The 1005505-nt window shown below is 45.5% G+C and overlaps 4 protein-coding genes, 1 long non-coding RNA gene and 1 other non-coding gene across 9 annotated transcripts; 3 read left to right on the top strand and 3 right to left on the bottom strand.

Moving 5' to 3' along the window:
• The first annotated feature begins 41678 nt into the window (after nucleotides 1-41678).
• Nucleotides 41679-64947, top strand: KCNG4 (potassium voltage-gated channel modifier subfamily G member 4). Its single transcript, XM_053271064.1, has 3 exons — nucleotides 41679-41989; nucleotides 45196-45989; nucleotides 62143-64947. Exons 2-3 carry the CDS (start codon nucleotides 45246-45248, stop codon nucleotides 62923-62925), a joined length of 1527 nt encoding a protein of 508 aa, XP_053127039.1. The 5' UTR covers nucleotides 41679-41989; nucleotides 45196-45245; the 3' UTR covers nucleotides 62926-64947.
• Nucleotides 64948-87302: 22355 nt separating this feature from the next.
• Nucleotides 87303-94747, top strand: HSBP1 (heat shock factor binding protein 1). Its single transcript, XM_053271065.1, has 4 exons — nucleotides 87303-87665; nucleotides 88956-89022; nucleotides 89894-90061; nucleotides 91603-94747. The coding sequence occupies exons 1-3, from the start codon at nucleotides 87621-87623 to the stop codon at nucleotides 90028-90030; spliced, it is 249 nt and encodes an 82-aa protein (XP_053127040.1). The 5' UTR covers nucleotides 87303-87620; the 3' UTR covers nucleotides 90031-90061; nucleotides 91603-94747.
• Nucleotides 94748-134847: 40100 nt separating this feature from the next.
• On the bottom strand, nucleotides 134848-145388 carry LOC128334216 (uncharacterized). 3 transcript variants are annotated; one of them, XR_008311218.1, is made up of 4 exons: nucleotides 145250-145388; nucleotides 140855-141002; nucleotides 137342-137515; nucleotides 134848-135187 (listed from the first exon to the last, which is right to left on the bottom strand). It is a non-coding gene; the product is annotated as an uncharacterized LOC128334216 (long non-coding RNA). The 3 variants fall into 3 exon arrangements; XR_008311217.1 differs by lacking the exon at nucleotides 145250-145388 and adding an exon at nucleotides 144734-144865; XR_008311219.1 differs by lacking the exon at nucleotides 145250-145388 and adding an exon at nucleotides 144373-144499.
• MLYCD (malonyl-CoA decarboxylase) lies at nucleotides 144791-163657 on the top strand. Its single transcript, XM_053270623.1, has 5 exons — nucleotides 144791-145348; nucleotides 154372-154484; nucleotides 154717-154873; nucleotides 155413-155562; nucleotides 162289-163657. The coding sequence occupies exons 1-5, from the start codon at nucleotides 144791-144793 to the stop codon at nucleotides 162820-162822; spliced, it is 1512 nt and encodes a 503-aa protein (XP_053126598.1). The 3' UTR covers nucleotides 162823-163657.
• Nucleotides 163658-256870: 93213 nt separating this feature from the next.
• On the bottom strand, nucleotides 256871-256941 carry TRNAT-UGU (transfer RNA threonine (anticodon UGU)). Its single transcript has one exon. It is a non-coding gene; the product is annotated as a tRNA-Thr (tRNA).
• A 51985-nt stretch (nucleotides 256942-308926) lies between these two features.
• On the bottom strand, nucleotides 308927-934509 carry CDH13 (cadherin 13). 2 transcript variants are annotated; one of them, XM_053270622.1, is made up of 15 exons: nucleotides 934226-934381; nucleotides 888160-888352; nucleotides 798693-798804; nucleotides 693323-693531; nucleotides 659860-659976; nucleotides 620775-620927; nucleotides 572813-572957; nucleotides 491594-491772; nucleotides 415120-415260; nucleotides 377397-377579; nucleotides 375382-375635; nucleotides 347917-348059; nucleotides 327174-327404; nucleotides 321793-322014; nucleotides 308927-311425 (listed from the first exon to the last, which is right to left on the bottom strand). In XM_053270622.1, exons 2-15 carry the CDS (start codon nucleotides 888184-888186, stop codon nucleotides 311418-311420), a joined length of 2124 nt encoding a protein of 707 aa, XP_053126597.1. In that variant the 5' UTR covers nucleotides 888187-888352; nucleotides 934226-934381; the 3' UTR covers nucleotides 308927-311417. The 2 variants fall into 2 exon arrangements, with proteins under 2 accessions (XP_053126597.1, XP_053126596.1); XM_053270621.1 differs by lacking the exon at nucleotides 888160-888352 and having other exon boundaries at nucleotides 934226-934509.
• Nucleotides 934510-1005505: the final 70996 nt, after the last annotated feature.

The raw sequence follows: 1005505 nt of genomic DNA, 5'->3' as shown, positions 1-1005505 counted from the left end.
TTTTATTTTATTTTATTTTATTTTATTTATCTGTTACATTTATAGACCGCCCAGTCCAAAGGCTCTGGGCGGTGTACAACAAATGTTAAAGGACATAAAAACAGACACCATTTAAAATACATTGCTTAAAACAATATAAAAACCATTTAAAACCAATTAAACACCCCAAAACAATTTAAAAACCTTGGAAGGCCAGGCCAAACAAATGTCTTTAGGGCTCTCTTAAATGCCAACAGCGAGCCTAAACTGCGGATATCTGCCAGGAGTGCATTCCATAGGCTAGGAGCATCTACAGAGAAGGCCCAGTTCTGAGTTGCCAGCAGACGTAACTGGAGACGGACCTATCCAGATGACCTCAGCATGTGATGGGGATCATACAGAAGAAGGCGCTCTCTAAGGTGTGGAGAATGCTTTCAAGGGACAGAGTTAAATTTCCAAAAAAGAAAAGATAAGAAGAGGCCTCTGACTTTCATCAGGTTCCTGCCACCTGTTCTACTCCACAGTTCAGCTTGAACTGCTCAGTGGTGAGGAAAAAGCACTCTGTGCATGTTCAGATGTTCTTGTCTTATCACACATGGCTACTTTGAATCTGTTCCTTTAAAGAAAATGCAGGGCCAAAGATGGAAGAAATGGTGCTAAATGAGTATAGTTAAAAGAGGTAGGAGAGGTATCTTGCCGGCAAAAGACATTTCAGTTTAGCCAGAAAAAAGAAAAAAGAAAGAAAGCACCTCAGGTTTAGCAAAATGTAACTGGCTTATCTTGCAAAGCAACCTGGGACTTTGCAAGGGGCTTTGATCAGGCAGCTCAGGTCAAGCAACTGATTCTAACCAGCTCTGTACAATACTTTGCTTTGATCAGGCCAGCTCAGCTCTTGCAAAGGGAAGCTTAACCAATTGCGTTATCACAACAAAAAGTGACATTGACCGGAACAAATGTAAAGATTTAGAAACAGGAGAACTGGCTATTTAAAAACAACAACAAGACATCTCTGATCCAAAGTGGATATTTTGACAGGTCTGCATTTCTTTGGCTGCAGAGACTCCACACCTTTGAAACAAACAAACAAAAAGTAATTCCGCCATCACAATCAATCCCCATTTCAATTTAGATTAAACAAGTCAATACAGAAAGTGGGGAAGCAAAACAAGGGCAATAAAAAGAATGGGGAGCTCGGCTGTCTTTTTTATTGATTCGGATAACAATGCCTTCAGAATGGCACTAACCTTGTTGAGCCTGGAATAATTGGATTGTTTGTCTTCCTTCTCAAACAGTAGAAGGCCCCCACACTTCTGTTTTTCCCCTCTGTATCACTTGTATTGAAGAATTTTCTAATTTACACTTAAACAGCCTGCCATCCCCAAATGTCATGCAAAAATAGGGATGCACAGATTTTCCCCATTCCTTTAGAGTTTCAGATGCCTGCTCTGTGCTGCATTCCAACCCTCCCAGATTCTGCTTCACTAGGATAATATCTAAAATTCATCAGTAGTGTAGTTGCAAATTCAGGTGTGCAGGCGCTCCCCACAACAGCCTCCATAGCCACACCCAACCGACAGCCGCACCCCATGGCCATGACTACCCCAAAGGCCCCACCCCCACAGCCACACACCCCACAGTCAGATGCAGTAATGGGGGGGGGGTCTGTGACAAGTCGAGGATATACAAACCCACACCCACTTATCTGTGAGTAAGGCCCATTGAATTCAGTGGGACTTACTTCAGTGGGCGATTCTCTTATATTTAGGAGGAGGAGAGCAACTGGCCCAATTCAGCCCCAGCACAGCTTCCCTATGGGTACTGTGGCTGGTGCTGACTTTATGTTTTGTTTTGGATTGTGAGCCCTTTTGGGACAGAGCACCATGATCTTTTTGTTGTTCTTCATCTGTGTAAACCACTGTGTGACCTTCTGTTGAGAAGCTGTTCTCCTCCTCCCCCTTCTCTTTCTCCTCCTCCTCTTCCTCCTCTGCCTCCTTCTTTCTCCATCTCCTCCTCCTTCTCCTCCTCTTTCTCCTTCTCCTCCTCCTTTCACCTCCTTCTCTTTCTCCTCCTCTGCCTCCTTCTTTCTCCTCCTCCTCCTCCTCTTTCAGCTCCTTCTCTTTCTCCTCCTCCTCATTCTCCCCCTTCCCTCTCCATCTCCTCTGGATCTCAAGCCCTCTGACCTTTCTGTGTGTCATGGACCAGGGCTTGAAAAGCCTCTCAAAAGCCAGTGAGGATCTTGCAAAGGGTCAAGCCCAGTGCTTGGCCTCTTTGTGACTGCCCTGCCCAGGCAGTCCCATGACTCCATCTTTCCTACGCCTTCTTCCCTGTTGCTCCTGGGATTTAGCAAATGTGCCACCATCCCGGTGACCAGATTGGTCTCCTCCCCTCTGATCCTGCCCCCACAGGTGCGCCGGTGGGCCGCAGCCTCAGGCCTCCAGTTGCCTCGCATTTCAAATAATAAATAATAAAAATAAAGAAATTAAGTACTTACTCCCCAATAGACGTGTATGGGATTGCAGTCATGTCTGCTGAGCAATCCAATGTGTGTTTACTCAAGTTCCACTGACGTGAATGAGATTTAATCCTAGGATGTGTTCTTAGGACTGTATCCTTTACTGATTAATCTATCGGTGAGACAGATTAGCTACAATACTATTTACTTGGGGATAAATGCAAGGGCCTAGTCCTCACTAAGGGAGCAATCCTACCTCCGGACTGTATCCCTTCAGACTACAGGCTGGGGCTCACATAAGTGAATGATCCTTCAAACACAAAACAGAAAAGTAGCATATCAGAAGATCCTCATGCAGTCTTCTTCATTCAGATGCTCATCCTCTATGTCTAAGAGATCTTTAAAATGTGATGGATTTCAGTCTGGTAAGCCTCTCACTTCTGAATGTGTAGTATGTGTAGTAGGGTAGGGTATGTGTAGAATGTGTAGTAGGGTTGGACTCTAAACCTTACAGTGCTCTTTTGTTTTAAAAACTTATTTATGTAGTTGTAAGTTGCATGCATTAAGCCAGATGGGTCTTATTAAGAAAGTATGCTCATAAACCCAGAAAGTGCCTGGGTAGTTAAATTAGCATGGCGATGTTGAAACGTGCAATGAAAGCATTATTGTATTTAGGAGGAACTGTTAAGAGGTTAGGACACAGAGAGAGAAGAAAGAAAGAAAGAAAGAAAGAGGGAAGGAAGGAGGGGAGAAAGAAAAGAAAGGAAAAGAAAGAGGGAGGGAAGGGAAGGAAGGGAAAGGAAGGAACCCAACAGGCGAGATTACTAGATCTGTAGTGTCTAGCTGACACTCTGTTTTGCTGGATAGCAAGTTTCAGAACAGGGAATGAGGAGAGCCAAGCCCTAACCTAGACATTCTTCTTCTAGAAAGTCCCAGCACCATTGCAGTCAGTGCCTTTCCTTTGCCTGTGCATTGACAAAGGGGTGTGCATGCAAATGCCTACATTTATTGGCAGGGGTGGCCCAAGCGACTGCAGCCCCAGAGGCAGAGTGCCAAATGCTGCCTTGCCCCAGACCTCTGGTGGGGACCGGCCCCCATGCAGAACCGACCTCGGCAAGCTTCGAAAGTTGTGCGGGGCGCAAGGAGGAGGGAAGGCCGCCCACTGGCTCCTCTTCTGTCTGCATGCTTCTTTGCAAAGAACGCGAGGAGAGGTGCTCCTTGAGAAGCGTGCCAAGGATCTGCTCTGATGGCGACAGGTATTTTGCTGCCCTGCTGGCATCCTAATCATCTTCCGCCTGAAGTGACCGGCAAATGTCTTCAGCTGTGCAAGACATTTCCTTCACTCATTCCTACTGACCATAGTTCCGCGGCTATTGAAAAGGGCACCAGGACAGGCAATTTTTCGCCTGCCTCCCCTTCCCAGTTGCTTTCACCTCCACGTTTCTTTCCAACATATTATGTACATCAGTGAAGTACATCCTTATTCAAACAAGTAATGACGTAGCTCTTCACCCAGGCATTTTAATGAGATTATTTTTACTGCTGCAGTTCTGTGTTTCACGTATTATTGTTTTATAGAGTTTTAAAAAAAAATTAGATAGAGATTATTTTCATATTCATATTAATAGCTCTACTTTTTGTATTCTAATTGTGTATTTTTTAACTATATGTTGTAAACCACTTTGAGACTATTTTAGTGATCTTAATAAATTGAACAATAAATAAAATAAATAATAAAATAAAATAAATAAATGATAGCTTGCTACTGTACCAATGAGAAAGGTAATGGCTCTCCCATATTCCATATTGGCATGGAGTAAGGGAGTATGGGAAGTCCCATCTTCTAAAAGCTACCATCTTCTAAAAGCTATACAAGCCTTATGCCCAACGGGACAGAAGTATTTCAGGCAGATTTCGGCTGAACAAAGAAACTTAAAGGTAAGAGTGGTTCAACTAACCAATTACCAACGGGGGTGGTGGGGTCTCTCTCACTGGCAATCCTCAAGCAGAGGGTGGACACAGTCATCTGTTTGGGGGTGTTACAGCTTTGGGTTTCCTGCATCGAGTAGAGGGTTGGACTAGGTGACTTTCAAGGACTCGTCCAGCTCTATGATTCTGTAAGCGAATTTTGCAGCCTTGGGATCCCAGCAGTGTTCCCTGTAGCAGGCATTCCTAGACCTCGTTGCCCACAACTCCTATTACTCCCAGTGGCAGTGGCCTTTGGCTGAGGATTATGGGAGCTGTAGTCAACAGATCTAGGAATCCCTGTTACAGAGAACACTGGTCCCCAAATGTTATCGGACTACAACCCCCATCATCCCCTGCCACAATGGTTGGTGGGGCTCAGGGGAGTTGTGATCCAACAACATCTGGAGACCCAAAGTTGGGAACTGCAGCCTTACAGCTTTGATCCTACACAGAGTTAAGTGGCAGCACACCTGAATCTGTTGAGTTCGATGTGGCACTCGGCATCGGACGGAGCGGAGTCCATTCTCCTACTGAAATCCATGGGACTTTAAAGTGCTTAATCTTGTCTGGAATAGGACCCTTGGAATAGGACAACAAGAGAGGATCTCTCTTTTTCTGGGCCGCTGGGATTTCTCAAGCAGTAACTGAATTTTTAAGACCCTCTCTATCTTAATAACCATTCTGCTGAAAGGAAGCAGCTCTGTGTGTGCATTTAAGTGGATTTATGGCTTTGGTTATAACCCAGCTACTGCTGCAGACTAGGCCTGGAGAGCGATAAAAGCTGCAGATGGGAATTTCCTAGGTCCTCATATGAAATGCTGTCTGTGCCTTCTGCTCGGTCCAGCGAATGAGAGAGACAGTAGGTGCAAAGAGTCATTTTCCCTGACACAAAACGAGCCCTGATGAAAAGTCCATCTAGTCTATGAATGTACAGCATCAGCCCTCCAACTCTTGTGGGACTACAACTCCCATCATCCCTGACTACTGGCCACTGTGGCTGGGGATGATGAGAGTTGTGGTTGAGCAGCTGGAAGGCCGAAGGCGTGCAGCCCTGAGTTTGTCCCACAGTTGGATACCTCCAGAAAACCCACCGGGAAGTCTCCCATTGGTAGGAGCAGCAAGACCTTGGCATGCTTCTCAGCATGGGTGGCCGCCATCTTTTTCCTCCCAGGTCTCAGGGATTGGCCATCGGCCTCTTGATGGACGGTGTCCAAACTGGCTGGCCCTTGACGCCAGCTTTGATTGCGTGTGTTCTTATAACTAAGGGCTGCAGATATTTTTTAAAAAGACCACAAAATGACCACACAGTGTGAGGCCAGACTCCAGGCCATCCTTTGAGAAAAGACTCCATATGGATGTTGGGCCTGGGCCAGGCAGTACACAGGAGGACGAAAAATGCTTTTCCTACGCAGCTTTTAAGCAAAAGCTGCTCTGTGTTTCTGTTTCTGGCAGTGGGAGGATATAAGTGTTTGGAAGGAGAGAAGCAAGAGAAGTGGCATATGGGAGACAACCATCTCCTCGGGGCGCCTTGCAGGGTCCTGTTAATTCTTCCCAATTTTTGTCCTTTGCAGATCTGTCTGTCTGTGTTCCCTACATAGAGATAATTTCATTGCATGCTGATGAGATGAAAGAGTGGTCACACTCTCTGGATTTTTAAACAGCAGCGGCGTACAACAAGGAATGTTGGCAAGATGAGCTTTCCCCTTTACTGTGACATGAGAAGTTGCATCTGCCCAAATCCCCTCTTCGTTACCACTCTCGAAAAACCCGGTGGTCTCTATTGCTTCTGCTTACTCTGTTTCCTTCTTGGAAAACTTTTTTCCTTTTAAAAATTAATCCAACATCCACCCTGCTTTCCAACCAGGTCTGGCTCCCAAAGCCACTCACAATTGCAATCTGCAACACCATACCATCATCCCATTCCCACGAGCATGTATACCTGCGTACCGGCTCTGACATCTGGATCTTTAGACAGTGGCATCGAACAGTGGCTACAGATCACTATGGAAGCCTCCAAATCCAAGTTTGGGAGCTGTGCATGCCCCTGATAATTGATCATCTGTTAGTTACAAACAAGGTTGAAGGCACCATCAGTGATCGTCTGCCAAGCAGAAGCTGCATCAGAGGGCTTTTTGTCCTATCTTGTTAAAGCCCTGGGCACAGCTGCTGAATAGGAGGGAGACCTCCAACCAGTGTTTCCTCGAATTTCCTGGAGGCAGTATATCAAGAATGCACGTGCATTCAGAATGGGGCCTTCCTGATTCAACCTGGGCGGGATCTAAAATTAACTGAGCGGACATCAAACAACTTGTGTGCGCACGCACATATGCAAACCTTTCAGGGAACTGTGGCTCCAAGTCTCAAGCAATAGAGATCACTGGGTTTTTCGAGGGTGGTAACGAAGAGGGGATTTGGGCAGATGCAACTTCTCATGTCACAGTAAAGGGGAAACACAGTATCAAATATCGGGCACATACACAACTCTCAAACTATGGTAGGCAGCATCTCTTACCCTATTCTTGATTGGGTGAATGAATCTTCCAACACAGGATCTTTCTTTTTGTTGTTGTTGTTGCAGATTTAAGAAGTAAGTTGGGCCATCCCATAATCATTTCCCAGATTGTCTTAGCCCGGTGTTTGTAAGGTGGTGAAACTGAGCTCTTTCGTTGGGCTGTACCATTTTGTCTGCCAAAAATAAACTGCAAAGCAACATCTTTCGAGACCACAAAAGACGGTCTGATTCTAAGCGGAGCAGGAGGACCCCCTCTTGGATCCATGGGCATTTCGGATTGCAACCGGTGTCCTCATTTTGCACGCGCCAGCATCCCAGCTGCCTGCACGTGTCTTTTCTTTCTTTCCCTATTTGGCTGCCTGTCATATCATTAGGATTTGGGGGGCAGGATCCTGAAAGCTTGGCATAGATTTTCTGGTTCATTAAAGTCCTGCTCAGCTAATGGCCTGTGCGTGATTTCAGAGTCTGGTGCGCTGAACTCCAGCTGTTCAAGCCTGGAGCTTGTTAGAGTAATTTCCCAAAGATTAACAAGCATTGGTTCCCCTGGAAAGCATGTTTTTTGAGGGTGGTGGGGAGGGGAAGGTTGAATTCAGCCCCTTTAATCTCTTCTGACTGCACCAACAGTGTGCATAATTATAGAGGTTGCTTCCTAGGGTTGAGGATGAAATGGGGGGAAAAATGTGGGATATAGGAGGGAGTTTTCTCTGTAGAAAAATTTAAAAGTAAAAAACTAAGATTGGTGAAGCCAATGTTAGGTTTTTAACTTCTCCTATATCATTGGGATTGTGTCAGGACTGCCATTTCCACAGCCCCTCAGCAGGAGTCTAATATATTCGACAAGTGCATGAGAGCCAGAAGTACACATTATTATTTATTTATCTATTGTATTTATATCTCGCTCTTCCTCCAAGGAGATGGAGAGCCAAGCCCTGCTCTAGTGAATCATTTTATTGATTTGTTCTCTTGTTGATGGCTTCATGGTAATCCTACATGCTACCATCATAAGGCTGAATCAGAGTGAGGGTATTATCAAGAAGCCAAAACAGAGCTAGGATACTGTCATTAAGCCAAATCAGAGCGAGGGTATCGTCATGAAGCCAAACCAGAGTGAGGGAAGGAACAGGAAGCGATCCTTCCTGCCTTCACTCGAGTGTCTTCTGGGACCAAACACTGAAGAAAACCATGCTCAGCAGGCGTGGACAGTACTGTGAACTGTGTGCAAACACAGTACACAGTACTGTGAACAGTACTGTGTACACCTGTCCAGCAGTGGGGGATACAGTTTCCACTACTTCTAAATCTATATGAGCAAACTAGCTTCATCCGCACAGAGCATCTGCATGCTAGTACTGAGACAGTGGCAAGATTTTATTTATTTGTTTGTTTGTTTATTTATTCAATTTTTATACCGCCCTTCCAAAATTGTCTCAGATCCTCAGGCCCGCCTACTTCCTAAATGCCAGATCGGGCCGTTTTCGGGCCATTTCGGGGTATTTGAGAGGCAGGCAGTCCGGGAGGTGCCCTCGCTGCATCTCTGCAATCACCCCCACCATGGCTTTAAAAGGCCACATCCACTCCAATACACTCCAGTGTGTCACACATTGCCTTATTGTTATAGAGAGAGAGCGAGAGCTGCAGAGATAGAAAATAAAGTGAGCAAGAGGCACAGTATCCTGATACCTTTTCTCCCAAACCCCTTCGCTTTGGAGCCGATAAGGTTCTCAGGAGAACATTTGACTCAGCCTGAATGATTGGCACCCATGATAAAAGAGAGCTTTGGGGTGGAACACAGTAAAAAAATCCACCTCCTTCTCACATTCCACTTCCGTGCATTGTGTCTTGGGAACCTGAGCTCCATTGATAATGCATCTGTTTTCAAAAGAGTAAGGCAAATATTTTGGCAGTTCAAGGTGATGAATTACAAAGGCAGAGGAAAGTAGAAAGCTGCAAGCCAAGTGTAGCATGCTCAGGCCAAGGCGAGAGAAGGGGATGGAGGGCGGGGGTCTCTCCAAGCCTTGCCCTCTCTGCGACCTCAGCTTGTAAGTGCCAAGGAATCAATCGGCAAGAAAAGTATCTTGGGCAGGACCCCAGAGTGGCTGGGGGCCAGGAGGTCAGTGACAGCCCCACCCCACCCCCGAACCATATGATTGCCTTACTTCCTACGGTTTTCAACTTTATCTTAATTTTTTTAAAAAAACAGAATAAAAAAGACTGGCTGGTTAGATTTCTACTGATATATGCCTCTAGATATCGATTCCAAAGAGTCTAGAGCTTCATAGCAAACATGTCATTTGATTGGAACAGATTCTATGGGCTGCCAATGGCTATAAGAGATGGTGGGTCTACAGAACTCCCATGTTCAGAGGCAGTCTACCTGTGAATACCAGTTGCGGAGGAGGGGGGAAACAACAGGAGGGGGGTAATTGGTTTCCTGGCCTGTTTGGGGGATTCCCAAAGGCACCTGGCTGGCAACTGCGGGAGGCAGGAGGTTGGATGAGATGGTCTGGCCAGCAGAGATTTTCTTTGCTCCTGTTGTTCTTATTTTATGGTGCTACACAGGGCTTCCAGTCTTGGTCCCTAGATGTTGTTGGACTGTACCACCTATCATCCCCTGCCAAAACCAAGGCTCTGTGGGCGCCAGGAGTTGAAATCGACTTGATGGCACACTTTACCTTTACCTTTTAGTTTTTAATGTGTGTGCGTGTGTGTGGGGGGGGGTTCTTTTTTCTTTTTTCCATCCCTTTCCTCTCCCCTTCCCCCCTTCTTCTCTTGTCTTTGTTCATGTTTCAATTTATTTAAACCGCCCCGAGTCTAAGGAAGTCAGGTGGTCCATACATTTGCTAAATAAATAAATCGCTCCATAGATAATTACATAAAAATGACAGCAAACCGCCACTGAGAGGGATGCTATGTTTACCAACCGGACCAGGACTTTTGATGTTATAAACCTCTGCCGTCTTCTCCCTTCGTGGTGCATGCACAGAGGCCAGAGTGCAGCGGCATACGGGGCCCGACGCTCATTACTCTGATGCTTAGCGGCCCTGCCAGCTTCACTCTGTGTTATGACAGTTGTGATGGCCTCCAATAAGGCACACCAGGGCCCTGCCCAGGAATGAGGCATCTCTCACGGAAGGCTGAGCAGCAAAGCCGATGGATCTGGCTAAACAAGGAAGGGCGGGCGGGAAGGCACCACTCTGCTTGACCGGGCTGGCCAGGTGGTGCCCAATGCAGGTCAGACGTCAGGTTAGGAGACGCCAGGTCTTGAGTGGAAAGGCAAATAAGACCAGCCAGGCAAATCCTCTTTCCCCAGTATAGTGTCTTGGGCTTCATGGGAAGGATGCAATGCAATGGACCCAGGGAGGATGAAAATACCATGCAACACAGGAACATAGGAAGCTGCCATATACCGAGTCAGACCCTTGGTCTATCTAGCTCAGGATTGTCTTCACAGACTGGCAGCGGCTTCTCCAAGGTTGCAGGCAGGAATCTCTCTCACCCCTCTCTTGGAGATGCTGCCAGGGAGGGAACTTGGAACCTTCTGGTTACAGGGCGGCAGTTTTATCACTGTGCCACCAGGTATATAGTGCATAGGATTGATTAAAGAGTGATTGTGAGTATTGAAGCCCTCCCCACAAACGAAAACTATATGCATATTAAAGATAATGGCTTAATCCTGAGCAAAGATGGGGCTCCCCAATATAGCTGAGCCCTGCTACTTTTTTTTAGAAATTACGTACCTGATTTCCCTATAAACCCAGTACAGACACCGCCCAAGTTTCTGATGACAGATTTTATTGGGGAAAACATTAGATTGTAGCTCCCTCTGCTGGAAACATGGCTACCTAGTAGAGGCTGAAAAGTTTAGAAATGTCACGACATGTTCACAGAATTTTATCATATATCTGTTGGTATTGTAGTTCCAAGGGTCATACAGACATAGTAAGCTGCTGCCTACTGAGTCAGAACATTGGTCTATCTGGCTCAGTATTGTCTACACTGACTGGCAGCAACTCTCCAAGGTTTCAGAAAGGGTCCTTCCCAGATTCAAGGGACTGAACTGGGGATATCCTGCATGCAAGTATTTGACCTTCACTGATTTGAGCAACGGGGTTAAAAATACACGAGGGGGAATAATTGTCCTACAATCCAGTGCGGTTCATAATGAGCCACACAGGCATGCCATCTGGCAGGCTGTGTGCACTGCGTGGTGTCTCAGTGTGCATGTGTGTGCATTGACATGCATGCGCCTGCTCACCAAAGACCAGATGTCCATGCGCCCATCCACTCAGACTGAACTTCTAAAGCCCCTGACGAGATGAATCGTCAAGAAGGAGGACTTTAGCAACTTGTTCTAACAAACTTTCCCCAAAAGACAAAAACAGGGCAGCGATCTCCAGAGAGGGATAAGGCATACCAATGCCGACTACCAGGAAAGGGGAACTGTCCTGGGTAGATAGGACAGGAACCGTTGGAATCAAAGCAGTTTGTGTTCAAGTAGCCGGGATTAAAGACCTGTTGGTCTTTTCTAGACCCCCTATCCTGTTTTGACAGTCAGGGGCTTCACAATGGATGATGGGCAGTTATACAGATAAATCAAGGAACGCAGGAAGCTGAATTCCTATAGTTAGGAAGCTAACTTCCTAACTTCCCATCTCCAGCCAACAGAGCAAAGGGGCCCCTTTTAAAAGTGGCGATTCTCCTGATTTAGCAGGGGGAGAGCAACTGGCCCTATCCATCCCCAGCACAGCACCCCTCCAGTGGCTGTTCCATCTAGCTCAGTACTGCCTACACTGAGTGGCAACAGCTCTCCATGGTTTTTCACTGCGTGTTAAGATTGCAGCCCGATTTATATCCGGGGTAAGTAAATCCACTATTTGCATTGGGTTTGGGGGATAATTTTGAGTTTGCTGTAAAGCCTCCCAGAAAACTCTCAGTAAAGCCTGTTGTGTGGTGAACTCCCAGGGGATGCTGCCAGGGAGTGAACCTGGGACCTTCTGCATGCAAAGCAGATGCTCTTCCACTCAGCTACACCCCCATCCCCTAAGGAGAGGTTCTCACAACACTTACATGCCATCTCCCATCCCAATGCAAACCGAGGCAGATCCTGCTTAGCAGAGGGTGCAATTCGTGCTCGCTACCGCAAGATCAGCTCTCCTCCCCTAGAGGACAAGCCATAGTCTTCAAGGCTGGGCCTGAAGCCAGGATTTAGATTCTGGAACGTCGCCGTTTGCGGGGAAGACGCTCTGAATGTGCCTTGCTTTTCATCGGTTGTAAGGAACGCATTGGAGTTGGGTTGGCCGATGGGGAACCCTAATCGAAAACCAGGCCAAGGCAGTCGTGGCATCTCGGTGTTCCAGGCACAGCCGGACGTGGGCCCCAGTGATAAACACGGCAGGAATTTGGGATAGTTCTGACCTTTGACAAGCATCTCAGCAGCTGGTCCCAAACAGACAAGCCAAACAGCTGCAAAGAATATCAAGGCTTTAATCAAGGCGGTGTCTCCTCCAGCCTAAGCACAAAATCCTCCAGTTCTGCGGCCACGGTCAGCTGAATTCTCCAAGAGTCAGTTTAAGGCCTAATTCTGCAACCTGTCGATATCCAGCCTTTCAGAGAATATTTGAGAGGTTCTAACCACTGTGACCAGCGCAGCGGGGAAATGCTCCACTAACAAGCAGAAGATTGCCGGTTCGAATCCCTGCTGGTATGTTTCCCAGACTACGGGAAAACACCGATATTGGGCAGCAGCGATATAGGAAGATGCTGGAAGGCATCATCTCACACTGCGCAGGAGGAGGCAATGGTATTTTATATATTTTAAATCAGATTTGTTGTCATAGTTTTAGTTTAATACTTTTAAATTGTCATTTTTATTATGTTTTTTTTTTTTTTTTAAAAAATTGTAAGCCGCCTTGAGATTGTTTTGAATGAAAGGCGGTGTATAAATTTAACAATGAATGAATGAATAAATAAATAAATATAAATAAACAAACCCCTCCTGTATTCTACCAAAGAGAACCACAGGGCTCTCTGGGTGCCAGGAGTTGAAATCAACGTGACGGCACACTTCAGCTTTAAGTCTGAAGGGATCCCATCCCCTTAAATCCCAGACTGTTTCTCCAGTGGAAATCAGTCATGGGTAACTGGTTGGTTTTGGACTACAACTCCCATCATCCACGGCCTTTGGATATCGTGGCTGGGGATGACGGGAGTTTTGGCCAAACAACAAGTTACCCAAGACTGCCCATTCCCCTCCGCAAACTGCTATTAGCCATGGAGTGAGGAATAGTATTCTGACAGGGGTCTTTTGACGTTCTGCCATACATTCAGAATCCCACCCTCAATACAGATCCATCCCCATATATCTTGAAGTGCTCACCAGTACCCTCTCAAATGCAAACCTGGGCAGACCCTGCTTATCAAAGGGGGGCAATTCACGTGTGCTGCTGCAAGACCAGCTCTCCTCCCCTATAACCCTGTGCTGACCCATAGATCTAGCTTCACATACCCTTCCCTGTCCTGCTAGAAATCAAGCCATTTAATACCTCCTAGAAATGCAGGAGTCTGGAAGTGCCATGATCCAAGGCTACGGTGGACAGGAAGTGAGCTTGCAAACCGGCCAACTGAAACGGAAACCTGATTTCGGGCTCTGGCTCCGCATTAGCTGGAAGTGCAATTGCTCTGCATATGGCACTTTGCAGAAGATTGCAAATTAACAACAGGCCTTCGGCAACGTTGATGAGAAACAAACCGAGAGGAAATGAGTCCAGGCCTAAACACTGCGGGGCTAATTACCAGACGCAAATGCAGGTCGTGGCCTCGGGGTCTGCCGCTGGGAAGGATGCCCTTGTCCAGTGAAGATTTTGGGCTTCTCAGCACCAAGGATGGAAGTCGGGCCATCATGACACACGGGTCAAGATCTCAGAAGCGTGCAGCTCAGGATGCCACCCCCTCTGCTATGTAATTAGGTTTTGATCTGGAGTAATTGAGATGTTGGGGTCCAGCTGCTTTAATCTCTACCCTTTTCATTCGAGCCTTCCTTTATTGTGGCTGCGTTCCTGAACTGCGGCTACAGGAACAGAAGCAGCTGCCTTAGCCAGAGTCAGAGAGACCACCTAGTACATCTCCAGCTCAGTCTTATCCACACTGACTGGCAGCAGCTCTCCAAGGCTTCAGGCCGGAGTCTCTCCCAGCCCGACTTGGGAGATGCTGCCAGGGATCAGGAGCAAAGGAGGAGGGGCTTCACCCTCCTCTCTCCCCTTCTTCTTCTTCTTCTTCTTCTTCTTATTATTATTATTATTATTACATTTATATCCCGCTCTTCCTCCAAGGAGCCCAGAGCGGTGTACTACATACTTAAGTTTCTCCTCACAACAACCCTGTGAAGTAGGTTAGGCTGAGAGAGAAGTGACTGGCCCAGAGTCACCCAGCTAGTATCATGGCTGAATGGAGATTTGAACTCGGGTCTCCCCAGTCCTAGTCCAGCACTCTAACCACTACACCACACTGGCTCCACCACCACGCTGGCTTCTGCAGTGGAAACATCACTGGGGATGTGTCGGCTTCAAGCCAGCAATCCTTAGATGGAAAACAAACAGACGGGAGGGCTGCCAGTACACCCCCCCCACACACGAAGCGCTTCAAGTAGATGTAGGGGTACTAAGACCCCCAGAGGGCCCCCCCCCGCTTTAGAGCAACTCCTGATTAGTTCTGTTGAGGAACTTAGTGAAATATCAGCCACTGATAGACCAGGGACAGGGTTTGGAAAACCTGTTCCCAGAAATCATAGGAAGCTGCCATATACTGAGTCAGACCCTTAGTTCATCTAGCTCAGTATTGTCTACACAGACTGGCAGCGGCTTTGCCAAGGTTGCAGGCACGAATCTGTCTCAGCCCTCTCTTGGAGATGCTGCCAGGGAGGGAACTTGGAACCTATATGCTCTTCCCAGAGCGGCTCCATCCCCTGAGGGGAATATCTTACGGTGCTCACAGTTCTAGTCTCCCTTTCATATGCAACCAGGGTGGACCCTGCTTAGCTAAGGGGACAAGTCATGCTGGCTACCACCAGACCAGCTCTCCTCTAACAAGAACAGTCGGATTATTCCTACCCCCAAGAAGCTATCTATGACCCCTGCAATTCCAAAGTGTTCCAATATCAGCCATCAAATACAGCTTGCAACCTTTCACACTTGTAAAAATAAGCACGGTAGCCCAGGGGAAGCCTTTCAAAAAAAGAGAGAGAGAGAGAGAGAGAGAGAGAGAGAGAGAGAGAGAGAGAGAGAGAGAGCAGAAGGCACATTTTGTGCTTTTAAAAACTGACAACCTTTATAACATGCAGCTTCTAAAACCAAACGTGGCACACTTCCCATGCAGCTTTCAGTGTTTGCAACACACCAAGTCAAAAGTGCCTTTCCAATGGTCCCCGCCTCCTCCTGGAAGACCCTCTGGGGTTCTCCTTGACCAGCCTTGATTGCCATCATTGCATGCACGCATTTCTCGGGAATAAATAAAGCCTGCTGGGGTGGAGGCACTCCTAATTGGAAAGAGTAGACAGAGAGGTGCCACATCTTCCTGTTTCAGATATTATTTTCCAAAAATGTGTGAGGCTTTTGCAGAATGAAGAAGAAGCAGCAGATCTGGTCCCATTTCCGAAAGAACATGCTGTCTAATTTTGGATATGGCAGATTGAACGCAGCAGACAAGCATTTGGGAGAAGGCTTTGAGGAGTGGGAGGGCAACGGTTGCCCAGAATCTGTGTCTTTCTGTATCGCAGGGAATGCTCTCTCCTCCTTTAGGGTCCCATGTTTATGAGGAAAGGATTGGCTGAAGAAAGGGTCCAGGGTATCTTCTTGACTTATAGCTATTGCCAGGGAGATGGGTGGCTATTTCACCTGCTATTTCACCTGACTCCCAGGGAGTCTCTCAAAGAGACGTAGACCTGAATGTGCCCATCAGAGGAGAGATTCTTTTCTTGAGAGTCTGCTCTGGGCTCTTCTCTAATCCACTCCACTCCCTGCTGCCTTCTAGGCATTGCTTAACTGGAAGACTGTCTCCTTAATTTGGGAGGAGAGCTGGTCTTGCAGTAAGTAAAGTAAAGTGTGCCGTCCAGTCGATTTCGACTCCTGGCACCCACAGAGCCTGGTGGTTTTCTTTGGTAGAATACAGGAGGGGTTTGCCATTGCCTCCTCCCGCGCAGTAGGAGATTATGCCTTTTAGCAAGCACGAATGGTCCCCTTGGCTAAACAGGGTCTGCCCTGGTTTGCATTTGGAAGGGTGACTACATGTGAGCACTGTGAGATAGTCCCCTTAGGGCATGAAGCTGTTCTCAGTGGGAGAGTATCTGCTTTGAATGCGGACTGTCCTGGCTTTGCTCCCTGGCAGCATCTCCAGATAGGGCTGGGAGAAACTCTTGCCTGAAACCCCGGAGAATGCTGCTGCCAATCAGTGTAGACAATACTGAGCTAGATGGGCCCAGGGTCTGACTCAGTACAAGGCACCTTTCTCCTATGATCCTAAAGTGCCAAGGCTGAAGAAGCTTAGCTCTCTCTCGAGGGGATAGTCCGTAGCTCCGTGGAAGAGCATCTGCTTTGCATGCAGAAGGTCCCAGGTTCAGACCCTGGCAGTGTCTTGGAAAGCTGCTGCTAGCCTGTGTAGACAAGACTGACCTAGATAGTCCAAAGGTCTGACTTGGCATAAGGCAACTTCATATGCCCAGGGCCGTTCCTATAGTGAGTGGCCACTGGCTGCAGTTAGGAGCTAAGAACATAAGGCTCATTTCAGAAGGGCCTTCAAACAGGAGCTGATATGGAGTGAGCTCTGCCTACATCCAGACCCCCCATCACTCTCCTTTCCCACAGGCTTCAGGTATGTTGTGTGCATTTTTGTCACCTACCTCTATTTACCAGGGCCCTGCAGGGAACAGAATTGGATCCGATTCGGAGACCATGGATCGGTTTGCCCATACAAATGACCTGCCTGCATTGGATCAAGCCAATGCCGAGGGCTGGATCGGATTGGATGCACCACCCATACAGAATAGTCGGAAATGCCCCCCACCTTTGTTGTGAGTCATAATGGGATGGGACGTCCCAGGATGACAAGACCCTTCTGAAGCCTTCATGCCACTCCAATTTCAGGCAGATAGGTGCCGGGATTTCTGATAAGGAGGAACTCCTGAATTTTAAGTTCTTTGCCTTGCTTGAGTGCTTGGATGGCGGGGGGAAAAATCATGCCTGCTAATAGTGCACCAAAGTTGTGATAAAGCTGCCAAATGCAATACAAAATAAGGGCAAAAGGTGGATCAATGAAGGAGGTCTCCAAATATGCTGCTAAAATGGTGCCCCATTTGATCCCAGGGTCAGAGCTGATCTGGCTACTCACAGCCTCCATAAGTCACAAAGCTGTAACGCAAATGAGTAATATGTCCCCCTCCCCCCATGTCGTAAATAATAGTATGGTATCTGCTCTTTCCTTACTAGGAGATTTCATTCCAGCCTAACAAATAGTCTGACTCCTCGATAATCATATTTGGTAACTGCAGATAAACATCATTCAACTTCCCCCTTTCAAAAAGAGGAGGAGGGAAATTACCCCACTCTGTTACACTCCAGTGGAGAGTGGGGTGAAAAGAAGCAGAGAGGGAAAGAAAAACTACTCAGATTAAATTGATTGAGTCACTGTCAGATACGCAGAGAGCTCTGTAAGAGATTTCCCGAGCTCAGGACTGTAATCTACTCGGGAGGCATAAGAAGCATTAGAAAACAATTTGGCAAAATGAAAAATAAAAATGGTCCCAAGATATCAGACAGCAATGTGGATAAACGCATTTCGAGTTGCTGGTTTCACAAACAAACAGAATAGACAGGGTTTTCCTTCTCGTGTTTTAACAGCCGTGGCATGAGGCGCATATTTATGATGCGCTCAGGGAACTGGGAAGCAACTCTGAGAATCCCAGCTTTGTTGACGTGTGGTTTCTTTCATTCTTGTAATTGTTTTGGATGTCCATGTGTTAGGCTTTCGTTTGGGTAAATGTCTAACAAAATCAATGTAAGTGTCTAGTCCTCAAGGGCTGCAAAGAGAGACCTGGAAAGAAAGCTTACAGGCAATGCCTGCTAAATCTTAGAACCAGGTAGGGGACTGAGCAGAATTTCTATTGGTCAGAAGGTTGGAGCTTCAGCATCCTGTTTGCCTCTCCAGGACTGGTGGGATAAATTACACAAAATAAGGAATCTCGTTAATGCATTTCCACAGCCTTTAGAATTCAGTATTTGAGTTGTAAAATTTGTTGGGATTTGTGATTATTAGCAAAGCGCCAAGGAAGCTCCCACTCCAGTTACAGAGTGCAGAGTTTAGCTGTTGCAGCTATTTAAGGAACACGCATGGAGATCACTGGAGAGTCTAAACTAAAAGGGTGTATTAGTGAAATACATTTGGGATAGGAAAGATCTATCCTATCTATCAGCTACATAATGAATAGGTGGGGAGAGAGAGATGTTTCCATCTTCTCTCTAGGAGGAAAGGAAGAGGACTGTCTCACTACAGGAAGGACCTGAGGAGTCAAGGCAGGGGTCCTAGAGCAGAGGCAAGCAGGGACAGGTCAGGAGACCCTCACTAACTGCCTCTACTCCCAATGCCCCTAGTGGCCATTAGGATAGTCGGTGCAAAAGGTCGGTGTACTTGAATGCCATCTCCAACAGAATTTGGGCCTAATTCCTGTCTTTTTGGGGAGAACAGGTGCACTTGAATCTGTCCTATACTGAGTCAGCCTATCGGTCCCTCTGGCCCACTGTGGTCTATCTTGAAAGGCAGCAGCTTCCTAAGGTCTCCAAGATCTTTCCCTAGCACTCTAGAGCAGAGTTTCTCAACGTGTGGGTCCCCAGATGTTACTGGACTTCAACTCCCATAATCCCCAGCCCCAGTGGCCTTCGGTTGGGGATTATGGGAGTTGAAGTCCAATAACATCTGGAGACCCAACGTTGAGAATCCCTGCTCTAGAGGGCTCCTCTTAGCTAGAGATATCAAGGGTTGGACCTGGGACCTCCTGCATGCAAAGCCTGTGAGCTATGGACTCTCCCCAGTAACACTGGAAGCTATCAGGAACCAAGTCCAAATATTGGCCCATCTAAATCAAAGTTCTCAAACAGTGGCCCTCTAGCCATTGTTGGACTACATCTCCCATCATTCCTAGCCACAATGGCCACTAGCCAGGGATGATGGAAGTTGTAGGCCAACATCTGCAGAAGGGCTGCAGTTTGAGGCGGCTGACCTGGATCCATGATGTCTCCTCAACCTTACAGGGGCTTTACTGAGATCTTTCCCAGCTTGTGATTGGAGCTCCTTGAACCAGAGGTGTTAGGGACTGAAATGTTGCATCTGCAATGTAGGTACTAACTCGGAGCTGTGGCCATGGCTATCATGGTCAAGGTCACTTCCTTTCCAGCCCAACACATGTTGATTGCGATCTTGAATGATGGACCTTGTGCACAGAAGGTTGCAAAGTCAGCTAGGACAGGGAGAGCCACTCAAAGGCGCTGGTTGTGTCCAGATGCCATAATGTATTTCCCCTTGGTTTGGGGTCATTCAAGGCACCGCCTTTGCTTTTCCCAAAGCATTTGCCTCAGAGGATATGGAAATTAAGGTAATTTATTATTAAACTGCTCGACAGCAAGTTAAGTGCATTAGGTCCAAGTGCAAAGGGACGGAGTGTGATGATTGGTGACAGAGTTACCTTCAGGTTACCCCTGTTAACTGAGCAAAGATACACCTTTTGAAATGGTGATTTTCTTATATTGAGCAGTGGGAGATCAACTGGCCCTCTCCACGGCTCTTTGGATGTCCACTTTCTGCAGGGAGTCTTTGTCCTAACACAATTGCATTGGCACTTCCTGTTTCCAGTGGAATGTGGCCATCTGGATGGTGACCTATGCCAGACATAAAGGGTGTGCCCATAGCGATTCAAGGGTAGAGTGTATCCCCTTGCCTGCATCATGGTGTGCCCATAGAGTTGCAAGGGTAGAGTGTCTCCCACATCTGCATCGTGGTCTTGCCACCAAGATGGCAGGTTTCAAGTGAGAATAGAAAGCGGGAGTTCCATATCATTCGAGTCTTTTCTTCGCTCTGTGGCTTTCTGTTCTGGGATCTCTCATCTCAGTTGTGTGACTGCTGATTGTCTTTATCCCATCATTCTGCACATTCAAAGCCACATTTCTCTCTTCTGATTACATCGCCAGACCTCCAAAACTGGCTTGGAATCTCAAGGACTTGGCATCAATCCTCAGGTGACTGACCCTGGCGATTTCAATGGCTTGATATTGTGAAAAGTCTTGGAGAAATATTGGGAAATAATAACTCCAGGAATTGCTCCAGTCAGAGTTATGAATACAAATACGATGGAAATTTAGATACTGCTGTTCAACAAAAGTCCTTAAAGTGGTTCGTAGATAGATAGATAGATAGAATGGCTCCCTGTCCCTAAAGAATGAAGAAGAAGAAGGAGAAGAAGGAGAAGAAGAAGAAGACATAATGTTAGACACCAGCAACAGCCACTGGAGGGATGCTGTGCTGGGGGTGGATAGGGCCAGTTGCTCCCCGCCTGCTCAATAAAGAGGATCACCATTTTAAAAAGGTGTCTCTGTGCTTCGTTAGTAGGGGAGTTGGCACCCCTACGTCTGAATGAGAGATGGAGAACAAGTTACTGTAGTGTTGTACCAACTGCAGGGATACCAGCCTATTTTCAGGCATGATTCAAGGTACTGGTTGCTATCTTTAAAGCTTTTCACTGGTCAGCCGTGGAAGGCAATAGCAGGTTTACTTAGGAAGCAATTGGGAGGAATATAGCCTTCACCGTTTTCCTAATATATCTCCACAAATAAAAGATCTAAACACTTTCTAACACAAAAGCTGAAGTTTAAGAAAAGGTGTGTTGGGATATCCCTGGAGACAGTGCCCACAGCCCTCTTCCCACACTGCCTATGGCACTCAATGTGTGGGGATGGGGTTGTGTCTCAGCAGAAAAGCAGATGTTCTGAGGTCCCAGGTTCAATCCCTGGCAGCATCTCCGGGTAGGGCAGAAAAAGACTCCTGCTTGAAATCCTGGCAAACTGCTGCCAGTCAGAGTAGACAGTGCTGAGCTGGGCAGACCAAGGGTCTGACTCAGTATAAGGCAGCTTCTTATGTACCTCTGTGTGCAACTCATAAACAGAGAATTCGTTCCAATCACCAATGTTTGTTAGAGTTGCTTGCTCCAAAACCAAGCAGCCATTGGAATGGAGGTTCCCCCCCACTTTTTGCATGCTTCATAGGATCACTTCTCACTGTCTTCTCTCTCAGCATCTCCATCTCTTTGATAAAAGGTGTTTGATGCTGGGAATACCAATATTACAGCAATGGGTGAAGGGCTTGCTGCAGCAAAGCAGAGGCTGGATTACAAAGCGGGTTATGTAACCGAGAAATGCTTCCAGACTACAGTCCTGCTAAACAAAGATTGGCCTGAATTTATGCCAGTGACATCACTGCCCCGGGGGGGATTTTCATGCCTTCAGTTTCAAGAGTTGCATCTTCTTATGGACAGGAGAGGGAGGGGTGACAGATGAGGAGGAAACATCACCAGGAGAGGGTGGGGCATGGTTTGCCGGCATATGCTTCTTTCCCATCATGCCTTTGGAGAATGTGTGGGAAGGGAAATACTGTATTTACCTGAATCCAAGACTAGTCCCCCCCCCCTGCCCCTGCAAGATTTTTGATATCAGAAATCGGGAGGTCATCTTAAATTCAGAGTCCTGCTCCTTTCAAGTCAATGCAGGGGTAACTTGTGTTTAACTACTACTTTTGTCTTAAATTCAGTGTCTTCTACTTTTGGGGTAAATAGGGCATCTGAATACGGCTTCTGCATTGGGAAGTAACTTGCCTAGTGAGCAAGAGGCTGCTGGTTCGAATCCCTGCTGGTATGTTTCCCAGACCATGGGAAACCATGGGAAACATCTATATCAGGCAGAAGTGATATAGGAAGATGCTGAAAGGCATCATCTCATACTGCGCAGGAGATGGCAATGGTAAACCCTTCCTCTATTCTACCAAAGACAACCACAGGGCTCTGTGGTTGCCAGGAGTCGACACTGACTCAACAGCGCTTTACCTTTACCTTTATTGAGCTGAAGCCACTCAAATATTGCAAATATTGCCCCATCTCAGGCAGTTTTATACCCTTTGGCAAAAGAGTGCAAAACCCTTAACACCACCAAAAGAAGATGTAATTCCTCGGTTCTGTTTTACTTTCAATGGGTGATTGAGAGAGGTGCAATATTTTGCTTGTGCATCACAGCATGGGGGAACATCCTTCTGGTTGTCTCAGCAATGAGGACAAGTTCCCTCTCCCCCTCATCATCACAGACTTGGGGGAGATCAACGCCTGCAAACAGGCATGCCCAAAATGCATGGAAAGGTGGAAGTTAGAAGGATTTTTACACACGCCCTTTTAACCCAAATATAAGGTGAGGTTTCCCCACATTTCTTCCCTGTTAAATAGAGGGGTGTGTATGTCATCTTCGATTCCGAGTCCTCTTTCTTTGGGGTAAATACAAGCATAACCTGTATTTAACCGCTATCTTTTAAAGCATTGTCCTAAATTCTGAGTCAGAATTTTTACCCAACATTCTGTTTGGGTCAATACAGTATTTGTTGCATATCCCGGAATTTTCGCAACGAAGCCCTGAACTTGCGAAAATTCAGCGCAGCTCTAAGCAAGCCACAGGCAGGCCTTGAGACGTTACACCTTGCACAATGATCGGGATTCTTTCCCTTAGGCTGCGTGGGCATGAATATATGACATTATTGCAGACAGCTGGGCTTGGGAGCGGCTGTCCTCCAATTCTGTGTGTGTGTGTGTGTGTGTGTGTGTGAATTTGGTAACACTGCCCTGGCTGGTGCTGCACCAGCTGTTTGTGACTTATAATTCCTTCCTCCTCCAGTGTCAAAATCAGATTACCAGCAACGGAGTGAATCGCTCCATTAGGGATTGCCACGCAGCGTTGTGGCCGATCACTGGCGGGATCGTGTTCCGCACGGCCCAGCAACAGGTGTCGTAGCGTCTGGTCTCCACGCTTCCCAAGCTGTAAGCTAGGTCTGTAATCTCCTGTTGCGTTTCATAATTGTTGATCCCCACACTTGTGCACGTGGCGTCCAGAATTAGCTGCGAAACAGAGAGGTCTGCCCTGATGAGGAGGGCGCACAGGAGGATGTGGGCTTCTGGGAAAGAGATATCCGGCACATGCAGCTCACTCCCCCCACCCTATCCCACCCCACCCCGCCGCCTTCATGACAAGTGACACCGGCTGCAATGATTTCTTCTGCACATCAAAACAGAGGAGGAAGCTGCCTTCGACGGTCAGGCCATTGGTGCCTCTAGCTCAGAATTGCCGACACTGTCTGGCAGCCTCAGGGTTCCAGGCAGGGAGTCTTTCCCAGCCCTACTTGGAGATGCTGCCAGGGGTTGCACCTGCAAAGCTGATGCTCTTCCACTGAGCTGTGGTCCAGCTCAGCCTCACCTAGCCTCTTGGACATCTGATCATCCACTCCTAGCCTGTGCTTAGGGTTGCTGCATGCTTTCTGGCCTTATTCCTGTGCCTTTAATTGTGCTCATAAATGAAGCGGGTGGAACTTTCCCCATCTTATCTCTAGAACAGCTTCCTTCTTTATGTCTCTCATTCCGAGAGGGGGGAGCATACCAGCACCTCTCCAGGCTGCGGGGGGTATATTTAAGTTATAGAGTGTAGGGCTCTGGAACGTATGGAATAAAGGCAAGTGTACCCCTGAGCATGCACAGAGTGCAATCCCTACCCTTTCGGTAACCACAGCAGGAAGCCAACACACCTGGAATTAGGTCGCAGGGCTCCTAGCTCCAGAGGAAGCGACCTCCTGGCAGTCAACGGCACTGCAGATCTTCTAAGTGTGAATAAACCCTGAGCAGAGTGGTCTGGTTCCCCCCCCCCCTTTGGGAGGCAGAGCAGCCTCGACGATGAGGCAGCCAAAGAAAGCTTCCCTCTCTTATTTATGTAATAACGAGAGGCAAATATATTGTGCCTTGATCTGGATTATAAAACCCCCGTGGAAGTGTGGCATTAGCCAATAGCTTCACATCTGGAGTCAGAAATCAGGTGGCTGAGGCACGGGGCGGGGGCGGCTCATTTAAAATAGATCTGCTGAATAGCTAAGAAGATTATTGGGTTTGATTTGCAAGATTAGAGACCGGAGTGGGTGGTTCGCCTGCCCTGTTTTCCTCCTTCCACACACTTTTAGGGTTGTCACCTCTCTCCTCCACCCTCAGCAACAGACCAGGCTCTATGGCTTTAATGACTGAATGACACACATTCACCGGCAGAACTTTCTCTAGCATTGTCTGGCACTGTCCCTGTTTGATATCGGCCTGTAATAGAGCTGCTAAACCACTTCATGGTCGGGGCCTTGGATCACTTAGGGCAGGGGTTCCAAACCTGTTGTTAGACTACAACTCCCATAATCCCCAGCCACAGTGGCTGAAGGGGGCCAGCCCTCTTTCAGAATTGGCCCGTGCAAGCTTTGAAAGTGTCATAGGGGACAAGCAGGAGGGGAGGTCGCTTGCTAGCAGACTCTTCTCGGGCTTCTTGCAGGTTTGGCAGTGAATCAGAAATTATGTCCCAAAATTCTGATTCTGTTACAACATATTTTGCACGTTTCAGTCACTCTCTATAATATTTAAGGGTTTTGCCAACAACAACAACAAAGTGGCCTTCTAGTAGGAGATATTCTCTTATCAGCGGTTATATTTAATATCAGCTTGAAAATTTGGTTATGGCTGCAGTTATGCCTGATTCTGTTACCCTCAGACTTGCCCAACATGCCTGATTCCGTTACCCTCGGAATTGCCCACTACTCTGATTCCGTTACTCTCAGCTCGCCTTATGAAAGGACCATTCCTGCTTAAGTCTTTCCCGTGAGCACGTTAATTTTTTAAAAATGCATTACAGAAAATGGTAAATACAGCTATGGGATCTCTCCATTATGTGCACAGTAAGAGGATTACGTTGTTGCACAGCCACAGTTTCACAATTCATCAAGCAAAATGAAAAAGGCAATTTAAAAAGAGAGAGAGAAGAAACATTAATGGCAGCATGGTCAGCTCTGCTCACAGCCATCTAAAACCCAAAGTGTTGACCATAAATGTTTTATGCTGCTGCTAATATGTAGATGCAAAGCAGTGCCAAGGGAATCCATCTAACAGATGCTCCATTAGCTGGGAAAATGGGACATCAAAGAGAAAGCCAAGGCTGGGGTCACTGCAACAATAACTTCTTGTGGATGGTCACTTGCACATCATCAGGGATGGAGCCTGACAGAAATAGGAGGCCAGTGTGGTGTAGTGGTTGGAGTGTTGGACTAAGATGGGGAGATCTGGGTTCTAATCCTCATTCAGCCATGAAATTTACTGGGTGGCTCTGGGCCAGTCGCTTATCTTTCAGCCTAACCTACCTCACAAGGTTGTTGTGAGGGTAAACATAGCCATGAAGACCACTCTGGACTCCTTGGAGGAGAGTGGGATATAAATGTAATAAGTAAGTAAGCAAGCAATCTTATAATGCCGTTATACAAATCTATGGTGTGGCCACATCTGGAGTATTGTGTACAGTTCTGGTCACTGTATCTTAAGAAGGACATTGTAGAACTGGAAAAGGTGCAGAAGAGAGCCACCAAGATGATCAGGGGCCTGGAGCACCTTCCTTCTGAGGCAAGGGCCTTTTAGTTCAGAAAAGAGGAGACTAAGGGGAGACATGGTGTATAGAATTATGCACGGAGTTCAGAGTGGACAGAAATAATTTTTTTCTCCCTCTCTCACAGTACTAGAACCAGAGATCATCACATGAAACTGATAGCCTGGAAATTTATGACCAACAAAAGGTAAAGGTAAAGTGTGCCATCAAGTTGGTGTTAACTCCTGGCGACCACAGAGCCCTGTGGTTGTCTTTGGTAGAATACAGGAGGGGTTTACCATTGCCTCCTCCCGCGCAGTATGATATGATGCCTTTCAGCATCTTCCTATATTGCTGCTGCCCGATATAGGTGTTTCCCATTGTCTGGGAAACATACCAGCAGGGATTCAAACTAGCAATCTCTGGCTTGCTAGGACCAACAAAAGGAAGTACTTTTTTACACAGCACATAATTAATCTTTGGAATTCTCTGCCACGGGATGTAGCGATGGCTACTAGCTTGGATAGCTTTAAAAGGGGCTTATACAAAATCATAGAGGACAGGTCTATCCATAGCTACTAGTCTGAGGCCACCTCCAGCCTCAGAGACACGATGCCTCTGAATACCAGTTGCAGGGGAGCAACAGCATGAGAGAGGGCATGCCATAACTTCTTGCCTGTAGACTTCCCAGAGGCATCTGTGTGTATGAGGGAAGCAGCTATAAAACCCTCCTCAATAACATTATTTGCCACTCCCCCTCCCCAAACTAATTGCTTTAGAGCAGGCCTGCTCAACTTACGCCCTCCCGCTGCTGTTTTTTAACTACAACTCCCATGTTCCAGAGTCTCCGTGGCCAATAGCCAGGGATGATGGGACTTGTAGGCCAACATCTGCTGGAGGGCCGAAGTTGAGCAGCCCTGCTCTAAAGCCACCCCTGAGACAGAGTAAAGCAGTGCATCAAGGGAGGAATCTCGTATATCGATCCTTGCCATGAGAACAGCTCCCTTTCTACGTCAAATGTGATCATGGGAGCAAATGTGAAATGTGGGAGCATCTCGTGCATTTGCAGCGAAACACGGATCCGGACCTGAGATTCCTTGCCTCCGCTTTGCTTGCTGAAAAATGCACCAGAAATGCTCCGTGACAATTTGGAAATGCACGCGGGGTCACCTAAGAGCAGCCTGGGGTTCTTAGGTCTTCACTTTCCATTTGCCTGAAATGTCAGAAGTCCCAGCAAATGGGGACAGGATGCCTAATGAAACCCGCTTCTAATGTGCTCAGTGTGCTTTCAGCGGTAAGCTGATTCCGTGTGGGTTACCCCCATTAGACTGATTGGGCCATTACAAAAGAAAGAGAACACCTGTGATCAGATGTCCGAGGGCCAGGCATCACTTTAGAAGGTGTCACGTGGCCGAATTAAGACGTGTCCCCATTACTTTTTGTTTACCCAACTCCATTTTGCATTGATGGGCCACCCGCTCCAGATCTCCCTCAAATGAGATTGGCCGAGGCAACTTAATAGCCTTCAAAATGGTCACGGCCACGCACATGGAACAGATGGCCGGTCTTGCTGTTTCAGCTATACATCTACCTTATGTCTGCCATCGAAACTGCTAGGGAGAAAACCACTGGGGCCTGTTAGCTTTATCGGGGCAGCTGACATTTTGCTGGAAAAGACGTCAGGGTCTTCTTGCACTGCAGTTCATCACTTTGATTGGAGGGGGGAACGGCAAAGGGATAAAAGTCACCGCCATCCCCAGATGACAGAAAACAAAGCACACGTCACTTGCTCCAGTCGCTCCTGAACTCAAGACATTTTGAGATGCAATCGCTAAATCTGGGACAAATGTACGTTGTGTGTCAAGGTGCCTCACTTTTTTAGTTGTAAGGTTCCTATATGCTGAGTCAGACCCTTGGTTGATCTAGCTCAGCATCATCCTCAATGACTGATGATGAGAGGAGAGCTGGTCTGGGGGTAGCAAGCATGACTTGTCCCCTTAGCTAAGCAGGGTCCATCCTGGTTGCATATGAATGGGAGACTTGATGTGTGAGCACTGTATGATATTCCCCTCAGGGGATGGAGCCGCTCTGGGAAGAGCATCTACAGGTTCCAAGTCCCCTCCCTGGCAGCATCTCCAAGAGAGGGCTGAGAGAGGGAATGCTTCCTGCAACCTTTGAGAAACCACTGCCAGTCTGTGTAGACAATACTGAGCTAGATGGACCAAGGGTCTGACTCAGTATATGGCAGCTTCCTATGTTCCTATGACCGGCAGCAGCTCTCCAAAGTTTCAGACTGGAGTCTTGCCCAGCCCTACCTGGAGATGCTGCCAGGTATTGAACCCGGGACCTTCTGCATGCGAAGGAGATGCTCAGCCACTGAGCTTTGGCCCTTGGTGATGTCCCTTTAAATCTGCCCTGGTCTGCTCGTGTTCCTTCAACTGGAGTCTGATCTGAATAAATCAGGAGCTGGTGTTAGCTTTTTAGAGCTGAAGATAAGCATTATCATCTGCTAATGTCCTCCACGTAAGCAGCTGTTAAAGACAGAGGAGCAGGGACCAATGGAAAAGTTGGCAACCCAATGGAGATAAATTCTGGATATTGGATATATGAGAACAGCAGCACACAGCGGATCATTTATTGCTAACAACTCACCGGGGAAGCCCAATGCATAAAACTTAGATTGATGGGGGGGAAACCAAGTACAGTTTATCTGCACACTGTATCTCTTTTTTCTAGTTCATCTTGGCCTACGACTGTTCAGGTCTCTGAGGAGATCATACAGGCCCAACCACTCACACAGCCTTTGGCTGCAAACCTCAGGCCACTCACACGGCCTTCTCATCCTGGGGCTTTCTGGGCTTGCCCCTTAAAGACACAGCACACAGCATGAGGCCACACAATCTGCCAGGCAGGTTTTGGGGGCCATGCAATTGCTGAACTCCCCAGATCACAGTTTGAAACTCACTGATCTCTAGTAACACTAAAACATGTACAAAAGATCTACAGGCATCTCTCTTTTATGTCTCTTTAAAACAGACGCACACTTTCCTTGCTTCAGTACCCCAACTGATCCATAATGCCAAACTGGCCGCCTTCGGGGTTTACGAGGTGGCAGAGAAAAATGCATGTTTCCTTTTTATCCGTCTTAAATTCAGAGGTAATCTTCAGGGTATTAAATATTTATGGTATAAAATATTTAGATGTCCTGCACAGCTCAGCTCTGGAGAGCTTGACTCTTGTTAGCGAAGGAACAGAGTCCTTCCATCAGGCAGGGCCAAGGCGATGAAAAACAGTCGCAAGCTAGTTTGGGTCAATTTCACACAGGACATCTGATCTGGCATTGTTTTCAGCCATTGCATTTGCAAATCCACACTAGCTGGGAGATCACATTTAAGTTTTGCACTAGGTACAGTCAGTCAAGGTGACTAGAGAGAGCTGAGGGTTTTTTTTAGGAATAATTTAAAAAATGCAATATGGTGAACACCACAAACAAGTGAGGTGAAATCCCACTCATCCTTGAATCTTCTTGGCCGGCCTTGAGCAAGCCGCCATTTTGCAATTTTACCGTCATCACATTTTATGCTGAAGGCAAACCAAGATGAAGCTAAGAATTTAAACTGCCCTTATCCTTGGGACAACCACCTAATGGCGCAGCGGGGAAGCAACCTGCCTAGAGAGCCAGAGGCTGTTGGTTCGAATCCCCACTGGTGTGTTTCCCAGACTATGAGAATCTCCTATGTTAGGCAGCAGAGATATAGGAAGGTGCTGAAAGGCATCATCTCATACTGCGCGGGAGGAGGCACTGGTAAACCACTCTTGTATTCTACCAAGAAATCCACATGGCTCTGTGGTCGCCAGTAGTCAACACTGACTCGACGGCACAATCTTTCCTTCCTTTCCTATCCTTGGGACAGAGCAGGACATAGGAATCTGCCTTATACCGAGTCAGACTCTTGGTCTATCTAGCTCAGCTTGGTCTACTTGGATCTGATTGGCAGGAGCTCTTCACGGTTCCAGGCAGGAGTCTTTCCCAGCCCTACCAGGGGGCTTACCATGGTTGCACGCTACCACAGCATCACAGTGTAGCCCTGAGGTGTGCTTCCACACTGCCTGTGTTGTCCCTGTGCTGCAGGCAAGATGCCGTTCACATTTCCGATGCCTTCTTTTGGATTTCGTTGCTGCGTTGTAGCCCTATAACGTCGCATATGTGTCGCAGAGAAATAGCTATGTTTCCCCATTGTAGATTTCAGATTTCAACTGCGTTTTGAATTCGGCACACAAAACGTTGCCATTTACACCACTTTTTGCGTTGTAAGGCTTGCTCACTGGAAACCACCCAGGAGATGCCACCAGGGGTTGAACCTGGAACCTTCTGCATGCAAAGCAGATGCTCTGTTGTTGAAAGATCAAGATGGACCCATCCGTAATAAAGTGGATTACTAGACAATAATCCAGCCCAACAAACATTCCTTATTCATTACTTTAACTATACAAATCTGTGGATAGTTTCAGTAGGACCGGCTTTGATTTTCTCCCTTGAATTGATATTTCCCCCATTCCTTTCTCCCTTTCTTCTACTGCTTTCATTCTCCACATTTCTTTTGATCCTTTCTCCACAATGCCTTTATTCCTTTCATTTCCTGCCCCTGCCCACCTCCCAGTGATGTTTCCCCTTTTCCAGTTCATTTGATTTTCAATCATAGTTTCCATTTCTTGCCCTCTTTTGATCTGATGTTTGCTTTTCTCCCTCTCCATCTTCAAAGTTTGTACAGAATTACAAACTCTCTGGAATCACAGTGATGAGGAGGATCTCAGAGACATCTGCTATGGTCCCAGCTTCAGGGTCTTCCAGGCATCCCACATATTCCTAAGCATGTTTACTCAGAAGTAAGTTCCATGTTCTTACCTCCAGGTAATGTGTGTGGATTTCAGTTCCGGTCTTCTCCACCACTTACATTGTAAGCGACTTGATTGATTGATGGTTAAATTTATACCCCATCTTTCATTAAGAAAATCCCAAGGCAGGATACTTTACTATGGGAAGGCTGTATGCAAATACATGGAGGGTCATAGTTCATGGACTTTAGGTTGATTAATGTTCATGTCATTTGGTTCATGTAGCTTTGTAAAACTTGCATCCTCAAGTGTATTGAAACAAGGAATTATGAGCACCTCTTTATCCCTTGCATGGGCAAAATGAGAGCTAAGTCCCAAAGCTTCTCCACCCAATCAGCCAAACCTGGGTTAGAGGCAGATAACCCAGGTTTGCATGCCTGTGTGAATCAGGGCACAGCCCACAAGTCTAGGTTATCCAAAACTGGGTAACCCTGAAACTGTCCCTTGATCTTAATTCAGATTCGTGCACAGCTGAAGCCCCGGTACCTGGGTTTGTTGATTGTGTGTCCCCTTTCCACTCCATTTGCATGTCCCAGAAGCCAGACGCCATGTTTTCTAGAGAGTGCTGTGGTTGGAAGGGCTGTGATCTGTGAATGTGCCATTCTACACAGTCCCCTCTATGATCACTTGCTTGAAATGGATTGAATGGGGCCTGTTCTGTCTCCTTCCCCCTCAATGCCAATCAGAGTGCGACATGAGGTTTCCCACTTCCTGGCCACACAACGTTATCCTGCACTACCAAGAAAAGGAGTGGCAGCAAAAGAACAGCCCTGCTGGATGAAGGCGGAGGCCTATCTAGTCCAGCATCCTGTTTCCCACAGTGGCCCAGCAGATGACTCTGAGAAGCCCATAGGCATGCCCTCTCTCCTGCTGTTGCTCCCCTGTAACCTGAATTATATCCAGGGTAATTTTTTTTAAAAATCAACTTTTTGCATCAGTTGTTTTGGGCAACTTCAAATTCGCAGTAGAGTCTCACAGTAAACCCACAGTAAAGCCTGTGGTGTGAAAAATGCCCAGGTGGCACATTAAGTTCATTTATTGCACTCCAAAGCCAGTGTTGGAAAGAGTGGTGCTATTTCTGGGGCAGGAGTTTAAACTTGGTGTATGGTATTTGGGCACTAAGAGTTCTGTGCACTGTCCCCCAAAAGTCCAGCCCAGCCTCCAGTCTTCCCTCCTCCTTTTCCCTTGGACTAGAAGAAACCCTGCCGCAGGCCTGTGTTAAGAGCCCTACCAGAGAGCAGTGTATACCCACGTTTCAAAAATGTTATGTCAAAAATGTGATGTTACCTGAAGCCTGCACGAGTAGTCAAGATTCCACAGACAACACCCTTGAGGAGTTTGTTTCTAAACTCCACAGTTTCTTATGCTGTTCTATTGCCTGGGTTTTTGTCCTGTGAGGACATGCTAGCCGGGCCCAATGAGGAGCAGGCAGGAAAATCAGCTTTCGCAGAACGGCAGATTGATATTTGAAGAAGTTGACAGGGATTAGCTCAAACACCAGGCCTGACCTTGGCTTGCTGCCATGCTTTTAGCTCACCGGACCTGATTAAAATGCATCAAAGGCACTGCTCTAGAGTGAGAGGAAGAAAGAGGAGAAGAGAGAGAGAGAATGAGACGGGCAGTCGATTTCTGCTCTATGTAACAGCAAACTATCTGGAAGAACTCCAGGACGAGCCCTAATTATCACACAGATTTCCCACTTCAAGAAATAGCACCAATTTTTATATCCCATGCATCCATCCATCCAATTGATATACAATTCATATCCTGCATCTTTATTTTATTTACACCACTCAGGATAGCAGCTACAGTGAATCAGCAGCTTTAAAAATAAGAATAATTTTAAAAACCTGATAAAATATCACCATTATATCTGTATATATACTGCAATAGATAGATATAGACTGAGGCTGTGCCCATGGTAGGGCTGCTAGTGTGCACACACAGCTGGAATCGAACCCCAAACCGGCACTGCCTCTGCAGCAAGCCCAACTTTTGTACCCAGGCTTTTAACTTGGGTTGGAGGTCACAAGTGCGCCCTCAGCGCCTGGGTTGTGCACACTAGGCGTGTGCAAACAGGTTTGATGTCGAACAGGTTTGACATCAAACCTGTTGAGTTTGATGGTCTGGTGTCAAACCAAACACCCCCTGCCCCGGGTCACACCCCCCCCACTGTACAGGAGGGTTCGCGAATGATTTTTTAAAAAATATTGGGCCATGACCCAGGCCACGCAGAGGCCCATTGGGCATGTGTGGCAGCCTCCCAAATAGCCACCGTGATGGGGGTGAGGCCCGGAATGGGCCAAAGACTACACGGACAGGGTGATTTGCAGCATAACAGAGGCCGGCAGGGGGAAGGGAAACCTCCACGGACACACAGACACCCCTGAGGCCTCAGAGAAGCCGCCCCCCCAGAGGGGGGTAAGTACTAAAAAATAATAATTCTAACACCAAAAAAAATCATTCGTGAACCTCCCAAACCGAACCAGGGTGGGTTCGGGGTGGGTGGGTGCTGGACTGAACTCACCCGGTCCAGTTCGGACTTAGAAATGGCTGGTTTTTTTGCCATTTTGTACTCATTGGAAATCGGACTCATGTTATTCGATGACGATTGGGTCAGCAATGTGGTCTGATTTTATTTCATCCACAAATCAGGAAAATTATGGGCATTCACCTCCTCCTTGCTATGTTAGTGTTTGGAAGGATTATTCAGTGGGGTTTGTTATTTCGCTCTGTAGAATGCATTTATTTTTAATTGTGTGTTATGCTGTATTGGTAGAAATGATCAATATGTTCTATTTAAACAAGTTCTTCCTGAGTCTCTTGCTTCTCTTTCTGCAAATGGATCTCCCTGCCCTTGTCTGTAGTCTCCACCTTGCGCACATCATGGGTTGAGTGATATCTACAGTGCCCTTGCCTCAAGCTTTGCTGTCAAGAAGGCAAGATCAGAGAGGGAGAGTTCAAAGGGCATTCTGCTGCAGACCTCACTTCATGTCCTCCCTGTGGGCAACTCTTTGCAAAAAATAAAATAAAATCCAGTGTGTGAGCATTGCTGAGCCTCATAAACAGTGTATTGGTACATCCCGATGCGTCCTTAATCTGCTTCACAAGATAACTGCAGAATGGGAAAAATTAACATTTGCATTTGCAATCAAAGCCTCCCTATCTGTGGTGAGTGCCTGCTTAGCTAGTGATTAGGGAAATGAGTTACCTACTGTCCAACGTGTTAGCAGAAGACAGAGGTCTATGAATTCAGCTGCATGGATGCATCCCCCTCTCTTCCCATTTGGCACTGTTGTGGTGTTTTTGGTTAATCCATTCCTTGATCCAGGCCAGCTTTTGAATGGGGCCTTAGTGACTTTTATTCCAGTCCTGGGGAAGAGGCGGGGCTTAAACAAAAACACAGCCGGCAGCAAGAGCCCGGAAGGCAGACTGTACTTTCCTCTCTGTAAATCCTATCTGTCTCATTAAACCATTAATATTCCTGATATTCCACTCCACTGTCTTGTCCTTGCATGCCACAACTCTTTCCTCTGGATTCTACAACCTTCAACTTTCAATGGCTCAACTGCTCTCCACCATAAACTTCAATCATAGACTCACACAGCCTGCCCGACTTCTGGTTCCCTTAGGCTCTCTTTTTTGCTCCATAGAGTGGAGATGAGAGCTGCCCATAGAAAGCAACGGAGAAATCCCAGAATTTAGCATATATCTTACTGAGCAGCAGTATGCTCCTCACTCTCAAACAAAATGATGCACCAAAGACAGAAGCTTCTGTCTTTAGCATTCAGTGTGAACCCAGAGGTTCTCTTCCAGTCAATGAGCCAAGTAACTTGAGCATTTTATTATCTCTGTGCCCTCAACATTCCAAACATCTTGGAAGCTCACAGGTCTTAAATGCTCACAAGGACCATTTTGGGAAATTTAAGTATCCTCACCCCCCCCCCCGGGCGCTTTTAACTAGGAAAACCCCTGAGGATGCAGAAACCATTATCTTGTCTTTGGATGGGCTGTTTTCCTTCCAAACTGATAGGCATAGAATTGATAATCACAATAATCTTGATTGGTTAGTCTTTTGTCAGTATGAACCACAAGCTTCTCATAGGAAATGGCCAAGACCAGAAACCTTTGTCTCATTATTTCAAATAATGTTTCTTTTCTGTCGATCTCATGTGGAGTATATCTTAGCTCTCCAGGAGGCTTTACAGACAGGGCATCTCCTCCGGAAGAGAGTGTATGCATTCACACACCAGCCAAACTTACTCCGAAGTCCCTTTGAGATCCTTGGAAGCACTCTACACACAAATTGGGCTTTGTTTTCTGAATTCTAGTTTATCTCGATGTACTTCTGGGTTTCTAAAATGCTGGTTTAAAGAGACCTTTTCTGAAAATGCCAATGCAAATAGGGAGAGGCATAGAATCATTAACATTATAAGGGGGGTACACTCTTTTAGAAATGCAGATATAGGCTTTAGAAATCTCTCTCTCCCCATTAGCTAGAAGGAAAACATGGAGGCATGTGAGGTGAACCTGCACAATAAACAACAACAACTCGAGAGCAGAAGGGAAGGGCTGCTTCCCTGAATGCCATGAGTGTAATTCGAAGTGGCTTCACTCAACATTTACCCCGCAGCATGAAACCATCCTCCCAGGCATTAGGAAATGCAGCACCTTTGCTGCCGAAAACTTCTTCCAGTTTTGTTTTGTTTTTTTGAACGTCACCATATAGCCAGAACCGCAGACCATTACAAATTCCTGGGGATGGCTCATGAAAACGAGGTGGACGAGATTAACTGTGTGCAACTTTGACTTGTCACATCCGAAAAACAGACTGTTCAGGTATAATCATTATGCCTGGCTCAGACAAAAAGAGGCAGGCAGGATGTAATAAGAAGGCAGAAAGCCTTGGCCGGCTTGCCAGGCAGACAAATCCAAGTGGGTCAATTTCAAAACAAACATGATCTCCTTGAGGAGAGGAATTCTTTGATGAGAGAGTTCTAAAGATCTTCTGTTCGACCCGCCCTCCCGAGAAGCCCTTCACTACTTATAATGACCTCCTCAAAGGACAGGCCTCGGAAGTGGGGTGGGGGTGGGGGAAAATAGGCATCCTTTGCAACTCAGCAAGCATGATTGAGTTAGATGAATTACGAAAGGACAGCCTCTGAAAAGAGGGCGCTTTGAGGTGGAGTTGTTTTCTGGGTCGGCTGCAAAGCAAACATGTTCAGAGTTGTCTTGGTGAGCCAGATGATACTAGGGTTTGGAGCATGCGTTGCCTCAGGGAGAGCTGGATGGGATGCTGGTGGGATATCTTCCCCAAAGAGGAAGGGCAATAACTCAGTGGACGAGCATCGGGAGGAGGCCCCAAGTTCAATTTCTGCTAGGGCTGAGAATTATTCACCTGAAACTCAGTCAGTGTCGGCAATATGGAGCTAGATGAACCAATGATCTGACTAATTATAATGCAGGGGCAGTAGCTCCTTTTTTGCATGAAAAAGGTCTCAGGTTCAATCCTCACCATTTCCAGGCAGGGCTGAGACAAATCCATTCCTGAAGCCCTGGAAAGCCACTGCCAGTCAGTGTACTGAGTTGTATGGACTTTAGGAACATCAGAGGCTGCTTTCTACTGAGTCAGACCATTGGTCCATCTAGCTCATTATTGTCTACACCGACTAGCAGTAGGTGTCCCTCCCAGTTCTACCTGGGTGCTTTCCAGTTAGCCGCTCAACAGCAGCAAAATACTTCCGTTCAGGCAAATTGCATTCAAAACATGAATAGCAACGCACCCAGCAGGGGGAGCAGTCTTATGAAAACTAACAACCCCCCAAAACTGCAACTTTTAAACCCAGATATACAAAGATATAGTACTATATTGCAGCGATCAAATTGAAAACAAGTCATTGGGAATGCACCCTGCTGTCAGCCTAGGGACTGTAGTGTCACAACGCAGGAAGTGTGGAAGCACACTTCAGAGATTTGTCGTGACCCCACTGCAGGGTCTAATCTGGAAAGCACCCTGGAGACACCAGGGATTGAACCTGGGACAATGTGCCTACAAGCAGATGTTCTACCACTGAGCCACGGCCCCATCCCCTAAACACAATACGTTACAGTAGCCACCCACCGCTTAGAGACAGCATAGTGTAGTGGTTAGAATTTTGGACTAGGACTGGGAAGACCCAAGTTTGAATCCTTATTCAACTCTGGGCCAGTCTCCTCCCAGTGGCCTGACTCGGTAGACAGCAGATTCTTCTGTTTGAACACAAACCATGGATACCTCTTCAACATTTATGGTTTCAGAACCAACACCAGACTTCTCAGAGGGGAAGTATAATAATTTTCAGATTCACTTGGAGAAATTTAACAGCCATGTTTTATAGCTGCTTCCCTCATAGACACCAAGAAATCTTATATAGATTTAACTACATAAGAACAGCCCTGCTGGATCAGGCCCAAGGAGGCCCATCTAGTCTAGCATCCTGTTTCACACAGTGGCCCACCAGATGTTGCTGGGAAGCCCACAGGCAGGAGCTGAGGGCACTCCCTCTCTCCTGCTGTTACTTCCCAAGGATTATCCAGAAACAATGCCATGTTCTCCTTCTCCTTTCTGATACCACCCTCTCCCTCCACTCTTTTCAGGATCCTTCCTGGGACAAACTTCTCAACAACACAACATCAAAGACTACCAGACAGAACCCAACAAGCCGGAAACACCCTACAGCTCTCGACTGGTTGCACAGGGAGTGAGTTCTTGGCATTCTTCTCCAAATGTCTTCCCCCTCTCAGTATTAGACAGAAGCCTTCAGATCTGAATGTCTCAGCACTCAAGATTTGACAGATCCATCTGGCAAAGACTAACAACCAATTCCGGAGGTTAATGTCCAAAATGAAGACAAAACAGTACAAAAGGTGCAGCCTGCCACATCCCTCAGTTCTCTAGATGTTGCCATCACTACCAGCTATGGAAATGAAGGAGATGCCTAAGACAGAGAAGCATGAATTATATTCAGAACCAAGACAGGGTTCTAATGGGGTGACTCTAGTGGTTTCAGCTGGCAACACAACCTTGTCGATCAATGAGTTGCAAACTGTATGCCAAGGCAAACTGGGGTACCTTGACAAATGAAGTCACTGCTTGGTATGCAGCCATTATCCCATTGCTAAGCAGGGTCCACCCTGGTTCACATTTGAATGAATCTGAATCTGCTTAGCAAAGGGAACAATTCATGTTTGCTACCACAAGGCCAGCTCTCCTCTTTCATCAGCTTGGAACCCCCTAAATGGCCAAATGTTGCACGTGAGTGCTTGGTCTGGTGGGGCTTGTCTTCACATCCAAAACCAAAGAAGGAGCAAGGGGTTGTCTGCTAGCCATGATCTGGATAGTCCAGAGCAGGACGTGCTGTTCCTCCACCCTTGACACAGCGCTAGGTACTACACAATGTGGGTTGGCCACCGCCGTCCTACCAGGTCGTGGCTAGCGGACTATCACTTCCCCCCGTCCTCCCACCTTGACTTTTGCCTGCACACAACCATTTCTCAGGAGCATACACAGGGCTTGGAGTCTGGCTAGAGGTTCCTTGTACCCTGATTTTGGTCATGTGAAGAGGCTCATGGTTTCTTCGTGTGGCACTTGAGTCCATGCCACATGGCCTGCGGCTACTGCTAAGCATGCGATGCATGCCGAGAAGCTGACACGGAAAAGGTTAAAGCCAAGAGTTTGGGATCCCTGCACACACTGAAATCTTGCCAAGCAAAGATGGAGCTAACGAGACCTTTTAATGTGTTCAGCTTTCCTGAGCTTTCTATTACAACTAGAGCAACTCTTTGCCTGACATTTAATGCATCATACATGGAGAGTTAGATTTGTGTAGTAATTCAATTTAGTAATATGGTATTAGGCACAGCAAAGCAAAAGCAATCAATTTTCCTCCAGGAACAACTTGAGAGATGTATTCCCAGGGTGCTTTTCACACAGGGCTTTTAAAGCCCTTTCCGCCTGCATCTCCTCCATAATGGTGCGTTCACATAGCGGGCAGGTTTACCCCGAAATCCCTGCGAGTTATTGGGGAGCAGTTCACACACAATTCAGGTTTTTCACTGTTGTTAGAGTGCAGCCCAATTTATATCGGGGGTTTAAAAAATCCACCTTTTGCATGAGGTTTTGGGGACAACTTCGAGTTCTCAGTCAAGCCTTGCAGTAAACTTGTGGTAAAGCCTGCTATGTGAAGAACGCCCAGTTCTTCTGGCAGTAGCTTTCATGCTATCAGAAATAAATCTGTGTTTGGGGAGGGGAGAGACGGCAACTCTCTCTCCCACAGCATTCCATACACGAATCCTATCCAGAGTCATGGAAGTTTCCCACACCCTGCTTTTAGTTCACAACTCCTCTGAAACTGAGGGGGTGTGTGTGTGTGTGTGTGTGTGTGTGTGCGCGCGCAAGCGTACATTGTCCAAATTTACCCTGAAGTCCCTGCAAGCTATTAGGGAACACTTCACACACAATTGAGGTTTTTCCTCGTATATCAGATTCATATTAGATTCTCCTTGATTCAGAAAGAGGAGAGGAGAAACCCACACAAACTGTTCAAACAGTTTATGTCATTTCCATTCCCCCCCCCCCACCACACTAGAGATTTTATAACTCAGAAACATCTTCTTCTGCGTCAACGGGCATATCAAAGCATAGAGTACAAAATCTATACTAATGCCACAGAGATTCTATTAAAGTTTGGAATGTGCAGGTGGAGAACAAAACCTCCAACTTTTTTTTATTTGCTGTCAACACTCAATGATTTTCCTACAGACTGAGAGCAGATCCACCTGGGAGTCGAGTCTAAAAGAGCTGCAGAGGAACATCTAAAAGAGCTGCAAGTTAATTGCCTTGATTGGGGGGAACTTGTGAGAATTATACTAGAGAAATCCATGGCATAACTGGCTCAGTTCCATCACTGTGGGTGGCTTCACACAACTGCCAGTGAGTCTGTAAGTGCCGGACTTGATGGTAAAATTTTTGCAACTGCAAGCACTCACTCCCTGGAGGTATGACGCCTGAAGCCATCCAGGTCCATTCCTGATATTTCCTCCTGAGACATTCTCCTGACATTCTCCATCCAACTTCTAATCTTGGTTACAAAGGTTGGGTGAAGGTCGAGAGAATGTCAGGCAAGGAATCTTGGGAACTGACTTATTTATGTATTTATGTATTTATTGTTAAATGTATATACTGCCTTTCATTAAAACAATCCCAAGGTGGTTTACACAAAAATTAAAAACAAGACTATAAAAAATGACACAATTAAAAAAATTAAGCTGAAATATAAAACAAATCAGATTAAGAAGATTTAGAATACAAACATAAAAACTGTACAAAATACAAAGAAGAAGCAGTGGAGACAATCATATAAAAGCCTGGGTAAAAAGCCAAGATTTAACATGCTTTCTAAAAACTGTGATGGAGACCGAGGAGTGAATAGCCACTGGGAGAGCATTCCAGAGTCTGGGGGCAGCCACAGAGAAGGCCCTGTCCAGCGTGCATGACAACCGAGCCTCCCTCATTGTCGGCACCCGGAGCAGAGCCCCCTCAGGTGACCTCGTCAAGCGGGCAGCAACTCTTGGGAGACTTGAGTCCAAAGGGAGTCAGAACAGCCAGATGCTAATCTGGCATGGAAAGCAAGACAGGAGAAAGAAGCCTTATAAAAGGAGGCCCCTGGAGTGAAGGATCAAAGGGAAAGGAGGCTAAACCAAGCTGGGAAATGGGATCCAGTAACCACAGATCTGGAGTCAGGGAGTAAGCGGTTGCTCCACCCAAGGCTGAGCAGGAGGTGTTTGTAGTTCTTCCAGTAGTCATTCGGGGTGAGCAGAGATCCTCGGGACTCAAGGGGGAAAAAACCCAAAAGTGTTGTGGAGCCAGTGTGGTGTAGTGGTTAGAGTGCTAGACTAGGACTGGGGAGACCCGAGTTCAAATCCGCATTCAGCCATGATACTTGCTGTGTGACTCTGGGCCAGTCACTTCTCTCTCAGCCTCCTGGTCTTGGGAGTCTCCCCGGGATACTCTGCACACTTGTGCATCCAGGGGCTGGGCGGCCCCCGATACCCACAGCTCCTGCTGGCTCGGTGATGGAGCCAGTAGTCATGTGGGCAGCCAATCTAGCCTCCCAGGGCTCCGCGGGTGATCGTCTTCAGGGAAAGCGGGCTAAGGATCCAAGTTCCCTCCCTGGCAGCATCTCCAAGATAAGGCTGAGAAAGACTCCTGCATGCAACCTTGGAGAAGCTGCTGCCAGTCTGTGTAGACAGTATTGAGCTAGATGGACCAAGGGTCTGACTCAGTATATGGCAGCTTCCCATATTCCTCTGCACTGAAGCCTGAGTGCGATGTTCTTGGAAGCTCGAGTGCCAAGACCCCCTTAGATAAGTAGACCCCCCTCGAAGCCAGATGATTGGCTGGATCCATCCTCCTGATAGCCAAATCCCATCCCCACAAAGCCCCCCCCAAAAAACTTACTAGTATTTACCTGAATAGAAGGCAACTCTGAATTTTAGATGACCCCCTTAAAAATGCAGCTTACATAGAAGTCATAGCTGTATTTTCCTGGGAGGAAGAGGACTCTGAATTTAAGATGCACACACACACACACACACTATTTCAAACACCCAAGAACTTGGGAAAAACCTAGTCTTATATTCAGGTAAATATGGTGCCATGTGGTGGCACCACTATATGGTAAATACAGCAAATACTGCAAATATGGTACCACTATACATCTTTCAGCAGAACACTTGAGTCTATTTTTTGTCTGGAGTTCCCCAGAACTCAGCGTTTTAAAGGAAGCGCTTCTGAAAAACTCCAAAGTCGAACTGTGAGATAACTGGCACCACTAAGACATGTTCCAGGGGGCCAGAAAGGGAAGTATTTTATGAACGGTGTTTGCCAGCATCGATTCATTATTGAATATGTGCAGCGAGAACCAAGGGTCTCTGCTTTCACTCCGGGCTGCAGTTGAATTGCTGGTGCTCCCTGCAGTCTGCTCTAGGGATGCGAGAGAGAGAGAGAGAGAGAGAGAGAGAGAGAGAGAGAGAGATTATTTCTAAGCCCTCCCTTCTCCCCTCCCCTCTCCTGTCAGGACCACACTGGCAGCCCTCAAGGGAAGCAAAGCTGTGGCAGGGAGAAGGCAGAATCCCTCTCAGTTCCCTAGGAAACTCCAGGGATGCTTTCCCGGGCTGCAAGGTCATCTTCTAGGTGGGCTCAGTCCATAAAAGCTCACCCCTTTGGCTGAGGAAAAGCAGATGGTGAAACCAGAAGCAGAGATTAGGTTGCCTTCTCGGGGAAATTTGTATGAAGTCCATGGAATCTGTACTTCTGATGCTCGAGGATCCCTTTCACACCACATAGGAATGCTGCTAGCTTTGGTCATCATGCACCCTCTGCTTGCTGGGGAGCGAGTTACTTGGATGCCGCCTGCATTTCGCGCAGTAAGTAACTTTGCGAAAGTTCGGTCCGAATGGCTGCTCCTTGTGCAGGTGGGTGGCTGGCTAGAGGTAGATGTCTCTCTTCCCCCCTCTCGCCCACACAAGTTGCTGCGTTCTTCCGCAGCACCCCGAAACTTTCCAGATTGGGTTGCTATCCAGCACTGGGTGCATTATTTCATGACAGTACCCACACCAAGGCAGTGCAGGGCAGGGCAGTGGGGAGAGATGTATGTATTTGCTCAGTGATTTGCAGTGAGATTTCTTTACTGGGAAGCCTCTCCCAAAAGGACATGATGCAGACCTCCCCTCGGCACCCACCTCTGAAATACGGGGGAAATAATACTGATGCACTTTCTGATGCATTTGGATATGGCTTCATGATTTCATTCTTCGCATTTCTAAGCAGAAGGTCTTAAAAAAAAACCCAACCCTCTGCTACAGGCACCTCTGCTTTTATATGCATGAGCTCAGACTGTCCTTTCTGTGCTCCTCTGTTGTCCACAGTCATTAAAAAGATGGACCTACCTTACAGGGCTGTTGTAGGAGACAGCAGTATACATGAAGCTAAATGAGCCCCATTGTTGCTTCTCGTTGTTTCTGTTATTAACAGCAAACCTATAGACACAAACGATTTAGTTGTAACTGCCCAATGAAAAGAAACAGCAGATAGTACTATCTAGAGCATCCACAAACAGATTCTATTTCCCATTCCTTCCTTTCACGGCTGGCTGCAAAAACAGCTAATAAAGTTTCAGAGTTGCACGCCTACTGTGAATGTTGAGAAGGATCACAAACATTCACCAAAGGAAGCCGATAGCCAGTATATTCTCTCCAAGCCCACTCCCCAAATAAAGCTAGGAAGCTGCTGTCTACTGAGTCAGAAACTTGGTCCACCTAGCTCAATATTGTCTGCACTGATTGGCAGCAGCTCTCCAAGGTTGCAGGCAGGAGTCTCTCCCAGCCCTATCTGAAGATGCTGCCAGGGATTAAACCTGGGATCATCTGCATGCTGAGCAGATGCTGTGCCATTGAGATATGGCCTCTGTTCTCCTTGGTTTTGCTGTTTTTTTGAATAATAATTAATTATAATAGTAAATGGATATGTGTGACTCTTCAGCTGAAAGCAGCAACATTTGAGCTGGCTGAGGACAGCCAGTCTAAATAACGAGTGCAGTTTGTTCTCCGAAGGCAGACAAAGCAGTGCTGTGTTAATTAATCCCCAAGAGTCTACTGGGCACCTGCATTCTGGGAAAGTTTTATTACTGAAGTTCTATCACCCAAAGAAGTTGATTTGTGACAGGCTCCAAGCAGAGAAAAGTAAACAGAGTATAACACGACTCTAGGGAATGCATGACCATGGGGTGCGGTGGTAGCAGGGGCCACTGGTCTGTATAGCTTAAAAAAAGAAAAAGAATTGGACAGATTCATGGAAGAGAGCTCTGGCAACGGCTAGCAGCCAGGATAGCTAAATGGAACCCCCATGTAAAGGGGCAGTATATCTCTGAAGACAAAAGGGAAGGCTATCACCTTCATGCCAGAGAGAGAGAGAGAGAGAGAGAGAGAGAGAGAGAGAGAGCTGGTCTTCTGGTAGCAAGCATGACTTGCCCCATTAAGCTAAGCAGGGTCTGCCCTGGTTACATATAAAAGGGAGACCAGAAGTGTGAGCACTGTAAGATCTTCCCCTGAGGGGATGGAGTTGCTCTGGGGAAAGCATCAGAAGGTTCGAAGTTCCCTCTGTGGCTTCTCCAAGATAGGGCTGAGAGAGACTCCTGCCTGCAACCTTGGAGAAGTTGCTGCCAGTCACTGTAGACAATGCTGAGCTAGATGGACCAATAGTCTGACTCAGTATATGGCCGCTTCCTATGTTCCTATGCCCTGCTTGTGAGCTTCTAGACAAGGAGGCATCTGCCTGGTTGCTGTTGAGCACCCGATACTGGACCAGATAGATCTCTGGCCTGATCGAGCAGTTGTTGTTGTTGTTATTAATTATTAATTATTATTATTATATTTATGACTGCAATTGCATTTGTCACGGCATTGGCAGCTCAAAGCCTCTCTGCACCTGAGGCAGGAGGTCAGGATCCTGCCCTCCCATTGGGGCACCTCCAATACCCCAATACCCTCAATACTGCTTCCACATTTGTGCATCCTCCTCTCTGTCTTCTTCCCCCTTTTTGGAAGACAGGGACATAAGAAGCTGCCTTAAACTGAGTCAGATCATTGGCCCATCCAGTTCAGTACTGTTGACACTGGCTGGCAGCAGCTCTCCAAGATTACAGACAGGAGTTCTCTCCCAGCTCTAAACTGGCGATAGTGCCAGGGATGGAGCCTGTTGGTCTTCTGGATGCAAAGCAGATGCTCTATCCCTGAGCTGTGGCCCCATCACCTAAGGGGAATATCGTACAGCAGACAGCGCACGCACACACACACACACACACACACACACTCACCCATCCAAATATAAGCCAGGGTGAACCCTGCTTAGCAAAGGGGGCAATTCATGCTCACCTCCACAAGCTTTCCAACGCTCTCTCTCCCCCTTTAAAAAGCAGGAGGGCATCTTGCTACAAGATGTGATGTTGGCTACTGGTTTGGATGGCCTGAAGAGGGGTCTGGATCATTTCATGAAGGCCTATAGCCCTACTAGTCAGAGGGCTACAGGTCACCTCCAGCCTCAGAGGCAGGATGCTCTGAGTACCAGTTGCAGGGGAGCAACAGCAGGAGAGAGGGCATGCAGAGACCTCTTGCTTGTGGGCTCCCCAGAGGGATCTGGTGGGCCACTGTGGGAAACAGGATGCTGGACTAGATGGGCTTCCTTGGGCCCAATCCAGCAGGGCTGTTCTTGTGTTCTTATGCACCCCACTGGTGCCCCAATAATCTGTTGCCTGCAGTAGCGATCTCATCTCACCTCATGGAAGGGTTGCTGCCCCTGACTCACACGAGAGTAGCAGCTTCCCCAGGGGGGTCGCTGGACAATGTCTCCAATATGTAAGCAGATCAGGAGGCTATAAACCATATTTCCCCAGGAATACAACTTGTGTCCAGAGGCTACTTATTTTTCATAGTGTGTCATTCGAAACAGCTGGGGCACACCATCAACAAAGAGAGGCTGGTAAAGAATCATCTCCGAGAGAGGGATGCTTGCATTTCTCATCTCACACATGGTCACGATTCTCTGCTGTTCCCTCCTCCCTCTGCCTTCCCACTAGCTCGCATTGCTCTGATGCTGCTTCGAGAAGCTCGGTGACAATCCTCAGAGATGCCTATCCTCTCCGGAGGGAGCGACCATGACTACAGCTTCGCCTCCTGTAATTCCTTGACCCATCTCTTCCCCATCTCGGTGGTCGAGACTCCAGCCGTCAAAGGGGTCCATTACCAAAGGGCCCAGAGGATTTACCATCTGGATCAGCTCCAGACAGTTGACCTGAAGAGGGAAGTCATCATCAACGTGGGCGGCTTCAAGTACCTACTGCCTTGGAGTACTTTGGATGAATTCCCATCGTCCCGGCTGAGCAAACTCAAGTTTTGCAGCAGCTATGATGAAATCATCCAGTTATGCGATGACTACGACGAGGACAACCACGAATTCTTCTTCGACCGGAACCCCAGCGCATTCGGGGTGATCATCAGCTTCCTCGCGGCGGGGAAACTGATGCTCCTTCAGGACACATGTGCCTTGTCCTTCCAGGAGGAGCTGAGGTACTGGGGCATCGAGGACTCCAGCCTGGAGAACTGCTGCTTCCGCAAGCTCTTCCAGAAGGCCGAGGAGATGTCCGAGGTGCGCAAGGAGGAAGAACTGCAGAGGAACAAGGTGACGGCCTGCATCTTGGAGGAGGAGACCAGATTCGGACAGTTTATGAACAAGCTGAGGGACATGGTGGAAAACCCCCAGTCGGGTCTGCCGGGCAAGGTTTTTGCTTGCCTCTCCATCCTTTTTGTGGCTACCACAGCGATAAGCCTTTGCATCAGCACAATGCCGGACCTAAGAGAAGAAGAAGACCGGGTAAGTCAGTCTCTCTTCTACAATTATGTTGATATGCTCTGTTATACATAGTAAACGACACACACACATATCCCTGGCTGGGTTCACACCACTTGATATATCTTGGAACACAGGAAGCTGCCATATACCAAGTCAGATCCTTGGTCCCTCTAGCTCAGAATTGTCTACCCAGACTGGCAGCGGCTTCTCCAAGGTTGTAGGCAGGAGTCCTCTCTCAGCCTAGTCTGGAGATGCTGCCAGGAAGGGAACTTGGAACCTTCTGCAAGCAAGCATGCGGATGCTCTTCCCAGAGCAGCTCCATCCCCTGAGGGGAATATCTTACAGTGCTCACAAATGCCTCCCGTACAAATGCAACCCAGAGTGGACCCTGCTTAGAAAAGGGGACAATTAATGCCACCTAATGCTGCAGTGGGGAAGCAATCTGCTCAGAGAGCAGGAGGCTGTTGGTTTGAATCCCCACTGGTGTGTTCCCCAGAATATGGCAAACTCCTATATTAGGCAGCAGCAATATAGAAAGGTGCTGAAAAGAAGAGCAGGAGGAGGCAATGGTCAACCCCTCCTGTATTCTGCCAAGAAAACCACATGGCTCTGTGGTCTCCAGGAGTCAACCCTGACTCGACGGCACAACCTTTCCTCTCCCACCACAAGACCAGCTCTCCTCCTATACTGAATTGAATCTATATTGAATGGCAGCAGAATGTGTGGATTGGTCCCGCTGAAAAGCTGCATGTTGACAGCAATATACAAGTCCTTTCTGCAGTGATATATCTGTGATGGCCCATAGGGGCCATATTTAGGAGTACTAAAAGCAGATTAAGCTCCATGTTCTGAGACTGGTCTGTCTAAGAAGACAGGAGCATAGGAAGCTGCCTTGTACTGAGTCCGACCCTTGGTCCATCTGGCTCAGTGTTGTCTACCCTGACTGGCAGCAGCTGCTCTCCTCCAAGGGTTCAGGTAGGAGTCTCGCCTAGCCCTACCAGAGATGCTGCCGGGGACTGAATTCGGCACCTTCTGCATGCAAAGCCTTGGCTAAGCAGGGTCCAACTTGGTTTGCAATTGGATGGGAGACTCCATGTGAATGCAGCAAGAAGCTCATCTTAAGGGATGAGCAGATACTCTACCACAGGGCTATGGCCCCATCCCTTAAGATGAGTTTCTTGCTGCATTCACATGGAGTCTCCCATCCAATTGCAAACCAAGTTGGAACCTGCTTAGCCAAGGGGACCATTCATGCTCACTCCCACAGGAGCAGCTTTTTCTCCCCATTCCCATGTGCATGTCATCATGGTAAACAAGTGATAGTCACATCTGTGAATCAGCCCTTCAGACACCAGGCTTTCCAACACGTGGCCCAGCTGCATGTTCGGAAATGTGCCCATGAGATCCACGCTGTGTGTCATCCGACAGCGAGATGACGCTGGCATTCCCTGAAACCGTTTGTAGTCTGCGGAGCTGCCCTTACGTTGGGCTGTGTAGGTCAGAGACAGGTCAGGTCACTTGGGGATCAAAGCCAAGGATCAAATAGGAGACGGCGGGGGCGGGTGGGGGGGGGAAGCAAAAAGTCTTGGCTCATTGCGAGAGTGAGAGGACGAGTAATTAAACTTGCCTGGATTAGGAAAAGGGCTTAATTTGGGATGAAGGTCACTGGTGGACTTACTTCAATGCGAGTTCTAAAACTGAAATGAGAAAGTAGGAACGTGTTTAGCTTCCAGCTGGCTGGTGAGGAAAGGAATCATTCAGCATTCAGTTCCCCCATTTCCCAGATCTTTTTCCTATGCAGATTTGGGTCCTCAGATGTTGTTGGTCTACTACAACTCCCATCATCCTTGTTGTGGCTAAGGATGATGGGAGTTGTAGTCCAATGACATCTGAGTATGAGAATCCCTGCTGTACAGGAACCTAGAGTAGAATCTCCCTATACTACCATAATTTCCTATCCAGGGAGAATAAGTATTCAGGCAAGAGTGCCTCTGAACCTTTGCAGATTGTTCTTTCCTAAATGCCAAAGTGCCATAGTCAGGCATACCTGAGAGGTGGGGGTGGGGGTGAGGGTGGTATTCCAGGTCATGGCTGCTAAGCCCACTTGAGGACTAGCATCCCTCTTTGCAAATTAAACACAACACAGAAAGAAAGCTGATCCTATTTATTTGTTGCTGAGTGACACAAAGAGCCTTTAAATAAAAAATCTTTCCCCACAAGTTGCTTTTCATATTCATATTCGGAAACAGGAAGCAGTTTACACACAATTCGGGTTTTTCACAGCACGTTAGAGTGTAGCCGTTGTGGAGGGTAGCAAATACACCAGGCAGTGTATTTGCAGTGGTTTTGGGGGGACAACTTCGAGTTTGCAGTAAAGCCTTCCGGTAAATTCATGGTAAAACCTGCTGTGCCCAAAAGTCACTGGGACCCTCTGCCTGCAAAACAGATGCTCTGAGCTATGGTTCTGTCCCCAAGTTGACGAAGGCGCATCCAGAGAGCTAAAACTTGGGACATTCCTGTGTTTGCCTGCAATGGCTTCAATTTCATGAAACTCCTTTAAATCTATCAGTGCTCACTAATAGTTTCAACAAAGCATTTTTAAAAGCTTTCTCTGATGAAGTAACCCTGTGCCTATTAAAGCTCCTCCTGAGATAGATAGATAGAGATAGATAGATAGAGAGAGAGAGAGAGAGCGAGAGAGAGAGAGAGAGAGAGAGAGCCATGAGTTGGTTTTAAAAAAACCCCAGAGTGATTATCAACTGGATCTGAAGCACAATTACTCAGAATGAAGTCCCTCTGGGCTGAACAAGACAGCCCATTGTTAGACACGATCCTTCAGAAGAATGTCACACTGCATTCAAAGGGGTTACTCTCAGGTAAGCATACATAAGATCGCAGCCTTCCTCCTTAGTAAGTTTATTTAGGGCTGCAGGCTTAGATTCTAAAGAGGCTTTCTGCAGAAACATGCTTTCAAGATTTTTCATCTAATGATTTCATTCATTTGCCAAACACACTTCTACAGCACAGTTCATATTCTGTGTTGGCGGTGGTGGGGAGGGGGGAATCCTCTAGCAATCATGTCTCTCAAATTTTTAATTTCCAGGAAGCACATAGGATTGCAGTCGAATCGTTTATCCTAAATTCTCTCTCTCTCTCTCTCTCTCTCTCTCTCTCTCTCTCTCTCTCTCTCCTGTGTGTTTTAATCAGACTTAGGAGGTTAGATTAAGAAAACAACGTAATCAAACAACCAGAGTTACACTGGCTGCCAATAGGTTTCCGGGCAAAATACAAAGTGCTTGTCTTAACTTATAAAGCCCTAAATGGCTTTGGCCCTGGGTATCTAAGAGAACGTCTTCTTCATTATGATCCCCACCGCCCATTGAGGTCATCCAGAGAGGTCCGTCTCCAGTTGCCGCCAGCTCGGCTGAGGACCGGCTTTCTCGGTTGCCCGAGACTGTGGAATGCGCTCTCTGCTGAGATACGATCCTCCCCATCTCTGACAATGTTTAGAAAGCATCTGAAAACCCACCTCTTCACCCAAGCTTTTTCTGTTCTTTAAAATTTCAAGGTTTTAATTCATGGTTGATTTTTAAATTGTTAAATTGTTTTAAGTTTTTGTATATATTTTAACTTGTTTTATACTATTGTTAACTGCCCAGAGATGAAATTTTAGGGCGGTGTACAAATTAGATAGATAGATAGATAGATAGATAGATAGATAGATAGATAGATAGATAGATCACCTGCTTTTTTAAAAAAGGCCAAGGTGACTGAATAACAATCTTATTAGCAACATTGAACTGCTATTCTCTCTCTTTCTGTGCTAGGGATGAGAGGGGTCTTCTAGGCTTTTGCCACCTATTGCTCCGAGGAAAAGTTGACCACCAATTATTCTAAAACAAGAGTTATGATCTTTACTTAGAGCCTAACTAAACACAGAAGGCAGATGCATGGCCATGACATAGAACCGGTTAAAGGTAAAGTGTGTTGTCGAGTCGGTGTCGACTCCTGGTGACTACAAAGCCCTGTGGTTGTCTTTGGTAGAATACAGGAGGGGTTTACCATTGTCTCCTCCCGCACAGTATGAGCTGATGGTTTAGGCTGTATACATATCTGGGAGCTGTCCAGGCCTCTGGCTCCTGGAGGACCCAGACTACCTACCTATCTATCTATCTATCTATCTATCTATCTATCCAATGTGTTCCAGATGACCTCAATGGGTAGTGGTACTCATAATGAAGAAGACGTTCTCTTAAATACCCAAGGCATTAAATATCCCATTTAGGGGATACACATGACCTCAATGTGTATCCATAATATTGTACATTGATGTAATATAAGCTATAAGTTCTCTTGGTTTTTCTGTAACTCTGCATCGCGTCCTCCCACTTGTTTCTGTCTCTGTTTGTTTTCTGGTCTCAGATCATAATAAACTTAACCTGAGTCTAAGTCTGTTTGCACAACATTGAGCAAAACACCATGTCAACATCAAAAACCCATCAAGCTATACAGAGGCCTTCACACCTTATCTCTAGAAAGCATTTAAAAACATTCTTGGTGTCAAATGCAGAAAACTTGCAAAACAAATGACAGGCCACATATGTGCAATCACATCCTCACACAATGTGTGAATTAATGCAGCATAATTAGTACCTCCTGGTTCTCTACTTAAAATATTTTTTTTTTAAAAAAAGAATGCTGATTAGAATCACGGCTTCCTATTAGGGTAGCCCACTCACCACAAAAAGGAAAGGACATAAACTGTGCTTTCTACAACAGCTTGCTAGGCAACTTTTAACAACTGCTTTTTAATGCTAGGGAGAGAAACGTCACACTGTCTAGTTCAGGAGTGGGCAAACTTGGGCCCCCAGCTGTTGTTGAGCTACAACTCCCAGCCACAATATATATATATATATATATTTTGCCCAGCCTGCTCTAATATCTGCAGACCAAATCACCCATATAGATGCCTGGGTGTTCTTTCATGAGGCAACATGGGACAGTCACCTCAGGTGGCAGATTACAGGGATGCCAACAAGGTGAAAAGATGCCCCTTGCTGGCACCACTGGAGCAGCTCTTTAGGATTGATCTCGGACTTTCACGAGCTTCTCAAGGAATGCCTCTCCTCACACTCCTTACAAGAAGCACGAGGAGAGAAGAGGAGGCCACTGGCCACCTTCCCTCCTCCTCACCTCCTTTGCCACTTTCAAAGTTTGGAAGGGTTGGGCCCCGCCAGGGGTGCAGACTAGCAAGGCAGAATTTGGTATCTCTCCTCAGAAGCGGCAATACCTTGGATTGCTCCTGAGTAGAAGCACAGCAGAAGCAGCTGATTTTGAAAGTTGGCAATCCCCCTATGTCAGAAAACAGTTTTCGCTGCTGCTGTTCTCTGTGTTGCTGTTTTATATAGGTTTTTACACTTTTAAATGGAGAGATATTAATGTTTTATTTAATATTTGTACTTTTGATTTGTGTCCTAACTGTGCATTGTTTTCATTTTATTGTGAACTGCTCTGGGATTATTTTAATGAAAAGCGGTATTGAAATGGAAGAATAAATACATAAATAAACTGGTCAACCGTTTCCCCCTTTTTTGCAAGCCGTCAGCCATTCAAACTCTGTGTGCAAAAAGAAAAAAAAAGTGTTTAAAGTGTGCTAAACTAATCCAGTGTAAGGTTACAGTTTTATGCACATTTCCTTAGGAATGCATTCTATGAAACACAGCAGGACCGGCACCTAAAATGTGTGAGAACATGTTGCAAATTATTTTCAGCTTGCACCATAGCGGTGGTGGAAAAGTGTAACATGCAAGAGACGAAAGCAATTTCCTTGTAAATAATTGAGATCTACTTGATGTTTATCCTGCTGGATACATCTTGAGGTCAAACAACATATAGCGATGGCATTTTGGGCCATATGCAGCATAGGCTGGGACCGTGAAGCAGTGAACCCTGTTGAACTTGGCAAGACTTATCTCTCTGAGTAAACATGCAAAGGTTTGATTATTCACACATTTGGGGAGAAAACATAATTGGGTAAACTGAAATGCAATAGTAGATATTTTCATTCTGTGATTGAATTGCATCATCCAGTACACCCGTTTCCCACATCTTAGCGCACCACCGTGGGAGGTGTGAAACAGAAAAGGCTGCATCTGCTGGATAGCCTGATAAATCATTCAATGAAATGCTGAATACAGCCGCACTGAAGTTCAGCAGTGGAGTTTGGTCTTTTTCAGTGGACGAGAGCAGCGGAAGGTTGCGTTGCAAGGAGAGAATTTCCTTTTCTCTGCAGCCTGCCTGAGTCTGTGCTGCATTCTGTCAAAATAGCATGTCCTCTGCAAAGAATCTCCAGAAAGCTAAATGGTTTTCTTGAAGGTGATACATTTGATCGGGGGGGTTAATAGTTACTGTATTTACCAGAAGACTAGGTCCCCCGCCCCGGTTCTTTGATGTTAGAACCAGGTAAAAGTAAAGCGTGCTGTCAAATCAGTGTCGACTTCTGGTGACCACAGAACCCTGTGGTTGTCTTTAGTAGAATACAGGAGGGGTTTACCATTGCCTCCTCCTGCGCAGTCTGAGATGATGCCTTTCAGCATCTTCCTATATCGCTGCTGCCCGATATAGGTGTTCGGAGATTTGAACCAAGGCATTGTCTTAAATTCAGGGTGCTGATCCTTTTAGGTAAATACAGGTATAAGCTGTATTTAACCTCTGTTTTTAAGGGAGTTGTCTGGAATTCAGAGTTGTCTTCTATTCAGGTAAATACAGTTAAAAGGGCTTCATCGTGCTAGCTTCATTCAGAGAACCACAGAGCCCAGTCAATGAGGATCCAGAAAACACAACTGTAGGCATATAATACTGATCCCAGGGGCAGAAAAACAGAGAGCAGGGCACCATTGAATGCAAACTGGCTCCAGATCGCTTTCTTGTGCAATGTCTATTAATTTATGGAACACAGCACCATGTGATGTGGTGTTGGATACTAGCTTAAATGGCTTGAAAATGGAATGAGATAAATTTGCGGAGGAGAGGTCTATCAACAACTTTTAGCTGAATGGAACCTCCATATTCAGAGGCGGAATATCAGGTACTGGGTATTCTCATCTGCCACATACATTGAGAGGATGCTTTTATGGAGCAATCTGCCACGATCCCAATACCACAATACCTTGTGTTTAAAAAAAGAATGAACAAAACAGTAGTAATTATGCATGTAAGAACCATAGCATTCTGTTCTGTAGTACAGTCGGTGAAAATGGCCTGGGTGTAGAAGGGTCTCTTTGATTATAGGGGAAATTTCTGTAAAGGAAAGACCCCTGTCTTAAACCTTGGCAACTCAGGGGTGTAACTATAATAGGGCAAGGGGAGACAGTTGTCTGGGGGCCCACTGCCTTGGGGGGCCCCCCGAGGCAAGTCACATGACTGACTCCCCCAGCTGCGCACCTGCCCGGGCTTCCTTTAGTTGTATTCATCCTCCAAAACTGATGTGAGTGTTCAGACCTGGAGCTACCAGAACAGCATGTCTTTCTCTAGTTCCATTCAATGACTTGCCTCGTCCACAATTTTACTCTGCTTTTTGTTACCACTATTCATCCTCCTTTAAGATTTCTTTACTTCATGAGCTGAGCTTCTATGGGGGGGTGCATTTTAAAATCTTGTCTCTGGGCCCCCTCCAACCTTGCTACGTCCTGGAGTGCTGCTGCCAGTCAGTGTAGTCAGTACTGAGCTAGATGGAGCAATGGTCTGACTCAGTAGAAGGCAGCTTCCTCTGTTCCTCTGTTCCTGGATCCGGGAGCAGTTCAGGTTCCAAGATCCAAATCGGCCACCACATTTCTAGTGTGGCACTCAGCATGTTCCCATGGCCCCAGGCCGGCTCACAACTGGTAAACCTCCAAGTCTGCTTTGGCTGTTTTCCGAAGCTTGTTAAGCCATTATCCAGCACCGAGTTCAACCGGGAAGGCAAATGTCATCTTTACAAGGCTATGTCTCTTGCACCAGGGCACACTGACCCGTTTATTATTTCTACACATGAAGCTGCCTTATACTGAGTCCAGACCACTGGACTGCAGTCCAGTATTGTCAACTCTGACTGGCAGCAGCTCTCTAGGCGCTCTCATGTAGAATATTTTTTACTTTGTGTACACATGGCTTCGGGTAGCAAAGGACAGGCAGCTACCACAGTTGGGAGAAGCCAATTAGGAGCTGATCCTGGTGTGCTTAAAACGGACTGCCTTCATGCCAGGGTACTTGCTGGAAAACACCCTGGAGGGACTGCCAGGGATTGAACCCAGGATCTTCTGCATGCAAAGCAGATGAGCTACCGTCCTCCCCTGATGCCCCTTCGGGATCCTGGAATAAGAGACAATCTGTCAAATCCTGGTCCCCACCTACGGGTCGACCCCAATGAGAGCAACTCAAGAGCCAACTCCAGTGCTTGTTATGAGCTGGAATTCCTCACACTGTAAAACCCACCACAGTCCATTTAGACTTTGTGTCTCGAAGTCAGTCTTCAGCTTGGCCAAGCGGACGCCTCTCCTTCCCTTGCCTGGGAAGTCATCTTATGAACTGCTGGAACAAATTCAGCTACTGCTCGCTCGCCCACTCACTCGCCCACCTTACAACTTTCTCTTTTTACGAAATCATAATGGTCAAGGAGGAATGCATTTCCCCCCGCTTCTGGTCTTGCTCCATAATAATAAAGATGATTGACTGACTGACCGACTGATGGAGAAGTGTGCTGTGGGTCTGATTTTTACAATAAAGTATTTGCACGTGTACCCCTTTGGGATGCATCATCATCGGCTTCTTTGAATATGCCTGAGCCAAGTATTCACAATGAGCCTTTTTAAGACCATTGCACATCTCTCAGGACAGTTGCATTTCAGAGTGGGAGAAGTGTGATCAGGCACCCAGGGTCTTTATGCAGTGATGTATATTAATTTGTTGAGTTGCTCCGCTTTTCTTTTAATCTGGCGGCATCTTTATCACTCTTTTTGCCTCTCTCTGAGCATTTCCACCCACACACATGTATTTCTGGATTGATATCCCCAAATGTGCAGGGCATTCTTTTAAAACGAGGAGAGAGAGAAAAACCAGCACACCAATAAAATCATATTTTTCAGGGCCAGCTACTTTTCTTTCCTGGGAACTAGGGTTGGATGGAGAGATGCACCTAGGTAATTTTGGAGCCGGGACCTAAAGGCCTTTGGAGGCCCCCTCTCCCCTGCAAATTAAGCATCATCATGCTTGGCTGAACAACCATGCCATCCAGATTGACTAAAGAGGATTTGGGGGCCCCCAGGGACTATGGAGGCCCTGGACTTTGGCCCAGAAGTCCAGGGGTAAGAACTCCTCTGGTTGGATAGTCTGTGATGATAAACCTTATTCAACGGAGGTTGATATATACACATCTGAAGCTGCCTTGTACTGAGTCAGGCCTTTGGTCCAGTAGCTCAGTGATGTCAGCACTGTCTGGCAGCAGCTCACCCGGATTTCAGGCAGAGGTCTTTCCCAGGACTTCCTGGAGATGCTGCCAGGGATTGAACCGGGGACCCTTCTGCATGCGGAAAGAGGAGCCAGCCACAGTTGGCAACCCTAGCCCTGTTCCCCCGGTATTTGCAATGCAGCAGAACGCATCAAGTCTTTGGTTACAGATGGCGAGACCATGGAATCTGATCCTCCTCTCACTGACTAGCAACATGTTGGCTGGGGCCATGCCAGCTCTGAAGCCAGCCCACGTTTCAGATCTCAGTGTGCTTCCATAACAAAACCTGTGACATTCCGGGATTGCCTTCCAAAACAGTCTTGGGAACATCGAGACTCATGAATGTAAAAACTGATCCGGAAACAGTTCTGCCGACAATGTGCATCTGGTGCCCTGATAATAGCTTTAGGGGTCAAAAACAGATGCCCACTGAGATTCAGATCACCAGCTCTGACTGAAGCTATTCTGGAGATTTCAACTCCCACCCATATTCCCCCCTCAATATTTTCCCAACACCAACCCATTTAAATCTTTTAAGAGCCACCTGGAAGTTGTTCACATTGGCCTTTTAAAGCCCTTTAACTTGCATCTCCTCCAGAATATCAGCCAGATTTACCCCGAAGTTCCTGTGAGTTATTGGGGAGCAGTTCACACACAATTCGGGTTTTTCACAGCGCTTTAGAGTGTAGTCCGATTTATATCCGGGGTAAAAAAATCCATTATTTGTGTTGGGTTTGGGGGGACATCTTTGAGTTCATAGTAAAGCGTCCCAGTAAACGTGCAGTAAAGCCAGCTGTATGTAAAGGTCCCTGGCGATGAATGCAGATTCTTACAGACTTCAGGCCAATCCCAAAAAACTGACAAGCCTAACGGAGATTGATATGGGCTTTGCAGCCGATAATAGCTGGATGGGGGGAAGGAATGGTGCTTTATGGTACCGTGACAAGATCCCCACTTTCCTGGTCGATGAAAAGTTCCAGGAGCAGAACCACAAGATTTCATTGATTACTTTGTTTATTTAAGGGATTTCTGTTCTAAAGCAGCTTACACAAGAGCCAATCAATAAAATGGCTCTCTTAAACCATTAATAAACAAAAAAGTAGACAAGCAGTGTAATGCAGTTCAAAACAAACAGGGAGCCAGCAATTAAACAAACGTCCTCAGTAGCAACTTACTTAACTAAAAACAAGACAGATCTTCAAAAGGTCATAAAATACTGGATAAACTGAGGGCTATATGGATTTCCTGAAGCAAGGAGTTCCACATTTTCAGATGCCAATGCAAAGAAGGCCCCAAATGCATTCACACCAGGCCTGCACAGCATAAGGCTCAGGAGCTGGATTTGGCCCAAGGGGCCTTTTTTGCTGGCCCACAGCTAGGAATACAAGAGGATCTCAAAATCCACAGATTCGTTATCTGTGGATTCACATATCAGGTTAGGCACCCGACCTTGGCATACATGGGGCGGGGGGAGGAGGCCCAAGACCCATCTAGTCCAGCATCCTGCTTCACACAGTGGCCCACCAGATGCCGCTGGAAGCCACAGGCCGGAGTTGAGGGCATGCCCTCTCTCCTGCTGTTACTCCCCTGCAACTGGCATTCAGAGACATCCTACCTCTGAAGCTGGAAGTAGCCAATAGTCATCACGACTAACAGCCATCGATAGACTTGACTTCCATGAATTTGCCTAAGCCTCTTTAAGCTGGTGGCCATCACCACATCCTATGGCAGAGCATTCCATAGATTATCTGTGAAAAAGTCCTTTCTTTTTGTTGGTCCTAAATTTCCTGGCAATCAGTTTCATGGGATGACCCCTGTTTCTGGTGTAATGCAAGAGGGAAAACTATCTTTCTCCACTCTCTCCACACCATGCATAATTGTATAAACATGCCTCCCCTTAGTTGCCTCTGCATCATTGTTGTAGCTTTGCCTCCTTAGAAAAGTGCCTGTCCCCCAGCACATTTTGGTTGCCCTCTTCTGTACCTTTCCCAGTTTTAAAATATCCTTTTTGCGAAGGGGTGACCAGAACTAGATACAGTATTCCAGATGTGTCTGCATCACAGATGCAAAGAATGCCCCCCACTCAATCCTAATAAACAAGCAGGCTCATGGGTAGAAGCGATTCTTTCATCCACCTGATGCTCAGCATTTCAGGTTCTAAAGGGAACAGCCATGGCTTTGAACTGCACTCAGAAACAGACCGGCAGCAAGTACATTTGAAAGAAGAGTTGAGTGACATGCTCCAAAAGCTCCTTGAGTGCCCCGGGATTCATTATTCAAACGAGAAGCGTGCAGAGTCACCCGCATCAAGCTTTGCGGTGAAATGCACTGCTTCGCAGCCATAAATTGAAGTCCCAAAGGGTACCACTGCCTTCCCACACACAAGTCCTTGCCTAGTGTGATTGGATTGAACAGGAGCCCAGTTTACTTATTCAGAGCAGGGCAGCAATGCAGAAAGGGTGACTCAGCAATCCCTGCAGCAGAGATGCAGTGGTGGATTGTGACGAGAGAGAGAGAGAGAGAGAGAGAGAGAGAGAGAGAGAGAGAGAGAGAGATGGACGGACGACTGCAGGCATGGAATGGTCAGGCTGTGATTTTTTGATGCAGGGAAGAACAATCTCCTATTACAATTGCAACTTCCTAGGACTCAGAAGTAGGGTTGCAAAGTTTAATTGATTGGTTAAATTAATTGATTTTGGGGTGTTTTTTTTAAAAGCCCCCTTTCCTTGTTCTTTTCCTCACATGCATATTTGTTCTGCTTTGATTGATTGATTGATTGACCAAAACTCACGCAATTAATGAGATCGGATGCATTTAATCAAGTGGCCACTCTACCCAGAATCTGCTCCAGGGCCCAGCTCTTGAACATATGTACTAAGAATCAAAAAGAGGGCCTCTGAGCATGTACAGACCCCACTGGTACTATATCGGGCAGCAGCAATTTAGGAAGATGCTGAAAGGCATCATCTCATAGTGCGTGGGAGGAGGCAATGGTCAACCCCTCCTGTATTCTACCAAAGACAACCACCGGGCTCTGTGGATGCCAGGAGTCGAAATCGACTTGATGGCACACTTTACCTTTTTACCCTTTTATGGAATAGCCTCCCCAGTGAGGTTTGCCTTTAAAATGGTTTTGTATTGTTTTGGTGGTGGTGTTTTGTTCTTGATGTGCTGTGATTTCATATGTCATGTGTTTTTACTTGATGTTTTAATGCCGTGTTGTGAGTTGCCCAGCGAACAATTTGTTATAGGGTGGCTAACAAATAAAGTTTATTATTATCATTACTGTTATTTTATTGTTAATTGAATAAGAAAATCACATAAGATGACTCCGTTATATTGTTTGGTTCAACATTTATTTAAGATGTAAGAGTTTATAACAGGGCATAGTGTGCGAATGGATAAAACCTCCACTTTCAGAGCCAAAAGGGGCTAATTAGTGGATAAGAATATCACACCATTTGCACTGTGTTTTATAAAACGGTGCTTTGATTCTCCATCACCCCCCAAGCAGAGATACTAGCCATGTTTGCCATGCTTGCATCTGGAGACAAGCTTTGGGGTAATGCTCGCCTCAGAAGGGAAGCAAGCATTAAAAGCCCCTAAATTCTTATCTGGCTCAGGTGAAACCTCAGTTGATCACTCAAAAGATCTAATGGGGTTTAGCCCAATCACTCCAGAGAAGATTCTTTGGACCACTGCTCCATGGGTTTAGAGTGTTAAGCATATTAGGATTATTTTTAGAGTCTCTGATGCTGTGCGTTGGCACTGGTTGTCACAAGATTGATTCATTCCATTACATGTGCATTGATTATGGTTTTTGGATTTAGTTGTATGAAAACTGTCTTTAATATCATTTTTAGCTATTTATATTATTGTATTAAATTTTGCGGGGTGTATGTATCTATGTGTGTATGTGCGTGTGTGTCTATCTATATTGATCTATTGATCTGATAGATAGATAGATAGATAGATAGATAGATAGATAGATAGATGAAGATTATCCACAATTTCTTCCATAGTATCTAAATAGATGTTAGCATTTTCTAGTTGGATGGTATTTTATGTGGGTTCTTTTGTAGTTGTTGGTCAGGTGAAACCTCCCCACTGAATTTGATGCAGACACTCACATCTCAGCTGATTTTAATAGAGAACTAGAAAGAGGACAGCCCCCAAAGTGGGGCAAAGAGCAGCTTCACAACGGATCCCTCTTATGGGTCTTCTCCCTGCAAACATCCAGGATCCCTTGTTGCAAATTACAGTTTGGGGGCAAAGTACATGGAGGGTTAGGGGGCCCAAATCTGGACTTCCTTGGAAACAAACCATTTTTAGAGGCACTGCACGACACCAGACCAATGTTTTACACAGAGTCAGAAGAACACACCGACTACTTCCAAAGCAAAGTGATTACAGTGCTGCAATTTGCACAGGCAAAGCCATTGAGCTGGTGGCCCATTGCAGAAGGGATCCTTTCTTGGTCCTTTTTCTGTACACAGGCAGTTTCCCAGAAGGAGAGCCCTGTGAAAAGCGAATGCGGCAGATGGATGGTAGGAGGGTGAATCGTGAGAGAAAGAGATGTTGATTAGCCACTCTGTGCTTGGGGGAAGTCCCCTGGGGGGGGGGGCCTGGCAGCTTGGTGGGGAGGAGGGATGTCTAACAGGAATTCTGAACATCCTTACCAGGATGGGGCCGTAGCTTGGGTAGAAGAGCATCCGCCTGGTCCCGGGTTCCCTCCCTGGCAGCATCTCCAGGTAGGGCTGGAAGAGGCTCCTGCCTGAAACTTTGGAGAGCTGCTGCCAGTCAGTGCAGATAATACTGAACTAGATAGACCAAGGGTCTGACTCAGTATAAGGCAGCTTCCTTATACCCTAAAGTAAAGTGTGCCATCAAGCTGATCCCGACTCCTGGTTTCTTTGGTGGAATACAGGAGGGGGTTCCCATTGCCTCCTCCCGCATAGTGTGAGATGATGCCTTTCAGCACCTTCCTATATCGCTGCTGCCCGATATAGTAGCAGCGGGGATTCGAACCAGCAACCTTCTGCTTGTTAGTCAAGCATTTTCCCGCTGCGCCACTTAAGGTGACTCCTGTGTCCCCACAGACTGTTAAAGTCTATAGACCATTAAAGACCAGACTGTTTCCTTGATGCTTTGCTTGTGAGCTCTCCCATCTCAGAAATGGAACGCTGGACTAGGTGACCTTCTTTGTACAGTGCCTCGTGATTTTAAGTGGCCCTAGCACCAACACTCTCTGCTCAGACTCACCACGACTTTATCTAAAAACGAAGGAAGGAAGCTCTCCACCCCACGCCTGCTTTCCCCCACCCATTTCTTACAGTCTGCACTAGGCCACATGATCAGGTTAGTCCAACAGGACTCTTCGTAAGTTCAAAATCTCTGAGAGTGCCTTCTTTAGGGATCATACGAGGCCCATGTGTTTCTGCCAATGTGAAGGAACTCTTTCAGTTACGTGTGTGCAAATGTCAATTAGGAACATAGGAAGTTGCCTTTTTCCGAGTCAGACCCTTGGTCCATCCAGCTCAACACTGCCTACACCAGGGGTTCCAAACTGATGGTCCTCCAGATGTTGCTGAACTACAACTCCCATCACCCCCTGCTACAATTCATTGTGCCTGGGGGGTGATGGGAGTTGTAGTTTAGCAACATCTGGTGGGTTTCCATTGCTTGGAAACCTCTGGGCTATAGTGACTGGCAACAGCCAACTCCGAGTTTTGAGGCAGGAGTCTTGCCCAGACAATCTAATGTGGAAAATCTCATGTGGATTTTGCTACACATTAAATACTTACAGGGGTACAGCAATTAATGCTGTCCAACAACAACAACAACAACAATTTATAGACCGCTTTTCAACAAAAGTTTCCAAAGCGGTTTACAGAGAAATAATAAATAAATAACGATGGCTCCCTGTCCCGAAAGGACTCACAACCTAAAAAGAAACATAAGGTAGACACCAGCAACAGTCACTGGTTGGGATGCTGTGCTGGAGGGGTGGATAGGGCCAGTTGCTCTCCCCCTGCTCAAGAAAGAGAACCACCACGTTTAAAAGGTGCCTCTGAGGCTCTTTGTCCAGTTAGCAGGGGTGCATTTATTGACCTTATTCATGATTGCTTGCTTGACGTTTTCAAAGTCATCCAGAATATGGGCCAGATTCCTCTTAGAAAATAACGCCTTTGGGGATTAGGTCAAACTTTCCAGTCTGCTTCCTAGGCTAGTTTTGTCTTTCTGTCTAAGACCATTAGGCAGGAAGGACTGGGGTGGTGGGGGGAGAGAGTACAGTTGCCAAGCCCCCTGGAATTTTGAGTTTCACCTGGATTTTAAGCATCTCACCCAGATTTGCCCAGATTTCAGCTTTCATTTAAAAAATAAAGAAAGAAAAAGCTAAGCTCTACCTGGAGATGCTGCCAGGGATTGAACCTGGGACTTTCTGCGTGCAAGCAGAAGGTAGATTCTCTACCACTGAGCTATGGCCCAATCCCATTCATGATAATGAGTTAGTGCCAAAGAACTATTTTTTAAAAGGCCCCTATAAAATGTCCCCCCTGTCTAGAGCATTTTTGGATCTGTTCAAGGATGCACCATACAGGTGTGCCTTTCACCTTCCGTTCTTTATTCTCTGGTGGCGAAACAAGTGAGAGATTCATTAACCCGGCTTTCTTTCTGTTTGGCCCCCAGGGCGAATGTTCGCAGAAGTGCTACTACATCTTCATCATAGAGACCATCTGTGTGGCTTGGTTCTCACTGGAGTTCTGCCTCCGATTCATCCAGGCCAAGAGCAAGTGTCAGTTCTTCAAGGGGCCCCTGAACATCATCGACTTCCTGGCCATCTCCCCTTACTACGCCTCCCTCATTGTTGTGGACGACGAATCCACGGGGGAGGACACCAAGCGAAGTGGGAACTCGTACCTCGAGAAGGTGGGTTTGGTGCTACGGGTTTTACGTGCCTTGAGGATACTCTATGTCATGCGGCTTGCGAGGCACTCTTTGGGCCTACAGACACTGGGCCTTACGGTCCGGAGGTGCTCGCGGGAATTTGGCCTGCTTTTACTCTTCCTTTGTGTGGCAGTCACCCTCTTTTCCCCCCTGGTCTACCTTGCGGAAAATGAATCTGGGAAGGTCCTGGAATTTACCAGCATCCCTGCCTCCTATTGGTGGGCAATCATCTCCATGACAACAGTGGGCTATGGGGACATGGTACCAAGGAGCGTCCCAGGCCAAATGGTGGCCCTTAGCAGCATCCTGAGTGGGATATTAATTATGGCTTTCCCAGCGACTTCCATATTCCACACATTCTCCCACTCCTACTCAGAGCTGCGGAGAGAGCACGAGAGACTGCAGTCCCGGATAACAAGGATGAAAAATGCCAATACAGCCAATGAAAGCGATACCTTGAATGAAAGCGAAAGCTTCATTTCGGAGGCAACCGAGTCCCCCATCAAGTACATCTACAAAGGATAACAAAAATCCTGATGGAAAAAGCTGATTAAAAAACCAAACCAAACCTGGGCACTGTAATGCACACAGCGGAACCGTACCTCAAGGCCTGCAATGCACAATTCGCAACCCAATTGCTTCTGCAAAAGTCTGCTTGGGTGAATCAACAGCTTACAGCGCATAGCTAAGAAGAAACAGATGCCTGAACCCTGTCGGCAGCACCAGGGAGAATTCACAACACAAAGGGTGGGATCCAGCAAATACTGCTGATGGATAAATCCCGGAGAAGAGTCTGGCCTACGGGCAGAGACCCACCCAGCTATCACAGGTAGGTCAGATGAAGGTGATCCATCCTATCAGTTACAGGACCAAAACCTTCAGCCCAAGGCATACAGCAGAGAAGCAGACTGATAGCCTGGAAGGCTTACTAAGACAAGTATGGAGAAGGAAGACTGGAAGTGAGGTAGAGGAAGTGAGGTAGGGTGGGCTTGGTCCGGGCAGTACCAGTGGCAGGGGTGACTCTAGAACCACTAGTATAAAGGAGTGAAAGATTAACTAAGAATGTTAATAAGGGAGTGAGGATTATGGCAACCCTAGGAGAGAGGTCAGTACCAAATTAGCTGAAATCTGGAGAGGAGATGACCCCGCACCCCTCTGCCCACATGGTCTCACCCATCCCGGTTCCTGGCCTGGAAGGAAGCTCAGGGGTTGGTCCGGCTCCTGGGAGGCTGGAGGAGTCTCTCCTACCGACCCGGCTGCACCGGCTTCTGCTGCTTGTTGTGGGGCAGAGGCGTGAGTGCATGTGGCTCCTTTAAACAACAGAAGCCTTTTAAGATCATTAGTCCAAGTGATAGGACCATGCAATACTACGGCTGTATTGCCTGACACTTTGCTGTGAATTTACAGCCTGGGGGAGCAAAAGAGGGAGCAGGAAGTGTTGGAGTCAGGGGGCCAAATCTGCCTCTCCCCCTCCCCTTTTTCAAGAGGTGGCGGTGATGCTCAGAGTCAGACCATCAATCCACTGAGCCCAGTACTGTCTGCTTTGAATGGCAGGAGACCTCCATAGCAGTAGTGGCTAGCGTGGCCACCAGCAGGGCAGTGAAAAAGGCCCCTTTAGGCATAAATTAGCTTGCAGGTGCTGCCGGATCAGAGGTAAGCACCTTCGAATTTATGCTTAAGGGTCCCTCTCGCCAGTCACCCACCCCAGCTGCTACTGCTCCGTAGATTCCAGGCTGAAGGACTTCCCTGCCCTGCAATCTTTAGAATGGGAGGTGCTAGGGACAGATTCTGGAGCCTCATGCGTGGAACGTCTGTGCTCGACCCCTGAGCGACCAGCTTTCCCTCAAGGCCTCAGAAGTCCTTGAAAGAGAAAGATGGCGACCTGTCGGGGTCTCCCAAGCCTTGCCTCTTCTCTGCGAGCGGGCAGAGGCATCTGGATTCTGATCCCGTCGTTGACTGAACAGGAGTCCTGTCCAGCTTCCATGAAGGTCATTCAACAGCAGCGTTTGGCGGATGGCACCCTGAAGTTCTTCGCCAGCTCTTTCATCATGCTGATTAAACCGGTGGCAAACTGCAAACTCCAACGTCCAGCAGTAGTTCCTGTGTTGGGCAAAAAGCAAGGAAACCGCAGGCTAGCCGCCGTGACGTCCCTTATGCCCTTTGCAGCCACCACCAGCGACATCAAAGAGCTGGAATGGGTTCACCTCGGTCTTCTATATCTTGGCCGCTTACGGAATGCTGAGCATTGAGCATATCAAAGAGCTTTCGGTGCAGGTCTGCAGCTTTGAAGCCCAAGGCACCAAATGCCATCCGCTGGAGCTTTTACACCGTATTCAGCAGTCTGATCTTTATCTGGACGAGGATTGTGCCATCAATGACGTGTCTAGCACTGGGAGGAAAGGATTTTTTTTAAAAAAAAGAATACAGCATGCTTTGAAATGCAGACTGCCCTCTGTAAACTTTTCACACTAGCTAACAACAAATTTTCTTACGTATAATTTATTGAGATAACGACGGAAGAATAAAGAACGTGAATACAAGAGAATGAATGCCTCCTTCGTTTGAATTGTAGTAGCATCTTGAATTGTAAAGGAGCTTAGAACCCCATAACTGTCTAAAGGACATAATTAAATACTTCAGGCCTAAGGGTTGGAATGGATTATCTCATTTTCTTTTTAGTAAGAGGGATGACTTCTATAATCTCCAACTGTCCCTTTTAACCCGCACCAGTTCTTATTTTCTGGGATCTGTACTTATTAAATCACTGCCCTTCCTTTTTGCATGTTGGAGACACTTTCTTCAACATTGTGAATACAGATCCAAAATGGCGCCCTGCAGTGTTGGTGCTCCATCTGCAGGCAGAGGAGTGGGGGGCCATTTGGGGGGCTTGAGAGGGCAAAAGATAGGTGGTCGACCTACCAGTGGATGCTTTTCTTTTTAACCCACAAGTCCTCTCACCATGCTTCTACATCTCCACCTAAACCCTATTCACATGTTATGCCGAACACCCATACAACTAGTGAATAGTATACACATGTCTAGATCTGTACACAGATCCACTTATCCACATGTTATGTTGAACACAGGTACAGCCGCACACTGCCTGACTATACCATGTGTTTGAGGGTGCCTGCACCCAGGTTCACTTTTTAAATGACATTCACACAAACACTTGTACATGTGCATAAACCACTGGTTCCCATCCTGAGTTCCTCCAGATGTTGCTGAACTACAACTCCCCACATCCCCAGCAACAATAAATTGTAGCTGGGGATGATGGGTTTCATAGTTCTGCAAAACCCGGGGGAACCCAGGTTGGGAACCACTGGTATAGAAACTTGTACACGTGTACAATTTAATGTCTGAATCGTGCTATGGTGCTGTGGTGGCAGTGCAAAAAGGTATGCTGGCGGCAATTTGTGGAGAGGGGGGCCTCTCACTTCCCTCCTCATCTCCCAGATGTTGAGCCCAAGAGAAGGACTTTTAAATGAGAAGGTTGCCGGTTCGAATCCCCGCTGGTATGTTTCCCAGACTATGGGAAATACCTCTATCGGGCAGCAGTGGAATCGGAAGATACTGAAAGGCATCATCTCATACTGCACGGGAGGAGGCAATGGTAAACCCCTCCTGTAATCTTCCAAAAGAAAACCACAGGGCTCTGTGGGCGCCAGGAGTCGAAATTGACTTGACGGCACACTTTACCTTTACCCATGTTGCGAGTTTGGGAAACCAACTAAAAGGCAACTCATACATTCCACCCACTGGGACAAGCAACAGCTAGAGGGGAGGATTTACGACCAGAATAATGGTGCAGGGCAAAAGGGTTAAAAACTCTTCCCCAGGGTAATTCTCCCAATGCAAATGTTTGTTTTTCGGATCACGAATCTCTAGTGTCTCATCTGCTGTGACTTTGAGTTGCTGGATTTGCCGCTCTTCCAGTTACAACAGTCCCTAACAAACAACTTCTCAAAGCCTCTGTCCATCTCCTAAAGAGAGCCTTAAGGGGTGATTCATTAGGGTGAAACCTAGCACTCCACCCCCTTCTCTGTCAATCCCCACCTAGAGCATTGCCTGCAGTGGGGTCTGGATACTGGGGAGTGTGGAGGGAGCTACTATCTTTGGGGAAGCAGACTTGCGGTGTGTGTGGGGGGACCTTTTCTGGGAGTTCCCGAGGAGTCTCTGGTCAAAGGGGTGACATGCTTAGTAAGAACATAAGAACAGCCCTGCTGGATCAGGCACAAAGCCCATCGAGTCCAGCATCCTGTTTCACACAGTGGCCCACCAGATGCCTCTGGGGAGCCCACAGGCAAGAGGTATCTGCATGCCCTCTCTCCTGCGGTTGCTCCCCTGAAGCTGGTATTTCAGAGGCATCTTGCCTCTGAGGCTGGAGGTGGCCTAAAGCCCTCTGACTAGTAGCCGTTGATAGACCTCTCCTCCATGATTTTGTATAAGCCCCTTTGAAAGCCATCCAAGCTAGAAGCCATCACCACATCCCATGGCAAAAAATTCCATAGATTAATTATGCACTATGTGAAAAAGGGCTTTCTATTATTGGTCCTAACTTTCCCGACCTTCAGTTTCATGGGGTGACCCCTGGTTTTAGTGTTGTGAGAGAGGGAGAAGAATTTCTCTCTGCCCACCTTCGACTCAGGCTTGGTGCCGGGACTTGAATCTGGGCAGGGGTGCTCCATGGGACACGGGCCTCCAGTTAATGGCTCAGAGCCCCAAATCCCATCAGTCACCTCCCTTTCCCAGAAAGGAAGTACAGCCGTGGAGGCACCTTCCCAGAGCAGGGGAGAGAGCACCTGGATTCACCTGGTTCTCTGCTGCTTCCACCTTCACAGGTGGAACCTTATTGTAACAAGAGTTCCCAGCCTGTGGCACTCTAGATGTTCCTGAACTACAAATCCCATCACACCCAGCCATGATAAGTTGTAGCAGGGGATGATGGGATTTGTAGTTCAGCACCATCGGGAGTACCCCTGTATTACAATATTGGAGACTTTTTTTTAAAAGCATCATTATTCTTGCGGCGGGGACATGATTCAGTTCAGTAACCAAAAGTGCGGGCTGTGGGCCCAGGGCCTGGATCTTTTAAGCACCGACAAATGGCCCTACATCTGGGTCTCACACCCTCATGGGTTCAGGCCTCTGACCCACCTGACCTGGCTGGCTCTTTCCCTTCTTGCCTCTTGGGCCCATGACTGTAGGCTCAACTCCCTGATATATGGGCATCCCCAGGAAATAACCAAGCGTGGTCTGAAGCAGGATGGGGGGGGGTGTTAACTGCCCCTGCCCCAACTAATGGGCATTGCTGCATACAAAGAGGATAGCCTTGAACTTTTAAAAGGCCTGCTTGAATGCTCTTGAAGGATGAAATGAGCCACTGTGGTTTCGGGCGCGGGGAGGAGGGGATCTCAATGGGAATGAAGTGGTTTGTGGCTTCCTGCAATGCTCATTCCTCTGATCGCCTTCCTCTAATGAGTTCAGGTTGTGCCATGATGCTTCTTTTCTTAGATTTCGTCTTTCATGCTGGGTGTGTGTGTGTGGTTTTTTTTTTTAATGTTTTCCCTTAGAAAAAAAGCAATATGTTGAAAGGAACATTTAGTTCCTGAGTAATTTAATTCTGCTTAGTACAGACAGTTACAATCAGCAGAGACTGAAAGGGCCAAGTTGCTCACAACATTTCATAACCAGACTTCATTAAAAGAGCAGTTGTAGGTGCCTGGCAAACCGCCTTGCAGAGCTTAAAGGCCTGGCTTTGGTTTGTTGCATCAACTCCAGGGAGGCTTTCTCCGGGGCCATTTTTTTAAACCGCAGGGGCACTCCGGAACAGCTCTGCCACATCTACAACGGTGACATGCAAGGAGATTTGGCCTGATGAGAGTCTAAACAACAGGGCAGTCCATGTAACCATCAACTGGCTGGGTAGGAGAAGGGTCTCATCCAGTTTCAGGAACTGCGCGCGCTTTAGGGATGTGCAGAACGTTTCGTGTGTTTCGAAGCGGGCCATTTCACATGTTTCGACCTCGAAACTGAACGCCCTTCAAGTGAAGGGCCTGTTTCGGACTCGAGATGGAGCTCTGTATGATCAAATGTATCCTGCAGTTGATTTGTAGGATAAGCCAACCAAGAAGCAAGGAGATGGCACCATGCCACGATCCCAGCAGCGTGCATAATTAAGCTGAGCAGGTGTAAGTCTTGGGTGGAAAGAGCGAGAGCTAATTTCGGAACAGGGCAAGATGAGCCCCAAGGGGAAACCCCACTCTAGGGCAGATTTAGACACGAGCAGCGAAACGTCTGCGGCGTTTCTGGACAGGACTGTTATCTCATTACTAATGTGGCAACACTGAAGGCTCCTGCATAGAACAGCTATGCACTGCCAGGTTATAAAACCCATAGATATATCACTTCAGATCCAGCAACCTCATTTAAGGCTGGGAAAGGAAGAAAACAGGTCATTCAGCTTTAACTTGTCTCCCAGTAGAACCGAAGGCTTCCGCGGGACTTGCTGTGAAGCGTACCTGCCTTTGAATCACGGCTATTTTGCTCCCACACTTCGCTGCCTCTCATACAGGCCTCTTTCCCCAATCAGCAATGCTTAGGAACGTTAGAAATAGTTCGGTGACCAACCAGCTGCTTCCTGGCACAAGCACAGCTTGGAGGCAATAGTCCTCCTTTGATGTGGCTCCCACTAGGCAGCTGGTTATTCAGTGGTATACTGCCTCTGAACACGGAGGTTCCATCAAGCCATTGGAATGAATAGCTAGTGACAGGCCAGTGTTGCCATCTGCTCTTTTCTGTGTTTTCTTCTCTCTTTTTAGAGAACACAGTTTGCATGTACAGAGGCAAGGTGTTCCTAAAGCTGTTTAGGGCTTCTCTGCCTTTAATTAAATGTTTGCAGATTTGGTACATTTTATCCTACTAATTGAGCAAAGAGGTACCTTTTTTAAAGTGGTGACTCTCTCTCTCTCTCTCTCTCTCTCTCTCTCAGCAAGAGGAGAGCAACTGGCCCTATCCAAATGCAGCACATAATCCCTCCAGTGGCTATTGCTGGTGTCTACCTTATGTTTCTTTTTTAGATTGTGAGCCCTTTAGGGAGAGGGAGCCATTTTATTTATTTATTTATTTATTTATATTGATGCAAACTGCTTTGGGAACTTGTGTTGAAATTTGTACATACATATTAGTTGCATTTGTATTTGTATCACAACTAGCTGAGAGTTGCTGCAAAATTTCTGGTGAATAGTCTTTGTGTTTGCATTTTCTGCTGGTCTGCTTCTCAAGGAGGTTTGCAGGAGATTTTCTAGGCTTGGAAAATCTCCTGCAGAACTCCTTGAGAAGTGGGTCAGCAGAAAATGCAAATACACTCTTACCCTCCAAGCCTCAAGAGGAGGAAGGGGAAGGTCAAAAATTAATCCTCCAAATTCTCGAGTTTAAAGCAGCCTGAAATCCTAGATAATGAAATCAACTGAGCTCTGATTTTTATCTTCGGTTTTTTATTTCCCAGATGATAAACTATTTGCCTTTGTTCTGAACTCAGTTAGTGAAGCCTGGCAGAGTCTGAAGGATGAACCGATCAAGCAGGAATTCCTCTCCCTTAATCCACCCAGCAATTTTTCCTTGTTTGCTTTGTAATACTTTCATCATGTGACTTCAATAACTATGATCTTTCCTTTCTCCAAGTAGGAAACCATGTTAAAGAACATGTTGCAGTTATTGGAAATACCAATGCGAGTCATGGGGCTAAAAAGGGTGAATGCAAGAATCTAGGAACATAGGCAGCTGCCTTATACTGAGTCCGACCATAGGTCCATCTAGCTCAGTATTGTCAACACAGATTGGCAGCAGCTCCTCCAAAGTTGCAAGCAGGAGTTGCTCTCTGGAGATGCCAGGGAGGGAACTTGGTACCTTCTGCATGCAAGCACACAGGCACTCTTCCCAGAGTGGCCCCAACCCCTACGGGGAATATCTTGCCGTGCTCACACGTAGTCTCCCATTCAAATGCCAACCAGAGTGACCCTGCTTAGCAAATGGGATAATTCATACTTGGTACCACAAGACCAGCTGTCCTCCCTCACTGCTAGGTTCAGAGGGAAGAAACCTTTTTATGGAGTCCACAAGGGATAGAGGCTGTGGGGAAAGAAACAGGCTTCTGGACAACAGAGGACAATCAAGGAGAAAGATGCCGAAAACAATACAGCAATAAATTTACCCCAATAAATTTACCCCTTACAGATTTGGAGGTTCAAGTATTACAAAAACACGTGCCTTTTATACCTACTCCCAGACCGACTCATTTAACACCATATTGGAATGCTAACAGATGCTCAGGAAGATCAGATTAGCTAATTTCTTCAAAGATAAAAATACTTTGGCCAATAGGGATTCGAACAATTTCAAATTAAGATCCAGATTCAGCCCACCCCTATATTACGATATTCCTGGACTTGGTAGTGAAGGATGCACCGAGAGTAGAGAATAACAGGATACCAATATGGCATAACTTGATGGAGGGCTGTAAGCAGAGGATGGACATTTATAAAACCAGCAGATAAAGAAAGAGCCTGTTATGTACAACCCCCCCTGCCCCCCCCCATATGAAGGACTGCTGTTATACACTGAGGTCATTCACACAATCAAAAAAACGGTGTTCTACCTGGGTTTGGGAGCTGTGTGTGCTCCCAATTTTCGGTTGTGTGGAAGCAAGGTAGGAGGAAAAGCTGGGGGTTATTAGCACATGGCTTCATGCTGTGGGGTAAATGTTGAGTGAAGCCACTTTGAATTACACTCGTGGCATTGAGGGAAGCAGCCCCTCCCCTCTGCTCTCGGGTTTTGTTTTGAAACAAGTTCACATGGCATGCCTCTGTGTTTTGCATCTAGCCAATGGGGCGTGGGAGAGAGAGATTACTAAAGAGCTAAATCTGCTTTTCTAAATAGAGTATCCCTCTTATCATGCTAATGCGTCTATCATGTCTAATGCGTCTATCATGCGTCTCTCCCTATTTGCTCCGGCGTTTTCAGAAAAAGTAGCTTAAAACTAGCATTTAAAAAACCCGGAAATACATCGAGATAAGCTAGAATTCGCAAGACAACGCCCAATTTGTGTGGAGTGCTTCCAAGGATCTTGAATGGACTTTGGGATAAGTTTGGCTGGTGTGTGAACACACACACATTCTCCTGGAGGAGATTTGGGATAACAACCTGTCTGTAAAGCCTCCTAGGTAGCTTTTCCTCCTGCCGTGCTTCCACACAATCACCCCTACCCATGTTTTCATCTTACCTTAATTCCTCACAACTGACAGTTAGGAGCACACACAGCTCCCAAACCCGGGTAGAACAGAGTTTTTGATTGTGTGAATGAGTCACCTCACTCTCTTACTCTGAGTTCCCAGAGTTGTTGTTCTTACGGATTCAGGTCCCTCCCCAGGGCCTCTAGAAGTTAAATTGATGGGAGGGAAGGGGAGGGGTTGAAGAGGGAGGCTTCTTGTCTCTAATGCATGTGCAGATACACCCATGAACTCTACAGCCTGGAGTCGTTTCTGTGGCTGAATGATCACAATGTGTTTTAAAAGGATTAATTTATAGGCTGCTCCTAGAATCACAGATTCAGTTTTTCAGAAGATTGGGAGATTAAAGCCACTATAATCTGCAAGGAAAGTAGGGCATCATTCTTTGTTTCTCATTAGGAAGGCAATGTTGCGTTTTTCGGTAACGGACCCCTTTCACCATCTAGGGAAGATAAATGTTTTTGAATTCAGAGTCCTCCTCTGAAATAAATGCGAGCCCCTCCGAAGTAAACCCCTGTTCCATATTGCACATGTTCACGGATCCACATGCTGAATCAAGTCATGCTGGAGAAATGCATTGAATGGTAACTCTGTGAAAACATGGCAGCCCTTGATGATGGGGCCGCAGCTCTGCATGCAGAAGGCCCTCAGTTTGATCCCAGGCAACGTCTCCAGGTAGGGCTGGCTGATGAAATCACCTGCCGGAAACCCCAGAGTGCTGTTGCCAGGCTGTGTATAGACAAGACTGAGCTAGATGGACCAATGCTCTGACTCAGTATCTAGCAGCTTCCTATGCTCCTGTGGCTTTACTCATTACTCTGCCAGGGCAGCTGGCCACCAGATCAGGACGGAGCTACGTCCCGGGAACACTAAGAGTACATCTCTAAATGTCGTCTAGGCATGCAAACAGAGAAATAATTGCTTTGATGTAACTGTAGGTACCGCTTCCCACGTCACCTTAAGTGGCACAGTGGGGAAAGGCTTGACTAACAAGCAGAAGGTTGCCGGTTTAAATCCCTGCTGGTACTATACAGAGGAATATCTGGCAGTGCTCACACTTCTAGTCTCCCATTCATATGCAACCAGGGTGGACCATGCTTAGCTAAGGGGACAAGTTATGCTCGCTACCACAAGACCAACTCTCCTCTCTCCGGCAGAAGGCAGCTTCCTATGTTCCTATGTAATACTAGATCTGGGGCCACTCAAACTACGTCTAGCAGATTCAAGACAGACAAAGAGGAACACTTTCCCCACACAATGCATCATCGGCGGAACTCACTGACACAAGATGTGGCGATAGCCACCAGCTTGGATGGTTTTAAAGTTGGATAAATTCATGGAGGAGGAGGAAAGTTCTATCAAGTGCCATGACAAACAGCACTTGACCCATCTCTGCCTGGAGAGTGGCTGTCTATACCAAAGAAAACCACAGGGCTCTGTGGGCTCCAGGAGTCGAAATCGACTTGGCGACCTTTACCACTTCCCACAGAGTGATATGCAATCCATTTCTATGCACGTCTACTCAAAACTTTGGTATTTGTTCCTTTAATAGTATGAATGAAACAAGTAGACCACACTTATTCCCATTGGTTACAAAATGAATGCAGACCCCCTACTGCAAGCCACCAAGTAGTTGCCTCCAGTTTCCCAAAACTGGATGCAACTTTTGGGACTTCCTTCAATCCCCAAAGCAGGGGCAAAAACAAGTTTGCTTTTTAGACAATATGGGCAAGTTGGCACATACTAAGATATACCTACAGTATCGGAGCCATTTTCTTTAGTCTTGATTTTTCAGAACAGGAGCAACAGACTTATGATTCAAGGGATGCCTAATTTCCAGCATGCTTCCAGCTGTCCCAGCAGCTGTTGGAATATTCTAACACTTGCTCGGGAATCTTCACCACTAGTTATCCATATAATAGCACCCCTGGCAATTGTAAATAGTGTTGTTTGTGGAGGGAGGCAGGCGGAAGGACACTCTGCCTTTTGGTCCTTCTCCAAAGCACAATGGCTTGTTTTCACTTGGCAGTAGGATCTGACCATCATCATTCTTTCATAAAGTTCTTGATGGCTATGACGGCTTTGGCTCAGCCCTTCGAGACAGACGGCACGACTTGGGGAAGATGTGTTTGCATCTCAATGAGATGCTGCATATGAGAAATGCAAGGGAAGCAGTGACCTTTGAATGACACACAAAAAGGGAGATTGTCTTCTCAGGGATTTCCAGATGTTGTGGACTACAATTCCCATGATCCCCAGCCTAAGCCCATTGCACTTGGGGATGGTGGGAGTCACAGTCAACAACATGTGGGAATCCCTGTTGTAGAGAACACTGGGGGCCAGAAATTTATATATATATTTAAACAAACCTATGTTGTAAGCCCATAAATTTTACCTTGCAATAGTCTTGTTGTGAGTGAGGGCCTTTTCACAAGTAAGGCAAGAACAGGAGCAAGAAAGAGCTGTCCTACAGTGTTCCCTGTAACAGGGATCCCCAGATGTTGTTGACTACAACTCCCAGAATCCCCAGCCAAAGGCCACTGAAGCTGGGGATGCTGGGAGTTGTAGTCAACAACATCTGGGAGTCCCTGTTAGAGGGAACAGCGGTGTCCTATCCTACAAAGAAGAACCCATGAGGTTGGCCAGGTGGGCTTGCAGCACCACGGAGAGCTCCAAGAAGTTGACGGGTTGCCCCAACACCAAAGAAGACTGAGCTGATCTCAGATTACCCCTCTGTGCCTGGAGAGTGGCTGTCTTAAAGGGGCGGCCTTCTGGCCCAGAATCTGACTTTCCTCCTCTTCCCTATCAAATCCTGCCTAGCTTGTTTCTGGTGCTGGTGTGCAAATATTGTGTGTGTGTGTGTGTGTGTGTGTGTGTGTGTGTGTGTGTGTGTGTGTGTAAAGGTGTGAGAGGGGCTAGCTGGTTGGAGGCCCCGGCTCTTGCAATTCCCTTTCTAAGGATTCAAGTTCTGGGGTTCCTTCAGACTCTTGCCCAATTTGGGGGGCCTTCCTCAGGATCAGACTCAGGGCAGAGGATGATCATGAGATATTGGGACTCTTGGCCTCAAAAGGAATAAAGGAAGTACTTTTCCACACAGCACATAATTAATCTTTGGAATTCTCTGCCACGGGATATGGGTGATGGCCACCAGCTTGGATGGCTTTAAAAGGGGCCTAGACAAATTCATGGAGGACTGGTCTATGAATGGCTACTAGTCTGATGGCTATAGGTTACCTCCAGCCTCAGAAGCAAGATGCCTCTAAATACCATGTGCAGGGGAGCAACAGCAGGAGAGAGAGGGCATGCCCTCAGCTGTTGCCTGTGGGTTTCTCAGAGGCATCTGATGGGCCACTGTGTGAAACAGGATGCTGGACCAGCTAGGCCTTAGGCCTGATCCAGCAGGGCTGTTCTCATGTTCTTAATTCTGCCAGGATATAGCAAGGCTCAGACTCCAGATAGCTGACCTTGAGGGGTGGAGGGAGTTGACCGTCAGCTTAAGAGGACCAGAACTGGACGTGTAGCTCCGAACAGGGCAGAGATCAAATTTCAGAGCAGCAAACAAGGATCAGAGGGGCCAGGCAGAGGTCAAGATTCAGGAAGGGGGGAAAACAGAGAGTAGGAGTTAGGCCATGTCCTCACACCAGAGACAAGTTGCTTGGACCGAGGAGCCACCTCGGGGCTTATCCATGAGCAGTTAGGGCTTCATCAGGCTTGGTGGACTGGGATTAGATCAGATAAAGACAGTGCATAGAAGCGGGCTCTTCCATTAACCCACACTAGCATTCGCTTGGTGAAAAGCGGTTCGAAATTAGCCACAGTTTGTCCATTACATCCAGTTCCCATTTTAACTGCAAGTTATTCCAAGGTCCTCTAAAAGGATCCGTCCTGGCAGATCAGAGCTCCAGGATAATTAGCAATTCACCTCCACACACAAGGAAGCATTATTTCTTCTAATTAAAACCATCCAGCTTTGTCTGTCAGGCACAACGGAAATGCCAACGCGTCTTGCTAGAGCTCTTCAAGGAAAATGGATTCTGCTCCCGTGAATTTAAACGATTCATGTATTTTAGATTCTAAATTCTAAACATAGATTCTAACACAAATATCAGATGAAGTATTCATCCCAGATTCTTCCAGCGGGCGCCTGCAATTAGCAAATGAGCAAGAAAGGTTTGGAAGGTTCTTCCACTTTATTGAAAAGCGTATCAGGCAAAATGACCATGCCGTTTCTATTTTCTCAAGGACTGGAGCACAACAGTATTGAGCAAACCAAACCAAACCCTCAAGATAATATTTGGGGTGAAAAAAGCCCGATGTACCTTTGTGCCATGGGTGTTCTCCACTGGAAATGGGTGGGTGTGTGGGTGGGGGCGGTCATTAATGCAAGGGATTCTTTTGTTCATCATACAGTACAGAATCCGCCACAAGAAACTTCTAAGCAACCCAGCTTGGTGAGAGCAGAGCTCACAGAGGAGATCTGGAGCCAATTGCTTAAGGGCTGAAGCCAGTATAGGTTTATTTGCGGAAGTTACAGACTTAAGCAGAGAAGAAAGCTTGCACCCTGGGATAGCTACCTCACGGCCAAAGGAAGAAGAAGGAACCGAGAGAACATAGAAGGTGGGAGAGCAGTAACAGCCTACCTCAAGGTTGACTCAGCCTTCCATCTTTCCGAGGTCGGTAAAATGAGTACTCAGAATGTTGGGGGCAATATGCTAAATCATTGTAAACCGCTTAGAGAGCTCCGGCTATAGAGTGGTATATAAATGGAAGTGCTATTGCTATTGCTATTGCTACCAATCAGAAGAGGCTTGGAGCAGAGAACAAGAAATAGGAGAGACAAAGGGGGCAGTCCTATATGCTGGTGTTGTGGTAGCAAGCATGATGTGTCCCCTTAGCTAAGCCAGGCCCACCCTGGTAGCATATGGAAGGGAGACTAGAAGTGTGAGCACTGTAAGAGATTCCCCTCAGGGGATTGAGCCGCTCTGGGAAGAGCAGAAGGTTCCAAGTTCCCTCCCTGGCAGCATCTCCAAGAGAGGGCTGAGAGAGATTCCTGCCTGCAACCTTGAGGAAGCCGCTGCCAGTCTGGGTTGACAACACTGAGCAAGATAGACCAATGGTCGGACTCAGTATATGGCAGCTTCCTAGGTTCCTATGTACTGCTCCTCTTAATGTCCCTGGGAGGCAATAGGAATTATTGGTGTTAAGAGTCAATGTCTATGGAGTCACATCTGCAACAGGGAACCCCCAGTTGAGGTCTTGGGAGGGGCCAGAGAGCAAAGGTGCCTTCTGTTGATGGGCTGGATGCGCTGTAAGGGTGTGAGCTGGCAAAGAATGGAAGTTGAAAACTGGGCTACTGAAAACCATTTCCTGGGGGACAGGGTGGAACCATCACAGGATGTATTGCCTTCAGAAAGCTAGACTTGAGGGGCCATCAATCTGAATCAGCACAGAGTAGGGTTGCCAGATTCAAGCTTCCCCAATCCGGGTGGCCTAATTTGCATATTATGCAAATTATGCGGCAACTAATTTGCATTGATTTGACGGATTTGTTTACTTTCCCCTACTTCTCTGCCCTCCCATGTGATCAGGTCCAGAGTAAAATCCGGGCAATCCGGGAAGTGCATTTGAAATCCGTGTAAATCCTGGAGGAATTTAGCAGCCCGGTGGAGGAGCCAAAATCCGGGGGCTACCCTAAATTCCGGGGACATGGCAACCCTAGCACAGAGGCCCTTATGATTTGGGGTGGCAATCGGAGAGAAGATAGCTAGTATGGAAGCAGCCACTGCTCAAGTGGAGTTTTCCCACCTTAAATTCCTCCGATGTTTGCAGCATTTGGGATTCGGAATGAGATTAAACATTAGCTCTGTTCACACATTACGTTCACAAGGCACATGCAACAATACACTTCGATTTCTACCTTGCCTTTGAGGGTGGCTGTGCCTTTCCCCCCTTAAATGAACACACGTGCAGTCATTCACACAAAAACAGGGACCTACTGTATCTACAGACATCTGATTCTGAACGCACATATAACATAATGTCTGAACAGGGCAATTATCTTCTCATTCGGTGGTTGGAATCTCATCTCACTGTACCAGTTGCCGCAGTGGTGATCTGCAACTCTCAGATTTAATTAGTATGTACCAGAGTATGCAACTCTGCAGAAAACAGTATTCCAAAGAAATGACATTCTGCCCACACCTCAGCCGTGCTTAGAAGCTGGGGGGTGGGGGGGCTAGTCCTGTTCGTTTCCTGGAGATACTGAGCAAAGCTATTTCCTCATAGAAATCAAGGCCATTCTGTAACCTCTCCGGATCGGGACCCTGAGACCCTGTAATCTTTGGGGCTAAGGCAGCTGAGCTAATTAATGAGATTAAGCCAGGAAGTCTCAGGCTTATCTGCCCGTGTATTAAAGTGCCAAATAACTTCATTGTACCCTCCTCTTCTGGGATCTTCCGCTTTCCTCCGAGTGCAGCTGATTAAACTCAAAACGGCAAAGACTGCAGGAAAAAAGTGAGAGATAATTTTATTGTTGTTATTATTTTTGTTAAGCCAAGTACCCTGCATCCATCAACCACTGCCCTGTAATACCCACCCACCCTCGCTCCCTTTGAAATTCCTTCTGCATGCATAAATGAGTTTATCTTCTGTTTAATTGTCTCATTAAATTGGAAAGGCAAACTTTAATACTCCCCTCCCCACAAAACTTATTAAAGCCCTTTAACTCGCATCTCCTCTGGAATGGAGGGGGTGCGTTCACATATCAGCCAGATTTACCCTGAAGTCCCTGCAAGTTATTGGGGAGCAGTTCACACACAATTCAGGTTTTTCACTGCACGTTAGAGACTAGCCCGATTAGAGTTGCCATGCCCCTGCAAATTCCAGGTTTCACCCGGATTTTAAGCATCTCACCCAGGTTGCTTAACCCACCTAGATTTGCCCGGATTTCAGCTTTCATTTTTTTTTTTTTTTAAGTTCTAACCCTTGCAGAAGCAGAGTTATGGAGCAAAACGTGCAGTCACTATTCGGCTCAAAAATTATTTTCAAGTCGGTTTACATAATATGCAAATTAGGCACCCGGATTTGGAAAGCCAGGATATGGCAACCCTAAGCCCGATTTATATCCAGGGTAAAAAAAAATCCACGATTGGTGTGATTTTTTTGAGACAACTTTGAGTTTGCAATAAAGCCTCCCCATAAACTCACGATAAAGCCTGCTGTGTGTCAAAGTCCCTGGTGATCTTGGAATCTGGTTGATTCATGTTCCAAGATACCATGTTCACACTTTCCACAGGGCAGGGTGCATTCCAGCCACAGCAGCAGGCTCTCCGCTAAAAGTTTCCACTCATTACTCTAGTTTGGAGGAAAGACATTTAAAAAGCAGTGGCTTTTAATTAAATCTGCCAAATTGCTACTTGCACGCAGCTAGTTTCCAGGAACTTCAATGAGATGCCCGCTGGAAAGGAACTAATTAAGCAGAGGAATACTTTCTACACTCAGAAGCCACCACACCGGTCCCTAAAAGACGAAAGATGTATGCAGCTATACATTTATATAGTGCGGGAGAAGCCTTCTTCCTTTATTCTGTGTCTTTTACCAGTCTCCCCATCTGAGACGAAGATTGTTTCACGCTTCTAACAGCCCCATTACTGATACTTTAACAAAATAATAATAATCCTAATGAAAGGAAAATGCTAGATTGCAGTTATACCTCACAACACAAGCAGAGGCAATTTTAGATACAGTTCTCGACAGGGAAATGTCTTCCTGTTATTGCAAATTGTTGGCACTATTATCATAATATGCAGCAGTAGCAAACTCAGACGGCTGAGGGCCTGCCTATCAGTTTGGAAGTGAAATGGAGCCACCGGGAATAAAATCAGGTTGTAGTTTCTATATATCTGGGGAACTTCCTAGGTAGTATGCCAAAATACACTCAGGTTTGTCAATCCAAAACAATTTATTAGGGGGGTGGGGAAATGATGAGGTAAACATTAGAAGTTATAAAATTATACATGGTATATAAAAACTGGAAGCAGAGAATTCCTCCACCACCACCCTGCATCAGGGAGGAAAGTTGGTCTTGGGGTAGTGAGCATGACCCTTTCCTAAGCAAGGTCCACCCTGGTTTGTATTTGACTACATGTGAGAGCTGGAAGATGTTTCCCTTAAGGGAATGGCACCGTTGATCAGGGGAAGAGGAGCACCTGCATGCAGAAGGCCCCAGGTTTACTCCCTGGCAGCATCTCCAGATAGGGCTGGAGTAGACTCCTGCCTGAAACCTAGGAGAGTCACTGCCTGTCAGCGTAGACAATCCTGAGCTAGGTGGACCAAGGGTCTGACTTGGTACATAGGAACATAGGAAGCTGCCATATACTGAGCCAGACCCTTGGTCCATCTAGCTCAGTATTGTCTTCACAGACCGGCAGCGGCTTCTCAAGGTTGCAGACAGGAGTCTCTCCCAGTCCTATCTTGGAGATGCTGCCAGGGAGGGAACTTGGAACCTTCTGCTCTTCCCAGAGAGGCTCCATCCCCTGAGGAGAATATCTTTCAGTGCTCACACTTCTAGTCTCCCATTCATATGCAACCAGGGTGGACCCTGCTTAGCTAAGGGGACAAGTCATGCTTGCTAACACACGACCAGCTCTCCTCTCTCCAGTAGAAGGCAGCTTCCTATGTTCCTATGTAATACTAGATCTGGGGCCACCCAAACTACGTGTAGCAGATTCAGGACAGACAAAGAGGAATACATTGCCCACAGAATGCATAATCTGCGGAACTCACTGACACAAGATGTGGTGATAGCCACCCGCTTGGATGGTTTTAAAGGGGGGTTGGATAAATTCATGGAGAAGGGGGAGAAGTCTATCAAGTGCTACTTGTCATGGCAGCTATGCAGAGCCTCCATGATCAGTGGTAAAATGCTGCTGAATGTTGTTTAGTGTGGAGCAACCGCAGGGGAGAACTGCTTGTGGGCTTCCCGCTGGCATCTGACGACCTTCCCTATAACTCTTGCCCTTCCAAATAGTCTTCCTTTGCAGTTTCAGAGGACTGTAAGAGACCAAGCCACGAGCTCCCAAATATCCCCCTTCAGTTTGCCAGTAACCTTCTGGAAATTTGCTCTTTCTTTTAATGACACTGGAGAAGCAATTACTGCACTGAGCTGAATGCTACCAAATGAGCTGTATGCCCGGCACTCTCCAGGAGGGTTTGATCAATGCTTCTCAGCCCTCTGCACAGAGTGACACAGATGGTGCTCTGAAGATCTGCCTGAGGGCTGGATACCGAACAAGAAGACAGGAAAAGCTTCTACTCTGCCTCGGAGTTTCCCCTTTGGACCAAACCGAAGGGGGGGGCACTTTCTCAGAGTAATCTGTTATTATTTCTACGACAGCTGCCCTGAACGCTGGGTACCAGAAAACGCCGGAGTCTCTCAGAAGCTTACCTGGGGCGGTTCCAAGAAAATGAAGCGACCACTAAAGCATCTGCTTTGCATGCAGAAGGTCCCAGGTTCAATCCCTGGCAGCATCTTCCGATCAGGCCGGGAAAGACTCCTGCCTAAAACCTTGGAGAGGTGCTGCCACTCAGTGTAGACCAGGCCTGCTCAACTTTGGCCCCCCAGCTTTTTTTTGGATTACGACTCCCATGGTCCTCAGCCATAGTGGCCAATAGCCAGGGATTATGGGAATTGCAGGCCAACATCTGCAGGAGGTGTAGGGTGGCCAACATCTGCAGGAGGCCAACATCTGTAGGCCAACATCTGCAGGAGGTGTAGACAATACTGAGCCAGATGGACCAAGGGTCCATCTGGGGCAACTTACTCCAAAGTTGGAGGCAACTTACTCCAAAGCGGCCTCACCTGCCTCGCAGGATTGTTGTGAAGATAGACATAACCATGTACATGGCTCTGGGCTCCTTGGAGGAAGAGTGGGAGAGAGAGAGAAAATAAATCAAGACACTTCAAGAGGGGCAAGACGCTTTGATCTGGGGTCTTTCATGGAGGTTGGGGGTCTCGGCTGGGATGTGTGTGACTTCCTCTGGAGGGTCTCCTCTAGGTGATTCATGACACGATGCTAGTGTTTGGGCACAATTCTATAAGGTCCTGGACAAACCACCGAGGATCTTGTGGCATTTTAAAGGCTAAGTGGCAACTTTGAAGACGATTCAGCTCAGCAGAAGATCTGTTAGCCATTAAGGTGCCAGACTAGTCGACTCCCTCGCTCTTGTATTTGCTGCACAACATCTGGAAGCTGTTTCGGCAAAGCTGCTTCAGGACAGCCTCTGACGGGGCTGTCGCTGTCCTCGCCACAAGATCCTGCTTGCCGCTAATTAGTCTCCACGTATGCCTGGCATCCCGTTTAATGCCATTAGGCATGCTGAAATTCTGCATTGGGCCAATCAGTTTTAGTGACACATCCTAACCTTCGCATTCACGACGAGGGAAAGGTGCAGAGAAGAGGCGAGTATAATTTCATCGTTCGTTAGCATTATCACGCTCAGTAGGCACATGGAGAAAAATTCATTAGTGGTGGCTTCCGAGTGCATAACCTCAAAAAGGAACCAGAGTGTTCCCTATTCTCCTCCCTATCAACAATTCATTATTTGGGCTTTGGTGCTGGGTCCAGCCCCCTGCCCCTGAGCATTTGATTCATTTCAGGGCTATGTGATTCATGAAACTGCTGTCAAGATTGCTGTTTTCCCTTTCTCTCTCTGTGCCTGTTGATTTCTAATTACAGTCTTTTGCTTCCCGTCACCCCAACATCTTTCATTCACATTTCACAACCCTCAAAGAACATCCCCCGCCCGCTTATGCATCGGTCCTGCTGGCTGTCTTCTCAATACTTTTTCCAACCTTGGCTACCCACATCGTAATTGAGGTATTAAAAATTCATTTTCATACTTGCAATAACTTTGGGGTTCTTCCCTTCCAGGTAGCCATGACGGAACAAAGATACGGGAACTGTGTGCTCAAATGTTTCCAAGGGCATTGGCGTTTTCATATCTGCAGCCTAAAATGGCCAATGATACTGAGGCATCACCCGTAAAATACTCCTCCATCAAACTTTGTTCACCTTCAGACACCTTGACCTTTCTCAGCTTCTCTAGGGAATGGGCAATAGGAAGGAGCTATATCTTATTTCAGAAATTTATGTGACAAATATGTACAGAGATATAGATAAATAAATAAAATGGCTCCCTGTCCCCAAAGGGCTCACAATCTAAAAAAGAAACATAAGATAAGACAACAGCAACAGCCACGGGAGGAATGCTGTGCTGGGGATGGATAGGACCACTTGCTCCCCCATTCAATAAAGAGAATCACCACTTTTAAAAGGTGCCTCTTTGCTCAGTCAGCAGAAATGAGGGGGATCTATCACTTGACCCCTTCACCCAGGATGGCAGTCATCCAGACAGTCAGAACAGTCCTCTACCTATCCAGATCTGTCTATCCAGAACAGTCCTCTACCTATCCAGATCTGCAAATTCCACAGGGGTGTCCATTGGAGATGCCATAGGCATGGTTTGGAATTAAAACGGCTCCAAGCCAGAGTGCTGTCCCTTAAAATCTCTTACAACTTTGCCCCATTCTCTGGCAGTGCCACAACTGGCCCAAAATATAGAAGGGCTCATTTGATGGTAACCTTCATTAGAGGAACATCTCTGTGACCCAGGAGCTGTCCATGGTCATCTGGTATTTGTCCCTTCAGCTGTCAAGACCCAGCCAGGTACCTACCAGCTACTGCCTTGATGGAAAGTTCTAGACTCACATACACCTTCTTTCCCCAAATGTTGAGAGCTCATGGTTAAAAGCTTAACTTTTCAGCACTAGTCAGGAGCTGCTAGAACCAGGAACCCATGATGCTATGCACAATGTCCCTGTGTGCTGAGCCAGCAAGGATACAGGTTGGAACCTTTCGGGCTGGAGCTTGTGAATTGTTTCCTATGGACTAAGGCTGGTATCTCCCCTGCCCCCAAGACAACCCACACAAACAGTTGAAACACTGCCATATAACATTCAGAGCCTACACTAGTCCTATAGTCACCCCTGTCAGCCATGTGGGTGTGTGGCAAATTAGCACAGGCCAAAGCTCCCGTGCCCCCAAAATGTGGGTTTCAATGACAGAACATTCCTTAAGCTTCTGAGAGCAGGAAGTGTGGGGACAAAGCTTTCACACATTCAGACCAAGGGAAACAGATAACTCCTGAAGCACCAAATCTTATACTGAAATAATAAACAGTGGCATAGACACTTCTGTCTTTTCCACATTTGTCTGCTAAACAACATGCAACATTAGCTACATGACAAAGAATCGACAGATCATGAGTCCACACCATTTAGTAGACCTAAAAGTAATTACCAAAGCAGTTCTTTGATAATTACTTTTACATCCAGTAAATATCATGGACTTATAATCTATCTGTGCTCCATGTAGAACACAATAATGTAATTTCCTCATGGGTTGGAACTATTGAATGAACTGTTCGGCTTTGGACAATGCCATACAGAACTTGATTAAAAATGTTTCCAGTAATAACAGCCAAGTTGGGTATTTGAGCAAACATCCCTTGTCCTCTGCCACTTTAAGGGATGAAGGCTCATTTAACTTATAGCCTTAACCCCACAGTCATTTGTATTAAAAAAGCCATTTGTATTAACCACAAGATCCCGATTCTAGCTCTGAAACCTCCCAGCAAATGTTGAGAAACAGAGGCCTTGAGGCTCCCGACTAGATCAGCATTAAAAACCAGCCAGGTTTTGTTTTTGTTTTTTGCATCTATTATTTTATTTTGACAAATCTAGTTTCAAGACAGACTTGGGGCTAAAAGTACATCCTCAAAGAGTCCTAGAGATGATACTGCCTCCCCACAATGATCACAAGTTAAAATAGTCAGGGTCACCTTTAATAGGACCCTTAATTTGGGGGGAGTGGCCAGTGGTGGTGGTGGAAATATATGCATGCTTCTTTTCGTCTGCTTTCCCCTCCCTCCGGATGCCCTTGGGCATCAAAAGATGGCAAAATCCCAGGTGTCCGTCTGAGGACAGCTGCTGCAGCAGAAGCATAAAGGACCTTAACGGAAGTGATAAAGTCTGGAATGCATCATTTAATGTCATGTCAGCCCAGGTTAATTCTATCTGGGAAAGGGTTTGAAAAGCTCAGGAGCAGAATAACATTTAGCAGATGCAGGGTTATTTTATTTTATTTTTCCTGGCCCTGCAACACTATCACAAATTACATCTGTGGATGTTCTGCTTTCCTCTGAAATCTTAAGCGAGTGCCGCAAACCTAGGCAGCATTTCGGTGAACAAGTTATCCCATGCACGCTTGCTGGCCTGTTCTAGCTTTCTGTGGATGCCTTGTTAAAATCCGGCTAGTGCAAGTTATTTGTGTAACCATTCTTCAGGGTTCGATTCTGTACGCAGAACCTTTAGACATTAAATCACTGAAAGAGGGGTGTAGGCATCTTAGATACATTACTGTGCATGCACGTAAATGGACGTGCATGGACATGAAATTGTGCAATATACTGTTTAGCATTATTAGCAAGCCAGATGTTGCTGGTTTGGATCCCTGCTGGTACGTTTCCCAGACTATGGGAGACACCTACATCGGGCAGCAGCGATATAGGAAGGTGCTGAAAGGCACCGTCTCATACTGCATGGGAGGAGGCAAATGGTCAACCCCTCCTGTATTCTCCCAAAGACAACCACAGGGCTCTGTGGTCGCCAGGATTCGACACTGACTCAACGGCACACTTTACCTTTACTTATTTACACAGGAAGCTGCGTTATCCCGAGTCACATCCTTGGTCAGTCTAGCTCAGAATTGTCAACACTAACTGGCAGCGAACATTCTGAAAAGGCACAGGAGTCCTTTCCAGCCCTATCTGGAGACGCCCAGGATTGAACCTGGGACTTTCTTCATGCAAAGCAGATGCTCCAGCACCACTGAGCTACAGTCCCAGTAGGACTGTCCCACCTCCTTCATTTGCTGCAATGCACTGTTCTGTTTTGAACAGTCGGGAACAGTGTGTGGGACAATTGCGTTTTGTCCCCGTTTCACCTGAGAATTCGGGTTTTTTAAGGATAAACTTATTTGTTGTTCCTGCCTAAGTAAATAGAGTATATTACTGAGAGGGTGAAAAAGTGGGGTTCACTCTGGAGTTTTGCTCTGGACTTCTGAGTAGAAAATACCATTTACCTTTTAGCTGATTACCATCTGATTGCTTCTCCAGAGTCACCGGTCTGTGAATCTGGATAATTTGAGATCTTTACTGAATGCTAAATTTGACTATTTGTCTCTCCAGCCTATTATTTTGCGGAGTGCAATTAAATAGAAATGATCTATAGTAAGTTAAAGCGCAGCATAGATTTGTGGAACACAAGGACCCAAAGAAGCAAACCATATTAGAGAGATCAATAGAAGACAAGTGGCAATTGAGTTCTAAGCCAACAGATGTAGAGTGGAAGAGACAGGCAAGAGGCCTTGGGAAAATGTTAGCGGCCTCCAACGCCTCTGCATCCTTGAGATGAAATGGACCACACACATGCGAAGAGGAAAGCAAGCTCACCAGAACAGCTCAAAGGAATTAATGCCCTCATAAACTGGTGGTGATCAAAAGCAACACAGTAGAGACCTCTTTCTGCAGACAGAACACAGTCTCAAGGATAAAAATCCCCCTGCATGTCAAATGTTAATGCTGGATCACCACAATTCCTGGGTTTTTGTCCCCCAGTGTGTTTCTCTCCAATATTTTTTCACAGTATCATCATGTCATTCAGTCCTCCAGAACTGCTTTCCACAGCGACCTGAAGACGGATGCCAATTCCTGCAGACTCCGGGCCCGTCCTGGTTGCAATGCACATCCTCTTCTCACAACTGTGTGCCTTTTTATTTGTTTAAAGCAAAACTTGGTTCTTCTGTTAGTATTTGTTGCTGTTGTTGTTAAGCAGAAAGGCTCTCTGTATGTGCACAGAAGCAACTGGGGGCTGTTTCTCAGCTTTTCCAGTGCATTGGAAGCAGCAGGGATCAGGGTGGTGTGTGTGTTTGGAAGGCATTCATGCCAAAGGCTGAAATCCTGCCCCACTCGTGGCAAAGCGCCCCCTGCCATAGAAGTGGGGTGAATCTGGATCTGGCACTGTGATTTTTTTAAAAAAAAAATTGGGCAAAGTTCCCACTGAAACGCAAGGCAGCCAGAGCCTTTTTTGCCCTGAACGCCCCCTAGTGGAGCAGCTTCCGTTCCGCGGAACTAGAAAGCTTTTTCTGCCCGGGCTTCCGTAGTCTCCATTGGCACTTCCGGCCCCGTTTGAAACGGTTTGCAACGCGAAGTGCGGGAATACGGGGAAGCGGGCTGACCATAGAGATGCAGATGCCTAGAACATGCGACCGGAAGTTCTGTCCTCGCCAATATATGTTTTTCTTTTAAAACAAAACACCCTGTACTCTTTGTTTTAATTCTCCCGGTATTTACTTTTCCTCCCCGTCTCCAGAAATTGATAAAAGCGACTGCAGTGCATTCCCCATAATGCCGCGTTTTGTTTGTTCAGGGAAAAAGCCCCACCCACCGGATGTGCTTTAAAAAAAAAACTACACCACATTTCCCAGAAGGCATTTCCACCTCCCCTCGCCGAAACTTATTTGATTTGGAGATATTTTTGCCCTGCTTTCCGACCCACACGGGACCACACAGAGACTTCCTAGGGATTAAATGTTAACACGCCTTTAAAAGTCCCCCGGAAAAAAAACTTCACTGTGGCGCCGGACTGCAGTTCCCGTGACGCCTCGCTCGCTCTCGCGAGAACTGCCAGGAAGTCGGCCAGGAAGGGAGGGGAGCTCGAGGCCCGGAAGAGCCGTGGAAGAGGACGGGCCTGCTTGCTTGCCCGACTGAGGGAGCGGAGCCGGCGAGCGTAAGGCCAAAGCGGGGACGGACATGGCCGAGACGGACCCCAAGACCGTGCAAGACCTCACCGCTGTGGTGAGGCGGCTGCGAGGGCGGAGGAAGGCCCGAGGCCTGCCCACCGGTGTTGCTATGGCGACGGGCGGGAGGGAGGGGACTGGCGTGGCCATGGGGGCGGAGCGCGCAGGGGGCGTGGCCGGCGACCGTGGGGGCGGGTCTTGCGGGGTTGCCATGGGGACTGCCTGGCCTCTGGTGGGAGGGGCCTCCTGGGAGCTACTTGACCCAGAGTTCGGTCCTTTTTATATCTGGGTATTTCAAGAACTGATTGACTTGAGCAATTTGATTGATTTGATTTGATTGATTGATTTCTATAGCGCCCTTCCAAAAATGGCTCAGGGTGGTTTATATTAAAATTGTAAATTTTTTTTAATTTTTTTTTAATTTAACAATTGTTAATATAAATGAAATTTAATTAAAATCTTTATTTAAAGCCATTGCCATCTCCCATGCAGTATGAGCTGATGCCTTTCAGCATCTTCCTATATCACTGCTGCCCGATAGAGGTTCCCATAGTCTGGGAAACATACCAGCTGGGATTCGAACCAGCAACCTCTTGCTCCCTTGGCAAGTTACTTCCCCACTGCGCTATTTATTGGAGGAGGAGGAGGAGGAGGAGGATCACCTTAAGTGGCCCAGCGGGGAAATGCTTGACTAACAAGCAGAAGGTTGCTGGTTTGAATCCCTGCTGCTACTACTATGTTGGGCAGCAGCGATATAGGAAGATGCTGAAAGGCATCATCTCATACTGTATAGGAGGAGGAGGCAATGGTAAACCCTTGCTGTATTCAACCAAAGACAACCAGCTGTGCATTGGAGCCAGTAACCCCCAAACGTCTTTTATTTCAGTTATTCCATATAAGCGATATTTCGTTGTTTAAAAAATGTGTATCTTCCTAGCAATCTTCATCATAGAATTAGGCAGACTTATGGGAGAGAGGTCTGCCAGTCATTAGCCATGACTTTGGATGGAGCACCCATGTTTAGAGGCCATGGGCCTGTATCTCGCAGGTGCTGGGGAGGAACAGGAGGTGGCTATTGTCTCCATGCTTTGCTTGGGAGCTTCCCAGCGGCATTCAGCCAGCCCCTTTTGGAATCCAGGTGCTGAACTGCCCCTTTCAGGGCTTCCCTGCCGCTAGCCTCTTTATTTCCCAGGCTTGTTAAGTAGGTGGAGACTCTTTCCAATGGGAGGTTGGTACTGAACTGGATGCCTGCTCTGGATGAAGATAAAGCAGCCTAGGAAAAGGAATTAATTTCAAGCACTCTCACTCTATTCCTGTTCAAAGCTAAACTCTTTATTTTCCCCATCAGGTGCAGACATTGCTGCAGCAGATGCAGGACAAGTTTCAAACGATGTCTGACCAGATCATTGGCAGGAATATCCTTTTGGTTTGCCATCTTGTAAATCTAGTTTGTTTGTTTGTTTTTCCCATGATACCCTGACTCTTCCTCTGAGTAGCCCAGAGCAGTGTACGTGGTTATGTTTATCCTCACTGCAACTGTGTGGTAGGTTAGGCTGAGAGAGAAGCCTAGGTCACCCAGTGAGTTGCATGGCTAACTGGGGATTTGAACTGGGGAATGTCAGTCCTGGTCCACATGTAGACTCCTAAAAGCCGCCCTGAGCCTTTTTGGAGGGGCGGTATAAAAATTGATTTTATTTTTTAAAAAAGTTTGGTCACTGAAGAGACCTCCACCTTGGAGGTTGTAGCATTGAAATCTCTGGGCTCTATTGAGAAAAGTCCTCTGTCTCAGAAGAGACATTTTTGGTGGCCTCTTCCCGCTTTGGGAACACTCCCCAGAAGTACCAGAGACCTGAGTATGTTCAGTTAAGTCCTTAGAGACATGTCTCCTAAAGCAAACATTTAATGATTACCACTTACTTGGCATCCAAGTGTTTCAAGTGCATGACCTCAGTAATCCTTTCAACCGTTAAGGAAAAGTGGATCAATATTGCAAATGGGAGGCTTAACTGGCAGGGCAAAAGGCCAGTTCATGGCCAAGCCAACGTCTGGAGTCTTTTTAGTTCAGGTCTCCTAGGTACTGCATTAGCTCTTCTTCAGGCATTGGGCAGTCCTAAACTTGCATTTATATTTGAATGAACCCCACACTCAAACCTTTACTACTCTTTCCTCTCGGGGCTGGGTCCAGTTCAGTGTTTCAGTAAGACCTGGTTCCAGGTTCTCTGGTCGGATCGCGCCCTCCGGAAGCTTCATTTCTCCGGCTGCTCTTTTTCCTTACCTCGGATTCACTCGACGACATGAGCTGTCGCATCGACGACCTGGAGAAGAACATCGCCGATCTCATGACGCAAGCTGGAGTGGAGGAGCTGGAAGGCGAAAGCAAGGCCGCTGCTAACAAGACTTCCAGTGGGAGTGCCCGGGAATGACGGCAGGACTGGTTGCTACCAACAGAACAAAGTGGGTAGGCCCGTGAGTCTAGAGCTGAGGCTACCACCTTTGGGCTGCTGAAGGGAAGGGATGTGCACGGAACCGGCGGGGTTAAACCGGCGAGTCCTTAAAAGCTTGTTGGGGCGGCAGCATACCTCCCTGCCGTCCCGTGCCGATATTTACCAGATGTACCTGGAAGTAGGAACTGCAGCCATGCGTGTTACTCGCACACACGTCGCGCGCATGCACCCGATGCACGCATGTTGTGTGCACGCGAGTGACATGCACAGTCGCAGTTCCTACTTCCAGGTACATCTGGTAAACGTCAGCATGGGATGGCAGGGAGGGATGCTGCCACCCCGGCGGGCTTTTATGGACTCGCGCGTGGGGGGAAACGTGGGGATTGGGGGGTAAGTGCCCCCACCCCTGCCCTTAAAGCCATCCCCCACCACCACCTTTGAGCCGGCCAGGGTTCGAATCGGTTTGGAGGCCCGTAAAAGGGCCTCCAGAGCGGTTCGTGCACATCTCTACTGAAGGGTTCTGAGTGGCCTTCAGTTGCTGGGAGGGAGCCAGAATTCGGTGGGCTGTGCCCCCAGCAGTACCACCATTGCTGTCCGCCCCGCCCCCCTTTCTTTCTTGTAAGAGAAGAAGAAGGAGAGAAGAGAAAAATCAACAGGCAGATAATCCCCGCTAAAAAAAGCAACAGCACTGAATCCTGTGTTCTTTTAGGCCTGAAAGATCAATCAAAAGGTTCTGGTTGAGGCTAATGTCTTCAAATGCTGGGAGAGTGTGTGCTTCTCTCTAGAATAGGGAAATGCTGAACCTAAGCAGGCCTCCGCTTATACAGTGCCTGGATTGATGGCTCTCATTCAGCGCCTTTGGAAGAGTGGCGTATAAGTTTAATAAATGGAATAATTATTGGAACAATTATTGAAGCGAATTGATAGAGAATGCTTAGTCCTGCAACACATAATTAAGTTGTGGGATTGACTCCCACAAAACATAGTGATGACTCCTGGTTGTGGAGGAAATGGGTCTCTCACGGCCACTAGCCGCGCGAGCGACGTAGAATCTTCTCCTACAGAGTGGTGTGCTTCTGAAATACCAGATGCAGCAGAAGGGCACAGCCTCCATGTCCTGCAAGCACCCAAAGCTATGCTGCTGGAAAAAGCTTGCCGAACAACGCAGAGGGGTCCAGGTTCAATCCTGGCACCTCTGGGTGGGACTGGGAAAGGAATCTGCAAAAGCCACTGCCTGTCAGTGTGGGCAATACTGACCTAGAGGGCCAGTAGTCTGACTACAAGGAGGCAGCTTCAAGTGGTCATATAGATGATCTGCTCCAGCAAGGTAGTTCTAACCAATCTAATGAATGATCCACATTTCTTAAGTACTCTTCCACATTTTGAAAGTGGCTGCTTTCCGACCTCCAGGGCACATACTCAAAACATTTTTTAATTAAAAGTGTATTAGACACGGGCTTTTTAAACATCTCTTACAAACACCGGTGGTTTGCTCTGGAATTGTTCCACTTAATCTGTCACTTATTAACATGTCTTATTTCTCCTCACCAGCTTGCCAATAATCAAAGATGGGTGCTGGAAAGAAAAACCTTTTACAAGCCTACAGGGTGAAGACGACAGCATTTTTTGTTCCCAGCTACTGTGTGTAAAAGCATTTTTCTATGGCTATAGAATTTGCATTCTTAATGTACCTTGTATAGATAGTTTTGGATCAATTTCTATTCTGATTTATTGTGGGTTTCACACACTTTTTTGAATTATCACGTTCTATAAACTTCAGTTACTAAAGCAGAGTTTGATGACATTCTACTAAAAATACTAACGTTTGGGTGGATTTTTGTGAAGTCACACTTTTTAAGATTTCTGTTTAGTCGTTGCCTTTTGTAAATCTATTTACTTGGGTGGCTAAAACTAGTACTTTCTATCAGCCTGAACCACAAATTTGTCATAGGTTTGTGAAGTACTTTTGTGGAGTTAAGCACGAGAATGGAAATGTTGTATTCTAAAACCAGTCATTCTACATCGCTCTATTAGTAAAGGATGTAAATCTAACAAGCAACCTGCTGTAGGGATTCAGTTGCCATGAGCCGTAACTCTTTTCCTGTGTTTTTTATATAATCAGTCTCTGAACTTCATTTCAGCTTGTGCTTTTGGACAGACAGTATGTTAAGGTTATAGTTCAAAAAACATATAGCCCTAGAAACAGGGTTTTGCTGTGTGAGCAATTTCCCCGAATAACATTACAGCAACTGTCTGCTTGGAGTGACCATCATGACAAAATCCAAAAACCACATAACTGTAATGCCTTTATTAAAGTGTGCCGTCAAGTCGGTGTCAACTCCTGGTGACCACAGAGCCCTGTGGTTGTAATGCCTTTATTAGAGCCAATCAAAATGTTGCATAATGAGCAAGCTTTGGGAGTTCACAGGAACTCTTCTTCAGGTTGGATGTTTGCTTACTGCTTTAGAGGGTCCTAATAAAGGAATTATCGACCTATAGTGTTGAGGGCTTTTTCCCCTAATTTTACCATGGGTAAAAATATTTCACGGAGGTTATGAGATAGCAGAGTGCCATGGATGAGTGTGGGTTGGCATGTTAAGGTCTAGGTACTGGTTGCTGTACTGCTAGTGTACATTTAAGTGTTGGCAGTTACAAACTTCTTCAAAGTGTCTAAATATTGTTTTTGTTTGGATTTTCCTGTGGCCCTTAGCGCTAGCTTATGAAGCAAACCCGTTCTCCTGCCCAGTTGAATCTCGGCTGTTGGAAAGCAGGCCAGAGACAAGGAACCAGTACCTAGGTGCCACTTCAGTGCATCTGTGGCCTCAGAGAGCCCTGCAAGTGAAGAATCCAATATCAGACAGACTTGGTCCAGAGGTGGAATGTTCCAGAGTAGCGTGCTACCTCTTGAAGTTCTCTCCCTTCCAAATTGAACACCAGTAATCATTTCTGCGGGTGCCCATGCAGAGAGTCTTCTAAGCAGTTCTCGGTGCCCTGCTGCTTGATAAAAGGATCTCGAGATTTGGGTGCCAGGGCACCCCTGGCAAAAGAACAAGAGGAGAGTGGGAACTTCTACCTTGCTCTTTAAAATGAGATGGAGGGAACTAGTAGTGGGATCAAGTAGCTGATCTTCTTTCTCGGGCTGCCTTCTTCCCAATTCTGGTTGCAGTGATGATGGGCTGGGGGATGCAGCGACCCTCACAAATCCACTGGAGATCAGGGGGGGTCCTTTTGGTAGGGGGCCTATACAGGGCTTGGTGAGGGAAGGAACACCCTTGCAACTTCACCCCCACCCCTCTTCAGGTGCCCCCCTGCCCTCCATGGGGCTCCCACCCCACAGTTTGAGTGGTCAGGTGAAGGTCTGAGAAGCACTAAAGAGGGTGTGCTGTGGGTCGAGTTTGGATCCTGGCAGGACACACAGTAATGTGGGCTCTTAAAGGCCAAGCCACATTTGCACAAGATATGTAGGACCTTGTTAACACTGTCTAATAAAATTGCTGAATATTATTCTATAATAGGTCTGTAGACGGAGTTCATGCTTTTGCCACATGGTCACTTTACACGCATACGCCCCTCTCCAGTTGTGCCATTTGTGGAGCAGATGGCAATTACTCCGGGGTAGATCATGCCATTGCCACTCTTGCTTAAGCCCTCAAGGCCACATTGCGTAAGCTGTTTTGACACTGGTCATACAACGACGAATACAACGGATATTTATATTCCATTTTTCAACAAAATTCTTAAAGCGGTTTACATAGATATAAATCAAATGGCTCCCCGGTCCCCAGAGTGCTCACAGTCTGAAAAAGAAACATAAGATCGACAATAGCAACAGCCACTGGAGGGATGTTGTGCTGGGGGTGGAGAGGGCCAGTTGCTCTCCCCCTGCTAAATACAAGAGAATCACCACTTTAAAAAGGTGTCTCTTTGCTCAGTTAGCAGGGGCCGATTTACCTCGGATGAATTCCTCCTGTACATTCTTCATCCACCATCCTTGAACCTTCCCAAATGGAGCTCAAAATGCCTTCTGTGGAGAGGGCCATCCCATGCTTGAGCTGTTAAATAGCCAGGTCATCATGTGAGGATTGATCCTGCCAATTATCAAGTGTGCTGTCAAGTCAGTGTCGACTCCCGGCACCCACAGAGCCCTGTGGTTTTCTTTGGTAGACTACAGGAGGGGTTGACCATTGCCTCCTCCTGTGCAATATGAGATGATGCCTTTCAGCATCTTCTTATATTGCTGCTGCCCGATATAGTACCAGCGGGGATTTGAACTGGCAACCTTCTGCTTGTTAGTCAAGCATTTCCCTGCTGCACCACTTAAGGTGACCCCTGTAGTACCATTGTTTTATTCCCTTTGACTAGGAGCTGAGCATTCAGAAAAGCAAAAAAGGAGGAATTGTCATCTGGGACTGTGAACTACAACATAGTCATGAATTTTATAACCTCCGTCTTGTCTGAAAGACACTTAGGCTGATGTTTTGGAAAACAACTCTGTCTGTTCAGATCACTCGTCCAACAGCACATTAGGGTGATGTGTAGACCGTTGTTTCTCAGCGTAGCAATTGGTCCAGAAGAAGTTGTGTTAAGACAGCAGAGGGAGATTGTAAAATATGAACTCTGTACCCAGCCAGTCTCGGACTTCCTGGTCCCATTGTTAAAATTGTTTAATAAAGTTGCTGGAATGATTCTAAAACGGGCTTGGTCTGTGTGTGGAATCTGTGCTTTGTAAGTCTTTCTCTAAATACACCTGATGAAAATCAGTTTGGCAAATTCGGGACAGACAAAGCAAAGCATTTCTTTACACTGTGCATAAATAGCTTATGGGAATTGGTTTCCTCAGGTCCTTTGGCGATGGCCACAAGTCTGGATGTTTTACAAAATGGGACTGGAAGGATTTGTGGAGGAGATCTGTCAACAGCTATTGCCTGTGATGGCTGGATGGAGCTTCCATATGCAGAAGCACTGTATCTGAGGGAACAGCAAGAGAAGTCTGGTGCTTCCAGGTCTGCCATATGAGTTTTCCCAAAGCATCTGCTGGGCCTCCATTGCAAACAGGAGGCTGAGTCAGATGTGACTGGTTACATCAGGGTTCTTTATCTGTTTTGAAGCAGCACAGCGATGACTAGAGAAACTATAATAAATGACTCATTACATTGTGAGGGGGAGGACTTGGTTGTTCCTCCCTCCCTCCCTTAACTTCCCATCATTCTATATTATTTTCGGAACGTTAAGTCTTTTGCCAAGAACTGAGATAGTGGAAATCAAGGGTGAAGGGGGATGTTTATGCTTTCCAAGCAGGCATAAATACAATGTAATGTGCAAACTCCTTTAAGATACAACATTTTGCAATAGGAAGATACTGAAAGGCATCCTCTCATACTGCGTGGGATGAGGCAATGGTCAACCCCTCCTGTATTCTACCAAAGACAACCACAGGGCTCTGTGGGCGCCAGGAGTCAACAACGACACGACGGCACACTTGGCCTTTAACCAAATGGGTACGCCAACTCAGTTCTCCTTCAGTGAAGATAACTGACTAGTGTTCTGTTTGAACTTTGCTCATTGGCATGGAAGGAGGAATATGGCTAACTGGAGATAGGATTGGGAAGCTCGCCCACGTTTGATCCTTTTAAAAGGCAACGTTGCAAATATTACGCTACTCAAGTATTAAAGTGCATGCAACTGAGGAGGGCAGCCTCTGATTTTACTCTCTGAATATTTCAGAGGAGCAAATCAAAAAGCCATCTCTGTCCTCATCAACAGAATCGCAATTTCGTCTTTTCTCTTGCATGCAGCGCCTCCCCCTGCCTCCCCCCAGATTAAAAGTTTGCAGCTGCTGTTTCTCTCCTTCCCAAACTGTCAGCTGAAGTGGAAAGAGCCAGCAAGGGGTTGATGGAAACCAGCCAACATTAACAAACAATTCACTTCAGGCTTCTACTCAGACCTGATTCACAGCCGCGTGTGCATCACTTGATCTCCAATTATTCAGAGCTGGATGGCTCTCGGCTGAATGCGTCAACTGCCTTCATTAACACAATGCTTTCCAGAGCTGGAAAGCTGAAAGTCCTCTCGATCAGCCGGGATAAGCTGAAACATTGGCTCGATGCATTTCAGCCCTGTTCTCATGACAGATGCCAGGCGGATGAAGGTGGCGGATCAGGGCAGCAGCTTTCCTCATTCCAGTCATCACATGTTCATGTGTGTCATGAAGGAGAGGTGTGTCAGGGAGGAGAGCTGGTCTTGTGGTAGCAAGCATGACTTAGCTAAGCAGGGTCTGCCCTGGTTGCATATGAATGGGAGACTTGATGTGTGAGCACTGGAAGATCTTCCCCTCAGGGGATGAAGCTGCTCTGGGAAGAGCAGGAGGTTTCAAGTTCCCTCCCTGGCAGCATCTCCAAGCTAGGGCTGAGAGAGACTCCTGCCTGCAACCTTGGAGAAGCCGCTGCCAGTCTGTGAAGACAATACTGAGCTAGATGGACCACGGGTCTGACTCAGTATATGGCAGCTTCCTATGTTCCTATGTCATGCACTGGCTTGGAATCACAGTATCCAACCATCTCCCTTAGAGATCTGGTCCGGGGAAGGAAGCCATAAGGCCCCTCTAGTACATGACGGGTCTGATTGGTGATTGCTGGCAGAAGGGACAGCTGCTTCCTTCTTAGTGATGCTCAGCTCTGGTCAACTTTATCTCTCTCCCCCTCCCTACGAAGCATGGCCAACATCCCTACTTCGGCTTCATAGCAGAGTCTGCCCTCTAGTGCATGATCTCTGCACTCCAGCTTCTGTTCCTGCTCCAGTTAATTATCCAGTTGCCTTGTAAGAGGAAGCTTTGATGGGCCACATGTGGCTTTGAAATACGAGGGCTGTACTAGGTGGCGTGTTTACCATTAAGGCATCCAAGAGGATCAGGGGCCTGGAGCACCTTCCTTATGAGGCAAGGCTACAGAAAGATGAAGGGCCGAAGGAAGGAAATGGGAAGTGGAATTTGGATCTGTTGCAGGTGCTTCTGGCTGCAGCAGAAGGCGGTGGTGGATCCGTATGAGGATATCATAACCCTGGGGGGTAGGTCTACCACTGGGCGGCTGTGTGCAGAGGACACAGGCCATTCAGTGGTCCCAGTGACATAATTAGACCACCTAGACTGCGACAGGCAGTCGACAGGCATAAATTCTTAATGTTGTTAATTATGGGCTACTGCCTGATCTGTGTTTGTTAGAACTCTTCATCCTCTGGGTTCCACACAAACTGGATGCAGAACCTAGATGACCTGCATTCCCCTTTTAAATTGGCCCTCTACTCTGGAGTACCCACGCTGTGGACAACCACTCTGGTTTCCAGCACTGGACAGCTCCCTCTTGGCAAATGTGCCTTGCTTTTTGAGTAAATTCCCTTGGCTTCTTATCTCTAGTTATCCGTCAGTCATGTGTGCAGCCTGCTAGATAAACGGCACCTGGGAGCTTCTGGTTATTATCTGCTGCTATTACCAGCTTCCACTTCCTAATTCTGATATGTGCATTTCTGCCTTCCCAGGAGCCAAGAGTGAACATATTTCTTGTTCTAAACGGTTTGGGAATTTGGACACCAAGCTCCAGTCCCAACGGTGGGTACATTCCGGGCTGGTGAGAAGTACGAAGTACTTAACAGAATCCCTGGGGGATCTGAAGATGTTATTAGCAAGCATGCCACTCTGTGTCCTACTCTGTGGGGTTCGTTTAATGCTCAGTACCGATTTTGCACAATCAAGGCACGTCTACTCCCTTCCTCTGCAGATCACTATCACTGACCTTTCATGAAGCTCTGTACCAAGAGCCAGTTTAAAGGTGACACCCCCCGATCCCCACCCCAAAGCTAAGTGGAAAGGTGGGTCGTTTGTTGGGACATTTTAAAGAAGATATTCTATCTAACCGGTGACATTTTGTGGATTTTGAGACCTGATTTTGACCAGGAAAACCACATGCCTGCCACCATCTTGTAAAAAAGCCACCCAATGGCACAGCAAGGAAGTAACTTGCCTAGGGAGCCAGAAGTTGCTGGTTTGCATCCCCACTGGAATGTTTCCCAGACTATGAGAAACACACCTATATCAGCCAGCAGCGATTTAGGAAGATGCTGAAAGGCATCATCTCATACTGCGTGGGAGGAGGCAATGGTCAACCCCTCCTGTATTCTACCAAAGACAACCACAGGGCTCTGTGGGCACCAGGAGTCGACACCGACTCAACGGCACAACTTTACTTTACCTTTTTGCCACCATCAGCACCCTAAAGCATTTCCAGAGGAGTTTCCTCTGCAGAAACCCTCCTTGAGACCGTATCCACAGCTTTCCCACACCAGTGGTTTCCTAATCATGGGGAAGACCTGCTCCATAAAATAACTTTAAACAAGGCAGCTGACTGGTAATTAAAGTATGGAAAAGAGATGATGGAGCACCGGCAAACCCTGCTGGAAGGTCTCTTTAGGGTATTCCACATGCTTCCCCCCCTTCCCCCCTTTTGTCTCATTTCGAAGCTAATTATACATTTGCTGCACACTAAGCAGAAGGCTAAATTAATTGGAAGAACAAAGGCAATTTGTTAAGGATTGGACCCAGGCCACTGACGCTCGTTTCCCTGGCGGGAGGAAGGAGCTCCACTTGAAACAGTTTCTGGGCCGGACTCTGGTTTCCACAGACAAATTAACCCCCATCTACTGGGGAAGAGAGTTCAATAGCTTTCATTCCCTGGTCCCTTAAGGGGAGAGCTGGTCTGGTGGTAGCAAGCATGACTTGTCTCCTTAGCTAAGCAGGATCCACCCTGGCTGCATATGAAAGGGAGACTAGAAGTGTTAGCACTGCAAGATATTTCCCTCGGGGGATGGAGCCGTTTTGGGAAGAGCAGAAGGTTTCAAGTTCCCTCCCTGGCTTCTCCAAGATAGGGCTGAGAGAGATTCCTGCCTACGACCTTGGAGATGCTGCTGCCAGTCTGTGAAGACAATACTGAGCTAGATAGACCAATGGCCTGACTCAGTATATGGCAGCTTCCTATGTTCTCATGTTCCTAAGGGTGTTGCTGGACTACAGCTCCCCTCATCCCTTGCCACAATGACACAAAGCCCAAAGATGGTGGGATTTGTAGTCCAAGGGACCGAAGGCTGGAAACCCCTACACTATAGTGCAGGACATCCCACTGGAAGAATATTCAGAAACCTTGCTTGCATTCTCTCACCCTAAGCTTCCCAGGTCTCTTTGATTCAGTAGCCTCAGCGACAACAGTATCTGGAGTCCACACAAACGTTTGGTTCCTGTCTCCTTGCTTCCTAATCCAGCAGCTGCTTTAATATCCCGCTCATACAAAACTGCCACACTTGTGGGCTGTTTCCCTTCTCAAGGATGGAGTTAGTTTCCCTTCAGATCCTTCTCTTACTACGACCACCACTACAAATATTTATATACTGCTCTTCAACCAAACTTCTCAAAGTGGGTTATGTAGAAAAATAAATAATACATACATTAGATGGTTTCCTGTCCACAAAGGGCTCACAATCTAAAAAGGAACATAAGGCAAATACCAGCAACAGCCACTAGAGGGATGCTGTGCTGGGGATGGATAGGGACAGTTGCTCTCCCCCTGCTAAATTTTTGGGGAGCTGTGGGCCACCCAGGGCCCAGATCTTCTAAGTAACTGGCCCTATCCACCCCCAGCACAGTACCTCCAGTGACTGTTGCTGGTGTCTATCTTAGATTTCTTTTCAGATTGTGAGCCCTTTAGGGACAGGGCTCCATCTTATTTATTTATTATTTCTCTGTGTAAATCACCCTGAGCCATTTTTGGAAGGGCGGTATAGAAATCGAATGAATGAATGAATAATGAATAAGTGCCTAGCAACATCCCTGACACAAAGAACGACAGCAGGCCAGAGTTTCAGGACCTTAGATAGGTCCTACGATGGCTTAATTCAACAGTCCCAGCTATAACTGAGTTGTGGCATCATGAAGACAAAAATTTAAGTGGGCAGTAGTCCACAAAAGCCCGAAATAAATGTTAACTCTTCATTATAAGCCCCGCTGCCTATAGAGATCATCCGGGGAGATTCACCGGTAGCTGCCACCTGCTCATCTGGCAGCTACTTGGGGACGGGCCTTCTCCATTGCTGCCCCAATTTTTGGAACACACTTCCTGCTGAAATAAGAGCCTCCCCATCTCTTACAGGTTTAAAAGGTCTGTTAAGACACATCTATTCACCCAGGCCTTTCATTAGACTTCTCAAATCTATCATTGTTTAAAACCAGTTTTTAATGCTTTAACTTTGTTTTTCATCTGTGTTGTAACCACCCAGAGACGTGAGTTTGAGGCGGTCTGCAAATATGCCAGATCAATCAATCAATAAAAAGGTAAGATGCTACAAGACTCTGTTGTACTGTACATACAGCGCTGGCACCGTGATAACCTAAACGAGAAAATCATCCATGAGAAAATCACTGAGAAAGTCTAAATGAGATGCTGGTACATTCTCGAGTATTTCGAAATAATCTCCCAATATGCACAGCATCATCCAGTCCCTGCTTCTCTCCACCACTAAATCCCTCTGAAATCCAAGACTTAAATAGGCACAGAGGAATTACAGAAGCATTCCATGATACATTTTTCAAGGAAGTGATAGAGCAACTGGGATGTGATCAAAGGAATTAGGAGATGCGAGTTGCATGATTCACAGCTAGGTGGAGCTGCAATCATTCTTGAGACCAAGCTCCTTAGAAAGGGCTGTATTTGCCTTAAACAGTGGTGTGGGGCGGCGGTGGGGTGGGGTGTGGGGTAGAATGGGTTGACCGGCAGGGAGGGCATGTAACCTGTATCTAGTGTAAATAATACATCTGCAACACTCACATCAACAAGAAGATTTACACACCAGGACGTGCTCTTGAACTAAAGGCTCAAATCTCTACCATAAAGGATATTGAGTTGTACATTAAGCAGCTTAAAATAGACCCAGAGAGCATTTCACAGTGATTATGGTAACGATCTCCCATCTGCAAGGAACATTTTACGGAGGGCGTAAATGCTAGGACGGGCGTAGGTCTTGTTGGGAAAATGTTGGTATCCAGTTCTCACTTGATGCCAGTAATTCACTGGTGCTTTGCAAAGTGGCCCTTTCCTCCCTCCCCTCTCCAAGAAGCATGAAGGAGCTGAGCTGGATTCAGAACTACTAAAATGAGCAGGGAGAGATGGGCATTTACACTGACTTGGCTGGGGTGACCAGTTAATAAACATCGGTGGGAGGGGGAAGCGGCTGTGAAGGTTGGATTCACTCCTAATATAGGTAACCCAAAGAGTTGCCTCATCATTCTCAAGCCCCTCCCTCAAGAGTCTTCCAAAGAGCGGGTAAGGTAAAGTGTGCCGTCAAGTCGATTTCGACTCCAGGTGACCACAGAGCCCTGTGATTTTCTCTGGTAGAATACAGGAGGGGTTGACCATTGCCGCCTCCCGCGCAGTATGAGATGATGCCTTTCAGAATCTTCCTATATCGCTGCTGGGAAACATACCAGTGGGGATTCGAACCGGCAAGCTTCTGCTTGTTAGTCAAGCGTTTCCCCGCTGGGGTGCCTCGATTTAAATTTGTTGTTTGACTGACAGCTCTCACTGGACAATCACCGCAAGCCCTACCTGGAGATGCTGCGGCCGGGAAGTGAACCTGGGACCTTCTGCATGCAAAGCAGATGCTCTTCCGTTGAGCTACAGTCTCCTGAACTGAATGGCAGGAAATGCCCACTGAAATGCATGGGCTCCTCCCCAGTGGCTATAGGAATGCATGGAATTTCTGAATGGCCATCTGGTAATTCAATGCATTCCATGGCTCTTGGACCAACTAGTCCAATTTTTTGTCTACTCTGGCGATGGCTCTCCAAGGATCCAGGCAGGAGCTTCTCCCAGCCCTACCTGGAGATGCTGCCAGGGAGGGAACCTGGGACCTTCTGCATGCAAAGCAAAACCTTCAACCCCCCAGCAGAACCTTCACTCCCCAGTGCCCACTTGTTGATGCAGGGAATGCATCAGGTGGGCATGTCAGAGAGAAAGCAGACTGTCTAGGTCCAACTACTGTCCTTTTAAAGAGCATCACTAAAGGGTGGCTATACTGTGAGTGGCAGCAGATGGCACTCAAGTGCTACACATGACACATACAGAGCCTCCCAGGAAAGTGCCTTTATTTCTGAAGACTAAAAGGGGGCGGGGGGGGGAGAGACATGTTTCCCAGCTTTGCCACTACGGCAAAGAGCCGGCATATTTTACTTCCAATTCACAAAGAAGGGAGAGGAAGCAGCGCACACCGACACACCAGGCAGCCAGAGAAAGGAAGGCGCAAAGAAAACAAACACATTAATGAATAGAAGATAACGCTGAGCAGAAAATGCTACTTTGAGAATCTGTAAAAGAAAAAGGTCACCTAAAAGGAACACCTTTTTCGAAAGTGAAGAATTGCTGGCCTCTCATCTTTCGCAAAGAAAAGAAATTGGGCGAAGGAAGGAGGCAGAGGAGGCGGGAAATATTTGTGAAGAAATAATGCGGGCCCATTCCTTCTTAGCCATGCAATTTGATAGTCAGGCTGAGCTGAAATAAGTGGGAAATGTTTTACAAACAATGTCTCCCCTTGAGAAATAGGCCTCTCTCTTTGACAATTTTTTATTTCGGGGGGGGGGGTGTATTTCCCCTGGGGGGGTTACACCACAAAGAGAATGTACCCCTGATAGACACTGGCAACCTAGCCACCTGACAGTCATGCAGCAGCACTGGGTATCAAAGCCACTCTTAGGAAGCATATCAGTATCCCTTCCTAATCCAGGTAACAATGACATCGTTGTCATGCAGCCAGTTGGATTTGGCGAAGTGATGACATCACTGTGGACAGACCAAGTAAGTCCAAACATTTCGAAAGGTATTGCCCTCACTCTGAACTAGCTTCATATGTCATCGGTGACATCATCTCATTGGCTGTGTGGTGACATCACCGTGACCAGGAAGAAAGGCTGTTTTTGCAGACCAGAAATAGTGTGATAAGGACAGCCAGCTGGAGCTGCAAACATCTTCGTGGGGTGGGGCCCTTTGGGGAAATCGTCAAGGCCCTCTGAAAGCATCTTAATGGCACCACAAAAGTTTGCTGAGGAATACTGAGTTCAGTCCCATTGATTCATAAAATGCTGCTTGTGCAATTATCCAAATGTCAATCCGTTGCTGGCTTTTCCCCAATTAAAAAAACACACCAATCAGTTTATAATCTTGTGTTTGAGGCACTGAAAACCAAATTGCTTCCATGCAGCAACGAAGACCAGGCCCTAGTTGTTGTCACGGGAGAGGATCCCATCCTCTCTCTGGGACAGCCCTTCCATGAGGTGAGGTGAGATGGTCACCTCAGGCAGCAGATTTGGGGGGCATCAGCAGGCCAGCAAGATGCTGCCGCGCACACACCATCACCATCAGAGCACTTCTTCAGGGCCAGTCTGGACCAGTGTTCCCTCAAACAGGGATTCCCAGATGTTGTTGACTACAACTCCCAGAATCCCCAGCTGCCATGGCTTTTGCTTGGGGAATCTGGGAGTTGTAGTTCACAACATCTGGGAACCCCTGTGTGAGGGAACACTGCTCTGGACCTTGGCAAGCTTTGCAAGGAGAGCCTCCGCCTTGCAAAGCTTGCAAGAAGCACCAGGAGAGACACGGAGTCGGCTGGCAAGCTTCCCTCCTCCCTGCCCCCTGCATGGCTTTCAAGGTCAGTTTTGAAAGGGGGCTGGCCGCCCCCCACCAGAGCTGTGGGGCAAGGCAGCTTTGAATGCCTCACCTCAGGCATTGCAATCCCCTGGCTCCATCTCAGCCCAACACTCTCCAATCCAAAGGGTTGGCCTCCAGGTGGCCACCCAAGTGTGGCATGAAAGGGCCTGCGATGACTTAGGCAATTGTTGCGGCTCTTCGGCTTTCTTACCTCCTACCACTTCTAGGCAAAATGGCAGTGAAGTTAGATGGACGCCAAGCAATGTCGATCAGCTACCTCCTATGTGGCCGCCGCACCCAAAGCCATTACCTCTGCTGACTATTTCATTTTCATTTCATTGTTGGGCTGAGTTCAGATGCACAAGTTAACTGAGTTGAGCACGGCTGAGGTTTCAGTTCTTAACGCCAAACTGCACAGCAGACGTCCACCAAACCATGGCCAGCCAAACTCCAGTTGAAGGACAGAGGAGGCCCTCCCTGCTGCCCAGGCCCATACCCACCGCCTCTATGATTGGAGATTGGAATAGGCATGAGACCGCGGTTATAGCCGTCAGCATTCGGGTGTAACGCTTCAGTGGCAAAACTTCAGTTGCCGACGGCAGAACTTAGAGAAAACTGAAGGTTCCAATTGGAGTTTGGAGAGGCAAACCAGAGTTAGCTTTTGGCCCGTAACTGCGGTTTTGCGTGTCCGAGTGTACTGCAGTTACAACTTTGGCCAGCTCTAACTGTGGTTATCCTGTCCGTCTAAACTCAGCCATTGTGAAATTGGGCTGTGGCTCAGAGGAAGAGCATCTGCTTTGCATGTGGAAGGTCCGAGGTTTGATCTCCAGAGAGGGCTGGAAAAGACTCCTGCTTGAAATCCTGGAGAGCTGCTGCCAGTCAGTGTAGACAATACTAAGCTAGATGGACCAAGGGTCTGACTCAGCATATGGCAGCTTCCTATATTCCTGCTCCCTGTATCCAGCTTTGCCTTCCTGGAGGAAGCTCAAAGCATCTAGCAACAATGAAAAGGAAAAAATACTGGATAGCAAACCAATAATTTTGGGGAAAATGTTACAACAATAATCTACTATCCGTTCATAACATAATATAACAATTAGAATAATGCAGCCATAATTAATATACAGCAACCATTTTGTTTCATTAGTATGCAAACAGCAAACTTACAATGGCAACATTTAAAAAGTCAGATTTATTAGAAAACACAGTAATCAAAACCCAGCAAATCCACAAAAAACAGTTTCAATAACACACACGATAACGATGCATTTATCACAATTCAGTTCACTAGTCATAGCAATCTCATTGTTACGGCAACTGTAAATAGCAATCAGATTCATTACACAATACACAATAATTCACCAAGAAATTAGCGAGCAACACAAACATAGCACTGCACCACGTAGCAAAGAGAAGGATAAAAGATGAGTCTATCAAAGTGCCAGTTTGCTAGGGGTCATGAATTCCAAACTGCCCAAGAAAGGGTTTATAAAAAACTTACAAGAGAGTGCATTATTCTCTACATTCGGGTATGCAGGCTTCACACTTGTGATATATATACCTTAATTTCTAGGACGGCCCTGACTGAGATCAACCAACTAGAGACAGGGGCTAAGTAGTGGTTTGGGAATGGAGCTAGAGGATGGAGCCAAGGAATGGGGCAGAGCCAATGGTGGCTCAGGGGGTGGTCCCAATTGCCTCCTGCACCCCATGGAGCCATAGCTCAGTGGTAGAGCATCTGCTTTGCATGCAGAAGGCCCCTGGTTCCACCCCCAACATCTCCAGGAAAGGCTGAGAGAGATACAAGCAGTCAGGCAGGCAGGATCACGCGAGACACCTTTTTCGTCTTACCTAGGATGCAGGTGGTGGTGGTGGTGGGGTAATATATGCTGCCTGCCTATTAAGTGGGTCTCTCTGGAGCATAAGAAAGAGCCTGGAAATAAGTTAATAACCTTCATCTCCCTATATATTTCACTACTTCTTCTTTTCAAGGAAAGAGCTTTTAATTTCCAGACCTCCACCTGAGACCCAGCTTAGCAGGGAGGAAAAATTAAAAACTCAGCAGGTTCCGATGACACTTCTCCCCAAAGTGGGAGCCAATTAGTTATAATCAATTAAATAAAATTAAAGAAAAGTTGGTTGCTCCGGGAAGGGAAAGGAGAAATGAAACGACCTTCTGGGCACATGAGAATGGCAGCGGCTGGGGAGAAGATTGTCATTGAAGAAGGGAGATAAAAATAAAAGCAGTTTTGAGCTTTCTGGTAGAAGAGAGCAACTGTCAGCCCCACAGGCTCGTCAAGACATTTTCAACTGATTTGGATCGACCCCCCCCCCCACCGCATTTTGCCAACGATCTCTGGTTGGCCCAGGGACTGATTTAATTCACAAGCACTGTCTTGTAGAAGCCTACAGCTTCCCCTACTCACCAGAGGCACCATCACACATGGCATCATCAGGATGCTTCAAATAATGGCTACAACTCTGTCAGTGATTCCAGAAGAAAGTTATCCTTCATTCAGGAATTGCTGTGCTTCAGTGGAGTACGTTTTAAAAATCCTCCAGTCAGACACATGCGACATACAGGCATTTGCTCTATTTAGGCATTATGTTGTATGAGTGTACAGATGATAGCACATTCATACATATGTTTGTGCGAATAACTATACATCAGTGTTCCCTGTAACAGGGGTTTCCAGATGTTGTCGACTGGAACTCCCAGCATCCTCAGCTTCAATGACCTTTGGCTAAAGATTATGGGAGTTGTAGTCAACACCACTTGGAAATCTCTGTTACAGATAACATTTACATGTTCACTTTAAAAGAAAACCTGGATACAGGCCCCTCAAATGCATGGCACAGATAAGAAGTTTACTGCTGTACCTGTGTACAACACATGTGAATAACTGTATCTCTGTACACGGCACACTTATACGAGTGTTGAACTTAACGTGTGAATAGGGAGAATCTGGTGTACTGGTTAGTTAGTTAGTTAGTTTATTTGATTTCTAGACCACACTTACAGAATAGCTCAGGCAGTTCACAAACATCACAAAACAGTTCAAATCAATCAATGATCGGGAATGAAAATTTTACAAAGCAATAAAGCAGCTAAAAAAGAAACCAAATCAAAACCTTATAAATCTGATGCAGATAGATCGGATGCAGATCTGCAGCACAACGTGCAAATAGCTTCCACAATGCAAAGTCTTTCCATGATGCAAAGAGAGCTGATTAGGTCCAGAAGACCTAGGTTCAAGTCCCACTTGACCATGAAGTGCATTGGGTAGCTGTGCACCAGCCACCATCTTTCAGCCTAGCCTGCCCCACAAGCCTGTTGTGATGCTAAAATGGAGTTGAGGTGATCTCTGTAGCCCTCCCTGAGCTCTGATGAGAAAGGGTGGGATGCAAATATTATTCTTGCCCTGCAGTTTAGACATGGTGAGAAAGTTGTCTTCTGAATGATGGCTGTTGATTTTTAGTATGGCTGCGTGACCCTCAGGCACCTACTTCGGGGTCTTAGGAGTGCTTCCAGAGGGGATTGGAGAAAATCCACCTCCCTCTGCCCTGGATGTGCATTGTGGAAGCTATTTGCACGCTGCACCTCTGCACCATTAGTCAACAAAGTTAAAAGATAAGCACTCATTAAACTTAAGAACAGCAGCGCTGAAATAAATTACAGGGCCAAGAGTTAGCCGGAAAACAGTTGTCTTCAGTTGCCATCTAAAAGTGGCCAAAGATTGAGCCAAATGGATATCCCCAGGGAGGGCATTCAACTGAGAAGGTGCCACCACGGAGAAGGCCATGCCTCTAGTGTTTGCCAGCTGGATTTCAGTTAATGGTGGGCCCCAAGCTGGTCTCAATGCTTGGCAAGTTCATATGAGGAAAGGCTGTTCCTACGGCAGGCCTGCTCAACTTCGGCCCCCCAGCTGTTTTTGGACTACAACTCCTATAATCCCCAGGCACAGAGGCCAATAGCCAGGGATTATGGGAGTTGCAGGCCAACATCTGCAGGAGGGCTGAAGTTGAGCAGCCCTTCCCCAAGGCAGGGGCTTCCAGCAGTGTTCCCTTTAACAGGGATTTCCAGATGTTGTTGATGACAGCTCCCAGAATCCCCAGCTGCAATGGCCTCTGACCGAGGATTCTGGGTATTGTAGTCAACATTTGGGGATCCCTTTTACAGGGAACACTGGTTCCCAGATGTTTTTGGGACTACAACTTTGAATATCCCCAGCCACAGTGCTCAAAGACCAAAGGATCAACATCTGGGGGCCCAAGATGTCCCCAGCAGTTGGGAACCCCTCTCTTAAGGTGATGGATCATTTAGCAATTCCTCAACCTCCTTCCTTTGCCATGCAAGTTGCAATCTGGGGTTTTTTAGTTTGGAAAAGAGGCAACTACAAGGAGACATGGTTGAGGTTTATAAAAACCATGCATGGAATAGAAAGAGTAGATAGACAGAAATTTTTATCCCTTTCTTGCAACACTAGAACCAGGGTTCATCCCAAGAAATTGATGGGCAGGAAATTTAGGACCAACAGAAGGAAATACATTTTTTTCACACAGCACATAATTAATCTATGGAATTCCTTGTCAAAGGATGTGGTGATGGCCACCAGCTTGGATGGCTTTAAAAGGGGCTTGGACAAATTCATGGAGGAAAGGTCTATCCATGGCTACTAGTCGATGGCTAGAGAATTCTTCCAGGCTCAAGGCTGGATGAGTCTGAATACCAGTTGCAGGGGAGAAAGAGCAGGAGGAAGGGGGCATATCTTCACCTCTTGCCTGTGGGCTTCCCTGAGGCATCTGGTGGGCCATGGTGGGAAACAGGATGGTGGACTAGATAAACCTTGAGCTTGATCTAGCAAGGCTCTTCTGTTCTTACAAAATGCCAGAACTGAGTGGGGTCCACCTGGCAGGTGAAGAACCCCCTGTGGACACTGTGTGGTCCATCTGTCTTACCCCCAAAAAGGTATGAGGGAGCAGGAGACATATTTATTGGTTTCCTCAGATCTCATATACACAAGTTGGTTTATGACGGGATTCTGGCATTGCTGCACCTGGTGCACACTTCAGGTTAATTGCCTGGTCCTTTCCCCCCTATTTTTAAAATGAAGATATTTGCTCCCCCCCCCACCTTGAACATTTAGTATGGATACACGCAAGCTTATTTGGTAATGAATGAACACAAACAATTGATATGCAAGCAATTTCTGGCATTCCATCAGAAATGATGCAAAATAAATAGTGGAATTCATTCACTGAACTGAGAAGCACACGGAAAGAGCTGTCGAGATCTCTGAGTTTAATTAATAATAAGTTGTGCCATTCTGATTCATCAGAGTCAGGTGGCTTTTCAAAAATATGCATTTCTGGAGGGGGAATCTGCATTTCCCCCCAAGCGCATTCATTAAACAGATAGGTGGATTTGTTCATGCCCTGTTTGATAGATTAAGCACAATGCGCAGTAATAAATTAAATCAAATATTTCCTCAACACTTTGCATCTCTTCGCTGCTGCAGGATCATGGTGCACTTGGAAATATAACCAAGAACAGTCTAGAGAAGATCTTCCCTTGATATGTTGCTTTGAGGACATAAAGCTGGTTCACACGACCCTAAGGAGGGTCGAAGGAGCATCCAGCCAGGGTAAGAGAGCTGGATGCTCTCCTGATGAGTGGCCGTGTGTACCCACACATCAAGATAAGAGGAGGGGAAAGTGATTGTGTGGGAGGTGGGAGCTGGTCCTCAACATTTTATTGAGGCTGGACAAAAAACCAGCCTCCTACATGGTCACTCACCCTGCCCTTCTGAGTGTTCCCCGACCATCTTTAGGGCCACATGGACCAGCCTACCATATGCTAGGACTCATCTGTACAGCATTAGTGAGGCTCCCTTATCCAAGAGGGCTCCCAATCAAAACAGAAACCCAAAGGAGACCCCAGCAACAGCCACTGGAGGGATGCTATGCTGGGGATGGATAGGGCCAGTTGTTCTCCCCACTGCTAAATATAAGAGATCCACCACTTGGAAAAGGGACCTCTTTGCTCAGTTACCAGGTCTGGCAGTCAACATGGGGATGAAAAAATAGAATCTGGAAGGTTGGCCCAGACCAAACCTGTTTACTTGTTTCTGATCCGAAACATGCAATAAATGCTTGATCCTTCCTGAAAAGAGGGTTTCTTAGACATCACTTTAAACAGGTATTCTAAATGATTAAGCAATCCAGTTTGGAGCATGTCTTGGTTTGTGGTTTTTATTGTCTTAACTGATTTTAATGTTTTAACTAATGGAGTTTTATTGCATTTTAGTTTTTGTACACCACCTTGGGATGAGTTCTATGAGAGGCGGTATAGAAATTAAATGATAAACAGATTCCAGGATGAGACTGTTAAAAAAAAAGTTGAGGATTTGTGTTGACTCCCTAAGGTAGGCGCTCTCAAACTTGGGTCCCCGGCTGTTGCACTACAACTTCCCTATTTCCCAGCTACAATGGTCAAAGCAGGGGTGGAGCCACCATTGGGCAAACGGGTTCAAAGAACCCGGGCCGCCACCAATCAGGGGCTGCAAGTGCGGCCCCAGACATGCCCCCCGCATCTGACATCAGACGTGGGAGGGGGGCATTATTTTGATCCCAAACAGGGGCATGTGGCCCCATTTGGAGCCACTCCTGGTTTCACTGCCAAAGCAGCAGGACCGATCGATCTCCCTCCCAAATGGGTCTGCGTGGCCCTGTTTAGGAGAGAGATCGGCCAGCGCTGCATTGGCAGCACGGCCGGAACAGCTCTCCCTGCCTTTGGCAGGGAGAGTTGCACTGGCCCACGCTGCCCAATGCAGTGCGGGCTGTTCTCCTTTCCAAACAGGGCAGCGCAGCCCTGTTTGGGAGGGAGATCACGGCCCCTCATCTGATGTCAGACATGGAGCATGGCTAGCCAGTCCCCTGCGTCTGATGTCAGATATGGGGGGTGGGGCCAGGGGGCCACGGCAGCTGCACACAGGCTGCCACCAGCCTCCCTATGCAGTTGGGTCAAAGGCCATTGTGGATGGGGATGATGGGAGTTGTAATCAAAAAATACCTGGGAAACGCTGCCCTAAGGCGTTCTCGATTCAGATGTTCCCTCTGCTGGGAAAAGCAGCCAGCAAGGGAAAAGGGACATTTTTACATTTCAGTTCCATCTAAACTGAATAAGCTATTCAGCCACAGAAAGAGAAAGATGAAAGATGAAGAAGTTTCTTGGAAGTCACTTGTGAGAGTGTATATTCCAGCCATCTGCAGTGGATTCTTCTGCAGAAACCTTGCAAAATGTGTGTGTGTGTGGGAGGGGGGGGATAACTCACTAAATCCAGTTCCCAACTTATATTCACAAAAGTAGCTCTGAATGCAGATGCCAGCAGCAGAAGCTATTTCTGTGTCCTCAAGGGAGCCTTTTGGGGATCAAACAAACAAACAGGAAATAAAGGAAACCATCGATTGATGAGTCCTATAGAACCCTGTGTCTGTCTGCAGGACAAATAAAAAGAATCTTTTCTTGTTGGTTGCAAATGAACATGGCTACAAAGCTTCGAGTCTGACTTAGAAATGCAAACTAATTGAATTAAAGTTTTTCTTTAATTAAAATGTATACTTCACTCCTTGACCAAGATTGGCTCCCAAAATAGCTGGCTTGTTACAAAAGAAATACAAAAACTCATACAAAGATATAGTCATAGTACAGAATGCAGGGAGTTCTATATGATAGAGTCTTCTGATCTTTGGCAGGTTCCAGACTGGGACCTCCAGAAGAAGTAAAAAAGGAACAGCAGATAGACGGAGAGACTACCCAAAAGAAAAGATGCCAACCCATCAGATGGATGAACAAACCTTCAACCTAAATCCGTTCCATGTTATCTTAGAATCAGCGACATGATCAAGTTGATACAAAATATTCATCCTTTTGGGGTCTGTCAAATCCTGGAGTTTGAGTTAGATGGGATCTCCTTGGAAGTGATTCCGCCCACATAGAAACATAGGAAGCTGTCTTATACCGAGTCAGACCATTGGTCTATCTAGCTCAGTATTGTCTATATCAGGGATTCTCAACGTTGGGTCCCCAGATGTTATTGGACTTCAACTCCCATAATCCCCACCCAAAGGCCACTGGGTCTGGGGATTATGGGAGCTGAAGTCCAATAACATCTGGGGACCCGATGTTGAGAATACCTGGTCTATATCAGGCCTGCTCAATTTAGGACACCTAGCTGTTTTTGGACTACAACTCCCATAATCCCCAGTTGCAATGGCCAATAGCCAGGGATTGTGGGAGCTGTAGGCCAACATCTGCAGGAGGGCCGAAGTTGAGCAGCACTATGGACTGGCAGCTTCCTGTGTTCTTGTGTGATGGTTCCCTTGCTGTTTTAGCCACCCTGTCCAGGACTCTGGTAACAGTGGACAGCTCTGCCATCTTGCTTGCAAGGTCATGACTCACTTCCTGTGTTGGTGGGACAAGGATGCATCATACTCGAGAAGCTTGCCAATCAGTGTTCCCTCTAACAGGGATCCTCAGATATTGTTGACTACAACTCCCATAATCCCTAAGCAAAAGCCATTGCAGCTGGGGATTCTGGGAGTTGTAGTCTACAACATCTGGGAATCCCTGCTACCAATGCCAGAGTTATGCTACAAATGCAATATGCCGGGGAAATCTCTTTTGGGATACTCCATGTAGAAGAGATAGGGCTCCCCAAAATGGCTTTCCAAGCGACTGGTTCCAAAAGACCTTATTACTAGTAAGCCACACTGGGGAAAACATGTAATACAAAGACAGTCACACCAGCTATTGGCCTCTGAATTTAAATGGCTGAGACTGAAAATGGATATGTAATCAGAAAACATCAGCAAGTTATGATTTTTTAATTAAACCATAAATTAACAGTGGGGAAATCAATATTCAATTCTCTCTGAAAATGCCACAGAGACCCTAAAATCCATCCATGCTTTGGGCTGGTTCTAAAATAATTAGCAAATAAATAAGTGAAGAAAAAGTTACTTCAGCCTACCAGCAGTGTCAGCCTACCAGCAGCCCTACCCTTGTTTGTCCCCAAGCATATCGGAGGTAAACTGCTCTTGAGCATGGCAGTTTCATTTAGCTGTTATGGCTAACATGACAGCCCATTCTAAAGCCGTGCTGCCCATCATTAATGCATATTCTTTATTCATTCCCGACTGCTAAATATAAAGTAACTGCTTCCATTCTTCCAGTGGGGCAACAGGAAAGCCTAAAGGAACCTGGACCTTCCGCATGCAGTGCAGATGCTCCGATGAAGAGCTGCAACCACATCCACGAAGAAATATTGAACTGGTCCGACTCGAGGCCTCATCCTCCAGCCGAACCGGTTCGGCTTGAGGTTCGGCTCGTTGTCAGATACCTGCTTTAACACAAATGGCTGCCCATGCAGAAAGAAGAAGAACCGGGGCAGGGGAATAGCTCAGGGCAAAGCACATGCTTTGTGTGGTGGAAGTCCCAGTTTGATTCGGGGCACCTTCCGTTAAAGCAGAGCTTCTTAATTTATGCACAGCAGGTTTTACTGTGAGTTTATGGGGAGGCTTTACTGTAAACCCTGAGTTGTCCCCCCCAAATGACACAAATAGTAGATTTGTTTACCCCGGATATAAACCGAGTTACATTCTAATGCACAGTGAAAAACCCAAATTGTGTGTGAACAAGTCCCCCGATAACTTGCGGGGGACTTCGGGGTAAATCTAGCCGATATGTGAATACACCCCCCATTCTGGAGGAAATGCAAGTTAAAGGGCTTTAAAAGCCCTGTGCGGAAAGCTTCCAGATGTTGTTGGATTACAAATCCCATCATCCCCAGCCACAGTGGGGATGGAGAGCTGTTGCTAGTCAGCGTAGACATTATTAGACTGGATGGAGCAAAGGTCCGACTTGCTGAAAGACAGCTTTGTATGTTTCACTCTGGGATGGATATGAGTCACTATACATTGATCCCAAATCTAGGGCAGCTTCACACATAACAGCAGCAAGTAAGTAGGAACAAGCCACCAGTTCCTGGTGAGTGATCACTGTTTTGGTACTCCCCTCCCCCCAACCCTTTCTATGTCATCTGAACCCAGAAATATCAGGTTGCCAATGCAGAGTTCCCTCCACCACCGGACATTCACTGCCCAACTTCAAATGTTGGTTAAGGGTGTCAGGTGGATGGAGGGAAACAGACATTGGAAACCTCACCTGACATTTCCAGGTTTGGACGTCATGGAAAGGGGTGGAAGTACCAGCTCACACCAGGAGTACGTGCTTGCTGGAAACCGTTGGTTCCTGCCTACTTACTCTCTGCCAGTATGTGTGAAGCCACCTGTAGTCTCTGTAACACAATTCTGAAAGTCTGGCCATCTGTAAAGGAAAGAGAGACTCCCGATAAACTTTTAACCCCTGCTGGAAAAAAAGGAGCGACGTTCATGTGTTATAGCCAAAGGGGAACACTCACATGCTTCTCTAAGTTTCAAGAAAGGCATTTAAAAATGCATCAGCAGGGAGGAAATCCCATAACTTATTGATGAGAACTATGCTTGTCAGGAAAAACAATTACTGCCCCCCTGAGCTTGGAAAGAGGAGGAAATCCAGAGCTGTTCTGAAGTTCTCTCATTTTTGGAAACAGATGGTGCCATTTCCATGAAACGGAAAGCATTAAGCAAGCACTGAGGCATTTGTGTGTCTAAACCCAACTATGAAAAGGAAGCTTTGGTCACATTCACATGCAACACGAAACTGGAGGTCCCATCATTTCCGCTTTCAGAAACTGCACATATGAATGAGGGCAACCATAGTTTTGCAGAAAAACGGACCCACGGTTTTTCTCCTTGGACAGAGAATTGTACTTTTGGTTTGTAGTGAGGCCTGCCACCTGGTTCCGCGGTGCCAGCGTTATGTCCGAACACTGGCACTGCAGTCTGCCTGCTTCCCAACTGGGGTTGGAGGGAGGAAATTCCACTCTCGCTGCAGCTGGTATTGGCTGTGCAAACTGTCCTTCATGAAAGGAGGAAGCCCACACAGCCAGTTCTCCCTCCCCTCTGCATTCAGCGAGACTGTAGAGAAGGAGCGCTCCATTTCATCTGGATCGGACCTGAGAGTGGAGGGAGGGTTGTGTGGAACCATGGGTCCATTCGACCTGCAGTTCTGCATTATGTCTGAAAGTGGCCTTTCTATCTTTCCTGTTAAGTACAGGACCTTCCTTGCCTCCCAGCACTGAAGACATTGTATTAAGGACTGAATGTTGTGCCGAATGGCTTGAAGTCCAACTTGGAAAGAACGCAGGGCAGCATTTCAGCTGGAGGGAGAGATCGACCTGGTTTGCTGGCACCTTGTCACTGCAACAACCTGAGCACTGCTAGGAGTAAACTGGCAGTAAACTTGAAATACTCATTGTGATACTCTGAAGTCAGGAAGAGGCAGAAAGGCTGAAAGCAGGAGAAGACAGGAGGGGCATGTGAATGGAGTAGTAGTTGACAGCCCAATCCACACATTTCTTGCTTGTTTTAGAGATTTCTGTACAGGCCATCAATAAATATTCCCAGGGTAGATTGCAAAGAAAGTGAAGTTGCTGTAAAAGCAATATGTCATGGCATGTGACTCTAGGCAACCAGGTATGAGTGCACAGACAAGGAAAATAGTAGCACATGCTAGAGAGAGACAGGTAGGGTTCACGTACTATCATGCAGTGCCAAATCTTCCTTTTTAAAAAACCCTGAGGGCAGTGCTTTTGAGGTTTTTGGGACCAAAGGGGAGCCTTGTGGATCAAGGAACATAGTAAGCTGCCATATACTGAGTCAGACCATAGGTCTAACTAGCTCAGTAAGCATGACTTGTCCCCATAGCTAAGCAGGGTCTGCCCTGGTTGCATCTGAATGGGAGACTTGATGTGTGAGCACTGCAAGATATTCCCCTCAGGGGATGGAGCCGCCGCTCTGGGAAGAGCAGAAGGTTCCAAATTGCCTCCCTGGCTTCTCCAAGATAGGGCTGAGAGAGATTCCTGCCTGCAACCTGGGAGAAGCTGCTGCCAGTCTGTGAAGACAATACTGAACTAGATAGACCAATGGTCTGACTCAGAATATGGCAGCTTCCTATGTTCCTAAATCTGGCTTGGGTGCGGCGGGGGAGGTTCGACTTGACCTCAAGCCGAACCGGTCCGGCTGGAGGACGAGGCCTCGAGTCGGACCAGTTCAATAGCAAACCGGCAGGAGATTACCCAGCCACTAGTGGGCTATCTCTGCTCGGTCTTGATCGTGAAGTCAGAGATCAAAGCGGATTCCTGTCTTACCTCCTTTTCAAAGAAGTCCATTAAAACCACTAGCCTTCAAAAAGGGTTAGCGGCCTGTTTCCCGCACATAGCATAGGCCTCCTACAAAAAACCGTCCAGGGCACCAACAGCAGTAGATTACCTCGGCTTGGCCGGATCATATTGAAACCATAAATAAAGGGTATTGCACAAAGCCATCAGTAGGGGGCAAATACCACCAACTGGAAAACACAGCTTGTTTGTTTGTTTGTTTTTTGCAACGTTATAGCACTGCAACGCAAAGATAAAACCCGAAAGAAGGCATCGGAATTGTGAACGGCACCTTATTGACAGTGCAGGGACTGCGATGTCGAAACACAGGCAGTACAGAAGCACATTTAATGGACCCGTAGTGACACAGTTGTAGCGTGTAATCCTCTCTCCTGTCCATTTAACGGAAGCCTGACATGCAGATCCACAGTCGATATCTTTCATGTCCTGGGACTAAACATGAACATTTGTTACATGCTGCAGATCAAACTGTTGGTATGAGAACAGATACAGAGGACCCGATTAGAAGTTGGCAACCCTATGAATCCCTACTTAGATGTCTCCATGGATATCCAAAGGGCTCATTTGTGCCACTAAATTCAGTGGCATTTAAGCCCAACTAGGATCGGGACTGATACGTATGTATGCATTGATTTGTTGTAAAAGAGATTTACATGACTTAGGTGATTAGCTGGAAATGTGTTCGCCTTAGTTTTGCACAGAGAAGCTCTTACTTCTCTGCTTCTGCTAAAAAGTCTATCCCTTCCTTTCCAACAACTCTAGTGTATTAGCTTCTTTACATTTGCAAAGCAGTAATTTGTATGAATTACAAAAAGTAGCATCCAGACCCTGGGCAGCAATTTACATTGCTGGCATCTGCAGGTCACCTTTTCCTTTTAAGTCATCCAAACCCCTAGGCCTAGGAATATTTTTCATGTGAGTTATAAATTAAATGAGCACCAGTAAAGGGGGGAAAATCAGTGTATTTTCTAATTTGCTCTGAAAGGAGGAAGAGGAAAAAATATTAGAGTTGGCATTGTTGGATGTAATGCAATATTAATCTGATTTCACAAAAAACTCATTTTATTTAACTTTGAAGAAATTGCTACGTCCTTGCAAATCATTCTACCTGATAGTCAAACAGGATTAAATACAACACCACTAGAAACGGAAAGACATACATTGAAAATTATGTTAAATAAACTCAGTAAGCACTAACAGAGAGTGTGGGGAACATAGTGGAGAAGATTCAGCTGAACTTAAGCTCTTTGAAGTCCTGTTTGGTTTTCAAGGAATGCTTTAAGAAAACTCTCCCATTGAAATCAATGGAATCTGAAGAGGCTTAATTCTGGTGCTGAGATCATATGACACTGGAAATGGTCTGTGGGGTACCAGACAACTGATTACCAGGCCCAAACCTCATGTTTGTTACCATTGGTTGGTTATTTGATTTTCCCATTTAGATCTTTATTTTTTATTTTACATTTATATCCCACTGCTCTTTTGAGGAGCCCAGAGCAGTATACATGATTAGTTTTATCCTTGCACCAACCCTGTGAGGTAGGTTAGGCTGAGAGATACATGACTGGCCCAGAGTCACCCAGTGAGTTTCATGGCTGAATGGAGATTTGAACTCGGGTCTCCCTGGTACTAGTCCAACACTCTAACCACTACACTGGCTCAGATACATTGGAGCAGTCCCTCTTTTTCGGTTGACCTCACACCTCTCCTGGAGAGCAGAGCTGGTCTTGCGGGTGGGACCACTCTGTGAAGAGCATCCAACTTCTTGGCATCTCCAAGATAGGGCCGAGAGAGATTCCTGCCTGCAGCCTTGGAGAAGCCGCTGCCAGTCGGTGAAGACAATACTGAGCTAGATAGACCAAGGGTCTGACTCAGTATATGGCAGTTTCCTATGTTCCTATGATTGTCATGGGGGATTCTTCTCCAGGAAAAATGATGAGATCTCCACAACTACTATAACTGAGTCCAGCAACTCCAGAATGAAAAGTTATCTTTCTGCTTCATCTTGTAGCATCTGCTTTTATCTCCAATATAGTGTCTTAACTTGGTGGCCAATCCATAACTGTGTTTATTGCAATGATGGTCTTAATAACTCCAGGAAAGGAAAGGGATGGTGGAGAGAGAGAGAGAGAGAGAGAGAGAGAGAGAGAGAGAGAGAGAGAGAGAGAAAATGAATCCATCCAGAAACAATTAAAACATACGAGCTTGTATACAAGACCTTAAGACATCACTGATCAATATTTTTGGCAGGTAAGTGATCACCTTCATAATTTCAGCTTCAACATCAGGCAACGGAACACAGACCAGGAGAAAGACGAGGCCTCAGTGGGTGCCCAGAAACCTCCACTGAGTGCCATCTTCATATTTCGCTCCCCCCCCCCTTGCAAATCATAACTGGGGTGGTAAACTTTTCACTTCTGCCTGCCGGGAGTAATTCACAAGACAAATATGTTCCTGGGGATGGAACATGCCACATTTTGTTCACCTTATTACAGCCTCAAGCAGAGATGTGACATATTTTAAATCCCCACATAGACAATTCCTCAGCACAGGAACAGCGAGTTACATTTCATTTTCTGCTGAGTGTCTGTTATTATTTAGCATGTGAAGGCATGCAGCCAGCCGTACATTAATTTGTCTGAATGGTTCACTCAAGGCCCACAAACTTGAAACAAAATGCTGCAGCCTGCTCACCCCCGCTTGACAGGGCTCTACAACAATTCCATGGGCACTTCAGGGGCAACTTTATCACTGCTACATATCCATGCTGGGGGAAATCATGGCACCTGTTGAATTTACACAGGAACATTGGAAGCTGCCTTATACTGAGTCAGACCCTTGGTCTATCTAGCTCAGTATTGACTTCACAGACTGGCAGCGGCTTCTCCAAGGTTGCCGGCAGGAATCTCTCTCATCCCTCTCTTGGAGATGCTGCCAGGGAGGGGACTTTGGAACCTAGATTCTCTCCCCAGAGTGGCGGCTCAGTCCCCTGAGGGGAATATCTTACAGTGCTCAAACTACTAGTCTCCCATTCATGTGCAACCAGGGCAGACCCTGCTTAGCTAAGGGGACAAGTCAGGCTTACTACCACCAGACCAGCTCTCCTCCCTATTTCCGCCTGCCACTTCATTTCTGACACGTTTGGGAACATCTGCAGTACCCAGGCATTCCCTCACTGTTTCTCAGCTTCCCCTGCGTGACTCCCCACAGACCTGCCTGGCATTCTCTCCACCCACCCAGCCTCTCCCACTCCAGTGCTATAAGAATCACCGGCAACAGCCACCGGAGGGATGCTGTGCTGTGGATGGACATGGCCAGTGGCTCTCCCTCTGCTAAATATCAGAGAATCACCACCTCAAAGGGGGCCTCTTTGCTCAGTTAGTAGGTACTAGAAGGGAAAGAAGGTGCAGAGTCCTGTCAGGTCTGGAAGGCTCATGTTCCAAGAGAGCAAGCAGCAGGGAGACTCCTCAGAGCACCATCAGATGGAGGAAATGGCTCTGAGACCAAGCTTTAAATGACATGGTGCCCTGGGATTGGCTGGGAGGGTCAGCTGACAGGCACAGCAGCTTGGATGGGGGGTGCCATGGAAGCTTTGAGGTCAGCCATCCAGACTAGGGGTGTGCACAAGTCACCATTCAAACAGCAATTCATAGCACCATCCAGGCACCTTTAAAAGGGAGGAGAGCAGGTCCATACCTGCTCCTCTAACCCCCGCTGCAGATTCCTGTACTGGCAGTGCACCCACCAGATGCCATGATGACCCAGCAGTGCCTCCAGCTGCCCTTGTGCGATAGGCAAGCGTCGGAGGAGCAGGTATGGACCTGCTCTGCTCCTTGTTAAAGGTGCCTGGGCTGGGCTGCGAATCGCGATTCGTGCACATCCCTACCTGGCTCGTCGAAGAGACAAGGCACCAGAGCCCGAGTCCTTAGAGCCTCAGTCTGAGTCACCCACGCCCCGGGTCCTTTCCATTTGATGGAAAGGTGATCGGCTCATTCATGTCATTATAAACAGGGAACAAGAAGAGTCCTAGGCAATTTCAGGACCTGGGTGAGCTCCCATTTTCCGGCCACGTGTGAGTGAAAAACAAGGTAGAAGCTACAGCTGGGGATCATCTGCTAAGCAGCAGCTGGGTTGGAGGGCACCAATCCAGAGCACCTGGCTCTTTAACGAGCACCCAGCTGTTTAAGGAGGTAGGAGGAAAGCTCCTAAAGGTTTACTTTTAAATCAACAATGCATCACATTCTCTCTCTCTTTTTTACATGGTAATATTCAGCACAAATCAAGTTAAAACTCATCATCGGTGTCTGCAATCCCAGCCAAATTCTAAGCATCAGTTTCTGTGCAGGTAGAACACTTAAGGAAACAACACCCTACTCCCCACTAATTGATTAGTCTAAAGATTGAAAAGCACAGTGCATCACCTCTTTCATTGGCTGCATGCTGGTCATTATATCAATGAGAAATAAACTCTCTCTGTCCCTTCTCTCACTTGTCTCCCACAAGGAAACTATTTGATGGAATTGTGTGTGCCGAGTTCACCGTGAGATAGGACCAGCCAAGCAACATAGCAGAAAGATCAAGATGAGAGTGGAGAGGAGAGGAGAGGAGATAGAAGGGAAATTCAAACTTTTGAAGGCTCCAAAGAGATATGGATTTCAATTTGATGTTTGGCTGTGCTCCTAATTTTAGACTCTGCAATCGTCCCCATCTTCACTTCTCTTCCTGCTATCTTCTTTAATCAAGAATTGCTCTGCATGCATCACTCTCGAGACTTGATGGGGGAAATCCGCCATGTTTTCCCAGAGCCCTTGAGTTTATGGTAATCAGAACAAATGTCTCCATAATTTATTCACAAGGCCTGGTGTTGCTACTGAGGTGCTTGCGTGTGGGGTGGGGGACGGAGAGCAGAGGAAAAGAAGGTTGAGGGAGCCCAAGGTGATGCTTGAATGTAAGTATTGGAAAAGAATGGTAGCTCAGTGCGAAATGTTCTGTTTTGCATGCAGCAGGTCCCAGGTTCAATTCCTGGGACTTCCAGGTAGGGCAGGGAAAAGACCTTTCTCTGGTTGTATTCACATGTAACGTAGAAACACAGGTCTAATGGACCCGCGGTTCTGCTCCACACCCCACCCCAGCTCTCCTGTCTAAATTCAGGTATAATGAAGAGCAGTCTCTCTGCAGTCAGGGAGACTGCAGAGAGGAGGGAAAACTGGCTGTGCAGCTTCCTTCTTGCATGAAGGTCAGTCCACACAGCCAATCACAGCCACAGAGAGAGAGGAGCTTCCTTCCTCAAAGCTAGTTTCAGGAAATGCACCCTGCAATTCAGAATTTGGCTGCATTAAACCGTGGGTTGGTGTGGCAAAACTCACTACAACCTGAGGGTTCAAATGGGAGTTTGGAAAGTGGAACCTTGGATCACTCTCTGTGCAGAACGGGAGTCTAGAGGTGCGTGCATGTGATATGTGCAATGTGCAGGTGCACGTCATGCGCAGGCGCATTCAGTACTTCTGGGTATATCCAGTAAATGTGGCAATGGGGCAGCAGGGAGGTATGCTGCCTCCCCGACGGGGAGTTGTTGGAGGTGGTGAGGGTGTGTGTGTCTGTGAAGGTTCCCCTCGCCCACCGGCATTCCTTGCAGCCCAAACCGGCCTGTTCAGCTGGCTCTTTGGCCCATTTGGGCCTTCCCCCTCTGCCACAGCAGCCATTTTGGAGGCCACTGTGTCTGCAGTTGGCCTCTGCATGACCCAGGCCACTCAGAGGCCAATTGCACAGGCATGGCAGCCTCCAAAATGGGGGTGTTTGGGGGTGTTCAGTCCGGGGTTGGACCAAACAGGGGATGGTTCAGTCAAACCATCACACAATCGAACAGGTTTGAACACTGAACCTGCTCGCACACCCCTAGCACCTATATGCACAGGTCTGTCAGCTAATTCTGGATAGTTCCAGTAAACAGGGCAATGAGGTAGCAAGGCTGTACACTGCCATCCTGAGGGACTGTAGAAAACCAGAGTGCAGGTGGGGCGGGAGGGGTAAGTGCACTCTCCCCTGCCCTTAAAGCAACACCCCCCACCTTCGAACCACCCCTGCCCAGTTCCGTGCACCACATCCCTACTTGTGTGAAAAAGTCCTTCTCCTTGATTGCCTTGAATCTCCAGGTGATTGATTTCACTGAGTTATCCTAAATTGTAGGGTTACAAGAGATAGAGTGCGAAGCTTTTCTCTATCCACTTTCCCACACCATGCATCCATTTATATACCTTCCCCCTCCCCACTTTGGTTGGGATTTTTCATAGACGTTGCTCCAGTTATTTATATGGGGCAGCCTTCCTTAATTTGAATGTATCTGTGTCCTGGCTTTGGGGTGGAGTCACAGTGTTTGTCTGCTCCTCACTAGCTGACTTAAATTCAGACTGAGAGGTTCTCCCTTTCTCTGCTTAAGAGACTGTTAGTCTGTTGATTGTTTTCTTAGCCTAGGTTTTACTTAGTTATAAATATCAAACTCTTCTTCCTCAGTTAAAGTTCCTCCCTGTAATTTCTCTGCAACACCCCTCCCAAGTTTAGTCTGGGGCTTCTCAGCTTTGGGTCCCCAGAACTTGTTGGATTACAACTTCCATCCTGCCAGACCACAACGGCCATGGGGACTGTAATTATGGGAAACGTAATCCCATAATGTCTGGTCACCCAAGGTTGAGAAGCCCCGTTTCAGTCTTTCCTTGTACAAAAGGTCTTCCAGTTCCTTGATCAATTGTGTTGCCCTTTCCTGAAAGGCACAGTTTAGCTTCAAAAAAACAGTGCTTTTCTGTTAGGAGCAAAAAACAAGCAAACAAAGACCCCAAAAGGGAGCTTTTATGATGTCCATTAGCATTCCAGGGAGCATTTTGTCTCCAGAGTCTGTAACTTAGGAACAGCAGCTTATCTCTGACAAATCCTGACACTTTGGTTTTTTTTTTCATATGCTGTGCAAAACACCACTTCAGCTCTCCCCAAAACTTGGAAGTGTTAAAGAGAGAAGGGTGCAGCTATTTCATTTAAACATATATCTCCTCTTATTGGCAAAAGCAAAGGACAACTTCCCTTTGTCAGTGGACCGAGACACACTCTCCTTTGCTTTCAGAAATAAAATGCCGGACATCCTCTCAGAGGAGATGGAAAGAGAATTACAATTTTTATGCTATTCTCTCCCCCCGCCCCACATTTGTACATTGATTTTCTTCGAAGCCCTGTCTTGGTCAATTTGAAGCTTATTTCCCCTGCAGGTAAACTTAAGACTCTTACAGGGCAATCTTAAGCATGTCTGCTTAGGAACATAAGAAGGTGCCTTTCTGGAATAGGTCAAAGTCCACCAAGTTTTCTTTTCTTAGTTGCAAGAATGTGAAAGAAAGAATGTTGCAAGAAATGTTTTCTTTTCTTAGTTGCAAGAATGCCAAAGAACACTGACTGGCAGCAGCTCTCCAAGGTTTCAGGCAGGAGTCTCTCCCAGCCCTTCCTGGAGATGCTGCCAGGGATTGAACCCGGGACCTTCTGCATGCAAAGTAGATGCTCTATCACTGAGCTACAGCCCTGTGGACCCTAAAGACAAAAAGGCGCTTTATACTGAATCAGGCCACATAACACTAGACCAGGGGTCATCCCATGAAATTGATTGCCAGGAAATTTAGGATCAACAAACGGAAATACTTTTTCACACAATGCATAATCGACTTGTGGAATTCTCTGCCACAAGATGTGGTGACCGCCAACAACCTGCATGGCTTTAAGAGGGGCTTGGATAACTTCATGGAGGAGAGGTTTATCATCGGCTACTAGTTGGAGGGCTATAGGCCACCCCCAGCCTCAAAGGCAGGATGCCTCTGGATACAAGTTGCAGGGGAGGAACAGCAGGAGAGAGGGCATGCCCTCAACTCCTGCCTGTGGCTTCCAGCGGCTTCTGGTGGCCAACTGTGTGAAACAGGATGCTGGACTAGATGGGCCTCCTTGGGCCTGATCCAGCAGGGCTGCTCTTATGTTCTTATGCCCATCTAGCTCAGTATTGTCTACACTGACTGTCAGTGATTCTCCAAGATTTCAGGCAGGACAGGAGTCTTACCCAGTCCTACCTAGAGATGCCAGGGATTGAACCCGACACCTTCTGCATACAAAGGCGGTGTTCTGCCACTGAGCTATGACTCCATCTCCAGACGACTCACCAGAAATGGGTAGACAAATCACCGGTCTGTATGAAGTAGCCCTAAGCAGAAAACCTTGCTTGAGCACATTAGAATACAAGTGCCAGAGGAAGTTTTTTTTTTAAAAAAAAACTTCTAGCCTGTTCCCAAGAACCTAAATAGTCAGAAAATTACCGTTCCTCAAGCAGCAGTAGAAGAAAATGCCTGTTTGGAAATATATATTTCAAGCAAAGAAATCCATCACGGATAGAGGAGCCGGGATCTCCTGGAGAAAGGAGTTTCACAAAGAGGAAGCCACCACAAAGAAGACCCTGTTCTGTGTGGCCAGCAGATGAATCCCAGCTAAAGGCAGCACTGCCTGCAGACCCACCCTGCATGTTCTTAAGAGTTGGGCAGACTCCAGAGGGAGAAGGAAGTCCATAAGGGAGCTGAGTCCCAAACCATGCAGGGCTATAAAGGTCAACCCCAGCACCTATAACAGGGCCTGGAAGAAAACTGGTTACCATAGGAGTTCTCAAACTCGGATTCCCAGAGGCTGTTGGACTACGAGATGAGGCTGTAGCTCACTGGCTGAACATATGCTCTGCCTGCAGAGGGTCCCAGGTTCAATCCCTGGCAGCATCTCCAGGTAGGGCTGAGAAAAATTCCTGCCTAAAGAAGTGTGCAGGAGAAAGCTGCTTAGAGAAGCTGCTGCCGGTCAGTGCAGACAGTTCTGAGCTAAATGGACCAATGGCCTGACTCCGTAGAAGGCAGCTTTCTATATTCTTATCTCCCATCATCCCCAGCAACAATGGCCAAAGGCCAGGGATGATGGGAGTTATAGTCCAACAATATCTAGGTTTAGCACAGCTCCAACTAAACTGGTCACTAACTCTGTCCTCCCCTGTATCATCAGCATGAGTACAGCTAGTGGTATACACCCACACTCTGCACAGACAGAGGACACATCCGGTCTTTCTGAAGAGTACTGTAATTAATGCCCATCAACAACTTTCACAGCGGAGATCAGTCGTTTTTGCAGTGCAAACACAATACCTACTAACCCAATGGACACAGCCCTAGTGCTTATAGACAAGCCATTGATTTTCACCATCAAAGCATCCTTTGATTGATTGCTGGCGCTTTGTGAACAAGGCTCTTCTTTTTTCAAGCGGGAACTGCTGCAATTAGTCGGAAAGATGAGAATCTCAGCCCATTTCACTGGAAATAGAAACATGACAGTGGCGGTGGAAAGAGGCGTTTGTATTGCCTAAACATCACAAGAGTGTCGCTTGGTTGCAAGTATCTGAGCAAGACAGCCCTCAGGGACATATTTCTGGGTGGCACCGAGGGCTTCCTGGGGAAGGAGAAGTTGTCAGAAATGGTTTCTTCCCTGGGGCACTGGTGTAGTTGCTCTGGAATTGCTGTTGGTCTGCTCCTCCCCGCTGCAGTAGTGCTTCCTTGCTCTGAATGTCAGCCACACTCCTTCAGCACCTGACTGAATGCCTTCTGCAAAGCCATAAAGCGCCGTGGCTCAGTGGCAGAGTATCTGATTTGAATGCAGAAGGTCCCAGGTTCAATTCCAGGCAGAATCTCCAGGTAGGGATGGGAAAGACTCCTGCTTGAAACCTTGGAGAGCTGCTGTCAGTCAGTGCAAACTGTACTGAGCTAGATGGACCAAGGTTCTGACTCAGTAGAAGGCAGCTTCATATAAGGGCCATAGCTCAGGGGTGGAGCACCTGTTTTGCATGCAGAAGGCCCCAGGTTCAATCACTGGCAGCATCTCAGTGTGGGACTGGGAGCGACTCCTGCCTGGAATCTTAGAGAAACGGCTACCAGTCCGTGTAGTAGACAATACTGAGATAGATGGACCAATGGCCTCGGTATAAGGAAGCCTCCTATGTTCCCATGAGTGTAGTTAGCACAGTCTTGGAGAACATTAGCTCGAGGACCCGCCGTCCTTTGTTCAACAGCGCAACCTTCATGTTCCTTTAACACTGTCAAAATGAATGTTTGCACAGATGGGTACTGGGGAGAAAGGAAGAAAAAGAAACCCAAAGAGCACAGGCTTTCAATCTAATCAAGCCCGATCCTTCAGAGACCCCAGAATTTCTTTCTGAAATTATTAGGCCAGACAAAGCAAATCCAAAAGAGTGAAGCGCGATGGGAAATCGTTAGCAAAATAGAATAATAAAAGGATAATTTCCTAAGAGATCTTGGTAGCTGTGATGCCAGGAGCAGCGAGAGAGATGCTGCATTTGGAAAGCATTGGACTTGAGAAGCCTCCGACAACCAAATCCCTGCCTTTACCCGATTTAAAGTTCTGAAAAATATGATTGGGCTTTATAACATTTGGCGCCGGCTGAGCAAAGCATTGGTCTGGATCTTGCTTTATCTTACTTATGCATCCCAATTATATCAAGGTATGTACTCCAAAACTACAAGGGGATTATATATTATATGACGTCCCGCTGTGGCCATTGCTGTCAAGGCAGGCAGGAAGTATGTACAAATGATGTTCCTATACAATTGATTTAAGCCTCCCCGGCAAAGACAAATGAAACAACTGGAAATTAATTTTAAGTGCAATTCAGAAGGGAGTTTTGTTGGCGGGGGAAACAGAATTGAATCGTTGAAGCAGCTTCCTTCTAACCAAGCACACTTTGTCCTACCAAGGGCTTAGGAAAGGTGACTTTCAGTATGCAGCATTGTCTGTGTTCGCGTCTTGGCTGGCACCATTGTGGCCGGAGTTATCCATGCAATGGGCTGTATTCCTCTGAAAGCAGTACAATATGCCACAGGGCAAGCCCAGTTCTGACACAGTGTAGCCATCAATGGCCGCGCAACATAAAAACATATGTGCGAAGGCTCAGAAAAGGAGCAAGGTGCATTTTAGGAAGTGGGGAAGCTTTATTTCACAATATTTGGAAGCTGATGGGCAGCAGTCACTAGGGGGTGCAAGTCCACAGCCGATACCGAGGGAGCCAGGAACCAATCAGGAGTTAAGCCAGGGGCGGAGCTATGATAGCGCAGATGGGTTCAAAGAACCTGAGCCGCCCAGCTCCTGGGGGCCACCTGACAAACCCCTCCCCCCGGCGAATCCTCATTTCCCCACATTTCCTGGCCGTGATTGTTGCTGGGTGAGCATTAGGATCTTGGCAACTGTCACACGGGGGAAACAACAACCTAAACCTTCCCAACTTGATTCTGTTCAGCTGCATTCAACGGAGCATATTCTATTCTTCCTCCCTCCTTGTTGACCAGTGACGTGATGCATCTCTGTCTTCTTGGGGCTTATTTGAAGACACTTGCATGTTGCTTCTCTTTGTTCACCTGTAAATGTTTCCTGTGAGCCCTTGACCTTGCTTCAATTATCAGCTCCTGCCTCTAGAGAGATCCATAACCACAAATCGATCCACAGGAAACAGAGGTTAACAAGAAGGTATTTTGTTACTGGGCTCTGCCGTTCTTTCGCTCATCATTTGAGGATCCTAAAAAGGAAACTCGCTCTTGGATGGGCCTCCGGGTTGGTTGGCAAGGAACATTTCTTTTGCATAGTTGCAAGCACAGGCACAATATTTTTTAAAAAATTTCCTTTCTAATGCATCATTCACTTCTCAGCCCTCAAAGCGATTTGCTCTTCCCATGGTTATTTGATATTATTTTGGGTTTTGGTCTATTTATATCTTGCTTCTCAAAGAAGAAGAAAGAGCACGAAGTGCATCTTGTTTCAGCACGGTAGCATCTGCACAGAGGGCAAATATATGTTTCCACAGCTTGCATTGCACGTTTCCGAGAAATGTCCAAAGCTGTGATCAAAATAAAACCAATATAAAACCATATTTTAAAAACTGATCACAATACATTAAACAAATAAAATGAGACTTTCAGATCAGTACTGGGACCAGTGCTCTTTAACTCGTTCAGGGGAGCAACCGCAGAAGAGAGGGCATACCCTCCCATCTTGCCTGTGGGCTCCCCAGAGGCATCTGGTGGGCCACTGCGTGAAACAGGAAGCTGGCCTTTATAGGCCTTGGGCCTGACCCAGCAGGGCTGTTCTTATGTTCTAACCCAATCTGTGTAGGAATCACACCAAGTGAAAACCTAGTAAACTTCAGACATGATCATACAGCTTGGCAACTCCATATCTAAAGACCAACGGTGGCAAGACAACAGAGATCATGGCGAGGGTTTTCTGTCTCTAAATGTTTGCAAAATGCAGCTTGTATGGATTGGGACCATTACACTGTCTGTGGGAAGGCTTTTAAACATTGCGCCAATTTCCCATGGAAAATTACCCATCTCACCGCAAAGTTGCTATAGTATATGTCCCATGAGGGAAAACTTACAACAAGCATCTCTGGGGGATAGGATTTTTTTTTTTTAAATGGCAGATTTTTCCTTTAGCAAAGTTGATATGTGATTGCCAGGGAAAGCCCTGAGTACCCTGCTGACGTACATTGGCTTTGGACCACTTTAACGGCCAAGGACACGCACAAATACACACACCCCACAAATCCCAGGAGTTTCCATTTGGTCATGGGCTGAGGGTTCTGCGAGTGACTGACCCCTTGCTCCCAGAATCACAGTACCCAGAATTCCATTGGGGAAAGGGAACGCTGGCAAGCCAGTTTAAGTGTGTGCCTATAGATTCTTCTGTCTCACCCCAAAGCCCTTGGAAACTGCAGTTTATTTACATGTCACACTGAAGAAGATTGAGATCGATTTACTCATCATGGCAAATCCATCAGGGGTTTCGGGGGAAAGGATGTGGGCTGGGAGCAACCGGCTTTTAAACCGCTGGAAGGGACAACTAGTTCATAACCAGAGGCACCCTTGCTTGTGTGCACATAGGCGGCTCAAAAGCAGATTGCTGCTTGAGGCAAAGGACTGTATGACGTGCCACCCCACCCCTCCGCGGATGGCTGCTTAGCATCCTTGGGCTATGTTGCCAAGGCACTGGTGGTGATGCAGGGGCATTCTCAGACTTTGCCACCAAGCCAAATGGTAGTGATGAAGCATTCCTAGCTCTAGCTGAGTGTGGGAGCTTAGAGACATAAAGAGCTGCCTTATACAGAGTCAGACCATTGGTCCATCTAGCTCAGTATTGTCTACACTGATTGACAGCGGCTTCTCCAAGGTTTCAGGCGGGAGTCTTTCCCAGACCTACCGGGAGATGCTGCCAGGGATTGAACCTGGGACCTTCTGCATGCAAAGCAGATCCCATCCCCTAAGGGGAATATCTTGCAGCAGAAAGTGCTGACATGTAGTTACCCCTCCAAATGCAAACCAGGATGGACTCTGCTTAGCATGGGGATCATTCACACTAACTACCACAAGAGAGGCTCTTATTCTCTTCTTTTGTGTTAGGGTGGGCCATAGCTCAGTGGGAGAGCATCTGCTTTGCATGCAGAATGGACCAGGTTCAATTGTTTAATTGTTGTAACTTGGATTATATACACTGCCTAGAGATATAGATGGTGGTATATAAATATGATAGATAGATAGATAGATAGATAGATAGATAGATAGATAGATAGATCCCTATCTCTTCCAGGTAGGACTGGGAAAGACTCCTGCCTGAAACATTGGAGAGCTGCTGCCAGTCAGTGCAGACAATCCTGAGTTAGCTGGACGAAGGATCTGACTCAGTAAATGGCAGCTTCCTATGTGTGCCCCAGCAGGGCAATGAAGGGAAAATGAACAGTGCTCCCAGTGGGGTGGGGAAGGGTAGCAGTAGTGGTTAGGTTAGTGGGATGGCACCCATGGTGGCGGGGGTCATAGGAACATAGGAAGCTGCCATAACTGAGTCAGACCCCTGGTCTATCTAGCCCAGGATTGTCTTCACAGACTGGCAGCGGCTTGTCCAAGATTGCAGGCAGGAATCTCTCTCAGCCCGATCTTGGAGATGCTGCCAGGGAGGGAACTTGGAACCTTCTGCTCTTCCCAGAGTGGCTCCATCCCCTGAAGGGAATATCTCGCAGTGCTCACACTTCTAGTCTCCCATTCATAGGCAACCAGGGCAGACCCTGCTTAGCTAAGAGGACAAGTCATGCTTGCTACCACCAGACCAGCTCCCCCTCACTTGCTTGTCCTTCCTTTCTGCCCCTTGGGCCCCTTCCCACACCTGCGCCTGCGGCAACCACCTCACTCCACCTCATGGAAGGACTGCCCCCCCCCCACATAGAGCTGGGACGGGCAGGGAGAACCTCTGGTGTACATTTGCAAATTGCTTGCTCTCTTCTCTTGGGTCTATTCTATTCAGAGCAAAATAGGCAGAGCATGTGAGTATTTTTAGAATGTTGCTTTACAGAATCAGTTAACAAAGCAGCCAGTGTGGCCACCTGGCCTTTGCGTATTTTCCAGAGGTTTTAAAATTAATCCTGGAAAAAAGGAGACAGATGACAATGGAAGGAGGCTGTCAATAGGCAAGCTCCTAATGTTGGTTTTTAAAAAATCCCCTGGCAGGTTATTTGCCATTTTATTATCCAAACCAAATGCAATCATGGATTTTGTATTCACTTTCCCATCTTAATGTTTCCATTCATTATGCCTCCTTTTTGTAGCTCAAGCATTATCTTCTGGAGAAAATTATAACCCTCTTGGTCTGAGATGAACACACTTTTGTTTAAATTGAGTTCAGAGTGGTTCCAGCGCCAGATATAGCATTTACGGCAAATTTACAGCAAATGTGTGGGGGGAAAGCTTTTAACTCATTTGATTTCCACTCCTTCATTCCACTAGAGGGATCCCCCCCCTCTTTATTTAACTTGCTTTTTAAATTCCCCTACAGCCGAGGAAAGCTTTTTGCACCACTGACTTTGGACTGAAAAACTCCTCCCCCCGCCCGCTCTAATTCAAAAGCATACATTTTTTGCAGCGTACAGTTGCCTTAGTTCAGAAGTTCGGATGCTCACCTGCAGTTTGGCATCAGAGACATCAGCAGTGCCTGGGATATGTGCCCGGCATCCTCAGGGACCACTGGTCTGTTGTGTGAATAAGGCTCATGTCAAAGCACCCGGGAGGTTCTGCTTGAAGGCTGTTCATTTCGGGTGAATTTCCACAGCTGAACGGAAGCTAGGAAGCTGATACAACAATTTGGATCCCCAGTGATGAGGGAGGGGCTTGAAGGGGAGACAGGAATATGTCGCCTATTCCCCTGACTCCTTTCCTGCTCTAACTCCCAGCACCATATCTCCTCCTCGGCAAATTTCTGTCCCAGTATCACCTCTCACAATCCCTTGGGGATAGAACTGTAGTTCAGTGGAAGAGCATCTGCTTTGCACTCAGAAGGTCCCAGGTTCAATCCCTGGCAGCATCTCCTGGTAGGGCTGGGAGAGACTCCTGGCAGAAACCTCACAGTAGCCGCTGCCAGTCAGTGTAGACAATACTGAGCGAGATGGACCAAGGGTCTGACTCAGCTTCCTATGTTCCTGTGTTCCTTTCTAGTGCTTTACCAAACACATTGCCAATCCCACCAATAGTAAACAACGAGAAACAAATCGGTGAATAGTCTCTACTGCCCCTCTTAAATTATTAGTGCACAATATTTCTCCCACGCCCTCGCTGCAAGGAAAGTGCCTCTCATGACAGCTTCCCTGAGTAGTGTTTCCGAGTCTGACCTTGAGGAGGGAGGACCAGCACTGGACCCAATCCTGGCCTCCAACCCTGGGCCCGAGCCTGAGAGAGCTCCAGAGTTGGACACCCCCCCCCCCAAAGCTGCACTCTCAAAATATGAGCCCTTTGAGGAGCTACACCTGATATTGGCATACCAGCACCGGCAGGATGTGTGCCAGACACTAGACCAGACAGGCTGCCCCTTTAAGAGCTCCGTTGACCTCTCCCAGCTCTCAGAGTAATACATTCTATGGAGCTGTCTGTGGTGCTGATGCTCAGCTGGCCGCCTCACCTCATTTCGTTCCACCCCATGGCTCTTGTCGACAGGATGGGACAGGGGAGCACCTAAACCAGGGATGCTCAACTTCAGGCCCTCCTGCAGATGTTGGCCGACAACTTTATGATTTATTTATTTATTTGTATTTAACGTCTTTCTATCCCTCCCAAAACCTGCGTCTGTGGGCGGAGTACCATAAAAACGGTAGAAATTAAACCCAACCAAACAGGATGAAAACATTAAAATCATTTAAAACTAATAAAAACCATGCATCTCATTTAAAGCCTGGGTGAACAAAGACGTCTCCAGTGCCTTTTGAAAAACTGCCACCGTGGTTAACACTGCGGAAAAGGCGAAACCCAGATCTGAGGCTTCCAGTTGCTGATGCCATTCCAACGTGCAAGCTTCTGGGAAACACTTGCATATTTGTCTGCTCTTTCATGTGGAAACAGAGCAACTCAGGTGTATGTTCCCTTAACTGCAGCCCAGAGAGAGAGAGAGATTGAGAGAGAGATGGAGGGAGGGAGGGAGGGAGGGAGAGATTTCCTGCACAGAGCAGCGGGTTGGTCTAGAAGACCCCCCCAAGCCCCTTCCAATTCTAAAATTCTATGACTATACATATGCAGGTAAGCTGGTCTGCTGTCAGTTCAATCGCTTACAGCTTAGCTCCAGGTCCCTCACTCTGCCTCTAATGAACATGGAACACGTTGCCTGTAAAAAGCAACTCAGCCATTTGCAAAAACGTGCATTGTTTGGAAACCATGCCTCTTCCACGCCACCCCCCCCCTGCGAAGTCTCTTGCCAGATCCACAGATCTCCTCCCCTTTAATTAGACTGTTGTAGTGGAATCCCTAGGACGTTGTTGGCATCATCAAGCTTCAGTGATCCAATTACACTTGCAAACTAATAGGGTTTTCTCCCCCCATACCCATACAATAATAACTCAGACAGCAGTAGAAGGAGATGAGTGCTTCCTCCTGGGCTTCATGCTACAGATAGCCTGAAGTATCCCCAGCACAGACTAATCCAGCTAATTGCCAAAAAGAGACATGATAGGCATTCTGGGTTTTTGTTTTTTTTAAAGAGTTACGAAATGGCAGAGAAGCTGATGTATGTTAAAAACAGATGTGAGAGATGGGGAGTGTGGCTGGTGTCCAGGTCCTGGAGTCGCCAGGCCAATGCCACAGCTGTGCCATTATATTAGGGAGACACCCCTGTTCAGTCCTGGTGGTGTTATGTCTTCTGGGACCTTCCTTTGTTTAGTGCACTGCAAGGTCAAGCAGATGTCTCCTCCATTGGCAGGGATGCAGAGGCAACCCCTCACCGAGAGGAACGGCAGTTTTGATGGTGGAGGAAAACAATGTGTTTTGGGGAGGAGTTCAGTACAATGATGGGGGAACTCTTCAAAGGCTTAAGGGGAATCTGCATCCTTGTCCACTGGAGCTAATGGCTGTTTGTAGGGGTGTGCACAAAACCAGTTTGCCTGGTTCGCTTCGAGTCTGGACTGGACCCGAACTGGACTGGGCATGTTTGGTTTTGTGCTCCTGAACTAGAACCCCAGCATGACACGAGTCTGAGTTGGTTCAGGGTTCTAAGTTTAACAAAATGTCCCCCCCCCAACTCACCCAGTCCCTAGGGGGTGTTGCCACATCCACGTGGTCTTATCAGAAGGTTCCCCCTCTCCCTTAAGGCCCCCCCCGGTCTTCTTCAGGCTGTTAAAGCCTGTTTTCAGGTCTTTTCAGTCCTGTCCTGGCTCACGGTGGCCATTTTGAATGCCACTGCACATGTGCACTGGCTATTTCCATGCCCAGACCTGTTCTGGCTTGAGGGTGAGCTCTCAAGCCGGCCCGATTCGATGGCGAACCAGCTCAACTTTGAGCAAGTTCTCACATCCCTAGTCATGTGATAGATGGAGTGTGTGTGTGTGTGTGTGTGAGAGAGAGAGAGAGAGAGAGAGAATGAGATATTCCTGCTAAATGGGCAAAGAGGCACCTTTATATGATGATGATTCTCTTTATTTAGCAGGTGGAGAGCAACTGGCCTTATCCACCCCCGGCACAGTACAGGAGAACCTCATTAATCATGGACCCACTATCTGTGGTTTCACATATTCGAGGTCAGGTAGTTGACACCTGACCTTGGTATTCACAAATGGCTAAAAAAGGGTTAACCTCACATGTCCATGGGTTGGGAGTGACTGGAAATGACCTCGGAGGTCATTTTGGGCTGCCATTTTGAGAGCAGGAGCCTCAAAATGGCTCCTTAAAAAAACAACAGACTGATATTTTACTGTTCAGGGTCACTGCTGGACTGCTGGAGATCTGTGAAGCATGGTAGGCCACTTTCCTCCACATACCACGGTGGCTCTAGGCACTTATTGTTTCTCTAGGCCAGGTGTCCCCAAACTGCGGCCCTCCAGATGTTGCTGAACTACAACTTCCAGCATACCCAGCCACAAAAATTTGTTTCTAGGGATGCTGGGAGTAGTAGTTCAACAACATCTGGAGGGCCACAGTTTGGGGATGCCTGCTCTAGGCAATGTTTGTTGCTATATATTTGACTGATAATTGATTACTTTGAGCTTTTTAGAACATTAGAGTATTCTAAAATGAAACTGGAATTTTTCTTTGGGCAAATTTCTGGACATGGCTGCTTTGCAGGAATATTTGTTTAGTGGATCTGAAAACGACTATTTATGTGACGTTTATTTGAAACTAACACTAATATTTAACACTTAAACACATTTGTTAAAGTTCTTTGCATTACATTTTTCATTCTGATACATACATTAGTTCGAAAGATGAAAGGATATTAACATACAGTATGTGTAGATTTTCTTTTTCCATAACAGGCTGATCTAGAAGCACTGCCTTGTAGATTGTGGGTGAATCCCTACCTAAGAGGATATTCCAAGTAATCAGAGGTGTGTAAAAATGGCTAATATCAAAGAGGGATGTATTAATCCATAGTTAGATGGTTTTTAGATTTTCTTTTCCCCCAGCCGGTTCATTTATATGCACATGTCAACTGTGGGAGAAAGAGGAAAAGGAAAAGAAAGCGGAAAAGAAAAATCAGAAGTGTATAAAAATGGCTGATGTCAAAGAAGCCATGCTGTTGGGGGAGCATCAGGGTTTAGAGGAGCTGGTGGTGGTGGTAAGGTGCTCTCTCGCTGCTACTTCCCTCCCCGGCTGCCCTTAGAAACCTTTTAAAGAAAGGATTCCCCTTTGCTTGTAAAGGGGAATCCTCCCTGGATTCCCCTTTACAAGCGTAGCCCCTTGAAGCAGCTTGAACCGATTTAAACTGGTTCGACCCAATTCGATTGAACAGACCAGAACACCACCCGGTTCGACTGAACCGGTTTGTGGACCGGCCGTTCAGTTCGAATTCAAATTGAACCGCCAAAAACAGATTCCGTGCACACCCCGACTTAGCACATCAGTCCTTAGATTATTTTCATCTACGCAAACTCTATTCCGACTCTTTTGTGCTTCTGAAGCACGCTTGATGTTTTTTGGTATGCAACCATTCCTCCTAGAAGCTAGCATATGTCATCTTGTATTCTCCACAAGGACTTTAATTAAGCTGTCAGCTTTTGCGAAGCCACTGTTAACAGTTCTTCTGCCGACTCTTCATTAGATTTGGATTCTGTTTTCATTAGCTTGCTCCTCGTGTTGACTTTATACTTTGACCCATCACAGCACGAGAAGGCCAGAGATATGACACCTCTCTAAGAAACTCCCGACACAACTAACAGTTTGCTGATGACAGATGCCAAAACCAACTTGTCAAAAACTTTGTGCCTTTGCGGGATGAAATACTGCCTTTATTTGCTTGGGCAATGAATCTTGGTCTTTATACTTAGCCCCAAAACAACCACGGTTGAAGGTTAAGATCTTGCCTGGCGAACTCCAAGGGGATGCTGTCTATCTCAGCCCTATCTGGAGAGGCCAGGGAGTGAACTTGGAAACTCCTGCATGGTGCAAGCATGCAGATGCTCTTCCCAGAGTATCCTCATGCCCTAAGGGGAATATCTTAGAGTGCTCACACTTGTATTCTCCCATTCAAAGGCATACGAGGGCAGACCCTGCTTAGCATGCTGTTAGGCATAGGGCTCAGTGGCAGAGCATCTGCCTTGTATGCAGAAAGTCCCAGGTTCAATCCCTGGCAGCATCTCCCGTTCTTGCCTGAAACCTTGGAGAGCCGCTGCCAGTTTGTGTAGACAATACTAGGCTAGATGGAGGACCAAGGGTCTGACTCAGTATATGGCAGCTTCCTATGACTCAAACCCTGCCAGTCCAAGCTGGAATAGTAGGTAAGGGTTGTGAATCCTTCTAGTTTAGACAGGGGTTCCCAACCGGAGATGACGCTGGACTATAACTCCCATCATCCAAAAGTCACTGTGGATGGGGATGATGGGAGTTGTAGTCCAACAGCATCTGGGGACTCGGCATTGGGAACCCCTGGTCTGAGCAGGTCCCTTAAAGGCAAACAAACATAGCAGGCAAACATACGAATACAACCGACATTTTTGTTTGTCCATTGGAAGGCAGCTTCCTGTGTTTCTAATTTAGAACATGACTAGAGGTACAGGGTAATATTCTTTTGCCCCATTTTAATCACAAACACACATTTTAATCACAAACACACACGCACGCGCACCAAAGCTGCCCTTAGCTAAGGTAAAGGTAAGTGTGCCGACAAGTCAATTTTGACTCCTGGTGCCCACAGAGCCTGGTGGTTGTCTTTAGTAGAATACAGGAGGGGTTTACCATTGCTTCCTGAAAGGATATGATGCCTTTCAGCATTTTCCTATATTGCTGCTGCCCATATAGGTGTTTCCCATAGTCTGGGAATACCAGCAAGGATTCGAACCGGCAACCTTCTGCTTGTTAGTCAAGCATTTTCCCACTGCGCCACTTAAGGTGCTACAGAGTGGTGTGTGTGAGTGTGTGTGTTTCTTTAATGAGCATTGATGGCTTGCGGCTTCTAGCTAGTGCCCACAATAGCAATAGCCCGGGCTGCAAATGCATGCTGTTAGCTTTGGGGTAACTGATGCAGCGTATCACCTGAACCCGCCCGTTGTCTCGAAGCCTTGCACCTGAAAGGTCCACCACTTCCATTTTTCCTCCCATGATATAGCCAGAACGAACATCAACTCTAATCAAATATTTAAAAACTCACATTGACATTGGCTGGCACGAGGGAACAACAAAGCAGTTGACTTGATTAAAACATTTTGCTTCAAATGAGAAATGCAGGTTTTGCATTTTTAAAAGTTTCTTCTAAGACCAGATTTGCATAATGAAATGGGTACTCTCCAGACGGTCTCCACAGCATCCCCTGACGAGGAGGCGTCTGTTCCGAAAAGGAAGCAAAAAATGTTTCATTCTTTTCAGAAGTACACAAAAGTTGCCATTCACTTTGTACCTGCTGTTTCGAAAATGAGTTGTTGCCGTTTGAATAGGCAGGTGGCCGAAAAAGAAATGGGTGCCATTTCTGCATTCTTTCTGCACTCCCCCACCCGGCTTCTCGGAAGCTTAATTACAGGAGTAATTGAAAGAAAAGACGAAACAAAACCAGCTTAATTTGAGGCATGGAGATGAGCCCATTGAAAACATCTTAATTGGTGGAACAATTAAAAGGAAACAAAATAAGCTTTAAAAAGCAGACAGGAGGGAGAGGCGAACCCACAGGAATGGGTAGAAGAAGGCTGGCTCAGCATAAACATCAGCTGAATAGTGAGAGTTTCCAAGAGTGCAGCTATTTGAGGGGGAAATAACAGACAAAGCATATTGATATGATATTCCCCACCTCCCCAAGCAACAGGAAGCTTCAGGTAGCAGCCGCTACAGAGTCAGTTTCCTGGAAAGAAGATTGGTATTATCTCCACCCACTACACGGGGCTGCCCTTGGACCCTTCAGAAACTTCACTTGGTCTAGAAGGGAGCAATGAGAGTCTTGACTTGTATGAGACTCTCATAACATGTTACATTGGGTCATTTTCAGCTGCACTGGTTACCAATTCATTTCAGGGCACAATTAGAGGTACTGGTTTTAATTTTTAAAGCCCTGAATAGTTTGGGACCAAGGTACTTGAGGAATCTCCCATGAGGAGTACATTTTAGGCTCAGTTTGTGCTGCCTGCCTGGGACAGTAAAATTATGGTTGGTTTTCTGCTGCCTGCCTGGGACAGTAAAATTGGGGGTGGTTTCCAGCCACCTGGCAGAGCACAAGTATGGCTAACATATTGCATACAACTTGAGCAGGGTAAATGATTTCCTGTCCCAAGAGGACTCATAGTCTAAAAAGAAACAGAATTGAGACATTAGCGGTGCTGTGAGGGATGCTCTACTGGGCTGAAAAGGGACAATTGATCCAACCCCCCCCCCCGCTTAATATAAGAGAACCACCACTTTAAAAGGTGAAAATTCTAGACTGAGTTGTTCTATGATCCATTGGTTTGTTTTCCTGGCTGTCCATGGTCTCCTCAATTGTCTTCTCCAGCAGCAAAGTTCAAAATTGTCAATGCTTTTCCTATCTTGCTTCTTCAAAGTCCAGCTTTCGCATCTATAGAATGTCATGGGAAAAACCATTGTCCAAACGATTCTCATCTTTGTAAGTATAGACACATCACAGCACCTAAATATCCTTTCCAAGGCCTTCATTGCAACCCTACCAAGCAATCTGTTAAGTCTCCTTTCTTTGGTATGGGTATGTAGACTGGCCTCTTCCAATCTGTTGGCCACTGTGTTGTTCTCCAAATTTGCTGGCATAATTTGGTTAGAGCCTTGACAGATTCTTCTCTTGCCTGCCATATTTTTGTAGCTATTCCATCAATTCCTGTAGCCTTCTGGCTTGGTAATGACTGGAGTGCTGATCTAACTTCATCTTCCCGTACTAGAGGTTCTTTCATTTAGGGAATATCTTCTAGAGCAGGTGTCCCCAAACTGCGGCCTTCCAGATGTTGCTGAACTACAACTCCCAGCATCCCTAGACACAATTTTTTGTGGCTGGGTATGCTGGAAGTTGTAGTTCAGCAACATCTGGAGGGCCGCAGTTTGGGGATGCCTGTTCTAGAGTATCTTGGATGCTGACGTCTCTGCTGTACAGATTGCCAGTATACTTCTTCCATTTCTGTTTGATCTTCTCTGAATCAGTTACTATCTGTCCTTTGGCATCTCTTAACATACCAGTTCAAGACTGGGACCTCCTTCTTTACAGATGTCATTGTAGTACTGCTCCTTGTCTCTTCTGACAGCTTTCTGAAATTCCCCATTAAGTTCCTTCCTGAGGTCTTTATCTTTCTTGACTTTGGCTTCTCTCCTCTTCTGGGCAATTTCCACCATCTGTTCTGACATCCATTTTGCTTTCTTCTGTTTCTTGGTCTTTGGCAGTCTCTTTTCACATTTGTCCTTAACAACTTCTTTGATTTTATTCCACAGTTCCTCTGCTTCCCCATCAATGAGGTTCAGAACTTCAAAGCGGCTCCTGATGTTCTCCTTGAAAATGGTGGGTATACATTCTCAAGGTCATATCATGGAAACTGGATAGCTTTGTTTTTCCACTTTAGCTTGACTTGGAACTTGCACACGAGCAGTTCATGATCTGTTCCACAATTGCCCCCTGGCCACATCTTTGCTATTATGACTGAGCTCTTCTACCTCCTTGCACCAATGATGCAATCAATTTTATTTCTGTGTACTCCATCTGGTGGTGTCCATGTGTATAGGCACCACTTTGGTTGTTTGAAGAATGTGTTAGCAATGAAAAGATCGTTGGATTGGCAGAAACAAATAAGTCATTCTCCTGCTTCATTTCTGTTTCCTAGGCCATACAGTCTGACCATGTTTTGCTCTTTACCATTTCCAGCTTTGGCATTCCCGTCTCAAACCACCACCAGCAAATCTTGCTTGCATGTTCTGTCAATTTCAGACTGGACTTGCACATAAAACTCATCAACTTCCTCTTTTTCTGCATCAGTCATTGACAGTCATTCTGTCCTGAGTAGTAAATGGTATGATATTTCTGACTGAAAGTGTCCAATTCCAGTCCATTTTAATTCACTGATGCCCAAGATGTCAACCTGTAGTTGATTCATTTCATCTTGCACTGTGTCAAGCTTTCCCATATTCATGCTTCCTACGTTCTATGTTGGCATTATAATTCTGTCTTTGCAGCTTCGGATTCTTTCCCCCCCACATGGCAACATCAGCCGCTAGACGTCCAAAAGGCTTTAGCCTAACCGCATCATAAACACCATCGGTACTCTGAGAGATCCTCAGCTCTTCCTCAGTATCATGTTGAGTACCATCCGACCTGAGGGGCCCATCATCCAGCATTACATCAACAACCATTCTATCTTGTCTATCCATGTGGTTTCCTTGGAGTGGTTTGCCATTGCTTTCTCCTGTGCAGTATGAAATGATGCCTTTGTCGTTGTCACTAGTGACTGCCCTTCCTCTATCGCTGCTGCCCAATATAGGTGCCTGCTTGCTTTAGCTGGACAGCTGGGATGACGTTCGCATCTTGGGTGACCCTACTGGGAGTATACCGCCTGGCGTACTTCACTCATCCCTCCCAGGAACACCCCCCACCATGAAGAGGCAGCATAGCATGACATGGGGGTGGGTGGGCTTTGTCCAGTTACTAGGGATTAACTGCCCAGTTAGTAAAGATTAAAAAGTTAACTCCTACCTGTACCGCAAACTCCTTTCTGACCAGTGTGTCCACCATTTCCTTCTGGTCCTCTGCATTGATACAGCACCATGTGGTCTGAATTTCTGTTGCCTGGCCCACAGATCACTCATCGATCCCAAATAACTTCCCCTGACTTGTCATTTATCTGTAAAACAGGCAGTTACTTGAGGAGTATACCCAATGGGCATATTAGTAATAATTATGATGTTTACCTAGTTCATAAGCCTGCTACATATTAAATCATCTTTCGAAAAAGCTTTGCAATCTGGGATGAAAGGGAGGAGCACAAAGCCCTGTGTTTCACCAACAATTCCATTTGTTTGAATGGTGTAGAGAAATCTTTATTAATCCACACACAAAAAAACAAAGAAGAAACGGCACCAGGGAATAAAATGCCTTTGATTTTGAAAATCAAGGAGAAGAGCAATTAGGTTTCAAAAAGATTCTTTAATTGCTTCGGCTTTTAACACAGCCATCGTTTGTCTCTCCTTGTAATAATAATGTCTTCGAATTTTCAAATACGCAAGGGCATAGCAAAAACAACTTCGGCTTAGACATGTACAATTGCAGAGAAGATGATAGGTGCCTTTATTGTAATTGGATGCCGCTTCTGCATTGGGTTATTTGTTTGAATGTTTGGACACCAGACTGTGTGTTTGCCTATATCACACCCTGAAGAACTGCAGTGCTAATGTAGGAATTCTCAAACTTGGGTCTGCAGATGATGGATTACATCCATTTAAAATACAATGGCCATTTACATTACAATGGGTACAGGGACTTTTCAGTACAGCTTTTCAGTACAGGGTCTTTTCAACAATGGCACCAGACACTGAAATGCTCTCCCAAGTGTTGGGGTGGGCAAAGTTTACTCTGGCTAGCATTTAGGTCCAAGCAGAGGTTGTGCTTTTCCAGAGAGCTCTTGGGACTTTAACAACAACAACAACAACAGCAACAACAAACTGTGGAATTCTCTTTCCTGGTTATTTTGCCTGCGTTTCTTTGCTATTTACTTTTCTTGCTGTTTTGTTTTGCATATTATAATAGTTAGGAACACAGAAAGCTCCCTTATACCAAGTCAAACTATGAGTCCATCTAGCTCAGTATTGGCTACACTGACTGTCAGCGGCTTCTCCAAGGTTACAGGCAGGAGTCTTTCCCAGCCCTACCTGGAGATGTGGCCAGGGGGTGAACTTGGGATCTTGTGCTTGCAATCATGCTACTGATCTTCCACTAAGCTGTGGTCCCATTCCCTAAGGGGAATATCTTACAGTGCTCACGTGTAGTCTCCCATCGAAATACAAACCAAACCAGACCCTGCTTAGCAAAGGTGACAACTCATGCTTACTACCACAAGACCAGCCACCTTAAGTGGTGCAGTGGGGAAATGCTTGACTAACAAGCGGAAGGTTGCTGGTTCAAATCCCCACTGGTCTGTTTCCCAGACAGGGACCCATTTTATTTATTTATATCTATGTAAACTGCTAATGGCGCAGCGGGGAAATGACTTGATTATCAAGCCAGAGGTTGCCGGTTCGAATCCCTGCTAGTATGTTTCCCAGACTATGGGAAACACCTACACCGGACATCAGCGATATAGGAAGATGCTGAAAGGCATCATCTCATACTATGCAGGAGGAGGCAATGGTAAACCCCTCCGGTATTCTACCAAAGACAACCACAGGGCTCTGTGGGTGCCAGAAGTCGAAATCAACTTGACGGCACACGCCACGAGACCAATACTAAATGCTTTAACATCGGGTCATTCTTTCAAGCTGCTGCATACAGGTTTGTTGAGGCTGGGGGCGGGGCTTAAGTAGAGGAATGGAATTGATGCAAGGGCAAATCTCTCTCCACTCGTAGCCCCGAAACAAATAGCTCCCTCCCCACTGAAGCTGCTTTTTGAGAGATGAAAAGGCATCGGGAGTACCAGACTCAGTTGCTCCCACCCACATCGTATCTAGTTTGCTTCTGAATCTGGCTTGCCTAAGAACTTCTTGTATGCAACTGCTAAGAGAAACAATTTCAATAAGGTGCTGGCCTCCCATTAATCTGCTCTAAAAACCAGATGTTTTGAGGGGTGCTTCTGCCTTGTGTCTGACTGAAGCCTTCAGAGTGGCCTGATTTAGTTACAGTGGTTCAATTTCCAGGAGTCAAGAGGACGGAGAGATTGGTCCCCAAAGAGTCCAAATTAAGGTCATCGGCAGACAATGTAACAGGCCCAGTTCTGAAACCGATTACGTCGTGTCAGGCCTCTTGTAATAAAGGACTTTGATTTTCCAGGGCCTTTGGGTCATTTTATCCTTTGAGAAAGCTAGTGTTCCCGCAGAATCTTGCTGGCATTGTACCGGGCAGTTAATTTAACCACTCTGCTGTTATGTTTGGAGGCAGAGAAATTGCAGATGACCGCACCAAATTACTGAAGTATTTTGAAATCTGACTTCTGTGACCTGTGTCCCAGGAAAATTAATTTGGTCCAGAATCTACAAACAGAACTTTAACCTTTTGGAAAGTTGAAGCACTGTTGGAAGGGGAGGGGGAGCAGAGAAAGGACATTTCATGGGGCAGAGAGAAATGTCACCCGGCAATCATTGGCTGAATGTTATCAAGGCTTTGACCCATCAAGCGGAGACCTTTCAGGGATGTCGTTCAATAGCGGGTCAAACCCACGCCAAAAGTTTGCAGGCAGCTTCACTAGTATGCCATGCCACTGAACTGTGTTTCCCTGTACTACTGTTGGTAATATTAATAGGTCACAAAACTTGTTCAGTGCTGGATTGTGCTAGCCATAAGGTTGCCAACTGAGCAGGGGGAAAAACAGGTTGGTCTGCTCTTGTGCCTGCATGATATGCATAAATCAGCAGGTGAGGCCTTTTGCAGCCTGAGCATAAAAACTACCCCCTGCTAAACATCTGCATCTCAAGCTGCTGTACAAGGCATGGGAGCAGGGGCTGCTTCCCAAATTGGCAACCCAGCACATGAAGCAAAAATTACAGTGACAACCTGGAGAGAGAATGAGAGTAAAAATGTATAAGAATCTAAAAAGAGCCCCACTTGGATCAGCACAGGGGGCTTTCCTATGCATTTGGTTGCTTTATTAAGCAGATTTATGGTGCAATTCTAAGCATGCTTACTCAGAAGTAAGTCTCACTGCCTTCAGTGGCACTTACTCCCAGGTAACAGACCAGCAGGACAGCTGTCTTCAAAAGCATTGAGCGGAATTGCAACTGTTTATAAAATGCTTTATTGGCATCCAAGTTTTATTTAATGGTCGTTTTAATCTATTTTATATGATTTTTAGGTTTTAGTTGAAGGTTGTTTAGATTGTAAACTGCTCTAAGTTTACATAGGGGTGGTATATAATTGCGATCAATCAATCAATCAATCGATAAATAAACTATAGGCTCCTGTTGCTATTTTATTTGTTTGTTTGTTTGATTTCATGAAATGTGTTGCCTGCCCCAAACTTCCATCTCTGGCCAGTTTACAAAACAAATTGAGACAAAGAGGAAAACCTAGAAACAACGAAAAACCACAGCCCAGTCAAAAACCAGCCTTTTCTCGAAGGACGACACGGCGCAAAAACCAGACCAATCCAAAGGGGCGGGGCTACGCTGCTGCCAGCAGCTTCCTCAAGAAGAGGCAAGCCGAGCCACTCTCGTCATGGCGGCCGCCGGGAGCCGCTTGCCACACTCAAAAGGGCGGCTGAGGAGCCTCGGCCGCCTTTCCCCCGCCCACTCCCGAGTCCCATTGGCCGGGAGAGGGCCCGGCCTCCACGGGCGCCCAATCACCTCCTTTGTTTTGTTCCGCCTCAGAGCAAGGGACGGAGAGAGGCCTCTTTCACTCTCTCTCCTTTTTTAAGCCCCAGACACCCACCTGCTGGCCCTGGAGCTAATTTCGGCAGGCTCCGGGCGTGGGGCGGCAGCGGGCATCATGCGCCGCTGGGGCCCGCGCTGGGCGGCGCAGCGGCTCCTCCGCCTGGCCGGGCCTGACCCGCGGCCTAGCGCCGTCGCTATGGCAACCGAGGCCTGCGGGGGCCCAACCGGCGCCATGGAGGCCGCGCTGAGCCGCGCCGTCCCGCCGCTGCCGCCTTACGAGACCCGGGAGAAGGCGGCGGCGCCGGCCGGGGCTGCCCTGGAGCAGCGCGGCGCCGAGTTCATGCGCTACTACCGGGGCCTGGAGGCCGGCCGGCCGCGGGCAGAGCTGCTGGCCCGCCTGGCGCGGGACTTCGGCGTCGAGCACGGCCGGGTGGCCGAGAGCAGCGCCCGGGTGCTGCGGCTCCACCGGCAGCAGCAGCAGCAGCAGGAGGAGGACGAGGCCGGCGCCCTCCTGCAGGCCGAGGACCGGCTCCGCCACTCCCTGACGCCGCGCTACCGGGGCCTCTTCCAGCACCTGGGCAGGCACGAGGGCGGCCTCTGGTTCCTGGTGGAGCTCCGCAGGGACCTGCTGGAAGCCCTGGCCGCCAGGCAGGCCGAAGGGCCCCACGTCAGGGTGAGCCCCTCCCCTCCCGCCCCCCGGAACAGCAGGGCTGGGGGGGGGGGGCTGCAAGAGAGGCGCGTGGGGTCGCTTGGAAGGCTGCCCCCCCCGCCCCTCGTTTGCACACAGTCTGGTCGCCAAGGGCTTCCTTTTCCCTTGGCAGAAGCGCAACAGGTCGAGCACATGCTGTAGAGCCAGAGTGTACTTTGGCAAAGCTTTTGCTGCCGTGGTTTTTTGGGGTTTTTTTGGCTTGGCAGGCAGCAATCCAACCGGACAAGCCCATGCTGTAGAGCCAGAGTGTGCTTAAGCAAAGAGTTTTGCTCCTTTTCTCCGGAATGGTTGCTTGGCAGGCAACCATCCAACAGGCCAAGCACATGCTGTGGAGCCAGAGTGTGCATCAGCAAAGCTTTTGCTCCTTTAACTGCTGTTGAACAGGCAGTAATGCCGCCAGGCCTGAGTGTGTATGCTCTTATGTTTTAAACATAGCATTGTTCGTGTGTTTGCTTTGCCCTTCCTCCAAGGAGCTCAGGGCAGCCCGTGCAGGCCTCCTTCTGCTCCCTCTTAGAGAGTGTTTAAATAAAAACAAAAACTCCTTTCTCTTTAAGTCAAGTCTGCACAACATAAGGCTTGGGGGCTAGATCCATCCCATGGGGACTTTTTTGCGGGTCCACAAGTAGGAATTAGTGGTGTGCACAGAACTGGCGTCTGCTGGTTTGAAGGTGGGGGGATTTCTTTAAGGAGGGGGAAAGGGTGTTCTTACCCCTCGCACCACATTTTCCCCACCAGTGCTGCTTTTTATAATAGTCTGGCGGGACAGCAGCATACCTTCTCGCCGCCCTGGTACCTCCTCAGACTGGAAGTTGCCACTGTGCATGCTCTTCCAGTCACCTCTGGTCCGAGGAGGCCCCGGGGCAGCAAGGAGGTATGCTGCTGCCCCGCTGGACCATTATAAAAGGCAGGACTGGTGGGGAAAATGTGGCGGGAGGGATAAGAGCACCCTCCTTAGGAGATCCTCCCCCACCTTCGAACCACCTGTCTTTCGAGCTGGTTCAGAGACCCATAAAGGGTCTCCAAACTGGTTCCGTGCACATCCCTAGTAGGAATATCCTGCAGCACCAGAAGGCACCATTAAGGCCTCTTGGCATGTCCTGCTGACAGCGGTGACCCAGTGCAATTGGCCACTTGAAACCAGATGTCCCCTGACCCTGGGCCAGATCCCACTACAGGCCACTACACTATCTAGTTGGTTTCGGCCCACCAGGGCATTTGAGTTGTGCACCCCTATTTTAAGTGCTATTGAGCAGGCAGGAATCCAACAAGCTATTCACACGAAAAGCCAGAATGTGTTTGGAGTGCATGCCTTTTGCCTCCAGTGCACATGCATTTAAATGTGTGTGCTCATGAACACTACAAACATCCCTTATTGCACAGAATGCCAGTCATGTACTGCAGCTGCTGGTGTATATTTTGAACTGTTGAGCACCTGCCTCAAGAAGCTGCTTAATAAGTTTATAACCTGTACTGCAGTGACAAGGTTCTCAGGGTGATGTCCAGTTTTAAAAACAGGTGCTACAAAATACAACAACAAAGTGTTGCCGGCACTGCAAGGGATAAAAACAACAAAGGCTTTTCTGGTTTGTTTTTTTATAAATACCCTTCTGGCTTTTAAATTGGTGGAAGTTGGGGAATTGTGAAGACTGTAAAGTCACAAAGGGAGATGTGTGTGGTGGCTTTCATCCCTTTCCCAGCTTATGGACATTTCTCTTCCTTGAGGTTCACTAAAGTCTAAGCCAGAGTATGTTTCTAAGATTGCCAGGAAAAGTGTCGGCACCTTGCTTTTGTATATCAGGTTGCTGTTCAAAGCATGGGAGCAAAGCCACTAAGAATAGTTGACAACCTGTCAGCTTTTGGAGTTGTCGTGAGACTTCCCTGTTTGTCCAAGATTAGAGGAGAATCTGGCTTAAGGTAGCAGAAGCTGTTGGACCCTCCTTCTAATCACACTGCCTAGGAGTAATTTTCAATTCATTTGAACTGAGTTTACGATTATAGCTTTGATGCAACTGAATTTCGTTCTATTCCAGTTCTTTAAAGTTCTTGAAGTTCAGGAGTGGGCAGCTGGAGGATAAACATAGGTGGTGAGGGAATTGAGTTTCAGTGTACAAGGGAGGGTTGAGTGAATTGAGGCAGGATTAGGGGACCTCCAGATATCTGGGATGACTGCACATTTGGGCCTTATTTGTGGTAGAATGGGCTGCAGCATAATCTTTACCTTTCCGGCTCTCAGGAGGGTGTTTTTAGTATCTGATGAAAATATTTTTCTGAAATGTGTGCAGTGTTGAAGTTCAACTTGCATAGTAAGGGCAGCAAAATTATCACATAGCTGTGTACTATGCTCATTGCCTTTGCAGGGCACTGGCAGACACTCTTTCCAGGGGAGAGTTCATGGGTTAGTGCCAGGACTCCGTTCTCGGCTCTGCTGGAGGATCCTCCAGTGTTGATGTACTACAGATTGTGTGTCAATGCTAAGAATACAAACAAATACAGTGTTTGTGTTCCAGGCAGTATCAATAACATTTCAGGGTAACCTGTTATGGTTCGAGGTTACAAAAATTACTTTTCTAGTCCACAGTGCGGGAAAAATTGTGAGATCACAAATGTAGCTCTCTGCCTGCTCTCATGTATGTTCCCAACAGTGCCTCTTGATGACTGTAAGCTGGACATGAATTCTGATGAGAAAATCCAGACATGTACATATTTGACTGGTGCAACCGGATTTTTCTTCTTGCTTCCATTCTTAGGAACAACACAGAACTCTGCTTTATACCAGGTTCGGCCAGGGGTCCAACTAGCTCAGTATTGTCTGCATGGACTGGGAGTGGCTCTCTAAGGTTTCAGACAGGAGTCTTTGCCAGCCCTACCTGGAGATTCTGCCAGGGATTGAAGCTGGGACCTTCTGCATTCAAAGCAGATGGTCTACCACCGAGCTACAGCCCCACCCCTTGAACTTGATGGTCGTTTCCAAAAGTTTGATTCTGCTGCCCAGAAATTAGAAACCTTTTTCTAGATTTGCCCTGTTGGTTGGAACACTTCCCAGCTGGCAAGAGCCATTCTGAAAAGTTCTGGCACCAGATTTTAGGCACCTTTTCTCCATCCCAGTAGATACTGGGATAGCAGGAGCAAAAAATAGTTGTCCTGTTTTTGTTTTTTTTAAATACTGTGTACCTTTGTGCATGGTTGCAAATGAGTTCTTCCAGAAACCCCCAATCCTATAAATTTGCTTGAGTTGCTGCATCATAAATTAGATCCTGTAGTTTAGCAGTCGTGCCATGTGTAGAGCCGCAGATAGAATCATGCCAGGAGAACTGCTAATCCATATAGAGCAGGGACAGGCAGCTGCAATAAATTATGGCTAGAGATAATGGGAGTGGTCAGCAGCTGCGGAGTATGCGTCTCTTGAGCCATCAAGTGAGCTTGTGCAAGTGCTCTTGTGAGATACCTCTGTGCTGCATTTGGGACAGGGGAGCAAACACTGGTGCAAGTTCAGTGGGTAGCTGCTCCTGCCTTGGTTTTTTGTGCCCGTTGAGGGGGGCTTCGTGCACAATCCAGTACAGCAGCTCATAGGACGAGGCCCTAGGCTGCAGCCGTTTTCACTCGCTTGCAATACTTATTTATTCTCTCCAATAATGGCACTACTTCCAAGGAATGCATGACTGGGTATACTGCTGTCATAAATAAGATTGGTTTGGTCATCAAGGTAGAAGGGGCTGCTGGGATGTGACTGAACAATATGTTTTTTAGACATGATTTGCAGTCTCCGTCCTGTTAGTCTCGCTAGCGTGACTGAGTCTGAGGTCAACTGAACTGGGCTCATAATGAGAAAATTGTCCTAAGCAGCAGTAGACTGTACCAGTCTCTGTAGCAGGCAGCTGTGAGCTTCTAAGCGGAAATGCTGCCTTATGTGAATAGTGGGTTTATATTTGGAGAGGGAGCACATCCTTCAAATATAGATGAATTTGTATTCAAGGTTAGTATTCTAAGGTTAAACAGTCACCAGGATCAAGAGCAATGGCCCAGAGAAAATGGCTAGACTCCTCCGTGACTAGTTGCTAAGAAACAGTAAATGTCTTCCTGCCGAATTTGTGGAAGATGATAGATACTTGTGACCTAGGAGCAGTGCTTCTATTCAGGCATGTCTACCAGCAAAAGTTCAGCTATAGACTTAGCGGTAAAAAGAATTTCCCTGAGAGTATAAAAAAAAAAAGTACTTTGGTAGCATGGAGGACAATCTATTTTTAAGTGCTGGGTAGCCTTTGCTTTTCTTTCAATCTGTGATGTGCCTCAGAGCTCTCTCTTAAGTCTTGTTGCCTATAAAACTTTAAGCATCTCTGTAGTCAAAGCAATAGTAAACCGTGCGGCCAGCACAAGAATATTGTTCCTGAAAACAGCCTTGACACCAATATCTGACTAAGCAGCCAGGGCTTTGCGAGTGAAGCAAGGATTGTGGAAAAACTCGCTAGGCATTTAAATAAGACAGAAATAGCAGAGAGGATTTCACTGTGTTAAATATATTCCAGTGAGGACAATGGCTCCTTGCAAAAGGTGTTTTGAAAGTTAAAGCAGCTGGAAGTTTTTATAAGCCACTCATTTGTGTTTACATGCATCAAGAAGATAACTTGGGCCTGCTGCTACACATCCATTGTAAAAGTAGATCATAATCTGGAGATCCCATTTAAAAGGATTACATTTGCCATTCCACTCCTGCCTTCTCCCATGGTATTACAAGCTCCTTTTTAAATGCCTTATTTCTTGGTTTGTAATCTGGAGGAGCTGCTGTTACATCTATAATCATATTTAGATTGCAATTAAAAGTAGAATGAGAGGCAACCATCACTGTAATTGGAACTTAGGAAGCTGCTGAATACCAAGTCAGACCATTGGTTCATCTAACTCAGTATTGTCCACCCAGACTGGCAGCGGCTTCCCCAAGGTTGCAGGCAGGAGTCTCTCTCGGCCTTATCTTGGAGATGCCAGGGAGGGAACTTGAAACCTTCTGCATGCAAGCATGCAGGTGCTCTTCCCAGAGTGGCCCCATTCCCTGAGGGGGATATCTTGTAGTGCTCATAAGTAGTCTCCCATTCAAATGCAAACCAGGATGGACCCTGCTTCGCAAAGAGGACAATTTATGCTTGCTACCACAAGACCAGTTCGCCTGGTATTTCACACAGTGCATATTTAATTTTGGGGATTCTGTGCCATGGGATGTGGTGAGAGCCACCAACCTGGATGGCTTTCAGCAGGTCTAAGACAAATTCATTGAAGACAGGACTATCGATGGTTGCTAGTCCTGGTGGCTATAAGCTACTTCAGTGTTCAGAGGCAGGGTGCCTCCGAACACTGGTTACAGAGGAGTAACAGCAGGAGAGGGAGCGTGCCTTCATCTCCTGGTTATGTGGCTTCCCAAGGCATCTGGTGGCCCTCTGTAAGAAACAGGGTGCTTGACTAGATAGGCCTTGTACCTGATCCAGCAACCCACGTCTTCTGTTCCTGTATTCTTAATATTTTATATTTTTCCTAATAGGACTTGGTAGAACTATGTCATCTTAATTTTCTTTTTTTCTGCTCAAGCCTGTGGCTTGTCACTCCCTTTGGGGAGTGTGTGACTTTGACAGAGGACTGCCAAGTTCCTGAGAAGGATATGATGCGGAGACAGGTGAAATCTTTCTTTCTCTGCCACTATAACTGATCAGTACTTAGGTTGAACGCTCCCTGACAGAGGTTTCCCATTGATTCACATTGGAGTTGTGGGGCAAGCCTGGTTTTGGAAGAAGAGTTTATGGTTTGTTGTAAGGATGATACCTCTTTTTAAAAGGTGATCAGAGATGTATGTTTTTTCTTCTAATGCCCCAATCCCCTGAACCTTGTGTGCAGCAGTGAACTTACAATGAATGAGTTGACCAAACGTATCAATTATATTTTCCAAGGGTTCTTATGGGCAGTGGTCAAGAAAGGTTGGCTCTATTCACCAGTCAGACAAAAACTCTGTTTGTTGTGCTATGTTGGTACATACTAGTCAGGATTTTTTTCATTTGTTAAGCATCCTTTTTCACTAGTCACAGATCAGTAGATGGGTGGATTTCCTGAGCCCTGCTTATGGGGTTCTTTATCCCTTGCAAGTAAGGCTTTAGATTTCCCCCCCCCTGGGTTCTTGTCTTGCCTTCCAATCTAGATTATTGGTTAAGGATAGCAGTGCTAACACCACAGACTGCAAATCTGAAGTTTCTTAATGATCTTGGAGTTGTAAGACCAAGGCTGGTGCTGGGTTCTATGGACATGCCTCTGATGCTATTTTTGTTTTGTAAAATAGTGAGGGGACTTCTTTCTCTCTGGCTCTGCCACTATAAGGCAAAGGAAATACGGAAACGCTCTTGGATTAGATTTATGTGGGGGCTGGGAGGTTCAAAACATACAGAAAGGAAAGCTCCAAGCTTGAGCCTTCATATTTCAATGGTTTGAAAACTGGGAAGGGGAGTAAATAAAAGGTGGTTGAAGGGAGATATCCTTTAATAAGAAATAGAGCCACATATTGTTGTGCTGAACTGGAGCAGCAAATTAAGACTTCAAAACCTGGTGTGAATCTGTGAATTAGATTTTCTTTTTTTAGAGCCAGGATATCTGTTACAAATGTCAGTTGTGTGGACATAACTGCTGATTTTTCTTCTCTCAGGTTTTTTTTTGTGTGGGGGGGAGAGAAAGAGCTAATTTAATTAAAACCATGGGTAGATTACTATAGTATGCAATGAATTTACAGTGTATACTTGGGAGTCAATGTATTAATCTGGTAGTATAGTGTATTAAAGGATAAAAATGTTGCTTTATGAAATAAAAGCTTTCATTTTGGATTTCTGGAAGTAATTACCTTGGCCAAGAGAATTCTCTCTGATGTATGCCTTTAAGTACTTCAATTTTTATTCTTGTAAGAGCATTATGACAGACTTCTTATGCTTTGCTGAGATTGTTCTGAGATCACAGTTCATGAAAATGTAAATATGCCGTTCATTTTCCAATAAATCTGCTAGTGGGTGAGAGTGTCCTGAGCGTTCTGCATAGGCAAACCAACTCATCAGCCGAAGGCCTTCTGGCTGAACAGTCACTTTCTATAAGAGAAGCCCTTGTATATTTTATTTGCTCAAACTGAGCTCCATGGCAGCTGAATATAAAAAGAAAAATCAAGAATACAAACAGCCTTTGTATATAGTTTCAAAGTGAAGCATTTGATCTGTATGGCAGAAGTATAACCATGCAAAAAGGAAGGGGCATACTAGGCCATTAATTCCTTATAAGGGGCTGGGGGCTGATAGTTCTATGTTCATCACTGGCCTCAGGGCATCAGTAGCTCCAGTATTTTGCAATTTCTCCTACAATTATTTTTCTTCCTCCACCTCCCATTTTTGGTCAGTTTTCCCAGCACTTACTACTCACAGGCTGCAGTGTCGGGGAATTAAACTCTGGAGGATTCTTTGGAAAGCTAGTAACTGACTGTAGTAGAAACTGCTCCCAAGGTCATTCAAAGTCTAGCCATAAATTCCAGCAAATTTCAAGTACCAAGGCAGGCAAGAGAGCTCTCTTGCAGTGCTTCCTGAGAAGCTGACGCTAAACCCTTGGTAGCTGATGTCTCTGCAGAGCAATGGTTCTCTAGCTGATTTGGGGAGGGGTGATAACTTATGCTCCTTATTGGTAGGTGCCTTTATTTATGTATTCAGGAACTTTGTAGGATACATTCTGTGCAACAGAGAACAGAAAAAACTGTGCCTGAAGCACTTGCAAGAGTATTGGGCAAGGTCCCTTGTGTTGGGATGTGATATAATATTTGAGTGTACATTCACTTCTGTAGCCCTCTTTTCACACTGCCCTCCACACATTCACTCAATGCATGGAGAGAGGAGCAATTGTGGTGGTGGTCCTCCCACTCCCTCACCTAGTGGGTACTAGTTCCAATCTCTTTGCCAAGGATGGAAAAATGGACCATAACTGTGTGTAATTAGGAATCCACATAAGACTTGTTGCTTACATTTAGCCCAGCCTCAAAGGGGATGGGGTGGAGCCAGCCAACAGGATTCTGTTCCTCTCTACACATTGATTGAGTACTTGGAGGGGAAGAGTGAGAAGAGGGCTTGGATCACTTAACCTGCAGAATCTCTTCATTTGCTTCCCACCAAGCAATATTCCTTGGGTGTGTGGGGTGGGAGGCATAGCTTTGCTTAATCCCCCACAAACTACCTTTAAACTGCACAATAGCATTTATCATCATGTGCTGGCTGGGGAGGGCTGCCGGACTGCCCTAGCTACTCCTGAGGAACATGACTGTGGGGACTAGACTCTGTCCCTTGTTGCCGCCTCCCAAGTGCTGCTATCTGTGGTTAAGAACATCCTAGCACAAGGTTATGTTAGGTTGCAGCATGTTTAATTATCTTATTTTGATAACTTATATTCTGCTCACTGATAGAACACTTTAGCATGGATATATCTATACAGTTAATCTAAAATCAGTTGTGAAAAACTGACTTGTAAAGCATGCCTCTCTCCTTTGGGGAAGAGAGGGAAGAATTATCTTTCTTTTGAAGATAAAAAGGGAACGAGGGTAACCCCTCATCTTTGTTGTCAAGGAACAGAGAGGAGAGCTGGTCTTGTGGTAGCAAGCATGACTTGTCCCCATAGCTAAGCAGGGTCTGCCCTGGTTGCAAATGAATGGGAGACTTGATGTGTGAGCACTGCAAGAAATTCCCCTCAGGGGATGAAGCCGCTCTGGGAAGAGCAGAAGGTTTCAAGTTCCCTCCCTGGCTTCTCCAAGATAGGGCTGAGAGAGATTCCTGCCTGCAACCTTGGAGAAGCCGCTGCCAGTCTGTGAAGACAATACTGAGCTAGATAGACCAATGGTCTGACTCAGTATATGGCAGTTTCCTAGGTTCCTAACCATATTATGCTGCTTCTCCTGCTTTGGCTGCATCAATAAGATACGCTTCCCCAATCTCTACTTCCAGGAAATGAATGGGGTGCTGAAGAACATGCTGTCAGAATGGTTTTCCACTGGATTCCTAAGCTTGGAACGTGTTACGTGGCAGTCACCTTGTGAGATACTTCAAAAGATTAGTGAGTAAGTGCCAGGGACTGCTGATGTCTTTTCTTCTTCTTCTTCTTTATTTATGAAGTTCAAACAGTCTTTGAATGCCCTGTAGACACATGAGCCGATTCAAGATTACATTGCTGTATGGATACCTTTTTTCCCCCTGGGGGCGGGGGGACCTCAATACCTTAGTTTGAAAGAGAATAGAAGTCTTGCAAACTTCTGCCTTCAGTATTAAAATGTGATTGTTCAACCTTTTTAGCAGTGAAGCCGTACATCCTGTGAGAAACTGGATGGACATGAAGCGCCGAGTTGGGCCTTACAGAAGGTGTTACTACTTTGCCCATTGTGCAATGCCTGCCGAGCCACTGATCGTTTTGCATGTTGCACTTACCGATGAGATATCCAGCAGCATCCAGGTATAGTTCTGTGATTAAAGCTTTATGAGGTTGTGCCCTCTCCAAATTGACAAACTTCATGGTATGCTAGCAACCTGGATTCCTAAACCATGGCTGGATGTGGGCTTGCAAGCTATGATATGCACCATTTGGCATGATAGCTCAGTTTGTCAAACCATGGTTTCCACACCTCTGAAGGCCACTCAACCTAGAGATGGGAGCATTGGACTCAAGGGAAAGAGAAGTGATGCATACAAGCCATGGTTTAGCACAATGTCAGAATTGAGCGAGGGTAGTAGAACATTAACTAGTTGAGCATGGTGGATATATATCAGTTGGTAGGTCCTCTCTCTCTCTCTCTTTCTCATTGCGAGAATCAAACAGGGCAGGGATACACTCCACACACACTCCGTATGCTCTTTAGGGGAAGAGCAAGATAAAAACATAATAAATAGTCATTTGACCTACAGGATTGTGAACCATGTTGGATTTGTTGCATTGTGAAGCCACTGACTTCTGAAGAGGATTGCTGATGCTAAGCATTTTTAATTCTTTCCTAGGCCATAGTGAAAGAGGTTCCTCCTACAGTAGTGGAGGATCTGAACAAAATCACCACAGCAATTTTCTATTCAATCAGCTTGACTCAGCAGGGCCTACAGGGCGTGGAGCTGGGGACATATCTCATCAAACGAGTCGTTAAGGAACTTCAGGTAGGTGTGGAAAAACTACGCCAGGGATATTGTATCGGGATCTATTCCTTCAGTCTTTTGGTGATCTTCTACTCGGAACTTGGCATTTTGGCATTGTAACATTGCTCTGAAGTTCTTGGTTATGGGGATAACCACAGATGTGGTGGGGGCATACAGAAACTGCACACATGGCTCTAAGGTGAGCTCCCGTATCACTTCCTGGAAATCCAGGTGACCTGTATCTTTTGTTTTGTAAATTGATACGAGAACTGTTTTTGGTTGGAAAACGGCGCATAAAATAATCTGATTAATGTCCATGGTAATTTTTGCATTTCTAGACATATGGTCTGGAATCTTTTCTTTTTAAGGACAGCTTTTTTTTGTCTATCGTCTGATAGCTTACAACTAAGGCTTTTACATTCCGTTGCTTCATAGTACCTAAAATATTACATGCTATAGTGAGCTTCATAATTTTATGCTTTATTAAACAGAAGTTGGATTATGTTGCAAAGAAAATGTCATTTACTGCCACAATTTATATTTTACATCCTTGTTGAAATTGTAGTTTTGCATTTTGGGGTGTGTGTGTGTCTATCTGCCTTTCGTTCACTGTAGCCAGCCAGCCACATCTACCATCTGGACTGAAACCCTAACTGGATTGATACGTTCGTTATGAGGCTACAGGGTCATTGCTAGGAAACTCGGTTGGTAATAATATTCTGGCATGCTGTTGGGGCAGTCTTTCTAGCAGGTCAGAGCTTAGGAACCCCAGTTCATAGTGGAGATGGCCTGTTTGTTAAACAAGTAATGAGGAGGACTGTTGACCTACCATTCATCTGTACTTCAGTGGGGGAAAAAATCCTCCTTTATATAGAGCTGTATGACTTTCTCAGTGGAGCTTCAGAAAGACACAGGGTGCTTTAATGTAGTAGCTCCTAAACTTTTTGATGATGGGACGTGCCTGTTCAGAGTTGTGGACCAATTCACACAACTACTTTAAGATGGAAGAGCCACAAGATGACTCCCCCTTTAACGTGTTTAGAAAACGGCCCCTTGGGATAGTGCCAATGTGGTAAGATTGTAAGTAGCTGAAAAGGTATTTATTTGTTTGCTCTTCCCAGTTTTTGTGGGGTCAAGATTGGTTCCTGGAGTGGCTTACGTTTAAAATCCACAAAAAGGTCCAGTACATTAGGAATATGGGAGGTGCTATGGCAGTCTCCTCTGGTCTTTGGCAGCTCATGAAATGGCCACATTCTGAGCTCTCCCTAAAGGAGGTGCAGAAGGAGCTACAGACAGGCTAGCGGGTTCTGCAGTGTTCCCTCTAAGGTGTACACATGTGTGTGCACTCTCAAGTTTTTTGTGCCCTTTGTGAGATAGAAGAATAAATGCGTGTTTTGAGCACTGTATGCCTTGCCTTTAGTTTAAGGCAGATGCTTAAGAAGCTGCCTTATTAAAAGTGCAGCCTACTTATTTAAATACCAAAATGAATTACTTGGTACTGCTCCATTTACTGGGATTCATTCCCATAGATATTAATGTGTTGTAGTACATTTCTCTTGGCTGGATCCAAAATATCCTTTGGGGAATAAACAATGTGGGGAAAATAAGATATATCATTATTTGCTTTGTTTTCACTCCTCTATTTGATTAATTCCAAATCACTTAATTTCAAGCTTCTGTAACTTTTAATTTCCCGAGGAAAAAAACATGTTAAATTATTGCCATCGTGGATATATCTGAATGGAGAGAGAGAGGTTTTTGAACCATGGTGGTGCACATTTTAACTATTTGGGCACCTGAAATGCCTGTTGACCTTGCAGAACTTTAGTAATTGCTTTTGGGCCATCTTAGGAACGAGAAGAATTGTGTTAGTCATGGAGCACTAGCAGTAGTCCAATCAATCAGTCTTTATTATGGTCTTAGACCAGCATAAAGTAAAAGGAACATGTAACAGGTGGTATTAAAAACAAAAAAGAACTGTAAAATTGCTAAAACAGTAGCATGAGGTCTGTAGTCAAAGTAGGGCTAAAATCTATAGGATGCTGTTAAAAGTTGCATGTTGCTGCAATGCTGGAATCTGTAAAACAATGTCTATAAAATATTAAAAGATAAATTGAGACAGTAAAAGCACTATGACTGAATAATTGAAGAATGTATTCTTGCTGGCGATCAGAGCCCGGTGAATTCTGCACGCTGCCTCACAGAACCTGGCAACATTGTGGGGCCATTCACACAACCGGGTGGGTGGGGAAGGCTGGTTTGACTCTCCTTCCCTCCCAGACGAGTGCCTGCCTGTTGCTGGAAGTGCAGACCGCATTCACGCAGCACCGAGTTCCTGACCTGGGGATATCCCACAATGCCCTGCGGGACATGTGTAATACAGTGATAGATTGATTGATAAATTTATATACCGCCTTTCATTAAAGCAATCCCAAGGTGGTTTACAGCAAAAATTTAAACACAAGATGGTAAAAAAGACACAATTAAAATATTAAGTGAAAAAGAATAATAATAATAATATTAAAGAAATCTGATTAAAATTTTAAAAACAAAAGCATAAAGGCAATACAGACTATAAAGAGCAGCAGCAGAGAATCAAATAAATGCCTGGGCAAAAAGCCACGATTTTACACTTTTTCTAAAAGCTGCGAAGGAGGCCAAGGAGCGAATAGCCACCGGGAGAGCATTCCAGAGTCTGGGGGCAGCAACAGAGAAGGCCCTGTCTCGCTTGCACAACAACCAAGCCTCCCTCATTGTCGGCACCCGGAGCAGAGCCCCCTCAGATGACCTTGTTGAGCGGGCAGCAACCCTTGGGAGCAGGTGGTCCCTCAGGTATCCCGGGCCCAAACCATTAAGGGGGATACATTGGGGCTATATTGTTTAACCGCTACATTGGGGGTTTCCCTCAGGAGACGGATGGTCTGGGTGCCCAGACATGGGGAGGTGCTCCTTGCCATGCTTTGCTGCTTCCCATGAGTTTGGCTCTGCCCGAATGTACCCGAATAGGCCCCAAATCACCAAATTATATATATATATTTTAAAATGAGCAATTTTGAGGCTCCAGGAAACAAAATGGCAGCTGGAAAGTACCCCCGTGGTCATTTCCGGCTAGCCCCAACCCATAGATATGCAAGGTTGACGTGCCCCCCGCCTCCAGCCGAGGTCAGGTGTCTTTTTCCTGACTGCAGATATGCAAATCCGTGGATAATGAATCCACAGATAACGAGGTTTTCCTGTATGTTATAGAAGGATTACAGTCTGAAAGTAATACAAAGATGTACGATTGTCCTGAGCATCATGGTGACATTGCGTACATCTGTATAAAATAGGCAGTGAAGGAGGATATGCTCAATAGTTTAAACCTGTCCCGAGGTGTAGGGGCACAGATGTTCCTGGAAAGTGATCTTCTTGTATCTTCCTTCAAGGACAACTGAGGGAAGGGCGTCTCAGTGAGCCAGAGTAAAACCCTTCTGTAGTTAGATACTTCTTTCTGTGTAAAATATCCAGCAGGTGGTGTTATGTACCTTAGACTTTCAAAGAGAAGAGAGTTCAGGGACCTAAGTCAGTTTGGTTTTCTGCATCCATCATGCACTGTTTGATATAAGTTCTGGCCTGCTTATAACCCAAGGAAAGTAGGTGGGAAGGGGAGAGTCCAAGTGAGGATAGTTTAGCAGATAGAGATCGCTTCCATGTGGATGGGAAGCCACCCACCAGTGTTGAGGGGAGGCTAAGCCCATTGGGAGAATGGATAGTCTCAGCCCGTAGTTGACTATGGACAGCCAAATTCTGGCCTCCACTTTCACCAGGCCTGCTTCCAATTGCAGATTGCCATTAGGGACCCAATGAGGAATGCTAGCAGCAGCAGAATTGTGTTAAACAATGTGTGAGCTTTTCTTAATCTGTTTTTGGGTCTGGGATAGAACTCTGAAGTGGCTTGAGACCATGAAGACATCTTGGTAACATTTACAGAATGGAACAGTACACATGTTGATCTAACTCAGTACAAGGCAGCTGGTATTTTAATAAAGATAACACCTGTGTAGGTTTCCCTCACCCATGTCTCTTTCCTCCTTGACCCATTCAGAAGAGGAAACCTTCTACCCTCTTCTGCAGGCAGATGGTACATAACTGTTGTTTGGAACACTCAAACAGAAGTTATATGGGATCCCAAATTAGCCTTCCAGGAATCTGAGCAGCTAAGTACAAGCTGGACCAAGAGGGGCACGTGTCTTGCAGAGGAATGGGGACCTTTGGCCTACTTCAGTTACCCTCACTATTTATGGTGCTCATCCCTACATATGATTGACTTTCTGGTGCTTTTATCTATGTGTACATGCAGAGATACCCACACCAAGCTCTGACTGTAGAAAATAAACTGTGTGCCTGTAAAAACAGAGCAGTTTAACAATTTGTGATCGCGTGTGTGTGTGAGTGAGAGAGAGAGAGAGAGAGAGAGAGATTGTATGAGAAAGAGTTTTTTAAAGTTCAAAAGAAAAGAGACTCTTGCCTTGGCCAAGTGCCGTTTAACAGAGCTTGAAGGAACCTGGAAATACATACTCCGGCTCCTTTCCATGCGGTTTCAGTACTTCATTTGGACGATGTTTCTGGGGCCTCTTGTGTGCCCCCCAGTTAAGCACAGTGGGTATCTGCTTGAACAGAGAAAGGCAAATCTGCATTTTTAGAACTTGGCCATCCTCCAGTAACACTGCCTTTTGCTGACATCTTGAGTTTGCCTTCAGTTAACCCTTGTGGCACTTATGCAGGTAATTGTCACTGTAGCCTCAGAAATGGCATTCTGTTGTCACTCTTCAAAAAGGTAGCTGTGAAATGTTGCTTACTGGCAGGTGATACTGTTGCACCACAAGCAGTACCCCCAATAGGAAGCATGCAGTCATTAAAAAAAAAACCCAGCACCACCCACAACCAAAACTTGGACGGTAGGCCACAGATCTTGATGATCTGTTTCCTTTCTTAAGTATCGGAAGATAACTTTGCAATGGATCTCTCTCCTGCAGAATCATATGTCGCCATACACTTCAGTATTCAAGAGTGCCATAACATCATGGGTGTTAATCTTTGCAGTGCACCAGGGTAGGAGTAACAAGAAAGCTTAGTTTAAGTGGAAGTTTTCCTGTCTGGTGAGGCCCCTGATGAGTACAAATGTCCTCCATAATACTTGGGATAACTTCCCAATATAAGCTTTGTTTCTGTGGGTGAAAAATGGGGCTGTAGCTTTCTTTCTCCCTGGCTTGACTAATGCAATGCACCACTGTTTTAGATGAGTCACCGATAATAGAAAGGAATCTGCAACCTTCTGCAGAAGCAGCAGCAAAATAAACCCAGCATCTGCTCCTTAATGGTGTGTGGGTTTCTGACAAGGAAATAAACATTAACAGATCTCTACCAGCAACCCTGGAAAGTAGCACATCAATTTAGCAGCAGCATAAATGGCCATGCTTTACTGCATCTATCTATTATTTTCTTCAAGAACTGGCCACATAAGATAAGCGTCTAAACTCAGCCATTCATCAGATATGAGATACCACAAAAACTGTGTCGTTCTGCCAATTTGTCTTGTCATTCCTTAAAATAAAAGCAGCACATGATTGCTTTTTTATTCTATTTCCCCCATCTTCCCTTCTCCTCCTCCTTACTCCCCCCCCCCCCGATTCTGCCTCAATAAATTAAACCAAGGTTTACATTTTTTGTTTGGTAAACAAGAGTAGCACAGTTAAGACATGTTGAATTTCTGCAGCCCATCTGAATGCAAGGCAGAGAACCTTGGAGGAATCAAACCCAGTAACGTTGGTGTGCAGTCTTAACTGGTGGACTTTTCTTCTGTGCTGGCAAACGGATGGGCGTGCTTGGGATGTCGTCTGAAGTTTGGTGACTGGTGAGACTAGACAGACGACCTTCCATCTGCTTAACCTACAAGGAGAAGGGAAGTCTTTTGACTTGCCTTTGTTCTCTTGGCTTAGAGGGAGTTCTGCTATTCTGTTTGCAGCAGATTCACTGCCGTCCCATTCCATTTAGCCTTTCTTGACTCCAGCTTAACTGGTCAGCTTGTGCTTTTTAAAAAAAAAAAATGGTATTCAGCCCCCTTAATTTGGATCTGGGTTGTTGCAAAAGCGGTCAGGTGTCCTCTTCCAAGAGTGCATCTTCAAACAGTGTCTTGCTCAGTACCCAAATTTGAACTTCCAGGAGGAGAAATATTTTTCTCACTGAACAAATTTGTATCGCTTACCTCGAATTTTTCAAAGGGCTGAGAAGAATTTGATGTCCCCAGATCCTCGGAGTTGCATCTAATATCTGTGAGGGAATAGCTGATCAAGGCTTTACAGTATTAAAACTACCCTGTTGGGAGTTTAATTTACTGCCTCAGTCTTTGGATCCCGAAAGCTTGATCTGTTGGGCAGAAGATATTTATTTCATTAGGCAGAAATGAGAAGTGAGGGACCTTAAGCTTAAATGTTTCCTTACCTATGTAGGCATGTTCTTCAAATAGGTTCTGAAACAAAATTATATAGTGATATAAAATTCATAGAACAGCATGTGGTTGACTTAAGGTGTTATACTGCTCCCTAATAAAGGTATTTTCGCCTCAAACCTATTTGTCCATCCTTACTTTAAAAATGGTTCTGATGAATTTCTGGAAAAACTTGACATCTGTTATTGCAATTGGAGTCCTTATCCAACTGAGCCCATAATCAAATATTTGGCTTTTTTCTTTTTAATTTAAAATTGCAGATGGAGTTTCCACAGATCAAAGCTTTCTCTACTCTCTCTCCTATTCCGGGATTCACCAAATGGCTTGTCGGTCTCCTGTCCTCGCAGTCAAAGGACTCTGGCAGAAGCAGCCCCTTCACAGATCCCGAATACAAAGAGATCTCTGAGATCACAGGGGATCCTGCTGTCGAAACCCTAAAGCGTCTTCTAACAAACAGTGAGTGGGTGAGGTCGGAAAGACTGGTCCATGCGCTACAGCCGCCGCTGATGAGGCTGTGTGCCTGGTATCTCTATGGAGAGAAGCACCGCGGCTATGCCCTTAACCCAGTGGCCAACTTCCACCTTCAGAATGGCTCCGTGTTGTGGCGTCTGAACTGGATGGCAGACACGAGCCCCCGTGGCATCACTGCCTCCTGTGGCATGATGGTCAATTATCGCTATTTCTTGGAGGATACTACCAGCAACAGTGCTGCATACCTGGGATCCAAGCAGATCAAGGCCTCTGAACAGGTCCTCTCCTTGGTGTCTCAGTTCCAGCAGAATAGCAAACTTTAAGGCAGCCTTAAGGAGCAAATACGTTTGAATGAAACGGAAGTTTCTCGGTACTTCTGCTTGAAAAGAAGGGGTGTGGCTGATAAACCTCCCTTAATCATTGCCCTTAATCGCAGCAGGATTTGGTATGAATTAGTCAAGCAGTTCTTGTTTCCTGGGCATGCTTTACCAGAGAGGTGGAGAGGACGTTCTTGGCGGTGGTTGCTATTTCAGGCGAAGTGAAAAGGCTGGGTTAGTGGAGTGGCAGGACAGTGGTGACTCCTGTGAACTGTGTGTTGTCCCTTGCCTTGCTCACTGAATCAATAGCCTTGTTTAATCCACATCTTCAAAAGAAGTGTTGAACACCTGAGCGCTCTGACACATTAAAGGCAGGAGCAGATCAATACCAGAGTTACTAGATAAAAGGGACAAGTAAGGAAAGACTTTTTGTCCAAATGCACAAACAAAGCAGCCTCCCGCTAGTACTTCTCCAATAAGATGTTTGTTTTACGTGCCCGCATCCACTGTTCTGTCTCCAGCCCTTTGATCAGGCTGTCCACAAAATGCAGCCGCTGACTTACTGCTCTGTTCAGATGGAGGCTGGAAACATCCGTGTGTGTGTTCTGACTCCTCACAAGTGCTCTCTGGACAACATGTGTAGAATGGAAGTGGCTGCAGCTTGCCAATAACTGGCTTATGATTTCATGAGCGACATCCAGCAGTTCAAAAACTGAGAAGGAAGGAATTGGCTGATAAGGGCTTTATCATGTTTACAAAGACTTGTGTTAAACCTTAATAGTTGTGCCTTTAAAAAGAGAAAACTTGAAGCTTTATTTAAAATAAAAATGGAAAAGCATTACATTAAAATGTGCGGTTTGTCATGTGGAGCACATCATCTCCTTTACATGGAGGGCAGCTAAGTCTCTTGTGTTTCCAGTGGAGGAAGTTGATGCTGTTATGTGGATCCCTGCTACTCTGTAGATCGGAGGTGTGGATTTGCTGTCGTAATAGAGTGGTGGAGGAGGTGTATTTAAAATGGGTGCAAAAGGATCATGTTAAGTTCTGATATAAAGCTATATGTATCTGATATATAGAGATGCATAATGAAGAATTTGGCTGGCTTGGACTTCCTTGCCCATGTTAACGTCTGAAAAATTATATTTGAGACTTAGATGGTAAACAAACCAAGATCAATTGTCACATTACAACCAGCTGATCTTGGTTTATTCTAGCCAACTGCCGTAAAATAAACACTGGGTTCAGATCTAGGTTTATTTTAGGGGAGAGTAGAGCATGCACTCCTGAGGCTTGGGGATACTGTCTAGAGCCTTTGGACTCAGGCGGTATATACATAATATATGTAAATAAATAATATAATGTGGAGTCGAGCTTTAATCATGGTTCTGTTTGGTGACTGAACTGGCCCACTACATCAGTGCCCTTTGTTCTGGTGGATCAGGCTTTTAGTGTTTCTTATAGCATAATAGACACATGCTTGCTGACTATCCCTTTAAGATGGCATTGAGGGATGCTTGCCTACCATGTGTGTCTGTGCAACTGGTAAGTCTTTCGGTAGGATTATGAAAATAACTTGCATTCACTATATGTATATATCTGGCACAAAATGGGTTTTACCCAGTAGCTAGGCTTGTAGTGGCAGGAAGCCTTTTTCATAGCTGCTTCCTGTTTCTTTTTAAGAATACCTGCAAACCAGAGCTATTTAGCATATCCAGCAGGCATAAACAAGAGAAATTCAGAAGACTGGTCAAATACCAGTTTTAAAAATTGACTAGCAGCTCTTGACAAGGACTGAAAGTATAGCTGGGCAGAATTGTTAGCAGGAGAAAGGAGTCCCTTTGCTCAGCTTGGAGAGCTGTCTTGGAAGGTACGCCAGAAAGCAGTACAGAGTGTGCCAAGACAGCAGTTTGATGGCATCTTGAATGTCTTGTCTCTTGGCCACAGGCGAAAAAATGGTGGGTGAACTTCCAGAACAGATCTCTGACTCTCATCTCCCCCTCACAGCCTTCCTTTTAACCAGAAGACTTGGAACGACATAATGAGAACTATTGGAGGCAAGCAGAGATCTGAAGTTTGTATTAGAAAATTAGAGCTCTTAGCCAGTTAAATAACTTAGTGGACTGATCTTTTTGATGTTCAATTGCATGGTATCAAAACTTCAATCTAAGTGCTTTTTTGAAATACGAAAGAAAGGGAGCTTGCAATTTAATAAAGAGTGCTATTTACTATTTGAAGAGGCCGCCCTGCTAACTGAACAAAGGGGCAACTGTTACAGTGGTGGCTCTCTTACATTTAGCGTCGGGAAGAGCAATTGTCCCTCTCCAGCCTCAGCACAGCATCCCTCCAGATGGCTGTTGCTGGTGTCTGCCATATGTTTCTTTTTAGACTGTAAGCCCTTCTGAGACAGGGAAGCGTCTTTATTACTTTTTCCTATGTTTGAGACCTTTCTTGCAAAGTGGGATACAAATGAATGGTTTATTACAATCATAGATGAGCAGAAAGTACATATAGGTGGCCCTCATTATCCGCGGACTCCATATCCATGGTTTCACTCATTCACGATTGGGTCTTAAGAGACCCAGTCTCATTATCCGCAGGTAGAAAAATAGGTGAAATTCGCCTGTTCGTGGTTTTGAGTGACTGGAAATGACTTCTGATGTCATTTCCGGCCGACATTTTCCAGCAGAGAGGTCTTTTAAAAAAAAAAGATTTGGGGGGCAAATAGCCAACTGTTTTGGGGGTCATTGCTGGAGACCTGGATAATAAGGTAATGTCCTTTTTCTTCTCTTATTTTGCACCCCCCTGCTTTTTGGCCCTTTTTTTATTAGGCTCTTAAACCTCCCCCCACCTTCCTATTGACTCAAGGTTTCGTTACTCATGTTTTTCTGTATTTGCACCTATAGGCAAGAATGGAATCCCTGCAGATAACAAGGGCCACCTGTGTAGAAAAACGCAATACAATTCTAGATTCAAAGAGATGGAAATATCTGTAGTAGTAGCAGCAGCAGCAGGCAGCTGTCTTTAAACTTTTCATTTCCTATTACCAGAGATCTCCAAATCCACTTGTCAGGGGTAAGTGTCCCCAGGCCTCCGGCGAGTAGCACCACACAGATTTCCCCCCCAGAGGTCTCATTTCCACTTACATTTTAGAGCAGATAAGAAACAGCAGGAACCCTTCCCAGCAGGAAGAGGGGTCCCACCATTTCTTACCATCTCCACGTCCCAGTGCAAATGACTAAAGACACACTTCTCTCCTAAAACCTCTCTGTGTTTCAGAAAAGGATCTGAGGGAAGAGAGTGGATTGGTGGTGACCACAGATACTGCCTGGCTGGTGAGCTAAGCCTAAATCTCTGGGTCCCTGCCTATTACAGCAACTTACCAGCATCAAAATAGCCCCATCCCCTCAAAAGTAAGACCAAGTCCCAATCCTGCATGCTGATCTTAAGGGAAAAGGGAAAGCTGCCTTAACTAGAATAGGAATGTGTGTTTGGATCCTTCAAAAGTCATGAAGTTTTAGTGTGTGTGTGTGTGTGTGTGTGTGTGTGTGTGTGTGTGTGTGTGTTTTAACTTCCCTCAGAAAATAATTGCTACGCGTATCATCTGCTTTAAGTGACCCCTCTGAGCCTTTAGATCTTGCTTCCTGGCTTGCCATTGCAGGCAGTGCTTTTTCGTTGCACTTTGCTGTTGCAGGATAGTTGCTTGACAAAAATCAACATACTCCCTTTGGGCCCCATTAAATGCCTCTGCGTCGGGATGGTGGGTGAATTTAATAAAGAAAATCTACTTCCATGCACACTTCACGAAATGCAGGCCACTTCATTCCTGCCGGGTTGCCTAAAGGGGCTGCAAGTGGCTGATGGTGGAATGAATTAGAGTGCTCAGAGTCGTTTTCCGGCAGAGTATCATTCATTTTCCTGGTCTGGGAGTACAGCAGCTGTAAACGGATTCATCCGCTTTCCATGTTAAGCACAACCTTTTATGGCATTGCTATAGTTAAGGGTCAGTGCTGAGCTCCCTGTCTTAACAGTGGCCTTTTATTTCAATTTTCAGATATATTACAAGTGCTTACCCTGCAAATAGATTGATTTTCAAATCAATACTTGGATTTGGAAAGGGGTTTAAAAATCTATTCAGAGCTTCAAAAAATAAAATAAAAAGACTTTAGAAGCTGAAGGCTTGAGCCACGTTTCCCCACAATATTAAAACAAATTATCTGTAAGTGTTTGACTGAAGCAATTTCCCATCCAGAAACTGACCAGGTTAAGAGCTGCTTGGTTTTAACAATGTAATGCCATAAAGTACACTTAAGCTGTTCTCTGAACCCATGTAGTTTGTGCTGTTAAACTGCAACCTTACTCACCTGGAGTCTTTACGGTTATTTTTCATCTTATAGGGTACTGAAAAGAGGTTCTGGGATGGAGCCCATTGGCTTAGGACCATAGCTCAGCGGAAGAGCATCTACTTGCATGCAGAAGGTCTCAGGTTCAGTCTCTTGGCAACATCTCCAGGCAAGATGGAAAAAGCCTTCTGCCTGAAACCTTGTGGGGCCTCTGCCAGTCAATGTAGATAATATGGAGCTAGATGGATCAATGGTCTGACTTGGTATAAGGAAGCTTCCTACATCCTTAACTATCATTTAGGTTCCCAGAGGATGGTCTAAGGCACACAATACAGCCACCTTGCTGAAGCTAAGCAGGCTTAGTCCACCAACCAGAATTCAGTGTAATTCCGGTAGTTCTGTCAGATCTTCTGAGGTCCACCACCCAGAACTTGGTGTAAGATAGTGGATGGGAGACCACTTCGTATAAAGCTTCGTAGGTTCCATGCTGTGAGAAAATTTGGATATGTAGCAAGTACTGAATAACTTGCTGTGTTTGTGGACTTTCTGGTAGGGAGTTGACTGGCCTACCAGTAGGTGGGCATTTGGTTTGATCCAGCATAATGGGTTCCTACATCAGGCTAATGCAAACCTTGTAACATGTGAATCTGTTTACATGAGCCAGGCCTACACATTTTGGCCATCAGTATCATCTTGAGACGGTTGCTCACAGTGATTTTTGGCAACGTCTGCCACCAGCAATGGAAAATAGGTGATAGCACTGTTGCACTTAAAGCTTTTTATGTATTACTTCACCCCTTCTTTGTCCCTACCCCAAACCATTAGGGTAAAATTGCAGTCATTTTTGCACAGAGGAAACAGAGTGACAATGAACAAATGGTGGTTCTCTCTCCATAGAGTACTCTTTGGAGTATGTTCCTGCTAATTTTTAGTTCTATTACTCTGAAAACATAGAGAACATCTTATAGTAGGTTTTTGTGTTTTTAAAAGCTTTTAAAACACCACTCTGAATTTGGCCCGATGGTCAGGATAATACAAAAACACTGAAAGCTGGAAGTATTGCAATGCTATCACCCCTTTCCCGTCTCTAGGAGTATAGAACTTGTCCAAAATCGCAAGGAGCATCCACCTACCTACCCAGATGGTACTAGCCACTCTGGCTGGCTCATATACTAACGTCGGGCCCATGCAACTTGTGATCCGGGAACCTCGATGCAACATACCAGCTATATAGGGAGGCCAGCTGTGCACTGGATAACCACACTGTTTTCAAAGTCCCAGCAAAACCCGAAATGCTTACTGAGCTCTTGTTGGTCCACCATAAGTGTTTAGTAAGCTGCATTGAGCTTGGCAGGTCACAAACTCTGTAGGCCTCAGTAGCAATCAAGTCTGTATTGGCACTGCATCTGGAATAGGCTAGAGACTGAGAATTCCCCTTCCGGCCTCACTTTCTCGTACACGGATTCATATTTGAAACTTGGCATCTGTTCTCTGCCACCCCCAAGACACCTGCTTATTCCTTTGACCGGTAGTCTGCTCGTTGACTCTCCTCATCAGGCTTTTTGATAATTGGAGGAATTTGTGCCAGATGTTTCCAACAGCACATTATTTATTGGATGGATATTGATGTTTCTGTAGCGCTCCTTCGTGTGCCAACTGCTTTGCCGTCCTCTCTTTCATCCTAATGATCCTGAGTGTGTACTCAAGATCACTTAAACACCAATTAGATGCCCCTTGACGCCCTCCTTAATCATGCGTTACATTCAGGCCGAGTTAGAGGCTGAATGCTTTTCTCCCATCTTCTGAATGCTCACTAAACGTGAAATGGGGAATGTCATATGCACTGAGCCATTTTTGGAAGGGCGGTATAGAAATTGAATGAATGAATGAATGAATAAAATAAATATTAGGGAGTTGTTCCGGTTTGAAAACATTGGCTGGCTATGAGCTGACATTTGAACTCCAGGCCGTGCACACCTGATTTGCAGTGCTCTCATTGTGATTCTACAATGTCATCCATCCTTCTGCAAAGTAATTTCAACAACGAGCCTCTTCTCTTTCCACTCTGTGTCTGGAGCTTGTAGGGAAGAGTACAGCTAAGAGATGCAGCGGGCCCTTTCTCCTCTCCCCACTCATAAGCAGGGAGTGCTTCTGCGTCAAAGGATGCCACTTTGGCTGGATGGAGCCCTGGATCCTATGTATTTAGAGATTATTCATGGCACCGTTTCACTTTTGTCTCCTTAGCTGCCACTCTGGGGCGGCAGCAGCAGGCCCCCCCAAATATATTGGTGGAAGAATCTGCCGTTTAAAAGTTCGAATGGCAGAGATTACTTGGCAGACTAGAACTGTCAAGTTCAAAAGTGGGCATTAAAGTCACCGGGAGCACATGAAGAATTTACCTCCAGCTATATTCATTGATGCTCAGGAAAAGTCCCACCCCAGCTTAGTTGAATGCCGGTAAGTTGCAATCTCCTGACTATTAGGGATTCATCTGGAAATGCTAAATGAACCTTAACAGTAGCTTGATTTTTGGAAAGGAATTAAAATGGCCTGATTTTTCTCTCTCTCTCCTTGTGTAATGACTGAAAAAGGAAATGGTGTGGAAATTTTAGAGTGGAAAAGCTCGTTAGGTTCCCCAAGTAGATATCTAAAAATACACTTAAATGGACATGATGGACTAATACACTATCTAAAAACACAATGAAAAGATAGTTTTGCTTGACTTTGTAAAATGGAAAAATCAACTTTTTCTCCCGTTAGTTGTTTCCACAAAAACAGCACAAATGAGGGAGTAAGCCCTGCTGAGCTCAGGGGAAGTTACTTCTGAGAACAAGTTTAGGACTTCAGTGTGATGAGTTTCCTTTTTAAAACAAACTACAGGCAGTCGTATGGGGGTGAGGAAACCCCAAATCTGGACTATTTCCATTCAGGTAAAAATACATAAATGCACATAATTCCATTGACGCCCCCTTTCCGCCTTCATCTTTTCGTGTGTGTCCCTGAGCTCAAAGTAAATCGGGTTCATTGGATCTCCTCCAGGGAGTTCAAATTATCTGATGCAACCGTTCTAAAAATTTGTTCTTAGTCCATTAAAGCTCCTTTCTGTTTAGAAAGTCCATTAAAATTACACAGTGAAAGGCACAGGGATCAGAAGCATGTGGTATTAAGTATCCCAAAGCTATTGGGTTGCTAGGAAAGTTGTGTTTCCGTTGTGTACTTCTAAGATCTCAGGGTGAAGGTGAAAGCTCATTGCATGCCAGCGGGGCTGGCTCTCTGTGTCCGCCTAGCATCCTTCAGGGCACTCAAGTAAGTTCACTTACATAAAACTGATGGCATGGTTAGAGAGTTAAGTGGTTTCTAACTGCTTGTCCGTATGTAAAACTGCCAAGAGGGGAGAAATTTTATCTGCACACAGAGGCCACCTTTAGGGTTGCCATATTCTGGCTTTGCAAATCTGGGTACCTAATTTGCATATTATGTAAATTGGCTGGAAAATAATTTTTGAGCCGAATAGTGACTGCACCTTTTGCTCCATAACTCCACTTGTACAAGGGCTAGAGCTTAGCTTTTTTTTTTTTTTTAATGAAATCTGGGTGAGATGCTTAAAATCTGGGTGAAACCCAGAATTTCAGGGGACATGGCAACTCTACCATGTTTCATCTGTCCAGCTTTAAACAGGGCCATCCTGTGACAACCTAGATTTGCTTAGGAAACTTGCTCTGAGAGAAGGGGAGATTCCTGTTTCCTTTCTGGTATTTCTGCAGTTAAAAATGCATCAAGAGCACAATAAAAATAAAACAACCCCCCTTTCGCAAAAGGCCCCTGATTTCTCTCCTTGTGGAGTTGGTTTTGCAAATGTTCTTTTGAATCATGATAAACTTTCAAGAAGCCTCACTCCCTCTCCGTAATTTCCCTGATACGTCTCTCTTACCTTAGCAAATTTTCCACTGATGCTCAAAGCAGTTTAGCTTCTCCGATACTTAAAGGCTTACATAGGAAGCTGTCTTATATCGAGTCAGACCCGTGGTCCATCTAGCTGAGGATTGTCTACACAGACTGGCAGCAGTTTCTCCAAGAATACAGCAGGAGTCTCTCTCGGCCCTATCTTGGAGATGCCAGGGAGGGAACTTGGAACCTTCCGTATGCAGGTGCTCTTCCCAGAGCGGCCCCATCCCCTAAGGGGAATATCTTACACATGTAGTTTACATTTGAATGCAAACCAGGGCAGACCTGCTTAGCAAAGGGGACAATTCATGCCACCCAATGGCACAGCAGGGAAGTAACTTGGCTAGCGAGCAAGAGGTTGCCGTTTCGAATCCCCGCTGGTATGTTTCCCAGTCTATGGGAAGCACCTATATTGGGCAGCAGTGATATAGGAAGATGCTGAAAGGCATCATCTCATACTGCACGAGAGGAGGCAATGGTAAACCCCTCCTGTATTCTACCAAAGACTACCCCAGGGCTCTGTGGTCACCAGGAGTCGATACCGACTCGACAGCACAACTTTACCACGAGTCCAGCTTGCTGGCAAGCAGTGGAGTATCATAACATGTGCTTAAGTATGGACAAATATCAATAAAGGGCCTTATCACAAAACTCTTGGCAATTTTAACTCTCAGCAACAAATGGATGATTCAGGTGTTAAGCAATAAGAGAAATCCTGCTGTCTGGTGGTTGCTGATAAATATGTGGAAATGGATTCTCTCTTGAAAAGGCCCAGACTTTTTTCTTAGCTTGCATCAGGTGATCTCACAGGTGGTGTCAGCAGTGACTGGTTCTCCCCCCGCCCCCACCGGCCACCCAAATTAGCAGTGTTTAGCTCAACTTTGTGGAAATGCAGAGATTCTCCGACTTCTGCACTGGGGATGGAAGAAGCTTCACCCTTTCCCAAATGCTAAAGGAACCTGCTGTGTGGCTGACATTTGTATTTCATCTGAGGAATAAATGCTCTTCACATTGGTTTATGCTGTGTGACTCCAAATCTCCAGGGACATGTCTACAATAACTAGCAGCTATTTATCTGCTCTTGGTAGACCTCTATACCACAAGTGAATGTCAGAAACCTGTTCGGCTTAAGAATTTCCCACTACAGTGTGGGGAAATTCCACTACCAAGGTGCAGAATACTCAGTACCTAGAAGGTACTATACAACAGGGGTAGGTAGACTTTATGCCTGCAGGATTGGCAGTGTTTTGCTGAAGTCCAGAGTATTCCACTGGGCGTTATGGTATGTCTGAATGCAGCCAGAGTCATATAGGCTTACTGATGTGTTAGATTCTGATCCTTAGCAATGCATTTCATAAGTAGTTTCTATAGTTCTCTCTCCTCTTTTTTATTTTATTTACATGATGCATTGTTTGTATTTCTTTGTATATTGGTCTATGACTGTAATAACGTTCTGTTTTGTTCTGTGTTAGATTCTCTTGGGCAGTACTTCCTCAACTCTGTTATCTGATAAAATACTTACAGATATGTGGATGGGGCTGTAGCTCAGTGGTAGAACATCTGCTTTGCATGCTGAAGGTCCCCGGTTCAATCCCTGGCAGCATCTCCAGGTAGGACTGGGAGAGACTCCTGCCTGAAAGCTTGGAGTAGCCGCTGTCAGTCAGTGTAGACAGTACTGAGCAAGATGGACCAATGGTCTGGCTCGGTATAATGCAGTGTCCTATGTTGTCTTGGAAGGATCCTAAACTGGTCATCCAGGCAAGAAGTTCTATGAAAAACACTATTTATTCTCCTGTTGTCTGTGCAGTTTTTAATAACTAAAGCTTCCTAGTGGATAGGAGTGTTTTCTCACTTAGCTGCTAGTTTTTTTTAGAAAGTCCCTGGAAATCTGCAGTCACACAGCATAAACCAACGTGAAGGGCATTTACTCGTTAGATGAATGCCAGCCATGCAACAGGTTCCTTTAGCATTTGGGAAAGGGTGAAGCTTCTTCCATCCCCAGTGCAGAAGTCGGAGAATCTCTGCATTTACACACATTTGAGATCATCGAGCGAGGAGGTCCGTCTGTATGAGTCACTCATCTGGCAGTGACTCGGCTGTGGAATGTGCTCCCTATAGATATTCGTGGTTTAACATCTTTGCCAGCCTTCAAAAGAACCCGTAAGCCACATTTTTTTCAGCCAGGCTTTTTGGTAATCTCTTAACGTTCTAAATTTTTAAATTGCGGTTTTTAACAGTTCGTTTTGTTTTTCGTTTTCGTTTTTGTGAACTGCCTAGAGCCTTTGAGTCCAGGCGGTATAGAAAATAAATAAATGTAGGAAATACCACCCACAGTTTTTGTTTTTGTTTTTTTAAATGCCAGGATTCCTTGTAGGAAATTCTTTATCTTGCATGGAAGCATGGGGCTGTCCTGCCTACACATCTGTGTTAACAAGACTCTGGCATGTGCCTGGCCACACAGCAATAGACTACTGATGAGTCTTTATGTCAGATGCATAGTCTCTTCATAATACCTGCAATTTTCTGCTTTCTGCACAAAAGTACTAAATGGCTCCTGAATCCTCCTTGCTTTAGATAATTATTTTATATAGCACTTTACATATTAAATAACTTCAACATAATGGCCTGAAGCGCCATTTCCCCTGGAAATTAGCTGTTGCAGATTATCAGCCCTACAGGACTTTTGCTAAACTGGCTAGGTATGAATGATTTATCCCCTGCATCCCTTGATGATGCAGTCTAATTCCTGGTGTGGGGTTGGAAGGATTGTGTTGGGTAGCAAAATGCATTTCAAGCACCCTGCACTGCAGCAGAGTCAGTACAGCAGACTGTTGCCCTGGCCTGGAAAAAGCAGAAATTGGTCCTCTCAGTGCTAGTAAACGGAGTATCTAGAAAGATGCCATGTGGCCAACTTTTGGGCACTTCACCTCCCTTGTTTTTTTTTTTTTTTAACTCTTGCACATCAGTTAATTACTGGCCATTGTGCCAATTTCTGGATAAGGAAACCTTTGCAATGGCTCCATATCCCCGGGGCGTGCTTCCTCTCAAGTGCTAGCACTGCGCAAAACCCAGAAGCTAGAAAGTTTCTGTTTCGCAGTTGATAAAATTAACTGAAAGAACTCCCGGAAGTTACAGCATCTGGGAGAAGAGTAGATGAAAAACATAAATTAAACTGGGGAATTGGCTAAGTCCTTATTCCCCTCTTATCACTGATTTTGTTTTCACACTTTCAGACCGATCAGCATATGTTTTTGGCTCTCTCCTCTCTCATCCTTCCCAGGTTTTTTATGTGTACCTGCGTGTAGGAAACTGCTCTGTACCACCTGCTCGTGTTTTGTTTTCTCAGTGGGGGGACATAATTCTTCTTAATCTACTTAAAGGATTTAAATGGCGAATTAACATTATCCCTTCAGGCTCATGATGCTAGGTGGTTGTGGAATGTTTAAAATATAAGGTGATACAATATCGCTGTCTTTGGCTCTCCTAACGTCTAATACTGGGAAGCAGGAAAGTCTGCTGGTCGTCTTCAGCAGCAGGGGTTCAAAACCAAATGGATGGGGGAGAATTCTGGTTGGGCAGCTATTTGGGGAGGGGCCATAGCACATGCTTTGCATGCAGAAAGTTCTGGGTTTAATATCTGGCATCTCCAATTAGAGTTGGCTAGCAGCCAACTAATGGCGCAGCGGGGAAGTAACTTGCCTAGGGAGGAAGGGGGTTGTCAGTTCAAATCCTCGCTGGTATGTTCCTCAGACTATGAGAAACACCTCTATTGGGCAGCAGCGACAGAGGAAGATGCTGAAAGGCATCCTCTCAGACTGCGCAGGAGGAGGCAGTGGTCAACCCCTCCTGTATTCTACCAAAGACAACCACAGGGCTCTGTGGGCGCCAGGAGTCGACATTGACTCGACGGCACAACTTTACTTTAGCAAGTGCTGAGAAAGAACTCTGCCTGTGAACCTGGAGAGCTGCTGCCAGTCAGAGTAGACCAGGGCTGCTCAGTGGGCCCTCCTGCAGATGTTGGCCTACAATTCCCATAATCTCTGGCTATTGGCCACTGTGGCTGGGGATTCTGGGAGTTGTAGTCCAAAAACAGCTGGGGGGCCCTAAGTTGAGCAGGCCTGGAGTAGACAATACCAGGCTAGGGGGACAAGTTATTTGGCCCAGCAAAAGGCAGCTTCATATGTTTGTATAGTCAGCCAGACAAAGGAAGCTCCTGTGTATCCAGTCAGACCCTTGATCCGTCTAGTTCAGTATTGCCTAAAGTCCAAGGATTCTCAGCGTTGGGTCCCCAGGTGTTATTGGACTTCAGCGCCCATAATCCCCAGCCCCAGTGGCCTTTGGTTGGGGATTATGGGAGTTGAAGTCCAATAACATCTGGGAACCCAACGTTGAGAATCCCTGGCCTACACTGACTGGCAGCAGCTCTCCAGGGTTTCAGGCAGGTCTTTCCCAGCACTTCCTGGAGATGCCAGGGATTGAATCGGGGATTGAATCTGGGATCATTTGCATGCAAAGCAGATGCTCTGCCACTGAGAAATGACCCCATCCTTAAAAGAGATCCCTCCTGTTTTCTTCTTTCTTGTTCAACCCTCAGCTGTGCCTTGGGCATGATTTGCTTTAGATGCCCTGCACTTGCAGAAGGATTGCTTTTGTTCCTTACACAGATCCGAATGTGATGCTTAAAAAGGGACGACATCCAGCTCCCTCCAGCTGCCCTTCCTCTTCCTAAGATATCACTTGGTCACTCAGTCTGCATTTGGATACAGCGGTCTCCTTATTGTGCCATGTGGCAAGGTGAGCTCAGGCCATGTACTGCAAGTCACATGCTTGGTTTGATACCAATTGAAGTTGTCTTTTATTGAGGAATTGGTGAAGAACGATCTGAAAAAGCCTCCTGGGTTCAGCCACCTGCAGGAATGCTACTCAAAGCAATTGGGCAGGACAACTGCCCGTCTGTCCTTGTCTCCACTCATGGGCACCCTTCACATGAAGTTCAGTGTGATTGCAAAGCGTGTGTGTTTGGTTCTTGCATTTGGTGCAATCCCTGCCCGTATTGGGGGTGGAGCTTGATGTGCACAAACTATTGTTGGAAAATTGTGAGTGGGGGCCACAGTAAAGCCCACTCAATGCTTGTGTGTGATGGCTGTTTTAACCTCCATATTATTATTATTTATTTACACAGTCAGACAGGTGTTATTGACTGGTTTGTTTTATCCAGACATCGAGTCCTTCCCAAGGACCTGGGATGGCTGAATTTTATTATCAATATCTTTTTATTATTATTATAGATATCATCGTAGAATATAGGCTGTTCCCAGTAAAGTTGCTTTTTGTAACTGGCTGATGGTGATTTCTGTGACCTCTATGGTGTTGAGGTGCTCTTCAAGGTGTTTTGGAATTGCACCTAGGGCGCCAATTACTACTGGGATTATTTTGGTCTTTATTTATTTATTTATTTACTTACTTACTTAACTTATATACTGCCCAAACTTTCATCTCTGGGTGGTTAACAATGACATAAAAACAGTTAAAACAAATATAAAAGGTTAAAACAGTTTAACAATTTAAAAACAGCATAAAATTAAAACCTACTAATTTTAAAAGCTGAAAAAGCTTGGGTGAAGAGATAGGACTTCAGATGTTTTTTTAAAAATAGAGATAGGGAGGATCGTATCTCAGCAGGGAGCGCATTCCACAGTATATTGAAGAGTCTCCTGTGGGACCCAGCTGCCTTCCTTGTTTGTTTTATTTTTATTTTTTATTTTTTTACATTTCTATAAAACAATGTAAAAACAAATTTAAAACAGTTCAGAGCCATTTAAAACCCAATTAAAAATACTTAAGAACAATTTAAAAACTTTGGAAGGCCAGGCCAAACATGTAAGTCTTTAGGGCTCTCTTGAAGGCCGACAATGAGCCCAAACTACGGATATCTGCCAGGAGTGATGCATTCCACAAGTCAGGAGCAGCTATAGAGATGGCCCAGTTCTGAGTTGAGACCAGACATGCTGGTACTAACTGGAGACGGACTGCTCTTGATGACCTCAACGTACAATGGAGATCATGCAGAAGAAGGCGCTCTCTAAGGTAACCTGGACTTCAGCTGTTGGGCTTTAAAGGTGGTAACCAGCTCTATGTATTTTGTATGGAAACATATTGGCAGCCAATGCAACTTTTTGAGAACAGGCATAATATGGTCTCTCCGGGTTACCCCAGAGACCAGTCTGACTGTTGCATTTTGTACTAACTGAAGTTTCCAAACTACATGCAAAGGCAGCCCCACATAGAGTGCATTGCAGTAGTCATGCCTGGAGGTTACCAGCTGGTGCACCACACTGTTTTGAGATCATTCTCTTCAAGGAATGGTTTGAATCAAGAGCATCAATACACCCTTCTGTCTGTTGTAAGTGCAAGATAAATTATTCATCATAAATTAGTGCCAAACTTAGAAGATGAGTGCCGTCTCATTGTTTTCAATAGCAGCACTCACAGGCTCAGAGTACTTAGCTGATCCTTTCTAATTGGATTACAAAGGATTAGTCTCCCCTAATTTTGGAGGGCAGAGAAGAGGAGGCTGGTAAACACTTTGCAAGGATGGATGACTCTCTGCTCTGCTGTAGCTTGGGTGCTGGGTTTTTGTTTTTTGTTTTTGTCCAGACTTCTACCAAGAACCCAGGCCCAGGACCCTTTCTGTTGCAGACCAGTACACAGCAGAGTTGGAGCAATCTGAAGTTTCGGTGGATGAACGCTCGATCCTTTGCCCTGTGCACAGGCAACCCAGTGTGCACCAGGGAGCAGGAGGGTTGCAGAAAGATGGGATGACTCTAAATGACCCAAGGAAGCAATCCAACCCACATGTTGATGAGAGAACAAAAAATAGGGGTGGACATGTCAGGCAGTGTTCCACCTGCCTTTTAACAGAATGTGTGCACAGTTGTGTAAAATGCAGGAATTGCGCAAACACCGTTATGCGATGGACAGCCCTTATTTGCATTTGCAAATAATTCTTCGCATCATTCTTGTGTCTTGTGCAAGAGCACTCTTGCACTACTGTGTGGACTTTCTGTTAAAAGGCAGACAGAACATTGCACACAGTGTGTCAGCCAGGATAATTAATCAACTCAACCTCAAAGAAAACTGCCTAATCACAGACATGGCAGTCAGCACGTGGATGAGATATATCCGCCACGTTTTCTCCAAAGAGATCTGAAAGCATACACCTCCTTCTTGCATAGACATCAACACCAAGCTAAAATGGCAAGCCAGTTGTTTTTCGCTTCCCTCTTACCTATTCTGCTCTATGTAGCATGCACCCACCTGTTTGTTCTTATTTCTTATTTTTCCCATTTCCGCTGACCTTTCCTTCCCTTATTTACCTTCTGAATTTCCAACCGGTTTCACAGTGTGGGGTCCTGATTGTTAAATGTATTTCTTAATCTAGTTCTGCCTTTGATTTAATGGCTTGATCCAACCTAAGCTTTATTGTTTCCTTTCCCCTTTTAACTTTGTGACATTTCTGGATTACTTAAAACATTGCTTTTTTAAAACAAAACGGTAACCTTTTCTTCCTGGACCCTCACTAATAACAATCTACATTCTTAGTGGTTACAAGATGATTTCCCCCTCTTCTATATTTATAGCTCCACCATAAAACACACAGGTGCATATTGAATCGTGGCCCATTTCTGTATGTTTTGGGGGATGGGGATGTAACTCAGTGGTAGAACATCTGCTTTGCATGCTGAAGGTTCCAAGTTCAGTCTCCAGCATCTCCAGATAGGGAAGCCTGTAACTGGGATAGCTACTGCCAGTCAGTATATAGGCAGTGCTGAGCTAGATGAACCAAGGGTCCATCCATAAGGGACTAGAGACAGGGCCAACTAGTCCATAAGGGACTAGTTGGCAGGGACTAGAGACAGGGCCTTTTGGGTTGTGGCCCCTTTGGACCGCCCTCCCTGAAGAGCTTCGCCATGCTCCCTCCCTCAGTGTTTTTTTTTTAAAAATCTTAAAACACACCTTTTAAAGGAGGCTTTTAAAATATCATTATTATTTGTTATATCTGGTAGCTTCTTTAGCTTTTTATAATTTTCAGTTTAAATTTGACCCTAATAATTGTTTTTAATCTGACTCTTAAATTTTTTAAATTTTATTACTTGTATCTGTGTCTATCTTATTGTTGTAAGCCGCCCTGAGCAGTATTGTACTGGAGGGGCGCGGTCTAAATATTTTAAATTTAACTAACTAACTAACTAAATAAATAAATAAATGTTTGACTCGATATACAGTAAGGCGGCTTCTATGTCCCACCCTGTGTGCAAGCAGAACATTGGCTGTATACAAATAAAGGTATGATTAATGTGTCTTGCCTATTTGGTGGTGTCCCATGACCATGTTTTTGACTTGATTGCAATTCTGCTGGAGAGTCTTACTCAAGCGCCACTTGTAGCTTGTGACACAACCTTCCAGCATGCTTGGGGAAGCACGAGAGGACCATGGAGAGAGCGATGAGAGATCCGCTATGAGGCCTGGTTGTGTGACTCATTCTAAACATTTACAGGCACGTCAATGTGTATTTAAATATTTAGTTAAAGTTAGACTTGTTGTGGGCAGAGAATATGTTCAGCTATTGATTTTGCTTTTTATAGAATATAGTTTCAATCTGCCTTTCTCAGAAGAATTTCCCAGCGGACCGTGCCCTGGAAATATATGATTAGACCTAAAAGGCCTGGGACTGGGGCGTCTCGGAAACAATCTCCTCCTTGGTCAACCTCTGCTCTTCTACAGAAGCCTCCCTACATGTTCCTCCTCTGCTGTCGGAAGTGCAGCAGGTGTCGATGAGAAACAGGACCTTCTCCACCATGGTACCCAAACTATAACATCCTTGCTAAGGAGGCATTTCTGGCCTCCTCGTTGCCTGCCTTCAAAAGGGCAGTGCACATTATTTAGGCAACCCTTTTTAGACCTTTTAAATTGGCCCCAATTGATTTTTGTTGCTGTTCGGCTGTGGTTCGCTTTGGATGTCAGTTTTTCTCAATGCATTGTCACTTTATTTAAATATAAGCTACACTGAGTGCAATTATATACAAGAAAGGTGGTGTATACATGAATAAACTAAACAAACAGATAGAGATGGCTAGGTCACGGGGAAGGCGGATTAAACCTACCTTCCCCACAGATGATCGATGCATCGTTGCTGGGCGTGCTTTCTGCGCACCCAGACAATATTCCACTGGCCCAGGTAGCAGGGAGGGCCAGGGGCCAGGATGTGTCATCTTGGCCCGCAGAGTGTCCATAATGCACTGTGCGAGTGCACGGTGCATCATGAGTTCCCCCCCTTGCCGAGCTCAACACGGCTGACTCGTGAGTAGAAAAATGAGGTTAAGGAAGTGCTCAATCTCATTTTAAAGGGTGGCTCAGCAGGCAGGGTGCCCATGTGGTGCCCCCCGGATTGGCCTGATCCTGGTGTCTCATATGCGTGTGCAAAACTGGGCTGGGCTCCCTTAGCCTGGTTTTGCGCGCTCATGTGAATAGCCTCAGCAGCGGAGACAGGGCTCCTGATGGCCACTGATGCTACTGATGAGTGTACAATGTACACAGGTGCAAATCTGTTCACAGGTACAGCCCTTCACATGTTATGCTGAACGCAGGTACAGAAGTACTCTTCCTATCTGCCCCTGCATTTGAAGGGCCTGTATCCATGTTCACTTTTAAAATCAGTGCAGGTACAGTCACTCACACAAACACAAGTCCATAGACATCTGTACACTCGTACAGCGTAATGTCTGAATAGGGCTCATGTGCTTGGCTTAACTGTGTGCTCTAATTGTTCCTTTTGCTTTCAGTCTTCCAGCTGGTGTGTGTGTGTGTGTGTGTGCGCGCACGCGCACACACACACACACACACACACACACACACACACACACACACACACACACACGTATCTCTCAAAGGATAAGATTAGGCCATTCCTGCTTTCTACCTCTCTTTCCAGAGGCTACATTTCTTCCTTTATAACTCATCCCCAGAGAAAGGTTCATGACTGAAAAATCATTGCTAACTTCATTTTCCGTCTTCAGTGCACGTTTCTTTCCCAAGGCAATAATAAGGAGTAATGGCCAACACATCTTGCAAGGCCTGGGCCAGGCAGCAAAAATGCCTACTGGTGTTTTCTTATTTGTTGCCATATTTAACTTATTTTAAGGATGCTAATTTGTCTTCCCAGCTCAGCTGTTTGTCTTCCCATTTAGTGATCCTTTCGCTTTGCTCTGTGATGCTTTTGGAATGAAGGATTTATTTTGAGGCCCTCTCTTCCGAACAGCTCCTGCAACCCAGTTGCATCTCTACTTAATTTTTAAAAAACCATTTATTTATTACATGTTTGTTCCTCCAAGGAGCTCAGGGCAGCAGAGGAGAGGAGAGCTGGTCTTGTGGTAGCAAGCATGACTTGTCCCCTTAGCTAAGCAGGGTCCACACTGGTTGCATATGAATGGGAGACCAGAAGTGTGAGCACCACGGTCAGATATTCCCCTCAGGGGATGGAGCAGCTCTGGGAAGAGCATCCAGGTTCCAAGTTCCCTCCCTGGCAGCATCTCCAAGATAGGGCTGAGAGAGACTCCTGCCTGCAACCTGGGAGAAGCTGCTACCAGTCTGTGAAGACAATACTGAGCTAGATAGACCAATGGTCTGACTCAGTATATGGCAGCTTCCTATGTTCCTGTATCACCACTTTTGACATGTTCCCCCTACACCATCTCCCCACCAGCAAGCTATGTTAGACTGAGAAACAGTGACTGGCATACAGTACATCTTTTCCAAATCCTATGCATAGAGTGTTTCAGTAGTCTAGCTTGGGGGAAAACTACATCTGAGAAATAAACTCTAGCAGGGGAGCTCAACTTCAGCCCAGGGATTCTTGGACTACAGCTCCCAGCATTCCCAGCCACAGTGGCCAATAGTCAGGGATGATGGAAGTGGTAGGCCGACATCTGCAGGCAAGCTGGTTAAGCAGCCCTGAGCTAGCATCTAGTCCAGGGGTTCCCAACCCAGGGTCCTCCAGATGTTGCTGAACTACAACTCCCAGCATCTCCAGGCACAATAAATGGTAGCTGGTGATGCTGGGAGTTGTAGTTCAGCAACTTCTGGAGAACCCCTTGTGGAATTCTCTGCCATGAGAATTCACAACAATTCTCAACTTGTGGAATTCTCTGCCACGAGATGTGGTGACAGCCAACAACCTGGATGGCTTTAAGAGGAGTTTGGATAACTTCGAAGTTATTTTAGTTATCATGCCCTCTCTTCTGCTGTTACTCGCTGCAACTGGTACTCAGAGGCATCCTGCCTTTGAGGCTGAAGGTGGCCTATAGCCCTCCAACTAGTATCTGATGATAGACCTCTCCTCCATGCAGTTATCCAAACCCCTCTCAAAGCTGTCCAGGTTGTTGTCTGTCACATCTTGTGGCAGAGAATTCCACAAGTTGATTATGCATTGTGTGAAAAAGTACTTCCGTTTGTTGGTCCTAGATTTTCTGGCAATCAATTTCATGGGATGACTCCTGGTTCATGGAAAAGATTTATCTGTGGTGCTTGATGCACACATGCAAATTTCCTTCACATCATTGATAGGAATATCGAAAAGCCCTTTTCTTTGATGGGGAGGGCATTTATTTAATTTTCCAAGTGAGGAGGAAAGGAATTGTCAGGGCGATAAAAGTTACTTGGTGTTCTTCAGTGTCTGTTTTGCAAACCCTAGAGAGTAAATAACAAGTGAGCATTAAAATATTTGTTTAAAATAATTTTGTCGGTGTCCCTTTAGATTTGAGCAGGAAGCATCAGCTGTCATTCTCTGGAGTTTTTGCAGCCTCTCTGTCAGGTGCCAGAGAATATACAGCTGCCTGCTCGACAGAGGTAATGAATTCTGAGACAGGTGGTGTTTCTTGATTATGCGGCATTATAATTGTAGACCTTTTCGTGCGACGTCCTTGACAATTCAGTCTTGTATCTGGAAAGGCATGCAGATTAACTGATGGTTTTTTGCACCTTGTCTCACAAAAGTGGAATAAACTGCTAACTAGAAAGCTAGCGAGAGAAAGGCGAGAGGGTGGCTGCCTGGGTCAGAAGGGAGAGGAGAGCTGGTCTTGTGGTAGCAAGCATGACTTGTCCCCTTAGCTAAGCAGGGTCCACCCTGGTTGCATATGAATGGGAGACTAGAAGTGTGAGCACTGCAAGATATTCCCCTCAGGGGATGGAGCCGCTCTGGGAAGAGCATCCAGGTCCCAGGTTCCCTCCCTGGCAGCATCTCCAAGACAGGACTGAGAGAGATTCCTGCCTGCAACCTTGGAGAAGCCGCTGCCAGTATTTGTAGACAGTACTGAGCTAGATAGACCAATGGTTTGACTAAGTATATGGCAGCTTCCTATGTTCCTATGAGAGAGGATTCGTTCTGGGATGGCCAGAACCTCTAGGTGAGGGCTGTATCTGGGTTCAAGCATAAATGGGCATCTACTTCCATTAAGCCAAAACCAGTGGCTGACGGTGTCTTTACTGACTTTCTATAGTATTTCAGGGCCAACTCAAGGTTTTAGCCTTTATTAAAATTGTGGGGGCATCCGTAGCTTTGTAACAGGGCCCATGCTTGGTATGCTGAAGGTCTCAAGTTCAATTCCTGCTGTCCGTCGATGAAAGAACGTTGTTAGAGAGACATGTCTTGAAGTTTTTGGTAGCAACGTGTCAGTCTAGGTAGGACATGGGATTAGTACTTGGGTAGGCATGCATCCGGCCCAACCTACTGATCATGTGTGTGTAAAAACAACAAGAAGATGTTGGTGGGGTAGTAATCATTGGCTAAGCAGCAGTTGGGCTAGGGGGCTTTTCCTCCTACTGTGTTAAAGAGCTGGGTACACCTGCTGGGCTGGATGGAGCCCTCAGATCCAGCTGTTGCTTAGCAGACATTCACTTCCCCACCCGCACCTCATGTTTTACTCACACACGATTGGTGAATGGGAGCACACGCAGCTCCCAAACTGTGGGTAGGGTGCATCTCTTACACAAGTTCCAGTCATGCCCTAATGTTTACTAAACTTAATAGCGATTTTTAATTGCAGTCTTAATTTTTGTTTTGATTGGGTGTTTTGACTCTGTGTGTGGGGTGACGTTTTAAACTGCGATTTTTATTGGAAGATTTCCCTTTTTGTGAGCCGCCCTGGAAACATCGTTGGAGGGTGGTATAAAAATTATAGGAACGTAGGAAGCTGCCGTATACTGAGTCAGACCATTGGTTTATCTAGCTCAGTATTGTCTTCACAGACTGGCAGCAGCTTCTCCAAGGTTGCAGGCAGGAATCTCTCTCAGCCCTATCTTGGAGATGCTGCCAGGGAGGGAACTTGGAACCTTCTGCTCTTCCCAGAGCAGCTCCATCCCTTAAGGGAAATACCTTACAGTGCTCACACATGTAGTCTCCCATTTAAATGCAAACCAGGGCAGACCCTGCTTATCAAAAGGGGCAATTCATGCTTGCTACCATAAGACTAGCACTCCTTTTGATCATATAAATTAATTACGTTTTCTTGGAACTGCCTGAGGCACAGATACTGATTCTGGCTTCACCACATTCCTGAAAAGATGTGTTTTTCTAAATTGGGCGGGGGCGGAGGGAGATGACATAAATATGGCTTTCCTCTCTTGCCTGTGCTGTGCTTAGTTTTTCCACTTTGCAATTCCATCTTTTTCAAACTTTAACTTTTCTCTCTAACATAGAATTGGAGAATAATTCCTATTAATATTTCATCACAGACACACCAGCCAACCAACCAAGTGAATGTGCTAAAAACATAGAAAATAAGAGACACAAATTACATCTTGACACTGGTGTGATATCCCAACATGTGTGAAATTACACATTCTGGTAAACAACGGGTCATTCTGGTAACAACAGTACCAACAGCAAACTCTCTAATCACGTAGAACTCTATCTGAGAAAACACACAGAGGTTTTCCCCCCTTACAGTTTAACCAATTTCTAGTACATCTTGAAGTGACTTATTAGTGGCGCCCTCAACCTTTTATATTTTCCAATAACAACCTGATGTCCCGGCCTTATCTCATGGTGCTGCAGTTGGCCGGATCCAGGTACCACAGCCTGTAGGCAGCGCAATCTTACAGACTTTAATAGTTCATGAGGTACTTATTCACTTTTAACTTAAATAGCTTGGCCATTTGCAGAGATTGAGTCTTTAAAATGGAATTAAGGCCTTTTATGTATGTGTACTGCACAACTGGAATTGCCAGTGGAATTTAGCATCTAAACCTGCAGCATTAATTTGGTTTCCCTGTTATCTGTTCCTTCCTTCTTCCCCTGCAGTGACATCTACAGCGAAATGACCTCAGGGCTTATGTCACTTGGATCTGTTGCAAACTTTGTTTCCCCTTCCTTTTAAATAAACATCTCAGAGCCATATTTTGATCATACAGACTGACAGGTATCTCTCTTTATTCATCCTGCTATGAATAATTTTCTTTAGGTGGTTTCTGACTCTCAAGACCTACAGGAAACTGACCAATGCTCAGGGTGTTCTTATTTCCATTTCAGGGAGAGTGTATTGCCAATTGATAACTTTTGTGTGTGTGTGTGTGTGTGTGTCTGTCTGTCTGTCTGTCTAGGCTTGACTAACAAACCAGAGGTTGCTGGTTCAAATCCCCACTGGTATGTTTCCCAGACTATGGGAAACACCTATACTGGGCAGCAGCAATATAGGAAGATGCTGTAAGGCATCCTCTCAGACTGCGCAGGAGGAGGCAATGGTCAACCCCTCCTGGATTCTACCAAAGACAACCACAGGGCTCTGTGGGCACCAGGAGTTGACACCAACTCTACGGCACGACTTTACCTTTACTTTAGGGTGGGATGGAGTGGTTTTTGGTGGGTCCATGCCATGCCCCAGCTCCTAGGTCAGGATTTCAAGTAGCAGGTTTCAGAAATCTAATATGTGGGATTGAACCTGGGACCTTCTGCATGAAAGCACACAGATGCTCTTCCACTGAGCTATGGCCCATCCCCTAAGGGAAATAGTGCTCACATGTGGTCTCCCATCCAAATTCCAACCAAGGCAGGCCCTGCTTAGCAAAGGGGACAATTCACACTTGCTACCACAAGACCAGCTGCATATTGTAGGTTTTTCTATGTAGTTTTTCTCTGTGATCAGTGGGGTCCAGTGTGCTTGGGATTGCAGTCTTTGGCTAGACTAACTCTCAAGTAAATATTCATAGGATTGGACTACATGCCCAGCCTCTCAGCTAACGGCTTTCCATAAAACGGAGCAGAATGACAGTAGGTTTTGAAATTAAATTTGGATACCATCAAAGCAGCTTGCGAGAATTTGCTCATTTGTTGCCTATCCGTGTGATTTCTGTAGTACATGAAAGGCAAAACAGCTTCATTTCAGGAGTGCTGTCTCCACTTAGCAAATACCTTATTAAGGAGACACATGCAAATAAGGGATCCTGCTACATCTCTTTAAAATAGTGCCTGATCATTGCTATGTTAATCTAACATCTGACTGTCAATTCTAATTACTGAGATGTGTTGAGAATTGGCAAAGAGACAGCTGAAAGCAACTCCCAGAAGTTCCTCGGTTTGAGGTGATGTTGGAAGAATTGTAATTCTCTCTGTGTGTAGGTCCAGTAGTCACTTTAGACGATCAGAACCCCATGAAGGGGGGGTGGGAAAGGCTTTATTAAAGCAAACCATTATCAGCATTTTCTAATGCATAGTAAAATTATTTACAAGGAACTGTTGCTTTCCCTACAGAAATTAACGCCTCGTTTTAGCAGTTTAGCAAATTTCCCTCTGTATTGGCCTTGCTGTTTGTATGAATATGGTGATTTCTTTATTCCTCACCCCTTTATTAGAGAGCCACAGCTATAAACATCACTGATTTAATACAAAGCTGGAAACTTCTTGATATTTCGAGGTTATTTTTATGTTTCATGTACTGCTGTAATTTGGATGCTAATTTACCATTTAGTGTTCAATTTGGCTTTGATTGAGTACAACATTTCTCTTGCCTGCCTTCCAAGGGATCTGTGAGGTCTGAGTTGTGCTAGAGATGTAGGCATATGCCCCACAACTCAGTTATAGATTTTCGGAGGGAAGAAATGTTTTAGCGTTCACTGGTTTGGCTGGTGTGCATCAGGGTGTGATAGCATCATGGGGGAAGGAGGCTTTGTAGTATATCTTGGAGCCTTAACTAAAGTCCCTCTTCCTCATACAACTGTTCCACTTCCTTCCTTCTAGTATGACTGCACCTGTCTGAATTGCAGGCCGTTGGGGGGGGGCATGTGACATGGCAATTAGAATGTATACAGTGTGTCAAGACTATCAAACCCATCATGCAGTGAAACTACTGAAAGGATGCGTGTGTGCATGCAGACACACAAAGCCTTGTGTTCCCTGGGAGATCCCTATCTGCCACCCAAGCCTTGGGGTGGGGGGGGTGGAGAGTACATTTTGTATTTTATTTATTTATTTATTTATTTCACATATTTTTATACCGCCCAAAACTTTATTTTTTTTTTGAAGCTCATGCGAGCAGATGCTGTATCACTGAGCTGCTTATAGCAGACAGACTGCTTATAGTCTGGTACTGATATAGCCTTATACTGCTTATAGTCTGCTTATAGCAGACGGCATGCACATGTAGTCACTCATCCAAAAGCAAACCAGGGCAGACCCTGCTTAGCAGCGGGGACCATTCATGCTTGCTGCTGCAAGACTGGCTTAATTCAGGCAGACACATGGCAATGCCCTGTCGCGATGGAGCGGGGTGTGATACTGAGAGACCCTCAATGCCCACGATGAGAGAAACCTAACAAAGAGAGTCAGGCCATTTTGGAGCTGACCAGCAGATGTCTCAGTTAGACACACGGACGATCTGATGTTACAGGCTCCCCTCTGCACAGCACAATCCAGCTGCATTCTGTCCATGGCAAAGGCACATCTATTTAGCATACCCGTTTGGACTTTACTGCCACCAGCAGCAGGTGGGGACCCCCCCCCCCGCACACACACCAAGCAATAATAATGCATTGTTAAGAAACAATCGTGACAATGAAGTCTTCATTCATATGGGGATGAATGTTTCTTGCTGTAAGCGAGATGACAGCCTGAGGTAGAAATTAAGAGTTTCCCCTGAAATATTGATGGACTTTTCAAAGCCCTGTTTGCAGCCAACGCGAGACTATGGGAGGTCAACTGTAACATTTGTGTCAAAGCTATGGTTTCCCCTCTAATTTTATTTGGATGCATTTTACTCCACAATGCTAAGCAAATCGGCTTAGGGCAGGGGTTCTCAAGGTTTTGATTGATTAAGTGCCATCAAGCTGGTGTTGACTCTTAGCGACCACATAGATAGATTCTCTCCAGGATGATCTGTCTTCCACTTGGCCTTGAAGGTCTCTCAGTGGTGCCTTCATTGCTGTCGTCATCGAGTCTATCCACCTTGCTGCTGGCCGTCCTCTTCTTCTCTTTCCTTCAACTTTCCCCAGCATTATGGACTTCTCAAGGGAGCTGGGTTTTCACATAATGTCTCCAAAGTATGATAGTTTGAGCCTGGTCATTTCATTGTGCCTCGAGTGAAAATTCTTGATCGATATGTTCTGTGATCCATTTGTCTCAGGGTTGGGTCCCTTTACTCAGGAAAAGGAAGTCATAACACGTGCTCTTGAATAGAGCCCTGAAGATGCTCCAGGACTGGGTGAAGCAGCAGGGGTGTGATCTTTGAAAAGGAGCACACGGGGGGGAAACTTTAAACCAAGTAATTTGAACATGATTAGTTTGGGAAACTAATGCTTTTCCCTACAAATCTCTTTCTACTTCGACTGCAGCACCCTCAACTTTAAAATAGGTTTCCAAATAATTATATTATCTTTGTGCACAGTGCTCAGCCAACCACACGTCGTCCTTTTAATGGTGTTCCAGATGTAATCTAGTGCGCTTTCACAACCATTCCACTCCTGGAATCAGTTACTTACACATTGCATCGTCCAGGGCTTGACAAATCCCAGGTGCTAGGGAGCCAGGGCACCTAGAAATTTAACTGTGATATTCAGAGCTGGAGTTATTTAATAAAGTCTTTATTCGCCCTAGGCAACCCCGTTTCTCTTCTAAGTATACAACTTGTAAACGGGATAAAGTGAAGTCCACTTACCCTCCCCCCACCAGTGCTCTGTTTAACAGGGATTCCCAGATGTTGTTGAGTACAACTCCCAGAATCCCCAGCTGCAATGGCTTTTGCTTGGGGATTCTGGGAGTTGTAGTCAACATCTGGGACTCCCTGTTGGAGGGAATACTGTTGGGACCTAGCCATTGCTGATGCATGACCTTATACCCTGCCCAGCTTCTTAGCTGGACAGCTAGGTACAGTTTGGAAGCTGGGATCCAGTGTGCTGGACAGCTCCTCAGCAAGCCAGGCCTCTCTGAGCCATGCTCCAAACGGAGCTGTGTTGCATGGAAGAAATGTCTTTTCCTCTGGAATTACAGAGACAGGAAATATTCTGAATGTTGACACAGAAGCAATGCAGAGGTGGCGTCAGGTGTTTTCTCGGAAGGGAAGAGACACAAATATGCACGCATATAAATCCTGGACAACATTGTTGCCATGTTAAGCAATAGGCGCCTGGTTTGAAGTTGATGGGGTTTAGTCAGTGGTGTCAAATGCAATTTGGAAGGTGATCTCCATGCAGAAGCCTGAGAAAGGCCTGACAAACTGTCAGCACTGTGAGGACGTGCCACGCCATACCAGGGCATAACCTTGAATTAATGCACTCATACAAGACTCTTGTCTGGCTACAAGGGCCACCATCATGTGGAATTTGTCAGCATTTGTGGAACTCTCTGTAGAGCTGCAAAGGCGAGATCCATCAAGCCTCTACTGCTCCAATTAAAAGGAGACAGAAAACAACTATTGTTTGGGTTTTTTAAAAGGTATAAATGCTGATGTCGGACTAAGAATCCAGTAGACTATGCAAGTCCCATATCTGAAGGGAAACTAAAGACCTCTATGCATGTGCAGAGTGTTGGCTACCACCACCATGGGGCTGTAGTCTACTCATTCAAGAGCATGGATTGAATCCACACTCTGCACATGCACAGAGGGCCATTTATTTTTTCTTCAAGCAGTCCAAGTCATAGGAACAAAGGAAGCTGCCATATATGGAGTCAGACCATTGGTCTACACAGACTGGCAGAGGCTTCTCCAAGGTTGCAGGCAGGAATCTCTCTCTCTACCACTGAGCAATGGCACCATTCCCATACCTGCAGCCACCTCAAGTGGGACGTCTTCACAGGTGGTGATCTTGCAGGTTTTATCAATGCCCCCTGACCTCTTCTCATCCCTGTAGCTCCTAGGGTCCTCAGTGGCCTCCTTTGCCCTGCTGTCACCTTTCCACAGCACTTATGATGCCACACTGCTGTGTGAAATGCTCCTCTCGTGCTCGGGCCCCTTTCAGCTCTCATTAAAAATAAAACATTTGAGCTTATTTCTAGAGCTGCATTTCTTTTCTTCGGTTCTCAGCGGTACGTTTTTGAGGCTGCCTCAGTAGTTTTGGGGGATTGTTTACCTTTGACAGTGAAGTTTTAAATGAGAGTTAATCACATTGAAGCGCTTCTTCCGTCAGACAAATTATATATTTACATACAATTCTCTAATTGCTTACAGTATGTTGCTTTCCAAATGTAGCACCTGCCGAGGGGGGATGCTCTTAATTTAGATATAACAAGATAAACGCCGGAGTTCTCGCATTGTAAAAAAAAAAAAAAAAAAAAAGGCAGTAGAGGAAGTATTTCATAAGGAGAATTTGTCAACGTTACTTAAGCAGAGGGATTAAGGGAATAAGTAATTGGATTTGACAGCAACACATCAACCAGGCGGTCCCTCAGAGGCCCTTAGTTACCTTGTTGATTGAGAATTTGGGGCCACTTATGAAAACCCTGGTAGAGGGTTTGTCAAAAGAGCACAGGAACAGTTATTACGGGCTCAAAGCAGAGCTAAATCCCCCTGCTTGCCACTTATTTGCCGGCTGGGTGGATTCAGAGGTTAAACGTTCACCCTACTTCCCACCAGTGGCTTTCACTCCTTCTGCTTTGAAATTCCTTCCATTGCTATTCAAAGCCATAGGGACATAGGAAGCTGCCTTGAGACCATTGTCTGTCCCATCTAGCTCAGTATCATCTACACTGACTAGCACCAGCTCGCCAAGGTTTCAGGCAGGGGTTCTTTCCTGACAGTGAACCTGGGACCTTCCGCGTGCAAAGCAGATGCTCTTAGCAGCAGAGTTTGCATGTAGTCACCCATTAAAATGCAAACCAGGGCAGACCCTGCTTAGGAAAGAGGACAATGCATACTCACTACCACAAAACCTACTCTCTTCTCTTATGCAGGTAGCCCTCGTTATTTGAAGGGATTCCATTCTCACCTATAAACCCAAGTATGGAAACCGTGAATAAAGGAACCTTCTCCCTATGGGAATGTAGGGGCTATGTTCCTAACAACAACAACAACAACAACAAGCCAAAAAAAGTGGGAAGAGGGGGAAATAAGAGTAGAGATGAACAGTACCTTGCTCACCATGGCTCCATAAATGCCCTCTAACCCCACCCCCCCAACGGCCGAATATTTTGCGAATATTTGCAAACAATTTTTTTTTAAAACAGAAAGCACTTCAAAATGGCTGTGTTGTAAAATGGCAGCCGGAAGTGACACCAGAAGCCATTTCTGGCCATTCAACAACTGTGAATCGGCAAATTTCAGCCTACCTCTGTACCGCAGATAAAGAAATTGGGTCTCCAAGACCCATCCACGGATACGTGAAAGTGCGGGGGCCGGGCCCGCGGGCAACAAGGGCCATCTGTACTTCTTTCTCCTTTGCCTCCCTCTGATGGCATTTTCATGTAGCAAAATTGGAGCGATAAACTACACAGATCGGCAATGGCTCTCCAGTCTTTCAGAGAGGGGTCTTTCCCGGTGGGGCTTGGAGATGTCTGGAATTGCACCCGGGGCCTTCTGCATGCAATGGCTGCGCTCTACCACTGAGCTAGGGTCCCTCTGATGCAGCGTGTTGGGGAAGGTGGTGACCCAGACTCTGGTTAGAGAGTTGCGGTGCTGTCAAAAGGAGGAGTCCAACAAGGAAAGAAGGCATCCTCAGGTTCACAACGTGGGGAAACAAGGGCCTGGAAAAGGGAACCCGGGTAAATGGAACCATTGAGACCCCATGCAGACTAACTCCACTTACTTGCATTACTTAGCTGGTCCAGTTTGGTTCTTTCTTCTTGATCTTCCCATTTGGGAAGGCCCCCTAAGAGGACTGTAGATCACCAAAGGCTACTGAAGCAAGGAGCACAGCAAAAAAGGAAGCAGACCAAGGCCAAGGCTGTGAATATTCAGACTAACCTCCTCTAAGCAGTTGCAAGTCAGGCCAGTAGAGGGAAAAAAGATGTGTGTCGTGCTTAGCAGAAGCTCAGAAGAACAATCACATTACAGTTGGAAACTTGACCAACGTTTGGCAGGAGAGACCGGTTTTCAAGCATCTCTTGAGAGATGCTCTCAAAAGGGTTTGTTAGACTTGCACACGCCTGGCATTATCTTTGAGCAAACAGGTGCCGGTTGGAGTCTCCTAAGCTGCCAAAGAGATTCTTCTTCCAGGCCACCCCAGTCCTCCTCCTGGGGAACGTTCATCCTCAGATGCCGCTTCGGACATGCTTTATATGTTCTGTTTGGCCACAGTGTGAAATAAGTGCTTGCAGACCATATCGTGCGTCATTCTTCCTTAAAGCCTTCCCCTGGCTTCCTGTACAGTCTTAGCTCTTGCACAAGTTCCTCTGTATGTCTCTTTCCTGGACTAGGGGATGGGGCCGCAGCTCAGTGGAAGAGCACCTGCTTTGTATGCCGAAGGTCCCAGGTTCAATCCCTGGCAGCATCTTCAGGTAGGCCTGGGAAACACCCCTGCTGGAAAGCTTGGAAAGCGGCTGCCAGTCAGAGTAGACAGTACTGAACCAGTTAGACCAAGGGTCTAAGGCAACTTCCCATGTTCCTATGACTGAGTGGCCCTTCTTGATGACCCCTGCTTGCTGAGCAAAGAGGTGATTCTCTTTATTTAGCAAGGGGAGAGCAACTGGCCTTATCCACCCCCAGCACAGTACTTCCAGTGACTGTTGCTGGTGTCTACCTTATGTTTCTTTTTAGATTGTGAGCCCTTTGGGGACAGGAAGCCATTTTATTTATTTATTTATATCTATGTAAACCACTCTGGGAACTTTTGTTGAAAAGCGGTATATAAATATCCGTTGTAGTCATTTGGTCGGATCTGGGAGGTATTGTCTTTTGTTCTTATGCTGAGTTAGGGCCTCAACCTTATCTACTGTATTTTTAAAGTCTCCTTTTGATGTCTGTAACTTTCAGAGAGTTGTTTCCTACTGATGCTGGCTCTGCCGACTCAACCTGCAAGAGGTTAGCTGGGAGGGCCAGAGGAGGTTCAGGACAGAGTTAAGGTCCATAGCAGCTAAGGAAGGTTGGAGGGGAGAGAGGCAGAGATCACACAACTGGTCAGGTTCCAACCGGCAGCAGTCCAGAAGAGATGAAGGCAAGGCATACGAGTTGCTATGGTTACCCGGCAATAAGTTCCTTAGAATGAGAAACCAAGCCCGAAGCAATCGTTAGGTAAGGTAACCAGCAGGGGTGTGATTGAAATGGTCTGCAGCGAAATGGGCCGGTTCGACTGGTTTAATCCTGAACCGGACTGGCCCCGGTCTGCAATTGAACTGAACCAAACCCGGTTCATCTACAGAATGGTTCATCCACGGACTGGTTTGAGCACCTGTAAAGGGGAATCCAGTATGGATTCCCCGTTGCTTCCAAAGGTAATAAAAGGTGGCAGGGGAACAGCCAGGGAGAGGTGACTGGAAAACTGAAGGGGAAGGTGCTTACCAGCAGGCCTGTGTGGGGCTCCCTCCACTCTCTCAGCAGTGGCAGCGGCAGCAGCATGCAAGTGGACTCCGTGCATGCAAACTGGGCCGCGCATGTGCATATGCAGAGGTCATCTGCTTGCTGCTGCCACTAAGAGATCGGAGGGAGTGCTACATAGGCCTGCTGATAAGCACCTGCTCTTTCAGTTTTAAAAGTGCCTCTCCCTCATCACTCCCCCCCCCACCTTTTATTACCTTTTGTTACCTTTTAACCTCCTCTGCCACCTTTTATTCCCCTTTGGAAGCAAAGGGAGATCCTCACCGGATTCCCCTTTACAGGCGCTCAAACTGGTTCTGTCAGATGGACCAGACCAGCTGGTCGGTTCAAATGAACTGGTTTGAGGACTGCAGTCCAGTCCGAATGTGGTCTGAACCGCACAAACCAGCTCCATACACACCCCCTAGTAACCAGCCCCACCCCATTTGACTCTCCAATTCATTTCCACTGTGGCTGAGCTGCAGTACCCTTTCTGGCCATCATCTGGGTGGCACTGCAGTGCAACAAACACCAGGCCAATAGCTTTCTGTGCAGGGATTAAGGCACCTGGGTCTTGATGCCATTTCCCTTGTTTTTATCCCCCTGGTGCCTTACCGCCATGAACATCTTGTGCCATATACATTTATATTTCATTTTTAGTTATACACTGCTGTAGTCTACTAAGTTATTCAATATACAGACTGAATATATACATCTTAGCTTTTCTCAGTCTGGGAAATGCAGTCCTTGCATGCTAGTAAGTTTCCATGTGTGGGGTTGTTCTACTGGGTATAGAAAAGCCTGGTGTGAGGGGAAAATAGGAGAAGGGAGGCTGTATAGAATAACTCTACCTAACATGAATAATCCCATGTATTACGTGTTATGATAGCATGAATTGTCCCCTTTGCTTAGCAGGGTTTACACTGGTTTGCATTTGGATGGGGGACTACACCTGTGAGCACTGTAAGATATTCCCCTTAGGGGATGGGGCCGTTCTGGGAAGAGCATCTGCGTTCTTGCATGCAGAAGGTTCCAAGTTCCTTCCCTGGCAGCATCTCCAAGATAGGGCTGAGAGAGACTCCTGTTTGCAACCTTGGAGAAGCTGCTGCCAGTCTGTGTCATCAATACTGAGCTAAATAGACCAATGGTTTGGCTCAGTATAAGGCAGCTATGTTCCTGGAACACTTGTTTTCTAAAGGTGTATGAACACATGCCGCTTCCTGCTGTCCTTGCAGTTCCTGGATTGGGGCCATTCTCAAGAAATGGGTGCGATGGACAGTTCAAAAACAGTAGGCATTTTATATATTTAGGGGTGGCATTTTTACTCTCCTGGGGTGTGCTCAGAACTGGCAATGCACCTCTGTATTTCTGTAATAATTCAATGTTTCTGTAATTCAATAAATGCAAGCTATACCTGCGATTTCTGCAGGTGGTAATTACCAAGCCAAGCAATCAACAGGTCCTTTTCAATGTCTCCATAAACAGCAAAAGGACTCCAGAAGCAAACGAATTCAAAGGTACGCCCACACATCCCTCACTTCTCAGATTATCCCTTATTATTACTGTTTTTTCAATGCGCTGAAATGGGGGAAAAGGTCTGGAGGTGGCACCAAGAATAATTAGAAGAATGTAGGGCAAGGTGGATTTACATTCAAGGAGAGATTTAAAACCTGTAGTTATTATTCTCCTAGGAAAGGAGACAGTCTAGATGAAATAGCAGAAGAGAAGTGTGTGTGTGTGTGTGTGTGTGTGTGTGTAATGGGGGGAAGCTTTAAATGTATGTCCCATGGGAACTCTGTATTTATTCTGATCAATAATGTAGGGACCAGTGTTCCCTCTAACAGGGATTTCCAGATGTTGTTGACTATAATTCCCAGAATCCCCAAGCAAAGGCTATTGCAGCTGGGGATTCTGGGAGTTGTAGTTCACAACAACTGGGAAACCCTGTTAGAGGGAACACTGGTGAGGACTAGAGGCTCAAAACCAATGACAACTGATTTGGGAGGAAATCAAAAGAAGAGCTGAGTTGGAATGGGATCCGAGGGGCAGATCTCTGTGAACATTTTTGCACCAGAATGGTCCCTCTTTGAGCCTTTTTTCAGGGTACACAGATCTTCCTGGAGATGTCCCCCTTGCCCATTCAACCAGGCCGAAAAGCCCTGTTTGCTGGGCTGCAATGGTGGGACTGCCACAGCAAAAGCACAGCAAAGCTGGAGACGGGGTGAGACTTTGAAGGGCTTGGGGAAACTAAATACAAACTCAGCATGGGGTCTTTGAGCTGGGTCTACTTAAAATGGGGCTCATGCCACGCCTCGCCCCTCCATACCTTGAGCTCTCCTCTTCATGGAGGAGAGGTCTCTCAATGGCTAATAGTTGGAGGGCGACAAGCCACCTCCAGCCTCAAAGGCAGGATGCCTCTGAGTACCAGTTGCAGGGGAGCAACAGCAGGAGAGAGGGCATGCCCTCAACTCCTTCCTGTAGGCTTCCAGTGGCATCTGGTGAGCCACTGTGTGAAACTGGATGCTGGAATAGATGGGCCTTCTTGGGCCTGATCCAGCAGGGCTGTTCTTATGTTCTTATTCCCCAAAGAAAATAGTGTTGCCTTAGCCCTATTCGGACACTGAGCCCATTCACACAACCATTAAAGAGAGGGTAGGAGGCTGTATAATCAGAGATTCATGTATGTGTGAACCCACAGGAATCCCTCCAATCCGAGTTGCTCAGAATTGATTGTGAAGCATCAAGTTATGGAGATTTTGTCCATGCATGAATGAAAATTCAAAAGAAGAAAAAGGAGAGGTTTTTAGAGGGAGGCTGTTTGCACCCTCAAGAACCATTTTGTTGCCTTAGAAATTGAGTGCAATACAAAATGAAAACCTTTATTTCTCCTGTCTTTGTGTGTTTGCACATCAGACAAACCACTTCCTGGTGTCTCAGGTTGAGGCAGTGACTGCCTCAAGTTGACTTGGCTACTGCAATGCGCTCTATGTAGGGCTGCCTTTGCACGCAACCCGGAAGCTGCAGTTGGTATAAAATGGTCTCCAGGTAATCTCGGAGAGACCAGATCACTCCTATCTTAAAAGATCTGCACTGGCTGCCGATAAGTTTCTAAGCAAAATACAAGGTGCTGGTTATGACCTATAAAGCCCTAAACGGCGTAGGCCCTGGGTATTTAAGGGACCATCTTTTAGTTCTTTGTCATGAGCAAAGAAGATCCCCATTGCTCATTGAGATCTTCCAACCAGAGAGGTTCTTCTGCAGTTGCCACCAGCTCGCCTGGTGGCTACTCAGGGACGGTCCTTCTCCGTTGCCACCCCGAGGCTTCGGAATGTGCTCCCTGCTGAAATAAGAGCCTCCTCATCTCTGACAATCTTAAAAAAGTCTCTAGAGACACATTTATTCACCCAAGTTTTTAAACTAGACTGGTGATTTTGGATTGTTATAAGGTTTTCATTTCCGTTTTAATCTGCTCTATGTTGCTGTAAAATGCCCAGAGATGGCAGTGCTTGAGTTCTGCCTCTTAATACCAGACACAAGGGGTTGGCTGCGAATTGTCTTGCGTAACTTGTGTTTTTTTGGGACGACAACTCCCATCATTCCTGGCAACAATTATTTATTTATTTGATTTGTATACCGCCCTTCCAAAAATGGCTCAGGGTGGTTTACATTAAAATAAAAATAATTAAACGCAATTAACAAAATAAACTATTAAAACAATATAAAAGCAATTAACAGTTAAAACATTTAAAACAGTTTTAAAACCCTGGAAAACCAGGCCAAACATTCAGTTTAAAAACCCTGGAAGGGTCGGCCAAACAGATAGGTTTTAAGGGCTCTCCTGGAGGCCAAGAATGAGTTCAGATTACAGATTTCTGCCGGGAGTGCATTCCACAGCCCAGGAGCAGCTACAGAGAAGTCTCTGAGTCACCACCAGACGTACCAGTGGTAACTGGAGATGGACCTCCTCAGATGACCTTAACATGCGGTGGGGACCGTGCAGAAGAAGGCTCTCTCTAAGGTAACCCAGACCTAAGCCGTTCAGGGCTTTAGAAGTATTTTCACAATAGCTGAAGGCTAAAGGATTATGGGAGATGTAGTCTCCCATAAAGTTACCCAAGAGTGCATGCTGGAGATGAAAATGCTCTCCAACTGGAAGCAATCAGTTCAAATTGTTTTTACTTTCCGTCTCCCAAGATTGAGATCCAGTATTTAAAACAGATGCCAGTGCTGAGTCTGGCTGTGAACCTGGCTCAGATGAAGCCTTAGCATTTTCTCACTCTGTGGTGAGGAACTCCTTTTTCTTTGCAGAGCTCTCCTTCCCAATTAGCTACCATTGCAGCTGGTCTTTGCAGAGCTGCTCTGGCTTCCCCGAGCTACCTCTGAGCCTCTCTATCCAAGGAGCTTGGCATCCAATTTAAGTGCTTAAAGCATAGCAAAGCTCGTCCTGGGGCTTGCTGGGAAAGACAGAATCCTATAGTGCCAAGGGTCTTCCTGCTGCTGACTCTCTCTGTTTTACGTGAACTGAGCCAACCTTCAGTCTAGGGGAAACGAATTAATGAGGGGGAGAGACCCAATCCTGTTCTCATCTGGAACTCCCTACACTGTGGGAGAAATCAGAGATGCAATTAGGTCTGTTCTGTGACATATGTAGGAAAGAGGAGGTTGCAGAAGCTAACGGCCACCCAACTGGACATTAGTCACCTTTTGGTTGGAAACCCCAAGATGGTTTTAACTGGCAGGATCTATCCAGGCAATCAGTCCCAATATGAGCTACTGTGGTATAGATTGGGCAGCATATTCTTCAGAATCCCAGGAAGGATTATACGGCCATCGTAACATGGAAATACGGTGTGGGGACAGCTAGGGGCAGTCTTATTAACAGGATGCTGTACAGTATTTGTTTTGTTTTGTTTGTTGTTGACATTTTTAATTCTGCCATGTACTGTAACTCCAAGGATTTTCAAGGTGACTTTCTCAGTCTGTCTGTGGAATGAAAATATAAATTTTCAAAAATCCCTAAAGGTAACCTTAAAACTGTAAAGGCAATAACCAAGCAGCAAAGGCAACAATGGAACTGACAGATACAACACACAAAAGCAACCGTTGTAGCAAGCATCATTTACCTTCAGCAGTGACATATAGCACCTTCTTCTGCATGATCCCCACCACATGTTCAGGTCATCTGAGGAGGTCCGTCTTCAGTTACCACTGGTTTGTCTGGTGGTGACTCAGAGGCGGGCCTTCTCTGTAACTGCTCCTGGGCTGTGGGATGCAATAAATAAATTCATCAAGCTAGAGAGGATCTGAGCTGTCTTGGGGTGTATATTCCAGAGTCAGGGTGCCACCACAAAAAGGCCCTCCAAGTGGAGTGAAAAATTATGTAATTTTTGCACACAAATCACTCCCTACCCCCGCACCAATGTCTGTGAGCGATGAGAGGAGTCGGAAACAGCTCTCAGTGTCCTGGCTTCTTCAGACCATGCATCAAAGTCAGGAGGAGGCCCTGTTCTGGCAGGCAGAAGCTAGTAGGAGACCCGTGTCTAATAAGCACCTGCATTTTTTCTGAACCATACCTGATGTTCTCCAAAGATGTATGACTTTAGCCATTCTCTTGTTACCTCCCAGGCCCTGATCCCTCCAATTCCTCTTTGCTTCCTGGCTGATGTTGACCATTACTGAGTTAATGACTGTAAAGTGCATTACATCCTGCAAGAGCTGTTGAAATGATTGATAGCACTAATAATACATGGCTTCATTTGTTTTTGATAATAATGCAGCCATTTCGCACTGCTGGTTTGCACTCGCAAAGCACTCCTTCACAGGATGCTTGCTCAGCAAGCTTTAAAGGCCAGTGACTTTCCATGCTGCTCATCCCAACTCTCTCGTCCTCTCTCTTTATACGTGCCTGTATGGACCAAACACCGGGCAGGGGGGAGGCACCCAAAGTGGCATCAACAGCCTAGGCACGCTGTGCATTTTGTGCTTCCGCGTGGTTTCCTTTTTTCATTTGCCTGTTGCTTTCCAACTCACTGAATAGGCAACATGCGTTTCTCTTTCTTGTCGCCAGCAATCACGGGACGCTCAGACAGACTGCTACTCCTTTCTGATAGCAGGCCAGGCAGTAGTAATAAACCTCACCTCTTAGATGAAAAGGGAGCTTGCATATTTTATTTGTTCTCTGTCAATCTGAGACTGGGATTTCCTCCAGGGAATTAAAGAGCCAGTCAAATTTGCATCCCAAGGTGTGCTTGTCTGAAAACATGTTCCATCTAACCCAATTCTTCTGCTAGATCAGAGATGCATTAACCAACCCGATTACAAAAACTATAGATCTCTGAGCAATTTTAGAGGGAATCTTTAGACCAGGTATTCCCAAATGATGTTGCTCAGAGTGTCTAGAAAGTTCTTTTGCTTGTATTTTCTAAAAATTTTTTAACATCTCTCCAAGTTATACTGAAGGCCAGAGTCAGTGGATCATCTGCACCTCCGGCCGGCCCACCCACTGCCGCTGCCTGTCCCCTCCCCCCATTCCCACTGGCACACCTGGCTTTCTGGCTGGCCGGCCGGCTTCTGCCCTCCCACCCCCCGGGCGCGCTTCCTGGATGGTGGGCCAACTTTTCTCCCCCTTCTTATCACTCCCGCTGTTTTCTCCCCTGTCCTGTCCCCATCACTATCCAGGCAGCTGCTCGCAAACTCTCATGAGAGCTGCCACACATGGGATTAGCGACGGGTACGTTTAAGATAATTAGATAGATAGATATTGTCAATTGGCCAGTCAATTTATGGACTATTATTTACCTGGGCCAAATATTCTGTGAAACCACTGTGTAGGTGACAGCTTCCCTTTTAAATTTCAGCATGCCAGCATGTGTTAGCAAGGGCCATGGTGTGGGATATTTGCCCACTAGCCCTCCGTTTGTTCATCATTCCTCCCCCAACCAAGCTCTGATATTAAATAGAAGCACTGACCGCCTCTCAAATTCAGCCCTGCTTATGTGAGTTGTGACCGCTGATCAGTACTCAGGGTTGTTCCAAAATCCCTTCCCCAATTTTGCAGCAGCATGTGCAAAACATTAAAGTGGGGGACAATTTGCGGGTCGGGGCAGAGTTCAGGGGGCTGAAACTCATTGTTCTTGCTGGAGCACGTCCCAGTGACTGCTGACTGGGAGGATCCTATCCAGCACTCTCCACCTGCCAAACTCCACTACATGATTTCTGGATAATTCTGGGAAAAGAAATGCTGGCCAATGGGAGGAGGTCTGGTGGGGCAATAAGTTTCACCCCCTTCCTAACCTTTGCCCCCCACCTCAAGGTTGATGGGGGGTTTGGTCCCTGTTCCACCCCATGACCCCACTTCCAATCTGATCCATGACTTTTTTCTGGAGAACACATACCTCAGCCATAATACCATTTTAGAACCGGTGCATTCTTGAAACACGACAACACAAGATGCAGGCGGCATGCATTTTTGTACTTCTGCATTCGGAGTGGCCCCTCTGGGAATGTTAGATGAATGTCTACCTTTCAGGGGAACTTAAATGAGCAGATTTTGGAACGCTAGCCCGAAGGAGATCCAAGCCTGGAGATACAGCTGTGCCTGCATCCATCCATGAGCTGGTTTCTGATTCATTTTGCTTACAGGCAACCACAGGTGAATAAACCTGAAAAAATACCAGTTGGTCTTTAACTAGAGGTGTTTGGAAGAAAACTGTCGTTCATGAAGAATTATGGCACAGGCCAGCGTTACCTTTATGTTGTTAATCTGCCCTGAGGCTTGCTTTTTTTTGTCCTCCCCACACCAAAAAGAAGAGATCTACAACGGTAATATTTCTTACGTGTCAGGCCCGGCCCCCTTGGGTTAATACATTCTGCAGTCTTGTTGTTTACTTCTCATTAAGCTAAATGTTTTATGCAAATCATCTGACATAAAGCCAGACGACCAATCTAGAAAGGCTGTAATTCCATCTGATGAGTTCATTCAAATGAAATCTGTACTTAATTTCCATAATTATGCTCCCCTATTCTCATAATGTGAACTGATTGCTACAAAAACACAGAATAACTAAAATGCATTTAGATTTAAAATATGAAAATTATAAGTCCCTTTGGGCACCGGAGTTATGTTTTACAAACAGCTTCTCAGTCTTCTTCCCTCTTTCTTCTCTCCCCACCCCCAATCCTTCCACACCTCACAATATCTCTTTTATTTAAGGCTACACTGTGCTAATTTAAAGTCCAATAAAATGACTTCTGATTCACTCTTGTCTTGGCTGCAACTGTGGGGAGAGATAATACTGGAGCGTGTGCAATTATATTAATGGGTTATGCTGAGGAGTTTGGAGATTACCATCTTTGTAGTCGCACAGCTTAAACCAAGAACAAACTGAGGAAGCTGCTCCTCACAAGTTTTAAGTATTTTCTTAATTAGAAAATCAACACAGTTAAGTCACCATTGCATCAGCTGAAGCTAAGAAGAGAATTAATGCAGCTCCTTTGAGCTGGACTTTGCAAAGTTGGAAAGGGTTGCCATTTCTCGCTAGGGCATTGGATGCGTGAGCCTCGTTGCTCTCGGGTCCGCCACAAGTAGAAGAGAGGATTTCAAAAGATTATTCTTCCTCCTTGTGAGTGCTAGGTGTTGTACCTTTAAATGGTTAGTTCTCTGAAGTGCTGTCTCCAAATTGCCCTCTAATTTTACCCACTATTGGCAGGTGGGCAAAAATGGTGGTTTTGGAGGGCATGAAAGCGAGGTGGCCTAAGTGGAAAACCACTTATTCATTCATTTCATTTATTTACGGTCAGTGACCAAATGAGCACTACAGCAAAAAGCAATTCAATTACATAAGTAAAAATTAAAAAACCAGTTTGCAGACACCTTATTTTACAACTGATGTGGGCTCAAAATCCCCACTCCAAGTTTTGCTACATCATCACATTGGATTGTTCTGGGGGATGGAGGTGTCAGGGAAATTAACTGTCCCCACTGTTGGGTTAATAAAATAGTAGCCATTGATAGGTGGACAGAGCCTTGCCCACATGACTAGCAGCTCCATCACAGAGCCGGTGGGGGTTGCAGGGATCGGGGGCCATAATGAGTGCGCGGGGCATCCTGGAGAGACCCCCAAGACTGGGAGGCTTGTTTTAGCCTCCCAGTGGGGGTCTCCTTGTGTGTTGCCGTGACACAGAGCTGCGCTGTGGTGGCACATGATCAACTGAACAGGGTTAGCGGAGCACTCACTCCGCTAACCCCGTTTAAATGGAGGGATAGTTTGGGTAGTTTGCTGCCAGGAGCCACGTGGCTAGGATAAATCAGGCTAGGCTCCCCTATCCCGATTTCTCCTGGTTGTGAGAATGGCCCCAGAGTCAGTCCATTCTAGCTCAGTACTGTCTACACTGGCTGCCTGCAGCAATTCAGATTTTCGGGCAGGTATCTCTCAGCCCTAGCTGGAGATGTCGGGGATGGAACCTGGAACATTCTGCATGCAAAGCAGATGCTCTGTCACTGAGCTGTGGTCCCCTCCCTCTTTTCCCCCTCTGCCCCTCAAGATTTCAAGCTCATTTGAGAAGTTTCAGCTCAGCACTAGTCTTTGGGGAGGAGAGCTGGTCTTGTGGTAAGGAGCACAGATTATTCCCTTTGCTAATCAGGGTCTGCCTTGGTTTGCATTTGGATAGGAGACTCCATGTGAGTGCTGCAAGATAATTTCCTTAGGGGCTGGGGCTGCAGCTCAGTGGAAGAGCCTCTGCAGGAGGTCCCAGGTTCATTCCCGGCCATCATCTCCAGGTCAGGTTGGGAAAGACTTCTCTGACAAAACCTCGGAGAGCACTGCCAGTCCATAGACAATACTGAGCTAGATGGACCAAGGGTCTGACTCTGTACAAGGCAGCTTCCAATGAAAGCCCCACTTCCTTTTCTACCCATTGCTCCGAATTTGTTGAATAGCCTCACAAAGGTCCTTGTGAGTTTGGAAATGAGATATTGAAAGGAGGCATTGCAATCACATTTTAAAAAACAAACCCAAACCAATGAAGTATATATCATGCTCAAAAATAAGCGACAACTGTAGCTCAGAAGGTCACGTGACACTTGTGCAGCCCCTCCATTTTGGGTCATACCCCAAAAGAAGTCTATAGAGCAATCCGTCGTATCGTGGTAATGCAACAGCTCTGTGCCGTTTTCAGAGCTCCATTGCTAAATTGGTCATTGGCATTGCTCTTTTTAATAGTGACTGGTTATTCTAGATGAATGGATTCTCTCTAATCCAATTAGTTTAATTCACTGAAAGTGTCTCAACTTAAATGCTCAGTCCTAGCCAGCTGAAAGTACTAGAGGGTTTCAAGGTCGCTCACAGGCCTAAGGATTATTAACTTCGTACGCTGCATTGTGAGCCTCAAACAAAATATTGTCTGATAACCCGCATCCTATGAATTTTTACAGCTGAGGGGAGCTCCTTTAAGAGAGTAAATGTCATCTGTCTTGAACGTAGCATGGAAACAACCAAGCACCCTTGAATTAATGGCTTGCAGCCGTGGGAGAGCTAATGAAAGCAATTGGAGAGAGATGTCATTTGTTCTGAGAAGTGAGGGTCATGGCAGATTTTGTCATCTGTGGGAGAGAATGACCTAATTTTACAGAAGATGGAACTTCTTCTCGAACTAATAAGTGTTCTGTATTTGTATACATGCTTAACGTCTGCCCCCTCCACCTCACCCCCCACCACCACATTGGTCCAAGATGCTTTTTCCGCTCCACTTAAGTAGTCTGAAACCATTTAAATGCAGTTTCATTCTTTTTATCTATCTTTTTTTCCTAAAGAGGTAAAACATAATAATTACCTCATCAGAAATGAAAGGTGATTGCTAATTAATTAGTTATATGTCTGTACCGCCTGACAAGTGCATCCCTAGATGGTGTACAAATTTAATGGCTGATATCCAGATGTTGTGCCAGCACCATGTTCTTCATAGTAAAGCCAGGGGCCAGTGGTCTCCCTTCAACCCTAAGAGCAACCCCCAATTAATTCTTTATTGGGTCTGGGTGAAGCAGTCAAAGCTGAATACTTCAGTCAAAGCTGAATACTCTGCACAGCGCCCCCCACCCCGGGGGGATCATGCAGAAAAGACCCTTCTCACCGTGGAGGGCTCCCCTTCACCCAGCACTGGGAGGGGGCTCCTTTAAGGGAAATGGAGCCCTCTTGAGCCCCTGCACCATCTTGGAAAGTGTGCAGGGAGTGCTGGGAAGTGTAGCCTTTTCAGTGCTTTCCCCACAGAGCTCTTAAGGGCTCCGTCTCTCTTAAAGGGCCCTCCCAGCACTGAGAAAAGCACAGGACTGTGTGGCTAGGTTGGCAGGTTTGGCTTTAAAAAAGCCAAACTTTGGGTTACGGCCCATTTGACCCACGAGTATACCCCTTAGGTTCTGACCTCCTCTCCGGGAGGTCAGCACAGTGGGAAATGGCTCTTGCATTGAATGGGTGTGTGTGTCTGTCGGTCAAACTGGCCCCCACTTGAAAACCAGTGAAGATCACTCCACTAGCTAGTTTTGCTAAGTTGGGAGTTTGTATTCCAGGCTCATGTTGCGGTAGTGCAAGAGGGTGTGTTTGCATACACTGTGGTGTGCTTCCTGCTATGAAACGTCCTTGTGAGTCCTTGCACGTTGACGGGAATGATGCAAAGCTATCTACTATCCTTTTTGCCCAGGCGGATCAAGTGTGAGAGAGACGGAGCAATTCTGAGCATCTGCTTAGCTACGTGAGCTTTTTGGCGTGTGTGCCTCCTTGTTGCACATCAGCCAGTGGCTTTCAGGTTTTGGACTTGAAACTAGTCTGAGTGAGCTCCCCCTTAGTGGCTTGCATTGTATTGGGACTGGGAAGAATCTCAGCTATTTTCCAGTGATTGGGAAGTAGATTGTCTTTTCCCCGATTCAAATGCAAATTTGGTCTAGCCCCCCTCATCAACCTCTTTGCATCACATTGCAGTAGCCCTTGAGAAAACTACATTTCCCAGAGGTTTCTTGGCCCTTGTAGACTGGCACTGGAGAGGGGAGGAGAGAGCTCTTTCTCTCTCTCCCTTCTTTCCTCAATTTCAGGGTTCTAGCCCCCATCAACAGCTCCTTTGCATCATATTGTAGTAGCCCTTAAGAAGACCACATTTCCCATGGGTTTCTTGGCCCTTGTGGACTGGCACCGGAGAGGGGAGTGGGAGTGGGAGAGCTCTCCTTCCCGTCTTTCCTCCTTCCCACTTGTCCCTTTTGCTTTGCTGCCCACCACTGGAGAATCCCCTCCAACATTTCACAGATGACAGCAGAAACATAGTTGCAACACACCCTTCTCATTGCAAGGATCACTCTTCAACCCTCCTGTATCACACATGACTGAAGGCTGCTGTATGTTGTTCACCCTGCAAAAGATCTGACCTCCATGGATTTAAACACCAAGAGGATGATCGCTCGTTTGGTGAAAATGTACTAGAAAATATATATTTGTCCTGCAATATGTTCAATAATACCTTGGCAGCTGCAGTTTTAGGTAGGTTTACTTGGAAGTCAGTCCTTTTGATTTTAATGTGCTTACTCCCAAATAGGTGCTTGTGGTATCATCAAGCTGGTCTTGAGGTAGTGAGCATGAATTGTCCCATTTGCTAAGCAGAGTTCACCTGGGTTTGTGTAGGTTTGCTATGAGATTTTCCCCATGCGGGGGGGGGGGGATAGCTCAGTGGAAGAAGGTCCCAGGTATAACCCCTGTCTTCTCCAGGTAGAGCTAAAAAAGACTCCTACCTGAAACCTTGGAGAGCTGCTGCCAGTCAGTGTAGACAATACTTAGCTAGTTGGTTCAATGGCCTGACTCAGTATAAGGCAGCTTCCTATGTCCCTATCCTTATTAGACCAGAGTCTTAGGGTGGGGTTCTCAAACCTGGGTCCCTAGGTGTATTGTGGCAAAGGGCCATGGTGGCTGGATCCTGGAGATGATGGGAGTTGTAGTCCAACAACTTCTGGGGACCCAGGTTTGAGAACCCCTGCCTTAGGAGATGATATTTGGCCATAAGAACGCCTAGCTGTTGCTGTCTCTCCTTCAGCTTTAAGTGCAAACATTTTGTGTTTGGAAGATAACAAGCAAACCCTTGGGATGTCCAGGATGCCGAGTTGTGCATCCAACACTAATTCCTAAACTTGTGCAGTGTGATTATAGAATTGTGGAATACAAACAACCCTGACTAGATATTCCCCCCTTGGAAAAAGAAAGATCTAGCTTGTTATGGGCCAAAAAGCCGTCACATCCTCTCCAAGGCAGCTGCTCTATGATACCGCGGCTTTCTTTGTCCCCTCCTGAGATTACCAAGAGCAGTTTATTAAAAACTGAAAAATATCTCTCTTTCCTTGTTGGGAATGTGTGACAGGGCCAGTGCTGTAAGCTGGGCTGGCTTGGGCAGCTGACCTGAAAAGGAGCTTATTTTCCAGTTTAAGGCACCTGAAGTCCATTTGCTTTGCTGTCTTTTGTCTCCCAACACATATTAACTCCCCCGGATTTTGAGATTACACTTTCTCCAGCTAAGTACCTTAATGTAACATCACGCATGCATTACCAAACATACACATTGCAAATTCTTCTCCTCCCCTTCCGATTACTTTTCTATCCGTCCCCGTTTCTTTCCATTTTATCAAACACGGTGTCTGGAGAGAACTCATAATACATAGATCAAAGGCGAGAGACTAATGCTTATATTTTCAGGTTCTGAAATGTGTTGTTTTATCATAAATTAATCAACAAAAAAAGAGGGGAAATGCATCCCAGAAAGCAGGCTTTCATATTATTATGTCAGGAAAGGGAAATCAAATAGAATTTTTGCTGTCCTGAATCGATGAGAGCGGAGTTGGGGATGACAGGAAAAGCAAATACAGTTTGGTGCAGCAGAGTCTTGACTCAATAAAAATCTCTTCAGTGTGACCAGCATGATCCGGACACACCACATTCTGCTGATGGCTTTGATGTTAAATTCATACTTGAGTCGGCTTCTTTGCTTCAGCATAATGCTGCTGAATTGTTCCAGTTTACCAAGGATAGACCCTATTTTCTTTATATACTGTCCCCAAAGCGGTTTGCACAGATATCAATAAATATATAAAATGGCTCCCTATCCCCAAAGGGCTCACAATTTTAAAAAGAAAATCCTAAGATAGACACCAGCAGTAGCCACTGAAGGGATGAGGTGCTGGAGACAGATAGGACCAGTTGCTCTCCCCCTGCTAAACAAAAGAGAATCTCCACTTTAAAAAGTTGCCTCTTTGCTCAGTTAGCAGGGGACAATAACAATTATTATTATTATTATTATTATTATTAATTCAATTTCTATATCGCCCTTCCAAAAATGGCTCAGGGTGGTTTATAAAGAGAAATAATAAATAAATAAGATGGCTCCCTGTCCCCAAAGGGCTCACATTCTAAAAAAAACACAAGATAGACACCAGCAACAGTCACTAGAGGTACTGTGCTGGAGGTGGAATAGGGGTGTGTGCCCTTTTCGCACATTGCAGTCATGTAACCCCGCTCCTGCCATCCGAAGTGGTCCAGCCCAGAAGTCATCTAACCCTCCTCCTGCCATCCAAAGTGGTCCAGTCCAGTCCCGGTCATGTAACCCCCCTCCTGCCATCATAAGTGGTACATTCCAGCTCCGTTTCCCCCCACACGATCAGCTGTGCGTCCAGCTTGGGTGTTAGTCACCTCTTTGTCTGCATACTTGCCCGTGGGTGAATGGTGGTCCATTCTGTGCGTTCTGAACATCCGATGAACAGCATGTGTCAGTGCCTCACCTCAGAAATGAGAAATAAAACAAACTGCTATTAGGTTACCTATCCTGCTTTCTGAAAAGAATAATTGGAGGCATTAAAAAATCCAGGTCTTTCCTTATCAGTAGTGAGAAATATTATCTTTTTAATATTATTATTATTCTTTGAATAGGTGTCAAGTTTCACACAGTATGACATCTCTGGCTGATATTAACAGATGAATATTTTGCAGCTCAGTCTGAAATGGGACCGAGTGCATAATGAGGCAGAAAAGGTTGTCTCTTCCTAATAAAGACATTTCAGCCTGTTCAGGAGAAATGCATTCCCTGAAAGCATGGCATACTGCAAGAGGATAACCCCTTTCATGATGTGTGTTTCCACAGGGGAAGCAGGCTACCTTGATCTTTGGGAGACGCTCCCAAGCGTAGGGAGCTGCCTTTTACTGAGTCAGACCACTGGTTCATCTAGCTCAGTATTGCCTACATTGACTGGCAATACTGGTTTCATGGTTTCAGGTAGGAGTCTCTCCCAGCCCTACCTGGGGATACCTGGGATTGAAAGGGAGGCCCTTCTGCATGCAAAACAGATGCTCTACCACTGAGTTATGACCTCCATCCTTCTGGGGGCAGGCATCATTTAACCAACCATGCTGCCATTGGATCATACAGAGTTGTTCATTTCCTGTGAACATGCAGCTGGTGCATTGGACAAGGCTTTGTCTGAAGGGAATATGTGACAGAAAGCAGAAGCCTGGGAAAAGTTCCCCACCATCCATCCATCCATCCATCAATCCATTGTACAATTACATGTGAATTCTGCCAACTTTTTCAAATGATGAAAAGATTACCCCCCCTTTTTTTTTGCTAAAATGGTGGAAAATTGTGGGCCTGCCTGATATATTCGTCCCTGCCCCTTTCAATCAAGAACTGACACCCTCTAATTCTGTGATTCATTTCCTCTGAAATGCTCCTCGTGAAACATGGCTTCATCCAGTAAGGCCGCACACAACAGTGTTGATAATAGGGAGTGGAAGGGGGAATGGCTTTCAGAAGTGGTCAAAAATGGCACAGAGACGTCAATTTATTCCACCCACCTTGTAGCACCATTCACTGTGAAAACAAGTCTGGCCCTCCGTGTTGTTTTGGCATTTTACACGTGCCGATTGTAGATGCTCATCTCTCTCCTTGAGCTCATGGCTGGAATGGCCAGAAGCAGCAGAGGATTTTAATCCACAATCTTGCAGAAATAAATGCGCTCCTTCCTCTGTGCATCTCCATCCCGGCCAATTGCTTTTTTTTTTTTTTTGCAAAAGGAATACAGGAGGGAGGGTCAAAGAGGGTGAGGATCTCAGAAGCATAAGCAGCTGTATCTGGTTAATAGGAGCACACCAAAATGCCATTGGTCCATGGCACTCAGACTTGCCTGGACGGGACCTCCTTGTGGAAAGCATTATCTGCTTGACATCATGAACTGTGAGTCTCAAAAGCTTGTGCCTTTATAAGAGACGGCTAATAAGGACAACAATAACTGCAGGTCCGACGGGTGCATTACACCTGATCAAGCTCAAGTATAGGCTGCAACGTTGTGCAGTCCCTTTTCCAATGGGCTCTCTTGGACACAAAGAACATCCATGTGCTGCAGTCCGATTTCAAAGACAGCTTGCAGAGTGACGAGTTAATCACTTTTTAAATGAGGGAAATGGAATACCATACTGTACCTTGTTTGTTTATCATATTTTTATACTGCCTGACATGCACACCTCTAGGCGGTGTACAAAATTGGGTGTCCAAAACAAGCCGTTGTTCCTAGCCCTTTGGTACACCAATGGAAGCAGATCAGAAGTGAAACTTAGCTTTCATTCATATGGTTTAGTTATTGGCTGACATCCTGACTCAATTGCTTCTCATCTCTGCCCTCTCATCACAGCTAGAGGAGTGTCACCAAATTATGGTGAGTATCTTAGTCGGAGCCAGAGAGATCTTCAGCTTTCAATAGATCCTTTTCTAATCATTACCACTGATGATCAACCACTGATGAATCCTCAACGAGGAACTCACCTAACAAAGGAATGGTCAACAAGCAGCCACAACAACAACAGCAAATATTTATATACTGCTTTCAACAAAAGTTTTCAAAGTGGTTTACATAGAGAAATAATAAATAAATAAGATGGCTCCCTGTCCCCAAAGGGCTCTCAATCTCAAAAGAATCCTAAGATAGACACCAGCAACAGTCACTGGAGGTATTGTGCTGGGGGTGGAGAGGGCCAGTTACTCTCCCCCTGCTAAATCAAGAGAGTTACCACATTAAAAAGGTGCCTCTTTGCCCAGTTAGCAGGGGCTAAGACATTAGTCAGGTCTCATACTCTGCTTCTGGGGTGGAGAATCCTCCCTCATTGCCAGAAATCTCCAACTCAGAGATAGCAGCTAACATCAACCAGGCAATCCATGCAAATTAAAGGAGTTCAGAGGAGAACTTTCAGCACAAGAGTAATATTGGCTCCTTTAGGAATTTAAAATCTTCTTTACAAAGGCTAAGAGTAAATTCAGAGTAGGAATTTCATGTAGAAAGAAATGAACGTTCTCTTCTTCAGCTTCTGTTTCCCCTTTCAGTACAAAGGAGCAAAAACAAAACCCAAAACCAAGGATATTTGAGGCCGCATAAATGAGTATTCATAACTGAAGGGGAGAACGCCAGTTCTATTGTACTTGTGAAGGAAATCGGTTGAAAGAAACAACACTTTTTCAGCGATCAGGAAGTGATCGGGGCCTCACATTGTCCGTGCGAGAAAACCAGAAGACGACAATTGATGCTGGAGTGCCAGCTCAGGGTTGTGTGGCTGGGAGGAGATGTTGCCATGCACATTTCACATCTGCTCCAGCCTTTGATTCTCAAGAAACAGCATTTCAGAGAAATTCTGCCAGCTGCCGCTTCCCAGATAGTCCTTTGCCCTTGAATACGAAGCTGTGAGACAAGTGGCTGTTTACAGTCTGAATTCTTTTTTGTGTGTAATTGATTTTGCATTGTTTAAATTGTTTTTTTAAATATTTTTTTCTTAACCCAGCAAGCATATGGCCTCAGAAGTGAGGATTTTTGAACAAACTCCATCATATTGTTGGGGTCTATTTGTGGCTTAAGGCTGCTATCCTAGGGAGACTTTCTCAGGAGTAAGTCCAGGGACCTGAGTGGAACTCACTTGCAAGCAGTCATGCATTGGGATCGGGCCACATGTCTTCATCTCTCGTCTCTACTGGTGTTTTTGTTGAAGACTTGGTTTGACTTTTCTTCCCGGAACACTGTGCCAATTTCATGTTCTGTGATGAAAGTTTGGGTTCAAGCTGGTCTCAGTTTCTGTTATGAAGAAGTAGGCCTCTAGCCACTCCTTATCAGCACATGGGCTCATACACACGGATAGAACTCTGCTAGTTGCAAAGATTTTCTTTTCTGAAGCTGTCAGAGTCATGGGAAAGTCTGCTCACATGGAAACTCAGACTGCACTGTCTGTAATTCTGTGCGCCCTCTTGTGAGGATGGTTGTTCCTTGGAGGACATAGATTCCTATTTTATTTTCCCTGTACCCCTGGTCCTTTTCCACCGGCTCTTTGTCTATGGAAGCTCCATGTTCTGAGGTCAGCTAACATCCTGACTACCAGGAGAGCTGGTCTTGTGGTAGCAAACATGACTTGTCCCCCTAGCTAAGCAGGGTCCACCTTGGCCTGCATTTGAATGAGAGACTACATGCGTGAGCACTGTAAGATATTCCCCACAGGGGATGGAACCACTCTGGGAAGAGCAGAAGGTTTCAGGTTCCCTCCCTTGCAGCATCTCCAAGATAGGGCTGAGAGAGACTCCTGCCTGCAACCTTGGAGAAGCCGCTGCCAGTTTGTGTACACAATACTGAGCTAGATAGTCCAATGGTCAGACTCAGTTTACGGTAGCTTCCTATGTTCCTATTCTACGACCCCAAATCCTGCTGATAGTTCTAACTGAATGGAGCAGAATATACAAGAGATATGTTTGCTTTTTTTAATGAGTTACCAGCTACAGTTTCATCATGACTTGTACCTCCAATTTATGTCAGTAAAGTTGAAAACTCTTAGATTGCCAAATTGAGACTGTGTCTCAGTGGCAAAAAAAACCCTGCCTTTTTGTGCAGAAGGTCCAGGGTCACTCCCTGGCAGCGTCTCCAGGTAGGGCTGGGAGAGACCCCTACCTGAAACCTTGGAGAGCCGCTGCCAGTCAGTGTAGACAATCCTGAGCTAGATGGACCAAGGGTCTGACTCAGTAGACGGCAGCTTCCCGTGTTCCTATGGGAGCCATTGAGCAAGACTAGAAGGCCTTTGAGGTTCCTTCCAAATCTAAAACTGTATTATTCTAGACTAGATGCTTGGAACCAACAAGGAGGAAAGGCTCTTCATGCCCTACTCACCACTGTTGGAAACAGCATGCTGGGCTAGACGCTTTTGGTCTCAACCAGCAGGTTCTTATTTTCTTCTGTGTGGCCTTTTCTGCCATTTTGTTCCCATGACTAGCTGGTCCTCCCTAGGAGAAGCTAGGGAGGAGAGGATGCTGCTGTGGGACTGTAAACAAAGCCATAGCATTGGGCTTAGGAGATCCGGGTTCACGCAGCAGGAATCATTAACTGGCATTAGGGGTCAGGATGGAGAGGGAACGACCCGACAAGCAAGCTCAAATGCTTCCCCGTGACAGAAGGGCTCCATTTCTTTTTGACGCGACAATAATTCGCACCATTAGCCTCATCTGTCATGTAAAATGCCATGTAGAATTTGACTGTGTTTTAATAAGGGCTTCACACTGAGAGCTAAATGTGATATTCTTTCCCCTTGGCTTTCTAATTGCCCTGTTTTTATTTTTAGTTATTTGATATTTATTACCAAAAAGTACCCCATCAAAAAGAAATCTCTCCAAAGCGATTGTTTTCGTAAACCAACATGACAGCTCTTGATATCGCTTCAGCATACACGTCTGTCACTCCCAGCCAAAGTAGAAGTGGCATTGGAAGCGACCCATTTTAAAACATGGATATGCCCGAGTCACATGGAAAGAGGGGTGTGGGGACGCAGGAATGTAAATTATACACAGAGTTAATCAACAATAAATTCTCGCACACACATGTATTATATGAGGATGGGGCTGTAGCTCAGTGGTAGAGTATCTGCTCTGTATGCAGAAGGTTGCAGGTTCAATCCCTTGCAGCCTCTCCGGATAAGACTCGGGAAAACCTCTAACTGTAACCTTGGAAAGCTAATGCCAGTCTGTGTAGACAATACTGAGCTAGATGGACCAAGGGTCTGACTCATTGAGAGAGGTCCGTCTCCATATGCCGCCAGCTCATCTGGCAGTGACTTGGGAGCAGGCCTTCTCTGTAGTTGCTCCTGGGCTGTGGAATACACTCCCTATAGACATTTGTGTTTTAACATTTTTAATTGATTGATTAAGTGCCGTCAAGTCAGTGCCGACTCTTAGTGCCCACATCGATAGATTCTCTCCAGGATGATCTGTCTTCCACTTGGCCTTTAAGGTCTCTCAGTGGTGCCTTCATTGCTGTCGTAATCGAGTCCATCCACCTTGCTGCTGGTCGTCCTCTTCTTCTCTTTCCTTCTGCTTTCCCCAGCATTATGGACTTCTCAAGGGAGCAGGGTCTTTGCATAATGTGCTTTCAAAAGAGCCCTCAAGACACAATTTTTTAGCCAGGCTTCTAGTAATCTCTGAATGTTTTAAATCGTTTTTATTGCTGTTTTAACAGAGGGTTTTTTTTAAAAATTGTGTTTATTCTTCTGAACCATCTAGAGCCTTTGGAGTCAGGCTTTATATAAATCAAATACATAAATAATTATATCCCATCTCTCTCTCTCTCTCTCTCTCTCTCTCTCTCTCTCTCTCTCTCTCTCTCTCTCTCATAATTATGATGCAAATGGGGGCAGGGGAACAATGCCCCTTTTGTTGTTCAAAACAGGTGCTTCCTCCTGTTCAGTCTGAACTCGTGGATCACACCCATCACATCCAGCTTGAGATGGACAGCAATCTGTGCAGCCAGTAGGCATGTTCAGTTTTCCATCAGAAACTTTATCTGCTCTCCAGACTAGGGAGAAGAATGGATAGTATGCGGAGTGGATAACAGCCTTGAACAAAATCCCTCCTCTTTGCAGAACCTCTCTGAATATCTGGAACTATTCAACACCAAAAATGCCTTGACAGTGTTAGGGTTGGACATGGGAAGAGGTTGTTCAAATCTGGGTTGAGCCACAGGAAGCCTTGAGGAAGATAGTCTTCCTAAGCCTCATTGAGTGATCTGTAAAATAAGAAACATGCACTGCATGCCACTGCATAGCATTGTTGGAGATGTGGGTGGAGCTGTAACACAGTGGTTGAGCATCTATTTTGCATGCAGAAGGTCCCAGTTTTATCCCTGGCAGCATCATCAGGAGAGGTTCGTCTGCAGTTGCCACCGGCTCCTTTGGTGGCTACTCAGGGATGGGCCTTCTCTGTTGCTGCCCCGAGGCTTTGGAACACGTTCCCTGCTGAAATAAGAGCCTCTCTATCTCTTACAATTTTTTTTAAAGGCAGCCAAGACACATCTGTTCACCAAGGTGTTTAATTAGATACTGTTTTAATAGTTTGATGATTTTGAAAATAGTTTTAAGTTTGAAATTGCTTTAATGTTTTTAACCTTTTTACTTGTTGTTTTTATTGTTTTGTTGTAAACTGTTCAGAGACTTGCATTTTGGGTGGTATACAAATATGTTAAGTAAATAATAAATCAGTTATAGAGGAGTAGATGTATTACCCACTGTAAGCCTTGTCGGTGGCGCAGGGAAGTTGGATACAAATCTAACAGCTGGACTTTTTCGAATGACAACCATTCTGAAACTGACATTTCTCACAGGTATCAAAAAATCTAGGGCAGTTGGCGAACCCTTTTTATTGATTTATATTTATATATTTGTTGTTCGATTTATATATCAATTTTCATTAAAATAATCTCAAAGAGGTTTACAATATAATTAAAGTAATGCATAATTAAATACAAAAGTACAGATAATCTCAATCTTTTTAGTCATCTCACCCTCTTGTTTCTAGCAATGCAGTGCATTGATTAAAATAATTAACTACAGTGTCAGAACATCAAAGCTGATATTTGGCACATAGCAGATTGAATTATCCCTTGATATCCTGCTGCATCATCACAACATACACTGTGAAACAATTTCATTCCTGATTGATGTTTTTTTGACCCAGTTCAGACCTATAGAATGGAAATAAATGAATGCATTTTTATTAACTAGCCCTTTTAACGATCAGTCTTATGACTGGCTATGTGTGTACCGTGCCATAAATACAGGACATTTGAAGTCCTTAGAACTATTTGTAGGTGATATGTTACAAAGCTATACCCTAGTCCAAGGTTGAATTCTTCAGTATCATCTTGTGCATGTCAATACAGTTCATCTGGGGAATATGAAGGAGGCACATATTTTCATTACAAAAGACTGTCATGGTCTCTTCTTTTTCCATTCTGGTTTTATGTTACCATCTTCAAAACCATCGATCCCACATGATGTATGTTAAGAGTGATGTTTTCACCCTGTTAGTCAACATCTTCCAGCCACTAATCAATAGGTGAAGTCAAGGGCATAACTTCCCCAGGTATTCTCCAAATTTAGTTAGAAGTCAAGGAACTCCTACTCTATACAAGTACCTATCCTTTCTTCTGTGAGTGCTCTATTCAATTTGTACTTTTAGTAGTGATTTGAGGTAGGAAAGTGTCATTACCTTAGACTCTTTCCATTTTGAAAAAACAAATGTTTTTTTTAAAAATTCCATCAATGATTTATGTGTAGACTAGTCTGGGTTTCCCAAAATTCATCTTATGGGAAAAAAATCCGTATGCAAACAAAAATACAGAGATGCTCCAAATGGAGGAAAAGTCTATTAGTGGTTATTAGTCACAATGATTATGTGGAGCCTCCATGTTCAGAGACAGTACCCCTTTGAGTACCTGTCATTGGTGGGGCAAGAACAAGGGGGAGCTCTTTGCTTTCATTCTCTGCTAGTGGTCTTCCTAGAGACATCAGGTGCCTCTCTTGCTTCTCTGTGGGAACCAAAATCCTGGTTTTATGGATTTGGGGTCTGATCCAGCAGGGCTCTTCTTATGTTTTCATGGGGAGCCAACATTGGCTATGGGTTATGAGTAATGCCAGGAACAAGGAACTTCACTAATATAAAAGTTTATAGGGAGAGAAAGACTATGGCCATTCTTGCATGATGATGATGATGATGATGATGATGATATAATATGGTAGTAACAAGATCAACAAAGATCTGTTGGGCTCTGTTTTGAATTCTTTCATCTCTGCTTGGGACGAGATTGTTTTTTGGTGGCATCTCAGCTGGAATAACCAAAAATAAGCATCTGCAAATCCACTTGGCGCTGGTGAGTCGCGCGCCCCCAGCACTCTGAGAAGGACACCCAGCCCCACACACATCTCCCCAGAGGTCTCATTTCCACTGTCAGGCTCAGTGGGGAAGTAACTTGCCTAGGGAGCAAGAGGTTGCTGGTATGTTTTCCCCAGACTATGGAAAAAACCTCTATCGGGCAGCAGCGATATAGGAAGATGCTGAAAGGCATCATCTCAGACTGCATGGGAGATGGCAATGGTGAACCCCTCCTGTCTTCTACGAAAGAAAACCACATGGCTCTGTGGTCGCCAGGAGTCGACACTGACTCAACTGCACAACTTTACCTTTAAGAAACAACAATATTATGGTGGCATGGTTTCTTTTTCTTAAGGTTTCTCTCTCAGAAGATATTACAAAGATTATGATTTGGGAGATGGATCTAAAGGAATCATTCAGTTTAAAAGCTTTAAAATGAGGAGTTTTTGCTTCCTTTGCAAAATGTGTACCAAAGCCGTGGAGCGAGTTAAATAATAGAAGATAAATTAGATGCCTTATCAGGGTCCCCTCCCCTGCCCCCTGCTTTACATCTTCAAAAAGTCAGCAACTGTTTGGGGACTTGGTTCTTGTGACCCACCATTAAGAGGTCTATTATGATTGCATCTTTTCCAAAGTGTGTAAAATAATGGACATTATTCTGTCTTAGCATCACTTAAAAAGATATAAACCGCTGGGGGGTTAATAGCATTGAAAAAAAATTTGCATGGGGTCGGCTTGACTCTTTATTTTCTCTTCCTCCTCTTGTTTGTCTTTTAGAGGTTTGGAACCGAGTAGCTATATTGTCTACTTTTTAATGTTATTTCCCTAAGAGCAATTTCCCCATATTTAGTTGGGATTCATTTAGTTGGGATTCATTTCCCAACTCATGTTGGAAGGTGTCCTTGACAAACTAGCCAGCAAGAACTGGTTTTGCCTGAGGAAAAAATTAGTAAAACCCTGCAGAAATCCATGCTACAATTTATCTGGAAATCCAGTCAGACTTTGGACCTCATGGGAATAAGTTGCTTACCTGGAGTTCTCCAAGGTCCTGAAACTTGGGCCTGGCTTGCTGCCTTCCAGATACCCTATCAGTCATGCCTTATATGTTCCTACTTGTAAACAGGACAGGACAACTATTATACATTGCTGAAGGTGCTTTATCACCTGGAAATATGCTGTATTTCTTTATTCTGCCTCTCCTCCCTTGATTAAATGCCAAAAGGGTGATTTTGATGAAACATGTACTAGAAAAATATAATTTTCCTCACAATATGTGATCAGCAGTTCAGAATATACCTCAGGAGCAGTGTGAATTAGCAGCAGCCTCTGCACCGAGTAAGGTCCTAGTGTACCGGTGCATGCATTTATGCGTATGCCCATTAGCAATAAGGCACAACCATTCCTCAGGCAGAGATTTAACTTCTAGCGACCTTGAGAAGGGAGCTGAATCCTGAATAATGACAATGCTAACGACTCACAATAACAAAATTTTAAGGCGGCATCTTTGCATGGTAGACACAGAGACCTCAGCAACTGCTGTGCCTGAAATTGCAGCCTGTATACAGCATGGTGCCATAACATTTATGTGCATGCATTTTAGAGACGGTACACCCCTCTTGAAAGATTCTAAAGATATTGGGGGAAATGAGCTCTAAAGAATGGCATCGTTAGCATCTCACACTAACAAAAAACTAAACGGGCGTTTCTCAAAAGCAAAAATGGACAAAAACAGACTAACTTACTCAATACTACTACTCAGGAGTTATTAATTATTATTATTATTTCTATTTCAATAGGACTGCTCAGGAGTCATTTAGTCTAGTTAACATCCGGTGATTCCCCAGGGTCCAGAAAATACTGACTGTTTCTGGCAAATGGGACAATTGGAGCTCATAAATAATTCAGTGGCCCTGGCTAGATGTTGTCTCCTTCCCCAAACTGCAGTAAGGGAGGGATCGGGGCCATTCTCAATCTGTGTTCCTCTCCTGTTTCTCTGACCACAAGGAAACATGAATGACTAAACCAGGAGTCTCCTGTTTATGTGAGATTAATCCCTGTAGTCTATGGGCTGGCCCCCAATATCTGCCCAGGTACAAGAAATAATGTCTACACCAAAGCCTGGTTGCACAGAGGTCTTGCAATACCCAGAGCAAAAAGTTCTGGTAACATCAGGCAGAATCTGACTCTGGGAAGGAGCTGAGTGCATCTACCAAGGGAAGCAACACCGTGTTGCCTCTAGCCTTTTCAGGAATGAGTTATGAGGACAAGATTTTTTTAAAAAAAACACCCTTAACCTTAGCAAAAAAAGGAATAAGTGGATCTAATTAAAGAGCTCAAACTCTATAATGGTAGAGCTAATGTCAGCATTATTCATAACCTGATGCAGGAAAAATTTGACAAAAGAGCACAAATGGAATTCAAATTAAAATAAAGACACAAGGGAGCACCCTCTCTGTCTGAAAGTAATAAGTGCTTGGAATGAACTACCTGGCAGGGCTTTGGAGGTGAAGACACCAAGGGAAGACGTACCTAGTTTCAGCATCGTTGAAACACAGTATTAATATGGATGAGCTCTTAGTAAACATAGCAGCGAAACCTGCGCTGTCGACAGATGCTTGGTTTCTTTTTCTTTTCTTTCTTTCTTCCGCTTTAAAGGACAAGAAAGCAAGATGTTGAAAGGACTGAAGTCATAAGTTAAGACTTATGAAGTCATATGATGGGAAGCTTCTGCATACTGAGATCAACCATTGGTCCATCTAGCTGACAGCAGATTTCCAGGGTTTCAGACAGGAGAGAGGGTTTGAACCTGGGACCTTCTGCATGCAAAGCAGCTGAGCTACCTCTGAGCTACAGCCAGATTTCATCCTTTAAATCAAGGCTGCACAACTTTGACCAACTCTTTTTGGATGACAGTTTCCATCATACCCAGCTATAGTGGTCAATCATATCTAGCCATCTGCAGAAGGGCTGAAGTTTGCAGGCCTGTTTTCGATGTACAAAGGATGGTTTGTCCTGTACTGGAAAAAGTAGAGAGTGGATAGACTGAAGTTCTTCTCTCTTGCTCAGAATACTCCAAGTCATCCAAGGAAGCTGATTAGTGATAGATCCAAGGAAGCTGATTAGTGATAGATCCAAGGAAGCTGAATAGTGACAGACGCAGGTCAGACAAACAGAAGGACTCCTTTGCACAATGTGCAGTTAATGTGTTGAACTTGTTGTTGCAAGATGGCCCTTGAATGCAAATGACTTTTAAAATGGTTAGATGCATCTACAGAGGAGAAGTCTATCATGGCAATTATCCTGATGACTGTATGTCTTCCATGTTCAGAGGCATATGGAGGCTTTACAGCCATCATGATATACCAGCTAATGGGGAGCAGCAGCATGAGAGCAGAGATCCCTCCAAGGTGTGAGCAAGTGTGTGCACTCACAGGTTTTCTGATGTCCGCTCAGTGAATTTTAGGTCCCGCTCAGGTTGAATCAGGAAGGTCCCACTCTGAATGCACGTGTGCACTCACTGCCTTGATACTGCTGCCCAGAACAAAACTCATTCCACACACAGATGAAATATTTTTAGAGAGGACCCTGAATGAAAGGGCTTATTGCCTTTGTGCCTAGCTTGTGGGCTTTCCAGAGATATTTCATTGGCCACTGTGGGAAACCAGATGGCCCTTTAGTGTAATGCACCAGGGCTCTTCTTGCATTCTTAGACTGATTTACCTATCGCTTCTTGGCATTTCGGCTAAGATCAAGTGTGTGTGTAGACTGGTTTACCAGCAGCTATTAGCTGTGAGCAGTACATGGAACATCTGTGTACAGAGGCTGCATACCTGCGAATACCAATTGCAGGGAGACAAACTGGCATCGAAACTCGCGCTGGGTGTGGTGAATAAAGTTTTGTGCATGCCACAGGGAGGGGCAGTTTTTGCCGGTTCTCCCTTTCCTTCTACAGCCTTCTGTGCCTCCCCAAAACATGTCTTTGAGTGTTGAGGGATTCTCAAGGACATATTTTTAGGTGGCACTGAGGGGTGCAGAAGGATGTGAGGATTGGCAAAAATCTTCCTTTAGGAAGATGGGAAACTGCCTTATAGCAAGACAGACCATTGTTCCAACTTGCTTAATATTGTCTACACTGACTGGTAGTGTCTCTCCAAGATTTTAGGCAGGAACCCTTCCCAACCATACCTGGAGATGTCAGGGATAGAACCTGGGACTTGTGAATGTAAAGAAGATGCTCCACCACTGAGTTATGGCCCCATCCCCTCTGCGCAAACATATTTGATGCACAGAGCACACAACATTAGTGTGGATGTCACTCCGTGGCTATGGGCTTCATGCCCTACTTATGGGCTTCTTGTGAGTATCCAATTGGCCACTGTGGGAAAACAAGACTTTAATCTGGTCCAGTTGTCTCTTCTTATATTGGGACACCATTGCCTTTTTTTAAAATTTTGTTTTTTCTGTCCCTCGCTGTGAGGGTGCAGGGTGTTTCTGTTTTTCATACCACTTTCCAAACTCATGCATGGGTTCCTGAAATATTTAGTAGCCTAGTAAAAGAAATGTTAGCTTCTCACGCTTGCTAAATAGCTGGAAATAAATAATTCACAACAATTTGTTCATAAAACATTTTTAAAAAAAGAAACGAGTGAGGTGAGGGTGAGAGGAGAGAATGGGTTTTATTTTCGACGCTGAAAGATGGCTTCAACTAATCACTCTCTACCTTCTGCCGGCTCCCTATGACACTTCATCACGCACATCCGAGTTTATCATCAGTCCCGGTGGAAAGTCTGCCAGGCCTGGAATCTGGGCTGTCGCTTCTGATGAACACCTCTTTCATCGGCACGTTGTTCTCCTGCTGGCTCCAAGTTAATGGGTCTTGTTCTATTTTTGAACCAAAGAGAAGCCATGCTGAAATTTTATGAGGCTCAAAGATGGAATTTAATTTCGCAGAATGTCAAATTGTTTGTTGTCTTGACATCGTTTCGAAGACGCAATGTAAACGCTCTTTCCACGGAGCGTTGACGTCCGCTTCATCTTCGGATAATTTTGTACCTTGGGAGTCTGTTACCTGGTGTGACTATTGCTCTAGAATGGGAGAGAGAGAGAGAGAGAGTGCTACAATGATGTATACTTTGAATGCCTAGTCATGTTTCCCAACAAAAATTAAAGGAAGTGAGAATCCATTCTAACAATGTTAGCAAAAGGCGGCAAATCTTCACAATGTTTTGGGCAGATCACATAAATATAGTTTTATAATTATTGATGAATATGTAAGATTGCATCATCCTTGGCCCTGGAACTATCCTTCTGTGCTTTATCCTTTCCAATCCCCAATGCATAAAGTGCTGAGTACTAAAATGGTCACAAATCAGCTGTCCCTGAGTAATGGTGGGGGAAATGGTTTCCCAAAGTTCTTTTCTGTAACTATTCAGAGATTGACATCCCTTTGGTTCTTCTCTAGTTGAATTCTGGTAGGAGTTTCTGATTCCTTACTTCTTTCTTTCTTCCTTACAAGGAATTCCATTCCTTGCTTCTGAGATGTTCTTTAGAAGTCTTTAGCATCAACAGTGGTTTCATAATTCGAGGGAAGCTACCAAAAACCTTTCTGGATTTGGTGCATGGATGGAATTGTCAAGGGGATATTCAGCCATCCATGCTATTCTTATAAACTGCAGTGGTGTACGGGAAACGTGGTTTTCTCTTATATCTTTTGGGTCAGTTTTCCCACCTTAAAAAGAACTAGCCCTGCTTCCGTGGTCCTCAGCTGTAGCCGGATTACACATGTCTGTGAGAGCTCAAGCTGGACCTTCATGAATCTTGGGGTTATTTCTCCCTCTCTGTAAAACTGATTTTTTAAAACTATGCATCTCCATTTCTGGAGTGCTTTGGAAGGCTAATGTCATGCTGGGAGCAAAAGGGTTACTTATAACTACCAGGAAGAGGTGAGAAAGAATTCTAGTTCTCCGTTATATGCAATTGCTCACATTTTATTCTTGGGTGGTACCCTACAAAAATCATGGCTAAGGAGGCAATTTATCTACAAGCATCTCACATTACTTCTCTCAGAATGGATTATAAATCTCAAATCAAGCCCAGCCGGTTGTACAAATGATATATTTCTTTCATTTCCCCCTTTATTGGCTTTCTCCCTCTCTCTGACATGGACACATACCACTTTTTATGAAAGGAGAGAAAGAAAGGCAGTGTGTAAAGTTTCTGCAGTGCCATTTTATTCATCTCCAGCATGGCCTTTCGCTAACCACTGATGCTCACTGGTGTAAAAGTAGCTCTATCCCTGGCCATCTTCATCCACTCCCAGTTTGGTTTGGGTCACAATTCAAAGCTCTGGTTATAGGATCAGGATACCAAAATGACCACTTGCTTCTTCATAAACCTCCCCGGCATCAAAGGTGCTTGTGCCTTGATCAGGCTAAATCTCAATTCAATGAGTTTTAGTAGATATTAAGGTAGTTCACACGACCAGCCCTATCCAGGCAGATCTGGTTGTGTGGAACACCGGGATTGGTCCCAGTCTCAGCACTCTGCGCCGGGGTAGCCTAAGTTGCCAGGCTAATGGCCTGCAGCCCAAGCGTCCATAGAGCCAGGCAGCAAGAGCTCTTCAAGTGGTGCATTGTGGGAGGTGGGAGGCTGCAGCCTATTTTCTCCCTACCTTCATGCAGCTCCCGGAGCACTCCTGCCTTCTCCCCAGCCCTCCCCAGGCTGAAGAAGTTTTGGTCATGTGAATGACTGTATTGACCTTTTTGTTTTGATCATGTGAACATTGGCAGAAGATGTGCTCTTCTTCACATCGGGTTGTTGCTAGACACCTACAAGGACTTTCTGTCAATTATTTAAGGTTATACCGAAATATAGGAAGACGTTCACACAACTCCATTTTAATGTACTCTTTGTATCTGTTCTGCAAGGGAGATATGATTGTGTTCCTTATGTGAATCACTTGTGTCTTTGTGGAAATGAGGAGTTATGTGTTACTGCATTTATATTTTTTATTTTATTTTACTTTATTTTATAAATTTGTATACCACCCACTACTGAAGTCTCTAGGCAGTTTACAGCATAAAACAAACCAAGAATAAAACAAACCAAGAATTTAACAGTTAAAACATATAAAAACCAGATTTAGAACATAAGAACAGTCCTGCTGGATCAGGCCCAAGGAAGCCCATCCATTCCAGCATCCTGTTTCACACAGTGGCCCACCAGATGCTGCTGGAAGCCTACAGGAAGGAGTTGAGAGCATGTCCTCTCTCCTGCTGTTACTCCCCTGCAACTGGTACTCAGAGGCATCCTGCCTTTGAGGCTGGAGGTGGCCTACAGCCCTCCGACTAGTAGCCATTGATAGACCTCTCCTCCATGAAGTCATCCAAACGCTTCTTAAAGCCATGCAGGTTGTTGGCTGTCACCACATCTTGTGACAGAGAATTCCACAAGTTGATTATGCATTGTATGAAAAAGTACTTCTGTTTGTTGGTCCTAAATTTCCCAGCAATCAAGTTCATGGGATGACCCCTGGTTCTAGTGTTATGTGATAAGCAATTCATTTTTAATGGTCAGTTATTAGAATCCTTTTGTGTTTACTTTCTTTGATATTTATGGAATCATAATTTTATTGAACTCTTGGTTATTGACAGAATTCAAATTTGGATTTAGATTTGGGTGCACTTTGCTTGGGAGGTTTAGTGGGTAGCTTTTGGAAAGGGGGACTTTTATGCTGTTGTGCCCACAATAAATGTATCTGAGGGACATTTTGGAAGGAGAAGAAGGTTTTGTGGTAATGAGCGTGAATTGCCCCCTTTGCTATGCAGGGTCCTCCTTGGTTTGCATTTGGATGAGTGACTACATGTGAGCACTGTAAGACTTAAAGGATGAGGCCGTAGCTCAGTGGTGTAGAATCTGCTTTGCATGCAGAAGGTCCCAGGTTCAGTTCCTGGCAGCATCTCCAGGTAGGCCTGGAAAAAACCCTTCTCTGTCAAATCCTGGAGAGCCACCTCCAAGCAGAGCATACAATACTAAGCTAGATGGACTAGATGGGACTCCAAGCAGAGCATACAATACTAAGCTAGATGGACCAATGGTCCAACTCGGTATAAGACAACCAGAGGTGCACCTAGGTAACTTTGGAGCCTGGACCTAGAGGCCTTTGGAGCCCCCCCACCTTCCAGTATTCCCTCTAAAAGGGATTCTCAGATGTTGTTGACTACAACTCCCATAATCCCCAAGCAAAAGCCATTGCAGCTGGGGATTCTGGGAGTTGTAGTCAACAACATCTGAGAAGGTTGGCAGGTTTGGCTTTTTAAAAGCCAAACTTTGGGTTACGGCCCATTTGACCCATGAGTATACCCCTTAGGTTCTGGCAATCTCATGCTTGGCTTGGGTGACCACACCATCTGGGACAGACTGAAGAGGCTTTGAGGCCCCCTGGAGCTGTGGAGGCCCTAGACTTTGTCCTGGAAGTCCAGGGGTAAGAGCGCTCTGAAGACAACTTCCTGTGTACCACAGTTGATTTGGTGTGCATGTATTTATGTACACATATATAGCTCCTGCTCGTATATATATTCATATGTAAACAGCTCCTCTTCATTTAAATCAGGCGTGCATGAGAGAATTTCCCAGCAGACTCTTGTCCCTTATGAAAATAGATGCTTTACTCATTGGCTTGAAAACCTTATTAAGGTCCCATTATCACCAACACAGGACATTTTCTCACATGCAAAGAAAGACGTAGGCACTCAAAATGACTGTGTTATGTGTCATTTGTTATCCCAACACCTTCTACAGATGTATATGTCTCCTGTAGGCATATTTTCCAAAAGAAATGGACCCACAGTGACAGAAAAATATATTTGAAGAAAAACGAGCCTATCGAAAAAGCATTAAAACACTGTAAAGGTAAAAAGGTAATTGTTTTCTAAAACCTAACATTTTTGAAAGATAAATTCCACATTGGACAGGCTCTTTAAAAATCAATTTGCACTTGCTTCCTCCTGTAAAGATTTATTCCTAGGGAAAAAAAGCCATTAGTATTAAAGTGCTTAAAAAGTTGGCAGACTATCTCCAAAGGCATCAATTTCTAGTGCTAATTACAACTAATTATTCACTCAGCAGTTGTAAGTCGCATTTGGTCCCTGCGGGTGAAGGAGAGATTTGTCTCTCTCTAGTGTAGCGTGCTTGGTGTGTTTGTTTTAGGAGATTTTTCAGGACAAACATCAAAATGCAGAGAGAAGACTGGGTTGGCAACTCTTAGGGTTTCTCTGCTTGCCACCAGGAAAAGTCTGAGGTCTCCGCAGGTGGCGTAATGAGACTGCCCAGTAGCCAAGTAACCTGGAGCCAGCTTGCTGCTTCAGCATATGAAGCCACCTTGCCCAAGTCAGGTAATTTGTCTAGTTAGCCAGTATTGTCTTCTCTGATTAGCAATGTCTCTCACGCAGCAGAGTGACAGAGAGAGACATCTTTCTTGTTTTTCAATCTTTATTTTATGAATACGAATATAACGACTGAGCCACCGAACCGGCCCGATTCTATGCGAACCAGTTCTACAACAAATGGTTTGCGCACACCCCTAGAGCCCTATCCCCAACCACCAGGGTCTCCTAAATAGGAAGGTCTGTAAAGATTTCCTCTTCAGGCTAGGATCTTGCTTGGGCAACAGTTGACTCTTGGCACATCCTCTGAATCACCCTGACTTACTGCTACGGAACAGCCATAGGGATATAGGAAGCTGCCTTATACTGAGTCAGACTCTTGGTCTATCTAGCTCAGTGTTGTCTACACTGACTGGCAGCGGCTTCTCCATGGTTTTGGGCAGGAAGCTTCAAAGCTGAGTGGCAGGTTTGAACCTGGACCTCTCTAGTCCCATTCTGACATTCTAACCAGTATACATTGGGTCTGTGGGACCCCCTTTGTTTTGCTACTAGAATCTTGAGGCTCTCCAGCCAGAGCCAGGTGTAAAAATATGGTGGGGGCGGGAAGCCATATATTATGGGAGGAGAGCTGGTCTTGTGGTAGCAAGCATGACTTGTCCCCTTAGCTAAGTAGGGTCCACCCTGGTTGCATATGAATGGGAGACTAGATGTGTGAGCACTGGAAGAGATTCTCCTCAGGGGATGGAGCCACTCTGGGAAGAGCATCTAGGTTCCCAGTTCCCTCCCTGGCAGCATCTCCAAGATAGGGCTGAGAGAGACTCCTGCCTGCAACCTTGGAGAAGCCGCTGCCAGTCTGTGTAGACAATAGTGAGCTAGATGAACCAAGGGTCTGACTCAGTATATGGCAACTTCTTATTACTGGATTTCTTCTGGATTTCATCTCCTGATTTCAATCAACACTTTTGATTCATCACATCAACAGTGATGAATCAAAGCCCAAAGCAATAAGGAGATCTCCCATATTCCTTGGGGGAACTTGTGGCTGATTTTTCTTAAACAGCAGCTACATAGAAACAAGGGAAGCTGCCATATACTGAGTCAGACCATTAGTCCATCTTGCTCGGTGTACTCTACACTGACTGGCAGCGGGTCTCCAAGGTTTCAGGCAGGAGTCTTTCCCAGCCCTGCATGGAGATGCTGCCAGGTATTGAAACAAGGACTTTCTGTTTGTAATACAGATGCTCTATCATGGAGCTAAAACCCCATCCATCCCTATCCTCACCAGGACTCTTGCTTTTTGTACTGGGGGAGCCTCAAAAGCTGTTGTGATGTTCCTCTGAGAGTGGTGCCTACAGTAGCTCTTTTTGGATCTTGGCCATAGTATATTCCGTATACACAGAAGCGTGTGAACAGTATCGCTGCTCAATCACCCTGATGTGGGATGTTTTCCAGAAATCTTCTGCTGTTATATTTTCCCACAGATAATTTCCTACTTTACTTTAACACACACTCCCATAGAATTAATTAGTAGCATCAGGACGGGATACAATATCAGTCAAATTAGGTAGTGTCAAAGTTGTAATTAACTTTTTTTCCAGTTGACTATTTGTAGGAAATATTTATATAATGAGGTGCAGTTCTTAGAGTGTGCTAAAATTAGCCAGCTAATAGTTTTCAGTGTCATCGTTATTTTATCATAAATATTCCTTACCTTTAAACAATATAAGGGAAGTGCATACAACTGCAATTCTTTTAAAATAGTAACACATATCCCAGTACCTTGGATCTAACATCTAAAAGCCACATATATGTGCTGTATTGATTTTGTGTGGTGGGGCTCCTAATCAAAGATGTCTGTTCAAATACTTTTGGTGACTGGGAAGGCTTCAGATGCATCACATAAAATTAACACAGCGCAGGCTTTTGAAAAAGTTTTGTTTACTAAACAGAAGTCAAAGAAAAATCAGATGCGAATAGATTTAGAGCACTGGAAAATTCTCTGGAAATGTTCAGTTCCAGAACTGCAAAGCCCATCAACCCTTGCAACTTCTGGCCCTATTTGTTTTCCATTTCAAATGCCACTTTCCTTCCCATTCTGTCTCCATATTGGTCCTGTTTTTAACACTCACACACAGAGGCATTCTTACTCCTGGGCTTCAGGGCCAAGGTCCAGGGCCTCCACACCCCCTGATGACCCCCAAATCATCTTTAGTCTCTCCTGGGTGATGTGGTTTGTGTCCTCAAGAACCTATGCATTAAAAAGTGATACTTAACTTGCAGCGGGGGTGGGGTGGGGTTCCAAAGGCCTTTAGGTCCAGGCTCCAGAATCACCTAGGTGCACTTCTGCTCACACAACCAGAAGGCACATCTTCCCCCATCTGCAAACCTATACAGTGGATGGCGCCTTTAGAAGGATTTTGAAAAGCCAATGGCTGAAAGCTCCAGGTTTGTGGATCTGTGACTAGGAGTGTGAATGGAATATTTTAGTATGGCATTTATGTAAAGGTGGAGGTAATACTTATGTTTAAACATAGCTACTCAGGAATGGGTTTGGCAGGGTTAGCACTAGAAATCTATGAAAACCGAATGAATAAATTTTTGAGAATCTTCAGTTCAGTGTCTTTAAGTTCAGTTCCCAGAAGGTTCATGCAGAGTAAAGCAGCAGAGTGAAGATGCAGACACTTTTATACCCAGTCTCTTCCTAGCCTATAGCCCTATGGCAGGGGTGGGCAAAACTGGCCCTTCAGATGCTGTTGAACTGCAACTCCCATCATCCCCTGCCACAATAAACTGTAGCATGATGGGAGTTGTAGTTCAACAACAGCTGGGGGGGGCGGCAAGTTTTCCCACTCTCACCTAGGGGATATGAGCCAAATCTGGTCATTAGGGATGCAAACCTTAATTGGTTAATCAGATTAATGGATTAAACCCTTATGTTAATCAACTTTAATCAGGCATCCCTGATTAATTGGGTAAACATTTAAAAATGATAATGAGTCTGATAATCAGTGTTATAAAAATGGCAGGCCATCTTAGAAGAGGCATTGCCATTTCATTCCAACACAGGATAGAATTCCTCTTCCTTCACCTGCTGTGACATACATTTATAACATCTAAAACTAACCAATCAATCAGTCTTTATTGTTATGGTCCATGACTAGTCAAGCCATCTTAAACAAAGAAAAGTATGCTTTAAAAAAATCAAAAATCATTATTGTGCATATGCAAATTTATGCAGATTTAACTAATTTATCAATTATAACTCATTTGATTCATCAACTAAGATTTCTTCAGCCAGGAGACATCCCTACTAGTTAGCCCTACCTATCAGCCTGCATCTAGATTAGAATTTGTATCAGATAAGACCTCCTTATTGGAGGAGGATCCTAATACAGGACACCCTGAGCGAAACTCCCAAAATCTACAACCAGAGAGCATGCAGACTCCAATTGGACTCCTGGATCTAGATCTCCCAGGATTACCCTGGGACCTGTAATAACAGCAAGAACAGAGATAGCAATGAGTGTAAGTTCAAATGTCAGAGTGCTCAAATGGCAGCATAAGGCCTCTGGACCCAGAGATGTTCTTACAAGGCTACAGCATCTGAGGCGCTTTAGTTTAGAAAAGAGGCGACTACGGGGAGACATGACCAAGGGGTATAAAATTATGCATGGAGTAGTGAGAATGGGCAGAGAGAAATCTCTCTCTCTCTCTCTCAACACTAGAACCAGGGGTCGCCCCATGAATCTGAAAGGTCTGGAAATTTAGGACTGACTTTTTCACACAGCGTGTAATTAATCTATGGAATTCCTTGCCATGGGATGTGGTGATGGCCACCAGCTTGGATGGCTTTAAAAGGGGCTTAGAAAAGTTCATGGTGGACAGCTCTATCCATGGCTCCTAGTCTGATGGCTATAGGCCACCTCCAGTCTCAGAGGCAGGATGCCTTTCAATACCAGTTGCAGGGGAGCAACAGCAGGAGAGAGGGCATGCCTTCACCTCTTGCTGGTGGGCATCCCAGAGGCATCTGGTTGTCCACTTTGGAAAATAGTATGTTGGACTAGATAGGCCTTGGGCCTGATCCAACAGGGCTGTTCTTATATACTCAGCAGAAGGAACAGCTATGGTAAATATAGTCTGGATCAAGACCCCACTAAGGCGCCAGGAAGGGTGGGCAAGCCATGAACCTCCATGGACGCTTGAGAGCAGCTGGTGCAGCAGTCCTATGGATTAGTTCCCAACTGCTAACTTTAGCAACCTCCTGGCAGCTCTTCTGCTGCACTCTGTTCGGCAGCTCTTGATAATCCTGCTGACACTGCTGGACAGCTTCCCTGTTGATCAGTACCCTGCCTGCTACCCCTTTGGCTGCTCTCACAGGCTCAGCTGGACTCCTCCCCTTCTTGCTCCAGAAGGCTGGGAATGGGATGCAGGGTTAAAATGCCGAGAATCAGAATCTCATCTCAAGAATTATAACTAGGTTCAGCTTGGGCTCACGTCCGCCTTTCCAAAAACCCTTTACAATCGTGGGCCTTTAAAGCACACTGAATTTAGTGCAGCTATATTTTGGGAAGCTCTGCTGAATAAAGCTTTTTTGGGGAATGAAAAGATGTCATTCTCTTGGCAATCGCCCCAAAGATGTGAGTTGTCTTCCGGTTGTGTTCCCAGTGATGGGTTGCACTTTCCGTCTCTGGTTTTGCATCCAGCAGCTGTTTGTCAATTATTCTGTTAATACTGCATTTGCTGGTGGTGTTTCTTAAATAACTACAATGCAGTCTTCCCAATTAGCGGGAGTAATTAGGCTGTCATTAATACTACGCTGCAGTTTTCCTCTTTGGCTCTTTGAAAAAGTGGATGCAGCCAGCCCCTCGTTTGCGAAAATCGAAATGGTGGCAAACAGCTGCTCCCGCAAAGGTGCTTAGTTTTCAATCGCTTAATGACAAAGCCCCACATTAGGCAATTCCTTTGCTGCATTTCAAGTTCCAGATTTGAGATTGTATTAGGGGGGAAAGCGACAAGGAGTATGGATCCACAGCACAAAAATTGACTAAGCTTGTGGTCCTTTGCCATGAGTCTAGCATAGCAAGACAAGAAGACTACAATCCAAATGTTGACAGCAAGAGATGGTATTACATAGTAACAGAGCCAGAGTCAGACCTTTGGTCCATCAAAGTACCTTCAATGAGATGAACAGGAACATAGAAAGCTGCCATATACCAAGTCAGACTCTTGATCCATCTAGCTCAGTATTATCTAACATTCTGGCAGCAGCTTCACCAAGGTTGCAGGCAGGAATCTCTTTCAACTCTGTCTTGGAGATGCCAAGGAGGAAACTTGGAACCTTCTGCATAGAAGCATGAAGGTGCTCTTCCCAGAGTGGTCCCATCCCCTAATATCTTAGTAGCTCACACAGGTAGTCTCTCATTCAATTTTCAAATGCAAAGCAGGACAGACCCTGCTTAGCAAAGGGGACAATTCATGCTTGAGGTTAACAAGGAGTCACGTGAACAAATATGGTTGCATGTGCATAGGAGGCCAGCTTCCCACTCAACCGCAAGCCTTGCCCTAACTATCTGTGCAAGACATTCCCAAGATGATATTGTAAAGACTTCCAGGGCCATAATGTGTAAGGGACAGCCCTATTCTGTCACAGGGAGGCCTCGTTCACAGGATCATACACACCATCAGGGCTGGCTCCAGAGTTCACAGGGCCCATGGGTCTTCAGATAATTGCTCCACCATCACCACACAAAGAGTATGGGAACAGAAGCATCTTAAGGATCCACCATAAGCTATTCTGAGGGCCCTGAACCCTACTCAGCTGTCCCCAAAACGCCAGCCTCAGATGCTAGCCCTGCTCACTATGTTTCAGCATTGCTCTACAGAGGATTTCTTTGAGCATGCCACACATCAACAAAACTGTGGCCAGGGACCATAGTCAAAAGGCCTTGGGTCTGGTCGGAAGGCAAGTTATGCAGCCAGCCAGCCAGCCAGGAGGTGCTTAAGTCCTACATCCTGCCTCCCAGTCTGTTTTGCTCTGGACTGGTGAAAAAGAGCTGGGAAGAAACAGGACTGGTGAAAAAGAGCTGGGGAGACAGGTGCTGGGAGAGAACTGGAGGGCAGGAAAATGTTAAAATGCCCCTTCTTACCCACTGCTTCTCTTCTGCACATTTACATTAGCATTTCAAATTAAACTCAAGTTCTGAAGTTTGAATTGTTATGTTGCTGATGCAATGCGCATATTAACTCCAACTCTCAACAAAACGACCTTTTATTGTGCAAAAAGAAAAACGAAAAAAGAAAAGCTGGTAAACATAAGATGTTTGGGTGTAACACACCATCCTCAGTTAAATAAACAAATGAGCACGGATGAAAACCTCCTCTGTTCCCAGCTGTTCCATTCCTTAGACATGATAACACTCTATTCCATGACTGGCGGAGAGATAATGAGATGTGGGGTGGGGGAGAGAAGGGGAAGCACCTGATTCTTCTCAGAGGCTAATAAACTTTATGGCATCAGCCAACACCTCCCGGGCATTAATATCAGGTCTCAATTTCTCTATAAATAATTCTTCCTTGATTTTTCATCTATGTAGGTTCTTCTCAGCCCCCCCCCCCCAAAGTATTTTAGTAGGTACCACTTGGCCTTCATATTTAATTCTCATGTGCAATGAATGACCAGGGTTTCGTTCTCTGTGCACAATGCCTCATATCTGCTAGATGTTCTTCATATCGATCTTTCAATGATCTACTGGATTCCCCATTATAGAATGAAGTGCAACCTAAACACTGGATTTTATATATTGCACCTTTCTTTCCACAGTTCCCTTCCCTCTGTTCACAAATTTCACAATCTTGTACATCACACCTCCTATCATACAATCTAGAGTTGACTAACAGTTGTTTAAGTGTCATTGGTGTTGTACAAACCACATTCCCCTTAATTCCCTGTCTTTCCAAGATTCTCTGGGTTTGCCATGTCAATCTATCAGTAATGAATAGTATTTTAAGTACAGACAAATCCTTAATGAATCTAGCTCTTTTCCAACTCTTTGAAATGGGCAATTCATTCGTACCCATTCTTCCTAATTAGATTTTCATCTTTCTCTCTAGATTCCTTTTGGGTTTTCAGCTGCGGAGTCATCCTCTGCCCTCTTTATCACATTTTCCATAGTTTGTATTTTCATTATTTTTGAGGTGTGCTGATTGGTTTTCTAATAAAATGCCCTTTCTGGCTGATTTTCTGTACCAATTGGTCTCTAAATGATTATTTCTTAATTTAATTTCCCTATCTAGAAAATAAAGCCAGCCCTCCTCACTTGGTTTTTCCCTCGTGGGTTTTATGCTCCCTCCCTTATTCAATGTCTCAAATTTTTCATCTGCCTGTTTTTCAGTAGAAGTAATAATAATTGAATCATCTATGTACCTTTTATACAGAATTACATCAGAATTGATGTTCCTTCTCTTGATGGTATTCATATATGAAATAGCCAGTAAAGGTGCTAGTCTATTTCCCAATGCTAGCCCCTGCCTTTCCACATAGTACTTTCCATCAAATTTAAAGGTGTTATATTGCAGGCATACAGTAATCATTGCATTTATATCATTAACTGAAAAACCACATTTGTCAATGACATCACTATTCTCTTCCAGTCACCATATCAGACTCTTTCTTTCCCCTTCATTGTCTACATTCGTGTACCATGCCTCAACATCAAAACTTTCAAAATGTATTTGCTCCTCCCCATCCCAATTCCATGTAAAGCCTCCAATAATTGCTTAGTATTTTGAAAATGTGCAGGTACACAATCCAAAAGTGGGGATAATATATTTACAATCAACCAACTAAGTCGGTCTGCAGGGCCATCACAACCTGAAGTTATTGGTCTAACTTTGTTTCTGCCTGTACATTTGGTCCAAGACCCCCCCACCCCACCCCCCATTTTATGAGTGTTCACTAAAGAGTACAATACAGGACATTTAGGATGATTATTATCAATGAGCTCCTGAAACCCTTTACAGATTTTTCGCTTTTCACAAACACCTTGCCAAGTTGTCTTCACATTAAGGCAATTATTAATAAAATCCCCCTTCTCTGCTTTCCTATAAATAGTCTCATCAGCCAAATGTGACCTCATTAATTCCATATCCATCTGCTGGCTCATAACGACAAAATCACGGCCTTATCGCTCACAGAAATCCTAACCGATCCATCATCTTGCATCGCCTTAAGTTGTCCAAACATAGTTCTTGATTTCCGTGCTAAATTATCCCTTTGATGTCTTTGCTCTTCTGCCAACTGTCTGTTCCTCCCCTAAGGAATACTCCCCTAACAGTATCCCTCCCCTAAGGTGTGGTCTGTCCTGAATCAGGCCCTGGGCAAGGAATCAACAAGGCCTCCTGCAGCTTCTGCACTGTTGCTGTTGGGAGAATGAACCCTCCGTTATGCAGCTTGACCCAACAACCACAGAGGCCCCTTAGGATTCCTCACAGGCTCTGGATTATGCTGCATCTCTTCTGATATACGCGTCCCATTGCCTGCTGCGGCTCCCTGCGCTGCCATGGCCTCAGCCATGTTTTGTGGGATTTAATATTTCCCTACATATTTGATGCATCCGAGTTGTTTATCAGACAAACAGACAAATTAAACTTTATCAGACTCTGAAATGCCAAGACCTTTTGTGTTCTCCCGACGTGCATAGCGGGGATGAAATTGCAGCAGCTAACGGAGCAAGGAGGCTCGCAGAATATATCGCTTTGATTAATACTTTCAATCCAAGCCTAGATTAAATATATTGAGAACGTTTAATAATAACCTTTTCCCCTGGGCGAGATGTGCGTAGCGTTTGATTCCTCTCTGGGTCTGGAGGTTAGGCTCGGCGCTTTCCGAAGGCTGTGTGTTGTATGTGTTACACCTGGCTAGATCTCTCCGTCCCCCTCATATGCAGGCATGTTTATTTCAGTCGGTGCAGAGCTGAGAAACAGATCTTCAGCTAAACCAGCTATTATTATTCACATGCTCAGGCTGGGAAGTAATGCTAGCAAACATGACTACAGGTTTCAGCACAGCAATCCCCTCTGCTGTTTTTGTCAAGGAACTAGGACTAGGGATGTCATCTGGGCCATTGCTCTGACATTTGTGGAGTTGCTAAATTATGGGCACATCTACTTTAGGAGAGATGGTCTTGTGGTAACAAGCACGACTTGTCCATTTAGCTAAGCAGGGTCCATCCTGGTTGCATATGAATGGGAGACTAGGAGTGTGAGCACTGTAAGATTCCCCTCAGGGGATGGAGCCGCTCTGGGAAGAGCAGAAGGTTGCAAGTTACCTCCCTGGAGACATCTCCAAGATAGGGCAGAGAGAGATTCCTGCCTGCAACCTTGGAGAAGCTGCTGCCAGTCTGTGAAGACAATAGTGAGCTAGATAGACCAATGGTCTGACTCAGTGTATTCCTGTGTTCCTATGTACACTAGAGGACTGGTTTAAGCTGGGCCAAATGTTTTCTGTGGAGAATATTTTGGCTTGAATTTGAGGAGGGAGGATTCAGCACAAACCTTCCAAAGAGTAGCTGCCATCTTTTCTCCTACAATTCTAAGCATTAGACGTCATGTAGCATGGCTCCATTTTGGTAGCGTGAATACATCTCCATTTCAAGGGAGGGATATAAAAACTGCCTGTTTACAGGGTTCACCCCCTCTCCCAGATGATCTATGAGCTGGTTCAGACATCATGTGGAACCAAGCTTCATTTTGTCTGGGGTCAGCATGCATGTCTGAACTTGTGCCAGTGAACAAACCGTGGTTTATTTCACATAATCAAATCACAATCTGAACCCAAGGTTTGAAGTTGGTTGGTTTGTCCTAACCATGGTCTTGCATGATGTCTGAACCTGCAGTTGTGATTTAATCTTGATTTGTCATGGTTTCCCCCCTCTCAGGGCTTTTGCATAGATTGTGGGAGGTAAGGAGAAGGGGCAGGACCCCAATAAACACTGACACGATGAAACAAACCAAGATTTGGTGATCCTTTGTGAGGCCACTCCACGTTTGTTAAGTAAACCTTCGGTAAAATAAACCATGGTTCCATATGGGGACTGAACCTGCCCTATAGGTGCACTGCATTTCAGTTTCCTAGCTGGTGTAGAAACACCCTTACTTACTTGCTAGAATGTGACCAGGTGAACATACCTTCCCCACTACAAAGGGCCCTGAATTTGGCCCATCCTGACCACATAGAAGCATCAAGAGCCTTTTCTCTTAGAAGATTGCTTGTTTCCCTTCACTTACTCCAGAGGAAAACTGCACTTGAATAAATAAGTAAAACTCTAACAACTGCAGGGAAAGTGGCATTTCGTGCATCTGTCTGCCATCACCTGTCAAGGTTTGGATTTCAGTGAATGTAAAAAGCTTGAAGTTGCAGTGGTTCAGTGTCCCTGAAAGAGAGAGCTCCTACCAACGACGGCCTCATATGTCAGCGTATAACCCCAGAGCATGGAGCCTTTTAAAATCCCCTGTAATTTTTCAACTGCAAAGGATTTGGGGATCTTATCAATGGAGAAAGAATACTGCTAAGGTTTCTTTGGCAGCAGTTCGAATCAAAGAGCTTCCTGCTTTAGTTAGACTTATCTGGTACTTTAAATAAAGTTTAAGGCAGAGGAATTAAAGAATCATTGAGCTGTGTAGCTAGACTGAGTCATAAAAAAAACCCCAGCCTGCTGTTCAGGACTAAACACTCTCAGATGTTCGGCACAGAAGCGTGGACCCGTGAAGTCCAAACTCTTGCCCTCAACTGAGGGAAGAAAAGCTTATCAGCATGGAGATTACTTCAAAGCTATGGTTGTTGGCTTGCACTGGGCACCCGCCCACAGAGGCAGGAAGAGTTGCTACTGTAGGATGCTTCCTAGCAATCCCATCTTCCCAGAGTTTCCAAGATAGGGATGAGTGGATTTCCTCTGTCCCATTCCTTTATTGTTTCAGATTTTTGTACCACGTTCCTTTATTTAGTTAGGAGAATTTCTAAAAGGAATTCCAGAATTGGAGAGTGGGCAGTTTGCTGCAACTTCCATGGGCTTACATACCCATCTAGGTTCCATCCATCTGCCCATGAGCATTCAGTGATGCTTCTCCCACTATAGGGGAAGCGCCGCCAAACATCAACGCAATTATCAGGAGCCCCATGGAATCTCACCAGCAGCATGGATGCCATTTGCAGATGGATGGAACCAGCGTGGGCACCCGACTCTTGGGTCCGCAAAGCACTGAGCTATATGTAAATAAGTCAGTTTGTTTCTTCTCTGTCTCTCTGTGTCACCAAAATGTATTAGTAAAACTTCCAAAAAAAAAAAAAAAAAAGCAATTGCAACACACTCCTGTGTGTGATTGAATCAAGATTCTTTCGGAATTATGCCTTACTGATCTGCAGGTGAGCTCCTGAGCATTGGTCAAACACCACAGAAATAGAAGCTTGATGCAATCGTGCATATTATCACATTACGTGCTTTTTTGTAGTGTTTGATCAAAGGGCACGGTGTGCATCATTCATGTATAGGAGGGAATGAACTGAAGACACAAATGAAGGAATGGAAAGAGGCTCTAAACCACACATGCAAGTAACTCTGAACAAAATCCACACATTAAAAATGAAACTGGACCCAATATTTATTTATTAAAGTTAAATAAGTTAAAAGACCAGGCTAAAACCACATTTAAAATTCCATTTTAAAAAATAGTTTCAAATTAAAAATTGTTAACAGAAAGCTAAGTACTGAGAACTATAAAACCTTAAAGAACCCACTGGATATCAGCAGCAGATAAAACATTAAAAAGCCTCAGTTCAATTTTTGAAACCAACTCTCGTAATTTGGAACTGCGCCATCTGGGGAGAAGTTCAGATAAGATGCGTTTCAGAAGCATGTCTATTTTGGGGGGCAGGGGTGTCTGAGAAAATGACAGTGTCCTAATGTATGACACGTAAATTTTTTGTGTGGGATCTTATGGAAAGGGTCATATTTAGTTTTTGTTTGCTGTAAGCCACCATGAGCCATTTTTGGAGGGGCAGTATATAAATCAATCAAATAAATAAATAAATAAAATTAATAAATAAAATAAAATATGGACCATCACATCAAGACTAGTTTTTGTTTGTTTGTTTTTTGGAAGGGGGTATTTTTTATCAGTGTACCTGTGGGCGTTAGCACTACAGAGGTGGGGGAGAAGATATGAAATAAAGTTACAGCAAATTGTGCAGGCGTAGTATGGTGCCCAATTTAGAAGTAATAATAATAGAACATTGAGGGCTTTCTACTGCAGAAGTAGGACTAGGAAGTGCAGCATCTTGGGATAAATTCACAGGAGATAGGTTGGAAGCATCTCTCATCCGTACAAGGCACCAGACCGTGTTCTGATCCAGATGGCGGTGTGCAGGTCTCTCTCGTCTTTGCACTGAGATGGCCAGATCTTGGGAAGGGGAGGAGAGCTGGTCTTGTGGTAGCAAGCATGAATGGCCCCCTTTGCTAAGCAGGATCTGACTTGTTTTGGTTTTTGATGGGAGACTACATGTGGCCGCTGTAAGATATTCCCCTTAGGGGATGGGGCTGTGGCTCAGTGGAAGAGCTGACAGTCCCAGGTTCAATTCCTGGCAGCATCTCCAGGTAGGGCTGGGAAAGACCCCTGCCTGAATACTTGGAGAGCCGCTGTCAGTCCGTGTAGACCAGGGATCCTCAACGTTGGGTCCCCAGATGTTATTGCACTTCAACTCCCATAATCCCCAGCCCCAGTGGCCTTTGGTTGGGGATTTTGGGAGTTGAAGTCCAATAACATGTGGGGACCCACCGTTGAGGATCCCTGGTGTAGACAATACTGAGCTAGATGGGCCAATGATTTGACTCGGCCGAAGGCAGCTTCCAATGCTCCTATGAGTGGGGAACATTTGCTGCAGTCTTCGAAGTCAAAGTGGAGCTGTGGGCTGGCGTTTAGTGCTCAAGGACTGCAGAACTGGCAAACATTTGATTGACGGAAAGCCTCTTTATCTGGCTTTTGAAAATCTCCCCTCTCTAGCCCTTCCCTGACAAAGAGAGCGTCTGAGGATGTTTCCCATTAGTCCCACTGTGAGACTAGCTCAGCGACAATTATCTGTACCCAACTGCCAGCGACAGCACAGGGAGGTGTTTATATATGCAAAACCGGAAAGAAAGTGATGCGAGGGAACCAAACTGTTTCAATCAGGCATTTAGAAGCAATCATTTTGTTTCAAATGTCAGCTGAGCATGATAAGCAGAGTCACAGCACCATTAAAGGCAATGCCTGTGATTCAGTCGAGCCGAATGCTAGCCTCTTGCGTTGCTTCTTTTTTTCCCCCAGGGAGAGAAATCTTTTCATTTCTGTAATAAAATGAAAGTGAATATCTTCCTAAGTAGTAAATACTTAGCCTTTAAGCCCCTGTTTGAAACCTCCACATAAACAAACCAACAAACCCTGGTGCTATCAATGATTGTCAAGAGTAGCGAGATAGCTTTGTGAGCGGTTTTTCGGAGAAAGAAAGGGGAATTGGACCGTGCTCTTAAGCCCACCCAAGGAGAGATGGGCACAGTCACAATGTGGATTACAGAGAAGTTTGCCAGTTGATTGGAAGGCATACGCTGGGAATGTGCTTTCAAAAATAACAGAGTCATATTAGGAGTGTACATTTGTTGTGGAATGAATGAAACCTTTGAAATGAACAATGCACCAGATACAGAGTCATATTCTTTGTCTTCGGTTTGCGTAAAAACATAAGAACAGCCCTGCTGGATCAGGCTCAAGGAGGCCTATCTAGTTTAGCATGCTGTTTCCCACAGTGGCCCACCAGATTCCTCCGAGAAGCCCACAGGCAAGAGGTGAGGGCATGCCCTCTCTCCTGCTGTTGCTCCCCTGCAACTGGTATCTTACCGCTGAGGCTGGAGGTGGCCTATAGCCACCAGACTAGTAGCCATAGATAGACCATAAGTGTGCCTAAGCCCCTTTTAAAGCCATCCAAGCTAGTGGCCATCACCACATCCCGTGGCAGAGAATTCAATTGATTAATTATGTGTTGTGCGAAAAAGGACTTCCTTTTGTCAGTCCTAAATTTCCTGGCAATCACTTTCATAGGATGACCCCTGGTTCTAGTGTTGTGAGGGGGAGAAAAGCTTCTCTCTGTCCACTCTCTCCATAGCATGCATGATTTTATAAATGTCTATCATGTTTTCCCTTTGTCACTTCCCACCCCCCCCAAACTTAAAAGCCACAGATGTTGTAGCCTTGCCCCATAAGAAAGGTGCTCCAGGCCCCTGATCATTTTGGTTTCTCTCTTCTGCAAATTTTCCAGCTCTATAGTGACCTTTTGGAGATATGGTGACCACGCAGCACTCCAAATATTGCTTGTTTTCTTGACTTCAATGCATCTGATTTTTCCCCCTTGTATTGGCAGTGGCCACAGCTCCTCTGCACAGCTGCCAGCTACCATTTTGATTTTCCCACAATGCAGCATCTGCATCATGCTGGGGCATTCTGGGGGAAAGAATTGGCTTCCACCATTGTCTCTTTCTAGGGCAGCCATGATTTCCTCCCACCACCTACACAGTGCCCCAACTGCATTGTGGGAAAATCAGTAGCTGTGTGGAGGAGATGATGTTGTTGCTACCTGTACAAGGAAGAAGAAAACCTGAAGATGAGGGAGAGTACTGAAAACAAACAAAGCAAATGCATGGAAAGCAAAATGAATGTAGGGGCAAACGCAAGAATAACTTTTGGGGATTTATATCATGCAAGAAGAATAGAGTGACAACACACACACACACAACACCCCATCATCTATCTATCTATCTATCTATCTATCTATCTATCTATCTATCTATCTATCTATCTATCTGTAACCCACCCAGAGACTTGTGTTTTGGGTAGTATACAAATGTGTTAAATAAATAAATAAATAAATAAATAAATAAATAAATGCGTTCCAACTGCCCCTATATATCAGCAACATCGCCTATATTGTGGTATGCATCTCTTGCCTAGTATTAGTCCCTGGTTTTACCTTTCCGGTGTGCCTTGTTAGAATGTTGTTAGCTGGGAGACCCATTCTTGGAGTCTCATCTCCCTCCTCCAAATCTCTACATGTCGTAGTCGTAATTCTGTCTCAGAGTGGGGCATGAATTCATCCAGTATTCACCTTTCCTCAGCCTCACGGGTTTCCCTGCAAGTGATCTGCTGACTTCTGCAGAAGCTCAGCGGAGATGACTCTGCATTCTGTTGTGAAGTCTCTTGAGCGGAACAAGCTCTTCAAGTGAAATTGCCAAGGGAGTTGTACGAACATCTCAGTAGCCCTGGGGCTCTTATTAACACTGCTCAACAAAGCATCATTTAAGGATGCAAAAACTTGCCAACTTTTGCAGTTATGGAAATGCACTAACGAGCTTCAATGAATGCAGGGATTCTGGCATCCTGGATTTCTCCAGGACTTTCCCGGCTAGTCCTGGCTGCTTTTCCCTACATAGATATGAAAAGGGTTAATGAAGAATGGTTCCCCCCCGCCGAGATAGCCTTGTATGGATGCACACATACCATAAATCAATGCAATTGATATTTGCCACCCGTACCCAAATTACCTTTTCTAAAAGAAAAGCAGACATTTAAGCAGATCATTCAGTACAAGCGGAGAAGTCTCAGGAGATAGGAAGATAGCAACATAGGCAGCTGCCATATACTGAGTCAGACCATCGGTCCATCTACCTCAGTATTGTCTACACAGACTGGCAGCGGCTTCTCCAAGGTTGCAGGCAGGAATCTCTCTCTGCCCTATCTTGGAGATGCCAGGAGGGAACTTGGAACCTTCGTCTTCTTCCCAGAGTGGCTCTATCATACAAAGGGAAAATCATACCGTGCTCATACATGCAATCTCCCATTCAAATGCAAACCAGGGCAGGCCCTGCTTAGCAAAGGGGACAAGTCATGCTCGCTACCACAAGACCACCTCTCCTCCCCAGTCATGGAGATGTGACTCCATGATTTCAAAATCAGCTGTGAAGAGGTCTGATTGACTTGGAGCCTTGGTAAGAGGGGAGAGAGGAATTATAACCTTCCCCCCTGCTGGAGGCAACTGATCAAAATCACCCTTCTCCCCTTGCAACTTCGATTAGCCAGAAAACTCAGAGAAAATTGCTATTTTGTGTGTTGAACACGCCCCGCCCCCACGCGAAAGTTTATATTTTACAACTTATTTGTTTGTTTGTTTGAAATGTTTTCGTACAAAAATACAATACAACCACAACAAAGAAAACAAAGAGTAAGGAAGTGCGTCGCCATCAGATTTTGAATTCCAAAAAGTAATAAACAGAATCCACAGTTGTACAAATTTATCTGCTTTTGCATTCCGTTTTGATCTTCTGAAATACGTTAATTTTTTAAGTAGTGCAGTGTCTCAAATACATGTATATGAATCTGTTCATGAGGGTGGAACATTTCCAGTTAGATGAAATACAGAGCCTTGCCGCTCATAATAAGCAAAAACCCAACTCTAAATCAAAGTTTTCTGTTTCTATCAGAAAATTCATAGATATTCATGATTAATTCATAAATGAAAGGTAACTACAGAGCAGCAAGGTTAAAGGTTTTTGAAGCTGCTAGCAGTTTAATGGACAGATACTTAAGACAGAGGATCTTTTTCTCCCCCAACCCACCGCCCATCCACCAATCATGCTGAGACTCTTATGTGTATCGCCTTAATTGTATTGCTTTATCCCACCCCCACACCCACTTGTTAATGGCATCTTGTTATTTCATTACAACCTTAAGGATTACTGGTATTTATTTATCTCAATTTGCATTTATACTTGCAAAGCGGTGTTCATTCCTTCCACTTGGTATTTTTAGATAAGTTACTTTCTGCCTGTGTATCAACAATAGTAATTCGGTTGCTTTGACATATTACTGTCAAATATGTCAACGGGGTGGGGGGGTGGGGTAACAGCAGGAGAGAGGGCATGCCCTCAACTCCTGCCTGTGGCTCCTAGTGGCATCTGGTGGGCCACTGTGTGAAACAGGATGCTGGACTTGATGGGCTTCCGTGGGCCTGATCCAGCAGGGCTGTTCTTATGTTCTTATGTACTGCAGGGTCTAAAGATAAAGTGTGCCTTCAAGTCGATTTTGACTCCTGGCACCTGGTTGTCTTTGGTAGAATACAGGAGGGGTTTACCATGGCCTCCTCCCATGCAGGATGAGATGATGCCTTTCAGCATCTTCTGATATCGCTGCTGCCCAATATAGGTGTTATACCAGCGGGGATTTGAACCGGCAACCTTCTGCTTGTTAGTCAAGCATTTCCCCTCTGTGCCACTTAAGGTGATTTACTGCAGGGTCTAGGGATGGCCAGATACCAGCTTTCTTAGCTTAGAGTTTTTGAATATGCCCTCCTCCCACAGGACAGAACCAAAGCTGTGTGGCAGAGCATTTTCTTGGCATCCGGGAGGTCCCAGGTTCAATCCCTGTCTGGCAGCATCTCCAGTAGGGCTGCAACCTTGGAGAAGCCGCTGCCAGTCTGGGTAGACAATACTGAGCTAGTGGACCAATGCTCTGACTCCGTAGAAGGCAGCTTCCTATGTTCCTATGATTCTTTTGGGAGCTTATCTTTATCCCTCCAGTTGCTGAAGATCATGGAAAACCTGCACAGAGAGAGAACACCAGGCAGGCATTATGGGATAATTCTACCTTTACCTCCTGTGGAAGGAAGGCAAACTAATTAACAACTTCCCTTCAACTGGAGATGTGCAGAATAGTAATTTGAGTCCTCGCGAGCTGAGGGGGTGCGGATTTATTGTCGATTCACAGGACTGTGAATGCCAGCACTGCAATTCTCTACATCTCAACTAACAACTGGGATCAATACTGCACTCACAGCTTCCCTGTGTATATTTTATTTATGGAGCACATATTTTGAAACTTTAAGAAAAGGTGGGGGGAGGTAGAAGAAAATTTATTGTCGCCTCCTTTGATTTAAGCCCCTCTAGATAGTTTGTTTACTGAAACAAAAACCAATATTGTGTGTGAGATTAGATTCCAGATGTGTATACGTGGAAAGGAAGCCCTGTTTTCAGTCTGGTTTGGGCCGAAAGAGGAAGGCAGGAAGGAAGGCCCACCTGTTGGATGTGTGAGACCATTGTCCTGGCTTCTGGCCCTAAAGAGGACAATAAATTAATCATAAAATAAATTAATCGATGCCAGCAATATTCAGTTTATTAATTGCTTTAAAATCTTTTGATGGTCAAGTTCATTTATTGTAATGCAGCTATTTGCCATTTTTCACTGTCCACAGTTTTTTGACTGATTAAAAAGGTATCATGGGTTAACTGAGAAATATTTATGTTTAAAGTTAATTGTTTTAAATGCACATGCATGCAGCTCCATGGGTGTCAAGCATTTTCCCAGAAGAGGTGATGACAGTAACATTCGGTTGATTAATTGCTTTCAGATATTTTGATTGATTAAAACAAGTACAACTGGTTAGCTGGTCAACAGAGGTTGTTTTTAAAGTTAATTATTTTTAAATGTGCATACGTATAAATCTAGAGGTGGCAGGCACCTTCTTAGAAGACGTATTGTTTTCCCCCCCACACATAAAAAGAATGCCTTATGTACCAAGTCTTATACGAAGTCAAACCCTTGGTCCATCTGGCTCAGTATTATCTATACCAGGAGTTCCTAATCTGTGGTACTCCAGATGTTGGAACTACAACACCCATCACCCCCAGCTACAATTTACTGTGGTGGGAGATGATGGGAGTTGTAGTTCAGCATCATCTGGAGTACCACCGGATGGGGACCGCTGGTCCAGGCCTGCTCAAATTAGGTCCTCCCCCCAGATGTTTTTGGACAACAACTCCCATAATCCCCAGCCACAGTGGCCAATTGCCAGGTATTATGGGAATCAGAGGCACTCTGACCCCCAGACCTTGGGGACCCAGTCCCATCCTTCAGGGTCTGGAGGGGTCTCCAAATGGCCAGGGGCTGCTGGAGGCCACTCTGTGCCCACCCCGCCAAACCTCTGGTTTTTAAAAATTATGACCGTGGCCAAGGGGTGGGTGCGGTGGGGGGAGCAGAGCAGTCCTTTCCTCCTCTCCCCCCTTCCCTGATGGGAGCGGGTGCTGGAGCGACACTGCGAGGAGTGCCTGCCCAGTTGAGATGGTTGCAAGCCCGTGACATCACAGGCTTGCGGCGATCTCTCAACTGCGCAGGGACGCCTCGCAATTGGAAGAAGACACTGGCCTGAATGGACGGGCCCAGAGTCACTGCTCTGCTCCATGCCCCCCCTGCCCCCCACCCCTTGGGTAATAGTAATAATTAGCTGTAATAATTAACAACAACACCACCAAAAATGGAGGTTTGGCGATGGGCCCCCCCAAAGGAGGTTTCAGGGGGCCTCATGCGGAGGCGTGGCGGGCTTTCAGCTGGGTGGTCCAGACGCCCGAATTACCTAGGTGCACCCCTGATGGGAATTGTAGGCCAGCATCTGCAGGGGGGCTGACATTGAGCAGGCCTGCCCTGCTCTATACAGACTGGCAGCGGCTCTCCATGGTTTCAGGCCGGAGTCTTCCCCCCAGACCTACTTGGAGATGCTGCCAGGGATGGAAACTAGGACCTTCTGCACGCACAGCAGATGCTCTTCCACTAAGCTACGGCCCCATCCCTGAAGGGGAATATCTCACAGCACTCACATTTAGTCGCCCACTCCACTACAAACCAAGGCAGACCCTGCTTAGCAAAGTAGACGATTCATGCTCACTGCTGCGAAAGTAGCCCTCCGCTCAGCATCCAGCCCTCTGAGGTAGGCCACTGCCTTACAAATGAATGAGATAATGTCTTTAGGGCAGGCCTTTTGCGGCTGGGATTCGGTTGCCCTTTGTCACTACCTTGGGGGGTTGTCCACCTGTCTCACTTTGATGGGCTCAGCTGCCCATTTTGAATCTCTAGCCATCTCATGAGCATCAGAACGTCACATTGGCATGATGTTAAGACTTCCAAAGCGGGGTTCTGCACTGCAGCCTCTCCCCACAATAATTGACATTTTTGTCACCATGATAAACAGCAGCACCTCCACTCCAGCTCCCAACACAAATGTATATATTTGCACATTCAGTGGGTTGCACAAAGCTGTGCCACAGGTAGATAGTGAATCCCAGACTGAAGGTGTGTGTGTTTTTTTTTTTAGCAATATATTCCCACAGTAAAAATGATAACTCCGCTGCTTATTTTAACAGGCGAGTGCACCCGATAAAATACACTTATTTTAGATTCTAACATTCAAAACCCGTCTGAGTCGGAACAAGAACATGAAGGGTTCTTAGTTCAGAGTCTGAATTATAATAACAGGCACCGAAAAGAAAACACTAATAACTGCTTTCCATATGTAAGTTGGTGGTGATGGTGGGGGTGACTGTTCATGGATAACTGGGAGAAATGCTGCCAATTTATTTCTGAAAGGAAGGCTCTTGTGCTTTTATGCTCTCCTCATAAACTTCCCAGAGGCATCAAGCTGGCTGCTCCTAGACTAGATTGCTCGTTACTGATGCAACAGGCTCTTCTTGCGTTCTGTTTTTGGTTTGTTTTAAGTTAATTACTGCATATATGGGCAGGAAGAGCATAGCGCTTATGTGTTGACTTTTGCGAAATATCTGTGAAATCGGTTGTTTTTTCTACAGTGCAGAACCCATCAGCCGGACCAAATGTTGATTGATTGATTGATTGAGTGAGTGCCATCAATTCAGTGTCAACTCTTAGCAACCACGTAGATAGTAGGGATGTGCAAACAGGTCCGACATTGAATGTGTTCGATGTTGAACTGGCTCGGTTCGACCCAGGCCACACAGAGGCCAATTGCGCAGGTGCAGCGGCCTCCAAAATGGCCACCACGCCGGAGGCAGCCAGCTGGGTGGCTGGTATGGAAATCAAGGGAGGCCGGCAGGCGGGGAGGGAGGGAGAAGCTCCATGAACCCTTGCTGCCGTCTCCAACAACTCCCCCGTGGGGGGAGTTTTAAAAAAATTATTTGTTTGTTTGTTTGTTTGTTTGTTTAAAATGTTTGCAAACCCCACTAAACCGAACCGGGCGGGGGGGGGGGGGGCGGTTCAAGGGGGTGCTGGACCGAATGGATCCAGTCCAGACTCAAATCGAACCGGATCAGCCAGTTCTGTGCACACCTCTAACAGATAGATTCTCTCCAGGATGATCTGTCTTCAACTTGGCCTTTAAGGGCTCTCAGTGGTGCCTGCATTGTTGTTGTCATCAAGTCCATCCAGCTTGCTGGTGGTCGTCCTCTTCTGCTCTTTCCTTCAACTTTCCCCAGCATTATGGACTTCTCAAGGGAGCTGGGTCTTCGCATAATGTGTCCAAAGTATGATAGTTTGAGCCTGGTCATTTGTGCCTCGAGTGAAAATTTTGGATTGATTTGTTCTGTGATCCATTTCTTTGTTTTCCTGGCTGTCCATGGTCTCCTCAAAAGTCTTCTCCAGCACCAAAGTTCAAAAGCGTCAATACTTCAATACCTTTTCTATGTAACAACCAAATGTTATTGCACTTATAATCCACCCCCCGCTCAACCTCTGTAAATAACATACCCATTTCATTTCCAGAAAACTTCTTTAAACAGTGCTAATCATGTTGTTGTGTACAATTTACAATTCACCTAATCCTTGCAAATCATTGAGTTGATTATTTTTTCCTTTCTCCCCCTGCCCACCCCGCTCCTAAATTCAGCAACCTTCTCTCAACCTTAAGCAACATCCCTCTTTCCCAGGTTTTCAGAGCATCCGTTTGATGGTTTCCTAAAAAAGTAATGTAGTGGAAGTCTGGCTATACGGTTGATATATCACAAGAAGATTTTTGCTCAGGCATTCCAAGTGTTAAGAGTAACACTTCTTCAAATCTATATTGTCAAAGCCATTTTCTCTCCAATAACACTGCACATAAAATTTTTACAAGTGTAATGGCTATTTTACTTGCAGTTAAAAAGTGCATACAATTGCCATATATCAACTGTTGTTAAAATGACATCAGGGAATATATGGTGGTTTTCCCCTTCTCATATTTCATATTTCTTTACTGTCAGTGTTTCCTGTTATAGACTATTAGTAAGGAATGATAAAAGGGGGAGGAACAAATATACTGATAATATATTCCGGGGTCTCGGTCCCTCTAGTTCAGTCTTTATTTATGCATTTTTATTTATTTATTGTTCGATTTATATATCGCATTTCATAAAATTATCCCGTGGCAGTTTACAAAAGTTAATGCAATAAAATCCCACAAAGTCACATTAAAATATTAAAATCAATTTAAACCATTAAAACATAAAAAAACCCAAAGAGCTGCCTGAGAGGAAAGATTTCTCCTACTGTCTACAGTATTGTCTACACTGACGGGCAAGGTTTCCGACAGGAGCCTGTCCCAGCCTTACCTGGAGATGCTGCCAGGAAGGGAACCTGGGACCTTCTGCATGCAAAGAAGATGCTCTTCCACTGAGCTACAGCCACATCCTAAAATGAATGATAGGAAATGCCCACTGAAATGTACTGGATCCTCCCCAATGGCCATAGGAATGCATGGAATTTCTGGATGGCCATTGGCCATTTGGAAATTCAGAGCATTCCGTGGCCACTTGGTCCATCTAGCTCTGTATTGTCTACACAGACTGGCAGCAGCTCTCCAAGGTTTCAGGCAGGAGTTTCTCCCAGCCCTACCTGGAGATGCTGCCAGGGATGGAACCTGGGACCTTCTGCATGCAAAGCAGATGCTCTACCACTGAGCTATGGTCTTCTGCAAGGGTGGTTTTTAGCCGATTAGTGTCTATAGATCTGTGGCCAGAACATTTGAAGTGAGGGAAGCTAAAGCTAAGGGGGAAGAGTCTCCCTCAAGCAGAGGCTTTGTGAAGACAGAAAATCCAGGGAAGGGGGCTGGAATCTTCTTCTTCATGGGCTCCAGCCCTTACCTCCTCCCCTTTCCCCCTGCCATGGCTGCAGATCTGAGTATGTGAACCTGCTAGCTTGGGGAAACCGAATGCTGAATGAAATGAACCTTTGATTCAGTAGGGCCCCCATTTATGTGGAGTGACCTTCTTTCACATTCCAGTAGAGATCCAATCTTTGTGACACAACAACTCTGATTTCCGAATCTCTAGGACAGAAGGCACAAATGAAAATTAAAGCTTCGATTTCACAAATGAAATTAAAGCTTCTCAAACCCGACACCTCCTGGATGGCTCTCTAGCCATTCTTCTGTCTCCGAAAAACAACAACTTTAGTTTTGCAAGAACTTGGTGGCTCTGTGGGAAATAGGGAAGGGAAAGCATGCCTGTGTTGGTAAGGGATTTAATAGTATATGCTATCTATCACGGGGAGCCAGAGCTGGGATGAGCTAGATGTTTCCACGAGGGAATCTGGGCGCAACAGAAATGTTGTACAGCAAGGAAAAATAGCCAGATCAACTACGAAAGGAGGTTGTGGCTGCAGAGGAGTAAACAAATACTGATGATTGAATACAGGTCCATAGGAAAGGCAGGGCTGGGAAAGCACTAATGGAGAAGACAAATGCCCAAGCAGGACTGGGAGGACTTAGGATGGTGTCCTGCCTGAAAGGAAGGGGCTGTTGGCCAGGACTACATGACGGTAGCTTGGCATTTGAGGAGATTAGAGCTGGTCTTGTGGTAGCAAGCATGATTTGTCCCCATAGCTAAGCAGGGTCTGCCCTGGTTACATATGAATGGGGGACTTGATGTGTGAGCACTGCAAGATATTCCCTTCAGGAGATAGAGCCGCCACTCTGGGAAGAGCAGAAGGTTCCAAGTTCCCTCCCTAGCAGCATCTCCAAGATAGGACTGGGAGAGATTCCTGCCTGCAACCTTGGAGAAGCTGCTGCCAGTCTGTGAAGACAATACTGAGCTAGATAAGACTACTGGTCTGACTCATTATATGGCAACTTCCTATGTTTTTCCCAATCAGCAGACTCTCCCCACCCCCCACATTGCAGCTGCATACCCCTCCCCCTCAGCCTTTTCACAGCTGAAAATGGGGTGATTCTTGTGTACGGGTGAGTGGCATTAGAGACAGAGTCTGGTACTCCAGTGAGTCGGACAGTACCCAGATCTGGCAATGCAGCATCTGGAGGCAAAAGCTCAAGTAAGGAGCTGTTGTCCTCTGCGAACTGAGCAAAGAGGCACCTTTTAAAAGTGGTGATTCTCTTTATTGAGCGGGGGTGGGGGGAGCAACTGGCCCTATCCATCCCCAGCATAGCACCCCTCCAGTGGCTGCTGGTGGTGTCTCCCTTATGTTTCTTTCTCAGATTGTGAACCCTCCTCTCTGCAGGGAGACTGCAGAGAGGAGGGGAAACTGACTGTGCAGGCTTCCTTCTTGCATGAACGACAGCCTGCTCAGCCAATCATGGCCAGCGAGAGAGAGCAGCTTCCTCCCTCAACTCTGGTTTCAGACAGCCGAGCCTGCAGTTCAGCATTCACACATAATTGCAGGCAGCTGTTAACCTCAGATTGGAGTGGCTAAACTCACTACAACCCAAGGGTTCAGATTAGAGTTTGGAGAGCGAAACCTCGGGTTGCTCTTCGTCTGGAACCTTAGTTTCAATGAGGTGTCCTGCATTCAGATGTACAGATTTGGCAACCTCTGACCCCTTCCACTCTGGTTTTGCATTACATGCGCATGGGCTCTTAGTAATAAATGACTAGCTACAGATCAGCCCGTGAAATCATGGCTCAGGATTTTAAACCAGAAACCGTTCCCAATTCCTTGGGTATGCAATGTTTCCTTTCCTCCCTGCCTATGTAGAAGCTTGAGCTGTATGGATGCACCGAAAATGTAGTCTGCTATCGCCTGCCTCTTTGGTGTCTGCAGGCATCCCGTTCTCCTGCAAACATCTGGAGCCGAGATGCTAAGAGTCCGCCTTAATCTTGTTCCATATCGCTCTTGACAACTAGCGTCTGATTGATTGCCAGGGAGTTGGCCCGGAGAGACTTGGATTGATAGTCCAGCTGCTAGAATGTTATACTGCTGTCTAGGGGCTGGGTGGCTGCTTGGAACACCTTTCTGGCTCCCTGCACTACACAGACACTGAAATATATAGATTGGAATTCTGAAACTTGCGAGGGAAGGCTAATTTTCCATTTCACCTTGACTGGCTCCCCTTTGCACACTAAAACAAAGCAAATGCATTTTGAGAGAAGCATGGCAGAGACTTTAAGCACCAGGCCACGACAGAATGTGGCCTAGCTTTTGATCCAAGCTGAAATATCCCCGGCTTTCGTTGCTCCTTTTCCAGGCAGTCAAAGGTGGGAGGCAATTCTTGCAGTTTTTCAGGGATGTGTGGGGGAATTTCAGAGGTGAGATGAACCCTGCCTAAACTTTTTGGGAAACATTTGCACCTCGTGAAGAGCAGTGTGTGTGTGTGTGTGTGTGTGTGTGTGTGTGTGTGTGTGACCAGAGCTGAATTTAGGGAGAGGTAGTATGTCTGTCTGAGCTGGCCTCCCAGGCTTTTGCAGGTGGTGGCAAATTTGCTTTCATTTGCTTATGTATGGCATGAAGAAATACAGAGTTATGGATCCATGTGTGCAAACCTATCTTATTAGACAGGGGTAAATCATGCTTAAGCCACCTAATGGCACAGCAGGGAAATACCTTGACTACCAAGCCAGAGGATGCTGGTTTGAATCCCCGCTTGTCTGTTTCCCAGACTATGGGGAACACCTATACTGGGCAGCAGCAGCGACACAGGAAGATGCTGAAAGGCATCATCTCATACTGCGTGAAAAATGGCAATGGTAAACCCTTCCTGCATTCTACCAAAGACAACCACAGGGCTCTGTGGTCGCCAGGAGCCGACACCGAGTTGATGGCATACTTTACTTGTATGCCATGATTTAAGCATGTTAAATCGTTCTTACAGATCACACATCAAGGTTGTGAAAGAGGCTGCAGATGCAATAAATCAGGGACTCCCAAGCCGAACTCATGGAGTTGGCATCCTAGCTACTGCTTCTCCCCATGAAACATTTTGTCAGGAGCCACATTGCTTCAGGCTCTCCTACAGTCTGGCCTTCCACGCCATGGCTCTTCCAATGGGAAGGTGCATTTTGCATACAGAACATCCCTGGTTAAATCCCTGGCATCTCTGGTTAAAGGATCAGGTAGCAAGTGATGGGAAAACATGGAGACCCTTTGAAGCCTCTGACAGTACTGGGCTAATGTGACAGTGTAAGACAACTTCATAAGTTTATAACAATCCCTAAGACAGGACAAAATTATCATCCCAGTTCTGTAGTGCTTGCTTGTATTTGGGAGAGACAGATGGATGGGTGGACCAGTGTCTGAAACAGACAAAGAATGGCTTTTCCAAGGCCACTTAATGGCTGAGGCAAAATTTGAACTAGGGACTCTCCGGCTCTCACACTCATGGCCATCACACTGCACCAGAGCTCTATTGTTGTTTGTTTGTTTGTATGCAAGAGTTCATCTGCATATATTTTGCTTCAAATCACTGCCACTTGGTGTGCCATTTCAGATGGAGCTTTCTATCAACAATGGTGAAGCACAAGCATTTTTCAAAGGGAGAGAGAAATCTTCCCACGTCCACCTAAGAATTATTGGATGCATTATTCCTCAGCATTTTCTCAGGTTCCTTAAAGGCTTATATTTCTTCAGGGAGTTTATGGGATCAGTTCCTCAGCTGTCTTTCAACAGTGGCAAGATGACAGGCAGCTCTGGAAGAAGATTAACAAGGAGTCTTTACTCACTTTGTCTGACAAGTAGCAAGAAAGGGAATGAAGTTTGAGTAGTAAGAAGGTTTTTATGGTGAGAACCTCAGCTGGGGTGGAGTGAGTGATGGCCATGAAGAAGAGAGACTCCATGGTCAAGGTCCAATTGAATATGGCCTTCTTTGTCTGGTAGGGCATTGCCTGTTTAAGGTGATCACTTATGGTGGATTCAGACAATCAGTGTCCAGTGTCTCCTGCCCTAAAACCAGGAACCTGCAATGCAAGGCAGTTTCAGCACCCTGGAGAGCGCAGAGTGAGCAACTTTTCCAGCAAGGGCCAGAGGTGGAATGAGGTCTTCAATACCTCCAGGCAGCCTCAGACTAGTCCCTCCAAGAAACAAGTATTTTTCTAGACCTAATATCTGTTTGTGTGATTGCAGAGAAAGGCTTGCAAGTGTTTGCCTCTTCTGAAGTCCCATAAGACCCCTGGTGTATCAGAGCCCTTTGACCATTGTGGCTGGTGACAATGGGAGTTATAGTCCAACAACATCTGGGGACCCAAAGTTAGGAAGTTTTGCTCTAGACATTTATCTTCAGGATCTTCTGTCCAAGCCCGTGGATGTTCAGCAGGTTATACACACCAAGTATATTACATACAGAAAGAAGACATTTTTTGCATTTCTACCTTAGGAAAAGAAAATCCATGCAGGCAAAGTTTTTCCCCCTCCCTTAAGCATGCTGAGCAAGTAATGACAGTAATGACAGAGTGAATATCCAGAGGAGCTTCTTTTATTTCTGGGTTTCGCTAAGCATCTGTGTGATTACTTTTCACCCCTGAGAATGGTAGCTCCAGCATATTACCACCCTCCTGTGATTAGCCCGTACAGAAGGGAAAGAAGGCCTAATTCCCTTGGAGGACAGTATTTAGTGGCTGTCTGCTAGGAGATATCTTGTAATTGCAGCATTGCGAGGAGATTAGTGGGGAGGGGGATTGACTTGAGCGAGGTGCTGTTTTGCACAGCTATCAGTCACCCATTGGGTTCCAGGGTTTTTTAAACTTTTCTTTGCATTGCAGTAGACAAGGGCCAGCAAAATCATCGGCTGATCTGAATGCTCTTATGAGGGACAACCTATATTTATTGGGGCTGTAATTCTCAATTGGTTTTATTGGGAGATTATCTCAGCCAAAGCTTTAGCTTCGGGAAGTGCAACTACAGAAAAGAAATACCTTTTTTCCAGAATTAGGCATCTGCTCCTGGATATGGAGAAACAGTTGCCTTTTCCTAGTTTCTTGCTTGTAGGTTTTCAACATCACTGCATGCAAATTTGATATGGTCGGAAGTCTCATTCAGTACATCAATACTGAAGCAGAAGACATGCCTGCAAGATGATTTTGACCAATGCTCTCCAGCAGGGGCCATTTCATGGAAAGGCGAGTCAGTAAAGGCAATTCACATGATCATTAATTGGGTAGGACAAACAGCCTACCCAGTTTTGGGAGCTGTGCATGCTCCTGATTTTCTATAGTGTGCTAAAAAAAAACCTAGGTAGGAGAGGGAATGATAGTCGGGAGATGGGTAGGAGGGTAGGATGGCATGGGTAGGATGGCTTTTCCTGCAGCCTCATTAAAGTGCTGGTAGGACCACACAGTCCTACCCTGCTGCTCCCTCATAGATGACCACTCCCCTCTCTTCCTACTTAGATTTTTCCACAGCTTCCAAAGCTGGGTAAAATGCTTGTCCTACCCAGTTAACGAGTGTGTGAACTGCCTCATTGAGTCTCCCTCAATTTGTCCTACCCAGGGTCACATGCACTTTGAACCCCGCTGCCAGGCCTTCGTTCGAGGACTTGGAAGAGGACTGGGAGGCAATGAGTTCACCTGAGGATCCCGAGGGCCAGCTCTGTGATGGGAGGGAGGAGGCACTCGTGATGGGCCAGGCAGAGGGCTTGGTGCAGGAGGCAGAGCAGAGTAATGAATCCCAGGAGGAACTCTTGCCTGGGGCACGCAGGCACGAGAAGCAGCATGACCAAGTCAGGGAGCTGAGACACAGCAGTCGCTTGCAGCATGCACGAGACTGAATGAGAGCAGCTGACTGGGCAGGAGGCTGATGGCTCCTCTCTTCCCAGAACTGTTGCCTGCAGTGGCCACAGCACCTGGATTTCACTTACGTTCCTCTTCCTTTCCTGCCTCTTTTTCCTCTTGCAACTTACCTTTTAGATCGTTTGCCACTATTTTATTTTGTGTCCTACTTTTAGAGTTGGCCAGAAAGGCAGCATGTAAATAAGGAAATGAGAGGTGCTTAGGAACATAGGAACCTGTCATATACTGAGTCAGAACCTTGGTCCATCGAGCTCAGTATTGTCTACATCGACTGGCAGCAGCTTCTCTAGGATTGCAGGCAGGAGTCTCTCTCAGCCCTATCCTGGAGATGCTGCCAGGGATGGAACTTGGAACCTTCTGCATGCAAGCAGGCAGGTGATCTTCCCATAGCAGCCCCATCCCCTTGGGGGAATTTCTTACAGTGCTCACATATATAGTCTCCCATTCAAATGCAAACCAGGGCAGACCCTGCTTAGCAAAGGAGGCAATGCATGCTTGCTACTACAAGACCAGATCTCCTCCCTAAATGTCACAATCATTTTTTAAAAAAATGTCTCTCCAGGTGGACAAGCAAGAGGAGTGGGAAAGGAGGCAGATCAATGTGAAAAGCCGAGCAATCCAAAGCAGGCAGAAATCTCTTGGGCTGGGTAGATTGTGGGTCATGGGTTCGATCCCTCTAGCAGCAGCGGCCCAAAGATCAAACTGATAAGCATGGCTGTTTGATGCCAATTTGGTCCAGTGTGTTTGAGGCGGGAGAAATTAAAGCAGATGCACTTTTCCTTTCATAGGTTCAAACACTAGCAAATAGCAAGCATGAATTACAAAGCAAGTTAACAGTTCCTGCCATTTTCAAGATACAGAGATTCACTGAACGTGTACCTTTATTGTAGGAGTGAACTGAGTTGTCAAAAATGCCACCCTCTATGGAAAAGAAGTGCTTGATCATTGTGCTTCACATAGCTTATTAATATGAAGTATGGTGAAGGAACATAAAAATGATGCCAAGCTTCCACAGTTCACAAAGAGAGAGCGAGAGCTGTGAAGATGTAGGGTTGTTGTTTTGGTGGAATTTTTTAAGGGGCAGCAAATGCATTTGATCCCCCATTTTAAAAAGGTGAGATCATCTCAAAGATAAATGAATTGAAATATCAAAGGGGGGAATTACCCACGGGATCAAAGGAGTTGGTGATAGAAACATGAGAAGCTGCCTTATATTGAGTCAGACCTTTGGTCCATCTAGCTCAGTATTGTCAACCATGACTGGCAGCAGCTCTTCAAGGTTTCAAACAGGAGTCTTTCCCAGCCCTACCTGGAGATGCTGCCAGGGATTGAACCTGGGACCTTCTGCATACAAAGCAGATGGTCTACCACTGAGCTAAAATTCCCATCCCAATGGACTCAAAACCTGCCTAAACTTAACATATGATGGGGAAAGAGCATGACTTGGTCAAAGCTAAGCAATTGACTTCACTGCTGGGCAAGGATTTGACCCCGGCTTTCTCTAGCCTAAGTCTGTTCTGTTACACTATGATTTCTCTCAGCCCCTTTACTTTTTGCATCCATCTCTCTTGTCAAGCAAGATGTGGCAGGGAAAAAAGTGAAAATTAGATGTATTGCAAGCCCTTCAACTTTACCTGGCAATTTTGTGCTGTTGTGTCAAAGTTAAGTTTTTGGCAGTTAAAATTACACAGTGTGAACTTTAATTTAAATAATCGGAGCTGCTGCAGAGTGGTCTCAGCTCAAGAGAGAGGCTTGCTCAGGTCCATGAGTATTTTTAGAAACACAAGCAAGGAAAAGTACCCAGTAGCGAGTCAGCCAGTAGATTCTGCAAGCAAAGAGCAGAGAACGTGTAGGTTTGGCAGTATTTGACCTTGAATGTGCACAGCATCAAGGATCGTGGCCCGAAACAGGAGTAAAAGTGCAGAAGGGTCTTTCACTTTTCTGGCTGACATCCAGACTAATGCTACCACACTAGTGGAAAAAAAGAAAGATGCAGCCACCCAAGAAGCTGAGTGGATGCTCGAAAGTACTCAGTCCCTTGCCTTGAAATCACTTGGTCTGCATGTGCTGGCTAGCATTGTGCAGCACAGATAGTGCATCATTCTTTGCATCACTCCCTGCAACATATAAGGAGGCCTTTCTCGTGATCAAGTGTGAGGGCGGGGAGGAAACAGATGATCATTCTGTTGGGGCTGGGTGTGTGGATCGTGTGCCCAGATGCATGAAGGCCCAGGGGACTGGCTGCGTCAACCTGGCCCCTAGAAATCCCAGTGCACCACACCAGCACATGGTGCATTGTGGAGATCCCTCCAGCGACGGGAAGGCACCTGCCAGTATTTCAGCAACGGCTGAAATCAGCACAGATTGTGGTTTCACAGCAGGAGGCATGTGATATGGATTATCTGGACCCTTTTCAATCTGGCTTCCACCCCGGATATGGGACTGAGACAGCCTTGGTCGCTCTAGTGGATGACCTTCGCCGGGAGCTAGAAAGGGGAGTGCGTCCCTGTTGGTTCTGCTGGACCTCTCGGTGGCATTCGATACCATCGACCATGGTATCCTTCTGGACCGCCTCTTGAGTATGGGAATTGGAGCTACTGTGTTGGAGTGGCTCTGTTCCTTTCTTGGGGGGAGGGTCCAGGAGGTGGTGCTGGGGGACTACTGCTCGGCTCCATGGCCATTGGCCTATGGGGTCCCACAGGGTTTGGTCTTGTCCCCCATGCTGTTTAACATCTACATGAAGCCGCTGGGAGAGATCATCCGGGCACTTGGACTGAGTTGTCAGCAATATGCAGATGACCCTCAGCTCTATCTCTCCTTGTCACCTGATCCTATGGAAGCAGTGGATGTCCTGAATCGGGGATTGGAGGCTGTCATGGGCTGGATGTGGGCTAATAAACTGAGACTGAATCCAGACAAGACGGAGGTACTGTTGGTCAGCAGGAGAGCCAATCGGGATGAGGAGATTTTACTGGTTCTGGATGGGGTTGCACTCCCCTTGAAGGAGCTAGTACGCAGCTTGGGGGTACTACTGGACCAGGCTCTGCTTTTGGAAGCTCAGGTGGAGGCGGTGGCCAGGGGTGCCTTGGCACGGCTTCGGCTAGTGCACCAGTTGTGTCCCTTTCTCGAGAAGGCAGATCTGGCCACGGTTACCCATGCCTTGGTCACACCACGGCTGGATTACTGCAATGCACTCTACGTGGGGCTGCCCTTGAAGAATATCCGGAAACTGCAGCTTGTACAAAATGCGGCAGCTAGGGTTCTATCTGGAGCTGCCGGGTGTGATCACACCACACCTATTTTGAAAGAGCTGCACTGGTTACCTGTGTGTTTCCGGGTCCAATTCAAGGTGCTGGTTTTGACCTTTAAAGCCCTTAACGGTTTGGGCCCGGGATACCTGAGGGACCACCTGCTCCCAAGGGTTTCTGCCCGCTTGACGAGATCATCTGCGGGGGCTCTGCTCCGGGTGCCGACAATGAGGGAGGCTTGGTTGTTGTGCACGCGAGACAGGGCCTTCTCTGTTGCTGCCCCCAGACTCTGGAATGCTCTCCCAGTAGCCATTCGCTCCTCAGACTCCGTCACAATTTTTAGAAAGCTGGTTAAATCTTTTAAGACTTAAAGATCTTTAAGATCTTGAGACAAGATCCCTCTCAATACCAGTTGTAGGGGAGCAACCGCAGGAGAGAGGGCATGCACATACCTCTTGCCTGTGGGCTTCCCAGAGGCATCTGGTGGGCCACGGTGTGGGACAGGATGTTGGACTGGATGGGCCTTGGGCCTGATCCAGCAGGGCTGTTCTTATATTCTATTGTTGTATGTCTATTTTCTTTTTTAAGAGGAAGATCATTGAGTGCTGTAAAAAAAAAATTCTGGCTAAAGATGCCACCAGGAGGACACACTTTTCCTAGGATAGGAAAACAGACAAGGAAGACAGCGTGAGAGAATCATGAAGCAAACTCCAAGACCCCTCTGGGGAGATAATGATGACGCTTCCACTGGTGTGGAATGGCTCGATTCAGATCGTGGTTTGGCAGGTGGGGAGATCCACTGAAGCATGTTCAAATGGTGTCAGCTTTGATAAAGCTAGCCAGTGATTATGCACATGCCTGAAATATCAGTCCTGTCACAGCCATTCAGAAATCACTGACGAGCCCTTCATTTATGAATAGGGAGCTTTATTTTATGTTGCATGTGATAATTGCATGATGGACTGCGCGAGGACGGGAGAAGGCAATGGAGAAGCGATAGGCTCCTCTGCCTAGCTTCCGTTTGGTGTGATTAATACTGCCTTTCTAACTTTGCAATGTAGAAAGAATTCTCTAGAGGGGCGAGCAGCTGCAAAGTTGCCTTCTGGGAAGGAACGTTAGAGTCGAGAGTTAGCAATATTTGAGGTTACTGGTTTTTTAAATCTCTCTCTCTCTCTCTCTCTCTCTCTCTCTCTCTCTCTCTCTCTCTCTCTCTCTGTGACATTCTGACTAATGTTGTGTTTGCACAACATGGCACCAGTGCACAAAGATTGTGTACTAGTTCTAGATCACAGCGATTCTAGAAACTGGAGACAGCCAGTGTGGTGTAGTGGTTAGAGTGCTGGAATGGGCCAGGGAGGCCCGAGTTCAAATCCCCATTCAGCCATGATATTTGCTGGGTGACTCTGGGCCAGTCACTTCTCTCTCAGCCTAACCTACTTCACAGGGTTGTTGTGAGGAGAAACTTAAGTATGCAGTTGTACACCGCTCTGGGCTCCTTGGAAGAAGAATGGGATATAAAATGTGTAAACAAAAAAACCCAAACCCCTGCAACTTTATTTTTGTTTTACATTGTACATGTATAGAAAAGATAGCGAGCCCTTTCTTACGAGCAGTGAGGAGGGCTTGAGGATGGGCTGTAGGGAAAGCGGATTAAACCTACCTTCCTCACAGATAATCGATGCGCTGTTGCTGGGCACGCTCCCCTGTGCCCAGAAGATTCCCTGCTGGCACAGGTAGCGGGGAGGGTCGGGGGCCCAGATGGTCTTGTGGTAGCAAGCATGACGTGTCTCCTTAGCTAAGCAGGGTCTGCCTGGGTTGCATATGAATGGGAGACCTGATGTGTGAGCACTGCAAGATACTCCCCTTAGGGGGATGGGGCCACTCTGGGAAGAGCATCAGAAGGTTCCAAGTTCCCTCCCTGGCAGCATCTCCAAGATAGGGCTGAGAGAGATTCTTGCCTGCAAGCTTGGAGAAGCCGCTGCCAGTCTGTGAAGACAATACAGAGCTAGATAGAACCTCTGGTGTAAGGGAATTGATGATGGTGGTAGAAAGAGAAGAAAACTGCATGGCATGGAGAAAGTGGGTGGAGAGGTTCTTCTTTCACACTACTAGAATTTGGGCTCATCCAATAAAATGGCAGCAGCTCCAGGACAGGCCCAAACAAAACAAAACAAAACAAAACAAAACAAAACAAAACAAAACAAAACAAACCCTCTCCACACAGCGCAGAATCAATCTGTGAAATGTATTGCCACCTGAAGTGATGGTGATGGCCATTCGCCTAAATGACTTTACAAGGGAATTAAAGAAGAGAGGGCTATCTATGTCTTTCCGTCCTGGTGACACCATGCTCAGTGGTGGTGCGCCACTGAATATCCCAGAGGTACCTGATTGGCTGCCGAGGGAAAGACGAGGGTGGACTGTAGGGGTCTTTGGTCTGATCCAGCAAGGCTCTTCTTGACTACTTGGAGATGCCCTGCTGATGTCCGATTGAGAAAGGTAACCCAAGGGGGTGGTTGTCATGGTGTGATGTGCTAATAATTGATTGCAGTCAACAGAGTGGATTTGGTGGCTGTTTGTGCTCAGATACCTCTGGGATATTAAGTGGTGCACCACCACCGAGCATGGAGTCATCATGACCATAGATAAAACAATAAATAAAACAATAAATAAAAATATATTTTTAATTTTTAAAAATCAGATTTGTTTTTAAATTTTTTAGCCCAGTGTTTTAATGTGTCTTTTTAATAATCTTGTTTTTCAATTTTATTGTGAGCCGCCTTGGGATTCTCTTAATGAAAGGCGCGGTATACATTTAACAATAAAAAACAATAAATAAATGACGGATAGCCATAGTTAGGGCTCTCTTTCCGGTACCGTACAGCTCACCTTCTTTGTTGCACATGCAAACCCACTTTCCACAACTTGCCAGAAACCATGAACAATAGAGGTGTGAATCCCTTGTGCCCCCAGGGCTGTTTTTTCTCTGAATGTCTGATGCACCTCCCAAGCATAGAAGGAGGTCAGGAGAGATGCCTTGCTGGAGGTGTGGCTTGAGGTAGCTCCCCCCTCCATTTTCAAAATCTGGTGAAGTGGGTGGCGGCTTGTGTTTGTTCAGAAGAAGGAGCAGAAACCCCCTCCCATGCTATACAGCACCCGACACTTCGAAGGAACTAGGTAGCAGCAAGTGTAGGCACCCGTATAGGCCACGTTAGATTTTAGCATCGCTGTCTGGAATGAAAACAGAGCTTGTTGGAACCAAGCTTGCTGGAACAATCTGCAGACTCTGTTTTGCCCCTCAATCCTTTCTCAAGCAGCAGAGATGGGTGGCTTTGGTTACACTCCATTGCCTCCTCTAATGCTTCTCGTGTGCCTAACAATGCCTGATGGACTGCCAGCTTCCAGAAAGGTCAACAGGGCAATAAACAAAGCCGCGTGACTGTTAGGAGTCGGACAAGCAACTCAAGTCTCTGGAAACAACCTCCACTCGTCAGCTTTCTCCGTCAGTGCCCTATTGGACTAAAGGCAGGCACGTCCAACTTGACACACCCATTATGACCAGCTGGGGAGAGCTGTACCACCTTTCCCTGGAGAGGACTCTACCACCTTAGCTTGTCAGCACGAGAACTGAGCTGAAGAAGTGTATCAAATGTCATATTCCTTTCTCTAATTGTATTTCATGGATGGGCCCATTAGTAAGAAGGCATAACGATGGAGGAATTACGAAGAGATTATTACCTTCTGTTGATGTTTCCCGGTCAGAGTTGTTTGTATAAAACCTACCCCTTGTTGCACTTAATATGCACCATTTTTCATCGGTGGTCCCAGCCGCTCCACGCTCTCCATTTTAAACTCCAGTACAAAATGTACCCACGTTAAAATGACAAAATATCTACGCGGAACACCATCCATTGCAAATGGTGCATGCAGATGGTGAAATGGCTGGGTTTCCCTGCATTAAACATGGAAGCGGCCATCAAGAAATAATTACACTACTCCTTCTGGGTGCATCGCCGGGAAACCAGACTATTTAAATGCAATCCCTCATTCACAAAAGGATGGAACCATAAGCATTTTTTACCATTTAAGCCTGAGTACTTTTTTTTCTTTTGCCCTAGTCTAAAAAGCAAAGTAACTACCAGCTCCGCTTTGCCATGAACCAAGGGTTCTCAGTAGCGCACTTGGGTTAGCCATGATAGCTGGGGAATGATGGGAGTTGTGGTCTGAGAACATCTGGGGGCCCAAGCCCCTCCGATAAACCAATGCTAGTGTATTCGGCTGACAAATGTCAGATTAACTTCAAGGAAGGAGAGATGGTCTTGAGAGCTGGCAAGCATGAATTGTCCTTTGTGCTAAGCATGGTCCACTCTTGCATGGGAGCGCTGTAAGATATACCCCTGAGGGGATGGGGCTGCCCTGGGAAAAGCACCTGCATGCTTGCTTGCAGAAAGTTCCAGGTTCCCTCCCTGGCATTTCCAGATAGGTCTGAGAGAGACTCCTGCCTGCAACCTTGGAGAAGCCTCTGCCAGTCTGAGGAGACAATCCTGAGTTAGATGGACCAAGGGTCTGACTCAATAGAAGGCAACTTCTTATGTTCCCATGTCTGTGTAAAAACATTTTAATTCCATTTAAAAATTACTTGAATGCTGGATGTTTCCTCTCTCCTTCCCTCCACTAAATGCTTGCCTTGGGCTAGATTATTCACCACCAAGGTGCAAGTTGCACCCGTGAGCCTAAGAGTGGCTTGTCTGTCTCTTTGTCAGAACTTGTTTTACACAAAGCCACCTCGTACATGACAAAAACGATTTGGGCTAAAGCATCAGAAACTCTGTCCCCACAGAGAACCCTTCCTTCTTCCTAAGCAAACAGAGGGACAAAATACATTACTTTTACTGCATGGTGGCTTTCTGCCAGAGAAATTCTCTCCCCTCACTGGGGACATAATTAGTGACTGCGGGGGGGGGGGGTGTTCAAGCAGCCCCTTCCTGCTGCAGTCATTCCATTTCTGCTCAGCGGCAATTTTTCATCCTCCTACCATGAGAGCCAAACTATATTATCTGATTTCAGAGCCAATCCACATTACCATTACCATGGTAGGCTGGAAGTTTGGAAGCAGCTCTTGAGAAGACAAATCTCAGACCAGGGGAGGCAGCAAACCTTTGTTTTATTTCCTAAAGAAGCAAGCAAATAAATACATAAGTAAATCAACAAGAAAACAAGGAGGAAAGGACAAGGGGATAAGGAAAGTTTGTTAGGGCTAGTTGTTCCTAGGGTTTGTTTTCTGGCTGGCTAGGGGTTTGTTTTTGATAGGGCAGTTTCAGCTTCATTTGTGCCTTGAGAGACAGTGAGGTTATTCACACAATGGAGGAAAACCGGGCTAAGGGAGCCCAGCCCAGTTTTCCTCCATCATGAGGACCACTGGGCTCGCGGGCGAACCCGAGGGTTCAACGGTGGCTAGCCTGCCAAAGTAGCTCTCCCCTTAAACAAGGTTAGTGGAATGGGTACACCACTAACCCCGGTTTTTTTTAATCGTGAGTTGCTGTGGCATGGTGACTCTCAAGGAGATCACTGACTTGGAGGCTACAACAAGCCTCCTGGCATGAGGTGGGGGCTGCCCAGAATGCCCTGTGCACTTGTGCAGGGCATTCTGGAATTTCTGGGGGGCCCCGATCCCCGCTGCTCCAACCGGCTCCATGACAAAGGCAGTAATCATGTGGGTGGCCAATCTGGCCACCCAGGGATGGCTCAGAGATCATCTGCGGGGAGGGGTAAGTTAACCCACTCTCCCCGCAGACCGCCCACGCCCAAAGCTCTTCTCACTGATCGTGAGAAGAGCTTCATTGGGTGCAGATTAGTTGCAAGTGAGTCACACCGCTTGTGGGAGGGGCCAAACTCCTGAGGTGGCTCAGCTTGGAAGCAGCTCTTGAGAAGACAAGGCTCAGACCAGGGGAGCTTTGCTCCCTAGACCTTTGTGATCAGGAGTTCACTAACAGATATCAAAGACATTTTGCGTGGGAGTGTGAATTGAGGCAAACAAGTGCCCCCACCTTTAACACATAGGAAGAGGGAAAGGTGAGTACTATTTCACTGTTGTAATTTTCTTGGACAGAGCTGAAACCTTTAATTAGCTGACAGCTGCAGCTAACGCCTAGCTTTCAAGTAAACAAGCTCTATATATTCTAAATAGCCAATACAACCAGTTAAGAAGGTAGTATGCCAGGGGGTGCTCCCCAGTGTCTTGCACAGAGTGTGGCATGTATGACTACCTGTCTAAGGGGCAGAAGTTGTGGGTGCAAGCTCAGTGCAATTGCTCCTGGCTCTCAGGGAACAAGTTTGTTCCCTCAAGATGGCTGGCATGGAGAAGAGAGCCCCCACTTGAGAAGGTGCGTCTTTGCTCAGTTAGCAGGATATTTCTGTGTGAGATCATCTCTTCCAGCAGTTCCTTTCTGAACTTCCTTCACTGCTCTTCCCTCATCCTCAAGGTGTTTGCTACAAGGGCCTATATCTCTTATTTATAATTATAGCTACTAGCAATTACTTTGGTAACTACGGATTAATTGGTGTGGGGGAGGGAATGTACGATTAAAGTGTTATCAGATAAGTCCACCGTCATTCTTCCCCCCCTCTCCTCGTTTACCTTGTCAAATTGGCCCATTAAATCTTTGCATGCTGTACCTATAATTGCAAAGCTCCAATTATCATACCTTTAGCTAAAAGAAGTGATAAGGTTTGCTAGAGTGGAACAGCGATAAGAGATAAAAGTAGGAGGTTGCCTAATAACAACTTTTCCTTAAAAGCTATCAACACCAAATGTATAATTCAGATAAGAGCCTGAAGCAGATGACTTAAAATTTTCTGCTATCTCCAAGCAAGCAACATGAAGGAGTGGAAGGAGGAAATGCCACATCTTAGCAGAGATGTCAAAGTGGTTTGAGGCCCTCGTCTTCCATGCTGGTCTTCCCGTCATGCTGGGGTATGTTCTGATGCTGTGGTCTTGATATGCTGCCTGTCTGGGACCAGAAACGAGAACAAAGAATAACCTTCAGGAAAATTGTAGTTCAGGAACACTATCTAGAAACATGAGATCATTTTTTAGAGCCACTTGAGTCTCCCCGTTTGGTCTGACCTTCAAATTCTCATTTTCTATCTGGGGCTGCCTTTCCAATTGCAATTAACCAGGAGAAATAGCCTTTCAGTCTCCAACAGATGTGGCAATTACATACATTCAAAAATACTATAATCTGTGCAGAGTACTTTGAATCTTTGGGGAGTGAGGGCAAGGGGAGAAAGCTTAAGTAACCAACCAAAGCGACAGTAGGGGGAAGGAAGGGTTGAATTTAAGCCGCAGACAAACACAGGTGGAAATGGGGTGGAATTTCCTTGGATGTAATTATTTCCAAAAAAGTCGTTATTACTAAAACCCATTGAAATTAATGGGATATTAAGTTGAACAGGACTACCTTGTCTCATTGATTTCCTTGGTGTTTGGACATGCCTAAATATGTGGGTACAATCTATTGTTTGCAAGTGAAACAATTTCCTACAGACTGATAGGTTTTTAAATTGATGGGCAGATGGATGGTTCAATCAATTTACTGATTGGAAAATATATACTGTATTTACCTGAACCTAAGACTAGGTTTCCCCCAAGTTCTTTCATGTTAGAAATCAGGCGGCTGTCTTAAATTCAGAGTTCTCTTCCTTTTAGGTAAATAAGGGTTTAGCCTGCATTTAACCTCTATTTTTAAGGGGCTTGTCTTAAATTCAGAGTCATCTTGTTTTTGGGTTAAAATGGTACATTCTGCCTTTTCGGAAAACCAAGTTGAAGGAGCTGGGCATGCTTAGCTTGGAGAGGAGAAGACTAGAGGGAGACATGATAGTGGCCTCCAAGTGTCTAAAGGGCTGTTGCCTAGAAGATGGAGTGGACTTTTTCTTTGTTGCTGCGGAGGGTAGAACAATGAGTTGGAATTACAAGGAAGCAGATTTAGGCTAGAAATGGGGAAGTATTTCCTAACTGTAAGAGGGGGTATGTTTCCCAGAATATGGAAAGCACCTATATCGGGCAGCAGCGATATAGGAAGGTGCTGAAAGGCATCATCTCATACTGCATGGGAGGAGGCAATGGTGAACCCCTCCTGTATTCTACCGAAGACAACAACAGGGCTCTGTGGTCGCCAGGAGTTGGCACTGACTCGATGGCACAACTTTACCTTGCTTTAATTGCTGTTTGACAGTGGAACAGCCTTCCTCATGCATTGGTGGACATTGCTTCTCAAGAGGTTTTCAATGGAGGCTGAAAATGTCAGGGACATTGTCGCATTTTCCTAGGACTGGGTAAGACACCCCCAAGGCCTCTTCCAAAAGGATATTCTATTATTTCCTGATTCTTCCCCAAAACATGTCCAAGGCAGCTCACAACTAACAATAAAATATACAGGTGATTAAGGTCTCCACCAATCCCATCATTTTTCTTGATGAGCGATCAGTTCCACCCTAAAAGATGGAACAATGGTAGTGGAAACAGGATTGGCTTGACAGTCAGCTTATTGATGCTGGAGGTGGGGAATTCTGTGGTACTCCTCATTCCTGATTAGTTCCCCTGTGCTGGGGATGGAGAATATCAGTGTGATGTAGAGCTCCATAGAGTCCCCTTTTCAAGTTGGCTTTCAAATAATTCGAAAACAAATAATTTGAAATTTCAGAGTTTTGATTCTTAAGTAGAAGATGTTTTATTCATTTATTGTAATCAAAACCTTGAATGGTTAACAGTTTTTTAAAAAGAAAAACAACACCAAGTGTTAAATGTAAGAGATAGATAGATAGATAGATAGATAGATAGATAGATAGATAGATAGACAGACAGATAGACAGACAGACAGATAGACATTTCACTCTGGGGCTCTTTTTAAAAAGCAAATTAAGAGATGTTGGTTGCCTCATCCTCCAACATTTTTTTGCTTCCACCTTAATGGAATTGCCCCACACTTGGCTACCAAAAGAATGTTAAAAAGATGAAAAAGGCAGCGTTGCCACTTCTCTCCCCCCCCGCCTCCCACCATTGAAACTCGAAGCACAGACTCTTGGCAAGGTTTTAGAAAGCTTGAAATTCAATTTGTGGTGGGGTGTAAAGGTGACAGATTGTGTGTGGGGCCAGTAATTTTGAGAAATACATAAAAGGAGTGAAAGGGCAGCGTTAAGAACAGAAGAGATAAAAGTCTGGCTGTTATTAAGCGGAACTTACTGCACACTCAAAGAGGGCGGGCCGAAAGGAGGCGAATAAAAACAAAATCAACCTGCCCGCTATTAAATAGGAAGTGAGGGAGAGAGGGAGAAGAGGAGCATAGCAAGGCCCATTCTTTCTTGCGGGGTTTTATCCATCTCAGCCACCAATTCTTTGCAAAAAAGTAAGCAGGCATCTGTATTCTCAATGGCTCTTCAGCGGCTCCTGCAAAAAGTCATTAGTGTGAAAATAGGAGCCCTTGCTATGGTGGACGTTGCTGCCCGCCGGTTGCAAATGACGAGCCGGGCTTCTAATTGCTTTTCGAGCTGGATGGAAGGGACGTGTGTGCAAGGTGAGGAGGGAGAGGTGGGCCAAGGGTGCCTCTCCAGTGACCTCCCAGAAAAGAGGGAATCAATTTGGCCTGCAACGGTGCTCTAGCAGCTTTCAGAGCAGGCAACGGCAGAAAGGACTCTTTGGGGCAACGTAATAACGGCAGGCCGAAGGAAAGCGGGGAGAGGACCTGTTGGGAGAAAAATCACTTTGGTACTGCAGCAGGGAAAAAAATTAGAGAGTGGGGATCTCAGCAGGCCTGATGTTCAGGTTTGTGTGGGGGCCTTATCCTTGAACCATAAGGAAAACAGGAACATAGGAAGCCATCCTGTGCTGAGTCAGGGAGGAGAGCTGGTCTTGTGGTGGCAAGCATGAATTGCCCCCTTGGCTAAGCAGGGTCCACCCTAGTTTGCATTTGAATGGGAGACTATACGTGTGAGCGCTTCAAGATATTCCCCTTAGGGGATGGGGCTGCTCTGTACATATGGTAGAGAATGAAAAGAAGAGAAGAGAAGAGAAGAGAAGAGAAGAGAAGAGTGCTTTAAAACCAAAACAGGGATGTGCAAAATTAAACACTGAATTGCAGCATAACTCACACTTTGTATAGTAACGCATTGAATTTTGGTGATCGGATTTTTGCATTAAATTCACGAATTGTGGTTGCTTCTTTACACACACACACACACACACACACACACACACCACCCACATACTCTTTGGGTAGTGAAGGGTGCTTTATTTTATAAAGCAGCTCAAATGTGAGGATTCTGCAGGGAAATCAAAACCTCTGGCAGACACACCAAATCCCTTGAACTGCAGGAGCAGGATTGGAGGAATAGGCGTCATGTTAAATGCTTGATGCCGGAGGAGAAGCAGGTCCTTGAACTGACGTGACGGATCTCCCTTTCACCTGCACCTATTTCTCATCCATCTGGAATGATTAAAGGGTCATCACAATTTAAGGCGTCAAAAGGAGAGGTTTCTTTTCAAGAACAGAGCCTGGGAATGCTGCCAGGGACAGGCAAGACAGAGGAAAAGCTTCTCCTAGTGTACATTGCCTTACTTGCATGTGCGCGCGCGCACACACACACACACACACACACACACACACACACACACACACTCATGCATGCACACACATACAAGCATAACTTTTATGCAAGTCACTAAGCATTAAGTCACTAAGAGGGGCTGAGACAAAAAGCCTCCCTGGGTTTCTTTTAACCAGGGATCCACAAATTTAGGCTTAGCTCACAAGCCAGACATTATCTGTGGTTGCCACCAGTTCCCTCTCTCCCCTCAGGTCCTTTTCTGGCACACAGGTGGAGGGCTTAGGAGAGAAGCAGGCCGTCTATCCTTTGCACTGGGAGATGGAGATGGTAAGAAACCTGGGAGCCCTCTCCTCCTACTCAGGAAGGAGTCCTGCTGTTTCTTACCTTCTCAAAAATGGCAGCGGACAGGAGACCTCTGGGGAGGAGATCTGTGTGGTGCCGGGTGTCCTGCTCGCCAGAGGGCGGGGGGCATTTGCCACTGGCGAGCTGGCCAGTGGATTTGTCGATGGTTGCTCTGATCCCACTATATATTTTTACCATTAGACCTCATTTGCAATGGGAGATGGCTGGAAGGATGCACTGTGTCACACACAGGCAGCAATATTCATGGCAAGCAACACTTTCTCAGGGTTTAGACTCTCTCTCTCTCAAGCTAGACAGGCGGATCAGAATTATAGCAGAACTCTTTGGAATGGCTCAGACATGCTGAAGCTTTGCAAAGGCATTAAAGCAAATGAGCCGCCTTTGAGCTGGAAGTGCTGGTGAAATGTGCCATCCTCCACTTTGCCTTCTAAATGGGGGAATGTTAGGGAGGGGTAGATTTTTCCTGTTCATGCATCTGATGACACAGGCAGCAGCCGACGCAAGCTTCTGCCGGAATCAGTGGGTTAGTCTTTAAAACATTACCAGACTCTTTGGGTATGATGACTGGCATGTTATGAGCGTGCTCCTGTTTCTGTCTGTGAAATTTTGGATGGTGCATGCCAGTGTGCCCGGCATGGTAGGTCCCAAAGATTTCGGGACCGTGGTTTTAGGTTTAGGTGGAAGCCGGCCAGACACAAAAGCAGTGCTCTCTCTGATTGTTTTCATCTGTGGGCAGAATGAGCTTTGTTCTGGGTGGTAGTATCAAGGCACTGTGTGCGTACTTGTGGGGCCCTCCTGATTCAACCTGAGCGCGATCTATAATTAACTGAACATACATCAGAAAATGTCTGAGCATGCGCACGTGTGCATGCCTTAGAGGGAACAGTGAGCAGGAATTTGGAGTCACAGGTCCAGTACTTTTAGGCATCTGCTGTTACGTAAGAACACAGGAAGCTGCCTTATACTGAGTCAGGCACTTGGCCCATCTAGCTCAGTATTGTCCACACTGACTGGCAGCAGCTCTCCGAGGTTACAGGCAGGAGTCTTTCCCAACCTTACGAGGGGATGCTTCTGAGGGTTGAACCTGGGACTTTTTGCACGTAAAGCAGATGCTCTGACTTTGAGCTTTGGGCCTCTCCCCTAAGAAGAACATGGGAAGCTGTCTTATCCTGAGTCAGATCATTAGTCCATCTAGCTCAGTACTGCTTACACAGACTAGCAGCAGCTTTCCAAGGTTTCAAGCTGGAGTCTCTCCCAGCCCTACCTGGAGATGTAACCAGGGATTGAACCTGGGACCTTCTGCGTGCAAAACAGATGCTCTTCCACTAGAGAAGTGCAAACTGGCTTGATCTCGAGCCAGTTTGAGATTGAATTGGTCCGGCTCGAGGGCTTGAGCTTGAGCCAATTGAACGGGCCCAGTTCAGGTTGAGCCAAATTCCCCCAGACTGGCTCGGGGCCAGTTTGGATGTTCTAGAGGGTTTTTTAAAAAAACAAACAAACAAACATTTTTTAACACTCACTGCCGTCTGTGTGTGTGTGTCTGTGTGTGTGTGTGTGTGTGTGTGTGTGTGTGTGTGTGTGGTCTCTGGAGGTTCCCCCTCCCCCACCAGCCTCCCCCTGGTCTCTCCTGGGCTGTTTTGGCCGGCCCTTGCTGAGGTGGTGGTGGCCATTTTGGAGGCTGCCCCACATTTGCCCTGGCCATTTGCATTAACTCCCAAACCAGCTTGAATTTGAGCTGAGCCTGGGGGGTGGGGTTGTTGTTTGGGGTGCCCAAACCGAACATGCCTGGTTTGGTCCGAATCCGGTTTGGACTTGAACCAACCAGGCAATCCAATTTTGTGTACACCCCTATCTTCCACTGAGCTACGGTCCAGTCATAAGAACAGCCCTATAGAACATATAGAAGAACATATAGAACAGCCCTGGAAGCCTATAGCAGGAGTTGAGGGCATGCCCTCCCTCCTGCTGTTACTCCCCTGCAACTGGTACCTATGAAGGGCCTTACAGTGCTCACAGGCAGTCTCCCATCCAAATGCAAGTCAAGAAAACCCTGATTAGCAAAGGCAACAATTCATGCTCAGTCCCACAAGGCTAGTTCTCCTCCCCAAGGCTAGTTCTCCTCTCCAAGCAATGCTGATGCACACTGCATGGCAGGCAAGTTATGGGTGTCTTTGGTTCCCACGATCTAAGACAGTCGGTGGAAGTCGATCTGACAGCTTTCTTTGGATAGGACTTTTGCAGGGAAATAAAGCCACCCGTGGGGTTCCCTTTTCCTCCTCCTTTTTTTTCTTGATAGATTAAAGTAGACTGTATAACTGCTCTCTGGTTGCAAAGAAGATTTTTCCTCATTAACCTTAATTACCATATGCCAAACCACTCACATTAGGAAGGCCAGATGACAGGGCAGTAGAATGGGACGAGGAATGGTGGTTTTCTTCAATTATCTGCTAGAGAGGCGTGCCGTGAAATATTTTGCTGGTTATTCTATGGAACTCAGACCTCCACATTCTTTTCCCTATAAGTTCCTCTAGGTTACAAAGTGCCTTGGGAGGGGAATTCTACACTGCAGAGATAAACAAGAGCGCATCATGTGCATGAACTGTATTCCTCCATGCCAAGTTCGTTTCTGTGCCTACGTTGCTACTGTATTTGGTTGTTGGTTGGTTGTACCGTCGAGTTGGTGTCGACTCCTGGCGACCACAGAGCCGTGTTTTGTTTTGTTTTTAATATTTACTTGAATCAAAGTCTAGTTTTTCCCCAGGTTCTTTGAAGTTAGAAATTGGGGGATTGGGGGATCATCTTAAATTCAGAGTCCTGTTCCTTTGGGGTAAATAGGTATACACTGCATTTAACCTCTGTTTTTAAGGGGGGGGCAACTTAAATTCAGCCACCTAATGGTGCAGTGGGGAAGCAACCTGCCTAGAGAGCAGAAGGCTGTTGGTTCAAATCCCCGCTGGTGTGTTTCCCAGAATATGGTTATAATAGAATATGGAAAACTCCTATATTGGGCAGCAGCGATTTAGGAAGGTGCTGAAAGGCATCATCTCACACTGTGTGGGAGAAGGCAACAGTAAACCACTCCTGCATTCTACCAAAGACAACCACAGGGCTCTGTGGTCACCAGGAGTAGACACCGACTCTACAGCACAACCTTTCCTTTCCAACTTAAATTCAGGGTTGTCTTCTATTTAATATTTAATTCAGGGTTGTCTTCTATAAATACCCGGCCCTGGGTATTTAAGAGAGCGTCTTCTTCATTACAAGCCCTACCACCCATTGAGGTAATCTGAGGAGGTCCGTCTCCAGTTACCGCTAACTCGTTTGGTGGCTACACAGAGGGGCCTTCGCGGTCGCTGCCCCGAGATTGTGGAATGTGCTCCCTGCTGAGATACGATCCTCCCCATCTCTAGCAATTTTCAAAACACTTGAAAACCCATCTTTTTACCCAAGCTTTCTCAACTTCCTAATATTTTGGGGTTTTAATCTCCGGTTTATTTTTAAATTGTTAAATCGTTTTTAAGTTTTTGTATATGTTTTTAACGGGTTTTATGTTATTGTAAACCGCCCAGAGATGAAAGTTTGGGGTGGTGTACAAATCTGATACGATAAATAAACAAACAAACAAACAAACAAATATTTGGGTAAATACGGTGCTACTTTCAAACAACCTTGATACCAGCCATCGAAAATGTTTTAAAATCAAAAGTCCCCTCCTTGCAAAAGCCCGGTGAGCATTTTTGCTTCTCTCTTCTGCCCAATCTGCTTCAAATTATTTACTCTGCAGACACCTTCCTGCAGCACGCCTGTTCCCCATGGGAGGAGGGCCATAGCTCAGTGTCTGAGTGAGCACAGGCTTTGCATGCAGAAGGTCCCAGATTCAATCCCTGGCGTCTGCAGTTAAACAATCTGGTAGCAACTGATGGGGAAAGACCTCTGTCTGCAGACCCCCTAGAGACGCTGCCAGTCAGAGTAGATAACACTGTGGGAAAAGTACGGGGAGGGCGACCTACGCTGTTCCTATGATAAATTAGGTGGAGAGGCAAGAGAGACTGGAACAGCTGCTAGTTCTGTATTACAATTTATATTATTGCTGCCCTTGGTAGGATGGCTGAAGCTGCAATGTGCACATCTATTGGGGAATAAGCCCGGCTGGAAAGGATAAGCATTTACACGATGTCCAGGATGGCAGTTGAGATGCATAGTTTGGCTCCTTTGATGCTCTGTGGAATATTTGGCATTGCTGACCTTATGTCTCTCAACGGAATTATTACTGTTGTCAGAACTGTTGATGCATATTCCCTGATGTTATATTTTAATGCCTTGTAGGCACCTCAAGTGCAGTATTCCAGAAAAAGGAGTGTATCTATTTTTTCTTTTAATTGTGTTGGTGATGATTATGATAATAGGAAGCTAGATGGACCACTGCTCTGATTTAGTATAGGGAAGCTTCAGGACTTCCATTTGTAGCACTAGTTTGGAATGCCTATTCATTTTCTGGATTGATTAGGAAGGTGGTCTTGGAAGATGGGAGGAGAGCTGGTCTTGTGGTAGCAAGCATGAACTGTCCCCTTTGCTAAGCAGGGTCTGCCCTTGTTTGCATTTGAATGGGAGACTACATGTGTGAGCAGTGGAGGCTATTTCTGTTAGGGGATGGGGCCGCTCCGGGAAGAGCAGCTTCATACTTGCAGCATGCAGAGGATTCCAAGTTCCCTCCCTGGCATCTCCAGACAGGGCTGGAAGAGACTCCTCTCTGTAACCTCAGAGAAGCTGCTGCTAGTCTGGGTAGACAATATTGAGCTAGATGGACCAGTGGTCTGACTCAGTAGAAGGCAGCTTCCTATGTTCTAGCCAGTGAATTCCATCACTTTTCGGTCCTTTCCTGTCCTGGAAGCCAGTGCAAATAAACCTGTTTTTATTTGATCTATTCTTTTAAAAACGTTCAGCATATCTCTCTGTCCCCTGTTCTGGCTTGCCTCTGTAACCACAAGGATGAGAAACCTTCTAGAAACTGAAGCCGGCAGCCTCCAGTCATGAACCCCAAGAGATGCATCAGTTGCATCTCTTCTTCAGTTACCTGCACTTTTGCTTGCTCGTGCTCTGCAGCTCAACCTGACTCAATCGGAACAGTTGGAAGTTACCAATCCGCTGTATTATTTATAGCCGCCTGCAGCAAAGGGTAGCCAAAAGGTTCAGGTGTTTGCGTTAAGCTGCCATTTATAGTTTCCCCAAGTTGTTCTCTCACCATCAGATAACAGGACAGCCATTTTTCACTGCCTTTTATTTGCTGTTGCTCTGAGGGGAACAAAGTGACTTCTCTGCTGGTTCATTCAGCAGCCCCGACCATGCCCAAATCCATCGCCTGCGCATATAGGCAGACCTTTCATTGCAACACAGAGACCTATCAAAACCAGCCGGATAATGAGACACTATGAATATGCAAATCCTTGGCGCCAACTTCACTGCCACAGATGTTGTTGCTACGCATCTGGGGTCGGCCCATGATTCATTCATCTCGCACATGTTCCCACTCAACCAGCTACTTAAAGTATTTCTTCCTGACAGGGAATGGCTGATTGTTCAGTCTTAATCATATTTTCTGAAGTTTACTCCATGAACATCTGTGTGCAGTCATTACAGAGTTGGCAGAGCTCTGAGATGCCTGTAATTCTTTCTCTCTCTCTCACAGAGTTATGCTGCTTCTCTTCCATTGACGAGGATGCAGGAAGCGAGTTTTGTTGGCAGGCACCCACCGGCTTTAGATATTTGGGTTTGGCCCAGGAGTTTGTGGGCAAACCCACTGACAGGGGAAGGGGCCCACACATTTGAACTGACTGTGGTAGCTACGCTAACAGTTGTGCTTAGGACTGCCAACTCTGATCGAAACTGTTAAGAACATGAGAAGAGCCTCCTGGATCGGGCCCAAGGCCAATCCAGTCCAGCATCCTGCTTCCCACAGTGGTACACCAGATGCTTCTGGGAAGCCCACAGGCAAGAGATGAAGGCATGTCCCTTCTCCTGCTGTTTCTCCCCTGCAACTGGTATTCGGGAGCCTCCTGCCTTTGAGCCTGGAGGTAGCCGATAGCCACCAAGTACTCTACTAGTACTCAATAATAGACCTGTCCTCCATGAATTTATCTAAGCCCCAGTAAGTCCCCCTTTCCTGGAGTGATTTTTCCTCCAATATTTCCCCCCCAGATTCTTCACACTATCAAGCCATTAAAACTCGTGTTTCCATCCTTCCGGCTGGAGATCAATGTTGATTCCTGGCCAATCCTGGAGTGTTGGCAACCAACGTTCCCTGTAACAGGGATTCTCAGACGGTGTTGACTACCATCCCCAAATGACCTTTGGCTGGGGATTATTATTATTTATTTGCATTTTATATCCCGCTCTTCCTCCAAGGAGCCCAGAGCGGTGTACTAGATCTTTAAGTTTCTCCTCACAACAACCCTGTGAAGTAGGTTAGGTTGAGAGAGAAGTGACTGGCCCAGAGTCACCCAGCTAGTAGCATGGCTGAATGGGGATTTGAACTCGGGTCTTCCCGGTCCTAGTCCAGCGCTCTAACCGCTATGCTATATTGCATGAGTCAGATGGTTATCTCTGGCATCTCTGGATTTAATTGCAACTCTGGTGAGCAAGAGTTGCTTAACCGGGCATTTCATAGCAACATGGGAGGCTGCCTTCTACTGAGTCAGACCCTTGCTCCATCTAGCTCAGTATCGTTGACACAGACTGGCAGCAGCTCTCCAAGGTTGCAGGCAGGCGTCCTCTCCACCTACACCTGGAGGTACTGCCAGGGATTGAACTTGGGACCTTCTGCATTGCACAGCAGATGCTCTGCCACTGAGCTCATCCCCATTCCATTTAAGCCTGGCCTTCGGTGACTATGCATGCCACATGAGCCTGTCCCAGTGTGCTAGCAGTGACCCAGTTTGAATGAGACACCGAGGAGACTCATGCCGGGCCCGGTTTCTTGCTTGCCTGTTGCAAGTCGGTGGAGTTTGCACTTCCACAAGTCTCCGCCTTGAGCCGATCAGCTTTTTCTTTCCAAATCCCTCTTCCTCTGCCTTTTAAAGCTTTGCTAATCCACCGAAAGGGAGTGCGTATCCACTCCTTATTATGTGACTAACCTTTCAAGGGGCCTCGGAGTGACCTTGTCAAAGCTTTGTGTCTCCGCTGTTGACTGTCCTGTCCTTATCCTTCTATATATCCACGTGTCTATTGGCCTCTCTGTACACTGATTTTTAAAAATTATAATTATTGTTAGAGAGTGCTATAAAAGAGGTGGGGCACTGTAACTTGTTAGATTTGGGCATTGTGGATAACCAGTGTGGCTTTCTAAGGAAAAAATAAAACGGAGCCTTCCCTCCCCATCCCCCCTTCACAAAGCAGCTTGACATTAGGCTTTTTGCCATTTCCAGCCTCAGAATGGATGGTTCTGTTTTCAGCATGAGCTGTGCTTTTGCAAGTCGTAGGGTTAGTTCTGGGTAGGATTTGCAGCAAAGATAACCGGTTCTCTGCAAGCCTCTTCCTTGAGAAGTAAACCTGCCCAAAATCCAGGGCTTTTGAGAGTTTTCTTCCTGAGCGGAGGATGCAGATCAAGATCTTATTTTACTTAGCATGACTCATGAAAAGATGGAAATACATGTCAGGTGTTGGCGAATTAAATTCTTCTGTGGAGTAGCCTGCAAAGATGGTCTCCCTTTGTCAGTTGCTGTAACATTGGCTTTATTTAACGAGGCAACTTTTAGCAAGCTCTGATTTATAGTTAAATAACAGCTCAATCCTCCTTTTCTTGTGCATTGCTCCCTTAATGTTCTGGCCAACCCTTTGCCCCCATAGCTGCCATATACTGAGTCAGACCCTTGGTCCATCTAGCACACGGTTGTCTACCCAGATTGGCAGCGGCTTCTCCAAGGTTGCAGGCAGAAGTCTCTCTCAGCCCTATCTTGGAGATGCTGCCAGGGAGGGAACTTGGAACCTTCTGCATGCAAGCATGCAGGTGCTCTTCCCAGAGCAGCCCCATCCCTTAAGGGGAATGTCTTACAGAGCTCACACATGTCTCAGATGCAATCCAGAGCAGACTCTGCTTAGCAAAGGGGACAATTCATGCTTGCTAGCACAAGACAACTACTGGGTAAGACTCTTGGATGGCAGGCCGTCTTCCCATGTCCTCAGCATGCTTGGCTGCATGACTCTCTGCTTCAGCCCTCATTTCAAACATCAGGGATGTTTTTGTAATGCACTCTCCACTCCGTTCTTTGACTCTGCTCCAAGAGCAACAGAGCTGATTGAGATATTCTGCTCAGGGCATCTGGACGTTAGGACTGGTGAGGGATTTTCAAGCAATATGCAGAGAGCTGGTTTGTTACCAACCCCTGAAACTGCATTTGGCCACGGTGCTTTGATTCATTCCTGGTCTGTTTCGGGCTCGAGGAAGGCTCAGAAGGAGGGTGGAGGAACTGGGCTTTAAAGGTGCCCTTTACGCTGTGCCTCTCTAGTCTCTGCTCATCAGCAAAGTGCTATTCTTGGTGGGGGCTGTAGTGTCTGGAAAGGCACTTTCCCATGCTTCATCAGCCCTTTCGCTGGGAAATCTCTCTTGAGTTCTAAACATCCCTTTGGTTGAAGCTGTTTACTCAGACTTGGCAAGTCCATCGGTCTTGGTTGCCTCTGTGGAATCATAGGGAAAAAACGCATCAACGGGCTGGGCTGTTGTACACATAAGTGTATGTATTGACCCACAAAGGTTGTCCTTTCTAGGCTTTGGAGGTTCTTGGCTGGCTGGATGAATGCAGAGACCACAGCAACTGGGTTTGTCATCGGTGGTGTCCAGGCAGGACTAGAACCCACAACTCATTTTGAATGGGAAAGTGAAGAGAATGAACAGGGAGATTTTTCTCTTTATGTCTCTTTCACAATACTAGAATTTCCAATGACATTGGTTGGCAGTAGATCAAGCCTTGATGAATTTTCTGCGGATCTAGGAGCCAGCTCATAAATTTAGGAGCCCAACAATGGATATTTTACAAAATTATCTGACTTAGTGATGGACATGATGTTGGGGAGGGTTCTAGTGTTGTGAGAGAGGGAGAGAAATTTCTCTCTGTCCACCTTCTCCACTCCATGCATGCTTTTATACACCTCGATCATGTCTCCCCTTAGTTGTCTCATTTCCAAGGTAAAGAGCCCCAGATGCTGTAGCCTTGCCTCATAAGGAATGGGCTCCAGGCCCTGATCATCTTGGTTGCCCTCTAATGCACCCTTTCCAGTCCTACCATATCTTGTAGCCCAGATGGCAATCTTGCAGTCCAGAGCCCACTCTATTTCAATTAGCTCTGGTGGCACCAAAGGTAAGGCTCCTCTCTAGTAGGAACCCCAGTTTGAATAAAGCTGGAACATAGGAAGCTGCCATATACTGAGTCAGACCTTAGGTCCATCATGCTCAGTATTGTCTATACACACTGGCAGCGGCTTCTCCACCCTTGGATTTGCTGGGCTCACATAATGCTGCTCTATCCTCAAACATGTTATCCACATAGTTAATCAAACTTGCTCAGTTTATAATATGAATCAACATGTCTGCAGCATGTCTGCACCTCGAAAAAATGCATCAGCAGCTGAGGGCTAGCATTGGGATTCCAATGGTTTTTTTAAAAAGTCTAAACACCTGGTATTTCCTGCAAAGGATAATGGGGCGGTTTCAAAAAGGGGGCGGGGGGGAATGCTTCATTTTCTCAGAGTTTCTACGCGATGCCCTTTCAATTTTGTGTGCTCTTGTAAACGTGCGCAAAGAGCAGACGACGTACTCCCCGTGGAACGGAAGAGCTTGCTGTGTATTAATCAATCGGTCACAGATACAAAATCCACTTTGCTGGAGCTGAGAATCAGCCAGCCAATTTAGATATAATAACTAATCCAAGTCTATTCCACACCTGAGCCTCCGTTGGAGTGCGGTTTGGGAAGGCTGGGTTAATTTTTGATGACGAATCGGCTGTCGGGAGGCCCTGATCAGCCCACGTCACGGTTGACTTCAGAGCCCTTTTATTAAGTTCACAAAGAAAGGGAGTAGCAGTTGAAGTGAGGGCAGGGAAGTAATTGCCCCATCGACGGGGCAATGTGTTTTTGAAAAGGCAGGTTCGAAACCCCAAACTTCTGTTGACTTCGGAGCAGTTGTATTAGGTTCAGGGGGAAAAGGGTGTAGTCGCTGAAACGAGAGTGAGGGAGAATTGTTTTTATCATGTTGTGAACCACCCTGAGCCATTTTGGAAGTGTGGTATGTAAATCTAATTAATATTAATTAATTAATTAATTGCCCCGGGGTTGGGGCAATGTTCTTATGAAAAAGGTGGTGCTGTCGAATCGGTGTCGACTCGAAAAGGGAGACTCAAAAACTCAAACTTCTTCCACTAAAACACCCTAACGACCTTGAGACCCATTTTAAGTCAATCCAGACCCACTTCTGGGTTGATCCTTGGAATGGGTTGCAATTCTAAGGTACTCAGAAGGTCCGGGGAGGCTTTTAAAGTTTTTAATTCACTGAATTTTGCAGAATCATTCCTAGAAGACAGATCTATAGATTATATCCAGGTTCAGAGGCAGCCACAGTGTCGACACTTTGGCCACTGAGAAACTGGTCTCTCCCTCTCTCCCTTCAGCACCTAGTGATGGTGTGTGTTGCATAGGCTCTGGTGCCCTTAGCTCTTGGGAAAACTATATTTTCCCCAGGACCACAGCATGGCAGCACCAGTGTTGGCCGGAGAAGAGAGGGAGGGAGGTCATAGCTGCAACTGACTTCTTTTGCTAGACAGTGCCACTTAAAGAAAAGGAGAAGAGAGCTGGTCTTGTGGTAGCAAGCATGACTTGTCCCCTTAGCTAAGCAGGGTCTGCCTGGTATGCATTTGAATGGGAGACTAGAAGTGTGAGCACCGTAAGATATTCCCCTCAGGGGATGGAGCTGCTCTGGGAAGAGCAGAAGGTTCCAAGTTCCCTCCCTGGCAGCATCTCCAAGATAGGGCTGAGAGAGACTCCTCCTGCCTGCAACCTTGGAGAAGCCGCTGCCAGTCTGGGAAGACAATACTGAGCTAGATAGGCCGATGGTCTGACTCGGTATATGGCGGCTTCCTATGTTCCTATGAGGCATGGCCATGGGAGGTTGGAATGTAGAGTGGTGGGATGATGGAAAGATGAATACAAGCTGAGTTTGGGGCATATGGAATGGCTGGATTTTGGATAGGTTTGTAAAGTGCTGAGCCATTTCTGGCTGTTTGGGAAATTGGCCTATTTCTGAACTAATCCAATGTAATTGTGGGGGACAGGACTTTCCTGTGACTAGCTGGAGAGCTGGTCTATGGTAGCAAACATGAATTGCCCACTTTGCTAAGCAGGGTCCACCCTGGTTTGCATTGGAATGGGAGACTACATGTAAGCACTGTAAGATATTCCCATTACAGGATGGGGCTTGCCTGGGAAGAGCACCTGCCTGCCTGCATGCATGCAGAAGGTTCCAAGTTTCCTCCCTGCAGCATCTCCAAGACTGGGCTGAGAGAGACTCCTGCCTGCAACCTTGGAGAAGCCGCTGCCAGTCTGGGTAGACAATACTGAGCTAGAAGGGCCTGAATCAGTAGCAGGCAGCTTCCTGTGTTCCTACACATCTTGCCTGGAGTACGGTCAGCGGTCATGCTTTGCTTGTGTCAGGGGCCTCTGTCTCGCCTCTTGGATAACTGGCGCTAATATATCTGCCTATTAGTATTCTGCTTATAAAACTGATAGTTCCTTCAAAAGCAGGCTGATGTTAATTCGCTAATGACTGTGTTGCCAGTCAGCTAGCATTTGCATTCACGGGCTGCTGTTCAGATGCTAGGGCTGTTTGCAAAGTTCACTTTTCTTCTCCCCCCCTCCAAATTCTTTAAAACTAGATGGATCTATCTTGAAATATATTAATCTAGTGCTTCTAGGGAGGAAGGGAAGTGAAATGATTGTATGGGGTTTTAAAAAAAGAAAAGCAATGATGTTTCAGATATTATTATTCTGGGAACCCTGCGGTTTGCCACATCAAGTGAAACATCAGTTTTCAGGCGTCCAGCTGAGAGTGTGAGTAGCAATGCCAAGTCCTTCCCCAGACCTCAGCCCTTCTCCTGGCTAACAGATGTGTTGCCTGCAGCGTTGAGCCGCTGGGGTTCAAAGGTTGGATCTGCTTCCAGAAAATTAACATTACTTAGCCTTTCCCAGAGAAATCCCATCACGTATGTTCTTGTAATAATACGTTGCGTGGGCTCTGTTCTCTCCGGCCGTATTCCCCAGTGGCGGATCTCGCTTCTGAGTTGATTGCAGAATCTGCTGCATGAGATAAAATAGAATGGACTTAGAAAGCTTCAACGTTGACAAATTCGGCTAATGTGGCAAAAAAAGAGCTCAATCCTCTTACTGTGTTGGCCAATGCCGCATGGACAGGCATGCAAATCGGCAAGTCATTGCACAATTGTTGGGATGGAGTCCAGTCAAACCAAGGCCGGTGGAGCCTCAAAATGGTTCAAGGTTGTGTTTGGTTCAGATAAGCTTCAGAAAGCAACTCAGCTTTGAGATGTTTGCTTGAACCTGCTGGACCATCCAGATTGCTCCGGATATCTCAGGAGATGGGTCTTTTTGCAAGATGCCCAATGCAACTTAACTCTGACCAGAAAGCACTTGGCTGTTGTAGCAATATGGCAGCTGGTACAGAGATTGACACTGAAAGAATAAGGGGTTTTAACATCAAAAGCCTTGAATTCCAGGAGAATTTTGCCATGGGACAGGTGGAGAGCAAGATAGCTTTGTGGTGGAAGAAAAGGAACTGGAATTAATGGGAGAAAAAGTAAAACCAACCCTGAGCACCCAAATTTAGATTAAAAATGGTGTAGCCATGCAGGTAGTAATTAGAGTGTTGGACTAGGACCGGGGAGTTCAAATCTTGTGTTCTTATCATGATGCCATCGGATTCTTCTGCAGCCACCTAGCTGCTTTTGGTGATACCAGTGTGTGATACACAGCTAAACTCAGGGCAGTGATTGTAGGGAGATTAATATGCCAGCCATCGTAAGCAATGGGAGACAAGGGGGAACAGATGGTTGTAGGAATTGTGTTCTGCAGTCGTAGACGTTTTCATGGTGGCATGGAGAGAAGTAACCTTCGGGAGTGTGTAATGTAATGCTAAAAGCTCCCTGTGGGTGTATTGATTCTATAGCATTTAGTTGATTTTTAAAATTAATTAATCAGTTCATTAATTGACTAGTCTGCTGAGGTACTTATACTTGAAAAGCAAATGCTTTCACACGCTTGACTTGGTATAAGGAAAGTTTCTTAAACGGCATTGAACTATTGGTCCACCTCGCTCAGCACTGTCTCCTCTGACAGGCTTTCCAAGGTTATGGGTAGAGGCCTTCTCAGTCAAGGTTATGCGTAGAGGCTTTCTCTGTCCAGTTGCTTCCAGTTTTCACCTGGAAATTGGGGGTTGAACCTAGATCCTTATGGATGCATCAAATCATGTTCTCCTATGTCTTGGCTGATCTAGCTCCACAGATATGTATGTGTATTTCCATTGCTTTGGCACAATATCATCCTCAGAATTATTAGTTGTGCAAGTAGTCTCTCTTGTGATCCAAAGACCCTGGATTAGCAACACCTCCACATTGTGATGGTTTTTCTTTAAGAGCTGCTATGTCCGACTTGGACGTCCCAGCTTGGCCTTCCGCACACTGGCAGCAAGTCTCCCTTTCAATACAGATGAATATTCAACAGTGGAAAGTTCAGGGCACCATCAATATGCAAAGTGAAATCTCAGTAGCCTTCTTTGCGAATGCTCTTGAGCTTTAAATGGGTTATAGAAATTCACTGGAACCATTAACCTTTAGGGAATCTGATGCCAAAGCGAAAACATTTTGATTAAAAATAAATTAATCAGCTATTAACTGAATTACATTTCCTGTGGTAAAAGTCCAAAAGAGAGAGCACGGGGGGCATAGAAAGAGTCTTAATTGTATTCATATGCTCAGGCTGGAGTATTGCTGATGAGCGGCTACTGGAAGGACCTCCGTGTTGAGAAGTGAGTTGACTGTTCCTAGTGGGGAGTGGTTCATCTTCTTTTCGGGTGTGCACGCTATCAGTGTCACTTCTGCTAACCACACAAAGAAGCAACTTTTCAAGTATTTATTACATTTGTATGCCGCTCTTCCTCCAAGAAACCCAGAGCAGTGAATATGGTTATGTGAGGTAGGTTAGGTTGAGAGAGGTAGGTTAGGTTGAGAGAGAAGTGGCTGGCCCAGAGTCACCCAGTCAGTTTCATGGCTAATTGGGGATTTGAACTCGGGTCACCCTGGTCCTTGTCCAGCAGCACACTAACCACTACACCACACTGGCTCTCTCTAGTAAATCTCTTAGATCTAAGTAAGTAAAGAAAAGTGTGCCGTCAAGTTGATATTCACTCCTGGTGCCCACAGAGCCCTGTGGTTGTCTTTGGTAGAATACAGAAGCAGTTTACCATTGCCATCTCTACCCGCTAAGTATGAGATGATGCCTTTCAGCATCTTCCTATATCGCTGTTGCCCGATAGAGGCGTTTCCCATAGTCTGGGAAACATACCAGTGGGTCTCTTAGATCTAGTGTAGGAGAAATCTCCAACTAGAGTTGATTATAGGCAGAGGCTGCACCGTTCTGTCAGATTCAAAGCTTTATTGATCACTGTACGGGTCTCCATCAATTACGAGGGTGAGAGAAGCAGAACCCAACAAAATGGTGGTTACAGATTATATACCAAAGCCTTATCAGAATGAGTACCCATACACTGTCATTTTAGACCAGTATTAACCAGTCACGGTACTCTAGAGTAGATATATTTCCTCTTGCTACTGCGCATGTCCAACCTTCAAGCCACAGAGAGGCTATTGGTTGTTGTTTTGCACTCACAGCATCTTTCTCAAATACCACAGACGAGGAGTGAAACTTTGGTTCATTTCTCCATCTTAGATTTCACTCTTCCATCTTAGATTTTGTACAATACTAGCAAGGAGGATAGCAAGTGTTCCGGTTCGTCCAAATATATCACCTCTCTCAGTGGCTGTTGCTGGTGTCTGCAGCAACACTCTGGTGTCTGCAGAAACACACTCTGCACTGTGTGTCTTTTTAGATGGTGAGCCCTTTTGAGGCAGGGAATCAAGACCTGTTGGAACACTTTTTTAAAAAAATAGCAGTATAAAAATACCTTAAATATTTTAATTATGGCATGAAACATCTTGGCTTCTTCTAAAGCAGGGGTAGGCATCCTTGACTTTCCAGCTGTTCTAGAACTATAATTCCTATTACCCACAGCCACAATACATTGGTTGCTGTTCTAAAGCAACTAGTGAAATCAAAGAGGACCGGAAACTTGAGAGCCTTGGATGTACTCTGGTTCATGTGGCTGACTGAGCAAAGAGGTACCTTTTGAAAAGTGCCTCTACAGGCCAGAATCAGCTACAGTGAAGGCCCGGTTCCGAGTCGCCAACAGACGAACCGGTGGTAACTGGAGACAGACCTATAATCTTCTCCCTACTCCTCCACCCCTTGTTACTAGTGTCTGTGCCAGGTCAGACAATTTGTCTTTGGAAAATTATCCAAAGATTTAGGAGCCAAACAATGGACACTTGACAAAATCTCCAGACTTAGTGATGGATATTGAGCAGTATTCCCTCTAACAGGGATTCCCAGACATTGTTTGACTGCAGCTCCTAGAATCCCCAAACAAAAGCCATTGCAGCTGGGGATTCTGGGAGTTGTAGTCAACAGCATCTGGGAATCCCTGTTAGAAGGGAGCACTGGTGAGGGGAGGGTAATTGGACTTCACTTTATCCCCCTTACAAGTTGTATACTTAGAAGAGAAACGGGGTTGCCTAGGGTGAATAAAGACTTTATTAAATAACTCCAGCTCTGAATATCAGTTAAATTTCTAGGTGCCCTGGCTCCCTGGCACCTGGGATTTGTCAAGCCCTGGACTATGCAATGTGTAACTAACTGATTCCAGTAGTGGAATGGTTGTGAAAGCGCACTGGATTATGTCTGGAACACCATTAAAAGAATGGTGTGTGGTTGGCTGAGCACTGTGCACAAGGATAATATAATTATTTGGAAACCTATTTTAAAGTTGAGGGTGCTGCAGTCGAAGTAGACAGAGATTTGTAGGGGAAAGCATTAGTTTCCCAAACTAATCATGTTCAAATTACTTGGTTTAAAGTTTTTCCCCGTGTGCTCCTTTTCAAAGATCACACCCGTGGCATGTTCCCTGTCATTTTAGAGTGAAATAGACTTCCAGATATAAAATTCTAATTTAGACTCTTAATTATCTGCCCTCAGGTAGGCTCACAGTTCATCACAGGCCAAGGAACATCTGCAGCTGTAGTATAATTTTTTTCACACCGATAGTACATTAAACAAATTTATTCGGCGGTAGAGTTTTAACAGCCACTGTTACTTTTGTAGGCAGAGCCAGAGTTGGGCTTTCCGGCCTGTTTTCATGGAGAGGGTGTAGATTCTGAAGGGCAGTGAAAACAGTCCCATAATTTCTTCTGCAATTTCAGGCTGCGAGGAGAGGAGCCGGAAGTGATCTGATAGTCTGGATTAGCAGTCCAAAGGGCCATGCACAGTGTTTATCTAGGGCAGGGCTGCTCAACTTTGGCCCTTCTGCAGATGTTGGCCTATAACGCCCATAATCCCTGGACTGGCCACTCTTGTGGCTGGGGATTATGGGAGTTGTAGTCCAAAAACAGCTGGGGAGTCTAAATTGATCAGCCAAGATCTAGGGCAAGGATTCTCAACGTTGGGTCCCCATATGTTTTTGGACTAGTCCTAGTCCAGCACTCCTAGCCCAGTCCTAGTCCAGCACTCTAACCACTACACCATGCTGGCCTTGTAGACCTCAGCCACTCTACCTCCCCGTCCCACGTCTGCTCACCTGCTCCTCAACAGAATATCCTGGATGTATTTTTAGGGTGTGTGTGTGTTGTTGTTTTTAGTATGTTGCTTTATGTTTTAATTTGTTGCTGGAGTTGATTTCATTGTCTTAGGATGCTAGGGTGTCTTTGAATTTTGCTTAATGATTCCGTCACTACTGTTCTGTTTTCTCGTAGGTTTTTCAACATTATGACTGCTTAATCTTATTGTGCATGGTCTTGGGTACTTAAGCAAAGGTCAACTAAAAATGTCCAAAACAAATGGGCTTTTCTGTATGTTTTGTAATGTTTTGGACATTCTGTAGCTGGCAGCGAAATGGGAATAAGGTCCCATGTACAGGCACTTCCAGATTCATTTCCCGGCTCACCAGTGGTGAGTGTCCTCAGCCCAATGGTGAACAGAATACACAGCGCCACACATATCTCCACAGCAGAGATCTCATTTCCTACCCTCTCCATATGCCAGTGCAAATGACAGAAGACCCACTTCTTTCCTAAGTTTTCTGTGTGCCAGAAAATGATCTGAGAGAACAGAAGGGGATTGGTGGCGACCACAGATAGTAGCTGGCTCGTGGGCTTAGCTTAAATGTGTGGATTCCTACTCATGTAGTTGCTGGAATTAATAGGTTTAACCTCCCTTGTGGCTTTCAGGAATGCTTTAAAAACAAACCTGCTTAACCAGGCTTTTGGTTGAGTTTTTAATTGTTTAGCTTTTCATTGTTTCAACTCTCTTGATTATTTTTAAAAAGTTTTTTAAAAATTGTTTTGATTACATGTCTGTGAATTTGTTTTGCTGTAACCCGCCATGAGATTTCATGAACTGGCGGTACAGAAACGCAGTATGTACTCGTAGCTTTCTGGATGTAGCGATCCACTTAAAAAAACAAAACAAAACAGTTCCTTTTTGAAAACACAAATTTTGATTAAAAAGAGAAATCAACTCCCCTCCTTCAACATTCGTCACAGCCTGAATCTCTCTCTAAAATTTCCATTTTGCTGGGCAGGCTTCAGTTCGTTACACGCTGCGAATGACTATTGTGCACCTCAGCCATCCAGAAAAAAACAATTAGAGCGGCAGGTTGTCAGGCTCAACAATTGCGAACTTTCCAGCTGTTGCACATCTTTGAGAGATGGGGAGGGGGAAAAAAAAATCCCCGGCTTTGTCATTGCGATTGCTACTTGAGTGATGGTAGCAGCAGCTGGCCGGCCGTTTTATTTCTCCTTCTGCAACCCATCATATCGTTCCAGATTCCAATCAGAGTTGAGATGACAATAGATTTTTTTTTTAAAGTGGGGCGGGGGGTAGATGCCTTGTCAACGTCAGTCAAAATATTTTTCAATCTAGGCATACTCATCCCCCCCACACACCGATGCGTGTTCAGGAAGAGTGGTTTTTAATGAGATACCTCTCTGTATGCTTCAGAGTGGCAAGGTCTGATTTGGAATTAACTGTTGGGATTTTTCTGGTTGGTTTGAACGTGGTTGAGGGTAAACTAGGCCTTGACTAGTTTACTTTGGCACCAGCCCAAATGTTTACGAGCCGGACAATGGGCACATGAGAAAATTACTGGGCGTAGTGACAGATGTTGTTTGTGTGTGGGGGGGATGGACGGAGAGAGTGGTTAACTACAGAACTACGACTCCCTCCTCTTTCTCCCCTTTAGAAGTGACATAGAACAGAGAGAGGGATGCCTGGGAGAAATAAAGACGCTATTAAATAACTCAACCTCTGAATATCTGAGTCTGGCGCCTAGGATTTGTCAAGTCTTGGAGTAAACAATGTTTTGCGGGGAAAGCAACTGAAAGGGTATTGGGGAAGAGATCTCTTCTATTATGAGTCAAGTGACAAGGATATCAATTAAGTGCACTGTTGCATCAGAGCAAAGTCCAGCATTTTGGATATCTAGTCCAGCATCCTATGTTAACGGTAGCCACCCAGAGCCTCCTGGAAACTTATTAAAAAGGCACAAAAGCAAGAGCAATGTCTCACAGCAAGTGCTATTCAGTGGCGTGCTTTCTCTGAACATGGATTTCCCACTTTGTGATCATGACTTTTCTGTTTCGACCAATCTTGACCCAAACTGTTCGACCAATCGATCAAACTGTTTCGACCAATCTTGAGCCAATGTGACCACACCTCTGTGTTACGTGCAGCACTTTCTTTTGTACAGTACTTGAATTTCATGGGTAGTTTTCTAGTATGTGAGAGTACTTGAATTGTACAAAATGTACTTTTGTCCAGTACTTGAATTTCGTGGGTAGCTTTCTAGTATGTGCACTCTGTGCCCTGTGGGAGAGAGTGGCTACATGCAAAACTGTTGGTTCTTTTTGTGGCAAACAAGTGAGAGGACCCATTTATTATGAAGAGGTAACAAAGGAATCGGTCTCCGTTGTGTTTGTATTGGCGTAAAGGAAGTTCAGGACCTTTGTTGTCCTTTTTGAGGATTCGTTTCTCCTCAACCTTGCCTTGGATTTTGAGCTCTCCTCTCTGCACCTGAGCTTCCTGTACTTGTTGGCTCCAGGCTCTGAGCATCCCTTCTAAAAGGACAGATCTTGGCAGATGGGTCAGTAGCTCATGTTTGCAGTTCAGTGAGTGTCTTATCTGAGAATAGCTCATATTTGGAGCTCCGTGGGTGTGGAACTGAATGGGTGTGGCATATGAGTAGTTCTTATGGAGCTCATGTGTGGAGTTCAATAGGTGTAGTAGATGGGTCAATAACTTATGTGTGGAGTTCGATGGGAGTTCTACTTCTTGTGTACCTCAACCAGTCCTAGTTATTCTCCGTGCCCTGCCCTTTCTCAACCCAGTTATATACTTTGATTCCAACTCAGTTGTCTACCATTACCCTGGCTGTCTGGATGTAGTTTGCCTGGGCCACGTCATGCTTAAACCTTGCATCCTTGCACCTGATCCAACTATAACACACAAGCACACACACCCATTCTTTGTTCATTTGTAGAAATGGGCACAGATTCATCGTGATCTTCTCAGACACAGAGTTCCATAGGAAGCTGCCTTACCTTGAGTCTGACCATTGGTCCACCGAGCTCAGTATGGGCTCTTTAGCTTAGAAAAACAGGTCTTGGGCAGGAGAGCTTCGTGCTGGATGGTGCTGGCAGACGCCCCTGACAGATCTTTAAGAAGTGGCTAGAGATGAGCTCCCATCACTTGTCAGCTCTCTGTTTTGCTTTGTGTTTGCAGCATGCAATATTAATGCTTCTCCCCACGCTTTATCAAAATGTCACTGCTGATTAAGCTCTCCTCCACAAATCAGAAATTGATGTGAATTACATGTTCCATGTCTGTCCTTACAACAGCAAGCAAGTTCCTCTCTCGCTGGCTCTCGCCACACCGAGAATTGCATAGACGTCTCTCCTTTTAATTCTGTTATTACCAGCGGTGGAACTGTTTTCATGCTAAATTTGGCAATCAAAGCATTGTCAAGCTGGAATCATTTACTGTGGTTTTTGTCAACCTTCATGCCGAGACATGCCAATTTGCATGGGATTATCCTTGACAATGTGACCTAAAATGTATTATGATGGTATGTTGCAGCTTTCCTTCTTTAGAAAGCTAATTCTGCGGGCTCAGTTGGGCAGGGGGAGTGTGATCCCATTCAGACATGGTGCTAAACCATGGTGCAAAGCTGTGAGCGCAAGCCTCAGGCTGTCGTTCTTCCTCTCATGTGTGGTGGTTAAATGATTCCACACCCAGTTTAGCAATAAATCACATTTTGACATGGTTTGGCATTATGAGCTTGAGCCTCGGGCTTCAATGTTCTCTCCTCCCCTTACATTGGGCTGGTTCAGTATTGGGCTGGTTCAGATGTCACACGGAACCTCTGTTATGGCCCGGCTTCATGCAACATCTCTGAGTCTCAGAATTGTGTGTCCTCCTCTTCCATCCCCCCCCCAGGTGTCTACTTCCTATCTAGATCAGAGATTCTCAACATTGGGTCCCCAGATATTATTGGACTTCAACTGCCATAATCCCCAACCAAAGGCCACTGGGGCTGGGAATTATGGGAGCTGAAGTCCAATAACATCTGGGGACCCAACGTTGAGAATCCCTGATCTAGATTAAAACAAATGGAGACTGGTCAAGTTGTCAGAACCTACTGATCTCTGCTTATTCTAACCTACTTGCCTCAAATAACTTCTTTACCCAAGGTCTGAAGTGGGTTACAGATCTCGGGTTACAAGAAGTCAAGATGAGTGGGTTTGGATGAAACAGCCAGTCTCTGTTTATTTTAATCTAAGGAGGAAGCAGACGCATGTGTGGGATGGGAGTGGGGAGCATGTGTTCCCAAGGCCCAGGGAAGTCATGCAAAGCCTGGCACTAACCAACAACTGATTGACATCTGAACCAGCCCGTTGAATGGTTCTTGGTTTTGTGGCAAACTATAACTTGTCTACAAACCAGGATTCTAAACTGGGGTTTGATCCAGGTTTGCAGGCTTCTGATCCTCATGGGAGGAAGGGAGCATTGAAGACCCAGGCTACTCTGTGGTGTATTGCTATGCTTGAATACACAGAAATCTTCTCCGAGATTAACCCTTTCCGAGATTAACCCTTCGCTAAGCAGGGTTTCTCTTGCGGGGATAAGACTGTAGCTCAGGCTGAAGGTCCCAGGTTCAGTCCCTGGCAGCATCTCCAGATAGGGCTGAGAAAGGTGCTTGTTTCAAACCCTGAAGAGCTGCTGCCAGTCAGTGTAGAGACAGTACTGTACTGAGCTAGATGGATCGGTGGTCTGTCTTGGAATATGGACCTGTGTTCCCAACTGAATCTGTGTTTCCAGCGAAATGGCGAGTGTGGAAACAATCCTAGCCAGGGTTTGGTGCAAAAAATCTCTAGCTGTCCCTTTTGCCTTCACTTCCCTCTGTTGTCGTACTCCTGAGGAGTAAAGACAGGTGTTTTGGGCATGCATCAGCCATCATGATGAAGAGCTTCGTTAGCAGCCAAAACATTATCTGTATTGCGTGCTTGTTCGTATTGGAGTTTGCATAGTTTCTAGCAAGCTCACATGCTGGTATCTCACTCCATTATGCATTCTGCTGGTTAATTTATGAAGTGTGAGAAATAAAGCTGGTTAAAAAATAAATTTACTTTGGAGCCACTTAATCTTTTTTTCTCCCCACAATGTGTGCTGTAATTAACATATTAATCTGCAACAAATGCTAAAAGTTTCCTCCTAATCATCCTTCCATATATTATGTTTGACACGTCAGTGATATTTCACTGTCTCGTCCCTGTGTGCATAAAGTGATGAAAACATGCAATGAAATCTGACACATTAATAATATGAAGTGTATGACTTTAAGAAAAAAGAGATTAATTTGAGTTTATTAAAAGACTTCTTTTGGGGAAGAATGTCATTTACATGTGTAAGAAAGACCCTTTTGCTAAATGGTTCATAAAATGCAAGAAATAGAATTAAAAATGGAAAATTATGCCATACTTTGGGGCGTCTTGGCCCAAACTAAGTGAAAAGATTTACTTGTGCATGTTGAATCAACTTGTTATGAGATACAAAGAGCTCATAAATCATTAAATCATTTATATTTTGAATATGATGAATAAAACCAGGGTTTTATGATACTGCTGCTATGAAACCCCTGGAGAACCTTTTATGATACCCCTGGAGAACCCCTGCTAACTGAGCAAAGAGACACGTTCCAAAGAGGCAATTCTCTTAAATTTAGCAGGAGGAGAGCAACTGGCCCTATCCAACCCCGCACAGCATCCCTCCAGTGGCTGTTGCTGATAACTGCCTTATGTTTATTTTTAAATTGTGAGCCTTTTGGGCACAGGGGATCAAGTTATTTATGTATTATTTATTTTTCTTTGTAAATCACTTTGAAAACTTTGGTTGAAGAGTGGTATATAAAAATTTGTAGTAGTAGTAGAGAGCTGGTCGTGTGGTGGGCTATATGCCACCTCCAGCCTCAGATGCCTCTCAATGCCAGCTGCAGGGGAGCAACAGCGGGAAAGATGGTGTGCCCTCACCTCTTGTCTGTGGGCTTCTCAGAGGCATTTGGTGGGCCACTGTGTGAAACAGGATGCTGAGCTGGATGGGCCGTGGGCTGTTCTTATGTCCCTCGTGGGCCTGAGCAGAGAGCACAAGGCTTCGGCAAATGCGTGGCGAGGCTTCTAGTCTGTTGCCTAAAACGTCCCAGACTTTGAAATGGGTGTCGCAGTGCATCCTCAAAGTTCAGCAGCATCTGCAAATCCAGTTCTTGGTCATGGCCTCTGTGCTTCGCACCAGTGGGCTGTGCACGTGCGCAGGAACCACACTGGGAACCTTCCACCGCTTCCTTTCGCTCCACCAGGTTCTTGCTCCCCTTGCTATGTAGCTCTGCACCATTGCTTGCCTCCCATCAATTTTCCATAATCTGCCACACTGTAGACCAAGCCTGCTCAACTTCGCCCTCCCACCCCCAGCTGTTTTTGGACTACAGCTCCCATAATCCCCAACCATAGTGGCCAGTAGCCAGGGATTATGGGCATTGCAGGCCAACATCTGCATGAGGGCCGAAGCTGAGCAGGTCTGCTGCAGACAGTCTTCCTCTATAGATTCCTAGAAAGAGCTCAGTGGCCTCACCCATCCCTGTTGGGGTGAAAGGTCTATGGGTTCCATCTGACAAAGGCATGTGCCACAACAAAGGGGATCTTCTTTACAGTGCCTCTGTTATTGTTGTTCTTTTTGGAAGATAGTCTTCTCTCTCCCCCGCCCCTGTCCCCCCACTGAACGATCTGCACATATTTTTAGACTCTGTACAGTACTTCAAAAAAGCCTGTGGAAACAAACAAAAGGCTTGCTTGGTCAAGGTCAGGGCAGCCGAATTCTAGCACTGGGCTTATCCCTGCACTATTAGCCGTGGAGACTTCGGAGAACGAATAATACTCCCCTCTCCTTGCGCGGTTAGTATTCAAGTGATGAGTTGACGAGGACAAGCTAGAGATGTCCAGGCTTAGAAGGATTTTAATTAGAAGAGAACAAAGGAAGAGAGAACAAAGGTGGAAGAAGACCTGATGTGTCAAGGAGTCAGAGGGACTGGGAGCCGTTGTCTGAAAGCATCAGCAGTGGTGTTAGATCACGCTCGACTTGAGCTGCCTGGTTTTCTGTTTTGAAGGAAAGTTTTTTTTTTCAGTGGATTTTTTCTTCCCTGCTAACAACCCCCAAAGGCAAGCGTGCAAAAGGACAGTCTGACCACGTCCTCTTTTTCTCCCTCCTGATTCTGGGCCCGTTTGACTCTGATGTGACTTGCTGCGTCGCAGCTTGGTTTGTTGGCTTGTGAATCTCCTGCTGTTCTTCCATGAAACTCAAGGCGGAGGACGGAGTTCCCAGATGTTCTCCTCTCTGGCACTGGGATCAGACCAAAGGTCTACCTGGTCAGCATTGTGTTTCCCACGGTGGCCACTGTGGGGCCACAGCTCTACAGAAGAGCATCTTTTTTGAATGCAGAGCATCTCAGCTTCAATACTTCGCATTTCCAGATAGGGGTGGGAAAGACTCCTGCCTGAAACCTTGGATGGCTGCTGCCAGTGCTGAGCGAGATGGAACAACGGTCTGACTCGGGATAAAGCAATCCACTTGACTTGCATTACCCTGGTGATGGAAACTGGGGAGAGGACATGGGCTTCCCTTCATCCCCTTTACAAGGAACAAGCTTAGAACAGAAACAGGGCTGCCTGGGAGAAATCAAGAATGTACTAAATAGCTCCACCTCTAAATATCTTAGTCTAGGTGCCATGTTTAAATTTCTAGGCACCAGGGCTCCCTGAAACCTGGAATTTCTCAAGCTCTGTTCTATCTTGTTTACCATCAGATGCTCTCATGGGAGGATGCTGAATTATTACTGTCCACACCAACAGTTACACAAGAATATAGGAAGCTGCCTTATACCAAGACAGACCATTGGTCCAATTAGCACAGTGTTGTCTGGACTGACTGGCAGAGGCTCTCCAAAGTTTCAGGAAGGAGACTTTCTCTGCCCTACCTGGATACCCTGCCAGGGGGTGATCCTGGGGCCTTCTGCGTGCAGGCCTGCAGATGCTCCTCCCCTGAGCCATGGCCCCATCTCCGAAGGAGCATATCTTGCAGTGCTCACACATAGTCTCCCATCCAATTGCAAACCAAGGTGGGCCCTGCCTAGCAAAGGGGGCAGTGCATGCTCACAACCACATGACCAGCTCTCCTCCCCAGTTCAGTGATGTTCAGATTTTAGATTGCAAGCCCAGCCTCTGAGACTTGGATGACATATAAGCCGGCTCTTTCAGCGTCTTCAAGAAAGTCCAGTACGGAAACATGTTTGTTTTTGAACACAAATTTAATTGAAATTTGGAGGAGGAGGAGGAGGAGGAGGAGGAGGAGGAGGAGGAGGAGGAGGAGGAGGTGGTGGAGGAGAGAAGAGGCACTTCCCACCCCCAGCTGTGTTGTATTTCCATTTATTCCCTGGAAACATTCTCTTTGAAGGTTTAATCTAGCAGTTTTCAGAAACGACACTGCATTGAACCCTCTCACTAGTGGATCCTTGTTCGTGCGTGCCAGCGTCCCCCCTCCGCCCCCGAAGAGGCACATTTTATTTTGTTCTGCACGCTTTTACCCGAGGTTCTGTGCTTGTGGAGCACCAGCTAATTAGGTTTTTTAGGCAAATTAATCTTCAAGTAACACTAGGAGGTGAGAAGTTAATTTTCTCTCATTCCTAGTTTCTTTATGACTATCGAATTATTCATGAACATTTTATGAGTGCCTGGTGCAGAACTTCATCTCAGCAGTTTTGAAGGAGGGGGGATACTCCCCCCCTCCCCTGGGGAAGGAGGAGAACTGGGCGAAGGGTTTGCAAACTTGACACTCTAGGCCAGATTCTCACTTTTTTAAAAAAATGGGGGGGGGGGCACGGCAGTTAAGTGACCACAAAGGTGTCTTATGACCTGGTTAACATTTTCTCTGTGTGTCTTCCCCTCGCAGTGAGGTATCTGGAATCTCAAAAGCTGGGGCCCGGATTCTTTGTGGCAGTGGAGACAGATGAATGCATCTCCACTTTGTTTAAACTTTTTTTTGCAAAGAGCAATAATCAAGCCCCTCGATTCAGTTCAGAATTGCAGTGGGTGAGAGAGTTTTCTTTTCCTTTTTTTTTTACTTGCTGCATTTTCACAAAGCAAATTCCCCCAACGCTGCATTCCCCCCCATTATTTGTCCATTTAGGTTCAAGGTATGTGTGATCGCCCCCTCCCCTTGAGAAAATACTTTGCACTGGAAGGGAAAGAAAGGGCTACTCTTGCCCGAGAGACAGAGCTTCTCAGGATTACGAGGAATATTTATGTGCTCCTAGGAATAGTGTTATACTGCTTTTCTGCCAACATTCTCAAAGTGGTTGACATGGGAAATAAATCATTAGGACAGTGCCTTGTCCCCAGAGGGCTCACGGAAGGGTGCTGTGCTAGGGCTGGATAGGGCCAGTCACCACCACCCCCAAATAGAAGGGAATCACTACTTTAAAAGTGCTTCTTGCTTGGTTATCAGGAGTCCAAGGGGGTTAGCAGGACTATTGTGAGGTTCCCATGCAAGTTGAGAGAAAGCTCCATGTAGACATCCCTTGCCCAGAACACGTCGATCCCACCAACTGAAGTTAACAGGGAAGGCATTACAGCAGGGGTTCTCAAACTTGGGTCCCCAGATGTTGATGGACTACAACTCCCATCATGCCTAGCCAGCTGGGGATGATGGGTCTTGTAGTCCAGCAACATTGGGGACCCAAGGCATTACCGGGGCGCAGGGAGACCTCTATATGCCCATTGGAGCTTCTGTCCTCTGAAGGAATCATTTCGCTGGGATAGCTGCGTTGTTCTGAAGCAAGCATGTGGTGGTTTCCAGGGATGCAGAGCACGAATTGGTTGCCATCCAAGTTCAAAGTCCTACACGTCCTTTTCTGTCCCTTGCAGCAGCTTTGTTACTGAGTCACTGTGGATGATCATTCCATTTCCCTGTAAACTGCCTTTATTTTGTGTTCCTCATCCTAGAGGATATTGGAATTTGTTCAGTTTTTATTCCCCATCTCTGTAAGCCGAAAATGCATGAAAATGTCTAAGAGCTGTTTATGCCTGTTCGGTGTGGTACCAAGATTGGTGCTCATCACAGTTCTGGAAGTCAGTGGTTTGAACATGCTTCTTGGAAATGAAATAGACATTAATATAGCTTTCTCAAGCGATGTTTCTGAGCATCTTCTGATGAGCGGGTGAGAAAAGGCACTCTGGAAGCCACCCCTATTGCCGATGTTCAAAACCAAGTGTTTAGAAATGCTAAATCAAAGTTGACAGCCTAGAGGCCGGCTGACACCACTCCAAAGAAATATGTGTCTATCAAACAGACGGAGGAAGACCTAAGCACATCCATTTTCCTCTGCCAGCTGACAAGATTGCACCCAAGTTCCGTGAAGTTAGCTGGTCGTGATGAATAGACTTGTTAAGAACGCATGTCTGTTTAGCGGAAGCCAGTTGGAAATTCTGTTTAGCTGGGAAGTGGATTCTGCCTCTCCAAGTGCATCTTCTCTAATGCGCTGACCCAGCTCAGATGATCATCTAAACCAGAACTTCTCAACCTTGGATTCCCAGATGTACAGAGCTGGCCTTGCGCTAGTAGTGAGGATGAATTGTCCCCTTTGCTAAGCAGAGCCTGTCTCGCTTTGCATTTGGATGGGTGACTACTTTTGAGTGCTGTCTGCTATTAGATATTCCCCTTAGGAGATGGGGACGTAGCTCTGTGGCAGAGCATTTGCTTTGCATGCAGAAGGACCCTGGCAGTATCTCTAGGTGGGGCTAGGAGAAACTCCTGCCTGAAACCTTGGAGAGCTGCTGCAAGGGAGGAAGAGAGCTGGTCGGAGGAGGAGGAGGAGAGCTGGTCTTGTGGTGGCAAGCATGACTTGTCCTCTTTGCTAATCAGGGTCTGCCCTGGTTGCATATGAATGGGAGACTCAAAGTGTGGGCCCTGTAAGATCTTCCCCTTAGGGGATGGGAGCCACTCTGGGAAGATCACCTGCATGCTTGCATGCAGAAGGTTCCGTCCGTGGCATCTCCAAAATCAGGCTGAGAGAGACTCCTGCCTGCAACCTTGGAGAAGCTGCTGCTAGTCTGTGTAGAGTGGACTGAGCTAGATGAACCAATGGTCTGACTCAGTATATGGCAGCATTCTGTGTTAGGAATAGGGCCTTAGCGTAGTAGTAGAGCATCTGCTTTGCATGCAAAAGGCCCGGGTTCAGTCTCTGCCCGCTGTAACCAATATTGATTTAGATGGACCAGTGATCTGATTGAGTGCTTCCTAGATTCCTTTGTTGTTGGTATACAATTCCTGTCATGGAAATTTAGGACGGTCAAAAGGAAGCACTTTTTCCACACAGGGGATAATTAATCTATGGAATTCTCTGCCACAGGATGTGGCGATGGCCACCAGTTTGGATGGCTTGAATTAAGTAAGAGTTAGACAAATGCATGGAGGACAGATCTATCAGTGGCTACTCATCTTGATCACTATAGGCTACCTCCAGGCTTGTGGCCAGGATACCTCTGAATACCAGTTGCAGGGGAGCAGTGACAGGAGAGGGGGCTTGCCTTCATCTCATGGCTGTGGGCTTCCCAGAGGTATTGGGCCCAAGGCTCAGCTAGTCCAGCACCCTGTTTTCCACAGGCCTCTGATGGGCCGCTGTGGGAAACAGGATGCTGGACCCACGATGCTCTTATGTCCTTCTGAAAGGGAGCTAAAATCAACAAAGGTGTTGGAGACACAGGCAGACATTATCCACTGGCAGAAGTGGGATTTATTTCAAGAGATTTGCACTCGGCTGCAAAGAGAAAGTTTGGAGAGTGAGAGGGGTTGTTGAAAGGCGAGACGAATGCCCATCACAGAGAATGAATGACATGCCCATTTTCCCCTCCTTGGATTGGCCTTTCTCCTTTTCTGTGCAAGATCTGATAAAGAGGTGATTAGATCCTTCCTGCAGTAGCTCATCAGTAAGGTTCGAGAACGTGGTTGTTGCTGGGGGTGTGTGTGTGTGTGTGAGGGCAGCAGCACAGGAAGGACACCCCGTGTGCCGTGTCATTGCAGCAAGGCCTCTCCGCCTGGCGTTTGGTGTTTTTTTCAAACCATGCGCATCCAAGCAATTTCATTACCACTGCCGCCTCTTGTCAGAATCAAAGCTTGGTCGCTTTTATTATTTTTTGAAGAGGATGCTGGTGGTAGCGTCAGCAGTATAATTTCCCGATGGCTTCCTAAGAGAGTTCGTCTTGAATTTATAGGTAACCTAGAGAAGGGAATTGATGCAGCCCTCCCCTTTCTTCTTTGCATGTTCCTGGTACTGCAAGCTGTGCACAGCATGCTATCAATTAATTTAAACTAACTTTCCATCTGCTCTCATAAGTGTAAGATTTTGAATGAAAGACAGTATGATGGAGTGACATGAAATACGCTGATAGCAAACACTAATGCAAAAGGCACTCTTCTGTGGAAAATGGAAGAACCATGGAGCGGGTCTCTCCCCCCCCCCCCAATTCCATATTAAAGGCTTACTTTGGTGAAAAATGGTTATTGTTCTCAAACATTTTCCTAATCAGCACAGGAGTCTTTAAGGCCTCCGCTACAGAGATAAAAGATTTAAATATTACATTGCCTTGTAATTTTAAGATTTGGACGCATCAGATCAATTCCTTTTTAATTACCACTTTAATCAAGCTTTATGTTATGGAATTATTTCATTAGTTTTCTGCCATTAAAGGAAAGCCAGGCAAGCGCTGAATGTGATTAGAAAGCTGAAAGCCTGCGATTTCATTATCTGTTTGATCGTGACGCCGCTTGTTTAAAGGAAACACTTTTCATCACTTGGGGAAGGTTGCAATGGAGGTATTTACATGAAAACAACCGAGGCTGATTCAGAGCGGTAATAACGACTGCATTCAGCTACTGACAGGGCTGTATGAGAGCTACATTCAGGCAGTGAAACCTTGTCATTGTACCTGGGTGCACTTCTTTTGGAGATGTCAATGCACTTCTTTGTGCCTCCTTTGTGTTATATATAATGGGTTGCATCCTAACCTCCTGTAACAAATGGAAGGCATTTCTGTTTGCATGATGGGGTATGTTTGTGTGTGTCTATGTAGGTGGGTTTCTTTTTGCCAATCTCCTGCTCAGTTGTAGAGTTTTGCGTGCAGAAAGTCTCAGGTACAATCCCAGCGTCTCCGGTGAAAATAATTTCTGGTGATGGAGAAAGACTGCTGACAGTCTTGGTAGAAGGCAGCTCCGTGTGGTGTTAGAGAGGCACCATGGATCAGTGGCAGAGGGTACGCTTTGCATCTCAAAGGTCCTGGGTTCAATTGAAGGGATCTCCAATAACCGTCCATCTGCAAGACACTTTTGGAGAGTTGCTGCCAGTCAAAGTAGGCGATGGTGAGTTGGATGAGCCAGGGGTCTGTCTTGGTACATGGCGGCATCGTATGTTCATGATTCACAAAAATATCACGAAGTGTTCATAAAGGATCTTCATGGAATGCTTGCTGTGGTTTCCTGCCATGACAGAGCAGCCTGGAGGGAAAGGCTAAACAGAACTAGACTCCCCCCATCCAGCCTGGCATCTAGTCTAAGCAACCCCATAGTACGAATCAGGAATTACTCTAAAGGACTGCTTAACTTCAGTAGAACTGCCTGGGACTAATGTAGTCTAGATTGCAGCCAGTGTTTTTAAGTTCCGTGAGTTATAGCTAGCAGGGCCCCCAAGCTGTGCCCATGCTGTTCATTGTCACGGCAAGTTCACAGGGGGGAAAAATTCTGGGGTGACTGTCGGAGGCCAGAATTTGATAGCTGGGGAGATCCATGGCTGCCACTGAGAACGAATTAATCCCCAGATTTCCCCCTCTTGTCTCCATTGAGACTGTCTAAGGCTGCCATGTTTAATTGATTAGTCAGATCAGGGAGTTCCTTTCTTGAGCTGCCATTTTGGATGGCAGATTTAAGGGGATACCGCTAACGAACCGGTTATGTCCATGTGGTTCGGGTGACACTGAGTCTGTCTTACATGTTCTTTTACACTGTGCCTATTATAGGGGCCTTTGTACTATCTGGATCGAACGATTTTTTAAAAAATAGGCCTGGTCAATCCGAAGAGTATTACATCTCCTAACTTTTGGCGGGTCAACACACAGTTGTCGCAGCAGGGAGAGCAAGATTCTATGCAGCAGCCTGTAAACTGAGAAGGGGAAAACTTAGTTGTAACAGATTTTTGCATAACCTGATGTGGTGTTATCAAGCGTTACAGTTTTGTTTTATGCTGATTTATAGTTTGGTGTGTATGTTGACTGGTCATTTACTGTAATAAATTATTACTTACTCGCTGAGTTGCTGGACCAACTCTCCTTATTTCCAGCCACACTGGCCTTCAGCTATGACCCCTTGGACTAATAAATGGACTAATATTTCTTTAACTGGGTGATGGTCCATGCCACTTCTAGGAGAATAAAAACATAGTGTGACATTGCAACACACTTTATTGGCTGCCAGTTGCGTGTGTGTGTGGATGAGGAACTGATAACCTGGTGACATCACGCTACACATTTTAGTATTGCTGGATATTAGTGATGGACCGAGGAATAGTCAGAGATGTGACCCTTTTGTCTAGCTCTGTTTGGAGGCTGCTATATTCCAGAGTGGTTCATTGCCCCTTGGAGGTTTTGATTTGCCATTATTAGAAATCCTTGTTATTTGTTTCTGCATCTATTACTTTGTTTTATTATAATGTCTGTATTTTATCCCTTTTTTATGGCCATGTGCTTTGGGGGACTTTTCTGGCTCAGTTGCCAGGCATAAATTTAAGTAGTCATAATGATGATAATAATTATTATTGTGGTAGCTGCTAGACAGTGGATTCTGCCGTGTTTACGACGCACCTATTACCCAGTTTGGTAGCTAACAAGAAATGACGCAGAGTTTTTCCTTTCATTTCCTAGTCACTGCAAACAGTCCATCATTAAGCGCTGAGTTTTGATTCATTAGAGCACTTGTTCTCTTTTGGATTTTTTTAAAAACCTTTTCATCTGTGGCCCCTAAAGGAAGATAGGACACCTGTTTTGATGTCTGAGATGCCTGGATAGATTTGCCGTGATTTGGAATCCAAGCCGGGAGGAGCAAACCTTCCTGCCGTGATAATGGTCACATTACAGAGGCCTGCAGCAGCTATGGCATTCTTGCAAATGATTAAAAAAAAATAAAACGCAGCTTTAGTGTAATGCGAAGTACTTTGGGCCATGGAGGCTTTTTCCATGCTGTAACTAGAGGGGCTCTGCACATTGCTGAGCTGGAGGAAAGTGCTGGAGGAGGAATTTGACTTGCGTCCAGCCAGCAACAGTGAGACTGAGAGAGAAAGCATCCTCTTGGCAGTTCAGCAGTGAGAGCCACAACAACCCTTGTGTAGTGCATGAAGACATAGGAAGCTGCCGTCTACTGAGTCAGACCATTGGTCCAACTAGCTCAGTATTGTCAGCCCAGGCTGGCAGCGGCTTCTCCAAGGTTGCAGTCAGGGGTCTTTCCCAGCCCTACCTGGAGATGCCAGGGAGGGAACGTGGAACTTCATGCTTGCAAACCTGCAGGTGCTCTTCCCAGAGTGGCCCCATCCCCTAAGGGGGGATATCTTGCAGGGCTCACAGGTGTAGTCTCCCATTCAAATGCAAACCAGGGTGGATCCTGCTTAGCAAAGGGGACAGTTCATGCTTGTGGCCACAAGACCAGTTCTCCTCCCCAGACCAGTTTTTCTCCAAGACTAGGATTTTTTGATATTAGAAAAGGGGAGGTCTTAAATTCAAGTGAGACAACTGGAGTTTGGATTGGCTTGCACTGTCCTGGGAGGCAGCTGAGTTGAGTATTCTGGCTTGGATTTTCTGGACTGCTAGGAGTCCACATAAACGTCCTCCAAGGTACAGGTCCATGGCCATCTCCTTGGTTCACCCTGTGGGGCTTGAATTCTGACTGGTGTTCCCAAGCACTAAGATTCAAACCCTACATGCTGCTCTACCATTACCATGTATGAAGACATGGGAAGAAAAGTTTCTGGAGCTGGCAAAGAAGGAATAACACTTACTGTATTTACCTGAATCCAAATCTATCCCACCCCCGCCCCCCAAGTTTGTTTGATATTAGACATTGGGAGGTCGCCTTAAATTCAGAGTCCCGTTCCTTTTGAGCAAATGGAGGCTTCACCTGTATTAAACCTCTGCTTTTTAAAGGGGTCATCTTAAATTCAGAGTTGTCTTCGATTCGGGTAAATAGGAGAAGTGTGACACCAGCACTAACTTGAGTGGCTGACATCATGTCCAGGGTACGGCCATTATTTCCAACAGCCCCAGTGCCATGCAAGTGTGATTGCACAATTTTATTACATTAGCACAACAGCACTGCTGTTGCTTTAGGGGCCTGCACAGCTGCCAATACTGCCTGGTCTGGATTCTTAGTGGCCTTTGAACCCTGATCTCTCCCTGCCCTGTATTTACCCCATCAGCCCTAACTGAGCAAAGAGGTGAGGTGCCTTTTTAAAGTGGCGATTCTCTTTATTTAGCAGGGGGAGAGCAACTGGCCCTATCCATCCCCAGCATAGCATCCCTCCACTGGCTGTTGCTGGTGCCTACGTTTCTTTTTTAGACTGCAAGCCCTTTGGGGACAGGGAGTCCTTTTATTAATTTATATCTATGTAAACCGCTTTGGGAACTCTTGTTGAAAATCGCTATATAAATATCCATCGTTTTCGTATTTCTTGGTATATTCAGTGGCTCAGCTAACCTTCCTTCCCTTCCCTTACCACTGTCCTTCTCTTTAAAGATAGTCTTCTTTTTCTGGGTTGAGTCATGGCAGGGGATTAGGGTATCCAAGGAGGAAGAGTGCTTTGGGGTTCCAGGCAAGACTTCAGCCTAGACTACATCTCTCCCACTAGTCTGTGTCTAGTAAGTGCCCAGACATCCTTTATCTGAGCATTTCACAAATAAATTACAAGTTCTTTTGTACACCGTAAATCAAAGTGTTTATCTACACCTCAGAACCAGCAAGGAACCCGGCAGCTATGGCCCCAAAGGAAATATTAGCTGGGGAAAGCCAAATTTATTTAAAACAAAATAAGAAACTCTTATCTCATTTTTTCATGGGAAGAAAATCATTTGAAATAAATGGCCCTGGTTGGTGAGGGAGCGAGGTTGGACCGGAGTTCATCTGAGGGCAAATAGATGGTTTGATGTTAAGGATTATATGGACACAATCCTCTCTCTCCTCCCCATCACATAAACAAACAAAAATAGCACAACTATTTTAAATAACAGGAGTTCTCAGTAAAATCTGATCCCACTGCCATAATCAAACACCATTTCACAATATGATTTGTGTGCAGTCAATCCATGCTTTCATAAGCATGCATGCTGAATGCTGTCCCGATAGTGGGAGGGTTAAGTTTCCTCCTATCAAAATGAGTTTGTTTTGGCTGGGTCGTGTCCATTACCTTGCTCATGAAAGACATAGTAAACAATGGAGAGAGAGTTTACTATCTATCTATATATTTCTCTAAGGCGTACCCGTTGCTAATCCCATGTGTGGCAGCTCTCTCGAGTTTACGAGCGAGCTGCCTGCAGGGGGAGAGGAAAGCGGTGGCGGGTGAGGTGGGAAACAAAATGGCGGCTGGGGAGGGAACAGTGGTGGGTGGGGAGAAAACGGTTGTGGCAGGCAGGGTGTGGGTGGGGAGAAAGCAGCAGGTGGGGAGGAGAAGGTGGTAGGGGTAGGAGAAAGCAACGGGGGGACAAAGCAGCCGTGGTTGGGTGGGGAAGAAAACGACAGCGGTGGGTGGGGGAAATCAGAGTCATAGATGCTCTGCGCCTGGCCCGGCTAGTTAACATTGAATAGGCTGAACCTAGGAAGAAGCTGCAACTTCTCCTGTTCTTTCCTTCCTTGTTGACATACAAGAGTGTTAGGATTCTGCCTGTGTACTCACCATTGTTCTGCTGACCTGTTTTGTGTTCACATAATTAAAACAACATGAGTCAGTAAACCATTACGCATATCATCAGATGAAATCAGTCTGGGTGAAGAGAGGGAGCGCCAAACGTGGCATAAATGCAACATGAGATCTGGGAATATAAACCATTTCTTTTTGCTTATTTGGGTTGCTCTTTGGTGGCTTGGAGCCTCTTTTCACCAGTGGTATGTGTGGTTCATAATTCATAGAATCTAATTGCTTTCTCCATATCCCCCATGCTGCGTTGGCGTTCTCTTTTTCTGCATCGATACTCTATATTTAGATATAATGTGTATCTATGTGTATCTACATAACTTTATGTATGACTATAGCAATTTATGGAATTGCCAGCTTTCATGGTGAAACTGTAATTGTATTTGGCCTATCAGACATTATGCTGTACAGGCATATGGATTTCTGTACACTCGTACATGTGTTTGTGTGAATGACTGTACCTGCGTTCATGTTAAAAGCGAACCTGAGTACAGCCCCCTTTAAATGCATGGTATAGATAGGAAGTGTACTACTGCACCCAAGTTCAGCATAATGTGTGAACGACTACGCACAGATCTCTACCTGTGTGCACTGTACACTCGTACGAATGTTCAACCTAACTTGTGAATGGGCCTATTCAGCCCTATTGTGCCCAGCACTTGTACAATGAATGTGCAGTGTACACAGGTAACAGCTACTCACACATTCTGTTGAACACAGGTACAGCAGTGCACCTCCTCTCTGTACCTGGAGCCTGTATGGATCTGTACCTCGGTTCACTTTTGAAGTGAATGCAAGTACAGTTATTCACACAAAAACATGTACAAGTGTATAGACCTCTGTTCACAGGTATAACCAAATGTCTGAATAGTATTTTAACCGACTGTGGGTGGTTTGAGAAATTGGTAACGGAAAAGGATTTTGTATGATCAGATAAGAATGATTTTTCCACCTTGTATGTCATATTATGAAATTTTCTTGTGAACTTAATTGCATATGAATTTATCAATGGAGGCTTGAGAAAAATACATCAAGAACTTAACCTAATCTATTAGGTTAAGTTAACCTAACTTAATTTATTAAAATAAATGGGAACTGTTTTGTAGCACTCTTGTGTATGTTCCCCTTCACGAACAAGATCGTTAAGCCAAAGTGCAAGCACTTAATAACTGTAGACTCATAGAATTGTCTAAGACTAAATTAGCTTAACATGGTTCATGTTAAAGATGAACTTGATAGTGCTGGGTGAGAAGACCAGTTCTTGCCCCTTGGACTCCCAGTCTGCACCCAAAAGGTTCCAGTGCTTACATGGAGCTCTGCATGAAGAACCACTTCCTCATTTTTCGTGGTAGGGAAGGATCAGATTAAATAACCAAGGAGAGAATGGCATATATTGGAGGCCCTCGATTATCACTGGTTCTGCATTTGCAGTTTCAGCTATTCACAATTCAGTTATACATACCATTTCAATTATTGTGTGGATGAATTTTGGCCATTTGCTTTACTGTGCACACATTTCAATTTCTGGTGGTATTTCTGCCTTGGAGGCCCTTTTGGAGGCAATGTGGAGCCATTTCGCATTGCATTTTTGTGAAATTTGGATGGTTTTGGGGGCCATTATTGGAGGAAATGGAGAGACCACTCTACAGTGCTACACTCCTCTCTTCTTTATGGTATTTCCCCATTTTTGGAGGGGGTAATGTTTAGTGAGGAGCCTAACCCCATCATTCCCATAGGCACAAGGTTTTGATTACCATGGTTTCAGCATTTGCAGTAGTATCATGGGATGTAACCCCTGCGATAATTGATGACCTCCTGTATGTTTCTTGTTTTTTTCCATCCAGTAACTGTATAAATTCAGAAGAAATTTCTTATGCCTATACCTTATGCTTAACATGAGTGTTAAGTGGCAATCCGACCAAGCAAATATTCTGTCTAAAAGTGGCTTCTACAATCTTAAGTCTTGTTTGACACCCACTGGGACATTCCATTGGCATTGTTTTGCTTTGATCTTTTAGCTTTTTGCAGATACTGAACGAAATGTACATTAATATACAAGGAAAATGCAAACAGTCTCTCAAGGCATGTTGACAGTTCCTCCGTTTACGACTTCTATGGCAAATGCACACTTACCCTGCTAATCAGCACCATTCTTTGATTAACTTAATAACTGTTATAGTTAATGCATGTTTTTGACAGAAAATACTGTTTTAGGAATGAAATGATTTAATACCAGAGCTGTTTTTATGTACGCTTGAAAATGAAATGATTAAATTCTGTGCCTTTCTCTAAATGCAGACAATTTTTCCACATATATATCTTGATTTTTCATGAATTAAATATTGGAACAATTCAAGCAGCTATCTTGAAAAAGAGAATAACTGCTAGGTTAAAGAAAATGGTGTGTTGTGCCTTAACACTTAAGAAATGTTGCACTTATTTTAGTGTAAATAAGACAGAGCATTGGTTTGCTTTTTGTTATGTTTTTGCCATAACAAAATATTTATAGGTTCTTGCTCTTAAACTCTGGTCAGCTAAAGCAAATATTTCTGTTTTCCTGCTTTTTTCCTTAGGCTTCAGACAATTACATCTTTATTTGCCCAATCTAGTGCAAAAGCAAAACAAAAAACACCAAAGGTTGTGATAGGACACACTCAGCAATGTGTTGACTCTGTTTAACAAACCACAATGCTACGTCAGTTTTTCAATCAAATAGGTTGGTGCTGTGTTTAGAGAGAAGAGTTTACCCATCACTGCAAACCCAGAGCCTTACAATTGGATTTTTGCTCATCTTAATTAAGTTGATTTACTTGAGTTTGTCTATCTAGTCCAGGTCTTGACAAATCCCAGGTGCCAGGGAGCCATGGTGCTGGAGGTTGAGTTATTGAATGAAATATTTATTTGCCCTAAGGCAGCTTAGTTTCTGTTCCAAGTAAGTTACTTGTAAAGGGTAGCCTGTTTACCTCCCCAGCCCCACATCATTCACGTCCATCACTATGTCCTGTAATTTTGTCCAGTGTCTGGCTCCAAAATATTTGGGCGGGCTCCTAGATCCAAATAAAACTTGTCAAGGTCTGGTCTAGTACAAAACAGGGGCAACCTGTTTCCCCCTCGACTCCCACCAGCCTCCCTTGATCAGCCTCATCCAGCCCTCCTTGATGTGGAGGTGGGGTTCAGCTCTGCATTCCTCCTTCCATTGGCAAATTAGCAGCCACTCTCTCTTGAAGTGCAGGAGTCCATTTCCTTCCCTTCTCCCAGCTTCTCTCCTGGTCAGCAGAAGCAGAATGGATTAAACACCCACCACTACTTCCCTTAGGTTCTCCTGTAAATGCAAATATGTAGCTAATTATGGGGTTCTGTTCCTTGCTTACTACCATGAGTAATGAGGCATTAGGTCTATGGAGAAAGCGGGGTTAGGTTCCTGGGTGGAGGGGAAAGTTTTTTAAAGCCCCTAAATGGGCCAGAACGTACTCTGGCATGCTCCACAAGTCCCACATATACTCAGGAATGCCCCTTCCCCAAGGACAGAATGGCCACCCAAAATGCAAAAACAAAACAAACAAACAAACAAAAAACCGCAGGAAAAACTCCATTTTCCAGATTGAGCCACAAAATGGCTCCTCTTGTCTCTTCCTGACTCCCTAGAGACAAAATGGCAGCCAGAAGTGACTTCCACGGTCACTTCTGACTCTCTAGCAACTGCAGATACGTGGATTTCAACCCATTAGCATCCATGGATACTGGAAACGGGTGTCAATAAGACACCCTGTGGATACGCGGAGCCACAAAGATGAGGTTCTCCTGTATACTTATAGGAGAGGTAAAGCATTGAGTCTGGACACAGATCCATCTTTGTGTCCAAGTCTCATGGGAATCCTCTCGTTGGCATTATAGCCAAGCCTTTTGGCTTGTATTCAGTACATAAACATTTTTATTTGGATTAAGCCTGTGTTTGTGACTTGCTTGCGAAACTGCCTGCTTTAATACCATGCTCAAAGAGTGGGAGTAAAAAGTCCCCATGTAACACTAGTATTTTAAAGTTCTGATATTAAAAAATGACCAGCCCTCCTAGAATGACCGGTCATGTTTTATGGAACAAAACAATGTTAGGAGGCTATTATGCGGAGTTTTCCTGCCAATGCACATTTGCTATCTGGTGTAACCGTATGAAAAACTAAATGTATGGTTGGATTTCTTTAATGATTTGAAAAAGCTATCATTGGAACAAAAGTTTGACACTGAAGGAAATGCTTTAACATACAGCCTGATGTGTAGGTCCTGTTAAAAAAATCCAACCCAAAATATACAGCTGCGACATTCTATTGCATAAGAAAGTGCTGCAATTCAAATTTTAAATAAGCAACTTTATTAAAAGAATCTAAGACACTTACCTTACCCCTAGTTACTGCCAAATTCTATTAAAAGCCACTTAAATCTGTCACTTAATATACTGGGTTTTTTTGCTGATTTGGTGTGAGCTTTAGTGGTTCATTTACAATTTATTAACAAGATGATAATCTTGATGATAAAGTTAGACGTTTTCTGTTACCTTACATGCTCACAAAATAGCAATTGTGTGTCTGTTTTTAAAAAGGATTCATATTCGTAAATAATGAACACTCTTTATCCCTATAGTTTGCAAACAAGTGTGATTATTTTTCTGTTAGTTTTCGTTTAAAACTGTGTGTGTGTACCTGTGTGTGTATGTATGTATATATACTATATTCAAAACAAATTATATATATATATATGTATATATTTATATAATAACTTTTTTCCTAGGTGTGCTCAAGTGTCACTTTAAGAAGAGCTAGCTTCACAGGCGTTGAGCAAGAAACTCATGGTTGAAGAACATAAAAAGGTAAGACTGTCAATTTTGGTTGGCCAACTTGTATATCTGGATGATGTTTATCTATCCAAAAATGGATAATGGGAACCAGGTGCCAGAATGAAGAAAGGTTTATAATCTGAAGGTGAAAAGGGGTGGATTATGACTACTATTTTTTCCCCTAGGTTTTTCTAAACTGAGTCCCAGAGGCCTAATTTTCAGTGAGATGGTTTTGGGACTGTGCCACTTCCAGTGGTAGGGATTTGTGTGATTGGCTACTTCTCAATTCAACATCCACCCATTCCCTCACATAGAAAATTAACATGTTGGGGGAAAGGATAGGTCAAAACTCTTCTCCCTGAGAAGTAACTTTCCTTTTTGGAGGATTCCTTTTAGGAGTGAGGAACATTCAATCACATGAGCTCCTACCAATCATCTGAAGAGCGAGCATACAAAGAACCCTGCTAGATGAGACCAAAGGTCGACCATTTTGTTTGCCAGAGTGGCCAGCTAGATAAGAATATAAGAGAAGCCCAGCTGGATCAGGCCAAAGGCCCATTGGGTCCTGCATCCTGCTTCAAGCAGCAGCCAGCCAGGTACATCTGGGAAGCTCACAAGTGGGAGAAAGAGGTCAACACCCCTTCCCTTGTGTGTACTCTTGCAGCCCCAGCAGACATAGGCCACTCACTGTACTATGCACTAGAGCAGAGAAGGGAGTTGGAGGGTGCCATAGCTCAGTGCTAGAGCATCTGCTTTGCATGCAGAAGGCCCCAGCTTCATTCCCTGGCAGCATCTCCAGGTTGGGTTGGGAAAGACTCCTGCCTAAAACTTTTGAGAGCCTCTGCCAGCCAGTGTAGATATTGCTGAGCTAAAATGGATCAGTGGTCTGACTCTGTGTAAGGCAGCTTCCTGTGTTCTCATAGAGGCCGTGAAGAACCACTCCGCTGGGGTTTTCCCCATCCAAAGTAACTGTGTTGTGTTGCTTCACACTAAAGGCCAGTCCTTTATTATGTCCAGGGTGCATCGAAAACAAGTCAGAACGATCTAAATATACATGAGCCGTCAAGCAGGAGTCAGTGCTTTCAGGCATTGTGAAGTGTTGCCTTTTCTTCTAGAGGCCCTTGAAAACAAGACAATAAGTCTTCTACATGGACGGGGTGTGTGAACGAATTACACATACCTTGTAGTGGATGACAGGAGACATCTTAAAAAGTCGATGCCTCTGTAGTGGCTAGCTCACACAGGCCCATCACCATCACCATCATCTATTCTCCTTTTGGTAAAACCCTTGCATGTACATCCAGAGGGTTCAGCGATTCTCGGGCATCTAACCATGTCTCTGTGCTGCCCCATTGACCACAAGCCTAAGGTGAATGCCATACAAAAGCTAACCCTATTGTATATCTCTCCTCTCTATATAAATATATATACATATGCATACACTCATACATATACAAATACTAACCCACAGACAATTTTTCTTTTAAAACAGTTTGAATAGCAACAAGTCAACAGAGAACGGGGGGAGAAATGGAGTCATTCTGTAGTTCTGCTCCCGCGAGATCAGGTGTAGATGTGGTGGTCTTTTAAAACGTTTGGCAAGCAATCGTGCGCCAGCCTTCAGTCTTGGAAGAGGAGTCCATTGGTAAACCAGAGTGAGGCCAGAGAGTTTTCGTCAAATGCAATCGTGCAGCAAGGGTAGATGACGTGAGGTTGCAGTCTGCCGAAATCTGGAGCAACCGAGGTTGAGGAGTGAAAAGTCAAAGATGGTCTTCCGAGTGGGGTGTGTTTCCTTTGCTTGTTGCCACGGCAACTTAGTAACTAGCTTCAAAAGTCAGGAGTTCTTACAGACCTAAGTGATGAGTAATAATGTGTGGTTATTAGCAAGCAGATAGCAATTTTTTTACTTTTATTCTTAAAAAACAAAAAACTAATGTGGAGGTCTTGCTGACTTGGATACTTGCACATGATTAAGCAATTCACACTGAATTATCCTTTTTGAGAAGCAATTATTTATGAAGGCTTAAGGTTAGAGGAGCAAAGATCAAATATTTTGGTTGGTTGGTTGGTTAAAGCCCTTAAGTGGTATATCTTCAGAAATCCTGCTTGAGAAACAAGTGGTGAGGGCAAAAAGCAGGGGTTCAAATTGCATTCTGGGATCCTGAGATGTTACATTTCCTTTTGGAGTATGTTTCACTCCATATTTCTGTTTCCAACAGGGATGTGAAGAAACCTCTTCAGGAATTGCTTTCCCTTGGAGGAACAATGGCTTGAATTTCACTTTTTCAAAAATTTGAGTACCATCCCTAATAAAACACCAGTCTCCTTCACAATATCTACCATTTATTTATATGACTGTGTGTGTCATTTTCCCAGGTCACAGGTTTCCCCAGACATCAACAGGTTTAGTCTTATCCATGCTCCAACAAGAAAGAACAAATAACCACCATTTCTGCCCCCAGCACAAGGCTGAATATACATACCTAATTACATTGCATTGCAATGTAGGAACAACAAAGAAAAGCCAAACTTCATGAGTTTAAGGTATGTCTGTATGATGATCATGTGTCATTTGAAATGACACACCCTCTCTTTGATTCTAAGACCATCACAGCATACATACAAACCACTTTACCACCTCAACTATGGGATGAAAGCAATTGTATCAGTTAATTACAGAATGTTCTGACTTATGCAGGTTTTGATCCTGTGGACATAGAAATGCAGGGAGGTACGGGTAGGCAATACTGCCCAGTTTGGCTTCTGCTGGCTCTCTTTATCTGGTACATCCTGTAAAATTAACCTTAAGATTTGTTAATATACGAGCCACCTAATGGCGCAGTGGGAAATGACTTGACTAGCAAGCCAGAAGTTGCCGGTTCGAACCCACTGGTGTGTTTCCTAGACTATGGGAAACTCCTATATCAGGCAGCAGCGATATAATAGGAAGATGCTGAAAGGCATTTTCTCATTCTGCACGGGAGATGGCAATGGTCAACCCCTCCTGTATTCTACCAAAGACAGCCACAGGGCCCTGTGTAACTCTTGAGTAGTAGTATTATTTCAGTCTTTGACCAACATACTGTATAATAATACAAACCTGATTAGTACTATCTACCCTATAGTGGTGCAGTCCTGACTCTTCCTTAATAAGTACCAAATAACTTAGTCTGGTTGTTAGCCAACATATGTAATGTGTTTAAATCCCCACCACCACCCCAGATGTATTTTTATTATGGGACAGCATCTGGATAAGGCCTCTCATTAGGACGTTTAGTACATGCAACAACTTTTGCCCATTTTGTCCCTTCTCTCTGCTGCCCCGAATGTATCTCAGGGATATATTTCTGGGAAGCTTGGGGACAGCAGATGGAAGGGGATGATCAGCAAGTATAATTGCATGCAAATTCTAATGTGAGGGCAGCCTTCATTTGTATGCTACCCTTTATTATTATTTAAAAATATATGGGTTAACTTCTGCTAGTTTGGTGTTGGAGTGGATGCAGTGGCCACTGATTGCTCCACTTTAAAGCGATGGGTCCAAACTGGGGGCCTCCAGATGTTGCCGAACTTCAACTCCCATCACCCCCAGACACAATAAATTGTAGCTGAGACTGGTGGGAGTTGTTGTTCAGCAATATCTGAAGACCCCCCAGCTGGGAACCATTGCTTTAAAGCAATAGGAAGGAGTGATGGAATAAGACATGATTTTCATTAGATTATAGTTTATAACACTTATTTGAGCCATATGGAAACTACACTCCCAAATGGAACAAGAGTTCTTAGCATGCACAACAAATTCAAGATCTAATTTATGCATTTCCACTGCTAACGGCTCTATGTATATGCCGTTTAACTCTGAGCATACACAGGAAGCTTTGGAAGGCCTTGGTGATTGTTACTCGTTTGCGAGATGGTTATTGCGGTTGGTTTTAAATAATTTGTTTGTTTGTTTCCCTCCCAGGCAAATTGGGTTATATAAGGAATTTGATCAAGTTGATAAAGCATTTGTTTGTTAATATCACTGTGCTATTACTCAAATCAAATTTGATGTTGGAGATTCTCTAACTAGGGAATTATGTGAATTTACAAAAACAGATTAACAGCCTATCATTTCTTACTAGCAGCGTGCTTTGCTTGAAATATATTTCTTTGACAGCTGCAATAGAAATATATAAGGAACAAGAACCAACAGATCAGACTGTATGCTACTTTCTCAGATGCTTCTGGGAAGTCCCCAATGAAGGCATTAACCTTCCCCCACTGTGACTTTCCAGCAAGTGGCATTTAATGGCATACTGCTGCTGGACATGGAGGTTCCATATTGCCATCGTGACTAATAACCATCAGTGACATACATTCTCTGCAAAACCCCAAATAATTTGGCTGTAAGCCTTCACAGTCTAGTCTAAGCTATGTTCCGCTATAAACAGGCACCCAATCACTTTAGATTAGGAAGCTGCCTTATACTGAGGCAGACCGTTGGTCGGTTCAGCTCAGTATTGTCTACACTGAATGGCAGCGGCTTCTCTAAGTTTGCAGGCAGGAGTCTTTCCCAGCCCTACCTGGAGATGCTGCCAGGGAATGAACCTGGAGTGAACCTGGGACCTTCTGCATGCAGATGCTGTTCTGCTGAGCTATGGTTCTATCCCAGTGAGCTGGCGAAGACAAGACTAAGGAAAGACAAAATAGCAGTCTTTGCGTATCGGAAAGTATTGGGCATGATTCCCCTGAATGTTATTCTACAGATCAGAACAGGAAACACAATTGTGCAGAGTGTCTTGGTTTTCCAGCCCTCCTAGAAGAATAAAATGTTATCCCTCAACCCATCTATAGACGGAACTTGAATTGATGAACTCTTGGTGCCACTTCGGAAAACTGTGAATAAACTAGCAACGTTCGTAAGTCTGCCAAGCACCACAGACAGGAGGCTGAACATCTAACTTACACGATGAGTTGCCTTGTCCCTTGAATTGCTCAGTTGATAATGACACTTATACTTGGCTCCCAGGGGCTGGAGTAAAAATAGTTCCAAGGTCCTTCATTGTGGAAGGGGAAATGCAGACTGTAGATATAATTTTTCTAAATGTCCAAAGCCAAGCTATTAGATTGCAGCTCCAGCTCCAATAGACTCGTAAAACCCAATGTCAATATTAGCTTTATGGGATATAATCAGAGCAAACACTTAACCAACTGGCTGAGATCAAGCTTGGCAAGGGCATGGCTGAACACGCCAAGCAACGCTCATCAGATCCCAGCGGGTGCAAAGCAGGGGCCTAGCTAGGCAAAACGGCAAGGGAATTGGAGAGGAGAAGGGGTGATAGATCCCCGTAGAGCATCCACAAGAGGGCACTGGAGCATCCACTGGAAGCCCTGGCGTGCTCTTGGACGCACAATTCCCCACTGACCTGGGGAACTCCCCAGAGCTGGCCGTGTGGTAGCGAGCATGAACTGTCCCTGTTGGATACACCCTGGTTTTAATTTGAATGGGAGACTACGAGTGTGAGCACTGTGAGATATTCCCCTCAGGGGATGGGGCTTGAAGCTCCATGGTAGAGCATCTGCTTTGCATGCGAATTTCAAAATTCCATTTGGGTAGGAAGTGGATTCCGCTTCTCTAAGGAAATCTTCTCTAACACACCAACCCAGCTCAGGTAATCATATTACAAGGGGTGTGCATGCAGAAGGCCTCCAGGTTCAATCCCTGGCAGCATCTCCAAGTAGGGCTGGGAGAGACTCCTGCCTGCAACCTTGGAGAGCTACTGCCAGTCAGTGTAGACAGAGAGATCAATGGGCTGACTTGCTATAAGACAGGTTCTGTGTCTCTTCAACTACCCCTAAATTCTTCTATCCTGTAGATCAGGGTTGGGCAACCTTGGCTCTCTAGCCGTTATTGAATGGCAGTTCCCCCCAGTTTATTGTGCCTGGGGATGATGGGAGTTGTCGTTCAACAGGAGCAAGAGAGCCAAGGTTGGAAAGCTGGTCTAAGGGAGAAGAGCTGGTCTTATGGTAGCAAGCATGACTTGTCCCCTTTGCTAAGCAGGGTTAGTCTTGGTTGCATAGGAATAGGAGACTACATGTGTGATCACTGTAAAAGATATTCCCCTCAGGGGATGGAGCTGCTCTGGAAAGAGCATCTGCATGCTTGCATGCAGAAGGTTCCAAGTTCCCTCCCTGGCATCTCCAAGATAAGCCTTAGAAAGATTCCTGCTTATCCAGCGAATATGGTTATTCAATCAAGGAAGAGAAATGAAGCCACAAAAGCAAAACAGAATGTGACGTGACCTTTCTGGCAAATCTAAAGCCAAACCAACATGGTTTCAGTTGGGATTATCACACTCTGAGTACTGCATCCCAGTGAAGGGAAGGAGATAAATTGGTTTAGATAAAAAATGGATAAACTGGAGAGGACGAAACTGTGATTTTCTGTGGCCTCCCCTGCCAGCAAAGAAACAGCCAAAATTTGTCAAGTAAATTATCTTCTGTGAATTATTGGCTAGTTTCAGCTATAGACTGTTTTAAAACAATTCAGAAAATGAATTCTGCAGTCATACATCTGACATTAATAAGCCGCCCAGAAAAGAAACACAGTCTATTACAAATCAGTAATTTAGCTCTGTCAAAACCAGGGAATATTCAACTCCCCCCGCCGCCCCTGGATATATGCCACAGAAGGCATCAAGGTTTAATCTTGTCAAGTGCTGCTTTCACCTCTGAGAATTCGCTGGGGTTTTTTTTTTTAAAAAAGAAATCATATAGGAGTCATATTTCCGAATGATCAAGCATTTGTCGATTATGGAAACACTTATCTTCCACATTTTTTCATCGTTTGTATCCTCCTCTCTTTGTGGTGTGTGTGTGTGTGTGTGTGTGTGTGTGTGTGTGTGTGTGTAAAATATACATACACACATATACACACACACACTGGCGGATCTGGTTATCTGCTGTTCCAGTATTTGTGGATTTGCATTTTTCACGGTTCAGAAATAATGCCCCAACCTCTCTATTTGCTCTCGTGGGAGTCTGGAGGATTGTTTTGGTGGCTTTTCCTTGTGTGTTTTTCCTTGGGGCTGGGTGTGTGTGTGTCTTTAGCTTTTGCCAGCATAGTGGAGGCTTGGTCTCCTTTTGGAGCCATTCCCCTTAGCTTTTGCTAACTCCAATGCTGTTCTCATTTTTGTTTTGCCACCTAAGTAATCTGGACGGAGTGTTGCAAACTCCAGCCGTGGGGTGAGGGAATGCCCCTGTGTGTGCTTGCTTGAACTTTCTCTGATACTGTGATGCCTCTAAAAAGTGCTGAGCTTGAACTTTACCTGTCTCTGACACGGCAATGTCTCGAAAGTGTTCCGCTGGAACTTCGCGGGGTGAGAAAACCACTTTTTGGCTGCTTACTTGAACTGGCTCTGATGATGCCTCTAAAGTGCTGGCTGTGAACTTTGCAGGATGAGGGAACTAGCTCTTGAATGCTTATGTGAACTGTCTCTTGTGCTGTGATCCCTCCCTGGCTAACCTGACAACTGATGAGGTTGCCAGAACCTGAGGGGTATACTCGTGTGAAACAAGAGCCGTAACCCAGAATTTGGCTTAAGATATTCCCCTCAGGGGATGGAGCCGCCACTCTGGGAAGAGCATCTGCATGCAGAAGAAGGTTCCAAGTTCCCTCCCTGGCAGCATCTCCAAGACTGGGCTGAGACAGACTCCTGCCTGCAACCTTGGAGAAGCTGCTGCCAGTCTGTGAAGACAATACTGAGCTAGATAGACTAATGGTCTGACAATCTATGGCAGCTTCCTATGTTCCTATGAACTCACTGGGTGACCACATATTTGGAGTGTAACCTACCTCACAAGGCTGTTGAGAGGATGAAAGGGGGTATTGCCATCCTGAGTATCAGTATGCTTCCCTGGGAGGGTGGGATAAAAATGTACTAAAGAAATGGGTTCAAAGTGGCTCAGTATGGCTGCAAACAGAAACCATACTTTCATATTGGAAATCATCTGTCAAATTCTCCAGCAAGAGCTTTTGGCTGAATTTTCGGGGTGGGGTATAAATTGCGGTGCAACATTGCCTTGCCTCTTTCTCATTTTCAGGAATGGGACGTCCATGGAATATTGTTCGATAATGTAGTGAACATGCAGATAGGTTTCACTCTCCTGGAGTATGTTGAATCCACCAAGCTGTTCTGTCTGCTCTCTTTACTTAGTGTGTTTGTTGATGGGAGGAGAGCTGGTCTTGAGGCAGCAAGCATGACTTGTCCCCATAGCTAAGCAGGGTCTGCCCTGGTTGCATATGAATGGGAGACTTGGTGTGTGTGTGTGTGTGTGTGTGTGTTTTAAATAAAGCGAAACCACGTTGCATTTCAGGTCTTTGGGTCTGTGGCTCAAACCAGGGGGTGGGGAATGGGGGGTCCCAAAGGGAGAAGTGATACTGAGGATTGCCAGTTCAGCTAGAAATGGCTGGAGAAAATTAATCGGTGTTTAAATACAAGGCTGTCTTTGCAGCTGATTCGCAGTCACAGTCCTGGCATCTGTGCGCTATGCCATTCCCCAGCCCACCTGAGGCCTTTCACACTTAGTTTGACAAATTAATTTCAATGCAGAGTCCACAAAACCCATTTAAGCTCATCACATCAAGCTCACTCTCTGCTTCTTCCCTTTCCAACAGGGTAATAAGAATATTTTAGTTGAGTGTTACCGAAGTCCAACTTTGTCGTTGACAAAACCCGGATGGCCCCTAAATCACCTTGGAAAGAGGGAACACTCTCCTAATGCTTAGCCTGACTTTAGAAGTCCCAAGCAGCTGTTCACATAGAGCTCGTTGCAAAATCGCATGGTTATTCTCGCAGCTGGAAGGGAAGCTAGACAATGGCAGCGGGCTCTAGATGGGACCGCCTTTGAAGATGGCTTGGAAACTGCTGTTAGTGCAGAATGCAGTGTGGCCAGCCTGATGACAGGTGTGTACTGATCTTCTCAGATATCTGCTGTTGTGATGCATCTGCTCAGTTTGTTCTAAGGGCCATCTAACTGCCAGTTACAGCCACCTAATGGCGCAGCGGGAAATGACTTGACGAGCAAGCCAGAGGTTGCCGGTTCGAATCTCTGCTGGTATGGTTCCCAGACCATGGGAAACACCTATATCGGGCAGCAGCGGTATAGGAAGATGCTGAAAGGCATCATCTCATACTGCGTGGGAGGAGGCAATGGTCAACCCCTCCTGTATTCCACCAAAGACAACCACAGGCCTCTGTGGGTGCTAGCAGTCGAAATCGACTCGGCAGCACACTTTACCTTTACTTTAACTGCTAGTTATTACCTTTTAAAGCCCTAGAAGCAGTTTTGTCTAAACACCACAGGCAAACAGAAATTGCTGTCTGGATGGGCGGTGTTGGAGGGTATTCCCTTTTTCTTTAACTGCAGGCCTTGACAATTTTGGGGCTGGGGTGTGGGTCAGGAGTCTAGGTGCCTGTCCAAAAATGAGCCAGATAATGGGCACTTGAAAAAATTATGGACTTAGTGGAGCATAGGCAGTTGCCTTATACTGAGTCAGACCATTGGTCAATCTAGCTCAATATTGTCTACACTGACTGGCAGCATCTCTCCAGGTCTTCTTTCAGACTGGGGTCTTTCCTAGCCCCACCTAGAGTTGCTGCCAGGGATTGAACCTGGGACCTTCCGTATGTAAAGCAAATGCTCTACCACTGACTTTATCCCCGTTACAAGCAACACACTTAGAGCAGAAACAGGGCTGTCTGACATAAATAAAAAGAGTATATTAAATAACTCTATCTAGTCTAGTCTAGGTGCCACAGTTAACTTTCTAGGCATCCCTGGCACCTGTGATTTGTCAAGCTCTGTTTCACCCTTTTTTTGGCCACACTTCTGCAGCAGGGAATGACCCTAGGGTCAGAAATATATTGGATGCTCACCCTCCCAAAGTCTCTGTTTACCCATATAGCCACTTTGTTTACCCAGAAGCACATTTTGATCCTGGATAGAAATTTCCGATAGCTGGAATCTGTTCCCTCTCTCGCTATAGGCAGTAGCTGCATATGCTATACTGCAGCTGTCTGCTACGCTGCATTTTTTCAAGCAGTTAAACTCATTCAAGAACGGGGGGGAAACCACGCAACCAGCCAACATATCATTTCAGCGACTTCCTGAACAGGCACAAATTCCAAGCTTAGATAATAATTGCCCCATTTAAATGATAATACCAAGATGTTTTGTTCTGGCAGGAGATTCACATTGGGGCCATAGTCATCCTGAATAGCTCACTCATAGCACTATCTATCCTTGGCTCCAGATTGTCAAACGGTATGCACACATCCACAAAATTTGGCATGAATAGCAGGGGGGAGAACCCTCACTTGACGGAGGGATTTACCTCACAGGCATAAGTGCCTCATAAAGTCTAAGCACCAAGAGCAGAACCAGCCACGTCGGGGATTTTTATAAAAATTAAGCCCATAACTTTGCCACGAGCAATGGGGATATATCATCTGCTCAATATGCATTAAGGGTCTCTTACTTTTTTACAGCATCATAATCTTTGATTATTCTGATAAATATTTGGACTGTGGAAGATATTGTGCTGAAGTTAATGGCGGTTATAAAATGAATACCTCCACGTGTGAAGTCAAAAAAACCCCAGATGTGAAATGGGCAGATTTTGGCAGTGTAGCAAACCCAGGGCTAAATTGCTTCGCTAGCACTTTGGACTGATTCCCTATAACTCATTACGGAGGCAATTATACCTGTAGAAAGTCGCAGAGATAACCACCTTCTTTAGCTATGATGATTTCAAGTTGACCAATGTACCTGGATGTGGCACAACTCAGAACTAATGTGGGCCAATAACTGGTTTTCTAATGGAAAGACTGCTATGCTCTCTTCCCGCAATAAAATTAGTGATTCTATTAGTTGTCTATTAACTGGCATTAAATTAAACTGGTTAATCTTTGAAGATCCCTCCTGGGCCTTTTATTGAACTAATTCTCAGTGTAAACAATTATTGAGCTGAGACCGACTTACTACCATTTGCAGACATGTGTATAACTGCACAGGAATGTCATAAAGCTGACCTCTGTGGTGGCCAGAGGGGACATTTCTTATTAATATTTGATGTTAAGTACATCAAGCCCCTACAAGGCAAGAGTGCTTTCAACAAGATGGAGCCCTCGCAACATGCTAATTTTCGTGCACAAAGTGGGAGCATTTTTGTAATTGTCAGAAATCTGGCAGACAAAATAAGCAGGAGAGAGAGGAAAACCCAGGAGATTTTTCTATGGGGGTTTTAAGAACATTTGCACATATGAGGTAAGAATGGTTTAGACAAAAACAGACACTTATAACATGCCAGTTTTGCTGCACAATGGTGGGGGCATTTTGAAGATTTTTTCAGAAATCTGGCAAAAGACTTGATTGGTTAAATAATAGAAGGGATAGGGCGAGCCAGGAGATTTTTTCTAGACCAGGAGTTCCTAACCTGAGGTCCAGGGAGGTGGTCCATGAAAAGTTAAATATATAATTAAAGGAAGCTCCCAGAAAATATTGTTGATAATCCAATATGATACATTCTCCCATATTATTAACAATAAGTATTATTATTAATAATAATTAATTACTAAATTGTTATAAAGTAATTTATAAAACTATAAATAGGATAGGGGTCCATATCTACTGCTTGAGGATCTGGGTGGTCAGTAGGTGAAAAGGAAACCCACAAAAAAGGTTAGGAACCCCTGCTTTAGCTTGTTATTTTTGCACTATCCGGCCCTCTTTTATTTCTCCCTCTGAATGAGGCTTTCACACCATGTGCAAGGGGCCTGTTTTCATTTCATGGTGCTGAACCTAGAGTTGGGTTGACTTGAACCATAGGCTGAGAGCCATTCTGGGGGAACGGCTTCCTCCTTTTTATCTGCAATTGCTTCCAAAAGCTTGGGGAATAGTATCGGGATAACCTGGCTAACTAGGGAAGGACCATAGCTTAGTGGTAGAACACATGCCTTGCATACAGATGGCCCCAGGTTCCGTTCTCAGCAGCTACAGTTCAAGGATCGGAGGACGTGGGGATGGAGCAGGGGTAAGTATACCCAAAGCCCCAGAGAGCCCGTCGGAAGAGAAGAGAATCAGGCTAGATGGCCCATTGAGGTTCCTAAATATGAGGCTGTTTCATCTTTGAAATAAGAACTCAACATTATGGTCGGCTGTTCCAAGAAGACGTACCGTATAAACTGAAGAGCGCGACGAAGATTAAGACCATGCTGATGTGAAGGGAGGAAGATGCACTGCAGTCCATTTTGCTGTTGTATTTTGAACAGGAGCACACTTTTATTTGCAGTTCTGTATAGTTAGTGAGAGGAGGTTTCCCAGAATCTGTCACCAAGATGGGGATGATGTAGTTGGCCTTCTTCAAGTTTTGAGGCAGAGTGACTTGGGCATGCGTGTCTGCAAGGAATGAGGAAATAACAATTCGGTGGGTATTTATTTATTTACATTTTAAAAGCAGCAGTAACCAAGCAGTGTGCACTACAATCCAGCACCAGAAGTCAGATGAGAAAGCATGGCAATCATGTATCACTGCTTCTGGCTTAGAGAAGGAAAAGTTCACATCGCTCCATCAGAAATCATTACCCATCAGAAAAAGGTTGCCCCAGTATTGAAAGCGGATGGGTAATGAAATATTTTGGACTAGTCCTTCAAAAAAACATCCATCAGAAAATATTACCCCAGAATTGAAATCTGACAGGCAATTTAAAAATGCAGACGATTCTGTCAGAAGACATTACCCATCAAAAGAAGTTACCCTGGTTTTGAAATCTGACAGGTAATAACACACAGTTCCCTGACTGGCGGAGAGATAATGAGTGAAGGATGAAGTCAGGGAATGGCGTGTTATCATGTCTAAGGAATTTAACAGCTGGAGAACCAAGTTTTTCATTTGTGCTCATTTGTTTTACTTAACTAAGGATGGTGTGTCACACTGAAACGTCTTATGTTTTGATGTTTACCAACTTTTAGGGTGTGTTTTTTGTTTGCACAATAAAAATGTCTTTTTGTTGAGAGTTTGGAGTTAATATGCACATTGCATCGCCGACATATTGACTTATTCTGACAGGTAATTTAAAAATTCAGACTAGTCCATCAGAAAACATTGCCCATCAGAAAAGCTTTCCCTGGTATTGATATCTGAAAGAGTAATTAAATATTTCAGGTGAGTCCATCACAAAACATTATTCACCAAAAAGGTTATCCCAGTATTGAAATCTGACAAGTAACAAAATATTTCAGACTAATCCAGCAGAAAACATTACCCACCTGAAAACGGTATTGAAATCTGATGGGGATAATGAAATATTTCAAACTAGTCTATCAGAAAACATTACCCATCAGAAAGGCTCCCTCTGGTATCGAAATCTTACAGGATAATGAAAAATTTCAGACTAGTCTATCAGAAAATCTTACCCCAGTATTGTGTTCTGACAGGGTAATGAAATATTTCAACTAGTCCACCATAACATGTTTCTGAACATGAGGTGCTATATACTTGAACATTTATTGTATGGGCTGCAACATGCTCTGAATAAAAAGTCTGTTTCTTCTGTACTGATCTCTTAGTATACAAAGAAGACAGGGTTGTATCCAGACCTTGTGTGAGCAGAAGTAAGCTCACACAAGGGAACATTCCTGAAACTAATCCTGAAGGTCTAGGACCTGCAGAGAAGGGGAAGGGGCATCTTTGGGTGGGTGGAACTCTGGTCACAGAAAGCACCTCTGTTCAAGTTTTGGCAATTCCACCCTATATGTACCCTATCCTATGTATACCATCCCATCCTGTTCCCAGGGTTTCTCCGATGCTTTTGCGGGCTAGCCTGGGGCCCTCACCACCATTTATCACATTATTTCCATGGGGAAATGTGTTCTGACTTACGGACTTTTGGAACACAACCCATTTCTAAGTTGGGGACTTCTTCCTGTATTCCTTTGAAAAGGCCACTTCAACTCATGGCCACCATCATGGCTTGTGGTTGTGAAATAAATGAGTGAATTGTGTTGCATGCAGAATTTCTTCCTGTAGACATTTCTCCTTGGAACGACGAAATCCTGGGAAATGCCATGTCACGAACAGGCTAAAGATCTCATACACACTCCTGCTGCATCAGATCCAGAGTCATTTAGACTAGCATTTGATTTCTAGCCTTGGCCAACCAGATGCCGCTGGGAAGCTCACGAGCAGAGCATGAAAAGAGGCCCCTGTTATCTGTCCCCTGCATCTGGTACTCGGAATTATATTGCCTCTGAACAGATGTTCCATTTTCCGCTATCCTGGTGAACACCTGCTAGTAGACTTATTCTCTGTGAATATCTCTAATGCTCCTAAAAGCCCTCAAATCCAGCGGCCATTGCTGCAATTTAGGGATTACACAAGCATAAATCTACAATTATCAGGTGGTGATGGTTTTGCTTCTTCAAAGAGAGCAAGAGAGAGAATCCACAAAAGTTAAATCAGTTTCAAATCAGTTCAAATCGATAGTGCAGATGTAGGGGATTGATCGAGCACCCTCTTTCAGTGCCTCATCTGATCTTGTAGTCATAGAATCATAGGAAGCTGCCTTATGCCGAGTCAGTCTATCGAGCTCAGTCTTGTCTACGCTGACTGGCAGCTCCTATCCAAGGATGCAGGCAGGAGTTGCTCCCAGCCCTACCTGGAGATGCTGCCAGGGAGTGAACCTGGGACCTTCTGCATGCAAAGCAGATGCTCAGCCACTGAACTATGGTCCCCTCTGCATAGGAAGATAGGGAACGGCCTTATCTGGAGTCACACCATTAGTCCCTCTAGCGCAGTACTGTTTACACTGACTGTCAGTGGCTCTTCAGGAAGGAGGATTGAACCCGAGGCCTTCTGCAAGCAAGCAGATGCTCTTCCACTGAGCTAAGGCCCCATCCCCTAAAGGGGATCTCTTACAGCAGACAGTACTCACATATCACCCCCCATCTGAATGCAAACCAAAGTGGATCCTGCTCAGCAAAGGGGGCAGCTCATGCTTGGTACTACAAGACTAGCTCTCCTCCTCACCTACTTCCGGTCTCTCTGGTTACATGCCCTTCAGCAGAAATCAGGGACCATTATGGACCATGTGCAGAATTATTTTGGGATGAGGAAGATGCCTGCCTTGTCAGTGGTTCTGGTTTGGGGCTTTAATACACAACCAGAACAGCAGGCATCTCCCGCACGGCTGTGTGAGTTGCACCCCCTGATGAATTCTCTCTCTCTCTTCAACCAATGGCTTCAGAAATCAGATTAACAAAGAGATTTCGCGAAGCATTTTCCACCAGTCTGCTATGGCCAGAAGGTCTGCATTTGCAAGCGTAATTAAGTTGGTGGGAACGCTTGTACTGGGGATAGGATCCAGCAGTAGACAACACATGCCAGGGGGCACTTGTCCACACCTGTAATTTCTTGTGAATAGAAACCAGAAGGTCTGCTGTTCTCCCATTGTCTGGAATTACTGCAACGTGCTGAGCTAGTTCTGTCTCCCATGGTACTTGTTCTCCATTGAAACAAATGGCAAAATTCCCACTCACTTCAACAGCAGAAGACTCAACTTATTGTTCAGGCCAGGCAGAATGGAAGGTGCCCGTTAAATCAACAATGCTCTGTAGGCCTTCCTCAAAGAAACCTGTCAGCCTCTGTCTTGTTTTGAGTCTTTGCATTTTTGGACAGCTTTCTGTCTGAGAAAGTCTATCAAGGAGGCTCTGGCCAGGAACTGAGTGTTATGGCTTGTAGGCAGTGTTTTCAACAGCATCCAGAAATTCTGACTGCTTGGCTCCTTCTAGCAATCCAAATTTAGCTGCACTGCCCTCAGATCAGCACATTGGTCTCTCTTTCAAATGAAGCTTGGATGGTTTTTTCTTCTTCTGCTTTTTTGCAAAACTTGAGTGAAGCAGGAAACCTGCACATCTTCAGCAAGGCTTCTTCGTCTTCTTCTTGGAAGCAAAAAATGAATCCCAGAAGGAACCAAAGTAAAGTTTAAAAAGAGGAATACACCGGATATTTTTATACTGCTTTTCAACAAAAGTTCCCAAAGCAGTTTACATAGATATAAATAAATAAACAAAATGGCTCCCTGTCCCCAAAGGGCTCACAATCTAAAAAAAAGAAACATAAGGCAACCACCACTGGAGGGATGCCATGCTGGGGATGGATTGGGTCAGTTGCTCTCCCCTTAACTCAAATAAGAGAATCATCACCACTTTGAAAAGGTGCTTCTTTGCTCATTTAGCAGTGGGAAATTGAGAAATCACTGGAAAATAAAGTTTGCATGGCTAATATATGGGACTTTTGTTTTCTGCCTACCAAAGTCACCTTAAGTGGCGCAGTGGGGAAATGCTTGACTAACAAGCAGAAGGTTGCCGGTTCGAATCCCTGTTGGCACTATATCAGACAGCAGTGATATAGGAAGATGCTGAAAGGCATTGTCTCATACTGCACGGGAGGAGGCAATGGTAAACCCCTCCTGTATTCTACCAAAGAAAAACCACAAGGCTCTGTGAGGGCCAAGAGTCGAAATCGACTTGACAGCACACTTTACCTTACCTTTACCAAAGTCTACTGTGTTTGCCCCAATTTTGCAACCTTCTTCTGCGCACAGTAGAGATGCAACCCACACAAGGCAGTTGTCCCTCATCTACAAGATCCCACACAATTCTACAATGTGTGGAGAACATGAGCTGAGCTACAACTCTTCCTTCCATGCACATGGAAACTGACACCATCCGATTTCTTGTACTTAGACTGGCAAATTTTAGTGTGGGCAAGGAGTTCCATGCGCAGACACAAGTGTGCTGGTGATGCCATTGGGTTGTCTGCGAATTGGCTTTTATTTACCAGTTGTGGGTTAGAAATTAACTGCTGCAGTTTGTACTTTTAACGTGAACAATGCTGCACAGATGTGGAAAGCTTTCGATAGTAGAGCTGGGCAATATGACTGATAGTCAGCCTCTTATGGCTAAGATCAAGCTGATATAGCCAACTGGAACCCTCTAGAATGGCACTGATTACCGTATTTACCAGAATCCATGACTAGGTTTCCCCCAAGTTCTTTGTTTTTAGAAATCAGGGGAGCCAACTTAAATTCAGATTTCTCTTCCTTTCGGATAAACTGATAGTACCTGTGTTTAACCTCTATCATTTAAAGGGTAAATTCAGAGTCATCTATTTGGGTAAATACAGGATCATTTCTCACCCCCTCCCTCACTTATTGTTGATAATTGTGGCCAAATTCTAACTAAAGTCAGTTATATGGATATGGGTTGGAACATAAGAGCTGTCCTGCTGGATCAGGACCAAGGTCAATCTAATCCAGCATCTCGTAGCCCACCAGATGTCTCTGGAAAGCCAACAAGCAAGAGCTGAAGGCATGCCCTCTCTCTTGCTATTGCTCTCTCGCAACTGGTATTCAGAGATGTCCTGAATCTATCTGGAGATGATATAGAGCCACCATTTAGCAACAGATACAAGGAGTAGGGAAAGGAGAGCAGACAAGCTAGGAGAATGAAGGTGTAAAGGGAAAAATGGTTCTAACAAATATCTCTGACAAACTTACTGTTGATTCTGGTAATTTTCCATACTTTATCCTGACCAGACTGCTTGTTCAATTCAAATCTGAAAGGCTCTGTATTAGGGTGAAGATCCTTATCTATGGCTGCAAAGATGACCTTCAGATCTTTAGTATCTTCACAGACAGTTGTATTCATTTGATAAAGAGAGGGAGCATTGTCGTTGACGTCCTCCAATGTAATCTGCAACGTTCCTGTACCTGTGGCAGGAGGGCTACCTATGGAGAAAGGAACAGACTTTTATTAATTGGTCATTTAGGCAGTGCATAATCAAGTGAAGATCTTTAAAAAAAATATTTTAGCTTCTGATAAATGGATGAAAAAAATTGGAAGTTCTTTGCAACCTATTAACATGATGAAGTAGCATTGCTCCCAGGAACCTCAGGGAAATCAAAATGGTAGCCATCAACTGGATAGGTGATACTGGTCACCACTATGAAATGGCACTAGTGAAAAAGGTGGCCTGAATGGCAGTGTGCGTGCATCTTAACTCCCTTGATTTTGAGCTGAAGAAAGAACATTTGGCTTAGCCCTGCTAGGGGCTTTTTATTTGCTCGGTTTTCAACACCAGTGTTTTACATCTTAGTCAACTGAGTTCAAAATAAATCCATCAGCAAATAAGTACGTGAAGTAAATCTGCAAAATACCATCTTCTGCATCAGAACTGGATAGAGCTGACTGATGGTCATTGCCCGGGTTGTTGACAAAATGAAATTGGAACCCAATTTCAGTGCTCCTCACAAGGGAGGGGGAGAAACTTTTCCTTGTGAGGAATCTGAGAACTTTTAAAGGAAGCTAAATGAGCTGCTATTAGGGAAGTAAAGTTGTTCCCGAGATTTCTACACTCTCTGTTTCAGATATCACAAAACTGACCCTGAACTGGCCTAACCTTGGGGCTTCTTAGAGCTGTATTTGGTACACAGTGAGGTCATTCACACAATCAAAAACTGTGTTCAACTTGGGTTTGAGAGCTGTGTGTGCTCCCAATTTTTGGTTTTGTGGGAGCAAGGTAGGAGGAAAACCTGGGTAGCTTTTCCTCCTACCTTGGTTCCACACAGTCCCTTCTACAGATTTTCCTCCTATCTTCCACATGACCAAAAATTGGGAACACACACGGTTCCCAAACCCAGGTAGAACACAGTTTTTGATTGTGTGAATGACCTCAGTATCTCAGTGAATATCAGGTCTGATGAATATCAGGTGAGAAGTTCCCAGATCTCACGAAAGCTGTGCCAGCTGTGGGAGTCTATATAAGGTAGCCACAGCCAACGATGAGGGGTCAGTTCCTGACAAGGACACAGACTGTCTGTAGCCCTGTGCCTCGGCTGGTTGCCCGAGGGGGAGGAGAAAGGGCCATAGGTGCTGTAACCTCCCCTCTCCCAGGCCTCTTTCTTGCTTGCCTTACCAGGTGCCCAGATGCGACCTCACCTGCAGCAACTCACAAGGACTCTGCCTAAGCCCAAGGAACTGTTGGTCCTCCTTAGTTTTGTTGAAAGAAGGCAACAGTGGTGGAGAATTAGCTTCTTTTGTTTATATTAACATGTGAAGGAAGCAGAGTCCACCCATCTGTCAGCCAATGTACTTTACACATTTGCTGGGAAGCAACCAGATCGAAGGGCTGGGAGGGTCGTTCATCAACCATGTAGCTGGAACAACCTCTAGCTTTCAATCTGGAAAACAGCTTTCGGAGGTACGACAAGAAGCATTTCTGAGGTAGGCACCTGTCAGCTAGAAGTAGAGCAAAGACCAGCACCTCATTCCACTTAGGTCAACAAAGAGCTGGCAGGTGGTAATAACTTTCTGTCACTTTCCAAAGTTGATCCAAGGACCTCATATACAGGAGCAAAGTGTGATTTCTCATTACTCCTCTCTTTCACCATACTGTAGCAGCTGCTCTCGAGAACACACACATACACCTTTCCCATACATTATCAGGATTTGTGATGGTTCCCCCACTCCAAGGAAAAGGCTGCTTTGTAGTGAGTTCTTTCTTTTTCGAGGAGCCCTTTTCACTCCACCTCCCTCCATATGTCTATGGGATTGGGCTGTCTGTCTGAATGGCAGATTCAGCCATCACCTAACCCATATTTAATATCTCACTCCTTGGGCCAATAAGGTCAAAACAATACAGAGAAGAAGCATGCCAAGGAAGGAAGGATTCACAAGTGCAGCAGTAGAAATCTCAGCATTTAACAGAGTTAAGAGAACTAATAGGGTTAATAAGCCTGGTGAAAATAATAAAGTCTTCACCAAAGAGATATATTTTCCTCCTATCTTGCTTCCACACAATCACTTCTACCCAGGCTTTCCTCCTGCCTTGTTTCCACACCACCAAAAACTGGGAGCGCACACAACTCCCCAAAATGGGTAGAACACAGCTTTTGGTTGTGTGGATGACCTCACTATCTCCAGTCACCACATGGAATCTGGAGAAGAGCAGCTGAGGAAAACCTTGATTCTAGAGTGGGTTCATGTGGTAGAAGGCAGTCTCTAAAGCACCTTGTCCAAAGTAAGGATGTGCAGAAACCTGAGAAATTTCATTTGTATTTATTTATATAGTATATGTATATACCACTTTCCAACACCAACAGAAGTTCTCAATTTGGAAACCGTTCTTGCAACCGTTCTATGCAATGTGAAAGATACTTTTGTAGACATTAGTGGTCAGAATGATTCTGTTATTAGAGTTTAATACAAACTACTATGAATATTTATATACTGCTTTCCAACCAAAGTTCCCAAAGTGGTTTACATAGAGAAATAATAAACAAATTAATAAGATTTTTCTTTGTTTTATTTTGTTTTTTTAAGGTGTTTTTTAATTTATCTAAAATTGGGGAGGGTTTAGAGAAATGGGGTGGATATTTATATAGTATATACAGTTGAGAGAAAGATAAATATTGTACAATGCTGAAAGATCTAATTTTTGTGATCAGTTCTGTTCATTCATTTTAAGGTATGTTTGTTACAATTGTTCATCCTGTCTGAAAAATAATAAAAATATTTTTTTAAAAAAAGGAATTAGAAGATGGTTCCCTGGCCCCCAGGGACTCACAGACTATAAAGAAACGCAAGGGATACACAGGCAACAAGCCCTGGTTTCATCTCTGTGCTGGGACGAACAGGGACAGTTGCTTTTGCCCTGATACATATGACAACCAGCATTTTAAAAGGTGCTCCTTGCCCAGTTGGCACAGGCGGGCAAACTCTTTTGGCTTGCCTTGGAAATTGTCTGATGTTTCTCCTTAAGAGGCACCCTGGAACACGCTTCAAATCTGAAGTGTTGGTACCCGTCCTAGTCAGAAACTATTCAAGGCGTTAGAGCCAGGCCTTCAAATTCTGCTCGGAAGCAGATGGTGAGCCGGTTTTCAACACTGACAAAATCTGTTCAACCAGCCTTGCCTAGTAATCGCAGGGGTACACACCAGGCCAGTAATGCTGTTATTGATGACATACTGCACACGGGTATGCCAACCCAATAACATGTGTGTATATAGAGGCGCTCTTACCCCTGGACTTTGGGGCCAAAGCCCAGGGCCTCCACAGCTCCTGGGGTCCTCAAATCCTCTTTAGTCTGTCCCAGGTGGTGTGGTTGCCCGGCAGAGCATGATGATGCTTAACTTGCAGGGCGGGGGGAGCCTCCAAAGGCCTTTAGGCCCAGTCTCCAAAATTACCTAGGTGCACCTCTCTGTGTGTGTACACAAGTTGCACAAGTGTTGTTACACAAGAGTAATCCCATGGAAAGCAATGGGCTTACTCTTATATAATGCCCTTTGTGCCATTGTTGTGTTTGTGCAACTTGTGTGCAACATGACTTGGCTGATGTTCCTTTCTGCAGTGTGTGAGCCACTGTTCCGTATTTACCCAAATACAAGAAGACTCTGAATTCAAGAGGAACTCCTTAAAAACTGAGGTTAAATATAGGGTTATACTTATATTTACCCTAAAGGAAAAGGACTCTGAATTTAAGATGACCCCCTGATTTCTAACATCAAAGAACTTGGGGGGGGAACCTAGATTCAGGTAAATACAGTATTTAAACCAACGGACGCTTAAGAACAGCCCTGCTGGATCAGGCCCAAGGCCCATCTAGTCCAGCATCCTGTTTCTCACAGTGGCCCACCAGATGCTGCTGGAAGCCACAGGCAGGAGTTGAGGGCATGCCCTCTCTCCTGCCATTACTCCCCTGCAACTGGTTCTCAGAAGCATCCTGCCTTTTGAGACTGGAGGTGGCCTACAGCCCTCCGACTAGTAGCCATTGATGGACCTCTAAGCTTCTAAGTAATCATCAAAGGCAACCCAGCTGGACTTTGCGACCTTCTTCACCAAAGACTCCTTTGGAAGCAAATGTTTAGAACCTTGCCTGGCAAGGAACAGCCAACCCTAAAATGACTCTTGCTGTACTGGGAGCAAAAAAAGGAACACTTTCTTTAAATCTGAGAAACTACTAGCTGTTCGAATGATAAATTATCCTAATAGTGACACTCCGTCTGTTATGGAAACATAAATGCATTTCCAAGGCAGGGCTGTCAGAGTTCTGAAGAGTTTCTCTCTTTCTTTCTCTCATCACAAGGGTGAGGGTTGAATTCCTTTTAATGAAAAAGAAATTATGTTTCACTTATTGTTGGACTAATTGAATTTTCAAAAAGGACGTCCATACATTTCTTTTTGTTCTTGATATATTATTAAGCCAAGTCAGAGAGGAGAATGGTTGAAAAGACATTTGAATATTTGAAATATGATAATAAAAGTCAGCCTTTCATGCACTTAATTAAAACACTATCTTTAATTCAGAGAATATTATTTCCACACTGGGCTGATAATGTTTTGTGCTCTGTCCTCTTTATCTTATATTAAAAATATGTCTATTCTTTGAAATTAAGAAACCAATGGCATTAAAAATATAGCCTTGTTTTCCCCAAAAGCAGATACAATTTTCATTTGCTCTGTCTTGTTTACATGTTACCCTTTCCCCATGTTTTAGAGATCCTCTGCTAATATGTACAATGTGAGAAGAAAATTGCTTCTTGTTCATTCCAGTGACTTATTCCCTATCTGGATTATTTATAACCAATTACACAAAATACACCAGGATTTCAAAAGAAAAAGGGGAAGGGGAAAAAACCAAGCAAATGTCAAGGTCATAAACTGAAACTGGTTAACATCTTTGCCGTAAGAAATACATCAGAACAGAAGCCAGAGATAAATGTACACAGCCAGAGCTGAATTAACTACTAAGTTACATATGCTATAGCCATATTTGTCATTCTGTCTCGGTATTTACAAACAGAGTGTTGGAAAAACAGGACATATCTAAATAGCTTTTAAAAATATTTGTTAAATATATAGGAGACAGGGTAATGAAGTCAGTGAGACGAAAAAGACATACAAGACTAGGGTGAACGCAGCAAGTCAGTAAAAACCAAATGTTAATTGAAATAAAGCAGTGTTCATCATCTGGTGGGAGACACAAAGGGATAGACCCAGAGCCCTCCTCGCAAAAGGTGTTCCCCAGCTTTGGCGCCATGACCAGGTACTTCAAGGAAGCCCACAAGTGGAGAAAGAGGGCAACGACCCCTTCCCATTGGTGTTCCCTCGCACCTGGGACTTTTACACACAACAGGCTTTACCGCAAGGTTACTGGGAGGCTTGACTGAGAACTTGAAGTTGTCCCCCCAAACTGATGCAAATAGTGGATCCCACCCCCCCCCCCCCCGGATATAAACCGGACTACATTCATAACATGTTGTGAAAAACCTGAATAGTGTGTGAACTGCTCCCCGATAACTCGCAGGGACTTTGGGGTAAATCTGTTCAATATGTGAACGCACCCCATCCATTCTCGGAGGAGATGCGAGTTAAAGGGCTTTTAAAGCCCTGTGTGTCAAACTTCCTGGTGTTCAGGGGCATGCCTTCTCTGATCCTGATGGAAATATACAGCTATCAAGGCTAGGAGCCATTGATAGCCTTATCCTCCATGAATCTGTTTAATCCCTTTAAAATGGTCTAGACTGGAGGCCATCACCACATCCGGGCAGTGAATTCTATAATTTAACTACAGAGTGTATAAAGAAGTACTTCCTTTTGTCTGTCTTCAGTCTCCCAGCATTTAGCTTCAACAGGTGACTTTGGGTTCTCATATTACGAGAGGGAGAAAAACTTCTCTCTATCCACCTGCATAATTGTATATACCTCTATCACCGACCCCCTCCCCACCTGCCTTCTTTCTAATCTAAAAGAAGGCAAGTAAGGGGAACTATAATAAGTAGGTTCTGTGACCGTTTTCGTGATTCAGTTCTGAAAGAAAGAGGATGTCTTTGGATTTCGTTTCACTTTTTTTGTGCAATAGTCTAGTGTGAGATGGAAAGTATCCTTCTGCACAAGGAAACACACCTTTGGATCCAGTCCATATAGAAGAAAAACAATGTGACCGAGTGGTCATCTGGACATTGAACAATCCATCTGCTCCATGGTGGGATCAGAACTCATGCAGCAGATAATCTATTTCTCCTTACTTGCCCTAAACATAGATGAATCTTTTTGAGGGCTCGTGTCGGGATGCCATGTTACCTGGTTGCTTGGGTGGCCCTGGGGAGTCCGGAGAAGGGCGTGGCATCCCTCCACGTCTTTCGTTCCCTTTAGGGGGCAGTGGGGATGAGAAGGGCCCAGGCTGGTCGGTTCCCAGTGGGGTTGAGAGGACAAGGCAGGGAGTGTGGCAGGAAACAGTTCTGGGGAGACAGCCGGATTGGGTGTGACAGTAAACAGGAAGCAAGGTCAGGAAGGAGGTGGGGCTGGAAGTAGGCTTTAAGCCCACTCAGCTCTCCACTGGAGTATTTAAAGACAAGGCAGCTGATGAGGAGGAGCTGCTTCTGAGTATGGGAGCCAGAAGTTCTCCAGGAGAGGGAACTGGCTGAATGCAGCAAGCCAGGAGGAGGAAGCAGGTGACAAGCTCACCTCCTCCCCTGGCTGTTCCTGAGGTTGACCTTTTGGGGGTTGCTCCAGTCATTCTGGAGTTCAAGAAGGGCTAGGAGCCCACCTCGTCTCCTGGGAGTCCGACAGCTCCTATGAATGCCCTCCCTTCAGAACCTTTGGCTGGTAGATACATTAGAACTCCAACTGAGCAGAGATATTGCCCCTGCTACTGATGAGATTGAGTCAGTTGCACATGTGCTCCTGTGGGGTGTGTTTTATATAGACCTTAGGTAAAGGCTAATTGACCCTCTTTTACATAATCTGCCAGGTCGATCAGATGAATTCTACATTAAATATTTGCTAATAGATGAGAATTTGTCTATCACACACACAGTTGCAAAATTCTGTTGTTCTGCAATACGAGTTTGTCACACTCTGGTTGCTAATGGTTAGTTCCAGTGTACAGTTATGTTATTAATATGGCTATGTTTAAAATGTTATATTGTTTTAGATGTTGTGTTATTGGTCAAAGACTGACTGACTGACTACATTGAACAGATCTTGTGAGCAATTCTAATGAGCATCACTGAGGAACAATATAATCAATTAATAAGAAAATGGAAACCTCACAAACAGAAGAATGTGAATGCAGAGAGACAGAATTATTAATGCGATTGCATATTTTTGCTTAGATTGGGGAATGGAAATCTCGCACCATCGAAACCGCACCTAATGCATCAAATCTTATTATTATTAGAGACTTCAAACTGCTAGTTCTTTGTGGCTGGAACAGTCACAGAACATTTATCTAAATCTCTTTGCTATGAGAATTCCTTATCAGTGACAATTAGAAAAAGGGAAACTTTAATCAGAATTTCTAAATTATTCTGGAAGCTCCTCCTAGGGCTAGGGCTATTATCATCTCACAGAAACATATGTGGGGGGGGGGGGCATTCAACCATGTTAATGCATTGCATCACAGAACTTTTTCTTAAAGCTGTAGTATAGCTCGGAGCCACAATAATCTTAAAGTGCATAAATTTACGATCTAGCTCTTCCATTGCCTGTGGTGTAAAACCATTGAATACTGAGGATATCTGAGGTGACAGCTCTCTCTGAGAACTGAGTAAAGGTAAGTGCTGTGTGTGTGTAAGGTGCCAAGAACAGGGGCCCCAGCATTCAGGCTCCAGAGCCTTCTCGCTTGTGGCACCAGCACTCATAGGAAGCTGCCTTCTACTGAGCCAGACCATTGGAACATTTAGCTCAGAATTTACTACACTGACTAGCAGCAGCAGCTCTGCAAAGTTTCAGACAAGAGTCTCCCCTAGACCTACCTGGAGATTCCAGAGAGTGAACCTGGGACCTTTGTTTTGCAACGTCCTGGGTCTACGCCAAGAGGAATATTTTACAGCTGACAGGACTCATGTCAGCCATCCAAATGCAAACCAGTCCAGACCCTGCTTGGCATTGACAAAGGTGATGATACACGCTCACTGGCACAGTGGGGAAATGCTTGACTAACAAGCAGAAGGTTGCCAGTTTGAATCCCCGCTGGTACTGTATCGGGCACCAGCGATATAAGAAGATGCTGAAAGGCATCATCTCATACTGCACGGGAGGAGGCAATGGCTAATCCCTCCTGTATTCTACCAAAGACAACCAGAGGGCTCTGTGGGTGCCAGGAGTCAAAATCGACACGACGGCACACTTTACTTTACTTAGCACAAGACTAACTCTACTCCCTTGAGCTTTGTGCCTTTTCCTAAGAGACCCTAAGATATTCCACTAAAACGGGACAACTCATTCTTAGTTATTCCAGTATTTCCCCAATAAGCAGTAAAATGACTTTTGTATAATCAGGCTCCACAAACAAAAGAACATGAGGAGGAAAGCCCTGCAGGATCAAAGCAAGGTCCATCTTGTCCAACTTCCTGCTTCCCACAATTGCCAAGCAGATGCTTCCAGAAAGCTCGCTAGCAGAGCACAGAGACAGAAATATGAATAACTAGCCCTCTCCTGTGGATTGTTTCCTGGCATCTGACATTCCACTGCCTCTGAAAATGGAGATAACATGATTTAGCTAATAGGCATTGGTAGGTCTCCCAGGAATTTGTCTAATTCCCCTTTGAAGCCACCTAAGCCTGGCCATCACCACACCTTGCCATAGTAGATTCATAAGAAAGACGAAAAATGTATTTGGGACTCCCAGTGGTCTCCTTCCCTGCTCAAAATATATATTTAAAAGAGCTCTTATCAGGTCTATACCTACTTAGGTTTATTCTGGAGACTTGATGTGTGAGCACTGCAAGATATTCCCCTCAGGGGATGGAGCCTCTCTGGGAAGAGCAGAAGGTTTAAAGTTCCCTCCCTTGCATCTCCAAGATAGGGCTGAGAGTGATTCCTGCCTGCAACCTTGGAGAAGCCGCTGCCAGTCTGTGAAGACAATATTGAGCTAGATAGACCAATGGTCTGACTCTGTATATGGCAGCTTCCTATGTTCCTATGACTGTAAATAAACTACACTACACTACACTACTTAGGTTCAACTACAGCCCACCTCTACCTGTTTTGCTGACTCCACCGTCATGCAACACCCCTGTTAAGGAACATCTCCAAAAAGTTCCCTTGTCCACCTTCCAAGAAGCACCATTTTGGCCACATGAAGAAAAAGTTCCCGAAATCTCAAAAATCTCTTTGGGCATATCCCGATCCTGGTCACGTAGGCAGCTCCTCCATAGGAGACAACAGAATCTATTATGAGTTAGCTGCTGTGTATCTAAGAGCCCAATCTGGGCCTGCAATGACCTTGGCAATCCTGTGCTTTGATTTGGATTTTTTCTCCCCCAGGCCTTTCATTTAGTCTTCGCTTTGGCTTGGGCTTAAAGGGAGAAGATGGCTGGCCCTTGATACACCAAGATGATGCACTCTGTGGATTGCTTTTGTGCCCTCTTTCTTTACTCCGTTAATATTGTTGCAGGAAGAAGGGCAGTGAAGAATGAAAGAGCACTTCAGAAAACCGAAAGACAATTCTGAGGCTGACATATGGCCACCCAACCTAACCTCTGGATAGAACCCGAATAGAGCGTTTCTCCTAGGAAAAAAACCCAACAATATACTGGCTAGGAGTATATCATCCACAGTTGCTGAGAGATGCTAAAAGCTGATACAAAAGGAACAACAAGATGAAACAATAGGAAGGAAGGGTTTCCTGAGTGATTGAATGTTCGTTTTCATGTCTGAATTCTGTCAGAGAAATATCAGCATATAAATATCGAACACCTTTACAAGGTCACAGATTTATTTTAGGTTAATTCATCTGGAATAAATCATTATCACTCCCCACAATATGGCCCTTGCTGAAAACTAAGGGTTGAATCCCCACAACACTATAACTCAATTGCCATTTGCCCTCAAACAGATGCAGATCTTAAAAGCTGATCCAGACATTACAAAGGAACACAGAAAGCTGCCTTATACTGAGCCAGACCATTGGGCCACGCAGCACAGAACTGTCTACACTGACCGGCAGCAGCTCTCCATGCAGGAGTCTTTCCCAGCCCTACCTGGAGATGCTGCCAGGGACTGAACCTGAGACCTGGATGCTCTTCCACTGAGCTCTTCCACTGGATGCTCTTCCACGGGCCCCACCCCCCAATGTGGATATCCTACGACACTCCCATGTAGTCATCCATCCAAATGCAAACCAAGGCAGACCTTGCTTAGGACAATTCATGCTTGCCACCACCCAATTAGAACTCCTCCCCAGTGCCACCTCCAGCTAGTCTTTAAGATGTCACATGGCTCTTTTTCTTGTCTGTGGCAACGGACTAGCATGGGTAGCCCACTAGAATACACCTGATAAGCCATCCTGATAGTGTGTGTGGCAGGATATAAAATACAGCAAATAAATGAACTAGTTGGAGGTTGGTTTTGTCTCTAGAATAGGAGAGTTCTGGTTCCCATAGGCACGTACAACATAACTTGATGATGTTGAACCTGCCTATTTCATTTGATGAGTGTCACTCAAGCCAAACTCATGTATCCTCCATTAGAAAGCACCAAGTTAGGCTATAGGAAAGTTCTCCTCTTAGACCGCATCCTGAAATCAATATCACTGGCACCTAGACGCTGGTCAAAGTGACTGCACATTTTTCTGGCACTCCTTCTTAAGAGGGTTATAAAGTGCAGACCTTTGGAATCTAACACACGGTCCTATCCTCCTATGCCCACCTTGGCTCACTTAACATCAAACTTGGTTCAAGATTACCGGAGAACTTAAAAGCTTGCTCCTCACAACTTTGTATCATGTTGGTTGGTCCCAATACCTGACTGTGGCTTTTGGATTGTTTCTACTATGCTGACTACAACTACTACTAAGTATTTATACACTGCTTTTCATGTTAATAGACTAACATGGCTCTGTATAGTTGTTGTGTTCTGCCACATTTGAGTACTGTGTTCAGTTCTGGTCACTATATCTTAAGAAGGACATTGTAGAACTGGGAAAGGTGCAGAAGAGGGCAACCAAGATGATCAGGGGTCTGGAGCACCTTCCCTATGAGGCAAGGCTACAGCACCTGGAGCTTTTTAGTTTGGAAAAGAGGCGACTATGGGGAGACATGATGTAGGGGTATAAAATTATGCATGGAGTAAAGAGAGTGGAAAGAGAAATTTTTCTGCCTCTCACTAGAACCTCTGGTTCCCACTAGAACCAAAGCTCATCCCATGAAGCTGGCGATCGGGAAATTTAGGACAGACAAAAGGAAGTACTTCTTTACAGAGCACATAAATAACTTATGGAATTATCTGCGACAGGAATGTGGTGATGGCTACTAGCTTGGATGGCTTTAAAAGAGGTTTAGACAAACTCATGGAGGACAGGTCTATCAACGGCTACTAGTCGGAGGGCTATAGGCCACCTCCAGCCTCAAAGGCAGGATGCCTCTGAGTACCAGTTGCAGGGGAGTAACAGGAGGAGAGAGGGCACGCCCTCACCTCTTGCCTGTGGGCTTCTCAGGGGCATCTGATGGGCCACTGTGGGAAACAGGATGCTGGACTAGATGGGCCTTGAGCCTGACCCAGCAGGGCTGTTCTTATGTTCCTATTTTACTCATGAAGGTCATCCCATTGATGCTACAGTCAACTAGAGGTGAACATGCATGCACTAGTCCTTAATGTCATAACGATCTTCTTGATTCATCAGTTTCACACGTTGATTTTACATCATGATTCTTCAAATATATCTACACGACTTAAAATCAATCATCTGTATTCATTTCTGACCACCTTCAGTGATACAGAATGCTCCCTTTAAATACTTCTCACTTTTAGAATAAAATTGATCCATAAAGCAAAAATTTCAATTTCCTTTTCTCCTCCCACCCAAAAAACCCCCAGATATTTCACTCTACAATTCTGAAAAGCAAACCGCTCTTTAAAACTACAATTGCTCACATATTTCAATAATGCGTGCAGATCCAACATTTGAGTAATTATACTTCAAAAGCAAAGCTCTTATCAAATAGCTACTGACATGTGCTATCCATCTTAAACATAGTTTGTTGCAAATTAATTTTTCCCCCTAAATCTGCAGCTCACGGTGACTAATTTAAACAATATTTCTGTGCAGTTCATATTTTGCTAAAACTTAAAATGACAAGTAAAGGATGAGTATTCAATTTATTTTCCCTCTTCAATTAATATGGCAATTAAAATAAAGGGTGGAAAAGCAGCTTAATTGGGTTGCCATGGCCACTAATTGCCTGATTTCTTTCCAAATAGTATGTTTTACGTGGAATCAATCTGCGGTAATTTAATTTCAGCCATTGCTATGTATATAAACAGGTTAGGGCATATGGAAAGACAGTTTCTTATTGAATTATTATGAATCCCCTTGCTATTTTGACTGCATCTTCATATGGACTGTCATTTTCTTTTCATCAATACACCTAATATCAAAGAGGGAGAGTAAAAATTAAGTTTTTTGGAGCTCCAGGGGGTTAAGCACCTTATGTGAATTAGTGATGGAGACTGCATCATCCTTTGTGGACCCAATTCATATTTCATTTGTAGCCTTGTGATGACTTTGGGAGTGCAATAAAATCTGATCCCTCCACTATGATCCCCCTATGAATGTCAAACTTATACACCACTTTTCAACAAAGAAATGTTCACAAAGTGGTTCACAGAGCAGAAAAATGAAAAACATGGTTCTCTGTCCCAAAGGAGAATGCCTTCTTAATTATGAGCCCTGCTGTCTCTTGAGATGATCAGGGGAGGTCCCCCTGAAGTTGCCACTGGCGGCTACTCAAGGACAGGCCTTCTCCATTGCTACCCCAAGGCTTTGGAAAGTGTTCCCGGCTGAAATAAGTGCCTCACCATCTCTGACGGCTTTTAAAAAGACTTTTAAGACACATTTATTTATCCAAGCATTTAACTAGATTAGTAGAGTTGTGAATTTGTTTTTAATGTTTTAATTGCTGTTTTAATTCATGTTGGATTTCTTGTAAAATGCCCAGAGACTCATGTTTGGGTTGATATACATATATACTAAACAAACAAACAAACAAACAAATGGGCTCACCACAGTTCAGCACCCCCTTTGAAGTTAAGAGGCAAACCTTTTTGAATACACATGGATATGTATCAAAAACTACAGGGTGTTGCTCCTAATTGCCTGAAACCTCTAAAGTTTTCCGAGTGTCACCTTTGGCTGTTCCATTTTCAGCCCATTCCCAGATTAAACACGGTTTGATCCACTTTAATGTGTTAACTCGGCTTCCTGCAATTTCCCTCAGCATTTAATTTCTGCCTTAATAGATCAGAGCCTCTGTGTTCACATAAGCCCTTAATACCAAGAACAACAACAACAACTGACAATAAAATTCAGCCATCCCAGGTCCTTGGGAAGGACTCGATGTCTGGATAAAACAAACCAGTCAATAACACCTGTCTGACTGTGTAAACAAGAAAATAATAATAATAAAGTACACACTACAGACGGTGCCTTGACCTTTACCAAAAGCAAGAGACTACAAAGCAAATTAGGACATTCATTTGAGGGGAGGGGGTTTATAAAAGGAAGATTCTGTCCAGGGAAAAGGTCATATTTTATTATCTATGAAATTAAATACTGTGCTCCATCAGCTCAACAGCAAAACTAGCTCCAATAAGAGGTGCTGGAGAAGACTGAATGCAGTTGAAACAAACCAATCAATACTTTAAGAATAGGCTAATTGAAATATTCAGTGGTTGATAATGTCAGATGCTTTGGGAAGGGCCATAGTGCTACATGAAACTATAAAAACAGCCCTACTGGATCAGGCCCAAGGCCTATCTAGTCCAGCATTCTGTTTCACACAGTGGTCCACAAAACACCTTTGGGGAGCCCACAGGCAAGAGGTGAGAGTGTGCCTTCTCTCCTGCTCTTACTCCCCTGCAACTGGTGTTGAGAGGCATCATGCCTCTGAGGCTGGAGGTGGCCCACAGCCACCAGACTAGTAGCCATTGATACACCTGTCCTCCATGAATTTGTCTAAGCCCCTTTTAAAGCCATCCAAGCTGGTGGCCATCATCACATCTCATAGCAAAGAATGCCATTAATTCTGTGCTGTGTGAAAAAGTACTTCTCCTTGTTGGTCTTAAATTTCTTGGCAATCAGTTTCATGGGATGACCCCTGGTTCTAGGGTTGTGAGAGGGAGACAAATTTCTCTCTGTCCACTGACTATACTCCATGCATACTTTTATACACCTCTATCATGTCTCCCCTTAGCCGTCTCATTTCCAAGGTAAAGAGCCCCAGATGCTGTAGCTTAGCCTTATAAGGAAGGTGCTCCAGGCCCCTGATCATTTTGGTTGCCCTCTTCTGCACCTTTTCCAGTTCTACAATACTTCTTAATATATGGTGACCAAAACTGTAGGCAGTACTTCAGATGTGGTTGAACCATAGATTTGTAGAAGGGCATTATGATATTAGCACTTTTATTTTTAATCTCTTTCCTGTTGATCCCTAGCATGGAATTGGACTTTTTCATAGCTGCTGTGCACTGAGTTGACACTTTCAATGAGCTTGCCACCATGACCCCAAGATCCCTCTCCCGGTCAGTCACCAACAGTTCAGATCTCATCAGCATATATGTTAATTTGGGGCTTTTTGCCCCAATATGCATCACTTTTACACTTGGTTATATTGAGCCGCATTTGCTATTCTGTCTCCCATTCCCCCATTTGGAGAGATCCTTTTGGAGCTCCTCACAACCTGTTTTGGATTTCACGACTCTAAATACTTTAGTGTCATCTGCAAATTTAGCCAGTTTGCTGCTTACCCCAACTTCTAGATCATTTATGAGCATGTTAAAGAGCACTGGTCCTAGTACCAATTCCTGGGGGACCCCACTTCCTACCTCCCTTTCTTGTGAAAACTGTCCATTTATTCCTACTCTCTGTTTCATTTTCCTGTCCTTCAACCAGTTACTGATCCACACATGAACCTGTCTCCTTATCCCATGACTGCTAAGTTTACTCAAGAGCTTTGGCTGGGTAACTTTGTGAAAAGCTTTTTGGAAGTCCACTGCCTGGAGGGATGCAGTGCTGGGGTTGGATAGGGACAGTTTCCCCCCACTCCTGCTAAATACAAGCGAATCACCACTTTGAAAGATGCCTCTTTGTCCCTACTCTATGATTCTGTGTTTCTCAGTCACCTGCTACCTGAGATCCTTTTTTAACTGGAACTACTAGGAATCAAACCTGGGATTTTCTGCATGCAAAGCATGTGTTCTGGCACTAAGGTCTGGTCCCTCCCTACCAGTCTTGGAAGAAAAATATTCAGTACATTCAAGAAAGAAAGAAAATTATCTGAAGCACTGAAGGTTATGGATGCCGCTGTTTTCCCTGAGAGCAGGTGCAAACTGTTTTCTTTTGAAACTCTTTCAGTTAATTTACCCTCCTTTGAAAGTTCCAGGAATGATTTGTACTTGTGTTAGATTATTCAACTGCCAGGCTACATGTATTATGTAGCTCATTGGGAACATAATAATCCTAAAAAAATTAGGCATTAGTGTTGGTTGGCTAAGAAAATGGTGGAGGAATCAATTTTATTGCTTTAGTGCGTTCACAGAATCTTTTGGAAGAGAGAAGGGAAGAATTTGGGGCACAAAATTACACAGATCAACAATATTCTGTTAAGAACAAACGTTGAGGGACAAGCCCAGTGGAGGCCATTGATTTATGAAGATAATGAACCACATCATCACAGATCATGGGTTAGCCACTTCCAAAGCTCAGCAAACTGTTTACAAGCCATCAAGTGGCTAGTAGTTTCAGCAAATCAGAAGTTAAATGATGCTAAATGGTGATTACGCACGTTTATATCGTATATGGTACACACCATAGAGCAGGGCTCTTCAACTTTGACCCTTCTGCAGATGTTGGCCTACAACTCCCATAATCCCTGGCTATTGGCCACTGTGGCTGGGGATTATAGGAATTGTCTCAAAACGGGTTCTCAATGTTGGGTCCCCAGATGTTATTGGACTTCAACTCTGATAATCCCCAACCAAAGGCCACTGGGGTGGGGGATTATGGGAGTTGAAGTCCAATAACATCTGGGGGCCCAACGTTGAGAATCCTTGGCCTAGGTTGAGCAGGCCTGCCATAGAGTGAGCTCAAGTTGCTGGAAGCTGGCCATTCATTCATCATAGTGGTGCTATTTTTAACTTGTATATGGTAAGGCAGGGGTTCCTAACCATTTAAAATAAGTGTGCCCCTTCTGTTGCAAACCTCCAGCAAACCTACCCCATAGTGATTTGTGTGTGTGCAAGCACACACAAATCTTAAATGTTACCATTCTGAGAAGGCTACTCCAGTCACTGGTTCACATCCTGACGAAGTCTGAATGTAAGTCATGAGTACTCCCATGGAAATTAATGGGATGGGTTCTCGTTAATTTCAGTGGGAGGACTTGGGGCTAGTTTTCTGAAGCCTGTCAGTCAGACTGAGGGGAGGGGCCTGCTGAGATTCAGCATGTAGCCAGCCAGTCAGGGGCAGAGGAGGAGGGTCTTCAACCTCCTTCCTGCCCTGGACCAGCAGACACGTTGCTGAGGACATATAGGCTCTAAGCCGCTGATCCTCAGATGGGTAACAGATATGGTGGCTGCAGCATGGAGAGCAGGGTTTCTTAACCTTGGGTCCCCAGATGTTGTTGGACTACAACTCCCATCACAAAGGCCATAGATGGGGGTGATGGGAGTTGGAGTCCAAGAGAGCCCTAAAAACTTTCTTGTTTGGGCTGGCCTTCCAAGGTATTTAATTTTTTTAAAAAGTATTTTAATTGGTTTTAAATTGTTTTGAATTGGTTTTAAATGGTTTTGAGCATTATGTTTTAAATAGGTGTTTGTTTTTGTGTCTTTTAAAACTTGTTGTACACCACCCAGAGCCTTTGGATGGGGCGGTTCATAAATGTAATAAATGAATAAATAATAAACAAACAACAACTGGGGACCCCAGGTTAGGAAACCCTGATGTAGAGGCTCTGAGCATGCCCTTCAAGTACCCCTAAGGGTACAAGGAAACCTTGTGGAAAACTGAAGATATGTGAATGTCTGCTAACTGAGCCAAGAGACACCTTTTAAAGTAGTGATTTGCTTATATTTAGCGCGGGAGAGCAACTGGCCCTATCCAACCCCAGCACAGCATCCCTCCAGTGGCTGTTGCGGGTGTCAACCTTATGTTTCTTTTTAGATTGTGAGCCCTTTGGGGACAGGGGACCATCTTATTGATGTATTATTTATTTTTCTATGTAAACCGCTTTGAGAATTTTGTTGAAGAGCGGTATATAAATATTCGTAGTAGTAGCAGTAGTAGTCTTCGTCATCTATACATCAGAGAATTATGAACATTTTAGGGGAGCTTGGCCACGTGGAGTGGTTCAACATGGCCATATTAGGAAAATCCCAAACATGCAACGTTATTCACACACTCAGCTCAGGGTGCTGCAAGAACTTGTTGGTGAGTAGGCATGAACCTCTCTCTACCACATAGACAACCTCCGGCATTAACTGGGTACTCCATGTGAGTTCCCAATTCTCTATGGGTTCGATTAATGTGATTTTTTTTTCTTTGAGAAATACAAATCACTAGAGACCTGGTGGAGGAGGACCTCTTCCTGATCCTCCACTACGCTATGGCAGCAGCCCCAGACGCCATGTTTAAATTGGGGCCAATACATTGAGGGAGTGGGCAACAGGTTGAGGGGCTTGCAGGAATCAGTGGAGGTGGAATGCCATTCCCATTTGGAACTGGCCCCAGCTCAAAGGGGGCTGAACCCAACTCAACGAGGGGCAAGTCTCATGGAACATAGGAGGCTGCCTTCTACTGAGTCGGACCATAGGTCAATCTAGCTCAGTATTGTCTACACAGACTGGCAGTGGCTTCTCCAAGGTTGCAGGCAGGAATCTCTCTCAACCCGATCTTGGAGATACCAAGGAGTGAACCTGAAATCTTCTGTGTGCAGGCATACATATACTCTTCCCAGAACAGCCCCATCCCTTAAAGAGAATATCTTATGGCATTCACATTTAGGCTCCCATTCAAATGCAAACCAGGGCAGACACTGCTTAGCAAAGGTGACCATTCATGCTTGCTACCACAAGACCAACTACCCTTTGGGAGAGGAGAGCTGGTCGTGTGGCAGCAAACATGACTTGTTCCCTTAGCTACGCAAGGTCCACCCTAATTGCATATGACTGGGAGACTAGAAGTGTGAGCACTGTAAGAGATTCCCCTCAGGGGATGGAGCCGCTCTGGGAAGAGCAGAAGGTTCCAAGTTCCCTCCCTGGCAGCATCTCCAAGATAGGGCTGAGAGAGATTCCTGCCTGAAACCTGCCAGTCTGTGTAGACAATACTGAGCTAGATAGACCAATGGTCTGACTCAGTATATGGCAGCTTCCTATGTTCTCATTCTCTTGGAATGAGGATAAATGGTTTGTCATTTGGGACCAGGCTTTTGGAATGAGGGGAGATCATATTTCAAGCCCTCCTTTGAAAGACTTGTAATCATGCTATGGTTAACACACACATTAATATACCACACTGTATTAAAAGAAAAACACACTCTCTCACATAACTAGCTCTGAAGGACATAGGTTTATGAATATACAATGTTATGAATATACAATTTCAATTGCCATAGAAAATGGGACCTCTTTCTGTTTTGCATTTTAAAGCCATATTCTTGTCAAAATCCAGCAAATGTTCCCTGTACAAAGCAATGCATTACAAAAAAAGTAAAATTTCCCTTTTAGAAAGATCATTTTACAATTCATCACTGCAGCTAAACCAGCTGCATTTCTGAGAAGCATAAGCATATCAGCCTTTTACATTGTATACAAAGACTTTATTTTTTAATTTTTTTAAAAAAAATGTTTGCCTTTCAGCTGTTTAGGAGCACTCATTATCTCGCTCCTCCCTCCTCTCTTTTTAATGTGCTACAAAAGTAACTTGCAATGAGTTTTCATAAGATCCTTGTAATTTAGATTATGTGCAACAGAAGGAACTTGAATCTGCATAATATGTCTTAAAATATTAGATTTTAACAAGGGTTTTTAATGATGTTTTCATTCTACATGCCATTACACATTAGCTGGGAAATAATCTGGTATGTCAAGGATGTGTTTGTCATTTGAGAGATGATGCCAACAGCTGAAGACCAGCTCAAATATTTTGGAAAAAACAAAATTAATTCTACTAAAACAGATGCACAACTTTCTAAAAATTCCTAAGCCCTATTCAGACATTATGTTGTACGTGTGTTAAAGTTGCACACCTGTGCATGTGTTGGAGCCCTATTCACATGTTATGTTCAACACTCATATGATTGTACAGTGTACACGGGTACAGATCTGTACACAGGTACAGTTATTCACATGTGCACATGTTGTATGCAGGTAGAGCAGTGCACTTCCTATCTGTACCTTGAATTTGAAGGGCCTGCATTCAGGTTCATTTTCAGAATGAACACAGGCACAAATCTAATTCAGACCTTGGCTGCATTCGCACATAACGCAGACCCAGAGTGTCAGGGAGCAGAAGCTCCTCCCTCAGCTCCAGCCTTGACCCTGCTTGTAAGTTTCCCCAAAGCATCTCACTGTGGGAAGCAGTGATGGGGCAGGGGCTAACTAGCCCTGTCCAACCCCAACACAGCATCCGTCCAGTGGATGCTGCTAGTGTCTACCCTACGTTTCTTTTTAGAGAGGGAGCCCTTTGGGGACAGGGATCCATCTTATCAATTTATTATTTCTTTCTCTATGTAAACCACTTTGGGAACTTTTGTTGAAAAGCAGTATATAAATAGATACTTGTTTGTTTACAATCAAGGGCTCACTTTTTCATTGTACAACCCTGCTCGTGTAGGCAATGTTTCTCCATGAACATGCAAAGTACCTTCAATGAGATGAATAGGAATATAGGAAGCTGCCATATACTGAGTCGGAGCATAGGTCCATCTAGCTCAGTATTGTCTACCCAGACTGGCAGCGGCTTCTCCAAGGTTGCAGGCAGGAGTCTCTCTCAGCCCTATCTTGGAGATGCCGCCAGGGAGGGAACTTGGAACCTTCTGCTCTTCCCAGAGCAGCTCCATCCCCTAAGGGGAATATCTTGCAATGCTCACACTCCTAGTCTCCCATTCAAATGCAACCAGGGTAGACCATGCTTAGCTAAGGGGACAAATCATGCTTGCTAGCACAAGATCAGCTCTCCTCCACACCCCCTTCCATCAGATGTCAACCAACCAAGTTCTGCACCCATGACTGGGCATTACTCACCACTATCTATTGCCAGAATCAAGGCAGTGTACACGTTGTTGAAGACAAACGGCGACTCCCGATCAAGGATTCCTGTTGTGCGGATGGTACCATTCGTAGGGTTAATTTCCAACCAATCTGCTGGATCTTTGTCAACAGAGTACCTGTGAAAACACAGAGTAATCAACAAAAGGTTGGATATTTGGCCATTACCTGAGAGGATTAGCTCAACCAAAACAGAACCTGCCGTCTTCCACACAGGTGCCATGGAGATTTTGCAGCTTCATATTTTGAACTGCAGTGTAGTCTCGGAAAGAGAAAAATGTAAACAAACAAACAACAACAAGAACAAAAAATCCAACCCTCACCAGTTGTTTGTCAAAAGCGTTCTGGAAATATGTCATCACTGTTGCTCATAGCGATCGTTGTTATCATTAGTGTTTATGATAATATAAGATGGGCAAAATGCCACCTTGCCCCACAACCATTAAACAACTACCTTCAACAAAGTCAGAAATTAAAGACCGGACAACTAACACCGGATGAAGGAATCACAGTGGTAAACATTTCACAATGAAGCCAACTGTAGTCCAGTTGAGAGACGCTCACACCTGACATGTGGACAATCCATCCATCCATCAAGCATCTGTTCTACAAAGCAGGGGAATGACACATATTCACTAAAGGAAGCATTGATGATTGACGGTTCCTGCACACATGTGGCAGATGAAACTTTTTCTGACACGCACTGCATTTCAAATGCACGGGTATACCTTGTCATCTCTCACAGTTGACATGGTTGTGTATAATTTAACACAGTTTTCAGTCTTTCATTATCATCATCATCATCATCATTGCCATAGCTGTAGCGGGCAAGACCCATTCCAGGGAGGGATTTTGTTCACACCAGCACTGACTATAGCTCAAAAGCAACTGTTTTAAACTCTGTACTCTGCAGCCTTTATATTAATTTCCTAATATTAACAGATTTCCATACTGCCCATAACCAGGTCTCAAGGCAGTTCACAACCGATTAAAGCATCTTCTAACTTTAAAACCAGCAGTTTAAAACAGATAAACAGATGAATTTGAAATCAAGTTTTAAAAATCAGCTAAACGTCTCGCTGCACAGGTGTGTCTTTAGTTATCTTCTGAAGGCTAATTTCAGAGGCCTTTGGTCTAGCCTGCCCCAAAAGTCCAATGGGCAAATGACTGACTACGACTATGACTATTCATATACAGGAGAACCTCGTTACTTGTGTGGGTTCTGTTCCTTGCCCACTACCGTAACAGAACCCAAATGAGGCATTAGGGCTCTAGGGAAATGGGGGTTAGGTTCCAGGGTGGAGGGGGGGAACACGCACAAACTGGCCTGAAAATGGCCCCCAAATGGACCACATCTTACTGTGGCAAGCTCCACAGACCCTCTATGTGCCTAGGAATGCCCCCCCCAAGGAAGAAATGCCTTTGAAAACTGCAAAATACCATGGGGAAAAGTCCAATTTTTGCCAGAAATGAGCCACAAAATGGCTCCTTGAGACAAAATGGAAGGTGGAAGTGACCTCCATGGTCGTTTCCAGCTGTCAAGGAACTGCAGATACATGGGTTTCAACCCCATCGTGGAAACAGGTGTCTATTAGACACCCCGCGGATACACGGAACTGCAAGTAGTGGTTCTGTGAATAATTAGGTTCTGTACCATTTTTCAACCTAAGTTGTCAAAGTGGATTACATAGATAATTAATTAAGTTGCTTTCCTGTCCCCAAGGGGCTCGTAATCTAAAAGAGATGCCTATTGACTTAAATCCATGCAGCAATAGGGCAGAAAATCCCATTCTTTCCTAGCAATTTCTCCTCTTTTTCACATTCAGACTGATAACACACATTTTCTGACACCGGCCCAAGATGTCCAGATTTTGATCTTTCTATATAAAACAAAAGAAATCAAACCACTATCTCAATATGTCAGATTGACTCTCGACTTGCCGTTTGTCATTTTGGCAGAACATGGATCTATAGGACTTTGTTTCAGCTCCCTGGAACGAGCCGGCATCTTCCATACGTCGAAAAAAAATTATTATTTTTTTAAAAAGCAATACCAACAAGAATAAGATAGCAATTTTAAAACCCTGAAAAAGTTGAGGCTTAGAGTCAGAAACTCTATTAAACTGCACACCTTAAAGAAATGCACTACAGTGAGAGTAAGAGATAGAGGGTGGGGGTAAATCAAAGCTGGGGGAAAGTGAGAGGCAGAAGGAGAAGGAAATGCAGTTCTTTGAAGAATTGTGCAAGGAACTCTGCTAATCTCGTCAAAATTCTGTTTCACTTCCTTGAAAATTCCAAAGCCCTAAATGACATGGCTCCATGAGGAATGTCTTCTCTCCCTGGCATTTAAGAAACTCAGGGATGTTCTGCTTAAGATTAGAAGCTGCTACAAGAACCCAAGCCTTCTCTGCCTTTCTTGAAAAGAAGTCAATCTAGCTTCCTCCCCACTGAGCTTTGAGTCAGCTGAACATCTTTTTCAGAGGGCCCTCAGTTTATCATAATGCTGCTGCTTCCCATGTTGCTCTTTTCCTGGGACTGCTGGTGCCTTATTAATTTATTGAGGCAATTGGTTTTGTTTTATTGGATGTCGTTTCACTCTATAAACTGCACCTGAGCCTTGCAAAGAGGCATCTTAAAAGGGTTTAAATAAATAAATCCCCACAACTGTGTCGGGAGAGGAGAGCTGGTCTAGGAGAGGAGAGCTGGTCTTGTGGGTAGCAAGCATGACTTATTCCCTTAGCTAAGCAGGGTCCACCCTGGTTGCATTTGAATGGGAGACCACATGTGAGCAGTTCAAGATATTCCCTTCAGGGGATGGAGCCGCTCTGGGAAGAGCAGAAGGTTTCAAGTCTCCATCCTCATGCATAGAATGTGCATCCAGGTCCCACTCAATGCAGGGATGTGCACGAACTGAGGTTCGTGCACTGGTTCAATGCAGGGGAGGGGAGCAGTAAACGGGGTCTTTTTTTTTTTTTAAGGTCACATTATAGCTGCAGATGCATATTTTGAACTGTAGATGGAATGCTGCAAGAAGGTTCTATTTTTCAGCCCTTTCTGCCGCCAAAAGAACAACCAACTTGGCTTTTAAATCAATGGAAGGTTGAGCTACTGCAAAGCAAATGAACACAGCAGGCAGAGTACAGCCTTCAGCAATGTGTAATCATGGGGATAAGCAGTGAGCCGTGTGATGAAAATAGGGGTGTTAGAAGCATCTCCCATTTGTATCTGTGACATGTTGGAGGGTGTGCTGTGGATCGCTTTGGCTCCTGGGCTGGGTTTGCTGGATCTTGACCTACAAAGGTAACTACATTGATTGGGAAAAGGGACCATCCATATAAATAATGCCCTCAAGACCGTTATCCGTAACAACATCCTATTTACTGTAATATCTCATTGTTGCAAATGAGGATGTTGCCGTTGGCATCTCAGGAAAGATTTGGTCCCATGGGGGAAAGAAGCAGAGGACAAAAATGATGCAGCCGCTAACAAATTGTGAATGATACAGCCCATCAACTTTGCCTGCATTTCTGCTTAAATAACCACTTAAACATTAATCAATAGAGGAGTTTTATCTCCTCTGAAAAGGAGTCGTTAAAATATAACAATACCCTTAATTATTTCATACTATCTCTTTGTTCCCTAAAAAGAAAGAAAAAGGAGGGTACTTTTGAAAAAAAAATCTGAGACAAAAGTATACATCCAAACATGAGAAAGGGTCACTGAACCCATCCCCGGATAGAACATTCTCCATTAATCTTGGAATCATTTGTGGGATGGGTGGGATTCAGCCCTCCAAGTTAGTGACAAGAGGTTCTGCTGGATCATTGTACTTTTCCTGATTGTACTACAAAGCCTTGAATGACAAGGCAGAATTACATATGCCGAAATTTGACAGAGAATACTATTTTTTTTAGAAGATCTTTTTTCAAGCCTTAAATTTTACCTATTGTTAGAGTATAATGCTGCTTAACTAAGGGGATTGTTCTTTGTTGGGGTTTTTTTAAATGTAAATGAGGGTTCTGCTGGAGAAAGAATAAAAAGTAAACCCCCATTAGGAATACAATTCTAGCAGCATCACATACCACAATGTTACAGGGGGACTCAAACAGCCTGTTTTTCTTAAATACATAGTTGCCTGGATTCATAATCAAGGGTGCACTTCAGTGTATACACAGAGCTTCCTTTGACCAAAAGGGGTGTTTACCAGTTAAGTTATGGGGTAGCCGAACGTGTGCAAGAGATGTATACATAGGAAGTTGACTTATCCTAAGAGCAGACCATTGGTCCATCTTGCCGAGGACTGTCTGATCTGACTGACACAGAGTCTCCTGGATCTCTTCTTTTATCCAGCAATATGAGTTTTCATTGGAGATGCTAGGGACTAGGCTAGGGACTGTATAAGACTCTGCCTTATACCGATTCAGACCATTGGTCCATCTAGCTCAGTATTGTCTACACCAGGGATTCTCAACGTTGGGTGCCCAGATGTTTTTGGACTTCAGCTCCCATAATCCCCAGTGGCCTTTGGTTGGAGATTATGGGAGCTGAAGTCCAAAAACATCTGAGGACCCAACGCTGAGAATCCTGGGTCTACACAGACTGGCAGAGGCTTCTACAAGGTTGCAGGCAGGAATCTCTCAGCCCTATCTGGAGATGCCGGGGAGGGAACCTGGAACCTTTTGCATGCAAGCATGGAGATGCTGTTCCCAGAGCGGCCCCTCCCCCTAAGGTGAATAGCTTACAGTACTCACACATGTAGTCTCCCACTCAAATGCAAACCAGGTTGGACCCTGCTTAGCAAATGGGACAATTCACACTTGCTAGTTGCTACCACAAGACCAGCTCTCCTCTCCTGAAGATCTATCACTAAGTCCTTCCTAGAAGAGTGGAAGTTCATTCTTCAGCGTATGAGGTTGCTTTACACTGAGTCAGGCCATTGGTCCATCCACCCATCCAGTGTATAAACCCAGAACAGTATAACCTCCCCTCTTCTGCTTCCCTTTCACCCCAAGCATTTAATTATAATTTATTTTAATAATTTTAATAATTTGTTTTATATTGTTTTGATCATGTTTTATGTATTTTGATCTGTGATTTTTAATATTAAAATTTTTACAACGCTTAGAGATGTGCATGTCAGGTGGTATAAAAATATGATAGATAGATAGATAGATAGATAGATAGATAGATAGATAGATAGATCTCATGCCCCTCTGAAATTTACCAAAATGATTTCCCTATTTTCACTGCCTGTAAATGGGGTGGTGAAATTGTGGGGCGGGAGTGGGACACACCGAGGTCATTCACACAATCGAAAACTGTGTTCTACCCAGGTTTGGGAGCTGTGTGTACTCCCAATTTTTGATTGTGTGGAAGCAAGTTTAGAGGAAAACCTGGGCAGAAGTGATTGTGTGGAAGCAAGGTAGGAGAAAAGGTACCCAGGTTTTCCTCTAACCTTGCTTCCACACAATCAAAAATTGGGAGTACACACAGCTCCCAAACCTGGGTAGAACACAGTTTTCAATTGTGTGCATGACCTCACTATCTCAAGTCAGTCCTAAAGATAGATAATGTCACTTTTGACTTAAAAAAACTGACCAACAAGAGCTTGGAAAGCCCACGACCCATGCTAGGGAACAAAATGTGTGTCGTTTACATGGCGGTTTCTGCACCCAGGTACAAGACATAGAATGGCCCTCAACCTCAGTTCCTTGTCCATAAAACAATATTAAGAGTTTCCTGCCTCAGGGGACTCCTGCAAATACCAGCACGGTGACATTTCTAAAGCTCTCAGAGAGAAGACTTGTTATATTAATGCTGCACAATAATTTCGATACCTCAGGAAGGGGGGTGGGGAAGCATGTACACATTTCTTTGCTGTTGACACACACAAAAATCGTGTATTCCAATATATTTGGTGACAGTATCAACAGCCACTTATGCACCACCTGTCAGAGCTATCTTGTTTAATTTTCTCTGTGTGATTGAGCAGTGGCCTTGCCAGTCTCTTGGGGTTTCTTATTAAAGTTTGGAGTCACCTCTCAGCAACAACACAGAAGTTGTTAATAAAAGGTGGGGAAAACATATTTCAGAAGGTTATTGATTATTTGTATTTCACTATGGACCCAGTGCTTATGGGGTAGGATGCCATCCCACTCCCCCTGCCTACCAGTGGAACAAAGGTTTGGGTCCAGGTTACTTAAGAGACCAACTCCTTTGTCATGAACCCTCCCACTTATTAAGATCCTCTGGGGAGGTCTGGATCAGGCTCTGTGGCTACCCAAGGGTATGGAAAGCACTCCCTGTCAAAATAAGAGTTTCTCCATTGCTGGCTGCTTTAAGAAAGACCTTAAGAACAGTGTTCCCTCTAACAAGGATTTCCAGATGTTGTGGACTACAACTCCCAGAATCCCCAGCTGCAATGGCTTTTGCTTGGGGGTTATGGGAGTTGTAGTCAACAACATCTGGGAATCCCTGTTAAGAGGGAACACTGATTAAGACACACCTGTTCCCCCAGGCTTTTAGTTCATGGATTAATTTTAAATTGCTTGCTTCATTTCATAAATTTGTTTTAATCGTTTAACCCTGTTTTATATTTGTTGTATTTTAAATTAAGCATACCATCATGATGTGTGTTTAAATTATACACATATCAGGTGGTATGTAAATATGAGAGAGAGAGAGAGAGAGAGAGCGCAAGCAAGCTGCTCCATTTCTTTTTTGCCAGACATAATTGTGTCCAACCTAACCATTTCATTTCCTTTTACTCCCACTTTAGATCCAGCTCACTTCCTTCGAAACTATTCCACTTCCTTTAAGACCATCTCACGTCCATTTCTCTCTCAGTTTGAGCACTGTGCAGAATGACTGCTTTGTGATTGAAAGGGCCAAAAGTTAAAGGTTTCTTTTCAAATAAATAAATAAATAGGTAAGAAAGAAGCAAATATATTTTTCTAAGCAAAATTGTAAACTACAGCTCTTTCTGTAAGATTTGTGATGTGTGGTTTGAAAGACCTTTTCCTCAGTTCAAAAATCATCTCTTTGGGCTGTTTGCAGACCATGCCTTGTGCAAGTGGCTGGCATCCCAGTCAGCTGGGCAGAATGTTGTCTACATCCAGTAGGGACAACAAGGACATAGAGATCTAATCAGCACCGTGATGGGTGCCAGCTACATCAAGAACATTCACAGCCAGCAGCAGCAAAGTCGCCAAGAGGTTTGTAGAAAGGTTAGGCATCTTGGCCCACAATCATAGGCTTTGCTGGCAGAACAAGGCAGAATGCGGTCCAAGAGGAACAAGCAGCAGATCGCTGAGACTTCAACAAAGACCAATGGAAAACAAAATGAAGCATATGTAGTTGCACCAGCAACAGGAAACAGCAGGTGTTGTATCAACATGGCGGGGGGGGGGGGGGGGGACAGTGCTTGCGCCAATGTGAATGGTCACTTATTTCTACTGAGGACACTGTTTTAATCCTATAATTTGTCAGTCAAGAAGATGTCCAGAGAACGGGCACTTCTAAACAGAATTTGGCAGTCCATCATCTTCAGTCATGATGACCAAAGGCATTGGGATGTACAATGATGGGAGTTGTAGCCTAACATCTGAGACCCAAGCTACTCCAGGTTGAGAACCCCTGGTCTAAGGGGTCCAACTGGTCTAGCATCAACTTCTGACAGTCTCCAGCAAGGTCCAGAGAAGCTCAAAAGTAGAATGTAAGAGTAATAGCCTCTCCTGGCATTCCCACTCAGTAGTCAGAGCTAAGATGCCAGCGATTCCATGCCAGGGATCATTAGGAAGTGGGTTGGAAATAAAACTGCTAATATTAGAATGTCCTTATACAAAACTATGGTGCGGCCACACCTGGAGTACTGCGCACAATTCTGGTCACCACATCTAAAAAAGGACATTGTAGAACAGGAAAAGGTGCAGAAGAGGGCCACCAAGATGATCAGGGGCCTAGAGCACCTGTTGTGATATACATATGAGAGGTAATATATATGAGAGGTATACATATACATAGTTGTGATATACATATGAGAGGTAAGTCAAGAAAGGAATGCTGGGAATTTCCCTTTGTCCAAACTCAGCCTGAAACACAGACGGATTCACAATCTAGAGCGCCGGCAGGCTATCAAACCTGCCGGCTCCAGTTTGCTGATTTGCTTTTAAGGAGGAGAGAACAAATATATTGAAGAAACTCTCCTTGGATCACGGCCAGCTGCAATGAGAAACAAAGAGATGCATCAACATCTGTGGCACAGAAAGGCAAAGGAGGACCCCAGGTTCTTCGCTCTGCTGTGTTTGCCCTCCACCTAATCTGCCCACATTTGGCTCTTCGGATGGGAGCCATAAACAGCTGGCTCGCTTTCCCCATTAAATATTTGATGAGACAAAATGCAGAAGCCTGCATGTGTTAGCAAAGCCACGATAATATGTGAAGTGTGCAGTGGGCCATAAAAACACTTCCTGGAGTGCGCAGAGATTTCAGAAGATTGGGAATGAGGGCTGAGGGCTGTTCCCCCCGTCAGAAAAAAACCTCTAGGTGGATTCTATGCTAAATTCTGCAGCATAATAAATAATTGAACTTAAAAGGACCATGCCTTTCTTTTATGAAGCCAAAAAGAGAGAGGTTTCCTCAATGCACTGATTTAAATTGCTCTTTCAGGTTACAGCTGTGATTGAGGTTGCCAACTTTTGAACCTGATGCAATGCCTCCCACAGCTCTTTGAGCTCCCAGGCAGCATCCCATGTCAGCCGGCATGTCAGCAGTGGAGCATGTTGGGGGAAGTGCTGGGAAGCAAGAATGTGGCACTGTCAGCAGGCGTGACGTCTGAACTCTGGATATGCCCAAATCCGGTCCCTACGGTGGATTCCCGAGATTCACCCTACATTCTCTCGAAATTCTCCGTCCACTTGTAACCTACATTTGAAGCTGGGAGAAGAATGGTGGGTAAATTTCAGGAATCTAGCAAGAGAGCCAGACTTGGGTGGTTCAAGCTTCATGAAGAGGCTTTCAGTTTCAAAGAGCAACAGCAATAGCAATATTGTAAACTGAAAGATCACAAAAAGCAAGCTTCAGAATACAACTCTCCCCCCCCCCCCGAGGGCTTGCTAGGAAAAGCTTTAAAAGTTGACTTCTCTGTCCTAGATATCTTCAAACCTGCTTCCATATCCACTCAAAAAGTCACCCTTCTCAGACCCAACACACTGCTTCAGGCCTTAGTTAAAGGATTTCTCTTTCTCTCCTCCCTATTCAAAATAAAAATCAGGTGCAGATGATTCACACATCACACCCGTCAGGAGCGTGTGCTCTTGGCTCCGACATTTCCCTGTGCCCCTGGCCTACTGACTTGTCGGTGGTTGTGTGAACCTGCCACATATTGGCAGGTGATCATGTTTAGCTCCATCAATCATCATCATCATGATATCATCAGACATGTTTAAATCACTCTTCCAAATAGCTCAATGTGACATCCACAGCCTACCCTTTATCCTTACACCTTTATCCTTACAACAACCCTGCACAGAGTTGCTCTTACCCCTAGATTTCTGGGCCAAAGTCTAGGGCCTCCACATTCCCTGGGGGTCCCAAATTTTCTTTAGTCTGTCCTGGGTGATATAGCCACTGCATCGCCAGCCTGCACTGTGCCAGGCAGCTGAACGTGACCTCTGCTTTAGAGACATGTGGGATGGGAATATGTTCAGTTGCATGTTGAAATGTTTCTGCTCATGCATATTTGCATGAATATACCTGTTTTATATTCTGACATTCTTGTGAGCTCAGTTGCTGTTTGTGCCCTCAAGAACTCACGTGTTAAAAATACTGTGTGTGCCACGTGATGTGTGTGTGTGTGTGTGTGTGTGTGTGTGTGTGTGTGTGTGTAAAGCAGTGTTCCCTCTAACAGGGCAACCCAGATGTTGTTGACTACAACTCCCAGAATCCCCAAGCAAAAGCCACTGCAGCTGGGGATTCTGGGGATTTGCAGTCAAGAACATCTGGGAATCCCTGTTAGACCTTTAGGTGTACCTGTAACCTCACAAGGTCTGTCTATCTATCTATCTATCTATCTATCTATCTATCTATCTATCTATCTATCTATCTATTTCAATTCAATTCAATTTCTATACTGCCCTTCCAAAAATGGCTCAGGGTGGTTTACACAGAGAAATAATAAATAAATAAGATGGATCCCTGTCCCCAAAGGGCCCACGATCTAAAAAAGAAACAGAAGAGAGACACCCGCAACAGTAACTGGAGGGATGCTATGCTGGGGATGGACAGGGCCAGTTACTCTCCCCCTGCTAAATAAAGAGAACCGCCACCTTAAAAGGTGCCTCTTTTCCAAGTTAGCAGGGACTCAGGGAGCAATATTTATTTATTATTTTTTACATTTATATCTCGCTCTCCCTCCAAGGAGCTCAGTACATGGTTATTATTATCCTCACAACCACCCTGTGAGGTAGGTTAGGCTGAGAGATACCTGACTTGCCCAGAGTCACCCAGTGAGTTTCATTACATTATTACATAATGTCGTTTATTTAAAGATGGTCTGGAATGGGTGAAACTATGAATCAATAATTGGAAAGCCTTTTTGGGCATTTTGGACATATTCTTGCATACATTTTGATATTCCTGAACTCTCGCCACATTATCTGGGAAGCCACACCTGAAATTCTCTTTCTGATTGATCATAAATGTCAGTCGGGAGATTTAGCAAGCTGGTCTTAATCATTTTCTGGAGCATTGTGTACACAGAGGGGGTTAAAAACAACAACACCTGAGAGTGTTGGTGAGTTCTTTGCCACTGGCTGATAGAATCTGGAAAAATGGCCAAGTAATTAACTGCATGTGCAAAAATGAAAAGAACTAAAAAAGAATAATCCACAAACCTAAAACCAGCAGAATCTTTGCAGTGAGAGCCGTTAAGTGGAATGTAAATATTCCCTCATCAAATTAAAATCATAAAGTGGTAATCATGAGGCTGCTAAATACAATTATAAACTAGAGGAAAGAATTTGTATCATCTGTCTTTTACCACCTTCCAGATCTTTCTAGCTACCTTCAATTAATTTTCATTCCCCCCACCCCAGGGATAAAAGGGCAAAAATCACAGATTCATAAAGACTGGCATGCTATCATAATCGGGAGAGTCATGCTAAGGTTGAAATATCTGGAAATGAAGTTTCTGTTTATTTTTATTTATTTATGATCTAAAAATAGATCAAACAACAACTAAACAACTAAAAAATAAAATAAATCAAAGATTTTCAATTTTCCCCAATGGACCCACTTGAACGTTGCTTGGGGACCTGGCAGGCTACTTAATCAATACCGGAGAGCAATCTGCCATGAGCCACAGATTGACATCCTGAAAGGAAGGCAAGATCCAGAGCTCTTAAACCATTCCAGAGGGGAACATAACATGGAGAAGAACCTTGTTCAGGCATTTTCTGGGGATTTAAGTCAAGAAGCACCTGAGTACTACTACCACAATTAATCTGGGCTGCTGTTAAAAAAAGGTGTTTGTGTGTGGGGGGGGGAGTATGAGAAAAAGGAAACCCATGAGTGGAACTTTCTACAGACCCTTGAACATGAATAATATGCAGTTGGGTCAACTGCAAGCAACAATTTGTTTATATTTGACTGGCTCCTGTTCCGATTGTTCAGGATGGGCAGTATGCCGAATGTGACCCCACACATGTTTCTATATTCAATGAATGGATGCAAAGGATCATCTAGTTTCGAACACTGGCCAACCAGATGCTTCCAGGAAAAGACAATGAGGGAGGCTCGGTTGCTGTGTACACAGGACAGGGCCTTCTCTGTCCGGGTTACATTAGAGAGCACCTTAGAGAGTGTCTTCTTCTTCCTCGTCACACGTTGAGGTCATCCGGAGAGGTCTGTCTCCAGTTTCCACCGGCACACGTGTGGTGGTGACTCGGAACCAGGCCTTCTCTGTAGCTGCTCCTGGCTTGTGGAATGCATAACTCCAGAGAGATATCTATAGTTTGGGCTCGTTGTTGGCCTTCAAGAGAGCCCTAAAGACTTGTTTGGCCCGGCCTTCTAAGGTTTTTAAATTGTTCTTAAGTATTTCTAATTGGTTTAAAATGGTTTTTAACTTTTTGGTTTTTGTTGTGCACCGACCAGAGCCTTGGGATGGGGCGATATAGAAATTTAATACATAAACCTAAACCTAAACATCATCATCATCATCATACACAGGTACAATGATCAACAAGAGAATGCTACTGACCTATGGCCTCTCCCACAAATGCATTCATTTCATGGGGTGGGGGCGCTCCAAAGTCTCTTGTGTTGATAGACTTGGAAAAGAATCTTCGCCAACGCATTAATTATAACTGAAGAGAATATTTCAGAGAATTATTCTATCAATTCTTTTCAATGCATTGCTGAATATTCTTTTCCAAGCCAGAAGGAAAACCAGAGAAGAAAAACCCAAGTATATACCATGCCTCACTAACAGTAAAAGGTGGTTAATTCAACATTTCTCTCTGCCCCACTCAGCTGAACAAAACAGAAGAAGAATTGGGCTATCGTTACCAAAGAAGACCCCACAGGGAAGAGATTTCATGCTCAGCTTGTCAAGTGAAGTTTTGCACGGAAGAGCAATGGGCAGCTGAGAGGCAGACATGATTAAACTTGGATAAAGCAGAATGTACAGCTCCCCCTTTGAAGACGAAAGATGTCTGAAGCGACAGCTGTGATCGGTGCTTGATTACAAACAGATGCAGGGGGAGGAGATTCTTGCAGACTGAAGTGGGTGAACACCCATCAAAGTTCCAGATATTATGAGCTCATTGCCAGACAAGATAAAGAAGGCAGAGTATTTTCCTGCTTAACTAACTGGCGCAATCGCAGATGTGCCCCCTATTGCCATGGGGTTCCCACTTGACAGGAAGAAGCTCGGTATTAAATTAGCACTAGAAGATCCAGCAACAGAAAATCCACTACCCAACTACAAGGACTGTCTTGTTCCTTTAAAGGGGCTCAGAAAAGTCCAGCATTTTCCTTCCCAACACACATTCTCAGGCATGAAACCCAGATATCTTAAGGCCTGCTTTCTCCCACACAAACCTGAACATAAGAACCTTGAGGGATCAGGCCCATCTAGTTCAGCACCTGTTTCCCACAGTGGCCACCAGATGCCTCTGGGAAGCCCAGGGACAGGAGATGGAGGTATCCCTGCTCCCCTTCTTCTGGTGTTCAAGGGCATTCTGCCCCTGAGCCTTGAGGTAGCCTATTGGTTAAGATAATCCTCAGCGGCGCTTCTCCAGATCCCTCATCCTTCAGAGGTCAGGAAGTTGGCGATTGGGGATAGGGTCTTCTCAGTTGTGGCCTCCTGGCTTTCGAACCCTTTCCCCAGAGAGATTTACCATGCCCCGCAGTGTCCAATTCATCACCTTCTCTGAACCATGATTTTTAATGCCAGGAAAAGACTTTTATCTATCTGCCCAGGGTGTTAAAGATCAACCCATGCCAATTCCTTTTTAATACTGGTGTCGTGCTGGTTTTGCTGTCAACTGTTCCATATTGTTTTACCATGATGTTGCTGTTTCAACTCTCTTTTGCAAGCTGCTCTGGAAGCCCTTTGGGGCTGCAGTATGAGCTATTCACAACTGCAAACAAAACAAGCAAACTATAAGCACTTCTCACAAAAAACGGGATGTGCAAACCAGCTCGAGGTCGAGCCAGTTCGCCCTCGAACTGGATGGGGCCAGGTTCGGCTCGATCTTGAACCGAACCCCACGGGCTGGTTCGGGGGTTCTAAGGTTAAATTATTTTAAGGACTCACTGCTGGATCTGGGGGTGCTGCTGCAGCTGTGGGGAGAGTGGGGTCTTTGCTATTTCCCCCCTCTGTTGGCCTTCCCCCGCTCTTCAAAGGGCAATTTCAACCCATTTCTGGGTCTTTCCAGCCTTTCCTCCAGTGATGGCGGCCAATCTGGAGACTGCCCCACAAATGCCCTGACCCCCAGGCCATGCAAATGCAAACCCATTCCTCTCACCACTTGCACCACTGCTCTTGTGAGGACCCCACATCCATACAGCCTCACACAAGCATAACTACTGGTACCAGGGGATGGTGAGGGGACTGGAAGAGGTCATGAACACTTCCTAGGAGGGAACATGTATATGAGGGAAGGCAAAGGATCCTGAGATTTGGTCCACTGTGACAAAGAGTGGGATGGTCACGATACTTGCTGGGTGACTGGGCCAGTCCCTTCTCTCACAGCCTAACCTACTTCACAGGGTTGTTGTGAGGAGAAACTAAAGTATGTCGTACACCGCTCTGGGCTCCTTGGAGGAAGAGCGGGATATAAAAGGTAAAAAATACAATACAGTATAACACAATGCAATACAATAATAATGAAACCACGATTTCACACATTCGGACAGCCATAAAACTGAACCTCTGGCAGGGCTGCCTCCGGTTTGCCATTACGTCGAAAGGCAGCTTTAGAAAAGTAAACAACAGATAAATAAGATGGTTTACTGTCCCCCAAGGGCTCATGGTCTAAAATGAAACATAAGGTAGACACCAACAGAAGCCACTGGAGGGATGCTGTGCTTGGATTGAATAGGGCTAGTTTTCTTTTCTTTCAAAAGAAGCTCTCACCCTTCTAGGTATTTTAGATGTTCCCCTTGTATGCAAACATCAGCAACTATCCTGGGCATTTGATAAGGGGTGTTTCAGCTTGCTGGCAAAAGAGCTCCATAGGGTCACTCCTGGGGGAGAGATTTAGCAGGAGAGATTTATTCCAAAGGACTGCGCAAAATTACTAGAGAGTCAGCAGATTAACAAGACCGGTTCAGCAGAGACAGGTTTATATTCATGTCAGCTTCTGAGAATAAGAGGATGACATCACAGCGGCAATTAAAGGAGGGCAAGTTGGTTGTGTGTCTGCTTACATTTAAATGGTCCTATTTTTGTCTTTAGTAACGAGGTTCTATCTTGCCAGATTCGCCAACGGCGTTATCAGGCGCTAACAGTCTGAGAAGACATGCTTGAGAGATTTCCATGCCACTCTAATTTGCTCTTCTTAAAGGAACTGGGAGGAGGAGAGTGATGGGGAAACAGTTGTCATGATTCATTTGGCCCAGGGGAATGGAGATTGCTTTGAATTAAAACATCGGCTGGGACAAAGAGCTGAGGAGGAACAGATAGGTGAGGGATCTAGTAGGGACACCAGGCAAAATTGCAATGGGATGACTATATCACTGTCTGACTTCAGGTTGTCATGACTTCTGGTGAACCATTGCTTTGTTAGCAGGGGGATGGGGCCATAGCTCAGTGGTGTAGAATCAGCTTGGCATGCAGAAGGTCCCAGGTTCAATCCCTAGCAGTATCCCCAGGTAGGGCTGGGAGAGACGCCTTCCCAAAACCTTGGAGAGCCAATGCCAGTCAGTGTAGACAAGACTGAGCTAGATGAACCAAGGGTCTGATTCTGGATAAGGCAGCTTCCTATGTTCCTATAATTCCTAAGATGTAAGGCAGTTCCCAACAGTCTGTTACATTCATGCATGACCAAGGGACAGAGCTCAGGATAAGGGTTCAAAACTTTCCCTTTGCCGGCCATGCTGAGAGAAAAACCTGCTCTCCATCCCTCACACTGGAGGGTTCCATCCCACTGATAGGGATCTCAGACTTGGGGTCCCCAGATGTTGGACTACAACTCCCATCATTCCCAGTCCATAGAATCCCTGCCATAGAGGAAGAGGGACAGTTGTACACTCACTTCTGAAGTCCTTTATATTCTGAAGCCTTAATACATAGGCTACATCTATGCACATGTACACATGCACGCGTGTACACACACCCACACCCCAGGCATTTTGCTAGTAAGAATTATGAAAGCAATACAGCATCATCCAGCATGATTTGAATCAATTTCTCGGTTTCTTCTGAGCACCTCTTTGGGATTAACACACAAAGAGAATGCAGTACCATTTCATCTTCCAAACTCTGCTGAAATATCTGCCGAGACTATGCCTGCTTTTGTTTAATATAATAATAAACAAGAAATAGGTTACTTATTTCATTTCATTTTTCCTTTGCTCTCCGGAGACCATCGGATTATGTTTTAGGCCTTTCATGTATCACACCTCAAGCCGGGTTTCTTACACTTGTTATTACACGCTGAGCTGAGAAACATTTTGGGGCATTTATTTATTTATTTATTTATCTGCCCGCTTCTCCATTGCCCCTGGAGGCCTGCAGAAAATGAAATGCTGCTGCTCAGGAGTTAAGACAAGAAAAAACAAAATAATGGGTGAAAACTTGCAATTGCACTGGCGGTTTAGTTAACAGAAATCCCTGTACTTGCTGAATTTTCACTGCAGCACTCAAGAATCACTTGGGACCTGCCCGGGGCCAGCAGGTGGAGAGCTGGTCTTGTTTTCCCCTTTGCTAAGCCAAGTTTGCCATTATTCGCATTGGGATGGGTGACTGCATGTGAGTGCTCTTGGCTGTAAGATATTCCCCTTAAGAGATGGAGCCATGGTTCAGCGGTAGAGCATCTGCTCTGCACGCAGAATGTCTCCAATTAAATCCTTGGAAGCATCTCCAGTTTAGGGCTGGGGAAAACTCCTGCCTGAAACCTTGGAGAGCCAGATGGACCCAAGGGTCTGACCTGATATAAGGCCAGTAGCCCAGGTCTCGACGTCATACAGGAAACTGAAATCGTGACTTCTCTCAAGTGCTTAAGCTATGCTCCTTGCACCGGATTTCCATATACCCGTCAAGCTTTACATTATAGGCACACAATCTAATGTTGGTTATAAGCTCCGAGGAACCTCAGTTCATGGGTGACTTACGATCTCTCCGATGCCTAACAAAGTGCATAATTTCACTTGCACTCTGAAACTATTTCACAGAAATTGGACCTCTTATTACAAAGTTAATAGAAAAAACACTAGTTGGACTCCATGAGGTATTTTTCCTATTACCGTAATATTACAGAAGGCTATTTGGTGAAAAATGATTGCTCAAACATTGCAACAGTTTCCTAACTGAAATTAAATGCAACTCTATTAATAGCTGCATGGAATTCCTGAAAGACAACCACCAGATTGTAAAAAAAAAAGACCAGGAATGGGTGTCTCATCTGATTTTACTTAAAGCTATCTTCGTATAGAGACTCTTGAAATGCCCTCTAGTTGGGCAATTCCAGAAGGGATGCAAAGCCCCTCTGAGAAATCTGTTTCCCTAGACTTATGGAAATTTTAAAGGTTTCCTGCAACAGGAATTGTAACAACATTAGGAACCAAAGTGCTCTGAGCAGTTATATGTGAAGGGAAGCTGTTCTGGCCAGCAGCCACTTTGAGTTTGTTTATTTGTCGCATTTATATACCACCCGAACAATCCGTTCAACTGTCAACAAACCGTTCAGTTGTAAGAGTTAAAGGAGTTGCACAATTTTAAGTAAAGCTTGTTTACCTCTCACTTTTTGCATCCTTTTATAAAGTTTGCAGTAACAAACGTGACAGGAGTCTCTAATTTGTTGGCAACCTTTGATGCTCCAACCACCACAGGCTGTATTCCTTTAGTGTATTTGCACACAAACCCAGAGCGGTTGCAGGAATAGGCCAAGCTGTGGATTTTCCTCATGACCATTCTTCTCCCATTGGGCCGATTTTCCCCATCCTCCTAAAACAAGCTGCCCTCCTCTCCCCCGAGTGACATTTTCAGATTTAGAGATTCACTTCAAAATCCCCAGGGGACAAATTGTGGACAGACCAGATTTAGCTGCATCGCCACCTCACAGAGCCGTTGGGTGTAAGTCCTGGTGAAACCCCTCCGGCTAAACTCTTAGAAAGAAAGTTGGGAGTGGGCTATTAATCTAGACCTATAGATATGTTCTATTTTCTGTCTTGCACAATGAAAAGAAATCTCCAGACTTTAGGGTCCGGATACAACCCTTGCCAACTCCAGAAGGCATATTTAACAACGACTGATGCCTGACTACATAAAACCACACTCTTAGTTCAAGACGTGCAAGACCTTTCTCATTATTTATATATTTATGGGGCTTTTCGAAATGAGATTGCCGAGTAATCCAACAGCAGGTTTATTGGCCCATGCCTACAATAAAGAGAGTGCAAAATTAATCCCCACACCGCTATGGCAAGGAATGATAGTTCTCGGCTCCCATCACGTTTTGACAGAGGGTGCTCAGCTCTGCTTGATGAAGCTGGCGGCAGAGTATGAAATACATTTTGAGAATTAGTTTCATGACTCATAGCTTATGCTTTCGCTGCACACAGAGTGACTGTGATTGGCAGCATAAACGGGGACAAGAGAAGTAAGCTACTTCTTGCTCTGTTCCACTGAATTCTGTTTGGTTTCTGAAATGCCGAGGAGTCAGGATGGAGAACCACTTCAGAAGCAGAAGTTCAATAAATCAGCGTCTCTTGGCAATGGTTTTATAAAACCTCTGCCTCTTTGCATGCATATGTTATATATCTAGGTAGTATGTCTTTCTACTTTCCCATAAAGCTTTCCTATGACTTCCTGCCTAGTGGGTTTTCCAGTTGGTATTTGCACAGGACCAGAAGTTTCCTGCCTCAAGCCAAAGAGTTGGAGGGGATATAATGGTCTGCTTGCTCAATTTTCTTAATTACTTAAAATATTTATACCCCACCCCTCCAGTACAGGTACAGGTACACCCCTCCAGTATAGGTACAATTTTTAAAAACCTAATAAAAGTAACAGTAATTAACAACAAGAAGACTCAATTAAAACTAGATTTAAAATTACAAGTTAAAAAGTTAAGACTCACAAGAGTCTTAAAAAGTTACAAGTTAAAAAGTTAAGACTCACCAGATATACAATGCAAACAAATTATTAAAGGACCTCTCTAAAGAGATGGGTCTTTTGCTGTTGCTTAAAAACGCTGAGGGAAGCACAATGACAGAGCTCTTCGGGAAGGGCTTTTCAAAGCCAGGGGCCACAGACAAAAAGGCCCTGTCTCTAGTCCCCGACAACCAAATCTCCATTAGAGGCCAGGCCATGAACAGGGCCTGAGATGCTGAATGGTGCTACCCTAGCCCCAAACTGTGTAGTGCCCCTGTGTAGCCCTCCTGCAGATGTTGGCCTACAACTCCCATAATTCCTGGCAATTGGTCACTGTGGCTGAAGATTATGGGAATTGTAGTCCAAAAACTGCGGGGGTGAGGCAAATTTGAGAAAGTCTGGTACAGAGTCAAGAGCAGCACCTTGAATCTAGCCTGGAAGCAAACTGTTAACCAGTTAAGCTGCTGCAGGATAGGGGTAATACTGGTGAAGCAGCTCATGCCAAGAAGCATCTGGTGGCAGCATTCTGGACCAGCTGAAGCTTTCTGTCCAGTGGTGCTCTTACCCCTGGACTTCGGAGATGAAATCCAGGGCCTCCACACTTCCTGCAGGCCCCCCAATCCTCTTTAGACAGTCCCGGTTGATTTGATCGCCGCTGGCCTGCACTGTGCTGGGTGGCCAAGTGTGATTATGACTTGTGCCAGGTGCTTTAAAGACAGAGGGGGGAATGGGGGAAGAAATATGTGGGGTGGGAATATGTTAAGTTGCATGTTGAAATGTTTCTGCTACTGCATATTTGCATAAATATACCACACGTGCTAAAAATACTCTGTGTGTGTGTGTCTGTGTGTGTGCGCGCGCGTGCATGCAGAGGTTGATGCTTAGCTTGCAGTGGGAGGGGGGCCTCCAAAGACATAACATAAGAGCAGCCCTGCTGGATCGGGCCCAAGGAAGCCCATCTGGTCTAGCATCCTCTTTCACACAGTGGCCCACCAGATGTCACTGGGAGCCTACAGGCAGGAGTTGAGGGCATGCCCTCTCTCCTTCTGGTACTCCCCTCCAACTGGTACTCAGAGGCATCCTACCTTTGAGGCTGGAGGTGGCCTTTAGGTCCAGGCTCCAAAATTACCTAAGTACACCTCTGTTTCTGTCCTAAAGACAAAAGAACCTCCTGTGGGAAGAGCCTTGCTAGATCAGACACAAGTTCTATGTGGACCAGCACCCTACTTTTTTTAACAGTAGCCAACCAGATGCCTCTGGGCAGTCTTCAGTATTGAAGGCAAGAGATCTCTCCTGCTCTTGCTCCCTTCAGCAACTAGTATCCGGAAGAAGACTTCCTCTGAGCCTGCCAATTAACCTTCAGTGATCATGGCTAACAGCTGCCCACCGACCAAACTTTCTCCATTAATTCCTCTCATCTTATGTCTCCTACGGCATGCCCTCTCTCCTGCTGTGGCTCCCCTGCAACTGGTATTTAGAGGCATCTTGCCTCTGAGACGGTCTGGTGGCCTATAGCCATCAGACTAGTAGCCATTGATAGGCCTGTCTAAGCCCCTTTTAAAGCCACCCCTGCAAGAGGCCATCACAACATCCCATGGCAGAGAATTCCATAGGTTAATTAATGAGTACTTCCCCTGATTTATGGTCTGTTTCCAGACTGCCAGCCCTGAACCATGAGAACTACTATTCACTGCACACATACAACAAAGTAAACTTGCTCAGACCACAGCGAAGACGTCAAGGTGTTGCAGAACTCTTTGCCATTTCCCTGCAAGAGATGAACACGGTTACTCTTCTCCCATCTGTCCAGCATCTCTTTAGAAATATCTTTAACTGTCACCAACTGTGCGTTTGTGTGTATGTATATTTCCAGATAATATGTGTGCCACTTTAATGTGGTTATTTAATCAATTAGACATGCTGCAAAGCTGTAATCAACTGTTTTTCCCCCTTCATGTGAGAAAGATCCAGTCACATCATTTCCTGAGACTGAAAGTTGCAGTAATATATTTACATAAATAATTAAAACACCAGAAGCACAGTAGGTAATAAAAATATATTGCCACAATAAAATATGAAAGCAAGAGAGCATTGCTTTAATTAAAAATTACCACTATAGCGCAGTAAACAACTTATTTATACTTAGCATGAAGTCTAACTCTTGCTGGCCATGGACTTGTTGATCCCATGGTGGGAAGAAATACCTTGAAGGATCTTTCAACACAGACAAATTATGGAGGTTGGTAAATATGCTTAATTAAGATCTACTGTTAATAATGGATTTCTGAGAATGAGGCTCTTCTTTTAATTTCCCAAGGTAGGAAGCATTATTAAATTTGGCCTCATTGACATGCACACACACCAGAAACTTCTGATTAAAATCTCAGTATTGAGCCAAATGAAACTCTTCAATCTGGTATAAAATGGATGGCTATCCCCAATTTAAGAAATCAAATTTCTAGATCTTCATTACCCGAATACTAATTATTAACTTGGATGGGGTTGTAGCTCAGTGATAGAGCACCTGATTTGCATACAGAAGATTCAGTCCCTGGCAGCATCTCCAGGTAGGGCTGGGAAAGACTCCTGCCTGAAACCTTGGAGACCCTGCTGCCAGTCAGTGTGACGGAGATGGATGGGCCAACAGTCTGACTCAGAATAAGGCAGCTTCCTACGTTCCTATTTTAAATCAAATGGGGTTGTTGTTTTCTTCTCTAAACAAAAGTTAATCGCTCCAGAATAAAGTGGAAATGACAGGTTAACTGAACAGGTCTTGACAACATGTGGAAATGTCAAGGTTCTCTACAGTTCTCAAGAATTCTCATGCCATGCCCAATGATCTTTTTAGTCCAGAGCAACCAGAACTGTTCCACACCACAGGCCAGGGAGGGTCTCCACATCAGGTCCAGTGCACTCTCTCACAGACCACACAGTTTAACTTCCCCTTCAAAAGAACAGCTGCCTTGGCACAGACAATAATCAGTCAGATAGCCCAAAGGAACTGGCCTCCCCTCCCTTCTTGTCACTGGAAAAGGTCCGGTTGTTAGGCAACCTTCACTGAAGCTCACCCACTTGTATCTCAAAGTTTCCTAGATGTGAACCTAAGCCTAGTTCCAACTTTTCACATGAATTGCTCTTATACTGAGTCAGAGTATTGATCCATGTCATACTCTGAGAGGTGGCTACTCTCACAGGAACATAGGAAACAGCCTTCTACTGCGTCAGACCCTTGGTCCATCTAGCTCAGTATTGTCAACACTGACTGGCAGCAGCTCTCCAAGGTTCCAGGCAGGAGTCTCTCCCAGCCCCACCTGGAGATGCTGCCAGGGATGGAACCTGGGACCTTCTGCATGCAAAGCAGATGCTCTAACCACCGAACTACAGCCTTATCCTCAAGGATCACCAATAGCGGATATCCCCTTAAATGGTACAGGAGATGCTAGAGATTGTCGAGCCCTCTTTTAATGTCATCAAAGCCAGCTGCCATCACCATATCTTGTGGCAGCAAATTCTGCACATTCAGCATGTGTGGTGAGAAGCAATACGTCCTTTGTCTGTCTTGAATTTATTACCCATCGGTTTCACTGGATGACCCTGAGTTCAGCAAGAGAACCAGTGAGATTTCATAGCACCTGCCCTCCACACTGTGCATAGTATTCCCCTGTCAACTGAGCAAGTTCCCTGCTAACTGAGCAAAAAGGCACCATTTAAAAGTGGCAATTCTCTTTATTGAGCAGGGGGAGAGCAACACTCCAACCCCAGCACAGCATCCCTCCAGTGGCTGTTGCTAGTGTCTATCTATCTTATATTTCTTTCTCAGATTGTGAGCCCTTTGGGGACAAGGAGCCATTTTATTTATTTATATCTACGTAAACTGCTTTGGGAAATATTCATCATATTTGTATCATCTTTGGCTTTATAGCTTTAGTAAAGGGTCAAAGACTGCGTGTCCATAGACAATAAGAACATCAGAACATAAGAATAGCCCTGCTGGATCAGGCCCAAGAAGGCCCATCTAGTCCAGCATCGTGTTTCACACAGTGGCCCACCAGATGCCACTGGGGAGCCCACAGGCAAGAGGTATGTGCATGCCCTCTCTCCTGAAGTTGCTCCCCTGCAACTGGTATTGAGAGGCATTGTTCCTCTGAGGCTGGAGGTGGCCCACAGCCACCAGACTAGTAGCCATTGATAGACCTGTCCTCCATAAATTTGTCTAAGCCCCTTTTAAAGCCATCCAAGCCATCCAATAATGAACCATCTGAGCTTTGACCCTCCACTGATGAAGGGTCAAAATTATTACAAATGTTATAGTTTCGATCCCCTGCCCTCATAACACACTGTTCTTATCCAGCCTGTTTGATCCTTTAAATCAAATGAATTCCACATACAAAAATACAACACAGGTGATGGCTGCCTCAAAAACCCAGATTCCTGTGGGAATTTTTATAATGCAGGATACATTTTTCAAAGTTGCATGCATCTAATTATCCTACTGAGGCCATTATGCTCAAGGAACTGGTTTGGTTTGCATCGGGATGCCATAGAGAACTGTTCCTGGGGCCTTTATTCTTGAGTACTAAATTATGCGTAAACCAGCATCTACTATTCATTACCAGTGGCTTGAAGGAGCCCCAAGTTATTCATATAACAGCCTGAAAATTCCTGTGCATTAAATAGTCTTGAAGCTCAACAATAGTGTTTTCTGGAAACATCCTCAATCACAGTGCCTTAATATATCTACAAGTGCATGCTTATTTTGGTCTTTTATTGTCAGAAATGTTGGATATATGCTGCAGTGACAAAAAACAGATTTTCCAACTGTAGTTCTCCACTGTGAAAAGGCAATCCAGCATCTGATTAAGAGAGTGGAAGCAATCACAGAAGTTGCCCATGTGTCTAAAAAAAGGCCCAAGTGATCATGGGAATGGGTCCCTGTGAGCCCTCTGGGTGGTTCAATTTTTCAATTTTTATTCCATTCAATTCTTAAAGCTGCCTCTCTGCTCAGTTAGCAAGGATTCTTTCCTCCTTCCAAGCCTTTCTCTTTTACTACACGTGAGGATGTTTCTTCCCCTAACCTTACGACTCCGCTTTTCATCCTGTTATTGTTGCTATTTTCTAGATGTTCAGCTTGAGGCAAGAAAGTCTCTCTTCGGGGAAAGAGAAAAATCCCCAAACTTGGCAGTGCACGCTCCGGTCTAAGCGATGTCTTGAGCCCTGGGAGCACTTTGTTGGCTTGTGCGCCATTGTTATTCAAGATTGCTAACTCCTCTGCTGTAGATTGCGAGGCTCCCGGTACATGGCCAAGGGGATTTCTGCCATTCTGTCTGGCTACGTTGTGCTATTTGCAAAGCAAACGAGGGCTCCCGATGAGCCAGTAATACCGCCTGCAATTTGCATTTGCAACATAATCATTAAAAAAATTGGCAAAATCACCGTGCCTGCTTTAGGAAACAAAAGAGGCAGGAGAGGTGGCATTCCAGGCAGGTGTAGGGTAGGGAAGAGCAGCATGCCGCCTGGCTCTTCCTAACCCGTTTCGCATCTCTCCTCCATCCTCCCAAGGCTGCTTCCCATCCTGTGCCAAAGATCAAATGCTGCAAATAATTAATGAGCCTTCTCTTATCAAAATAGCTCCCCTGGAAATAGTTACACCTGTCAATAACTTGAGCACCGCGTTTGCTAATCAAAAGGCTGACAGCACGGGGGAATAAAGGATGCTTCCTTCAACAGAAGCTCAGGTTTAAGAGATGCAGCTGGGGTGAGGTGAGGGGACAGATTCTTATGCAGCTGACGCATAATAGGAACTCCACCGTTCTGGTCCATCCATCAACAGCCACCTGCGAGAACAGCAGGTGACACCAGAAATCCCTGAAGCCAAGGCTCAAAGGCAATGAATGGGGAAACCTGAATTTAATAAATAAATTTTTAAAAATAAACAGAGAAAATGACACCTGTTATGGGCAGAGTACATAGTTAGTCCTGACACAGGGATATGAAATATCCATACTTGGTTTTAACTAGGTGTTCTAACGACGTAGCGAACTGAACTCTTCTAATTGTAGACCCTAACTTTCCTCACCTTACATTACTATTTGAGCACTCCAGGCTGCTTAAATTCTCTTTTGCGTCCTACGCTTTGCTCAGTCCAGTCCACTGAAATGAGTGCGGCTTGTTTTTGTTTTTGTCCCCCGCAAGCAAGATGATCAACAGATACTGTTCTCCTGGCAGAATGGGCAAAGTGTCCAACGAGCTGAGGGCAAAGAGGTGTCTGGTGGGCCACTGTGCGAAACGGGATGCTGGATTAGAGGGTGCTCCTTGGTCCTGATCCAGCAGGGCTGATCATATGTTTCTAAAAGAGTCATCTAAGACAACTTTCAGTGAGTGGATGCTCTTGAGCACAGGGACATAAGAAGCTGCCTCCTACTGAGTCAGACCATTCATCCATCTAGCTCAGGACTGTCTACTCTGACTGGCAGTGGCTCTCCAAGGTTTCAGGCAGGCATCTCTCTCCCAGCCCTTACCTGGAGATGATGCCAGGGATGGAACCTGGGACCGCATGCATACAAAGCAGATGCTCTACCACTGAGCTACAGCCCCGTCTCATGATTCCCCCCATAATCTTGGCAATGGGGAGTTCCATCTTTTATCCTGTGGCCCCTGGGATACCCAAGGCATGATGGTTTGGGGAGCTGGGGCACCTATTAGCACTGGCTTATTCAGTGTCCACTGTCAGTGACACAGTGGACACTGACAGAGGAGAGCTGGCCTTGTGGTAGCAAGCATGACTTGTCCCCTTAGCTAAGTAGGGTCCACCCTGGTTGCATATGAATGGGAGATGAGAAGTGTGAGCACTGGGAGAGTTTCCCCTCAGGGGATGGAGCCGCCACTCTGGAAAGAGCATCTAGGCTCCAAGTTCCCTCCCTGGCAGCATCTCCAAGATAGGGCTGAGAGAGACTCTTGCCTGCAACCTGGGAGAAGCCGCTGCCAGTCTGTGAAGACAATACTGAGTGCGATGGACCAATGGTCTGACTCAGTATATGGCAGCTTCCTATGTTCCTTGCTATGACTTCTCCATAGAAAGAGACGGGGCAAGAAGAATGCTGTAGCTATACTCTGCTCCAAGTAGTATTCCCACTAACATGTGGGAAATAAGAACCCCCTTTGATTTGTACTTCGTAAGATGGAGCAACTCACACATCACTCTCAGGAACAAAGAAGCAGTTTGTCATGATCCCAGATCCTGGAACCCGCCCCCACCCCCTGAATTGGGGGATGAGGTACACATAATTAATCCATGGAATTCTCCACCTCCGGATGTGGTGATGACCACCTGCATATCTTACAGCAGACAGTGCTCACATGTAGTCACCCATCCACATGCAAACTGGGGTATATCCTGCTTAGCAAAGGCAACAATTCATGCTTGCTACTGCAAGGCTAGTTCTCCAGTTTCCCTTTCCTTTCATTCTTAGCTTTTTAATTTCAATGAAGGGAAATTATCCGGAGTACACATTCGTTTATTTATACAAGAATGTCCAGTGTGCATCAAAGTGCACATGGAAAACTCGACCTGGACATTTAGCTGACGTCTCGAATTCTTATTACTGCTACTCAGCCATACCACAGATTTCCTGCACAACCCCAGTTCTCTGTTAGCCAAGCTAAGATACAGAACCCCATCCGATTCTTAAATAACCCTCTCATAGAAGCAAAAGGCTCATGGACCACGCCCAAGGCTTGGAATGTGTTTATAGTTACATTTCTAAGCCAGGAATAATGGGTAAGAGGTCAGTATATGGTCTCTCTTACATCTCAACCCAAACCCTCCTGTTCAAAATTATACAAAACATTTCTTTGGAGTGACTGCTGTTGGAAGCACATCAAAGACTGCTGGAAGCACATCAAAACTATACATGAGAAATTATTCCATTGTTAAGGCTGAACAAGGGAATTAATTCTACTAAATTATGACAATACAGTAGAGAAGGGCAGAAAAATTGGGTGAGTTTTGCTAGGCTCTTTGCATTTGTCCAAGACTGAGCTGAAATAATGAGGATTTAGACCCCAAAGGGCATCTCTTTGGCCATTGTTACTGAGGAAAGATCTGGTCAGTTGCGACACATAAAAGGTTACTGTAAGCAGCAATCAATAAACAACTGCTTCAACACAATCTGGGTCTATGCTGATTCGATTGGCTGTTTCCATTCAACCCTTTCCACCAAGAACGTTTTTAGTAACAATAGAAACTTTCGGTGAGAACCACAAGTATTTCATTATGGGAAACAACAACTGGATTCCTGTCTGGATCTCACACAAGTATTGTGCCATAGTGCACTGCACAGAAAGAAAGATTCTGCATGGTAGCCATTAAAGAGATTCAAATGCAGTCTTCAAAAATCAGATTCCCAGCCCAGCCTTTTCAGTGTTAAGTTCTGAGTCATTAATCACTCTTTGCTTTGCAAGTGTGTGGCAATGCTCAGATACAAGGAAATGATCAATCATGCTTACCCTTTTATTTCTGAAACGTTTGCCTATATGCATTCTCCAATGCTTGCGGATTGGTTTAAATTTTATCAAGTTTGATATGATATTATTCATAGTACACACGAATGAAAACATATGTTACTCACCGTATAGTCTGATGCTGTAAGGTATCTGGATCTGTGGCATTGACTGTAAGCACAACGCTGCCAATCGGGATGTTCTCTTGCTTAGTAACCGTCATTGGGTCTGGGTGAAAAATGGGGCCTTCATTGACGTCCAAAACAGTGATCTGAACAGTGGCTGTGGAGCTTGTGCCATATGCGATATCGGGAACCAACAGATCTTCGTTTTCTACTTTGATCAGGAGTGTGTGAAAAGCTGAGATCTCATAGTCCAAAGGCTAAAAGAGATCAGAAAATGGCGTTTATTTGATATCTGTTTTTTATTTGAGAGATTTGTTTCCTCCTTTAAAGGTGCTGTGCTGGGAACAAAGCAGTCCCCAATACAGCACGTATCTCCTCCAGTTTCCCTTTGGAAAAGAGTTGGATGTAATTATTCTTGTGGGAGCATGATTTAGTTTAGTATCAAAAGTGAGTGATGGATCTTTTGAGTAAAAGCCTGGATCTTCTGAGTAACACCCCTCGGCCCATGACCAATCATCAACTGATTCTATGCCATATTGTTGCCTTTAAAGTCCCAGTCAAATTGCTCACAGCTGTTTTTAGAAGGAAGAGAGAGAGATAAATTTATTTGGTCATTGACCAGCAAACATTTACAATAAAACACTACGCATTTTACAAATAATATAACAAAACCTGGCCATGCCAGAGATAATGTCATTTACCCACATTAGTTAAAAGATAATTTAAATATAATTCATCAGACTGGCCAGGCAAATTATCTAACATAGGAGTTATAAGTCTCGAACGGGGTTCACTATAAAAATCACAATGAAGGATAACATGTGAGGTGGATTCTAAAACCCCTTTACCACATGGGCAAAGTCGTAAAGATAGCAGAACTCATTAGAAGATGAAATTGCCTGAAACACCCAGACTAAATGTCCTATGTGTCCCAGAATAATCATGCATTCCTCTTGGAAGGATATGTAGCTGGAAGTGCCTGTCAGGCATATCACAATTAGTCCGGCAACACCACAGTGGTCTCTAGGAGCCATTAGAAATGACCCCAAGCAAACACTGACAAGTATGAACATATGAAAATCTAGGGCATTGCTAGGAGTAATGAGGAGCAACACTAAGACTACAGGGCAGTTCACATGATCAGTACTCAGGTAGAAGACAATAGCATGATTCAGGCATTAGGCTGTATGAGTGTACAGATGTCTATACACTTGTACATGTGTTTGTGTGAATGACTACCTGTGTCCATGTTAAGTGAACCTGGACACAAGCCCTTCAGAAGCTTGGTACATATAGGGAGTGTACTTCTATACCTGCATTCAACCTAACATGTGATGGACTGTATCTGTTTTTCAGAACTGTACCTGTGCACATTGTACACAAGTGTTGAACATAATGTGTGAATGGGCCTATGTCCAAGTTTGGGAGCTGTGTGCGTTCCTGTTCTGTGATCATCTTTGAATGAAAATCAAGGTAGAGGAGAGGAGAGCTGGTCTTGTGGTAGCAAGCATGACTTGTCCCCTTAGCTAAGCAGGGTCTGCCCTGGTTGCATTTGAATGGGAGACCACATGTGAGCACTGGAAGATATTCCCCTCAGGGGATGGAGCCGCTCTGGGAAGAGCAGAAGGTTTCAAGTTCCCTCTCTGACTTCCCCAAGGTAGGGCTGAGAGAGATTCCTGTCTGCAACCTTGGAGAAGCCACTGACAGTCTCTGTAGACAATACTGAGCTAGCTGAACCAACGGTCTGACTCAGTATATGGCAGCTTCCTATGTTCCTATGGTAGGAGGTGGGAAGTGCCTGGTGGATTGCATGCCCTACCCAGATTTCTCCGCCAGCTTTGGAACAAGGTTGTTCCAAAAGCTGGGACTGTTCTCCCAAGCTGGAACTTAGCAAATGATCAAGCTCCCTACCTCCTATCTTGTTTTACACTCACAGTTGATCACAGTGAACTGCCCTATTATGTCCACATTGTGGATGCCTGAAAGATGCACTGTACCATTTTACATCCCTTCCTCACCTTGACAACAGAGAGCATCCCTTCATTATTCTTGGGATTGGTGTGAATCTCAAAGCTCTGCCCGGGGTTCCCATTGATGATGGTGTAAATGGCTCTCCATGCGCCAGTCGCCGGGTCGTCCCGATCTTCAACAGTTAAATTCACGATCACGCCCGTCCTGCCTTCCTTCACCGTGGCTTGGAACTCAAAATTAATAAAGAAGGCAATAAATGTTCCCATTGTCAAACAAACGACAGCCATTGCCACAACAAATTTGTTTAAGGTGCTATTAATTATTCACTGCATCCAAAGAAAAATGTAATCCTTGAGTGAAACTGAAATTTTACAGGCCATAAATAATGCATTCAGAGAGCATGGAGTAGAAGGAAGTGTATTACCATTTCACTGCCCCTGTTCTTGAGAGATTGCAGATAAAGAACAACATGATTGAAACAGGCTTTGAAAACTCTCCAGTAAGGAATAAAAAAGAAAGAAATCTTTTGTTAACTTCCATTAATATAAAGAGATTCGACATACAATACATAAAGGTGCTTCAGAATACAACTGGCAGAAAAGGAAACGCATTCAGAATGTGTGGTGCTTTTAAGAACAGGCTTCTTTAACAGTGATTTGTACTCATTTTTGGTGATTTCCCCTCTGCTACCTGAACCATAATACGTCATTGTCCTTTCTGGCCTGTGTGGATATATTCTTTGTAATGAAATAACTGGAGATCATTCCAGAACCGATTGCCAGGCTTTCAAATTCGCTTGAAGTTTTCTTTCTTTTACAAATATACCACAAAAATTTTTTATGGTAGGCAGAATGGAAATAGTGTAGTGCCTGACCTGGAAGTTCTCATGTGGCCAAAATCATCCCTGAAGTAGCCCAGCATGGAGTCTGACTGATACACTTTTGGCTATATATATTCTACAAGGACACATCCTAAGTACTTTTTTTTCTTTTGCAATACAAATCTTAATTAGACTTGGGAAGAATATTTGCCAGTGCATTCATTAGAATAGAAGATACTATCTCAGAGAATTATTCTATCAATTCTATTAAATGCATTGGATAATATTATTGTCCAGGTTGCTTTATATATGAGGTGAGCATTATGGTCCCAAGAATCCTTCTCCAGATTGGAGGGGGAAATGAGTTCCCACACATACAGAAAATGATTCCTAACTTCCATTTAGTCCCAGTTCTAGAAACCATTTCTGAATCAGAATGCAAGGAGGGGCCAGACTGAGTGATAAAGTATTTGCTTCTGGTGCAGAAGATCCAAGGTTTGAATACCTGGCTTCTTTAGTTAAAGGACCATCAACAGTAAAGGAGCCAGTAGTCAAGAAATATGCTGCAGACTAGCACTTCGTAGGGTTGCAATGAAGGCCTTGGAAAGGAGATTTAGATGCCATGACGACAAGAAGAGGGCCAGCAGCAAGGTGGATGGACTCAATTATGACAGCAATGAATGCACCACTGAGAGCCTTTAAAGGCCAAGTCGAAGACAGATCATCCTGGAGAGAATCTATCTATGTGGTTGCTAAGAGTTGACACCGACTTGATAGCACTTAATCAATCAATCAATCAATCAAAGGAACTAGCAGAAGGTGATGGGAAAGACTCCTTCCTGTGACCCTGGAAAGGCTCTAGGGGTGACAACACTGGATGGGTCAACTTGGTATAAGGCAGCTTCATGCTATTGGGGACAGTCCACAGCACAGGTAGAAGAGCATTTCCTTTGCATGCACAAGGTCCTTGGTTCAAACACTAAAAAGGCCTCCTGTAACAAGGTTTGGGAAAGAGCTCTGAGACGTTAGAGAGCTGCTGCCAGTTGGAGCAGATAATACCGGGCTAGAAAGACCAATGGTCTGACTCAGTAGAAGGCAGCTTCATATATATGCTGGCAGGTATTCGGCCAAAAAGATTCAAATTGGGGAAGAACAGATGGCAAAATCCTTTTCATTTTTTGAACACACACACACACACACACACACACACACACACACACACACACACACACACACACCACTTCAGCTACCCCAGCTAAACTCTGCCAACTACCCAAGTGCTTTGCTGCACGCCTACTTAGGTGGTTAATGACTCAGCCTTCATTTGTAAGCCAGGGAATGTCCCACAGCCAGGGTATGAACTGGAAAGCGATATTTCTGATTAGGAGAGATGTGGGACATAGGCTTTCAAAAATAATAACAGCCCCATGGACTGATGTGACCCACCTGTCATGGCCCAGCCTGCCATCACTCCCTTGGAGTCAGATCTTGAGGGGTAGAGCTGTTGCCGGCTCCTGCCCTGCAGTCTACTGACATTGTTGAGTGTGGGAAGAGGGATCTGGGCCATGCTACTGAGCCAGAAGCTGAGGAAGTCCTGGGGCTGAATCCCCTCAAGGTCAGCGGCTCCTGTGGCAGCACCTGGGGACCCCCACCTGCCAGAGCCAGCCTCTCCTCCATCAGCACACCTGGACTGCTGTGGATGCTGGCATGCAGATACTAGGGGCATGGTGATTGTTCCTGGGGACCTTTCCAGGGTCCTGAAGCCCTGCCTCACTTCACTGCAAGGATTCAAGGACTGATCCTTGCTGCACTCGGCCAACCGCAGCCTTGTGGACAGGACCAGACACCACCTGACAGGGCACTACTCCACCAGAGTATGACGCTATCCTTTAAGTCATCTTATTTTAAATTGTACCCCTATTACTGATTTTTATGCTTGTATTGTGTCACCCACCTCTAGGTTTCTAAAATCTACTTTTACTCTTAATATGTAATAGGTGGCAGCCAGGTTGGTCTCTGGGTCATCTCGGAGAGACCATGTTACTCCTGTATTGAAACAGCTACACTGGCTGCCGATAAGTTTCCAGGCAAAATACATGGTGCTGGTTATAACCTTCAAAGCCCTAAATGGCTTGGGCCCTGGGCATTTCAGAGGACATCTTCTTCGTCATGAACCCCACTGCCCATTGAGATCATCAGGAGAGGTCTGTCTGCAGTTGCCAGCGGCTCGTTAGGCAAAGAGGCACCTGCTAACTTGGCAAACTGCTGCTAATTTGGCAAAGAGGCACCTTTTACCATGGTGATTCTCCTTATTTAGCAGGGGGAGAGTAACTGGCCCTATCCACCCCCAGCACAGTACCTCCAGTGACTGTTGATGGTGTCTATCTTATGTTTCTTTTTAGGATGTGAGCCCTTTGGGGACAGGGAGCCATCTTATTTATTTGTTATTTATCTGTGTAAACTGCCCTGAGCCATTTTGGAAGGGCGGTATAGAAATCAAATAAATAATAATAATAACAACAAGAACAACAACAAAATACAAAGATCTACAAACTGAAATTGAAAGGCTGTGGCAGAAAAAGACCAAAATAACCCCAGTGGTAATTGGTGCCCTAGGTGCAATTCCAAAACAACTTGAAGAGCACCTCAACACCAGAGGGGCCACAGAAATCACCATCAGCCAATTACAAAAAGCAGCTTTGCTGGGAACAGCCTATATTCTGCGACGATAATAACCAACAGTGTTGATGATAAAATTCAGCCATCCCAGGTCCTTGGGAAGGACTCGATGTCTGGATAAAACAAACCAGTCAATAACACCTGTCTGACTGTGTAAACAAGAAATAATAATACTTAGGGATGGGCCTTCTCTGCTGCTGCCCCGAAGCTTTGGAATGCACTCTCTGCTGAAATAAGAGCCTCCTCATCTCTGAGAACTTTAAAAAAGCATTTAAACATGCATCTATTCACCCAGGCTTTTAATTAAATATTGTTTTAATATTTGTAACATTGTTTTAAAATATTGTTGTGAAATTTTAAATTGTTCTAATGTTTTAACTTGTTCTATATCATTTATTTTGTTTTAACTAATGTTTTAATTCTTCCGTTGTCATGTATTTTAACTAATGTTTTAACTTTTTCTGTTCTTTGTTTGTTTGCTTTGTTGTAAACCGCCCAGAGATGTAAGTTTTGGGCAGTATAAAGATATGTTAAATAAATAAATAAATAAATAAATAAATAATCCCTTATACTTTATGCTGGTCTATGACTGTAATAAAGATCAATCGATTGATTGATTGATACTGTCCTTTAAAGGGTACAAGCTGCAAGGATTAGCTAGACAGGGATAAGTTTCACTAGCAATCAACTCTCTAATGATTATTAAGCCTGATGAGATTACATGTTAATTGATTTTTTCATCTTTAATATCGACACATCCCTGAAGTACTGCCATCAACCAAGAACAAAATAGATGAGCCCGGATGAGTATTTAAGTTGTCGCCCTCAGCATCCATCGAAAAGCCATCACTTTGAAACAGAACACCTTGGGCCAAATCCCCAGTTGGTATAAACTGGGTCAGTGAATTCATGCCAGCTGTGATATTCATTTTGGAAAGTCTAACCTCCAAAAAAAAAAAAAAAAGAGTTATTCATCTCATTGCAAGAACTGGCTTCAAGTAGAATCTTCAGCTCTGAAGGTGCATTCAGAAATGTAAGTTGTCATGGATTCTCATGTAAAAAATTGAATTTTCAGAATGTGGGTTGAGTAATCACATAATGAAATGCCTGCTTCTACATGCTCCATTTAAGGCCCACCTTTCTCCAGTAAATGGAGTCAGGACAGGCTGCGAGTCACATAAAGATGCTTTTTTTAAAAAAACACAACAACCCCAATAATAATACTTAGCATTTTTATAGTGGGTTCACACATAACATGGAACCTACATATGAAGTAGGTAACCAGCTTGTCCATGATTGTCTGAACCCACACCAAAGGCAGGAACCTCAGGTTCATCTGGGGCAGCAAACAGACAACTCTGAGGTCAATCCAGCTTCGAATCTTCTAGCAACACAACCCTGAGGTCAATCCAGCTTCAAACCTTGGTTACAGGATTCGAAGCTGGATTGACCTCAGGGTTCTGTTGCAAGAAATCCATGGGAGAACAGCTGGAGCAGAGGAGGAGGGCCAGACTCTGGGAAGTGGCACCTATAAGGCCTAGACACTCCAGGCATGGAGGTGGGGCCCAGATGAAGTGGTCTGAACTCCAGAGTACATGAAAGCTCAGTCTATCTGCAGACAGTGGCGGGTTCCAGGTTCCGAGTCCCTGGCAACATCTCCAGGTAGGGCTGGGAGAGACTCCTGCCTGAAACCTGGGAGAGCTGCTACCAGTCAGTGTAGACAACACTGAGCTAGATGGACCAAGGGTCTGATTTGGTAGAAGGCAGCTTCCTATGTTCTTAGGTACTGCTGCAGATCAAACATGTATATTCCTAACACTGTGAACCACTGTTCAACCTACTACCAATTTGAATGCTCGTATCTTCATTTTGGGAGTGCAGGGGCAACCTGTATGAGACTAGAGAACAGGCCCCTGATTCTTATCAAAAGGGTGTCCAATGCATTTCTGCTCCAGGTGCCAATACAACTTGAATTGGAGAGCCCGGAGAGCAGCAAACATAAACACAAGAGAAGCCACCGTCTGGGCTGATGAACGCCAAGCCCAATGGCTCATTAGGCCTTTGCATGCTGAGAGTGCCAGTTGAGAACCACCAAATTAAAACGACAAGTCACTTTGCATTAATCTGGGAATCATTTTTCAGCTGAAGGTGTTTTGTGCATCCTGTCACTGTGTTTGTTTTCCCTCATAGGGCTCACAAATGATGAAAAATGACAAGGGAGACATTAATAAATTCAGCTCCAGAAGAGGATAGCTAAAGCTCCAAGAAATGTCATCCCCTCCATCTTTTGCTTCCCTCACATTAATTTTGCCTGCAACCCTTTGTTTGAGTCTGGGCTTTAAGACACACAATCAGAGACTTGGAAGAAAAGTCAAGCAATGTCAGTTTTGCTACTACCAATTGACTTAGCTTATTGGCTGAAAAAAAATAAACCAATTTAATATTGAATTAATTCAATTCAATTAACATGGTTGAATATATCCCACTTCAAATGGCTACAGTATCACTCAAAAGCTGAGTGGCAGAAGACTACTCTCTGGGCCCAGTTGTACCACACTCAATGAGTTCTGGCACACACAAAACATGAGCTAATTCTCTCTCATTCTTTGGGTTTGCTCAGCCCAGGGACCCTCTAGGCTTGCTTTCTGGTTTAATGTGGAAAATTTCTAAATTTCATTTTGGAATTGGCACATGCTGTTTCCCACTGTTTTCATTATCGTCTTTTCTTTTCCGCACAAGTTACTGTTGGGGGAATAAAAATCACAGTGCAAAATGGAACGCTGATATTATTGCACTCAGGTTTATTCTCCTTCCTCTGTGACTTAGGAACATAGGAAGCTGCCATATACTGAGTCAGACCAGTAGTCTATGTAGCTCAGTATTGTCTTCACAGACTGGCAGAGGCTTCTCCAAGGTTGCAGGCAGGAATCTCTCTCAGCCCTATCTTGGAGAAGCCAGAGAGGGAAATCGAAACCTTCTGCTCTTCCCAGAGTGGCTCCTTCCCCTGAGGGGAATCTCTTCCAGTGCTCACACTTCTAGTCTCCCATCCATATGCAACCAGGGCAGACTCTGCTTAGCTAAGGGGACAAGTCATGCTTGCTACCATAAGACTAGCTCTTAAGCAACACCCATGTGCACAAGTGATTAAATTATAGCCCAAAGAAAGAATCATATGGCAATCATAAGACAGTGTCAAGACTCATTTTTGTGCCATGATGTAATTAATGTATTGGCGAACACTGGTCGCTTTTAGCGGGTGGGAAAACAAAGAGAAAACTGCAATCATCTCCCTAGGCTCAGTGGTCTAAACCAAACCAAGTTCAGAAGTCAAAAACAAAATATAGTAGATTGTGACTGTACTGGTGCCACTTTAGAAAATCAAGGAATTTAGGACCTCAAAATCCAGGGAACAATTTGGATCTGTAAAATTCCACAAGTATTCTTACACCACAGTGGCTTACTAGGATTCGGTGAACCATCATGTGCTGCATTCAGCAAAGTGTGCATCAGAATACACGAACCAAGTGCAAAATTATGCTTTTGCTCTACAGTTTTCAAGGTCACAGTGACTGACATCCTCACGGCATGTCAATGCAGAAGTGCCAAGTTCCAGAATACGGCTTTAGTGGTGCACAGAGAAGATGATGAAGAAGAAATCCCCCTTCATTCTGCAGCGGCTCATTCTACTGGAAAATATGTCCCCAAGAAAAGAATTACCTGCTCTTTTGGTTTTTTAGAGTTAAAAAAGCTGACCCAATTTTCAAAAGACCATTGCAAGTGGTTAAAATGGAGGGGTTGGGATATTGGTGGGTTTCCTGCCCAGGGAGAACTTTCTTTGCAAGTGGCAACAACTACTGTTATTTAGGCTAATTTTGCCTGTTTTACCCTCAAACGTCCCTCCTCCAACGGTGCACGGAAAAGCACTGTCATTTCTTTCCCCCGGCTTCATGGTTTTCTTATTCATTGGCAGTTTTATCTCCTGCTATTTATCTGGCTACATAATTCTTTCCCCTTTCCTTGCATTGTTGTATTTTATTATATTTTAAGAGTTGTGCTGCAAGATGCCTTGAAGCTACCCCGGGAAAGGTGGGATATGCATATCTCCTCTAAGTTAATACAGACATACACACAGACACACACCACCCCTTTTTTAGCATTGAAAAGAACCCAAGCTACTTTCGTATGGTAGGCACTGAGTGTCTGGATGATAAAAAGCAGCCCAACTGAGCAAGACTTTATCTTATTTTGCTGCCTGCCAGTCTTCCTGGGAAAAGTTCATGCTAGGGATTACTAATGACCTCAACATGAATTATCCATCTGACAGATTGCTTCGGCTCCAGCCCAGAGGTTACCTTTTGTGAAGAGATGTGTTTCTGCCCCATGGAAAGGGCGAGATGTCTCTGGTGTATCTATTCGGAAACTGTTGTAATTTGCTCTGTAGGTCTACCTAGCTTGCTCTGCAGGGTGTCCCTTCTATGTGGCACGGTGAGGCAGTCACTTCAGGCAGCAGATTTTTGGGATGCCGGCAAGATTCCTTCTGCCCCACTTTTTTTTTTTAAAGAAAGGGGAAGAGGATGCACACAAGAGGGCTGGCCTTTGGGGCCTTGCCTCAGATGCACAGAGGTCAGATGCACCTTTCAGATCAGATGCACAGAGGTGCCGGGGTTGCACAGAGGTCTGTGCAGGAGAGATACACAGAGATGCACCTGGTGCTCAGATGCACAGAGGTCTTGAGATGTCATCACCAGAGGTGCTCTTACCCCTGGACTTTTGGCCAAAGTCCAGGGCCTCCACACCCCCTCGGGGCCTCCTAATCTTTTTTAGTCATGTTAAAAATGTGTTAAAAATTGTGTGTGTGTGTGTGTGTGTGTGTGTGTGTGTGTGTGTGTGAGGCTGGGTGGGAGGCCTCCAAAACCCTTTAGGGCCAGGCTCCAAAATTACATAGGTGCACCTCTGGCCACCACTGCTCTAGATACACACCCAATGAGGCAATGGAGAGCTAGTCTTGTGGTAGCAAACATGACTTGTCCCCTTAGCTAAGCAGGGTCCACCCTGGTTGCATATGAAAGGGAGACTTGATGTGTGAGCACTGGAAGATATCCCCCTCAGGGGATGGAGCTGCTCTGGGAAGAGCACCTGCCTGCTTGCATGCAGAAGGTTCCAAGTTCCCTCCCTGGCAGCATCTCCAAGATAGGGCTGGGAGAGACTCCTGCCTGCAACCCTGGAGAAGCCGCTGCCAGTCTGTCCAGACAATACTGAGCTAGATGGATCAATGGTCTGACTCAGTATATGGCAGCTTCCTATGTTCCTAATAATATTTCAGAGTCTCAAGACTATAACAACAGGGGTGTAATTTCCCTAAGGTCAACATGAGAAGCCTGTCTCCAGACCCCTCCACTTTCTGAAGGTAGGTGAGTGGTGCCCAGAGTTCCCCATCGCGAACATATGAAGCTGCCTTTCAGTGAGTCAGATGACTGGTCCACCTAGGCAGCACTGCCTGCACTGACTGACAGCAGCTGTCAAATACGAAGGCCAAATACACAGAGGCCATGTGAGCACGCAGCCAGCCCCCAACATGGCCGCCGGGTGAAGGCCGAAAACCAGTCAAAGAGTGCCCAAACCGGATGAGGGGGTGATTTAGAGAGAGAGAGAGAGAGAATTTAAAGATTGCGAACCCCCGAACTGAACTGAACTGGGGGGTGGGGTGAGAGAGAGGGTGCTGGACCGAACCGGGCCAGCTGGTTCTGTGCACATCCCTAGCTTGCATAAGCACACGTAGACTTGGGATGTGCAGGAACCGACTTGATGGTCCTTTTATGGACCACTGAACCAGTCTGGATGTCCGAGGCTCCGAGCTGGTTCGGAGGCTGGGGCTTTCTTTAAGGTGCCGGGATGGTGCTCTTACCTCCCCCGCCACATTTCCCCTTCTGGTGCTCTCCCCAGAATCGCTGCCACGGGGCTGCAATGTACCTCCTTGCAGCCCCATTAGCCTCCTACTGGAAGTGGCCGGCATGCGTGTCGGCCAGTTCCGGTAGGACGCTGATGGGGCTGCAAGAAGGTATGCTGGTGCTGCAGCCCTGTGACAGTGATTCTGGGGAGAGCACCAGAGGGGGAAATGTGATGGGTGTGTGTGTGTGTGTGTGTGTGTGTGTGTGTGTGTGTGTGTGTGTGTGTAAGAGCACCCTCCCTGTGCCTTAAAGAAACCCCCCGCCTCTCGAACGCGTTTCATGCACATCCCGAATGGAGACCAGCCTCAACGAGAAAGCATCTTATTTGCTTTGTATCTCCTACCCCTTTGGCAGGTTTCCCCTGCTCAAATGTACTGCAGGAAGCAAGGCTACTCAAGAACACTTGATCCTTCTCTCCTCTCCTTGACACACGAAGGCTTTTGAGATCCTGAGTGCTTTTCATCAAACAAGGGGGAAACACAACCTGAAGGTGAAGGCAATTTTTTTGTTGCCGTTTTAAACAAAACATCTCATCTCCCAGCAATAAGTGCACAGGCCTCTTTGCCAACAATGCCTCGTGTAGGGAGAGGAACAAACACTCCCTCCTCCCGCTTTTAAATGCACACAGCTCTGCCTAGCACCAGGTTGTTACACGCAGAGTGTTTCTTTAATCTTTTGAGCTGCTGCAAAGTTGACATCCTCTGCTGAGCTCTTGACGCTTCCATGCTAATATAAATCAGGCCGTGGAGAAACATTCAGCTACCCATTAGAAGGGATTTAAGGTGAGTCACGGTATACAGTCAGCAACCTTCTCTTCTCCGCCACCTGCTTAGGTGGAAAAGCATCTCTCAGGATATCTAATAAATGACAATAATAAACTTTATTTCTTAGCCGCCCCAGAACAAATTATTCTCTGGGCAGCTCACAACACAGCATTAAAACGTCAAGTAAAATCACACAACGCATGAAATCACAACACACACACAGTCGCCCCCACAATCTACCCTGGCTAGAGCTGTTCTACCTCTTCAACCAGACCTCAAGGCTGCTCTGCAAAGAACCACAACATAGGACAGGCCCACAGAGCTGCCCAGACAAACATGCAACAACAACAACAACAACAAATATTTATGCAGCCGACAAGCACAAGTGAAATTACCTCTACCAGCCTAGGAACTTTGGAAGCTGTCATATACTGAGTAGGGATGTGCATAAATCAAGATTTTTTATTCAATTTGTGCCCAAAACAAATCACCCAATTTGTTTTGTATCCAAATCTAACCCCCATCACCCCAGATTCATTTTGTATTTGCTTCTATTCTATTTGGATTCAGACCAATTCAGACCACTTAACAAGGTCCTAGGGACACCAAAATTGGATGATGGGTAGGACCCCATGGGCGCCACCTATCCATGCAAAGTTAAGGCAGTGGAACACTTGGTTGACTTTTAATGAACTTTTTCAGTTTTTACTGATTTTGACCATTTCCACCATAGGGAACATGGGGATTCAAAGTTGCCATGTCCTAACTCTAACACAGATGTCCAGCTTTCTTTTTTCTTTTTAAAGAAAAGCTAAGCTCTAGGCCTTGTAGAAGCGGAGTTATGGAGCAAAATGTGCAGTCATCATTTTTCAAGAGTTTGGATTCTTAGGTGTATAATAACTTTTCCTCATAATGAATCCCTATGAGGATTCATTGCACACCTTCATTCCTTCTGTTCATTTTGACTGTCACTGGACAGTGCCAACTGTCAACTGCCATGTACCAACTACACCCCCACCCCCACCCCCACCTGCAAGGCAGTGGGGTACTCACTGTAGCCATAAGCAGATTTCCAAGATGTTATATAGACCCACTGGCAAGAGAATATCTCCTACTATAAGGCCAAATTTTACCAAACCCTTACATATTATAGGTAGTGTCTGAAACATGCAAAATATGCTGGCAACTGAATCAGAACCAGTGGAAATCATTTTTATTTCATTTCTGATGCATTTTGCACACTACATTTCAGACATGCATTTCAGACACTACTTATAATATGTGAGGGTTTTGTAAAAATATGGCCTTATAGTAGGAGATGTTCCCTTTTCAGTGGGCATATATAAGATTAACTTGAAAATTTGCTTGTAGCTACAGTCATTGAAAAAGTGGTAACATTCCTGATTCTGTAACCCTTGGAATGGAGCCACAGGTCTATGACTTCAGAGTAGGGAGATTAAAAGGCATATGGTTCCTGAGTCAGGTTTTGAACAAAAAGTATAATGTGAAGAAAGCTATCTTTGCAAAATGGATTTAATATTTTCCACACAGCTGGTAAAGAACAAGGACGTTTTTCTGACGATGCCACTTGTAGCTGACAAGGAAGTTGCTAGCTGATGAAAGGATAATTTCCTGTCTTTGCTTTTTATCTCTTCAATGTTCTATCCTCCAAAAATCAGTGCTTGCTTGACGTTAACCCCATGATGATGATGATGATGATGATGTTGCTCTTGTCATCTCCCATCTCAGCTACTTCTCTTGGACTTCCTGAATTACAATCGCACTCTGAATTTCAGAGTTTTCAGATTTTCCCCAAGGAGAAGCTGAAATGATCTCAGAAGGTCAGGGTTCTTCCCAAGGAGAAATGTTAGAGAATTTTCTCAGATGGTTTGTCTACTCCACTGTCATCATGGGGTTTGTCCTAACGGCATGGAGAGTTTCGGTGACAGCACTAGATACTTCCTGGGACGTTGGGGCTGCCCTCCGAGCAAGTTGGCTAAATCAAATGAGTGGGTTCTAGATGGTACAGCCCCAGCATGGAACAGCCACCACACAGAGGTTATTTCCAGCACACTCCATGCTGTGAGTATCAGTTGCAGATTGGTGCTAAGACCATCCATCTTGTCCAGTGAATCGAGCATTTCAAGATTTTGTTCATTTTGCTGCATAGGCCAGGATTCTTCTCCTGAAGCATTCATTATGATCATGACTTTAAGGGTGTTTCCATTCTTCCAATTATACATTAAGACTGGAGATAAACAATAGGGACTTTCCCCCGCATGTTTTCCCCCTGCATGTTTTCCAAACCCTGGGTCTCCAGATGTTGGACTACAACTCTCATCATCCCCAGCCCCAGCCACTCTGTGGGAAACAGGATGCTGGACTAGACAGGCCTTGGGCCTGATCCAGCAATGCTATTCTTATGTTATGATGTGCCTTGTAGCTGGTGATGTTGGGAGTTGAAGTCGAACTCAAACAGGTTTCACAGGGCTCCAACACCAGCCAAGCATTATTGCAGAGCAAAGGAACGGAACAAGTTCACCAACACAGTGATGAATGTTTTCTACCAGTTCCCAGAAAAACTATTGTCTGACTCCAATCTAGCTCACCACCTGCATTTCCATTTGCAATTTGATTCATCCTAGTAAAATGTACTGGCACTAAGTTCACGACAACTAAAAGGAAATTTTCCATCATGCAACACTTAGTTTATGGAACTCATTGCCACAGGATAAGCTGATAGTCACTAACTTATATGTGCTTTAAAAAAGATCTCTGATGATTGCTATGGTTCCCCCCGCCCCAAACACAGGGGACACATTTCAGCTGAGGGGAGAGAGAGTGAGTGTGTATGTATGTGTAAGTTTGTTTCCATGCATGGAGTTGCTTGCTTTTGTTGGACTTTGCAATTAACTTTGCTTCAGGTGAGAAAAATCTACTCTTTGCTTCTGCTGAAAAATTCAATTTATTAGGGACTGTTTTCTCATAAATTGGATATTTGATCAAACCCTTGAGAACATTCCTCCTGTGAACTGCTTGGTAGCAGGAAGGAGGAGGCTTTAAGGCAGGTCACCAGAGGACATTTTATCATTAGTTTCTTTTCCTTCCCTGGTTTCTTCCCTGGCAGAGATGGGCGGCTGTTAATATACCAGCCATATCGGAACATAAACACCTTCACTTCCCTAATCAAACAAAGTACAGTCATCCCTTGCGAACCACAAGAGGCAAATTTGTGGTTGGAGAGCAATTGAAATCAATAGGAAACGGGGTTAGGGGAACTGTGGTCATGAAAAGACAGGAAAAAAATACCAAAAAATGCCAAAAATTGCCCAGAATCCCTTAAAATCACCAAGAATAAGCAAAATGAGTAAGCAAATTGAACCTCTGGAAAATTCTGAACCCCCAAAAGTCACTCCAAGGCATTTTGAGCCCCCCAAAACCTAAAGTGACTTTAAATCATGAGGAGTGGGCAAGGTCAGCAAGCGGAATCAGCGAATTGAACCTCTGAACCCCGCCAAATTGCAGAATCCCACCCACATCACACAAAAAATCTCACCAAACCGCGGATATTTGGGTCGCTGTTGGTGAGACCAGTTACAATTTCCCAGTTGCGGATACTCAAAACTGTGATTGGGGAAACTGCGGTTGGTGAAGGATGGCTGTAACCCCCTTAAACCTCAAGAGACCTCCTTCTCTAGTTCAAGACGGAGGAAGGACAATAACTGCAATGGATCCTCATGCCCTTGCCATCTGGTTGTGAATCCCACAAGATTGCAGTGGGAATTTCCAAAGGTGGTCATCACAAGGCATAACAACATAAGAACAGCCCTGCTGGATCAGCCCCAAGGTCCATCTAGTCCTGTTTCTCACAGTGACCCACCAGATGCCTCTGGGAAGCCCGCAGGCAAGAGGTATGTGCATGCCTTCTATCCTGCTGTTGCTCCCCTTCAACTGGTATTGAGAGGCATCTTGCCTCTGAGACTTCAGGTGGCCGCAAAGCACGCCGTTCGCCGGAGGCCCGGTCTACCCACCAGGAAAGGGCCGGGTAGACCGGGCCTCCGATCGCTGGGTAGACCGGGCCTCCGATCGCTGGGAAGACCGGGCCTCCGATCGCCGGAGGCCAGGTCTACCCAGCGATCGGAGGCCCGGTCTACCCGGCCCTTTCCCGGCGGGTAGACTGGGCCTCCGGCAAACGGTGTGCTTTGCGGCGCGCACATGCGCGCGTGCGCAAAACACCATTATGCCGGAGGCCTTCCAAACGAGAGGAGCTCTGTGCCGGAGCTCCTCTCGTTTCCTATCGGGTGAGCGGTGAGCGGGTGAGCGGGTGAGCGGGCGGGCAGCTAGCTGGGAGGGAGAGGGAGGGCGGGAGGGCTGGCAGTACCGTTGGGGGTTCTTTCGCCGCCGCGGCGGTGGCAGCGGGGGGGCGGCTGGTTTCCAGTGCCCCTATACTGGAAAATACGGGCGCTGGTGGGGGCAAGGAGGCGGGAGGGCTAAGCAAGCCCTCCCCGCCCTAAAAACAAGGCCCCCCTTCGGTGCCGGTCCGGACTTCTCCGGACCGTGCACATCACTACCTACAAGCATGGAGGCACACAGCAGACTGTCAAGTTTAGTGGAAGGCTATAGTGGGAATGACCTTCCTCTTGCTTCCCAATTCCATTCTATGCCACCGTGCCATGCATGGGCAGGACACAACCGAGACTTTAAGTCGAGGCCGACACTGGTATGAGGCCATCTTCCTGCACCAAGGGCCTGATTTTTGTTTTTTGTTTTGTTTCTTTGTATTGCCTGTCCTAGTATTTGGAGGGTGCAGCTTGGTGAAGGCATCCTCAATGGGTTGTTTTCACCTAGAAGAAGTGGGGAACACAACTAAACATTCTCCTAGCCTGGCCTTTTGGGGTCTTCCATGCAAAATGGTGATGCTAGTGAGATGTTGGGAACTTTGCTGATTTGGGAGCGAGCCTCCCTTGCCAACCTCTGGAGCCCAAGGAACAAGAAACGTTGCTGCAATAGCACGTCCATTGCAAAATCTAATGCATCTCAGGTCTGAATAATTTGACCAAAAAGCAGGGGATGGGGAAGAATCTATTTGACATTAGAACTAAATCTCACTTCTGCCAAATGCTATTGACTAGCATTACTTTTATTGCCCAACGGTAGCAAATTTCAAAATATCAATGCCCAATTTCAAAATATGTTCACAAAGCACTTTCCTGCTGTTATTGCACAGATATATTGTTGCAATTCGGACAATACAATCTGCCTATGGAAATAAGCCAAGGTTACCTCCACAGCAAGCACAAAAGTCTATATCTAAGGCAGCGGGGAGAGATATCCAGACCCCATATTCTGCTTGTGTGGACCTAAGTTATTTTCCTAGCCATCACCCCTTTGGAAGCTGGAAGTATGCAACTTTGTGTAGACCCTGTAAAGGTAAAGTGTGCCGTCAAGTCAATTTCGACTCCTGGCACCCACAGAGCCCTGTGGTTTTCTTTGGTAGAAGACAGGAGTGGTTGACCATTGCCTCCTCCCGTGCAGTATGAGATGATGCCTTTCAGCATCTTCCTATATCACTGCTGCCCGATATAGATGTTTCATACCAGCAGGGATTCGAACCGGCAACCTTCTGCGTGTTAGTCAAGCCTTTCCCCGCTGTGCCACTTAAGGTGGTTCTTCAAATTCTGCAATCATCCAACGATTCTGTTCTGCAACGGCGCAGGCAGTGCGGATCCATCCGTGTTTCACTGTGCAAAATGTGAGCCAGTGGCAACCAACTCTACCATGCACACCAGAAGGATAAGATTTTGAGTTCAGCACCATACCCTCCCCGTCTGCCCACTAGAGAAGGCAGTCCATGCTTTAAATCAACCACGGCTTTAAAAAGCCCCCACCTAGCACCGTGTGATTTCTGGATCGTTGTTACGACATCCAACAGAGAAAATTGCATGGTGAGGATGGTCCTGCAGGACATTGGGTCTCCAAGAAACCTCAGCCATGCCATCCTGATTAATACCAGTGTAGGTTCTCTGAACCCAGTCGCGTCCCTGATCTTTCAGCACGCAGCTCATGCCAGGATAATTAGCCTCCTGATTATTCCGAGTAACTGGGGAGGTCAAAGGTTAGCTAGCATCACGAAGCATGTTTAATTCAATCAATTTAGCTAGAAATGCGGTCGGAGAAATGTATTCCAGCTCCACCGCCATCAAATTTAAGCGTTCTGCTTAAAAATTCCTGTGCTGCGGTGGATGAGCATTTTAGCTTAATTTCTAATTTAATATTCAGCCAGGGTATTCCGCTTAATTACTTGTGATACTTTCGCTTAGTAGCTCAAGGACTTGGGCGGGCAGATGAGGGAGGGGGGAAGGCACGGTTTCACACAGTGAGGCAGAAATAAAATAAAAATAAATCTTTTGAACGACAGAGGTCTTTTATCCTCCCCTACCCCACAGCAATACATCCTGGAAAGGATTCCTTTAGTAATGAAACACACACATAGGGACGGGACACACACACACACACACACACACACACACACACACACACACACTCCCCAACCACCTACTCTCTCCTTTCTTTCAAATCATTTGATCAGGAACTCTATTTCCTTGAAGTCAAAGGGTCTACCCACTCCCTCTCCCCCGGGTGGCCTCTCTGCCTAGCCTCTTGAGATGGAGTGCGTGGACTACAGAGCACGCAGGGAGGCTGGGTTCTATTTCCAACATGGTCTCCAGTCTCCCACAAACCCCACTAGCCTGTGCTAACTTTTTCAAATTGGTTTATGCACATTTCTCTCCTTCTTTAATTCACCAGCATCATAGAAAACTTACAAAAACTACATGATGCACCAGTGATCTTCACTATTTTTCAAGTAGGGGCCACACGGGCAAAACCTTTCAGTGCAACAGCTATTCCCCATTGTGCTGCTGTCCTCCTCACAGTACTGTGCTTTTTTTCTTTTTCTTTTTTTAGGGCTGGGAGGGCCATTTAAGAGCGACAAAGCCCTCTCTGAAGAGCTCTGCGAGGAAAGCACTGGGAAGGACTACAAATCCCAGCACCCTGTGCACACTTTCCAAGATGGTGCAGGGGCTCAAGAGGGCTTCGTTTTCCTTAAGGGAGCCCCACCGGAACTGGGCAAAACACAGCACTGTGCAGTGGGAACAGTCTCTTCCGCATGGTGCCAGGGGGGCAGTACAGAGTAGAGAGGCCAAAAAAAAAAAAAAAAAAAAAGACCCGAACTAGAAACCAATGTAATAATAGTCTGCCATAAACTCAGAATGTAGCTGAAAATGGGTATATTAATCTAATTTACAAGTTCTTCATAGAAGAACTACACACATTTAAAACCATGCCATAAAAAAAAATCCCTGTGCAAGCAACAATATAATACAAAATCACATAAAGGAATATATAAAACTGTCTCTAAATAGTCAAAATAGGCTCACAGTGAGCCTTATGAAGACCAGATGCCTTTCCACCAAACAATAAGTATTTTCAAAGTGTAAGAGTCCTTTTCCGTGGGTCATTTCCAATGGGTCAGAGGCGCTTCGACGTGTGTCTTCCTCAATGACCTGTACATTCACAAAAACATCACCTTTACAGACTTCAATTATCTTGACTCACACATTGGGACACTGTTCCTCCCGTGTATAAGGCCCCCTCTTTCTCTTTAGAAAAGATGTTATATTAGAGAAGTTAAGAAGTGACTCTTCAGCAACTTAAAACGTAACCTTCTCTAACCAAGCTACAAGGACAGAGTATTTGACTTTGGCCGAACCTTCACACGGGCCCAATGTGGACCAGGGGAGTGGAATCAGGAATATTAATAGTTTAATGGAAGTGTGTGTTAGCCCCGCCTCTACTCCAGGACTGGAATACAAATAACTAAAGCCCCATTCAAAAGCAGGCCTGGATCAAGGAATTCATTAACCCAAAACACCACACTCCCCACTGACCAAAAGTAAATTCCACATCTTCAGTAAGCAAACAGATGGCTATATCCCATCCCAAGTGGTAAAGATAAATTCCCAGTGATTTCCAATACAACCCTCTAGAACAAGGGTTCCCAATCTTGAGTCCCAGATGCTGTTGGACTACAACTCCCAGCATCCCATCCCAGTTGCAATGGCCTTGTAGCAGGGGATGATAGCCCAACAGTATTGGGGGACCCCTAGACTGGAAAGCCCTGCTCTAGCAGGTGTCCTTTCTATTCCTTGCCTTTTCACTAAGGAAGCCTCGTGAAAAAGCAGCTCCGAATGAAAATCCTGGCTCAGACTGAAGGTGCCAGCTCCTTTCTTGGAAGAGCTGGTCGCACCCTTGATGGCCAGAAAACTCAGAGAAATGGCCAGAGATGGCCAGAGATGGCCACTCAGAGAAATGGTCAGAGATGGCCAGAAAAATCAGAGAAATGTAACAGCACAAACTTTTCCTGTCATTGGAACACAACAGTTTCTCAGTTGTCCAACTGTTAGAAATACCAGGGCTTCTGTCAAGAAAGGAGCCATCCAAGGCTGCTGTTATCCCTCTATCAGTCCCCCCCACCTCGCTTTCTCCATCCGAGCACATGGCCAACTGGCTAATTGCAGGTTACAAATCCAGTGCATTAGCAAAACAGTATGGAGGAGATTGCTGCGTGCCTATCTCAAGTACACCCTTCTAGCCTTTGTTAATAACAACCTTTTGTTTTCCTGGGCAGAAACATCTGTCACATCCAACACCACAAATGCACACATCAAACATACCAAATTATACGACCGGCCTCTAACCCCATGTAATGACAAGCCTCCCACGTGCATTTAAATCATTCATTATCTGGCGGCCTCTCTTTAAGCGCTGCCAACTCATGCGTCTTGTAGCAGAGCGTCCTGGCAGGAAGAGAGGTGAAGAGATGGCAGGGGCCACCCAGGGTGAAAAGCTCAGCGTGCCGCCAGACAGGAAGAAAAGGGGAAAGAACATCACATCCCCCCCACCCTTGTCCGAAGAATAAGAGAAATGAGCAATTCACTGAGAATACAACATGCACAGGAGTAGATTATTGCCCCATCCATCAAGTTCAAGGATGCACTAAGCCCTCCTTGCCTGCAGGGGCAGCAGAGAAGCACCAGTGCTATACCATTTCTTCCCAGATTTTCTAGCATGATGAATGTGCCACTCGATGTTCGCAAAAGACCTGCTGTCCATGCCTGGGTCCAGCCAGGCAGCAGTTCAGTTAAGGAGCTGTTGAACTTGGAGTCCTGTGCCCTCCTGGATCCTAGACTGGCCCTGATCCAAAACAGTTGCCTGAGCTGGCCTAGCCTTTCTCCTGAGTAGACCAATTGGGAAGTAGGCTCTGAGCAAACCAGGCGAGGACTAGTTGGAATCCATCCCTGCCATATTTCAATAGAGGTGACATTTTATGACAGTCTAGTCCGACATTTCTCACTACCCTGTCAGGTTGCAGTACTGGGGTAATGTTTTATGATGGGTCATATCTTCCAATGGACTGATCAGAAAATCTTTGTTACCCTGAGTATTTCAGTACTCTGGTAAGCTTTTCAGATGGGTAATGTTTCTTGGATCTTAAGTTGGCCCTCATCCAGAACAGGTAATGGAGCTGGCCTCCCCTTCCTACTGCTTAGACCCACTGGGAGGGATCATCTGAGTAGTCAGGCAAGCATTTGTTGGTGTTCATCCCTGGGATGGCATCTCCTCTGCTCCTGTGGGTGATGTCAAAGGTTCTAGGGATAGGACAGGAGGCCTGCAGTGGGGGGAGGTCCCCAGGGCTGCTCTGAGGGACTAGCTGAAGGAGAGGAGACATGCTCTGGTGGCTCAATGTCAGGGCTGCTCAAGTTTGGCCCTCCAGCTGTTTTTGGACTACAGCTCCCATAATCCCCAACCACAGTGGCCAATAGTAAGGGATTATGGGAGTTGTAGGCCAACATCTGCAGGAGGGCCAAAACTGAGCAGCCCTGATCTAGGGTCTTTTGTCAGGCCTGGGGGTCGCAGCTTGAGCATTCCTTTCTTCCCCCACCTCTTTGGGAGTCCAGAGAGAAGGGTCGTGGCATATGCAAAACCTCATGTAGGTAGCCCTTACAGTTGAAGCAACATCCAATTTACACTGACATACCTCTGGAAGATGTCAGAAGAGTGGAGAGAACTGGAAGTATTCCCAAGCATTTGGTTGATTCCAATGCTAACTGATCTAGCTAAGCTGATGGAAGAGGCATGAGAAAACCATAAAATGAAATCCTGCAAAGTAGTGTCATGTCATGCTTAGGAAAGCAAGCTCCATTACTTTGTTGGACCGGCACTAGCAGATTAGCCGGGCAGAGCATGATGCCACCACAGCCATTTACAGACAACCCAAGAGTCTGGTGGGAAGACTGGAGTGTTCATGCTGAGAATTTCTGAGATTTTAGCCAGAGAGGCAGAAATAGAAAGAACATGTCCCAAGGCAGAAAAAGCGCACTGAAATTCTAAGCCAGCTGAATCTTCCTCCAGCTCTCTTGCAAAACAACACTTGTGATGTTGCTGTAACCCACCAGGGCATACTGTGGTATGATGGAAGAATGGGCAATGCGGACTGCTGAAAATCGCCAACAACTCTTGCCTGAAAGAGATCTCAGTGAGGACGTATGAGCCGGATTCTTAACACTGGGCTTTCCCCAAAGGCATTGCGATTCTTAACAGTGTTTTGACTCTCGTTCTTTGCAATCCATGAGGTGTCACGAACATTTCAAGAATGCACATCAAGAATGCATGGACCTCATAGAGCTAGGAAAAGACTAGAGTCACAGCAACATAATATGTTAATATGCTTGCAAACCTCAAACCAGTGTGTGTCTGGTTGCACATTATAAAAAGCCCTGCATAGCAAACTGTTGTCCCCAAATAAAAGTCATCTTACTTATTGAATGTTCTATTTTTCCTCCTTCCTCCAAACAGCTAATTTAGCAGCAGATAGGAGGCCTTTCCTACTCAGTTTGCCAGAGCATCTTGCTTTCCCTCTCCAGGTCTACCTTTAAGCCTCCCCCCTTGGAAGAACAAAACAAACTTGCTATGAATTGCACGGCTCTTCCTGATGTCAAGCTAAAGAGCGACTGTTCAATTGAGGGGACGGCCCTTCCAAGGACTCACCCTGTCACTCTTCCACTGGAATGACAGGAGAGCCTGCCAATCAGAGTGTAGGGGGTACTGGCACTTTGCTTCCGCAGCACCGCCTTGAAGAGAGATGGGCTTCAAAGTGTGCTGAGGTTACTAGCTTAAAGTGGATGAAGTGCCTTATCCTCCTCCGTTATGTCCTTAGAGTGATAAATGAGAGAATCTCTGTCCTAATAATAATAATAATAATAATAATAATAATAATAATAATAGAGGAGGAAAAAGAAACTGTGAAATGAACATGGATTTCAGACATCTGAGAAATGGCTTTGCATTTAGATGATGCTTTGATGTGGAGGTTGGCGGGGGGAGGAACGGTACATCTATTCATTCATTTAATGAAGCCAAGAAAAATGAGAGTTTTTACTGTATTTACGTGAATCCAAGACCAGGTTTTTCTTCTTCTTCAAATTCTTTGATGTTAGAAATCAGGGAGTTGTTTGAAATTCAGAGTCCGCTTCCGGCATTTAACCTGCACCTTTTAAGGGGGGTCATCTTGAATGCAGAGTTATCTTCTATCGTGGTAAATACATGACATGAGGGCTGGTTGGTGCACATTGCAGCACTTAGCTGCAAAGCCTGAGTTCAGTTCCTTTTGCCATGAACTCACTAGGCTGCCTTAGGCAAAACATTCCCACTCAGCCTCAGCCACAACCTGAGAATAATGCCTACCTTGCAGGGCTGTTGTAAGGAGCACCTTAAGATAATGCCACTGAGGCACTTTGTACCCTCAGCCTGTGTGGATGCTTTTGACCCTGTTCAGTGAGCAGAGAGGCACCTTTTAAGGAGACGATTCTCATACATCACCATTCAGCCATGAGAAGGTGGGAAGCAACTGGTCCTATCCACCCCCAACACAACATCCCTCCAGTGGTTGTTGTTTGTATTTAGCTTACGTTTCCCCCTTAGATTTACACTGTTTTTTATTGATTGATTGAGTCAAGTAGGTGTCGACTCTTAGCGACCTAATAGATAGATTCTCTCTGAGAGGGTGATTTGTCTTCCACTTGGCCTTTAAGGTCTCTCAGTGGTGCCTTCATGGTTGTCATAATCGAGTCCCTCCACCTTGCTGCTGGTCTTCCTTTTCTTCTCTTTCCTTCAACTTTCCCCAGCATGATGGACTTCTCAAGAGAGCTGGGTCTTCGCAGCATGTGTCCGAAGTATGATAATTTGAGCCTGGTCATTTGTGCCCCGAGTGAAAATTCTGGATCGATTTGTTCTGCAATCCACTGTTTTTGAGGGGATCCATATTCCGGCTCACTTTTTAAAATGAATTCATGTCCAGTAATTCAACAAAAACATGTACACGCGTACACACCCTGCTGAATAATATCTGAATGGGTCTGACACTGATCTCATTCTCCCACTGAGACTGAATGTGGGATATTTGGAGTTTCTGGTGTGGTTTCAATTTTCATGCACTTTCAAACTTCTGCTCGTGTGAAATTCAAGTTGGTAGAGACTAACCCCCAGATAACTATCTGTTTTCTTTGGGGTTCACAAAACCCTGCTTATTTACAGTGCAGCACAGATTTCATCCCAAGGGTTGGCAAGATCTTTGCAGTTCAAAGGCTACTGCTCTGGCGACAAAAAGATATGGCTTTAACCTTTTCTTTATTCGATAAGGTTGTTCACACAGCCTTTTGCTGGGCTGGGGAGGGAGGGCTGGGAGGAGGGAGGCAGGATAGCACCTTTCCCCCAGATGATCCGGCGGTGATCGAAGCCACACCCACACGACCGGTGCTGCCGTGAGCTGCGAGCGTTCTGGAGGCCGGAGAAATGCATCCCAGCCTCCAGATATCCCACAATCCACCGCTGGTGACTGCAGTGCATTGGGGGATTCCCCTGCGAGTCAGGTGTTCTAGGCATCCAGCTCTATGTCTGCGGACAACCCTGGACCTGGGTAGAAAGACACACTCATGCTCTTTTACCCAGGTAAAAGTCCCTGTAGAAATCCTGGGCTACTCAGGGAGGCAGCCCAGGACAGGCCTTGATGTGAACAGCCACAGTGACTTTCAGATGTACTTAGCCGGGAAATTACAGCATCTCTTCGACGTAATCTTTCCTGACAAATATTTCCAGTAATGCATTTGTCTCCTGGGAGGGGGAAAATGTGCAGGTGTGCAGAGTACAGCTGGTTGGATTAATTTCTGCTGACTAGAGCCTAGCCTTTGAGTGTGCGCGCACTACAAGATAATTGCGAATTACCGCTGTTGTCGGAAGCTGCATCTCACCCAGAAAAACACTCATTCTCAGCTGCTTTTGTAGGGGGGAGAGAAAGATACAAAGAATTTTTTTGTGAAACTGGTGGAGGGGGAGGAGGAGGATGTTTTGTGGCACCCGTTTTAATCATGCAAGACGTACAGACAGGAAACTTCCACAAAACCTTCCTAGCAAGGCAAAAATAATATCAATTGTGTTTGTGGCTCTGGTCTGTAAGAGAGAGGGGGGGAAAGCACACACATCTTCACACAGTTTTCAGGCATCTCGTTTTTAGACTAAGTCAGTGATCTTCACTATTTTTCAAGCCACTGTGGCCAAAAACCTTCCTGTGTGAAAGTGGGAATTTCCCACTGGGCTGACCTCACAGTTCTGTGCTTTCCTCAATGCTGGGAGGGTCTCCTCTAGAGCAGGGATTCTCAACGTTGGGTCCTCCGATATTATTGGACTTCAACTCCCATAATCCCTTGCCCCAGTGGCCTTTGGTTGGGGATCATGGGAGTTGAAGTCCAATAACATCTGGGGACCCAACGTTGAGAATCCCTGCTCTAGAGGGCCTCCTCTAAAGGCCTCTATGGCCTCCCAAGATGGTTCAGGGGCTCAGGAGGGTTCCTGTTCCCTTAAATGGTGAGAATGGCAATCTCTGTATCATGTGCCAGAGGGACTGTGCAGAGTATTCAGCTTTGGCGGAAGCTTCACACAGGCCCAATAAACAATCAGCCCCACTTAGCGCTGATGGGGGCCCACCACTGGCCCCTGGGTCTTATAATGAACAATGGACTAGCTCAAGCTACTGCTTGAGCAACAGGAGGGAGAAGAGAGACTGCAAAGCCATTCTCCGCCAGCTCCATATCACTTAATTTGATCTAGCAATCTAACCAAGATGTGGACAGAAAAGCAGAACGACAAAGAGAGAGATAAAAGAAAAAACCCAGTTTGGGTTGTCACCAGCTGTAAGAGCGTTCATCTTCTGCTAATGAATCCAGACAACGTCGTTAAGCACATTTTTCTTCCCCAAAGCAAACCTCTTTCCCATAACTAGATCTATTCACTCAACTGGCAGAAAGTTTTCTCATCCTGCTTAGAGTCTAGTGTTAGTATTTCATCCCCACCACACAGAGCAGTTCCAGCAGGTGGGATTCAGAGAGATGTCTCCACCAGCCGCCTGGATAAACAAGAATGATAGGGATTTGTTTCCCAAGTGTAAATGGAAAAATAGGAGGTGGGGGAACCCTCTGGGACATGTTCCTAGGTGAACATTTACCATTGATAGGAAACTGCATGGATGTACTGATGAATCCTATGAATTTAATCATAGGATTAGGAGAGACTAGAAATTTAGGACTGATATAAAGAAGTACTTTTTCATGCAGCGCATAATTCATCTTTGAAATTCACTGTCTGACTGGGGAGTTGGAGGAGATGGGCTCTGGGTCCAATCTGGTAGGACTCTGCTTATTTGCTGCAATGGTGCTGGTGTTCCCTACAGAAAACACCCCATTGGCCACAGCTCTCCAGCGCACGTCTGCCACAGCTTTTGCAACATGCCCCTTCCCTTTGCTTCTGACAGGCGAACCAGCCCTGAGATCCTTTTAAAACAAAGGTTAAGTCTTGTGCTTGAAAAAGCCCATAAGCCAAGTCTAAGTCGCCCTGGCAAGGGAATTGGATAAAAAGGATTGCAAACTATTTGGGGGAGTGGAGAAAGCGGTAAACAAGGACACCAAAAGATTTCAACCCGTTCAAGGCATGGTGAGGCTTATCTACTCACCACTTCAATTGTTGTTTAAAGCAGAAACCTTGAGAAGGTCAGGGCAGGAAACATGCCCTTTCATATATCTTGTAATACATGTAGCTCCCTTCCAGCTGCGATGTATAATATTGAATCAATTAGTCAGATACTACAAGGCTTGTGGTTACATAAAAGAACACGGAAAAACCCAGCAGAAAACAAAGCCATTTAACTGGCAAGGTGGGGCTAGTTTTTCCTAGGTACCTTTATTCAGCATCCTCAGAATAATTGCATGCAAATTACGCAGGCCTTACAGTACCTCAAATTCACCTTCGTACTCACAGTTACTAATGTGTGGGGAACACCCACCCACCCACTACCAAGAACTATATTTATTTTGAGCTACAATCCTATGAACACTTACATGGGGTGACTCAGTCAACAAGATTACAGCCCTGGGGGGGGAAGGATTTTGGATGCATCGCTGGGTGACAGTCACTCCTGGACAAACATCATCAAGAGTTAGAGAGTATTTAGGCCATTTGCAGGAAGTTTACATTATTAAAACTGATTTATTTTTCTAGCCTGTTTGGAAATTTCCTTCCTTTTAAATGCTATGCAAACTCTAGTTTCTTTAAATAAATCAAATTGTACTTTTTAACTGTCTTCGGTGCCTTGTAGTTTCTAGTCCGTCCATCCATGCCATGTTAGGGCATGCTACCATGTAAGGGTTACTCTCTGGATCACTTTTCAGGGTTTTCCTCAGTAGTTGGATTCTCTCCACAAGCTCTCTCTGTGGCTTAATGAGAGAGGTGGTGCCTGATGGAACTTCCTATAACTTTTGGTGGGGGCCCTGAATGTCCTCCATAATCGTCACACCCACTTAAGAATCACTTAAGACCCAATAAGCATGTGAGTTATTACTGTTAGTATTAAAATGTGCCATCAAGAAGATTTGACTCCTGGTGCCCACAGAGCCCTCTGATTTTCTTTGGTAGAATTCAGGAGGGGTTGACCATTGCCTCCTCCCATGCAGTATGAGATGATGCCTTTCAGCATCTTCCTATATTGCTGCTGCCCGATATGGTAACAGTGGGGATATGTAGCTTTTCAACAACAACAACAACAACAACAACAACAAAGTTATCGATGTGGTTTACATAGAAAAAGAAACAAGATGATTCCAAAAAGGCTTTGCACCCTTCCAATCTCTCTCTCTCTCTCTCTCCCCCCCCCCCCAGTTCTTTGGCAATAGTGAAAAGCTGAGGTTCCCTGAACAATGTCAAAGGATACCTTAATCTATTAAGCTAATCAACAGATTGATAACAATGAGTTTAAGGCTTCCAATGAGGAATATCTAACATGAATCTACAGAGGAGGAGATGGGTCAAATAAATCCAACTTGTTTGGCCAGCTCCACGCTTACGTTGAATGGTGTATGTGGAAAGGCAAGTATTGATATGAAAGAGGAGAGTGCAGGAGCAAAATTTACGTCAAGGAAAGCAATCAAGTTGTTCCTGGGAGCAAATTTAGGGTGATAACTTTGGACATCAATAGAAGAAGAAAAGATCAAAGGTATCTCTGGGAAGGCAAAGCAGGAGGTTGTAATTTATTTTTGGTGAGGCCTGTTGCAGGTAGTGGGGAGAGTGAATGGTAGGCGAGAGAGTGACTCAAAAGAAAGCTGCAGGCAGCCTAGGTAATGGGACTAAATTGCACATTTCTGAAGGGTTTTGAAAAATTAAAGACTCACTACATTTGGAAGGATCCGGAGCAGCTTTCTAAAGCTCAGCAGCTTGTGCAGTTTTACGGCAAGGCAGGTCACGGAAATGTAGAGGTGCCAGGGTGATCCCACTGTCTTGAGAAACCCCAGGTTGCATCCCGTGAAGAATGACTGAGATTATAGGCCAGTCCACATGATCTTTAATGAGGCAGTAGGGCAAGTGTTCTATCCAGATTTGGGAGCTGTGTATGTTCCCATTTTGTGATAGATTGCTTTAAAAAAAAGTGCAGAGGAAGTTATCGTCTGTGAGGCTTCTGCTGAGTAGGAGGGCTCTTCCTCCTACCTCATTAAAGAGTGGGTACAGCTTCTGGGTAGGAAGGAGTCCTTCTGTCCAGTGGGAACCTCACAGACGATCACTTCCCCTCCACCTTGTTTTTAAAAAGAGCAATCTATTGCAAAATGGGAGCACCCACAGCTCCTGAACTTGGGTAGGATACTTGTCCTACCTTATTAAAGGTGGTGTGAACCAGACTTATATCTGTGCGAAGGACTCTGAACATGATGTAGTTCTATACATGCAAAAGCACCGTGACAATTCATCTAAAGAACGCTTCTACGTTCTGTCTAATGACTTACAAGGTGGCTTTCTCCACCACCCCTCCCTGTGGCATATGGGCTGGGGACCAAAGAGAAAGCATTTTCTCTACCAACAAACACATATTAAGTGATTGCCAGACAATGGGCTCAAGATACGGCTGCCCTTTAAGCAAACAAGCATCTTGGACGTGAAACAAAACAAAGATGGAAGGGAGCCAAAAGTGGAAGAGACAAGGCTTCAGACAAGTCGCTTGGCCTAACCTGTTTTCCTCAGAAGGAACGTCTATTGCCAAGAATTCCCCGTGGTGTTAGCCCAGACATCTGTTTACCTGCCTACTCCTCCGCAAGTTGCAGAGAAGGTAGACCCTAGAGATTTATTTAATTTTACTGTGCTCCAAGTTAGGACTAGGAGAGCTTACTCGTCATGTCATATCATGAACACGTCACGAAGCTGCTGTACACTACTGAACTTTGACATTATAATTGCATGTAAAAGTTGTAGGCTTGCATGAAAATGTGAAGGCTGGGGATGCAGCCACTGGATGAGATCCTAAGAGTGCCTTTTATTGCTGTGCATTTGATGCAGACGTTCCAAGCATAGCGGAAGGTCTGGCAAAGTCACAGATGCACAGGGAAGTTGGCTTCAGGACTTCTTGGAAAAAGCAGATTGCTTTGAAGAACCCATACGAACAACAACAACAACAACAACAAAGGTGTGTGTATTTGAAACAGGGGTCAATTACATGAATCAAACAGGCCTGGTTATTCAGGGCATCTAAAAGAGGAAAAGTGTTTTTTAAAAGCCCAGAAAAACTTTGGAAGAAGGGCTTGGAAATCATGGAAGGTAATTGTATTGTTATTACCCAAATGCAATTCATGATCCCTGTTGGAATTGAAGAAAGCCCCAAAGGGCTGTTGAGCCTTCCTGCCTGCTTGCTATACTGTTGTTTGACCAATCCGTTCTATTCATTGCAACTTCCTCATGTTGTTACAAGGGGTTGCTGCTTTCCAATTGTAAAAAGCAGGCACCGTGTCATTGCACAGCCTACGGAAATGTGTTTATCTGGAGATTACAAAGACAACTGCGCACATTTGGTGACCTTGGTAGGGAGAGGAACAAGCATGTCACAGCCACCCCTTGCAACGAGGAGATCAGTGCAAAACACAGCAAGGCTGTATTCTCAGCTCTAATTATGTGATAAGGTGAAGAACTGTAGGAATAGGACCACCACCACCACCCACCACCCCCCGCTGCCAGTCCCAGCTTGGCAATGCAGGTGTTCTTGAACTAACTGTTCCACTAGCTAAGCAGATATCCAAAGAATCAAAATTAATATGCAGGCAGTGTATATCTGGAGATGTGAAATGAAAAAACATAAAGCCCTCTTCAATTCCTATTGTTAACATCCGTTTATCTCTTTTTGTGCAGGAAGACAATATGCTGGCATTGGAATTCATTATTTTAAAATCATTAGTCATCTTCCTTCTCCCTTTTTGGAGAAGCCCCCCCCCCAATGAAAAAATCTGTGGGCTAGATATTTACTTTGTGGGTTTCTGAAGCTGAAGTTGATTTGAGGTGGGTTTTAGAGGCACCTGTGAGAAACTACACACAGTTCCTTCTTTTCCATAAGGACTACTGTAAACGTAAAGTGTGCTGTTGAGTCAGTGTCAACTCCTGGTGACCGCAGAGCCCTGTGGTTGTCTTTGGTAGAATACAGGAGGGGTTTACCATTGCTGTCTCCTGCGCAGTATGAGATGGTGCCTTTCAGCATCTTCCTATATTGCTGCTGCCGAAGAGAGATGTTTCCCATAGTCTCGGAAACATACCAGCAGAGATTCGAACCAGCAACCTCTGGCTTGCTAGTCAAGTCATTTCCCCGCTGTGCCATTAGGTGGCTGTTTAGGACTACTGTACACAGGAGAAAAGCACAGAGTCGGTTCAGATGTCATGTGGGTGAAAAATCTGGTGCCATGACCCTGACCTTGGGAGTGTGGGCGGCCCCCTTTCCTGTCCACATGAACCTCACAGGCAGTGGCGTTCTTACCCCTGGACATTGGGGCCAAAGTCCAGGGCCTCCACACCCCCTGGGGGCCCCTCAACCCTCTTTAGTCTGTCCTAGGTGGTGTGGTCGCTGCTGGCCCACATTATGCTAGGCGGCAAAGTGTGATTATGACCTGTGCTGGGTGCTTTAGAGACAGAGCGGAGATTGGGGTGATGGGGCAAGACATATGTGGGATGGATATATGTTCAGTTGTGTGTTGAAATGTTTCTGCACTGCAAACGCATGAATATAGCTGTTTTATAGTCTTACATTCTTGCGAGTTCAATTGCTGTTTGTGCCCTCAAGAACCCATGGGTTAAAAATGCTGTGTTTGTCACGGTGTGTGTGTGTGTGTGTGTGTAGGGCGATTATGCTTAACTTGCAGCAGGGTGGGGGGGAGGAGGTGGGCTCCAGCGGCCTTTAGGTCCAGGTTCCAAAATTACACAAGTGCACCTCTGCACTTCTAGATGTTAGGGGGAAAACCAAAATCAGTCATGTCATCCAAACAATAAGGACGTAAGAACAGCCCTGCTGGATCAGACCCAAGGTGAGAGCTAGATTTGGAGACAAACAATCGCTCTTCCGGGAGCTGGTAGAATACATTCATCACTGCGTATGGTGGACCTGGGCCATTCCTTTGCTCTGCCATAGTGCCTGCTGGTGTTGGAGCCCTGTGAAACCTGTCTGAGTTCGAGTTCGACTCCTATCATGACCAGCTACAAGGCACTTGGCAAGCGATGCAAGTTTTGGGCGGTATAGAAATATTTTAAATAAATAAATAATAAATAATGAAAATAAAAGTCATGCTGCTGGATCAGGCCCAAGGCCCATCTAGTCCAGCATCCTGTTTCACACAGTGGCCCACCAGATGCCTCTGAGAAGCCCACAGGCAGGAGCTGAGAGCATGCCCTCTCTACTACTGCTACTCCCCTGCATGAGGCTGGAGGTGACCTATAACTATCAGATTAGTATATTTATTATATATTTATTCGGTTTCTATACCGCCCTTCCAAAAATGGCTCAGGGCGGTTTACAGAGAGAAATAATAAATAAATAAGATGGATCCCTGTCCCCAAAGGGCTCACAATCTAAAAAGAAACACAAGATAAGACACTAGCAAGAGTCGCTGGAGGTACTGTGCTGTGGGTGGATAGGGCCAGTTACTCTCCCCCTGCTAAATAAAGAGAATCACCACGTTTAAAGGTGCCTCTTTGCCAAGTTAGCAGGGGGAACTTGTAGCCATCGATAGGCCTGTCCTCCATGAATTCGTCTTGCTTTATTCTAACCAACGCGCTTGAAATCAACCTAGATTTGAAATCTACTTCAGACCCTGGGAAGTTAAATGAATCTCTACAAAGTTCAGGTGGAAAGGAAACAGAATGATCCATCTATCCCTAGAATGGACCAATGATATAAAAAACTAAACACCAGTGGTCTCTCTAATTTTTTTCACCTGTGTGCAGAATGAATATAGTTCTGAGTGGCAGTATCCAGTGCACACGTGCATTTAGAATGAGGCCTCCCAGATTCAACTTGAACGGGATCTAAAATTAACTGAGTGGACATCAAAAACGTCTGAGCATGCGTACACACACACACACACACACACCTTAGAGGGAACACTGCTAAACACCCTGATATAATTCTGCTTGACATCCCAGTTTATTGTTAAATCAGCAGTTTCCTGAAGAATATTACTATTGATTGTGGCCTTTTCAATTGCAATTAAAACTATCATGCAAATTGGAAAGTCCACTAAATCGGTAGATATTAATACCTAGCTAAATAGATGCAGATGACAATTAAGCCCGGAGGGGGAAAATACACTACTTTTTGAACTAGACCTTTAACATTCATTTTAAATCATATAATTCGAGCAATGTATTTTTGTCCTTCCCCCCTCCCCTCCCCTCCCGAGAAATTAAAATGCATGCATACTTATGGAGGGGGAGAAATGTTAATCCCAATTTGGATGCCGACTTCCTTATGGCGGCATTTCATTAATAGCTGTCAATTTGACTAATGGGCATTTTTAAGTGAAGCTAAATAGACACTCTGTAAATGGATTCTGGCTACAACATATGTGCCTCTGCAGTTATGGCCAGGCTTACAGATGAAAGGAAACAAATTAATTACTGAACCTTCTGTGTGTGTTTGTGACATGAGGTGGTGTGAACCATTTTCAACTGCAGATCAAACCTGCAAATAAATATTATAAGAAGTAGAAACATTGACTGAAGACATATGTGATATGTCTGTCGTGTTTCAATTTTCTTCTTCAAGCTTGTTCCTTGAAGTGACTCTGCAGGTTTGCAGGCTGCAGCAGAAATCATGGGTGTATAGCACAGATTGGATGGTGCTTGTGACACCACAAACCACCTTCCACCTCTGCAGCAGTTTTAGATCAGTTTGCAGTTTTTCAGGTGAGTAGATGCTGACGTTTCCCACAGTACACTGTGGGAAATATTTCTGGTAAAACAGAACGTCAGATTCATTTGGGGAAGGAAACCACAGGTAGATTTTTGGTCCAAACTGCGGTTGCATGCATTCAGACATAGACAAATCTCAACCGGAGACCCCTTCAACTTCATTTTCATGTTACGTGTGAATGCAGCCATTGACTCAAAATCCACATCAATGATAGTATATAAATGGAGAGCCTGGGGGATGTTCACACAAGAATCTTGGAAAATTCAGAAGGAAGTGCTCAAGGCTGAGGAATGCCCTTGGGCAAGACCCACTGGCTGGTACTCCTGTGTACACCCCACTGAAATGAAGTATTACCAGGAGAGAGCTGAGGACATATCAAAATGCCTGCATTAACATTCAACAGAGAGTACAATCCTGCAGCAAAGCATTGCCCTGACTTTTTCTGAACCAGCTGCCTCCCTGGTGTAGCTTAATTGACTTTCATTGGGACGATCTTGGCCTCCAATAATTCAAAATTGAAGTGGGGAAAAGCACCTTTAGAACACATATCAGCTAAGCTACCTGAAGCAACTCCTGGAATGAAAAATAAAAGCCAAAATTACTTTCAGCCAAAATTATGTTGTCAGTCGATAATGTTGGTCAGGTGTTTCTTTTTTAAAAAAAGAAAGAAAGCTCTCGGAAAATATCTTGGGACAAAAGTAAACACAGACAGAAACAGATCAGTCCTATAAAAGAACCAATATCAAAAGCAAGACAATCTGAGGGCAAATAAAAGAAGATCAAACTCATAAATCAAATCATCAGGTTTATAAGACTTGAGCTCTCCAACTTGAGTATTGCTTCGTAAAATCTGTTATTTCCTGTGTCTTTTATTAGACAGACAGACAGACAGACAGATAGACAGACAGACACACACACACACAGACACACACCCCATTTCTTTCCCATGCATATTCTTGTAAATCTCAAGGGATAATATTAATTATTACCTCAGGGGGGATCCAAATATAATGTTGTGCACCAAGATCGTCATGGCGGACCACTATGATAGTCAACACAAAATCAATCTGATCTGGGACTAGAATATCTTAAGAGCCATTTTCTTCCATATGAGCATGCTTTAAAACTAAGATCTGCATCAGAAGTCCATCTTGGTGTCACAAAAGAACATATGAATCTGCCTTCTACTGAGTCAGGTCATTGACCCATCCAGTCCACTACTGTCTGTTCTGACTGGCAGCTGTGGTATTTTTGGTTAAACCATTCCTTGATCCAGGCCAGCTTTTGTAAGGGGCTTTCGTTACCTGTATTCCAGTCCTGGAGTAGAGGCGGGACTAACAGAAACAGCCATCAGCAAGAGCACGGAAAAGCAGTCTGCACTCGCCTCTCTGTACATAACAACATAATCCTGATTTTACTCTACTACCTTATCCTTGCATAGCACAACTCTTTCCCTTGGATTCTTCAGTAGACATTCTTTAGGGTCCGGGAATAGGTTGTTTCCATCCTTGCTACCTGAGAACCTCTTAACTGGGACAATATGGTCTAAATATCTCCGGGATCGCTTCTCTCGGCCAGTTGTATCCCGACCTGTGAGGTCTTCTCAGCTGGCCCTCCTTTGTGTCCCAGGCCCTGGTGTAGTGTGTGGTGCCTGGACCCATAGGAGGGTCTTCTCTGTGGCCGCCCCTCTTATTTAGAACACTCTTCCCCCACCCCACCCCCGATTCTTTCAGGCCCCTCCCTGGCTGCTTTTAAGGCCCTTCTTAAAACCCACCTGCCAGGTATTTGCCCTTTAATAATAACAATAACAATAATAATAGGTGGAAGAGGAATGCTGCAAGTCCATTAAACAGTCGAGGAGGAGAAAAGAGGCCTTGAAGAATATATCAAGGACAGTGAAGAAGATGCACTTTAAATGGTCAATAACGAGAAACTATTCAACACCAATGAAACAAAGCAGGCCTACAAGAAAGAACAAGTCAAAAACCGAGCAGAAAAATGGAAAAATAAGCCACTGCATGGTCAATATTTGCACAATATAAGTGGAAAATCAAACATCACCAAGACCTGGCAATGGCTTAAGAATGGCAACTTGAAGAAAGAAACAGAGGGTTTAATACTGGCTGCACAAGAACAGGCACTAAGAACAAATGCAATAAGAGCAAAAGTAGAAAAGTCAACGACAGCAAGTGCCGCCTTTGTAAAGAAGCAGATGAAACAGTGGACCACTTAATCAGGTGTTGTAAAAAGATCACACAGACTGACTGCAAACAAAGGCATGACAAGGTAGCAGGGATGATGCACTGGGACATCTGCAAAAAATACAAGCTACCTGTAGCCCAAAATTGGTATATAATTGAAAAAGTTGTAGAAAATGAAGATGCAAAAATATTATGGGACTTCCGACTACAAACAGACAAACATCTGACACACAATATACCAGATATAACTGTAGTCGAGAAGAAAGAAAAATAAGTCAAAATAATTGACATGGCAATACCAGGGGATAGCAGAATAGAAGACAAAGAAATAGAAAAAAATCACCAAATACAAAGATCTACAAATTGAAATTGAAAGGCTGTGGCAGAAAAAGACCAAAATAATCCCAGTGGTAATTGGCGCCCTGGGTGCAATTCCAAAAGACCTTGAAGAGCACCTCAACACCATAGGGGCCACAGAAATCACCATCAGCCAATAACAAAAAGCAGCTTTACTGGGAACAGCCTATATCCTGCGACGATATCTATAATAATAACAGCAACAATATTGATAATAAAATTCAGCCATCCCAGGTCCTTGAGAAGGACTCGATGTCTGGATAAAACAAACCAGTCAATAACACCTGTCTGACTGTATAAACAATAACAGCAATAATAATAATTAATAAAATTGTTGTTATTGTTTGTTATTGGTATTGATGTTCACTGCCTAGAGTCTTTGGAGGAGGTGGTATATAAGAAAAATTCAATCAATCAATCAATCAGTCAAGCGGGAGCTTCCGTATGCAAGGCATAAGCTCTACCCCTGTGCTATGGAGGCTTTTGACAAACTTACAAAGCTGCATTGTCTAAAATCAGATCATTGGTCCATCCAGCCCAGAATCCTCTAGTCTGACTGAGGGCAGCTCTCCATGGTCCTAAGCAGGGGTCTCTCTCACCCAAGGTTTTTTTCATTGGGCATTCCAGCAATTGAACCTGTTGACATTTGCGTGCAAATAACGTGCCCTGCCCTAAATCATGGCCCTTCTCCAAGGACATAGTAAGGGCAGTCACAACACCAGAACTATCAGAATGGATTAGGAAGAAAAAGCAATTATCAAAGAAACAACACAAAGCAAAAATCAGATGGGTTCCCACATGATTTCCAATGCAAACAGCAAAAGAGAAATGAAGAGGGAAACCCTATACGGAGCTGTAAAATGTGCTGAAATTCTAAGTTGTATTCCATTGCAACTGTAATTACAAGCTAAAAGGTTATGCCTCTGTTTCTTTAGTTAATGAGACTAATTTTCTTTTTAAATGCTATTTTTAGTCTTTCGTTCTTTTATCAATTTTCTCACTCTAAATGGAGTGGCCACACCTAGAGGCAAACTCAATTAATGGCCAACATTGCATACATTTACCAGCATAATCTAACTTCTTTTTGTTAATTTAATTCACTGACTAACACTGACTGTGGTCCACGTTAATTATCAGAGCGTGTTAAGTACTAGCAGCTTGTAATAACTCATGTTCCAAGAACCAACAGAGATTTTTGCAGGCATGAGCCAGTTGAGACCTGGATCCAAGGACTCTCCCAACAGATCCTGAGCACAGAAAGGGGCCCTGAACAACTATTTCCAGAATAATGGGTTCATGGACCATATCTCAATCTGCTTTTGAAATGGACGGGAGTTTGAAAAGTAGGTTGTGATGTCCTATGCAGAGAATGGGAGATGTTGCTGCTTTTCAAAGGCAGAAGGTCAAAATCTCATTGGGCATGCATAAGCCCTTTGGGATTGTGTAGATGTAGTTTTCTAAGTCCAAGCTGTAGCTTCTTTAGAGGAGTCGGTTACTAAGGTGGGACCTTCTGCATGCAAAGCAGATAGCTCAGGTGCCAGTGAGCAGTCTCCATCCAACTGAAGAAGAGGACTTCTTGCCTCCCTGATCCTTCTTCTCTTTCCTGAGCTCATGGAAAAAAGATTCCCCTTCAGCCTCTAAGGGAGGAATGTTCAACACTGGGTCCCTAGATGCTGAAAGTGATGTTTGCCACCAAATCATCAGGTTATAACTGAAGCATTCCTATGTGGAAGACATCTGATGTTGGGACATACAACACATCTACAGGAGTATAGAATACTGCCTTATACGAAGTCAGACCCTTGGTCCTTCTGGCTTAGTTTTGTCTACACTGGCTGGCAGTTGCTATCCAAGGTTTCAGGCCGGCCTCCTTCCCAGCCCTATCTGAAGATGCTGGGGGTTGAACCTAGAACCTTCTGCATGCAAAGCAGACCCTCCACCTACTGCCCCATCCTGAGGAGCAGGAGGGCAGTGCAGTTCTACTCTATGACTTATACAGGGGTCTACAGAACATGTTCTCAACTTTTCCCTCCACACAGAAGTAATAAGAAATGTGCTCTTTTCACTTAGGAGGAAATCCCAGTTCTACCCACAAGGGGTTATCTTCTTCCCACTAAAAAGAGCTTGCAATTTCCCCCCCAATAGCATTCACCCTTCAGGAAAGGAAACTCATCCCAAATTTAGAGGCTCTGATATTGGATAAGTCATTATGGCACTGTCAAAACGAGCCACTCTCAAAGGGAATTTGTTTGCGGGATTCTTGACAAAAGATGATGATTTCCATCGAGATTCATATTGCATCTTTTGATTCAAATGAAGCTAAACTCCAAGTGAAAACAGGTGACAGGCATATGAATACAAACGCTTGCAAAGTAATATCAATCAGCCCCAGGAAGATGGGAGAGAGAGACCAAATCTGGCATTCTTTCATTTCATTGTCAATTAACAGGCTGCATTTTTCTTCTACTGAATAATCTCTAAGATAGCATCAGTATTAGCCCTTTCTCCCCCCTACTCCCACATCACAAACAATTTGAGGCTATTTTAACACAAACCATCAAGCTCCGTTTTCAGTGAGATGAACCCACAGGCAGAAACATTTCAGCAGAGGAAAGGAAGATCCCCAGGAAAGTTTAAAGGCTCGCTCTTACATATTTTAAAAGTTAAATTGCAACACACACACACACACACACACACACACACACACACACACACACCCCTCAGTAACATATGAAACAGCATTCTACCGAGTCAGAAGCTTGGTGTCAGGACTTTCCCCCAACGTCCAGAAGGGTGGGGCACTCACCCGACAGGGCAGCAAGCAGATCAACAGCCGGGCATTGCCTGGCCCTGCATGAAGCTGATGGCAACCATGCTGGGAGGTCAGGGGAGGGGGAGGAAGCTGGGAAGATGGCTGCCCTTGACTCGGCCAGGCTGGGAGGATGGCTGCCCTTGACAAGCCATTGCCTGGACACAGCCAGGAAATAGCAGATTCCTCCATTCTGCAGAGACCCTGGGGGACGATGCAGGGAGATGACATGGACTCCTGTAAGGCGGCCCTTTAAGGGCTAACAGAATACATGAGAAGAATCGCCACTTGATTGTTTGGCATGTTAAAGTGAATATTTACCTCTTTCTTGGTGAATTCCGGCGCATGGTCATTTTTGTCGTCGACAACGATGGTGGCTGTGGCAGTGCCTGTCAAGCCAACGTCCAAGCCACCCATGTCCTTGGCTTCTATGATTAGCTCATACTTTGGACTCTCCATTGTCTGTAGAAAAGAAAGGGGGAAAATGTTACCCAATGCATGATACATGAAATTAGTTTTAGAACTGGCCCATCCTGTAAAAGACAAAAAAGGCTATCTAAAATGCATCAAAGCTAGCATCATTTTCTCCATCGGTTTGGGAATAGCTCAGGTTGTGCCGAGAAGTGAGCTCCCCAATTCAGTCATGCCATAGTATGTCCTCTGATAGTGGCCACCAAGACCAGTTCTGTTAATACTATAAATAACTCCTGTTAACAGAGCAAAGAGGCACCTTTTAAAATAGTAATCTTCTTATATTTAGTAGGGGGAGCGCCAGTATTCTACAGTGCCAGTATTCTACCGAACCGTATTCTGGTACAGGTGTAGACAAGGCCTCAGTTTCTAGTCATCTCCCCAGCCTCCCAGTCCTCCAACTAGGAGCCATCTCTTCTTCAGGGCGTGATGTGCTTAGAAATTTCCATTGAGCCTAGCCAATGTAAAAAGGGCCACCTATACTAGACATTTATTGGAGCAAAGGCTTTTTAATTTCTAAACGAGTATACTTCAAAATGATATGTAAAAAGCTTTGGATTTTTTTTTTTAAATTGAAATTTGAATTTTAAAATGGATTCTGAAATTTCAGATTGGTGTGAAAGGTCCTTTCAGCTCTAATTAGTTCCCTCTTTGCAGTAAGCCATTTTTTCAGTAGAGGTCATCATTCCAATTCCTTCCAGTGCATGAAAGAAACTATTTTGATGTTTTAGATACTAAACAGCATATTGTGGGATGCAAACAATTCTTTACAAGAAGCCAGCTTATTCTTTTTTGCAGCAATTAATTACGTTCTCTAACCTCCCTGCCTTTTGAGGTCCCTGCCAGCTCTTGTGGTTTCAGCGATGTCGATCTGTTCTTGTCTGAAACAATTTTCTTTTGCAGCACTAGGAATGGCATGAAACCTTTGCAGTCGTAAGAGACTGCTTCTCCCACAGAGTAAGTGCTTTCCATGTTATATTTGGTGTTCGAAGGGAGGTCAACGGCTGATCCTTTAGTAATGCAACAACCCTCTGTTCATCACCATTGCCAGAGATATTTGCAGATGGGCTGAATTAAGTACTTATTAGCATTCAGCAAGAACAATAATGTGTAAGTGTGGAGGTGGACATGATTATTGTTATTAAAATGGTGGGTGGCTTTTCTTACTGCTATAAATGGTTTTAGAGATATGACAGTTATGATTGATTTCTGAAAGCAACATTTTAGAATGCTTTTCAATTTTTTTTTAAAAAAAGCTTTTATTTCAAGTTCTGTTGCATGCAGCGGTTCTGAATTTCCAGGTTTTTCGGGTTCCTGCTTGTTGTAGCTGACTGTGTGGCTGAATAATTCATGCATGTTCCTGCAGAATTGGAAAAATGTGCTCGCAAACGACAGTCTACTCGCTATACCATTTGTGAACAGGAGATTTGGAAGCAAGAGGTATGTAAGGGCTTGGTGCAGGTGGTGTACTGTGAATTTAATTTTGAATTGCAAACTGCCTTGTAGGAATGTGCATGGAATCATTTTGCCCGGTTTGGTTCGAATTCAAATCCGATTCAAACTGGACTGCCATGTTTGGTTCGGGCACACCCTAATGATGGCCCAGCTTGGTTTGAATTAGAACCTGTTTGGGACTGGTTCAAGCAGCTGCAATTTTCTTTAAAGCTGTACTCACTGCCCTAGGGTTCAGCAGCCCCAGAGGTGCATCGATAACCACATACGTGTGTGTGTCTATCTGTCTGTCTCCGGCATCTTCCCACCCCATGATGGCCTCCCCCACAGTCTCCGAAGGGCTGGTTCGGCCCATTTCAGGGCCATTTCGGCCCTTTGAGTATGTGTGGTGGTCGTTTTTTAGGCCGCCGTGCATGCAAACTGACTATTCTCAAAGGGCCAAAACAGCCCCCAAACAGGCTGAACCAGCCCTTTGGAGACCAGGGAGAGGTGGAGATCCCCCTATAGCTGCAGCAGCACTCCACCCCACAGGGTCGCTGAACCCGGTGGTGGTGAGTACAACTTTTTAAAACATTACGGCTGCTAACACCCCTGAACCGTCCCCGGGGGACGGGGGGGGTGGTTGGCTCAACATCGAGTCGAACTGGCTCACACATCCCTTCCCTACTGTCTTGATCATTTTGGAAAGGCAGGTTGCAAAGATCTGGGCTGATCACTGGCTGCCGGAACTAGCCTTGCTTTGCATAATCTTTTCCCAGGGCCTTTTTAAAAACTCTGAGAGCCCTGCCCACTTTCGTCTCTAAAGACAACAAACTGCATAGCGTCACACATACAGCAGAATGTAATGTTGCACAGTTGCACAAGAGTGCTGTTGTGGAAGCACAAAAATTGTGCAAATGACGTTGCTGTGCGGCCATTATGTCTTATGGCCTCAACTGCCACACAACACTCCAGTATGTTCCACGGCGTGCATAACATTGCACAGAATGTCAGTCACTGCATCCAGAGTCAATGCCATCACCCTATACTGAAATAACTCTTGATCCTGGGGTTATGTTTTAACTGATCAGTTTTACCGCCTTGAGTGAAAAGGATCTATCAGGTCATTTCAAATACTGAACCATGCAATGAGGGTGGGAGGGGGGATGGCAGGATAGCACCTACCTTCCCCCCAGACGATTCGGCATGGCTCGTACTGGGGCTGCTGGAACAAAGAAACAAGAATGCCTGTTTCCCCATTAAAAAAAAAATATATATATATAAAATCTTTGGTATGTGCATACCCACTTTAAACAAAACTTATGTGAAGCTTAGTTGAAGCTAAAAGGAGGTATAATGAACTTAATGGGCAGGCATTAAATCACGGCTTGTCTCGTATCTCATTTATCAACTCCAGCTACGTGCAAACACAGTATTGTTGAGAGAATTGGTATAATTACAGCAGGGAACACTTTCATTATCCCATAAATTTACACTCCAGTCATTTAGCCTACACACAACTGGGATGGTGTGATCTGCAATGTGCAGAATAGGGATAATCGTGCCGAGGGGTTTTTTTTTTGTTGTTGGTTTTTTTGGTGGTGTTTTTCTCCACTCATCCAGTGACAGCTGTGTTAATATTCCCATATTATTTCTGACCCCTGTAGTCTTGGAGTCTGTAGCTGTGACTGAGTGGCTGGAGAGCTGCTGTGCAGGCTGTGAATTACGGGTAACATTCCTGCCTGCTCCTTCTCTTTTAGATTAGAAAAAAAACCATGGAGGGTAACATAAGAACAGCCCTGCTGGATCAGGACCAAGGCTTATCTAGTCCAGCATCCTGTTTCCCACAGTGGCCCACCAGATGCCACTGGGAAGCCCACAGGCAAGAGGTGGGGGCATGCCCCCTATCCTGCTGTTGCTCCCCTGCAACTGGTATTTAGATGCCTAGGATAGATCTACTAAAGGCTACTAGTCTTGATGGGTATGCAGAACTTTCAGACAGACACTAGGCTTGTTCACACAATCATTTGAAACTAGGTTTTGAAGTGATTGTGGGAACCCATGCCAGGGTGGTTTATGGCCCAAGATTCCCATCATGGCAAGGGTTTGCACAATCATTTCCATGTTGGTAACCCATATGAAGCCAAGATTCACATGACTGTGTGAACAAGCCTACTGAATACCAGTTGCTAGCAAAGAATATCAGTTGCTAGCAAAGAAAAAGATCTCTGCCACAAGATGTGGCGACAGCCAACAACCTGGATGGCTTCAAGAGGGGTTTGGATAACTTCATGGAGGAGAGGTCTATCAATGGCTACTAGTTGGAGGGCTATAGGCCACCTCCAGCCTCAGAGGAAAGATGCCTCTGTGTACCAGTTTCAGGGGAGTAACAGCAGGAGAGAGGGCATGCCCTCAACTCCTGCCTGTGGCTTCCAGCGGCATCTGGTGGGCCACTGTGTGAAACAGGATGCTGGACTGGATGGGTCTTGGGCCTGGTCCAGCAGGGCTGTTCTTATGTGCTTATGAACCAAGCAAGGAGAAAGAACCCAAAGAGAAGTCAGGGAAAGACTCTACCAGGCATTCAGATAAACACAATCATGACTGAATGGGCCTACTTTGCTGTCAATAAAAAGAGATGGTTCTTCCTGATCCATTAGGCTCCTTAAGAACATAAGAAGAGCTATGTTGGATCAGGCCTAAGGCTTATCTAGACCAGCAGCCTGTTTCCCTCAGTGGCCCACCAAATGCCTCTGGGAAGCCACAAAGCAGGAGATGAAGGCAGACCCCCTCCCCTGCCGCTGCTCCCTTGCAACTGGTATTCAGAGACGTCCTGCCTCTTAATATGGAGGAAGCCTATAGCCATCAGTACTAAAAGCCACTGATAGACCCGTCTTCCATGAATTTGTCCCGGCCCCTTTTAAAGCAATCAAAGCTGGGGGCCACCACCACATGCCATGGTGAAGAATTCCATAGATCAATTCTGCACTGTGTTCAAAGTACTTTTGTTGGTCGTAATTTTATGACAAATCAGTTTTATGGGATGACACCTGTTTCTAGTGTTGTGTGTGAGAGGGGGAGAAAAACCTTTCTCTCTCCACACCATGCATAGTAGTCTTATAGACCTCTATCATGTCTTACCTTTTCCCCTAAACCAAACAGCCCCAGGTGTTGTAGCCTCACCTTAAGAATTTCCTTTGGAAATTCTTCCGTAGAATAGGTCAGTAGTAGAAGAGCTGGTCTTGTGGTAACATGCATGAATTGTCCCCTTTGCTAAGCAGGGTCTGCTCTTGTTTGTATTTGAATGGTAGACTACAGGTGAGCACTGTAAGATATTCCTTTTTGGGGGATGGAACCACTCTGGGATGAGCACCTGCATGCTTGCATGCAGAAGGTTCCATGTTACCTCCCTGGCATCTCCAAGGCTGAGAGAGACTCCTGCCTGCAGCCTTGGAGAAGCCACTGCCAGTCTGGGTAGACAATACTAAGCTAGATGGACCAAGGGTCTGACTCAGTATAAGACAGCTTCCTATGTTCCTACATTGACAGGCACTCCTAGGACACAGCTACACCACTCTTTCTGTTTAAGCCATTGCAACCTGTTGCTTTATAAAGAAACCCATTATTATTACTTGAGTAATGCTCATTTGCAGTAAATAATGGCTCATGTTCCTGTTCATCTGAGACAATGGGAAGGTTTTTGTGGTTTCTTCCCCCCATTAACACCTATTCAGCCTACCGGCAGCAAGAGCAGCACCTAGAGCAACTGATGCAAGGGAATGCTATAACCTTGACAAATGAGGAATTGGAAGTGAAGGAATGTGGCTATTCGGATTATCATAATATTAGCATTTACTCTAAAACACCCATTGTGTTTGCGTGGGGAAAAGGAAACCGTAGGCCAGCTGCATCTGCGAAGCTTGAATTAAGGTTGGCCGCACACAAAACCCACAATGATGTTATAAATTTCCTTCTTAGTGCCCCAATTTTCAATTATTATGCTTCAAAAGAAGGGCTACAGTTTAATCAAAGCAATATGGTGCTTCTGTTTTGATGGAAACCGGTGTCATTTACTCCTCACAGGAAAGAGATCAGCTGACAGCCTTACAAGGCACTTGCGGGAGAACACGGTGCTAGTGCAAAGCTCTTGCACTAGCTGCTTGTGCACAGTCTGGAGCTTGCATCCCAGTCTAGTGTGGCACACCACTTTTTAAATTTATTTTAAGGGCATTTTCTCACATGAGTGCTCTAGCACAATTCTGCAAATCCCTCTTCTGTGTAGTGCAACCATGTGATCTGTTTGCACCACCATCATTGTTGAGTTGCACATTGTACAAAACAGGAAGAGGGAATTGTGTCCTTTGAAGAGCAATACTTGATCGACTGCTTCCTTCACCCATCAACCCTCCATCCAGGGTTGGCACTAGGTTTTTTGGCAGCTCAGGCAAAGTTTGATTTCCACGCCCCACCCAGCTAAGAAGTGCAGAACCACAGCTATGACTTGAGCCATGGCCACTAACCAGAGCTACTAACCATGGCCACTAACCAGAGCTACTAACCATGGCCACTAACCAGAGCTACTAACAATGGCTACTAACCAGAGCTACCAAGCCAATAACCAGAGCCACTAGCCACAGCCACTAACCACAGCTATAACTTGAGTCATGCAGGCTGTTCATCCTTGAGGTCGAGTGACCAGCTCAGGTGGATGACCAGCAAATTATTAGTCTGCACTGGTTTGGGAATGGAGCAGCTCCCTACATATGCTCCCTACAATGGTGGAGCAGCTCCCTACATATCTTCCATTGTGCCAATGGGCCTGCCCACTTCTCTTGGCATGAGCCATTATTACGAGACACAAAAACACAAGTACATATGTAAATAGATACAGAAAGGGGCCAAGTACATACCCTCCTGGGCTCAATCCCCCACATCTGGAGTTTCAAGAGAACAGGGCACAGGTGTTGGGAAAGGCCTCTGAAGAGCCATTGCCAATCAGAGTAAGCCATATTTAGTTAGACGGACCAATGGTCTGATTAGCTATGGGGCAGAATAAAAATGTGATTATATCTGGGAGGAGACTAGTGGTAGCATGCAGAAGGTTCTAGGTTCGATGCCTAGAGCCTAGAACCAGTCTGCATGACTCATTTCCAGGCAGGGCTGGGTAAAAAAACAACACACACACACACACACACACACACACACACACACACACACCTGTAGCTCCAAACTAGAGGGCTAAAGTTATGAAGTTCTGATCTATGCTGAGTGCTGGCAAGCTGCACAACTTCGGCCCTCCAGCAACTGCTGTTCTACAACTCCCATCATCCCTGCCGATTGGCTATGGTTGCTCAGGATGATGGGAGTTGTCATCCAACAGCTGGAGGCCAACTTTCTGAAGCCCTGATGTAGACAAGACTGAGCTAGAAAGAACAACATTCTGACTCAGTAAAGGCAGCTTCCTATGACATTAAAACCCAGAGCCAACTTCCCCGCATAAACCTGCAAATTAAAGTTTTTCTTGAGTTTCAATAAATTATTCCCTATAACAGTATCTCCCACTGAGCTACAAAATAGTCCTCGGTTTTATAAAAAGTCCCTCATGCCAAATAGAAGATAATCTCTTATTAAGAGAATCAAAATGAATCATACTGAGTTAACGTCAGAGAAAAAAACACACACATTTGTACAAATGAAGAGCATGGAGGTTGTACCCTTTCCAATACACCTCCGTATTCCCACACATGAAAGTAATGTGAAAAAGGTCAAGGAAGAAAATGTATTCCTCTGCCTAATCTGCTTTGCAAATTATCACCAGTGGTCAAAACGCCCAAGAAAACTCAATTATCAAGGTGTCCTGACAACCCTACATCAAATGACAGAAATCACAGAGGTTATTTCGAAAATTGGTGCTGCGAGGTGTACAACATCCAGCAATTCCAATTTTATAACCCTCTGGTATGATGTTTGTATTCTTAAATATTTATGGGATGATAGCGTATTTGTTTCATCACACACACACACACACACACACACACACACACACACACACACACACACACACACACCTGAAACAGCCACTAGGGACATTGCAAAAAATTTCCAAGGCGGCATGCCTACTGTTCCTGAGACAAATCTGTCTTGCAAAATATGCCCCAAAGGATCAGGTGTGCAGATGGTGACTTTGACCCTGCAGAATGCCCCCAACCATTACAAGGCAAAGAAAGGAACATGGGTTGGGTTACCTCACATTCCCCCATGGTTAAAACATCGCCAGTCCCTCCTTGTAGCAACAACAAGCCTTATAAGCCTTAAATCTTCCTTATGGAAAAGGGGACCCTTCTCCTGAAATGCACAAGGTCTTTCCTGCCCAATGGGGCATGGGGGTGAAAGGGAATTTATAGGGCTTTGGGAGATAACTCATGTGACTCTCTTCCAACATTTTCTTTGAATTTTTTTTTTTAAACAGTCACTGGATGATTCTATCCAAAGTGGACAAAGGGCAGGTAGGGAAGAAGTGTCTCACCCAGTCAATTTTCCTCCTCTCTCCTCTAACCTTCCTCCTTTAATCCAATTTTCTCTCCATGGGGGAAAAGATAAGGACACCTGAGTCACCCTCCCATTGATAACCCTCCTTTTCTCTATCCACTTCACAGCATTCTCTTTCTTCTCTTTCCATAACTCAGATCATCATATGTGTGCTCTTGCTCTCTCAACACCCACTATCTAGCAGCTGCTTCCTTCTCTGTTACTTCATCCATAGGTCTCTCTGCAACCTCATTTCTCTGCTCCCTCCTGGTTTCTACAAGGTCACAATTCTTGAAGCAAATCTACCTGTACCCCACACATGTTCCTCTGCACTTCCACCTCTCTGACCTTGAACACCATCTCTTAGCTACCCCCCTCATTCCTGACTCCACAGGTCTCTCTACACATCACATTAACTCCCTTTCCCCTCTCTCTGCACTCTGGTATTCTCTCTAGTGATGCTGCAAAAATTCCTATTTCCAGATTTGCAATGCCTGCCTCAAGGAGGAAGCAAATTTTATGAGACCCAAATTCTTCTCTGGCTCAGATTTTAATGTGGATGTGCATAATAATTCTCTTCCTCCATTCAGCCTATCCCCACCCCACTTCCCTCTTATCTGACTTACGAGGAAAGCCACCAGGATATATAGTACGGAAAGTAAGAAAGACTGAGTCAGTGCAAGGATAGGAGACTACTTGGAAACCCCATGTAGGAACATAGGAAGCTGCCATATACTGAGTCAGATAATTGGTCTATCTAGCTCAGTATTGTCTGCACAGACTGGCAGCGACTTCTCCAAGGTTGCAGGCAGGAATCTATCTCAGCCCTATTTCTTGGAGATGCTGCCAGGGAGGGAACTTGGAACCTTCTGCTCTTCCCAGAGTGGCTCCATCCCCTGAGGGGAATCTCTTACAGTGCTTACACTTCTAGTCTCCCATACATATGCAACCAGGGCGGACCCTGCTTAACTAAGGGGTCAGGTCATGCTTGCTACCACAAGACCAGCTCTCCTTTGGAGTCTTTGGAAGAGGCGGTATATAAGAAAATCTAAATAGATAGATAGATAGATGAGATCCCTTAACTGACATGCAACATACTCCTGGATTAACATCCTTATGAACATGAGAACAGCCCTGCTGGATTAGGCCCAAGGCCTATCTAGTCCAGCTTCCTGTTTCACACAGGGGCCCACCGGATGCCTCTAGGAAGCCCACAGGCAAGAGGTGAAGGCATGTCTTTTCTCCTGCTGTTGCTCCTCTGTAACTGGTATTGAGAAGCATCGTGCCTCTGTGGCTTCAGCTGGCCCACAGCCACCAGACTAGTAGGCATTGATAGACCTGTCCTCCATGAATTTGTCTAAGCCCCTTTTAAAGCCACCCAAGCTGGTGGCCATCCCATGACAGAGAATTCTTCAAACAGCAATGAATGGAAAGAAATTTGTAAAGCTGAGAGACTGTCTATCACATTGACTACAATAAGAATATCGTTGATGCAAGCAACAATTTTGACAAGTGCACCGGTTGTGCATTAGTGGAGAATGTATAGTATATTCCCTCTGGCATAGTATTTATTTTACTGAGAAAGCTTTGGGGGATTGGCAAAATTGGGCTTCTGCGCACTTAGAAAGCATGAAACTAAGGCTCTTCTCGTGAGCAGCCTAATCCAGGCTAGGGTAGCTCAGCCTGGTTTAGGCTGCTCATGTACAGCACCAGGACAGATCCTGATCCTGGCGCTGCTGTGGCACCTATCCCAACTTTCAACCCCAGCCTTTGACTGAGGTTAAAGGCACGAGAATGCCCTTAACCGTGGTGCTGGGGTCATGTGACCCGAGCGGACAGGGACAGGCACCTAGACCACTTGTCCCATGGGGATATCCCCCAATGCACCACAGTCATTGCATGGTTCATTGCTGGATATGTGGAGTCTCTCCCAGCCCTACCTGGAAATGCTACCAGGGATCGGACCTGGAACCTTCTGCATGCAAAGCAGACACTCTCTCACTGAGCTACGGCCCCATCCTTACCGTAGGCAGTGCTCACTTGTGGTCCCCTGCAGACAAAGGCCAACCCTGCTCAGCAAAGGAGGCAATTCAGTCTGGCTACCACAAGACCAGCTTTCTGCCCCCAATGGCCCAGTAAGTGACCACAGATGGTAGGAAGAGCTATTCGAAGTATGTTCGGGGATCAGATGAAAAGTGAATGAAACCAACAGGCAAATAAATAAACAAGCAAATGGAAGAGGAGAAAAATATCCCTACAGAGGTGCTGATTTCATATCGTGTGTTAAGCCTCACTCCTCACCCCCACATAAAACATCAGTGGTATAATTGAAATCTATTTTACATGATTTTCCCTTTGATGATTTAGAATTAGATCAGTTCCTGGAGAACTACCCAAAATGTGCATAAATGCAGCCACTAGAACTGTGTTTTGTCCATAAGCAAGGCTGATATTTGCTGATTCATTACACTCTCAGCAGGGTGCTTGATTTTAGAACGCTACCTGGAATTATTCCTGGCAGTCAAACACTAAACGAAGATAAGCTTTCTTTCCTTTCTTTTCTTTTTTTTTTAAGTAAGGGGAACTGAGTTTAAAGGAAAAATGAAATGAAATTATTACAACTAACATTAGATGGCATGCTTTGATTAAAACATTGGCCACAAAAGCTAAAAATATCACTGATGATTCAACTGGGGCTTCCGCATGGGTTACAGTGTGCCTATGACTTGTGGTGCTTAAAGCCTGCTTTCTTCAAGCATGGAATGTCGTGGGGCCATAGCTCAGTGTAGAGCACCCACTTTGCATGCAGAAGATCCCAGCTTCAGTTCTCAGCAGCATCTCCCGGTCAAGCTGAGAAAGACTCCTTTCTGAAACCTCAAAGAGCCGCTGCCAGTCAGTGTAGACTCAAGAAGCTTGATGGACCAATGACAGCTTCCTCTCCTCAGTGCAGAGAGGAGAGCTGGTCTTGTGGTAGCTAGGGGTATGCAGACCGGCCCAGAGGTTCGGGGGTTTAGGGGTTCAGTCCGGAGGTTCAGGGGTTCGGGATCGAACCAACACACACACACACACACCCCGGTTCTGTTCAGACTGGAACTGAACCTCCAGACAAGTCCACAATTTTTTATCTTTATTTTTTAAATGAAAAATACCTACTAAAAAAACCAGTGGTTTGATGGGGGTCAGACTGAACTTGGCCGGTCAGGTTCGAGTCCAGTCCAGACTCGAACCAAATCGGACCAGCTGGTTCCATGCACACCCCCAGTGGTAGCAAACATGACTTGTCCCCTTAGCTAAGCAGGGTCTGCCCTGGTTGCATATGAATGGGAGACTAGAAGTGTGAGCTCTATAAGATATTTCCCTCAGGGTACAGGGCTGCATCTGACTCAGTATATGGCAGCTTCCTATGTTCCTATGACTCAAGGCAGCGGACAACAATACCAATTAAAATTAAAAACATAAATTAAATAAATTAATGGGCAAATGCCTGGTGAAACAGGTAGGTCTTAATAAGGGCCTTAAAAGCAGCTAGGGGTGTGTGTGTGAATGAATTGGGGTGGGGGAGAGTGTTCCAAAAATGAGGGGCAGCCACAGAGAAGGCCCTCCTACGGTCCCAGGCACCACACACTACACCAGGGCCCAGGACAGTAAGGAGGGCCAGCTGAGAAGACCTCATAGGACGGGATACAACTGGCCAAGAGAGGTGATCCCGGCGATATACAGGTGCTAAGCCCATAAGGGTTAGGAGGCTTAATGAAGACTACAGATCAAGAGGACCATGGACCTTGCAAAGAAAGCAGGAGTTTTCAAAAGAGCTTTCAGGTGACGATGGTGCAGGGCAAGAAGCAGATTTCTCTAGATCAGTGCTTTCCAATCTTGGGTCCCCAGATGTTGTTGAACTGCAACAGCCACCATATCCTCAAGCATCCCCAAGCAGGGGGTCCCATCTTTGAGTCTCCAGATGTTGCTGGACTTTAACTCCCATCATTCCCAAGCACAACGGCCACGCCTGCAAAACACCTCGCCTGCTTCAAAGGAAACTTCTGCGCAAAGGTGCTGTGGCCCAATGTGCACACTACACAATCTCCTTGTGCAAGCACAACTTTGTTCATTGTGCAAGCACTTCAGTAGCCAGGAGGTGGACCAGTGACCACCATTGTCATCCTTTGTTACTACTTAAGAAAAAGCCCTGCTGGATCAGGCCAAAGACTCAGATTCCTGCCTGCAACCTTGGAGAAGCCGCTGCCAGTCTGTGTTGACAATACTGAGCTAGATGGACCAATGGTCGGACTCAGTATATGGCAGCGGCCTATGTTCCTAGGACGCATCCAGTCCAGTATCCTGCTTCACACACTGGCCAACCAGGTGCATCTGGGGGGCCCTCAAGTGGGGGAAAGAGGTCAACTTCCTCCTCCTCCCCCATTATTGTTCCCTAGCACCTGGTGTTCAGGGGTATTATTTTCCCCAAACCCTGATGGAAATATGCTCTGAGGAATCCTACATTTGTGTCAAAGGATGCAAAAGCAGGCTTATTAGAATGGTTGGAACCACTTAAAAGACACATTAAAGGGGGGAGACCATGCTTTCTAATTCCTTAGAAACTTTTGCTCTAATGGGATTTGAATGTAATTAATATTGAGTACTAAAACTAGGATATAAAATTAACATGACAATTCAAGATTTGTTGTTTTTTAAAGAAAATGACAGAACAACAAATGGGGAAAATACGTTACAAGCTACCGCCTTTTCTTCTTCCACAAGAGAACTGTGCGGGAGTGTAGTTTAGTGACAAATCCCATTTTTGAATGGAGATTAAAAGCAGTCCTATTAGAAAAAAAATGTTAATTTTATTTGCATAAACTATATCAAGAGACAAAGAAGAAAGGAACAGAGAAGCTGGCTAAAAATGGTATTCCATCTTGAAGCAGTTTGAAGGCCTCTCTATCTAGGTCACTCCAAGTAAAGCAAACTTCTGGGGAGAAAATAATTGCTGAGTATACATTCTAAACTTGAGCTCAAAGGAAAGTGAAGCTGGGAGGCATGCGGCAAAATAATTAGTTTAATAAATACACCAAGAGGGCCCTGGGAAAGTGAGTGCCTTTGAGGAATGTTTATCAACCAAGCTGTGATTTTTGTTTCGCTTATCAAAGTTGGAACATTATGGGACATCACTGAAGAGAGTGTGAACGAACATCTCCACCAGATATACATTGACTTCATAAAACGAAGCAATGGTGCTTAGCTCAAAGTGACGCAGGTGGAGAGAAATCATACTGGATCCCTGTTTTCTTCTTGGAAGATATTAACAGTCTGCCAAATATTCGAGGAAGTCTTATTTTAGCTTGGGTCTTTCCTCGCGGTAAGATGGATGGAGACCAGAGCTATAGCTCAGTGGTAGAGCATCTGCTTTGCAAGCAGAAGGTCCCAGGTTCAGACCCTGACAGCATCTCCAGGTAGGGTTGGTAGAGACTCCTGCCTGAAACTTTGGAGAGCTGCCGCCGGTCAGTGTGGATCAGGCCTGCTCAACTTAGGCCCCCCAGCTGTTTTTGGACTACAGCTCCCATAATCCCCAGCCACAGTGGCCAATAGCCAGGGATTATGGGAATTGTAGGCCAACATCTGCAGGAGGGCCGAAGTTGAGCAGGCCTGGTGTAGATGGACCAATGGTCTCACCCAGTACAAAGCAGTTTCCGATGTTCCGAACCTCCTAGCATGAATCTGGTAGAGCGAATGGAGAGCAAGGACAGTGAAAAGGCAGCATGGCATACTGGTAGGAGTGTTGGATGGGGAGACCTGTGTTCAAATTCCAGCGGGGAAACAGCCTGCCAAGGGAGCAATAGGCTGTTAGTTCGAATCCCCATTGGTGTGCTTCTCAGATTGTGCCTAGTAAGTATATATTTGTAGTCACCTAGTTCAGGTAACAGTGATATAGGATGGTGCTGGAGGCAAATACTCGCTTCAGCGACAAAGGCAAAGGCATAATCTCATACTGCGCAGGAGGAAGGCAATGGCAAACCACTCCTGTATTCTACCAAGAAAACCACATGGCTCTGTGGTCTCCAGAAGTCGACACCAACTTGATGGCACAACCTTTCCTTTCCTTTATGTCTTATAAATGTCTGAAGCTACCTTCCATTGAGGTGGCTCTTTGGTCTGTGGCAATAGCTCTTTCCTAGCACCTGTTGCCTGTAATCCTTGGAGATGCCCAGGGATTGAATTTAGGGCCATCTCTGGCTGCAAAAGTGTGTGCCCACTCATTGAATTATGGCCCCTCCCCATTAAGAGCTGGTCTCAGACATGTGTCAAGGTTTCTGATGACTTGCATGTCTGAAGAAAGCACCAAATATTAACCTCCACAAACTGAACTTTCCTAGCACTCAGTGCCAGCCTAAAACACAGCATATATATTGTAGGCTCTTAAACGGCATGTAGTTGTAAACTTTCTGAACTTCTCAGATGGGGCATATAAATACAGGGAAAACACTGCTATGAAGACATCTCATATGTTTGGCTGAAAGTCAACAAAGAATGAGAGATCATGTGTGGGTCAGTAGCCCCCCAGTATACACGCTTTCTTTCCGGGAATTCCAATGCTTCTCACTTCATCACTTGGCAAGAAACCACCTTGAAACTGACAAGTCAGAGTTCGGCCATCCACAGTTATAGACTGTTCCATAATAAGCCACGGTAATGACTTTTGCAGCACCATCTGCTCCAACTTTCAAGAGCAATTAGAAGCTGAAACTTTGATGTTCTGTGCCTTGATATGGATCTTTGGGTTATTAATAGTATTAATTGTTTTGTTATCCAATGGCTTTCATCCTCTGATCCCAAAGCCCACTGAGAAGATTAATTAATTGAACTGGGCAACATCCTGCAGAGCAGATAAATACGATTATACCCATTTAACAGATTAATTGATGAATTAATTGGTGTACAGATAAGATAAGCCACCTGCCTGGGGTTGTGTGGAAAATCGGTGGAAGAGGCTGAATTGTGTTAGTATCTCCACAAAACATCTAGGGCTCAGAATGCCAAGCTTTCACTCTTCATCACTTTCTGCTGTTTAGCTGAAGCTTAACTCAATTTTCTGCACCAGATCTGGTGTGTATCACTGGGCAGGTTTACTTTGGACTATAACTCTAAAATTCAGGCTCTAACATCCCATGCTCATAACAAGCTAGGAGGTGGTGGAGACGCAACATAGGAAGCTGCCTTATACTGAATCAGACCACTGATCCATCTGCTTAGTATTGTCTACACCAATGGGCAGCATCTCTCCAAGGTTCAAGCAGGAGTCTCTCCCTCCCAACCCTATCTGGGGAAGCCAAGCAGTGGACCTTGGACCTTCTACATGCAAGGCAGATGGTCTTCCACTGAGCTATGGGCCCATCCCCTAAAAGGAATATCTTGGAGCAGACAGCACTCACATGGAGTCACCCATCCAAATGCAAACCAGGGCAGACCCTGAAAAGCAAAGGGAACCATTCATTATGGTAACCATAAGACCAGCTCTCCTGCCCTGAAAATATCTGAAGATATTTGTTGTCGAGGGTATGTGATGCATATTAAGGAAAGGGCCAACCTGCATTTGTTATGAAAAAACAGGGGGGAACTGCCTTTTCCCTAGAGGAGGTTGGAAATCCCCAGTTGATGGAAGCTATTTATGTTAAGTGATGATTTTCACTGAGCAAGGAGCCATTTAACCTCTTGGAGAACCAGCTGCAAATAGAGGTCTGGGGAAAACAAGTGAGTTTTGTTGGCATTGCCTGCATGAGATGCTGGATAACAGAGATTGGGAGCGGAACATAAGCCCTTTCTGCAGAACTGGCCCTAAGATAAACTGTGTGCTGGGCAAGGAGTGCCTTTGCCAACCAAGACCCCTTCCACGTGGTTCACTGAACAGACAGTGAACCACCAAGCTCCACTTGGTACCCCCCCTTCAGATAAGTGGGAACATTTGTACTATAACAGAACAGTGCAAGTCTGTAAATTGCTGTACATAGGAACATAGGAGGCTGCCATATACCGAGTCAGACCATTGGTCTATCTAGCTCAGTATTGCCTTCACAGACGGGCAGCGGCTTCTCCAGGGTTGCAGGCAGGAATCTCTCTCAGCCCTATCTGGGAGAAGCTGCCAGGGAGGGAACTTGAAACCTTCTGCTCTTCCCAGAGCGGCTCCATCCCCTGAGGGGAATCTCTTACAGTGCTCACACATCAAGTCTCCCTGTCAGGGTCTGGCCAACTGCCAGGGAAGATCACGAGACAAAACGGAGCTGCTGAAACTGGATACGGCTCGGGAAGTTCGTCTTGACCGGACTTGGCTGCAAATCGACACAGAGGTTGACTAATGTTGCTTTTCAGCAGTGAGTAGAAGGCTGGTGACGTGATTTATAGTGCAAGCCGAGAGCTCCTAGCTGGCAGGAATTCAAGGCTTATCAGCCCTCTGCAAGAGGCGTTTGCTTCTCCTAATAGTCTCCAATTGAGCCCTGCGTCTCGTGACATGCCGCTGTTGTGGGGTCAGCAGGGGTTGGTTGCATTGCTCCTCTTCGGATTGGTCCTTCACAATTTCTGCTGCCTCAGGTTGTTGTGCCTGCTCTGAATCATTAGCCACAGCTGTTTCATGAACACTGACAGCCGGGCTCTGCCCCTCAGACATTCCTGCATCACCTGGAAAGTTGACAGCTTCCCTTTCCTCCTCGTTGTCTGAGATCGAGGGCATGACACTCCCATTCATATGCAACCAGGATGGATCCTGATTAGCTAGGGGGACAAGTCATGCTTGCTACCACAAGACCAGCTCTCCTCTCCTAAGTTTGGTGCAATTATGCTAACTTCTTGCACTGGAGCAAATTTGCTCGCTCAGCCGATGGTTCATTGCTCTGGATGTCAGCCATTGTCATTAGTAACATAACACAGAGAGAAAAGAAGCACATGAACCCAAAGCTGTGGCAAACTGGGATGAAGGGAAAAGCAGACATAGAGGACTACAAAGGCATGGAACAAGGGAGAAATCTCCTTGTCCCTAGTTCCTGCCTTAAATTGTCATATCTTGTTTGATTGGGCTGGAATCTGTGGTGTTACACTGGAACATAGAAAGGTGCCTTCTACCAAGTCATACCATTGGTCCATCTAGCTCAATATTATCTACACAGACTGGTAGCGGCTTCTCTGAGATTGCAGGCAGGAATCTCTTCCAGCCCTATCTTGGAGATGCCAGGGAGGGAACTTGGAACTTTCTGCATGCAAGCATGCAGGTGCTCTTCTTCCCAGAGTGGCTCCATCACCTAAGGAGCATCTTACAGTGCTCACACATGTAGCCTCCTATTCAAATGCAAACTCTGCTTAGCAAAGGGGACAATTAATGCTTGCTGCTGCAAGACTAGCTCTCTTCCCTTATAAGAGATTATGCAAAAAGAGGGTTGAATAATGGATGCATTTTCCTGTTGCCTATACTCCATTATTCTTTACTGGACAGCCAAGAAAGTGATGGATCTGCTTAGTCAATGGACATAGATAACTAAACAACTCCTAGGCCAGTACTGCATGCCAAGGCAATAAGTTTAAGCCAGTCCAAAGTTCTCAGCAGCTGAGTGATGCAAGACAAGCCCTGAAGGATGCCATAAGATCTGTATCAACGACAAGCATATTGCTTGAAGAGTCCCACCATGAACTCTTGAAAGAAGCACATATCGTATGTGTCGAGCCTTCCAGGGCCTACGGAAAGAACTCTATTATTCATGGTCTTGTAAGTAGCGTATACATTCCAATTCTTCATATAGAAAACTTAATGGCCGTGGATTGTGTGCCTCATTGGACAGGGAGCTAGAAAATAATACAATGGAAAGTATTGGTTATAAAACCTTCTTGTATTTAGGTTTCTAAGGCGATGAAGCATTAATGCGAATGGCAAGAAAACCTTCTTCAAATGTAAAGGGCATCTGATCTATTTATGAAGAGAATTGCCAACAGATGGCAGATTCCTTGTTGCCATCTTCCACTCTCCTGGTTGGTTTATCATTTTGTAGGGTCAGCAACATCTGTCAGAGAGGGGGAGAGGAATTGTAGAAATGTTTTTCGTGGTGTGAGTGTAGCTGCTCCTTCTGACAAAGGATGCATTGATAACTGCAACAGTTCTTATAGCACTCCCAACTTGCAGAACCAGTGAAATGGAGGGAAAACTAGATTCTGAGGAGAGAAGCTCTATAGTATATAAGCAAAGTGTTAAAGACACCATTCTTGTTTAATGGTGGGGAGGGGAAAGGGTGAAAGAGGGCAGCTAAAGAACTCACTCATCCTCATGAGTACAAGTGAAATCCTAAATGACCTGGGTTTAACACATTAGGGATTTGCTTTCCTCCCTCTATCCTTATGGAGGTCTCTCCCCGACCCACTATTCTGCTTTCTTGGAACAATCTATCAAAATCCTAGCCTCACCATATTTTTTGGGGCAGCTGAAGTGAAATAAGGAAGGTTTCTCTGACTGGAAATAGAAAACATAATTCAGTATGCCATCTCTCCTCAGTCAGGTGCTCAGGCCAAAAGGGAGATGGGTAGAAAGGCAGGGCACAGTCAGAAAAAAAGGATAATGAGTCACTGAGTAATAGAGAGGGAGAATCCCAGCAGGGGTGTGCACAAAACTGGTTTGTCCATTTTGGTTCATGTCCAATCTGGTCTTGAACAGAACTGGGCATATTCGGTCCTCTCCTTGAACATACCCCTCCCCCCCGCTGAGGCTCGGCTTGAATTCAAGCCGGTCTGGGGATTCTAACACCACACACACACACACACACACACACACACACACACACACACACCACCTCGGGAGGGCGCAAAGCTTGATTCATTGCAAGCATTCTTCTGTGAGCTAGAGAGAGGAGAACTGGTGTTGCAGTAATGAGTATGAATTGTACCTTTTGCTAAGCAGGGTCTCCCCTTGTTTGCATTTTAATAGGTGACTACCTGTGAGCACTATCTGCTGCAAGACGATCCCCAGTGGGGCTGTAGCTCAGTAGCAGAACATCTGCTTCAAATGCAGAAGGTCCCAGGATCCGTCCTTGGCAGCATCTCCAGGTAGGGCTGGGAGGGAATCCTGTCTGAAACCTTGGAGAGCCACTGCCAGTCAGTGCAGACAATACTGGGCTAGATGGGTCAATGACCTGACTTGGTATAATGCCATTCTATGTTCTTTGTCACTCTCAGACTCCTTGGCTTACTAGAAAGACACAAGGAGAGGAAGGGAACTTAATTCACAAGCCACATTCCAACTACCAGTTCATTGATGGACTGATGATGGATTGATTAAGTGCCGTCAAGTCGGTGTTGACTCTTAGCGACCACGCAGATAGATTCTCTCCAGGATGATCTGTCTTCAACTTGGCCTTTAAGTTTTCTCAGTGGTGCATTCATTGCTGTTGTAATCGAGTCCACCCACCTTGCCGATGGTCATCCTTTTCTTCTTTATCCTTCAACTTTTCCCAGCATTGTGTACTTCTCAAGGGAGCTGGGTCTTTGCATAATGTGTCCAAAGTAAGATAGTTTGAGCTTGGTCATTTGTGCTTCGAGTGAAAAATTCGGGATTGATTTGTTCTATGATCCATTTGTTTGTTTTCCTGGCTGTCCATGCTATCCTCAAAGGTCTTCTCCAACACCAAAATTAGAGAGATCCACCAAATGCAACCACTTTCTGTTGGGCTTCACCATTATGTAGCAGTATACTGACATGTTTTTCAGTAGGCATAGGGAAGCCACCTCAGACCTCACTTGCTCAGCATTGGCAGTTAACTGAATCATTAACACTTCTCTTATTTCCAGGATACAAGAAAATGATGTTGAGCAGTATATTTTCTACGTATAATCGCACAGTAGTAAATCATAGGACTGCTATGTTTCACTGCTAAAAACTCCCTCTTCTGATTAGTTTAACTTCAGTCCAACTGGCAGTGTTGGCAAATTCCGAATCATTAATAATTTGTGCCTTCAGTACACACTGTCTAAAGAGCTAATCTCAGAGAAATAAAAGGAATGCAGGCAGAGGCTTTTTTGTGCTGATACATTGACTTTACATTCTATTGGAGTTAGCACACAACGGCAGTTGCAACAGGAAGAGTAGCGTAAATGACAACTGGAGATATTGGAGTTCTGCTGCTAAATAATTTCAATTTTGTATTTTTTCTTCCTCTGGCTGAATAAAGAGCAGGCTGGGTGGCTGAGTGTGCAATTAAGGTAGGGCTCAACTGAAAAACCAGGGAGCTTTTGGCCAACTTTGGGGAGACATTTTGAGGAGGAAGGGGGTAAAAATGTCCCCCTTTCACATTTTGGGAGTAGAGAGGAGTTTTTTGGGGGGGGGATTTTCAGGGTGACAAAACTCTTTGGGTACTCCACTGGTTCCTCCCAGCTAGGGCCCACCATTTTAGCTTATGCAGAATGCTTTAGAACAACACAACATTGTGATGAAGTGTCATTCCAAGAAGCAGTCTGGGAAAGTAAAATGGCGGCCACCGGCCAGCAGGAACACTAGTGAATTTCACATCCCCTTGATAATGACACTTGCTCTCCACCAAAATAGCCCCCACCACCACCCCCCACTACCTTTTTGCTGGATATTGCCTCAGCCCCAAATGAAGAAGTACAGCCCAGACAAGTAGGCTGCTTCCTCTTGCTGATCAACAGGCCCACAGACAGCCTCTTATCTGGGCTTCCTTCAGTCCTGAAGCCCAAAATACTATCCATCACATGAATTTCTTCTCTCTGCCTCACTACCTAGCCTTCCGTGAAAGAAACCTGTTCACTGCAGCCAAACCAATTCAGAAATGGTCTCCAGGGTGAAGAGAGGAGAGAAGAACCTACTTTACTGAGAAATGACAAATAAGGGCACTGGATAATATAATACCTTAAAACTCAGGTTAGTACATTTGGCGGTGGGCTCATTAATAACAAAGTGAACCTGCTTCAGGGATTTATTATGTTGAAGGAAATGACAATCACATCTTTGCCATTCTTTCGAGATTTAAGGGCGTCGGCGGAGAAGTGACATTCAAGATCCAGGGAAAGCAATAAGGCTTTAGCCTCACTCGCCGGTTCTTGAAGATAAGTCGACTCTTCTTCCCAAACAGTGTTCCACCCCCCACCACCCCCCGCAGTTCATCTTTAAAATAAATTAATATTTTTTTAAAGGCCAGACTTGCAGCATCATTTTTCATTTTGACAGCTCCTGAAATGCAGATAGATTTTGCATCAGATAGCAGGTTCCTTTATTTATTTATTTCCCACCCGTCCACCACCTCTCCCGCTCTCACATCTTGACTCCGTTTCACTCTGCTTTAAGCAGTATCATATGATCTGATAACTTTTTCAAATGACCCTGTAATATGACAGAGCTAGAAAATTAAAGAAGAGAAAGAAAGGAAGGGAGGGAGAGTCGGTTTTTTCGGCGGGGCAGAGGGGGGATGGAAAACCTTTCTGTCTGGATACTCTGTCAGATAAGTTAATGGTCTGCTTCAAAAATAGGCACAGGAATTTGCAACACTGATATATGGCTGCGATGAGGGAGAGGGGAGGAGAGGATCAGGACTCGTCACAAATACCATGGGGGAGATTCTCCCTGAAAGCCTATTAGCCAGGAGCTGAAATAGTACTATTGTCATAGCTAATGCATTTTGAAAACCTTCTCTGGAAGTTGGGTCCTAAACTTGTTTCCTCAAAAACAATTTCCATCAGGATGGAAAACCGTTATTGTTTTCAGAGAGTGAAGGTGGTCTCTAAGAGGGATCATGGGTGTCCAGTGCACTTCCGCCTCCAGTGAACACAGATGTAAGTGTTTGCATCCTTTCAAAGACCTTAAAGAGCACGCCCCACTGGCACTGAGGCAGGTCTGCCTCATCCAGCTGGTGGGTGCAGCTGCTGAAGTGTGCGACCGACATGAGTTGAGGCTGAGCACCCAATGGAAGGGGATGGGGGAGGCGGCAGATGGTCCCCAGACACCCGTGGCCCCAGACATACGCCTCCCGTCTCCATGGTAGCTGTACCCCGGTGGCATCTTGGTTCCACTTGGACTCAACCAGGAAATATGCAACAAGTATGCATATTCAAATAAGCAATATGTGTGAGTGTTCACTGCCTACCAATGCGGCGTGAGCTCCCTTCCCCAGCTCACCTTGGAACGCGTCCTGTTTACCCAAGCATTCTAGAAGAATTATTGGGGGAAAATATGGATCTTTGCCAAAGCATTTCCCATCAAAACTCAGACAAGCATGGAGGAGATTGCCCGTCTCCTGAACAAATATGCTCTTGCAAAGTCAGAGAGCGCTGGTGGGAAGGACTTTCTGGAGACCATAGAAGAGTTAGGATTCTCACTGTAGGTGGTTTTGTGTACTTTCTTGTGCATGTGAAGAGCACAATTTGCTGCCAAAGTACACTGAACTTATAGCATTTTGTGCTTCATAACCCAATTTACTGACCTGGGAAGCAAAGAAAATTACATCCCATGCACCTAGGCAGGGGAAAAAATGCAGGCCAGTTAATCAAAAGCCTACAGAGTCTGAACATTTTAAATTAGGTATTTAAAAATAGTAGATCTGCCTAGCTATTATTCAGCTCACAACCTTAAATTTAATCTACTTTTTTTCTAAGCCAATGCTTGTTTACAGCATCAGTTATCCTGAGATAAAAACCCATTAATTGCAACAAGCTTTTTGAAAAGAAAGACAAAAGACAGCAATAAAAAAGTACAGATTCTGGTGTCATAAAAAGACAAGCAAATCATGTAACAGGCCAAATTAAGTAAACAAATTTAAATTTACAATAACTTATCCCAGCTGTACAATTTGGATTTGGATTTTCTTTCAAAATTAGGACTGGGCCAAAAAGACAGATTGCCTTCTGCAAACAGTTTCAGAAAATGTCCCTCTTTAGTGCTTTACAAACAATTATTTCAAAGGGGTCAAAACATGTTTTCCATTCAGGAAGCATTACCTTCACTCTGAATTGGCTTCACTTGACCTCAGTAACCTCGGCACAAAGCTAAACCTGATTGACCATGTAGCATCATTACAATCTCTTGTTCACAACATGACTCTGAACTGGCTGGAACTGCCCATGTAACTGCTCCAAAAAGCATTGCCTTTATTCTCAACTGGCTTCATTTGCCCTCAGTAACCACATCACATAGCCAAACCTCATTGGGTATATACTGTATCATAGGAAGTCAACATGTTCACAATATGGTTCCTGATCCGCTGTTTTGTCCATGTGAATAATTGAGGAGGAGGAAGTTGCAGAAATTAGGAGGAAAATGGTATAGACACAGTGACAGCTAGCTAAGGCAGTAACCAGGATTAAAACAGGGTTAGGGGAAAATGCAAGGATTTGTAGAAAAATATTTCTGGCCTCCCCCAAAGCTAAGCTTTTGATCCAAAAATCACAGCAGGAGAACATTCAGCTCAGTCTTATTCAGAACTCTAGTTCTCCTGAGATTTAAAAACAATCTTAAATTAGGGCCAAGACAAAATAGTCCCCCATTTGGTGATTTTTCAGGTGTGGGGTTGAATTTGGGAGAAGGGTCATGGAATGAAGCCACTCGGCAACCATAACTTTTCCCACACAATGCTCATCTGGACTATGCAATGGCATCACAAAGAATCATCCCAAGGGGCCTTCTGGCGGGGGGGGGGACATGGCATCCCTCAGTGGTAGCTGACATCTTCTTTCCGAGAAGCCCCCTTGGCACAACATGAGTATTGTTCCAAGGGGATAAAATGGTGGTTGCCAGTCAGTGGCCACCAAGAGAAACACTGTTGCCGGAGTTTTGCTGTGGCAGCATTGGTGAAAAAATGCTGAGTACTTTTGGCCCCTCTTTCCCCCCCCCCATTCCTCCAAATTCAGCTTCAAATATGGACTTTTGCCTTTTCAGCCCAGCTCCCAAAGGGCTATCATCAAACATTCAGGAGCACACGCACCAAATTTATAGGCCCCCAAGCAATTAGGCAATTAGACGTTGTCTCCCTTGTCCCCTCATCATCAGACCCTGATGCACCTCAACATCTTACTTATAATCGTGATCACTGTGCCTGACCATTGAGTGACAAGCTGGACTATCAGTCTGAAAGGCAATGTTAGGAGGAGGAGAACGCAACCACAGATACACTTTTCAGTTTTCGTTCTATGTTTCCTCCGCTTCTGCTCGGAAAAAATGACAGAGAGAGTGAGAGAGGTTAGATCATCTCGAGATTATTTTTACATTCCATTGGGCTGCTAAAGCAAAGACATCCTAAGTTGCTGGTTGGGAGAGAAGGCAGAGACAAAGGAAAGTGTATTTCAAAACCCTCAGTGGGAGTAGCAATTTCTAAAGGAAATTGAAGCACAAGGGAAAGGTCTCTGCAAAGTTAGAGAGAAGAAACAGCTGTGATGGTGAAGAAGGTGCACATCTCCATGATGCATGGGCAGGACAGGAGCCTGAAATAAATTCCACACCAGCTTCCATGTGGGTGGGATTTTACCCCCCATCTTTTCCTTACACAAAGATCAAACACTCTGCAGTCTAAAAGCTTCAGGGACAGGGAGCTTTGTCGTCGCTTGTGCAGAAAAATAAAACCAGAAGTGAAAGGGGCATCCATGTAAACGGCCAACATGAAAGAACCGTTTGGAAACAGGATGATAAGAAAGCTTTGCCCATTTCTTATTTAATGTAATCACAGCCAAGTTCCACCCGCCCGAGCACTGAACTAAAAACATAGGCCCCCTCCACCGATTCTCCTCTTGGTGGCTGGTTGCCATCTTCCTCCACATGCACAGCCCATCTCTGTGATGCTACAGCATTGTTCTGAGGCCGGGAACTGTGTGTGGGGAGATGGCGGCTGGCAGCTGCCAAGAGCAACACCACTGTTGTTGCCTGAGCAGCCACTATAGCCGATGCTCTAGGACTGGAGCTGCATGAGGCAATCCCCAGGCCCAGTCAAACCCCTGACAGCCATATTTGGGACCAAGTGCTGCTTCTTCCTTGAGACATTGACCCTGAACAGGTTCCTCTGCTTCATAACTTTCTCCACCTAGTATAAGAATGTCTGCCTGTGCATATGCTGCCATGCACAGAGAGGACATCATGGGGCAGTTCCACCCCTCCACTAGTGATGGTTTTCCATCTACAGGATTCTGGGCAACATTTGCAGAAGCTCTTGCTTGCCTTTGAAAAACCGCCGAGCCCTGCAATAGTTGCACTTAATTAACGTCGTTTTGGATTCAAATTAGCTACCGCATCACACAACATGTGGCTGCTAAACGGCAATTACAGTTTAATTTTATTAATTTTGTTGATCTCCATCCACCACCACCACCTCATTTGCTTCATCTAATTCTGACAAAGTATACAAATACCGCTGACCTGAAATTGCTGAGGGGTTGGGTTTTTGTTTTGTTTTGTTTGGGCACTTTTCTTCCACGGAGGAATGAAAACGGGCCCTTGATGTATCCAGCCATTCTCAGCATGATTTATTTATAAGAAAACTAACACCATATGGGCTCTAAGTGTGTATTCCATAATGGTATTGGACACTGGCCTATTTGTCTGTGCTGCTGCCGTAGACACAGAGGACATGGGGAGAATGCAAACACCTGCCTATAGGTACCAAAAGAATGGAGCTCTGCTCAGGAAAAGTGGAATATTTTTCATCAAACCGATCATTACCAAAAGATGCATTTTTCTACAGAGGCTTAAAGGTACTACTGTGGAAATATAATAATAGAATATATCATTTTGTACCAGGATTGGAAGAAGCCTAATGACGCAAACAGTGGTGTTGGATTGTTCCCCACTGAAATCAAGGAGAGATGTTCTCATTGGCGTAAACAAGGGAAGGCATACGGAGCCCAGAAAACATCCCTCGGGGATAATGGGGGGGGGGGGTAAATGGAACCCCAGAAATGTCTCACCCCAGGTTGCATTTTAAGCTCTGCTTCCCCACTCTGTGACTCGTGACATTGTAATGGGAAAGTATACAAAAATGGAAAGTGGAAAGAGACCAGACATGGTCTCTAGGCTCATACAACTAGATGTAAATTTGAGGAGGCAGCTCTTCTTTATGAGCATGTAACTGAGGTGTATGATAATGTGTACAGAAATATTTCTGAGCATAATACAAATGGCAGCTTGTAACCTTAAAGGAAAAAAAACACCTATGCAGATGGGAATCTGGGTGCCTTCAGAACCACCTCTTCCCATGCTCCCTGCCGGGAAATGCAGGACCAACAAAAGGAATTATTTTTTCACACAGTGCATAATTAATCTATGGCATTCTCTGCCCAAGATGTGGTGACAGCCACCAGCTTGGATGGCTTTAAGAAGGGCTTAGATACAATCATGGAGGACAAGTCTATCAATATCTACTAGACTGGTAGCTGTAGGCCACATCCAGCCTCAGAGGCAAGATGCCTATAAATGCCAGTTGCAGGGGAGCAACAGCAGGAGAGAGGGCATGCCCTCACCTCTTGCCTGTGGGCTTCTCAGTGGCATCTGATGGCCATTGTGTGAAAGAGGATGATGGACAAGATAGGCCTTGGGCCTGATCCAACAGGGCCATTCTTATGTTCTTAGGGTCGCCATCTGGAAAAGAGGACTTTCCTGTACCTTTAAGAGATGCACAGAAGGGGAAATTTCAGCAGGTTCAGACTGTCATGCAGGGGAAAGAAAAGCTGCACCTGCTGAAATTCCCTCTTCTGTGCATCTCTTAAAGGTACTGGAGACCTGTCCTCTTTTCCAGATGGGAGCCCTATCCCTACCCAAGTATTATTTTATTGTTTAATTTGTATACTGCCTTTCATTAAAACAATCCCAAGGCAGTTTCATTAAAATAACCCCAAGCATTAAGATCCTGCTTAGAGGCTTTTCTCTGGAATAAACCCCCCCCCCCCCACACACACAAACACTGCAGAGGAGAAGCAGCTTTTGATTGGGGATAAGGTCAGCATGATTGTGTTGCCCCATTTGTGGGAAAGCTTGCTGGGGAGGGGTACACTTACCTCACACTGAATCTAGCAGCAGGCCTCTTAGATCTTATAATTTTCTAGCTTTTAGTTTTCATTCCATGTTAATGTTAACACTTTCTACCTGCTGTACTGGATCAAAGTGCTGAGCAACTATTCCTAACTTATTTCCCTAGATTCAGCTTTATCTGTCTCTCCGTTTTTTCCAGCTCCTTTAGACCATACTTGAGAAGAGATACATAATATACTGTCCACAATATACTGGCGAGCAGGCGGACAATGCTAGTCTTTGGAGCAGTATCAGTCCCCCCAAAGTAAACTGCATGACCTTTTCTTCATTTGCGAAAACTCAAGACCTTTCTCCAACATTCACACTCCCAGACTTACATCCTCCAGTCCCCACAGGAGCCACACTGGAGATGCTGCCAGGGATTGAACCGGGGATCATCTGCATGTTCCACCACTGATCTACAGCTTTATACCCATAAATAAGGTTTAGGCCTCTAAATAAGGTTCTTTGCATGCAGTAATAATAAACTACCAGGCATTAATGCTAATTTAAGCAAGCATCTTCTAGCTATTCATACTATCGAGAAGCATTTTTAGCTAAACAAAAGCCTAGAGGGGGGAAAGCATTTCGTTAGTGGGTGGTCATGGCAGCATAGGTGGTGTATGGATCACATCCTTAGTGAACAAAAATGGCTACTCATATTCGGAGAAGCCATCGATAGTTTGGCCATTAACACCGAAAAGTACAGGCGTGCGCAGAGAAGGTTAAAAGTTTAAGTTCCAGCAGAGCCAGGGACGGAACCCCCTGCTGCATAAGCTTGTTAGAATACAGAGCAAGTCACCAATTAGGCCTCAAAGCAGAGTGTCAACAGCACATTTGCAGGATTCTCCGGTCCCCGCTGGTCCCGGCTCCAAAGGCAGGGGGCCTCAAGGGTTGCAACGTTTGAGTCCACCAGCGAAATCTGGCCATCTCATAATAGCTCAGTCTCCAATTTTCTGTCACGGTTGTCAAAACCATATGCGGAAACTGCAGAAGTATTGCCATGTCTCTTGAAAGGACGGCTTTATGGAAGTTTGATCTTAGTACAATCCTTGTATCTTTTGTGACTCCTGCCAATAGGGGTCCTCCTGAGCTATGTACTACTACTGAGCAGGGCTCCTTTCTTGATTCAGCCCCTGCAATGTCCGAATAAGTAGCAGAGCGTTGGTGAGACTCACCAGATTAGCACAGCAGCCGCTGGTCTGGCCAGATCCTCTAGCAGGGACCAACCAGGCGACAGCTGGCTGTTGTGAGGCTTCAGAGTTTCTCAGTGGGAGAGTAATTCACTGCCACATACCAATCACCAATCATGTTCTTACAGTTGAAGCCTTCAGAGGGAGAAGAGGCAAAAATGAAGCCATCTCCTTTCCTTTGAAGATACTCATCTGCTACTTACCGGCCTAGTCCACACAGCCCTTTGAATCTAGGTTTAATGTGGGTTAGCAGCCTCAGTGGGATTGTGTGAACCCATGCCAAGGTGGTGGATGGCCCAAGAGAAATCTTGAGATTCTTGCTGCTACGGTGTGAGTGCACACAATCACACTAATTTTGGAAACTCACATTAAACCTAGATTCCAACACTTGTGTGAACCAGTCCACTGAGTGGCAACCATGTTGCCTTACTCATTAACGCTGCTATACTTGCAAAGCAAATAATTATCAGTCAAATGAGAACATCCCATACCAGGAACAGAGAAGGGCTGGCTGGCCCTTCCAGGCGGCGACGTGAGGCAGTTGCTTCAAACAGCGAGTGCAGAAGAGCAACGAACACCACTCCACCCTCCTTCCTTCCTTCCTACCACTGCTTCTCCTCTGTCCCTGCCCTGCATTTAGTGCCTCATGGGAACAGCTGCCTTGTACTGAGCAGACCCTTGGTCTGTCTAGCTCAATGTTGCCTACACTGACAGGCAACAGCTCTCCCAGGTTTCAGGCAGGGACCTCCTGCCCAGGAGATGCTGCCAGGGATTGAACCTGGGACATTCTGCATGCAAAGCCAATGCTCTGCCACTGAGCTTGGCCACCCCTGGAACAGAGCCATATCTGACAGATGAGCCTACAATCCTAAGGGGTCCCTTCACATATTACTTTGTATAAAGGCACATACTTAAAGCATACACTTCAAAATGTAAAGCATGCACACCATGGACAGGCACACTGGTGTCTGCAAACATGTATCGTGCATGTGCATTCAGCCATTACAGTGTTGCACTAGCACCGGGGAGACCCGGGTTCAAATCCCCATTCAGCCATGAAACTCCCTGGGTGACTCAGGCCCAGCCCTTTCTCTCTGAGCCTAACCTACCTCACAGGGTTATTGTGAGGACAGACATAACCATATACATCGCTCTGGGTTCCTTGGAGTAAGAACGGGATATGCATATAAATAAAATAAATGAAATGAAAGCAGGAAGCCAGGATTGGCTGTAGCACCACCAATTTGATTTTTATTTTTATTTAAGAGATACAGTTTCTGCCACTGGAACATGGGAAGCTGCCTTATGCCAAGTCAGACTATAGGTCCATCTAGCTCAGTTTTTAAAATCTATTTATTTATTTATTTGATTTCTATACTGCCCTTCCAAAAATGGCTCAGTGTGGTTTACACAGAGAAATAATAAAAAAAATAAGATGGCTCCCTGTCTCCAAAGGACTCACAATCTAAAAAGAAGCATAAGCTAGACACCAGCAACAGTCACTGGAGGTATTGTGCTGGGGGTGGATAGAGCCAGTTTCTCTCCCCCTGCTAAATAAAGGGAATCAGCATGTTGAAAGATGCCTCTTTGCCAAGTTAGCAGGGGATAGTATTGTCTTGTCTACACTGTCTGGCAGTGGTTCTCCAGCATCTCAGAGATGAGTCTTTTCGCTGTCCTTCCTGGAGATGCTGCCAGGGATTGAACTGGGACTTTCTGCATGCAAAGCAGCTGTACAGCCACTGATCTATGACCTCTCCTTCCATTCTCTCCCATTTCTGTGCACCTTAGAGGCTTGAAGCACATCAGGCTAAACTCAGAGAGCCTTCTATCTGCTTTGTATCTTGTATCCCTTTGGCAGGTTTCTGCTGCTCAAATGTACTACAGGAAACAAGGCTACTCAAGAATACTTGATCCTTCTCTCCTCTCCTTGCCATTATGGGCTGTTGAGATGCAGAGTGCCTTTCTTCAAACAACACAACCTGAAGGGGAAAGCAATTTCTAGCCCAGCCTGGAAATGCCGAGGATTGAACCTGGGGCCTTCTTCATGCAAGGCTCATGCTCTATCACTGAGCTACAGTCTTAACTGATGCTCCCAGTTGCTCATCCCTACATCCCATTTCTCCTCAGCCTGGCCACACTGCTCTAATCACACACAAGCGATTCATAGGGGCAGTGTTCCTACACTGAAAGCACATTGTGTGGTCTGTATGCAGGCAATTAGGGATGTGCAATTAGATTTGGGTGTGAATCAATTCACAGTGAATCAAGGGGGCTGATTCAAAGGCAACTCAAATCGCCCCTGATTGATCATGAATCAATTCACGTGATTCATGTTGCAGGTACCATTTTGTGAGTTTTTCAATTGCGGATTGGTTTTCTGGCACTGGCTTCTGATTGGCTTGAGATCTCCTTGCTTCTTGATTGGCTTGTTGTCATTTAAATCAAGTGTTGGCATAAGCAACTGTGCCCCCATTGGGTCTGACCCAGATAATAATTCAAAAATTTATTTAAAAATCACCTGATTACCCAATTGTTTTGTGGGTTGGGTGGTAGGTAGGTTGGATCATGCCTAACACCCAACCCACTTTAGTATCCCGAGGACCTACTCATGGAGAACAATTCCCTATTCTTTCAATTTTTAGTTCATCCAGCTATGGCCAGCCGGTTCAACAAATCAGTTTGATTTTTTGCTATTTGATTCGAGGTTGAATCAAATAGCAAAAAATGATTCATGTACACCTCTAGAGGCATGGCAATCACATGCAGCATAGACATGCAGCAGAATACATGTATGTGCTATCATCACATGTAGAAATCTATACGTAGATTGTTTGCCATGTGAAAATTCTGTCATGTCTTGAAGCGGCCCTAGGAGCATTAAAACGTATTGTACATTCTAAGCTTCTTGCTCTTATCATCTTTTCCATTTAGGAGATATGCTGCTGTGTATTCCAGTTGCAAATCTCTATTATAGGCCTCTGAATATGTATAGGCACAGCGGGCAACTTACTGCTGGCTCTCGCTATCTCTGGGAAATAGGTGGGAAGCATGATGTAGTTTTTATGGAAGTAGTTCAATGCCACTGCAAGCCATTTTAAATTTCCACCACATAGGAAACACTCAGAATGAATTGTCTTGTTTAGTACAATGCAGGGCTGGAAGCAAAATTTAAAAAGGGGGGGGGATTTGGAAAGCAGAATTTAATTTCTATTAAGGAGATTATCAATTATGGTTGCTGCACTAGAGAATCACATTTGGTGATCGGAAAAATAAGAAACAGAAGTCTATGAGTATTACCCAATATACACATCAGACGAAGTAGATTGTTTCTTTCCAACAAGGAAAAACAGAAGATCTTGTTTGGGGGCATTTAATTACTTACATGCATTTCATCTGGGGCCATTTTCTGAACTAATAATTTATTTATTTTTGCATGCAAGGCCACATGGGCTTTGCTTAAAACAAACAAACAAACAAACAAACAAACAAACAAACAAACAAACAAACCAACAACAACAACACATACCTCTGATCAGTAATACCTAGCAAATAAACTCTACCCTAAGCAAAACTGCAGCTGCCTATAATACATATAAAACACACAAGCTGTCACATTTGACCAATATAAGTATTGAATAAAAACATTGTAGCTGATTAAGTGTTTGGCTTTGAACCAATTAAGTAATGGATTAGATTTACAGGTTGCAACCTCTCAATAACGGCTTACTACTGTGCAAATCCATATATGTTTTGTTGATAGTATTATTTATTTATTTATTTATTTATTATTCGATTTCTATACCGCCCTTCCAAAAATGGCTCAGGGCAATTTACAGAGAGAAATAATAAATAAATAAGATAGTACGGATAGTAGCCGTGCAACGGGGAAATGCTTAAATAACAAGCAGAAGGTTGCTGGTTTGAATCCCGGCTGGTATGTTTTTCAGACTGGGAAACACCTTGATCAGGCAGCAGCAATATAGGAAGATGCTGAAAGGCATCATCTCATACTGTTTGGGAGGAGGCAATGGTAAATCCCTCCTGTATTCTGCCAAAGACAACCACAGGACCCTGTGGGCACCAGGAGTCAAAATCGACTTGACGACACACTTTACCTTACCTAACAAATATCTCTGTTTAACTTCTGTCTGCAGCTTCCTCAGTAAATTTTGGGCCAATCTGAATGTTTTGCATCCCTGAGAAGAAACTAAAAGTAATTTCCATGAGAGTGTAATGTAACACTTGACTGTAGGTGTGGTCTGTATATAAGGATAATCTGTCTAATTTTAACAGCTACTATTTCTGCCTCACAAGGTGGAAGATAAACTACTGTAGCATTTAAAGTAGAAGCTATAAAGTTTACTTTTTTGCTTGGTTGCTTCTAATGTCAAACCCTGGTACCCATTTAATTCTGTTTTATTTTTGGCCCAAGTTTCTTGAAATAACAATTAAAATAAATTATATGAGATTTATACATTCTAGGAACTCATTATTCCATCCAGCTAAATTCATGAAAGAAAAGATCATTGGGAAATGTTTTGGATCTAAGGCTTGTCAGTTTGCAGGTACTTGATTGTAGATGAGCCTGTTAACTAAGATTGGGTCCTAGATGCCCCTTGTGGCATGGTATACACACATGTTCAGTGGAGAATCCATTCCAGTCAGACATTTTGAGATATGCACATATTTGGGAACCCTGATTCCCGGGACACCAAATGTCATATCAGAACTAGCTCCAGAGGATTCCCAGATTCACGACTTCTAATGATGACTCATCTGGCCATTAAACACTATACTGCAGGCCATGTTAAAGCTTTCAGGGGAAAAACCCAGCACTGTTGCTCTTCATTGCTTTGAATGATCAGTCCCTTACACTACCTCCAATCATGGTCTTTAATCGTCACTTCAAATCACTCTGAGTTTCCATCTTGCCGTGGAGAGAAGGTGGGTGGGTGAGAAGTTAGTTTAATGACAGGTCTCTAAAGACCTGTAATTTTTGTTTCCCAAAGGGGACATTTTACTCTAATAAACTCATACTCCTGGTATCCAAAGTGTCCATGGCATAAAAGACCATAGATAGCACAACTGGAAAAGACAAAAATTAAAATGCGGCAGCTGTTAAGTTGTCTAGAGAAAGCATCAGGATAAGGCTTCTGATGACAACAGGTAAGCCATTTTTGTGTGATGCAAACTAAGAACATCATGGAGTGCTTTGGGATAGTAAACAAAGACAGACCCAAAGATGGGGGTGGCGGGGTGGAGAGGCTGGGGGGGGCCTGCTCCCCTGTTTTTTCTGCCTCCCTAATTTTTTTGCCACAGAATTTTAAATAACAGAATGTTGGTTGCACTTAGGACTAACTGGATCCATATAAGCTGGCTCCCATAATTTTGGGTTGTTTCCCCAAAACTATTACCGATATATGATGAGCAATGGCTGTATTTGCGGGATGACATTATTTGTTCAAGGAGATGACGTTAAATGTTGATTAAAATCTCACAAAATGTAGACTATTTTGTAAGGTGGGGAAGAGAGACTACATGGTGTAGTGGTTAGAGTGTTGGAATGGGACTGGAGACACCTGAATTAAAATCTCCATTTGGCCTTGAAACTCACTGGGTGACTCTGGGACAATCATTTATCTCTCAAGTCTAACCAACCTCATAAGGTTGTTGCAGGTATAAATATAACTATGTACACCGTTCTGGGCTCCTGGGAGGAAGAGTGGGGTAAAAATGTTACACACACACACACACACACACACACACACACACACAGAGCTACTGGCACGTAGAATTATGTTGTTTGTAGTTTTACACAGTGATGGACTTTTCTCTTAGCTTGTTATCTTTATGGCTGCATTAGCACGTACTGCAGAACTGAAGTTGAATGGGCCAGCGGTTCCGTGGATGTTACATCTGAATGCAGGCAACTCGGGTTAGGTGCAGTGATGAAACTGAGGGTTCAGATTTGGAACTTTAGTCTGAACCCTTGGGTTGTAGTGAGTTTCATTGCCACAATCCTAGGTTCCAGGCAGCTTGAGGTATGTCCAAATTAGGAGCCAGAGGCTGCTTCCCCTGGCACCGGAGTTGAGGGAGGAAACTCCTCCCTCAACTCAGGTGTGATTGGCTGGGCTGGTTGTCCTTCTGTAAAGAAGGGAGCCCACACAGCCAGCTCCCCCTCCTGTCTGCAGTCTTGCTGACTGTAGAGAAACTGCTGTCCAGTGTTGGGGGGAGGGGTGTAGAACCGAGGGCCCATTGGACCCATGTCTCCATGCTGCCTGTGCTATAAACGTACTATTTTCCAACACAACCCAGTAAAATATAATAAATACCTTTGAAATGTACTGTGAAAACCAATCTTTTAGTCATGGTCGGTGTAGCACTGGAAAAGAGAGAAGGTTTGAAATAATCCTTCAGAGCAATTACGTTCTGGGAAAGGAGGGCATTTCATGCATTCTTTTTCCTCCACAGGTAGTGACTTCCCCATGCAAGACTTTCCAGGGAGCAGAACTCTCACACCAACTTCCACACGGTATAGGTTACAGCCTTCCCCAATATGTTGATTACTCTACGTTCACAAACACAAATCTGTGACATTACCCTGACAGCCAAGGAATTATGTTCTTAGTGGCTGCATATCCGAGACTAAATTATCACCACAGGTTACAGTACCTGCTGCTTGCCTTTCAAGGGTTATTGCTACTACCAAGGGGGCATCACTTCCCTAAGCACAATCCAAACACACTTCAGTGACACAATATATGACATTTACTCAAGACTAGGATCTTTGCAGCTTGCTTGTGTATGTGTTTTGGAGGCAGAGGGAGAAAAAGTGTAGCTCAGAGAATGACAGCAGCATACATATTAGAGATGAAGAATGTCTTACGTCCAATTCCTTGGTACCAAAAGACTGCCCCCATCCCCACAAAACCATGGCAACCTTCTGCCCAAGGTGAGCCTGTTATGACACCGTCCTCCTAGGTATGGAAGAAAACCATTTGCAGCTTCTTCACACACAGAGTGGCGAGTGCTGCTTAAATGGATCTTGATTAATATGCAGTTCAGTCCATTCTGATTTGTGAACAGGCCTGGCCTCATTTGGAGTTTGGAGAGCATCGGAGGCAGAATCTCCTTTGCTTTGAAAGAAGTGGCAGAAAGGGTAAAGCGCACTCCTGAAGGAACGAAAGCAGAAATCCACTATTCCCTTTGATGTGCCAGCTTAAGTTTCTCTCTCTCTCTCTCTTTAAACTGCATTTAAAAATTCCATTTCATTACGTTCATAAAAGCCGAATCTATCATGCTCCCAAGTCTAACAGCTGTGTTGCATAGAGATATTGATACCCAGAGGCAAAATTCTTTCATGGGGCGTCTCAGGGGATCAGAGAGAGAGAGAGAGAGAGAGAGAGAGAGAGGGAGAGGGAGAGAGAGAGAGAGACTTTCAAATGCTTAAACTAAACAGCGGTGGGGATGACAAATAAATATTTGAAGCAAATAGGCGTGCATTCAGACATTTCACTTTCTATTTTGAAGCCAAGTGGAGCATTAAATAAATAAATAAATAAATAAATGCATGTATGGGCTTGCCTGGAACCTAGAATTCCACGGCAGTCAAAGTAAAACTCATTATATTTAGCAGGAATATAATGAACTGTTAAAGCAAGCAACTCAGATCCAAGGGCTTTTGCATAAGAGTGAGAAAGGGCTCAGTTTAATATTTATTGTGCATTCTGCCTTTAATCTAAAAATAATAGCATTTGCTGATCCCGTGTGCATTGGGAACTGCCAAGTGTCGTTTGGCTGTGGCTGCTCCCAATTTGGTTTCAGAAACAGGTCATCAAGTTTTCATTAGGCCAGCATCTCCATGTATTTTGTGGATGGATAGTTTTGAAGAGAGATCTCCAGGGCCCCTCAAGCTGAACTCTGTGCTACACAAGGCATCACAAGTGACACAGAGGATACTTGGGAGAGGTTTTATGCGGTGCTCCAAACTGCCAGATCCACAGATTTGGAAAACTTCTCTAGGAAACGATTCTCCAGTGATTTTAAAATATACACCCAGATGTGAGTATTGCAATGTCTTCTACAGGGGGCTGCTCTGTTCAAAAACTTCAGAATAGAACAGGCAGATGATTGACTGAAGCTGGCTAGCAGAAATATATGCATTTATTAGCTTCATATCCTGCCTTTCCATAATGGAATTGCAGCTGGTATAATGGTGGTTCCAGGCAGTCCCCCATTCTGGCACTGATCAGCCCCAGACCTGCTTAGGTTCAGCAAGGTGACTGCAGAACTTGTTTGGGGGCAAACTTCAAGATGCTAGTCTGAGTGAGGAAGTCCTATTTGCATGGCTTGGGACTGGACCACTTGTTTCTCATCTTTAAGATAAGAACATAAGAACAGCCCTGCTGGATCACGCCCAAGGAAGCCCATCTAGTCCAGCATCCTGTTTCACACAGTGGCCCACCAGATGCTGCTGGAAGCCTACAGGCAGGTGTTAAGGGCATGCCTTCTCTCCTGCTGATACTCCCCTGCAACTGGTACTCAGAATCATTCTGCCTCTGAGGCTGGAAGTGGCCTTATAGCCCTCTGACTAGTAGCCGTGGACCTCTCCTCCATGAAGTTATCCAAACCCTTCTGAAAGCCATCCAAACTAGTAGCCTACACCACATCTTGTGGCAGAGAATTCCACAAGTTGATGATGCTTTGTGTGAAAAAGTACTTCCTTTTGTTGGCCCTAAATTTCCTGGCAATCAATTTCATGGGATGACCCCTGATTCTAGTGTTACGTGAGAGGGAGAAGAATTCCTCTCTATCCACTTTCTCCACACCATGCATGTTTTTATAGACCTTTATCATGTCTCCCCGCAGTCGTCTTTTTTTCTAAACTAAAAAGCCCCAGGTGTTGTAGCCTTGCCTCATAAGAAAGGTGCTTTAGGCCCCTGATCATCTTGGTTGCCCTCTCCTGCACCTTTTCCACTTCTACAATGTCCTTTTTCAGAATGCTTCTGATATCAGATCAGAAGGTCTTTATCCGAATGCTGCTCTGGATGTTCCCACCCTCAAAGGCTAGGCAGCTGGCAATCAGAGATATTGTGCCATGCTGAAATGACTTCTGCGGGGAAATGGTGGCTGCCAGTAGTTGCCAGGGAGAGTACCACTGCTCCAAAACATGTGGTGGTGGTGGGGAAGTGAGATAAGCAAGCGGTTTCATGATACCTGTCACTTTCTTCCCTCCCCAGTGTATTTCATAAGAACACTCAATTCAGTTTTGGGTCATTCCTTGCATTAAATGCAAGGATGCTTGTTGAAAGTTAGTGCATCTCATTTCACACCCACTTAGTGATGGGGCAGGGGAAAAGAAAGATATTCATTTGCCTCAAATACAGGAACACATTTAGACTGCACACATTTAGACTACTGCCTGTAGGCTTCCAGTGGCATCTGCTGGGCCACTGTGTGAAACTGGATGCTGGACTAGATGGACCTTGGGCCTGATCCAGCAGGGCTGTTCATATGTTCTTAAAGCAGTTTCCTATGTTCCTATCCTCCTAGTCTCCTAGCATGAATCTGGTAGAGTGAATGGAGAGCAAGGATGGTGAAAAGTAATTATGTTCTTATAACTAATATTTATCAATGTGTGTAAGGCACAATGAAGTTCAATCCATCACACACACACACACACACACACACACACACACACACACACACACACACACTGAAATCATCGTGTGATGTAACTGGACAAGTCACAGACATAAGGCAATTCCGTTCATAGTTTAGACATTAAAGTCCAGTAAAAAGAAGGGAAAGAAAATGAAAAGGAACACAGGGAGAGGGGCTGAACCATCAGCTAAATTCAAAGAAAGGTTAAAGTGTGCCACAAAGACAGAGAGTGACCAAATGGCTCGAAGTGAGAAGTGAGGAAAGTTCAGCACCATGGACAGGGCAGGACTAATGGAACATGATCCCCGTTGGTTGAGTGGCAGGGAGAGGGCAAAGAAAAGGCTATGAGCGGAGATGAGAAGGTGGGCAGAAGAGAGAGAAGCAAGATGAAGAAAGGCTGGAGAAGTCCCTGGAGAACTGCGAAGTCTGATGGCCAATACTGAAGCTGATTCAGTCACACTGTTTACTGAAATAGTGCCTCCCTGATCATCAGAAACCACAGCTGTTAGAGGAGGTGGCTGCAGTAGCTGGAAAGCGTTAGTCTGAATTCATTCTCAGCACATCATCACCCCCAGCCCCCAACATGTCTAAAGTGTCTTTGGCGAGCAAAGGCTTCATAATTCTGAGCTCATCCTTCTGCACAAACATAATGCGAGGCAGAATGCTATTTCCGCACCACCCCCATCCTTGCTGATGTGGAATGGAGGCCAAATTATGATGACTTTCTAGGACCCCATTGAGCACATGACAGAGGAGCTTTGCCATGAGGTGCATGTCAAACTGGAGCCATTTAGAACCCTGATAAAGCAGCAGTACACATGCAGGCCCTATCCTGAGCTTCAAAGGAACATGTGGAGGTCAGGAGCAGGAAGTCAGAACACATAATCCTGCTTTCCCTCACCTTGCATCGGAAGGACATCTCAAAGCGGCTACTGAGAGCCCAATCAAGTGAATCATAGGAACATAGGAAACTGCCATATACTTAAGTCAGAGCATTGGTCTATCTAGCTCAGTTTTGACAACCCAGACTGGCAGCAGCTTCTCCAAGGTTGTAGGCAGGAATCTCTCTCAGCCCTATTTTGGAGATGCCAGGGAAGGAACTCGAAAATTTCTGCTTTTCCCAGAGCGGCTCCAGCCTCTACGGGGAATATCTTACGGTGCTCACACTTCTAGTCTCCCATTCATATACAACCAGGGTGGACCCTACTTATCTAAGGGAACAAGTCATGCTTGCTACCACAGGACCAGCTCTCCTCTGATGAGCCAATGGATTGATATGCAGATCTTCTAAGCAAGTTTCTCCAGTCACCAACATTACTGGGATTGTTGCTTCCTGACTATAATCCTGTGCAGACATTCATTATGTGGACAAATGAATGGAAGGGAAGGGGGAATCAAGAGTGCATTAGCTAGCCCTCTCCATGAATTCAAGGTCTCATTTTCACAGGAGCCTATTCAGATACAGCCTACTCCCCATCTCTACACTTGATTTTTGTGGGTCAATAGACTATAATAACACAATTCAATCCAATCCTACTCAACCTTGTGAAAATGGGGCCCTGAAGACACAGACACAGTTCTGATCTCCCCACCCCACCCCCCGCTATTCATTTGCCTGCACACTTATTGAGGCTATTCCCATGACCAGGGAAAACTGGGCTAATTGTGCCTAGCCCAGGAGCTGCGTGGCTCCCAGCAGCAAGCCTCTCTAAGTGCCCCTCCCCTTAAATGAGGTTAGTGGAGTATGTGCTCCACTAACCCAATTTTTTTGATTGTGCACCATGGCCACTCACGAGGAGACCCCCAATCAGGAGGCTGCAACAAGCCACCCAGCACGGGGGTCTCTCACATGTGCAGGGCATGCTGGGACTTCCAGGGACCAGGAGGGCCCCGATCCCCTCTGCCCCTACCAGCTCCACGACAGAGTTGGTTATCATGTGGGGGGCTGATCCAGCTGCCCAGGGCTAGCCACTTGATCGTCTTCGGGGGTTCTCCCTACAGAACCCTCCTAGGCTCTCCACACTGCTCATGTGGAGAGCCTCACTGAATCTCTTATAAGAACAGCCTTGTTGGATCAGACACAAGGCCCACCTAGTCCAGCATCCTGCTTCACACAGTAGCCCACCAGATGCCTCTGGGAAGCCCACAGGCAAGAGCTGAGGGCATGCCCTCTCTCCTGCTGTTACTCCCCTGCAACTGGTACTCAGAGGCATCCTGCCTTTGAGGCTGGAGGTGGCCCACAGCCCTCTGACTAGTAGCCGTTGATGGACCTGTCCTCCATGAAGTTATCTAAACCCCTCTTAAAGCCATCCAGGCCATTGGCTGTCACCATATCTTGTGGCAGAGAATTCCATAGGCTGATTAAACATTGTGTGGAAAAGCACTTCCTTTTGTCAGCTAGGGCCTCATTAGAGGGTGCCCCATGGGGCACAGGACCCCAAAGAATGACTCAGAGCCCCAAATCTCATAAGCCACCTCTCTCCTGCATGACCTCTTCCAGGAAAGGAAGTGCAGCAGTAGGGACATCTGCACAGAGCATGGGAGAGAGCTCCTGGCCTCACCTAACTCTCTGCTTGCTGATCCCACCTGCATATGCACAGTATGATCGTACTGAGACCTTAGAAAAAAGCCTGTGTAATTATTATTGGGGTGTGTGACTGAATTTAATTATCAAGAGGGCAGATGTGGGTCTGGGCCCCAGATCTTCTAGCAATGCCTCTGCTTTGCTGGGCTACAATCTGTTCACCTGGTTCATATGTTACATTGGTCCATATGGGCGTATAGCTAGGGGTGCTCAGGACCACTGTGTTGGACCAGCTCTAGGACTACTTAGCTCTCTACCAAAAGCAACGGTTTAGTGGAAAGAAGAAAACATGTTTCGGAGTGCTTCATTTTTAGCTCCCAAATAATTTATACTTAATGAATTATTTTGCAGTCTTCCGGTTTATCATTTAGACTGTTCCCCGAGGTCCTTTTTCAACATGTAAATATCACTCCGCTACTGTTGCTTTCCGAAACCGCAGTGCGCAGGGAAATGTTTCAGAACTCCAGTCTTGCTCTCATGAGAACACGCAGCATGGACTGGTGAGAGCAGTTTTCTCAGTCCCTTCTGTAAATAATGGCATGTTTGTCTCAGGATATGGACTTAAGAGCATCGAACATCGTCCAGTCCAATTATGGACTCAGGAGATCACGTCAATAATAAGCACTGTAGAAAAACCAATCTAAAAGCAAAGAGGCCTTTTCAAAGGTTGCCTGGACAAGAATTTATTTCTTCCAATGTTGGGAAGAATGTTAAAGGTTTGGAGTACTGTAATTGTATTATGTATTTCTTCTTGAATACATTTTATTGTGCACCAGTTGGAATGCCTGTAAAGGTAGAAGGGTGGCATATAACTTTTTTAAATGAGTAAACAAATTGAGCCCATAATTTCTATTCCATTTAAGAAATGCTTATGGCAATGAGCAACACATCAGCTAAAATGATAATAAATAACCCAAACAAATCCTTTCTGTGATACAAACAACACAGCACCATCTTTGCATTGTGTGTGTGTGTGTGTGTGTGTGTGAATTAGTAAGCCAGAAACATGGCCCTGTGAAACAGCGTGGTCTAAATCCAATGTGGGGCCTTCTGCATGCTACCAGATACTCTAGGAACACAGGAACATAGGAAGGTGCCATATACTGAGTCAGACCATTGGTCCATCTCGCTCAGTATTGTCTACCCAGACTGGCAGTGGCTTTGCCAAGGTTACAGGCAGGAATCTCTCTCCGCCCTATCTTGGAGATGCTGCCAGGGAGGGAACTTGGAACCTTCTGCTCTTCCAAGGGCAGCTCCATCCCCAAGGGGAATCTCTAACAGTGCTCACAGGTGGTCTCCCATTCATATGCAACCAGGGCAGACCCTGCTTAGCTAAGGGGACAAGTCATGCTTGCTACCACAAGACCAGTTCTGTTCTCCTCTCCTCTCCTCTCGAGCTACAGCCCCATCCCCTAAGGCAGGGCTGCATAACTTTAACTACATCGCCCATCACCATCACCCACAGTCACCAATAGGGATGATGGGAATTGTAGTCCAGCATCTTCAGGAGGGCTGAAGTTGTGCAGCCCAACCCTAGGGGGAATATCTTACAGCAGATAGCAGTCATCTGTAGTCAAAATATCCAAATGCAAACCAAGGTGAATCCTGCTTAACAAAGGGGACAATTTTATGCTTGACACCACGAGGCCACTTCTCCACCCTGGCTGATCCTATGTTCCAGTCCTCAACGAAGTCATGTAGGTAATCTGGCCTTGAGGATCCTCACAAGATGTGGTCAGCTGACACCACAAGCACCAGGTGAGTAAGCTCTGACATGCTCAACAGGGCAGGGCTGGATGAAAGTGGGTGTCCATTCTTCAGCATCTGTGGCTGATTCTCCCCCCGCCCCTTCACACAAATAAAACTCTTTTATTTGTTCAGGCTTTTACCCTTTAGGGGACGCCAATCTCTCCTTTCTGGCCAATCAGTCTCTCTGTTTTTGTTTTTATGGCTGTTGCTTTTTGGTGTTTTTATGGACTTTTATTGTATTAACATTTGTAAACTGCTGTGGGATAAGTTCTATGAAAGGCGGCATATAAATTGAACTATCAATCAATCATCAATCAATCAAAGCTATGGAAAGGATGGGTTTCTGTGCAAAATCTCCCTGTTTTCCTCTCCCTGAGCGGAAAGCCTCCGGTCAGGCTAGAAGAAAGATGCCAGCATTGTAGCTGTGCTCATTGTAGCTCTGAGGCTGCTTGGAAATGCGTCGATCTCTGGGGCAAACTTCACCAAAACAAGACAATAAAACAAAATGTTATAATAATGAGAATCAAAAGCCATGCCAAGCAGACAGCATCAAAGAAAACAAGGGAAATCCAATTACTGGGGCCCCTAATGGAGTGAGAGACTTTGTGTGGTGCCTGGGGGAGATTCTATTGACAGTGTTTCATGAATCAGGTGAGCCTTCAATCATAGCTTTGCCATTTATCTGGAGGTGGCGATGGCATTTCTCACTCATCCCAACTCTCCCCCGCTCTGTCTCTAGCAAATGCATACCCTGCTCTCGTGTTATCAAACTCATTATCAAAACCACTGATATATGACCTTTTCTTCCGTCGACAATGGAGAATAATTTGCCAGACAGTCTAACAGCAGCTGGTGTCTGCTAGAGATACTTACTGAAGAGGCGGGCTGGGTGGTGCTCTGGTGTTTAGAAATGCAGGGAGAAGAAGTGTTCACGTTCTATCCTTGATGTCATAGCAGCTAAAGGAGCCCATTAAAAACATTCAGAGGAATGACCTGGGCTTCAGAAGCTGCTATTCAGTGCACCTCGTTATTATGATTATTATTTTAGGTGCTGCTGGAATTTTGACTGTGGCCAGTTTTCAGGAACACTGTTTGTTCCACCACTTCACAATCAATGACTTCATTGGACTCCTGTCTATTTCAGTGTGCAATTCAGACCTGTCCTTTAGCCCTTGATAGCTTGGGGGAACATAAAATCCTTGAAGCTATCTAATCCAACCCCCTGCTGAATGCAAGAAATCCAGAGCTAGAAGGGCTTAGAAAAGAAAAAGGTCTTAGACAAATTCATGGAGGGCAGGTCAACCAATGGCTATAGTCCATCTCCAGCCACAGAGGCAAGATCCCTCTGAATGCCAGTTGCAGGGGAGCAACAACAGGGGTGTGCCCCTCTCAGCTCTTGCCTGGGGGCTTCCCAGAGGCATCTGGTGGGCCACTGTGGGAACTGTGGATGCTCGACCAGAGAGGCCTTCTTGGGCCTGTTCCACCACCCCTTAATTAAGAAGTTCCATTACTGAACTGCTCTTACTATTAAGATGTTTAGTAAGCCCAGGCTACCTAAAGGTCCATGTTACCCCACATGAAATCTGCCCGCTCATTAAGATCAGCTGGAAATGATCTTTCATGTGTCCCACCAACCTTCAGAGGGTTTGGAAGCAGTGATGTGGAAGAGGGCCTTTTCTAGGGGAGCCCCTAGTATGTCGAACTCTCTGCTCCAGGGCGTTCATTGGGTTCCTTGTCTACCTACTGGTTTTTGTTGAAGACCTGGTTATTTCAGCAGGTCTATTTCACTCATTTATTCCTCCAATGAATGGTTATTATTATCACAAATATTCACATACTTCAAAACATAACTAGGATTTAAATACTTATATTTCAATCATGGCAGTTCCCAAAAGGATTCAAAACAGTAAGACCACGGCACAATGCAGAAGCTCTAAACTGCTCGTGTAAAATCAAATAGAAAAGACACAATTTTGTGAAGTAATCACATATTTTCCCCGTTTACTTCTGTTTTCCCCTTCCTCTGTTGTTTTCCTGGGTCTAGTTCTAGACTGTAAACCTCCTGGGGCAAGAAGTTGGCTGTTAAGGCATTTGTCAGTCTGATAACAAGGGGAGGGAATTTTGGGGGAAGGAGAGCTGGGCTTGCAGGGGAGAGCATGACCTGTCCCCTTGGCTAAGTAGGATCTACCCTGTTTGCATTTAGATGGGTGACTAAGTGTTAGCGCTGTAAGATATTCCCTTTAGGGGATGGGGCCATAGTTTAGTGGTAGAGCATCTGCTTGCATGCAGAAAGTCCCAAGTTCTCGTATCTCCAGGTAGGGCTGAAAGAGACTCCTGCCTGAAACTTTGGAGAGCCATTGACAGTCAGTGTAGACAATAATGAGTTAGATTCAGGATAAGGCAGCTTCCTATGTAATTTCTGCACAGTGTAGGAGCCACCACCAAAAAGTCCCTATTCCTCTTTGATGACAATCTAATTGATGGAGCATGGCGGCAAGATCAGGGCCAGACATTCGAAGCAGTGAAAATAAAATACTTGCAAAAACCAAACACTATAATATCAAATAATCTACAAAATAACTATTAAAAAGTATGGACTACTAAATATGAAGCAAGACTCTCCAATTACATATCCTGCCAATTCTAAGGACATTAGGAGGTGATCGGTGCCAATGTCTGGTAGAGTTTCCATTTAAAGACACTTGTCATCTTCAACAATATTGCTAACTTTCCCAATAGATCCATATTCTAGAGGCTGCAGAAGCCAGCAACACATGTGTGAATTCTTCGGTCAAACACTTTCCAAGAACATTCCTGCCAATATACGGAGACCATCACTCCATAGATCAAAGGGCTGATGTGCTGTAAATGGGTTTTACTGTGATTTAAGAGGAATCTATTAAAAATGGGCTGACTCCCTCGTTTCTATAAATTCATTTCAGGTCTCCTCACTCAAAATATGCTGAGATACCTCCCAAACACATTGTCATCTCAGTGACAGATGGGCTGCTTCTTTCCTCAGCACGGCTGCAGCTATGGCAAACCTGAAGTCGGCACTTGCCAACTGGGAAATGCCTCATGCTAAGCACCTGCGACATCGTGAACAGCCCTAATATTGATGGACACTTTCAACTCTCACCGCAGACCTAACAGAAATGCAAGTGTTCAGTTCCTTCTAGGGATTAGGCCAGAACAAAACAACTGGACTTCATTCATGCCTGGGGCAGCCCAAAGTTGTGCTATGCCTGAGGCAAGGCAGAAAACGTTGCCTTGCCCCATAACCCTGGTGGGGGTCAGACCCCTTTCAAACTCAACCCTTGCAACTTTTTGAAAGTGATGGAGGGGGGCAAGGATGAGTGAAGGTTGCCAGCAGCCTCTGTGGGCATGTGGGTGGCCGATCCAGCCACCCAGGGCTCCCGCTGTGATTGTCTGTGGGTCCCCTGCTCAGCTCACCAAACTGGGTCTCACTGATCATGAGACCCGGCTCAATATCTCCTCAAAATGGTGGCCAGAAATGATCTTAGAGGTCATTTCTGGCCACACTGAAACTGCTGATATGTGGAATTTAACCCTTTCCCCCTGTATATGCTGAGTTTGGGTGTCAATTACCCTACCACAGATACGCGGAACCATGGATGTCAGATCCACGGATGGCGAGGTTTCTCTGAATGTAATGATACATAAGAATCAACATTCAAGAATTGGATAAATGGAACATGATCACACATAGGTTATTTTCCTGCATATATGCATGTATTTATTTATTCAGACATGTATATCCTGCTTTTTGGCCCACATATGGGTCCCTGAGGAAGCTCACAAAGAAACAATGAGAATAAAAATAAACTTACAACAACAAAAATACCAGCTAACCAATGACTGAGAAACAGAATAGAGAGATACACCCACGAAAGCAAGGAGAAGGTGATGGTCCCATAAATATATTTTTATTAGACATCAAAACACCAGCAGTGGATGAGAGCCAATGGACCTGGCAGGGTAGAGTTCCATAGCTTGGAAGGGGCCAAAAGTCAGTGGTAGAACATCTGCTTTGCATGAGGAAGGTCTCAGGTTATCTCCCTAGCAGCATCTCCAAGTAGGGCTGGGAGAGACACCTGCCTCAAACCTTGAAGAAGCCGCTGCCAGTCAGTGTAGACAATACTGAGCTAGATGGGCCAATGGTCCAACTCATCAAAAGGTAGCTTCCTATGTTCTTAAATCTGGGTGCTAACCCTGAAAAAGTCCTGGTGTATATCCCTGCCCAACTGGACTTCCAATGCCCGGGGAACATACAGCAGGCTCCTGTTGGGTCAATCCAAAGTTCTGCCTACTCTGCCATCCTGTTTCCAACTATGACCAACCAGATGCTTCTGCAAAGCCCACAAGTATGAGCCAAAGTCAATAGCCCTCTTCTCTTGTTTGCCATCTGGGAACTAGCATGGAGAGGTATAGCATCTCACAACCTGGAGAAGATTCCATAATAGTTACTTAACTGTACACCACCACCCCCCCACAAGCCCCCACCTTCAAGACTTCCACAGTCTAGCTGGTTCCAACGAATTGATAAAGGAGGTCACATGTGCTTGCCAAGCAACAGTAGGAGGCCGCTTGCTACCTGCAAGTGGTTGGAGACTTCCTTTAGACTGTTGCCTAGCAACCCTAGAAGGACTTTCTTTTTTGCATCCTCAGAAGCAGCAAACCCAGTTGTCCTTGGGCTATATCTGGGCAGCTGTGATCCAGGGGGAGCAGCCTGACTAGGAAGGTATTCTTGTGGATCAGCATGTGGAATCCCTGGCTGACCAATTAAGAATATAGGAAGCTGTCCTATACCGATTCAGGCCCTTGGTCCATCTAGCTCAATATTATCAACCCTGACTGGCAGTGGCTCTCCAAGGTTTGGGGCTCAGGGGTCTTTCCCAGCCCTACCTGGAGATGGTGCTGCCAGGGATTGAACCTGGGACTTTCTGAATGCATGCAGATGCTCTACCACTAACGTTCAGCCCCATCTCCCAAGGGAAATATCTTACAGAAAATACAACACTAACATGTTGTCACCCATTCAAATACATTCCAGGGCAGACCTTGCGTATCAAAGGGGGGAATTCATGCTTGCTACCACAAGACCCACCATTTCCTGGTGCAGCAAGGAAATGATTGATGAACAAGCAGAAGGTTGCCGGTTCAAATCCCCACTGCTACTATATTGGGCAGCAGCGATATAGGAAGAGGCTGAAAGGCATCACTGCAGACTGCGCGGGAGGAGGCAATGGTCAACCCTCCTGTATTCTCCCAAAGAAAAGCACCAGGCTCTGTGGGTGTCAGGAGTCGAAATCGGCTTGATGGCACACTACCTTTACCACAAGACCAGCTCTCCTCTCAGTACTCACTTTCAATAGGTCCTCTACAATCCACCTGCATGTGTGCAGAACATAAGATAATCAAAGTGTTTGCAATGGGGAAGAGATTTGAGATGCCTCCACAGAGAAACTCTGCATTCTAATGCCTGTTTGTAAATTTTATCAAATGCAAAAACACCTTTTCATTCCAGCTCTTTCCCAAGAACTTCTAAGAGAAGGGGGAGGGATATGTGGCCACAGCTAAAATACTTGTTAAAGTCCCTTTAAAGTGAGCAGATGTGGGAGGGGGGAAGCGTATTAGACTAGGGAACAAATTTGGAAACATGTTTCTTGAGCTTACTGCCTGGAGCAATTTGTAAAGCAATTTTCTACAGTGAAGCGGAAACTTGCACAACTCACAAAATATAAAATCCCCCCCTCCCCACTGAATAAACTAACACTGTAGACACTTTTTGGCTTCTTCCTTTTTTCCTTTCTTTCTTTTGGCGAGTGAGGCGTGGGGGTGGAGGGGGAGGCATGCATTTTTCTTGCTGTTTACATTTTTTTTCCCCAGTAGAAGATAATGCATATATTTTTAAAACAGCAGGAGAAAATAAATTTAAAGAGAGAGAGAGATGCAGAGAAGCTTTGTAGAGAAAAGCTTGCTATGACAGCACTAGTCTTAAAATAATGCTGCTTTATCTGAACATCTGGGACATGGAGAACCAAATGGCAGGAATCATTTTACTATGAAACTTGATAAATTACAGGCTTTTGTTGAAGTTGAAATGAGCACACTGTTCAACAGTTATTCCTCCATATTAATTCTTCTCAATTTCAGCATTCCTCCCCCACCTCCCACAAGGTGCATTCTAAAAACCTGACCCATGGAAGCCACCTTCTTGGTAATCCGTTCTTACTGTACACACACACAGTAAGGGGAAAGAACCTTGAGCAAGGTTTATGGTTAGACACAGATGTTTGGCAAGAAAGTTCCACTGATTTCAGTTTGTGATGTCATCAAGATTTCAGATTCCTGGGCTCAAAAATGCAAGCCTGGGGGATCCAGATCAGAAAGGCAAGATCCAGCCAGCCTAGCGTACATAGGGGCACAGAAGTTGCTTAATAGCAAGTCAGACCCTTGCTCTGTCTAGCCCAACATTGTCTACACTGACTGGCAACGGCTCTCCAAGGTTGCAGGGAGGTGGCTTTCCCAGTCCTTCCTGGAAATGCTGGCAGCGACTGAATCTAGGACCTTCTGCATGCAAAGCAGAAGATCAACCTAGGAGCTGGGAAACTGGGGTTCAAATGCCCACCCACATAAAAGCTCACTGGGTGCCCATGGCCCAGTCACTCTCTCTCTAACCTACCTTACACGGTTAATGTCAGAAAAAAGCGGGGGTCTCTGACACACACCACCCTGAGATTCTTAGAGGAAGAGCAGCATATGAATGCATACAACTAACTAACTAACTAACTAACTAAATGAATGAATGGATGGATGGATGGATACATGCTTGCATCCAATACCAGACAAACCTTAAAGGTAAAGTGTGCTGTTGAGTTGATTTTGACTCCTGGCGCCCACAGAGAGAGCCCTGTGGTTTCCTTTGGAAAAAACAGGAGGGGTTGACCATTGCCTCCTCCCGCGCAGTCTGAGATGATGCCTTTCAGCCTCTTCCTATATCGCTGCTGCCCAACACAGTAGCAGTAGGGATTTGAACTGGCAACCTTCTGCTTGTTAGTTAAGCATTTCCCTTCTGCGCCACTTAAGGTGACATAGACAAACCTTACAATCCCCAAATTCTTCTCCAGTCTGACTGCTGATATGAGCAAGGGAAGAATTGCCCTCCCATCCCCTTAGGCCTTAACTCTCTCTCTCACACAGATACACACACTTTAAAAGTCCTTGTGCTTTTACTGTTCTGCTTGACTTTTATCAACTCTGTGGCTGAATTCTACTGAGCCACACTTCATTATTTTATCATTTTAAAACATCCTGGTAACCTGGTGGTGAAAGATGGCTTGTAATTATTTAAAGGAATGAAAGTGGGGAAAATAAAATAACCAGCCCATTTCAGGTGCAGCAGCGAGAATAGTCAAGACTCCCTTCTTGCAGTAAAGGACACCAACCCTCAATGACTTATGAACTCATAAAAAGAGCCTTGATGGAACCACCCAAAAGTCCATCAAATCTAGCATCCTATATCTTACAGTGACCAGCTCGGTGCCTCTGGGAAGGCCACAAGCAGGCCGTGAAAGCAATATCTTCCTCTGCTGTTGCCTCCCCCAAAGCTGATATTCACAGCAGCTATACTGCCTCTGAACCTGGAGAGCTCACTTGGCCAACATGACCAGCAGCTATCAATAAACCAAGAAAGAGGGTGGGGAGTCCGGAAACAATATCTTGTGAGGAACAGCGGAAGGAGTTGGGTATGTTCACCCTGGAGAAGGCCAAGGGGGGATATGATAAGCACCTTGAAATATCAGAAGGGCTCTCCCATAGGAGGAGGAACGGGCGTACTCTATTGCTCCTGAGAGCAGGAGTCTAGAACCAGTGGGTTGGAATGACAAGGAAGGCTATGTGTTAGGAAGCATCTCCTAACCATTTGGAACAGTTTGTTCTGGGCTGTGGTCAGCTCTCCTTTGGTGGAGGTTTACAGACAAAGACTAGATGACCATTTGTGGGGGGGTTGGGGGTGGACTACAAGACCACGGACCCTTCCAACTCTATTTATTAATAATTAATAATTAACAATTTCTTCTTCTTATCTATCTATATATCTGTATATATTTCTCAGGCATACCTGTCGCTAATCCCATGGATGGCAGCTCTCGCGAAAGTTCATGAGCAACTGCAGGATAGCAGTGGGGGCGGGCGAGGTGGGAAAGCAGAAAGTGCCACCAAAGGGTGGTGAGAGAAAGCATACTGGGAGGGAGAGAATGGACTGGGGCTGAAGACAAAATGAAGATTTGCAGGGAGAGACAAACAGAACTAGGGGCTCAGATGCTCTGCGTCAGATCAGCTAGTTGTTGTTGTTATTAACATTAACAAATTTGTATACTGCCCACTACCAAAGTCTCTAGGCAGTTTACAGCATAAAACAAACCAAGAATTTCAAACAGTTAAAACATATAAAAGATCAAATTAAAATACTCATAAACACACGCCGATTTTCTTAAAATTAATTCTAATAGTCTATGCTTCTATGACCTCCCTCCCCTGTGTTCTTATCGGATTCCCTTGGCTGATTTCCCTTCTCAATGCCAGCTATTTCTCCTTGTTCATTTCAAAGAAACTATCAGATCCCTAAGCCTGTCAATATTTGAATAGTATACATATTTACATGTAAAGTCATTCAATATCTGCCCGCCCCCCCCGACTTTCTTTTTATGAAAAGTGCCATAACTTAATGGGGGAGGGTGGGCGAGCATCATTCTGTTAATAAAATAGATACACAAAATACCTTTATATGCTTTCCATAATGCGTTGCATGATTCTTTTCGAGATACTGTCAGGGATTTTCAGATGTGTTTGATAGTAAAAAGGCTCGAGTATTTTTCAAAGTTACCTTTACCACCGCTGTTTCCGGCAATATTTACAGTACATATTGGATCCATTACATTTATCTGCCAAGCATAATACCCCAAAATATAATTTATCTTTACTGAAAAGGATTTGGAGGGGGGAAAGTTAGGCAGTGCTGCTATGAAGATGGAAGCAACCAAGCTTATCTCTTCTCGACAAACATCATCTACATTTCAAATTCATATTCTTAAATTTGTGTTGCTGTTCCATCTCTGGACTGGGAAACAAAACAAAACAAAACAAAAACCCACCCAACAACCCCTATTACTGTTGTCTCTGAGATGAATAAATGCTTACTTTTCTTTCCTGCCTATTGGGAGCGAACGACTCTAATTCCATTTCCAGTGCCAAGGTGTCCAGGTAGTTAATTGATTAGGGACTTTCAGTCATATAACTAAACTTTTTTTTTGCAGCCCTTAAAGATATTTTGTGGCCTCCTGTACCGCTGTTGGTTTGGTGAGCCACCAGGAATGCATTTTGGAATGTTTCCATGGGCAGAGAATGATTCCTGTGGAATGGAGTGACTCCATGGCAGTGGCTTTGTGGTGGCAGCCATTCTCTACACACACCTACACCCACACCCACACATGGCAACACTGTCCTGGATCAGGACTGCACAACTTCAACCCCGCTGTAGATGTCAGACTACAACTCCCATAACCTCTGACTGTTGGCCACTGTAGCTAGGGATGATGGGTGCTATAGTTGAGGAACATTAGAAGGGCCAAAGTTGTGCAGCCCTGCCCTAGACCAAAGCAATATTCTGCTGCTGGAGAAGAAAAGGTGCCAGGCAACAAACACTAGGAGGAGTTCTGACATCCCTTTCCTGCTTTAAGAAGAAGGGGGAAATCCTATTGCCTTGCTATATGGTTTGATGACCAAGTGTGGCCCCCCCCACTCAAAAAATGAATGGGGGGAACAAAAGTAAAGGGGTTTGCAGTGAGTCAAATATCAGCAACAGTAGATGGATGCCATTACAAACAAAGGCAAGAGAACAAGAGAATAGAAAACGAAGGAGACCTGAAGTAAGAAATATATTTTTCAGGCCCCTACTGGATAGAATGGGTATGATAATATTGCACACACCAAGTAGAGAGTGCAGATAGATCTTTGGGATGGGGCCATAGCTCAGTGGAAGAGGATCTGCTTTGCCTACAGAAGGTCCAAGGCTCATCTCCAGGTAGGGCTGGGAAAAACTCCTACCTGAAACCTTAGAGAGCCACTCCCAGTCGGAGTAGACAATCCTGAGCTAGAGGGACCAAGGGTCTAACTCTGTAGAAGGCAGCTTCCTATGTTCCTGGTCTTATGTTCCTATACAGTGTTGAGTGTATGTAGGCATAGGCTCCACATTACCACCATATGATGTGATGATCACCACTAAAGGTAAAGCGTGCCGTTGAGTCGTTGTCGATGCCTAGTGACCACAGAGCCCTGTGGTTGTCTTTGGTAGAATACAGGAGGGGTTTACCATCGCCTCCTCCCGTGCAGTCTGAGGTGATGCCTTTCAGCGTCTTCCTATATTGCTGCTGCCCGATGTAGGTGTTTCCCATAGTCTGGGAAACATAGCAGCGGGGATTCGAACTGGCAACCTCTAGCTTGCTTGCTAGTCAAGTCATTTCCCGCTGCGCCATTAGGTGGCTTGATGATTGCCACTAGCTTAGACAAATTCATAGAGAGGAAAGGTCTCTCCATGGTAACTCATGATGGAGTCTGCATGATCAGAGGCAGCATGTCATTTGGTGGGAAGCAATAGTGAGAGAGGGCTCTTGTCTTCATACCTTGCTCATGGGCTTCCCAAAGGGACCAGGCCAGCTAGTGTTGGAAGCTGGAAGTTGGGCTTGACGGTGCCTTGGTCTTCTGCATTTTTGCAGGGTACATTTTGAGCCTTGTGTGTTGGGTTGTATGTGGGTCCCTGTGCACAAATTTTGATGAGCACGTGGAGGTCAGGGGCAACACAAACAGGCAAGCCAAGCCATAGCTCTGTGCAGACATTCAAACAGGGCCCAGATGAATTCATTGGAGAGTGGTAGATTCATTCTCCACCCTCCCATGAATTCATTTGGGCCCAGTTTGGCATCTGGACTATGGCTTGCCTTGCCTTCACAGTTTGCCTTGCCTAGCTCACCTCTACTCTTCCAAGAATCCATTTGCACCCTATCAGCACACCTAGGAATGTAGGGAAATGCTTTAGTATTTCTCCTGACATTCTCTTTGAATTTAAGCTCGGATAAATGTCTGTTCAAACCCTGCCCAAGCCAAGCAAACCTCCTTTTCATCTCACAGGCACTGATATGACCAATATGATGTGCTATCTTATGGGGGCAAATTGACATCTAAAGCAGGGCTGCCCAACTTTGGCCCTTCAGCTGTCTTTAGACTACAACCCCTCATTGTGTCCAGCCAGATTGGCCAACAGTCCGGGATTATGGAAATTGTAGTCCAGAATCCGCAGGAGGCGGGTTAAAATGGTGCAGCCCTGATCTGAAATGGGAAGCTGCAAGACATTTCCCTTTAATGTTTGGGACATTCTGCTTAGCATGCTGTTGTCTCTCCTGCTTCTGGCTAGAAGGCAGGTGGCCTAGCGTGATAGGTCAGGAGGAAGAGAATCCTGCTGATTCAGAACACTTTAAACATTTTGCTTTGTTTTAAAACAATTACGGCCCCTCCCAAATTAAGTTGTACATGTCTCTCCCCCCATCACTTTGTGAACGCCTTGCTGAAAGCCTACTTTAATTGAATCTACAGCTTCCCACTCAGATGTAATTGCCCTTTTGGCACTAAGGTGCTTATAGAATTTCTGACAGCCACTCCATAAGACAATCACGCACAGCTCTCAACGCAGCGCCGTTTTAAATTAGAAGGATGCTGCTCCTTTTGCTCAAAAAATGTCTTGTAATGAAAGCCCCGACACTCAATTAAATATACATATTCAAACGACGAGTTCAGAAATGAGCAGCCTATTTTGTAACAGCCTTTTCTTTACTTCCTTTGCATAGATGAGAATTAGCTGTGGATGTGTGTTGGGCGGAAGGATTCTTACATTCTGAAGGTCATCCTGGAGGATAAAGTTCAGTTAAATGGGAAAACACAGTTTGTGCGTGTGCGTGCGCGCAGCACACATGCGTGGAGCGAGGACATCTGGAGGCTTTGAAAAGCCAAAGTATTCCATGATGGTGCAAGTACAGTGGCCAACATGGTGAGCAACCCGAGGCCAGGTGCACATTGTTTGCGGTGCAAGTGGTGCTACATTACTTTCTCTCAGGAGAGAAAAGTGACCAAGGCTGCAGCCTCCAAAAAAACACTCTACAAATCCTGAAGTACCTGAGAAATACCTGAGCCACTTAGGGATCCAGAAAATAATTTAGAGGGGCGGGAGGGAAGTGCCTTTTAAACTTCAGCACAGCTGGAAGAAGATGAGGTGAGACTGCTGTAGTGTCTCCTCCAGAGCAAAGAGGACCTCATGAAGCCTGCCTCCTACTCCACCCCATCAGTCACAGGTAAAGGAGGAGGAGAGAGTAGGGCAGTGCGGACTGGGGTGGGGTGAGGGGGAGGTCCAAATGTTGGATTTCCAGCCTGACATGTTATGATGTAACAGATGGGAAGGGCCAACGTGGTCCCTCCCAACCATGCCACTCTTGTGTCATATCAGCACCCGACATTATGGGCCATGCATAAGCCTGCAAAATCACGAGTCTGCAAGGACTCTCCTTTCGAAAGGAAGCCAGGATCCAGGGTGTTCTGGAATCCTCTGGAATTGCTTGGGGAAGCGAGGCAGCCCAAGAGTTACAGGCAGAAGCCTGCAGAGTCAATCCCTGGCTTTTCAAAGGATCTTAGGTTGTGCAGGTCTGGGGGAAAACAAACAAACTTCCGAGCGAAACTTTGGAGAGGTGCTGTTGAGGCAGAAAACACTGAGATGCCGGAAAGACCCCGTCATGCATTCTTAGGGCTAAAGACTCCGGATGAAGACTTTTCTCAATCGCTTCAAGAAGGGCTGAGAACTTAAGCTGAAATTGTAGAGATTTGGAGGGAAGGAGATTGAAAATGGACCCCACGGCAGCCTGTTTTGTGGCGGCAGCTGCAGCATTCCTCACCAGGAGCATCCGAAGGTTGGAGGCAACCCTGGGGCATGGTTTGAAGACCCCCCTCCCTCCCGGGCAACCCCCTTCACCGCCACCACTGCCTACCCTTGCCCAGGATGGCCATGCTCCTGTGGGGTGTGTGTGTGTGGGGGGGGTTCTTCCTCAGGTGGCCAACCGCCCCCCCACTCTGTCAGGGCAGGGGAGCAGCCCTGCCTTAAAGGGTCTGTGCCACCAAACGTGGCTGTCGCCGCCTTTCCACACTGAGACACGATGGCAGCTTAGCAATATTTTCTGTGTGTGCCACTTACAAAGAGTACAGACACAGGGCGGGGAGAAAGCAGGCTCTGGAGACCTGCAGCACTGCCTCCAACTACTCTCCCCATTCTGCCCCTGTTCCCCTCAGAGGCCATCTACTAAGAACATAAAAACAGCCCTGCTGGATCAGTCCCAAGGAGGCCTGGCTAGTCCAGCATCCTGTTGCCTCTGGGCATGAAGGCAGCAGTCCTCTCCTTTGTATGTCACCAGCATCTGGTACTGAGAGGTAAACTGCCTTTATACATGGAGGCTCTATTCCTAACATCACGGCTTATAAGAAGAGCCCTGCTGGGTCAGACTAAAGAGTGTCCATCTAGTCCAGCATCCTGTTTCACGCAGTGGCCCACAGGAAGCCACAGGCAGGGGTTGAGGGCATGCCCTCTCTCCTGCTGCTACTCCCCTGCAACTGGTACTCAGAGGCAGTCTGCCTTTCACACAACACATAATCAACTTGTGGAACTCTCTGCCACAAGATGTGGTGACAGCCAACAACCTGGATGGCTTTAAGAAGGGTTTGGATAACTTCGTGGAGGAGAGGTCTATCAAGGGCTACTTGTTGGAGGGCTATAGGCCACCTCCAGCCTCAAAGGCAGGATGCCTCTGAGTACCAATTGCAGGGGAGTAACAGCAGGAGAGAGGGCATGCCCTCAACTCCTGCCTGTGGCTTCCAGCAGCATCTGGTGGGCCACTGTGTGAAAAAGGATGCTGGACTAGATGGGCTTCCTTGGGCATGATCCAGCAGGGCAGTTCTTATGTTCTTTGAGGCTGGAGGAGGCCTGTAGCCCTCTGACTAGTAGCCATTGATAGACCTCTCCTCCATGAAGCTATCCAAACCCCTCTTAAGGCTGTCACCACATCCTGTGGCAGAGAATTCCACAAGTGGATTATGCGTTGTGTGAAAAAATACTTCCGTTTGCTGGTTCTAAATTTCCCAGCAATCAATATTATGGGATGACCCCTGGTTCTAGTGTGATGTGAGAGGGAGAAGAATTTCTCTCTCTCCACTGACCCCACTCCATGCATGATTTTATAGACCTCTATCATGTTTCCCTGCAGTCGACTTTTTTCTAAACTAAAAAGTCCCAGGTGTTGTAGCCTTGCCTCAATAAGAAAGGTGCTCTAGGCCCCTAATCATCTTGGTTGCTAGGAGAGCCATTTTCTTTCCCAGAGTCCTTCTGGAATCATGCTCCCTCATGACTTTGCAAAACCAGGACCCCCTTTGTTTTGTTCTTTCAAGTTGATCCCTCCTTATCCCGCCCACAGTTTGATGTCTGCAGAAGACCAATTTAATCATGCACTGCAGAGGCACAGCCAACATTCACAGATAAAATAATGCAGACACACTTGCTGAAACAACCCAAATCCTTTCTGCGGGGGGAAAGAAGACAATCAAAAATAATTTCTAATTAAAATACTTTCTTGCAAGAAGAAAATTAAATTTTAGCTTGAGGATGAAAGGAAAACGAGCGACGTCATGTTTCATTTCCTTCACTCCACAAGCTGTCAGTTCAGCTTTCTTCTGAAGAGAAGTTATCTGGAGATGACATAATTAAAATCTTGGAATGGCAGTTTTAAATATACATGACAGTTGTTTATTGTCCTGATGTACAACCAGCTAAAAAGAGTCCCCTCTTCCTTTCCCAACTAAACTAAAGTCAATTTCTGAGAATGCTTAAGCACTCTCTGCTAGCATGATGGATCTCATCATTTTTAAATGAGCTGTAAAAGCCAACTGGTAGAAGGCTCTTTTGTAATGTCTGTCACTGACTTGGGCCATCTGAAGAATTTTGACTGAATGGATAACCAGAGGCGCTCTTCCCCTGGACTTCCAGGCCAAAACCCAGGGCCTCCACAGTCCCTGGGGTCCCCCAAATCCTCTTTAGTCTGCCCTGGGTGGTGTGGTCACACAGCCAAGCATCAATATGCTTAATTTGGCACAGTGGGAAATGACTTGACTTTCAAGCCAGAGGTTGCCGGTTCAAATCCCCGCTGGTATGGGAAATGTCATAATGTTCAGATGTCAGCTGAACATCGGGAGAAGCTTCTTAACAGTAAGAGTGGTTAGATAATGGAACAAATGCTTGAAGATCTCTCGCAAGGGAGAGCCCACCGCAAGAGACCTTCAAGCAGAAACATTCCAGCCATTGGCTGGACATGTTCTAGTGCTGAATTCCCTACATCAAGCAGGGGTGGGTGGGTTGGACTAGGTGGTCAAAAGACCCCTCCAACTCTATGGTTCTGTGAGATCTTGCTACTCCAATCCAGACCATCTACTAGATCTGGCTGCTACAGATCGCTTGCTCTCCACTCTCCAGGCTGGCTGGTTGAGTGATTGCCTAATTACTACTGTCCTTTCAGCCTCTGTGATTGGGTCTAGTGTTCCCTGTAAGAAGGATTCCCAGATATTGTTAACTACAATTCCCAGAATCCCCAGCTGAAATGTCCTTTGGCTGGGGATTCTGGAAGTTGTAGCCAACAACGTCTGGGAATCCGTCTTACAGGGAACAGTGGTTGGATCTCTCTTTCCTGGAACCTCGGCCTGGGCTGTGGACTCCTGGTCAGGCCAGGCTACTTTCAGAAACATCGGTTTAAACTCTTATACACAAAACAAACACACACATACACTCTGTTTAAATATGGAACCAAGATCCTTGCTGGAAGGAGAGTTGGTTTTACTCTTTGTATAAGAATACTCAACTTTACTCAACTGCCTGGTTGCACTTCCCTTTGAAGACTGATAGGCTCCTAAACCTTTGGCCTGGATGTAAGCAAGCCTGGTGCTGCAAAAGGAAGAAGGCATCGCAAAAGTTTTTGTGGCTTCTCTCACTAGTTCCTCTGGAATTTCACAGCTACATTTAAATCCAGAAGCCAATGCTTTTTATTTGTTCTGGTGCATAATGGGGAAAAGCACTCAAGTTGGCAAAAGCTTGCACACATTCATGTTTTAGAAATGATTCTCCAGCTGATTCAATGTGTACTTTTTTTGAAAGGAGGGGGGGAAGACAACTCTTCCCCTAGTCAAGGAAGAAATCAAAAGGAAGATTTGATTGACAGCCCAGAGATTTCCCCCACCCATTCTTTAGGGACAATCCAACAATTTATCTATAGCTAGCTCTTTTCAAAGGCATTGCATTTGTGTCACAGATGCCTGTCAATATTTCTCTCTGTTTTAATTGCACTAACTTAAAATGTAAAGGGTATAATTAGGAACAACACATAACTGCCTTATTATTCATAGATCGCTTCTCACACTGACTTATATTGATGAATATAACATGAACAAAAATGTGAACAAAAACCAGCAACCTTCATATGTTGCAAGGGTGTGGAATGGAATTAAGCATTAGTCTAATGACTGAGCATAGCACACCTGGGAAAAGACCACCTACCTTTGCCCCTAGTTTGCTACTGTGCTTAAGACTGAACTCTGTCATGCTACAGCAAGTGTGGCTATAAAGTACCCCCAGCAATGTGTCAGAATCCGAATGTTGTGTGTTGTGGTGCACGGACATATCTGGTTAATCATAGCTTGACAGCCGACATAGATGGGTTGATCAGTTTAACATGGCTAGTATCGTGTCCTGCCATCTCCCTATCAGGAGCAGCCCAGAAACAAAAAAGATGAGACCTCCTCAGAGGAGGATACCACCACCACCACCACCACCACCACCACCGGCGACTGTATATTTGGGGAAGAAGGACTGGCAGCAAATACCCTGAGATTGCTGTCCTCTAAGACAGAGGATCGGGAGATCTATGGTCAGGGGACCCAATGTTCTCTGGCATATGCCCCACATCTGACCCTCCACAATCACCCCCAGGAGCACAGAGAGCAATGAGTCCTAACGGAAGCCCAGACTAGAATGCTCAGTCGCATGAGGCCTCTGTCACCCAGGGCTACTAGGAAGGAGGAACCACTTACTGCTCCATTCTGGACCACGGATGCTCCAGGAAGTGGTGGGACAAGATTGCCAGCTATAAAACCCTTCCTGTGGGGGCTAGCCATTGCAACAATCAGGAGCGGCCCTGCCATGAGGCAAAGGGGGGCAGGTGCCAAGATGCCCTTTTGCCACTGCTTTTAAGAAGGGGAGAAGTGGGGTGGCATTTGGCAGCCAGCTTCAGGTGAACATAAGAACAGCCTTGCTGAATCAGGCCCAAGGCCTACCTAGCCCAGCATCCTGCTCCCCACAGTGGCCCCCAGATGCCTCTGGGAAACCCACAAGTAGGAGATGAAGGCATGCCTGCTGTCCTGCAACTGGCGTTCAGAGGCATCCTACCTGGAGGTAGCCTATAGCCATCAAGTCTGATATCCACTGATCCTAGTACTAGTAGCGAGTATTAGTAGCCATCATGTGCACAGAATCGCAGGCTTCCTCCTTGGCAATGCTTTTGCCTTCTCCATGCAAGTGACTGGAGTCCATTACCGCCTCACCTTCACATGCATGGTGATAACAATCAATCAATCTTTATTACGGTCGCAGACCAGCATAAAGTACATTTTAAAACCGCAATAGATTTTACACTCTAAGAGGCTAGTCACACGATGGGAGAAAATTGAGCTATTGGAGGCTAGCCCAATTTCCTCCCATCGTGAAAACCACCGGGCTTGGCTGCGAGCCCGATGGTTCTTAAGTGGGTCTCTGGCTTAGGTAGCCCGGCACTTAAACTGGGTTTGCGGAGCGAGCGCTCCGCAAACTCTGTTTTTCTGATCGTGAGTTGCTGTGGCATGGCTCCGCGCCGCAGCAACTCATGAGGAGACCCCCGGAGGGGAGGCGAAAAGCCGCCTCCCGGCTCAGGGGTCTCTCCAGCATGCCCTCTGTGCTTGCGCAGGGCATGCTGGAGCTTCTGGGGCCGCACGGCCCCCAAACTCCCAAGCCCTTGCCGGCTCCGTGACAGAGCCGGCAGTCGTGTGGGTGGCCACTGCCACTGCCTGGGGCAGACTGACTGCTCGTCTGAGGGGAGAACGGGCTTAGCCCTCTCCAGGCAGCTCCCAGTGATTGTTATGATCTAAGACTATCATAAGAGGATTTAAAATATACAATAAGACATATAAAATATGATAAAATACATTACTAACATAACATGATTTAAAATATAAAAAATAGGCATGTTACTGCACTCAAAATCTAGCTATGGCTCTAATAAGAGACACAGTAGACCAGGCCTGCTCAACTTAGGCCCCCCAGCTGTTTTTGGACTACAACTCCCATAATTCCCAGCCACAGTGACCAATAGCCAGGGATTGTGGGAGTTGTAGGCCAACATCTGCAGGAGGGCTGAAGTTGAGCAGCCCTGCAGTAGACTCTGGGCTACATGTGGTGATAACAACAAACACCAGTTGAAATGGCAGAAACCCAGTTTTGTAAGCAATCTGGCCTTGGGAGAACTTTCCCCGTACAGCCTCAATGTTGCATTGAATATACCTTTCTTTCAGAAAGGTGTCCACCTCCCCTCCTTAATTCTTTGGCTGCTTTCATGAGAGAGAAGATAGACTGTTCTGTTTCAAAAGACTCCCAACGCGTTCAGAAGGGGCATGAACCGTTCTAGCTACTGTTGACTTGATCTGACTTCAGCTATCACAAAGTCATCTGAGGCGAAACATGGGCTGAAATTATGGATTTATCTCCTCTCAGGATTCTGCCTTGACCTGAATGCAAAGTGCAAGTAAAACAACTTCCAAGTAGCTTGTTCTTTCACTCCTTCAGACTCCCAGCAAACATGCACTGACCCTGAACTCTTCCAAGGGACATGCAAAGAAACAAGGGAGTGGGGAAAGACACCCAAAGCCTACCTCTAGTCACCTTTGGGCAAAATAAATACCACAGATTTGTATAGAAATTGCTCTCAAATAAGCACAACTGCAACCACGGAGAATGAAACCTTGAGTCTATGGGAGTTGGGCGGGTGAGGATCCTTGAGATTAGAAAACGGCTAAAAAAGAGAAAGGAAGTACTGTACCACGCTCTCCAGATGTCCAGCAATGCTCCCCAAAGCCACCAATTCCACTGCTTTTCCATGAAAAATTGTGGGTTGTTTTTTTTTAAGAGCCACAAAATGGCTCTGTGCTTCAAAATGTTAGCTGGAAATGACATGGTGAAGCTATTCACACACGCAGGCAAAATGGGGCTAAGGAAGCCCAGCCCAGTTTTGCCTGCATGTGTGTACTGCCAGGATCGGGCCCAATCCCAGCAGCGCTGCAGCGGCAAACCCGCCTTCGTTGCAACCCTTTAAAATGAGGTTATGAGAGTGGGCCCTCTCCGAACCCGATTTCGGTTATTGTCTGCCTGACTGTGGGGACCTTGGCCAGCTTCAAGGAAGGGAGGGGAGGGTCCCCATAATGCACCGCACACTCACAGAGTGCATTATGGGCGCTCCAGGGGTAGGCTGCAGGGGAACAACAGCAGGAGAGAGGGCATGCACATACCTCTTGCCTATGGGTTCCCCAGAGGCATCTGGTGGGCCACTGTGTGAAACAGGATGCTGGACTAGATGGGCTTCCTTGGGCCTGATCCAGTAGGGCTGTTCTTAGGTTCTTATGGCCCTCCAAATTACCACCAGCAGCCAGTAATTGTCTGGGGTGGGTGACCTGCCCACCGAAGAAGGAGCCCTCAGAGGTCTGCCAGGAGGTAGGTTTTTTTAAGCCTTCGTCCCTGCTAGCCCTCTTGCCCAGAGGTCTCTTGCTCTAGCCCTCTTGCTCAGAGGTCTGCCAGGAGGTAGGTTTTTTTAAGCCTTCGTCCCTGCTAGCCCTCTTGCCCTTTCTCATTGCTCATGAGAAAGGGCCCCGTAAGTCATTTATGGCCTACTGGTAAATGCAAATAGGCAAATTTTGACTGTTTTTCTGAACAGCAGAAAATGAGGTCGGGTCTACATTGCCTGACCATGGGTATGTGAAACTGCGGGTACTAGGACCATGGATAACAAGGGCCACATGTATTTGTGTTTACCAGGAAAATCTGCTCCAGGAGAAAATCAGATTACAAGTTATATCTGTGAGCTGCTGTCGGGAAACTGCTCCATTAGCCAGCACTCAATTCACAATGCTGGATGCTTCAAGGACTCGTACATATTGGAACGGTGCTGTCTGGACCAGAGGTTTTATCGAGGCAGAAAGGGATGAAGGAACATGGGAAGTAATAGTTTGGTTCCTTGAACAAGTAAGGCATGGAAGAGAGCTCATTACTTCTTTGAAATTCCTTGAGCTCTTCTTTTTCATGATATAAGAGTGCAGAATCCTGTCTGTCACAAGGCTTGTCTCTTCTGTAACCAACAGAGGACTTCTAGATCCTGTTAATCTGAATCACTATAAACTGGGCAGATGTTGCCACCACCGTTACCCCCACAATGCCTCAGTGCAATGCAACACCTGGGCTTTGGGCGGGGGTGGGAGTGAGGAGATCGCAGCCACCAGATTCTGGGAGGAATTCGGAATCTCCTTTATCCTTTAAAACACAGTCTGCTGCTCTGTTATGCTGCAAGGCAAACTCTTCATTTGCCATGAGAACAAATGGTTGTGCACAAAAATGGGGATGCAGGAGGCGTCAACTGCAATTGTCGTGAATAAATATTGACACATACAAGGGTTCCTGCCCAGAAACAAATGGAGAGATGACACCATTTTTCATTCCTTGTCCTCAACCGACATATCTAAGCAGTCCAATCTAAAGGCCTTCCATATATCTGTATTTCTCCTCTAAAATCACCCTTTGTCTGCTTTCCAACCACTCTGCAAGTGGATAACTGCCTTTATGAACTACTTGTAGAATTGTTCACTGTGGCGGCTGCATTTTCTACTTAAACTCGAAAAGACGCAGGGAGTTTTGCTCTCTCGAGTAACTCTTCCCCAACATTACATTAACTGGACTCAAAGAGCTAGAGATGGAACTTGGGGCAGCACACTAGAGAGTCTAATCATGCTCTTGGAACTTATTTATTTTTAGCTCCCCCTTCATTCTGCAGCCCTATTTGTCCTGCTGAAAAACTGCTCCAGAAAAGTTTGGGAAGCTCTGCAAAGCAGCCTCCAAGGCAGTATGCAATTAGAACAGGAAATCTGGAATTTCCCGGTACACATGCAGAAGTCCTTGGACACACCTGCAATTCTTATTCAATCCCTGCCCCTAACACATGGTCTTTGTTCTCTGAAAGAGCATTCTAAGGGCCAGTTCATGTATTGCATGGCAGATGGCTTCATTGCTGGTGCACTGAATGTCTCTCAGATCTAGGGGTCTTTGAGAGGAGAGCTGGCCTTGTGGTAGCAAGCATAAATTGTTCCAGGGTCTGCCCTGGTTTACATTTGAATGGGACACTGGTCTGAGAACCTCTATTCCCCTCAGGGGATGGGGCCGCTCTGGAAAGAGCACCTGCATGGTTGCATGCAGAAGGTTTCAAGTTCCCTCCCTGACATCTCCAAGATAAGACTGGGAGAGATTCCTGCCCATAACCTTGGAGTCTGTGTAGACAATACTGAGCTAGACGGGCCAATTGTCAGCAACCTAGCCACCCGGCAGGGGAGTCTAGGGTGTAGCTCACAAGAGACCACTCTGGGTCGTAGAGGCTAATGCATGGCTCAGAATCTCTCTCTGGCTCAGACTGGAGGCTATCGACGCTCCATGAATGACATGTGTTGTCTTCCAGCATCTGACTGCAAGCTGCAGACGTGATTTATAGTCTGAGCTGATAACTTTCAGCTGGCAGGGATTCAAGGTTTATCAGCCTTCTGAAAGAGGCATTTACTTTTCCTGATGGATTCCAGCTGCTGGTGCCGCCTTGTGACTCTTCTCTGCTGTGGAGTCAATGGGGGTTGCCTGCTTTACTCATCATCTGGTTCATCAGTCCCTGTCTCTGCTGCCTCAGACTGCTGTGTTTGTTCTGGAACAGCAGCTGCACCTGCCTCAGCCATCTCTTGGGAACCAACAGCTGGGCTCTACCCCTCAGGCACCCCTGCATTGGCTGGAAGGTTGTCAGCATCCCCTTCCTCTTCGCTATCGGAGACCAGGGATGTGACATCAGTGGTCTGACTTGCTAGGAGGCAGCTCCCCGTGTTCCAAAGCATACCATCATATGTGAAGGTGAGGCACCTCCATAAATATATATGGATTCAGATTGGCCATGGCTCCCTGGGATGCATCCACTGTATTTTTATAGCCACTGGCAACTAGTTTTAAGGAGTGACACCCTACGGATGGGGAGGAGGAGGCTAGTGGGCCATCCCTTCCACACACCCACAAAGAGGACTAGTAGCCAATTCCATTGCCATGATAGCCACCACCCTTCCCATAAACGTATCTTGATTCTTGGCCAACTACTGGGAGACAAGCTATAGTGGGCTAGATTTGGCTGTGGGCCTCTATTTGCAGATCCCTAGTTTAAAGAGATGAGTCCACCCCATTCATCGGTTACTGGTTTTCATTGGCAGGTAGACCAACAAAATCATCTGCCATTCAACGTATGAATAAACCCCTCGGAGCTTGCCTGTCCCACAAGATGCTTTATTTCACATCCACAATCACTGGGTGTCCTTGAGATTTAACACTCGTTTATGATACTCCTGATGTGTTATATTGTTCATCCATCAAAGATTTTAATGGAAAAGAAAATGTGCTTCCTATTAATGCCAGTCTTTCTCTCTCTCTCTCTCTCTCTTTTTTTAAAAAACCATCTATTAAACTACCTATTGAAATATGTGGAAGTGAAAGGGAATGATAACATAATGAAAGATTTGGCGATTTGCCAGCTTATATTTATTGAAATTAGGGGTGTTGGCATGAAGATATGTGCAAGTGGAATTTCTGTTTCCTAAGCAAAATTATCTAAAGATTTTATTGAGACACATCTTTCCAGGCTCCTGGCACTCATAATGCTCACTTCAATATGTAGCTGCAATGTACCAGGGGTCTTGAACCAGGAACTCTGAAAGTGGGGCTCAGGTGGTTTTCACCCTGGGCCCCACCTGCCAAGCAGGAGTCATCTTTAATCTGGTATCAGCTGCACTGCAGCGCCGCCCATATAGTGGCTGGAAATAGTACTGCATGCAACTTCTGCTCAGAGGATGTGCGGAACCAATAGAAGTCTAGCTGGCTCGATATAACACTTCTTCTGGGGCTGATTCCTCAGTCTGAATGATGTCACTTTACTGGGGAAAAGATCAGCCTCATCTCACCCATCCTTGACCACCCACCAGTCCATGACCACATCTGCTACCTCTGGCCCTTCTGGTCTTGGTCTACCTGCTCCATCACTTGACCCCAGCTTGTCATGACCATGTCTGCTGCCTCTGACCCCTTTGACCCTCCTCTGTCTGCTCTGCAATTAGTCTCTCGCAGCAGCAGCTGAAAGCCAGACCAAGACCTGGCACCCAACTATCTTTTTTGCAGATTGCACCTGAAAGCCAAAGGCACGTGTTGCGGTCACAGTGCTGATCCCAAATGCCTGTCCTGTTCTGACCACCACATTCTAAGATGGAGAAAATACAACACCAATTTCAGCAAATTCACAGGTGGGCCTGCCTCTCAGAATGAACCTCTGTCATTCCTACTGCTGCTTCACTGCCTGAAGAGGTGTGGTGAAAGGAAGGAAGGAAGGAAGGAAGGAAGGAAGGAAGGAGGGAGGGAGGGAGGGAGGGAGGGAGGGAGGGAGGGACTCCTTAATATCACCCACAAACAATGGCAAGACTCAAAACTTTACATGAAATCATCTCCCCATTGAAAACCTCTTATTCCATCCCACAACCATTCTGTACCTGATAATTTTGTCAAACCAGCCACATTTGGGCCGTTTTATTCCCCATATCTCTTCAGCACCTTCCAATTTTGCTCACGCTGCTTTTAAAAGAATGTTTGGATCAGCTCGACCCACAGGGGAGGTGGGGTCTCAAAAAAGGCCCAGGCCCCTGAGTGATGTGATGGTTCTAATTTAAAGCTGACAGACTTCAAGAACAAAAGAGGTGTCATGAAAGTAACGGTAAACACAAGTATCTGAGAGCATAATGCAGAGATCACCTGTGAAATGCATTTGCTCAAAAGATTAATATCTTTTCATTAAAAAGCAGAGAGCGACTGTTGGCTCAACATTTGCATTTAGATCGAGTAGGTGGTAAGTGTATTGACTGCTTACAGATTCATGTTGCCAAAGGTGGGTATGGAGCGGGAAGCTCGGAGAAAAGATGGCCTTGTCCACCCACAGATGGAGACAGTAAACTCGAGGAAATGTTTCACTTTTATGCTGTTTTGCCCCATTCCCATTAAGAATGATGATGAGCCTTCTGTGGCAAATCTGATTTGCGGTCAAAACTGAAGGCAGAAGGCTGCACGCAAGCCACCGAGGCACCCACCTTCCAAATGGCTGTGCAATTTGAAAATGTTTGTTTGTCCTCCTTTGGGGAAGGTTTGGGCGGTTTCCCTATCGGTCCCCAGCACCATGAGGTGTCGCTGTTGCAATGTCAGCTGGGCTGGATTCCCAGGAGCTGGGAATACTAACAGGAGGGTACGACATGGCCTGCAGCTATGCTGGATGCTGCTAGAGGTACGACAGCCATGCGTCTGATGTAGCTGCCACCCATGTCTCCTCTGCCACTGCCTCACAACATCCTCTGGTGTGGAATCATAGGGACATAATGAGTCAGACCATCAGTCCATCCAGCTCAGTATCATCTACAATGCTTGCGTCTCCGAGGATTCAGGCAGGAGTCTCTCTCAGCCCTCCCTGGTGATGCTGCCAGGGAATGAACCTGACACCTTTGGTATGCACGCTTGCAGATGCTCATCCTATGACCCCATCCCCTAAGAGGAGTCACCAGAGGCGCTCTTATCTCCGGACCCTGGGGCCCTGGTTCGTTACCTCCAAGGTCCAGGGGGCCCTCCGGCAGCCACCCTGCGTCTGCCCTGCCACTGCCCCACTGCGCCAAACCTCTGGGTCCCCCCCCATAATTTCAGCTGCCATGTGTGCAGCCGGGGGGTGGTGGCTGGTGTGTGTGGGAGCTGAGCAGGCTTCCCACCCCTGTAGTGGTGGATGGAGGGACTGCTGGCCCTGTCCGTCTGGCCCAGTGGCTCTTGATAACTGCAAGGTGCTCCAGCGTACCTGCACAGTTGAAATAGATCATCACAAGCTAGTGACAACAAGCTATCCAAGTTTCCTCCCTGGCAGCATCTCCAAGATAGGGCAAGGAAAGACCCTGGCCAGTAACCTTGGAGAAGCCATTGCCAGTCGGTTTAGACAATACTGAACTAGATGGACCAATGGTCTGACTCGGTATAAGGCAGCTTCCTATGTTCCAAATTCTCTCTCATCAGCTATCTACACTTCCCTTTGCATGGCCTGCTCATGTGATAAGCAATGGGCCAAACAACTGAAAAAACACCACTTTGATATGTGGATGAATTCAAAGCTCCTTCAAGCAGTACTTCCTCATGTCAGTAATCTTTCTGAAATCAGAAACTGAAATAGTTAGTATAAGAGACAGCAGAGTGCACATTTCTAATGCCTTCTTTTTACTCTCAATTAGCTGCTGAAATGTCTATCTAGGTAGAAAAAGAAAGTAGCCCCTAACGACGACAATAGGGAAAATGTGTAACCATTTAGTATTTCCATGTTAATGTCAGCAGGGACAGAATTCCTCCATTCTAGAAAATAATAGTCTTCCCATTACAATTTTGTACAACTTTTGAAAAACTATTTTTGGCAATAAGTAGAAGGAAGTAATGCTTTACTAAGGGGGCTACAATCTTTGAAGCCCTGACCCTGACCACTTTTTCATCTTCTGTTTACAAGAATGGGATCATTATTTATTGACTATGGAACAGGTGTTTCCTTAGAAAAAGAAACAAAGCAAAACTTTCTACCACTGCCTTTGTTTCTTAGATTTAAATCAAACTCTTTGCTACTCTCAGTTTAAGCCTTTTGTATGAAGTCTCTTCCTTCTTAACATCTATGAATCACAAAATGTATTTGGTTTGCAGATATAACTGCCCCCCACCTCCCCTCAATCTTCATTTCTGACATATTCAGAGATGCAGAGCTCCCCCAAGGAAAAAGAATGCACATAAACCTTCAGAAATATGTCCTTATGTGCCTTGTTAAAATGAAAATGGATGTTGTTCTGCAAATTATTGGAGTGTGCCACAAACTCTGAAGAGCGTGCACTTTTCAAAATCATTTTTCCAGCAGAAAATCCATAAATAAAACAGCACTTTGATAGGCTGGGGAGAGACGATGGCCATGAAGGAATAAACACTTGCAATGGGCAGCTAAATTGCACAGGCAAAGAGCAAGGTACGACTGGTCAGTGCCCTACACTTCAAGTCCGCAGTCCACACTGGATAGTGGTGGGGCCCACCAACCTCCAGAATACTGTGGGGCTTGGCAGCGAGGAAAACAAGCCATCTGACAGCAGCACAGTACCTGCAGCAAGATCACTGTAAGTGAAAATGGCCATGAACAGAGCAGGGGAGGGGAGGGGAGCGGCGTCCTTCTTGCCCTGGCAACAGGGTGGGCTAGGGATATCGAGAAACCATCTAAGAAAACCCCCTGACACTTCTCCTTGGTAGAAACTCCAAAATTCTTTTCTAATTTCAGTTTCTCCATGGGAGCAACCTGGAAATTCTCCTTCAGACTGGAGTTTCTCCTTGGAGGAACTGTGAAGTCCTCTTTGGAATTGCACTGTGGAGAAATTTCAGTTCCACTCTCAGGGCTGACAACCCTGGAAATTTACACTACGTGGAAGGCATGTCAGAATGTATTGTCTACAAGCATTCTTGGGTAACTTATTGTTCCCATATTACAATTCCCATCAGCAGCAGGCATCAGCCATTTTGGCCAGGATGATGGGAGTTGTTATTCAGAAACAACAAATTACCTCAGACTTTGCACAGGTGATAACTGGTATTCAACAACCACTGCTCTTCAAGGTAGTTAATGGTGCTCCTTCAACTCTACAGATGATAGGGCATGGGGCCTAGTCTTCAGTAGGCATGCCCCTCTTTCCACATGCAGAACATAAAAGTTAAAAGAGGCACCTTTCAATGTGGCGATTCTCTTTATTTAGCAGGGTGGGAGTAACTGGCCCTCTCCAACCCCACCACAGTACCTCCAGTGACTGTTGCTGGTGTCTAGCTTATGTTTCTTTTTAGATTGTGAGCCCTTTGGGGACAGGGATCCATCTTATCTATTTATTATTCCTCTGTGTAAACCACCCTGAGCCATTTTTGAAAGGGCGGTATAGAAATCGAATGATGAAGAAGAAGAAGAAGAAGAAGAAGAAGAAGAAGAAGAAGAAGAAGAAGAAGAACTTAAACACCATCTTGACACCTTGGGCATTGATAACATTACAACACATCAGCTACAGAAGGTCACACTACTCGGGACCGCACAAATACTATGACGCTATCTTTAACTTTTCTTTAGTTATCTTAGACCCTTGGAAAGGGCCCAATAATTAAAGGAGCAAATCCAGTCAATAACATCTGGTAGACTGTGTAAATAGCATAATAATAAAAAATCACCTTGGATAGATGTGTGGCCCATTACCACAAATCAAAGTTACACAGATTCTACAGACGCGACATAGACATTTATGGATAATTGAAGATAGTCTCTGAGCTACATCCACCTGGTTCACTCCTGCTAACAGAGCAAAGAGAGATGCTTTAAAGCGGTGACTCTCTTATATTTAGCAGGGGGAGAGCAACTGGCCCTATCCAGCCCCAGCACAGCACCCCTCCAGTGGCGCTTGCTGGTATCTGCCTTATGCTTCTTTCTAGATTGTGAGACCATCTTATTTAGGTATTTTTTATTTTTCTCTGTAAACCACTTTGTGAACTTCAGTTGAAGAGTGTTATATAAATATTCATAGGAGGAGGAGGAGGAGGCATTCTATAAATCAGGCATCCCCAAACTGCGGCCCTCCAGATGTTGCTGAACTACAACTTCCAGCATACCCAGCCACAAAAAATTGTGTCTAGGGATGCTGAGAGTTGTAGTTCAGCAACATCTGGAGGGCCGCAGTTTGGGGATGCCTGCTATAAATGGACAAGCATAAGTGAGTCTGTGACTCATCTCCGGGAGCCACTACAAACAGAGCCTACACACCAAGGGTGGACCAGCCCCTACTGAATAGTGGGATGTGAACTTTCCACAAGGGCATGGGAAGGACTCCCAGAAGTCCATTTTGCCTTTTCAAGGGGGAAAGAAAGAGTCGCTGTCTTGTGATTTTCAATGGCAGAAAATGTGTTTTGGCACTGCAGTCCCTGGACCAGAGCAGGAATATGTGGAGAATGCTCCTTTCCTCTGCTTCACCTTGACAAAAGCTCGTTTGCCAACACTGCTCCATGTGCCAATGAGTGATACTGATGCTTAAATCTTAACTTTCTCAGGGGGTGGGTGGGTCGCAGCAAAGGGCAAAGATGCCCCCTTGAGCAGCTACCCTGGGGGTTCAGGCTGTATGCCTCACAACTGCTATGCAACAGAGATAAATAATAATAAAAAACCCTATTATTAATAATAGCAATAATAATTCAATAAACCATAATTCCAAAAGCCGCACAGATCAATCTAGTTACCTATCCATCTCTAAATGTTAAACTCCCAAGATGGGAGGGCTGATAACCGGAGGCTCTTAAATGGCTGCAGAGGAATAAGAATTCGTGCTGTCTCACAAGAGCTCCTCTTAATAAGAAGAAAACATTTTTTAAAAATGTTATGGCTTGTTCAAAAAGGAAATCAAAAACTGCCAGATACCACATAATCTACATTTCAATATCCTACTCTCAGCAGTTATCTCCAGATTCCTATTTCACATGACACGACAATATGAAAGAACTTGAACTTAAAATATACACATATATAAAAATTGCAATTTACGTCCGTGTCAATTTAGCTTAAATTAACTGGAATGTTCCCCATAAGCATCTTCATCTAAGGAATAGCTGAAAATTAATAAAAGAACTTGAAAACATGAGTAGCTTTGATCACTGAATGAATGCAGTTACTTTAAAATAGTTTATAGCAGCAATTGCCACTACACATGCATTTCAAGAACAGGAGCGAAAACTGATCTCTCTCTCTCTCTCTCTCTCTCTCTCTCTCTCTCTCTCTCTCTCTCCTCCCACCCCATGTCTAACTTGCTAATGTCACAAATGTCTTTGGCTAATGTCACAAATGGGGGGGGGGGAAACCACATTTTAATCATCACAACTACAGATAAAGGAACTATGAGAGAGTCAAGCTTCGTTAACATTGGCCTACATTTTATTGACCATGGCACTTATGCTTGAAACTAGAAAGAAATAACTAAATCTAACATAAGAACATAAGACCAGCCCTGCTGGATCAGGCTCAAGGCCCATCTAGTCCAGCATCCTGTTTCACACAGGGGCCCACCAGATGCATTCTGTTTGAAATGGCACAGAATTTCACCAGCCACTTGGAACGCTCTGCAAACTCATGGCAACACAAGATAAGGCCAAGAAAAAAGTTCCAGAATGTTGTCAACTTAGAGTCAACACAGGATATTTTGCAAAGGGGGGAGTGGTTTAATAAAAGTTCCGCCCTCTTGCTCCTCTTTTCCACACTTCTTTAGCCCCATTTTTGTGATCCTGCCGGTGGCAGAAACCATGCTCTTCCCACTGTTGCTGAGCACCACTTGTTGTATATATTTCACCTACAACTTGCCAGAGTAAAGGAAGCAAGCACTGCCCTTGCTCTGAACTGGCTTCGTGACAATGCCAGGTAGCCAATTAAATTTGGCTATGTGGGGAGATCAGAAGTTAAAACAATGAGGGGGAAGTTTTCTTTCCTCACTAAAACATAGGAAATGGCGGCCAGTATCAGCATGGAGTATAATCACCTTTAGAAAGTAGGGCAGTAATATGCACCTTTGAGCCTTCAAAACATTTCAAACGCATTATCTTGTTATACTCTTTCCAACAACCCTGCAAACTGAGTATCATTACTCTGTTGTTAAGGAAGATGGAAGAGTGAATCAGAATAAAGCATGCAATGAGGACTGAGGATATATTCCTAACATAAGGGTGTCCCCAAACTGGGACACAAAGACTTGACATGAAAAAGAACCTTACTTTGTTCAGGAACCTGAGCGGCCCCACCTAGAAACTTGTGTTTTCCCCTTCCATGACCTTAATAGCAATAGCAATAGCAATAGCAATAGCAATAGCACTTACATTTATATACCGCTCTATAGCCGGAGCTCTCTAAGCGGTTTACAATGATTTTAGCATATTGCCCCCAACATTCTGGGTACTCATTTTACCGACCTCGGAAGGATGGAAGGCTGAGTCAACCTTGAGCCCCTGGTCAGGATCAAACTTGTAACCTTCTGGTTACAGGGCGGCAGTTTTACCACTGCACCACCAGGGGCTTAAGTTATTTCTTTGTTAACATTTATTATAGATAACCATTGTCTCCCCAACCCCGCCCCACAAATGATTCCACATTTTCTACAAGACTTTATGATGTATGCTGCCACTGAGGTGAAAGTGGCAGTGCCGAGACTAAGCTGTTAATAGGAAATCACAAGGGGCTCAGTCCTTGCTTTGCTGTCTTCTGTTCAGTAGTAATACTTGTTCGATCTTGGAGACATTCTTTGTATGTAAAGAGCATCATTATTTCATGTGTCATCTGTGATCTTTAGAACGTCGTGGAGAAGGTAGGGTTATTCATTCCCTCCTATTGATTTCTCAATTTCCAGCAAATTGGTTTTGTCTGGAGGTTGTTTATATATTAGGGTGGGGTGGGGGGAGAATGTCCTAACTTGAAAAAAATAAAATAAATAAAAAGAGTTTTGAACTTAGCAGATGGTGATCGTGAATGCCGTTGTCTGAAATCTGTATGTAAGATGACAGAAGAATGTGCAAACAGCTGAGACTGGAGGAAGCACCAGCTACTGGTAATGACGGACATATTAAGGCTTACAACTTAGCTCCACAGCTGTCCCAGTGAAATGCTCAATATTCTTGTACATGGAGTGTTTGCAAAGGATTCGTGTCATTCTTGAGAACTTTGGGGGGTGATTTGTCTTGTCACTGAGGCAGCATGCATGTCACACCGTCCACGAGAACACGATTCCCTGGTTGCTACATACAGAATTCCTTACCGCATGCATCAACATCAGTCTCCAAGTAATGCAGCCTGGGAGGGCAGAAAGTCATAGTATGGTGGCAACCCATACCGTACAGCTTGTAAAACAAGGGGTCTTCAAACTGCAGCCCTCCTGCAGATGTTGGCCTCCAACTCCCATCATCCCTGGCTGCTGGCCATTGTGACAGGGGACGGTGGGAATTGTAGTCCAACAGCTGGAGGGCCGCAGGTTTGGAGCCCTGCCCTAAACACTGCAGTTATGAGGAGGATCACCCACCATCTGGTTTCAAGAGTTTCACTGCCAAGAGTCCTGCTCTCTGACTCAGAAGTACAAATCTCATAGTTTGGTTTCCTGAGTCTGATGAGGGGTGGGGGGAGATGTGTCAACCATCTGGCCAGCATAAAGGTCAGATCCAATTACACTTTTTCACAAACAATCATAACAGACAATTTCCATTGTGTTTCTTTGAAGCCAAAGAAATTCTTCCCTAATTTCACCTCACATCAAGGAGGACAGTGACACAGGCTATCTAGTTAACCTTGTGGAGGGCAAGGATGAGAAGTAACACATCTCACATAAAAATCAAACACTTCCTCTGGACGTAACACAACACACTGCCACACCACATTAATGTACATAGGAACATAAGAAGCTGCCTTAAACTGAGTCAGGCGCTTGGTCCATCTAGCTCAGTATTGTCTACACTAACTGGCAGCAGCTCTCCAAGGTTTCAGGCAGGAGGTCCTTCCCAGCCCTACCTGGAAATGCTGCCAGGGATTGAACCTGAAACCTTCTGCATGCAAGCAGATGCTCTACCACTGAGCTATAGTCCCATCCCTAAGGGGATTGTCTTACAGCAGACAGTGCTCATATGTAGTCACCCATTCAAATGCAAACCAGGGCAAACCCTGTTTAGCAAAGAGTACAATTCATACTTGCTACAACAAGAACAGCTCTCCACCCTGATGCTCGGTGTGGCTTTAGCAAATCTGCTCTTGTGGTTTAATGAATATCAGAATTAGGTTTTCTGGTTTCATCACCACTCCAGTTCAATATAAACAATCTGTACATGGGAGAATTGTCAGACTTCTCCATCAAAGCAGCATACATATATTGCTTTGGGTCCTCAATAATCCCTTGGATCCTGAAAAGGTCACACCTTTGTTTTGCTTTTGTGGAGAGATCTGATGGCACTAAAAAAATAAAATAAAAATTGTTCTCCCTGCAAAGCAGGAAACCTCTAAACAACAGAGGAATTTACAAAGCTTATCCTGCATAAGACCTTTATCTATTTTATGAGATTCCAAATCAGTGACATCTTGGTTGGAAAACAGCTAACAAATAGATGCCGGATTAATGCTCTGAACCCCTATTAATTTATGTGATTTAATATCTTGTATAACTCTCAGCATTGTTATACTTTGCATTTCTCAGGCCCTGCGACTCTGACAAGTCTTGAACCTTAGAAGCCAGAATTAACAAAAGAGCCTTCCTAAGTATTTAGTTCTCTTCCCTCCATGATTGCAACAGACATTCAGGAAAGGACCCTATTTCAGTGGAGGCGCATCTGCTTTGTAACCCCAGCATTTCCACATAAGGCTGGGAGAAGATCCCTGTCTGAAACCCTAGAGGGGCAACACCAGTCAGTATAAATAATACTAGTTGGACCGAGGCTCTCTCAGGATAAGGGAGCGTCCTGTGTAATCTATTTTCCACTAGCTGCCATATCTCAGCCTGATGAATATAACAGAAATATTGCCCTTCCAGCTCTGGATTCCCACTTAATCCCATTTATTCACCCTCATTCCTAAGCCACTTCTACTGCAGGTATCTTTTCCTACCATACGCATACGATCCAACCCCCCAATACATGGTCATTTAAATACTCTCTGGAAAAAGCACAGGATGGTGCAAAATTTAAAAGGTCACACAGGGTGAAAATTATAATAGCGTGCTTTACTAAGCAGCTTTCAACTATTTACACATTGTTCACGCAACATCAAAAGGGTCACCAACCAGGTTCGTGCAACTATTTCATAACAAGTGGGAAAACAAACAAAAAGGGTTTATCCTTCTCATTTCCTCTTCGTTACAAAGATTTAAAAAAAAATATTGATATACCGCTTTTCAACAAGAAGTTCTCGAAACAGTTTATACAATGAAAGAAAATTGCATGAACGCTCCCATCACTACCAGATCAGTGAATGAATGAACACAGATAAAAGATAAAGAAAGAACCAAGTACAAGAGACCCTCATTATCCGTGGTCTTGTGGACTGCAGTTTCCTATATTTGGAGATCCAGTTTCTTTATCTGTGGTTCTTGAGTGGCTGGATATGATGTCTGATGTCATTCCCAGCCACCACTTTGAAGCACAGATCCATTTTGTAGCTCTTAAACACACACACACACACACACACACACACACACACACACACACAATTTTTAAAGTGAAAAATTTGAGAATTTGAGGGACATTCCTGGAGACCTGGAAAGCATGCTACTGTGCTTTAATGCTCTTTTTTCTGCCCCTTCCCATTTTTTGGTGTGTGTTTTTTCCAGAGTAAGGAACCCAACCCCTGGATTCCCATAGAGGAAAGGTTTCTTGAGTCACTGTTTCTGTATCCACGCTAATTGGCAGGAACAGAACTCCCGCAAATAAAGAGGGCCTCCTGTATCTGTGCCAAAGTCACCTGATAATCTCAATTTCCATATGGCATTCATTCACAAACAATGGACAAACATGTGACTTACTTCACGGTCCAACATGGCAGGCGACACCACAGTGACAATATCTCCTTTCTCTGGGTCAATATAGAACATGTTTGGTGACGGCTTGTCTGGAGTCTGCTTAAGGATATTATACCTCAATAGGGCATTATCTGTAGATGGATCATCAGCATCAAATGCCGCCATGCGCATCACGGTACTTCCTGGGGGGAAATATATGTGAAAACATCATTGTTGGCAGGCAACTGTGAAGCAGGGAGGAGCAAATTATGACTTGTATCCTGTACCCTATTGATAGATATCATCTCCAGCCCTCATGGTTCAGAGAGGACAATAAAACAACCCACAGGAAGATAATCCCCATTTTACTCCCCCACCAATATTCTTTTTGAACTTCAAGTAGCACCAGACAAAAACAATGAATAATTTCTTATACAGTACATCACAGATCTTAATTCTGAAGGGTATACAATGCATTTATAATAGCATTTTCAAAATAGTATCTGTCAAAGCTAAATAATAGATGTATAATAGAATCTTCAAAATAGCAGGGAACACATTCTGATTAGTTCAACTATTCCAATATTGTAAAAACAAGTTCAAGTAAAAATTCTCTATCTTCTCACTATGTTGGCCGCATTCGCACATAATGCAGAACCAGAATTTCAGGGGGCAGAGAATATCTTAGCATTACATGCAAATGCATGCATCTCTGGTTCCACGCAGCAACCAACCCAGGGTTCTGGTATTTTTGAAACTCCAATTTGAACCCTTGGGTTGTAGTGAGTTTTGTGGCAGCAAACTGAGGTTAGATGCATCCGAATTGGGGACCGTATTGCTGTGTTGCATCCGAATTAGGGACCGTAAGCTGCTCCTCCCTCAACCCCAGCCCTGATTGGCTGTGCAAGCTGTCCTTCATGCCAGAAGGAAGCCTGCACAGCCAGTTCCCCCTCCTCTCTGCAGTCTCGCTGGCTGCAGAGAGGATGTTCTCCCTGTCATCCAAATGCGGACAGGATAGTCGGGGGGGGGGGGGAGCAGAACCACGGGCCATTGGGGATGCAGTTCCGTGCAAATGGAGCCTCTCTCTTCCCTCCCTAAATCTAACTTTTTAAAAAAATCAACTGTAATATATGAGGCCATAACTAAATAGCAGAGCATGGCTTGGTATACAGAAGGCAGAACTCTGCATGTCAGAGTAGGCAGTGCTGAGCTAGATGAGCGAATGTTCTGACTGGGTTAAACAGAGGCACTCTTCCCCCTGGACTTTGGGGCCAAAGTCTAGGGCCTCCACACCCCCTGGGCCCCCCCAATCCTCTTCAGTCTGTCCCGGGTGGTGTGGTCTCAGGACTGCACCTCCAGCCCCTGACGCACCAGGTGGCCGAGCATGACCTCTGCTGTAGAGGCGGAGCCTCTCAGAGCAGTGGGGAAAGGAATATGTGGGATGGGAATATGCTAAGTTGCGTGTTGAAATGTTTCTGCCTATGCATATTTGCATACATATAGTTGATGACATTCTCGTCAGTTCAGTTGCTGTTTGGGTCCTCAAGAACCCACATGCTACATACTGCATGTGTCACGGTGTGTGTCTGTCTAGTGGGGTGATGCTTAACTTGCAGCGGAGTGGGGATGGGCAGGCTCCAAAGGCCTTTATGTCCAGGCTCCAAAATTACCTGGGTGCACCTCTGGGTGTAAAGCAGAGTCCTCTGCTTGCTTGCTTGTTTTGATTTCTATACTGCCGTTCCAAAAATGGCTCAGGGTGGTTAACATACCACACTCTATCCAGTCATTCCTCAAGTGTGGGCCCATTCCCTCTCGTCTTTTAATTTGTCTCCACTCTTACACAATTAAACAGTTTGTTTATTATCTTGTCATAGTCAGCTGATTTGGTGTATCCCAACAGAAACTGAAGGGGTAAAAACAAGTCTTTGATAACCCGTAGCGTCAACGTTAGTCACAGCCACTTTCCTCCAAAAAGGCCTGTATCTCAATCCCAGGACACATTTATTATTCCCACGCAGAGCTGCACAGAACCAGCAAAAAACTGAGTTTATTAACTCTGCTCAATAAGTTTAATCAAACTCTGCATCGTTTAGCTGTAATTAAATACCAATTATTAAAAAGTCATAAACATTCTCTCTAAGGCAGGTAGAAATCTGTTGTTCAGTTTCATGTATGAGAATACTATTTCATATTTCCTCAGACCAACTGTTCTGGAACACCCAAGGTCCTGAATTTATTTTTATTTTTCATTTTATATTCATATACCGCCCTTTATCCTAAGACTCCCAGATGGTTAACAACAAGATAAAAACAATTCAATGAGAACATAAAAACAGAATGAGTACAGCTAAAAATTTAAGAAGAGCAAAGGACAGTTATCCATTGGCCAAAAGCCTGAATAAAGAGGGCAGTCTGCATTATCCTCCTAAAGGGTGGGAGAGAGGGAGCCAGGCAGGTCTCAGCTAAGATCAAGTTCCCTCCCTGCATTCAGTGCTGCATGTAGAGATGTCATGGGGAGTGCATCGGAATGGAGTATGCCAGCACACTTCTCTTCGAGCCGTTCATACATGGTGTCCCCAGCACTCCTCACATCTGAAGAGTAGGGATGTGCGTGGAACCATGGCGGGGTGGTTCGAAGGCGGCGGCGGCGGTGCTGCTATAAGAGCATGGGAGGGTGCACTTACCCCTCCCGCCGCTTTCCCCCCACCGGCGTCCTTTGGGAGCTATGCTGCCGCCCCAATCAGCTTTCCTAACAAAGGATGCCAGCGGGGGGAAAGCAGCGGGAGGGGTAAGTGCACCCTCCCCTGCTCTTAAAGCAGCACTCCCACTGCCTTCGAACCGGCGGAACCACTGGTTCTTTGGACCGGTTCGGAGGCCCATAAAGGGCCTCTGAACTGGTTCTGTGCACATCCCTACTGAAGAGTCCTTTGGAGATCTGCTGGTATTTGATGAAACTGTGACCCAGGAGCATCTCAGCAGCATGGCCATTTGCCCATGCCATGAAGTGGTTGGGACAAGAGGTGAGTCTTTGGTGGCTGGTGCCTGGAAAGTGTGTAACCCCGCCCAGAAATCACTCTTCCCAATTATACTCCATAGGAGGCGGTGGTGGTAATGACACCCTGCAGTCATCCATCTTGTTACGCTTTATTGTTTAATGCTTGTATGTTGTGAGCTAAAAGATTCTCAAGCAGAGAATCTTGGATGTAGAGAAGCAAAGGGACCTAAGTTTAGTCTCCCCGAGAAATAGCTGTGGTAGCTTCTTAAATTACCCTTGCCCTGCAGCATATCTTACGCACTTGCCAGTCCTAGGCCAGAAAAGAGTTTTTTCTCAAGCTCGGTTCAATGTTTTGCCCTCTGCGGTTTTAGAGGGAAGATACAAGAGAGTTCCTCCGAGGAATCATTTATGCCAATGTGGCACAGGTGAGGTTGAGACCATTTCTCTTGTTTTGCTTCACTGTCCTTTTTATAAAGCCATTCGCTCCACCTGGATTGAGCCTTATCTAAAAAAAATGTCCAGGCCATTCGGATGATTTTTATGTGGTTTATTTCTTAATGGATCATCATGTGGAGATTAACGGTAGATTGGCAAGATTTTGTGCAGTGGCTTGCAAAATAAGATGCAAAGAAACAAGTTTTAATTTTCTTGTTTAATATGACATTGTGTTGTTTAACAATTTTATTTGTATTTAACTGTTGTGTGCTGTGTTTTGGTCATGGGCTGTAAATAAAAATATGTATGTTGTAAACTGCTCTGGGCACTTTGGCATATAAATGGTATAAGTGCATCAATAAATAACCAGGGAAAGGAGGAAAGAGAGACTGGACCAGAAACTGGATCAAAGTTGGTCCAATCTGACCACAAACCCATGGCCTAAATCTCAGAAATAGGAGACTTCTCAATTTCATTGCTTTTCTACTTCTGAGGTCTAACTACACTAAGGTTCTTGGGTGCTCCCAGCTGAATGGATCCTTTACCCCCAAAGTGCTATAAAAATAATCCTAAACTTTGACTCACTTATAGAAAAACCTCAAATCTTGCCTTATGCATTACCTATAAAGCCCTGAACAGCTTAGGCCCTGGGTATTTAAGAGAATGTCTACTTTGCCATGAGCCCCACCACCTGCTAAGAGCATCTGGGGAGGTTTGTCTGTGGCTGCCGCCAACTCATTTGGTGGGTATTCGGGAACGGGCCTTCTCCGTTGCTGCCCCTGGACTTTGGAATGTACTCCCTGTTGAGATAAGAGCCTCCCTATCTCTGGCAACCTTTTAAAAGGCACTGAAGACATGTGTGCTCACCCAGGCTTTTAACTAGATTTATAGTTTTAAATAATTTTATTACTGGGTTTAAAATGTTTTTAATCTTTTGAATGATTATAATTGTTAATTGATTTGATGTTTTAAATGATTTTAATTGTAAACTGCCCAGAGACGCAGGTTTGGGGCGGTACAGAAATATTTTAAATAAATAAACAGAAGTAAAAAAAATTTGAGCTCAGGGTTTCTCCTTTTTTCCCCTCTCTCTTACTGGTGCTATGTTAATTCTCTCACATATTTCTTCAACCTTAAAAGAAGCTCAACTCATGATTAATTGACCCATTGAGTTTCTGTTACGGTCCTCTTTAAACTATCATCAAGTGATTATTTCATTGCTTGTATAGGTTGAGACATGGGCCTGCATGGGGCCATTGCTCAATGGTCGAGCATCTTCTTGGCATACAGAAGGTCCCTGGTTCAACCCCAGGCAACATCTCCAGGTAGAGCTGGGAAAGACTGCTGGATGAAACCTTGGAGGGCTGCTGCCAGCCAGTGAAGACAATACTGAGCTGGATGGTTTGACCTGGCATAAGACAGCTTCATATATTCCTATGTACCTAAGAGGGAACCTTCTCTATATGCCCCGCTATAATCTCAAGACCAACTGAGAGTGCTCTCCAAGTACCCCATCCATGCAACAAATTATAACCACCATGGCACACAGAGAGGTATAGTGGTTACTCCCTAGAGATATACACCGTTAAGGTACACAGCAGGACGAGAAGCCCAAGGGCTTCCCAGTGCAGGCTTTTATCCTCAGTCAAGCATATACCCCTATAAACGCAATTAGAAGACTTTAATGAATTTTCCATACCCACTTCATTAGGCATCTTCTCCTACCGCCAAACATCCCCCACTGTGCACATGGTGTAATTACAAAAAGCAGGAGATGATTAACCCGGGATGCCTAGGGCTGCTGCTCCTTCTTTGAACATCCAGCCCTCCAATTGGCTTGAGCGGCCTCCTCTCCTTTGCCATTCCAATGTTTCGAACTTCCACTTAAGCTTCCCTAATTCAGAATTAAGCTCCCCAAACTCCCCTTTGAGTAGTGATGTGAAGGGAAGCTCTGCATGGGGAATTCTGGCCACAGCTACTGCCTGAAGAAAGGTTTGCTCATTCCAGGGGCTACCTGGGCTCCCAATTCTGCAGGCCACTTCTTCACTGCAGACATCCACACACTATAAAGCTGGTTTATTTTTGCTTTCTTGCTGGAGTAAACCTGGCCCCCGCCATTGTGTTTAATTCTTTTCCTCCCAGACTCTCTCTTCTTGTTGTCGTGACCTTGAAAATAAGATTTCTCAGGCTTTGCTTCATTGGCACCTCAGGCACAGTTACACCCTTGAGAAATATAACCGAGATTTGACAGTATCCAGGGCTTGTTCACTAGTGATTAAAAGCCAGACGGCTTGGAGCAGAGAGGTGCACTTTGCCACGTCCTCTCACCACAATTCCACAGGCATTCAAACATCACCCCAGCCCTTTCACCCATTTCATTTGACACCTCTGCAGGGAAAAAAATGTGGGGCAACGGGTATTTATTTTGAAGTGAAAACACAAAACAAACCCATCCCTGATTAATGTTTTATAGCTGCTTCTCTCACAAACACAGAGTGATCTTATATAGGGTTAACTAAGAATTTATTCAGAACCAACTCCGTTTTCTTCTCCTCCCCACCCCTCATTCCACCCCCCACACTCTCTACAGGAACCCACTGGAACAAACTTCTCAACCAAAAAACATAAGAGATACTGGATAGAATGCAACAATTACCTAAGCTACGACTTCTAAAAGAATATTCTCCAATGCATTTAAAAGAATGGGTAGAATAATTCTCTGAAGTATTATCTCCCATTCTAAATAATGGAGGAAAATATTCTTTCCCAAGCGTCTAACTAGTGTCAATTTCATTAGTTTTGAAATGAACGTCCAAGTAGAGTGGAATCAATGTAGGCAAGTTCATAAATACTCTATGTTTGCATGAAGACTGCAAAACCAGAATCTGGACTTCCCCCATCCTACAAAAGCAAACCCTTAAGTTGTGAATATGTTTTGTGCTTTAGAAGGTGGGTTTCAGACTGGTTGTCTGCAAGTGTCATAGCAATAAGCAATTTTATAAGTACTTATATTAATAAAATATACATGCACTCCACATCCACCATAATAATTGACATTTTGCTAGTAATATTAATATGAGTGCATTTATTCCAGGTCTTTGCTATCAGTTCAATAAGGGGGTTTTATTTTTTAACACTTGCTTTTCTTAAACAGGCAATAACATGAAGATCAATGGGTTTTGGTCTTACTCATGTAGCTGGGTTCATATTTCAGAAGGATCTATAGCTTAAAATGTATTAAATTGAAGATGCATTCCTCCCTGGCATTACTCCATCATAAAGTTTTATTCTTCATAAAAGATTCATTTCCCAAGACTCATAAACTGTCAAATGCAGTCGGTTTTCGAGGCAGAAAACAACAGCTTGCAAAATTATTTTGTTAAACTATATTATAGATACACACACAGAGAGAAATATACATATACACAGATTTATATCAATATCTATATCAAATATATAGAGAAACGCAATCAAAATAAAGGGGAAATTAATATATGCATGGTCAGCAGGCTTCATACTTCTGTCAGATATCTGTGAATAATTATCTTGTGCTTACTGTAAAAATAAACACTGGACTATGTTTTAAGAGTTGAGGTGAAATGCCTCCCTCCTCCATTTTGCCATCCCATTCACCAGCAATGTAGTGGTGATCATCTCCGTAGTTGGTGCCTGCCATGTTTTCCTCCTACAATTCCCCTTGGAACAAAATTACTTGATAGGGTACGTGAGGGGGGGAGTGGCAGCAAACAGAAATAAAGTCAAAGGCCTTCAGTCCAATATCTGAATCTCTAGGAAATTCTGAGAAAACAGTAGTTTTATCTGTCAAGTTGACTGCATTAGAAACTTCCTTAGTATTTTGAAGCAGGGGAAGATTATTGAAATGTAAATATGAAATGTGAAGATATCCCTCCCTCCCTCCCTCCTTCTCTTCCTTTGTTTCTTCCCTTCTTCCTTCCTCTCAGTCTCCCTTTCTTTCCACCAAGCACACTTCCGTTTCTACAGTGTTATATTTCTACTTCATTCTGTTTTCTGGAATCAAAGATAAGCTATTCTGCTGGAAGCAGCTTTACACTAGACATCAGGAAGAATTTTCTGACTGTAAGAGCTGTCTGACAGTGGAACAGTATCTCACATAGTGGTGGGCTCTCCTTCACCAGAGCCTTAATGAGCACCTGTCAAGGATGTTGTATAGCAGAGCTGAGCAGTATTGGATGAGAGCTCCTCAGATGCTGGATGACAACTCCCAAAATCCTTGATTATTGGCCATCATGGTTGGGGATGAGGGGAGCTGCAGTCCAAAATCAGAAGACCTCCAAGATCCCTTCCAAAATTGTATGATTCTACAGATGGACAGAAGGCAGAAAGTGATAAGCTGAGGAACTGCTAGCTACTGGCATCTGGGGTTCTATGCAAAGGAGCTGAACATCCCATAGAGGAGGGGGGCATGGCCAGCTGCAACCCCTTCCCCACTCCATGCTTTGAGTGATCCATTTGGTCATGTGAACAGGGCACTGTTGCTGCTACTTATTGCCTCTTCTGATATTTTTTTGAGTAGAGGTGTGGCAGGGGAGTAATCTAGAACAGGCCGAGAATGATTAAAAAGACTGAAAGAATCACAATTTCATTGCGATCAAAATAAATCAAGTTTTGGGAAAGCGGAATAGCAGAGTGGAAGCCGCTGGGCGGTCCGCGACACTCATCATAACTAATTACATGTTTGACTGTCAATTTGTACTTTAAGGAAAAACAAACCCCAGGGAAGCAGAAACAAATATATGAAGAAAGATCTATTATGTCTCCAATCAAGTGCATTTGAATTGCAGCTGCAAATATTAACTTATGGCAGTTATTAAACTTGCAGGCCTTGCTCAATGGAAAGATGTTTAGCAAGAATTAATGAGTTCAGGCTTTGGGCATATCCGAGCGTTTTGCAAGGCCCTCATTTCCTACCCCTGAGAACTCTGTTTTGTCTAATGTGTATTTATACAGCTGCCTAATACAAGGCAAGCTGCCCCTTTGATATTCTTCACAGCCAACAGCCAACACTCCAGCAAAGAAAAAGAAAATAGGAACCAACATGGAGTCTGCATATTTGAACATATGCAGAGCAAGGCCTGCACACCAAGGGTTTGGAACACCACTCAGGGGAAGTACGATCTGTTTCTCACCAGTAGCCTTCCAGAAGCAGGCACAAGCCATTTTATTTTAGAGGGCAATGCGGCCCTATGAGCTGATGCTCTGTGTCAGAGATGTGCAAACCAGTTCGAAGTTGAACCGGTTCAGTTTGAAAGCCTGGGGTTGAGCCAAACCACCCCTGGTTCGGTTCGACACTTACTACCTCCGGGGGGTTCTCCAAGGCAGCAGGGGGGGTCAGTGGAGGTCCCCCCTCCCCCACTGGCCTCCCTGCCTTCCAAAACTGGCCTGTTCGGCCCCATTCAAGCCTTTTCCCCTGGGACAGTAGCCATTTTGGAGGCCACCGCAGCTGCACAATGGGCCTCTGCATGGCCTGGACAGGCCGGTTCTGAGCACACCCCTACTCTGTGTGTGTCTTTCTGTTTGGAGGGATCTTGTTATTTTACATCTCCTTCCTTCCAGCCTTCTGATCATTCTTATCTATCTATATCTATATAATTCTCTAAGGCATACCTGTGGCTAATCCTGTGTGTGGCATCTCTCGCGAGATTTCCTGGCAGGGCAGAATAGAGCAGAGCACAGCCGGGGAAGCCACTCTCTGAGCCAGCCTGCTGAGGAGGGAGGGAGGTCGAGGAGGAGGAGGAGGAGGAGGCGCCATTGTGAACTGGCGGGAGAGCACACGTCGGCTCCAACCACCCGCCTCCTCGTGAGGAGGATGGCTGAGCAGGCGGCAGCATGGGGAGCGAGAACAGACTGGCTGAAGGTATGCGAGGTGAGAACAAACTGGCTGAAGGGATGGGGGAGAATGGTTGAAGAAATGGAGACGAAATGAAGACGGGGCAGGGAACCAGATCAATTGAGGTGGTGTTGGGGAGACAGGGAGAACTAGGGGCGCAGATGCTCTGCACCAGGTCAGCTAGTTGATACTTAATTTTGTTATGCTTTCTGCTACTCAGTTGTAATTTCTGCTGCTTTTCTCCCTCTCTCAAAATACTGGAGGGCAGGGTCATCTGGTGAAGCGAAATGAGATTCAGGACAGACAAAAGGAAGGACCTTCTTTACACAGCATGTAGCTGAACTGTGGAATTCAGAGGGATGGCCACCATTTCAGATGGTTTTTAAAGGGATTAGGCAGATTCATCAAGGATAGGGCTCATAACAGCTACTAGCTTTGGTAGTTAGAGTCTTCCATCAGGATCAGTGCAGCATGCCTCTGGATACCAGGTGCTAGGGGACACCAATGGGAAGGGAAGGTTGCCCTCTTTTCCCCACTCGAGGGCTTCCCAGATGCACCCAGTTGGCGACTGTGTGAGGCAGGATGCTGGACTGGATGGGCCTTTGTCCGGATCCAGGAGGACTCTTCTTGTGTTCTTAGGTGAGCTGTCATGGGGCTTTTGGGCATGAGATGGAATACAAGAATAAATTAATGCAATAAATACATAAAATGACGGATTCTCCATTTGTAAGCGCATATTCTCTCTCCCTCTCTCTGGTGGCTATAGGACACCTCCAGCCTCAGAGGCATGATGCCTCTCAATACCAGTTGCAGGGGAGCAACAGCAGGGCATGCACATACCTCTTGCCTGTGGGCTTCCCAGCGGCACCTGATGGGCCACTGTGTGAAACAGGATGCTGGACTAGATGTGCCTGGGGCCTGATCCAGCAGGGCTGTTCTTATGTTCCCTGAATGTTAATCTATATATTTAATTATCCTGGGTGAGTCTTGGAATGCGCATCCCAGTGCCCAGCTGATTGGCTGGGCGGCGGAGGTGCCTGATTGGCTGAGGCGCTCCCAGGAGGATTGGTCGCCGCTGTGGGCGTGGCCATGGAGGTGAGGCGGAGGGCCTGGCTGCAGAGGTGGGGCCACGGTGGGCCCAGCCCCGGCGACGGCACTCGGCTGGGCGGCGGCATTTGGCCCGGCTTCCTGGGCCCGGCGAAGACTGGGGCAGAAGGTGGTGAGGGGAGAGCTAGCCGGCCCCAACGAGCGCACAGATGCTCTGTGCGGGGTCGGCTAGTATCACTATCAAAACCCAGTCCAGGGCATTCCATCTCACTCTCAACATTCTGACACACTTTGAAATGCCCAAGAAACATCCCCATATCTACACACCGATTGCATTCTCTTTCCTACCAAACCCGCTGCCAATCCTTCTCCCATGTATGAAGCAACCCTGAATGGGAAGAATGTACAAATTTCTACTTTGGAAGAGCCAGACATTTCCCATGTATAAATAACTGTGGCTTCCCCACCCCCTTCCCTGTTTTTTAAAACATGGGCGAATTCTGCCGTAACAGGTGCTGATTTAAAATATCACAGGCGGCTTTAGAAAAGCTTCTAAAATCTCAGGCATGACAGCAATCAGTCAGAAATGACTTATAAAGGCAAGGCAGGAGTAAGTGGGAATTACTTTTCCATTGAATGCTCTCGTAAAACATGAGCCCAATGGAGATTTACGGCCAGGTCAAACTTTAGCAATTCCAGCACTTAACTTCTCCCTCTCCCCCGCTGCCACCTGCACCCTGGGGAGCTTTATAGGTGTTTGGGTAGGAAAAATTATTCATGTGCTAAGGTTACTTGGAAATGAGTTATGTCCGCTCTGGCCCATAGAACAAGAGCGTGCAGCAGCGGGGCATGTCGCTCAACACAAACACATGTTTACAAAGCAGTCGGGAGTCTGGTGCTCAAAAAGGGATAGTGAAATATGGAGCGCCCAGGACTCAGGGAGCGAAGAGGATGTTAAAGGAGTAGGAGTGTAGCTATAATTGGATGGTGGGAGCTGGGGGCGAACAATGTCCCTGGGTCCCTGAGGATGGGGGGACCCACTAGCTGTGTGACAGCTTGCTCCTTGCTTTCCCCTTCTTTTGTTTCTGAAGACAGTGACAGGGGGACCCTTTGTATGCCCCAGGGCCCATTCCAACACTGCTACGCACATGAAAAGAAGCCCCGATAGCCTGCATTTCTGGTCCCTTTTTCGGAAAGAATCCAGTCACTAAGTTCGGAGATAGGTGGAGGGAGAAAAGGTTCCAGAATAAACGTATTTATTTATTTTATTTTATTACATTTATATCCCGTTCTTCCTCCAAGGAGCCCAGAGCGGTGTACTACATACGATAGATAAACAAACAAACAATCATGGGATCTCTTCAATGTAGAACAGCTGGGTGGAGGCTCTAGCCCTTCTAATGTAATTCAAATATGGTGTTGCTGAGTGTGCATGTGGGGGGGGGGAGAGCAGAACCATACCCACTGTCCCTATTTTTTGACTGGTGGCAGGGATCTTCCACACGTTTCTTGAAGATTCCAGGAATTTTTCATGGGACCTCCTGCACACAAAGCACTCGCTTGATTGCCGTTGAGTTACGGCCCCTCCGTCACAGTAAAAGTTAACATAGTGCAGCATTCTGCTTCCAGGGGAACACAGGGAGCTGCCTTATACCGAGTAAGACCATCTAGCTCAGGATTGTCCTTCCAGACTTCAGGCAGGAGTCTTTCTCAGCCGTATCTGGAGACAGCAGCCAGGACTGAACCCAGGGCCTTCTTCGTGCAAAGCAGACACGCTAGCTATGGCCCATCCCTATCCAGGTGGGTGGCTAAATGCCTCTAGGAAGATTAGACACATGGCATGGAGGCAGCAGTTCTTGCCTCATATTATTACCAGCATCAAAGCTATACTGCTCCTGAAAATGGAGGTTCCATTGAATGACCACGTTCAATATCAGTACTGATGAGACTCCTGTGGCACAAGGGAATGTGACTGGTGGAATAAGAAAATGGTTCTCTGACCCAAAGGGACTCACAGTTTACAAAGAAAGATAAGTGAGGCACCAGCAACAGCTACAAGAAGGGACACCGTGCTCAGTTGGATAGAGACCAGTTATCTCCTCCTGCTAAAGATAAGAGAGCCACCCCTTTGAAAAAGTGCCTCTCTGCCCATCTAGCAGGGATAATTCCATCATAGATGTGCACACTTATTGCAGGATTTGCTGTGCTAGTCCCTCGTTTCCTCCAAGCAAGCTAGGATTGCTTGCCATAATTCAAATTTGATTTCAGACGTTTACAGGCTGTTTAAATGCAGATGCAAACTTTATAGTCTAGAACGGCTAAGCACAGAGCTTACTAAAAGGAATAAATTCTGCAAGCCTTTTTGCTTTCACTTTCTCTCCATATCCAAATGTCTGTGGAGTTTTTTCCATGCTAATGCTTCTCTGCCTTTCCCTCGTCTATGTACTTTTGTCTCCGTAGCCATTTCAATTTCTTTTAAAAAGCCAATTGCTGTAAATGGATGCCCCCTCTTCAGTAAACACGTGTGATCAGTTCTCTTTCACATATGACAATGGATCATTCGCTACTATCTGAAGACAGGCAATAAACTGGATAAAATTAAATCAATTAGTTAATTTGCTTTAAAAACATTCTTCAGTTTCACCGGTTTTATAAGCCAGGAGCTATCTTAATTAAAGTCAATGGAGAACAGAAAATAACCATGTTAAAGAGTTGCTTTGGAGAAGACTCAATTATTTGTATTGCAGTGTGAGAAAGAGAAGAGCTGGTCTTGTGGTAGCAACCATGAATTCTCCCTTTTGCTAAGCAAGGTCTGCCCTAGTTTGCATTTGAATGGGAGACATGTGTGAGCACTGTAAGATCTTCCCCTTAGGGGATGGGGATGTTCTGGGAAGAGCACCTGTCTGCTTGCATGCAGAAGGTTCCAAGTTCCCTCCCTGGCAGCATCTTCAAGATATTGCTGAGAGAGACTCCTGCCTGAAACCTTGGAGAAGCTGCTGCCAGCCTGTGTAGACAATTCTGAGCTAGATGGAGCAAGGGTCTGACTCAGTAGAAGGCAGCTTCCTACATTCCTATGATATCTCTCCCCCCTCACCCCTGGTGTTAACTATTGCATTATTTGATCCACACCCACCTGTCTCCTTTCTAATTCTGATAGGGAAATGTCACATTTTCTTTAGTTACTGCTATAATATGAACAAATAACTTCCCCCGCCATCAGGATGCTTCTTCCAACACATCAGAAAATTGTTTATTCACATTATAGTTGCATTATTTGTCTCTCTTTTGAAATCCGATTGAATAAACAAATCTAATCAGGATTCCATAAAAACCTCTTATCTAGAAGGTGCAAGCAGCTGAGTAGGGATGTGCACAACCTGTTTTGGCAGGCCTTTTGTGGACTGCCGAACTGGTTCGAAGGTTCTGCGGTTCTGCGTGTGTGGGGGGGTTACCTTTAAGGATCAGAGAGAGTGCATTTACACACACCCCATTGTGTTTCCCCAGTGGCACTGTCTTTAACTTTGCTGGCCCGGGGTGGCAGCGTACCTCCTTGCTGCCCTGGTCAGTGTCAAACTGAAGTGCCTGGCGTGTGGTGGGGGAAACGCGGTAACAGTGCCAATGTGTGTGTGTGTAAAGCCCCCTCTCGATCCTTAAAGGTAACCCCTCTGTGCCGAACCAGCCATCTGCCAGTATGTGAACATCCCTACAGCTGAGCCCTGCTGAAGTCCAGCATGGTGAGATAAAACAGAAGAGAAACCATCTCAGGTGGAAGGCACGGTGGCAACCACAACATTCAGTGGGCTGGAATTCGAAGCCAAAAATCTGTGGACCTCTAAGCCAAAATCTGTGGACCTGGAATTCTAAGCCAAAATCTGTGGACCTCTAAGCCAAAATCTGTGGGCCTCTAAGCCAAAATCTGTGGACCTGGAATTTTAAGCCAAAATCTGTGGACCTCACATTCAGGCTCATCATGCAAAGACTAACATCAAAGTGCTCATCATGCAAAAAGTAACATCACCATCAGGATACTCCCCTATCCTTGAGTGGGGCTACCAATGGCCACAGAAAGGCATCCTTGCCTCAAAACTGGAGCTGTTCCTGGATTAGCCTATTATTCCACATGGATTGAATATTCACACACATACCAAAAACACATGCCACCACACAATGTGGGTTCTGAGTAAAGGGAGATAGGGATCAGGAGTCTACAGAAGCTCATCTCCAGACGCCAAAGACATCTTTGTTCCATCTTGCCCAGAATCCCTCTCCTGCTCTCCAAGTCTGACTCAAATATCATATTTCCTGTTCATGAAGAATGCTCTATTTTTCCAACATGAGGTCACCAGCATTGTCTTTAATCCCTGGCTCATAAATTCTTTCAAGAAAGCCTAATTGCCCTCTTCACCGTGATGTTATTTATCATCATCCATTTTCATATATACATAGCACACTCCATTTTGAGGGGTGAAGAATTGATGGATTCTTAAATATTTCATGACTTCATCTTTTTTTTTCTTTCCCCTTTGCAGTTCCTCATTTGAGTGGCATCCTTAATTGCCGGCATGTTAATAGTCTATTATTAAAGTTGGTATCAGAACGCAGTAGGTCTCTCATCATTGTTGCTCAAACTCCATCCTCAGGTTTGCATCTTCCGATTCCAACAGAGGAGCTAATGTATGCAAAACAGGAGGGCTAGCACTGCCAGGTGAGAGGCATCCCAAGGCCAGGTGGTCATGTCACACATGGTTACCAACTATTTAATATCCCTCCCCTCCAACAAAAAAACCATGGTTAAGAGGTTTTTTTTTAATGGGGAAAATATCCGGGGAAACATTTGTCTTTTAGGAAATAGTTTTTCTCCAATAGAAAAAAGTACAATGTTTTAATCTCAGAATACTAAGCAAAATGTTTTAGAAGTATTGTTTTAAAATAATGTTTCAGACAATCACACTGCTGCAAAATTAGATTCAAAATTCAAAGGTAGTAAAGTTAATAACATTGTAACTTCATTTGCAGTTCACAGATGAAGATAGCAGGCCTGTAAACAGGCACCAAATTCAAAATTGGGTCGGTCCTGATCTGATGCAACCCCGAAAATGACCCTCCAAAATTCAGGGTTGGAGTTGGGATTTGGGTTGGGGTTGGGGACAGGTTTGGAGTCAGACAAAAACAATTGTCTGTGAGTGACTGCGATGCTCACTGTGATCCTGGAAGAATAACAACACAACACCAGAGAGTCACAGGGGAAGTGAGGTAACATCAGAGAGTCTAAAGCAGAGGTCCCCAAACTGCAGCCCTCCAGATGTTGCTGAACTACAATTCCCATCATCCCAGCAATAATAAGTTGTAGTCGGGGTGATGGGAATTATAGTTCAGCAACATCTGGAGGGCCTCAGTTTGGGGACCCCTGGCCTAAAAGGAAGTTACTTCACACCAGAAAAATGCAGAAGAAACCCAGAAACTGGCTGGCAGCTGCAAATGTACTCATGGGCTAAAAACTTGGGGGGAAATGGGGTAAAAAGTTGGGGAGAGGGAATTAAAATAAGATGAGGACACACACACACACACACACACACACACACACACACACACAAACACTCAATACATTGCTGAAGTCTCTATACCATCTACTGTATTTAAGGCTAGAGGTTCTCAGCCTTTGGTTCCCATCTCAAATGTAAAGTGTGCCGTAGAGTTGGTGTCGACTCCTGGTGACCACAGAGCCCTGTGGTTGTCTTTGGTAGAATACAGGAGGGGTTTACCATTGCCATCTCCCACACAGTCTGAGATGATGCCTTTCAGCATCTTTCTATATTGCTGCTGCCCGACATAGGTGTTTCCCATAGTATGGGAATCAGACCAGCGGGGATACGAACTGGCAACCTCGGGCTTGGTAGTCAAGCCATTTCTCTGCTGTGCCATTAGGTGGCTGTCCCCATCTCTACTTTAGGCCTAAATCTGAGGCTGAGAGCCTGAGAGTTGCCAATTCCAAAGAGGACATCACTTATTAGCTCATCGCTGACTTAAGAGTTGCTTAGACTGGACTGGGTTAGACTAACTAGGCTAAGTTAATGGGTGCTGTTGCATAAATAACAAATAATAAAGCTGTGGCTCTTATTCACCCCATCAAAAGATCTTCCCTCATTATTTCTGGGCAAATGTGCATGGAATGATTGAACAGATACACATCTCTAACTCCTAGAAATGTTACAGCAACTCTCTGGCCCTCCTTAAGAATGTGGGTGCATATTATGACTGTCATTTTTCATGTCATCCTTACATCGATTTCCGAGTCAACTCCTGTTAATTTGATCAACTAAACATCTCAAAGCCAAAGCGCAACAGATGACTGGAACTCGTCATGATTCTTTTATGGGTGAAATGTTATATACTAGTTTATTGATTGCCCCCAAAGTAATCCTCCCCAAATTAGGTTGGATGATTAAGAACCATGTTGCCCTTTTCAGGGTTTTGTACAGCATGGATTTTTCATAGGCAAATCCATTACATAGGTGATTAACTTGCATCTTTCTTCTTCCTTTCCCTCCAGATATTGACATGATTTTAAATTCACCTATTGATTGTGGAGTGGCCTCCCCAACTTCTTTCCTGGTTTTGTTTCTCCCTTTTCTAAGTCCAGTTTAAAGTGCTGGCTTTAACCGTCCAGGTCCTATTTGGCTTGGGGCCAAGGAACTTAAAGCAAGGGTTCTCGAATTTGGGTCCCTAGATGTTGTCGGACTACAACTGCCATCATCTCCATGCGCCATGGCCAAGGCTATTCTAGTCCAGCAACATCTGGGGACCCAAGTTTGAGAACTCCTGATTTAAGGAATTGCATGGATATGCCTGGAATTTAAAGCTGTCTTCTGAGGCTCTGCCGTGAGTTCCCCCATGGTGACCAAAATACCTGGAGTACGACTGGATGCAAGGCAACATCAAGCAGTGGGTATAGATGTTGCACTGGCAATGGTCTAGAACAGGGATTCTCAACGCTGGGTCCTCAGATATTATTGGACTTCAGCTCCCATAAATCCCAGCCGCAGTGGCCTTTGGTTGGGGATTATGGGAGTTGAAGTCCAAAAACATCTGCAGACCCAGCGTTGAGAATCCCTGGTCTAGAACACACCAGGAGCTTTAACAGTCCCACAATCAGGGTGGGTACCTCTAGCTCCACCCTCTGAGGAAAGACATTGCAACTTAAAGGGACCATGTCCTGTTCCTCAGGCATTGAGGAACAGGAACAAGAAGCCAGTGTGGTGTAGTGGTTAGAGTGCTGGACTGCGACTGGGAAGACCCAAGTTCAAATCCCCATTCAGCCATGAAACTCGCTGGGGGACTCTGGGCCAGTCACTTTATCTCTCAGCCTAACCTACCTCATAGGGTTGTTGTGAGGCTAAACAGAACCATGTACAACACTCTGGGCTCCTTGGAGGAAGAGTGGGATATAAATGCAAAATAAATACATAAATACATAATTGGCTCTGGTCAGGCTGGGGATACTCCGGCACAGTAGGAATCTCCGGGAGATTGCTGGACCATCTCCTAATGTTATTCCTGCTCCCTTCCCCATCTTTCCCCACCCTCAGTATCCAAGCCCAGGGAACTAGTCTACTCCTCTTTACTTGCAAATTGCATATTTGGTAGGGCCAAGCTATTGGAAAAATGTGAAGTCCCCCATAGCTCCATTCCCAGCCTCCCTGTGTTCAACCCTAGCCTCCTCTGCATGACCCCCTGCCCTCCCCACCCACCCAGCTTTCCCTGCCCCAGTGCTGGCTTGGGGTATAAAGAACTTCCTTGGGCAACTGCCTCACGGATGACTGCCTCCCCATGATGGGGGGAAGGAAAGGCACTGTCAGGCGTTCCAATACTCCCGATAGCTCAGCCCCGATTTGCCCTCCTCACTAACCACATCTACTACTACAACAAATCCGTGTTCCTTGTAACAGGGATTCCCAGATGTCATTGACTACAACTCCCATCATCCCCAGCCAAAGGCCATTGCAGCTGCGATGCTGGGAGTTGTAGTCAACAACACCTGGGAATCCCTGTTAGAGGGAACAGTGCGATGGATATTTATATACCGCTCTTCAAATGAGGTTCTCAAAGAGGTTTACATAGGAAAATACATAATACCTAAATAAGATGGTCCCCTGTCCCCAAAGGGATCACAATTTAAAAAGAAACATAAGGCAGATACCAGCAACAGCCACTGGAGGGATGCTGTGCTGGAGTTCGATAGGGCCAATTGCTCTCCTCTGTGCTAAATGTAAGAGAATCACCACTTGAAAAGGTGTCTCTTTGCTCAGTTAGCAGGGGGTCATATAGCTAGCACATCTGTCAAATAGGCAAGGTCCCTTCACACACACACACACACACACACACACACACACACACACACACACACCACGCCAATAATCCTGCTGCTGCTACAAAAACCATCCACCTTCATCTCCATCATTTCAGGTCCTTCGCTTAAAAATTCTTTCCCCCATCTTCAGCATTACACAAGGTTGCATTTATAATTTTTCTCCATCATGGATTTTGTCTCTCAAGAGGAGGAAAATAATGGGTTTCCTTCAAAGTTCCCTCTTGTTTTGTTTTGTTTGGGGAGGCTTGATGAGTATGCAATAAACTTATTGACTTTGATACACTCTTAAACATTATTTTACACCTTTTCATCCCCAAAGTAATGTCGGTGATCTAATCGCAAGCAACATTATTTATATCTATGAATGATGTGTCAGATTTGAAAAATTATACTTTAAATCTTGCAGACCTTGGAAAACCAACTAGGACAACAATCAAGTTACTGGAGTCAAAGTCAAATGAAGGGGTGGATGGACTTCATCTTAGAGGAACCTGCTGATTTACTCCCATGGCCATTCAATTATAGCTACAATCCTGTTCCTCTAACACAGTGTGAAGTTTTGATCAAAGCTGAATACTCTGTGCAGCCCCCCGGCACCATGAGGAGATGACCATTCTCACCGTGCAGTTCTTTGCTTTGCCCCACACTGGGGGGCATCCTTTAGGGGAAACAGAGCCACTGTCATAGGAGCCCCACAACAAAACAGTTTCGGAGAAGCACAATTTCTGGTGAGGGGCACTATTCTTCTGTTACTCGGGAAAGGGAAGGGAACATGATGGATTCCTAGGAAGGCATATGTATATGAGGGAGGGCAAAGGATCCGAGGTGACCAAGGATGCTCTTGTGATGGCTCACTCCTGCCCCTAATGGCAGCTTGCCGCCAGTGGACTAGCATTCTCATGAGAGGGCCAGTCTACTGGGGAAGTAGAGGCTCACCAAGATGCCTCTCAATACCAGTTGCAAGGGAGCAACAGCAGAAGAGAGGGCATGCACATACCTCTTGCTTGTGGGCTTCCCAGAGGCATCTGGTGGGCCACTGAGTGAAACAGGATGCTGAACTTGGGCCTGATCCAGCAGGGCTGTTCTTATGTAACCCCCGGTCTTCCATTGGACAGCACGCTCATGAGTTGAGTTATCCAGAAAAAGGGTCCTCCGCTTGCGTGGGCCCCCCGTTCTCTCTGGTTAATAATAGAGCCGTTGTGTTGTGACCCCCTCCTCTCCAGGGAAGCATTTCATGCACCCAAAGGAGATTTTCACACTCCATGTATCTGGGCATAGCCGGGTGGGAAGACTGGGGAAAAACCAGGATGGGGACAGATCTCTACGCTCATTAAAATTTCCCGGGTTTAGACCAGCATTGTGCCGAACACAGATCTGCCACTGTGGCAAATCGTGGGAGAGGGGAGCCCTGGGACATTTGGGGTAAAAATAGAGAGGGGTCTTCTCATGAGTCATCTTCTCAGATGGTTCTTCTCCTGAGTTGTGAAGGGGTATCGCCCATGGCCTTACTCTCTCACGAGTGAGTGGTCAGCTCAGGAACAGCATCCGTCATCATCACACATCAAATTGCTCCTTTCACTGGAAGCAATGCTGATCCTGCTGCCCAGCCCTTCTCACGAGTAAGGCTGCCCTTTATACCCAGCCCCTCGTACCGTCATCCTGCCATATGTTCTCAGCCCAGCGATCTAATGCGGTTGCCCTGTTTATGTTGCCACCGCGACTACATGTGCTAGTGAACATCCATCTTGATTGCTTCATTTCCGGAGAGCTAAGCACATAGTGCCCATCTGGCCGTCCCATCCCCCTTCTCTCCTGACTGCCACGAGGGGGGGGGGCAACGGACAGGGTGGAAAGAGGGCTCCCCCCTGTGTGACTTTCCCATTTGACAGGCTTTGAAGCTTGGGATGGGGTGTTCTGGTGTAACCTTTGCTGGACAACTGCTTTCTTAGATCAGAAACCCGGGGTGAGGCGAGTTCTCAGAAAGGCAGTCAGCCAGAAGTGCCACAGGCATGGAATGGGCACAAACCAGCGCAGGTCTAGGCTGCCCTCTCTATGATTATGGTTCCAGTATCTGCACACAACTGTGGTTATGGTGTCATCCACGTCGGGATGTAATGCTGCCACCGAAAAATCTCAAGTTGTGGCAGTGAAACCCACCACAAACTGAAGGTTCAAACTGGAATTTGGTGAGGCAAACGGCAGATCGCATTTGCCGTGAAACCTCAGTTGCCCACATTTGGACGTTCACAAATTCAAACATCTGCTCCATTTAACTGTGGTTTCACATTATGTGTGAATTCAGCCATAATGTTCCATACCTTTCTGTCAGGGATCCGTTCAGTGTTAACTGCACAGCATGTTGGGGAGAAAACCACAAGCCTTGCTAAGCAATATTCAGTGCAGATTCAGCAACTGTATTGTTCCTGTTATATTGCACTGAAAAGCAATTAGGAATGTGGGGAAAAAAACAACAACCTGATCCTCCTGAAAGCTACACCATAATTACGAAACAGAAAAAGGAGAGGAAAATATCATTTTCCTCCAGCAATTGTGATAGCATAAAACAAACAGAATTGTGAAATATTGGTGGGTGATATATATGATTGTCACAAAGACAGAAGATTGTTAAGTTAAATTGGAGCAATTTCTCAGGCATATATTTTTTGTTACAAGAGCATCTCTGATGACTTCATATTGTTTTTCCCAGAAGAGTGGTGTGTGTGTGTGTGTGTGTGTGTGTGTGTGTGTGTGTGTGTGTGTGTGACACTGTATGCAGGCAGCCAAATGTACAACTATTGCTGCCCATGGCAACCACAATGGTAAGATGTTGAGATCTCTGTGTTGCTGTGAATCAAAACAACTGGTGTAGCTAATGTCTTCCATTTTCAAACTTGCTAACATGGAAATATATTTACAGAAAACAAAGCCTGGGATTCAGAATAGTTTACAGATTAAGCCTTCGGATGCTGCATTACTTCAAGTACACAGGCACACACAACTGTTTTTCTTCCCTCTACTGCCAAGAGAAAATAAGGCTGATTATTTATGTATGTCTCCAAATTTGTAGACCGCCTCAAATTTCTGTCCTTAGGCAGCTTACAACACCACAAAACAAATTAAAATTGAGAAACTTACCAACACTTTAAAAGATCAGTCAAGTTAAAAAGCTTGGGTGAAAAAATATGAGTCTCTAGAGACTTTTAAAAAGCTGTCAGAGATGGGGAGGTATTATTTCATCAGGGAGAGCATTCCAGCATCTCAGGGCAGCAATAGAGAAGACCCGTCTCTTTGTAGCCACCAGATGAGCTGGTTGCAACCACAAATGGACCTCTCTGGATGATCTCAATGGGTGGTAGGGCTCATGGCAAAGAAGATGTTCTCTTCAATACCCTAGGTCTAAGTTGTTTATTTATTATTATTAAAACTTTTATACCGCCCTTCCAAAAGGCTCAGGTTTAGGGCTTTATAGGTTATAACCAGCACCATGTATTTTGCCCGGAAACCTATTGGTAGCTAGTGTCACTCTTTTAGTATAGGAGTGAGCCTGCAGATAGCCTGCACAAAAGCCAGTTTGAAATTGGACTAGATAATCAGTTTCCTCCAGTCAGGCTATTGGTCCATCTGGCTCAGGACTGTCTACAAAGACTGGTACCCTGTTTCCCCGAAAGTAAGACCTACCCCGAAAGAAAGACCTAGCAGTAATTTCTGATGTACCGCTAATTGCCCTAGTGTATTTTTGGGGGCTAAAATTAATATAAGACAGTAACAACTTCTCCAAGGTTACAGGCAGGAATCTCTCTCAGTCTGATCTGGAGATGCCAGGGAGGGAACTTGGAATCTCCTGCATGCAAGTATGTGGATGCTCTACCCAGAGCGGCTCCATCCCCTATGAGGAATATCTTACAGTGCTAAGAAATGCAGTCTCCCTTTCATATGCAACCACCATATGAACCACCTGCTACCACCATTTGAAACACCTCCTTCAGTTCAAATGGCTGCCACAGTGCAAATCAGGAGCACTCTTTGGAGCAGCCTCTGGCTATTCTTTGCCATAGAGTCACTATGAATGGGATGTGCCGATTTTCCGATAACACGGAACGAAAATCACGGGGTAATAAGAATTGCCTGGTGAACATGATCAAAGCCTGAGTTTGAGAAATTGGATTGCTACATTAAGAGAGAGGGAGAGAGAAATTAAATTAGGCATTTGAATGGAGGGACCTCTCACATCTTTAGTGCAGCTCAAGCACTCTTAGCACATTATCAAGTAATTCCTCTGCTGCTTTCCCCTCAATTATGGCTATTTCATGTGTGTGCTAGATGAGGGCATCGGACCAGCCTGAGACCAATTTTCATCATAAGGCTGATTAGACATTTAGCTTTATTCTGCTGCTAAAATGCCTTTTTTTGTTTTGTTCTGTTTTCAACGCCCTTTTATCGCTTTATTGATTCATGCTCAAGTTGTCTGATGATTTGTCAGCTTATTCCATTAATGAACACTCTGCTGCATTTAACCTGCTGGTGCAAAAGAATAGCTGAAATTACCATGGGAATGTTTCACCTGATCATCTGAAATTTTCTTCAGTTCTCAGGCGTAACCTTAAGCATGCGGGCTGTTTGGTTGAGTTTCTGTGCCAGGGAGGGGCACACTCCAACTTAAGCTGAGCCAAAGCATCTTGGTTGGACATAGATTATTAGGAGTTGCTTTTCTACAAATTTATCGGAAGCAACGTGCAAATACCACAGTACTCTGCTTATACCACTTTAGAAGAGGCACATTCAAAAGGTTCCATCTTATTTGTTTGTTATTTCTCTGTGTAAACCACCCTGAGCCATTTTTGGAAAGGCGGTATAGAAATTGAATAATAAATAAATATTTAAAAAGTGGCGATTCTCTGCTGTTTAGTGGGGGCAGGGGGAAGCAACTGCCCCTATCCGTCCCAGCACAACACAGGGGCAACTCTAGAACTCCTAGTTTGAGGGAGCAAAGGAATGGCAAAGCCACGATTAGGAGAATGAGGATTTTGCTAGACATTAAATACTCACAGAGGTAAGGTAACTGATGCAGTTGATGCAATTAATGAGTTTCCTCCCTTGTCCATGCTCCTGATATTTGATGGTATGCCAGCAAGACCCTAGCTAGGAGGAAGGGGGAGTGGTCATATTTGATTTATTATTTATTTATTACATTTCTATACTGCCCAAAACTTGCATGTCTGGGTGGTTTAAAATTAAAATATATTATAAATATATAATATAATATAATATAATATAATATAATATAATATAATATAATATAATATAATATAATAATAAAATATTTATAATAAATATTTATAATTAAAATATATTATAAATATATAATAAAACATATATATTAAAATATGCAAGAGAGGACTTGGGTAGGTGGGTTTTCCCTTCTTCCTCGCTAAAGTGCTGGGTAGGATGGCACTGCTCAACACAGTTTCCACCTTCCACACAATCACTTCCCTTTCTTCCTAGCTAGGTATTTGTTAGCCCACGATCAAAAATCAGGCATCTGCAAAGCTCCCGAAGCTGGGTAGAATGCTTGCCCTATCCGATCAATGATTGTGTGCACTGCCTCATTGTGACTTCTTTACATACTGCCTTCCTTGTAGGAAGCTGAGTGGCGGACCATGGTGGACCATGACAGAAGGGAGAGACAATGGGAGAGACAAGCCCTAGAGGAGGAGATTGACACCATTCAAAATAACTGCTCAGATCTCGAACATCTTGCCTATCAGGGCAGCCGTCGAGTCATGTGATGGTGGCATGGCTTTGTAGCCCCGGCTGTCATTATGTATGCCTCTCATGCATTCCTTGTGAGAGGCAGAGAGACAGAGATGTGAGCCTGTGGTGGTAGGTGGCCTTCATACAAAACTTCAAGCGGGTTGTCTCTCCGGCTATTTTTAGTCGGCGGTTCCAACCAGCCGGCATAAACAACATCTTAAGGTGGTAAAGAGTGTCACAGTCATAAATCGCTCTCTCTTAGGAGTTCACACTTGTTCTGTTACAGAAGCATAAGCCTATTACTTACAAACTGAGCTACTGGAATCCAGGGTAAGGTATGTCCAAGCTGTTCAAAGCACAGGGGGAAAAAGATTAGCCTACAGAACACGGCACCAAACCTAGGTACTGCTAGCCCCAGGGATTCAGTGGTGCACCCAGGTCATTTGGGAGCCCAGATCTGAAGGGCTTGGAAGGCCCCCTGGTCATGGTGGGGGTGGGGGTCTTAGGAGAAAACCCCCTCCTTTTGCACACTGTTTTTTTTTTTAAATAAACCACCGCTGGGCAGCAGCAACACTACTTGTGGGGGGGGGGAGGAGGAGCGAGTTCTCCCTGTTACCCTCTGTCGACTCCGGCAGGGGTGATGGCAACTCCCAAGTGACGGCCTGGGAGGAGGGACCAGAGCTGGACGGACCTCATCATCTCCCATCCTGGAGTTGACGAAGGGTACCAGGGCGAACTCTCCCCTGCTCACCCCCCCACCCCCACCCTCCCTGCAACCGCCACTGCCACACCCCATCCTACCCTCCCCCTGGGTAAACATCTTCTTAAAAGGGAACTCTCCCCTCCCCCGCCCTCCCTCCTGTCTGCAACCTTGGAGAAGCTACTCGTCTTTCTCAACCCGATTGCCTATGGAGTGGGGCCATAGCTCACTCACAGAGCATCGGCTGCACATGCAGAAGGTCCCCGGTTCAATCCCTGGTATCTCCAAGTAGGGCTGAGAAAAAACATCCTGCCTGATACCCTGGAGAACTGCTGCCAGTCAGAATAGATTATACTCAGTTAGATGGACCAATGGTCTGACTCAGAAGATGGCAGCTTCTAATGTTCCTTTCTTTTTTAAAAACTGGTAGTGCCAGGGATTGAATCTGGGGCCTTCTGCGTGCAAACCATTGTGTTCTACTGCTCAGCTAGCAAGCAGAGGGAGCTGGGTTCAAATCCCCACTCAAAACCAAGAAGCCCATCTGGGTGGCCTCCAATAAGCCCCTTTCCCTCTTTCTGGAAGGTTGTTGTGAGGACAGAATATGATGGTGCCATATATACCATCCTGAGAGCCATGGAAGGGGTGTGGGATGCAAATGTGGTTGCAGAATGGGATGCAGAGAGAAGTGCAATGACATCACCAGCAGACTGAAATTTTAGACCGACCATGCAAAGGGTCAGGGGAGCTGGCCTTGAGCACTAGGGCTGAAATTGAATCTCTGTGCAATCTATGCCCCTGACTTTTCTGCTTGCTTTTGTAAACCAGCTATGACAGAACAGGAGCACAAGAGGAATAAACCTAAGGGAAGAGATTGAAAAAAGTGACAGACCGGCATGCTGTAAGAAAACATCAGAGGAGTAGATGTTAGCAATCCTAATTAACACACTCCCCTATTATTCACACTTTGCATGCTGAGCTCCACAATGCTCCATTGTCCCATGGCTCGGTTCTTTTTCCCAGGCCATGTGGTTTCATAAGAAAATAGGAAGCTGCCTTCTGCTGGGTCAGACCCTTGGTCCATCTAGCACAGGATTGTCTACACAGCTGAGCAGCCCTGCTCTATGTCATATCCCTGCTAGTGTGGCAAAGAGGCACCTTTTAATGTGGTGATTCTCTTTATTGAGCAGGGGGGAGAGTAACTGGCCCTCTCCACCCCCAGCACAGGACCTCCAGTGACTGTTGCTGGTCTGTGTCTTATGCTTATTTTTAGATTGTGAGCCCTTTGGGGACAGGGATCCATCTTATTTGTTTGTTATTTCTCTGTGTAAACCTCCCTGAGCCATTTCTGGAAGGGCTGTATAGAAATTGAATGAATGAATGAATGAATGAATGATTTAAATATCCACTTGAAATTTTGCTTATAGTTAGGGTTAGGGTGGTTACATAGTTATAGTTAGGGTGGTAACATGCCTGATTCCATTACTCTTGGAATTGTCCATCTGCCACCTCATGCAAACCGCCCCCCCCGCCCACTTGCTCCCAGGGAAGGGAATCTTTGTGCTGGATGCTTGGGGCAGGGATGGATGCTTGGGCCTGTCACTGCTGGCCAGCAGTTGAGTGGATCTATGTCACCCTGCCTGTGAGCAACCAGATCAGAGTAAAGAACATAAGAACAGCCCTGCTGGATCAGGCCCAAGGCCCATCTCATGCAGAATCCTGTTTCCCTCAATGGCCCGCCACCAGATGCCTCTGAGAAGCCCACAGGCAAGAGATTAAGGCATGCCCTCACTCCTGCTGTTGCTCCTCTGCAACTGGTATTGAGAGGCATCGTGCCTCTGAGGCTGGAGGTGGCCTGTAGCCACCTGACTAGTAGCCATTGATAAACTGGTCCTCCATGAATTTGTCTAGGCCCTCCTTAAAAGGATGCTCCAGGTATAAAGGAAAGGAGCAGATAGGGGTATTCATCAGCCTTCATATGCACGGCAAGACAAGTGGAAGAGAACACCAGTTCCTCACATGTGACAAACGCTGCCATTTCAGAGAGATCATTCCCTCTTCCAGGCACCCTCTGCAGTATGTATGTGTGTCTTCTTGACAAATAAAGGCTTTGCCTGGCTTCAGAAGCTACAGCCCACCTCTTGACACAGCAACTCTCTAGGACTTTTAAGCACTTGTCAGAAGGCTTTTCCAAGCTAAATCTAAGGCAAGACGCACGAGGGTTTGTCCTTCATCACAGGTGGGGGAGACAAGAATGTGGCAAGCCAAGCAAACCGGGCTCCACAGAAATAAGTCACATTTCTTAGCCATCGGAACCAACCTTGGGATGCCTCTTAAAGCCACAAAGAGGAGAGCAACCTGCTAAGGCATTCTGGTCATGGATTCCCTGAGTTCCTTTTTCAAAAATAAAAATAAAACCACTAATAACTTGCAAAGGAAGGGGAAAAAATCAATATTCTATGGACCCAGAAGTGTGATTGTGTTTAAAAAATGCAACTCTGCTATGGGCAATGTTTCTAAATTCTCTTAAACTTTGCAAAGAGAATCTCCAAGGGGCAGTCTACACGCCAACAGAACAGGGCCTGATTTATTGCTGTGCCTCCAAGTTCATACCAGCTGAACTTGGTTGATTACAATAGGTTTAGACGAGCATGACTTTGCAACTGTACAGCAAAGGCTCATTTTCCAAATTCCTGTTAGCAACGAGGTAGCCAGCATGCTTTTTAAGGTCCTTCAGTTATCATCACATCTGTTGGATACTCTCCCTGCTCAGAGATCAACTCCAGTTATTAATACTAGCCATTTCCGCTCTATCTCCTGACTTCTTCCAACTGAGCTTTTCCAACTGTATTTCGTGGACACCTGGGATTCCTTGGGGGTTAAATAGTGAGAAGGCAAATGGACTTCTGGTGGACAAGCTTCCATGAAATGGTGGAGGGCTGTCCATGAAATTCAGCTGGGCCACCACTATCAATCTTTATCTTAAATGATGGCCCCGGTCAAAGCCCCCTCACAGATCAAAAAGACCAAAGCACCCTGAGTTCGCAGTTCTTCCCATAGTTACTTCTTCAGAAGAATCCCAGGATCCTGAGTCCCTCATAGGAACATAGGAAGCTGCCATATACTGAGTCGGTCTATCTAGCTTAGTATTGTCTTCACAGACTGGCAGCAGCTTCTCCAAGACTGCGGGCAGGAATCTCCCTCAGCCCTATCTTGGAGATTCTGCCAGGGAGGGAAAGTGGAACTTAGATGCTCTTCCCAGAGCAGCTCCATCCCCAAAGGGGACTATCTTACAGTGCTCACACTTCTAGTCTCCCATTCATATGCAACCAGGGTATACCCTGCTTAGCTAAGGGGGAAAGTCATGCTTGCTACCACAAGACCAGCTCTCCTCCTCAATGGGACTCTTCCCTGGAATCCCCTTCATCGCCCAATAGCAGATTAGATATTGAGGCTCCCTTTTTCTGTGTACTGCATGCCATTTTGAGAACTTGGCCGTTACAAAGCAGCATATAAATATTCTTGATAAAAACGAATAAAAAATAAATCAGTGTATGTTTTCAGAACTGTTGTCACCAAAGCTCAAAAGCCAGCATGTCTGATACTCAATGCATGGAGCCCCACAGCTGTAACTGGGCAGAGCAGGGAGCATTTGAGTGTTTGGAGCAGAGTAATGTTCAGAAAAGGGTCCAGTAGCTATTTTATTTCTTTCCTTTAAAAAAAAATGCATACAATCCATTTCCTCCCAACCTCCTTCAGGAGGTGCCTAAAACAGCTTGCATAAAACAACATATTTGGGCCTAGAACTGCAGATAACACCAAATCAAATGTCAGGAAGCAATCATGTGAGTTGTGTGGCCAAAATGGTGACTTCCCAGCTGAGTGTTGCTAGCAGGCAGATGTTGGTATGTTGGTATGAGAAGTAATTATGTTTTGGTTGCCCAAGCTATGTGATTGCTTCTTGCAGATATTAGCAGAACGATGTCAACCTCTATGCAATGTAATGAACACATATCCTTCAAAAGCTTCAGGTCACAATAATATCACAAGAAAAGTTCTGATAGTCCAGACTGAGGGCCCATCAAATTCAGTGTTCAGTTTCCAAAGTGGCAACTGAACTAGAATGAACTAGATTCATTCCAAGAAAGAATCTAGGAAGTCTCCGAGCAGACCCTTTCCCTCACCTCTGTTCACCTTTTATTCAGAAGTCAACCGCCTGTAAACAAGATGCCCATCTCTTTGGCTACTAGCTAACCACAGACCTTTCTTTCATCAGTTTTTCTAACCCAGGGGCTCCAAGGTTGGGTCTCTATATGTTGTTGGGTTACATCCACAGTCACAATGGCCAAAGGCCAGCAACATCTGGGGACCCAAGCGTGAGAATCTTTGCTCTAACCCTTTTGAAAAAAACCCAACCAAGGCAAACATCCTTTCATTAAAACAAAACAAAAAAACCAAAAAAAACCCTCACTATTAAAATTTCTCAAAACTATGAACTGTGTGAAAATGAAGCACTCCAAACTTCAAAAGGCAAATCAAAAGAAAATTTATTATTATTATTAATTCCACTGATAGTTTATGCTTTTTGAAAATTCAGGCCTGCATTCACAAGTGTTGTTTGACACCGTGAGATCTTCAGTTGACATAAATCAGCATAAACTTGATTCAAGTTGGCTGATCCATAATAGATTTCTTAGAAATGCCTCATATAAGAAAAAGATATGACACGTGCCCTAAAAATCCTTAAAACATACAGATCAATCAAGCAGACATCTTTTCATAAGGAGAATATATACATTTTTTAAAATGTAGGAGCACTGATAATTTTGAGCAATGCCAATCCCTTGTGATTATTTTGTGGGGGTATTCTCTTGTAAACTCTGGAGCAATCTGACATGTGTCAGTCTGCATTAATAAGAGGTGTGCTTATTATACAAAAGTGCCTCTTTCCCCAAAAATGTTCTGCAGGGCAAGAAAGAAGCTCACCCAGAAAAGAGCATGCAGGGGGAGCCATCACATCACTGCTTCCCCACTCAAAATCACCCCTACCCAATGCAGTTATTTATTTATACATTTATACCCCGCTCATTGAAGAGTGATGCACATGGTTTTGTCATCTTCATAACAACCCGGTGAGGTAGGTTAGGCTGACAGATAAGCAACTGCCCAAGACCAGTGAGTTGCACAGACAAATGGTCATTCGAATCCAGGTTTCCCAACACTCTAACCAATGCAACATACTGGCTCCTTATATGGCCCCAAAGTTCTTGAAAACTGCATAAGATTGCCTGCCTTGCCCACTCACCATCTACCCAAGAGTGTTGACTGGCCATCCTGCCTCCCTGATCATCTGTGAACTCTATTCCCCCCCCCCCCCCCAAACAGGACAATTTGTACCTTTGAACTGTGAAGAGCTACCTGGTCTGATGCTCTGCCTCTTGAGGCACTTTGCAGAACTGCAGCAAGGTTTTTGCGCCTTAAGGCCAGTGACCATCACTATTTCTAAAGCCCTAGCAATTTGAGTTCCTTAGGGGAAGAAAACTGGTATACATACTACACCTATATCACAAGAGTTCTCTCTATTTCTTCTTTGCAACTATCAAGGATCTATTTCCCCCCATGTCTTTACTCATTCACCATAAGGCTTCAATGGTTTTTCAAAGCCTAGATATCATCGTAAGAGAAAGAAAGGGAAGGGAAGGAGACGGACAAGATGCTTTCTTCTTGCTACTTCAACTCTGCGCCAATCTGGACCTTGGAACTGAATGTTTCCAACAGAAAGAGGAACCAGCCTCAAAAAGCATGCATCCCACAATGGCTTAAAGGAGCGTCTTATCTCAGCGAGTCCCTTCTGTCTGATATGTGGCAGGCCAGAATCTGGCACAATCGCTGGACCAACCCCTCCAATTAATCGCTCTGCTAAAAGAAAAGACTTTGCAGAGCAAGCCCTATTTGGGGCATTGGAAAGTGAAAAATAATCAAAACATGCTGGGGATTTGGGTAAGTCAGGTGTGCAGACCATATTGTTTTACCTATGGTCTTGAGACAAGCAGAGCAAGTATATATATGGACAATTGTTCTAGGTTTAGGGATGCAGCTGTCCTCAAGACAGTGCTGCACCATTAAGATAGACACCATAGCCCTATTCAGACATTATGTTGTACAAGTGTACAGATGTCTGTTCACTTGTACATATGTTTGTGTGAATAACTGTACCTGCGTTCATTTTAAAAGTCAACCTGGCAACAGGCTCCTCAAATGTATGGCACAGATAGGAAGTGTACTGCTGTACCTGTGTTCAACATAACGTGAATAAGTGTACCTGTGTACAGATCCTGACTATGTACACTGTATACTTGCACAAGTGTTGAACATAATGGCCACATTCTCACACAACGTGGAACCGCAGTTGAATAGGCCTGCGGTTCTGTAGACGTTATGTCTGAAAACGAGGACTTGCAGCTGGGCATGGCAATGAAACCGAGGGTTTAGGATTGGAACTCCAATGTGAAAACACTTAGGTTGTAATGAGTTTCTTCACTGCAACCCAAGGTTCCAGGCAGCCTGCAGTGCATCCAAATTTGGAACTGCAGGCTGCTGGCCCTGGAACATCTGCCCAGGAACGAACCTCCTTATTGGGGACAAGGTTACCCTGATACATCACTAGTACAACCAGGAAAGATAGGACACAAAGCAGAACAAACCCACGGAACAAGGAAGATCTCTCCACCCTACCTTAAACCTTTTTGCCTCCACCTTCAGTGCCTGCCTTCCTACCATCAGCCATCTCTACCTGCAATGGTCCCTTCAGGTCTGGATGCTGTTCGGATTTTGGATGAGTTGTCTTCTTCCCGGGCTCAATTCCCGGCAACTTCAGCTAAAGGATTTTGGGAAGAATTGCTTGGAAAATCCTCCTTCCCAAAACCTCGGCCAGGCATTGCTAATCCATGCTGATTGAGACGGACCAATGACCTGACTCATGCAACCAGCTTCCCAAACTCCCCTTTTGGATCTTGCTAACTGGGCAAAGAGGCACCTTTTTAACGTGGTGATTCTCTTATATTTAGCAGGGGGAGAGTAACTCTCCCTATCCACCCCCAGCACAGGACCTCCAGTGACTGTTGCTGGTGTCTATCTCATGTTTCTTTTCAGATTGTGAGCCCTTTGGGGACAGGGATATTTATTTATTTATTTATTGTTTAATTTTTATACCACTTTTCATAAGGCATCCCAAGGTGGTTTGCAAAAGTTAAAATACAATAAAACTCCATACAAACCACATTTTAAAACCTTAAAATCAGTTCAACAGTAAAAACCATAAACCATAAAAACAAAACAAAACAAAACCCTGCCACCATAAAAAGACAAAGTGAGGAGGAGAGATGAGAGACCTGGCAACCTGGACTGAATTGGTCAAGTTAATGCATTCCCTTCAAAGAACTTGGAAAATGACATCTGCTAGTTTTCGTCTTGATCCAGATCAAGGTCAACTTCTTTGGATAAGGTTAAGATTCATTATTTCTTTGTGTAAACCTCTTTAGAAACTTCTGTTGAAAAGCAGTATATAAATGATTGTTGTTGTTGTTTCTTAAGAAACTTTATAGTCAATCTGTCGTGTCTTCCCAAGGCCTCCGAGTCCCCAGCTTTCTGCTAATGCCTTCAGCTTCCCTGTGGCATAACCTGCTAGAATTCCAAGCAGCTCTTTCGGGAGCAGAGACATGTTCCTACACAGTACTGTGCTACACTTTCGAAGCGAATGATTTGAAAGATCAAGGTCTGCTGCTCTGTAGCGGTGGTGCATTCCGTTCTCGAATGCCAGCAAAATAATGGCCTGGTGATGAGCCGGCATCAATGCCATGATCATTCTTCAACAAGTTAAGAGGCAAAGAGGGGGAAGAACCTGCAGGCTCAGTTAAGAGTCCGGGTACATGTTACTGCTCCTGATGTGGAGCAAGCAGCTCCAACTGCTTAAAATCCTGGATATTTCCCTCCCTTAAAGATCCCAACAGGTAGGGGCCAGCATGGCTTGGCTCTCCCCTCTGCCCTTCTTGGTGAAGCGCCCTCCCCAGTGAGCAATGACTAGAATTTCTCCTTTTCTGTATAAAGGAGAAACATGATAATCTAATTGCAATCCAATTTTGTTTTATTTGAAATAATCTTCCAGTGTTTATTGAGGGAGAAATCGGGAAGGCTTACAATTTGAGAGCCATCTACTCCTCCCCCAAATAAAAACCAGGCAGGAGATGAAAAGTTTTGTATCATCCCCCTATGCACGCACGCACGTGCACACACACACACACCCAAGACACAAGCAGTTTTTTAACATGTGGGTTCTTGAGGGCACAAACAGCAACAGAACTCACAAGAATATAAAACAGGTGCATTCATGTAAATATGCTTTAGCAGAAACGTTTCAACACACAACGTAACATTTTCCCATTCCCGCCTCCCCCCTCTGTCTCTAAAGCAGGAGTTCTCAGCATTGGGTCCTCAGATGTTTTTGGACTTCAACTCCCATAATCCCCAGCCCCAGTGGCCTTTGGTTGGGGATTATGGGAGTTGAAGTCCAATAACATCTGGGGACCCAACGTTGAGAATCCCTGCTCTAAAGCACCTGGTGCAGGTGAAAATCACACTTGGCTGCCCCGTGCAGCATGGTCCAGCAGTGAAGTATGGCAACCACACCACCTAGAACAGACACACCACCTAGAACAGAAGAGATATGCAACCAAGTTTTGAAGTTGGTTTGCCACAGCAAGTGCCGCTCCAACTGAGGTTTGCATTATGTCTGAACCCATGCTCTTCATGAAACTCTGGTTCATTCCAGGCAAAGCCACCCCTTTGCCTTCAGGACCAATGACTGTGAGACAGCAGATTTAGGAAGTGCATGCAAATTCAAGGCAGGTTGGGATAGCATCCAGGGTCTTGTTGGGAGGCCCAGCTGGGATATAACTTTTGACTCAACTTGTCTACTTCCAGCAAACTGAGATATATATGGTCTGCAGCACCAGCTTCAGGTTCCATCTAGATCTCAGGCTGGGGGAAGTTCAGGTTCTCTGTTACATGCGAACCTACGTACCCAGAAGCTGGCCAATTCTGGTTCATGCAAAACCTCAGCATTTGGTTAATAAACTTCTCTTCACTCCCCCAATCAAAACAAACAAATAAGCTCTGCAAAACTCGTGTTGTTTTTTTTAATAGAAAGCCTTCCTGAAAATGTCAGAGTATTTAAAAACCTTGGACAAACAAAAGGGGACAAATTGGATGCAGCTTAATGGAATAACTAATGGCACGCTAGGTGTTGTGCTAAAAAATCCCATTGTAAAATGAGCTTTAAAAACCCAACAAACTAACATATATTTGTCCCCCGTGAATCATAATTCTCAACCCCCTTTCAGAAACAAACAATGGAATTAGAATATAAACTACCCAATTATTTAGAATTGGCATTGGTATCCATCTGCCTTGTTTATTTAGGGGGAAAATGCTATTGAGCTCCTGAAAACACATTCTCATCATATAGAATAACAAGAAAAACCATCTCCTTTGTCATAAAACCTTGATGAAACAAATTACTATTGCAGGGGAGGGAAAGGAGCCAACCATTAAAAGTGTCTAAGTGTTGGGGTGGGTGGGAAATAAAACCATACAAATGATATGATGCATAAGACCAGATTTGGATAGCCTTGTATGGAGCCGATATATTCTGAAGTTACAGGAAGGAAGTGGCAAAGTGAGTAAAGAGAAAGTTTGCAGATTGTGGACATTTGCAGCCTACCCCAATCTCCTTTACAAACCTTCATAGACAACCTCAAATGTTCATAGACTGGGGGGACCCCTCACCCCTATGCCTACCCATATCCATGATCTGCTTTACCTGTGAACAAGGCTATGCTAATAAATAAATTAATCATCATCAATCATCATCATCATCATCATTTGTTAGCCACCCCAACAGAAAGGTCTAATGCAAACTGTGTCTCTGTAGGATCGGTATATTCATTCTGGGACTCCTTAAATAATCTGCATGTTTTTGCTTCCACAGATTATGCCCGGATGCATATAAGGAGTATGGCAAAGAAGAGGCATGAGGTGGTGACACTCCTCTTTTCACACATTACTGCAAATGTGCAGAGAGTCAAATGATTATATGAAGCTGCCTTATAGTCTAGCGATGTGGAGAAACTGTTGGAAAGCCCCAGATCTTTCTGCATGGGAAGGACTCTGGAATGTTATCTAAATTTCAGTTTATCCCTGGGGAAGCTCTGATATTCTCTTCAAAATTTCACTTTTTCAAAATTCTCCACCATCATAGGAAAGTAGGAAGCTGCCTTCTACCGAGTCATACCATTGGTTCATCTAGCTCAGTACTGTCTACACCGAATGGCAGCAGCTTCCCCATGGTTTCAGGCAAGAGTCTGTCCTACCACCCCATGGGAAGAGAGTGCATGCCTTTATCTCTTGCCTGTGGACTTCTCATCTGGTGGATCACCGTGTGAAACAGGATGCTGGACTAGATAGGCCTTGGGCCTGATCCAGGAGGGCTGTTCTTATGAAGACGTTGCCAGGGATTGAACCTGGAACCTTCTGTATGCAAAACTGGAGCTCTCCCAATTAGCCATGGCCCCCTCTCCAAACCTCCATCCCTAACCTCATACTAAGCCAGACCTTCCATCTGGAGACAGCACTCCAAGGACTCAAGGCAGAGATCCTGCCCAGCCTTCGCTGCCTAAGATCCTTTTTAACAGGAGGTGCCGGGGAATGGATGTGAGACATTCTGCATGCAAAGCATGTGCCCTGTGAATGTGCAATGCAGCACTAGAGTCCAACTTATTCTACAAAGAGATTTCCCTAAAAAATAACTATCCTGATTTCTTAGGAGGGAAAGATTGGTTTATAACGAAAGTAATCAGCAGTGGAAAGGCAGTGTCTGATAATGGAGTGAATGTCCAATGGGGAGAACTAGTTCCTTTCAATCAGTGTTCTGAAGTGGCGTACGAACACGAACACGATGAATATTTATATACTGCTTTTCATCAAAAGTTTCCAAAGCAGTTTACATAGATATATAAACAAACAAACAAAAAAGAATAAAATGGCTCCCTGTCCCCAAAGGGCTCACAATCTAAAAGAAGAAAGAAACATAAGATAGATAGCAGCAATAGCCCCTGGAAGGATGCTGTGCTGGGGATGGATAGGACCAGTTGGTCTCCCCCTACTAAATAAAGAGGATCACCACTTTTTAGAAGTGCCTCAGTTAGTGTACTGCCTCAAAGAATGGAATAAATAATTTCTGAACTTATCATTGGGCTCTAGGTCTGCTGAAAGCAGTAGGGGTGTGCACAGAACTGGCTGGCCCGGCTGGGTTTGAGTCTGAACTGGACTCGAACCAGACTGGGCCAGTTCGGTTCAGTCTGGGTGGCGGGGAGTTCACGGACCATTTATTTAATTATTTATTTAATAATAATAATAATAATAATAATTTTACCTTACCCCCCTTCGGGGGAGTTGTTGGAGGTGGTGGGGGAGCAGGGGGGGGTGGAGTCTGCGGAGGTTCCCCCTCCCCCACCAGCTTCCCTTGCAGCCAAAACCAGCCCATTCACCTGCTCTTCGGCCCTTTTGGGCCTTCCACCTCTGGCATGGTGGCCATTTTGTAGGCCGCCGCGCCTGCACAATTGGCCTCTGCTCTTCAGACCAAAGAGCTGGCCGAATGGGCCAGTTTGGGCTGCAAGGGAGGCTGACGGGGGGAGGGGGGACTTCCATGGACACCGCCCCCCCCACTGCCTCCAACAACTCCCCGAAGGGGGCAAGGATTTTATTTATTTATTCATTCATTTGTTATTGAAAAAATTAAATAAAAGGTCCACGAACCCCCAAAGAGTCATGGACGAACAGGGGATGGTTTGGTTTGATGTCAAACCCGTCGAACGTTGAACCTGTTCGCAAATCCCTAAAAAGCAGGGAGCCTGGGATACTGCGTTCATCCAAACAGCTCCATACAAGAGAATTTCATTCATTCATTCATTCATTCATTCATTCACATATCTGTATACCACCTAAAACACAAGTCTCTGGGCCACGCAGAGATTGCAAAAATGCCACGGCACCAATGACTACTTGAATTTATTACACAAGCTGTGCTAGACTAGTACAAAAGTTAGACAATATAGCCTCTGCCTTGCTGAAGCTCAGCAGGACTTGGTGTGGTATGCCCCCTTTGGGAAGAGCAAAGAGCTCTGCTTGCATTATGAAGGCCTCAGTTCCAGTCCCTGGCAGTATCGCCAGGTAAGGGTGAGAAGAATTCCTGTCTGAAATCTTGGAGAGGAACTTCCAGAGTAGACAGTATTGAGCTAACTGGACCAAGGGTCTGCCTTGGGATGTTCTTAAAGGCCGGTCTAGTCCAGTATCCTGTCTCTCATGGGCGGGGTGGGGGGAGAAAGTGGGGGAGAAGGGAGAGAGAGAGAGAGAGAGAGAGAGAGAGAGAGAGAGAGAGAGAGAGAGAGAGAGAAGCCCATAAGCAGCAGGGCATGTCAGCAAAGCATTCTCTCCCATTGCTGTTTCCTAGAAACTGGTATGCAATGGCATCCTTCCTCTGAACCTGGAGGTAGCATGCAGCCATCATGACTAGTAACCATGGATAGACAAACCCTCCATGAATCTGTCTAATTCCAATATTCTGTATTGGGTGGGAAAATAAATAACACCTTGCAGGATGATCGCTTGAGAATCATCCTTCCATTTTATTTTATTTTTAAAGCAGGGAAGCAAGCCATTAAACTGATCCAGGTGGTATAATCTGCCTCGGTCAGCACCACCAGCAGCAGCACAGAGAGACTGGATGCAGCACGTCCAGGATAGATACACTGACCGGTTGGTCTGTTATGAAATAATCTTATAGCTGGTTGGGTTATTGGGTGCCATATTGTATTATCTGATGCTACGTTGTATTGCAGAGGCTCCCAACCTTGGGTCCCCCAGATGTGGTTGGACTACAACTCCCATCACCCCCTGACACAATGGAGAGGCCATTGGGGCTGGGGATGATGGGAGTTGTAGTCAAACGCCCAAGGTTGGGAACCCCTGTTGTATTTGATTGTTGTAATTAATGGCCATTATCCTTAATAAACTTATCACGATTATATGCAATAATCTGGGGGAGGCCCCCTTCCCAATTCTGTGCCCCCCTCCTCTGCAACTCATGATATGCCCAGGCTTTCTGTGAGCTAGTTTGGCACTCCTTGTGCTCTTTCACCTGTTTGATGCCATTAAAAATAATTTAGCCTGCATTTTTATAACACCAGCATAGGAAGCTCATCTACATCATGGGCAGATGACTCAGTTTATTGTCAGTTGCAGGGAAATGGTGGGGTTGGGGGGAAGAAAGATGCTGGCAAAGTTCATGGAGCAGCTCTCAATGTGCACCTCAAAGGAGAAGTGAGTATTTCAAGGCCTCTGGATGTTGCACTCGATTAAAAGAGGGGCACCTGCTTTGCATGCAGAAGGTCCCAGCAGGAGGGGAAGTGCAGGGTATAATGAAATACATTCCTGGGCTTTAGGGGCCATCAAGCCTTCTCAGCGCAGTAAAAGCAATGAATAAAATGTCACTCAGCTTTAGACTTTGATGATAATTTGGATATTGGTGAACTTTGTCTGTTTACAAATCCCTGAAAGACACACACACTAAATTCCATTAACAATTTGGCAGTTTGAGGTTTCATTTCAGCCTTGGGGGGGGGGGGAGCCAAGCGGTTGTGCCGGAATTAAGTCCACAAATCCCATTTGGCGTTAACAAGTTTTGTACAGAGATTGCCACAGGAATCATTTACAAAAGCAATGCTGGTGGCTTATGCAGGGAAAGGCTCGTGGGGAAGGGGGAGTCTTTCTTTGCATGAGAGAGAGAGAGATTGAGAGATTGAGAGAAAGAGAGAGGGAGAGAGAGAGCGCGAGAGAGAGAGAGAAGGAAGGAAGGAAGGAAGGAAGAATCTCTCTCTGCAATGTATTTGCCTTATCATTTCGAGGCAAAGGACCCCAGAGGTATGCTAAAGCAAACACAGGATGTGGCACTTGATGATATGTGAAAACCAATGCAATCCTGCAGCACATGTGGAACCAAAGCTCTGCCCGAATCCTGCTGCACATTGTGCAAGATTGCAGCAGGAATTAAATGAAGATCTCACATCTATGCAAGCAGCAGCAAAGGTGAGATTTGAGCTTTTTTTAAGGAAATCTCTTCTGTGGTGGAAGCAGTGGCAGAAACTAACACCTGACAAGAGGCAAATGCTCCCTAACCATTTATAAACAATTTACATACATATACATATTGTGTAATCAATTTATTTCATGCATGTTGATCCTGCTTTTCACAAAAGCTCGAAGCAGCTTAGAGGGAAAGCCTAAAAACAAGCTCACAATAAAACAACAGAATAAAACACAAAGGAAATGCAGCAAGCAGAAAAATAGCAAACCAGCAGCTAAAAGGACAAATACATGCTAATACAGCATCATTTAGAAGGGGAAGGCCTCATGAAACAGAAAAGTTTGAAATATATTATTTTAAAAACAGCACGTGATGGGGCTGTTCAGATCTCTCTTGGAAGGCAACTGCAGGGCTACTGCTGAGAAAGCCCAAACACATATTAGCAAATGTTTGCATGCTGTCTTCAGAAGATTAGACTCTATCCCTGATGCAGAGCCTGAGCCAATCAACTTCCAAGGTTTTATCAGAAGATAAAACCATCTCTCCCCCACCCCCATACCTGTTGCATCTCTGTTTCTGCTAACAATGAGATATTCACAGCAAGAGTCCCTATCTTTGAAACTTCCAGTGGCACTGATCCTCCAGCTTCTTCCAGAGGTGATCCCAACCAATCAGGGTTCACATACGCAGTGTGTTAATATTACACTGTCAAACAGTGTAGAGCCCCTGGTGGCGCAGTGGTAAAACTGCTGCCCTGTAACCAGAAGGTTACAAGTTCAATCCTGACCAGGGGCTCAAGGTTGACTCAGCCTTCCATCCTTCCGAGGTCGGTAAAATGAGTACCCAGAATGTTGGGGGCAATATGCTAAATCATTGTAAACCGCTTAGAGAGCTCCGGCTATAAAACGGTATATAAATGTAAGTGCTATTGCTAAACAGCTATCCAGCCTATCGGGAATCACCTAGACAGCATGTTGATGTTACGATGTTGCACAGTGATCCAGCTTATTAAGGATCACATAGCTACCTTAAACATGCTGCCTAAGTGCTCCCTGATAGGCTGGATCACTGTGCAATAGTGTAACATCAAAATGCTACCTAGGTGATTCCCGATAGGCTGGATAGCTGTGTGACAGTGTATCAGGGATCACATAGGCAGCATCTCGATTTGGCTACAAAGCCTAAACAAAGTGAGGGCGGTGCTTCCTACCCTTCATCAAGATGGTTAGACATCATATCTCTTTTCTAGCCCACTCCGCCCTCCCCCACCCCCAAAAGTTGCCAAAATAGGGCGAGTGAGTTTAATAGGGAGATTCATTTTTCTACAACATGCCTCCCACTGATTGGCTCACCCTACACATAATGGGCCCCAAAATCGTTGGCAACCAATTTTAAGACTACCGATTCCAAAGACTGAGCTGCATGCATTCCAAGTGTCATTAAGCACTCTGCTATAATGTTGCTGTAATGCGGGTTATCTGTCACTTCTTTTGAGATACTTCCAATTATCTTCCATGCGACTAATTCCCAAAAGAAAACCAGCATTATTAAGCAGAGCTTTCAGAAAATGTCTTTTGAAAATGAAGTCTATGAGAACCCCCAATTGACCTGGTTCAGTCTAAGTATTTTGAACCAGCATGTGTGGAAAAAATAAAATTGCCCAGAGGGGGCAAAAGCATGTAGGGAGATCTAACCATTAAACTCATTTAGGATAGACTTTTTGTGTAATTAGAACAAAGTTCAGCCTTAGGCTAGGACCAGTGTTTAAAGCCACCTGATTCGCTGAACTCACAATTAACTCCAGTGTCCACCTGGACCCCAGGCCCACTGAACCAAATCTGCTCCCCTGCGCTTTCTCACTACTGTGAAAAGACTTTGATTCACACAAGTAAATCCAGGTACACAGAATATCAGTCATTTCTGATGTCTATGGAGGAGTCTCAGCTTAGCTTGCCTCCTTCACAATTTCCAAACGCTACCGGTAGATTTAAGTCAGCCATCACTGGCTAACTTAATAAAGGAACTAAACAGTGCTTTGGGGAAGGGATGGATCTACATCATTGCCATCATGTTTAAACTGGTTGTCGGCTCTAGGCACAAGAGGGATTTGAGTTCAGAGGTCTGGTTCAAAAAAGTGGGGAATGATCATGTGAACCAAGCTTGTGTGTGGCTGGGTGCTCACCTAGAGGGTCACTGGAGATTATCTGCACTTTGGAGGTCAGGATCTGTTCCACTTAAGAAGAGCCTTGCTGGATCTAATCAGATCAAAGGCAGTCCAGCTTTCAGATGCCTCCAGGAAGCCTGCCAGTAGGTGCGTGAAGAAAGCAACTCTCGTCTGCTGGTATCCCCACCAGCTAGTACTTAGCTACCCTAAACTGATAAGTGCACCCTTCATAAGAGCGCATAAGATCTCATAAGAGCCTTAATGTATCAAAAATCCATTTGAGCCCAGCAATCTGTTTCCCACAGTTACCTACCAGCCAGATACCTCCGCATTGCAACCATTGTGTGCTGTGCAAGGACAGAGCAAAATTATGCATATAAGAATGTTTTGGACAAAGCAGACCAGGTATCCACACTGCTTACCACTTGGGTTGGCCTTAAAGGTCTTTAGAGAAGATTTTATCCAACAAAGCGTCCTTCCTATCTTAAAAAGGTTCAGAAAACCTTTGTTTCCTCCCAATCTGGTGTTTGCCAAGGGTTAGGACTGAAGTTTTCTTTGTTCCCGATTTGCAGCTCGTGGTTCACTGTGCCTTCTTTTCAGAGGCTTTGTCAATCAATATATAAAGCACACAGCCATTTAGGTCCTGTGCGTCTGTGAGCCAGGCAGAGAAATAATGCAATAACCTAACAGATACCTGCAGGAGCAAAAAGTAAGACTGAAGAGTAGAGACACAATTGCCTCTTAATTATTTAGTGTTGGAGTATGAAAGGGAAGCAAAAGAGAATAGCTAAAATAAGAAAGAGCTTACACCTGGCTAATACATCCAAGCGGAGGATACTGCAGGAGTTGGCAGGGGATCGACACACACAGAACATGCCGTGCATGGCTATTCTGTGGAGTTTGCCAGCACAAGATGTGATTGCAGAACACGGTGGAAGAATGCTGAAGGGGCAGAATGAGCTTCACCATTTCAGGGGGCCGGAAGATATTTGTAATACTCACTGATGTTAAAACTTCCTTGGAAAGAGAGAACCATCACGGCAAGCAAAAGGTTAGGGGTAGACCCCCTCTGTAAACCAAATGTGGCATTCCTATACCTAGAACACAATTTGTTCCTGTTCTGACACATGCATGTGCTGCCATATACTGAGTCAGACCCTTGGTCCATCTAGCTTAGTTTTGCCTGCACAGATTGGCAGCAGCTTCTCCAAGGTTGCAGGCAGGAGTCTCTCTCAGCCCTCTCTTGGAGATGCCAGGGAGGAAACTAGGAACCTTCTGCATGCAAACAGGCAGATGCTCTTCCCAGAGTGGTTCCATCCCCTAAGGGGAATATCTTGCAGTGCTCACACATGGAGTCTCCCATTCAAATGCAAACCAGGGCAGACCATGCTTAGCAAAGGGGGCAAGTCATGCTTGCTACCACAAGACCAGCTCTCTTTGACAGCCATGGAGGATGGGTGTTAGCACTGAAGGTTTTTGTTTTTAAAGTATGAAATCTATATGGAACCTCCATTTTTAGAAGGAGTATGCCTGTTAACACAAGTTTTTAAGGCGACAACACTAGGGGTAGCTGTTACCTCCATGCCCTGCTTGAAGGCTTCCTGAAGGCCTCTAGCTGGTCACTGGATGAAACGGGATGCTGGATTAATTAAGCCTTTGGTCGTCTTAGAACAAAAATTCTGGCAACTGAGAGGTGGGTTTTTGCCGGTGTCCTATAGGATGCTTATTTATTTATGCGATTTCTACCTCACTTTTCAACTGGAGTTACCAAAGAGACTCATGCTAATACAATCAACAGAAACATTTTTTTAAAAAACCACTTAAAACAATAACAACACAGGATACATAGGAAGCTGCCTTAGTGAGTCAGACCCTTGGTCCATCTAGCTCCGTATTTTCCTCACTGACTGGCAGTGGCTCTCCAAGGTTGCAGGCAGGAGTCTCTCCCAGTTCTACCTGGAGATGCCAAGGATTGACATCCTTGGACCTTATTGACATCCTTAGACCTTCTGGCGTACAAAGGAGATGCACCTCCACTGATCTACTATCCTTCCACATCAGTTCAGGTGGAGCAAAAGCAGGTCTCCGATATTGTCGTCCCTTTCTTTCTCTCTCCTGGAATCTTCCTATAGAATAGTTGGTCTCAGGTGGCTATGGAATTCCACTATCATATATCTGACACCAGCTGGTTCCTCCCTCCAATCTTAAACCCCATTCTTTTGTTTCTTCCTCCCTATGTCCTGCAACAGTAGGATCTCACCTTCAGTAGTTCCTCAATATCGCTACTAGGCGTTTTCCCCCTCCTTCCACCTCTAACTTGAGAAATAGGTTATACAATGTTTTAATTATTCCCAACCAAAAGAAATTAGCACATCAAAGCAAAGAAAAGCCAGTGGGAGAAAGAAAGGGTTTTTTTTTTTTGTTGGAAGTCTGCAAGTCCATGTACTATGCTTTTGTGACTGTGAAACTGGACCATCTGTAGGGGGTTAAAATGTGGTAAAAGGCAGACACAAAGAAACAGAGAAGGCCGCTGAATAATAGCTCCTAGAATTCAATTAAACTGAGAGTTAAAGGACCTTTAGAGTTGCAGTGTTCTACAGATCGGTCACTGCTATGCCCTCTTTTTAAAGTGTGCTTTCCTTTTCAAAAGGACTGAATTCTTAGCTAAGGGATCCAACCTGATCTTCCCAAAGTCAATGGACAACTTCTTGTCATTGATTTCTTTAGCAAGGCGAAGAATGGTGTTGGTGCGTCTCCTCCGCTAATGCTTTCACAGGCTCTCAATGCAGTTAATGGGCTAATGTCCACAGCTAGGGATGGATAGATGGAAGAAATAGGAGAACATTCAAAATACAATGGCCTTTACATAATAATAAAATTTAAAAGTGCAGCCACCATTCAAACTTAAATTTGAATGTAGAGCCAACCATGATCAGATCTGGTGAAAAAAACTAGCATTGGTTCCATTTGATTGGTGATGTGAAATGTAACCTTTCTGTTTAATGTCAGACTGGTGCAGTGGTCAGAGATCTAGGTCCAAGTCTCTACTCAGTCTCAAAACTTGCTGGGTGACCTTAGGCCCCAGCAGACATGCTAAATAGCCCCAGGATCCAATCAGGCGGCAAGTGCTCAGCAACTAAACAGGAATACACCGCTAACGAGTCAAAGAGGCCACTTCTGAAGTGGTGATTCTCTTCTATATAGCAGGCAGAGAGCAACTGTCCATATTCACGTCAGCACAGCATCACGTAAGTAGGGATGGGCACGAATCAAATTTTGTGATTTGATTTGAATCGGTTCAAAACAGGGTCAATTCGAATTCGAATCAATTCGACGCTGCTTTGGTGCCTTTTTAAACCAACCAGCGTGCCTGAATCATTTTTTAAAAGGTGCCAAAATGGTTGCTGATTTGAATTTGAACCAATTTGAATTCAAATTGGGTCGATTTGATTCAAATCCAAATTGAATTATCATTTCTAGGGGTGGTTTAATCCAAATTTGAATAACTTGAATCACCTAGATTCAATTCAAATTGATTTGCACATCCCTACCATCCAGTGGCTATCCTCCCTTGTGCTTCTTCTTAGACTGCGAGCCCCTGGGGGACAAGGAACCATCTTATTATTATTAGGAACATAGGAAGCTGCTTCCTACCAAGTCAGATCATTGGTCCATCTAGCTCAGTATTGTCTGCACAGACTGGCAGCAACTGCTCCAAGGTTGCAGGCAGGAGTCTCTCTCAGCCCTATCTTGGAGATGCTGCCAGGGAGGGAACATGGAACCTTCTGCATAGAAGTATGCAGGTGCTCTTCTCAGAGCAGTCCCGTCCCCTAATATTTTACAGTGCTCATACATGTAGTCTCCCATTCAAATGCAAAGCAGGGCAGACCCTGCTTAGCAAAGGGGACAATTCATGCTTGTTAACACAAGACCAGCTCTGTGAAAATAAAATAATAACAATAACTAACTGATCCAGCACAGACCATCTGTGCCTCTAGTTCTCCCTGTCTCTCCCCAAATCTTCATTTTGTCTTCAGCCCCAGTCCATTCTCTGCCCTTCCCTTCACCCCTTGTCCGTTTGATCCCTCCCAGTCCGCTATTTCTCACCGCCCTCCGGTGGTGCTTTCCCTCCCTGCCCATCGGCCGGCCAGCCTGTTCACCGTGCACCCATTCCCATCACTATCCGGCAGCTGCGTGTGAACTCCCGCGAGAGCTGCCACACATGGGATTAGCAATGGGTATGCCCAAGAGGAGATACACACACACACACACACACACACACACACACACACACACACACACAGTAGTAGTAGTAGTAGTAAGCAGCAGCTTACTACTGAAGCACTAAAACCCAGGGCCAAAAAGGACCAGGGAAGAAGTTTTAGTTTGAACAAATAAGGTGCAAACACTGTTCTGATTACTGAATTTTTCAATTATAATTTGTCTGGATGCTGAATTCATTTCAAAGCTCTACCTATGGTGAGCACATACTACAACAGGCAAAGGAGCAGTCCTTGGACAATTACAATCCAGGCATTAAATAATTCCGCACCATAAAATATACCCAGCCCATAACTCTCCCAATACCCGAGCTGTGTAAGGCTTGTTAACAGACATCTCAAGGAAAAGAGTTCCACACCATTGGGCCTTTTATGCAACTTTAATGTTCAGGGAAGAAGCCGGAAAAATATATTAGCTTACGCTTATGTTCCGGTTATCATACTGCTGAGAAATTATAGGTTAAAATGAAAGGCCAGGTGTAATAAATAGCCTGTTCTCATGCCCGTTACTTGAAATCACATTTCTGGATTTGGAGAAGTATGATTTAATTAACTAAATGGGATAGATAGATGGAAATATAGATAGATAAATTCATTTCCATATTTTAACTCCATATTGATCCACCTTTGAATGTCATTTGCAGATTTATCTTATTGCACAGGTTTTATGCCCTTCACTGGGGCTACTTGGAGGCCTAGTGGCTACCATCAGAAACAGGATAGCATGTTGACTCTAACCTTCGTTTTCTACCTCTTTTCTAATGGCAGGTGCAGCCTAGCCCTATTCATGAGCATCCAATGACTTCAGAATATTCTAACAGAGAGAAGGAAGGGGAAATCAGAATGGATTGAAAAGAAAGAGACAGGGAGGGATGGAATGAAATGAGAAGGAGGAAGACGACAGAGAAGAAGCAAGAAAGATGGCAGTGCCTTGGAAAGAATGGGTGGGAATAAGGGATGGCTCTAATATACTCTTGTAGAAGGTTATGAACTGAAGACTGAAAGGAAACAGTATTCATTTTTAGCTTACATTCCAGTAGGCTTATGAGATCACTGGCATTCTCTCTCTCTCTCTCTCTCTCTCTCTCTCTCTCTCTCTCTCTCTCTCTCTGTGTGTGTGCCTATCAACTTCACAATGCCTTGGACCAATCTGAACCAAATCCGGTACAGTTCTAGGGAAACATAGGGAAAATCTCAATGGCGTAGTTTGTGATGATGTCATCCACTCCAATTCATGATGGTGGACACGTGAATGTTTGAGGTGCAAGTGGGAAATGATTTGGACTAAATTTAGTCCCATTGTAGGGATGGTGGAAGGAAAGTAGGCAGGTTGGTTCTTACTAGAACAACTTGTGATTTTTTTCATTCTTTTTATTCTCTATTTCAATCTACAAAACAACTTACTTCCTGAAGGGTTAATTCCTTTCCATCCGCACTTCTAGCTAGGTTTCAAGGTGTGCCTTTAGAAGAACGACACTGCCGTTGTGGGTCAGGAGATACAGAAACTGTCGCACATATCCTTCTCCATTGTAATCTCCATTTGTATTCCAGGGAACGCCTTATTGCTCCTCTAATATGTAAACTGGCAGATCAATCCGATGCTAACCTTGTAAAACATCTGCTTTCAGACAAAGATGCTTTAATTTCTGTTCCTGTAGCCAAGTTTAGTTATATTGCTTTTAAAAGGTATAATGGGATATCACCCCAATCTTAAACTGTAAATATGTATATACATATTTTTATGTTTACTGGTTTTTACTCTCTGTTTGGTCAATGACTGTAAATAAAATTACATTACATTACAACTTACTTCCTGATGAAACTCCCCAAGCTCAACTGCACAAACACGTAGATTCGACTGCACTTTTTTTTTTTTTTTTGCTTTGCACAAAATGTTTCAAGCTGCTCAGTATAATAAATCTTGTGGAATGGATCTTTGGTCTGATCCAACCAGGCAATGTCTTATGTTTTTGATAGGTCTATGGAAGCACCTATTAGCCATGATAGCTATATGGAACCTTCATTTTCAGGGGCAGTCTACCTTTGAATACTAGATGTAGGGGGCAAGGCACCTGTCTGCCCGCTGCCAGAAACTGGCTTAGATGGATCTTTGGGCTCATATTCTTAAAGTCCAGATGGAAGGTGATCAGAACAAAAAGGAAACGACTGAAAGAAGTCACTCTAAAATAAATTCAACCTCAAGAAATCCTGTCTAGACACTCTTGTTTCTGAAATTTCATTGAACAATAACCAAACACTCTTAGCCCTGTCTCCGTAGGCTTAAAGGCCAGCAATTTGAGTTGAATTAAAATTCTCATAGTGCTGAATTCTGAGCCTTAATACCTGGCTTCTGCTTGAGAAGCAACCCAACTGCAGATGCTTTCTGTACCACTGTCTTCACCTTCAATCAAGTCTCCTGAATCGGCCAATGAGAAAAGCAAAGTGTGGAAAGTATGGGTGATCCCCCCCCCCTGCACATGCCTCTAACAGAGCTGGACCCTTGGACTGCCGCACGCACCATGCCATTACTAAAGGTTTTAGACAAATCCACCCATCTTCAGTAATGACAGGGGATGTGCAGTATTTGGTGTCTCCTCTTGCAGCATGCAGTGTGGATTATTCCAAGAGTTTTGGAGAAGAGGATTTAGCTCAAGGATATTCGGCATTACAATATAAATCCAAATTATATACGGTAAACAGCCATTAGGCCCTTCACGTTTTATTAGGAGAGGAGTTTCAGCACTCAGCCATTTATTACACTGAATAATGCAGTCATTTATTTAGAATATGAAAATGTGGAAAGCCGCATTCTCCCTTGAATTGGTTTGAGAATGTTTAATGGCACCTACCCTCTCCTTCTCCACTGGGAGGGGGGGGGAAAGGTGTTGCCGGCAATTGTCATACAGGGGTCAGCTACTGGGAGGCTCTAGGACAAATTCAGATGGCTCTTCTCTCCTGATCTCCTCTGCTTGCCAGAAACAGACCTCTCATGCAGAAGAAAAGGGGGAGAGGCGGAGAGGGTTGGGAAAGACCCCTGCCTGAATTCTTGAAGACCCACTGCCAGGCAGACAAATGGATTTTGGTATATCATATGTTCCTACGACGTATTCAAATCCACAATTCCTCTTGAATTTAAATGGAGTGGTAGTAAAGGGGATGTCAGAATGTTGAAAGAGCAACACTATGAGGCTATTCCCATGATCCCTGGAAAGAGGGCCAAGGGAGCTTAGCCCGCTTTCCAGGGATCGTGGGAACCACCAGGCTCAGAGGCGAGCCCAGTGCACCCAAGGTGGTTAGCCTATCTAATTCCCTCTCCCCTTAAATGAGGTTAATGGAGAAAGCACTCCATTAACCTCACTTGGTTGCTCATGTGTCCCCGCGGTGCACAGCGACACACAAGTAGCCTCCTGGGCTCAGGGGTCTCTCCAGGATGCCCCATTGGCTCCATGACGGAGCCGGCCGTTGTGTAGGCAGCCGATCTGGCTGCCTAGGGCTGCCTTTTGGCCGTCTGGGAGGAGATCGGGTTAAGCCCGCTCTCCCTGCAGACCCAGAAGAAGCTCTTCTCAGTCACCGATCGTGAGAAGACCTTCAGTGAGGCTATTCTCATGAGCAGCTGAAACCGGGCTAAGGGAGCCCAGATGGTTAAATCGCCATTCAGCTGGTTGTGTGCAGCAGCGGGAACCGTGCAGCTCCTGGAGGCAAGCTTACCTAATTGCCTCCCCCTTAAACAAGGTGAGCAGCGTGAGTGCACCGTTAATCTTGGATTTTGGTTGTCACCACGGCGTGGCTCCGTGCTGCAGTGACTCATGAGTAGACACCCAACTGGGGGGCTACAACAAGCCTCCTGGAATTGTGGAGGGTCCCCATTCTGGGACTTCGGGAGGCCAGGAGGTCCCCAAACTCCGCCAACCCAACTGGCTCAGTGATGGAGCCAGTAATTGATCCAGCTGCCCAGGAGGGCTCCCTGCTCATCTGTGGGGAAAGCGGGTAAAGCCCGCTCTCCCCACAACCCCACTTTAGGCTCTCCACACAGCTCGTGTGGAGAGCCTCAGTGAATCCAAAGGGATTTGCTCATTCTTTGGTGCCATGGAAATCCACTGCATCATCCTGTTTGGTTCCAGACTACTCGCCTGCTCTCTGTCTCTCGGCTACAGGTACCCACCGCCATTTTGTGTGAGTCCATGGCAACACCCCAATCCAGGAACCTGACAAAGACCAGTAAAAATGCCCTGGGGGGGTCTATGCAAATCCTTAGAGAAGGTGTGGAAGGGAACTACAAAGAAGCAAGGGCATTAACATTGGGGAGAAGTGTCACCCTTTGAAGAAAACATCAGAACATTCAGATAGTTTTCTCTCTTTGTTAATTGGGAGCCATCTCTTTTCGCCCTTTCAGAGCAAACTCGATAAGAAACTGTAATCCTTTGTGAGGGATTAGCAGTGGATTTTTATGTTATCTCATCCCCTCGGCTCCTCCTCATCATATTTGTTTTCCTTGCTGTGCTTCAAGGGGAGTAAGTTTATTCTATTTCACAGTGGCTTTAGTCTGCATTCTCCAAAATCCCTTTTTGCAGCCATGGTATAATGTTTACATGTTCTGGAAGAGTGGCTGTCTTAGTTGGAACCAGAAAAAGCACAGTAGTACATGGAGATTTGTGGCCTAATTCCTGCATGAACTTTGATGGGCAACAGTTTACTTCTGTGGCTGCGAGCCACCCAGAAGGTGGTGAGTGACTGCTAGAAATTAGTGCTGCCCTCTTTTCACTGTCCAGTTTTCAGCAGTGAGAATGGGGAGGCATTTCAGCCACATTCTGGCTCTCTAAATCTGGGCGCCTAATTTGCATATTATGTAAATTGGCTTGCAAATAATTTACACATGCAAATTAGCCACTGCACTTTCCAGTTGGCTTGTATTTGCTCTGGATATCTACCAACAATAGTTGGGAAAGATATCTTTGCCTGACCATTTTCCTTGACATATTAACAGCAGCAATAGAAAAAAAATATGCACAGCTTTTTAATTAAGGCTGCAATTCTGTATACACTTATTTGAGTTAAGATCTGATTGAAAGCAAGGGTGCTTACTTCTAAGTAGGCATGCATTGAATGTAAAGCCAAGAAAGTCCTTAAACATTACTATACATAGCCTGGTAGGCAGGTAGTGATTCACATTGGAAGCAAGCTGTCCTCTCAACTGCCTGACAGAGATCCCCTGCTGATAACAAACAAGGTAACATTCCTTAGGGGATTACTGTACCTGTGAAAGTTAAACCTTCCCAGCTAGCCTCCTGTGCTCTTCCTCTCTTAACCCAAGTCCAGTGGTTGAGCAGAATAGTGACTGCATGTTTTGCTCCACAACTCTGCTTCTATAAGGGCTAGAGCTTAGCTTTCCCCCCCTCTCCTTTAAAAAAAGAAAGCTAAAATCCAGGTGAATCCAGGTGGGCTAAGCAATCTGGATGAGATGCTTAAAATCCAGGTGATACCCAGAATTCCAGGGGACAAAGCAACCTATTTATTTTTTGGGGGGGATTCACAGCTTGTGGGGCCACCCCCCAGTTGCAAAATCCCTCAACCAGAGTGATGCAGCATAACCATAAAGTGGTGTTCTCTGCAGCTTCTGGGAGTAAAATTATTGACCGATTGACTGATTGCACCACCCCATCTGTCAGCTATGGGCAGTTCACAGCAGACATACTCAATTAAAACCAACAAAGTAATCAAAGACTACAACAGTTTTGAACAATTTAAAACAATGTAAAGACCCTGGAAGGCCAGACCAAAAATGTTAGTCTTAAGGGCTCTCTGGAAGATGGGTAATGTTGGTATTCCTTACATTTCTGCGGGGAGTATATTCCACAGCCTGGGAGCAGCTGCTGAGAAGGGCCAATCCTTAGTCACTGCCAGATGGACCAGCAGCAGCTGGAGGCGGGCTCCTGTGGTTGACCTTATTGTATGGTGGGGATCATGCAGAAGAAGGCGTTCTCTAAGGTAACATATGTAATGTATGAACATCTCTGCAAGCTGCATTGCCTCACCCCCTGATGTTACCCACCTGGACTCCAACCTGGAGGTGGATGTGCATGTCCCATTTGAGATCCCTGGCACCAATGAAAGCCCCCTAGACCCAACAGAGTCTGGGCAACCAGAACTTGCTGCCCCTTGGAGAAGCCCTGGTGTTCTAAGGGGTTCCCCCAGCAAAGCTCCTGCCTTGTCCCTAGCATGCCCTCCACCGTTCCTGGGACCGCTAACACCAGAGCCCAAGTGCTCACCTGACTGCTTGGGCCCTCTCTCCCAATACTGCGGGGAGAAGGAGACAGGCAGCTTTCCAGCTATTATTTGCAACCACCCTTCTTCAGGCCTTTGCCTCCCGCGGCTGCCTTGCTAGGTCTGGTTAGGGACCTCCCCCCTGCCACACACGCACTTCACACACTTCACTACAGGCCATGGAGGAGTGTATAGTGCACTACTGTGACAGCACACACAACGCTTGCCAGCATATTTCAGGGGAAGAGGTGGCAAAGATATGCCCAGAGAGGGCAGCTCTGTGCCTCCTGAGAACTTATAATGACTACTTCACTCTTGTGCTAGTAAAATCCAACACATGTCCATCTCTATTAGCAACAGAAATTTCTGCTCTTCAACCAACGGCATATTTTGCCTGGCCATATTTCTGCTCCTTTCAGGTTTTTTCCCCCAATACAAAAAATAACCACATCAAACATTTGTCTATTCTCTCTGTGTCACAGGCACCAGAAAGGATGCTTTTCTTCCCCTGCTAGGCACTTCGTTTAGTGATAGTATCTGAACTTCAGCTTACCTGGAGATAGAAATAAAGTAAATAACAAACAACAAAATATACATGCATAAATGCCACAAGAGAACAGATGATTCTGAATGCTGTTTGGCAGGAAATAACTTCTAATTTATATGGGACCTAAGTGTTCCCTGCCAGTTTCCCATTTAGTGTGCACACCTTAGTGTTTTATTTCTTTTCATGCAGCCATTTCTGTTATCATCTTGAGTGGCAAATGCATAAATAGTGACCTTCAAAATCTCCGGCAATGCAGAGCAATAATTTTTATAGGGCCAATAATATTAACAGCCTAATTCCAAAAACACAACCATATTTGTAAAGGTGAACTTTCAGATAACCTGAATATTCACCTCTATTAAATTAAGCAACACACACACACACACACACACACACACACACACACACACACACACACACATGTTGTTACTGAATTATATCAAAGGTTCTTTGGAAAAGAAGCCTAGGTCCTCCATTCCAGATGTTCAGCCTGTAGAAGTGCATTTCTAAACATGGGGATGGTTGCACTAGATTCATTTTTCACCATAGTCCAATTCAGATATTATGCTGTATGAGTGTACAGATGTCTCTGTACACTTATATGTGTTTGTGTGAATGCCTGCACCTGTGTTCATTTAAAAAGTGAACCTGGATACAGGCCCTTCAAATGCATGGTACAGATTGGAAGTGTACTTCTGTTCCTGCATTCAACATAACTTGTGAATGACTGTACCTGTGTTGTTGTACGAGTGTTGAACATAACGTGTGAATGGGCCTCATGGGATCACAGCATGCCGGCCTATGGTTGCAAAGATCTGCGTCCTTGAATGAGTACCAGGATATTAAATAATATATTTGTGAAGTTGTTCTCATGTTAAAGAGCTGAGCCAAAATCCTCTCCCCATTCCCAGGTTTGCTGTGAAATTGGGAAGTAATTTGTGAGACTGCAAATGGACAAGGGATCTCCTGCTGCCCAAAGTGCCTTTCATTGTACCTCTCTAGATAAGAATAATTACTTTGGATCATCGGACACTACTTTACACCGAGACAAACCCTTGGTGCATCTGCCTCAGTATTATCTACACTGTCTGGCAGACGCTCCTCTAGGTTTCAGGCAAGAGCCCTACCTCCAGATGCTGCCAGGGATTGAAGCTGGGACCTTCTGCAGGCAAAGCAGATGCCCTAGCACTGAACTATGGCCCCATCCCCATCCACTTCCTTCTTGCGCCTTCACTCTGATGACACCATCCTAAAGTCAAATCCGAGTGAGGGCTTCCTTCCCTAAATCTGGTGTCTTCAGAAGAAGATGTAAGAACAGCAGCAGCAGGAGGAGCAGCAGCAGCAGCAGCAGCAGCAAAAAAAAAAAAGGGGGGGGGGGTAGTGGGAACAGTGTGCTTTTGTTAAACCTCTTCCTCACCAACTCCCCGACCCCAAACTCAAGCCAAAAGAGCTCCCTTGAGAACATTTAGATCAGCTCTACTTAGAAGGACTAGGGTCAGATTGTTACTCCCCTTATACCATCAGTGTGCTCTGTATTTCTTACAGAGTAACAATAAAAAAGTAAACCAGGTTCCTGGCTAATGAACCAGCAATCGAAACTTCCTTGGTGTGTTTTCATCATGCTGTAGTGAGAAGCTGCACTCCGTGGTGCAGGCACATAATGCATAATTAATTTACCAGCTGCCACCAGATGTGGCCATGACTACTGCTTTAAGTGGCATTAAAAAGGGTTAAGGTAGGCAACCTTAGCTCTCCAGTTGTTGTTGAACCACAATTCCCATTATCCCCATGGATGGGGATGATGGGAGTTGTAGTTAACCAACAGCTGGAGAGCCAAGGTTGCCTGCCCCTGGATTGGTGGTCCAGCTACAGAGAGGTCCGGTTATGGATGCCACCAGCTTGTTTGGTGGCGACCCATGACTGGGCTTTCTCTAGGGCTGCCCCAGGACATTGGAATATGCTCCCTGCTGAAATAAGAGCATCGCCTTCTCTGTTTGTTTTCAGGAAGAACCTCAAGGCTCTCCTGTTCTCGCAGGCTTTTAATTAGAATTAATTTTAATAATTTTAAAAAACTGGTTTTAATGTCTATCTTATTTTATTGTTCATATGGTTATGTTTTTTTAATTTGTAACTTTTACATATTTTAAATTCTGTACACCACCTAGAGCTGTAAATATAGAGTATAGAAATATAACAAACTAACAAACAAACCAGACAAATTCAGGATGGAGAAGAAACCTATTAATGGCTGTTAGTCATAAAAGAGAGAGTCAGAGGTAGCCTGCCAGAGTCAATGCCAGATTATGGTGAGCAACGCTTGTGACTTCCCAGAGATCTCTAGCCAGTTGCAACTGGAAACCACAAACAACTAAACAAGTCCCCTCTGAGCACAGACTTGCCAGGCAGACTGTCTGCTGCCAAGAGGAGAACATACTTTGGTCCACGACTGCATTTGGCTCCTCCATCAGTCCACTGAAGCGCCTGGCAACAGGAGGTGCTGGCTCAGGGGTGACCCACTTTCCTCTCCTATTTTGTTTGGGAGGGAGCAAAAAGGCTCCAGAAGAAATCTCCTGAATATTCAAACTTTTCTTCAAGCGATAATGATGGAGGAGATTAGCTCTGATCAGCAGTTTGAGGCGATATGCAAATCTCACCCAGTCCCAAGGCAAAGCAAGAGCATGAGACGGCCTCTTTTTGCTTCGATCAGGAGAATGCCCAGCAGAACTTCATTTCCTGGGCCCACCTAGCCAGCTTCATATTCCACAGGTCAAAACTCACGTGAGCACATCAAGAGCTCAGCCTTCAAGCTAAGATTTTCCAGCTTTCCAAGGGACAAATACATATATATGTTTTTTAAAAAAATATAACAAGCCGATTCCCCCTCTTTTTAATTAATCCCCTTTTTATGTTTTCCAGCCTTGGGCAGCAGCAAAAGCTAACTTAATAACATGCCAGGAGATCTCTCTCCCGTATTACCACCTCCTTCACAAATATACTATGAGTGATTAAAAATCCTTTAATGAGGACTTCGGGCAGTATTTCCCCCATCTCCACCACCAAGCATACAATATTTAAGGACTTCACAGACCAATATGGTGGCTGGCTCCTACATTCAAAACATTTCTGTTTCTCAGGGCTGGTCTCCATTTTCTGGGGGCAGTCCTTAGGAAATTGCTGACCCTCTTGTTGCCATTTGGGGATGTCATGCTAAAATGTTCGTGTGATTAGTTCACATTGTCATTTGGGGTGGGTGGGTTTCAGTTCCTTCCCCTGGGTCTCCTCCAATTAAATCTTTGATTGGGAGGTGGATGTGGCTCATCTCTAAGACAGCTGCATGCAGATGGACGGCAAAGCACCATAGAGAGGAAAGCTTAGCATTTCACAGGCTGCAGCTGCTGGATATTGTGAACTGCTGATGAAATATTGTGGAGAAACTATGCCTTTTGCCAAGCAGATATTGAACCAAACACCCTCAAAAGCACATAAGAACAGCCTTGCTGGATCTGGTACAAGGCCCATCTAGTCATAGGAACATAGGAAGCTGCCATATACTGAGTCAGACCATTGGTCTATCTAGCCCAGTATTGTCTTCACAGACTGGCTGCAGCTTCTCCAAGGTTGAAGGCAGGAATCTCTCTCAGTCCTATCTTGGAGATGATGCCAGGCAGGGAATTTGGAACCTTCTGCTCTTTCCAGAGCGGCTCCATCCCGAGGGGAATATCTTGCAGTGCTCACACTTCTAGTCTCCCATTCATATGCAACCAGGGCAGACCCTGCTTAGCTAAGGGGACAAGTCATGCTTGCTACCACAAGACCAGCTCTCCTCTCCAGCATCCTGTTCCACACAGTGGCCCACCAGATGCCTCCGAGAAGTCCACAGGCAGGGGGTGAGGGATCATTCAGCAGGACTTGCCCCAGCTGACCATGGAGGCCCTCCAGAATAGGAAGGATATAATAACTTTTTGTTTGGGCTCAGGCCTCACTATCAAGGTCTTCTTGGTTCTGGTACACTGTGTTTGTTTTATTTATGAGATTTAATATACATCCCAATCCACAGACTCAGGGTGGTAGTGTTTGCTGTGCAGGCTGACCTCTCTGCTTCAATCCCTGACTTTAGCTCTGATTCTCAGGCCACATGTTACATGGAACTGCTGGACCCATGGCTCCTCTCCCCACCACACATACCCCACTCTCCTGTCCACATTCAGAATAAACAGAGACCATACTCTTTGCAGTCAGGGAGGCTGAAGAGAGGAGGGAGAGCCGGCTGTGTGGGCTTCCTTCTTGCTTGAAGGACAGCCCACACAGCCAATCACACTGGGAGAGAGAACAGGAGGGATGAGCTTCCTCCCTCAACTGCAGTCCAGCCGAATGCAGCCTCCAGTGTTGCATTCAGATGTAACAGAGGTTCAGTGGAACCCTGGTTTTGAGCAGCAAAACTGTCTACAAACAGAGGGTTCAAATTGGAGTGTCCAGAGCAAAACCTTGAGTTGCGGGAAGGACAAGACCAGAGTTGCTCGTGTTCGGATGTAACGGTAAAGAAACCTCAGTCCCCTGCAACTCCAGTTCCGTTACGTGCGAATGCGGCCTCAGCTTGCTTCTGATCCTGCTTTCTGGACTTTTCCTGCCAACTCCCTGTTCATTGTTTGGTCATCCCAGTCCTGACTTTGGATTCTGAACTATCCTGCAGGGCTGCCCACGGCTCAGTCTTCACAGTGTTGGGTGGTGGGGACTCAAGCCATGTCAAAATAGCCCAGTCTTGACATTGCTTGGCCCCTAACACACAATAATGGGTGTGGGGGCTTGGGCAGCAATCCCTGGAAGAGAGCAGGAGTCTTACAAGCAGTGCTCCCTCTAACAGGGATTCCCAGATGTTGCTGACTACAGCTCCCATAATCCCCAAGCAAAGGCTATTGCAGCTGGGGATGCTGGAAGCTGTAGTCAACAACATCTGGGAATCTTTTAGAGGGAACACCAATTACAAGCATAGTCCTCTTTTCATCTGTAGAAAGCTGGAGGGAATGGCTAAGGAAGGGACACACAAGACTGATGCCAACAGTAAAAACATATCCTAATGTTCTCTCCCCTTCCTTCTGTATCTAGAAACAGATGCAGAAATAGGAAGCGGTGTCAAGGGGAGAGGGGGAGAGGAAAATGAGCATGCAGTGAGATAAGCTTTCTCTTGCCTCATTCAAAGCATGTGCTCATGAGGGACAGCAGGGGTGTGGCTGTAGCTCAGTAGTAGAAACCCTTGAAACCCTTCTCATGCTCAGTGAGAAGGGATACAGGGCTAGCTGCGGTTAAACTAACCCTCCCCACAGAAGATCGCTCCCTTGTTGCTGGGAGGCCAGATCAGCCTCCCAGATGATCACCGGCTCCTGTTTAGAGCCAGGAGGAATCAGGAAGGTTTGGGGCTGGGAGGCACCCAGATCTTCCATAATGCACCACGTGAGTGTGCTATGCATTATGGAGAGCCTCCCGACGTCGGTCAGGAGGCTACCCATGTGTCGGTGCCACATGAATCCACACAATACTGACACACGATGAATCAGCCTGCTTTTTTGGGTGCCCTCGCACCCCAAACCTGGGCTAAGCAGCAGGTTCTATAAGAGGACTTGCCGCAACGCTGCTCCCGGCAGCATACACACGCGGCACAAACTGGGCTGGGCTCCTTTAGCCTGATTTGTGCTGCACATGTGAATAGCCTCCTTATTTATTTGCATGGAGAAAGACCCAAGTCCACTCCTTGGCATCCCCAGGCAGGGGTGCCTGAGACCCTAGAGAACCTGCCAGAACATGAAGACAATGCTGATCTCAAGAGGGAAATGCCCAACTCAGTACAGATTCGATATGGCCGAGGGTGTTCTTTGTGGTGGCCCCCTCCCTGTGGAACACCCTCCCATGAGAAACTGTTTGGCCCCTCTTTAGTGGGTTTTTTCCTGGCATTTCTTTAAAAGGCGTTATTGAAAGGTTAAAAATGATTTTCATTTGATAATTGTATTTACAAATATTCTAAGTGTATCAAGGAAAGTAATGAGACTGAGGTGTTATTTGTGTTCGATCCCGAGCTGAGTGTTCTCTGTTGTTTCCTGTAATTTGTTTTGTTTTGTACATTTCTGCAAAAGTTAAAAATAAAAAGTATAGTAAAAAAAAAAGGCACCTCTCCTGGCAGGTGTTTCTAACCTCACCTGAGAAATGATTTGCAATTGTTTTCACATTCTCTCTTATGCCTGACATTTTCTATTATATCTTATAGTTTTATGGGTGTAATTTTGACCTTTTATACTTTGTAGGCCACTTTGGAACCTGGGTGAAAAGGAAGGGCAAAAATGCTTCCATCAATCAATCAAATCAATTGGTTCATCACCCTATTCTACAGGCCTGCTTTCTGTACATGCACTATAACACCCTTGCGTTCCCCACTGCTTGAAATATTTGAAAGGGTTTGGTGTTCCAAGTCCCCCAACTTTGGGGGCTGAACTTGCCAGTTATAACCCCTATCACACGAGAGAGTAGACAGAATTGAAAAAAACATTCATGTGCTCTTGTCACACAGGCTTCTGGTGAGCCCAGCACAGATTCCAATCCACTAAGCACTTATTTATTTATAACATTCATGTCACCTCTCTGCCTGCAGGCCCTTCTAGTTGACATACAATATTAAAACCAACAATACAATTAATTAAACAGAATTCATTAAAATCAAATGAAGTTCCATAAAACATGTCATTGCAGGGAAGAAGAAGAAGAAAACAGCCGTGTTTGTTAAACCCAAAGACCTTAAGACACCCCGTCCAATAAAAACACAATCAAAAGATAAAAAGCACAAGACATACCAAAAACAGCAGGGATGAAAAACACATTTTTAAACAGATATGAGTGTGTGGGAAACGTCACTGTCAGAGCAGCCAAAGCACCAACATCTCCATTAACAACATGATCTGCAGCATCTTCAATATCAACCTCAAGCAATAGTTTTGTTTGTTTTTAAAGAATGTTTTCACTGGCCAGCAGAAAGCAAGCGAGGATGGGTCTCGGCCTGCTTCCCCTGGTCAAGATTGTACCGCATGGGGGGCTGCAACTTAAAAGGCCCTGCCCATTGGCCTTGCAAATTTAATTTGGGCAAACGTTGCCACCTGGAGCAGAGCCTGTCCTCCAGATGTCAAGGAACAGATTGCAAAAGTCATGTCTTGTGCTACATTGATTGCCAGAAAATTTAGGACCAGCAAACAGAGGTACTTTTTCACACAACACATAATCAACTTGTGGAATTCTCTGCCACAAGATGTGGTGACAGGCAACAACCTGGATGGCTTGAAGAGGGTTTTGGATAGCTTCATGGAAGAGAGGTCTATCATTGGCTACTAGTCAGAGCGCTATAGGCCACCTCCAGCCTCAAAGGCAAGATGCGTTTCAGTCCCAGTTGCAAGGGAGTAACAGCAGGAGAGAGGGCATGCCCTCAACTCCTGCCTGTAGGCTCCCAGTGGCATCTGGTGGGCCATTGTGTGAAAGAGGATGCTGGACTGGATGGGCCTCCTTGGGCCTGATCCAGCAGGGCTGTTATGTTCTTATGTACATTGGATGCAGGACACTCAAAGTCTACTCATTTCTACAACTGTTACTTACCACTTCACAATGGTAGTACACACTAAGTAGTAAGCACTGTAGAAGTAAATAGACTTTTATTCTTAATGTTCCATACACCAAGGCTCAGTTCAGACATCACACTAACCAGGTGAGTGCTAGTACCCCTTCGGGTGTCTGAAGGGCTCCTAGGGGGTACTGTGAGCCCTCCTGTCTCCCCACACTGAAGCCAAACTATATGTTCTCCATCTTAGAAACACCAGTTTGAAGCAGACACATCCTCAGTGGTGTGTCCTCTGCAGAAGGGGAGGGAGGATGGTGAAGACCCTCCCCAATGTCTCATTAACTTCAGTGGGAGTACTTATTAGTAACTTAGGCACATAGGAAGCTGCCTTCTACTGAGTCAAACTATTGGTCCACCTAGCTCAGCACTGTCTACACAGACTGGCAGTGGCCTCCCCAGGAGGCAGGAGTCTCTCTCGGCCCTATCTTGGAAAGGACAGGGAGGGAACTTGGAACCTTCTGCATGCAAGCTTGCAGGTCCTCTTCCACTGAGCTATGGCTCCATTCCCTAAGGGGAATATCTTACAGTGCTCATGCATGCAGTCTCCTATTCATATGCAATGAGGACGGATCCTGCTTAGCAAAGTGAACAAGTCATTCTTGCTACCACAAGACCAGCTCTCCTTGCATCTCCTGGATGTAAGCTAGTGACTGGAGTAGCTTGTCCCATAACTAAAGTGTGTACACACACACACACACACACACACACACACACACACACACACACACAGAGTCTTCATAGGGTACCTAAGCTGAAACGGGTACACTTGTTAAACTAGGTTGGAAATCCGTGCACTAAACTATGGTTTAGCATTATAAGGACAGGCAGGTATGTACTGTGGAGGCTTCTATGCTCCATCTCTTTCTATTTGTAAAAATATGCAGGATGCACCATTAACTGCATGTAGGTTGTTGGTGTTTTTTTTTTTAAATAGACACCTGTTGAGGAAAGTCAGTCCCTCAAATCAGTCTCCACATACCTGCACTGCTAAATTTTACAAAGAAGCTGGTGTTACACTACATCTGTACAGATTGCCCTTCTGCGTTGAAACAGTCATACAAATGTGAAATCTTGAGTGTATGAGACAAATACGTCATCATGTGGGATGAGCTTGGATGGTATCAATTCAGACTGCAGCTGGGGAGAGGCAAGGAAGCCAATGCACAGTGGTCATGGGTATTCTGTACATTCCCAGTAACACACTGTGAGCAGCCACAGAGATGGAGGCAAATACTTTATCTCATGTATGTGTAAAGGAAATATCCATTCATGGGGCAGATCTGAAGATTTACCAGAGGCAAATAACAGAACATTAGGACTGTCCCTGGCAAAGAGTTAGGAAAATAGGAAGCTGCCATATACTGAGTCAGACCATTGGTCTATCTAGCTCAGTATTGTCTTCACAGATTGGCAGGGGCTTCTCCAAGGTTGCAGGCTGGAATCTCTCTCAGCCCTATCTTGAAGATGCTAACAGGGAGGGAACTTGGAACCTTCTGCTCTTCCCAGAGTGGCTCCATCTCCTGACGGGAATTTCTTGCAGTGCTGCTCACACTTCTAGTCTCTCATTCATATGCAAGCAGGGTGGACTCCGCTTAGCTAAGGGGACAAGTCATGCTTGCTACTGCAAGACCAGCTCTCCTCGCCCTAGTCGGAGCATATCTAACCAAACCATTGCATACCTGGTAGCAGGGAACCAAACCCCTGAATTAGCGGCCGACAGTTTTGGACCCATGTGCACTTAAAGATGAGAGTTTTGATAGACGTTTGATATTATAGAGGATTTCTTAAAATGGTCCATAATTACTGTAGTTCTGTTTTGACAGTTTGCACAGAGCCACATAAGTAACTTTGATGAAACGAGGGCAGGGAGGAGGGGGAGGACGAAAACGGCGCACTCCGAGGGCAGCGGGGTTGTGGGAGCAAGCGTTCAACCAAGCAATAATTTTATTTGTAAATCCGCCCTCCCCCACAAAGACATGGTGGGCGCTGTACAATTAAAATCTGATTAGAACAATGTGAAACATTACCATGATCTTCATGCTTTTTACGGGGCGAGGAAGAAACAAATTAAGGGGGTAATTGCATACAGAGAGCTCTGGATAAAAGCCAGAGTGCAAGCACCATGAAACAAGGAGTCTGCAGCCACCGCCGGCATGACTGCCCAGAAGTTAGTTCTTGCTGTCATGAGGTACCTAGGAATATAGGGAGCCACCTTGTATCGGGTCAGACCATTGGTCCATCAAGCTCAGTGCGCAGTAGCAAGACTGCAGAGAGGCGGGAGGACCAGCTGTGCGGGCTTCCTCCTTGGCAGAGGCTGCGTTCTCATGTAATGCAGAACTACCGTTGGCCATGTCTGTGTTATGTCCAAATGTAGGGACCCACAGTCGGGCCTGACGACAAAACCAAGGGTTCAGGATTAGGAATCCAGTCCAAACTCTCGGGTTGAATTAGACTTTGTCGCCTCAACCCGAGGTTCCAGGCAGCCTGCGGTATGTCCGAATTTGGGACTGTAGGCTGCTTCCCAGGGAACTGGAGCTGAGGGAGGAAGCTCCTCCCTCAACTCCGGCCTGATTGGCTGGGCGGGTTGTCCTTCAGTAAAGAAGGAAGCCTGCATAGATAGCCAGTTCCCCCACCTCTCTTGGATTTCCAGAGTTGGACAGGAGACTGGGGGGAGGGGTGCAGAACCAATGGACACGCAGTTCTGCACTACATGTGAATGCGGCCAGAAGGACAGCCCACAGAGCCAATCAGCTCAGAGTTGAGGGTGGAGCTTCTTCACTCAAACCAGGTTCCAGGGCCAGCAGCCTGCAGTTCCAAATTCGGATCTACAGCAGCCTGCTTTGAACCTTGGGTTGAGGTGAAAAAGCTTAATTCAACCCGAGGGTTCAGACTGGAGTCTCAATCCTGACCCTTCAGTTTCATCACCATGCCCAACTGTGGTTACCCCACAGTCTGTGGGCCCCCGTATTCAGACATAACGTCTATGGAACCGCAGGCCTATTCAACTGTGGTTCCACGTTATGTACGAATCCGATCATGTTGAAATGTTTTAATCTTTTATTGGCTATTTTTATTGTCCTGTAAACTGCCCAGAGAACTTGTATTATAAATACAATATAATACGTTTATAAATATTATAAACTCATAAATGTATTTAATAATAATGATGATGATGATGATGACGTAACAACATTATTGAGTGCTTCAAGGGGAGAAATTGCAGCTACCAGGGGGTGTGCTTATTCTGAGAAGTGAGTTTGTCCGTCCACCACGATCACTGAAAAGCAAAGGCCTAACCCTCTCCCCTAGCATCTTCTCTTAAAACCAAAACTGCATCCATGATTCTAAACCCAGGGAAAGCCAGAATGCCAATTTTGCTTCAAAGGAGGAGAGGTGCATTTAGTTTTCAGCACTCCCTCCCCCCCCCCCCGCCATCATTTTCCAAAGCATTCTGGTTTCTCCTGGGATTTTCAAGCAGGAAGCTCCTCTTTAAAGACTAAACTATTATAATAAATGAGGTAATTAAATGCATCCAGAAGTTTGTCCATTGGGTCTGGTGCTTGCCCTTTCATTGGACATGCATTATGCATTTTCTGCTAAGGTACATGTGCAGATAATGCTACCAGATGTGCCAGAGAAGACCGTTTTGTGGGTTGGCACATTGAGATTTTTGACAACCAGAAAATGCTTAGCCGCAGGGGGAAAGCCTGATATTTACAGAGTGCAGAAAACATTAAATCCAGTTTGCCAAAGCCTCCTGATTACATTTTAAAACTTTCCTCAAATAAAGATGTATTGATTTGCTACATCAAGGAGTAATCTATCATCTACTGCATCAAACATCGCCCACGAGCTGTGGAAGGGATGCTGGAGGTCAGTGTGTGTGTGTGTGTGTGTGTGTGTGTGTGTGTGTGTGTGTGTGTGTAATATGGTGAATTTTGCAGTATTAGATTTCAAAATTCTGTCGAACAAGCATTCCTTTTAATGCAGACTTTTATGAAAATAAATGCCCCTGTAATATTTTGTAAGGATCAATTTTCTGTGTCCTCACATTTTGTCACGTAATACAGTTATCTGACTGTCAGATCTTCCCGTGACTTAAGGTTGCAGTACCTGCACTTGAGCCAGATAAACAGCCCCTTGGAAATCAGCTGACTGTCATTATGCCCTGCAGTGCCACGAGGACACCAGGGATCAACTCATGCACAAGAACTCAAGACTAATGCAATGGCAATTCCAGAAGCCAATCTAGCACAGCCTTTCCCCAGGTATGGCAGGATGGTGCTGAGTGAAGGACACTTCTGCCACAGTGAAGAGGGAGGGAAGAGGGTGACACCTCCTGAAGGCTGTTCCGTGGATCTTTCCCAGAAGGCCAGAACATCCGTGTGCCAGCCTCTCTTATTGGCGAGGAGAGCGGGTCTTGTGGTAGCGAGCATGAATTGTCCCCTTTGCTAAGCAGGGTCCACCTTGGTTTGCATTTGGATGGGAGACTACATGTGAGCACTAACGATATCCCCCTCAGGAAATGTGGCCATAACTATGAGGAAGAGCATCTGCATGCAGAAGGCTCCAGGTTCATTCCCTGGCATCTCCATATAGGACAAGATTTTTTTTTTTTAATAGGACAAGATTTTTTTTATTGAACCAACAAACTACCAAAGCATACAGTACATTGCCAGGGCTCGGAGAGACTCCTGCCTGTAACCAAGCAAAGGGGCACCTTTTACAATGAACGTAAGAACAGCCCTTCTGGATCAGGCCCAAGGCCTGTCTCGTTCAGCAGTGGCCCACCAGATGCCTCAGAGAAGCCCACAGGCACGAGGTGAGGGCATACCCTTGCTCCTGCTGTTGCTCCCCTGCCACTGGTATTTATAGGCCTCTTGCCTCTCAGACTGGAGGCGGTTCTCTTATATTTAGCAGAGGGAGAGTATCCTTCCAGCTGCTGTGGCTGGTGTCTACCCTCAATGCATTGACTACTCTCTCCAATAAGAACTCTCAGCTTTAGGACTCTCTTGTTCTGGTGGTGTCATGCACTGTTGGCCCTGTAAACCTGGGTGTTGCTGCTCCCTGTGACAGCCTGCTATATTGCAGTTGCTCACCGAGCAACTGGTGCCCTGAACCAGCCCTGCCCAAAGGGATCATTGGCTGGCTTTTCCCTGCAGCAGGAAATACAAGAGGTTTCCAGGATGAGGCCAGCTGTAGTTCAGTATCACTTGTCTTAAGAGCTCTCCTGTCTGATCTGCTTGAACCAGGGCTTGATTGGGCTTCAGATTACCTGCCTGATCCTCTGGTTCCTGGTTCCTCACCGGGTTCCTCGCCCTCTGGCTCCTGCCGGACCCTCTGGAGCCTAGCGAATCCTCGGCTTTGACCCTCCGCATGTTCCCGACCTCCGGCTCTTGTCTGGGCCTGTGGCTCCTGGTCATCTATCCCGCTTGAACCTTGGCATGTCTCTGGCTCTCCCAGCCCTGGCCTTTGGAAATGAGCCCCCTGATGACTGTGGCCCGGCATGGCTCAGCTTTCTGACAGCTGGTTTCTATTTCTGCCTCACTGATCTTTTCCACGACGTGTCTTGCTCAGTGGCAGCTTCCACAGAGTGGCTTCATGGCAACGTTTCTAGCTTGCATTTGAGTTACACTCCCGTCCCAAAGCAGCCTGAAACCCTGTCCGCACCCCCTGATCCCAGTTCCAATGCTGAGCAACAGGAGTTTCCACTGAGCACGAGTCATGTGGAAGGGAGGACGCCTAGAATGGGTCCTCCCTAGAAAAGATCTCTCCCCGACCACCATGAACCTCTCAAGCATGGAGGATCTCAACGTGAGCTCGTTCCCAGCCAGATACCCCTTTTCAAATAACTGCAGAGAAATCGGTTTAAGCTGCAGTGCCCTGTCAATCTTGGGAGGTTGTTTTTTTTTAGGAACAGAAAATCTGTAAGGCAGTTGGACACCCCGCACCCCTACCCACCCACCCTCTCTCTCTCTTGTGACAAAGGTGGAGCAAAACTCTCTGCTGATTGATGCTGGCAGCTCCTTCAGAGGGCAGACTTATGTCGCCTGTGCAGATAATTTACACACACACCCTCTTGCTGAGCATTCTGCGTCAGGCTACATCATGGCACTGCGGTCATACAAAATGAATCTCCATTGTTAGAAGACCCGGGTAGCACCGCAGTGGGATTTATGTCCAGGTGAGTGGGAGGAGAGCAAGCGGGCAGAGTCCTGGGAGCTGGCAGCCTGGACCTAAATTTACCACTCTTGTTGCAAGCTGTAGGGGCAAGGATTTATGACCCTCAGTGGGGATGTTCGAGGGCGCAGAAATGGATTAAGGATGGGCCCAGAGGCAATAGAACACTGACTTATACACAGAGGCTTACCCCTGGACTTCCAGACCTCCAGACCTCCACAGCCCCTTTCACAACCACAACTCTTTCCCTTGGATTCTACATGGGGCATGCTTGTCTATGTTTGAATGTGTCTATGTACTGGCTTGTGGGTGGAGTCACAGTTTGTTTGTCGCTCCTCACTTGCTGTCCTGAATTCAAACTGAGAGGTTCTCCCTCTCTCTGCATCAGAACCTGTTAGTCTGTTTATTGTTTTCTTAGCCTATGCTTTAGTTAGTAATAAATATCAAACTCTGGTTTCTCAGTTAAAGCTGCTTCTTGAACCATTACTTATAGATGACCAGTAATTTCTCTGCAAGAGAAAATCTTATGCAAAGTGTCCGAACTGAAATGCAAATGGAAAGATTCAAATGTACTGTATAGTTCTACAATCCCTAGACTTTTGTGTTTTGGCTTTTTCCTCCAATTGCATCCACTTTTCCAGTCAAAAGACGCTCCATGTGGCTTAGGAAATAGTTAAAGCAACTTTAAAGTACCATGGAAAAGAATTTGAAATGTAAGAAGTCACACCAAACAGCAGACTAGAACATGCAACAGCCGGTCAGGGAACTGAAGATGAGCCAAGAGTCTGAATGATTTATTTAAAAAGTTTTGGGATGCTTTCTAAAAACCAGGAAGAGATTAAGCCCCATGGAAAGCATACTGCACTACAGTTTGCAGAATTCTCAAGAGGAATGGAGGCAACCTATGCTGGCATGATTCCGAAGTAGAGAAAGGCTCACAGGAAAGGAGAAGCTTTCTGAAGCTATGGATTGAAGGATTTTGACCCCTACCTAAGGGGTAGAAATAAAGAATTTAACAAATAGCTACTGGGCTTGTTCACAAGGCTGTTAACTGGGTAGGACAAGCATTCTACCCAGCTCCAGGAACTGTGGGGGCTCCTGATTTTCGGTCACATGAGAGCAAAAAGCAAGGCAGGAGCCAGGGCGTTTACTTGTCTGTCTAAGTATCACCTGGGTAGGATGAGTGTGCCCTATCCGAATTCCATTTCCAGCTGTTGAACAAGGTAGGAGGAAAAATTGCCCCACCCAACCGATATTTGGCAGATGATCATGCTCCCTGCCTCCTACCTAGCTTTTTACTCGCATACAACCAAAAGTCAGGGGTGTGCACAGCTCCCAAAGCTGGGTAGGATGCTTGTCCTACCTAATTAGAAGTGGTGCTAACAAGCCTATTGTCTTATAGGCCCAGTTCAGATGTGCTAGTGAACTGGAGTTAAGTATGACCAAAGTACCAATTCTTAACTGCCAATTGCATCACAGATGTTCACTAAACCATGGCCACCCAAACTCCAGCTGAAGGAGAGGGGAGCCCTCCCGGCCGCCCGGCTGCCAAGGCACATCCCCACCACCTCTATTATTAGAGTTTGGAATAGGCGTGAAACCACACTTATAGCGGAGTCAGCATTTGGACGTAATGCTTCAGCAACAAAACCTCAGTTGTTGGCAGCAAAACTTAAGAGATAACTAAAGGTTCCAATGAGAGTTTGGCAAGGCAAACTGGAGTCAGCTTTTGGCCCATAACTGTGGTTTTGTGCATTCAGGCGTACTGCAGTTACAACCTCGGCCAACTATAACTGTGGTTATCCTGTACGCCTGAACTCAGCCAGAATCATACAGGCTTTTGGTTTAAGTGCTGGGAAAGTGGTCAGTGAGAACAATTTGTTAAGGGAAGGCTAACAAAGTTTGTTTATTTATTTGTTTATTTATTTATTTATTTATTTATTACTATTATTGTTGATCTTGTTGTTTGTTGGTGGGGTATGTACATGTATCTGCCCACTTTCCAGTTCACTGTCCCAGCTCTCCAAACTATGGAGCTGCATCCTTGAATTCACTCATTACATAGATTCATTCCATCTCCTAACTCTTTTAGGCCTTCCTTGTCCCTCAGAGGCCCTGCAAAGAGATGCTTAGGCAGAGACAATAAAGTCTTTTCTAGCATGCTGCTGCATAAACAAGTCTTTTCTAGCATGCTGCTGCTGCTGCATAAACAAGTTCCTCTCTTGCAAAGTACAGCAGAATTATGCTAGCTTGTTGAAGCCCACAGTCTTCAGTACCCAGAGGGGATCCTCAACGCTTCCTTAAAAATTCATTTGTTCTTTAATTAAGGAACATGGTTTTTTTCCTCCTAATTAACAAACCAACAGTCTAATATAAATAGATCCCCAAACATGGTTGCTTTGATTGTTCTGTGCCTGGGAAATAGGTTGTTCTGGAAGTATTTTAGTACAAGAGATCCAACAATGTAGGATGGAGATATCATTTCATTACCATTTAGGTCTTATGGGCAGTAATTCTGATTTGTTATGGCAGATAGCAGAGTTGGAATAAGAATGCAGCCACAGCATAAATACATAGTCAAAAGCTCAAGTATTGATGATTTCTTGGGCCTGTCCATTACGCAGCTGCAAACCTGAATTTGTATCCCTCAGGATATCTGAATCTTCTCTTCCATCTAACCTGTTTCCATGGAGAATCATATTTTAATACAACCATGTAATGCAAGCTATATTATTTAAGTGGGTTCCTACAGAAGTTAACTGCAGCTCTGTGATTCTCCAGAGCCTAAAGCTGGTTTAAGAATTCAGCAGAATGAGATGGGCAGGAGGTGGTCGAGTCCCGAGGTTTAGAATGGACGTTGTCACTGCAGGTTGCAGGTGAGGGAATCAGAGTTCTCCAGCATCTGTGGCTGCTTTTTAAAAACAACTAAAAATTCTTATATTTGTTCAGGCTTTTACCCCTTAGTGGCTGCCAATCTCTCTGCATCTGGCCGCTCTGTCTCCATCTTTTTATGGCTGGTGCTTTTGGGTGTTGTTGTTTTTTAATTGGTTTTGTTTATGTTCTTAATTGCTTTTCATATTTTAATGTGATTTTATGGAATAGTATTGTATTAACTTTTGTAAACCACTTTGGGGTGAATTTTCTGAGAGGCAACATATATGAATGAACGGATGAATGCAGTTTTGAATGGTGTGTGTGAGTGAGGGAGAGGGAGAGGGAGAGGGAGAGGGAGAGGGAGAGGGTGCGGGAGAAGAGAGAGTTAGGCTGCATTCGCACTTAACAGGAAACCAGAGTTGAAGGAGCCCAAGGTTGAATTTCATGTATGTCTGAATGCGTGCAACTGCAGTTCAGACACAAAAGCAACCTGAGGTTTACCTCCCCAAATTCCAATTTGAACCTTCAGTTTGTAGAGAGACTTGCCTTTCCTACCTGATGTTGCCCTTTGGGGTCATTACATCTGAATGCTGCATTGGAGTCCCATGGAGCTCAAACCGGAGTTGACAGAGAAAGCTCCTCCCTCGGTCTAGCTGTGACTGGCTGCCAGGCCTGTCCTTCATTCCAGAAGGAAGCCCACACCGCAAGTTCCCCCACCTTTCTGCAACTTCCCTGACTGTAGACAGGGTCCTGGAGGTTACATGAGGTTACATGGAGGTGAGGCTTCCCCCACCCGAGTCCTGCAGGGATGCATGGAGGGAATAGACACCAAAACACCCACATGGAGGCATTGTCACTGGCCCAAGCAAGGAAGTATGGTCTCACCATCAAAAGGCGATGAGGCCTCACAGGATTGGGAGCGGCTCTCACGAGATCTGGTGATGGGATCTCACAAGACTTGCCCCTGTTGTCAGGGGCTATATAAGGGAGGGCTGGCCAGTGATGAGGGGCCAGTTCTGGAGGAGGGCTCAGAGCGGAAGGAGCAGTGAGGGTAGCTAGGCTAGGGTGGGCCTGGTGAACAAGCCCTGCTGTAAGCCTCAAACGCTCCCCCGGAAAGCAACTCTGAGGCCATCACAACCCCTTTGCTCAGTGGAAAGTGGAGGGCCATACTGAGAGACTGACAAGGACCCTCAGGGCTTGGAAAGACCCCTCCCTGCAATCTCAGAGAGCTGCTTTCTGTATGAGCTAGGAAGACCAAACAAGAACAACAACAATTATATACCGCTTTCGACAAAAGTTTCCAAAGCAGTTTACATAGATAGATAGATAGATAGATAGATAGATAGATAGATAGATAGATCCCTGTCTCCAAGGGGCTCACATTCTAAAAAGAAACATAAAAGAGTCACCAGCAACAGTCACGGGAGGTACTGTGCCAGGGGTGGCTAGGGCTAGTTGCTCTCCCCTTGCTAAATAAAGAGAAAAACCACATTAAACAGGTGCTTCTTTGCTCACTTATCAGGGGTAAGACTTACTAGCCGAGGTTAAGACCCTGCCCAGTTAGTAGGGGTTAAGACCCCAAACTCCATGTAAGGTAGCTTCATATACCTACAAAGATTTAGTGTATTAAAACCGCTATATGAGCAACTGGGAACCTTTGTACCACATACCAAGTCAGCGGTTGAACCCAAACACTGCAAGATATTCCCAGATAAGATCTGTTTTGGGGGCTTCCTTTGGTATGCTCAGCATACCAAAACCAGTCCTTGAATTTATACACAAGTCTCCATTTGCAACAGGTTCAGCACTTACAGGCAGTATCAAAAGAACTTATTCTATGCTCACTATGAAGTATGCAAAACACGCCAAAATACTGCATTTGATGTTGCCCTCAATGTTTTTATTCATAGTTTTAATTTAAGATCATTAGAACTAGCAATAGTCTAATTGCATGACTGTAATTTACTTGTAACTATCATTATAACGTTTTCTCCACTGATCAATCAGGGTGTCACTTTCCCCTCACAAAACTCTACAGGCAGAATGTTATAAATATCTCTTTGAGGGTTTGAAACATGGCATTTGGGACCTAACATAGAATGAAGGCTTTTACAGAAATAGGTTGCATTTTGAGAAAAGGAGGCAGAACAAGAAGGAAACCTGCATCCACTCTGGAATTAAGTTCAAGCCAATAATTAAGCCACACTCTGGGCTGGAACCAGGAAGAATCAGGTTTCCTAACCCTATTGCCAGAGGCAACCCCTTCCATGGGGCAAAGTGAGGCAGTTGCCTCAGGTGGAAGATTATGGGGGCATAAGCAGGAATGCAAGATCACACCTGCCCGCCCCCCCCCCCACACACACACATTGTGCCATGGGCAGAGGTGCACCTAGGTAATTTTGGAGCCTGGACCAAAAACCGCCCTTTGTAAACTGCCCTGAGCCATTTTGGAAGGGCGATATATAAATCAAATAAATAAATAATTAAATAAATAAAACAAATAAAATAAAAGCCACAAGAGAAGCTGCAATGCACTATTTCTTACACCAGAACATGCTCGGAGAAAGTGGGAAACCTTTTATTAATTATTAATAAATAAATAATTATTAGAAATTATGAAGAAGATACTTCCCACTGACCTGCAGCAGACACCCCTTTTTGCACGGATAGTCCTGCCATTGAAATTAGCCCCTCCAACTGCTTTAGCAACAACATAACATTAATTTCTGTCCTGCCTGTCTACCAGGGTATTCAGAGCCACTTACAACAAAGTTAAAACAATATATCAAATAACACCTAACACCAAAAAAACTGAAGAAGACTGAAGAAGCTGCTTAAAAGTAGCGATAACAATGTTCTAATCAAAATCAAGATCTTGGGATAGCCCAGTGAAATAAAACCATCTTGCCCACCCAAGGCAGTGAACAGTGGGCAGATGGACCTCTCTTGGGAAGCGACACCCAATCCTGGTGGCTGCAGCTGAAGAGGTCCTCTGATGGGTGCCCAACATTACATGTCAGATGACGAGGAGAGACACCCAAAGAGGATCTAAAAAATGCAAACCAAACGGAATTCTTAGTCAGGCTCATACGAGGAAGGCACTTCTTGAGATGATCTTTTAGATCCTGTAATCCCACTTCAAAACATCAAACTAGGATTTGAATACAGTTCCCCAGATGCATTCAGCAAGCATGCTAAGGCTCAGAGGGTTGGAAAAGATCAATGTTGGCTGTGGTGGATAGATAATTGGAACACCTTGGATTATATTCAAGGACACACTTACGGATGCACTTAGTAGGGAAACGTCATCGGCTGTGAATACGTTCTTGTGCTTGAAGTGTATTGTGTGGTGTTGTTTTGTTTTGTTTTAATTTAGAACTGTCTATTCCATCTGCTGGCTACAGAAAGCTCTTAAGAGAACCCCCTGTAGTTTCCCTGAGGTTGTTAGAATCACAGGTCATAGACTAGAAGAGATCCCGCCGTGCTCAGCAAATTGAATGCAATTTCAGTCATTTGAAAGCTTAAGTGGCCCCATTTTCCCCCTGCCTACGCACCACCAGTGATCACAAGCAAAATATAATCATACATGCAAAAAAGAAGGAAAAGACTTATCATAATCCTTGACACATATGTTAAACAAAGATGCTTACAGAAACAGGATGTATCCCAAGAGGGAAAACTGGGTCCAGTGTTGTCCACTTTCCCAAAGGAACTTGAGGACGGATGATTTTGGCGAATGCCTTTCAATCACAAGATCCCATTTTTGTTTATTTGCATACTAACTTTGTTACGTTTTCTTTGGCCGTTAGATTAATTGAAAGAGGGAGGCCATGCCTGGTGTATGCATCTGACCGGGGGAGGCTATCTCTGTTAAAACATTTCTCATTTGTTTGAATGACAGCAGCGTACAACCTTGTAGCGTGTGGTTATCCATAACATATACCCAACATTCCTGTTCCTTGATCCAGTTTTGCAAGTTATTATTTTATGATACTGAACATTCCTCGAGGCTACTCTTCTTAATCCCACACCATGTGCCGTTTTCTATGTCCCTTTTGTTCCCACTAATTATTTAGAGGCGCTTTCTATCAGTTCTGCTTTGAGGGCTCCCCTCAGCTGGAATGCAATATTACTTGGGTTATTAGGGCTTAATGGGGAAAAAAAGTTGCCATCTTTTTCGCCCCCCCTCCCCGTTCCCTTTGAAACGCTATTCACAAGCAATTTTCACCATCCGCCATTAGACGTCTTGGGCTTGGAAACATTTGTTACAAGCTGCATATAAAAGTCAAATGCGGGTAGCATCATTTGTGCTAACTGCCTCCAGCAAATGAAATGAGATGCTAGTTAAGATCATTTAAGCAATCCTAAGTGAAGCCGGGGGGGGGGGGGGGATGCAGGGTTTTGGAGGGGACTTTAAAAATCTCAAAGGATGAGTAAACTCAGGAAGCATTCAGTAGGCTATCATCTCATCCAGCTCATTTGTAAATGGTCACTGTCTTTCATTTGGAAGTCACAGTCAGAGTTTGTTCCCCATATTCACCTCCGATGCGATCACATCCTCATGAGATCATTACAAATACAGTCCTTGGGCGCAATGAAATGTACTTCTAGAAATGTAGCTTTGTTTCTTGGGAAAAGAAGGGGAAAGCAGAGAATTGCCCTTGCAAATCTTATATTAAATTCAGATTTTCTTTAACCGTATTATTCTTGAGTGAAAATGTCTGCCCGTGGACATGGAGGTTATAAGAAACTCAGCCGGGAAATGAGATGTTGCATTTGAGCACAGAAAGCTGCTGGGGACTAAGATCATTGGTCCGTCTAGCTCAGGCCTGCACAACATATGGCCCGTGAGGCCATTTTTCTTGGCCCGCAGGGCCGTTCCCCTCTCAGGTCAGCTGTTAATTGTTTACCGGAGGTGTGCACTATGGCTGCTCTTCCTTCTGAAGGGTCTCACCACCCATCCACCCCTGCAGCCACTGCTGCCACCCAAACCCAGCAAGAGCGGTGGTGTGCTGCTGTGGTGGAAGAAGCACTATGACTCACCTCCCCTGGATCCTGAGCCCTCCACAAGGCTCATATTCTACCCACTTGCTTTCTCTCCCCACCGGCTCCCGGTTAAATTACATTAAAGGTTAATTTAATAATCAGCACCCTAAAGATCACGCCAAGTCACAGTTGGTTTCAGCTCACCAGGGCATTTGAGTTGTGCACCCCTGGTCTAGCTCAACATTGTTTCCACTGCGTGGCAGCAGCTCTTCAAGGTTTCAGGCAAGGGCCGTTTCCAGCCTTCCCTGGATATGTCCGCCATGGAACCAGGGACCGTCTGCATGCAGAGCAGATACTCCCTGCTTTGTATTCAGGTACCCCTGCTAAGGTACTCCTCCTAACTGGGCAAAGAGGCACGTTTTTAATGTGGTGACTCTCTTTTATTGAGCAGGGGGAGAGTAACTGGCCCTCTCCACCCCCAGCACAGGACCTCCAGTGACTGTTGCTGGTGTCTGTCTGATGTTTCTTCTTAGATTGTGAGCCCTTTGGGGACAGGGAGCCATCTTATTTATTTGTTATTTCTCTGTGTAAACCACCCTGAGCCATTTTTGGAAGGTAAAGAAATCGAATAAATAAATACTCTACACTGAGATGCAGCCCCATCCGCTTAGGGATAATTTCATGTTGCCAGTAAGAGGTACTTCCTTCCCTCACAAAGTCGCCCTCTATCAGCCCAACAAGACAACTTGTGGTCCTGTTTCATGGCTGATGAGTGCAATAATGCAGACCATGACAGCACAGAATGGCAAATGGGAACAAAGTTAATCGGTCAGCATGAGCATATTATAGACAGCACCTGTGACCTTTCATTGGACTTCCAGGGTCCCTGGGTGAGAGAGGGACTGACAGAGGAGGAAGTGGTGGCAGGATCCGGTCCCCAGAAACCACTGTAGTCAAGAATGAAGAAACGAATAGGGCCTATCTAGGCCCTAAAGAACATCAGTTGAGGAGCCAGGCTAGAAAGGAGGAACCAGTCGCAATCAGCTGGCAAGACATGCCTATAAGGTCAGAGAAAATTAGGAGGTGGCAGCAGAGGTGCTCTTTCCCATAGATCTTAGGGATCTGATCCGTGGCCTCCTGTCTCTTGGCGGGGTGTGTGTGTGTGTCTCCAAATCCCCAGAGGTCTGCAGCCACCATGCGCCCACCATGCTGATCTTTGCAATTTGCGCCGCTATTTTCACAGCTGGGGTGTGTGTGAGCTGAGCATGCCACCTGAAGGGGTGGCAGCTTCCCTGCATGGCAGGAGGCCACTTCCCTCTTCCCCAAAGCCTTGGGATCTGGATGCAAGTATGGCAGGAGACGGGGCGGGGCGTCTGCAAGAGCCCAGTCAGGCCAGCTTGCCGGGTGCAGAACTCCCTCCTGATGGACCTGGATGGGGAGGAAGCGGCTTCCTGCTTTCCCTCTTTCGGAATTTGTGAGCAGGAGTGTCTCTGTCCAAGGTGGCCTCGCCTTTGCTTGTCCTTGTGGAGGAAGAGGCGAGTGGAACCCGTGGGCCATTGGCTCTCTCGTTGGCTTGGAGCAGGAGGAGACTGAAGCAGGGACATGATGGAGGCCTGGTGCCCACCAGCCACTGCATCCGCCACCACCACCACCGGGGAGGCCTGCTCAGCTCAGCCTCCACCCCCTGGCCACACAAATGGTGGCAAAAATGGCAAAGATCAGAATGGCAGGGCAGGCGCGGGGCAGTAGGCAGGCAGGTTCTGGCAGGCTTTATTTTTAAAAAAATTAAGGGGGGGCATGTCTCGCTAAGGGGGGGGCATGCCTCACAGCGGGGGGGGGCTTGTGGTGGGGGAGGGCCCTCCGATGCCCTCCAGGTCAGGGCTCCAAAATGACTTAGGTGTGCCAACCTAAGGAGGAGGAGGAGGAGGAAGGTGAAACAGGAGAAAAGGAACTCAGCTAGCAAATGGAAAGGGAACGCCTTTTGAATTCCTGACAGCCAGCCCTTTCAGCCACGAAGAAGCAAGTCCCTGTCAAGAGAAACAGGGGGCTCCCCACAGAGGCAGACTCCTTGTGAGGTAACATACTGTGGAACTGAAGACCCAGATACTTATTATTAATTAACTTAATAAATAGAGGGAAAGAGGAGGGAAGAGAAGTCCAGAGTGAGAAAAGGATAAACTTAACTCCAGTTATTTAAAGGCTTAATGTTGCTTTGCACCGAACTGAATTGGGAGTCAGCTTTGAGCCTTTGTTGCCAATGCTTCCGACTCGCAACCCTCACCCTTTTGATGTAGAACTCCCTCCTGGGGAGGAAAGTGAAGTTGCCGCACCCTTAGTCTGCACCTTCGTCTGGCTATTGTCCTGACAGCAGGCATTCTGCCCAGAATTTAGAGATTAGCTCAATTAGTTCTACTTGTCCAAGAAGGGACTGGATGCCCCCAGCGTGCAAGCAGAATATTTTTTAAAAGGGCTCATGAAATGGTACTTGTCTGCAGATCAGAGAGGAAATCTCAAAAATCCCACTGGGCATACACAGGACCATAAGAATCCCATGTGTTTAAGAGAACGTCTTCTTCACCATGAGCCCCACCGCCTGTTGAGATCATCTGGAGAGGTTTGCCTGCAGTTGCCACCAACTCATTTGGTGGCTATTCGGGAATGGGCCTTCTCCGTCGCAGCCCCTGGACTTTGGAACGCGCTCCCTGTTGAAATAAGAGCCTCCCCATCTCTGGCAACTTTTCAAAAGGCACTGAAGACACATCTGTTCACCCAGGCTTTTAATTAGATTCATGGTTTGAATTTTTAATACTGGTTTTAAATGATTTTAAATGTCTATGTTTTTAATGTTTAAATGATTTTAATTGTTTAATTGATCTCATTTTGGCTTGATTCTAATTGTTTTCATTTGTTGTAAACTGCCCTGAGCCATTTTTGGAGGAGGGGGGTGCATATAAATCAAATCAAATCAATCAATAAAAAAAATGCATGGCCAGTGGCAGCTCAAGATCTCTGCTCACAAAAGCAAGACCCCAAACACTGCCCTCGCCCAGGTGCATACTCCTCCCCTTCTCCCCCCGCCCTTCTAAAAGGAGAGCAGCAGGGCTTCCTTCAGGTGCCCCAGAGATTTGCTGCCCAGGCAATTGCCTCACCTGGTCCCACAGAAGGGCCTATGCACAGCTCTACGGATTTTGTTCCCTGCATTTGACTGCCGAGCTGTGACGCCTCTTCCTCGCTCTCTTTCCCTTCTTTGCCCAAAGCGCCAACAATCTTCCCTGCTGTTCATTTTAAACCTCATTTTTGTTGGTGTCACCTTGACTAAGAAGAGGCTGCTTTGCTGTGTCCTGTGGGTTTCAGCAGTTTTTATTTTTGCTTAAAGAGAAAGTTTAACACCACTCCAGCTTTTATGGTTTCTCCCCTAATTAAGGAACCCGGACATCTGATCACCAGGGACAATAAGAGTCATTTCACAAGACAACAAAAGGGCCAGAACATCTGTCCTGCTAGAAGTTTATTTGAAATGAGTCCTATAAAACCCTCTTGCTATGAAAATGGATTGGGGGGGGCAGATTTTAAGATGTAAGATAATTGATTGTCCAGAGTGATATACTGGCACTACCTTCAATATTTATAGCAGTAAAGCTGAGAAGTAAATACAGAACAAATACCTGTTTCTGGTAAGGATCTGTGATGATGCAAAAAGAGCCACTTCAAGTGGGGAGAGCATAAACCTGGATCCAAAGGTGCCCTTCTGTTCACACAAAACCTCTTCCACTTGCAGAAAGGCTACTTCTGACCTGGCAGAACATTGTTGTGTGTGGAAAGTAAAGATAAAGTTGTGCCGTTGAGTTGGTGATGGCTCTACAGAACCATGTGGTTGTCTTTGATAGAATACAGGAGGGGGTTACCATTGATGACGCCTTTCAGTATCTTCCTATATCACTGCTGCCGGATATAGTCTGGGAAACATACCAGTGGGGATTCAGACCGGTAAACTCTTGCTCCCTGGGCAAGTTACTTCCCCACTGCACCATTAAAAATCATTGAAAAATGATTACAAAGCCAAGGAGCATCGTCCATTTGAGCCGGATTTTGTACACACTATTTTCAAGACCTTTATATGACTTACTAGAGGTTATATGCTACCACCTCTATCTTCCTTAGAAACCAGACTTCTCATACTGCAATGCAAGCCCTGATATCGCAGTGCAGCACAAGTTAAGTCTTCTACAGCTATCTGAAGAAAGAGCACACAGAACAGTGCTAATACATTTTCTCCTTCTGCTCATGGGCCTTTGGATCCAAGCCAATGAACATAAGCCAGGAGTAACTAAAAAGTAATACTATGCTATGCTGGTCAACCTTGAAACACAGATGGGAGGCATCAAGGTAAGTTATTCACATATTTTATCTGAAAAATCCACATGGTTCTTGTCTTGACCTTCTTCCAGTATACTAAAGTCTGGAGAAGGCGATCATAGCCCACAGGCAGATCCTGACAATGTCTTGAAAATCATCAACTTTTTATTGTTATTATTAATTACTACTACTACTGTTACTACTATCACTAATTAACAAATTTATAAACCACTCAAAACTTATGTTTCTGGGCGGTTTACAAACCAAACCAAACACAGAATTAAAACATTAAAACAACTTACAATTTAACACAATGTTAAAACTGTTAAAAACTATTAAAAACTGTAAATCTAATTGAAAGCCTGGGTGAACAAATGTGTCTTACTGCCTTTTAAATGGTTGTCAGAGATGGGGAGGTTCTTCTTTCAACAGGGAGCACATTCCAAAGCCTCAGGGTGGCAACGGAGAAGGCCCGTCCCTGAGTAGCCACCAGGTGAGCTGGTGGCAACTGCAGACAAATCTCTCCAGATGATCTCAAAGGGCAGTGGGGGTCATGGTGAAGGCATTCTCTTAAATAACCAGGGCCGAAGCTGTTTAGGGGTTTTAGGTTAAAACCAGCACCTTGTATTTTGCCCGAAAACTTATTGGCAGCCAGTGTAGCTCTTTCAAAACAGGAGTAATATGGTCTCCCCAAGATGACCCAGAGACTAACCTGGCTGCAGCATTCTGGACCAACTGCAGTTTCTGGATTACGTACAAAGGCAGCCCCATATAGAGTGCATTGCAGTAGCCAAATCTAGAGGTTACCAGCATATGTACCACTGTTCTGAGGTCATTTATCTTGCGAAACAGACACAGCTGGCATATCAACCAAAGCTGATAAAAAAGCACCTCTGGCCATTGCCTCGACCTGGGACACCAGGGAGAGATTAGGATCTAGAAGCACCCCAGACTGCATACCTGTTCCTTCTGGAAAAGTGTGACCCCATCCAGAACTGGCAGATTGAGATTGTCTCCCAAATTATTACGGTTCAATAGGGGACATACTGATATAGGCAAGCAACCCACTCTTGTTGATATGCATGTCTGATGGTCATTCTAGGTAAGTATGGTCTATATGTGGACCATAGGTTGAGATAATTATCCAGGTTCCAAAATGCTCCTTTGTCCAAACACAAGAAATGAGAGAAATCTAGCTATCAGAGAAAGCTAGTCCAGGTATGGGCAGCCTTCAGGCTTGCAGAACCTGCTTTGGTTTTTATTAGAATTGTTAAGTCCACCAACTGGATTCAAAAGTAGTGGCTGGAGTGGGGTGGAGTAAGATTCAAAATGGAGGCTCAGAGGGTGGAGCCAATTATCTACTCCACCCCCTTAGCCAAGCATTGGGATGACTGGCATATCCATTCCCTCTCTCTTTAAAACTGGGGTACTGCTCCGACCTCTTGTGAACCTTTAAAAATGAAACGAATAGAACAAGCTGTACAGTGTATATCGTTTGTTACATTCTGTTTACACATCCACTCCTAGCTTAGCCTGAAGGAGACTTTCACACAACCACCTTCCACACAAAATCCATTCCTGGTTTCCATCCAAGCTCCCTTTTTTTCAGCAAACTAATTTAGGGGTGGAGAGCCTTACTGCTGTTACTTTTATTAGACAATTGGGAGTCTAAAACCATGATTGATCTACTGCAAATTACCTAGACACTAATGAGTAGATCTTTATCAACCTTCTGCCCACCCCTGAGCTAGACTTCAAATCCCCCCCCCACCCTAAGTGGGTCCAACATGGAGATGCCTTCAAACAATCGATCTACAACATGCATTCTGCAGTTGTACAGTCTCATGAAGTTCATGGCCTGTGTCCTTCCAGACGATAATAGTCCAGATTATAATAATCGCTTCTAGGTCTATTTCTGCAACAGATTTTTTTAAAAAAACCACATTTCTCAAGGTTCTTGAAAATGCTCTTGGGATCTCACCACACTACCTTGCATCTAGTGTGCTCCAGTGATTAATATTTTTGCTTCCCCCTCGCCCACTAGGAAATAAGATGCCAGACACTTTTCATTCGGGAGCAGTCACTCCCTGAAAAGCAGAGTCCAGATGTAGTCTTCCTAGGTGGCAAAAGAAGTGGCCAGCATCGCTCATCACCCTTACAACTGCATCTCTTCACTAGCAAACATGCCTCCACCAGATAATTCCCATTAAGCAGCCATATTTTTAAAAGCAATTATCTGAATTGTACAATTCCTATATGATAAACACATCAACTACATTTAACAGTTCAAAGAATAAGCAAGCAAGGAGCGAAAGAGCTTTCTAGTACCAAAATTCACGAGTTTTAGAATCGTATTGACAGCATCCCAATATTTCTTCAAAAGCTGGCATTTTCTAGGATTTACAGATATTGAACTCTTTATCCCTTGGAGATGTGTGCCATTCCATCACACCTTATGCTTAGGATGATGTCAATGAATCAAGCCCATCTTGATCAACCAATGAAGATGGTTCCCCAATATGATCGACATGCCCAAATTGGCAGGAAGGATTTGACAAAGAGTGGTAGCATGTCTAAAGTCAACTTACCTGTAGGAGATCCTTCCATAACATGCCCAATGTACGGTCCTTCTCGGAAAATGGGTCTGTTGTCGTTCTGGTCAATGATGATGATGTCTAGGGGAACTGGGCCTTCTATGCTTTTGCCACTGACATCGGTGATCTCCACTTGTAGCTAAGGAAAGAGTAAGAGAAAGTAATACAAGTTAGATTGTTATCAAGATATCAAACAAGGAAGCAGAACAGTTGACATCAGCAATTTTGCCATGACAAGCTCTCGGCAAGATTAGTGCTTGAGATGACTGAGCTGTCTGCTAAAGGAGGGATGGTTGTGAGCATAAGCAATAGAAACAAAAGAACAGAGTTCACACTGAGATCCCCATTGGGCAGTTTGCAACTGAACTGCCAAATTTGCTAGAGGATGCAATGAAGGGAGTGGGGTGGGGGTGGGAAATGGGAAACACAATTTGATACTAATGAAGTGAATATTTGCTTAGAGTAAGTCTTTTTCTCTCTCTCTTCTTCAAGCATAATTACACTTAAGGGGAACATAGTGAACCACAAAATAAATGACAAGATAGTCCATAGCCAAACAATGAAATGCAAAAATAGCAGGGAAAAAGGAAGGGAATTGTTGCAAACACAACTGGGCAGAAGATCAGCTAAAGCATCTGCTTTGCATGCATCCTGGTAGCATCTCCAGGTAGGTCTGGGAAAGACTCCTGCCTGAAACCTCAGAGAGCCACTGCCAGTCAGAGCAGACAGTACTGAGTTAGACAGATCAATGTCTGACTCGTATAAGACAGCTTTCTCTGTACCTATTAACTGTCCTCTACAACATACTGTAATGGGTTTCCAGTCCTGATGTGCTAATGATTGAATGGGAAAGGCATGTAAGTTTACACTTATCCTTCTGCTGATGGGAGCGAGCGATGTGAGAGTATTAAAGGGACTCGAACTTCCTCCCCACTACCACACCTCCACACCAGGTATGTGACTGGTTGGTGAAAAGAAACTGCCATTTTTAGGAAGCTTCTGTGTAATAAGACAGACAGACTGAGCTTCGGTAGGCTAGGATGAAGAAGTTGGGGAGAGCGCTGTAGCATCTTGGGTGCAGGATTTTCTCTCTGGGGAATGTTTGGAAATTCCAAAGATAATAGAGTCAAAAGCAAATTTTCAAGTTGATATGCTATCTGGCAAGAGAACATCTCCCACTATAAGTTCATATTTTTACAAAACCCTTAAATATTATGGTGTCTGAAATGTGCAAAATAAATCAGTAATGGAATCAGATTTTTCTTTACATCACTTCTGATTCCATTACCATAGTTTTCACATTTCAGACACTGAGGCGGTTCCCACAATCAGTGGGAACCTCCGAAATGGGGTTTGCGGGGAGAGCGGGCTTAGCAGACGATCAGTCAGTTTGCTCCGGGCAGCCGAACTGGCCACCCACATGACTGCCAGCTGTGTTATGGAGCCGGCAGTGGCTGGTGGGGGCCGTGTGGCCCCCGGAAGTTCCAGCATGCCCTGCGTGAGCGCGCAGGGCATGCTGGAGAGAACCTTGAGCTGGGAGGCTGCTTTTTAGCCTCCCAGTTGGGGGTCTACTCATGAGTTGCTATGCTGCGGAGCCGTGCTGCAGCAGCACACGATCGTAGAGCCCGGGTTAGCAGAGCACTCGCTTATGGCTATAGTAACTGAAAAAGTGGTATCACATCTGATTCTGTTACCCTTGGAATTGCCCTTTTGTATCCTGCTACTGCTCTGCTATTTCAACACCATCTATTTTTGGCTTGTATGTTTGCAAATCAACCCAATGTTAGGAAGGCACTATAGGCCTCCATTGGTCTCTCCTCCAAAGTATGCTAGAATCTGAGTAGTGCTGTACTTCTGGAACTTACTGCTTGAGGAAGTGGGCAACAGGTGCCTACTGATATTCTGATCTGACCAGCCCCCCTGGGATACCTTTTGATAAGCTAGCTCTGGATCAGCCCAACACAGTACATACAACTTTGTCTAACCTTCATCTCTACCAATTCTAAATATGGGCACTTTCAGATCTTTCTGATAATCCCAAACTCCTTTCCCAGCAGGAACAATCTCTGTTCGTTCGTTCTTTTCAACCATTGCTACACTGATGGGCCTCTGAAAAGATCCTGCTTGTTCTCTTGTTGCAATGGGGGGAAGTTAATTGGGTTTTTCAGCGGCTGTTAGAATTGACTGTTTCTCCTGTGGATTCGGTGTAAAGACAAGTGATGCTGCTTTGTGCAGAAGGATGGCTCAGAAGCAAATCACAAGACACTAACACAGCCACTACCCTCTGGAGATGTGCAGATTTACTGGTCCTCTTGTATTTTCATAAGATGCTATTCTAGCCAGAGAGTCTGATGCATAGATTTATTTCACCTTAGTAGCACACCAGGGGTGGCTCAAGATCTTTACTTGAGAAAGGCCACTAAGGCTAGTTAAAGGGATTTCAGACAGTGTCTGCATTGGCAGAGTAGGTAGGAAGCTGCCGCCCTTTGACTTCAGTACTGTCTACTCAGACCGACAGTGGTTCTCCGGGGTGGGGCGTGTTAGGCAGGAGTCTTTGCCAACCCTACCTGGAGATGCTGCCAGGGATTGAACCTGGGACCTTCTGCATGCAGAGCATTGGCCCACAGTGGTAGGCCACTGTGTGATACAGGATGCTGGACCAGATGGGCCTTGGGCCTGATCCAGCAGGGCTGTTCTTATGTTCAGATGCTCTACCACTGAGCTACCACCGAGATGGACTCAATATAAGGCCGCACCACTCAAATATTCATTTCCTGGGTATTTTCTTTGTCATGTATAGGGTCACCCGTGACCTGTTTGTACAAAACAGATGTGTAAGGTAGCATTCATCTCCTTGAGGTTCCAAAGTCACAGAGGCATCAGGAAATCAAAATAAACACTTTGATCCATCAGGGCTAGATGGAAGAATCATCTGACTCATGATCGGGCTGCTTCCTATGTTCAGTTAAACGGGAACCACTACCCAAACCAGAGCCAGTTCACTTGTAGAGCTATAACCTACATCACAAAGTACATCCAATTTAAGGCAAGGGTTGCATATCTATGCCCACATGAAATGAGTCGTAGCTAGGCGAGGGGCCCCTTTAGTAACATAGGGGATCAAATAGTCTCTGCAAAACATAAATATCAAACTCCAGCCTTGCATAGCCAAGTGCCCACACAGGCATAATGTATCACAGTGGAATGAGATAATAAGCCATCCATCTTAACAAAGGAATTAGAATTCCGACCTAATTCTCTCCCACTAGGGTTCATTGCAAACCTATAAATAACTCATAAATATCAGGCACACTGAGAAGGAATAGATTAACTGAATAAACAAATGAGCTGGAGCACTCTCAGACCCCCTGATGGCTCACTCTGTCTCCTGTGGTGGGGAAGGGAGGGCAAATGCCCATCTCTGGAGTGCATTTGGATTGCTCCTCCAGAGTAGTCCACTACACCTGAGCTATGGACCCCTGGATTATTATCCTCCCTCTTCCCCCTTGGACTAGGAGAAAGCTAGCTGTGTGTACACACACACACACACACACACACACACACACACACACACTTTAGATATTGCCTTTGAGTCTTGGCATTCAAGACATTTTAGAACTTAAAATACTCAAACAAGACCAAAGTTACAGGTAGTACAACAAAGTGGTCTCAGGCCATCATTCAAGAGCCGGTGATATAACCCCAGCTCTGTTTCTTCTTGGCACAACCCTGTTATATTCCAGTGTGTGGAGGCTGAATGGCAACCAAGCTTCAGCGGACAATGTTCTGGAAACAGAATTTGTAATCTGCATTCCAAATCAGAGGATGCCCAGCGCGAGGCACAAGCTAGAATCACAAGGAAACTCTTCAAAAGAGATCGCTTAACCGTGTGATGTTACAATGCCAGCCCACAGACCTAACAACGGCCTAGCTGTTGATGACCTCAAGACAAGATAAGAGGTCTCATGGCTCCCAGATCTGGCAGGTTGTGAGAAGGAGCCACTGAGGATAAGTCAATCAATCAATCAATCAAACAAACAAACAAACAAACAAAGTATATACCGCTTTTCAACAAAAGTTCCTGAAGTGTTTTACATACAGAAAATAATAATAAATTAACAAGATGGATCCCTGTCCCCAAAGGGCTCACAGTCTAAAATAAAAGTAGTCTAAAAGTAGTTACCAGGCCCCAGTTTTGAAAGCAGAAGCTCAGACTACTGTTGAGCCTTGTGCTCAGTTTTCAGGAGGTTTGGGGTGGGGAAAAGGGGCTAAAATTGCCCCTCTGGCTTACCCTTTTCTCCAATTTAACTTGATGGAATTGGCTGCCATAAGATGCTGTGATGATGGCTGTGGGCTTAAAAAGCATTAAAAGGAGTTGATACAAATTAGGGGGTGGGGATGTAAGCTTAGGGGCAGAGCATCTGCTTTGCATGCAGAAGGTCCCAGGTTCAAGCCCTGGCAGCTTCTCCAGTCTGAGAAAGACTTCTGCCTGAAACCTTGAAGACCAGCTGCCAATCTGTGTAGACAATACAGAGCTAGATGGACCATTGGTCTAACTCACTATAAGGCAGCTTTCTATGTTCCCATGGAAGAGGAGATGTCTAATGGTCATGACTATAAGCCATGCTAACTAAATGGAAACTCAGTCTCCAAAGACGCAGAATACCAGCTACTGGGAAGCAGTTGCAGGTGAGGTCTGTCACCCTCAAGCCTTGCCTGTGGGTTTCCAGGGGCATCTGGATAGCTTTTCTTCTACCTTGCTTCCACACAACTGAAATTTGGGAGCACACACAGCTCTCAAACCTGGGTAGAACACAGTTTTCGATTGTGTGAGTGACCTCACTATCTCCCAACCTAACCAAACTCACAGGGGTGTTGTGGGGACAAAAGAGGAGAGGAACTATGCATGCTACCATGAGCTTGATAAAGGATGGGATTTACATGCAATGAATGAATGAATGATCATGTGTAGACAAGTGGACATCTCATGTGAACTTCTTAACAATTCAAGAAATGGCAGTTCAAAACATGCAAGGAGGTGTGTGTGTGTGTGTGTGTGTGTGTGTGTGTGTGTGTGATATCCTCAACATCTGATAAGTTGTTGCTGTGAGTGCCAGTGCTGATTGAAGAGGATATTAAAAATTCGTCTTTGCTTTCCCTCTGCTCTGCAATGCACAGGAGAGACTGAACAAGTGTCTTATTTTTAGACAGAAACCTCTTTTTATTAAGCGTGTTTTTATCTCTTACATGTTTGGCTGGGGAGATATTATTGCAGGCAAATGTTAAGCACTAGAGAATTATCAGAATGAAGTTTTCTTCTTTTTTTGTCTCCTATGATCACACATTGTACGAGTACATTTGTATGTGCTATTCTTATTTCAGAAAGATTTCAGTTCCTCCAGGGTACCAGGCTTTGGCCAGTCACAGGAATGCTGTACGGGGAGAAATTCAAATGACTATTTCGTGGTGATGAATGAAGCCAATATTTCTCTACTTGTCAGTCCCTTTGCTTCCCCCCCGCCCCGACCAAAGGTATATTCAAAATTCATGTACAAGGATGAGTAGAAATCTGCATGGCTGCCACAGTATCATGGATAACTTATCTTGTCAGTCAAACATCTCATGAAGCTTTGGGAATTCCTCCCAAACTTGGCTTTCTTTTTGCTGTTAAAATGAACATTTTTTGTAGTCCTCATGATAAACACAACTGAAAAATAAAACTCTGAGAACTGTGTTTGCTAATGCCTCTAAAGGTAAAGAGTACATTTCAACTCCCTCCCCATGCTCATGGTTAATGCTTGATGCTATCCAAGTATGATAAAAGTTGAAAAGACTGAAGAGCACCAATTTCCAATGTTCTTTTTCTTCTCTCTGCCTGGCCTTAAGCTTACCAAAAATGCAAGAAAGTTTTATAATGCTTACAAAAATGCAAGAAAGCTGTATTGTTTCTCTCCTTTGCTTGTTGCCTTCAAATAAATGAGCATCTACTGATTTTGTCTACTGTCGGCTCAATTGAATTTCCTATTATGCCCGGTTGTTTTGCCAGTATGGGGCCCCTGTGACATATTTCCACAAGAATTTATTGATACCAGGATCTTGAAACAGATTAAGGGAGAACAAAATACAGCTAATTTACCTTTTCTCCTTCTCCCCATAGGTCCATGTATGGGAGGAAGGAGCTCAGCATTTTAGCTGATCCAACTGAGAGCAAGCCACACATTGATTACTATATTTGATTTGATTTTGTTAATGAGGAACTGGAGAAATGCACAGATTTCAAGGAAGGTAGCATATGCAGATGGTTTCCAAGCAAAACAGGCAGGCTAGCATGCTCTGGCATTTCTAATTATCTGTTTTCTGTCGCAAAAATAAAAAATAAAAAATCTTGGGAACTGGGCCACCTTTGTGCATTAATTGGCAAAGAAATGATGTGTTTGCCAATGAGTCCCAAATTAGCTCAATGAATGGCTAAGTGGTTTCCGCCTGGGAGATTTCAAAGACTTTTCCACCCCAAAGTCCTCAGGTGGCTGTAGGAGTATGCCTATGCAGTAAACCTTCAAAGGATGCTCTTATTACATTTTCTTTTTTTCCAGTGAGATAAGATAGGACTTTGAAATCACCTCAGATATACTCTCTGATTAGCACCACACCCGGAATTGCGTTTCATAATTTATTGGCCATCATGGAGCCCATGTCCAGGTCAATAGATTCATCTGTGGTGACATTAAATAACACAAGGTAGGGTTGGCATGAGAACATAGGAACTCTGCCCTGCTGGGTCAGACCAGCATTCCATTTAGCTCAACATCCTGTTTCCCATAGTGGCCAATCAGATGCCTCTGGCAACCCCCCTTCCGCCCACCACTGTTGCTCTCTTAGCAACTGGCACTCAATGCCTAGGTGCAGTTGCGCATGAGTGCACCCGTAAAACACCACAGGAACAGAATCTTGATGCAACCATTCACAGGATGACATCAGTACTGTTTCCCTGCTGGTAGTGGTTTTTGCAGTGCACAAGACATTGATGATGAAGAGTTTGATTACTCAATGGGAGATGTGCAGAAGAACTTGGAAGTGAATTGTGCCTGTTAGGTCACATCTGCCTTCTCTCCTCGTCATTGTTTTTCATGAGACCCATACACAATTGCTGCCTTGTCTTAGCTCATGGTACTCTGTCTCTGGATGCAGAGAGAATTCCTAGGCATGCAAAATGGCGGACTGCTATTGGTGATGACAGCCATTAAAAGTGGTACACAGACTGAAAGAGGTACTGATTGGTCAGGTCAGCAAGGGATGACTCTAGCATATAGCACCTGGGTTGGAGTTTAGATCAAGGACGTCCCCACCAATGTGGGTAGTGATATGCAGAACTGGTTTGGCCAGTTTGAGCCCGAACCAGACCACCTCCCCAAAAGCGAGGGCCAGTCATTGTTTGTGCTGAGCCAGGCCCAGTTCAGATCAAACCGATTTGGCCTGGTTCAGCCCGTTTGGTTTTGCTTGCAAAGGGGGATCTGGTAAGAATAGGGGGGACCCTACCGGATTCAAAATGGCAGGAGGTCACCTTAAACCTATGGAAGACATTAAGACTCAGAATGTAAATATTTCTCTTGGAATTTAAAGATCATTTATATGCTCTTAGCTCTCAAAGGGTACTACTGAAAAGGAACATTCTAGCCCTCTTCACACATTCCCTGATCATGCGGTGGGCGGAGCAAGATGGCACCTCCTGCCCTAACCCCCATGTTTTTCTGCAGAAGGTATAAACAGAGCAAGCACAAATAATGTGCACATGTAAGTTTCAATGTGCAAGGGGGAGGTCTGATTGATGCAGTTGTATGAGCACAAGATCTATGCTCACCATCCGCTGAACCCATGTAGGTCATGGAACACAGAAGCTGCCATACACTGAGTCAGGCTCTTGGTCCATCTAGCTCAATATCATCTACACTGACCAGCAGCAGCTCTCCAAGGTTTGGGACAGGAGTCTTTCCCAGCCCTACCTGGAGATGCTGCCAGGGAGTGAACCTGGGACCTTCTGTATGCAAGCATACAAATGCTCTTCTACTGAGCTACAATTCCATCCCCTAGGGTGAATATCTTACAGTGCTCACATGTAGTCGTCAGCCATCCAAATGCAAACTGTGGTGATTCTCTTTATTTAGCAGGGGGAGAGTAACTGGCCCTATCCACCCCCAGCACAGTGACTGTTGCTGGTGTCTATCTTGTGTTTCTTTTTAAAATTTGAGCCCTTTGGGGATAGGGAGCCATCTTATTTATTTATTTATTATTTCTCTGTGTAAACCGCCCTGAGCCATTTTTGGAAGGGCAGTATAGAAATTGAATTTAATAATAATAATAATAATAATAATAATAATAATAATAAAAAAAAAACAACCAAGATGGATCTTATTTAGCAAGTGGACAATTCATGCTCACTGCTGCAAAACCAGCAATCCTCCTGCCCTTATGATTCTGCCCCCACATACACGTTTGGCAATTGTGTGCTTTTTGCATAAGCTGGGGTTATATAAACTTTGCAAAGAGTAAGCAGCAGGGATTTCCCCCATTTTGTTTGGTTAACAAATGATACCTGCAGAACACCCCATTGTGAAAAACAAATGAATTTCCATATCATGGCACAGTAAAACTACTGCTGCTGTGAAATGTGCCATCAGGATGGTAAATCTGTCAGAGAAATCGCACTCCAGGTCTCTTCCTCATACTGTACTGGAGGCGAGCAGATTTAAGAGATAAACAGAAGAGAAGAAAACCCACTCCAAAACAAACTAAAACTACATAAGAAAAAGGAAAGTATATCTTATAAGACATTCATATTGCAGTTACTGACGGAGTTACCACGATGCAACAGATAATTAAAAATGCAACAGTACAGGCAAATGGAACTTCTTAAAAAAAAAAAAAAGCAGCATGATCAAGAACAGAAATCAAGCAGCTGATATGATTATTCATTTCTATACAACTCTGGAGTTTCGATTTGGTGCACAGAAGGTATTTTTAAACTCATTCTCAGGTGACCTTAGGAAAATCATCAGCACATGAAGGAGGAACAGAAGATGGTCTCAAACTGCACAGTGCTGTTTAAACTGGCTGGCAGAAGTACATTCGAGAAATGAATTTTCCCCATTTCCAACTTATTTCAAAGACTCAGGATAGGCAAAAATATGTAAACACAACATTACTCCTCTCCCAGTACTATATTTACTTGTTTCGAAGACTCAGGTCCTTTGATGTTAGGAACTGCGGGAGTGTGTGTGTGTGTGTGTGTGTGTGTGTGTGTGTATCTTAAATTCAGAGTGCCTTTCCTTCTGGGTAAACACAGCTATAACCTGTATTTAAAAATAGAGGTGAAATACAGGTTATAGCTGTGTTTAGGGGGTTGCCTGAAGTTCAGGGTCATTGTCTATTGGGTTAATACAGGTCATCGTCTATTGGGGTAAATACAGGTACAAATACAGGTACATACAGGTACAGGGAGTTGCCTGAAGTTCAGGGTCATCGTCTATCAGGGTAAATACAGGTACATTTAATATAGAATACCCATTAAATTTGAAAGTGATCTATAGGGAGGAATATAGCTCAATGGAGGAACACCTGTTTTGTATGTAGAAGGGTTCAGGCTCTGATCTCTCTTGTCTGGAGATCTGCTGCCAATCAGTGCCAACCAGATCTCTGAAACTGTGGTCCTCCAGCTGCTGTTGGCCCACAACTCCTAGCATCCCCAATCGCAACAGCTGGTAACTAGGGAAGATGGGAGTTGTAGGCAGAGGCACTCTTTGCCCTGGACTTCAGGGCCAAAGTTCAGGGCTTCCACACCCTCTGGGGCCCCCCAAATCGTCTTTAGTCTCTCCTGGATGGTGTGGTTTGTGCCCTCAATAACCTATGTGTGAAAAAATGAAGCAGCAGTGTGAGGGGAGGCCCCAAAGGCCTTTATGTACACGCTCCAAAATTACCTAGGTGCACCTCTGGTTGTAGGTCAACATCTTCCGGAAGGCAACAGTGTGGACAACATACTGTCCTAGATGGAGCAACGGTCTGATTCAATACACGATAGTGTCACGTGCTCCTAATTTTATGCAACATCCCTTGGGAGTGAGTCCCATGAACACCCATCAAATAAGTATGCAGCTTAAGGGCTGGATCATTTTACTACAACTACTACTACTATAACAACAACTACTACTACTACTATTTATATACCGCTCTTCAACCCACGTTCTCAACATGGTTTACACAGAAAAATAAAAACATAAATAAGACAGAACCTGTCCCTCAAGGGCTCACCATCTGAAAAGAAACACAAGGTAGACACCATCAACAGCCACTGGAGGGATGCTGTGCTGGGGCTGGAGAGGGCCAGTTGCTCTCCCCCTGCTCAATAAAGAGAACCACCCCTTTAGCAAGGTGCCTCTTTGCTGAGTTTAGCAGGGGTCACCAAGTTAGTTTAGAACTGGTTAGTTTAAGCGGAGAAATCCTCCCCCCCACTCTTTTTTTAAAAAAATTTAAAGAGGAGGGATAACTAGTATTAATCCCAGCCAATCCATGTCATATGTACAAAAGAAGCTGCCTTATACCAAGTCAGATCCTCGTTTCATCTAGCTCAGAACTGTCTACACTGACTGGCAGCGGCTTTCCAAGGTTTCAGGCCGGAGTCTCTCCCAGCCCTACCTGGAGATGCTGCCAGGGATGGAACCTGGGACCTTCTGCATGCAAGCAGATGCTCTTCCACTTGAGTTACAGCCCCATCCCCTATGGGGAAGGCCTTACAACAGACAGCATTCCGTGTAACCCATCCAAATCCAAACCAGGGCAGGCCCTGCTTAGCAAATGGGACAATTTATGCTCGCTACCACTAGACCACCCCTCCTCCTCCTCCTTCCTTGCCAAGGCTGGGCGAGCTTGCACATCACTAGGCCGTCAGGCTGAAAACGGCATAAGGCCAAATGGCCCACAACATTGCAGGGAGATAACGGAGAAGGAGGGCTCTCATCCCAAGAAGTTTTGCATTCATCGCCCATTGCCATTGAGAAACCCACCGGTTTACAACAAAACAGAAAATAAATTGAGCAACAGTCGGGAGCTACATTTTGATGCCTGAGCTTCAAAATCAGAAGCACCATAAACATTATTTGACAGAGTTGAGCGGTTCCACGCAGAAATGCTACTTGGGAAAAAGTCTGATATAAATGAGCACTCATCACAGTTGACAGTAAATAGATTCACCATCTACTGGGTAAACAGGTTAGGAATAAATTCCTTAAAAATTGATTTTTTTTTAAACACACAAACACATACTCACACCCCACTCTCTCCAATGTTTGAGAAGTCCAAACCAATATCTATATTCCAGACAGGTACAGTAGTACCCAATAAGGCATGCAGTCTGAAACAAGCAATACTTCACCGTAATATGAGCAGAGGAATGCATATGCTATATATTACCTTGTTGACAAATGCAATAATTCAGATATCTTGAGTATTTTATTTGCAAGCACCAAATGCTTCTAGCGATAAATGTCAGACTTGGCTCTTCTTGAGGGAGAACTCCCCAACTGCCCTGATCAAGCAAGCAAGTCTGTGAGGTCCAGAGAATGTGACCTGAGTAGGTAGGTACAAGGCAAAGCTACCCAGCACAGTACCTCCAGTGATTGTTGCTGCTGTCTATCTTACGTTCTTTCTAGATTGTGAGCCCTTTGGGGACAGGAATCCATTTTATTTATTATTTCTCTATGTAAACCGCTTTGGAAATCTTTGTTGAAAAGCAGTACATAAATGTTGTTGTTGTTGTTCACCTGGGCCTTTTTAGTTTAGAAAAAATACAATTGAGGGGAAACATGGTAGAGGTCTATAAAATCGTGTATGGTATGAAAAAGTCGATAGGAAGATTTTTTTCCCCTCCATCTCTCATAACACTAGAACCAGGGGTCATCCCATGAAACTCATTGCCAAGAAATTTAGGACTGACAAAAGGAAATACTTTTACACACACTGCATAATTAACCTATGGAATTCTCTGCCACAACATGTGGTGACAGCCATCAGCCTAGATGGCTTTAAAAAGGGTTTAGATTAATAGCCAGGTCTATCAATGGCTACTAGTCTGGTGGCTGTGGTCCACCTCCAGTCTGAGCGGCAAGATGCCTCTGAATCCCAGTTGCAGGGGAGCAACAGCAGGAGAGAGGGCATGCCCTCACCTCTTGCCTGTGGGCTTCTCAGAGGCATCTGGTGGGCCACTGTGGGAAACATGATGCTGGACTAAATTGCAATGCAAAACTTGTGTGCACTCTGTGAATACAGCTTGTTCTGGCTGGGAATGGGGGAAACTCCAAATACTCTTTTGTTCCCCATGGGTAGCTCCTAGGGACACCAAAGTGGGTTGGGTGGTGGGCCATGATGGGTGCTACCTACAACCCAACCCACAAAATAAATGGGCAAGCAGATGATTTTGGACAAATTTTTAACCTATTCTCCAAACCTCAATAGGACACCACTCAACCCAATCTGGTCCCCCTAAGAGCTACCCATGGGGAACAATGGGGTGCTTCTAGTTTCCCCCTTGACCCCTATGGTCAAAACACTCAAAACATTCCATGTTTTGTTTGGTTGGAACAGCCAGGTCAACCGCTGCTTCAATGAAATATAGCGACCATTTGCGTTTCATTTCGAGCTTGAAACAAAACACAAAATCCATTTCTTGCCAGTTAGAATAAGACAATAATGGACTAGCCTAGATGGACTAATCATCACACAGCATAAGGTGTTTTCATACATTCATATGAGGTGTGAAAGACAGCAATGCAAGAAGCAACTATTATTTAACATTTGTTTAGTTCTGTTTCATGCCAATGATGTATTGGATTCTTTGGTGCTAACAGTCGCAGTTATCCCTAAAGCCAGGTATGCTAACATACCTACACAAATTCCCAAGCAGCTGAAAGGTTTATGTATGACAAACCTGTGACAATATCATGCATCTGTTCATTTTAGGTTTCTGCCGGGGGTGGGGACAATGAAAAGCCTACACAAATTGCCTTGAAGGCTTCACATCTATAATTTTTTAAATCTTGTGGTGTTCTGATGAACCCATTGCTAGACAATGCTCCTTAAAATGGGATTTGACAGCAGGCAAATGGCATCGAATAAGGAATTAACTAAATGTAACAAATTTATTTAAGGCAATACACTCAACAAAAATGTATTGAGGGTGAACAGGCTCCTCTGGCTGGAAAATGGTCTATTAAGCACCTTAGGTTTATTTCTTTTCCTGCACTACAGTTTCATCATCAACTTCCACAAAATAGCTTCTAATAAAAAGTTGGCCAGATTTCATCATGGTGATAATCTCTACTCATTTTGTAGTCCATTAAGAAATATTCAACAACGTCCAATGTTAGATCCCCAGACATTGGCTGAATTACAACTCCCATCATTTTGTCAACATAATAGAGTTTCAAATGGTTGGCTTCATCCCCGTATACTGTTACTGCTACTAATATTTATATACTGCTTTTCAATAAAAGTTTCCAAAGTGGTTTACATAGAAAATAAAAACAAATAAATAAGAAACATAAAGTAGACACCAACAGCAGCCATGGAGGGAAGCTAGGCTGGGGGTGGATAGGGCCAGCTGCTCTCCTCCTGCTAAAGGACCACCCTGAGCCATTTTTGGAAGGGCAGAACATGAATCAAAGAAAGAAAGAAAGAAAGAAAGAAAGAAAGAAAGAAAGAAAGAAAGAAAGAAAGACCACTCTAAAAGGTGCCTCATTATACCTCACAGAACTCAAGAGAAGCAGGTAGATTCAAATGTGGAACATGAGTGAATCCTCCTGAATTCCCATAAGGAGTACAGGTATATCATAAACAATTCCAAGATCAAGCCTAGCAACAATGAGAATTGTAACTTTGGATAATCTTTACTAAGACAGGTAACTTATATTGGGCACATGCATCCATCCATGGATATGTCAGATTCCACATGGTTTTAAATGCCTGTTTTTAAGTAGAAAGCTAAACTAATTGGTCAAAACTAAGCTCAAAAGTTTAAATGAGGACCAGAAAACTCGGTCTTTGAGGTTGTCTGGAGCAACCACACAATTAACTCTGAAGAGAAAGAGTGTAAGGAAAATTGAAGGTGACAGTTCATTCTCAGGTGGAGGGAGTTGGAAAGAGAACTGAAAAGATAGTATCATTACTCTTCAGTTCCTACAATAAAAGAACAGTATATTTGTTATTACATTCATCCCCATGGCTGTGAATTTTTGAGGGGAAATTGGCAGAGGCCTTAACTGAAATAACTGAGAAGAAAATTGGCTACAGGATCCTGAGTGATTCAAGGTGTGAAGGAACACTAAAGCCAGGTTGCGAAGAGAGATGTTAAACCAGGAAAATAACTTGAAGTGAGAAGAATCTGGATTCAAGTTTGCAATGTGTGAATTGCAGAACTAACTGTGCAAAGATTGGTGGATCATGAAAAAGAACCTGAGCAAAGGCTCCAAAGTGGAATGAAATTAAGAAGAAAGAGGAGGTTTTTTTAATCCCACCCTTATTACCTTTTTTAGGTATCCTAAACAAGACCAGTAACAAAAAACAATGATTAGAGTCTACATAAAATTTATTTAATGCAAAATGTCAAGATGACTTTGAAGGTTCCTCCTTTGGCAAAATATGAAGAATTTAAAAGAAAAGGAACAGTTTTGATGAGTATCTTTTCCCAAAGTGAAGGAAACCGTCTACACAGCCCTACGTTGCTACCAGATTCTCCACACAAACAGGTTTTGAGGGACATTTGGAGGGTCTTCCTTGGGCCACACACCCAAAGATTTTCAAAAAGAGCAAAAAGAGATGATAACTGAAACAAAACTTTCTCAGATGTTCCCAAGCTGGTTTTGATGCCCTGGGCGGAGTGGGAGCTCCACAGCAAAGGAGCACATGGCATCAAGATAAGCTGCCAGGTAAGATTCCAAAAACAGCTCTAGATATTTATTCCCTCAATTTATCTTTCCTTCCCAAGTCTTAATTCAGCACCATATTATTTCAATGCTTCCATATTATTTCAACATTTCTGCTAACAAACACACACAAAATACCTCATTTACCTTACAGCGAGTGTGATTAGTAGGTCTATCCTGGATTGCCATTTATTTGACAGCACTCTCATTTCCTCAAATTTCCGTTACTTGACAGGGACCATTATGGACCATTATTACTGCCCCCTTGGAATGACATTCACAAGGTTGGTTCACTTATTAATTGACCCCTGGTAATGGTAATTTAAGAAGCATATTAATCTCATCTGTCAGTCTGAATGCATAGCTGATGTATAAAATAATTTGTCTTTTCAAAGAGCCTTACAAACGAAATGAAGGTGTCCCCTCCCCATCAATTAATATGCTCATTCCTACCCTTCCACGCTTGAGATTATGGGCAAACACACTTTTCTCCTTTCTGCCTGAGCATAGCGTTCTTTTGCATCTCAGAAATACTTATGAGACTTGAGATACCTTTAAGACAATCTTTTAAAGTAAATATTAAAAACATAGCACAGTGAGTAGGATACAGACAAAGTTAGTCATGATTAAGCACGGATGTCATAAATGAGACATGACTAATTTATGTCCCACTGACCAAAATCCTGAAAATGCGGCACCTGAAGAAGCATCAATGAAGAGCTCCAGAATAACACAGAATTGCCATGACTGCGAGGACCCAGCCTACACGTGCTTAGGTCTGCCACAAAATATATTTTGCTACAAACCTAAGCCTGCTTATTTGAAAGTAAGTTCCATATTTTAGGCAATTCTATCCATGAAAGATTTTGAAGAATTACAGTGACATGTCAACATCACTCCTATTAATATTACATATACAGATGAAAGGTTTCTTGAATAGAGGATGAGATTTAATCCAATCACCAAGTGTCAGGGCGGAAGGGCAGGGGGGAAGATTATTTCCAGCCTGCTATTCCATGTTGAGAACTCTGGCACTACTGAACTCTCTTGCCTTTTTGTGAAAAGTGGAAGTGGATGGCTTGGGTCAAAAGCAAAACGATTGTTGTTATGCATACTTGCGCAGAGGAATCTGTGAGCTCATGGTGTGTTGCTGTTTTAATGGGGGGGGGGGGGAAACACTGGTAGAGAACCAGCAGCTACTTCCTCTGCCTTCCCTCGTTGAAAACAGTTAAAGACAATATGGGGAAATACTAATTCCTGACCTTCCGCAGTGGGATTAATCTTGCCCTGCTGGCAATTTGCCTCATACTGACAAGACCCGGAGCACGTTCTCACAATCACGGAGACGGGGCTCCAACCTGCAGCAGAAGAAGCCCTGAAATGCTTTCCTCCCCGGCAGATGACTGAGGGCCCTTTTGTGGTTGGGTGGATCATCCGCCCAGATGATTGCCAGCTACTGTGGGCCGTGTGGAGGATTAGGGGCTGGGATGAGTCTTCTCAGCCCCTGGAACTCATATAATGCACCGTGCAAGTGCGTCTTGCATTATAGGGATTCTCCTAGGCCAGGAGGTTACCCGTGCAGCACCACACACCATCAATTAGTTTGGTTTCTGAGTGCCCTCATGGCCAGTACTCGACCTAAGTGGCAGGCTCCCTAAGAGGGTTTGCTGCAACTCCCAGGGGTTCTCACGCACCAGCAAAACCAGGATGGGCTTCCTTGTCCATTTGCTACATAGACAGATTGAAGAGTAGGACCACTCAGTGATGAGCAAGCGCAATTTGGGTAACAGTTTGACATCTGACATAAGAGAAAGAGAACCCACCAACAGCATGAGTTTGATTCTTTTTTGTGAGTCGTGCATTGAGGTTTGCCAGCTCTGACTGAAACTAATTTGGTGGCGATAGTTTCACCTGCCTGTCTGTGCCCCCAAATTTCAATCTGAAAATGCCCCCATTAAGTCCATCTTGACTAGTTATGCTGCATAAGTTCCTTCCCCAGAGATAAACACATCTCCGCTGAATAAGCAGGTGCTATGTGGTTTTTTTTTAATTAAGAAAAAGCAAATTATGCGTTTGATAGAATGTCACATCTTACACAGAGTAATTAGTGTTGATCGTGCACATACCAATTCTTGAAACAGCTACTGCTCAGACAACAGCAGCTAAGACAGGAGTGTGAGCTCATATTCCTAACTCAGCAGTTAAAAATGGTGCTTAGAAAATATTGCTTATGCGACACAATCAGGACCACTTGGCAGACCTATGAAGTTGCCTAGGGTACCAGTTCTTGGTGTGTGTGTGTGTGTGTGTGTGTGTGTGTGTGTGTGTGTGTGTGTGTGTCTGGAAAATAGAGAGGGTGGTATCAGGTGGGCTCTGAGTTCCTCAGCTCTCCCCGCTCTCCTACCTGATCCCCAAACCAGAATGGGCTAGTCATTCACTGGTCATCTGCGTAAGCTGGCCATTTGACCCAGGGAATGTGCAGCCTGAACAGCTCAAGTTAAAACAAGAGTTCTGCACTTCTTGGCCGATGAGGTGATGCCAATCTAGTGCCAACCCTGGACATGATGTGGCTTCTGTTTCCCTCCATGCATTTGGTGCTAGGCTTTGTGTTTCAGCACTAAACCCCATTCCTGTTACCTCAACCGTGGAATAAATAGACCACTGAGAGGTGGGACGGGAACCATTCAATAGTCACATGCAGGGATCTGGAGCATATCTCTATGTGGAAATCATGAGCATGGTGATCATAGGAGTCTCGTCCAGCTGAGGTCTGTCTATCTATCTATCTATCTATCTATCTATCTATCTATCTATCTATCTATCTATCTATCTATCTATCCATTACATTTCTATACCGTCCCAAACACAAGTTCTCTGGGTGAACAAATGCATCTTGACTGCCCTTTTAAAAGAGGAAAGAGATGGGGAGGCTCTTATTTCAGCAGGAAGTTTGTTCCAAAGCCTCGGGGCAGCAATGGAGAAGGCCTGTCCCTGAGTAGCCACCAGACAAGCCAGTGGTAACTGCAGGCGAACCTCTCCAGATGATCTCAATGGGCACTGTGGTTCATAGTGAAGAGGATGAAGAATATTTTATCCCCACAGTGCCCTGCAAACACATTGCATCCAGGAAAGTATGGGATGTTAGAAGAAGGCATCCATAAAAGAAGCTCTGCCATTCCTCTAAAATTTAAATGGTTGGGGGAAAGAGAAAGAAAAGGCTGCCACTCTGCTGCCCTACAGGTAAGATCCTTTGAGGAATTAATGTTGGTAATAAAAATGGACTACTCTCATTCCAAAATGAATGTGATTTCAAATGAGCCATTAAGTAAAGGATTCCAGTTACAACTAACAAAAATAAATGCAATAAGGGAAAGGAGGGGCAAAAGTTTGCATCCCCCCATTTAAGAGCTTCTTCTGAGCTCTAGTGGTAGCATTTCATGGAGGAGGGAGAGTCGAAGTCTAGCTGAGGAGAGGAGATGCAACATGCAGTCTCAAGTTGACTGAGAGACTGTTGTGACAAGATAGACATTACATCATTGAATAGAATGATGTAATAGAATCATTGAATAGAAAGACTTGAATAGAAATAGACAGATAAGTTGATGATAAAAAGGGAGGGAGGGAGAGGATCTCCTCTCCCATTCCTTTCATATCACTAAGAACTCACCCAGAAACAAATCTGTCGACCACTTTCTGCAGATCAAGAGACTCTGACCATTTTTTTCTGTCCAAGTGTCAATTCCCTCCCCGCCTGCCCCCGCACATAGCCATGATAGCCAAAACCATAATATACTATGAGGCTGTTCTCACGAGTAGCCAAGACAGGGCTAAGGCAGGCAAGCCTGGATTTGGTTGCCCATGAGAATTGCCAGGAGCCAAATGGCTCCCGGTGGCGCCTTGGCAGCAGACCTGGCTATGAAGCCCGGCTCCATAGTGCTCCCTTAACCCTGTTTAATGGACTGTGTGTCAGCGTTGGCTGCTTTCAGCCAGTGCTGAGACACTGAGGGGTGCCTGCCCATCACTGGGCGGGGGGGATACCCACAATGCACCACACACCCGCGCGGTGCATTGTGTGTTTTCCGGGGGCTGGGACAATGCATCCCGGCTCCTACAACTCCACACTGCCTGGAGCAAAAGCAGATTGTCTGGGCACATGATCTGTGCATCCGGCAGCTGGGACCCAGTCATCTGCAGGGGAGGTAAGCTTCTGCAGTCTTGCTGCCCACACACCCTCCTGCCTTGGTCCCTGATTGGGAGAAAGGACCCTATGACTGTAGTGTCTGATACTGTGCTGTAAATGTCCAGTCTGGTGGATGGGAGAGTGAAAGGAGGCATGGGGGATGCTTGTGTGTGTGTGTGTGTGTGTGTGTGTGTGTGTGCAACTCCCAATGTTCCTTTGGGGACACTGAGACATTTTCTCATCTCTCTTCCTGTACAAACCACTTGGAGAACTTTTTTGTTTGTTCTCACATACAGTATTTTGATAGTGATGCTGATGATAATGATCATTATAACTATTATTATTTCCCTTCAATAGCTGAAGGAACCCTGAAGGGAGTCTGACGAAACAAACGTGTTCTCTATAATATCCTAGCATTAGAAACTTGTCCAGGAAAACAACAAAACGTTGTCACAGGAGAAGCTGGTTATTACTTGGGGAACATAATGGGCAAGAAAATGTTACCCAATCAAGTAAGTTGTTGCATTTTTTTTAAATGAATTTGGAAAGTGCAGGAATTCATTTTAAAACATCAGCATGGAATACACTGAGGATAAATGTAAATAGAGACTGTATCTCCCCCCCACCCCACTGTATCTGCTTCAGTTTTTGAACAGATTGGATACAACTGTGGTCAAAAGACCATGGGTTGCTTGGAAACAGATACTGATTTTTAAAAAAAGTTGAGAGCATCACAGAATCCCTTTATTTTACCTAGACAAAGTTTTTAGAAATATTTATAAAATCCAAATTGCAGAAGTAATTTTGAAAAGCATCAGGGTGGAAATAATGTGTGCAAGCGAGCGAGAGAGGGAAGGAAAACAGTGATTCAAGCAGCTTGCTAGGCATTCTTCAGTCCTTTTAATAAGTCAAATGCTATTTTGTCAAGTGGTCTCCTCCTCCTGTTTCTTTAGATCAGCAGTTCCCAGCCTTCATGCTAAAGGTTGAAGGCAGGAATTTCTCTCAGCCCGATCTTGGAGATGTTGCCAGAGAGGGAACTTGGAACCTTCTGCTCTTCCCAGAACGGTGGCTCCATCCCTTAAGGGGGATATCTTACAGTGCTTGCACATCAAGTCTCCCATTGATATGCAATCAGGGTAGACCCTGCTTAGCAAAGGGGACAAAGCATGCTTGCTACCACAAGACCAGCTCTCTACATCTACTCTCTTTGCACCATACATAATGTTACAAACCTTTGTCATGTCTCTCTTTAGTCCTCTCTCTCTGCTAATACATGACCTGTGGCATCACTCCAAGGCAGGACCCAAGGATGCACTGGAAGTTTCTGATGCAGTCTGTGCTACAGCTGTGGAATCTCAGACATATCGCCATTGCCCAGGAAGCTGGGTCTATACCCAATGGACAGGGTAAGGGTGGGAGAATCAATGGCACTGCTGTGCCAGATTTCCTATGCAGATAAAAAGCCTTCCATGCATATGGACCCCCCACATGAAACCTGTATTACTGCCTGATAATTATTGCAATAATAACAATAATGTCTAATGTTGCACTTGCTCCTACTAGGTAATCAACCCTCCTGTTTGTTTAGCACTCTGGCTCCGCTGGGAATGGTTAATTACAAATGCTATCCATTATCTGACTGTAATAACAACGGCATCCTGTATTATTAGCTGATTAATCAAATATGACTGAGAGAGAGAGAGAGAGAGAGAGAGAGAGAGAGAGAGAGACTGACTGACTGACTGACTGACTGATGGAATGGCTTGTTCAATGTACAAGGTAAACAAGAAACATGCAAATGTTTGTTCAGCAGACTAAAATCTACATCAAAGGGATGGTGCACATAATACACCCACCGCAGAGCCACTTTAACAATCCCCCCACCCACCATCATTGCTCTGTCTGACAATTTGCTATGGGTGATATTTCTCACTGTAGGCGTCCAGCACACACACACACACACACACACCTCCCCTCCCTGCGCACCAGCCAAAGGGACATAAAGACAATTCCCTACACAGCTTCCCTTCACTAGACCTGTTCTTACAGCCAGTCCAGAGTGGATGAATGCTCACCCAGGGCAAGGCAGGAGCACAGCAGTAGCAATACCCCAAGCCTATGGAAGTGCAGTTGAGTGTCTGAATGGTGTGTACACACATCGAGTGCCTGAGGAATGTGTTTGTTTAGCCTGGAAAAAAGAAGGCAGAGGAGGGACATGATAGCATCCTGCATATCTCCAATGTGAAGCTGAGAACAGAACAGTTCGCCCAATCGATACTTGGGTAGGACTGGGGACAGAAGCTGGGCAGGGCATGCTAATCCAACCCAGTTGTGGCCCAGGAGCTCCCCACCTCCTATCTTGTTTTGCACTCACAGCAGTAATTCACTGGCGATCACTAACTGGCAATCACTATCACAGCATGCATCTATCACAGAGGCATTCTTACCCCTGGACTTCCGGGCCGAAGTCCAGGGCCTCCAGAGCCCCTGCCCCCCCAATCCTCTTTAGTCTCTCCTGAGTGGTGTGGTTGCCTGGCCGAGCATGCTAATGCTTAATTTGCAGGGGAGGGGCCCCCTCCAAAGGCCTTTAGGTCTAGGCTCCAAAATTACCTAAGTGCACCTCTGCATCAGTCACAGCATGCATCATCGATCTATCTCTCTTTGTAAACCGCCCTGAGCCATTTTTGGAAGGGCGGTATAGAAATCGAATTAATAATAATAATAATAATAATAATAATAATAATAGAAATCACCATCAGCCAATTACAAAAAGCAGCTTTACTGGGAACAGCCTATATTCTGCGACGAAATCTATAACCATTGACAATAAAATTCTGGCATCCCAGGTCCTTGGGAAGGACTTGATGTCTGGATAAAACAAACCAGTCAATAACACCTGTCTGTGTAAACAAGAAATAATATCATAGGAACATAGGAACCTGCCATATACTGAGTCAGACCATTGGTCTATCTAGCTCAGTATTGTCTTCACAGACTAGGCAGCGGCTTCTCCAAGGTTGCAGGCAGGAACCTCCCTCAGCCCTATCTTGGAGAAGCTGCCAGGGAGGGAACTTGGAACCTTCTGCTCTTCCCAGAGCGGCTTCATCCCCTGAGGGGAATATTTTACAGTGCTCACACATCAAGTCTCCCATTCATATGCAATCAGGGCAGACCCTGCTTAGCTATGGGGACAAGTCATGCCTGCTACCACAAGACCAGCTCTCCTCTCAGGGATATGTACTGTGATACGTATCACAGTACGTATCCCTATCGCAGACGATGACTAAAGGGAAGGCACACAGCTCCCAAACTCGGGAAAGAGGCATCTCCTCCTTCTCAAGTACCGATTGGGTGAACTGCCCTAAAAACCCATTCTCTTCTGCCTCAGAAGACAGAAGTAGATTTAAAGGGCTTAAAGTTACAGAGGGTTGTAGATCTCTGTCGAACACTAGGAGAAATTTCTTAATAGCATGAAGAGTTTGACAGTGGACCTATTACCTAGGGGACTGGGGGGGGGGCGGCTCTTCCCACTCCCTTAACGCCTCGAGGCAGAAGCTGGATACTCATCTACTGAGGAAGCTCTAGCTCTGGATGCCCTGTTGAGCAAGGGGTTGGACAAGATGGTCTCCTCCAAAGCCTTCTCCATGGTTCCATGTGCAATTGCACACATGTAGGAGTCTCCACACAATCTAACACACTGGAAAAGCAGGACTCCTGATTGCAGGGAGAAAGTATCGCACGAGGGGGCTACTCATGGCTGCACCATACAGGCGGACAGCAGAGCACACACATATTGTTCCTCTTTGCATATTCAACTCAACCTAGGGCAATGACCTCCAAGACTCAGTTCCCAGACCGTAAATGGGAACACCAACAGCCCACTGCACTGGGTCACTCTTCAAATGCATAGGATAAATATTTCAGAAGGACTTTACAAAGCCGTTTCCAAATTAAAATGCAATATAAATTATTATTAACAATCGGAGTGCACTAAATGGACAAATTATCATTAATAACCATAATGCCCCCAGGCTTTTCCAAATCAACTTTCTATTCACAGCATGGTTGATTCATTATACACAATGCATTATATTATAGTGTGCCGCGGTGCCTTATAATTCCTCATAATGCACAATAATTGCAGGGCACAGTCATGTAGCCTATATGAAATCAACTAGACTGTGGAAGGAATCATTTTAACAAAGCACAGTTGTACTAGACGGTGAGAGACTTCATGCACAAGCCTGGATGGGCCACTATTGCCTCCAAGAGAGCAGCCCCAAATCCTTGGCACTTTCTGGCCAGGGACCCAAGTCGGCTCCCCAGCACCAAAGATAGCCCAGCACCAAGTGGCTGCCCTGGAGGAGGAGGAGGACTCCCCTAATCTCTGGCCAGGACACTGTGGGTCTTACAGCAGAAATTAGGACTGTGGCAGCAGGGGCCATCTTCCATGGCCCCTGCAGTGGCAGATCATGAAGTGGCAAGCCAGCAGGGTGCCAAGATGTCCCCGGCTCCTGCTGCCACCGGAGCAGCTCTTCAGGACTGCCTGACCCTGGCAAGCTTTAGAAGAAGAGCCCCTTCTCACACTCCTTGCAAAGTGCACAAGAAGCACGAGGGGAGAAGAGGAGGCTGCTGGCAACCTCCCCTCCACCCCATCCTCAGTGTGGCATCCAGAGCTCGCAGGGGTCCATTTTGAACAGAGGCCAGCCCCCACCAACAGCAGTGCTGGTGCCTTCTCTCATGACCCACAATACTTAGAGCCGCCCCTGTGTGCATATAGAAAGATCTGCAGCTGTTCGTAAAGCTGCCTTCCAGATGCCTCCAACGGGTATTCTCCAGCCTCCTATGGGATGACTGTGAGGCAGGGGTGGGCAGTCTTGGGCCCCCCAGCTGTTGTTGAACTCAGTAGGGTAGCTGCAAATTCAGAAGAGCAGGCACTCTCCATGACAGGCTCCATAGCCACAGCCACGCCCACTGAGATAGATGCAATGATTGTGAGGGACAGGGATTCCATTACAAGAAGTCAAGGATGGTTTCCTAGTCCTAGAGAGCTTGAACATCTTGTGGTTACTCACCCAGAAGAGCAGCCTGGATGGTCTACCACAAAGGGTGGAGGTAGACAGGAAGAATGGTAATAAAATGTGGTAGACAGATAATGAGGCCATTCACACAATCAAAAAGTGTGTTCTACCCGGGTTTGGGAGCTGGGCGTGCTCCCATTTTCTGGTTGTGTGGAAGCAAAGTAGGAGGAAAACCTGGGTAGCTTTTCCTCCTACCTTGCTCCCACTGTCCACACAATCACTTCCATCCAGGTTTTCCTCCTCCCTTGCTTCCACACAACACACAGGAAGCACACACAGCTCCCAAACCTGGGTAGAACACACTTTTTGATTGTGTGAATGGCCTCATTGAGCTATGTAACAAACTGTTGGAACAGCAAGAGCAGAATATTGTTTCGGTGTCGAAAGCCAATGGCTTTGCATCCCAGCTGAGGCCCTGGAAGAAAAAAAAAAGTACCAGGACTGCGTCCCTGCCCATCCCTGCAACACTACACCACTGGCTGAACTACAAATCCCATCATCCCCAGCCACAATAAATTGGGAGCTGTACTTCAAAAGGGCCAAGTCTGCCAGCCACTGCTTTAAGGAGTGCTTTAGAACAGCTCCCTCCTTCCCATCACCCAATCTCTAGGGCTTGCTTCCCAGCCCCACTCCTGTCCCCAAACTAGTTCTTTCCCCATATCTTCCTCTCCCACCTTTCTGAAGAGGAAGCTTTTTTATGTGCGGGTCTAAGTGGGCCGCCATTACTTCCAGGGTGGAGTCGGGACACCAGAGCACTGGTGGTGCCATCTCGCTTCTAGCCTGGCCATGGAAGCATCCAGGCGAGATGACTGGGCCACACAACCATCAAGCAGCAGCTCCCATCAAGGCACTCTGGGACTATCTGTGAGCTTCTGCTCTGGCAGACTGGCCTTCCCAACTGCTTGCAGCCATAAAACGTCAAGCATTGACTTAACAGTGCAAGGCTATTCCCAATGGCAGGCGATCAGGTTATACTTCTGTTTGTGCATCTGAATAACAAATTTGAGAAGTGTAGCTGAAGATTATCATAGCCATAGGAGACCCAACAATGTGGATTTTACAACAACATTTTTTTTCTTTAAAAAAAAAAATTCCTCTTCTGCAGGTAAGCATCCTAAAAACTTCCATGGGAAAGTGGAGATATCCCCACAAATGACGGGGTGGGTTTTCCGCATAGTAGTTTTGTACCCAGGGTTTCTGAACCATCCAGGAAGACATAAATACGTATTTATTATACATTCCCAACTGAAAAAAAGCAGGTCTTTTTAAAAAGACCTGCAGGTAATTACTTCTCCAGGGTCTATTCATGAAACTACCTGTTATGCAGTTACATTTGTTATACACACTCACGGCCAATTCCCACCTTATTTATTCACAAAGGGGAAGCCAGAAATAGATGCTCTCTCTCATGGCTTCTGCTTCCCCCTGCAACCATATACGTAAAGGGCAGGTATGCTCATTGCTGCTCCTGGTCTCACCCAAGATAACAATGATGTGGCAGCATTGTCAAAATCCTTCGCTTCCCTTCCCTTGGCAAGACACAATATGCCTGTCAATGAAGTTCTCTCATCCACAAACAGCTGATCGCCGGTCACCTCTGTTCTAGGGTCTTGTCTCTGGGTCACGTGCTCCCTTGCTTTTGCTACTCAACAACTCGATGGCACGAGGTTTGCATGATTATGAATTCCAAGGAGGGCAGTTCACTTCCCTTCCTAAAAATGAAGCTGTTGGCAATGCAACTTGACGTACTGACAACTCTAGAAATCGGCATGCTAGTTAGGTCTTGAAAACATGGACAATGACTTATGCCGGCTGCCTTATACCGATTCAGACCATTGCTCCATTCAGCCCCTTCCTGTCTACTCTGACTGGCAGCAGCTCTCCAGAGATTCAGATGGTCTTTTTAGTTCCAATCCCTGAGATTCTTTTAGGCAGGGGTTTGGGGAATCAAGCCAGGGGCCTTCTATCTGCACTCTTACCACTCTGCTAGTATCACTGACCTTCTTCCACACAGCCTGGGACCTTCTATAGAGACCACGGGAGAGTCACTTGATTCTCTCTTATCGGTGCATGGAGGCTATCGCTCAGTGGTCAAGCTCATGTTTTGCATTCAGGGTCTCAGATTCTAACTCTGGCACTGTGCAGCACAGTGTTTCTCAACCGCTGGTCTGTGGACTGGTGCCGGTCCGTGAGCTGTTGACTACTAGTCTGTGAGGGTACTGGTCTGTCATGCATAGAGGTGCAGGGCCTGGGATCCACGGAGCCTGGGCAACCTCTACAGAGCTCATTTCTAGGCAGGCAGCCCATGCTGCTGGATAACATTCATTTACCTTCCCTGAATGGACATTATCCAGCAACGAGGGCTGCCTGAAAATGAGCTCTGGAGAGTTCCCGGTGGTGGCCCCTACTGGCCCAGAATTGTTTTTTTGGGGGGGCCTGGGGTTTGGGGGGGTGACCCCTTTACTAACTCCTGGTCCGGGAAACTGCACATGAAGAATGTACATGACTCCAAAAACATTGAGAAACACTGGTGTAGCATATGCTGGAGGAGAAGAACTTTTGCCTGGGACTTCTGGACAGTGATTGTGCACTGGAATAGCCAATAGTGGGTTAGACCAGTGGTCCCCAACCTGTGTTCCTCCAGATGTTGCTGAACTACAACTCCCATCACTCCTTACTACAATTTATTGTGGCTGGGGATGCTGGGAGTTGTAGTTCAGCAATATCTGGAGGAACACAGGTTGGGAACCACTGGGTGAGAGAAACCAATGGTCCGGCTCAACACAAAGCAGCTTCATAGGTTCTGTGAGACTTCATTCATTCATTCATTCGATTTCTATACCGCCCTTCCAAAAATGGCTAGAGTGGTTTACACAGATAAATAATAAACAAATAAGATGGATCCCTGTCCCTGAAGGGCTCACAATCTAAAAAGAAACATTAGACACCAGCAACAGTCACTGGAGGGATGCTGTGCTGGGGGTGGAGAGGGCCAGTTACTCTCCCCCTTAATAAAGAGAATCACCACGTTAAAGGTGCCTCTTTGCCCAGTTAGCAGGGGACTTGTGTGACTTGTATGGCTGCACTTCCTTCTTCTGGCCAGAGCTACATAGCAGTACATGGAGCTGAGATCAGATCATATTGAAATACTTCGTCTTCAGATGCCAGCCATTCAGCACTGGCAATTCTCTTTTGAAATGGCAGAATTTAACAAAGGAAAGCAGAATGCAAAAGGGACAACCTCATTGTTCTTTAAAAAAATGGCTGCTACTTTCTTGAATTTAAGACAACAATGAACAAAAACCTGCCTAAATAACCTTCATTTTCTGCTCAGACTCCCAAAGTACCATCTTTGAACTTTTTGCATTTCACAGATAGGCTTCTGTAAAGAGTTCACATCCCTGGGCTCTATTTCCTGTTGAGCAGCCCAATTACTTTAAGGGGCGGTGGAGGGGGGGAGAGAAAGCATTTTGACGTTCCACTATATTAGAACACCTTTCATTAAAACAACACTGAGAAATAACACACTTACAACTTTATACAGTTGCTTTTAAATGGGTCCAAGCTTCCCGCGGAGTGTGAAATTCTGGTCCTTCAGCTGTAATAAAAGCTGACAGGTCAACAAGTCGCAATTTGCCTGTATTGCGATATTTCCTTAAGTATTCGCACTTAGGAGAAATCTTCCCCAATGAAAGCAGTCAGGGATGTATTATCTCTAATCATTGGAACTGAATAGCCACCCTCTGATGTCATTACTAAATTGAGAGATATGATAACTGCAAGAACTTATTATGTAAAGGGTTGCTATTGTGATCATATACCTAAAGCAGTTCTGAATCGCTTCCATTCACAGCAGGTGAGATTCATCATGCATAACAATGACAATTGGGTTAGATCTCTGGGAGGGCTGCTGCAGATGCTTAATTTTTTGAGTCAGCTTCAGACAGAGATGGTTACACGGCACAATCCTGGTTGACCACCCATTTATTATGAATACATATTTGGGAGGTGCACAGGATGGCTTTTGCATTCCATCTGAACTTGGAACAGAAGGCAGATGCCCCGGATCATTCCACTAGAACAACCTGTCAAGCTAGATGTTCTGATGGAACGACCCCACTCAGAACATCCAAAAACATCCTGAGCGCCATTTTGGACTCCAAAATGGTGCTCTTCTGGCCTCTGCACACATGCAGCAGCTATGTGTGTGGTGGTGCTGACCACACAAATGGCTGCCACATGTGCACAGAGGCCAGAAGAGCACCATTTTGGAGTCCAAAATGGTGCTCGGGATGTTTTGGATGTTCTGAGTCGGAATGGGGTCGTTCCATTCTGAGCTAGGAACAGGCACTTGATTTGAAGGGCATTCTATTCTGAGCTTGTAACACTTGAAACAGCGTGGTTCGTGGTTGAAACATTCCAACCGCAAATCATTCCGCACAACCTGAATACAGAATAGCTTGTTCACTCTTGGATTAAGACAGAATTGGATTAATCCCTCTTCCACTACCAACACACTGAAGATTTAATTATAATCAGTGTATTTGTTTAGCCATATCCATAACAAAAATATTTGACTCAAACATTAGGTAGTTAAAACAATAACATAAGAAGTTTGCAGGACATTAAGAAATGTAAACATTGACTCAGAATAAATCAGAACAATTGGACAGATTATATCAGCTTGCTATGTACTTTGATGGCAGAAACTAAAAAGCCGGCTACTTTTCTTGTCACGCAGGGCCTGGTATTGGCTAATCAAAAACTTCCACAGAACCCCAAAGACCTCCGAGGACAAACCATAAGCAATGGCCAAATAAATACATCATGTAAAGTGTCGTAGAAATTACAGCAACAACAAAAATATGGATCAAATCCTCCACTTCCCCAGACCCACATGGACACAGACATTTTGCAATAGGAATTCTGGCTGTATGGCCAGTTATAAATCTATTGTAGAGATGGTCTAGTTTCTATGCAGAAGCTTTCAGCCTTGGAGAAGATAATGAAGGAAGGCCCAAGGATAGAGAGAAAGGGGAGCTAAGAACAAATATGCTTGTGTGCTAAAGAGCTTGTGAGGAAAGAGGAGGAAGGAGCATTGAAGGAGAAGCCAGGGGAAGAAAACTCTAAATATTCATACTGGTTGCTTTCAGTGTAGCACAACTAAGACAATCCATTCTCTTCCTATAAACAACTGTCATCTTCACTGGTGACCAGTGTTCCCTATAAGAAGGAATTCCAGATGCTGTTGACTACAGCTCCCAGAATCCCTAGCTGTATGAGCTTTGACTGAGGATGCTGAGAGTTGTAGTCAACAACATCTGGGATTTTCTGTTACAGGGAACACTGTTGGTGACTCCAGCAAGTGGACACTAGTAATGTTCCAGAATGATGACTGGATTCAGCATTTCCTTTCTTCGAAGTGGTCTTTATCTCTGATTGAGTCTCAAGTCTCAAAACCAGCTTTGGGCAAAACAGTATACTGCAGCATCTAAAGCCTCTTGACCAGGGTCTTCAAGAAAGACACGGCATTATGAAGCTCATAAAACATGTCTTGAGAGTAGCCACTCTGTGCATTAGTAATCATGCACTACCTCCAAGTATGGGAGCATTTAAGTGTCACCGTAAGCAATGCTCAGGGGAAGGAGACAGTGCAGTAGTAAATTGTTAAAAAACATTCCATTTTATTGCTGCTGTCGGCCAGTTCTCCTCATTGTAAATCAATGGAAACTTTACTTCTGATGGAACAGAGAACAGGTTTAGGCATTCATCAATAACACAACTGAGTAAAACTAAACTAAACATCCTGCCATTGACACAGCACTGAAAGTGTTGGCAGAGCAAGGAGTGTATTTTCATACGTTGCAAATCAGACCTTGGACAGAATAAAAAACAGTCCAACACAGGGGACTTAAAAGAGCAAGAGAAGCAAGAGAAGCAGGAAAAGATGAGCAGAGGCATTGGGCTGGTGGTTGGGTCATGCAAATTTGTGGTGAATTTTAATTCATTCATTCATTCATTCATTCATTCAACATATCTGTGTATCACTCAAAACACAAGTCTCCAGGCGGTTTACAACAAAACAATACAAACAACAAATAAAAAGGTTAAAACTTTACAATAATTTAAAATTTAAAACAGTGTTAAAACTATTAAAAACAAACAGCAGACTATTCAAACGCAATCTAATTAAAAGCCTGGGTGAACAAATGTGTCTTCTTGACTGCCTTTTAAAAAGTTGTCAGAGACGGGGAGGCTCTTGTTTCAGCAGGGAATGCATTCCAGAGTCTCAGGGCAGCAAAAGAGAAGGCCTGTCCCTGAGTAGCCACCAGGTGAGCCGGTGGCAACTGCAGACCAACCTCTCCAGATGGTTTCAGTAGTGAAGGAGGCTTCACCACTTATAGTGAAGGAGACATTCGCTATAAGGGCTTATAGTGAAGGAGACATTCTCTTAAATACCCAGGGCCCAAGCTGTTTAGGGCTTTATAGCTTACAACCAGCACCTTATATTTTGCCCAGAAAGTTATCGACAGCCAGTGTAACTCTTCCAAGACAGGAGTGATGTGGTCTCTCCGGGATGACCCAGAGACCAAACCTGGCTGCTGCTCCAACCCACTGTCTGGGTGTCAGTTCACCCGTTTGCACTTCATGAAATCGGGCATGGTGCTCCAGAGGCAATCAAGAGACTTACAAAGGTTTCAAGAGACTCAGAAGGCAGCCAGTGTCACAGTTCCATCATGCGAATGAGCCATTCCTTTAGAATCAAGGATGATTTTCCCCTCAATTTTATGCTGCTTATAGCCATATTTGAATTCAAGGGAACTCTTGGTGAGGTGACTCATGGTACTTGTCAATGCCACTGACAACTCTATCTCTATTTATTTCATGGAGTTTGTCAACCACTTTTCTACAGAAGTGCATACAAAGTAGCGTACTGTGGATCAAAATTAAAAATGCAGATTTTTTTTTAAATGAAGTACTACAACCAGTAGCAACTGAGAGTAAAAAAAAGCAGCTGCACAGGCAATAAGAATTAAACACCAAAGTGGAGGGGAAAGCTCAATTAACAGTTCACCTCAAGTTGCAAAGTGGGGAAACGGGCTTGACAAGAGGGCATTTCATAACTACCAGGTCCTCCATTCTGATACTACAAATCTAATTTGTGATTAAGTATCACCATACTTGAAAGGAGGAATACTGTATACTTCTTAAATTTTTATTAGATTTTACAATAACTTTAACATTCAAGTACATTCATTTCCTAACTCTACACATAAATAAATATTGACTTCCAGCTCACCTATCTGTATGGTTCACAATAACTATACATATAAGCCATTGCTATAATAGTTCAAAATATACAAACTGCATTCGACACTACTCGATTTTATCCAAACGGACCTGCTGCTATTACTATATTTCAAACCCTACTGAAAAGTCCATATTGGGAAAATAATTCTTTAAATAAAGCAAAAAAAAAAAAGTTCCCAATCTTCTTTAAAGCATTTGAAATTATCTTCTCTTATAAATGTTGTGAGCTTTGCCATCTCTGCATATTCCTGTATACTGTATACTAGGTGGCCTGGACGCAGAGCATCTGTGCCTCTAGTTCTCCCTCATTCTTGGCCCCCCTTCCCTTGTTCTTGGCCCCTCGCTCTCAGCCCTCTCCCCTCCTCTTCCCTCTTCCTCCCTCCCACTCACAAAGCAGCAGCTTTAAAGCCACTATCTTGGGGCTCCCAGGACACCTGAACCTACAACTTTTTCCCTCTTACTATCGATACAAGTTCACTCGTGCAAAGCTTCCGATCCATCACTCAAGAAATCCCCCTTTTCCTTCCTTTCCTCTCCATAAAACATGAAGATCAAAGTATCTTTAGTCATTCTCTTTAGTGTCGGTTCTGAATTTGCCTGTACATCCCATGTGCAGGTTCAGCAAAAGCTCAGCATACGAATGAGTTCACTTACAAAGCTTAACACTGTTAGCTTGGGTATAAAGGGAGAGATTGGCTGGGGCATTTCTCTGAGCCTTCCTTCCATAAGCAATTTGCACGTGGCCGCCAAAGTTCACTTTCAGTGGGGAGAAGGGACACTATGGTTCATTGGGCAGAAGGGAATTCAGAGGGACACGCTCAGCCACGTGGGAAGCAACTGACAATTGCTATTATGTTGCACACACAAAATAGGGAGCTGCATTGCTTTCATATGAAGTTGCTTGAAACACTTGCTGGATATTAACCCTTTGGTCCCAACTTTCTTGCCCCACCATAAAGTCCAGCATGGCGTTTGAAGTGGATCATCTGTATCACAGTGCTTTTTCAGAAAATGCATAGCTGGGGAGAAGAGCTGGTCTTGCGTTAGTGAGCATGAGCTGTCCCCTTTGCTAAGAGGTGCTGCCCAAGTTTGCATTTGAATGACTACACATGAGCACTGTCTTCTGTAAGAGATCCTGCTTAGGAGATGGGGCCATAAGTCAGTGGAAGAGCAGCAGCTTGCATGCAGAAGGTCCCAGGTACACTCCCTGGCAGCATCTCCAGGTAGGGCTGGGAAAGACTCTGGCCTGAAACCTTGGAGAAACTGCTGCCAGCCAGTGTAGAGAATGCTGAGCTAGATGGGCCAACGACTCAGGGAAATAAGGCAGCTTCCTATGTTCCTGTGGACTCCACCACACAATTCTCTGCCCAATAAGTGGCAGCCCCCAAAAACTCTAGTAGCGGAAACACACAGCAGATTGCATGTTTTGTATTACCTGATGTAGATTGGAAATAAATGATGGCAGAACCAGCTCTTACAAACGTCTGTATTTCAGGCCGATTTTGTATTAGGAAATTCATCACAAACTGAATGTGACCTAACACAGAAATCCAACTGTGATTGCAGTCTGTTCTCATCAGAGTAAAACACATTTATGCAAAAGTTTGTGTATGGGGGTGGGGATTATCCATCAACCTCAAATTGAAAACTGGGACATTTTTACCCTTTGAAACCATTAGAGCAGAATTATTAGAAGGAAAGTATAGGAAAAGGTATATGCCATTTATTACCCAAAGCATATAATGTTACAGTAGCCAATATATTCTGGAAATATATATATTAAATAGAAACAGCTGCAAGGAATGAAGCAAAAACCTACAGGGGTAGCTAAAACATGATATTGTAAATTATCACTCACTACATAAGGGTTATACTGCTAATAAAAGGCTATAGTTCTTGGTAGCACTGACTGACAGTTAATTTTCACTGAGAATTTATTGCAGAATTTTCTTGTAATTATGTGGAGTGAACAATAGCAGTCAAACACTTTGGAAGAAGAATGAAAAAAGGAGAGAAGAATTCAGAGGAAGCACACCCCAGACCTGGTGCTGGTTTATAGCTGTGTTCCACCCCACAACTCATCAATTATTTCCACATTTTCATTGAGAAATCAGGAATAATGAACTTCATGGCATTTATGGTCTTTGGTGGTGCCTTATGTCATCTTTCTGACAGTTACTTCCATTTGCAGCATTTTAAGGACTGGCATTAATAAGCCACCGTACTGTAAAGAGGCACAAATGGGCAAATGTGCATTTCCTCCCCCCCCCCCAAATATGGTGTTTTTAAAATCCCAACCTGCAAACCTTTACAGTACTTAGCTCTGAGAAATGTTAGGGCATAAGCCTGCTGGAAGTCAAGCCCTCTGTCTTGCAAAACCTGACCACTAATGAGCATTGCCCTTGTGGCACCCTTATCATATCAAGTGGTACTTCCCTATCTGGGGATGTACCATTTCATGTTCCAGGTCAGGGTGCCCGTAGAATCCAAGGGAAAGAGTTGTGGTATGCAAGGACAAGGCAGTGGAGTGGAATCAGGACTATTAATAGTTTAATGAGATGGATATTATGCACAGAGAGTATGTACAGAATGCTTTTCCGTGCTCTTGCTGCTGGCTGTTTGTTAGCCCCGCCTCTTCCCCCAGACTGGAATAAATGTAACGAAAGCCCCATTCAAAAGCTGGCCTGGATCAGGGAATGGATTAATCAAAAATACCACAGTGCACATGACAGACGGTTCCATATGGAAAACTGAAAAGGTGAAAACTAAAAGAATTGAGCTAGCACCCAGTCTCCCTGGTATGTTCACTTTCTATGTGTGGAAATTTTGTTTTGTATCAAAAAGCATTCAATCATGTGAGCCTCTCCCTACAAGGCATGCTCTCATAAACCTCCAGAACTGCAAGCAGGAACCATATGAATGCTATGTGTGGCATTGTGTGTGTGTGTGTGTGTGTGTGTGTGTGTGTGTGTAATAATGGTTCCCAGGTCCTGAGCTGTCTTCACCCAATGGAGTCTCATAAGCAGGAAGGCCTAAAAAGGGCTCCCTGTTTGGTAGGAACATAGGAAGCTGCCTTATACCGAGTCAGACCCTTGGTCTATCTAGCTCAGTATTGTCTTCACAGACTGGCAGCAGCCTCTCCAAGGTTGCAGGCAGGAATCTCTCTCACCCCTATCTTGGAGATGCTTCCAGGGAGGGAACTTGGAACTTTCGGCTCTTCCCAGAGCGGCTCCATCCCCTAAAAGGGGAATCTCTGACAGTGCTCACACATCAAGTCTCCCATTCATTTCTGTGGACCCTGCTTAGCTAAGGGGACAAGTCATCCTTGCTGCCACAAGACCAGCTCTCCTCTGGTCTAGGACAGAGGTTCCTGACCTGTGGCCCTCCAGATGTTGTAGGTGGGTTTGGCTCTTGACTCCCCATTTATTTTCTGCTTCCTGGACTTCCTGGCTCCACCATGACCACTGCCCAGGTTCAGCCCTGACACACAGTCACACCCTGCCAATACTGAGCATTTCCCTGCTGAATTTGGGCTTGCGGTTTTTGGCAGATCAGAATAAGGCAAAGCCCTCTCCGAATATTTTATACCGGTTTTAATTAAATGTTGTCCTCTTTCTTTTTGCAATAAAGCTCATTACAATAGATTATTGCCCCGCTGTGTGATCATATATAAAGAAACCGCAGTATATCTCATTGGTATATTATGGAAATTAAAATTCCTGATGCTACTCTAGTAATTAATTTCCACAGGGAAACCAGTTTGGTTTAGTAACAAGATTAATGAAAAATGTCCCACTAGATACAACAATTCTGCAAGGGAACGGGCAATCTATTCCCACCCCACTCCACATACTCAGAAGGAATGGAACAAGTGCCTTGAATGTGCATGCTCTCCATAAAACAATAACAGTTTGATTCACCCAGGACATGAACTTCTATGAAACAGTGGATTCCTGAGAGCGAGATATTCGTTATGCTCATTGCATGTCACAACCACCGTATTCTTCTGCAAGAGGGGACAGCTCTCAAGGACACCCAAACAAGGCATCAAGGGTGGAGGATGCTTTTCGTGAGGCAAGGTGGGCCATTGCCTCAGGTGGCAAATTACTGAGGCAGCAATGGGGCAAGAAGGTGCCGCTGACTGATCTGACCCCAGGCAAGCTTTGCATGGAGGGACTCAAAAGAGCAGAGCTGGTCTTGTGGTATCAAGCATGGATTGTCAGCAAATTGTCCACCCTGGTTTGCATTTGAATGGGAGCCTAAATGTGAATGGCATAAGATATTCCCCTGAGGGGGATGAGGCTGCTCTGGGAAGAGCATCTGCATGCCGCATGCAGGAGGTTCCAGGTTCCCTCCCTGGTGGCATCTCCAGGTAGGGCTGGGAGAGATTCCTGCCTGCGATCTTGGAGATGCTGCTAGTCTTGATGGCTATAGGCTACTTCCAGTCTTTGGAAGTGCTCTCAGCTGGGTACCATATCTCACAGCCAGGAGCAGTGCATTTGTCCTTCAAGAGAAAAAAAGATGATTGCGGGGAGACATGATCAAGAAATTTAGGACCAACAAACAGAAGTACTTTAATGCATAATCAACTTGTGGGATTCTCTGCCACAAGATGTGGTGACAGCCAACAATCTGGAAGGCTTTACGAGAGGTCTGGATAACTCCATGGAAGAGAAGTTTATCAATGGCTACTAGTCTGATGGCTATAGGCCACCTCCAGCCTCAGAAGTAGGATGCCTCTGAATACCAATTGCAGGGGAGCAACAGCAGGAGAGAGGGCATGCCTATGGGCTTCTCAGAGGCATCTGGTGGGCCACTGGAGGAAACAGCATGCTGGGCCTGATGTAGCAGAGCTATTCTCATGTTATTGTGTTAATAGCTGTGTTATGTTAATAACCTCTCAACCTCCAAAATACAACTTTTTATACACATGGAAAAACATTAGCAAAGAAAGAAGAAAACACACACACACACAAATCTTGGCTGAAATCTATGATATTACCAGGGAACATCAACACTTCTTAAAAACTCTCTCTCTCTCTCTCTCTCTCTCTCTCTCTCTCTCTCTCTCTCTCTCTCTCACACACACACACACACACACGATATCCACTCTATAAAGCTTTTGTTCGAAAGCTGTCTGCAGTTCTTTGGGGATGTTAATTCCAGTGTTACTAGCAAACACAATTTTTCCATTAATGGTATTTTTTTTGTTCAGAATTCAACTGATCAATTTGCTCACCCTGCCTGCTTGGATTTAGGAGTTAAGTTGCCTGTTAGATTTCTGTTCAGGTAGCTCAGCCAAGAAGAGACTAGGGAAATTACCTATACACTTGCATCGAGAAGCCCAAAGCATGTTCTACACATAGTAAGCACCACATCGATCAATGGCGACCACTCAAGAAAAACAATGAGACCGAGAGTCATGTCCTTGAATTACTCCCTTAGTGACTTCATTTCTCCTAAACTCCCTTCATTGCCCACAGCCTCCTAGGAAACCAAAGGCTTGTATTGTTTACCATCAGAACCAGCATATTCCAATACCCAAATTAACGCTCTGTATTGAGAAAATGTTAACTGTGTGGTGCATCCACTGCTGCTCTGCTCCCCACTGGATATTGACACATTATTTAGGCAATTAAGTGCACATGTGCCTCTTCACTCCAATTATGTGTTGCTGCAATTTACTCCATTGCACAAAGGAAAGCGGCCAAGAATGAAACAGGTTTGCCTGTTTAAACAGGTTTGCCAACGCACAGACACACAAAACAGACTGCGGTTTAATTTACTGGCTCAACATAAAGTAGCAGTGCCCATCCATGAGGTTGCCATGTGTCTGACACATGGAATGCCTTCAGTTCGGGCTCTTGGACACCATGACACAGGCATTCAAAGAGACAAGGGCAGTTCACGTGCGCATTTTTAGGGTCGGAGAAACCTCCGGGAGCGCTGCACGCTCCTGATTGCCGATTGTGGGTCTGTTTATTTATTTTATTTATTTTTATTTATTAAAACATTTTTATACCGCCCAAAACTTATGTATCTGGGCAGTTTACAACAGAATAAAAACAAAGTAAAACATTCGTTAAGACAAAAATGGGACACACACACACAACACAATTTAAAAATTTTAAAATAATATTTTAAAACAGCATTAAAACCATTAAAACCATCAAAACAACATTAATTAAAAGCTTGGGTGAAGAAATGTGTTTTTAAAGACTTTTTAAAAGCTGTCAGAGATGGGGAGGCTCTTATTTCACTAGGGAGCGCATTCCAAAGCCTCGGGGCAGCAGCAGAGAAGGCCCGTCCCTGAGTGGCCACCAGACGAGCCGGTGGCAGCTGCAGACAGACCTCTCCAGCAGATCTCAGTGGGTGGTGGGGTTCATGCCGAAGAAGGCGTTCCCTTAAAGGCGTTCCTGTTAAAAACAAAGAAGGAGACAGAGAGCTGGATTGTTTGTTAAGCTCCAGCTGGGAGGACTGTTTTTCTCCCTACCACGTTCCAAAGCTGGGGATGGAATCTGAGTGGGGTGTACTTGTCCTACCCAGCTGGGGCTTAGCACACGATCAAGATCCCCACCTCCTACCTTGTTCTTTTACGGCCAAAAATCAGGAGTGCACCCAACTCCCGAATTAGGGTAGGAGGCTTCTCCTACTCAAATGCTGATCGTGTAAGCTGACTCTTATTCTGCTCACAATGGATGCATGAATGGCAGACAACAATGGTTCAGATTTGACAAACAAGGCTGTCTGTTCGGATGGGTCGTTTGGGAAGATAGCATTTTGTTTGCACCTTGTTTAGAAGGGGAGTGCTAAATTGATGGAGAAAAGGCTCCAGGAATCCAGATGGCATGCTGGATGCAAACAGAGTTGTCTCCCCCTCCTTGGATCTAGCCCAGTTATGGGATGCCCCTTGCCACACCTACCCCAAGGGCCACCAGTAAGCGAGGGGTGTTGGTTTTACAGCAGTCCACAGCTTGCTGTATTGGCTGGGAGGTGGTGCCAGAGGATCTCTGGCACAGTGAGTGAGCAACATTTGACTGGCCCACTTTCCTGCATTTGGAAGCCTTTGCCACACACATAGAAAGGTTCAGCCACATGGGAATCACAGGAACCATCCTGCCTTCTCTGGCCTACTCCCACATCTTGGCAGAACAGATTTATTTCCTTCTGCTCCTTGCCAGATCTCTGTGGTGCGGAGCCGGTTGCTTCTTCCCATTCTTCCATGGATGACGGAAGCACACAGAGGTATTGAAAGGGTGTTTAACTGTCATTTAATTTATAATGGCAAAAATTAGCTCTGCAAACTGTGACAATTAGCTCTGATTTTGTTTGGGGACTGTGCATTTGCTTATTAATCTTTCCATCAACACCACTCCACTGACATTGGTTTGTTGTTGTTGTTGTTGTTTTAAAAGAGCACTTCCTAATGGCAATGTTTGGTTGCTAGGGTTGTATTTATCTCCAGAACAAGAAGGGTTCTCCTCTCTCTTCACCATTCCACGGAGATAATGGAAAGGCATTTAATTTCAGCCGTTTCCCATTCATCTTTTTCATGCAAATGCAAGGAGTTCAGCGTGCCATCCAGTCTTCACTGCGCAAATGGAGGGCTGCTGCGGATTATTCACATGGATGAAACATCACGCTTTTGTCTTACAGAGATGGAGGAAAGCTAAAAGAAGCAGCAGCAGTGCCAAGGTGGAAAGCAGGATGTGGAACACGACGTGCTGACTTTGTGAACTTGTTGGATAAACAATACGAGAATGTCGGGGAGCTGGAAATGAGAATTTACAATACCCCTTGCTGAGATCTCATAACATTTAAAGCATAATCAACGGCTGAAGCCAGCTATTTATAGTAAAAATGAACAAGAGATGCCAAATCAAGGATGCAAAAGATTCTCAACTTCTCTATGGAAGGCGCCATAAAGGCACATGTGCCTAAAAGGACCTTAAGCCTAATCTGTCTTTTAGTGTATGTTGTTGCTAGGAAAACACTGAAGCAATAACTTGTGGGTTTTCTTGTACAAGGGAGAACTCCTCCACATGGTGTGGAGCCTTAAGCATGGGGCTGGGCACTTTGATCATCTCACATCAGTGCTTTGTCAGCTGCACTGGCTCCCAGTCTGTTTACGGGTCCAATTCAGAGTGTTGGTTTTGACCTTTAAAGTCCTGAATGGCTTGGGACCGGGTTACCTGAGAGAGCGCCTTGTCCCATATGTCCCAACCGGGACCTTAAGACCTTCTTTGGAGGCCCTGCTCCAAGTGCCCCTGCAAATGAGGTGAGGTGGGTGGCTACTAAGGAGAGGGCCTTTTCAGTGGTGGGACACCATCTATGGTTCTCAACCAGTGATTCCCACCCTGGGGTCCTACAGAGGTTGCTGAACTACAGCTCCCAGCATCCTCAACTACAATGTATTATGCACTGGTTTTGTGTGTACATAATATGAAGCATTTCCACACTGAAATTTGTGGTGTTGGATCTGGTAGAGAATGTTGCTGCTCTTGACAGACAAATGATACCCAAGCAAATTTTTCTTAGCAGTAAAATAAGGTTGGTCCTTCTTGGCATCCTTACTCACATTCTGATCCCTGGAGTGGTGGAATCCTAGCTCAGCCATTGATCCCCACCTGGAGCAGCAGACTTATCCAACAGGAGCTGACAAAATATCTCCCTCCCTGCTTTGTCTCTGCCAATGAGTTGGGTTTCTGCAGATTTACTGGCAAGAGAAAAGGTCGTGGTCACACCAAAGTGTGACTGTGACAAAGTGAGCTGTGGATATGGCTACCGCAGCTTATAGATGAGGGCCAGACACTGCAGACTGAAAAGATTCTCACTGGATACAATAATCAGAAGAAAATACATGACGGTTACAAAAGAAAATGGATTGAGTACATAAAGAGAACACAGGGAAATGGCAAGGTTAAGTAGCAGCTGACGATACTTCTGTGCAATCAGTTGGGTGAAAATGGCAATTCAATGCATTTCATTGAAAAGGAAAGTAGGGATCCTGTTTTCTAAGGAGGGCCGCAGAGATAGCTCCCAGACCTGTGTGGAAGAACATTGTTTACACCTCAAGTGCCATGTTCAGATATCTGTGTATATTATGAGAGAAGATTTGTTCTATAGTTGTGGTGGGGGAGGGTTGATAGCATCAGGGTTCCAACTGGTCCTATCTTGAACCTAACTTCATGGAGGAGAGGTCTATCATTGGCTACTAGTTGGAGGGCTGTGGGCCACCTCCAGCCTCAAAGGCAGGAAGCCTCTGAGTACCAGTTGCAGCGGAGTAACTGCAGGAGGGAGGGCATGCCCTCAACTCCTGCCTGTGGCTTTCAGCGACACCTGGTGGGCCGCTGTGAGAAACAGGATGCTGGACTAGATGGGCCTTCTTGGGCCTGATCCAGCAGGGCTGTTCTTATGTTCTTATGAACAGGAGTTTATGGCATTTCCCATAAAACTCAACGATGGTGGGGTTTGGGGTTTTTTTTTTGTTTTAACATACGATTATTGGCTCAGATCTTCCAGACTAATTTTGTCCATGCCAAAAATGGGTTTGCAAGCACAACCAATATCCCTTTCCCTCTGCACCTCCCCAAAAATATGTCCCTGAGAGTTGTGGGTTACTTCTGAATACCAGTTACTCCTGCCTTCAGAGCCAGTTTATGGGCTTCCTGGGAGCATCTGGTCTAGAAAAAGTAGGATGCTGGACAAAGTGGTCCACACCATCAAGATTTTTTTTTTTTAATGAAATTTGTGTATCTCAGGAAGCTCCTGGGTTCTTACTGGCATCTCCAGTTAAAGGATCACTTGGTCATATTGGATATAACACTAAATTACGGAGTGAGTGAGTGAGTTTTAAAATGCAAATAGTGGTTATGACAGAATCCAGATCAAGCCCACAAAGTAGGTGAGGGAGCTTCGGTCCTTTGCAGGTGCATATCTAGATTCCCCCTCTCACAGCTCCTATTTGCCCAGACCTCCATCCTGGGGCAAATAGTCACAGAGCCCCGGATTTGGACTAGGTCTCTTTTGGCTGCCATCTGTGCTTTCTTTCTTTCTCTCTGTCTTTCTCTCTCTCATTCTCACAATGTCACACCCAATTAGTCCTCCAATTCAGAAGAGCTAAAAAAGACCCTGCCATGCCTTTGGGCAAGGGTCTGGTTGTGCACGGAAGGCAAGACGCTATGCATCATATGGAGCCACTGACCAGCCAAATAGCAGCTTCTTCCTGCATTCTTTTTATAGATGCTGCTGGGAGCCTGAAGAAGCTAGAGAAGGTCAGCAGCTTAGTGGATGAGCATCTGCAAAAGTCCCCACATTTAATCCCTGATCTCCAGGTAGGGCAGGGGAAGACACACACCCCACCCCAATATGAGACTGTGGAGAGTCACTACCAGTCAGTGCAGACCATATGAGTTAGATGGACCAATGGTCTCATTACCTATAAAACAGCTTCTTTTGTAACCAATTTAATGCTGGGAAACTCTAACAACTCCAGGGGGGCTAGGGCTGAGGATCTGCTCCTGAGGCACAGTTATTGGTTGGGTCAAAATGGCAACATGGGTCCTGATCAGGAACTTTAGACTTCTTAGATCCAGAGACAAACATTAGCCACTGGGGAGCCACCATTTGCAATGCTCCAGCCTCTCAAAGGATAATAGCAACACTCAGCCACAGACCTTTCATAGAGCTGCTTTCGGAGCACAAACACACACAAGAGATGCACAGCACAAGCAGAAGGCAATGCCTGGCAAGCATAAGACAGCCAGGAAGTGGGGAAGCAAAAAAGGAGGAGGAGGTTTGATCCTGACATTCATCGTGAAAACTGCAGTGCTGACAGAATGTACTGAGGCTATCCCCCTGGTTAAAGAGAGAAACAAGATGATTATTACTTTATTTTTCTCCCCATTGATGAGGTTTTTATTTGTCTAAGAAAATGTTTTACATGTACCTGGTGTGAAATCAATTGTTAAGAGCTTTCATTCTTCCCTTTTCTTTTCTGTCGCGCTCGCAGTGACAGGCTGTCTTCCAATACAAGGAATCCAAGCTTTTGAAAACGTGACGCCAGTGACAGGGACGTTCATACCAATTATGCTGGCAGGACTACAAAGGGAGCCTGCAAGTGGCACTCTGTTTCTGGGGCAGATGAATGGGGATATTAGTTCCAAAAGGGGTGTCATGCCTAGGAATGGCCTGAACCGCCCCCTTCCTCACTTTCACAGCAGTCTGAGAAGGGGGGGCATATCATTTTGGGGGAGTAAATGTAAATGGGTGGTGGTGGTGGGATGTTCTAGAAGCAGCAGCCCTCTTCCAGACAAAAGGAAGTACTTCTCTACACAATGTGTTTTACTGGTCAAGGACTGAAATAAAATCTATCTATCTATCTATCTATCTATCTATCTACACAATGTGTAGTTCACTGCCACTGGATGTGGCGACGGCCACCAGTCTAGATGGTTTTAAAAAGGGATGAGACAAATTCATGGAGAATGGGGGTGTCAACAGCTACTAGCTTTGGTAGCCATATACTTCCAGCAGGATTAGAGGGAACATGCCCCTGGACACCAGGTGCTAGGAAACACCTAAGGAGGGGATTGTTTCTCTCCCCCCACCCCGGACAGCTTTCAGGCTTCCCAAGGACACCTGCTGGACTGGGTGGGCCCTGGCCTGATCCAGCAGGGCTTTTCTTATGTCCCTCCCCACAATAGCCCCTGGAATGATGCTGTGTCCCCATGGAGCATCGATTTACAGGGCATTCTGGGATAAATGGCCACCATCTGCAGTGAGGAGGAATGAGGTGGAACGGTGAGCCCTGTTTTGCCTTCCTATCTTGGCCTCCAGATTCCAGCCCCAAACTTAATGTTCTACTAGGAGAACCTCTAACGCAGCATTAGTCATTTTGCATCATGTTTTTGAATACAGAGGTGAACCCACATAGCCATTAGGTTGCATGGCAACAATGAGGGAAACCAATGCTGGAAAAGTCTACATGTAGCAATTAGTAGGGATGTGCAAGGAACCGGTTCAGAGGGGTGTGTGTGGGGTGGGTGGGTGGGGGGTAACTTTAAGGACTGGGGAGGGTGCTCTTAACCCCCGCTGCATATCCCCCACCAGCGCTGTCCTGAAAAATGGTCCCATGGGGCAGCAGTGTACCTCCTTGCTGCCCTAGTTAGTTGTGGACTCGAAGTACTTGGAAGTGACTAGTGAATGTGCGAACATGGGGTGGGAGAGTAAGAGCACCCTCCCTAGTCCTTAAAGTTATCCCTCCCACCTTCAGACTGGCCAAACTGCTGGACTTTCAAACCAGTTCAGAGGTCCATATAGGGTCTCCAAACCGGTTCTGTGCACATCCCTGCTAGTTAGTTGTGTCAAACTAAGAGTAAAACCTGAATCTGGGCCCTGAAGGCTGTCCAGCAGACATTCACTTGTGTGCTGCAAGCAATCTCTGACTGAAGAAGGAAAACGTAGGACAACGCCAAAGCAGCAAGCAAGACTTTTAACAGGACACCTAGCACTCTCTGAATCCTACTAAAACATGCAAGTTTGGCTCACTCAGATGGAACCTCCCAATGCAGAAGTGAAGAGCTTCCAAATTTGCCCCAAATGCACTTATTTTTGGAGAGGGGGCATCCACTGGCCCACAGAAAAACAGGAGGTGGGTCTGGCAGCCAGGTTGTGCCTTGACTCCTTACAGAGAGTCTTGACTTGTGACACCAGTTGGGAAGCATGAGAAAAATGGCTCTTCTTTCCAAAATGACTTTCGTTTTCAATATTTCATAAAAGATCCTGCAGAACAATATTTTACTGTAATTAAGGGCCTCCCTCTACTCAAGCTTCATGCAGGTATACTCTGCAAAATGAAAATACATTTTTCAATTTGGAGAAATAAAATGACTTTGGGACCTTGATTGTTAGCCATAAATTATCTGTCACAAATGTTGGGCCACTAAAATGTATGAACAGCCTCCAATCCACAGAGCTGGAGTTATTACTGCTGCTTATTGGCTTGATTTGCGAGCTGCTCACTGGGATTAGTTGAGTAATTCATGAATGACCAAATCAGTGGGTGTTCACCTGATATATTAGGCCAGGTGGAGAATAATACCATTAGTTCATTCCCTCACTAAAGCATTGCATTGGCCTGTGTTGTAAGAGGAAAAGAAGAAAAGAAAACCAGAGCACCAGGTGTGAGATCTGTAGACTGGTGCTGAAAAACAAAACAAAACAAAACAGGTAAATAAAACAAGGGATTGTGTTTGGTGCAATGGGAAGAACACACCACTCAGAGGTAGAGCATACACTTCGTATGCAACAGATCTCAGGGCAGTTCCTAGCATCATCAGTTAAAAAGAGATCTTGGGTAGCATCAATTCCTTCAGTAGCATGGATCTCTCTGACTGTGGTTTTCCACAGCTCCAGGTAACAATCTTTCTCATCTTGGGTAACATAGACGAGAAAGACTGTTATCTGGAGCCCTGGGAAGGCACTAAGATGGTGCTATTTGAGTAGATGAACCAATAGAGAGATTCAGTATAAGGCAGCTTCAAAGGCTTATCATATAGAAGCCAGCATGGTATAGTGGTTAGAGTGCTGGACTAGGACCAAGGAGACACGTGTTCAAATCCCCATTCAGCCATGATACTAGCTGGGTGACTCTGGGCCAGTCACTTCTCTCTCAGCCTAACCTACTTCACAGGGTTGTTGTGAGGAGAAACTTAAGTATGTAGTATACCACTCTGGACTCCTTGGAGGAAGAGTGGGATATAAAATGTAATAAAAATAAAAATAAAATAAAAATGGGTCCATCATGTTACCAAAGTAGCATCTTAAGTAGCATATATGGTACACTAGAAACATAGGATGCTTCCTTATACTGAGTCAGACCATTGGTCAATCTAGCTCAGTACCATCTACACTGACTGGCAGCGGCTCTCCAAGGTTCCATCTCGAGCTCAAAACAGAATGCCCTTCAAATGAAGGGCCTGTTTCGAGCTTGGCACGGAACGACCCTGGTTCGACCGGTACATTTTGAGTGTTCCGGTTGCCATTTGGGGGGCTGTTTTTCCCTTGCTGGTTGGTTTTCTGGCACTGGCTTCCAGTTGGGTTGCAGTCTCCTTGCTTCGTGGTTGGCTTATCATCATCCAAATCAAGTGTTGTCATGGGCAAACTGGGCCCCCATTAGCTGGTGGTCGGGGGGGGGGAGCCAAAGGAGGGATTTTCAAAATGTACTTAAGAAGACAATAAGGGTGCCATGGAAAGTTTTACAGTACAGTCTAATTTTTATGGGTGGGGCCCTTCTCTCCGTTCCATTAGTCTGGGCTAGACAACCCACTGATCATTTCCAGGCTTGCAGAATCCCAGAATTCTATTCAGCTGCATCAATAGCTCAGAAAATATTTATACCTTTCCATGGAGAATCATCCCCTTTTATTTTCATCTGCAATTGTGCTTTTGAAATAATTCATAAGTGCTGAATGAAGGAAAGGAGACAAAATTTAAAAACCAGAAGATTCCAGAGGCTGAAGAGGTTTTCAAGAGACTCAAATACTTTCATGTAGAAAGAAAAAATCAAGAGGGAGTGAAAAACAACCCTGCTGCTTTCCTGACTTCACAATACATCTTCATTGATTCCAGCTCATTGTTTTTCCAAAAACTGACTAATCAAGTTGAGCGTTCTCCTTCTGCAGAACTTCTTGACTGCAGTTTGCACCACAGGGCTTCAGCTGGCCTGCTGAGCACCAGAATTATACAGCGGGGTCACAGAGGAAGAGTTGCAGCCCATTAAAATATACATTTGCATCTGCTTTCTGGCTCACCTAGCATGCCGCAATATTTTTTATGCGATTTGCAAGGCTTGAAAGAGAGAGCAATGGCTCTTCTAAATGGAAATAAATTTGGGCTGTAATCCAGTATTTGCTGTAATAAGTCCAACGTGGGAAAGACTCCGTTTAGGACTGCCTTTCGAGAAGCAGTTTTGCTGCACTGAAACCAACGCCTGATGGGAATGTCATGCTCTGTGGGGTTCAAACATGCACTGCTTCTCCCCTCCCTGCACCAGCAGGACAGCTGGATGGAGCAGAGACTTGCAAGCAGTTCAAACCAAGATGTCCATAGAATGGGCAAGATTCCTTCTAATTCTATTAGGTGGTTCTCATGACCATAGTGGCTAGGGTGGGCTGGGTGGGGGTGGGGAGAGGCAGGTTCCCACCTACCTTGCCCCACATGATTGGCGCCTCTTCAGGGCTCTGCTGCCCATGCTCTCCCACAACCAGCATAGCAGCAGACACCCAACATTCGATTGAGAGGAGAAAGTCCTCCCGCATCCCACAATGCACCATACAGGCAGTGAAGAGGCAACTTCTAGGAGTTGCATGTGCCAGGAGAGCCAGTCTGTTGCCACTGCCGGCTCAATACAGGCGCTCCCCGAGTTACAAACATCCCTACTTACAAACAAAGATCTGTAACATATTATATTAAGGAAGCCCCCAACTTATAAATGCCAACCTGCACATACAAACAAGTTGTCACCCTGGGGGATGATATGCATTCTGAGTTATGAACATCCGACTTACAGACAAACTTTTGGAACATAACCTGCTTGAAAGTTGGGGGCTTCCTGTAGTTCCAAGACCTGCTGTAGTATCTCAGTCCCAACATGGTGGGAGACAGGCACTGAACACCTTCTGCATTTCCACGCTACATCTCTGCCTGATTTCCTACTTCCTGCCAGTGGCTGCCTTATGCGCTTCCTTCCTAGTCCATTAAGTCCTGCTCTGTCTGGCCTGCCCACACAGGACGGGGCCTTATCTGTGGTGGCCCCTGCACTGTGGAACTCTCCCTCCCCTGGGAAGCCTCGCTGGCCCCCTCGCTCCTACTCTTTCAGCATCTTTTAAAGATGCATCTGCTTAGGTTGTCATTTGCCACTCCTGGCTCACTGAAAGTGGGCTTTAGCATCATTTTTCATCTCTCTAGTTTAACCAGCATTTTAAATTCTTCACTGCATCATTTTACTGTATTTTCATTGTACTTTACAGTCACTTACTATATTTTTATTTCAACACTGCATGCCAAATTGAGACCACGTGTGAAAGACAGGGTAAAGATTCTTAAAACAAGTCAACAAGGAAACAAACAGCAGTTCTACAGAGACTGGGCTTCAGCTTTCAGCCCCTTCCAATCTGGGGGCCTGATCCTTTCAGCACCACAAGTTGAACAGGGAGAAAACAGGGAATACAGCTTGGAGGATGCACAGCATCCTGATCAGAAGTGGGCCACTTCCTACATCACGCATCTCTTACATGAACTACTTTTACCATGACGTCGAAAAATGAAGCCAAGGATATATATGGTACAACTTTTGCAAAGTTCTCAAAGGAGTGATGACGCCATGGCATATAGAGATGCATTCTAGGATGACTCACCTGGTATGTGGCAATTGCCTCTCTGTCAAGGGCCCGCGTCACAAGGACTTCTCCGGTGCTCTCGATAATTCGGAAAGCTCCCTTTGGCTCCTGTTCTACCCCTTTCCCAGAAATTCGGAATTTTGAGCCCTCTGGTCTCTCATTGTCTATAACCTGTGCAAAGAAGAAAGGACAGCCGTGAGGATCCCATCAGAGCTGACAGACTGAAAAATCTTAGCAACAGCTTGCAGCCTTATGACATATTCACGCATCACATGCATTTGTTTACGGGAAAAACTTGAACCAATGAAACATGGGCCCTATTCTCATCATTCCAAACTGAATGCACCTAGGAAAGCATTTTGGACCTGCTCTATCCTTTGTCCATTGATCTTCCATAGCTGTCTCTTAGGTCTCCTAGCAAAGGAGAACACCTTTGTTTTCTGATAATTAATACTCAGCCATTCTCTCTAACAATAGACAGCCAGTGCTCTCAAGGCCCTCCTTAGACCAACTGGGGTTCTAGCCAGAATGGCCGCATCATCCGCATACAAAAACACTGGGATACTTCTTCCAGCTAGCTTGGGAGGATGGAAATCACTGCTATCAAGATGGATCACTTGTGAACATAGTTCCTGTCAGGAGCTCTGCAATGCAGCTGCCATGGCTTCCACCCATGTGCCCTTCAAGGGTGCTGGGCCATGAGGCATATGACTGAAACATGGCGGCTGTTGCCCACCAGATCACCACCTCCCAGCAACTTTCCATGCATAAAGAAGGGCTATCCACAACACTGACTGACGTGAATAAGGAAGCTCCCCCCGCTCACGCAAGAGTTCCATCAGTGAGTCCTATGGAAAAGTACACAACAGGCTTCTGAGTTCATGGAGAACAAATGTTACTGTGGAACATCGGAAGCTGCCATATATTGAGTCAGACGCTTGGTCTATCTAGCTCAGTATTGTCTTCACAGACTGGCAGCGGCTTCTCCAAGGATACAGGCAGGAATCTCTCTCAGCCGCATCTTGGAGAAGCCTCCAGGGAGGGAACTTGAAACCTTCTGCTTTCCCCAGAGTGGCTCCATCCCCTAAGAGGAATATCCTGCACTGCTCACACTTCTAGCCTCGCTTTCATATGCAACCATGGTGGACCCTGCTTAGCTAAGGGGTCGTCATGCTTGCTACCACCAGATCAGCTCTCCTCTTCTTGTGCCTTACATGGTTGTCCATCATAACCTCTCATCTTGGTTACTCACATATATAAACCCATTATCAATTTTGCCACAGCTTTTTCTCTCTGTTTCAGCTTCCCTCTTAATGTTGCAAAAATAAAACCCTCAGCAAAACTCCAAGACATAGTCTGATTTACAATAAAATCTGCACAATAAACGTTTCAACAGCCGAGCATGAACATCCAGGCCCAAGTCCATCCACTCCAGTCCAGGCTGCTGTCTTTGTTGCTGCTGTTTTACGTTGTTAAAATCTTACAACCTCTAGAAAGGCAGGGCTGGGAATTGTGGCATGGAGGGCTTTAAAAGCTGGTTCCACCATGCAATGCTCACTTAGCCACAAGAGGGAGCCACGAACTCCCCAAAAGGAGGCAGGAACATGGGCATTTCCTAGTTAAGATGCGGTCAGAATGGCTACTTGGTTCAAAGAAAGAGTGTTCCCTTGCTCACGCTAAACGGTGAGCAGATGAAAAAAGAGTTTTAGTAGAAGACAGGCTTGGCAGCTTGTGCTAACAGTGACCGTAGCAAGGGAGGGAGGAGCAAAACACTGGTGCAGCTTCTCTTTCTGCATGTCCATTGCTGCGTATTGGACTCAGAAAGTGCCTTTAAATAGGAAAAAGTGTGATTCACATCCTTTGGACCAAATCACTTAATTTTAAATAACTGTCCCCACCCCCTTCCTGGTTCTGTTCTCACAGTCAGTGTGCCGCATCCAGAGGCTCTTGTCCAAAGACTCTGCAGAAAGAGCTGTGGACTGAGTCCAGAGGAACGTGTGTGCAGGTCTTGGTTGGTCCCTCACTTTCTCTTGCGCATCTAAAACAAAAAACCCAACCCTCTTCTATCACATAGCTTTGTGCACAGAAAAGGTCCCAGGTGCCGGCAGCTTCTGGCATCTGTACCCAGGCTGGGAAATACTCGTGTTCTGAATCTCTGGAGAACTATTGCAGTTAGGATAGACAATGGACCCATGCTCTGAGTACTAGAGAGCAGTTTCCTCTGTAACTGTGGCCTGGTTCATGTGTGCGAGAATGCAGTAGTGAGCCTTTCACTGGCTTGTTCCCCTTTCCCTTCTCCCTCCCTTTGCACGTGAGAGGAGGAAGTCAAAAGCCTCTGCTCCTCATCTGTAACAAACCAGTTTCCTGTTTTGTCCAAACATGAGTAACTGTGGTTTGTACTAACCACTGTTCGTTAATCCTGGATTGATATCTTGGTTTGTTAGGGAGCTACGGCTTGCGGCGGGGGGTGGGGGTATGGTTTCCCACATCAGGACCACCAGTGGTCTGTACAGAAGGATTCATGGGCCCTCTCTGTATATGAGCTCAAGAGAGATGTACCGTACAAAATGCAGGGGCCTCATTGTGCAAAGGTCTCCAGATGCTGCTGAACGACAACTCCCATCAGCCCTAGCCACAACTGCAAAAAGGCTGCGATGGCTGGCAAGGGGTCCATTCCTTGCTCAATAGGGGAGCACTCACCCTGAGGAAGTCCGTTTCTCAGCCTATCTTGCTTCTCAGAGGGATTGTTAACCCTTTATGCACTGTGTTGTGAACACCAATCAAATCCTCCCCCCTTCCAGGAGTTGCTTTGCGGGGAGGGGAACCTAAAATATTTTGACAGTTCCAGCCATGGAACTCTTAGTCTGGCCCTAGGATGCACCATCCCTGAAGCAGGATATGGTGAAGGCCTGCTCAACGTTGGCCCCCACAGCTGTTTTTTGACTACCACTCCCATAATCCCCAGCCACAGTGGCCAATAGCCAGGGATTATAGGAGTCATAGGCCAACATCTGCAGGAGGGCTGATGTTGAGCAGGCCTGAGCTGGCAGAAGCTTCACTGCAGAAGCTTTTCTTGTTTTAGAAAATCTTAGAAACCACTATAAGAGAAGTCAAAGCTGAGGATTAGGAAATGATGTTGGATCAGCTCCTACAAGCAAGGCATAACATACAGGAAAATTGACTTAGTGAGTCCCTTCCACTCACTGGATTTTGGCCAGGACAAATTTACCCACCATCTTTTTTTAAACTGGTACTACTGTGTCCCTTCCAGCTGCTAAGCTCATTCCAACATTGTGATCCCTCAGCTGCTCTTATCTTATCACAGAAGTAAATCAGAGAGCTTTTTCAAAGGAATGAGAGAGAAATAGATAAGTGGAGAGGGGTGAATTTAAAAAACAACAACACACCACAATGTCCCCAGGAGCAAAGCTTTTTTTCCCCTTCCTGAGCTGTACAACCACAGCAATTCTATTTTCGACAACATTATTACAACTTAGCAACCGTTGAGGTGGCGCTGCTTAATAACAGTTATTTGTCTGACTCCAAACACTTCTGCACTTCCCAGCGCCTCAGAACCAGGCATCTGGTTATGTTCAAACAGTTTCCCACTTCCTGCATATCAGAGACTCCTGGCTTTAGTGGACGGATTCCAAGCAGCCTGATCAGTCTTCTCCCCGTGCCTGTGCACACAGGAAACTGCCTTATGCAGAACCAGTTAGCAACAGCTCTCAAAGGCTTTCAGAAGAAATCACTTCCATAACTGGAGATGCAGAGGACTGAACTGAGGACCTTCCCAATCCGAAGCAGGTGCTCTACTACTGCGCTTGGTCTGTCCCTAAGAGAGTGCAACAAAAGAGGTAGGCACCTGGTCCCTCTCCTTGCAAACACCATACAAGTGGAGGGGGAAAGGGACCATGGTAACTCTGCCCAATGTCTGCATGTTCACTGGCTCTACCCTTCAAGGCCCTGGAGCCAGGAGAACACACAGAGCATGCAGGAACTACTCTTTCAGATTCTCCACTGAACCTGTGGGCTGCCACGTGCTGCCAATCTCTCCAAGGCAGGGACTGGGGATGCCCCAGACCTTGGACAGCTCCCAGGGCAACAGGTCAGGACCATGATCAGAGCAGATCACAAGGATTTACAGCTGGGTATGGCCATGGGAAGTTGCTCCAGCAGTGTCTTTTGGTGAACTTCTGGGTAAAGGTGCACCTAGGTAATTTTGGAGCCTGGACCTAAAGGCCTTTGGAGGGGCCCCTACCCCCATAAGTTAAGCATAATCATGCTCTGCAGGGTAACCACACCATCTGGGACAGACTAAAGAGAATTTGATGGGGGGGGGGGTGTCCCAGGGGCTGTGGAGAGGAGAACCTGGACTTTGGCCCAGAAGTCCAGGGGTGAGAGCACCGCTGCTGCTGGGTTTTGTAGCCTGCTACCCAGGCAAGGCAGCTTGGCCCTACCCCTTCCACAGACTGCCTTTGGTCTCTAAAGGGGACTTGCCCGGTTTTGCTGACACCTGTTCCAATGGCATTGTGTGCTTGTGTGGGCTCCTTCGCAGCCTCAGGAGTTCCTCAGAAGATTCAGATTCCCTTATTACAGTCATCAATCAGCTAAATAATCATCATACAATAATCTTCACACACTGGGACAGAGTTGTTTGAAAACAAGAGTTGTTGGAGCTCAGAAGACTCCTCTGAACTGTGGGATGTCAAGTAGGATCATGTCCTCAAGTCTGGGGTGAAGGTACTGACTCCCCCACCTGGTTCATCTGGAGGGGGGTTTCCTAATGGCGTGGGGTCAAGAGGTGCCTGGGTTGGTGGTGTCTCCTAATGTGACATCTCTCCCAAACTCTCTGCTACATGCTCAACTTGGGGGAGGAGGCTTCTGGGCCATGACAACATAAAGGTATCAGAGGCAGGGTGTGCTCTGACACAGAGTGAGGCTAGTGGATGGGGATGTGCATGAAATGGATTCTAGGCTTCATTTTGAACTCGAGATGAAACAAAATGGTTGAAACATTTCATTGAAACAGCAGTCGAGCTGGCTATTTTGATGAAACAAACTCAAACCATTTCAAGTGTCCTGGCCATACAGAACAATGGGGAAATTTGAAACAGCCCATTGTTCCCCAGGGGTATCTCCTAGGGACACCAATGTGGGTTGTGTGGTAGGATGTAGGGATGTGCTTGAACTGTTATGTTAGAGGCCTCCATCATGTTAGAGGTCATGTTTGAGGCCTCTGGACCGGCTTGGAATTGGGCCGGGCCGGCGGGCTGGCACTGGGGGTGGGTCTACCTTTAAGGGCGGGGGGTAGTACTTACTCCTCCCGCCACTCTTCCCCCTCTGGCGCTCGACTTTTATGCAAAGTTTTAGGGGTGGCAACGTTCCTCCCTGCCGCCCCTGGCCCTGTTGTTGCCCGGAAAAAGAGGAAGTTGCTGGCATGCATGTGCTCGTCGCGGTGTGCACGCACGTCGCACACGTCACACGTTGCATGCGCATGCAACGCGTGATGTGTGCCGCACACCCTGCATCCGTGAAGAGGATCACAAGCCTTCCTCCATGACGGTCATGGCAAGAGGCATTACTCTGCCACCCCGTTTTAACCTCATAACATGTCTGGGAGGCCAGCCAGGTTGAGCAAGAGTAACTGGGCAAAGATCACCCAGCGAACTTCATGGTTCAGTGGGGATTTGAAGCTGGGCAAATCCAGTCCTGATCGGGCATCCTAACCATTGCACCACACCACACTGACATTCAGCATGTATAATAAGGCATGAGGAGCCCAGGGAGTACTCAGAACATATATAAGACCAGAGGCTAGATAGAGAAAATATAACCAGCAACATAAAGGTGATGACGACGACGACGATGATGATTACATGTACAGTATATCCCGCTCTTCCTCCAAGGAGCCCAGAGCGGTGTACTACATACTTGAGTTTCTCCTCACAACAATCCTGTGAAGTAGGTTAGGCTGAGAGAGAAGTGACTGGCCCAGAGTCACCCAGCTAGTCTCATGGCTGAATGGAGATTTGAACACAGGTCTTCCCGGTCTTAGTCCAGGACTCTAACCACTACACCATGCTGGCTCTCATGTTGGTGATATGATGATGATGATGATGATGATGATGATGATGATGATGGTGATGGAGGAGAAGAAGGGGGAGGGGGAGGAGGGGGAGGAGGAGGAGGAGAAGGAGAAGGAGAAGGAGAAGGAGAAGGAGGAGAAGGAGGAGTTGTTGTCAGGGGCATAACTCCAATTGGGCATCTGTGTTCTGAAAACACAGGCTGTCCTGGGCTCCCCAAAGAAGAGAGGCCACTGAGGGCCCCTTGCCTGTCTCCCTGACCCCCTCCTCTTCCTGCTGCCACCACCCACCACCATTTCCCAGCCAGCTCACATGGTTGGAAGTGGCTGAAGGGCTTTCTCTCGCCTTATTCACTCGAGAGAGGGAAGAGCCCTTTCAGCTGCTTACCTCTGCATGAACTGACTGGGAAATGGTGGCCAGGAAGAGGAGAGAGTGGCAAATGTGGTGGTCAGTGGGTGGTGCTTGCAGTGGACTTGAGGAATTTCAGCGGTGCCTATGGTGCCTTAAGACAGACATACAGACAGGGGGACACAGGGACCTTCTGACCTTGCTACACCACTGGCAGTGGTGGTGATATAGTATTATCAATTATTAATTATTATTGTTATTGTTGTTATTGTTATTATTAATTTGATTTCTATACCGCCCTTCCAACAATGGCTCAGGGCGGTTTACACAGAGAAATAATAAATAAATAAGATGGCTCCCTGTCCCCAAAGGGCTCACCATCTAAAATGAAACATAAGGTAGACACCAGCAACAGTCACTGGAGGTCCTGTGCTGGGGGTGGAGAGGGCCAGTAATTCTTCCCCTGTTAAATAAAGAGAATCACCACATTAAAAGGTGCCTCTTTGCCAAGTTAGCAGGGGTTAGTTAGTTACTATTAGTTAGCTAGTAGTTACTAGTAGCAGTAATAGTAGCAGCAGCAGCAGTAGTAGTATAAATTTGGTTTTCCCTTTTAAAGAAGATTCTCAGTAATCCCAAATTATATGTTATGAAGCTGGAGAATATAATTTTTTTAAAAAACATTTTTCTTCTTGATTTTCTTTTTTTAAAGTAAGAAACCTAAACATTTTATCTGCTTTTTTGTTCTTAGAAAACGTAATAAATATTTCCTGCTTTTTTGACAGCTGGAGAAGTTGCACAAATAGCGAATAAACAGGCACAATTTAGCTCAGCAAAGAAAACTGTAACTCTGACTCTTAACTTTTTTTCCTATATTTTCTTTTGCAGGTTTAATTAGATTTTTTCAGCCTCTGCTCAGTGTTACATCCCCAAGGGTCAATTTTAATTGGGAGGCACATGTGACTGGAGAGGCTGCTCTAATTTTACTCTTTTAAGTACAGCATAATAATAATAATAATAATAAAAAAATGGAATAACTGCTGGGCAACGCAGCTCCTCAAAGCTTCCTGTAGGGTTTGGGGCATTCTGCCCTGCAGAGAAGAGCCGAGGCAGATCGCTGCCTCAGGTAGGAAATCCAAACAATGCCCTTGTGGTTGTAATAAACAAAATAATTGACAATTTGCTGTCCTTTAATAGCACCACAGAACCTGCTATCTGAAGCAGTCTGCCTAACGGTAGGGCTGTCCCAGGGGGTAGCTCTGGAAAAAAATTGGGTTGCAGGGAAGCACAGTACACCCTCATCTCATGCCTGTGGGTTCCTCAGAGGCATCTGTGGGCCACTGTGGGAACCAAGATGCTGGACAAGGTAGGCCTTGGGCCTGATCTAGTAGGGCTGTTCCTACGTAGGGAAACTGCAAGAATACAACAGATTCAACCTACAACACACATATTTCAGTTCCATTCGATGTGTCGCATTTCTAAGATATTAGCCTCAGAAAGTTCCTTCCAACAGACGTTCAAGCCTCTGGTTGGCCTGGCCCAGTTATCTCCAGCACATCCTAAACCTACTTTCAAGCACTGTCATGATGATAAATGATGAGGATACACCCACAGTGTAGGGCAGCTGAAAATCCTTTAGAGATATTAATATGCATCATGGTGCCCCATTTTCCCTTTAGCATTCCTAATCTTTTACCTTCACATCTGGTAACACTACAGAATGAGAACCAAAAAGGCAGGATAAAATAAAGCGGGATCTTCAGATCAAGACACACTGAGAGTCATCACCTCTGACCACGACCTCAAATTAGGTCCTGGACCCAACCTTTTTCACCATAGAGGACACACACAGTTTTATGCAGCGGAGAGAGCTCACTTGAGATAAAGATGAGGAGCAAACCTTAATATCTGAAGACACATCTAGAGCATTTTTGAAAAACAATTCCTCTAATGAATCTCTCATAATGGAAATTATCTTAGATCTAGTGTCTTACATTTAGATGCTTTATTTTAAAGAGAAATGCTCAGTACCCAGTTCCCTTATGTAGCATATAACCCACAGATCTAATTATAGATTTTCCCCCCTGTCACTAGTTCCCTAGGAAACAAATCCATGGCTCATATACAGAAGGTCACAAGGAAGATATTTTTTCCCCTGTGTATAAGTAACTTATCTAGAGGTCACAGGTCTGGATCTGGGTGAGAGAAGGGCATTTCTGTCAAGAACAGTCAGCTGCACCTTTGGAGCAAGGATGCGCCTCAACAGATCAATTTGTTAATAAACCCATAGTACTTTATTTATTTTATCCATTTTTAACCCTGTAAAGAGAGGATTTCAAGAGCACACATACATCCAAAGGGCTAAAACATAAGGGAAGAGAAACACAGGAAAATGGCTAATGTGCAATTAACAACTATCTCCCACTAACTTCAACACAAGACACCAGCACATAAAGATCCAAAGAAAGGAATCAATACGCATTTTGTTGTTGTTCCTATAATTTTAGAATGAGAAAGATGAATAGACCGATGTTGTGCCTAAAACTGCACCTAAGAGGAATGTAACCCCAGAAGAAATCTAGCAATCAGCAAATGGATAATTGAACAGTAAGTCAAGCAGCAGATAGAATAGAGCCTGGTGCAGTTCCCCTTCCTGCCACGGTCAGGGGGGCACTGCAGAGCAACAAAGCTCAGATGATCAGTAGCTCATCCTATAACTTGCCTCAGCAACATAGACATTAAGAAACCTGGGCCCACCACTAACAGGGCCCACCCTGAACCCAATGGCAGCTTTCAGAAAGCACAGCAGCTGCCTGGGAGATGACTTCAGCCAAAGAGAGCAGATAACATGAGACAGAGGAATGTCGAGCAGCTTGATAAGCATATGGGAATTCAAATTGAACTAAATCAGCAATTTCCATTGAGTGAAGGGGTTTTTTTGCGGGGGGGGGGGTTGTTAATGTACACCATTAATGTACATGGCATTTCATAGAGTTTCTAGAGCAGGTCCCTGCCTCCAAGGAGCTTGCAGTTCAAAGTCAACTGAGGGGGAGGCAGGGGAGAACTGTAGCAAGAGATGAGTGTGGACAAATGCACCCCACCTCCAAAAGCTCAGTTACAGACTGGAGAAGAGGCTTGCTAAAAGCCTCATGAAGAAGGGTTTTTTGATGTGGCATTTGAAGCAGGGGAGAATGGTGACATTGCACAAATGTTCAGGGAGGGAATTCCAGGCATAGAGGAACAGAAAGGCAGATGCGGGTACACAAATGGGTGAAACAAACCCCACTCCCCTAAATAGCCTTCAAAGGGTGCTTCCAAAGAGAGACAGCGGCTAAATCTTACGACTAAAGTTCCACAACCATTTGGCCCACTGCAATGATGGCTACCCTCCATGATGGCACAATTCAGTGGCTACCCTCCATGTCTTAAATATATTAATTTTCATCCAGAGTGCCCACAAGATCATCTGAAGGGTCATGGCTTAATCATAGAATTCACACTAAAGAGTCCAAATTATGTCTATGCTGCATTATACAAGATTTTCACCTCTTTATACATCATATTCCTTCTCATTTTCAAACCATTTGTAATATAAATAAATGCCCATTTTTGGTGCTCTAAAACACTATTTAATTCACATCAGAGAGACACACTAAATAAACATTTGCTAGCTAAAAACATTAAATCAGTAAACTCATTCGCATTAAATTGGCTTTAGTGAATATTAAAAGGCGCTTTATGTTGATATTATGTTAGAAATATGCTTTCTGATTTTTAATGCCATTATTTACAGTCAGTAATGGGAACGGCTGTAATGCTGCATATTAAGTGGGTAAGAAAGCATTACGTCCGTGGCTAGGCAAAAGGTAGCACTTGATATTACATCTGCATGGAACTCTGGCTTCTGAAATATGGCAAGCTTCTATAATAAAAGAGTGCCAGCCAACAGTGTTTTATTGGGTAATCTTCATCTTCAGTACTTTCTCTTTTTGTTTAATCGTGCCAAAGATTGGATTCGTATTGTTCGAAGGAACCAAGCTTTTCTTCTGGGGGAAAAGTTCAACGTCAAGATCTCTTCAATATCATGTTCTTTGATTATACAAAATGCCTGGAAGGAAGACCTGTAGCTCAGTGGCAGAGTATCCGCTTCACATGCAGAAGGTCTCAGGTTCCCAGGCTCCCAGGAGAAGAGAGCTGGTCTTGTCCCCTTAGCTAAGCAGGGTCTGCCCTGGTTGCATATGAATGGGAGACTTGATGTGTGAGCACTGTAAGATATTCCCCTCAAGCGATGGAGCCACTCTGGGAAGAGCAGAAGGTTCCAAGTTCCCTCCCTGGCAGCATCTCCAAGATAGGGCTGAGAGAGATTTCTGCCTGCCACCTTGGAGAAGCTGCTGCCAGTCTGTGAAGACAATACTGAGCTAGATAGACCAAGGGTCTGACTCAGTATATGGCAGCTTCCTATGTTTCTATGTTCCATCCCTGGCAGCATCTCCAGGTAGGGCTGGGAAAGACTCCGGCCTGAAACCTTGGAGACTTGCTGCTAGTCAAAGCAGACAACACCGAGCTAGGTGGACCAAGGGTCTGACTTGCAATAAGTCAGCTTGCTTTACACCGAGTATGTAACTGCCTGCTCTTTCCCTTGGCTTTGGATGGCCACTGCTACTCCAAGATCCAAGATTTGTGCCACACCTCCCCTGCCTGGAAGAAATAGCTTTTGCAGGCTGAAAATTAGCAGCAGAACAAACAAAATATTTTGGGCAGAGTTAGCTACAACATCTGACACGCAGCGGTTGCCTGAATGCTCATGCACCTTGGGGGTACCTAGCAGTTGCGAACATCCCAGATCTGCGAAAATTCTCCGAAGTTCCTCCTTCGAAGGAACCCTGAACTTTTGAAAGGATCTCCAGTTTGGAGAAATCCCTTCAAACCAAGGCAAATATAAGCCTCCAGCCTGTGCTCTCACATTGAATTTGGCCCCATGAAAAGCTTCCCGTGAATCTACATGGGGGAAATAGTCCGTATATCTTCAACAACTCTTTTTCTTTCCCTGTTTTTGTTTTAAAAGACCTTTTACTTAAACTTGTTCTCAATTAATGAGAACTTCTAAAACCCTGAAGTGCCCTAACATGAGGGCGCAGGATAATTTCTCACCGCCATAAACAGCGCTCGCTCTCGGGCTCTTAATTCCTCTCTCCCAATTCCCCCAGAGATAAAGGCTCAAAATCCACCATAAATCTCAAGATTATTAGCCTCTCTTACGGGGAGGGGGGAGCCACTCTTTACTGCTCTCTCTCTCTCTCTCTAACTTTGGAAAGATAAATATTTAACATGAATGAATGATCCACTCTCCTCTTAAGCAGGAATGCAATGGGGCTTTAGATTATCAGTTTACACAGCTGCTATTAGGGATGGGGCCAGCATTTGCAGGAAAGGTGCCGAATTCCGTGAGCCTCTGCTTGAATCACATTGAACAGAATTGCGGCAGTCTCCAATGGAAAAAAACGAAGGTCTGAGCATCATTTTCTGCAAAGGGTGATGCAGCCTTTAGTTCTTTAGTTTAGTTGATGCAGCTGCTCAACTTCCCACAGATGTGGGCCTACAACTCCCATAATCCCTGGCTATTGGCCACTGTGGCTGGGGATTATGGGGGTTGTAGTCCAAAAATAGCTGGGTAGGGGCAAAGTTGAGCAGGCCTGCTGTAGTCCAACTCTGCCTTTTCTGGGATGGGGCCTTAGCTTAGACATAGAGCATCCACTTTGCTTGCAGAAGGTCCCAGCTTCATCCCTGTTGGCATCTCCCAGAAGGGCTGGGAAAGACTCCAGCCTGAAATCTTGGGAGAGCTGCTGCCAGTCAGTGTAGACAATATCAAGCTGCATGTACCAGTGTTCTGACTCAGTATAAGGAAGCTTCCTACATCCCCAGCGGCAAAAGACTCTCTGAGCATTACTGGCTTGAATTGCCATCTTCATGAGAGCCCTCATGAAGGCTCTCAAAATCTCTCTCTCAAAATTTTGCAATTTTGTGGTTTTTATTGGGTAAACCCCATTTGTAGCGGGGGTGGGTGGGTGGAATGGTCAGAGAGCCCCCTGAGTATTGGGGAGGTGTGACTGGGTCTCACTGGGACCCTCGTATCAACAGGGAATGCAGTTATCACACTGACTGGCAAAATACCTGCTGCCAGGGGACACCATGGTTTTGTCAGTTGGTTAAATGAAATATATGAAACATTCCAACAAACTCTTATGAAATACTGGAGCTGGTGATGCTTGATAATTTATAGCTAGATGTGACGACAATAAATACAGGGTTTAAAGGGCCGTAAAAGGCTACATATATAAGACGAGCTATAAATCTGAAAAAAAAAGTAAAAAAAAAAAAGCAAAAGGCTGGAACTAAAGTCCCTGGATAATCTATTTATAAGCCTCCCATATCTGAGCACTTGATGTGGATTTTAAAGAGCATGGCTTCTCAGGTATAGGTGACTGAAAGCATAAGTTTTTACTTCAGTGATTCTTTGCTGCCATCAACCTGAGAAAAAAGTCTCGCTCTCCCCGCTTTCTCTTTTCGTGCAAACTAGCTGATCATAAAAACCCCAGGTAACCAAGGGAGCTCATACTTTCCTATGTTGTTCTACACAGAGGTGACATCAAATGTGAAAAAGAAACAAGTCTGGAAGTGCTTGTCTGTGTCGTTTCATGTGCAAAATTCAAAGTCTCTCTCTCAATCTGGCACTGCATAAAGGACACTCAGCTCTGATCCTGAGGCAAAAGATTATTGAAGTCAACAGAAAGATTCCCATCACTTCCCAGAATGCTTTGGATTTAGGCTGAGCCTAAGGATTTTGGAGCACTACTGCAAGAGGCAGTAAGGACTACTCACGTCCTGGTGCCCATAAAGATAAATGGCCGAGGCCTGGAGACCTCCATTCTCCAAAAGGCACCGGAGCTCCATGAAATGGAAATGAAAGAAGGGAAGGGTGTAGGATGTTGGACCCTTAAGAAAGATTCAGGCTCCACATCAGTGCTCAGAGGTGTAGGTATGATTGAATACGCAGGAGAACAAACATCCCTGGGGCCCATGAGAGAGGAGGGTCTGCTAGCTGGGGAAGAGCCCACTCTTCACTCTCTCCTTCCATCTCCCTGGGGCAATTGTCACAAATGCCAAAAAGCGGGCTAAGGGAGCCTAGCCCACTTTTTGGCAGTCGTGGGCTGCTACGGGAGCTGTGCTGCTCCCGGCAGCAAACTCCGCTAATTCCCCCTCCCCTTAGCCTAGGTTAGCAGAACAAACGCTCCGCTAACCTGGGTTTTTTGGTCATGTGTTGCCGCGGTGCAGCTCTATGCTGTGGCAACACAGGAGGAGACCCCCAGCTGTGAGGCTGTAGGCAGCCTCCCGGGCTTGGGGGTCACTCCAGGATGCCCCACAGAGCCGGCACTCATGTGGGCGGCCAATCCGGCTGCCCAGGGCTTCCTGCCTGCTCATCTGTGGGGAGAGCAGGCTAAGTCTGCTCTCCCCACAACCCCCCTAGAGGGGGTCACTGATCTTGCACAGGCTTGCCTCTCTGTCTCACTGGCAAGCTGCTGGCTCCTGAGCAGAGTGTGTGGGGTGTGTGATATTATTTGCAGAGGACTGAGAGCAAGAGCATGCCAAGAATTTTTGTTTTTCACCACATCCATACAGTTCTTTTGGAGCAAAGGTGGCGGGTGGGGAAGAGAGGGGGAAGCAGGGGCCCTTCACTTCTTGTTCCAGGGTTCACTTCAACCTTACCACACCCCTGCAGGTGCTGGTAACATAAGGTATATTACACAGGTTTATATACAGTCCTGCGGTGGAGCACCTGTGATGGTGTGCAGCAGGGTCGGACTCAGTCCCAAGGAAAAAAAGTGGAGGGAGAGGAAACGTACAGGCCTATCTAACCAACTAACAAAAACACTGTCATCTTCCCTCTTCAATATTCATCTTTCCCCCCCTCTTGATGGATAACTTGTCTTCTCTAACTGATGCGAGGGTTCATTAAAAGCCAATCAACCTCATCTTGCAACCGCCAAGGGAGCAAGAAGTTTCCTTAAATAATCTTTGCAACTTTTTAAGGCATGGCGGTATCTGGGTGTGTGAGTGTGTACTTAATGCAAACTGCCTCATTAAAAACTAAATGCAAAAAGAGGGTGCGAAAATAGGAATCTGTTTACTTTTCAAGTCTTTCAGCAACAGCAACTGATGGGCCATTAATGAGTTCTCCAAATGAGCATCACGGTGGAATGATGGACTATTTGACTCCACAAGTCAGGATGTGCTTCAGTGATTTTGACAGACTTCTGTTGCTGCAGACTGGAAGGCATTTGGAAAGCCTTTTTCTGAGGGAGCTGATAAGGTCCTTCTTACTCTCTTGGCAGAGTTCCCGTTCTATGGGATTCTTGTAAGGAACAAACATATTTAACAAAATGGCTGCTTTATGTACCTTGCTACTACCTAGAATGCCCTGTCTCGATTGTTAACATTAGAAATGGGTGGATGGAACTCACTCATTCCAGATTTTCTTGAAAACTGGCTGAGATCTTTCTGGAAATCCTGGAAATAGCCTGCCTTATTCTGCCAAGCAAATTAACATTTGGTCCCTCCACTTCCCTGATCCCCCTTCCTTTTTGCTGGGCCTGGGGCAACGGCACAGGAACCGGCCTTATTATGCTAACTCAGACTACTGGTCCACCTAGCGCAGTACCGTCTACACCAGGCATGCTCAACAGGCATGCTCAACTACACCAGGCATGCTCTGGAAAGCCGCTTTTGGACAACTCCCATAATCCCCAGCCACAGTGGCCAATAGCCAGGGATTATGGGAGCTGTAGGTAGGGACAGGAAACATAGAAACATAAGAAACTAGATGCTCTCATGATCTCTTTGAATGGTAAGGTTCCTCTACGCTAGGATGGGTGAAAAACAACAGTCATATCTGTTCTACCCAAAGTGGCTCCGCACAGGGCATGACATCATCTTGCTTAATGGTGCGTGCGGTGAGCTGCAAGCTGATAAGAGTGTGATCAGAAATACAACTCAGCTTTTAGATATGAGCTATCAAATTGCCTGGCTCTACTTTCTGAAAGCCCTTAAGTTGCCTATATGAACCATAGACACTGGTACATATATTTATTTCTGTTTTAACCTGTCCTGTCTTCATGGGGTCCAGGGAGATAACAGCATTTTGAAATGCTAAGATAACACAGCTAAGATAGCAAGTGTTACAGAAACAGGTCTGATGCACTGGATCAAGAGGCATCATTCTGTCATGTGAAGGACAGTATGAGCACACCTGTCCTTCCTCCTGACTCACCTTGAATGCTGTTCTTATTTCCAGCATCCAGGCAGGGACGGAATGAAAGAATACCACTGACTAGGTCTGTGCAAAATCTGATCAGTAGTGGTCCAATTTTACCCAAATCCGGGTGGGGTGGGGTGTTGAAGAGAAGCCAAACCTAAACTTGTGCAGGCCAGTTTGGGTCCAACTTTTCCGACCTCATTCAAAGAAAATCGGAACATTTAAACACTCCAAATGGTGGTGGGAATCTGCTTCTCCCCCACTCCCAATCATGGCTGAAAGGTGGAAAGAAGCCACCTTCTGGCACCTCTCTGCCCATCTGCTGCCTATCAGCCTGCCCATGCGTGGGTTTTTTAAAATATATATATATAAGATTAGCCTTTAATTGTACTTCCAACTTAAAAGTGAAAGCAAAAGATCCTCTGATGTCAGTTCACTTCACCTGAGTTTCTCTGATGCTACATCATTTCCTCTGTGATTCTCGGACGTGTAATAACTTTTCTTCCACATTCTCTGTGCTTACAATTTCTCGGTTACTTAAAAAAAATAATTTAAAATCAAAGGATGGTTGGATTCACTGCTAATTAAAAAAACAGAATCCAACTACCCTTACCTTCATGTGAGCCAGCTTTGAGAGCTCCCTGGCTAGCCGGGTTTGGGGAGCAATATTTTTCTTTCCCCATAGACTTCTATGGGGATTTTGCCAATTTTACCGACCTCAACCTTCTAAAGGGTCCAAAAGGACCCAAAACAACATATAGTAACTGCTGGTGAGTTCCATAATAACAAAGCTACCTGTAACCCCTTCCACATTCCAAAGGGATTTGTGTTTTTTCTTTTCTTTTCATTTTTTGAGCTTTAAAGACACAAACATACCAAATTCAGTTGAACTCCAATGCCATCGTAAGCTTGCTGACATCATAATTATTCACAAGGTCTCACCTTTTGCTTAGATGTTGCATTATGGAAGACAGACTAAGATGTTAAACTTTGCTTCTGAGGTTTCTTTGGGCCTGTCTTTACAACACACATTAAAATAAGCTCTTTATTGACTAGGGGAGTCAGTGTCCAACGCATAGAGTCAGTCACAGCACTGACACCTCATTTCTCACCATCACCATAAAAGAAGCACAACTCACTTGATTCAACCCATTCATGAATGGTCATTTATCCTTATCTTATGTGTGTCCATCAGCATTTTCGATCTGCTGAGATACCCATTCCATTGATGCATTATTTATGCCTTCTATTCAGACAAAACACCCTCTTAGAAAAATGATGATATTGCATTTTAAGCTCCCAGATAAAAATCAATTGAAATCCTGACCAAATAGGGCAACATGTTTTAACACACACACAGGCTGGAGAAATGCTCTCTTAGAAATATGTCATTGCTTTTTGATAGTATTAAATATACCTGGCCAAACAGACAGTATCATTTCTTTCAAAACATGAAAGGGGATGGATGGTCCTAAAGAGTTCTAGTGAAGACATGGGCAGATTTCAGGCTTGTTAGATTCAGTTTGGGTTTGTTTGTTGTTTTTTTTACAAGGATCCCCATATCCAACAACCAGACTCAGTTATGAAGGATCCCCATATCCAACAACCAGACCCAAAATAATTGCTTGGAACACACACACACACACACACACACACACACACACGATGCCTCTGAACAGGTGCTTATCCCATGAATTTGTTTCCAGTGCCAGAAATGACTATGCTTTAAAAACACACACACACACACACACACACACAAAGATCCACTCTGCAAAGATCCACTTGTTTTCTCCCAAGCCTCCAACTAAGAACAGATTCTTCTACTGAAACTGTATCCAAGTACCTTCCAAATTTGGGGGGAAAAAATATTCCATCCATTTCAGAAGTAACGCAGTCAACAAGATTTGAGGCTCCTTTAAGAATAGTATCCCTAATGACTTTGGGACTGAAATTAGTCTGTTAAGAAAATGAGATGGCAAGCCAAATAAAAGCTACAGAAGCACCCACTCACATATGCCCAACTTAATAAAGAATTCAGAGATGCATTAAAGGAATCTCTGTTCTGTTTTATATATAATTCAAGAGAGCAACACAGTAGTTGACAAACAGACTCTGGGGATAAACAATGGAGTAAATCAAACTTTTCGCTTAACGAAGCAAGTTACTTTCCCAGGATCATGTTTTGTTGTCTAATTTTTATTGAGATGTGGGTGCTTCAGGCAAATCAAAAGAACAAATGATTTAATAGCATTAGCAACACTGCTTAGTTCATGGTAATGAAACAATAACACATCTTGAACTTGGGATGGAAATTCTTAACTAGGTTTATTAAACTTTATTAAAAATTAAAACCATTTTGCAAGACTGTGTTTCACGGGCCCCATTTACAGGGTTTAGTGGGAAATGTAATGAGATTGATCACATTTGCAAGCAATGTGAAGAATTCAGAATTTGGAAATCGACAGCTAAAGCATTCAAATCTGCCCTTCATACATTTATATCAAAGACGTCATTCACTCATCACCTCCAACATTTCATAGATGAAAACAGGGGCATGGCCATAACATCCCCATTCTGTTCAACATCTGCTATTGCTATAGACTCCTGATGGCTCTGTTCTCCTACTAGATCTGCATTTATTTGGTCTGCAGTACTTGGTCTTCTACTACTACTACAAGAGGGTGCTGATTCTTTCGATATGACGTGCTAAGAATACATAATTCTCCTAACATTTATGATCAACAGTGCAAAACATTGGAAAATAGGAAGCTTCCTCATACTGAGTCAGAACATTGGTCTAGCTAAGCTCAGTATTGTCTACTACTCTGACTGGTAGCCACTCTCCAAGGTTTCAGGAAGGAATCTGTCCTGGTTCTACCTGGAGATGCTGGAGATTAAACCTTGGAACTTCTGAATGCAAAGCAGAAGCTCTTTCACTGAGCTAAAGCCCCATACCATCAAACTTGCAGTATGTGGATTGGTATGCTAGTGCATTACGCATTGCCTTGTGCATGCACACATATTTGCATGCATGCCGCAACCGTGTGTAGGCCTGAGCTGGACTAGGACCAGAGTGTGGGGCAGGAACAAATTGGGAACTGTTCTTAATCCAGATAGGATCCCCACATGGGTGTCAATGATGGAAGAAAATAACCCTGACATTTTAGATTCTTCGGGGGAAATGTACACACACACACACACACACACACTGTGTATTTTGGTGATTTATATTCTGTTATTATTATTTTTTTATTTTAATATAAAAAGATTCTTAAAAATAAGAAGAAGAAAGAGAAATGGCCCTGACATGCTTGCAGTGATGCTATTAACTTGTTACACGATGTTTGGCTCTCAGGGCAACTTGAAAGCTGCTCTGGCTAAGTTCTATGAGCTCCAGACCATTGCCTGCATGCAAGCCAGCCAGTCGGTTGGCTTCTTGCCTCCTCAGCTCAAGGTAAGCATTGCCTCTATGGGCACTGGAGGCTAAACCTTGCCAACAGTGGGCCTGGCCACCTCCTGAGGAGAGCGGAAGAGGATAAAGGTTTCTCGTGACATGCTCATGAGTGGAAGAAGCAAGGGTTACTTTTTCAAAATAAATTATTAGCCATGAAACAGCTCTGCTGTCTTGTAGCGTCTTCTCTTCAAAACGCTGTGGTAAGCCTGTACAAGTTCATTATGGTACCAGCAGGGAACAACTCCCTATTAGGAGCCAGAACAAAAAATAAGGCGGTGGTGTTGCAGTTCGTTTCCAGCGCCTGAATTTAAAGGCTGGTAGGGAAGATTTTTTTCACCCATTCTCAAAATACCATCAACTTGGTAGATAACACTCTCTCTCTCTCTCTCTCTCTCTCTCTCTCTCTTGCTCTCATTTATATTTTCTTTGGTTTTGATTGACTGGAAATGGCCCAGAAATTACCTCCAATGTTATTTCTGACTGCCATTTTCCACCAGAGAGCCATTTTCTGGCTCTGTTTATTTATTTATAAGTTGATTGATTGATTGGCAAATATTTGATCGATTTTGAGGGACACTGCTGGAGAGCTGGAGACCTGGAGAACAGAATAGGGCACTGTCCCTTTCTACTCTTATTTCTGCCCCCCGTGCTTTTTTGACCCCCCCCTTTTGGTTAGGAACCTAACCCCCCAATTCCCATTGACTCAAGGTTTTGTTATTCATGGTTTCCGTATTTGCACCTACAGACGAGAACAGAACCCTCGCGAGTGAGGGCCACCTGCATTTTGCTTCTTGAACAGAATTGCTCACAGTAGGCATTGTGATGGAGCATGAGCTTAAGCTTAGCTTGTGCCGCTACAATGTGGGCAGTGATGCTATTAATGCAGGAGGTAGCTCAATGGTACCACCTTAAGTGGCGCAGCAGTGGAATGCTTGACTAACAAGCAGAAAGTTGCCAGTTCGAATCCCCGCTGGTATGTTTCCCAGAATATGTTTCCCAGACTATGGGAAACACCTCTATCGGGCAGCAGTGATATAGGAAGGTGCTGAAAGGCATCATCTCATACTGCATGGGAGAAGGCAATTGTAAACCCCTCCTGGATTCTACCAAAGAAAAACCACAGGGCTCTGCGGGTGCCAGGAGTCGGAATCGATTGTGATTGTGTGCTATGTATAAATGCTCACTTTGAGGGGGGAAGGGGAAGAGAAAATGCACGCGCGAACTCATCATGATGTTCTTCCTTGAGCATGAGTGAAGTAGTACATAATCATTACAGACATCATTAATAACATAATATTTGAAATTGATACCTATATGTAAGTAATAGTATTACTGAAGTGTCAGACATTTGTCGTATTATCTGGCTGTATAGCAAATGAAAAAAATGAATTACTTTACTATGCAAGTTAATTTATCTTTTAATATTTGTGTGCATTTTTTAAAATTTAGGGCCCCTTTATAACATATGCTACAGGCCCTGCACTAGCTTAATCTGGCCCTGTTTGAAGCAGGGATCATCTATGCAGAAATCTGCAGAGAACATGCATTTAGGGAGCACCTTTTCCTCCTATGAAGCCTCCCATTCTTTGACCTTCACATGCACCAACAATGTTATATCAGTTAGTAATGTTGGTTACTCATGCCTACTTGAGACAGATTTTTGGTTAATAGCTCAAACTGGTTGACTGATGGAAGCTAACCAGAGATTGTCAACACAAATTCCAGTAATGCAGCAGAGGGCAGGTCATCAGCTTGTTCTCTGGTGACCCAGAGAATAAGGCACCCAAATCTTGCTGTCCAAGCCCCTTGTTCAGGACTCCCGGAACCTTGCATCCTGGAAGCACACAACTCAAAATTGTAGATTTGGTCATAGTACAGAAAGTGTGAATCAGCCTCCAGGCTCTCTACTTCCTAGGCAAAACTCCAAACTTTGTCTACAGGTTTTCAACAACAACAGATCAAAGAGGATGCTGGAACATAATCACTGCTAACAGCATCCATCACTTAGTGAAATGATGAACAAGGATGTATTGTAAGGCTTGTTGGCATCATTATATTGGCATTGTTAGCGACAATGAAAGGAGATGTGAGGATCATGAAATCTTTCAAGGGAAAGAAGAAAATCTTCACACTACCTGCTTCAGATCACTGGCTGAACTATGTCCAAGAAAAATTCCCTCCCACGGAGAGAAGCTGGTGCAGAATACTTCAGAGAGTTTCATCCATGTAAGGTTACCAGTCGTGTGGCACCAACAGTTAATGAGGGAGATAAGAGAACCGCCCATATTTGCCCTTCTAAGTGCAGATGGAGGAGAGCAGAGAAAGACACTGGTGCAGCGGGGGGAGTGTTTAAAATACTTATGAAAGCAAAAATACAGGAACTGACCCAGCGGTCAGCACCACTACTTAATAAAAGAAAAACTACCCTTTTGATCCGATTGCCACACAACAGTTGGGAAATGCAGACGTGTACAATAAAAGCTGGAGATGTGTGATCCTCTCTTTCCATAAACAAGAAATGTGTGTCAGCTTATTCAAATGAAGCATCTGAGACAGAAAGCTCATTTCTCTCCCCAGGAGAAAAAGAGAAATACAAGCAAGATGTGGGGCTGGGGCTAAGCTCTAGAATGATACATTAAGGTCACTATCAGACACTGCAGCCCCACAATGAAAGCCCTGTGCATGCCCTCTCTCCTGCTGTTGCTCCCCTGCAACTGAGATTCAGAGGCATCCTGCCTCTGAGCCCAAAGGTAGCCTTTAGCCACTAGGACTAGTAGCCATTGATAGACCCGTCCTCCATGAATTTGCCTAAGCCCCTTTTAAAGCCGTCCAAGCTGGTGGCCATCACCACTTCCAATGGCAAAGAATTCCATAGATGAATTATGCACTGTGTGAAAAAGTCCTTCCTCTTGAAATTTCCCGACCTTCAGTTGCCACAGCAGCCTATGTGCCTCCTTGCCTGGGACATCAGGCCATTCTGGAGGGCTCTTCTGACTCAATTGATACAAAGCCCTACAGACCGGATGATTGTCCACTGTCTGGACTTGTTCGGATTCTGATGTGGAAGTAACCGAGAAGGGTGCACACAGCTCAGCCAAGGCTCCTCACCTTGAAAAAGGTCCCTAGATCCAATCGGCCCTGAGCACCCAGAATTTATAATCTCTCCTGCAGTTGCCTTTTTGGAAGAGCTCTGGAAACCTGATGCTGCCCCACTGAAGCTCCTGTAGAACCCCCTCAGTTTCCCTAACACTCCAGGAACAGAGGCAATGCATTGCCAGGGCTGAACACCAACCCCAGAGGTGAAGTGCACACCTGGTTGCTCAAGGTCTCCCTCCCAATGGGCCTAACTGGGAGGAGTGGGAGGCCAGCTCAGGCACTGGTTTGTATCAGGACCAGCCTGAGCTCCAGAAAGCGACAGGGCTCTTGACTCCCACACAATCCCTACATTTGCAGACAGACTTTGCTGGCTCAGCAGACCCTTGCTTGGAATACTTGCCTCAGCTGCTGCATAGCTGGACAGGTGCATGCATTAGTATCTTGGCAGTTCATCAGTGTGGGAAGTTGCCAATCTTCCTCCTGTGGTTCTAGACTCCTGGTTTGCAGCCTGCCTCCTGAGGTGCACCGAGGTAATTTTGGAGTCCGGATCTAAAGGCCTTTGTAGCCCCAACCCCCAATGCAAGTTAAGCATCATCCCCCTACACACAAACACAGCATGACACACACAGAGTATTTTTAACACGTGGGTTCTGGAGGGCACAAATAGCAACTGAACTAACAAGAATGTAAGCATATAAAACAGCTCTATTTATGCCAATATGCATGAGCAGAAACATTTCAACACACAACTTAACATATCCCCACCCCACATATTCCCCCTCGCCCTGCACTCCCCCCTCTATCTCTAAAGCATCCAGCACAGGCCACAATCACACTCTCGGCCACCTGGCGCAGCGCGGGCCAGCGGCATGGCGACCACACCACCCGGGATGGACTGAAGGGGTGTGGAAGCCCCCCATGGGATGTGGCGGCCCTGGACATCAGCCCCGAAGTCCAGGGGGAAGAGGACCTCTGCATGTCTCCCACGATACCTGTCCACCTTTGGCCAGAGCCTCATATCCAGGCAGCATTTTCCCCCATCAGCCTGAAATAAATGTGAACAGCCCTGGGTTCCGCCCTTGTTGATTTGCCCTGGGTTCTGCCTACAGGCCGATGCTCCTACAGCCTCCTCAAGCTCTTCCATTCAAGACAAGCCTTCTTCTCCAATGAGAGTTTAACGGGGGGAACCAATGATCTCAGTTTGTCCTTTTTCCTAGCCAGCCACAGTCCCTTGGCCAGCACTGGCATCCACCACTCTGTTAGCAATTTGGCAGATGATTCTCTGACAGCCTCTAATTTTTTAAAGAGTGATTTTATTTGTCCTCTGAGTGAGAAACATCAATAACAATGTGCTAGACTATGAACATGTCAGAGCAAGAACATCCCGTTTACTGGTGGTTTATAATCAGCCTCATAAGAGGCTTCTTGAGCAAAGTAACACAGCTCAGCGCTGGAGAGAGAGCAGCTGGGAGCTCACATCAGGCTCATGGGAAGGGATTGAGAAGCAAAGAGATAAACAAGGACCCGCTTCAGGCATTAGGTCAGTGGAGGTGCGGCACACAGCTACAGGGCCCACACGAGCATGCTGGAAGCCCAGCTGAGGGGAGGAGAGCTGGTCTTGTGGTACCAAGCATGAATTGTCCCCTTTGCTAAGCAGAGTCTACCTTGGTTTGAATTTGAATGGGAGACTACATTATGTGAGCACTGCAAGTTCTTCCCCTGAGGAGATGGGAAGAGCACCTGCGTGCTTGCTTGCATGCGTGTAGAAGGCTCCAAGTTCTGCCCCCAGCTTCTCCACATAGGGCTGAGAGAGACTGCTGCCAGTCTGTACAGATCAGTGTTTCTCAACCACTGGTCCACGGACCGATGCTGGTCCGCAAGGTGTTGGGTACTGGTCCGTGAGGTATCACTCATAAAAATCACCCCCCCAAAAGAACAATTTTGGGCCAGCGGGGGCCAGCAGGCGCTCTTTGGAGGTAATTTCCTGTGATACTTGCTGTTGGATAATATGTACTTTGCTGCCTCAAAATGAACATTATCCAGCAGTGAGGGCAGCCTGGGAATGAGCTCCAGAGAGCTGCCCAAAATCATTTTTTGGGGAGTGCCTGGGGGTGACGGTGAGGGGGAGACCCCCTTACTAACTTCAGGTCCAGGAAACTGTGTGTGAATGATGTAGCGGTCCATGATGCCAAAAACGTTGAGAAACACTGGTATAGATGATACTGAGCTAGATGGACCAAGGGTCTAACTCAGTATAAGGCAACTTCCTATATTCCTATAGTGCCATCCCTGCCGTCCAGACGAACAGCATTCATGTGCAGACACAAATACCGCACACGGGGAGAGATCAGGAGTGCTAAGAGCCCCATGTTCTTAGTCATGGAAGGGTACATGTGTTGGTTCCTGCAGACGAATACTGTACTCATGGCGAGTAGGAGGGGCCAGGTGGTTAAGGAGTGTATTGCTGAAGTGGATTGGGGTTCTCGGCACACTCCTCTTAACACTTTCAGTACGCGGGCACTCCTGGGGAGGGACACTGACTGGCCTCAGAGCTGTCAACATCTCCAGAGTTGTCAATGTTACATGAACAGAAGCAGGAGAAGGCGGGGGGGGGGAGAAAACACTCAGGCCTGGGCTGGCCTACCCATGCAGCAGAACCAGGCAAAAGAATCCGGAGGTGGTAGACTGGAGCATACCACTTTCAACTGCTGGTAGGGGAACACCATTTCTGAATGCTCTCCTTGTTAAAAAAAAGAAACGATCTGCAAGTAAAAAGCTAGCACGCCAGAGTTCTTTCTATGATAGTTTTCTACTTGCAGGGAGCTTGTTTTTCCCCTGTTATTGTTACATCCCCCTTACCCTCAAACAACAGTTCACAAATAATTAATACTGTACAATTAACAATAAAACAATCTACCAGGGCTGCACAATTTTGCTGCCTCCCGCCCTTGGACTACAACTCCCATCATTTCCAGCCCCAGTGGTCAATAGTCAGGAATGGTGGGAACTGTTGTCCAGCAACATCCGGAGGGCCAAGGTTGTGTAGCCCTGCAATACAGGAGGACCTTGATATCCGCATATTCATTATCCATGGATTCATGTATCTGCGCAGTCAGGTAAAAGGCACCCGACCTTGGCATACATGAAAAAAGAGGGGGGAAACACACATCGACCTTTCGTATCTGCAGTTTGGGGATTAGCCTCAAAATGGCTCCGATAAAAAGAGAGAGAGAACCGGTGATTTTTGGCCAATTTTTGGCTGATTTGGGGGCAGTGATTCTAGGGCACAGCATGACTCAGGTGGTGTAGCAAAGCATGGTAGAGAGCTTCCCCCCATATTTCCTTCCCAAATCTGGCTAATTTCCAGCAATTTTCTGTGATTTTCCCTGCAATCCCATAGCCCCCAATGACTCAATATTTGCAGCTTCTGTATCAGTGGTTGCAGCTGGGAATGGAACCCCCGCAAATATTGAGGTCCTCCTGTATACTGTCGCCTACGGGTTTCCTAACAAATATAAAAATATCCCAACACAACCCATTAATATATAAACTATGATGTAAACCTTTAACAGTACGAAGCAACAAAATTACTATACAAACTCTTATAAACCAGAATAAGTCAAATAAAGTCCCAAATTTGGGAAGGGCATATTGGAACTGAGAAAAAAGACTCGGGATTTTAGGATCATCTTAATATTTAATGGACTGAGATCTTTCTTTAGGAAATTTGGGACCTCTTAGTATATACGAATTGGAATCCACATGGGACTTTATTTGACTTATTTTGGTTTATAAGAATTTGTATAGTAATGTTGTTGCTTTGATACTATTAAATGTTTACATCATAGTTTATACATTTTTGAGCTGTGTTGGGTATTTTAATAATGTTTAGGGTTTCTTGTTTGGCCTGGTTGTTATTGTTAGAACCCTATAGCACCTGGTGTGACGTTATCTATAGGCTTCCTACAGATACCTTTAAATTCACACACTGTAACAGGGCTGGGGGAAATTGGTCTTCCAGCTGTTGATACACTACAACTCCCATCATCCCTAGCCCCAAGTTATTGGCTGGGGAAAATGAGAATGGTTGCTCAACAACAGCTGGAGGGCCAGGTTTGCCCACCTCTGCCCTACAACAAATAAAACAAAGAAAATGCAAATACCAAAACCCAGAGAAAATAAAAAGCTAAAAGCTCCTACCCGTGGCATGAAGCTCCCACCAGTGGTATGAGCTGGTACAGTCCTGCCCCCACTTCAGAGCTCTACCACCTCCTTCTACTGCATATAGGGCTGTCGCAAATTTGCTTTGCTTGGCAATTTATTGCTAATTCATTTGCTTAGCAAAATGGCCGTCACCGCATTCACTGGCTCGCCAAACCTCCCTGCTTCCCTGCTCTCCAAATAACTTAACGGTCTTGGCCAAGAAATGCAATTTCCATGTAATGTGTCATGTATTGTATAGGTGGAGATGGTGCTGTGTTATATATGCTTTCTAAACAAGCTGATACAGGGCTTAGCCCATCCGCTAGTTACATTTCCAGCTTTGCTCAAGTGATGGGAGCACTTTCCCCTTTCTAATTTACTGTTATCAAAAGCTCGCCATTAATCACTTATGAGGAATGAAACCTGGCAGCCCACAGAGGGAGGAGAGGAGGATGTAACGCATTCCCCTGCCCTAGAGTCCCAGCTATTTACGTGCTACTCTGTACAGGACCCATATAAAACACACATTGCCCTCTTTGGGAATAATCTGTCTGCCACCTTGCCTTAATAATGTTTTCAAAATTTATAACCAGTGTGGAGCCTCATCCTCCACTTGCTTTAATAGAAACTGTCACCAAAATAAGTGCTCAACCTCTCAGTGTGGCTTAGAGATGTTGTCAGGAAGAGCCTGTTTCTAACCTCCCCCCTCCCCCAACTAGGATTGCCAGTGGTGGTGTAGTGGTTAGAGAGTTGGACTAGGGCCAGGGAGACCCGAGTTCAAATCCCCATTCAGCCATGAAACTCACTGGGTGACTCTGGGCCAGTCACGCATCTCTCAGCCTAACCTACCTCACAGGGTTGTTGTGAGGATAAACATAACCATGTACTCTGGGCTCCTTGGAGGAAGAGCAAGACATAGATGAAATAAATAAATAGATAGATAGATAAATAGATAAATAAATAGTGCTATCCCTTTTGTGTTCTGTTCTAGGCTGGAGCCCGCAGTGACTACTGGCTAGACCAGAGCTGCTCAACTTTGGCCCTCTTGCAGCTGTTGGCCAACAACTCCCATATTCCCTGGCTATTGGCCACTGTGCCTGGGGATTATGGGAGTGGGAGCTGTAGTCCAAAAACAAGTCACCTTAAGTAGCGCAGCAGGAAAATGCTTGACTAACAAGCAGAAGGTTGCCGGTTCAAATCCCCGCTGGTACTATATCGGGCAGCAGCGATATTGGAAGATGCTGAAAGGCATCATCTCATACTGTGCGGGAGGAGGCAATGGTCAACCCTTCCTGTATTCTACCAAAAAAGTTGAAATCGACTTGATGGCACACTTTACCTTAGTCCAAAAACAGCTGGGGTGGAGGCAGCTGTTTGAGCAGGCTTGGGCTAGAGACTCAGCAGGAGTACAGGAGAGTTCCTGAGAAATTAGCACCACGGACAGTTCACTGTGGAGCTGGAAACAGCAGGCATCCTTGGCACCAGCTTCCCCTAACCCGCTACCCTGAGGGAACCTCTGGGCCGGAGATTCCTTGGCAGGACATTTGCTCAGCTTCCCCTTCTTGGGTCAAGGCCAGCAAACCCAGACCTTGGAAAGCACACCAGCATTCCAGCTCCAGACTGCACCCTGCTGGGATGGTTTTCCACTTATTGGAAGCTTGCTGTGGTGGTGGTGGTATTTTATTTTCAGTGATTTTATAGCAATTGCAGTGGGATATTTTATTTTATTTTATTTTATTTTATTTTATTTTATTTTATTTATACCCCGCCCAAACATACGTCTCTGGACATCCACATATGTCATGACTTGTGATGATATTATTAGATCCTGGTAAATCACGTCATAGATAATGCTTATATATTGTTTGTGTGGGTTGGGTATTTCAGCAATTTTAGGAGTCTTCATTTGGGTCCACTATAGAATCCTATAGAACTTTGTGTTGAGTCCTTTGAGGTGTGTGGCTACCCATCCACCCCACCCCACCCCTCCCAAACAACACCAGTTCACTGTATAAAGCCTTTGGATTGGCCAGGCCTGGTACAAATCAGAGGTGTAGCTAGAGGAGAGGAGGCCCGTGTTCGCCCCTCTCCCCAGAGGCCCCTCAGAATGAGGGAGATAATGAAGAAAATAGGGAGGGATGGAGCTGGGGGCCCTCAGGAGCTGCGGGCCCCAGGTTTTTTGAACCCATCTGCTCAATGATTGCTACACTCCTGGTCCAATTAACAGACACCTGGCCTTCTGTCCCTTTCTTGATCAACAGAGCAGTATCTTCTGTCTATGGTATGTTAGAATTAGCTCTAGCCTGAGACTTAAGCCTCATCACTCAAACTCAGGACCTGCGCTTGAGAACATGCCCGACAGGTCTTGGTTTGAGTATGGATGTCCACAGCTCCATCTTGACCCTTAGCCCTGTTCACACACTATGTTCCACACACGTACCATCTGTGTACAGTACACGTGTATGATACCGTTATTTGCGGGTTACGTTCCAGTCATGTGCAGTACTAAACTTCCTCTCTGTTCCCTGCATTTGAAGGGGCCTGCAGCCACGTTCATTCTTAGAGGACCCATGTCCATCATTCACACAAAAAACAGGTACATGTGTACAGGAAATCCATATAAGTGCATAACATAATGAGGCTAATGAGAACCACCGGGCTTGGCTGCGAGCCTGGTGGTTCTTGAGCGGGTAACCCGCTCAAGTAGCCTTCCCCTAAAACTGGGTTTGCGGAGCAAGCGCTCCGCAAACCTGTTTTTGTGTGTGTCATGAGTAGCCGCAGCGCAGCTCCGTGCCATGGCTACTCACAAGGAGACCCCCAGAGGGGAGGCGAAAAGCCGCCTCCCAGCCCCGGGGATCTCGCCAGCATGCCCTGTGCAATCACGCAGGGCATGCTGGAGCTTCCAGGGGCCAATCGGCCCCCACCCCTGCTGGCTCCATCACGGAGCCGGCAATTGTGTGGGTGGCCAATCCAGCCACCCAGGGCTCCCGCTCTGCTCATGTGTGGGGAGAGTGGGTTTAGCCCGCTCTCCCCACTCCCCCACTCACTCTCGCAAACCGGGTCTCACTGATCGTGAGACCTGGCTCAATGTCTGAAAAGGGCTCTTGTCTTGAAACATTAAAAGCCTTTCAGAAGCCCAGCTGGTGAGATTAACCTGAGAACCAAGCAGGAAAACAGGTGGTAAGCGAAACAAGTACTATTCAACTTGTTGTTGTTGTTGTTATTGTTATTGTTATTACTATTACATTTATATCCCGCTCTTCCTCCAAGGAGCCCAGAGCGGTGTACTACATACTTGAGTTTCTCCTCACAACAACCCTGTGAAGTAGGTTAGGCTGAGAAAGAAGTGACTGGCCCAGAGTCACCCAGCTAGTTTCATGGCTGAATGGAGATTTGAACTTGGGTCTCTCTGGTCCTAGTCCAGCACTCTAACCCCTACACCACTTGCAGTCTCAATATGGCTTCTTGGGGGTGATGGTGGTGGTGGTGGACTCCAAACAGATGCAAATAAATATGAGATACTTAAAAAAAAACAAAACCCTTTGTTCAATATATTCAATCTTCAATAATTTTCCACTAAGAGTCCCAGCCGATCCATACTTCTGCCTCTGTCTTTTTATTCCAAACAATTCCTTAAGTTGTGTGGCAGAGGTTAACACCCACAGTACAATAGTTAATCCCTTACTACTATTATTTGCCAAATAAGTCCTCAAGTGCAGACCAGATTAGATCTCTGGCTCTACCTCTAAGGTCATTAGTATGATTTATTATGAAGATACAGAAAATTAGGCACTGGATATTTCAATATTGGGCAGAATATTTAATTCCACTGTTGCTATAGAGCGAACTCCCACTAACTTGTAGCCATAGCAACAAGGACATTCCCCTCCTTGAAATGTTTAAATATGCCTTTCTCCTTATTATATTCAAAGACTGCCCCCAAGAAGAGAGAGGTGAACTTGGGTTATTTATAAGTGAATTGCTTTGCCAAAGTGTATGAGGTCTACCGTTCAGTCAACAACACTTCTGAAAACGTCTTATGCAAATGAAACTATTTTGACAAGAATTTTTCGTCAGAGCTGTGTTGGTGGAAACCAGGAAATATCTTTCATTGCCAAAATACTTTACAGGGCCATCAATATTTTAAACAGGAAGGCAATGTGAACAGAACTGTTACCACTAAACAAACAGGGGCTGGTTAATGACGTGGGGGATGTTGTGTATGCATCTCTCTCCGAAAATGAAAATGTCAGCTTAATCACTCATTTACTAACATAAAAGAGTTGTTGTGAAATGTATTTTCCAGGCAACAGAACATAAAGGGATGAATAGGGAAATATGAATTGTTATATCTATACAGTGGACAGAATCCAAAGAAGCACACAGCTTTTTCCGTACAACCAGGGGAGAGGTGTTATTGTTTGCTGTAAGTGTTGCCCTATCCCGATCTGCACGACAAGTCTCATTCAAAACAGGGGAATTTTGGAGGGGGGAAACCAAGTTTCCAATATTGTATGGGAGTCAGCTGCTCAAAGTTTTTAAAAATAATAATAATAATACAACCCAAACTGAAGTTCCACCAAGAGCATGCCAGCGCTCGGACATTCTTAAAGTAGCCCTTTGGATCCCAGGCAGTATTGGTAACAAAGATATCGAAACAGCAATGAACCAATGGGTTATCCTGCCAACCTTGGCTCTAACATGAGGTGCCCTTCTCCCAAAAAATTTCCCAATTGCCACAAGAGAGCTCAGAAAGATGGAATGCATCTTTCGGGATGGGGCCATAGTTCAGTGGTAGAGTATCTGCTTGGCATATAGAAATTTTTCATGAAAAATTGTGAGTAGTTTCACCGTTTGGATATCAGGCCTCCTTCTCTCAGGTCTGAACTTCCTGAAAACCACCCAGGAACGAAAATACTGCTTCCAAATGATTGCCTGCATTCAATTCAGAAACTACACACATAGCAGACCCAGCACCCACCACGTTAGGGTCAGTCAGTATCCCATCCACATGTTATGTTTAGCATTTGTACAACGAAGTCGGCCTGTTTCAGTTCAATAGGCTCAGCTGCTGCTCTGCCTAGTTTCCATGTAGTTCCTGTTCCTTTCAACATAGGAAGCTGCCTCATACCAAGGCAGACCATTGGTCCATCTAGCTCCAGTATGGACAGCCACAGTCTGGCCACGGCTCTCCAAAGCTTCAGCCCGGAGTCTCTCCCAGTTTTACCTGGAGATGCCAGAGTGCAAAACAGGGACCATCTGCATGCAAAGCTGATACTCTAGCACTGAGCTACAGCCCCATCCCCTAAGGGGAATATCTTACAGCACTCACATGTAGTCACCCATCCAAATGCAAACCAAGGTGGGGCCTACTTAGCAAAAGGAACAATTCATGCTCACTACCACAAGACCAACTCTCCTTGATGGGACAGTGGTGATAGATTGCATCCCACACCCACCTGATATCCCAAGACCCAATGCCATCAATCTACTCTGGGCTTCAGTCCCAAGACGGAGTTCTTTATTGCCACAACTGTCACCTCCTGCACCAACTGAGAGCGATATAATATGAAAAGAGTGACAAGAGGCAATCTCCAGGTAAGCAAATAAAACCACCGTTCTTCCATTTGCCGTGGCATAAATAATATCTGTCATTCTTCATAGAGCCCTGACAAATAAACCATCACTGTAATTAAAGGAGAATTGTGTGTCCCGCCGTTCCATATTCCATTGCGCTTGATGTGGACAAATACATTGGAAGATGAACATATGGATGGAGACCAAAAACGGGGGGGAGCCCCCGAATATGACATCCCTCTGCTTGTATCAGCAAGAGAGAGCAAGGGAATACACCAATAATACCCGTCAGTGTTGGAAATCGAGGCCATCTGGATGGGAAGCTGAAGGACTGCCAAGAACGTATTAAAAATATTTTAATCTCATTGTTTTCCCCCAAGAACTCCGGCTCGCATGCACAAGTGCAAAGGCCCACTAAACGGCCAGACTCATCAACACAGTCTCGTGCTAGGAGCCTGATAGCTGTTTAATTAAGAGATACTAAAGCAGGGGTACTCTGTTACGAGGCAATAAGCCGGCTCCCAGGTGGGCAGGAGAGGCAGCCAACAGTGTAAAAGGGGAAGGATGTTGGTATTGTTACTTCATTTTGCTGCCTAATTAAATTTTTTTTTAAAAAAATAATAATTAAAGAACATAGATTTCCTTCCTGCCTATGAAACAGTTGCCTCTGTGGTTAAAACAGCAGTTTCCCAATTATTTCCATTTGTTACTATGAACCCATAGGTGATGTAACAAAAATGTTGCTGATTCACCAAACTTTGCATTAGTGGATGAAACCAGGCTGTTCTCGTCTGAGGGCTGAGACACAGTCTGGATGGAATCACCCCCACTGGGACTGGCATCCCTGTGGAGAGTTTCCATGCATGGACCTCATGTGCATGCTGACGCCATGCAGGGCTTCTAGGGATGCATGCCGCTCGTGCAGGAAGCTGCATGGGGCTGCAAAGAACAGGTAAGGATCTGCTCATCTTTTCCTTAAAGTTCCCAGTCCCCCCTGCCCAAAAAGTACTCGAACAGGAGTTAGTGGACATTATAAGAACGTTAGAACCACCCTGCTGGGTCAGGCTCAAGGCCCATCTAGTCCAGCATCCTGTTTCACACAGTGGCCCACCAGATGCCTCCGTGAAGCCCACAAGCAAGAGGTAAGGGCATGCCCTCTCTCCTGCTGTTGCTCCCCTGCAACTGGTATCTTACTGCTGAGGCTGGAGGTGGCCTATAGTCACCAGGCTAGTAGCCATGGATAGACCTCTCCATGAATTTCTCTAAGCCCCTTTTAAAGGCATCCAAGCTATGACCATCACCACTTCCCATGGCAGAGAGTTCCATAGATTAATTACATGCAGTGTGAAAAAGTACTTCCTTTTGTTGGTCCTAAATTTTCCAGCCTTCAATTTCATGGGATGACCCCTGGTTCAAGTGTTGTGAGAGAGGGAGAAAAATTTCTCTCTGTCAACTCTCTCTGCTCCATGCATAATTTTAAACACCTCTATTATGTCCCCAGGTATTAGTGGGGTCCCCCTAATCCCTGGGGGACCCCGCTTCTTACTTTGGCATTCCAATAAGGTCTCTGGGTGAGTGAATATCAATAAGACTCTTTAAAGAAAGCTCCACTATTATTGCTTGTCAGCATGGCTAGAAATAAAAAACAACTCATGTGAACACCTGTTAAAACACAGAGTCCTTATTGTTAAATAAACAAACAACCCATGCAGAAAATGGAAGTCCAATTCTGCAATGCTTCCTGCTTGCCCAGGTTCCTAAAGGTTGCCTAATTGTTGAAATACTATCTTAGCTTTCTCTAAGGCCTGGCAGTCCAAAACCCAATACTGTTCTTAGGAATTTACAATATTTGTCAAAGCCTTTCTTGGTTGTTTGTTGTTTGCATTGATTTTATCCACAACATATTAATTAACACTGTCTTCTTCACTCCTCCACAGTTTCTCCACCAGTAGGAGAGGGTGGGCATAGCAATACAAGCACAAGGCTTCTGACTCACACTCTCCTGGGCTACAGGCCACTGCATGAAAAGCAGGTCTCCTGAGCACCAACGTCTGCACCACACCAAATGTGCAAGCCTTCGAGATGCCACAGAACTATTTTTCCCCCCTCCAATAAGACTAATGTCCAGATCTTGCCCCTAGACTGCGGTGTTTTAAAGGGAGGGCTGGACATCCCGAAATCCAGTTTCATCAGCAGGAATACTGGATTTGATGCAATTATTCACTTCATCCAAGGCAGTTGCAAATTAGTCCTGGCTAAGTTCGGAAATGTTGTATGTTTATTAGTGAGGAAATTGCAAGCACGAATCGAGTTGTACTCATGTAAGATTCAGTCACGCAAGGCCTTGTACGCTCCAGCCTCATCTAGCAGAGCACTCAAGCATATCAGCACTGAAGGAATTGCTTGCAAGTCTTTAGCAGAAGCGCATGCTTTAGAAATACAGTCATCCCTTGACAACCACGGTTTGACCAACTGCGCTTTTTAGTATATGCAAATAGGGAATTGTGACAGGTCATGCCAATCGTGACCCGAGTATCTGTGGTTGGCGAGGTTTTTGTGGGGGAGGGGTTGTGATGGGTTTTTTTTTCAGCTATTTGTGGGGGGCAGTTTCAGAGTTTCGATCTGCTCATTCCTCTTGGTGACCCTTGCTGGCTTTGCTGTGTCTTGCCAATTTAAAATGTGTTTGAATGATTGGGGGGGGGGGTTCCAAAAAAATTCCAGAGGTTCAATCTGCTCATTCTTCTTGATGATTATTGGTGATATTACAGGATTTTTAAGCATCCCTCCCCCCACACTTTATTTTTAGGTCTTTTTGCGATCGTGGTTCCCCTAACCCCCTGTTTCCCATAGACTTTAGTGTGTCGCCAACCACAAATTTGCCAATGGTGAAGTTTTGTCAGAACAGAACCCTAGCGGTTGGTGAGGGGTGACTGTATGTATTAACAGTAGATTCTTCTGCATAGGTTCAGAACCGAATTTCCCCCAAAGTGAAATTCAGAAGGATTTCAGGGTTAGTAACATAGGAAGCTGCCTTATACCGAGTCAGACTCTTGGTCTATCTAACTCAGTATTGTCTACACTGACTGGCAGCAGCTCTCCAAGTTTCCAGCAGGAATATTTCCCAGCCCTACCTGGAGATGCTGCCAGGGATTGAACATGATACAGTACCAGGCAATATAGACAATACTGAGCTAGATGGACCAAAGGTTTAATTTGGCAGAAAGCCATTTCCTGTGTTCATACGTAAATAAGATCAATTAAGAACAGCATACCCACTAACTTGGGGGCATCTCTCCACCAGAACACATACAAACCTGTTTAGCTGACAATACAATATCCCCCCCGCCAACCCCCCCCCATCCTTTGTATTCATAAGCATGCCAGTGGAAAGGCTGTTTCCTATAGTGACTGTCTCCCTAGAGGCATAGACTTTCAGTAGTTGGCAGCTCAAATTATTCCCTGCTGCATCAAGCCAAGAGCCAGAGAGGTCCCCGTCACACAGCTGCATGTCCAGGAACAAGGATATGTTCTCTCTTTATTCCTTGTTGACACAGCAATGGTTTGTAACTGTCTGTCTGTCTGAGGAACAGAGGCTGCCAGCAAGCAGCTATTCCAGACTAGTAACTTCTCTGAAAATGACCATGCGGAGTTATAGCTAATTCGCTTTCGCCACTCCAACCTGAAACTATAACTCATTACAGCACTTTATTGATCAACTCAGCTATGTTCGTCCTTATAGGGAGCAAGTTCAATAACACTCAATATTACATTTTTATTACACCCGAGCTGCTTGCCTCGCCTCTGAATTTTTGTTCTTTGGTTCCCTCTGAGATTGCTGCCAACATGGAAAAACAGAAGCTAAGGTTCACATTATCAAAATGTAGTACAAGTCCCATCTATATGTTCAACAGTGCCCTTTGGTATTCTAGTGGTCCCAAAATCAGACAACTGCAGGCTGTTGGCTGGAGGCCCCTATTTTTTCCTCCCAAAATGCACCCAGGGATGAGGCTAGATCACAACACAACATTGTTTGCAGGGGTACTGTGAACCAAAAATGGCCCTCCCGAATTTTGCACAATCCCTGAAATAACTCAAATCTCCCCCCATTTCTGCCTCCTGTGAATAGGGCACTGAAAACAGGGGAGGCATTTCAATTCAAGCCTTCAGCTGAGACCAGTCCCGAACCAAACTATGTAATTGAATTGAATTGAAGCATGCAACAGGGGACCAGAATCGGAGGGACCCACGGTTTCCTTACCATTACATCTGAACCCAGCGAACTCCAGTCCCGTCAATAGCGCAACCCAAGGTCGTGCTGAGGAGACTCCAGTTTGAACCCTCAGTATGTAGTGAGGTTCATTGCTCCGTACCAAGGGTCGAGGGAGCCTCCTTTTCATCTGAAAGCAGCACTGGAGGCAGCATTCGGCCAGACTGCAGTTGAGGGAAGAAACTCCTTCCTCTCCCCGTCCCTGATTGACTGTGCAGGTTGTCCTTCAAGCAAGAAGGAAGCCTGCACAGCAAGCTCCCCTGCCTCTATGCAGTCTCACTGAATACAGAGAGGATCTTCTCCTGAATGTCCAAATATGGATGGGAGAGTGGGGGGAAGGGTGCATGGAACCGTGGGTCCACTGGACCCACATTTCCACGTTACATGCAGTTTTGGCCACAGGAGTGCTGTTGTAAATGTGATCCATCTGATTCAGCTGAATGGTTAATGTTTGGTCACACATGAATTGTGATTTGAGAGTCAAGTTCATCACTTGAAATGTAAGGACACTCTAATAAGTGTCTCCTTTCCTGGATTTGATAAAAAGGGGTTTTGTGTCAGATGAATGCAGAGCTTCTGATAAACATCTCATAAGTGCCTTGCCCTTCAAATGTAATATAGAAGGGGGGGGCACACACATACACGAAGCACCTTCCTATATTTACTAAAACATGTGCATAAAACCAGTTTCTTGTATCTGATAAATCTAAGAGCACAGTAGCGCACAACACGATCCTTTCCTCACATTTCAGCCCAAAAATCAATGAAAGTGGAAGTGTGAATTTGGGGATAGAATGCCTTCACAAGTGTGTTGTTGCATCTTGATGACCGACATGAGGCAGTGGACTTTCAAAAAAAGGAAGTACTTTTCCACACAGTGCATAATTAATCTGTAGAACTCTCTGCCACAGGATGGCCACCAGCTTGGGTGGCTTAAAAAGGGGGTTAGAGAAATCATGGAGGACAGGTCTATCAATGGCTATTAGTCTGGTGGCTGTGGGCTACCTCTAGTCTCAGAGGCAAGATGCCTCTCAATGCCAGCTGCAGGGGAGCCACAGCAGGAGAAAGGGCATGCCCTCACCTCTTGCCTGTGGGCTTCTCAGAGGCATCTGATGGACCACTGTGGGAAACAGGATGCTGGACTAGATGGGCCTTGGGCCTGATCCAGCAGGGCTGTTCTTATGTTAAGGCCACTGGGGCAATTCCACTGGTGCAAGTGGTAAAACATTGATACAATTACAGTGCCACTGACCTTCCCTATCAGATGATATTTTCAAATAGCAACTCTACCCATGTTCAAAGATCAAGCCTTTCTCCTGAATCAGGAATGGGCAGATTTCCCCTGTCTGACCCCTTCATATTTCATAGGTTTTCAGTGACCTGTGCCCCCTCCTTCCACCTGTATGACAATCTGACTTACATAATTTATACAGCTAATTCCAGAACTTGAGCAAGCACAGTTTAACTGCAGTTTTCACTCCTTTGGGCTCATTTGCCTTTTCTTCCTTTTATCTCATTGGCATCTCCCCCTTCTGCACTATCAATGTGCATACATGCATTCATTCAGCACTGCATAAAAGCAATCGTGGTGTGGTCATACAGGAGTTGACATTAATGTTCTTCCTGCATGGTGTTTTACTATGTGGCTCCAAAAGGGTGAGCTCTTAACCCAAACTCTAGGATTGTATGTTTGCTGGGGCTATGTTCAGCCCTCAGTAGACACAGAGATGGGTGCCTAGAATGCCTGTCTCCTGGGGAAATCCCCCAAAGCACCGAGCATGCCACATGGTACATTGTGGAATATCCGGAGGCTGGGATGTGTCATCCTGACGTCTGGAGCTCTGCATTGTGGCACACAGCACAGATAATCTGGGAGCATGGTCTGTCCAACAAACTAGCACTCGGTTGTGGGGAGGTGATCTTAACCAGCCTTCACCCTGCCCACTGGTCATGTGAATGGACTCATTATGTTGTACAAGTGTACAGATTTTGAACATTCATTCATAGTTATGTTTGTGTGAATAACTATCTGCATTCATTTTAAAAGTGAACCTGGGTACAGATCCCTCAACTACATACTGCAGATAGGAAGAGTACTGCTGTAGGTGTGTTCAAAATCACCTGTGCATAACTGTCTCTGAATAAAGACCTGTACCTGTGCACATTGTACACTCATTGTACGAGTACTGAACATAATGGCTGCATTCGTACGTAACACAAAACTGGAGGTGACGGGGCCTCTGGTTTCAATTTCTGTACATGCAAATGTGGACAACTGCAGTTATGACAGAAAACGGACCCACTGTTTCCCTCCCCAGACTCTGATTTAGTGGTGTCAGCATTTCAGACTCTGGTTTGGTGGCAAGTTTGGTTTCGGAGTCTGGTTTAGTGGTGCCAGCATTTCATCCGAACGCGGCACCACAGTCTGACTGTTTTGCAACCAGAGTTGAGGGAGGAAGCTCTTCCCTTACTCTGGCTGCTATTGGCTGCCGGAGCAGTCCTTCAGTCAAGAAGGAAGCCCAAGCAGCAAGTTCCCTCTCCCCTCTGCAGTCTCGCTGATGGAGGATAGGGAGTTCTCTGTGATGTCCAAATCTGGATGGGAGAGCAGGGGGTTGGGGGCAAGCGGAACCACAGGTCCATTGGTTCCGCGTCACATGCAAATGCAACCAATGTCTGAATCGGGCTGTACATAACTCTGCAAAAAGCAGTTATAAGCAAGAGATAACAATCCCTTTAAGTTAATGCTGGTACGTTTGATGACTTACCCTGCCCACATGCCTTGGAAACGGCGGCCTCTGATTTTCTGGAATTAAGATTGGACTGACTACAATAGACCTCCTTTGCCTCAGAATGCCGAGGCTACCTTCTGTCTTAAAGATTTCCTAGAGAAAGAAAAACAAGATTAATTAGCCTGCGGCTTCGTAAGACAGCATCATTTATTATCCTTCTTGCACATATTTTTACTTCTGAATAAAAGCATCCAGGAGCCAGAGTCCTCCTCACAGACATTCTCAACCTTCATTAGCCATAGAAGTATTGTTAGTTCAAGACGTGGGATCAGGTGGGTGATTAATGGAGATCATCATTAAGCTCCTTCGAGTGAAATCTTCGGGATCATTCTGTTTATGGTGATGCCAATAATGACTGATATCTCATGCTTCACCGTGCCTTCCTATAAGTGCATTGTAGCAACATGCTTGGAAGAAAGGAAATATTACAGCAGAAAAAAAAAGAGTTCTATCCACGGCCCCCCAGCTCTGCTGGAAGGAAGGCTGGGGAGACAGATGCCCATTCAACTTCAGTTCAATAAGTCATCAGAACATAAGAACAGCCTGCTGGATAGGGCCCAAGGAGGCCCATCTAGTCCAGCATCCTGTTTCACACCGTGGCCCACCAGATGCCTCTGGGGAGCCCACAAGCAGGAGCTGAGGGCATGCCCTCTCTCCTGCTGTTGTTGCTCCCCTGCAACTGGTATTTAGAGGTATCCTGCCTGTGAGGCTGGAGGTGGCCTACAGCTACCAGGCGTGCCCAACCAGGAAAATTGCCAGGAAATCTAGGACCAACTAACAGAAGTACTTTTTCACACAACACATAATCAACTGGTGGAATTCTCTGCCACAAGATGTGGTGACAGCCAGCAACCTGGATGGCTTTAAGAGGGGTTTGTATAACTTCATGGAGGAGAGGTCTATCATCAACTACTAGTCAGAGGGCTATAGGCCACCTCCTAACTCAAAGCAATCGTGAGAGGGCTTTACCTTTACCTTTAAAGCCCTGAACGGCTTGGGTCCGAGATATCTTAGAGAACGCCTTCTTTAACATGATTCCCACCGCACGTTAAGGTCATCCAAGGAGGTCCGTCTCCAGTTACCACCGGTTCGTTTGATGGCGACTCAGAGGCGGGCCTTCTCTGTAGCTGCTCCCAGGCTGTGAAATGCACTCCCAGAAGAAATTCGCAATCTTATTTCCTCACTGACCTTCAAGAGAGCCCTTAAAACCCATCTGTCTGGCTTAGCCTTTCAGGGTTTTTAATTAGTTTTAATTATTTTTAATGTTAACCTGGTTTTCAGGGTTTAATTGTTCTGATAGTTTAATTGTTTTTTAAGATGTTTTTAATTGGTGTTCATATTTAATGTTGTAAAACCACCCGGACCCATTTTGGAAGGGTGGTATAAAAATCGAATAAATAAATAAATAAATAATTTACTTATTTTTTAAAAGGGCTCCTTATGTATCCATTGAGCTGCTTTCAGTTTTAAACAGGGCAGTCCGTCTGGGTTGGAGCTTCCATTAAAAGGGAGGGACCACAGCTCAGTTGCGGAACATCTTGGTCTGACAGCAGGACGTCCCACCACTTGAATTTCCATCTCAGGTGCAGAGCTGGGAAAGATCTGTGACTGAGACCCTGGAAAGGCGCTGCCATCGAGTCCATCCAGCACTGGGATAGATGGACCAGTGGTCCAACTCACGTAAAGCCAGCTGCTTACGTTCAAAGTGCTGCCTTAAGCACTCGCATGCACACATCCTTGGGATATAATCCCAACTGCATCATGCTTTTTAAAGAAAAGTTTTAGCACCGCCGGTTACTTTATAATGTCAGGGTGTCCTGCTCAGAATGAGTAATAGAGCATTATTTCAAATGTCAAGGCATAGGCTAACCAAGACACGCAGACTGCTGTAATGGACTCCCAAAGCAATGAATTTGGAGTCTATCCAACCTGGGATGTTGCAGCGCGGCCCAAAACTTTGTTTATTTCTCCTGCTGGAGGGGTCTCTTTGGGATCCTAATGCCATTTGAAAATCTGAATGAATGGCTTAGCCATTCACTGGTAACAGGTGCCATTAGTCTGTGCAACAAAAACTTCATTGGAAGTTGTCATGGGAATGAGTCAGAGGGCAGAACAACTCCCTATTTGTCACAATAAGAGTTGGAATCATCACTGGCGTGGCAATCGGTAACCCATTATGGCTGATCAGGAAAGCGTCCATGTTCTTTGCTGTTTAGTTTAGTGTTGTTTTTTTAGGAAAGAGAGATACAAATTGGGTTTGATGATATAGAACCGGGGCAGAGGCATACCCCCCTCACAAAAATTAATGAGAGACTGTTGGCCATTTGCCTGAAAGCAAAATCCCCTTGCAGTTTTAAATGGGAGGCAATGTCCCCTTTCACTTTCATCATTCTATAATGGCAACTTCAGAGGAAGCCGCGGTTCATGCTGGGAAAAGTATTCTCTCTGCATTGCACTCCTTGCCTGATGCAATTCACCGGGACGCTGTTGGACATAATTAATCTCTGTCAAGTGTGCCAGGTACAAATTATTATGAGCACCATCCAATTGTTATCATAGACTGTATTGACAGTTAATGCTTTCCAAAATGTTTGCCAAATCATTAAAAATCTTTGCATTTATTAACAGCACTCTCAAAGATGTGGCAGGGCTCTGGGAAGGTTTTACATCTGAGCAAAATGAACAGCTGGTTAAATAAATCATAGATCAATGAATAACATTAATGGTTTCAAAAGGCAGACATACACACAGACACCTGCTCAGGAACAAAAACTCTCTCTTTGCTCTCTGTAAATCTCTCTGTACTTTGAACATCACAAGAGACTTAACCTGATGATGGTTAAGGATACGAGAGAGAGGTTATTCACACAATCAAAAACTGTGTTCCACCTAGGTTTGGGAGCTGTGTGTAGAAGCAAAGTTGGAGGAAAGGTTATTCAGGTTTTCCTCCTACCTTGCTTCCACACAACTGAAAACTGGGAGCACACACAGCTCCCAAACTTGGGTAGAACGCAGTTTTTGGTTGTGTGAATGACCTCAGCATGTCAGTTCTTTAGGAACAGGTGTTGGCTTTTCTAAACCATCCTCCAAACTGGCATCACCTCAACAATGAAAACAACTAGAAGAAAAGTGGGTTTTTATATTTACTCAGTTAACCGGCAAGATTAACAAAAAGGCATCCCCAGTTAGTCAGACATATATATATATATATATATATATATATATATATATATATATATATATATATATATTTAAAAGCCATATTAACTGTTTCAGTAATAAGTAGGGATTTTATATTTATTTATTTATTGTTGCATTTCTATACCGCCTTTCGTTAAAAGACAACCCCAAGGCGGTTTACAAAAGTTAAAACATACAATAAAAAGGCAATAAACATCAAGCTAAAAAAAACAAAAAACATATAAAATACAGGCATAAAAACAATACAACAGATAAAAACACACAGAAGCAGTAGTAAAAACGGTTATGTAAAAGCCTGGGTAAAAAGCCAAGTTTTAACAAGCTTTCTAAAAGCCGTGATGGAGTCCGAGGAGCGAATGGCCACTGGGAGACCATTCCAAAGTCTGGGAGCAGCAACAGAGAAGGCCCTGTCCCGAGTGCACGACAGCCGGGCCTCTCTCATTGTCGGCACCCGGAGCAGGGCCCCCTCAGATGTCCTCGTCAAGCGGGCAGCAACCTTTGGGAGCAGGCGATCCCTCAAATACCCCGGGCCCAAACCGTTGAGGGCTTTAAAGGTCAAAACCAGCACCTTGAATGTGCTGGAACCATGGCGGGGCAGTTTGAAGGCGGCAAGGGGTGCCGCTTTAAGAGCGGGGGAGAGTGCACTTACTCCTCCCGCCACTTTCCCCCTGCCGGCATCCTTTGTTTAGAAAGCTAATCAGGGCAGCAGCATACCTCCCTGCCGCCCCATTGCCCCCGTTGCCTAGATATGGCCAGAAGTCCCCGACGCGCCTACGCGCACTGGCACATGCGCGACAGGGACTGCCAGCCATATCTGGCCAACAGGGGCAACAGGACAGCAGGGAGGTACGCTGCCGCCCTGATTAGCTTTCTAAACAAAGGATGCCGGCAGGGGGGAAGTGGCGGGAGGAGTAAGTGCACCCTACCCTGCTCTTAAAGCGGCACCCCCCGCCGCCTTCGAACTACGCTGCCACGGTTCCGTGCACATCCCTGGTAATAAGTCCCCATTGCATCCTCCTGAACCTCCAAAGCTCTGTTGAGGGTTGGGACCCCCTTGGAAATGGGGTGAGGTAGAGCGTTGAGGTTGCAGAGGGAGGGAAAATTGCCCTAGACCAGGTAGAAGCACCTTCACCAAATGCAAACCACTTCTAGGACACCTGAAAAGTTGAAATGTGCATCTGGAGAAAATATTACATCGCCTCAGTGACTGGTGTGATCATTATCTCAGGATCAAATACTTTTCTGACACAAAAAGTAAAAAGCCCTAAACAGCTTAGGCCCTGGGTATTTAAGGCAACGTCTTCTTTGCCATGAGCCCCACCGCCCATTGAGTTCATCTGGAGAAGTCTGTCTGCAGTTGCCGCCAGCTCCTCTGGTGGCTACTCGGGGACGGGCCTTCTTTGTTGCTGCCCCGAGACTCTGGAATGTGCTCCCTGCTGAGATAAGAACCTCCCCATCTCTGACAACTTTTTAAAAAGTATCTAAAGATGTAAATTTGGGTGGGGTATAAATTTGACAAATAAACAAACACTTATTTTTTCACAGACAGTGATTTTAAATTGTTTCAAGGTCTTCATTTTTAATCTGTTTGATGTTGCTGTAAACTGCCCAGGGACAGAAGTTTGGGGCGGTCTACAAATTCTATAAACAAATAAACTAACTTTATTTTTTTTTTAAAAAAAATGCTCCTCTGATGTTTACGTAGAACTTGCCTTTATCTGAATTCTCTCCTTGCTCCCTGAAAGTGAAGAACTAAGAGAGAAAGAAAGAATTCTAAGCCAAAAGGTGAGAGTAGAGAAGGCCAATAGCTTTTCGCTTCTGACCATTCTGGTTAAGAGGAACGCATTTTCCCAAAATAAAATAAAATGCTACCAGCTGCAATTGACAGGAACACACTTTGGGGGAGGGTTTTCTGCACAAATCAACATCCCGGACTAGTACTTCCACCATTATTTACATTAGTGGGCGTATTTTCATTTAAGCCAGATGTAAATTATCCCTGTGCCAGGGACAGCAGCAGGCTGCTCATTAAATATAATGATTATGCAATTACATATCAACAACCCAATGTAGCCTGGGTGACTGCACAGGGCACAGCTTACCACAGCATAAGGAAAAGAATACGATTGTTCTGATCTCACAAATGGGTCTTCAGCAGGGAAGAATCTAAATACTATTCTTGTCTACAGGAGAAAAACAAACAGGGCCTATTCCTGGGGAGCAGATGGGAAGAGACTGGACATAAAGGACTACAGTCTACAATTTTGGGCCTGATGCAGTGATCTCTATTTTTCACTCCGATGAACATTCATGGTGCCCCTGAACCACATCAGGCTGATTCACACAGCACTAATGGACAGTCACATGAAGCTGTAACATTTGAGTATAGGAACATAGGAAGCTGCCATATACTGAGTCAGACCATTGGTCCATCTAGCTCAGTATTGTCTTCACAGACTGGCAGCGGCTTCTCCAAGGTTGCAGGCAGGAATCTCTCTCAGCCCTATCTTGGAGATGTTGCCAGGGAGGGAACATGGAACCTAGATGCTCTTCCCAGAGCTGATCCATCCCCTAAGGGGAGTATCTTACAGTGCTCACACATCAAGTCTCCCATTCATATGCAACCAGGGTGGACCCTGCTTAGCTAAGAGGACAAGTCATGCTTGCTACCACAAGACCAGCTCTCCTCACTCATCTACCTATATGCACAAAACCTAACCATATTATTAAAGAGGTGTATATACCACTTTTCACCAAAGACGTCCTCAAATTTAAATGGCAAAATTTCTCAAATGTATATGGATTTATATGGCAAAATGAGTCCTTTGTTCCAACAGGGTTCCAAAAATCTAAAGAGAACCACAAGGGAGACACCGCAGGCAACCACACTGGGAGGGAAGATACTCTGCTGGGAGGAAGTGGAAACTTTAGGATGAAGGCAGTTCTTTGTCCAGTTTGCACTATCAGTTCCAGTATGAAGGGTCACAACTACAGGGTGTAATGAGCTGCAAATTGTTTTTAAAAGGCCATATAACCTGCCCCCCACCCACTGACTTTTGCGATTCCCCCCGCCAAGACTTTGAGGCTTGCTACAAGCCTGCCAGTACCTTTGTGTGTGTAAGGTGTATGTGAACCTTTACTCCCTGCATGGATATTTGGAGGTGCCTTCTTGTTCCCTTCCACACATACAAGCCACATTGGGGAGCAGACGATATCATCTGCTTTGGCCTTTGGCTATGCTAAATAAATCCCAAAATGATTATTTGAAAATTGGTACTCAGAAATGAATCACAGGAGCCTTGAGGGGAAGGCATTATATTTGGATTCAAGGCACTTATACAGAAGATGGTCATTTCCAACTGCCTGATCCCTGCAGTCTCTGCTCCTCTGTTTTTGGATGGGTACATCTTCTGTTCTTCTGTGAGAATGTACATAGGCTTTTGTGTCCAGTTGATGGGGCCATAGCACAGAGGTAGAGCATCCACTTCACATGCAGAAGGACCCAGGTTGAATCCCTGGGAGCATCTCCAGGTAGGCATGGGAAAGGCTCCTGCCTGAAACCTTGGAGAGCTGCTGCCAGTCAGTATAGACAATACTGATCTAGATCATGGATTCTCAACGTTGGGTCTCCAGACGTTATTGGACTTCAACTCCCATAATCCCCAGCCCCAGTGGCCTTTGGTTGGGAATTATGCGAGTTGGAGTCCAATAACATCTGGGGACCCAACGTTGAGAATCCATGATCTAGATGGACAAAGGGTTTGAGTTGGTACAAGGCAGCTTGCTGTGTTACCTTTGGTCCATCAAGCTCAGTATCATCTACAATACTGAGACAATACTGAGCTAGATGGACCAATAGTCTGACTCAGTATATGGCAGCTTCCTATGATCTCTCTGGCAGCCCAAAGGAACATAATCCACCTGACTTTGCAGGATCCTGCCACAAATCTCACAATGAAGGCCTTAACTTGGATAATCGCCAATGTGCTTTTTGGTATCTAAGCCAGGTCAAGCTACCCTATTTCTCTGTAATCAATATTTTGTGGGTGCATTCCCTAGTCTAGTTAAAAAATGATTCATATCTGTGAGGCATGCTGCGCATGCCCTAAGGTGCCATGTACATCTCAACAGAATGCCACTTCTGCTTGAATGCATTAGTTCCTGAGCAGCCCATTGTCTGAAGCTCTGCATAGAGAAATGTGATCTGCTAAATCAGTTTCACACCTCCTATTGTTCCCATATTACTCACCTAAATTGTAGAGTTGGGTTATTTCCATGCACAGCACTCTGCAGCAATTAATTTCATCACTGCAAACATTACTACTTTGCTTTCAGCTAAATCCTCTTTACTTCTTTTGCTATAGGTCTAAGAAAAGTATCCCCTAGAACAAAAGGTCCAGCTTCTATTCCCTAGGAAAGCTGATAGGCTAAGAGATAGGATCCATCTTCAGATATGGAAAGTGTGGAGATACTTTTTAACCTTTCCTCGATTTTTCTTAAATCCACACTATTTTGTGTGCTTTCCTTGACTAGCATACGTATTTGATGGAAGGGAGAGACTTTCAGACCTCTCTCTGTCCTCCACAGGTCTCGTCTCCCACCCACAGGACACTGTACTATGAAGATTAAGCAAAATATGGGCCTAAAACTATCGATCGAATGGACATGAATCCTTGAGAGTTTTCCACTTAATAGCCAGCCTCCAACTAAATCAGATTCTGCTCTGATGTTCTTTCCTTGCTTTCCTTTTCTATTTACAATTGTTAAACCCCTTCTTTCCTTTCCTATTTACAATTGCTCCTGATATCAAGAGTTGCTAGTGCCATTAGGAGCAGACCAGACTGCCATGTTTCCTTATTAATATACCCATACAGAGTTGTGTGGTCTTTTCCAACAAATAAGAAAACTTCACAATTGTCCATTTAGTGCCTCAGTTCCCAGGTGCACAGAATGTTTATCTTCACCCTGCTCGCCTCTCCATCCCTCCTTCCGTCAAACAGTATATTGCGGCCATGACCACTATCAACCCATCCCTGGGTCTTGTATGTTTTTAAAAATTGCTGATATAAAATGTTTGTGTGCGCCTAAGTGTGTGTGTGTGTGTGTGTGTGTGTGTGTGTGTGTGCACGCAATATACGGATACAGATAGCTATAGATATATGTTGGATACTCATCCAATATGGATCTCATTCTATTATGAGAATGAATCCCAAAAACAATTTCATGTTTCCCTAAAGCAATCGTGCGGCATATAAAAAACACTTTTAGATATTTTATTGGCTCTTGCACACACACACACAGCACCTCTGCACTGAAATAAAAATGATCCATATGGGTCTATTGATGCACTGCTGGCATTTGTACACAGGGAAGCCACTTTAAACAAATATAATGAGAAGAGAAGTTCATGCACACAGCGGGGGCACTTTGCAAATTTCTTCTGGTGTTCGACGGATGACTTGCTACCAGAAATATTCCCCTCTCAAAACAGGCAGCACAGCGAGATATAACAAGAGGCATCCACTTGCAAGATTGATGGAGGGGGTGAGGTGAAAGATCACCCCCCAAAAGTCTCAGCAGCATTCTCAGACCCCTGCCTGTGGTGAAAAATTAGTTCTAGCAGCCTAGAACTTCCACCCAATAACATTGGAGACTCATTTCTCATTGCGGGAGGAGAGCTGGTCTTGTGGTAGCAAGCATGACTTGTCCACATTGCTAAGCAGGGTCCCCCTTAGTTTGCATTTGGATGGGAGACTACATGTGAGTGCTGTAAGATACTCCCCATGGGGAGGATTTGTTTATTAATTTAAATATTTATATCCGCCCCTCCAGTACACTCTTCTTGGGGCGGCTCACAACATTAACAAAACAGATACAATGTAAAATTGAAATGATTAATAAAGTTAAACAAGTTAAAAGACAAGGCTAAACCAATTTTTTTGAAAAAAGTTTCTAATTAAAAGTTATTAATAGAAGACTAAAAACTGAGGTCTATAAAAACAAAAGAACCTAGCCGATATAAGCAACAGATAAAATGTTGAAAAGCCTCTTTTAAAAGATGTGTTTTAAATTGTTTTTTAAAAAACTGATGGAGGGAACATGGTGAGGTTCTTCAGAGAGGGTGTTCCAAAGCCAAGGGGCCACAACCGAAAAGGCCCTGTCTCTAGTCTCTGCCAACCATATCTCTGTTAGTGGTGGGGTCATGAGCAGGGCCTGAGGATAGCCCTAGCAGGTTAATATGGGCAATCCAACAGGTACCCTGGTGGACGTGTAGAGCTTTAAAGGTCAAGAACAGAATCTTGTACCTAGCCTGGAAGCAGACCAGTAACCAATGAAGCTGCCGCAGGATGGGTGTGGCACTCATGAAGCAACTTGTACCCATGAGCATCCTTGCAGCAGCATTCTGGACCAGCTGAAGCTTACAAAGCATCTTCAAGGGCAGCCCCATGTAGAGCACATTGCAGTAGTCCAAGCTGGATATTACTAAAGCATGACTGAGGTCAGGCCCAACTTCTCCAAATAGGATGGGGCTGTAGCTCAATGAAAGAGCTTCTGCATTGCATGCAGCAGGCCCCAGGTTCCATCTCTGGCAGCATCTCCAGGTTGGGCTGGGAGAGACTCCTGCCTGCAACCTTGGGGAGCTGCTACTAGTCGATGGACCAAAGGTCTGATGTGGTCTAAGATTTGGCTCTCCAAATCTTGCTAAACTATAACTTCCATCATCCCAGCTGTAATAAATTATGGCTGGAGGTGATGGGAGCTGTCGTTCAGCAACATCTGGAGAGCCATAGACCAATGAGAGTGGGGATGTAAGGATTTGGAGAGACCTTTGAGGAAATTATCCAAAATGTCACTTGGCAGGAACCTTGAGCACTTGTGTTAGGGAATGTCCACATGATCCATGCCACACTCTGAGGTCCACCTCCGAGCTCCAAACCTATCTCACTTGCTTCGGTCTCTTCTGAAGGGGCCCACTGCAATGCAGAAATGCCAAATTCTCTCAAAAGGGACACATATGTGAGAGTTTAGGAGAGCATAGACATTTCTGAAAAGCCCTTCAGTGGATGAGCTTTGGGCCCCTCTTTTCCACATGCAACCTGAGTGCAGAGCCTTCAGGCAGGCTTAGTAATTCAGAGAGGACTCTGACCTCCCAACAGAGCCACCAGGATCTTCCTAAGTAGCTACCCCTCTGCATAAAGGGAGCTCTTCAGAAAACATGCTCTCCACTCATCACTATGCTACATACTTTCTGCCCCACGCTCTCAGCTGAGCCTGCCAGGACTGACAAATGAAGTGGTGGTCCATGATGAAGACAAAATGCCCACTTAGAAGGAGGCCGAGGCCAAACCACTCACTCTAAAAGATGCTAAACCCTGAAATTGGGTCCAGAGAGCTAGGAAATGTAAGTGCATTAATCCACTTCACAGCTTGGGTTTCACATTTACTCCTCCATCCAAATTAATTAACCAACATTAACTGCCTGGTACTAAGAGCTTAATAATTCTGCTCAGAGATGCAAAGAAGGAGGGATGTTGCCAAGCAGCTTGAGAGCTGCTTCGAATCTTCCAGTCTCAGGAACATCCAAGACAAATATTGTCCATCCCTGAGTGGGAAATACACACTCTTTGTTGCACAGGAACATAGGAAGCTGCCTTATACCGAGTCAGACCCTTGGTCCATCTAGCTCAGTTTTGTCTACACAGACTGGCAGTGGCTTTTCCAGGGATTCAGAGAGAAATCTTTCCCAGCCCGCTTGGGAGATGCCAAAAATAGAACTTGGGATTTTCATCATGCAAGCAGATCAGTGTTCCCTCTAAAAGGGATTCCCAGAGGTTGTTGACTACAACTCCCAGAATCCCCAACTGCAATGGTTTTTTGCTTGGGGATTCTGGGAGTTGTAGTCAACAACATCTGGGAATCATTGTTAGAGGGAATACTGAAGCAGATGTACTTCCACTGAGCTACAGGCCCATCCCTTAATGGGAATTTCTGACAGCAATACAGTGCTCATATGTCGGATCCCATCCGACTGCAAACCAAGGTGAACCCTTCTTAGCACAGCAGACTATTCATGCTCAGCGCTAACGCAAGGTCAGCTCTCCACCCACAATTCATGGCTGCAGAATTGTTCTGCGTCACAGCGTATGAGAAGCCTTTGGTTTTCCTTAAAATCTCCTAGAAGTTTGCAAACATCACTGCAAGCAATACTACTCCAACGGAAATTACTCAGCAGCCCTTAACAGCGAGGTATCAGACAGCGGTCTCTCCCAGCCCATCTCCAGCTGACTCTGGAGATGCCAGGAAGCAAACCTGGGGCCTCTTCGGCATGCTAACCAAACGCTCTGCTCCTGCTCCTGAGCCATGGCCGCACGCTTTAAATCTGCGTTGCTTCAGACTAAAACAACGGCCTTGCTTAAGGACCAGTATTGATTTGCTCATCATCTTTTTCTCCCCTCCGCCCGCTTTCATTCTGCCACACTGCTCAAAAGGAATCGGTGCTGACAAGTTAATGAACTCCAGCTACAAACACACAGATAAGCCCCGGGATGGGTTTAGCACCTGCTGTGTTCTAATCACTCGGGGTCTTGCTTAGACGAATGTTTCCTGATCACTACAGGGGAACAAAATCACAGGCCAGTCTCTGCTCCGTGACAGCCTCAGCAGAGCAGGCCACTGGCACCAGGAGTCCCATCTCTGGCTGCCGCTTATGGAACCCTACTGGCCGCTCCAAAGGAAGCCATCCTGGCTCATTTTAGCCACTTAGGTTTTGGGATGATTCAATACAATCCAGATTGCAGTTGCACGTGATCCTGGAGCTCCCTCCTCCTCCTCCTCCTCCTCCTCCCCCTCCCCCTCCCCCTCCCCCTCCCCCTCCCCCTCCCCCTCCCCCTCCCCCTCCTCCTCCTCCTCCTCTTTAAATGCTCTTCTAGGACATCTTAAGTCACAATGTCATTTTAGAAGTCTCTTTTCAAGATGATCTGTCCAGTGCTACAACGAATACTTATATATTTCAACAAAATATTTATATATTTCAACAAAAGTTCCCAATGTGGTTCATCATCTGTATACACACACACACACACACACACACACCTTCTGGATCAGGCCCAAGGAAGCCCATCTAGTCCAGCATCTTGTTTCACACAGTGGCCCACCAGATGCCTCTGAGAAGCCCACAGGCAGGAGTTGAGGGCATGCTCTCTCTCCTGCTGTTACTCCTCTGCAACTGGTACTCAGAGGCATCCTGCTTTTGAGGCTAGAGGTGGCCTATAGCCCTCCGACTAGTAGCCGTTGATAGATCTCTCCTATATATACACACAAATAGATAGATAGACAGATAGATAGATAGATAGATAGATAGATAGATAGATAGATAGATAGATAGATAGATAGATAGATAAAGGGCTCCATGTCCCCAAAGGGTTCACAATCTAAAAAAGAAACAAAAGACAGACACCATCAATAGCCACTAGAAGGATGCTGTGCTGGGGATGGATAGGGCCAGTTGCTCTTCCCCTGCTAAACAGAAGAGAACTGCCACTTTTAAAAGGTGCCTCTTTGCTCAGTTAGCAGGGGCCAGCAGCATCAAATCTCTCTCTTCGGTCCCACATTAACATTTCTTCCTGCAGTAAGGTGCCTAATGGTCTATCATTGAAGACATTTTCTGACTTGAGATTTTCTCCCCTGTCCTGGCTGCACTTTTATGCCTCCCTGCTTGCTCCAGTAAAGAAAGATCAGATATAGCCATCAAGATGCTCTGTGGCAGCGGCACTGACATCACTAGCTCGGTGGTTGTAAATATGAGACAGGGAGGCTACATTTGCAAGGGTAAGTGGGAGGATGGATATCTCTTAGTTTGGCCGGAAGGTAGAGGCTGCAATCCGGGGTCTGAGCATTGCCTGGGTGGGAGGCTGCTGCCTGAGAAGCACAGATCGTTGGAGAAAGAACAAGAGACTGTGCAAAGGAGGATGCAGAACTTGGTCTGGATGAAATGGGGCCAGGTAATTCCACTGACTTCCAGTCCGATGAGGGCAGCAGGGAGGTACGCTGCTGCCCCACTGGACCGGTTTACAAGGGAGGCAGCAGTGAGTTATTAATATTTTTAAAAAGCTTTTGGAACCCCGGGAGCCAAAACAGGCCTGGACCAGCCCAAGGGCCAACCCTTGAGCCAGCCCAGTTTGATGGTGATCCAGGTCAACCTCAAACTGGTTCACACATGAAGAGAGGTCACACATTGGAGAGGAGAGCTGGTCTTGTGGTAGCAAGCATGACTTGTCCCCCTAGCTAAGCAGGGTCTGCCCTGGTTGCATATAAATGGTAGACTAGAAGTATGAGCACTGTGAGATGTTCCCCTTAGGGGATGGAGCTACTCTGGGAAGAGCAGAAGGTTCCAAGTTCCCTCCCTGGCAGCATCTCCAAGATAGGGCTGAGAGAGATTCCTGCCTGCAACCTTGGAGAAGCCACTGCCATTCTGTGTAGACAATATTGAGCTAGATGGACCTATGGTCTGTCTCAGTATATGGCAGCTTCCTATGTTTCTATCCCTGGAGCACCCCCAGACTGCATACCTGTTCCTTTTATGATAGTGTGACCACATCCAGAACAGGCAGATCAAACCCATCTACCGAGTTCTGACCCCACACAGTAAGTACCTCCGTCTTATCTGGGTTCAGTCTTAGTTTATTATCCCTCATCCAGGCCATCACAGCTTCCAGGCATAATATATAAAATCTTTTGAGATGACCATGTGTTGAATTCAAGGAGTGATTGCCAATTAATTATTTGATATTATTGAAAAAATTCTTAAGGTTGTGTTTTCTCAATGTTTTATATATTGTTTATAAACATTCTTCATAAATTTTTATATTAAGCTACAATGTGATAAGAATATTTATAGATAAGTTCATTTTTGATACGTATATTTTAGGATATTCTAGCATCCAAATTTTGTTTGGAAGTTTCCACATCTAGAAGAATATATTCTTGCACTTTCGAAACGGAGGTCACCAGATCACCGTCGTGGATTTTTATTGGACCTCACATATTCATATGGACTTGTTATCATTTGTTAGTCTTCATAAGGATCTGTTATATCTGTGCTTTTATTACCTGTAGTCGTTTATGTGTGTTACAATCATTGTAGCAATTGCTTGTACCTCATTCAATTTTATTTATTTATTTATTTATAAATTTATTCACTTATTGATTTAATTTTATTTATTTCATTTTAGTTATTTTGTTTTATTTGTTCATTTATTTATATCTATGTAAACCACTCTGGGAACTTTTTTTGAAAAGTGGTATATAAATATTTGTCGTATTCATATCCGTTCCTGGTACATGAAAGGTGATACGTGTTTGCGCCACATATCACCAGAGTTGGAACCTTAGACCTTCTGCAGGCAAAGCAGATGCTCTTCCACTGAGCTATGGCCCTTCTCCTTTCAATGCCTCTCAGCTCGACCACTCGCCACCTAGTTATTTGCAAAAGATTCCCTTCCAACGAGCCAAAGGTTAGATTGCTGGATTGCACAGCTCACTCACAGCAGACTTGAATGGAAAAGAAGCTTTCCATCACTATTTCTCCTGCTAGGAGTGCAGGGTGGAGGCACACACAGTGGTTCACTGCCCTGCATTCCAACGGCTAACTCCTCATCAACAATGGCTGTGGGAAACCGAGCAAGCTGGCCCATCCCAGGGAGAAAGCAGATGCAGCTCTCAAGTAGCTGAGTGGCACAAGCATAAACCTTGAGATGGCTAGCCTGTGCAACATCAAGAGCCTGTTGTTATGCTTCATTGTTGGGCTGACAAGGCCAGGATAACAGACTTGTCGGTCTGTGTTGTGTAGATCTAAAAAGCAGACACTGATTGCAGAGCTAGAAAACTGCTGCTGCAAATGGTAACAGGAAAAGAGGCATGCATCACAGCCCAGACAAATTAGGAATCGGCATGAGGAGCCATCACTCATGATTGAATAGGACGGAAGACAGATTAGGCAGGCCCGTGGTCAGAGAAGAGATAGGACGATGGGCTAGGCAAACAGGGAGCTGACAAATGAAAAAAGGCTCTCTTGTGCCTTCAGAGTAGAGTTGTTAGATTCATACACATGGCCTTTTCCTCCTTTTACAGTGCAGGCTCCTCATTCACATGGAGGGTGTTGTGGGTGCATGACATCTTGGGCAACATCTTTGAACAAACTCAAAAGACCCAACTGGGGGCTTCTTCATACTTATGTATGGATATGCACAGTGGGAGGGACCAGCATATATATATATATATATCCCCCAGGTTCTCCTATACTGCCTCATCATGGGGGGGGGGGTGTTCCTGGGAGGGATGAGCGAAGCACACCGGGAGGTATATTCCCAGTAGGGTCCCCCAAAGCGTGAAGGTCATCCCAGCTGCCCAGCTAAAGCAAGCAGGCACCTATATTGGGCAGCAGCAATACAGGAAGGTGCTGGAGGCGTTTGATCACTTCAGTGACAACGACAAAGGCATCATTTCATACTGCGCGGGTGAAGGCAATGGTAAACCACTCCTGTATTTTACCAAGAAAACCACATGGATAGACAAAATGGAATGATTGTCGATGTATTGACAGATGATGGGCCCCTTAGATCGGATGGTACTCAACATGCTACTGAGGAAGAGCTGGGGATCTCTCAGAGTACCAATGGTGTTTATGATGCGGTTAGATTAAAGCCTTTTGGATGTCTAGCGGCTGATGTCGCCATGTGGAAAATGAAAATCCGAAACTGCAAAGACAGAATCACAATGGGAACGTGGAACGTAAGAAGCATGAATATGGGTAAGCTCGACACAGTGAAAGATGAAATTAATCGACTACAGATTGACATCTTGGGCATCAGTGAATTAAAATGGACTGGAACAGGACACTTTCAGTCAGAAAAACATACCGTTTAGTGGACTCAAAAACCAAAGGAGGAATAGTGTTGCTTTCATAGTCAGAAAGGATATAGCAATGACACTACATGGGTACAATGCGATCAGTGACCAACTATTAGATTTTAGATTTTAGAATTAGATTTTGTGGACAACCCTTTAGCATGACAGTTCTTCAAGTCTATGCCCCAACAACTGATGGAGAAGAAGTGGAAGTTGATGAATTTTATGCTCAAGTTCAGTCTGAAATTGACAGAACATGCAAGCAAGATGTGTTGGTGGTGGTTGGAGACTGGAATGCCAAAGTCGGAAAAGGTAAGGAAAACACAGTCAGCCTAGGAAACAGAAATGAAACAGGAGAATGACTTCTTAGTTTCTGCCAAGCCAATGATCTCTTCATTGCTAACACATTCTTCAGACAACCAAAGCGGAGCCTATACACATGGACATCACCAGATGGAGTACACAGAAATCAAATTGATTACATTATTGGTGCAAAGAGGTGGAAGAGCTCAGTTATAACAGCAAAGACATGGCCAGGGCCCGACTGTGGAACCCATCACAAACTGCTCATGAGCAAGTTCCAAGTCAAACTAAAGCAGAAAAACAAAGCTATCCAGCTTCCACGATATGATCTTGAGAATGTTCCCACCATTTTCAAGGAGAACATTAGGAGCCACTTTGAAGTTCTGAACCTCAATGATAGGGAACCAGATGAACTATGGAATGAAATCAAAGAAGTTAAGGATGAATGTGAAAAGAGACTGCCAAAGACCAAGAAACAAAAGAAAGCAAAATGGATGTCAGAATAGACGGTGGAAATTGCCCAGAAGAGGAGAGAAGCCAAAGTCAAAAAAGATAATGACCTCAGGAAGGAACTTAATAGGGAATGTCAGAAAGCTGTTAGAACAGACAAGGAGCAATACTGCAATGACATCTGTAAAGACAGAAATAGATGGAAATAGACACAGAAAAACAAGGCAAGTTTTCCAAAAGATCTCTGAACTCAGAGGGAGGTTCCATCCTTGAATTGGTATGTTAAGGGACGCCAAAAGACAGATAGTAACTAACTCAGAGAAGAGCAAATAGAGATGGAAGGAGTATACTGCATATTTAGATGCCGTGACGTATCTACACCTACAAAGATTAGAACAGTTCAGACAATGTTTCCCCCGTGACACTCTATGGATGTGAAAACTGTACTTTGAAGAAGCAAGATAGAAAAAGCATTGATGCTTTTGAACTTTGGTGCTGGAGAAGACCTTTGAGGATACCATGGACAGCCAGGAACAAACAAATGGCTCATAGAACAAATCAATCCAGAATTTTCACTGAAGGCACAAATGACCAGGCTCAAACTATCATACTTTGGACACATTATGCGAAGACCCAGCTCCCTTGAGAAGTCCATAATGCTGGGGAAAGTTGAAGGAAAGAGAAGAGGACGACCAGCAGTAAGGTGGATGGACTCAATTATGACAGCAATGAATGCACCACTGAGAGACCTTAAAGACCAGGTTAAAGACAGATCATCTTGGAGAGAATCTATCTATGTGGTCACTAAGAGTCGACTCTGACTTGACGGCACTTCATCTATATGTATACACACACACACACACACACTCCAACATATAAGGAGCACCCCTGCATATACAGTAGTATGTTCTCCTACATGTGCTATGCATTTTCTAAGGAGGGATGAGTGGATTTCCTCTGCTCTGTTATAGTTCCAACAATCCCATGTTGCTTGGGTTCCGTTCTGTTTGAATTCTGGCAGCAACTCCAGATGACATAACGTTGGTATGAATTTTGTGCATGTGCCCTAAACTGGTGGGGACAGGGAGGGGGGCTACAAAATATAGACACACGCATTGAACCCACTATTCCCAGTTTTCAAAGGTATAAACTTCATTTTTAAAAAAAGTGTAATTGCACTATTGCAAAATTGTTGCATGTCAATATTGTGCAAACAAACATTAAATATAGCAAAAATGATACTTCTGTGAGGAGAGTAGTTCATTTTTAAAATTTGCTTTTGATGCATTTTTAGTGCAAAAAGACAGGAAACTAGCAGAAATTTTGTTGAGTGTTCCAGTTTAATTGTCTCTGGAGTCTTTAAATTCCCCTTTTGACAATCCTTGTTAAACTGCAAATGAGTTTAGCCTAGAACCTCTCAACAGCCACGCGAAGCGGCCACCGGTAAAATTCACAGCAAATCAGGGAATTGGATTGTTGAGGCTGAATTTCTGCAGTGGGTGGGCGTGCAGCCCCTCCCTTTTAACAGCAGCTTCTGAAGTTTTCTTTACACTCACAAGCAGACCTAGATTGTTTGCGCAACAGACTCGCCTCTGTCGATGCACCTCCCAAGCAAGTGAATGTGCTTCATCCACTAAAAACAAGTTATATTGTTATGGCTCCAGAAAAGCAACCTTTCCCCCTGTAGCCCACTATCCAAGCTGTTGTGTTTGCGATTCGGGGAAACACAGCTGTGATAACTAATCAAGAATTATCCCTTTGTGCTTATTATGGCCTCTTAATTAGAAAGAGGTTTAAACTAGGAGGGGAGGGGCAGAGAACCCGCCTCTCATTTGTGTGCAAGTCATGAATATGCTAAAGGCTTCTATTAGTTAAATACATGCAATAATGGGAAACAGACGTTCTCTTGCAAAATCTCACACACTCTGTGCCTCCTTCCTTTGTACACCGCTTGAGCCCCAAAGGTATTGAGATCTTAACGGAAGAGACAAGTCCTCTCCAAATGTACCAATAATGAATTCCAAACAAACACCACGGACAAGGATCCCTTCATGCCTGTGGAGTCTCTGTTCTCCACATTCAAAATCTGAATCAAAGTTTCCCAGACCAGCCAGCTCCTCACATCAGCTGCACTCAAGGGGGCGTTAGATGAGTGTTGCATCTTTTCAAGGCTGCAGGAGCCAAGTTTCCAGAATTTACCAAGTCAAGCTGCAAGGACTACTTTTTGAGACAGTTTTTCAGCGAAAGGGATGAAGAACATCATTCACAGAGAGAGGCAAAAATTGAGTAAGACTGAAAGTGTCAGGGGTGTAGCTATAACTGAGTGGATAGGTTCAAAGAACCTGGGCCTCCCAGCAACTGAGGACCACCTCCAGCTCCACCCCTCCCATTTTTCTTCATTATCTCCCCCAATCTGAGGGGCTGCTGGGTAGAGGTCCCCTGGAAGTTGTCACTCCGAGTACAGGATGAATTAATTGGGGAATCGGGATCAAGCACTGGAGAGAGAAGGAGCTAGAGGAGCTGGAGAGTTGAGCAGACTAAAATTAGATGGAGAAGGTGGGAAGGAGGATACAGCCACCCTTCCAAGTTCCCCTACAGTTCCTCATAGCAAGGTGTAGCACGAGTCACGTCCATAGAACTTGGGTGAGATTATAATGCAATGCCTTGCTGCCACTTTCTCTTGTTTATGTGGCCATTAGTTCAAAGCCACAGACAAGCAATTTATTGGGTATGAAAAATGTCACCTATGGCACCCTAATTTGCATCTGAAAATTGATTTTTGTCACATTGGGATTTTAGGACAACCTCTTTTGGCAGCCAACACCACCACAAAGCATAATAAAAATAATTATGTGGCCACAAAAGCATGTTAGACTCACTGTAAATTTTAAGTCTCTAACGGACGGCGCTCAGTGGGGCATTATTGATGGGAGTAGTCAGGAGCAGCTACCTGGAGCAATCTTTCTCGGTAATTTAACACTGACGGCAAAACTTTAGGAGTCTAACTCATGACCGCTGGCAAAGTGCAAGACAACGTAACAGTCTTGTGTTAGGGTTCAGTCAAATGTTCCACATTCTCTATCTCTACCTAACACCAGTGCTGTGGGACTCTAATAGATCCCAAAGTATTCCAGTTGTCAGTGCCACAAAATTGCATATCTCCAGACTTGAAAATGTGGAATTCAGCAGTTCATAATGCTCAGATTTGAACTTAGGCATGTGCTACAGCCATGGGATTCTTTGTCTGTCTCGGAGGGCAGAATACTTTTTGGCATGTGCACAGAACGAGGAGTTTAACTCAGTTCTGTTTTTAGTCCAAGTCTTGGAATCCAGCTGGGGCACACACACAACAATGTTGACAGGGCTCAGTCAACATTGCCCCTACAGAGCTCCAGGGACCAGCAGACGTTAGAAGTCATCTTTCTGAGTTTTTGTTTAGCTCCATGTGAAGATTTGCTGGTGTCCAAGACTATTTAAAATAGTTGGGATTTTAAGCCAACCCAATATAGTGCAAACAACACTACAAGTCAGTTTAGGACTTCTGAGCAGGGCGAGAGAGGGAGGAATAGGATGTTCTCAGGCATTTTCTAAAAATACTCATATTTGGTGACCCATTTCTGAGTGGAGGGTTTGCCCCTCACTAATTCCAAGGTGGAGCTGGCTTGGACATTCCATATTGTGCATGTTTCACAAATATGCAACAACCATCATGGGTGGGCAATGTTATAACACTAGCCACAGGAGAATGACACAGAGTTCTAACTCATGGAGAGTTCCCTGAACACTATTTATATGGAGATTCACTCATAGTTTCTCTTCCCTACAGCTTTTCTTCACTTTTCCATGACACCAGGTTTTGCATTATTTCACTAAATTGCTACCTACACACACACACACACACACACACACACACACACACACACACACACACACACACAATTCTTGAAGGAGAAAAAAACCATATTGCCACATTGTATTATAGAAATAGAGATAAAAAGTAACCTCTGGTCATGTCAATAACTCTGGCAAACCTTGGAGGACTGTACATATGCATTATGATCGAGTGTTTTGCTTTTGACTTTCTTTACGATCCACCCCCTTATAGCTTCTAGCTAGATTTGACCTCAAGTAGAAGTTCTGGCAAACGGCTTAGAGCTGTTTTCTGTAACTTTTATGAGCAAGAAACAAATACTTTCACTGACTCTCCTCAGAGACAATTCTCCCCTCCCAATAAGGATGCTTCTCCCTCTGTGCTGTATATCGTATTATGTGGAACAGATCTGTCAGATCCTATCCCACCTCCTGTGGCTGCTTGATATGACACAAAGCAGTTGGAAAGCAGGAAGACTCCACCACCCAGGGACTCCAGAATGGCTTAGAGCTTTCTCAGCTCTGCTGTTATGCCTTTGGGGCTGTAGCTAGAACACTACTGAGATCCAGAAACCAAAACCTGATTTTATTAATTCAGAAATATGTGAGAAAGTTACAGTGGGGGTAATGCACAGAGTGTGTGAGCTAGCAAGGCAAAGTGTGCCGTTGAGTCGGTGTTGACTCCTGGCAACCACAGAGCCCTGTGGTTGTCTTGGGTAGAATACAGTAGGGGTTTACCATTGCCTTCTCCCGTGCAGTATGACATTATGCCTTTCAGCATCTTCCTGTATCGCTGCTGCCTGATATAGTTGTTTCCCATAGTCGAGGAAACATACCAGTGGGGATTCGAACTGGCAACCTAGAATAGACCTCAAATCACCATGGAAATCACTCAATGGCTTTGGGCTCATCATTCGTTCTCCCAGCCTGACCTGCCTCACAAGTCTGATGTGAGGATAAAAGGGAGCAAACCCCATGTATGCTGTTGTTTGCTACTTGGATACATAATACGCAATGGAGATTTAACTTGTGGAGCAACCCAGACCAGTGTTTCTCAACCGGTATGCAACAGCGTACAGAGTTTGGTGTCAGTGTTTGTGTGTGCTGCATCAGTTGGTCTTCTGTTTTGCTTTTCCAGTGGATCCTTCACCCACTGTGTTTGGTATTGAAAGCAGGATTAGAACAGCTGGGTGAGGAGGAGAGAAGCCACACTGGAGTTAATACCACTGCATTTCCTTATTGCCACTGTGCCCTTAGTATGGAAGAATCTCCAGGAGTGCAGCTAGCAACCCCTGCCTGATGCATTTTTGCATGCATTAGCAACCACCGTTGGATTGCTTGCCTTGACTCATTTACAGCCCTTGCCAAACAGTACTATATTTATAGGTGTGTATCCTTTTTGATTTATTAGTCTCTCACACGTTCCTGTAATCTGTTGGTGATGGACATGCTTCCTGCCAGCTTTAAGTAAGTGCCTCTTGTCAAGGGTCAAGATTAATCACTCCCTTCTTCTCCCATTGCATGTGTTGAAAAGGACTTAATCAAGACACTTATTGCAAATCATGATCATCCTGAAACACATTTTCAATTAATAAACCAGTCTCTAAACACGGCCTAATGCACTGTGTGCTGACGGAACAAATATTCCCCAATATCAGACTGGACTGGAATAATCTAATACATTAGAAACCCTTTATACACATAAATAAAGATGGATAGTCTTTGCTCTGTTCTGAAGTTCAGTAAAGTAGGAAGAGCTTGATTCTGGCTGTGATTCACACCCTACTTAAACAGGAACATTTGCGCTTTAAACCATTCCTGTTCACGTCATCAATTGCACTCCAGCAGACAGTTGGGGTTGTTTAAACTGCAAGTTCCCTTGAAATCTGTAGGACTGTACAATGACGTAATTGGTCTGTTCAAAGGCTGGGTGAGAAACGATATGGGGAAAACTGTCACCAATGCACTAGCTTTCCATCCACAGGGAGATTTTAATAGAGGGGTAGCCCCCCATACATGTATTCAGATATGGTACAGACCCAGGACGACTGTACCATAAGCTCTTCCTCAACACAAGAATCTAAAATTCTACACTCAAAAGTCTTTTGGGCTACTTTTTCTTGGACTCTACCACTTCAGACTTCAGCAGGAGGGGAACTGTGTTTTTTGAATACTTCTCCCCCTTTAAAAAAAAGATTGCTTGCATGAAGAAAGCTTTCGATTAATATAGGAACGGCCCTTTGCTGAATGGGAGTGTTTTTGTTTGCTGCAGATACTTTAGATTTCTTTTGAAAAAAGCAAGGTATAAATGTTAATGATTAGCATCCAAAATCTATTATTTCTAGGGAGATAGGTTATAAGGGCATCCAGCTCTTTGTTCACCCAGATATGGTCTAATCTCAGCCGCTTTCCTGTCTGGGCATCCAGGAGTCATGGTGATGAATGCAGCCTCTTTTCCAGACCCTTGTCCCAATCGTGCCTAGATCCTGGTGGGCGAAAATGGAGGCAGCAGCCTCATCGAGCCAAAACAAGCCCCTCGTATCACGTCCAAAACCAGGGAGTAAGAACAGTAAAAATAAATGACGAAGTTTAGTTAAAAATAAGTCAATAACTCAGCTGCTGAGCTCTGGAACACTTGGCTGGCACTGCTACATCATCGCCCTCTTGCCCCGCCTCCCTCTGCTAATGATTACAGTAGCAAAAGCAGCAAAGTTAGGTAGAAAAGCAATAGCCTAATTTTCTCCCCAATATGCTAGATTGTTTAGGAAGAAAGGGTATACTTTTGACGGCTGAGTCAAAGCCACTTTCAGCCACATCATCAGGCTCTGGCCCTTTGCAATAACGCCTGTCTGCTCTGAAACTGGATTACCAACGCAGCCATGTTTCAGAGCCCATGGAATGGTGGACCATTTGCATCAGACCCTGTCTGGCCATAAAACTGGTCTTCTTACATGTCGCCGATTCTTTTGGCACCATGCTAAAATACTGAAGGATCATTCTGCATGCACACACACACACACACACACACACACGTGCACACACACACCTCTGATCAGCCAACTTTCCAAAGATAGAGGGGGATACACTTGGTTATTAAGACACCTGTGTACATAATTTTGCACTAGTGATTACAACACAGCAACACAATCCTGTACTCTCCTGATTCACAGGTCGTGTTGATATACCAAAAACAGATTCTTTGTCTGGGTGGTGTTAAAGCCAATTACACACACATACAGAGGAAAAGCTTGAAAGTTTATTTCTGCAGAAATCAAGGCTATTGGGGTGAACCCAAATCGAGAGCCCTGTTCTTTGTTTGTTACAAGCATTTATACCTCAACATGAACATATGCATTTTCTTCCCCTAACCCTCTTTGCCATTTGATACATGAAAGATAATGCATAGATGGTCAGCAGAGAAGATCCAGGCCCAGTTGACATTTATGACCTTGTTCCTGCCTTTTGTTGTTCTTTGAGAATCTTAACACCGACTTGCTATAGTTGAATTACATCCAGATGGCCCCTCAGCTCATCCCTTATCTTCAAGGCTGAAGGCCCTGTTCCTTGTTATTAGAACAAGGGGAGTGTGAAAGCTGTATACATTCAGGAATGCAAAAGCAGGGGTCCCTAAAGGCCTTGGAAAGTTCAAGTCTCTTGCTAACAGGAAGATTTCCAACTAAACTAAAATGGAGTCTAGGAAACAAAATGGAGTCACTTTGGTTCACATCTCAAACATATCAGTGTTACAACCTTGCCCCCCATCAGTCATTTAATATACAAAAAGCTACATTAAATATTCAGCGGCTATTTCCTGTGATTAGGAGCTATTGTTTAAAATACTTCTGCTGCTACAAAGTTAAACATTTAAACCCAGTTTGACGACGCAAAAACATGATCCTTTTAAGTGCCGAGAAGTCTAGCATCGTGCTGGGATCATAAGGCACCAGTCCACGAGGAAGCAAAATACACCACAGGCAAGATCCATGACTATTTAAAAGGATTAGGTTTTATTTTTCCCAAACCCTTTTCTTAAAAAATTGCACATGCTGAATGCAGGATTTGTTCCTGTTGAGATATAAAGTTTAATTGCAGGGTGAGGGATAGGAGGCAATGTAGAGAAAATATTTAAAGTTCCTGCCGAGTTTAGAGCTGGCATGAAACTCCTGTTAACTCCAGTCACTGGACTGTGTGGGGAGAGTGAATATCATTCTTTTAACTGTGGGAAATGACTGGGCTTCAAAATGGTCCCCAAAGGGTAGAAATGGCCCAGGACTTCCCAAAACCAAAAAGAACCTTGGAGCATAAGACATATAGCTTATGGAACCCACTTCCACAAGACGTTGGCTTACATCCAGATATGGCATTTGTGCAAGGAAGCTGGACTAGCACAAAGCTATTGCACTAGTGTGCAGTCTTCTTGCATAAGCACAACTTTGTTGCACAAGTGCACCATTCAGACATTGGCCATTATTTTTGGCATAAGCTTCAATGGCTTTAATGGACAATTAAATATATAATATAGAGGTCATTATATGGAGTGGAGGTCATGGCTCTTAGCCATGGTGGCTTATGGGAATAGGAAGCCATGTGGACAGAGGAGCAAAAGCAAGATCCCTCTTCTGGTTGGCCACTGTGGGAAAGTGGATGTGAACTAGAGGGGCCTTTGGTCTGATTCAGCCAGGCCTCTTTGGGAAGGAGATCTGATCTCGTGGTAGTGAGCACGAATTGTCCCCTTTGCTGAGCAGGGTCTGCCTTGGTATGCATTTGGAGGAATGACTGTTGGGATTTTTCCATAGACATTGGCCTGGTTAACACGTTATGGGAAACTGGTGGTCCTTTCATCTCCGGTTTCCAAACCTGAAGATCCGAACCTGGGGGAATTAAGTTTGCGGGGGAAAGCAAACCACCGTTTTCCTCACCAATTTCCACTCTGAACTTTTAGTCAGAGTGGAATTTCACCACTGCAAACGAAATTTCTGCAATGCCAGTGTTACTTACCAATGCTGGCACCACAGTTTGGGCCCCATTGAGCCAGAGTCGAGGGAGGAAGTTCCTCTCTCACTCTGGCCTGATTGGCTGTGTGGGCTGTCCTTCTGTGAAGGTCACACTGTCCTTCTGCACAGCCAGCTCCCCCACCTCTCTGCAGCCTCGCTGACTGCAAAGAGATGCTCTCCCTAACATCTGGACACGGATGGGAGAGTGGAGCATGGAATCGCGGGTCCATTGAACCTGTGGTTCCATGTACTTATGAACTGGGCAATTGTTGCTGTTCTGCTCCAGGGCATGCTTGTCTGTGCGTCTGTGTTCAGACTGGTGGTTAGAATCTAAGTTTCAGGGTTTGAGCATTTGCTTGCATGCAGATGTCCCAGTTTCAATTGCAGGCACTATCTCCACATATGGCTAGGAGAAATTCCTGCCTGAAAACTGAGACTGCTGCTGCCAGTCAGTGTAGCTAGATAGACCAAGTGGCTGACTTGGTATAAGGCAGCATCCTATGTTCATTCTTATTTTCTTAGGCATGAGAGCAATGTGGAACAGTCACATTCCACAGCAGAATTGCATTGAATCCCAAGCCCTATTCAGGCATCTTGTGTATGACTGTACAGATGTCTGTACACAGGTACATATGTTTTTGTGAATGACTGAACCTGCATTCAACTTGAATGTGAACCTGGGTACAGGCCCCTCAAGTGCATGGTGCAAATAGGACATGGACTACCCTACCTGCCCTTTTTTGTATAGTATTTATATGGATTAAGTATCACCAACTTTTACTATTAAAATATCAATGTATACCCTACTTTTATGCACATATATTTTTAACCTAGGATTATATTGTAGTTATCCCTGATCTTTGATATTACTTTTGTAGGGAGAACAAAATCATCTAGCAAACACTTGTGAGAAGCGGCATGCACACTTTCCTAGGAATAAACCCCGCTGAACAAAGGGAATGTACTTCTGAGTAAAGGTGTATAGGAGTAAAGGTGTATAAGCACTGTCAGTGCTTGAAAGGGCTTTGGACTGGGTGCCCTAATTTGTGGACAGGCCTTTGTGCAGGAAATAGGCAGCTTTACCTGGAAGCCAAATATTGCAGTGAACAAAACTGGAATTAAAAACACTAAACTCAGTTCCTGTGTGAAGGAAAGTGTGCATTTATATTTTATTTTGAAATGTAAAATTTAAGTTTACCCATTTACTGTGCTAATGATTCAGGCTCTTAAAGCAATTATTTGCATTTATTCTAAAAAGCAGTTTCATTTCCCATTTAAGATGCCATTCAAATTCATTTCAGGCAGATCTTGGTTCTTCACGCTTATGAGGAATATTGTCTCCCAAGATGACTGCTATTCCCCGTACACAGGAAATCCAAATGTCGATGGCCCACTGAGAAAAGTTGAATACGCTTTAGTATTTCAAAGTGAATTATTCATGCTCTTCGTGTGTATGATTCCTTTTTTAAACCCCTTTCCTTAAAATTACCAGCTGCTTCTCAGCTTTCATTGGCATGCCAGAGCTGTACATTTGAGTAGAAGAAATGGATACCTCTCAAACATCTCTTTGATGGCAGACAAAGCAAATGAAGCAACTTTCTGGCAAGCAAGCGAATTACATGCACTTCGCTCTTAGCAATGACCTTACCTGGGCTATCTTGAGACTGACTATTCCAGGTGGAATTGATTGACAGCTGTGTTTCCTGATCCTACCAAGCTGAAGGGGTGAATTCCTCTTTGAGAGCTTTTCGAGGGCTTTTCAAAGATGATGCTAGCAGGCTTCCGTTTATCGGTTGACATGCAACTGGGAGGAATGCCATTGAGAGGGATATTATATTTAGAAGTGGATCTCACAAGAACCCGTTCAAATGGTGAGGTGTAGGGATATGGAATTTCCCCTTTATATGGGTGTGATGATTAAATTATAAGTAAATTGTGTCAAGCCACAATTATGCATTATTGTAAGTGAAAAACAATCTATAGGAGAGGATTTGGGAGAGGTGGATGGAGATTCTTGGCAGTGACTTGGATCCCAGTGGGTGATGCTAGAGGAAAGGATATTTTAAAAAGTTATCCTGATTGGTCCTCTGAATTGGTGGAGAGCTCCAGCTGTTGTGGGACTACAACAACTCCCTATCACCCCTGACTATTGGCCACTATTGTTGGGGATGAATCCCACCGCCTCCGAGCCTTTCAGCATGAATAAATGGATGTCCAGTGACATCCAAGTTTGGCAATTTTGATCCTTTTACCCTGAGCTTCACAGTTGAATTTTTAAAAAGGAAAAAAAGAATACTGATTTACAACTTTTTGCCTCCAAGTGCTTCCCTTGGCCTTTATCTCATTTGTTTTTCCCTTTTTCTCTCCACCAGGTGCCTGGATGGTATCCTGAGGTTTTGACAGTTTTATATTTAAACTTTCCCCCCAACTTACGAGGAGCAGGGAGCCATGGCGGGCTGAAGACCAGGGGGCACCAGGTGATTATGACCAGCCAAGTGCTTGACGAAGCTCAAGGTTTCCCAACCCCAGGGAAGCAATGGAAACAGGATGTGCATCATGTGCTTATTCAGAAAGATGGGAGAATTCAACCTGGAAACCCCAGTGGGGAGAAAACTGTCTCCATCCCCAGCAACCCAGATGCAGCTCTTAAGGAGTAGTGGTGGAGTGGGGTGGGAGGCCAACTTGAGATCACAAAAATAAAACCATGCTATATGTGACATTGATCGCCAGAACCTGCTTGGAAATTGCCTCAATGATGCTGGGAGAAAAACAATATCCAGCTTGCTAATTGCTACCCATGGACTCCCAAAGGATGAATGGCAGAAGAAACTGGGGGGCCATGAGGATCCCGGGACCAGGAAAGTTTTTGCAAAGGACTAAAAAGGAGCTATAAGTTTTCTCCACAACCTGGTTATGGCCGATATATTGAAAACAGGAAGAGGACATGACCCAAGTTGTTTACCAGGGATAATCCCATTGTTATGGTAGCTTCTCTGGTATATCACTGTCCCCATTTGGGCTTTTTGGAGAGTCTAGTTTCAGTTTTATAAATGTGAATAACTTTTGCATAGTTTCTTTCCGGGCTGTCCTTAGGGCAGGGGAAGCAGGGTGACCGCCTTTGACCCCGCTCCATTAACCCCGATAAAATTTAATTGGAAGGGGCCCCCACACTGGCTGATTTGCCCTAGGCCCCACACCCCTCCAGGGTGCTCTAAGGACACCCCTGGTTTATTTTGCAGGGTTCCTATGACATTAAGGATCAAATGCATTTGTGATATGTACTTTTACATTTCTAGTTAAAAGAGAGACTTTTTATACAGCTGCACATACAAAAACAGCAAGATAGTCTTTTGCGGTGTTTTAATCAATGCACTCAAGTACACATGGGTATTGGAAATATGTGGAGGGAAAGACATTAAAAAAAACCCCGAGAACTACAGCAAATTCAACAAGCACAGCATTCTAGCACAGAATTTGAAAATATAAAACAGAGCAATGGAGAATTCCTAATGCTCCCTTCCATCAGGATGGATCATGCATGAGAAACAAATCCAAGTAACCTGGAACTCCAAAATTCAAGGAGGAATTCTAGAGAATTCTGGAAACATCCCTACAGTGTGCATCCCAAGCCCTCTGCCATTCAGGCAGGGTCAAATCTGCTTAGGTTCATCCACAGAGCTTCATTTGTGCCTTGAAACCATTGGATGTGTCATTCTCTAGAGCGAAGGGTCCTTCCAGCTGCCAGTCAAAGCCTTGGAGGCCATGGCCATCCGTCATTTCAAAACATGCCATGCCTTCGGCTAATAGGGCCATGAAGAATAGGATTTTTGTAGACGCAGACTGCAAGCCTTCCAAAACGGAGCAGGAATTGCAGCCTGTGAGGAAATATTTCAAAACATACTCAGACTCTCATTAAACCAGGATCTGCTAAGTCTGCAGATCGAGGGCTAAGCAGTGTATCAGCAGATGCTTATTCTTAACCCCTCAGAATTAGAGTAACAAGCAAAAGTTCCAAGAGGAGCTATTCATAGCCAAGACCCAACTCACGCAGAGATGGAGATGTAGCACTGCTTTGCAGGCTGGCATGTTCAGGAAGGAGAGCAAAAATAAATAACAACGGCTGAGCTGATCATCAAGTACACTGGAGGGAAAATGTGGAGGCCAAATTCTATCACCCAGAAAACATCTGGCTGCAGTCAAAGTGGTCACCTGATGTTTCCTCATCTCACAGGAATGCACACAACCATGTTTGTTTATTAAAAATGTTTATAGACCACGTTTCAACAAAAAGGTTCACCAAGGAGTTTATGTAGCAAAGGAACAAACATATGGTCTCCTTTCCATATGTTTTCATCGTTCTCTGATTTGAGCTTTTTATATGTGAATCTTTTTATTTGAAACTTCTGAAAAACATTGTGATTTTCATTGTCATTTTAGCCTGGGCTTTTAAGTTGTTTAACTTAACTTGTTTAATTTTATTAGTCTCAGGTTTTACAGTGTATCAGTTTTTATAATGTTGTGAGCTGCCCTGAGCAGTAGCGCACTGGAGGAGCAGGATATAAATATTTCAAACCAACTGATCAATCATTTCCCAGAGGGAAAGTCAACAAGAAACACAAGGGAGAGCCCAGCAATACCCACAGAAGGGACTCTCCTCCGAGCAGGCGAGGTATGAAGCTGGTATGAACCTTTCGGGTCATCTATCCCATCACACTCTGGGCTCCCAGACTTCTGCCCCCCACCTCACTCCACACTCCTTGCATGGATGGAGAAAGCTGCAGTGTGATGACGCAAGCATGCTGTGTGCTGCTGTGTCTTACCAAGGAGATCGGGGGCAGAAAGCTTCCCTTGGCAGCTGCTCAGCCTCTTTATCATCCAAATCAGGCCATTGGCAATTTATTGTGGTCAGGGATTATGGGAGCTGTAGTTCAACAATAGTTGGAGAGCCAAGGTTGCCCACGCCTGGTCCATGGTAAAAACCATGCTTTGGTTGCTGGTACAAGGAAGGTCTTTCATGCCAAGAGCAGGGAGTTAAAAGTGAGGAACGGGTCAATACATACTTCTCACCTAGACTTCTCAACTGGCATTCTGAGGGGGCGTCCTACATTCAGACATAATGGTCTGACAACCTCTGGCCCCTTCAACTCTGGTTCCATGTTACGTGTGAATGTGGCCACAATGTTACATGCCGCGCACAATTCACATGATACACTGCAGAGCAAAAGTTAGATCAAAACTCATCAGAAAGAGAAAGAGTTTTCAAAGTTGGTTCAGCCCTCTCTTTACAGCTGGCTTTGCTCTCAAAGGGAAGATTTAATTTAAAGTACCACGCCTGCTGGAACCACAAAGAAACTGCTGCCTGCCAAGGGAGCTAAATAGTGGAGCGAGAGAATGGATCACTCATCTTTTATATCCTCCTCATTATGGCTTCTTTGTCATCCCAAATTATAGGTCTGTAAAGGTACCCGGCTTAATTGTCTTGTAGTCACTGTCATGACTACCTCCTTGCTAAATGCCATGGTGCAGAAATGAAGGCTATCTCAGTTATTCCTTTGTTACTCAGTTGCAAGTAAAGTAAACATTTCAATCAGTTTGCAGAAGCACCTTGATTTCCCCCACCTCTTTCCTTCTACACCATGGCTGAATGTCTACTGAAATCACAGAGACAGGAGGAGTTTTATAAGGAAGAGCAGAACTGGAGACACTGCAAGCACAGAACTCATGCCTAGAAAATCCACATATAAAACACCACAACCTGGGACAGCCTTGTTAACATCAGGAGGATTGCTTCGGAATAGGTGTCATGGCATGTGGATTTGTGTTAGTGGTGCTACTGAAACCTGGAATTCAGAATACAAATTTGCTTAGCTCATAAGGCCTGGATGCAGGGATGTCATTAGGGGGTGGATCATGGGGCTCAGCCCCCAATGAAGGGCTCAGAGTCCTGAATTTAGTCAGCTACCTCAAAAGGGGTACTTAGGAACATAGAAAGCTGTCTTCTTCTGAGTCAGACACTTGGTCCATCTAGCTCAGTATTGTCTACACAGACTGGCAGTGACTGCCTGAAGGTTTCAAGCAGGAATCTCTCCTAGTCCTGTCTGGAGATGCCAGGAAGGGAATGTGGAACCTTCTGCATGCAAGCAGGCAGGTGCTCTTCCCAGAGTGGCCCCATCTCCTAAGGGAATATCTTACAGTGCCCTCACATCTCCCATTCAAATGCAAGCCAGGACAGACCCTGCTTAGCAAAGGGGACAGGTCATCCTTTCTACCACAAGACCAGCTTTCCTGGGTGGTCACCTCTGCTGCAGGGGTCAAAACAAACACTTTAGTCCCCAACAGCATTCATCTCCTCCAGTTTCCCTTTGGGGAGGAGCCAAATGCAAATATTTTGTGGGGGGAGCATGCTTGAGTTTAATTATCAAAAGTGGGGCTGTGGGCCAAGGACCCAGACCTTTTGTTCACCTAACATAGCCCTTGCTTGGATGTACTGTGAATCAAACCCTGTTTTTGCCAAACATTCTTCTGCAGTTTGGAATGTAAAACAAGATTCTGCACATGTGCCAATAATGCCTTGTAGCTTAGTTAGTCCATGTCCTGGACAGCTGTTGTGGCCTTCCCAGATGCCTCTGGGTTCAATGCAAAGTACATCCTTTGCATCAAACAAGAAAGCATCTGGCGGGGGGGGGGGCTCAGGAAAGTCTTGTTATAAGTGGTAAAACTGCCGCCCTGTAACCAGAAGGTTACAAGTTCGATCCTGACCAGGGGCTCAAGGTTGACTCAGCCTTCCATCCTTCCGAGGTCGGTAAAATGAGTACCCAGAATGTTGGGGGCAATATGCTACATCATTGTAAACCGCTTAGAGAGCTTCGGCTATAGAGCGGTATATAAATGTAAGTGCTATTGCTATTGCTATTGCTATAAGCTAAACAGAGACCTGGCTCTCCAGTTTCCCCATCATTCCCAGTCACAACTTATGGCCAAGCCCAGAGTCACGTTTGCCCAACCCTGGGCTATGGCGATAACTAGGGAGGAGATCTGGTTTTGTGGTAGCCAGCATGAATTGTCCCCTTTGCTAAGCAGGGTCTGCCCTGGTTTGCATTTAGATGGGGACTACATGTGTGAGCCCTGTTAGATATTCCCACTCTGGGAAGAGCACATGCATCTTGCATGCAGAAGGTTCCAAGTTCCCTCCCTGGTAGCATCTCCAAGACAGAGCAGAGACTAGCTGCGCCCAGTCTGTGTACTGAGCTAGATGGGCCAATGGTCTGACTCCAGTTTAAGGCAGCTTCCTATGTTTCTTTGTTACTAGCAGAGCATGTAATAAATGAGTTGGCACATGGCATTGGTTGCTTGAGTGAGGCAAACATCCTAGAAGTCCTTTCCCTGCAAAGCTCGCAATTGTGCTCACCCTGTCAGTCTTTGGAGCCTTAAACATAAAACTTAATTGCTTAGCTGTGTTTATAAACATTTTAAAGTTCAAAAGGAGTGCTGGAGTGCCTTCTGGCAACATCTCTCTCCTCCAACCATGCCCAACCATTGCATCAGTCCAGACCACTGCAAGGGTAAACATGGCCACCACCAGTGACATCAGCGGTCATATTTTTGAGCTGCCTGAGCATGAAATGTAAAAGAGAAAAGCAACAACAGCTGCACATCCCAATGAATCCACAGCATCTTTGGAAAATTCTGATTGACATTCCCCCCCCCCATCTTACCTTTAAAGAGCTGCGTTTCTCTTTTCCACCAGCGATCAATACCTCTGCTGTGTCTTCCACCTGGGCTGAACGAGCATGGATGGAAAAGGCTTTGCCAGCTTCTGATAAGTTCCTCAGTGCAACTAAAGCCCCGTTGGGTTCCACCTTGAAGTCTGGATTTGAAACTTCAAAGTTCAATTTGTGATTTCCTCGACAATCATCAAATACCACTAGAGGGGGGGGGGGAGAAAAAGAGACCAAAACAAGGGCATCAGTGTCTACTAAATACCACCAATTTAAAGCCGTTAATACCTGACCTATCCTACAACACTCCAGCATCGGTCACCAAAAAGAAAAGTGAAAGCAACTTTCTAGGTGAATTTTAACATTTACATTCAAGCTAAATTTCCAAAGGTTCTGAGTATATATTAAAAGGGCTGTGGGAGAGAGGGATTACATTCTCATCACAAAGAGTGGAGGAACTGTTGGAGAAAATTCCACAAACTGTCTCCTGGAAGCTTTTCACACAGGGCTTTTGAAGCCTGGAATGGAGGAAGTGCATTCACATATTGATTTACCCCGAAGTCCCTGTGAGTTATTGGGGAGCAGTTCACACACAATTTGGGTTATTCACTGCACGTTAGAGTATAGCCCGATTTATATCTGGGGTAAAAAAAATCCAATATTTGCGGCATTTTGGGGGGACAACTTCGAGTTCACTGTAAAGCCTCCCCGTAAACTTGCGGTAAAACCTGCTGTGCACAAAGGTAACTGATATGTAACTCAAGTAACTTGTGAACCCTTTACACATTCCAAAATGTGTACAAACTGGGAGTGAGACCATGAGCACTCCCAGTCTGAACACATTTTGATTAGCTCTGTCTGAACATTGCCTTTGCACTTACAAGTTGCATCTCTGTAGGCTCCCCCTGTGCAGAGAACCTGCATTTTGCAAAGTCCCCGATCTCATACAGAACTTACATGCTTCTTTATTATTTATTTGTTAGATTTATAAACCACCAATATAAAATGCCTCCTAGTGGTTTACAGCAGAGCAAAAATACTAATAATAATCTAAAACAACCATCATATGAACATAGGAAGCTGCCCATCTAACTCAGTATTGTCTAACCAGACTGGCAGCAGCGTCTCCAAAGTTGCAGGCAGGATTCTCTCCCAGCCCTATCTGGAGATGCCAGGGAGGAAAGCTGAAACCTTCTGCATGCAAGCAGGCAGGTGCTCTTCCCTGAGTGGCCCCATCTCCTGAGGGGAACAGCTTACAATGCTCACATGTAGTCTCCCATTCAAATGCAAAACAGGACAGATTCTCCTTAGCAAAGGGGACAAGTCATGCATGCTACCACAAGACCAGGTCTCCTCCTTCCAGCCTCAGGAACTGAGTTCCATCCATTAAAACAAATAAAAACAGTTAAAACCAATTACAACAATATAGAGCGAAATTTTAATTTCTCTCAATAACATATTGTAACACAATGTGTGTACATTGACAGGAGTAGGTTCTGTTCATCCAAAGCTGATCAATCAATACGCAGAGGGCAGAGGGCTGTGTGGGCACGATCAGCCAAAGGAGTTGGGAGGGCAGGAAAAGTACAATATCGTGGCCTTAGACTCTCGTGAAGTCATATTGGACACTGCCAAGTAGGGAGAGAGTACTAGACACCGTGGGGTGTATGTTATAACACTGAGTTCCTGCCTCAGGGATGTTCAGGACTGCTTGTGCTAGCAAGACATCTCATCTCAGAGCTGGCCCTGGGGGAGCTGAAATACAAGAGGAAAAGAGAGGAGGGAAAGGAGAGGAAATGTAGCAGAACAGCCTTGTGGCGAATAGGGCAATCCTAGGCATACTGACTCAGGTGAATTCTGTGGCCTTTGAGGCCAAAACACAGAGTATCAGTCACCATGAGATGGTGCTGTGCACTAGTAAGTCCTGCTTCAGATCTTGCCTCTGCTACCGGTGTGCTAAGTGGCTTAGAACAGAACAGCCCTGTCGGATCAGGCCCAAGGCCTATCTAGCCCAACACCCTAATTCACACAGTGGCCCACCAGATGCCTCTGAGGAGCCCACAGGCAAGAGGTATGTGCATGACTTCTCTCCTGCTGTTGCTTTCCCTGCAACTGGTATTGAGAAGCATAATGCCTCTGAGGCTGGAGGTGGCCCACAGCCACCAGACTAATAGCCATTGATAGGCTTAGGCAAGCTACTCTGTCTTAGCCCCAGCCCCCACATCTGCAATTACGGAAATAATAATATTGGCCTGTCGCCTTAAGCCAGCGTTCTTCATTGGAAGGCAACCACAGCCACTGCATTTCACCCATCACAAGGCAGCTCCTTTACTGTAAACAGAGCCAGTGGCATCTGGAAAGGTGTGCATGAAGCACAGAGTAGTCTTTAGCAACATAGGAAGCTGCCATATACTGAGTCAGACCATTGATCTATCTAGCTCAGTATTGTCTGCACAGACTGGCAGCGACTTCTCCAAGGTTGCAGGCAGGAATCTCTTTCTCAGCCCTATCTTGGAGATGCCAGGGAGGGAACTTGGAACCTTCTGTTCTTCCCAGAGCGGCTCCATCCCCTAAGGGGAATATCTTACAGTGCTCATACTTCTAGTCTCCCATTCATATGCAGCCAGGGCAGACCCTGCTTAGCTAAGGGGACCACATGCTTGCTGCCACAAGACCAGCTCTCCTCTCCAGGGAGAGCTCTCCCCTTCTCAGACCCCACCATAGAGCTCTATAGGAAAGCACTGGGAAGCACTACACTTCCCAGCACTCTGTGCATACCTTTCCAGAGGCCACTAAGGCTACACAGGGCTCCGTTTTTCTTAAAGGGGCCCCCTGGGACTGGGGAAAAGTACAGCACTGCATAGAGATCAGCACAGTGGGGAATAGCTCTCACACTGGTTTTGCCCAAGTGGTCCTTGCTTAAGAGAAGAGTAAAGATCACTACCGTAAGGGGTTTGCTGTAAAGATGTACACCACCCTAGAGATGTACATATCAGGCGGTATAAAAATAACAAATATGATAAAGACCACTGACATGTTGATGGGAAGCCCTCTGAATGCACTAATATCCCATGCTAAGAATTACTAACTGAACAATGATGATGGAGCCACAATGAAAGGATTCATTCTCTATATTGAGTTGGTCATTCGCTGCGGCATCTGCATAAACTAGGTTAAACAAACTTGAAGTATAGCATCTACTCTGGGAGCACTTATGCCAGGTTTATAATGCGAGAAACAGCAGGCAAGAACAAAATGTTTTCAGTTAATAATTATAGAGTAATCATCCCAGGCTTGGCCTGGACATCTAAAATCCTTAAGGCTAACAAAACAGTTCTGGGTAATAATTTTGTTCCATATTAAGAACCAATTCTGTTCGTTTGATGGAAATTACTGTAGGATGATTGGTTTCACTATCAAGGCGCCTCCCTGAATATATGAATTTCCACACTTCAACAGTGCCATAATTGTTATTGTGTAGGCCACTGTAATTATGTTCAGCATGGGCTTTCCCTTTCGGAAAGCTTAGTGTATTTACGGATTTGAGAACCATCTCTAAAAGGCTGCCAATCTGCAAAGTTCACTCTTTGGGGAGATGCAGATGCAGAAGCAGAATTAAATGCACACAAGTTCTGTACCTGATGCATATATGGAAACAGAACAAAACAACTACCCCTCTAATATTCTAATATAGAACGAAAGCAACAAGGGCTGGTTAAATCCACCCCCCATATATATATACAGCACTAGATATGGTGGATAATTCACAACTGGGGGAATTCAGAATACACTCTAACACACTCGTGCTAATCAAACGATAACAGGAATTATCATGCACATTCACTTCTGCTGCGGTGCTTTTTAGTAGAGTTGGTTCTGAAGAATCCAGACTGAGTCCTAAGTAATAACTGCAACTAAATTTTACTTTCAGGTTACATAAAATAAGGGGGGGGGGCTTAGTAAAAAAACTTATCCTGCTGGGTGAGAAAGCAGAGTCACATGTACTGCGGATGGAGAGAACGAGAGAACAAACTCAATGTACCTGCTGTAATGCAGGGATCAACCAACATATAAATTCCTCCCTCCCTTCAAGAGTTAATTACATGGAAGAGGTACCACTAACCCTTTACTTTCTGAGTGGAGTGAATCCACAGCTATTGCCATTCTAACAATGCTTACAAATCCTTCTGTTCCATCATAAATTGTCTCCTACAAAAACACATTCATAGCACACGTCTGAAGCACAAACCAGCTGCATCAAGACCACAACCAAAAAAATGTTCTTACAGTCCCAAACTCTAGGGGTGTGTATGGAACTGGGTTTGGCGGTTCAGTTTCGAACCAAATGCAAACGGAACCACTGGTCTGCTACCCAGTTCAGTCACACTGGCCGGTGGGGGAATCCTTTAGAAGTCTGTTAAGGGTGGTGGGCGGGGGGCAGCAAGAGGGAACCTTACTGACTTTGGCAGCAGTGCAGTGGCGCTGCCTCAAAAACCCACTCCCCCAACCCCAGCAGTGCAGGCTGGTGGCATCCTGGTTCCGGCCTCCGTGGATGCGCAGAGACTGGAACTGGGCCGCGGCCAGGCTGCGATGCTGGGGAGGGGAGCACCAGCAGAGTTTAGAAAAGCCACCACTGCTGAAGCCGGTAAGATGCCCTCTCACCATTGTCCCCAGCCACCCTTAGAAGACTTTTAAAGGCTTCCCTCACTCTTTTGCTTGTAAAGGAGAATCCTCACTGGATTCCCCTTTACAAGCATAGGCCTCAAACCAGGTCAAGACAATCCGTATCGGGCTGGTCCAGTCGGACTCCAGTCTGGACTCGGACCAGCCACCATTTTTTAGGCTGGTCCGGTTCAAGTTCAAACCAGCTGGACTGGGCCAGTTGGAATCTAACCTGGCTTGATTTGAACTGGTTCTGCATACTCCTACCAAACTTTTTATTTCTATGACAGCAGCGTTATTTATTTATTGATATCTATATGGCTCGTCTGATGTTGCTAGTCAGATTGCCTCTGCCAAGTGAACATCTTTATTGTGTTTAATACGCCGTATGGCATGGAACGAGCTCCAAATCTCGGCATGAGGGAAAGAGAGACCATGCCAAGCATCTCTCAATGAAAAACCATCTATATTTCACGAATCCTGCTGTTCCTTTCCCAGTCACCTGGCATTAGTTTCAGTGTCAGGACAGGCCCTTCAAGAAACTTTGTACATCTTTATTCCATATTTAATGAAACAGGCTCAGCACTCTCTCTGTACCATCATTCACTTATTTACATTTATCCCACAGTGTATATACCTTTCTTTGCCTTCCAACTTATAGTATGATCTATGTGCCTTACATATTTAATCACTGCTCCTCTACAGAGTTGAAAGAAATGCATAAGAGAAATGAATTCCAAGTCTCCTAAGGGCTGATCCAGCTCACCACATGTGGATGTGTTAAGACTGAACACAAGTCAACCCTTTTGGTACAGAGAAAAGACATATAGATTGCAATGTGTTCTCTGATCCTTGTTCACCAGCTTATGGAAAACGTTTGGAGTGTGGGCTATGAGATCATGGGTTAGGGATGTGGTGAGTGGTGTTCAGAAATGGTGTCTGGTGTCATGCCCCCATCCTCAGATAGCTAAGAAGGGTACCTGCTACAGGGGTGCCTGAAGGGCAGAGCCCAACTGTCAGTCCATAGGAGATAGCTGAGGAAGGTCTGGTTGAAGCTTCAGGACTCACAGGCAGCAGAGACAGGGAGTGGAGAACTGAACACTGAGGGAAACTGCGAACCATCTCTGCCTCTTTGCAAGAGAAGATTGATGAAACACCGACAACAGGTGGAAATGCACAGGAGAAGTAAATGGCTGCTCAACAAGCCAGATAAACCCTGAATCTGTGCCAGCTGGCCAAAGGCAGAAAACAATTAAGCCAGGTTATAAATTAAGTCTGAAGGCTGCAGCCAAATGCTGAAAGCAATGCGTCTCCTGGAGCCTGCTTCAGCTGAGCCTCAGACTCAGAGGAACCCCAGCTTTGTGTTGACCTCTAGAGACCCAGGCTTTTCCTGAATTAATTCTGCTACCTGACTGAATCCTGACAACTGTACCTAGCTGCAGACTGAGTTTGCAGGGGAGGCTGTCTGAACTTGACACTGTAGTAAATTGTTCTTTGTGTTTTTCTTGCAGACCGAAGAGGATTCTGAGGACCTCCCAGTGACCTCGATGGAGACTGGGACTTCGACACTGGACAGACAGGCTGCTGAAACCTGGTGTGTTTCTGCATTTTCACAATTCTGCACCTACCACTAGAAAGATGAAATTTTACCTAAAGGAAGTTAATCAAATGGGGTGAAATACTGAGGGAAGAGGGAAGAGTTTTGACAAGAATATTTGAAACTTCTTAGGAGGGATCCACAGAACAGATGAATGGAATTGTAGCTCACTGATAGAGCACTGAGGCTGTAGCTTAGTGGTAGAGCATCCACCTTGCATGCAGAAGATCCCAGGTTCAATCTCTGGCAGCATCTCCAGGTAGAGCTGGGAAAGGTGCCTGAAGCCTTGGAGAGCTGCTGCCAGTCAGTGTAGACTAGGGGTTCCCAACCGGTCCTCCAAGTGTTGCTGAACTACAACTCCCACCATCCCCAGCTACAATTTATTGTGGCTGGGGATGATGGGGGCTGTAGTTCAACAACATCTGGAGGACCACAGGTTGGGAAGCCCTGCCTTAGGGAATCCTTGTCAGCTAATACAGTATAAAACCCATTTCTGCTTGTAGGAAATATCTGCTCTTCTATTCAACCCTGCAAGAACTGAGGCCAAAGAAGAAGCAACCAGTACAGAGAACTAGAAAATTGGAACTCAGGGTCTCAGCTTGCTGTTATTTCTCACAAACGTTTCTTTAAACTAAATTAAGCCACTAGGTTCAGCAGAAACAACCAGAGTCTCCCAGGATTGCAAAGCATAAATGAACTGGCCCGTTAGTTGTCAAAACGACAGGCAAGCAATTGCTTCTGGAGGCAGTCCAAACAATACTACTGAAAATGGTACATGTTTGTAGTTTTCAATATTTACTGTTTCTGATCGTCTTGAAAAATGGATTCCTTTAAACCAGACAATTAACTCCAGGCCTTAGTTGCATCCTCGCCCTCCAACAACAGGCTGCAGTTCAAGACATTCTGCAGATCAACAGAGGGAGGATGATCTTCTTTGAGATGGCAGCTTGGATACCAGTCAGCACCTGTGTCTGGCCGTGCATGAATCCTTCTCCCCTTCTTCTCCCCATTTTTACTGGGAACCTGCATTCAGGGGCCCGAAGTCTCTATGGATCAACAGCCAGGGAGCTACAGTAGCCCCATCACCACCAATTTTTCACAAATAAATAACTGAATCTTAGGAAGGATGAGGCCCATCTAGTCCAGCATCCTGTTTCACACAGTGGCCCACCAGATGCCGCTGGAAGCCTACAGGCAGGAGTTAAGGGCATGCCCTCTCTCCTGCTGTTACTCCCCTGAAACTTTGAACCTTCTGCATGCAAGCATGTAGATTATCTTCCCAGAGTGACCCCATCTCCTTAGGAGAATATCTTACAGTGCTCACATACGGAGTCTCCCATTCATATGCAAACCAGGGTAGATACTACTGATAAAATGTCCAATTGGCATCAGAGTGATTTCCCAGAAGAGGTGAGAGGTTGCTCCACAAGTCCTTAAAGAACAGCTTATACCTGGCACCAACATGATTCCCCAAACCAGCAGCAAAAGCATGCAGTGGTGCTCAGCAGGAAGAATGTTTAAAAAAAAAAAAAAAAAACTACTTGCACAACATCAATGGGAATGCTCTCTATTCAAAAGGATGGGGAATTTATCTTAAGAGGCATCACCAAAAGGAAAAACCTTTTGTCTTCTGCCACCTGCGGCAGAAGCAATACCCACACATTATTTCCAAGGCACTTGCTTGTTTTGGCAACAGAACATGATTCATTGTTTGAGTGAGTAATAATCCAAGTCCGGCCTGTAATATTTTCCTTTCAAAGTGGGAGCATGGGAAGAAAAAGAATAAAGATGTTAAAGACCATCTGTAAACAGAAATGCTCCAGACACTCCAAGTGAATAAACCTTCCATTACATGAATTGAGGGCCCCCCCCTCCTTTTCTTTCAATGTTGGCTGTATTTGTGGAAGGAAATAATGTAAAGTTATATTCATTACGTGGCTTTAGCTGGGCAAGTATATAATTGGCTTGTATTACTATTAACTAAAGATGCGGCTAAGGTTCTCTGAAGAAAACCCTTATCTTGAAATTGGAAGCTGTAGAGAATCGGCCAACTGGGGTTATTTGGGGGTGATAGTGATGTGAAAATGTCAGGGAGTCTTACTGGTGAGTTGCATCATAGTGTTGTTCTAAGAGCATAAGAAAAGCCCTGCTGGATCAGGCCAAAGGCCCATCCAATGCATCCAGGTGCATCTGGCAAGGCACCAGAAATGTGTTGGTGGGGAGAGAGCAACTAGCCCCTCCCATTGGTGTTCCCCCACACCTGTAATGACCTGCCTTGGCTGACTGACCAGCAGATGCAAAAACCATTCTTTTCAGAGGGGAAGGGAGAGCTGACGGACAGAAATGGAGATGGAGAGTAGTCACAAACATTGCCAGAAGAAGTCAACACCGGGAATTCCACACGATCAAGGGTAAACATGAATCGTGGTCAGACAGCAATGGACAGGTCCAGATTTTCAGGTCAAGGTTGCTCACAGTAGGGCTGGTCACCATGCACGTGGTTTCCAGCACAGACCCAGCTCTCACGTTGCTCTTAATAGTCAGTGTACGGAGAGTCCTGCCCAACTGCAGCTGAGACCTGTCAGGCAGATGCAGCCAGGCCAGAGCTGGAACACCTGTTCCTTCTGGCCAGCCTCTCCGACCTACGGCGTTCCTCCCTCTGAGCCTGTATTCTGGCCAAAGGTCACTGTTGTGGATCTGGGGCAGGCACCTCGACTTCCGTGGCCTCGGAGGCTTAATCAGGAGGAGGGAGGGAAGGAGGCAGAGGGGCCTGCAGGCCAGTCAGCTCTGGCTCTGCAGAGTCGACCAGAGTTTCAAACTCCTGCTCTGGGTCTTCATCTGAAGAATCCTCCTTGGTGACCCCCATGGGAGTAATCACAACACCTGGTATTCAGGGACACGCCCCCTCTGTTTCTGATGAAAATAAAGAGCTATCAAGGACAGCAGTCACTGATAGTTTGTTGTATTATATCCAGTAATCTTTTATCCCTCCAGTGGTTGTTGCTAGTATCTGCCTTATATTTTTCTTAAAATTGCGAGCCCTTCGGGGACAAGGGGCCATTTTATTTATGTATTTTTCTACATAAACCACTTTGAGAACTTTGGCTGAAAAGCGGTATATAAATATTTGTTGTAGTTATGACTTGTTTAGAGGTTTGCCCCAGTGGGGATCCTGTAGAGAGTGCTGGGGGTGGAATCAGAAAGGGAGGGAAAGAAGGAGAAATATGGAGTTGTTTCTGAATGAACACTTAGTTAGATCTACATAAGATTATTTTATGTTTGTGGAGAAAGCAGCTATAAAATATTAGTCAATGAGCTTTTGAATCAACTAAGCATGTGAATCAGCTGTGGTGGCACAGCAGGGAAGCAGCTTGCCTAGGGAGCAAGAGGCTGTTAGTTCGAATCCCTGCTGGTGTGCTTCCCAGATTTTGCCTAGTAAATATATATTTGTAGTCACCTATATTGGGCAGCAGCGATATCGGAAGGGGCTGGACGTGGATGCTCACTTCAGTGACAACGGCAAAGACACCATCTCCTACTATGCAGGAAAAAGGCAATGGTAAACCCCTCCTGTATTCTACCAAGTAAACCTCATGGTTCTGTGGTCGCCAGAAGTCGACACAGACTCGACGGCACAACTTTGCCTTTCCTTTAAGCATGTGAGCCCACAAAGCTTGGGAAGGTTCCAATTTCATTTCATTGCATTCTTGGGCCTACATTCCTGAACTGCTGCAGTCTACTCTTGCTGCTGCTGGTTTATTCTCCATCTTCCTGTCCTGCACAACCCCTGAAGGTCCTTTTTCCTGGCTCAAATTTCACAGATTAGCGAAAGCAAGTTTACAACTGGCTACTATGCAACAAAAACCCTGGAAAGAGGCAATCTGTGTCAATTCTATTTGCTTATCAAACTACTCCTCATCCAACTACAGGGAGATCAAGATTTGGACTGCTGAGAGGATGCAAAACTTCCACCCAGTTTACCCAATGGTAACGACTGATAGGGCTATCTGCGCCAGCTCAACAACAAATATTTATATACCGCTTTTCAACAAAGGTTTCCAAAGTGGTTTACACAGAGAAATAATAGATAGATAGATAGAATGGAGCCCTGTCACCAAAGGGCTCACAATCTAAAAAGAAACATAAGACAGACACCAGCAACAGTCTCTGGAGGGATGCTGTGCTGGGGGTGGAGAGAACCAGTTGCTCTCCCCCTGCTAAATAAAGAGAAGCACTGCATTAAAATGGTGCCTCTTTGCCCAGTTGGTAGGGGATGCAGAGATTTGTGATCGAATAAGGGAGAAACAACAAGAATACAAATACAAGAATACAAATCCAGCTTGCTCGTGTGCTCTCTTCCATTGTCTGCATGGGACATGTTTTTGCAGAGCAAATCTAAACCATTCAAACGTGGTTACGTCAGTCACAAGCTAAACATGAGTCAGTAGCTCATGATGCAGCTGCAAAATACCATTATGGGCTGCATCAACAGAAACATCATTTCCAGATCATGAAAAGCAAGAGTTCCATTTTATTCCGCACTAGGCAGACCTCATCTGGAGTGCCATGTCCAGTTCTGGAGTCACACTTTAAGGAAGACATAGAGAGATTGGGCTGGGTTCAAAGGAGGGCAACAAACATGGCCAGGGATCTGGAAAAGAAAGCACATGCTGAAAGGATGAAGGAACTGGGTATAATTAGCCTTTGCTGGTCTTTGACCATCATAGACTAAACTAACTAGTCAGCCTGGAGAAGAGAAGATAGTAGTAGTAGTTCTTTTATTGCAGCCATAGGCCAAACAGGAGAAGAGGTGTGTGTGTGTGTGTGCGCGCGCGCGCACACACACACACACACACACACACACACACACACACACACAGACAGACACACACACACACACACACATACCTCTTGAACTGTCACACTGAAAAGCACAAGGACTTGTTCTCTGCAGCCCCAGAAGACAGGGCTAGATCTAATGGGTCTTAGTTAAGGGTGGTAAATTTTGACAGAACATTGGAAGAAATTTCTGAATAGCACGAGCAGTCCAACAATGAACCAATTACCTAGGAAGTGGATGAGCTCTCACTTGCTGGAAGTGTTCCAGAAGAGGGTAGACACTATCTGTTGGAATGCTTTATTCATGGATGTCCGCAGGATATTTTCCCGGGTCAGGGGTTGAGGAAGAAGCAATCCTAAACCCACTTACCTGGGAGTAAGCCCCACTGAATTCAATGGGGATTTCTGAGTTAGGGTGGGAGGAGCAAATGCCGTCCTTTGCCCCCACCCCCGGACGCCCCTGCTCTAGTTCTGGATCTCCTGCATCGAGCATTGACGGTGGACTAGATGGCCGACAAGATTCCGTGACAAAGCCATGGTCATCTACATTGCCACTGCAGGGCCTTCCTAATGATTATCAGCTGAAGCCCGGAACTTGTCCAAGTTGCCTAGAATTTACTCTTTAACAAGCCCATCCAAATAGAGTCGACTTGCTCTCTTGTTTTGACTCTTTCAGAGGCACCACTAATGGTTACAAAACTGCAGAACGTTTGTTTGAATATTGACGGTCGCCCTCGGATCGGATGAGTGCAACTACGCAGAACAATGTCATTAAAACAGCGCCTTGTAATCTTGCCTTCCGCAGCCGCTCCCAACGCGGCTCCTATTCACATCAAACATAGCCTTTGATACGTTTGCACAAAAGAGCCTCCTCTGAGGGGGCCAGGAAGCCTTGTCATTCAGGATCATTTTTTAAAAGAGGTGGAATTTGCCTTGCTGTACAACACGCACACACACACACACACTCTCTCTCTCTGTCTCTGTCACACCAATAAAGGTGGCTTTTTTGTTGTTGTTCTCCAGCTCATTCTCAAAAGTTAAAGTAGTGTTTATCGAGCAAGGAGGCTTTCATGCTTGCATATGCTGCACACATCAAAACTGAACTGTGCAGCTGAGATTTGAACTGGCAAATCCAGGTTCTGGCCCCTTAAATGTATCCTTTTATTTAAATGAGGGTGGAACAAAGTAAGCTGCCATATACTGGGTCAGACCATTGGTCCATCTAGCTCAGTATTGTCTACACAGACTGGCAGCGGCTTCTCCAAGGTTGCAGGCAGGCATCTCTCTCAGCCCTCTCTTGGAGATGCTGCCTGGGAGAGAACTTGGAACCTTCTGATGCTCTCCCCATAGCGGCTCCATCCTCTAAAGGGAAGATCTTACAGTGCTCACACTTCTAGTCTCCCATTCATATGCAACCAGGGTGGACCCTGCTTAGCTAAGGGGACAAGTCATGCTTGCTACCACAAGACCAGCTCTCCTTAGGTGGTACCTAAGTGAGGGACTTCTCTTGCATCCTGCAAGCATCCCCAACCTTCTCTGAACATGCATTCACATGGGAGAGCAGACATCTGAACCGGTGGCCATCATGAGTCTGGGTCAGCAACAATTTCTGCAATTGCTGTAATAATTTCTGCAACAAGCATCTGGTAAACTTTCTGCCACCAGCTCACCCTTTTGGTCATGACTCCCTTTTTCACAGGGCCAGTAGGAACTCGGTGCATGGAACCGGATGTTCATATGCCCCTCAGTGCCAGTGTGCCTTGCAGAGTTAACACAGGAACAACATATAGGGACCTGACTTATACCAAGTCAGATCGTGGGTCCATCTAGCTCAGTATGGGCTGCTTTGGCCCTCTTGCAGATGTTGGGACTACAACTCCCAGCATCCCCAACTATTGGTGACTGTGGCTGGGGATGATGGGAGTTGGTCCAAAAGCAGGTGGAAGGTCAAGGTCAGTTGTGCCGCCCTGATCTACACTTACTGGCAGCAGCTTTCCAAGGTTCTAGGCAGGAGTCTCTCCCAGCCCTACCAGGAGATGCTGCCAGGGATTGAACCTGGGACCTTCTGCATGCAAAGCAGATGTTCTGTGCCTGAGCTATGGCCCCGCCCCCATCCAGTGGCCATTCCTCACACACCCTGCCACCTGAATCATCTTCAGAAGTACATTGCCCAGCATCATTCTGCCAGTAGATGTTCCAGACATGTTGATCCAGACAAAAAGTGTGCTAGTGCAATGAACAAAGATGCACTCGTGCAAAAAGGCCACACAGCACTGAGCAGATGCTCCAAATTGCTCAGCCTCCTGCACTATTGCCCAGCTTGTGTAGGCATTGCAATATTTCTCTATGCCAGCTGCTACCCAAGTAGAGAGGAATCTGCCAATATCTACAGTGTCTGGTGAAATCTGGTTTACAACTAAGTTCAGATCCTTTTTTAACTCACACTAAGATAGTATCAGTTGATTATCAGGAATTAATTGTGCATACAAAGACTGCTAAAGTACAATGGGCAAAACACTGGAGGAAAATGCCAATCGTGGCATTGACAGGATGAGAAATTAAGTTCTGCAATTGTGTCATGATGTCAAATCACAAAAGCTCCATTAATACAAAAGAAAGATGACAACAGTGCAGTAATTTTGCTCAAAACTGGGCTGCTGTTATTAGTTATTGGCAAAATAAATCTTATGCTGCCATAAACATGTCACATGTGCTCAGTTTATTATAAGTTTTTTAACTCTCAGTTATACTCTCTCTCTCTCTCTCTCTCTCTCTCTCTCTCTCTCTCTCTCTCTCTCTCTCTCAGACCTATGGTATTTGTATGTCCCTCCATATTGCAGTACAAAGTCCATATAATTCAGTGGTGAGTCAGGTCACATCAGTGGAAATAGCTTCCCCCAGGAAAATTTAAACCAGCTTGAATGGAACCCCCTCAATCTGGAGACAAAGGAAAAGACACCATAGAAGAGAAAGATTGGGGGGCAGGAATTCCCTCAACACACATCCTAGACACCTCCACTCCAGATGAACAAGTGGAACCCCAGGATGCAACCACAACACCCCACCCATGACCAGATGACACTGCCCTGACTCACCCTCGGGCTCAGAGCACTTTGAGCACCTTGCAATTGAACCCAAGTACCCCCAGTGACTCTGAGTCAAGACTGGGAAAGGGCCATTTAGCACCCAGAACGTTCCCCTGGAAAAAGCATGCCAACAACCTCCCTAATAGCTGCAGTCTAAATGCACCTTCAGCAAGCTTCTCAGTAAGCTTCAGATCTTTGCTGGAGCAACACCTGAGCCTGCTCTGATGCTATCATCCAGTCCATCTCTCCTTTCTCCATTTGGAGCTCTCTGATTATCTGACCTCCTGTCTGGACCCTTGTTTCCTTTTGGAGTTGTCCAAGATCCAGATGTCCTGCTAGAAGGCATGGATCTGCTCTGGGTGCTGGCCCAGCCAACACCCCCATATGGACAAGAATACTAACGTGGGGCCTCCTGCAGATGCTGGCCTACAAGGCCCATAATCCCTGGCTATTGGCCACCGTGGCTGGGAATTATGGGAGCTGTAGTCCCAAAACAGCTGAGGTGCCTAAGTTGAGCAGGCCTGATATAGACCCAGAGCCATCTCCAAAGTGCAGCAAGACCCAGGATCTGGGGACCCAAGCCTGGCATATGGCTTGCTGTCCCAATGGAGTCATGGAGGACTGGGTGAGAAGGCCAGATGCGGCATCAGAAAATTCTCTGTTTGCCTCTTCTCAGTCAAGGGGGTCCAATAGGGCTCCCTTTCTCGGGGGGCCCTCCAGACACTGTAGCCGACACTGTGAGGGGGCTCTCTAAAAGCAACTCCCCTGACCTCATTTATGAATAAGACCTTCACCACCTTATCGGAGACAACTGCTTGACTAATAGCCTCTTTTCGCCTGCATTAGAACCATCTTAATGATTATCATGCTAAGGAAGCTTAAAGAGATAAGATACTAATCAGCTAGTCTGGGCTTGTCATTGCTCCTGGCTATAAACCTATTATGAAGCATGAATCACCAACAGAAAACTCCCACCCCCACCCCATCCCACCACTCTGCTTTTGTCATCTCTCCAGAGCTGTAGCCTCTGGTGGCATCTGCAAGCAGCCATGGCTCTAAGTCCCCTGACGCCTCTCATTTGGATTGCACTAAATATAGGGTGGCAACATCCGCATAGTAAAACATGGACTTGCTGACAGCCTTTGGGGTGGGGGGTATTATTTATTCTTATTTGTGTCCTCAGAGGAACTCTGTAGGCCTTCTCACTGAGATTTATTCAAGGCATACATTATTCCTGAATGCCTTTTGCCTTTGGGCTACAACATACCCTAAAGCTCTCTGCTCCTGCGAGCCTTGGGGTGATAGTGAAGGACCCAGGGCTGGGCTATATTGGGAGGACATCAGGTCCCCTTATTCTGCAGCCCTCTTGAGGGGTATCTTCGCAGGTGGCAGCTTCAGGGTGCCCCTCTCGGTCTGCCAACTCCCCTCATTCACAAACATGTGCTGGTTCGAGCGGCAGGATCATTGGCAGGATTTACTCTCAGCAAACAGTCTGTAAACATGAGATCACTCCCCATGCATGCTTGGAATACATGCTTGGAAGAACAGCGTGTGCCTCATCAACTGTAGCAATGTGGGTCTGAGCCCAAACACTCCACCCCACTTCACCATCCTGTTAGCAGGCTGGAAGGCCATTGCAGCTGGGGATGATGGGAGCTGTAGCCCAATGCCTTCTGGTAACTCAAGGCCGAGAACCCCTGCGCAGAAGATGCTAGGATAAGGGCAGGAAATAGTGCTCAAACTCTGACTTGGTCTCAGTCATTACCACATTGCCAGAGCTATTGACTACACTGTCTGTATTGACAATAGACTATTATAGACAATAGACTGCATTGACTGTTTTGACGACTATATTGGCCGCATTCGCATGTAACATGGAACCGGAGGTTGCTGAACCTGCAGTTATTTTTCTAACCATTAATCGCATTGCAGACGTTCGTCCAACTGTCGCCTGGCAACCTCTATTTCCAGGGCAAGGGAGGCCCTCCCTCTCCCTGGTCCACCGAGGCTGCATCCCAGCCAGCTCCATAGCGCTCGTGTTGCCAGATTGTGGGCAAAGCATTACCATGTCTCCATGGTGGCAGCCATTTGCCATGATCCTCAAGGGGGCATGTTGAGTGCAATCTTTTTGGAACAGCCCACCTGTCCTCAGCAGGGAATGGGGATTTAAATCCCTAAATGCCATTCAAGCCCTTCATCTGACAGCAATTGCACTACCACCCTCACAAGAGCCCCACTACAAACAGTCTTGCAAATGCCCTTTTGGGATATTTGGGCATTTTTGCCCTCTGTAGGTGGCAAGACTCACTACAAACCAAAGGTTCAAAATGAAGTTTGACGAGGCAGACCACAGGTCACTTTTGCCTTGAAAACACAGTTTCCCACATTAGGACATTCACAAATCCCAACCTCCGCCCCATTTAACTGTGGTTTTGAGTTACATGCAAATGTGGCCATTCTCAATGTGAAACTAGATCAGATGAAGAGCAGGAGGTAACAAAACTGTACAAACGTTGCAATGAAAACGATGGGAGTTTGTCGTTTTGTCCAGCACTTTAGGAAATTCAGAACTTTTTCTGAATTTCCAGCCTCGGTGGAAAGCTGACCATTTTCAGTTCATCCATCAGGCGATGTGTCAGACTCAAAATTTGGCAACAGTGCAAGAGCACATAAGGAATGGAGTGTTTGAGAGTTCCTTCCAGCTCTTAAAAGAGATTATCAGTGTGAAGATCCTGATGTACAAAAGGGTAACCATTCCATGACAACCACCATATCCATATCAACTACCCATGTGTCAGGGATCCAATGTGGGTTCTATTGCACTGCTTCAGTTAGTGGCTCTGATCCAAGACATGCGACCATATGTGCAAACACACACACTCTTTATTATTCAAGGCAACACTGAGTGTCAATTATCGGTAGGAACATTTTAACCTATCGTCAAAAATAACACGTTGGCTAATAGGAGGTTTAGAACAATAATTAGGATGAACGATTAAGCTTTCCCCAACAGCTTCAAGAGCAGAAAGTACAGAGGGGTCCTATTGGCATGGCTGGGTTTTTTGCCCATTTAATTTGACAAATATGGAAAACTGCACATCACTAAATAAATCATTTGTTTGTGCACAGCGTCTTATACTCAGCACCACACTAGGGTGACTCTAAACAGGCACTTTCACCTAGCGTAGGAGAGCTGTGCTTGCTCCGAATCGGTGGTTAAGTGTTTGCAAAGTTAAAGGTAGAAGGAGGGGAGAGGGATCGTGTGGGAAGCTGGAGCTGGGTACTAGGGAGAGGGCCTTTTTGGTGGTGGCACCCCATTTATGGAACAGCCTTTCCAGTGAGTTTCACCTCGAATTATCACTTTGTTCTTTTAGATGCCAGGTAAAAACCTTTCTGTTCACAGAGGCCTTTTGAATTTGATTTTTGAAACTGACTTTACCAAAAAAAATAATAAATTGCTTTGTACTTTATTTTGTATTTGTGTGTGTGTGTGTGTGTGTGTGTTGTGATTTCATGTGTTTTTTGTGTTTTCATTGGATGTTTTAATGTTGTGAACTGCGCAGAGAACAATTTGTTATGGTGTGGCTAACAAAGTTTTATTATTATTATTGTTATTATTATTAAGAATCTATCCTCCATCTTATGCATTAATAATGTAAGGGCCTTGCTTGAGCAGACCACAAATCCAATCACCTCCTCTCACAGGGGCCAACCTGGAGACTCACAAAGCAGGGTTTGAAAGCAGTAACCTTGCACTGCTGCTGCTCCCCAGCAACTGGTATTCAGATACACACTGCCTCGACATGGAGGCTCCATTTAGGAGTGACCAGTGACGGACCTATCCTCCATGAAAGGATTTTGTCTAATAGCCTTTTAAAGGCAGCTGAGATAGTGGCCATCAACATATCCTAAGGCCGCAAATTCTGTCAGCCAAATATATGCTGTGCAGAAGTATTTCCCTTTGTCAGTCCTGGAACATGGATGATCAGCTTCATGACAAAGCTCTTGCTGAGCTTTCCAATGTGCTTTGAAGAAGTCTCTCACACACACACCCCTTGGCTAATTTGTCAGAGGCAAATTTAACCATAGCTCCACCGAGCTCAGTCCCAGGTAGGAATCTTCTTTCACTGTTAACTTTACGTTTCCAGGATATGCCCTTCGGCAGGATGTTGTCCTACATCCTACAAAGACGAGTTTTCAAACTGCACCACATCTGTCCAACTCAACTGCCAAATATTCTCCGAGGAAAGAAAACAAGTCATCTATCATTTTGCATAAATGCCTTATGGCCAATTCCAATTTGTGCTTAAATAAAACAGATATGGCATCCTGCTGGCCTAGGCTCATTAGCACATTGCCTATAGAGCAATAGGCATGCAATATTAATACAGGCAGCGCAACTCCTCTTTGAGTTGACTGTCTCTTACAATTACTCGAGAAGGAACACATGTGATCGCCAAGCCCTCTGCTTTCTGAACCTCATTATCGGGCTGAATTAAGACCGAGGAAGGGGGAGCTATGCCTGATCGTTGTGCTAAGATCCCACATCTCTGAGCTATAAGCTACACTTCCCAGTGGTGCTACCTTCTATGCTGGCAAATTACTGCCAGTCGAGCAGCCTACAGCATCACTAGTGCGAGACATACCAGACAGAGCCTTATTCTTACCCACTTTCTTCCTTTATGATGATAGGGGATGTGGCGATGGCTACCAGCTTGGATGGCTTTAAAATGGGCTAAGACAAATTCATGGAGAACATGTCTATCAGTGGCTACTAGTCCTGATGGCTATAGGCTGCCTACAGGCTCAGAGCAAGGATGCATCTGAATCCCAGTCACAGGGCAGCAACAGCAGGAGAGGGGGAACACCCTCACCTCTTGCCTATGGGCTTCTTGGAAGCACCTGATGGGCCACCGTGGGAAACAGGATGCTGGACTAGATAGCCTTGGGCCTGATCCAGCTGGGCTGTTCTTATGTTCTTAGTGCAGGACTTCTGAAAATGGCAGGCCTTGGTGCTCTTTTGTGTGTGGAGGGCTGGGGAGTTCAGAAATTTACTGTGTTTCCCCCCAAAAAAAATTGTGCTTACATGCCCTTGTGCCAAGAAGCAAGAGAGGAGATTTCAGAAATCCCAGTCCCAGTTTGGACTTCTATACAGCACTATAAGTGGAACCCAAAGATCTCCAGATTGAGGCCTGGCTTCAATAGAGCTGGGCATAGCCAAATCCCCTACCTCCTAAAGAAATTGCATGTGTTGTATCGAAACTCAGTTGGCTTCCCTTGAAAATTCTTAGATGCTTTGCTTTGGGAGAACCCCCGAAATTTGCTTTGTGATTCCAGTGATTCAAAATGTCATTGCCAATCCTATTTATTATGAAGCTTGCTACCACCAGCCAGCCAGCCTGCCTTCTTGCTGGGTTTCGGGACTTATTCCTGACTTGCACATTTGCTGTCATGGACTTATCCTACAAATCCTTAGCAACCTGTGCCTTGTAAATAATCATTCACCTTGGAAGTAACCCATACATCATTAAGACATCAGGGTTCTCAGTAACCCTGCAGCAAAAGCCACCTGGAAAGACAGAAAAGGAGGAATGAAATGGCATTGAGACTCTATTACAGTTTCTGTCTCTAGAAAGATGTGTGAGTAGACAGATTGAAAGCAGAATCAAAGACATACTGGGGTACTGCAGGTTATACTTGTAGCTGAAGTGCCAAACTTTTCCTGCCGCTCAGCTCAAGAGCTAAGACATGCATTTCGCCATCTGTGCTTGGCAACCAAATAAGTCCCTTTCTGCAAATGGGAAAGTTAATTTCCCCCCTCACTGGACGAGAGAGAGCAAGAGAGCGAGAGAGAGAGCGCGTGAGAGAGAGCGCCCACCTATTAAGACATTGGGGCCAATCACATGACCAGGCGGTTGGGGGGGGGGCTGCTAAACCTCCCCCACAGACAAACCCAAAAAAGTTGCTGAGAGTGCAGCTCGCACTCCAAAGACAATCCACGTCGTGCCGTGCAGTGTGGAGCTCCAGAGGCCGGGGTGAGGATATCCCACAATGTGCTGCACCATGAGTGGGGTGCTTTGATGGGATTCCCCATCAGATGGGCACTCTAGGCACCCGTATCTGTGTCTCCTCATTAGTCTGGGCAGGAGCGCCCGGATCTGTGCAGAACCCAGAGCTCCACATGAGGAGCCTGGCCCAGGCTAGACTGCCTTCAGACACTCAGTTAATGCATATGTCTACTGCCTACTCCAAAAGTCTTAAGGCGGTCAACAAACAAAACCAGCCAAAAAATCAAACAAAAATCACGACATATTGAGTCCATTTAAAACCACTGAAAAACAAAGGGACAGTGAACACTGAACTAAAAGCCTGGCTGAACAGGTGCATCTTCAGTTGTTTCTAAAAGCCATAAGGAATGGAGAATGTTCCACAACCCTGGAGTGACTATAGGGAAAGCTCACCCCTGAGTCTCCACCAGACAAACTGGTGGCACTGTCAGATGAGCCTCCATTAACAGGTGGTGGATTTCATAACAAATAAGGCATTTTCTTAAATACTCTAGGCCCAAGTCATTAAGAGCTTCATAGGTAATAACCACCATTTTGTATTTTGCTCGGAAACCTATTGGCAGCCAGTGGAGTTCTTTCTGAGCAGGAGTAATGTGGTATTTCTGGGACATTCCAGAGACCAAACTGACAACACATTTTTCTGAACTTCTCTATTTATTTGCTATTGTTAAATTTCATTGGACTATGAGGACCTATCAAACAACTGGCACTGAGGAAGACCTGAAGAGAGTCGAAAAACATTTGGCTACTCTGAACAATTCCTTGGACCATCCACTGGTGGGATTTTGGTCATTCAGGGAAATCTTTTGGATGATCCACTGGTGAGATTTTATTTATGACACTTCAGAGAAGACCCTTTGGACCTTTGTTCCATGTGTTCAGGGTTTGGAGGATATATTAGAATTATTTCTGAAGTCCCTGATTGACACAGTTAGTTGGCACTGCTTGTAACAAGATTGATTCATGGTTTTTTAATTTAATTGTATGAACATTGTCTTTTATCATTTTAGCTATTTGTATTATTGCACATTATAGTGTACTTTGCTAATTAAATAAAATATTTTATTATTAAATCTTTTAAATAATAAAATATTTTATAATGTTTATGTATTATATAGAGGAGGATTGTCCACAGTTTCTTTCATAGTACGTAATAGATGGTAGCATTTTCTAGCTGGATGGCATTTTATGTGGGTTCTTTTGGAGTTGTTTATGAATTGGCTGTGTGACAAGCTTACTGTCAGAAATCTTGTAGGGCTGTGCGAAACATAGGAAACTGCCATATACTGAGTCTGACCATTGGTCTATCTAGCTCAGTATTGTCTTCACAGACTGGCAGCGGCTTCTCCAAGGTTGCAGGCAGGAATCTCTCTCAGCCCTGCCTTGAAGAAGCCAGAGAGGGAACCTGGAACCTTCTGCTCTTCCTAGAGCGGCTTCATCCCCTGAGGGGAATATCTTGCAGTTCCCACACATCAAGTCTCCCATTCATATGCAACCAGGGAAGACCCTGCTTAGCTTTGGGAACAAGTAATGCTTGCTACCACAAGACCAGCTCTCCTCTCCAAGGAAAAAAGGTAAATCTTGAAGATGGGTGTGAAGAGAAGGGAATTGTTGTCCAGGGATCCTCAATGTTGGGCCCTCAGATGTTCTTGGACTTCAACTCCCATAATCCCCAGGCCCAGTGGCCTTTGGCTGGGGATTATGGGAGTTGAAGTCCAAGAACATCTGGGAGCCCAACGTTGAGGATCCCTGTATGTAGACTAACCAGGGGCATCATTGGGGGTGGTCCCTGGGGCATAGGTCCCAAATCTCTTCAGCCACCTCCCTTCTCCATAACAAGGAAAAGGGGAAATCTTTGGGTAAAGAGAAGGGAGCTGTAGTCTAACCAGGGGCATCATTAGGGGGTGGTCCCTGAGGCACAGAGCCCAAATCTCTTCAGCTACCTCTCTCCTCCATGACCTCTTCCAGAATGGAAGTGCAGCGGTGGAGAGCACTGCATGGGAGAGTTCTCCTAGACTCACCTAGCTTTCTGCTGTTTCTACCTTCATCAGTGCTGTATTAGAGACTTTAAAGATATTAGAGACATAATTATTCTTGGGGGAGGGGAGGTATGATTGAGTTTAATTATCAAAAGGGAGGCTGTGGGCCCAGGGCCCAGTTCTTTTAAGTTCCTAGCCATTTCGAGCATCTGGGGACCCAAGTTTGAGAACCCCTGATCTAGGGAGACGCAACAACCTATAGCCCTGTGGCTGAATACATGGGGTAGCCTCGAAATGGCTGACAAAAGCTCCCAGCATTGTTTTCAGGTACTTTTTTTGCCTTGCGACAAACCTCCTTTGGCCAAACCAATGCTTTGTTATGTAGAACATAAATGGGTTCATTTCTGCTCTTGCTTATTAAAAGTATGCTGTGTTCCCCCAAGGCACCTCAGGGAATCTGAGACTTTTTCAAATGTTACCTCTTCTGTAAGTTTTGCAGCCTTTACCCACTGCATCTTCTTTCCCCCCTGAAATTAATTATGTATAAGACAGCATTACACTGAGCATCGAGCTCATTTCATTACAGCTACATTTATTTTGATTTAAATGGGACTTTGTCAAGTGACACGGTTTAAGAGCACTTCTTAAATACAAATAGATTTATCCCTGTTCATAGCACTGATAGCCCAGCACCTAAGCAATTCTCGGATATTCTTTCCACGAATGCCTGAACAATTCACATTGGTTAGTAAACAGCAGGCCTGGGTGAATAATTTATAACCATTCCGTTAGTTAATTTAGTTTTACTTTTTCTTCCATTAACAAGTCGACTGTTAATTTTTTTGTTGCTGTTTTTAAGAGGCATCACTTCACATTCAATTATTCATGAATGTCTGTCAATGTTTTCGTTCCTTTGAACAGTCGTGGGAAGGCTGTCGGAAATATTCATTATGCAAAACTTTGCTCTAGCAGTGGCCTTGATTACGGGTCTTCCAGTTTGGGGATGCGCCCATAGCCGGGCCCCCACATTTTGGCCATCGGTTTGGTTGCATCCCAGGGGACAAATGTTCATCATGAGTTTTGGCAACATCTAACCCCTAAGGACATAAGAACAGCTGCACTTAAAGTTCCCTATGTATTATATCTCCCTTTCTCCCTATGTATTATATCTCCCTTTCTTTATCCCTGCCCCCAATCAATTAGGGTAAATTGCAGCCCTTTTTGCACAGAGGAAAGGGTTAGGTGAAATGAACATGGTGAAAACGGTGGCGGGGAGGAAACGGTGGTGGCGGGAATGGGCGGGGAAGAAAATGGAGGCAGTGGGTGGGAAAGAAAGCGGCAGGCAGGTGGGTGGTCGGTGTAAACTAGAGCCGTATATGCTCTGTTGAAGCACCCACCTGGGAAAGGAATCTCCAATAGTGACTAGATGATCACCTAAGAAATAGGGGCTGGCTGTCAGTTTCTACCCTTGAAATTCCATTCTCAGAGGCTTAGATGGGCTGATAAGAAGCACCCAGCTCTTTATAGAGCAGCCTGTAACAGCCTTCAATGAGGGGAAAAAGAGTTCCAAAATAAGTACCATCACATAACATGAAAGCTAGAAGACTCTATATTGTGTGGAGAATATTTATTTATGGAATATTTTTGTAACTGATGTGTGGCTTCTGAGAGCCTTTGTGATTGCTGAAAGGCATAACGGCAAATGCTGTCAGAGCACCATTAGTATAATCTCCAGATTTAACTAAAGCCACCATTTAGCAAAGTGTAGCTATTTTTGCAGTGGGGCAGAGAGCGATTTTGTGCATTTGCTGGTTCTTAACTACCTTTCAGAACCGACTCCTGGTTAAGGCTTGATGAATGACAAAAGGCTCTTGCTACCGTCTGACATCTGTACAGATTCTCTCCAAAGTGGATTTTTGGATGGTTACTAAGATCCACTCTCCAACTGAAGCTCTTTTCATGCTCTGAGAATATATATGGTCTCTCTACGCTCACCCTGTGTGGGTTATTTGATGAGAAGTAAGATTTGTGTAGCAACTGAAACTCTTCTGCCTCTGAGTATTTATATTTAAGTTGGAAGAGAGGCAGAAAAGGTGGCACCCTATAGGCACAAAATGGGAGCTCTTTTGGTTACCCAGTCCAGTGATTAAGCCTGACCTGAAGTCTTGATAGGGGTTGTTACCTAATGTTACCTGATCCACGGTGGCCTCTTGCTGTTAAGAAGTTTCTTAGCTGGCTAGAAGAGACGAACTCGGGCCTGGAACTGAGATTCACAAGTTTGGCAGTGCTTACCTTAAAGTGGGCAATTTCCCTGCCCACTCCTCACTGTCTCCCTGCTGCAGCTACCCTTCGAAGGGAGACACAAAGTGTACCTTGCTACATTCTTGGGCGTCAAGCGATTTCCTTGGTTCCTTTCTAACCAATTAATACTGTAGTGACTACATATTGGCATACAACAGCCAATAGACCAACTTATCGTTGGCTATTAGTCCGATGACCATAGGGCACCTCCAGACAGAGAGGTAAGATGCCTCTCGACAGCAGTTGCAGGGGAGCCACAGCAGGAGAGAGGGCATGCCTTGAGCTCTTGCCTGTGGGCTTCTCAGAGGCATATGGTGGGCCACTGTGGGAAATGGCATGCCGGAGTGAATAGGCCTTGGGTCTGATCCAGCAGGGCTGTTCTTACGTTCCTCTGAAATATACATTTCACAACCTAGTATTATATTAGTCTTTTTTCCTGATCTTTTGTAGTGTTCTAAAATATATCTGGAACCTGAGATTTTTTGTTAAAACTCACACATTATAAACATACCAGGGATGAGGATACAACAGATAAATGTGTGTCTATAGCAGGACTGCTCAATCTCAGCCCTCCTGCAGCTGTTGGCCTACAACTCCCATAATCCCTGGCTATGGGCCGTTGTGGCTGGGGATGATAGGAGTTGTAATTGAAAAACAGCTGGGGGACCTAAGTTGTGCAGGCCTAGTTTAGATGTGATATTGTTTGTCCAATATTGGAACAAGACAGTGAAAGATCAGCTACACCTATATGAACTGTTTTTGATGCTGCAATTGATACTGGATGTTGTTGCTATTTTAAATTTTAAAAAGAACAAAAAGTGGAGGGGAGGATTTCCTCATTCTTCAAGATTAAAAGATGGATGCCCACACTGAAACGTTCCTTGTTCTGCAGCTGCTGCGTAGAAGCTACAGTTTTCCTGCCTTCTCTTATCTTCTGCAAAGTATGATGAAGTAGGACAGCAAGGAAAATGCCCATCCCTGTCTGACAGCTGCATGAGTTTGAGTTGCCAACATGGCAACCCTCCACAGAGAACTAACCCCCTTCATCGAACAGAGCCACCATTGTGCCATTTAATTAGTCTCCTTATGAAGATATTCTTAATGAAATAGTCTTTGAAATTTTGCCTCTGCCATGGCCAGCCACATCTCTCAATTATCACTATGAAAATACGCCAAGCATATTCTGTCCTGATTGGCATATCTGTGGAGCCCCTTCAATCAAAAGCTCTCATTTTCCTTTTTGTAGAATGAATATGTCCCTCCATTATCCTTCTTATTTTGTATTTTGCTTTACTGCATCTGTTTAAAGCACTGTCGATTTAGGATCCAGTGCAACATAATGTTAAAAACACTAAATGTGACTTTAGAACTGAATCAGACCCTCCTGAAGCAACAAGGTTTTTAAAAAGACAGAAAGATGATGACATGACTCAATATCACATCTAGTATGACCCTTGTTTATGTGGCTGGTATTTCTCCCCTCTTAAAGTTGCTAAATCTTCCTACACAACCAACTCCTGAAACAGCAGCTTTGAGGGGAAAATTATTTTTGAAAAAACCTTCCCATGTATCACTTTTCAGATCCACTGGCAACCACAGCTCTTCTTTGTCACAGGCTGGGAAGCAAAGATCAATTAAGACAATTCACGGCTGTTTAAACAGGAATTAGAGCATGCATTTTTGGTTATCAGCAACTAAAGTAACAGCCCACACCAGTTATGAATACCTAACCCTGACAAGTCTCTTCACTTAGTGTCTAACGTTACTGATGGAGTGAATGAGATGCAGTTTAGTTGGAACATCTCTCCAGAGGTGCACCTAGGTATTGGAGCCTGATTGAAAGAATGCATTCTACTGGAGAGTTTCCAAATATTTATTTTTAAAGGAGGGCTCTGCAAAAGAAAGAGTGGCAAACAAAACTACCATATAGAACTGGGGGGGAAAACACCTTTCTGAAGAGGTGGTCCCCCCCTCTGCATTTACTGTTTTGAAAGTCTGATGATTTACATCTCAGACCACTGAGGTAATTAAAAAAGAAGAAGCCAAGGACACCGTAGCTTGTAGCATTATTGTTTTATCGTGTTAATTAGCAGGCACTTGGGGGAAATGTATGCAAGAGCCTTCTCCCTTTACATAATTCTATCAACAATGTTGGATGAAGCCAGAAGAAGAGAGAGAGAGTATTCCTGAACACACACACCCTTTAAGGGTTCTATAAATCCTGCTAATTAATAGCAAATGAAAGGAACAAATGACTCTTGCTGATTTCAATCTTAGATTATAAGGAAAGGTGAAGAACACAACATGTCTGCACATTTGTCACAGAAATCTAGCAAGCCTGTCACTAAAAGAATGAACACATTCAAGAGGTACTAGTTAGCTGTCACCATGGCTGTCTAAATTAAAGCAAGCTAAATATGAAGATAAGGTGAAGGCCATTCTGCATCAATGGATGGAATGCATACCTTCTGATATTTCTCAGATGAAAAGAAGGACACATTGATAACCTGTCTGTTTTTAAACCAAGGATCCTTGCCCAAGTTGCACTCCCCAGACTATTACCCATTGCTGAAAGCCTTTGTCAGTAGCTTTTGGGGAAACTACTTATCCCATGGGCTACTTGCAGCTATGCCACCAGCTAGAACACCAGAGAAGGATTCTCTCCCTTCCTCTCTCCAGTATCTGGCATGCTGCTTAGCTTCAGGTAGCCCCTGTGATATGTAGTTTAGGAACATAGGAAGCTGCCTTCTACTGAGTCCGACCATTGGTCCATCTAGCTCAGTATTGTCTTCACAGACTGGCAGTGGCTTCTCCAAGGTTGCAGGCAGGAATCTCTCTCAGCCCCAACTTGGAGCAGCCAGGGAGGGAACTGGGAATCTAGATGCTCTTCCCAGAGTGGCTCCATCCTCGAAGGGGGAATATCTTACAGCGCTCACACTTCTAGTCTCCCATTCATATGCAACCAGGGCAGAGCCTGCTTAGCTAAGGGGACAAGTCATGCTTGCTGCCACTAGACCAGCTCTACTGACACTGGAGCCTACAGCACCGGAGCACTAAACAAAGTGGCAATACCAAATTGTATGAAGGCAAGGAGCAAGAGCAGAACACAACGGCTTGCTTATGGAGAGGGCCGGGGAGTTCTATAAGTAGCTTAGCAGGAGCTTTGGTCTGTGCGTTTTTTTTAAAAAACACTATTTGCAGGGAGAAAAGTCTCCTCTTTGGCCTTTTTATTGACTGCAGAATAGCAGGATAGTTTCAGAATAATAGCAGCCATTAGGAGGGAGTATAGGAAATAAAATAAACTTTTATGGCATGAGTAAAAGCTCCGGATCCAGCCTGTGCTCAGCCAGCAGTGGTCTTCTTTAAACTAATCAAGGATGCAGTGCTGAACCTTCCCTATGGCCTATGGCCTTTTCCGAAGAAATGGATAAACTGATTTAAAATTGATTCCAGCAAGCCTGGTCCCCTCTCAAAAAAGGGGGGTGGGTGGGGCTTTTTTGTGTGTTTTTAAACAAACAGTCCATCTTCCCTGCGCCTTTGATCTTTGAGATTTTAGGCTTTAGCAAACCAATGCAGAGAGAACATTGCACTGCAGAGAAGAACTCGGAACAAATTTTAGCAGTTCATTACATTCTGCCTACAGCAATTATCCCGTAAAAGAAACTGCCCTGGGAAAGTATAAAATGTCAGCCCGTTCTTTCAAAGAGGTTGAAGGGAAAGTACCATACACCCATAAATGATTCGGCAAGCACTTTGGGTGCTCCTCTCCAATACTGCACCCCCCCCAACACCCCAGGAAACTCTTCTTGGTTTTTAGTGCCAATGCTTATGTTTTAAGAGCATTGATCAAAGAGAGATGCTGCAGAGCACAAAAGGGAATGTAGGGGCACATAAAACTACCATTTCTATTCCCTTTTTCGCACAGAAAAGCTGCTTATTAGCTTTGGAAAACAGGGGCCTTGGAGACTAACTCACCTTTCAAAGAAAGCTATAAACAGATAATGGGCTCGCTTCAGCTCCCATTTAATCAATGGGGCTTACCCCCGTCGCCTTTCTGATTGGGCCTTACATCAAATCTTGCAAGGAGCCTTTAATTCCCCACAGAGCACTAACCAATATGTGCAGAAAACAATCCGGAGTTTTAAATACACTTTTTTGCATTTGGTTAAGAATGGAAGAAGCTGCCGTTAAATTGCTCCTTTCATTCTCTCCGCTTCCTTTTGGCCTTTGGTCACAAACGCGTTTACTCAGAAGGAAACTATTTGAAGTGTAAAGCAATGACTCATGAGTGTGCCAGCTCATTCAGATTTCAAGACTGTCCCCACCCACAGGTTTAGTTATTATTTTTATTTATTTAAAATATTTCCATACTGCCCAAAACTTGCATCTCTGGGCAGTTTACAATTAAAAACATTAAAAGCATTAAATCAATTAACAATTGAAATCATTTAAATCTTTGAAAACATTTAAAACCCAATATTAAAACTATTAAAAATCTAATTAAAAGCCTGGGTGAATAAATGTGTCTTCAGTGACTTTTTAAAAGTTGCCAAAGATGGGGAGCCTCTAATCTCAGCAGGGAGTGCATTCCAAAGTTCGGGGGCTGCAACGGAAAAGGCCCATTCCCAAGTAGCCACCAAACAGGTTGGCGGCAACTGCAGACGAACCTCTCCAGATGATCTTAACAGGCGGCGGGGCTTGTGGCGAAAATGACATTCTCTTAAATAGCCAGGGCTTAGGGCTTTATAGGTAACAACCAGCACCTTGTATTTTGCCCAAAAACATATTGACAGCCAGTGTAGTTCCTTCAACACAGGAGTAATATGGCCTCTTCTAGATGACCCAGAGACCAACCTGGCTGGCCGCATTATGAACCAACTGCAGTTTCCGGACTACACACAAAGGCAGCCCCACACAGAGCACATTGCAGTAATCTAGCCTAGAGGTTACCAACATACGTACCACCATTTTGAGGTTTAGCAAGGAGCACTTAAAAAACAACACATATGAGTATTGGTACTTGCTATATGTGACCAGCTCATTAGGGAAGACCCAAGGATTTGTGATCAATGTTTGCTTATTCTTACATGTATATTCCGCTCTTCCTCCAATGAGCCCAGGGAGGTGTACATGGTTTATGCTGATCCTCACAACAACCTTGTGAGGTAGGTTAGGCTGAGAATCAGTGCCCACAGTCACTCAGTGAATTTCATGGCTGAATAGGGATTTGAACTCGGGCCTTCCCTGTCCTAGTCCAGCACTTTAGCCGACTACACCACACTAGCTCAGTCCCCATCCTCCATGGGTCCTAAGGTCTCAACTGTACAAAGGCTGCACAAGTACACCACAGGATATTCAGTCTCCTCTATGCGTGTCTTGTAAACTGGAAAATGGATAGTATGACTATACATAGAGGCCAGGTTCGGATGTAACATGAAACCAGAGGTCCATTCACCTCCAGTTTCACTAACAATGTCAGAACATGGCAAACTGCAGTTGATGGGGGAAATGGACCTGTGGTTTCCCTCCCCAAACTCCATTTGTTACCTTTGGTTCTCTCTGTTTCATTACCCCAACCTCTGGTTTGGCAGGGCCAGCGTTCTATCCAAACGCTGGCACCACTCTTAGCTTTGTCCAAAACCAGAGCTGAGGGAGGAATCTCCTCTCTCTCTCCAGCCTCTTGCTGACTGCAGAGAGGCCCCTCTTCCCAATGTCGGAATGTGGACGGGAGAGCAGTCTGGGGGGGCAGTACGGAAATGCTGGTTCACTGGACCCACAGTTCTGCATTACATCTGAAACTGGACAGACTCTGTGAAAACAGCAACTTTCAAGGAAAATGAGGGCAGGGTCAGTGGATGTGATCACTCCCCTGAATGCATTCATCTCATACATATGAATGTATGCAATGGACTACTTTCTTGTTTCTAGAGGAGTGATCTCTCACACACAGGGCTCCTATAATACAACAGTTTACAGCCTGAATGAAGCCATTTCTACACAGCTAACAGCTGCGATTCCAGCTTGAAACAAGCTGGTAATAGCCCTGTTCAGTTGGCCAAATTCTGTGGACAATGAATATGCTGGGTTTATGTTTTAGCATACTGGCCTAACCATGAAATAAAAACCTGGATCTACCACACCTAATCCCAGCACTCTCTTGCATCTCACAATTATTCCAATGCTATGCTATTACCCTTCTTAGAATATATCTTCCATTCTGCCTCCATCGAGTTCAACCAGCAAAAGGGCAAGAGTGAGGCACATTCATGAGGAAGGTGTGAGGCACGTGACATCCACAATGTCTCATTGTTAGGCTGTTTTGATCTCATAAACAACATGTAAGATGAGAAAACAGAGACTGTTTTCCATAACCTTTGTTTCAAAAAGTGATAACATTTCATTTTGTCCAGCGAGACCAATCCCAGCTCCCCACCCCGAAAGAGGCAGAGCTGGAATGCTGGCATTCATTTTTTCCTGGAAAACAGTGCTGCTGGTAAAATAACAAGTTAACACATGTTTGTTGCGAGGACAAAGAATGAAAAACATTTTAAACTGGGGGAGGGGTTGTGATACTTTGCAGAGCAGGCAAATGGTCTTTGAAAGCACTCACCCATGGAAGCCACGCTTCATATCAAGAGAAAAATGAACACCTTTTGTGCAATACAGCCTACTTGGAAGGATGTCAAGAAATACCCACAAAGCAATTTTCAAATAATTGTCAACAAAACGCTAAACAAAATGAAAGCCATGCAGAAAAAAAGTAGCCTGAATTGGAATTGATTCACACACAGAGAGCAAGTCAGCATTAGAATGAAGGTAACACCAGTAAGAACTTTATATTGCATGCCACCCAAGAAGAGTGTAGTCACACCTCTGAAGAGAACCACAAGGTGATCGGGAGGAAAGTTCTTGAACTAATCATCCCTTCTTGGTCCCTACAGGAGAGCAGCATGCCTTTCTTCGTTCAATAAACACAACACAAGAAGAAGAAGCCTTATTCTTACCCAGCCCAGGAAAGAGGAAGGATGCCAACTTCAACAAAATGTCTATTTTGCTCTCCTCAAGCAATGTAGGAACTTTAGGCAGAGAGAACCAGAAGATAGGAACCTTGGGCTGTGTCATGTTGCACAACCAAAAGGCAGCTAGGACACTGACATGGAGGGGGAAGGAGCCAGCCAGGGCAAGAGAGTCAGGGCCTGCTATGGAGGTGCTAGACTGACACCATGCCAGAGCAAGATATCCAGGAGCACTGGAGCCCGATACCCTGACAAACAGTATTCTCAGAACCGGATTCCCCTGAGGAACGAGGCCCTGTACACACACTATGCCCACATGCAGATGTGGGCACACACCAAGTGAGGCCTGGCAGAGAGGTGGCAGAGTGCTTAGATTCAAGCCTATGGGCTGCCCCTTTAAGGCTCTCCACTCAGTCAGGGAGAGGGTGGAACCTGGTAGGGATGTGCAAACAGGTTTGGAACCGAACCGGTTCGATTCAATGGCTCAATATCAGGCCGAACCAGCCCCCCCTCCCCAACCTGTTCAGGGGGTTCTAAATTTAATTTAGTCCCCTTGTAATTAATGAATTAGCTTTTAATCTCAATGGGATTAATACTTGGAGTAATTTCCCTCATCCTGTCAGCCAATATAATAACAATAAGCTAACATGATGGGTTATTATTATACAAGCACTAGCAATGAAAGCCAAGGAGCACAGTGAAAAAATGGGACTACAACTAAATGTAAAGAGGACTAAACTGATGACAATGGGTACAGCAACCAGCCTCAGAATTGACAATGAAGGCATTGAAGTGGTGGGTAGCTTCTGCCTTTTAGGATTGACCATCAATAGTAAAGGATCCAGCAGTCAAGAAATACACCGCAGACTAGCACTTGGTAGGGCTGCAATGAAGGCCTTGGAAAGGATATTTAGATGCCGTGACGTGTCTGTACCTACAAAGATGAGAATCATTTGGACAATGGTCTTCCCAGTGACATTCTATGGATGTGCAAGATGGACTTTGAAGAAGCAAGATAGAAAAAGTATTTACGCTTTTGAACTTTGGTGCTGGAGAAGACTTTTGAGGATATCATGGACAGCCGGGAAAACAAACAAATGGATCCTAGCAGTCTCCTCTCCCCCACTGGTCTCCATTACAGCCCCAAATCACCCAGTTTGGGCAGTCTTTGGCCCGTTCCGGGACTGTCTTCCATTGTGGTAGCCAATTTGGAGGCCACCACGCATGTCCAATGGGCCTCTGGTTCCTAGGATCTGTCCAAGGTACTGAAAGTCTCCAGTTACCCTTGTGCCCTGAACTGAGATGGAACCGTACCTGTTTGCTGCCTGTGTCTCCATCTGCCCCAGAGTTGTGGCATGACCCACAAGGGTGCCAATTCCTTATGTGACCTTTTGTGGTCTCAGTCTTTCCAGGACTTAACAGGCTGCAAAGCAATGCATGCTTACCTGGCAGTGAGCTTCGTGAATCTGATGGGGCTACTCCTCAGCCAAAATGCAGAGGTGAGAAGGCCTAAGGAAACCTAGCCTTAAGTGAGACTTACCTCTGAGTAAACATGCATGTGATTGGACTGCCAGGCCACTGTCAGCCTCAGCCTGGTTCCATGGCTGCTTTAAGCAGTGTATAGGAAAGAAGAGCTTTGCACTTCTACTCGTGTGGTGCAAGGAAGCACCACTCATGACATAATGGATGCTTGGGTGAAGACACAGCAAATCAGCAGGCTAACAGTCCTCCTTATTACAATATTCCTTTGAGCATTGGAAAAATCTTTCTGCCGAATCAAATCCTCCATCCACCTGGTTCAGTATTGCCTACAATGGCTGGCAATGACTCTCCAGGCTTTCAACATATCAATTCCCATCCCTAATGCCAGGGACTGAACCTGGGACCTTCTGCATTCAAAACATGTTCTCTACCACTAGGCGATGGCTCTTCCCAGTCAAAGTATGCCTCGAACCAGGAACCACACACAGGGAAAGCTTTGACTGCCAAGGGAGCTTTTTCCCAGCCCCGTCAACATTTGTTCTTCCCTGATGTTTCTTTTAACGATATTCTTCCAAATATTATCATAGCTTCAGCTTGGAGCAGTGGAAGCAGGAGACGAGATTCCTTCTGCCTTTGTTCCAAAGTGAAACATTAAACTCTGTCCAGGCCTGAAGCAGTCTCACTCTTCACAACTGGTTCAAGACACACAGGCTAAAAAGCAATAACCAGCTCTTTTAAACTCTTGACACAAAGCTGAACTCGCACTGATCAGAAGGGCAAGGCAGAACGAGCAAGTGAGCCAAAAATGGCAGCTATGGAATAGCTATGAGGCATTAGATATAAAGAGAGCTTTTAAGCAAGATATAAGGATATTGTGAAGGGTCAGGTACAACGAAAGGACTGTCTTGTAACGTCACCATCTATCCTACACTGCCCTCTTTCATATATATTTGTTGCACCTGGATCTAATGTCCGAAAAAGGCCCTAGTTTTGCTAGAAGTTGGTGCTTCCCTTTCAGCTCTCTCAATCCTCTGATTTAACCGCAGAACATGCAAACCAATTCGAGGAAGAAGCAAGCCCGTGGGTTCTTCTTCCCAGGAATGCTGGGTTTCAGGTGATTCATAGGCATGCAAGTGGATCTCAACAGGTCTGGCAGCAGCTTCCTAGTGAGCTAATCGGGCAAGCCGTTGCAATTTTGCAAGAAGAGGAGTAAGAAAACAAAGTGGTATGAATGGTTCATGCTCTCGACAACTGTTGGGAGGGTTCCAGGGAACATTGCCGAGGCTGGGTAACAACATCATCTACTCACAGTCCTTTCAGTAAAACTCCTCTAACGTTTCTTGACAAAGTCATTTAGATGCTGTCTTCAGGGAGGCAATGGAGAATGAGACAGAACTTTCTCTGGGAAGTGCCCCAAATCACAAGGCACTGTAACTCAGAGCTGCCAGAACGATGTTCATTTTTTCAACTCTAAAGCATATCTCCTGCATCTCACAAGCTCATTTTCATGCTTCTGTGCATGCAAAATTGGTGAGCCCATGGGACAAAGGTTTCATTGTAAACAGAGTACGTGCTGACTGTAGACAGCTGCTAGGATCTCCAGATGCCTGGGACAGTCACTTGAGATATTCCTTTGATTTAAATGGGCTTGGTCTACAGTGTTGATGGTGAAGCAGAGGCCAGGGTTCCAGACCCTGATCAGCTGCAAAGCTCACTGGGAGAGAATTTGGGCCAATCACTGCAGCCAGACATCCCATCCCACGCAAATAGAGAGGGGCATATTCCCTATATTGATTTGGGATGGACTCATTGTTTCCAAGCTTTGTTTCACATGCAACACTTTCCCGCACTCTGTCCCCAGCTGTCTATGCATCCAGTTCTTAGAGCCTAGGAGTCCTAAGCAGCTACCAGCACAGAGGTCTGCCTCTTCAGTAGAGACTTTCAGGCCTAATGAAGGTCCATGAGCCATGTGCCCCCGTTCACCTATCACAGCACTGTCACTGCTGGGGAAAGGTCTGAGAGGAAGGAGGAGGCAAGAGCAGCTCAGAATGGTTTGGGGTTTATTCATAAGCAGAGCTGAAATTCAAAGAGACTTTGTATCCGTTCATAAATATTTGCAAAAAGTGAGAAGAAGGGTTCTATGAAAACTCAGCTACAAGTTGTACACATGTAGGTTCTGTTAAATTTCCAGATGAACACAGGGAGGTTAGGAGTGGCGATAGCATGTGTGATCACAGGAACATAAGAAGCTGCCTTCTAGAGAGTGAGGCCATTGGTCCATCTAGCTCAGTATTGTCTACAATGATTGGCAGCGGCTTCTCCAAGGTTACAGGCAGGAGTCTCTCTCAGCCCTACCTTGGAGTTGCCAGGGAGGGAACTTGGAACCTTCTGCATGCAAGCAGGCAGTGCTCTTCTTCCCAGAGCAGCCTCATCCCCTAAGGGGAATATCTTGTAGGGCTCACACATGGAGTGTCCCATTCAAATACAAACCAGGGCAGACCCTGCTTAACAAAGTGGACAATTCATGCTTGCTGCCACAAGACCAGCTCTCCTTCCCATTTCACTTTCTCAAGGCCTCAACTTTCTCCTCCTCCTCCATACATTCCACTAAATGTGTGAAAAGGCCTTAGCCCTCACATTCTGTGCAGCTAGAACGATCTTCCCATGCACATCCCAGCTTCCTTCTCCCCACAGTCCAATATCTCAGTCGTCCCCCACCTGTCTTCCATAAGCCCTCTTCATTTCCTTGGTGCTTTGAATTGATTTCTCTCTCTTGAACGCAACACTGAATATTCCCATTTGTCTGCCATTTCGGCGCTTCTGGGATGCCACATCTTTTCATACATCACAAGCTGGTTTGTACCATTTTAATTCCGTTAAGTGTTTTGGGCTAGAAAGCAGGCCTTGTAAAAAAAAAAAAAACAAAAAACTTTATGTTAAACTGAATTACATGGTGAATCATTTTGGAAGGGGCACATCAATTTGGCAAGGTCCAGATGGGAATGTTATGTAAATCAAGATTTATGCTGGAGAGCTCATAAATTAAAGGGCTCTACACTACAATCCACTCCAGCCATTTTCAGCTCAGCACACAGTCAAAGAAAAGGAAAAGACTAATGCCCAGGTTGTTGCTGGATACATTACTCCTTCTGCCCAGTTAACTAGAGCGGCTATTGAAATGCTGCTTGCCGTGAAATTCAAAGGGAATCTGTAGGTTCCTCCTAAGAAAAAACACCTAATTTTACAGAAAGCAAAAGTAGTGTTGCTAAGACTGGTGGAAATGTGGTGTGTGTGTCTGTTTTGTGGTGCGTGTGTGTTTATTTAGTAATCAATGGGGAAATTGACTGAATGGGCCCATTCATTTCGCTCCTCCTTAGTTACAAAACAAATGCATGCTTCAAGAGAAGCGTGCCATTCATAGATCCTTGGATCTACGAATGGGTGAAAAGGGGGCTCATTTTCTGAACCCCATTTCTAGTTCCTGCAGAAGGGAGAGGGTTAACCTTGTGTCAGCAGTGGCAGATGGCCCTCATCAGGAAATGACACCATAGCTCAGTGGCAGAGCAGCTGCACAGCATGCAGAAGGTCCCAGGTTCAATCCCTGGCAACACCTCCAGGTAGACCTGGGAGAGAGGTTGCCAGTCAGTGTGTAGAGAACACTGAGTTACATTGACCAATGATAGGACACGGCATAAGGCAGCTTTCTATGTTCTTATCAGAGCAGCCACATTCTGGTGGGTGTCATGTTCAGTATGTATACTGCCATGCAGTGTTCCTTCTAACAGGGATTCCCAGATGTTGTTGACTACAACTCCCATAATCCCAATAAAAAGCCATTTTAGCTGGGGATTCTGGGAGTTGTAGTCAAAAACATCTGGGCATCCATGTTTAGAAGGAACACTGCTGCCATGGTGCCATCATGGGGTGGTGTGAATAAAAAGGGCTGCTTTTCCTTCATGGCAGTCATCAGTGGGGGCCATCATATTTTCATCTACAGTGCCATCCAATATGCTGCTAACCCTGATGCAGTATAGGTATTCAACATGGTGCCCACCAGACGGCAGCTATGTCAAAGAGTCCTTAGAGGTGGTAATGCCAAAATAATGTTGAGGGGAATGGAAATAAGGCTTTTAAAAGCAAGGCATGAGGAGTCTGCAACAAGAACAAAAACTATGAATTGAACCTTCTGGTTCAATCTTCTCCCTTGCTGCATGTCTGGCCAGGGGGAGCAGCATTTCTGTAGCAGGGGTTTCTAGGTTCTGATGACTACAACCCTCATCATCTCCACCCAAAGGCAGTGGTGGATTAACGGAGAGGCAGAATAGGCATTTGCCTATGGCAACAAAATTTGAGGAGCAGCAAGTTTTGCTCCTCCTCAGTTTTAGCTGCCCCTCTCTGTGCATCAGCCTAGGGGATTTGTTAGGGTCACCACCCTCCCTGAACAGAAGTGCTGTCACTGCTCTGAAAGTGGCAGTGACCACACCAGGCTGGGGATAGTTTGGGCAACTCAACCTTTGCAACCCTGCTTCCTAGGTTTTGAGTCAGCCTTAATCTTTGCAGTCCTTTGTATTATTTTCATTCATTCATTCATTCATTCTATTTCTATACCGCCCATCCAAAAATGGCTCAAGGCGGTTTACATAGAGGAATAATAAATAAATAAGATAGGATGGCTGCTTTGTAGCAGCCATACTGCAAGGTGGCCGCATGAGGAAAGCAGCCCTGAGCAAAAGAACCTGCTGGCTTTTCACATGCTCCCTAAAGAAATCTTAATTCACCCGGACTCTGTGCCATGACTCCCCATATGTCACTGTACAAGAGTTGCCCAGCTGGAAATGAAAAATTGGCAGAGCTGTGTAGGGGTGTATGTGTGTGTGTGCCTACAGTCCTTAGGAATCTCGAGGCATTTCCTTGTCAAAAGTAGTGGAGGCAGAAGGGCTGTAGTGCCTCTCCCTCATGGAAGCCATGAAGTTCAAAATTAGTTGCGACATGTGAAATACAAAAAGAACAAAAAGATAGATTTCCAGCAGTGGTGTAGCACAGCTGGGTCCCGAGGAGTTGCATCGCTCTACTCTCAAAGATGAATTTTCGTAGGGCAAAGTTCTCTTGTACAAGTATCCTGGAGTTTGTTCTTGTATGGTCATGAAATTTACACAGCATCTTCTAAATTATACTTCAAAGCCCATGCCCAGAAGCCACCTCCTCTATCTTCTGATCACACTAAACTCCCCCCGCCCCCCCGCCAATCCTAACATGTGAATAGGACTTATATTGCTGACCCTTGCCAGAGCAACCTTTCCCTAGGAACTATCCATGCTGTTGCAGCCATAACTTGCCTCACCTCACCTTGTGAATTCTTGTCATTGGGACAAGCCAAGACCCATGGAGCATAGCCAGTACCTTGTGAGCCCAAGGCTATAACAGGGTAACCTCCTCACAACAATGATTAAAGGCAGCTGATCTAAAAGTCTATGACTGAAATAAATTATTTTATTATTCAATTCTGATGGTTGACAATAAGATGCCAGGGACTGGATTTTTTGCATGGAAATTATGAGATTTATCATGCAATATGGCCCTACACCCCCATCCATGGGTGTCATCATGCTTCTTTACACATGTTTATTTAACATTGTGTAGACATGTAGTTCTAGAAAACATGGAACTGTGCTGCTGGTAGCTACCGGAAGCAGGAAGTATGTAGAGAAAGTATGATTCTAGGGCAACAGCTCATGCAGTTTAATTCACCACATTGTCTCCAGCTCCTTACACAGTGTAGTATCAGCTTTGAGAACCCAAAAGACCAGAACCAGTGCCCCCTACATCTCACTTCACCATAAGGAATGAGAAAACTTGAGGAACAAAACATAAAATATATTCAGCCTAACAAAAATTATAGATGGTGGTTTTAAGAAATCATCCAATTATACCTGTGAGAGCAGCTGCATTAAAAAAAATCCCCCTGCCGACTCAATGTATCTTAATCAATTAGATGTTCAGAGGTTTAAGCATATCATCTCCATAAGCATAGACAAATTGTATTCATAAATCAAGATGACAATGTAATTTGAGGATCAAGATGATAATGAAACTCCACAGCCCTCTCATTCTAGGTCAAGTTTAAGTGACCCAGTCAAAAACAAAAAAGTGGGGAAGAGGAGGTGGGGAGAGACATCACAGGTTCTATTCTAAAATAAGCAATTCTGTCTAGACACGGATATTCTTGCAAGACATATCAGCTCTTTCAGAAAATCAGGAGTTTAGCATATGTGTTATGTTGTGTCTGAATACAAGAAACTGTGGGTTTGCTAGTGAACATACCTGGCTCATATATGACCAGGCTAACAAACTGCTGTCAAACTGTGAATGGAGGCTTCCGATCTTCTCCTCTTATGTGGGAATGCCAGAGGGGAAGTGGGAGGGAGGAATGCGGGTCCAAGGCTTGTGCCTTCTAATTCTCATCAAAACAAACCATGGTTTGTTGCAACATTGAACCGGACCACCAACTTGCAAAGTAAACTACTGCAGAACACAAAGATTCCAAAACAATTTGGCTCTTGTTTTCATGTAGCTGATAACTCAGGCACCATCCATGTAACTGTCAGGAAGGCATCCCAGATTAAGCTGTCATCCAGCACAACTGGGTTTTTTTTTTAACGAATGCTTACGATCAACACTTGCTATTGCCTCAATTTCAACCCACAGTTCAGAGGAAGTGATGACCTGACTAGGGGTGTGCATGGAACCGGCTGGCCTGGTTTGGTTCAAGTCCGAACCAGACCTGAACCAGACCAGGCCAGTTTGGTCCAGCATGCCCTCGAGCCCAGCCACAGTTTGGTTCAGTCCAGCGGGGTTTGTGGACCAAATAGAAAGATGAACCAAATAGTCATGTCCCAGGCCAAGCAGGGGACATTTGGGCATGCACGGTGGCCTCCAAAATGGCCGCTGTACAGGGGGGGAAACCCGGAAAGGACCAAAGACCACCTGAACCAGGCAATGGCTGCAATAACGGAGGTTGGCAGGGGGAGTGGGAACCTCCAGCCTCCCCTCCCCCCCGCACTGCTTTGGAGGAGCTACCCGGAGGAGTTAAATTAGAATTTATTATTATTTATTTTTTTAAAAAAAAACCATTTGGTCTATGAACCCCCAAATGGCCAGGGGGTGGTTTGGCTTGACCCCAAACTGTTGAACTGAACCAGCTCAAAATCAAACCTGTTTGCACACCCCTAGACCTGACATGTGGGCTGAACATTCATGGCCCTTAAATCAGCACACTGATCTTAGCACACCAGCATTTGCCAAAAATGTTACATGAATTAGCCCACGGACCAAGTACCTTCCAGCCCAATACTATGTAAGTTTACTCAGGGGTGTAAGCCCGGGGTGTAGTGGAGGGGGACACACACAGGGACGAAGTGTCGTCACTTCTTGGCTTCTCTGGCTGTTGGGGTGGGCATGGCCATGGGGGCCGTCATGGAGAGCACCTTCTGCACTTCTGAATTCGCAACTACCTCACTAAGTAAGGCCCACCACATTCAATGGAACTGACCTCCAAGTAAGCGTGCAGTTGCTGCCATATGTTTCCTGTGCTTTATAGCATGTTTCAGCAACAGTAGTACTTTGTGGCAGTCTGCTTCACGCCAGCACTATGGAGTTCAAGCAGTTTCAGTTTTGCAGCATTTGGTTTCACTAAATATACAACAGTGCTTTCAGGCAGTAGTATTTTGCTGTATTGTTATCTCAAGCACACGGTGAACAAGGCCTGAAATACAAGCTGAGATAAGCGAAGACTTGCTTTGTCTTACGCCAATCTCAACTTTATCCTGGATTCTCCAGATATTTTGCAACAAATAAATAGCTTTTAGTTTAGCACTGTAGTCTCTCAGGTTGTTTCTGCTCTTCTCACAATATATTATACCCTCCAACATACATGTAAACCACCCACATTGGGATTCATTCAAAATCTCAGATAATGACTTTGCCACAAAACTAATAATTTTGAGTGTAATTCAGAAAGCAACAGTAAATTATCTGCACAATGAGTGCATCAAACACAATGTTAATTTCCAAACCACTTCTTTAAAAGTACCAAATCTGGACAAATTAGATTGTGTATTCTCCATCCCTGAAAGGTTCACATTTGTCTGGGCCTCTGCCGCCACCTTTGCTTTTTGTCATGCCATGCTGAAGAAAAAACATTATTTATAATGTTAGTCATGTTTTATAGACAGCTGGGTGCATAAAATGTTATAGTGAGCTTTTAAAGAGCTGGATGGGGGTTGGGGGGGAAGGAAATTAGTTTTATGTTTTCCTAGATTAATGGTTTAGCATGCATTTTGACATTACTTTCCAACTTTGTTATAGCTTTTTTGAAGACAAAAAAGATGTTGACTATTAATGAATGATATTGTTCATTGCAGCTTCTCAAATTGGAGGGTTTATTAGCTTATTTGGGGTCCGGAACCTTTTACACAAGTGATGGCAAGAAGTCAAAAAAAATTTTTAATCCAGGTGCAATGAAACAGCCTAACTTCAACAGGATGAAGCACTCTGAGGCCGCATTCACATGTAATGTGGAACTGCAGGTCCAATGGATCTGTGGTTCCATGCCCCCTTCCCCCTGCTCTTCTGTCTGAATTCAGACATACTGGAGAGCTGTCTCTCTCCAGTCAACAAGACTGCAAGGAGGTGGGGGAGCTGGCTGTGTGGGCTTCCTTCTTGACTGAAGGACAGTCAACTCACACCAGAGTTGAGGGAAGAGCTCAACTCTCGGTTCTGGGCCAGCAGCCTGCAATTCCAAATTTGGATGTACCACAGGCTGCCTGGAACCTCAGGTTGCTGAGAAGAAACTCACTACAATGAGAGGGTTCAGACTGGAGTTCCAAATCTGAACCCTCGGTTTTGTTGCCGTGCATAACCCAGTTTCCCGCATTCAGATGTAATGTCTGCGGGACCACTGGCCCATTCAGCTGTGGTTCTGCCTTACATGTGAATGTTGTGTGTTGTCATGCTGCGTTTACTTATGACTCTAGAGAATATCATAGCAGGTTTGCAAGCATGTTTAAGTTTTCATTATCGTAGGTTTTGCAAAGTTCATTTTTAATTAACAAAATTAATAAACCGAACAAGTCAGTCATAAGTATGATAGTAATTTTATGAACAGTGGTGTACCCCACCTGCAATATTACAGATGCAATCACTAAGTAAGATGTACCCAGTCGGGGATCTCAAGCTGTAGTACTGCAGATGTTACTGAACTACAGCACCCATCATCCCAGCCATAGTACATTGTAGCTGGGGATGATGGGAGTTGTAGTTCAGCAACATCTGCAGTACCACAGGTTGGGAAGCATTGTACTCGATCATAATGGGCACATGTGAAGACGCCTTCTACAGAGTCAGAAGAATCTAGTTCAGTATTGTCTGCACTGACTGGCAGTGACTCTCCACGGTTTCAGGCAGGAGTCTTTCCCAGATCTCCCTAGAGATGCTGCCAGGGAGTGAACCTGGGACCTTCTGCATGCAAAGTAGATGCTCTGTTACTGAGCTACAGCCCCATTCCCTATTGGAGTAACACAAGTCATCATCATTCACCTAACACTAGGGACAGGGCTATTAATAATCAATGTAGTTGTGATTCTAAGTCTAACTGGATGTGTACAAAGGGCATTTGCCTTCTCTGAATGTATAAGGAAGGGAGCCATTACAACCGGAAATGGATCCACGTATCTACGATTCATAGCAGTATCGATCTGAATCAAAATCTGGTCCATTATAAGATTTGCCATAGCTTATTAAACAACTCTTGGAAATAATCTCCCTCTCCTTCTGGCAGCCACTGCATGTGCTCCACCTTTCAACTATGGCCACCACAGTCACCACAACCACCCCAAGACACAGGAACACAGGAAGATGCCTTTTTCCGAGTCAGCCCCCCTTGGCCCATCTAGCACAGTCTTGTCTGCTCTAATTGGAAGCAGCCTTCCAGGGTTTCAGACCATTATTTCCCTGGCGATATCATCTACCTGGAGATGCTGCCAGAGGTTGAAACTGGAACCGCTAATATGGCTGGAATGATGGGAGCTGTATTTCAGTAACATCTGCAGTACCACAGGCTGGGAACCCTGATTGGGTACATCTTACTTAGTGATTGCATCTGTAATATTGCAGGTGGTGTACACCACCACTGTTCATAAAATTACTATCATACTCGTGAGTGACTGTTGTTCGGTTTATTAATTTTGTTAATAAAAAAGAGAACTTTGCAAAACCCATGATAATGAAAACTTAAACATGCTTGCAAACCTACTAGGATATCCTCAGAGTCATAAGCAAACACTGCAGTGACAACACACAGGCCACATTCACACGTAATGCAGAACCGCAGCTGAATGGGCCAGTGGGTCCGCAGACGTTACATCTGAATGCGGGCAACTGGGTTACGCACGGAAACAAAACTGAGGGTTCAGATCTGGAACTCCAGTCTGAACCCCCACATTGCAGTTTTATTAATTTTGTTAATAGCACTAGAGAGGGCAAGCCCTCCACTCCGGCTTAAAGTGGCATCTGGTGGGCTACTGTGCAAAACAGGATGCTGGACTAGATGGGCTTTCTTGGGGGTGGGGGGACTGATGCAGCAGGGCAGATCTTATGACCTCCTGCAAGCAAAGCAGATGCACAACCACTGAGCTATGGCCCTGGCCCTGTCCATATCACCAGGGACACAGTGACAAAACTCAGCTGCAGCTCTGATTGTTTGAACCAGTTTATGAAGTCACAAGGGGAAAAAATATTTTGCCACAGATCGGTGCAAATTGGGTATGCGTTGCAAGAGCAAGCTATTAAAAAGATTAGCAGAGCTGCTGTCAGATGCACCAATGAAAGCCGATATGCACTTAAGCTTAATTAGGAACAACTGGAAGTAACTTTTCATTTTTGCTTAGCAAAACAGGCTTTTGGAGAAGAAGGGGGGGGGGACCTTCACCGCAGCTGTTGGCAGCTGCTCTACTGCATGATTATTTGCCGTATCCATTTGTGACAAGCAATTGAACAAATCTTTTTTAGCATCACGTTGACATAAGATCTTGATTTTTAAAAAAAATCTCCTACTAATATAAATTGTTGGTAGATACAACTGAAAGTGCACTTTTTAACGCCCACGTTTTGCATACTTACATGAATTATGCATCCCTCAAGATCTGAATCCAAGATTAGACCTCCTCCCCCCCCCCCCCCCGGATCTTTGCTGTTAGCAAAATTGGAGGACTGTCTTAAATTCAGAGTCCTCTAACTTTTGGGTAAATACTGGTAGAACCTGTAGTTAACCCCTATTTTTTAAATGGAGGACATATTAAATTCAGAGTTGTCTTCTATTCTGGTAAATACAGTATATGGCCATCTTTAGACTAGAAAGCTTCATTTATTTAAAATGGGATGGTGGGCTTTCAAAATATTATAAGAATAAAAGAGATGGTCAAAAAGTGTAGCTGGGGTGTAGCTATGATTGAACAAATTTGGGGACACAACTGTCCATGGGCCCCTGAGGGGGAGGGGGCTCACCAGCTGAGTGACAGCTTGCTCTTTGCACTATCCCATCTCTCTGAAGAAGAGCGGGGACAGCAGAAGATGGACAGCAGCCCATCTTCACCTTTTGTCCCAGGGCCCTCTCCAACGTTGCTATACTCCTGGGGGTATCCTACTTATGTTGGCATACTTGGCTACCAATCTGCATCATAGCATGATGCAGCCAGATTGGGAGTCCTGCATAAAGTTCTGGGTGTCTCTCAACTCAAAAGCAATATCACAGCATTGGAAAGGGGACAGAAAAAGGACAATCCAAATGATGAGGTGCTTGAAACAATCAGGAAAGAATAAAAATATTTGGGGCAAATAATTTAGAAAAAAGACAGTTTTGGTAGAGGGGGAACATGAGAGAAGTTTATAAAATTACATATTCAGCAAAGGTGGGAAAATGTGTTTTTCTTCCTTTCTCACAATCCTAGAATTTCACAGCCACCCAGTGAAACTGATATGCAGGACATTCAGACATTCCTACTTAGCATACATGAAAGGTTCTTTAGTAATCATTTATGTCTACTAGCATTATGTCTACCAGCAACATCTTGGATCTTCCAACAGTGACTGCATAGGAAACACCTTATCGTTAACTGAACACCTTGAAAGTGAACTGACGTGTAGTATTGTGCCATTTTCTTTCAGCTAAAAACAGAGGGTTATACCAAAGTTGAACTTTTAAGCTTAGTTTATACCCAAATTTAACTTCAGTACTCAGAAGGCACCTCAACATTGGTCACAGTTAATCGAGTTTAGCTCTTCCATCCCCCATACACAATTGATCACACTGCATGCCAGCAATACAAGTGGATTTCACTCTACAGTTGCATCTAGTGAGATCTGTAAAATTTACAGCCTAATCTAGAAACATTAATACTAAGAAATCAGATGGCATTCCATGGTTAAAATGGAATTATATCTCTCTGGTGTATGTGCATATGCACGAAAAATTGGTCTCTTTCACTCTGATGTCTATGTGCAGCAAAACTAAAAAAATCTCATTATCTGTGCTGATTCTTTTAGAGTTTAAATCCCAATTGCTCAAAAAATTTAATCTTCATGTTAACATAAAAAACAAGGCTATAAAATACTGGCAATTCTTCCAGCATTATGTGACCTAGAGAACCTCTAGCTTTTCATGAGCCTGGCAATTTCTACCTTAGTCAAATTCTCAACAAATAAGGTGATGTCCCCCCACCACATTATACAGATGGAAGTATTAATCATAATACAAGGCCTTGCCATCTAAACAAGAGGTGGACAGAAGATAGATTGGGATCTATAGATCAGCAAGGGTTCCCGACTCTCAACTAGTTAACAATTGCACCAATTAAAAGTTTCCTTACTTAATTAGGCTGCTGAAGCTAAAGATTGGAGGAAAACCAGGCGTGGACTTCTGTGTGAAAGGACTGTGGGCTCAATATGTGCTTCAAGGACTCTGTTCCTGTATTTCTGTTTATTCCCATCCCGAGCCACAATTTTACAGATGGCTTTGGCCAATGGACCAGTCAACAAATGAACAAAAAATATATCCTGAAAGGCTGAAGTTTGCACATCACACAGAGTTCCATGAGTCTCTATGTGTGTGTGCACATGCGGGTCTGTGTGTTCTTTGCCTCTTTTTAGTGCACAGGTCATGGTCATGTGTGCCCTAGAACTTGGAGTGCCCACTCTCAACTATCTCAAACTTTTTTGGGTGGGGGGTAGGATCACTTCTTGCTGAAGGACAGTCTCACCCAAGATTATTATATGAAAAATAGATAGTTTGAAATTGTCCTCCAAAATTGATTCAACGAATGAGTCAAATCCACACATGTTGTTCACTCCCTGCCTGAGTAAGTACTATCAAAGTTTCCTCAGAGTAGACCTTCCCTGGAATAAAGAAATACAATCTCATATACTGTTGAACTGGATGAGAATAAAACCTATTCTGTCCCAGAGGATTTATCTTGAAGAAAATCTTTGAACTGTGAACAGAACAGACATCTCAGAGAAAATGAGATATAACTAATACCAAACATTTAATCTGTATCAGATTTTATTTCACAGTATAAATCCTGCTCCTGCAGTTGACCTAAAAGCCCCACGGGAAAGGGACAGGACCCACACAAAACATGATTCAATGTCTCAGAAAATGGAGTTTTTAAAAAGAAATCAGTACATGCCTGAGGGGAGAAATGCCACTGAAATTAGCTTCTTAATTGGCCAAGGAGAACATCCTCACAACAGACTTGCAAACAATTTGATGATCAAACTGAAACAGCCATATTGTAAGTATTGTAAATTTTAAAATCCTGATTTAATTTAATCATACCCCTCCCCTCAAAAAATCATTTCAGTTCCACTTTTTCAGGGCCTAGATAGACACAGATTATTATTTACTACATTTCTAACAAAAAGATCTCTAGGCATTTACAAAACCATTAAAATATCAAAATCAAAACAGAACAATTAAAACAATTAAACCGTTGAAACAACAATCAAAACGCATATCAAAGAGAGATGGGTGAACTCCCCTCACTTGCTTTGGATTAACTTGGAAAGAAATGGATTTCTATCTCTTCCCTCCAAATTGGCGGGGTGGGATTCAATCATTTCCTGAGCTAATCTGTTGCTTGGAAAATAACCACCAGTCCTCCCCACCAGACCACCAGCCCCAAAAGCACCAGCCCTGACACCCCACAAAGCACACAACTTTGCTTCCTGGTCCAGCAGTAGGAGTGGTACCCGTGTACAAACAGTAGGGAGGAAGGGTTCCTCCCCCCCTTATCCTCATTGTTCTGGCTCTGCCTAGCACGTCAAGGCAGCAACAACACCTCCCAAATTCCCATCCATCTCCCCCAACTTCTCCACATTGGAACAAAGTTGAGCACAGGGTTTCAAATGATAGATAAGGGAGCAGGAATATCCGCTCTCTCACCCGGCTCACCAAATTTTGAATTGTGCTCCAGTAAACATCTGCTCTACAACAGAATCTATCCATCCATCTATATAAAAGTTCCAAGACCTCTCTGAAGTTTCTTTCTCACTCTAGCTAAAATTATGCTTCACTTCAATTAAAGGTTGCACAACTGTTAATTTACAATAAGACTATAAACTTCCTACGATGCACCTGCTTGGGCGAGTGGAGTAATCTTGAGTGAAGGGTATCTTTATTGCAGTTTTTAAAACTTTCTGGAGAGCAAAAGTGAACATCTGCTTTATTACTGAATCGACTCTCCGTAAAACCCCCAGCTTATGCAAATGCATCTACAGTAAGAACGTTTGGCTAATGAGAAGCAATAAATGAAAAATATGTTCACTTATTGAAACCAGTCAAGCTTCCTCCTTTGGGAAACCCAATGTTTTCACCTGAATTTTGACAGAAGATTAATCTAAGAAAGACCAGCTTTATTAAATGTTATTTGGCGGAGAGCTTCATAGTGTCATTAAGCAAAACACTTGCCACAATAAGCGGTAACATTACAATCTAAAGAAACACGTTTTCAAGAATAGTATGAGGGCTGGGATTAACGGGATGTGGCTAACATCACAGGAAAAAAATCAAAATGACAAGATGTCCAAAGCATCTATTTCTGTCTACTTCTCGAATGCTATCATGAATACATACGTTGGGGTTGGGAATGTACCGAATACCAAAACTCTAATAACTGGAGACCAGTGTTCCCTGTAAGAGGGATTTCCAAATATTGTTGACTACAACTCCCAGCATCCCCATCAGCAATTGCCATTGCTTGGGGATTCTGGGAATTGTAGTCAACAACATCTGAGAATCCTTCTTAGAGGGAACACTGCTGGAGACCTTCAGAAAACCTTTACATTTAATGTCACATCATTAGCAGTCTTGGACTGGCCCACAGGGCAACAGGGCATATACCTGGTGTGCCACACCCACGGGGCAACCCTGAGCCCCACCGCACTCGGAAGCAGTGAATACTCCCACCCATAAGTACCCATTCTACTCAAAACCTGGCACAGCCACATACATTCCACCGCCTTCTCAGTGCCCCCAGTCCAGCCCTGATCATTAGGAACATAGGAAGCTGCCTTCTACCGAGTCAGCCCCTTGGTCCATCTAGCTCAGTATTGTCTGCTCAGACTAGCAGCGGCTTCCCCAAGATTTCAGCAGGAGAGCTGAATATATATAATTTATGACATTTAAATACCACCCCCTCCAAACGGCTCTGGGCAGTGCACAACAATAAAAATAAAAGCCACAAATCAGTCACATTATGGACAGTCACAGTAACCAAAAGCTTTGCTTTCCATACGCAGCTTAAGAGATCCCAGGCTCAGTATCCTGTGATTCCAAATATCCATAGCTATTGATATCAGATAGAATTGTACCAGGCATATTGAAAGGTCTTTAGAAATTGTTACGGACTACAACAGGGCAATCTACAATGGCCTAGCCCTATTCTGTATACATTAGGTATGATAAAACCATACAGAAGCACTCCCTGGAAAGCTCTGTCAAGAATGCTTCTAGAATACTAAGCTAAACCCTTCTCAGTGGTGATTACCAGCCCCTTCCCTCCTCTCTCACTATATAGAAACAAAGATAAATAAATATTTAAATATAAATATTTATTTATTTATTTATTATTTGTCTATGTAAACTGCTTTGGAAACTGGATTGTTGAAAAGCGGTATATAAATTGTTGTTGTTGTCTTTCCCAGTCCTCCTGGAGATGCTAGGAATCGAAACTGGGACCTTGGGCATTCAAGGCAGGTGGGTGCTCCACCACTCAATCATGGCCCCATCCCCTCATTGTCCTGTGCCTAAAACACCCTCCAAAAGTCTATCCGGTCTAGTGGTTCCCAACCTAGGTTCCTCTAGATGCTGGGAGGTGGGTTTTTTTTACAGATGTTGCACAGATGCTGGGAGTTGTAGTTCAGAAACATCTGGAGGAACTCTGATCTACACACTGGGATACCCCAACGAATGTGATTTCACCATGAGCCCCTGGTGGCGCAGTGGTAAAAACTGCCGCCCTGTAACCAGAAGGTTACAAGTTCGATCCTGACCAGGAGCTCAAGGTTGACTCAGCCTTCCATCCTTCCGAGGTCGGTAAAATGAGTACCCAGAATGTTGGGGGTAATATGCTAAATCATTGTAAACCGCTTAGAGAGCTCTGGCTATAAAGCGGTATATAAATGTAAGTGCTATTGCTATTGCTATGTTTTCAGAGACCCTATTCCAGAGAATCTCAATGTTGGATCCCCAGATGTTATTGGACTTCAACTCTCATAATCCCCAGCTGCAGTGGCCTTTGATTAGGGATTATGGGATTTGAAGTCCAACAACATCTGGGGACCCAACGTTGAGAACCCCTGCCCTATTCCACTGCTGGATTTTTCTACTCATTGGGATATCCTCCTTTATGACAAGTCTGCATCCATACTTCCTGTTTTTGCTTTTGTAGGGCAGTGGAGAGAGTGGACAACTGTTTCCATTTTTTAATGTTTCAAAAATTTGTCTGTTTTTTCTCCTTCCTTAAACTTTTCTCTCTACCTTATACTTTCAATGCTTCCTTACCGGATTTGCTTTTTCTGAGCTTGGTGACTATGAGCCACCTCCACTCCTTCCACACATCCCAGCTCACCCTTAAAATCCTTTGGGTTTCTCAAGCATTCCTATCAAAAGCTTGGGGAAAAAAACCAAGGCCTCAGAGTTTCATTAGCATATGATAGAATGCTTGAAAAGTCCAAATGCATGAAGCATAACCTTCCTTCCTTCCCTGCCAGTTCCTTCCACAAGCAAGCAATAAATAAATAAATAAAATACTTACTTTGCCTCTTGAGACAAGGAAAGCTGCAGGCCCCATAATCTCTGGCAGGAAATGGTACTCCATCCAAGCCTTGGGTCCCCAGAGTTTGTTGCACCACAGCTCCCATAATTCCCAGCTACAATGGCTTTCTGGGGATGATGGGAGTTGTAACCCAACATAATCTGGGGATCCAAGGTTGGAAATCCCTGCCATACATCACTTGTAGCATAGATGAAGCCTTGTAGAGAACTCTTCCCATTGTCTGTCACAACACACACACAATTTCCTATTTGTGCTTGAGGAAAGTGAGATCTGCAGGGAAGAATAGGTAGGGGCAGGGGTGGGGTGAAAACCTCATTTCAAGGGGTGCAAATCTCATTTCAAGTTGCTTCCAACTCAAAATGGAGCTAGACTTTTGGAGTGGGGTGGATGGGTTGTATTTCATGCTTCCCCATTCAAAACTTCACACTTTTCTTCTGAGTCCCTTCCTTCAACAACATTCTCGAACCACAGATCTCAGAATTCAACATGACATTCCTCTTCTCCATCCCCTAAATGTCACCCAATGTGAAATTAAAGACCTATTTTTCAGTTTTGACTGAAACTGGAAACAAAATGTGGTATGGTTGAGAACAGATACATAGCAACTAAGGAGTCATAGAAGTCATTTCTGTAGTCATGTTGAAGGCCTCCTCTCTCCCATGGCTATGGAGGATTTATTTAATTATAATGAATTTGATCCTTTGCACTCTAGCTTGAAAAACATGTTTACTGGAGATTTAAAGAGAGAGCGAGAGAGAGGAAAGCAAAGAATTCATGATTTTAATTAAGCACCTGAAGGGAATTTTGAGGTAAAATCATAGACAAACCAGACCGCATTCTCCTCCAGAAGCAGCTGACTTTTTTGCAGGTTCTTAATGCAGCCTGCAATCTTGTTCTTTCTAAGCAGACACTTCTCCAAATCAGCTAGTTGTGCCAAAGTTTTAATAGAAAGCTTTGACAAAACTGCCCTCCGCTAGCATGTGACAACTCAGCCAGCTAATCCTTTAAATCCACAGCTGACGTGTCTCATTTCCGCATCAGACAAAAGGCAACGAGGATGGGCTGCCACGGGTCTTTTAAGCGGCCTCTGAAAGAATGGAGCCACCTTAAGTGGTGCAGCAGGGAAATCCTTGGCTAACAAGCAGAAGGTTGCTTGTTCGAATCCCCTTGAGTACTATATCAGGCAGCAGTGATATAGGAAGATGATGAAAGGCATCATCTGATACTGCGCGGGAGGAGGCAATGGTAAACCCTTCCTGTATTCCACCAAAGACAACCACAGGGCTCTGTGGGCGCCAGGAGTTGAAATCGACTCTAGGGCACAGTTTACCTTTACCTGAAATAATGACAGTCAGTCTATGATGCTTAATTTGCAGGGGAGGGGGCCCTCCAAAGGCCTTTAGGTCTAGGCTTCACAATTACCTAGGTGGTAACATACCAGCGGGGATTCAAACCGGCAACCTTCTGCTTGTTAGTCAAGCATTTCCCCACTGTGCCTCTTAAGGTGCACCTAGGTAATTTTGACTATGGGAAGCACCTATATCAGGCAGCAGCAATATAGGAAAATGCTGACAGGCATCATCTCATACTGCACGCAGGAGGCAATGGTGAACCCCGTCCCCTCCTGTATTCTACCAAAGACAATAACAGGGCTCTGTGAGCGCCAGGAGTCGAAATCGACTTGACGACACACTTTACTTACCTCTGCAAACGAGAGGTTAAAAAAAGCATGTATTACTGCTTCCAGGGCCTGCTGGTTGAGAAAAGGCCATAACTGGTGAACCAGCCAAAGCTGGACAAAGGCACACCTGGCTATGGCCTCCATCTGCTGTTCAAGCAGAAGCCGCGAATCCAGAAGGACCCCCAGGCTATATGTGAAGCGATGTGAACGAAGATCTAACAAACTGGAAACTGGCACTAGTCCAAGTGGACATAAAAAACTGCCGTCACTAGATCAGACCAAGGGCCCACCAAGTCTAGCATTCAGTTTCCCAACCAGATGTCCCTGGGAGTCTCACAAATAGTGAACAATGGAGAGAGCCAACCCTTATTTCTCCTTCAATTTGTCCAACCTTTTCTTTAAAGACATCTAAAGCTAGAGGCTATCGTCAGCCCTTGCAGCCATAAATTCCAGGTGTGAAGTACGTGTTGTTTGAAGCTGCCTTTTCTTTTGTCAGCTCCGACCCTACTGCCAATCAGTTTCTTTGAGTGACCCTGGAAAATTGAATGACCCTAAAGAAATTTCCCTTCCTCTTATCACATCACCTGCTGAATTCCTCTCTTATCCTTTGCCCTGCAGCTGGGCAAAATTGCCATAATTGTAGCAACATGCAATTTGAAAAAAAAGATGGTGTGCCATCCAGTGTTTAATCACTCACCAAGCGGGGGGAAACACACACATTTATTGGGTCCTACACTATTCTGCCATCAGCAATTAATTAACAAGGTGGAACGGGAAACAGAGCTTTTTCACTGATGTGCAAGAAAAATAAGTGGACACCAACATTGTAGATAGCTTCTAGCTAAGCGGCTCTAGCTAAGCTGACTCAGACTTTTATCTCAAAATTACCTGCAGACTATATAGCTGAATAGGTTACTCACTTTGTTTTCAGATTTTTTATTATTATTAAAAAAAAAAAAGAAGTCAAAGTGAGAAGGCAAACACTTTCAAAGCTCAGAGTGAAAGAGTGTGCTGGCCTGTGTGTTGTACAATAATCCCCTATTCATCACCGTAACGCTATACAGAAAGATATCGCGTGTGGCAGGAGAAGCTAGATAGTGTACATTAAGATAAAGTAGGACGGAGCTAGTAGGCTCAGCGCCACTACATTGTATCGGGAGGCTGGAGAGAGAAAAGGTGAAGACTTCTCATTGTATTTGCTGGGATACTACGCATATTATCACCCACGCTAATGACAGTAATGAATTAAATACTGGCTGAGTAATGAATGCAAAGGGCAAAGGATTAAGAAGACTGGAGGAGAAGAGGGAAGAGGAGCAAAACAGCCAAACCCAACTGAGAAATGCACTTCAGAGCTTCAGGGTATCTTTGTGAGACAGTGGAGTTCATGTAGAAATGGAAGCAGGTGGACGGGAGGGGACGGAGCACTGCGATGCCAATGTGGCTGCACCGAGAATGCCAGGGGTGTAGAGGCAGCACTCAGGTTCCAGCACATCACCTCCTGTGCCACCACCAGCTCTACTTCCATTACAAATCTGGCAGACGACCTCTGTGGTTCAAGGTCACCATCCAGCATCACTGCATTATCGGCTCGCCTGAGCACTCTGTCAGCTGATCCCATGGGGAAAAATCCTGTCCACCCTGCCCTGAAAAGCCCTGGCTTTAGAGCTTGCTCCTCAGTACAAGCAGCTTGGCTCTGGTGCGAGATGACGCACCCTAAGCGCCCGCTCCATTTCCTCAGTTGCAGCCTTGGATCTTGACCTCTTCCCCTTCTCATATGTCTTAGCTGCTCTGGAACTCAGACCCTACTTGCTTCGGCCCATGCACCTTTTCTAGCCCACTTGGACAGCCAGTGCCTTCCAGGTTCCAGAAGACAACTGGTTAGCCTCGATGCACTCATGCCATGAAATACACAGCGCAAGACACCCAGGCATATGCTTTTTTGCATTCCAGGTGTTTCTTGTAGTGTGTAGAATGGTGTTTTATTCCCACTACAGCCTGTGGTGTGACCACCACCATCCGTGTGTGTGGATCAGCACAGATGGCAACAAGCAACTCTGTACATTAACAATAATTGTGTTCACTGGCGCTGAGAGACATCATGGGGTTTTGTCAACTCCTGACCCAACAAGAGTCTTGTGGTAGGAAAAGATTCACTGGGCAAAACACCACCCAGTACAAGGCTCCCGTGATAGGACTTTTTCCTGCTCTGCAGGAATTGTTGCAGGAGTACCGTTAGTGCCAGGTATGAGTGACCCTGGTTGTATATCTGCTCCCAGAAATGTGCAAAGTGCTGCCAAGGGATTCCCAGAGGTAGCATATAATGCAGGTAAATGCATGCAAGATTAACGACAGATCAGAAACTGCCTGACCAACATTTTGCAGCATTGTAGAGAACCCATTTGAATTGTCCTTAAGTCCATTTAGAAGTGATTGGTCTCTATTTCCGCAGGTTTCAATTCATGAGCATGAAAATCACAACACACAGCCCTTCTTGTCCTTTGTTACCAAGAGCAGCTTGGGATAAAAGAAATAGCACCCATTGTCGTATATTAAAGAGAAAGCATGCTCATGCATTTTTATCCTGCCCTGTCACTAGAGTTAAGGAGAAAGAGCACTGCCATCTCTTATTCGTCTCCTGCCTATGCATTTCAGGATGCTTCAGAATTAAGTAACTAAATTCACGACTCCCTCTCCTAACTTCTAGATGTTTGAAATTGATAGAAATTGAGATATGTATCCAGTCCCACACTGGGTGCAGTACCCATGCCTGGAGGCTACCCACAGGGAATGGGAGGTCTATGCCTCCTCCCATATTCCCATCCAGCCCTTCTTCTCAGGATGAGGTACATTGGCTGCACTCTGAGCACCAATTCAAGTAAGCAGGAGCTAAGACAAATCTCCCGTTTCCTGTGTTGGCCCATATATATATAATTTCATATGAAAGTCGTATAGGCTGCATTCCACTCAAAGGGCTCTTCAAAGAGGCATATAAAAAGAAATTAAATGGAATTAAATTAAATTCAGCAGAGCAAAAATAAACAGTACCATAAAGAAGCAGAGCAGCAGAACAAACAGGAACAAAGTAGCAGCAGTAGCCTCAATGCAGTAGCCTCAACAGAACTACCATTCAGCAGGTAGAGGTCATCAAGGTAGAAAGCCCCACCTTGGGATCGTCTCAGCCGGATGTCAAAAGGATGACAAGAAAAGTACCAGGCAAGAATGTCCACAGTCCAAGGAAGCCGATGGATGGGGAAGAACATCTGGTTTTCAGTGGAAGAGCATCTGGCTCAGTGGAAGAGTGTCTGCTTTTCATGGAGAAAGGCATGTTCCATCCCTGGCTGCATCTCCAGGTAGAGCTGGAAAAGACTCCTGCCTGGAACCTTGGACAGCCGCTGCTAGTCAGTGTAAATGGACCAATAGCCTCACTGGTACAAGGCAGCTTCCTGTGTTCCACGATCTCACTAAAAATGAGGCTCTTTAATTGTTCAAGGGGGCAAAGCCATCGCCTAACCAGATAGAAGCAAACATGGCGCTGAGGTGCCTTAAAACGGTGGTTTGACTGGCAATGGTTTATGGAGGCACTTCAACATGCAACACGGCAACAATACAACAAGCCTGAAAGCTCCAACTTTAGTTCGTTACAGCTACACTCTGGTCCATTCGGCCCTACAATTCCTTCTGGGAGTCAAACAAGGATTCCAGGGATAGATTATTGACCTCCAGGCATAGGTCTGATCATGGTGGGACACGGAGTCAGGCTCATGAAGAGCTCAATGGATAGGCAAGATCACATGTAGACACCCAGGAGAAGGTGGACAGTGCTAACCAAGCAAAGAGACACCTTTTAAATGGCAATTCTCTTATATTTAGCAGGGGGAGAGCAACTGGCCCTATCCAACCCCAGCATAACATTCCTCCAGTGGCTGTTGCTGGTATCTGCCTTATGTTTCTTTTTAGACTCTGAGCCCTTTGGGGACAGGGAACAATATTATTTATGGATTCACTTTTATATGTAAACTGCTTTGAGAACTATGGTTTATTTATTTTATTTAAAATATTTCTATACTGCCCAAAACTTGCATCTCTGGATGGTTAACAATTAAAATCATCTAAAACATCAAATCAATTAACAATTAAAATCATTTAAAGGATTTAAAAACATTTAAAACCCAGTATTAAAATTATTTAAAACTATAAATCTAATTAAAAGCCTGGGTGAATGAATGTGTCTTCAGTGCCTTTTTAAAAGTTGCCAGAGATGGGGAGGCTCTTATCTCAACAGGAAGTGCATTCCAATGTCCGGGGTCTGCAACGGAGAAGGCCCGTTTCTGAGTAGCCGCCAGAGGAGTGGGCGGCTACTTGGTTGAAAGAAAGGTAACGGAAAGGTTGTGCCATCAAGTCAGTGTCGACTCCTGGCGACCAGAGCCATGTGGTTTTCTTGGCAGAATACAGGAGGGGTTTACCATTGCCTCCTCCCACACAGTATGAGATGATGCCGCCTTTCAGCACCTTCCTATATCGCTGCTGCCTGATATAAGAGTTTCCCATATTCTGGGAAACACACCAGCAGGGATTTGAACCAACAGCCTCCTGCTCTCTAGGCAGGTTACTTCCCCACTGCAGTATATAAATATCCATAGTAGTGGTAGTAGTAGTAGTGATGTTATTGAACTCAATGGAATTCCTCAATGTGGTGCTACTATGCCAGTGGTGGGAGTGGATTGTCTCCCATTGATGATATTACTCATGGAATCCATCAAGACATGATAGAATCATAGAATTTTAGAGCCTGGGGCGGTCGGGGGGGGGGGGGCTTGAAGCTTTTCTATACCAACTCACTGGCTCAGTGCTCTATATTTCATATTTTGCATGGTGCATCCCAATGTATAAATTCTGCCAGGCTCAGAAAGTCAGACTATGAAATCAAATCTACAATTATGAGGTTTAACACAAATATGGTAAACAAAAGCGATAATTAAGTCATTAAACGAGCCACACGAAAACACTCTGGATAAAAATCTGCATTATTGTAACATCTCAATGTGAGAGAGGATGAAAACATCTGCCACAGTATGACTAGCTATTAATGAATCTGCTGCGATCAAGGATATCAAAGGATTTAATCAAACCTCTCTCTTTTTTTTTTTAAGGGTGATTGATAAGAGTATTGCAACAACAGAAGCAAGCATGTATTTCTGATGTATTTAATTTCAGCATATTCTGATGATACAAAGATAGAGGGAGATGTGTGACCATGTTTTTGAATAAAAGATACCTTCTTATCTTTTCTAGGTTGGTGAAAAGATAGAGGACTGATTAAAAAAAATACAAGAAAGAAAAAACTGATGTCTTCAGAACTGTATTTAATTAGGACCCTTGGAACTGAATCTTGTGGACAGATGCTTGCAAATTGTTGGTGCAAAAATAAAGTGATTTGAAGTACGGTTTACAAAGGAAATCAGACAGACTTGGTCAAAAGGGCCTTCAAGATGATGCTAACAGGATAAAAGAGGGAATGTTTCAAGCAAATTAAAAAATAGAACATAATCACACAGGCCACCTCCCCACCCCCCACAAAAGACCAAACACAAGATATTTTGCTAATCTCATGGTAAAGGATCGTTCCAGGATGGCTTCATGTTAACTGTCAGTGAAACAAATGCAACTCTCCCCTTTCGAATTCAGATGGACATTTCACTTTTCAAAAATATACTCTCCAAGGGGAAAAAAATCCAGAAATGTTGCTAAATGCACCACTGCTTGTGGTGGGTAGATTTCTGAAGCACTGCAGTGATTGCGAGGAGAGTCCATCCTTTCCCCCGATTCCACAATCCTGATCCCATTTTATTTATTTATTTATTTATTTGAAATATTTATGCCCTACCCCTCGAGTGCACTACCACTTGGGGCCACAAACAAAAAGGCCCTGTCTCTAGTCCCTGCAAACCGGATCTCTTTTAGTGGTGGGGCCATGAGCAGGGCCTAAGATGATGAGCAGAGAGCCCTGGAAGATTCATATGGGCGAATGAGGTCTGAGAAGTACCCTGGCCCCAAGCTGTGTAGAGCTTTATTATTCTATTATTTACATAGGAAGCTGCCATATACTGAGTCAGACCATTGGTCTATCTAGCTCAGTATTGTCTACACAGACTGGCAGCAGCTTCTCCAAGGTTACAGGCAGGAGTCTCTCTCAGCCAGGGAGGGAACCTGGAACCTTCTGCTCTTCCCAGAGTGGCTTCATCCCCTGAGGGGAATCTCTTCCAGTGCAAAAGTCAAGACCAGCACCTTGAATCTAGCCCGGAAGCGGACCGGTAGCCAATGATCTCATTCCCCCAGAGCTGCTATTTTAAGTTAGAAAAAGAATGCAAGCATCACATTTAGAGCACTTAATGCATTTAGCCTCACATCCAGTTTGACTCAGAGGAAGATGAAAAAAGAAGGTTTAAATGGGCACTCCCGACCCGAGACTCTCTTAACTGCTGAACGGCAACTCCCATCAGCCCCAGCTGCAGTTTACGGTGGCTGGGGATTATAGGAGTTGTCATATAACAGCTGGAGAGCCTCAAGTTGGCCTCACCCAGTTTAGACTGCGAAAAGAAAATACTGTTCCACTGACAGAAGGCTATTTTCTTTTGAACACTTCTTAATCTAACTGAGGAGTTCACCTCAGACTCCTAGAAGGGGCTTTTCAAATATGTCAGTAGACTCCTCATACACATTTGTGGTGCTTTGGGTTGATCCATTCCGTGATCCAGGCCGGCTTTTGAATGGGGCTTTAGTTACTTATATCCTGGTCCTGGAGTGGAGGCAGGGCTAACACACAGCCAGCAGCAAGAGCACCGAAAAGCAGTTTGCACTGGCTTCTCTGTACATAATATCTATTTCATCAAAGGATTCATGTTGCTGATTCTCCTCCACTGCCTCATTTTTGCATTCCACAACTCTTTCCTCTGGATTCTGCAGCATCTACTTGATACACGAGCTCCATTCATTCATTCAAAAGCACATTCAATGAATGCATGTAGCAGGGGGAGTAGACGCTAGCCCCCCACCTGCGCACATTCATTGAATCCTGGAAACGAAGCCCCAGCATGTACAGCTGTATACTTCCCTCCCCCAAATATTCTTGGCAATAAAGAGCAGGAAGGGGCTGACTGTTGCAATGTTCATGCTCAGGAGAGGAAATTCACAGAAATGAATAACTTCCTAATTGATTTAAGGACAATTTTAAGAGTGCTTCTCTGCAGTGATGCAAGATGTTGGTCAGACAGATTCTGATCTGTTGTAAATCCTGCACACATTTATGCACATGCATATGCTGCCTCTGGGAACCCATCGGCAGTGTGTTGTCCATTTCTGGGAGCAGGTGTGAAAGCAGCGTCACCAACACCTGGCCTTGAAGGTACCCTTGGACTTTTTAAAGAGCTGTAAGGCTGGAGGGGAAAATATTCAGCAAATATTCCTGTCACTGCAGCATTGGGCTGGGTGAAGATTTGCCTATTGACTCATTGGGTCAGGAGTTGGCAAACTGAGTTTACACCATCAGCTGTAGGGACAACCAGAGCTCCCAACTATGCATTAATGTCAGAGTTCCTCTCAAGAAGAAACATCATCTGAGAATTTTCAAAGGAAGCCAAGACAAGTAGCATTTCACACAGTTGTATGTGGCATCTCATTCATTCATTCATTCACATGTATCCTGCTCTCGCTCTAAGGGACCCAGAGTGGTGTAGTGCAATAGTTATATTTATCCTCACAATGACCTTGTGAGGTAGATTAGGCTGGGAGATGAATGACCTGTCCAGAGTCGCCCACTGAGTTTCATGGCTGAATGGGGATTTGAACTCAGATCTCCCCATTCCTAGTCCAACACTCTAACCACTAATACATGGAGGCTGGGGGCAGCTGACACAATCCTGCTCCCCCTCCATCTATTGAGCCTAAACTGAGTTTCATGACTATTCCATAGAATCCAGTTGCATGATTTTTGTGATCTTGGATTTCCAGGGACAATTGGGACAGTCCATGTATACAAAAGGAGGCTCTGAAAGGTCCTAGATTGTCAGTGATGGTGTGGTTTAAATACCCTGGAATTCCTCACTGGTGCAACAGAAATAGCCATCCTATAAGATGCAGCAAAACAAGAATACAATGAATATTTATATACTACTTTTCAACAAAAGATCATCTGCAATGTGGCTGTGATCCAAATTGCCCACTAAATTGGCATGCCCCAATCCAAACTGTGTCCTCTTCTTGATAAAGAATAGGGTTGACCCTCAATTTATTTTTTTAAAAAGGGAAAATCAAATTTCAGAATCCATCCTAAGAAGAAACACAGAGCAAGGCAAGTGAAAATTTCCAGGGGCAGTCTGTTCCTTAAGCACTCTGGGGAGCAATTTCAAGGCCCCTCCTAAGGAGAAACAGTGCACAAAGGGAATAAACTTTCTTGGGGCTTCTGTAAATCCCTACACTTAAGCAATTTGGGGAGTGATCTTTAGGGAGAAGGAGGTGAAACTTACTTACTTATTTTTATTTATTTGATTTCTATACCGCCCTTCCAAAAATGGCTCAGGGCAGTTTACGCAGAGAAATAATTATAAATAAGATGGCTCCCTGTCCATGAAGGGCTCACAATCTAAAAAGAAACATAAGATAGACCCCAGCAACAGTCAGTGGAGGGATGCTGTGCTGGGGGTGGAGGGGACCAGTTATTCTCACCCTGCTAAATAAAGAGAATCACCACGTTAAAAAGGTGCCTCTTTGCCAAGTTAGCAGGGGTTAGCAAGGCTGCAGTTTTCATCTGGAATGTCCCTCGAAAGGATTCTATAGCATGACGTGGCATAACTCCTAGGACATTCTGTGGAAAAGATGTACTGGTAAGTAAATTTCATCCCCAAAAATGTGTGAAGGAGGCAAGGCACTTTTGCCTCCACTTTCACGCCCACATTCACCCCAAAAATTCAGCCTTTCTTGGAAGATGATGCCACTCTATCTCCACTAAAACAAGATGTGTAACGCACCTAAGTTCCTGTGGGAGCAGGCCTCCCTTTATATAAGAAAGAAATTGCTCATAGAAGATCCTTTGCTTTGGACAATTATAGCATCAATTTTGAAACTTTGCTAAACGCTGCCTCTGTACATATGCATGCCTAGTCCCTGTGGCTTACATTGCATGGCCTCAGGATTCTAAGCCTGTCAAGGACAACAAATTGCAAGCGAGAAACATATACTGTGAAAGACTGTCTCTGCGGTTTATTTAAATTTGACGCTGTATCTCTGTTGCTGGCATATAGTATCAGTTATGAATTTAACTGTGGTTGCTCTTTCCTCCCCAGCAATAACTCAAGTGCCCACAGCATATGGACAAGAAGCAGACCTCTTTCCCCCCGCTCTTCATCCCCTCCCCCCATAGATTTGTTTCAAAATGCTGGCTATTTGCAGGGGTGGGGGGTGGAAAAGGTTATATACAATATATGAACCGTGAAAACAAAATAAGTTTGGGAGCAATATCCTACCATTTAGATTTCCCCATTGAACAAAGGACTAAAAGACTGCCATTCAACCACTCCATTGGTTCGGCTGCTAATATATTTGACATGAATGGAGCACACCTATACGAAGGCCATGGCACTCAAAAGGGTGGATGCCCCAGAAGCGAGTAGGGATGTGTGGATTGGCTTGAGGTTGAGCTGGTTCGCCATCAAACCAGGCCATCTTGACGGCTCATCCTCAAGCCAGACTGGGCCCAGTTCGTCTCAACCTCGAGCCAAACCTCACAAGCCAGCTTGGAGCTGGTTCGGGGGTTCTAAGTTATTTTTAAAAAACATTTAACACTTATCTCTGGGTCTGGGTTGGAGGTGGCCATGTGTGTGTGGGGGGGGTGTCTCTGCCATCTCCTCCCCACCCCCAGCGGCCTTCTCCCATTCTAAAAAGGGCTGGTTTGACCCATTTTCGGGCCATTCCACCCTTCCTCCTGTGGTGGCCATTTTGGAAGGCCATTGGGCATATGTGGCAGCCTCCAAAATGGCTACCACCACCAAAGGAAGGGCAAGAATGGCTTGAAAATGAATCAAACCAGCCTTTTTTAGAATAGGAGAAGGCCAGTGGGGGTGGGGGAGATGGCAGAGAGAGACACATGCACCCCCGCGACTATAACCGCTGAGCCGGAGATGAGTGTTAAAAGTTCTTTAAAAAAATAAAATAAAATAAAATAAAATAAAATAAAATAAAATAAAATAATAATAATAATAATAATAATAATAATAATAAAACTTATAAGCCTCAAAGTGGCTCAAATTCAAGCTGAGTCAGGGGTACATTTGGGGGGCACAAAACTGAACATGCCCGGTTTGGTTCGAGCTTGATCTGGACTTGAGCCAAACTGGGCAAACTAGTTTTGTGCACACCCCTAGAAGCCAGTAATATAACTGTGTCCTACTAGTCCATTGAAGTGTCTGTAACTAACCAGCTGCAACTGACTAGCCAAAATTGCAATTTAACCCTGAAAACAACCCTATCCCAAACTACCCATATTTACCCAAATAGAAGATGACTCTGAATTTAAGACAACCCCCTGCAACATTTTTTTAAAAATAAAAATGTTATACTTCAATTTACCAGAAAGGGAGAGAACTCTCAATTTAAGATGACCTCTCAATTTCTAGTTACAAGGAATTTTGGAAAAAACCTAGTCAGGATTCAAATAAATACAGTATCAAACAACACACTTGCATTTTAACATTCTATTTTTATCCAAACCTTCCTCCCAGGAACTCAGGGCGGTGCTCAGAACACCCTCTTTATCTGCACAACAACACTGTAAGGTAGGCTTGACTAGGCTAAGAGAGCGGCTGACCAAGTGTGACCCCCTAAACTTCATGGATGAATGGGGATTTGAACCCGGTTTCCCTACTCCTAGTCCAACTTTCTAACTACTTGGAACACTCAACAAGCACAGCCTATATGCTAGGCATCATCTTAAGTCCTTCTGATGGTTTTAATGCAATAAAATGACAAACACTCTTTACCTGTAGACAATCCCTCCCTCTACAGCTTTTAAGTCTGTCGTCGTCATCAATCAATTATATACCATCACAGCAACTGGAAGTCTTGTGAGAGAAATCAGATTAAAGAATGCATTGACTCCATATCTCTATAGTAGTATCTTGGTGGTTGCTCCTTAAATGTCCAGAAGCAAGGATGAATTGGGAACATTTGCTTCAGAAAATTACCCATTCTTGATTCATATCACTTCTGTTCTCAAGCCAAAACAGAGATGTGAAGAAACCATCTGACAAATTACTCCAAAGTTTCTCTTGCGGAGAGATGATACTGAAACACTTTTTGAGTTTCAGTATGTCTTTGGAGAAGCAAGGTAGACTTTGAAGAAGCAAGATAGAAAAAACATTGACGTTTCTGAACTTTGCTGCTGGAGAAGACTTTTGAGGAGACCATGGACAGCCAGAAAAACAAACAGATGGATCATAGACCAAACCAATCCAGAATTTTCACTCAAGGCACAAATGACCAGGCTCAAACTATCATACTTCAGACACATTATGTGAAAACCCAGCTCCCTTGAGAAGTCCATAATGTCGGGGGAAGTTGAAGGAAAGAGAAGAAGAGGACGACCAGCAGCAAGGTGGATGGACTCGATTATAACAGCAATGAATGCACCACTGAGAGACCTTAAAGGCCAAGTTGAAGACAGATCATCCTGGAGAGAATCTATCTATCTGGTCGCTAAGAGTTGACACTGACTTGATGGCACTTAATCAATCAATCAATCAATGTCTATGGAGGAACCTTACAGCCAGTACTGATGAACCCAAAGAGATGGAGCAGTGGGCAAAACTCCCTCATCCAGTTTATTGATATCCTTGGATGTGTTTTGTGAATAGGACTGAGTGAATCTATTTAATGAGAACTTGTCTGTTCAATGCTGGAGCTGCCCTACGTGCTCACAGTCGGGAGGCTCCCACCTTCTTCATTAATATACACCACACTTTTCCTCTACATGAGACAGCCAGGAGTTTTAAAGAAAATCTATACCTGCCAGACCTTGTACAGACTTCCAGAACTGCTGGGAGGGCTGGAGGTCCAGAGAAATCAATCAATGGATTACAAGTGATCAATACAGTCAAGTTCCCGTCATCGACCTCATTACTTTGCTTTCATCGCTTTATTTAATTTTCTGAGGATTAAATATGGGGCACTGAAATGATTAGGTGGTGTAACTATGATATGGAGATCACGTACATGTATGGCTGGATTAAGCTCAGAATAAAATCGCCCGATGGGCACTTTGATGAATGGCTAGAGTGTAATATAAAGTAAATGTGTTATATACCATCACAGCAAACCTCACAGTCACTAGGAGGCAGTGAAACAGAGAAGGGCTATTACTTGCATGCCTTACTTTCAGGTTTCCTGGAAACTTCTGACTGACCCTGGTTGGAAACAGGAAGCTGGGCCTTTAAGGGTCTGATGCAAGCAGGTCTCTGCCTGTGACTTTCTAGAACTACAGTTCCCAGAATCCTTGACTATTAACCATGACTATTAAATCAACTGAAGCTTAGAGTTGACATGAAACCTTTTAAAATGCGGATGGGACTATAAGGACTGGAAAAGAATCCTTAGGGAAGAGATCTGGTCTTGTGGTAGCAAGCATGACTTGTCCCCTTAGCTAAGGAGGGTCCACTCTAGTTGCATATGTAAGGAAGACTAGAAATGTGAGCACTGTAAGATATTCCCCTTAGAGGGTAGAACCGTTCTGGGAAGAGCATCTAGGTTCCAAGTTCCTTCCTGGCATCTCCAAGATAGGGCTGAGAGAGATTCCTACCTGCAGCCTTGGAGAAGCCACTGCCAGTCTGTGTAGACAATATTGAGCTAGATGGACCAATGGTCTGTCTCAGTATATGGCAGCTTCCTATGTTCCTATGAAAACCAGACATTCCTGATTTCTTTGTTTCAGACTAGAAACATCACCATTTACCTGGGGAGAAATTTGCATGAGAATTTCGGAAGCTTCTAAAAAAACCAACCTCCTTAGCATTCAGGGAAAGGAGGAAAGATTGTGACAAGTTTCTGCTGGCTCGTTGGGTTTTCCTACTATTTCCCTTTCATAAATGAAGAAAAAGTAGAGCATCTTCAGTAGAGCAAGGAGTAGCACCCTAGGAGCGGTGGGTGCCTGGATCTGAATGCACACACAACTGACAAAGTGTTTCATGTGCTACTGTTGAACTTTACAGTTGTGGTTTTTAAAAAGAAAAATTTCCAAAGCAGATACGAATATTATGCTAAAATATTCTAGTTCCATTAAACTTTGAATGCAAACTGCTTTTTCTCCCTTTTGGGTTAGCATAGTAGCTATATTAGAAGAGAAAAAGCTTCTTCTGATCTGATGCCTGATATTTATAATACATTCCTATATTTCCAGCTGAACGACATGCACAGTGAGTGCTTTGTACAAAAACTGGAAATAATTGCACTTCAAGCACAGGACAAGGTAGCACAGTACTCCAAAATCTGGACGGAAGAATTTCATAAGCATTCCAAGCAGGGGTGTAGTGCCACAAACAGCGGCTGGTGTTCAGCTGCTGCCGGCGGCCGCTAGCCACACCCCTTTGTCTGACATCAGACGCAGGTGACATCCGATGCGCAGGGTGTGTGTCCACATCACAAAGGGGACCACACGCCCCATTTGTGAGTAAGGTATGGCCAGCGCCGCATCTGCAGTACCACGGAGAGCGCCTTTCCATGCTTATAAAGGCTGAGAGACGTGTTCCCAGACAGGCTGAGAACCCAGCGCTATCTGATGCTGCTCATCTACAGAGCTGTGCATCAGACGCATGGGCCTGGCTGGGGTGGCAGCCCAGGTTATTTGAACCCATTGGCGCAATGGACGTGACACCCCTGATTCCAAGCCAGAGCCCTAACAGCTGGAAGCCCTTGTGCTCCACAGGCACCCACCTGTAGTAAAGTGTATTTAACAGTACTATGTATAGTATAGAATGGGAGTGAGGAGGGCGAAGATCCTCCTCCTCTGCTGCTGATTGGCTGGTTACATGTTGAAGCTCAGTGCTCCTCTCCCCTTAGCCTGACTAACAGGCTAATATTAATTTCAGTGGGAAATTGTCATAACTTATAAAGCCCAAATGGCTTAGGCCCTAGGTACCTAAGAGAACGTCTTCTTCATTATGAGCCCCACTGCCCATTGAGGTAATCCAGAGAGGTCTGTCTCCAGTTGCCGCCAACTCGGCTGGTGGCCACACGGTTATGGCCTTCTCGGTTGCTGCCCCGAGACTGTGGAATGCGCTTCCTACTGAGATACGATCCTCCCCATCTCTGACAATTTTTAGAAAGCATTTGAAAACCCACCTCTTCACCCAAGCTTTTTCCGTTCTTTAAAATTTTAAGGTTTTAATTCGTGAATGATTTTTAAATTGTCAAATTGTTTGAAGTTTTTGTATAATGTAATAAATAAATGTAATAAATAAATAAAATAAAATAAAATAAAATAAAAAAATAAAAAATAAAAATAAATAATAAAATAATAAAAATAAAAAATAAAAACTCATAAATAACTTAATCTGGTTGTCTGTCTCATAACTGTCACAGTTGAATGAGAGAGTGAGAGAGAGAGCGCATGCAAAACATATCTATGGGGTACCTAAGCTAAAGAAGGGGTACACGCTTTTAAAAGTTGGAAACCACTGCTCTAGTGTACACATCCAAACATGCATCAACGCTTGAAGCCATGATCCAGGAAATGAGGGGCCCCATATAATGTGCTAAGGAGTACACAAGGCCTGGAGGTTGGGGTCCTGCCTTGGTCCTGCCTTTCCCTCCATCTGTTCATTGTACCTAGATATCAAACACCTGCACAGAGGTAGCTATTTGGGAGTTTCAAAGGTAGGGTGTTTTTTTAAAAACCACACTTGCTTTGTAGCATTTAACAACCTTTTAAAATCTCCTTCTGGCAGCAGGATTCCCTCCTACCTTAGGTTTTACCATAGTACCTCCTACTATGCTTGTTACCAACTAGCCTGCATTTGTCGCTTTGAAGAAATATGTTGCTTTAATATTATTTCAAAATAAAATAGGGGGAAAAATAACCATGGCATCCAGTATAATTACCTCAGAAGCCCTGGTCAATTTAAAACATGTCGATAGATGCTTTGAACTAAATATATAAATAAAGACCACCTACGCATAATCTTTGGGGTGATTTTTTTTTTTTTTAAGGACAGATACTCTACAAAGGTAAATGATGGATCAAAATGAGACGAGCACTTTAAAAAGGAGAAAAAACCTTTAATGCCATTAAAATAAGGTAGATTTATAAAATAGGTTTTAACTAGCTGGGCTGGGCGCAGAGCATCTGCGCCTATGCCACCCCGCTTCTACCCCCTGCCCCACTTCTACCCACTCCCACCCGCACAGTTCCTGGTTGGCGGGCCAGCCGGAAAGCCGGGAGCGGACTGCCACCTCCTGAAAGCCGGCCCACCACCTCCTCCTGCCCTCCAATTCCTGGCGGCTGGGCTGGGCCGCCACCACCTGTTTTTCCCAGTGGCTGGCCCAGCCCGCTGCCATGTGCTCCTGCCAGCTGGCCTCCCACTGTCAGGAGCAGCCCACTTCTTCGCCTGCCCGCAGTTTCTGGCTGGCGGGCCATCACCTCCTCCCTCCTGCCCGACTGCTCCCGGTGTCCGGCTCGCCAGTGGCCGCATCTCCATTTTCTCCCCTATTCCGTCGCTAATCAGCAGCTGCTTGCAAACTCTTGCGAGAGCTGCCACGCATGGGATTAGTGATGGGTACACCTAGGAGAAGTAAATATATAGATAGATGAGTAGTAGTGATTAGTATCTCAAGCCCATGCTGTAGGTCCAGCTAATCCAAAAACATGTGTGAGCAACACAACCTTAAACAAGTGACTAGAAGAAACCAGGGAGAAAGCAAAGTTGGTGGGTATCCTTGTCCCATGAACTTGGAGTTCCCCGAGTAAGGGAAGTCTGGGAGAGGAGCACTACTGGGAGGGACCACTGACCTAGGCACTTGGTGACTCCCTGCCACTGGGACACCCCCCCCCCACACACACACCAGATGAATCAGAAGGATCCCATCCAGGACCCTCCCACCCCACCCCAAGTCAGCCCTGACAATGCCCTTCAATTCAGAGAAATCTTCGAGGCCCTCCCAGCCATGTTGGGAGCCATCAGAGCAGCCACCTGCAAAATCAAGTGAGGCCCCTTTAAAAAGCCAAGTGGGCTCTTGGAATGAATGAGGACAAGTCACCCTGCCTGAGCAGCAGGCTACAAAACCCAGAGCTTGGCAGAGGAATACTGTGCGAGAAACGCCCCTTCTGGAGTAGTTCCCATCTCTGATTGGATCTGAACGTAGCGCTGACCTCTTGCCCGGGAGCTGTCCAAGGACTGAGGCATCCCTGGTCCTTGTCATGGGAGAGACCACAGCAGCATATAGAGCAGTGTGCCTTGGGGGGGATAAATTCCCTAGTGTTGGCACCACCTGTGAAAAGTAGGGTTGCGCGAGACGGCTTGGCTTCAGGGTCGACCCGGACTGGGCTTGGCTGATCCAAGTCCGAACCAAACCAGGCACAGTTCAAACCAAGCCGGTTCGGAGCTCTACTGGTGAAGGGGAATACAGTGAATATCCCCCTTTACCAGTAAAATGGGGGAGGCAGAGCTTCCCTAAGGATAGAGGAGCAGGCAGGGAGTAAATAATTATGTGCCAGTGCTGATGCCGGCTCCCCACCACCCCTGCTGGCCTCTCTCAGAGTAGGCTGGGGCAGTGGCTGCCCGGTATGGGCTTCGTGGAGGACATTTTTGTGACTTCCACACACGCACAGAGGCTATTTGTGTGACCATGCAGGTCAGAGGAGCCATTCCACCCCCTGTGACTGGCGGTGGCATTGGTACATCATTATTTACTCCCTTCCTGCCTGCTCTACCCTTAGGGAAGCACCCCTGCCCTTGTACTGATAAAGGGGAATCCTCACCGGATTCCCCTTTACCACTAGAGCTTTGAGCTGGGAAGGTAGCACAAACGTGTCCTTTCCAGATTCCATCCCCAGCTTCTGAACAACTGTCCTACCCAGCTGATGCTCCTCAGACAATCGTGCTCCCTGCCTCCTGCCTTGCTTTTTACTCTCACACAACTGAAAATTGAGAATGCACACAGCTCTGATAGGTAGGACATGTGTCCTGCCCACTTAACAGTTGTGTGAACAAGCTGCCCACCCCCCCACACACACACACAAAGAGAGACCACCAGATGATCGTTCCTTTCATTTAAGGGATTCCAATATTAGCAATCAGGGGAGTGGGGGGAGTGACTAAACGTTGTGGGCCATTTGCTCCTTGCACACAGTGACTTAGCTGATCATTTCCATGTAATAGCAAGGCTCCATTCCCATTTCCAAGCTGGCTTTTATATTATTTGACAATGAACAGCCAGTGATGCCATGAAGACAGACAAGGGGCAGATGGAGACTCATTTGGCGCAGGCCATGTCGACATAATTGCTTAGTGCTGTGCCAGTAGAAGGTTTATTACTGATGAGGGTGATGCAGATAACGAAGAAACCTGGGCTTCAATTTCAGGGAACTCAAAATAACAGCTCGGACCAAGTCACACCATGGGTCCATGTGCCCAGCATCGACTACCTTGACTGGTAGCAGAGTTTGAGATCTACTGGAGTTCCCTGGGTGAGGATCTTCCAGCCAACAGAGCCTGAAGCTGTTTCTTATCTCCAGTTTTAATAGTTTTCAAAGTGGGGTTCGACAAATTCATGGAGAGGTCTTTCAGTGGCTATTAGTCATGATGGCTATGTGGAACCTCCATGGAGAACAGAAACAGGAGAGGGAGGGACTTCTAGGAGGTATCTGGTTGACAACTGTGAGGAACGGTATGGTAGATCTGATCTAGTAGGGCTTGTTAGTTTCAGCACTGTGGCCACCCAGACTGCAATGACAATAACCTCAGAAACCTCAGAGTTGCAGGGAACACTTTTGAAAAGACTCATCACTGATAAACCCCATCACATCTTCATCTTAGGGCATACACTAAAAGGTCACATCCTTTCACTGTGGGTCAAGTTAGCTGAGAACAATCACTCATCCCTGCTCTTCCATGGTCCTCTGCTCACAGAACTACTAATCTGATTTCTGCCCTAAAAAATGAACAGGCTACTAAAGATACTGAATCTCCCCCGCTCCTGATCCTGTTCCTTGCTACTACCCTAGCATAGGAGACTCTGATATCCTGTTTTTTTAATTTTATTTATCTATCTAACTTATTTGTATACTGCCCACAACCGATGTCTCTAGACAGTTTACAGCAATAAAAACAAACCAAGAACTTTTAACAATTAAAACATATACAAAGATCAAATTAAAACACCCATAAAAACTACCAGATAGCTAAAAAGCCTGGCTGAAGAGATGCATCTTTAGTTGTTTCCTAAAAGCCAACAGGGACGGAGCAGCTCTAATCTCAGCAGGAAGTGTATTCCACACTGCATTCTGGGGCAACTACAGAGAAGGCATGCCTTTGAGTCACCACCAGAAGAGCTGGCAGCACCCCTCAGATGAACCTCCCCTGAAGATCTTAATAGGCAGCGGGGTTCGTAACCAAGAATGCGTTTTCTAAAATACAGCCCAGGGTATTTACATTTGGCAACCATAGAGTTTACCTCCTAAGGTTACTATAGGATCTCCTTAAGCCTTACCTGGATAGAGATAGCTTGATCTTTTAATGCTGTATTGTGAACCGCCCAGAGTACAATTTATTGTGGGACAACTAACAACTAAAGTTTATTATAATATTATTATTATTCTCTCACACACAAAATTATACCTTGAGATGAGAATCTTGGAGAATGGAAATAAACGTGAGTGGTTTCCTTTAGCAACCTTTGGGATTAGAGGCAAGATGCCTCTCAATACCAGTTGCAGCAGAGCAACAGCAGGAGAGGGCATGCTCTTACCTCCTGCCTGTGAGCTTCTCAGAGGCATCTGGTGGGCCACTGTGTGAAACAGGATACTGGACTAGATAGGCCTTGGGCCTGATCCAGCAGGGTCTGTTCTTATGATTTCCATAAGAGCTCCCGCCGTGCTTTTATCGCTCAATCTGCTGTGTGTACAGAACCCTATTTCTGTTGCACACAGAGACAACCCTAAGCTCATATTTGACCATAGGCATGTTATGGCCCCAGTTAAACATCTTGCAATTGTTATATAAAGGCATTTCATAAGCCCGCTGTGTCAAAGTTAATTAGCAAGTATTTGCAAGCACATGCTTTTATCACCCTCTTCTAATATGCTTCACTTAGTCGAACCACATGAGGAGCAAGGAATGTCCCATAAATGAGATCTTCATTACAATATAGATATATCTGTACATTTATATAGATATATCCCTCCACTGCTCAGAATAAATCATGACAATGGCTAACATACTGCACAACAGTGCATCAGCCCAGTAACACTGTTTTTGTGCAGTTTGCCCAAGTTGTGCAAATACAAAATCTGAGCAAATTGCATTATGCAAGAATAAGCCTATTACTTCCAATGAGCTTATTTCTGTGTAACACAAGAATAGGTTTGGGCAAGTTATGCAAGTGTTACAAGCACAATGTTACTAGACTCTGGCTTTTACAATGATTTTGGAAAATGGCCTTTCTGGAATGACATCATCCAGGGAAAAGGGTGAGTAGCAATTTCCGTCTGGCCCACTGCTGAGACAATGAAGCACAATCGGAGGAAAGTCAGTGAAAGTCAGTGGAAATGGTGAGTGACGCCGTAGGTAAGATCCAGTTAACACAAATGGGTTACACAAGTGGGAGAATGCTGAACGACAACTGTGCATATCATTTTCATTTTTAATGAGCTCTTGCTCATATATGGGAGTGGTATTGGTTTGAGTGCATGAAAAACAGCTAGAAAATTGTATGTGTGGAAACCAGCAAAGTGCTGCCATGCTTGTCTCATTTGCTTCCATAGAAAATCAATAATCCCTTTTGGATTTTTAGAAAGTCATATTCACATTAGCCTGGATTCTCTATTCGCAATGCCCCATTTCCATTACAGTCCCAGAAAATTTCATGTTATACAATGCCAGCAAGTTTGGAGAACGCCACAGTGGCCAACAGATTGGAAGAAGTCAGTCTACATACCCATACCAAAGAAAGGAGACTGAACAGATTGTGCAAACCATTGCACAATATCCTTAATTTCACATGCTAGCAAAATAATGCTCAGGATCATTCAATGCAGATTAGAGCCCTTGGTGGAAAGGGAAATGCCAGATGTTCAAGCTGGTTTCAGAAAAGGCCGAGGAACAAGAGACATCATTGCTGAAGCACGCTGGAAAACTGAGAAAGCCAAATAATACCAAAAAGAAGTCAATATGTACTTTATTGACTACAGAAAAACCTTCAGTCATGTCAACCATGTTAAGTTGTGGAATATCCTTAGGAAAATGGGTGTCCCAGAACATCTCATTGTTGTCATGAGAAACCTGTACACAGGACAGGAAGCCACAGTCCCAACAGAACATGGTGAAATAGACTGGTTCCAGATTGGCAAAGGAGTAAGACAAGGCCTTATTTATTTAACTTATATACTGAACATATACTGAAAGAAGCTGGATTGGAAGAAGATGAGGGTGGCTATAAAGTTGGAGGAAGAAACTACAATAACCCGCACCACGCTGATGACACCACTCTGATAGCTGAGAATGTGGATGATCTGCAAGCTCTAGTAATGAAAGTCAAGGACTACAGTGAAAAAATGGGACTATGACTGAATGTAAAGAACACTAAGTTAATGACAACAGGTGCAGCAAACAGCCTCAGAATTGGTAATGAAGACAATGAAGTGGTGGATAGCTTCTGCCTTTTAGGATCGACCATCAAAGGTAAAGGATCCAGCAGTCAAGAAATACACCACAGACTAGCACTTGGTAGGGTTGCAATGAAGGCCGTTGAAAGGATATTTAGATACCATGATTATACCTACAAAGATTAGAATCGTTTGGACAATTGTTTTTCCCATGACACTCTCTCTATGGATGCCAAAGCTGGACTTTGAAGAAGCAAGATAGAAAAAGCATTGACACTTTTGAACTTTGGTGCTGGAGAAGACTTTTGAGGATACCATGGACAGCCAAGAAAACAATCAGATAGATCATAGAACAAATCAATCCAGAATTTTCATTCGAGGCACAAATGACCAGGCTCAAACTATCATACTTTGGACACATTATGCGAAGACCCAGCTCCCTTGAGAAGTCTATAATGCTGGGGAAAGTTGAAGGAAAGAGAAGAAGAGATCAACCAGCAGCAAGGTGGATGGACTCAATTACGACAGCAATGAATGCACCACTGAGAGACCTTAAAGGCCATGTTGAAGACAGATCATCCTGGAGAGAATCTATCTATGTGGTCGCTAAGAGTTGACACTTACCTGATGGCAATCAATCAATCAATCAATCAATTGATCAATCAATCTTCACTCACAGTTACACTGATCATGTGTGTTATACCCTTAGGGCTCCATAATCAGTCTGTTTTCTCTTTGCAATATATCACTAGAATATATAACATTTATAAATACATGGTAGGTCTCATAAAACCAATGTAAGTTACCTTAAGTTTGGTTTAAGTTAGAACTATATTCTAAATATTAAGTACTTTCAGAAAAGAGAAAGAAAATTCAGAAACTATCAGTGGTGATAGCTGGAGGAAAAAAAGCACTGTCTATTTCTTAACAAACAAACATTACAACTTATAATTGTTTTTCTCTCTTGAAATGTTTCGGTACTCTAATCAATTTAGTTATGGCTTCAGTCAGACACATAACAATGAATCTGTCTTAGAAAAATAAAGAAAGATGGATAAGAACATTCCTGGAGACTTTGATTTTATAACACATGCCTTTAACTTCCAGCGTCAGCAGTTCTGCCCTACATATATTTTGAAATAAAGCCACAAATTACAAAGCAAAAAAATAAAAAAATAAAAAAATAAATCTAAACTTCGGTTTTGCTGACCTTGAACTGGTTAACTTTTAAAGTTGCAAGAAGGCCTGGCGGTGCAGCTGCCACATGTCTAAGAAGATTCATAACACAAAAAGAAACACTTTGACATGCAGTTTAAAGCCGTTGTAAACTTGAAGCTGAGATGAAAGCACACTCGAGTTCCGCTACTCAATTTGCAAACACAAGGATGGAGGGGGTGGGGTTTTGCTTTGATTAGCACCGTAAAATGAACAGCACACCAGCTAAGCATGTCTAGTGTCACCTATGCCGATATCTAATTTACTGAAGATCCTAAATATAGTTTGTCAAATGAAAGAGTGTCAAGTTGTCTAGCAAAAAAGGAGGAACGAAAAGATGCACATCTTTAAAAGGGTTGTGCAGAACCCCCCCCCAAGAACTTCACTTGCTTTACAGAAACTTCTTTAGCTCCCCTTGAAAATTCTCAGATGTTTCTCCTTTGTACCCTAGAATTCGCTTGAGATCTCACTCTTCCAAAACTTCAATGCCTAGCCTTCTTAAATACTAGGACTATGTGTAGTCGTTTTGGCCCCACAGGTGGGTTGGACGCAATATGCTCACTGTCAAGCACTATTGGGATAATGAGCACACCAGCAAGGGACCTTGAACTCAGTTTCTCCCTCTTGGGCATTCCTCTTGGCCTGAGAGGAGCTGCCTGTGCTCTCCCCTGTCTTACCTGGAACTGTGTGGGGACCAAAGAAAGCTGCAGGCACGATGTCCTCTTCACCCCTATAGAGCACTTGAGCCAGTCACTGCAGCTGCTTGCTTTTGCTGCAGCTTCTATATTAAAGGTCCCAGGGAGTATGGCACATTTCAGGGGTGCAGTTAGGGTTGCATCCCATAAAAGAATGACACACCCCACAATGCCCCATGCTCCCAGGATGGGGGAAAGAGAGGGCAATGCCGCAGCAAAGGCAAGTAGCTGCAGTGCTCCATAGGAATGCAGAAGACAATATTCCCTGCAGTCCCAGGCACCCACACAGTCCCAGGGAAGGATATGGGCATCTGACAAAGTGTCAGAGAAAGGTTAGGTCCATTTCAATCTCACAACCTTGTTAGCTGCCCCATAACAAATGGTTCTCTTGGCCTTCCTGATGACTTCCCACACGTCAGATTGGGTTGGGTTGGGTCCGGTTCAACATTTTTCTGGGTGCCCACGCCTATCAAATACCATGGATAACATTTGTTTGCATTTCAGAGCTGGACCAAGGACTCGTCAAGCATCTGCGGTCATGGTCATTGGTAACCATTAAAGCAAAAGCAAAACAGTTATCTCAGTGGGCCAGGACATCCCTTCAAAGGAGATTTGGCATCTTTGCTGGAAAACTGCTATGTGAATTGAAGTCATGTAGAGCTGTATTTCCCACCACAAGAAAATCCTTGGAACAATGCCTAGGGAAGTTTCGCTCACGAACATCCACCCACACATGAAAGAAAGCAGCCATAAACAGCAAACCAGCAAATCCTTTGAGGGGAATCCCACCAGACTGTAGTCAGCAAATCACAGCAGGGAGGTCTCAGAAGTGGCCATCTGTCTGTCAATGTCTAGAAATAGCGTTATTGAGTAATTAAGCAATACCAGAGCAAGAGTATGACTGACAAACAGCCAGAAATCCTTTGAATGCAGTCAACTTCTTCATATGCTCTGGGCGGAGGGGGGGCATGCTCCTTCTGCAATAGGCTAGCAAAGGTGTGACAGAAAGGTTGCAAAGAGGTCATGTGGGAGGAGAGCTGCTCTGGTGGTCGCAAGCATGACTTCTCCCCTTTGCTAAGCAGGGCCCACCCTGGTGTGCATTTGAATGGGAAACTATATGTGTGAGCACTGCAAGATATTCCCCTTAAGGGATGGGGCCGCTCTGGGAAGAGCACCTGCCTGCTTGCATGCAGAAGGTTCTAAGTTCCCTCCCTGGCAGCATCTCCAAGATAGGGCTGAGAGAGATTCCTGCCTGCAACCTTGGAGAAGCTGCTGCCTCTCTCTGTAGACAATACCAGGCTAGATGGACAAATGGTATATCAGTATAAGGAAGCTTCCTATGTTCCTAGTCCAAGGCACTATGCTTTTTCATAGAACACCAGTGCAGGATACGTGAAGCCACTTTATAGAGAATCAAACCATTGCTGCATCCAGTTCAGGACTGTCTGTCTATTCTACCTGGGAGCAGCTCTCCAGAGTTTCAAGCAGGGGTCTTTCCATCCCACCCTCAGTACTAGAAATCCTTTAACCAGAAATGCCAGGGACTAAATCCAGGACCATAAGAGCATAAGAACAGTCTGGCTAAATCAGGCCCATCTAGACCAGACGCCTGTTTCCCACAGTGGCCCACTCTGGGAAGCCCACAGGCACGAGGTATGTGCATGCCCTCTCTCCTGCTGTTGCTCCCCTGCAACTGGTATTTAGAGGCATCTTGCCTCTGAGCCTGAAGGTAACCTATAGCCATCAGGACTAATAGCCCTGGATAGACCTGTCCTCCATGAATTTGTCTAAGCCCCTTTTAAAGCAATTGAAGCTGGTGGCCATCACCACATCCTGGGGCAGAAAATTCCATAGATTAATTATGCACTGTGTGAAAAAGTGCTTCCTTTTGTCAGTCCGAGATTTCCTGGCCATCAGTTCCATAGGATGACCCCCTGGTTCTAGTGTTGTGAGAGAGGTAGAAACACACACCCCTATCCACTCTCTTGCATAATTTTATAAACCTCTATTATGTCTCCCTGTAGTCACCTTTTTTTGGGAAAACTAAAAAGCCCCGGATGTTCTAGCCTTGCCTCATAAAATAGGTGCACCTTTTCCATTTCTACAACAGTCTTTTCAAGATATGGTGACCAGAACTCTACATGGTACTCCAAATGTGGCCGCACCAACTTGCATGCAAAAATCATATGCTCTACCACAGAACTCTGCCCTCTGCTTAGACACCATCAAACCCAGCCCTCTGCTCCAATGATCTTCTTTTCATTGTTCCCAGCAAATTAACATCCAGATTCTGAGTGTCCCCATGCAGTGCCAAAACAGCAAGACGGTACTAGAAAGGGGGAAAAAATCATTCCTTGTTTCTGCTTTGCAGAGCCAAAATGGGCTGACTGGCTAAGAACAACATCCAGCAATTACAACATTAATAGAGTAATATAACACAATATGCTCACTCTCTTTTAAAAAGGTCACCATGTTATTAACAGGATTTGGTGCTTTGTAACCAGAGGATATTTATTAGAGTTAAGACCACGCAGATCGCTGTAATTGGCCGACATTAAGGAACCCTGCAGTTAATTTTGCTTTTCATTTCTGAAGAACACTCAATGGCTGTTGCTATTCAAGCCACCTGCTGATAGGACTTGGTTTGTTCATAAATGGTACCTGAGGGCCAATGCATAGGTTATCTTCATAATAAGGGAAACCAGGGTAATCGAGTGCTCTCCCTCTTCCTTTCTCAGGTTCCAGGAGAAGGGAGTAGGCGTCCTTCAAGAGCAACAGCCACTTCATCTGCCTTCCTGCCCTGTGCTTACAACAGCACAAGTTATTAGGTATTTGCAAACCGACTTGGAATCGAGCTGGTTCAAGGGCTTGAGCTCGGACCAAAGTGAGTCTGGTTTGGTCTGAGTTTGAACTGAACCTCTTTGGGCTGGTTCGAGGATGTCAGGGGGTGTTAGAATTTAGTTAAAAAAAAGAAAAGATTGTCTTATCACCTCTGAGGACTTCAGCGAGGGTGGTGGTGGTCTCTGGCGGCTCCCCCTCCCTCCGGATTTGAACTGGGTAAAGCGGTTTTGTGCACAACCCTACAAGTTACCCAGATGTTATTATGTGCCAGACATTAGCGGTATGTATTCATTCCTGGAATAAAGGGAATCTAGGACGGATGTAGCCTGCTCAGGTCTCTCAGTGGCTGCTTGCCTCCTAGGCTTCAAAATCAGTTCAGGAACAGGAGCGTTTAATTTTACAACTGCATAACTCTGTGCCTTTTCCTTTTGAAACAACTTGGGACAAAGTTGGCTTTTTAGTGGGATTTAGGAAACGCTTCTTTTTAACTGCCTGGTGATAATGACTGCCTGACTATGACTAACCCTCTTTATGCAACAGATAATGTATCTTTGCATTTACACCTTCAGCATCTTCCTACACGTTCAAATGCTCTTTTACTGATCAACTGATACTTTGACTTTATACAAGAACATAGAATCATCCCCAAATGCATTCTTATAAGACTGTTTGGGCAGGTGGGATGTGATAATTGTTACTGCAGAACAAGGGTTGAGGGTGGGAGCTGTTTTGCCTTCTTTCCTTTCCAGTTCACCTACAGTTCCTACTGTCTTCTCCCTCTGGAGGACAGAGCCTGGAACTAGGACACACTCACCAACTGTCAAGGTCTGGAAACGACTGACATATAAGCCCTGTCCAGATAGTACATTGTGCATGCATTTGCATACATGTACTTGCTTTTCTGTGAATGACGTGTTCGCTTGAAAAGTGAACAGGGCTACAGGCTCCCTCAAATGCAGGCTATCGATAGGAAGCATAACACTGTATGTGCATTCAGTGTAATATGTATGGATAACTGTATGTGCACACACAACACAGAGATTGTATGTGAATAGGACATTGTATGTGAACAGGACAAACACCAACACCATTTCCCAGCTATGGACACAGGAAGCTGCCTGATACCGAGTCTCAAGGAGCATAGGAAGCTGCTTTATACTGAATCAGACCACTGGTCCGTCTAGCTCGGTTTTGTCTCCTTGACTGGCAGGAGCTCTCCAAGGTTTGAGGCAGGAGTCTCTCCCAGCCCCACCAGGAGATGCTACAGGGAGTGAGCCTGGGACCTCCTGCCTGCAAAGCAGGTGCTCTGCCATTGAGCTATGGCCCCATCCATTGTACCTTCATCGGTATCTTAACTGTAAGCCACTTCAGAAGGTAAGTGAAAAGAGCATTCTTTCATGTGGGAAACATCTGAGGGCTCAAGTCGCACAAGGCTGCTAAAAAAACCAAACAACCACCCTCTGTTTGACCTCAGGGTCTCCAACATCTGCCCACCCTGATGCATTTTGTTCAGGTTCTGGCCCTATCCAAGAGACATCCATATTTAGCATGGGCTAATGAGTGGATAAATCTACCTTACCTTACCCATCACTGAACTAGGCACCTCAAGACCAGCACAAGGAGAGCTGGTCTTGTGGTAGCAGGCATAGTTCGTCCCCTTTGGTAAGCAGGGTCCACCCTGGCTTGCATTTGAATGGGAAACCATATGTGAGCACTAGGATACTCCCCTCAGGGGATGGGGCCACTCTGTGAAGAGTACCTGCATGCTTGCATGCAGAAGGTTCCAGTTTCTCTCCCTGGCATCTCCATGATAGAGATGAGATCCTGCCTGCAGCCTTGGAGAAGCCGCTGCCAGTCTGTGTAGACAAAACACAGATGGGCCAATGGTCAGACTCGGTATAAGGCAGCTTCCTATGTTCCTATGCTATCCACATTGAGTGAGTGATCAGGCAGCAGCCATAGCACTGCAGCAGAGACTGAGATTCTTATAAACATCTCTCCATGCTCACCAAGGCACCCAAGAACCCTTGGAATAACATGGGCAGTGGTGGTGTTTCTTACAATATCAGTACCCCAAAGGTTCTCTTCTTGGTAACTAGTGATTGGTTTTAAGTAGGGCCAATTTAACTAGGCCACATTTTTTTAAAATCACACAAAAGGAGCTCACAGGTTCCATGTGAATGAGTAAACAAGTCCTGAGAAATAGCATTAAAATGAGAATTAATCACAAGGGTTTTGAGCCATGGCATCTGCCTAGATCAGTGCATAGGAATCATTTTAATTGTCTTTATCCTATTAAGATAATCCTAGTACCTCCCGAGGACATTTTTCACCTCGACACATTTAAAATACAGAAATTGATTTTTATTTATCTTACAAAACCAAAAAAACCCACAAAAAACCCAACCCCAAACCCCTTATCTTTCCCTCCTGATATTTAATCTCTCACTCTTTTTGCAGTATAAATAATGAGAGGGAGGTGAGCAGGAGTGCAATTAAGCTGCAAGGAATCCTTTCTACAGCGGCGAAAGATAATAAAATACCATTATACCGACTTGAGTAAGCTATACCTCTAATTTCTCTGCTGAGTAAGTAATAATGAGAATATAACTATAGGTCATTTGACAATTTTATGCTTATTGCAAGATTCCAAAACAGTCTAGAAAATTATGACCCCCATAAAGGCATTGAAAGTTACACTGGAGACAAAAACGTCCATCCTCAGAACTGGGGCAGCTGTATGGCAAGCCCCATGTCCAGTAAGAAGAAACTTCAGTTCGCTTCAGCCTAGGAAGGATGACACATGGAACATAGGCAGCTGCCATATACTGAGTCAGACCATTGGTTCATCTAGCCCAGCATTGTCAACACAAACTGGCAGCAGCTTCTCCAAGTTTGTAGGCAGGAGTCTGAACCAGCCCTAAATATGGTTGACTTCTGAACCAGCCCTATAGATACATATAATATCTCTCTATTTTAGAAGTTTAAAAACCTATATAAAACTGTAACACAAAAAACCCCACAAAGCAGCAGCAGCAGCAGCAGCAGTAAAAACTGTACTCTCAAAGACTGGACGAAGAGCCACATCTTTACCTCTTTTCTAAAAACTGTGGTGAAGGCTGGGGCTTGTATATTACCATTTCCAGTGTTTTAGGGTACAGGGTGTATTAGTCAAGCCTCAGATCTCACACGAGGGCCACCCTCAACCTCACTGCACCCCTGCATCCCACACAGGGGGGCTGAAACGCCTTCAAAATGGGCTTCCAGCCAGATTTGGTGCAAGTTGGGTCCCAACAAGATGAACATCTGGGGAGGGGTTCTGCCTCCCTGACCTGCTTGTGGGCTTCCCAGAGGCATCCAACTGCAGGGTTAGAGAAATCTTTGGCCTCATCCAGGGGAGCTCTTATGCTCCTGGACTCAGAGGATTTCAGGCATTCAGGCCAGCTGGTACTGCAGCCTAGATCGTGCCCTTGGACCTCAGCCTGCCAGGTGGAGTACCCGTGGTGCAGAATGTAAGGTACTGATGTCTTACCAACTGGAACCCCAGTTTGAGACCAACACCAACTTCATCACCTTAGAATGCCACAGTGACCAGCAGCAATCTTTGCCAACATAGCAGGAGTCATGTATACGGCTGCAGTGGTACATGCCAGAACAGTGCTATGTTTTGGGCTTAGGAACATAGGAAGCTGCCTTCTACTGTGTCAGGTCATTGGTTCACCTAGCTCAGTACTGTTTGCACAGACTGGCAGCGGCTCTCCAAGGGTCGAGGCAGGAGTCTCTCCCAGCCCTACCTGGAGACGCTGCCAGGGATCAAACTGGGGACCTTCTGCATGCACAGCAGATAGTACAACACAGAGCTACAAAGCTCATAAGCACATAAGAACAGCCCTGCTGGATCAGGCCCAAGAAGGCCCATCTAGTCCAGCATCCTGTTTCGCACAGTGGCCCACCAGATGCTGCTGGAAGCCTACAGGCAGGAGTTGAAAGGGGCATGTCCTCTCTCCTGCTGTTTCTCCCCTGCAACTGGTACTCAGAGGTATCCTGCCTCTGAGGCTGGAGGTGGCCTATAGCCCTCCAACTAGTAACCACTGATAGACCTCTCCTCCATGAAGTTATCCAAACCGCTGTTAAAGCCGTCCAGGTTGCTGGCTGTCATCACATCTTGTGGCAGAGAATTCCACAAGTTGATTATGTGTTGATCATGCTACTAATCGTGCCATTGGGCTTTTTACTGAGGCATTGCTTTCCATCCCAAGTATTTATTTACTATTGTATTTGATCCCAGAGTGAGCCCATCAGCATATCAGACTCCAAAATGTTTCCCAATATTTTCCCATTGTTTAGAGGTTTCACCCACTGTTAATGTAAAAGCAAAATATACATAGTTTATGCAAATACCCGTTGTTACAACCAAAAAAAATTGCTTTCAGTGTAACAGAAATCAGTAACTTGTTTATTTATTATGCTACAATTTCCTCTCCTGGGACTTTCAGAGTGCATAAAAGTATTTAGGCATTTTTTCCCTCCAGTGGGAGTTGATTGAAAAATAACTGATTGAAACAGATTGCTATTAACTTGTGCACTCTTAAAGCTCCATATACTCCTACAATTCCTCTTTCTCACCCTGTTTCTTTTTTCTTTTTTAACCATAGCATGTTCATTTGATGCCCTGAGGCTCCTCACTGTTCAAGCAGCCAGGAGAGGATCATGCCGAAATGTGACAGCAACGGTGTGGTTTAAACTCAAACATCCAAAGGCCCATTCAGAAGACGTTAACAATCTACTTGTTCGTAATCCAGCCACACGCATGTGTGCATGTAAGTAAAAGCAACCCAAATGAACGTCGGGGAGAAAAGCTGGTCTTGCGGGAGTAAGTATGAATTGTCCCCCTTGCTAAGCAGGGTCTTCCCTAGTTTGCATTTGTATGGGTGATTACACATGAGCACTGCCTGCTGTAAGATAGATGGAGATGGAGTTCCAGTGCATCAGCCTTTTGTACCAACTATCCTAATGATGACCACTAGGGGCATTGGGAGTAGAAGTAGCTAGAGAGGGTCTCCTGACCTGTCCCTGCTTGCCTTTATTCTAGAACTCCTGCTTTGATTCCTCAGGTACTTCCTTTAGTGAGTCAGTCCTCTTCCTAGAGAGAAGATGGAGACATATCTCTCTCTCTCCCCCACCTATTCATTATGTAGCTGATAGATAAGATTAGGTCTTTCCTATCTCAAATGTTCTTCACCAAGAAATCCATTTAGTTTAGTAAAGAGAATAGTAAAAAGCAGTAATGGGGTCAGAATGATGAGCAGAAAATACCATAGGAACATAGGAAGCTGCCATATACCGGGTCAGACCCTTGGTCCATCTAGCTGAGTATTGTCTTCACAGACTGGCAGTGGCTTCTCCAAGGTTGCAGGCAGGAGTCTCTCTCAGCCCTATCTTGGAGATGTTGCCAGGGAGGGAACCTGGAACCTTCCTAATGCAAACAGGCAGGTGCTCTTCCCATCCCCTTAGGGGAATACCTCACAGTGCTCACACGTGTAGTCTCCCACTCAAATGCAAACCAGGGCAGACTCTGCTTAGCAAAGGGGACAATTCATGCTTTCAACCACAAGATCAGCTCCATCTAGACCCTTGGTCCGTCTAGCTCAGTATTGTCTACACAGAGTGGCAGCGGCTTCTCCAAGGTTGCAGGCGGGAGTCTCTCTCAGCCCTATCTTGGAGATGCTGCCAGGGAGGGAACTTGGAACCTTCCCAATGCAAGCAGGCAGGTGCTCTTCCCAGAGCGGCTCCATGCCCTAAGGGGAAAATCTGACAGTGCTCACATACAGCAAACAAGGAGCATTTAGGATAGAGTGGAGAGTATGAATAGAAGATGTAGGAAGACCAACCAGAAGGAGGTTACAGCAATCCATGTGGGGCATATAAGAGAATGAACTACGTATCAGATGCAGTGGGCACTTTGGTTCTCCTCCTCTGCCTGAAAGATAGGCTTGTGGCCAGTTAAGCCCCCTTTCAGCCAGGCCAATATAAGCTCAGAGGTGATGCATTCATTAACATGGACTCCAGATGATTTGTTATTCTCTGCTGATCCTTACATTGTCTCCAGGATCTTTGGCCAAAGTGCCCATAAAAATCTCCTTCCTAGGAGACAAATTTATGCCTTCATTACTTTTCTAGCAGGCCTGAGCATGCCAATGTTTATAACAAGAGATACCTCCTAATAGCATTTGTCAAGCGAGATGATATTACTGTATTAAAGGGGTGGCATTAAGGAATATTTAGAAGGGTACACTGAACAAATCTGATAAGACAAAGTACATGAAGGTCACATGAAGGCAAGATCTGGCCTGGGCATACAGAAGCAACACAAGCCGGCAAGGACCCTACCACTGCACCAACAGAATCTTAAAAGGAGGGCACAGTTTCTGCAGGTGAGTGTTGACAAGACTCCAAACAAGTACCCAGCTAGAGGGGTCCTTGGAAGCATTTCCCCAACAGCAGCATGCCAAGTTGCATGGGAAACCAATTCCAAAATGGAAGGGCATTTCAAAGGCATTGTGTGATATTGTTCTGTTCAGCCAGTGCAGCTCTTTGGATCTTGGTCATTTTGCCCAACATAATGGTTATTTGAGGTTACTCTTCATCTGTCCAAAGAGGTGTTGTTTCCTACAGTATTTTACAGGGCCCAATCTATCTGCCTGGCTGGGATCAGCTGCATTTGGATTCTACATAAGAAGAGCCCTGCAGGATCAGGCCCAAGGCATATCTAGTCCAGCATCCTGTTCACACAGTGGCCCACTGGATGACCTGGGAAGCCACACAACCAGGAGTTGAGGGCATGCCCTTTCTCCTGCTCTTGCTCCCCTGCAACTGGTATTGAGAGGCATCTTGCCTCTGAGGCTGGAGGTGGCCTATAGCCACCAGACTAGTAGCCATTGCCAGACCAATCCTCTATGAATTTGTCTAAACCCCTTTTAAAGCTGTCCAAGCTAGTGGCCATCACCACATGCCATGGCAGAGAATTCTTTGTCCCCTTTACTAAGCAGGGCCCACCCTGGTTTACATTTGAATGGGAGGCATGTAAGCACTAAGATATTCTCTTTAGGGATTAAGGCCACTATGGGAAGAGCATCTGCATGCTCTAGCAGAAGGTTCCAAGTTCCTATGCTCTAGAGCATCTGCAGAAAGTTCCAAGTTCCCTCCCTGGCAGCATCTCCAAGATAGGGCTGAGAGAGACTCCTGCCTGCAGCATTGGAGAAGTCGCTGCCAGTCTGTGCAGACAATATTGAGCTAGATGGACCAATGCTCTGACTTGGTAGAAGGCAGCTTCTTATGTTCCTATAGAATTATGTGCTGTGTGAAAAAAGTACTTCCTTTGTTGGTCCTTAAATTCCAGGCCTTCAGTTTCATAGGATAACCCCAAGTTCTAGTGCTGCGAAAGAAGGAGAAATTTCACTCCTTCTACTCCATGCATAATTTTATATACCTCTATCATGTCTCCCTGTAGTTGCCTCTTTTCCAAACTAGAATGCCCCAGATGCTGTAGCCTTTCTTCCAGCACGGTGTTCATCAGTTTCCATTCCACCTGGTGACATCATAGGGCGTGGCGGGATACAGTGCTCCCTCGGTTGTCCTGGTTGGGATCAGATGGTAGCTCCTTCCCTCTCAGAACTATCTCCATCAGTGAGATGGAATCATTCCATGAGGCTGAATCAGAGGCAAGGAGGCACCTCCATCAGCTGAGCCACAATCAACAAACATTTAGCTCCTCCCCTTCCAAAACCATAGTGCCTGCATTGGCTTATTTTCCTCTTTCCACCCAACTTAAGAGTCCTTTCCTCTTTGGTATCATGTGTATTAAATTTGCAAGCTGTTTTAGTCTGTGAGCCAACCTGAGTATGCTGGCAGAAAGGGGTGTGTGTGTGTGTGTGTGTGTGTGTGTGTGTGTGTAAGTGTGTAAAAACCTAAGGAATTTATGTTCTGTTTGGATCGCCAAGGGTCCTAAATGCACAAAGCTTGGACTAGAATACAACACGTGGTTACAATATAGTGTTTAAGTTCATTGAAATCCATAAGTTTCAGCATGCTTACTTCCATGTCAGATTGTGACCTTTACCTGTAAATTGAACGATAAATAGTCACCTTCTGGGACCTTTTATCATCATCTTGTCATTCAGGAATTGTCTCATTCAAAGTTGGGTTTTTATGGCAGACATAAAAATCTATAAAATTATCTCCTTGGGAGCAGCCATTTGTTTACAGCCTTAATTTATTTTCACCAAAAAAAGTAGTAACTCAAATTGATTAGCCTCTTGTGTTTGAGAGCCCTGAAGAGCCAGATTCTGCACCCACACTTGCTATGGTGCAAGCTCATAACAAGTGTCAACATAGTCTTCCGTTCCTAAGTGTTCAAAGTACTTTGCATACATTATCTCAGGAATGCTTGCCACAACTTTATAGAATAGCCTGCTATCTTATTCCCGTGTTATATATCAGGAGTTACAGTCAATCCATGGCTGATTTAAATCAAAGATGTGCAGCTCACCAGCTCTTTATTCGGTATCCAAAACAATTTGGTCAACAGACACCCCCCAATAAGGGCCCAATAGGTATTGTTCCACAGCTTATCCTATAAGGTGCAGAATCTGCCACAGAATCTACAGGCTAGTAATAGCCAAAGTTGTTGAACAGAAGTCACCCCAGATGGTGAGACTGAGACTTTTCTGCCAAATATTTGGAATTCATCACCTTCATGCAAATTAATTGTTTTCAAACAGAGAGAGAATAGCAGATTTACTGTGATCTGCCCAAACAGATGTTCTCAATGTGGCTCTCTTACTGCTGAACAAGTTGACTGTCTCAGTCTAACCCGGCTCTGTGCTATGTGAAACAGCCAAAAACCAGAACAGGATAACCTGACACTCCATTCAACCCATGCCAAGAAACAACTCAATAAGATGTGGCATGTGTCTTGATATACTCTCTTTGCCAAATATGAGAAAGAGACAAATATTAGTTGGAAGTGTTTTACAGCAGAACATGGGACAGAAATGTGAATATTAAATCCACTCCTATAGAGGTAGTTCACTGACATCTGTGAATAGATGTTAGTCCCACTGCAGCCTTGAACCATATTCACTTGAACAGCAAGACCAGATCTGCCCTGCACAGGGGGCCATTAATGAACCAGAACATCAAAAATCACTAAGCTTCTGGTTTTGAGAATTCTTGAGTGATGGGGAGCAAACTTGAAATTGTGGAAGTTCAAAACACACATTTCCCCAATATAACAAGTCTTAAGAGCAGTAGAGTCAAAGCCTACTCAGTATTGCTACCCAGATACTCCAGACCCTCCAATAATCTCAGTTCTGATGCACCTTTGAATTTCTTCTCCTGACATCAGAACTTGTCTTGCTGTGAACCCTGGGAGATTATCAAACCTGCTTAGCAAACATGTGGGGTGGCCAATTCAAAGTCAAGGGGGAAAATGTGCATACAACGTACAATCCCCAGGAAGCATTATCATCTCAATTAACAGCTGCAGTGGGGGGGGGGTGTCTTTGCATGATCACTGGAGACTGAAGGCTCAACATCAGCACATCAGGGGAAAGATTTCTCTCTCTCTCTCTCTCTGGCTGCATTCACATGTAACATGAAGCCAGAGGTGAAGGGACCTCCAGTTTCACAAACTGTACGTCCAAATGCAGGCAGCTTCAGTTTCACCAAAAAATGGACCTGAAATATCCCTCCCTGGTCAGAGATGTGTACCTTTGTGCTGCAGTGAGGTCCGCTGCCTGGACCTTCGGTTCCACAGTGCCATCATCACATCTGAACACTGCCACTGCAGTCTGGTTGCTTTGCAATCAGAGTTGAGGGCGGAAGCTCCTCCCTCTCTATGGCTGCTATTGGCTCTGCTGGGGCTGTCCTTCAGTAAAGGAAGAAACCCAGGCAGCCAGATCCCCCTCCTCTCTGCAGTCGGCGAGACTGCAGAGGGGAAGCTGTCCTGAATGTCTGAATTCAGATGGGAGCATGAGGGGGGAGCAGAAACGCAGTCCACATTATGTCCAATGGTGCCCCCTCTCTCTTCAAAGTATCCAAGCTGTATGGGAGGGGATTTTCTTGGCCAGTTCATTCCATGGTGCTAGAGTACTGTAAACATTAAAGCACGCCACCAGAAAGGTGGGGCCAGTCTCACAGATCCTTACTCCTCAGTGCACTGCTGGTGTAATATCACTTAGCAAAAGGAGTAGTGCATTTTAAAACGCATTGGAAGGATCCTTGCTTTTATGGCATGAATTGCAATTAAACCAGCAGTACAGCAACCGAATCATCCTGAGAATGTGGGCTGACTATGCACCAAACTAGACACGACAGCAGGAAGGGATGTGTGGTCAGGTTGTGTTTTCTGTTGTGTTTCCATTGCATTTTTACTAATAGCAGCTGTTGGGAGGAGAGGGAATTTGCCTGAGATCATGGCATGAGGAGAGGGTTTTTAATTGTGCACCCCATATCATTTCCCCAGTGGAAATACCCCCTCAGGGTTACTTGTTCTGGATGGGGCGGGGGGAGACTTACAAGTCCATATATGATACTTGGGAGCCTTCATCAAGAAAGTGGTGCAAGAGGAAAGAGTTAAGCAACAGACCTTCCTCCATGCCGCAGTTCCAACAGGATCCCCCGTTCCCACTACAACCTTTTAAAAACAAAGCACGGGAAGTCCTATCACACATCAGCCATCATGTCTGGCAGAGTCAGAGTGAATTAGACTGGCATTATTTCCGAAAGCACTAATGTTCTTTAAAATATTGTTAACTTTAGATGAGCCAGATTCAAACTCCTGTATTTACAGAGAGATTTAGCTTTGCAAAACCCTATTAATTCCTGCTAAATCGCTGTGCTACCTATTGAAATTTTAATGGAAAAATGTCTGCTCTCCAGTGGTTTCGTTTATAGAAGAGGAAGGGGAGGAAATGCTCTCCAGATAAATGTCATTCTGAAATACCACCTCCAGGAATATTAAAAGTATCTGCTACAGACTATTATGGAATAAGATCAGACTTTGGGGTACTTTGTGTGCACGCATGTGTGGACAGGTGGAAATATTGCTTTTATGTTAAGAAGCATGAGAAACAACGGTCCTGTGAAACAGGGAGTTTCCAACCAGTGATCCCCAGGTTCTGTTGGCCTACAACTCCTGTCGTCGACTGCCATAATAGTAGATTATCTTGAGCTAGACTGATCTGCTGCCTTCTGCAGAATCTGACCATTGGTCAATCATCTAGCTCAGTAATGTCTACCATGGAGAGGAGAGCTGGTTGTTCAGTAGCAAGCATGACTTGTCCCCTTAGCTAAACAGGGTCCACTCTGGTTGCATATGAATGGGAGACTAGAAGTGTGAGCACTGTAAGAAACTCCCCTTAGGGAATGGAGCTACTCTGGGAAGAGCAGAAGGTTCAAGGTTCCCTCCCTGACAGCATCTCCAAGATGGTATCTCTGAGAGAGATTCCTGCTTGCAACTTTGGAGAAGCCACTGCCAGTCTGTGTGGACCATACGGAGCTAGACAGACCAATGGTCTGACTCAGTATATGGCTGCTTCCTATGTTCCTATGATGGCAGGGAATTATGGGAGTTCATTTGATGCATCATTCAGTGATGTGGTGAAGATCAGTGACTTGGATGGCTTTAAAGCAGGGGTGAGCAAATCCTGCCCTCCAGCTGTTGTTGAACTACAACTCCCATGATCCTCATCCACAATTTTATTGTGGCTGGGGAAGGTGGGAGTTGTACTTCAACAACAGCTGGAGGGCCACCACTGCTTTCAAAAGGAGATTGGAAACATTCATGGAGGAAGAAGGACCTGTTAATCATAATGACTACATAGATCCTTGAAGTGGAGGCAGTATGCCATTGAGTAACAACTGCTGAGGAGAGACACTGGGAGTGGGTTATTCCCTTCATGCCCTGCTTGTGGCTTTCTGGAGACATCTGGTTAACTTAGGGAGCAAGATACTGAACTGCAAGGGTCTTTTACTTGAGTCTACAACAATGGACTTCTTTGTCTTCAAGGAGAGACCAAGGATCTGATCCCACTGAGCTTCTAGATTTGGAGACTTAGATGTACTCAGCAGCATCCGGGAGCATTCATAGGAACATAGGAAGCTGCCTTGTACCAAGTCAAACCACTGATTCATCCAGCTCTGTATTGGGAGGAGAGCGGGTCTTGTGGTAGCAAGCATGAATTGTCCCTTTGCTAAGCAGGGTCCACCCTGGTTTGCATAGGAATGGGAGACTACATATAAGCACCGTAAGATATCCCCATTACAAGATGGAGCCCACTTGGGAAGAGCACCTGCCTGCTTGCATGAAGAGGGTTCCGAGTTCCCTCCCTAGCATTTCCAAGATAGGACGGAGGGAGACTCTTGCTTGTAACCTTGGAGAAGCCGCTGCCATTCTGTGTAGACAACACTGAGCTTGATAAACCAATGGTCTGACTCAGTATGTGGCAGCTTCCTGTGTCCCTATGTCTACCCAGACTGGCAGTGGCTTCTCCAAGGTTACAGGAAGGAGTCTCCCCCAGAACTTGGAACCTTCTGCAGGCAAGCATGCAGATGCTCTTCCCAGAGTGGCCTCATCTCTTGAGGGGAATAACTGACATTCATATGTAGTCTCGCATTCAAATACAAACCTTGCTTAGGGGAGGACTATTCATGCTGGCTACTACAAGACCAGCAGCTCCCGATTCAAAGTTCCAGAACAGGATCCCCATTAACAACAGGCAGCCATTGCTTATTCAGTCAGTCAATCAGAGCTGAAATCCATTGCCTAAAGTCCCCCATATGTATTTGCAGGTGCCCCCTGCCCCGCCAGAAAGGCCCTGGTTTTATGAGGTTCAACAGATTTACAGACATAGACCATGAATGGTCACCTCATTTGCATCCTTCACCAAGAGAGAGAGAGAGAGAGTCAGTTTTGACCATCAAAAGGTATTCAAACGACCTGATAAGATGGGCAACAGGTGCTCATATGATCATTGCACTCAATGGTGCAAGTCAGATCAATGCCTCTGAAAACCATCTTAGAGAACATTACATTAATTAATCACACATTCAGTTTGGATGTGCCAATTGGGTACGAAAAAAGGAGAAAAAGTTATCCCCCCCGCAATCCGGAATATCTTCTGAAAACATCATTAATATGATGTTTCCACACTACAGCAAGCAAGCAACATACCTACTAATTGTGAGCAGTTGGCCATTGATTTAGACTATTAAAAGAACAGCTGGCTGGCTTCAACCAACCAAAGCTCCGACATATTTCAAGAAAGTGTGATTTATAAACTATGCTGGTCCCTGGCACAACTCCAGGAACAGATCTAATCTCAAATCGAGCTATTTGCTACAGTTCAATCACCTAAATTCATAACCAACAGGTTAATGGAGCATGTTGTCCCCATCAAATCGCCTTTATTTATGCGCTTGTTACATTGAAGAGGTGTGTTTTGTTTAAATAAAAAAAAACAGTAACAGATGATGCTGACACATTTGCTTTATATTTTGATTCCCTCAACCTCTGAACAATTATAAAACATGATGAGGCTCTGAAAGAACATGTCCTTTTGTTTATACCTAGCACTCCTTCACTTGGGGCCCATTGACTCAGCATTTAAAAAAAAAAAAAATATTTGTCCTCCCTTTGTAGTCACAATTCCTGTGACTATGCACTGGGTAAATGATGCCTGACAAAATAAGTTCACACTGGAAGGTGTCAGGAAGGCAAACTCTGAAGTACAAGATGTTGCCGCCTCTGTTCAGGATCTTGGATGTGTAGTTCTCTGATTAGCATCAGGGTCACGGGGTCCATGCCAGATTCGAGACTGGAGCAGCTGAGGGATGTTGTTCAGCTCTGGGGGCCAAAGGCTAGTGACTTGAGCTGCAAGACAGACCTTCATGGGAACATAGGAAGCTGCTTTATACCAAATCAGACCATTGGTCTATCCAGCTTAGTACCGTCTACATTGACTTGCAGCTGCTTTCCAAGGTTTCAGGCAAGTGTCTTTCCCAGATGTAAAGGTAAAGTGTGCCATCAAGTTGGTATCGACTCCCAAGTGGTGCCCACAGAGCCCTATGGTTGTCTTTGGTAGAATACATGAGGGGTTTTCCATTGCCTCCTCCCACGCAGTATGAGATGATGCCTTTCAGCATCTTCCTATATATCTGCTTCCTGATAGAGGTGTTTCCCATAATCTGGTCAGGGATTCCTGGAGGCATTGCCAGGTATTGAACCTGGGACCTTCTGCATGCAAAGCAGATGCTCTGCCACTGAGCTACAGGCCTTCCACTTCCCCCCAACATTTTGCGAATGACACAAGAACTGAGGTTGCATGTTACATTAACAGAAATCTGGGTAAGAATTCCCAGAAAACTGGGTAAGAATTCCCCATTCTTTGCTGCATGATACACCAAGTTTCCTTCCGTTTCAACCATGGGTTGATGCATTTGGTGAGAGGGGGACTTTTGTTTGATAAATGTATGGTAAATCCTCCCTTGCAGGTACAACATTTGTTCTAAACTTCTTTGGATGCTGGAGCTATTACGTGCGAGAAATTATGAAACACAAGACACGAGTGACCACACCACCCAGACCTTGTCTGGATGTGGCCCTGTTTTCCAACTACCAGTTAATTCTCTCCCACACAGTTCAGCGTAAAGCCTTCTTCTGATCCGATATTTCTTCTTAAAAGTTAAAATTAGATATGCATAAAGATCAAAGGCTATTTTAGAATTCATTTTCCCCCTAAGGCCCTATTAAAAAGCTGACATGTACAGTTGGAGAGGCAACTGTTTGACCACCTGGCAATCCTCCACCGCACTCTTCACCAGCTTTGATCATGTTTAAGACAAGCTACACAGATTGTGCGATACTGCGGAGGGCTCAGATGGATATGCTTGTGCCGATGTTTGCAAACACACACTCCCTCCTGTGCAGTGGGGTTCCAAAAAGGGAAAGTCAAGCATCCTTTAATTGGATGAGAATTTGAGAGCATACAGGACACCTGGGAGCCCCTGAATACTCCGCGGAGAGAGATAGAAGTGACTCTAGGAGATGTGGATTCAGCTCATCCATTTCCTATCCTCTCATATGCCCCTCCTCCAACGGCAGCCTCATAGACAATGGTCACATTCGCATGTAACACGGATGAGCAGTTGAATGGGCCAACGGTTCCACAGATGTTACATCCGGATGTGGGCAAATGGGATAAGGGCAGTGACAAAACCAAGGCTTCAGATCTGGAAATCCGGTCTGAACCCTCGGGTTGTAGTGAGTTTTGTTGCCACAATCCCAGGTACCGGGCAGCTTGCGGCACGTCCAAATTCAGAACGGCAGACTGCTTTCCCTGGAACTGGAGTGGAACGAGTAAACTCTTCCCTCAACTCTGGTGTGATTGGCTGTGTGGGCTGTCCTTCAGTCACGAAGGAAGCTCGCACAGCCAGCTCCCCCACCTCTCTGCAGTCTCGCTGATGGGACTGAATTTGGATGGGACCGGGGGGGGCAGAACCGTGGGTCCAATGGACCCGGGAAGGCAGAACTGTGGGTCCATTGGACCCACAATTCCATGTTACATGCGAATGTGGCCAATCACTCCCCTCCCTTCCACCTTGTTTTTTAAAAAAGCACATGATCACAAAAACAGGAGTGTGCACAGCTCCTGAACTTGGGTAGGACCCTTGTCCTACCGCTATTGAACACTGCATGCCTACTATGAAAACCAAATAGCCAATTAAGAAAAAAAATATGACCATTAAGACTCAGACTCAAGCAACATCAGTGAATCAGCTCAATTTTCCAAAGGCAGCCATCATTCACAATCAAGAGCCAGTTGAAACAAGTGCACCTCAAGTGCTTGTCTAAACACAAGGAGATAAGAAGCAGGGTGCATCTCTTCAGGGAAGGAGTTCCACAATTTAGGAGCCGCCATGGAAAAGACCCTCTTCTCTTGTGCCTCTCGAACTCAGATGGAAGTGACAAATCAGAGTCCCTAAAGCCAATCTTAAGATTTGGAAAGGCTCCTACAGGAGAAGGTGGTTCTTAAGGATCATGCTTGTTAGAAACCCACATGGCTTCAGTCCAGATGGTTGCCTTCCAGAAGTGCCATCAAAACCTACTGGTAGCCAGTACCGAAACCTACTGGTAGCCAGTGTAGATCTTTTAGACCTGGAGTAATATGGTCTCTATGGGATGTCCTCGGTGCTTTCCAGATTAGCCGCTCAATAGAGGCAAAATGCTTCCGTTCAAGCAAATCACATTCAAAATGTAAATAGCAAAGCGCCCAGCAGGGGCAGCAGTCTCGCGAAAACTAACCAAAAAACCCGGCAACTTTTTTACCATGAATATACAATGCTATAGCCCTATATCACAGCGATTAAATTCAAAACAAGGCATTGGAAATATGAACGGCACCCTGCTGTCCACGTAGGGACTGCAGTGTTTCAACACAGGAAGTGTGGAAGCACAATCCAGAAATTCATCATGACCCAGTTGAAGGGTCTAATCTGGAAAGCACCCTGGAGACCAATCTGGCAGCAGCATTCTGCACCAGTTGCAGCTTCCAGACTACGTACAAGGCAGCCCCACTTAGAGTGCATTGCAGTAGTCAAGCCTGGAGGTTACCAGCATGTGCACCACTGTCCTGAGGTCACTCACTTCCAGGATAGGACAGAGTTGGCAAACCAGTCAAAGCTGATAGAAAGCACTCCTGGTCACCACCTCCACCTGAGGTATTAGAAAGAGGGTTGGGTCCAGAAGTACTCCCCAACTGAGAACCTGTTCCTTCTGGGGGAACTTAACCTCATCCAGAACAGCCAATGCTTTTGAAGCATTATTGTCCCCAAAGCTCCATGGGGCTGCCTCTTCTGGCTTTAAAGGACCAATAGAGCTCTAGCATTCAGTCCAGCTGCGGCAAGAATGCTTCCATTAAATGCTCACCAAGCTGGCCTCTGGAAGGGTAGGGGAGAAACTGATAGCAAGTGCCCTTTTCAGGGCAAACGGAATGAGCTGTGCTCATGCCTTTGTGCTCTGAATGTTTTCCGCACTTCGTGCCAAGTGGTCGGGGAACATGCTTTGCTGTGCCAGCTTGTCGTGTGCTATTTACACAATCTGCATCTCCTGCAGATGAGTTGCTTTAATAACGGATGCTCTTCAGAAGCCCCCCCCCCCAATCAGGCTCATCGAAAGTGCAACTTTGTCAAAGGAGGCAGCAAAGAAGCCTTTACGTGCCCATGATTAATCAGTGAATACATCCCCCACAGAGAACGAAAATTAAGCTAAGAGTGCCAGGGCAACTTGTACGAGTCGGGGAGGAAATTCTTCATTGACAGCCAGCGAGCGCAAGAAGAAAGGGGCTGCCGATGGACAGACAAAACCCCCAGTCTTGGAGTACGGTGAGCTCTGAAAATGCAATCCATCATGAAAGCGACAGAAGAGGTCAGCCATTAATTAACATCCAAATTAAAGCTTTTCAAGTGAGGGTCACAACTGGCTTTGTTTTGACATTTAAATCACCGGCAACGGACTCCCCGGCTTAGCATGCGAGACACGCCATCGCAATGCTTTCCGTTAATTGCCTTCATCTTTCATGTGTACCATTTGATTTATCTTCAATTAAAAAAAAAAAAAAAACCAACCCCCTCCACACAAAGCTACAACCCATGTATGTTAAAGTGGAACATGATTAATGTAACACAATTACATTTCTGCATGTAACAGCATTGCTGGGGGATTTTCTATCGTCCCAACATGATAGAGGGCTGTGGCTGCTACGACGCTCTTGACAAGCCACACAGTTACTGAAGCAGACACCAGACAGCATCCTAATGCTTTACTTGAAAGAAGAGAAGTTGCCCCTTCCCAGGGCCAGACTGGGCAGCCGGGACGATTCCCGGTGCACCCTATGGGGGTGCGTCTTCTCTCCGCTGCCGTGAGGGAGCCTCTCACACGTCTCCATGGCAATGAAAGGGCAGCAGCGGCACCAGCAGCTACCCAGGGCAGCCTCTCCCATCCCGTCGGGCATGACGCTGCGCTGCCCAGGCCCTCACCTGATTGGCGCTGCTCACGTCCTCGCTCACTTGCCGCTCGGCCCTGCTTGGAGGGACCCTTCATGGAGCGGCTGCAGCCAAGTTGTGCCCTGTGGACCACGGGCGGTGGCTCTCCCTGCTGCTGCTGCTAGCCGCGCTACACACCTGCACACCCGTCCACAAGGAAGAGTCAGAGAAGGGCTCTTGTTGTGGTGGTAAGTGAGAAGAAGGCAGGTGCCGACGTGGGACCGGGGGCTGCTCTGTTGCTCCCCACTGACTGGGGGGGCTGCTTTGGCTACTCCTAGACCTGGGGGGGGGCGCGACAGCTCCAGACCCCTTCATGCCACCCCGCAGGGACTGAAATGCTGTGTTTATGCCTCTGCTGCTGCTGTTTGTTCCCATTCAGCAAAGTGAAGTGTTTGTGGGGTAAATACAGGGAGCGCCCCCCGCTGCCGATTCTGGAATCAACTCACTGCCACCTGCACCCCCGACAAAGGGCAACTGTTCTATCAAGGGCATCTGGGTCTTTGAGTGTGGGGAGGGGTCAGCTGTATGGGGCATGGAGTGAGACACCACCTAGGCGGACTTTGACTGTGGCACATGCCAAGCTTGTAGCCAGCCTCAATAAATAAATAAATAAATAAAAATTGTGGGGGGGAGGTTGCAGAAGTCAGGGGAGGCAAGTTATGAAATGTTCAGTTAAAACAGTCAGTGAGACTGGGGAGGAAAGAGAATTTTTTGGTCTGGCAGGTACACACCATGCCACCAGCTGGCTACGGGCTTGGCACATGCCCAACCGAGAAGTGCAGGGCACCAGCTTTAATTTGAGATATGCAGGCTGCTCCTCCTTGGGGTCGGGTGGCCAGCCTCATGGATAACCCATGGCGAATGACTAACCCATTCTGGTTTGGGGATGGTGGAAGAGCGGAAAGAGTTTAGGAGCTCAGAGCCTGCCCAATGCCCACCTTTCCTCTCCTGCCAGAGCTTCCCTCCCCGCAGCAGTGCAGGTGCCAAGATCCTCAAGGCCAATCAAACTGTCTCTGTCTCTCCGGGAGCCTGCACCCCACAAAAGTCTAGGTGCTAGGTGGCCACCTGGGCCTGCCTTGTGGGTGGGCTGATATAAACCTGCTGGCCTTCGGTTTATATCAGAGAAAGTGAGAAATAATTGTTTCCATCTGATCGGAGGTTTATTTATTCATTTCCATCACTGGAGACCCAGGTCAAGGTGGCCAGAACCCAAGGGGTATACTCGTGAGTCAAATGGGCCGTAACCCAAAATTTGGCTTTAAAAAAGCCAATCTGGGGGGGAAAACACAATCACACTACAAAACAAAACAAAACAAAACAAAAAACAAAACAAAACAATCAGCAGCAGCAAGAATAAACGAAGAATTGACCACAACTTCCCCAAGAGCTGGGAGGTGTGGGGATCCAAAGCAGCGAGCAGGGATCAGAGGGGCCAGGTTGGAGGGTACCTGGTTGGAGGCACCAAGCAAGCAATGGGCTCCTCACACAAGGAACAAGTTGCTTGGACTGAGGAGGAGGGACGGGGGCTCAGGCTTTATAGGGCCGTGTATATAGGGTGGGGATTGGCCCCTGGGGGTCTCAAGCTAATACCACAGCCTAGCTGTCACCTGTGAATCTCAGAGCTCAGTCTTAGCAAAGAAGTAGGAAGTAAAGTGCCAAACCTGACAGCTAAGAAACCCAATTTGGGACTCGCCCACCATCACCGTTGTATTTCACACACGGCTTCAAATCGAATATGCTGTCTAATATCACCAGGTCAAAACCCCACCTTTGCTTCGTGAAAGCTGTAGGGAAGATGCCTCTGCTAACAGCCATGGCCAGCAAGAGGATGGAGTGTAGATATGGTTTCCAGGGGCCATGAAGACCCAAAATGAAGCCCTGCTGGATCTCCTTGAAGGTGGAGAATGGGGGGAGGGGAGCCTTCGCTAGTTTCTTCGGAGTCTCTTTAAAACACAAAATAAAACCCCCAAATACAAGAAAGCAGCAAAAAGAAAACAGTGCATTCAGCAATGTTTCTACTCCCGCTATACAAATCTGCCTGCTGTGCCCCATTTTTCCTTGTCACATGAAGATCTCTGGAGATCACAGGTATAATTTCGGTGTGGAAAAACATTCAAAAATGGAGGCAAAATGAAGTCGCAAAATGAAGACCTTGTGATGGGTCAGGTGCATCACAAACCAAATCTAGGTCTCCCCCCGCCCCGGTTGGGTCACAGGTATGGACACTCAGGTAGTAGGGATGGGAAAGGCCAGGACTGTCCTTAGAGAGCACTGGTGAGGTGCGGGGCCCAGGGCAAATCAGCCAGTGCGGGCCCCCCTTCCAGTTAATTCTAATGGGGTTTAAAAGAGTAGGGCCCAGGGCAGTAGCCCTACTTGCCATGCCCTAAGGACAGCCCTGGGAAAGGTTTCTGCCATAGAACTTGGATGGCCACTGCCAATGGAGCCAGCATGGTGTAGTGGTTAGAGTGCTGGACTAGGACCGGGGAGACCCGAGTTCACATCCCCATTAAGCCATAAAACTAGCTGGGTGACTCTGGGCCAGTCACTTCTCTCTCAGCCTAACCTACTTCACAGGGTTGTTGTGAAAGAGAAACTCAAGTATGTAGTACACCGCTCTGGGTTCCTTGGAGGAAGAGCGGGATATAAATGTAAAATCATCATCATCATCATCATCATCATCATCATCATCATCATCATCAGAGCAGAGAACACTGGGCGAGCTGGAGGAGAGCTGGTCTTGTCCAACTGATCATGCATTGTCTCCTTTGAAAGCAGGGGTTGCCTTGGTTTGCATTTGGATGGGTGACTACATGTGAGCACTGTAAGTTATTCCCCTTAGGGGATGGGGCTGCTCTATGGGAAAGCATCTGCTTTGCAGGCAGAAGGTCCCAGGTTCAATCCCTGGCAGCATCCCCAGATAGGGCTGGGCAAGACTCCTGCCAGAAACCCAGGAGCTGCTGCTGCCAGACCCTGAGCCAGACAGAGCAACTGCCTGCTCATTCTATCCTCCTATGATCTGACAAAGTACAAGGCTGCATTACATGCGCATTTGCACCCAAGGTCCTTAGAGCAGGGATTCTTGACCATGGGTCCAGAAATATTACTGGACCAACTCGCATCCTCCCCAGCCACAATGGGCATTGTTACATGTGAGTGAGCTCTGTATCTCCTCCATCTAGCAGCACAGTCTGGAGATTTAGGAACAAGGCTTGGCTATTTGACCACCACAGGAGGAAGATGGAAGTAAACCCTGGCAAAAAGAGCGGTGAACTGTGCCCTCCTCTGGGTGCTTGGAAGCCCCAAGGGCCGACAGGAGATGAGAAAAAAGCAGAAAGCCCAAAACCTAAGGAATGGAGAGCATGTGAGAGCGGCATCACGATTCAAGGGAGGTACAAGGTTCTCCTCTACCACCCAGTCTGGATCTACATAATGCCTGGAGAGAGAGAGAGAGAGAGAGAGAGAGAGAGAGAGAGAGAGAGAGAGAGAGAGAGAGAACATCTGGAACCTGTGTGCTACTGGTTTTATTCTTTCATCCTTCTCGATATGGATTTAAATTGTATTTTGTGTACACCACTTTGAGCACCTACTTGGAAAGGTTGTCTATAAAATAAACAATGGAAACACACCATGGCCAAAGGCCACTGTGATGGAGAATGACGGGAGTTGTAGTCCAACAACATATGGGGACCCATATCTGAGAACCCCTGCCTCAGAAGAAGGGCAGGATACCACCACCACCACCACCACCAATATCTCCACCTCAGTCCTAGATTAAAGTTCTCCTTCGTAGAAGGAAAGAGGTTTTTGCATGATGATTTTCTCTACTACCCCTGTCGTCAAATAGCTGAAATGTTGTTTTTTCCCTCCCAGTTCCAAACACTGTGTCTTGCTCTCTTTAAAATACCGTCCACTGAGAAATAAAAAAGTTTGCCGAATATCTGAAAACAACTTTCTTTTTATTGCTCCAGCCTGCATGCAAATAAGGAAAGAAACAAATGCCTTTTTGCAACGGCCTCTCTCTCCTCTCTCCCCTTCATAAGTTTCATCTATAATAAACACAACGGCTGTTTACAGCTAACTAGTAAATACATAAAAAGCAACTATAACCCCTGTACTTAATTACTGGAGGAAAGAGTTGGCCATAGAACGTACAGCATGTTTCTCCTTAAATTAAAAATATCAAGGGGAGGGGGAGGAGGGGGGCTACACCCAGACAAAATGATAGTTTCTGTCGCTCTTCAGCTGAGTATTAAAAGCACTTGGTTTATTGAAGACTACAAAAGCAGCCACCGTTAGACTTGCTTTGCATATTTGCTCTATTAATTTGCATATTCATGGCAGGTCGCACATACAGATACAACTGCTAAATTACATTGTTCTTGAGTGACAGCAACATTTTAAAAAAATGCAAGGTGTCATTCAAACAGACAATATAAAAATATTGATGATTCTGCTGAAAAGCCTACAGTTTAGGGCACTTGTTCCATGGAGCCATCCTTAGATTCTATACAGCTTGCTCTGCCCTTTAGGTTCAAAGAAATACACAGCAGATTGACATTCATGTCAACAAAGGGCATGGAGAGACACATTACATGGGGATGAACCCATAGGTCAGTGGTAGAGCATCTGCTCTGCATGAAGAAGGCCTCAGGTACAATCCCTGGCAGCATCTCCAGGTATGCTGGAGAAGACTAGGAAATACTCTATGGCATATTAGGTGGACCAAAGCCACCTAATGGCGCAGTGGGGAAATGCTTGACTAGCAAGCAGGAAGTTGCTGGTTCGAATCCCCGCTGGTACTAGGTCGGGCAGCAGCGATATAGGAAGATGCTGAGAGACACCATCTTATAGGAGGAGGCAATGGTAAACCCCTCCTGTATTCTACCAAAGAAAACCACAGGGCTCTGTGGGTGCCAGGAGTCGAAATTGACTTGACGACACACTTTACCTTTAGATGGAACAAAGCCACCTAATGGCGCAGTGGGGAAATGCTTGGGTAACAAGCAGAAGGTTGCCAGTTTGAATCCCTGCTGGTATGTTTCCCAGACTATGGGAAACGCCTATATCGGGCAGCAGCGATATAGGGCCCTTCAAAGTGCTTCCATTTGGCTGTTTTGTGCCCCATTCAAGCAATTGTTTAATTCTAATGGGACTGAAACCCCAGATCTCTCAGGATTTGACCTGGCTCTATCCGAATGATAATAATTCATCAAAGTGTCTTAGTCCATTAATTCCAATCTGTAGTATTTATCTGATATGGACTCTGTTCTAGAAAGCAATGGATAGTTACTGCGGAATTACTTGGGGGGGGGGCAAGGTTGATATTGGGCCAACCCAACTGATTGCAGTTATTGTTGATACTGTATTTTTGCCAGGGGAACTTTCGAGGTGAATTTGGAGACTCCTGCTTAGGCAAAATGTGTGCTGAATTTCAAAAGACGCCAAGATTGTCAATATGTTTTTCTACATTATTTGAGGGAGGGGTGTCCGTATGTCTCTGAAGTGAACCGAGCAAGATGCTTAGGAACTCTACAGTAAGCAGAAGACACTCCAGGTTCAGTTTTTGACTTGAAAGCACTGATTACAGAGGGAGTACCTTGAGTGGCACAGCAGGGAAATGCTTGACTAACAAGCAGAAGGTTGCCGGTTTGAAACCCCACTGGTACTAGATCGGGCAGCAGTGATATAGGAAGATGCTAAAAGGCATCATCTCATACTGCGTGGGAGAAGATGGCAGTGGTCAACCCCTCCTGTATTCTACCAAAGACAACCACAGGGCTCTGTGAGTGCCAGGAGGCAAATTCGACTTGATGGCACACTTTACCTTTACCCCTTGAAAAACCCCTTAATCACCACTGTTCGCACACTCTCCCCCACATTGTTGCTTTGGCCACCATTTTTCTTTGTTTCATTCCTCCGTGATGGGTCCCAGCCAACCAGGGATCATGAACTGGACATGATATTGCCACAATGCTCTTTAGGCAATGAGATTTAGGTATGAGCGGATGTCACTAAGGGCAAATGAAGCCTAATAGGTACCCAGACCTTCCAAGGTTTGGTCCAGCTCTGTCCAGACAATACTTCAAAGTGCCATAATTAATTCAGTTGGATTCAAATTAATTTCAATCGAGTGATGGAAATGATTCCTGTACTACATAGATGGACGATCTTAACCAATCAGGGATCACTCAAATAACTGAAAGGTTTCTCAAACCCCTTGCAATGATTTCCAACAAATCAGCAAATTGGGAGTGCTAACCCTAACCCCTGCTAAGTGAGTAAAGAGTTATCTGCCATTCTCTTATATTTCAGCAGGGGGAACATCAGCTGGCCCTACCAACCCCAGCATAGCATCCTTCCAGGGGCTGGTGCTCACCTTATGTTTCTTTTTAGATTGTGAGCCCTTTGGGGACCCATCTTATATACTGTATGTACTATTTATTTCTCTATGTAAACCACTTTGGAAACTTCTGTTAAAAAGTGGTGTAGGAGTAGCATTAGGGAAAGGAGTAGAGAGGCTGGTGGTGTTTTTAATGAAGCTCTGCGCAAAATGGTTGATCCCCTCCCATTTCAACTCATCTCTGCCTAGAGGGGAAGTACAAGAATGAATCTGGTCACGTCCCAATGGATTGTCCGACTGCCACTAATGCTTACCAACAGAGTACCCTTCAACAAACCAGAGCTGGGACCTACAGTTTCCGATCTGATTACATTATCTAGAACTCTACACCGACTATCTATCAAGCCAATTTGGTCTCTCCAATCCTTTGAATTGCCTCATTTCTCAGATTGCTTAGAGACAATGAGCATCAGCCGCACCTTCCCTCTCTCTTGACTAATATTAATAATTGTGTCTTAATTATTGTGTCAGTTTCACACCAGCGCAATTTGCTGGGTCATCACAGATCATGCAATCAAATGTGGCTGAAACAGCTTGTCCTTTCTATACTGTTGAACAGAGACACAAGGAAAATCAGTGAGACGTTCTGGCCAGACACAGCGCATTGATGTGCACAGCATCAAAGGCAAAATTAAGGCTACTTTCTTCCAGATTAATTAAAAATATGAACGTTGTTTACCTTTGAGAATAAAAAGCCCTCAACAATCTGGCTGACACGGCCATCTGATTAACGGCTACTTAATGTGTTCCCTTTCTCCCCCCTGCCGCCCTTCCTTTATTTTCTTCAACACACTTTTCATTCTCTTTCCCCTCCCGCTTTCCCTCAGTTGTTCATAATATGAATTTATTTTCCTCACAACAGGTACTCAATTTGCAATCCTCTAAGGATCTCCAAGAATTTTTTTTTAAAAAACACCTTTAAGCAATTAAAAGCAAAATTGTTAAACAAACGAGGGAATAAAGGATTAAACAGACATCGTCCTCACCATAGTGGCCAACTTGTGGCAACACTTCAGATTCAGGAAAAAAATTCTCACCCCATAGAAACCTAGAATGTCAGGGATACTGCTATGTTCCAACCCTTCTCCTTGACATCTAGTTTTCGGTGGTCAGGGAGGTGGGTTTTTTTAATGGAGGAATATTCAGCCAATGTTCAGCTATGATTGAGCAGATGGGTTACAAAGAAGCCATGCCCCACTCACCCCCAGCTCTGCCCTCCCCTATTTTATTCATTATCTCCCTCACTCCGAGGAGTCCCCAGGGATAGGGGAGAAAACAGCCCCCCCTCCCCTAGGTACCCCTCAGAGAACCAGACCATAAACAACACCCTACTTATTCCCATGATTTAGAAACCTGGCAGGATAGAGGTGGCTGCATCTATTTAGTAAGCATGCCAATGGAATTACCAATTATAAAAACTTTTGGAGTTGTTGGAGCCAAATATCCATATGTGTCACCATGAAAGTGCCTCTGCCTGCCCTTTAAAGCAATCCATTAAAATCTGGCTGGTCGACATTTTATTCAAGAGGACACATGACTAGACCATGTGGCTCAATAAGCAGCATGAAGCTCTGAAGGAGATAGGCTTGGAAATCATGGTTATTGCCTTCAGAGGAGGGATATTACAGAATGCAACTCTGGGCCTTGCTCTTTTGGAACAATGCACACATATGTTTTATATAAAGACTTATAGGAGCATTATCTAATGTGCAAGGCTTTTCGGAATCAGATACTCAAGAGTGCAAACACCAAACACACAGAGAACAACTTGCCAAAACAGAACAAGAACGACTTAGTGAGCAGAGCTCTGTCTCAAGCTAAGGAACAGGGATCGACAGATCAACAGGAAACAAGAACAGTCGGACTTGTTTTCGCGTTTCTTCAGGAGCAACTTTGGGGAAGCCACAATCCCCCTGCAATACATGGATTCCAGCTCTGTTGATCAACAAGGTCACTGGAAATGCACACACGCTGTATTAGGTTTACATTACATCAGTTGGGAAATGGAGAAAGCAGGGAGAGTTTTACGTCGCTCCTCCCAACTTCCTGCTCACATCTCTAGAAAACGGCAGAAGAAAAGGTCAAAGCTGGGGCTGCACATCCCCTAGCAATGGCACACAGCTGCACAAAGCTAGCTTCACATACCTTGAGACAAGTAGATGATTAGACCAGGCACCATGCAGTTCTGTCACAACCAAGTCAACACTGAGGACCTACACCAAACCATTCAGCAGAACCTTCTACAACCTACACCCAACCAAGTCTGCAATTCCTTCGAAAGTGATGCAACTGATATCGCATCTGGCCAACTACAACTTCTCTCACCTCTGAAAGAATTGGCACCTGGTGGAAACTAGACTCAAAGCTTCTGTGAATGCAACCCTTTCCTCACTACTAACAAACCCCCAAGTCCATGGAACGGTGAACATTCATGCTTTCTAGTTCTGTTCCTTTGTCACCTGGATCAAGCAACTCAAGGCAGACACACAGTTAAGTCTTCATGGCCCATTTTACCTTCTCTCTTCTGCCTGCCAAGCTCACAGAGTGCCTTGCAGCCGTGCCAGCATTTTCATTTGACACCTGTCTACTGGAAATGGGATACGGCCATCTGGTTCATTCATAGTTCCCACTAAAGGAGACATTTGACCACTGGGAACTATAATGCTGAAGAGAAAGAGGAATTCTTCTGAATAAAGCTGAAAGCATTGGATCAGATTCATGGCTTCAATACGCTGAGGACAGGACATCATGTCTGCAGACTGACCGAAGCATACTCAACTACTTATCAAGGTCTCCCATCATGGCCAGAAAAACAGAAAAAACACAATTGAGGGCTGAGTCATTCCATAAAGAAGGCACCAGATCATTCTCAATGCCCAAGTAAATATATAAGCCAACTATGGATTGGAAAACAGGGGTTTTCATTACACGAAGGAAGTCATAATGCAAAAGGTCAAAGTCTGTATGAATATAGGATTAGAAGAATATTTTTTAATTTTTTTAAAAACCCACTTTACTGTAGAAAACAGGTAGAAACCACTCGGGGAAGCCGGTCATATTCTCCAATATACTCCAAATGTGAAAGGAAGACCCAGACTGTGGTTAATACTATGTTTTTGCACAAAATTTATGTATGAAAATAAGATTCCTTACGATTCAGAATGGGCTGGTCCGCTGTGAATGCAGATGGGTGTTCAATATGAAAAACCTTTTGTTGGAATCCAGGGATGCATTCTAAATCTTCCGTGAACACAAGAAGCAGCACCTGAGAAAACAAAGGAAAGGGACTTTTCATATCTGCTTGTTCATTGCTCACACCGGCTTGTGCAAATGATAACAGCTTTGGATTCAACCTTCAGGAGATTAAAAATGGTCTCTCACATCACACCTTCCCTTTTGAATGTGCTAGTTATTGCCTTGGGGTATAAAAATTGCATTTCATACAAATGGAAAGAAAGAGAGAGTCCTAAAGACATTTCTCATGCAGCCAAATCTAATCCATGTAACAAAGTACATCAAACAGGTATTTGAGGATGTTCTTCTTGGGCTATATATATCACTATCAATTTCCAAGGTATGAAAGTTCAGTTGCTAGATAGATTATTTCTGAGAAGCAATGCTGTAGACCCTTTTGAACTATTTAACACGTGCGGACATTAAACAGCTTTCAAAAACAGCCTAAGCTGAGTCAGAGGGATCAATAGAAAACGAGGAAGATTTTTTAATTAACTAAGACCCAAACTAGACATTTATAGAGGACCTGTGGCTGTCATCTATCTGTGCACCCTGGTAAAATCTTGTAAAATATGGCATGTGATACAACAACATTGTCCTCAGAATCTGCCTCCCCCGCCATTGACAGCCAATAGAGGAAGAGCAGGGAAATGTGTGAAGATGTCATATGTCAGGTGATGATGTCATCATGTGTCATCACCTGAACATGATGATATTATACTGATAGTGCAGCTCTGCTCTCTTCTTGAAAAAAACTGAGGCAGTGTTTCCCCCAACAATGAGTTACAAGACAATAAGCTCATCCTCATGATCAGAACTTGGGTAGGAGAATCTCCTACCCAAGTTCAGGAGCTGCCTGCGCTCTTTGTTTTCTGATTGTGTAGGAGTTAAAACACAAGACACAGGAGGTTGGGAGCTTGGTTGTCCGCTAAGCCCCAGCTGGGTAGGATGAGCACGCCCAATCCAGGGTTCATCCCCATCGTCAGAACAAGAGGAGCAACAGCAGCTTCAGAACAAGAGGAGCAATGGCAGGCCAGAGGACAAGCCATTAGGCTTCTGGCTTCCCTTGAGCATCCTCAGATGTCTCTCCTTGGGGAAACCCCTGAAATTCGCATCAAATGCCACTCTTCTTGAAATTTCAGTAACAACCCTAATAAAGACTTGAAGCTGCCTCATATTGAGTCCAGGGGCATAGCTACAATTGGACAAATGTCTCTGGTCTCCTGAGGGAAGGGGCCCACTGGCTGGGAGACAGCTTACTCTTTACTCTACCTCTCCTGCCTCTCTAAAGAAGAGGAGAGGAGAGCTGGTCTTGCAGTAGCAAGCATGACTTGTCCCCTTAGCTAAGCAGGGTCCACCCTGGTTGCATATGAATGGGAGACTAGTAGTGAGTACACTGGAAGATATTCCCCTCAGGGGATGAAGCCGCTCTGGGAAGAGCAGAAGGCTCCAAGTTCCCACCCTGGCAGCATCTCCAAGATAGGGCTGAGAGAGATTCCTGCCTGTCACTTCTCTCTCAGCCTAACCTACTTCAAAAGGTTGTTGCGAGGAGAAACTTAAGTATGTAGTACACCGCTCTGGGCTCCTTGGAGGAAGAGCGGGATATAATATAAAATGTTTAATAAATAAATAAATAACCTTGGAGAAGCTGTTGCCAGTCTGCGAAGACAATACTGAGTTAGATAGACGAGGTCTGACTCGGTATATGGCAGCTTCCTATGTTCTTAAGAAGATGAAGCATAGTCTTCTAGAGATCCATCTCCACTTTCCATCCCAGGACCTGCTCCAGCCTTGCTATACTCCTGATTGAGGCAGAGCATCTGTCCATCTAACCCAGGGACGTCTGCTCTGGTAGTGATTCTCCAGAGCTTCAAGCAGTGAATTATTCTAACCCTGCTACCCTAGTTCCTTTTAACTGGAGACATCAGAAGCTGAACCCGGGGATCTTCTGTATGCAAAGCATGTATTCTACCATTGTGCTGTGGCTTGTCCCCTCTCGGGGAATAAGACAGCAAAAAATTTGGGGATGGGCAGGACATAGGCATTTTCAGCACAGTGGTGCTCCTGAATAATGACATCTCAGCAGGGACACCTGACCTGGCCGAGCCCTCATTCCACAGGCTACTGTGAAGAATGGCTCATCCAGCCCTGCAAGCAGGAAGGTTTCCCACAGCAAACACCGTTCCTGGCTCATGTTTTAGGAGCAAGAGCTTGCACTCAGCTGGCAAGCCAGCAAACTGCTACTTTCCCTCCTCGGCGGAGGCCACAATTTGCCCAGTTTCTGCCATCATTCAAAAGATGTTTACCTGGAGAGAGATTGAAAATGAAATGTTTGCATCTTGCTGGAGGAGAATCTGAAGGTGAAAGTTAAGTACAGTTTGTGTCAGTGTTTGTATGAGATCACTGATGCGCCTTGTCACTGTTTGAGTGCCCAGCCAAAGGAAGGGAGGATAAAAGCAGAAAATCGAATTGGCCGAAAGTATGTGTCGTGTCAATGTCAGTTTCTCTTGCCCCTTTGGGAAAAGAAACCACCTTTTGATTTTGTAGCTCCTGGTCTAATCCCCAAACACTCCACAACCTAGCTGTTCAGAGCATGCTGTTGTAAAAAGGAGGTGGCTTTGGGGCTGACCATACCTGGATAGAGATAGCTTGGCCACAGTTACTTATGCTCTGGTAACCTCTCGTTTAGATTTCTGCAATGCATTTTACATGGGGCTGCCTTTGAAAGTGGCCTGGAAACTGTAGTTAGTATTCTTGCACCCCTGTTTTGTACCAATTGGGACACAGGAACATAGGAAACTGTCATATACTGAGTCAGACCATTGGTCTATCCAGCTCAGTATCGTCTTCACAGACTGGCAGCGGCTTCTCCAAGGCTGCAGGCAGGAGTCTCTCTCTCAGCCCTATCTTGGAGATGCTGCCAGGGTGGGAACTTGGAACTAAATGCTCTTCCCAGAGTGGCTTCATCCCCTGAGGGGAATATCTTGCAGTGCTCACACATCAAGTCTCCCATTCATATGCAAGCAGGGCAGACCCTGCTTAGCTATAGGGACAAGTCGTGCTTGCTACCACAAGACCAGCTCTCCTCTCCTTCTTGACTACAGTTATATCTGGTTTATTGTGTGACAGATTTATTATTATTATTATTATCAGCCACCGCCACCGCCACCCTACAGTTGTTGGGTAGGATGAGGGTAAGCAATCATCTCAGGGGCAGCTGGGGTGGTTCCCCTACCTTCCCGCATGTTCAGGATGTGTGTGGAAGGGTTTGCTTAAGTAGCTCTTAGGAACCTTCCTGTTCCACGGTTCAGATAACGTTCAGCATTCTGAAAGCTTAAGTCATTTTTTAAAGCTCCATATCCCACCTGGCATCTCTCCACTCCTCAGACTGAAACTGATTCTCGGGCAATCTATTTCACAATGTCGGAGGCAACCCTTGCTAGAAAGACAACGAGACAAGCTATGAGGGAGTACAAACAAGAGGCAGTGGCCAGCCAGAGACCTTCCCGGCGAAGGCAAGCTGGCAAACCTCAAGCCTAGCAGATGGACGCATTTATCATCCTTAATGACGTGCACCTTTCGTCCGAGTGATAAACTGGAAGGCAAACGGGCTCCAGTGACTTCAAAAGAGCTAGCAAAGTCCACTCCACACCATCCTGCAGTCTCTTTTTATGTTATTCACATCCATCCTACCCTATGGGCTCATAATGGCTTATGGCACTTTCATCCCTAGCTACCTTTGGCTAAATGGCTTTAAATATTACACTCAGATCGCTGGAGGAAAATGACAATGAACTAAAAAGAAGAAGTAGTAGTAGTAAGGAGGCATCTGACATTCTGTTCCTTTCAATTTCCTCCTGGAATTTGGAGCTCTGAATGGCCTGTTCTTGTTTCCATGGCAGAAACCATGTATTAGGAAATCGCCTAATATGTATTAGGTCAACATAGCACTCAAAGTGACCTTTCTTCTCTTTGAAAGGAAAATTACAGGATGCAGGTCCAGCCTGCAAAGTGGAATATTTAGCACTCCCTTCTCTCTTAGATATCTGAGAGGGTGTCAGAATTGCCCTCACATGGAAGGTTTCTCTTAATTATCTTTTTAAAACATTAGCCCCCTTATAATTCTTTTCCCATACTGTGAAAAATGTCTTTATTAAAATTAAATGGCTGTCTTGTCTGCAAAAGGTGTTATCTTTGAAACGTCATGCAAGCAATAAATAAAGAAATAAACAAACTCATATGAATTAATCTTGAAAGGAAAAGTAAACACTGTTTAACCCAGAACATGATCTTAAATTATTCAGCATGACAAATACAAATTAACACCATGTGCTTTACTGCATTCTCTCTACAAACAGTTGATCACTCAGAATTGTCTCTACAGAAAACTGATGAAAGGGAGGTGAATGAGGTGGACAGGGCAACTTCCCAGCTCACAACTTACAATTCTTATCCTTTATGCTATACCAGACAGGAATTAGGCTGTCTTGATTATTTGCAAACAGGCACTCCCTGGCACCTGATAGGGCTAAATGTCCCTTAATGGCTGGAAATCTTTCTCCAGCCCTTGGAATGCCAAAGCCTGCAACTAGCAAGAGTGGCAGAGAAATGAATTGAAACTGTTTGAAGTTGACACAGAGGCAGCTGCCACTTTTGGCTACAAACTGCTATGAAAGATGTAGGCAAAGTATTTTTCAGGTGCAGTGGCATTGAGACACCAAGGTTGCATTTGTGGTTGCATTTTGGGCTTGAGATATCTGCTGACTGCCAGTATTCTCTGCTCGAATATTGGTAAACAGGTATGGGAAAGACGACACCAGAAGGTGCTAGTCCCTAGAACTCACTATTGCTTAAGAACATGGCGGTGAGCCCAGGCCTCTTGTAGCAGTTTATACATTTGCCAAACATTTATGTCAGGAAGCCATTCCATCAGTGAATAGGTTGCCAGACCTACCCCTCCCCACCACTTCCCTGCCAGCAGGCTTTGTAGAACTGTAATGGTGGCAAGAACTCAGCAAGTAAAGCTGGGGGGGAAGCTATATCTGTTATTTATCTGCCCTTGTTGCAGGTGCAGCACCAGAGGTATTAAAGGCATAGGAGCCCTGCCAGAAAAAAAGCTGGCAACTCTCAATTAAATGCTCTCCAACATTTCACAGGGCACAATCAGGATGTGTTTGCAGCTCCCCAGTTCTCTGATGAAAAGTCAAGGCCCTGGCACTTGTACACTACACATTGCTGAGGAAAGCTTTGATCCAGACCAAAGATTCAATGTTGTGCTGAAATTTACTGGGCAACAGGTGTCTTACACTGTTTAAAAAGCACAGAGTGTTGGTTCTCAAAAAGGTCCTAGGAACCACAGAATTGTCCCACAAATTGGTATCGGTATTTCAAAGCAACACATGAAAGGTTGTTGACACCTTAATGTTCATGCACACATTTAAATGCATGTACATTAGGGACCGGGATGCCTCCTTTCCCCATTCAGAGTTTTCACTTTCAGAGACTTTGGGGAGAAGAGTGAACTCTGAAGATTGGCAACTCTAGCACTAAACATCTGAACAAAAAAATCCCCAAGGCACCTTGGGAGGGGGATGTAGCTTGGTGGTGCAGCACCATCTGCTTTTGCATTGAATGTTACAGGTTCAATCCCTGGCAGCATCTCCAGGAGGTTTTACAGACAGGGCTTCTACCCCAAATCTCCTTCAGTAGAGAGTGTGTGCATCCACACACCCGCCAAACTTACCCCCAAGTCCCTTCAAGATTCTTGGACCCACTCCACACACAAACCAGGCTTTGTGATGCGGATTCTAGCTTATCTCGACATTATTTCCGGGTTTTTAAAATGCTGGTTTTAAGCTACATTTTATGAAAACACTGGAGCCAATAGGAGAGGCACTGACGTAGAATCATTAGCATGAAAAGAGGCATGCTCTGTTCAGAAATGCAGATCGATCTCTGCAGGAGCTCTCTCCCCCCCCCACCCCCCATTGGCTAGAAGGGAAAAACAGACGCATGCCATGTGAACTTGTTTCAAAACAAAACCCAAGATCAGAGGCAAGGGGCTGCTTCCCTCAATGCTGCAAGTGTAGTTCGAAGTGGATTCGCTCAACATTTACACCGATGGCACAAAGCCATTTGTGAATAACTCCCAGGTAGGGCTGGGGAAAACCTCTGCCTGAAACCTTGGAGAGCCACAGCCAGTCAGTGTAGACAAGAGTCAAGACTGACCTATGTGGACCAGTGGACTGAGCTGATATATAGTTGGAACTTTTGTTGAAAAGCAGAATACAAATATTTGTACTCCCTATATTCCAGTGCCTATACTCCTAAAAATACGAGGGACAAAACAGAGACAGCGGTTCACCAGGATCAGGTGAGACAAATCAGAGATTGTCCCTGATTAATAGAAGCAGTTGGGAGCATATACAAACTCACTGCACCAACTCTTTCTCTTATCCAAGAGTTACAGGGCATTTTTCTAACAGGAGAAAGCCTCTGAAACAAGCTCCCACACAGAACATAAAATTAATTTCCAACTAGCTGGTCTCAATGTCATCAAAATAGATTGGGCAATTTCAGGTTTAGAAATCATTTTCTCAACTTGTTCCACTGTAACTCTTCTCAATTATTTATCACCTTCAGGGGCATTAGATCATAAAGCCATAAGCTCCAGACTGCTAATTTCATTTTGAAGTTGCTGGCTTCTCGGCACATACAGGCAGCAATTAGATTTCTGCCCATAACTTAAGCACCAGTTCAGACCTCGAAATTGTCTTCAGCGTAGCTCCAGTGGTGCATTGAGCCATCTGCCAGCACAGATTTTTTTTATATTTTTTTGGCCAGGAATAATAGAACCCAGACATTCAGGAATCACTCTAAAACATCAAATCATGCATAGAGAGATGCACAACCAAAGAGTGACTACATACAAAGGAGGGCACAACTCTTGTGGGAACACTGGCAAGTGCAGCTTGTCATGCTGGGTGGTAGAAGTTGCATCCGTCAAACTTCTCTATTTTTATGCAACTCAATTGACCTCATCTAATGATCTGGTGTGAGGGTTGGCTATGGCTAACACAGAGACATCGAGTTTCCAGAGAAACAAAGTCTACTGGAAAAAGGCTGCTTGTGCATCCAGAATAGGGATACACTCGGAGAGTATCGAAGACTGTGGACTGAACCTGCCAAATGACAAAGAGCATCGGAAGCTGCCTTATACCAAGTCAGACCCTTGGTCCATCTAGCTCAGTATTGTCTGTTAGGGATGTGCAACCACGTTTGAAGTCAAACCGGTTCGGTTTGAAGGTTCAAGGTCGATCCAACCACCACCACCCCGGTTCGGCTTGACTCTGGACTGAACCCCCCTCCCTTGCTTCCAAAACCAGCCTGTTTGGCTGTTCTCCAGCCAACCTGGGCCTCTGCATGGCCTGGCATGACTCCAAATACATTTTTCCCCATTTGCCACCCACTGGTTTGATGGGAAAATGGTGCAACGGGAGAGTTAACCTTCCTCCCACACTCCATGGTCTGGGTTAAAATCACAGAGACCCACACAGATGTTCTTGATAAACAGAGAGACCTCTTTAAAATACTTTACCATGAGTATCATTTGACCCTTTATTTACTTTTAAAGGAAATAAGACAAAGGCATTGAGGAGTTCTAGCTCTATTGACTACGTAGAGGTGCAGAGAACCGGTTTTCCTGGTTTAGCTTGAACCTGGACTGGATTCAAGCTGCCCTGGGAGGCTTGGGCTCAGTTAAGCCAGGCACAGTCCAGCCATCTAGCTGCCTTGACAGGTAGACTTGTAAAAGGGGGATCTGGCACATACAGAGATCACTCTAATGGCTGTGTGTGCACACTGGCTTGTCATTTGGGGGGTGGGTGGAGTGGGAGGAGCCGTTGCCACTGGCTTGTTATTAAAGGTAAAGATAACCTTTACGAGAGGAGAGCTGGTCTGGTGGTAGCAAGCATGACTTGTCCCCTTAGCTAAGCAGGGTCTGCCCTGATTGCATATGAATGGGAGACTATGTGTGAGCACTGCGAGACATTCCCCTCAGGGGATGAAGCCGCTCTGGGAAGAGCAGAAGGTTCCCAGTTCCCTCCCTGGCAGCATCTCCAAGATAGGACTGAGAGAGACTCCTGCCTGCAACCTGGGAGAAGCCGCTGCCAGTCTGTGAAGACAAGACTGAGCTAGATAGACCAATGGTCTGACTCAGTATATAGCAGCTTCCTATGTTCCAATCTTTTTCTTCACCCCTTCCCCACATTTAGTATCAGAAAAACCTGGATACCCATTTACAAGTATACCCATCAAGCCAGCTCACGAGGTGGGTTTTCGAACTGACTCTGACCTGGACCAGCAGCCCTCTCCATGGGGCTGGTTCATTTTGAGCATGAGCCGAGTCAGCTCGCAAACCGTTACCCACTCGTAAGTCAGAGACAGAGTCTGACCCTGGGGGATTGCTCCACCCCATCTACCGCCCCCCCCACAAATGTAGTATTCACATTCTGAATAGCTGTAAGAGCTTTGAGTGCTGCCTCATTCAACATCTGGTCTGAGCAGGCTAAAAAACCTGCGGTGGCTATTTTGACAAGTCAATGGCTTTCTTGCAATATGGTGGAAACTTGCGTGGGGGTGCATTACTTATAATATCCCCTTCCATGTTTTCTTTTAAAACTCGACAAGTGCTTGAGAGCAACTCTTCATAACCTCTGTGGCGTTCCCTCCACATCCGATAGCGAATTGAAGTCATTTTTGTAGGAAATGCTATTAAGATTTGGCAGCAAGATCCTTCAGAGATGATAAATCTGCCTTTAAGGGGCTTTGCCTACCCCTTGTATAACATGGTTCTGTCCTGAGAGTGAAAGTCACACTCAGAGCCTTGAAAAGGTGGGTTATGAAAATGCAAATGATGGCCACTTTATTGGCTCATTCGGATTCAAGCTCTCTCGTAACTCAAGAAAGGCACAGAGACAGCAGGCTTCCATTAACTGGGATTGAAACTTGACAAATTCTTTACATGAACCATATAGTACCAGGGAAACTTTTATAAGAAAAAGGACCCGTAAAAGAAATGATGTGTTTATTATAATCTTGTGTTTTTATCACATGGAGGAGAATCAGAGATGGGGAAACTTGACAGTGGATCATAAAACAAGTGATTTACCAATCTGTGTGTTTGAGGAGGCATCTCAAATTTCCATCCATTAGAGCAGGGGTTGGCCACCTTTCAGGAGTGGTGTGCCATAGTCTTCAGGATTGGGACTGAAGGTGCCCCCTCTCTTCTGAGAACTGTGCACACAAAGCCAGGGAGGCATAACCTAACATAAGAACAGCCCTGCTGGATCAGGCCCAAGGCCTATCTAGTCCAGCACCCTGTTTCCCACAGGGGCCCACCAGATGTCTCTGGGGAGCCCAAAGGCAAGAGGTGAAGGCATTTCCTCTCTATTGCTGTTGCTCCCCTGCAACTGGTGTTTGCCCCTGAGCCTGTAGGTGACCTGTAGCCATCAGGACTAGTAGCCATTGACCAGTCAAAGTGGCCGCTATTGCTCCCACCCTGGAAAGGAGGAGGAGGAGGAGAAAGGGTCCAAAACTTTGCCACTTCCTCCTGCATCACCACTCTTCCTTTTCTGCTACCACCTCCTCCATCTTCTTTGTCTCAATCACTGATATGCTCTAACTCCCCAATAGCAGCATTGAACCCCTGCTCTTCTCTGTCTTCCCTTCTGTCAACAGCAGAAAGGGAGGACATACAGAGCGGAGCAGGGGTTTGATGCTGCCATCAGAGAGTTTGAGCACATCAGTGGTGGAGACAAAGAAGATGGGGGCAGCAGTAGCAGGACAACGGATCTGGGTGACATTAGAATTTTTCTGGACCTGTTTTGCACTGCCATATCTTTACTAGGGGTCATCCCATTTCCCTTTGTGATTATGACTATAGAGAACCTCCATGTTCAGAAGCAATATACCCCTTAATACCAGTTGCTGGAAGTGGGAGGGCGGTGGGGAGTGGGGGGAGAGATGGCCTTCATGCTATGCTTGTAGATTTTCCACATTGCTACAAAGTTGGACACTGTGGGAAAAAGCTGTTCATAATAGACCTTGAAGTAGCAAGCATGAATTGTCCCCTTTGCTAAGCAGAATCCTCCCAGGTTTGCATTTGAATGGGAGACTACATGTGAGCACTCTAAGATATTCTTCTTGGGGAATGGGGGTCCCTCTGGGAAGAACACCTGCATGCAGAAAGTTCAAAGTTCCCTCCCTAGCTGGTACTCCAAGAGAGGGCTGAGAGAGATTTCTGCCTACAACCTTGGAAAAGCCACTGCCAGTCTGTGTAGACAGTACTGAGCTAGATGGACCAATGGTCTGACTCAGTATATGGCAGCTTCCTGTGTTCCTGATCTGGTAGGAATCTGCATATGCTCTTGTTTTCTTGACCCTTCAAACCATGTACTCCCAAGTGATCCCACTAAAATAAAATAAAAGCCACCCAATTATAAAGATGACACCAACTTTAGATCATCCCAAAGGCTCATTCAAATTTTGTAGAAGAATAAAAATCATACCTAGTAATCTTTGAAAATAACTACGTTGGCTCAGGAGTTAATTTGAGCTCTATCACAAAACGATTAGATGGAAATTACTGGTATTACCTTGCCGGAAATATATTCATAATGAAGAGTATACTGTAGGAATATATTACCACTTAAAACTTATTTGTAATGACAAAAATAGACTAAAGTACTAATGGACATCTAAAGTGTTTTAATTGTTTAATATTACCCTGCCTAACAGTAAGAGCAAGAGCAGGGGGTTTATCCTAGAATTCCTTCCACAGACCACATTTTAAAAATCCAAACCAAACCACACATACATTTTAAAAGATCTCTTTTTATGAAGCCCATCAAACCGCTCTCTTTGATTTTTATGGCACAAAGGAGCATTAAGGGAGGTTTTATTACTTTTCATATAATTGCAGTTCTCGGGGAACCCAGGAATTTCACTTCCAGCATCATCTCTTCACCAAACACAGCAAATTTCATATCTAAACATTGCTCGCAAGCTAGTCTGTTGGACAAGTTGGGGATACAGACACCCAAACAGCTACTGAAGAACCCCTTTGTGTGGGCTGCCTCACTGAAGGTAAAAATAACATCATCCACTTTTGCAGTGGTTAAAAAGGAAGGCACACTTTTTTTGCTTCATGGTATGGTACACACAGGGCAGGCTCTGATGACCTACAACTGGGGATTGATGGGAGTTGTAGTTTAGCAAGACCTGAAGGGCCAAGGTTGCCTAACCCTATACTTATCTTACAGTGCTCACATGTAGTCTCCCATCCAAATGTAAAGCCTGCTTAGCAAAGGAGGCAATTCATGCTTGCTACCACAAGACCATGCTATTTCTCTCATAGTTTGAGCACCAATGTTTCTCTCTTTCTGACAAAATTCAAGTACTCCTAGGATTTTAGCAAGTAATGGAGTCTATTTTCTGCTTCTTTTAACTATGACAAGTCTTACCTAGGCATCCCTCCCATGTTCTGTTAATTTAATTTCTACCCAGCTGTCAACATGTGGGTTACAAAGGGCAGTAGCCTTTACTTTGAGTGGCTGCCACTTTCAAACAAAATCTTTTGTACAACACACAATTCTTTTGAAAACACACAATTATCCAATTAAGGTTGAATATTGGACCTTTTCTCAGTGGTAAGGAAATGGTGGTTAATCAGCTTTCTGGACAAAGCAAAAATAAATAAATACTTCTGATGGGGTCTTCTAGGACCACTCCCCATGGGCTGTGAATTTGATTTATATCAGACTGCAAATGCAAACGTTATTAGAGGGGGACAAACAGAGGCATTAGGGAAGGGGAAGTTGAAAGCTAACTTGTGATTTTCACGTGTTCAATCTGAATACTCAAAAAATGGAGGATTTCCCAGTGTTTGCCATGAGTACTTGAAAAGCAAGATTTATTTTCAGGGTGAAGAGGAAGGGGCTTTCACATCCCCAATGAGAACACTGTCATTTTGCTTAGGTCAGCTTAAGAGGCACAACTACCAAGTAAGAAAGGGCTGGAAAAGACCCAGGTGCCTGGTTGTTCCTTAAGAAAAACACACATACATTGGTGTCACCTAGGGTGCAGGGGGTCAAAAGCCAAGTAGAACAGCAAAACTAACTGATTCTTGTGGAAATGGAGATGGGGGGGGGACATGCAGTGGTGCACCCAGGCAAACTGGGTGCCCAGACCACCCCTGCTGCAAGGCCTGCTACCGCAAGGCCTCCAGCCCCATATGCGCGGCCAGGGTGGGGTGGGGATGAGGTGAGGTGAGCAGGCCTTCCCCTCACCCGTGACGGCAGTGGGAGAGTCAACACAGCTGATGAACATTTTCTGCGTCCACCAGAATAAAGCTTCATCTCTAAAGCATGCAGTCTCCGAGAGTTAACTGCGACTTCACATCAATAATGACCTTTTTGAAGGAATAAAACCCATTAGAACTAGAGACGACAAATCATTAAAGAGCAACACTTAACAGAAAAACCAAAAAGCACCCCTATATCTGCCATAAATTAATTATATATCAAATAATATGCAACCAAGTCCTTGGGTCCATAACCCTCTCTTATAATTACTTGCTTTTTAAAAAAAGGCAGACTGTATTCCTTTTGTGTGTGAAGGTGCTCATGTTGACCTCAAATGCATTAAGAGTCCCAAATAAAGTTTTTTGCATGTGCAACCTGCAAATGCTCTCATGGAGAAATCTAATTAACCACCATTTCCTGACTACTGACAAAGGGTCCCACATTCGACATTAATTGGATAATTGTGTGTTTTCAAAAGAATTGTGTGTTTTACAAAAGATGTCAGCCAAGGGAATACACTGGAAATGCATTATGTAGAATTTAATTTCATAGCAGTGTAAAAAACCCTATAAGGGTATGGGTGTAGTGGAGGGGGGATTGTGTAGGGTTGGGGTGCTGGTACTTCTCAGCTGCTCTGGCTGTTGGGGTGCACATGGCCATGCGGACTGTCATTGAGAGTGCCTTCGGCATTTCTGAATTTGCAACTACATCACTGGTCTCACACCAGAGTTTGTGTTTGTGTGTGTGTGTGTGTGTACACGTACATACGTACAAACATGACATACATGTGTACACACACACACAGCTTTTCTGTTCCAACAGTGGGGGGACCCCAAGAGTGTCTATCAACCAGATTTAAAGTAAGAATAATAGTCTTCCATGCACATATGGACCTGCCTTGGGTAAAAAGACCATAGGCCCATCTAGCTCAGTATTGTCATTCACTCTGACCAGCAGTGACCCTCCATGGACTCGGACAAGAGATCTTTCCAGCCCTGTTACCCAATATCCTTTTAAAGTGGAGATTGAACCTGGGACTTTCTGCAGAGGTGCATACCAGTAATATAGAGGAGACAAAGAGAGAGTAAAGAATGAAGTTACTATACATCATAACAAATTATGTGTGATGCTTGGTACCACACCCAGATGTTTCAAAGAAGAACCATGGAGAATTCCTGAATCATTGACCCCACATAAGTAATTATCCCACATCAGCCATTGTAAAAGTTACTGATCCCACATCAAAGTAATTGATCCCACATCACAAATGGGAATTCAGCACTCCAGAATACGGGGAGAGATGCAGATGAGAATTCTAGGACCCTACACGGTTATTGTTTGGACCAAGAGTACACCAACATGAACACACACATCTTTAAGAAACTCACATGTGCACACTGATGGAGCAGTGGGTGTCACAGGTGCCTTGGGATATGGTTGCTCATTCACACAATATGCAGTGTCTCCCCAGCAGACAAGATCTCTACATAAAATGTGGATCACACTTAGTGATCTGCAATAGATTGCAGTAGGGGTATGCACAAAACCAGCTGGTTCAGTTTGGTTTGAGTCCAAACCAGACTTGAACCAGACCAGGCTAGTTCATTTTTGCCCCCCTCAGGGGAGGGGGGGTGTCTGCAATTTTTTAAAAATTTACTTACCCCCTCCAGAGGGCTTCTCCGAGGTCACGGGGGTCCCTGGAGGTCCCCCCCCCAGCAGCCTCCATTATGCCTTAAATTAATATTGATCCAGTTTGCACATCCCTAGATTGCAGTCCAAGTTTTTCTGAAACCTTTCCAAGGAAAGAAAATTGTTCTGCCTCCCAAGATAGCTTATGCCATTGTTGAACTGCTCCCGGAGTTATGAAGGGTTTCCTAACGATCCGTCGACCCTTGGTATGCATTCCACTGGAATTATGCTGCTTTCTATAAAAATATGTTTGGCCAGGGAAAGACGCTTTCCCTCCCTCCACAAATGTGCTTATTGCCAAATAAACTGCATTCCTCAGAAGAAATGAGAGAAACAACCATCACCTAAAAGTGTCACTAGATATACGTTAGTTGTGGGAAACTAACAGCCCAGGACTCTTTCCCAGCTTTTTATTCCTCTTGCCAAATGAATTATCAAGGCAGGAATTACTGTTCCATGATACTTGTTATGTCTGCATATAGCCCAGGATGGCATTAAAGCCATAAAAAGCTGAATTACACTCCCCTTGCCCAACTCAACAGTTGAAATTACCAGGAGAAAAAGTAGTGTTGCAGTTTGCAATAAGTTATTCTGCATCAGGGGGAAAAAAAGTTTATACTGCAGTTCATGTTTGGTAGGATATTTTGTTCTTGTTCTTTCTGAGTTGGTTACTAATCCATTTCAGAAGCAAGCAGTAAGAGGATATGGCGAGACAGAAGAGACCAGCCTGGATGTTTCAAGTCCAGGGGTTCCCAACCTGTGGTCATACAGATGTTGCTGAACTGAAACTCCCATCATCCCCAGCCACAATAAATTGTAGCTGGGGATGATGGGAGTTGTAGTTCAACAACGTTTGGAGCGCTACAGGTTGGGAGTGAGGGATGTGCGAGTTGGCTCACTTTGGGCTGGTCTTGACATAGAGTTGGCCCAGTTCAGCTAGTCCAAGTTCAAATCAGACCGGTCCCCCGAAGTGGGGTGCCAGTCTGAGTTCAAACAGAGTTTGTCCTCTGCAGTCAGTGAGCCTGCAGAGAGGAGGGGGAAGTGGCTGTGCAAGCTTCCTTCTTCTATGAAGGACAGCCCGCACAGCCAATCATGGCCAGAGCTGAGGGAGGAGCATCCTCCCTCAGCTCTGGTTCCAGGGGATGCAGCCTGTGGGTCTAAATATGGACATACTGCAGGTGCGTCAAAGCTTGGGTTGCAGCGACAAAACTCACCACAACCCAAGGGTTCAGACTGGAGTTAGAAATCTGGAACCATGGGTTCATCACCATGCCAAACTGCATTTCAACACATTCAGATGTAACACTTTGGGAAACTCTGGCCCATTCAACTGCGGTTCCACATTATGTGCAAATGCGGCCATTCTGTAGAAGTGGCTGATCTGACCTTGGTTCTGCATTATATCGGATCCAACCCATTGGCTAAGTGCCTGTGAAGTTAACTACAATATGCACTTATAGGTGCTGGAGCTCTTGAGCATAGAAAAGGCCCCAAGAGAAGATGGGAAGCACATTCCATCGTACGTGCAGCTCTGCTCCCTTTAAATTTCCCTTGCTCACTGCCAGGCAGCAAGCACTGCTCAAAATGACCAGGGGAGAGCTTGATCGGGGCTCTCTGGAGCCTGAGTCACACACACAGGGCATCACGAGAGGGGCCTCTGTGCAGGGCCAGGCACAGTCCACCGTTCCGCACCTGGCTCTTACCCCTGGCCTTCAGGGCCAAAGTCCAGGGCCTCCACACCCCCTAGGGGCCTCCAAATCCTCTTTAGTCTGTCCTGGGTGGTGTGGTCTGTGCCCCCAAGAACCTGTGCATTCAGGGGGCCTCCAAAGACCTTTAGGTCCAGGCTTCAAAATTACTTAGGTGCACCTCTGATTACAGTTCCCATAATCCCCAGCCACAGTGCCCAATTGTCTGGAATGTTGGGAGTTGGAAGGCCTCCTGCAGTATCTGCAGTAGGGTTGAAGTTCTGCAGCCTTGTTTTAGAGCCAGTGGGCAGACTCAATTGCTCACAGGGCTCAGACCAGACTGAGGAACTTGCCAGTTAAGCTCTGGTTTTACAGTTTACCTGCAAAAACTTTTCCCAGTTTTGTAGTCTACTTGGAAGGGAAAGCAGAACTGTTGTAAGGCAACCTGTGGTACTGTCTTTATTCCTGCAATGCCAAACAAATAGACAACCATTATCTTTTATGTGAACAAATTAACTTTTTCTTTGGCCCGTAAATGGAGTCCAATAGTTTTAAGCCTACACCATACAGAAAGAATCTGCTCATCTTAACTTGTAAACAAGAAAAACACACACTGACATCCAGTAATTTCAAAACATTTTAGCATACATAGCAATTTAAAATTACTGAAGCGCTGCCTGAATTTTTGAGCCTCCAACTGCTTCAGCACAGAAAGGATTGGGAGGTGGCTGTGTGCCTGCATAGTGTGGAACAATTTAATTTTTTTCAAGTGTTTCCTTCCCCACCCCCCACCCCACCTTAATGAAAGCTTCCATTTGAGGACTTTTCTTTGAAAAGCATTGGGGACTTGGTCATGGGCTGCAGTGTACCACTCTAAATTATTGACACACATTTGCTACATCACTACTTCCCACTTCTTGCAGCAGGGAGCAACAGTAATTGTGCATTAATCTAAATACAAAAAAAAGGACTTATATTTGGAAAAACACACTCCATGCGCTTAAGACTGGCATGGGTGAGCCTCTTGCAAACAACAGATCCAACGTGACTTCTTTTACCATTGGGTTTTTTCTCTTTAGGAACACACAAAGCTGCCTTCTACCAAGTCAGACCCTTGGCCCATCTAGTTCAGGCTGGCAGCGGCTTCTCCAAAGTTGCAGGCAGGAGTCCCTCTCAACCCTATTTGGAGATGCTGCCGGGGAGGGAACTTGGAACCTAGAAACTCTTCCCAGAGCGGATCCATCCCCTGAGGGGAATATCTTACAGTGTTCACACATCAAGTCTCCCATTCATACGCAACCAGGGCAGACCCTGCTCAGCAAAGCAGACAGTTCATGCTTCCTATCACAAGACCAGATCTCACAAAATGATTTATGTCCCACTTTTCCACTTCAACACCTGCCCTGCCCAGGGTAAAAGGTAAAGTGTGCCGCTGAGTCGGTGTCGACTCCTGGCGACCACAGAGCCCCGTGGTTGTCTTTGGTACCGTAGAATACAGGAGGGATTTACCATTGCTGTCTCCCATGCAGTATGAAATGATGCCTTTCAGCACTTTCCTATATCACTGCTAACATTTTTAAAATCTTCAACATCTTCAAAAGAAACTAAAGACAGAAAGCATAGAGTGCAGAGAAACACTCTGGAAACAGTAGAACATAATCATTGGACAAAACAGAAAAATATTAAGATGGCCCAACAAAAACAACATTAAGATGGCTAACAAAAACAAACACTTCACAGCTGTTCATTTCCAAACACAACAATACAATCACATGTACAAACAGAATACAATGTATCTTCCTTTTCCTTTTGTTTTACAGAAACAGATTGGAATAAGCCACAATGGCATTTCACCACTGGGGTCCAGAGAATAAATCACATATGAACACAAGACGTGGCCTTATACAGAGTCTGGCCATTGGTACATTCAGCTCAGTGTGTTAAATACTGACTGGCAGAAGCCCTCTGAAGTTTCAGGGGGTGGGGTTTCCGCAGCCCTACCTGGGAGTTATCCAGACATGGCTTCATGCTGCAGAGTTTCCAAAGCTATTCTTAAAACACATTTCTTTCTTCGGGTCCACATGCATTAAAAAGGGGGGGCATTCCCCTCATTAAAGCTACCTTCAAAGTATCTCTTTTAAGCCACAGATAATACTGCACAGTAGTATAAGACATTTATTTTGAAGGGTTTGAAGTCGATTTTAAAATGTATGGGACAAGGGGTGAAATAAGAACATAATGTGCAAAGGTGCCTTAGTAAAGTAAAGATGTGCCGTCGAGTCAGTGTCGACTACTGGAGACCACAGAGCCATGTGGTTGTCTTTGGCAGAATACAGGAGGGGTTGACCATTGCCATCTCCCGCACAGTAGGAGATGAAGCCTTTCAGCATCTTGCTATATCGCTGCTGCTCGATATGGGTGTTCCATACCAGTGGAGATTTGAACCAACAACCTCTTGCTCCCTAGGCAAGTTGCTTCCCCACTGCGCCATCAGATGGTGCTAAAGGTGCCTTATGCTGAGTCCATTCCATTGGTCCAGACTCCATGGAGCCAGGTCTAGACTGCTAGGGCTTCTCCACAGTCTAAGGCAGAGGGTCTTTCCCACCCTGTTATCCAGCCACTTAACTGAAGGTGCCAAGGACTTAATCTGGGACTTTCTACATAAAAAAGCCACAAATCTGTGGGCCTCTCCCTTTCTGACTGCACTACGAACAATTAAACTCAATAAAAGCTCACATCAATGGCTTCATTCTAGAATGCTGAGCGGAAAAGAAAGAGTTCTACCCAGATTCCCCATCATGTCTAAAGCAACTTACGGCTAGCAACTTACGGCTAGCAACTTACGGCGGTTCATTAGACACCAAGGTGAAACCTGTATGCCTTGAGGACTCTGAGGACCACTCACTAGCCCGTCCCTAGTTGTGATTGCCAGCAACCCCCTTAATTCCCGCAGAGCCTTTTCTGGCACACAGGTAGAGGGCTGAGGAGAGAAGTGGGTCTTCTGTCATTTGGGATATGGAGATGGTGAGCAACGGTGAAAGCCCTTTCCTACTGCTCAGAAAGGACTCCTGCTATTCCTCACCATCTCAGAAAGGACAGTGAAAGAAGACCACTGGTGAGGAGAGGAGAGATCTGTGTGGTGCTGGGTCTCCTGCTCACCAGAGGGCTGGGGGCACTTGCCAGTGGTGGCAAGTGGATTTGTAAGTGCCTGGATGACCACCATTTGTGTTTGCCTGTAATGCAATATGCTTGCCCCTGCTGTAGCACCATTTCCTTATGGGTCAACAAAGATGGTGAGGAGTGCCAGCAGCCATAGAGCAAGAGTATATTTGGACCCAAGAGGATAAACTAGGTTTCAGGGAATATGGGAGAATATGGGGATTTATGAAGGGAAGGTGGCATTACATAAGGAGCCAGCAAAGGAGAAAGGGTGGAGGAGACCAAGGGTGGGAAATATGTATGTTTCTTGCAGATTCCAAAGTCAAATCCACCATCACAGGGCGCCATTGACAGGAACAATCGTGTTTTGTTCCTACTGCCCGGCTTTCCAGTCAAGGGCTGCAAACGTCTCCTTCTTCCAATTTCAATTACGGAAAAACATATTCACATCTGAGATGTACTGTAAAAAGCCACCCTTTATCCAGAGTTAATTGTGCTCACTGCAGTCATTCCCCAGGATGAAGGTCTTTGGGTTTTCAGTTGCTGTAAATCCTTTTCCTCTCTTTTAGAACATTGTTTGATTCAAGAAACAAAAAGTACGAACACGGCTTATCATTCAAAAACATGTGTCTTGGGTTCAGGAAAGACTCTGCTTTTGTCTTTCCCTGCGAGTCATGTGCCACGCTTGCCGAAGACAATTTAAGTTGCAAGGCGTTGCTGGAATAGCCAGGCTTAAGCAAAGCCTCCCATTATGGCAATCAAAGGAGCTGCAAAGAGCCCCAATTAGACCATAGGTCGGTCTGGCAAATATTAAAATCAGGAAAGCAAAGGTCTATTATTATGAGAACAGCAGGGGAGCCTCCTGAGAAAAAGAGAACAAGTTTTACATGAATGGAGACAAGGCCATTGGGTGACCAATGGCAGCACAGACATGCATTCCCATTGTTCCTGTGACTATCAAGGAAAGGGACAGAGAATATGCAAACTTCTCTTTCTGTCCAGCCTCAGAAAGGGTCAAGCTACAAGCAGGGGGCCCCAGAAAGCTGACCCGTGTGTCTCAGAAGTAGATGCATAAACCCAAACGGGCAGGCGTCAAGGTCCAGATCAGAGGATCCAGGATTGAATGCCTTTTTGAAGACAGGCAGTGATGAAGATCTAAAGCAGCAACAGAGGTTCAAGAGGCAGGCAGGGATGAAAGAATCAAGCCAGGAATAAGGAAAAGGAGGCAGCAGCCAGGCAGCCTCCTCACCCTAGAGCAGGACTGCACAACTTCACCCTCCAACTGTTGTTGGACTACAGCTCCCATCGTCCCCAGCCTTATTGCACACTATGGATGATGAGAGTTGTAATCCAACCACAACATCTGGAGGCAGAGGTGCACCTAGGAGCCTGGACCTAAAGGCTTTTGGAGCCCACCCACCCCAGCAAATTAAGCCTCATCATACTTGGCTGGGCAACCACACCACCCAGGACAGACTAAAGAGGATTTGGGGGGCCCAGGAGCTCTGGAGGCTCTGGACTTCAGCCTGGAAATCCAGGGGCAAGAGTGCCTCTGTCTGGAGGGCCAAAGTTGTGCACTTCTGCCCTAGAGACAAGTTGCTCAGACTGAGGAGTGGGGGATTATCAGGGTGCGTTGGGCTGGGATTGTGCCTTGTGGATCAGCTGACAGAACATTCAGGGAGGGGGTAATGCAGGCTAGAGGGCACCCTGGCAGCCCAGTCCACTGGGCCTGAAGCTTAAACACTGCAGGTGCTGCAGGTGCTTCTGCACGCACAGCAGATGCTCTCCCGCTGAGCAATGGCCCCATCCACTTAGGGCAGTGGTTCCCAGTCTGGAAGCCTCCAGAGATTGCTGAACTACAACTCCCATCAGCCCCAGCTACAATTTATTGTGGCTGTGGATGATGGGGGTGGTCATTCAGCAACATCTGGAGGCTCCCAGTTTGGGAACCACTGCCCTAAGGCGGATAACCCCCCCGCTAACTTGGCGAAGTTAACCCCTTGGCAAGTTAACCCCTTCTAACTTGGCAAAGAGGCACCTTTTAACATGGCGATTCTCTTTATGGATCGGCAGGGAGTAACTGGCCCTATCCACCCCAGGCACAGTACCACCAGTGACTGTTGCTGGTGTCTAGCTTATGTTTCTTTTTAGATTGTGAGCCCTTTGGGGACAGGGATCCATTTTATTTGTTTGTTTGTTTGTTTGTTTACTGTGTAAGCCGCCCCGAGCCATTTTTGGAAGGGCAGTATAGAAATTGAATGAATGAATGAATGAATGAATGAATATCTTGGAATGCTCACAGGTAGTCTCCTGTCCAAATGCAAACCAAGGTGAACCCTACTTAGCAAAGGGTAAAATTCAAGCTTGCTACGCAGCTCCATGCATGAGCTCCGAACACAGGCCTGCACAGGTTTGCTCTCAGAATTTGGGAAGAGGGTGTTGGGAAGAGGTCTAGAGCAGTCTTCTTCCCTGTAAGGCCTGAGGACCAGTGGTGGGCCCCCATCAGCCCTAAGTGTGGCCCCTCTGACTATTTATTGGGCCTGTGTGAAGCTTCGACCGAAGCTGAATACTCTGCACAGTCCCTTGGCACCATGCAAAGATTACCCTTCTCCTTGTGCGCTGCAGTGCTTGGTCCAGTGCCAGGGGTGGTGGTGGTGGCGGCTCCTTTAAAGGGAAACGGAGTCCTCTTGAGTCCCTGCACCATCTTGGAAGGCAGGCATGGCCCTTCCCAGCAATTTCCCATAGAGCTCCTAAGAAAGGGCTCTCTCAGCACTGAGAAAACTGCAGCACAGTGTGGAGGTCAGCACAGTGGGAAATGACTCTCACATGGAAGGTCCCCCCCTTCCCCCAAAGTGCCCCCCCTTGAAAAAAGTGACAACCTTTTACATACATACATAATATTTATTCGGTCCTTGACCAGCAGTTTTACAAATGCAGACATTACAAACATAACCTTTTCTTTTTTTTAGCCAGTCTGGAGCCTGGGCTGTTCTTAAGGGGATAAAGGTAAAGTGTGCCACTGAGTCAGTGTCGACTCCTGGCACCCACAGAGCCCTGTGGTTGTCTTTGGTAGAATACAGGAGGGGTTTACCATTGCCTCCTCCCGTGCAGTATGAGACGATGCCTTTCAGCATCTTCCTAGATCGTTGCTGCCTGATATAGTAGCAGCGGGGATTCGAACCGGCAACCTTCTGCTTGTTAGTCAAGCATTTCCCTGCTGCGCCACCTAAGGTGACAGTGCAGAGTTAATTCACTGTGCCCGATTTCAACAGACTGAGCGAGGAGATTCTGTTACTTCCTGGTGATAGAGTGCCTATGCTGCAACCTTCACAGGATGCCTCCCCAACCTGGCAGGAGCTGCATGTAACATTTTTTTTTAAATTGTGGAAGAAGAACTATTAAATAGCTAACTATAGCAGAGCTCCTACAATGCAGTTCTTAAGCCACCATCGTAAGCACATATTTTGAGCACCATGAAATATAAGGCTGCTGCAAAGTTTACTTCTTGGGGGAACAAAGAAGGAGGAGGAGGAGGAGGAGGAGGAGGAGGAGGAGAAATCTGATGGTCCATTTTCTAGAAGCTGTCTTGGGAAACCTTAAAAGATCGTTTTTATTTATTTATTTATTTAATATCCCGCCCAAACATACGTCTCTGGGCAGCTGGGTGTCTATAGTTGGTGGGTCACTTAAATTTAAAAAAACAACAAAAAAACTGTCTCTCCTGCCAAGCATTTACCTTATATAGATTTTAAAGACAAACCAGTAAATTGCATTAATCCAGCCTTCTCTTGCGATCCAAAAAGAATTATTTTTGTTAACATCATGGTAAATCATAGGTGTGTTAGCTGAACTGCAAGAAAAGTGAATTTCAGAACTGAAAGCTATAATTTATCAGGTATTCCAGAACTTGAGTGTGCGTGTGTGGAGGGGAGGTGGATAGGAGAAAGACAGCCGAGAGATAATGCATTTGTTAAATTGCATCTGCAGTTCACGCATTTATGTTGCTGAATATAAGAGTAGTTTGGGCCTTCTTCTCCCAGCCCAGAGTGTGAAGGAGAAACAAAAGATAGTTAGTTTTATGCAAATAAATGATGTGATGACTGGCTTCGGAAACCCATTTGCATAATTCTCCAAGAGCTAATGACACCCATCACTACAACTCATACCAAATACACTTTCACAGAAAGTGTTATTCAGATGATAGGCGAGTTGCAGCCCCATCCTACATAATATATTGTCGACACCTCTGCAAATTCCTTGTTCACCAAAATCTGGGCTCACTACAGAGCCTGGAGCAGCAGGGAAATATTAGGAGGAAAGGGTTGAACGTAGAGGCATTGCAAGGTGCTTAAAAGATCGGGGACCCAGACCCACAACCCCCCTTTTGGTAATGAAGCTCAGTCATACCCACCCATATACAAGAATAATTATATATGTTTTTTGAAGTCTCTAATATTATAATACGGCATGTATAAAGGTGGAAGCAGCAGAGAGCCAGGGAGGCTAGGAGCTCTCTCCCAAGCTCTCTGCCCGTTCCTCCATGGCTGCACATTCTTGCTGGAAGAGGCTCTGGGGAGGTGGCTAATGAAATTTGGGGCTCTGAGCACTTCACTGGGGGCACCTGCAGAGGTGCACCTAGGTAATTTTGGAGCCTGAATCTAAGGGCCTTTGAAGGTCCCCCTCCCAGCTGCAAATTAAGCACCATCCCCCTACACAGACAGACACACAGTATTTTTAATATGTGGGTTCTTGAGGGCACAAACATCAACTGAACTCACAAGAATGTAAGACTATAAAACAGCTATATTTATGCAAATATGCATTAGCAGAAACATTTTCAACGCACAGTTCAACATATTCCCATCCCATATATTTCTTTCTCCACTCCCTCCGTTGCCTCTAAAGCAGAGGTCATGCTTGTCCACCTGGCAAAATCACAGTCACACTGCAGTGCGACGCAGGGAACACACCACCACGGGACAGACTAAAGAGGATTGGTGGGGGAAGGGTGTGTGGAGGCCCTGGAATTTGGCCCGGAAGTCCAGGAGTAAGAGCGGCAGCCGTGAAAAAGGCCAATTCCATGCCAGCGATCACTAGGAAGTGGGTTGGAAATAAAACTGCTAATATTATAATGCCCTTATACAAAACTATGGTGTGGCCACACCTGGAGTACTGTGCACAATTCTGGTCACCACATCTAAAAAAAAGGCATTGCAGAAGTGGAAAAGGTGCAGAAGAGGGCCACCAAGATGACAAGGGGCCTAGAGCACCTTTCTTATGAGGCAAGGCTACACCTGGGGCTTTTTAGTTAAGAAAAAAGATGACTGCAGGGAGACATGATAGAGGTCTATAAAATCATGAATGGTGTAGAGAAAGTGGATAGAGAGAAATTCTTCTCCCTCTCATATAACACTAGAACCAGGGGTCATCCCATGAAATTGATTGCCAGGAAATCTAGGACCAACAAACGGAAGTACTTCTTCACACAAAGCATCATCAACTTGTGGAATTCTCTGCCACAAGATGTAGTGACAGCCAACAACCTGGACGGCTTTAAGAGGGGCTTGGATAACTTCATGGAGGAGAGGTCAGTCATCGGCTACTAATCGGAGGGCTACAGGCCACCTGCAGCCTCCAAGGCAGGATGCCTCTGAGTACCAGTTGCAGGGGAGTAACAGCAGGAGAGAGGGCATGCCTTCGACTCCCGCCTGTAAGCTCCCAGCAGCATCTGGTTGGCCACTGTGTGAAACAGGATGCTGGACTAGATGGGCCTTGAGCCTGATCCAGCAAGGCTGTTCTTATGCCTCTGGGCATGTGCTTCATGAACCACCCCCTAATGATCCCACTGGTAGATAGGAGAGCAGAGATGGTATGGGACTTGACAACCCAGAGAGAAATCTGGAGGAGGAGGAGACTTTTGGGAACTTCCTGAAAGAGAAAGAAAAAGACAGAACGAACCTTGTTTGAGTGCAATACAGCCAAAAGAGTCAGAAGTGGTTAACTTCATGAGAATATCACTCAGGCCCAAGTTTCAGAAATGCAAACCACGTAGAACACAGATAGAATCAGTGTCGGGCGGGTTTGTGTGTGCTTCAGTTACAAGTATCAAGGGAAAACTTTGTCAGGGAGAAAGTTCCTCCCGTTGAATAATTGATACAAGGCTTGCCTTCTGAGGAGGGCTCCGGGAATAAACAGGCAAGCCAGTAACCTTAAGGCAGGGCAGCAGTAAAGCACTAGCAAAGGGAGACGCAGGAACGGGTCTTCAGAGAGGAACCGAGAGTAAATCACGGGCAAGGTTCAAGTAAACACATGTTTTCCAAAGGCAAAACATAAAGGAGAGCAACAACACACTGTCACTGGAAATCAGAGAGAGATATCTCCCCCTGTCACATTTTCTCCTACTGCCAAACAAAAACAGGGCCTTGGGTGCCCAACACATGAACTAGGGCACCCCTCCGGCTCTTCCTACAGTCCTTCCCATTACCTTTGGAAGTGGGGTGTGTGTGTGTGTGTGACTGGAAACACAGTGGGAAAAGAGGAGGTTTTCTGCTCCTTTCATAAAAGTAGCCAGCCAATGAAACAGACTGGATTTCCTTCTCTAAGAAGGAAGAACTCAAGGTGGCTCACATGTCAAGATTAAAAAAACAATACATGCTCACAGGGCTGTCCTTGGAGAACCCTGGCAGGGTGCGGGGCCCGGGGCAAATCAGCCAGTGCTGGGCCCCCTTCAAATTAATTCTAATGGTGGTTAAAAGAGCAGGGCCCGGGGGGGGGTCGCCCTGCATGCTCACAAGAGAATAAGAACTGAGATGTATGGAGCCCAGGGGCCACCAGTTTTGAGAAGACTACTAGCCTGGACGGAAAGGGGGATTTGACAAACTCATGGCAGATACATCCATCAATGGCTGTGGACCCCAGTTTGAAACCTCCTGTGCTCAGAGGAAATGGGCCACTGAATTCCAGTGGCTGGAAAACCACAGCAGGAGAGGACTATTGCTTTCAAGACTTGCTTTAGTGGGCTTCTTATAGGCATCTGCTTGGCTGCTCAGTTCAGTGGACCTTTGGTCTGATCCAGCCAGGCTCTCCTTCAGAGGTATTGCCTTTGTTATCTTACCTTTCCCTACCTGCAGCTGAATGCAGAGCATGCAGCTCAATTAAGGCCACAATCCTTACTATTCATTCATTCAATTTCTATACCATCCTTCCAAAAATGGCTCAGAGCAGTTTACACAGAAAAACAACAAATAAATAAGATGGATCCTAGGGCAGGAGTTCCCAGCCTCGGATCCACAGCAGTGTTCCCTCTAACAGGGATTCCCAGATGATGTTGACTACAACTCCCATAATCCCCAGCCAAAGGCCATTGCAGCTGGGGATGCTGGGAGTTATAGTGAACAACATCTGGGAATCCCTGTTAGAGGGAACACTGGTCCCCAGACATTGTTGGACTACAACCAGGGCCATAACTAGAGTTGAACAAGGTAGGGCAAATGTCCCTGGCCCCATTGCGGGATGGTGCCCACTGGCTGGGCAATAGCTCACTCTTTCTGAGGGAAGAGAGCTGGTCTTGTGGTAGCAAGCATGATTTGTCCCCTTAAGCTAAGCAGGGTCCACCCTGGTTGCATATGAAAGGGAGACTAGAAGTGTGAGCACTGTAAGATATTCCCCTTAAGGGATGGAGCCACTCTGGGAAGAGCATCAGAAGGTTCCAAGTTCCCTCCCTGGCAGCATCTCCAAGATAGGGCTGAGAGAGATTCCTGCCTACAACCTTGGAGAAGCCACAGCCAGTCTGTGTAAACAATACTGAGTTAGATAGACCAATAGTATATAGTAGTATATACTACTGTATCGGACTCAGTATCTGGCAACTTCCTATGTTCCTATGTTTTCATATGTTCTTATCAATGGCTACTAGTTGGAGGGCTGTGGGCCACCTCCAGCCTCAAAGGCAGGATGCCTCTGAGTACCAATTGCAGGGGAGTAACAGCAAGAGAGAAGGCATGCCCTCAACTCCTGCCTGTGGCTTCCAGCGGCATCTGGTGGGCCACTGTGCGAAACAGGATGCTGGACTAGATGGGCCTTGGGCCTGATCCAGCAGGGCTATTCTTATGTACTTTGCTCTCCCCTCACTTCTCTGGCATGCTATTGGCTTCTGATCAGAGCACATGTCTTGGATTCAAGCAAGATGAGTCCTCCCCAGGAGGATGCAAGAGTGTGTGTGTGTGTGTGTGTGTGTGTGTGTGTGTGTGTGTGTGAGAAAGTGTCTACCTGTGTGGGGAGTATGTGTCATTATTCACATAGGAGTGAGAGAAAGGGGGGTGGGGGCAGAGAATGTTTTAGTTTCAACCATGTCCTCACAGTTCTTCTGGAGCAAAGAAACGGGGTGGGGAGAGGAGAAGGTGGAGAGGGAACAGGGTCCATCGTGTCCCAGGGTCCATGCCAACCTTGTTATGCCCCTGACTACAACTGAAAGCCACTGTGATCCAACCTCTGGGGCCCCTTTGAACTCCATGGGACTTCCTTCTCAGTCAGCAGGCTCAGGACCTCTCACTGCATGAGAACACCCCGTTCTCAGGCAACACTGCTCATAAGTCCAACTGTGCAGGATTAAGCCAGCAGCCCGTCCAATCTGATTTTCTCTTCCTGAAAAGGCTCACCAGCAAAGCAAGTGGGCGACAGCCATCCTCCACATCTGGACTTCAGTGCTAAACTTTCTTTTATTGTCCTTCCAACTTGGAGAAGAGTAGGTGCAGGGTGGGGAGAAGTTTTGATCGCAGCTCCAGCACTCCCTCTGTCCCAGCTCCGTGTCTGCAAACACATTTGCAACCTCCCAAGTCCCCGTTCCAGAATCAAGGGAACGGGGTCAAAAACCAAACAAAAACCTAGGAGACCCATTGCAGATCTATCGAGTCACATGGAGTTGAACATGGAAGCTGCATTGAGTAATCGTAGGAGAGAGCCACCAATAGATCACCATTCAATGAATTTGTCTAATGCCGCCTCTTGCTATGAGTTCCATGAAGTGGTACTTTCACAGGCTGTGCAATCACACCTTTTGTCACAGACAACAAGTGTATTCAAAAGCAAAAGCCTCCCAGAGGGGAGTGCGAGCCACTGAGACACCATCTTGACCTTTCCACACAACCTGCCTACACAATTCTAGTTGGGTGCATGGCCAACGCTGGCCTCCAGATGCTCCATTCGGTCCCCCAGTGGAAGTGGACAGCAGCTGCAACAAAAGGCATTATTAATCCCTAATCAATAACTTGCTTTTCGGAGAGGTTTACAGCCTCGTTTGCAATGCCTATAATTTAGTCTGGTGTAATATAAGCCTCTTTGATGCGACTTCATGGTGGCTCAGTCACAAAACCGGCAGCTATTACCGAGTCGCTGTTTAAAAAGAAAGAGCATGAACCGATGTATCAAATTGGAAAGAAAATTGTGGACTATTTGCAGTTTCAGGACTCCAGCCCTCAAATTGCAATGTCACCAGCTTGGCCTTACTTATGATATTTAGAGATACAGCCAAAAAAAACAAAAAAAACCCCAAACCACCCAGCAGGAAACATGGTTGCAGGAGCTAGAGAGACATCATTAATTCTAGAGGGAAAGAAAGGAGTGAGAAAGCTGGAGCGACCAAGGACATACAACTGTCAAAGCCTGAAGAGGGAAAGCAACTTTCCTAACTTCACAAGTTCACAGGTTACGTCTAGATAGTCAGCAAGTCCCTGTCAGACCCTGGGGAGCTGCTGCCAGTCAGTGTCAAGAATACTGAGCTAGATGGAGCAAGGGTCGGACTCTATGGCAGCTTCCTCGGTCCCTATGCTCCTGGGTGTGGGCCCCATGAAACCCAAGAGGGGCTAACTTCTGCATACATGTGCATTGGGTTTTGTTGCTGATCCATTAAATCATGGGAAGAATAGGACTACTTGCATCCGTTTTATTCTACTTAATAGATTTCCCAATCAATCTTCCACAGTACCAAGAAACAAAAACTTTTTACAATTGATCCAGAAAAGGAGGTTGATTAGTTTTAGTGCCAAGCACCAAAGTGCCATATGAGGGAGCGTGCTGGAGTCCCTAATTATATATGAACTAGTAATCAACAAAAATTGAATTTGGGGTTTATTCCTTTGTATCTATTGCAAGTCTGTTCGCCTAAACCGCATCTGGTCAAATGTTCGGTGCCCTTCGTCTGCATGGTATGCATGCAAGCTATAATTATCCAGGATCAGATAATACTCTTTTATTAAAGCAGCTATTCCTCTAAATTAAACACATTTAATTGACAATTATAGTGCATCTTAAATAATTTGCTCCAAGTGGCATTAGCACTGAGCTGTTCAGTCCTGAGAAGACTTGGTATTTACCAGGAGACTGAATGAAACAGGGCAATGCGATATTGGGCTTTGCCTCTCATTCTGCCTGGCCCCCAAGAATCACCGGAATATCGGAAGCCGCCATATACTGAGTCAGACCATTGGTCCATCTAGCTCAGTATTATCTACTCTGACAGGCAGCGGCTTCTCCAAGGTTGCAGGCAGGAGTCTCTCCTTGGAGAGACTCTTATCTTAGAGATGTCAGGGAGGGCACTTGGAACCTCAGATGCTCTTCCCTGAGCAGCCCCATCCTCTTACATCCTTCTGTAAGGGGGATCCCTAACAGCAGGCAGTGCTCACATCAGGGGCGGAGCCACCATTGTGTGAATGAGTTCAAAGAACCCGGGCCACCAATGAAAAGGGCCACCGAAGCCCACAGTGGGGAGCGGCTCGGGAGGAGCCTAGAGCAAATTCCCCCCTCCCACATCTGGGCTGCCGAGAGCCCACACAAACTCTGTGAACTCTGTCACGAACTCTTTGTCTGTTATTTTAGGCAATGCTGGATGCCCGATAGGACGTTTCTCCCTTTCTCTGCCTGAAATAACACACAGAGAGTTTGCTCTGGCTCTTGGCAGCCCGGGCAGGAGGGGAGGAGTTCACTTTGGGCTTTCCCCATCCAAATGCAAACCTTGGCAGAATCTGCTTAGCAAAGGGGGCGACTCAAGCTGGCTACTCCAAGACCAGCTCTCCTCCCCAGTCTGCCAGGGATTTGCAAAGTCAGTCCCTGCCCACCAACCCCTATACAGTCCATTCCTCAAAGTTTGCTCCTCAGCTTGAGCAACCTTTCTTTGGCATGAGGATCCAGCTTAAGCTCCTGCTTCTTTGGACCTTGACCCTTGCCTAGCTTTGGCAATGCAATGCAGCAAGCATAACTTGGCCCTTTTGCTAAGCAGGGACCAGACTGGTTGCATTTGGATGTGAGACTACACGTGAGCACTCTAAGATATTCCCCTTAGGGGATGGGGCCGCTCTGGGAAGAGCACCTGCATGTTTTCATGGAGAAGGTTCCAAGTTCCTTCCCTGGCATCTCCAAGATAGGGCTGAGAGAGTTTCCTGCCTGCAATGTTGGAGAAGCTGCTGCCAGTTTGTGTAGACAATACTGAGCTAGACGGACCAATAGTCTGCCAGCTTCCTATGGTGTGGCCATAATTGTACTGTGTACAGTTTTGGTCACTGTATCTTAAGAAGGATATTGTAGAACTGGGAAAGGTGCAGAAGAGGGCAACCCAGAAGATCAGGGTCCTGGAGGACCTTCCTTATGAGGCTAGGCTACAGCATCTGGGGCTCTTTACCTTGGAAACGAGGCAACTATGAAAAGACATGATAGAGGTGCACAAAATTATGCATGGAGTACAGAGGGTGGACAGAGAGAATTCCCCCCCCCTCTCGCAACACTAGAAACAGGGGTCATCCCATGAAACTGAAGGTTGGGAACTTTAGGACTGACAATAACAACTACTTTTTCACACAGTGCATAATTCATCTATGGAATTCTTTGCCATGGGATGTGGTGATGGCCACCAGCTGGGATGGCTTTAAAAGGAGCTTCGACAAATTCGTGGAGGACAGGGATGTCAATGGCTACTAGCCTGGTGGCTGTGGGCCACCTCCAGCCACAGAGGCACAATGCCTCTGAATCCCAGTTGCAGGGAAGCAACAGCAAGAGAGATGGCATGCCCTTACCCCGCCCCCACCTCTGGGCTTCTTGGAAGCATCTGGTAGACCACTGTGTGAAACATGATGATGCTGGACTAGATAGGCCTCGGGCCTGATCCAGCAAGACTGTTCTTGTGTTCTTATGTCCCTATGATCCCCAACCACTTTCTGGTCCAATTGGACTGAGAGGCAATAGCCCTGCTCCCCAGTCTTTAAACCTGACTGCTACAGGCCTGACCCTTGTCAATGCCCAATGCAATTCTACTAAAGTAAAGGAATAAACATATTTGAACGGAACACTTGTAGAAAGGAGAGTTGTTGTGCAATATATGGCTTGGCTCACTTACTTGATCCAGAAGAACTACAATTCTGGAAGGGTCATTTCAGTCAAACTTCCCATGCAAAGGAGGACAGGAATGCCCGACACACCCTCATTTGTATTGTTTATCACAGGATTTCATTCGTTACATGGAGTTAGAGTTTATATATTTCTACACCCATGGGCATCCACATGTGGATTTTCCATTCTCTTCTTTGTAGGTGCATTGAAAGGGCCAGGAGGATTAATGAGCTTAAAGGATCAAGTACAGGAAGCTTTGGGGGTTGAATATTAATGTACTGTATGATTTCAGAGGTGAAGTGCTTTAGAATGAATCATAAGCCCAGAGCCGAACTGGCTTTTGCTTAAAAGGTTATTCGGTTTACAATATGCTTTGCATATGTGAGACGCTTCTTATGGACAGTCAAGGATAAGTGAGTGTTTGGTTTGCAAGTGCACACTTTCCCCCAGAGCAAAATACCTTGAGAAGGACGCTTGCTTTCAGGTGCTTTAATCCTCTCGACGTTTCAAGAATGTCTAGTCTAAGAGGAGAAAGTGTCGAGCCAGACCAAAACCTGATACCCAAAGCAGCCTGCTTCATAGCACCTTCTGCATGCCCGACACGTGCTCTACCATTGTGGTGGCTCTTCCATGAGGCGAAGGGAGATGTCAGACTACCTCAAGGGGCAGATTACTGGCGTGACAGCAGGGTGGTGAACTGCCACTTGTTGTTCCCATTGGAGCAACTCTTCGGGATGGATCGGATCCTCGCAAGCTTTGCAAGCCCTTCTGCTCGTGTGCCTAGCAAAGCATGCAAGAAGTACAGAGAGAGAGGCAGCAGCGGTGGCTAGCAAGCAGTGTTCCCTCCCACAGGGATTCCCAGATGATGTTGACTACAACTCCCATAATGGGAGATGTTGTAGTGAACAACATCTGGGAATCCATGTTGGAGGGAACAGTGCTGGCAACCCCCCCCCAACAGGGAACCCTGTTTTGGGGGCAGTGGGGGGGCAGTCACATCTCTAGGCATGGAGAAAGCACACCCCATGCCCTGTCTCAGAAGCCACAACACAATGGGTCACCTCTATGTACAACTGAGCAAAGAGTCTTCCCCACTAATCGTGGCTACATCCACATTGTACAGGGTGACTCTCTTTTTCACACAGCCTGAGATTTTAGAGGGGAAAACACTAAAGCAAAGATCTGCCTGCAGATATGCCTGTTTGGAGAGGGAGGTGCAGAATCAATGACACACATGGATGTATTTTTCTCCCCATAAGGGAACATAGGAAGCTGCGAGAAAGCACATCCGAAAGCACAAGGAGCCGAGAGTCAGTGTCCAAGGTTGGTGGGGGTTACAGTCTCAGGCAGAGAGTGGGTTTTTCCTTTAAGAAGCGCTCCTCAGCATGGCTTCCCAAAGCTTAAGACAGAAATAAAAATAATCATCCCGGAGAACCACCTTTGTTTGAAACATGAGGCAGCATAATCAGATTGGATAATGCAATAGTACAAGATCTGCAGCGGAGAGTCACATTTTTACCAAGAACATTCAATTAAATCTCTTTTGAGGTAGAAAAAGGCACCATTGTGCAATGAACAAAAGCAGCTGATATAATGTCAGTTGAGGATCTAAACATGCGCTTTCAATTTCCATCCCTTTTATGAGCATGTACTGCGTCACACCATTGGTCTATCTGACTCTAGCCTAGTCAGTCTGCTGTGGCTGGCAGCAGCAACCCAGCGGCTTGGAAGATGCCTGCCCCAGCATCCAACAACTGAGCCACCTTCGTAACTGGGCTTGGGGCCTTCTGAATGCCGAAAATCTGCTCCACCTCGCTTGCCACATCCATTGGAGAAGATTACATAAGAACAGCCCTGCTGGATCAGGCCCAAGGAAACCCATCTAGTCCAGCACCCTGTTTGCCACAGTGGCCCACCAGATGCCTCTAGGGAGCCCACAGGCAAGAGGTGAGGGCATGCCCTCTCTCCAGCTGTTGCTTCTCTGCAACTAGTATAGAGACATAGGAACATAGGAAGCTGCCATATACCGAGTCAGACCATTGGTCTATCTAGCTCAATGTTGTCTTCAATGGAGAAGACAACTGGCAGCGGCTTCTCCAAGGGCTACAGGCCACCTCCAGCCTCAAAGGCAGGATGCCTCTGAGTACCAGTTGCAGGGGAGTAACAGCGGGAGAGAGGGCATGCCCTCAACTCCTGCCTGTAGGCTTCCAGCCACTGTGTGAAACAGGATGCTGGACTAGATGGGCTTCCTTGGGCCTGATCCAGCAGGGCTGTTCTTATGTCCACACTGACTGGCAGCGGCTCTCCATGGTTTTAGGCCGAGGACTCTCCCAGCCCTACCTGGCAGTGCTCCCACTGAGTATACCTGGGACCTTCTCCATGCAATGCAGATGCTCTGCCACTGAGCTATGGCCCCATCCCTATCCTTGGGCACTCTCCCTCCCCTTCCTCCTCCTAAGACAAGATTCACAACTTCCTGTTGTGCCTTGTGCTCAGTTTACGCTTCCTTGGCGGAAGGTGGTTGCTCCGAGTCAAGCTCAGCCATTACTGCTTCCAAGATAACCATGGAGTTTCCAAAGCCACTCTCTTTCAGACAAAGCACAGTGCTGAGCAATACTCCAGGGGGGAAACCTGATCTTGCTGTGAGCCCAGTTGAGAAACCTGCCAGTAGCTTACTAAACTGTTGCTTGCTGCCGTCATACCAAGTAGCTCTGGAAGGACGTGCTACGTGTCAGTCAGTCTGCATTATCACAATCCCATGATGAAGTAGCTATACACTCTGTGCCACGGCGATGGGGGGGGGGAAGAAAATTCCTCCATTATCCTGTCGCTCGTCTTTAAGATGGTGCCTAGGATTCCCACCCTCCTCTTCCTCCAGATGTCCTGCCAGAGCTCTGCTGGAACATAATCGGGTGCCTTGGCCTTTGATGTCATTCCATTAATTGGAAGAAAACGCTGACGGCCGGGTGCCAGATCCTAGCTCTGCGCGTGTCTCTCTCCTTCCCTCTCCTTATTGTCATGCAGTCCTATAATGCACCCTACCCTACACTGATGTGCCTGGCAGGAGACAGCTATATTAGTGGCAAGATATGTGGGTTTGTGCTAGACTCAAGAGCGCTGCCAGCAAAGTCTGTAAGAAGGGGGCAGGCAGGGCTTCGAAAATGAAGGAGTAATTTAATGCAAATGTTCCACAGTGCTCCCCAGGCACAGAGATTAGGTATGTCAAAAAACCTTAAGTGCTCCTTCTGGTTAATAGTATGGAGAACTAATTATTACTTACTGTACATAAGGTTTTCTGAAATGACTGTGTTAGTCATTTCCTCTCCAGCCCCTCCCTCAAGCAAAGCTCCCCCAAGCAATGCCTGCAAAAAAAGTGATTTTTTTTTCCTCACCGGAGTGCTCAATAGTTCTTTCCCTGAAAAGTGAGTGTTAATTGTAAAGTTATGATTTTAACCATGAGTGCCTTTCACTTAACTTATTTTTACTCCCTAGAACAGCTAATGGCTTATCTTTAAAAGCAAGAGAGGAGAGAGAGAGAGACCACATCTTCCCATCACAGGTAAGCACAGCTTTTGTCAAGGGCTACGGCAGAGCCAAATGCACACCTTCTGGTTTCCCACTCTTGACAGCATTACTGACACAATCCCCACACTCACCCCCACCTTCAAAGCAATCTTCTGCGACAGAAGAATAGGAAAGAGGACTTTGTTTGATCACATATCAAAAGTACCTGGGTTACAAATTCATTGAGTTATACATTCCTTGCAGTCATGCTTAGATAATATATAAATAATGTTGATTAATTACCAGATGGGTCTTTTTTGCAGGGGGAAGTTAAACAGCTGTTATTTCATGCACAGCTGAAGAGCTCACCAGAGAATTTAACCCAAGTGGCTGAGAGAAATAAATAAGGTTTGGATGAGCCAGAAGCACCAGATTAGTGTGGTCAGCTTTTCAACAAGTGAAACTCTCTTTATTACCTGAAAGTTTATTTTTGGTCTGAAGTGGGCTGTGTTCTTTTTCTTTTTTCTTAATTGCTCATGATAGAGCCATGATGAAAGTCTGAAATGAAATGAGGGTGGATTCCAAAGGGTAGTATAAAATGAGCCCTTGTGACTCAAACCAAAGATCCATATAAGCCAGGGCTGCTCACCTTCAGCCCTCCTGCAGATGTTGGCTTACAACTCCCATAATGATGGGAGTCATTATGGGTCTCATAATGGCTGGTCTCTGGGTCATCCCAGAGAGACCACATTATTCCTTTGCTGATGGAGTTACATTGGCTGCCAATAGGTTTCCGGACAAAATACAAAGTGCTAGTTATAACTTATAAAGCCCTAAACGGCTTAGGTCCTGGGTATTTAAGAAAGCGCCTCCTTCGCTACAAACCCCACCGACCATTGAGGTCATCTGAGGAGGTCCATCTCCAGTTACTGCCAATTCGTTTGGTGGTCACACAGAGACAGGCCTTCTCAGTTGCTGCCCTGAGAGATAAATTAGATAGATAGATAGATAGATAGATAGATAGATAGATAGATAGATAGATAGATAGATAGATAGATAGATAGATAGATAGATAACCTGGCTGAGAATTATGAGAGTCGTAGTCCAAAAACAGATTGGGGGCCAAAGTTGAGCAGGCCTGACGGACATCACTATATCCCGAGGCACAGAATTCCACAAGTTAATTGTGCATTCTGTGAAGAGGTCTGCTTCCGTAAGCTCTGAATCTACTACCAATCAATCTACATGGAGGACTCCGAGTTCTGTATAACTTTTGGGCTGCATCAGGGATTCCCCAGCCTTGGGTTCCCAGATGTTATGTTGTACTAAAATTCCCATCATCCCCATCCACAACAACCTTGCAGCTGGGCATAATGGGACTTGTAGTACAACAACCTCTGGTGACTCAAGGTTGGGAACTCACATTTGAGAGTCTCTGTAGTCCCTGTTGCTTTAGATTTTGGCCCCTCTGTTTAAGCAACTCATTGCTATGAAATGAGTAATCACACAGACTCCTTGCCATGCTCCTTTAGCCACTCACCCTGACTTCCAGCTTTGGGAACACAGTCATTTGCCTGACCTGACACTGTATCGGCTTCTGCACCCAGAACCCTGCCGGCCTCCTTTAGAATCTGACCACTCACCTACTGCTGGCCTCCGAACCTGGCTAATGCCTTACAAAAATCAGATTCCAGCAACTAAGAACAATCACACAGCAGGAATACACCATTAGGATTAATTCCCCAAAGCACAGCAGAATAAGATTTTTCCTAACCCGGTTCCAGAGAACCGTACGAAAGAGAACCGGCAGGACAGTCCACAGAAGGGCATTCCAAACTTGTCACTTTTCCTTCAACCTAGGCCTGATCTTGGACATGGCTAAGAAAGGGGCTGGTTGTCATGTAGAACTTTCACCTATTGTCTAGAGAAGTAGCATTTTGCACTCCAAGTATGAACCGAACAGCTAAGCCCTTCTCTAACCCCAAAGCCCCCAAACACACAGAATTCTTTACTATGGAAGCAAGGACTCCCCTCATCACTGGTGTGGCCACTGCCATTTCCAGAGCAGAGAAAAATTGAAGGTATCTGTCATGGGGCACAGGCCCCCAATGAACTGCTCAATGAACCTCCGCAGTTGCCTCCATCCTCCCTGACCTCTTCTAGGAAAGAAGTGGAGCAAAGGAGGCACCTGCACAGAGCCGGGGGAGAAAGGTCCTAGCCAGCGTTCCCTGCAACAGGAATTCTCAGACATTGTTGACAACAACTCCCATCATCCCCAACCAAAGGCCTTTGCAGCTGGGGATGCTGGGAGTTGTAGTGAACAACATCTGGGAACCCCTGTTAGAGGGATCACTGGCCCTAGCCCCATCAGGCTCTCTGCTGCTTCCACCTTCATAGCCGTGTTATAATATTAGAGACTTTTTTTAAAAAATGTGTGCAATTTTTCTTGATGGGGTATAATTGAGTTTAATTCTCCGAAGGGGGTCTGTCGGTCCAGGGCCCAGATTTTTTAAATACCTAGCAACGCCCTAATCCGCTTATCCCCTGTGAGAACTTCCAGTCATGCTACTTAGGAGGATATGGAATATCTGTATCTATTCTGGAGATGCTGTTAAGTTTATCCAAGCCTGGTCCAAGGGTTCCACCCCAAAGGAGCAGAGACTTTTTCAAGCTCTCAAACTCAAGCGATCTGCTCCAAGCTTAAGCTCAGATAAATTTGCCCTCCCCTGTCAGCTCTCTCTCATCTCAAATCACACTCCTTCAGGGCCTTTACTTGCCTATCTGGTGGCGGGTACATAGGGACATAAGAAAGGGCTGACTAGCGCATTGGCACATCTAGCATGGCATTGTCTACATTGACTGGCAGAAGCTCTCCAAGCTTTCAGGCAGGGGTATCTCCCAGTCCTACTCCCAGGATGCTGCCAGGGGTGATCCTGGATCCTTCCACATCCAAGCAGATGCTCTGTCACTGGGTGACAGCCCATCTCCCAAGGGGAATATCTTACAGCACACACATAGTCACCCATCCAAATGCAAACCAAGGCAAACCCTGCTTAGCAAAGGGGTCAATTCATGCTCGCTGTCACAAAACTAGCTCTCCAGGGGAGCAGCAGCCATGGTGAGCAAGGAGGCTTCCCCCTCCCCTTACATGTGATGTACCACAAGACCAGCTCTCAAGGAGGGTTGCTAAGAAGGGGGTGTTCATTTTCTGAGCCTCAGATTGGACAGTTTTCCAAGCCAATCACTTCCCAGTTTTTAAGGGAAGAAAATGCACCACTTCTGAGTCAGTGTGGTGTAGTGGTTAGAGTGTTGGACTAGGACACAGGAGACCCGAGTTCAAATCCTCATTCAGCCATGGAACCCCCGGGGTGACTCTGGGCTAGTCAGTTATCTCTCAGCCTAACCTCCCTCACAGGGTTGTTGAGAGGATAAGCATAACCATATTGACTGCTCTAGGCTCCTTAGAGGACAAGCAGGATGGAAATGATTTAAAAAATTAAAAAATCCAAGTGATTGTGGAGGAATTTGGCCCATATTTAAGGGAGAGGAGAGCTGGTCTTGTGGTAGCAAGCATGACTTGTCCCCCTAGGCTAAGCAGGGTCCACCCTGGTTGCATATGAGTGGGAGACATGGCTTGTGAGCACTGGAAGATCTTCCCCTCAGGGGATGGAGCTGCTCTGGGAAGAGCAGAAGGTTCCAAGTTCCCTCCCTGGCAGCATCTCCAAGATAGGGCTGAGAGAGATTCCTGCATGCAACCTTGGAGAAGCCGCTGCCAGTCTATGAAGACAATACTGAGCTAGATAGACCAACGGTCTGAATCGGTCTGTGGCAGCTTCCTATGTTCCCTTATGCGGAGAAAAATACATCCGTGTGTGTCATGGAGGAAGGAGTTTTTCAACACACAATGGATGAAGCGGAACAGGTTACGCTGCCTCTCTTCTCACCCTTTCTCTGCTCAACTTAAGAATCACAAGGCTGCTTTTGATTTTAGGTGGGGAAAACACACAGGCTGGGGGTGGGGAATGCATGGAACTTCATCTCACGTCTCATTTGGACCACAGATTCTTATTTCTTCAAAGGAGTCACTTGAGCCTGTAAGCCCTTCCAGAATTGAAGCCTGAAGTCATAACAGACACAGTATAATAATGAGGGGGAAATGACTTGTTGGATCGACAAAGGGAACACAAGAACTCATTATTCACCAAACCAAAAGAACATTTTTAGTGGGGAAAGTGGGCAGTTATTGGTGCCCTTTTTGCCCTTAGTCGAAAACATTGATCTGAGTCCTTACAGAACAATAGTAATTTCCTCTATAATCAAGTTTCCTAACAAGATTGAAACTTTTTTTCCCCTTTCCCCCTTTGTGAAGTCAATTTGCAAACCACGGGTGGTTGGCCGACTAGCAGAATTTCAGAATAGACTGCGAGATTGAAGACAAACAAATCTGCCAACAGAGACAGTATGTTATTAGAATCAAGAATATGATTAATTAGCCACTTATTTTGAATGATTTACCCTGCTCCTTACTCCGCTGGTGTTGCTGTCGCCTGCTGTGGACATCAGGTGTACAACGGGATTGTGCATACTAATAGGACTAGAAACAATACGTGGCTAGAAGGTATCTATGCACACTGGAATTCTATGGCTCAAAAGAATGAGCCTGCAGCACTTAAGCTTCTAATTAATGCCTCAAAAAGTCAAGCTCAACCTATGGAAAGCAACTCACTTGAAAGAAGAGCTTAACAGTTTCACGCTGCTACCTGGAGGCACCAATTCCCAAACGGCAGATTAGTATCCGACCCACTGATCATACATGTTTTGCCAAGAACCTCCAAGAAGTTAACTATGGTGCTGTAGAGGGTGAGCTTCCAGTTAGGGACTAACAATACTCAGGTGCAATTAGGTAATTTTGGAACCTGGACAACCACACCACCTAGGATAGACTAAAGAGGATGGGGGGGGGGCGGCGGGCGGCAGGGGAAGTAGAGGCCCTGGACTTTGGCCCCAAAGTCCAAGGGTAAGAACGCCACTGATGATACCCAAAGTAAAAGGGCTCTTGACTGGGCAGTTCACTGGACAGGAGATGAGTCCTCCTACCCAGTTTCAGGGGCCATATGGGCTCGCCCTGTTTTGTGATCCTGTGTTAGACAAAGGCAAGGCCAGAAGTGGGAGACTTGGTCATCTGTCAAGCCTCACCTGGGTAGGGCAATCATGTCCTACCACCCAGATTCTGTCCCTAGCTTCTGAATTAGGTAGGTGGAAAAATTGTCTACCCCAGTTGAAATGGGATAGGGCTCCGAAATGGGGTAAGACCTGTCTCCTACCCCATTGATGGTCATGTGAACTGCCCTAAAAGGTTTAGGAAGCCACCATTATAAGGGGCTGTGCTTGCATGGGGAATCTGGAGGTTCTGTAAACATGCAAGAAATCTGTGGGGAAGCAAAGTATTTTCTGAAAGTGTTCCACACCTTCTTACCCTGAAGCTTGCTGGGTGGCATGCAATTTGACCCTTTCAGACCTGGTTACAGTCCTACTCCACCACAAAGTGCACTGAGTAACCTTGGGCACATCACTTTCTCAGATAAAAAATACTTCATAGGGTGGATAGGAGGATTAAAATGGCATAACACCCTTGTATGTTGCCTTTAGCTGCATTAAACTGTTGCAGCAAAAACCACCAGAGTCCCATGTTTCCTTGAAGACTAACAAATTTATATTAGCACAAGCTTTTATGGACTTGAGTTCACGTCAACAGATGCATTAAGTGTTATCATCAGTTGACAGGTATTTGCAAACCCAAGGGGATTCTCTCTCTCTCTATCCCTGTGTGTAGACATACAGTACTTACCACTTGAGAATAACATTTTCATGCATCTGATGCAGTGGGTTGAACACCATGAAAGCTTATGCTAAAACAATTACTCTGCAATACTCTTCGCTGTTATATTATACATCCTGCAGACACATAAAGCTAATTATGTGTCTGCAGGATGTAGAAATGTGTGGTGCGCAGTTTTAAAACTTTACAACCCACACTTGGTTTAGCTCTCAAATCAAGCTCAACATACTTTGCAGGGCTGGCAACCCCTATACAATCCGGACTGGTATCTAAAGAGAAACAAGCAGACCACTCATCTGCCTGATTTAGAGCAGATTTTTGCATCAGCTAATTACAGCTCTAGGTCGCAATTTAAGTCTTGGGAAATTTGAGACGTTGCTTCTCGGCCTAGACAATGCTGCTAATTTTGCTGTGTCTGGGGGTCTCAAGCTCATAAGCTAATGACTCATTACACATCGCAGAAGACTGACTAATACAAATGACGCTTATTACAGTGCCCTGACAAAGGCCGGCCAGTGCCAGGCATTACTTCTGCTAAGCAATCATGTAATGAGCTCCTGGAACTGGAGCCAGCCTGCCTTTTGAGTCTTGTAGATTTAAGGCCTCGTCAACACTCCTAGTTCCTCTCATGTTGTGTAATACTATAAAAGCAGGATGCTGTTGCCAATCCGTAAACCTCTTTGCATGGGAAAAAAAAAATCTAAAAGGGACACAGCTGGTTGTGTGGTGTGCTGGGTTTGATGGAAAGCCCCAGTTGAGAGCAAAGTTTCAGGTGAGTCTGAAAATCTTGCTTGAGCAAAACATCTGAGGAATTTCCAACAAGGCAGGCACTTTCAATAAGATTAGCAGAGGGTTGAGAGGGACGTATCAAAGGCGGCAGACTCAAAGGGCCACAGGTCTTTTTAAAAAGTTTCTCTTTTAAAGTCTGAAATGTTTGTGGCTGGAGATGGTGGAGGCTGAGAGTTTCCCACGTGCAGAAACTCACGCTTTGCTTTCGCGGTGCCACCATTAATGTTTTAAACCAGGGGTTCCCACGCTGCAGTACTCCACATGTGGATGAACTACAACTCCCATCATCCCCAGCCATGTTGGCCAAAAAACATTATGGCTGGGGATAATGGGTGTTATAGTCCAACAACGTTTGGGGCCCCAAGGTTGGGGTAGAGATGTAAAGGCCTGGGGAAAACCCAGGGGGGGGGAATTGAAACACACTATTTTCTCCATTCCCCCCCACCCCCAGGAAAAAATGGGGGAGGTATTTTTTTTCCCCAGTCCCCCAACCTGGGCTTCACAGCTCTAGGTTATCAATCCCGGGTTTAAACAATAAAATGTGCATGTGCATGTCTGAATGAAGACGAGTGTGAGCACAGCCTAGCCTGAACCCCCAGCCCCAGAGAAAGATAAAGCACTCCTTTAATTCACACCTCTTTCATTTTTAATTTTTAATTTCATTTTTAGCAAGTCCTTCCTTTGGGGACCCTAAGGAGAAACTTAGAACCTTGACACTTGTGGCCACACCGTGAGATTCAGGAACCCTTTAAGTCTAGGGCTATATAGACCAATACCCAGTCTAAATTACTCCCCAGTGACCCCACAAATGGGACTGGTTAGTCACAACTAACTTGCACTAGTTCCAATGGGGCTACTCACGAGTAGTTTAGGCAGGCTGGCTGGTTGCCAGCTACTGCATTTTTGTTTGTTTGTGCTTGCAAATTAATTCTGAATATGTATCCAAATATAGGTGTTTCAAACTTGCCACAAGGTGTGATGGCCATTAGCTTAAAGAAAGGGCTGGATAAATTCATGGAGGAGACCTATAGGGCTGGTTATTATTCACCGACTGCCCCAGGGGCTTTGGAATATGCCCCCTGCCGAAATAAGAGCAAGTCCTTCTCCATTTGTTTTCAGGAAGACCCTCAAGACTCTCCTGGTCTCACAAGCTCTTCATTAGCATTTTAATAATTTTAATTGGTTTTAATAACTGGTTTATACTTTTTGTGTGTGTCTTGTGTATTTTAATGTTTTTTTAATTTGACCACCACCTAGAGACATACACATCAGGCAGTATAAAAATGTGATAAATAAATAAATAAATAATAACTTTATGAAGCCTCCAGAGTCCACTGCAGTCTGCTGCAGAATACGTGTTGCGGGGAGGCCCGCTTTATGCTCTGCCCATGGGCTTCCCAGCAACATTGGGCTAACTCTGGTCAGAAACAGGATGTTGGAGTAGATGAAATACAGGGCTCAAGCAGGGCTTTTCTTATGCAGCAAATCTCTCCTTCCCCCAAATTATCTATATCAAAATGTATCTGCAAGGATGCCCTGGGAACTCATAGTTGTTGGTTGCTAGGCAACACAATGGGGCCTATACATTTCCAGCAGCCAGGTTGCACTAAAGCGGTAGGTAGCCACCTCAGCCAAGGTGGCCAGTTCAAAACTACCCCATTCCACTTCCAGTTCAATTACTCTGCCGCTCTTCTGCTGAGGAATTCACACTAGACTTTTTCATTTTTATTTCCTCAGCCACACAGCTGCAGCTCACAGCAAAAAGGCAGCAGAAGCCTGTGCAAACTCCCGGCAAAGAGTTTTCTGGGAACAATACTTCACATCCTTTCTCTCCACCCAGCTTGAAACAGAGCACAACCTTGGCCCTGAACTAAAGTTGGGACACAAAAGCAGTTGAAGGGAAACCCATACCTGGCACTGAGGGGCAAGGAGGAATTTGCAGGCAGCTTCAAAAACAGGACAGTTTCCAAGAGGGTCTAAGAAGCCAGAAAGCAGAAGTCTGAGGCACCAACTGGTGCAGCTGCAGGCAATGAATCACCTAATCACTGGGGAAAGGAATCACCTGAGGGATGTTTTTGCCACCTTCTTATGAAGACCTGGATTTACAGGTCCATAAAAAGGAGACGCCTGGCAATGCAGTTTGGCATTTCCAAGTGAACTGGGACTTCACACAGACATGAACAAAAACCAAAATTATTTTGCACTGCAGTTCCTCCTGCTAACAGCACAAAGAGGCACCTTTTAAAAGTGACAATACTCTTTATTGAGCAGGGGGAAAGCAACGAGCCCACTCCAAGCCCAGCACAGCATTCCTCCAGTGGCTGTTGCTGGCAGCTGTCTTACATTAGTTATTTATATTTTGCTTTGTAAATTGCTTTGGGAACTTCTGTTGCAAAGCAGTATGTAAATATTTGGAGTAGTTTGTAGTAGTAGTTTTGGGGGCTTTTTGCTGCTCTTCAGTGAAAGCGCTTACTGTGGCTCCTAATAAAAACAACAACAATAATAATTAATAATAATTAATAACATTTGCATGTTGCTTCTCAACAGCAGTTTACATAGCAAAAGGAATGTTTAGCTGCCATATACCGAACCAGACCATTGATCCATCTAGCTCAGTGTTGTCTATTTATTTTATTTATTTATTTGTTACATTTATATCTCGCTCTTCCTCCAAGGAGCCCAGAGCGGTGTATGACATACATAGGTTTCTCCTCACAACAACCCTGTGAAGTAGGTTAGGCTGAGAGAGAAGTGACTGGCCCAGAGTCACCCAGCAAGTATCATGGCTGAATGGGGATTTGAACTCGGGTCTCCCCGGTCCTAGTCCAGCACTCTAACCAGGGATTCTCAATGTTGGGTCCCCAGATGTTATTGGATGTCAACTCCCATAATCCCCAACTAAAGGCCACTGGGGCTGGGGATGATGATGATGATGATGATTAATTTATTCAATTTCTATACCGCCCTTCCAAAAATGGCTCAGGGCAGTTTACATAGAGAGAAATATTAAATAAATAAATAATATGGCTCCCTGTCCACAAAGGGCTCACAATCTTAAAAAGAAACATGAGATAGACACCAGCAGCAGTCACTGGAGGTACTGTGCTGGGGGTGGATAGGGTGGGTTATGGGAGTTGAAGTCCAATAACATCCGGGGACCCAACGTTGAGAATCCCTGGTCTACACAGACTGGCAGTGGCTTCTCCAAGGTTGCAGGCAGGAGTCTCTCTCAGCCCTATCTTGGAGAGGCCAAGGAGGGAACTTGGAACCTTCTGCATGCAAGCATACAGATGCTCTTCCCAGAGCAGCCCCATCGCCTAAGGGTTATATCTTGGAAGTCTCCCATTCAAAGGCAAACCATGGCAACCTCTGCTTAGCAAAGGGGAGAATTCATGCTTGCCACCACAAGAACGGGGGAAATGTTTTCCTGTCCCAAAAAGGCTCATGATATAAATAAGAAAAACAAGGTAGACACCAGCAACAAACACTGGAGGGATGCTGTCCTGGGGTAGGATAGAGCCAATAAATATACAAAATAAACACTGAAAGAAAGGCCGCAAAGCAGACAGATTTCCAGTGTTTTCTGTGGCATTAAAAACTGACAAGTAGGGAAGAAGACTAAATATGAATAGATGGGAAAGGGGCACACATACATTTGGTGGTGAGCGGGAAGGTCTGAATAGGGTGGTGCAGTGTGGCACAGGCAAACACTATGACGCTTGTCTGCTGGGGAAGACAGATGACCTCCTGCCTTCCCCCGCAAACCTCCCCTGTGGTGGTGTGAGGTCATGAGAATGACCTCATTGTGTGAATAGGGCTTACTAGGGCATTTCTGCATTTGGGAGGTATAGCTCAATGAGGAGAGGAGAGCTGGTCTGGTGGTAGCAAGCATGACTAGTCCCCTTAGCTAAGCAGGGTCCACCCTGGTTGCATATGAAAGGGAGACTAGAAGTGTGAGCACTGGAAGATATTCCCCTCAGGGGATGAAGCCGCTCTGGGAAGAGCATCTAGGTTCCAAGTTCCCTCCCTGGCTGAGAGAGATTCCAAGTTCCCTCCAAGATAGGGCTGAGAAAGATTCTTGCCTGCAACCTTGGAGAAGGTGCTGCCAGCCTGTGTAGACAATACTGAGCTAGATGGACCAATGGTCTGACTCAGTATATGGCAACTTCCTATGTTCCTATAATGTTACATATTGCTTGCATACAGTCCCCAGGTTCAATGCCTGGCACTTCCTGGTCTATGGTCTTGTGCTAGCAAGCACGAATTGTCCCCTTGGCTAAGCAGGGTCCAACTCACCACCCTGATTAGCTTTTGAATGGGAGAATATTAGCACTGAACACTGGAAGATATGGAAGATATCCCCCTTATGGGGCCGCTCTGGGAAGATCACCTGCCTGCTTACATGCAAAAGGTTCCAAGTCCCCTCCCTGGCAGCATCTCCAAAATAGGGCTGTGAGAGGCTCCCGAGAAGCCACTGCCAAACTGTGAAGACAATACTCAGCTAGCTGGACCAATGGTCCAACTCAGTATAAGGCAGCTTCCTATGTTCCTATGTTTTGTTTTGTTTTAAATGGAACAGATAGGGTTACGAAGCAATGAGCAAGTTCTCTGTGTGAGATTCAGTCAGCAGCTCCCAGTCAGAGTAACAATAAATGGGCTATTGATCGGTCTACATCTTAGGCAGCGCCATGTGTAAAAGAGTTCTCTTCCATCTGCCCCTTGATGCTGCATCCATCACTTGAGGAGCTCACACGAGTGAGCCCGTGCAGCACCTTTGTTAGTCTGTCCTCCTCCTTTCCTGCCAAAGCAATGTGTGCACTTGAAGCTAGCTCCGGCTCACGGAGAGCCCCAGGCACCGCATCACAAATAAAGAGAACATGGCATGAAGCTGTGCGATCCTTGTAACGGTTACAAAGCAGCAGGATTCAGCACATTTAAAGCACAACAACGGAGTGGCCAAAGGACTATCTCTCAAAATCTAGTCCCCCCTCTGCTTCGTCACCCCCATCTCCAGCAGCTCTGCAGGCCAGCGTTTCTGTCCTTTTACTGCTTAAAAAATATAACAAAGCCTCTGGCTATACAGACCTGAACAATAGGTGCCCTCTTTCACTGTCTATCAGTCTATGGATGAGGAAATGTGGTGGGGGGAGAGGGGGGTGGAGAGAGAGCGCGAGCAGGATTCCTGCTGTGCCCCCTCTCTTCTCCAAAGAAGAGGAGACAGAAGACATCCAAGGCAGCAATTGAAATGACTGAAGCCCTAATACTGTTAGCCTCTCTCCAACATCCTTGATTTTTGACTTACATTTTTACGTTTATAACCCATACTTTCTCTAAAGAGCCCAGAATATGTTGTTTTATTCACTGGAACATAGGAAGCTGCTTTATATTGAGTCAGGCCATTGGTCTATCTAGCCCAATATTGTCTTCACAGACTGGCAGTGGCTTCTTCGAGGTTGCAGGCAGGAGTCGCTCTCAGCCCTATCTTGGAACCTTCTTCTCTTCTCAGAGTGGCTCCATCCCCTGAGGGGAATATCTTACAGTGCTTACACTTCTAGTCTCCCATTCATATGCAACTAGGGTGGACCCTGCTTAGCTAAGGGGACAAGTCATGCTTGCTACCACAAGACCAGCTTTTATGTTATGATTATTGTTTATTAATGTGAAAAAGCCAAAGCTATGCATTAGGCCTTCATGTATATCAGCCTGTAGAGCTGTCATGACTTCCCTCGTGCTTTTGCTGCAGAACTCTTAAGGCCATAGTGATGAACAAAACATTACTGGTAGTTCTCTTGCTCCTCTGCAAATAATATCACACACTCCTCAAACATGAGAGTGAAGAGCAAGCGGTCACACAGCCCGTCCCTGTCTGCCACCCCACCACCGGGGGGACCTAGACAAAGGGGCTTAGACAAATCATGGGGGACAGGTCTATCAATGGCTACTAGTCTGGTGGCTATAGGCCACCTCCAGCATCAGAGGCATGATGACGTTAAAAACCAGTTGCAGGGGAGCAATGGCAGGAGAGGGGGCAAGCAACCTCACCCCCTGACTGTGGGCTTCTTGGAGGCATCTAGAGTGTGAAACAGGATGGAGGTAGAAGGCACAGAGAGTTCAGTGAGGCTGGGAGCTCTTTCCAATGCTCTGTGCATGTGTTTCCACTGCTGGGAGAGGTCACAGAGAAGGGAAGTGTATGATAAGATTCAGGGCTCTGTGCAATTCATTGGTTGGGCTGTTTCCCATGGGCCACCCACTAATGCTACCCCCTGGCCCCAATACATTACAAGGAAAACAGGATTCAGGAACTCTAGTCTGGGGGTTCTCAATGGTGGGTCTCCAGATGTTATCCGACTTCAACTCCCATAATCCCATGCCCCAGTGGCCTTTGGTTGGGGATTATGGGAGTTGAAGTCCAATAACATCTGGGGACCCAACGCTGAGAATCCCTGCTCTAGTCAATGTTAAACACACACATGTACAATCTGTGTACAGTGTATGTGCTGCGTACAATTATTTATGCATTATATTCAAGATATGTATAGCAGTATACTGCCTATCTCTATCCTGCATTTGACGAGGCCTGTACCCAGGTCCATTTTTTAAATGTACAGTCATTCACACAAAAACACACAGACGTGTTCAGACACTTGTATGCACGTACAACATAATATTTGGATAGGGCTAGGATGAGTCAAGAACCCACCCGCAGCTGTAAAAACAAAGATGGGAGATGAACAGAGAATCCACATGATGTTTCACAAGCTGTAAAAAAAGTTGTTCTCATTTGCAAAAGAGAAATGGCCTTCTTAAATGTGGGAATATATTGAGAAAGATAGTCATATGGCAATGTCACAGGACAACAATACTCTCCTTTTAAAAGCATTTATGTAATAAAACTGAGTTTCTAGTAAGCTTCTTTGAACTAACCTCTTGCTCGCTCCTCCAGTAAACTTGGAATATCAAGAGAGTTAACAGTATATAACAAAGAGCAGAATTCGATCCTGGCATGTAGTACTTGACTGCCTGTTCCTTCCATTGCTGAAATTCCTTGGGACTTTTAAATGACTATCATGTGTTCACTTTGATGACTAACAGAAGGAAGAATTACAGATGTTCCTTGTCTTGATTGGATAGACAGAATGATAATGAAGGAAAGAGAGAGAGAGAGAGATTCAGGTCTGGTCCTTTCATGAGGCTACTGCGGTTATCCCATTTTAACCGCCCTACAGCAGGGAAGAAACTTACCTAGGGAGTAAGAGGTTACCGGGTCAAATCCTCACTGGTGTGTTTCCCAGACTATGGGAAACACCTATATCAGGAAGCAGCAATATAGGAAGATGCTGAAAGGCACCATCTCATACTGCGTGGGAGGAGATGGCAATGGTAAACTGCTCCTGTATTCTACCAAGGACAACCACTGTGGTTGTCAGGAGTCGACACCGACTCAACAGCACAACTTTACCTTTTTACCACCATGTGAACTAGGCAAGACAAGAGATTTTGACTTCAGAACACCCAGCATCAATTGAACCCAAGTCTTCCTGGTCTAACATCAGTGCATATGAAGCTGACATATCCTGAGTCAGATTGTCTGGCTCAGTGTTGTCTACACCAGGAATCCTCAATGTTGGGTCCCCAAATGTTATTGGACTTCAGCTCCCATAATCCCTAACCAAAGGCCACTGGGGCTGGGGATGATGGGAGTTGAAGTCTAATAACATCTGGGGACCCAACATTGAGAATCCCTGGTCTACACTGACTGGCAGCAGCTCTCAAAGGTTTCAAATAGATCTGTCCCAGCCCCACAAGGGTGGGGGAGCTAGCAGACACTGAACTTGAGACCGTCTGCATCTGAAGCAGATGCTCTTCCACTGAGATGCAGAGCCTTCCAATACCGTACCCACTATATTCATGGATGGTCTAAGACGGGGGTCCCCCAACCTATGGTACTCCAGATGTTGTTGAACTACAACTCCCATCATCCCCAGCCACAATAAAATGTACTTGGGGATGGTGGGAATTGTAGTTCAGCAACATCTGGAGTGTTTGGGATTGGGAACCCTTGTTCTAGGCAAGTCTAGATTTGACCACTATCAATATGGATGACTTCTTGGGAATTCCAAGAATGCTGCCTTGAGTTCCATGATGGAGGGAAAATGCTATATAAATGAAATGAATACAGATCATATTGGCTAGTGTATAGCTTTAACACCCATTGAGACTAAGGGGTTGTTGTTGTTGTTGTTATTATTGTTGTTGTTGTTGTTGTTTATTGCGGGGGAGTATAATTTCCATCTTGATTCCAAAAGCACTGTTAAATGCTCAAAATTCAGAGATATGAATCCTGAAACTCTAACTCATTTAAGATGTGTGAAATTTTGGTCAGTTCTAACCACAACATGTGCATTGGAAGCCCTGTTCAAAACTAAACACGCACACCGAGCTTATATTCAAACTCTGAAATATTCGGGGTTTTGTTGCATATCTGACCATCTGAATTAAAATGTCCCATCTCATTCCTTCAGGGCGGCTACAATCATTTCAGCTTTTGGAATTCCTCACCATCTAGTTTAACCTCCTTCTGAGCACAGGAGAGGAATAGAGTCCAGAATGCTCCCCTATATAAACAAGTCAACGTCCTTCCTAACAGGCCCCAACAGAATGGGAAGAGCAAAAAACCCTGCTTGTGAAAAATCACACCCATTAAATAGAAAGTGAGAAAGGACCAGGTACTCACGGCAGATCAATACAGAGAAGCAGAGAGCACAAAAACCTATTCGGAGAACGTGTTCGGACATAAAGGATAAGATAGACTTGGAGAATGAATAGCAGCACTGCTTGTCTGAAGAAAATCATATCGGGAGGAATGGGAGGAGGAAAATTGATGATCCCTGTTTTTCTTATTACACAGAGTCGATCTAAACAGTACCTTGCATTAGAACATTTTAAACTGGAGCTGAGCTGAAAATTCTCCACTTAATTTTTTTGCGGGGGCTCAGTCTGATGGAATAGTCAAATTGGGTGCAGGGTCAAAAACGGGTAATTTGGAGTATGGAGATGGGATATTTTGGGGTGTGTGGTTTACTGCTGATTGACAGCAGCAATGGTTGTTCCTTTCTCTTACTTTAAAAAAATGTTGTGTTTTGCTGAACCTCTATGGATGGCAATGACAGAGCCGGATCTTTTCTCAGTGGCTAGGAAGATGCAGCATAATTCCTGGAGCATTTTGGGAGAAAGGTGGCCAGCCAGAGCAGGTTCCCAGGAGGAACATAAGAAGCTGCCATATACCGACCGAGTCAGACCATTGGTCCATCTAGCTCAGTATTGTCTGCACAGACTGGCAGTGGTTTCTCCAAGGTTGCAGGCAGGAATCTCTCTCAGCCCTATCCTGGAGATGCTGCCAGGGAGGGAACTTGGAACCTTCTGCTCTTCCCAGAGCAGCTCCATCCCATGAGAGGGGAATATCTTCCAGTGCTCACACATCAATTCTCCCATTTATATGCAACCAGACCGGACCCTGCTTAGCTAAGGGGACAAGTCATGCTTGCTACCACAAGACCAGCTCAAGCACCTCCGGTGCTGCTAGAATAGGCATAGGAAAATGGGGAAATAGAAAAGAAAAAGGGACACCCATCACTCTCAACCAGTGATAAGCCATCCCTCTAAACATTTTGCAGAATTCTGTGCCCCACTCTCAAAACCACAAATGAGCCACCCAATTTCCACCACCTGCTAATGGGTAAGAGGGAATCCAGGTCCCTATTTGGATCAGCATTTTTTAAAATGCCTTCATATACAGCTTCATCCCTTACAACAACCCTGTAAGGTAGGCCAGTATTTCTATCCCCACATTGAAAGTGAGGGGTTGAAGCTGACTGATATTTGCTTAGTAAGCTTGGCACACCTGTCCAATATTTGACCAGTCAAATATTGTCAATTGATCATCTATTTGTATCCAGAAAGGATTCCTAATCACCAAACAATTCCTTCTTGTGTTCAGTGCTTCCCTTTGCAGACAACCACTGAACGTGCAGATGCCAGAGGGCATGCTCAAGTGAATGTCAGCATGGGGGACAAACATAGGAAACAAAGGAAACTGCCATGTACTGAGTCAGACCATTGGTCTATCTAGCTCAGTATTGTCTTCACAGACTGGCAGCGGCTTCTCCAAGGTTGCAAGCAGGAATCTCTCTCAGGCCTATCTTGGAGATGTTGCCAGGGAGGGAACTTGGAACCTTCTGCTCTTCCCAGAGCGGCTTCATCCCCTGAGGGGAATATCTTGCAGTGCTCACACATCAAGTCTCCCATTCAGATGCAACCAGGGCAGACCCTGCTTAGCTATGGGGACAAGTCATATTTGCTACCACAAGACCAGCTCTCCTTTCCTGGACAAAGCTAACCTGCCTGTTTCCACTCCAACATCCACATGCTTGATGAAGCAGTGAGGATACAATATGGATAGGGCTGGCCTGTATGCACTTTGATCATGTATGAAGCTGGCTAAGGTTACTATGGGCCAGTTGCCCATAGTAATGAGATGCCCGTAGAGTGTGCACCCCTTCACAGCCTGTGGGTCCAGGCTCCAAAATTACCTTGGTGCACCTCTGATTTCAAATACCTAAAGGTTTGGCAAGGAACTGAAATCAGGAGTGCATTATGAATATACCTTTGCTTTTTAAGTATATGGTTAAGGAATTAGCTACCTTTCCATTTAATCTGTGGAATTTGGGAGTTTATGCATTTCTAAACCCACAGCTGTTAGCTCAGGAAAAGATATGTTCTATCCCTTGTTGCCATGTCAGTCCCAGAGAACAGCGGCCTATACTGTAAGCCGGTTAACCAGCTTTGCAAATGCTCCCATGTTCTAGCGGCATCCGTTTAACAGTTTGTGCGCAGTGGTTCGGATGTTATGCATAGCCACAAGGCGTGCAACTGTGCGGTTAATTTCCTGAAAAGAAACACGATGTTTTCTGGTGACCTGTGTAAACTGACATAATGGATTGTTGACTGTTTCACCCTGCAAACTAGCAAGCCTGTGTTTAAAACAGACATGCCATACCAAAAAAAAACCACCTCCGAGGCCTTGGGGGCTCAGATTAAGCAAAGACAGGTCGCCCCACTGCTATGATACCCTGAGAAGGGCTGGGGGTGGGAGGACACATTTGTTTTGTATTGATTGCTGCTAGGTCTGAGACAGTGATCTCTTGCTAAAAGACTTACGCCTGCCGTTACCAATCCTCCAAGCAGAAAGAGAGCAAACTTCATGTGTGTGTAAAACAGCAGAGATTAAATCAGCAAGGGAAACTGCGCGGTATATTGACATAAGCATTATTTCTGAACAATTTTTACAGATGTAAGCAGGAGGAAAACAGAAGGGAGCCAAATGCAAGGGGAATACCCAGCGGATCCTGTTCAAAATATTTCTCCACAGATTCCACTTCTCCGATTTACCGGTGAGGAGAGTACTGGGATCTGATGGCATGTTGGGATTCTCATAAAATGCAGGAAGCTGGAAATCACCCTGACACAAAACGATTAGCCTTTAAAGCAGTCTCAGTTTCCCTAAAGCAAAAGGAAACCCTTGGAGCCTCATAGCCCGAATTTCAAACTTTTGTCTCTTTTGTTGACTGCATTATAACTTTGATCTGTTTCTCTCCTGCAACACGCAGACAGGTGGAAATACTGGTCTCCACCCTTACCATGGCTTTCAGTTTTGTCCAGTAGATAATAGTCATCAAAAGCCATTGTAGAAACATCTTCTAGCCATCAGCGCCCATTGAAGAGAAAAACATCTCCCACTGTTTGGGCAATCAAACAGCAGAGAAAATAACATTGATTTTTATTTTTTTTAGAAACTTGCACAGGATGCTAGTTCCTGACACCAGCAGATTGGGGCGAGGAGATAAGGCAGGCGAATGCATCACTGGAGCAGCTGCAGTTGACGCCCACTAAATCCAGAAAATGCAAGCGTCAGGCCAATTGGCTGAAGGGAAGGCACAGTGCCATTAATTCAGCAACACAGGTTTCTGATGGGCAAGATCCAGATGTGTCAGAGGGAGAGGGCTAGGAGAGAAAGCCAGCTGGGGTGTCTGCCAAGAATAATTTAAAGACAGAGGCAAGGAAGCAAATGCCACATGCGTTCAACGCTGGGATTACAGTGGGGCCAGACCCCACTTCTGTGATGGCTTCTTAACTACCGTATTGCTAAAAGATGCATCTTTTCAAGTTCTGATTCTCTTATGCTTAGCAGCGGGGGAGCAACTGGCCTTACCTAACCCTGGCACAGCATCCCTCCAGTGGCTGTTACTGTGTCCACCTTATATTTCTTTTTAGACTTCTTTGGGGACAGGTGACTATCTTATTTATTTATCATTTTTCTATGTAAACCACTTTGGGATCTTTTGCTTAATAGCAGTGCTTAAATGTTTGTAGCAGCAGCAGCAGCAGCAGGAAGACCACAGGAGGGCCTAATGGCACAGTGGGGAAATGACCTGACTAGCAAGCCAGAGGTCGCCGGTTCAAATCCCCGCTGGTATGTTTCCCGTCTATGGGAAACACCTCTATCGGGCAGCAGCGAAATAGGAAGATGCTGAAAAGCATCATCTCATACTGTGGAGGAGGAGGCAATGGTCAACCCCTCCTGAATTCTACCAAAGACAACCACAGAGCTCTGTGGGTGCCAGGAGTCGACACCGACTCGAGGGCACAACTTTACCTTTACAGGAGGGTAAGATCTGGATAAAAATGGAGGGTGGATCGGGGGCAGAGACTTGTGGGATTCATCAGCCCCTCCCCTTTCTTTCCCCTTAGAATTGGAGTGGTGCACTGGATTTCTTGTGTGATTTTTTCCAGCACCATCACTCAGCAAACTTACAGACAGGGTCTCATACAGCCCATTGCTAATATCAGGGCCAGTTCAGCACCACACCAACTGGCCTTGACTTTGTTTCTGGTTCTCGGCCGTGCTCTTGCCCAGTTCCCATTCCTTTCATTCCAACAATTTGTTATGGGATGGATAACAAATAAAGGTTATTAATAATCATAATCATAATTCATTAGGGCTTGCACAAGAGAAATTCCTAATGCAGGAGTTCTCAAACTTGGGTCCACAGATGTTGTCAGACTACTATTTATTGATTGATATTTATATACTGCCCTTTGTCCCAAGACCCCAGGGCAGTTAACAATAGGATAAAAAAAATTCAATGTAAAACACAAAAACAGAACAAAGGCAGCTAATCTTTAAAAAGAGCAAAGGACAACTCATTGGCCAAAAGCCTGAACAAAAAGGGAAGTCTGCATTCTCCTCCTAAAGGCTGTGAGAGAGGGGGCCAGGCAGGTCTCAGCTGCGAGCAAGTTCCACAGCCTGGGGGCAACAACTGAGAAGGCCCCATCCTGCATGCTTGACAGATGGGCCTCAGCAGGTGTCGGCACGTAGAGCAGAGCCCTTCCAGCTGATCTAACCAGGTGGGTAGATTCTGCTGGGAGCAGGCGGTCCCTAAGGTACCCGGGGCCCAAGACTCCCATCATCCCATCATCCCCACCCTCAATGGCCTTTGTGGCTGGGGATGATGGGAGTTGGAGTCCAACAACATCTGGGGACCCAAGTTGGGGAACGTCTGTCCTAGAGGACTGGTCCCATTGTCTGCATGGACTCAGGCTTTCGACTAGCCCTCTGTTTCCGTTTGCGTCATCTGGAGTACATACCGAGGGGCAAAAAGGAGATCAATAACTGTGTGTCCCTCTGAAGGCATTTTGTGATTGACACCAGAGGCAGTTGTCTTTCACCTGCAATTTGCAAGCAGATCTTTAGCCCTCATCAATTCTGCCGGCGTCCAAATGACAACTCCGACATCTCTTAAGCTAGTTCCAGCGCTGTCTCCACTTAAAGGGCATCCCACATCCTGCCTTCTGATCGCGTTTCCTGACTCGACGGCCTAGGTAAGGGAAGGGACCATCTGTCTCTGTCTTTTTCTGCATGACCTCATTTGCATTTCATTAATAAATTAATATTATATCGGAACTCCTGGCCATCGGATTCCATTTCCCCAGCCTGGCAAAACACACAGCTAAAATATTAGGAAATGGTTTCAGCCCTAAGTGGAACGGAGGTCATTGCTTAAGTCAACTAAATCTGGTAAGGGGAAGGGGGGGAAAGCACCGTCATTTGCAGTGAAAGGAAGAAGAGGTTGCTTGCATCTTAACAAGATTCCATCAGCTGTCGAGTTATATTCAACTGGGAATTAAGGAGAGAATTGCTCAAAATGCATTATGTCATAACTCCCCCTTCCCAGTAATCACAGAAAATGAAACAGGATCTTTTTAATCACTTCTTTCAGGTTGTGATAACCCATGTTCATTTTCTTTTATGCCGTTTCAAAATGGTTACATTATATTAATTTCCTCGTGCAGGGGAGAAATGTATTACAGAAGTCTATCTGCAATATAACCTCTTAAAAATTATCTCCCTTTAATATTGCATTAGTGGAATACAGTATAGCTGTTTCAAGACCCCGAGCTTACAGCTCAGCTCAGTGGTGCCAAGACTCAAAGAAGAGGCCTTCAGATTTGTACACTACTGCTCCTTGTGGTGAGCTCCTGGAAGTGGAGCAAAAAATTTGTCTTCTTGAGCCCTAGCAGAACTCCACTCAACCGTCTCTTGTCCTCAGAAACCCAAATCATTCCTCCCCTTTTTGCATAGATCAGATGCTTCCAGGTCAGGCTTGATCCTGTTCCTTGATGCATGATTCATGATGCATGCTCCTTATTAATAATAATAATAATAATAATAATAATAATAATAATAATTTGATTTCTATACCATCCTTCCGAAATGGCTCAAGTGGTTTACACAGAGAAATAATAAATAAATAAGATGGCTCCCTGTCCCCAAAGGGCTCACAATCTAAAAGAAACATAAGAGAGACACCAGCAACAGTCACTGGAGGTACTGTGCTGGGGGTGGATATGGGGGTGGATAGATAGATAGATAGATAGATAGATAGATAGATAGATAGATAGATAGATATCCACAAAAAGCTGCCTTATAGGTCAGGCCACTGTGGTCCATCTCACTCAGTATTTTTCACGGAACTGCAGCAGCTCTCCGTGGATTCAAGCAGCAGTCTCTCCTGGCTCTGGAGATGCAAGGGATTGAACCAGGGACTTTCTATATGCAAAACAGACACTGCTACAGCCCCATCTTCCTTGTCTACAGTGTCTAAACTGACTGGCTCCAGCTCTCCAGAGTTTTGGACTGGTACTTCCCAGTCCTACCTGGAGATGCTAGAGGCAGAACATGGCTTTGAGGAACAGGAACATAGGAACATAGCTATGGCCCCATAATATCTTATGGCATTCGCATGTAGCCACTCATCCACAGGCAAAGGCCGACCAAGGCTGACTCCGCTTAGCAATGGGGACATTTAATGCTTGCTAGAGGTCTATAAAATGATGGAGGTCTATAAAATCATGCATGAAGTGGAGAAAGTGGATACAGACAAATTATTCTTCTTCGCACATAACACTAGAACCAGGGGTCATTCCACGAAATTGAGTGCCGGGAAATTTAGGACCAGAAAACGGAAGTATTTTTTCACACAATGCATAATCAACTTGTGGAATTCTCTGCCACAAGATGTGGTGACAGCCAACAACCTGGATGGCTTTAAGAGGGCCTTGGATAACTTCATGGAGGAGAGGTCTATCAGCGGCTACTAGTCGGAGGGCTATAAGTCAGCCTCAAAGGCAGGATGCCTCTGAGTAGCTGGTGCAGGCGAGCAACAGCAGGAGAGAGGGTATGCCTCCTCCTCCTGCTGTAGGTGTCCAGTGGCATCTGGTGGGCCACTGTGTGAAACAGGATTCTGGACTAGATGGGCTTCCTTGGGCCTGATCCAGCAGGGCTGTTCTTATGTTCTTGCTACCACCTTAAGTGGCGCAGCGGGGAAATGCTTCACTAACAAGCAGAAAGTTGTCGGTTCGAATCCCCGCTGGTACTATATCAGGCAGCAGCGATATAGGAAGATGCTGAAAGGCATCATCTCCTACTGCACAGGAGGAGGCAATGGTAAACCCCTCCTGTATTCTACCAAAAGGAAACCACAGCGCTCTGTGGGTGCCATGAGTCAAAATCGACTTGACGGCACACTTCACCTTTATTTACCACAAGTCCAGCTCTCCTCCTCAAATGCAAAGAAGGAATTCCACAAACAGAAGGCCCTTGTCCATGCAAAACGCGTGCTGTACCACTGAGCTATAGTCACTCCCCTATCCTACTTACAGCTGCCCCCTGTTGGAGACGCAAAGCAAGTCAAGGAGTGAGCGAGCGAGTGAGAGAAATATATGCAGACAACTGAAATTCACTATGGTAATTCCTTCATCCCTTTCAGTCTGCGTGCATGCAAGATATTAGAATTAACCAAGGGCAAGCATCCTGGCAGCGGTATGATAATTCCTCAAGCCACTGTGCTCCGAATGGCCTTTCGAAAGTGCTGGGTTTGCTAAGGGAGTCACTGGCTTGGAAGAAAAGAAACAAAGCAGGCTATTATGATTTTTTTTAAGGAAGGAAGGAAGAGAGGAATCCGATTAACTTTCTGGTGTTTTAAATGGCTTTAAAAGGGAATAACCTACTGGGGTTTGGAGACGTGCATGGCCGGGAGAGGGAATGGTAGGTACCTGCTGTCAGTTGAAACACAACCTGTACCATACTGATAAACCCTCAAGATGCAGCTGCAGAGCCTTGTATGCCTCTCTTTGCTGCCTCAGCCTGACAGACACAATGCCAAGGTCTTTAGTGGGTATATTGTTGTTGGAAAACTCTAACTAGTTGCTGGAGCAGCAAAGAAGCTCGGACTGATAAAAGTTTTCCCTCCCTTCTTGCGTGGAGGGACGAAGGCGCAAAGGAATAGCTTCTCTGGAGTTTCGTTTTAGTTTTAGTCTACAATAAATGGAAGGAAAGATGACTAAGGGGTGGCAGAAGTGAGATAGGCACAGAAAAAGTGGAAAGAGAGAAACTCCTCTCCCTCTTGCATAGAATTGGGACTCAGGAACGTTTCAAGGAGGGCTGAGGATGGGTCTTGTGAGCTGGTCTTGTGGCAGCAAGCATGAATTGTCACCTTTGCTAAGCAGGGTCCGCCCTGGTTGCATTTGAATAGGAGACTACATGTGAGCATTGTAAGATATTTCCCCTAGGGAATGGAGCTGCTCTGGGAAGAGCACCTGCATGCTTGCAGTTCCCTCCCTAGCATCTCCAAATTAGGGCTGAGAGAGACTTCTGCCTGAAACCTTGGGGAAGCTTCCTATGTTTCTAACTGTCCCAGGGCCTTATAAGGTCCACCCCCCCCCATGTACTCAAGAAGAGGCCCAAGGCTTATTTAGTCCAACATCCTGTTTCCCACAGTGACCCACCTGACGCATCTAGGGAGCCCACTGGCATGAGATGAAGGCATTCCCTTCTCCTGCCATTACTCCCCTGCAACTGGAATTCGGAGGCATCCTACTTCTGAGCCTGGAGGTAGCATATACCCATCAAAACTAGTTGATAGACCTGTCCTCCATGAATTTGTCTAAGCCCTTTTAAAGTATACAAGCTGGTGGCCATCCGAAGAGGTGGTGATGGCCACTAATTTAGGGACAAACTAGACAAGATGTGGGAATGCATCATTGGGAGTCTTTTGCATTTCAAAATGGCAGCCAGTCCTGATGTGGATCAGGAGCGTGTTGTGGGAGTAGAGAGTGTTGAACCCTTTAATCCCATGTCATCATTCCCACCAAAAACCACTCTGAGGGACCCAGCAGTGGGCCCCCAGGGATGGCATCATGATACAATGTAATTCTTGGGGCACCTCATTATAACAAAATGGCAGCTGGCAGGAGCCAGCCACTAGGAAGAGGTCCAGACCTTGCAGTGCAGTTCTTGCCTTCACAGAAACCTTGGTACAGAACAATAAAGAAAAATGACACCCAACCTCTGCCACCAACCAGCAGTAAACCCCCTCCAAATTGTTGAGGACTTTGCACTCCTCAATTAATTGAGCTCCCCCCCCCACCAATGAACAGATTGGAGAAAATGGGGAGGGGACATTTGATTCAGCTCTTTTTGCCTCCTAGCCAGAATTTTACTGCTCTGACTAGCTGTATCTTGTTGGCCATCAGAACTGATGACGCAAAAATCCAGTCGAGACATCTTTGCTTTTAGTGTGCATGACTGTGCTCTCATCATGAAAATAAAGTAGGCTTTAAGCTCTTTAGCATGCAGACATGCTGTTGATTTGACTTCTTGCAGCAGTTCAATGACTGGTCAACCCTTCATTGACACCTATAAAATCTCTCCCCTAGAATGTGAGTACAGATTTCCAAAATGCTTTAAGATGAAGTAATTTAGAGGCATTATGCATGGAGGGGTTTGGGCAGTCGTTAGAGAATCTTTTAAAATCCCATTTGTTGTGGTGCTCCTTCCCTCAGCTGCATTGTTTAGCCGCAACGGCTTTTTAAAAAGGGGGTTCAACCTCAATGGATCATATTTAAGGTGAAGCAAAATCATTTTGGGAGTCGACAGAAGGAAACATGTTAGCAGTTCCTTCCTTATGAATAGCTAATAATTACTTTAGAAATTGATTCCACCTCCAATGAGCCCTCCAGAATCTCACTTCAGCAAAGCATTGGTTGGAATAAGAGACATCGAGCTAAATTTCAGCTTGACAGGTTCCAAAGCAATCCACTCAAGAATTATCTAATCTTTTCCAATACTAGGCATTTCCCCCACTTTCTCTCACTTCATCCTATTTTAGGCTCCTATCTTGCTGCCAAGAGTGCAAAGCTTTGTTTTCAGAAGAGTTCCTTATCAAGGCCTGTTTCTGTCTAAGTGCACAGGAGGGCCATTTCACAACTTAGGAAGCTAGCCACCTTGAGCATGACCTCTCCATCAACCTCAGCACAAAACAAAACAAAGCAGAGCTGAAGAGCTACCAAAGTGAATATTATCAAGTCACTAAATACAGATCCGCTATTTTTGAAACACGGGTGACCATGGGAAGAGGGTTAAAATGGCTTCTCTCAGATTTAGCATCACCTCCAAAGACTTAAGTCTGAATGGAGCAGATCAAGGGCTCTTCAAGCAGAATTGGATGGTGCACAGACTGAATGTGTGTACAGGGCAGTGGGATCGTGCTCATCACTATGCCCCTTGGCTATGCAAAGAGTCTGCATGTGTAATTTTGCAAGTTTTGCCAAACAGATGGAGGAAGATGGAGGTGGAGCCAGTGGGAGTGAGCTGCCTGGAAATTTAGGACCGACAAAAGGAAGTATTTTTTTCCATACAGTGCATAAATTAATCTATGGAATTCTCTGCCATGAGATGTAGTGATGGCTACTAGCTTGGATGGCTTTAAAAGGGGCTTAGACAAATTCATGGCAGACAGGTCTATCAATGGCTACTAATTTGAGGGTCATAGGACATATCCAGCCTCAGAGGAAAGATGCCTCCAAATAACAGTTGCAGGGAAGCAATGGCAGGAGAGAGGGTGTGTCCTCAGCTTTGCCTGTGGGCTTCCCAGAAGCATCTGGTGGGCCAATGTGGGAAACAGGATGCTGGACTATATAGGCCTTGGGCTTCATTCAGCAGGGCTGATCTTAGGAACATAGGAAGCTGCCTTATACTGAGTCAAACCATTGGTCCATCTAGCTCAGTATTATCTACACCAGGGATTCTCAACGTTGGGTCCCCAGATGTTATTGGACTTCAGCTCCCCTAACCCCCAGCTCCAGTGGCCTTGGGTTGGGGGTTATGGAAACTGAAGCCCAAAAACATCTGGGGACCCAACGTTGAGAATCCCTGGTCTACACAGACTGGCAGCGGCTTCTCCAAGGTTGCAGGCAGGAGTCACTCTCAGCCCTATCTTGGAGATGCCAGGGAGGAAACTTGGAACCTTCTGCATTCAAGCATGCAGGTGCTCTTCCCAGAGCGGCCCCATCCTCTAAGGGCGATATCTTACAGCACTCACATGTACTCTCCCATGCAAATGCAAACTAGGGCAGCCCCAGCTTAGCAAAGGGGTCTTGCTAAGTCACAAAAGCTTGCTACTACAAGACCAGCTCTCCTCCTTCTTATGTCCCCATGTATGCATGTTCGACCATGGCAAGGGTCAGGCATCAGGAGGTTGGGTTTTATGCCTCCGAGGGTCCTGGAATGGTGGACCAGAAAGCAGGCGCCTGGCCCCAAAGGGTGGGACTGGACCAGCAAGCATGGATTTTTGCTGCTGAGGGGTCAGAGGCAAGGGGGTGGTCAAAAGCTGGGAAGGGGTCAAGCTCCAGGCAGCCATCAGGGAAAGCGGGGCCAGTGCTTAGTTAGTGCCCTAACATCAGTTGCTCAGACTGAAGGGCAAGCTCCAAAGCCAGGGCTTTATAGGGTTTGGTGGACTGGGATTGGTCCTTTGAGGTCAGCTGATGGCATGTTCAGGCAAGCTGGGACTGCAGCCTAGAAGGTGGCTTTAAAGCCCGGAGCTCAGACTGCTGGGCTTCCAGTGGAAACAGGATGCAGGCAGCAAGGAAAGCAAATTATCACAACCTGATTGCCAGGAACCCCAGTATAAGACCTCTTGCAGCGGGGGTGAGTTTATCCCAGTGCCTTAAACCAGGGGTTCCCAACCCGTGGTACCCCATATGTTGCTGAACGACAACTCCCACCATCCCCAGCCATTGTAGCTGAGGATGATGGGAGTTGTCGTTCAGCAACTTATGGAGTCTCACAGGTTGGGAATCCCTGACTTAAACCACATTTGGTCCACACACATGTAGCATGTACTATTGTGTACTGTATTGCATGTGTTACTTCCACTCTATTATGCACAAACTATCTTAGGGACTCTGAAAGCATTCATACGAATTAGCAGATTCAGTTAGTAAAACATAAATAAACCAGCTTTTCCAGGACTGTACTACTTTGGGCTAACACTTGGTGGGTGCCCAATACTTTGGGCATTGCATGTGTGAATGCCCCCTCATGGAGAAAAAGCTCCTTCCACACATGTAGATGTCTAGCGTGGCTTTGAAACTGACCCTCCGTATAAAGGATAGCGGTAGCTTCTGTGCTGCTGTCACAGCGTCATATAAATTGTCCCCAACAAAATGAATAATCCTAAATCATCATCATCTGCACAAGATGTGCCACCATAAAAGAAAACTTCTCAAAAATAACCCAGGGCCTCCAACTCCACTGGAGCCCATTATGTTCCATTCTCCTCCCAAATGGCACTTGATGCGCATAATGGCAGGATGATATTTTTAAGCTGAAGGAATGCAAATGAAGGCCTTATTGCGGCGACTGCATGTGTGATTTGGATAATTGTGCGCACACACAACTGGCCAGCTGTTTCCACAATTACCCCATTTCGACACATGGTCCTGATTGCTGCTTTACGTCAGTGTCCTGCCACGTCTGAGAATGGAAACAAGAGCAAGCAAGAGGCCTATGGTGGCAGACAGAGCAATTTTGCTAGCCTACAAAAGAGTTCATCGTACAGCCCTAGGCATATTTACTCAGAAATAAGCGCTGTTGGACTCAGTAGCCTCACTTTCAAGTAACTCAGTTTAGGATCGCAGCCCCAGTTCTGCAAAAGACCTTTTAGAAACCCTGGAGAAGGAGACTTTGAGCAAGATAGCTGAAGCAAGTGGCTACTAAGGAGAGGTCCTTCTCAGTGGTGGCCCCCGGTCTCTGGAATAGCCTCCCCAGTGAGATAGCTGAAGCAAGCTTCCACTCGCCTGGTGTCATCATTTTGTTCTTTTAGGTCTTATGTGAACAACTTTCTCTTCACTCAGGCTTTTAAAAACTGATTTTAGACCGGTTTTTAAAATGTTTCGTATTGTGTTTTCTGTCCTAATTGCTGTGCCTTTTTAATGTGTTTTTATAGGATTGTTTTTACCATAGTGTTGTGAGCTGCCCAGAGAACAATTTGATGTGGGGTGGCAAACAAATAAAGCCATTAATTAATATATAATAATATATAATATAATAAATGGTACTGAAAGGCATCATCTCACACTGCACAGGAGATGGCAGTGGTAAAACCCTCCTGTATTCTAACATCGACAACCACAGGGCTCTGTGGTCACCCGGAGTTGGCACCAACTCGATGGCACGCTTTACCTTCAGAGTTATAAACAGAAATTACAGCATTAACATTAATCCATGTAACACCTTGTCAAATCTTCATTTATTCAGAGAAGAAGATCCCATAAACAAATATTACTTTCAAGGCATCACTTGGGGAAATTAGCTCTGTGTTTTTTAAATCCCGTTGTGTTTTTTTTTAAGCCAGACGGACAAGCTTAGCATGCCTCTCAGTCTTTTCACTGCCAAACACGGGTGCCAGAGTGACCCTTGCTGTGCTCATCTGCTGAATGTGGCTGAGGAAATCCAGCTGGATGGATTCTAAAACTGCACATGCATATTTTTTTTCTTAAAAGCAAAAAAACAAAAACAAAAACCAAAAACACACCCTATAAATTTTCAGACACCTGATTTGATAGCAGAAAGAAAGCCGTTTTGCATGTGTTTCCATCTTGATATTGAATATTGCCTTTTCAATAGGGTTGAACTTAGGGCCAAACTATGATCAGACAACCATTAGAGATGAGGACCTTCCCCCCATCCCCGCCACCCACTAAATATGAGCCACAGTGGGCCCTGATTTGGATCAGGATCAATGGCATTAATCCTTTATACTGCCACAATCCAGAATGAGGCCACAGCTCAGTAGTGGAGCATCTGATTTGCATGCAGAAGGCTCCCGGTTCAGTCCCTGGCAGCATCTCAAATAGGGCTGGGAAAGACCCCTATCTGAAACCTTGGAGAGCAGGCCTACTCAACTTTGACCCTCCCCCCAGCAGTTTTCGGACTACAGCTCCCATAATCCCCAGCCCCAGTGGCCAATGGCCAGGGATTATGGAAGTTGTAGGCCAACCTCTGCAGGAGGGCCGGAGTTGAGCAGCCCTGGTGTAGACAACACTGCACTAGATGGACCAATGGTCTGGCTCAGTATAGGGCAGCTTCCTGTGTTCCTAAGGCACCTTAAATAAATAAATAAAATATTTAGGAGCATAGGAAGCTGCCCTATACTGAGTCAGACCATAGGTCCATCTAGCTCAGTACTGCCTACACAGACTGGCAGCGGCTTCTCCAAGGTTGCAGGCAGGAGTCTCTCTCAGCCCTATCTTGGAGATGCCAGTGAGGGAACTTGGAACCTCCTGCTCTCCACAGAGTGGTGGCTCCATCCCCTGAGGGGAATATCTGGCAGTGCTCGCACATCTAGTCTCCCATTCATATGCAACCAGGGCAGACCCTGCTTAGCTAAGGGGACAGGTCATTCTTGCTACCACAAGACCAGCTCTCCTCTCTGGGGAGAGAGGAGAATAAAATAATAAATAAATAATAAATAAATAAATAAATAAATAAATAAATAAATAAATAAATAAATAAATAAAACAAGACTACATAAAATAAAATAAGATAAATAAATCTTGCCCCAGGTCCCCTCATATCTTGGAGCTAACATGATGTATCCTGCCCTAACGCACCTGACCAATGAGACAAGCGTGGATACCCTCCCTTGACAATCCCTTCCTAACGGCAGAACATTGTGACAGCAGCATAAGGGCTTTTCCCTCTCTGCTCTTAACCCAAAAGTCTTGACCAATAACCTGAGGTTCTCCAGATGTTGTGGCTGAGGATGGTGGGAGTTGTAGTCCAACCACAGCAGAACAGCCCCAGGTTGGCTTCCTCGATGGCATTTTGAGTGCACAAAGCATTGTCTTGTTGTAACAGCAGTCTTCTAAGTAGGTGAAGCTATTCACATGAGCAGGCAAAACCGGACTAAGGAAGCCCAGCCTGGTTTTGCCTGCGCAGGTGCACCAGCGGGATTGGGCCCGATCCCGGCAGTTCCTTGGCGGCAAACCCACCAAGGCAGCCACTATCCCAAACAAGACTAGGAGAGCAGGAACTCTCCTCCTCTTACTACTTCTATGGATATTTATATACCGCCCTTCAACCAATGTTCTCAAAGCGGTTTACATAGAAAAATAAACACATAAAGAAGATGGCCCCCTGTCCGCCAAGGGCTCACCATCTAAAAAGAAGCATAAGGTTGACCCCAGCAACAGCCACTGGAGGGATGCTGTGCTGGGGTTGGATATGGCCAGTTGCTCTCAATCGAATGTGGGGAGGTAAGCTTTTTAGAGCTTCCTCCCTGCTAACCCTCTTGTCCTTTCTCACTGCTTCTGAGATAGGGCTCAGCATGGATTATACCCATATTGCAGATGGGAAGGCTGAGGCCGAGAGGGGATTTTTATGGCTATTAGCATTATAAAGTGTTTTGAAATGGGACCCAGGACACATTTTTGACCACATCTTCTGCCTGTGATCCACTACACTTGGGTCTGCCTATGCCGAAATAGAACACGGTTCCCTCTAAGAGGGAATCCCAGATGTTGTTGACTACAACTCCCAGAATTCCCCAGCTTTTTGCTTGCGGATTCTGGGAGTTGTAGTCCACAACATCTGGGAATCCATCTTCGAGAGAACAGTGCACTAGAACCTCAGTCAGTCCCAGAGCTGGTTTCTAAACTTGGCCAAGGCCTGGCAAGCAGGATGTTTATTGTACGTTGGCTTGAAGGAAAGACCCCTTATCCCAGTCTGGGAATACCCTCTAAACACAGTCGGGTTTTACTGGCCCCTGGCTCACGTTGCTGATTTATTTATGCTATTGCTGTTCATTATCCTTCTATCAAATACTAAAGCAAGAAGGACCCAGTAGAAGAGAGTGACAGAGAATAGCAATTCAGTATGCACTGAAGTGGCTATTTATAAAATTGCATCAGTTAATCTACAGCCCTTCTATCTACTTCTTTTCTGAATGATTCCATCAGTAAAAGGGGCCTACAATAGGCAATAATTGAATGGGATATTTAGAAAAGGAAGGTCTGACACGCCAGAGAGTCCATTTGCTTCTTCATACATAATAATGAAGCAAATTGCAAGGCTCTGGCTTGGCACAGCACTCGGGGGGTGAGGGTGGGGAGGGGGGGAGAAAAAAGGAGATAATTTGCTCCTCTGTATTTTCTTGGGCAGAGGAAAGTTATTACATCCTTTAGCTCCTAGAGCTTCACTCTAAAATGAGAGGAACTGCAGATCTAGCCTTCATAGATCTCTCATAACCTTTGACCTGGAGGTTCTTAACCTGTGGCCAAATTACAGTTTGTGGACAGAGGCGAGTTGGTCCCCTTAGCTACTCACCATCTTTGGAACTCTTAACCCAGAAAGAGTCCACTTGAAACCTTCTTCTTAGGCATGTGCATGGAACCGATTCCAGTGGTTCGGTTTGAATCCGAGTCCAATTTGAACCGAACTGCTGGGCCACAATTCGGGTGCTTCAGTCCAAAGGATGAGCCTGGCTGAACCTGTTCAGAACCAGTACAATTCGGCTTGAGGGGCCATGCTTGTAAAGGGGAATTTGGTGAGGGCACAAGAAAATATCCAAAACCTGATAGCTGCAGGTGCAAAGTTGTATAGTTGTAATTTTTTTACAGTGTTTAATGTATGTGGTTACATTTCTGAGCCAATCTGCAGTTGCTGTTGATTTTAATTTTAATTGTTGAAATGTTTTAATCTTTTATTGCCTGTTTTTATTGTTTTGTAAACCACCCAGAGAACTTGCATTTTGGGCGGTATAGAAATGTATTAAATAAAATAAATTAATAAATCTGAATTCATCATCATGCCCAGCTCTGAATGAACATGCATAGGGTTATGAATGGTAAGAAATCAACAGAGAAGATTCTCCTACATTTCTCCTTGGAGGAACCCTGAAATCCTCTTTCGAATCTCACTCTGGAGAATTTTTGGTTCCAACTCGAGGGCCAGGCAGAGTCCCATCCAGGCATTTCTGAGACCTACATCTGCATAGTTTCAACAAGGTGGCTTCACCATGTGCCTGCAGTCATGCCCCTTCCTTGGACTTAATTAAGTTGCTCAAGTGTTTTACGTGGGTTTTAGAGCCCATTTGGAACTCCAAATTGGGATGCATTTGTTACATATCCTCATCACTGCAAATCATTCAAAGAAGGAAGACATAGGAAGCTGCCTTATACTGCATCAAAGCATCTAGCTCAAGATTGTCTACCCAGACTGGCAGCAGTGGCTTCTCCAAGCGTACAGGCAGGAGTCTCTGCCAGTTGTATCTTGGAGATGCTGCCAGGGAGGGAACTTGGGACCTTCTGCTCTTCCCAGAGTGGCTCCATCCCCTGAGGGGAAGATCTTACAGTGCTCACACATGTAGTCTCCCATACAAATGCAAACCAGGGTGGACCTTGCTTAGCAAAGGGGACAATTCATGCTTGCTGCCAAATGACCAGCTCTCCTCCCAATGCAATGCGAAGCCATTGGACCTATTCCTTTCCTGTTGAAATGTGTCCCCCCAGTTTGAAATTGTTGGATGCCCCCCATCTTACCCCCTCTCTTCTACAACCTCCCCCCCCCCAGACAAAACAAAAAACCAGACTTTGCCACTCTATTCCTTTTAGTAAGTCTTCATTTGAAGCATGAAATATACATGCATGTCTCTGAATTATCCATGAAGGCAAAAGAAAAAGAGAATGAGAGTTTAATAACCGTCCTAGCAGATTTCCAATTTCCCAATGCCAGCATGCACCACAGGTAGAAATGGGCCCATTCCTAATATTCTGTATTTCCATTTACCCGCTTAAGTTTTCAACAGCAACATTTGCAACGTGGCTATCAATCGGCTCAGAAAAATAAAAATAAAAATATCATTTAAAGGGCGCTTTGACAATAGGGCATTTGATAGCAAAAAAATATTTCAAGGCCAGATTTGATATGAATAGTAGCCCCTTCTTAAATGGCGCCCGTCTACCAAGTCTGTAATTATTACTCCTTTACACTGAAGAGAGAGAAAATGGACCGTATGTAACTGTCACTTACAATTTATGACAATTTGTCCAGAAATTAAGTCAATCAATTTATTTTTAATGGACTCCTTACAAGAATTTCTAAGTACATTCCTAGGACTTATTGTGGCATACTCACACCATCCCTCCAGCCTGTGATGGATAGTTTCCATTTTGAAATATGGCACTTGTTGTAATATAGTTTAAATTACTTTTCTTCCTAGAGCATGTGTTATTCAGAGTTACCATTATGTGGTCGGAAATGGTACATTATGTTGCTCCTTTATCTCCTTTTATAGCTCCAGCTACAGTTAACATTCATTCAGGTACCATTACGCAAGGGGGGCCCAGCCTCATGATTTTGTATTTATATTAAGAACAATCCAGCTTGCTAAATTTATTTCGGCGGTCGGGTTAATCAGCAAAATGGAGCGCCGAAAACAGGCAGAAGAAATGAACTTTGTAATTAAGCGCACGGAGCAGACTTTCTAAGTAGACTCACTTGCAGGGGGAAAAAAAATCCCACCTGATTTATGGCAAAGTATTTACAGGCAAATTGTAGTAATTCCAGTTTATTATAGTCATTTACAATCATGCAAGAGCTTCTCATTTAAGACAAAATAGGGTGTTTTTGCCCCCGAGCCTCTTCTATGCAAGACATCTTCTAGTATCTAGGACTGCCTTCTTCCGAGTCATCAAATGTGCTCAGATGTTGAGATAATCTTCAGCCTCCTCTCTCTGGGTGCCTCTGCCTTCTGAGATGAGGTGGGTGATGCCAGAGAGCAGGGCCTTTTTAGTAGTGGTGCTGTGCTTTGGGGAACTTTCTCGCCAGAGAGGCACCACTGGTGCTGAGCCTTTTGTTCTTTCTGCACCAGGCAAAGACCTTTTTATTGACCCCAAAGTTGATTCATTTAATCTTTTATCTGCTCTCAGTAATACTGCTGAAATACAACACATGAATTTATAGAATTTGCTGCCAAGGGGTGTGCTGATGGCCACTAGCTGAGATAGCTTTGAAAGTGAGTTAGACACATTCAAGGAGCAGCAGGGGTCTGTCAGTGGCTATTGGCCATCAGGACTATGTGGAACCTCCCCATTCGGAAGCAATCTACCTTTGAAAAACCAGTTGAATGATGGAGGAGAAATGATAGGAGTAAGTTATGGCCTTCATATCCTGCTTGTGGGTTTCCCAGATACATCTGGTTGGTGTGACGAATATGACAGATATCCTGCTTTTCAACAAAAGTTCCCAAAGCGGTTTTTATAGATATAAATAAATACATAAAATTGGCCCCCAGTCCCCAAAGGGCTCACAATCTAAAAAAGCAACGTAAGATAGACACCGGCAACAGCCACTGGAGGGGTGCTGTGCTGAGGATGGATAGGGCCAGTTGCTCTCCCGCTGCTAAATAAAGAGAATCGCCACTTTTAAAAGGTGCTTCTTTGCTCAGGTAACAGGGAAACCGCAGAAATCTGGATTCCTTACGCAGCCTCATGTCCACAATGCTACCCCAGCTCCCAACATTCTGGCTCACTTTAGTGGGACCAAGAAGCCAAGACGGCCCATAGAAGCAGGCTGTGTTCTTCCTTGCTGGCAGTCATCAGAGGAAGGGTTCTTGCTGGCTGGTCCCTGATGCAATGGTGCCCCCCCTCCCCTTGGCTTTCTATGTTATCACATACATTATCAGCTGACGTTGTACTCCAATGAGGGAAAACACTCTAACTGGGCGGGTGGGGGGGGATATTGTAGTGGGAGCTAAACTTGCCCTGGCAATGGGTGGCCCAACCCTAACGAACAAAATGATCTCCCCATCAGTTACACCATTTCATTCCCTAAGGAACTTGCAACATACCAAGTCCACACGTACTCAAACTGTATTTATGTCCGGAATTTTGCTAGCCATTATTAAACATCTGGGTATGATTATCCCAGCCACCTACTGGCACAGTGGGGAAATGACTTGACTAGAAAGCCAGAGGTTGCCGGTTCAAATCCCCACAGGTATGTTTCCCAGACTATGGGGGACACCTCTATCAGGCAGCAGCAATATAGGAAGATGCTGAAAGGCATCATCTCATACTGTGCAGGAGATGGCAATGGTAAACGCTTCCTCTATTCTACCAAAGACAACCACAGGGCTCTGCGGTCACCAGGAGTCAACATCCACTCGATGGCACACTTTACCTTTATGATTATCCCTTTTAAAACAAAAAACAAAAACTGCATTCTAATAACCCAGGTAGCGTTGTGCTAAATATTAATTCAAAATTCAGTTAGCACCTTCAAGATGGATCAGTTCCCCGCAAAAAAGTAAATGTAATGTTAAATCTACAAATGGAGACTTACGCTTACGTTGCTGATTAGCATATTATTTGTCACATTAAACCAACAAATGAATACTGACACTGAAGCTGTCGGTTATAATAATATCACATATGTCTTCTGCCTTTACTCCAAGGACAGGGTTATCCCAAGCCTCATAACATAGCCTTATTCCATTTCATTCTCACAAGAACCCTGCAAGGTAGGTTATACCAAGAAGAAGGAATTGGCCATCACCACCCAGTGAGTGACCCTAATGGCTGACCAAGTTCCCATAGCACAGCTCTAACACTGGTATATTCCGTATATCAGGGCTGCAAAACTTCAGCCCTCCTGCAGATGTTGGACTACAACTTCCATCATACCTGGCTATTGGCCACTGTGGCTGGGGGTGATGGGACTTGCAGTCCAAAACCAGCTGGAGGGCTGAAGTTGTTCTGCCCTGCTTGAAACTGCTGGCTCACACAGATGTTATTTTCCACTCAGGCTCGCAAGCCCATTAAATCCTGTTTTCTCTAGATGCACAGAATCGCACAAAGGAATGTGTTGGGAAAGTAGAGATTAGAGATATTTACATTGGGCTATAAGAAAAGAAAGAAGGTTTTCTTAATTAACATCATTATTCTCCATAAGATAGGCAACTATTTGACAGGCCACTGTTTCATTAGTTGCAATTTTGCATTGATATGCAAATGGAAATGTAATTAGATTTGTATTTCTGAAGGAGGAGAGGCATATTTTCATTTCTGTGTACAACAATACAAGTTCAAGTATGCTTCCTTTTTCATTATTAAGAAACAGTGAAGGCAGCGGAGGGATCTTTTTGTAGACATTCAGGTAAACAAATTCTTTCAGTTGATATCTAGGTTAGATATCCTCGAGACTAGAGTATTGCAAGGTGCTATATATAGGGCTGACTTTGAAGAGTGCCCACCAATTGCCATCAGTCCAAAGGTTTGCTGTAGGCTACTCTAAGTAAACCCAGTCACTGGAAACAGATCTCACCAGCATGAGGAGGAACCATCTGATAAAATTCTTGGATGTTCTTCATCAGGAAGAATCAAGTTCTCCTTGGGAAGAACCTTGAAATGATCTTTTGATTTTCAATCTGGAGAAATTCCCAACCCAAAATGAGCCCTCTAAATAGCCCCTTTGCTAATGGCCATGCTTTCACCTGTTATCCTTCACCTGATACATCATCATGGCGACCAAGAGACTACAGAACTCCAATCACTCATGAGGTCTCCTTGTTCTCCAGAACTGAGAGGCTATTTTCCCAATCACATAATCTTCCACATTGTTCAAAGCATTGCTGTGGCAAACTTTGAATCTCTGGGCACTTGACGACCGTGACTGTGAAACTGGAGGAAAATCTCAGTCCTAATATTCAATCTTCTGAGTTGCAATGACCTCTGTTGAAAACTAGTACCACATCCTCATTTATGAAGTATATGGAGGATGGATCTATGACAGCTAAATGATACGATATGATACAATACAGTAATTATTTGTTTGATCAGCCATGATACTAGCTGAGTGACTCTGGGCCAGTCACTTCTCTCTCAGCCTAGCCTACTTCACAGGATTGTTGTGAAAGAGAAACTCAAGTATGTAGTACACCGCTCTGGGCTCCTTGGAGGAAGAGCAGGATATAAATGTAAAATAATAATAATACTAATCAAAGCATCAGAATCCAACAACAATCCAACAGCTATAATACAAAGAGGTTAAAGGGCTGTAGAAAAAGATGTCATAACATGTCTAATCCTGTGAGCAATCAGAAGAAATTCGGCCACATTATATGTAACCTCAGCATCTTGATCCAAAAGTAAATGGCTAATACAAGATTGATCTGAACAGCCATAACAATTTCTTAGATGGGGATCAATAAGAGCAACCTAAAAGTCATTATACAATTTACAATATAATAAAATATGAGTAATTGACTCAACCGCTTTATCACCACACAAAGATGTGCTGAATATGGGAATTTTTTGTACCTGCCCTCCAATACCTCCGATGGAAATGCATAAAAGGGAGCTAAATCGCCCAGAGCCATTTGGATGGGGTGGCATATAAATCTAATAAAACAAACCAAACCAAACAGAATATTATCTTATATTTGGGAAGACTGCCAAATGGAAACTACAGGTTTGGAGGGAGTATTCTTCTGAATACCAGATGCTGAGGAAAGGAGGCAAATAGACCTGTTTGGAATTTCCCCAGAGGCATCTAGTGTTGTTGCCCAGACTACTGTGACCCCTCACAAGGAGTAGTGACTTGTCAGACCCTGAGGTGGCAGAACTTCCACTAGCCCCAGCACTGGGTTTTTGAGACTGAGCCAGAGCCTGGGAGAGGCCTGGAGCTAGAGACCACCAAAAGAGCACCCTTGGAGCCTGGGTTCCCTGGAATTGCACCCCAAGAACCCAAGCTGGTTGAAGAGCTGGCCCCTCCCACACTGTTGCACTCCCTGATACTCCCACACTGTTGCACTTCCTGATATCTGCACACTGCATCAGAGGAGTAGGATATAAGTCTGGGACTTCAGTCTGCCCCTTTAAGGCTTCCGTTCTCCAGTGGGGTGGAGCCCAGGAGGGGTAGTCCATGCTCAGAGGTATTTAAGAGTTCTGTCTACCTCTTGACTGCTTTTGGAGCAACGTTTCCCATTGAGCTGTCCGTGGTGCTGCAACTTGAATTGCCTTGCCTTCTTGGCAATCAGGACAGGATATCTAGCTGGCTGCTATAGAAAACTGAATACTGAACTAGATAGAACCTTGGCCTTAACCCACCAGGGCTCTTCATACCATTATTCTGTAGGAGTTCTGCAAAGTTTGCAAGTTATCTTTCGTATCTAATCTAATCTAGTCTATCAACATATTCACAACTGGAGCTGAAGAATTGAATTGGAAATTGACCTTCAAGTCTAAAATAAATCTAAAACTGCCTAAAAATGATTCTGCACCTTAAATTACAAATCTCTCTAGTGCACTTATGAGCCAAGATTCCAAGAAAAGAAGTAACATGTATCAGTCAAGAAACAAAGAAAAATATATATCAGCACTTGGTATAAGAGTGACTTTGAAATGTATTAACAGCACTTACTCTTTATGGCTATCCAGCCCACCCCCCCAATTTCCTTTAGCATATATTTTAATGTTTTAAAAAAGATACCGCAAACATTAAATTTTGAAAGGTATCTCTTTTAGAATCAAATATATTTGCAAAATCGAGAACTCAAAAACACACACCAACAAATGCTTCAAACCTGATACTTGAACATGTGTTAGTGGCAGAAAAATTCTGGTTTCTCTTTTTCATTTATGGAGGTGTCAGAGAAGCTAAGTGTATTTTTCAACCTCTATTTAACCAAATTGATTTTTCTTCCAAAGACACCTCTCAAAAGTTGAGGTAATCTAATGACTCTGCAGGTAGATGAGGGAGAAGTAGTATTGAAAAAGAGGGGTTAATATGCACTCTTGATAGAGACCTACACTCAGCTGCACAAAGCAGCCCTCAGACGCCATCATTCTCCTAAGACAGGACTAAATACTCAGTCTAGCCAATGAGAGATGTCAATTGCTTACAGGAGATTTGAGAGTTTATTAACATAGAGGCAGTGCAGACCAAAGGAGATGTCGCATTCAAAACATTAATAGCCCTGATGGGTTCTGGTTTTTTTTCTTTTGTCAATTATAACCAGATTGATCCCCCCACCTTGGATCAGAACTACGGCAGGCGAAGGGGCACAAACATATACACACCATGGTCCCAACTAGCTGGCACGAATGGGAGCGTTTTTCTGGGATAGAGACCTATTCAGACATTATGTCGAACACTTTTACAACGAGTTTATGGTGCCGGTTTGGGGCAGGGGTACCTGTCGGACCGTATTCACCCATATGAATCTGCCAGGACCCTCTGATCGTCATCTCAGGCCCTGATCATGACCCCGCCACTAACAGAGATCCGGTTTGCGGGGACTAGAGACAGGGCCTTTTGGGTTGTGGCCCCTCAGCTTTGAAACACCCTCCCGAAGGAGCTTTGCCATGCTGACTCCCTCAGTGTTTTGTTTTTTTAAAAAAACCATCTCAAAATGCACTTTTTAAGGAGGCTTTTTAATTCTCCATTATTGTTTTGTTATATCTGTTAGCTTCCTTAGCTTCTTTAGCTTTTTATAATTTTCAGTTTTAACTTGAATCTAGTAATTGTGGTTTTTAATCTGACTTTAAAAAAATTAGTTAATTTTAATACTTCTATTGTATCTGTGTTATTATTGTTGTGAGCCTCCCCGAGCAGTAGTGCACTGGAGGGGCAGGGTATAAATATTTTAAACAAACAAACAAACAAACAAACAAAGATACAGATCTGTACACAGATGCAGCCATTCACATGTTATGCTGGACACAGGTTCAGCAGCACACTTCCTTTGAAGAGCCTGAATCCAGATTCACTTTTAAAATGAACACAAGTATATGGATTCACACACAAACATGTACTAGTGCACAGATCTCTGTATATTCATAGAACACCATGTCTGAATGGGGCTTATGTAAGGAACACAATTCAGATTGCAACCAGGGTGGGAAGGTAGAGTCAAAACCCTTCTACTACCCATCACATTCCAAATCTAGCTACTATTAACTGAAGGAAAACAAAGACGACTGGAGCTAATAGTGCTCTAAACATCACAGTCTTCAGTTATTCCTTCCTCTCTTTCTCTCCCCTCACCATGGATGTCCTTATAGCCATAGGCAACTGTCCAACAACTAACTGAATTGATTTCTTTAGTTTCTTCAGGTTAATGGTGGATCTCTTACTGGTGGAACTACTGGTGGAGCTCTTAAGGACCTAAGAAGAGCCCTGCTGGATCAGACCATCTGAAGTCCATCTAATTCAGCATTCTGCTTTCCAATCAGATGCTTCCTGGAAGCTCACCCTTATCAAGGCAACAAGCTTCTTCCGCTGTCCCTCCATACAACTGCTTCTTCACATGGGGGCTCCAGATAACCTTTGGGATCAAAAGGGCCACGGCAAGCATGGTATTAAAATATGTTCTGACCATAAGCCCTGAAGGCTAAAGCATGGCAAAACCTGTTCAGATTTATTTATTTATTTACTATAACGTATCTTTATAGTGCCCCAAACTCACGTCTTGGGGCAGTTTACAAGAAAATAAAAACAGAATGTAAAGCATTAGTTAAAAACCCAAACAAGAAATGTAAAACACAATTTAAAAAATTTAGAACAATATTCTAAAACAGTATTAAAACCATTAAAACCATACTAATTAAAAGCCTGGGTGAACAGATGCATCTTTAAAGACTTTTTAAAAGCTGTCAGAGATGGGGAGGTTCTTATTTCACTAGGGAGTGCATTCCGGGGCAGCAACGGAGAAAGCCCATCCCTGAGTAGCCACGAGACGAGCTGGTGGCAAATGCAGATGGACCTCTCCTGATGATTTCAGTGGGCGGTGAGGTTCATGACGAAGAAGACGTTCTCTTAAATACCCAGGGTCCAAGCTGTTTATGGCTTTATAGGTTATAACCAACACCTTGTATTTTGCCTGGAAACATATCGGCAGCCAGTGTAGCTCCTTCAATACGGGAGTAATATGGTCTCTCCGAGATGACCCAGAGACCAACCTGGCTGCCGCATTCTGGACCAACTGTAGTTTCTGAACTACATACAAGGGCAGCCCCACATAGAGCACATTGCAGTAATCCAGTCTAGAGGTGACCAGCAGATGTACCACTGTTTTGAGGTCGTCCATCTCCACATTGAACTTTAGCAAAGATCATAGCAAAGCCTTCCGCTTCAACATAAGGCTTGTTCAAATAACCATTAAGTGGGCAGGGCAAGTGTCCTGTCCAAGTTTCGGAAAGTGGGCACATTCCCTGTTATCAGTCACGTGTGAATAAAAACCTAGGTAGGAGGCAGGGAGCGTGATCATTTGCGAAGCATAAGCTGGCTAGGATGGTTTTCCCTCCTACTTCCCCCCCCCCCCAAGCTGGGGATGGAATTTGGGTAGGGCACACTCATCCGGCCCACTGGAGATTTTCCAGAAGATCATGCTGCCCACCCCCCTTGACCTTGTTTTTGATCCACACACAATTGAAAACTAGGAGCGTGTACAGCTCCCAGAGTGGAGTAGAATGCTTGCCCTATCCATTTAACTGTCATGTGAACATGCCTATAGAATCCCTTGTCAACATCTCCCAAGAGATGGCCTAACCGTGCCCCACAAAATCTCCAGGGACCATGGTTGAGACGGTTGCCTGTGGGCTTCTCAGAGGCCTCCGGTGGGCCATTGTGGGCAACAGGATGCTGGACTAAATCCTGTTTAGATCCTGCAGGGCTGTTCTTATCTTCTTATGAGATCCCTTATTGCTGACTTTAGTTACATCTATAAAGGTTGCTGTTTGTGTGTGTGTGCAGTGGGGAGAATCCCTCACTTTTAAATGTCTTCATTTTATCCCAAGGTGTTTTATTAGAAGAGTCATTATCAGTTCCCTGGTTTTCTGCTTAAAGTTTCAAAATGATTAGGTGACAATCTAGCTTTAGAATTATCTAATTAGAGGCATTATCTGCGGAGCTTGGATGGATCCGTCCTTCCACGACTCCCCGTCAGCTTTCCCTGCAGCCTTGTCAGAGTTACTTAGAAGCTCAGAAGATCAGAGTCTATTTGTTCCTCACCTGTCAGTCTGGTGAATGGTCTTCTCCCCCACTTCCCCCCTCTCAAAGCATTTTAATATTCAGAATCCATCGAATACATATTTGCAAGGGAATATGTCAGTGACATCTAATTAACGAAGACAGATCTTGCCTTTTACAAGATGGGGGGGTGTAATAAACTGAAAACACAGCTGTAGAGAGATCTTCTTCAGCCGGGTGCTTAACGTGCTACTCGAACAAACATGATTAGTGAGACGGGATTGTAGCATACTGATATTACAATGTACATCCACCTCCTCCCCACCCCCCAAAAATTGCTGGAAGAGAAATATGAGTGGCATTAACTCCACATATCTGTAAACCTGGGAGGAGAGCTGGTCATGTGGTAGCAAGCATGACGTGTCCCCTTTGCTAAGCAGGGTCCACCCTGGTTTGCATTTGAATGGGAGACTACATGTGTGGGCACTGTCGGATATTGCACTTAGGGGATGAGGCTGCTCTGGCAAGAGCATCTAGGTTCTCTGACATCTTCAGATAGGGCTGAGAGAGACTCCTGCCTGCCACCTTGGAGAAGCTGCTGCCAGTCTGGGTAGACAACACTGAGCTAGATGGACCAAGGGTCAGACTCAGTGACCGTGTGGTGCATTTTTGCAGCTGGGGGGGACGCACAACAGCATGTCCCAGCACCCCATCCCTTGGAGTTGCCGGCAGCAGCCCAGGGACGGCGGAACGATTGTCTGCAGAGAGGCAAGCACATCTGGGCTTCCTCCCAGCAAACTCAGTAGCCCTTTCTCCTTGCTTGTGAGAAAGGGCTCACTCACTCTTTTTTGCTTTCTTTGACCTCTACAAGTAACCTGAAAGACAAATAATCTGCACAAATTATTTTTGATACCACAGACTTTAGTGATGGAGCATGATTTTGCCTCCCATTTGCCAGCATCTTCCATCAGTATTTTTACTTGTGAAAAAAATCCACAGGGGCCCACTGCTTTATACCCTTCCCCTTCCTTATATCCTTTAATTTCTTGTCACTTGTGCTCATAACCCTCTTTTGTGGGGCACAGATGATAACGGAAGAGCTTTTGAGAGTGCGAGCACATAGGACAGATTATATCACAGGACAATGATCAACTGTTCTTTTCTCCAGGGTCGACATTCAGAAGAGCAAAAGAAGCTTTAAGATTGTAGCCTCTTCATTGGATCCCGGGAGAGGAATGAATGAAGGTCACTCGCTGTTTTTGTTTGGGGAACAGAACACCATCAAGCCCATTCATGTATTCATCCATTCAGATCACACACACACTCGCTCGCAATTGATCATTGATATTCCCCCCCTTGCAAAGAAGGAAGAGATTTCTCTTTCTCTCCCCCCCCCCCATCTCATTCCTGCAATTTGTGACAAGCACCTCTGTGCTTCGATACTTGATCTCAAGGATACCAAAATGCAGCCCCTGCAGGGGAAAATTAATTGCAAAGGTTGCCATGGCTACTCGTGCTTGTCTCGGAAGACGGGGAAGCACGTTTGTTCAGGTAGTCGGTTATTAAAAATGTGTTACTCGAAATGTGATGGGACGCTGGGCACTTCATTAGCCATGTCACAAAAGGCCTGAGATGAGTCAGGAACTGAACAACATATGCCATGCTTATTTGTCAGTCAAAGGCCTCGTGCTCCCCAAGGTAGGATAAACCTGGGCCCTGGCCGCATTACTTCAAGTGGAAGCTCACATGGCTGAATGATCCTTTATACCTCCTGTGAATTCCTCTTCTGAGCCCCCAGGCTTCAGAGATCAAAAGGGAGAGTTAGAGCACCCTTATCCCCCTCCTTAATGGCATGCTCCATCAGCTCCCAACCTGGCACCTTTGTGTGTGCCCAGTAGAGATGTGCAAATCGATTCGGAATCAAATCAATTCAACTCAAATCTGGGTGATTCAAATGATTCAAATTCAAGTCAAATCACTCCTTAAAAGGGCAATTGGATTCAAATACAAATTGAATTTTCAAAATTCATTTCAAATTTGATTGGAAAGCCATTGGGCACCTTTTAAAAAACCATTCAGGCTCCCCGATTGGTTTAAAAAGGCACCCAAACAGGGTTGAATTGATTCAAATTCAAATTGAGTTTTCACGCCAGATTTGAATTCGATTTGAATTGAAATGAATTTTCAGAATTTGATTTGACTTCAAAACAAATAGAAAGATTTGTTCCGTGCACATCTCTAGTGTCCAGGTCATCTGCCCTCTTGGCCAGCCCTGTTTTTATCTCTGTGTATTCCCACCTCACCCACGTTTCTCTCCATTACTTCCCCAACTTGTCCCACCCAGTCCCCTCTCAGCTTCCTTCTTCCTTGCCCCTCTGATTCATCCTCCTGTTCTCTCCCTGCATGCATTGCTTGGGTGGGGCCTTTTTCTTTCTTTCAAAAAGTTGCTGAGGCTGCTGCTAAATATCTCAACAAGAGGAGAGTGATATGTGGAGCTTTACCCTGCCAAACAATGGAATCTGAGCACTTTACCTTTGAAACAAGGTGGCTCTTTTCTCCAATCCGTAGTGTCATTCTAATTGTACATTAAGCGAATGCCATGATTTCATCTCAGGCACAGAATCGAGGCTCTAATGGACCATTTTAATTTCAACGACCTGATACATAGCTCTTTTGAGATGGACTGCTATTGGAATTTTGCCTCTCTCTCTCTCTCTCTTTTTTAATCGGGCAGGGAGCATTCTTGGCAGAATGTCACCCCTCATATCACCTTGTTATTGTTATCCCTCTGAGGGTCTCCTTGGAAAAACTGCACATGGAAAAGGAGGACACTGTTTGGTCCGGAAAGAACTGAATGTGCTAAACAGGCTTTGAGAACCCTCTCATCCTGTTTTCCTCACAGCTATCTAAAGGATCCTCCGGGCCTATTTCATTTTCCTCAGCAACCCCTACAGCATTGCTGTGGGGTATGCAGTCTGAAGATTAATGACGTTGTACCCAATATCTTCCATTTTCATTCTGACATCCTGCCAGGGTTGTAGATGTGGGGAGACTGGCCCCCTCATAGAGATTCCAAGCCCTACCCTGTGAGCATTCCACTTTTATATATACCTCTTTATGTTTCTTTTCAGTTTATGCTACATCTCTGAAGGTGCTGGTGGCCGGCAGCACTTGTTATGATGTCGTGTCATTCTGAGGGGGATTCTGGGGGGGAATGGTTGCCAGTAGGTGGAGAAATTTCTGAGTTTCTCACGCCATTCCAATATTTTTTCTGAAATTACCCCTCTTTTTGCACCACACGAGAAGTTGGAGGAGAAAAGGAGGGGGCATTTTAGATCAATACTCTGTTTGCCCCAACTCTTCAGAAAAAGTGAAATCTAAAACAAATCTCAGGATTCTGCCCAAGAAAAACACACCGAAGACGAATGTGTTTTGGGAACAAAACAGGTTTTCCATAAGACATATTGCAGTGGGATTCTAATCTCTCTATATAATTCTCTTACGGTCGACCCAAGAGAGAACTACATCCGGAGGCGTCCGGAGTGTCTGGATGCCTGGAACCATTGCCAGGGGAGGGAGCAGCAGCGAGGGAGGAAGGCAGAAATCGGCAGAGGAGGGAGGCAGAGGAGGGATCAAGAAAGGAGGAAAGGCAGATTGGAAAGGCGAAACTGGAGAGAGAGGGCGACGAAATGACGGAGAGAGAGAGGGAGGGCATAGTTTGTTCAGGAGGTCAAGGCCTCCGGGAGCTGGTGAGAGAGGCTCTTGCTGAGCCGAGGATAGAGGGAAAGCAGTCGAGGGAAACTCAAGGTGGGAGGTTTGGAGGAGGCGGCGGTGGAGGCGGCTGCGGCAGTCCTGGCCGCGGCAAAGAGAGAAGGAGGAAGAAAGGAGGAAAGGCTGGGGGGAAAGGAGGAAGAAAGGAGGAGAGCCAGAGTCGGGCAAGTGGTGGTGGTGGTGGGAGAGAGCGAGCAAGAGAGTGATGGGGAGAGCGAGAGAGTGGTGGGGGGAGAGGGGGGGAATGCCACAGGCTCAGTGCACTGTGCGGGGTCTGCAAAACCCCCCAAAGTAAGTAAACTACCGCACAGATCCTCTCTGCGGGTTCAGCTAGTTCTCTTTATTTTATTTATTTATTAGAATTCCTTATATTCTGGCTCCATTTAAAATGAAGTGTTGCTAGGCATCAAGGTAGAACAACTATACCTTTCCCTTCGGCCGGAAATCTAATGGGGCGGCGGCGGCGGGGGGGGGACGGGACAGGACAATTCCTTATTAGTTCTCAGAATGCAATTCCACATTCACAGCCCATTTCCTCTTGCTGTTTCAATCAATGTTCTTTATCTCAGTGAAAGAAACCAAAACAATGAATCTTTGCTTCCAATAGTATCTTTTGTAAGTGACATATCTCAAAACACTTTACCTTAAAAGATAATGGAATAGAATTATTTCACTGGGGTGGAATGACAAGGAAGCAGGGACTTCAATTTTTCCTCACTTGGATGGGGAAAAGATAATTGATGCAAGTCATGGCCATAAATACATGATCCTGATATACTTGTTTTCCATTTGCAGAGAATTGTTATGGAGGAGCTTTCTGTTATGTGACAGTCCCCTTGGACTCTGAATTGGGGGACCACCCAGACACAGGGTTGGCATTTCAGTGGTAATAGGTGTCCTACAAGTCAATTTTCTTGTTGGGGGTGGTGTCCATAAATCTCTAACTCAGAATGATGGCTACATCTGCCACTCACTCACACTTAGTAAATAAAAACCAGCAGGAGTTCCATGCATTCCGAAACACCAATTCACATTTCACTGAAGACATTTAAACACTCCGTGGAGAAAAAGATTCAATAGGTAACATGGTGTTGAAGCTTGCCCTAAGAACCCCATTGATCCATGAAAAGTTTATAGGAGGAACTCTCATTAGCACTAATTGAATTTACATGCTAGTTCCCATTAGCATTAATAAGAGTCAGCCCTCATGCTGAGAGAGGAGCAACCCCCATGAAATGAAGATTTTGGCCCCCCCAAAACTGGATTCCCCCCCCCCCTTTTCTTTAATGAGACATACAAGAAAGAGAATGCAGGAAGAAAATGATTTAAAACATGAGATCGATTCCAATATGTGGAATGTGTGGAATACAAAAGCAAAAAGGAGGTATAGCCCAGAGGCTTGATGGCATCTGTCAATGACACACCCACAGCTCCATCCCAGCATGGCTGTTGACAAGGCCTGGGCTGTGGGTGTCTGCGAGCTTGTAAATCAATAGGACTCATAATTAGGTAATGAGCTCTAAGAACATGCCAGCAAATTGCTTTCTTACAGCAGAGAAATCCAAAATATCCAAAAAAGGGAGGGAAAAAAAGTCTACCCCAGCTCAGGGAAACAATCAATCAAATGGGCTTTATTATGAACACAAATGCAACAAGCCTTAATGCCTGATTAGGTTGACTAAGAGGATTATATTAGCGGATTTGGTATAACTTCTCTCCTGGCACCGTCTACAGTCAATGTATATAATTGTTGTTTTGTGAACATCATACCCAAAAAAAAAAAAAAAAAAAAGTGCATAGCCCACAGATGCATATAGGATTTCTATTGTGTACCAGCCAGACAGTGCAGGCTCTCTGGAATATAATCCACTTTATCCCTTTCCTTGGGGATGCTATCTATATTATTGTTACTTTTTAAACAAACTTCAGCATAAGTTTCTCCTGAGAATTAAGCGGTGCTGTCAGATTCCTCTTAACAGGCAACTCTTAACACCCTGCTTTTAATTCCCTCTATCTCAAAATGACTTTTAAACCCTTTTGGTAAAGGAGTGTGAGTCAGCATTAGAGCACATTTCTCTCTACAGGGTTCCGATACCCCACCACCTCGCCCCTGGCATTCTGCTGAGATGACAGAAATGATGCACCATCTAATGCAGGTTCATCAAATCTAGTATAAAACATCCTTTGAGAGCCCCACTGCCCAGCTTTTTTATTTTTATATTTAAGAAAAGAGGTCAAGTACACACACACACACACACACACAATCTGAGTGCTGACAAATTTGGCTCATCTGGAGATTACTTCATGTTAAGTGGTCACATTTTGGGTTCTGTGCAATTCATATCTGGGAGACAGTCTTCGCTTCCATTTCTGGATCTCAAGGAAAGGGCTACAAATGACCTAGACCTAAGAACTTGGAGCAGGCCTGCTCAACTTAAACTCACCCCTGCCCACCCCATTTCTGAACTACAACTCCCATAATCCCCAGCCACAGTGGCCAATAGTCAGGGATGATGGGAAATTTAGGCCAACATCTGCAGGAGGGCCAAAGTTGAGCAGCCCTGTCTTGGAGAGACAGCCAAAGAGAATAGATAGTCTTGGTTGAGATGAACTAGGAAGGAACTTGATAAGGCGGCTTCCTACAAAGTTACATTTGTACAAGTAAAGGTAAAGTGTGCCAACAAGTCGGTTTCTACTCCTGGCGCCCACAGAGCCCTATGGCTGTCTTTGGTAGAATACAGGAGTGGTCAACCATTGCCATCTCCCGCACAGTATAAGATGATGCCTTTCAGCCTCTTCCTATATCGCTGCTGCCCGATATAGTAGCAGCAGGGATTCGAACCAGCAACCTTCTGCTTGTTAGTCAAACATTTCCCCACTGCACCACTTAAGGTGACTTACATTTGTAGTGACGGGAAAGTTCATGTGTCCTCACCAGATCTATGGAGAGACCACTCTATATACAGGGAATACTGAACTGGATGGACCAATGACTTTACTCAATGGATGTCAGGTTGCTACGAACCTATTCTCAATCTGTGAGCGGGGCCGTAGCTCAGCGAAAGAGCATCTGCTTTGCATGCAGAAAGCCCCAGGTTCAATCCCTGGCAGCATCACCTGGTAGCACTGGGAAAGACTCCTGCCTGAAATCTTGGAGAGATGCTGCCAGTCAGTGTAGGCCGTTCTGAGGGTCTGGTTTAGTTTTCCTGTGTTTGTATGTACTCTGTGGAAGAGTTCTGTATAACATGAATGCTTGCTTTCAGCATTTTTTTTAAAAAAAATCTGGTCTAAACAAAGGTAGTGCATCACTGGTTCACAGCCTTGCTTCATAGAAACATGGCCCATTAGTAGCTCATAGCAGTCAAGCTGGGGGTATAGCAGAGTGTCATTTTTAGATAGCTGTGCACTCTTGCATCGACAGTAAGCAACTCTGAGCCAAGGCAACGGTGGTGTTGCCATAAAGCATACTGCATGCAGGCACACAAATCTATTAGTCATCTGATCGAACCTACCCCAAACATCTTGCTCTGCCTGACGTAACGTCAGGGATCACCTTTTGGAGGGGCTGACTATGAGAATTCAATCGGCTGCTTAAGTGTTGGGCAAGTACCTCTACATGCACTAATCACAGGATGAATACCTTGCAAATTATGTGTATCATTATTCCGTGTGCTTAGGCACGCAGCAGGCAGTAGCATTTTGTCAGAAACAAGCACAGTTTGAACCAGGTGGCACGTTTTACCCTCGTCTTCTGCTCCTGGGCAGGAAAGTCCATGCTTTGAACTAGTGCCACGCCAAAAGAGCTACCCCCCCATTTTTGCCACTCCCTCTGCTGGTAAAAATAATGGGGGGCGGTGGTAGTTCAGCAATGCATGTGGGGTGGGGACTCTCTGGCCCTCCTCCTACTGGCCACCAAGAGTTCCCCCAGAATAACCCGGAATGATGCTGTATAGTACTTCCAGGGGCACCCCATGGGGAAAAGTAGTAGCCTCCAGGGGCAGAGGTTCATCATCACTAAAGTGATGTGGAGGTGGCATGAACTGCCCCCCCCAATGTTTAAGCAAGACCACTGGCACTGTACCAGCAGTGTATGGCATCCCCATCTGGCCTCCTAAAACTAGCCCCTGTGCCTCAAATTTGTTGTACAGAAACCTTTGTCTCTGCCCTAACCTGTTTGGGGTTTTTTGTGTGTAAGCAACTCATGCATATTTATACAGTATCCTTGATCTTCACAGAAACCCTTTTCGTCACTGAAGCAAACGGAGGAACAGAAGAGCATTGCTAGACTCCCATTCCTTTCAAACAGGTGGGGATGAAGCAGATGCTCTGTCAGCTAGCTCCTCTCAGGAGGAGAGCTGATCTTGTGGGAGCAAGCATGAATGGTTCCCTTTGCTAAGCTGTGTCTGCCCTGGTCTGCATTTGAATGGGAGACTACATGTGGGAGCCCTGTACGATATTCCCCCAGGGGGATGGGGCCACTCTGGGAAGAGCACCTGCCTGCTTGCATGCAGAAGGTTCCAAGTTCCCTCCCTGGCAGCATCTCCAGATAGGGCTGAAAGAGACTCCTGCCTGCAACCTTGGAGAAGCTGCTGCCAGTCTAAGAAGACAATACTGAGCTAGATGGACCAAGGGTCTGACTCAGGAGAAGGCAGCTTCCTATGTTCCTATGGAGTGTGAGAGTGAGAGTGTGAGTGAGAGCAATTCATTCAAATCTTACAAAAGACCTTGAGTTTCTGTAATCAGTGGCTTGCATCCTGACACAGAGTGTGCTTCTACAACTAACAATGTCGAGCTAGTACAAGCAGATCACGTAGCTGCACAAAATCATGGAGATGTTCAGGGATGCGCTATGCTATTGCACATGCACAATTGAGCAAAGGTTCCCGTTAAAATGTAAGCGTTCTGACACAGGCTGTGCATATGTTAGCACTAGTGCACAATACCTGGAACGCAAGGTCCAGATCTGGGACAACTAATGAGCACCATGTCCTTATGCAAGCACATTGTTACTTGGGATGTTTGCCAACGAAAGGACATTCTTTTAAAAAAGGGGGGGTGCTTTTGAGACGAAGATGGAGGTGTTTGCTCATCTCTAGCTTTCAGTGAACTGGCACTGGAAAAGGGAAATCCAGCCAAGGCCAGCGAAGGAAGATCCAATCATGCTCTTATAAGGGACTAACCTGTACGGACACTAGGAATGTGCATGGGACTGACGCTCTCCCAAAAGGTGGCCGCATAGGGCTGCCATGTACCTCTCTGCAGCCCCAGTCAGCGTTGTGTTGTGTTGGCATGGAAGTGTCTGACATGTGTGATCATGCAACCCCGAGCGTCAGTGGGGGGAAAGTAGTGCCTCCTCTGCCCTTTAAAGAACCCCCCACACACACACACACACACACTCTCGGGAATGCATGGAATCGGCTCCATGCACATCCCAAATGGGCACCTCACATCACCCATGTAAGGCGACTTGTGAACATGTGTTTGCATCCAACTCAAAATCACAGTACAAATCAAGGATGGGAAAGTGCGCTGGGGACAGGGGTGAGGGAGTTCCCCAGGGCCACTGTCTTCTCTTGGGCTTCAGTCTGGCTGGCCTGGCTGCCATCAGGCACATCGCAACAACCCTTGTTACACAGAGAAGCAAAGCCGCAAGCCGTCGGTCGAGCAACAAAGGCAACGACACCAGCAGACTTAGATGACTTGACTGTTGAAAGAGACAAAGATATCCCAGCCTGTAACAATAGTCAAGCAACCACTGGAAAAGAAAAAGGGGGAAAACTCAAGGGAGCCGACTACAAAAGCAGAATTTTCTGAATGACACTGAGGATTGCACAGATGGTTTGGCTTTGCTTCTGGGCTCTGAGGACAGTGGTTCGGTGTGTTGCCTTCTCCCCCACACACACATCTGCCCCCAATACAGGGAGAGGAATGTTGCAGACTGTAAGCTCTGCAGCAGAGAGATTCATTTTATTGCTTCTTCTGGGACAAAACTCAAGGCAGTGGTTCCCATCATAGGGACACAAGAAGCTGCTTTATGTTGAGTCAGACCCTTGTTCTATCTAGCTAAGTGCTGCCTTCTCTGGTTGGCAGTGGCTCTCTGGGGTTTCAGGCAGGAGTCTCTCTCCCAGCCTGACCTGGAGATGCTGCCAGAGATTGAACTTGGGACCTTCTACATGCAAAGCAGATAGGAACATAGGAAGCTGCCATATACTGAGTCAGACCATTGGTCTATCTAGCTCGGTAATGTCTTCACAGGCTGTTAGCGGCTTCTCCAAGGGTGCAGGCATGAATCTCTCTCAGCCCTATCTTGGAGAAGCCAGGGAGGGAACTTGGAACCTTCTGCTCTTCCCAGAGCGGCTTCATCCCCTGAGGGGAGTATCTTACATTGCTCACACTTCTAGCCTCCCATTCACATGCAACCAGGGCGGATCCTGCTCAGCTAAGGGGACAGGTCATGCTTGCTGCCACAAGATCAGCTCTCCTCTCCAGATGTTCTACCATGGAGTTATGGCACCATCCCCTACCTACACCTGAGCTCCCATCTGCAAAGTGGTACAGCCCTGATATGGGTTCACTACTGCAGTATACGAACTAGGCTACAGCTAAGTACATTTAAAAGGAAGATGGAATAGGTCGTCCCGTTGATCCTTTGCCAGTAAGATGCAACCCTGTGTGGACAAAGATCGCTGACCTGCCACTAAGGCTTCGCCACCAGTGCCTGTATGACAGGGTACAAATCTTGCCCCATTAGAGAGGCATTTATTCTGTCGACTTCAGTTCCCACCTTCTCAAAAGGAAGGTTGCTGACAAGTTATTTTGGCAGCAAAATTAATGTACCCTGACAGCAGTCACTCATCTCTCTTTCACTCTGCCTCGCACTTGCTGAGAAGTGGGGAACCTGAATACCGCCCTCCCCTATTGGCAGCCAGATTCACTTGCCAGAGCATGGAGTTCTCAGACCATGGACTGGCCTTGCCCAGCTAGGCTGTTCATTGGATCCTTCCAGGCTATAAAGACTTCCTGCCAAGGGCTCTATAAAGACTTCCTGCCAAGGCTTAGGTTTGGCCTCATTTGCAAGGTAGGAACATAGGAAGCTGCCTTCTACTGAGTCAGTCCATTGGTTCATCTAGCTCAGCATTGTCTACACAGACTGGTAGCGGCTTCTCCAAGGTTGCAGGCAGGAGTCTCTCCCAGTCATATATTGGAGATGTCAGGGAGGGAACGTGCAACCTTCTGCATGCAAGCAGGCAGGTGCTCTTCCCAGAGCAGCTCCATCCCCTAAGGGGAATCTCTTACAGTGCTCACACATGTAGTCTCCCATTAAAATGCAAACCAGTCCAGACCCTGCTTAGCAAAGGGGGCACTTCCTGCTTGCTACCACTAGTCCAGCTTTCCTCCTCCTTAGTCCTGGTGTGTTGTGTTTTCTGATCCTGGTTCCTTCTCAGTTTGACCCCTTGCTTTGGCTCAGACCTTTGGCTTGTCTTCTGGTTCTGTTCTTATTTGACTCCTCAGCAGCTGTGGTTTAGGATTTCCCTTTTGGCTGGTCTTCTTTTGGCTTGTCTTCTCCCCTCAGCAATGACCCTTAACTTCAGTGCTAACCTCTGGCTTGCTTACTGACCCTAATTCCTGGCTGACTCTTTCGCTCCAGGTCTCCTAGTCCTGATTTTAGTTTCTGACCTACCCTCCAATGGGCTAACCATGACCCAGCACCAACACTGAGGCCACATTTACACATAACACGAAACCATTAAGTCTCTTCCAGTTTCACTAACTGAATGTCCAAATGCGGCAAACTACAGTTAATGGGGAAAATGGACCCACAGTTTGCCTCCCCAAACTCCATTTGTCACCTTCGGTTATCTCTTGGTTTTATGCTTCCGACCTCCAGTATTGCATCTGAATGCTGGCACCGCTGTAAGCCTTCTCCACAACTGGAGTTGAGGGAGGAAGCTTCTCCCTTGGTCCAGCTGCTATTGGCTATGCAGGCTGTCCTTCAGGAAAGAAAGAAACCTGCACAGCCATCTCTCCCACCTCTCTGCAGTCTCACAAAGAGTCCAAATGCAGATGGGAATGTGTGGGGTGGGGGGCAGAACCGTGGGTCCATTGGATCCGCAGTTCCACATTACATCTGAAGGCGGCCTCTCTCTCTCTCACCATGCTATGCTTGATTTCCCTGGCCACATACAAAATCAGCGCTCATTGAAGACAACTCTCATTGGTTTGTTGCCAAGTTCACAAAGTCAAGTGTCTTCCCTTTCAGTTTTGTTAATTTACAGACAAAAGTTACCGTGGGAGTTGGAAAGAACCCATCCATCCTTTGGACTTCACTGCACAAATGTTCCTAGGCTGGGCTACTGTCAAGGATGGCCAGGTTTTATGGCTTTGGGGCCTGACACAACCATTGTAAATGGGCTGCGAGACAAAACAAATATCTTCTGTCCATTCTGATAGCGCTGCGATCACAGCAAGCATCCGTCTTTCTGAAATAAAAGGAGAAAGGTCCAAAATGAAGCCCACACGTGGATTGCTCCCGGAGGCTGCGATTGGCTTCTTTTCGTGTAACTACCTCTGTTTTCTCTTGGTGTGTCTGGATGATGAGCAAGGTGCCTGATGGAAATGGCTTGAAATTCACTTCCATCCCTTTTGATTAATACAAGTCTTCAAGGGCGACTTTGAAGGCCGGTGATAAAGCTTGGGAAACTGAGCTCGAGTTCGTTCAAAGTGTGTGGGCATGCAGAAGGGGTGTTCGGGGCAATGGACTGCAGTCGTCATCTCTGATGAATTAATTGAGGACTGGACTCCAGGATCTAACAGTCCAGGGTCTCCTGAAGATGTTGATCTATAACTTCCATAATCCCTGGCTCTTGGCCTACTGTGCCTCTCCTTAAATCCGGCACTGGTCCCCTTTACAGGCAGAATGCCATGCCAGGGCCTGATCAATCCATACCCTAGCTCATATCCAAAGGGATTCATTCTGGATCAGGCTAGACCAGGCCTGCTCAACCTAGCCTTCCCCCCCAGCTGTTTTTGGACTACAACTCCCATAATCCTCAGCCACAGCAGCCAAGAGCCAGGGATTATGGGAGTTTTAGGCCAACATCTGCAGGACGGCCGAAAATGAGCAGCCCTGGTCTACACAGACTGGCAGCGGCTTCTCCAAGGTTGCAGGATGGAGTATGTCTCATCCCTATCTGGAGATGCTGCCAGGGAGGGAACCTCGGACCTTCCGCATGCAGGTGCTCTTCCCAGTTCGGCCCCATCCCCTCAGAGGAATATCTTACATTGCTGACACATGTCGTCTCCCATTCAAATGCAAACCAGGGTAGACTCTGCTTAACAAAGGGGACAATTCATGCTTGCTACCACAAGACGAGCTCTCTGTGGGTCATGTCTGATTCCTGCATGCATCTTGCCTGTCCATCCCTAATCTTCACCATACTTAGCCTGGGAAGACCGCACCATCAATTTATAGCAGGAGTCATCAAGACTATTGTGAACTTCAGCAAACCAGTTATTTGCCAGGTTGTACAATATGCAATCCTGTGCAAAATAGCCCTCCCTCCCTCCCTCCCTCCCTCCCTAAGATGTACTTGAAAGTTTACCAGCAGCTGCTCTAATTTGGCAGATGCCTGTAAAAACTCCACCAGTTCCCATTAGAGGCAACTAATGGAATATTATCTGTCACCACTGAGGTCCTGTACTTTTCTCCCTGACATCTCCTAGGCACTCTTCTCTCTATCCATCAGCCAGTTAGCACTCTGAATAAATCCAGAGCTGCTGCACACACAGCTGAAGTGCACTTTGGAGCAAAGGGCCCGGTGATAAACAACCTGCCAATCCTCCAAATGCAAATGATGACCGTGGCAACCTAAGCAGCCTGCATCTTTGGGAAATGAGGTGCCAAGCGTATCTTCCCATTTTGACTTGCATGAGTGTTCCTTGTGCTCACCTTTCCCTGTTCTGATCACCTGAATGTAGCAGAGGTGAGAACTTCAGATTACACGATTTGCATGTCTCCCGGGTTCCCCCACCTGCACCAATACCTACACATTCCCTCCTGCCTAACCCACTCAGCATTAGGGACAATACGTGTAGCTTGCCTATGGCTACAGTGAGTTAACGGCAAAGGTCAATTTCCAACTGGGGATTTCTGAACTACAACTCCCGTTCTCTTTATTATATTTATTTATTTAAAATATTTCTATACTGCCCAAAACTTGCGTCTCTTTATTGAGGAAGAGGGGAACAACTGGCCCCATCCATCCCCAGCACAACATCCCTCCAGTGGCTGTTGATGATGGGGATAGACATCATCAATCATCATCAATCATCTCATCCTCCTCCATTGGGGACAGGGAATCATTTCATTTATTTATATCTATGTAAACTGCTTTGGGAACTTTTGTTGAAAAGACAGATATAAATATGCATCGTATTCGTATTCATCGTATTACTTTATTGTCACTGGGGATGCTGGGAGTTGTAGTTCAACAACAGCTGGGGAGCCAAGATGGTCTACCTCTGTATTAGAAACCACATTACACTAGAGAGGGTAATTTATAGGAAAAGGTTCTGACAGTCCTATTCTCAGGCCTCCAAACTAACTCAACTTAAATATTTACTTCCCTGCTTTGGTGGTGCTGGCAGGAGTTGTTTTAAAATCATTTCTTTTTTGCCTCACCTCTGTGAACAGTGGCAACTTTAGTAGACTAGAAGTGCTGAGAACATTCCAGGTGGTTGACTTCTGCTGGCTGCCATTTATTTTCCAGTTGGAATAAGGCGGGGAATAACCTTATGACATGATATAGGGTGGAGTGTAACCCTTCTCGTGGCCCCCATTCATCACCTGGTATTTCTGTTGGGTGTGTGTTGAGTTGTAGATGTGGTGGCTTCAGTACCACCTGGAAGAAATAGCACCACCAGCAGTGGGTTCCTGCTGGCCTCCATGTTTTTTAAGTCTAGAAATGGGCAGGTAACGACCCTATATCATGTCATAAGATCATTTCCTGCCTCTTCCTAGACTAAAAAACCATGGTGGCCAGCAGGAACCCACTGTTGTTGTTATTATTTCCAGGTGCCACAACATCTGCAACTCAACACACACCCAACAGAAATGGCAGGTGAGGAATGGTGACCGAGAGAAGAGTTAGGGGCAAGACCAGGTTGTGAGATTTATACTTGCCTGGAAACTATGCCACTCTCTGGCCTTCATACCCTCTCTCATAATCTTGGGAGCATGCTGGGGTGACAGTAGTTCTCAGTTGTGAGGTAGAGATATAAATATGAATACAATGAATATTTACATACCGCTTTTCAACCAAAAGTTCCCAAAGCTAAATATAGGTATAAATAGATAAATAGAATGGCTCCCTCTCCTCAAAGGGCCGATAATCTAAAAAAGAAAAATAAGATAGACACCAGCAACAGCCACAGGACGGATGCTGTGCTGGGGATGGAGAGGGCTAGTTGCTCAATAAAGAGAATCACCCATTTTTGCAGGGGATAGGAAGGATAGGAGATGCCCATAGGAATACAGGAAGCTGCCTTATACTGAGTCAGACCATTGGTCCACCTAGCTCAGTTTTTACTAGCTTGACTGGTGGCGGTTCTCCAAGATTTCAGGCAGGATTCTTTCCCAGCCCTCTGTCAAGAGTCTTTCCTGGAGACACCAGGGAGTGACCCTGAAACTCTCATGCAAAGCAGATGTTCCACCACTGAGCTACTGCACATGCTCAGTCTCTCTTTGCTGACCAATCTCCTGCGATTCCTCTGCGTTTCTTCAGGAATGCAACATGACCTCCAAAAACAAACTTCCAAGGCTGGCCACTGGTGAGGCCTTGTTCAAATGGAGTCCTTCAGAAAACTACCATCCCTTTCAAGATCAAAGCGCTGCATTACTGAATGTATAATGACGCCTGGAGGATAGGGGAAGTGGGAGGGAAACAATTAATTAATTCAATCTTTCTGTCCCTCTAATTAAATCAAGAGCAGAGAATGTCAGGTCCCTAGCTTAGAATTACTGCATACTCTGGATCTTTCCTACATCTATAAACACAGTCATAGAATTAATGAGCAGATGCTTAAAGTGGGGAAATAAAGAGCACGTGACGAGAAAGCACTAACACCCTGAGCCAAAAAGGAAGGAACAGCACCCATCGCACACACATACACACTTTGGAGCACTGTCATATGTTGACAAAATAATGGCATATCTCCATCAGCTCATTTTCACACAATCTGTTCCAGAAAATACCAGAAGTGAGCTGCACACTCTATGGTTCACGTCATGGGCATTCCTGATGAGTCTCTGGATTTTCTTGCCATGAAATTGCCCGTACCATTTCCTAGACATGAGTCCAGTGTTCTATGGACCAGTCACTGGTTTCCATTAAGATGATGTTACAGAAATTCCTGGGCAAAGTTCACCTATGAGAAGATCGGTACGGTGAACAGGCTTCCCAGAATGACAGGAAAGACCACAGTCTACCTACTGCTTCTGATTTGGTACCATTTTCCTGGGAATTCTTCCTGGGTATAGTCATAAAGTATGCATGAGCCCAGGTCATCAGGGATAGTAACATGTCTTGCTACACCCCTGACTAAGATGCCACATAACTAAACAAATTTGGTTACAACATCATGTCAAACAAAGCCAACTGAGAGTGAAGGCAAAGGTTCATTAAAAGGGACACCTTCTTTCAACCCTAATCTGAAGGAGTAACTCTAATGCAAAGATCCCCGAGGCTCTTGGTGCACAGAGACACAATGATCTCTGGAGACCTTTTGGCTTGAATAAAAGATCGCACAGCATGAGCATAAAGTGCCTCTACTCATATATGCAGAGGGAGTAATGTATTTTTCCTAAACTTGCCCTCCAAATGAGCCACTCTGGAGGGTCCCTAACTCCCTGGGGCCAGTTTTCAGGGTGCTGAAGACAGAAGGAAGTGGTAACTCCCCTGTGCCAGCAAAAATGCCTTCTGTTTGTGTAGTGAGGTCTTTGTATCAAAGCTACAATTCCCAAGGACCTTTTCCCTCACAGGAACAAATAGCAACCATTCACTGATATGAGAGAATGTCAATGGATGCATGCAGGGAGACCAGGTGTGGAGGGAAAGTGAACCTTAGTTTCTGTTCCAGGTAGCTGCAGCCATTAAGAATCAAACCTACTCATGTTTCCATAGCTCTCTCCTGAGCAGACCCATAGCTGTTGTGGGGGGGGTGGGGGGTAGGGCAGACCTGCCCCCCACTAATGTCCTTTTTTTTTTTTTTGTAAATAAATATTAATAACTGAGTGCTGCTGAATATTTTTAAACTATGTTTAAATATGTTGTAACTAATGCTGGTCAAAGACCAAAATAAAACAATGCAAAAACTGAACGTTGCTTGCAGTTAGGACTGGTGGGGGTCAGAAAAGCTGACCCCACTACTTTTTTGGAACCTCCCCCCGCAAAAAATACTTTAAGGCTGGTTCTGGGCATGCTTCTGAGTACTGTTTTGGTGAGACCAGAGTGTGACGGAAATGCTGGGAAATAGGCCCTCATTATTCGTATGTGGCCTTCTTTATTCATGGGGGTTCCATTCTTGCCTATAGGCGTGAATACAGAAATGGTGAATAACAAAACCTTACCGCATAGGAATCCTGGGGTTAGGTTCCTACATATGAAAAAAAGAGCTAAAGAAACAGGGGGGAGGCAGAAGTAAGAGAAATACTGTACCTTAGGAACATAGGAAGCTGCCATATACTGAGTCAGGTCTATCTAGCTCAGTATTGTCTACACAGACTGGCAGCAGCTTCTCCAAGGTTGCAGGCAGGAATCTCTCTCAGCCCTATCTTGGAGATGCTGCCAGGGAAGGAACTTGGAACCTCCTGCTCTTCCCAGAGCAGCTCCATCCCCTGAGGGGAATATCTTCCAGTGCTCATATGTGGTCTCCCATTCAAATGCAACCAGGGTGGACCCTGCTTAGCTAGGGGGACAAGTCATGCTTACTACCACAGGACCAGCTCTCCTCTCTGCCTTGCTCTCCAGGTCTCCAGCTCTCCAGCAATGCCCTCCAGTTCCCAATTCCTCTGATATTTCATGAAAAATTGTGGGATTTTTTTTTAAGAACCACAAAATGGCTGTGTACTGTAAAATGGCAGCTTGAAATGCCATCCGAAGTAATTTCTGGCCACTCAAAACTATGAACAGGCAAATTTTAGCCTATTTTAATACCGTGGATAAAGAAACTGGGTCTATAAGCCTTGTCTGTGGATATGCGGAACCATGGATGTTGAAGCTGCGGATGAGGTGCCACCTCTATTTATTTAACAGCCTCTTATTTATCCCACCCCTATAATCTCTTTGGCCTTCAAATATGTCTCAATAAAGCTGCTTCCAGCCACAGCTGGGTTGAGCTTCCACACAAAGATCTTCTACCCTAGAACACACCAACCAGCTTCCTCACCCTATGCCTGGTCTGGAGGTCTTCACCAGATCCATCTGGGAGCAAAGCTAGGTGGCCAGATTTGGCTTTTAAAAAGCCAAATTCTGGCTTACGGCCCATTTGACCCACGAGTATACCCCTTAGGTTCTGGCAACTCTGGAGCAAAGCAGAGAACAGTGTCTGAGGAGTCCAGAAACTGGGGCTGTTCTTATTCCCTCTACACACACACACACACACACACACACACACACACACACACACACACACGTTCATGCAATCACAGCACTAGGCACAATCACAGCACGAGGTGCAAACCAATGCCATTTCTACATGGCTCCCCTGTGATCCCGGATGAGAACACCTTCACTCCCCTTTAACTCTTAATTTATCTCATGCGGAGATAGCGAATAAACGCCTCCATTCCCATTTACTAGAATTGCCATTCTGCAATTCCCCTGCCGCCTCTCTCTCTCTCTCTCTCTCTCTCTCTCTCTCTCTCTCGCCCCTCATGCACACAAGACTTGGTGGATTTGTTTCTCTGTTGGCATACATCTCAGATGGCCTATTTGGTGAGGGATTCTTTTCACCGGGCTGTTTCTTTACTTGCTTCATATTTAGCCGTTCAATTATTCATCACCTAATCCTTGAGCAAGTTTCCACGTATTTTCATACACTTGTTCGGCTTGCCTGAAACACATTCTGACCATTTCCTCACAGTGTGCTGTGTACGAAATTAATCTGCCACTAATAAAACATTTAAAAGGTGCCATCTAACGCCGGCCGGGATGGAGCAGCCTTCTCATGAATAAATACATGCACATCTTTACAGGACACCCATGCCTCTAAAAACTGATTTAATAAGCATGGCGTCTGAAAACTTGTACACATTTGCAGCTCCCAATTGCTGTTGCGTTGACAAAGTCGACCATGGTTGGCGTGCCAGAACAAATCAATGTCATCACCACTATGATCCTGCTGAGGTGGTCCGTCCTTTCTCCACCTGCTACCAGAGTTAGCAGGGACCATCTTGTTCAGAGGGGAGGAAAGTTACACTCCAGGCCAGTTCTCATGAGTGAAAAGCAGGACAGAGAAGCATCCTGACCTATGCACACTCCTGAACTTTGGCCGTATGCTTGCAAAAACTCAGGTAGGAGGATCGTGTGGGAGGCGGGAACTGGGTAGGTCAGGATAATATGCTGGATAGGACAGCGTCCTCAGGGTTTCAATTATCACAGCTTTCGGCATTAGCATCAGTAACCGAGAATGTAACCCCCGTGAAGAACAAGGATCTCTTGTAAATGCTGAAGCTCCAACACATGTAGGAAACTGGCATGTAGAAAAGAGGCACGAACACGTCCTACCATAGCAAATTAGGAACATAGGAAGTTGCCTTATACTGAGTCAGACCATCGGTCCATCTAGCTCAGTATTGACTACCCAGACTGGCAGCCGCTTCTCTAAAGTTGCAGGTAGGAGTCTCTCAACCCTATCTTGGAGATGCTGCCAGGGAGGACACCTGGGACCTTCTGCATGCAAGCATGCAGGTGCTCCTCCCAGAGTGGCCTCATTCCCGAAGGGGAATATCTTGCAGTGCTCATACATGTTGTCTCCCATTCAAATGCAAACCAGCATGGACCTTGCTTAGCAAAGGGGACAATTCGTGCTTGCTGCCACAAGACCAGCTCCCACAGTCTCAGATCTGTCTCCGAGATCATTCTCCAGATGCCCTCCTCACCTTCAGAGAGGAAATTGGAGGCGGGTGGGAGGGCTGCGGGGAGAGAAGCTTTTCCATGCTCATGGGATGCCTTTCCCCAGACAAGTCTGACTTGCATCGCCTCATATCATTTTGTGTCAGATGAGAGCTTTTTATCCTCAAAGTCTGTTTAGTGGCTAGCAAGGGACTGCTAGTTTTGAGATATTTTGCTGCCTGTTGCTCCGCTTTATCTGATTGCAGATGGTTTTAGAAATTGGGGTGGTTGTTCTTTTGTAGCTTTGATTGTATTTTAAGCTTCTTTTGATATACACCTTATTTTTAAAAGTGGTTTAGAAATAGCTTAAATCAATCAAAATAGCCGACCAACCTCCCTCCCTCCCTAGATACAATAGTCTAAGCATTCGCTTAGGAATAAGGGGAGCTTTCCCCCATCCTTCCCTCCCTTTTGATGTGGATGCTCTTCCATAAGCAATGATTCTGTCACAGGTTTAGATAATTATTCCCTTTCTTTCATCTGGCTTGATGCTCCATGGTACATTTGCTTCACTAACACTAGGTAAATTGAATATATCAAAGAGAGTTACTCTGGATCATGTTCTCCTGGCCTTTACACAAAGGGGCGAAGATGGAACAATTCAAGTATTGTGTCTTTATTTAGCTTTGTGGGAGGGCCACTTTGCCATCCTCAGGAGACAGAGGCTACCCAGGGATTTGAGGGTTTGAGCTTTGGTCTTTGATCTGGAGCACAGAGCTCATGTTCTTCATCACCAGCTCTTTTATCACAAGGAAAAAATGATGATTCCCCTACACACACACACACACACACACACACACACACACACACACCATTTTAGTATATTATAAGTTCTAGGATTTATTCCATTAAAGGAACAATCCTGCAAGTTGCCAGTTGCTTAGTGGTGAATGAACAGGGAGAGGGGTTGTTTTGTGTGTGTGTGTGTGTGGGTGGGTGGGGAGTTATTCTGTAAAATGTACCCATTTTGAGGATCATTTGGGAGCACCTGAGGAATGCGGTGAAAATTTATCCATGTTCATAGCGAAGCAAGGAAGCACTGCCCTGATTCTGATTTATATTTGTGGCGACATCAGGAAGACTATTCAGAGTGAGGGCAATGCTCTCACTCTGGTCTAGCTTCCTGGTGTTTATCATGTAGCCAAACATTGACTGAGTGATGATGTACTGTCATCACATTGTCTACATGAACCCTGATTGTTTCGAATTCCCTCAGGTGCAAAGAAGTCCTGTGTTTTTTGTTTTGTTTTGTTTTCCATGCAACAAAGAAGCAGGTGAGAACAGGTGGGATGACAGACAACAAAATTATAATGAGCAGATTACAGATTATGAGATCTCCTCTCTAACTCTGCCTTCCACTCCTGTAATTTTCCACGGGTGAAAATTTGGTGCAGCCTTAACATTCTTTCTTCACCCTCCAGTAAGAATGTTCAGTTGTCAGCAGACTCATTTTGATCTTCCAAAACGGCCAATCACGGGCCACTCTGTATCTTTAGGCAGATGGTACTGGAGAGACTAGAATATCTTCTGAAAGAAAGAATTCTAATTTTATGACACTCGGGGGTTCACAAAGCTGCAGATCTGCACATCTGCTTCCAAAAGGTTTGAGTTATGCGTTAAGCGTAAGATATGAATTGTAGAACAACTGAGCAACATAATGAAACCGGGAGGTGGGGGGACTTAACCCAATCTTGGCTTGGTTTAAAATGGACTATTTCAAAGTCTGGCAGGGACAGGTGCCCCCCCTCCCCCGCCTAAATATAAGAACCACCACTTGAAAGGGTACCTCTTGGCCCAGTTAGCAGGGGTCCTGGTGTTTCCCTTGAGTTTTCTTTGGGGAAGAGAGCTGGCCTTTAAGCAACAAGCATGAATTGTCCCCTTAGGCTCTGATTTGGTTTGCATTTGAATGGGAGACCACATGCGAGTGCTGCAAGATATTCTCATAGGAACATAGCAAGCTGCCATATACTGAGTCAGACTATTGGTCTATCAAGCTCAGTATTGTCTACACAGACTGGCAGCGGCTTCTCCAAGGTTGCAGGCAAGAATCTCTCTCAGCCCTATCTTGGAGATGCTGCCAGGGAGGGAACTTGGAACCTTCTGCTCTTCCCAGAGCGGCTCCAACCCCTAAGGGGAATATCTTACATTGCTCACACTTCTAGTCTCCCATTCATATGCAACCAAGGCAAACCCTGCTTAACTAAGGGGACAAGTCATGCTTGCTACCACCAGACCAGCTCTCCTCTCCTTAAGGGATAGGGTCAGAGCACAATGGAAGAGCATCTAGGTCCCAGGTTCATTCCCTGGGAGCATCTCCAGGTAGGGCTGAGAAAGACTCCTGCTTGAAGCCTTGGAGAGCTGCTGCCAGTCAGTGTAGACATCCCTGTTTAACGTGCAGAAGGTCTACCACTGTGCTTAGCTCGGGATATGGTCTTCATGTCCTGCTTGTGAACTTCCTGTAGGCATCCAGTGGACCATTACGGGATGCTAGACCAGACAGCCCACCCTGCTTTGCATTTGAATGGGAGACTACATGGGAGCGCGGCAAGGTATTCCCCTCATGGGGTGGGGCCGCTCTGGGAAGAGCATCTGCATGCTTATGTGCAGAAGGTTCCACGTCCCCTCCCTGGCAACTCCAAGATATGACTGGGAGAGACTCCTGCCTGCAACCTTGGAGAAGCTGCTGCCAGTCTGGGTAGACAATACTGAGCTAGATGGACCAAGGGTCTGACTCAGTATATGGCAGCTCCCTATGTTCCTATGATCGGATCTAATAGGGATGTGCTGGCATTGGCCAGGTCTGGTTGGCTGAGCACCAGTGCTGAGCCAATCACAGGCTTCACCACCACCACCACCACCAACTCCATGTTCCCTCTAACAGGGATTCCCAGATGTTGTTGACTACAGCTCCCAGAATCCCCAGCTGCAACGGCTTTTGCTTGGGGATTCTGGGAGTTGTAGTCAACAACACCGGGGGGGGGGGGAGTGGATCCTTGTTAGAGGGGATACTGCACCACATCCATTAGTACCTTTCTTCCTAGAGTTTCTAAGGGCTGCTTTTGCCTCATCCAGCTTACTAGCCCTCACAATCAGCTTATGGCAGGGCTGTACAACTTTGGTCCTCTAACTCAGGGGTTCCCAACCTTTGGTACTCCAGCTGCTGATGAACTACAACTCCCATCATCCCCAGCCACAATAAACTGTAGCTGGGGTTTATGGGGGTTGTAGTTCAGCAACATCTGGAGGACCACAGGTTGGGAACCCTTGCTCTAACTGTTGCTGGACTACAACTCCCACGATCCCCATTATCCAATGTGCATGGGGATGATGGGAGTTGTAGTCCAACAGCAGCTGGAGAGCAAAAGCTGTGCAGTCCTGGCTTATGGAGGCAGTGTTCTGCTTCACACATTTCACAGGCAGAGAGGACACTGAAAGCAGCGATTTAGCTTCACCTGCCGTAATTCCCTTTCACCTTTCTTTCCTCTCCCCCGCTCCTATCTGTGGCAAGCAAAATTAGGTCTGCTGAGTGACCACAAATTTACTGCCTTGCATGGGCAGATCCATGCACACCCATCCCCAGGCATTCACTCAGTCCTGATAGATGGCCAATTTTGCGGTAGGGAGATCAAAAAGCCAGGCTCGCAAGGGCATTACTTGTTTTGGCACTTTAACAAGTGCTTAGCAAACAGATGCCAGGAGATGCCTGAAATTAAACTGCAAAATCAGCAGTTAGTCAAAAGTAGGGGAGAGCAGTAGGGGAGACCCCCCCCCAAAAAAAAATGCAAGGGGAAAGTGAGTATAGGGACCGAAAAAGCATAGGAAGAAACCTTGTGAGAGTTAGAGATGGGGGTGTACAAAGGAGTCAGAGAACCAGGGAAAATAGGAACATAGGAAGCTGCCATATACTGAGTCAGGCCATTGGTCTATCTAGCTCAGTATTGTCTTCACAGACTGGCAGCGGCTTCTCCAAGTTTGCAGGCAGGAGTCTCTCTCAGCCCTGTCTTGGAGATGCTGCCAGGAAGGGAACTTGGAACTTTCTGCGTGCAAGCATGCATATGCTCTTCGCAGAGAGGCCCCATCCCCTAAGGAGAATATTTTACAGTGCTCACAGGTCTCCTATTCACATGCAAACCAGGGTGGACCCTGCTTAGCAAAGGTGATAATTCATGCTTGCCACCACAAGCTGATCTTTCCTTTCTCTCATGAGAATCCACTTGTTGATTTTGTTATTTTTTAAATGATAGACTATTCCAAGCAAGTTACTTACGACAAACAACAATAAAAGCCATTCAACGCATACATATGAATCCAGTGAGGAAACAGCAGTAAGCAATAAGCTGCATCAACTCCTAACACACCCAGTCAGAATCAAGGAATTGAATTTTGTGGAGATGCTTCAGAAGCCAACGTTACATGCAAACGCAACCTCTGTTAAGAACTAATTAGGTCCCGGCTACCATCTTGCACTACTTGTCCTTCTATTACTTAACATAAAACAAGCAGGCAGTGCATCCAGTGTGAAATTAATATTGCTTAATATTTTTCTGCATATTCCTTCCACCGGCTGCCACCCACATAAAATATTTACACTTCAAAGCTATAGAGCTGCAAAGCTTTTAAATCAATGTACAGGTAGAGCGTCGGGTGTTTTCCATTTAAGAAAAAAAAAAAACCTCATTTCACAGTAATTTAAACTGAGAGGGAGAAAAAAAAGGAGTGTTTCTCGTTAAATGTGCCTTAGATAAATCAGAAACTGCATCTGTGGGGCCATGGATTGTGAACCATGTATCTCCTTCCCCTGTGACAAATATATTTAGACACACGGTGTACTTGGATTAGGATGCTAGGAGGGAGTCTTTTAATCAGTGCTGAAAGTAAACATCAAAAAGGAAAGGAGGACTTCATCCTACACCCACAAATTGGTTTCTTTGGGCACCCGTGTTCAAAGTGGGCCCTTTCCTCACCCCACCCAAAAGCTGAAAAGGCATGGCATTGTAGTTCACAGCCTGCGATCAGAGGTGCTCCTTACAGCCACACAAAGTGAGACGAATCTTTCCTATTCATGTGTCAAGAAGCATAAACCTTAATCTGACTTTCAAGTCAGATATTGCTCAGTCAGTGCTTACAGCACAGACTTTATGCAAATGGGAGGCCACTTGAATTAAATGCATGCCTTGTGGGGAAACTAAAGAAAGAGGGCCACTCAATCCCACCACCACCACCACCTCTAGCATGGTTACTGGATGGGGCTATTTTAAGATCAGCTGTGTTCTGTGCCCAACCATAGCCCTGTTGCAATCATGCATCCTGCCAGAGGCAGTCCTCTCATGAGGCAGGGGAGTCTTGTCTCCTCAAGCAGAAAATTATTTGGACACCAGCAGGGTGACAGCACCACCACTGGAAGAAGCTCTTCAAGGTTCATCTAAGCCTTGCAAACTTTGTAAAGAATGCCTCTCCACACATTCTTTGTCATTCTTGCAAGAAGGACAAGGAGAGATGAGGAAGCAGATGGCAACCTGGGCACTTTCCAGATTACATGCTACAGCAGGGGGGAAATGCTTCGGTCGGACAGGATCGGATTGAAAACGACCCCCTGAATCGGAAACTCCTACAACAGGAAAATACATTTACTTGTTTGGGACGCACATGAACCGTTGTAGCACTATAACGCAAAGATCAAATCCGGAAGCAGGCATCGGAAATGTGAACGGCACCCTGCTGTCAGTGTCACAACACAGGAAGTACAGAAGCACACTTAGCCAATCTGTAGTGACACTGTGGTAGGGTTTAATCTGGAAAGTGCCCTTGTATTTATGAGAACGCCTTCTTCTTCATGAACCCAGCCACCTATTAAGATCATCAGGGGAGGTCCGGTTGTGGTTGCCACCAGCTTGGTTGGTAGCAACTCAAAACTGGGCCTTTTCATTGCTCCAGGACTTTGGAAACCTCCCCCTAACAGAATTAGAACCTCCCCTTCTCTGGATGTTTTTAAGAAGGATCTGAAAATATATTTGTTCAGTCAGGCATTTAGTTTATAGTTTTATAGTTTTGAGAGTTTTTATCTGTATTTTAAATTGTTTTATTCATGTCGATGTTTGTTTTTAGATTGTGAACCACCCAGAGGTTTACGTATGGCATGGTATAAAAATGTGCTAACAAATTAATTCTTTTTAAAAAAACAAAACCCTTCATGACTCCCCACATTTTCAAAGCTTGCAAGGGTCGGTTTCGAAAGGAGACTGGCTCCCACCATGATCATGGTGCAGGTCTGCATTTGGTGCTTTGCCGGTTTTATTTCGGTCACTGACCAACAAATGCAGAAAAGCAAAATACATACATACATACAATTCCTAAATGTTCCTAAAACATTAAACTTATTAGGGGGAAACCAACTCCAATCCAGATTCAAGCCAGACTGGGGAAACCGGTTCTGTGCACATCCCTAGACAGAACTATATATGGCTCCCAGTGTACAAGAAGGTGAACGTGGAAGCCAACTGCAGCCTGTGAGAGCTAGCAAAAGGACAAAGAAGCATAGGCTGTGTTTAACACTGGCCCAGCTTGTAGGACTGGCCCACTGGCTAATTGCTTTACTTCTGGACATGAAGGACACTGTTGCTAGCCCTGCAGGAGCCAATACCTGACACTTAGTTGTTCAAGCAAAATAAGGGCCCCTATTCTGCATTTCCTAGTTGTTACCTCCCTTGGTGTACACATGCGGGGCATAATTCTATGTTTCAAGTTAGAAATGAGCCTGATGAATTTTCAGGAAGGTAGTGAGGAATTCATTTAATTGCAATCAGTCAGGAACCACATTCAGTTTGTAGAAAGAAGTTGCAATACAGAGGCAATGAGATGCGGCAAACTTTTTTCAAAAAGCAGCTACTTAAGTCGGAGAACTTCTAGTCATATTTTTCTTTTGAAACCATTCAGGTGAATGGGTGGACGTGCCAGCACTACAGTGATCCCTCTAACAGGGATTCCCAGATGTGGTTGACTACAACTCCCAGAATCCTCAACCAAAGCCCATTGCAGCTGGGGATGCTGGGAGTTGTAGTGAATAATATCTGGACATCCCTGTTAGAGGGAACACTTGATTGCACCAATGTTTTATTTAAAAAATTGAACCCCAAACAGATTATTATTATTACAGTTATATCCCGCTCTTCCTCCAAGGAGCCCAGAGCGGTGTACTACATACTTAAGTCTCTCCTCACCACAACCCTGTGAGGTAGGTTAGCCTGAGAGAGAAGGGACTGGCCCAAAGCCACCCAGCAAGTCTCATGGCTGAATGGGGATTTGAATTCGGGTCTCCCTGGTTCTAGTCCAGCACTCTAACCACTACACCACGCTGGATCTGATTATTCTGTGGTTAAAAGAAAAAAAAAGTCTTCTCATATACAGATAAATTCACTGGCTAACCTAGTTCAACAATAAGATAATACTTCCAGGAAAATTAACAATGACTCCAGTGGATGAAGCCATGTTTTGTTTATAGTTCAGGGACTAAGCAGGTGCTGCTAGATTTTGCAGCCAGATTTTCCAGAATTATATGCAACATTATGCTCAATTTTTAAATCTTTTTTTAAAAAATTTAAAAAAATGGCATGCTAATAGAAGGATGGTACCACTCCTAAATAAATGATTTATTAAAGCAAATGTTATTAAGTGCCTTTTAAGCTTCACACACTGCTACCCTTCATAACATGCTATTATGCAAACCAGCGAACAGAGGCAAATTCCTGTACCATTCTGGGAACTCCATGCTATGAGATACACTAATTATACATCCATATGCCCATTTCCCCCGGAAACAGCTTACTGCACATCTGTATTTTTAACTTGGGAGGAGACAGGCTGTTCATTACACAGTTAAAGTACCTGCAAAGATAAAAGGTAATAAGCTCTTGTTAAGATTGGCTCTCCAGTCCCTGCTAGTCAACGTGTACACTCATTGCTATAAAGACATCTCATCTTTCACGCTTGTGGAGTAACTGCCTGGAATTTAAATGCAAAGGATGATAAAACATATAAAAGTAAGTCACTACGTTCCACTCAGACTCATTTAGGCCCCTGGCTTTCCCCAAACCATCGCAAAACATGAAAGCACTTGATATTGACAGTGAAGTCGTATACCCCAATGGCAAATCATAAACGGCGCATTTTAAGATGTTGGCGCATCCTAATTAAAGCCACCAACAGCAGCCACAAAGCAGGCAGCTTGGTCCATACATCCTGCTCTACAAAATGTAAAGAGCATCAAATGGGAATGACACCCAAAAATTCAGGACAGTGGGTGACAAAATGGCAAATGCAATTCAGTGTTGGCAAATGTAAAGTGATGCACACTGGGATGAAAAACCCCAACTTCAAGTATACACTGATGGGATCTGAGCTGTCGGAGAGTGATCTTGGGGTTGTGGTGGACAGCTTGTTGAAAGTGTCGACTCAATGTGCGGCAGCTGTGAAAAAGGCCAAATCCATGCTAAGGATCATTAGGAAGGAGACTGAAAATAAAACGGCTAATATTATAATGCCCTTATACAAAACTATGGTGCGGGCACATCCGGAGTACTGCTTACAATTCTGGTCACCACATCTAAAGAAGGACATTGTAGAACAGGAAAAGGTGCAGAAGAGGGCAAACAAGATGATCAGGGGCCTAGAGCACCTTTCTTATGAGGCAAGGCTACAACACATGGGACTTTTTAGTTTAGAAAAAAGACGACTGCAGGGAGACATGATAGAGGTCTATAAAATCATGCATGGTGTGGAGAAAGTGGATAGAGAGAAATTCTTCTCCCTCTCACACAACACTAGAACCAGGAGTCATCCCATGAAATTGATTGCCAGGAAATCTAGGACCAACAAACAGAAGTACTTTTTCATGCAACACATAATCAACCTGCAGAATTCTCTGCCACGAGATGTGGTGACAGCCAACAACCTGGATGGCTTTAAGAGAGATATGGATAACTTTATGGAGGAGAGGTCTATCAATGGCTACTAGTCAGAGGGCTATATGCCACCTCCAGCCTCAGAGGTAGGATGCCCCTGAGTACTAGTTGCAGGGGAGTAACAGCAGGAGAGAGGACATGCCCTCAACTCCTGCCTGTGGCTTCCAAAGGCATGTGGTGGGCCACTGTGTGAAACAGGATGCTGGACTAGATGGGCCTTGGGCCTGCTCCAGCAGGGCTGTTCTTATGTTCTTATGACAGGTTGGATTTTGATTCTTGAGAGCAATGAACATCGGTCGCAAAATGTAGCACAAGCCCTTGCAAGATCAGTCTGAGGAGCGGTAGGCGGTTCATTTATTTATATGTTATTTATTGTTCAGTTATTATACCACCTTTCATTAAGCATCTCAAGGCAGTTTACAAAAGTTAAAATACAATAAAATTCCATAAAGCTTACATTTAAAATCTTAAAATCAATTAAACTTTAAAACCATAAAACACCAAGAAACAATTAACAAGAAACAAATGCAAGAAAGATGTGAAACCTGGCAGCCTCTAAGAGGCCAAAACCTGAGTAAATAAAAAGGTCTTGTGTTGTTTTTAAAATGCAGCCACAGCTGTTATAGGAACCTAGGAAGCTGCCATATACTAAGTCAGACCATTGGTCTATCTAGCGCAGTATTTGCTTCACAGACTGGCAGAGGCTTCTCCAAGTTTTCAGGCAGGAATCTCTCTCAGTCCTATCTTGGAGATGTCTCCAGGGAGCGACCTTGGAACCTTCTGCTCTTCCCTGAGTGGCCCCATCCTCTGAGGGGAATATCTTCCAGTGCTCATGCATGTAGTCTCCCATTCATATGCAACCAAGGCGGACCCTGCTCTGCTAAGGGGACAAGTCATGCTTGCAACCACCAGACCAGCTCTCCTCTCACAGAGCGAACATTCACTGGGAGAGCATTCCGGAGTCTGGAGGCAACAACAGAGAAGGCCCTGTCCTGTGTGCAAGACAATCTAGCCTCTCTCAATGTTGGCACATGGAGCAAAGGTCCCCCTGATTATCTTGCTGGGTGGGCAGAAACCCTTGGAAGTAGGCGCTAGCTGGAAGCTTGCTATCTGGAAGCACTGGGCATTTCTGGGGCTATCCAGGGGGAGGGATATTTTCACCTTTACCTGAAAGGACTGGCAGTCTCACTCAGCACTATGTGAATGTAGTTGCTGACTGGATAGACAATGATCACGGGGCCTCAATGATCAAGGCACCCATCTAGTCAGCAACCTGGATCACTCGGGAATTAATTTATTTATTAGAAACATTTAATATAATGCCCACTCCAAAGACTCCAGGCTGTGCACAAAAACATGCAAACAAGGCAATATTAAAAATTACATCCCACATTAAAAACTAAACTAATTAACAAAAAACAAATAAGTAAACTACAGGGCAAAAGCCTGGCAGAAAAGAAAAGCCTTCAATAGAGATTTGAAGATCAGTAAGGAAGGGGCTAGACAAATCTGAAGGGGAAGAGAGTTCCAAAGAAGTGGTGCTGCAACCGAAAAGGCCCTTTCGTGAGTCCTAGAGCCCCGAACCTCTCGGAAATCAGGGACTGACAAAAGGGCCATCTGAGATGATCTAACCGGATGGGATATAACTGGATGGGAGAGGCGGGTCTGTAGGCAGACAGGTGCCAAACCCCGCAAGGCTTTGAAGGTCAGAACCAGGACCTTAAATTGAACTCAGAAACGAAGAGCCAACCTGTGCAATGACTGCAGGAGAGATGTTACCCTGTCATATTTTCTGGCACCCACGAGGAGGCAAGCCGCTGCATTCTGGACCTGTTGGGGCCGTCGCTCCGAATGGAATACTCTGCTCCGTGGCGGAGTATCTGCTCTGCATGCCGAAGGTCCCAGGTTCAATCCCTGGCAGCATCTCCAGGTAGGGCTGGGAAAGCCTCCTGCCTGAAACTTTGGAGATGGACCAACAGTCTGACTTGGTAGAAGGCCGCTTCCTATGTCCCACACATCCTCTGCCCTGAAGACAAATACCTTGCTTTGCAGCAAACGTGTTCAAGTCAGTTCTACCACACTTAGAAGGTCCCACCTCTTTTCACCCTCCGCAAACACGAACATCCATTAGGTCTTGCATCACACCCGCTGAGTTAAGACGTTGCCGCTGCTTAGGCAGAATACTTTCGGAGCCCGGCAGCTGCAGCATCAGGGTTCATAAAAGGCACAAACCACCCACACTGTTAAATGGTTGTAAGGCATTCATGTAACGCATCCCTCCTCTCCTGCTGTTGCTCTGCTGCAACTGGTATTCTTTAAAGGGAATCACATCTAGCCATCAAGATTAGTAACCGTGGATAGACTTGCCCCCCATGAATTTCATTCTGAAATTGAGTCCTCTGAGAGCCCGCCTACAGATTCCCCCCCCCCCGAACCTTCCTTGTACTATGGCAGTTCTACTAGGAATTCTCTCCCCCCTTTCCCCACAGGAATACCTTTTGCAAATAATACTATATCTCTATTCACTAACAGTGCTCAGTAGAAATCACACAGTTATGGCTGCAACTACGCAGTACTGTTCCAACCAACTGTGGGTTTTTATTTTAGGTTAAAAAAAAAAAAAAGCAAAGTGACACATCCTAATTTAGACCTCATTTTAATTCCTGTAACACTACTTGTAATAATGTCTAAAGTCCTTGATATTAATTTGACTGGAAAAATTCCAGAAGGACTTTCAATTTTTTCTCATTAAAAAACATTATAGATGTCTTAATTAAGTCCTGTTATTAATGGTAATATTGCTCAATTTAAACCTACACACACTTTAAGATGCCGTTACCTCCAGGATGATTAGTCAGATGAGCGCCGTTACGCAAGGGTGCACACAGCAGTTCCAAATGCCGCCAGATCCTCAGTTGTCCCAGATCGATGTAAGGCTGGAAGCTGTTCCAGGCATTACAGTCATTTAAGCCAGTTGAGATTGGGGGTGGACATTCCTGCTATTTAGAATGCTTTGCTCAGCAGTTCTCTCCAACAGTTCCGCCATCTAATTACACAGCAGCCAATGCAGCCCTACTTCCAGCTTTTGGGGACCTCATGAGCAAGCCTCTGGTACCTTACCCCAATCTCTCTCACTCCCCCTCCCTCCTTCCAGTACTGGATCATGGGGGTCACCCAATGAAATGGATGGAGACCAGATTCCAAATAGAATCTTTTCCTCCCCCTCACATTCTGATCCCCTTTCCCTGGAAATCAACCGTGATCACTTAGGTTCCCACCATTGTGTCTGTGCTTGGCTACAGTGACCAACTTCTCTGGGCCTCGACCCCCAACAATCTTCAGCAGAACATACCTGAGGCCCAACAAATCAACCTCACTTGAGGATTTACCTGTGAACCTGGGACTTGCTACCTGCAAAGTGGATGTTCTGCCACTGAGCTATGGCGCCACCCCCTAAGAGGAATATCTTACAGCAGATAGCACTCACATGTAGTCACCCACCCCAATGCAAATCAGCGTAGACCCTGCTTATCTCCAACATTATATAGGGATGACCATTCCATCGTGCAGTGCTGCATTTTCCCCAGCACTGGTGGGGGGCTCCTTTAAAGGAAACTGATCCCTATTGAGCTCCTACACCATCTTGGAAGGTGTGCACAGAATGCTGGGAAGGGTAGCCCTTCCCAGTACTTTCCCCATAGAGCTCTTAAAAGAGGGCTCCGTCATTCTTAAACGGCCCTTCCAGCACTGAGAAAAGTGCAATACTGTGCAGAGGGTTTTGTGGGTCCTTCCTTCCTTCCTTCCTTCCTTGCCAAAATGGCTCCCACTTGAAAAATAGTGAAGATCACTGCCACAGACTGAAGGGTGAGGGGTGGGGATGAAGAAAGTACAATCTGAGTATGTGCCTAACATACCTTACAACTTTACTGATTCTCCTAGGACAACATCAACCATTTCATCACATATGCATCTAATACCCTGCACTCCGGTCAACATCTGAGGCGGTGCCAGGGGTGCAGATCCCTCCCCTAAGCATTCAAGGAGTCCCCCCTTCATTTTACTGAACTCCGCCATCACATCTAATAACTCACATCTCCCTGCCCCAAGATTGCCTTTCCTCCCCTCTGGGGAAAAAAAGAATTAAGTGAGGAGTTGCTCCTCAGACTTTCCTTCTGTCGGCACCCCTGGGCTGTGTTCCCCTGTTTTCTAGGATGGAACTGGAGGACAGGTTTATCAATGGCAACTAGTCTGGTGGCTATAGGCCACCTCCATCCTCAGAGGGAAGATGCCTCTAAATGCCAGATGCACGGGAGCACCAGCAGGAGAGAGAGCATGCTCTCCCCTCTTACCTGTGGGCTTCCCAGAGGCATCTCGTGCGCCACTGTGTCAAACAGGATGCTGGGTTAAACAGGTCTTGGGCTTGATTCAGCAGGGCTGTTCTAATGTAAAAGTTAGCAGGTGGGCATGAGAGAGAGGGCCTTTTTAATGAAGGTGTCAGGATTATTCTATTGATTGATTCAGTTTCCAGGCTGCCTTTCCATGCAAAACACCAGGGCAGTGTAGTGTACAAATAAACTCAAATAGAACGCACATGGAAGAAGACTAAAAACAAACAAACAAAAAACCACCCCAAACAACAACAACTGAAATCACACCATCAACTACCATAAAAGCACTACAATAATACACAACCCATACAAACAAAACTAAGATCCATCATAAAACATGACAGAATGCCTCTGCAAATAAAACCATCTTCATCTGGCACCAAGAAGATATCAGAGTTGGCCTCAGACAAGGTCCTCTGGACAGGGGCGTAGCGAGGGAAGAAGGGGCTTGTGTTCAACCCTCTCCCTGGAGGCCCCTCTAAATGAGGGAAATAATGGAGAAAATAGGGAGGGGTGGAACCTAGAGGAGTCCATCAGATGAAGAGTCAACTGTTCATGGAGACGAATGCAAAGGGGGGGGGGAATTGTAGCCACACCCCAAGCTGTTTAAGGTTCCATGGTCTTGGAATCGACCCTCAGAAACTCTGTTCGTAATCTCTTTGGTATAGCAATTCTTTCTGTACGCCGATTCCCACATAATTTACCATCAGAAGAAATCATTACAAGATAAATTGCTTTCTTTATTTCTTTCTCTTTTTTGCATTTGTACATGAACACAATTTATAGTACGTTCTTGGAATAACGAACACAGAGCTTAATAGCCATAATCTGAAGTAAATCAAGCATGAGGAGAATGTTTAAAAGGGACACTTAAATACCATCTACTCCCATTTTATGTTACATTAATGCACTAAAGTCATCAATATACTCCCAGTTTATTATAACAGTGAAGAGCTTCTCCTACTGGTGACGAGGCTGCACCAACCGCGAGCCTCCGAACCCACTAAAGACGCAGCTTGACTGTCACAAGACAGCATCAATGCACCTTCAGCAGGTTGTCAGGAGAGGGTGGAATAAAGCTTGGCATTGAGACAAATGAATGCTAGAAAAATAATGTACAAGAGGGAGGACTTTTCTTGGAATTCAGAATTAGCTTTGCAACCAGATATTTATTAGAGCCCCAATTTGTATTTCTGATGCATGCTTCTGTCCAGCATTGTGAACAATGAATCCGCTCTATGCCAATTCTGAATCATCCATCTCGCCTTCCTTTGACTTGCTGGAGTTCTCCAGAGTCCCAGGTAAGGAGCCTTTCCCAGCTCTGTTACCAGAAATCCTTTAAGCAGTCCTTGTTAGGGGCAGAATGGAGAGGGCTTGGGGCTCATTTGGAAGCAGGTAACCAAGATGATCGATGATCAGGGGACTGGAGCACCTTCCTTATGAGGCTAGGCTACAGCATCCTGGGCTCTTCAGTTTGAAAACAAGGCGACTAAGGGGAGACATGATCAAGGTGTATAAAATTAAGCATGGAGTAGAGAGAGTGGACAGAGATAATTTTTTCCTACCTCTCTCACAACACTGGAACCAGGGGCCATCCCATGCAACTGAAGGTCAAGGAATTTAGGACTGACAAGAGGAAGTACTTTTTCACCCAGCACATAATTAATCTATGGAATTCTTTGCCATGTGGTAGTTTGGATGGTTTTAAAAGGGGCTTAGATAAATGCATGGAGGACAGGTCTGTCAATGGCTACTAGTCTGGTGGCTATAGGCCACCACCAGCCTCAGAGGCACAATGCCTCTCAATACCAGTTGCAGGGGAGCAACAACAGGAGAGGTTACTTGGCCTCACCAGAGGCATCTGGTAGGCCACTGTGTGAAACAGAAACTAGATAGGCCTTGGACCTGATCCAGCAGCGTTGTTCTTATATTCTTATGTGGGTGTGTGGTTCCACTTCAAAGTGGCTCAAAAAGAAGCTGAGATATTTCCTGTCTGGGGTGGGGTGAGGGAGACAGCTTTTCTTCTTTCTGAGCCTATTCAATTCAGACTTGGGTAAGCTTGCCCACCACTAATCTTCTCAGGTCTGGCCTCTCCTCTCCGGAATGTCCTCCCTGACTCCAACTGTGGTGTCCTTTCAGTGCCAGGCAGAAATATTTCTATTTACCTGGGCCTTAGACTGAATAGTGTCCTTTTTATTTCCAGTGACCATGATATTTGTATGACGCTGCTGTTCTGCTCTACTGTTTTGTTCACTGTGTTTATTTTATTATATTTTAAAATTCTATACACTTTCCTGAGGTACTTTCCAGGAGAGCTGCCTAGAAATTCTTTCAATTCCTCTCACAACAACAAAGGGCCTCCAACCCTGTGCTCATGTTTTGTGATTGTCTGTGAGTGCAAAACAAAGTCAGAGACAGAGATCTTGATTGTGTACTAAGCCCCAGGTGGGTAAGAGGGTTTGCCCTCCTCCCTCATTCCAACGCTGGGGATGGAGTCTGCATAGGGTGTGCTCAGCCGACCCAGACTGTCACAAAACAGGAATGCATACAGCTCCTCAACTTGGGTAGGACCCTTCTTTTGCCCATGTTCTGCTTATGAGAAGAGCCTTACTGTCTTGAGGCCATTCAACCAATCAAAAACTGTGTTCTACCTGGGTTGGGGAGCTGTGTGTGCTCCCAGTTTTCGGTTAGGAACATACGAAGGTGCCATATACTGAGTCAGACGATTGGTCTGTCTTGCTCAATATTGTCTACCCAGTCTGGCAGTGGCTTCTCCAAGGTTGAAGGCATGCCCTCAACTCCTGCCTGTGGCTTCCAGTGGCATCTGGTGGGCCACTGTGCGAAACAGGACTAGATGGGACTTGGGCCTCATCCAGCAGGGCTGTTCTTATGTTCATTTTCTCATATAACCTCTCTCAGCCCTATCTTGGAGAAGCCAGGGAGGGAACTTGGAACCTTCTGCTCTTCCCAGCGTGGCTCCATCCCCTGGGGGGAATATCTTGCAGTGCTCACACATCAAGTCTCCCTTTCATATGCAACCAGGGCGGACTTTGCTTAGCTAAGGGGACAAGTCATGCTTGCTACCACAAGACCAGCTCTCCTCTTGTGTGGAAGCAATGTAGGTTGTATGGAAGTAAAATAGGAGGAAAAGCTATACAGGTTTTCTTCCTATCTTGCTTCCACACAACTGAAAACTGGGAACACACACAGCTCCCCAACCCAGGTAGAACACAGTTTTTGATTGGGTGAATAGCCTCACTGAAGGCCTTTTGTAGAGTTCATGGATGAAGGGAGACTGGAACCAGTTCTTCCCGATTTATCCTCACTTCCTTCACTACTACTCCGCAGCAGCTCTCTGTAAAACTTTTGCAAAGAAAAAAAACACTCCTCATTTCATTTCATTCATATCACATCACATCACATCCCATTAAGTAGGCAGCTGCTCCTTATGGCCTAGGGCAGGGGTTCCCAACCTGTGGCACTCCAGATGTTGCTGAACTACAAGTCCTATCATTCCCCGCTACAATTTATTGTAGTCCCTCAACATCTGGAGTGCCATGGATTGGGAACCCCTGTTTTAAGGCTTCCAGCCTTTTGAAAAACAAACAAACCACTCTCGTGTTTAAATGCTTACTGCAAAACTATTATTAGCTTATAGTTTGGGTTCTTGTGAGCCACCTCCCTTGGAACTGACATTTCGAGAGTCATTTCCCTGCCAAGCTCTGGGGGTTGTCCATGCCACATTATGAGAAACAGGCCCATTCCAGGGCAAGCATTACACAGCCACGGTCAAAATATCCAAGCTTCATGGGAGTGATCCCTTTGGAAAATAATTATTTTTGCATACATCTCAAGGTGGGGAAGGGGGAGAGAAGACAGATGCACAAATCACTCACTGGTTTGTAGAAGATGGGACAGGGTGGAAATAAATCACCCCTCTCTGAAGAAAATGTGTGTGTTTATACTGCTTGGACAAATGGTCAGGACTGAGAAGCTCAAGAATAAGACTGCTGTGCCAGCAGAAGGTTGCCGGTTCGAATCCCCGCTGCTACTATATTGGGCAGCAGCGATATAGGAAGATGCTGAAAGGTATCATCTCAGACTGTGCAGGAGGAGGCAATGGTAAACCCCTCCTGTATTCTACCAAAAGAAAACCACAGGGCTCTGTGGTCTCCAGGAGTTGAAATCGACTTGACGGCACACTTTACCTTTACCAAATGGAAACCATATGGTGTGGATACAGACTTTTCATAATCATTAGGCTGGAATGTTGGAATGCTGGTGGCAAGAATCAAAGCAGGAGAACATGAGCCAGATATCCGTGGAATCCATGCAGAGAGGGGAGTGGAATTATGACCCCACCCCAACACCCTTCATGTGTCCAGTACAGTATTTGAAAGAGCCTGCTTGTCTACAGGGCTGCACAGCTTCAGCCCTCCTGCAGATCTTGGACTACAGCTCCCATCTTCCCTGACAACTGGCCACTGTGGCTGGGGATGATGGGGGTTGAAGTCCAACAGCAGCTGGATGCCCAAAGTTCTGGAGCCCAGTTCTACATGCATAGGCTCTATCTGTGCACTCAGGAAACCTTTGACCAGGCAGGGTCCCTGATCTCATGGACAGGACCGAAGAGGGTAGTGTTCCTACTGCAGCCAACACCCATTACTGGCCAAGGGCAATATCTCCAAGCCAGCTTACTTACCAGTGATTAGGGGCATGCATGAGCACATCCCTTCCCCAGCATGCCTCCTGTCCACTCCTAATCACATGGGAGAGGGTGCATCTAAACCACTTCTTCACTTGCAACCTAAACACTACATTAATCTAGGATTTACACAATGGGGCCATTCACAGGACCTGGACGGCAGGAGAGTAGGTGGGTAGGGGAAGGCTGCACGGATCTTATCTCCCCCCCCCCCCAGATGAGCCACAGGACGTTGCTGGAAGCACGGACCATGCTCTCAGGTGATCCGCTGCTGCACGGAGCTCCAGAGGCTGGGACGACACATCCTGGCCTCCGGGTATCCCACAATGCACTGTGTGCTGAGCATGGTGCATTGGGGGATTCCCCCAGGAAACAGGCAGTCTAGGAGCCCGTTTGTGTGTCTCCTCAGGCTAAACGAAGTCCAAGGAGGCACATGATCCCAGAACCTGGGTTAACGGCTGCTCTTGAAGGCAGGCTAACACTGCCCCATCAGGATCAGGCCCACTCCCAGTGGTTCTCACGTGCAGCCTAACCCAGGCTGGGCTTCCCTAGCCTGGGTTAGGCTGCATGTGAGAACAGCCTCAACATGTGAGGTGTGGTTTGAACATATACACACCCCATGCCATTAGAAGAAGGGGAACATACTCCAGGAAGGGGAAAGGGTATTGTTCTTCACATCTCTAACAGTACAACAGGCAAGCTGGCTCAGTCATATTGTTTGAACCAGCCTGTAATCTTGCTCCTTCTCCTACATATGTTCAAGTCAACACCTGAGCAGTTCTGAGGAGTAAAAATGGACTTCCAAAGTGAGATCTCCAGCTGCTGGAAATGTCTGTCCTAAAATAAAAGTTAAAAAGGCAGCTGTTCTTATATGCCTAGGTCTATCAGCAACAATTAGCCATCACGCTGAGATGGAGCCTCCATCGAGAGAGGCAGTTTACTTTAAACAACAGCTGCCAGGGAGAAACAATGGGGAGAGAGCTTGTGGGCTTCGTGGAGGCATCTGGTTGGCCACCAGATGGTGGACCGGATTGACCTTTTTGCCTGGCTACTCTTTGCTCTGGATGCAGCAGGAATATGCCAAAGCATTTGCAAGTATCTAGATTCTCAGTCCTACCTCAGAAGGGGACAAAAATCCCAAAGAAGGCTGAGAGAAGTACAGAAGCTCCAGAGTCAGCCAAATGCCACACCCCACCAAGTTTCCAGCTGGCTCCCACAGACAGTGAGATGACTCAAGCTTTCTGTAGACTGAAGGGGAATGTCCTGTATACGACAACTGTTCCTTGCATGACTCTGCCTCTAGCCTGGCACGGAGCACTGTACAAGGAAAGAACTTCATGTTCTTTTTGCCTTTTCTGAAAAGTTTTATGAGGAACATAAACATAAGAAAATAAACTTAAATCTGGGGGTGGGGATATTGCAGAAAACAGGATGCCTCAGAGCAGCTCAATTCTGAACAGGAGGGATGGATACATAAGCCATAAGAAATGTTAACCCCCAGAAAGAAAACACCAGGCACTTCTGCACCACACATTTTAATGGCCTACTAGACTTTCTGTTTTGTCAAAGAAGCCAAGAAATGAAATTTTGGGAGGGGATCAGAGTGGGAAGAGCATCTACTTTGCATGAAAAGGTCCGAGGCCCAGTCCCTGGCAGAATCTCCAGCTAAGGCTGGGAAAGCTTCCTGCCTTCAACCTTGGAGAGACACTGCCAGTCAAGGTAGACAATACTGAGCTAGATGGACCAAGGGTCTGGCTCAGTATTAGGCAGCTTCCTATGTCCCCCTATGTTACTCTCAGCATGTCAACCAATAGCAAATCGTAGAATTCTTTTGCAGGAACTAAAACAAATCAAAACCACATCGACGTTTGGGATGGGTGTGCCCATCCAATTGGACCCTACAAGAAGAAAACCCTTCAGCCACTGACCTTCAGCTCTTCTCCCCAAACCCCTCTGCCTCTAATCAGACCCCACTCCTCTTTCCATGTCAGAAACTAGGGCACCGAACCTCCATGCAGAAGGTCATCCTAGGTTCGGATCCCAACACCCCTAAGTTAGGAACATAGGAAGCTGCCATAGACCGAGTCAGACCATTGGTCTATCTAGCTCAGTATTGTCTTCACAGACTGGCAGCGGCTTCTCCAAGGTTGCAGGAAGGAATCTCATCCCTTTCTTGGAGATGCTGCCAGGGAGGGAACTTGGAACCTTCTGCTTTTCCCAGAGTGGCGGCTCCATCCCCTGAAGGGAATATCTGACAGTGCTCTCACTTCTAGTCTCCCATTCCTATGCAACTAGGGCAGACCCTGCTTAGCTAAGGGGACAAGTCATGCTTGCTACCACAAGACCAGCTCTCCTTGATATATCAGGTAGAAGGACTGATTAAGCCCCACTTCTCCAATTTCCCTTTGGAAGGGCCACAGCTCTGTTGTAGGGCCCATGCCTCACATGTGTAAGGAGACCAGGTTCAGTCTCTGGAATTTCTGGTTAAAGGAACCTCCAGCTGGGAAAAGCCCCTGCTTTCAGAGCAGACAGTACTGAGCTAGATGGACCAGAAATCTGACACAGTAAAAGGCAGCTTCATATGAACCCACCTAGACTTGAGAAAGTTCCACTGGAAGGAGGTGAAGGGGGCAGGTAATAGCGAATGACTCAGTTTCCACCCTTCCCCAGGGACCTCCCAGGAGAGACATCTTTGAAGAAATGGCTGCTCTCTTGCAGTTCAATCCGCCATGTGATAAACAGCAGCAATGCGTGTAGCTCAACAACATTTCAGTATTTCTTGGCAACATGATTGGGTTGACTGTATTTGAACTCTTCTGTGTTCCTGCTTCTTTATTGGCACTTAAACTCGAGCAGCACCAGATGAATCATAGAAGTCACAAGTAAATACTGCAAGAACCCATGGTGAGGCCATAACAGTAAATTCATTGTTCATAAGTCACAGGCTTTGATGGTAAATACTCAGATAATGCAGCCCAATGCTTAGCATGACTCACAGAGCCTGTTCTCATGGATGTCGATTTCTGGGTAGGAGAGTCTTAACCCTGTGGTCATCTGGGGCACTGGGACTCATCCTGCCCATCAGTTCCAAACCTGGGGAGCCCAGATCTACTGCCCAGTCCCAGGTTAAAAGTGAGATAGGATGAAAAGAGAGGTGTCCTCCTTTTTGCTTTGGTTGTCTGCACCACCATCACATTTTAAACTGTTCCTGGAAGCTGGTGGCCATGTTTATCATAGAGTTGTGTGGCAAGCAGGGCCAAGGAGAGGAGAGCTGTTGCTGCACTGAGGGCTACCTCTCTGTTGTGCTTGTGTGGTGCATTGTGGGATACTAGAGGACTCAGCACAGGATTTTTATCCCTTCCAGAGTGCACAACTGTCCGAACACGTGGGGGAAGGGTAAGTAAACCCAAGTGGGGGTTTGGGTCATCTGGGAGGCATGGGGTATGAGCACACCTCCTCTCCAGCCCACCCACCCCCATAAGATCACATGAAAGAACCCACCATATTGAGGAAGAAGGAAGACGCTAAAGTTGGCAAGGGCACCCCCCTCTGCTTTGCTTGGTTAGCTAGAAAGTTTAGAGTTGTGTATGCATGAACACTAGAGAGCATGCATCAACAACATCCATTTGTTTACTCCCAAGTAGTCACCTGATCTTTCATTCACATGCAATTCACAGAATTCCTTTCACATTTCACTTTATGTGAAATTCCGGTGACAACTGCAGTTCTCACTCGACACAGTACAGTTGGCTTCCTCCAGCCAGGGGCAGCTCCTTCATGAGGCGAGGCAGTCACCTCAGATGGCAGATGACTGGAGTAGCAGCAGGACAGCAAGATACCCCCGCCGTTGCTGTCGGAGCAGCTCTTTGGGACTGATCTGACCTTTGCAAGCTTTGCACGGCGTGCCGCTCCTTCCCAGGTTTCTTGCAAACCTCCCAAGAAGCCCACGGAGAGGAGGCTGCCGACAACCTCCCCTCTTTGCTGCTCCCCGTGCACTTTCAAAGCTTGCAAAAGTCAGTTTGCAAAGGGGGCTCGCCCTCCAATGGGAGTGTTTGGCACTGCACCTCAGAAGCTGCAGGACCTTAGGCCAAGGATTCCCAACCAGTGATACTCCCAATGTGGCCCAACTACAACTCCCATCACCCCCAGGCACCATTTATTCTGGCTGGGGTTGATGGGGGTTGTAGTCCAGCAACACCTGGAATACCACTGGTTGGAAAAACTACCCCTGCCTCCAGGATGTGATTGCTTGTCGTCCATTACCTTCCATTCACACACCTCCCCAAAGACCACAACGGAGGTATCCTCCTCTCTGGGAAGCTTCTTTCCTCATAGCAAGTTGCTCCTATCAGTGGTATCAGATTTACTGCCATTTGCCACTTACGTTGGCATGTGGGAAATAGAAAAGTCTGGCCGGTTGCTTGCCTGCTCCTTAGAGTGGCTACGTGGCACTCTCCCAATGTATCTCATCTCTGCAGCTGGTTAGGTGAGAGGCCACCATAGAAAATAGCCAGCAGATGGACAGGCAGCTTCAAAGGTCTGGCAAGTGCACAGATGCAGCGTCAAATAACTCTCATCATTCTCCACTGATTTCCCCTTGTTTCTGTCTACTCTGAACTTTTGGTCCTACTGCGAACCAGGAGAGAGATTCTCTGTTTTTGAAGCCTGGCTATCTCCCATGCAGCTGCAACTGGGTTCTGTCTATTAAGTGCCAGAGTAACACTCTTTGGGGATTAATGCCTATGAGGGGACAAATTGCATCTCTGCTACTGGGCACAGAAAAATACTTGGTGCTTGCAAGCATGAAGGCAGTTGGCCACCTTTTAACTTTGGCACAATGCTTCATTTTAAGCACGATTTTTTTTAAAGGTTCTGCAAACCACCCTGGTTTGCATTTGAATGTGAGACATGCATGAGCACTGTAAGATAAGTGGATAGACAGAAATTCTTCTCCCTCTCGCATAACACTAGAATCAGGGGTCATCCCAATCAGGGGTCAACTTGTGGAATTCTCTGCCACAAGATGCGGTGACAGCCAACAACCTGGATGGCTTTAAGAGGGGCCTGGATAACTTCATGGAGGAGAGGTCTATCAACGGCTACTAGTCGGATGGTTGTGGGCCACCTCCAGCTTCCAAGGCAGGATGCCTCTGAGTACCAGTTGCTGAGGAGTAACAGCAGGAGAGAGGGCATGCCCTCAACTCCTGCCTGTAGCTTCCAGCCACATCTGGTGGGCCACTGTGTGAAACAGGATGCTGGACTAGATGGACCTTGGGCCTGATCCAGCAGGGCTGTTCTTATGTTCTTATTCCCCTCACGGGATGGGGCCACTCTGGGAAGAGCATCTGCCTGCTTGCATGCAGAAGGTTCCTTCCAAGTTCCCTCCCTGGTTCCCTCCCAAGATAGGACTGAGAGAAACACCTGCCTGTGACCTTGGAGAAGCCACTGCCAGTTTGTGAAGACAATACTGAGCTAGATGGACCAATGATCTGACTCAGTTTATGGCAGCTTCCAATGTTCATCTCTGACAGAGACACTGACCTCCTTGTCTTCTCAGGAAGAAAGAGTCAAGAACGGTGCAGCTATCATGGGGAGCACACAAAGAGGGGAGCAGGTCATGCCCACTGGCCCTGTCCTCTCAGGGAAAAGCAGGGTCCCTGATCACGTGCACAGAGCCCACAAGTGGACAGTGTGTATGCCCTGTTATGTTCACTGGGGGAAGGATGGGGCCATCAGGCATGAACTTGTTTTCCCTTTCTATGCCTGTTCATCATCACATCTGCACAATCCTCATGTTTAATTCAAATCTGCAGAAATATGGTACAGTCCTTTCTGGACTATACCACTTCAGATAATGGCTCGGTGATCTCATGTTTGCAATGCTTCCCCGGGGGCAAAGAGTAAACTCCTTGCACACGGAAAACTAACACATCAGGGAGAAGCGTTCTCTTGTGGGGAAAAGCATGTATGGATTCCCCTGCCTGCAGACTTGGGTGTTATCCCTCAATGCCTGCCAGCCTCCTTACAGCTGAGTAAAATATGCTTCATTGTCCCTCATATATCACCCACTGCAAGAAGGTATTTTCCTACCTCTAAGCAGCAAGTCAACAGGCAGAAAAAGTAGACTGGAGTGAATTTTTTACTTTCATTCTTCAATTTGTTTTGCACTTTTCAGTATATTCAATTTTTATCTCCTCGCTCAGACTCCTCTGTCAGCACATGAGAAGGGATACTAAGTTCAGCAGCTACATCAGCAAGAAACCGGCACTATATATCACTGCACTGATATGGTTGACTTTTCAGCATCTTTTTTTTTAAACCCTCAACGTAGTGTGAATAATACAGAGAAAATAGGGAAAGCAAAGTGCCAAATCCAGTTGTGGCCATAGCAAGAGTGTACAAGTTTAATGGCCCACTTACTCCACAAAAGCTTAGGAACAGAGGAATCTGCCTTACACTGAGTCAGACCCTTGGTCCATCTAGCTCTGTATTGTCTACACGGACTGGCAGCGGCTTCTCCAAGGCTGCAGGCAGGAGTCGCTCCTTGGCCCACCTGGAGATGTCAGGGAGTGAAGCTGGGACCTTCTGCATGCAAGCTCTTCTGCTGAGCCATGGCCCCATCCCCTTATGGGGATATCTTACACTGCTCACCTGTAGCCTCCCATCCAAATGCAAACCAGGGCAGACCCTGCTTAGCAAAGGAAAGAGTTCCTGCTCACTACCACAAGACCAACTCTCCTTATTTTAGCTCCCGCTAAAATCAATGTGTTAGTCTTTAAGGTGCAAGCTCTGTTTTTGCCTCAGCAGTGACATCCCTTTGGAATTCTTCAGCTGTGGGTCTGTGTATTGGGATGAAGAAGGGGTTGGAACTCCAGATCCTTTCTTCCCTTTCCCCCACTCTCTTCTCCAGGGAGGAATTAGAAAACAATTGACAGAAGAGACAGACCAAGCTGTTCAGATGTTGCTTTGTTGGTGAATAAACCCCTGTCCCTTTCTTTGAAAAGATTCCCCGCCCAAGCAAAGCCTGTCTTGATCAAAGACTGTCCTAATGGCCTTTCTCGCATGCTCAGCAACTGGTCTGATTCCACATGCCAAAGCAATGCAATCCTCACCAGCCAGAGGAACAGAGCCTAAGGAAAGCTGGTATTCAGGACCCTGTCTGTCATAGGATAATGAGGTGCTTCCTATGCACAAGGCACAATTTATGGAGTTCAAAGCATCACCAACCAGTTCAAATCAGTTCATCAGTTATGGCCGTGCTTTCGAGAGATGGAAATGCCACCTGGTCTAAACACCGTAGCCAGCTGTCGAGATCTAAATGCCAGCCCAGACAACGGTTTCCATTCACATTGTGATGCCTCTTTACGCCTTACTTTTTAATCGGCAACTTCTCTTTTCTTCTGCCTTGCCAAATCTCTATTTCCCCACTAGCAGCACAATGGATGGAGAGAGGATGATACAATGTCTGCAACAGGGATGATGCCAAATCATCCCTCTAACGCATCCCACAATGAAGTAAGCAGTCTCCCTGCCATTGAACTGAAGCGAAACCCTCTACCTCTGTGTTTCCCAGCCTTTCCCTTGATGTGGACCATACACCGTCATCAAAAGCTTTTTCAGACCACAATCTAAGCAAGTTGTTTTAAACATCTTTAACACAGTCTATGGCTGATGGGAGTCAAATTTCTATTTCAAAGGGTAATAAAAATGTAGCTAATTCTAATCATTTATTACGCTCACTCAGAAACCTATAGCACTCGTCACAGTACATTTACCTGCAGCAGGCCTATCAGTGGGGGGGGGGGGGGGATAGGATACACGAGGTAAGTAAAGATGTGCCATCAAGTCAGTGTTGACTCCTGGTGACCACAGAGCCCTGTGGTTTTCTTAGGTGGCTCACACAAGAGGTACACAGGATTATATTCTCTTGGTTTTTCTCACAGACCACCTCCAGTACCCTCACAGACCACCAGTGGTCTGTGAACCACAGGTTGGGAACCACAGTTCTGCTGGGAATCCAGTTCATGGTTTTTGAAGGACTCCAAAAGGGCAACAAAGAGTTTCCAATGACCAGGAGAGAATTGATGGGAATCCAAGCACCAAAGAGGACCCACCAAGAGCCTCCTGAAGTGACCCAATCTTCAGATTCAACTGCAGAGCCCAATCACCCATCCATCCATGGTCTGTCTAATGCTGCCACATAATGCAGTGATGGCCACTAGCTTAGATAACGTTAAAAGGTGATTAGACAAAAGGCCTATTCGGACATCACATTGTACCCGAGTTCAGATGTCTGTACAAATGTACATGTTGCTGTGCGGATGGCTGTACCTGCATTCATTTTAAAAATATGGATACAAGTCCCTCAAATGCATGGTACAGATAGGATATACCTTGCTTTGCCTGCATTCAACATAATCAATGTGAATAACTGTACCCGTGTACAGATATCTACCTGAGTACACTCTATATACAAGTGTTGAGCATAATGTGTGAATGGGGATGAATTCATGAAGAACAAGTCTACCAATGGCTTTGGGTTTTGGCATTTTTCATCATCAGGGCATTTCTCTTTCCCACAAGCTAAGCCAAAGAAGAGGTCATCCCGAGTTTGCAAGAATGCTAGATTTCCAACCCAATCCCATTGTATTCAGCTACCCAGTCTAGGAAACGGCATTCTGGCTGCTTTATCATCCAAAAAGCAGTGGGGCCTTCAGCTTTCAGGAATCTAAATATATGTGGATTTTATATAAATCGAATAAATTAAATAAATAAATATTTGCTGCTAAAGGATGCTAATGCTCTTAGTTTTGATTGCCCTGCTCAGTAAAACCTGGTCCCCCAGCGGGGAAAAACATAGGGCTCGTCTCTGGGGAAATGAATAAAATAAGCCATACAAGGCAGGAGTTGGGGAGCACTTAGAAGCAGGAAACCAGCCTGCCTGGATGCCTGAAGGCAAAGGAACCATAGCTTCAAAAAGACTTGGCAAAGCTGTTTCCAGAGCTTCACTCTCTCCAGGGAAGCTGTTACAGGCTCTGGGAGAAAAAGTGAGGCTCGCATTTCAGAAGTTTGCAATTACACTTGCAGAATACGAATCGAGGGCCTCTTTGGGATGAAGACTGCGATTGTCATTCAGGAGCTCAAAGGGTGAGTATTCAGCAACAGCGATTGTCTTCAGGAGCCAGCCTTCAAAACCCCGACCCCTACCGGGAGTAGCTTCTCACGCTTCAGCCTACGCCTTGGGAAGGAGAGCTGGTCTTGCGGTAGCAAACATAAATGGTCCCCTTTGCTAAGCAGGGTATAACTTGTTTTGCATTTGGATGGGTGACTACATATGAGCACTGCAAGATATTCCTCTTAGGGCAATGATCTTCAGTCTTTTTCAAGCGGGGGAGACTTTGGCAAAAAACAAACAAACCCCAAACCAACCCCTTCCATATAAAAACCATTTCCCATTGCACTGATCTCTGCATGGTACTGGGCTTTTCTTAGCGCTGAGAGGGCCCTTTGGGAGACACAGAGCCCTCTCTTACGAGCTCTTAGGAGGCAAGCACTGGAAAGCACTTCACTTCCCAACACTCCATACATGCCTTCCAAGATGGTGCCGGGGCTCAAGAAGGCTCCATTCCCCTGAGGGCTTTGTTTCCCTTAATGGAGCCCCCACACCGGGCACAGCACAGTAAAGCATGCTGGAAATAGTCTTCTCTGCATGGTGCCAGTGGGACTGTGTGGAGGATTCAGCTCTGGCCCAATACCAATAAAACTAAGTGGGACCAATGAACAATTAGTCAAGGAGCTGCATTTAGGGTTGATGGAGGCTGTGGTTCCCAGGCCCTACAATGAACACTGCCTTAAGGGGTGGGGGCCATAGCTCAGTGGAAGGGCATCTGCATGCATGCAGAAGGTCTCAGGTTCACTCTTTGGTAGCATCTCCAAGTTAGGCTGAGGAAAACCCGCCCTTGAAGCCGTAGGGAGCTGCTGTTGGGAGTGGCCAATTGACTGGCGGGGCAAGAAGAATGCCCAGCAGGAGCGGGGAGGGGGCAGGCGGGCGAAGTGGCCCCCAGACCTTGGGTGGCTTGGCTTGTGTTCCAAGGACAGCTTGTAACACTAGTAGCTCAGCCCCTGATCTTGATATCTGATAGGACTTGAGATCTAATATGCTACTGCTATCAGCTAGGGAGTGAAAAGTATTTCTAAAATTACAAGCTAGCAAAAAAATGGTGGTAAGGATCTCAGATCCAGTCAGCTCATTTGGAAGCGGGGGACAGGACATATCCTCCCTCCAATGACCCCCTCCCAAAATTTGGCACATGCTCCCTCATCACCAATCACATGGAGGTCTTGGTGGGGGCTCTTTTGATGAGTGCCTTCCCCATTTTTCCTTAGTGGCCATTTTTGCAATTGCTGCTCAGAACTCTGATTTTTTCCTTTCTCATTCAAAAGCCACGCATAGAGGAGATCATCTCCATTACAAAACCGATCACTCCTCGCCTAACAATGGCTACTGAGCAGGGAATGTGAAAGTTTCCCCAAGCCTGCTTTGCCCTTAATATATTTTTCCCTCCTTTATCTAACAAAAGACTTATTCGTGTATGATGGGCTATTTCATATGGTAATAGGCAAAAGGAGTTTCAGGAAAAGGAAGGGAAAAAGTAAACTTTTTTCCACGCACAAAGTGGGAGGGGTCATCCTTGTGATCGGGCACATGCTTGGAATGATGCAAGACCTTGTGTCTCCTGTTCAAAGGATCAGGTAGCAGGAAAGGTTTCTCCTGAAAACCTGGAGATCTGCAGTCAAATACTATGGATAATACTTAGCCAGATGGGCCAGTCGCTTGACTCAGTAGAAGGCAGTTGCATAGACAAGAGGCAATTAGAACTCTTGGAGGCTTAGTCACATGACTGTAGGACATATGGCAGCCATGAAGGACAAACCTACAAGAAACACATATTGGCTCAAATGTGGCAAATTATGATAAGGTGTGTCAGTGTGTGGGGGGGTATGGAGTTGACTTATGCTAAGTCAGACTATTGGACTCTCAGACTTCTGACCCAATATTGCCTGTCCTGACTGGAAGCTCTAAGCAAGGTCTACTTTGCTTTGCGTTTGAATGGGAGACTACATGTGACCACTGTCAGATGGGCCATGCTTCACTGGAAGAGCTTCTGCATGCTTGTATCAGGTTCAGTCCCTGGCAGCATCTCCCAAGACAGGGCTGGGAGAGACTCCTGCCTGAAACCCTTGAAGAAGCCACTGTCGGTCAGTGTAGACAGTTCTGAGCCAGATGGACGAAGGGTCTGACTCCATATAAGGAAGCTTCCGATGTTCCAGGGCTAGCTCAAATAGACTAGAAGGATCAGCATGGTAGGCCAAACATTGTTCCAGATAAGGAATACATGTTCCTCCATGATTATGCCCAAAGCAGCTTATAACATGAAACCTTCTAACCCTGGACCAGGAGAGCTGGTCTTGTGGCATCGGACATGTATATTGCCCCCTTTGCTGAGTAGGGTCCATCCTGGTTACATTTGAATTGGAGACTACATGTGTGAGCACTGTAAGAGATCCCCCTTAGGGGATGGGGCCGCTCTGGAAAGAACACCTGCCTGCTTGCATGCAGAAGGTTCCAAGTTCCCTCCCTGGCATCTCCAGACAGGGCTGCGAGAGACCCCTGCCTGCACCCTTGGAAAAGCCGCTGCCAGTCTGTGCAATACTGAGCTCGATGGACCAATAGTCTGACTCAATAGAAGGCAGCTTCCTATGTTTCTAATTGTCCCAGGGCTTTACAAAGTCAACCCACCTACCCGCATAGGCACACAAGGCTCCAGGGCTGTCCTTAGGGCATGACTAGCAGGGAGACCGCCCCTGGCCCTGCTCTTTTAACCCCCATTAGAATTAACTAGAAGGGGCCCCTGCACTGGCTGATTTGACACATCTCCTCCTATCCTAATGAGAATCACAAGAACAGTCCTATAAAGTGTTCATACTCATTTAGCTTCAACAATGCTACAACCCTGGGTGCTCTTAGATCATCCTCGGGGCCACCAAAACCATCCACTGTGGCTTAAATTCAGTGCTCGGACACGGTAGTATAAGGGAGCTTCCTGCGTCCCTAAAAGGCTTTTCCATCACTTGCTACCCACTCATTTTAACTGAAGCTAGTTTCTTCTAGCTGAAGATGCCGGGGTTGGAACCTTAGACCTTCTGCATGCAACACAGATGCTGAACCATGGCCAAGGGCTTACTTTTGATCCCCGAGGCCACCTCTGTGCCCATACCTTTCATGTGTTGGTGGCAGAGTGGCTCTCTCAGCATCTACCCTGGTAGCAGAGTGCTTGCAGAGCAGGGCTGCCAGCAACCATCATCCTTGACCACTGACCACTGTGGCAGGGCATGATGAGAGCTGTAGTCCATTGGGCAGTCCTTCTGTATAGAGGGAGAGACCCCTGGAGCCAGCTCTTTCCCCATTGGCTTGACTGAGCTGCTTCGAAGACCCGCGATGAACCCAGCCGTCTATAGGGTTGCACTTGCAAGGTCTTAGCATGCTATCCATGTCCAAGGGAGGAGGGCTGGTGCTGTGCAAGGTGAGATTCCGCTTCTTCACATCATCACGGCAGAGATGGCAGCAGAGAAGGTCAAGGGATTGCTGCCAAGTTGTAATAAAGCTGTTTGATCCAAATCCTGGCCTAAGAGAAAGCTGTATGACTCTAACTCTGAACAAACTGTCATGAAAGCCTGAAGCTAAACGGGCCTCTCTTCCATCAGCTGAAGATAAGCAACATATAAGGGGGGGGGAACCTAGCATCCTGGGGGGCGCTCAGACTGGAGTGGAGTCAAACACATATTCTTCGGCTGTTTACTTCAGCCTTGGCTCCTTCCCCCTCCTCTTTCTTCTCCCTTGCATCATTTTCTAGACTATGTCTAGAAAAGAGTCGACACCAACTTGACAGCACTTAATCAATCAATCAATCAATCAATGATCTTTGTCAGGTGGGAAGAGAGAGAGACACACACATGTTCACACAATTCAGCGTAAAGCAGCAAGTATGTATAGCTGGGACTAAAAAAATAAGAAATAAATGTCAGACTTCTCTCTAAACCCCTGTAACATGGATCTGACGCATTGCTGAATACTGCATGTACAATGGACTCCATATAGGGCTGAATTGCACATTCAAGAGAGCGCATGCTAAAGAAGTGGGATTCTGATCAGAAATCTATCTTTTCCTCTCTCGCACAAGAAGGTCGCCATAGTGGGCAGTCTTTGGGAGAGTGGCAAATGAGAGGTTAATGCTTTCCCCTGGCATTGTTTTTGCCACTGATGAGGCCATAGCATAAGGCAGTTTCCTTAGAGGGGATGGGGCCATAGCTCAGTGGTGGAGAATCTGCTTGGCATGCAGAAGGTCCCAGGTTCAATCCCTGGCAGCATCTTCAGGTAAGCCTGGGAGAGACACCTGCCTGAAACCTTGGAGGGCTGCTGCCAGTCAGCGTGGACAACACCGAGCAAGGTGGACCAAGGGTCTGACTCCATATAAGGAAGCTTCCCATGTTCCTATGGAAATTGCTCCCAAGGGGGAATTTGCCCACATCCCCCCACAAACAGCTGTCTCCTCAAATAGCTTATTGGCAACAAAACACCACTTTAGGGTCCCAATTGGAATGGCCTCTTACAAATGTTGGAGGGGGAAAGAGAGGTGCTTCTAATTGGAGGCATGCGTCATTATAATACAATCCATAGTTCAACAGCTTGTTCTTTTCATCTTTTCTTTTTAATCCTTCACATCTAATATCTATAAACTCATTGCCTAGAGCAGGGATTCTCGGATGGGTCCCCGGATGTTATTGGACTTCAACTCCCATCACCCCCAGCCACAGGGATGATGGGAGCTGAAGTCCAACATCTGCAGGCGAGCCACTGTTGTGCAGTCCAGGCCTAGAATAATAGAGTTGGAAGGAACCTTAAAGGTCATTTAGTCCAACCCCTTCTCAGTGCAGGAATCTGCTGCAGCCTCCCCGACCAATGGCTGCCCAGCCTCTGTGAAGGAGAGCCCTCTATTTCACAAGGAAGACTGTTCTACTGTCAAACAGCATACAGTCAGGAGATTCCTCCTAATACAAGACTTTGGAACACTCATCCACAAGTCACTTCATGTTTTCTTCCCCCATAGGGAATAAAAAACCTTGAGTACACAAAGAGCCCCTAATCAAAGCCACCATTTTGATGGGCATCTTCAAGAGTCCTGGTTTTGTCCCTTTTAAAAACAAAATAAAAGCTTCCCAATCAAGGATAACATTTCACAGGTGCTCACAGAAACCCTGTACTACCACCTTTTTGACATCAACGGACTATCGTACTGAGTGCTGCATTTAGGTCAACACCAACAACCATCGGCCAAATCAGGGAGAGAATCCGAGTTCCCTCTTTCAAGTTATCCTGATACGAGTTATCTCGATACAAATCCGAGTCCCCTCTTTCAAGCTATCCCGATACGAGTTATCTCGATACAAATCCGAGCTCCCTCTTTCAAGCTGTCCCAATACAGCTCCCGCAGAGGGATGTGATCATTTCCTTGGCTTCCTCTGCAGCAGCACACCTTCCTTTCAGGGATGTTTGGATGCTAATGTAGGTTTTCAGGCTGCACAGGGAGCCCTCTTCTGGAGAAATATGAAAAAGTTGGCAGTTTGTGTGTTTCCTGTCATTTACTATATAGTGAAACAAAAAAGATACTTGGGGTGTATTACTCGTATTACAGTTTCTCACTGCAATTAGATTGGAATTTGTTGCTACTTCCATTCTGGAGGCCCAAAGGCACAGGGAAATACTTATGTACCTTAGTTCTTCTTATCCTTAATGAAAGGGTAGCTTATCCAACGTTGTTGTATTTCAGTATGAAAGTGATCCTGTCAAGCACTACTACATTGGCTGGATTAACTGTTAGGGAAGCCACTCTATAGAATAGAGCCCTCATTAATTCAGCACTCTAGAGCAAGGATTCTCAACATTGGGTCCCCAGATGTTATTGGACTTCAACTCCCATAATCACCAACCAAAGGCCACTGGGGTTGGGGATCAGTGTTCCCTCTAACAGGGATCCCTGGATGTTGTGGACTACAACTCCCACAATCCCCAGCTGCAATAGTCCTTGCTTGGGGATTGTGGGAGTTGTAGTCAACAACCTCTGGGAATCCCTGTTAGGGAGAACAGTGATCCCCAGCCCCAGTGGCCTTTGGTTGGGGATTATGGGAGTTGTAGTCCAATAACATCTGGGGACCCAATGTTGAGAATCCCTGATCTAGACAGTATGTATGCCTTGCTGAGTCCTTTCAGAAACAGAGAGGTAGCCATATTCCCAACTATAACTTTTGGAAAGGAGCCATAGAATGCTTGATCAGCATGCAGAAGATCCCCGTTTCAATCCCTGGCACTGATTGATGGGCAAAGTTCTCTGCCTGAAACCCTGGAATGCGGCCAGTCTAACAAGGATTCCCAGATGTTGTTGACTAGAATTCCCAGCATCCCTAGCTGCAATCCCCTTTGGCTGGTGATTATGGGAGTTGTAGTCAACAACATCTGGGAATCCCTCTAACAGGGAACACTGCTGCCAGTCAGTGTAGAGCCTACAGTGTGGGGTGCACTATAGACAATAGGTAAAGGTAAAGTGTGTCAACTTGGTGACCGAGTCAGTGTCGACTCCTGGTGACCACAAAGTCTTGTGGTTGTCTTTGGTAGAATCCAGGAGGGGATTACCATTACCATCTCCTGTGCAGTATGAGATGATGCCTTTCAGCATCTTCCTATATCAGGGTTTCTCAACGTGTGGGTCCCCAGATGTTATTGGACTTCAGCTTCCATAATCCCCAGCCCTAGTGGCTTTTGGTTGGGAATTATGGGAGTTGAAGTCCAATTACATCTGGGGACCCAAACGTTGAGAATCCCTGTCCTATATCACTGGTGCCTGATCTAGGAGTTTCCCATAGTCTTCGAAAAATACCAGCAGGGATTTGAACCAGAAACCTCTGGCTTGCTAGTCAAGTCATTTCCCCGTGCATCATTAGGTGGCTTGCTATAGACATTACTATTAACCTAAATGAACCAATAATGTGGCTGAATGGAAAGCAGCTTCCTAAGTTGATTATGTGCCTTGTCTTTGGAAAGTCCGCCATGGTGACGCACCCATCCGAAATAGGCAGGAGCTTCCAAACGCTAACACGTTCAACACTGCAAAATACATTGAGCATTGCTCACAGTTCTGGATAGCTAGGGACTAGCCTACTCTGTGCATGCCAGGAACTCGCAGAAGAGACTGGGCTCGTTCCAAGATGTGCAAAGCACTTGTCTGAGTTTCCATATGCAGTCCAGAGCCAAAGGACAGAGGTGAAGGACTACAATCCAGAGTAAACATTGCTAAAATTGTGTGTGCGGTTCCTATGGATTTCTATCTCAACTGGGATGGCTGTGGAGGTGAAAAAATACATTCTGTATTTTCTTAGGAACATAGGCAGCTGCCATATTCTGAGTCAGGCCATTGGTCCATCTAGCTCAGTATTGTCTGCACAGACTGGCAGCGGCTTCTTCAGGGTTGCAGGCAGGAGTCTCTCTCAGCCCTATCTTGGAGATGCTGCCAGGGAGGGAGCTTGGAACCTTCACAAGTTGACTCTCTGCCCATGATAAACTGTCCATGTTGGAGACAGTACATCCATCTTGGTACAGGCTGAGAGGTAGCATAGCTTTCCTTTCCCAGTATATCTGGGGGACATGCATTTTCCTCCAGGGAACATGCATGTGATCCAGATGCATGGGTATGAACAATTCCCCTCTCCTCACATTCTTCCAGAAGCACAGAAAAAGGGGATATGATTCAGCCACACTTCTCCTGCTACATGTTCAGGGCCTCTCAGCTTATAGCATCCCTATCTGGAAAAAAGGGAATTGCAGTGAATCAACTCATAGAGTGATGTTAAACATTACCAAGGTGGGGGCAAAGCTGGTATCTTTTGCAAATATTAAAATTCCAAAGTGCTATTTTTATTTATTTATTTATTTAGGCATCTTCAGACTTTGCACGGGCCCGGAACACTGCCTGCATGAGAAATCCTTCTTTCCCCAAACACAGTGACCCAAAACTTGGGCGGTTAACTCTGGAATGAATTATCCCCTTCCCTAGAAGGCATTGCAGTAACAGATTTGTACGGCATATAAATCAGTTGATCGCGATCAATGTTTGCCATTTCCACTGGCTGGATCTCAAGGAATGAGTTGTGGCTGCTGCTGAGAAAGAGAAAAATATCACCGCTGCAACGTGTTACCACCACAAGCCTTGCCAGATGCCTGCATAGAGGCACGGGTTCCCAGCTGCATGCAAGTTATTTGAAAAACGAGTCCAACAATCCATCTCAGCGTCCTCCGTAACAGCAGCCCTGTCCTCCTAGTCTCACCAGCTGTTGCATAGCTTCTCATCAATGCCCCTTCCACCTCCCAATACTTCTGTCACAAACTAGGTTTATTTAAGGGTAGTATATATCATCATCAGAGAGTCATTAATTTCCAGAACGAGCAGCTTTCCACCTGTTTGGTCATCACGTCTTCTGGTCTGGGAGCCTTGCCCCTTGCCAGATACGTCAGCAGGGAGGGACAGGCTGCAGTCGCAGAATGGTGATGGAAGTGCACTTTGCACATGCTCAGAGTTGCCCTTCTTCAGCTGGTTAGCATGCTTCAGTGTTGATTTTTGGCACAGAGTAAGGTTCTGGGGTAAGCCTAAATCACATTAGGTCCTCTCATCAACCACCCTCTCCTAACATAATGTAGACAACCATAAAGTTGCACAAGCCATGAAATACAATGATGGAAGAAGCGGGAAGAGTCTCTTTCACATGTATCTGCCATTCCGATAAGTCACAGGAACTATCCGATTGAAGACTCAGATTCAAACTGGCCAACCTGAGAGAGGAAATGACTCAAATGCTGTCGATTTGTGTATTTTAAATAATAAAATATACAATCTGTATCCTGTCTGGGTCCCCCCACCCCCGGCTTAAAAGTACAGAATGGCATTGGACTATAACAACAACCCTTCGAGGTTGGTTAGGCAGAGACCTACTGGTTTGTTATGGCCACCCAGAAGCATGATTGCTGGACCTGACGGCACAACTTTACCTTTAATGTCCCCATCGGCTCCATATCCAGAGCCAGCATAGCAGTTAGAGTGTTGGACTAGGACCAGGGAGACCTGAGTTCAAATCCCCATTCAGCCATGAAACTCATTGGGTGACTCTGGGCCAATCACGTATCTCTCAGCCTAACCTACCTCACAGGGTTGTGGTGAGGGTAAAACCATGTACACCACTCTGGGCTCCTTGGAGGAAGAGCGGGGTATAAATGTAAAATAATAACAAACACAATAAATAATCTGGGTGCCATCTTGGTAATCAACACAATGGTGCCCTAGCGTTGGCTACATTTGGTTTTGTAAGACTGCTCCTGGACATGTCAGTCACCACATTGACTAGAAAACCCATTCCACTGCTTTCTGATGAACACCACCACGCCCGAGTTCCACTCGGCACTGAAGATTTCAGATCGTCACAATACCAATGCATTTGGAAGGAAAGAGACACCACTGCATAATGCCAACACACACAGCCATGCTGTTGAAACATGGCAACTCTCTCCCAAAGCTGCCCAGCTCATCGGTCACCACGGTCTGCAAATCTTCAAGCCAAGACTTGGTGCATCTTGACTGGTGATACAGCGAAGACCACCGCCAGGCCCCAAACAAGACAAGTGATGATACTTCGGTGGTTGTGCCCAACCCATGGCATGAGCTTCCATCTCATTCAATTGCAGCTGGACCCCAAAAAGCCCAGTTGCCTATATCTCTGCACAAGTCCAGCTCCTCACAGCTTCCAAACTGACAGGCGGGAACCCCTTTCAGCAGCAAGGGAAGGGGTTAAAGTCGTAGCAAAGGCAAATCCCTGCCACCTCTTTTATATGCCATACATGGAGAGGTCTGTCAACTGTGGTGAGAGAGAGGAGTTGCCTTTTGCTCCTAAGACACCTTGGAGATTTCGGGCACAAGGGAACTCACAGCAGACCACCACATCGGGAGTGGGTGGGCATCCCCCGGAGTGACCAGCCACAGCAAATCAGATGCCCGATCCAGGAGGGAATTCACTTTTTCCGGTTCTAAAGCTCCAGGGAGCACCACCCCGCCAGGTTGCAAGAGTGGAAGGGAAGCTTCGGCTGCTAAGACAGGGGAAAGGGGAGGGGGCCATTCGAGGATTCAGGAGCACCATGCCGAATGACAACAAGAGGAGCCTGAAAGCTCACACGAACCAAATCGGGATGGTGTGTGTGCCGAGGGAGGGGGCAGCAGCAGCAGCAGCAAGAAGAGCCAGGAGGCAGTGCAGAAGTTGGAGCCCAACTCGCTCCTCCACCTTGACTGACAGCAACAGGGGGGCCCCCACTGCCTGTCTCTCTCGGCTTTTTAAAGCCTGGGAGGGTGAGATTCCCTGCTGCCTTTCTGGAAGAAGGGGATCTATTACAGGAGAGAGAGAGAAAGGCGACCAAGCAAGTCACTCAGGCGAGATTTTGCAGATCCACCAAGGAGGTGGTGGCGGGGCGGAGGGGAGACCTCTGAGTCCGCCTCCCTCCACATTTTGTAAACCCTCCACATCTTTAAATGTTGGTGTTTTTTAAAAAAATGGCCCACAGAGGAGTGCAGCAGCTTGCACGGGATCGTGGCCGAAGCCACACGAAGGAGCAGGAGCAAATCAAAGTTGCTGCATGGGGAAGGAGAGAAAATCTAGCGGCTGCTAGCAGAGAACACTTAAGGGACCCTTACTACAAGGTGAAGGAAAAATCACACACACACACACACACACACACACACACACACACCACAATACATCCAGTGCAGCTAATTTAATGCCCCACGAAACCACCGAGAGGCATTCCTCACAGCAGAGATTCTCTTTTCCCAGGTAGTGCTTCCAGCCAGCCTACGACACTGGCTGAGAAATCAGACACTTCCCAAGAAGCAAATGCAAAGAGCTAGCTTCACACACACACACACACACACACACACACACGAGAGAGATTCCCAGGATCCGAGCTACGAATGCCATGCCTTACCTGGGACAGGAGAAAGAGGAGGCTGAGTTGCGCGTAGGGCTGCATTTTGCTCGCCTAGAAGATACCCGCGGCTTTTTCATTCATGGACTCGGCGGCACTGAGCATATTTTCAGTGTGGAGCAGCCTTTGAGGGAGGGAGCGAGAGGGAGAGGGAGAGACTGCCTTGAGAGCTCGCCAACTTCCCAAATAGATCAGCAGCATCATCACCAAAGCATTGGATGGAGGCGGATGACCACAACCAATAGCTTCACAAGGATGATTTCTTCACAAATCACCCTCCTTTTTGCCTCGCACAGAGCGGGCGGGCAGCCCCTCACAAACGCACAGCACCTCCAGAAAGCCCTTACTCTGGTGTGTCCAAGAAGCAGCTTCAGAAATCAGGCTTTATGCATTTCACTGAGGGTATTTATCACACCACCACCCCACCACACACACACCTCTTCCCCTCCCCGCCAGAAGAAATAGATTTCCCCTGGAGGAAAGATCAGCTCCTCAAAGCACTAGTGCCCAAAGAAAGACCCTCATTATTAAGCCACGCAGAGAGAGAGAGCTTCCTTCAGTAAATCAAAGGAATGGCCACCACAGCCTTCAAGTTGCTCCCCAGACTTGAGAGACCGGCATCCTGGATTTCCTTCAGGGGCACCAGCAAGCCTGATTGTGTTCTCGGTGTTCACTCCATCTCACAAATCACAGGGAGGACAGATCAATTCTACTTGACAAAAAAATCCATCATAGGGCAATAGATTTTATTAACTGCTCAGGTTATGGTGGGACTTGGGCTCTCGGACTCACTGAGCTGTAATCCGGAACTAAAGTTTGCAGAAGTCGGTGTCCTTCGGTAGCAGGGAAACTTTCCCACTAGCAAAGAAAAGGTGCATTGCGTTCTGTCATATAATTTAATGTAGCACTTTAGGAAGTTCATCGCACTCTGCATTCATGGAGGTTGTAGTTTAGTGGCAGAGCATCTACTTGAAAGCAGAAGATCCCTGGCTCACTTCCTGGAACCCCCCAAGTAGGACTGAGAAAGACTCTTGCCTAGAACCATGGAGAACCTGCTGTCAATCAGTGTAGAGACAATACTGACCTGGATGGACCAATGGTCTGACTCAGCATTCGGCAGCTTCCTAGGCTGCATTCTTTCAGCCATCCAAAACTGTGAATTGCCAAATGCACAGGGGTCTCAAACATCCCGTCTCTTCTCATTTCTTTTCAAGACAGCTGCAGAGCCCCCCTCACCACAACTGGATCATGACCCTGGTGCTGGGAGAAGAGAGGGGTTGCTACCCCTTTCCAGCCACAACATTTTCTGGTTCAAAGTTGGCCCACCAAAGCTACTTGTTGAACTGGGATCCTCCTACTTCCTCATTCTGATCTGCATTTTTACTCAGAAGTCCCACTGTGTTCAAGGACACTTCCTCCCTAGCAAGCATGCATCATGATGCAGCCTTAATAGCCACTAGATTACACCCATTTAGGAAGTTGCAAGCACCACAAGCATCAAGAGTAGTAACCACTGCATGCTAAACTGTGCAATGAATCATTCAGCCCACACTCTGGATGTGACTGCAAAGCTCTGAATGGGGTCCATGTGTAGGTGGGGCTGAGAAAACTCTTTCCTACTACTGGTGGAAGTAGTAGGAAAACTCCTCGGCTACTAGTCTGGTGGCTGTGGGCCACCTCCAGCCTCAGAGGCATGATGCCTCTCAATACCAGTTGTAGGAGAGCAGCAGCAGAAGAGAGGGCATGCCCTCACCTCTCACCTGTGGGCTCCCCAGAGGCATCTGGTGGACTACTGTGGGAAACCGGATGTTGGACTGGATGGGCCTGATCAAAGCAGGGCTGTTCTTATGTTCTAAGTTGGCAAGCCAATGATACATGCATGCCTCCTTGAGCCTCTCAACATGCCACAACTATTTGGCAACTTCTCTACAGAAACCACTGGAAGCATCAACTGTGAACAGTGGTAGGACTATGAAGGAATTTTCATGAAACAAGTTCTCCAGTCCTCTACTGAAACTTCCACCCCTTCTTAACCAAGAGTGGTGATGGCTTGATGAATGCCTTGCGGGAAATATCAGCCCTCCTCAAGAGCTAGATCCTGAGCCACTAAATGGCATTTGCCCATTGGCAGCAACATCCTGAGGTCTAGGGGGCTAGTGGACCACACAACGGCATCTCATTTTCTGCTGAATGGGTGGATCTTGCAATTCAAGACCTTCATCTGGGAGGATCCTAGACGTGAATGCTTCTACTCCCCCTATGGTGGGGGTGCGCAGACACGGTCATCCAGTTGTTGTTGAACTACAACTCCCATCATCCTCAGCCACAAGATGGGAGTTGTAGTTCAACAACAGCTGGAGGGCCAAGTCTGCCCACCCATTGGGGCTGAAGTGCCATTCAGTTAATCTGCCTGAAGTGCCTCCAGGTAGATTCCATTCACAAGACCAGGAACACTGGAACCAATCCTACAGGATAGAATGGAATGATTTTATCATTTCCCAAACAGCCACACATGTGGGATTCTGGATTGCTCAGTGATGCAAACTGATGCACTCAAGAGTAGCAGGTGTCTGTGTGAGTGAGTGAGTGAGTGAGTGAGTGAGTGAGTGAAGAGGCATGCTAATTTTCCTGGCTGCACCACCAATTCCATTCCATTGTCCCTACCTTGCCTCGGGGCATGAGCAGATGTGCAACTGGGAAAAGGAGATGTGCTATGTTCAATCTGCGAGCAGATGCTCATAGACCTGGAAAATGCCAGCTCCATGGCTTTAGACTGGAGAGACCAACTGGCTGCTGTTCTTGGACTACAACTCCCATCATCCTCCCACCCCAGCTTCAGTAAATTGCAGGTGGGGGTGAAGGGAGCTGTAGCCTAACAGTGGCTGGAGGTCCTCAGGTTGTCCACATTTTATATATATTAGGCTTTAATTATAGGGATACAAAGAAAAATGCCTTATACCAAGTCAAACTAGCTCAGTGTTGTCTACACAGTGTCCCATCATGGTCCAAAGACAGAGAGGCAGTTGGCAGAGTGGGAAGAGATGCCACAGGTGGTGAGGCAGCCAGGCACTGGCAGGCACAGCAGGATCAGGGCTCAGAGAGAGTCCCAAGGAGGAGCAGGTTCCAGAGACACAGGCCAGGGAGACAGGATCCAGAGCTGGTCTGTGAGTCATCAGGCAGAGAGGAAACTCACCTGTAGCAAACTGATTTTACAGCAAGGCCATGCTCACAGAACGAGGATTATATAGGTCTTGTCAGGGCCATGCCCTGCTTCCTTCAAACAAATGTGACAACGGAGTAGACCTCTTTTTTTAGCCATAGACTTCTTTTTAGCCGTCCTCTTAAGTAGATCCTCCTGGTGGTAGTTTTCTGCTGGACGGCCTTGAACTTCGTTGCCGTTCCTGCAACATTTCTTGGGCTTTGCAGTACCTGCGCTGGAAGTATCCAAGAGGGGCTTCTCTGGGTAGGTGTGAGGTGGGAGATGGGTCTCAGGGCTCTGCAAGTTGTGAGGGTTTCGTGGAGTTTGGGTCTTCAGGAGCCGAGCCAGGCATGGGGAGCTCAGGTAAGGGGAGGTCTGCTGGTATGTGAGTGGGATCTGGGGTGTCCTTGGAATCTGGAGCAGGTAAGGGTCCCCATGGAGCCTCTGTGACAGGGAGCTCAATGTGGGCTTCGGGGGGCTGGGTGAGGCTGGTGTTTTGGGGTCGTGCCTCTGTCATGGATTCGTCATCCGAAGTCAGGTCTGGCTCCTCAAAGGGGTCAATGCAGGCATGCTGGATTGGGGTCTGGATCAGGGTGGTTCCTGAGAAGCTGGGAGTGATGGGAGTTGTCGTTCAGCAACATCTGGAGAGCCGCACATGGAAGCTATTCTCACGAGCCACAGAAACCGGGTTAAGGTGGTGGTTTGCCGGCAAGCCCACTTACGGAGACGGCCCCTTAACTCAGATTTTGGGCATGAGCACGGCCCAAAAAATCGGTTTACAGATTGTGTGTCTGCTGCAGCTGCTTACAGCTGCGGCGGACACACTCGGGGGTGGGGAAGGGGGCTCCCAGAAATGCACCGCGCACTTGCGTGGTGCATTACTGGGGCTCCTGGGGGCAGTGCGTCCTGTGGTGGTGCTTCCCTGCACCCGACCCACAGAGCTGTCGGGCAAGGCAAGGGAGTGCCACAGCCGAGCTGCCACTTTTCTGGGTGGGCGATCCGCCCGCCCAAGGACGAGGTGAGGGGGGGTCAGTTGCTTGTCCATGAGGAGTGTTGGGCAAACCCGCTCTCCCCGCAGACATAGCTGAAGCCCTCTTCCCTTGATCACAAGGAGAGCTCTATTGCCTACCCCTGCTCTACATTGACTGAAGACAACTTCTCCAAGGTTCCAGGCAAGGTTTTCTCTCCCACTCCCAGCCCTACTGTGAGATGCTGTCAGGGATTGAACCCAGGACCTTCTCATGCTAAGCAGATGCTCTGCCACTGAGCTAAACTCCAGCTTGAGTCAAGTGTAACTGTCCATAACTGAGGATGAGGATCTGCATCCAAGTATTCCTCAGAAGAATGGAGATCCCATTAAGGGCAATGCAGGGCCGAGATGCATCCGGATTCGGATGCTCATTGCAATGGGCATTCGGCAGACTCTCTTTTTCCTCATTCCCATGCTAGCACAAGAATCTGTGCATCCTGTCCCTGATTATTTCTCTTCCAACAGAAAGTAAAATTGATATAATCGGACATAACAGTTTGGGATAATTGTCAGCACCGACGGAACAACAATATCTGGAAATTGAGCCTGACAGATTACTATGGTACCTGTAATTTTAAACTCAGGGCAAACTGCAGATTTCAGCAGTATGTGTCCATTTCTTCAAACCAGTAGATGATATACGGAGCCTTCACTAAGGAGAAGCCTGAGGCAGAAGCTGCTGACCCTTTCCAGGGACTGAAAATTGCAACATGTCACTCACAGGGCACGGTACCCAGAGAAAACCTAATTTAATGACACAACACTTTATCCTCCAAGGCTCTCCTGATTAATTATGCTTTCCGCAGCAATCAGATTTCCCAAATACCTAGAAATTATGAATTACGTGTGGAGCAAATTAAGTAATTTGCCTCTCATTTCAGGGTTTTCTAATTCCATAAAATTCCTGGGGACCAAGAGGGGGCGGGGGGGACGGGACGACAACTATCTAATAAAAATATGCATCTAAAGAGAAGGAGGGAGTTGCCACTACCAATTTCCTGGATGGCCTATGACTTGGAAAACTAATGGCAGTATGTCTTTATCATGGAAAATAAAGTTTGGGAGGATGAAGCTGTGAGTCGAATGATTCATCATGAAGGATTCCATGCTAAGGGTATCATCAGAACCATATTTAGGACTAGAACGGTTGCCAGTTGTCAACCACAGGACTCCCATCTCACATCTAAGGTTCCAACCATGGAACTATTAGTTTGGTCGTCCGTGGGAAAGTGAGCGTATTTCATCTCTAATGCACTGCCTAGAGATGGTTCTTAGAGGCGGTATAAAAATGTAATGATAGATAGATAAAATGAATGCAAATACACATACAAGGAGCAGTTGATACAGATTGTAGGACAGTTTTTCTGGTCTATCTCTCATCTAAAGAACAAAGATCCATCTTGGCTTTTATTTATTATTTACATTATACTACCCTTCATCCTGGGACTCGAGGGCAGTGCATTAAAAAGTTAGTGTTACAAACATGTCTCAATTTTCATCTGCACAGTCTTCAGGGGTATGCACTTTTGTGCTAAGCTTGATGAGTAGGAAGCCATACCCAAGGAAATATAATTTTAAAAAACCAACCACAATAATATTTTTAGCACCTGATGTGCTGTGAAATTTGCAAGGTTTCACACTCCTACACCATGCTGGCCCTCATAAATGCAATACTTGTGTGTTTCTTTGTAAGTAGTGGTGGGATGTAAATAATATCCCTGTTTGCTCGGTTTCTCCAGTTGGAATTTGATACACACACACACACACACACCAGAATTGGACCCTGTTCAGATTGATAAGTGGTTCTCCATGTTAGTAGCCAGTGTCTCTGTCAAAACTCCTGTTGTGAAGTCTCTCACATCAGTTATTTTGAGAGCACATTATTGACGTTTCTCCCTGAGTAGCAAATTTAAAGGATGCCATTAATAATTTCAAATCAGCCAAGTATGCAGATTTCATAGGGCAGGCAGGTATTTGTGAAGAAAACTTATTAGAAATACCATTAACCTTAGCCATTAAAATAATCCTTCAGGAATGGATGAACTATACACAACTTCACCTCAATGGCTGGATCCATGCCATCTTTTTCACTAACATTGAGTCGTGTTAACTTTGCAAAGCAGGACAAGATGGGGGTCATCCTTTGGTGATTGAGGTTCCATTGCTGATCATTTATTAACAGGGGGAGAACACCTCCTGTTGAGTTGAGTTTTGCTCTTGATCTGTTGAGATACATTCCCATATTACGCATGAATTTTTGGCAGCTTGCCCAGCCTGGAACGTCAGCATTTATGGTTTGTCTTGCATTTTGCATCTTTTGTTTACAGGAAAATCAGGTGACCCACCAGTTAGTCAGCTGACTAATGGAGGCCTCTGTCCAGCCGTGGCAAAGATCAAGTTCCAGGTGGTTGGTTTCTGACATCCAAGGCTTGCTGGCTTTCAGACCAAGGGAGCCAAAGCAGGTTGTCACATCCTGGGAATGAGACCAATCCCCACAACTGGGATTGAGTTCAAGAGCAGAATCAGGACTCGGATAGACCAGAAGCAGAGGTCAGCATCCAAGGAACCAGGAGCTGAGACAACTTGCCCACACCAGAAACAAGTTGCTCAAGACTGAGAAGCAATTTCGGAGGCTCTTGTCTTTATAGGGCCTGGCGGGCTGGCATTGGGCCCTGAGGTCAGGCAGGCTGGTACTGCAACCTAGGTGGCGCCCTTGAGCACAGAGCTCAGATGGCCGGGCTTTGAGCACTAGGGGCATAGGAGGTAAGGTTCCGGAGCCTAACTGCTGGGAACATGGTTGGAGACCATTCCCGCTGGCAGGGCTTTTTTAAAAAAGTGAATGTAATGTGTGCACATGCAGAATAGGCTACTGCAACAGAAACCTGTGTATTTTCCTTATCTGTGCACACGTACTGTCACCTAAGGTCAATCAATCAATCAAGTAAATAAATGGGAAGGGTCTGAGCAGTGAGTTACCTAGTTACCTACCCTGAGAACATCTGCTGTCTAGGAAGAAAGTAAGACTTGTAAGTATGGAGGTCTTTGGGGAAAAGCATCACTCTTCGTGCTGTATAATTTCTAACAGCTTTAAAAATATTAATTTTTTTTAAGGAGAACAAATGTTCACTCAGTGTCTTTGGTTGTAATTATAGAAAGCTATATTTCCTCACAGAATGTTGAAGCCTATCTTTGGTCTAGCTCGGAGAAGGAAATTCAATTACCCCAGAATGACATGCAAGACTTAATTCCACCCTGGGGAATATTTGCGATAGTCAGCATTTGCAAACCGTTGTGTAGTCTAGGGAGCCACAAAATTGTTTCGCTTTCCCCATGCTAAAAGGAGTTGGTTGTGGATTTGTCGGGGCGGGGGGGGACACACACGTGGGGGCATGTGGGAGACTGAAAACACAAACTGTGCTTATAGCTTTGGAGAGTCTATCTTTTACCCAAGACACGGCCCAAAGCAGTTGAGGTAGCTAGTCTGTGGTCAAATATTACAATACTCCACATGTTTACTTGGAAGTAACTCTCATTGAAAGGATGCACAGCTGTGAGCCCCACACTCATCCGGAAACATAGGAAGGCAATATAGGAAGCCGCCCTCTACTGAGTCAGACCATGGCCCATCTAGCTCAGTGTTGTGTCTTCCGACTGGCAGCCGCTCTCCAAGGTGTCACACAAGAGCTTCTCTCAACCCTTCGTGGAGATGCCAGGGCTTGAAGCTGGGATCTTTTGGATGCCAAGCAGATACTCCGCCGTGAGCTACATAACCTTCTGCAATGGCCCCATCCTCATCTTGACTGAGATTTATTTATTTAATATATCTGTATACCACCCCAAGCTCATGTTCCTGGGTGGTTAGACAAATCAAAACATTGAAATAGTTTAGAACCACAATTCAAGTTACAAGGCTTGGGTGAATAAATGCATCTTGAGAGACGTTTAATAAGCTATCAGAGATAGGGAGGCTCAGCAGGGAGCACATTCCAAGGCCTTGGAGCAGCAACAGAGAAGGTCCATCCCTGAGTAGCCACCAGACAAGCCAGTGGCAAATGCAGATGGAACTCTCTGGATGATCTCAGTGGGTGGCGGGGCTCATGACAAAGATATGACCAGGCCCTGTTGATACAGGGAAGAGTTTGAGTCTGATTGTGGCTGCAGGGACCTGACCCCAAAAGTTCAGGGTGCAAGTATCAAAAAGAGAAGATCTAGAAGAGCCAGATTGTGAGATTTACGCCAAGCAGGGAAACTTTCTCAGCAAGCCTGTGTTGTTTCTGGAGAACATCAGAGGTCTTCGAGAGCTGGCCAAGCTCTAAAAAGCACTGTTTTCCAGATTAGCTCTGCTGTGAGCTGGGATCACAAGCAGTAAAACGCTGAGGTATGGTATCTTGAGCCAATTATGTGCAGCTGAGCCCTCTGACCAAATGAGGAGTCAATTGTGCCACTGTTGTGAGAATCAGAGCAGGTTCAGTAAAAAATAAACCAAGGGTTTATTCCCTGCCCTCAAGGCTGACTCTCTCTGTTCTGTCTCATTTTTCCTATGATATTGTGAATAATATTTCTTCCTTTAAGGAAAAGTAGGCACATAAGATTTCTACCCAGCAGAGTTAGGGGGTCTCAAGAAGATTGTTGCTGGAGGCATCTCCTGTACTGATCTAATGGTCCAAGTTGACAAAGAGAGACTTCTGTGATGGCCCTTTTCTCCTCTATCCCTTCACTCTTCATAAAGAATCCAGGTGACACGACTGCAACATCGCTACATTCCAGTGTTTTGTGTCTTGTCATCTCTTCTTTCCTTTTTGACCCATTTTGTAGCTCATTGTGCACTTTCACTGCCACCCTCAGGACAGGGACCTGTCCTCTTTTACATCTGAAAATGCAAGACAAGGATTCTAGGTTCGGCTCCTGGTTGGCTCAGCTGCATTTTGGGGATGGGGCCATAGTTCAGAGGTGGAGCATCTGCTTTAAATGCAGAAGGTCCCAGGTTCAATCCCTGGCAACATCTCCAGGTAGGTCTGGGAGAGACGCCTGCCTGAAGCCTTGAAGAAGCCGCTATCAGTCAGTGTAGACAATACTGAGCTAGATTGTCCAATCATCTGATTCAGTATATGGTAACTTCCTATGATCTTGAGAAAATAAAACCCTGTATGGATTCGATAATATATGTGAGTATTAACAGAGACTCCAAATGCCATGTATTGATATTTTAATAGAATCTTGATGAAATGTATGCAATTGCACAGTCTTTTAATCACATGGTTGTATTAAGATTCTATTAAAATATCAATACATGGCATTTGGAGTCTCTGTTAATACTCAAATACTAGCTTCCTATGTCCTATCATTTAGGGTCCCAGAGCATGGTCTAGGGCAGGGCTGCTCAACTTCGGCCCTCCTGCAGATGTTGGCCTACATTTTCCATAATCCCTGGCTACTGGCCACTGTGGCTGGGGACTATGGGAGTTGTTGTTCAAAAACAGCTGGGGGGGGGGCTAAGTTGAGTAGGCCTGGTCTAGGGGCACACAGTCTACAACCACCTTTTTGAAGCTAAGAAGGCCTTGGTGTAGTCAATGCCTAGATGGGAGACCCATCTATGCCACTCTAGGAGATGGGTCCTTAGCTCAGTGCTAGAGCATCTGAATATGCCAGGATCACTCCCTGGCATCTCCAGGTAGGCTTGGGAGATATTTTTTCTGAAACCTTAGAGCAGGCATCTCCAAACTGCGGCCCTCCAGATGTTGCTGAACTACAACTTCCAGCATACCCAGCCACAAAAAATTGTGTCTAGGGATGCTGGGAGTTGTAGTTCAGCAACATCTGGAGGGCCACAGTTTGGGGATGCATGCCTTCGAGAGATGCTGCCAGTCAGTGTAGACAATAGTGAACTAGATGGACCAAGTGTCTGATTCAGTACAAGGCAGCTTCCTATATTCCTATACACTGTGCTATGTAAGTTAGTAATGTGGGCTGCCTAAATGGTAAGCTTAATGTTATTCCCAGCTCCAATAATCTTGCATTTCTGGGCCCAAAACACACTTTGTCTCAGTCACCTAAGGCCAAGGCCAGTGCCACCATTTGGCCAAGTAGGCATGCGTCTAGGGTGCAGACCTCAGAGGGGCGCAGAGTGCATAAAATCAATCAAAACGATTTTGTGTGCCAAAAATATTTTCTTTTGTATTTGAGAAAGATAATCAAAAACTGATGTATCACCTATTCTTGCAATCTAAAATAAATTTTGCAGTTTCAAGTTTTGTGCTTTTCATTTTTTTCCTACAAAACATCTGTCTTTGAAAACCGAAGTTGAAATGTTGGGGGGCAAGTACTTTCGTTTTGTCGCTGGGTTCTCCTTGGTAAATGCAAAACCAGGCTCCATGATAAACAAGGAACTGGACTGCGGCTGAGGAACAGAGGGAGATTGATTCTGAGGGGCAGAACGGAGGATCGATTCCCGAAGAAGCAGAATTTAAAACAATCTTAATCACATTTTATTACAGAGGCCTCCTTGCCTCACAAATAAGTGTATACAATCAAGTCAGAGCAATAAAATGAAAAGTCAAATGGATCAGTGCCTCAAAGGAAAAGCGGGGGGGGGCCTTATAAGTGGAGTAAAAGTAATGCCTGTAATAAGCATTACTTATTACAAAGCTTTGGGGCACCAACGGAGAAGTCCCATCCCTGAGTAGGCACCAGAAAAGCTGGTGGCAACGGCAGACGAACCTCTCCAGATGATCTCAATGGGCGGTGCGGTTCATAGCGATTTAGCATCCTTTCCCCCCACATATAATAATGGGATTACGACCCAGGCTGGCTTCCCTGGACCACTGGACCACAAGGAGAGTGCTCCCTTTCCCTCCTCCCCATTATGGGCACCAGGTTGTGCTCTGATGGTGCTCTGGGCCCCTTTCCCCATATCTGCTGTCCACCATGACCTTGTAACCTTACCAGAGCTGAATGTGGGGTGGGGGGCTTTCTGGGGAACAGCAGAGGATCCTCCTAAGGACCGGAGCTTTAGGGGTTGGCCACCTAGACTGTAAAGGCTAGCTTCCTGGTTCTGAGATAGCACACAGGATTTAAAGCTATGACTTCCCCCCCTCCCCACCCCCATGGTCCTTTTCAACAAAAGCACACCCATTGCCGATGACACCCTGTTCTATAAGCCATCCTCACATTGGGGTGCAGACCTTTCCTTCTGCTCCAACGCACCCTAGCGCAATTAAGATTAGTCCATTTGGGGGCTGCTCAGATGCAGCTGTAGAGACCTGAGCCTCCTTAGGCTTTGAGAATGGAAAGGGGGAAGCCATTTCCCAAATCAGGTGCATTAGACAAACAGATGGCGTGAGGCCGCAATTATGCTGATCAAAGACCCAATGAAGCCGCTCTCCCTAAATTATTGTGCAGAATGGCACAAAAAGGGTCCAGATAACAAGATGCAGGAAGAAAACAAGGAGCACTCTAAATGAGGATAAAGTGGGAGAGAGTCCCCGGTCTGTTATGGGGAGGGGGGCAGAACCCTAACACTTCAGAGATGAAGAGATGCTACTGTTAATCTGGAAATCGAGACCATTTCTTTTTGGAAATGAATGCGGAATCAGGCCGCTCATATCGAAAAAAGGGAGTGCAGCTTAGGAGACTAGCTGTTTATTGGGGGCCGAGGTGCAAGGAGCCTGTGTGTTTTGGGGTACAAAATGTTCAAGCTCTTTAGGGAGCAGAGTGCAGTGTTATACATTACAGTCTTACACCACTGTACAGTATTTCAGGGGTGCAATACAAGAAGGAGTGAAAGCAGAATGGGCAATGCTATATTGGGGCAGTGTTTATGCCCCCCCCCAAGAATTGGCATCCTAGGCAAGCACCAAGATCTGGCTAGTGGGTGGGCTACCCCACAAACAATGCAGAGACCAGCTGGATCGATGCACTGCCCAAGAAAATGAGAGGGCAATAAAAAAAAGAGAAGTTGCACATGGATCATACCATCCAGCGCATGGCTCATTGCAGATCATCTCAGCACAATCACACTCGATAGTGGAGTGGTGTGCAGAAGGAAACAGTAAAATAAAACACAAATCAAAGACATACTAAAACCAGCAATAAACACAGTAAAAGATAAAACAGTGGCAGTTTTTTAAAAAGGGAGAAAGCCGTAGCAGCAAGAGCCCTGTGGACAATTCGCAGCGGCTAAAACCATTTCTGGGGATAAAAGCCTTTGAAGACACTAAAAGGCATTAAAAGTTGCCACTGAATTTCATTTAAAGTGAAATGGAAGGTGACTTTGGAGGGGTCTCCTTATGGAAACACATCTTCCAGAATTTTACAGGAATGTAAAAGGAGCATCTGTTGGATGAATAACATTAACTGAGAGCAGGGCGGGGCCTCCAGTGATCACTAGAGATGCCCCCAAGTTCTGCCTGAACTCAAGAAGATATTGAGATCTTGCTCAAATGAAACTGCTGTGGCTAAAGTGAGGATGTGTGTGTGTGTGTGTGTGTGTGTGTGTGTGTGTGTGTGTATTTGTGTGTGCACATTTCTTCTGTCATTACACTACGTAGCTCTGAATTGCAGTTCCACTATCCTGTTTCATGCTAGGACATGTCTTACACCTACAGAAGTAATGGTGAAGGAGTCTGGTAAAGGTTTTTGTCCTGAGCAACAGGACAACAGGCAGATCACTGGGGAAGAACTGGCTGGATACAAAGTGACCACAAGCAGCAAGCTAGGATGTTGCTCCAGCAGTGATCTGCAGCCACTTGAGCGCGTAAATCCCACTGATATCTTCTGTTCTGCCCCCTCTGTAGAAATGGTTGGGGCTTTAGGAGTCTGCGTATCATAGCCTCCATGCTGAGCACTAGATCAGAATCTGACCCTGAAGGATGGAGACCAGACAAGGTGGAAGAGGCAACCTCATGCCCTGATGCCAGGCAAGAGACCCAACATCCAGAAACCACAGACCTGGGAGAGATATCTCTGGGCCAGGTCAGATGCTCCTTTTAAACTTCTCATTAGTGTACCGGTGGTTTTTTATTACCATGTGGGAAAACAAATGCAGATGAACAGAGCAACATGGGTAGAGTGAATTATTTCAGTCATCTGTTTGTAATCTACCTCTGAGCCTTGGAGTTCTCCAGAATTCGGCAACCCTTGCCTCCCTTGTTACCTACACTGATACTGCTGCGTTATTATCCTGCATAATACCCAGGAGCAAGACGTAAGCTCCAAGGAGCTCCTTTGCAAATATTCTAGAAGTGTGAGCACCGTAAGATATCCCCTCAGGGGATGGAGCCAATCTGGGAAGAGCAGAAGGTTTCAAGTTCCCTCCCTGGCGGCATCTCCAAGATCGGGCTGAGAAAGATTCCTGCCTGCAACCTTGGAGAAGCCGCTGCCAGTCTGTGAAGACAATACTGAGCTAGATGGACCAAGGGTCTGACTCAGTATATGGCAGCTTCCTATGTTCCTATTCTGTGATTCCGTTCCCAGGAAGGGCTGGGTGGAGGAGAACAAGCCCAGGCATTACGAGCCACCCAACTCCATTGTTTCTGCTCTAGTTTAGCTCCTGCTACTCTGTATTGTTCTCCTCCCACACCAACAAAAAGCCACTACAAAACGAAGGTTGGACGCTGGCTCTGTGACTGTTGTGAGCGGGTCATTCTCTCTCTCTCTCTTGTGTCCAAGAGGATATCATTAAAGCCTCTTTCTGCTGACCTTGGATCCCAGAAGGATTCCATTACTTTGCACTTCACAGGTGAGCTTGCCCTATATTCCATAATGAGGTAATTTGAAAACACACACACACACACACACACACACACACACACACACACACACACAGAGCTGTAAAATGGTAGAAAAATCCTCTCATTTGAAGATACACTGCTGCTTTAAGAACTAAAGGTATCTCCTATGAACATTCATTTGTTCCGTATAGCAATCACGCTAGCTCTTTTTTCCAGGCAACAGCATGTTATAGGGGAGAAGTGCTAAGGCTGGTTTCCTTGTTGCTTTGACTTTTTGCTACAGATCTCCTTCTCTGTCACTGAATGGCCAAGGTAGGGTCTTCTCTGGCTGACGTTTAAGAACACAGAGCCTTGAATAACACAGGTCCAAACTAGAAGTTAGCCTAAACACATGGCAGCTGCTGAACAGACCCTGCTCACGGCCCCACCACAAACAGAGATCTGGTTGATGGGACTAGTCAGGGTCTTTTCAGCTGTGGCCCCTTGGCTTTGAAATGTTCTTCTAGAACAGCTCTGACTAACACGCACACACACCCTTTCTCGGCATCTTTAAGAAACAGCTAAAGACCCATCTCAGTAGAGAGGCATTTTAATATTGTATCTGTGTTTTATTTTTTGGTGGGTTTCTAACTTTTGAACTCGTAATTTTATATTTGGTTTTAACTGAGTCTTGTTTTAAGTTGCTATCACATTTATATTTTTCTAGCATATCTGTGTTATCTTCTAACTGATCAAAGGGGCACCTTTTTAAAGTGGCGATTCTTTTTATTTAGCAGGGGGAGAGCAACTGGCCCTATCCATCCCCAGCACAGCATCCCTCCAGTGGCTGTTGCTGGTGTCTATCTTATGCTTCTTTTTTAGATTGGGAGCCCTTTGCGGGACAGGGAGCCATCATTTATTTATTTATACATACATACATACATACATACATACATACATATCTACATAAACTGCTTTGGGAACCTTTGGTTGAAAAGCAGTATACAAATCTTTGTCGTATTCATATCAATTTTGTGAGCTGCTGTGAGCAGTAGTGTACTCAAGGGGTGGGCTATAATTTTTTTTTAAAAAAAAAAACACAACCCCAAACACGGGCCACCACATTGATCAGCTTTATGTGTACAAGGCCTGAGGTTCAATATCTGGCAGCATCTCCAGGTAGGGATGGGAAAGAACCCTGCCGGAAATGTGTGAGAGTCACTGTCAGTCATCACAGGCCATACTGAGCTTGTTGGACCAGTGGTCTGATTTGGTAGAAATCTCCCTAGGGTCCTACTCTGGTCCATGGTTATGTTACTGCAAATTAATAGATACACAAGCCTAGAATAGCCAGGTCTTTAAGTCCACAGGGCCCATAGCAAAAGAAATGAAGATCCAGCTTTGGATAGTCATTTTCTGCAGTATTTATTTCCTACAAGAGCAGCTATTCATTCATTCATTCATTCATTTATTCATTCATTCAGTCGATTACTCTATTACCCTTCCAAAAATGGCTCAGGGTGGTTTACACAGAGAAATAACAAATAAATAAGATGGATCCCTGTCCCCAAAGGCCTCACAGTCTAAAAGAAACATAAGCTAGACACCAGCAACACTCACTGGAGTTATTGTGCTGGGGGTGGATAGGGCCAGTTACTCTCCCCCTGCTAAATAAAGAGAATTGCCACATTAAAAGGTGCCTCTTTGCCAAGTTAGCAGTTAGCTTTTGCGGGGTGGGGGTCGTTCCTGCTCTCCGCCCTCCCCCAAGTCATTTTCACAGCAACGTGCACATCATAAAAAGACAGCCAAAGAGGGGCATGCATGCCTTCCAAACATTGCCGAGATTTTATTCGACATGCCCAGTTCCCCACACTTTCACTCTCTCACATGCATCCAATACTAAACACGAAGAAGCCCATCTTATCCATTTCAATGCAACAGAAGTCAAAGCCGCTCAAAGATTCCAGCCTTAGGTTTCTGCTCCTTTCCTGGGGAACACCGAAATAAACAAGCCTTGCACAGCCTGGAGATTTCTTCCAGGAAAGAAAACAATGTCTTACTCCTGTGCACTTGCCTCTGGTGAGTCTTTGTCTTCTTCCTCTAGGCTCCCAAAGCACCCTTCAGAATACAGAGAGAGACGCTCCTACAGTGATTTACTGCACATAAACAATTGTCGGACACAGAGGACTCCATGTGAGATGTCCTCCTGCTCTGGTCCCAAAAGCATTTGTAGCCTTCAACATTCCTCCTTTTCACCCTGACTCTTTCCAATCCACACTCACATACAGCTGTGCATAGACATTCAAAATCGGCTTAGATGTAATAAACTATCCCCATGACATCTAGAGAATGTCTTTCTTGGAAAGGGAGAGGATGGATGTCTTATTCATTTTCTTTTAAGAGTGTAGAGACTGATTCATTGCTTGTTATTTGCTTATTGGATCTGATCAATCAGAATGGATTCATCAGGCTCAAATTAGATTCAGCAGATGTGGTCACCAGTTAATTGCAAACTTTATGGATTGGGGGGTCAACATTCTGTGACAGAGTACATCGACCATGGAACATTGGGTTTGTGCCCTTTGCACAAACACAAAGTTTGAGCAAACTGCATTACTCAAGAACAAGCCCATTCTTTCCAATAGGCTTACTCTTGTGCAGTGCTATTCACACACAGATTGCACAGACTCAACGTTACTAGGCTGATGTACTCTTGTGCAGTGTGTCAGCCAGTCTCTGTTCCAAATTTTCCAGAGCTCTGACCCTGACTCCCACTCTGTTCTGCTCTCTAGACCAACCTGGGTGTCTGCCAAAGTAGGGATCTGGGAGAGATACAGTACAGACCTCAGACAGCTGAATGGAGTCAAGGTTAGCTCCAAACAGGTACTCACAAGAACTGGGTCTGAGAGTGGTATCTGCTGTGGGGAGCAGCCACTATGGAGGGTGCGGTTCTTGAAGGCGTTGGCCCCTCAGTGGTGTCCAACTCAGAGGTGGCAATCTCCAGGCGTCCTGATATTGGAATCTTTGGCTCAGGAGGTTCCTGGGAGTACTCAGGCTTGCTGCCAGGGTCCTGATCAGCACTTCTGCGGTTCAGGCAAGTGATCTTTCTGGCCCTTCTCCCTCCCTGTTGGCCCCCACATCAGTGCAAGTAGTCTGCACCATGCCACTTGGGGGCAGTCACACTTTCTCAGTCTAGCCTACCTTGCAGGGTTGTCATGAGGATAAAAGGAGAGCCACTGACACCACCTTGAGTTCCTTGGAGGAAGGAAAGGATAAACATGCAATACTCATCTATAGAATTGTCTCTTGGCCTCCATACTTATAATCACAATCAATAACGCCTTTATAGAACATCTTCGCATCAGAGAGCATCCATCATCCCCAAACCTCCATCCTGAGCGTGCATCTTTTAAAGAGTATATATAGCCCATTTTTAAAAAAAAAAAAAAATCTCCAGAGATGTTACCTTATACTCTGCTGCACGAAAGTGCATTAGACATTTGCCTGTAGATAAGCTGCCTAATTAATCTCTTCAAAGTGTTTTTTTTTAATGGTTGGCTTTGCTCCATCCTATTTCCTGTTCCCTTTCTCCATTTCCAAATATACCTCCGCTCAATATTATAGCTTCCTCCAAGTTGCCTTGCTTTAAAAATAAAATGGAAACAAACAAACAAACCTCCCCCTCTCCTTTGTGACTGCAAGTAAATCCAAAGTTATCTCAGGTGGAAGCAAAGCGACTGTCACGTTTGCCCTCTCAAACCGTTTCAGGATATGGATGTCTTTTGTTTTCCACCCGACTTCTCTAAGCAACTTGTGGCTGCAAATGAATCTCCTTCTTCCTCCACATACCACGCAGGGTGACTTTGGAAATTAACCTTTGGTGTAGTGTGTTGCACAGATTTGCATAATATTTACATCAGACACTTCACCTTTGTCCATTAATTCGTTAATGCACTCTTCGGATTCATGTGCATCACTCAAGGGGACTTCTGTTGAACACAGCGCTGAGTTTCATTTGCCGGAAAATTCCTGGAAAGGGAAGGTCCTGGTTTCTTTGTCTGGCTTTGAGAGTCACTCTGGATTAATCTGGCATTTAAAAGGGATGCCTTTTAATGTATGCTGCTCTGGAGTGCCACGCCAGTTCACTGGAGGTTCAGTAGCTTAATCTGAATGCTGAATTCTGTTGCCTCGTATGTGTTCATTTACTGTAAGTAGCTCCATTTCTTTTCCTGAAAAACATTACATCACAGAGATGGGTAGCAGATGAATTCTCTATAGGTATTCTACCAGTTTATAATTAGTATCCTTCTAGAAGTTATAATGGGGATGGGACCAAAGCTCAGTGGAAGAGCATTTGCGTTGCATGCAGAAGGTCCCAGGTTCAGTCCCTGACAGCATCTCCCAGTAGGGATGGGAAAGACATCTTCCTGAAGCCTTGGAGAGCCACTGCCCATCAGTGTAGACAGTACTGAGCCAGTTGGGTCAGACTCAGTATAAGGCAGCCTTCTATGTTCCTGATGTGGACAAGCAAGAGGGGGAAAGAACATTGACATTCCAAGGAGTTGAACATATTGGGTGGCCTCAAGCAAGGTTTTTCTTTTCAGCACCTTGATTTCCTGCCATTCTTTCCCCAAAGCAAGTCGATGGTGGCCAGTCAACTTTAGGATCCTCATAGCGTACTGAAAGTAAGTCAGCCCAAGTTTGTGCAGTGATCAAAACCATAGGCATGTCCACATAATCTGAAGAAGGGTCAGAGGAATGCCCAGCCAGGGTGGGAGAGCTGGGCCCATTCCCGACCAGTGGTTGGGTAAACCCAAACATCACGGTAGGAGGAGGCAGGCAGGATGGGTGCAGCCAAGCCACATTCCATGTCCAGCATTTTACTGAAGGTGGATGAAAAGCCATCCTACCCAGCTCCCACTCTCCTCCTCCTACCTTGATGTTTGAGTTTAGCGGACCACCAATCGAGAATGGGCCCAGCTCTCCTTCCCTGGCTGGGTGTTCCTCTAACCCACTTTCAAGTCATATGAACAAGCCTCATATCCTTCCTCAGTTTACCCTGTCTCCATGTCCTCTCTTACCTCCCCTGCAGTGTTCCCTATGACAGGGATTGCCAGATGTTGTTGACCACAACTCCTGGAATCCCCAAGGAAAAGCCATTGCAGCTGGGGGTTATGGGAGTTGTAGTCAACAACATCTGGGAATCCATGTTAGAGGGAACACTGCTCCCTTGGGCCAAAAGTCACAACAACCTACTTCACAAAATTGTTGTGTTGATATCAAACACTTGCATGCTATGAATCTGATCGGAAGAACCTTTCAGAATGCATAATTGTCCTTTGGAGGTCAATCAGCAGGGAGTAGAGCCAAGCAGTATTTTGATTTCTGATCAGAGGCAGAGTTCCAAAGAAAGTGCGCTAAAGATTTTCTTCAGGGACCCATTTCACTGAGCCAGATTGATGTGACATGCCAGTGGAATCCTTGCAGAGTCCTGAAAAATCATGAGTGCAATGGAGCCTGTGCCACAAACTCAGCCGGTGTCTCAAATATATGATTTGTTAAAGAAACACACACAATAATCAGAAGCATGTCACAAAAATGATAATCTAGAATGGATGCTAGCATCATCATAAGACAAATCTCAGGAAATCATCATAGCTTCTAGTATTCTGGAAGAATAGGTTATCCAAAACACATAGCTGCAAAAAAAAAAAAAAAAATGGCAGCTATGTGCCTTACTCTTCACATCTCCTCTATAGTGTTGCGTACAACCGAACTTGTGTTGTGATATCACAGCGTTCTGTTTCCCAGTCTCCATATCATCAGCTGCAATGAATGATACTACTTTTCTCGCAGCACAAAAGTGTATGGTGGGCTACCTCTGAGAGAGGATTAGGCTCTTGGTTCTTGGTTCTTGGTGGCTCTAACTCTGGAGCTCCTTCAGATGCCGGCTAAACATGTGATAAAGATGTGAGCTAGTTCTGGTCCACCTCCTCGGGATCAGACTCAGAGCAGGAATCATGATTCCCCATGGACTGCCAGCCAGTTTCTCCTGGGCCCTGGAGCCTGGTCAGGCCCTTGGTCCATCTAGCTCAGTACTGTCTACACAGACTGGCATTGGCTTCCCCAAGGTTACAGGCAGGAGTCTCTCTCAGTTCTATCTGGAGATGCCAGGGAGGGAACTTGGAACCTTCTGCATGAAAGCGTGCAGATGCGCTTCCCAGAGTGGTCCCATCCTCTAAGGGGAATATCTTACAGTGCTCCCATATGGTCTCACATTCAAATGCAAACCAGGGTGGACCTTGCTTTGCAAACTGGACATGCTTGCTACCACAAGACCAGTTCTCCTCCAGGTATGACCTATCATCTCCTTGTATCTCCTGTTCCTTCTTGGGGTGGTAGCTGCAATACCACCCATTGTCCACCTGCGGTGGTGGTGCTGCAGAGCACTATACAAGAAGTCACCAACTCTATCCTCCCAGAAGTTGCCTCATGGCTGCCAAAAGAAAGATATCTGGGTTCTGCTGCTATGATCTCCTTTTCAAGACCCCTAATGCTGCATGCCATCAGGAATCCATTGGCAAAATGCTTTCTTCACATAATATTCCTGATTTTGCATTGGCCTTCCTCCAGCATAGCAGCAGACTTGACATGGGCCCATGAAGCACTCCGAAATTAAAGTTCTGGGACATGCATCATCATCATCTGTTGAGTGTGCCTTGATATGTACACAGTGTTAGTCATTACAAAGACGTGTAGTGTGTGTTCACTGAAACTGTTCCACGCTGAGCGACTGTTTAAGCAATACTGACATGCACGTTAGCATATGCTAAGAAGCCACATCAGCTAGGCAGGCGCAGAATCCTATTCTTCATCATGATTGATATTTTTCCTTGTGGAGATGAATTGAGCAAGCTTATTTCCCTTTAGAAACAAACATCTTAATGGCAACACAGAAATGAGACAAGCCTCAGAAGATGTATGGAAGGGGAACGGCTGGAGATCTATGGAGGGGCCAACAAAACAATGCATATTAAACAAACGTTTGTTCCACTTTCTAAAAATGAAGCTCGTCACTTTTACGGGAGAGCTGTGCAGAGAGGATGAGAAGCTTTCTGAGACAACACATACATAATACATGTGGCACTGGATGACTGGTGGGGGTGGGAGTTCAGGGAATCAATGGAACCTAGATCTGGGGCGGCCCTTTCATAAGGCCGAATGAGGCAGTCACCTTAGGCGGCAGACAACTGAGGTGCCAGCAAGGTGGCAATATGCTCCCCTCGCTGTCATTGGAGCAGCTCTTCCAGACCCATCTTCCCCTTGCAAGCTTTGCAAGGAGTGCCTCTCCTCATTCCTAGCACAGCTTAGAACAATTCATGGAGGAGAGGTCTATCAATGGCTACTAGTCTGAGGGCTATAGGCCACCTCCACCCTCAGAGGCGATGTCTCTGAATACCAGTTGCAGGAGAGCAACAGCAAGAGAGAGGGCATGCCCTCACCTCTTGCCTGTGGGTATCTCAGAAGCACCTGGTGGGCTATAGTGGAAAACAGGATGCTGAACTAGATAGGTCTTGGGCCTCATCCAGCAGGGCTGTTCTTCTTATTTTATTTATTACATTTATACTCTGCTCTTTCTCCAAAGAGCCCAGAGGAGTGTGCATGGTTATGTTCATCCTCACAACAACCCTGTGAGGTAGGTTAGGCTGAGAGATATGTGACTGGCCCAGAATCACCCAGTGAGTTTCATGGCTGAATGGGGATTTGAACTCGGGCCTCCCTGGAGTGACCTCCCTCCTCCCCAACCCAGGAGCATTTTCCAAGCTTGCAAAGGTTGGTTTTAATGGGATCTGGGCCCCACCAGGGTCACGGGGCAAGGCAGCATTTGGTGCCCTGAGTCAGGTGCCACAATTCCTTGGACCATCCCGATGTAGACTATGATCTGCTTCATATTCTCAGGGCTAGGCAGGCTCAGGATGGGGAGGTCTGGTCTCAGGGAAGGGGAAGAGGCAAAAAAACCGTGGAATGGTCAAGCACCAGATTAAGCAAGTGAGAACTGGAGGGCCAGAGACCAGAGATGTGGTCAACGTCAGGCAGGTGCTCAGTGACCACGATGAGTCAGGCCAGGCCACCTGGGTTGTTATCAGTCTGACGAGTTGCTCAGATTGAGGAATCAAAGCCTGGATCCAGGGGTTTGGTTTTGGGGAAGTTTCAGCCCTCGCCAAGCTCCCAGTCTGGCTGGGAACGCCTCTCCCTGTCTTTGCAAGCAGGGAGAAACTTTCCCGGCCATGCTGCAAATGTGGCACTGGTTGAATTTTACTTCTAAATGGGGTGCACAGCCCATTTACTAATATGGCCATGCCTCCTGCGTCTGATGCCTGTGGTGTGGCTGTGGTGGTGGTGGGCTGCTGGTGGCAGGCTGGACAGGGGCCGCCAGCGTCCTCACAACTTCACTGCCTGGAACTACAGGTACTGGGTCTCTATTGGTTCTTCTGGTCACCTGCCCTGATTGGGCCAAGGAGCTGCAGGATCACTCCTAAGGCTCTCCGGATAGGAGATGAAGGCAGATTTTAGCAGTGACACGGTGTCACTTCTTACAGCAGGTGCAGTGGCCTCGTATGAAGGACCGATGTGGGGATTTGTTAGGATTCGGATTCCAGAATGCATCAGAGAATTGTGAAGATGGATAATGGCATTTTGGATGGCAGAAAACAGCATCCTGCATGTAGCGATAAGCATACATTGCCAGCTCACTGCAATTGCATACATACATTGCCAGCTCACTGGGATGGTTGCAAACAGATTTTCCGAGAGCTTTTCTTGTGGTTACCACATAATATGAGAAGAGGCCCTCTGAGTGAAAGAGGTTCAGGAGAACAGAACCGTGCAAATGTTCCTCTTGATGTCTCGGTGTAACTTTCCCAGTAATTATTCCCTAACAACAAAATTATAGAGATAGCTGGTGTGTTAGTTTCCGCATCAGGGACTTAATAATAGTTTATTTAGTGTCACGCCCTCCCACATCATTAGGGTTATGAGGTAGCAATTCAGGAAAGCAGCAGTTAAAGCCCAAGCATTAAATTTTAACGGTGCTTAATTACAGTACTATCACTTGGAGGGAGCTATGGATAGCTAGCATTATAGGCAATCTCCTCTGGAATGAAACCTGGATTATCACAGACAATATTATACTGGTGGATTCCATTCGTATACAGTACACCTGGTGCTTCATTGTGGATTTCTTACAAGAAAGACTTCCTACTCAAACATTCCATCCCCCAGTGTGTTTGTGTGTGTGTGTGTGTGTGTGTGTGTGTGTGTGTGTTGCGTGTGTACACGTACACCCAGTGCAGCTAATACATTCCAGTGTTTTAAAATCACAGTACCATATGGATGACCCTAAAAACGTCTGGAGTTCTAAAGCACTGGCTCATTAACTTTAACAACATTCTCCTACACACTCTTACATCAGTTTAATTAGAGTATTCGAAAAGTAAACATTATGTGGGCAATGGATGAACAATAGGCATAATGGGGACCGAACAAAGAGATAAACTTTTCAATCTCGCAAAGGTCCATTAATGTTACCGGTGCACGTTATAGGACAAACAACATAAACCTGCAGCCATGTGTGTGTGTGTGTGTGTGTGTGTGTGTGTGTGTGTGTAATCCCATAATATTTAAGAACATTTCATCTTCATTATTGGTGAAAGCCATGGTTTTAAGGCAGCGAAAGCCTCTCTGGGCCACACTGCGAACACGGCACGGGCTGCAATTTCCTTGCAAACGGTGAGGGGAACATTTCCTCATTTGTGAGTGGAACTACACCCCCTGTGTCAGTTGCAGGGGGCATGACTGGGGGGGCCACTGGTGGCGGGCTGAATCGGGGCCGCTGCTGGCCTCCCTACACTGCTGGTCATCTTATTTGGGGAGCTGCCGTTTGCAGATCCACAGACAGGCTGGTCTCACTTGCATGCCATCTCCCTGCCTCCTCCTCCTCCTGATCGGCATTTTGCTAGTCATAATAACCATGTTGTGCTGATTGCTCCAAACTCCCACTACCCTACAGCAAAGACTCTTGTGTGGGACAAGAGCTTGCCACACTCTGAAACAAACAACAGACTGCAATGAGCCATCATGTCTGTTCCTAATTGTTAATCATGTTGGCTCCAAAGTGTCAACTAAAAAGCAATTGCAGCCGCTCCAAATGGAGAACAACATGCCAAAAGAACTGCTTTTAATATTTAGAAATTTGTGAGGTGTGAAGTTGAGAACTGGCAGCCTTGGCAATGAGAGGCCCGATCCTCACGGCACAGTCTCGGCGGAAATCCCATTCAAAGCAATGAGGCTTGAACCAGTGGAGAAGCTGGTATTTCAGCTGCGGAAGGATGTTGGTAAGTATAGGGCCGTGATGCTACAGAAATCTTGAAGCTATATTTCGTTGCAGTCCTTTTCATGCCCATATGCATAAATGGATGCAGTTGGACACAGCCATAGGAACACGGGAACATAGGAAGCTGCTTTCTACTGAGACAGGCCATTGAGCCATCTAGCTCAGTATTGTCTACACACCAAGGGATTCTCAGCATTGGGTCCCCAGATGTTATTGTACTTCAGCTCCCATAATCCCTGGCTATTGGCCCCTGTGGCTGGGGATTATTGGAACTGAAGTCCAATAACAACTGGGGACCCAACGTTGAGAATCCCTGGTCTACACCAGGCCTGCTCAACTTAGCCCGCCCCCCCAGCTGTTTTTGAACTACAACGCCCACAGTTCCCCAGCCACCATGGCCAATAGCCAGGGATTATGGGAATTGTAGGCCAACATCTGCAGGAGGGCCAAAGTTGAGTAACCCTGGCTGGCAGCAGCTCTCCAAGGTTTCAGGCAGGAGTTCCTCCCAGACCTACCATGCTGTGCCAGGGATTGAACCCAGGGCCTTCTGCATGCAAAGCAGATGCTCTGCCATTGAGCCATGGCCCCATCCCCAAAGGGGACTATCTTACAGTGTTCACATGTGGTCTCCCATCAAGCTCACGCAGGGCTTAGGCAGAAAGATGTCATGCCGGGCGTCCCCATTTGGGAGCCCGACCACACACCCCGTGCCTGACATCGGACATGGGGGCTTGGCTAACCCCCGCGTCTGATGTCAGACGTAGGGGGTGGGGTGAGTGGGGCTGGGGCAGCAGCCGGACACAGGCCACCCGTGGTCTGGCTCCACTTGTATTCATGCTGTTTTTAGATCTGTATCTCCCTGAGTATAGTTCTGGTAGCTTTTGCCAATTAAAGTTTGGGGAAATTGAAATGAATGAACTCTTACGGTCAAAATGGTAGTCCTTTCTCCCATTTTGTTTTTATCAGTTATATAGTTGGAGGGGGAGGGTCTCCTCCTACTTGCCATGATATCTATTTTTGTTCTTCTCCAGTGATGGGGAAGAAACAGTCATATCAGCAATGGGCTCTCCTGGGTGGGCAGTCTAGGGGAACCCTGGGACTGGAGATCAATCTTGACTGTCATTCAAACCAGCTAAAATTGACTATGGATGATGGGACATGGGAGTTGTCATTCAGCATCTGGGCAGAGTACCACAGGTTGGGAACACCTGTGTTAGAGCACATAAAGGTGTCCTACTGGACCAGACCTAGTCACTTCAGTTCAGTTCCCTGTTTACAACAGCCGTCCATCCAGTACTTTTGGGAAGCCCATGGCAGGGCATGCAGTAACCCTCCCATGGTGACTGCCCCCACCTCCAGCAACTGGTAGTAAGCAAAACCACCCCTCTGAACTCTGAGGTCCTATTAGGTAAATCGCCTAATGATAGACAAAGAGCCACTGATAGACTCATCCTCTCTATACTTTTGTCTGATGGAATTCTATACCTTAGTTATGCACTGTGGGAAGAATTATTTCCATTTTTCTGTCATAGGAACACAGGAAGCTGCCTTCTGTGGAGTCAGACCACTGGTCCATCTAGCTCAGTATTGTCTATGCAGACTGGCAGTGGCTTCTGCAAGGTAGCAGACAGTGTCTCTCCCAGCCCTTTCTTGGAGATGCCAGGGAGGGAACTTGGGACCTTCCACATGCAAGCATACAGGTGCTCTCCCACTGAGCTAGGCCCCATCCCCAAAGGGGAATATCTTTTAGTGCTCCCATGTAGTCTCCCATTCAAATGCAAACCAGGGCAGACCCTGCTTAGCAAAAGGGAAATTCATATTTGCTTCCACAAAACCAGCTCTATGGCCCATAGATCATTACCCCAGGACCAGAATCTATTGCTCACCCATTTCACTGAGTAATCCCATTTCTAGTATGATGGAAAGGAAAGGAAAGGAAAGGTTGTGCCGTCAAGTCAGTGTCGACTCCTGGCAACCACAGAGCCATGTGGTTTTCTTAGCAGAATACAGGGATGGTTTACCATTGCCTTCTCCCGCACAGTATGAGATGATGCCTTTCAGCACCTTCCTATATCGCTGCTGCCCAAAATAGGAGTTTCCCATATTCTGGGAAACACACCAGCGGGGATTTGAACCAACAGCCTCCTGCTTTCTTTGCAGGTTGCTTCCAAAATTCTCTGTATTGGCTTTTCCTACACACTGCATAATTTGATAAATTTCTATCATACCCTCTCGGTCATCTTTCCCCGCTAAGCTAAGTAGCTTTAGGACCTAAACCTTTTTGCTTTTCTCATCCAGAAGGTGCCCCAAACAATGTATATGTAGTAGTTCTTTTGCTGCAGCCATAGGCCAAACAGAACGATGTATATGTAAAGTCACCCAGATATGCATCAATTTATAGTCATTTACAGTGACTCCCACATGCCATTTTGTTGCCTGTTTGCCCAGATTGGAGAGCTCTGCTGGATCACACAAAAGGTCCTTCTAGCCTAGTATCCTGTTTCCAACAGTGGACAACCAGATGCCTCCTGGAAGCCTACAGTACAGAATGTTTGCTGTAACTGGAAGGAAAGCTTGTTTCTGAAAAGAGGCCCATCTGTTCTTAGAGGCACACATTCTGTCTCTACCTGCCAGGCAAGCCCGAGGAGGCATTTGCAATTAGATATTTTATTTCATTAACTTTCCAAAGAGCTTCGCACACTTTGTTAAATTGGCCACGTGATTCTGAACCATATTTTCCCTCCAGCTTTATACACCAGAACAGCCCCAATTATATCTCAAGAGAAGCTGAATACTCTAAGCTGTGTCTCCCCCCACTCAAATATTTGCATATACTTGCTTACTGCATGCTTCCCCTCCTGTTGGATTAATTAAAGAACGCTCTTTTTGAAAGGAAAATATGCTGGGGCCTGATTAGTTAGAACAGGGGTCCTCAAATTTGGGTCCCCAAATGTTGTTGGACTACAACTCCCATCATCGGTTAATGGGATGGGGCTGCAGCTCAGTGGAAGATCCTCTCAGATGGTCCCAGGTTCAATCCCTGGCAGCATCTCCAGGTAGGACTGGGAGAAACTCCTGCCTGCAACCCCAGAGAGTTGCTGCCAATCAGTGTTGACAACACTGAGCTGGATGGACCAGTGGTCTGACTCAGTATATGGCAGCTTCCTATGTCCCAACCCAGCCACAATCACCAAAGGCCGGGGATGATAAGAATTGTAGTCTGCCTGGCCAGCCGCTTTTTCCATCTGCCCGCCGCTTTCTCTCCCCCTTGGCCACCACCACTTTCACTTTCTTTCTCTTCCCCACTGCTGCTTTCTTTCCCCACCCACCCGCCTGTTCACTGGCTTGTCCGTTGGCCTTATGTTCCCTGCCACTGTCACTTTCCTTTCCCCCTCCCCTAGCTTGCAAACTCTCCCGAGAGCTGCCACACATGGGATAAGCCATGGGTACGTCTTAGACAATTATATAGGTAGATAGATATGTAGATTGTGCCTTTGATTCTCTTTTATGCATACAATCATTCTTGCTATGCCTCTTATCTTTTAGTGTTTGCATTTTGTTTTTGTGATGGTTAATTATTGATTTTCATGTTTTTAACATATGCCACTTTGAAGGCCTTCACAGGTGGAGAAGCAGCCTAAACTAATACAAATAAATAATGCAGTAACTTGGAAGTGTGAGCACCTGAAAAGGTTCATTTTCTTCTTCCTCCCTCTTCTTTTTTTATTTCATATCTCTTACATTCTATCATATTGCAAACTTGGGGGGAGACCGTGTGTCCTTTTATAAGCCATGCACAGAATCCAGAAATGTTCAGGAATAATAATATACATGATAATATCTTTCTAATTGTTGCTCTGCTGCAGTTGAGAATATCTACAGCTGATTTAACATGATCTGACCCATCCCAACGCTACCGTCAGAATGATCACAACATGTCATAGTGCGTGCTGTCGACAATGTATTTGGCCCAGAGGCAAGAGAGGATTCCGTGTTCCCTCTTGCCTCCTCCCTTTCAGCCGGCCGGGTCAAAGCCGGAGCTCACTTTACAAAGAGCAGAAGTTTAATTACAGGCTGCTTCGGAGTGGTTCTGGGAGAGTGTATGGGGACAGCAGAATCTCTGGTTCCTGCAAATGAACCACGAGGAGCATCGATGCATCTTCTGTGTGTCAATTAGCGGCATACGGATTGCAGAACAACATCACAATAAAGAAATGGGAGGGCACCACTCTTCTGCTTTCCCTTCCTGACGGCGAACTAAATATAGTCCATGATCTGATTCTGCAGAGTTCCCCAGACAGATTGTATGAACACCTGTAATGGCACTGGCATCTTCCTCTTTGGGAAGCGGCACAGATATCATCCTACCTAAGCCGCTGAGTCTGAAAACTTGTAAATATTTACCGCCAAATGTATTGTTATTAAACACACACACACACACACATTTTCCCATCTGTTTTACAAAACATAGACAAGGAGAGAGAAGGGAGCGCCTGTTGATATGTCACTCTGGTGCAGTTTTCTTCCAAAACTTTGAGAGCAAACTTCAAGAGGCCACAAAACTCTTCTTGTGCTGGGCTGACATTCAGTGAGGTTTTTCACATGACCAGGCGGGCAGGGTGGTGGTGGGTCAGTGTGGGGGGGGGGAGGCTGGGTTAACTCACCTTCCCCCAGGTGACTCCTTCCTGTTTCTGGGAGCAGGGGCTGGGCTCCCAGACGATCCGTGCTGTGTGATCTCATTTGCCTGCCTCATTTGTCCCCTGTGCAATCTGTGTGACCTGCCTGGGTGTCTCGGCTTGATCTGGCTGGGCTCCCAGACGATCCTCACTGTGTGCCTGCAGCACAGAACTCCAGAGGCCGGGATGCAAGATGCATTGAGGGATTTCCCCCAGGAGATGGGTGTTCTAGACGCCTGTCTCTGTGTTCGCTGAGGCTAAACACAGCCCCAGTGACCACACAATCCTGTAATCACTTGAGCCCTTAACCCCGGCTAAGAGCTGGGTTTCAAAGCTGGGCTAGGCTTTCAAAGCAGGGCTAGGCTGCACCACTGGGATCAGGCCCAATCCCAGCGTTTCTCATGAGCAGCCTAACCCAGGCTGGACTTTCTGTGAGATCAGCCTCAATGTATTTTAACTGGAGCCTGGCGGGGGGGGGATTAAAGGGAAGGGCTTGTAAATGCCATTAAGACCCCACCTCTTCCCCTATTATCTGAGCACTGATCACTGTGGAGTGTTAGGAACTTCTCCTACTTGGTGCTCTCAAAGTGAAAACCATGTATTAGTGGTCCCAGACAAGAAGCTGGTTTGCTAATATTATTGCAGGAGTCAAACAAAAGGAGAGAGGGCAATCTCTGGGATAGCTAAGCTAATCAGGGGTCCCATGTGCAACCGTGATTCAGAATTGTGAGGGCGCTTTGGAATGCCCTCCCTGAAGAGCTTTGCATGCTCGCTCCCTCAGTGTTTTGGGTTTTTTTTTGTGTTGTTTTTTAACCAACTAAAAACACATCTTTTTAAAGAGGCTTTTAAATGCTCCATCTTTGGTTATATCTGGTAGGTTCATTAGTTTTTAGTTGTTTAGAACTCTCAATTTTTAGCTTTTAAAAAAACATTTAATTTGAAACTCAATACTGATTGTGGCTTTTAGCCTGACTGTTAACATGTTTACTTAATTTGGTAAATTTTATTACTTTTATTTTATATTGTGTCTATTTTATTGTTCTGAGCCACCCCGAGCGATAGTGTACTGGAGGAGTGGGATATAATTATTTTAAATAAATACATAATAAAATCTGCAGCAACACAGCCTGCTGTCTGAACTTTAGACCTAGGAACATGATGCATGATTGCAGTTAATAAATCTGCACGTGATGTATGAGACAAGGATTTAGGTCTGCCTTGTGGAAAACTACATATCCACAGATCTGCTTTGTGGAAAACTACATATCCACGGAGGTGTAATCCAGAGGTCTCTCCAGCAGCTCTACATTGTGATCTACCCAGTTGGAAGACTGCACAGCCAGGCCAGAAGTGATGCACTGCTGCGGACACATAAGTATCCTAATATATACTAGCTTGCCCTATGAAAGTTTTCCTTTAGGAAAGCAAGCGGACAAGCTAATAGGAGCTGTGAAGTTTAGTTTTCAGAACTGGAAGGGTGGTGGTGGGGACAGGCTAGCGAGACAAGGTACCCATGACATCAGAAATCCTGCTATGGCTAAGGCAACAGTTCCAACATAGAGCTAGCCTAAAACTGTTCTCCACAGGGGAAAACAATGGCCATAATTGTGTTGTGTCTTGAACAGAAGACCACTATATGGGAATGCAAATGTAGGGCTGAGCCAAAATCTCTTTTTTGAAACTTTTCCAAAAGTGGGGGTTCTGGGGGTTTCTCACACTCACAAACACCCTCCCCCCTTCTTTTGGTGCTCCTACTACCTGTGACATAGTCCAGGTGGTAGCGGCAGGCATCATGCTTCTGGTTGGTGGCAGATCCCCTTTTCCGCTCCACCATTTAGAGTTACATCATATCGTATAATCATGAAGCCATATCAGAGTGAGGGGAAACATAGTCATATCAGAGTGAAGGCAATGGTTCCTGCCTTCACTTTGGAGCCTTGTGTAGAAAACCCGTGTCAGCCAGCAATCAGGGGCAGCATCACCAATACTGGTAAGTTTGCTCCACACTTCACCCCTGTTTGTCCCTGTACTCCCACATCACCAGAATGTCCCCCCAACCTCCAATCCAGGGTGGCAAAGTTGGGGCGCCTGCCTGCATTTTGGATGAGCCTAGATCCAGCAAAATAAAGCTACATTCCTAGAGCTCCCCAACATCTAATCTGAAAAGATCAACCCCTCTCAGGCCTATATTTCAATTTGTAGCTGGTTCCTATCACAGATTGCTAGTATCTTGATGCTCCGTCGCCTTCTCTTGCCTTCTTCTGCTTCTTTTTTAACGGTTCAGGCCCTCTGTGACACAAGTTTATACCTCTGTGATGCTTTCCAATATTGTCTTCTGTTCTGCTGTTTGCACACAATGTCCTCGCCGGCAGCTTTTAAAAGGAGCTTGCCAGCAAAACGGGGTGTCGTTCATTTGCTCACTCTGCATCTTGCATGCCTCGTCCCTCGGCTGCCTTGAACAGATATTCAGGTTATTTCCATGGCATGTGTGCTAATGTTTCCTTTAACATGCCGAGACGCTTCCCACAGCTAACGTCAAGCCAGACTGCTTTGAGCATTATTTATAAGGGGAAAGAACAACCAGGCAGAGACGAGGCTGTGTTTGAAGTTCATTTCTAATAGACTTCCAATGGATCTCATCCAATCTTGACTGTTTTGCTTTTTTCCCTGTGTCCTGACTGCCCACACCACCCATGTTTTGGAGCCCTGGATAGAAATTCAAAGACAGAGGCCTTTAATATTGCTGTTCATGTATGGGAATACATTCTCCTGTCTTGTGTGAAGAGTAATTTATTTATTTATACATTTAGATTCCGCTCCCCCTCCAAGGAGCCCAGAGCGGTGTACATGGTGATGTTTATCCTCACAATAACTCTGTGGTGTAGGTTAGGCTGAGAGAGAGGTGACTGGCCCAGAGTCACCCACTGAGCAACATGGCTGAATGGGGATTTGAACTCGGGTTACCCTGGTCCTAGTCCGACACTCTAACCACTACACTAGGTGTGGCCAAGATAAAAAATATGTGAGATGTTTCAGTAGTCTTATCAAAACTGTTTATCTTCTGCCCAGCCAATTTACTAGAAACAAGGAAATAAGGAAACCTCAAAAATGCTCTGTGTGCATGTATTTCAATGGGGACCCCCCCACACACACATATTTCGAGTGGATATTCCCCCTTAAGGGGGACTAATAAAAAACAACACAGAAAAATAGATTACAAGAGCAGAAGTAAACAATACAGTACATCCTCTTTGTCCAAACTGGCAAATAAAACTAAGTACCTCCTGAAAAAGCAGCATCTTGATTTTATACCTGAAAATAAGCCGAGATGGAAGCTAAGTAAGCTTCATGTGGCAATGAGTTCCAGAGCTTGGCTGCTGCTACTGCAGAGACCTTCACATTACAATGCCATGGCTGTACTTCTGATGGCCGGAACAGGGCTCATCCGAGGATCTTAATGTGTGTGTATAGGAACATAGGCAACTGCCATATGCTGAGTCAGACCCTTGGTCCACCTAGCTCAGTGTTGTCTACACAGACTGGCAGTGGCTTCTCCAAGGTTGCAGGCAGGAATTTCTCTCATCCCTATCTTGGAGATGCCAGGGAGGGAACTTGGAACCTTCTGCTCTTCCCAGAGCGGCTCCATCCCCTAAAGGGAATATCTTACAGTGCTCCTACATCATCTACCATTCATATGCAACCAGGGCAGACCCTGCTCAGCTAAGGGGACAAGCCATGCTTGCTACCACAAGACCAGCTCTCCTCCTGCAACTAATCCTTGACAGAACTAATCTAATCAAATCCTTGCCATATAATCCTTGAGAGAACATCTAATCTTTGACAGAACTATTGAAGAAGGTGATCATCACAATATCTTGTAGCCATGAGTTCCACAGATTGATTGTGCAAAGTTGTCTTTTGGTTTGTCTGAAACATATCGCTTAACAATTTAATTGGATGACTTTCATATTGCAACAGTGAGCAATTTCCGCCTGCCTAATCTCTCCATGATCATAAATGAGCCACAGTCTATTGCCAGTTTTTGGAATCAACGACACCCCCCCCCCCCACTTCCCCTCCTTTATCATGTTCTTATTTAAGCATAGTAGAGTGTTGTTGTTTTTTTTAAAAAAAATCTCATTCCCTTCCAGGCTGAGTCAGAAATAAAATTCCTTCTCTCTTTGTGGTACCATGAAATCTTCCCTTTCTAATGAGTATATGAACCAGTCATTTCTCTCTTAATAGGCCACTTACAGAATTTGATGGAGGAGATAATTAAATGTGACAGATATTCGCATACATCTATCTTAAAACTATCACTTCAAGATTATAAAAGCCATAACATCCCACTTATGGAACACAACAGAACACGAGCAAAACACACCACAATCTCACTGGAAACAACTGCAGGTTCATGCAGGCAAACAGGGCGAATATACTTCATAGATCTTTAAACTGTTAATAGGCTAAAGGCAGCACTATAGCAGATGGGGCTGTGTAATATTTAACCAGGAAGCATAGGAACACAGGAAGCTGCCATCCACGGCGTCTGACCACTGGCCCATCTAGCTCAGCATTGCCCACGCTGACTGACAGCAACTCTCAAAGGCTGCCGGCAGGGGTCTTTCCCAGCCTTGCCGGGAGATGCTGCCAGAGATTGAACCTGGGTCTTCTGCATACAAAGCAAATGCTCTTCCACTGAGCTACAGCCCAATCCCAAACAGAGCACATGGATTTCCCAGGTGGAATCCCATCTGGCCCAGACCTTCTTAGCTTCAACAAGATTCCTACACCACATACCTTCAGACCAGGCCCTGGGAATCCAGTTCGAATTTGAACCGAACCGCCAGTCTCTGAGCCAGTTTGATCAAACCGGCCTGTGGTTTGGTCAATTTGGCCGAACTGCGTCGAACCAATTCGGCCCGATTCAAATGTTAGGTTTGTAAAGGGGAATCTGGTGAGGACTCTCCTTTTGTCAGCGTTCCTGGGGAATCCTCATTGAATTCCCCTTTACAAGCATAGCCCTCAAACCAGGTCGAACCAGTCCATATTGCACCGGACCCAGTCCAGTTCAAACTTGGACCAACCGCCTTTTTTTTTGGCCTATCCAGGTTGAGTTTGAACCAGTCAAACACTGAACTGGTTGAATCATCAAACCTAGTTTGATTCAAACCAGTTCGGCACAGCCCTACTTGGGACCATACAGTTCCCAACATAGAGAGAAGATGTGCACAGTCCGTGAAAGACAAGCCACTCTGGCTCTTAGAAGACACAAGCCAAGGTCTGCAAAACCTCTAATCTAGTAATGACCCTGGGCCGTCTCACCCTATGCAACATCTCCAGGTAATGAGGGAGAAAGACCCCCTTCTTGAGAAAATGCAGAAGCACCACAGAGTCAGAACATGCAGCAGCACTGATTCGGAACTGATTTGATGTGTGCCCATGGGTCGTTTCTTCATCAGTTCGAAAAAACAAAAAGGTCCTACCCATTAAGGCCCAGTCCAGAGGGATCCAACACAAGGGGTCCAATCAACCCTAAAGAGTTGTTCCAGTGGAGGCAGAGGGAGTATCTTGCTGCCTGAAATAACTGCCTCACCTCATGAAAGGACGGCCCCTGGTGTGCGGGTCAACGCAGGCATATAAGGAGCTGCCCTATACTGAGTCAGACTCTTGGTTCATCTAGCTCAGTATTGTCTACACTGAATGGCAGCGGCTTCTCCAAGGTGTCAGGCAAGAGACTCTGCCTGGGATTGAACCTGGAACATTCCATGTGCAAAGCAGATGCTCATCCCCTTCCCCCAGGGGGAATATCTTAGAGCACTCCCAAGCAGTCATCCATCCAAATGCAAACCAAGGTAGACCTTGCTTAGCAATGGGGACAATTCAAGACCAGCTCCCCTCTTTCCAATATTGCTCTGCATCCACAGCACACAAAATGGGGTAGGTTCAATACTGAACTGCATAAGGAAACATCTCTCAAAGGCTGTTTAGAAGAAGAAAACCCACTCTTTTCTTTCTTTAGGAAGAAAGTTTAGGTAAACTGACCCTTGAAGGATTCTTGCTCTTCCAGAGCAGCACTGAACCTAGAGTTCATCCTCCAGCTCATCTGAAATTTTAGCAGACCAAGCAGCAATGCAAAGTTGGCCAAAAGGAATTCAGCAGGTTTGGCATTTTATAAAAAAATTCTTTTTGTAATCTCTGCGCTGCTGTATTTACCCAGCTGCATTCTGCGCATTTACATTGAGCTTGTTTAAATATGGGGACAATCTGGATTTCTTTTCCCAGGATGGCAAGGAGATAATTATGTATAAAAAAATTGTTCCATGAAGTCATGTAAATAAGTCCTTTTTATAATGTCTGTTTGATGAAACAATCAAGTGTATTGTTTAGAGGTGCATCTCTCACACACCTGTATGTTTTCGACAAGTCCCCGAGTGAATGCGACTCTGTTAAGAGGTGCGCATTCAGAATGTTTTTCTTTGGGGAAAATGCTGCTAGCTATAATCTAGATTTAGATTGTTATTTACTAATGGGGGGTGGGTGATCATTCATAGGCAGCTGTTCTTTTTTTTTTTTTTAAGAAAAACAAAAATATCAGCTGAAAGCTCTTGAAGGAGAATGACAATTGAAGAAGGCTTCGAGATCATCCAGCATGAAGCCTGTTGGAAGCAGAGACAGGTAGAAAGGCTGGGCTGGCTTGCCCAATGTTATGAATGTTGGGTTCTGTCCTCCTTGGCAAAGGTCATGCCTAGCAGTTGGGTTTCAAGACCTAGGGGAAGGGCTGGCTGTTGGTCCACATGAGTAGAAAGCAGGTATGCCTACCTTCCAAAGAAGGTAGGCATTCATTCATTCATTCATTCATTCATTCATTCATTCATTCATTCAATTTCTATACTGCCCTTCCAAAAAATGGCTCAGGGCAGTTTAGATAGAGAAATAATAAATAAATAAGATGGCTCCCTGTCCCCAAAGGGCTCACAATCTAAAAAGAAACATAAGATAGTCACCAGCAACAGTCACTGGAGGTACTGTGCTGGGGGTGGATAGGGCCCCCCATCAAGTTCTGCCCCCATCAAACAAGTTCCACCCCCATCAAGTTCCAGCGCCCCAAACAAGGATCAGAAGAAGACCCGCAGGCTGGGTTCAAACATAGCAAACATACTTGCACAAAACAGGTATGCCCGGTTCAATTTGAGTCCAGACCAGACTCAAATGGAACTGGGCATGTTCGGTCTCAGGCTCTTCCTCTGAGATTGTAATCCTGTGGATCTCAGTCTCAGGGACTGCCTCATCTGGGAAGATGTTGGATGTAATCCCCCCAGCCATTGCCAGGTATTGCAAGCCTGTTGTGGTTTAGGAACATAGAAGCTTCTTTGTACAGAGTCAGAGCCTTGGTCCATCCAGCTCAGTACTGTCTACCCAGATGGGCAGCGGCTTCTCCAAAGTTACAGGCAGGAGTCTCTCTCTGCCCTGTCTTGGAGATGCTGCCAAGGAAGGAATCTGGGATCTTCTGCACTGACCCCATCCCCTAAGTCAGGGCTGCACAACTGAAATGCCCTGGTGGGCCGGAACCATCCACAACTTGGTGTGCAGGGGCCAAGGTCAATTTTTTAGCACATTATTATGTTCAAAATAAAAATATTATTAGTTACTTGTGGATCTATTCCCCCTGTCAATGGACCCATCGTTTCAACCAAGGACAGTGACCAGAAAATAGGTCCTGCCCTGCTCACTCAGTGGGGCCCCTAGAGGGCATGCCAGCCCCAAACAAATGCCAAGTCCTCTCCTCTCTCTAAATGGTTGCTTTTCAGGCTGCAATGCTAGGCATGCTTACATGGGAGTAAGCCTCACTGGGCATACCATAGAGCATGTTTCTGAGAAAGCATGCACAGGATGGTGCTATAAGGCAGTTTCCAGCTCCTGTCTTGCTGCAAGATACCTGGGGGCCAGTGAAATAGTCTCTGTGGGCCGAATTTGGCCCCCGGGCCTTATGTTGTGCAGGCCTGCCCTAAGTGGAATATCTAACAGTGCTCACATGCAGTCTCCCATTCAAATACAAACTAGGTTGGAGCCTACTTATCGAAGGGGACAATTCATGCTTGCTACCACCAGCCCCCGCCCCCCATTGCTGAGTTTGATTTTGATTCGCTGTTCTGCTGATGACCGTCTTCCAACTTCACTTGGGCTGTGATCCTCCAGTTGCATCTTCCAGAGGAGTCACCTTGACTTCCATAGCCTTTTTCTGACACCAGCAAGCATGAGCATCAGCCTCTGGCTACCATGTAAATCAGGGACAAGGTTCCATAAAGTCAATGGAACAGTATCGGCATGTGCCTAGAATCAAGCCTGCAAGAGCTTCATATTCTAATGTTCCACTGTTTCATAGTCATGATCTTTTAATTTAAAGAGATATTAGGGAGGGAGGAGAGCAAACAAAACACAGTGGGGGAGAAGCCAGAAAGCGGCTTCCTTCATCAATATGTTTGGTTTTTTCCTTTCGCCTTCCTTTCAGAATACTGATAAGAGAAAGCTAATGTGTTGCTATAAAAGAAATGTGGTTCTGTTGTTCTCCCGCAGAATGCATTACTTAAATCCTTGGTATGAATTTATGTCCTGCTCCAGATATGCAGTTTGGCACTTAGCAGGAAAATGAATCTTAAAATATTTTGGAAGTCTTATTTAAGGATCTTACTGATCATATCTCAGATTGGGAGCTAGGCTATAAAGAAACATCCAGGACATGGTCAAAGTTGATTTTCTGTACAGTGCCAGGGAATTTGACCTGGGGACTCTGGCAGCAGGAACCATATGCTTTCCTGTGTTCCCTCTAACACAGGGATCCTCAACGATGGGCCCCCAGATGTTCTTGGACTTCAACTCCCATAATCCCCAGCCAAAGGCCACTGGGCCTGGGGATTATGGGAGTTGAAGTCCAAGAACATCTGGGGGCCCAACGTTGAGGATCCCTGCTCTAACAGGGATTCCCAGATGTTGTTGACAACTCCCAGAATACCCAAGCAAAAGCCAAAATTAAAAATAAATAGGTTTGGCGTGCGCGAGGGGTGGCTGCAGGAGCCCCCCCCCGCCATTTGGAGCCCCTGCAGACCTTGGAGACCACGGACCGGGGCCCCAAGGTCCAGGGGATAGAGTGCCTCTGTGTACAGCTCCTGGCCTCTTCTTTAAATCTGGGTTGGTCGGTGGGGTTTTTTTTTTTTTTTTGGCTTTTATTTTTAATGGTGTGACTCCCTCCGAGCCTTTAAAATGAATTAGTAGTGGAGCTTAGTGATTGATTTTTATTCCTGTCATCAATTTAGATGAATAGAGTGACCTACTCAAGAGCATGTTCCCTCACTCTCCCTTTCCCACCCCTCCCCTCTCTCTAGCTTTTCTTCTTCCAAAGGAACTTAGGAGAGACTTCTGAAGCTTGTTTCTGGCATTGGGAGAGTGAGAAGATGCTATCCACGCCCCACCCCACCCCACCCCACCCCACCCCACCCCAAGATCAGACAAAAAGCGAAGATGCTAAAGAACTAAATTCCATCTCCCCCCTGAGGCTGGCTTCGCCCTTACTCAGAAAGAAGGGTGGGGGTAGGGTGCAACAGACTGCATCTGACATATTTATTTCAAAAAACCTATAGACAAGGGGAATCAATCAGTTAACAATATTTTGGATGGAATCAGGTTGGCGTGTGGAAATCAGGATATTTGGGCCCTCTCAGATAAAGCAGAACTCATAACTTTCCCTTTCAAATTAAGTCAACAATATCTCATAAGGACATAGGAAGGATATAGGAAGCTGCAGCTCGCTGAGCCAGACCCTTGGTCTATCTAGCTCCGGATTGTCTACACTGACTGGCAGCAACTTTCCAGTGTTTCAAGCAGGAGCCTTTCCCAGTGCTTTGTAGAGCTGCCAGGGACTGAACGTGTGACCTTCTGCATGGACGGCAGATGTTGCAGCCCCATCCTGAGACATCTCAGTAGACACTAGAAAAGCTAGCAGGTGAATGCAAGACCTGTCCATGAAATAGTTGATTTCTTTGTCAGGTGCAGAGGGGGGGGGATACTTCCTTGGAGCTGAACATGTGATGGAAGGTGGGGACTCAGTTTAGTTTTCCCTGCTCTGTTCCCAAAGACACCACTGTCTTTAAGCACCTGTTTTTCATGCCCAAGAAGTAGCTGCACCTGATTTCCCAAGAATTCCAGTTAGGATAATCTTCTTGTATGAGTCCATTTGAATCCTTAGTGGCCACAGCTCACAGATAACACGAGAGCTTTTTGCCTTCCATTGGACACCACATTTATGGTTCCTACCAACCTTAAAATGCAGACGGCATGCATTATTCAGACTCCAGATGCACCCAAGAGCCAGGATATCTCTTCTTGTTTGCAAATGTGTCTTCAGCAACCTTCATTCTCCCCGTTATAATATAACAAATCCAGATTTTTATATGCATGATAGACTCTCCTAGGCTCCTACACGCAAAGCTGAGGGTTTGGACCAAGCCAATGCTATCTTTTGGAATCTGGGCATGTTGAAAATGCCATTTCCACATGTGCTGTTACTGGGCATTAATCAAAATCTGGTAGTTCAGGAGGACGGTGTACGGGAGGTGAAGGTGGGTTTGCTTGGCTGCCTTCATCTGCAACCCAGGGGATTTCAAAAGATAAAAACATAATATGTTAAGCAATCAGAGCCAGCCTAGTGCTGGAACTTAAGCTTTTGTATAAATAAAATGGTAGCTTCGGGAGGCTCCGTGCCAAATAATGCTAGGCAACCAGTCAAAAGTCCTTTGGTGCCTTGGCCATCTGTCTGTCACAGGGACACATGTGCCACACTGTCACCACCTTGTCGTCCCCTGCCTTCCCGTCTTCATCTTCATAGCAGATTCATAAGTTACCCAAATTCTGGCCCTGGAGAAGCAAATTCTGCAATTGGTATTTTAAAAAATGCTTAAATTTCTTGGGTTTTGTGTAAGTCATTCTGCTTCGGCTGGTCCTGGAGAGGGGCCAGTAGTGGCTGGTGAAGGGACTTGCTCATGGGAAACAGCTTCAGAAACACAGGAGAAGCTTCTTAACAGTAACAGCAATTCAATCATGGTCCCAGTTACCGGGGTTCATGGGCTTTCCTTTGCGGAGGTCTTTGAAAAAAGGCTGGACAGCCATCTGTGGAGATACTCGCACTCTGAATTTCCTGCACTGAGCCATGCGGTAGATGAGATGGTCTAAAAGGCCCCCTCCAACTCAGTGATTCTATCATTTTTCTCTGCGGCTCATCCCTACTGAGAATATGGGCAGAGGTAGGGCTTTCTAGGTGGTGGCACCACATTTATGGAATCCCTTCCATGGCATCTTAGACTGACATCCTGATGACTACATTGGGGTGGCCAAGCTGAGTCTATCAGCTCTTGTTGGACTACAACTCCCATAATCCCCAGGCACAATGATATTCCTCTTCTTCTCTTGCTTCCCAGGCACTGGTATCCAGTGATACTGTCTCTTAACAGAAGTTTCATATAGCTCTCATGGTTCATAGCCACTAAGAAACATATGATCATCCATGAATTGGTCTAAACCCTTTTAAAGCCATGTAAGCTGTCAGACATCACTGCATCTAGTGGCAGTGAATTCCATCAGTTAGTTGTGTGGGGGGGGAAAGTCCTTTCTCTGAGCTTTCCTTCCCCCTCTCACCCCCAGGCAGTTATTTTCAATCAATCAATCCACTTATTTTCAGAGGATTTACAGGTGTTTACAGTCTTCCCTTCAGCTTCTGAGGACATTTTGTCTGCTGAGCATAGTAAGCAGAGGAAATACATCTTCAATAAATGATTATCATCTCTTGCTTATTTATCACAAGATTGAAAAACCTTCCCATCCAAAGCAGAAGGTTATCCCACTGTGAGCACTCTTGCATTCATTAAGGTTCGATGAGAGCATGCACACCTTCCAGAGCTGAAGGTCATTCAGCTCCTTGGAGGCTCAGTCCTCCTCCACCTGATCAGACCAAAGGTCCATCCACTTCCACATCTTGCTCCTAACAGTGGCCAACCAGGTGCCTCTGGGAAGCTCAGAAGCAAGGCATGAAGTTAAGATCTCTTTCCTGCTGTTGCATTCATTACATGGGAACATGGGAAGCTGCTTCATACCGAGTCAGTTGGTTCATCTAGCTCAGAATTGTCTACACTGACTGGCTGTGTCTCTCCCAGGTTTCAGAAAAGAGTCTTTCCCAGCCCTACTTGGAGATGCTGCCAGGGATTGAACCTCCATGCATGCTCTACTGCTGATTCTACAGCCCCATTTCCAGATGTGCAGCATGCCCCATTGGGGTGAGGAAGGTGGTAGATGCAGATGACAGGGAGGCAGGGAGAGGGGTCCAGTGCTTCCAGCCATCCTTGGCCTCCCTTGTATCCATGGTAACTGCCTCCCATGACTCATAACAGGAATACCCCAGAGTGCACATCGAACTCCCAAGTGGTCACCCATCCAGTCATTGACCAGACCTAGATCTGCTTAGCTTCCACAAGGTGGCCAAATTGTTTGCCCTCACACCATGCCCTGGGACCATTGGCGTACTGTTTCTGAACCTGATAATTCCATTTCACTTTCATGGCCAATAGTAACTCTTGGCAATACCTTCAGTCCTCACAGGGATGATGATGATGATGATGATGATGATGATGATGATGATGATAGAAAACATCTCAGAATTGAGTTTAAACCCCCTCCTCATTGGTTGTTCTTCTTGTACTGTGCAATGCTTGTACTGTATCATTAGGCCTTCCGTAGTTATTAAAGCTGGTCAAAAACAGACTTTCTTAGACTGTAGACTTGTAATATCTAGCCAGGGGTTCCCAACTGGTAGTCCTCCAGATGTTGTTGAACTACATCACCCATCATTCCCGGCCCCAATAAATGGTAGCTGGGGGTGATGGGAGTTGTAGTCCAGCAACATCTGGAGGCCCACAGGTCGGGAACCACTGCTGTGGACTGCAGAATTGTAGGACTAGAGTCCTACTAGACACAGTTACATGCGAGTCAGTCTGACTGAATGCCATTGCACTTCCATCCAAGGCTGCAAGACATACATTCACAAGTAGCATTGGTTAATCCTGCAAATAATTTCTTTGATCAGAAAAGGGGCCAACACACACACACACACACACACACACACACACACACACACACACACACAGCCTGTGCAACCAAGAACACATTTCCAAGCATGATTTCCAGCACAGGGAGCGGTTTTTGATGGCAAGGCGGAAAGACCAATGCAGAGCCTCTCAGAATAGGTGCAGCCGGTACTGGCAACGCAAAGAAGGCATGAGGGACGAGGGCACCGCGAAGGGAGGCAGGAATCCAAGGAAAGAGAAGAGAAAATGTAGAGATCGACTGCTAAGAGGAAGCCAGCAAAGTATGTATTTGGATATTCATGAGCTCCAAATCAGCCACACTTAACATTAATACAAAATAGGCCCCACAAATGAGGATTTTGGGAGCACACATTACAAAATCAGCTGTGAGCTACCAAGAGTTAAATGCATTAAGGTTATGGCCAAAGGTTTTTGCAGCATTTTAGGTGTGTGTTTCCTGTAAGAATACAAATACGACACATATTTATATGCTGCTTTTCAATAAAAGTTCCCAAAGCGGTTTACATAGATGTAAGCAAACAAACAAACAAATAGATAGATAATAAAATGGCACCCTGCCCCCAAAGGGCTCACAATCTGAAAAAGAAACATAAGATAGTACCAGCAACAGCCACTGGAAGGATGCTGTGCTGGGGACGGATAGGTCCAGTTGCTTTCCCCCGGCTCAATAAAGAGAATTTCCACTAAAAAGGTGCCTATACACCATGTATTTGATGGGCCTGTACTCAGGTTCAATTTTCAAATGAACCCAGGTACAGGCTCCAACTCTGGTTGTGAGAATGGCCTCATTGTGTAAAGAAGTACCTCCTTTTTGTCTGTCTGAAACCTCCCAGCATTTAACTTCAACGGACAACCCTGGGTTCTAATATTATGAGACAGAAACAAAAACCTCATCACCTCCCTCGTCATAGCCTAACATGCAAAGGAAATAGGCCCTTGTGCAGTGATAACAGAAAGAGCACACACTCCTGGGGTGAGGGAAGTTACAGAAATTATAGGTCCTGCATTAAATGTGAACGCTTTCTTAGCTACATGCCCAGGAATGCAGAACATTCAAACACTGATGGTTGTTGCACTATGAGAAGCTGAGACATCTGAATTATTCAGAGGTTTAGCAGCACAGATGAGCTGGAATGGGGAAAGTAGGGATGTGCAAATTGATTCAAATTCAGATCAGTTTGAGTCGAATCTGGGTGATTTGCGTGATTTGAATTCAAATCGAATCACCCCTTAAAAGGGCAATTTGATTCTAATTCAAATTGAATTTTTGAAATTCACTTCAAATTTGATTTGAGAGCTGTTTGGCACCTGTTTAAAAACCATTTGGGACCTCTGATTGGTTAAAAAAAAGATGCCAACAGACGGTCAAATTGATTCAAATTCTATTAGAATTCAAATCAAATTTTCAGACCAGATTCGAATCTGATTTGAATTTGAAACAAAACTTTGGAATTCAATTCAAATGTGAAACGAATCGAAAAATTAGTGTCATAGACATCTCCTCTTGGGAGTAGAGTTTCCCTCTTACTAGAGATACTGCCATCTCCCTATACGAACTATTCTGTCTGATAATCTCTCTTGCAGTAGAGTCTTGCCTTTTTAGACAAGACAGTTGCACTGAAGTTAAATCTCCTTACTTGTAGGCGAGGCACTGGTTTCGCGGTGTGGGTGGGTAGGGATGACGACAGTCGCAGCCTGGCAGAAGGAAAAGTTGCTTCTCTAAAATGTTCCTTCCTCGCTGGTGTCACACAGTAGGTATGCATTTGTGTATCATATTTCTGTGTCCTCTTTGTAGACAGCACATATGCCGTCAGATCTTGGTAGGGAGAGACAAACTCAAGTTTAGACAAATCCCAGTTTAATTGGCAATTGCTTCAGGTGACAATCCTGTGTTCTTTCAAAGCCAAGCACCAGCATGACCGTGTCTGAAGAAAACCAAAACAGTCTCTACCTCCACGTGTTTCTCCGATTGTTCTCTAATCTGATTCACCATTGCAATTACAAAAAGATTTTGAGGTTCTGCTTAATTATAAGTCACATTTAAATGTCATCTGTTCGGCTTCTAGGGCACATTTCTCACGCGTGGCCTCGGCAATCTAGCGAGCGCATGCCAAACAGATGGTACGGAGTCAATCCTGTTGAAAATAACGGAGGCAGCCTCTCCACACAATTCTTTTGAACAAAAAAAGAAATATTTTTTTCCAATGAAGCAAACACCAGATGCATCTTATTTGCAAGGGAATTTAGATCACATTAGGGATAAAAGGCAGGCGGCTAGTTGAGAAGAGCAAAGCTTGCAACTGAAATCATAAAGGCCTTTATACAAATTGCCCATGAATTGCCACCAGATTTGGAGAATTAAGCCCTTGTCCTGAAATGAAAGGGATTCTCATTAAATAACTTGGCACCTCTCTCTCTCTCTCTCTCTCTCTCTCTCTCTCTCTCTCTCTCTCTCTCTGCCTGTGTTTGTGTGTGGGGGAGGGAGGGAGAGGGAGGGAGGAATCTGTATTATGTGTATTATGAAGAGGATATTGCAACAGACTATTTCCCCATTCATTCATTCATTCATTCATTCATTCATTCATTCATTGCATTTATATTCCACTCTTCATCCAAGGAACCCAGAGTGGTGTACATGGTTATGTATATCTCCACACCAACCCTGTGAATTAGACTAGGTTGAGAGAGAGTAACAGCCCAGAGCCACCCAGTGAACCTCATGGCTGAATAGGGATTTGAACTCGAGTCTCCCTGATCCTAGTCCAATGCTGCATCCACTACACCACACTGGGTCTTCTAACTGGATCTGCTTCTTAACTCATCAAGGCACATAATAGATTATTGTTCTTCAACAGCAAGGTCTCATCCCGAGGTATGGCACAGGGTGCCTCACCTTGCCTCATGAAAGGACCACCCTGGTAAGGCAGGTTCCAAACAGCAGACAACAATAAAGAGAAAGAAACTGGGGGCGGGGGGAGAGATGGACGAAGAGACTAGATATATGCTCACACCCATAAAAAACATAGGAACATAGGAAGCTGCCATATACCGAGTCAGACCATTGGTCTATCTAGCTCAGTATTGTCTACACAGACTGGCAGCAGCTTCTCCAAGGTTGCAGACAGGAGTCTCTCTCAGCCCTATCTTGGAGATGCTGCCAGGGAGGGAACTTGGAAACTCAAATGCTCTTTCCAGAGTGGCTCCATCCCTTAAGGGGAATATCTTACAGTGCTGATATGTGGTCTCCCATTCATATGCAACCAAGGCAGACCCTGCTTAGCTAAGGGGACATGTCATGCTTGCTACCACAAGACCAGTTCTCCTCCTTGACTTTGAGATATCTCCAGGCCCAGTGTTGAATTTGCTTGGACCAAACTGGGCTGCAGATGGAGGAGAGCCTTTAAAAAGACCTGGAAGTGATGTCAGGACCCCAACTGCAAGCAGTGGCCTGGATTCAGATAGAGAGGGGAAGAGGAAGGAGCTAGCCAGAGCAGTAGGATCAATATTAGGAACATAGGGAGCTGCCATATACTGAGTCAGACCTTTGGTCCATCTAGCTCAGTATTGTCTTCCCAGACTGGCAGCGGCTTCTCCAAAGTTGCAGGCAGGAGTCTCTCTCAGCCCTATCTTGGAGATGCTGCCAGGGAGGGAACTTGGAACCTTCTGCTCTTCCCAGAGCTGCTCCATCCCCTGAGGAGAATATCTTGCACTACTCACACATCAAGTCTCCCATTCATATGCAACCAGGGTGGACCCTGCTTAGCTAAAGGGACAAGTCATGCTTGCTGCCACAAGACCAGCTCTCCTCCTCTGATTGCAAGAGGTGGGGGCACTGGCTGGATTCGGTGTCATTCAGGCCCCAGGGTTGATCATGGAATGAATGTACAACTATTACTACTGTGAGAATTTATATCACATTTTCCAACTAAAGTTAGCAAAGCTGTATATATAGAAGAAATGGTGGGAGGGAGGGAGAGAGGGACAGACGGATGGACTGAAAGATTCCCTGTCCTAAATGGGCTCATAATCTAAAAAGAACCATAAGGTAGACAAACACCAGCATCGGCTATTGGAGGGATGCTGTGCTGGGATTAGATAGGGTCGGTTGCTCTCCTCCTGCTAAAGACAAGAGAGTCACCACTTTGAAAGGTGCCTGTTTGCTCAGTTAGCAGGGGTACTGCCCAAAGGTGGCAAGACATCTATCACATCACTTTGGACCTGCTGAAAAAATTGTGGGCCAGCCTAGCACACATTAGCATTTCTCAGGAATTCATTACTGTGCCCCCTAGGAAAAACAATGTCAAACATTCAGATCTGGCCACCCCAGGGAAGCAGAGAAAACTCCATCCTTTAGATAACATGCCATGAATTTCACATGAATGCACAATTGTTCATTAGAAGAAAGAAGACACAGATATTGTAGATCTCTAACTTGGGTAATTTTGTGATTACCTCATCAGGCCAGTTTCACTACACCGGTGGCAATTATTTACACTACATTTTACTGTGTTGCTGGCATTCCTTTGTCTATGAGAAAAGGCTTTTCTGAGTTCTGTCATGAGATTTCCACTGACCTGGTTGCTTGTGGATACCCAGCTTTGAAAGAAACCACCCTTTAAGGGCTAAGAAAGCGTTCTCAGACGTGGGTCCCCAGATGTCGTTGGACAACAACTCCCGTCATCCCTAGCCACAAAGGCCATTATGGCTGGGGGGGTGATGGCAGTTGTAGTCTGAAAACATTTGTGGATCCAAGTTTGAGAACCCCAGGGCTAAGACAACCCCCCTTACTATTATCTATATATATAATTCTCTAAGATGTACCCGTCGCTAATCCCATGTGTGGCAGCTCTCGCGAGAGTTTGCAAGTGAGCTGCCGGGAGGTGGAGAAGAAAATGCGGCAGGCATGCGGGCAGAGGGGGAGGGGAGAAAATGGCAGCAGGGAGAGAAAATGGCAGCGGTGGCAGGGAAAAGAAAACGATGGCAGCCAGGGGAAGAAAACAGTGGCGGCGGGGATGGAATGGTGGCGGGGGGAGAAAACGGTGGTGGTGGGAGATAAAGAGGTGCAACAGTCCCCCCCTGACTGAGAATGGCTGAGAATGGGGGGAGAGCCGAGAGGGAGGGGGGAGAACTAGAGGCTCAGATGCTCTGCACCCCGGCCAGCCAGTTGTTATTATTGTTATTAAATGTATATACCGCCTGAATCCAAAGGCCTTTCACAAAAATAAACACAATAGAAATAGAATAAAATCAATTATTAACCAATAATTAAAATTTAAAAGCTTCAAAGATTACAGCAATTAAAAAATTTAAGCAGCAATGAAAAATTTAAAATAGTTGCAACCTTTGCAACAATTCAAAGAAACTTAGAACACTTGCAGCCTTTAACCAGTTGCAAGGCAGAATGGAAGGCTAAAATGTGAGAATATTTTGCTACAATTCACAATGCCACTCGCGGAGCTTCAGCATTTTAATTCTCTTCATTTTCATTCTCTTCTTCTACACAACTGCTATAGCCTTCTGGGATTTATCATGTTTATTTAAAAACAGCAAACATTTTCAATTATTTCCGCATTGTTTGGGGAGCATGATTTACCTAACCTGATGAAAGATCACATTTTCTCTGGGATGGCTGCAAAATGTCAACTTTTAAAAGGATGATTCTCCCTTCTTGGTGGATCCAAACATACATATAGATATTCATATTTTTTATTTTGATTTAATTCACAGACAATTTGACTTTTCCACCATGCATGAATGACTAAATTCATTTCCCTTGTCGAGAGAGAAAAATTTTAATAATTAGACTCGAAACTAGGGTGGCTTTTTCTCTCAATGACCACGTATCTCACATCCATTTTCTTTGTTCTTTTGCAATTTGTTCTGGACGTATTCGGTTTTAAGACCCCTCCTTGTCCCCAACAATTTGTATCAGTTTGATTGTGTTTTATACAAATGCGAACAGTTAGAAATGACACTCTGATGAAAGTTATGCAAATAAATGTACCCACTTACACATATGCATGCATATGAGCAGATGGCATGGGATTATTTCAAAGCTCTAAAGACAGAGTTGTTTTGCAGCTCTAATGCAAACTCTGAGGTCAGTAACTCAGGGGGAGTTTATACATGTGCATTTCTCACTTTGTGACTTCAGCATCATGTGATGATTGCATGCGTAAAACAACCATCATGATGGATTTCATAGGGCTGGATGCCCTTCTTTAGGTGATATCCGGTGAGATATCATCTGGAACAAAGGAAAGTGACTTCTGCTAAGTCAGACTATTGGTCCATCTAGCTCAGTGTTGTCTGCATTGACTGGCAGCATCTCTCTGAGGTTTCAGGCAGGAATCTTTCCCAGCTGTACCTGGAAATACTGCCAGGAATCGAACCTGGGACCTTCTGCATACAAGCAGATGCTCTTCCACTGAGCTACAGCAAATTCCTCAAAAGCCAGACATAATGGAACACAGGAAGCTGCCATCTTTGGAAACAGCCCATTGGTCCATTTAGGTCCCTGTCATCTACACTGACTGGCAGCAGCTCTCCAAGGTGTGAGGCAGGAGATTCTCTCAGCCCTACCTGGAGATGCTGCCAAGGATTGAAACTGGGACTTTCTGGGTCATCTGACCAGGAGAGCTGGTCTTGTGGTAGCAGGCATGACTTGTCCCTCTAGCTAAGCAGGGTCCTCCCCGGTTGCATTTGAATGGGAGACCAGAAGTGTGAGCAGTGCAAGATACTCCCCTCAGGGGATGGAGCCGCTCTGGGAAGAGCAGAAGGCTCCAAGTTCCGTCCCTGGCAGCATCTCCAAGACAGGGCTGAGAGAGATTCCTGCCTGCAACCTTAGAGAAGCAGCTGCCAGTCTGTGAAGACAATACTGAACTAGATAGACCAATGGTCTGACTCAGTATATGGCAGCTTCCTATATTATTTAGCAGAATTTACCATATGACTCTTGGCCATTGCAGCCCTGATCCATGTCCATGGGTGGCCCCCAGTGGGTGCAGAAAAACTCACCAGGCAATGTACAGGATCCACATTGTACATTCTGTGAAATGATATTACTGGAAATGGGGGGGAAATGCTCCCGGGGCTTAGCAAGGGATGCCACTCATATGCTTAGCTATGTCCTAGATGAGGCTGATTCACTCCAGAGACAATTTTCATGGACTGAGAGGAGGAGCACCTTGTATAATCAGAGCTTTATAGGGCTTAGTAGTGGATCTTGATTGGCCCTTTGGGTCAGCTGACAGCTCCGGCAGGCTGGTGTGACAGCCTAGATAGTATCCCTGAACTGCAGGCTACTGCAGGCTGCTGGAAACAGAGCCCCAGTTGCACAAGAGACACAGCACTGGAGCCAAACTAGGTGGAAGCCCCAGGTCACGTTCATCCTCCTCACTCAGGTTCACTCTCCTCAAGCCCTGTGGAATTCTCTGCCACAAGATGTGTTGATAGCCAACAGCCTGAATGTCTTTAAAAGAGGTTTAAATAAATTCACGGAGGACAGGTTTATCAGTGGCTAGGGCTATAGGTCACCTCCAGCCTCAGTCTGAGGGCTATAGGCCACCTAGACTAAACTGAGGGTTATACGCCACCTCCAACCTCAGAGGAAAGATGCCTCTGGATACCAGTTGCAAGGAAGCAATAGCAAGAGAAAGGGTGTGCCCTCACTTCTTGCCTGTGGGCTTCCTGGAGGCATCTGGTGGGCCACTGTGTGAAACAGGATGCTGGACTAGATGGGCTTCCTTGGGCCTGATCCAGCAGGGCTGTTCTTATGAGGAGGAGAACAAGATGCAGGTTCCTGTTGGTGGCAGCAGCACCCATCTCTTGGTCAACATTGATGCATGCCTTCACTCAAAACCTCCCTGGCCCTCCATCCTTGTAAATGAAATAGGGGTGAAGTTCTGGACGCCACCACATGTTTTGACTGAATCTTCCTATCCTGATCCCCTTAGAGTCCAGCTCTAGGGAGTGGGGAGCAGTCGGGACAGAAGAACCAGTCCTGGACCCATTGAGCTGGAGCCTGAGCCTGAAGCTGGAGGACCCCAGGAGTGGAGACTCTGGGACCAGCACTCACTGAGACTGAGCATCCCAAAGCTCTTCTACAGCAGAGACCTTGCTCTCCCTGAGCCTGCACATCCGCACCAGGAATGGTCTAGACCAGGGTTTCTTAACCTTGGGCCCCCAGATGTTGTTGGACTACAACTTCCAGAATCCTCAGCTGCAATGGCTTTGGCTTGGGGATTATGGGAGTTGTAGTCCAACAACATCTGGGAGCCCAAGGTTAAGAAACCCTGATCTAGAGGGGACTCGATGGAGCATGGAGGAATGTGAGCTCTATGCCAGAGAGCTGCCCCTTTAAATCTCTCTGCTCTCCAGGCAGGGAGGCAGAACCTCAGAAAGGCATGAGCCTGGAGGTATTTAAGGCCTCAGTCCACCTCTGGCCATTGTTGGTGGAACTGGACCTTTCCAGGGCTTGGCCAGGCCTTACCTTGTGGGCTCTTGACTGCAAGATAGAACACTTTCCTGAAAATGAATTTGAGCAAACTGCACAATCAGAAGGCCAACTATAGCTATATATGTGTGTGCATACATTTCTATATATAAACACATACATTAGTTGATACTGTGCTTTGCTGCAGGAGATGGCTATCGCGCATCAATCATCGGGACCCCGCAAACATATGTTCCACCTTATGTTTAGCACCATCCTCCACATCAGATTGAATACATTAACTGTTTTAATAAATGACTGCAGGAATGATCATCTTTAGGGTTTCCATAATGCTTTTCCTCTTGAAAGGGCTTGGTAAACATTTGCCATCAATAATTGAACTAATAAATGATGTATACCAAAGTAAAGAGGAGGATGTTGGCTTCACCGCGTAGTATATTTTGATCTTCCTTCTCAAACTAAATGCCAGCTCTATGGCTCCCAGTGTTGGTGCAAAGCATGTAATTATTTGAGCAGCTCCGCGTGTCTCTAATATTACTTAATTGCTCTTAAATGCAAATGGTAATAAATGCTGACATAGATTTCATTTAAACGCTAATATATATTTTAAAATATTGAATCGAATGTCTCATCAGTGTGTGTTTGGTGGGCTTGAGTAGGGCCATGGGTGGATCAGGCTAGCGAGAGTCACGTTAGCCCCTTTAGAGTCACCTTGGAGTTACCCTGACCTCCAGAGCCCTCCCTCATCAAATGGCCTAATAAGTTCTGTTTCTCTTTACAGTTCAAATGAGCCTCTGGCGTCACTGCTCTCTAACTCTGGTTGCATGAGATAATGGACCTGCATTGCCTCTTCTCTTCTCTGGGCCTTCCTCTGGCCATCCCAGTCAGCCCTGCTGGTCTTGACACCCGAGGCAACTGGGTCCCTGTTTCCTGGAGAACAAGAAGGTGGCTTTGTGAGGATTTTCTCCCTCCTCACTTTTGCCACAGCAGCCGTGCTCCTCAAGCCTCTCTGGGATCTCTTTTTTTAAGGGGACACCTTAGTCATTAAAGTAGACAAATCTTGCTTTCAATGCACCTCCACCCATCCACCCCCAATGTATTCAGATTTGTCTTTGAGCTGGGGTCTGGCTTGCTGGATGGGGCTATGAAAAAAAAGAAAGAAAGAATGATTTGCAAGAAGGCTGAAAATCCTTTTGGGAATTGCATGGCACCCAAGCGTTCAACATCCATCCAGGTATTCACAACGTTGCAGAGTGAGGGCAACTGGTGATCTGATTTGGTTTGAATCACCCATGTGACTGATGCAGGGGCTATGGTCCTCACTCTCAAGTGGCTTGTTCCTCACTCTCAAGTGGCTTGTTCTCAGTCACTGGTGTCATTACATAGCCAAACCTAACTGGCCGTGCAGTCATCATTTTACTACATGATCCCTGATTGGCTAGGATCACTTTAGAAGGCGAAAGAAGTCCTAACCATAAAAACATGGTGCTAAGCAGCAGCAAAGAGGGGGGAAATTACTGCATGCGAGGTTTTTAAGAGGTGTACATTAAGGAGAGTTGAAAGAAACATTTCAGCCCCCTCTCTGCTAGAAGTTCTATTTTTGTCCCCAAACTCTAAATGGACAAACATTCTACACAGCCGTAATTAATATGCACATTAAGAAAAATGAAATGGCAGGCCCTTGTGACTGCGTTTCCAGAGAAACAACAAGGGATGTTTGGGCAAGCCAATCATATTTTGCATAAGCTCCCATTGTTAATTATTAGTTACTTTGAGAGGAGCGATAAAAGCATCATTAATATGCAGTAGCCCTTTCGTCTTGTCCTAATTAAGGACAAAACTCAAAGAATGGGCGAATCCATTATTACATCTCTTTTTAAAAACAACGAATTCTTACATTTCTAGGAAATCTGGCTCTGTTTGCGTCTTCCAAATGCACATCTCTGTCCTCTGTAATTATGATCAGAGAGCAAACAATCTGCTGATTGGAGCTGGCCTAATGCTATTACCTGTCAAATTATTGACAAAGGGTAGCTACTCATCAACAAAGCCTTGATTTACAATTCCGGAAGTGGGCTCCAAAGTTGCTCTCCCTTCTTTCTTCAGCCTACATGGTGAGGATTATTTCTGGGAATCTAGAAACGTGCCTAGTGGGAGACGAGAAGGAATACTCAACTGCAGTAGCAAAAAAACAGTTAAAACCGAAGGTATCTTGAGGGTAGAATCATTGGTTGGGAAGAGAGGAAATATACGTGAATATGTCCAAAGCATGGCTTATTACTTAAATTTCCTATCGAAACCTGGCTCGCACTGAATCAGACCTTTGGTCTATCTAGTTCAGCACTGTCTATACTGACTGGCAGCAGCTTTTTAAGGTTTCTGGCAGGAGGCTACCTGCCCTACCTGAAGATGCTGCCAGGGATTGAACCTGGGACGGTCCACGGTCAAAGCAAGGTTAAGGTATCATGACTAGTCTATTACTGACTAGTCTAATTATGGCCAATCTTATACTAATCTCGTAGTCTAGTAGTCTAGTTGTTTGGACTAGTACCCTGGGTGCCCACAGGGTTACGATACTATGACTTGTAGCTATAGAATTATCTTCCACTGATTTGCCTAATCCTCTGTTGATTTTCATTGTAAACCACCCAGAGACGCAAGTTTTGGGTGGTATAGAAATATTTTAAATACATACATACATCCAGTGCAGGAGAAAGGCAATGGTAAACCACTCCTGTATTCTACCAAGAAAACCACATGGTTCTGTGGTCACCAGGAGTTGATACCGACTCGACGGCACAATCTTTCCTTTTCTTTATGATGTGACAAAGTGCTTTCTTTTCTCTGTCCTAAATTTCTTCCTAATGTGCATCTGTTTCATTGGATGACACTTCCCATCCAGGTTCCGGGGTTATGAGAAAGGGAGGAAACTGCTTTTTCAAGTTCACTTCCCCAAATTTCCCATTTGTTCCCCATTCTGAGAATTCACAACAACACGAGCTTTAACTTTCCATCGCCACACTTCTTGCTCCCATAACAGCTGGTAGGAGCCAGCATGGTGCAGTGGTTAGAATGCTGGACTAGGACCGGAGAGACCCAAGTTCAAATCTCAATTCAGCCATGAGACTTGCTGGGTGACTCTGGGCCAGTCACTTCTCTCTCAGCCTAACCTACTTCACAGGGTTGTTGTGAGGAAAAAATTAAGTATGTAGTACACCGCTCTCGGTTCCTTGGAGCGGGATATAAATGTAAAATAATAATAATAACAAATAATAAACTCAACTTATGGAGAAGAAAGAGGTGAAACGCCTCTGTGATTCAAATGATACTGTCCTCTTAGAGCAAAGTGCTTGTCATATGAAAAACAAACCCCATATTCAACATTTCTCTTCTGTTTTACAATCACTTTCCTCTTAAGTCAGCCTTCTGCAAATTTGTTCCACAAATGACATCACCTTTTGGCTGCTTCTTGGCTGGGTTTTCCAAGAATACAGAAGATGTCTCTATCATAGCTAAATAATAACTATAGATGTGTATTAAACGCTTAGGTGCTGTTTAAGCCCTGGCAAATAAGTAAGAAAGAATGCTAGAAAGAGTGATTCATTATTATTCCATAGGAAAAACAGGCCATTTCAATGTTCATTCCCTGGCAATCAGTCTCCTTTGGCGCACAGAAAAAAAAAATTTCAATTCTGTTTAAAAATAGCACCTTCTTGGACTAAAAGAAGACTTTTAAGTATGTAAAAATGCTTCCAAACGAAGGATAATTTTAAATGTATGGAAATCTTTCTTGCAGGGTATTTAAAGACCTTGAGTAAAAAAATAAATAAATAAAACTAGTTGGTCTTGATAACAATATTAGACATTTTCTTCTACTTCAGCAGCTAACAGTTTCTCAAGGGACTCTTCTCTATTTCTGATCTGGATATTTAGGAACATTGGAAGCTTCCGTATACCGAGTCAGACCCTTGGTCCACCTAGCTCAGTATTGTCTACACAGACTGGCAGCAGCTCTCCAAGATTTCAGGCAGGAGTCTCCCCCAGTCCTAACTGCAGCTGCCAGGGATTGAACCCAGGGCATTCAGCATGCAAAACACATACCTTTCCATTGGGAGACAGCCCCATTCCCAATCCTAGTTGTCAAAACAGGTGTCAGGGTCTCAAAGCAGGAAATATATATATATATATACATATATATATATATATATATATATATATATATATATATATATATACATACATACATACATACATACACACACACACACACACACATTTACATTTTACATTTTAACATTTATATCAGGGATATAAATGTATAAATAAATAAATAAATAAATAAATAATAGCAAATAAATTGGAGACCCCAGCCTCATTGCAGGCTTTGCTTCTGTAATCTTGAATTACCTTGGTCAAGCCCATTCATTTTGTTTCTCTAACTGGTATGAAAGAGAAATACACAACATTTTTTTGCTGCATTTCCCCAGCGTCTTCCATATCTGCCAATATTTCAGAATGAGAAATAGGGACTTAAAAAAAAAAATTCCCCACCTCCACCCCGGCTGGGTAGACATTCTGTTCATAGCTTGTAGATGGCAACAAGCCCAAGCAACTTCTGAGAAGATCTCAGAAAAGCAAAGTCACTGCTCTGTCAAATAATTCGACCCTTTTCTGTAGGGATATAGTATAAACTGAAGAAATTACTCTGAAAAGCAAAGCCAGTGCTCTCCCAAACAACCTGACCCAGGGTGTGCGGCTGCAGTGGGGATGCCCCCAGCCGCCAGTCTCCCACACACTCCCCCGACACTGGGTGCTCCACCAGCTCTCTAATGCCACCAAGCCATGCGGTGATCTCAGAAAGAAAAGGAGGTGTCTTTAAGGGAGGCCTGTTCTCATCTGGAGCTGAGTTGGCAGGTCAGGCAATTGGCAGTGATGAAAGTGGGCAGGGGGGTAGGGGGCTGATGGAGGAGGAGGAGGAAGATGAGGAGGAGGAAGATGAGGAGGAAGATGAGGATGACAAGGAAGATTTCCCATGAAATTGATTGCCAGGAAATTTGGGACCAGCAAACGGAGGTACTTTTTCATACAATGCATAATCAACTTGTGGAATTCTCTGCCACAATGTTGTAAATCTGTGGGCACGGCTGACCCAACAGGATTTACGATCCCTTCAGCTCTATTTGTGTGAGTCAAAAGAGAGTTCTATAGCTAAGAGAAGAGCTGCATGAATGAAAACGAAGAATGACTCTCAAGATAAAGTATTATAAACAAAAGAAAGTCCCTTGAAACTAAACTAGGTACCCCCCTCTACAATAACTGAGTAAAACTGAAATAACGGAGCAAGGAAGAACAGAAGAAGGACAGACTGAAACAGGGAAGACTGAGAAAGTACAAACACGAGGACACTGTCTGTGGGGGGGGAAAGGCAGAGTTGCTGACAGTGCTGACTTAGAAACCGCATCGCTGTGATATAGGGCTCAAGATAACCGGCAGCCAATCAGGCTTTCCTGACTCAGCATTTCTATTTCTTCTCCTGTGAGATCTTGCGCCTGCGTGTCTCCCACTGAACCTTTCTCTTGAGATGTCTTCTTAACACAGGTGAAATTCCAGCTTCCTCCTGATCATACTCCTCAGCCCTCATCTCTGTCAGCTGTCCAGATTCCCCTGTCTGTTGCCGACCCCGCTCAGCTTCAGCGTTTGTTCTCACAGCCAAATCCTCCTGCTGTGCTTCTGAGCCTGTTCTCCCCACCAAGTCCTCCTGTTCCTCCTCTGACACTAATGACTCAGAGGTCTGAGCCATGACACCTAAGATGCAGCGACAGCCAACAACCTGGATGGCTTTAAGAGGGGTTTGGATAACTTCATGGAGGAGAGGTCTATCAATGGCTACTAGTCGGAGGGCTGTGGGCCACCTCCAGCCTCAAAGGCAGGATGCATCTGAGTACCAGTTGCAGGGGAGTAGCAGCAGGAGAGTAACAGCAGGAGAGAGGGCATGCCCTCAACTCCTGCTTGTAGGTTTCCAGTGGCATCTGGTGGGCTAGATTGGACTAGATGGGCCTCCTTGAGCCTGATCCAGCAGGGCTGTTCTTATGTTCTTATGAAGATGGTTGCTGCCATCCCTGCCCATCCTCAAATCCTGCCCAGGGCTACCTCCAACCTTCTTATGCCCCTCAGATATGAAACCAAGTTTGCCTGAACACAAGTCAGTTTGCAGGTTTGTGGTTTGTGACCAAATTAACCAAATGAATTGTGTTGAAAGCTATCGACTTTTACACTTCCCCAAGAACAGGCCATAGAGGCAAGAGGACCCATGCAATGAGAACACAACTTGTGCATGGGATAAAAACACCAACCCATTCTCTCTTCCTTGACAGATTAACAAACCTACAGTTATAAACAAGCTGGCCTGGTGCCGTTTCTATCACGCTAACCGTAATACATCTCCGGTGCACCGTTAATGATGATAACAATGTGGGTTTGGAGACGAGATCAGGTCAACACTAATGAAAATGAACGCAACCTTCCTGACGCTGGTGTGGCGAGCGCTAATTAATTATTCTTAGAACGCTGCATTAGGGAGAACAATGAAATGTACCGTAGCGGAAAGATCCCTCAAATAGCCAGGGGGATTCATCATCGCAGCTGCCTCACCTGGGAAAATGTGAGTCATCCATCAATGTCCATGTGTTCCCCATGTTTACCTGAAAAAACATTTACATTTTTCTTACTTATACATGGTGGAGAGAAGAGGAACCCTCCTGGACTGAAGCAATGGACGGTCCATCTAGCTTAGCATCTTGCTTCCCACAATGGCCAACTAAATACTTCCAGGAAGACCACCAGCAGAAAGTGAAGGCAATGCCTCTCTTCCACTATTGATCCCTACCAAATGGTATGCAACAGCATACTGCCTATGAAAATGACAGTCCTATATAGCAATAAGGGTCAGTTTGGCTATTCATGGTGCATCACAGCTCAGCCAAGGACCAGGTCTCCATGCTGCCTCAGTTCCCACACTTTATGCATCAGTGTGTAGCTGAGGGGGATTTAAGCACCTTGTCCTCCTCCTAGGATGGGTCTGAAGCATAACCTGGCCCTTCACCAGGAGCCCAGGGCCTCAGTCTTTCCTGGTCCACCATCTCACGCTTGGCACTATCTTCCCCATGCATGCCCCATACCCTCCAAGCCCACTTCCAGTCTCATAGGAGCCTACAGCATGGTCTCGTAATAGCCCATATATCCCGTACCTTCCCCCGTCCCCCAGCCCCTTTCCTGATTTGCATCCTTGGCATATGGCTGAGTTTGACAAGATGATACCTAATCACCTCTTGGGCCCCCAAGGAAAAGAACAACAGTGAACTCAAACAAAAGCCACCATTACTGTAGAAGCTGTCAGCACGAGGCCTTGCTCAAGCTCTGCTACAGAGGACAAGACCTTTATTAAGTGCTTCTGGCATCAGAGTCTACACTGATAGATCAATCAGGGCAGGGCTGCAAGGCCTACTGTGAACTGTCAATTTCTGCCTGAAGATTGCTCATGCAACATCTGTGCACGACTAGCTTCTTGCCCAAGCTACCTTCTGGACAGCTGCCCTGCCTTTTCAGTGATTGTGTCTTGGACCCTGCTCCATTTTTACCTGGACAGTCTCCCACTTGCAAACCAGTGACTCCAGACCCACCAGACTCAAGCTGCTTTCAGACATAACATGAAAACGGAGGCAATTGTGCCAGAGGTTCAAGATGTTGGTCATCCAAATGAGCGAACCTGCACTTTTGTCACCAAACCGTGAGTCGGGTTTAGCCCCCAGACCTGAATATGAGCCTTCGGTTACCTCTTGGCTTTGCTGCCAAAACCTCGCTGGTTGGTTTTAGCTCCCAAACCTGAATTTGAAACTTTGGTTACCTCTCATTTTCGCTGCCGAAACCTCAGCTCTAAAATCGGCAACATGTCATCCAAATTCAGCTGCTGTGTCAAACCAGAGTTGAGAGTAGGAAGCTCCACCCTCCACAACTTGATTGGCTGCCACAGCTTTCCTTCATGAGAAGGAGAAAGCCCATGCAGGCAGTTCCTCCTCCTTTGCAGTCTCCCAGATTCCAGATCAGGATTGATCATGGGGAGAATGGAGGCAAATTGCACACCCGTTGGATCCGTGGTTTGCCCTTATGGGGGAAGGCGTCCCCTGTGTTGGTGGAAATGGCACTCCAGTATACCTTTCAACTCATATTAGATCCAGATGAAAGGCGCATTGGGCATTAATTCCTAAGGACACTTACAATGGCTTCACATAAATCCATCTTTGTCATGAGTTCCCGCTGACAAAAAGTTACCTTAAAATAATTTATACTATCCATCATAAAAAGGCTCATCAAAAGGGGAGAACTGAACCATAAATTCCCAAGGGTTTTTTGCACAATGAACAAGGAGCAACCTTTGGAGGGCCATGCATACACCTGAGACCTTAACATACCCAGGATTATGGTCCCAAGTATCTCCTTATTTATCGTATTTCATCTTCTGCAATGTCTCTGATCCTTGCAATCCGAAAAATTTAGAAAGCATGATCAGTCTTCTTGGGAAGAGAGCTGGTCTTGTGGAAGCAAGCGTGAATTGTCCCTTTCCTAAGCAGGGTCTGCCCTGGTTTTCATTTGGATGGATGATGACATGAAATTGTAAGATGGTCTCCTTAGTAAATGGGGCCTTAGCTCTGTGGAAGAGCATTTGTTCACATGCAGGAGGTCCCAGGTTCGATCCCTGGCAGCATCTCCAGGTAGGGCAGGGAAAGACTCCTGCCTGACACCTTGGAGGAGCTGCTGCCAGTCAGTGTAGACAATATTGAGCTTGATGAACCAAGGGCCTGACTCAATAGAAGGCAGCTTCCTATGTTCCTATCTGGATGCAACACACATCCAGTCTATATGGCACTGTAGCCCTTTGAAAAATTCCTCCTTATGCAAGCTAGTGCTGATTTGAATGAAAATAAATTCGCACTTTCAGATAATTTCAGTTTTGCAGGGGAGATGGAGATGCCCCTCAATTCTATAGGGGTTTCTGGGAGGAGATGTGAATGAGGGCTATGACTCCTGACAAACTTCTAAAGAATTTAAACAACTTGGTGGTGGTTACAATGGTAGAAGGCTCCCCCTCCCTTAAAACGATTTTATATTCTACTTCTGTGGGAAGCACATCCATGGGGAGTATTTGTGTGCTCATAATCCACCTGGCAGCAAACTCTCGCTTTAAAAAACAAACAAACTCAAATGCACAAGGAAATAATACAATGACATAACAGCAAGTCATTCCAGGGGCATTCTGGGTAACATAATTATGGCCCCCTTACTACTTCATTTATACCATTCTGGGGGCAAGATTCATATACCGTAGTTTAATATTTCACTAGGTGAGTTTAGGCTGTTGAGGATGTGATCATAGTTCAGTTGTAGAACATCTAGCAGAAGGTCCCAGGTTCAAATCCTGACATCTCCAAGTAGGACAGGGGGAAATGCTTGCCTGGAATTCTGACGATCTCCCCCCATCAGCGTGGAAAATGCAGAGCTAGATGGATGAATGGTGTGACTCAATATGAGACAGCATCTTATGCAGGGAAATAGTGCAGTATTGCCTTCTCTGACTGGCAGTGACTCTCAAAGGTTTGAAGCAGCAGACTTTCCTAGTCCCACCTGGAGATGCTGAGGGTTGGACCTAGGGCCTTCTGAAAGATGCTCTAGCACTGAGCTACACCCCCATCCCCATGTAAGCTGGGCGTTCTCTCTGAGACCCATATCTGTAAGCTGGAAAGAAAAATCCCTGCTGGTGTGTCTCTCAATGGGGAACTCCTATATCACGCAGTAGTGATACAGGAAGATGCTGAAAGCAGGAGGAGGCAATGGCAAACCCTTCCTATATTCTTTTTTCCCCCAAATTCCTATATTCTACCAAGAAAACCACATGGCTGTGTGGTCGCCAGGAGTTGACACTGACCCGACAGCACAACTTTTCCTTTCTTTTCTTATTATAGAAAGTACTGAGCAAATGTGTATAAGCACTCAGGAAATGCTCAGAAGACATACTAAACGATCTTATCAGGTGCCCTTCTATCCCACCTCCCACACTTCACACATCCAAATAATCTGTTCAAAAATACCAACATTGGTTTAATAATGGGATGCTGAACCTCCTTTCAAGTGCTTTACTGCTGTCCATAAGAGAGTATGATATTTCACTCCAAATCCAAGATGATGAATGATTTGCTCCCCGTATCACATTTTGAAGATCACTTACAACATCTTTTCAACACATCTACAAAACTTTTTTTTTCACTTTTCAATCCCAGAAGGTTAATCCATTCTGCTACATAGCCTTTTGACAAAGTAGGAGAAGCAGGGGGGAGAGGAAACCCACATATCATCTGTAGCGGGGCTGTTTTACAGGCCGACATGGACTTCAGAGTTTCTGTAATGAAACGATCTCCAATTGAGGAGATGACATGACCAATATATTAATGACACAATAAGTTACTTACTAACGTGCCTGACTCTCAAACTGGTGTCAGGAGAGCAGAGTCCAAACGTGCTCCCTTTGAAGAGGTAAGACTGAGCTCACACACTGGGGTGGCCATGAATATTTCATCGTTCGTAAGAATTTCCTCCCTCTCCCCCTGCAGTTACAAACTGACACATAAAGCAAAATGCAAAGTGCAGAGTATCTGAAGCGTTGTATGTTCATGGTGATTTCATTTCTTTTTCTTTCTTTCTTTTTTAAAAGGAGAGGAGAGCTGGTCTTGCGGTAGCAAGCATGACTTGCCCCCTTAGCTAAGTAGGGTCCACCCTGGTTGCATATGAATGGGAGACTAGAAGTGTGAGCACTGGAAGATATTCCCCTCAGGGGGTGGAGCTGCTCTGGGAAGAGCATCCAGGTTCCAGATTCCCTCCCTGGCAGCATCTCCAAGATAGGGCTGAGAGAGATTCCTGCCTGAAACCTTGGAGAAGCTGCTGCCAGTCTGTGAAGACTATACTAAGCTAGATAGACCAATGGTCTGACTCAGTATATGGCAGCTTCCTATGTTCCTAAAATAAGTCAAAAAGTTAAATGAAGTTGGACTGTGACAAACAACAGTGCAAAGTCCTGAATGTGCGGTAAAACATATCTGAAAAGTGAAGGTCAGATTCTGACAACTGTTAGGGCAGAGCCATAAGCAGCCATCAACTGAGACCCAGGCACTAGGAAGCTAGGAGCCTTTCCCAGGGTCAGATCCAAGAGGGTCAAAGCCAAGGAGCAATAAGAACATAAGAAGAGACATGCTGGATCAGGCCCAAGGTCTACCTAGTCCAGCACCCGCTTTCCCACAGTGGCCCACCAGCTGCCTTGGGAAGCCACACAACCAGGAGACTGGAATTTCCTGCCATTGGAATCCACATGTCAAAATAGAGCTAGGAAGAGCTATTATTGCCAGTTTCAGTCTGAACAGGAAGATTCTGAGGCCCTTCCTGTTGGGTGAACCCAACGTCTAGCCACTCCAAGTAGCTGGAAACTCTTCACTGCTTAGGGAGATGATTCATCCTGTAGCTTTGGTGGCTCACCGTACACGGTTGCTTCTATCTCTAGCAGCTTGGTTGAAGTCCTGCAAAATTCCACCCGTTTTCTAATGCTTGCGTTTCCTTACAAATCACTTAGATATTTTGCCTGAGTAGGACCTTCTCCAATGATTTAAAAGAAGGTGGCATTTCACTAGAGTGCTTAGAACCTTGAAGGAACTTGGTAGCCAGGATTTGATTCTGTGGAAATGTAACAATCGGGGAGGGCAAAGGTGAAACTTCTTCCCAACTACATACCTGCTAGCTATGTGCATTTGAAGCTCTCTCATACTGAGTAGGGATGTGCGAGCCGGTTCGATTCAAACTAGGGTTCAAATTGAACTGGTCCAGTTTGGGCAGTCTTGTAGGAGCGCCCGCTGCTGCACCCGCCACATCCGATATCTCTCTGCACCACCACCGCCTCCACAGTGGTCTCCTAAAGATACAGAGGACCCTTTCTCTCACCTCTTGCCTCTCGCCCCCCAACTCCTCGGCCTTGAGGCTAGGGAATGCCCCCTTACTTGCAAAGGATAATCCTTTTACAAGTATACTTCCGAACCAGCCCGCAAACCAGTTTGGCCCAGTTTGGCCCAGTTTGATGGCCAAATCGGACCGGACCCGGTTCAACCGAACCCCAGACTGAACCGGCCAAGTGAGTTGGACGATTCAGTCATCTAGCTCAGCATTGCCTACAATGACTGGCAGAAGTTCTCCAGGGTTTCATACAGGGGTCTCCTCCAGCCTATTGCCCTGCAGAGCTGAGGACTGAACCCAGGACCTTCTGCATGTGAAGCAGGTACTCTGCCATTGAATTACAGCCCCTCTTGAGACAACCAATATGGTGTAGTACATGATGTGTTGGGTTTGGACCAGAGAGATCTGCTGCCAGGTCCTCACTCGATCATGAAGCTCATAGGATGAATTTGGACTGGTATCTCTCAGCCTAACTGATCTCACAGTGTTGTTCTGAGGATAAGAAAGGCTTGAACATTACAACTGTATATGTGGGGGGCTCTATCGATGTTTGACTAAATAGACATATGTTAAGGCCAGGAGATAACCTGCTGCCCCAGGGTGAATTGAAAAAAGAGACTTTATTGAAGTTCATTTTCTGGCCAAGGTGTCAAAGTTAAGAACAGCCCTGCTGGATCAGGCCCAAGGCCTCTCTAGTCCAGCATCCTGTTTCACACAACAATCCACCAGATGCCTCTGAGAACGAAGCCCACTGGCAGGGGATGAGGGCTTGCCCTCTCTCCTGCTATTGCTTCCCTGTAATGGGGATTCAGAGGCATCCTGCCTCTGAGGCGCTGAAGTTGGTAGGTTGAAAAATGAATCCACCATGTTACCCTGCATGAGTCCCATTGACGTGAATGGAGGATGCTCAAGAGTACTACCTGGCAGATTGTGCCCAAGGACAACACAACTTCAGACTTGTAATCGGCACTTTTCCTGCAGGAAACCTTGCAGTGACAATTAACACAAGAGCCAGACATGGATCCTTTGACATTTGTTCCCCCCCCCCCCCGCTCCCGGAGCAGAAATAAAGACTGTGCATGATTTCTTCCCCTCCTTTTCTCACACTCTGTAAAAATAAGTTAAGCAGAAGGATTATTTTTGTCTAAGCCTTCTTTTCAAGGCATCTCTGTCATCTGGCGGCTTCACATGTTGTCTCTTTGGAGACGTCTGTACAGTGGAATAGCACACAGAAGCGAAAACCAGAAGCAGGCCTAGGGATTCTTGGGCGAATAGGCCTTTTGTTTGTTCTGTCAGGGAAAGCTTCCTGACAAAGAGAAAGAGTGTGGAATTGTCCCTCAGGGAATTGTGCGGCCTTAAGACTCCAGGGAGCAAAATAATTCACAGAGCTCAAAGACAATCTCAGTCAAGGGACACTGGTGTGGACAGAACAAAAAATGCACATACAACAGGCTAAACAAAATGGCTGCCGTTACTCATGGTGGCTGGCCTCTCTAGCCAATGGACAAGCTGCAACAAGGTTATAGAATGTTCAGAATGTTCAGTCACTTTTATATCTTTTTTAAAATTCAGCTGTTCAGAGGCAAGCAGAAGTTTGGTTGTCATTTGCATAAGAACAGCACTGCTGTATCAGGCCCAAAGTCCATCTTGTCTAGCATCCTGTTATATATAGGGCTCCACCAGATGGTTCTGGGAAGCACACAGGCAAGAGATGAAGACCTACCCCTCTCCTGCTGTTGGTCCCTGTGCAACTGGTATTCAGAGGCATCTCGCCTCTGAGGCTAAAGCTGGCCTGCAGCCATCAAGACTACTAGCCATTGGTAGACCTGTCCTCCATGAATTTGTCTAAGCCCCTTTTAAAGCCTTCCAAACTGGTGCCATCACCACACCCCATGGCAGAGAATTCCATAGATGAATTCTGTGCTGTGTGAAATAGGACTTCCTTTTGTTGGCCCTAAATTTCCTGGCAATCCATTTCATGGTGTTGTGAGAGAGGGAGAAATGTTTCTCTTTGTCCAATCTCTCCACATCATGCATATTTGTATAGACCTCTATTGTGTATCCCCTTAAGCCATTGGTTGCCTCTTTTCTTTTAAAAAAACCAGCCTCCAATGTTTAGGCTTGCCTCATAATAAAGGTGCTCTAGGCCTTTTCTAAAATGAGACAACCAGAATGGAACCCCTGGGTTCCACCAGATGCTACCCTGCTCTACCAGTTTTCCTCCTGACTCTATCTACCTTGTCTCCACCCTTTGGTCTCACATAGATGGTCAAGTCAAAAGCTGGCAACCCTCGTCACAAAGGATAGACCTACGCAGAGATTACCAATGATGAAGGGAATGGCTTAATTTGCTTATGCAAGTTCCAGCTGATTGTGCACGCCAATCACACTGTCTCATCACACATTATTCATCCAAGTATTAATTTGCCTACATTACAGCCTGACCTGCATCCAACTAGCCATAATGATGTGTGTGGTTTATCTGCATAATTCTGCATAAGCAGGTGGTGGTGTGTGTGTGGGGGGGAGATACATCCTAGATAGCTATTTGGTTTGGAGGGAGATTCTGTGCTTATCTTTGTTTTTGCCTCTTTAAAGTTCCTGCATGATTGACAGCTCTTCAGAGGGCCTGCTTCTCTGGGCTATGTTTACATTTTTGCACACTGGAATAAAAAAAGAGCCCACTGTATCTACCAAGACCTTGTGTTGCCTGTCACATTTGCTTTCATTTTATTCAATCATGTACCTGTCACTTTTGCTGAAACATGACTCCCATTCTTGATGCGATGTTTTCCCCTCTTCCTAAACACTTCCATCATCGTGGGGAAATTAGCCTTCCTTAAAACATAAGCTGCGTTTCCTCCGCCAACCTTTCAATCCACACCGGCAATCAAGAAAAGGTGCAATTTTGCCACTGCAACCAATTGCGGCTGGAAATTATCGAAACCAAACAACGAGCAGAGGCCCTGATTTGTGAGCGCAAGAAGCCGGTAGCGATGAAGTCGACGGGGTCTCTGAAGTGCTCCTAACCTCGGAAGAGCAGGCACTGTCTTTGCACCGACTGGAGGGAAAGGGAAGGCTAATTAGTTGGAGCGCTGGGCCACGATTGACTGATTGCAGGAGTGCTACGAAAGGCCCTTGGAAACTTGCTCTTGGAAGTTGAACTTCTGCTCTTCCCTGGCAGAAAGGGAGTGTGAGAACAGGAAGCACCTTCCGTAAGAGGCCAGGCGATAGCATCTGGGGTTCTTGCGTTTGGAAAAGAGGTGACTATGGGGAGACATGACCGAGGTATATAAAATTATGCCTGGAGTGGAGAGTGAAAATTTTCTCCCTCTCTTGCAACACTAGAACCAGGGGCCATCCCATGAAACTGAAGGTTGGGAAATTTAGGCCCGACAAAAGGAAGTACTTTTTCACACAGCACATAACTAGTCTCTGGAATTCTCTGCCACAGGATGTGGTGATGGGAGTGGTCGTGTGGGTGGCTTTAAAAGGGGTGTAGACAAATTCATGAAGGACAGCTCTATCAATGGCTACTAGTCTGGTGGTTCTAGGCAACCTCCAGCCTCAGAGGCAAGATGCCTCTGAATACCAGCTGCAGGGGAGCAACAGCAGGAGGGAGGTCATGCCCTCACCCAGAGGTGCTCTTACCCCTGGACTTCGAGGCTGAAATCCAGGGCCTCCACACCCCTTGCACCCCCCCAAATCCTCTTTAGTCTGTCCTGAGTGGTGTGGTTTGTGCCCTCAAGAACCTACATGTTAAAAAATGATGCTTAACTTCAGGGCGGGGCTCCAAGGGCCTTTAGGTCCAGGCTCCAAAATTACCTAGGTTCACCAGCTGCCACTGCTTAAAAATGATCAGAGATGAGAAGCTCTTCCTTCCACAGAAAAGATGAGCTTCTGGGGGGTAATTATGGTAAGGAACCAGCTGTGGGGGGAGAGTTAGTCTCCCTTCCCCTCTTGCCCCAGCTGCCACCCAGACTGGTCCCCACCACCCTGGCTGCTATTCCAAGAAGAAAGTTACATTGAAAGGCCGAAGGGAGCTCCAAAGAAACACGTGATTTGTGCTCGCTCAAGACAGCCTTATCTTCTGAAGTTCAACACGGCGTCATCTTTGCACTAATCAAGCCTCTTACATGGGGCCACGGAAAACAATCATTTGCTGCTGAACTCTCCCAAATTTCCACATCTGCATATATCTGAAGCGGTTCAAACTACATACTTAGTCATTTGAACTCCACCATAATTATATCCTTATTATCTTCATAAGATTTACTTATCTCATTATCAACTCCCTCCTCCACTGGAGGTCAGCCGCGTCTCCTTTTTTATTACCCATTTAATCCTTCTATCCACCAGCACCGTTCTGATTGATTCGCTTCTCAGACTTCTCAGCAGGCAAACACTTTTAACATTTAAAAATAACCTCGCCCCCCCCCCCCCAAGTCCCTTTCCTCTGGCTAAAGCAACCTTTCTGCCTGTGGATTCCAAGTTCATTACCGTCTGGCTTGGAAGCGTACAAGTGGGTCACTATCCAATTCTTTCTCATTGTATTGCCACAAATAAAGGCTTTCAGGTCGTTGGCATGATATCTTTATGGAGCCTTCCTCTTCAGAGGCACTATACCTCTCAATATGAAAGACTGGCTGACATCCAGGCAGCGGAGAAAGATGTACCCATGCAAGGAGATCAGCACATGCAGCTGAGTGGATGCTCAATATTCCTCCATCTCTTGTGCAATAAAGATAATGGTGAAGGGGAATCCCCATGGTGTGGTCCATAGATAGCTTCATGTTGGGGCTTCCCCTACCCAGGTCTTGCAGGGAAGATCCTATTGGCTGGGGGAAGAAATAGACACCAACACACCCACCTGGAGGCATTCACGCTGGCCCCAACAGGGAGATGTTGCCTCGCCATCAACAGACAGTGTGGCTTCACAGGATTGGGAGCGGTTCTCGTGAGATCTGGTGATGGGGTCTCACAAGAATTGCCCCACCTGTCAGGAGCTATATAAGGGAGGACCAGCCAGTGATGAGGGACCAGTCCAGGAAGAGGACTTGGTGTGGAAGGAACCTTGGGGCTGAGCCTTGCAGGTAGCAACACTGGGGCAGGACTGGTGAATGGAGCTGTTGGAGATGACATTCCAGTGCATCAACCATTCACAACAACTGTCCTAATGACCACAAGGGGCACTGGGAGTAGAGAAAGTGAGTAAGGGTCTCCCTAGCTGTTCCACCTGACTCTACTCTATGACCACTGATTGGATTCTTCAGGTATTTCCTGTAAGACTCAGATTCCCTTCCTTTCCTCTTAGAGAGCAGATGGAAACATCTTTCCTTCTCCCCCTACCTATTCATTACATAGTGCTTTAGATTAGGATAAGGTCTTTCCTATCAAAAGTGTACTTCACCAATAAATACTTAGTATTTGGTTCTACAAGAATCTCCATGTGTCTTCTTTAAATAGCTGCAACAACTAAACTCTGCATTCTACTTGGTAAACTGGAGTGGGTAGCTTCTTTAGTGCTATGCTAAATAACTGGGGGTAAAAATTACAACCCCCAACAGGAAGAAGCCCTGCCTGTAAGAACTCTGAGGCCACCCTTGGCAACGGAAGGCGGATGGCTTTACTGAGAGCCTGACAATTGGATAGGAACATAGAAAGCTGCCTTATACCATGGGTCCATCTAACTCAGTATAGTCTACACCAGGATTCTCAATGTTGGGTCCCCAGATGTTATTGGACTTCAACTCCCATAATTTCCAGCGGCAGTGGCCTTTGGCTGGGGATTATGGGAGTTGAAGTCCAAAAACATCTGGGGACCCAACATTGAGAATCCCTGGTCTACACCAGGATGGCATAACTTTGGCCTTCCTGCAGGTGGTGGCCTACAACCCCCATCATCTCTGATTATTAGCCACTATGGCTAGGGATTATGGGAGTTGTAGTCCAAAAACAGCTGAGGGCCAAACCTTTACAGCCCTGGTCTACACTGATTGGCAGCCTCTCTTTAGAATCCTTCCAAGACAACATAGGAAGCTGCCATATACTGAGTCAGACCATTGGTTCATTTAGTTGAGTATTGTCTACACTAACTGGCAGCAGCTTCTCCAAGGTTTCAGGCAGGAGTCTCTCACATCCTTACCTGGAGATGCTGCCAGGAATTGAACCTGGGGCCTGAACATGCAATTGCAGAATGATGAGATCCCAGCTGCTGGGGGCATTTTTTATTTGAGATTTAGTTGGTGAAAGAGAGCATAACACAGGTTGTTGTATTAAATTGTTGTATGACAACCCTTGTCTGAAAGTAAAGAGAAGCTGCACTTGATCCATGTGTTGTTAATTCCATCCTTGTGGGCTGGTTGAAGTTTGGTTGTTAGTGGGGGTCTTTTCATAATATTGCCCATGCAGCTGTTCAGAGGAGCAATTATTGCCTTTTGTTCCACAGCAGCTAATAACCTGCCACTCAAACTGATTTTGATTAGGATTGGGAGATGAACACATCCTAGATAAGTGCGAAATTGCATCTGGTCTACAGAGATGATCATTCCCAAGTCTTACATCCATTCAGTTTCATTCCCGTCCCCTGTCAATATGCTTCTTTCATTCTGGGGTTGCGGTTTGGTTAAACACTCAGTTTGCTTCTTCGTCCATTCCATCCAATGGGTGGAAGCCCCCAAGTCTTCACAAGAAGCCTGGAGACACAAAACAAAACAAAACAAAAAAAAAACAGCAGGCCAGTTGCTCCCAAATACTCAATCTCTGTCAAGACCAACCTGAAGCTCAGGGCAGCCAGATCAGAGCTGGAGGGTGCATTCTGCAACCCAGGGCCTCAAGGTCAGAGCAAGTAGTAAGAGCTGAAACTTTCATTGCAGAACCCTGAAGGCACCACTCTATAGAATAGGCAATAGCAGAAAGCCAAGTTTCTAGTTTTTATACCAGACCTGATGACTGGATAATGTGGGGAAAGTCAGGCTGAACTGAAATGCCCTCACTTCATCCACTCAGCATAGTTTTGTGACCTTTTTTGCAAGTGGAAAAACTGGGGGCTGCTGATGGACACCATGTTTTCTCCCAGAATCCCTCCTTGGAACAATATTATATCTTTATGTAGCATCACTTTGACTAGCCACCTAATGGCACAGCGCGGCAATGACTTGATTAGCAAGCCAGAGGTAGCCGGTTTGAATCCCCCGCTGGTACCTATATCGGGCAGCAGTGATATAGGAAGGTGCTGAAAGGCATCATCTGATACTGCACGGGAGAAGGCAATGGCAAACCCCTCCTGTATTCTACCAAAGACAACCACAGGGCTCTGTGGGTGCCAGGAGTCGACACTGACTTGATGGCACACTTTACTTTACTAGCATCACGTTGAGGGGGCTTCGGGGGGGGGGAAGGAGATTCCTCCTCAGACAATGTTCAGCTCAGTCCTACAAAATAAGTGACTTCTACATCAAATTCTAAACCCTGCCTAAGTTAGGCTGAGATCCAGTGATGTGCCCAACATTACACAGAGAGGTTCATGGCTGAGCAAGGACTTGAAACTGAATTCCCTAGTATAACTTTAGTCGCTTGACAGTATTACAAATGGAGACAAAAATTCATCCAAATGCTCGCAGTTTCTTCTCGAGTCCATCCCTATCTCACCCCTTGAGCTTGTGTTCAGAAAAAAGAGGGACTAGAATGCTGTTGTGATCAAAACCTGAAATGGAACACGGGGAGCTCCCTTATACAAAGTCAAGGCACCATATACCTTATACCTCCAAGGCACCAGGAAGGGTTCTTTCCCAGCCCTACCTGGAGATGCCACCAGGGATTGAACCGGGGACCTTCTGCATGCAAAGCAGATGCTCCATGCTTCATATACAGAAAGATCTGGGTTTGGTTCCAGGTTCTTTAGCCAAAGGTCTAGCAGAGCAAGGAAAGATCTTGGAGAGCTGCTGCCAGTAAGGGCAGAAAATGATGGAGAAGATGGACCAAACATCTAGTTCTATGTGACAGCTTTGTATGTCCACACAGGGGAGGAAACAGTGATGGATCACATACATCTTAGGAACAATAAGCATCCATCTTATTAGTCTGAAATTTCTCTGTGTAAACCACCCTGAGCCATTTTTGGAAGGGCAGTATAGAAATCGTAACAACAACAACAACAACAACAACATAAGGACATAGGAAGCTGCCATATCAGACCCTTGGTCCATCTAGCTCAGTGTTGTCTACGCAGACTGGCAGTGGCTTCTCCAAGGTTGCAGGCAGGAATCTCTCTCAGCCCTATCTTGGAGATGCTGCCAGGGAAGGAACTTCGAGCCTAGATGCTCTTCCCAGAGCGGCTCCATTCCCTGAGGGGAATATCTTACAGTGCTCACAGAAGTCTCCCATTTATATGCAACCCGGGCAGACCCTGGGGTGTGTAGGGAGCAAAGAGGTGGGAAAGTTGCTAGTGGCCTCCTCTCCTCTCCGTGTGCTTCTTGCAAGCTTTGCAAAGAATGTGAGGAGAGGCACTCTTGGCAACGTTTGCATGGATAATGCGGGGGGGTGGTCATCTTTGCTGACGTTCCAATTTTCTGCTGCCTGAGGCAATTGCCCCCCCTTGCCTCATGAAAGGGCCGCCCCTTCAA

Source organism: Hemicordylus capensis, chromosome 9 (assembly GCF_027244095.1).
Source record: "Hemicordylus capensis ecotype Gifberg chromosome 9, rHemCap1.1.pri, whole genome shotgun sequence".
NCBI classification, from domain to species: domain Eukaryota; kingdom Metazoa; phylum Chordata; class Lepidosauria; order Squamata; family Cordylidae; genus Hemicordylus; species Hemicordylus capensis.
The sequence above is the reverse complement of the archived record's forward strand: the minus strand, read 5'-3'. Positions and strand labels throughout refer to the sequence as shown.

Coding starts and splice junctions, on each gene's coding strand:
- KCNG4 (XM_053271064.1), top strand. CDS start 45,246: ATGCCTATCCTCTCCGGAGGGAGCGACCATGACTACAGCTTCGCCTCC. Junction 45,990..62,142: donor TAAGAGAAGAAGAAGACCGG/GTAAGTCAGTCT, acceptor TTTGGCCCCCAG/GGCGAATGTTCGCAGAAGTG.
- HSBP1 (XM_053271065.1), top strand. CDS start 87,621: ATGGCCGAGACGGACCCCAAGACCGTGCAAGACCTCACCGCTGTG. Junction 87,666..88,955: donor TGCAAGACCTCACCGCTGTG/GTGAGGCGGCTG, acceptor TTTCCCCATCAG/GTGCAGACATTGCTGCAGCA. Junction 89,023..89,893: donor TGACCAGATCATTGGCAGGA/ATATCCTTTTGG, acceptor CCTCGGATTCAC/TCGACGACATGAGCTGTCGC.
- MLYCD (XM_053270623.1), top strand. CDS start 144,791: ATGCGCCGCTGGGGCCCGCGCTGGGCGGCGCAGCGGCTCCTCCGCCTG. Junction 154,485..154,716: donor ATACTTCAAAAGATTAGTGA/GTAAGTGCCAGG, acceptor CAACCTTTTTAG/CAGTGAAGCCGTACATCCTG. Junction 155,563..162,288: donor GAGTCGTTAAGGAACTTCAG/GTAGGTGTGGAA, acceptor TTAAAATTGCAG/ATGGAGTTTCCACAGATCAA.
- CDH13 (XM_053270621.1), bottom strand. CDS start 934,270: ATGCAGCCCTACGCGCAACTCAGCCTCCTCTTTCTCCTGTCCCAG. Junction 491,773..572,812: donor TATGGAAGGATCTCCTACAG/GTAAGTTGACTT, acceptor ATTTCCCCCCAG/GAAGTACCGTGATGCGCATG. Junction 327,405..347,916: donor GATTCTGGCAATAGATAGTG/GTGAGTAATGCC, acceptor CTTTCTCCATAG/GTAGCCCTCCTGCCACAGGT.